The sequence below is a fragment of the Sylvia atricapilla genome, chromosome 1 (assembly GCF_009819655.1).
Source record: "Sylvia atricapilla isolate bSylAtr1 chromosome 1, bSylAtr1.pri, whole genome shotgun sequence".
Classification (NCBI taxonomy): domain Eukaryota; kingdom Metazoa; phylum Chordata; class Aves; order Passeriformes; family Sylviidae; genus Sylvia; species Sylvia atricapilla.
The window spans coordinates 150640844-151790276 of NC_089140.1; the positions used below are offsets into that span (position 1 = coordinate 150640844).

Below are 1149433 nucleotides of genomic sequence, written 5' to 3' on the forward strand. Positions count from 1 at the left end.
AGTTACCAGGCAGGAAAACCCTGGAGTGTTTGTGTCTTATACAGCCTAGGATTGGGGCAGCTCAGATGGAATGTGATTATCCTTTAATATAAATGAGCTCCAGGAACAAAGAGGAATTCTTTAAGCAGAGGGAAAACTGTGATTATAGAACTATATAATCATAGCAAAGCTTGGGTTTGAAGTGATGCTAAAGTTCCAAACCTCATCCATGGGGAGAGATGCCACCCACAGATCAGGATGCTCAGAGTCCTTATGCAAGAATGGTGCAAGAGTGATGCAAGAATAAATTGTTATATATTGGACATGGATTAATTTAGTCTGGGAAGTCTTAAGAATTAAGATGGAAGGGTCTGGGACAGTGTCCTAATGTCAATAATGGAAACAAAAGACCTTACTTACAGGTAGATTTGTGAGGCAGAAACTGGAAGTTATCACCAGCTATTGTACAGAATGGGTTTTGATTGCCCAGAAAAAAGCCTGGATACTCGGAGCTCAGTGGTGTCACCTTCAGTCCCTATCTGGGATGATGCTGCACTGACAGTTATGTGTCTCTGATAGAATCAAAGAGTATCCTGAGTTGGAAGGGACTAACAAGGACCATCAAGTCCTGTCCCTGCACAGGACACCCCATGAATGGCATCCTGCTCCTGAGAGCTTTGTCCAAATGTTTTCTGAACTCTCGCAGACTTGAGGCCTTTTTTTTTATTCTCTGTTGCATGGTGCAAACCCAGCTTTGATGAATCTTGAGTGAGAGTTTGAGATCTGCTGCTGGTTCCTGGCAAGAAGGGTTTTTCTTCCACCTTTAGGTAAAGGAGGTAATCCTGAGGTTAAATGAGCCGAGCCGTGCTCTCAAGGTGAATCTTTTTCTGTATGGAGAAACTTGGGAGCCCAGAGCACTTCCCATTTTAGTTTAAGCACTACAATCAGGCCAAAAATGAACAGGGATGAATCAAAGCCAGTTGGGAGGAAAACAGCTTGGATGTATTGGTGGATGAGAATCTCAACACAAACTGGCAATTGTGCACCTGCAGCCTAGAAATCAACCCTGTCCTGGGCCACTCCCAAAGCAGTGTGGGCAGCAGGTGAAGGGAGAATTCTGCTCCTGTGCTGTTCTCTCCTGAGACCACACCTGAAGAGAGCATCCAGGCCTGGGATCCACAGTAAGAAGAATGTGGATCTGCTGGAGAAAGCCCAGAGGAGGCCATGGGGGCTGGAGCAGCTCTGCTATGGAGACAGGCTGAGAGAGTTGGAGTTGTTCAGGCTGGAGAAGAGAAGGTTCCAGGCAGACCTTGGAGCCCCATTTGGTACCTAAAGGGGGTACAAGAAAGTTTGAGAGGGATTTTTCATGGTAGCATGGAGCAACGGGACAAGGGGGAATGTTTTTAAAATAAAGGAGAGCAGGTATAGATTTAATGAATAAATTCTCCCACCTGGGAGGGTGGTGAGGGCCTGGCAGAGGTTGCACAGAGGATCTGGGGCTACCCCATTCCTGGAAGTGTCCAAGGCCAACTTGGAGAGGCCTTGGATCAACCTGGGATACTGGAAGGAGTCCCTGTCCGTGTAAGGGGTCAGGGGCTGGACCGAGATGACCTTTACTATCCCCCCCCCACCCAAACCATTCCATGATTTTATCGTTAATGACCAAACTAGGCCTATGTAAGGAAGAAGAAAAAAAAAATCTCTCATTTGTACTCTCAGGTTTATTTCTACCTGCTGGATTGACACTAAGCATTACAGGACTGCAGTTGCAACTGGAGGATATTTCTGCTTCAAGAGGGAAAGACGTCCTCTCACAGCTCCTCTGAGTAAATGTTTCAGCAGAACACCAAGTTTCTCAGTACAAGGCCAACCTGCTGTACTTGCACAAAACCATTTCCATGCTCAGTCACACCATGTATCCAAGAGGAAATGTTCAGAACCATTCAGGACACCTTACTCAGCAGTGGCATTGCTCTTTGGTTCTTGTAAAGGATAATTTACACAGTTTACTGAGTGAGTGAAATACAATAGGAGGTTAAATGTCTCACCTAGAACCAAATACAACCTCCTCATTGCCCTCCTGAAATTACAAAAATCTCTGCAGTGGTAAGGGGAAAACGCTTTTTTTTAACAGTCTGGGAGTTTGCTCAACAGTAAAATGTAACAATAACAGAGAATTTTATAAAAGAAACTTCTTTTTCTCTTTTAGGTCATTTAAATGTATGTCTCCTTACACTGCAGTGTCTTATCCACATGAAAAATGTATTGCACAGGTTAGTTAAGAGCAATGTGTTATTCCTTGCTCTTGAGGGTTCATCCCAGTCCTCCTTGTGTGGGATCAGCTGTGAGAGAGCAAGGAGGAGGCTTTCCCCCGTTACAGAGATCAAAGTGTCACTTTTTGACTCATTTTAATGAATACGCTGCCCTGTTACCAGAGGCATCTTGAGGGGAATTATCTCTCTTGTAGCTGCTGCAAGCTGGGTGCTGCCAGGTCACTGTGACCTGACAGACACAGCCATGGGGGAGTGAAGTGGGAGAGTGACAGCACAGTTATCCTGGGAAGATCTGAGAAGGGTTTATGAAGCAGTCAAAAAAATCAGGGTGTATTTTTAGCATGGACTGCGAAAAAGGAAAATGCTAAAAGGAAAGATAATAAATTTAACTTCTTATTTAGAAATCATAATTTTTTAATTTTTTTTTTCAGAAGCCCACACTCAAGTGACAGTTGGTGATATTAAGATCTGCCTGTATTTGGGACATGTCATATGGGAAGAAGTGATCCACTGAGCAGTCAGGCTGGAAACAATGAGGAATATCAGCCCTTGTTTTGAGAAAAAGATTTGTGGAGGAGAAAACCATCATAACTCCCTTGTATTCCCATAGTGACGGGAGGGGACAGCCCTTGCTGGTATCCATGGTGTGTGCAAGCAAGGAACATTCGTGATAACAGAAAAGGCTGAGAACCACTATCAGAGAGTTTTAGTAATTTAAAGGGAATGACAGAAATGCAAAAGTAATTTAAAAACTGTCTACGCGTCTATATTTGTTCTCATTTTAGTGAGTCAAGCAGAGGGATGCTCTTTGGTGGGAGGACTTGAAGAGCTCAACTCTGTTTTCTCCGCGTTCATCTCCAAGGTGGCACCTGGTTGCAAGCCAAGAATTCCCTGCAGAAGAGGAGAAGTAAGAGCAAAGGGTAGGGAGGGGATCAAGACCAACAGAGGACTGAAATATAGTGAAGAAACAGAGGGATGCGGTGAAGGAGAGATTTTTCCATTTGTGGCATCAGGTATAGTTCAAACATGATGCTGCAGCAGAATTGAGACTAATGCAACATACGCCTGTGCCCTTGGTAATTTTGAGCTGATCACTGGAAGGCAGTGATGGATTCTTAAATTCAAGTCATTAAAATAAAGCCAAATCAAAGCAGCTTCTGAGAATCCATTCAGAGAAAGCTCTCTTGTTGTGCCAGGAGTAGCCTGCATGCCAGAGCTCTAAATAAACAGTCTAAATATACAGGTTCATAAATCTTGTGTGAGAAATTAAAACAAGGGAAAGGACATTGATTTATTATATGTTTGCTGGAAAGCTTAAGACTTCATCTTTCATTGTAATAATAGTGTCCTCCATGCTCCGTAAGGGGGCAGAAGTGCTTGACTTCATTTGAGCTTTTTGGGGTTTTTTTTTGTAATTAAAAGGTGAGTAGAAAGTTTTCCCAGGACAGCAATCTTATCAGTTCTGCTTTTAGGTTGTTTCTAGATTCCCCTTAAAAGTTCACAGCTCAGTCCAAGTTCCCCAAAGAGAAACCAACCTCTTGAACTTGCAATACAGCTCTTGTTTCTGGGAAAGGATTTTGTGGGAATTGCCATAAAAATTGGGAGAAACATTTGAGAGCTTGTATGGCTGACGGACATCACAGAAGTGTTGCTTCTTATTTAGAGTTATTCATAGAATCATGGAATGTTTGGGGTTGGAAGAGATCTTAAAAGACCATCCAGTTCCAATCTCCTGCCATGGATTTCTGCTAGACCAGGTTGCTCCAAGCTCCATCCAACATGTCCTAGAACTCCTTCAGGGGTGGGGCAGCCACAGCTCCTCTGGGCACCCTGTGCCAGGGTCTCACCACCCTCACAGGGAAGAACTGATCTAAACTTACCCTCTTTCTGTTTAAAGCCATTAATGAATGTACAGGAATTCTATACCCGATGCAGATACACCCCAATTTATTAAAAAGACATTTTATGGATAACTCCTAAAAATGTGGTGGTTTTTCTTTTTTCTTTTTTTTTTTTTTGGTCCCTCACTTGTAGTACCTCCATAACCTCTAGACCTGAGTAGCCCCACTGCCGTGTGCTGTGGACAGAAGGGGGTTAAATCCCTACATCTCTGTGAATCACAGCCTTGCTGTCCACTGCAGTGAACTAGGGCTTGTCATCTCTGAATTTGGGATGTGCACTCATTTCCCAACTCTGTCACTTTCCATGATCTTTATCTCCCTAAAACTTTCATGATCCAGATGTTCCCTTCTGGCTTAGGTGGCTCTGCTGGAAACCATCCCCATGTAGTGCTGCCTGATGCCTGTGACACAAATCTGTGTCCAGTAATCAGAGGAAGCAAATGGTCTCTGCAGAGCATAGCTGGATTTAATTAGAAGAATAATAAATATCTCAGACTTTGGCACACGACATCTCCATCATGGTTCACTGCCTGTATCCATAGCTCCATGAACAGCTATTTCTCCTCTCCATACCTCAAGGCTGACTTTACCTGGATAATAGTACTCACTTCTGAGGCATTTAATAAGAAGAAATATTGTGTCAGGTTTGAGGAAATCAAAGAAAAATTATCTGGGGAAGGAATTTTATTAGTGTTGCTCAGTGTCGGCATCAGAGAGGAGTTTTAGGAAGACTGTCTTCAGTGCTGTAAATAGCATCATGCTAGATTGATACCTTAAAACACCTGGCACACCTGATTTTTTTTTGTTTTTTTCTGTTTTTTTCCAGATGGCTGAAGAAAATCTTCATGCTAGTCATGGTCAGGTTTTTCTGTCAAGTTGTTTTTCTTTTTTTTTTTTTTTTTTTTTTTTTTTTTTCCCTCAAGGTAGGGATGGAATTTGAAAATCTCCTTTCTAAAACTGACCTCCTCCTAAGTGCTAAGTAATTCTACTTTCCACCCAAATTTTGCTGCTGCCAAGAAAGGAACTTTAAAATTTTGGACAGGTTCCACGGAGACTGATATCCCCTCCTCAATGCAGTTATGGACCTGATCATCAAAATGCAGAATAATTCCTTGCATGAGCTGACCTGATGGCCCAGATGACTGTTCCATTTCCAATGGGACCCACCAAAGACCACAGGTCATTGGCTTAGTAAATCCTGTGAGTTCCTCAGCAAAGAAGACCTTTCTTAAGGCAAAAAATATCTCTGCACAGAGACCTCGAAGGGCAGACACAGGGGAGGGTCAGAATTCCCACCCCACTCACTGAGCACAGAGGGCACTGGTTGATTTCCCCAAGACTCTTGAGCTAAGCAGATGGGACAACTTGATTTTTTGGGAGTTTAGGGGTTCTTTTTTCCTCACTCTCACCCTAATGTCCCTGTTCCCCAGGGAAGCAGTCATGGCATTAAGCCTGCCAGAGTTCAAGAAGTATTTGGACAACACTCTCAAACCCATGGTGGGGGTTCTTGGGGGTGTCCTGTGCAGGGCCAGGAGCTGGACTCAATGACCCTTGTGTGTCCCTTACAGCCTAGTCAGGCAGGTGAGATGGAATTATCTTCTCTTTTCTTCGTGGTAATTTCTAAGAGTTAAGCTTCAGAATTCCCTGGAGGTCAGTATGCCTTTTTTTGCTCTTTTCACTGGGTAATGGAAAAGCCACAGACTTCAGTAAGCCGATGAATTTCAGCAGTGGCTGAAAAGGCACAGTACAAATACAGAGTCCGCAGGTACTGAGAAACCTCTGGAGAATAACAGTGAAAATGAGAAGAGGATGTGAAAACATGTGAAGAGAAAGTGAAACAGTTGGATTTGTTTAGCCTAGAAAAGAGAAACCTAAAGGAAGCCAGGTGTGTGTTCTTCCAACAAAGGAGAGGGCGGCTATGGAGATCAATAGTTCTGTGCCCTTGGTGACTAAAACAACACGGAATCTGTTCCACTTCCAGCAAAGAAAAGAAATTAAATGCTATAAAAGAAAATGAAGAGTGAATATTGTCTAGAGAGGCTGTGAAAACTCCTTGGATGTTTACCAGGAGACCCGAGGCAAACAAGCTGTGGAGTGGTGTAGGTGTCCTTGATTCTGCCCTGATGCAGAGGAGGGGGTTATGACAGAAGTTCACGATTTGGGGACAAAGAATGTACCTGGGAAGGTGAGAAGCTCCAGAAAATTGCTTTCAGCCTTGGTTTTTTTTTTGCCGCTTCTATGCCCAAAGTCTTTATTTTTGAAGCTGTAGGAAGAAAAACAAACACACACCACCTCCAGCCGCCTTTCTTTTAACCAATGCAAACACCCAGAAGAGAACAAAATAATTTCAAGGGAATTTGGGAAGAAGAGTGAAGCAGAGAGATTATTCACCTACTCTTGAAAAGAGGATAGCTCAGTATTAAAAAGTCCAAAAGCTTCGGGAGTTGCCGACCTTTAAGTCCATTGCATCCCTTGGAAATCCACTTCTAAATAAATATTGCTGGCTGACGCATGCTCTAATAAAAATGGCATATTGCAGTCATTTGCTGGTTGGTTCAGAGCCTTGTCAGCTCATTCACAGCACATTTACTGCCAAATCATTCCTTGAATCACAGAACAAGAAATGTTACACATGCTGAGCAAATCTCCCTCATTAGTTTGGGAGGGTTACCACTGTGGGCTGGGAGACCTCAGCTTCTGTTTTTAGAGGAGGTTCTGTAACCCACTGGGTGTGTGAGCCACAGCTGTCACATCCAGGGCTCTGCCAGGATGGAAACCCTTAAAGCTGATTGTCTACCTCTGAAGATATTTCACCGTCACTGCCCTGGGTCAGACATATCTGTGCTCCATTTTAGCTGCGTGCAGCAATCCACTGGATGGTGCTTTTTATTCCTGGAAGCGTTATGGAAATGATTAAAGTCCCGATCAACCTCAGTTTAGTGTTGGGAATTGACCCTTTGTAATTGTGAAACACCAGAGAAATTAAATAAGTGAAATAAGTAAAGCAAGTAAAATAAATAGAATAGTAAAAGAAGTAAAATAAATAAAGAAGTAAAATAACAGGTATGGCTGCAAGTTCCCCTTGTGCCCACCATCCTCAGCCTTCTGAAGGACGTGGAGCTGGTGGCTGGAGGAGGCCACCAAGATGATTTAAGGGACTGGGAAGTTCTCTTATGGGGAAAGGCTGAGAGAATTGGGTTTTTCAGCCTGGGAAAGAGAAGGGTTTGGAGTACTTGATTGTGTCCTTCCAGGACCTCAAAAGAGCCTGCAAGAAAGAAGGAGAAGGACTTTTTACAAGAGCCTGGGGTGACAAGATAAGTAGGAATGGCATGGAACTGACAAAAGAGTAGGTTTAGATTGGATATTAGGAAAAAATCTTCCCTGTGAGGGTGCTGAGGGTGTGGCACAGTTTTCCCAGAGAAGCTGTGGATGCCTCATGCCTGGAAGTGTTTAAGCCCAGATTGGAGAGTGCTTGGAACAACCTGATTTGGTGGAAGTTGTCCCTGGCCATGGCTGGGGGTTTTTAAAAATCTGCCCTTCAAGCTGCCTTCCAACCCAAACCATTCCATGATCCTGTGATTCTCACACCTCAAGTTTTACTGTCAGCTCTTGCAGGGGAGAAAACAATTCAAGTTGCCATTAATATGTGGAAAAAAAGTTCGTTAATGCCTGAGGGCTTTAACCTGTACGATCTGTGGGCTGGGGTTTAACACTGCACAGAAACAGAGGCTCTCCTGAGTTAGGGCCCCTTGCAGATGTTTGCAACCAGCAAAGCAAGAGCAGAAATTCCCGTTGGCTTGCAGAGGCAGAAGCCGCAGATGCAATGAGCTCTTTTTCCTGGGAGGCTCTGTCTGTGCTCGAAAATTAAATATACTTGGAAAATTTCCTGTGCAGTGAGGGCAACTGGCACCTCCCGAGCTGCCTCTGTGCTAGGAACTTGTTTAGATGCAAATTGCCACGTGGGCCTGAACCCTGGAATGCACTGATGCTGGAGTGGGGCCTGGGAGGGATTTGGAGAGCTCCAAAGGCTCCAAACTTTTGCTGAGATAGGTGGATCATGTTCTACTCTCTGAGGACATTCCCAGACAGTTCAATACAGTGTTACACAGCCATCCAAAGATGCTGTCCCAAACTTATCTTCATCTTTAAAGCTCCAGAAAAGAGAATTTCAGGCCAGCACGTGCCATTTCCTGACTGTTCAATCACTGTCATCCTTGTTTTGGCAGTTTCCTTTTTTTTTTTTTTTTTTTAACACCCCCTCTGTCATCTGTGGTCACTAAATGGAAGTCTGGTCACTTATTTTACAGAATCACAAAATCCTAGAATGATTTGAGTTGAAAGAGGCCTTAAATATCATCTATTTCCAACCCTCATGCCACAGCCATTTTATATTTATACTGTTCAGTCAAATTAAGAAAAAAAGTATTTTGAAGCTGCAGTGGTCAAATGCAATAAAAAGAAAGGATCTCTTTAGTTTAAGGTTATCCCATTGTGCCACTGGCCTTGGCTCACATTAATAAGTGTTACCACACCATTCAGTCACTTTTGTCCCTCCAGTCCAGGTTCTCGTTTTCCATGTGAGCTATTTAGTTGCCTGGAAATTCAAAGGAAACTGAACTTCTATCTGAAATTCCTTTTGCCCCTTTTTTTTATACAAGATGTAATCTCTTAGAGGTTTCTAGAAAATTTTCCTTTCAGACAGTACAGATAGGCATTGATGTATATCAGAATGACTTATTCAGTGGTAAGATGATATCAGTTATGAAAAAAAAAACCCTGCTTTTGAAGCACATATTTTCATCTTTCTAACTCACACTGTCTTTCTGCTCGTGCAGAATTTGCTGATCTTAAATGTTATCATCAGATCGATTCCCTCCTGCAAAGACATGGCTCTTTTAGCACCTGACAATATTTTTATTTCTCATCATGATTATTTCTCACGTGGAAATCAGCTTTATCTGGGACGTGGTTGCACATTTCTGCCAGGCTTGATGTCTTACACATTAAAATTTCCATTTATCCATAAATCCAAGCAGAATTCATGAGTGAATCCTTCTTGGATTCACACATAGTCACTTCACTTGGCTGTGGAAATTTTGACCCGGGAAGGACCTGTCCAAATCCAGGTGCTGCCACCATAACACCAACCTGTTGGATCTCTTTTATTCAAAGTGAGGAATTCCCACCCAAATTTGAGATCCAGGAGGGTACAGGATGGCAAATTCAGTCCCCAGCTACAAAGGACATTGAAATGAAACTGTTTAGGTTATTTGAGTGATCTTTTGTACATGAGATATGTTTAACACCCTCAGATTAAAGGCTATATTATACGTGTTCAGAACAGAATAGTTTTTTGATACCAATGTATTTGCTTCTATTTTAGTTTGTGAAAGGGAATCATAGTTGGCATATGAGCTGGTTTGTTGACAGAAGGAGGAAAAAAACATGAAGCCTAGCCAAACCATTCCACCTACAATATTAATTAGTTACAGTATGAAGAAGCCATTCAGATTTTATCTTTTTTTTTTTTTTTTCAAAAATATATTTATATACTGATTAGAAGAACAAGGACCAAACTACTGTTTATGAGCTCATTTGAGCCAGTTATATTATTAATATACTAAAAGTTTAGGTGTCCTGTATTTTAAGTGTTCACATCCTCCATCCTATTTGTGAATCAGATCCAAACGCCGTTGAGCACACAATAAATGTTTTTATTATAAAAACATTGCCAATTGTCGAGATAAAATCCTGCCTCTTGTGAGATTCAAAACCAAATTGTTACATACAAGCCTCAGCTTCCATTGAAGAAAATAAAAACCATATCAGTACTTTAAATTTTGGGGAAAAGAGGGTGGAAGATGAGATCTGAATAAATGAAAAAATAAAAATAAAAATAAATTAAAAAAAAAAAAAAAAAAAAAAAAAGAGAAGTTGAGGAAGGTTTATTTTTGTTGATTTTTTATCAGAGGTTTTTAGTCCTGTTGGATGAAAATCACAAATGTTTCTGGTCAATCCAGGGTTCCTTGGTGCCTTCCTCTACAGATCAGTCACTGCAGGAACTTGGCAGTGAGTGTAGGTGGTCTGCAAGGCACTCTGGAATATGGCAAAGGACACACAGATGATCTCATCCCATGCCAGTGCAGCCAGGGACTCCCAGACTGAGCAGGAACTGCCAGGACAGACACGACCAGGGCTGCATCTGGGAGTTAGTGCCTCACTGAGAGGCTCCATGGCTTTCCTGGTGCTTCGAGGGGTCTGTGAGAAGCTGCTGCTGAAGAGGAGTTCTTAGGGAGGTTCTACATCCTCAGAGCCCTCCCAAAGAAGCAGTGAACTGTGATGGTCAGGGACACAAAGGTGATTAAAGGGAGCACCTCTCCTATGAGGAAAGGCTGAGGGGGTTTGGGTTATTCAAATTAGAGATGAGCAGACTCCAGACAGAACTTATTGCAGCCTTTTAGTACCTAAAGAGGCTCCAAGAAAGCTGTAAAGGGACTTCTAACAAGGGACAAATAATAATAATAATAATAATAATAATAATAATAATAATAATAATAATAGGACAAAATAGGACAAATAATAATAGGACAAAAGAAAATGGCTTTAAGAAAGAGAGTAGGTTTGGATTGGATATTAGGAATAAATTCTTCCCTGTGAGGGTGGTGAGGCCCTGGTACAGGTTTCCTAGAGAAACTCATCCCTGGAAGTGTCCAAGGCCAGGTTGGATGGAGCTCTGAGCAGCCTGGGGTAGTGGACAATGTCCCTGCTCATGGCAGGGGGATGGAAAAAGATGGTCTTCAACCTCTCCTCTAATCCAAACCATTCTGGGATTCTGGGATTGTATATTTTCAACAATGGAATGCCCCCTGAGGTGGGACTCCTGTGAGAAACATGTGGGTACAAAACATCACACAGGCTGTGCGCCTTCTGCTAGTCCTCCAAGACAGATGGTATGTGAGAATAAAAGACTTTATTATAGGTTTAGGGAAACTTTAGTAAGAGAAAAGACATGAACTTGACTAACTATCCTGGTTTTAAGTGGTTATCCCTTATTTCTGACAAATCTAAACATGGCAAGCTCTTCCTTTGTTGAAATAACAACGGAATCACAGAATGGTTTGTGTTGGAAAAAAAAATTAAAGATTATCTAGTTCCATGGGCAGGGACACCTTCTGTTTCAGCCATTTCTTCTAGGTAAGTAAAAGATCAGCTTAATCATCAACCACATTTTTGCAGGACAGAACTGAAGTAGAGTGGCTGTTTATGGCACTTTTCACTGCAAAACCTGCCTTGAAAAACCTTTTAAGAAAAGTGAGCCCAAGCCTGGACAAATTAGTTTTAAGAAAAGCCCATTCATGTTGCCCTCAGCAGTCCTGAATTACACACTTGAAATAAAAATAATGGACTTTGCCTGTCAAAATGTGCTATTACGCCATAAAACTCTGCCTTTTCACTTTTTACTCAAGTAGAGAAATTGCATGCAAGGAAGCAGATCTGTGAAAGGCCCATTAGCAGCTCGGCAGGCAGCAGATGCTCACCAGAGGTGCAGATCAGTCTCTTTGCGAGGCTGCAGTGAGGTTGTCTGTGGGTTAAAGCCTCCAGAGGTGATGGCAAGTGAAATCTTTCTGATGGGTCTTTAGGAACATGCTTCCCCAGCCCAGACGCTGCTGGGTCTTTATTCCAGTGTGGATTCAACATAAGATGTGTCTGACTCCAGCCTGGATCAGCGGGAACATCTCTGAACAGCATCAAGAAGTGGTCTTGGTTCAAATATCCGAGAAGGTCTGGATAGAATCTCTAGGATGAACAATTTGAGAAGGACAGCAAAGCTGGGGATGGCTCTGGAGCACAAGTCTGGTGAGGAAGAGCTGAAGAAGTTGGGGGTAGAGCTCAGCCTGGAGAAAAAGGGTCTCAGAGGAACTTTATTGCTCTGTACAACAGGAGGGCGTAGCCAGGTTGGTCTCTTCTCCCAGAGAACAAGTGACAGGATGAGAGGAATTGACCTCAAGTTCCTCCAGAAGAGGTTTAGATAAAATATTATTATTTTTTGGGTTTTTTTTCTCATGGAAAGGGTTGTAAAGTATTGGAACAGACTGTCCAGAGAAGTGGTGGAGTCATCATCCCTGGATGTGTTAAAAAATGCATGGATGTGACCCTTGAAGACACAATTCAGTGGTGAATATGGTGCTGGGTTGATGTTTGTACTTGGTGATCTTAAAAGCCTTTTCCAACCTTAATGGTTCCATGATTATATGACTGAGAAAATTCTCCTTACTCGACCATCACAAATAAGGAAACATGAAAACAAAGCAACTTATAAACATTTTTTGTACAGGGCTTAAACTTTTGAAATATTTTCCCTAATGAAGATGTGAAGAAAATTACACATTCTTGCTTTGACAGCAGCAACTCGTGCGCCACAATTGTATCTACCATCATTCCTATGGGTCATTAGATTGAAAGAACAAATTAAAATGAGTTCTTCTGAAAAATTCACCCATTGTTGAATAATATATCTTGGCAGAATAAAAGCATTGCGTGTTTCGAGTGATATGCTAGCTCCATTTTCAATCAAAAGAATCATTACAGGCTTGGTTGAAAAGGGTGTATTTTCCTCTGTGGCCACTGGTGCTTTAAACCGTGGAAATGTTAAAACACTCTTGGCAGATGCTCATTCCCATACAGTAGAAAGAGAAGTGATCTATTGTCTGCTTAATTATTTTTAATAGCAGAGGAAAAATCCATTAGAAATGCTTGAAATTGCAAGAAGTTTATTAGAGTCAATTGGCTGCACAACGTGTCGTTGTTTGCAGATGACAAAGCTCACACTGACTTCCACGGGACGAGTGCTGATCCTTGGTCACAGAGAAATTTGAAGTAAACAAAGTTCTTAGTCAGGGATAAAATCTCTTCTTAAACAGGCTGGTATTTTTGTGTCCCTCACTTCAAGAAGGATTTTTGAGGGGCTGGAGCATGCCCAGAGAAGGGAACAGAGCTGGGGAAGGGTCTGGAGAACTAGGCTGAGGGAGCTGGGAGAACTCAGCCTGGAGAAAAGGAGGCTCAGGGAGGACCTTCTCACTCTCCACAGCTCCTTGATGGAAGGATGGAGCCAGGTGGGGTCAAGCTCCCAGGGAAAAAGGGACAGGATGAGAGGAAACAGCCTCAAGTTACTGCAGGGGAGGTTTAGTCTGGATATTAGGAAGAATGATTCATTGGACGAGTTGTAAAAGGATCGCAATAGACTGCCCACGGAAGTGGTGGAGTGTTCCCTGGAAGGGTTCAAAACATGCACTTGAGACCATGGTTTAGTGCTGAACATGGTGCTGCTGGGTTGACAGTTGAAATTAATGGTTTTAAAGGTCTTTTTCAACCTCAGTGATTCTGTGGCATAACTGAGGAAAAAGAAAAATAAAGGAAAAAAAAAAGCCCATGTGCACAAAGTCTTCTTCAAATACAGAGTACCATCAGCAGCCTGTCAAGCTCAATAGAAGGGAGGAATCATTATTCAAAGTTAAATACATTTATTTTTAACAAATTTTTGGATGAAAAGCTTGGAAGTGTCAGTGGAGCCAGAGAGATGTAGGAAGTAGGACAGATCATAAAGTGTTTGGCATCTCCTGGACACAGGCAGAGGATGTTCATAATTAATAGAAAATACTGTAGGTTGAGTTCTAGAGAATTCCTAAACAGTGAAACTTTAAAAGATAGAGATTACAAATAGTATGATATGTCAAGTGAATATTCAATAGCGTTACCAACCAGACTTGTGAAATTTATCCCTAAGTTGGTTTTTTGGGAAAACTTTGGTTTTCAAGGTTCTCACCTGCATTTAATTTTGGTTTGCCAAAGAATTTCACAGAATTGTTGCCTGGAGGACACTCATGGAAGACATTCATTGCAGCCTCCAGCCTGAAACGTGGCTGTTGCCAACACTAGATCAAGCCACCAATGACTTCTCCCGGGCAAATCTTGACACTTCTATGACCTCTCTAGTGAGCAAGTTTGGTGCTTTTTGAGTGCAGAGGTTGTTTGGGAGTTTATTGAGGGCCATTCAGTGATAAGACAAGGAGGAACTGAATTAAGCTGAAGCAGGGTAGGTTTAGATTGGATATTAGGAAAAAATTCTTCCCTGTGAGGGTGGTGAGACCCTGGCACACTCTGAATTCTGTGTCTGCCCCATCCATGGAACTGTTCAAGGTTGGCTTGGAGCAACCTGGGATAGGGGAAGGTGTCCCTGCCCATGGCAGGGGGTGGAACAAAAGGATGTTTTAGGTCCCTTCCAACCCAAACCATTCCATGATTTTCTTAGTTTAGTGCCATCCTGAAATTTGCTGAGGGTGCACTGTGCCACCAGCTGGGACACTGAGGAAGGGGAAGGATGATTTCAGTCCTGGCTGTTCTTTTATGAGCTGCCTGACAGACACTCAGCCCTTGATCCCTGTCCTTTGAACAAGGTGATCCAGCCAATTTTCAACCTACTTGACAGCCTGTTCTTCCACCACTTCCTCTGAAGGAGAATGCAGTGGGAGGTGATATCTAAAGACATATTAAGCACAAGACATGACATTTACCAATCTCCTTTCACCCACCAGCCATCCAATTCTGTCAGAGAAGGCAATTAGGGCCTTCAATCACCTGTTGTTCCCCTTCCTGTTGAACTCCATGATTTTTCCAGAGAGAGGAATGACTTGGAGTGACTTACACTTTCCAGTATTTTCCTCATTACAATAGTTATTGTTGTTGTTGCTGTGTTTTATTTGCTTTTGGTGATTTCTTAGGAGAACAGGTTTTTTTTTTCAATTATCAGGAATTTCCCATATCACTAAATTTTCAATTACATTGGCCAGGCCTTGAGTGTTGAACAGAATTTCCTAATGACCTTTCTTCATCCTTCAAAAGGAGTTTAAAATTTACTGGACATATTTCATCGTGTGGTTCTTGAAACCAGGAGAAACATTTAAACACATCCACAAACTGTGCGTTTTTAATGACTTTTGATATATTTCAATGTCTTTGCCTGCCATAAATCACTTCTTTTGAATGTTAAGGTAAAGTTGCTTAATTTAATTTAATTTCATTTCATTTTCCGAGTTTTTTAAAGAAGATAAAAAGTGAGGGCAGACTTGCTCACAGTCACTCTTAGTATGTCTTTTGAAATGTGTTTAAACTCTATCTGAGTTTTATGGTTCAACATTAAAGCTCAGAATTGCACTGAGGTTTTGGCAGAACATAGGAACTAAAAGAGAACTTATGAATTATTCTGAAAAATTGGTCAGATATATTTGTATCTTACCTGCAATGTCTGTGATAGCCAAACAGGAAATAAATAAATAAATAAAGTTTTATTCAGCAACATAAACTACTTCTGAAATACCCAATGTTTGTTCTTCATGGAACACTGTGTTCTTAACCTAATTTATTGATGTTCTTTAAAAAAAAAAAAGTTTGCTGTTTCAGGATGTCATAAACGTTATGAAATAAGTGGGATCCGCAAAAGGATAGAATGAAGTGAAAGATCAAGTGGAGTGTATTTACATGCCTCAAGAAACATCCACTCAGAAAAGATCACATGCTTTTTCTTCAAAGAACCTTTTTCCCATTTTTTTATATATTGTGGAATTTGATTTATTCACAGCAGCAATGAAAAGTATCTTTTCTTTGTGCAAGCAAACAAGTTCTTGAAGCTGATAAATACATATTCTATTAAAGTAAAATCCATCATCTCTGTAAAAAAAAAATTAATAGATTCTGAAATTAATGTTTTATGAAATATCTTCGAGACCTTTTGTTATTTAGAAAAGTGAAGCAAGTAATAATTCAGTGGTCTATTTGATAGCAGTATAAGGTTCACTTTAGAGACAAATACCAAATACTTTAACATAAGCAGTTTTTCCCTAAAATACCTCTTGTATCATTGTCCTTTATTCTGCGTGCTTTGCCTGGAGCATTGATTAGAACATGTAATTACAGACCAGTTTTGCTGAAATCATTATTCAAAACAGGCTCCACAGGAGCTGGGACCAATAGTTCACACACAAATATGCAAATAAGCAGGAAGGGTGGTACGTGAGGGGCAGCTCTGTAAAATCATCCAGGTGGGTGCTGTGGGGTTATACCTTGCCATGCATAAGTAACAGGAGATGGAACAGGAGGAAATTGCTCAGATTGCCCTCAGGTTGCTCCAGAGGAGGGTTAGATTGGATCTTAAGAAACATTTTTTTTTTTTTTTTTCCCTGAGAGGGTTGTCAGATGTTAGAGCATGCTGCCCAAGCCAGTTGTGGTGTCACCATTCCTAAGGAGATTTAAAATAGGCATGGATGTGGAACCATGGGCTAGTGGTGGCCTTGGCAGTGCTGGGTTAGTGGTTGCATTTGGTGATATTAAAGGACTTTTCCAGTCTGAATGACACTATGATTCCATTTTAGCACCTTGACTGCCAAATCAGGAGCAGTGGGGCTGTTGCTTGCCCAAGGTTAACTGGGAAAATCCTCTGGTACTGAATTGGGCAGGTGCTCTTCATTCACTGGAGTTTGTGCACGTCAGGTTCACAAACTGCTGAGAGGAGGATAGGAAGGAAAACCCAGGCTCTTTATGGGAAAACTCTCCTGGGACAAAAAAGCCTGTGGAGTTGAGATGAGATGAGGCAGCACTTCAGATACTTCAGCTCTCACTCCAAATACCAAATATCTGATTCTCCAGAATATAAAAATGAAAAAGGAAACATGAAGAGGTAAGTAAGTGTGGAGTAGGAAAGAGTTGGTCAGAAATCCTGGAGAAGGAAAACCCATGGGAAGGGGTTGTTGTGTGCCAGGACAGACTCATGACAAGGAACAAGCTGCCAATACAGGAAAATAAAATATTTTTATTGTAGATTGACTCCTGAAGAGTCTTCTGTGTCCTAGGAAATATTAATGAATTGTGCTACCATATTCCCTATTTCTTCTGCCTGTATCTCATCTCTTATCCTGAACAAATTCCCTGCTGTCTCCCCTGCCTCTAACTTTGACTTATACTAAGTTGTCCAAATGATTTTCAATCATTTAAAAAGTGCTGATTTTTTTTTTATACCACAGCTTACTTTTTAGATGACTGATGTGAAGCATCCTAAATTAATGGTGGTTTAGGAACGTGGGACCTCAAAAGTGATCTACAGATTTAGCAAGTTAATTCAAATTCTTTTCAGTACCTATTTTTTTCCCATTGTTGTCTTATCTTGGTAGGTACAAATAAATCCCTTTTCTTTTTTAACAAACTCAACTATTTTACTGGATGCCAAGTTGTCTGTGATAGGTCATTGAAAATAACAGCTCTTGAGCATCTTTTGGGTGGTTTTTTGTTTGTTTGTTTGATTGTTTTTTGCTGATTAATGTTTTCCAGACGTTTTCATAGAAACCAGGTAGATAAAGGATGTCATAAACAAGCAGTAGCATGCTCAGAAAATAGAAGAGTCATCCTTATCCTCAGAAATCTCTCATGTGGATGGATGAGGACAGATTGTACAGACAAATACACAGTCAGTCCAGTCAAGCAAGTCAAGAGTGACTGGCAGTGACAACATTGGAGTAGTTTAGTGGTGCTCATGTTTAAAATCATAGCATGGGTTGGAAAAGGGACCTTAAAGATCATCCAGTTCCAACCCCCTGACATCTTCCACTGGGAGCATCCCAGGTTGCTCTAGGCCCTGTCCAATCTGACCTTGGACAATTCCAGGGATGGGGCAGCCACAGCTGCTCTGGGTTACCTGTGCCAGGGCCTCACCACCCACACAGGGAAGAATTTCTTCCTAATATCCCACCTAAAGTGACATTTCCCCTTGTCCTGTCACTCCAGGTCCTTGTAAAAAGTTCCTCTCCATCTTTCTTGTCTGTTCCCTTCAGGTATTTGAAGACTGCCACTAGGTCATCTTGAAGCCTTCTCTTTTCCAGGCTGAACATTCCCAATTCTCTCACAGCCATCCCTCACAGCAGAGCTGCTCCATCCCTCTGATCACCTCGGTGCCTCATCTGGACTCTTTCCAACAGGTCCAGCTCCTTCCTGTGCTGGAACCCCAGGGCTGGGGCAGCTCTGCAGGTGGGGTCTCACCTGAATGGGGCAGAGCGACAGAATCCTCTCCCTTGCCCTCCTGCCCACACTGGTTTGGATGCAGCCCAGGATAGCAGAGCTGAAGTTAGAAAAACTTAATAAAAATTATAATTTCCAAGCCATCTGCAGCATCATAGTGTCTCTCATTTCCTCCTGCAAGTTGTTTTATTGTCCTCTGGAGCCAATGTCATATTCTGCTTCCTCCTTCCCCACCTTCCCAAGTGCTGAGACATTGTTTCTGCCAGTAATTTCTGAGGTTTGTTTGTTTTTAACAATGAAGTCAAAGCCTCTGAAATCCCATTTTTTCCCCTACAGTTGTCCTAACTGCCTTCATTAATGATACTTCTCTTTGTTAGGAGGAGCTGATTTATTTAATTGTATTTGCCAGGAATGTATCTGGAAGGAAAATAAACTGTGAGAAATAGACCTTATCATTCCATGCACGCCTGAATTTCAAACTGATTTTACTGGAAGCTACATTATGGGGACAAAGCTGAGGCACTGTCGTTCTTCTGCACCTCAAAGACACAGCAAACCTTGACAATCCTCCAGGAGAAGCTCTGGAGCTTAGCAGTGTGTCCATTGAAATTCAAGGAAATGCCTTTCCTTTCCTTTCTGGCTCCAAACTTTGGAGTTCACAGGAATGTTAGGCAAGCTTTTTTGCTTTGAAATGATCTTCCCCTCACAAAGCTGGGAGTCACCTTGGGCAGCCAGACTCAGGAATTCAGCTTCAGCACATAGCTACAGGACATTTGTGTGCTCTAGGAGAAGAGCTGAGCAGACTAAAGATATTAAAGATGGTCCCATTGGCTGTCCAGTTCTACCCATCAGAAGCTGAAAATCCCACTGGAAAACATCTCTCTCTGCTTTAACTTTAAAAAAATACAATAAAAAAGAGTGTCTGGTTAAGAATGTAAGGAAGGTTGGAGGAATCCCACCAAGGGCTGATACAAAATAAACCAGAAGCACTGACAGCAATCTGTCCAGGGTGAATTTCATCTGGGGTCTACAGGATGATCTCCAGAATGAGAGTGGAGTTCAAACATTCCAAATAGTTTCTGGCCAATGGAGAATGCTGGTGATGATGCTGCTGGGTCTTGTGCCACTGAGAGATTTCCATGTCTGTAATAACCTTGGGATAACTGGGATTGGGAAAGGCAATCTCCCAACAAACCTGAGGGTGTTATTTGCCAGCTGTGACCTGGGCTGCATCTAAAGCAGAGAGACCAGCAGGTCAAAGGAGGGGATCCTGCCCTTCTGGCCTGGTGAAACCCCATCTGGAGCTGTGTCCAGCTCTGTGCCCAGAAAAAGACTTGGACCAGTCTGGAGAGGTCATTAAGATGACGGAGGGATGGAGCACCTCTGTTTTGGAAAGAGAACTCTCTCTGGCTGAGTGGGTTGGGATTGGTCAGCCTAGGGAAGAGAAGGTTCCGAGGAGACCATAAAACTCCTTCACTTGCAAAGAGCTGAAAAGGGACTTTTTTTGCGAGGGCTTGCTGTGACAGGACAAGGGGGAATGGCTTTAAGCTGAGAGAGGGAACACTTAGATGGAATATTAGGAAGAAATTACTGTGAGGGTGGTGAGGCCCTGGCACAGATTACCCAGAGAAGCTGTGGCTGCTCCAGCCCTGGAAGTGTCCAAGGCCAGGCTGGAAAGGGTTTGGAGCAACCTGGGAGAGTGGAAGGTGACCCTGCCATGGCGAGGGGTAGAACTGGGTGGTGTTTAAGGTCCTTTCCAAACCAAACCATTCTATGACTGAAGTCTCCAAAAACACAATCCAAGGTCTTTGGTTTCCCACTCCTCTTCCTCCAGCCCTCTCTTTGCACAAACATCCACCTTGGGTGAGCTTTTTCTTCTAGAAAGGAATTTCTGCACTTCTATGGGAAGAGGGTTTGTGCTTGGAGGGAAAAATGGATTGTGTTTTCAGCATTACATTGCTTTTAATTCTCACAGGATTTTCCAGATGGGAAAACTGCATGGGAGTCTCATCCAGGGTGGTGGATAATACATTCCACACTTAGGAACTTATCTGCAGCCGCATTAAATTTTGACCAGTGACTGAGGAATATTTGTTTTACAAGTAGGTCTTCAATAGAATTTTAAGTCCAAAATTCAAAATCCCCAGAAGGAGAGAGAAGGCTGGGTTTGAAATTGTGATTTGAGCCCTTTAAGGATAACTTCCTATAATTTATTTCTGATTCCTAATTGTTCTGCCAACTTCCTATTATTCAAATCAACATTAATTAACATTGCTTTTACCATGTTCTCTGCATTACCCTGACTTTCAGCCATGACTTTTATCACTGATAGATTTCAGAATTATTATTCTAAACCTTTAAATACCAAAATTAGTCAGTAAGAAGCCACGCAAAAAGTGATTCACCTGTTTCCCCATGACTCAAACACAGATAGTTTGGAAATTTTTAATTAAAAATAATTTCCAATAGCAGTGTTATATTGGAGAAGAATTCTTGACTAGCCCTAGGTGTGGTGTGTCAGTGATGCAGCGACGACTAAATTGAATTTTTATTTAAAATTGCAGCTTATAGATTGAATATTTGCTCTGTTTTCTTTCTAACTGACCACCATGTAGGCTTTGTGTTTCTTCCTGGGCCATGTCTACATCATCCAGCCAAAAGTTAAAGAAGTTCTACTGAAATAATTATCCCCATGACCAGACCCCAAGGACTTCCCTCTCCCAGCAAGCTGCTGAGCACAAGATTGGCAGTTCCATTATCTTCTAATTTACTTATTTATTTTACTTAAAATTGGTCTGGAACCTTGACCAAGATTTATAAAGCTTGTCAGTGTGACCAAAAATGAGATGGGTAATGTGTAATGAGGATGAAGAACAACCAAAAAGCCAATCAGCAGGTAAAAAAAACTAAAAACAAATTAAATTAAAATAAAAATTGGCTAGTCCCACTTATGCTGGCTGCAGTGTCCTGCACGCCAACACCTCTGTCTAAGATTGAACCTCCAGAGATATTAATATTGTGCTAATAATACCCAGCTCTGTATCTCTGTGTATTCCACACATGCGTAAGATGTTCATTGCTGATTTGTCTGCAGGAACGTCTGAAATCCTCTCTGAAGATTTAAGTGTCTTACAAGTTTTATTTTTACATCGAAGTTGCCGAAGGTGAGCCCAGTTTCACCACCCACGCATGCACTAGGAAAAAAAAAAAAAAAAGCTTCTAATTTGCTTGGAGAAGGTCCTCCAATCCCCACCCACAGCAGGATGGTATTTTAAATTTTCTCAGAAGAGTTGATCATGGCGAGACCCTTAAATTACCACCTACGTCCACACACCCACGGGTAGATGCACTCAGGTTCTTGTAACATGGAGCCCTGGAAAATTGACTTTTTGAGAGATCTGGATGTAGGTTTCTTCATGTTTGTTGACAGAGAGAAGGTGAGAAATACAAATCTGTTTGAAAGCTCTGCACAGGGGAGTTTTCACCACCAGAAAACGATGTCTTAACACAAGCTGGAGCTCATCTTCAGGTTTCAGGTTTGCACACCTGTAACTCGGTTTGGTTTTTTTTTTCGGTTTTTTGTTTGTTTTTTTTTTTGGTTGGGTTTTTTTTGGTTTGTTTGTTTTTGGTTTTGTTTTTGGTGTTTTTTGTTTTTGTGGGTTTTTTGTGTGGGTTTTTCGTTTGTTTGTTTGTGGGGGTTTTTTTTGGTTTTGGTTGGGGTTTTTTTGTTTTTTTGTGGTTTTTTTGGTGGTGGTGGTGGTGGTGGCTGGTGGGTTTTTTTGTTTGTTTTTTTTTGGGTTTTTTTTGCTTTGGATTCAGCCTGGAAATTAAGTTAATTTTCTGTGCTGCTGCTGCCTTAGGTCACAGTGATGTTTCAGTCTGGATAGAGAACTTGTATCTATTTGAAAAAGAAAATAAATCACTCAGATTCATATTGAGACTGTTGACAGACCATTTCATTGGAGGAAAGGGAGCAAGCAGAGGTCCCTCCAAGACCAGCACCATCCAGGCAGGGATGCAGAAGCACAGGAGGGATGAATGCCATGACTGATTAATGCTCACCACCTCTTGCCAGGAAGGAGGTAGGGAGAGATGTTAAATCTCCCCATTAGCAGTTTCCTGTCTCAGGTACTCAAGTACTTCTGCATATTTTATCCCCTCCTGTCTCTCTGGGACACTCCAGTCACTTTCTCTCCACTGAGCTCTGATCTGCTCCCAGAATTTGATCCTGTCATGTCTCTGCACTCTTTCCCAGGCAGGGATCCTGTTCTGGTCCCAGGCCACCTTTTACAGTTCCACACCACAATAAAAGAAGTCTATAAAGCTGTTATAAGGCATCCAAAGGAGATCATGAAGATGGTGAAGGGTCTGTAGGGGAAGGCATAAGAGAAGTGGCTGAGGTCACTTGGTTTGTTGAGCCTGGAGGAGACTGAGTGGAGACCTCATGGCAGTCTTCAACATCCTCACAGGGGGAAGCAGAGGGGCAAGTACAGATCTCTGCTCATTGCAGGGTCTGAGCTGTGCCAGGAAATGTTTAGGTTGGATATCAGGAAAAGGTTCTTCCCCCAGAGGGTTATCCCTTCTCTCTGGGGAAATGGTCAGAGCACCAAGTCTGAACTCAAGAAGTGTTTGTACAACCCTCTCAGGCTCATTGTGGGGTTCTTGGGGTTGTCCTGTGCAGGGCCAGCATTTGGACTGTGATGATCCTCATGGGTCCCTTCCAACTCAGGGGGCTCTCTGATCCTAGGAATCACACAACTCTCTGTTCCTGAGCAATACAGTTATTTCCCTGGGCCTCCTTGCTGCATCTCTGCAGAGCTGCAGGGATTCTGGCAAGAAAGGCCCAGTTTCCAAAAGCAAATGAAGTCATTAACATCCCAGCTGAGATTCTCAATATACAAAAAACACAGGATGGTGAGGGATGTTCAACATCCCTTTAACACTGGTACATTTTGTGTTGGCATTTCAAAATTTGTGGCTGGATCTTATGCTCAGAAATGGAAATAGCATGACGCTTTTTCTTTAAAAAAATCAAACATAGGATCATAGAATATCCTGCTGTAGAAGGGACTCACGAGGATCATAAAAATCTAACTCGTGGCTCTGCACCTCAAAGATTACACCATATGCCTGAGAGCATTATCCAAATGCTTATTGACATGTGGATGCAATTGAACAGGGGAGACCTCGGCTGTATCAGGGCTCACTCTTTGCTTTGCCGTACATTTATCACACACCTTTTCTTCCCCATCTATTTGCAATTAGAGGCAAAAAACTGATTGCAAAAGTACAGAAATGACTATAAAAAAGCAATGACAATGCGTCCCCAGGTTCTAGGTCTGAGATTTGTTCTAATGATGTGGTTCTCAAGGGTCAGAGTATTATAAATGTCAGATGCTGTGTGTTTTCCCAGTGGTGTATCTGCAAAAATATCCAGAGTTACAGAGAACATCCACGGATGGAATTCAGCTTCTCTTCACTACTCCAGGGAAGTCCAAAAAGGCAATCAGAGATGGATGGAAAAAGGAACTTCTTCCATTTTTTGGCAGCAGGTGTGGAGAGGAATCAGTGATTCAGGAACGTCTTAAAGACAGCAATATGTAGTAGCATGAGACTTAAAACTAGAATGTGGCTGGAAGGGACTTTTCTCAAGCCAGTTCTAACAGCTTGGGAAGGGGACCTGAACTTCTTGGACAATCATGTCACCCCAATGCATCCAGAACAGACTTGGGGTTTGTGGTTCCATGGCTTGGTTTGAGGTCCTGTATGTCCATCTCAGTGTATTCCTTGCCTAGTCCTTGGTGGCACTTAAAAGCTTGGCCAGGTGGTGCTGGTGAGGGACATCAGGTCACAGCATTAGTGACAAGGTGTCTGTGAGAACAGACATCCCCATGGGTAGCAACTAATTGGGCTTCTTGCTCTTGGGGCTGATTAATGAACCTCCATAGAGAGGCAAATCGTGTGCTCCAGAACTTGGTGAGCTTAGAAAAAAACTCACTGAAGTTTGAAGACAAAAAGACTGATAGTTTATGAATGTTAAACAAAGAAGTAGCCACATGATCTTAAATCCCTCATGGGAGGGGGAAAATTCAGAGGAAAAAGTGGGATGATGAAATTGTCTAGGAGTTCTGAGTTGTCAGGCTGGGGCTGGGTGACAGCTGGTAAATGTGACCTTTCCTTTGCTCCCTGTTCCTCCACATCACTCCTACCTCCTCAGAGGTGACAGAATAATATCTAACAGCCAGTTTCTCACCTCTGCAGGCTATGACTGACACTGTAAGGAACTGAGGGAATACATCTTGAAGCCTTTTTCCTCTTTTGATTTGAGCCAGGAGCAGCAGATTCCCCCCCAGCCGCATGATTCGGAGTCATGGGAATTCTGCTGTGCTTGTTCCTGCTGCATTTCTAGATGGATGAAATGGCCCCTAGACTAGAAAATGCACAGGGTGGTAGGATTTCTCCCATCTCTGGGGGAAAGTGGTAACAGAAGTACCACCTCCCAGTGAAATCAGCCAAATTGATCAGATTTTGACTTGAAGTGGCACTGGCTGTGGGCAGATGCACCTTCTCTTACCTCAGGGTTTCACCTTCCATTAATGACAGAAACAAGGATGCACATGAGCACCCAGCATATGCCTACCTTTCAACTGCTCAATCTGACCTCACATAATAAAATAGGAAGCTCCAGCTGAGGCATGAGACCTTTTTTGGGAGAGGACCCTGGATGTTTGGTGACTCAGAATATTACTACGACCCTTCTGAGCCTGAGCTAACGCCAAGGAGCAGCCAGGAGGGAAATGAAAAGGTGATAACTGCATCCACAATAATCTTCTCTAAATTAGCACTGACCCCTCAGGAAGGAGATCTTGGAGTCACTGCAGATGACGCTTTTATGCCTCATCTCAGTGGTCAGCACAAGCAAAATATGTGAATAAACCCCTAGAATTTACTACAAAACAGATGGAAAACAGAACTTCTGTTTAAAAGTGCATGTGTACATAAGTCCCTGGTGAACCTAAATCTGGGGCACTGTGTGGACTTCCAATCATGCCATATAAAAAAGCATGGGGTAGAGTTAGAAAAGGTAAAAAGAAGGATGATCAGAGATGTGGAGTAGTTTTAATAGGAGGAATGGCGAAATAGTAATTCTCACAGCAGCTGAGAGTCATTCTGTGCACCAGCAGCCATCTACAAAGTGATGACAAGTACGAAAAGGCTGAGTAAGGAAAGGTTATTCATTATTTCTCATAACGTGACAACCCAGGGACACTAATGAAGTGATCAGATAGCAGGTTTAAAGCAAACAAAAAGAACTTCCTTTACACACATCCTGGAGCTCATCATGGGAGCTAGAAATATAATGTTTTTCAGAATGGGTTTAAAAAAATCAGGAGTGAAAAGTCTCAGGGATAGCAACCAAAGACCAAACTGTGCTGGTTTTGGCTCAGATATACTTAATTGTCTTCACAGTAGCACGTATGGGCTTATGGTTTGGATTTGTGATGCAAACAGCGTTGATAATATAGAGATTTTTAGATATTGCTGAGCAATTCTCACTCAGCCTTTTCTGCTCCTCACAGCACCAGTGACTGGGATGAGGGTCCACAAGTGTTTAGGAGAGGACACAGCCAGGACAGCTGACCCCAAATGACCCAAGGGAGTGTTTTGGAGAGGACACAGCCAGGACAGCTGACCCCAAATGACCCAAGGGAGTGTTTTGGAGAGGACACAGCCAGGACAGCTGACCCCAAATGACCCAAGGGAGATTCCAGGCTGTGTGACATCATGCTCAGCATATAAAGGGGTTAAAAACAGAGGAAGAGGGGACATTCAGAGTGATGGAGTTTTCTTTCCCAAGTCACTGTTGGATGTCCTGGGGACCAGATTTCCTGGGGATGGCTGAACACTTGCCTGCCCATGGAAAGAGAGGAATGAATTCCTTGCTTTCCTTTCCTCGCGTGCATGGCTTTTGCTTTACCTATTCAACTGTCTTTTTCTCCCAACCCTCTCTTTTTCTCATTTCTACCCTTCTGGTGCCTTCTCCCACTGGGGCAGAGTGAGTGAGTGGCCGGGTGGCACCCAAGGTGGGGCAGGAAGGGTTCAAGACAACACCAGGTTTGACTGGGATGTGCTGGACTGAATTTATGGCTGTTATCACTGTCCAGCTGTTAATTGGCAGCCCCTGAATTTGCCTGGGTGTCTGTTTGAGCCCTGTGCTTGTTGGTGGCTGCTCTTTTCTCCCACTGCTCACTCTGCTCCTCATCTTTCTGAGGAGTTCCTGGGAATGCTCTGACAGCAGCAGCAGGGATGTGCCTGCCCTGGCAGATGGCCAGGGAGTCACTGCTGCTCCTCTGCTGCTTCACTGGACACTCTGGACTTCCAGAGTGAATTCAAGTCAAAGAAAACATGACCTGTGGACGAGTCCATGAGAGGAAAGGACACTGTGAAACATCTGTGGCTGTGACTGTACCACACCAGAGAAGGTTCTAGAAAGCTCCAAGACAGGGGTTTTGTCTGTACCCCACCTCTGAAAGGACTGTGGCCAAAAAATAAGTCCAGGCTGGAGAAGGCACATTTCAAAGCATCAGTGGTTGTGCACGGGGTCACACTGGGGCACCCCAAAGCTTGTGGCCATGGGTCATCCCATGATGGAGCAGGTACATCCCTGGATGGACCTCACCCTGTGAGGGTTTTGTCCTAAGAGACTGTGGCTGGGGCTAAATTTAAACCATGGGGAGATTACAGCTCATTGATAAGGTTCCGTCTGGAGCAGGTATATTCCTAAATACTGCAGATGTGGATAAATCCAGCCAGGTTTAAGAGCAAAAGCAGGAGTCCCTTGCAGTACTAAAATCTGTAACTTGACTTAACTCGACCTGGGGTGGGGTCTGTAATGGAAATACCTTAAAATTCTTGTAACCTGTGTTTTGAGTTGCATGTTTTCAGGAATAATTCTGGCAGGAACCACCCAAATCAGCAGAGGACAAGCTTTATAAGTAGCAAGTGCAACAGTGAACTGAGTTTGGGGCCCAAAAACTCCACAGCACACGTCACTTTTCCTTTCCTGAGTGACCACCATCACAGCTTGAGACCAAAGTCATGGCCTAAGTGAATTGATATTTGTGGATATCTGTGGACATTTTATGAACAGTTTACAGGATTGATTCACAGATTGGAGGAATGATATCTATGTATTATATGTAATGATGGGAAGGGGAGTGGAGGGTAACAGAATGTGTTGGATAATGTTGGCCATGAGCAGGTTGTAAATGTAATGGAATAATGGATGGGGAAGGTATTGCTTTAGGTTGTTAATTTAATTTTTTTTCATAAAAGCTGATGTGGGGCTATGGTTTGGAATTTTGCAGAGCCCTGCTCTCCTGGACATGGCTGAACTCCTCTCTGTCCATGGGAAGTGAGGAATGAATTCCTTCTCTTGCTCTGCTTGTATATGTGTGGGTTTTTGTTTGTTTGTTTTTTTGCTTTAACTTTTAAACTGTCTTTATCCCAACCCACAGGTTTTCTCACTTTTGCCTTTCCAATTCTCTACCCCTTCCCACTGGAGAGGAGTAAATGAGCAGCTCTGTGGGGCTTCACTGCTGGCTGGGGTTAAACAATGTCACTAATTGAGAATAATCTGGCAAAACCACTGAGAAAAGATGAAATTCCCTTTATACCCTCTTTCTTACTTTCCACTGAAGTCCCATAATCAGCAGATCTGTGACTGGGCAAGGAAGATCCAGGTCTTGACCATGATGGTAAATTTATAGCGAGGAAACAAATGTTCCAGCACTCACCCTATAGCCTGGTTTCATTCCAGTGTGGCCTTAGTCAGGAAGTTTAACTTCAGTAATTTCCTAATTTATATCAGGGCTGGGAACAACTGATCAGACATCAGGTCTCAGAAAAAAAAAAAAAAAAAAAAAAAAAAAAAAAAAAAAAAAAAAAAAAAAAAAAAAAAAAAAACCAAAAAAAAACCATCTGGAGGCTGTAATGAATCACAGCCTGCCCCCTAATCAACACACTGGGCTGCCATGAAAAAAATGAACACAGTTCTAGGCTGTGTAACCTGCCAGAGATGCTCTTCTCACTCCTGGGAACTCCTCACTTGGAGGAGATTATGTAAAGTGGGGCACTCCATTTGCAGAAAGATTTGTCCTACTTCAGGAATACCTAGTGGGAACCAAAAGAGTAGCCAACAGGGACAAAAATTACCTGTGGGGAAAGATTAAGATCATTATCTCCTCCAGAGGGCTGAGTGGAATATGGCAGGGCTGTTCAAATCTGTGAAGGGTTGTTTCATCACAGGAGAAGAAATCCAGGGGAAAAGTTTAGGATGCTTTGGGAAAGAGGGGTATTGGGTTGTCTGAGCAGCTGAGGGAGGTGGAGGGGCTCAGCCTGGAGAAAAGGAGGCTCAGCTGGGACCTTCTGGCTCTGCACAATTCCCTGACAGGAGGGAGCAGCCGGGGGTGTGGGTCAGGCTCTGCTTCCAGGGAACGAGCAAGAGGAAACCGGCCTCAAATCGTGCCAGGGGAGGTTCTGGTTGGACAAAAGGAGGAATTTCCTAATAGAAAGGGTTGTTCAGCATTGGAAGGGGCTGCCCAGGGAGGTTTGGAGTCCCCATCCTTGGAGTTGTCCAAGGAACAGCTGGACGTGGCACTCAGTGCTTCGGGCTGAGTGACAAGGTGGGGATGGGTCAAAAGTTGGACTCAGACTCAGAGATCTTTTCCAATCTAAAACATTTTGTGATTCTGTGGTATCGGGAGAGATTTTCCAGTGGTCAGGACTGCAAAATACTGAGATTAATTGCCTGCAACATCTCCATCATGGGAAGCCTTGAAAAAAAGAAACAAAAACCCTACAGTTTAAACAAAGATCCATCAACAGTGACCTAGAAATACTGTGTCTTGCTTTGGGACAGGAAAATAAACTATGCAACCTCTTGAGTTCTCTCCCAGACCTATGAATTTGTAATGCTGTCACAAACCTCTCCCACAGGCTTGATAATTTGTGTGAAAACACTTTGGGTGTCTTGAATTAATTACAGAGCCCTTTACAGATTGTGGATTGGGACTGGCAATGTCATTCCAGCAAGGTCCATGAAACATAGCTATTTCAGCTTTCTATTCCTATGGAGACATCTCCATCTCTCTTCTCTGCACTAGGGTTCATGAAGAATTCAGGCTTTGCTGGGTCTTTAGGGTAGGAATTGGAGGATCATCACAAATAATTTAATCCTTATTTCTTTAATCACAGCTGGCAGGAGCTCAGGGTGCAGTCTCCCTGTCCTGGTTGCTGTTTCTCCAGAACAGGGTGGACAAAGATTTCATGGTCCCCCACGAGGAGCTGTTTTGGGGGATTAGAGAGGAGAAGGTTCTGCCAGAGAGGAGGTGGCAGAGGTTGCTCAGAGGAACGCAGCGTGGGAGGCAGCACAAATGGATGTGTGGATGATCTCAGCCACTGAAGAGCAGGACTGGGCTGAAGGGAGCCAGTCCTGTCCTTCAAGCTTGTGTCCCCATCAAAGCTGAAAGACAAAAATCTGCTCTCACCTCATTTTGTACCACAGCGGCTGGAGGATGGAGGAATGAGCAGGATCCTTCACATCTCTGCCTTACCACAGGGATGAACATCTCCCAGATGTCTGCCCTGGCTGTGTGAGATGTAAATGTCAGCCCTGCTCAGGACTGAAATCAGCAGGGAATGTCTTGGAGATGGCTGGGATCAGCCAGGAGATCTGTGTGCTTTATGTAGCTGATATTGCTGGGGCAATGCCTTGTACAAAAAACCTAACTGAAAAGAATGTCATCTTGTTTATGTATCAGATTATTTCTCAGTGCAACTGGCAAATATTTGCTACAGCTTGTAAGGAGCAGTCAGTAAAAATTTTCACAGTGTCTGGAAATTCTCCCTTTCTCAAGCAAAACATCTGGTTGGACAAAGTTTGGTGTTTTTTTTCCCTGCTGCTTGCAGAGTTTTTGGTGTGGTTGTCTGGGATATTCTCTTTGCATTTTTAGCCAGATGAGCAGATTGTTTACTCTACTCACTGCCTTCAGCTTGTGTTGTCAGGCAGGGCTGCTGCAGGCCCCTCTCCATGATTCTGATTCCTCTGTCTTGCACTGGCTTTCTGGCATGACTGAAAGGCAATGGGAAATATAGGAGAAAACAGTTCCCTGAGAAAACCTGCCAGAAGGAGGCTCAGGATTCACTTGGGTTCTGAGCATCCCCAAAAGACTGGAGCATCTCTCTGATGAGTACGGGCTGAGAGAGTGGGGCCTGTTCAGCCCTGAGAAAAGACAACTGAGAGAGGAAATTATCAATGCCTAAAATATCTACAGAGAAGGGTCAGAGAATGGACCAGGCCCTGCTCCGTGGAGCCCAGCAATGGGAGAAGAGGAACAGGCAGGAGCTGATGCCCAGGAGCTTCCACCGGATCATGAGGAAGAATTTCTTCCCTGGGCAGTGACCAAGCCCTGAACAGATCCCAGAGAGGGTGTGGAATCTCCCTCACTGGAGATATTCCACAACTGTCTGGAGACAAAATCCTGTGCCCTGGGATGGCCCTGCTTGAGCAGAGGTTGAACCAGATGACCCCACTGTGGTCCCTTCAGCCTGACCCATTCTGTGACTTGTGTGACTTCTGTGAAAACCCATTTAAGAGCTGCTTGGCTTTGTACTGGGATAAATGCCTACAGCAGCTCCTCTATGTCCTTCTCTATCCCTTTCCTCCAGACTGTGTGAAAACACTCCAAAAACTGAACGAGGACCACCCAGATGCTCTGTGTGGAATGTTTCATGCTGTGACATCGGACACAATCCAAGGCTTCTCGGTGCTGCAGCACCAGACACGGAAACTTGTGTTTCCACTGCACAGGAATGGGGAAGGAGATCATTTCAGCACAGCTGTTGTTGGCTCTTGGTCCCTGACAGCCTGGGATGGGTTCTCATCCAAAATGTACCCCATACTGTATTTTAATTAAACTGAACAAACAAACCAATCACAAAACCATCCAGCAGAGCTAACTTTGCTTTGTGGCTGAGCTGGACTCTGCACCACGACAAGGAGGGAAACTGGATTTTGGCACAGCTCCTGCTGTCCAAATACTCCCAGCCAAGAACTAGGGTAGACTTTCTTACAATAAAAAGTTGCTGGGAGAGAAAAAAACCCCAAAAAAAACTCAGAACAACACAACAATCCACAAAGAAAATGGCTTCAGGACTGTTCTCCTCTTGCCCGTATTTATTCAAGCTGTCTTCCTCTCTCCGCAAATTTGGCAAACAGAGTCTGGCATCCCAGCTCAGGGGACACCTGTTAAATAAATAGGCTCAGTCTCTAACTGCTGCATTCATGGCAGAGTTTCCTGGTTCCCTTAGGCAGCTAATTTTTGTTGATTATCATACAGTACAGAGGGATTGTTTGTGCCTCTGCATCCCATCCCATATTGGGCATGGCCGCGTGACTCGGGCCCGCTGCCTGCGTGGAATAAAGAATGATTTGATTCTAAGATTCCATGGTTTTTGGTTTTTGTTTTAATGTAGATCACAGTGCAGGGAGAAGCAGCCAGGTGGGGTTCTTGTGGAGGTGAACTGAGCCCCTGTTGATTTTGTTTTGTTTTGTTTTCCCTTACCAATGCCTTTTAGAAGAAACCTCAGAGCTGGAGCGAGCCTTCAGTGAGAGCAGGAGTTGCTGTGGCCTGAGGAAGAGAGACAAATAAACTTCCTAGGAGGCAACAAATGGGCTGGGAGGCCCTCAGAGAAGGGCTGAGCAGCAGAAGGCATCGAGGGTGATAATTTTAGTACTGAGGGCTCCAGGATACTCAGAGGAATTTGAAGTTGAGGACTTTCCCTCCCTGGCAGTGTTCAGGGCCAGGCTGGACAGGGCTTTGAACAAACTGGTCTAGTGGAAGGTGTCATGGCCCATGTCAGTGGGGTGGAATGAGATGATCTTTAGGGTCCCTTCCAACCAAACCATGTATTTATTCTCTGATTCTATGAATTGAAGTGTGTCAGGAAATGCCTGCACACAGAAGGACGCATTCATACAACACACAGGCAGCTTGGAGAAAAAGAGCATGGAGCCACACCAGCATGATGCTTTACATAATCTTGGGTCTATTTCTCCTGAGATGGGCTTCAAAACTTACATATAGTGCTGGTCTAGGATGTTTTCAGAGGAGAATGTATTCCCCCCACCACACAGTCTGGTAGTGTGGAGGAGCCACCTCCAGCAACTCCAAAAATTCTCTGAGGTGTTACAGTTCATGAGCTTATTAGTGGTGTTTTTAATTCATAAACCCAGAGGAACGTAGAACAGTTTGGGTTGGAAAGGACCTTCAACATCAGCTCATTAAAACCCCTATGCCAAGGTTAGGGATGCCTTACCTAGACCAGGTTGCTTCAATCCTCATCCAACGTGGCCTTGAGCACTTCCAGGGACTGGGAGCCCAGAGCATCACTGGACAACCTGTTCCAGTCTCTCACCACCCTCACAGTGAAATTTATTTCCTAGTATCTAACCTAAATCTACCCTCTTTCAACTTAAAGCTTTTAATTGTAAGGTTTTAAGGGTTCAGGAGCACAAGAACATAATTCTGGTTCCTTTAATGAGACTTCTAATGTCTTCTCTTCACTGCAGTGTCTTGACTGGACTTGGGCTGAGGACTAAAACCACTGGCTTCAAAACAGAGGAGAGGAAGGTTTCCACTTTCAAAGCAGATAGGCCCAGCTGGGACTGCAGGCTTTGGTGTCCACCAGCTCTCCCTGAGAGAAGAGTTTTGAAGTTCATTTAGCAATGAACTTCAAAACTCAATAATCAATGGAAGTTGTTGTGTAATCTGGAGAAAGGGAGGATCCAGGGCAACCTCACTGCTCTCCACAACTCCCTGACACAGGGGTGGAGCCAGGTTGGGGTCATTCTCCTCTCCCAGGTAACAAGTGATGGGATGAGAGGAAATGAACTCGAAAGTCCACCAGGTGAAATTTAGGTTGGATGTTACAAAAAATTTCTGCACCAAAGAAGTGATCAGGCTTTGGAACAGGTTGCCCAGGGCAGTGAGGGAATCACTGTCCCTGGAAGTGTTCAAAACCCATGGAGATGTGGCGCTTGGGAACATGGTTTAGCAGTGAACAGGGCATTGCAGGGCTAATGGTTGGACTCAGTAATCTAAGGGGCTTTTCAGCCTTAATGATTTTATGCTTCTATTCTCTTTCTTGCTAAATTTGGGAAGTAGATGGCCCTGCTTAGTTTGACTTCTTTCTTCTCCATGTCTTGTAGTCCCCATTTCAAATCCAGCCACTTCCCTGACCAAATGGGGTGTCCCAGTACTGCCATCCTTATTGTAGACAAGGCATAAAGTTGCATGTGGAGGCAACACCCTTTGTTAAACCAAGAAATACACTGAAAGTGGAAAAAAGATGTGTTCACACACACACTTTTTGTCAGCCAGATCTGCTCTGCCCTCCTGAGAAGGCTGGGATCTAGAAAGGGGTGGATTCACTACAAACACTCTTGAATTAAGGGTGGGATTTCTGCCAAGGATTTAACTGAGAGGAGCAGCCCATCTATTTATGTGGACTCCTGTACGAAGTCAGAGTCTTGAGGGATTCTCCACATTGGCTAGAAAGATTCACAGTTTATTTCCGACCACAGAATAAACTGAGTCTATCTATAGACTTGGCTCAAAACTGGAACTCCCTGGGAATTCCACTGAAAAATCCCCTCTGTTTTCTTTTTAGAGATAATTATTCTGAGCTAGAATGAAACTCTAATCTCCTGTGGAATGGGAACTCTCACACTCAGTTTAGAGGAAGTTGTGAAGGGACTCCCTTTAAATCTTTTTCAAGCATGTCTGAGGCTCTCTGAGGATCCTGAAACCCAGTCTGCCAGCTCTGGAAAAGATGGGAACCCAAGCAGTCCTGAAAATCCTGAATAAAAGCCAAATGTGATGTTGCAGAAAACTGGGGAGAAATTGATTATTTTTTCCAAGAGTAAAATAGTTGATATTCTATAAACTTAACTTTCTCAGTTAAAAAAGAATTCTTGTGAAAATACTATTTGCATACAGATATATATATATATATATATATATATATATATATATATATTTAAACCAGTGCATATTAAATGGAAATGATGCTGCTATTTCATGTATAGCATCATAGACTGTTTTGAATTTCAAGTAACTTTCAAGATCATCCAGTTCCAACTCTCTTCTATGGATAGGGACACCCTCCACTAGACCAGGTTGTTGCAAGCCCCATCCAACCTGGCCTTGGACACTTCCATGGATGGGGAGTCCACAGTCCTGCTGGGCAAAGATATGTATGAAGGTTTTTCAATCCCACTCAAGAGGACATCCAGCTTTCCAAAGAAACTTAAAAATTCTTAGCCCTGACATTCACAATTGCATCAAATGGGCAGAGAAAGCAGAAGAAAACTCACTTTTTATGTCCATGTGTTGAATAAGACACTCATCTGATTCCTTCCATGGCTCTACCAAACCATCCCTAAAACAGATGCACAACCTGGGAATAAGTCCTGCAAAACACATTCAGCTGCCTAAAAAGAACAATTTCTTCATCTCATCCAAATGAAGAATGCAGGCTTGCTTGCAACCACCAAACATGGATGATCCAACCCCTCTTTTCTTCCAATGTCTTTGATCCCTCCAGTTTTTGAGGTGGTGCCTGTGAAGACCTTCTCAGTCTGAGCTCATTCCTGTTTCTCAGCCTCTTCTGCAGCGGGGAACAGCAGGAGCAGACACGATGCTTTAGAGCTGAGTGCATTAATAATTGTCTCCACTCAGGGTTTCCCTGGCCAGACATCCAAGACTGCATTTCCCATTTTAGCAGGACTCTGCTTTGCCTGGCTGAACGTGTTTTGCAAGGCTCAATCCCCTTCCCTGTCTACTGTTGTCATTGTTTGTTAAAACCTGACCTTGCAATGAGACAAATCCAAACACATTGTACTGGGATAAACCCAGATTGTCTGGCTATTCCCCAGCATCGGCCTCAGCTGAGAGCTGCAGGAGCAATCCCCTATTTTTCTTATGTTCATGACTGATCAAAAAAGATCAATTCTCGGCTCTAGCTGCAAGAGAGAGTCTTGAAATGCCATTACACCCTGGGTTTTTGCTTTGCTTGGGGTCTGTCAGTGGATCAGTTACGGTGTATCTGAGTAGCAACTGAAATCCCTGTTTTAAAAATATTTGCTGTGCAGCCTCAGGTACCAGGAATTCTTCTCTCCATTCTCTCAAAGCTGCCCCATTCCCATTCACTGTGATTTTGCCTCTTTAATCATTCATTTTCATAGAATCATAGAAGGGTTTGGGTTAAAAAATGCTTAAAAAATCATCTAGTTCCAGCCCCCCCTGCCATGGCAGGGACACCCTCCACTAGATTTTAATGGGAGTTGATTTTTTCATTCACATCAATTTTAATGTTCATGTCAACAAGTTACACACAGTTTTGATTCAGCACCTAAAAAACAATATATCCTAATCTGCTTATTTTATTGGTGTCATTTGTCTTAATTCTAGCAGGGGCAATATTGCTTTACAAGGATTTTGAAATACAATAAACTAATTTTATTTACTGTACACCTGGTAAGTCTGAAATATAACCACACTCTGTTTTTTTCATCTTATTACAAGAATGACACATCTGGATAACTAGGACTTATTAAGTCATCTCTTCATTTTAATATCTGCCACTCATTCTGTATATGCAGGATAATTTAAATAGCAGTAATTACCTAGAAAACATCTTTGTGTTGGAATAATTTGCAATTTGCAGCACTGTTTGGCTGCCTCTCCTGAATGAAGAATTGTGGAGGTTTCTGGGTATTGAGTAACCACATAGGAGCAGAAACTCCAGATTATTGCTAGACATGCCCATTACTCAGTAGGGTTGTGTCTTGCTCTGCTTCATCTCAAGTTTTACTGAAAATTGGCTTAATTTCTTTGCTGGAGTGAGATCAGAAGACGAGCTGTGCTCATGAGCACCAGACATTACCTTCTCATGACTTCTCAAGGTAAAGGAAGAGGTAAGACATGAAACATAACCAAGGAACATTGACCAAGCATTGGTTCACATCCAGATTTGGGGTCCATTCCCAGCTGTGCTCAGACTCATCACCAGACTGCACAGATGAAGAAGATTTTGGAAGCCACTCATTTAAAATATGTTTATTTAAATCCCTGTATCAATTTCTTCTGCACTTATTCAGGTAAGAAAAGTTACTCCAGAGTTCACCAACTCAGGCTTTTGTGTCCCTCCAGGTTTTCTTTCATCACTGTTGAGTAAGAATGCCTTTCAAAGCCTGAAGATGTTCTGGGAATCTGTCCATCCAACCTTTCTTCTACATCACTGAAGGGGTGGATGAAGCACTCCAAGTATGTGCTTTACTCCTTTTGGATCCCTTTTGAAGCAGGATAGTGTAAGACCCTCCATGCATGCTGTTGTTAGCACTGTAGTCTTTCCACTGCAGTGTTTGTATCACTCTGTGTCACCCAGCTGCTGCTGCTTCCACATGGATGACTCAGGAAGCTGTAAAATAACTGGATATCTACCCTGAGATTCTCTCCTTTCTACACTTTCACAGTACAGCCTAATTTTAGCTGCTGCTTCCATGCCAAATCATGCAGATTTTAGATGCATTGGTGCTCTGGATCATTTAAATGTGCCCCAAAAGTAGAGGGGGCAGAGGAAACACTTCCAAATAGATGGGAGAGGTATCAGGTGTACTGGGAGTGGGTGTTCTGTTCTGTGCATGGAAAAGATGATGACTAAGGGATGGAAAGATTGATTTTGGGACTGAGGGGAGTGGGACATTGAGAAGTGGGGCATTGAATCTAAGCTGTTCTTTCTAAAGGTTTAATTATCAGGAGCAATGCTCCTTAGCCTTGAAAAGAAGTGACTGAGAGGGAATCTCATCCCTGTCTGTCAGTGCCTGCAGGAGCAGGCTCTGCTCAGGGGGTCCAGCAATGGGACAAGAGGAACGGGCAGGAAATGATGCCCAGGAAATTTTACAAGGACATGAGGAGAAACTTCTTTCCTGTGCCTCCAAGGTCAGCTGAAGGTTGTGAAGGTGGTTTGGTCCCATGGAGTCAGACCAGAGCTCACAGAGTCACAGAATGGTTTGTACTGGAAAGAACCTTAAAGACCACCTCATTCCAACCCCCTGCCATGGGCAGGGAAAATTTCCACTAGCCTGGGATTATGCCACATCTCATCCAACCTGTCCCTGAACACTTCCAGGCATGGGGCAGCCACAGCTTCTCTGGGCACCCTGTGCCGGGGCCTCACCACCTTCACAGAGAAGAATTTTGTCATAATATCCATGCTCCCACTTCAAAGTGTTCAGATTTCATTGAGGAAAGTCCAGAATTGCCCATTTCTGGACTTGTTTAAATTTTTCTGCTAACCAAAACTGTCAACAGCCTTGTGGGGCTCGAGTCTGACACCTGAAATCTTTCATATTTTATAATGATCTGGCCTGGGGCAACAGAGGCGGACAAGACAAGCGTCCTTCCTCCACCCTTTCTTCTGATCATCCCAAGGAGCAGCTCACGTCAGGAGTGTTTCCATGGTTTCAGTGTCTTGAACAGACTGTGTGTGGTTCCATCCCATGCATTACTCATGACAGACACTGATGTTGGGGTGATTCAGGTGGTCTCTGGAAACTGGGAGTGATTTTCTGGAAGGAATTTTTCATCCTGTTCCAACGTGCGTTTTGAAGCAGAAGGTCACTGGGAGGAGATAAAGCATGAAGGAAACAAAAGCATCATTCGCAAGGGCAGGATGAAAATGGTGGGAAAGTTCTGAAGAGCTCTGGAATTTTAGTCTTCACCCCACAGATATGGGAAGAGCAAGTGGCAGGCTGAGGTTAAATACTTGAAATTTGATGACTTTCCATACTCAAGTAAGAAACTAAAGCTGAAACAAATGGCCAGGGTACAATGATGTATCCAGGATGTACTTCTCATCCTTGATATGTGTAATGGAATAAATGAAGGACATGGAATTGCAGGAATTGCAGGACATACGTAAATTTCTAAGATCTGCTGGAAATTGGAAGATTATTTTCCCAATAAAGTGCTCAAAAATATCTCCTGAACATGCTCTATTTCCCCCAAGTAAGCAGTTCTACAGATCTCCTTCTACCCTTATAGATACTGTCTGTTTTTGTTTGGTTTGGGTTCTTTGGGGGGGTTTTGGTATGTGTATGTCAGGGGGAATTGTTGTATTTTTCCACACGACATTAAGAGCATTTCAGTGACAGGTTTTTACAGGACCTTGTCTGTGTGTTCCAGACCATGAACTTCTTCCTTCTTTAGCATTCAGCTCAGAAAAGATCTTTGAAAAAATATTTTTGAGAGAAAATTTTTGTAGCTACGGTTCCATTTTTTTCCCAGGAAAAAAACCTCAAACACCAGTGAGACAAAAATGCTTGTTTCATATCCTACCACCTACTTAAGAGTTTTTCAACAAAAGGCCATCGCTTTTTGAAACAGTTCAATTTTCAGCTGTTGTAATAGCATCAAGTGGCTTCTTGTTGTCATGGAGAATGAATTCTCTTGCCTAGACTTGGATTTTCTGACTTAAAAAGACCCCAAAAATATTTTTCTCCAGGATATCAATGGCCCATTGGCAACTTGAGTTGCTACTGGCTCCAAGGCAGAGAGAAAATTCTGGTGTTCCCTGAATTCCTCAATGGGATAAGTCCAATTTTGTATGAACATAAACCAAAGGAAAGTAATAGACGTCCAAGGACATAATCCATCCTTTGTAATGGTCGGGGGTTTAAGAATAAGCAAAAATAGTCAGAATTTGCAGTCATATGCTAAGTTAATCCATTACTGTGATGATTGGTTTATTGGCACCTCTGAAGCTCACTTCAAACTCAGATGAAAATGTCTGGAAACATGGAATTGTTTGGGTTGAAAGGGACCTTAGGAATCATCTCATTCCAGCATCCTGCCACGGGCAGGACACCTTCCACTAGGCCAGAGTGTTTTAAGACCCATCCAGCCTGGCCTAGGACTCTGCCAGAAATGGGACATCCGCAACTCCTCTGGGCAACCTGGCCCAGGGCCTCACAGGAAATAATTTTATCCTAATATCTAATTTAAAATAATATAATAATTAAATAATGTTAGATATTAAAAATAATGTTATGCAAAATATATTATTGTTAATAAAATTACATTTAAAATATATAATAATAAAATAATCCTAATAGCTAACCTAAAATACCTTCATAAGAGATGTCTAACATGCGTTTTGAGGATTCCCCCTCATACCCATTGGCATTAAAATTGGATGTGGCCTTGCTGATGTTGTTGGGAATGGGAGATGCCAGCTTGAGGAGCAGCTGCAGGTTGTGCACCAAGTACCGAGATCGAACTATTTGATTCTCAGCAATCCAGTATTTATTTTATGTGGCCTGAAAACGCTCCTGTCTTTCACCTTCTACTTAGAAACTTTTTTTTCTGGCTGAGGCTGGAGCTTTGTGGTCTAATTTTGGTACCACACACAAAGTACTGGTGGTTTCATGTCTTTCCTCCAAAGCTGGATATGACTGAGCACTTGACTTCAGTAAAGTATAAGCAAGAGGGAAAAGAGTTTGTTTCTTTCTACATCTCCTGATCTGACTGGCACCATGTGATCTTAAATAACCATCTGTTGATTATTTTTCTCCTGAAGATTGATGGATGTGATTCATGGCCCTTTCAAAACAGAGCTGCTCTTTGAAAAAAAAAATATGAGAGCTTTTCTGAGAGAGAAAGAATCACAAAAATCTTAGAATGGCTTGAGTTGAAAGGGACCCTGAAGATCATCCGGTTGCAACTCCCTGAGGTGTCTTCCAAAGCAAAGAAGGAAAACACAGCAGATAGATCTAGATTCTGTATATTTTACAGAGGAAATTTGGGCAGTCTCGCCAAGACCACTGGAGTCTTACTGGGGTTTTCTGGGGGATTTTCCCATATTTCCTTGAAAAAGAGTTCCCATATTTATCTGAAAAAGAGTTTTACGCAGTTATTGCAGCTGAGATTGGCAGTGCATTTCAGGACTTCTTCAAGATCCGGTGAGAAGGGCAGATTTAGATAAAATAACAGGAAGAAATTCTTCCTTGTGAGGATGGTGAGGTCCTGGCACAGGTTGCCCAGAGGAGCTGTGGCTGCCCCATCCCTGGAAGTGTTCAAGGCCAGGTCAGATGAGGCTTGGAGCAACCTGGGGTAGTGGAAGGTGTCCCTGTCCACAGCAGGGGGTTGGAATGAGGTGATCTTTATGATCTCTTTCAACACAAACTGTTCTATGATTCTAAAGGAAAAAAAAAAGTCAGATTTCTCAAAGCATTCCCAAAAGATTCCTATGCCTGAGATCTTGATAATATATGAAAAAAACCCCCTCCTCCTGGAACCTGGTCAGAGCCCATCATTTCAGTCATATTGAGTGCTCTGAGCTGGAACTCCCAGGCAGCAGCTTCCTCTCTGAGACCACTCAGAGGCTTCCCCTGCAACTTTAGGCAAGAGATTTCAACTATCCTTTGCCAGCATTTCTCATATTTCTAGAATAGATACAATACTTTCCAAAATCACTGAAATATTACAAATGTGAAATGGCAAAAGAAAATTGAAAAAGGAAATTGAAAGGTAAAACCGACAGGTAAAGCTGAAAGATTTTCTCTTTTAAAAAATCCAACAAACTACAGAGCAAACAAACAAGTCCACAAAATCAGGAAAAACCCACAAGTGAATTTCTGCTGAAAGTAACTTTTTTGCAGCTCAAGCACATGTCTCTGTTTACTCCCAGTATGGGTGGAGGATAAGCAACAGCCGGATAATCTGGAAATTAAAGAAAGAAAAGTCAACAAGTTGAAATGATATATTGTAGTCATTAGTAACAGCATTGCAATAACCCAGCTTTCAGCACATTTCCAAATGCCCATCTCCTTGAGCAGTTTCATATGATAAGAATAATTTCCCTACCTATTCTCCCAAATCTCCTTAAAGTGTATTTTAATAGCACTTTAACCAGCGCTGGGGCAATGCTGTTCTACTTCCCCTGGGGTGAATCTCGCATTATTACTAAAGCAGGAGCAATTTGAGGTTTTTATGGCAGCAACTCTCACCGGCACTTTTTCCCTATGGAAGATGCTCTGACCATTATTTGTGCCTCTGTTTGCCAAAGCTTTTCTCTGCCCTGCTGTGTGAAGCTGGTCTGGAATCCCTGCACAAAGACAAAGGGTCCTGTTAACACAGAATCACAGAGTGGGTCAGTGTCTTAGGCTGCAATGCAGGATGTAACCAAAAGTGTGTGTTCTATTACCAGCTGTTAAAACCAGCTGAGGCAGTGTTCTTTATCTCTTCCAGGACCCATCCTCCCTCCAGGGGATATCTGCTGTCAATGGGCCATCGAGGCTCACTGCATGGCTGTGAGCCAATACAATTACATCAATCCAACTACATCATCCCATTGGGAGATGCTCCACCCAGGGGGAGGAGCCAAGCATTCCTACCCGGATAAAACCTGAGATTCAGAACACCAGGACAGCCTGTTCCCACTGGATTCCCAGAGGAAAACTGGACTCATCTCACCACCATTGGTACTTCAGAGGAAAACTCACGCTTCTATAGGATCATCTCTGTTCCAACAGAACCACATCTATCACTCCAGGAGTACTTGACTGGACTGCTCCCAACACCCTGACTGACAGGGTGTCAGGTTGTATTCTGACTCTGTCAGTGTTTCCTTTTTTGTTTAGTTGTTTTCTGTTTTTGTTTTTTGGGTTTTTTTATTGCTTTTTTAAAAATTTTATTTACTACTTTAAAATTACTATTTATTTATTATTTAAATTAAAAAATAAAATTTATTATTTTTATCAGTATTTTTATTACTAATTTTTATTTTAATATTCCTAGTAAATAACTGTTATGCCTATTCCCATGTCTTTACCTGATAGCCGCTTAATGTCAAGATTATGATAATTTGGAGGGAGGGGGTTTACATTCTTCATTCCAAGGGAGGCTCTTGCCTTCCTTAGCAGACACCCGTCTTTCCAAACCAAGACAGTCCTGCTGAAAGGGACACAGTGGGATCATCTGGTCCAAGATCCCTGCTCAAACAGGGTCATCGCAGAGCACATGGCATGGGATTGAATCTGGGCACTTCTTGAATATCCCCAGTGAAGGAGACTTCAGAATCTCTTTGGGCAGCCTGAGGGAAGTCTTGGTTGTACCTTGTCTTTTGGCATCCATACCCACCTCCACCTTCCACTTTTTCAGCTGGGTCTCCTACCAAGTGAAGACTTTATCTGAACCTCTGGCCATGTCATCAAGGAGAAGAATTCATGCACAGTCCTTCCTTCAAGGATTCCTGAAGTCCAACCTGAAAAAGTCCTAATATAATCTGTCTCAAGTGGCTAAATTTGTAGAGAATAAATTAATACATAACTTTAGCTGGCTACATGGGAAGATTTTTCTACTTGTCTTGGTTAAAGAGTTAGGATCATTCAGGTTTGGTTTTTTTTTTCTCTAACACTCCCTGATGTGAAAAGCAAACGTCTCTGAGATACTTTAGGAGAAACACTCAGATCTGGAACATCACGCACATTGAAAGGAGCTGTAAACTTATGATGCCAAATTACTGCTGTCAGCTGGGCAGGCTGTAAACTGCTCGATTAGACTGCGAGGCTCAAACACCCACCTTTAAATAAGGCTGCACTAGCAAAAATAAAATAAAAAGGAATGGTTGGACCAGAAAGAATCATACCCCAGCTCTCGCCCCAGGAGAGAAGTGAGGGGGGCAGTGAATTCTGTTCAGAAAATCTTACATATAGGGAAAGGGCCTCAGTTTGCTCCAGGGAAGATTTAAATTGAATAATGGTAAGATTTCTTCACTGAAAGGATGGTCAAGCTGGAACAGGCTGCCCTGAGAAGTGGAGGAATCCCCACCCCTGGAAGTGTTTAAAATATGTGTGGATGTGGTGCTTAGGGACAAGGTTTAGTGATGGACCGTGGTTTAGTCATTGGTTTATGATCTTGGAGGCCTTTTCCCACCTTAATAATTCTATGATTCCACAAAATTCCTTCACCCTGCTGGGGAAGTCTCTGCCTGCCTTGCTGTTGCCTTTGTGTTTCATTCCACCTTCCCTTGTGGATCAGCCCATACTTGGAGCTCCCTGACACCACCCATGAAGAATTTTTGATTGCTGGGTAATAAAACTTTGGGTGGAATTCACTGGCATTAAATCCAAGCACTGCACACAAGGAAAACAACGGTTCCAACTCTGTGCCTGGTGATGGGCTCTGAGCTGATTATTGCTGCCCAGGAATGGCATTTGGGTCTTATAATGAACAGTTGAATGAAATTATGAGCTCATTGTTCTGTAGCAATCAAAGGAGGAAATTGAATGTTAAGGATTATTAAGGAGGGAATAGAAAACCAAACAGAAATCATCGTAATGCCACTGAAGAAATGCATTTTGGACCTGCAGCTTGAATATTGTGTCTGGTGCTTGTCCTCCCCACTCAAAAGGCTTTAGTGGCCCTGGAAAAGGCTCTGAGAAGATGCCAGAAGGATGATAAGGAACAGCTGCAGCAGCACAGAAAAGGATTAAATTGATGTGCACTCTTCAGTCTTGAAAAAGACATTTCAGGGAGTTTTTTTCAGGCTAAAGTCATAATGGGTGTGGAGCAGGGATGGGAAAATGGAGCAGGGTCTTCACAGCAGTGAGGTTGAACTGTGGCATTCCTTGCCATGGGATGGGGCTGTTTCTTGGGAAAAAATAATGCAGAAAAAAATTTCTGTTGAAGTTTATTAATGCACTGTTTAGTATCAGTCTGGCTGCATTTCTCTTGCACTCTATTACCACTCTCAGTCAAAACATGGGCTGAAATTGTTTTTTGATCAGGTACAGTATTTTTTTATTTTAATGTACTCTTATTTGAGGTTTTCCTGCTGAATTCTTACAGATTTACACAGCCACGGCTGACTTTATTAGGTAGAAAAGGAGAGTAAAGTCTCACTGAAATCACAAAAATAATTTATTTGGTAAACAGCAAGAAACAGAAATCCCACAGAAAAGTCCCAACATGAGGACAGAAGTGCATAGATGGCTTCTAAAACTGCAGTTATTGCTGTGAGAGGACATCATCCAATCTGTGGGTGATAAATAGAGGAGAGAAGAGTCGATGAGAATGTCAGAGCAAGCTTCTCCCATGAAAAGCTTCAAGGAATTGGTAATTCCTGTAATATGAACTGGTGCCAGGCCTCTGCAGCACAGCCAGCTGCAGGCAGAATAACCTATTTAAATAAAAAATCCTCTCTCTTCTCACTTTGCACTCTGTTAATAATAACAATAATCATTCAGGTTGACTTGGACAGGCTTAGAACCAGTGAAGCAAAGATTTAATAGGGTTCAAACAAGTCTAGATTTTTTTTAAAAAGTGCTTTTTCTGCAGTGTGCTCAAGGCAGTACTTTTTTCACACTTTTAATAACATCTTACATGTATGGAGAGGTGGGGGAAGAGGAAATTCCTGGATCACAGTGTCAGCTTCTCCCCTGAACCATCACACCTCAAAAACCAGGCAGAGGGTCTCGCTTTCACTTGCTTCCTCTTTTAGATTTTCTTTTCTCTTTCCATTTAGATGCATCTCTCTGAAATGTGAGTTGGCAGAGCTCAAGGACTGGGTGTTTTCTTGAGCCTTTGTGAAATGGCGTCAGCACCTCTTTCCCTCACCTGAAATAAAGGTCACAGTTTGTCAAGGACACAGATATGCACCACGTTAAAGGATCTCTGTTCCCATGTGCATGCACATGGATAACCTGAAAGGAAGACAGATCTGAGTGGTTTCTTGCTAAATTATCCCCTCTTTGATTAGATGATGCTTTTCAGCTTGATTTGCAGTTGCAGATCTGGAGTTTGCAAACAATAAGCATCAAGTGTCAGGCAGCAAATAAATCTTCTGCTGATATATATTGCTAAGTGGAAAATGCTTATTTTTCCCTTTATTTTATGCTGTTTTATGTCTCCTGCAATTTGCAGATGGCAGCTCTCATAGCTTTCCTTTCTCATGGCTCTAAAGCCAAAGAGTTAAAATTGTAGTCTCCTTTAATTTCGTAAGTGAATCAACCAGCAGATAAAGTAAAATTAAAAATAAAAAAAACAAAAATGGAGAGGAAAACAAGATATGCTTCTGGCAACAGAGTTGTGCTGTGTTGGATTTGAGTTGGATGGGAAAGTTTTCTGGCTTCCTTTGAGCAATGACTTTGCAAACCCTCCTCTTAGGGGAAGTTGGTGTTTTTTTCTCTTTTATGGAGCTTTTCATGCATCAGTTTATGAAGGAATAAGTACAAAGTATTGTTAATGAGGATGGCTGGGACTCATTTGTAGACTAGACATTTAACAGAAAAATTAGAGAGCAAGTTCTGTGCTGGGAAGAATTTACACATCGGAAGGCAGCAAAGATGAGGGATGGGAGGTGACAGAATCCAGCAGTAGGGAACAAACAGTGATGGCATAAATCCTCCATCCACACAGCAATGATCACACTCACTTTGTTCATTTATTGACATGCCCTCAAGGACCACGGAGCTTTCCAGTAGGGCCTTAAAAATGAAGGAACTGGGAGTGTGAGGTTTAGGGAGGAGATCTGCAGTGAGACACAGAGGGGACGAGCAAAACCATTTCGACATTGCAGCCACCACCAGCTGCAGCCCATGGTGATGTCCCCACAGCAGATGTACCAACTGCCCTTCCAGAAGAAAAAACTCCTGCATTTTGATCCATTTGCCTGAGTTATATCAGGCTTGTTGAGCTCAGTTTGTGCTCAGTGGGTCCACAGATGAAGATTGTACAGATCAAGCACTCTGCCAGCAGGAGGACGAGATGGATTTTTTTTCTTTTTTAAACCATATCAAGGTCTACCAATGTAACCACGTCTTTGCTAGAGCTGAGGGAAGCAAAATGGATGTGTAAGGGCAGATAAGTTCTGTGTGGGTGTGGAAAGAAGCTGGGTGAAGTGAGCTGGACTTGCTTAGGGCAGGATTTAGATGAGTAAATGGAGGTGTCTGTTCTGGAAGTGCCAGAGTCTGAGGCCATCAGTGCTCCCTTTAAGGTCAAGGAAGAATGAGTCAGCAGAGCCAGGGGCTTTTAGGACATTGATCATCTCATCTCCATCTTTATTTGATCAGACAAAACCTGTCCCATGTGTCAGGTGGGATGAATCCCACCTCAGGCCAAGTCTTTGGAGCAGATTGTACCAAAAAGACCTGCTCAGGTACAGACAGTGCAGTAGTTTTTCTGGGAAAACTAAATTGATTTTAGGGGATAAAACCCTCACTGAGTTCCCTGCTACCACAGACACACTCCTGGCTGTAGCCATATGAGATAATTTAATGATGTTTTGGAAAAGTCTTCCTGAGCTGCATGTTGGCATATGTGGCTTGTGGCTAGGATAAGATTTAATTTTGATTGCACAGGTGTTTTAAAACAAAATTTTAAAGTTGGAAAGGAAAGCCTATGACTTGGCTGTGTATGGAAAACCTCTAAATTAGAGACCCACCTTTTTTTTTTTTTTTTTTTTTTTCCCTAGTCTCTTGGTTGTGTAGACAAATAATTAAATGAAAATATTCCTTTGCATGACAGGAGGGAAGTGGTAGTGACAGCCTGGGTGACCACAGCAAAGTCACAGGAGTGATTTCTCCATTGGGACAATTCTGTCCTAAATCCCAGAGCTCTTGTAGCCACCAGTGCTGCAGGGCTTTGAGGCCATTTGCAGAAGCTCATAGACATTGGGGAATGTATTAGGGAGTCTGACAGACCCTTCCTAATGGACCTTCCTTGTTTGTGCCTATCCCTCTGGTTATTCTTTTTCCATTCTCAACTGTATTTAGAATCTGAACTGCATTTATCTCATGTCTTGCAATTAGTTGGTACAATCAGCACCCGGTACGACCAATTCCAGTGGCTTTGCACCCAAAATTGCATCCTCAGCCTGTATCACCCACTGCAGAGTCAATTTTAATAACATCTGTCAACCCAAGAGGTCCAGAAAACCTCTGAGCCAGCAGCCACTTGCAAACCTCAGCACTGGTTACTTAAAATAGAAGGAAATCTAATCACTGTGATTGTAGGTCTGAACCTCCTCTGGAGCTTCCCAGATTTACTTCTCTGATGTCAAGGTGTGTGATTGGACTGATCTAAATATAGATGAATAGTTCATTCTCCATTATCTACCAGGCAGTTACTGAATGATATTCTTTTATTTTTTGGTGTCTCCAGGTCTGAAACTCCTTTAGTTTACATGAGTCCTGCTACCTCTGCATAACCAAGTATCACAAACTCCAAACTCACAAACTCCAAACTCAATGCAGATTAACTTTCCCAAGGTCACTGAGATCATTTTAGGCCAGGAGTGGAATTCAGAATGTCCTACAAACTCCATGGACAATTATCCACTGGCCCAATCATTTTAATATCTTTTAACCTTTAAATACAAGCTTTCAATCTGCAGAAGAAAATATCAAACAAAACCAAACACAGCCAAACTTCATCAGTAAAATAAAAGTGCTGACTCACAATTTTTTTCAGTGAAAACTCAGTTTAATCATTTTTGTTTTGCAGGAAAGGGGTGTAATTAGAGAACCAGTGAGCATGTAACTCTGAATTTATTATGCAAGCAGCTATGAAAATTACTGTCTTCAGCACAAAATGATTGAATGTCATTAAGAAGAGTGAATCCAGGGGTGAGCCCCCAGTGGGATGCCCTCGCATGGGGAAGCATAATTGGATAAAGTAGCATGGGGCCATGAAAACCCAATTTGCCTCTCTCTGATGCTTGCATGGACTTCCTCCCCAAAATCTCCATCAGCTGTGGAGCTGGGAAGTCAAATGAGGCAGATCAATCATTGGGATGAGCTCTGCCATATGTAAGAAAGCTGTTCTGGTGCAAAAACAAAGCAAAAAGCAGTTTCAGCCACATATTGATGCTAATGTGTCCTTCTGCAGCCACAAACTCCTTTTTGGCTGTTTGGACTTTATTGAGTGAGTTGAGTGCTGGTGAAGACAATGGAATCTGTGCCCTTGGGAATTACCAATTCCTTTACTGAATCCCTTCCAGCATCTCCTCCACCAGTGCAGGAATCTGAGGTAGCAGAGGTCCCTGAGCAGACCTGGACCCAGAGCCAAGGCAGCAGAGAGCCCCTGAGCTCAGCTGCAGGGACTGGTTCTGAGTGTGTTCATAGCCCAATCCACTGGGATTTTCTGTGATTGAGCCCCAGCCACAGTGAGCACAGAAACAATACAGTCTGATAGCTGCCACAGCCAGCTGACAGGTGGGACTGTGCTGAAAGAACCACAGATCTGAGCCTTAGGCTGCTGAAAATAAGCATTTCCTTTAATTATGTGAGTTGAAGGACGCAGCCACTGCTGTCCAGAGATGAGCATCTTGTTTCTATCCTTGCAAGTTCTGGAATTTGCAGACATCTGAATGAATAAGGCTGAATTGTTATTCGGATAAATAAATAACTTTTCTTGAGAAAAACTGTCCCATGTTTTAAAGAATCCCGTTTTGAGGGAGTCATTTGTTTTGTTATTGCTATTAGAAAAAGGTAGTTCCCCACATCCTGGCAGCTGCATTGCAGTTGTTTGAGATTTTGCATTACTGATTTCCATGTTTATCCAGGGATTTACCCTTAACTGTACATGGCCTTGAGAATGATAGGACAAGATGTAATGGCTCTAATCCAAAAGAGTTCAGGTTTACATTTACAGATTGAATATTAGGAAGAAATTCTTGCCTGTGAGGGTGGTGAGGCCCTGGCACTGGTTTCCCAGAGAAGCTGTGGCTGCCCCATCCCTGGATATGTCCCAGGCCAGGCTGGAAAGGGCTTGGAGCAACCTGGTCTTGTGGAAAGTGTGGTAGGGGATTGGAATGAGATGATCTTGATGTTCTCTCTTTCTATAAATGCATCTCTCGGGGCTTATCTCTGCCTTTATGCAAACATTTCAGTATTGGCATGTTTGCACTCTCACGTGCAGGTGTGCACTGGTGCTTGTGAGCCAAAGTATGAAAGCTCTTCGTCTGCAGAGTTGAATTTACTGCTGAAAATAATAAGGTGCTTTTCACCAGCACATAAATTCACTGCCTGCTTGTTGCTTTTCCTGCAGAGTGAGGACACAGACACTTGTTAGTTTGAGCTACTGCTCCAAACTGTCAAATTTCTCCCTGGCCAAGCAGAAGGCAAACAAAGCACCTCCTGAAACTGCTGCTTTTTCTAAACCTGGGCAGAATGTTTTGGCTGATTTAGGGCATTGATTATGCAGGGCTGGGGGCACCTTGTACCTTCATTTTATATCACTGCTGTCTTATCTCCCCTGTGCTACCTGTTCCCGCTTCCTCCTCCTGAAAGTCTTTGCCTGCTGAAGAAATATCAGGTGGAAAAGCTTTGTTGAAGGGGGGTGAGGGAAAAGCAAAGACAGGCTCTCCCTGGACAACAAGTTAGGGTGTTATTTCACACTCCTCTTTAAGCCATATACTTAAAAGTGCAAGGTCAGTGTTTCCCCAGTCCTGTAATAATCTGGAATCAGATCGGTTTTCTAAAGACTTTTTTATTTGAGATATGAGAAAGTTGCCTGAGACCCTGCTTGTAAAGAACAGAGTTATTACCTTTGTGGAGAGAGCAGCTGGAGCATAATTGATGTGCAGCAATATGATAAAACTGGTACAGTATTAAGCTCTTTGGGGAAGGGTTTGTCCTTTAGCAGGATGTTGATATAGTGTCTGGATGCTGCTGCACTCTGAATGCAATGAATTAATATAATAGCAATGAGAGGCAATAGACTTTTTTCATGCAGAGTATACCAAAAGAATTTTTCTGGGTTCCAGTTTGCCCGTGGAATTATTAATTGTAGTTATTCTAGCATAGAATATTGTCCAGTGGAAGGTTCACTGCCCATGGCAGGAAGGTAGAAACTCAATGATGTTTAAGATCTCCTCCAACACAAACCATTGTCTAATTCTATGATTTCGTGATATTATGAAATGTGTAACTTCAGTATTAAGGTTTAACCTTATAAAGGTATCAAATGGACCTGGTATAATTTTTTTATTAAATACATAAATTAAAAAAAAAAACAAAAAAAAACAAAAAAACAAAAAACCAGTATCAAAGGAGCTGTCCAGGAAGATATAACTTCCATAGAAGGAAAACTGTTTGCAGTGGTGCAATACAGAAAATACTGTCTTCTGGAGGGGAAAACCAAATTTCAATAATCAGCAAGAATCCAGTTCAAAAGGTTATGAGATGAAGTCCTGGTGAATTTGGATTATCAAAAAAGCTAAACCCTTGGGATAATATCATGCATGAGTCTGTTAAGAATCTGTGAGGCCTTGGGAGAGGAGTTGCAAACCTGTCACAGGATCAAAGATGCCTAAGAAAGTACATCTGCCATGGAGCCAGGCTGGGAAAGCTGGGAGAGTCCAACCTGGAGAAGAGAAGGCTTCAGAGAGGCCTGAGCCCCTTCCAGATCCTAAAAAAGGCTCCAGGAGACCTGGAGAGGGACTTTGGACAAGGGCCTGGAGTAACAAGACAGGACAGAATGGTTTTAAGGTGAGGAAACATAGACTTAGATTAGATATTGGGAAGAAATTCTTCCCCGTGAGGGTGAGAAGGCCCTGGCACAGGTTTCCTAGAGAAGCTGTGGCTGCGCCATCCTTGGAAATGTCCAAGGCCAGGCTGGATGGAGTTTGGAGCAAGCTGGGATAGTGGAAGGTGTCCCTGCCCATGACAGAGGGTCTTGGCCCCTGTCAACTCAAACCCTTCTGTCATTCTTGCTGTGAGTGTGCCCATTTGTGGGCGTTTTGTTAACAAGGGCTGGGCTTCAAGAAGGTGGATGCCAAAATAGGTACCAGCAATGTGACAAAATCTGCAGTTGTTCAAGTTGGGCTCGATGACAAAACTGCAAAGAGAGCCGAGGTTTGAACGCTTTGCTGAGTAAGTGCCTATTCAGTAAAAGAGAGGCTCTTTTTTACATATTTTTGGTAAACAAACAAGCAAATGAGCTTTCACACTTAAAACTACTGAATAGTTCTGCACTCTGATTTATGAAAGACGATAGTAGCTGGCAAATATCAACAGATAAAAGTTTGGAAGAGCTCATATGGGATTGTCTGGAGCAATAATTCTCATTAAAGTTGCAGTTAATTTGAAAATCTAGCAGCAACAAATGACATTTTAAAAACTATTTTCTGTCACAGGCACTTTCACAGGATGGAGGTAATTTAGAAAACAAATTTTATTGGATATTTTTAGTGGGAAACTCTTTATGGGGAAAAAAGTTAGATCATTTTTAGCAGATAATTATGATATCAGGATATTCAACTGTTGGTATTCAAGGAAACACATAGACTGGAAGAGATATATCTCCTAGGGAACCCACTAAAAATACCTTTAGGATTATTAATGTTATAGATAAAGAAAATTAAAAGAGCAGTGACAGAATGAGAGCAGGTGGTGAAAAAAGATACCTATTCCCTGGTGTCTTCTATAAAAGATTTAGGAAATGACCAATTTCTGTTGTAGATGAGACTATGTGGGTCTGTCAGGCCCTCAAATGTTCTCCTCCCTGTGATTACCAGCTCTAATCTTTGCATTGCCTGGGTTCCCACCCCCAGCCAGAGCACAAATTGTGCGAAGCAGCCAAAATGGGTGTGATGACATCTTTCACTGCTTTTTTAAGCTCCACAGAAACCCCCATTCCCATCTTCTTCCCTCTCACTTCATTTTCCAACCCCCAGGAGAGAAGCTCTGGCAACTGCAGGGTCATCTCAGGTTCATTATTTCACACTGTTAGAAGGCCAAGCATCACATGGCCACCACACCTTGAAGGCAATTTTCTGGCACTTAATTCTTATTGAATTCCAGAAGGCTTTGTGTTGGAAGGAACCTTCAGGATCATCTCACTGCAACCCCCTGCCATGGGGGGGGGACAATTTCCGCTAGACCAGGTTGCTCCAAGTTGCATCCAACTTGGCCTTGAGCATTTCTGTGGAGTCCACAGTCTCTCTGACCAAGCTATGACAGTACTTCACCACCCTTATATTAAATAATTTCTTCCTAATATCTATTCTAAATCTCCATTCTTTCAGCTCAAAGCTATCCCTCCTTGTTGCATTACACATCCTTGTGGAAAATCCCTTTCCATCCTTCTTGTAAGCCCCCTTTAGGCACTGGAATGTGCTCTAAGGCCTCTCTCTTCTCCCTGCTCTCCCCTAATCAGCCTTTGCTAAAACTCCACCCTTTTTGGAGTGAGATACTCAGAACCGTGGCTGGTTTGGAGACCTTTCAAGGGCTGGATGGGAATCTGTGGGCAAAGCTGAGTGAAGGAGCTGTGCAAGTTTTGCTCCTGCATGGATATCTTGGCACATCCCTGCTGGTTCCCCTTGGAGACACACATTCACTGTGACAGCCTGACAAGCATTGTCCCTCTGCTGGTACCTCTTTTTACACATCCATCTTCATCACGTTTCCATACCTTCCTGAGGAAAACATTCTGTGAAACACTATCCAAATATTACAGTAGCCCTCTTCTTAGAGGGTAGAAACGGGCCGAGACACCAACTTCTTGTTTATCACAGCATGAAAAGGGACCTCTTTACAGCTCAGCCATCCTGACTCAGGCTGCAGCAAGCTCCTGCTGGAGGTTTCCCTTGCAGCCTCTGACTGCTGAACTCTAACTGCAGGGATCAGTTTGCAGACTCTGACTGCAGGCTTTCCCCCAGCTAGGCTGTGACTGCAGGTTCCAACAACAGGCTCTAACTGCAGACCCAGACTGACCTTACAGCCATGATTCTCACCCCTCAGGATCTTTCTTCTTCATTATTTCTCCTCACCAGCTAACCTACTCTCTTTTATCTCACTTATCTTTATTGGATGTAGGTGTGAGTCATCAGGGGCGAGGCTGTATTGGGTAATTAACACAGCTGCTTCTTATCAGGGACAAGGTCACCTGTGTTTCCCTTTCCTACATCCAGAGCTTTTCTACTGATAGCTTGAACTCTCTGCTGCTTCTCTCTTGCTCCCAAGACCCATCACCCTGTCCTGGGAAAACAGCAATTGTCTGACATAATTGGTTCTGATCAACTGAAAATTTGGAGTGCATGCAGAAGCCGGGATAATAACACAAGTCTGGGAAATAAGCAGGGATGAGGAAAAGGAGTGAGGGAATTGAAGTAACAAACACAGGCTGAAACAGCAGAAATTCCTCTCCTGGTTAACCTAGAAATTTACCTATAGAAACCACCACTGGATTTCTAGAGCAGCCATTTGTGCCACTACTTTGGTTGAGATGGTTTCTGGGGACTTGTTCTTCTTCTGCTGGTTAGAAAATCTCACCTGAAGAAAGACTGAACAGAAATGAAGATAAATCAGGTTGCTTTCCTGTGGAAAGGAGACCTTAAAATTATTTCACTGATACATCAGCCTTACACAGTCCTTCTTCCTCCCTCCTCAGCTGTTTCAGGGCTGCACAGCAGTTTTGCCATGGGGCCATTTCTTTCACGAGAGATACCCCAAAATTATTTTCCTCCTGGGCATGCCCTACTTTTATTTAGAGACAGGTCCTGAGTCAGATAATGCCTCGCTTTTGCCAACTACTCCGTCGCTCTCCAAACACAGACACCCCCCAGCCATCAATCCTACAGCTTCCCCCGCCTCCACCAACCAATCCTCTTGCCAAGAGCAAGAAGAGCTTCCCTGTTCCCGAAATCCTGCCACTCTAATTTAGCAGGTTTCTCACACAGTCTAGACATTTCCTGAATTGCATGCAAAAAGCTTCAGCTCCGCTTCAGCTCCATTAATCCTGCAGCTCCAGGCCCACCAAGGCTGATGCTTCTCCAGTGGCTCTGGGTGAATTACATTTTAAATGACAACCGTCCAACTTCTTGGCAGTGCCTCTGTGCCCTTTGTTCCTGTATTTTTCTGGATGGAAGGAAAGAAATGCTAAATCCCTCTGAAGCTTCTGTCCGTCCCATTACAGCCGAAATTAGCTGGGCTGGGAGAGTTCAGTGCAAATTGGATGGTTTGTACCACAGTTGGTTGATAGCATCCCCCAGCAAGCCTGTTAAAACCCTGCTCTGAGACTCTCAGGGTGTCTCTGTTGGCTGTGTCATGGATGGAGAAGATGAAAGAGGGCTAATGGAGCAGTTAGAAAGTCTTTTGGTGCTTCATTTACTTTCTACAGAGCCTTCCTTGGCATTAAGTTCAGTCTTGCTTCCAGAGTCCTAAATAGAGCTATTTACAATATTTTCTTTTAAAGTTTTCTTTTAGAGAAAACCAGCTTTTTTCCTTAAACAAACACAAAACATGGCTGTTTGTAATTTTCACATTTTCCTGGTTATAGGGATATCTGGAGAAACCTTTTGAAAAATCCATCAGCATTCAATATGCATTTTACCCATCCTTTCCCTTTTTCTGAATTTCTCTTTGCCTGTGCTGAAAGATAAAAAAAATTAAAATAAAGAGAAGCAAGAGAGCAACAAGAGACATCAATAAATTCCTATTCATATTCACCACTCTAAAAGCAAGAGCTGAATTAAGTCTTTTTGCCACAAGTTTGCATTGAGAGTTCATGGTTAGTGGCTTATCCAGACATGGAGGGAACAATCTCCAGGGCTGGGCTGCTCTTCTTCATAGAACATTTCACTGAATCATTTTGTTATTATTTATTCATTGTTTGTCCATTTTTACTAATGCTGTTGTTGGTGGTGTACATGTTGTGTAGATCAGGTGAAGAAATCACCCCTCTTTATCCCTCTAAAACTCCTCTTTTCCCCACTGATGATTACTCCTTATTGATTATCTATTCCATCTATTTGCTATGTGTTTTACCAATATCTCCATCTGCTAATTTTGTCAATCACTGCTACATGAAATGCTTTGGGAAGGTTCATTCCTCTGCAGTAGAATGCACAAGGCAGCTCTGAAATCCCTGATCAGTTTAATTCCACTTCATCAGCCATGTGACATCCACACTCCCACACTTTCTGCATTTTCTCCTACATTTAAAGGTTTCTCAAAAGCTGACCCCAAATGTAATGCAGCCATTTGTTCCTGTATGTCAGAATTTCAGGGTGCAGATCACTCTGCCTAAAAGTCCAATGTATTTCTGTCAGCAAATATGCATTTCAATGCTCTTGGTTTCTGAACAACTGCAAAGGCTTTGACACCCAAAGGTGATATTAATTTTCCACCGTTATTGTTATTCCAAAGGGATAAAAAGACTCACTGTACACTTTTTCTTGGACATCGTAAGCCATCTCCATCTATCATTGGGTCACATATCACTGCTATTTTTCCCTTTCTATTCCAAAGTACATAGCCTTTTAATTGATACCTTCACTTTTTTTTTTTTCCTGGATGGCTTCTCAGCACTTCAGATATCATTATTCAGCCCAGTTGTTATCACTTTCCTTTTTCATCACAAGTTATTACACTGCTTTTGAGTCTCTAATCAGCATTTTTCAGGTCGCTCACAATGAGGGGTTTATTGTGTTTTACTGAACATCTTGTGCAATAGCAGTGGCTTTTACAATGCTGTGTCATTGGGAGGAAAAAAAAAAAAACAGGCTGTTACCTAACTTGTCCTGCAGTTCAGTCTCTCAGTCTCTCCTGGATTGCTGCCTCTGACTTCTCCAAAGAGAGGTTCTGGGGATGTTCTGCAAAGACTCTCAAGGTGAGCTCCTCACCACAGACCTTTTTCCACATGAGCTCAATACCTCACCCCTAACACTTGTGCAGAACACCTGGGACTTGTTTTTCTCACATTTTTCTTGCACATCATCAACACAAAAAGTTTTGAAACGAGTCCAGGGGAGGCCACTAAATTGATCACAGGGTTGGAGCATCTTTGCTATGGAGGCAGGCTGGGAGAGGGGGCTGTTCAGCCAGGAGAAGAGAAGGCTTCAAGGAGACCTTAGAGCTCCTTCCAACATCTAAAGGGACTCCAAAAGGGCTGGAGAGGGATTTATCACAAGGGCTTGAAGTGTCAAGACAAGGGAGAATGGCTTTAAATTGAAGGATTGTGGATTGAGATTAGATACCAGAATAAAATTCTTCCCTGTGAGGGTGAGGAGGCCCTGGCACAGGTAGCCCAGAGAAGCTGTGACTGCCCCATCCCTGGAAGTGTTCCGAGCCAGCTTGGACAGGGCTTGGAGCAGCCTGGGATAGTGGAAGATGTCCCCGCCCATGTCAGGGGCTTGGAATTAAATGATCTTTAAGGTTATTTCCAATCCAAACCATTCTGTGATCCTACAGTTCTACTACCTTCCCTACTAACAGTCTTCCCGAAAGGACTTTAGGAGAAATTAAACCCATTTTGGTGTTTCTTCCCTTGTGAGTGACATCTTGATTTCTGTACCAGTCTCCAGCCCACAGTGGCCATTAGGATTTTCCAACTTCTGTCTTCCATATTGCTAATAAGGCTTTTAAGCAGATTGATCTGACATTGATTCACATTGTTATCCAAGTGACAGCTCCTTGTGACTCACATGTACCTTATATCCCAAAGCAGGACATGCTGCTATTAAAGCACTGGATTGGGATTCTGGAGGTCTGGCGCTTGTCCATCTCTTTCTCATTTATCTTCTTGCTGTGTTTGCACAGGGGATCTATTTCCTTTGAAGTGTTTCTCCTTTGGTACAGCATGGACAAGGTCATTGCCCTCCCATAAGGAAGAATTTTTTGGATATACTAATTAAATTTGCTATAGGCACTGTGTTACCTCTGGCCACATGAAGATATCCACACTGAGGGGATTTCTGGTTGGCCGAGCTGGTTGCCAGTCGGGAGCTGATTTTGTATATCACAAAAACAGATATTTTGTTGTCCTGTGATTTCTCAGGAAATGGAAAATATGAATTTTTGTCATCTCAAGTGCTTGTGTGAGGCATCTCCTCCAGTCACTAGAGCTAAAAGGACCATAGCTGAGGGGTCTCCATCAGTCTTGTGCTGTGATTATTTCCTCAGTCACCAAGAGAGGGAAAATATTGCAAATTCTGTGTACACTGAATTACTTTAAGTTTTCAGTGTCTTGAATTTTCTATCTGCTAAAAAAAAAAAAAAAAAAAAAGGGGGGGCAAAAGAACCCCTTGGATTTTAGTACTTAATTAAAGACATTTTTAGTCCTTTTTACCAAAGCTGAAGTTTATTGAGACCTCTCTGTGGGTGCACACCAGCCTGGATAAAGGTTATCCTCAGTTTTCTATGCTCCCACCAATTTTAAACTCAGCAGTCCTCTCACAGACAATATCAATTAATATCATGAGCGGTGCTTTGTGTGCAACTGTTCAAATGTCAAGTCATTAACTGGCATATTAAATCTGCAAATTTCCCTCCACCCAATAATTTTATAATTCTGTCAAAGAAAGCAATTTTTCATTCTGTAATTCCTTTCACCCCTTTGCATCCGTCCCCTGCTGCTCACCACTCAAAAAAGTGTCACATTTTATGGTGGTGTTATTTCCCTCATCCCTCACTTCTATACATGGGGCTCTCACTGGAAACGCTGGACTGGTCCTGGCCACAAAATAATCAAGGTGGCAGGTTTAGGAGTGAAACTGTCCCCTTCTCCCTTCCCAGTCCCACATTCCGAGGAGTTTTCTGCTCTGAGCTGGCTCTCCTGCTCTTTTGGCTATTTGGATGGGGAAAGAAGGAGACCTCTGAAGGACGAGGAGTTGTGACCATTAGAAAATGCAGTAAGATAATTCCAATTCTGCTTGTGTTCAAGGCAGGCTGGGTCAGGTCTGGTTAACCTGGTCTAGTCCAAAGTGTCCCTGATCACAGGAGGAGATTTGAATGAGGTGATTTTGAAGGTCCCTTCCAACCCAAGCAACTCCACAGTTCTAGAATTCTGTAAATCTACCTTGAACATCAAAGTAAACCTGCAGAGTATCTGAAGTGGAGATTGGCACTTGGGGTTCTTCCACAGAGTGAAAGACCACATGTCCCTGCTGCAAAAACCTGGGCCTTTAGGCTCAGACTCTCTAAAAGAGAGTGGGAAGAAAACTCCCATTAGACTCATCCTAACTATAGTAAAGCCTTACAGGGTAGGTGGCTTTGCTCTGCTCATGGCCTCAGGAAAAATTAGAAGAGATAGTTCAGTCCATGTGTGATCATCCCATCAGAAACCTGCAGCTGCTGTTGGGGGTTGGTGGGACTTGATGAGGTCTTTTCCAGCCTTGAAGGTTCTATGATTCTACAATGATTCTATGAAATGTCTTTGATGAGGCATTGTAAGCCCAGTTCTGGTTTGGATTTGAATTTAGAGAGGGCAGTTATGGAAATGGAAACTGGGACCCTTTTCTTTGCTCCTCTACAGAGGTGGCATTGTCTCTTCATTGGCACAATATCAGATTTCCAGATCCTAAATGTAGATGATTTGGTGGAGAATCACAGAATCATGGACTGGTTTGGGTTGGAACACACTGTAGAGGTCACCTCATTCCAACCTCCCTACCATAGGCAGGGAACCTTCCCCTAGACCTTGTTACTCAGAATTTGAGCTGATTTCTCGGGAACATGATTTAAGGAGGTTTGTCAGACCTCTTCCAGTGGATCAGCCTGTCCATCAGCCCCACTCCCCTGTCTGTGACAGCTGGAGCTCATGAACAGTTAGGCTAAGAGCATGAAATGGGAGTTATAAAGAGGTAATTTCTTACATTTCCTGGCTTGGAGTACATCTGATTAAATAAACATCTTTGTCAAAAGGAATGGGGAATAAATTGAGTCAGTAAATGGACAGCTAGTCAACACAGACAGTGGAATTTAGGACATGATTCATTGGATCATGAAGCAGATTTATAAAAAAAAGGTCAGGTGACTCACTGCCTAAAAGTGCCTATATCTCTTCATTAATTATAGAGACAAGTTGCTTTGACATGTTCAGTCTCGATTCTGTAGACATCTACAGCTACATGGCCTGAGCCAAACTCAAGCTGTGTGCTAAAATCCTACCATGGAGAGCTTATGTGATAAAATCCTGTCCTGGTGAGCATATCCCTGAAGGGGTTTTTGTTGTTGTTTTTTTTCTTACCCCTGAAGTCTTTAAAAAGTCTGTGCTTGCTCACCTCTCCCCACTCATTTCTGAAACTGAGAACCTCGGGTTAGCTTTCCATAGGCTTTCAAAACGAACAGTGCAAAAGTGTCATTTAATTAACAACTTGCCACCATCAGCAAGAGTTAGTTTGAGCAGAGACCAATTCATTTTGAAATTGGATATTTCTGTTACAAACAAGGCAGCAGCAAGCGTGATCTACGGCACTTGTAAATTTTACCAGTAATATTTTTTGGTATTTGAAAATCAATTCCAAATTCTATTAGTTTACTACCCTCTTCCCCCTCCCTCACCATTCAGATTTACTTGGAATAGTTTTAATCCATTACCTGAATAATTCCAATTATCATTTCATACTACTTTATGGCCTTTAATTTTACTGCCTTTTTTTTTTTTTTTTTTACCCCCTCAGTTACAAGACAGAAACATTGCCGTGCCACATTAAATGCGAAAGTAGATGTTTAGGAGAATTTGAAGTATGGGCTAACTCAACTTTTCCAGATGTCTTTACACTGCTACCTCCATCTATCTTTCCCACCTGTCCTTCTCTCTGGTGCTGACAATTCCTCTCATGTGGGGAGTTTGCAGGTGGAGGCAATTGTGGGGAGGAAGGATTTCGGACAAGCTCTGCTCCACCTGCTCTGCTTTCCCACAACAAGGACCAGCCATGCGTGAAGAATGATAATTACCCATTGTAAATCAAGAAGAGTCAGTTTGATGTACTGAATTTTTATCACCCCTCTCTCTGCCTTTTTTTTTTTTCCCCTCTTTTCTTTCGGCAGGATTAATATTCATGCATATGGATACAAAAACGGGCAGAGGGAGAAAAAAGTCTTTTTAGTAAAATTGCAAGAAACTCTGATTGTTGGTTATTACAAGGTGCTTCCAGGACCTCAGAATAGATCAGGGTTGTACTTCTGCACATCCTAAAGTAACCCAGAACATTTCCAGTCTGAACAAGAAGGACAAAGGACAGTCTTACACCTGTTTAGCAGCTGGAAACTGAGATGGGTAGTTTTTAATAAGTTTAAGCTGATACTACAGAGGGAATTGGTGCCACAGTCAATGAGTGAATTCTCATAATTTAACTCTTGATCAAGGTCTTCAATGACAAGAACAGTTGAAAACTGTCTCCCCAAACTATTTAAAATAGAATAATAGAATCACAGGATAGTTTGGGTTGGAAAGGAACATAGGGATCATCTTGTTCCAATGCCCTGCCATGGGCAGGCACACCTTCCACTAGACCTGGTTGGTCCATGCCTCATCCAGCCTGGCCTTCAACACCCCCAGAGATGGGACATTACTGATGACATCCACATTAGGATCCACTTGAACAAAGCTGTTCTGATAAAGTTTGAATAATCCAGCTTATGTTTATGGAGGTATTTCTGCCTTGTCCTTGCCCAAGTCCAGCCATTATTCCAGGGTTTGTCCCTCCTCTGTGGTATCAGTGATTTTCAAAAGATGAGCTGCTCAATAGAAGAATGATGTGTACCTGAGCTCACTTTTCTTTATTTACTTATTTAAAATATGTATTTGTGATAATGGATTGGAAAGCTTTATTTATTTTATCCAAAGGAAAATTACTTCCTTTGTTACCACTCATCTTCAGCCTCCCTGACCATTTGCCTTTAAGGTATGGATCTCCCCTCTGCCAATTCCACCTGCAAATCTGTGTTCCAGTGCCTGCCCCAAGCACTGAAATTGCTCATTCAGAAATCTCCAATGGCCTTTCCCAAAGCTAAGATCAGCACTCCATTTTCTCTTTACTCACCATGGACTTTCCTTTTTCTCTTTTGATTTCCATGGTTGCTGTCTTCTACCCCTCCCATGGCTCTTGTGAGGAATTCTCCTTATCCTCCAGTTGGTTGGGGATTCCCCACCAGCTCCTGCTGCCATCTTTAATTGTCCCTTTAATTGCCATTTGTGTGTAGCTTCTTCAACAGTTCCCCTTTCACCAGATGTCTCCTGAGGTGGGATTGATCTTGCCTGGCTTTATACAGGTAGAAGAGACACTTCTGCATTCTGAAGCACTGATGAAAATTCTTTTTGTAGTTAATAGGAATTAACAGTACTTATGGAACACGGTTCTTCAGACGTACTTCAGGATCTCCCTGAGGATGTGGTGAAAAGCACTGAGACATATTCATGTCTCTGCAGGGGCTGTAGGGATTCTTGGTGTTGAACAGAGAGGAGGGAAGTCTGTAGTACAGAAATCTGAAGTTAAATGAGAAGAATGTTAACCCTTCCGTCCAAAACAGTAACAGAGGAGATCTCCCTTTGGAAACTTCTGGTGGCTGACCTCAAATTGGTCTAATATGCCCAAAAAAAAGCTTTAAAAATGTTCCTCAGCCACATCCCTCTTCACTGGCTGCTTTTTAATGACAGGTATCAACGTCCTGCAGATCTTCCAGATCCAAAACATGAGCATCACCACCAGCTGGGACCTTGCAGGTTATCACATCCCAGGACCTCTGTTCTCCCATGGAACTTCTCTTTTCCATATACATCGGGTGTGGGTTTGACCCATACTTCTGAGGGCCAGCCTGGCAGAAACGTGGCTATAATTAATTTGAGTGAGACTGCTCCTTGAAGATGTTTTGTAAATCAGAAGGTTTAATAAAGAAAAAATAACAAAATAACAAACATTACAGAAAACAAATAAAAAGCCATGCGCAGGTGCCTGAGAAACCTCTAACACCTTGCCTACAACACCTCGAAAGCCTGGAGTTTCTTTGTTCTCTGTCTTTAGTACTTAACAGCTTAGGTGGGCCTTTTTACCCTTGGTGCAGTGAGATGAACAGACTCTGAGTTTCATTCTCAGAGTCCAACCTAAGTGCCAGTCTCTGTCAGAGGGCTATCAAAGTTTCTAGGTAAATTTCCTAAAATGTCAGAGGTAAACTGAAACTCTCCCTATTTGGAAGCACCCGCTGGGTGTGTGGGGTGCATCACTACAACAGGGACCACGCTGGACATCCCTGCAAGTACCACATGTGTCAAAGGATGTAACATTTGATTCACTCCATTTACTCTTCACCTTTGGGATATCCCTGCCTGAAACAGCAGGAAGATGCTGAAACATAGGGAAGAGGTGTTGAGGAGGATGGAAATAGCCTAAGAAGGGTCAGGGGCTGTTAGGGTGAGGAACAAAACTCACCACTTGTGTTAGACCACGTCTGGCTCTGAGCTGGACATCTCTGTAGTGCCTTCTCATTATTGTTGCTCCATTTTTAGTGCTCCTGGGTAGCAATGGACGTGTGGCAATTTAATCAGAGAGAACACCCATAAATTCTCCTGAGCACTCATTCAGCCTTCTGTTGCTCATGAAGCAAAATGATTGACAGCACCTTTTATCTGCCTCAATCTGTAAACACACGTCGCTCCACTGCAGTTCTGCTTCCCTTTCCTTCCTGAACACTCTACAAAAACAAACAAAAAAAGAAGTGTGAAGCAAAAAAACTGAAATAATTTTTTTTTAAATTATAAAAACTCCCTCTTTGATCAACATCATGTCCTTTTTTTGAACAGAAAAGATTTGGCATAAAAATAGGAGTGTACAATGCAGACCCAGAAGAAAACATTGCCATTCTTCTGCTTGGGCAGAGTTTAAGTCTCAGCTTGTTTCTTGGGTGGCTTTCAGCTGATGAAGGCAGAGCAGTGTGGAAAACTTCTACATGCTCTTGATATGCAGAGTGGGCAGAAACCCACCTGAGTAACAAGGCGTGTTGGTTGCATCCAATATAATTCTCTTGCCATAGAATCATAAAATCATGGAATAGTTTGCATTAGGAGACATCTCGAAGATAATTTTTTTCAAATCTCTGCCATGAGCAGGATGCCATTCACCAGATCAGATTGCTCAGGGCTCCATCCAACCTGACCCTCCCAGGGATGTGGGGGGCATCCACAACTTCTCTGGGAAACCTGTGCCATCACCCTCACAGGGAAGAGTTTCTTTCCAATATCTAATCTAAACCTGCTCTCCTTCAGTTTAAAATTGTTGTCCCCTATCCTGTCACTCCATGCCTTACCCAAAGTCCCTCTCCAGCTCTCTTGGAGACCCTTTTAGGCTCTGGAAGGGGTGCTGAGGTGTCCCTGGAGCCTTCTCTAACGCAGGTGAACACCTCCAGCTCTCCCAGCCTGGATCCAGAGCAAAGGAGCTCCAAACCTCTGATCATCCTCACAGCCTCCTCTAGACCTGCCCTAACAAGTCCTCACCTTTCTTCTGTTGAAGGCTCAGACCTGGACTCAGTGGAAGGATCTGGAATGGGAGGATGCTTCTTCCACAAAGTATGTGTCCCCAGAAGATGCCCAAAAGTCCAAATGAAAATATAAATATATAAAAATATATATACATAAATATATAAAAACATATATACATATATATATATATATATATACACGTAAAAATATATATCTCAGCACAAACCAGCTAAAGGGAGGGAAAGCCAGGCTGTATGAGATACAGACCTGTGGCTGCTGTCTTGGTTCATGACACCTGCCTGTCTCTCGGGTCTCTCTCCATGCCCTGTTCCATTTCCTTGGATTGAAAAGTCAATCTGTTTCCCCTTCACTCCCTCCTTCAGCTCTGCTGGTCATGTGAAATTGCTTTCAGAGCTTGCTGCAGGGTGAAAGTGCTTTGGAGCTTTGGAAAACAGGCAGGCAGCAAAGCACGGAGAATTTAGCAGAACAAAGGAGGGGAACAAACAAACCCATTTTCATATTTGCTGCTAAATGTCTTTCAGCTTCCAGCCCTGTTATTCTTCCTGTTAGAATTAGAAAAACCCTGTTAGCAGAAAGTGTATTCGCTCTTTGACAGTTACCAGCATATTATTTAGATGGATACAGCAATTCTCCTCTCCCCTTAATAATAACCATAATAACCACTTTGCATTTATATAGTAGTTACGTATGTATTTAGATAAATAATTCTGCAGTACATAGCTAAACTGGGGCTTGCAGGAGGCTCTCAAGGAAAGTGAACATTGGATTCAAGAGCACTGACAGTCAGTGATCAAGCAGATCTCAGATTTCAGACCTACAGATAGCAGCTCTGGGAAGAAACACCTGCAAAGAGATTGAAGGAACACTTAAATGCTTCTTTGTCTGTAACACAGCCAGAGTAAATCAGATCTACTTCCCAAGGCAGTGATCCACAGGATGAAAGAAAAATAAAAAAAATCAAACTCAAAACACTCTTTTGGAGGATTAAAAAGTGTTTTTGTAGGACTATTTCATTGAATCACAGGATAATTTGGGTTGGAAGAAACCTTTAAGACAATTTTTTTTAAAATTTTTTGCCATGGGCAGACATACCTTCCACTAGGCTGGGCTTCTCCAAGCCCTGTCCAACCCCAATTTGAACACTTCCAGGGATGGGGCAGTCACTTGGTGCAGTGGAAAATGTGACTTTAGGATTTTGTAGCTACAATAAGATTTGTGAAATGTGAAAATGCCTGCTTGACAGGTGGATGAAGTAAAAATCAGTATGGAAGGCCCATACACTGCTTTAATCCAGCTCATGTGTTACTCAACAATCTCTAAATCTCCTCCACTGACAGCCCAAGCCTCTGCATGGAAATTATTTTTCCCTTTGAAAAACTAATCCCAAAGAGATTTGATTTGGTTGTGACCAAAATAGTATTGTGCTGAATTGCTCAAGAAAAAAAATGTAAACCATATATTTTAAACATGGCCAGAAATTGCACAACCACACATATACAATGGAAATTAAATTCTTCCCTGTGAGGGTGGTGAGGCCCTGGCACAGAGAAGGTGAAGCTGGAAGTGTTCAAGGCCAGGTTTGGATGGGCCTTGGAGTAACCTGGTCTGGTGGAAGGTTTCCCTGCCAAATTAACCAGGATCCTCTTCACATCAGTAAAATTTGTGTGCTCTGGAAACATTTTCGGTGTATTCACCAGAAAATCTTGTTTGCTCTGCATTCAGGAAGAGTTCACCTGTCTGAGACCAGATTCTGCAATATGCTGAGCATCTCTATTTTCCAACAAGCTGTGAATAATACCCATGGCCAACTTTGTCTTCTTCTCCTAGAGCTTTTGGGAATTTTACTTGTTCCAAAAGCATCAAAATTTGGCAAGATGCTGCTCTGAAAGCTGTCTCTTGTCCTTTTGGCTCCCCTCTGACTGCAGCAACCACCTTCCCTCCCTCCCTCCCTTTCCATTTGCTCCTGGTCCCATCCTGAGCATTGTCCAAGGGAAGAGCCTTCAGGTCTGATCCAATCCTTTTTCACACCCAGGAGCTTCATCACACCTGGCAGGTGCTGGGAATCCAGCCAGGTCAGGAGGTGCCAGGGATGGATCAAGGCTCTCCCAGAAGTGCAATTGTGCAGCTGAAAGAGGTGTGTGAGACCCTGAGCATCACAGCATTCGTGTGTTACCATTAACACTCCATCCTGCCCCTTTGAGACTCTTTCCCCTTGATTACCTCCCTAAATCAATACTAATGGATTTCCTCAGAGTTAATTTTATTTTTTTTTTCTTTCTACTTTCAGTCCTTTCCCACCATGCATCCCCACCACTCTTCCATCTCTGGAATCATTTCCAGCTCCACTCCCTTGCACCAAAGCCCTGTGTTCATCACAGGACTGTAATTTATACAATTTCTTCTGTTCGCTTTGCTTAATTGTCTCATTTGTAAAATTCCATCCTTTTTCCTTTTCAATTCATTCGGAATACCCAGGCTGGCTAAAATAAATATGTATTTTTAATTTTAAGCAGCCTAATTTAATTTGGTGAGTGCGGGATGAGTATTAATCAGGGCTGCTTCTGAATCCAAGGCACATCAAGTCTCAGCCATGAAAACAGCATGTGTGGCTCATTTTCACACCCCTCCTGTCACTTTTCTACAGCATTCAAAGCTCTGAAATTCTCTTCTTGAGGTGCAGGTATTCAGAGGACTTCCCAAACTCCCCAGGGGTGATTAATAACCAAGAAGTGAAGGCAGACTTTAACACAGAGGGTCCTGATGTTTTTTTGGTTTTGTTTTTGTGTTTTTTTTTTTAAGGTCAAGAAACACCCAGTTTTCAGAGGAGGTGGTAGTAGTTCCATTTAGTGCAAACCTTGTTTCCCAAGTGTCTCCATGGACCATTTGCTATCCCCACCAGTCCTTGTGTCTTGTCTTCATCACAGGCTTTATCCCACCCACTTAAAAAAGGCTTCCAAACTGTTTTTCTCACAGTACCACTCCCTGTGAATCCCCACGAAAACTGCCTGTGTTACAATCAGATCATTTAGGCTGGAAAGGACCTCTAAGGTCATCAAGCCACTTCAAGGGACTTTCAGTTTACAACAGGCTCAAAGTTTTATTCCAGCTTGGTATCAAGATATTTTTTAGGAGTTTCTCTCTATCTTCCATCTACATGTGAGACTTTAAGAGTATTCAGTGCACATCGAAGGAGGGCTTAAATGCTTCTGGCTGTTCTCTTGGCGACTGACACCTCACCCCATTGTGCAAAGGCCTCCAGGTTTTCAAATCACATCAGTCCTTGCCCAGAAACATCCAAATATTGTTGTCTGGAGCGTCTTTAGTGGTCAGGCACATTCATAACCCATCTCAAAAGTTCCTTTTACAACTGACAGTAATGGAGGCACTCCCATTTGCAGAAGTCTTGGTGGAAAATTCAGAACGAGAATATGAGGAAATCTAAGGGGACAAAAGATCCCTGCCAAAAATGTCAATTTCTCTGTCCAACAACCCTCAAGCCTCCCCTCATTTCTGCTGATGCAAAAGAAGAAGATGCTAAAGCTGAGGGCCAGAGCTCTGGTACCCAAATTATGATCATTTGGTGTCTGTTACTTTCTTACCACTTTCACTTTCCCCTCTCTCTGCTTCCACTCTTCCTTTGCCTTCCCAGTGGTAGATCCCAGAGCTGATTTCCCAGCTAAAACCACACCCCTGAGATGTTTCCAACCAGTTTCCCCAGGTGTCCCAAAGCTGTCATTCCTGGTGGTAGTGCACCCTGGTGTGTCCGAGAGCACAAGGTCTGAAACAGGGTCTGGGCAGTGTCAGATTCACAACAGGAGCTGGAATGATGCACCTGCATCCAGTGCCTGATCCCTTTAGGAACTTCGGGGGGGCTTTACAGCACTCAGGTGGGGGCTGCTCCAAAAGCCTTTTCCTGGACCCTTGTGTGCCCATTGCCCAGGGATTCACACACAGCTGCTGAGCTGTGATATTTTGTCTGTGTTTACCCAGCTTTGCCCTAAACCTGTACAATTTCATGTCAGTGCATGATCCAGTGAGACAAGCAGAAATTTATTTTGGAAGTTACAGCATTTCTGTTTTTCAGTAATTTACAAAGGTCTCCAATACCTCTGGAGATATCCCTCTTTTCTCCCCACCCTCTGCTCCCCAGGACTCCCCCCAGCTGTTTTATTGTGACCTGTGCACCTTTACCAGCAGGAAATAGGAGTAGCCACCATTAAACAAGGTAGATGTAAAACTAAACTCAGGGAACCACTTCAGCTCACAATAACAGTGCCCATAATTTTTAGGGCTGCATAAACGGTGCCGCGTATTTTTGGAACAACAGTTCTTACCGTGTTATCTCTGTGCATTTTATTTATGCATTTTACTTTCTCATTTTATTTTATGTTTTTTACCATGCTGAACACACCTGCATCACAAAGGAGTGGAATTCTTTGTCTGAATTCTTTGGCTCCCTCCTGTGAAAATGAGCCCTGAAGTGTGCAGTGGATTTGGGAGCAGTGTCAGTTCCAGAGGAGAAAAGAACAATTTAAAGGCAAATATTTGCTGTTGTGTTGTTTCAAGGATGGACTGAGGATGGAGCAAGGATGGACCCACTTGGAAGGGAAGGTGATTCTTGGTGAACTCCCCTCTCCTATTGAAAACACTGGAATATTTTGAGGGAGGAACAACATCCATCTCTCTTCCAGGATTTGTGAGTGTTTGGGGTTTGATAAATCACCTTCATATAAACATTGGGGTCCTGAGATGTTCCTGCTGGGGGTTATTTGGGTTACAGCTATGCAATCCCAGAATATCAGTATCTAGAGGGATTATTCCCAGCGATGATCTCTGGAGTGTTTCTACTCTACCCTGGGAGAAAACCTGAGCAGAAATAATTCTTGGAGCCTTTTTTTCCCTGTGATGTTGTGCACAGGTGTTCATTCACAGGGAAGCAGCAGGGAAGAGCTGCACTCAGGGTTTGCACTGCCCCCTCTCTATCCCAAGAATCTCCTCCTCCTGAGAAATAGTGATCCTGATCATCTTTAGCCACTTTGAATTTCCCCAGTAAAGACAATGCCTTTATCTCTTTTATTCACCTCCACGTGGGATCTCCATCAGATGAGGTTGTAACTCAGGTTGCATTTGGAAGAAGGACACTTTTCTTCTCCTCTCTATTTGGGAACAAAAATATTCAGAGGATCACAGGTACTGGAGGAGAACACATAAAGGAATGCCTTGGAAAGGTTGCAACCAGCACATGGTTGGAGTAAACATCAGAAAGAGACCTACAATGAGGCCAAGACTGAAAATTCCTTCTCAGGCTGAGGGATCTCCTTCCCTAGAGTGTTTTGCCCCCGTGGGTGGGCTGGCAGGCCCCAGGGGAAAGGATTGTTTGATCATCTCCTCATCCACTACCCCAGGAGGTCCTGTTCCCACTGCTGAGGATGAGATGGACTCAACCTTCTTAGGCCAATGCTGAGGGACAAGGGCAAAGCACTGGGAACAGTTTCTGGATCTCTTATTTCAGTGAAAGCTGAAGGGAATCTGGAGGATCCCTAGCAAGATAAAAAGATGAATCAGAGGCATGGGTGACCCAAAGGGTCAGAGGGAACAGAAATGGGTAATGGGTTAAGTAATGTCCTGAGTTTCACAATTTTATCTCCATTCTTTCTCTTTTTCTTCTCCAGAGCATACACAAGGTGTTCTTGGTTTGCAGACACATCAATTACACTTGGAATGGCCTTGACCATCACTGATTGTGTGTCTGTGGGGGTGAGACAAAGCACAACAAGGTAGGGCAGAGCTCTGGCTGGCCAGAGCTGGTGTGGCCACCATTGTATCCATCCAGAGAGAGTGTGCCATGAGGACAGCAACCTCACCCAGCCCTGAGGCACACTTGGCAAACTCCTGGCCATGCTGAAACGCCTTCAAGATCATCTCGAGCAGCAGAAGGACCATTTTCACTGAGAATATTTGATGGATACAGCTTGATAACAGCCAGATTTGAAGGATATTCCATAGTTTCTGACTGTGTCCGTACTCAGCCATGAACATGGGGACCACTGCACTTCTCTTAGAGATGGTTCCAAAGGGATTTGTGGTGGCTGGAACCCCAGATTTATGAGCTATGGCACTGGGGGGCACACACAAAGATCACCACTAGACATGGGCCTGTAACATCGCACAAAATCTTTTCCATCAGTTCAGGAAATTTCTGAGTTGCAGAGGTCAGTGTGACAGCTGGGGACAAGGGGTGGCTGATCTAGGCTGGCATGGGTGACATGAAACAGCATTCACATAAAAAAAAAAAAAAAAAACCAACCCAAAAAAACCACAAAACCAGAAAAAGAGACCTTTTTTTCCTCTCTGAGTATTTGCTGCAGGGCAGTGTGACCTCAGTGCTCTACTTTACAGACTGCAATAATGGACACATTTTATTGAGTCTGTGGGCAACCTGCCATCAGTCTGGTCTGGAGGTCTGAAGTCAAAGGGCAGAGATGGCAAGTATCCCTTATTTTGTTTACTTCCAGGGACACATCTTTGCACTACAGGGACACTATTTATTTCCTTGTGCTCATGGGGAGCTGAACTAGAACTTGGATTTTTTAAATAGCTTTCTCTAAATAAACTTTGCAAAGCCCTAGCCCAGAAAAGGCTATTATGTCCATGTATTTTGACGAGACTCTTACTAATTCCACAGAGCTCTAAGGAGGGAAACCTATTTAAAAACATTCGTTAGGAGAGCTGTGACTAATCTGAGCTGACCTAATTAACCCAAAACGTCCTGTGTGGAAATTGTTGTGGATGCTGAATAAAAGGCCTGAGCTGGATGCACATAAATTTTCCATCTGCACTTTCATTCCCAAGGAAGCAGTCAGTTCTCTAAGTGTTATTTCTGGATTGGTATTCAGAGCCTACACCTTGCCAGTGGCTTCCTCCTGCAAGGATGCTAAATGCTTTCACCTGACTGTGGAAAAAATTTAAAATAAAAAAAAAAAGTGGTGCACTTGACAGCAGCAAATTCTTTTTACAGTTGGTAATGTAAGCAGGTTTCACCTACGTGTGATGTCTTCACAGGAAACACCTGCCCTCAGCTAATTGGGAGAGATCCAGTCAGTTCAGGCAGTGGAGCATTGTACAGCTGTGTACAATGCCTTTTGTCATTAGGAATAGTCATCCCAAAATAAAGTGGGTCAGCTGGACCCTGGAGTACTTTCTTTTTATTTTCCCACTGACTGTACAGGGAACCTCCAGGCAAGGAGCTGTGGTATAGATGTTTCTATGATAGGCTTAGCAGGATTGGTGAGATGAATCCTGCCCTCAGTCTCAGGGCTTGTTGCCTGCTGGGGCTCTCAAGCTGATGCTCACACTTGAGAAGGGCACAGGGTTACTGGGTAGGGAGGAATCCTGTCCACGAGAAAGGTTTTACTCCTTGACAGCAGAAAATCGGGGAGGTGAGAAGCAAGACAGTGTTTAACAAACTGCACAGTACCTTTAGGTACACAGGGAACTGCTGGAGTCAACAGAGATGGGTAAAAATAGCCTGAGGAAGTGACTTTGCCAATGTTACATGTGAGGAATGCAGAGAAAAATGCCCCAGGAGAGATGTAAAGGACCTTGGTACACCGGTTTGGCACAGGAGTCAAAAAGGGGAAGCTGTAGAGTTATTTGCCAGGGTGAATCTGCAACACCAAGGCACAATTTGGGTGGGTGGATCAGAGTCAAATCTAGTCTGGAGCTGATGGACATCCAGGGTGTGTATGGCAATCAAGGAAATGGTGTTTGTGACAGGCACAAGGGAGGAGCCAAAAGAAAACGCTGTGTTGGCTTGCTGGTATTTTGAGTTTTGAGCTGATATTTTGAGTTTTAAGTTGGATCATTCAGGAGAGGAAGCGAGGAAGAGAATAATAAAAAATATAGAATGATTTCGGTTGGAAGGGACCCTAAAAATCATCTGGTTCCAGCCCCTGAAAGGAGAATAGCTTGTAGCACAGATTTGAGCAGACAACAGTACATTCATGGGTCAGTGTCAAGGAGAAAAGATGAGATTTCCATTTGAAATGTAGCTGGCAAAGACAAGTATTTTTATGGCACCTTTGCATAATAATCTTGGATAAATGTGTATCTTCAGATTAATTTTCCTGGAGAAAAGCAGTGAGGAGGGGTCTTGAGACCCACCATAGGAAAAAAAGTCAATAAAACCCAGAAGTTAAGATGCTAGAAACTGAGAAGAAACCAAATCTTAAAATGCAGAAAAAATTTTAACCTTGCAATTGTAAACAGTGCGAAAAAGGAGACAGATGATAAAGAACAACAAATAGGCAATCCCAGATCTGTCCATTCCTAAAAGGTACAGGACACTTCAAGTTTAGAACATGCAAATGAACTTGGAACAGCACTTCTTTTTTGAGGAGTAATTACTGATCAGGGTGAATTGACACCCCTGCTTTTGGACTCTTTGGCAGAACGTGAAGGCTGAAATTACCTTTAAAAAAAAAAAAAAAGAAATTATATCCCTGTTATTCTAATCACTGACTGGAGGCACTTGCAGTGCTGGGTTGTCCCTCCCTGGTGTAGGACAACATAATGAATGATGCTTGTTTGAGCAGGAAGCAGAGGAGGAGACACTCTGCTGGTATTGATGCATCTCTGGTGTAGCCCTGCAGCTGCAGCTCCTGAATATTTTGGGACAGATACTCTTGAATCATAAAGTTATCTCCCTTCTCCAGGGCATCCTTTACAGGGGCATCACCCACAGGTAAGAGGACTTTATTCCACAGCCAAATTGTCCTATTTATAGATGAGGCTTGATCCCAGCCTGCAGATACCACTTCACACCTGGGCTGGGCGTGTGTGAGTCAGGCTCCCTTGAGTTAATTTATTTTTTCCTCTTCAGGGAGAAAATTGCAGAGGATTCCTGAAGAGAAATCCCATTCCTTACTATGGAGTGACAGGGATGAGAAAAAGAATTGTGAGTAAACTCTACTGTCTTGAATTTACATGGGCTTAATTTTTACCCCTCCAAAGCTGACTGGGTAAAAAACACCTGCCAAAGAAGGCAGAAGGATGAGATTCTGGGTTTAAAAAACATCACACACCACTGAGTACAGCACTCCCAGGTGTCATGTGTGAGGCAGGATGAGTTAAGAGATAAAGCTGAGCACAATCATAAGGGAAGCAGCACTTTTGAAAAAGCTACCAACCACCCTGTCCTGCTCCTGTTTCAGGGTGGAAGCAGCACCTGGATGGGCTGGAGGGATGCCAGGAGAGCAGGGCAGTCCCATGTCATGGACCAAAGCAGGGGACAGAGATAAGCTTCCTCTTTTTTATATCTTTATCCTTTTTGTTTGACAATAGCCCTTTTAATCTGTGTTTGGGAAAGAATAATAATAATAATATTAATAATGCCTAATTTAATAATAGTAACAAAATAATTTTCTAGTAATGATCAGGAAACAACAGCAATAGTAATAACAATAACAACAGCAACAAGTTTCTTCAACGTTCTGAGAAAATGGGAGGCCCTAAGCCATAATCTCCACTTACAAGCAAATATATGAATTTTTTTCTTTCTATTTTTTTTTTTAATATCTAGAGAGCCTTCTATCAGAAAGTCCAGTCCATTTTGCTATTTTGAGAAGATGCAGTGGCTGTGTGATTGTCTCACAGCTGTCCAGTGCTCACCTCTCCTTCTGGAGGAAGGTGTTACCTTTGCAGAGATTCCATTACGTAACTGGTGGCATTACTATATTGAAAATACATTGCTTTTTTGCTTTAAAAGGATTAATAAAGGCAAAGAAATGGAGCTGTGTTTCATCTCTCTCCTCCTTGCTGGCCAGGGACTTCAGCCTGTCAGAAAGCCTAAACACATCCCAGCTTGGGGAGCTGAATAATGTAACTGCATCTCCCAACAACACTGTCAGGAAGCCTGGAAATGTCTCTCTCTGGGTCCCTTGTTTGCAGCAACATCTCATCAACCAGGTTTTTCCAGGTGACATGAGGTTAAGCTGCTAAAAAAACCAAAACCAAACCAAATCAAACCAAACCAAACCAAAAAAAAAAAAAAAAAAAAAAAAAACAACCCACAACCCACAACACCAAAAAAAAAAAAAACCAAAACAAAAAAACCACTGGTGTTTATCAAAGGTTGGATAAACTGGCAAGGTTTTTATGCAATCAGGTAACTTTTCCCCTTTTACCTCTTCTCTCCTCTCACTTTTCCTTTCCTCTCTTCCCTCCCTTCTTCCCTCTTCCCTACTTTTCTCCAAGGCTGGTGTGGGTGAAGTTTGGCTGCTCACTAAGGTCAGTTACCCACTGACGAGGGCCAAAGGAACAAAACCTTACACTGGAAGAAATTTGGGGCAGGAAGTGTTTATTCCGTGTCTCCCATCCAGGATGTCACACAGAGAGGCCCTGACCTGGTTGAGACAGTCATGAGTAATATATAAATCAGTATTAATCATCGTGAGCAGCAGCCACCTTGGGATGAGAAAATGATTCATTACTCCAATATGCTGAATTATTCACTCTTCTGGTGCAAAAATGGCATGAAATATGAGCTCCGAGGATGTGGAGGCTTTTATCATGATAGGGATTTCATTCTGGTACCAGAGGTAAGCTACAGCTGGTGTAAAAAAAAAAAAAAAAATCTATCACAAAATATTTGTGATGAAAAATGTGGGAGTATTTCTATTGAATAACACATTTTGTTAAAAATATCACTTCTTTTGTCTACACCTTTTTTTTGCCTTCTAACACAGAAACAGCTTGTTTAAGTCTTCTCCATCCAAAATTATACTCATCATCATACAAGATGAAAAGAATTTAAAATATTTGAAAGTTGAAATTTCAGTTTTATAAAGGATGAGTTGTTTGAGTTCTTTTCAGAAAGAGAAGTCAATATTTACTGAAAATAAGAGTTTCTCTCAAAATTGAGGCATTTTTCAATTGACTGTATGAGCTTCTGGGAACAAGAGTTTCTTTAAAGGTATTGACAAATGGTGTGAATAGGAAAATTTGGGAGAAATTCAATAAAGTGAATATCAGTGAGCACTTGAGTTAAAGTTAGTATCTCCTGCACTGGTCTCCGAACAAAAATTCTTCAGGAAACTGTCATTTGCTCAGAAAATTAAACTGCACCCAATGTTATGATCTGGCCAGCAAGAACATGAAGCACAGAAATATATTTCGAGAGATTTCTTTTTGAATAGAAATTTGAACCTAAATTTGCCTTTCAGTTTGCCACAGTGGATCTTGTGGAACATCATGGCAGCACCTTAATTTCTGGAATGATTCTTTGTCCTGATCCTGTTATTCTGTTTGTCGGTGGTGATGATTGTTACCTTCATGTGTCCTGCAGAGCGAAAAAAGAGAGAAGTGTTCCACAGAGTGAGAGGTGTAATTTAATGCAAATCGAAGCGACAGTCTCATTCTAAGAGATCAAAACAAACTCTGTGAATACCTTTTTTCTGCCAGTCCCTTTTCAATAGCTGGAGCAGTGGCAGAGATGACAGCTACCAGTGCTATCAGCTCTGCTATCTCACACAGAGAGGTTACTTGAGCTCTGAAGACAGATTTATTTTGAGTAAATTATTGCATTTCCATCATCTGATTCTTGGATCATAATAGTCATAATAATAATTCTGGCCATATGATGTCTATTTCTAATTCTAATATCATTTTTCTTGAGGGCACTTTTGGCTAAACAATATTGGTTTTACTGCCTGTGTAGGAAATAAAGCCACAGTACACAAAGAGTGACATAAATTAAATAGACCAAACCAATAAAGTGCTTTAAAACCTTTGCCTCATTGGAAGTATTTAGGGATGTGAATGAATTAGGATATTGGTTTTCCTTTTCCATCCCAGTCTTTCCAAAGACTGCCAGCAGGGGATACACCTTCAAGAATGTTAATGAATGCCAGCCTAATGAGATCCCATTAATATTATTAAATTACCCAGAAAACACTATTCATCACTGTAAACTCATTTAGCAGGGAAGAAACTCACCTGAATTACTGTAGGGTCCTTGGCAGTTACCCAAATCCTGTGAAGAGCCAGGCAAGTTCCTGACAGTTTACTGACACTGATGCTGTTCTCTGGAGCTCCTCACCCTCACACTGGACTTTGGGAGGATCGTTTTGTCTTGAGGAAAAGCTTTGTGGAGAGAGGAGATCCACTTCCAGGATGATGGAGAGGAATGGGCATCCCATTGCCCTTTCTACACTGCCGTGTAAACCCTCCTTTCCTCTTCCCAGCAGGTCCTGCCCTACCCTGCAGCCTGTTCCTCCAGACTGCTGGGGGCTGTGGGGTGTGGAGTGAGGAGGAAAGACACCCAGCTTCCTCCACCCGCTGGAGCCCAGATGATGGATGAGCCCAGCTCTGGCAGAATGATCAGCGTATAACTCATAAAAACCAGTGAACTCACAGAGCAGGGCACGGAGAGGAACCCACACGGGCGAAAGAGAAACGTTAAATTAAAATCAAGCTGTGTAAGTGTGAAGACAAAGTTCACCTTCCAGCCTGCGTGAGCACCCCAGCATCAATCAGCTTACTATTCAAGCAGAAATTATGACATGGAAGAGAGGGAAGGATGGGGGTTTTATATGTTGCTTTGTCCTATACAGCTGGCTTTTCGCAGATTGCGTTCCCCACCGCCCTGCCCAAATAAACTTCCCAGGTGTTTCTTGCTTGAACTTATTCCCCTCTGAGGTAAATATCATCTAAAGGCTCCTGTGGCTAGAAAGCTTCCTGGTAGTGAAGGATCTGGAGGTGTTGTTTTGGCTGAACATGAGCCAGCACGTGCCCAGGTGGGCAAGAAGGCCAAGGGCACCTGGCTTGGATCAGCCATAGTGTGGCCAGCAGGACCAGGGCAGTGATTGTCCCTCTCTGCTGGGCACTAGGGAGGCCACACCTGCGGTGCTGGGGTCAGTTTTGGACCCATCACAACAAGAAAAGCATTGAGGTGCTGGAGCATGGCCAGAGAAGGGAACAGAGCTGGGAAAGGGGCTGGAGGACAAGCCTGATGAGGGAGCTCAGCCTGGAGAAAAGAAGGCTCAGGGAAACCTCAGTCTCTACAACTCCCAGCCAGAAAGGTGTAGCTGGTTGGAGTTGATCTCTTCTCCCAGGGAACAATGGACAGGACAAGAGGAAACAGCCTTCAATTGCACCAGGGAAGGTTTAGGTTGGACATTAAGAAAATTTTTTTTCATGGAAAGTGTTGTCAAGCATTGGAACAGTCTGCCCAGGGAAGTGGTGCACTCCCCATTCCCAGAGGGATTTAAAAGCTGTGTGCAGCACTTGAGGGCATTCTTTAGGAGTAGCTTTGGAATTGCTGGTGGAAAAGTCGGACTCAATGATCTTAGGTGACTTTTCCAACCTAGACAATTCTTTGAACTTTTTTATTAGAGAGCAAAAACTACACGAAGAAACTGACAAAAGCTCACAGTTTATGTGTGGCTGTCCATCCGTATTCTTAAATTGTAGGATACTTCCCTGAATTCAAGAGTGAAGGGGTAAAACTTGATCTGAAGTGAATGATAAGACACAAATCTGGAAAAAAAAAAGTTGCAAAAATTTATTCTGGCAGAAAGCTGAAGTAACATACAAGAGCAAGGATTACCTCCAAGCATGGCAAGGGATGATGTGAATCCACATCTGTATTTAGCACCTTTTCCACTCTTCCTCATCTGACTTACCACCAATGACATTGTGGTGGCCAGCAATTACTGGAGCAATTGCAGTGGTCACTTTTATGCTCACACACAACAATTCCTCTCCTTAATGAATCTTAGCTGCAACGCTGGGACATAGCAGTGAAAAATACAGGTGCTCATTATCAGCACTGGAGCTTATCAGGCACAATTTGATATCTGGGCATAATTTGATTTGGCTTGGCAAGGGTTTAAAATCCAGCAAGCTGAAAACGCCTGTCCGAGCTCTCCTCATCTCCAACTTGATAACTAATCATTGCAGACTGGTGATTTTACACTGAAACACATCTGGTGGCATATAGAAACGGCCTGTATAATTCATAACAAACCATTTGGTCTGTTTATCTACTTAAAAGTGGCTCACAAAGAGATCACAGTTTTCTGAAGAGCAGCACATTTGCCATACGCTGCCTGCCAATAACTCTTGGTGTGTAGACAGTTCATGAGCAGTTGGCTGTGAGCATTGAATGTTTTGGCCTATGCCCATTTTGGAACAACTGTGCTGCTTTCATCTCTTCTTGGAAATGAACCCATACAAAGTCTGGCAGTATTTAGGTGGGAGACTGCTTGGGAATCCTGGATGCTTTACTAACAAGCCAAAGAAAAGCAGGTAAACGACAGAAACCAGATCAGAAAAAGAGGACCCAAGCCGTGTTAATGAATGGGAATAGAATAAATCAGAATCCTGTTGCTCTTAATTAATGTTCCAACCCTCAGAATCGTTCTGTTCCCATCCTCATAGACTTTGCATTATATATTGTTACAGGGCATTTTTCTGGATGAAGATTAGCTAGTTAAGGGAAGAAAATGGCTTAAAATGCTAATTTTGGCATTATATAATAATGTCATAACAATAATAACAGTGATGCTATAATTTTGGACTGTATAATTCTCTCTGAGATCACGTTAACATAAACCAACTCCTGCACAGACATTATATGACAGCCCTTAATATTCGTGCTATTATCAAGTACCAATCCATGACTCTTCCTTTAGTGATCTGAATATCCACTGCCTTTGTGTGCCCATATGGGACATCTTCTAAGTCATAGTTTTTAAGCAATGTTGAACACTCAGACTGAAAAGGAGCTCAGGCATTGTATTCAGCCTCTGCAACAAACAGCAGGCTGGGGAGATTGTACATTTTGAGATAATATCAATTTTTTAAAAGGAAGCAAAATGACAGGTGTGGAAACAAAAAGTGTCCCAGACCAAAGACGTTCAGGTCAGAACAAACTCCCTGAGACAAAGTGAGAATAAAGATCAATGGGGCAGAGAAAAACGAAATTTTCACTTTTCTCACCGTCAACTGATAGTAAATTTTTTGTCTGGCAGATTTTTGTGCTTGTTTGGAGGTGTTTTATGCAAATTATCTTGGTTCTGATGTAAGCAGGGTGTTCCCATTATCTCTGTAATGACTAAATATTGCCAATTAGGTACAATTCATACACTCATAAAAGCTTTAGGAGAAGAGATAAGAGAATAAGGGTCTTTAAATCACATTTTTGAACACTTTCTTAAATTCTATTGGTTCTTCCTGTATCAAGATCAATAACATATGTTTACTGAAAGCATCCTGCCTGAGAGAGCAAATACATTTGCTCTGAAAACATCAGGAGATGAGATTCTGTCTCCTCCCTGGATAGTTTGGTTACAGTGATTAATCACTGTTAATAATGTGTGTCTTTCCTCTAATTTGGATTTTTCTGTCTTCGGTTTTCTGCTTTTGGTATTTGTTTTGCCTTTCTCTGTTAGACTGAAAAGCTTGAACAGGCACAATTTCCTCTGGAGCAGGTAGGTCTGTGCCACAACCTAGGCACTGCTTTTCTTTTTTTGATTATTTTTCCAATATACAGCATGACCTCTTTATGTCTCATTTAATAAGGAAACTTTCTCTTCATCTTAACTTCTAATTCAGTATTTTCCAGAACCTCCAGTGACCTTTTGAAAAACATCAGCCACAAAGTGACGCAAATTCAGCAATGCCAGCTTGACCAACTCTCTCTGTAAACAGAGAATTGCTTTTCACTCCCACTCACTTCTCCCTTGGTCAGCCAGGCAAAGGCTGCTCTTGCCACAGTGTTGTGTTGGGAGGTCATGGCTGGTTGCCATTCAGCTCCCAAATTCCTGTTTGCAACCCATTGTGAGCTGGAAAATCATATTCTGTTCTGTGAGCACAGCCCATGGTCCTTGATCTTGGCATTTGGCTGGATGGACCTGCTGGAATGGGCCCAGGTTGTCCTAAAGGAGTTCTCCATCCCCATGACCTGTTGCTGTGGCCATAAGTCCTACTGGCTTCTGCCCTAATTGCCTTTGGAAATGTCTCTGGAATCTCGAGGTGTGTGGAAACATAACCTGAAAATCTCAGCAAATTTTGAGATGTCGTAAAACAGAATAGAAAATGTTTATTCAATCTTCAGGAGCAGATTAGGTCACTTGGGTTGTTCAGCCTGAAAAGGACGAGACTGAGAGGAGACCTCATTGTGGTCTTGTCTTGGTTTGGATAGACAGGTGTCTGCTAAGGAAGGCAGGAGCCTCCCCTGAAATGGAGAATGTAAACCTGCTCCCTCTGAATTATTATAATTTTGAAATTAAGGGGCTCTCAGGCAAAGACATGGGAATATGAATAACAATTCTGTATTAGGAATATTAAAATAAAAATGCAGTTAAAAAAAAAAAAAAAAAAAAAGAAAGAAGAAAAAAAAAACACAACACTGACAGTCAGAATACAACCTGACATCCTGTTGGTCAGGGTGTTGGGAGCAGTCCAAAGTCCAATCCAGTCCTCCTGGAGTGACAGATGTGGTTCTGTAGCAGAGATGATCCTGTAGAAGGGTGTTGTTTTCCTCTGAAAATCCAGTGGTGGTGAGATGTGTCCAGTTTTCCTCTGGGAATCCAGTGCAAACAGGCTGTGCTGGTGTTCTGAATCTCAGGTTTTATCCAATTAGGAATGTTTGGCTCCTCCTGCTTGGTGAAGCACCTCCCAGTGGGATGATGTAATTGTATCAGCCATGTAGTGAGCCTCGATGGCCCATGAACAGCAGATATCCCCTGGAGGGAGGATGGGTGGTGGAAGAGATAAAGAACACTGCCCCAGCTGGTTTTAACAGCTGGTAATAGAACACACACTTTTGGTTACATCCTGCATTGCAGCCTAAGACAGGTCTTCAACATCCTCATGAGGGGAGACACTGATCCCTTCTCTGGTGACCAGTGACGGGACTCAAGGGAAAGGCCTGAAGATGTGTCAGGAGATGTTTAGGTTGGATATCAAGAAAAGGTGGTCAGGCATTGGAACAGGCTCTCCAGAGAAGTGATCACAGCTCCAAGTCTGACAGAGTTCAAGAAGTGTTTGGATAAAGTCCTCTCGTGGTGGGACTGTTAGGAGTGTCTTATGCAGGGTCAGGAGTTGGACTTTGATGATCCTTGTGGGTCACTTCCAGCTCAGGATATTCCATAATGGAATTACTTGGAGATAGTTAATTTTTTGGCCTTTCACATCTTGGCTTCATTCTTACCTCAGTTTCCTGACAGTTTGAGATTTGAGATCTTCCCACCTTACTTCTGCTTTCTTAAAACTTTGTCCTTTTCTGTTTGCCCTCCCATCTGGGATTTCTAAGAAATGCCAAGTAAATGAATAATGAATAAAAAAAAAGTGCATAAAAAGTCAAATGCAATGTGCTGCACCTGTGTTAGAGCCATTCTGGTTATCAATAAAGACTGGGGGATGAATGGATTGAGAGCAGCCCTGAGGAGAAGGATGGGAGATACTGGTGGATGAAAGTTTGGGCAATGCAGTGTGGTGAGACATCAGACCAGGCTGCCCAGAGAAGCTGAGGAGGCCCCACCATGGGAAGGTTCAGAGCCAAGTTTGCTGAGGCTTTGAGCAAACTGATAACAAAATCCCAAGTAACAAGTGATAAGACAAGAGGAAACAGCCTCAAGTTGCACCAAGGGAGGTTCAGGCTGGATATTTGGAAAAAAATTCTTCACTGGAAAGAGGGTCAAGCCTTGGAACAGGCTGCCCAGTAAAATGGTGGAATCATCATCTCTGGAGGTGTTCAAAGAACATGTGGATGTGGCACTTAGGGGCACAGTTTAGTGGTGAAGATGACAGTGTTAGGTTAACAGTTGGACTCAGTGATCTCAGAGGTCTTTTTCCAACCTAAACCATTCTCTGATTCCATGAAAAAATACATAAATACTTTTCTTTTTTATCTGCATGAAAAAAAAAAGTCTAGTAGATACAGAGGTAAAGAAGCAAATAGCCATAATAAATGCCCACAGGCACAAAGATAACAGGCCTATATATAGATATGTCCACTAGAGGCTTTCACTTTATCAGGAAATTCTAATAACTTTTTAGTCAAAGTTATCCTGTCTTGATTGCAGATGCTTGGCTTTGGGCCATCTAATACATTATTCCTAAAAGACTCTCAATTTTCATTCACAATTTCCTCTCTACACTTACGTCAATTTCTCTCAAAATTTTTCTCAGCTCTGAGGAATGAGCCCTTTTAGCACACAAAGCACATATTTCATGTTTGAGACTGTCCTTTCCATGCCCATAATAAATGTGATCTCCACGGGGAAAGCTGCACCATGAAGGGAGATGAAAATGATAAGTCCAAAGTGCGGATATTTTTGCAACTTGAGATGAAATTTTCAAATTTCTAAATCATCTGGAAGAAATTATCAGTGCTCCATATCAGGGAGAGGTATGGCACAGTTAAAATACCTAAAATTGTGTAGGCAAGGCTGGTTTTGTGTTTTGTTCTTTTTGTACAAATCATTGATGATGAAATCAAGTTCAAATTTAAGTGGATTTTAAGGAAAGCACAACTGAAATTAATTTGTCATGTCTTACAGTCAGGTAATATTTTTTCTGATGTTTGAGGAACGCTGAGGCGTGCAAGAAATCATCAGGAGAGGAAAAGTGAAAATAGAGTGAAATCAAGCTCTGAACAGTGGGAAATATTTTTGAAATGCACAAGTCCCATTGCCTCTTGCTGTGATCTGGCATTCAAAAAATCTTACCAGAAAGTCAAGCTTGTCACCAATATTTTCAGATATCAGCTGGGGGGTTTGATGTAGGAGTTACTTTCAGAGTGACTTTTTCTGTTTCTCTGCTTGCTGACAAAGAGCTCTGGACCAACTCTTCTGTTTGAATTGACAACATATTCAGCAGTGTATGCAAATGACTCATTATCATACTATTAATATTTTCCTCAAGGTCATTTGAATGGAATTTATTCATGCAGAGTATAAGCAAATAGTGGCGAAGATGAGTCTCCGAAGTCATCTGTGTCTTCCTTCATTCCCCAAAACTTGATATCCACATAACACACACAAGCAACCACTGGAAAAATAAGCACTGGCTTTCACAGGGAAAATGTTGATGGCTTTTTCTTTCCTGCAGCTCTAAATGATTTCTTGTCAATATCAAGAGATTTGTTCATTTGTGACAGTGAGCTTTCAGCTGGAGTTGGATAAAGTTGTGCTGTTCCTGCAGGGATGGGGCTCTGTTTGGATTGGAGGCTGCTCCTGCCACCTGGAATACTGCTATGGTGGAGAAATCCTCAAATCATAAACCTAGAAAACGCATGCCCCAGAGGGAGAGAAACCACAGCAGTGACCAAGTCACTCTCTAGGCTGGATTTTTACTTTAAGACAACTAAATCTGTTAAATCAATTAAGTAGATTAACTCAATATGTATTAGGGCTTGAGTGATACCTCCATAGGGTGATTCATCCCACCATAATCTGGGAGGGGGATCAGGTGTGTGGAGAGAGGAAGATGAGTCACCTCTCTAGGTGCTGATCTTGTTCTGTTGAGTGAGGGAGGAGCCAAGACCAGCAGGTTTAGTGGGTGCCCATTTCCTAGGTAGGTGTGACAGAGCCAAACCTAATCACAGGTTGTCTGCAGGCAGCTGACACCTCTGTTATTAAAGTGATCCCAGTTCTGGGCATAATTGGTTGTGGACAACATAAAAGATTCAGTGTGCTATTGTTAGAACAGACCACTGGTTACTCCCTTAAAATGGGAAAGGGAATTTTAACACCCACAAAAATTCCCATGACTTTCTTGTCCCATGGCATAGCAGCCATTCCTCCCAGTTGTGTGTCTTCTTCAAACTTATCTCTTTTTCAGTTCTTCCCCTGCATTTCAGACTACTTATGCACATATTTCTGTTTTATTTTTTCTTTTACCAAATACGATCTCTGTCTCAGTGCATCTTCCTTGGCCTGGCAACCTCTGCAGCTCTGGGTGTCATAACTCACCACTGATGAGTTCTGGACTCAATCAGCTGATGCTGCACACTTAAGCCTGTCAGTTGTTCCTTTCTTATGACTTTTGGGTCTGGTGGCCATTATAAGTGAAATCTGACAGAAGGAAAATATTAAATTCCCATGAGCTTGGGTGAAAATGGCTGGATTCCCAGGTAAAGAGAGGAAGAATTAATGGTGCCCTGGAAGAATGGTCCTGACTTTTGCAGGCACCAAAGTGTGATTTCCCTCCTGGTTCCTTCTGCTAGGCATTAAGAAAATCTCTTTCTGTCTGACATCTGATAGGGTTGAATTCAAACTACAGTTTTAGCAATATCCTCTACACACAGTGTGAGATGCAGTTTCCCAAGAAACCAGGTTTTAATATTTCCCACATCCTTGGGACCAGTGACTTTGTCTTCACACAATGTTTTGAGCTTGCTCATTTATGAAATCCATGGGGTTATTTTTAGGGGGAGAAATCATAGAATGTTTGCATTGGAAGGGACCTTAAAGATCATCTGCTTCCAACTCCCTGGAACCATAACTCTTCCCTGTGGATCACACACCATGAGGCTCTACAGGTAAAGCATTGCCCTGTTCTCTCAGGCCACTGGCAGCCTAATCCAACACTCACAAATTTTGTGTTTGAGTCCTTGCTGCTGCTGCAAAATGAACTTCATGGTGGCCAACCTGAAGTCATGGTGGCCATTGATCTATTCACATATTTCATTCATAGTGGACAACTCACTTTGCATTTTCTGGTTTTATGGTTTTGTCATTGTCCCCATCAACAGACAGATAAGCAGCATTTACTTTCATTGTGGTGTTTAACATTTGGGTTTCATCAGAATTAACTTGGATTTTATCACCCTTAATTGCTTCTCTCAGTTCTTTCCATCCTGGAAGTAGATCAGTCTGGGCTGTAGGAGGACCAGCCAGTTTTAAAACTCACTGGCTCTGATTTGCTCTCTTGAAGTCTTTTAAGGAGAATCTGATGTAAGTTATGTGTATCTTTTATGAACTTTGTGATTGTCATGGTTTAAGTCCAGCTGGAAATTAGGCAGCCACTCACTCAGCCTCCCCTTTTTCCATCCCACCCTGGTGCAATGGGGAGAAGAATCAAAGTAAAGCTTGTAGGTTGAGATGAGAACAGTTTAATAACTGAAAAGAAAGTAGAATGCAGTCATAAAGATAAAATACAATAAAAAGGGAAACAAGTGGTGTCTGAAGCACAATAGAATTGTTCCACACCAGACCAGTGCCAGGCCCTCCTTCCCAAACCAAGATCAGCCCCTTCTCAGTAACTCCTCACAGTTTATCTACTGGATTTCTGTGGTGTGGAAAATCCCTTTGGCCAGTTTGGGTCACCTGCCCCAGCTATGCTATCCCAGTTCCTTTTGCAAACCTCCTCTGACAGAACTCAAAACAAGGAAAAAGTCTTTGACTTTTTAAACATAACTTAGCAAAAATAAAAAACCCATCTGTGCGTTATCGACACCATTCTCATTTCAGATCCAAAACACAGCACTGGAACAGCTACTGAGAAGAAATTAACCTTACCCTGGCTGAAGCCAGGACAGAGATCCAGTGATATATTATGTTTTCAAAGGGAAAAGATTACAGCTTCTTCCATGTAGAGAAGGAAAGAACTAATGATTTTTAGGGTGAAAAAATGGTACCTCAACTTCATGGAATTTCTGAATATTCAGGCCATAAATCTCAAAAATCAAGGAATACTTCAAAACAGTTACAGCTTTGGGATTTATAGGTATTAGATTGGAACTATGTCAACTTCATTTGATGTCTTCAGCCCCTGTGGCTGGGGAATAGTTTGATCCACAAAGGCTGGGCTGACACAAGAACTCAATTTCGTCAACAAACAGCACAATTTGGTTTTTGTAGCTCATCAGTTGGGTTCAATGGTATGTTCAACTCCTGGATGACTATAGCTAATTAAGTTGCCTTTTGAGCCCCAAAAATTACATTCTGTGCTTCTTTTGGAGCCAAAACCAGCATATGGTGTCCCTTGAAGAATTCAAGTCCTTAAAAATCCCCCTGGTTTTGCCAAAAAGAAAGTGAGTTATTTATAGGGACTGAAGGGTAACATTGCTCTGCACTCTGGACTCAGAGTAGAGGCACTGCTTGGTGTGAACCTTCTCATCCTGAAGGAGAGGTCTACAGTAGGTTTTTGGATACCTTAAAATAGTTTTTCTCCATGGAAATGGAATGTTCTGATCTTCTGCAGCTCTGTGCTAACAAGTAAAGTGCCCAACTGTCCATTTTTTTTGGCTTCGTCCTACAACAGCCTCTTCTGTCATCGTGTCTGGGACTTCTTCTTCTGGGACCTAAGGAAAGGTCCCACTTAGCAATATGGAACAATGAGATGTCTCCAGCATCTGTTTTTTATTTCCTTGCAGGTAAGGACCTCTGTTTTAGGTAAAGCTTCCTGTGGTCTTTCTGCCCTGAGCTTTGCTGCTCGAGCCTTCTGCCGGCGACATCTCTGATCCAAACGCATTAAGATCACTTCTCCCCAGATGCCTGCTGACTTCTGCTTTATTTAGCACGCCTGGGTGGTTTTCTAGGACTACATCCAAGGTAGTCTCTGACCTTGCTGGTCCTTCAGTCAGCTGTGGTGCATGGGGAGCCCTCCAGAAAGACGTGGTCAGTCCCTGGCACCTTCCTGCAGGACGCGAATTCCGCCGCGTGCTCTCCTCCTGACAGGGGCACGCAGAGGGATGCAGCCGTGGCACATTTTTCACAGATGCCTGTGTAAGGCCAAGAATAGGTCCTCACATTCATAAAATCGGCACAGAGTCTGCCCTCAGGGAGGCAAGTAACTCATTTATTTTGCCTTTTCTTATCATTATTTCATCTGATCTCTCCTTTTTTTTTTTTCTGTCCCTGAGACAGTAATGTGCATTTCATCTGTGTCTTCCATTCTGGGAATCTCAAAGTACTACAGAACACTAGTGACTTCAGCCTCCTGCCACTTTAGCAAGGGTTTTTATTTTCAAGTTTCTCTTTCTGTATTGCTGGGTTTGCTTGGAGAGCAATACTTTTCTTCACATTGAGACATAATCTACACATTTTTAAGGAGAAAGAGATATGGGCTTAAAAAGAACTCAGTCACAGTGGAGGCAGGAGACAGCCAATATTAAAAGTCCCAACCCAGCTACTGACATCAGTGCAGCACCACAAACTCTGCCTGAGATCATTAAAAAGCCTCAGAAATTCATGGAACAATTTAGTCTGCATTTTTGCTGGGTGGGCCATTGCCCAGGAGTCAGGAAGAGTCCTTGGGAAGGATTACTGAAAGTTTCCCTGGCAGGTGGATATTTCCAGTAGTCTCAGAGCTTTGTGGAAACTGTAAAAATATTGTTCCTCTACCAGTGTATTTTGTGGATGCCACATGGATTCATACCCTGTGCTAGGTGCTGATAATCACTGAGGAGTTGTAACACACGGCAGGATCTGCCTCCATTTCTGGACACTAAAGGAGAATTCTAACAAAAAGCTCAGGAGAAAATGAGCAATATTATAAATCCTAGAGAGTTTCACTTGTCCCGTGTGCCAGGCTGCACCTTGCTTTTTGGGAATAAGAAGTACTCAATAATTTGTTTCTAAGTTTTCCAGTCGGTGTCTGCACTGGAAATTTAGGGGGTCAGGTGGAAAATTAAAAAAATATAAAGGAGGAAAACTTGAGATAACTCCATACTCAGGCTGGAATTAGGTTGGTTAGAGCACAGTGCTGATGATGCCAAGGTGGTAGGTTTGACCCCCATACAGGCCATTCACTTAAGAGTTGGACTCAATGATCCTTGTGGGTCCCTTCCACCTCAGAATATTCTGTGATTCTGTGATATTTGCTCACTCTGAAGCTGAATAAAGGTTAATAACATGTTGATTATTTTGGATGTGAAATGAGTGAATATGGCGTTGAGAAGCTCTATCAGGAGCCATCTGCATAAACGAGTTCACTCCTGAAGTGACACCTCTAATTTCCTCTTGATGATTTTCACCCGTGGCCCTTCATCTTCTTGTCTGTAACGGGCATGACACAATCTGAGCCTCACCTGCTGTTTCCATCCCTTCAGATCAAGGAAGGCTTTGTGATGGCAGCAAGAGCAGTGGGGACTGAAATGAGATCACTGCCGTGGCTGAAGGGCTTTTGCTGCTGGAGACCCGGCAAAATCCCTTCCCACTGCCAGGAGGGGAGGTCCCCTCCATGCAAGGCATTTCTCTGCTTGTGTCACTTCCCTGCCTGTAAGTTACTGTGTAATTACATCATGGCTGGAAGTATTCATTAAAAAGCTGGAACCATTAGCAGAGGCAAAGGCAGCCTCCTTTGTTTTGTGCAAAATTAGATACCAGTGCGAGCCCCAGCTCTAGCTGCATTCATGTTCGTAAATCAAAGTCAAGTATTTCATTAGAGTGTCTGCAGTGTATGTATATAACTCAGCAGCAGAGAGTCTGCTAAGCCTAATGTGTTGCATTTAATTAACATTTAATTAGAGGGTTTTTGTGGGAGGTGCGTAAGTATTTGCCAGGCGGCTCATAAACATGAATCCACATCTCACTGGCTGGACATCAGTGCTCGGCTCTTCTAAATAAAGGCTGTGAGCTGAAATCATCCTCTCCATCCATGCAGATCTAGCCTCAGGATACCTCAAGATTCATATGTGATTTCAGATTTCAGAGTTTCGTTTTCTGTTGGATCTCTCCTGTGGTTTTCTTTTACTGATTTACATAAAGTTGCATTTTGAATGATTATATTTACTCCTCTCTTACTCATTTGTGTGGTGAGTAGTTGGGTCATACTGGAATAAATTGCATGTCTTGTTAAGGAAAAAAGAAAAAGCTTAATTTCAGGAGGAAAACCCTTCCCTTTCAGATTTGAGAGCCGGAAGCTTTTAAGGTGCTGTGGCATATGCCTCACAGTTTAGGTAGTACAGTAATTTCCATTTGGAAGGAAAGATCTGGGATAATTTTTCCCAGTAAAGTCATTATTGACAGGTTTTTGGTGACTTGTGCTAGACCAGATGTCAGAGGATGAGCTCTGACTCTTGACTGATGTCTGCATGATAGTTCTGTGGTGAAAGCTGGAAGCCAACTGATCACACAAAGTCATCTTTTAAGTCATTGGGGTGAACTCTAATAAAGTACATCCAAGCCACAAACCTTCTCCAAACACTCCCCTAGAGGTGAAATCTGTCTGACCTGGATGGATACCTTCAACACAGGTGTCTCCATCCGAACAAATAACCCCAGGTTCTCTTCACTGAGACAAGTGCAGGGCATGGTTTTTCTGACAAAATTTAGGAATCTCTCTGAGCACGAGCAGACCTGTGACATTACCTCTACTGTTTCTGGTGACTTGATACCCACTGTTACAGGAAGCCAGAAATCCTGTGCAGACATAGACACCTGAGGACAGCTAAGAGGGTTCCCACCTATATTTTGTCACTGTCAGGTGTAGAAGACTGAAAATCTTGATGCAGGTCAACAGAGTGTGGTGAGAAACTGAAAAGGGTTCCCCAGAGAATTTGTGCATGCCCCATCCCTGGAAGCGTTCATACCCAGGATGGGCAGGGCTTGGAGCAACCTGGTCTAGTGGAAGGATTGGAATAAGATGATCTTGGAGGTCCTTTCTAACCCAAGCCATTCTGTGGTTCTATGATACAGGTGAAAAACCTAAATTTCTGTGATACAGGTGAAAACCTAAATAGGTGTGAAAACCTAAAACTAAAACACAGCTATCATGGCATGGCTAGAACAATCCCCATTTTAGTGGCTTTTGCAGGGACATCCTTCTCTCTGAAGACTCTCAGTTCAGGTGACACTTTTCTCTCCTAACACCTGCCACCCTCCACAGGCTGACTGAACTCAGCTGTGAGCCTAAGCCTGGACTGTCTTAGGGCATTGATACTCCCAGGTTGCAGCAGAACAGAAACAGCCCAGAGCTGTGAACTCAGGGGCTCATTGCTGCAGCTGTGGCTGCAGGCTCCTGGAAAATTACAACCTAACCCACCTCATTTCTCCCACAGCAAAGTTTCACCTCATCCTTGTCCTACATGGCTTTTACCCCACGCTGTTAATCAGCCACTGCTGTGCTCACCCCGTGGCTGATGGCAGAAGTGACCCATTTGCAGGAGCTGTCCTTTTCGGAGTGCTGCTGTGGTAGGGAGAATCTCACCAACATGACAGATTTTTTCACCCTGGACTAAACATATCTGCCTAAAAATAAAAGGAAAGGGAAAAAAGAAAAAAAAAAAAAAAAAAAAAAAAAAAGGAAAAAAAAAAAAAGGAAGAAAGAGGTTGGTTGGTTACATCTTTTTTTCCACCTGACCAGCTGCCCAGTGCTGTGCATTCTGAAAAGCTGTTGAGAAGGTCTCAGCTCATTACTTCTCATTTCTGTAGATGCTTCTGTGAGAAATGATCTCATTGATCCTCTGCAGGTTGACTGTCTTTTCCTCGTGTGCCCTACACCAGAACTGCTTTTGTTTCATCCCCAATTCAGAATGCCAGAATAGCACTGGGCCTTTGAGAGAAAGAAAAGCAGGAGAGAAAAATCCTATTTTTCAAGTAGAGGGCTTGTTTTTTTCCTCTGGCACAATAGAATAAATCCATAGTGGTGGTGGTGGTGTTAGATAAGAGAAGAGCAGATGAGGAGTGAGGTGACACTGGGTCTGATGTAGGAATATTTTTCTACACGGGTTAGGAGTCTAATGGACTATTGAGGGCCAGAACTCAGCTGGCACAATTTGTGTAGCTCCCCTGAAGTTAATAGAAGTCAATGCAAAATTTCACCCCTTATGGAGTAAAAAATCACTGAGCCTGAGGGTTTTTAAATGATACTGTTCAGTGAGGTGGAGCCAGATGATGTGTGTGGCAGGAGTCCATAGAAAGCTACAAGTTGTAATAAGTTCTCCATACCCTTCACTAAGGCTTTTCCCTCCTCTCAGGGAGTAAATTCACAAGGTCAGGATTCTGAGCCTTCCCCTCTGCTTGGAGTTTTTGCAACCCAATCTCACAATCCTGGTCAGGTCCCCCCAGGCCCACAGGGTGAAGCTGAGTTACACCAGCAGCAGGTTATGCTCTCCTTGTTTGCTCCTGGTGGGCTTCTCATGGGAATCAGAAATGGGAGGTGGAGGAGGAGAAGGGAGTAAAAATCACAAAAATAGCAGGAATTTGATTCAGTTTGGAGATCTCTAAGTTGCCACTGATCAAATACCAAGTGTGCTCCTTGTGTTAAAAAAGATTGCTTCCATCAATCTCCAGGAAGGTTTCAAGTTGAATCTCCCCCTTTTTGGTGTCTTCATCCTTTTGGATCTGAGGCAAAAACATTTTTAAAGTTACCTTTTTACATCTTTCTTCTCCTTTCAGTTTCCTCCTTTGCCACAATCTGCAGGAGAAGGTCTAATCACAGATGCTGAGTTAATTTTCAAAGGCACCACAGCAAGGTTGTTTTTTTTCTCTCTACTTTGCATCTCCCACTTCATTTTCCAGATCAATAGGAAGTTATCTCAGTGTTTATTGTTTCATATTAATACTTGACCTACAGATGAGAAGGAAAACACGGTAAGAATATGAGGGAGGGAAGTGTGAAGCCATAAGTGGCATTTAAAGAGTGTTCACCTTCCACAGCATCTGCCCTCCCTGGGTTTGGGCATCATCCCATCCACAAGTATTAAAAATTTCAGCTGAACACATTTTATGGTTGTTGTGGGATCAAGAAAGGGCAAAACCAAAAAGTGTCACTGTTGCATTGTCACTTTTTAGAGCTGCAGGTCTCTGCCACACACTAGTATTGCTCTACCAGCATGACTTTTGGTCAGAATTTGTTTTCACTCTACACCTCACTGGTCACTATATTTCTATATTTCTGACTATGAGTTTGTGGATCACATGGGCTCAAAATCACAGAATGAGCGTATCAAAATACTTGACAGATGTGCCCAGGGATGGAGCCATCCGTGGACACCAAGAGGGGACTGTGGATGATCAGCCACACTCATACCCATGTTCAGATCTAACTCCTTCTTCCTCTATCTCCAAATCTGTTTTTTAAATCTAAATCTAAATCAAATCTCAGCCAATCCTGCAGCTGCCTCTGCCCATAGGACAAATCATTCCCTGTGATCCATGCAATGGGGGGGAAAAAATTACCTGGGATGATTATCTAACAAAAATAATATTTTGCATTTTTAACCTCAAAATTTGTGTGACCATTTCTCACACCGATTTTTGCAACAAAAGCATTGCTTGTCTATCAGCAAAATTTGAAGTGATGGCCCTTGCTTGCCAACCTCCACAATCTTTGTTATTTACATTTTTGCCTTCAGGCAGGGAGCTGGGCAGCAAGAGCCAACCCAAGAGTGGGAGGAGAAATCAGGTAAGCAGATATTCAGCCATGTGGGCTGGCAGCTGATGAGCTAACATAGACCACTTTCTAAAATGGAATAACTGTAAACACTTAAAACAGGAAAGGAAAATGGAACTAAAAAAAAAAAGAGAAACCAAAAGAAAGGAAAAAGAAAAAGATGAAAAAAGAAAAAGAGAAAAAAGAAAAAAGAGAAAAACTAAAGAAAAGGAGAAAAGAAAAAGGGAAAGGCAAGAGAGAAATAAAATGAAAAAAAATATAAAAGAAATAGAAATAGAAAAGAAAATTCAAAAGGAATAGAAAGAAAAGTTAAAAGAAAGGGGAAAAAGAAAAGAGGAAATTCTAGTTTGGTTCTAGGCCACTATTACTTCTTAATCCTCAAGATGAAGCATCATACTGGAGAAGGGATTTCCCATTTTCAGTGATTTCTTGTGCATATTCTGGTAGCCATTTTTGCTCCATGCAACTGTCCTTGTGTCCTCTGCATCCTCCTGGGTTATTCATGGCCCCACTTTCACTTCAGCCAGGAATTTAAACCTCCTGATTGATTCCTGGCATCAGTCTTGGCCCCACAACTCTTTGGTGATGCTTTGGGGCAGACCAGGGTTGTTTTCCAGCCCCTCACCTGTTTCAGAAAATCCTATATTTCAAAGCGGGTATCACACTGGCTTTTCAGTTATATTTTCCTTTGAAGTGGGGTCATCCATTCAAAGAAACAGATTTTGCTCCAGCTTTTCTGGACAAGGAAAAGCAGAAATGCTGCAGAAGAATTCAGTCACCCCAATGAAAGGAGCTGGGCACGGGGGTTATTTTTCCCAATTTGGGCCTGTGATTTACCTGCAAAAAGCTCTACTTCAGTTTCTTTGCATCATCCTGAGAAACAGCAAAGTGAAATCTACCCAGGCTTTTGCTTTGCTTGAGCCCCTAATCAATCTTAGCAGCCATTTATTGCTTCATATTTTACCAGCAAAATAAAGATTATGCCTTAATTATTTCCTTGCATGCCTCTGAGAGTTGCAGGAATAAGGCAAACAAAGGGCGAGTACAAATAATCAGAAAAATGAAAATTAAGACATCAATTTTCTCTTCTGCAATCTAGTAATTTAAACCCTGAGTCCTCTTCCAGCTTCATGATGGTCACACATCTTTGTTTCCCTGTGTGATGGGTGGACAAGTCTCCCAATGGAAGGTGAAGTAGGAAATGATGTGCAGAAGTGGCTGTTTCTCCTGACTATTGCAGAATCCTGCCTTAGAGTAGATGCCTAATTATTGGAATTAGCTGCAGGAAATCTGCTCTTAAAACTGAATTTCTTTTTTTTTTTTTTTTCCCCACGTAACTCACAGATGAAAAGATATTTTGAATCCCCTACACTGATATCTCTTTACAGGGCAACTGGGAAGTCATGGCCCTAAAAATCTGGAAATATTGCAGTAAATTTATCCCAGTGTTCAGCTGTTCCAGATTTATTGCCATATGTTGGCCTTTAGTGCAGCTTCCCCCCGTCCCCCAGGTTGTTAGCAGCCTCAGGTGTGCAGAATGGCTCCATGAATCCGTGAATGTGATAAATGTTATCCATTACTGGTGAGATTGTTTCTCATCTCACCGCAGTTGGTTTCACTACAGAAATGCTTCCGGTAATGCGGGGCTTTTATTTATTTATTCCAGGGGTTTCTGTGATTTCACTGTTTCTCTGGCCAGCACGCTTTTCATTAGTTATTGGTTATTAAAAAAGTTATCCAGTGCTGCTTTTGAATTAAATCCATTGTTTGCTTGTTGTTGTAGGACAAGAAAGAAAGAGGAAAGACTCCAAATATTTCAGAAGGCAAGGAGCATGGAAAAAGCTTTATTGTCTAATTTTTACTAACTTTTATAAGGTGTTCTGATACAGACTTAACATGGTTGGTGAATAGGAACGACACCTCTCTAATCTCATTGGTTAAATCAGAGAAACAGCAAAACACCACCTGGAGAAAGATTGTTTTGAGAAAGGACAGTTGTTTCTCAAGATTGTTTGGAGAAGAAACTCTCTTGAGAAATTTTTCCTTGGGAAGAAGTTAGCAGCTGCTAGTGGGCTAAAATCTCTCAGACCCAGAAATATCAGGCCCACATCTCCAGGAAAATGACTTGTGACATGTGTTTGAAACCCTTCAGCTTGGTCCTGTGAGTGCAGCCCAGGAGAGCAGAGGAGCTCTTGATCCATCAGGTCCTTCTCCCACGCTGTCTCCTAGAGAAAGCTCCATGTGCAAGGAATGACCTTCGAGGGGCTGAGGTGGTTGCTAGAGTTCCTAGAGTTTCTAGAGAGGGAATGAGTCATGCCAGGCACCATCATTGTTATTTTTTCTGTGTCCTCCAGCCTTCCCTGCACTGGTTAATGTATCAGTGTATCATCAAACCTCCCATCCTCTTGAGGTGCTGTGGAGCTGCTTCAACATCCACCAGCCACTCTTTCCCTTTGAAAGTGACTCTGCTGTAAAAGTAAGAGCATCTTTCTGATTCCAAAAGCTGCTCTGAAACTCCTAAAGCTCCTTATGCCAAAAGCAATCATGTTTTAAATGCAGGTAAGTACCAGCTCTGGCTGCAATTCCAATGATGAGACTGTGGTGGGGAGAGGGAGAGGGAGAGAAAAGAGAAGAGAAGAGAAGAGAAGAGAAGAGAAGAGAAGAGAAGAGAAGAGAAGAGAAGAGAAGAGAAGAGAAGAGAAGAGAGAAGAGAAGAGAAGAAGAGAAGAGAAGAGAAGAGAAGAGAAGAGAGAAGTCAATAATAGAATCTTCCTGTGACTTTTTCTTGCCCTAATCATATTTACTCTGAGTTTGCATCCACCTAAACTAACAAAGAACCCCTTGTGGGAGAGATATGAAGATGTTGTTGTTCTGTAAAGGAAAAGACCCAAGAATTTTTAGCAGGAGAAGTGCTGATGAACCCATGAATCATAAAATCTTAGAATGGTTTGGGTTGGAAAGACCATAAAGATCATCTTGTTCCAAAGCCCAACTTTTAAATGTTAATGATCCTTCTGCAGGTTCATTCATGGCTGTTCTGGGCTAAGCGACAGCACATCTTGTCCCTTTTCTAGTGATTTGGTGAGGCCATGTTAATCTAATTTTATTTTCAAGGCTGGAAAAGCTGTAAGATCCCTGCTATGGGTTGGGAGGATTTATTTCACATGGATTTCCATACTGCAGAAGCTCATCCATGTGTGATGAACTTTGCAGAGAAAATCCCAAAGTTTGGAGGGGTCTGCTCTAGGACTTGTCCGGGGGTGCAGCAGCTTCAGGTCATTTTCACTTCAGGGTCCCACCGTGATGCTGAGGGTGCTCTTGAGCTCAGAAAACCAGGCGGTGCTTTTAATTGGATTAAAAAGTGCTGTTCCAGGAGGTGCTGTGATTACACACTGCCAAGAAATCACATCCTACCTGCTTCAGTTTTCCCAGGCATTTCATTTCTCCGGAGAATTTCTGCCTGGCACTAATTTTGGGTGTTGCTAAACAGCTGCTCTGTCCCACATCTAAGTGGGCCTCCCCCCATTCTTGGGAAAAAAAAAAAAAAAAAAAAAAAAAAAAAAAAAAAAAAGAAAAAAGAAAAAAAGAAAAAAAAACACCAACCAGCCCTGAATGAGAAGAGGGTGATTTATTCACCCAATGTGAAACATTGCTCCCCTCATTTGAGTCTGCAGGGATCACTTAGAGAGGTCTCTCCGAAAATGTCTGAACACGTATTGCTCCTTTCCTCCCCTGCTCCTGTAGCAGCAAGGATTCACACCCATTCCCATCACATTTTCTGCCATTCAGTGGGCACTGTGGTTCTGCCTGCGTGAGTCCTTCTGCAGAGCGACAGAGGGGAGGGGAGGAAAGCTGCTGTGTCTTCTGTCAGATGGAGTTTGGTAAATAAGTGTAAATAAGGCTTACAGAGCCATCCACAAGTTTAAAAGGATCCAGACAGAAATAGCAAGCTGGCAGGGCGGGCTCTGCTCAACAGCATCACCCTTGGCCATCGAGTTTCTGTTTGGTTTTTGTTTTTTTGTTGGTTTTTTTTTCAGTGACTGAAGCAAAAGCTGATGGAAGAAAATGTGCATAAAGGTCCAGGAAGCGACCTGGAAATGAAGCAAGAAGAAAGGCTCTGAAATTGTTGTATCTCAAACAGGGGCTGGGCAGCTTTTTTCACCCCTACATTTCCTTTTATCCGTGTGTAAGATGCCATTATTTTTGTTTGCAGAAGAGAAGGGAAGCTCTCATGTAACACTCAGATCCATTATGTGACATGTTTTTCATAAATGAATGACTGAGGAATTTTTATTTCTGTCACAGAGAGGGCTCCCAAAAATGGCTTGGTATAAACTCCTCCATCTCATCTCATGGAGATTTCTGGGAGGATGAGAGATCACTCTGGACATGTGCTGGATCAAGGGAGCTTTGATCCATGATCCCAGCTAATCCAAAACCTGGGCCCATCCCCATGGGCACCGTGTTACCCAGCAAGCAACAGACAAAGACACCTTTATATGGTGCTTAAAGAATAATGAAGGACATTTTACAGCCTTCTTAGACCTCTCAGTAGGCAGGGATTTCTTTGAAGAGGCCAAATAGTTGTCAGAGTGAGTTTGCATTGGATTACAGAGTGTTTGAAATAGTTGGGACTGGAGAGGTTAACAGATACTCTCATTAAAATTCAGTCCTTTAAACTGAAATATCCTGAAATCTGCTGCACTTCACACCACATGAAAGTGGGTGTAACAGCAATGAAATAAGTTGGAGTTCTTCTCTGCTTAAAGTGTCGGGCAATTTGCAATGCAATGTGCAATATTTTGGTGTGAAGATATCAACTGGCCTTTCCCAATGCAAACTGGGCAGAGATTTAAATTTACACTGGCAAAAGACCTGGTCCCAGGAGTTCAACAGATATGGGGCAGTGCCCAAGAACCACAGTGCTCCTAAAGAGTGACAGAAACCATCAGCTGGGGTAAAAACAAGCTTTGAGCATCCCCTTGCAACTCAATTTCTTGGTTCCTGCCAGCCCCATGTATGTCTATTTATAATTGCAGCTTCCCTCAGTTAATCATGTCAAAAATGTCATTTTCACCTCTGGGAACTGTATCTGATGTAACAATCTTTGCAAAATCGTTAATCCCCGATGTGAATCCCCAAGTAAACTGATTACGGCGCCGGCAGCACGAAATAAGCTCAGACCTTCCATTAATCGCTGCACAAACCATGGCAAATTTTGAGCTGAATTTAGATGTATAAGAACATTCCTGGTACTTCAGGGAATAATATACACACAGCTTCAGACATCATGTGAGTGGGTAGCTGCTGAGCACAGGAGCCATCCACTAGTTGGTGGTAATTCGTGAACTAGAATTTTATAATTTACTCATGTGGAAGCACTTCATGCAGAAGCAGTAGGACCAGGAAATTGGAATGTGTTAAAAAGAAATTACTCTCAAGGAATATTTTGCTCATGGTTGTCTTGCCTTTCTCACTGAAGACTACCCAGACACGTCCTGCTCTCGTGGCACTGCAGATCAGTACCCCTTGGATACAGGGCTCAGCATTTCCACTTCTTCAAGAAATAGAAATGACTGGAGATGTCAACTGAAACAACAGCCCGACTGCAGAAACCCCAGCAATGCAAAGGACTGTGTGGAGAAGCTGAAATGACTGTTAGATACCTGGAGATTTCAATTTGTTCCAGCCTTGGCCTTCTCCAGTCCACCTTGGCAGGGATCAAGAGAGCATTTTGTGAGGGAAAAAAAAAAAAAAAAAAAAAAAAAAAAGGCAAACAAATAAAAAAAACCAGACAGATAAAGATGCTGGAGTTTTACAGTGTCCTCGTTCTTAAGGTCAAACCTTTCTTGTGTGAGGACAAGGGCAGGGGGAACCTCTTCAGCTCATACATGAGCCCATGTTCAGCTCCCTGCAGATCCTCTGTCTGAAAAATCCCTCGGAGTCCTGCCCATGACTCATCTGTGCTGGTGCTGGCACAGATTTGGAGATATCAGGACTTTGGGAGTAAACTGGAGAACTCAGTTTGGTAGGGCAGGAGTCCTATGATTCCAGATGATTTACACCTCCAGACCTTGCTGTACTTCTGGAGGCTGGTGAGGCCCTGGCACAGGGTGCCCAGAGAAGATGTGGATGCCCCATGTGTCCAAGGCCAGGCTGGATGGGGCTTGGAGCAACCTGGGATAGCAGAAGGTGGCCTGCCCACAGCAGGATGTTGGGACTCCATAATCTTTAAGGTCTCCTCCAACCCATTTTATCATCTTATGACTTTCTTCTCAGGAGACAACCCACGTGTTGCCTCCCAAAGGTAGTTCAGGCAACGCCTCCCTCCAAGAACTTGCCCCAGGTGATGGAATGGGTGGGGCTGCAGCATCAGCCCTTCCCTGGAAATGGTGAATTTGGAAGCACTGAAGCAGCACAGAGGCATCTGGGTGGAGTCATCAGGAGCACACAGGAGTTGCTTTCCATCTGTTCATGTTTCAGGAAACTGCGCTGCATCCTTGAATATCTGTCCCTGCTGGTCCTCATTACACGCTGCTCAATTGCTTTGAGACAAAATAGCAGTTTCTTAATGCTCCATCTCCCCTCCTCCCCTTTTTTTTTGCTGCATGTGTCTGAAATTAAATTCGCATTTTAAATCACAGGATGATTTATCACCTTTTTCTAACGGGCAGCCTCTCCCTGGTTAAACAGATGATTTACCTGTAGTTTCACCCTTCAGGGAATGAAAGTATTTCTGCATTGAATGGATGATTTGGGGGTCTTTTCTAGAAGCTGGTGAGCAGGGGAAAAGTCCCCAGCTCATATGATTTAAAGTTCAGTATGCACACCACATCAGGGAATTTTTATTTTTTCCAAAGGTGTTATGGACTGTCCCTGCTCTGTGCTGGGCTAGGACCTCATTACAGTTGCTGTGGTCCAGGCAAGTGCCTTAAAGCCCTGGAGGTATTCAAGACCTGTAGATGTGGCCCTTGGGGATGTGGCTTAGTGGTGGACTTGGCAGTGCTGGGGTTGGACTTGGTGATTTTAAAGGTCTTTTCCAACCCAAATGATTCTTTGATTTTTGCCTTGTTATCAAATCCATTTCCTCTGGAGAAGACTGCATCCAAATTGCACCTCGAGGACCAGGACTGCAAAGTAACCTGAGAGCTCAGTACGGCTGAGGGATTGATTGGCTGTGTCCCTGATCCAAGTACTCTGGAAGGTGAGAGAAAACAAAGAAAAGGAGGAGGTAAGAACCATCAAAAGAGTTCTCATACACTCAATGCAACAGGAACATTTAAAGAATCATAGAATCATTAAGGTTGGAAAAGACCTCCAAGATCTCCATCCACCAAATCCAAGTAAATGGGAAATTACCGCTGTGGTGGATTCAAAAGCAGGCTCAGTCTTCCTGTGAATAATGGATGAATGTGATTCAAAGCACAAGACATTTCCACCATCCTGAGGCAGATAGAAAGGCAGCTCTGTGAGGTGAGGGAGGATGTAAATCAGTGTTAATTGTTCTGGTCTTTTCATAATCCAGAACACCAGCCTGGACCAGCTTGGTACCAAAGGGAACAACCCCACAAATTAAAGCACAGCTGAGTGCCTTTTGTGAGAACTCCTCCTGGGTTATCTTGGGCAGGTGACTCCAGTTTTCCCGGGGGAAATATTGCCAGTGGATCAGGTGGAGCAAAGAGCAGCTGGTGGGAAAAGCTTGGCTTTGAGAAATGGAAATGTGTCAAACACATTTGGGACTCCACTCCCCAGGCTGCAAAGTGAGATTGAAAGAGGAGACACAAATAAACCTTCGCATTGAGCTGTCCTTGCTGCTGCTGGAATCTCCTGCTGCTTCTCTCAGACAGCCTCTGATGAGCCTTGGAACTCTGCAAAGGTGTTTCTGCAGTGGGCACATCTGGTTCTGTACAATTTCACTCCCGCTTTTGAGGGTTTGGTTCTTGTTTTTATGGTTTTTGCTGTCTTCTCCCATTTCCTCTCTAACACAGAAGACACTCCCTTCCAAATATCTTTATAAGAGATCAAACAGAATATGGACATTTTTGCAATTGGATTTGCCTGCTTCAGAGGCAGCTTTTTGTTACAAGTTAAACCCTACATGGAAGCTGAGCTTTCCTGCAGGAATGGAAAAATCATGTCTGGTTATGCCCTGAGATTTACTGTGGGTGTATCAGAGCCTCCTTCTGCCCTCTCATCCAATCCATGCTCATCCTCTCAGCCAGATAAAGTCTTTTTTTTCCCCAGGGTGTGGGTGCAGGAGCTGAGACAAATCATGACCAGCTCTGGATGCTACTACCAGTCAAGGTTCCATGAAAAAACTGTGTAATCCCAGTGTGAGGCCCTACAAAATGTCTGTGGTGGCCATCTGTGCTTCTCTGCCTGTCTTGAGATTCTCACTGGAGTGCTCACTGGATGCTACTCTACCCAGCAATTTCAGGAAACAAGGAATTTCAAGGGAGATCAGAAGGAATAAAATAAACAGAGGGTTTATTAGAGCATTTAAAAAAAAAAAAAAAAAAAAAAAAAAAAAAAAAAAAAGTGAGACCAGGAGAGCCCTTGTCAGCTGGAAGTGGCTCTTTCTTGGACATCTTTCTGCATCAGCTCTTCTCAGCATTCAACTTTATTGGCCTCTCAATATCTGCAAAAAGTTTAGTGTTACATGAAAAATCTGTTCAATATCCAGAAAACAAGAGCAAAAATCAACTCAAAGCAACCCAAAACAACCCCTCAGCACTGAGGAACTTTATGAAACCAGACATTCATCACAGTTTCATTTCTTTGTCTCATAGAACATTAAAAAAAATCACCCTACTTGTATAAATACTACAAAATTTCCTAATTCTCTAACGGAAGGGAAACTGATACCAATTATGTGTTTAGTAATCCCCTCAAAAAGATAACAACAGTCTTAATGACGTCAGGCCTATCTGCTGTAGTGAAAAGACATTAAAAAGCAATCACAAACAAAAGCAGATCTCTACCTAATGCTCTGTTCACTGCAAGAGGGCAAGGCAGATTAATAATAATAATAATTCAGGGGTTTGCTGTGAGCAGGGTGAGGAAAGGTAAACTGGAAATGGGTTTACCACACATATTTTGGTCAAAACACCAGTGATGTGTGAGCCCTGACTCTCACCAAATGCATTCGTCAGCCAAAAAACTTGCTGAAGAAATTGCAGGCAGAGGAAAATCTCACACAACTGTTGGGGCTTGGTCCTTCTCAGACTTTTATTTCTCCCCCTGAATTTGCAGTGTGGGGTAATTAGCAAGATCTGCACTGTTCTGCTGCTTCTCCCTCACTGTGAAAATCAATGTTTCCAGCCTGAGGATAAGGAATAGCACACGCCACATATGCTTAGGCAGGATCTGTGTGCTCTTTAGCTCTCCTAATGAGAAGCAGGATGTATCTAGAGTCAGATTGAAAAGGATCCAAACCCAGAGAATGTAAACAAGCAACGTCAAATACGTAAGAATAATAATGATGTAATTAAAAATAAAACCCAAAAAAATCACGGCAAGTGGAGTGTTTATTCACAAAAGCAAAAATATTTGTAAATCAATTTTTAATGGCACGAGCAATGTCAGTATTAGGAAAAGGGTCTTTTATATTTGCATGATTGAATAAATATATCAGCATGTATAGTGAGCCAGGAGAGTTATTGAGACTCTGCTTTATGAGAAATTCAGTAGTTCTGATATTTTTTTTCATTGCAATCTCTAATGTAATGCTATATTTTGATTTTTGCCTCTCGTGCATTTAAAAAAGCATCACATTTTTTGGTCAATGAGAATATATCACTGAAACTATTCCAACATTTATTTTTGTTTGACTTCTAGTATTTCATTTTTTACTAGATAAAGCTGTAGAATATGGAATTATAATAAGAAAGTGAATATAAAATTAAACGTGAAGATAAATGCTGAATAAAAGAGAACATAATAAATAAACTTCTAACATAAAATAAATCAGAATAAACAATGTACCTTAAATATATATTTCAAATGGAATAACTCTACCAACTAAACGCTGAAATATGTTGTGTAAAAGCTGATTTTAAGCAACATCAAAATGAAATCAGCACATTCCTCAGGAAGGTTGAGATTTTGATGACTTCGCAAATCATGATGGAAAAAGCTTTGCCAAAACCCTGCAGAACCAAGCTAATATATTTTGAAAAGCATATGCTGAGAAGCGGTTTGGGATGACATGCTTGGGCCGAGTGGATAACAAGACTATTTCCAGCTAATTTCAGATGGGAAAGCAGATGGGGCTGTTTCTTGCTGTTAGACTTCTGTGGTCACAGTCTCTCAAGGGCTGAACTTAAACATCTGAGTCCTTGTGATGATTATTATTATTATCACAACCAAAAATACTGGGGCCAGTTCTGTATTCCCAACTTACATCCCACTGGGCAAAGTGCAGGAAGGTTTTATCCCTACCTGAAACTTCTGTAACCCCTCAGAACCTGGGGTGCCACTTATGGTGCATGTCACCTACATCCAGAGGTGAGGTTTGCTTGTAAATGCATGAAAGTTTTGTACTCTGGGAGTTCCCAGGGTGTCCAAGGGATGACAGAGATGACAGAGGACCTACAGAAGACTTGTTCTTTTCTGGATTATCCTCAGTTTGTGAAGGGTTTGAATGTGCCCTTGCAGAGGTGATAAAACCCCATATTATGCATTTGGGATGTGGTTCTGTCTATGACTAAGAGATTCTGTGGAAGTTCATCAGTGACCTGAGCTGTTACAGGCTGCTGTAGGAACAATTTGTCCCACACTCCAGTTCCTGCATGGGGAGCACGAGATGACTCACTCGTGTTGAAAGGTTTGGGTTGGAAGAGACCTTCAAAGATCATCTTGTCCAACTTCCATGACATAAGCAGGGACATCTCCCACAGTCCCAGGTTGTTCCTGACCCCATCCAAACTGGCCTTGAACACCTCCAGGGATGGGGCAGCCACAGCAGCCACAGCTTCTCTGGACAACCTGTGCCAGGGCCTCACCACCCTCACAGTCAGGAATTTATTCTTAATGATTGATAATCTAAACCTACTGTCCTTCAGTAGAAAGCCATTCCCCTTTGTCACATCCCTCCATACCCAAGTCCCTCCCCAGCTTTCTTGGAGCCTCCTTAGGCAATTGGAGGGGGTTTAAATTTCCCCTGGAACCTGCTCTTCTCCAGGCTGAAACAATACTAAACTCTCTCAGCCTGTCTGGATGGGGTTTGGAGCATATGAGAGATGCTCCATCCCTCTGATCACATTTGTGGCCTCATCTGGACTCACTCCAACAGCTCCACATCCCTCTTGTTTTGGAATGCAACACTCCTGGCTGGGTAGAAGGGCAGAATTCCCTCCCTCAGCCTCCTGTTCACATTGCTTTTGATGCAGCCCAGGTTACAATTTTCTTTCTGGACTGAAAGATCACATTGTCAGCTCGTGCCCAGTGTTTCATCCACCAGTGTCCCTGAATCCCATTTTTTTCCAGGGCTGGTTTTAAGCATTAGATTTGTAGCCTGTGTTGATACTGAGGATTGCCCTGACCTGGGCACAGGGCTTTGAATTTCCTGATGTTTGTGGTGGACCCACCTGTGTTCCTGACACCTCTATTCACGGTGACAGCTTTCACCCCGAGGTTTTCTGGAATGCTGATGAGATGTTTACCTGGATCTGGGACTTCAGATAGCTCAGCCAGGGATGAATCCAGAGCAGACAACATGTGACCTCTTGGGTGGCCTCTTTCATATGCCACCACTAAAAATGCTGCCATTGGGTGATTAGAACCAAAGGCCACCTGGAAAACTTCCAGCTTTGAAATGCTGCCTTTGTTTTAATCCCTCCTTTCCCCTGAGGTGTGCTGAGAAGATCCTTCTGAGGGATTGGGCTGCACATTTCACCGCCTGCAGCTGGAGGGAATCACACCAACCAGTCCCACTGGAGGTTTAACTGATTCAAAACCATTTAAGTGCACTTCAAGAAGGAGTGACAGGTAGCTAAACCTCTGCATACATTTCAGAAATGGGTTTTTACCTTGATTTTTATTTTTAACTTGATGGCACTGTAACTGTCCATCTGTCTTAGCTGACTGTCAGTCTTGCTTCTCCCTCCCAGAACTGTTTCTGTCTGCTTGCCAGTTTCAATGAGACTGAAGGAATTACTCAAATCCCCAAGAATTTGTTCCTAGAAATGAACAGAAGACTTCATCTGTTGGCCTTAGGAAGGCAGGGTTTCAGCATGGAAACCAGAATTACTCATTCCTCTTGCTCTGGTGGCACATCAGTCACTGTGTGTCTGTGCTGAGGGCACTGCTGCTTCTTCTGCTTCCTGATAAACTGATCATGAGGGTACCTGAGAGGGACTGGAGACAGTGTGGATGGGAGTTCAGGGGTTCTGAGGATGAACTGGAGGGATCTGGGGAGTTTGAGGATTGTAGAGGCCCAGAGATGCAGAGATCTGCAAAGCTGATGTGCTGCCAGACTTGGGACTTGGGAAGGCCCTTCTTGTATCTCAGTGGGAGGAGATGGTTCTTTGCATGAGAGGAAAACTGGGGATGTGGTGGCAGGATTGTTTACAAAATATTGTGCACACAATTCCGTAGAAAATCTGTCTTCTTTTAATTCTGCTGCTCTGAATATTTGGGTGGCTGATAAACAAGAACATTCATTGTTCCCTTCTCAGAACTGAGCCCTGTGTTGACTGTGTCATCCTCTCCACAGGGATGCCCCTGCTGATTTTCCTTTGGTGTTCATTTGTGCAGCTAATGGGAGCATTTTCCTAATCAATGCTGGTAGAATCCTGTTTAATTAATATCGATGAGCTGGCGAAAGAATAGAATGGACCACTGGTAACATTCCCCATGGCTGAGTGTTTGAAGGGGAAAAGGCAGAACTGCAGACCAGAAATCGTCATCAAGGACATACAATGAAAACCTTCAGCTGGACCCTATTTCCACCCAGAAAAGAGGAAAAACAACCCAGAGTCGTCATGTAAAAATGGTAAAGATACATTACTAAACCAGGAATACTGAGAAAAATGGGAATTGTGAGGTTGAGTGAATCTGTGTTACTCACATGGTGATGCTTCACTTTATTCCTGACTATCCCCTGACATGCACTGGTACCAGTGGAAGCTCTGCTGGGTTATTGGTGCTGGGATTTATCCCTGGCTCTGGAACATGGACACCCCTGGACACCAAGATACAGGGGGCTTCAGAAAGCTTTGGTGGGCTGGCATGTACAGAATGCTTTAAAGCAGAAATAAATCCTGCCCCAGAGTGCTCTTTCTGACAGGAAAACTTCGTGTCGATACATCCCAATCTCTCCATAGCACAGGGCTGGTAAAATAACACTGATTTTCCCTGCTGGCTTCACAAAGAGGAGATCTGGCAATGTGTCATGGACAGAATAGATCTGTTCAAATGAAACCACCCTGACAAACAGCATCCTTCTTAAAATTTAAATTAACTGTTTTTCCCCGCCTAATAATACCAGTCACAGAGCCAAATTCTTATCTGTGCTTTCCCTTTGTTTCTTTTGTTTATTTAATCTGATTTAATTTAATCAGCCATTTGTTTTTGGAGCTGTGTGTATGAATCCATTAAAGCACTGAGTGCTATTTTGGAAATAGACATTTGCTGCCCTTCTTTTGTCTCTTTTTCCTTCTGGTTTGCACTGCTCCTAATGAGGTGCAAGGTTGACAGTTGACAAGATTCATTTTCATGTGTCCTTACGCATACAGTCCAGTCTACTGGATAAAGACTGTTCAAAAATTAATTGAGGGCTTCAGGATTTGCCTTGATGCAAAGTGAGGCTTATCCAGTGACCTAAGGCATTGTATTCCCCAGGGGAAAAAAAAAAAAAAAAGATTGTAGGAAGGAAGGGTTCATGTCCTGTGCCCAGAGCTGAGCTACCTTTCATAGGAATCCAAATTTCTCTCTAAATTTTCATGGCTACAACACCACTGAAAATTGTCATGGTAGAGACAGATCTACTTGAGTGCTGTGAGCAAAATCACAGAATCATGAGATATAGAATGGTTTGGCTTGGAAAGGACCCTAAAGATCATCTTGCTCCAAGCCCCTGCCATGAGCAGGGACATCTTCCAGCTTACTCAGAGCCCCATCCAGACTGGCCTTGGACAGTTCCAGGGATGAGGAGTCCACAATATCTCTGGGAACCTGTGCCAGAGCCTCACCAAAATCAAAGGTTGTTACTCCGACTGATGATGAGTGAAGCCTGGGAAGAGCTGAAGAGGACATTCCAGAGAAAGAAACCAAGTGGAAAGAAGGACAACCGCGGGCAGAGGGCTGAAGGGGAAAACATTTAGAATTTCTCTGCTGAGCACCATGCCCTGCCAGCTGCTGCACCCTGCTCTGCACCATCACCTGGGGGCTCCGGATGGCTGCAGTGCAGAGCAGGGCAGTGCTGGGAGAGAGTTTTACACCAGCCAGGCCACTGGGTAACACAAGGTCAGAGTCAGCATGAGGATGAGTCTCTTATTCAATATAGGATTTGACAGGTCTGAGAACCTGGAGTACTCCCCAGCCACAGCATGACCCAGGTCCTGTCAGCTGGCCCAAAGTGGAAAACTAGGTAGGTTTGGCTGGCTATCAGCTAAACAAATGGGGTTTATCAGAAACTCAAAGGTCAGAGCTTGCCACTTAACAAAATAAGGTGGGAGCAACTTGTGAGCACCACAACAGAAGCTGTGTGATGAGATACAAAAGAAATAATTTGCAATGCTGCCCACAGTGTTTTCCTTGTCTAAGACTGGAACAATCATCTTCATCACCCCTATAAATTTGGAGGAGGGCATCCAAAGACAATACCCTAAGGGACTGGTATAAGTGGTGACTTTATAACAAGCATTAATCAACATTTTCATCTCTTTTTAACTATTCTAAAACATAACTGATTTAAATCATCCACAAACATCTTTATTTTCATAGTAGTATCTATTGCAATTTAACCATCCCAGGGTTCTCAGACCAGCATTGTGTTTCTGACACAGCAAAACCTCAGCAGGAATTTTCTCTGTGTGCATTATGCTTCACCTTACAGCAGAAGTTATCAGGCTGTGGAGCTGGACACAGTGCCCCTACAGCGACCCCATTACCCCTCCCCATTATGTCTGGTCAGAGAGGAGCAGAGGAGCCTTAGGGATAAGAGGAAAAAAGGGTAAGGGGCAAAGAATCTTTGTGACAGAAGCTTCTTTCTGCTCTTTCATCTCCCCACTCCCTGCCTGACTCCCCTGTGGGGCAACCTCAAAAGAGATGAGATGTCCCTGCTCTATTTTCAAAGCTTTTCCCTTCAAGGTCTCGGGCTGCAGCAGCCGTTGATCATCCCCAGGCCTTTAGTCAGGACAGGGACACAGGGAATAGGGATAAATAAGGATGGAGATTGCAAAGACCAGCTGGGGAAGATCGAGAAGAACAATTCAGTAGAGGACTGTGACCTGGAAGGACAGGCCATGAGTTTTAAGGTGAAGCAGACAGGGAGGGGAGAGAGGAATTACACAAACGTTTAAGAGGACCAGATGGGTGGGGTAAATGCAAAGGGAAAGAGGGGGATATATGTTGAGCAAGTGAAGTTATGGCAGAAGAATTTCTCTGGAACCTCTAACCCCTGGGGGCTTCACCTTCCACCTTCATATACCCTGCTTTTTTCCCTTGAAAATCCTGTAGCTCATTCTGGAAGGTTATTCCTCAAGGAATGGGTTCTTGCAGTATGTAATTTCCTTTCTTTTGGTGTTTTGTCTGAGTTTAATCTACATGGATGCTGTCCTTGGAAAAAAAGATGAGAGGAACAGGAGCTTGAGGCAAAATAAATTTGGGACCACAAATGGGACACAAAGGAAGGGGGAGTCCACATCTCCTCTGTATTCCCCAGTGCAGTCTGTCCCTCTACCTCTTTGTAAATTATAGAAATGCAAGGAAAATTCCTGAAGCTGTGGGTGCCCCATCCCTGGAAGTGTCCAATGCCAGGCTGGATGGGGTTTGGAGCAACCTGGATGGTGGAAAGTGACTCTGCCCATGGCAGGAGGTGGGACTGGATTGTCTTTAAGGTACCTTCCAGCTCAAACCATCCTTTTTATTTATGATTCTCTTCCAAATTAGACTAAATCCAGCTTTTAGCAGAAAGCCAAATTCACCTTTAAGGGTATGTTAGGTGCAACAACGTTTCAATCTTGATATTGTTAATTAAAGCATAGATGTATTCAGGTGGTCCCCAGTGACCAGTCAAAAGGCACTTGACAAAAATCACTTGTAATATGTGTTCATTTTAGTTAATGAGGCCCAGCTCTGATTAAATGCATAGCGAGGAAAGCTCTGTTAATAATGAATTCATTCCTTATCATATGAGAAAAGTAAGAATTTATAACACTCGCTCACTATTTTTGGAGGATTTAAAAAAAGTCACAACACTTGAAATGGTCCCAAGTCCTGTTTCAGGAATATGAATGAAGTATTTCATTTTCCTAAAGCAGGAACATGCAGTACTTAGCATTTCCAATTGGAGTTTATTTTAGTCTAATTTATTTTCAACAGCTTTCCCCTCATCTTGAGTGCTCTGAGAAGAGTTAAAGATAATACATTCCCATTAGAGACAAGAGATAAAACAACATCAGCAAAAAAAAAAGATGTGTACATTGAATCAATCCCCTCAGTGAGCTGAGATTTCAGCCAGAGGAGTAAAAGCAGGAGGGCTGGAGACTTCAGGTGTCTGAGGTGTGTTCACCTTGGCAGAGGAGTGTGATGGGCACGTGGTGGAAATTAAATTTATATTTCAGTGTCACCATACAGAAGTTGAAGCTCCTTTAGCAAGTTAAGGATTCAACAGCTTCACTCAAATCTTTGGTATTTAGGGCAGCTCTTTTTTTTTTCAATCGTGCCTGATTAAAAGGAAGGCAAAAATAGAGAAAGAAAAGAAGATGTTTTCTATGATTTTTGTTTTCTGGGGGTCTTTTAATCAGAGATTAATTAGAAATTCTCACATAATAATTTTCTGTAATGAACAGATCAGATCCAGATGAATTTGGCTAAAAAGGATGTTATGGGCTGTTGGTCACAGTCACATTTGAGACTTTGGTAGCCTCTCTGTTTTCAGGAGTCTCTTTTTTAGTAAGGGAGCTGAAGCTAATATTCCGATCCAATCTTAGTGTTTCTCTCTGTTCTTCTGTCTTTGCCTGGCCCTGTCTGTTATTTTTTCTTTTTTTTCTTTTTTTTCTTTTTTTCTTAGGAGTTGTTTTTCTCGGAATACTTTAAAAAAATCCGACAGCATCCTTCTTTGGTTATTTGCTGTTCCTCCTGGAGGACTGCTCACACTCCACACCTGATTATGATAAATGTTCCTGGTGTAACTAATTTACCTGTTATGTCTGCAAATTGTCAGCTTCTATCAGCTTGAAATCCAGCAGCTTGGCCTACTCCTTGTAAATGTTTTGTACTCCTGTGTCTTGCTTTCATAAGGATTGCCTGGGAAGCCTGGCAGATGTTGGCAGTGAGAATCACAGAATGGTTTGGGTTGGAAGGGGCATTAAAGGTCACACAGTTCCAAGCCGTGCCAAAAGCAGAGAAACATTCCCTGATCAGGTAGAAACCACATTTTGTGCTTCCTCAAACATTCTTCTGACACGAGCATTTGCATATAGGCACTTTGACCACTCGCTGGTCCCTCATGTTGGCTGATATAATCTGTCCTTTATTTCTTTATTTGTTGGAATAATTCTTCCTCTACTTGTGCTTCCCCCTCTCCCGTTTGACTGAGCTCAGCAGCGATGACTGTTCCAACACAAAACCGCTCTCCATAAATCGCATTTTTAAAGACTAGCTCTCCAAAACTCCTCAGCAAGGACCAAAGGCTGCTTACTCACAGTGCTTGTTGGAGGTGTTTTGAATAGATGCAGCATCTTCCTGCTCTTTAAAGACTCTGCAAGCGAAGCAAAGAACAAGCAGTCCAGGGTGAGTGGTGGGATAACAGCTTCTGGGTTGCCTTAATATGATTAATAGCCAGAGACAAGGATTCGTCAAGGCAGCAGGAATACATCAAGGTTAAGGACTGTGGAGCAGCTTTTAGGAGTTATTTGAGCTAATTTCTGCTTCTCCTGCCCTGTCCTGAGTGCTTCATCTGTATTGCACAAGGAAGTCAGGGCAAACAACCCAATGAGCTGGCCTCAATTCAGGTCATTTCAGGTTGGTACCTGTGCTAAAAGCAGAGGTAAATGGACATCCTCATATGGGCTGGATGCTTCCCACCTATACAAACATTTCAACCTAAACAAGACCATGGCCCTGCATGCCTCTCTGGAGTGAGGTATCACTTCCATGGACTGCAGGGGGAGATAAGGACAACGAGTCTCCAAACCTCAAATTGAAATTAAGGTTTTCAGATTTCACCAGTTTTCTTTGCAAAGTGACTCATGGCAGAGAATAGAAGCTCTTAAATCATCGCTGTCTAAAAGGCATGGTATGGAAATGCATTTTGAGACTGAAAGCTCCAGCAAACATTTCCATCTCACAGAAATGGGTGATATTCTAGGCAGGGATTCATGGTGTTTGCCAGTGAGCTGTTCATGGAATCCTTGAATCATAGAGTCATGGAACCATAGAATTGTTTCGTTTGGAAAAGATCTTTAATGTCGTTGAGCCGAATCATTAACCCAGCCAAGCCACCACTAAACCACATCCCTATCTACATTTCTTTTAAATCCCCCAGGGCTAAATTCTACCCGCCATTTCCTTGGGCAGTTGCAGAGCTTTGCCTGGAAAATCTGCTTTTTACCTAGATTAGCTACATCCAGTGCAACTTCCCTGGAAGAAATGTTCAAAAAGAAGTAAATCCAGGGTGGGCAGGAATGTCCATCCAAGTGTAAGTTTGTTTCTGCACTCATGCACTGCTGGTCCACATTTGCCAGGCAAATTTTGGTGTGCTGGAGTTAAACAGAATTGAAGTTCTGTAGCAAACCATGGAAGAGACATGGGTTAGAGACAAAACTCAGCACAGAGACCCTTTTTTCCACACTGCTGGATTCACTGGGGACAAAATACCTCTGCAAACCACTTAATGCTAACAGAGAAACCTCTTCTAGAACCACTTTTAGGATCCTTCCAGCCTGTCCTTTGGGATTGATCTGCGGGCTTATGGACATCTTGGAAACTGGGACTGCTGGATATGTCAGAAGCCTGGTTCAACCCAACTAATCCAACCCCTGTGCTTCAGTGCCTCTGCTGTTACATCCATCACTGCTTTTTGAAAGATAAGGTTGAGGTGAACCCTGGTTGAGTAGACCCTGACTGTAGCAGAACTCCTGAATTTAAACAATCTCTTACTGTCCCCATCTCTCAGGCTGTGAGTTGATCGTGCTCACTTTAAATCCAGGAAGGATCCTGGTGCTATCTCCAGGCTCTTTGGAGGATTTTGAGGAGCTCTGCTCTCCTTTGGAGGTTTCCTGCCTTACTGCACAGCCAAGCTGGGGTGGTGCTGAGCCATGCCAAGGGTTCCTGTCTGGTTTGTCCATCACAAGGACCACCCTGATGTTGTGTTAACAAGGCCTCTCTTTTCCTGCCATACTGAATCTCCCTCAAAGCCATGCACAGCAAATGCCTCGTTCCTACCCCACCTCCCTCTCTCCACCCCCTTGGTAACCATCAAAATGCTGTTTTGGTCACCAATCAGCAGTTCTTGTTTTGGGCGAGAATAAACAATCCAACAAGAGGCTTAAATGCTTAAGTGCTCCAAACCCCTCTGCTTTGCACAAGATGTTTGTGTGTCCTTTATTATTCCTGACTCCTTTTTTCCCTCTCTTTGGTCCTCCCCCATCGCTTTTCCACCCAGGCAGTTTGGTCCCTTTTGTACACAACATCCTTTCCCTTTCACAAATCCAGAAAGACCCAGTGGGAAGGCGGACACAGGAAATGCTGCAAGCAAGGAAAATGCCTCCCTGCCCTGTGATATTGAGCTGCCAGGGAGGGGAGGTATTTATTATTTTTTTTTAAATGTGTGTGGGGTGTTTTCTGTTTCTTCCCTTCTCTTTTTAAAGCCCTCTTTTCCACATTTCCTTTCTTGTTGGTTTGAAAACAACCGACAACAAAACCTGCAAGCAGAGCTTTGTCTTCCCCCACTTCCCAACGTTTCCTTTTCTTTCACAATCATCACACACAAATGCTTGAAGAGGAAGGGGAGGGATTTCATCCTGTGTAGTCTCCTGCATTCACAGGATGCCCACTAAGCTCCATGCAGAGGGAATTTCAGCAGTCCTGCTGTGGCTGAAATCATAACCACAGAGTGGCCTGGGCTAGAAGGGACCTTAAAGCTCATCCAGTTCCACCCCTCTGCCACGGGCAGGGACAGCTTCCACTGTCCCAGGCTGCTCCAAGCCTTGTCCAATCTGGTTTGGAACACTTCCAGGGATGGGACAGCCACAGCTCCTCTGGGCAACCTGTGCCAGGGCCTCACCACCCTCCCAGGGAACAATTTGTTCTTAAACACACCATGGAAGAGTTCAGATGTTGCTTCTGAAAGGCTTTGAGGCTTCCCAGATGTGCTCATTAGCACTGCAGCTGCACTTTTGTGTTATCCTGGTGTGATCAAGGTATTGATGCCTGGGATCAACTTTTCTAACAAAGACTTGTCTTTGAGGAGGGTTGTGCCATAAACTCACTGTTGCTATCTTTGGGACTGGTTTAGCAACACAGGGTCTGGGGTGAAGACCAGCAAGAGAAAAGCCACTTTTGCTATGGGCAAGCCTGAAAAAAAAGCTTCAGGCAACATCTCCTTACGGATTTTCCTCAGGCCCTGCTGAATGAAGGACAAACCTTGGTCCAAAATGACCAACCATGACACCACAGGGGATATGACAAGATATAACCTGCCCTTCTGCAAAGGTTAGATCCCAAACCTACAGCTGGCAGCATTTCTCAGGCAGAGTCAAAGCATTTCTGTCCATCTCAGAACAGTGTTTCAAATTAAAAAAAAAAAAAAAAAAAAAAAAAAAAAAAAAAAAAGAAAAAAAGAAAATAATAATTCCAAAACCTACTCTCTCACTACCAGCTGCTCCAATCACAGCATTTTGGGCCTTATATCTCGGTTTTGATCTCTTTTCTTGGCTTTATTTTCTCCTTCCCCAGTCCTGCATTGTCCTGCACCTTTCCCCCCACTCCCTTCTCAGAGCCTTGTGATAACCATTGCCAAGGTAACAGCCTCTTGCCTGGTGTGTTTGGCTGCCTGCAGTGGTTGTGGGGGCTTGTGCCGTGCCTGCATTCCCAGTGGGATAAGAAGTGGAGAGTCGAGTGCTGTGTGTGGGAGAGGAACTTCTTGTGCTGGTTCTGACACCAGCAGAGGCAAGAAGGTCAGCTCCTTGCATCCCTCGGTGGGTTTTGGGAGCTGCTGCTGTGGTGGCTAAAAGGATTTAATGACTTCTTGGTGAGAGGGCTGGGGAGGGAGAGGCTTGGAGGACTTTTTGTCGGCATGCTCATTCAGGACATCTTTATGAAATGTTAGTTATGCATGGCTAAAGCTTTGATTATTCACAGGCCAGCTGGTGGGGAATCTGAGTGACACTTCATTCCTACCTCTGGAACCAGCTGAAAATCCAGCAGGCAAAAAAACCCCAACAAAACACCAACACCTCCCCCCCACCCCCAAAAAATCACCACCCAAAAAACCAAACCAAACCAACAAACAAACAAACAAATAAATAACACACACTCCCCCCCCCCAAAAAAAAGCCAAAAAAACCCCCTACTAACCAAAAAAATAAACAAAATAAACAAGCGAAAAAAAGCTGCACAAAAAAAAAAAACCAAACAAAACAAAACAAACAAAAAAACCCAACCAAACAAAAACAAAACAAAAAACAACAAACAAAAAAACCCCACCAAGATCCACCTATCAACAAAGACCAAGAGAAGGAGGACCAGCAATCCAGAAAATTGTTCTAAGGAACATTTTGGAACATTTTCCTGCTACATTAAGGGTTAATCCAGACTCAGAAAATGTCAAAAAGCCTGTGTGTCTCACCAAACCTGCTCAAAGCATTAATTTAGGGAAATTTGGGTTTATTTCCACTAACGTGTGGACTGGAAACCAGGTAAAAAAACTGCAAGCAGAAGGTCAGGCATAGCACAGAGGGTGGAATGGAAACAGCATCCATAGAGGTTTTAATTATCTTAGTTATAAAGTCAGTTCTTCACATATTCATGACTTCTTTCTTAAAGGTGCCTGAAGCACTAAAGGTTGAACCAACGAACAGAGGAAGGAAAATAGATGGGATGGCTCAGAAATGAGAACTGGTGGCAGAAAAGACTGAAATGGTGCTGGATGTGAGGAGGTACAGAGGAATAAATTCAAACATGTCCACATAATTTAAAAGAATCTAAGAAGCAATTCATGCTGAAAGAGGTCTGTAAAAATGGAGGGACAGCAAAGTAGACGGAAATTAGGTCCCACAGCTCAGAATTTGGGTCAGAGAAAAGAAGAAGGGAGAGGCACTCCTGCTTCCCTCACACCTTTCCATCAACCTGCTGCTTGCAGATTTCCCTGGAAAGCTGACAGTCAGTGGATTCCCATTGCCACACTCATCATGTTACTGAAGAATGTCAGAGAAAGATAGAATGGTTTGTGTTAGAAGAGATCTTGAAGATCATCTCATTCCAACCCCTGCCATGGGCAGGGACACTTTCCACTGTCCCAGGTTGCTCCAATCCCTGTCCAGCATGGCCTTGGACACTTCCAGGGATGGGACATCCACAACTTCTCTGGGAAATCTGTGCCAGAGCCTCACCACCCTCACGGCCACGAATTTATTCCTTAGTATCTAAAGTAAAACTACTCTTTTTCAGTTTGAAGCCATTCCCCCTGTTTCCTGTCATGCCATATCCTTGTAAAAGGTCTTCCCAAAAATTTTTGTGGGCTTCCTTTAGGTTCTGTAAGGCCACTGAGGCCTTCTCTTCCCCAGGCTGAACAAGCTAAATTGTCTCAGCCTTTCCCCACAGTAGAGCTCCTCCATCCCTCTGATCACCTTGGTGGCCTCATCTGGACTCCTCCAACAGCTCCAGCTCCTTCCTGTGCTGGGTCCTCACCAGAACAGGGCAGAGGGGCAGAATCCTCTCCCTTGAACTGCTGGGAGGTCAATTCCCAGAATTTGTGAGGGAATGCAGAATGGATCCCCACAGTCCCACACTGGACAGCAAAGGGCAGCAGACCAGGAGGTTGTTCTGCTGGAGTAAGGGTGTGAGAAAAGCACCCAGCCAGGTAGGGAAGATAAATCCATGACTCCCAAAACCAAATTTTCTTCTGTGTTGCTGAGCTTGGTACCTCACCAGGAAAATTCCTGACCTGAGACTCCTTGAAGAAGAGCACAGCTCTGCTTATCAAATTTGGCTGTTGGCATGAAGAGCTGAGCAAAAAGAACTGTTCTGCTGCCAGCCAGGGTCCTCCCTCTATTAAAAATAACTTTTCTTAGATGAGAAAGGATTTATAATATTGATGTGGGGATATTGGCCTCTGGTAAAAACCCTGGAGCTGGCACAGGAGAGTATAGGCAGCTCCCATCTCCCTCAATTTGGGAAGATGAAAGCAGAGCCTGGAGAGGAAAGAGTTCAAGCCATCATCCAGCAAACCAAAGACACCAACAATTGTAGAAAATAGCCAGAAAAACAAGACCCAAGTGAAAACCAGCTGAGCTCTGGACACTAGATCACGCTTCCCAGCATAAACCAAACTCTTTGCTTCTCACTTTGCCATGTGGCTGCCTCATCTTCCCCCATTTCTATTTTTTTTGAAAGGTTTCTCTCTTCTTTGACTTTTTGCCAATGTTTTTAATTCCATTCTCTCCTCTGTGCAGAACTTCCCAGCCAAACCCAGTGTGCCAGAGGTGGAAGGAACAGTACCAGTCACCAGAAAACACCACTGAAATGATTTTCCAGTACAAGCTGAAATTAAATAACTCAGTGTGGTCTGCACATCAGTCCTGGGGAGTTACTCCCAGCTCAGTATTGATCGGATATGAAAGGAGCAACTCTTGGAAATTAAGACAGAGCTACCAACATTTCCCTGAACTTTCAGACTCCTTTGTGGTGCTCCCTTCCTTCTTTCCTCAGGGTTGTTTGGCTTTTTTCCTCCTATTTTTTTTTTCCTTTCTGTTTCTTTTCCTTCTGCCAGGAGTGAACCAACTGCAAGCTTTCCCCAATCACACTTGTGCCAGTCAAGTCTGATTCAGAAGCAAACAAGGCCTCAGGGTAGAAATCAAACACTGGAGTGCTCTGTGTAGGGAGAAAGGAAAAAGCTTCACCCATGTGCTTACAGCACTGGAAGGAGAAACAAAATCCCCTGGAATTAGTGTTTTCTTTCCTTTCTCTCTCATTGAGTTTTTGTTTGCATTGGATGGAAGTCCTGTGCTTTGCAGCCTGTACACTGTTAGATTTCTCCTCTGAGGGTTTAATGTCCTGAATAATAATGTTCTGGGGATTCTGATGCTTTCTGGCTTGTAGGAGGACTGGAAATGAGAGGAAGTTTATTACAGTGTACAGTTACCAATTATCATTCAGAATCCTTATTAATCTGGAAGCATTTGGGAGCTGCAAACACACAGGGAAACCTCATTGGGAGGCTGGGCTCTGCATTCCGAGGGCTCCTGGCAGGGCCAAGAGGTGCTTTAACCAGTCAGGTGATGGAATCCAAGAGATCATCCTGATTATCAGCCTCATTTTCCTGCTAATTACCTGTTACCCACCACCCCTCTGCACCACTGATCTTCCTTTCCCTGGTCCCAGACCCAGAGGCTTTTTTCCTTAATCCTTCCTCACTGATTTCTTGATAACCCCATATCAAAGCTCTCTTTTTCCTCTCCGGGCTGCATTCACACACCTTCAGAGCACAGACTGAATTCTTTGAGGATGCCATTAGTGGTGAGGTGATGGACTGGGCTCCAAGCAGTGGATAAAGTTTTAATGCAGAAGTTATCTACTCGTGAAATAAAGTGACGAAAAAACATACGAGAACTCCCCCTTTTCCCATTTATTTTCCTATGATTTGTCAATGCAGAGGCAGATACTCAGGTGGGGTATTTTTCATACAGGGAACTTGCAAAATCAGGAGGAAGCAGTCAAGATGGAGGGATTAATATATGGAAATGCGCTGGAGAGGCCAGATATGGCATTAAAATTATTAAGGGGAAAAAGGAAAGAGGAGTAGGGTGGCAGAAAGAGGCAGAAGCACCCAAGATAGGAAGAGGAACTCAACCCATGGTATTAAAACACGGGACAAATTTCTAAAGAGAGAAGGTTTCTGGTGTTAAAACGAACACTGATATTATCCATAATGGGCTGGAATCACTTATGATTATTGGAAAGGGAGTTTGATGATTATTGGAAAGGGAGTTTGAAGCTCCTGTAGAAACTCAGAATTTGTCTCCTGACTCTGCATTCAGGGCAAGGGACTGAACTGACTCAGCAGGGATGGTCACAGTCAGTCCCTGGTGTGGAGAAATTGCTCGTGTCCCAAGGCTGGGTCCACACACACACACACACCCCCACACACACACCCTCCAAAAAAAAAAAAAAAAAACCCAAACACAAAACACAAAACAAAACAAAACCAAAAATTAAAAAACAAAATTAAAACTAAAATAAAACAAAAAACACCCAAAAAGATACACACACAAAAAAAAAAAAAAAAAAAAAAGCTCTGACATTTTGATGAAATGAGGCAGCAGTTGAGACAGAACAGAACAATTGTCTTTCTCACTTTTGGACCCCCTCATGCCTCATCATCCTGTGACAAACGTGGATGAGGCGCTGAGGGATGCTGAGAAGCAACACGAATTTTTTTGTCCTGCTTCCGAACGAAGGAGAGAGAGCGACACCCGAAAGCCACATGTGCATCTCCGGGGCAGAACCGGGAGGGGAATGAGCAGAGACCCTCTCTCCGCACATCCGCGGCGTGAGCATCTTCCTCCGTGCGCCGCTTCTCCCCCTCCCACCGCTGGAGGTGCCTTTGGGAGCTGCGGCAGGTGAGTCAGGCACTGTGCCCCCTCAGCTGCCGAAATGCCAGCCAATCTCCCCGCAGGCTCCGAGCCCACTATTGTAAGTGCATTATTTTCCTCCCTCCCCTCTCCTTCAGCTGGCGTGGTGAGTCAGTAACCGAGGTTCCTTTTGTCGTGTCGTGGGGGAGTGCGGGAGCTGCTGGTGGGCGCAAGGTGTGCGGGGCAGGTTTGGCTGCATCCTCACACGCATCTCCCTTCTGCCCTTTGCCGGGCTGAGAAAGCCCCGCCAGCTGCAGGAAAAAGGACAAAAAAGGGATAGAAAAGAGGGAGGGAGACAGCTGCGCTCTGAATTTCAGCGTTCTCCGTTCTGATTCACAGCTGTCTTAAATAGAGACCAGGATCCTGCCCTGCTAACGACAATTGCTCGGCGAATTCCAGGCGGGGTTTTAAAAGGGGATTTTTAAATCCCAGCAGCTCTAATACCGAAGTTCTGGCAGGACTTGGAGGAGCTGGTGGGCAAAGAGCATAACGTCAGCCCCTTTGTTTGGCTTCTCTCTGCTGGTGTGGGCTGTGGAAAACAGGACAGCAGCAGGGAAAGCTGGGAGGGAAGAGGAGAACAAGGCAGGGGGTGCAGGGGGGGCTGAATTTTCACATCTGGCTCAGGAAAGAGAGTCCTGAGGAGAGGAGAGGAGAGGAGAGAGAGAGGGGGATGCTGCCAAGGGGAAGGGAACAGCCCAAAGTGAGGTGGAGGCAGAAAATCAGCCAGTTCCCACCGTGTGATCCTGCAGACATCTGTGCAGGAGCCTTTTCCTGGGATGGCACAGCTGCAGCCATGGATTGGAGGGAAGGGCAGTGCAGCCCTGAGCGGCCAAAGCAAGAGTCAAGGGATGGGAGACAGCAGAGTAAATGCACTGAAAATACATCCCTGGGCCACCCCAAGCTGGGCAGCGCTCAGAGACCTTCTGAACAAGACTTGGGGTGATGGTTCCAGGCAGCACCATGTGGATTCTTCCCCTTGTGAGTTTATCCAAACACTTCTTAAAGCCATTCAAGCACCAGCAGCATCATCCAGCAAAGAGCTTCCACAACTCAGCATGAAAGGGTCTTTCCTGGTGTTTGTGGTGGGCCCCTTGTTTCAGAAGGGAATTTAAATTATTATTACATTATTCAGCATCTTTTGGCCCTTCATGTTTTCCTTCAGTCATCAGTCATTTTTACAAGCCATCCCTTAACACACCATGAGGGCCTTGCTCACACTGCAGGACACCTCACAACAACTGAAGGATCAGTGATGTTTGTTCTGGTCTTGAGGGGGTTTTTTGGTGCCCATGGGGTGGGAAAGCTGGCACCCATGGGCAAGACTTCCTTGGGTGCTGAATCCTGCACAAGGGTAATCTCTCCATGGGAATCAGCATGGGAAAACTGCAGAGAGGGAGCTGAGTAGATGGGATGCAGCCAGAGAACGTATGGAATGAAACACCACTGGTCCTATGATCATATTAGTGCTCCTTCTGTACCAGCTCCACCTTCAAGCACTAATTCCCACAATTTTCCCAGCGTGTGTGCACATGGCTTTGTGTAAAAATCCATGGTTTTAGGAAAAAGGGCACCAATCATTGTCCAGGGCTTTCGGGAAACTGCCAGTTTGTGACTTTATTTTTTGGCTGAAGTTGCTGCCTGCCAAGCCAAAGGCACAGTCTCCTCTCCGTGGAGGTGAGCACAGATGGGATCACCTTTCACTCTGCCTCTTCTTTTGGAGAATTTGTGGTTTTCTGCTGGATCAGTGAGAGGAGCAGTCATCGTGTGGGGCAACACTCACCGGAGCTGGCACGTGGGAGGCTGTGTGAACACAGCATCAGGGATGCCAGAGGAAGTGGAACTGTCCCTTTTGCTGGCAACACAAATCAGTATTTGATTTTCTTAATCTGTCAGCAGCTGCACCTTTGGAAGTGATAGAGGATGATATTGCAAACCCAAACCTGTTTGATGAGTAAAATCCCCTGGATTTGTCTCTCTTGATTGACCCTGGGTATGATCAAAGCTTTCCTTTCAGCTGTGAGCATTCAAAATACCTTTCTGATTGTAACTCTCAGACGTGGGCTCCTTATTATCTAATAAAAGCTGGCATGCAACAGCCACTTCTTTGCATGAGACTCTCCTCCAGCTTCCTGTGTTTGCCAAGAGTTACCTGAAATTCGCCCAAGATTTCAACAGCTGTTGGGGAGAGGAGTGGGATGAAACAATCTGTTTTACCAGTCTCAGATGGATTTGCTGAGAAGCTGAGCCTGAAAATATTGATTAAATGTTCAAGGCCAGGTTGGATGGGGCCTTAAGAAACTTGGTCTAGTGGAAGATGTCCCTGCTCATGGCAGGGGCAGGGGCAGGGGCGAGAAGAGAAGAGAAGAGAAGAGAAGAGAAGAGAAGAGAAGAGAAGAGAAGAGAAGAGAAGAGAAGAGAAGAGAAGAGAAGAGAAGAGAAGAGAAGAGAAGAGAAGAGAAGAGAAGAGAAGAGAAGAGAAGAGAAGAGAAGAGAAGAGAAGAGAAGAGAAGAGAAGAGAAGGGTTGTTTTTAAGGTCCCTTCCAACCCAAACCATTCTCTGATTTTATGATGTTGGTAGCAAGAACAAAATATGGGTAGAGAAGAGAGAAGTGGACCTGCTATAGCAGCACACACTACCCAGAACAGTGACCACAGGAGTAACTCAGAAGGAAGAAGGAGACCATAAAATGGTGCTGCTTTTGCTGGAAGTTAAGAGGTCTTTGACTCTATTCCAAGAGGAAAACTGCACTTCAATATTTCCTAGCACAGAAAAGAGTATTTTTTATTACAGCATATTTTTTTGTTAATTGTGCATTGATTCGCTTTTTATTCCAGAGGAAAAAAAAAATTAAGACACAATTGATAGTCTGCTTGCTTTACTAACTTCTGTAACTGCTAAATTGCCCAGAGCAAGAGGAAGGCACTGATGGAACATTCTCTTTGTATATGCCTGGAGAATAGGTGTTTTTTTAATCCTCTATAAAATAATTCCAACATACAGCTCACCTAACCTCACCTGTTGATGACAACAGACTGGTTGAATTATGCTGAATACATCCCTGGGGCACCCAGTGGTTACCAGTGACACTGTGACAAAGGCAGAATCAGAATCTGAGTGGCACAGCTCAGGGGTGGAGCTGCACTGATTTCTTTACAGTTTGCTCCCTCAGTTAATTGTCTCTTTTCAGACCTACTGTGTGTATTTTTCCTCTGCTCTTTCATCTCAGATGCGCCCACCTGAAACTGCTTTCTTTGTTATTTTGCTGCAAGTTTCTGTGTGTCACTAAAATGTGGCCATAAATGTGCCATGGAATTGGGTATTTTTGTTGGATGTAGGACTGGATGGATACACCCTGCACCAAAGCTTTTCCAAGGGTCACAGGCAGGTTTTCAGGCCAACCCTTCCAGGACACAAAAACTGTTAAACTTCCAGGATGTTTGTTGCTGTTTTCCTGATTTGTATAATTGAACAAAATGTGATTAATTGCATTATGCTTTGCACCACTCAAATCTACTTAGTCAGAGATAATTCCTTCCCGAGCGAGCTGCCATCTGAGGAGATGAGATGAACACACACAGAGGCAAGGATGGGGAGCTTATTATCCTTTTAGTGATGAGGATTTGAGGGATTTTTTTTTTTTTTTTTTTTGGTAGAAAAGCTCAGCATCTTTCAGGAGTGACTCAGCCCAGCTTAAATCTGAGTCATTTCTTATGTCCATGTCCCTCTGTGGAACACAGAAGAAAGGACAATGTGGTTCCTCACATGGACATCTCCAGATGGATCTTTAAAGGTTTCATCCTTAATATTTGTGTGCAACTGCAGGTGAAAACAGGTCTGAAGTTTTGTCCAGACACCTACACATATCTTTGGGCACTTGAACACCATCAAATCTCTCTCCTGAGCCACCAACCCACTCCTGAGAGGAGCAGGGAGACACCTCAAAACCTGGTAACAAGACAATGAGGTTTGGAAGCCAATGTGCATCTGTGATATAGTGAATTTTACCCCACTGAACAGTTAAAATTTTTAAACATTAGTAATTTTTTTTTCCCCTCCTCTGGCTGGAATCATCATTCGTGTGCATTCATCCACATAACGCCCTTAACAGACCAGCTGAGCTTTTTACAGAGATCAATAAAACTTAAAAGGTAGAACAACTCTGAGTTTCTCAAGCCCTTTATAAAAGGTTTGCCCAGGGCTGGGGTTGCTGACCTCTTTGGGGTGATGGTTAGGAGGATAAAAGCCCAGACAAAGATAAAGGCAAGTGAGTGTAGGACAGAAAAAAGAATTGTGAAACTTCTAATGCAAGAGAATGCTACAAATGTTCAAGTCACTGGAAAGGTCAGAGCTGCAAGCTGCATAAACACAGGGGTAAGTCAGGCTGGTAATGAGCAGGGGCATAAATGCATTTTTGTCTAAGGAAGAGAATGAAGGGCTGGGAGAATACGTGGTAAAGCAGCTGAGGGGTGGATCCAGAATTCTATAATAGAGAGTGTGCATGTGGTGGTAGTGAGGCTTCATTTCCTGATGTACAGAGATCCACTTCCTCCAGACACTGATTCAGTGAGGGGAGAAAGGTTCCTGGGAGCCTTGATGTTGTCAGTGAAATCAGGAGCCAACATGGTTTCCAACCAGAGAATCACAGAATGGCTTTTGTTGGACGGAACCTTCAGGATCATCCAGTTCCACCTCCCTGCCATGGGAAGGGACACTTTCCACCAGATCTGGTTGCTCCAAGCCCCATCCAACCTCAAACCCCAACCATGAGTCCCTGTAGCAGTCTAGTGAGGGCTGTGGCTGCCCCTTTGCTCACCAGTTTCCTGCTGAGCTATTTCCAGCTGCATTTTGGGAGCCTTTCCCCTTTTATTCATTCCCATTGTTGGCAGATGCATGGTCACACAACTCCTGTACCTGCTTCTGTGGAGAAGCTCTGGAATTCCACATCTGCCTGTGGCCAGAAGGTGCTGTGAGCCGTGATTAGATAAATGACATTTGATATCATAACACTGAAATCAGATTTGAGTAGCCCCCATAAGCCTGCCCAGAAAATTACGTTGACCTCAGCACAAAAGCCACATCCATCCATCCATCCATCCATCCATCCATCCATCCATCCATCCATCCATCCATTCATCCATCCTCTCCGCATTTTTATGCAGAGGAACCTGGGAGTGCATGCCCAGTGCTCCTGGTGCTGAGGAGAAACACAGGTCCTGCCTCCAGACATCCAGACCACAAGTCCTTCCACATTATTAAAGGGATGGTGGTGAACATAATAGACTTTCCAGAGGGGCAGATGGCAGGAATGTGGCAGCCAGAGCAGGCAGCTTGATGTTGTGCAGGAAAGCAAGTCTGATTAGATGAGTTCAACTCATCATTCAGTTCCAGTTCTCAGCAGTGCAGGCACTGTTCCTCACCAGATTAAAAATTCATAAGTGTATAGGAGGGAAATGAGAATGAGCTTCAGGACCTCCTGTAAGATAAACCTCAGCTGCTGGTTCAGACTCTTATTTTTGCCTGAAATCTTTTTTCTTCCACAGTGCAGAGCAGAGCTCTTTGGGATGGAGCTCAGCCTGCTCAGGGCAGGGTTTGAGAAGGAAATTCAGATCACATTTTTCTGAGAATTGTAGGCCTGGGTCAGAATTGCAAATGCCAGATTTGGAGTTCAATTCTTCTCAAATTTCAGAGTGCCCAAATTAGAGATTCTTGTTTTCAACTCTTTTAGAGAAAACATGTAAGGCTGAAGCTTCTACCCCCTTCTGCATTGATGTATATTTGGAAATCTTTTATTTTTTAGGGTTTTTGCGGAAAAAAAAAAAAAAAAAAAAAAAAAGCCCTACCAAGGAGTTTGAACATATTTTTTAACAATTGACGATGTCCAAGTATTTTAAACCTTCACTTTTTTTTTTTTAATTATTTTTCTGCATGTTAGTAAAAGTCATAGTTTCAATAGTTCATCTGGACTATTGGATATGAAAGGATATGAGGCATTTTGAAGGGATTTTGAAAGGATATGAGGCAAACCTATGTTATTATAGGATACAAAGTGAACAACATGCATGCAGTCAGGTCATCAGGGCAAAAAAGAGGGAAGTTTATTTTTTATTTCAGTTTATATAGATTTTGGACAATGACCAGGGATTGGACACTGAGGTTGCTACCTTTCTAACTACACTAGTCAAACTAGAAGTCTATCAATTGTCCCTCCTCAAGAGAATAATAATAAAAAAAAAAAAAAAAAACCCACAAAAAAAAACCCAAACCAGTTTACAATAGCACCACTTTGTTTACATAAAAATCTGTAAAAAGCTCCACTACAAAAATGCAAACATCACAAGGCTGAAAAAGATCAGAGGAATGATCCCCTAAGAAGTTTCTCTGACTGAAACACTTCTGAGACCACTTTTCACGTATTTATTGTTCTTTCTTCCTTCCTTCCAAACAGTGAACTGAGTACGTTTGGTCAACAAAAATACATCCTCCAAAGAGCTGATGACCAGGACATGTGCTTATTTTAATTCTGGAAGGATTTCTTTTTTGTTTGATTGTTTTTAACTTGACCTAGATAACACATCATCTTCTTAGATACCAAATGTCACAGTTACCTGGACACTCTCAGAGAAATAATTGCATATTCATACGCCAGATGTAGCCTGTCCACAGAGACTTGCACCAGCATTTGGTGTAATGAAGGAGCAGCTGGATCGAAGGAAGATGTACTATGGAACAGAAGAAATACATAAATTATGAAGCATTTTCATCAGCTAAAGTCCTGCTGACATCCCAAATTCACATTTCACTTGGAACCTGGAAGCTGGTTGTTCTTCTCCGAATTCACTGAAGGCAATGTCTGATTTTCTCCGAGCTTTGTCGTTCCTTTCTTACCTACCTGCAGCCAGTCCCCCAAAGGTGTTTTTGGAGAATAACACTTCATTCTGACTCACAGTCCTCCAAAGTTACAAGGCAAGAGGGAGGAAAAAAAAAATTAATCTTTAATACTACTCTCCGACTTTTTTCCTCTGACACTTATTCTTTGCAATTGTACTTTAAAATACTTCTGTTGGTTCTGATTATCATCTTCAGGACTATCTTGAAGCTCTCCAGACTCTGATCTGTGTTCAGAATTCCAGATGAAATGCTCTTTGTTGCATTTCTTGGGCAGTCACTTACCCTGGGATGGTTCAGACCGTTGCTTGCTTACATTGTGTGCTACAGGTAACAAAATAAAGTGCTCAGCAGCTTCCCTCAGATCCTACTGACAGTGCATGTTCCTGCAGTGTCCCTCAGGGCAAATTGTGCTTTCTCAAAATCTTTAAAGCCTTCTCCTGAATATTTTGATGGAAAAAAAAGGCCAAAGGTGAGCTGGTTTGCCTCTTGCACCAACAAAGGAGATGCTTGTGTCCCTCTGGCTGAGGCAAACTTTCCAGGTATGAGTGGCCTTGAGTTGTCCTGGTGTGTTGTGCCCATGAGCAGTGGGGACTGGGCTGAGCTGTGTCTGTCTCTGTAGTTTTTATGGTCCCATCATTGTGGGACCTGAGTAACCATCCCATAAATCAGTAGCAAAATCTGGTCTTCATGGCCCAGACACATCCTGTGTGATTGGAGACACTTACCTGAAACAATTCCCTGATGGTCCCAGGAAATCCTGCAGGCAATGGAGCAGCAGAGCAGTCCTGCATCCCTAAGAGAGATTTTTTCTGAAGTGTGTTGCGACATCTGGTTTACTAAAGCAGAAGACCAGATTCCTTGTTTCCCAGTTTGTTTGGGTTTTGTTGAGTTATTTGTTTGTTTGTATGTGGGGTTTTTTGTTTGTTTGGGGTTTTTTTTGGTTTTTTTTTTTTTTTTGGGGGGTGGGGTTTTTTAGGCTCCTACAGTATGCTGGAGGAAAAAAAAGATTTCAATACTGACCTTATCCTCACTACAAAAAATCCAAAATTTCTGGGCTTAATTGGCATCTAGCCCAATTTCTTGTAGACCATGATGTGTCCTTTCCCTCAAAAAGAAAAAAGAAACCTATGAGAGTTATTAGTGCTCTTCTAAACAACCCTAAGGATCAGCTGGGAAAGGTTGCTACGGACTCAAGTGCTAATGTCTGGATCATCTGCTGCTCTGAAGGAAAAGTGGGTTGATTTTTTTGAGGAGGAACAACCCTCTAGGCTGCCAGACACTGAATTGATCTGTTCTGGTCTGGGAAATTGTCTGTTTTCCCCTCTTGATGATGAAACCCTCACTGCAGCTCTTCCATTTCAATTAATTCTGAGATAAAATGCTGACTCTCTGAATGGATAAGTTTGACACTCCAGTGGCCAGGATAGCAGAGGTGGAAGTTTTCCACTGTTTTTTAGCACGTGGGAACAGGTTTGAGCCTGGTGTGTGTCTCCATGGGAGTGTGTGCACAAGTCTCTTCTTCAGATTCATACAGATAAAAAAGTGTTGTTCATTTGAGGATGAAAGCCCTGTGCAGATATCAAGGTCCAACTTGACTAGTCAAAAAAAAGGCATTTCTAGTCTTTAATACTGTGTTATTGTCTTCCTCTCTTCAGTGAGATCAATGTTGAAGACTATACACCTAAATTATGAATGAATGCATGTTTTCAGGTAGGGATAAAATATCTTTTAGCTTCTCCCAGCACGACTTTTTATGGAAGTTTCTGATCTACCTGGAAGGACTTAACTCCCCTTAGTGTCTCTTCAAGTTTTTAGATTACTTTTGCATTGCAGTTTTACCATTCCCTCAGTCTTCCGTGAATGCCTTTACACCCTTTGAACCAAATAAATTAAACTTGTGTTGCTGCTTTGACTGGAAAAGGAGTGGTTACTGATGGCAAAAATTGACTTCAACCTGTGGAAAATTTAGCAGTGGTTTCTCTCACATAAGCACCTCTGCAAGGCTTTAGGAAGTGTTTCAATTAAATCTCGACACTCTCTGGGGTTTTGCACCTGCCAGAAAGGTGTGAGGTTATGAAAGCAGGAAAAGATCCAGCCCAGAAAGCTCATTTGTGCTTGTCCTTCCCAGGAGCGTCTCTGAGAGGGAGTGGGCCAAGCAGGAAAAGCTTGTATTTTGTACAGGAATTAAACGGGTCAGCAACCTGCAAATATGAATATTAATAAGAAAATTTCAGAGGTGAGTGTTTGGGGACATCAGGGAAAACGAAGGTACTCTGTTTTCCAAACTAAGTATTGTTCACTTTTAGAAATATACTTGGAAGAAGCATTAATCAATTCTTGAATTAGAACTCCTCTATTCCAACCTGGGCACAGGACTAGCTCAGAGCTGAGTGCAGACAGACAATTCTCCCATGAATGTTTGTGAACAAATAGCTCCTGATGGGTTGATCTTCTTGTGCCATTGATAGTGTATAGGGTTAAAATTAAAATTATTTCTGCAGCTGCAAAGCTGGGGAATAGAACCTCAGCTTCACTGCAACCAGGATGTTGCTTTCATGCTATTGTTTTAACCAAATCAGGTATAACTTTGCCTGGGTAATCAGGGGAGAGGGAGGATTAGGACGATTTGTACTTAGGCCTATGTGTCTTAGAAATAAAGCTATTCTCTACTAGGTCAGGTGAAACTTTGCTTATCATCACATGATAGATGATATAATTGTAACAATTGTTGGTAGCTGAATGTGATTATTACCTTAAACAGAATCATGAGAATGACAAGGGAAGATATTTACCAAAATTCATGCTTGGATGTATCCAATGAAACAATGGGAGGCTTAATGATTAACGTAGAGTTGTATAACAAAAGGATATGAGACTGTACACCTTTTGAGCCCTTGTTTGAGTTGGATTTGGGTCTGTACCCCGACTCCCAGAGCTCTTCAATAAAGCACCACATATAATCATCCCATGATAATGTGTTTCCTACGCTAACACCATCAACATCAACCATCTGACATAGTTCACCCACCTTCAATTCTCTGGTCTGGCATCATTCCCACTGACTGGAAAATTAACCCACATAACCCACACGTTTTAAAAGGGGAAAAAAAGGAAGATCCAGGGAATTACAGTCTTGTCAGTCTCACTTCTTTTTCTGGAAAGACCATGGAGCAAATCCTCCTGGAAACTTTGCTTTAAGAAACAAGGAGGTGATGGGTGACAACAAAACTGGCTTCACATGGCTTTAAGAGGAAGGGGAGAAGGTTTAGGTTAGATAGGATGAGAACATTTTTTACTTTTACTTACCAGAGAGTGGTGAGGCCCTGGCACAGGTTGCCCAGAGAAGCTGTGGGTGCCCCATACCTGGAAGTGTCCAAGGCCAGGTTGGATTGAACTAGTTGGTCTTGGAAGTCTCTTCTGACCCAAATAGTTCTGTAACTTTTGATTAAACCTCTTGGCAGTATTTTACAAAAACAAAAACAAAAACAAAAACAAAAACAAAAACAAAAACAAACAAAAACCCTGAAAACACACCGAAAAAATAAAACCAAAAAATTAAAACCAAAACCAACCAACCAAAAAGCCCCCAAAGAAAAAACAAACCTAACCAAAACAACAACAACAAAAAACCCCAAACAAAACAAAACACACACACACAAAAACAACTCCAAAACAAAGAAAGAGACAAACAAAAACCACATAAAAAACCCCCACCAACTATCAGAATGCACACAGAACAGGAAAATAGCAAATAACTTCATTCTCTAGTCTGAATAAGAATCAGGTCACATCTCCACCATCTCCCATTAGGTCAGAATGTGCCCACAGATCAAAAGAGAAGGCTGGTGGCAATTGATGACAACCTCAAGCAAAGCAACTGAATTTCCTGAAGGTGGAGGAACTGCATATTTTCCAAGATTTTATTGCCTGGCTCCTGTCCCCCACTGTTCCCCTGGTGCTGGTGGCCCCATGGAGGATTTCCAAGCTGTCTTTTCAGCCCAAGCAGCAGAATCAAACAATGTTTAATACAGAGATGATTGTCATGGAGCTCATGGGACATGTCCAGCTGCCCTGCCTCATAGCACTGATGTTACTGCACTTTTTACAATTTTCACCATGACACCGGGAGGGAAGGATCTGTGTTTCCTGATGGAACCTCCTTCTCTCAGCAGTTTACTCAAGCTTTCTCCTAGATTGATTACTGCCCTGCTAAAAAAAAAAAAAAAAAAGATTTTCATATCTATTTTTTTTCCCAGCTTAAGTTTCTTTTCTCTTTTAGACCTCCTGGGAGGTTCCTGCTGCTCTCAGCCCTTTCTGGTGGGAATATTGACTTCCAAGGAGTCTTGTTAGTGCTGGGGATGGACAGGAATGGAAAGAGACTGCAGGTGGGATTAGAAAAGCATCTCAGCAGAGATGTACTCTGTGTAGGATGTAGGACTTTACTGAGTTCTGGAACATAAGGAGGAAAAAATATCCTCTTCCCTGTAGCCCAGAGATTCCCAAGCTGTGGGAGTTACGGCATACCTACCTCTGAGAACCTTCCCCAAGCAGCTGTCTGCAGAAATCAGTGCCTGCAGAAAACTGCAAGGAGGAATATCTTGAGCATGGTGGCACCAGATTGTCTCATGCCTTCCCTGCACTGTGTCGTTGGTTTTTATCCATCTGTTGTTTCTTGTCCCATCTTTCATCTAAAGAAAAGGACTTTGCAACATGTCCAAGGGATTAGACCTTCGTGTAGGGAGGAGATAAAAGCAAAGTTTAACGAGAGGAAAAAACAGAGGTTGAGGATGTTGTCAGTCTGAAATGTTATAGGAAAAAGAACGAGGTAAATTCATCCTCTCCCCCATTGCTGCTTCCAGGGCTTTGGCTCTTTCTCCATCAGTTATTGGAAAACCTTGGTTATTTTCTCTGGTTTTCTCTAATTTTGCTGAAACAATGAAAAATAGACCCTTCCTCTAATGCTTGTGTTTCCTGAGCTACCTGATCAACACTCCATGTTCTGTCTTCTCCTCTGGAATGCATTATTGAGTGAGCAGCAGAGTGGGAAATTCCCGCATCAGGGTTTTTCTAACGTGTTCAGTCACTCTTGCCATCGTGTTCCTAACACAACAAAGCATTCCTGTCTTTGGAAACACAAGCATTTGAGCACCTCAGCATAGGTGAAGATTGACTGATGATATTAATAATGTCAAATTATCCTCCTCTCCTCTGCAATACTCTCAGGTTATTTTACAGATAATAAGGATGAGACAGACAGGTGCAATGAGTCTTAGGATGTTTTAATTTCATCTGATTCTTTGCTTCTACCGTATTTTATTGTTTCCAGGAGGAGATATGGGAAATGTAGACTTATGACACTAAATTAACCTTGGTGGCAATTCCACAGAGAGTTCAGGAAATTGTTTTGACATGATGAGAAGGAAAAAAGGTGACCTCCACACTTGTGTCTCCTGAGAAATTAAAAGGAAATCTGGTTATCATTTCAAGGCAGTCAGCCTCTGTGGTGTTGTCCTATTTTTTTTTTTTTTTTCTGTTTCTTGTTCAGTCTCAATCTTTGATCAACCACAACCCCAGATAATATCCAGCTCAGGGCTGGCAGTGGTTGACATGGTGTTGGATCAGAGACTACAAAGCCCTCATGGGACTTTGGACAATGGACTATGGACTATATGAACATGTCAGGGTCATGTCCATACAGCCCATTAATCAGCTCCTGCTTTTGGTTCCTCTCTGGAGGAGCCAGAGAATGGCTCTGGAGGAGCCATTTGATACCTGAATTCCTGTTTGGCAGCCATAGGAGAAAAAACAAGAACAGATAAGGTCATAGAAACTTCATTTCTACTCTCCTGAAAGGCCAAGTACAGCAATAACATTGTATAAGGAAAAAAAAAATCTTTCTTTTGCTGTCCCCACCAGAAAAATGGAAAAGTAGGAAATTTGTAACTTTTAAAGCTGTCCCAGGAAGAACTTTCTGTGGTAGAATCACAGAGTCACAGAATATTTTGGGTTGGAAAGGACCTTAAGGCTTATCTAGTACCAAACCCCTGCCATGGGTAGGGACACCTTCCCCTATCCCAGGTTGCTCCAAGCCCTGTCCAACCTGTTCTTGAACACTTCAAAGGATGGGAAAGCCACAGCATCTCTGGACAGTTTGTGCCAGGGCATCCCCACCCTCACAGCATACATTTTTTTTTTCCTAATATCTCATGTTCCAGCTGTGTAGACTTGGTGAAACTACAGGTTGTATCCATCGTGCTGTGGATCTATGGGAAAACACTTTTCCAGTAGAAATGGCAAGGAATTGATGCTTGGCCTCTGCTTCTCATATCAGGTAAATAAAGAATGGCTTTGAAATTCTTTGAAATTCTTTGGATTTGCAACGTGAAAGACACAAGAAATAAGGGTCAGAATTTTGTGAGGATTTAAAAATATCTTAGCAGGTTCTTGAATGAGCAAAACCAGTTTGTTTTTTTTAGGTGTAGTGAAAGGAAATGGGAGCTAAACAATAACCTGATTTTGTGTGTTCCTCCTTATGTCCTGAAGCCTTGGTTCTCAAAGGCACTCAGGTCCAGGAATAGCATCGTGCAGGGGGAAGTAAGGCACTGGGACATTGTAGTGAGAGCACGGGCTGTTCCTACACAAAATGTTGTTGATTTCGGTGCAGAAATCAGAAGTGAACAACGACAAGAAATTCATCAGAGAAGGATGAAAGCAATCTCCATCTTTCTCTCCTCTAACTTAATAAGAAAGATGAGAAAAAAAAAAAAAAAACAACCTCATATGAGTAAAATATTTAAATGTGAATTGCCCCCTCCTACTCCGCCCCGGAATTTCCAGAGTACATAGCTGTGGAGGTTTTACTTTTGCTACCTGTCCAGCTAATTAATACCTGCCAGTTTACTTTCCCCACTCTTGTTATTTTTGGACTGCTATTTTATTGGAAAAAAATAAAAAAGAGAGAGAAAAAAGAGAAAGAGAGAGTGCAGGCTAAAAGAAAAAGAAAAAAAAATGGATTTCATCTCCTCTGATGAAAAGAATATATGCCTGATGTTAATTCACATATTGAATCTCTTTCAAACTTCCCCGCATTTTTTCTCCTCATTTAAAGATTTTTATGCTTTTTAAGCCATGTAATGCACAATGAGGATTCCATTCATTTTCTCCATAGTAACACGTTTGTATTGGTTCTTTTTCCTTCCCTTTTCCTCCTCTCTGCTCTTGCCACTGAAGGAAGTCTGATGGTGACCAGATTGATGAAGTTCCTTTGTAGGTACTCTTCAATCCAGGGATGCAGCTATTAACTAATATTTGCAGTAAACTGCAGGTGCAAACAAATCCTTGGGACACAGTGACAAAGCAAATTCCTAAAGAAAACTAGTGACAAAGGGAGTTTCTCAAGTGTTTTTTTGGTTTTTTTTTTTTTGTTTTTTTTTGTTTGTTTGTTTGTTTGTTTTGTTTTTTTGTTTTTGTTTTTGTTTTGTTGGGGGGGGTTGTTTTATTTTGTTTTGTTTTTGTTTTTTAAAGTCAGGATGTGCTCAGTCTTGCTAGGCTGAGCTGGAGCCAGATGCTTTTCCTCGTAGGCATCCTGACAGATTACAAGGAGGGTTGGAAGCGTCACTGCAAGGCACTGGAGCTCATCAACATATTGCTGACAGCAGTGCCTGGGTCCCTCTCCATCTTCCCAACTGATCATCTGTAAACAAACAATAATAATCCAGGCTTGAGTTCACAGTCTTGATTTATAGGCACGAACTAAGAATTCATCACTGGTGGAGTTTATATTTTTCTGCTAAAGGAGGAGTAGCCAAAGCCATGAAAGAACAATTAATATTGATGTATCCGGATGTGCTGACAGAAATAAACCCCAGCATCCAGCCAAGCCATATGTGACCCTGGAGTAAATCACAGGAACAAGAAAACAAGGAGCTCAGATGAGAAGCCCACGCATTGCTGGTGTGCCAGCCCGTGTCAAGCTGGTGAGCTTGGTGTCAGGCCTGACAGGTCCACAGATGCAAGATAATCCAGGCCATTCAAGTGCTGTGCACAGGAGGGGATCTCTGACACCACCCTCTTCCCTCTTCCAGTCAGATGAGTCTTCAGCTCATGTTCATCTCCCTGTTGTGATGGTGGACACGTAGGAATGGCACCTAATGTAATGTCAGAGGTACAGATTCTCTTCAGAAGCCAGGGTGGAATCAAGACAGGTCTGGGGCATGCTTCAATTTCATTTCTGTGCTTACACCTTGGCTTTCCAAAGTCCAAGAGATCTGTGGCCTATAGACCATGTTAGAGCTTTCCCAAAATCTTTCCCACAGCTGTGGGATGCAGTTCTCATTGTCAGGGGAATTATGGCCTTTGTAACAAGAATGCCTTGCAGCTAAAACAGAACGAGGATTTCAGTACATCTGGTTATCAGATCAGTAACACCATGGCCAGGCAGTGAAGATTGACTTGTTCTCAGACATTCAGGATGCTATTCACCTGATTTATCTTCAGGGATGGGATTTATCCTAATATTTGTGCATTTCCAGAGGGGAAGTGCCTACTGAACAATTCAACCCAGGCTCTCTTTCTTCTCACAGGAGAGTGAGTCAGTGGCAATGAAGAAGTTGCAATAAGTTTATCCTGAAGAAAATGCTTCTCTGAGGTTTGCTGAATCACATTCCTGCTCTCACTGAATGTGTTGACTTATTCTCCATTACTGCAGTGGGCAGTGGATGGAAATACTAAATATGGACAGCTTAAATTGGAAGGGTGGATCCCAGACAAGTCAAATAATGGAAATAAACTCCTTCCTATCTTATCTCAGAGTGTGACCATGATAAATGTGCAGATAAGGGGATCAGCCACCAAACAGAAATGTCTACCTGGTTTAGGATTTAGATGGCCCCAATTTTAGACAACCAGACCAACCGGACTGTGGAAAATGTATCCTCACATCTCTGTTTGGAAAAACTATCTCTTAACACTGGCAGTACTAAATCCTCAATGTCCAGTCTGGGATTTTTTTTTTTTTTTTTCAAAAATTCCTCAATAGGAAAAGGATCTAGCCAGGTTTTTCCAGTATTAAAACACAACCAGGTTATGGTAGGACACATGCTTTGGACTCCATAGACATTTTTAATCACAGGGACTTTGCAAAGATGAAGAACAACATTCGGGGACCACTGCACCATGGCTCTAGGTACCAAAGCCATGCCATTATAAAATTCTCCTCTCTTTTATTTTCCATAAACTGCTTTGGAGGAAACAGTGCTGTTTACAATCATTCATACATTTTTCTGTCTGGACAAAAAATGGAAGGGAAAAAAACCCCATACCACTCAATTCTTATTATTAGAGGCTTTTTAATTTTTTTTTTAATGTTCCTACTTCCACAGCAGGAGCTGAAACCCAAACGTATTGACTTCCTGTTGGCCTGAAAACTCCTTGTGGTTATTGCCACTTTGCACCAGATTCCTGCCACTGACCTTGATGGGAAAACTCCTTAACCCACTTACTGAATCCCCCAAGTCATCCTGAAGCCAGAGAGTAACAGTTAATAAAGTGCTTGCCAGGTTTCACAGTGTTTTTAGCCTGACCTGTATTTCGACTTGTTCCAGGATTCGCCATGTGAGAAAAACCCAGGGGTAACACTCCCAATGCTGAGCACACTGAGGTGGCTCTGGGGAATGAGACTGAGCTGTGGCCCTGCCCCTGCTCTACAGCTGTGAAAATTCACAGAATTCATAGGGTGAAGGGGGAAAAAAGGGGTAGAGACAGAGAAAAAAAAGTAGGTGGGATGGGGAGGAAGGATTCAGCCTTCTCAGCAATAAATGCACTGCATTTCTGAGTTCTCTCTTCCTTTGAGAAGGGGATGAGTTATGCTGTCTTGCTGCGTGCAGCACAGGAGACACTGAATTCATTCACTTAAGGGGACAAGGGATATACAGAATCCCAGAATCACAGAATGGCTGAGGCTGGAAGTGACCTATGAAGGTCATCTGGTCCAAACCACCTGCTGGAACATGGTCACCTGCAGCCAATAGCCCAGGATGATGTCACATGTCTTTTTAATATCTCCAAAAATGGAAACTTCACAAACTCTCAGGGCAATTTATGCCGGTTCTAAGTTACCCTTAACACACACACAAAAAAGGTGTTTCCTGCTGTTTAGAAGGAAATTCTTGTGTTTCAGTTTATGCCCCCTTTTTCAGGTACCACTCAAAAAAGTCTCTTCTCACTCTCCCTTCAAGTATTTATGGACATTAATAAAATCCTCTCAAGTCTGCTCTTCTCCAGGCTGAAGAATCTCAGATCTCAGCCTTTTCCTCATGGGAGAGATGCTCCAGTCCTTTCATCATCCTCATGGCCTTTGCTCTCCAGTGCTCTTGTCTCTCTTTTACTGGGAAGCCTGGACTGGGACACAGATTCCAGGTGTGGCTCCTCAGAGCTGGTTAGGGGGCACAGATTCAGGGCATTACAGAATCACAGAATGCTCTAGCTTGGAAGAGACCTTGAACATCCCTTCCTTCCAAACTCCCTGCCGTATGCAGGGACACCTTCCATTATCCCACGTTGCTCCAAGCCCCATCCATCCTGGCCTTGGACACTCCTGAAGATAGAGCAGCCACAGCTTCTCTGGACAACCTGTGCCAGTGGTTCACCATCCCCTGAGTAAAGAACTTATTCCCAATATCCCATCTATCCCTGCCCTCAGGCAGTGGGAAGCCTTTCCCTATGTCCTGTCACTTCATGACCTTGTCCAAAGTCCCTCTCCAGCTTGTTTGGAAACCCTTTTGGCACTAGAAGTGGGTCTAAGATCTGCCCAGGGTCTCTTCTCCCAGTTGAACAACACCAAATCTCTCAGACTGTCCTCATGGCATAATTTTTACATTTCTTTAAACATTTTGCCCCAGCTGACATATCCTGTGGGTGTCACAGCCAGCTCCTCATCCCTGGTGCAGCGATGAGAGCACCACCAGCTTTGCACCTGCAGTGACACAAGTGCCACTGCTGCTACCTGGCATTTCCATGCTGCCAGGCTCAGTTGAAGTGACAGTGTTGGAAAGACAGTGTAAAAGAGAAAGAAGAAAGCTGACAGCTCCTTAAAAGCCTTGGACAAATAGGACAGTGCTTGACATAATGCTGTTCCAAAATCAGTCGCTTGGACTTGATCTGCAAGGCTTGCAAAAAGCTGCTTGTTGCCTGGATTTTGCTGGGAAAGGTGGTTTGATTTGGCTCCTCTGGGTTTAACATCGTGAAGCTGGGCAGATGCCATCAGTAAAAAACAGCTTCAGCTGGGAGGAAATAGAGCTGAAGAACAGAGATTTGTCAGAGAGGATCTGGCTGCAGAATTTTCAACTGCAAATGGACATAAACAGGGATTGGAAAGAAACACTTTGTTGGACTCAAATGAAGCACGTCCCAATGCCTTTCATTAGTATATTAAAGAAAAGGAAAATACAATTTGGTTATTTCTCTAAAGGTTCGGTTTGTCTGACCTTGCTTTTTAAATGGCACCAGTTAAATATCCAGGGATTTGAGATCTTCCTTCTCAGCACCACTTTCTGCTCTGTCACAAAGTACAGGCCGGTTGTCCCATCACTGCACCACCTCAGCATGAAGACTTACTTGACAAGAAAGTCAAATGAATCATCCTCTGGAAGTTTCAGCCCTTCTCTGCCCACTGGGATGAGATACTCAGGGAAGGACCACAGGTCAGGTGAATCCCACACTAAAGTGACACCATCACCAGAATTCTGAGACCCCAGATCTCTGCAATACATTTGGTGGATATTTAGGTTATAAAGACCTCTGGGATCATCGAGTCCAACCCTTCACCCAGCACTGCCAAGGCCACCTCTAAACCACGTCCTCGAATGTCACATCTGCAGCTCTTTTAAATCCCTCCAGGGACTCCCTCACTTCCTTGAGCAGCCTGGCAGCCCTTTGGGTGAAGAAATTTTCCCTAATGTCCAATCTAAACCTCCCCTGGTGCAACTTGAGGCTGTTCCATCCTGTCCTATCCCCTGTGAGTTGTTCTCACTAGGAGTTGCTCCTTGCTGAATATGTTGATTTTGCTCTGATACAAACCAAGGCTTCTCCCACACCCTGCAGGGATGCCTCCTGCTAGGAAGACTGAAACTCTCTCCATCTGTTTTCTCAATCTTCCCTTCCCTCAACTGCAGAAATATCTAAAATGTCTCAGAAATGTTCAGTTGTAGACAACCAAGAAAGAGTTTCCAGTGATTAACATGAAGAGATACCTAAAGCTGTACTTCTGCAATCATTTGGAAAACTCTTTTCATTGCTATGTTCCAAAACAACTCTTCAAGATTTCTAGCTCCAGGGAAGCTTTGGGATCAGTGATGGGTGATAGGTAGACCAAAATGAGCTGAGGATTGTTGATACCAGAACTATAAAAAAAAATTATAAAAAGCATTTGAGTAAAAAACCCTCTGATCAGATGCACTTCCAACTAGGAGATAAGACAGCAGCAGACAGTCAGGGTAATTTCCTACTCTTGAGGCCCTGGCACAGGTTTCCCAGAGGAGCTGTGGCTGCCTCAATCCCTGGAAAAGTTCCAAGCCAGGCTGGACAGGGCTTGGAGCAACCTGGGATAGTGGGAGGTGTCCCTACCCATGGCAGGGGGCTGGAACTGGTTAGTGTTTCACTTCCAACCCAACCCAGTCTATTTTTCCATCATAAAGGGATGTTATAATGTTGACCTGGATCAATTCCTCTGGTCATGTAATCAGAAAGGAAATAGATTGCCAGGGTGCAGCAGGGGAAGCATTAAACCAAGGGTGGCTACATGAAATATTCTTAAATAATGGAGGAATTTCATAAATGATCACTGCCAAGTAAGGCAGAGCTGTCTTCTGACCTCATGAGAAGACAAAGAGAGGGCCCTGGTTCTGCTCAGGTGGAGACTGGTGATCTCCCTGGGCTTTGAGTAGCCCTGGATGGAAGAATCTGAATTTATCTGCATCCCCTGAGTCAGCAAGAAACAACAGGCATCCCCTGCAGGACTCATGTCCCTCCAGGGTCTCTTGCAGAGGGCGGATGAGATCACCCCCTCATTTCTCAGAGTAGCAACTGCTGATTAAAAATTCAACCTTTTTGTGGTGTCCCCTCCTCTGCCTGTCAGTGTACAAACACTCCAAGCCTCAGCAGTGCTCAGCAGCACTAAATCACCTGTGTGGGACAGGGCTGCGAGGGAAAACCAAACCCTGTGGGGCAGGAGCTCATGTGGGCAACGAGGGAAAATTAAAAACACTCCCAGTCTTGCTGACACCTTCACCATCTTGCAGAAACCTCTTCTCCCTCAGGGCTTCAGCCTCCCCTCCTGGGAAATACTGAGGTCAATAATTTGTGTACCTTGCCGTGCTAAATAAGCGTTTCCAAACCCACAGAGAGAGCAGCTCTCACTTCGTCAACGTCAGGAGCTGGGAATGGGAGGCAGGAAAAATGCTGGGACCTTCAGGCAACTGTCTTCCTCACAGCTGGGGAGCGATTAAAGTGCACATTTAATTGCTTTGATATGTATTTGTTTTACATGAATGCAAGGCCCAAGCTAATCTAATCGGCTTATTCGCTCACAATGGACCCTAAACTGTACATAAATGACCGTTAAATTATTAGCTATCAGAGAGATCTGCAATTGGATTTGGAATGGGAAGGAAAATGAGGGCTCGGAGAGGCAATTATTATTTTTTATTTTTGTATTTTTTTTTCAATTTCTTTTTTAAAGCAGCCTTATTATCTATACAGGAGCCTCGCTCAGGAAACAAGTGCTCCCATTGGAAAATCAATAAGGGAGCTGCTGTGATAGCAGCAGAAACCTGTTGAGTTTCAATTAGTGCTTGGGATAGGTTGATCCTCTTCCCTGAGCCTGTCACTTGCTAACACCAGGGAAATTTTGGGGTTTATTTATTGTTTGGAGAAATTTGAACTCTCGGCAGTAAGAATTTGGGGCAGCAATAATTGCTATCATGATCTGCAGTTAACCCCATCTCTTTTTCTGTCCCTTTTTTCTTGGACTCCTGAAGATGCCTGAGACCATGAAAGATTTAAAAGTGTTTTGCGAGAACTGCATCAGTAAGGAGATGAGGGCTGTAGTCTGTTGGTCTTACAATTTGAGCTGGTTCCCTACTGCATCTCAACAGAAGACTGGAATTTTTTTTAATATTTTTTTCTAGATTCTGAAATTACATATTTATACAGCACCTGAAACACAGAGGACTTGATATGTGATGGAAAGCTGGTTTCTACAGTCAAAACACAAAGTATCCTGAGATATTTCCTTGAGTCTTGGTCACCTTTTATTAGGCCATGTCCACTTAACTGCTTTCCCAGGCTCAGCTGAAGCTGGAAAGGTTCAGCAGGAAAAACAAAGTAGGAATCCACATTTGTGGCCTATTTGGTGAGACCACACAGCAAACAGAGGAGGAGAAAGGAAGGTAACACCCCTCAGGAAGAGAGACACAAGGTCAACCAGGTACATCCCAGGCATTATTTCATAGGACATTAATATGTACTGTTCTTCTTTTCTTGTCTCCTTGACAAGCTCTGCAGTGTTCCAAGGATGAAGGCCCTTCAGGACACCAGATTATATCACATCCTTCATGTCCTCTCACACGCTGACCCTTGATCTTAATGTCCACTGGTGAAACCCTCCCCTGATCCACCTTACCTCTCTTGTTTCTCTACAGTTTTATACTCAGCCTGCTTTTTTGCTTGTCTCCCCAAATATTTCTTCTTACAGGTCAACCTTTCAGTGTGAGCAGGTGCTCCTGTCCCTCCTGTGCTATGGACAATGTCCCCAGCTCCACTTTACAAAATTTGTTGGGCATTTAGGGCAGCCCTTAGGAAGAGATGGGAACTTTGCTCTCCTGTGCTTTATGCAGTAGAAAACGGGGGGATTTTCACTTGTAACAGGAATATACCTTTGTTTTAATCAAATCACATGCAGGTAGGAACAGACTCACTGCAGGAGTTTCTGTGTTTTCAGGCCTCTTGGCACAGTCAGGAGGAAATTAACCCAAAGTAGAACTGTGGAGAAACAAGAGATATTGTGTAAAGGAGGGACAGGATCCATGTCATCTACCTGGCATGGTGCTGACTGCAGGCAGGGACAGGGTCTCAGCTGGTTTGAGACCAACACAGAGGTCAGCTCTTCTGGATGGTGCTTTAAGCCAGACCATCAGGGTGGGTGAAACAGTCACACTTCAGGAGAGGTCAGCTTCATCTCTTCTCAGCTTGGAGAGGAGAAGCACGTGGGGACAGCTCCTTGTGACCTTTCAGTACTTAATGTGGGCTTATAAAAAAGAGGGAGAGTGATATTTTACATGGTCAGACAGTGAAAGGACAATGGGGGATGGTTTTAGACTAAAGGAGGAGGGTTTTAGATCATATATTACAAAAAAATTCTTTCTTCAGAGGGTGGTGAGACCCTGGCACAGAAAAGCTGTGAATGTCCCATGCCTGGAAGTGCTCAAGGCCAGGCTGGACGGGGCTTGGAGCAGCCTGGCATGCTGGAAGTTGTCCGTGCCCATGGCAGAGGGTTGGAACTCAATGATCCTTAAGATCCCTTCTTACACAAACCATTCCATGATTCTTTCCATTCATCTACGAGGATTCCTGCTGAGCAGCTTTCAGGAGATTTTCAGATGCTCAGAGTTCAGTTAAGAGTTCCAGGGTTGGCAACTCGTTCAAAACTTTGTATCTGCACTTCTTTATACATAAGAAAAATCAAAGCTTCCTCTCCCTGCCATGTGTTACCAGTTGGTGGATTGACATGAAAGTTCCCGATCCTCCAGTGCCCCTCACGGAACAGATGTTTGGGAGAAGGGAGTATCAATATCATTTCACAGGAAGTTTATCAGTAGAGCTCTGACAAGATTAATTTCCTACTTCAGACAATGGTTCATCTATTACGAGTTTCTTGAATACTTGATTATTGATATAAATTATTAAAGAACACTGCGGGATTCATGGATACACACTGGAGTAAGGCACACCCCTAAAGCTGCAGTGAGCCTGGCAATTTCAGAAATGTTCAATTTTTTTTAAAAATAGCCCTGAATTTATGAATGGGTGAATTTTGCAGTTCACTACCATACTTTTCTCTGATTTTAGAAGATTTCAGAGCAAAGGATTCCTTTATTCCATGCTAGTGACTTAAAACTTGCAATCATGACTAAGATAAGGAGACTGCTATTCTGAAGTACAGGTTTGCACTTCCAGCTCCCCAGACACTGATTTACTTATTTTATGACTTGCTGTAAGGCAGTTCAAAAAATTTCCAGCTGAAAGAATTTTGGTGGAAAAGGTAGATTCCCAACTAATAAAAACTCCACGTGAATTTTTGACAGAGAGGTTGATTATTTTTTAATCTTCAGGAAAACAAACAAAATAAAAATATTTAATATTCTTCGTCAAAAAAGAAATTTCCTTTTTATTTTTATTTCTTTTAATTTGAAATTATATTCCATTTAGATATATTTTCTGCCATGCTGAGGAAACATATTATACAGCTTGGAAACGAAATGAAGAAATTCACTGTGGGTGGAAGACAACATTCATTTAAACTCGGATGTGCCAGGCTGGTTTGTCTGTTTGTTTGTTTTCCATTTTCAGTCAGCTGACTTTCTTTTATTTTTCTTAGCTCCATCTAAGATCTGCCTCCAACTTATTCGTTCATTTGCTTACCTTGAGGAATTGGCAACAAAAATGGAAAACTTGTTATTCCCACATCTCAGTTTAGGAAATAGCGTATCATGATCAGTGCCTCAAGGGGTCCAGAAATTGCTCTAGATCTCCAGATAACATTTTAATATAAATGAGAATAGGCAACAGACCAGAAATAATTCTAGAGTAACAGACTAGAAATAACTCTAGGGGAGGAAGAGGAAGAGAAGGAGAAGGAGAAGGAGAAGGAGAAGGAGAAGGAGAAGGAGAAGGAGAAGGAGAAGGAGAAGGAGAAGGAGAAGGAGAAGGAGAAGGAGAAGGAGAAGGAGAAGGAGAAGGAGGAGAATGGGAAGTTTGTCCAGAGAAGCTGTGGCTGCCCCAACCCTGGAGGTGTCCAAGGACAGGTTGGATGGGGTCTGAACAACCTGGTCTCATGGAAGGAGCATGATGTGAGGCAGACATCCTTCATGGGCATGAGTTTTAGAATCAGAGAACAGAACCATAGAATGGCCTGGGCTGGAAGACACCTTAAAGATCATCGTGTTCCAACTCCTCCTACTATGGGCAGGGACACTTCCCACCATCCCAAGTTGCTCCAAGCCCCATCCAACCTGGCCTTGGACACTTCCAGGGATAGGGCAGCCACAGGCCTCTTGGGCAACCTGTGCCAGGGCCTCACCAACCTCAAAGAGAAGATCTTCCTAATATCCCATCTAAACCTACTCTCTTTCAGTTTGAAGCTATTCCCCCTTTTCCTGTCACTCCAGGCTTTCTTAAATGGTTTCTCTCCATCTTTCTTGTTGGCACCCTTCAGGTACTGAAAGGCCACAGTTAGGCCATCACAGAATCTCCTTTTCTCCAGGCTGAACAATCTCATTTCTCTCAGCCTTCCTTCACAGCAGAACTGCTCCATCCCTCTGATCACAAGTGCCTCCTCCAGACCTCTCCAGCAGCTCCAGGTTCTTCCTGTGCTGAGAACCCAGGGCTGGAGGCAGCTCTGCATGAGGAGTCTCACCACAGAGGAGCAGAGGGGCAGAATCTCCCACTCACCTGCTTCCCACCCTGCTTTGGATTGGCTTTCTGAGCAGCAAATGCACATTTAGAAAACACCTTTCCACTCTGCCTTTTGGGAAGAAGACTATTCACTCCTGACTCTGTTGAAATCTCTGCTGCAAATACATCAGACTGGCTTAGGGCTGGAGTCTGGGGTTGGATTTGGAGCAGGGACTTTGTTAGGCTGAACACGCTCCCCCTGGAATGGTGCCCACGGGGCGATGGCAGCACCTTCTGCAGCTTCATTTGTCTGCCCTGCCGTGCCTGACAAACAGCATTTTAAGTGAAAAACAGGCTCCATCCCACCATCTCCCCCAGGTGAGGATAACCAGGGAGCTAAGGGATGGAACAATCTCTTTTTCCTCCTTCCCACAGGGAATGAAATAGAATTGGATTAGTCTGTGTCTCTTTTTTTTCTTCTTCTTCTTTTTTTCCTTTCCTTTATTTTTTTTTCTTTTTTCCTTTTTTCTTTTTCCTCTTTTTCCCTTTTTCTTTTCCCCTTTTTTCTTTTTCTTTTTCTTTTTCTTTTTCTTTTTCTTTTTCTTTTTCTTTTTCTTTTTCTTTTTCTTTTTCTTTTTCTTTTTCTTTTTCCTTTTCTTTTTCCTTTTCTTTTTCTTTTTTTCTTTCTTTTTTCCCTTTTCCTTTTTTCCATTTTTTTTTTGCTTTTTCTTTTTTCCCTTTTCCATTTTTCCATTTTTTTTGCTTTTTCTTTTTTTTCCTTTTTCCCTTTTTTCTTTTTTTCCCTTTTCCTTTTTTCTTTTTTCTTTTGTTTTCTTTTTTCTTTTGTTTTCTCTCTTTTCTTCATTTTTTTCCTTTTTCCTTTTTGTTTTCTCTTTTTTTGTTTTCTTTTTTTTCTTTTTTTTTTTTTTTTTTTTTTTCTCTTTCTTTCTTTCTTTTTTCTTTTCTTTGAACAAGCAGAGACGGTTAGACTCAAAAGACAGACTAGTACATGTATTAGTCCTTTTTACATCACCTAACTGTGAACTTGTCACCTTGTCCACAACATTTTTGGTTCCGGGAAATGTTTTTGCAGGGGTTTTTTCCAAGAATTTATCCCTACCCTGAGCATTGATGGCTCTCTCAGCCTGGGACAGCTGAGGCAGGGTCTGTACCTAAACCAGCTTGTCATGATCTACTTTGGCATTTTCCCTCTTGGGTTTTTTTTCTGCATTGGAGACGTTTCCACCAGGCACCCAATACTCTCCATGTGTTTCACAGTTATATTTAGCCCAAAAGTATCTGACTCAACAAGCAAGAAAGATTGCTCTTCACAGGTACTTGTTATTCTGATGAAGATAAACACTGAAAATCGCTATAAAATCTATTGTTCCAAATTCCTTTGGAAATTGCTAAAAAGCCTACCCCAAACCCAAACTGGTTTTGTGGCCTAATGCTGTGCTTAGAATATTTGATGAGCTTAGGCTGATCTGGGTTGACATCTGGTTTAGTGATCAGCCTTTTCTTTTAAATGTCAGTCCCATGAAAGCAAATCCTAGAACCATTTCTCCTTTCTCTGCTGGAATTCACATACGAACACCATTTTAAATATGCTCTGGTGAACTTTTTCTTCCTAGATTTGTCTAAATCCGTGTCAGTGGAGAGACATCCACTCTGGAAAATGGGGAAGGTGCATGACCAGCTCCTACCCACCACCTGTGCAGAGCTTATTTGTCAACATGAGCACATTTGACCTAAGGAAAGGTCATGATTGTTTCCAAATGTGAGATCATTGCTACTAAAATGTTTGCAGGTATTGGGTCGTATCTTTCTCCCAGTTGTGCATCACTATCAGGTTTATATCTGTGAAATGTATCTGTGAACACAGAGATAAAATCTATAAATTTCTGTCCTGTCTGTGCCTTGCCTCCTCAGAACCTCAAGGAAGGCAAAGCAGAAAAGAGCCTGTGCCCTGAAACCTTTACAATGTGCAGTATTTGACCCCATTAACTGGCTTCAACACCATCACACGTGTAAAAATGTTATGACTGGGCAATTAAACTCAATATTTTAGTGATGTGAGGAAAGGCATGGTGTCTTCCAAGTTTTCCATGCAGCTTGAAGCAAACCAGCTTACTGAGCAAAAAGAAAGTGGATTCAGGGGAGGAATATGCAGCTGTATTGAGTAGCATGTTCTGAGTCTCTTCCAATTATTTCAAGCCATTCCCACACTCCTGTGGATTTGCTGATTTTGTGAGTTTGAACATCCCTGGAGATTTTTATTCCCATTTCACTAAGCCTTTACAAGCTTCTGGGCTATTTCCAGCAGGGCTGCCCTGGAGTTGGGGGTAAAGTCATATAACCCTTGAATTATCAAGATTGGAAAAGACTCATGAGATCGTCAAGTCTGTAGGAGTTGAAGGAAAACCAGGGTGGTGATGGGACAAAATATCTAGACACAATTGTTCCCATGTCCCGACACACCAGTAGAGCAGAAGAACAAGGCTGTTCCTGCCTTCTTTGGAAGATTTCTGTGTCTCTTGATACTGGACATATTTCTCACCCCCTGCTCCAAATAAACAAATTTAAAAGGAAGTCTCCTCTGCTTCCTCCTGACTCCAGAACCAATGGATGCCTCAGCCTGGGCTTTAGCCTTCACTGCTGCTCCCAGACTTACCACAGTGGGTCTGGCAGTCTTAGTTCTGAGAGGCTTGTGAGGAGAGGAATGGGAAGACAAGACTTGAAATTAGCAATATCTGGCTCTAAATGTAGGTTTTGATGTAAAAACATTATTATTAGAAAAAAAAAAAAAAAAAAAAAGGCAAGCAAACATGGTTCATTATGTTCTAAATGAGCCCCTGGATAGAGCAGTCTTCTTCGAGGGAAATGTGGAAAGAAAATGTCATTTATGAAGAGGGAAATGGCTCATCCAGTCAGCACAGAGGCTTTTAGGCAGTGCTGCCAAGACTGATCGAAGTGAGGCAGAATTAGGGATCTGGAATTGGCCCTAGGGTCACCTGCTCCACTCACACATTTCTGGACCATGATTGTTCTCTCTGCTTCAGTCTCCTCAGGTTCATGTTTTCCAAAGAAAATAAACAGCTTTTCCCTACATAAAAGGTACATTATTAGTTCTAACACACGTTTTGGATTGCTTTCCAGATTTTCCATCACCCTCCAAAGGCTATGCCTGAACCCAAAAACCTCTCAAACCAGAGGGGGAGATGGTTTCTGAGTTTACGTTCTCCCTGGGTATGATGGAAAATACCTTTGCTTGCAAATGGTCTTTCTTTCCATTTAAGTACATAACAAAAATAATGAGTCAGGTTTTATTCAAACCCCACTAATTTCTAGCACTAATGTGGGCTATAAAACCTGAATGTCATTCACAATAAAAACTAAAATACAAAGCAAACAAGATAGAAAAGCCATATGAGAGTCACATTGGTTGCGTATCTTGAGGTTAACATGACATGACTGTGTCTCTTAAGCTCATTTAAACATTTAATTTTGTTCTCTTGTTCCGTCCCTGAGTACATATGGATTTCACAGAGGTTTAACAGGACAGAAGAAAGTTACCCATAATTGAAACAGGCTTTATGCACAAGTCACGATGTTGTCTTCAACACTCAGAGGGAGAAAAACGTGTTCTTTCTGTCTGAAGTGACTTATTTTCAGATTAAGGAAAACAGCTGTGAGAGGAGACAGGACTGTTCCTCAGAAGAGCACCACCAACAAATGGTTTGCTGAAATCTGTTCAAAGAGATTAATCTTAAACCCTCAGATTTAATAATGCAGAGTAAGTAGAAGAGGACTCATGCAGCATAAAATCACAGAATGGTTTGGATTGGAATTTGAGATTATCCAGTTCCAAGCCCCTGTTTTGGGCAGCGACACCTTCCATTAGAACAGGTTGCTCAGGGACTCATCCAGCCTGGCCTTGAACACCTCCTGGGATGGAGAGTCCACGACCTCTCTGGGTGACCTCTTTTGGTTTCTCATGAACCTTATAGCAAAGAATTTATTCTTAATACCTATTCTAAATAAAATCTACCTTGTTTCCATTTAGGACCATCTCCCCCTGTCCTGTCACTTCTTGCCCTTGTCCAAAGCCTCTCTCCAGCTCTCTTGGGGCTCCTTTGGATAGTGAAAGGGGCTCTGAGATGTCCCTGGAGCCTTCTCCAGCCTGAGCAGCCACAACTGTCCCAGCCTGTGTCCAGAGCAGAGGTATCCCAGCCCTGGGATCAGTTTAGAAGCCTCCTCTGGACTTGTCCCAACGAGCTGATCTCCTTCTTGTGCTGGGAACCCCAAAGCTGGGTGCAGCACTCCAGGTGGGATCTCACCAGAGCAGAGTAGAAGTGGAGGATCCCCTCCCTCCCCTCCTGATTTTTCTGCTTTAGATGCAGCGCAGGATCTAGGTCATGGCTTTTAAAACCATCCCTGCACCTGCAGAACTTTTGAGCTTTGCTGGAAGGCTTTGCAGAGCCCTTCTGAACACGTGCAGCTGTGAAGGATGAGTCTGTGCTGGCACCACCTGGCTCCAGAGCCGGGCTCGTCCCAGCCGCTCTCGGTGATTTATGGCAGAGGCAGAGATAAGTTATCTGACAAATGACTCCTCCATTATCATAAACAGACGTGTCCCAGCACAGATTATAATTACATCTGAGGGAAAATAAAACAAACACAAAGGTTACAAGGATGAGATCGGGTGAATGGTTTATTTAATGTTAATTGTTTTTGCTTTCCTTATTCTGTACTAATCCCACCTTCCACTGAGGGGCTTCCAATTTCAATGGGCTATAAATAATTGGTTCAAACTTGTCTTACATATGCTTATGTCAAATGATTTGCACAGCTACAGGATCAGCCTTCGATTTCAGGATGCTCAGGTCAAATACAGATATTGGAAAACCACAGATTTCCATTCATGAGAGCATCAGAGGAGCAGACCCTTAAGGGTGCTGAGCACTCTCCAGCTCCATTGGTTTCTGGGGGTGCCGGGAAGCACTTGGCCTCACAAGAATTAGATTTGGGAGGTGATTCAAAGTGTCTAAATACGAAAAATGAGGTTGGAAACCACCAATGTGTGACCTTCTGGAGAACCTTTACTTTTTGGTGATTATTTCTTCTGACATCTGGGAGAAGCTGACTTGGACACTTGTATGTAAAGAAACCAACTGAATTAAGTCCTGGGTGTTGAGGACATGGGGACAAGAAGGTAGTTGTGGTGGGTTGGCCCTGGCTGGGCGTCAGGTGCCCTCCTAAGCTGCTCTGTCAGGCCTCTCAGCTGGACGGGGGAAAGAAAAAAAAATGAAAGGCTCCTAGGTGGAGAAAACGAGGAGAGATCAGCCACGAGTTTCCCTCAAGGACCAAACAGGCTGGACTTGGGGAAATTAATTTATTTTGATGCAAATCAAATCAGGAGGTGCAACAAGTTGCATATTACTTCAATATGATACTTCGGGCTAGAAGTGTCAGTTCATTGAAATTAGACTTCAGTGTGTGGAAAAGAAGTGTTTTACTATAACAAGGAGAAAAGAAAGGGAATAAAAAATCCCAGACATTGTTACTTATATTTTTTTTTTTAATTTCTGAAGCTAACCTAGTGATATTAAAGCAATAACAAAGTGGAAATGTGAGTTGAAATCCAAGTGACATCTTTTGTCTGGCCTGAATTAAATTCACATTCACACTCTCAACTGCTGGTTTTTGCAAGTGAACCCAGAATTTTGAGCTTATTTCAAGCTTTTGTGACAGTCACTTGAGAGATCTTCAACTTCTTTCCAGTATGGAAAATTGTTTTCTTGTTCAACTCCTCAGGTATCATCCCTGTAAAAGGGGAGAGAGAATCCTGTAGAGCACAGAGGGATTTTGCATTTCAAGCTCTGTCTGCTGGTGCTCAGGCAAGGAGGCTTTTCTTGCTTTCTCCATTGATTTAGTTCTCATTCTGAGCGCGTTTTAACTACAAGGAAATGAAATTCTCTTGCTCTCTGCTAAAATAAGAAGATTTACTTGTGGAAATAACTCTGTAAATACCACCTACTGCCATCTATGGCTCTGCTTGGGAAGCACATTGAGAGCCCTGCAAAGGAATCTGCTTTTCCACCATCAAAGAGACCTTTTGTGCTAAACTGAGGTTTTAAACGAGCGGCTCGCAGTTTCCAGCAGCTGGTGTGGGAAAACAGAGCTCCCAGGGGAAGGGGAATCTCAGTCCATCTCTCTCCTGCCACTTTGGTGCCAGGCTCAGCAATAGATGCCAAGAGCTTGGAGAGGGATTGCAGGTCAGCAGGAAAGCACCTGGAGGGCAGCACAAAGGAATTCCTGGCACTCCACACAGGAAGATGGCTTCATCACTGATCCAGCTTAAATTCCTCTATTCTAACACCTGAGCATGTGGAATGGACCAGAGGGTTAGGGATTCTGTGTGTTCTGTAGGGCTGGGATCTTGCTGGCATCGTGGAGGTGTGGTGGGATGGTGCCTGTGATTGGAGGGATGGGATGGAAGGGAAGAATACAGGAAGAACAGGAATAGGAATTCTCTCCAGAAAGAACAAGCACGGAAGATGAGGAGGGCTGTCTCCCTCTTGTTGAGGAGCAGATGGAATACATGGAGCTTTGCCTGAGGATGGAAGAGGAGCTAAGGGAGAATTTATGGGTCAGGATTAAGGGAGGGCAGAAACAGGTGACATTAGAGTGGGGTCTGCTAGAGGCTGCCCAGCCAGGAGGACCAGGGAGTCTGGAGCAACCAAACTGGTCTAGTGGGAGCTGTCCCTGCTCATGGCAGGGGCTGAAACTGGATCATCTTCAAGGTCCCTTCCATCACAAACCATTCTGTGACTCTGGAAACATGCTGTTAATTATTATTAACATTGCTATTTTTAGAAGGTATTCAGCACCTTCCCTCCTGAATAAAGTTTCTAAACAAGGATAAGGAAGAGCTGAGCACTTTTTGGAGAAATTATCTTTATTGTGACCATTTGGGATGCCCCTGATTTGTCTTCATTGGCAATAACATCAAAGTGCACTTTGCCTTTGCTCTCAGTCTTGGTTCTCAGCCTCTGGTCCCTGGATCTTCACCAGCTTTTGGCCTTGCTGTAGGAGGGAGCATCTCTCTCCCTCTGTATGTTACCAAAACTGATGTGTAAAACTGCTGAGATCCCCACAGGATTCTGTGTGTCAGGGGAATGGACACAGTGAGGGGTTGTAGGGAAGAGGAAAAGGGTGCTGGAGCCACAGTGGATACAGATGATCCTTGTGGAGTGGGGAGGCAGAAAGAACTCATAAATATCTCCTTCCCTTCCTGGACAGGGGACAGAGGAAAATTCAGGAGCAGTTTAAAGCTCTGGAAAAAGAGGAGCTGTTAACATTTGGGCTTGAGGCTTCATCATCCCTTCCTGCTGCCAGAATCAGCATCACAAGTGCTTTCAGAGGGGGATTCCATCCCCTCCCCATGTCATCCAAGAGCTTTGGGACTCTGGGAATAGCTTGGCTTCCTCAACAAAGCGGCAGTCACTCATCCAAGCTCCCTCCACCATCCCTGGCTGTGACAATACCTGTGCTGGTGCTTGTTCCCCTCACTAAGGTTCTTTTGGGGCTCCATTAAGTTGTCCCCTGGCCTTGGTGTGCAAAGCAGGCTGGAGAGAGCTTGAGTCAGGATTTTCCATGCTTGGGAAAGCTGGAAGGTCTGCCTTGCTTCACTTTACAAGTCTATAAAATGGACTTGATGCTAAATTCGTGGTTTAGGAAAATTCTCTCACCACGTTGCTCAAAAATGGAGGAGTTTGAGCAAAGAAACTCCTTGAACACCCCGTGGGAGGAGGAACAGGAGTTTTCTCCTTGTCCTTAGGAGAGGCTGGGATTGCTGGGTTTGACCTGTGGTATGTGAGCCTTTAACACTCCTGAACAGCCACTGCCAGCAGAAAGCACAGCTGGCAACAGCAATGAAAAGTCATTAAAAATATATAAAAATTGACAACAACAACAACAAAAGCGAAGTGGAGGGCACAGCAGTCATGTGAGAGGCAGGCATGGGAAAATCCCTTTCAAGTCCTGGGTAGAGCTGAGTTATCCCATGTCCCCCTTCAGCAGAAGGACGTGGCTGCCTGAAAATTTGAAATGTTGAAGGAGATTTTTAAACAGACACAATAGAAAGTGTTATAGATGTAAACACAGTGGTGTCTGTTGCTGGAGGGGAAGTAAACTGATTACTTACAAGCTGTCCTGCTTTGCAGCTATTCTTTTCAAACAGATCCCCTGGGAATCCCTGGCATTCCTTTTTTTAATTTTTTTTTTCTCTCTTGCCATCCTCATCTACACCTACGATATCTGGGGGTACCACTGGCAGGAGGAGACTCTTCCAAAAAACTAAACTCAGTTTCTCTACACTGCAATTATGCTCCCAGCAGATTTTTGGGGGCAAATCTATTATTCCAACAGCACCACCAGCCTACCTTTGCAATGTGGGAGGTGGGAGGACAGAGTTAACAAATCTAAACCAGCTCTGAGCAGCTACCAGCCCAAACAGCCTTTTTCCGTCCGCATTCTGTGCTTCAAAAGGAGGTGGAAAAATTGGGCAGATAGAAAATATTTTTCTGTCTCTTTCATGTCTCCCTCATGTACTTTGTAGTTTGAGACCAGCTTAGGCTCCTGAAGTCTGCAGCTTAATCCTTCTCCCAAAATCTCTTTGCATATTCCCAGGGGTGCTACATTTAACCATGGATGTTCCCTTTTTTTTTTTTTTTTTTTCCTCTGGACACATTTTGCCTCTGACAACAGGAGGCATTTTCTGTGCAATAAACATGTTCTAAATGAAAAGTGAGTGTAAAGGTTTGTTTATCTCTCTTGAGTTTGCTGTTTTCCTTTGGCAGGGGGAAGAGGAGAATTACAGCTGGATCCAGCTCAAGCCTTTCCACCTCCAAAACCCAGACAGGAAACAGAGCAGAGAAGAGAAAGACACTTCAGTCTTGGTTGTGTTTGGGGACAGCAAAGTTGGTGTTTGTCACAAAACCCACCCAGCACCTCACCACGGAGAGCTAGTGTTGGGTTTTCCTTATTAGCATCACCACGATGGTGTGGGCATGGTGTGTCCCAAAAGGTGTTGGGCCTTGTTGACCTCTTTTTGCTGTTCTTGTCTGCTTCTTTCCCTTTGGGAATGACACTGGAAGATCCTGATGGTGCCCATATCTGCCCTGAGTAGTTCCGGGAGTCCTCATACCACATTGTGATGGGACAGAGGTGGCCCAGTTTGGGCTGAGCTGAGGCCTTTTGGTTATTTCTGCACAGTTTTGAGCAAAACAGGGCAGAGATCTCTGTTTCTGGGCTTTCTGTGTCATAAATAAATTGTGCTGACCCTGGACTGGGCAGCGTGGCCCCTGCAAGGTCCCTGCATGGGGAGCAGAGGGGATACCCATGAACACAAAGGTGTCTTTAAATCTGTTATGTTACCAGTATAGACCATTCTCCCCACAGATCCCATGTCTGGGTTATGTTGGCAGGATGGAAGGAAGGGGCTGTGTCTCCCCATACTCAGATTTCTGGGAGATCTGATGTTTTGAGGGTATCTCTTGCTTTGCCTTCTTTGCCCTCAGAATTGTCCTGCTGCAGGGAACTTCACAGATCCATTTTAAGCTGGAGTTATTTTGCCTTCATCACTCCACAGATGAAGAGAGCAGGTGAATTATTGCACTTGGTTACCTCAGCCAGATGAAACCCCACATTCTCACATCGTGTTTGCTGCCACAGCTCACCCTCAGTTCTCCCTGGAGAGCACACACTGAGAAATGGGGACATCAGGCCTCTCTGTGATTTTGACGTGTGGGCCATGTTTACCCTCTTGGGTAGGAATTCACAAATCTCTCTACTCAGGACTGGAAAAAACGATCTGCAGTGACATTTTTCAGTGTCTTCAGACAATGCTCTGGGTAGGATTCCTGGTCCTGTGCAGGCCCAGGAGCTAGACTTTGATGACCCTTGTAGGTCCTTTCCAGCTCAGGAAATCAGAAATCAGAACCTGTGATTCTCAGATTCATGGAGCCCAATTCCTCATCCCTACGAAGATGAGTTTTCCATCAGGCCCCACAGCAGCAACAGAATAATGGGCTTAGTTTGGTCAGTTGAACTTTCTGGTGCTTTGTCCTTCTGCTTGGGCTTCTTTGCCCTGTAACACAGGAGAGAGGCCAACTGCACCTTGCTCTGCCTGACCTCCCCAAACACAGGACAGGACAGGTGAGTGTCCCCCTCTTCCCCCATCACTCCAAGAGCAAGGCAGAGCTGCCCCACGGGGCTCAGAGGGGCAGAGTCAGGGTTGAGGTTAGGGCGAGGTTTAGGGTCAGGCTGCTTTTGCCAAGCACTCCCTGGCTCCCTCCAAAGCTTTCCACTCTCCTGCTGGCACCTGTAAGGGCTGGAGAGAGAGAGAGAAGCTGCAGAAACAGAGGAGAAATCCTTGGGTGACTCGAAGGAGCAGGGAAGCCTTGCTGAAGGAAAACAAACTCCCAAAATGCTGGCGAGGGAGAGATTTCCATTCGGAGCATGCACTGTGCTAATCCAGCATAGCCGCCTGTCGGCTAAAACCCTGCATTTCAGGCCCCAGCTGCCCCTTTGCTCCAGTCCTCGCTTAACTGGAGATGTCACAGATGCCTTTGGCCAGCGATGCTGCAGTGCTGGCTGGGGATGAGAGGCTGCTTTGCTGCGTTCCTCCACAGCCAGGGTTTGCAGCTCAGCTCGTCTAAATGAAGAATTTTCTTTCTTTTCTCTTTTTCTTCTTTTATTTCTTTCAACCAGGAGTTTTGTGAGGTGGTTTTTTTTTTGGGGTTTTTTTTGGTTTTTTGGGGGGGGGGATGCAAAAGGTTTGAAGGTGTGGGAATAAGGGATAAAGGGCTGGATGATGTGAGAGGAAGGGAGGAAAGGGGAAGAAGGCCAAGGGGAGGGGGTGGTGATGCCCTGGAGACTCCTTGGGGAGGGAGATGGGGTACTCCTCGCCTACCCTGAGGCAGACGGACAGAGGGTGGTGGCAGATGGGATCTTTACCTCTGCCCCTTGGGCAGGTCTGTGCCCCTTCCCTGATGGGGGAACAGCAGCCCCGGGCAGGGAGGAAGGTGATTTTGTCAGGGAAAGAGGGTCGGTTTCCCCCTTTTGGAGTAGGAAGGGTTAAAAACAAGGGGCAGGTCCCGAAGTCTGACAGGATGCTGAAGTCCCCCAGCTCTCCACACACCTCCAGCATTATCCCTCTCCCTTCCATCTCCTTCCCATCCTCACCATTCTCTGCTCGGCAGGCTCCTCATTACCGGAGGACCTTCCTCAGGCTGCAAACCTGGAGGCAGCACCTTTACCCCAAATCTGCCGGGATGCAGCACGTACCTCTCACCCCAGCCCATTCCCTCCTCCTCCATCTGCTCAAACTTTCCCTTCCCCCCTCCCCAGCCTCCTTCTACCCTGGGGTGTTGCCTGGATGTGAGACCCACAACTCCCCCCCCACACCCCCACCCACACCCCCTAAATTTTGGGTTAATGGAGCAAGGAGTTGAAGAGGAAAGAGATAAAATGTAAGCAATTAGGAAAGGGTTAATGGCTGTTGCCGTCTTCTGCCTGGGCAATCCGAGCGCCCTGGTGCAAAGGCACGGCCAAGCCGGGGTGCTGGGGGAGGTCCCCCCATCCCCGCCCTCTCTCCCCGCAGCTCAGGGGCTGGGGAGCCGCTGCCCCGCTGGTCCCCGCCGCCCTGTCCAGTGTCCCGTCCCCCTTCCCAGGCTGTCAGCTCCGGGGGAGGCTCCGGGGGGCGCGATGAGAGAGCCCCAGCACCCCTTTCTCCCCGCCGGTACCCAGGCAGCGGCACCAGCGTCTCTGCGCATCCCTCTGCGGGCGAGCGGCACCTCTCCGTGCTGAGCCTCCGCAGGTTTTTGGGGGAGCGGGGCGGGGAGAGCGGGGAGCGGGGGGGGGGGAAGCAGAAGCCTCGCCATCCTCACCACCACCATCCCGGCTCCCTCTTCACCTCCTGGCTCCCCGCTTAGGGCTAAGCTGTCCCGCGGAGGCTGCGCTGCTGAGCCGCCAGCGCGCTCCGGCTGTCGCTGGGCTCCTCTGTTCCATCCATCCATCCATCCATCCATCCATCCATCCATCCATCCATCCATCCATCCATCCTTCCATCCATCCTCTCCTGCTGGAGGCTAGCGGAGCATGCCCGATGCGATACCGTGTCAGTTCGGGTCCTTGCCTATTGCTGCCTGTTTTACAAAGCTCCGATCCGTGCGTGTGCGTGTGTATGTGTGTGTGCATTTCATCCCTCCCTCCTATCCTCCCTCCCTCTCTCTCTCTCTCTCTCTCTCTCACTCTAATGTGTGATCTGGAAAGCTTATAAAAGCCTGATGTAATCCTTAATGCAGCCCCTGGCTACAAAGACTGGATCTAGTTTCAGAGAGAGAGATTCAGAAGCAGAATTTAAAAAAAAAGAAAAAAGAAAAAAAAAAAAGTGTCGGGGGGAAAGAGAGAGAAAGAAGGAAAAGCAGACGAGTGGATTTTAAACAAACATATCTTTCTGAAGAAGACCATTCTCGCTCCTCGCTGCTGGGAAAGCTACTCTGAACCCTGCTGTATATTTTTTTTTTCCAAAGGAGAAGACTTGATTGTCTGCTTGGATCTAATGATTTACTGGCTTTTAACTGCGTTTTCCCCATCTCCTAAGGATTCCTCAAAAAACGGCTTAATTATTTTCAGCTTTTCTCTTCTACCTGCCTGTCTGCAGAGACACCAAAGGTTCTCCCTTCCTCTCCCTCCCCACCCCCATTTCTTTTAGGATTTTCCCCCCTTTTCCATTTTATATATACATATATATATATATAAATGTGTATGTATATATATATGTAGAGGCAAGAGTGGAGGAAGCGGAGGGGGAGAGAGAGCTCTGCCATCCTTTTGGACTTCACGCGCTGCCCAATGTTGGGCTGGTTACCCCTGGATATGTTGCTGGTTTCCATTTGGAATTTGACGAAGGGAAGAAGGAGGATATAAAACCTGGGGAGTTCGGCAAGGTAAGGGGCTCCCGGCCGCCCTTCCTTCTTCCACGGAGGGGAGGGAGAGGGGGAACGCGACTTCTCCGGCTGCGCTTTGCCTGGAGCGCAGGGGGGTCTGTCTCCATCCCCAGGGGAGCCGGCGATGGGGGCAGCCGTGGGCACCCACTGCTCTGCTTTTGCCCCTGTAAACAGCACCCGGAGGATGTTTTCGTCCCTTCCACTCCGCAATTTGGACCGATAGAGCGCAATCATGCCCTGACATGGGAAGTTTTAACTTTTGTGCATGCAGGTCCTGTGGGCAAACATCAAGCGCCGGTGGAAAATATTGAATGCCTGCAGGATGCGGAGGGGGAAATGCAGACGAGTCCTGGGGAAGGGAGATGGGGACTGGGTTCTTTGCGGGGGGAGAAGGCAGCCAGGCGAGGGAAGAGGAGCGGGGGATCGCGACAGGAGAGCTGCAGAGGCAACCGGGGCTGAACTGCCAAGTGCTGCGAAGCCGCGGTGCCTTCGCGGGCAGCCCCGGGGTCCGGGACTCCTCAGCCCGCAATGTTGGCAAACAAAGTCTCGGAAGGACAGGCGGCTGCCTGCCCCGGGCATGAATCTGCCTTCATCGCAGCTTCCTGCCTTTCCCCTTTTCCTTGGAGAGCTCTCGGGGTGTGTGTGGGGGGGTCCTTTCTTGCTCCGCTGCTTGTGTGGCACCTACCCAGGGCTGGAGGCTACGGCTGGGGAGGGGATGAGCTCCTCATGTGCCCCCCTAAATGCCATTTCTCAGCACTTCGCTTCACACTGGGGGAGAAAATTAACCTTTAGCCTCTGTCGAGCTCCGAGTGTGGCACAGACACACACAGGCGGCTCCCGGCGCTGTGCTCCTGGGGGATGCTGGCACCCAGGCACGGCTTAGCCTTTCTTTGGGAGGAGGGAGAGAGAGGGGGGTGGAGAGAGAAGGAGTCTCCATCAGGGATGCGTAATTACAAAGCATCTTGTTCTGAATCACCCTGTGTGGGAATGAATCGCAAAATTTGTCTCTCCCTCTTCCCCCACCGCCCCCTTGCCTTTCACGGCCTGACATTCGCTGATGGAGGGTGGCTGTTGATGCATCTTCAGACTTTCACAGAGAGGTGTTTCAGCCATGGCTCTGCCAAGGCTGGGAGCAAAAGGGGAAAAGAGGGATGGAGGGACATCAGGTAGAGGTTTCAAAGGGACTTTTCAGTCCTGGCTGAGAGCAGGGACCGTTCCCGAATCGAAGGCACGGGCTGCAGATGAACTCTGCCAGGTACCTTCGGCTGTGACTCACACTCGTGTCCCTGATCCTGCCCTGGCCAAGCAAACAACCCCCGTGAATCAGCTGCACAGGGAGGAGTGGGGAGGGAGGGGAGCATCAAGGCAAGGTCAAAGGGATGGAGGGCAAAAAGACTCCCCCATTTCCATCCCCGACCGCCTCATCCCTTCGGACCTGGGGCTTTCCGAGGCTCAGGCTCAACCCAGCTCCAGTTGCCGGGGCCAGCTGACAGCTGTGATGGTTGAGGGAGGAGGAAGAGGAGGAGGGGAGGAAGGGGGCTGAGGAAGAGCGGAGCTACTTTGACAGATGCCCAAACCTGCGTGCGCGGCAGAGCGAAAATCGCAGCGCCTCGAAAGCCTCCCTGGGAGGGAGCCAGGGGTGCTCGGGGTGCAGGGTGCACCTCCCCAGCCCCGGTACCTGTTGATTTCCTGTAGGTTCCCTCTCACCTGGCCAGGCAGAGCCTGAGGAAAGCCAGGAGGGCTGAGCCCCCCGACACTCCGAGGAGTTGCCTGGTGACCTCCGCCGCGTAGCAGGGAAGGCTCTGTATTAATGATGATGACTCTGCTTTGGCTGGTGCTGAAATATCTGTATTATCTATTATCAGCTGGGAGACGAGGCTGGAGGCTTCGCAGGGCTGGGATCTCATCCAAAGTCCGGGCTGCTAAAGGAAACAAACAACTCCCCGTGCATATTAAGTAGGTCCCTAATTAATTAATGACTCATTAACCTGGGTCCCACGGTCCTTCCTGTACCCAGGACCTCGCTGAGGAAGAGGAAGGAGGTGGCAGGGCAGAGCTGGGGACGTTTTTTACCCTTGGAGGGTGCTGAGGAATTGCACCAGCTGAGCCAAGCCGCACTGCCAGGGGACAGGGCGGCCACGGGGCTGAGCCAGGCAGGGGACAAGGGAGAGGGCTGAGCAGACAGCCAGACCCTGCCTGATGGATCTCAGGGGGGCTCAGGGGTGTGGGAAGCCCAGGGGACCTCCGTACACAGCTCTGAGTGTTTGAGAGGGGTCACGGTGCAGCATCGTTGCTGCTGTGGAGGACGAAAGGGGAGACCAGAAAGGGACTGGACAGGCACAAGGCACAGTCAGGGCAGGAGCAGGGCTCCCGGCCCTTTTCATAGCACTTGGGATGGTGTTGCGGAGCCCTGGGTGCAGAGAAAGGGGCTCGGAGCCCCCGTAATCGCCCTGGGAAGGTGGACAGGCTCAGGGAAGGACTGACTGCAAAGTGGAGGGGTTTTCTATTAATGATTGTAGCCCCTTGACCTTGCATGAGGGAAAACGAGGCAGGGACGGTGTGCCAGACCGAAATGGGAACTGCGTGTGTGTGTGTGAGTCTGGGGAAGATCCCAAACCCCCATTACACCGCAAAAAGCAGCCAAAGGCAACCACCGGGGCTGGGGGAGCACCCCGCATCCCATTCTCTGCATCGCCCTGTGCCCCGCAGGCACCCAGAGGTGCTCTGAGACACTTCCACAGCGTTTCCCTGCCTTACAGCACCCCACAAGCCCCTTTTACAACCACCCCAAACTTAGCGAACCTCCCCATACACACATACACGCTCCATCCTTCTCACAGCATCAGGACCACCCCCGCCGCAACCCCGCGGCGGGAGAGGCTGGGAAAAGGTGTGGGGCATCTCCACCTAATGTCAGGGTTCCCCCCCAGGCTCCCCCATCCCCAAGGCGGCAGCGGGGGGGCTGCCGGGGGCGGCCGGGGCTTGCGGCGAGCGGCGGGGAGGTGGCGCTCGCAGCCCGGCTATCGCCGCTCGCCACCCCCGGAGCGCTCGGATGCTGGGCACAGCCCGCGGAGCGCTGCTCTCCGCTGTGCCCCCACCCCAAAAAAATACCCCACCCGTACAGCTGGGGCTCGCAAGAAGCGCTGGCTCTCACCCCGCAGCCGAAACGCGAAACCCGTGGGGTTTATTTCCCACTCTCCAGCATCGCCTTCCCGATGGGTGCTTACTCTCCCCATCTTTTTTGGGGTTTTTTTACCATGCTCTCCCTCATGTTTTATCCCCCCTCCTCCCCTCTTCTCCCCAATTTCAGTATCCTTGTGAAAGTAGAGGCTTCCACCGTGTCTCCGCGGGAGTGGAAGCGCTGCTCTGTGCAGCTCTGTTACCACCCAGAACTGGGGAGGGCACGGAGGCAGCCCCCAGCCCCAAGGGCTGGCTGGAGGTCTTCACACCATCCCTCACTCCCTGCAAGAGGGAGAAAGGGATGCCCGAGCACTTTGCTCCTGGGAATCCACCCCTGGAATCGTCCAGCAGGGATGATGCCCCTGGGGGGGATGACAGAGGGGCTTCCCGCAGTGCCTGTGTGGCTGCAGGTGGCTTTTCTCTCCCGGTTTTTGGGGGGGAAGGAGGGAGAAGGGGAAGCAGTGTGCTCACAGATCCAGATTCACCCTCTCCCGTTGCTCAAGTGTAGCAGGCAGGAAATCCTCTGTCATCGATACCTGTTGCAGGGTATCAGCTTGGCTCATTAATTAGCTCCAGGAAAACCTGTGCTGGTAAACAAATGACTCAAAGCTTTTCTCCGGGCCTGATCCCGGGTTTGTGGAATGCTGGTCTCCACCTTTCTAGGAGAGGTGCAAAGAGACAGGAGTATTTTCCTCAAGATGGATGACAAGCTGTCTCTGGAACAGCTCGCCTCCTCCCCTTGGAGATAATTCACATCCCCAGGCGAGCCTTCGAAGGGAAGGAGCTGGCACCTGGCCTGGAGGTTTGCAGGAGAGCCCTGCTCGGTGTCACAGCACGGGCTGGAACACCTCAAATGTGGATACAGACAAAGCCCAGGGGTCCCCATCACATGCCAGTGTTCACCATTCACAGGATGCTTCCGAGTGCTTCTCACGGCTCCTTCCCCAAATTCCCTGGGTTATCTGCTTGCCTGGAGTTTGCTGGGGTAATAAAAGGGCAGGACAGTGATGTCTGTGTTTGGGGGAAACTTGACTAAGAGCTAAATCCCGGTGGGGTTTGATGTCCACCCATAAATTTGGGTTGGGTAGGTATTTGGGGCTCTGAAGCACAGGAAGAAAAGCATAGTTCCCTCAGCCAAGGTGGGGATAGGGGTCTTCTTGGCATCTCAGTTGCCTTGAACCACATCCCTGCCAGGGAAAACAGCATTTGAATGTCCCATCTGTGCTAGAGAGGCAGAGGCTCCTTCTGACTTGAAATGCACTGCTTTCCTTTAGATTAAATATTAGGAAGAAATTCTTTATTGTGATGGAGTTGAAGCCCTGGCATAGAGTGCTCAGAGAAGCTGTGGCTGCTCCATCCCTGGAAATGTCCAAGGGCAGGTTGGAGGGGGCTTGGAGCAACCTGGGATAGTGGAAGGTGTCCCTGCCCATGGCAGGGAGGTGGAATGAGATGATCTATAAGGTCATAAAATTCTGTGATTTTATGATTTATGTGTGGCTCTATCAGATGTCAAATCCACAGGAGACCAGCCCTCCAAGCCCCAAACCACCATGGCAGGGAGCTGTGGCAAGCCTCATTTCCCCAAGTCAGAACCACCGTAGATGTCATCCCAGTCTCCAGCATCCCAGCGTTGGAGGTCCCACCTGCCCTGTACGCATCCTTAATGCTCCTGCTGTCAAAAGGGCAATTTTTCTACTCCATCCCTGGCCCATTATTGGGGGCATTTTATTCAGACCTAAGAAACCATAAACTGGAAGCCAAACTTCTCTCTAGGAGAGCAATCTGGTAGGGCAGCCCACGGGGGGGAGTGTAATTCCCTTTCCCTTCCATGCACTCCGTGGGATATTTGGCTCTCTAATGTGGTTTGCAGCATGCTGAGGCTACAAAACACAACAGTAAAAAAATAATAAAGGAAAGGAAAATGAGCAGTAAATGAAGTCCCCTCAGAACATTCATTCGTCGTCACATCTCGAGTTCTGAATTTCGTCACGGTGCCTCTTGGAGCAAGGGTTTTGTATTAGTCTGATTTAGTTGAGATAATCTGTCATGTTGCTCCAGGAAGCTCTGAGGGAAAAGGAAAAAAAAAAAAAAAAAAAGGAAAGGAAAGATAATATTTTAAATCAAAGAGCTGCTAGATTGGTGACTCTGTCTGGCAGACACACATCACTGCCCCCTTTATGAAAATTTTAATTGGTTACCTCTGTCAGAGAAAATGAGAGATTTGCTGATTTTAATTTGTTGGAGCGAATCACTCCCTGCCAATGTTATCAAAATTAAACCAGGGATGGTTTCTTACTTTCCTACTCCCCCTGCATTTTCTTCTGAAGTGTCCCTCCACAAAAGATTGATTAAGGAGTGACCAGGTGATGACAAACGAGCTGTTGAAGTGGCAAACTCTGCCCTGCTTGGTGTCATGCCTCATCCCTGGGACAGGGAGGATCAGGGAAAGCAAATGGCATCTGGAGGAAGAATAGACAGAGGCCTAGTAAGGAAATATAGATATTTCTGGGAAGGGGTAAAAAAATTTGAACAGATGGGTGTCACCTCATGTGGTACACTGTATGTTGGCTGAAGTGAGTGTAATGAAGCAAGATATATAAAAATATACAAAATCCTTCTTTCAGTGTTTCAAGTACCACTGCAGTTTCAGGCTGGTGATTTGCTCCAGGTAGAGCTGCTGTTGCTGACTTGATGTGGCCTGGGAGCAGGACAGAGGAATCCTGTATGTGTTTGGGGGCACTGTTTTGTGCATGCCACGTGCATGTACCAGTATTTATTGTTGCCAGCTCTTTTTCTGAACACTGGGGTTTGGTCAGAGGCAGGTCTTGTGATGCCTCCTGCCGTGATTTCAGCACTCCCACCTGCAGGCTCACCTTGTCAGCTGCCTGTTTCCAGTCTGGCTTTGCTAGATGGAGATGTTTCCTCAGTTTTTTGAGCTCAGCTGGCCTATAACAAAGTCCTTGCTGTTTGCGAAATGGCTCTTTTCTTCCTCCCCTCTGTCAGCTATTGGGAATATCCCATTCCTGGCAGACGTGCCCTATTCCATATTCATTGAGAATTAGCACAGCTCTCTGTCTAAATGTTTTGGGATAGGGGTCATCGTGGTATCTGTGCTAGAATAGATTTGGAGCTGAAACTCTTTCTCTGTTCCATCTGTGCTCCTGTCTCCCTGGGGATGATCCTTTAAGCCAACAGCTCCACAAACCGCTGAAGTTTGGGTTACCCAACACCAAACCCCTGTGGTTGATTTTAAAAGCTGCTGCAGTGAAATTCTCCCTGTGGGCCAAGGGCATCATCACGGGGCTGATCTCAGGCCCTGCCAAACCACGGGGCTCAGGGCAGGGGTCAGGTCACACTTAATTAAGACTTTGGTCTTTCTGCACATTGGTGTTCTCATTTGTGAAACGGGGAAGTCTGGCTTCCTCCTTCCTGGTGGGGCTCTGTGCCAGCTGTGTGTTCAACTGGATGTGGTCTAACACCATTTCCTCTGGGATCCTGAGGTGAAGGGCACCAGCTGAGCACCAGGGATGATTTATCCTTTTTGTGCCTTGACTGTGAGCACATCCACTCTTAAACATTCCTCCAGAGCCATCTTTTCTTGTCCTTTCTCGGTCCTTATGTTCTTGAAGTCCTTCTATAACTGAACCAGGCAATTTCTCCTGCCTTGGATTTCCTCTGGATTAAACATCTCACTTTCCAGGAGAACCTCGTGGAGCACTGTAAAACTTTGTATAATCCAGCCCACTTGGATATTCCAATCAATCAAGCCTGGGGTAGGAGTCATGCTTTATGCTGGATGTTGTTGAGCAGCCATGTAACAATGGAGATCTCCTCCAAACAAATATCTGCTGGTTCCTGCAAATGAAAGTCGATACACCTTCACAAGGAAATCTGTCCCGGTGGGGTCTTTTGTATCGAAAGCCCTGTTGGTAGATTTATTCATTGTGCAGGGCTGCTCCCTTAACAAGTCAGTTATTCATTGGCCACTGCTCGAGGGCGTGTGGAATTTATGGTCATAGTCCTGTAATCAGATATTTTGTTATAGAGGGCTTTGCCACCATGAGAGGTCTGAATAAATCAGTATGCAGCAGAAATTGATCCTCTCACAGGCTATTTCTGGATTCAGCTCCTGCTCCAAGAGTGTTTTCTCCTGTCTGGAACCATGCTACTGAAGCCTTTGCATGTTTGTGCTGTGGTCAGGCCTACCAGAGCTCTGCTTTAGTGCCTGTGTACAGAGACTCAAACTTAGGTCTGTTTTCTGAGCCTGATTTTTCTCCTGAGTTACTTGAGGTCCATGTGCTGCCATTTCTCAGCCAGCAAAAAAAAAAAAATAAATTCTCCATCACCTGACTTAAACATCTGCAGGTTGGAAAGAATTGCTTGAAAAGACTTTAATCAACTGCCAGCAAAGAAAGGGAAATCTCATTTTGAGTAGCTGCATTGGTGCCTTAAGTACTAAAGAGCTTGGCCTGCTAATCTCCACTTCTCAGATGTTGTTCCACAATCTGATCAGCTCTATTGAGCTGAAACAAGGGTTAATTGCTAAAAAATGCTCTACACCTTCATACATACAAGGAAAGGGGCAAGGGTTAGCACCTCGCTTTTTGGAGCTTAGTGCAATCACACCGTGTGCAGCTGATGGTGAGGGAACTTGGTTTCTGTATGTGCCCCAAGAATATCTATCTGGGAAGGTAAAATTACAGCAGAGCCTCTGATTTTTATGGTAGAAATCAGGGATGGGAGGAGAGGAGAAATGTCTGTAACCTAGCAGCCTGTACAGCTGCTGCCTCCCAGGTCGTGGGTGATGCTAAATGTTTAAATGTCAATGAACCTCTTCCCTGAGCAGGGCTGAGCTGTCTTGGCACTTACACTGGGGATGGAGCTCAGCAGTGCTGTGGTTCCTCAGTGGTCAAACACTGCCTTGCAAGTGTTCCCCAAGGCACAGCAGCTTCCTGGGGAAACTCTGATGGCTCCAGGGGTGGCTTTTGGTTTAAGGAGAGTCTGTGATGAAAGACATTTTTGTGCCTGGTCTGCTCTGGTGAGCACAGCCCAAAGGAGGGTAAAACTGTGATAAGGAACATGTGAATCATGTCCACCTGTGGGAAGGCAAATCCTGAGGAGGCCAGAGGGTCTCTGAGCATCCCACACCTCAGTAGGATCACAGAATGCCCTGCATTGGAAGGAGGCCACAAAGACCGTTGAGTCCAGCTCCTCATAGACCTGCACAGAACAACACCAAGAATCCCCCATTTTTCTGAGAGTGTGGTTCAAACTGGAACTCTGGCAGTCTCCATGCTGTGACCACTTCTCTGAGGAGACTGTTCTGGCTCCTGACCACCCTCTAGATGAAAAACCTTTTCCCTGTTTCCCAATCTAAACGTCTCCTGAGACAACCCCAGGCCTTTCCATCAGATCCTATCACTGGATACAGCACTGCCCTTCCAATCATCCATTTCAGCACCTCCAGGTCAGCCATGAGGGCAAGTGAAGGAATAATAATCCAGATAGTGAATTTATGTTCACAGCATATTCTGAATGCTAAAAAAAAATGACATGAACAATGTTAAATATTTCCTGTCCTGTGTCACTGGCTGGCTCCTGCCAGCTCAGGGTTTTCAGATATGTTACCAGGGATAGCAACGCTGTCAGGACTTTCAGAGTCTCCAGATGGAGATGATGCTACAACCAGCAGGAGAGATGGTGACAGGCAGAAGAGCAGCAGAGCTGGGAGGGCAGGGGGGAAGCTGGGAGAGATCCCAGCAAAATGCCAGTTGGCTGGGGGATCCAGTTAAGTGGGATGAGTGGAAATAGCAGGAGGGCATCCTTTGCTGTGAGAGTTGACATGATTGTAGATGTACCCAAGGCATCCCTCAGGGACTAGGAACTGTGGGAAGTGCCTGCAGGCATGGAAATGCCACTGGAAGTGGAATCCTCCAGATGGGGAATCCTCAGTCTGGGTATCTGGATATCCTCCACCAAGACCAAGGAAGATGGTGAGGCAGCTTGGAGGAGGTGATTTCCAGGCTTCTCTTCCACCTTCAAGCATCTGTGGTTCTGTAAAGACGGGGCATGTGTGCTGCAGATTTTGATGCCCTCACTGGACACAGATGCTCCTCCAGGAACTGCTTCCTGGTGAGCAGGAGGCCTGCAGGGTATGGAAAGGTGTCCTGGGGAAAGAATTGAAGGCTGTTTTGCAGGGCAAACTCCAGTGCGTGGCAGCATCCTTTGTGTTGTCCTCCTCAGAAGGGAGGAAATCTGATTGGGATTGAGGTCTAAGGGCTGAAATCCAAGGTCTTGATGTGTTTTGAGTGGAAGAAAAACCTTTTGTCATGGTGTGAGACAGGCTTACAACCTGTCAAGAAGTAAAGCAGAGAGTATCCTTCCCTGTGTTGGGACAAAGGCCTGGTTTGATTGTTTGATGTCCTGTTCATTTGATCTCAGTTTTCTAGACAAGGTTCTTCTTGGCAAGTCCACACTCCTTCCTCTCTCCTGGAGTCTTACACCAATATTTTGGCTGGGCTGTCACCAGAGGCAATGCCACAGCATCTTTGGTCAGAAACATGCACACATCCTCCCCCCAGGTGTGATGCTTGCATTCTTTTCTTCCCATATCACAAAATACTCATATTTCTGTGAATATCTTCTTCTGTTGTCTTGGGAAAAGCCTTGGATTATTCAGCAGTTGAGTTTTCCAGGATGTGGAAAGCGGGATACTCCATCACAAACTCCAACATCTTCTTCCTTGTTCCGTGGTGCTGATTGCTGGTGGGTCCCTCTCTTGCCTGGTTTGGCTATTGACTTGTGATAAGGAGCAATGATCTTCCCCAAAAGACCTCTAAGGCCATCCTGGAATGCCCCTGAGAACATCACCTGACTGCCAACAGCATTGGGTACAACGTGGGATAAAGTGCTGGGCATGGGGAAGCTGGTTGGCAAAGCCAACTGTGACTCCTGACAGCTCTTTGTGTCTTTGTTGAGTCAGAGCTCATTTTAAAAAGGTGGACAGCACTGAAGCACCTTTCTCTTCTCTGCTTTGAATAAGGCCTTAAACGTGTTTGTAGACGATCTCACCACAATTATTCCCATTTCACCCCGCGAGGGGAATGTGGGACAAAGCACTGATTTTTCCTCAGCTCCCTTCCCTGGCCCAGAAGGGTGGTTGGATGTAAATAGGACACGGCTCCTCCCAGCCCTGGAGCTGGGTCAGCGGGCTGTGCTCGTGCAGGTCACAGCACTGGGGCGTTGTAGCAACGTGGGATTTGGATAGAATTTCCCAATGAGAATCTCTTTTGGAAGGGCTGCTTGGGTCGGCACTCAAGCAAAGCAGTGAAGTCCACACATCACATACACCACGGCCAGCTTGGCCACGAGAGGAGAGAAAGGTCTTTTTGTAGGATAAATTCCAGTGAAGGTTTATTCCAACGTGCTGAAGGGAATCAGGGACAAAAGATCCAACCATGTGGTGTGCACAGGGTTAATTTAAGTATGGGGTCAGGAACGGTCTGAGGGCACAGGGGTGGTACAAAGGGCAGGGTAAAGCGCAGTGCCCTATAGGGGGCATGGGGCAGGCCACCAAGGATACCACAACCCATGGGGAAACAGGAGAAAACAGAAGAATTAGGGGCAAATGGGGAGAGCAAAACTGGGGTGGATCACATGGTGTTGCAAGCCACCATGGGGGAAATATTTTCTTTCAGTTTAGATGGAGACTCTGTGGTATATTCTTCCAGGCCAAGGTCTTGGAGATTCCCCTGAGGGGTCCAAAGGACTCCACAGGGCGTGACAGGGAAGCTGGCCCCAAACACAACGGCCATGGACACCTCAGAGGAGCCACACCAGGCACGGCCGCCTTCCATGTGGGCTCAAAACCCTCCCTGCAACCTCCTGTTCTCATAAATGCAATTTGTGAGCCACCAGGTGCCCAGCAGGCCACGGCGAGGTGGTTATTAAAACCCCAGCTCCCCACCTCAAATTACAGCCCAAACGCTGTGTTTGTTTCCCACTTCACGCCGTCCCTCGGAGGTTTTCCCTTAGTGCTGAGCCCTTTTGAAGTTGCTGTTGATTACAGAGCAGGCAGTGCAGTCTCCCTGTGGAAGGGATTTGGAGCTGTGGGGAAGGAAATCGATCACCCCAGTGCAGGGGTCAGAACTGAGGTGGGGTATTGACAGTGCTGCCCAGCCAACCCTTCCACTCAGGGGCTCATCCTGCTCTGGAAGTGTTGCTCTGATGGCTGCAGCTCCTTAGACAGTCAGAGAAGGAGCATTTCAAAGAGGGTTTTAGCCCCTCAAGTTGGCTTCCAGTCTGGAATGTGACTTTGGTGGGGTAATTATTCTGCCCAGTCACCCTCATCCAGCACTGACAGCTGGGGCTCTTCCTGAACTCTGTTTTACTCTGTGTGGCTGTTCCCTGGGTTATTGAAAAAGTGAATAGTTAAAAGTTATGTTTTATTTCTTCCCAATTTATTGACAAACACTGTCTTGTGTCCCTGCACTTTTCCTGATTGGCCCCTTTGGATTTGCATCACTTGACCACTGTGGGTTGCACAACACTGAATAAGAGCATGGCCAATGTAGAACTCCTGAGCAGAGAGGCAGCTGCTTGGTCTGTGGCTTGAATTAGGTGGAAAGTGAACCTTTGTCAGAGCTGAGGTCAACATCTGGAGGTCTTGGGATTGTGCTGCCTCTCCACCTCAGCCCTTTTCCTCTCTGAAGCTCCTGGGGAGCTGTTACTATCTCTGAACTGTTTGTTTGCACCCTTTCCCTCAGGAAATTTTATTTATTTATTTGGACATCAGGACTCCTGCTGGTGAGTCTTGTCCTCCAGGTGTTCTTGACTTGATCCGCAGCAGGTCCTGAATATCTGCAGTATTTGGATTTTACTGAATAATAACCATAAATAGCTTTAAAATGTGCAACAGCACAAAGCCTGGCATTTTTGCACCAGTGTGATAGGCAGATTTGGGAGGTGGAGGACACCTCTGATTAATGGTTGTTTAATTTTATCTCATAGAATCTGTAGTGAACTATTAGCTATAGCAACAATTATTTTAAGAAATTTTTTGTTTTTAAGAATAAAATCTCTAACACTGGTCAATATTCAAGGTGAGAGGATAGCAAGGAGACCTTGTGTAAATACAATGCTGCTGTTGGCCTGGTGGCTGGTAGAGGCTGTGACTGAGGTTGAGCATGGTTGTACTCCATAAAATCAGGTTTTTTAAAACATCTTTCCTTCTTAATTCAGGAGTGGAGGTGGGTTTCACCTGGGCACTGTCAGAGTTTCTTTCTCTTGTGGTTAATCCTTACAAGTGCTTTGCTCTTCCAGCATCTCTCATGTGTACAGGGGTACGAACCCCTGTAGATTTTCAGTTAATGAAATATCACATCAAATATTAATTAACAATACATGTCAGGGCTTGTTCTTTGACTCAGCGACCTGGTGCAACTCGCTGCCACAGAACAAAACTCTCTCTGTCTCCCCACCTGTGACTTAGTCTTGGTCCCAAGGTTAATTAACAGGAATCCCTGCCCCATGCCATCCCCTGGGTAGTGCTTGGTATTTCCTGGGTAACAAGTCCATGGTGAGGATGGGTTCCACACAGAATCATGGAATATCCTGAGCTGAAAGGGACCCACAAGGATCATGGAGTCCAGCTCTTGGGATGCTCATCAGATGGTTCCTGAGACTGGGTTCTGTCCCTGTGCAGTCCAGCAGTACAATTAAAGGCAAAAATGCCATCACTGAGTGAAATAATGCTAGTAAATAATGAATGACCAGGAGAAAAAGAAAGACTAAAATGAGAAGGGTGCCATTGGCATTGTTCAGAGCAGTGTGGCAGCTCAGATGAGTCTCCAACACAACCTTGACCATCTGGGCTGGGTTCCTGAATCCAATCTTGCTGTTTCATAGAATCACTGAATTGTTAAAATTCAAACAGACCTTTAAGATCATCAAGTCCCAATATCAGCCCACCAGATTCACCATCATCCATGTCAACACATTTCTGAGCATTTCCAGGGATGGTGACCACCTCCCTGTGCAGTCCATTCCAATATTTTACAACCTTTGTCATGAAAAACAAAAATCCTTAAATCCAAACTAAATCTGATCTAAATCTTTGATTAAAGCTCATGGCTTGCAGGGCAACACAAGTCCAGTGCACACAGAAAGAGAGAGTGGCAGCACTTTTTTAGTCCAAGTTTCAGTGATTTTCAGTGACTGGGCAGGCTCTTGGCTCCTCCTTTGCACCACTTCTCAGCAGTAATGAGGTAACACACCACTGACTTCCCTGAGCATCTGTTTCATGGGGGAAGTGATTTTCCTCGCTGCTGTACTGATTGGAAGTGGAACAGCCTTCAGTCCTGTGTAATGTTCCAGGGGCAGTGAGTCTCCCACAGGCTCAGGGAGCTTTTATCCACAAATACCAACCTGTAACCCAGCAGTGGCTTCGAAACCACATTTGCTCACGAGACAAAACCTGATGATTTCTGGCCATTCAAAAGCATTAAGGAACATCCTAAATTGTGTCCTCTGGGCTGGATTACGATGTCAAGTCTTTTGTACTTCAGATTATTGGAGCGGGGGATGGAGTCACTACATGAGCAATCAAGGACTTTCCATCCCCTCTTTCACCACCACTGGGGCATTTAGATGAACCCCAGGGTACTTTCTAATCCTCTCTTCCTCTTGTGCTCTATTTAGGGCTTGGTAAACTAAACAGGGACAGGACACAGATCCAAAAACAGCCCTGGTTTTTGTGCAGACTGCTTAATTTTTAGAAATGTTTCAGAACATCTTCTCAGGCAGCATTCTCTCATTCCAAGACTGGTCCCAGTTCAGAGGAAAACCTGGCCAGGGACTGCTCCCAGCAGGGGCATGAGTCACCTCCTGGCAGGGAGAGGGGTGAAATCCTCAGCTCTTGTTGCCCTGTGTTCATTTTGAATCAAGCAGCAGCTCGTGGGCTGAGCTGGGTAGAGATTCCTGTCTGGGGGCTCCTCTCTGTGCTGTAACATCCCCCTGCCACAATGCACTTTTACAGCTCCATAGATCACTGGGCAAAACCCACATTTAATTCTATGGTAAGGTCACTTTTTTAGTTAAAAGGGACAGAACGGATTTAATTTATAATCCTCTCCAACTTTATGGCTTGCATTTGGAGTTATATCTATTATGTAGTGCCAAACACGTATTATAAAAATTGATTTCCCCTTTTCTCCTCCCTAGATTTGCTGTGTCAGGCAGATTCTGATTGCCCTCCCCTTTGCTTTAAGCCAGCAGATAGACTTGAGGTGGATCTAAACGTCAGGGATGACATCTGGGACTGCAAAGTGCAAGTTTATAGAGAATGGAACTGGCCCAGATCTATTCCTGGGTGTTTGGGAAGGAACACGATCTCTGCCAGCCTGCCACAATGCAGGACAGGAGGGCAGAGCTGCAGTCTGCAGGGGAAAATGCAGCTCAGAGGCAGGGTGAGGTGCAAGGGGTTAGTGGGTGACCTGGTGCTGGTGTCTTGGTGTGGGTCCTGCCATGGCCATGTGATGTAGGCACATCCTAAAATTCAACAGCAAATTTTAGGCAAGGGACATAGTGTTAAGAAGAGGCCACAGTGAAGAATCATCACATTTTTTTTATTCCAGGAAAGTCTTCAGACAGTTTTAAGGGAGCAGCAGTGAGATTGAAGGAAGGAAGAGAGGGAATGGGGTGACACCAAGAGGAATTAGACTAAATTTACCACCTGATCTTTGCATCCAGCACTTGTATTCTACACCCACACTTTGGCACCTTGTCACCTGTGTCACACCTTTAATAAGCTCAGTGGTGTCTTTGCAGAGCAGTGGACATCAGAGAGGGGCAGACAGGGAAAGCCAGCAGAAGGAATTGTTGTGATTGTTGGGAATTGTTATGAACTCCTTCGGACAGGGCTGGTGTGCTCATCCCACAACAACTCCGTGGATGCTGTGACTTGTGGCTGGAGTTTGGTAAAGCTGTCAGAGAGACGCCTCCCCTTGATTTAGAGGCTTCCAAGAGGTGATGAATGGAGCACTTGGAGGGAGATCTGAGCCTCGAGTCAGGGCTCTGACAGGAACTGGAGCATCCCTAGATCACAATCCACTCTCTGGGAGGGCAGCAAGGCAGGGAACTGCCTCCCTCTCCTGCAGCTGCATTCCTGTGGCAACGTTTTTCTATCTCTGTGATTAAGTTGTGCTCGTAACATCCCCACCAAACCTCCTGCACAAGCTGTTAACTGCCCTTTAAAGCTAAACTGGGGAGAAATGAGCCACATTTGCCTACACACAGCCCTGGCCATGCTTGATTGAGTGACTGCAGTAAAACTCGAGCTATAAATAAAACACATGTGCCTGTGTCCACAACAGTGTTCTCCTGAGAAGATGTCATTTGCTTCAGGACTTCAGAGAAATATCCCTATTTTCAGCCTCCATTTATATTAATGAGTGGGTTTTTTTTTAAATTGTGGGGCTTTTTTGGATGTTGGTTTCTGTTTGATTACATATTTTTAAATTATTTTCCTTTGTTTCAATTAGAATAAGGTTACACAGGACACCCAGTTTAAAGCAGCAACATGAACAAGGTGGCAAGGGACATTTGGACCAAAATACCTGGCATTGGTGAGGGACAAGCACCACTTGGTTGGGATGTCAGGGGTGGAGTGGGACCCCTCATTCCTTGAGCAGGGTCACACTGCTGCTCCTCCTGAGGCTCTTTCCTGAAAGCTGCAGCCAGGCTGGGTTTAACTGGCAATAAAAACATCTTCTCTGAGTGTTCCTAGGGCCTGAATGAAGAGATCTGTGGGCTCATCTTTGCTCACTGAGTAATGAAACAAAGCCAAAAGGAAAAAAAAATGGAAATTATAAAACTGGAACTTGTCAAATGTTGAGTTGCTTCGTTTTGGGTTCTTTTGGTTTGGTGGTTTTGGTTTTTTTTAACCTTAACTACAGGCCATGATAAGCCTCTCCACTGATTCAAAAATCACACTCAGGCTTTATTTTAAGTATGACTTGTACTTGTTTTTTAAATATGATCTGTCTTTCATAACCACAGAACTTGAGAAATTTTGATCTGAATGCCAAGTACTACGAGAGTGGTGGAATGAGAATGTGAGGGCAGAGATATGTCAGAAAGGAGCAGGAGATTAGCAAACAGTAATCAGCACTGAATACAGTCTCCATGGGGAGTGAAGGATTTGCCTCTGCATCTTTTCTTTCGGTCTCCAAGGAGCTCTGTCTCTGGAACAGCAGCATCTCAGAAACTGAAAGCAGCAGTTCACAGGGAATGAAGGTCCCTCTGGCACTGGAGCCACATTTATCAGCATCCTGGCTGAAAAAGTCATGTAATTTAGGTTCATTGTGCATGTGAAGATTGAAAATCTGAGGGTTTTTAACTTAAATTTGCCCAAAATTAGACAACGCTAATGAACCAACTCTGGACTTGGAGGTGAGATTTAAATAAGGGATAGAGGCTGAGTCACACCTGTGGGGAGAAAAGTCCTGAGGAGCTTTGTCCCTCTGCTGTAAATAAGTGGGTTAATGCTTGGACTTGATGATCTTTTCTTCAGTGATTTCATGACTCCAAAAATGTTCATGGTACCTGTGATGGGAAAAGTAACAACTGCAGGAGGAATGTGAAGGTGGGATTGAGAGAAACTTCATGAGATAATAAAAATAGGAGAAGGTCAGGGGTCACTATATTCAGAGTGATCATTTCATCTTTTGGTTCATCTTTGCCCATTTGCAAAGATTTCTGCCACATTAAAAGGGGCAGGAGATGGTTCAGAAGGTTTCTCTCAGCTCTCCTGGTCTGTTCTCCTTGCACCAAGAGGAAAGTCAGGCAGGAGGGAAGTGCAAGGAGAAGGGTTTTCTGTCCCCATTTCCGTGGTGTTCAACACCCCCCAGAGGTTTAACCAGGAGATTGTGGCTTAAAGAAGGAGGAAAAAGCTCAGAAAGGGAAGAGGAGAATCATAAAATGGTTTGAGTTGGAAAGAACTTTAAAGATCATTCTTCGATGAGAAGATCTGCTGGGCTTGGACAGAGCAATTTAAAAGTGTCCCAGCTCTTAACATCATCCTCTCTCTTAGCAGGAGGAGCTTGCTCCTTGGAATTTCCCCTGTACCCCTAAAATCTCTGTATCCTTGAGGAATAAGGCATTAGAGGTGGAGGAAGTTAAATTAAAAATGAGCAGAGAAATGGAAGGAGTCTCAGCTGCCTGCAGAAGGTCATCAGTCAGACTGCGGGCTGTCACCTGAGTCCTTGAGCCATTGGAGACTCTGCTGCAAGGTTAGAGCAGAAAAACTTTCACTTGGTTGCTGATGAGTCACCAAACACTTGAGAGGAAACACAGGAGGCCTCTCAGGGGTGGTGAAACACAACAAAGCAAAGCCCCTGTTGTGTCCAGCTCTACAGATCAGAGCTGCAGAGGGGTGAAGTTTGTGCCCTTCTGCATTAAATACAGAAGGACAGAACTGGAAAGTCACTTCCCAAAGGCCTAATGAAATCCACCTCAACATTAGATGGGAAATTTCCTTTTTAATCATACAAGATTGACTATCGTAGACAATAATTTTTCTGGTGGCTAAAATCTCAAACCAGGTTGTTGTGGTTTTTTTGTTGTTGTTGTTGTTTTTTTTTTTTTTTTTTTTTTTGGAGAGGGGTCTTTTGTTGTCGTTTGTTGGGTTTGTTTGTTTGTTTGTTTTGTTTTGTTTTGTTTTTTGGGGTTTTTTCCCCACATCAAGCCTGTTTATTCTCACAGCATCAGTGTGCTTTAGTTTAAAGGTTTTTTTAAATTCCTCTGGTGCTTCCTTCTCAGAGTTTTAATTATAGCATAATTTTCTTTTAATTTCTCTTTTGCAAAGCCAAGTGCACCAGTACCTTGTGGCAGGTCTGGTCATCACAGTGATTTGTCTTTGCAACCCTGTCTCACTGTGAATTCACGTTTCTTGAAGCCGAGCACAAAAATGGATGTAATATTTTAGACATGGTCAAAGATAGTGTCTTTCTAATATCTGGAAGCCTGGCAATATTCCTCCTCACTGTGCCCTAGATTGATACATTGCCTTTTTCACAGTGTGTTATTTGTTTTTACCCAATCTTTATCTTCTGCTGGTTTTTTTTGTTTTTTTTTTTTTTTTTTTTTTTTTTTTTTTTTTGGTTTTTTTTTTTTTTTCCTTCTCCGCTGAAATCACTTTATTGTTTCTCAGCTTTTAGCTTAGGAATGTCCCCGTTATCTAAACGTGATGATGCTGCTCTCACGTCACACCTGGGGAAACTAAGGCAGAGGCAAAATAAAAAAGAAAAGACTTGACCTCTGCGGAGGAGGTGAAAAAACTTTGCCAAAAAGCGAGGAGAGAGAGTGATTCCTTGGACACCAGGCTGCTGTTGGCATCAGGGCTTTGTCCTGCCCTGATGAAGTCGAGGTTCCAATGCCTCCCCGCGGGCACAGGCTGCCTCTTCCAGGCAGGAATTCTTATAAGGAGCCTGGTTGTTTCCCCTGCTCCTCAGCCTGCATCCCCCCGCTCCCTCCTTCGCCGGGACGAGGATGAATGGGAAGAGAGAGGCTCTGAGTGGACTCTGTTCTCCAAGCCCACTCGCTGCTGAATTTCAAATAACTCCCCAAACAAAACCCAAACAAGCGGCCCCTTGTGCTCCTCTATCTCCTCTCTCTTTGGCCTTTAGTCACCAGGCTTGGCAGCCCCGCTGCTCCTCTGTGGCTGTCACATGCGAGCCGGGGAGGATGGGCTGCTTTTGTCCTCCTCTTTGCTCGGGGGTCTGAAACAACAGAGCCCTTTGCCTTGTTTGCTTTGCTGGGGCAGGGCCAGAGGAAGGAGGAGGTTGGTGTAAGCCCCTGGCAGGGATTTTGGTCAGCAGCAAGGTGAAGGTTTGTGCGTTCAGAGGGGAGATTGCCGCTGCCCAAGCTTGTCCCTTATCTCACTTGTGTTGGTGGGGACTGCTCTCCTCCTTGTAGGGGACAGTGGGACAGTGCTGGGTGCTTGGGGAGAGGAAAAGGTGCTGTCCCATGCCTGAGGAGAGGGCACTGCTCCTGTCCCAGAGGGATTTGCCACCTGGCAGGGCTGTGCCAGCTGCAGAGATCGTGGCTCAGCTTTTGTCTTCAATGAAGGTAGCAGTGAAAGGGGACACGGGGACAAATCCAGCTGGGAGCTGTGGTTTGCCCACAGTGCTGATATCCTGAGATATTTGGGGTGGATGCCATTTTTCCTGGCAGAAGTGAGGGTGTGGTGGAGTGGGAAGGAGAAAAAACACAGCTCCTCTGATCACCACTGCCCCCCAAAGCTGCTGGGGCTTGGCAATCACGGAGAGAGGGCCAGGTCAATCTATGTGATCTGAGCAGGAGCTTTTTTAGGGTTCTCGAGATGCTGAAACTCATTTTATTCATTATCCAGGTTGCACTTGAACTCCTTCACCCTGCAGGGAGACAATCTCTCCAGCCAGCATGGTGAGGTCAGACTTAGTGCAGACTAGGGCAGCTCCTTCTGACCTCTTCTTAATTTTCAGCAAGCCAAGCCTGATAGACTGGGACAGTGCAGCATTTCCTGCCAAAAAAAAAAAAAAAAAAAAAAAAAAAAAAAAAAGGGGGGGGGGGATTTAGCACCATTTCTTTATCTCTTGTGTCTTAGACCAGAAAAGGCCTCTGTGCAAAGCTCACTCAAGATGCACTGTGAGTATTTGGCAGCATATTGTGGTGTTGTTCACTCTGCTGTGCTCAGGCACAGGTCTCCTTTTAGCCCAGCTTTCCCTGGATGAGAGGGGCAGCTCATCCTGCCAGCCCTCTTGGAGTGGGCTGACCTTAAACAGCAGGACATGACCCCTTGCTTGTGATAGGGGAGATTAACTCCTGACCTAAATCAGGAAAAAGAGCCTGAAGTTTATGGAAAGCCTGTTCCACCGGTCCGAGGAAAAGCCAGATGGCTCCTGCCTGTGATCTATGGACCAGAAAGAGAAGATCATTAATAGCCAAGGATTGTCCACGAGGAGAGGGTTAAGGGATGGCTGATGCCTTTTGCAAACTCATGGGGTGGGTCAGGAGACTCTGTCTTGTGGATAAATAAATACAAGTTTTCCTTCTGCACAGCTCATCACTCCTGTTTTTTAAATGGGAAAAAAGGGCACCCAAGGCACTGTGGTGTTGTTGGTCCCCACTGCTGAAGGGCTCATGGGGAAAAGACACAAGCCAGGTGTAACTGGGGTGAGAGGGAGTGCTGAACTTTGGGTTAAGCACAGGAATTCTGGGATGAGAGTCAATGGCCTCATTCAGCCTGAGGACAAACTGCATGAACATTAATGTGGCTTCTGTCAATATATATATATATATAAAATCTTTTTTCAAAAAATCAGGACGTTTTATGAGGAATTACCTAGATTTAGTACCGTCCCAGTGTTTCTCTCAAGCTGAAGGACTAATCCCAAAAAAATTCCTTGAGAGAAGTGCTTAATGGAGTTGAATTTTGCATCTGTTGCTCTGCATCCAGCACTGGTTTTCCTGTGCTGAGCTGCTGCCTCTGTGTGATGCTCCACTGCTTTTGCAAGGGTTTGGCTTTTTCCAGTTCTACTCAATGCTCTGATTTTGACAGGGAGCTCCTATTAATAAATCTGCTTATATATCCCTAAATAGGGTCTCTATAGCTAACTATATATATGGAATAGGGAACACCTCCAACTGGGAGTGGTGAGGAAGGAGACTTTTACTGCTAGGCAACCACTTGGAATCCAAGGCTGCAGATTGTTACTCAGGCTGTGACAGCTCCTTAACCCCTGAGCTCTTCTGCTGCTGAAACTGGGAAACAAGAGGCATTTTGAAATGAGAGTGAATTTGTTTCAGAGAGAGAATTCAAATCCTTTCAATGTGTTTGTTTCCTAAACTGATTGAGGAAAAGGAGCTGAGGGTAGTTGTAACAATTAATAACTCACATACAATTTAATAGTATTAACAGTACATTGTTATTGTTGTTAATAAAAACAAAACTGGAGTTAGTTTAATCTCCTTCCTTTTCCTTCCTTCCTTCCTTCCTTCCTTCCTTCCTTCCTTCCTTCCTTCCTTCCTTCCTTCCTTCCTTCCTTCCTTCCTTCCTTCCTTCCTTCCTTCCTTCCTTCCTTCCTTCCTTCTTTTCCCTAAATCCATTACTCTAGGATTTTTAAATTTTGTGAACTATTTTTTTCATCCAGAACGCGTTATCTCAGAACTAATTTTTAGCCAGTGATTTTTGCCAAACTGTCTTTTGCCTGTCATATATTAATGATCCCTTCACTTGAATTTTATGCTAAATTATATTTGATAAAATATAGATTGTGAAGCACGATCATTTCACTCATAAGGTGGTTCAAGCAAGTCCACATATAACAAGTACAGGAAGTTTTCCAAGATTTTTAAAGAATGAGATATGTTAGTTATATAATAAGACTTCCAGATACAGATTTTGGGATTTTTGAAGTCTTATTTCAGATTGGGGCATGCACATATTTCTGCACCTATTTAGATATACATACATTTTATTCTATTCCTTTTGTGAGTAGCTGATCAGAACAAAGAGTGCTGAAAATCTGATAAAAAATAAGACATTTTTTCACAATGTCCCAGGGCCTGAAGAAGCTCTCTATGGAGAAGGAAAATAAGAGGCAGTAAATTACTCTTATATCTTCAAATCTGTTGCCTGCTTCTCCTTCTCCCTCCAACCCAGGTCCACCCTTTATGAAATCTGGAGATTCTCCATCTGTAGAAGGAGTTCTCTAAGAAAAAAAAAAATCAGATGGTGGTAAGAGAAAAATGTCTTGGTTAATAAGGAATTGGAAGATTTACAAAGCATGTTAAAGGTTGCATGAGAACCAGATTCTGAAAATGGGATATTAAAAGAAAAATACTGATTTTCTTCTTATTTTTTTTTCTTTAAATATTAAAATAAAGGATGCAGAGCTGCTGAACTGCAACAGAATTTGCCATGCAGATTACTGCACTTTTGATCTTTTCCTTACCTGGAAAAAGAGATTCTCTTTCCCCTGTGGTGGCTTTTCTATTACCTAAATCACAAAGACTAAAAACCTGCTGCCTTTAGTCTAACAGCCTTAGTGCCATCCCAAACAGCCTGAATGCATGAGGATTAAAAGCTCTGCAAAAAGGTTACTAACATTGCTAATTACTATTTGTCATTAATGGCCAATCAGAGTGTGAGGAATGACTTTGTGCCTTTTCCTCCTGTGACCTGTATGAGTGAGTCCCACCGGCTTTTTACTCCCATGGGAGATTTTCTTTTTATCCATCTTAAGTAACTCCTCTGCTAATTTTTCTGGAGTATCAGTCAGGCAGGTTGAAGATCTGTGTGTTTCTTTTCTTCTTAGTCGTGCTTTTGTGACACTTAGAATTCGTCTACTTGGTTTAAAATAACATTAAAAGCAAATAAATATTAAAAACTTCGATAGATTTTGGTCTCGTCCACTTTGATGTTAGGGAAGCATCTCTTCCCAGTTCCTCTAAATAGAGGTTTCTGCCCTCCATATAAACAAAATCACAAGATTTACACATAAAACATCTGTGGTCAGAAAAAAAAAAGTCCAAATGGAGATTAATTACCTCATCTTTCATCAGAGGAAAATGTGCTCCTGATCCAAGACTTCCAACTCCCAGACTTGCAAAAGGTGTTTTGCAGCATCAAAGCTGAGCCAGGGAACTCAAAAAAACGATTTTTGATCCGTAAACTCTTTCCAAGGCAAGACTTTCCATGAACCCAAGCTGTCTGGAAAGGTAACTCAAGGTCAGCTCTAATTTAATCTCTTTGTCTTTCTTTATGAAGAGTGTTGGTGTCTGGCTGAAAGCCTGATGAGAAGAGGTGACTGGGGAATTCATAACAACTTATTATTGTCCATTTGCACTTCTGCTTTCACCTACAAGTGGCCAAAAAGAGCTAAAAGCCACAGCTGAAGTCCCAATACCCCTGAGCTGCTGTTAATGTTGGTTTAAGTGTCCAGGTAATTCTGGAGAAGAAATGTGGACCGGGTTTTGCCCACCTGGTATGTGAAAGTGGACTAATAGACCTCTCCAGAGAGCCTGAAACTCCATGGAGAATCACAGGATCAATTTAGGCTGGAATAAAAACCACCACATCAACCAGACCATGGCACTGAGTGCCACGTCTTTCCTTGGACACCTCCAGGGATTGTAACTGCTCCACCTCCCTGGGCAGCCCCTTCCAAAGGACAGGGATTAAAAGCTGATGGTCTCTTGTCCAGCTTTGGCTGGATGTGCCTCTCCCCTACACTCAACAGACACCCCAGCAAAGCACTGGCAAATGTTTGGTCACAGATCCTCCCCAAAACTCTCCTAAGCCTGTGGATGCCCTTGAAACCCTCCAGCCAAAATAAATAAAGCCACCAAGGACTTTCCCAACACAGAAACCATGAAGTTTGTGTCGCTGAGTTTGTCTAACCAGCAGACATTCCTCAATCCACCTTTTTTTCTTGAGGACATCCCACATCTCATTCTCTCTGCAGAGGGGAGCCCATTTTATGCTGATTTATGTTTTGATCTCTGAAAGCAGCTCCAGATCTCTTGTACCGCAGCATTTTCTGTGTTTTTGAAGGATGCTGAGGATCCTTCCAAACCTTAAAAACAGTATTTTCAGTACTGGTCACTTGCAACAAACAGATGTCCTGGGTGAGAAATGGAAAAAGATGCCAAACTGGATGGAGAACAATAGGTGGCACAAACAAGAGTTTTAATAGTTCCCTTTTTGCCACAACTCTCTCAAGGTTTGAGCCCCTCCTGTGAATTCCAAACAGGGACTGAGGGAAAGAGATTTTTTAGGTGCCGGTGGTGCCAAGGGGAAAAGACTTTCTTGAAGGTTGGCAGAACGCTGACATTTGATCAGCTGCAGTAATGGAAAATTACAGATCTTGACCTGCTCGGACACATCAGAGGATGTAACCATCCCAGGGGAGCTGTGACTGCACCTGCCTCCAAAGGGCAAGAGGAGGACAAACGTCACAGAGGGCTGGAATTCCTGATGCTGCCAGGACAGAGTCCTGCTGTCCTTGGCTGGAGGTCTCTGGGATGCTCTGCACTCAAGTCAGAAGTTTGCCCCTCCTGAGATAAATCCCCTTCTGTGATTACTTTTTTCTTGTGGCTCTTCCTGCCCAACATGTGAATGACAAATGCTATGTAAGTCCTTTTTATTTTTTTTTTAATCCACCTCAGTTGCTTTATCAAGAATTGGGTGTTGACCTTGTTACACTTCATGCTCAATTTGGGAACCCAAACTGTCTCCTTTTTCAAACACCAGAGGTAGGGAAGGAAGCATGTTTCAGTGGTTTCAAGCATTTTTGTGGAGAGAAAGACTTACTTGTTATGTTTAGGAGTGTCTCATTCCTGAAAAAACATCATGAAAAACTTCTCACTGTAGCATCTCTATCCATGTTCATCATTGATAATGTTTATTTTTCCCTCTGAAATCACACCACATATCCCAGGTTGGTACAATTTTAGATTCATGCAATTACTGTGTGGGCATCGATTTAAATGACCCTCTGACCTGTTCCTTCTCACTCTCCCTCTGATCTGGGCTTTTCCCTGTGATTACCCTCATCAGTGGCCTCTCCTGACTGTGAAAACAAAAGATCTGTTATAACAATCCAGGAAAACAGAAAACAGCTGCTTTCTTCCTCCTAAGCCTCCTCCTCGTGGCTGAGCTGAAGAAACATCAGTGGATTGCCTTCACTTTGAGGAGGCTGAAACAGAATATCAGTGGGATTAGAAGGGTTTAGGGGCATTAGGATAATTGCTGGTGCTAATTTCCTGTACTGCAGAGGGAAGTACATTTTTGACTGCAGGAGAAGTACCTGGGTCATGCTCAGGTGATCAGATCTGTAACTTTGGTGAAAAAATGATCCTGGAAAAGGCCACGGATAAAGTTTGGTGGAAAGCAGCAACACATGGTGGAGGAGGAGAAGGGAAAGAGGAGCAAGGACTGAGGCTCCATTTGTAACTTGAATTGGGGAAGGAAAGAGTTGCCATCACCTGTTCTTGTTACTTGAGGAAAGAACAACAAATCTCTGCCCTGTCATGTCTGTGAGGAAGCTGTGATATCTGATTAGATTATCTGATGATTATCTGTGTCATAGAATCACGTAACCATTAGGTTAGAAGAGACTTCCAAGATCATCAAGTCCAAACCAACCCAAACTTCAACTAAATCACAGCAACAAGTGCCACATCCAGTCCCTTCTTAAACACATCCAGAGATGGTGAATCCACCACCTCCCCAGGTAGACCATTCCAATACTTTATTACCCTTTCTGTAAAAAACTTCTTCCTAGTATCCAACCTATATTGCCCTTGGCACAGCTTAAGACCATGTGCACCTTGATCTCAGCCAAAGCCTGAGAACAGGATACACGAGCACCTGTCCATCTCTGTAGTGGAGCACCAGAGGCACCAAAACATGAACAAAGTTCCCACAGGAACCCTTAAAAAACCTGTTTCCTTACAAGAAAACCCCTACGAGTTACTAAACCCCAATGCATCCCACTAAAGCAGCAAGAGGAAGGTTCCTGTGGCGCATGGAGCAAATTCTTAGTGGATCCTCCATAGCTGCATAATGTCAACTATAGGGAAGGCCATGAATTTCAACCTTTGAATGTATTGTTCCTCTTAGTGCTAAGGAAAGTAGAAAATTCCTTGGCAAGTCTTTGCCACTTGATCCCAAAAATGCCCCTATGAGCTCCTCACATTTCCTGCCTGAAGAGTTCAGCAAGGAGTTGTTTAAACCTTGTAGAGGAACAAAAAATTGTCTCAAACAAGAGCCACAAATGCTGAAACTTTGTGAGCATAACTTCCCTGCTCCCATCTGCAGGCAAGTGAGAAGGGAAAGTGTATGATTAACTTATGAAGTGCTTGCTGAGGCAGCGTCATTAGTTCCAACAGGCCCTTGTGAAAATGGGAACTGCCAGAACATGAATTTTTAACGTCTAGGCTGCATTAAGATCTCGAACGTGACAGAGACTAAACTTGGAGCCTGAACTCAGAGAGCACTGCTGCTATTTGTGGTAGAAGACAAGAAATGGGTTTAGAGGGAAAGGAGTGGAGATTTTTCTTTTCAGGGGCTCTTGTGGCTGAGGAAGTTCCAGTCAGTCTAAATTAAATTCGGTTCTAGGTGTCTGCTTGGGGTCTCCACCAAGAAAATGGTGGTTTTGCCTTTAAAACCTTCCATCCATCACTGGACTCACCTTCACTCCTGGTGGTCTGTCCTCACCCACTCTCCTGTGATTCTTCCTCCTCCCAGGCCACCTCTTCCCAAAATTTCTGATCCCTTCTCTGCACTGCTTTGCTCGCCACTCCCTCCCTGTAACCTCCAGGAGGAAAACTCCTCTGATCTGAAACCAGGAGCTGGCACTGGAGGAAAACAGCACGGAGCAACCCAAGGGATGTGGGAGATGGCCAGCTAGAGGCTGCCATGGCAACAGCTGGATCTCCTTCATCCCTCTCACCCTGCTTCCCTGCTGATTACATTGAAACAACAGAAAAAAATAACAGTTGCTGGGAATCAAAGAACCCTCTTCCTCCACAAAATCACCTGGCCTGCTTCCATGTTTCCCAATGCAAATCCCTGGCATCCTTGCTGCTGGCACAACAATCTTGTGACTCTTGCTTGTACATGGTAAGGGAAAAAGGGTTTGGATGGTAAGAGAAAAAGGGTTTGGTTAGCTTGCCCTTGATGGGAAGACCTTTCTCTGCACTTCTCCTGTGATCTTGGAGCTCAGTGACAGAGCTGTGGTCAAAAACTCTCTTTGGAGGTGACTGTGACTTTTTGGGGCCTGTTGCTGTAGTTCCATGAGAAGAGTCCCCTGGGAGCATCCAGAGTTTGGACCCAGAGGAGGTTTTGGTGGTGCTGCTCCTCCCGTGACTGCTCAGAGGGGAAGGAAGCCCAGCTCCTTGTGACAGGTCATTGCATCAATCCTCAGCACCCTACCTGTGCCCACAGACATGTTCAAGTCTACCTGGGATCACCCAGCACAGGTGAGATGTTGGCTGACTGTGCGGCTCAAAACCAGGAGGAATCTGACTGTTGTGCATATTTCAGGGGGCTGGGCCTTCATTTCTACTGCTTTAGGTTGGGTTTTTTTGGTAAAAGAGATGACTGATCTGTTTTTCCCTCCTTCCTTCCTTTTGGCTCTTTGCATTGGGAAACACCAAAACTGTGTGGAGCATAGGGTGGAGAAGAAATTCCCCTGAATGAACAGGAAATTCACTCCAGTTGCAAATTGATATTTAACATTGCATCACAGAAGAGTGGAGATGTTTGTGCTGCCATATCACAGACTCTTTTATTCACAGCATTCCTTGCCTGCCACTCTTCTTTCAGTGTTGGAAAGTGCTTCCAGGGCCTTTCCATTACCAAAACCAGCGAGCTGGAGGTCTCCAGTCCCAAACTGGACCCCTGCAAAGATCCAGGTGGGCTGGCATCCTGTCTCTGATAGTGGCCACAATTAGTCCCTTTGTGGACAGACAGCACTTCCCACCCCAATCTCCAAAAGTTCTATGCTGAACTTAAACCTTGAAGGATGGATATCCCTTCCCTGAGCCCATCAAAGAAAGCAAACAGAATTTTTTCATTCCTTCTTATGTCTCCGAGCACACTCCACACTTAACACATCCCCAGGGACTTTCCTTCAGGCTGGAGGCCTTGAGCTGTCAGAGTAGGTCAGGCTTGGGAAGAACTGAAGCTTGATTTCTGAATGAAGCAGCATCTGAGGGATAACTCAGCAGCTGTAGCAGCAGAATGGCTCTGTCCTAGTCAATGATCCTCCAGCAATGGATATCAACTGGGAATATAACCACGGACAGCCAGGCTTGTGATGCAGTCAAAAAAACATCCTCCTAGTACCAAGATGCCCTGATTCTCCTTGAGTCCCAGCCTGAACAAGTTTTCAAGTAAATTCTGCAGAGCTGTGTGGTGCTTTAATTGCTAATAGAGCTGATCCTTTCTTGGGGAGAGAGAGGTTTGGCACTGGCTGGTGTTCATTCAGGGAAGCAAGGAGTGGTAGACACACACAGAGGAGGATGCAGTGAATATGGGGCAAGGAAGCCGAATTCCAGCTCTGTCTTGAGGGTATCAGACTGCTGAGCTCTGATATCCTCACTTAGCTTCACGCTGTTTGTTTTCCTCCCCCTCTTCCCTTCTCCTCGACAATTAACTTTGCAATTAGACTTAATTATATTCAGTAGCTATTGAATGTGTCCTCTGCCCCAGTTGCTGCCGGTGCAGAGAGGCAGCAGCGGGGGTGAAAGCTGCACAGTCAGCTCAGCAGACCGTCCAGCAGTGATTCACACATCCTCTGCACGGCTGAGAACAGGGACCTCTCCTGAAGACGCGGTCCTGTGACTTCCTCACCCTCCTCCTCGCACAGAGTTTCACCTTTCCGTCTCGTTTGAAGCCTCAAGCCGCCGCTTTTGAATGTCAGGGAAACCTGGAAGGGTCCCTTGAGGGGTGTTTCTTTTTCCCACCACAGGGAACCGGTCTCAGGACAGCGTTATGCAACCAGGAGGGTGCTTTTGAAATGCATCATGAACTCAAGGCAGAGCCTTTGTTGGGAGAACACGGTGTCCGTCCTCTCTCGGCCTCTGGGGCACACAGAGATCACCTCTGGAGCTGGCAGGGCCTCAGAGCCAAGTTTTGTAAAAGCTCTTTCGGTGCCAAATATCTCGTGGTGTTATTTGACTTTAAAGCGGCCAGAAATCCAACACCCTTGAGGGTACCAGAGATGGAATTTGGGGTGCTGAGGATGGGAGGCTGAGCATGAACCAGCCGAAAACAGCCCCCAAATAGAGAAAGGGATCCTGGGCTGTTCCCACAGGGTGGGCAGCTGGGGAGGAGGGGATTCTGTCCCTCTGCTCTGCTCAGGTGAGACCCCACCTGCAGAGCTGCCCCCAGCCCTGGGGCTCAGCACAGGAAGGACCTGGAGCTGCTGGAGGAGCCCAGAGGAGACATCAGGATGATCAGAGGGATGGAGCAGCTCTGCTGTGAGGGAAGGCTGAGAGAATTGGGATTGTTCAGCCTGGAGAAGAGAAGGATTTGGGTGACCTAATTGTGGCCTTCCAGGACCTGAAGGCAGCTGACAAGAAAGATGGAGAGAGACCATTGAGAGGAGCTTATGTCACAGGACAAGGGGGAATGGCTCCAAAAGACAGTAGGTTTAGACTGGATATTAGGAAGAAATTCTTGACTGTGAGAGTGGTGAGGTCCTGGCACAGGCTGCCCAGAGAAGCTGTGGCTGCTCCATCCCTGGAAGTGTCCAAGGCCACTTGGACACTTAGATGGAGATTGGAATCTGGGATAGTGGAAGGTGTCCTTGCCCATGGTTTGGGTTGGAACAAGATGATTTCAAAGGAACCTTCCAGCCCAAACTGTTCTTTGATTCTGTGATCAGTGTTACCAGTTCCCTTCCTTGGTAAACGATAATTAGTAAAGATAAATGATAATTAGTAAAGGTAAATGATAATTAGTAAAGAGTGTGCACAGTGAGCTTTTTTACAACACAGAGCATCATGCCATGTATCAGTACCTGAGATAACAGCTCCTTCATCAGTCTCTTAACAAGTTATCTATTAATTAATTCATTCATATGACTGTTAGATTACTCTCACTCCCTTCTGGGAGATATGTAGCACTTTTTCCTCTGGGAGGATGTGGTGAGAAGTAATATTTCCAACCTCATGATGCAAAGTGGGGATTGCTTCACGTCTTGGGAAGAAATATTTTAGCTCAGAACAGCTCTGTGTGGAAGCTGCTGCTAAGGGCCAGTGATTTGTAAAATCTGGGTACAGAAAACCTCTGAAATAGCTGTTCTGGATCTTGGTGAAAACTGGATTTTGTTGATAGGAAGTTTTTTTATTGATGGTGGACTATCTGGTGAAATAAATATCATTAATTTTTGTGGGGGTCTTAGATCCCCATAAATCCTCATAATTTGAGTGTTGGACTAAATGACGTTTAAGGGTTCCCACAGAATCTTAGAATGGTTTGGGTTGGAAGGGACCTTGAAGCTCATCTTGTTCCAGCCCCCTGCTATGGGCAGGAACACCTTCCACCATCCCAGGTTGCTCCAAGCCCCGTAAAGCCTGGCCTTGGACACTTCCAGGGCTGAAATAATTCTAAGATAATGACTGCTGCAGTATAGGAGGAATGAGCTTTGCTATGAGCATCAATCTGCTTCAGATCAGGTTTGAAATCCGCTTTGGTTTCCCTATAAAACCTCCTGATTTTGCAGGAAAGTGAAGTTATTTGTCTGACTTTCTGGTTCAGAGCCTTCATTCCTGGAGGAGCCAAAAAACAAGGAAAACTCCCTGCAGTAAGGCAGAGACCTCCTCTTCTCCCAGGAAATTTTCTCCTAAGGAAATTTCCTCCTAAGGACAAGGATAGGAGTTGAATAGCAGCTGAAGCAGCAGCCCTAAAGTGCCTGTTCTGTGAGTAGAGAACTTCATTATCTTGGGCTGCCAATGTAAATTAATTTTTAATGCGTAACACCTCCCTCATCTCCTTTTCTAGCTGGAACTTAACTAAACAATGCATCTCTCAAGATAAAGAAAGAGAGAAATCCCGGCCGTTGGGTCAATTTTCTGGGAGTAGAGACATCAGTCAGACGCAGAACATTGACCAAGCACTTCCTCGGGTACTTCACTTGGGGAACCTTGGGGGAAAGCTGAATCCCTCCATCTGCTCCATGAGAAATCGTGCTGAGAAAGCTGAGGAGCCTGGCTGGTCCCAAAGAAACAGCCCCTCCTTGCTTGCAATGAGGCAGTCTATGTCCTGCTTTGTCAGAAAGTGATGGGATTGATGAAGAGCACAGAAATTCACAGCCTGTTGCTCCCTCCTCATCCCCTACTGAGAATGAAAACTTGATTCTTAGTGAAAACTTTCCTTTTTTTTTTTTTTCCCTTCTTTTTCTGAATCTTATTTATTTATTTATTGCCATGCTTAGCAATTAAAACATTGTGCCTGGCACCAAAAAAAAAAAAAAAAAAAAAAAAAGAGAAATACCCAAAACGTAACCACCGCACATTACCAGAGGAAGAGAAAGGCTGCAATTGCCATAAATAACACAGTGGGTCATGAATAATTCAAACCAGAATATGGTTGTTATTGTAAGGAGTTATCACAGCTAATTATAGTCCATTGCCATCATTCCCTCCCGAAGCTCTGGCATTGATCACTGCAGGACATGCCAAATATTTCACTAAAACAAAATATTGTGCTCGATGCTTCCCTGTTGATCAGCAGGTCTTTCACTGAGAGAGTCTGTTGTTCTCCAGTGGCTTTTGCCCTTGGATCACAGTTGGAAAGAAATTAAGAAGACCTTTCACTTAACCAAATCGTTCATCTCTATCAGTCAATGGGTCTCTGCAGACCCTTCTCAATGTTGTTCCAACTCCCTGGGCACAGAAAGAGCTCAGGCTTCCACCATTCTGAAAAAACAGAGACTAATTTTTTAAGATTTTCTTTTCTATTTTTTTTTAAATTATGATTTTTTTTAATATTTTTATTACTTTTTAAAAAAAATCTGTCTCTATTCTCTTTAGAAAAGACTTGCATCCTGCAATGGGATGAGGATTTATGCACATTGTAAAATAATATCTGTAAAGACATGTGGCTTCCCAGTTGGGCTTTCTTTGAGATCTCCCAGTGATATGCAAAATTTCTGTGTTTGTACAAGACTTTACTGGTTTTAGACGATTGGCAAGCAGCAGATGTTGACTAGACATGAGCTTGGAACTGGAGATGTTTAAGGATTGAGCTCCAGAAAATCAGAATATGCTACAGAGCTGCCTGTAAAAAGAGATTTTTAATGAGAACATTAATCAAGAAATGCAACAAAGGAAGTACAGAAATGTAATAGAAATAGTTCAGGAGAGAAATGCAAAGGCAGTATCATTCCTGTAAAATTGACAGACAGGGAGGAAAATTACTGATATCTTTAGAAGTCTGAAGAGACTAAGGAAGGATAACAGATGGCCAGCCTGGTAGGAGTAAATCTTTCCCAAGCTTCAGATATTAAGTTGCAAGGAAATGAGGGTCTTATTTTACCTGCAAGTGGGAACTTTAGCATGAGTAGGAGTCCAGTGCCAGCAAAACACTGCTCCAGGGAAGAAATCACCCATTGTCCAGACTCTGACACAAGATTTACAGTCTGTTGTATCATTGCAAATAGTTGTTGTCCTTGGTCAGGCTAAATCTAACTTCCAGCCCATTTTGAAATACGAATCAATCTGATATTGCTGTGTGGTAGAGGTGGTAGGTTTTTTTCCTTCCACACTCACCCATATCTTTAATTCCTATTCCCCTGACATCACTTTTTTGGCCTAACTTTGGCTAAAGGCCTGAATCTGTAAGGCATAAAATTTACACTCCTAAAATCTGTGGACAAGAGTTTAAAGAATCTGTTGCAATTATTGTTATTATTACAAATTCCATACAACAATTCTGTAGATGCATTTCCTACAAGATCTTAAGGTGAAGTGAAGGCTTTTCACATGTCTGCACAGCACATGTCATGAGTTTGGTCCATCATTTTGACTCTTGGACCACCCTGTGAGGTCTTACAAGGGGCAGAGAGTTTGGTGGTCTGCTCCAAACTCCTCAGAGCTAAAGAAAAGCTCTTGGTGCACCTCCACTGCTCCACAGAGGTGGCACAAGACCATGAATATGGTGTGCTCCACTTTTCACCCTCTTCCATCCTTTTTGGGCATTTGAGTGCTGCAAGGAGACCTCCAGGTGATTTCCTGATGTTTCTGCTGCACGTGGGGCACAGAGGTTCCTGAAATTGCCTAAACTGGTTGAGCTTCCAAGGTGACAGGCAGGGAAGTGAATTCTTGAAGGCAATCAGGAGCCCTCCTTATCTGCAGGAGCAGGAGCAGCCTCTTTCCTTCCCTGACAACTCATCAAGCCCTCTCTCGCATTAGTTGGGAGGTGGGGGGTACATGAGATAAATGAATCCCATTAGATTCCTTCCAGATTTTAAGTCCAATTATTTCACACCAAGAAATCTGTTTATTTCATAGTTATATCCCTGGTTTTGGAATAAAAAGGAAATATCCAAAATGTTTTACGGAGAAGGTAATCAGAGCACTGCCTGGCCTTTTTTTTTTTTTTTTTTAGAGAGAAATCTCTGTATTGCAGGGAGAAGGAGAACACTGTGCATGCATTTTGCATGAACAGGTTATTTGAGAGCATGACAGCTATAATGAGAGAGAGATCATCTTGCTTGTGGCTGTACAGAGTGGAGGTCAGACAGCTCTGAATTAGCAGAGTCATTAATATTCTACTACAACATAAAGCTGGAAGGGACCTTCTAGGTCATCAAGCCAACCATGTCATATAATCCCATTTGAGAAGAGTGGGTGACATTGGAGGCTAAGCAATGGAGAAAATGCTTGTGGAGACAAAAAGTGCCAGTCACTGACTGGGTAGTTCACACAGAATAGGGATGAGGGATTTGTTAAGGGAGTGAGATACCCGAGTGAGATATCTTGGAAGTTGGCAGTATTTTTACAGTAACTCCTGTATTCTTTGCTGGCTCTGGGGAGGAGAAGCTGGACTCTCCATTAAGTATCTCCTGTTATCAAACTTCACAATATAAAGGGTTTCTGTGTGGATCAGTGCAAGATTCTAGGAACAGGAAAAAGAGAGATCTGACCTGCCTGCTCCTGGTGACCTCAGTTCTTCCTGGAGCTGCTCAGCACTGCAGAGATCCCTCTCTTTGGCGTTGTCTTTGAGTTGTGAAGGGCACGTAGCTGTGACTGTCCCTCGAGCATGGATGCAGGAGACAGTGCCATGGAGAAAGGAATGAAGGTGGTAGCTTTTATTCCTGGGAATCCTACTTGATTCACCTCTCAGCTTTGCCTGGGCAGAATTTCAATTCCTCTCTTCTTTTGTTCTCATCCATGGAATGTGCTAAGGTAATTACATTTTTGTGTCTCACGGGGATGTTGTGAGGTTTCTCTAATATTTATCAAGTGTTTGAAGAAGATCTTATGAAGGTGGAGTGCAAGTACCAGGAGCTCCTAACAGTCTTGATGAAATCCTTCCTTGGAGCAACGTAGACAAATTCAAATTGGAACCATGGCAAACATTTTTAACAGCAAAAATTAATTAACTGCTACAGCAGCTTCCCAAGGGAAGTGGTAGATTTTCCATTGCTCAAAATGTCAAAGTCTGAGCAGCCTGTGGTTTTGAAAGACAGGTCCTAGCTCAGCTTCAAGTTATTTAGCTCCATGAAGGAATCACTGGATGATGCAGACAACAGATGTGATGGTCCTGTGGACTTAAAAAAGTTGTATCACAGTATTTACTTGCCTTTACTCCTTTTCCCCTTATTCTACCTGCTGTTATACCAACAGTGCACAATCCTGTTTCTATTTATACATAGACATCAGACATGAAACAGAGAAGTGGTTTGGGAAGCCAGCTCCTTCACATGTGTATGGAGTTGGAAAGAACACATCAAAACTGGTTTGATTCCACCTTCCACTTCTGCCTCCCTGTGATATCTCTGTAGGATTTTGCACAGATTTCTACCCCGGGGTCACCACTCTGTGACCAGTGGGCTGGATCTAGAAAATATGGGTTTAGCTATGGATAGCATCCAAGGATCAGCAGTTCCAGGTGTTTGGGCATGTTTGGCCATGATGTCCTGGTGCAGGAAGTCAAAGGACCGGGTGACAAGAGTGTCTTGGTCACATAAATCACCCTCACCACCACTGCATACACAAGACATTGCCAAAATCCACATGGGATTCTCTCTTTGTCTCTATTAAAGAGCTTAGACTGCCTTCTGATGCCTCAAAACCAAATAATATTGATGCATAAAAAAACCCAAATTTTTTTCCCTAAAAAAATCACAATGGCCCTCAAAGATCAAACATGATTTGCTGCTTATGTCTAATTTGCAAAAAGAAGTTGCACCTGCAAAACTCTGCTTTCAAGAGAGGCATCCAAATAACCAGCTGGTGGTCAGTGCCTTCCAGTGGGATGGATGAAGTTAAGTTTTAGGGGAGGAAAGAAGCCGTGGTGGAAACAACAGATAAGTTATCCTCATAAATATTTTAAAGGTGGTTATAAATGAACTATGATGAAACAGAGTTCAGAGGTGACCTTTGTGCCAGAAGGTGAGGAAAGAAAAGCAGTTCATCAAAAGGATCACGTCTGAAAAATTAATTTGACAGTGCTGATGGAGTGACTGCTCTTGTAAATACAATTTTGTCGATTTTCAAAGAACCATTTGGTTTCCAGACACACAGTTCAACCCTGCGCCAACTGGCAGCTTTGGTGTTTAAAAATGGATTGTGTCGAGACAAGGTAATACCCAGAGGCAAATGTGCTGTTATGAAAGAGCTGTACAGGTTTATATTGGAGTCAAAAAAGGGTTTTGTGACTCTCAGGGGGCAGGCAAAGGGCAATCTCAGATCTCATCAACACCCTGAGAGTCTGCAGAAGTCAACTTCTGTCTCATGGCTGCATGGGCTGACTTTCAAAATGCATGAGCTTGGAGGATGGGATCTCACGTCCCTATTTCCATCATGTTCAGGCTGGATGGAGCTTGGAGCAACCTGTTCTAGTGGAAGGTGTTGCTGCTTATGGCAGGGGGTTTGGAACTGGATGAGCTTGAAGGTCTTTTCCAACCCAAAACATCCTGTGATTCTCTGATCTATATTATGGGGGTGCTCAAACAATTTTGCTGAATTTAACCTGGAATAATTTTTAGCTGAAGAGACTTCCTAACCAAATGTACACCAAATAAAGGTGTTTCAAAGATGTTTTGTGCTCCTTGCTGCTGGGCAGCACAGAGAACAAAGGACCCCCGAGGCCTCACTCCACAAAACCATTTCAAAGCCAGGAGGGAACATGATGCTCTACCATCTGTGTGGAGCAAAGCAGGGAGCTGCACTCAGCAGTTTCTCAAAGTCCCCTAACTCAGAATAAGCAGGAGAATTAGATCCAGTCCAATTTAACATTTTCCAGTGACAGAGAAGCATCTGCCCCTTCTGTGACTCGTTATCACACTTTAGAACACATACCACACACAAAGACATTTTATTTCTTTTCTGAATTCCTGTGTGTGCTCCATATCATGGGATAATGCCAGGCTTTGTCCATGGAACACTGATGGGAATGGTGGGTGAAGGGCTTGGCTGGTCCATGTGCCAGCCAGGTTGAGAGAGGGCCTGGATACAATTTGGTTCCCTGGCATCTGTTCAAATATCACCTGTGTTTGGGATCTTCCAACATGGATCCTGGGATTATCCATGTTCTCTCTTTCCTTTGTCTATAGGCTTTTCTTTTAGATCCAAAGCCATCTTCCTCTCTTCTCTCCTTGGCCTCCTCCAGCCATCTCCATCTCCCAGTTCCTCCCTGCATCAAATATTTCTTGAGCAGAAAAAAAAAAAAAATTGGTTTCATTCACATTTGGTGCCATTTTTCTTACCTCCATTGATGTCAGGGAAGAAAAAAGTGAGATTCTTTTTGCTTTACATGTGTGACAGACAGAACAGAGGTGTTGGTCAACCTGTTCCATGGCTTGGGAGGCTGTGAAGAAAGAATTCAGAAAGATTTCTGGTTGTGATCTAGAGTTCATTTTAATCCCATAATTTTAACCAGATTTTTGTGACAGACTTGGTTCCCAGTTTCATCTCTTTAAACTTCCCATCCCCTCACTTGTTTCCAGGTTTATATATTTTGATAAACTCAAGGGTTTGGTGACAATTCTTAGTGTCTCATGGACTGGCTGCACTCAGCCTGCTTCCTGCAACTCCTTCCTCTGGATTTTTTTGCTCCTAAAATGGGAAAAATCATCATTTTCCATGTATGGCTCTTCCTGAGATGAGTCCCCAGTGCACAGGAGATATCATTCCACACGGAATCATTGTGGCAAAGGACACCTGATCTCCATCCATTCCAGCAAGGAGAAGTTGTGCAGGCTGCAGACTTGATGCTGGGAGACGGGAACCTTGTTAATTAAAATGTCAGTGACTCAAATCCCCTTAAGGTGAGAGAGAGAGAGCTGCATTTTTTATCACCATTGCTGTTAATGATACAGTCGGCTGGTACCTTGTGGAGGCACAATGCATTTCACTTACCTTGACAAGGTCTGCCCACTCTGCCTGTGCCTCAAATATGACTTCAAGAGAATCATAAAATAATTCTGGAAATGGAGAGAAAATGGGGGAAAAGCCACAGTGTTTTTATTTGTTCCATTCTCTTAGACAAAAGCCATTCACCAGGACAAGAGGATGTGCCAGCAGTGGTTTAGTTGGGCATCAGGAAATAATTCCTTCTGGAAGAGGTGGTCAGGCATTGGAAGGGGCTGCCCAGGGAGGTGGTGGGGTCACCGACCCTGGAATTGTTCGAGGGACACCTGGATGTGGCACTCAGTGCTCTGGATGAAAAGGTTGGGATCAGTCAAATGCTGGATTCAATGATCTCAGAGGTTTTTTCCTAAGTAATGATTCTGTGATTGTTCTCCAAACCTTGAACATGATATTTTAAATTCATATTTAGTTCATAGGAAGGGAGGAACAGCCTAGAAGGAAATGGACCTGGAGGCAGGCAGGGGGAGAGGTAAAGCTGGGAAAACAGAAGGTAGCTGCTCCAGGATGGGTTCCAAAAGGGTGATAAGTGCCTTATGACTTGAATGTTCTGCTTAAAAACCTTAATTGGCTCCTGCACAATTGCAAGTATCAACTCCCCTGCCCTATTTCACCCCGTTAACTGTTATGGATGTTGTAAACCTGCCCTTCTCTTTATAGAGGATGGAGAAAAGGACTGTAATAGGAAGGACTTTTAAAGTGCAATGGAAGGGCTTGAAAGCTGTGGCTAAAGCTCTACCCCGTTCCATCAGGTACTTTAACAAACACACAGGGCCACACCCATGATTAATTTAGAGCAACAAGCTCTCTAAAATCATTGAGCTGATGAAACTTGGACTCGGGTTTGCCTCTGCTGTGCCAAAGAGAAGCAATGAGCGAAGTGATCAAGGGTTTTTTAGGGCAGAAAACGCTCAGACTTTCTCATTCCAGCTTGGTGGCACAGCCAGGAGGTGACACTTCTTTCACAGCTGCTTGAGCACCTGCAGGATCTCGCTGTAGAGGCAGAGCTTCCAGAGCTGCAGTCACTGCAAACTCAGCTCCAAGGTAATGGGCCTTTTCTGGGCTTGAGGTACAAAATATTTCTGTCAGGACAGCGTCGATGAGTCAGGCTCCAGTGACTCGGATTCCACCTGGGAGCAGTTCCCACAAAGGCCAGCCAAGTCATTAACAGTCTATGGCTAATTGCCTGTTGTACGAATGGCGTGAGGCACCTTTGCTTTCAGACTTGAGCTCAGCTTGAGTCGTGCTGCTGGTGCCGGTTTTGGTGGATTTAGCCGGGATTTATCTGCTGCCTTGGTGCTGTCATCCGTGGCAATTCTGGTCACAGGATGAACCAGGAAAATGCTCTGCTTAAAAAACCTGGTTTTGCTGCTCCTGGTTGTTAAAAACGGGCCAGGAGACCTGCTCCTTTGAAAAGCCTTTATTAGTCAGCTTTTTAAAGGGGGAACTCGAGGGGTCGCCTGCGCCGCCGCTGCTCCTGTCGCCGCCCTCGCTCCTGTCGCCGCTGAGGATCAGGTGTCAGTCGGACCTTCTGCTCTCGCCGCAGCAGAGTCGGGGGTTCCGGTCTCGCGGGAATTCCCGGCAACCCAACTGGGCTCGTGTGGTCTAGGGGTGTCACTTCTTCCCAGTCCCTTTGTGGTCGTGGCGAGGCGGCAGAAGCAGAATTCAGTCTTTAGGTAGCTGAGGGTCTTCTCGGTGTTGTAGTGCCTCCCTTTTTACCTGGATTTGGTGCTGGGTCGCGGCTTTTGGGTCCGCTTGCCGGCAACTGTACTTCGGTTTTGGAGCGGTGCACCATGGAAGTCCTTGGATTTTCCTATTAGGCGGGGCCGGCGGCTTGAGGAGCCGGCAGGGAACGGCGACAGCCTAGCCCGACGGAAGGGGGGGGGACCCCGGGGTTTTAGAGGGGGTATACAACTTGGAATGAGATTTTTGAGGGTACAAACTTTGGTACAAACAGCTTAACAGACCGGTTTACAACTGGCATAATATTTGAAACAGTACAACTTTTTAACAAATGGCAGACTGTGTAAGAAAATGGGAATCTCTTACATTTTATTCATTTCACTGGTGAGGGAGGAGATCCATGCCAAGTCCCCTGGCTTTGCCTTTGCACGTGTTTGCTGTCACAGATTCACACGTGCAAGGATGCCGTGAGCATCTCCTGGGGGGATGACACTGCCTTGGGCTGTGCCAAGCGGTGACTCAGCAGGTTGTAGTAGCACATTTAATTATTGTCAGAGGGAAGGGATCAACCCCCAGCTGCTGAGATGAGCCTGAGGAGCAGGGAGATGCAGGAAATGAGAGGTCGAGCAGGAGAAGGGCTCCAAGATTATTGTGTCAGGGAGCAAGAGGGAGTTTCCAGGAGTGAGAACAGTTTCAGAATTATCTAAGAAAATTTCTGCGCCAGCACAGAGCTGTAAGGAAAGCAGGGTAAGTACTTTCTATATAGTGTCACACTCTGGAAGCATCTTGGACATGTGAGCATGGCCTGCCTAAGCAATAATAGGATGATTAAATATTCCTGGACTTCAACAATTCCCTGCTAGGACTGTGTGCATGGATACATCAGGTGTTCAAGGCCAGGTTGGATGGGGCTTGGAGCAACTTGGTCTGGTGGAAGGTGTCCCTGCCCCTGGGACCTACACTGAGTGATCTTGAAGGTCCCTTCCAACCCAAACCATTCTATGGCACCTTATGCTGAATTTTATTTGGGTTATAATCAACTCTGGTAATTTGGGGGGAAAGCATGCAGCTGATATTTAGGGTATTTGCCAGTGAAAAGCTCTGCAAAGTTGTGACTTCGTAGCCCAAAGAGAGAGAAAGAACTAATCATGTCAAAATCCTCAAAATCTCTGGTCTTGTATAAATATTTGCTCATGTTTTTTAAAAACCTCCAGCAGATATCTAATTACTCCGGTTTCTTAAGCTCTATTATTAACCCTTTCCATGCTAGACATGCCCAGTGCATGGGAGATTAATAGTTTTCTGTTGAGTGGCTCACACTTGTGGAAGCTGCTGCAGTGTGAATAAATAGTAACAAACACAGTGAATATTTCATTGGCAGAAAAAACAGGTTCTGGGAGGGAGGAGAGTTAATGTGCACCGGTTTTTACCCTCACCCAAGAGTGTTTCTGACAGCAGGACTGTCACACACTGCCCAAGAAGGAGCAGGAGCAACAATCTGTGAATGCTCTGGCTGATATCAACAACCAGTGTGGTATCCAAATGGCTCTTCTTGCCTTTTGTGACATTGAAAAAAAGTAATTACATTCACCAAGGAAAAAAAAAATTGAATGAGTGAAAATAACTAATAAATATATTGAAATCCTACTCTCTCAGTAGGGAAAAAAAAACCAGATTGCATTGGATCATTACCTGAAGGGCTCACATTTCAGTGTGAACAGTCAAAACACTGAAAAAAGAACATTTAAACAGTCTTCCCTGACCTGGAATGAGTAGAGGAACTGAGTTGTTGCTACAAATCCTGTCCTTTCAGTGTGTTCTGATTGATAAGCATGATATGGCCTGTCATGCATAGCATCAACACGAGTCTCTCCACTGAAAGTTTGTCCAAAAATGTCTTGAGATGCTCTGAGAGGAGAGAGAGGCAGCCTGCAGTGGATGCCATGCTACTGGGGTAACGCTGTCTGTGACAGAGTAACAGAGTCTGTCTTCCTGCCCCTGAATCACAACTTGCTTTGGGAGAGATGCACATGCCCTGCAGCAGCAGAGGAACCTCTGTAGGAAGCCACTGCTGCTTTTTGGACTGCTGCCTCATCTTCCTGCTGGACAGCTCCTCTGTGGCCTTTTAAGTGGCTGTCTCCTCTGTCCCTGTCCCTTGTGGGGTGGTTTTTGATGTGGCCTTCCCTCTGAGCTGATGGGTGACAGATTTTAGGGTTTGGGTTACACCCAGAGTACTTTGCTCAGGAGGCTGTCAGATTAGTGTTAACTGTCAGACAAATGATAGAGCTTTCTGTGTAACGATCCTGACAGCGTTTCCCCGGCTGTCACTGCTGAGATGACTCCAGGACACACAAAGCAATCGGATCCCTTGTCTGCTCCACGTACATAAACACCCTCAGCTGTTCCCCCCTGCACCACGAGAACTGGATTAGACCTTTGGACTCCCTGAATTGAAAAGAGAAGCGAAGAAGAGTGAGGTCCAAGATCAACCATCTGGAAAGAGGAACAAGAGGCCAGAGCATCACAATAGCTCTGACTTGTACAAATTACTGCTTTATACCTGATACTTTCCTTTTCTGCCCGAGACGTCCTTAAGGGGTGAAATGCCTTATGTGTCTCTTGCAGGGCTTTGTTGGAGAAGAATCCTGCTCCGTCCTCAGCCTCCTGAATGACTCAATAATTACTTTAACTGATTCAAGGCTCCCCCTCAACCTCCAACCACCCCCCTCGCCACCATTCAACTTTAACACAAGACCACACTGTTTCTCGGTTTCCAGTGTGCCCAAAGCTATTCAGTCAGGCCACTTGTTCCTCTCTGAATGGAGCTGACAGAGCTGCTTTTGTGCAGAGGCAATTTTGGATTTAATTGGAGACCTACTGGGGGCAGGGCCGGGAGGGTGGGGGAGGGAATGGGGTCACTGGGTCAGTGTTTTGGAAAGATCAACTCAAAGGAGAGTCCAAGGAGGGGAAAAAAAAAAAAAAAAAAAAAAAGAGATGTGGGTTAGATGTTTGGCCAGAGTTTTTGTGTGGGCTGTGTTTGTAAGGACAGTGCTCCCCATCCTCCAGAAATGACCATGGTACCTATTTGGGATCAGAAAGCAAACAGGGTCAGGCCTGGGGCAGATGGCCTTAATAGGCATTTTGAATCTAGAATGACAGGTCCCAGGGTCCTTTCTGCAAGGATCACAGGATAATTCAGGCTGTGGTGAAGGAGTCTTGATGTCGGAAAGGTCACTTGCTGCAGTCAGTCCCCTCAGGTCAGGCATTCATCATCCACATTAAAGGAGCTTCGCTAAATTCCCTTCTCCAGTTCTGCTCCCTCCCTGGAGATAAGTTCAGCTTCAGCCCTGTCTTTACCACTTTTGGGGCACTTATGGGTTTGTGCCAGAGCTGTGAATGCACCACAGTAAGAAAGGACCTTTTTTCTAGTGAGGCACATGTAAGTCACACCGTGCTTTGAACCAACACAGTCCTGCTGTGTAAGGGGACCACAGGTCATAATCCACACGAGAAATGGCCCTCAGTGAGCCAGCACAAAAGCACTGTGACTCTCCCACTTCAGTGCTCAGCTTCTTTTTGGATGTCCCCACTTTCTCACCTGACAAAAAAAAAAAAAAAAAAAAAAAAAAAACCACCCACTAGAAAGAATTGCATTGATTGTGCTGCAGAAAAGCCAATATAATCCTGGCAGAGCTAGACCACGACCCAACAGAGACTCAGTAAAGCTACTTATGCAAAAAGAAACCCTTTCTTTTGGTCTCAAAAAAGAGGTGGACGTGATGATATAAAATAGGTGAGGCTGCTCTGATTGGTTTAAGAAGTTCTGACCATCCCCTGTCCACAGCACACTGAGGTCACCTTCCCTCAGCTATTACCAGTTCTGGCCCCCACTGCTCCACCAGTGATGGCTCTCAGTTTGCTGACCAGACTTCATGTTTAAAATGCCTGGGAGCACCCAGGAGAGGTGGGACCATCTCCTGTTCAGCTGCTCCAGGTTGGTGACAAGCATGGAGCTGACAGGGCCCATGTACAGCTCGGAGACAGACACCTGCTGGGAGCGTGTGCTGAGGGGGTGATGCATAATTGAGGAGTAAAACAGCAGTCGTGCTATTATCCTGATGATGCTCTTCAGGCCCTGACATGTCCTGCTCCCAGGAGGAGTAGGCTGGCACTGCTGAAGGGAGGGTGACCAAGAGGAGCTCCTGGTTATTGTGGGGGTGTGGCAGGGTGACCTCAATGGAGTGAATAGAGAGTGAAAAGCTGTTTATTCGAGCTTCTTACACCCCTGGGGATTTTGTTTCCAGACAGCATCACCACTTTCCTCTGCTTCTTTCCCTTATGAGCCTCTGGCTGCATGTCCCTCTGGGATGCCTCTGCTGCCATTTCACATCATCCCTGCGGACCTCAGATCCAGGTTTCCTCTAGGGAAGCGGGGAGAGGTGTTTAAAGGTGTCAGAGACCTGTTGAGTTACATTTTCATCAGCAGCTCACCAGCCTGGCTCTGGCAGCATTAGTCAGACTGAAGTAACACAGAGCAGCCTTTGCTCTATTCCCACCACCTACTTGAAAACAAACAAGGCTGACATTTATAAGGCTTTAGAAAGGCTGGGTTTAGCATTAGATCTGCTCTCAGATTCCTACTGTTCTCCTCCCCCTGACAGCTACTTCCTCTCAAACTGCTTGTTTCTAGGATGGCAGCAGACAGGGATTGGTGACCTTCCCATGCAGGAGGTTGTTTGGAAGAGTTAAAAAACATCTCTACCCAGAGAAGCTGTGGATGCTCCATTCCTGGAAGTCTTCAAGGCCAGGCTGGATGGAACTCTGGTGAACCTGGTGTAGTGGAAGGTGTCCCTGCCCATGGCAGGGGGGTAGAGTGAGATGCTCTTTGAGGTCCTTTTCCAGCTCAAATCACTGACTCTGTGATTCTGCCCCCTCTCAGCTTGAAGTAAAACACGAGGCTGCTTCTCAGTACATTTCTGTCCCCAGTGAGTTTAGGGTTACAGCCCAAGCCCAGCATGCTGCAATATTTTAAACACCACTCCATGATGTTGGTTGCAAGAAAATAGGAGTGACCTGTGTCAGGCCAGTGTCTGTTGGAATCTTTACTGGACATCCCTTTGGTGCACTATTCTGGGCTGTAATTGAAAATGCAGTGATAGAATCTTGGAATTGTTTGGGTTGGAAGGGACATTCAAGATCGTCCTGTTCCACCCCTCTGCCACCTACAGGGACACCCTTCATTAAACCATCCAGAGCTCCATCCAACCTGGCCTTGAACACCTCCAGGGATGGGGAGGATGTTGTGGAACATCTCTGGGCAACCTGCACACAAAATTGGCATTATGAAGGATCTTCTGGAGCAGGGATGGATGTCTGGAAATTCCTGGTAGCTGGCAGCTGTGAGACCTCGTGGTACTTGAGGCTGATGGTGCTGATAATTAACAGCCAAGTCCAGTTACATTGCAAGCAATGAATGAACAATTCAAAGTGCCTGGTCCAGGTGGGCAGAGGAGAACAAGGGAATCTGCTCACCTCCTTCCACAGACCCAAACAACAGAGAGATCCCAAGGAAAATGCTCCTGGCCTCTGCAAGGCAGACCACACATAGATCAGCACCTCAGACGAGGGTCAGCATCCAGGATAACTCACTCTGGTAAACGTCCTGCCATGCCATGGCTCCTACTGACTTCAGCCTGGGCATCACCAGGGGATGATGCTGCTTCCCATCCTACTGTGGGTCACTCAGCACAGCTCCTGGGATGGGAGAGTGTGGGGACACTCAGGGAGCAGCTGCTCCCAGCTGGGCTTTCTGTGCTTCACAAAAATCTGTGTTTGACCAATGCTGCCCATGCTTGCAAAGATCCTACACCCAGTGGCTCTGGATGAGGAGCAAGGGAAGGAGGATGGGGTAGCATTTCTTTTCTCCAAAACCTTCTCACCCAGGACTCTTATAAACAAATCAGACTTTGCTAAGTATCTTCAGGAGATTGAGGAGCAGTGATGCTGATCCAAATTATATATTGCAGGATCAATTATGTGTTGAGCCTCCTAAAATGGTTTTGTTTCAAGAGAAACCATTCTGCTGTAAATAAATCCAATGAGCACCTGGATTTTCAAGGCTAGGGTGTATCACCAGTGCATCTATCTCTACCAAGACTACAGACTGTCACAGAAAGTATAATTAATGTACCTTCAGCCCTGTGAAGGTGTTTGCTGCTCTATTTATACCTCCTAAATATGAGTCTGGGTACACCAAAGCACGACCCCATCATCTCAACTAATATTCTCTCACTCAGATGCCGAGCTCTAATGTCCAGGCATAAGTATGAACAATCACCACAGCTACAATTGCTGTTTCCCAGCACTGCTCCATCAGTATTTAATCTGCTGCTTTATAGAGCACTGTAGGAGATCCCCAGAAAGGAAAACAGCTGCAGCCAAGTTCTGCTCCAAAAAGTATTTTCAATTGAGAGGCCTATTAATCCAGGCAATAGGCATTAAATGACGTAACAGTGGAGCTGGAGGGCTGATATGCCCTTCTACCCAGGGCAGGAAAAATTTCTTTTTATGCCTGGGAGAGCTGCTGTAAAAGAGAGCCCTACAGGAGTCTGAGAAATTTGTTCCAGGGCTTTTATTTTCCCGTTTTGAAGCAGCAGCTGTTGCCTTTATCTTTTTCCCTAAACCAATATAATGTATTTATATGCACAGATTACTGTATTTTTATAAATGTGTATGTATTTGCATATAATACATATTCATTCATGCATTTATATATGTAGCTATATTTATATATGCATTTATATGTACATATATTTATATTACAATGTATTTAATTTCTTTGGTTGTTGCAGTAATTGGTTAAGTAACTATAGATGCATGGTGAGATTCTTGGGGCTGTCCTCTTCAGGGCCATAAGTTGGGCTTGGATGATTTTTGCAGGTCCCTTTCAACTCAGGGTGTTCTGCAAATCTGTGATTCCATGAGATGCCAGTGAAATGAATATTTCCAGTGCAAAAGGAGCCTGGAGATGTATTTCCTGCTTCCTCTCTATTCCCAGCCATTTCAATTCAGACTCTTCCATTCTTTGAACTTGCAAAGAGAGAGAAATCTACTGGAGAAGGGTTGGGAGTGTCTCCTGAGGAAATGGTTGGTTTAATCACCAGGAAAATTACTTTTAGGAGCCCTGTGGCACCCTAAAAAACTAGTTCCATGTCTGTCTGAAGTCCAAGTCTGCAAGATAGACAAAACATCTCAAAGTCCTTTCATGAAGAGGTGGTGGACACTCATTTTTGACTTGCAAGGGCTCCTTCAGAGCTGAGATTGCCAGGTAGGAGATGTTCACTCTTCCCCCAAAGAAAAGCAGCCAATGATGCTTAAACACCAGAGAAAGGCAGATCCTGCTTGATCCTGAGTCCATCTCACAGGACTTGCCCTGTTATGAGGACAGTTCAGTGCATGGTTAGTGTGAGTACAGACAGAACTGTGAAAAACATTCTAATTCTAGAATTCTACAATCCAATTGTGGATTATTCAAATTCTACTATATCTTTATTATTTTAGAATCTGATTCTAGAATCTGATTCTTCTCGGATCAGTTCCCCGTCATTTTCTAAGCTACATCATCATAAATCTCTGTATGCTGGGTGTTTTTCTTTTTGCACTCCTCACTTCCCAGCAAGAGAAACCTGAGATGAGATGTTTGGTATCCCCCACAATGCTTAAATTTAGAACTCCACTGAGTATGTGATGTCCTATTTTTTTTTCTGCTTTGTTTCTTCTTCTGCCATGTTTGAAGAGGCTGAGTAGGTGAGCTGGGAGGGTGTCAGTGTTTAGGGGTGATATCAGTGTTTAGGGGTGATATCAGTGTTTAGGGGTGATATCCGGAAGCTGTTCCCACCTTGGGGTGTTGGCAGGAGGTTCATAGTGATTCCATAACCTGTTCATCCAAATTAGAACCATGGTATCACAGAATAGCTTGGACTGGACCAGGTATCCTTTAAAGGTAATGAAAAGGGACATCTTCAGGCAGACCAGAGCCCCATCCCACCTCGTCTTGGATGTTTCCAGGGATGGAAATCTACCAGCAATCTCTGAGTAACCTGGCCCAGCGTTTCACCATCCTCATGGAAGACCTTATATTTGCCCTGATCCTTCTCTCTCTTAGTTTAAAATCTTTATTCCTTGTGTTATCACTACAGGCCTTACTAAAAGGATTCTCCCCAAAACTCTTTTAGGTTCTGAAAGGCTGCAATAGAGCCTCCTTGGAGCCTTCTCCTCTCACCAGAGTGGTGCTGAGGAGGATAATCCCAGAAGCTCAGGATACAGTGGATATTCTGGGCTGAGAGCACACAATCATGTGTCATGTCCCACTTTTCCTCCACCAGGATCCCTGTGTTCTTCCCAATCCCTTCATCCCCCAGTCTGTATTGATACCAGGTGTTCCTCCAGCCCACTGCAGGACCTTGCACTTGGCCTTGTAAGATATGTAATTAAAATTTCAGTTTTTGGAAAGTTTGTGTTACTGGCCCCATTTCTTTCCAGGATCCCAATCACTGCTCCGAGCCTATTAAGTCCATCTTAGCACATCCACGTGACTGGTTTTTGGAAATAGAAGCAGCAGATGAGAAATAGCTCTCTTTTTGACTCATTGCTCCTGCTGCAATCTATATCACAGGAGGCTTAAAAAGTTATTTTTAACTCTGTATAATGGACACTTCACAAAAGAGATGGATTCAGTACTTTAATAAAGTAAGATAAATAGACAGCAACAAATAGCAGAAAGCTGAAGTAATAAACTATTTCACTGGGTTGTCGGGTCTGAAAAGTGGTTTTTCTCTGCTGAGAATGGAAGTACCGTCTTGCCTCCTCTCCTTCATCTCCACACTTCCTTCCCTTTCCTTTCAGACATGTTTATTCTTCTGCCTTCAGAACAAAATCTCTGCTCCCTGAATTTGTTTTTATTTGTTTGCCTTTTGTGACTGCATCACCTGAAAATTTCCTTTCATCATCTGCCAGCTCCTTTTTTAAACTTGTCCTTTAATCCCTGCTCAGAATCCTGCTCAGCTTTTTGTCTAAACCACTGCCTGGCTCCCAGTTCCTCTAAAACCCACAGGCTTCAACAACACAGCATGACAAGAATATTATTTGTAGAGGTGTTTCTGATTCTGTGTTATGAATGAATGTAATTCAAAGAGTCAAGTTCATTCCCCACCCTCTTGAAGGAATTAAAATTACAATTTTTCAGGAGAAACACTGTCCCTGGCCACATCTCCCTGCATGCTGTGAGTCTGGACAATAAAGGACAGGGATTTTTTTTTCCCCTACCAGGCACCTACCCATGGGTGCTCTTTTTTCAACTTTTAGCTGTATTTAAAGACTCTGTCTGTACTCTCCCTATGTCAACTCCTCCATTTCCTCACTCCTCTGATTCTTTGAGGTGTTGGTCACTGCAGAACAAACCGTGAGGAATATTTCTGTCGAATGTGTTGGCCACTCATCTTCTGCACTGCTCAAACACCAGTGAGTATACACTGCTTGTCTTCCAGCAAAATGCCAGTTGGAATTGCAGCACCAATTCTTTCTGGAGTTCTTGTACATCTCAAAGGTCCAGAAATCACACAATTTGACAGTGACAGAGTAGTCATTGCTGTGGCCCATCTGGAGAGTCAGTCACATGTAGCGACTCTTCACTGATTCCATTTTCTAGATTACTGCTGCCTACTTGGGGAGTGTTAAAACTTGCTTTTGTAGAAGTATCCACCTTGAAAACAGATAAAACTGCCAAATAGGGTGGTTCTAAACCTGTCTACACCCATTGGTGTCAAATCCTGTATTTGGAAGTAAACCATGTTTGAGGGACTTAAGCTTAAGTGAATATCTGCTGGAGAAGTTTGGTCCATCCTGGTTGAATTTTCTGAGACAGCTGAAAAGGGCCTGGAACTCCTCTTCAAATTTTGTGGAGGTTGGGCTCAGGAATCTTCTCCAAGTAGGTTGGTGGGATAAGTGTGGGTGGAGGAATTGAAAACATGGCTATACACACAGACACACACACACACACTTAACGTGTTGACTCATCATGTGACAACAAACACTCCTCTGTGCCTCTGCTGTTCTCACTCCAGAATATTTTGGTGGTGTGGGACACAGGTGTTTCAGGCAAAGCCATGAAAACCATGGATTTTTGAGAATCAACTGGAGAAGGACAGGTTGGATGGGGCTTGGATCAACCTGGTCTAGTGGGAGGGGGTTGGAATAAAATTATCTTTAAGTTCCTTTCCAACCCAAACCACTTGGTGATTCCATGAACTTTTCCCAGGCCAGCCCTGCAGCAGTTCAGTGCCATGAATGCCAGTTCAGGTGCCTGGCACATTTTCCAGTTCTTTCCTCACACAGTCAGAATTGTCCCTTCCAAGGCCATGCACAGGTTGCTGCAGGTCACAGCTCCTGTGCTGGGTGAAATGTTTGAGGTGAGTCAGAACAACTGCATCTCGAGAGCCTCACTGCTTCCCTGGAATTTCCTGAATCGTGTTTTGTTCTCAGGTTGTCTCCCAGGGCACAGCTTTCAGCTGCCAGTCGTGTGACTGTGCCAGTCCAAACTTCTGTGCTCTGGACCAAAGCTGAACATGCAAAATTTATATTTTTCTTGGCTCAGCATGTGAGTCATCTTTCTGAGCTTTGTCCTTCCTATTGCTTGGGTTAAAGTGGGTACTTCTGACTGGTCAGTTAGATGAAATCAGGATGAAATTTGGGCTGCTACTGCATCTTTTCTTAGCAAGAGATGCATCGGTGCCATTGCAGATTCACAATTTTTCACAGCCTCTTACATTTTTCGCTGTTTTGAAAGGATCCTCTGATTTTACAAGCAAAGTTCAATGTCCAGCTTGGGGGGTGAGGCTAAGAAGTGAGGCTAAGAAGGAACCCAAGAAGTCACCCAATGCAGCCCCATCACTAAGGAAAGATCAGCCAAATTAGAAATAATTAATAACACATTTTGGGGTGGTGATTGGATGTGGTCTAATGACTGAACAATAAAACTGAGAATCTGCACTCGATAATTTTCCTTCTATCTCTGCCACTAACTAAGAAATACAGCCATAAACAAGTCCCCTTGTTCCCTGTGTGTTCTTTAATGTGAAATAGGGATAATATACTTGTCTCATGGATGTGTTTTGATAGAATGTATGAAATGACTCTTAGTTAAACCAGGTAGATGCAGAAAACACAGGGTCAGCTTTTTAAACAAATTACAGATGTTCACAGGGACAACTTCACAAGAAATCTGTAAACAGCATGTCCTATGTAGAATTTCATATTGCTTTGTCTCTTACACAACCTGTTTCATCTTCACTTAAAAAAATACCCCACACCAACAAAACCTCAGATTTCTGGCTAAGGAAGCTGAGGTAAAGTTTAAAAAAGAATAAAATAAAGAGATCTGAAATTATAACTCATTCACAGATTCTGCTGGTGCTTAGTGCCCTGACAAGCTTTGTACCTTTTGATTTAGTTTGTACTAGTTTTGAAAGACACACTCTGACAGCCAGGAAGTTTAGGAACAATGTAATGTCTAAGGCAATCACTTTCCAGGATGTTAAGAAAGAGAAGGGCCCAGCCATCCTTAAAATCCAGGACTCTGTGAATGGCTGATCCTTGTGAGTCATTTAAGAGTAATGTGTCCTGCAGGAATACCTCAGATAGATAGGGATACACCAGCAAACCAGAGAAGCACCTTATGGATGATAAAGTACAATAATTCAAGGCTCATTATGAAAGGAACCTGTATGGAAATAATCTCAGTTAAAAGCAGAATAAAAGAACAAAGGAATCAGCAAGTACCCAGAAGGGTCATGTAGGGCACTCTTGCTTGATATGATTAAATGGGCGAATAAGTGAATAAGTAATAATCTAATCATAAAAGGGGCCAGGCAAACTCAGCACTAAACTATAAGACTAGGCAAGTTTTTCATTTGTGACCAAATGACCTCATATTTTTTCTATCTGCTTCTATTAAGCAGAGTCATTTCTTCCATCAGCACAGTGGTGAAAAATTTCTCCAATGTTTCAGGGGGGAGAAGAGTAAATGGTTCCTTCTGGGGAGGAAGGGTAAGAAATTAATGCCCTGACATGTTCTTTCCTAAAATCAGCGAGAATTTTGCTGTTAATTTCAGGGGCTAGTTGGGGGAGGACTGAGTCCTAGGCAGAACAGGGCTGATCTTCTATGATGGAAAGGATAAGTCTCTTTTCTGGGGGAATCACAGGGAAAAGTATCCAAAAACTACCTGAGTACTTCAGCCACAGGTACGAGAGGATGAGCCAAGTCTTAGTGAACAGGGCCAAAGATTGGCTCACCTGGAGCCCATGTCAACAATGTAAACCTCAAACCTCTGCAATGTTCATGGTCTCATCTGTAAAGTTGCCCCTGCTCCCCTCTTCTATGGACTGTATTGGGTATGGTCTTGGTGGCACTGGAAGCCTCTGGGTTTATGTGACAGAGCAGGAGGGCACTAGAATGTTGTTATGGGGAGGGCAGATAATGGAAAACACTGGGACTTGATGAGAGAGTTGGGCCAGTTCTGAGATGGTTGGGCCTGTTCAGCCTTGAGGAGATGGCTGAGAGGGAACTTTATCAATGTCTGTCAGTGTCTGCAGAGAGGGCTCAGAGCAGGGACCAGGCTCTGCTTGATGTGCCCAGCAATGGCACAAGAGGAATGGGCAGGAACTGATTCCCAGGAAATTCCACCTGAACATGAGGAAGAACTTCTTTACTGCGCAGGTGAGAACTCACTGGAACAGTTTGTCCAGAGAGACTGTGGAGTCTCCCTCCCTGAAGATATTCCACAACTGTCTGGACACAAAACATCCTGTGCCCTGTGCTCTGGGATGGCCTTGCTGGAGCAGAGAGGTGGCACCAGGTGATCCCACCATGGTCCCTTCCAGCCTGGCCCATTCTGTGATTTGTGATTTTACAGACCCCCCCAGCACTCACATCTGCATGAATCTGCTGTGATCCTGCTGGTAACAGCTGGTCCCTGCTGCAGAGCCTTTCATGGGAGACTCCAAAGCATTTCTTGAGATCTTCTAAGGAAGACCTGGTACCGCACGGAGCATTTTCAGTAGAGCAGCAAAGGCACAGACCCAAGTGACTTAACCCGAGAGCACCCAGGAAGTCACAACCCTGGGAATCGAGTTAACAAAGTTCCCAACTCATTATCTTGTTTTGAAGAGAAATATCAGTCCCATTCACATTTCTTTGGCCTCCCTGTTTCTTCTGGTAGAAGTAAGGCCAGTTTTTGACTCACTAGGTTTGTGTGGGTCCTAAACAGAGAAGCTGATGGCTTCCTATCCCAAAATCTGTGGCCTGCCATGGATGGCTGCATTTCTTCAGGCCTCCTCCATAAGCTGGGATGTTCAAAAGGTACCTGTGCAAGTGAGGAGCTTTGCTGTGTTTTTTTTACTTTCTTGAAGCTCAGAAGACTGATGGCAGTCCTAATACTGATCTCTCGTACTCAAAGCATTTGAAATGTTCTGTTCTTGGGCAGCAGCAAAATGTTTGTCCCACAGTACAGATTTTGTTCTATCAAAATAGCGACTGCAAAGACTGTGAATTGGAGAATTTGGTACCAGGCTGCTCAGAAGGAGGAAAGCACTGCACAGAGGCTGCTCAGCCACTCGTTTATTTATAGAATAATTGATGGTTATTAACTAGTTAATTAATATAGATTAGATGAAGTGGAGAGGGAGAGGAACTTGAAACTTAAAAAAAAAAAAGTTTGGCAGCTGTAGTAGGTGCTGTATTATAAAGAACTTGTAAATGTATGGAAAAAGAAGAGAGAATTAGATCAAATTGATCACCAGGGAACAAAGGAGCAAGACAAGCAGGGACAGACAGCAGGACAGATCAGTGTTTAAAAAGGGAAACAAGACAATACCCTCTAACCAGCTTCAGCTGGTGAGGAAGATCAGGGCCTCACCTTGCAGGTTGCAAGTGGAATGTGAATTGGGTTTCCCATCCCCGGGGCTAATTCTGGGCGAGCAGATGCTCAGCTGAGCTCAGAGATTAAGTCAGCATGAGCCAATCGACAGAGTGTGGAGGAGAGACTTTTAAAACTATTCAGAACAACTGGACTTTTCTCTCCTAGAGTTCTCTCTGCCACAGGATCACAAGGCATTACATAAACCACAGCTGGCTAAGTTTTTTGATAAGGTTTTCCTTTCTTATTTGAAGGAGTGGGTAAGGGTTATTAGCTTTGTTCCACCAACGAGGAAACCAAGGCATAGAGAAGTCAATATCCCTCTACCCACAAATCCCATTGAAAGCATCCCCTGGCTGCTGAGAGCCATGCAACAGATTCTGGGAGACCTGCCAAGACAGCCAAGTGCCAGGATCAGTGACTCACGTTATCGTGGGGGGATGAGAGATGATTTACACCAGTGCAACTCGAGCAGTCGGAGCTGGGCTGGGCTGCTGCCATCAATGCAGACTGCACCAGTGCACTGCTCCCACTGCTCCCCCCAAAGCCAGAGCCTGGTGGCAGAGCCAGGCGTGAAATCAACCTTGAAACCACCACCATCATCTGCTCCTAGAAGTGATTCAGCTCTTTGGGGGGCATAAATCGCTTGGAGGAGGCTGCTTCCATTCTCTCTTCACCGCTTGAAGGTTCCCATGCTTGTACCACTCTTCCTCCCTCTGTGCCTCCAGCACTGCTGATATTAAAACCAGTGGTAAATCTTGTGTAAGTGCTGATTGTTGGAGTTAAGGCCCTTCACACTTTTACCACAGAAGACACAGAAGAATGCAGATGTCTTATCCTGGGGTAGTATCCAGCTCTGGGGTCCCCAGCCCTTGGCTCCAAGAATTCCCAAATCTCCTGAGTGATGTTTTGACTCTCTTTTGAGCAGAGTCTCTCACTGCCCACTGCTGCCACATGATGTCCTCAAAAGAAGCTATCTGGTGATGAAATTGGGTGGCTACTGATGGGAACAGTCTCCTCCAATGCCTCTGAATCAGCAGTTCTAGATCCTAAATAGGAGAGATGTTTTCACCCCAAAAATGTCTCTTATTTGTACTGCTGGAAGCCAAGTATTAAGGTTTTATGGTACAATATGTTTTTAATCAGCTTTTAATGACCTAGTGAGCTCAAAGTTTAGATTAGAATACAACTAATATTGAAGAATAAAAAAATAATTTTTTTTTCTGTCTACAGAAAAATACAGTAGAGACATGAGTCCACTTTGCTGTAGGGGTACCAGAGGAACTGTGGCAAAGAAAGGAAATAGGTTGTTTTTCTGGATTTACAGGACAAAAGAACCCAGCCACTGGCTTTGATTGCAGTGCTGGATATCTAGATTAGACATGGCAGGCTTTTCCTAGATGTTTTTTGTCACTCTTGTCCTATTGCTACATGTCCTTTTCAAAAGTTTCTCTCCAGATGGGCTTGGCCTGGAGATGGAGTAGATCTCTCTGTGTTTATCTATGATTCACTCTTCACCCAACCCAGGGTTGTTTAAGGACCTGGGAAGTTTGCTGGGAACCCTCCAGTTCCTAAAATAACATCCCTACATTATAGATGCCTCTTTTGGACAAACCTTTACTACGCTTCCCTGACTCTATCACAGTAAAGGAAGCTCATTCTGGTCACTCAGTTAGTATCATAACTTAGAAATTGTTTTTCCACGTCCATGTGCTTTTTCCCTACATTGTACATTTTTAGCAAGGAGTTTAAACAAAGAAAATCCAGTTCAGTCCCTTGAACAAGCTGTTGAACAGCTGAGTCTAAGGCAAATCACATTACATGTTGGGTTCATTAATTTTCTAGGTAAAATGTTTCTTGCAGGGTTTGTTCTCTGGCATATGCATTTTTTTTCTGCATAAGCTCCAGGTGTTGATTGGTTATTGATTTCCAGGGAGCCAGCAATTTCCTGAAATAGCCCCTGGCTTGTCCAGGACCCTCTACAGAGGGAAGAAAAGACTAATAAAGGGGATTCTTTGGTGTGTGTGGGGGGTGATGATACAGATCATAATTGGTCTTCATTACCAGTTCATCGACTGGTTTGTTAGATCATTAATCGCCCTTGGCTCTGATGTGGGCCATTAACTAACAAACTTGTCATTAGCTTCTGGAAAATGACCAGCGCTGTTTTTAGGGTTATTGCACTGAGCAATCACTGCTGTTCAGTCCCAGAGGGTGTGAGACAGGACCCTCCAGAGCACTGTTTGCCCGGTTCACTGGTGTTGTGAGAACGTCAAGCCACGCTGTTTCTTTTTCAGGGATCAAAAGCTATCTGGGATGCTGGAACAGAGTGGGTTTTTTTAATTCCTTCAGGAGAAAAAAGAAGGACATTTTAGGTTGGAAAACACCTATAGAATCATGGAGTCTGACCATTAACCCAGCACTGCCATGGCCAGCTCTAAACAATGTCTCTAAACCCCACGTCTGCACTGTCTTTTCGATCCCTCCAGGGATGGTCACTCAACCACTTGCCCTGGCAGCCTCTTCCAGTACTTGACAGCCATTTCTGTGAAGAAATTTTTCCTAATGGCCAATCTAAACCTTCCCTGGAGCAACTTGAGGCCATTTCTTCTCATTCTGTCACTTGTTACCTGGGAGAAAGGACTGACCCCCACTTAGCTTCACCCTTCTGTCAGGTGGAGAGCAAGAAGGTACTTTCTGAGCCTCCTTTTCTCCAAACTAAACAATCCCGGTTCCCTCAGACACTCCTGATAAAACCTGTGCTCCAGACACTTCCCCAGCCTCACACACTCCCTTGAATTACTAAAGAGAGGCATCATCTGACTGTAAGACAGGAAACTTTCTCTCTCTGGTCCCTTGTTAAAAAATAATGAGTCACTTTGAGATGACATTTCTTGGTTGATAGGACTGAGTTTTTCTGGTTTATACCAGCAGAAGATCTTTGCCTGGAAGCTTATTTTCATGCTTGTAAAAGGTGTGGGACTGAAAACTGCGGAGATTAAAATACACAGTGAAAGCAAAAAGAAACTGGACTCCATCCATCCTTCCCTGGCAGCATCTCTCAGACCAGATCCCAGGTGGCAGAGGAGAAATCTCTCAGTTTCACTGAAAAATATCATCAGTAGGGTTGTTTGTATTTGTTTGCTTTGCATTTCCATAGGTGCAAGCACCAACCTGGTTAAAAATTCAGAAAGGACCACAAAATTCAACAGAGAGCCATGAAAAGGAAATGTCTTTTTTCATGATTGATACAAACAGAAACTTAGTTTTGTACCCTTGTTTGTCCAAACAGGAATCAAGCCAGTCCTCTAGAAATGAAATTCCCCATTCTTCATTCCAAGTTGCCCCAAGCCAACTTCCCATTATGGCATTTCTCCAGGACACGGGGTAGTTGAGCTGTTCCATCTCAGCTTTCCTAAGAAAGCAGATCTTGCTGTAAATAGGTTCTCCTGGAAGGAAAACCTGAATCTTTCCAGCATTACAAAAGCAACCGCCTTTATTTTTGATAAATCTGGGTTTTTGGGAAGAAAGCAGTCAACAAGCAAAATTAAATAAAAATCATGCAAGCTTTATTGTTAAACGTGTCAGCACCGTTTCATTTTAAAAACGCTATTGATGGAAAATTTTGTTCCAAGCTCAAGGTCTAGGATTCAATTCCTCTGTCACACTGGACCTGGTCCTCTTTCTGCCTCCACCCCAGGAATTCAATCTGGCAAAGGGAGACATGGAAAGCAAGAGGAGGTTTTTTTTAGGGTTTGTGTCTACAGGACAAATAGGAAAAGCTCCGAGTCGTGTTGTTACAAACTCCAGAACAACAATAGCAACATCAGCTGGGCAGGGAAGGGAAGAAGGGCTCGAGTCCACGCAGACGCCGCAGCACAATTCCTCTCTGCAGAGTGTCATCTGTGCTAATGTGTCCCAAAAAAGCTTCATATCCGATTACAGGCTGCCAGGAGAAATGCAAGGAAACTCCCTGGAAGAGAACTGCTTGGGGCTGCAGTCTTTCAGAGTTCATCAGCCAGGCAGTGAGGCTGTGGTTCAGCTGGGCGCCCGCTGAGGGAGGGAGAAATGTAGGGCTGATGTTTGGGCAGGTGACCTTTTCTTTTTTTTTTTCCAACTTAAAATCCGACTTAATTTTTCCGACTTAAATTTCCGACTTAAAATGTTCATAGCTGCTCTGCCCCTTCCTCGCCTTGTTTGAGTATTTTTGTTATGTAACAGTAAAAGATGTCGTCCTTTAGATCACTGGAGATATGCTGCATGTTTCAAAAGGGGAAGGATAAGGGTGAGTGATGAGTAAACACAATGGATGCTGTAGCCAGTTTCAGTACTCTTGAGGTCTTACAGGAATTTCTTAATCGATTTTTTGCCCCAGTTTTGAGAAGAAAGTTGGATCCCTGTAGATTAGTAGGAAATTGCCTCACAGATTCCACCTGACCACTTTTAATGTTGCCAGAGACTCAGGGATGTCTCAGCAGCAGAAACTCTGCTCATGAGAAGACACAGCTCTGGACACTTCCTGAGGGTGTGGCCCTCAGGAAGAGATGAGGATCTTTCAGGATCAGCCTTGCTATGATTTCTGGAACAAACCACCCAAACTCTTGGAAAAAAGCTGTCTCCACGTCTAGGGACTCCTCAAGACCTCAAGACCAGGAAGGCTCCAGGAATGGCACTGAGTCCTCAGCATTAACCATGTGCTGAGGGGACAGGAGCCACAGTGTTATTTCTCAGTGGGCACATTATCCATCTATTCCTCCAGTCCTTACTCAAGTGGATTCAACTCAGTGGCTTTTCCCTCCTAAATAGGAAAATTTTCCTCAGTTTTTTCCCCAGATTTTGCTAGTGATCTTCCCAAATCTCCTCTCTACCACCACCAGCCAGTCTTTGATTTCCTCTTCTGGAGATTGTTTTCAGTGTTTGCCATGACCTGGCAGCATAAATGAGTCCCAGGGATCCACTGGGATCATCCTTTACTTATCTTTCTCTACATAAACACAGTTGTTTGGGGGTTGACATGCAGGATTCCCCCTTCTTTAGCCACCGTGTTCCTAAAATATGGACTTTTTTTCATCTCTGGAGATGGGCCAGTAAGTCCCAATGTTAACCTAGAGTTTTAAATGTGTCATTCCTTGTTACTCAGAGAATCCTCAGCCAACAGCATCCAGTGAATCTGTTTAACTGCATTTATCTGTATCCATACACAGGTTTGCGCAGTCACAAATCTCTGGAGTATTAAAGGATCCAGACTTTTCCGAGCTGATAATTTATTGAAGCAGCATCTTAGCATAACGCCGTGGCTTGTACAGTTATTGGTTCTGGCAGGGTTTGCTCTGTAACAGCCTGATCTGCTTTCTATTGAACACGAATGGAATTGACTGTAGGACAGTGGTGCATTTTTTAAGAGCACAGCCTCACACTCTGAGTATCCCAGAGCACTCAATAAAGTAATGAGTTAGGCTGTGGAAGGAAGCAGAAGTGCCAGCTCAGCTAGGCTTATGCTTTACACGTTTGGGAGTTTGGTTTTATTTTAATTTGGTTTTTTATTTTTTCACCTGTCAGCTCTAGCTTTCCCTCTGTGTATTTCTGTGATGAAGTGCCATCCCAGGGGAGCACAGCCCTGTTGGACAAAGGGCTCCCACCAGAGATGGAGAGGATGATCCCACCTCTGCTGTTTTCCCTGCAGGATGTGCATCAGTTTTCCTCCCTCCCCACTTTTCCTAGTGCTGCAATGCAGTGTCAGCTTTGGTTGCAAGCCCAAGCCCTAGCACAGAGCCTCACTCTGCCACAGTCTCCTGGCTCTGGGGAGCAGCATGAGAACACTTGGCCCCTCTCTCAGAGCTGCTGCAGTCTGCCTGCCTGCTCCCAGAGAGAAGGAAGGGCTGGAGCTGCAAGGAGGGTAAAGTTTCTTCTGCTCTGTGTGTCCACGGTGTTATTGCTAGCCAAGGTGAGAGAGAGCAAAAGTCAAAGCCAGACTCCAGTCAGTGTCTCCTGTGGGGGTTGTTGGCAAAAAAATCTACCACAAAACAACCCACAGAACAAACAGATGAAAAAAACCTCCTCCAGTTCTGTCCCTAGTAGTCAAGAGGAGCCCTGTTTTCTCAGAGGATCTGGGTGCTTCTGGTGTCTGTGGTGTATGGCCTCACCACCCTGAACTTCTTCTTGGAGACTTGGCCTGAAATCAGCTCATTTTAAAAAAAGAAACCCATGCAAGTTGCCAGGGCTTGAATACCTCTGCAGTGGCAGGCACTGGGCCACAGCTCTGAGCTCATCTCCTGTGCCACTGTGCTCGCTTCAGGTTCCCCTGGAATGCTGTGAAAATTCACAACCCATTCCCAGCCCTGGAGACACAACTCGGATGAGCAGCCCATGATCTGCACATGATCTGTGGTTTGCTGCACAATTTGGCATTTGTCAGGCAAGGGATCTCACCAGAGATCCTTCCTGAGCTTGGGAACCACGCCAGAGGCTTTGTCAAACCCAGGTTCACTGGCTCAGATCCTCTCTTGGGATCATCCCTCACCTTTCAGCACCTGCTGTTCTCCAGGACAGGTGGGAGGTTTGAGGGCTGGGTGTGACTTTGAACACGAAATCTGTAACAGCGGTGCTGGGTGAGACCAGTGGCCAATGGAGCTCGTAAAAATAGTGCAGAATCATGGAATTACTCAGGTTGGAAAAGACCTCCAAGATCATCGATTCTGACCATTTAACCCAACACCGCCAGGTCCCCACTAAACCATGTCCCTAAGCACCACATTTGCACATTTTTTAAACCCTTCGAGGGATGGTGGTTCCACCTCTTTCCTGGGCAGCTGCCAATGGCAGGAATAAAGCAGAAAGGAGTGAGTAGAAAGTAATCCCATCTGTGATGCTCACTGCTTACATCCAGCAGTTACTGACTGAAGGATGATTATTTTTCTCTGATTTGGAGCTGTGTTTGAAAAAAAAACCCTGTTCTTTAACCATGGATCGATTGTGCCTCTGTGAATCTGTCTAATCCCTCCTGGGACCCTCCAGAATGTTTGGTCTCCGGGGTTTGCTGTGGGAATAATTCAGTGTTAAAATGTTCTGCTGTTCAAGATGTCTCCAGCTCATCTCCCACCCTCCTCTCCTGTTGTTTTTCGGGGGGTATTCTTTGGGAGGGGATTTAATAACAGGGGGTGAAAACTGCATAGACAACCTGATTTCAGGTGGGGCTTGGTCATGTCCACATGCAAATGATGAAAAAAATGGAGAACCTCATGAGAAACTGTGCAAAGTGTTTTGTTTGGCCTACACAGGACATGAACTGGGACCAAAAATTCAATTTTTTTTTTTTCATGTAAACACTAAGACAAAAAAGGAAAAATCAAAGGTAAAGGAGTTCTGTTGTTCTGCTTGTTGCCATGGCTACTGTATCACCCAGAGTATCCGGGAGGCACACAGGATTTCATTCCTTCTCCAACTTTTTCATTCAGTTTGATTTTTTATTATTTTTTTAATGAATAGGAAATAAGAAGGGGAATGCAGGAAGGGAGGACACTAATTGTTCTTGCCAATGCTTTGAGCACAAAAATTTTCCAAGACTGATGATGAGATAATTGACTCTTTTCACTTGTGAGGTCTCCCAGACCTTTCTGGTGTCTGAAACAAGTAACAAAATTCTCTTTAGAGCTTCTCTGGAACAACATCTTCCATCATCGATTACTTTGGAGGGATCCAGGGGTGTTCATGGCATTGCATCCTGAGAAAAGTGAGATCAGCATTCATTACCTTCTTTCTCATATTTCCTGGATAGTCTTGAATCGAGTGATATTTTGGGGAGAGAGTAGAGAATTAGATAGAATAATCTTCCTTTTTCACTCTAAACACTTCGGCTCTTCCAAGCAGATCCCTTAAAAGCTGACAGAGGGCTCTAAACTGAGGGCAAAACCCATATTTTTTTCAGATTTTTTATGTGCCAATGATTTGGAGATACCAGAGCCATGAAGGGTTCAGGAGGGCTGCTCAGCAATGTTGCTCTTTATTGTTAATTTTCCAACACTAATCCAGGTTTATGTTGAAATAATTGATCAACCACGAAACCTCTTCTCCTGAGATGCTGTGCAATATCACGCAATAATACAATCTTTTAAAATTATGAGAACAATGTCTCACTAACCCGATCGTTATTGGCCAAGCCAAATAACAGAAAAAGTGTAATTACAGTAGAATTATATTGCAATTAAAACGTAATTATACCATGGTTTGGTTTTTTCCTCGATCAATAATTATTTCTGTTGATATAATAAGAACATTAACTGCATGAATGAGTGGTTTGTGTTGGCTCTCTGCTGTCCCTGTGCTACCTGAATTGAATGTACAGCACTGCAGTGACATTTTCAGTGTTTATTCTCAGCCACACCACGAACCATTCAGTCACTTCTTCCCCAAGACACGAGGGGGTGTGTGTGCATGTGTGTGCACATATGTAAAGCACTGATACATGCAATGCCTCCTATAATTACCAATTATATTATTGCATTATCACAGAATTAAATTGCAATATTAATATTTATCGTAATGGAGTATAATTACGTTACATTTGTATTTGTGGTATTAAAGCGTGTCTGAGAACACACTTATCATAATTACACTGCAATTGCTCTTTAACAGGAGTGGAATTACAGTCACCATATTATGAAATATGAGAGTGTTACCTTTATATATGATTTGTATTAAAGTAAAATTTAGAGAGCCTTGTAATCAGTATCTGCTGAAGAAGGTAAGGATCTTCCATCGATACCAGGAAACAGATTTAACAGAGCTCTAGAAAAGGACCCTGGCTCAACAACATTTTTGGCACTTAGTCCTGAAGTGGGACCTGGATCCTTATTTTGAGGTCCAGTTTCTGTCTCCCCATGAATTGTCTTCACTGAGCAGTGCTGCTGAGGAATTTGCTTATGGATGAATTTGTCCATGGGAACTTACGCCCTTCCCAAAGACATTTGGGACAGCAGTGATCCAAGAACGTGCCCCTGGAATGTCCTCTGTCAGTGCAGGACTGCCGGAGGCACTTTGCACCACAGTAGCTTTGTCCAAAATCACTCCCTGCTGCGGATTCCCATTTCCTCCCATAGACAGACCATGGAATCTTGAGGGGACAGCTCAGATTTAAATCTCTGTCATTTAGGCACCCAAGGGTAGATTAAATCACTCCTTCTGAGTGTTTAATGGAAGGAGTTCCTGTCCGTGGCAGAGGGTTGGGGTGAGATGATCTTTAAGGTCCTTTTCAATCCAAACCATCCTATGACTCTGTCACCTTCCAGGTGGTCCTGCCTACATCTTAAGCATCAAAGCCCAGTGGTTAAGGTGGGAATGAAAAAATTCCCATTTTCCCGAGTCTTGGGCAACTTGAGTAATTCTCCTTAAAACAGGTTCAGATAAAATGCACCTCTCTCCACTGTGGTTCAACCCACAAGTTATAGTGGCACAATCTACTTTACCTTCTTTTTCTGGCCCTGGGATATTCCTGGGTCATTCCTTAGCCTGGAGAGGGTGGTTTGCAGGCAAGGTGAGGATGCTGAGCAGAGAGGTGAGGATGTACACACATATTTACTTCCACACTTTTGCTGCTGTTTGGTGGTCCTTGGCAGGGAGAAGTTCATGATTTTCTGCAGATTCACCTCCCAAGAGTCAAATGTAGGACTCTGCTAATGAATATCCATTGCCATCATTGTTTATCTGCTGAACTAAAATCTCAGTTTCCTGAGGAATGTGTGTACCCTTAGAGCTTGGTCTGCCAAGGGTGGAAACAAACAACCTGAACCAACATTTACTTTCTGCAGTATTTATGATTCACCAAAACAATTGCTCTTGGCAATCTTGCAAGGCAGGAACTTTATTTCAGTAAGAATTATTTGGACAAATACACTGTGATGTAGGCTCGGGCTAGAATGTGTCTGAGTGTGTGGGCTTCTTGCAGGATATTCAAGGAGCTCCGAGCAGAGGAGGATGAATCAGGATGAATGAGCCAGAGAAAAATCCAGAAGATGCATAAAAGAGGTCTTTACAGCTGCATGAAAACAATATGTAGGCATTCAGCTCAGGAATAAAGAGATGGATTCCTGGCCCTGCTGACATCACTGAGGCTTCTTGGAGTCAGTGAATAACTCTGGATCTATATCAAAGACGAATGGTCCTTATTTCCAGAGAAAATGGCTACAAACTGTACAAGTTCCCACACCCTTTGAGTTCCATGTCCAACTTCACTGATTCTCAGAGGCCTCCTGAGGCCTCAAGATATTATCTCTGGAATTCTTCCCTCCTTCCCTCTATTCTCGTCCTGCACCTACAGTTTTGCCAGTGAAAGGTCTTTAAAATTCAAGTCTTATTTTTTCCCTCTTTGTCTTGCCTGGTTTTTAACCAGCTTTTGGGAATTTCTGGATTCATACTGAGAGCCATCATCATTTGAGCTGCTGGCAAAGTGTATAAAATGCCACAAATCAGACATCAGGGGGTCAGCAGTTCTTGTGGGCACAGAGCAATGGAGAAGTAAAGGAGCCTTATGCCAGAGGCAGACTGAGTTGGTGGTATCTCTATCCTGCCCTAAATATTCTGAGGAATTCAGAGGTGTGGGGTGTATTCAGGGTGACGTGCTCAACTCAAATCAACTCAGCTCAAACTGAGAATACAAAATAGAGGGATTGTGATGGGTGGGAGAGTTGATGTCTGCAGTTATATTTAAAGCACAGCTGATCTTCACCTCCTAAAAGTCCCATTTTCCATTCATCCATCTCCCCACACTGATCCTAAATGCCTTCAAGTCCCATTTGTTTATCTGGGATCTTATTTAATTCAGCTCCTTCCTGAGCCTGTGAAGTGAGGCAGCATTTCTGCCTGGTTGGTTTTTAATTGGAATTAGTTTCCAATCGATCGGATCTCCTAAATCATAATCTCAAGAGGTGCTGATGCTGTTTAATGTCAGTTTGTGTGTCTTTACCCTTACTGGGAACTCACGAAGGAGGATAAAACTTATTTTGCAGAGGGGTTTTGAGGAGAGCTGGCCACACATTCCAGTTTTCACTAGGCAGAGACTGGATTTGTAACATTTTGGTGGGAATGAAACAAAAGGATGGAAGTGTTCAAGGACAGGTTGGACAGGACTCTGAGCAATCTGATCTAGTGGAAAGTGTTCCTGCCCATGGCAGGGAGTGGAATGAGATGATCTTGAAGGTCTCTTCCCACCCAAACCATTCAGTGATCATGTGAAAATAAAGAAATTAAAAACACGGGTCCTCCAATGACACAGTGATCCTCAAGTTGTGGTGCTCACTCCTGGTCCATGGGAGAATATTGTTGCTGGACTTTTTTACAAGGTCAGCCCTCCAAGTTCTTTGGTCCTTCTCTCAAACAGGATGTGCTGCCAAAGCTTCTGGTAGAGCTGGATCCAATCAAAATTTACAAGCCCAAGAACATTCCCAATAAAGCACACAGGGGTCACATAACGGCGTTTTCTCACTGGAACTTTGTTCTGCTGTACAATTTGCTGCTGACCTGTACCTTCATTACCTGGGTTACACAATCTCCTCCAGGATCCAGGAATGGCAGGGACTCTGGAACAGCAGTGTAGCAGTAGGAGCTGTTTTGCCTGTCCAGAATTGCTGCGCTTTCCCTGCGGCAGGTGGAAGGCAGGAAACAAATAAGAATTTCACTCGGTGCTCTTAAGTGTGGGTGGGCAGGCAGGACCATTTTCACCAGAGTCCTTCTGACTGGTGTGGACCTGAAACAGCACCATTTCTGCCCAAAATAGCACGCCACAGGCAGAGACATTTTGTTTTTGCTAAAAGCAAACAGAGTTGCTAAGAAACGAATATTGCAGAGATGGAAATCCACAAAAGGTTTGACAGTTGCCGAATGGTGCGCGGCTTGGCAAACGTGGCCAAGCAGCCAGCCAGGAGGAGACAGACAATTCCATGGTGCTTCCAGCAGGAAACCCATTGTTTGTTCTTCTCATCTTGTCTCCATCAAGCACATTGCTGGAGGGGACTGAAAAACAGGGCCCTGTGGTCACAGAATCATGGAATGGTTTGGGTTGGAGGGGACCTTCAAAATCATCCAGTTCCACCCCCCTGTCATGGGCAGGGACACCTTCCACTATCCCAGGTTGCTCCAAGCCCCATCCAAGCTGGCTTTGGACATTTTCAGGGATGGGGCAGCCACAGCTTCTCTGGGCAACCTGTGCCAGGGCCTCACCACCCTCTCAGAGAAGAATTTCTTCCTAACCTCTAATCTAAATCTGTCCTTTTTCAGTTTAAAATCACAGCCTCTTGTCCTGTCCCTATCTGCTCATGTAAAAAGTCCGTCTCCTTCCTTTTTACAAGCTCCCTTGAGGCACTGGGAGGCTGTGTTGAGGTGTCTCCAGAGTTTTCTCTTCTCTGACTGGTCTGACCAACACCAGCTCCCTCACCCTGCTTTTGAGGAGAGGTACTGCAGCCCTCTGAGGATCTTTGTGGCCCTTCATGAAGTCATTTATGTGTCTCCACCAGTGATGCCTCTTCTTTAGGCTCTGGTCTGGGGCCCCCATCATGATGAGAATCCCTGACCACGTTGGTGTAGCCTTTCCCAGAGTTTGGGGACATCTCCTTATGTTCCAGCCACTGTGGAGCCTTTGGAGACAGGTCCAAAGACAGGTCCAAATCCCTGGACGCAGGATTTTACCTGCACCATGCCCCACATTGGGGAGTCAAATTTCAGCTACCTCAATTCCCTGTGCTAGAGAGATGATCTTACATAATTCCCTTCTCAGATGATAAATGACAAATGCTCTGTACCCTAAAGGTGACACTCATCGTGTTCGTGACTCTGTGCATGGGGTTTCTCCCTGAACGATGCTTTGAGAGCAGTTTGGGTGAAATAAAATCCCAGAAATATGAGACATTTGAAGGACTGCTGTCCTCTACTGGGACACAGTGCTGGTTTAAAGCTGGTTTAAAGCTTGAGACACCAGATACCAACACTCCCTGTAAGAGCTGAAGGGCCATCCCTGCTCTCCAGTGCATTGCTGCTATTGTTAGGTGTGCTCTTCAGGAAGATGGAGCTGGGGGGGAAAATAATGAAATATTAAAATAGAAGACAGAATCAAAGCAAACTAAGGCTGAGCCAATCCGACTAATAAAGGATGCCAGGAGTTGGTGTTAATTTGTGTCTGATTTAAAGTGCTTGGTGGGTGGAGAGAGAACAGCCCACAAGAGGCAGCTGGGCTCCTTCTCCATCCCCCAGCCCTGCTGTTGGAGCGGCGTGGTGGGGGAAAGAGGAGCACACACAATCAGGCGATTCATCCCCACACCGCCGTCGCACTTCGCAGAGGCAAAGGAGAAGGAGGGAAGGAGAGAGAGGGAGAGGGAGAAAAGCACTGATCCAGTTCTCATGAAAAGCAGCAAACTTTATGCTCCTGCTCACCTAACTGGGATCTACCTGCTCTACCCGCATTTACCGGCTTTCTGTGAGTTACCAAAGGGCAGCCCTGACAAAAAAGATAATTTGGATTAGTGCTTTTCTTCACCTTGCTCTTCGGGTCATGAATGCTGAGGGTTGAGGGGAGTGCTCTGATCTGCTGCTGGTGCCGGCAGGGGTCACAGTCTACTCAAGAAGTTGATGATTTATGTGCAGATGAGGATAAGAGAGGGAAAAGCCTCCCACACTGATGAGGCTTCAATGCCAAAGTCTACCTGATCCCACAGAGGTGGATTTGCTGGATGCTGGATGCCTGGATTTGCTCCCCAGAGGGAAATCAGAGAGGGTTTGGGCTCCCCATTCCTGTCGGGATTCCAGACCAGGGAATCCCTGAACAGGGATCTGACTAACCTGGTCTAGGGGAAGGTTGGACCTATGGCAGGGGGTGGAAACTGGATGGTCTTCAAGGGCCCTTCCAACCCAAACCATTCCATGATTTTATGATTCTCTGATCTCCCTCACCCCTCAGTTCCTGCAGTGACACCTGAGAGAGCATCCCATTTCTGCTGTTCATGTTCATGCACTCCCTCTGAGGCTCTACCTCTCCCCATAAATAGCTGAGGGATTACAGGCAGGCACCAGAGTGGTCCCGTGATCATCCAGACCATTTAATTATTTCCCTGCTCCCTGGTGAAGCTTTGGCCCGAGGCAGTGCCAGCACACATCGTGGCAGATGGCTGAGCCAAGGGACTCTCTCCTGCAGCTCTGTGGGACGAGGCCAAGCCCTTCTCAGAGGGAAGGAGGGCTGGGGTGTGTCCACAAGCTGTGCCATGCCTGGTCCCAGAGCCAAAACACAGCCCCTGCTCCGTATCCTTCAGCAGCAGAGACGTAGCCTGTGGAGACAGACAGCAAAAGGGCAAATTAGCATTGATTTGGCATGTGGATTCCTGTTCTTCAGGAGCTCAAGGAGGGCCATCTGCTCATTGTGTCTGGCACGAGGTGGGGGCTTGCACTCCCAACCAACCTGTGCTGGATTCCAGCCTGGCACTCCATGTGGAGATGCCCCAGCCTCTCCAGGGATTGTCCTGGGAGACTGGAAACTTCTACTGTGCTGGGTCAGTCTATCCTCTGGGCAAAAAAAGCCTCAGTTCTCACCTCCTGTCTCCTTCCTCATCATTCCTCCATTTCCTGGCTCACTGAGGCAGGTCCCTGTGCTGCACAGATGAGTTTGTCATTGCAGGGCTGCTCAGGGACTCCAGGGGCTGAGGTTTCCCTAAACACTGCTGGGCTGGAAGCACGAGGAGGAGCCTCAAAACCTTCCTCTGGAGGAAATGGGACAAGAAGAATTGCCAGCACATGGCTTTGTAGCTGAATTCCCCTCCAAAGTCTCGGGTCTTGTGTAGTAACCTAAATTTAAGCTCTCTTGCCTGCAGACCTCCAGCTGCCCTCCAGCTCTCCAGTGCTGTCTCCCTGTCCTCCCAGCCAGAAGTAAATACTCATACAAATAAAGGAGCGTATAAAAATTCCAGATTCTGCTGTCATCCCTGTGATGAAGCATCACCCAGGCCCTCCTCGGAATAAACATAAACCGTTCTCCTTCAGCCCTTCATCTTCATCAAGGCTGCACACAGACAGCTCACTAACCCCAGCCCCGAACCAGCACATCCTCAGTGCTGCACAAATCACTCCATAATGTCCTCCATCATCTCCTGTGATTGAACAAAGCCAAAGAAAGTGAGAAGAGAGGAAGAACTTTGCCTCCCAACACCTCCCCCTGCTTGCCCCTCACCAGTAATCTTCTCCCCCACATCACTTTGCTCAAGGGTTCCTGGAGAGAGGACTGGAAAGGGGAACAGAGTACATCTGTCTCGTTTATGCAAATCCTGAACTGCTTGTCATGAGGCTGATGGATGAGATGAGAGGAATAATCCAGCTTGTTGACGCCTGTGCACTGACTGCCTCCCTCTGCCAGCCTCTCTGCATTCCAGCACCCTCAGATTTGGTACAGGGGAGCCTGGAAAGGCAGTTTCTGCCCCGAGGAGCCTGTGAGGAAACAGGGAATCTCCAGGAAGCACAGCAGGCTGGATCCTTTGCTGTCCAGCGTGGTTAGCTCAGGCACAGCCCAGAGTGGGGGTGAGCATGACACTCCAGAAGAATTTAGGTCAGGGCAGATCACCATACGTCCCAAATGATGCTTTCCCACTGAGTGAAGAGGGAGGATGGATCAGGCCAACCCATTTTGGGAGGGAGTTTTAGCAACATTGATGTGACTTGTGACACTCTTTTTAGTTTCAGGCTCTGTAGATGGTTTGGCAGCGTGAACATAATTTTTGTGGCTTAATATAATATCCCTGCACCTTTCTACAGTAAATGAAAGAACAGTTATTTAGGGGAGTAATAAGAGACACATAATCATAGAATCATGGAATCATAGGGCAGAGTGGTTTGGAAGGGATATTTAAAGATCATCTGCTCCATTCCCCTGCTACCATGAGTAGCAACATAGTGAGACTTGGTTTGAAAGGGACTGTGAAGGTCATCTGGCTGCAAAACCTCTGCCATGGGCAGGGTCACCTTCCACAAGACCAGGTTGTTCAAACTCCCATCTAACCTGGCCTTAAATATCTCCAGGGATGGGGCAGCCACAGCTTCTCTGAGAAACCTTTCCCAGAGCCTCACCACCCTCATTGTAAAAGTTTCCTTCCCCATATTCACCCTGTACCTGCCCTCCTTCAGTTTAAAGACACTGCCTCTTGTCCTAGTTCCACAGGCCTCGGTAAGAAGCATCTCTCCCTCTTTCTTGCAAGCCTTTTGTATATTTTGAAAGGCTGCCATGAGGTCTGCCTGGAGCCTTCTCCTCTGCAGGCTGAACAAGCCCAGCTCTCCCAGCCTGTCTGCACAGCAGAGTGGCTCCAGCCCTCAGATCATTTTCTGGATGCCCTCCTCTGCATCCACTCCACCAGGGCCATGTCTTTTGTGTGCTGAGTGATCCAGGTCTCACCAAAGGGGCAGAATCACCTTCCTCACCCTGCTGGCCACTCTTCTTTTGAAGCATCCCAAGATCTGGTTGGTTTTCTGGGCTGTGATCTCACACTGCCAGTTCATGTTCAACCTCTCATCCACCAGGATCCTCAATCTTCCTCCTCAGGGCTACTCCTCATCCATCATCCCCCAGTCTGTATTGAAACTGGGGATTGCCCCAGCCCGGGGCCACCCAAATCCATCTGGGTGACCCATGAAAAGCTGAAGGAAAAGCAAAAAAAGAGCCACCCTGAGACTGGCAGCTGCACCCAGACCATCCTGCTCAAGAGCGATGGATTGGCCTCCCATCCACAGATTCCCTAATCCATTTTGTCACCCTTTTATGCCTTTAGCCTGCACAGCATCCTGTGGCAATGAGGTCCCGGATTGAATTATGAGCTGTGTGAAAAACTACTTCCTTTAGTTTCTGCTCAGGCTTTGGGGTCAGTGAGGATGGCTCCCTGCGTCACGGGCCTTAATTCACTGCTGCTCCCTGTGTCCCTCGAGGACCTCGAGGAGAAGGTGCTGCAGGAACGCACCTATTTATGGTTCTTCTGCTTCCTAAGTGCAGGGTGCAGGCTTCTGCTGCTTCAAGGTCATGGCTGGATCCAAACCCATTGGAAACTTGGGGCTTCAAAAGGGATTTGCTTTTTTTTTCTCTCCACATTCACAGGGGCCGTGCTCAGCTTCCACACCCTGTTCAAGCTCAGATATTTCTGCCATCTCCATGACTCTGGGAAGTTCCCATTTGCCCACATTGGTGTGGTAGCGGAGACTCCAAAGCCTCTCATTTCAGACCCTGTGGGAGCAGATGGATTCTCTCCCACAGCTGAAGCATGCCTGGAATTCAAGTCCTTTCGTGGTCCTCACTCTGTGGACAGTGAAAGTAAGGTCACAGGGATGGCCATAGAGTTCTGGTTTTATTAAAAGGACCTGTATTTTAAATGTTTTTAGTAGCCACAGCCTGAATCTCCATCTTTCTACTGCTTGAAAATTGCAAATCTGAGCAATAGGATCTTAGGGTACTTCTGTGTGCAATCTGATGACGTCCTCACTGGGCATTGGAAACTGAATGCCTAAAATTGCAAGCTGAATTCCTGTTTTCAGAAGGGGAAATGTTCCCAATCCAGTTTTAACTTTGCTGAGACAGCAGCATTCAAAAACAGCATGGTGCACCTTCAGGGTTGATGTAAAATTGGACTCTGATGCAGTCTTTCCATCTTTTCCCAGCTGCTGCCTAGGAAATATATCCCCACCACTGGGGGAGTGTGAACATTGTTTGTCTGATGGGGGGAAACTGAGGCACAGTCATTCAAAGCCATGGAAGGAACCAGAAGAGTCCACATTAAATTTTCCATACACTGGGGTGATCAGAGGCCTCTGGTCATCTCCTGCCAATGATCATCCCCAGCCAGATATGAGCTGGAGAGCAGCAAAGTGGAAATCTCCTTTCCTGGTGCTGGGAGAAACACTGGGACTTGAGCTTGTGCGGATCCTAGCCCCAGGCTGGTTGCAAAATCAGCTGTTTGGGTCTTTGTCTCCTTCAGTTTCCCTTGAGCAGCCCAGCTTCGAGGTGCCATGGGCAGGAAAAGTTTGGGTTGGAAGGGACCATAAAGATCATCAAATTCCAACTCCCTGCCATGGGCAGGCATCTTCCTCCATCCCAGGGTTCTCCAAGCCCCATCCAACCTGGCCTTGGACACTTCCAGGGTTGGGGCAGCCACAGTCTCTGGGCAGCCTGTGCTAGGGCCTCACCACCCTCACAGGGAAGAACTTCTTCCTAAATTTTGCCCTGAAACACTGACACATCACTGCCTACACATCTCAGGAGAATTCCTGGTGAGGTTTTTGCCCCAGCCAATAATCCCCACCCCAGACCACGCCAGGGCACACTCAGGAGAGAGCATCAAACCCTCTGGAAGGCTGTTCTGCTTTGGGAATAGGCAGTTTAGCCCCAGGAACAGGAACTGGGTCAAGGCTCTTGTCCTCAGGGGCCAGAGAAGGAGCCTGAGGATGTGATTCCTGTGGGATGCAGAAGTGAGCAGTGTCAGGACATGCACCCCACAAATCCCAAAGCCCAGTTTCAGCTTTTCCAAACATCCCTCTGCACATGTCCCTGTGCAAGCCTGAGCTTCCTCATGCACACACAGCCCCTCCCTAAACACCCCCTATCCCGGGGGGGTTCCCACTCAGTTCCCCAGCTAATGCCAGTGCTTTTAACCTCCAGCTGAATTCCCAATCAATCCCATCCCGGTTCCCAGCTCAAATGAGCAGTGATGGAAGTGCTCCTGTTCACTCATTGGGGTGACCTTGCCCTCAGAGGCCCTTTTGTGTAACCCTCACACTCAGGAATAGGGTGGTAACTGAGGGAAAAAGACCCCAAAGGGTTGGCTGTGAGCACTGGCAGACAGGAATGAGGGAATGGGGGAAATGAGGGGGTTTTTTTGGGATTTGTTGGTGTAGAATCCATGGTATTTCTTGGTACCGCCAATGGGGATGGCTGGGAGTTAGGCCAGGCAGGGAGTGTGGGTGATGCTGGCATGGAGGAAAAGCTGATCTTAGCAGGATCAGAGGAACTTTTTATTCCCTGGGAGTGAGGAAATGCCTGGGAACTCACAGCCCACTCTTAACTGGGATTTCAATCTGCCTTCCTTAAACTGAGGCAAACTGAGGCAGGCTGAGATGTAATATTATGACCTTCCTCAACAACCTTCTGCCAAGAAAACCCCCACGTGCTCCTTGACTTTGCTGTGCAAGGACATCAAATCCACCCCTACAAAATCCTTGAGAAACTCCAAGTCCTGCCAGGGCTTCCAACAGGCAACACCAAAAAAAATTTGCACTCGTGTGGAGGAAAGTTGAGGACAAAAATAGATGTGGATTGGGATGAGGTGATGAGCACAGACAACACCTGGCTGAGGCTGTCTAGGAGCCAGCAGAGCCCTGAGCCCCCTTTCCTCAGCAGCCACATCTGGGGGAAAACAGAGCACAGCTGGCCCTCCCTGTTGGCCAGGCTTTTCCAGAATTTTGACTGGATCCTACATTTTGAGGTCCAGCTGTCTCGTGATCCTATTCACTAAAAACAAAAACAAAACCAAACAAACCACAAAAAACCCAAAACAAAAAACCCAAATAAACCCCAAAAAACCTAACAAAAAACCACAAAACCAACCAACCAAAAAAAAAAAAAAAACCACAAAAACCCCCCAACCAACCAACCAACCAAACAAAAAAACCCACCAAATAAAACAAAACAAAACAAAACAAAAACCCACCAAAAAAGGCAAAACAAACAAACAAACAAACAAAAAACAACAACAACAACCCCCCCCAAAAAAAACCAAAACAAAACAAAAAAAAAAAAAAAAAAAAAAAAAAAAAAAAAAAAAAAAAAAAAAAAACACTAAAAAAACCCCAAGAGCCAGGAACTGAGCCTGACCTCCCAAACCCTGAAAGCTTTAGTTATGAGCCCATCTATAGTTAACATGATCTGGAACAGACACCTTAGTCTTTAAATTAATCTCCTTTTGGGATGAAATCCTGGCTGGTTGGAAATGAATCATCATCTCCAGCACTCTGCTGGAATTTTTCAGATCATGGAGCGCTAAAGGAAAGCAGAGGATGCTTCTCACATCTATCTTTTCAGGTGGGAAAGGATTGGCAGAGATGCTTCACTGACAGTGTGCACAAATCCTGGAGCCAGGATCCAAATCTGGCCTCTGGCTCCCCCTGATTGTGTCTCCTCATCTGGCCAGTGCTGGAGGAATCACAGATGGGAGGGTCCAACCAAAGCTCAGGGGCTTTGGAGTTTCCTCGTGGTTGAAAACCTCTTGGGGAACCCCAGGATGATCCATTTCTAGATATTTCCCATCCCTCCCTTTCCCCAGATCCCCTCTTCCAGCCTTTCAAAGTTAAAATAGGATCAGAATCCTGACTCAATCTCCATCAGAATCAAACATTTCCCCCCCGTTAATGCTGTCCTGCAGGCTGTTCCCTATCTGCTGGGTTCCACCCCTAAGGCAGGTGCCTTTCCTGCTTGGAGCTGGGAGAAATTTGGGATGAAGGATGCTGGTGTGTGTATATACAGGATTTATTAACACAGCAGGCAGGTGAGATTTTGGCTCTCTCTGCACTCAGGAGACTCAGAGAGAGGCAGGGGGTAGCACATCAGTCTCTGCAGTGAGAATATGGAGCAAATATTCCAGGATGTGAGGGGGGCCATGCAGAAATCAGTGGTTTGAAAATAATGGAGTTGTTTGGGTTGGAAGAGACCTTAAATATCATCTAATTCCACCCCCTCTGCCATGGGCATGGACACCTTTCCCTTGCTCAAAGCCCTCTGACCTGGCCTTGAACACTTCCAGGGATGGAAAATGGACCATAAAAAACAATATTTAGAAAAAACCACAGGTTTTGAACACTGATTTTATGGAAGAGGTGGTGCTCCAGAACCTGTCCGAGCTCCCTGGGTGCCTTCCAGGGTTAACTCCTATCCCTGCAGCCCAACAACACCCAGGTCTGAGCCCTTCTTGACTCCTGTCTGTGCTGTCAGCTCACAGATGCCACCGTGTTTTTCCAGGCATTTCCCCTCTGCTTTGCTCTCTCACAAAAAACCACAAGATTTCCAAGCTGTTGCAGCTTTTTTTTTTCTTTCCTCTCTGCTAACAGTTCCTTGTGAATAAGGACAGAACAAATTCCTGTGTTTTCTCAGAGTGGCAAGGGACGAGCTTTTTCAGGGCCAGGCATTTTCCTGCCTCAGGCAAAAGGGATATTTAGTGTGATATCTGGGGACCTTCTTGCAGGGAAATGGGAAGCCCCAGGAAAGGAGCATTAGCTTGATGAGAGTGGTTTTCACCCTGCTGGGACATCAGCCATGCACCAAGGTCAAGAGAAGGAAAAGCAGAGGGAAGTAAATCTTGGACCGTGGCACATCTGGAGCCAATGGACAGAGAAAGGGGAGCTGGAACTGCTGAGCTAGTGGGAAGAGATCAGGGAGAGGCCGCCGGGAATGGTCCTACAGGAAAGGATGCCCTTTCTGCAGTCATCTGGATTTTTTTTCCCCCTTTTTTTTTTATCTTTCCATGGAGCGTTTGTGTGCGTGTGGGTTTGTGTGCATGTCTAAGAGTGCCCTCCATTGGCCACATCCAGGCTGCTGCTGCTCCACGAGCGGAACCAGCACAGGCAGGGGAGGTGGTGGATGCTCCACCAGAGATGTCATCCTTCCCCTGTGGGAGGACTGAGCCACGCAGGGACTTTGGAAAGCAGGACATGGCAGCACTGGCAGCATCCTGCAGGCTCCTGCTGCCCAGGCAGAGCTGAAATCTCTGGGCTGGGCACAGCTGCAGGAGTGGACAGGCCAGTTTGGAGGTGTCCATCTCAGTGGGATGGGGTGAATCAGCTGGTGGGGCTCTTCAGACAGAGGGTGAAGGCTGCTCTTGGGAAATTCAGGGATGCCCTGACCCCTGCTCACACATCCCACACTGCCTGACTCCCCAGGATGGCTGTGGGCATGCAGAGGTTGTGCAGGAGGCAAGCAGGAGCACCAGGGTGGTGGCAAAATCCAGCCTCAGACCTGGATCATTCCTGCAGGAGGACAGGCCCCACCACGGTGGTGTGTGGTCAAAGCTTGGACTTGGTGACCTTGGAGATCTCTTCCAGCCTTCATAATTTGATGATTCTATGGCTTGCAGGCTCCAGAATTCACTGGGACCAGTGCAAACTGGATGCTTAAACCACTAAGGCTCCAAAATTCACTGGGACCAGTGCAAAACTGGAAACCTAAACCCCTAAGGCTCCAAAACTCACTGGGACCAGCACAAACTGGAAGCCTAAACTCCCTGAGCAGCCCAAGTGTAACCTGTGATTTAGTCCTTGCCTGGTTTTGATTTGAGCTGTGAAGGTTTGTCCCAGTGGATTTCTGATCCAGAGGATGCCAGAGTGGGATGACAAATGCTCAGCAAGGGGACAGAAAAAACGACCAGGGCTGTGCCTAGTTGTGTGAGGGTGCAGGAGCCTCACTGGTGCTTCACAGCTCTTCATAATCCCCTTCTTTGTCACCCCTGACACCTGCACAAGGTGACCGAGGCAGAAGGACCATTCAGGCCAAACTTTTCAGCCTCTTGCTATGGTTTTCTTTGGATTAAAAACTTTTTATTCTTTTTTCCCCAGGGACACACACACAAAGGCAACAAAATTTTGGTATGTCCTTGAGAAACTCAGCCAAAGGACAACCAAGGGTGCTCCAGTGTCCCCAGGCTTTGCTCTGCCAGACCCATCTCCCAGGCAGAGATAGAAGGAAAGGTTAGGGGAGGTGTTGTGTGATCCAAGTTGGGGCCAGGCAGGGATGTTCTTCCATCACTCAAAATTCCAGAAACAGCCAGGCAACCCAGACATTGACTGTGGCAAAAAACAAGGGAATGTGGGTGAATTTGACTGTGTGCCATAGAAACGTGACCTCCAACACTGCAATAATCTGCTTTTTCACTCATTTAATATCACTTCCCCAGCTGCAGGCTGTAGCCTGTGGTTATATGTCCCCCTCGGGGTTTTCTTGGGATGGGAATGCAGGAGATGGAGCTCTGCTGACATGCATCAGCCACTCAGGTGTCTGTTGTATCTTCCCTCTCTGCCAGGTCCAACTCCTGTTGAGTCAAAGATCCAGGTCTGGAGGGGGCTTTGCCCATCTCTGAGTAAAGATTCCCACTTCAGCAGGGATTAGTTGAAAGAGAAGAAAAGAATATGTTTATGCTCCTTATGGCGAAACCTTCCAGATGGGACTGCACTGAGGGGAAATCAATTGTGAGACCTAACAACCGTAACAGCTCTGGTTAAAGTTTGTTGGCTTTTATGGTGCTTTTCCCAGACAGGGGCAGTGAGGGGGAATTTGCTTTGTGCTCACCACATCCTCAGACAGAGGCAGGTCTGTGGTCAGCGTGAGAAAAATTGAGTTTGTGGAGAGCAGGAGGCCTGAGCTGAATCCCAGGCGCTGAAGTCACCATTAGGGACTGGATTTCAAAACAAACCCTGTCTCCTCATCATCTGGTTGCTATGGAGGCACTGCTGGCTCCTGCTTCCAACCAGGAAAGGCAGGTTTCTGCTCTGGACCAGAGGTTAAGATGACAGGAAAGATGGAGATACTATTTACAAGAGCATGGAGTGACAGGACGAGGGGATTGGCTTCCCACTGACAGAGGGCAGGTTTAGGTTGGATATTGGGAAGAAATTCTTTACTCAGAGGGTAGAGAGGCTCTGCACAGGCTGTCCAGAGAGATGCTGGATTCCCCTGGATCCCTGGAAATGTTCAAGGCCAGATTGGACAGGGATTGGAGCAACCTGGGGTAGTGGAAGGTGTCCCTGCCATGAGAGAGAGCTGGACAAAATGATCTCTAAGGTCCCTTCCAGCCCAACCCGCTCTGTGATTCTGTGATCCTTGTGGGTCCCTGCCAACTCGATATTTTCTATAATTCCGTGATCCCTGGCTGGCTCATCGGGGTGAAGGTCAGGTAGACTTTGGATTTGCAAACAGAATGAGCTTTTCCAGCACTGCCCTCAGAGAGCCTTTCAGAGTCTCAGATAAAGCAAAGGAGCCTTTCAGCTCCCGAATCTGATATTTAAAGCATTCACAGTCCTATTTAGGCAACCCCTCCTACCAATCAGGAAATTTAATTGATAAGATGTCCAGTAGACGCCTGTTCTTTTCTTTGCAGGTAAGACCAGGTTTTCATCCCCTTTTCACTCCTGAATTCTGGCCCCAGAGGCAGGCAGGAGCCTGGCAAGGAGAGATTTGCACTGTCGAGCTTTGTAGACTGCAAAGCAGCCAGGAGTGGGGATCTGACTTGTAAAAAATTTAAGTCCGAATGCATTTGGACTCCGTGCTGATTAGTGTCAGGTCTAACACACACTCAGGAATCTGGTGGCAGGGACTGCAGTGATTTGAAGCTGGGATGAGTTTGCAAATAGCAGCTCTGACTTTCGAGTTCCCTAACCCTCTCCTGCCCAAAAGGAAAGGTTTTGGCAGAAGAAGGGAGATGCAGAGACAAGTCTTTGAAATAGAGCAGGGAGAAGAACTGAGTGAATGTGGAGGTACATTTATGCAGGTGGAGCTTCTCTTCCCAGATTCACAGGATGGTCTGTGGGCTTCTCATCTCTTGTTTTACACTCTCCTTAGGCTGGCTTTAGCTTTCTGAATTGCGGATTTGCTGGGAATTTGTATGGCTGTAGTGGAAGCTCCCTCTGTTTGCAGTCTGGGAGGGCAGAGCCTGACATGGGGTGGGAGATGGCAGCACTGGGAACAGCAGTGGGGACACCGTGGGGCTGGAGCTGGATCCATCAGTGGCTGCAATGAGAATTTTCCCTCCTCCCTGGATGCAGATGCCTCTCTCCGTCGCCTCTCACCCTAATTCCTTCCTGCCAGCACCACCCTGATCGTGGGAAACACATCCCAGGTGATCTGAATTATTTAGAGGTTGCAGCCCAGGGCAATGTTTGCCCCCTCCTAAATTGTTTTCAGGGGCGCAGAGGGTGCTGAGCACTTTGGGGCTTTTCACTATGAACTGTGAAGTCTCCCGAAATGTCTGACTTGAGAGGGGGAAATCTTCCCGAGTGGTCCTTTGAAGGTGGGGCAGATCCGTTCTGGAGGCAGCAAGTGCTGCAGGGTCAGGATGAGCCTCATCCGAGGGAAAACGCCCGATTTTCTCTACCTGGGGTGAGCTGAGAGGGGAAGAAAGGAAAAAAAGCTGTAAAGGTGGGAGGGATGAGCACCACGGCTGTGTGATCAGCAGTGAAGAAGTCCTACCCCACACTCTGAGGGTCTGCCCTTCCTGCTGCTGTTAACGCAGCCTCTCCCCAAATCTGGGGGTGGACAACTGTGGGAGGGGGTAGAAGATGAGGAAAGTCCCGCTATTGATCTTATTTCCGCTTCTCTCTTCTCTCCTGGAAAGAGAGGAGATGGAGGGAAGGGACCATAGGAGAGTCTTTTGCTGGGGTAAGAAAAAGGGAGATTTTCACCAAATCCTCCTCCTCATTCGTCAGAGGAGCCTCTTTACAAGGCTCCGGGCAGCTGGGCTGAAGGAGGAACCTGTGCCGCAGGATGTTGCAGGGAATGCATCCTGAGGGCATTGTGGGGTGGATTCTACTTTGGGTGAAGGGTTTTGGGGGCTGAAGGAGATCCTGGGACTGGCACAGAGAGCTCTCACCCTCTGCAGATGCTCTAAGCCTGGCTGCAGCACCACAGGCTTTGGGGTGTCCTGCACTCAGGGGTGAAAGGAGAGGTGGGTGCTTGATGTGGGAAGACATAAAATCTGTCTCTATTGCCCTTTTTTGCTCCTGCACTGGGTGCACAGTTCCATCCATTATCCTGCCTGGCCTCAGGGTTACACCAGAGCTGCGTTCCTGAGCAACAGCTCCCTTCCCTGCGCTGCTCTGGTGGAAGGGAGGGAGAAAAGGAGGGACATTAGGAGGCTAAAAAACAAGCACTGGCAGAAGGAAGAGAGGAGGCAGAGCCCAGCTGGGCCGTGCTGACCTGCAGCCCACCCTCCCCAGGTGCAGCCTGAAGTCTGTGTTGAGCCAACATCCCGGCTCCCTTGGGATGGAGAGAGCTGGAGACTTCCCTAAGCCGGATATCAGTCCTCTTTCCTTTGGGGAAATGGTTCAGATTCACATTCGAGGCTCTGCTCGGGGGGCAGGCGGCCCTGGGAAGGAAAGCAGGTCACAGCTGTCTTCACCCCCGGGTGAGTCACAGCTGGGCCCCTCCCGGGGGTGGGGACACCCCCAAACCAGCCCTGGGGATGCTGATGTGTGCAGCATCTTCCCCCCGTGAGCAGTGCTGGCACTGGGGCTGCTGTGCGGGTTCTCAGCTCTGTAAAGGGTTAATAAAAACAACAACAACAAAGTACCGCCAAACACGCCAAATCCCAAATCTCTTCTCTTTCTCTCCCCTCCTCCTTCCCTTCCCTGTTTTTTCCAGGTGTTTATGGCCACAGGAGGGAGCTCAAATCCAGACATGGGAGGATCGGCTTGATTTCGGATCCAGAGCCTCTTAAACTCTGCTTTTCCTCTAAGCTGGTCCCTGTTATGTCCAGGATCTGGCACCTGCTTGACATTTACTTTGAGTTCCAGAGGACCAGAGACCTAGGATGAGGAGCATTGGATCCGCCCTGAACCTGCTTTTGGTATCGCCACTCTACTTTGTGTGGACCGTGGTCGCTCTGGACCTGGCACAAACTCCCTGCACCACTTTGGTCCAAGGGAAATTCTTTGGGTATTTCTCCTCCTTCGCCGTCTTCCCGTTGAACTCCTCTCTGTGCTCTTGGATTATCCAGAACCCCGACCCCCGCAGGTACACTTTGTACATGAAGATCCTCAAACCCTCCGGCGTATGTGACCACCAGCACATCCGCACCTACCAGTTCGACTCCTTCCTGGAGTCCACCCGCACCTACCTGGGCATGGAGAGCTTCGACGACGTGTTGAAGCTCTGCGACGGCTCCACCCGCTTTGCCTTCCTCCAGTCCAACAAACAGTTCCTGCAGATGAAGCAGACGGCCCCGCCGGGCGTGGACACCTGGCCCATGAGGTGGAAGCCCGCCAAGGCTCAGGAGAGGGACTTCTCGGTGGAATACCTGGTGGTGGGCAACAGGAACCCCAGCAAAGCCGCCTGCCAGATGCTCTGCAAGTGGCTGGACGCCTGCCTGGCCATCAGCAGCAGCTCCCACCCGTGTGGCATCATGCAGACCCCGTGCTCCTGCTCGGGAGGGGAGGTCCTGGATCAGGCCAGCGAGATCCTGGGGTTCACCAGGAAGAAGGAGGATTGCTACAAGGATGGGATTTACCTGGAGAACTGCGTGAGCAGCCCCAAGGACAGCAACGGAGCCGAGTTCCTGGGTGAGTGGAGGGTGTTGGGGAGGGAGGGTGGGTTGGGCTCTCCTCTCACGGGTCTCACACTGTCCCTTGTCACCTCTGTGTCCGTATCTGTGGATGCTTGGCATGAAAAAAATCCTCCTTTTCCAATCGACAGGCAGGTCAGGTGTAACCCACCGGGCTCTTAACAAGCCTGCGACTGGAATTGCAAATCAGCTGCCCCTAAATATTCCCAGATTTGTTGAATTCATTCTCGGGGCTTGTTCATTGCTTGTTTTACTCCTGCAGCCTCCGAGCTGCTGAGAGGGAGTTTCTTACCTGAGGGTGAGCAGTTTTCCAACATAATTACAGATGTCCTAGAAAAAGCAGGATCCAAGCTGACTCCCGAGGCGGGCTGCTCTCAGCAGCCCTATCAACCACTTTTAACTCCTAGGGAAAACTTAATTCTTGGGTCTGGTTCATGGGGATGGCAACAGAAGGCACTCTCGTTTAGTTCTTAGCTTCATTTTCCTTCTGGAGGCTTTCAGAAAGAAAATTCACCAGGCTGCTTCCATGGGGTTACTCGGTGCCTTTGCTTGGGCTCGTTCCTCAGATATTTCACTGGGTTTTGGTTGTGCTCTTGAGTGTGGTGTGGGCTGGAAAGGGGCAGGGGAGGCGGGAGAGGCATGACAGAAAGGGCTGTGAGTCAAGGTGGGATGATCCCGAAGTCTGGTTTTGTTGTTGGGGAGAGAAGTGCTGCTTCCAGAGACAGGACATGGCCTTGCAAAGCAGAAGGGACTCGGGGGGGTCCGAAAGTGAAGCCTTTTTGTCACCACCTCTGTCAGGTCTGCCCCGGGCTGTTTATTCTCAGCTCCCACCCCGGCATGCAGGTTGTGTAAAGCAGAGGTGTGATGCTGAATAGGAATCCAGGTGGCAGGGAATGGAGCCTGCAGTTCAGGGAATCTCACACCCTCTCCTGACCCTTGCCCCAAGGTCTTATCTTCTTCAGGTGCAGGGATGAAATGTCCTCTGCCACCAGCAGAAAGCTGGCATCTGTCTGGGTCAGGAATTTGGGGATCCTGCCTGACTCTTCCACCCCTGTTGAAGGTGGGATTTCTCAGGGTTGAGGGGAAGAGGCCAGATTTGCTTTTGCAGTCGGAAGGAGGAGGTGACCAGGCACAGATTCAGGCTGTGCAGAGTGATTTTCCTGCAGGCTGCAGCCTGGCATTAGCTGAGAGATTAGGATATGATCAGGTACTTGTGCTTCTGTCAGTGTATTTTGGGGGAGATTTTGTTTCTCACTGATCTGTGAATCAATACATGAAGGCACAGCCGAGCCATAAATCCTGCAAATTAGTTCTTCAGTCGTGCCTCCCTCCCAGGCCGTGAGCACAACACTCTCCAGATTTGGGTTTTTTGGTCTGTTGTTTTTTGGTTTTTTTTTTTTTTTTTTTTCTTGCAATGCCCTTTTCTCCTGTGTGAACAGCTCCTGAGGAGCCTCCTCGGAGTTCAGTCATGTGTCATGCCTGGAATTTGCTGATTGGGTGATTTATGCATTCCACCCAAGCAGTGTGACCTTTCTCACTGCAACCAAAGGTGAAATTTGAAATAAGATTTTCAGCAAATCCTGAAGCAGTCAAGCTTAATATTGGCTTTTGTAGGGATCTCTCCTAGTCCAGCTCGAGTGCCAGAATGTTCTCACGAAGTAAATATGAAAGAGGCTCAAGGGTGGCTGAATCAAAATCCTTTTTGGGTGTCAAATATTTGTAGAGTGTGGATAATTTTTCTGCTGGCTGCTCACATCTGCTCCATATTGAGGACAGGGAATTATCATCTTGGCTGGTGGGATGCCATCCACACAGAAACGATGCTTGCAGGGTGCCCGGGCTCTCCATGTGCTGCTCTGTCTGTCACTGTGTCTGTTTTGATTTATGCAAAGGCTTGATCAGGAAGATGGAGGCGAGATCCAATTTGGACAGGGAGTCAGCAGTCCCTTAACAGCATTTTGTGGGTGGAATATTTTGATAGGGTTCCTGATTTCCAAGTGCTGGTGCTCGTTATTGCAATCATTGCTGTTCTGATTGTATTTGTAGCATTTTTTTCCCCAACAAGCTTTTTTTTTTTTCTTTTTTGGTCTTTATTATCATTGCTATTTTTCCCTCCCTGCTGTTTTCTGAGTCATTTGTTGTTTCTGGGCCTGTCTTAACACTTTCATCTTGGAACAAGTGGAGATGTGTGAGTTGTACTAATCCACTCTGATGACTTTAAAGACACAAGAAGGAATGTGAAAGGTTCCCTGCCCGTAGCAGGGGATTGGAATGAGATGATCTGTGAGGTCCCTTCCAACTCAGACCATCCTATGAATTTCCAGACACCCAGATACCATCCTGAAATACGAAACCTGACGTTCCCTAATGTGCCTTTTTATTCCTTGGGTATGTCCAAAGCAAATGGATGGGTGCAAATTTACAGTGAGATGTGCTTTGGCTCACGGTCTGTGGGTGAGATCCCTGTGAAAAGCTTCACTCCAAGAGGATCCCGTTGCTCCAGAACTCCAGGGACTGTCAAGGAAACATAACTGACAGCCTGTTTTCACTCATGGCCAGTGATTTTACACCTGGCTCAGGTGCACAGGGAAGTTTATGATCATTTATTCAGGGACTTCACAAAGCAACTCTGCCAAAGTGACCCTGTCTTACATAGAGCATCTGTTTTTCGGTGTCTGGAGGAAGGAGAAACTGCTCCAAATTTGTTTCCCAGGTTTAGTTAGACTCTCTTTGTACTCACTGTCCCACACAGACGTTGCAGAGGGTACAGCAGGCAGTGGTGGGTTGCAGAAGAATCCCCCAGGTTATCCCTCAGATGTTTTGGTCTTGCTGTACATGGAGCTTGTCCTGGTCTGAAGTCTTGGGCAGCTGCCTCCAGCTGCTGCTCTGGGAAGGCTTGAACTGGGAATGTTTTCCAGGAAAAGACAATTCAACATGGCAACTATTTCTGACCATTGTCAGATGTCTCTTGGCTGACCCAGGAAATGTGGGAAGAAGGCAGAGGTTTGTTTGTAGGTCCTGATGTTTAGATTTAAACTCACCTTTTTTGGGATGTAAGTTGGCATTCCTGGAACAGGTTTGGGGTGCCAGCACAGGAGAGTGAAGAAGGGAAGACCTCCCGAAATGCTGGGCATTGGTTCTTCACAATCTGAGAATGCTGGTGGCCCTCCCAAATGTGAGCTGACTTCTGTAATTGGAGCTGGAGCTTTAACAGGGATGATGATGTGACCCTGTAATGAGAGAAGGTTAAATGTGTGCTTAAGTGCTGTGCTGAGTTAGGCACTTAATGAATGTCTAATTAGTCTTGTCTCAGTGTGAGCTGTTCCTGGAAGACCATTGCAGCGCTGTCACTTTTGGTGGCCCAAAGAGATAAACATCATTCTCTGGTTCTTCTGCTTTTCATGTCCCTGCCTTGAAGGGATCCAGGATGCTGACTGCAAAACACTGCCACAAGTGTCTCCAAAATATATTATTTGCTTCTTGATAAATCAGGTGGCTCCAGGGCTGGAGGGAGTTTTATAATGAATGGATAACTGAAATACAATAATGCTAGATTGAAGTGCTGGGGATTTTCCTGCCTTTCCTGCTGAATTTTTCCATTCTTTTGCTGTCCTCGTTGCTCTGAACAAAATCAACCCCCACCTCCTCACACATACTCATCACTTCTGTTTTGTTAGTGGTGTTTCATCTTCCACTTTTAGGTGCTTTTCCACCCCTGTCACCTTGATTAGGATGTCTCAGAGTGTCTGATCTCTGTTTGGAGAGGTCCATGAACAAGTTCCATCTCAACCTCTGCTGCATTAAGTAGGCTGGACTCCATAAATCTCCCACTGCAGGACACACCCTCCAAATCTCTCTTGTTGGGGAGTTTTGCTTCATGCTTGGCATGTTCTTCAGTCGAAACCTGCTTTGGTCTCCTCAGCAGGGCTGAGCTTCTGCCTGGATTTGTGGCTGAGTGGCTCCTGAAGGGGGTCCAAGATGTGGAAGAGGAACCAGAGGCACAGAAAATTAATCAGCTTCCACCCTCCCCACTGAGTGGCACAGCTCCCCTCCCCTTGAATCCCCAGTCTCACCCAGGGCAGGAATAACTTGATAAGTCATTTCCTATGTTTGAGATGAGCTTTAGTGGCCGTGAAAGCTCCAGAGACTGATAAAGAGCTGTGAATAATTGCCCAGGGGCAGATCTCAAACCTCTCCTTGACATCTTCAGCTCCTTATGACACACGCTGTTCCTCCAGCACGAATCCCCCTGGCTGGAGCAGCTGAGCTTGCAGACAGAAGTCTTCGGCTTTGGTTTTGCCTCGGTGTTGGATTTGCCAACCAAATGGCAAAGGGATTTGGGTGAGTGCATTTTCACTGCCCCTCAGGAAGGTGTGCTGAATTCCAGCTCCTCACTTATCCACCTGTGTCTGTCCCTGAGCTGGACATCCCTGAGAGCAGAGGTTGGATGTGGTGAGAATTGGACAGCAAGAGTAAGGAAGCACTGATTTCTTCTTGTTTGTTAATTTTTCCTGTGTAAACTGGCGAAATCATTGGAGATTTTACCTGATGCCCCACCAGCTTAAGTCCAAATCTCAGCAGCTGAGAACAGGGCCTGATAATCCTTCCCAGCTCCTGGAGGAGGAGGTTGATTAGAGCCTGGCACGTGGCAAAGAGGTCACTTTGTCACCTGCAGTGAGTCCCCACTGGACCCATATGGGCAGATCCTGCTGGGAATGTCCCTCTTGTCTATGGTTCATGATGTTTTGTGGATGAGGCAGATGTGGGGAACTCCTCCCTGGGGGCTGGAAAAGGGGGGTTCTGGTTCAGTTTAAACACTCAGATCTCTGTGACCTCTACAAGCCCTGCCTGCCCCACTGTTCTCCACTGGGATCATCAAAGTCCTTACGAATGGAATGGAATAGAATGGTTTTCAGTTGGTGTATTGGTTTAGATAGACAGGTATCTGCCAGGGAAGACTGGAGTCTCCCTTGGAATGTAAGACCCCTCTCCCCCTTTCCAAATTATTATAAATTTGCAATTAAAAGGCTGTCAGGCAAAGATTTGGGAATAGGTGTAGCAGTTCTTTACTAGGGATATAAAAAATACAAATGTTGTAGTACAGAAGAATAAGCAAGCAAGAAAACAAAGAAGAAATCTTAGAAAACCCTGACAGAGTCAGAAATACAACCTGACACCCTGTTGGTCAGGGTGTTGCAAACAGTCCAGAGTTAAGCCCTCCTGGAGTGGCAGACATGATCCTATTGGAAACAGAGATTGTCCCACAGAGAAAAGAGTCCAGAGATGGGTCCAGTCCTCCTTTGGGAGTCCTGTGGGAACACTGGATGTCTGGTGACACTTGTGGAAATGGTTTGGCTCCTCCCCCCTGGCTGGATCATCTCACACTGGGATGATGCAATGTGTCATGTCATTGGTGAGCTTTAATGGCCCATTAACAGGAGATATCCCCATGGGGTAGTGGAAGACTGAGCAGAGATAAGAACACTGCCCCACCCGGTTTTAACAGCTGGCTTGTTTTCAGAGAAGGCAGTCACCTCCTCCCTTCTGGAGTTACAACAGATAAAGGAAAAACACCTTCCCAGCCAGGTTTCAGCAGATGGAATAGAATAAACAGTTTTTTGGTTACAAAACCCAATACAGTTGGAAAGGACCTGCAGTGATTATCTAGTCCCACTGCCTGACCAAAAATTTAATTGTCCAAATACTTCTTAAGCACTGGTGGGGATGGGACATCAACCACCTCTCTAAAAAGCCTGTTCTGATTTTTGACCACACTCTCAGCAAAAAAATCCTTCCTGATGTCCAGCCCACACCTCCCGTGGTGCTTCATGGGATCCCCGGGAGAATTGAGCATGAGAACAGAGCACCTCTATGAAATGACAGGGCAGAAATTCCCCCTGTCCCGGCTGCTCTCGGTGCTCAATCCATCCCTGCCTGTGTCTGTACAGAGACGGGGTGGAGAAAAACGAGCAAAGCAAAGCGATCAGTTCCATTGTGAACCCAACAGCTTGTGGACATGATCACAATGCAGAAACATCAGCAATTACCGGCTCAATGCGCTGTCGCTGTCCCAGGGAGAGTAAAGGTGGAATTTACATCCAGTTGCCCAGGGAATTTCACAGGCAACTGCTCCCATTATTGAGACAGGGACTTTTACGGGTAATTTAATGAGTGGCAGCCTGGTGAAAGGCTCAGTGTTTCAGTTTCCCTTTTTTTCTCTCTCTCTTTCTTTTTTTTTAAATTTTCAATTTTTTAACATCCTCTCGTGTTCAGGTTCCACAGCAGTCACTGCAAAATGTTTTGTATGGGAGTACAAGGTGAAAGAAATTAGGTGCAGGAAAACACTAACACCTGAGTGAAAATCGGCACCTCCCCAAAGCAGTTTTCCGTCTATAACTGCAGAAAATGAGGATGATGGTGCTGATGCCTCACAAGGAGAGTGCACAGAGGCATTCCTTTCCATTTTCACCACCTATCCTAAATATTTGGCCCTCTTCACCACCCACCTTGAATATCTGATGTATTTAGTTAATGGGAGCAGGGTGAAAAATGAAAAAAAACTTTTTTTTTTTTTTTTTTTTTTTTTTTTATGAGCGGAGTTGGGTCTACGGAGATTTTTGGGTGTTTGATTCACCTGTGGGGTGCCTGAACTCCCTTGAACCCAAATACTAAGAACTGCCCTACTTGGGACCAATGAACATTGAACCAATTAATTTCTCTGGGTTTTGGCTGTATAAAATATGTGAAAAATCTAGTAAAAGCTCACGTGTGATGGAATTATTTTATCGGCACAACCCAGGCAACGTGTGGATGAAATTATTTCTGTTGCACATACTGGCCAGAATAAAATAGCGCCTTGATTCTCTAACGCTAAAAATCCTATTGGAGAATTTCTGTTTTTCCTACAGGTTCGATGACGCTTTCAGAGCCTCACTAACACCTCTCTAACTCATCTCTTTTCCCATATCTTCCCGTTCTTACAATCAGTGAAATTTTGACAGCGCCTACGGGTGTTGATTCTATCTCCTGCAAGTCCTACATTCCCTAGGACAGTATTGGAGCAAGCTTGGGATAAATAGGTTAAAAACCTGGTTTGGGATTCTCAGCAAGCATCCCGGGGAGGGCTCAGCAACTGCGTGTCTCTGGGGTGGCTCTGCCAATGTCACCTCCAGCCACTGAATTTCCTTTTGGCACGCTCTCTTCTTGCAGACAACAATCTGATACTGAAATCCCATATTTTATCCTTCAGCGCGGGGAGACAGCCAGGCTGGGAAAGGACGTCCTTTAGCACATCGGAATTGCAGATCTGTTGAGTTTAAATATATTTCTTTGTGTTCCCTGGCTGGAGTTTCAATAGAGCCGATAATTGCCACACACCTCATTAAGCTGAATGCTCTCAATAGGTCTTGAGTGGTCCATGTCATTAAACAAACAGTTACTGGCTTGGGATCTGCCCGGTGTTTAGGAGCTGAAAAGAAGGGACCTGGAGGCTGTGAAAGCTGCAGCTCCAGCTTCCTGAAGAAATTGGGCTGCCCTGGCACGGTGGCTACTTTGCCCCGCTGTTTCCAGGGCACTTCCAGGAGTCTGATCCTTCCCTGTGCCCTAAGGCAGGAACGCAATTACCGGTGCACATCCCTGGCTTTTTTAGCCTTGCTGGGATGAAGAGAGGGATGCCCTGGTCTCTGCCAGTTTGGATTTTGAGATTTGGAAGCTGACACTTCCCTGCTTGTTAGTTTTGGGTCAGGAGTTTGGGTATGTTTGTGTTGAAGGCGCCCAAACCAGAGAAAGATGATAAAATTCAGTGTATGGCACTGAGAACAGGAGAAACAGCTGGGAGCAGGGGTGCTATCACTCTTTTCCTGGTTCATCTCCTGAATCTGAATTCTGAAGGACCAAGATGTAAGGTTTTGGCCCCTCACCTTTTGCTGAGACCCCAAGACTGATCAGTAAAGGACCTACACAGAGATTCTGCTTCAGGATCTATTGGAGGCTGGGATAGGACAAGGGGAATGGTGATTCCACTGCATTTCCGTGTTTAATCTGCTCTCCCAGATTAAACCCATTCACATGGAAGGCTTTCTTCCATGATCTGTGTGCACTTCATATGCAGCTCTGTATCTGAAGTGCCTGCTGGATGAAATTGAGGGTTGGTTTTGGTATCTCCTTCCCATAACTTGACTAAATTTGTCACCAACGCTGTCAGCAGAATCCCATTCCTACCAGCTCTAGAAGCAGAGATATGGAAGAAAGGCACTCCAGGTATGTGCCATGGGCATGACCAGGACAGGCTCAGGTTGGCTGTTGGACCTCCCTAAGTGCCCAGCCCAGAGCTCAGGCGGACGAGGAAGCAGCTCAGGTGTGCTCTGAGCTCCATGGCTTTAAAGCTGGTGCCCTGTGAGGCCAAAAGTCAGGGGTGATGTGCATGTGAATATATCCACAGGCAAAATTGTCCTGTTGTAGGGAGATGCCAGACACTCCAGTCTCTGTGAGCAGTTCCAGTCTGTGAAGGTCACAAATCACAGAGTGGGTTGGGTTGGAGAGACTTTCAATGTGTATCTTTCCAACCATCTGCTATGGACAGGGACATTCCACCATCCCAGGTTGCTCCAAGCCCCATTCAACCTGGCTTTGAACATCTCCAGAGATGGGACATCCACGAGTTCTCTGGGAAGCAGTTCTGGTTGGGACCAGTTTGCTCTTGATGCCCATTAACCTGGGACTAAATAATCTCTACAGACCAGGATCAGAGAGGTTTTTGCACCAGAATTCCAGTTTTGGATGTGCTTAGAAAAATGCTACTGGCCATTCCCAGGAGAAAAACCACTCAGGAAGATGTGCCAGGACTGCTGTTCACAACTGGGTTTATTCAATGCTTGTCCTCTACCCTATTAACAGGAGTCAGTTACAGAATTATCAGTAAATTGACTGATGACAATTTCTGTCCACAAAATCCTCTCGCTTTCATAGCCTTTCTTCCTCCTTTGTTTAGTTTGCTGGGTTTAGTTGCTTGTTTTTCATTTTAATGTCCTGCTCAGAAGCAATTCATAGAATCATGGAATAGTTTGGTTTGGAAAGGACCTTAAACATTATCATCACATTCCAACCCCCTGCCACGGGCAGGGACACTTTCCACTAGACCAGATTTCTCAGACTTCCATCCAGCCTGGCCTTGGACACTTCCAGGGCATGAGGCATCCACCAATTCTCTGGGCAACCTGTGCCAGGTCTCCATGGAGCTTTCTCTTCTCTGGGCTGGAAAACCCCACCTCTCCCAGCCTGTTTTCATAGGAGAGGTGCTTCAGACCTCTGAACATCCTCTTTAAGGTCAACCAAGTGATACTGTGACTTGAGATCAGTGATGTCTGTGAGAGGAAGGCCGACAGAAGGCAGCAAAGGAGCCGCTCAGGAGGGTGGCTGGGTTGCTGGGGGGACACTTGATGAAGGAGAAAAGATGCAGAGACCAGGAGAGTCCCCAGGTAACCATAGGGAAGTCATTAAGGAGATTGCTTTTCATGCTTCTGTGATTTTGGGCCGTGGAGGAGCTCAGGAGACCCCTTTAGGGAGTTCAACCAGCTGCCTCCAGGGACCCGTGGCAGCTGAGGAATCATCAAGGAGAAAACAGAAATTATGGGAGAGCCACGATGGATCTCACCCGCTGCCAGGGCAGGGGTGGCTTTCCTGGCTCAGCAGATTTACCCACAGTGTTCTCTTCTGTGCCATCCCTTTCTTCCTGCCAGCCGTGTCCCAGCTCAGCAGTGGCATGTTCCAGACTGTTTTCACTGGTGGAATGCTGGGTGTGAGTTTTGCCTTGGCACAATCTTGTTGCCTTTTTCTGGCTTCAGGGCAGAGGAAAAGTTGAAGCTTTTCCAAGCCTTTAAACACCATGACCAACCATCTCCACCCTGGAGCCTCTTGGATTGGCCTCAAGATGGGCACTGTACTGTCCCTTCTGAAAAACAGAGCTCTGTGGTTACTGGGAAGGGTGAAATTTCCTACCATGTGAAGTCCTGTATTCCTCTCCTGTGATAACTCCTCTCATTGCTGCTCATGTCCAAGTCCTTCATGACCCTCATTTTCCAGCAATGCCTTTGGGATTGTCCTGTTACCTGCACCCTCCTGGGGCTTTTTCAGGATATAACATAAGATATCTGGAGCATTTCTGGCCCAGATGGAATTATGGGTCAGATAAACCAGTTAACTGCTGTATTAGCTATTTTTGGTGAGTGGCATCACTCAGGCTGAGCTTATACTCACCAGAAACTTCATGGCTTGAGCATCCTTGGGGTGACACTAGCCTCAAATAGTGGTTGAAGGAGTATAAATCAGACAGATAAACCCAGAACTGTCCTTTCCTTGGGGTTCTGCCTGGAAATAAAACCTGGGCCAGCATTTTATCAGGTGTGCTGGGACGCCTTCCTCATGGTTTCACTGGCTTATTCTGGCTTTGGGGTTGCACTTCCTCACCTGGGGCTGGGGATGCTCCTGTGCTGGGTGCAAGAGGCAAAGGGACCGATGACAAGCAAACTAAAAAATCCCAGGAGCAGAACAGGAGGGGATCTGGGGTTTCCAATATGTGCTGGCTCACCTCTGTCACCCAGCAGGAGTGTGTCCTGCTCTCTGGAGAGGGGCTGGATGAGCAGAAGGCCTTGGAGAAATGCCATAAATTCAAAGGTTTGCGAAGGAGTGTTTGTCTTATATTTTCTCTCTCTGGATCAGAACTCCTCTCAGTGAGCCAGGGCAGGCACTGGGCACTCAAAGAAATGCTTTTAATACCACAGAAGGAAACTAAAATAAACGAGTACATGGTGGAGGAAGGTATGAGGAGGAGGGAAGGAAGGAGGAAGATGAAGCACAGAGCTGCCCCTGGGCACATCTCCATTTGTGCATGTCCAGGGAGAGCCAGAGGCAGGGGCACACAGCTGGGTCTGGCCTGTGGATGTACACACACAGGTTAACATGGAGCCAGGCTGGGAGAGCTGAGAATGTCCAGTTTGGAGAAGAGAAGGCTCCAGAGAGACCTCAGAGCCCCCTCCAGTGCCTAAAGGGGCTTCAGGAGAGCTGGCGAGGGACTTTGTGCAAGAATGTTCAGTGATAGGACAAGGAGGAATGGTCCTGAGTTTAAGCAGGACAGGTTTAGATTGGGTATTAGGAAGGAATTCTTCCCTGTGAGGGTGGTGAGGCCCTGGCTCAAGTTTTCCAGAGAAGCTGTGGCTGTCCCATCCCTGGAAGTGTCCAAGGCCAGCGTGGACAGAGCTTGGAGCAACCTGGGATAGGGGAAGGTGTCTCTGCCCATGGCAGGCAGATAGTCTTATATCGTTTTCAAGGTCTCTAAATTATTTTTAAGGTCTCTTCCAACCCACCCATGAACAAATCCCAGTGCTGAGACCCCCATGGGAAGCCCCAACACCCTCTCACATACAGACTCAGGATGTGCTGCTTCCCACTCAAATGGAGAGTGTCCACGGAGACCCACAGTGTGCAAACTCACTGCAGAAACAAAAGGCTGACTCATCCTTCAACCTTTCCCTGCTTCTCCCAAAATGTGCCATGAGGCCTCTCTGTGCCTCCTGGTGCATTTCAGGGGGAGATGGCTTTGTTTATACTGGTGGGATCCTTCCCAGGGTGGTAGAGTTCGTGTTACTCCCCCCAGAGCCAAAGCACACTGAGGAATTCCCTGGGGTGGCCTGAGGGCTTGGTGGGAAAGGACAGCCTGGTGGTTTGGTGTTCTGAGGGGACAGAGAAGAGACTTGCTCTGAGGTTGCACTCGGCCAAAGCTGTCCCCAAATCCCAAAAGAATGTGGGAAATGCATCCCTCTGCCCCACCCTCCTAGGCAAAGGCTGCACAGGCTTCTCCTGCTCCATACAATGTTTCGTAAATGCTTCAAGTCCAGTTTGTGCTTGGCTGGTGGTTTGAACCCCTCCTGGCATCACCAGCCCTTCCCCAAAGCTGTCTCCACTCCCTGATATGTGGCTTATCAAAGGGAGATCTTGCAGCATCTACCCCTGCAGCATTCACACTGGATTTGGGGGGCTTTTACTGGAGAGTTGTGGTTTTGGAGACTTTTGGCTGCTCCTCAGCTCTTTCCTTCCCCACATCCCAGCTCAGGCGTGGTACCTGTGCACAAGCCCCATGAAGGGATTGAAGTTTACTCCTGGCTCCCATATTCCCCATTCCTCTCTCCATTTTCCTCCCTGGGGGCTGTTTCCCGTTGCACCAAGATCCTCAGATGCGTTTTTAAGGAGCAAAGCCCCACTCCAAGGCGAGTGCTGTGCTGATGAGCTGCCTCTCCCTGTCTGATCCTTGGTGCAGGGGGAGTCTGTGGCTGCTCTGCTTTCGAGGACCGTTCCACTGAGGAAGTCCTGGTGTCGAACGGCAACGCTCACAGAAATGACAACTTTGTCTGCCTCACATTTTAATTAAAACTCCGAGTGTTCGCCTTCGCCCCCGCTCCTTCCCTCCCCACCTTTTTCCATCCAGATCCTCCCGTTGCAAATGAACATCCAGTGTCACCTGGGGACAAAGCATTAATTCAGCAATTAAATAATTGAATGCTCCTCTGGCAAAATGAACTATCTCCTGCCTTTCTTGTGTTTTACCACTTTTTTTCCTCCTTTCTCTCCCCCCCGCCCTCTTTCTTCTTCCCTCTGGTGAGATAAGGCTGCCATTCTTGAAAGCCGTTTTAAATATTCATGTTTTAATTAATGGACTTTATTGCATTAAATCTATATAAGGTAATAAAAAAGAATGCCTGAGGCACAACACATTTTTTTCCCCTGTTGTTTGTTCTTGAAGGGAACTAAGAAATAAAAAAAGCTTCATATGTTTCTTCAACAAACATTAGAAAGATACACAGAAATGACAGCCATGGGTCATTTAGCCAAGGGGTCTCCCCAGCCCACAGGCTCCTTAGGATTGTGGAGCAGGATGTAAATAAATGGGAATCTTGGAGAGATTGATCTCTTCAGGTTCTGCCACGGGCAGAGGTCAGGGAGCTGCACCTAGAGGATGCACAAGAGAGAGATGGAGGCAGACCTCCAATTTATCCAGCCGTCAAGAAAGGTGGAGAGGGACTTTTCACAAGAGCTTGTAGTGATAGGCCAAGGGGGAATGGCCTTAAATTGGTGGAGGGTGGACTTAGATTACATATTGGGAAGAAATTCTTTGCTTTAAGGGCTGGCACAAGTTGTCCCAAGAGGTTGTGGACTCCCCATCACTGGAAGTGTCCAAGGCCAGGGTGGACAAGGCTTGGAGCGACCTGGGATAGGGAAAGGTGTCCCTGCCCATGGCAGGGGTTGGAGTTGGGTGATTTTTAAGGTCCCTCCCAGCTCAAACCATTCTATGGTCCCACAATCAAGGGCCCTTCAGGGCTGTGAGTGTTTGGGGCTGAAGGAAATCTTTGGCTGTACCTGGAAAGGGAATTTGTTGTTTCTGTTTTAGATGATAGTTTTTATAAAAATGAAACATAGGGAAAGCCTGGAACCAGCCACCTTGCCCAATACTTCTGGGCTGAAAACCCCAAATATTGATTGCACATTTCTGCTCTGGAATTTTGCTTTTATCAAAGGCAAACAAGCCGATAGAATACATGAATTCATGAAACATCTGGTCTTGCCACTTATGTATTCTTGCCAAAAAAAGAAGAAAAATAATGTTAGTTTAAACTTCATTCCATGTGGGTGTTTTCTTATGGTGCAGCAAGCTGAAATTAGTTTTATATTGGGAGTGTGTCATCTGTACTGCGTGACATGGGCTCAGCACCCAATTTAGCTTAGTCTTGTGATGGGAGGGGTCTAAAGATGCTGGTCCAGAACCCTGTAGGAGAGCCTAAGCTCTGATCCTTCATCTGCCCATGACCTTGAACAAGTCGAGGCATTTTTGCACATGATTTTCACCCTCCTATTCTTTTCTTCCTTTATTCTGACTCAGTTCTTGAGAGAGCAATTGGCATTTTTTAGCAAACAGATGCACAGTGCTGAGCACCAGCACTCCCTGGGCTGTGACGGTGGCTCTTAGCAGGACTGGATGGAAATAGTTGTAATAGTCAATAAATACTCCAGTGGTCGGTATGATTAAAGTCTGGTCGTGGAGTTACTTCTCTCTTAGGGAAAGAATCATCTCACAAATGATGACACCCTGGCATTTACTCTGGAAAGAGAGGGAATGTCCAGCATTGAGGGAGGCAGGTGAGTGGTACAGAGAAAATATCTCTGGTGGCCCAGTGTAGGTTTTCAGTGCTTCAGTGATAAAATAAACTGTGCCCTGAGGGTGCCTCTATCCATCACACTGATTAGTCCATTTGCTGTCTGCCTAATACTGAGCTTTTTCAGCCTAAATCAGGAAAGAACCAGAGTTCATCCTTTGCTGCAGAGGTGCAAAGGTGGAGTCACTCCTCAGCTGACCCTAAAGGGCTCTGATTTTACACCAGGATGAGCAAGGACAAAAGTGGGTTGGTCTTAATAATAATTTGTCTCATGGAAGAAGCCTCCATTCCATCTTCTGAAGTTGCTGTCACCTCTGTGATGCTCCATTTGTGGAGGTGAAACGCTGGGCTGTTCTTGTTTGTGCTGTGGTCATGGCTGGGGCATCTGCTGCTGCTCTGGATGTGAGCCAAGGGTTGGCAAGTCAAGGTTATTCTCTGATAATGGATCCACACTCCTCACTTGTGCATCAGCACAGCTGGAGGTGGTTCAACAAAGGAGCTGGAGAGACCATTAAGAGGAGTGAGTCCAGACTGAAAATTCTTGCTCACTACTCAAAAATCTTTACTGACAGCACTGTGAGAGGCAGGGAAGCTCAAATTTGGGCAGATCAGGTAATGACAGGGATTCATTTGCCAGCACATATGTCCTAGGACGTGCCATTCTCCAAGCTCAGTTTGATCATAACCCTCATTACTGTATCTGGGACAGCCACTGCAGTAAATGGTTTGCTGATCTCTTTGTGCCACGAGCTCTGTCTCTCAGATCTGATTTGAGCTAGCTGACTGACTGTGAGCAGAGGAGGAACTCAGCTCTCACGTCCCGTGTGAGGCAGTGAGTAACTCCAGCTGTCCCCAGTGGAGACATTCACTTCTCAGCGAGTCACCCTGAGCTCCCTTCTGAGCCAGCAAAGAGCTGCCACGGGAGCTGGGTGGTGGGTGGGAGGGCAAGCTCTGACCTATCCCAAAATAGGCCTCAGAGGAAAGGAGTCAGGATTTTTAGGGAGGAAACTGGATGTGGAGGGTGAGGAGTGTTTACGGGTAACAGCTCAAGCTCAGCTTTGCACTGGCTTTAACTGAAATTATTCTCTTTGGGATGAAATGGGATACCCAAGGTCAGCCCTGGAGCCACCTGCCCTTGCTGGCTCCTCTCCACCCCCCTTCCAAGAGAGGTTTTTCTGTGGGATCAATCCCTAAGGGCTGTAACCCAAGAGCACTGCAGGCGGAATGTTACTAAAGCCTCTCCAGCCCAGAGTATTCCTCTCCACTGCTGAAGTCTTATCTTCCCACAGCATTGAAGCAAACAAAGAAAATCAGTAATTAAAATTGAAAAGAGGCTCTCAGTAAGTCTAAACCTTCGGGAGGTTTCCCCTTTCATGGTTGCTGAGGTTTGCTCTCACGTCACCCTCAGCAAACCTTCAGGTTATTCTCCTGCTGCCCCCTCTTCATGATCATCCTCAGGCCCTGCCTGGGGCTTGCCTTTCCCACCCTCTTGTTGCTCCCTTCCTTTCCAGCCTGACCTCTTATTATGAGGATTCCATTTGGAATCTTCCTTACCCACACCTTTCCATGCTTGTTTTAATTTGGAGCTGGGCTCGTGGGTGAGCTCTGGCTCACAGCTGGACAGAGGAGATGTTTCTTCATCTGGGATTAATGAGATCCAGCTCTGTGAGAAGGGTGGAGCTCATGCTGACACACCTGGTTCTGTTCACGTGATTTGGACCAGCACTGGAAGCATTTTCAGCCTCATTGCACATGATTTTCACACAGCAGGAAGGGCTGAGACCAGCTCACACAGCCCATTGCACCAAGCCTCTCCTTCGTTCCTCAGCAGCCACCACCTGCAGCATTGCATGGGGAGCTGGTGTAGCTTAAAAAATAAAAAATTAAGGGGTTTTGATCACTTTCTTGGGCTGATTGGTTGTGAGGACCCACAGACAGCCATGCTGGCACAGGAGGGGTGATGAATGTCAGGGGTGCAAGTTAGAGCCCCCACAACAGCTGTGCACAGGGAGTTGTATCCTTTGGGGAACTTCTGAGATCCAGGTGAGCTAAAATCATCCTGTGAGAGAGTGCTTTGGCCTCCCCTCCTTTCTCTGAGTGAGGTCTTGGCCTCTCCTCTATGTCAGCACCAGCAATATTGCAATGTGTGGTGAGTGACTCTGCTCATTACCCAGATGAAGAAAAAACAGTTTGAATTTGGATCCATGAGGGAGCCCAAAACACGGAGCAACCCCTGAACTGTCAGAAAGGAGGCACAAGGACGGTGCCTTCTGGCAACAGCCTGCCCTGAGGTCTGATTAAGCTGCCTCCAAAGCCCCAGCCCTTGGCTCTGCCCCTGCAGCTGAGTCACCAGCCGTCCCTTTTGTTTGCATTCAGTGTAGATCTTGTTAATTGGCTCTTTCATCCCTCTAATTAAATGTAAATGCAGAGTGGATCATTAAACAGGGATACAGGAGCCCTCTCCGAACAAAGCAGGTTTCAGCTGGAGGAGGAAGCACAGGGATCAGGTTTTCCTCTGCCCTGTTTACTCCAGGTCTCTCTGGTAGAGGTGGTTTCCATCCCAAAGGAGCTCCCCTGCTCTTTCGCTGCTGAAGGCCTCCTCCTGTGCGTGTGAAAGGGATTTCCTGGTGACAACGGGATGCTCCAAGGCCAGAAGCAATGAGCCAAACCTGGCTGTCTTCCCTCTGCTTTGCAATCTAGTGTGTTCCCTCGTCCCCCCTCCTGAGTCTTCCAGATTTCCCCACTTAGGATGCACCTAAGGTTTGGAGCAACTCCTTGGGGGCACCTTTTGGGCACTGCCAGCCCTACATTGTGCCAGCTCAGGTGTGAGGGTGCTCAGGGTTTGGTTTTGTCCTGGCAGCATCCTGCTGGCCGGGCTGGAGGAGGGTTGAGCATTCCTGGCTGCTGGAGCCTGTCTCTGATGCCTCGTGCTCGGCGGAGCAGTGACGCAGCCGCGCAGCGTGGCCGGATCTGTGGGCGATGGGAACAGATGGCATTTGCTCCTCTGAAAGCAAAGCGCTCCCTTCTCCTGGGGAGTAAAGCGATGTTTTCTTCCCTGCAGGGCTCAAATCTGTCCCTGGTGTGCTGCTCTTGGCCACCTTGGGGCATTAAAGGAAAGGGTTTTGCTGCTGTTGCTGATCAGTGTTGGAAGCAGGGGGTGTGTGGGGCGGGTGGAGTGGGGTGTTTGTCCAAGATGATTTTCTGGGGCTCAGCAGAAATTCTGAATGAGCAAGAGTGACCCAGGCCCAGACCTGAGTGGACTTCAAGGAGCTGAACTTGGCAGCTGGACACTCAGTCTGTGACCAGCTGCATCAGCTTTCTGGAAGAGGTTGAGATTTGGGGGCCATTTAGAGAAGAATATCTGGATTTCTATCATTATTAGTGCTTCAGAGGATGAATTTCTTCCCTGTGAAGGTGGTGAGGCCCTGGCACAGGTTTCCCAGAGAAGCTGGGGTTGCCCCATCCCTGGAAGTGTCCAAGGCTGGGTTGGACAGGGCTTGGTGCAACTTGGGACTGCAGAAGGGGGTGGAATGAGATGATCTTTAAAGTCTTTTCCAACCCCAACCATTCCATGTTCCCATGGGCACAGCTCCCCAAAGCATGGAGACTCAGGGAAAGGGCAGGTGATGAATACGCAGCAGAGTTCTGCAGATCCAGGTGATTTCCAGTGAGTGCATGGAGCCAGGGGGATAAAAAGGGTCTGGGATGCTGCGTTAGAGGATCAAATCCATGTCTGAAGCTGTGTGTTAATCTTTGGGCTCACCCCATAAAGTTTGGGGACAGCAGGAAAGGACGGAACATTTACCATGACCAACTTAGGTCAACGTGGTTGTGGGGCCTCACTGGGAGAGACAGCTCTGCCCTCCCAAATGCCACATCTCAGCCCGGGACAGAAGTTGCCATTTGGTTAAGCGCAGCGACGCTGCAGAAGAAATGAGTTTGTCACATTGAATCAAGGCAGCGGGAAGAATCCCCAGACCCCCGCGATGACTCCAAACCTATGCGGTGTCCCCTGGAGCGTTGTGCATCCCACAGTGCCCTCCTGCCAGCCTGGTCCCCGTGTCACAGCCCATAAGGTTCCCTGGAGACTGAGGGGTGAGCTCAGGTCACAGGGAAGGAACTGGTTGTGTTTCTCTCTCTCCGGGATCTGCGGCGGCCGGGAGCGTGCGGCTTCTCCTCCGCTTTGCTTCCTCCCGTGCTGGCCCCAGGGAGGCTTTGCTGCTGTGCTCTCAAACGGCCTGGTGGGATGGTTGTCAGGGGGGTGAGGAGCCCAGGGAAGATCCACGTGGAGAGCTCTCCCTGCTTCCAACCTGGAGGGGAGCAGGGCGGGAGGAAGCAGTTGACCTTTTTTTCCTGCTCGGCTGTGTACTGCTCCTCCGAGCAGAGGCTGCTCTCACTCCGGGAGACACAAAGCCAATAAGAGCTGAGCTCTGGAGCCAGGGATCTGCAAATGCTGATGGGATGTGGTGTCCAGCCCCTTTTGTGAGGAGAACTGAATGGATTTTGTAGCCCTCAAGTGACTCTCCCTGGTCTCACTGCACTTGTAACAGAGGAAAGGTCTGGTCTCCACTCGTGGGTGCCCAGCATGTCTTTGGGCAAGAAAGTTAATATCTCCAGTGCCTCAGTTTCCCCACAGGAATAAAGGATTTAAATATCTTTAAGGCTTTCAGAAAGGGGTTGGTAGAAAAAAGCAATCTTTTCCTTTCTTTCTCTTTTTTTTGGTGTCTTTTTCTCCTTCATGGAATCATTGAATCATTACAGCTGTAAAAGGACTCAAATCCAAGTTCAACTTATCACCACCTTGCCCACTAAACCATATGGCAAAGTGCTAGGTCTGCTCACTTTTTAAATACTCCCAGGGATGGTGATTTCACCACTTCCCTGAGCAGCCTGTTCCGATGTTCAGCCACTCTTTCAGTCAAAAATCTTTCCTGTTACCCAACCTGAACCTTGCCTAATTCAACTAGAGGTCATTTTGCCAAGTCCTATCGCTTGCTATCAGGGCCCCTTCCCTTCCCTTCCCTTCCCTTCCCTTCCCTTCCCTTCCTTCCCTTCCCTTCCCTTCCCTTCCCTTCCCTTCCCTTCCCTTCCCTTCCCTTCCCTTCCCTTCCCTTCCCTTCCCTTCCCTTCCCTTCCCTTCCCTTCCCTTCCCTTCCCTTCCCTTCCCTTCCCTTCCCTTCCCTTCCCTTCCCTTCCCTTCCCTTCCCTTCCCTTCCCTTCCCTTCCCTTCCCTTCCCTTCCTCTCTCCCTCTCCCCTTCCCCTTCCCCTTCCTCCCCCTCCCCTTTCCTTCCTTTTTTTTTTCTTTTCTTTTTTCCCTCACAATTCCCACCTATCCAGAAATGCCTACTCCCATCCAGGACTAGTGGAAGTATCCTCTGAACCTGCAGAGGGCAGGAGGACCAGGGAAGAATTCTGCTGTCACACTGCCTTGGGGTGTGCCACAAGCTGGACTTTTTACTGACCCATTCCCAGGAGTCCAAGTGCAAGAACAGAAATGTTTCTTTTCTTTCCAGAGCCTCAGATGGATATTTGGGAGAAATTCTTCCCTGTGAGGGTGGGGAGGCCCTGGCACAGGTTGCCCTATGGCTGCCCCTTCCCTGGAGGAGTCCAAAGCCAGGCTGGGCATGGCGTGGAGCAACCTGGAGCAGTGGAAGGTGTCCCTGCCCATAGCAGGAGAGTTGGAATTAGGTGATAATCAAGGTCCCTTCCAACCCAAATGAGATGATCTTTAAGGTCCCTTTCAGCCCAAGCCATTCCATGATTCTGTGATTCACATCACAGAACTTTCATTCTATGATTCACATCACAGATCTTTCATTTCCTTTTGAACCTTCTACTAATTCCTAATTAGACATGGGAGGATATTTTCACCCACTTGAGAAGTTTTGTCTCAAATTTCTTGCCCTTTTATTTCTCCAAACCCATGAAATATCTTCTCCTTACTCCCCCAGCAATGACACACTTCCAGTTCTTGTCTTCCTGCTCCTCCTCAAAATGGGTCTAGCAGGAATGTCCCACACAGAACATCCAGTTCTAACATGTCCCTCTTTCATTTAAAAACACAGAAAAACCCAGATGCTTCCATGAAAAATGTTGGTTTTGGATGGGAAACAACTTAGATATTCTAACAGAAAGAGTTTTAGGGAACTCTTACCATCAAATGCCCTGATGAAACCTCTTTGCTCTGCTCTGTGCTGAGGTCTTGGCTCTGCTGTCACTGGATTTTATGAGGGGTTTTTTTGTGTTTTGTTTCATTTTTCCTGCTCCTGAGTGAGCTCCTCTCACAGAAGTGCTGGAAAAACATCTTCAGCCTGGAGATCCTGATTGCCTGGGGTATGAAAGTGCTGGAGCAATGACTGCTGGAGTGTGGCTTTCCCAAAACCAGTCAATTGGGTCAACCTTTATATTCCTTCTTCCAGCACAGCTGTGTTGTGTGGCTGCTCTGTGAGCCATGGGAAGATGAACTTCAGGAAAAATAATTCATATTGTTCATTACTTACCAAATTCTTGTTCATCTTCTAAGTAGATCAGTAGATCTTCCATTTGTAGATTTTTAACCCCCACCAAGGGTGTTGTTTCAGGATATTTATTTGTTTGTTTAAGGGCATGTAGTGACAGGACAAGGGGGAATGGCCTTAAGATGAAGGAGGGCAGATGTGAATTGGATATTGGGAAGAATTTCTTCCCTGTGAGGGTGCTGAGGCCCTGGCATAGGGTGCCCAGAAAGCTGTGGCTGCCCCATCCCTGGGATTTGAACAAGATAAAGGTCTTTTCCAACCCAAACCATTCGATGATTCTCTGCTGGCTGGGGATTTGGGAAATGGTTTAGAACTTCTACCTGAAAAGCATAGTCCAGATGGAGCCCAGGGTAGCCTGGGGAGGGCCTGTGGGTGTTCCAGGCTGGATGAGTTGGAGGGCTTGCTAGACAGGGAATGACTTATTCTTCCCACTTGTCCCCAGCCTGAATGATGTTCCTGTAAACTGATGCACTGAGAAACAGCACCAGTAACAGCTGAAAATGTGCATCATTCCTACAGATTCCTGTCATGACAACTGCAGGTCTGCTTGCCATGTTCCCTCTTCCCCCTCCAAAATTAGCTCCTGCTGTTCCCCAGACAGGGTGGGGATGCAAAACTCTGGCTGAAGGAGTCTGTCCCCAGACCAGTCTGAAATGTTCTGTAACACTGATGACCAAGCTTCTTAATTTGCTGTATCAAGACTCAAGAACCAGAACCACCTTGGGACTGGCTCATCCATCCCTAGGCAGGGGCTACTCAACTCACCCCTAATCCTTACCCAGTCCACCCCTAATAATCTATTCTCAATACCAGTAAGGGAGCTACCACATCCAGATTTATTCCTGTGTCTTATAGGTGTTTGGGATTACAAAACAATTTCCTCAGGTTGGATGGGGCTCTGAGCAAGCTGGGCTGGTGGAAGATGCCCCTGTCCATGGCAGGGAGGCTGGAATCACATGGTCTTTAAGTGGAATTAGATGGTCTTTAGGGTCCCTCCCAACCCATGTGCTCCCTGTGTGGTCACCAAATCTCAGATGGCTTCTTTTACACCTCCTCCGTGCAGAGAACCTCTCAAAGCTGACACAAGAGGAGTCTCCCTTCTCTGCCATGAAACCCTTGCTGGAGACTGTCACTGCCTCAGAGTCTGAGCTGCTGAACTTAAAAAAGGAACAAAGGATTTGTTTGCAGGATACGCGTTGGGAAGAGATTAAACCTGACAACTCAGCTACGGAGCCTTCCCCAGGCGAGGAGCATATACAGAACCGAATTCTTATTTTCCCTCTTCCTCAGCTGCGGGAGGAAGGATCATCCCCTGAGTTCCTGGGTTTTAACCAGTGCAGACACTCACTAAACAAGCTCTCTCCAGTTAGTGAGGTCCCTCAGCACTCATCCCTCATGCTCCTGGCTTGATCATCAGGTGGGGATTGGGAGAAAATGCCTGTTGGGGGGAGTCTTTCCTAGTCTCAGCATTCCAGCTGGGAAGGAGGGAGGGGGATGATGCTGGGTCAGTGCTTCAGGACCACTCAGGGACAGCCAGAGCTGCACTGCTCCAGCCAAGGGGGTTCATTATCCTTCACAGTCTTGGTTTTTAGAGATGTGTCTCTTTTGACTTCCAAAGCAACACAGCCTCCCCTTCCCTGCTGTAAACTCCACCCGAATTTGGGCCAATGTCAGGGCAGGGTGACAATCCCTTGGCTTGTGGAGGGTAAAGAAAAAGGAAAGCCAGGACACTGGCAGGAGGTTGCCAAACTTTTCTGCCCCAATCTAAAAAATTAGCCCTGATCTAAGCAGAATGATTGTAACTTCAATTTCAGCTCTGCTCAGCTGAAGGAGCTTTAGTGAGGTGATCCTTATTTTCCCATCAGGTTCACTGAGATGTGGGGTGATGTTAGACAAAGTGACCGTTTCTCATTCCAGTGTCCCAGCCGAACGGTCTAACTGGTGCAAAGGACAGGCTTTAAGGGCAGACTGACCCTTCCTCATCCCACAGATAGAATGGATCTCATTCGAAATGGTGTTTTGGAGTTCCCCTGGGCTGCAGCCTGCCCGGGATATCTCACAAGGACCAGGACAATCGCTTCCCTGCTCCCGAGCTCTTGGCCCGGGGCCATGCTCAAGCCCGGAATGATCCGCATCGATTCTCCTCCCCCGGATGCCACAAAGGTTCCCCTTTGCAGATCGTTGTCTCCTTGGTAACTGAACTACATCAGATCGCAGCGGGCTGGAGCTCATCAGCCTGCAGAGCCCGAGCTGGGAAAGGGGAAGGAGGGGGAAGGATGGGGAAGGATGAGGGATGCCCTGGTCTGGCTTATGAGGAGCATCACTCAGACCCACTGGGATTTTTCCCAGCTTCCAGCTCCTGCTGCGTGTATGACAGGTCTAGCAGGTCACCCACCCCTTCCCAACATTCTGGGTTGGAGGAAAACTTTGGTGTCTCCAGGCACCATCCACTCCTGATGGATCCCACAAATCTGTCTCCAGGTGTTTTGAGCCCTTCCTGCTCCTACACAAAACTTGATTATGAGGAGCAGGGGACATGGCCCAAAATGAAACCCACGGTGCATGTTTAATTCTCCCCTCTGGCTGTGGGTGAAGGTGCTCTTGGGGATGTTGGTTGGGTATTTTGTGTTTTCTTCCCTCTCCCTCTTTGGTGTGACTCTTCTTTCAGCATCCCTGGGCTGTTTGCTTTGCAAGCAAGTCTGGGAGGTCTGGCTAATTCTGGCTTTAAATCAGAATCAGCAGAGGAAAATAGTAACCAAAACAGTAATGAGTGGTTTATCCCTGACAAAATTAATCATCATGCTCCAGGCATCTTTTTTATTTCTTCTTCATTCTGGGTCTTCTTTCCTTCTCACTCACCTTCAGAGTCTGACTCTCCTCTTTCCCTTGCAAATAGTCCCCAGCCCAAAAGTCACCTTGCAGACCCTGTCACCCAGATATTCAATGTCTGAAAACTCAGACCCAAGACAGAGGAGAAAAAAGACAAAACCCAAACATCTCAAACTTGAGTGAGCATGCAGTGATCCCAATTCTTCCATCTTTGGAAGGCTGGGCAGAGGAAATGGAAATCTCATCAAAAGGCTGCTTTGCTTTTAGTATTTTTTTTGTAAATACTGTTATATTTGAGTTATTTTAATAGTGGTGTTTTCGTTGTTTTTTTTTTTTTTTTCTTTTTTTTCTTTTTTTTTCTTTTTCTCCCTGGCGATGACTTCAAGGGGTAGAAGTCAGTATGGGCAAAGACGTTTACAGAAGTGCAAGGAACCAAAGTCCCAACTCCTGCTGATGCAATTCCTTTACAAACAGCACCAGTTGTACTTTTGGAAGGACATCATTAGACAAACATTTTCCCTCCAGCCCCTGGCAAAAAGTCAACATTTGCATTTAAATAGTTCTTTTGCTACCAAACAGAGGCATAGCTGCATGGAGATAAAGATTCCTTTAAGACAGAGAGAGGGGGGGAAAATCTTTAACCTCAATGAAAGCCCAGCCCACTTCCCATGTGCTGTCAGCAGAGGAGAGGTTATTTATGCATCCCAGAGTGTGCCCGCTGAGATATAATCTACTGCTCTCAGGAGCCTCTGCTTGCTGGAGGTGGAATTATAAGAATTAAAAATTACAAGCGTAAAACAAGGCCAGTCTAAAATGAAGTATTACCCAGTGGGTGTAAATAATTCATGGGCAAAATAACCCTCCTGGGTCCCCCATTGATTCATCTCACTCCGCAGATGCAGAGAGAGGAATAATCTGTTGGAGGGGCGTTGGAAAACCTCCACGGCGCTTCCAAGGGGCCAGGGTGGTTTCCACGAATGGCTCCGTGGGGAACGATCAGTGACAGCACAAAATGGACTTTCCTCTGATAATAAAACTTTTCTCAGAGCTGATCAAGGTAAAGAAATACACTGTTTGGTGAAGGAAAAAAAAATTTAAAAAATCACATTTTACAACTGTGCTCCAAGCAGCGAGCACCCGTAATTTGCCCTGCACATGCAGAGATCCCTGAAGGACCCACCAAAACCTTCTCTGGCAAATATTTGCCTTTCAGCACAATCAAATCCCTCTCCAAAGGAAAAGCCTGGCTTTTAGGAAAGGTCTGCTGAGTGCAGGCTGGCTCTGTATGGGGTTAGAGGTGGAGCGTGGATGACGGGTGAGAAGGACCTGAAAACTCCACACGAGCAATGTTTGGGATCACAGTGGAAAAGTCAGGATGGAAGCTGCTGGTTCCCAAGAGGAAAGGTGCTGTCACCTCTTTTGAGTACCTGGGGATGTGGTTTAGTGGTGGACCTGGCAGGGTCAATGATTGTTGTGTCACCAAAACTGCAGGAGAAACAGAAACTCTCCAACAACTTTTTGGTTTTTTTTGGTGTTGGGGAATCAAGGCATTACTTCATCCTGGCAACAGAAATAATTTCATCCACATTACCCGGGTTGTGCAGAGAATATCCTTCCATCACACGTGAATTTTACTATATTTTTCACATACCTGAGAAATTCACTGCTTCAATGTTCGTTGGCCCCAAGCCTCAAGATCATTGATCCCTTTGCCTTCGATGTTAATTAGATTCCCATTGTATATCCTCTTATCTCCCTTTTCCCAGAGCAGGTGTCTCTGACCATGCCAGCGGTGATGTTTGGAGTTAATGTTCATCGATGGTCATTAATGGTCATTATCTTTTGTGTATCTTCTGTGCTACTCTCACTCAGTCTGCTGAGATGTTCAGCTCATCAGGCCTCCAGTTCTGAAACAGTCCTTTGAAAAGAAACTTCAATTCCCTTCCCCCTGGGCAAAGGTGAACTAAACCTCTGAGTAAAGTTATATAAAAATTTTAAACTTTGTATAATTTCTAACAGTTGGATTTGATGATCTTAGAGGTCTTTTCCAGCCTTAATCTTTAATTCTGTGATTCTGTTTTGTGATTCAAAGTCCATCAAACCTGGCCACCCTGAGAGACTGAACCAAGGCAATTTTACCTGGGAGAGTACAAGGACAAAATTATTTTGAATGAATCAACAACAAACAAGGACAAAATGCTTTGAACCATGAATCTGTGGAACCACTTGTGGCAGGACTCTGAAGAATCCTTAGTTCCAAAAACCAATCCTAAATTCCTGATTTATAGAATAAAAAATCTATTCATGGTGATTAAAAAATTAATTCCTCCCCCTCTGAGCAAAGCACATATTGCCCATCAGTGTGCCCATCATGGGTCCAAATGAGGTTCCTTTACCTGCAACTTTTTCGGTAGCAGAAATCTTAGAATATGATTAAGGTTGGAAAAATCTCTGAGATCATCAATTCCAGCTGTTCACCCATCACTGCCAAGTCCTCCACTGAACAATGTCCCCAAAAGCCACATCTACACACCTTCAGAACACTTCCAGGAATGCTGATTTCACCACTTCCTTGGGCAGCCTGTTCCAATGCCTGACCACCCTTCTTCCAGTGAAGAAATTTTCCCTAAAATGCAGTCTAAACTTCTCCTGGTTGATTTAATCTGATTATTTGCTTTGCTCCTCATCTCCCCAGTGTGTGTCCATAGCAGGTTTTTTTTCTGTGCTGGAGTTTGAGTGCTAGATCAGAGTGTTTTTTCTATGTGGGAGGGCTTTATTTTTTGTGATGTGTTTATTAGTCAGTGAAGTTGTGTGGTTACAGTATGGATGTGTGGGAATGGTGAGGGATTAATGAATTTGGGGATGTTTTATGGGAAAAAAAAAAAAAATCCTGTCCTACGTACATCTCCCAAAAGCTGTAGCTCTCTCAGTCACCACCAACCACACCAAAGGACCTGGGGTATTGTCCTGCCTGGATTTATCACCTACTGGATTTTTCCCTGGTGCACATTTGGTGTCTTCCAATAATTCTGTTCATTTTTTGAGCTGGTTGAGGGCATTTTCCCACTTAGTTTTCCAGAGAGAAAAGCTGGAGTGAGGTTGTTTGTAGCAGCAGACACTCCCCTGTTTGCCATGGCTCTGCAAAGCTGGTGAACCAGTAAGAAAAAAGTTTCCTGCAAGTCAAAAACTGATTCTCGAGACAAGAAAAGGTGAATTGCCTTAGGAGGAAGAGAAGAGCCAGAGGAAATTCTGCTTGGACACCTAAGGATGCTTAAAGGACTTTGAAATAGGAAATGAGTAAGAAAAGAAGCCAGTGTTTGAAAGGAGGGGACACAGTTCTCTGGCTATTGGGATTATTTATTCTCGAAGGAAGCATAAAGGAGCTAAACAAGGAAAATGCCATGCAGAGATCACACATTGTTTTTAAGGACAGGCCCCTAGACATGATTCCTGCTGCTGAGCTGTGACCCAGCTCCCAATCAATCTCTCCTTCCTGAAATGTCACTAACCTGCACTTAAGTGCAATAAGCCTTCCCAGCCTAATTGAAATTCTGAGCCAGAGTCAGGAGACATTTGCTTCAAGTGGTGTTTTAATTGTCTGCTCCCCAGGCTGGTAACAGAATATTTTGTGCCTTGTATTATTCAGGGAGACACCAGAGCTCAACCTTTCCCTCCAGGCTCGTGCCCCTCGTGTCCTGGGTTGCTGTTCCGTTCTTTATTTGGCCTCTGCTCACGCATTACCTGTGTAGATCCTCGTGTGCCTGCTCAGCCAGGTGTCAGAACCTGCCCATCTGCTTGGATGCAGTTTTTGATTCCACTTTTTATCTAGAAATAGATGATTTCCAGGAGGCATCAGGCCGAAACCAGACCCCTGGGCTTCTGTAGCCTGGAGTTATCTTTTTTTTTTTTTTTTTTTTCCTTAGATTTAAGACAACTCCTTTTTCCCAAGCATTTGTCATTATAACTTTCCATGCACCAGTTACTGTAACCAGGAGATTATTCTGGCAGAGAGCAGAGGGAACTCGAACTCCCCATGGCCTTTCCCTTTCCTCCCACACGTGCTGCACTGAAGCCATGTCCAGAAACTTGTGCACAAAACCAGGTGGAAGTTACAGAAGTGACCACAAACTATTGGATAAGGCCAGGCATCCTCAAGGAGAGGTAGAATGAGCCTTAATGACCAACCTAATCCTCATCCTGTTGAACTCTTGTTGGCATTGGGTCAAACCCCAATCTATGCTGCAGTTGGAGGAGCAGGGTGATTCATTTCCCTGCGAGAACATTCCTGTCCTCCCCATAAAGGGGATCCTACAAATGCCCTTGGACATGGACTACATATCCTACATGGACTCAGCCATCATCTATGGACCAGAATCAAGCAGAACAAAACCCTTCCTTACCTGTCTTGACTGTTCTGTGTGGGCAGGTATCACACCTGTCCAAAGAGGTGGGTTTGGTTACAATCCCTTTCTGGATAAGATTGTGACTGTGGGGTCTGGTGAGGTTTTTGGGCTACAACAGGCTTAGTAAAAACCACAGGATTGTTTCCAGCTGGGATCCATGGCCACAGAGAGTAAAATCTGTCTTTCCCAGTTTCAGCACCTTCCTATTTCCCAGCATTATCAGTGACACTCCCACCTTGGCAATCAGGCAAAGGGAAGATGACCCTCCTGAGGTCATGCATGAGATTTCTGACAAGGCTGAGCAGACATCCAGAGTCCTGGGATGCTGTTAGTCCTGCCCATTCAGAGGGCACAGCTCCTCAGCTGCCCTGGTTTCAGCTTGGTCTGCACTGAGCACCTGCAGGTCCTGTCCTGAGAGGGGACAGCCAAAGGGACACTGGAGGTGGCTGTGAGTGAGCAGACACCTGGTTAGAGTGAGTTCACCACCTGCCTGCAGCAGGCAAGGTTGTTCCTTCTCCTTTTATGCAGCTTTGGCTTGTGTTTCTTGCTCATTTTAACCACTTGTGGTTTTCTGCCGTCTCTCACCCTGATGAGAGAAGGATTTCTCTGACCAAAAAAACATCCTCGATGTCTAAAGGAGGCAATTTGGTGTCCTCCTATAATCAGCAGAGAGGAATAGGTGTTTCTAGCAACATGGCCAAATATAAAGTCTGTATTTTCAGAGTTCTTATTTTGCTCCTTAATTTATGAAGTGCCCAAGTGGCCAGATCTGCACCACACACCTCTAAAACCACCTGGGCTGTTTGTTGCTCACCTGGCAATGCTCTGGAGGGGATGCTCTGGGATTTTCAGTGAGCTCAGAATACAGATCAGGCTGCTTTTGTCTTACTCCCCTTTAAATCCTGCTCTGTGGGGAGAAGCGACCCTCGTGAGGGGAGGAAATTGTGTTTTGTGTGTAATTGATTTGGAGTTCCTCAGAGCTCTGTTCTCCTGTCAGTGCCTGAACAGCTGAGTGCTCCAGGCTGCAGAGATGGAGACATGAGCTATGCCTGTTATTCGTGGGGTTTCTTCTTTCTCTCCCTAATAAGATAAACTCACCTTCTTTTAATTTTCTTTTTTTTTTTTTTCCTTGCTAACATTTTTTGGGTGTAGCTTCACTGATTTCTCTCTCTCATTCCCACACATTCCCACGCTGCCTTTTGAGACTAATTGTGAAAAAAAAAACCCAAACCCAAAGGCTGATAACAACATTGAATTTGACACATATGGACAATTTTGGACGGTGAAGCCCCTTCCCATAATCTCTCCACATAACCCAGCTTTGCCAGCACCATTTCTTATGCTGAGCTCCTATTTTGATGTCCACATATTCTCTTAGCTCCCACCAGGAGACACCACAAAAGGCTCAGCCTCCAAATTTGGACCCTTTATTTTTGATCTATGAAGTTAGAACCAGTTGAACAACCGCTCCTGGAAAGTTTCTTGCAGTTTTGGTGGCAGTGAATGGGCTGCTACTCCCCTTCAGCCTGTTTTATCCCAGGAAACCTCAACAGGAAGTGCAAGGAGCACTCTGCTAAGAAGAAATGGAGATACACAGATACTTCCATCTATTGAGATGTGCTATTCAGGACACAGTGGGCTTAAAAAGCAATTTTCGCATTAGGGATGGATAAAAGCCAAGACCAGGTGTGCAGGGCTGTGATGTCTGCTTTGGTGGCAACTTGCACAGCTGGGAAGTGCTGGTGCTAATCCTGGTGCTCGGGTAATACCTAAAAATATCTCACAGATATGTACAATCCATGGATTGTGCCAGATCTACGCTTGGTCTTGCTAAACAGCTCGGCCAGTAGATGTTGCTCTTGGCTCATACTGATGTGCTTAAAAAAAAAAAAAATAAAAAAAAAAAAAATAGATAGATGTATCCAATCTGAGGCATTTGGGAAGCCTCTGGAGCCAGGCAGTGCAGATCAACCCTTCAGCAGCTTCCTGCTTTTGGCCTTCATGGGCCATCCCAGATGACCCCAGAGAAAAATAAAATACGACACAACTCCTCAGACAGCAATCCCTGGTAATTAGTAGATACAGTTATTAGAGGTTGTTTGCCTTGTGTGAGGTGAGAATTGCTGGCCAAACAGTCGGTATCTCTAGGGGAGGTTGCATTCATAGAATCACAGAATGATTTGGGTTGGAAGGGACCTTAAAGATCACCAGTTCCACCCTCCTGCCATGGGACACAACTTTACATTATCCCAGGTTGTTCCAAACTCCAGCCAAACTGGCCTTAGACATTTCCAGGGATGGGACAGCCACAGCTTCTCTGGGAAACCTTTGCCAGTGTCTCACCACACTCTGAGTGAAGAATTTCTTCTTAATATCTCCTCTAATTCTCTCCTCTATTACTTTAAAACCACTCCTGCTTATCCTGTAATTTTCTGTCCAGGTAAGAATTCCATCTCCTTCCTTTTTTAAACACTCTTTAACTACTGGAAGGCTGCAATGAGTTTATCCAAAAGGGATTTAGCCATGTTCCTCTTTCCATGGAGTGTTATAGGAAGGGGAATCACCTGATGCACTGGCTTTCCATCCTGAGCAGTCCTGGAAATCCAGGATAACCCAAAAATTCCTGACTCCTCTGAGCACCAAAGGTGACAAAAGGGACAAAGGAGGCAGGGAAATCTTCCACCATCTGTCTCCATCCTCTGTTTTCGTGTAGATTAATTTCCAGTCAATCTGGGGAATGTGTGGGAGGAAAAACACCACCCTGGGTCTGCCCAGAACCCGCCTGTTTATTCAGGCAATCTTGTAGCACGGGGATATTTGTCTGCCTTCCCTCAGAGAAAAAAATAAAAGAAATAGCTAATGCACAGTGTGATTGGCAATTAAGTAGGGTCAATAATTTGTAAAGTGGTCTGAATCTCTGTGTGTCTGTTACCAAACCCACTCCTCTCTTCCCTCTCCACACACACTCATCTCCCTCGCTCTGCAGCTCCAATCACGGCAGTAATTAGGCACTGCCTAACTCTCTGCAGCCTCTCAGGATCAACGACTGTCTGTGACTGTTTTGCCCATGGAGTGCCAACCCCAGAACGAGTCTCATTTTACTCGAGGCCTCTTAACACTGCTGGAATATAAATGGCAAATGGGAACAACAGGAAAAGTCATTTACAAATTCCTGGGTAAATGCTGAGCCTCGGTGGCATCTCCTCTTGTGTGATGATTTAATCACTCAATTCTCTGCCTTTCTTTTCCTAAGCTGGACCTCAGACCAAGGGAATTTCACATCAGATTTGTCTCTAGGGACAAAGGGGTTTAAGCCTTTAAGACCTTGATCTCTCAGGGCTGAAGATTATCAGTATGATGGACTGGATCAGCAGACTCAGGGTTAAGATATTCTTGTGGAGGTACTTTCATTGGGCAAAAGGTTTTCTTTTAGTGGTGATTGCAGGAGAAATCAGAGGGAGACCTCACCTGTAGCGAGGTAATGTCAGTTCTACATCAAGACATTATAAAGAACAAGAGCTTAACTCCCATTTAGTTTTCAGGCTAAAAACACGGGCTGAGACCACAACTCTGCTGCCTGCAGGACCACACAAATTCCATTTGGCATTTCCTTGTGCCAGTTTGGGACTTTGAAGGGACATAACAGACACTTGTGAATAATCCCCTCTCACCACTGATAGAAAAGGCGACGACTTTGGGAACGGTCAATTATAAATCAGGCTGAGAATTGCTTTATTCCTTCTAATCCAGGGTCTCTGTGGGACCTGAGAGCAAATTGCTGTGCCAGCAGTCTGTTTTATAGTGCTCCAGTTTCAGATTCCCAGCAATGATGCTAAGGGCTCACATACCACACCTTAATGTCAAAAGATCAATATTAACCTCGTCATTGTAATGCTGGTAAAGGTTGATGATATTGATTTCTTGTCCTTGGTGCCAAGGCATGTCGTGTACTACGTGGTGATTATCCCAGATGCAGAACTGCAGCTGCTGCCTCCTGAAAGTCTCATTAAGCAGCCTGAAACGAGCTTCTCATTTGGGTTCCTCTGATTGCTTAAACATATCCCTGCCTTCTCCTTGGACAGACGAAACTGGGGGATTTAGAATGATATTCTCTGCTCAGAGAGTGGTAGGATGGCTAGAGAAGCTGTGGCTGCCCATCTCTGGAAGTGTTCAAATCCAGGTTGGATGAGGCTCTGACCAACCTGGGATAGTGGAAAGTGTCCCTGGCCATGGCAGCAGGGTTGGAACTCAGTGACCTTTAAGGCTTCTTAAAACCAAAACATTTTACTGTTTTATGATTTAACTCCTCCCAGATTCTCCCTCACCTCACCCAGCCGTTCTGCCTGCTCCCTTCTTAATGAGGGGGCTTGGAAAGAGGCAGAGGCACAGAGCCAAGCCTGAAACCTGCTCCCTTCTGCAGTGGAAAGCACAAACAAGGTGTCAGGGGCAGAGCTGGGAATGACATCCTCTGCCCAGCGAGAGATCAGCATCTTCCCCTGCAGGGTGAGTGCATCTGACAGCTCAGAGAGGGAGAGGACCCTGGCAGGAGGAATTCCTGCTGACAACCTGGGTGTTCCCCAGCCTGCCTCAAAGGTGAACCACGCAAAACAAACAAAAAACCAACCCACTTCCATGTGGTTTTCAGCTGCCTCTGTTCCTCTCCCAGGAAAAATCCTTATCACTGACTGATACACTTTAACACCTGGCCTGAGTGTTATGAACCACCTGTAAATGTATCAAACTCTGAGGGTCCAGCCCTTGCAGATTGACTTGAAACCATTTTAGCTAGACTGCTCTTCAGAGGTGTTTTGTAAAGCAAAAGGTTTAATAAATGAAAAAATAACAAAATAACAAACGTTACGGAAAACAAAAGAAAAGCCACCACACTCCCAGGTGTCCGAGAAAACCTCTGACACCCTGCTAGAAACACTCCAAAAATCCTTTTACTTCCTTTGTGCTCCTTCCTAAATACTGAATGTTTTGGGAGGGACAATTTGGTTTACTGTCAATAGGGAGAGGTACAGGATTTGAAGAACAGTGAAAAGGTTCAATAGATGCTTCTCCCTTGGCACTGAACCCATCACTGTCAGAAGAGTATCGAAGTTTCTGGGTTCTTTTTCTTATAAGAAATGCAAAGGGTGAGTCTTAAACTTTTCCCTATATGGAAAACACTCGCTGGGTGTGGGAAGTGCATTCCTACACCTGACATCTCTGTTTGAAGAGGGATTGGCTCTGCCTATCAAAATGTCATTAAATATTTGGTTTAATAGTGCAAAGGTGCTGCCTCAGCTGGAGATTGCATTTCTGGCTCTAACCTGGGAGTTGTTCATGAAGCCAGGAGTGCTGGGAGACACAAACTGTGTGGTGAACTCATCAAAACTGCTCTGAGAGGGGAGACTTGGCTCCTGGGTTGTCCCCCTGGGTGGTTTTCTCTCTGTTCTCCTGGAAGATGTTCAGATGTTCATTTCTCTCAATGTTGTACAAATACCGTGCGCAAGTCTTTTAGCCTTGCAGCACCTCCCCAGTCCATCCTGCAGAAGCAATAATGGCACAGCCCTACCTTGCAGTGCTCTTGGGATGAGAAATGTGACACAGCTTGTGGAGGACTGAGAAAACTTCAGTCTTAGGGTACCAGAGGAACCCTTCAGGTAGAAATGCTGTCCAGGAAACAAGATGGAATTGCACGGGCTTGCGGAGCTCAGAGTGTTACAGCACTTTATGGTGTTTATGGGTTTATGCTGTGTTGTGCCAGTGTTTTATAGGTGAAAACCATGGCCCTTTGAGACAGGAAAGATGGAACAGAGAATCATTGAATTGTTTAAGTTGGAAAAGCCATCTAAGATCATTGAGTCCAGCCATTAACCCAGCACTGCCAAGCCCACCACTAAACCACGTCCCCAACAGATCATGTAAAGACATGAAATCTCACAAATGCTCTCCTTTGATTGCCTTTTATGAAAATAGATAGTGATCCTGCTGTCAGGGGAGGTTTCACTCAGCTTGGGCTGCGCATTTAGATTTGAATGGGATCATGTATTCCCTCACCATGGGGAGACACACACGTGGCTGAGCTAATCTGTCCCCTCTGTGCTTTGCACTGGAGTCTGCAGCAATGTGAGGAAGCAAACAGTGCATGAACCCAGCTCTGGTGTGATTTATACAACTTCAGAGAGGTTCAGGGCAGGGAAGCATTTCATTCCTCCCCCAGTGGTGCAGTCTGGATTTCTCTTCTCAGATCTGTTCTCTGATATTTTGGCTGCTCTGCTTTGAAATGAGTTAAGTGATTAGGCCTCTATGGCTTTCTTGTGGGAAGATTCTTCCACGATTTTATTTGATCTCCCGTTCCAGACTAAACATTCCCTTTCTCGTTTCCCTGCCCACCTCCCCCACCATTTCCACATAAATAATCTCTCTTTATCCCTAGTGTTTCATTTGCAGGGATTCATGTAATAAGCATAGCTTTATGCTGGGTTTCCTTGAAAGCTGCACACTGGCCTCATTTCCATCTTCTTTAAGTGATTTGTAGAGCAGAGGGAGATTGAAGCTGGTCCTAAATGATTGTCCAGATTTGACCTCGTTACCTTCATTTGCAGGGGCTTGTCACTGCTGTGGCAATCAGTGGCAACTTTGCCCACTCAGCAGCTATGAAAAATCACATTATTTATTTGGCTGCCCAGAAGTGAGCGACCTGAGCAGACTTTGGCAATCTTGGTGGTGGGAAATACTACCTTGACCTCGAGCTGGCTGTGCCCTGGCCACATCTCCATGAAGGAGAGTCACGGGATTAAAGCCAAGGCAGGAAGAGGCCAAGCAACAGGGAAAGTACCAGGAACCATCTTGTTGGCTAGATCAGGGTTTGTTTTTTTTTTTTTTTTTTTGGCCCAATATCCTCTCATTAGCAGTGGCTACCAAGGGAAAATAGCAAAACAAGACAAATATACAGCATCCAGACAGCCTGAAAGGAGGTTGTGGCCAGGTGGGGCTTGACATCTTCCCCCAGGCAACCAGCAACAGGAAAAGTGAGAATGTGCCTGGCGAGATTCATGCTGGACATGAGGAAGAAGTGCTTCACTGAAAGGCTTGTCAGACATTGGAACGGGCTGCCAAGGGAGGTGATGGAATCACCAACCCTGGAAGTGTTCAGGAAATGATTGGATGTGGCACTGAGTGATTTGGTCAGCAAAGTCAGAGATGATCTTGAAGGCCTTTTCTAACTTCATACACCTCAGCAGCTTGAAGTCCAGGGAACTTCTAAACAAGAGCTGCTGGGTTTGTATCTATAACCATTTATGGGTTTGTCTTTCATGCATTTCCCCAGTTATGTTTTATATTCACAGAAACTTCGGTGCCTTTTCCTGCTGTGAAAGGATTGCACTGTTTGGCATCGCTCTGTGTCTGTAAATTATGTCCTTCCCTGGTTTTGCACCTGCCTCCTGCCCATTTCATCTGACGCCCCTCAATTCCAGCACTGGAAAACTCAAGGAGCAGCCAGTCCCTGGTTGCCTTGCCCTGCAGCTCATGAACGTTTAATGCATATTAATAATTTTTCTCACTCATCTCCTTTCCATGGAAAAAAGTCAAACAATCATAGAATGGTTTGGTTTGCAAAAGTTCTTAAAGATCACTTCATTCCAAGCCTCCTTTCCTGTTTAGGGACACCTTCCACTATCCCAGGTTGCTCCAAGCCCTGTCCAACCTGGCCTTGAAAACTTCCAGGGGTGGGGCAGCCACAGCTTCCCTGGAAAATCTGTGCCAGGGCCTCACTGCCCTCACAGTAAAGAATTCCTTCCTGTTATCTAATCTAAGTCTTTCAGCTTAAAACCATTCCTCCTTGTCCTATCCCTGCATGTCCTTGCAATGAATGATTTTGCTTTTTGGGGAGCTTGGGGCATTGGTTTTTATATTAAAGTGCACTATCTGCAAAACAACAAAGTGTTACATGGGATTTATTTTGGAAAGGGCAGAGAAGGAACCACTGGAGCAACTCACTTGTGCTGCTGTAGACTTTCATCACATGGGGCACAAGGAGGGGACATCTCCTTGAAAGATTTCTCTCCCTTTTTTCCCCACAGAAGGAACAAACTGAATGTATGACTTTCCAGGGAACGATCACTGGTGGGTGCAATAGAAGGATGTCTTCAGAACAGCCCCTTCTGGACCTGCTCTTTTCCAGCACAGTAGAAAGGAGAGTGATAAAGGAGCAGCTCCCTCACTTGCCCCGTTGTGTAACAAATTTAGGATTCAGATGGTATAAGAGAATCTCACTCTTGATCTCCCTTCAGTGTCCTTCCCCCTGTTTGCATAAGAAATTACATTTTTTCCACTCATTTGCTAATTGAGATGATTCAGAAACTGTGATATAAATTCCACTACAAATATTCCCAGTGCTAGCACACAGAGCTGTGGCGGGGGGGTTTTTTTGCACTCTGGACATGTTTTTCAGACACAAAATGCCTTGACCTGCTGAGCTGGAGACAGCTGCCAACAAGACGTGTCTTCAGCTGGGGTCAGTGAGAGGCTGAATCCAAAAAAGTGAAATTGGAGGTGGATGTGGAATGTCACCAAAGCCCCTTTTGCTGTGCTCAGTTGATTGTCTCGTGTAGAGTCCTTAGTTTTTGCTGTTGTCACTGCCATCTAATTTAAGGGATTGCTGTTAAATTAAAAGGTATGATTGACTGACTGGCATCTGAGACACATTGCAGCTGTCAGCTGTGAAGATAAACTCCAGATCAGGATGCAAATCTTCCTGAAGATCAAGGGTGTTTGGACGAGGTGTCTAAGTGGAGCCCTCTCAGTTAATTTGAAGTAGGAAAGATCCATTCTTTTGGCACCTCTGCTTAAGATTCAGGAGAAATACCAAATATGGACTTGCTGTTTGATGTAAACCATCTTGGAATTTTCTCCATTTAACCGGAGAATTAAAATGCATTGGGTCAGCCTTGCATGAAAAGTAATTTGTTTTAGTCCATGATCATGATAAGAACTGACTGAGTAGGATCAAAAAACTCTTTACAAACTGGATTAAAGGCCTGCCTGAATGATGGGCACTCAGACCAGCCATGAGCCTCAAATGCAACAGCCACCTTTGTTAAAACATTCTAAGAGCTTAAGCTGCTCTCCAAAAAACAAAAAAATACCAGTTAAACCTGGCTGTGTGATCAAGGTGGCAGCTGCTGGTTGTGATGGGAACCTCTGAAACTGGAGGCATGAGCCACAGCTCCTCCAGTTTAGGGGGATACAGAGCAAAGTGAGAGAACTCCGTGGTTCTAGGAGGCCACAGCTGAGAAAAACTTCACAAAGTGGGAACGGGTTGGGTGTGTGACCTTCGGAGGATTCAGTGCCTTTGAAAAGCAAAATCCTTTACAGAGCAGTTGCAGCAGCCTCATTATTTGTGGATTAAGGACAGATGGCAACTCAACCCGCATCGATCAGCAGGAGCAGCAGTTTGCTGAGAGCTCATGGAATGGGACTCCAGGGGTAGCAGGGACTGTCTGCAAAGGGTCCCATTAACTGCAGAGCGAGTCTGCACTGCATTTCTTGTGGATTCCTCACTTCCCAGCATAAAAAAAAAAAAAAAATAAAAAAAATCCAACCTCATGCTTGAAATGGAAGAAGGAACAGAGCAAGGGACTGTGTGGTGGGCAAATGGGGATGAAGGTTTTTCAGAAGATGGGGAGTCCATGGGGGCTGTATCAGCTCAACAAGCAAAGACTGAGGGATGGGGCAGCTGTGCAGCCTCTGCAGGGACCATGTCACACTTGCATCCCTTCTGTGTCGGGCTGAAAGCGTCTGTGTGACACCACAGCCATTGTAGGTCATTCCACGGCCATTGTAGGTCATTCCTATGCCATTGTAGATCCATTTTTTCATAGAATCATGGAATCATTAAGGTTGGAAAGGATCACCAAACCAAATCGCCATTGTAGCACCACCACCATGTCCTCAAGTGCCACATCCAGTCCTTGTTTGAACACTCACAGGAATGGTGACCCCACCTGTTCCTGGGCAGCCCATTCCAGTGCTTAACAACCCATCCTGTGAAGAATTTTTTTCCAAATAAACAATCTAAACCTCCCCCTGGCACACCTTGAGGCCATTTCATCCCATCACTTGTTACTGAGAGAAAGGACTGACGCCTACCTCACTACAAGCTCCTGTCAGAGAGCTGTAGGGAGAGATGAGGTCTCCCTTCAGCCTTTTTCTCCAGGCTGAGCCCCCCCAGCTCTCTCAGCCACTGCTTTCCAGAAACCAGATGCAGCAGTGGGCACAAGAACCCTGTGTTTGCTCCTCATGGCACAGCCTTTTCCCCCCTGAAAGGTGGGATAGGAATAACTTCATATAATAGACCCTTTATCACTTGTTTACAGCTCCACTAAAAAAGACAAATCACTTGAAGCAGTGAAGGACTAGACCCAGGAAAAGAAGGGGGATTTCAAAAGGTTTATCTGACAGCCAATAAACAAGATAAATAACATGCAGCATTTAATTTGTCAGGACCATGGTACAACCTCATGATAAAAAAGGACTGCTCCATAAAGTGGGGAATACCTTTGTCTTGGCTGTAAATGCCTGAGTTGATTTAATAAGTTCCCTGGTACTTCTCTAGTTCCTCTTTAGTACCCACAAACGGGATGGAAACTGAGGAGCAAGGAGAGGAATGAAGTAATCTGTGCTCAGCCTCATAAACTGATCTCATTCCAGTTAAGGATTTGAGATCGTGACAGTTTTTATCTTCTTTTGCCTGGTTCTCCCATTGCTGAGGATAAGCAGAGTAGGAGTTACCCCCTCTGGATCCACTCAGGTGAGACCCCACCTGCAGAGCTGCTCCAGCCCTGGGGCCCAGCACAAGAAGGAGCTGGAGCTGCTGGAGGAGCCCAGAGGAAGCACCAAGAGGATCAGAGGGATGGAGCAGCTCTGCTGTGAGGGAAGGCTGAGAGAATTGGGATTGTTCAGCCTGGGGAAGAGAAGTTTTAATGTTCCTACAAGAAACACGGAGAGAGAATATTTACAAAGGCCTGGAGTGACAGGACAAGGGGGAATGGCTTCAAACTGAGAGAAAGAAAGTTTGGCTTGAATATCAGGAAGAAATTCTGCCTTGTGAGGGTGGTGAGGCCCTGGCACAGGGTGCCCAGAGAACCTGTGGCTGCCCCATCCCTGGAAGTGCCCAAGGCCAGGTTGGACTTGGAGTGACCTGGAATAGGTGAAGGTGTCCCTGCCCATGGCAGGGAGAAAAACAGGATGATCTTTGAGGTCCCTTCCAGCTCAAACCATTCCATTATTCTGTGATTCTATGATCAAGAAACCAAACACTGGCACCTTCATTATCTCTCCCTCTTTCTTGTAGTGAGACCAGGCAGCATTAATTTTTCTGTCTATTTTAGGGGATCAGTGCCATAATAGGTCATATCCCAAAATGTAGAACTGTTTTGAATAATCCATCACTATACCGGGGACAGCACGGCAGCCAGTGAGTCTGGGCCCATATTTTGCATACAAACGCAATATAAAATGACTTCTAAAGACACTGGAGCAATTATTTTTTGTCTCAACAAAAAAGCATCCAAATACATCACAATCCAAGCCAAGGCTTGCATGAAGCTGCTTTCTCCCTTCCCCAGCCTCACTCCTGATCTGCAAGGGAGTAAGATGAAGGAAAGACATCCTGAAAAGGGCAAGGCAGGAGCTGATTAACTGCTAAACGTGTCTGGTTACAGATATCCTATTGATCAGCTCCAGCCTGGCATCAGCGTACCTCCCATCACACTGCTGGTTTCTCTTACAAAGGAAACACAATCTGTCTCCCATGAGGAAATGAAAGACAAGCCTCTGTTCCCGTGCTCTTTAGAAAAGTGACCAGCACAGAAAGTGACTTTTGAGGGAAGGACAGTCTCCTTGAAGGTGAAGTACTTGTTTTGTGCCAGTAACAGCTCTGTCCTCCACACTGCCAGAATATCTGGGCACTTTGCTGGCAGATTCACTACCCTCCATTTCCTTCCTGCTCCATTTTTCCGTGTTATTCCCATGATTAAGTATCTGAGCAGCTTCCATGGCCATCAGCAGTGGGAATGTTGCTAAGCCTGTGTTTATTTTCACTCTGTCTTGGAGGGAAGAGTTAAATCACAACCAGCCTGGAGGTAGTAGAGTATGAACTCCTGGGGTTTTGCTGTGAAGATGGATGAGTATTTGCTCATCCCTGTGCAAGAGGGTGCTGGTAATGTCCCTAAATTCTGATCTGGCACTTAGTTGGGCTCATTTTTCCAGACAGGGCTGGTGTCCTGTCAAGGGTTTGTAGGGACCAGCAGAGCCCAGAGCTCAGAGTACAGCCATGATCTCATAAATAGAAATTCAGGGAGGCTGAGTCAGCTGAAGTGGATCATCTGCATCTCTGAATTCTCTGGCTGCTGGCAAGGGAAAAAAAAAAAAAAAAAAAAAGAGGGGGGGTATTTAATTTTTATTTTAAAAATAAGAATTTTTCCTAGTGTTTCCTGTCTTCAAAAAACCCTGCATCTTCAGCTCATTATCCTTATCTGTGCCTGAGCACAGCACAGAGCTGAATTCCCTGGACCTGAAACATCTCCAAGGGTAGCTGTGGGTAATGAGAGAATTCACAGCAGGAAAAGCAGCCATGTGAAAGTGGCCACCTCTGGTCTGAAGGGCCACCTCTGCTCCTCCCCATGAGGTGGACAAACGCTGGAGCAGAACAGTGAAGCTGAGGCTTGTTTCAGCAGATTTTAGATTGCTGCATGCGGCCGATGAGGAGCGAACTGACCACTGAGGGATGTGACAGCTTATCCATCACCTGAAAGGATTGGATAATCCCCTGCTGTCTTTTACAACCCAAAACTCAGCCTTGCTGTGTTCCCTGCAGGCGTTTGGACTGTGGGAGGCCAGCCAGATTCAGATGGTCTTCACAGTCCATCCTGCCATCAGCATTTATGGAGATTCCACCCGGGCCAGTTGCTCTTGGCAGGAAGCTGGAAAGACGCAGGGTGGGGAAGGCTGCAGAGGCTCAGATTTTTCCTTAAGTAGCAGGATCATCCCTGCAGCCAGGTGGTTTTGGTGGATCCATCAGTTTTCAGAGCTGTGGATTGTGATACAATGGGGAAAAGCTGAGCATTGCTGGCACCAGCACTGAGCATGACTGGGGAGAGGAACCAAAATGCACTTTCATCTTATGGTGCTCATAGGTTGCTCCCTGTGGGTTCTACAAAGGGTACTGGAGGAGAATGTCATTCCTGTGGTATTCCCCCACCAAAGCTGTCCTTGAGAGTGGAGCCTCTCTGGGGTCTGCAGTGTGGGGAAAGGAAATGTCTTTTTTTGAGAAACATGAGAGTGGCAGAACCCTTATCCCTTCTGACCTTCCATGTCTTGACATCGTGTGTTTGTGTAGTGGCAGATGGAGGAGACATAACCTCACTGATGGTGGATTTGTACCCTGAAGCGAATTTTGCTCCTGTCTTCCAGGGTTAGAAGCCAACAGGATACAAAATGGGCAGGGGGTCATGTCAGAGGGGAGCTCTTTGCCACAGTAAGCACAGGAAGAGCAGGACTGGTTGGAATTATAAAATATCCTGAGGTGGAAGGGGCCCCCAAGGATCACTGAAGTCCAGCTCCTGGCTCTGCACAGGACAGCCCCAAGATCCCCACCATGTGCCTGAAGGCGTTGTCAAAACCCTTCTTAAACTCTAGAAATAGGAATAACTGAGGAGAAGTCAATGTAAAGTCAGGCAATGCTTCTCCCATCCCCTTCTTCTGCAACTCCCTGAAGGCTGGCTGTGGTCAGCTGGGGGTTGGTCTCTTTCTCCAGGCAGAACGAGAGGACACAGTCTCAGGCTGCATCAAGGGAAATATAGGTTGGATATTAGGAAGAAGTTTTTCACTGAAAGAGTGATTAAATACTGGAATAGTCTGCCCAGGGAGGTGGTGGAGTCACCGTCCCTGGATGTGTTTAAAAAGAGACTGGATGTGGCACTCGATGCCATGATCTAGTTGAGGTGTTAGGGCTGGGTTGGACTCAATGATCTTGAAGGTCTCTTCCAACCTACATTCTGTGGTTCTGTGTAATTCTGTGATTCTTGACTTTCTGGGCTACCCTGCAGTGTCCAGCCCCACCACTTTAAAGACACCCCAGTTTTGAGTCTCGGCAGCTGGTCCACGGCAAGATCTGCCAGGCTTGGCTCTGCCTCAGCTCCCCTGGGCTCTGGGGCTCTCACCGAGGCTGACGGGGCTTTTCTGGATCTTGCCCAGGTGGTTGGAACTCCTGGTCGGCCTGGGGCGACTGCACCAAGGACTGCGGGGGCGGCCTGCAGACCCGCATGCGCTCCTGCAAGCCCCTTCCCAACGAGGGCCTGGCCTGCGAGGGAGTCCTGGAGGAAGGACGGCTGTGCAATAGGAAGGCTTGCAATAGTAAGTGGAGGCATGTTCCCCCTTGCACGCGCGGCCCCGGGGAGCCCTTCCCAGGAGAAGGAGGAGGAGGAGGTTGGCCTCGTCCCCACCGAGCATGAAGGGTGCTGCAGAGGCTCGGGGGAGCTGCCCCAGGGCTGTGTTGGAGCAGTGAGCCCAGGGGAATTGTGTGGAATTTGGCTGTGCATGGCCCTGCCCGTCCCTGCCTGCCCGGCATGCGCCCACGCACGTGCTGGCACGGTCCCTCCTGCACCTCCCAGGCCTTCAGCCCCAAGAGTTCAGAATTTATGGGAATCCATAAGCAGGCTTAACGTCAGGTTATCGTGTGCTGGTTGGTAAATCTGCCACGTCCTTTGTCATTGGAGGACGTGAAAGAAAGATGAGAGACTCTAAATATTGCAGGAGGCAAAGAGCATAGAAAAAAAGCTTTTATTGTCTAATTCTTACTACCTATTATAAGGTGTTCCGATACAGACTTAACATGGTTGGTCAATAGGAGTGACACCTCTCCAATCCCATTGCTTAAACTAGAGAAACAGCAAAACACCACCCGGAGAAAGATTGTTTTGAGAAAGGAGTTGTTTGCCAAGATTGTTTTGAGAAGAAGCTTTCTTGAGAAATTTTTTCCTTGGGGAAAGTTACCAGCTGCTAGCAGGCTAAAATCTCTGAGACCCAGAAATATCAGGCCCAGGGTCCTTAAAAGCTTTTTTTTTTTTTTTTTTTTTTTTTTTTTTTTTTTTTTTTTTTTTTTCAGTTCTTCGAAATAATTAAAGCTAAGAGAGGGGTTAATCTTGATTCTTCTTGGTTTAGTTCAGGAGTGGTGACCCTGCCCCTTTCTTTTACAAATGTGATAAGATGTAGAGAAAGATCTGGCTGTTAGACAGGGACTGAGTGATGCAAAATCTCTGGTGTGTGCTCCATTTTCCCCTTATAATGCATCCTATTTCCAGGTCCCCTTCTCCAGGGAACAGGGCACAGAGTGCCCACACCATTCAGATACTGATGGGTTGAGCTGGTGAACCTCCAGCACTTTCATCCCCAGTTCTTCTGTGTTGAGAGAGGGACAAAGAGGAAAGGCCAACTGCAGACACAGCTTAGCTCAACAAATGCGAGCAAATGGCTGGTTATAATTATTCCCTTCTTTTTATTTCAAATTCAGAGTGGAGAATGTAGAGAATGTTTGAATAACTCCTCTGACTAGTCAAATAACTAAGGAAAGTTCAACTGTCTTCAAAGGCTGGGGAGTATCTCCTGATAAGGGAGAAGTTCAAATAAAGGGAGATAAATATACTCCTCTAATAAGGGCTAAAATGATTTCATGCATTTTTTAACATTTCCATAAATTTAAAATATGTTGCAATTAGGCTTAGACTTTTTTTTTTTTTTTTTTAATGAAACCTGGTATATTGAATTCCATCTCCTTGACTCACAATTGCTAAATTCCCTCTGAAATTTGCCCACACCAGCGCTATTTAATCTGTCTCCCGTGCTTGGTGGTGACTTCATAGTCATGACTCAGCTGTGGCTTGTGGCAGGGAGAGTAGGAGTGCAAAGACCTGGAAGCTGGTCCCGAAAAATGTCCAGCTGTGGGACTGGGGTGTGCCTGAGTGGAGCTGGAGGAAGAGCCACAAACCAGTGTTGGTGAACAATGTGTGAAGGAAGAAGGTAGAGATGGCACTGGGAGAGGGAGAGGAGGATCTGCAGGGCTGAAAGTTCAAAGTCACTCTTTGAACATGGGAACACATGGAACAACAGGCAAAAACCTCTCCTATGCTGGAGAAACTAGAGGGGAACCCCGTTCCCCAGATTATCTTTGCAGGACATCCTTCTTCATCCCTGACCATCTTCTATGGGACCTGTTTGATTCTCCTGCAGCCCTCTTAAAGTGTGAGAGGGCTTTTTCCAGGGGAAAGACCCTTTGTTTTCCAGGGGGAAGACCCTGTTTTCCAGGGCCAGCCTCATCAGCATTGAGCAGGGTAGTAAAACATCTTCCCTTGATCTTCCTCAGGGGAAAAACTTTGGTTCTTCTTCATGATAGACCTCTTGAGGCTATGGTGGAAAGGAGAGGGCTGGGGTGGAAAACCATGGAAAACCTTGGAAAACAGAGTGAAGAAAGAATTGTTTTTCACTCATTATTTACTTCACTTTTTCCAGAACACAACAATCAGCAAAGCCAATCCTAAGTGCAAACAACCTGAAGGGGCTGTGATTCAATAAATTATTTCACTCATCTTCCGGTCCTTTTTCCATTGCATTCCCAGTGAATTCCTCCTCCAAACTGCAATAAGATTAGTTCAGCTCAGATTATTTGGGAAGAAGGAATTTTAAGCAAAGTGGAAAATCCTAGTTTGGAAGGAGAGTACACAGAGTCAGGCAGCACAAACTGATTTATTCCATCGAAATTAATAAAATAATTCTGATTAATTGTCCCAAGACCCTCTTTGCAGACAAACTGCTGAGCCTTATTTTGATGTTTTTATGCTGGAAAGGATTTGAGGGGATATGTGAGCAATAAATCTTTCCAGAAGACTTCTCCATGCACATCTTGAGGTCTGTGTCCCACTTCAAGATAAACCTGTGTCTCTTCATATCAAAACTGTTCACTTGGCTCTGAACTTCCCTCAGTGAATCTGTCCCCTGTTGCCTTTGCCCAAGGAGATGCACTTTTGACCCAAGAAGGGTTTCTAATTTTCTTGCACATATCTTTTCCTTCTCTTTACTTTGATCTGCACCAAAACCTAAGAGGATTTAAAAGTAGAATAGAAATCCTGTTTTAAATGTGTCACTGTTATTTTCGTATTGACTTTTGCCCATATATTTGTTAGGGATGAGTAAAATGTTTGTTCTTTCCCTGGAACTGTTATTTTTCTAAGTGTCTATTAGAAGCTGCAGTTAAATAGGTTCTAATTATTTCTTTCTTTAATTAAAAAAAATAAAAAAAAAAGGAAAAAAATAGGAACTGTCCAGGAGAACAACTTTATCTTGAATTAATTCAGCATTTAAGCAGCTTGTAATAACACCTGACCAGCTCTCAAGTTATTGTGGAATAGCTGAGATCTTAATTTTCTAGTAGAAAAAAAATAAAAAAAGGCAGGAAAAAATATTTTCCTTGAACAAAGGGCCATCTGTAATTCTGATAAAACAGCAGAACAAAACAGGGATGAGTGTTCTGATATTTTCTTCTTTGCTGTGGAGGTAAATTGAAACTTGTCCTCTGAGAAATTGCTGGCCAAGCAAGGTTAGAATAACACAGACATCTCCACCACCTTCAAAACAAGGATAAAGCCATCTCTTTTCATTTACTTGTCCTTTCTCACCTCTGCCAAAGTGGCTCAGAAGCTGATGGGTGATTATTAGCAGGAGCATTTTAGCTGTTTAATTGGATCTTCAGCCTCTGTGGCCAGTTCTCAGAGTGCTGACACTCAGCTCCCTGGAGCTGCTGAGAGGAACTTTTGTGGAACATCTTCGAGGGTTTCATTGGTATTTTATTTTGCCAGGCCATGACAATCATTCCAGAGCTGTCCTATCACACAGCTCCTCCCCCAGGTGGACCTTGCCCAGGTCCTGCCATTGTCCTCTTCCAGAGCTGCCCCGGGGTGGGCTTTCAGCAGGTCTCAGCATGCAGAAGTGTGGGAATGGTAGGGAAAACCTCTCAGTTTTTCCAGGAGCTGTGACTTGTGCCAGCCTGGTCACGAAAATGTGGGTGCAGACACCTGGGCCCCAGAGCTGAGTCTGAACACTGGAGGCCACAGAAATTGAAATCAGTGCACAGAGGTGGCTGAATAACTCCACGGGTACCATTTTTATGTGGTCTCTGTGTTTTCCCACTCGTTTGGGCCACCATCTCTGCTGTTTCATGTGGTAGAGTCTCTTGCTTGATGATCTGGCAAAACTTCCCCAGGGACAAACACCCAAGACCAGCAGGAAGTGAGCCAGGTAAGTTTTCCACGGTCAAACCCAAAAGCTGTGAAATGCTTAGGAAAACCTCTGTTGATGGCTCATCCCAAACTGGGGAGGAAACTTAGTCTGGTAACAGCAGCTTGGCTTAGGCAGAGCCTTTATTTGTGGCATCTCAAGAGATGTAACCTGAAGGAAAACACAAAGTTTTTGTTGTAATTCCGATTTTTCCTTGGTGAAGAACTTGGTGATATTGCCCACCACAGACAGAGGAGATTTCCTCTCTCTGTTGGATTTGGACAGGAGCTTCTGTTTTATAGAGAGAGGGGGAAAAAAAATGCCAAGCCAAGCGTGGTGGGAGCTTGGAGAGGAGCTTCCCAGCTCCACCCACTGTGGATGGAAAGGGATGTACTCCAGTGGCTCTTTTTGGCTGCAAGGTTCTTGAAGCCAGGTTTGTTCACAACCTGGCAGACAGAGGGTCCTCACAAGGAGCCTGGATGGACAGACAGACCAGAGGGGGAGTGTCACAGCCCTGACCCCAGCGTCGGAATTCAGCAGTGCTGGAGTGATGTAAAAACAATCAGAGACGTGGGCAGCCTGTGTTTGTTCCTGGGGAAGGAGAACCAGCAGAGGAGCCAGCTGAAATCCTGCCATCCCATCTGGCAGAGGCTGTGCAGAACCATCCCTGACATTTCTGAATATGCAGATTGGGAAGACACAGCACCCCATGGCTGGGGAAAGGGGTGACCACATCCTGATGTCAGGTGCAGGAGGGTGACTCTGGCACAGTCTTGTCGTTCCAGGCTGGATTTTCAGCAGGTTCAGGATGTAGCCCTTCAGCTGTTGGTGGTGTGAAGGAATGCATGTTCCACATGACATTCCCAAGGCTGAGCCTCAGTCTCTGCCGCCCCTGATTCTCATTAAATTTTTATATTTTGCTGCAATCACAGAGCTGAAGTATCCTGGGCATGTGTGGGAGTATCTTCATTCCCTGCAGGCCAGGCTAGAACTCACTGTGAGCTGGAGGAGCTCCTATAGGTACCTGCTGCTGCTGCAGACTTTGCCCTGTCCCCTTTTTACTGGTGGTTCAGGCATTTCACATCTGAGAGTCACACATCTCCCCCAGTGATGTTTTCACAAACTTCAGATGTTCAAATTTAAATGCTTTGGGGCATTTCCTTACCTGGTGCAATTGCAATATATCCAGTGACCTCCACAATGACCCTCTTCTCCGTCCACTGAGATTTTGGGATTTAGGGATTGTTAGTAATTCTCTGCTTTTCCATTTACTCTTTAGCAGCTGATAGATGCTCCCAAAATTCCATAGCCGCCACATTTTCTTTGAATTTTACTGCACTGAGATTCTTTGAATGTTTGGGGAATTTTTTTAGTAATCCCTTTCCAGTTTTTGCTCTGGTTCATCCCTTCATTCCCACCATCCCACCTTACCTGAATAATCTTCATGATCCTGCTGCTTGCTTTGCTTCTCCTGTTTGGGGGTTGAGTACAGAGTGTGTAGCTGTGGTGAGACATGTTTGGATGCCAAAACCTTGGCCCACAGCACTTCAAAGACTCTGCCTTTATTTTATTTTTCCCTTGGTTGTGTTGCAAGGTGCTGTCTGACACATTGCATGTTCTCATTAGAAGTGTTGGTCACCTGCTTCCTATTCCCACTCCTGCCAGCACTGATCATCCTCCACATCCACACTTAAGCTGTGGTTTTTTTGGTTTTTTTTCAAAATCTCATGTACTTGCCTCTGCTTGGAAGTGAAACATCCCTGTTTAGTTCCAAGAGCATTATCCCTCTATTCCTCCTGTTGGCATCCCAAGGGTCCTTGGGTTTTTCATGCTGTTCTCACTACATTTATCCAGCTGGGATGTAAATTGAGTCTAGGTCTTCCCTTAATCCTGGAATTACTCCTCTCCACTGACCCTGCTGTGGGAAACAGGCTGCTGAAGTCCAACCAGGTCCCCACTGCCTTTAGCTTTTGACCTCCACCCCATAAAGTTGAGGTATCCAGAGCAAAGCAGCATTTGTACCAACTTCCCCGTGTTCCTGAGGGACCTGGTGTCTCCCTGCTTTGTTTGGAACCAGAATTCATTCGTGCATCTCTGCAAGGAAAGTGTCCAGGTTAAATCTCGGCCGTGCTCTGTGTTAAATGCAGACAAGCTGGCTTCCCTGCACATCCTTTTCCAAAGGGGAGGAAGCAGTGGAGCACCCCTGGCAGCGGGGAAGCTTGGGGGAAGCTGGAGGAGTCACTCAGCCTGTAGGCCTGATTGGCTTTAATTAGCATGAGAAATAGCAGTGCAGGCTTGTCATACCTGCCGAGGAGCAAAGGAAATCATTCACTCCTTCAAGACTGGGATTAGTCATTAGATGTCAGCGACACGGGGCCCAAATAATTGGAGAGAGGAGGTTCAGGGTGTTAGACTTGCAATTAAAACTTCTCTTTCACTCTTTTATCTTTCCTCCCCTCTGTCCTGCCTCCTAGCTCTCTGTCCGTAGGTGAACACTGACTGCTCCTGGGATATTCAATCCCGGGTTTTCCCTGTCACCGTCCTTGCTCTGGGCAGGTGACAAAGTCATCCAAGCTCCATGTCTATTCCTTGGTGCCCAGCCCCACTTTCTCCTCCCAGCCTAAATAAGTCTGTGGGAAGCCCTTGGGGCATGCTGCAGATGGAGATTTTGTGTGTTCTTGTGGTTTGTGGGATTTCATGGAGAGGACTTAAATCGGAGCAGATGAAAGTGTGTGGGTATGGCCAGGGATGAGTGGGGATGTGAGAAGTCCCAAATATGAGAGTAATTTGTCTCCTAACAAACTCAAAAAAAAAAAAAAAAAAAAAGTGTTGGAAAACTACTGAGAGTCTGTCTTTTTTTTTTTTTGACCACGGTAAAGTGCCACGATTTTTAGCAATAAAAAGCATCAGGTCTGAGACCTTTCTGTTCCAGGAAAGAGCCAGACAAAACCAAGGTGTTTGCAGATATCAGGATGTTTGTGGTCCTGATGTCTGGCTGTGGGTATCTTTCCCCTGAGGATGGCAGGTGGCTGCCCCATCCCATCCCTCCAGCCGGCAGCCAGCTGGGCTGGGAAGGTTTGGAGGAGTCCATGTGACAATTCCTAGACTCCTCAAGTTCTGCTTTCAGGCAACAGTGATGGTAAATAATACAATTTCACAAACTCGCCCATGATCCAAACTGCTGAATTTAAAGCCTGGCTCCTGGCAGGGACTCTCTGAATCATTCCTCTGCCTCCTCTGCTTTCCCTTTTTGGATGGCAATAAAGACTCCTGCCACCACACTGAAGCTTCATTAACCTTTATTAATTTTCTCAGGGTTCCGGGATCAAATTTGTCACCATTTCAACCCTTGGCAGTTCATACTTCTTGAAAAGATGTCTGACTGTTTTACCTCCTTGGGGGAAAAGATCTTCTCTCTGGTACTTGCTGTTTGGAAACAAATTGGCTGCCAGATCACAGATTACTTGGGCTCAGCTCTGCTCCCTGCTATTCCATGTGACTCTGGTGGAGTCAGCTGAGCTCTCCTGATTTACAGCAGGCACTCCTGGTGGATGGGATTTGGTTGTTGTCGTTGGGTCGTTTCTCTCTTTGCCAGGGAGAGAATGTGTCAGAGTTTCAGCAGGTCCAGTAATACAGACAACAGAAATTTTAGTTTCCCCTCCAGCCAATTCAGGGCTGATCCACACACAATGAAAATGGAAAGCTGGTGGAGCCTGGGCTCAGAAGGAACGGTTAAATGCCTTTGATTTCCTCTGGATGCATTATTTACCTTCTGAACTCCACACCATGGGCTCCAATGGGAGATTTTCAGTGGCACACGAGGGTCAGGAGCTTGTCTCTCTCTGAGAAGGAAAAGTTCCCAGAGCTCTGCTGATGCCAGACTCTCATCTCTCCTTGTTGCTGGTGGCAGGATAAATTCTATGAAGGAGACTTCCTGGCCTTCCTCCCTTTCCTCTCCACCTGCCCTCACCTGCCTGCTCCACTCAGCATTTCCTGGCTCCTCTACAGGACATTTCTAGGCAGGCGCTGTTTGCAAGGCAGGATTTCCCACAAAAAACACCCTGCAAGTTACCACCATAAATCTCAAATCACCACAAGGGCTGGCAGGATTCAGTGCCAGCACATCTGGAAAGGATGAATCCTCTACAAGTGCAGCAAGGAGTGCAGACACCCTAGAAAACCACTGAAATTAATTAAAGACCAGACATAAGGGATCATACTCTGCATGGTCCCAAATCTCACTCAAAGAGAAGGGGTTGAACCACCAGCCAAGCCTGAGCCTTTCAGGCTGGTTGGTGCTGAAACCTCTGGGGGAAAAAGTCTGGTGTCCAGGGGTGCTGGGGTTGGAAAAGCAGGCGGTCACGTCAGGGGAACGTCGCAGGTCGCTGTTGTTAACGCGTGTAACCTTTGTAGTGAAAGATCTTGCAGAGTGAACCAAGGTGTATTTACATGACCCATTACCTTGCCATAGCCAATGGACGCTATAATTCCAGAAGCCAATCGCTGAGGTCCACAGATAACAGAAAGCGAGAGGACCCTGACGAACTGCAGCACTACGGGTACCCTGCACCTCAAATAGGTAAGCTCTGACCTCCCACAGCAGCCTCTGGAGCTGGGACACTGCTCTGGTCACTGCACTGCCCAGCTGGGCTGGGCTCTCTGCACTGTTTCAATGACCCCCCACTAACCATCTCCTTCCCCCCAGGTCAGTGTGGGGGATGCTCCCCCCCGTGTTGTCACACGCTGAACAAATGGTCATCGCCCCGTTTGTTCCCATCCCATCACCCCACGGGGTTTTGTGTCGTCACCATCAGCCAGAGAAGGGCAAAAAAGGGACAGACACAAAGCCCTGACCACACCATCCATCCCACAGAACGTTTTCCCATCACCCTGCCTACTTCTGAGTCACTGCTTTGTCTGAATTATCCAGCCACGTGTGGTTCATGAAGCCAAAGCTGACCCTGATGCAATGCAGCCCCTTTGCTGATGTCCATGTCATGCCTCCCCATTGGCTGTGAGAGAGGGTGAGCAGGGCTTGGTGGGGACAGAGCAGGATTGGTTTCCTCTGTGCCTGGGTCTTTGGTGCTCTGCAAGGATTTGTCTGCAAGGACTGCAGGACCTTCCACCCTTCTGCCACAGAAGGGGAGTAATGTGTAGTAGTATCAGACAGCATGATCTGGGAAGATGGGGATGAATTGGACCTACATCTGTGCCAGGTCTGATCTGCCTCATCCCTGGAAGTGTTCAAGGCCAGGTTGGCTGGGGGTTTGGCAACCTGATCTACTGGAAAGCGTCCCTGCCCATGGCAGGGGGCTAGGAAGATCTTTAAGGTTCCTTCCAACCCAACCCATCCTGTGATTCAGTCTGGAAAGGTTTTGTGCTCTCCCTTCATGCCTGTGTGTCGTGGCAGGATCTCAACACATCAGGGGTCTCAGGCAAAGCACGGTGTGCTGAACCTGGCCACAGATTAAAATCACTGCCCAGTGACCTTGCCAGCATTTTGTGCTCTGGAAAGGCTTCAAAGAGGTGATTTGATGAGAAGTGAGAGAGGGTCATATTCTGGTGTAGCTTACCTGTGCTCCACCCATCCCAGGAGGACCCACGGTGCAGCCCCAGGAATCAGCATGGTGTGGAGTGTCTGGGGGTGACTTGTTGGGGTTGTGGTTTTCAACACGAAGCAGGGGACAGCCTCAGTTTCCTGTCTACCCTGCACAGACTCTGCTCCCTCCAGTGAGAGCAGCTCCACTGCCTGCAGGATGGATGCCTGGAGTCTGGTAAAACCTGCAGGAGAGGGAGGACTTTTGCACTGCTACAGCGTGGAAAAGATGAGCTTAATTTCTGTCCAAATGCAGAGGAAAGAAAGGCACTTCAAGGCAGGGCCCTGTTGTTCCTACTCTGCCTGGTCCAAGGTGCTTTCCTGGGGCTCCTGTTCCAGCCTTTAACTCAGCCACCAGGTTTATAGTTTGGCATTTCTTCCTGCCGTGCAGCTGGGTGCTGGATCTGGGCTCAGTGACATCTCTGTCACCTCCCTGCCGTCGTGGCCACCGCTGTAGCATGGCTGGCTTGGGCTGTGGCATCCCTGAGGGCAGCATGGGCTGGGAGATGTGCATTGTCCTGCTGCAAGCTTCCCACACCCCTGTCTCTGTCCCGGGTTGTCCAAGGAAATCAAGGTTGTTCAAGGATGGAGGACATGCAGAGACAGAGGGTGCAGTCAGTCCAGCAAGGGATTAGAGGGAATTTTTAGCTGAGGATGCTGAAGCAAAGCCCACAACTTCCCTATGGGCATAGATTGTAGGGAATAAAACATTTCACATCCGCTCAAGACCTGGAAAAAGATGAAATACAGAAATCAGCTGATGCCAGCCATCAGGACTGTGGGTGAGGGGTTGGCCTTGCCCAGCTGAAGAGCAGCATTTTCTCCTGCCAGCCCTTCACGTCCCTGGTGTCCAGGTCCTGTTGGCCCCTAGGCTGTGGCAGGGCTGTGCTCTCAGCCAGGGTGCTGCTGGCTGCCCATGTGCCTCTCCCAGCAGCAGCACAAGGGCCAGATCCAGCCCAGCAGGTCCCTGGCATGGGCCCTCCTGGCTCAGCACAGGTTCATTCCTGGAGGACTCTGCCAGCAGCAGGATGGGAACTGAGAGGCACATGGGGAGATGTCAGACTGACAGACCTCAAAACCAGAAAGGGCTCTTGGCAGAGGGATTGTAGGGATGTGCTGCTCCATCAGTGCTGAGGAAAGAAGAGCCATGGAGCAGCTGCAGGCACTGATGGGGACACTGCAGCCAGGAGCTGGAATGATCCTGGATTGCCATGTCCCCATGGATTAATACCGAGGTGTCTCATTCTGCAGCACCTGCTCCATCTGCTGCACCTGGATCTGTGGGAGCAGCAAGGGCCATCTTCCCACTTCAGGTAGGGTAGTGAGCCCTGAAAAATCCTTTGGGACACTCCTGTTAATCCCTGAGCTATTCTGGGGCATCACAGGACTAATCAAAAAAGTCAATCCTGCTGAGACAGCTGCCTGCAGGCACTGGTGATGATTCAGGGCAGGGCTTGGCCCCTTCTCCTCTGGAGACAAAGACAAATTTGGCTAGAGCCACTCTGCTGTGATCACAGGCTGAAAGACTTCAGCCTGGAGAAGCAAAGGCTCTGGGGAGAATTTTGAGCCTCTTCCAATGCCTAAAGATTCTCCAAGAGAACTGGAGAGAGACTTCAGACAAGGGCATGGAGTGACAGTACAGGGGGCTATGGATTTAAGCAGAAGGAGAAGGTAGAATTAAATTCAATATTAGAACAAAAATCCTCATTATGAGGGTGGTGAGACCCTGGCAGAGGTTGTCCAGAGAAGCTGAGGATGCCTCATCCCTGGAAGTGTTCAAGGCCAGGCTGGATGGAGCTTGCAGAAACCTGGGATAGTGGATGTTGTCCCTGCCCATGGCACAGGGTTGAAATAAGATATCTTTAAGGTTCCTTACAAGCCAAACCATTCCATGGTAATGGAATCTCCAGCAGGCTGAATTTTTAAACAGCACTGAGCTGGACTTGGCAGCCTTCAAACCCAATGAGCATGGCAGACATCTTGCCATTATATCAAAAACCAGAGTCAGAACCCACTTCTGGGATGAATAATTGCAATATACTTCACTCAGCAATTTACATTTGCTGCCACCTGACCCACAGAAATTCTTCCCACTCATAGTTCTGATGATGGGCACTACTGTGTTTCTCTCAAGTAGAGAGTGAATTTGTCTCATGCCTGAGAGTGTGTCAGAACTGGGTCTCGCTTGGTTTGAAAATTAGTTAAATTTGTGCAAGGTTTGAGACTAGGCTGGACGTAATGTCCCAGTGGACTGAGATGAATTGCTTGGTTCAGGAATGATACCAAGCCCAAGGGAGTCACGAGCACTTAGAAAATAAACTATATTATGGGTTTAAAAGCCAGGGATTTGTGCAATGTGAGGGATGATAATTGAGGAGATTTACCTCTAAGCACAGCTATTTCTGCTGTGAAAGAGCAAAAGCCAGAAATAATAAAGAGGAAGGAGGCAGGAGAGGTGGGATTTGGTTCAGAGATGCCATTCATTCATCCATCCAGTGACACAGTAGCTCTTGTCTGAATATGGAGATTGCAAGGCCCCAGGCAGGTCTGAGGGGGAGATTGGTGGCATGGTGAGCTCTCCAAGCCATGAGCTGCTGATGGAAGAGCCCCCTGTGTCTCTGCAGGCTTCCCCTGTCCCACCTATGGCCTCCCAGAAAGATTTTGGGACATAAACTTGAAGGGTTTAACTACCAAAATCCCTCAGCTGCCTGCTCCTGAGGGACTGGGGGCTGCTGGGTGCAGAACTGGGGAAGTTGCTCAAGGCGGATGGAGAAATGCAAAGGCACCACTGGCTCATGGAGCATCCAAGCAGGCAAGGGAGCAGGAATGACTGGGATTTGTGGGCCAAAGAGGGATCTGCTGGAGTCTGGGACACTCTGGATGGCAAATGATGAAGTGTAATTTGCTGGAGGTAAACTTTCAGCACGGCAGCACTCTGGGTGTGACAGAGCTGGATGTTGGAAAGGCAGGAAAATTGCCATGGAAATGCAGATCCCTCTCGAGCAGGAGATCTGATACTTGTGAAACAGGATGTGGGACTGATGTTTTCCTAAAGCCCCAAAGCCTCAAAACACACAATGTCTCCTACACATCCCAAGTAAAGACCAGTGGTTCATAACTTTCATCTAACTGGGACCAACCAGGCAAAATAATGAAAAAAAAAAAAGCCCTACAAAAGTAAAACAGTTTTCAGCAACTTTGGCTTAATGAACAACAGCAGTTGCATCTCATGATAATCATTGCAATGGCACAGATGAGGTAGGGAAAGATTAAACCTCACCTCCACCTCCTTCTGTGTCCAGAGAATAAATGAAGGGGTGAAAGTCTGTCAATTTTACAGCAAGGACAGGTCTTCCTCTACACTTTTCCCCCTCAACACATATTAATTCAACAGGCTCCGATCAGTTGGGTGTATTTTGGATTCCCAGCTGCCGGAATGACAGGAGACATTCAAAGCATTTGTGCTGAAAAATGTGACACAAGCCAAACAGCCCAGACAACTACCAAAAAAAATCCCAAAGAGCAGATTGGTGAGAGCCAAAAAGGCTTGAAATTTCATTGCATGTGGAAAACAGCAATAAATAAACATAAACATAAAAATAAATAAATAAATAAATAAATAAAATATCACCTAGAGGAAATACCCAGAAATGCCCAGTTTTAGGCAATATTGGGAAATTTGGTGGTCTCCAACCTTGAGTCCCCACCACAGTTCCTGCTCTGATATTTCCATGCAGCTGGTTTATAACCCTCACTGAGATCTCCAGCTGCAGTCTCTCTTTCCTTCTCCACAGTTTAATACAGCATCCTCTGCCCAGCTTTCTTTGGGAATGGGGTGGTGGTGTGGGATAGCACATCCAAGCGCCGGGTGCCAGGGTGGATCACCCTTGGAGTTATATTTACCTTTTCCACCCAGTGCTGTGATCCTTCTTCTCACCCACAGTCTGCCAAATGCATCCTTTTTGGGAGAGACACGGGGCAGTCTGAGGTTCTGAAGAATTCGTCACGAGAAGGGGTTGTCCCTCTGTTGATGCTGGTGTTTAATTTTTGCCACATGTCTGTGTTCTATACATACCAAACGTTACATTCCAGGTTTATTGTGTGTAATTATTTGCAATCCATGAAAAATCCGAAACCCCAAACAACGCCTGGCTTAGTTAAATAGAACAGAACCAGCTTTTTATTTTCATGAGGGGAAGAAAAGCATTTTGTCAAAGGGTAGAATACTGCCTATGAAAACTAATTGAAAATAGTCCTTTCCCTGCTCATTTCACTTAAGGTGACTTATTTGGAGGTTGTGGCTGCTGAAAAAGCTCCAGCAGGGATGTTAGTGACAAAGGGAATACATCTCAGCTCTTTTCACTCCCATCAATGGGATATTTTTAGTTGGATTTTCAATGCTGCCCCATCAGATAAGCAGTTGATAGGGACTGTGTGATGCCCTGGAAGAGTCAGCCTAGTTCCTTGTCACATGCTCACCGCAGATCTCCACAGGCAGAGGAGATGCCAAGAAAACTTTCTGGGATTTCATCAGCTGTCCCTTCTTAGGCACCATCACCTTCTACTTTGTCAGCTCCTCTTCTGCCAATCTGCACTGGCAAGGGCTGTGAGAAGGCAGGAAAAAGGGACTGAATCCTTAAAAGTGAACAATTTATGGATGCATTTACTCTGTCTGATCACTGCTGGTACAATCCCTAAAAGGAGGCTCCCTATCCCAGCTCACAAGGTTCTAGAGTGGCTACACCACCTTCAGTGGTGGAGTTTGCTCTTCCCAATGACCTGATGCTTCCATAGCATCCTTTTCCTTTTTTATTTTCTTTTTTTTTTTTTAAAGTGTGTGCGTGCTACAGATCTACACAGTACCCCAAAAAAACCCCTTTAGCCCATTCTCAAATCTCACATTTCCCCCCAATGCCCTCAACACCCTCCCACCCATCTTGTCACCTCACCTGCAGGACACACTGCGGCCTCACAGACCTCACAGCTGGCCAAGCCTCACTCGGAAATCCCTTCCCCATGCAGATCCACGGGTGCCACATCCTCACCTTGTGTTCCAACCCCACCACAGGTGACCCTGCAGCAGAGGAGTGGTCCCCGTGGAGCGTGTGCTCGACCACCTGCGGGGAGGGCTGGCAGACCAGGACCAGGTTCTGCGTTTCGTCTTCCTACAGCACCCAGTGCAGTGGCCCTCTCCGGGAGCAGAGGCAGTGCAACAACTCCGCCGTGTGCCCAGGTACTGGTGGCCAGCAGGGGAGGGACATTGGCTGCCTGTGGTGTCTCCATTCTGGTATTCCTGGGAGGCCCTGGCACAGGTTGGCCAGAGAAACCGTGGCTGCTCCATACCTGGAAGTGTCCAAGGCCAGCTTGGATGGGGCTTGGAGCAGCAGTAATGAAAAGTGGTTGGAACCAGATGATCTTTCACTTCCCTTCCATTCCAAACTATTCTATTGGTACAGGTTAGGACGTGGTTAGAGTGTAATGAACCACGTGTAAATATATCAGTCTCTGAGGGTCCAGTCTTGTAGAGAAGTGGCTAAAATTAATTAGCGTGACTGCTCTTCAGAGGTGTTTTGTAAAGCAATAGGTTTAATAGAGAAAAAAATAACAAAATGACAAATGTTACAGAAAACAAAAGAAAAGCTCCGCACAGATGTCCAACAAAATCTCTGACACCCTGCTAGAAACAATCCAAAAATCCTTTTACTTCTTTTGTGCTCCTTCCTAAATGCTGAATGTTTTAGGAGGGACAACCTGGCCAAGAGGCTTTGAGTCCCACTCTTAGTGCCCAATCCATGCTCCTGTGCTTGTGCTGAGCCAATTACTGTGTGAAAAACACAGAACTTTCTAGTTAAACGTCCTAAAATGTCTACAGATAAACTGAAACTCTTTCACTATTTGGAAACACCTGCTGGGCCTGTAGGAAATGCATTCCTACATTCTATGAGTCTGTAATCCTTGGAGGGAGATGGGTTTTGTTCCCTGTTCCTTCTCTTTATGCCTTAAGGCCTCATACAGAGACCCTTGCTAGACCAAGCACCACAGGATGGGCACCTGCTTTGCATGGTGTGGACAATTTCATCCTACCTAAAGTCCATGAACTCAGCACACCTGCAGGCAGGTGCCTTTTGGGGTGTTTCCAGGTCAGGAATAATTTTGATGAAAAAATACATTCTGAGGAGACTGGAGCCTAAGAGAAAGATGGAGAAGGGACTTTTTACAAGAGCATGGAATGACAGTACAAGGCAGAATGGCTTCAAATTTAGAGAGAGTAGGTTTAGATGGAATATTAGGAAAAAAAATCCTTCCCTGTGAGGGTGGTGAGGCGCTGGCACAGATTTCTCAGAGAAGCTGTGGCTGCCCCATCCCTGGAAATGTCCAAGGACAGGTTGGACAGAGCTTGAAGCAACCTGGGGTAGTGGAAGGTGTCTCTGCCCATGGCAGGGGGTTGGAACGAGATGATTTTTCAGGTCACCTCCAACCCAAACCATTCTACGTTTCTGTGCTTATTTTGAAGAGTTTTGCTGTTAAGATAAGCATGTTAATCATTCCTCCTGACCAGCAACATCATTGTTCAGGAACAATTCTGTGACAGTGAAACCACCATCCATGGTGAAATCACCATCCGTGTTCTTTCCCGTGTTTACTCCTCTGGTTATCTCTTATCATGCAAGATGCCTGGTGAGAAGTAGTTTTGAACCCCCTTTCCTGACAGTGGGGCACCAGTCACTGTTAACAACTGATGAGGGACTGGAAAAGTCCCTGCTTTTTTGTGCCTCTCCTTTTTCTGAAGGATTATTGATTTGGCATTAGCCTCTCTGGTAAAGCTGGAACGGATGAAGTCCCTTAAGAGAGATCAGTGCATTCTTATAACATTTGGCCTCTGGAGATTATAGTGACTAAAATTCCATAAATAACTTGGCCAGATTAGATTGGAGAAGATTAGATTAATATAGGTTAGAAAACTAATTAGATTAGATTAAAATTGATTAGATGTCTAATTCCAGGAGCTACCAGTGATGTCTTGAGCGCTGCTGGAGGATGTTGCCCATTCCATTTTACCCTTCCAAGTCTCCCTAACTTTGCCTCTGAGGTGTTACTGACCTATGATAATAATCAGTAGACAGACTACAGCTTTTCTGAAAGCCTTAAAATGTTGTAGTCTTTGAGGATTTGACGAGAAAATGTTGAGAGGGAGGGGAAAAAGGGCAAGAAGAGATAAAATGATGGTGATGATTCTTCCCTAAGGGTAGTGGAGTTTTATTCCTTTCTAGCTACATCCATCTTATGCTTAAAAATAATGCCCTGTTGGCTGAAAAATCTGAAAAATTAACGTCAGCTAAAAGTGCACTGTGGCTTATTTCAAAGGCTGGAAAGCAGCAGACACTTGGTGTTGATAGCAAGGCACAAAAATTACTTGATGTTCCTCTTGTACATTTTGGGTTGGTTTGTTCTCCAACTTCCCACACGCTGCTCATTCCGGGCAGGAAGAAGTTGTGCCTTGTGGGCTCCCTCACTTCCTCAGACCTCCTCTGGGAAAGAAAAAAAAATCACTTTTTCTGCTTTCCTTGCAGTGCACGGTACCTGGGACGAGTGGTCTCCATGGAGCCTGTGCTCTTCCACCTGTGGGAGAGGCTACAGGGACCGGACCCGCACCTGCAAACCCCCCCAGTTCGGGGGGAACCCCTGCGAGGGCCCCGAGAAACAAACCAAGTTCTGCAACATCGCTCTCTGCCCAGGTAGGGACAGTGACAGATCTGAAAGCTCCCCTCCAGCAGGTCCCCCCTGGCTCAGTTTCCCCTCAAGTGGCTCATCAAGGTCTGTGGCCGGCTCCAGTGAAATTCTGAACCACCCCAGGGAGGATCCTGAGGGAAGGATTCGTTGAAGAAGCAACCCAAAACTGCTTGCTTTCAACTCAGAAATGTCTCAGGTTCAGGTTTGCCCTGTGTGATCTCTTGCAGAGGACACCTTATGTGGGTTGGATCTGGCTGCCACTGCTATTTCCAAGGCCATTTTTAAGCTTCTCACCTGTTCTCCCCACTGAATGGTTTAAAGTTGTTTTGCCTGACTGGGTTTGTTGTGCTGGAATTAATTAATAGTTTTACTTGTCAGTGCATTAATTCAATATAAATGCAAGTTTTCTCTGTGGCTGATCCTGGTCTGGGTGGTGAGATAGACTAAGAGACTCCTATTGGCCTCCCATGCCAAATTTAATCTTTTTACCTTTTCTTTGCCCCTAAATTTCACTTTCAAATGCTTCTCTTTGAGTTTTGCTTTCAAACATCAGAAAGAACCTCAAGATGAAATTGCTTTTACCACCTGGAGATCCACTTGTGCTCCAGAGGCTTCTTTCCTCTGACAGGCCCTGGGTTTAGAACAGAGCCCCCCTTAATTTAACTCTGGGTATCCTGGTGAACACGATCTGTACACGAGCGAGCTCCCCAAAACTCCCCCCCTATCCCTGGATAATGTCAACTGACATTTTTCCAGTTTAATGAGAATCATTATGAGACATTATTATGTCCCCGGAGGAGGAGAGGGATTGTGGGAGGGATGAGAACTTTGTGAAAACAGTGAGAAGCCTCCTGGCATTTCCCATCGAGTTTTCACTCCAAGTAACTATCCTTGGATATTTGGCCGCTGTCCAGAAGACTCTACTTGGAATCAGAACCTCCCAGACACCAAATTGACTCTGTCATAAAAAAAGACAAATTTAAGAAGTCAGAGCTGGCATTGCTTGGGCAATAAAGCATACCCTGAGTTAACATTGATCCATAATTAATTTAAATACAAATAAATACGGGGCCGAAACAGCGGTGGAAGAGATGAGCAGCCCAACTGCAAGGCTTCAGCTCTAATTAGTGCCACAAAGGCAATCAGCAGCTTGGCAGCACCAAATTAGAGCAGCGTTGGGGGAATCACTGAAGCACAACAATGGGCATTTGACACCCCAGACACTCTCAGTGTTTATTACCACCCTGCCCCAAGGATTTATTGCTGCAGCTGATAATAACGCTCTGCTGCAGGGGCAACAGACCCTTTATTCCTCCTGAGCTGTGGGTGCCACAGGCTGAGCCCCAAGTCCGAGGGAGAGGGAGAAAAAGAAGGAGGACAATGCTTCCACCAAGACAATGAGCATTTTTGATAGACTCCCACTGTGGTGTGACTGTGGCACCAAACAGTCCTTGGTGGTGGCTGAGGTGGGAACCCCTCAGCATCTGGACCAAGAAGCATCTTTGCATCAGTGCAAGGGGGCTGGAGGGACAATACAGCCACCTTAGTTTCTCCTTTTTTTAAAAAAAAATATATCTGAAATTACAGGCTGTGAATAACTACAAGGAAATTACCTGTAGCTCCCTCAATGAACAACGAAATTATTTTGCCATCTCCAACTGCTCGCACTCCTGATAGGCTGCCAATCACCAGCAGCAGAGAGGGTGTTGGAAAAATTCAACTTTTTTTTTTTTTGATAAAGGCAATTTTTTGGTAAATGTCACATTTAATGTGGTGAATGCAGTCTCGCTTTTCCAACACACAGACACCGTCATTACTATCAATAAATTCTTCCCTATGAGAGTGACGAGGCCAGAGGAGCTGAGGCTGCCCCATCCCTGGAAGTGTTCAAGGCCAGGTTGGACAGGGCTTGGAACAACCTGGGATAGTGGAAGGTCCCTGCCCATGGCAGGGGAGCAGAATTAAATGTTCTTTACTTTTCCAACCCAAACCATCCTGTGACTCCATGATTTTATCATCAGTCCATGAGAACTTAGCAACACAGGTTTCAGTCAGAAAAGCCACACTAATTTATACCTAGTAGGACCTACTTTGTTGAGTTTTGGATCATTTCCAAAGAATAATCACCTGTCAAACACTGTGTTTCACATTTTCCTTGTTGGGTTTGATAGGCACTGGCAAGAAGCCTTGAATTTATGCACAATAAAAACATAAATTTTTGAATCGTTAAAAACAAGCACCTTTTGGAGGCACCTTTATGCCTGCCTGATTTTGCACACCTTGTGATCCCCTTTGAGTTCACAGTTGCTCATTTGGATGCTTTTAACTTTTTTTTTTTTTTTAACTGAGTTTGCAAACAAAAAACTGCTCAATTGCAGTGGGGATTACACAGGGCTAATCAATGCCTTGCAGATTCCACGGGGGACCAGTTGGCATTTATTTTTCTTGGACAGACAAGCAAAGCCAAAAAAAAAAAAAAAAAAAAAAAAAAAAAAAAAAAAAAAAAAAAAAAGCTGCAATGTGATTTGAGCCAGAATTCAGGCTTTTCAGAGATTCAGCTTGTTTTTTTCCCAAGTGAGATCTAGCAGCTAATTAGATCTAAACAGAGCATGATGACCACTGTTAATGAGAAAAATGCTCCAGGAAGAGCAGCCTGGGTGATGGATCTGTTGATCAGGGACCAATTAGGGCGTAACCACCACACTTGGGAATGCTCTAGTCCATGCCATGATAATAAGATGTATTCCTGTTTCTCTCCAACCCCGTGCCTATCATAACCTCCCTTGTCTCTCCCTCCTCTATTTAATTATCAAAGACACTGCTGGGTAAAACATCTCCAGCCTGTCAGAGTTAATTCAGCTGTGAGAGAAGTACATTGACCACACACACTCACCCTGTTCCCAGTCCTCTGTTGGAGCACACCTTTGCTCCCAGATTTCCCTACCAGCAGGAATGGTGGTTTCCTGTCAATAACACTGTGATTCGAGTTTCTGGGTGTGCTTTAGTGAAAAACAGAGCATTTGCATGCTTGAGAAAGCTGCCTCTCCAAAAATTCAAGCACTGCTTTGCTGAAAAATGGATCCCTTAAAAAAGTGCTGATGGCCCCAGATGGGAAATGTCATGGTAATGTATTGATCCCTTTAAGGCCTTCAGTGAAAACATGAGCCACGCCCTCTGGTGTGATGTTGAGTTGTGATTGGCAGTGTTATTAGCTTGGACTTTCATGTCGGAACGTGCGATATCAATAACTTCAACTTTTATGGTGTTATGCAGAGTGTGGAGTGTAAAAATTGAAGTGTTACTGCACTTGCATCCTTTGGAGCTGTTGGAGGCTGCCAGAGAGGGTCCCAAAAATCCCCGTTGCCACATTTGTCTGATGGAATCTTGCGTGGGGTCAGGTGTGATAAACCCCATGAAGGTCTGTCACCTCTGAGGGGCCCGCCCTCGCAGAGAAATGGTTTAAAATAGTTTTGTGAGATGGCTCTTCAAGTGTGTTTTGTAAAGCAAAGGTCTTAGTAAAAGATAAAATAACAAACAATACAGAAACAAAACAAAAAAAGAGCCAAGCACAGATTTCAGAGAAGCCTCTGACACCTTGCTCAGACACCTTAAAAAGCTCAGAGCACCTCTGAACTTGTTCTTTAGTATAGGATGATCAAGGAGGGACGATTTTTGCTTGCTGCCAATAGAAGCAGCTACAGGTTTTGAGAAACATTTCCAAAACCTAACCAGTGCCCCTGTGCTGGCTCTGGGCCAATGCTGATGAGAAGGGCACAGAACTTTCTGGCTTGATTTCCTTACATGGTCAAAGGTAAACCGAAACGTTTTTTTTCTTAAACAGAATCATTTACTTGGGCGTGGAAATGCATTCCTACAGTTGTCCAAAAATTATTTTTTTTTAATAACCTCTGCCCTCTGTCAAGCTCTATAGGTCAGGTTTGATCTCCCCACCGCAGTCTCTGGTTGGCAAAGGCCAGAGGCTCTTCCCACCCGGCTCCTTCCCAGAGGGAAAGATTTTCACATTCCGCTCGTTTTCTCTCTTTGGGCCACTCAGTGGACGGGAACTGGAACGAGTGGTCGAGCTGGAGCTCGTGCTCTGCCTCCTGCTCCAACGGGACCCAGCAGCGGACACGGGAGTGCAACGGGCCCTCCTACGGCGGGGCCGAGTGCCAGGGACACTGGGTGGAGACCCGGGACTGCTTCCTGCGCCAGTGCCCAGGTGGGTGACCGTGGGGGGTTTTATCTTCTTTTCTTCTGCTAGAGCCGGGATTAAATGCTCAAAATACAGGTTTTATCATGTTCGGACTCAGATGTTTATTAATTTGTATCTCTAGTACAGTCTCGCAAGTTGTGAGTTCTTGCGAACAAGGTGGAAAATGGCTCTGTCTCTGTCCGAGGTCTTTTAAGCACAAATTGTCCAATTATGAAAGGGCACCTAAATTAGTTTTACTTTTAACCCAATAACCAAACACCCTTGGTCCACAATGTGGATTACTTTATACAATTACAACACACCACCCAAACCCATGAAGAAGAAAGTGAAAGAAGAAGAACTTCGCCTATACCCTAAAACCTCCATCTTGCTTTATATATATCTTACCATATACTAAAACCTTAAAATCTAAGTTTTTCCACCCTGTGATATTACACACTTTATTCAACTACACACCCATAGTCCCAGTGTTATCAATCAATTTTGGAAGCCTGTTCCATGGCCCTAGGTCAAATGTAGTGTTCTCTTGAGGGTCAGTGCCGGTTAGCACAGAAAGCCTAAAGTTCCCAGCTTCCAGGGTTCCAACAACAACTTCTTCTTTCTCTTGGCCCACATTCCTCTGCAATCCCAGGGAAATGTTTCTTTTGGGGAGGGCTTGCACCCTTTCCAGTGCAGTATATAAGGAGGTTTGGATCATTCCAGCAGACTATGCCAGCCAAAACCCACAGCTGGCAAATGTTTCAGGAGACCCCAGAGAGGTGAGTGATTGCCCACAGGGAATGTGTCTTTCTAACCTTAGACATCAGCTTTTCAGCATAAGTTAAAAAACTCACAAAAAAATATCAATGAAACCCTTTCCTTCCCTCCACTTGAGCTTCAGCTTCCCTCTTCTGTTTTGTTCCTCTCCTCCCACCATTTCATTGTTCCCAGTCATATTTCGAGCAAAAAGGAGATCCTCCATTATATCTCAGCTTTAAACCTTATCAGTGAGAAGGTCTGTCACAATAAAGCCTTTTTTCATGTCTGTGTTAGATTTGTCACTCATTTGAGTCATCTGTGACTTAATAATAATGACAGTAATAATAATAATAATAATAATAATAACAGTAATAATAACAATTATAGTAATAATAGTAATAATAATAATTCCTACTGGAATTCATCCTGGTCTGCCTAATTCTTCAGGGAATCCCTTTACCCTCTGGTAGCATCATTATGTGCATTATTTAACAAAGGTGTTGGATTTTCCTACATGATCTCGAGTAGGTTTTGATGTTTAGGTATCTCGTTCCTTTTTTGTAACTTAAGGATATCTTCCAAGACAAAAAGGGGCTTCAGAGCCACTTTGAAGACAACCTTGTCCCACTGATTTCAGAGCTATCTGTCAAAGCAACTCAGGTCATGCTTTCCACTGCACAAAATATCACTAAATAAAGCACCAGGATTTGGTGCTGCCTCTCTTCTTTGGTAATTTTTGTCTACTTCTCGGAACAGACATGGCTCTCCCACACTCCCAAAAGGAATTATTCAACCCAAGATAATGTGACTACTCAAAATTAAAGCCCAAATAGTAAAGAGCACACTTAGGCCCTGTTCTAGTTCTGTCACCGAGTTGTTGTGGTACAGCAGAGGAGAATGTTTCCCTACCTCGCAGGCTCGTTGTGAGGGCTAATTAACATTTTTATGGTGCTTTGATAAATGCCATCAATTAATGCAAAACCAGCACACATTGTTAACGTAAAAGAAGCAGAATTTTGATAAATGCCATTGTTAATTTAAAAGAAGTCACATTTCCACTGAATCTGGAAAGATGCTGGGAGAAGACACAGTGGAATGAGACAACATCCCAAACCTCTTTCCAAGGCACATGAAGCATCAGTGCAATGGACATAGCTGGAGGGAGATTTATTTGGTGTCTCTTCATGTTTTTTTTTTGCCCAAGGGCTCTGCTGGTCTCTCTAAATCCCTGAGCCAGACCTCCAGGAAGGTCTATTTTCACACATGGATTGTACATTCCAAGTGAACTCCAGATATGGAACTGGCCTGGCAGATGTGGCTGCCAGGTTGAGTCCCTGACCATGGGAAGAATGTTCAGGAGCACAGCCCCAAATCTCAGCCCAAGGACAGAGAGGGCTGCTTTTGCAGAGCGTGGAGGTGTTGAGAAGGAACAGAAAACCACCCTTGGACTATTGAAGGGCTGATGGCATGGGAATAGGAACACTCTGATTTAATGTCTGTTGAGAATCAAAGATCCAAAGCAGGAGACCTCCCTTGCTACCAAACCCTGTCCTACTCACCCTTTGTTCCTCTGCTCACTTTTGGATCTTGATTCTTTCTGCTGCAGATGATGTTTGGGATGTAACAGGCTGTTTCTCCTCTTTCTCCCCCCCTTTTTTTTTTTTTTTTTTGTTTCCAGTGGATGGGAAGTGGCAGGCCTGGGGAGTGTGGGGCAGCTGCACTGCCACGTGCGGAGGTGGCACTCAGAGACGTGACCGGGTCTGCTACGGCCCCTTCTTCGGTGGAGAGACTTGCCAGGGTCCCAAGGAGGAGTACAAGCAGTGCAATGACAGGAAGTGTCCTGGTATGTACCCCAGACCCCTCGTGCTTTCCTTTGAAAGAGGCAGAGTTTTGGAATTTGGGATTTTGGGAATGGCTTCCATGTCCTTTGTCAGAGGTTTGAATGCTACAAAGGATTGTAATCTAATAAAATCCTACCCAGACCAAGGTACAAGGTCTTCATTTAACTGTTGCAGAATCCAGTGCAGCCGTGTTGGTTTTAGTGAATATTTGGTCAATCCCACCAGCCTTGCCTTGGTGGTTTCATCTTTTCACTGCCATAGAGTTACGAGAGGAAAAGAGAAACTGTTTGGTAGCAAAAACAGATATCAGTCTCAAGTCCATGAAGTTGTTGAGTACTGAAGATGCTGCAGAGGTTTTCCACCCTCTTCCTCTGGGAAGCTTGCATTTCCACAGGAAATTAAAAAAAAAAAAAAAAAAAAAAGAGAGATGTGTCTGCATCTGTCAGAGCTTTACCCAATCTCACTCTCCTGCAGAAGCTAAATGGAGGGTGAGTGAGGTGTAGGGCTGATGAAAACCCGGGTTTGGATGTGAAAAATAAGCTGGAGTGAACACTTCCATGTGGGAATGTTTCTGTCTGCCTCTCAGACCATACAGAGACCAAAAGAAAGGCCTGTCCACCATTTCTACTTTCCTCCTCAATCTGAGATGGAGGACCTGGTGAAATTGCTGGTGGGGAATCAATGGCTTTTGTGATGTTTGCAGTCAGATTGCATCGATTGTAACAGGCCACGAGCTTTGACTGGAAGGGTAATGAATTGTCAGAGCTGCACAGTGAGAGACAGGAGAGACTCTCATGGCAGTATCCCAACATTCCTACTGGAAAGGGGCATCTCCTGAAAGGACAGGAGGCAGCAGTTTTGATGCAGGAGGAGCTGGGGGCAAATCTGCCACGTGGAGGCCAAGCTGACCCCTCAGACTGCCTCACAAAGAGCTGAAGACAAAGAGATGAAAGCCAAAGGACTTCAGCATGGAAGTTCCAGCACGTTCAGCTCAGAGATGACAAAGAAAAAGGCTGTGTGACAGCCTCGTCGCTCTTCCCAGCTACTCTCTAATAAAAGGCGTCACCTCTCCTTTACAAGCTGTGCCTCTCAATTAGCAGTGGCGTGTGAGAATCTCTTCTAACTCTGCCACAGAGCTCTTCCCTCACCACAGAAAATCTTAGCACCGGGTTGTCTGGTGGTGTCTACAGAGTGAGGCAGATTTAGTTCAGCTTCAGTGTGTGCCAGCTGGGGCCCTGGCAGAACAAGCCCGATCTTTTCTTCTCTTTCTGCAGGGGTTGATGCCTGTGCAGTGCTCCAAAGGAAAAGGCAAGTCTCAGGCACTGGGGCCTGCCAGGGTTCACAGCCAGAAGGGTCTCGCTGCAGTTGTTAATTTGCAAGGGAAGGAAAAGGTGGGGAAACATCAGAGGCTAAAAATAAACCTGCTCGATTTGTTCTCCAGAAAGTATCAAATGCTGGCGTGATTTGATTTGAGCAGAAGAATTGAACTTAATTGGGTTAGTTATTAAAATCTCCCAGTGCAAATAGGTTACTCTGGTAAAAGGGATTTTGTTGTGAAGCAACATCAAAAAGAAAAAAAGAAAAAAGAAGAAAAAAAAGAAAAGGATGAAATTATTCTCTCCTGGTCTGGGAATTGCTCCTGCGCTCACTGGCAAGACAGCTCTAATCAGTGTATTTTTAAAGAGCATCTCTGATCCACAGCATCCCTCAGTGGTCCCCAGGGACACTGCAGGGGTGACAAAACCACGAAGTTTTGACAGGCCAGCGGGGGAGAAAGGAGAGGAGAGATGTGAACATTCTCCCTCTCTGCTTTTTCCTGTGCTCTGCTGCTTTGTAGTCGAGAGTGCTGGAAGCTTCCACACCCCAGAACCCTCCTGTGAACCATGGGACAATCTGTGACTGGTTCAAGCACAGGGACAAGAGTTTGGAAATCAGCTCCCTGCTCTGGGACAGGCTCTGCGGGTGACCAAGTGCTGTCACAACTGGGTTATTCAATCTCCCTGCCCCACAGCTCCGTGTCAGCAGGCTGGAGATGAAAACTGCTTCTTTTCCACCTCTTTTCTGGCTTATCTGCAGAAGCCAGGAGCTGTTGGCTCAGGGATGAGCTCTGCTCATCTGCAGAGCACAGCTGGGGTCCCGCTGCCCTCTGGGGTTCCATCACAATTACTCACAAGGGAGCTTTAATCCAGGGGGAAGGAGCATCTGTTTCCAGGCAGGGAATTCAGCTTGTTCATTCCCAGTGTCTACTGGGGAGAAATCCACCTTTGAACTGCAGCTGGGGCTGGGGCCACACAGTCCTGGAGCTTGACTGCAGGAGCAGTAGTGTGCAGGCAGCTTGTTGGGTCTTGTAGGAGTTCTTCAAAGAATCAGGACTTGCCATGCCCATAATTTGGGTTTGAGCCCTCTCCACAGGCAGGTTCGTCCCTGGGTAGCCCCAGAGGAGCAGTTGGACATGTCCTGACCAGCTGCAGGCACAAACTCAGCTTCCTTTTTATTGGAAATTTTACATGCACAATGAATAAAAACTGTAATCAAAGACTATTACATCAAGCTTTTTTTTCTCCTTCCCTCCCTCAGGAGTGACAAATAGCTTTAACACCATCCTCATGGCTCCCTCTGCTTTACATGTTGTAAATAATGAGTTTCTCAGCACAAAGATCTCCTATGGAGAATGTTTTTCTCCCAGATCCCACCAACTCCAGGACCGACTCAGCTCCACCCACAGACAGAAGCTTCCAAAACCATCCTTCCAATGATTTTTTTTTCTGTGATGTCTCAAAACACATTTCTGCAGGCTCCTGGGCTCCGCAGCAGGGTTTGGAAATGAGCTGCTGATGCAGTTCCAAGTTGTTGGGGCTCAGCCGTGCTCTCTTTAGTTCACAAGATGGAAGCAGGAAGAATGAAGACCACCCAGGGGATGTGTCCATCTTGTCTCTTCACTTACTTGCTCTTTCCTTCATTCTTAACCTGCTGATTCATGCCAAGCCTCATTTTAGAGACATCCAACACTGAAGGTGTTGATCCTGAGGGATGGAAGAGATGGAGACGGGAGCCCCGGAGTTCACCCACAAAAGATCTGCCCATTAAAAATTAAGAAATAAAATTCTTTAGTAGAGGGTGGCAACAGCAGTTTTCTTGCAAAGAGATGCCACAAGGCAAGGCAAGGATGTGAGTGGACTTTTCCATGGATTTTAGTGAACTAATCTTCAGAATGGATGAATGCCCAGTTTTCAGGCAGACACAGCAAATTCTGGAGAGGTGAAATGACTTTGTGAGGGGTGAAGCACCGGCAGAGCTGGGAGTGCAGCTGCAGCCCTCCTGCCTCACAGACCACGCTCACCCATTTCCCTTTTCCACATCCTTGGTGGAGGAGGAAGCTTTACCAACGGAGTTTTTCTCTCCTGGCAGAGCCCCACGAAATCTGTGACGAGGAGAGCCTTGGCCCTGTGGTATGGAAAGAGACGCCAGCCGGGGATGCCGCGGCCGTCCGCTGTCCCCGCAACGCCACGGGTAAGGTGCCTGCAGGGTGGGGAGGTGGTCCCTTGACAGGGTGGCCAGAGAAATCCTCCAAATTAGCCCTCATCACCTGGTCCCCACCAGGAGTGGAGGTCTGGCTGTGACCCGAGGAGCAGGGCAGAGCAAGGCTGCAGCTGTCAGTGGCAGCTGCTGGTACAGCCCCCAGGGCCAGGGCGAAAAACAGGGAGGAGCCTTCCGTGTGAACTCAAAGGAGTTCATTCTCTGAGATCATCAGGGATGAAAAGCGGACAAAAGGGCACCAAAAAAGGCATTGGGCACAGTCTTTTAAAGGGGGCAGGTACAAGGGGAGGGTACAATTCTTCAACCAATCAGGGATACAACAGGGAGGAGATTGAGGAGGGGCTCACAATATGACAACCAGTAGGAAAGACAGTGGGAGGGGAAAGGGTCACACGGGCCAATGGGGCCTCGTGGAATAGAGGAATTCCCAGGAGGAGTTTGGGCAGGGGGTTGGGACAACAAGGACTGACAGGGAAATTTCTAGAACAAAGGGCAGGGATTAGGGAGGATTGACATTTTTGTAGATTGCGTAAAAGGCAGGTCTAGGGAGTGAATGACAACCAGGCGAGGGAGGAGAAAACTTTGGGAAAAATCATCCACTTGAAGGAAGAAATAGGAACAAACCATTCAAAAGGGTTTACAAAAATATATGTAATAGAAAACACACCACCACAGTCCCTCATCAGGGGATCCTTTGTGCCCTAGATGAGGAGAACCTGGTTGTGGGATGACAGGACAGGCACATGGAGTTCCCTCCCTTTGTCCCTGGCTAAATTAACTCTCTCTGGGTTTCTGTTTTCACTGTTTAGCACAAACGTCTTAGTTGTTACTGGATAATCTGAGATGGTTTCCATCCATCATCCACTGCCTGGTCCTGTGAAAATTTTGAAATTAGGGAACACTGGGATATGTTCCCTCCATTGTCTACAAAAAGCTTTTCAGAGCAGATAGGGCTTTAGAGTCTTCTGGATTTGGGTGTTGTGGTTCTCTCCAGTTCCCATAAAAGCAGCTGCTGGACGAGAGCAGAAAATCTGAATTCCATTGTCCATTCACACGCAGAAACCTCAGCACCTATCTAAAAACTTCTTTAAGAACTCAAATTGATGGTCTGGTCATTTTGGTTCTGGTGTAAAGTAATAAAAGGATGTGGGCATTGAGGTGTTACCTGCTGTGGCCACCTGTTCCCTAAGGAGAGGAAGGCAGTGCAGAGCAGGCTCCAGGAGTGATGCTGGTGGTGGGATTTGTCCTCAGCTGGATGTTCCTCACTGCCAGGCAGGAACAGAAATACTGGCAGCAGTGTCAATAATGTGTACAGGTTTTATTTCATTTGAGGGACAGGGTTGGATGCAGACAGCTCTTTGACTCAGCCTGGGACAGTCGGTGTCATCCCCAACGCTGTCCTAGAAAAGGGCTGTATCCAAAGAAAGTCACTGAATCATTTGGCAGCAGCAATGGGACTGCAGACCAGCAAACTTGATCCTCAGAGACTTCCCAAATGGCATCATGATGGCTGGGACAGGGTAATCCCTCTCCCTTTCCTCCTCTCTGATATGTCTGCTCCTCCACATCACCAGGCATGTGATTATCACTGCAAACCCCTCTGTGGATTGGAGCTGAGGGGAGGCCTGGGGGAGGACTGGAAGCAGCTTTCAGAGAGTTTCAGCTGATGCAAAACTGGTGCTGTCGGGTGTTTATTCCTCTCCAGGCTGCGTGGGCAGCACAAGCCCTGCTTTAGTTGCAAGTACCCCACCAAACCACCTGGGGAGGCTCGTGTGGCTTCCCAAGCCAGGAAGAATCTGCCATCCAGGTCAGGAGAAGAAATCTTCCCTTCACCCTGACCATCCATGTCCGATTTGTTAATTTTTGTGTTCCTGCCCGGTTCCTTCTGCTGCTCTGCAATAATAAAAGGCAGGAGAAGGAAATAAAGATAATCCCCCCTTCAGGGTTGTTCAGGCATCTGCAGGTGCCTCTGATGCCCTTTGTGTTGGTAGCTGAGTCTGCATTGATGCATTGTCCAGTTCTGTGTGATCTCCATAGAATCATGAATATTGGAGAAGAGCTCTAAGATCCTCAGGTCCAACCATTAACCCAGCACTTTCAGGCCTACCACTAAACCATGTCCTCAAGTCCCACATCTACATGTGTTTTGAACACTTCCATGGGTGATGATTCCACCACTTCTCTGGTCAGCTTCTTCTGATGCTCGACCACTCTTTCAGTGAAGAATTTTCCCTTAATATCCATCCCAAATCTTCCCTGGCACAACTTGATGCCGTGTCCTCTTGTCCCATGACTTTCTGCTCATGACAAAAGTCCAGTGCCCATGAATGCTTGGCCTTTCACCCTCTCCTCATTCCCATATTTGTCTCTTTCATTCTTCCAGGGCTGATCCTTCGGAGATGCATCTTAGATGAAGAAGGCATCGCTTACTGGGAGCCCCCAACGTACATCAAGTGTGTTTCCATTGATTACAGGAACATACAGATGATGGTAAGGCAGCCCCACTGCTCAGCTCAGCAGGTTTGGGATCCTCCCCAATGATTGTTACGTGGCTAGAGTTTAAAAAAAGGAAGGAAAAAAAGGAGTTGCCAGCTCTGCCTTGATTTTCCCATAGTGTTTTTTTCTGCTTACTTTGTGATGCACGAGCATTCCATAGACAAGGGATGGTTCTTTTCAGGATATTTTAATATCTAGCTTCGCACAATCTGGGTTCTTCCAGGCCTTTCACATCACATTATCATTAAGTATCTCTATGACTGTATCACTTTTCAGTAAGTATCTCATTTTTTGTTAAGGTTAAATTCATTGTTATGAGGAATTTCTGCTGGTCTCCTGCAGTTTTTATGAGAACTGACCTCTCCTGTTAATGATAAGGTACAATTTGTCCTAAAAAAAATCCAAATTGGTTGTAATAAAACAATGTTTGAGGGCAAAAATATTCTGTTGAGCTATGAACAGAAGAAACTTTGTAGTGGACGATTTCTTCTTCGTTGGCAAAGCAGAAAATTTCAGTTTCCTGTCATTTTAGAACCACTTAGAAGATGATTTAGAATCTATCACTCTTTTCCATCTTTTTAAAAATATCAGAGGCTCTCAGGCCAGCAAAAATTGTCAGATTCATCTGATTTGCACTCTGAATTGCGAGGGAGGTCAAAAAAACCTTCCCCTGGCAATTCCTTCACTGAGCTCATTAACTCGACTTTGGCTGTCCCTAAAAGTGTTTCTGGCGTTTCTTTTCCCTTCCTCAGACCAGGGAACACCTTGCCAAAGCTCAGCGTGGGCTGATGGGAGACGGGCTGTCAGACGTGCTCCAGAACCTTGTGGAAATCTCCCAGGATGGGACCAGCTACAGTGGGGACCTGCTGTCCACCATGGATGTACTCAGGAACATGACAGAGATCTTCCGTAGGGCTTACCACAGCCCGACTTCTGGGGATGTGCAGGTGAGCCCAGGTGCCCAAGGCTGGGTTAGAGAGGTGCCCATGCTCAGGGCTCCGGGTTTGATTACTGATACTGATATAGTGGAGATGGAAATCAGATCATTACTTTTCCCAATATAAATGTCTTTTTCTGTATTAAAAAAAAACCTCTCCTTTCGAGGTGGTTCTTCCTTGATTTGTAAACTAAGAACTTGAAAGCCAAGGTCACTCTGAGCTGTTTCAACCTGATAGCACTTAACTGCAGAGCCTAATTGATATGAGAACATGATTTGGCAGGGATTTCAGGCTAATGACTGGAGGTAAAATGATCCTGTGGCATTGGATACCTGGGTGTTGATGTAGGGGAATATCATCGTGGTTTCTTGTCCCGGGGTTTTACTTGCAGCAGCTGCAGAGCAGCTACAGGATACACCCTTGGGATGGGTCATCACCTCACGACTTGAAACATTAAACTGCAGAGAGTGGTAAAAATTGAGAGAAAGAAAAATCAGTAGTCTTAGATTTCCTGTTTCCTTCCTTCCCATTGTGTGCTGCAAAGTTCCTACCATGGACAGCACCCTCTTGATCCATCTCTGCATCTCCTGCCTGGTCACAAGCTAAAGGGGATCCTGGGGTTTCCATATGTTGGAAAAAACAGAAATAATAGAAAATAAATATATGAAAGGGTTTATGCAATGGAATATCATCTGGTTTTAACCAGTTTCTGACAGGTATTTATTATATCTGTCCTTAAAAATCATCAGTAATGGATCCATGACCTATTCCCAGTCCAATGACTTAGAAGATACAGTAGTCAAAGTGAAAGCCTTGGGAGAAAGGTCTTATTAAAACCTGTTTTGCTATTAACATCCATGGGGACCTGTGGAATGCTCTGGAATCTTTTGGGAATGGGATCATGAGAAGGCTTCTGGAGCATGTTTGAATCTTACGTGTCCCTCCCAGAGCGCTGTGACCTTCCCAGCCTGGGCCACGTTTGCATAACAACCTCTTCTGTCCTCTCTTGTCTCCCCTCTCCAGAACTTCGTCCAGATCATCAGCAACATTTTGTCAGAGGAAAACCGGGAAAAATGGGAGGAAGCTCAGCTGGTATGAACCCTCAGCACCTTCCCTGGGAATAAAGAGGCTTTCAGCACAGGGCTAAGCCAAGAGGAGAGGAATTTCCAAGTGTCTACACGACCTCCTAAGAAGAGCTTGGTTCCAGGCTGAGTCACAGTAAAGGAGTAACTCAGGGCTCCACAGGATCTCAGCTCTGAGCCAAACTCTCTGCATGAAGAACAGTGAAATGCTGGTGGTGTACACCAAATTTGGGATGGATTTTGGGGTCAGACTTAGTTTGGAGTTGATAATCCTGATGTCCTTCTGTAATTTCACTCTTTCCTCCTGCCAAGATAGAAAAGTGGGATCATGTGATTTTGGCTAAAAAGATGCAGGACAAGAGGGATTCTCAGCGCTGGAGTCTGCTCAGCTGAGCTTCTGGGTTCAGTTATGTTTTGCTTTATCTCTCTCTTGTCAAGGTTAGGGATCCTGCTCAATCCTGAACTCCCCATTCCTGGAAGTGTTCAAAGCCAGGTTGGATGGGGCTTTGAGCAAGATGTGGAAAGTTTCCTTGCCCATGGCTGGAGTTTGGAATTAGATGAACTTTAAAGTCCCTTCCAACCCAGGCCATTCTAAGATTCTATGAATAATTCTGTAGCTCAATTCTCTCAAGTGTTAGGGGATTGTGTTGCTGTTTTTTCCTTTCTGTGTCTAATTTGGCCCTTGTCTTTTGTGCCCCATTTGAACTCTGTTGTGGAGTTGTGTCACACCTATTCCTGTGTCCCTTTACTATTCCTTTTGTGAGCTGTTGCTGTTGCAAAATGCCTCCAAAAGATCTGGAAACAGCAAATAATCAAGAAAGAAAATCACCTGACACACAAAGCAACACCAGAGCTTAGTTATCTTCACACCAACCATGGAAGTCCTCTGGGAAAAACTTTTTAACAAGTGCTGGCAGAATTGTTGAGAGTCCAGAACATGACACAGGGACTTGAAAACATTTCCTTCATGCAGCAGCAACTCTGTCAGCAGCTGAGCAGCCTCCTCTCCTCTCCTCTCCTCTCCTCTCCTCTCCTCTCCTCTCCTCTCCTCTCCTCTCCTCTCCTCTCCTCTCCTCTCCTCTCCTCTCCTCTCCTCTCCTCTCCTCTCCTCTCCTCTCCTCTCCTCTCCTCTCCTCTCCTCTCCTCTCCTCTCCTCTCCTCTCCTCTCCTCTCCTCTCCTCTCCTCTCCTCTCCTCTCCTCTCCTCTCCTCTCCTCCTCTCCTCTCCTCTCCTCTCCTCTCCTCTCCTCTCCTCTCCTTTCCCTACACCTTCTCCCACCTTCCCCTTCCCCTTTTCTCCTCTCTGGTATCTTGTGCTTTCCTATTGAATTTGGATGAGGGTGACATGGTCTATCCCTGTGTGGGATGGAGAATCCTGGTCCTGGGCAAGGACCTGCTTGAGCAAGAGGGTTGGACCAAATGGCTCCTTCCAAAGTAACCTATTGCCTGATTCTCCTATTCTGTGCCCAAATACTTGGTCTCGAGCCTCCAGGTGCATGTAGGTATTTCAGCACCGAGCAGAGGAGACTGTCAAGTTGTCATGACAACAGGGAAACCCTGTTGATCCCCTTAAAAGCAGCTCTCTCTGTGTGGCACCTGGCTCCTGGTGGCTTTCCCTGTGCAATCTGCTCTCTGCACCTTTGGGCAGACACAGCTCAGTGTCACCATGACCTACACGTGGATTGGGAACATCACGGGCAGAATGTTTTCCTGGCATGTATTTTAGTGGGAATTGAGATGACTGCCCTGCACCACGACTTTAGGACACAGAAATCTCCGTGAACAGGAGTCCAAACAGAGGTTTTAGCAGTCTCTGTGCTTCTCCCTCAAAGCTGCTGGACCAAAATCACACCTTGCATTTTGTCAGATGGACCAATTCTTTTAAAACAAAGCCTTTGGCTCCTAATTTGCTCTTTAAAAATAAACCCAACTTTATTGCAGTTTCACATTCCAATGCCCTGTGGTCCCCCAGGCAGAAAGATGTTGTTCAAGGAAGATAAAAACTAAAACAACCCATAAAGGTATTCAGAGAAGGGCTACAATGATTTTTGAAGAGCTTTTGTCGACCATTATATGACAAAACCTAAAATACAGCATCCAGTGTAGCCTGGATTTGGTTTGACCTTGTGATTTCAATCTGTGATGGAATATAAAAGTGTGCAGCTAAAAATAGCATCCTCACTCAGTTCTCCTCCTTCTGTGCACACCTGCTGTACTGGCAGGGCTTTTTAATCTCCTCCTGAGAGAGTTTTAGTCTTACCAAGGCTCCTTGGATAGACAGAGAGAGACACACACACACATGGCCACCCCTGTGCTCCTTGCCCACACTCTCCATGGCTCAGCCCTCCTCCTGCCTCCTTCCCATCTTGCTTGTCCCCAGCTGTCCCTCCAGCTCACTCAGCCACCTCAGAATGTCTGGATTATGGTGAGGAGCTGAAAACACTGTGAAAGTGGTGGAAAAGGAAGAGAAGAGGAGCTGAACTGCTTTTCTTCAGCCCCTGTGGGCAAACATGCTGTGAGGAGAAGACAGGTAGTCAGCGCAGCTCGTTTGAAGTGGATTGTAGTTTATGGAATCTGTCACTGGAAAACTGGTTATTGTTTAACAGCCCTGTCTTAAGTTGGCAAAGTACAGGTAAAGAAAAGTCACTGGCAATGTCTTTATTAATGGGAAAAAAAAAGCAGGAGAGAAATAAGAGGCAGAGAAACTCCAGGACAGCCTGGGATCAAGAACTTGATGATTCAAGAGTGAGATCCTGACAACAAAACAGGAAAGGAGATCATCAAGAGGTCTGGGATTCAACATTAGATCACAATTATCCTTTGGTGTGTTTGCTTTCAATAGAGGGAGTTGGAATTAGATGATCTTTAAGGTCCCTTCTCACACCATTCTGCATTTCTATGATTTTATGAAAGGAGATGGGTAGGTTATTCTCTTCTCCAGAGAGTCTCCAGTATTTCCTTTTGTTTAAAATCTTGCCCTCCACCCTAAGTTCTACCAATCTGAGTGTCACATTATAATTTTTTCTTTTTTCTTTTTTCTTTTTCTTTTTTTTCTCTTTTCTCTTTTCTCTTTTTTCTTTTTCCTTCTTCTCTTTCTTTTTATCCTTGTCTCTTTCCTTTTTCTTATTCTCTTTCTCTTTCTTTTTCTTTTTATGCTTTTTTTCTTTTTCTTTTTTTTCTTTTCCTCTTTTTCTTTTTCTTTTTTTCTTTCTTTCTTTTTCTCTTTCTCTTTCTTTTTCCTTTTCCTTTTTTCTTTCCTTTTCCTTTTCTTTTTCTTTTTCCTTTTCATATTTTTATTTTTATTTTTATTGGCTTCCTCTTAGGATTTCTCAGTCGTCCTTCTCCACAGCTCCACAACAATCCATTATACCCAGCATATGCTCCCAGTTCACGTGTGAGGGCAGAAACCTTTGCCCACAGAGAAGCTCCTGCTGCTCTCGTTAGGATCTGATCTGCTCAAAATTCCTCCTCTCTTTGCAGATAGGGCCAAATGCCAAGGAGCTCTTCAGGCTGGTGGAGGATTTCATTGATGTCATCGGCTTCCGCATGAAAGATTTCCGGGATTCCTACCAAGTCACGGACAACCTGGGTGAGCTCTTTGGCACTCCCCACGTCAGGGAGAGACCCCCAAATGCTGTTAATTACTGTGCAATGTGGATAACCTGGGCTGTGGGGAGGGCAGGCAGCAGGTGGTGGGACATTAAAAGGTCTGGGGGAAGGCATGGACGGTCATAAATACAGGGTGGCTTCTCTCCAAAGAAGCTGGGATTTCATGAGGAAGGAGAGATATCCACAGAGAGATCTGAGAGATATCTACAGAATGGAGAACAGATGATGAACTGGGCAGAATTAGGCTCTTTCTTTTATTTTTTGAACACAAGAACAGCCCAGCAGCCAACGGAGGCAGCGAGCAAACAGCAGGCAGTGTTTGATTGATGCTGTGTGCACAATCGCAGTGTGGAACTTGTTGCCAGAGGAGGTTGCAGAAGCCAGAAAGTACAGATGGGTTCATGATGGGATTGGGAAAGTGCACAAAAGGGAGGTCCATTGGTGGCTGTTAAAGTTGATGATCTGGATGCAGCCAGGAGCTGAGGATGTCCTGCTGACTGCTGGGAGGACAAACCAAGAGATGTCTTGTTTCTTTCTCACACTTCTTATCAGCTGCTGCTGGCAACTCCTGGAGACAAGGTGCTGGAGCAGACTCTCCTCTGCCAGATTTAGTGCAGGCAGGACCCTTTCAGCAAAGCACAAGCCCTGCTTTTATCTTCTTTCATGCATAGACATTTCCTCAAGAGAGCATCACTCCTGTGGCTCCCAAGATCCAATCTCTCTGCTTTCCCACTAACACTTCACATGTTTTCTTGAGCACATGTGGGATTTACTGAGGCTGGTTTCACTTACTGGTTTTATTTCTTGCTTCTCCCCAGTCCTCGGCATTCACAAACTGCCTGCAAACGCAGCCACCGACATCACCTTCCCCATGAAAGGCTGGAGGGGAATGGTGGACTGGGCCAAGAACTCAGAGGACAAGGTCACTGTCTCCAAGAGCATCCTGTCTTCAGGACTCTCAGGTAGGCAGCACAGCCAACATAAATTTTGTTTTCCTTCATTTTCTAAGAGTAGTTCCTTCTGTTTGCCTGGTCTTCAAATCCTCTTCCAGATCAGCTGGATTTGCTCACAAATGTTTGGACATCAAAGCATTGATGAGGGCAAATAAGGCTTTCAAATATGGCCTAAGAGCTCAAACTAAACTCCTTACAAAAGTTCAGGGACAGGTTTAGTGCCTGGGTGCAGATGTTAATAAGCAGGAAAAACTGGCAAACAATGCTTTAGGTGCCCTGGATCCAGACCTGATGGAGCCATCTGAGGGTGAGTAGCTGGGAGTCAGCAGGTCAGGCTGAGCAGCTGATGGCTCTGAGTCTGCTGTTTGGACAAGGTTTGATAGATCTGGGGATTTATGGCCCTTGTGTGAAATTTCCTGCCCCCAGGAAATGAAATTCAGAGGCATTTATCACTGATGCTCCACCATCAGGGCATGGAGGTGATGCCTCAGCCAAGGTGGAGAAACACCTGCAGGTTTCTGGGATGCTCTGATGGATGAGAGTCCCACCAACCACACTCAAGGTGCTCATCCTTTGGCAGAGACAACATTTGGCAGGAATGAGCCCTGAGATCTCAAAAGCAGGACCCTAAACCGGGCTGATTGCTGGGAGATGATGGGATTTACTTTTGGCACTCATGGCTTTGAGAGCTGCTGGGCTGTCCCTTCCTAGGGACAGAGGCTGGAGACTGAGCTGTTGCTGCAAAAGACCTTTGGCCCCGAGTTGTCACACCAGGTCCTTTTGTCATGGCCCCCCCTGCCAGGGATGGCATCAGCCATCACTTCCCCTTGGGAAATCTGAGGGCAAGAACAGTTAAGTGACACCCCCAAGGGTAAACAGTGAGTCACTGGCAGAGCAGGGACCATGTCAAGTGTTCCCTGCGTTTGGTTGTGCCTTGCAGACAGCATGAGCTCCCTGGGAGAAGCTGGAGCACATTGGGAGCATTATCCCGATGTTTGTGGATGCTGTGGTGCCTTCACCTTTGGAAGTCTTTAATTACTTGTTGGACAAATTGCTGGACCAGACCAAGACAGAGCTGATCCTACTCTGAGGCTGAGGGCTGCCCCCAAAGTATCCAGGTCCCTATGGAGCTGGTTTTGAGATTTCAGTTGGAAGCATCCTCACACAGAGCTGCTCCAGGGCCCTCGAGCTGTAGTGACTGAGCAAACAAAACATGACATCCACCCTGAGGAAACAAATTCCAATCAGTGCTCACCTCTCCATGGTTTCCTGAGTACCACCCAGGGCTCTTCTGCCTCCGCTTTATTCAGTATCTTGTGCTGGTGGTGCTGTTTTTGAGGGGTTACTCAGTGATTCTAGCAGAAATCCACCTCCATTAGTTTTGATCCTCACTTTTCTCTGGGAACAGGAGTAGCTATCCTGAACAAAGTGATGAGGACAGGCAGCTTCATGAGACAAATCCAAACCCCCTCACTGCTGGGAGCTGACTCTGAACGGTTGATTTGGATGGGCCAACACTGATTTATGCAGTTGGGTGACAAAATTGCTCTGCAAGCCTGTCAGTCTCTCCCAGCTGTGTGCTCACCAGATATCCCAATTTGATGATAAGAAAGACGGACACGCAGAGCTGTGCCTGTCCTGCAGTGATGGAGCAGACACACTGTCAGCTCAACCTCGCTACAAGATTAGCAGAGGAGCCCCACCTGGTGCTTTCCCAGGCTTCTTCAGCATGGCTTTCCACCCAGCCACTTGCTTTTTCTGCCCCTGAAAATCCAGCCCTGGGGCTGCCTCTGCTGCTCCTGGTTTATCAGGGGAAGTTCTTTCTGCAGCTGGGCACCGTGAGGTAGTGGAGGAGGAGGAAAAAAATAAGAAGAGAAGGAGGTCAAGTGACGTGCCCAGAGGTCGCGCAGATGATTCAGAGGCTCATCTGGATCTGCTGCAGCCCCCAGAGGCAGCACATGAGTTTTGGGGTCAGAGCAGGCACAGTGGGACCTCTCCCCTTCCCGCTGGCCTTGTCGGCCCAAACACAGCTCTTCTGTCTGACGGCCTGATTGCTGTGGATGGCTCCAAAGGCCTCGAGGTAGCTGCAAGAGACCTTTCCCTCCTGCAGATTTGTCTGCTGTGGTGCTGTCAGAGGAATTTGGGGGTTTCTGAATGAGGGAGCACCATCTGGGAGGGGTGAGCCTTGATGAGGGCAGAAACCTGGGGTGCTGGATCACCCCAAAGATGCTGAGCCCTCCCTGTAGTGACAGCAGCCCACTGCAGTGATGTTGGCATTGGCCGTGCCCCAGCACAGAGCCCTCCACCACTGGCCATGCTCCTCCAGAGGCCAGGTCCTGCCCCTGGGTGTCCCGTGGGGACAGCTGCCACCCTGATTGTCTCAGTGCTGTTTTGTCTTCTTCCCTCTCCTCTGGTGTCCTGCAGTGTCAGACGACTCCTCCGTCTTCGTGGTTGGGACCGTGCTGTACCGGAACGTGGGCAACATCCTCTCCCTGCAGAGGTAAGAGGGGCTGCCTGGGCATGGGGAGCAGCTGGAGGATCACCAGCATGGTCCCTCTGGCTGCAGAACACTGGTCCTCCAATCACTGGGTGCAACGAGACAGATTTTGACCTGCAGTGGGGATATTTTGCCCCACCGTGTTCAGGTGGGGCCAGGCTCAAGCATCACTTGCCGGAGGTGCAGGAATGTTTTCCCCACCCACGTGCAGCACCCCAGACAGGAGGGGAGGAAGCTCAGTGCTGCTGTCTCACCCTTCCCTGCCATCCTTCGCCCTCCAGGGATGGAACCTCACCCTGCCCTCCCGGTCAGGAGGGATTTTGGCAGCCCTGTCAGATGGGGGAGGCTCCGCTGCCCCGATCTCCCCGAGAGCTGCCAGCCACACGGAGCCCTGGAGAGAGGCACGGCAGAAGACAGGCTCGGGGAGGAGAGAGGGGAGCAGAGCACGCCTGGCTGCACATGTCTGCCGTGCTCCCCACGCTGCAAACTGCCTCGGGCACCAAGGCTTTTGTGTTCAGCACTCCCTGCCCTTTCCTTCGCTCCTCTCCCTTTTCCTCTCGCTCTTATTTTATTTTTTTTTCTCCCCAAGACTGGTACTGAGGCAGTAAAATAAGCATCCTAAGGCACCTTCTAAATCTGTTCTGCACTGATTAGCGTGAGCCCATTTACCATAAACACCAGGGCATCTCTCCTCACCGATAATCATTTAAATACCTCCAGATTTAGCACTGGCAATGGCAAAAGAGCTCCGAGTGAGTGCAGAGAGGAATTAGCAAGTCAGCCAACTGTATTCTGTAATATCTTCCATTACAGCAGTGGGAATTAGATCAGAAGGGCAATAAACATCATTGGCTCAAATGATCCAGTGGTATTTCAGCTTCCTCTGGCCAAGCAGGGAATGAGCTCTGATAACCAGCAGCTGCGGCAGCCACAGCCTCTGAACAGAGTTCCCACGGGAGAGCTGATTTAAGATGTTCCTTAATTAAAGGACAGTCCCTCTTTAAAAAAATCTTGAGTCTTGAATCACCTGTGGAGAGAAAAAAAAAAAAAAAAAAAAAAGTGAAAGCAGCAGCAGCAGTAAAACACCTCTTTCTTCAGTGCTGTGCAAATGGACACAGCATTAAAAAGGAGAATGTTGTTAAATAACCACGTAGCTGCCTGTGGGTAAAAAATATTTCTGACCACTGAGGAGAGCAGCTGTTCCTGGGTACACATAAGAAATACAGACCCAGACCCTGGATTGGACCACTCTGATTCAAGGCAGAGTGATTCTTCCAAGAAGGAGGGAGAAAAAAAAAAGTAGATTTAACTCAGTAAAACAGCACCAGCTGAGCTGTTCCTAACTGTCCCAATTTACCTCCCCCAAGCAGCAATTCCATCTCTGAGTCACACATTACTCTGTCCCCTTGGATCCAGAGAGCCCGGCGGATCTTGGCAGCTGTGACACTTGGGATGGGCTGCACACAAAACCTGATTTTCCAAGCCGAGGAGGTGAGAGATGCTCTTGGTCCCAGCTGGACTCTGCTGCCGAGGACACGGACAGCAGAGAGCCACCAGCCTGGTCCTCCCCGTGTACCCAGCCCTGTGTTCACAGCTCTTTGCACACCCTTGGTGGCCGCTCAGGAGCCCTCTGAGCTCCTCTGAGTTTTGTTTTCTTCCCCAGAAGCTGGGCTGCAACGTGCTTGTAGGAAAAGCGACTCATCTTCCTCCTGAAAGATTCCCCGTGACACTGAGTCTTTCTCCACCCCCGACAAGCTGCTTAATTACCTTCTCTGCCAGGAGCCTGCCTCTCTTTTTAAGGCTGAATTTGTCTGACTTTCACTTCCAGGCACTTGGCCTTCGGGTGGGTGACTGAAAAGCTCCCCACATGCAAGGAACTATCAGACGAGCCTTCCAACAGAGAGATTTTGTTTGTTTTCCTGCACTTGGATCGATTTTGTGTCTCTGCTTTGAACTCCCTGGGCTGTTTCCCCCTCTCAAAATGAAACTGAACCCAACAGCACAGTGGAATCCAGACACAGGGGGTAGAAACAAAAGTTCTTTTCTTCTCAGTGGAAGGAATCTTAAAAAAACATCCCATTCCAACTCCTTGCCATGGGCAGGGACACCTTCCACTGCCCCAGGCTACTCCAAGCCCCATCCAACCTGGATTTGGATACTTCCAGCAACCCAGGAGCACCCACAGCCCCTCTGGGCACCCTGTGCCAGGGCCTCACCACCCTCTGAGCAAAGAATTTCTTCCCAACATTTAATCCAAACCTCTCCTCTCACAGTTTACAGCCATTCCCCTTTGTGCTATCACAGTTTACCCACGTAAGAAGTCGCTCTCCATTTTGTCGTAAGCCTCCTTCAGCTCCTGGCTGAGCTGCAGCTTCTTGGCCACTGCTCACCTTCATGGTCTGCACACTGGTGACTTCTGTGTTCCAACAGCTTGCCACGCTGAAAAATCAAATTCTCTTTCTGTCTGTGTTTGCTGCATCGATTCTCAGCTGCTCCTCAGCCTCCACAAGGAGGTTTTGGTGTCATCCCCTCTGCTCATGCGAATATTCAGCAGCACTGACCCAAGGACTGACCCTTACAGACACAGCCTCTAATGAAGACATGCACTGGTGGTTACCTTTCAGCAGATCCCATTTTTAGCTTCTTACAGCTGCCTGCTCCCATTGATTTACTCCTTTCCTTTTCCTCTGTAGGGTGATAGCTGGGCTTTGTCACTTCATTTTTTTTCTTCTTTTTCTTGTTCAGTTTTTCTTTTTTTTAAAAAAAGGAAAATATTTATTTTTGATTTTTTTTCTTTCCCTGTTAAATCAGTGTTGTTGTTCCCTCTAGTGTTGGTGAAACATTGGCTTTTTGAGCATCTACTTACACATCCATGGACAATTCCAAATTTTTCTTTTCCTCTTTTTCTTTTTAGCTGCTGTTAAGCAAGTGCAGATCATTCCCACCTAATTCTTTTTAAAAAAGAAATATAAAATCCAGAGAGAAAAGCAAAAGATTTAAGCAGTACCTGTAGATTTGGATAAAGAAGGATTTCCTTTGTCCATGGATGCCACAGGGGCCAGGAGCAGCCTGATCTGGATCTACCACTCCACTACCAATTCCTTCATGGCAGCTCCTTCAGCTGCTGCTTGTCAGGACCTTTTGCTTATTTAAACACCAATAAACTGCAGAAAGATGAGGAAACTCTGTGTATTTACATATTCAGTGTCCAGGGAAGAGTCTACAAAGAGTTTGGCTTTCCAGGAACGGGAGATACCTCCTCACTTGCTGCCCCTCCCAAGAGCCAAATCTCCCAGGGCTGCCAGAGTTACTACAATATTTGCCTGGCCACACACATTTAGACATCTACATGAAAGGTTTGGCCTTTTTCAGTTTGCTTTTGGTCCTCAGGGAATGAAGATACACACCAGTGCCTCCAGCCAGGATCGTGTGCTGCCCCATGGATAAGCAACCATGCCTCAGCCTCACTCAGTGCAGGCTAAGCCAGCCTTGGAGAGGCAAAAAAGGATTTATTTTTTTTTAAACACGTGAAATCATGGAATATTCTGAGTTGGAAGGGATCTAAAAGTGCCACTGTAGTCCACATGAGCTCTGTTTCCTCGTCGCAGGGACAGAAAATGAGCCCAGGAATATTTTACTTCTGGGATAGATACAGACTCTGAAGTCCTGTTGCTTTAGGGGTTGAGAAAGTTCATGAAATGGTTTGATTTTGGAGGGAGAAATGTGGATTGGATGTGAGGGGAGCCCAGAGGGCAGAGCATGGGGTCTATCAGCAGCAAATGTCTTTGGAGGTATTTTATAACGTTGGGGTCAACCTCTTCCGCACTGTGTACATTAAACCTTGCACCACCAGTGCCATGGGGTCCTCTGCTCCACAAAAATCCCTCTAAAAGCTCTCTTTCCCCTCTCCTCCCCAGGAACAGCACCGTTCTGAACTCCAAAGTCATCTCTGTGACTGTGAAGCCATTCCCTCGGTCTCTCCTCACCCCTCTGGAAATCGAATTCTCCCACCTGTACAACGTAAGTGGTTCCTGGGAACCTGCCCCATCCCATGGTTGTGTTTGCTTCTGCAGGGCAGGAATGTGGTGGTGCAAGGAAGGAGGTGGTTTTCATGGGTTCCTGGCATCTTTTTTCTGGTTCAGGACCCTTCAATCTTCCCCAAAAACAACCCCAAAAACTTCATTTCCAGAGCAGCAGGAGGGTGACACTGCTGGCACAGGGAACGTGGCCATGCTTGTCCCCAGTTCACACCATTTTATTGTGGGCTTGATCACACAGGAATAATTATGCACTCATTAAAACAACTTGATGTAGCCATGGTGTTCCTTGAGGAAGGAAAGGCAGGGGGAAAGGTTATCCCCATTAATTCTGGAGTATTACTGTTGTCCTCAATGCTTTCCAAGGGAGGCAAAAATTCCCTCCAGGTTCCTCTGCTCAACCCTAAGCAGATTTATGGGCTGGACATTTACATGCCCCAAGGCCCGTCCTTGTGGAGGTTAGATGCCCTCCTGAGGCTCTACCACATGAATATTAAGATCTGTTGTGTCTCTGGACACTCCTGGAGGGATTTTCCAAAGCTGCCTCAGACAGCTGGAGTCAGAGGCAAATCTCTTCCAGGGGTTTTAACACACCTGACCCCCTCCTGCAGGGTTGTGGTTCTGTCCCACAAAAGCCGAGGCTGTATTTGATCCACTTTCCAGAAGGGAGCAGCAAAAGGATTCTGTGTGAGAGGAGGGATAAGGAGGAATATCCATCCGCAGGTTGAGTCAGGAGAGAGGCAGAGTCAAATCCCTCTGCAGTGGTCGTGATGCAGAAAAAACCAAGGCACATTTTATTCCGGCTTTTCAATCCCAGGGTAGCAAAAGGCATTCCAAGGATTTGAGAGTCATACACAACTCACCTGGTGTATCCCAGACCCCTCATCCTTAGAGCAGTGGAAGGCGATTTACAGGCCTCATATTCTTTATTCCAGTCCAGACACCCCACAAACAGTGTGACACTGATTGGTTTCTATTTTCCCTTTCTTGTCTCCTGGCAGGGAACCACCAACCAGACCTGCATCCTGTGGGATGAAAATGATGGGTGAGTTCTGCGGCTTTCCCTTTACTCTCACAGGTCTGTTTGCTTTTTTGGGGTGAAACCATCACAATTTTAGCAATGATGTGTCAGTTCTCGCTTTCTCTGCTCAGTATTTTCCTCGCCCTGGTGGGGAGTGCCTTTTCCTTCACACATGCACTGCTTGTCTCTGAGCTGTCTTTTAGTGCTGCTTTGGGTTTTTCCACATAAAGGATGCATGAACTGGGACTCAGGACTGTGGAAGTTTTCAGACTGAGCTCAGCAAAGCCGTGCTTGGCTCTCTGCAGCCCTCACCCCAAATCATGCACCATAAGGGGAGTAACAAAACATCAGTTGCAAATACAGCCTGTGGAGGTGAAGCTCAGGTGATATGAACTTTGTACTGTGCTGCTGTGATATTGAAAGATGATTTTTGCCAGAATTCCAGCAATGGCTGGTGCTGTTCAGGAGGGTTTGAGTGATGTGGTTGTGACCAGCAGGGAAAAAAAAAAGCAATCCCAAGTTACCATGAAGAGTTGGGACCATAAATCCCATGTGGGGAGTAGTTGTCACAGAATGCATCTTAGAAAGAAAAAAACCAAAGCCACTCTGAAAGTGAGGTCTTAAATCCTGAGTGAACTTGACAAGGATACAAAGCGTTTGATTTAATGGTGGTTTTACTTCACTGACTTTTGCATCTCAGTTTGAGCGCCTACCTGGCTCCTCTTCTGTTGCAGTCAGTTCCTCTCCTTGAGATCTCATGCATTTGGCACATGCCCCTGCATTTATTATTATTATTTATTATTATTACCAGCACCATCTGAAAAATGATTCCATTCTTGTCCTTTTATGCTCCATTAAGTAGCATATGCACACAGAGGCAGGCAACATATTTACACTCAGCTCAGTTCTTGTTGGTCTGGGACTAATTTGGCATCTCTGAGTGGGTCCAAAGCAAATCTGAAGAACCCAGAGGGTCTCCCTGTTTGTAGGATCACACCCATGTTGTAGCCCAGGGCAGAACTGGCCCCTCTGGCTTCTAGTGAAAATTGCTCCAGCACTAGAAGATGGTAGAGAGGCAGGTGGAGTTCTAAGAAGTTAATAAAAGAGGGTTTTATAATATTTTCTGTGTGCCAAAGAGCGTGTGGGTCAGCACAGAGGGTTGGATTGGTGGGCAGGTTCAGGAGCTGGCCTGCTCTGCTGGACCTGTTGTTTCTCCATGCTGGAATGGAATTAAAGCACTTGTACAACAACCCAATTTTTGGCAAGTAAAGCTGGGAGCTGGAACCATTGCCCCTTTTGCTTTGCACTCCATCCCATTGCTTTTGGCTTTCCAAAAGCAGAGAGAGAGAGTTGTGTCCAGGAGCATGGAGATGTTTCCCTGCCATGCTTAGACCTGGATTTAATTAGCTGCAGACTGAGCATGAAAAGAGCAAAATCCAGTTTGGATCTGGCTGAGGGACAGGGATGCCATTCAGGGTGGGTACAGGAATCTGTCAGAGCTGGCCCTGGGAAGTGCCAGGACACAGATGAAGATTTTCTCAGTGCTGAGCATGGACTGAGAGGTTTGGATGGAATTTCTGAACTGGAGGCAGAGCAGTGCCCACTTCAGCATCATCATCTCCGCCTTACCTTAGAGAATGGTTTGGATTGGAAGGGTTCCTAAAGAGCATTTCGTTCCCACCCTCTAGACCAGGTCACTCCCTGCCCTGGGAGCTCTGCCTGCTCCACACTCTTCCTCCCAAGGCTCAGCAGCTTGTTGGACTGCCTGTTGTCCCTCTGGGAGTGCTGGGATTCCTTTCAGCCTTTCATCTCTGCATCTCTCCTGGCACCAAAGAGTGGGAGCTAAGAGCTGAGCTGGAAATTTCTTGGCACCAACACCACAGTTCAGTTTTCAAGGATGGATTCCAACCCCCCAGCAGATTGGTTGTGCAAATGTCACTGCTAAACCTCCACTCTCCCCGTGTTTTGGGGTTTGGGGGGGGGGTGTGTGTGCACGCCTGCAACTGTTTGCAACCAACATTTACAATCTCGAGCAGCTGAAAAGACCCAGATCCTGGTGTCAGCAGATTTTTTGCTTGGACAATGTTCCAAAACTTAGAGCTGATCCGGCGAGCTCTGGCGCGGGGAGCTGCCAAGCTGTTTGTGCAATATTTTAAAAGCTGATTTGCACAACATTTTAAAGCTGATTTGCTACCACTGCTGCCTCCTGGGAAAGTCTAATGAAAGGGAAGTTATGCAAACCCTGTTCCCAGGTCCTGACTGCTCACCTCGAACTTGAACGGGGCTCTGGAGCCATCAAGGGGCTTGAATCACAATTTTGGGTAATTGTTTCCTGCTTGGAACAACACCTTTTAGGCTGCACCTTGGACTTGTTGCCTGGTATGTGGTAGAGGTCCTGACTGGTGACTGTGCCAGGAAACCCCGTGGTTCAGCCACTCTTTTGTGGTTCCCTCTCTGCTCCCACCTTCTCCTTCCTGCCACCTCTCCCTGTGAACTGGAGGTTTTGCCCATAATCAGTCCCATCAGGTGGTTGTGCAAATGGCTGAAACTAAGGATGTCCCATTCCTGGAAGTGTTCAGGATCAGGTTGGATGGGGCTTTGAGTAACCTGGTCTAAGGGAAAGTGTCTCTGTCCACGGCAGAGGGGTTGGAATTAAATGTTCCTGAAGGTGCCTTCCAAGCTGAACCGTTGTGTGATTCTGTGAAATCCCATTTCTGACCAATTTAATGGATTTACAGCTTCATTCCCCTGCCTGTTCTCCACCCTGCCGCATTCCCTGTGCAGCCCAAGCCAGCACGTTGTGGTGTTGCTTTCTCAGAAGATCCTGAGACCTCTCAAGGTTCCTCTTTTGCTGCTTTCCATGTTCCTGCTCCAAGGATGGGTGGTGCTTCCCCAGACTCACAGCCACCCACCTGAGGCTGCAGATCTTGGTGACCCAAATTCCCCCGACTCCAGGGCCCCAGCCTCTGGATTTAACCCCTTGCCCTCTGTGGCTGAACAGGTACAGAGGCTGGAAACCTGGAGCAATCCTCCCATGAGAGCTCCTGCCTGTTCCTGCAGCCACCTGAGCTTCCAGTTCCATCCAGAGCACTCCAAAACCCTCTAAAGGCCACTTAAAATCCATGGCCTGTGGAGGGTTGGACTGTAAAATTGTAATTAGGACCAGGCAATTATGTGGTGACCATGTGCTTCCTCAAAGATGGAGCTGTCAGAGCACTTGGAAATAAAAAAAAGAGGAGGAAAAAAGAGGAGGAACCCTTGAGTGATCATTCATTTGCATTTAGATGGATATTTAAGCTTGTACTATTAACAATGGATTTTTGATTTATTAATCCCAACCCCTCTGAGTGACTGTGAGATTCGTGGGTGGCACCTCTGCCTCTTTTTTTCTCTTTCCCTTGCCCCCAGCTCCTCATGGCATGAAATAGGAGGGGAGAAGATCAGGGACTGATTTCTGTTGTGTTGGGTGCTGCAAGTGTGATTAATGAGCTTAGCATGGGCTGGGCAAATTGAAAGTTGAAATCAGAGAATGATTTGGGATTCTCTGGCTCTCCTCCAAGGGTATTCATCTAGAGTAATTATTGGCTGCTTAGCCCTGATGAAGTGAAAACCCAGGCAGGATCTGGTCTCCTGCTCCCTCTTTCTCCTGCTGGGACAGGAGAGGAGTGGATAAACACAGCCAGGGATGTGTGTTCATGTTCTTGTGCATCACCAGGGCTGTATTTCTCACCTGCCTTGCCCCGGTGAGTAGCAGGGATTTCATGTGGCAATGGGACCAAGGAGACAGAGCCAAGGCTTGTTACTGGTGGTGACAGCATCACTTGATGTCTCTCTACAACTCCCTGAAAGGACATTTTAATGAGGTTGGAGTCAGTCTCTTCTCCCAGGTAACAAGTGACAGGACAAGAAGAAACAGCCTCAAGATGCACCAGTGCAGGTTTAGATTGGATGTTAGGAAAAAATGCTTCACTGGGAAGGTGGACAGGCTTTGGGACAGGCTGCCCAGGGAAGTGGTGGAGTCACCACCCCTGGGAGTGTCCAAAAAAATGTGTGGGTGTGGCACTTGGGGATGAGGTTTAGTGGTGAGCACAGCAGTGCTGGGGGAAGAGTTGGGCTCAATGATCTTTTCCAGCCTTAACAATTCCATGATCCTGTGGCTGCAGAGGATGATGTGGGAATATTTAGTGTTGCAAAGCAGTCTCCCTGCCCCACGGGGCTGATGAGTCTGGGTTCAGGCCATCAAAGCTGTGTTTGGGAGTTCTTTGAGCGATGGATCAGATAAATAGGGAGAGGTGCTGTGAGATGGAAAGGGTTGGGCACAAACCACAAAGTGTGGGATGTCTGAAAAGGACATGGAGTGATGGGATATGGGGGAATGGATTTAAAGTGAAATAAAGTAGATTAAGTTTGGGTATTAGGAAAAAATCCTTTACAGTGAGGGTGGTGTTGGAACCCTGGAGACTGGGATGACCAGAGAAGTTGTGGATGTCCCATTCCTGAGAGTGTCCAAGGCCACATTGGACAGGGCTTGGGATAGAGGAAGGTGTCCCTGTCCATGGCAGGGGGTGGAATGAGAGGATGTTTTAAAGTCCCTTCCATCCCAAAGCATCCTGTGATGCTATGAAGGGTCTGGAGAGGCAACATGAGATCAGGCTGCAAGATGTGAGCATGAATTGTCCCCTCCTTGGTGACAGCAGGGTCCAAGCCAGCTGAGGGATTGTATTTTGTCTCCTGCACCTAAAATTGTATTATTTGAGGTGCAGGAGACAAAATCAGGCCTTGCAGATATGAAATCCAACCCCAGACACACAGAGAGTTGTCGCTCTAGGATACGAAAGAAAGTGGAGAGACTTCAAATATTTCAGAAGGCAAAGAACATAGAAAAAAGGCTTTTATTGTCTAATTCTTACTACCTTTTATAAGGTGTTCTGATACAGACTTAACATGGTTGGTGAATAGCAATGACACCTCTCTAATCCCATTGGTTAACTGGAGAAACAGCAAAACACCACCTGGAGAAAGATTGTTTTGAGAAAGGAGAGTTGTTTGCCAGGATTGTTTTGAGAAGAAACTCTCTTGAGATATTTTTCCTTGGGAAAAAGTTAGCAGCTGCTAGCAGGCTAAAATCTCTGAGATCCAGAAACATCAGGCCCACAGAGAGTGAGATCCAGTGGGTCTGCATTGCCAGGGGAACCCTCATCCCACAGGGAATGCCTGGCTCCATCAAACAACTCCTCTGCTCCTCTGTCTCATTAGAATAACTAAGCACTTTAATAACCAGGCATTGCAATAACCAATCTTAAGAGGCCCTTCCAAACCTTCCAAAATATTTGCATAAAAGCTTTTCACCTCTTGGAAGAGAAAGCGCTTTGGGAATTTGGTTTTAATTCAAGGACAGCCTCGGCTTCCTTTGGGAAAGATCACCTGTCCCAGTAATTAAAGCCTTTCACCTACCTGCCTCAGGAAATGCAAACCTTGCTGTTTGGGAAGGTGACCTGTGTGAGCAAGGTTGGGCTTGGAGAACAAAACAAACACTGTCTCAGCTCTGGGGTGAGGTGAAATCACTTGGAAACTTGTGATTTCCTAAAACACAGCTCACAGATGCTGAGGACAGTCCTGTTCATGGGACTCTTTCAGACAGGAACTGTTTGATGGTGTTGGGTGTGTGCTGGTCCTGGAGGTGGCCACACAGAGCTACAAACCACTGGGAGAGTTTTGAAGTGTCAGAACAAGTTTTTTTGGCGTGTTTTTTGTTTGTTTGCTTTGTCCGGAACAACTCAGAGTTGCTCCCAAAATGTCCTAGAGGAAGGAATTGTTTGTGTATTTTTTTCATAGGGTAATTGTACTCTCTGGTGTTTACTGTCCAGCTACCCCATGAGTTTTGAAGTGCAGCTGCTTTGCCTGAAATTCCTGGGTTTTTTGGGTGGGATACCAATTGTCTAATCTGCAGAATCCAAAGCTGCCTGAATTCCTGACTGCATGTCCTGTGTGATTAAAGGGAAGTCCTGGCAAGGCAGCACAAGGAGCAGGACACGGTGTGAGCTCCATGGGCTTCACACCACTTGTTGAAAGAAAAAGGCATTAACTTTTCTTTCCTGTGTTTTTTGGGGCTTTTTCTGATCCCAGCCTTGCTGGTCTGATTCCCTTTGGAGGGCGTGTGCAGCTCCCTTTGTTCCTGCACTCTCCACCACCAGAAACATGTCACACAGGAGTTGTCGTATCTCTAACATCCCCCAGAAATCATTTTGCTCCTCACATCAGTTAATCCATCTCCCAGTGCCTGTCTTTTGAAGAAAAGCTTTCTGAAGTCAAGAAACAGCTCCTCTTTCCCCCCTGTCTGTCAGCCAGAGCATTAATGACCCTGCCAGAGCTGTAGATCAGGCAGTCACAGCCCGTCTGGGCTGACAGGGATAAATGATTCCCCCAGACACAGACACTTCACAGAATCACAGAATGGTTTGGGTTGAAAGCACCTCAGAGATCATCGAGTTCCATGGGCAGGGACACTTTCCACTATCCCAGGTTGCTCCAAGCCCTGTCCAGCCTGGCTTTGGACACTTCCAGGGATGGGGCAGCCACAGCTCCTCTGAGAAACCTGTGCCAGGTCTTGCCACCTTCACAGGGAAGAATTTCTTCCTAATATCCGACCTAAATCTACCCTTTTTCAGCTTAAAGCCATTCCCCCTTGTCCTGGCACTCTATCCCTTGTCCAAAGTCCCTCCCCAGCTCTCTTGGAGCTCCTTTAGGCACTGGAAGGGGGCTCAAGGGTATCTTTGACATTTCCTTTTTTTTGCATGGAACATTCCCAGCTCTCCCAGCCTGGTTCCAGAGAAGAAGGGCTCTATCCCTGATCACCTTTGTGGTCTCCTCTGGAATCTCTCCAGAAGTTCCTTGTCCTTCTGATGTTGGAGGCCTCAGAGCTGGACACAGCTCAGGAAGGGTCTCACAGGAGCAGAGCAGAGGTCATCTCCTCCCTTGACCTGATGGTCTGTTCAAACCCTAAAACCTTGTGAGAAATCAGTGCCCTGCCCTCCCCTTTGGATCTTTTCATGACCTATTACATAATAATTTTATACAAATTATATATTTTATCAATTTTTACAGCAACACTCCAGCTGTGGGGGAGCAGCACTGCCCTTCATGTGATCCCTGACAGGGTGTCTGTGCTGGTGTTTGCCAGTCCCCCTGTTCCAGCTCCACTGCCCTCAGTTTAATCAGTTTAATTCCCCACACCTTCAGCTGCAAATCCTGCCTTTCCCAACTGCTCCCGTGGATGTGCTGAGGGGATGTCAGTGAGGGAAGAAAGCACCGTGCTTGCAAAGCCTGGCTACACAGGGGCATGCAGGGAGGTTAATCTGAATATTCCCATTAGTTCCCCTGTGTTAAACCCAGTTAAAAGTATCCCTTAATTCAGCCTGTCTGACTGCACTCGCAGTGTGCAACCAGGCAGATGGAATTACAGTCCCAGGAGCCTTTTTTTCAGCCCTGGAGGAGAGCAGACAAAACAGGGCAATGCAGTGAAACCCAGTCACACCTCCAGAGCCTGAGGATTTATCCCTGCTCAGCCTGAGGGAGCACAAAGAAGGACAGATTCCAGATTCCAGGGGTGTTGTTTTGCCACACAACATCCCTTGTTACAAGGGCATCTTTTCCTGGGAGTTTTGTACCTGAATTCCAGGTGTTTCAGGAAAGAGGTGGCCAATTTTGTCAGCACAAAGCAGCAGAACACAGAGCTGAGTCCATCCCTGTTTGGAACAGGAGTTAAAACTCCTTTGGCCTTTGCTGAGCTGCTTCCCAGTGCTCGGAATTGTCCATGGAATTGGGAGAGCAGGTGCTGGATTGTTCTCCAGGGCCTGTCACAGCACAGGATGCAGCAGAAGCTGAGCAGGAGAACGCAGGGCTTCTGCTGCCTGCCAGCAGAGCAAGGTTTAATGGCTTTTGACAGAAGGGAAAAGGGGAAAGGACAGGGGATTCAAAGGCTCTGAATCAAATGCTCCCTTGCTTCACTAGCAAAGGGGTTGGGAATATGGGTGGAATAAATAAATTCTCTCCACAGAGAAGCCAGACACTGACACCTGGAGGATGCTCCCACTGGGAAAAGGCTTTGGGTTCAGTGATGTAATTCCCAATCTCGGCTCAGTGCTGAGGGTGAGAGCTGGAGCCTCATGATGTTTGGGATGATTTCTGTGTTCACAAGCGTTTTTGCTGTGTATTCTGAAAAAATAACCCAAAAAACCCCAACCAAATAAGCACCAGGAGCAGCTGAAAGAGCTGAGGGGGCTCAGCCTGGAGAAGAGGAGGCTCAGGAGGGACCTTCTGGCTCTCCACATCTCCTTGACAAGAGGGTGCAGCCAGATCAGGGTCAATCTCTTCTCCCAGGTAATAAGAGACAGGACAGGAGGAAACAGCCTCAAGTCACCCCAGGGAAGGTTTAGATTGGATATCAGAGAAAATTACTTCATGGAAAGAGTAGGCAAGCCCTGGAACAGGCAGCCCAGGGTGGTGGCTGAGTCACCACCCCTAGAGGGATCTAAAAGATGCTTGGATATTCCACTTGGGGTTGAGGTTCATGGTGGCAGTGCTGGGTCAAGAGTTGGGCTTGAGGATCTTTTCCAGCCAAGAGTTCCATGATTCTATGGCTGCATCCCTGCACTGCCTGCATCCCTGCTCTCCTGGAGCCATCTTCATGGACCTGCCAGGCTGCTGAGGGTGGCTTGTGGTGGAAATCCACCTCGACTTCCCAGGTTGCAGGAGGGGACTGTAACAACACAGCCCAGGCGCCTGTGTGTGCTGGTGGAGAGCTTTGGATCATGGCTCCAGGCTTTGAAGTGTGGGGAAAAAAGGCAGGTTGGGGAAATCTGCTGCCTGCTTTTGGTGTGCTCCAACTCCAGTGATTCAACAGGCAACAGGGTGCAGCTTTGAACCAGCTTCAAGGCAGGCTCAGGTGCACGGAGGAGACACAAAGAGCTGCACCAGCAGAACGCTCTGCAGCCTCCACATGTAAAATTCAGAGTGGAGCTGCTTTATCTGCATGTGTTTCTTTGCTGGATTGATTTACTCTCCCTTTATGGGCATGAGAAAGTCTTGTCTGGGTACAGAGCAGCACTTTCTACACTTTCAGCACTTTCTATAGGCACTTTTCTGTCTCTAAACCTGCAGATCTTACCAGGTTTGTAGCCTCAGGAATATTGGCTTTGCTGGGAGCTGAGGGCTCCAGAGCAGCCTGTGCATGATTTGAGGAAGGCATGTTATGACCATAAGTGCCTCAGGACCAGGGCTGGACAAAGTCTAGGGAGATCTAGGGAGATCTAGGGAGATGTTGGATTAGGTGAGGTTTTATGTGTCTTTGTTAAGGACACAAGAAGAAGTTTCCCCATCGGGCTTCTCTGCTCAAATTCCTTGCAAGATTGAGGCAAGTTCAGATCAACTTCTTAAAATGCCTCATTTTTTTTAATGAATCCTTGAACTACAAGCCAGAAACCCAGCAGTACCCACCACAACCAAAGCAAATATTGAATTTCTAAAATTTCATCATAGAAACAGAGACTTGTTTGAGTAGAGAGAGACCTTCAAAAACATTCAATTCCAACCCTGTTCCATGGGCAGGGACACCTTCCACTATCCCAGGTTGCTCCAAGCTCCATCCAGCCTTCCCTTGGACACTTTCCAGGGATGGGGCAGCCACAGCTTCTCTGGGCAACCTGTACCAAGACCTCACCACCCTCACAGGGAGGAATTTTTCCCTAATATCTAATTTTATCTATTTTGTCCACTCCACTCCCAGACACCTCATTCTCATGATGGAATTCCATGGGAAGTGGTCAGGGTGCAGGTTCTTGAATCCATTGCTCAAGGGTGATGGACTGGCAGGATGGACAAGGTAGGACTGATGGACGTAGTGGAAAAGGCTCCAGAACTGGCACACTGTGAATAAGGATGGGGAAAAGTTTAAGAGGAGAAAAGGACTTGTGTTCATTTTCACCTGACTGCTTGTGCACCATGCTAGAAGATGAAATGTTCTGCTAAAACATCAGCAAAAAGAGGCCACAGTGCCCAGGATGCAGCCCTTGTCTAATGATGAACTTTCTGTGTGTCTGAGCAAATCAGTGTGAGCTCCGTGCCTCAGTTTTCCCTGAGCCTGCTGTGCTAAATAACATCAGACAGCTCCTCGAAATGTCAGGAAATCTGGGAGCGAGGAGCTCCTTTCAGCGAGCAAAAATAAGTATTCCTATTTATCACTGAGAACTGGTTATCTGAAGGTGAGTTTGATGGTCAGGCTGGTCACCCAAAGGAGCTCTCATCGTGAATTTTGCTTTGTGTGGACAGCAGGGAGTGTCACCACGTGAATTTTGGTCTTCATGACGTGGAATGAGGAAACTCAGGGCCACCACTGTGAGATTGCTCATGTAATGGCACGAGACACCAACCTGTGCATCCCACCTGAGCTCTCCGTGGCCTCTCAGCCCCATGGCAGAGAGGATTAGCAAAAAACATGGAATATCCAAACTGCTCTGACAGCCAACTCCATGTGGAGCTTGACAGATTCTCTCAGTGGCCCTCCTGGAAGGAAACGAGCAAAACTCCTGGAGAGGACAAATCCTCTGTGTCCCGACCATCGGATTTATTGGGATGCACTTTAACCCTCAGTCAGAAAAATAAATGATGCAGCGAGGTCAGAAAGCCCAATTTCACAGAACAGAATGATTTTCAGACTTGTCAAGGCTCTTTCCAGGGCTTTGCAAATCCTTTAATTCAATTACAGTGCTGACCAGTTGGAAGATGAGTGTTCATCTCCCAGAGCTCCCTTCTGCTTCAGGCCAGAGCTGCATCTCGAGGGGCTTCAATGGACATGTGGAATGCTGGTGGGATGTCAGGAGGGGGTTTGCTGCTTGTTTCTGAGGGAATAATTTCACCTTCTGCCAGAGCCTGATGCATGGCAGGGTGAGGGTGGGGAGGCCCTGGCACAGGTTTCCCAGGGAAGCTGTGGCTGTCCCATCCCTGGAATTGTCCAAGGCCAGGTTGGACAGGGTTTGGAGCAACCTGGGATGGTGCAAGTTGTCCCTGCCCATGGAACAGGGTTGGAAGGAGATCATCTTTCAGGTGCCTTCCAACCCAAACCACTCTGTGATTTTATGGTGGTGGCCTGAAGCCTGACCCAGCAAGAACCTTGATCTCAGGATTGAGGAGAGCCTTTCTTGATGCTGAGGATGGAAGTGCAGGCCAGCAAACTGGGTGGGAAGCACATCAGCCCCGCCCATTTTTGGGTGGTGGATCCAATCCACCACCAGCCAGCCAAAGAGACAAAGATGGAAAGGGTGATAATTGCACTGATGAGTGATGGGCTGTCCCCAGAACCTGAGCTGTGTCATTTTCAGGTGGGGAAGGAGAAACTCAGGGAGTGATTTATCCTCTGTCAGCCAGAGGAGCAGAGCAGAGCCACAACTCAGCTCTTCTGCCTTCTCTCATGGCTCTGCTCTGAATAAAAGTTAACTGTGGCCTGTATTGGGAGAAAAGGAGCCCAGAGGAGCTGGGATCCCAGGGAATGCAATTCATTTTTAGCTGTGGTAATTGTTTATTCAATGGTGTGTAGAGCTCAAATGTCAAATCTTAAGGAATGCTAAGCATCCTCCAAACCTCAGCAAGGCTCCTGACAGCTTCAAGGGCACTGCACAGGATTATCCCAGGGATTACCAACATGCATGTGATTTTTTTCACCCATAATCCTAGGCTGGGGCCTGGGCAAAGGGCTCTTGCAGGTTTTTTGGCTGTCCGATGGGATGTATTTACCTTTAATCTTCCATACAAGCCCAAATCGAAGCTGCAGTAATGGATCACTGCTGCTGGGAATTGTGTTCACACAGATCTTTTCCAGTCCCGGTATTCCATGTATTGGTCAAAACAATGCTGGAGAGTTTCCTGACATTTAAAACACATTTGGTTTGGTAGTGATGAGGGGGGCAGAACTCTGTGATGCAAATGCCTAAAATCCAGGCAGCTCCAAGAAAAAATTCCTTGTGTGGAACAACACAAGGAGGGAGGAGGGAGCTCCCTTTGCCCAATTTTACTGCAGCATCTGGGTCCTGGCTGGGAAAATCATCCTTCAGCTACAAAGGTACCTGGAGGGAAGGGTTTTTTTCATGCCCAAGGTGTAATTTAAACATGCCCAAGGCATGGAGATCCAGTGTGAATGCAGCGATGGGGACAGCACACACATGGCTGTGGCTGTGTTGCAGCCCAGCCCAAGCATTTTTTCAGTCATTAAAGTTGCACTGATGAGTGCCAGGAGAGAATCTGCTGCTCATCTCCAAGAGAAACAACTCAGGGTGAGGGGGGACATTGAAGATGTTTTGAATGAGACACCTGGAACAGGGCAGGGGAAGAATCTCAGAACTGACATTGGAATGGAGTGGAGTGGAATAGAAATAGAAATAGAAATAGAAATAGAAATAGAATAGAATAGAATAGAATAGAATAGAATAGAATAGAATAGAATAGAATAGAATAGACTTTTCCGTTAAAAGGGACTTAAAACAATCATCAACTCCAACTGCCCCACCAGTTTGGGGCTATCTGAAAGTTATTAAGACGGTTTTCCAAATCCCTCTCAAACACTGACAGGATTGAGACATTGGCCACCTCTCTGGGAAGCCTGTTCCAATGTTTGACAACCCTCTGTGTAAAGAAATTCCTGAAATTCAGTTTGAAGTGACAGTGAGGTGTGTTTCACCACGGCCTTCCCAGGAATATCCTGTTTGTGGAATAAAAATGTTTTTGAATTTTTTTTCCGGGTAACTATAAAAAGAACTCCTCCTCTCCACCCCCGCTTCTGGAGTGCTGCTGTGTTTGTCTCCGCTCAGGCACCAACACCTCACAAGTGTTGTTAGAAACTGTATCACAGCACTGGGCCTTCCCCAGCTCATTCCTGCCCAGCTCCTCCAGTTTACAAGTGCAGAAGATGCTTTTGCTAATTGCCATCTCTGCCAGCTCCTCCTGGGACCTGGGAGGCGGCTGAGGTTGTCCTGCCTGTGCTCTCTCCAGCAGCAGCAAAGAGCTACTGCTGCTGCAGCCTGTGAACCAGGACTTACACGACTCCCATCACTGTCATTCCCGAGCATTTCGCAGCTTTCCATGTGCTGTTGTTGCAACTGGAGCTGAACAACATAAAAAAAATAAATCTTCTTTTCTAGGTCACTTACAGCTCTGTATTTCCTTTTACATTTGCCTTTGTCCAGATCAGTGTTTTTTGGAGGGTTTAGGAGGGAGCAGTGCTGCCCCAGTGACAAGTGTCACTTTGCTTTGGAGGCTTGCAGGGGAGAGACGGCTTCAAAATGCAGCAGAACTGACAGGAACTCTCAGAACATTTTCTGCTGCTCTGAAGCAGGAGCGACGTGGGGCCCCACTCTCAGGTCCCCTGAACAAGGAGCATTTATTTTTGTCCCCCTGGCCTCCCTCCCTCCCCAGAAAAGCTTTCAGAAGAGGTGGCCTGGGAGCCCCCAGCCTGTGAGCAGTGCTCCTTCACTCTGACACCGCCTGTCATCTCAGGAAAGAAAGGAAGATCAAACAGCAGGATGGAGTGGGAGCTGTCACATCCACTGTACTTTTCCTGCTCGATTCTGTTACCCTTGGGCAGGTGAAGGCTGGGACCAGCAGCTGCATCCCTTTGGTCCTAACCTACCTGTCTGCTCGCTGCTCAGTCTGTGTGGATGACCTTGATTCACAAGTCAGAAGTCTTAGCCAGAGACATTTCAGAGGGGCTGGAGAGAAAACAGCCAGATTTACACCTTAGCACTCTGATTTCCAAACTTTTTTGTTGTTGTTGTTTCCAGGACTCCTGAGTGTCAAATTAAATGTTCTGATCAACTTTCTCCACACACTCAGATCCCCTCTGATTTCCAGACACACTGTCTCTCTCTCTCCCCAACTTGTTCTGCTTCCTTGATGGCTCCAGAAAGTTTCTTCTCACAAAATCTCCACTGTTTATTCTTTTATTCTTTATTCTGATGCTTATCTGCTTCTCTCCTCGGGGCATTCCCCTCTACCCACCTTCCTGTCTGGGATGGAAGAAGCTGCAGCAGCGGGAATCTCCCTTTTCCCACCCTCTGCAATCTGATCTCCTCTGGAGGTTCCTGGCTCCAGGTGCCAGATCGGCTTTGGGAGGAAGCGCCCTGGCAATGAGCAGTCCTGAGCCAGAGGATAAAAGCTTCCTGCTGGGATTCTGCGTTTCCTCTGTGATGGTGATGCTGCCTGGCTTTATCCCCGTGCTCCCTGCCTCCCCTGGGCCCTGGCAAAGAGAGTGCCAGGAGGATTGAGTGCATTCAGTTGTTACTGGATTAACCCATGAGATCTCTGTGAGTCTCAGGAGGACTTTGGAATTTCCCCATTTGGGAGCTGTAGTCCCAATCCTGATCCCTGCATCACAAGCCTTTCAGCAGCAGGAGCTGGTTCTCCCTCGAGAAGGATGTTCCAGTGTGGAAGCAGAGCCCAGGGAACCTGTTCAGGTCTGCAGGAGGTGCAGAGGAAGGGCTGAAATGATCACCCTGCCAAGGGAGGAGGCAGAGATAGATGTGCTTGGCACTGGTTTATGTGCATTTTATTGCTGGGCAGGTTGTGGGAGGGGTGGATGGGCAGGAAAAAAGGACATTTCACCCCTAGGACTGTGCCTGCTGCTGCACCATCAGCAGTTCCTGCAAGAAAAGCCACTCCCGGTGCTGCAAACCCCAGACAGGACAGCAAAGACATTTCTCAGTAAAAATTGCTTTAGCCAGCACAGTCATCATTGCTGCCTTATAATTGGCAAGCATTTAATTAGCTGAGGAATATTCCACATCTTCTCACTAAGTGGGAAGTCAGAAACTCCCTTTGGGATGAACGCTCTCCCAAACCTGTAACTGCACCTCAGCTGAACCTCAGCACATAAAGCACAGCAGACAGATGAGTGCCAGTTTGCACAGATGCTGAAACATCTGTCCAGTTTGGGAAAGGTGGGTGGCTGAAGGTAGAGGTGTCACTGAAAGTGGGAGTGGAATAGAATAGAATAGAATAGAATAGAATAGAATAGAATAGAATAGAATAGAATAGAATAGAATAGAACAGAACAGAACAAAACAAAAGCAAGCCCACTGCCTGGGTTTTTGGAGAACTCTCTGTCCTTTCTGATTCCAGATGCACAGAGATACAGCAGGATGGGGAGGAGAGAGGAGAAAGCCTAATGAAGACATATTGCTGGGAGCAGAGAGGTTTCCACCAGCTTGTATCTCTGCAAGCCGTTTTCATTAGCAGCAAGTGGCTTTAAAAGGTTTTGATAGCAATCCCTCTTTGCCTGAGCTCCAGAGGGGCTGGCAGAGCGTTTGGGTACCAGCGTGGCTTTGGTTAAACACATTTGCAGTAGCAAAGCTGGGAAATGACTCCCCCTCCTCCCCCGTGACCTGCTTTCCCGAGAAAAGCACAAGCAGATCCGTGTCACTCTGCTCAGCACCTGCTCCTTGTGAAATTGCTGGGGTGCTGTGTCTCCGTGCCTTTCCCCCAGCCATGGCAGGAAAGCAGGACTTAGAGCAGACCCCACCCCAGTCATACAGTCCACTTAAAACCACTGGGATTGCATGGCAGGGGAAATGTTCCTGCATGAAAACCTCTGCCAGCTTTGCAGGTCTGGAGCTTGATTTGTGTTTGCAGCTCCTGCCCGTGCAGGCTGGAGAGGGGAAGTTTGCTCTGCTGCTTTCTAGCTTCACTACAATCCTCTGCTGCCAGTGGCTCCCTGCACTCCTGCACCTCTGCATCCCTGCATCCCTGCACCCCTGTATCCCTACACCCCTGCACTCCTGCATCCCTGCACCTCTTCATCCCCCCACCCTGCACCCCTGCATTTCTGCACCCCTGCATCCCTGCATCCTTAATCCCTGCACCCCTGCACCTCTGCATCCCTGCAGCCTTAATCCCTGCACCCCTGCACCTCTGCATCCTTAATCCCTGCACCTCGGCATCCCTGCATCCCCGTATCCCTCTACCCCTGCACCTCTGTACCCCTGCATCCCTGCACCTCTGCACCTCTTCATCCCTGCACCCTGCACCCCTGCATTTCTGCACCCCTGCATCCCTGCATCCTCGCAGCTGCCAGGCTATGACAAGGTACCGTTCCCGGCAGCCTGGCAGCCCGAATCCCGCTGCCTCACTGTTCCCACTCCTCCCGAGGGATCTCACCCCTTTCCCTCTGATCCATCCGGGCCCTGCCCACCGGGGAGATGTTTACATCGACCCCCGCCGATGAGAAAACATCAGGTCAGCCCCCAGGAGAGCTGGGAAGGGCTTGTTCAAGGAGAGGGGGCAGCGCGATCTTAAACATCAGCATTTATTTATTTATTAGCGTTCATTTAGCCTCGGCTGCGCCAGCCCCCTCACTGCATTAACATCGTCTCGATTTCCCACAGGTTTCCTTCCCTTGTGCAAATGCAAATCCAAAGCAAAACTTCTGGATTCCTTCCTACACCCACGTAAGGAAGGGCAGGAATCACACTGGTCCCGTCTGAGTGGGTTTTTTTGCCTTTTGCTTTGCATTTTATTTGCCCTCTCCCTCCCAAAACTTGTAATGAAGCAACATTTCATGTGACAGGACATTATGGCTGCTCCAGGCACAGCATAGCAATGAGGAGGTGGTGCAGCATCCCTGATCCAGGATCCAAATGACCTTCAGGAGCAGGCAGATGTTGCTTTCCGAAATTCGAGCTGGGAACAAGGGAGGCATTCCATGCGTTCAAGGAGCTGCCAGCTCAGCTCCACTTGGCTGCTCCACTCCCATGAAATGCTCATTTTGTGGAGTGCAGAGGAAAAAGAGGCCAAAGGGATAGGAAGGAGCAAAGCAAAGGCAGTGGCAGGGAAAAGAGCACAGTGAGATGAGCTCACACTGACTAAACCTTCTTGTCTTCAGAGCAGCATCCCCATGTCCCTGTGTGGGTGAATGCCTGTGTTGTCCTACTCTCAGCTGGCTCAGAGCTCTCTGATGTCCAGCTGGAGGTTTGAAGTGCATGTTGAGTTTGATTTTGATGTTTCCCTGAGGTTCTGCTCGTGGGAATCCTGCCAGGAACAGCAAGGCTCAAGGCTGAGTTTGTCCCAGGGGAAGGGCTGTACCTTAAGGGACAGGTTCACACAGCCAGGTTGTGGCTGTCCTGTCCCTGGAAGTGTCCAAGGTCAGTCTGGATGCAGCTTTGAGCAACCTGGTTTAATTTGGTCATTGCCCATGACAATGAGCTTTAAATGCCCCTTCCAACCCAAACCATTCCATGCTTCTTTTGTGGGTGCTCCTAAATCCGTATCACCCAGGAAACTCTCATCAGAATGTTGGAAAAAAACATTCTGATGATTTAAAACCTCAGGTTTTTTTAAAAAAAACTGAATCTCACAACCCCATCCAGTTAATCCACTCCCTCTTCACTCTCCCAGGAACAGGGTCTTAGATGCTCCAGTGGAAAATGTGAGTTGCTGGTGCTAAAAGGAGGTGGCAAAGCATGAGAGACCTTTCTCCCGGCGATCCTGGAACGGGAATGTGCAGCAGTGCAAAAACCTGATGTGCTGTGATGGGATGAGGATCCTCTGCTCCCAGGGCTGGAGCCGAGGGGTGAACCTGCTTCACCTGCTCCACTTTGATGGGGATGTTGTCTGAGCTGTCTCTTCCTTTGGGCTGTGAAGGAGCAGGTGTGAAAGGTGCACTCCCACACTGAGCTCACCCACCACTCCTTTGGAGCAGGAGGTAAATTAGGAAATGCTCAGTGAGCAGACAGCCCCAAAAGGGCTCAGCAGCTCCCCTGGATTCAGAGTGATTTGAATATGCCCCCAGAATTTATCTGTACATGCCAAACCCTTCTCTAATGACTGCTTGCATCCCCTTTCTTTTACTTCAGTGCAGGGCTTTCAATTTTTTAGGGTGATTGCCTTTCCTTTGCTTTTATTTTCCCTTCTCAGTTGGGAACACCAGAGCATGAAGCCATCCAGAGTTCTTATGTCCAGATATCTCTGTTACTGTGATCCAGCTGCATCTGTGAAAACTTTATTCTTAGGAGATTCGTGTGGGTTTTGTGAAATGCATTGAAGCAATTTGTACTTTTAAAGGGCCACATTTCCATCTTGGTTACGGTTAATCTTTAATCCAGCATCTTCATCTTTGCCTGCAGCACCTTAATTTGGCTTCTTGATTTAATTTCTTTTACCGTCTGCTACCTCCTCCCATTCCCAGCCCCTCTGTCATCCGCCTGATTTATTTTTCTTTGTCTCTTTATCCTCTAGCCCTGTGCTCAGCCATTAAAATGTTCTGATTTAGGTTTCTGAGAAGCAGCATCCCCTGGAGCTGGGGTTTTGGTATCAGGAGAGCCATCCTTCTTCCCAACCTGGCCCTGGGGCCTCCTGTACTCTTGGAGACAGGGCTGGGATGTTGGCAGCACTGTTTGTTTGCTCTTTTGGGAAGCGCTGTTTAGAGGTAGACAGGAGGCAATCTGCCTGTCTCCATCCCTGCCTTTGCCATGGAAAGCTGGGAAGAGCCACAAGATGGATATTTCAGAGAGAGGGAGGCTGAAAAACAGAGGGCACAAGGGACAGGAGATCTGGACCAGAGCTGGGACTTGCAGGCTCTCTGTTCAGAGCTAGCACCAAACTTCCATCTCCCTCTCTCCTTTCAGTCCCACACACTGGATGCTGTGGCTTCAAAATCCCCAAATGGACAGTCCCACTGCCCATTGCCAGGGTTTGGTGTGAGCAACCACGGGGTGATGGTTGTGGTCATGTCAATCCTGCTCCCCTGAGCTCTAGCTGAAGGCTTGTTTGGGGGTTCTGAGGGATTTTAGGCTCTGTTGGGGTCATCTGTGGAGTCAGAAGTGCTGAGGAGCGAACAGCACGTGTGAGAACAGAGGATGTGAGTGAGACGTCTCCCTCCAGGTGTTTGCAGTGCTCTCCCAGCCTTTAATCCAAGTGCATTTGTACATCCTTGGGCAGCCAAAGGGAGCGTTTCCAGCTCGTTCACTGCTGGCTGCAGCGTCCTACATTTCTGCTGGCACCTGCTACGCTCAGCAAAAGCATTCCCTACCTTGTTTTCCCATTCTTCCCATGTTTCCCATGGGAAAAGCATCTAACCATTATGTCCAGGTGCAGGAGATGGTGGATCCTGCTAATGCACTAGGTTCCTTGGAGGATTTTCCCTGGAATATTTTTGGTACATGTGACAAAGCTGCTGCTCATCCCTCGGGTGCATTGATTGTTGTTGGTTTTTTTCTGTGAAACCAGGAAAATTTCCCAGTTTCTCAGAAGTGATTATAGGATGACTGGCTGTTATTCAGGGCACAGAAAGATTTGCCTGGACCAGGGACAGGTTAATTTCTGATGTGGAGTCACATCCTTTTCTAAGATGCTTTTCTCAGAGAAGCAGAGTCACATCTTTTGGGACACGATCCAGTTTGATCCTTCCTAGCTGGAGAGGGAATAACAGCAAAACCAGCCCCAAGCCTCTGGCATCTCATGGTAATTGGGAAATTATAGCAGGAAAGCTGACATGGAAGCTGAGGGAGTGAGCTGAACATCTTTGTGTCCATCTGGAACATGCACACAACACGTTTGCTCAAACAGGAGGATCCTGCAGGGTGGTACAACAAGGGGACAACAGCCCAGCCCTGGCTCCTGTTCTTGCCATGCAGGACCTGCCAAAACATTTCCGTGCAAGCTCAAGGACACCCGAGGAGCTGCCCCTGGAGAGAGAGAAGCATCCTGCAAGGCCTGGAGTGGAGGAGCAGCTGTGAATGTCACGTAGGGGTGGGAGGGAGGCAGATCCATCACTCACTGCTCTCACCTTGTCCTCTGCTGGAAAGCAGCCCTAGATGATAATGAGGGCATCCATCCTCCTGCTCACCTTTCCATCCCCCTTTTGTCCCACTGATACACTTCCCTCCACTCGGGAAAGTCAGCCTCAGAAAGTCCCAACCTCTGCTTACAATATTTTCACAGTGCCTTCTGTTTTTGCCTTTTTTCCCAAGGTGATCTTGATACCCAATGAATTTAGGCAAGACAGGGAATTGGTTGAATCACCAGCACTGGAGGGATTTAAAAGATGTGTAGATGTGGCACTTGGGGACACAGTTTAGTGATAGGTTTTGCAGTTCTGTGTTATCTGTGGGACTTAAACAGCTTTTTTGACCTAAACTATTCGATGATTCTATCATTTGCATTGTTCTGATACTGTGGTGCAGCAGAAAAAATACAATGGGGCAGCTTTGCCCCAAAACATATCTTATTTATAAAATTTATTTAGAATATTATACAAGTTTTATTTTATTTATAAATCTTCTTTGCAATCCTATTCATAACTCCTAATCTAGGAGTTATGGCCTGGATTTCTTACACTGAAGGGATCACAGAAGTGCTGTAAAGATGTGTTTGGTTCTGGATAACAATAAGGAATTTAAGAGCAGAGGATGAAGACTTGGATGAATAAATTGTTGCCCTGTTGTGGAAATAGAATGAAAGGAGCTTGTAGTGAGATGGGTGTCAGATATTTCTCCCAGGGAACAAATGGCAGGACAAGAGGAAACAGCCTCAACAGAGGATATTTGGAAAAAAATTCTTCATGGAAAAGGTGATCAAGCATTGGAAAAGGCTGCCCAGGGACATGGTGGAGACATCATCTCTGGGAGAAGTCAAACAATGTGTGGATGTGGCACTTGGGGACATGGTTTAGTAGTGTACATGCTGCTGGGTGATGGTTGGATTTGATGATTTTAAGGGTCTTTTCCAACCTTAACAATTCCAAGATTCGATGATTCCATGGAAGCAGTCCAAGGTCATCTTCTGCAGCCACCACCATGAGCTGACCCGATGACAACATAGTTTGCAGTGTGGCTAAATAAGACAATTATTTTCCTTTTTTTCTTCTTAAAGCCATGAAGCCAAGGGATTATAGGGAGCTGTCAGTGTTTCTGTTTCACAGGGTTCTGTAGAGGAGCTGGAAAAAGTAATCCTTTTAAAGGAAAAAAAAAAATCCACAAACAAAATTACTTCAAACATGCCTTACAGAAAAAACCCCCCAAAACCAAAACAAACAAAAAACCTCTTCTTGATACTTCAAGTTCTGATCGTAATTAGATGCTGTGGGAGCCACCAGATTTGTAATTATTAAACAGCCACTAGAACTGGGGTAATCCAATCACAGAACGGTGGTTTGGGTTGGAAGGGTTCTTAAAGATCACCCAGTTCCAACCCCCTGCCATGGGACACCTTCCACTCCCCCAGGCTGCTCCAAGCCCCATCCAGCCTGGCCTTGGACACTTCCAGAGGTGAGTCAGGAAGGAATATTCAGCTGAGTTTTATGATCAGGGCCTTTTGTGGAACGTTATGACACTTCCCAGGGATTTCCACATTTGTTTCTGATTTAGAGACTGAGGACAAAAGGCCTTTAGGTTTCTCTGCATTTCTCCTCTGCCTAGTCCATGGCATCATATTTCAGTATGAAAATTCTGGCACATTCAGGATTGCTCAGTGGAACATTGGGTGGGACAGAGGAATCCTTCTGGGGGCTCATCCCAATGAAATATCTGCCTTTAGGAAAGGACTTTGGCAGGGCAACACAAGGAAATCGTGTTTCCTTGGGCTGTGGGCCCAGTGGCAAATTTCTACCCCATCCCACCCTTCCTTGTGCACTGAATCATAAAACCACAAAATGGGTCTTTGGGAAAAAAACCTTGAAGATCACCCAGTTCCAAACCCTGCCACGAGCAGGGACGCCTTGGACACTAAACCAAGTTGCTCCAATCCCCATCCAACACAACCCTGACTGCAGCAGCTCCTTGGAGAACAATCCATGTTCCCAAGTTTCTCCGTCCAGAGATGATTCCTCCATTTCAGGCCTTCTTCTGGAGCAGGGCTGTAAAGGAGGGACAGGGCTCATTAATTCTCCACCATGAGCTCCGGATTTGAAAGGCAGAATTCAGACCCAGGAGGCTGATGGTGGTGGGGAGTGCTGAGCTCCTTCTCTGGTGGGATGGCCTGGCCTTGTGATGAGAATCATTAGAGCTCAGTGTCAGCTGCACTTCTGGTGCCTGAAAAGATTATCTCCAGATAATCTTCGGGGTATTTAGCCAGCCATATGCTTTATTTCAATGGTAATATCTATTTCTTTGTGCATTTGAACACTGTTTATGTTAATTAAGGCTTCAGACTGGAGGCTGCATATGGGCTGTTTCTTCTTTTTCTTTCTTTTTTTTTTTTTTTTTTTTTTTCTGGGCCTAATTTGCAGATAGAAAGTAACCTCGTCCCCTGAAAATGCCGCAATTCAGTTTGCTGTGCTCATGAATTCATAGCTGGGCAAAGGGCTTGCTTGGCACCTCCTTATATCTTTTCCTGTCCCTCTCTCCCACAGACATAAAAAGGAAATCTCAAATATTCCTAATTTCCCACAGGTCACGAATCTTTTCTTAAATCACTGTTATCTTAATTCTGCATCTGTCAGTTCTGAAGGAAATCACCCCAAACCAACTTGAATTAGGGGTCTCTGTGAAAAATAAAATCAAATTAATACTCCTAATCTGGTTTCTTTTTCCTTGCACCAAGCAACTGGATCAAGAGTGTTTCTTCTTCCTTTTCCACATTTTCCATTTTCATTGAGGTTTTTTGGGTTTTGTTTATTTATCCTAAAGAGCTAATTTAATAATAGCTGCTGGTCTGATTATTGATCCTTTCAGATTGGCAGAATATTGTTCTGTTCAGTGCCAGGCCTGTGCTCCTGGAGTAGAGGTGAGAAAAAGGGCATCAGTGCCAATCAAAACTCATAAGGAAACTGAGTAGTTTAGCAGGAAGTTTTATACTGGGTTTAGTTTGGGGTATTAGTTCTGTAAAGAAAGCAGGAAACTCAGCTAAGGGATGTGTGGATGTATTTATAGACTGCTTATTCCAAATATCAGAGCTCTGCTTATTCCAAATATCAGAGCCCTGAGTGCCCTCTTACAGATCTGTATCCATCCACATCTCCTTTGTGTGCCTCAGTTTCCTTCCCATAGAATGGGTTGGGTTGGAAGGGACCTTCAGAATCACCTCATTCCATGAGCAGGGACATCTTCCCCTATCCCTAATTGCTCCAATCCCCATCCAGCCAGGCCTGGAACACTTCCAGGGATGGGGCAGCCACAGCTGCTCTGGGCACCCTGTGCCAGGGCCTCCCCACCCTCCCAGGGAAGAATTCCTTCCTTACATTTAGTCTGAATCTCTCCTCTTTCAGTTTTAAATCATTCCATTTGCCGTGTCACTCCATTCCTTCATTCAAATTCCCTCTCCAGCTCTCCAGGAGCCCCTGGAATGGGCTCTGAGGTCTCCCTGGAGCCTTCTGTTCTCCAGGCTGGACATTCCCAGCTCTCCCAGCTCAGAGCAGAGGGACTCCAGCCTCTGGGGCATCTCCATGGCCTCGTCTGGACTTACTCCACGTCTTTCCTGTGCTGAGGATGCCAGAAGTGAATTCAGCACTCCAGGTCAGAGCAGAGGGGGAGAATTCTCTCCCTTGCCCTGCCCACGCCATGTGGATCCAGCCCAGGAGCCCAGGACACTTTTGGTTTTCTTGGCTTTGAGCTAAATAAAGTTGATGGTGACTGATTTCCTTAAATGAATGTAGGGAAATTGCTGGGCCATCCTTTATTTAATTGGAACTTCAGGTTTCATTTTGAGCCACGTGGATTTACCAAACCTGTGCTACATTTCAAGTCCAGAGGCTCAGAAGTGCAGGATTTTTCCAGGAAGTTCGGTTTTGCTCCAATAAGCCTTACACCGCCTTGCTGGATGTGTGAGATGTCTCTCAGGATTTTTAGCAGCATAACTGAGAGCTCAGCCTATCTTTGAACCAGTGGATTGATCACAGAAAGGGAAAATTATCTCTTGGATAACAGAATGACCCCTGTGAAAGAGTTTTGCTGGTTTTATTTAGTTCTTAGGAAGGTCTCAACTAAGCAAAGCGTGATCACTGCTTTGGTACTGAGGGTGTCCAAAATATTCCAAGCAGCTGCTATGTGAAAGATTGATTTAAACCCATATTTAGCTTAGTCTTTAATGAATTTCAGCATTTACCTCTCTGGCATGAGATCCTTTGTAACTGCTTTAGCAGCCAATCAAAGATTTATTTTATTTTATTTTTAATCAGCCTTTTTCTTTCCAAAGCTGCAAACCTTTTCATGTCCCTTTCTCTTAGGAACCATCCACACTTTAATTCAGCCCTGAGGTCCTGCACAAACAGTGACTCTGACACACTTTTTGCAGAAATATGATTGCAGGGGTTGGTTTTTTTTTTTTTTTTTTTTTTCCTTGTGTCCCGGGCTATTGTGCAGAGCCAAAGTGTCTGAAAGGCGCTTTGGGGCAGTCTTTGGCTGGAAATGAAAATTGCTTTTGGGAATCCCACAAAAAGGATTAACTTTGACTTCATCTCTGGTTTGTTCTCCAAATTAATAATCAATCTGCCAGCAGGACCCGTGCCAAGCACTTGCCTGGTTGGAGAAGGGGGGAATGGCTCTTGTGAAACAAGAACAGTCAGAGAACCACGGCGTTGTTTGGGTTGGAAAAAACATCTGGAGATTCCTTGTGCTTCTCAGGTCTCAAATATCTCCCCCAATTAAAAAAACTCTCTCTGCTCCGTGGTTCTTCCAACAACAAAAGCTCTCCATTTGTGCAAATTCCTGTCCAGAGCAGCATTTCTGTTCGAGAAAGTCCTTAAGCATGTGCTTAGCTCCTGTTTAAATCTACAAGACAGTGCTTAATTGCTTTTCCCCATCAAGTGCTCAAATAATGTTCAGAGTCATGTTGTAACATATGGTGAGACATTCTCTCCTGTGCAGCATCACTGGAATTACACCGGAGATAAATCTGACCACGAACGTTAGAGACAGAACCAACTTGTCAGGTTCCCTGCTCACCCTCCCAGTGCAACTCTTGTCACGCCAGTCTGGTCTGGGGATTTCCACAATTCCTCCTTCCCTGGGTTGTAATCACTCTGACTACACTCTCTTCTAATATTCTGCCCACGTTTTCCCTTTAGTAGATTTTCCTCTTTCTTGCCTCCCCACTGGAGACCGCCTGGAAATAATTCTGCTCCCTTATTAGAGTACCTGGATTCAATATTTGTGAAGAACTCAAATTCTGCTCTTTTCTCTCTGAGCTTTGAGCACGGATTTCCCAGCACAAGCCCAGTGCATTTTTTTGGCAGAATCAAAGGCTTTTCTAGTGCTTTACAAACGAAACCTGAACCCACAGGCAGGCGCACAGGAACACACAAATGTTCCTCCCCTTATGGACCTGTTCATTAATAGCCCATTGTCTTCCAGAGCTTTTCATCAGGCCCACAGTAAATGAATTTTGCATGCAAATGTGAAACATTCCCTTTTTCAATCTATCTGCTTTGTAATTTGAACTCCTGCCAGTGAAATAATCTTTACATGGCAAAATCCAGTGACTGAATTTTGAAATTTTGAGTTTAGGATTTCAAGGCTGCACTGAACTATGTGGCTTTTGGTAACACTTGATGGTTTAACCAAACAGTATCTGGGCAGGTATCTGCAACCAGCAAACCCAAACTCCCTCAGATGTGTTTCACTGGACCTTGGAGAATTCCCATTAGGTCTCTTTTAGTGGTACTGAGTATGGGATCTGCAGCAGGTGATGCTGGACAGGCTCAAACAGTCACAAACCATGAATGGGACAGCCCAAAATCACAAGGAATTATTGTGAGACCTCACCGGGAACAACAAATCCAACTCTGGGACCTCCAACGTCAGAAAGATGTGGAGCTGCTGGATGAGTCCTGAGGAAGCCACAGAGATGCTCCAAGGGCTGGAGTCCCTCTGCTCCGGAGCCAGGCTGGGAAAGCTGGGGATGTTCAGCCTGGAGAAGGCTCCAGGGAGACCTCAGAGCCCCTTACAGCACCTAAAGAGGCTCCAGGAGAGCTGGAGAGGGACTTTGGGCAAGGGAATGGAGAGACAGGACAAGAGGGAATGATTTAAAACTGAAACAAGGGAGATTCAGACCAGATGCAAGGAAGAAATTCACCCCTGTGGGGGTGGTAAGGCCCTGGCATAGGTTGCCCAGAGAAGCTGCCCCATTCCTGGAATTATCCAAGGCCAGGCAGGGTCCTTGGAGCACCCTGGGATAGTGGAAGGTGTCCCTGCCCATGACAGGGGGTTGGAATGAGATGATCTTTAAGATCCCTTTCAAACCAAACTATTCCAGGATTCTACATCCACAGTGGGAATCAGTGAGAAGACACTCGTGGCTCTTCTGCCTCATCCTTCTACCTCCAAATTGGTTTTCCCAACCTGTCTCCAAGCTCCATCCCCAAAGGGTGCAGAGATGTTTTATCCAAAGGGTGGCAGGGCAATGAGAAGAGGTAATTAGGGAGGTTTGCAATGAGCAAGGAAAGGATGAAAGAAAAGTTATTCTTCTGAGGAGATTAATACCAGAGGAATGGACATGCTCTTTGGAGCATTTGAGTGGTTTAATGACTGGTAATGACTAATTAATTAATAATCACTGGTAATAATGAGGGCCAGATTTTCATTTTTCTATTAAATGGTGTGGCTGGACTTATTCTGAGGTGATTTACACCAAGTTTCTGACTCAGCACATCCCCATCACCCATCCTTTACGTGATTTATAGCAGCTTTTAAAGCAAGAACTGGATGGCTTTGATCCAATTGCTTTCTTTGAGTCCAACAGGATAAATAAGCAGGCACCAGACCAGGTCTTTGAAGAGCAAAAGGTGGTTATTTTAATTTTTAATTTTTTCTTCTTGACTCAATACCGCTGTGCACTTTCTGTGTGCATCTAGAAATGGATTTCAGGCTGTGCCAAGTGTGGCTTTGGCCCTGGATAGATTTTATCCTGATACTACATTCAGTGCTGTTCTGTCAGCTTTTCTGCCATGGGAGTGTGAGAGCAGGCACAGCATCTGGGGAGTGTTATTTGTTTTCTGATACTTTCCCTGGGGTTTCCTGTTCTTGTTGGTTTTCTGATTTATTTTCTTTTTTTTTTTTTTATTTTTTTTCCCTTTGGATGAGTTTACTTCTGTTGATATGTGGCCCAGATCTGTCCTAGTCTACTTTGAAAGCTGGTAAATGAGTAAAGCTGGACTTTGGCATTGGAAGTGATGTGAGGGCAAATTGTATTCCCACATCTGAAGAGAGTTCAGGCTCCTTGGGGCACGGGGTGTCTGTGGGTAGCAATGTACACAAATATGATGCTCTAAAAACGGGAGCTTTATGCATTTCTATTTGCAGGAAAGGGCTGCTTAAACAAAAAAAAAAAAAAAAACCCAAAAAAAACAACAACAACAACAAAACAAAAAAAAAAAAAAAAAACAACAAAAAAAAAAAAAAAAAAAAAGCTGAGGGTAGAGTTAAGGATGAAAGGACAGGCTGGAAGGCCTGGGGTTTAGTCTGGAGAAGAGGAGGCTCCCAGCACATCTCAGAGCCATTTCCAGTGCCCAAAGGAACTCCAAGGGAGCTGGAGAGGGATTTTGGACAGGGGCTGGGGTGACAGGACACAGGGAATGGCTTTAAGCTGCCAGAGAGAAGGGTGAGATGGGATATTGGGAAAAAATTCTTCCCTGTGAGAGGAGAGAGGTGCGGACACAGGTTTTCCAGAGAAATTGTGGGTGTCCCATCCATGGAAGTGTCCAAGGCCAGGTTGGATGGGACATCGAGCAATCTGGTCCAGTGGAAGGTGTCCCTGCCCATGGCAGGAGGCTGGCAAAAAAAAAAAAAAAAGTCTTTAAAGTCCCTTATAAAACCCTTCTATGATTCCAAAATTCTATCATTAGGAGCCTTTTAAAAGCACTTTTCTAGATATCCTCAATCCCATAAATGAAAAAGATAAACAGAGCACTAAAAAACCCTCAGCTAACAAAAAATCCCCACCACAAGCCAAATGCACCAATATCTACAAAAAAAAAAACCCAAAAAAACCCCCACAACAGTCTGTTATGGAGGGAAAGTAAAAGCTGTTGCAGAAATTTGGGCAAAGGATAAATTGACAGCAAGCAATGCAAATTAAAACCTTGAAAAATACAAGAGGAAAAAAAAAAGGAAAGGTGTAAGAATTTTATTCTTCAGAACAGCAAAGATGAATAAAAAGCAAAATTTAGAGTCTGCTGAACCCATAATAAATCCTGATGGTATTGGTTTGTTACTAGCTCGAAATGACAGATTTATTTATAATAATGCAGGAATTTCAATAAACGCCTGTATTCTGTAATTGGAAGAGAGCCTGCTTCCTTAATCCACATCCCAGCCTAATGAAATACTTCTCATTACACCAGCAGCTGGAAAACCTGCTGTACATCATCCAACAAAGTGAGATATGGGCACGAGTAACAAGACAAAACAATTTGGAACTCAAAGATTTTAAAAGAGCAGGTTAAGACCAATTTGGGATCACTGCTCTTTAGGAAAAGAGAGGTGGAAGAGTTCCCCAAATCTGGAGAGAGGAGCAAGTGTGTGTAAGCACAGCAGCCTCACATCTGTCGTAGGCACAGTATCCATCTGAAATGGGATCCAAAAATTTAGGGATTGTGGGTAACATTATGATTATAATTGAATAATAGCACGCTCATTAAAACAGAGGCATTAATAGCAATCAACTTATGGAAAATAGATTTTGTCAAGCTAAATTAATACTTTCTAGGAGAATACAGAACTGGTTGTTGGAGTCTGGGAATTTGTCATTATTTGTACACATCATAAATAAGGCATTTTTTTTCTGTGACAGTGGATAAACAGAACAACTCAGTAATGCAGATCTTGGAAATACAAGCAGGACATAGAGGGGAGAAGACAGAATTCAGATTTCCCATGAGACTGGCCTTGGATCTCCTGGTCCCTTCTGAGAAGGGTGTTGGGGAATGTCAGGAGGTGCATGAAAGAGAGCAAAGAACAATGCCAGGGTCTGAAAATCTCTCTGAAAGTCTCCAAGAGATGATGTGACAGCTCAGAGAGAACCATGTGAAGAGCTGCTGATCCAGAGAAGACAGATTTATGTCCCATGAGATGGATGGATGGATGGAGAACCACAGGATCACAGAATGGTTTGGGTTGGAAAAGGCCTTAAAGATTATTTAGTTCCAGCCCCCTGCCATGGGCAGGGACACCTTCCACTAGAGCACGTTGCTCCAAACCCCATCCAACCTGGCCTTGGACACTCTCAGGAATGGGACATTCAGATATTTAGTACGGTCCAGACATTTAGAAAGCTCTGGATGAGCACAAGAAAGAAAAAAAAAAAAAAAAAAAAGGTTTTGTGTATTGCCTACAACTTCTACGGTACAACTAATTTGGGGTCTTTTTTATGATTTTATTTTTTTAGCTATGAACAGTGCTCCAACCCAAACCAGAAATAATTCAGGGAGGCTCAGTGTCACATGTTGAACAGGATCAGAGTCGACAATGACAGCAGGATGTGCTGGTGCTCTGTCACCCAGGCCACAGTGGCACAGGGAGGTGGAGGGAATAGTTGGTGAGGAGCAGGTCAGAGCCTGCACCGAGCCAAGACCTGCAAAGAACTTGTCTGTGACTCAGGGCAGGTCTCTGGAGCCAGCAGCACAGAGCTGTCCAGGCCATCTGTGATGCACCCAGGGCTGCTGAGCAGCTTGGCTCCATCTGGAGCTGCCCTGGGCTCGCTGCTGGCATTGCTGCCAAGGTCCCTCCTCTGAGGATGGTCAGCTGTGGGGATGGGACATCTTTCCCCATGTCCCTTCAGTGAAGGCAGATGGCCTTTTGCTCTGCCTCCATGTCCTGTCTCAGGCTCCTCTGAAGCCCAGGTTATGCACAGGGATGTTGATCTTCTCCCCATCTACTGAATTTCTGCACTTGTTCTCTGCATCTGCGCTCCCTACGTGACCATATCCCAGGAGACAGGACTGGACAAGACACAGAAGCAATGGGTGGAAAATGACTGCAGTTTTTGGGTCCCCGCTGTCCCAGCACATGAGGCAGAGCAGGAGATTCCCCTTTTCCCTGGCTTGGCCCATTGTGCTCACACAGAGATGGGGCTGCAATCATTTTTCCCCACAAAACCATCCCACCTGTGGGATGAAGACCAGGGAGACATCTTATGACCCCTTCCCCATTCTGCTGCTTCTCCCCACCCCGAAAGGATGCCAGGACAAAGCAGTGATCTGTCCCTTTGATGTCTTCAGGTCCCTCTGGCCATGAGGGAGGAACATCCCTGCCATGCCCAGAGCCCTGGGAATGTGGGAAAGGGCTGAGGAGTGTCGTGGGCTGGCCTTTGGAGAAGGAATAAGGGAGGGGTGAAGCTGTGATTTGGGGCTCCTGTGGCTGGGGGAGGTCTGTACACATCCATATAGGGTGTGGAGCAGGAGGTTGGGGTGTTTGGGATGAGAGATGGGGCTGTGGGGGAAGTCAGATATTTCAGGTCTGTAGTGTTATATCCATAAATGAGATATGTGGGACAGGGCTGTAGGGATGGGGAAGTGTGTTCAGATTGTCTAGGGACAGGGCTGTAGGATTATTTAGCTGTATGTCCTACATGTGGATCAACAGGGTGGGTGTCACAGGGTTATAGGGTTATGCAGCACATGTTTGGTGGGAAGTTGTGCATAGGTATATGGGATAAATGGGGCAGAGCTGTAGGGTTAAGGGTGTGTACATGGAACAAGTGGGACAGGGCTATAGGCTTAAGAATATGTGTATGGGATATGTGGGACTGGGCACAGGGCTAAGAAGGTGTATATGGGATAAGTGGGAAAGGGCTATAGGGTTAAGAAGGTATATATGGGGTACGTGGGGCAGGGTTGTAGGGTTGAGTTGCATGTAAATAAGACAGGGTTATAGGGGCAAAAGGGTGTATATGGGACATGTGGGACAGGGCTGTAGGTTTAGCGAGCTGTATATGGGATATGTGGGAAAGAGCTATAGCATCAGGAAGGTGTATATGGGACATGTGGGACAGGGCTAGAGGGTTAGAGAGATGTATGTGAGATATGTGGAACACGGCCATAGGGTTAGAGAGGTGTATATGGCATATGTGGGAAAGAGCAATAGGGTCCGTAATGTGTATAATGCACAGGTGGGACAGGGCTATAGGGTTAGAGAGGTGTATATGGGATATGTGGGAAAGAGCAATAGGGTCCGTAATGGGTGTATGTGACATGTGGGATACGGCCATAGGGTTAGAGAGGTGTATACGCGATATGCGGGAAAGAGCAATATGGTTAGGGGGTGCATATGGGATATGTGGGGCAGGGCCTTAGGGTTAGGGAGGTGTGTATGGCGATCGTGAGACCGGGCAGCCCGGGGGCTGCAGGGGGCCGTTCCCATGTGTGGGGGGTGATGGAGGGGTCACAGCGGTCCAGGGGTCCCGCACCAGGACCAGGATGGAGCCGCAGGTCCTGCGGGGGGTTGGTGGGATGGGGGCGGCGGGGGGCGCGGTGCCCGCTCCCCGCCCGCCCTGACGGCCGCTCTCCCTCTCTCCCCGCTCCGCCGCCCCGTCCCTCCCTCCCTGCTCTCCTCCCTCCAGCAGAGCCTCCGCCTCCGCCTCTCCGCCCGGCGCCTGGTCCTGGCGCGGCTGCCGAACGGTCCCGCTCGACGCCTCCCGGACCAAGTGCCTGTGTGACCGGCTCTCCGCCTTCGCCATCTTAGCCCAGCTCAGCCCCGACATGGTGAGTCCCGCCGGCGGCACCGCGGAGGGAGGAGCGGAGGGGCCGGGGAGGTGTGGGGACACACGGGGGACGGGGCGGAATGGAGCGGGAGGGAAGGGGACGCGCTCGGGATGCAGCGGAGCATCCCCGGCGCTCGGCTCTCGGGTACCGCGGAGGCGCGGCGGGGACAGCCCCGAGCGCGGCTGCTGCTGCTGCTGCTGCTGCAGTCCGGTGTCACCGGGGCCGTGGCGACAACAGCGTGAGGCTTTGCATAACCCTCCCCCTTCCTTCTTCCCCGCCGTCCTTCCTCTCCCCTTCCCCGCCGACCCTGAGCGCAGCTTTGGGGACACACGCGCACGGACATCGGGGCTGCTCCCCTCGTCCTCCCCATCCATCCTTCCATCCCCGCGCTCTTTCTCGGGACGTGAGCCCCGCTAAACGCGGGGAGCCGCCGGCCCCCGCAGGCGTCTTCGCTCCCGTGGGCTCCCCCACGCGCGGAATCTTCGCACGTGGGTTATTTTGGGGGGGCGGAATCGCCCCGCTCCGCCTCTCTCCCCGCGTGTCTCCATCATCCCCGCCTCGCCGTCCTTCCCGCCGCCCCACGCAGTTTTTGGGGTGGGTGTGTGTGTGGTTGGGGGGGTTCCCACGCTGGAATCGGGGAGCGTGGAGGGGAGGAGTTGTGAAGTTTTTTTGGCCGCTTGTTGGGGACACGAAGTCGGTGCCGCGTCTCGGACGGAGCCTGCGGGAAAGAAAAAAAGGAAAAAAAAAAAAGTGCGAGATTCCTAGAAATTATCGCTGGGCGGCTGCACCCTGAGTCAGAGCACGGGGAGGATGCCAGGGCACTAAAGACAGCGCTGGGGTGGTCAAAAGACGCTTCGCAGGCTCCTCTCTTCCACCTTGTGCTTTTGAATGTTTTTCTTTCTTTTTTTTTTTTTTTTTTAAAGTAGTTCATCCCATTTTGGACAGTTCCCAGGTTCACAGAGCAAAGCCACCCCCTCCTCCACCTAAAGCTTCTCCATCTGCCTGGGCACTGGGAGTTACTGGGCCCTTGCAATTATTTACTAATTATGGCTTGCTTGTTAAATGCTGGCTTAATTCGGCAAAAGGGGAGGGGAAAGGAAGAAAGGAAGGGGTGAGCGTGGTAAAGGGAGAGGGGGGATCACATTTTCCAAGATGAAGGTTTGGTTTATTATTAGAAACACTAATGTATTTGGTCCACTAGTTACCATGGAAACAACATCTGCACTGAAGTGGTTTTAAAGACACAGTGTTGGTTGTGTTTGCCCGGGCCCCGAGCAGGCCCAGCCACCACAGGGCTGAGAAATGGGCTCTGGGGTGTTGGGCAGAGCAGCTTTTGGGCTCCTCTGGACAGAGGCACCAACTCTGTGGTCTCAGGTAGAGATATTCTGGTTGAAGGATGCTCAGAGGTAGCACTGGGAGTGCATTCCCGCTTGGAAGCAGCTGGCTGCATCGACCCTGGCATCCCTGCACCCATCCTCTTCCATGGGTTGTTGTTTCCTTGTCTTGCCATCAAAAACCAAGCGGGCAGGGAGGCGGCTGCTGGGCTGGTGCTCTCCAGGAGCGTTTCCAGCCTTCTCGAGGTGGACAGGGTGATCTCAGGTGAGCCAGGTGGGATTTATCACCTGCCCTGGGAGCCTTCAGGGCTGTGACCTGCCTGCCAGCAGGGCTTCACCCTTCACCCCAAGCTCCAGCAGGTTCAGGGTCTGGCTCTAGAGGTTGTGATTGATGAGTGAGCCTTGCCCTGCATGACTCCGAGATATCCTGACAAAGTTTTGGGAGGTTGCATGGCTGGGGAAAATAAACTGGGATTTCTGCTGCAGGGAGGCTTCTAAGGCAAAGCCTGGAATGAAGAGAGCCCAGAGCTACTGGTGAAAGTGCCCTGCTGATCCATCTTCTGAAAGCAGGCAGAGGATCAGGCAGTGTGGCAAAAGCAAAGGGAATCTTCACCTTGTCTAAAGCAGAAGTTTCTTTTATGTAGATTTTATGTTCACACACTGTTTGGTATTATTTAATTAAGCATACTGGGGAAAAAATGGTTAATTTGATGTGGCCAGATGCTGCTGCTCCCTCAGCTCCAGGTGTTTGGGTGTTACCTGGATAACACAGGGTGGATGTTAGCCCTTTATGATCCCTGAAAGTATTTTGCATTTAAGAGTGGGCTTGCCTGCAGGAGGATACAGCTTCCTTCTCCCAGGCATGTTTTATTATCTCTGCAACTAAACTCACAGCTACTCCTTTGGGGTTTAGGCCTAAAATTGCTTCTTTTGCCGTCTCTCCAACTCCTCTAGCTGCTGGTTGGGTTATGTTTCCCCAACTCATTTTTTTCCTGCCTCGAGTCCACTTGTGGGTATCAGGAGGAGTCCTTTGGCTGTGCTGGGGGGACAGCTGGGGCTTGGATATCTCCTGAGTCCTCCCAGCTAAGCCAACCCAAGGGTTTCATGATGGTGGGGAGCAGCAGTGAGGCTGAACCAGCTGGGACCCATCTCCTGTCTGTGCCTGCCCTGTGAGCTTGCATGGCTGTGCTCATCCAGCTCCTCATTCCCTCGCTTTCCTCCCCAAATCTCATTCTGAACAAGCCCACGTTGCCTCCCGTCCCCAGAGGTGGCATCTCGTCATCGTTGGTGTCTGCGGTGGTGACATTTATGGTGCAGTTTTTCATGTGCCTTTGGAGCTCTCAGGACAAGAAGCTCCGTCCGCCTGTGTCATTAATATTATTTATTGCTATAAATCTCCCTTCTGGAGCCTTTGGCCCTGGCAGCTTGAAATATTTGTAACCCTGGTGTGGGCACAGCTCCTTTGCAGTGAAAAAAAGGCTTTTGGGACGACTGTTGCTGCTGATTCGGACTGGCCAAGGACAGTTTGCCTGGGCTGGGACCTGAGAGTTGCTCATGTGGTGGGGAAAGGAAGCAGTTTTCCTTGATTTCAGTGGAGCTGGAGGCTGAAGTGCTGTGTTTTGAATCGGTTTGGGAGACAGACATCCCTAAACCGTGATGGAGCTGTTCGGATCCGGCTCAAAAGCCGGAGTTCAGATTTGTGTTTGATTTCCCCTGCTATTTCCACTTGACAGAGGCAGCCTCATGCCCTGCTTTGGCACAACTGCTGTTTGACCATCATGAAAGATTAAAACCTCTTAAATTAAGGAACACACACAAGCATTTTGGGACTGTCTTTTTGTTCTAGCTTTATACCCTGCCTATTTTGGAAGGGCAATGCCTGTGGTGCTGCACCTGCACAGTAGCAGTGCTGACAGAGAGTGAGGGCAAAGGGAAACCACAGAGCTGCACGTGAGGCCCGGGGTGGTGGGGTTTTTTCAATATATTTTTGCAGTTTTTGGAGGTGGGAAGGAAGCCTGAGGATGAGCAGCAAAGCCTTTCACTCTTTGGTTGTCTCAACTGAGTTTGGCTCATGTTTTCTTCGCTGCCTTCCACCTTGTGCTTGGCCTTTGTAAAGTCAATCAAGCTTTAAAGCTTAGCTCAGGACAGCTTGGATGGGGTTTTGGGAAAGCTGTGGAAGGTCTCTCTATCCATGGCAGGGCATTGGAATTGGATGATCTTTAAGGTCCCTTTCAACCCCAGCTGATGGTTCTGGGATTTGTACAGACCTTAGAGCTGGAGTAAAACTCTACAAATAAACCTCTGTTTTCTCTCTCCCTCCTTATTGGTCCTGCCTGCAGAAAGCTGAGCAGAGAGAGGCACCTGAGCTGTCCTCTCATTTCTAGGCTTGATGAAGATCAGGAGCTGGTGGCAAGAACTTGTAGGGGTGCTGAGTTTGCTATGCCTGCACCGAATTTTTGGGACATCTCACCTCTGTGTTGGTGTTTTACGACAGACAAAACCAGCAGCTGTAGAGATTTGTGGGGTTTATTGTAGCAGAGCTGTCCTTGGTGATTTCTGGCCAGGCAGATGAGCATCCAGAGAGAGCAGACCTGTGAGATGAGAGGAAAAAGCCTTAAGTTGTGCTGGTGGGGGATTAGATTCGATATTAGGAAAAAAAAAATCTTCATGGAGAGGGTTGTCAACCATTGGAACAGGCTGCCCAATGAACCAGGGGACTCACCATCCCTGGAAGTGTTGAAGAAATGTGTGGATGTGGCACTTGGGTGCTGAACTGATGATTGGACTTGATAATCTCAGAGGTATTTTCCCACCTTAGTGATTCCAGGATTTGTATCCCAGGCTGTTGCAAGGGGCTTTGCTCAGTGTTATCACCAGTCTGCAAGAATGGGAAGCACATTTCCTGGTGTGCTTCCTACCCATGGGGAGAGAGTTCCTGTCTCAACTTAGAACATTTCCTTTTTTGTCCCTGAAACTCTTCCCATTTTGGGATGGAAGGGACCTTCAGAGATCTTGTTGTGCCCTGAGGATCTTCCCCCTGAAAAGACTGTCCTGTGCTACAGGAGCTCTCTGTACTTCATGGACAGTGCACACACACACAAGGTGGGTTATTTTAAGCTCCTAAAATTCTGTAGGGCTTCTCGTGCACAGGGAGGAGATCCAGGTTTCCCAGCAGCAAAAAATTAAAAAAGAAAAAAAAACTGTGTTATGAATCAAATATTTTGTTAGGGTGTAGCAATTCTGACAACATTTTGATGGAAAATTATAGCAGTTTCATTTAGATAAGACTGGAGAACTTCATTTGGAGGTGAACATTTTAACATTTATATTCTTCCATCACTTATCATGTGAAATTTAGAGTCTGGATAGGAACAAAGCCTTTTGCATACCTTCAGAACTGACAGTTCTCATGTTCACAACAGTTTCCAGGCTTGGTTAATACTGGTGCTGCTTCTTCTGCATTCAGAAGTTGGACTTTTCTGAGGAAGGGAAGTTTTCTGTTCTGCCAGGCTTGAAGTCTTTGAGACATCAAACTCTGGTCAGGTTGTACAGGGGTTTAGGGGAAAGTTTGGTGTGTGTGGGTGTGTTGTTGAGGCTACAGCCAGAGCTTTTCTGTGCCTGTCAGTGAAATCGTGACCTTGAGCTAAACTCTTCCTCGCTTTCTGCCTCCCTTTCTCCAGCTGCAGCACCCTTGCAGGTGACATCCCGGGCTCTGTGCATCCACATTTGCACAGTGCCCCGAGCCTGAAGGGTGCTCCAGGAAGCACCAAGTGCTGTCATTTCCCTGACAGAGCATTAGGAGCCTCCTCTTGCCCACTTGGCAGGAGCTGTGCCAGGGTGAACATTGCTGAGCCACGAACATTTGGGCTTTTGAGGTCCAAATCCTCTGCGAGTTCCCGCGCTTGTGCTGCTGGCACCTCTCCCTGCAATCACCCCGTCCTCTCCAGGATGCTGCTGTGTGTAGAGTGTCTCTCAGGAGCTGATTATGCCTCTTGAGGCTGGGAAACGTTGCCTAAGATTTCCTGGGGATTTGTGCTGTTGCCACTGAACTCCCCCTGGGTGCAGAGATGCCAAGGTGGGAGTGGCGAAGGGCCGCTCCAGCTGGACCTCCTGCTTATCCCAGGAGAGCTCCGTGCTGGGATTGGGGAAGGATGTGGTCTAAGTGCTGCTGGGGATTTCTGGGCTTTGCCCATCTCCTGCTCCACAGCAGGAGCAGCTGCTGTGTTTTCTCTAGGGTGTTTTTCCTCAAGGTCCATGGCAGCTTGTAGGATCAAGCTGGTGATTCTGTAAATCACGGCTGCTCTTTGCTGTGCTCAGCAGGGAGGCTCTTGTCACTAAATCCAGTTTAGCCCTCCTGAGTTTCAGCAGGCGTGGATAGTGTGGAGAAGACAGGGTGGGAACCAGCTGGGCAGACAGTTTTCCCCTCCTACTCTCTCTCATAATGTGATTAAGAAGGAAACAGGATGTGTGATGCTCTTAGGGGGCCAAACGGGCCAACCCACGGTCCAACTCCCTCTTGAAAGAAGTCCATTATTTTTCCAAAGCGCCCTCTTAACAGAAAGCCCTGGACTGTGTTCCTACATTTTCGCTTTGCCGGAAATCACCTGGTTTTAAAGGGTTGCTCTGTCACTGATGTGGAGTCTGTCAGTTTGTGCTGCAGAGGGAATTCAGGATAAATCTCATTTGACTTTGGAGAGGACCCAGAGTTGAGGTACAGGTGATTTATGTTGGGTTTTAAGAGGAAGGGGATCACTGACAGAGCTTGCGGTGTGCTCCAGGTGCCAGAGGCAGCCAGGGTTTGTTATTCTGCTGCAAGAAGTGACTGGAGGTAGCCACTGCTGTGTGCTGTACACAGATATCTAATAAAAGATCCCATTAGCAAATAAGTGATTGATATTGGAACATACACAGGCAAGGCATGAGAGACAAGTGGGACAGGAATTCCCTCTCAGCGCTGTGCTGTGCTTCTAGCAGAGACAACACTTGAATATATTAAAAGAAGACAGGTAGCACAGGAGGTAATAATAGGAGGATTTGGCTCAGCATAATAAGCAGTCATCCAGCATCCCACCTCCTCGGCGGCTGTCTGCGGATTTCGCTGTCTGTCGATCCGCCGGGTGCTTGGGGAGATATTCCCAGCTGACAGCTTCCCTCCCTGAGTTCCTGCTCGGCGCTGGTGGATTCGCCCAGGTCTTTAACTCCTGACAAAACTCCAGCTGGTGGGATTGCAGCAGCGTGGGGCTGCGGCTCGGCCCCCGCCAGCCAGCCGAGCTCGGCGCAGCCCTGGCAGGGACTCTTCTGCAGGCAAATGCTGCATCACCCTCCCGTATCTCTCCATCTGAAGGGGACGTGGGAGAGGAGCAGGATCAAGTGGCTGGGAGCTTAAAGCCGTTGTGGGATTCAGTGCTGGAGCGTGAGTAATGCCGAGCCAAATTCACCCTTCGGTGGGAAGGCGAGAGCGGCGCTGGCATTAACCGAGTGACCCCAGGAGCAGAGCAGGGCTGGGCTTGGTCCCCTGTCTCCAGCTCAGATTAAAGCCTCACGGAGAATGCCCTGGGATCCTGCGTGTCCAGGCATTCCTGAGGGGTTTGGTGCTTATTCTGAGCTGCTGTGCTTAATGGCTTGTTGCCATGAAGGCGGCTTAGCAAGTGTGACAGCTGCCCTATTACCCTGCCACAGCTTACTGCTCTGCTAAAGGAGGTGTGGATTTAAGCCAGGACACCAGGGTCTTCCCAATTCCTACTTTCCCCTTTCCTAAGAGCTCGGAAATCAGCGCTCAGCCTCGCTTGTGAGCAGATTTGAGGGCCAGAAATGTGAACCAAGTGTGGGAGTGTTACCTGCCTGGGATTACTCTGCTCCGGTCCAGGCAGGATGACTGGCACAGCCCAGAGTGTGGGAGGGCGTGTGGGAGAGGACGATGTGTCAGAGATGTTTGGTGTGGTGCCTCCACATTGATGGCTGAGCTCTGTGAGACGTTTTGGCTCTTTCCTCACAGAAAAAAAAGGCTGAGGGGAAAGAGGATGATAATCTTCAAACGGGTTGAAGGTGGCTGTGGAAAGGGAATAATCTGCTTTCTGTGTCTGCTGGGGATTGGGCTCAAATTGCAGAGTGAGAGATTTAATTCAGGTGCAAGGGAAAACCTTCTGACTGCAGGGATAGTCAAGAGCCCAGACTCCATCAGAAAAGGTTTTCTTGAGGAGGGCTGGGGGTGGTTTTGATGGTTTTGCATCAGGCTGAGGCATGAGCTGAGCTTGTCAGGTCTTTTCCACTCTCCTACCTGGAACTGTGTGATGTAGATCCCCTTGGTGTCTGTGCCTTGCTGTGTATAAAGAGAGGGACGTTGCAGAGGGGCAGCACATTGGTGGGAGGCGGAGGAATGGGCTGGAGGCAGATGGAGAAGCCAAAAATCACCAAGTCTGTCCACAACTTCCCACTTCCACCTGTGGCTGTCGATCCACTGTCATCTCATATTTACAACCCATGCCAGCCAAGGAGGCTTCAGCTATGAGAGCACCACTTCAGCCTGCTCAGCTCTGAGCCACGAAGCCACCCTGACCCAGCAGTGTGGGAATTTCAGCTGAATTTTCCATCTGGAGCCCCCAGGATGCTGGAATGGGGGCGGGCGTGGGGGCTCGTGTAAACAGCACAGGGTTGTTAGTCATGGTCACGTCTGCCAGGATTGGGCTGTGGGCATTGCACCAGGCAGGGCTTTACAGGAGAGATTTGGAGCTCTGGGTGGATTGGGCTGTGGGCATTGCACTAGGGCAGGGCTTTACAGGAGAGATTTGAAGCTCTGGGTGGACTGGGCTGTGGGCATTACACCAGGCAGGGCTTTATAGGGCAGATTTGAAGCTCTGGGATGGACTGGGCTGTGAGCATTGCACCAGGGCAGGGCTTTACAGGAGAGATTTGAATCTCTGGGTGGACTGGGCTGTGGGCATTGCACAAGGCAGGGCTCTACAGGAGAGATTTGAAGCTCTGGGTGGACTGGGCTGTGGGCATTGCACCAGGCAGGGCTTTACAGGAGAGATTTGGAGCTCTGGGTGGACTGGGCTGTGGGCATTGCACAAGGCAGGGATCTACAGGAGAGATTTGGAGCTCTGGGTGGATTGGGCTGTGGGCATTGCACCAGGCAGGGCTTTACAGGAGAGATTTGAAGCTCTGGGTACACCAGGGCAGGGCTTTACAGGGCAGGTTTGAATCTCTGGGATGGACTAGGCTGTGGGCATTACACCAGGGCAGGGCTTTACAGGAGAGATTTGGAGCTCTGGGTGGACTGGGCTGTGGGCATTGCACCAGGGCAGGGCTTTACAGGGCAGGTTTGAAGCTCTGGGTGGCTTTCGAGGGGGCTCTCGTGGAGCTTCTCCCAAGGCAGGAGGACGGCGTGGGAGCATCACAAAGGGGCTTGTTTGAAAATGGTAACGAGTGGGTGCTGGAGGCTGGGCTTCATGGGCTCATGGGGTGGGAGTCAGAATTAGAGATTATCTTCCTTTTCAAAGCAAAGTGTCAGGCGAACTGTTGAGTGTTCCTCATCTTTCCTCTATTACTCTGCACCCATCTCCATTGTTCTTTGGCCTGAAAAAGCAATTCTTCAGGTAAATTTGACAATCTGCTTCACCTCTAAGGCCTTTGTGCCCTGCACAAAGGCTGAGGTTGCCTTTAAATTGCCATGCGGTAGGAAATGGGTAAGTCATTTTTATTATGTTCATTTAAGTCCAAATTGAAGCAGTTTGTGAAAGGTTTGTGCCCTTCATACTTTTGCTATCAAGTAATAGCTGGGTGGATAAACCTGCTGGCGAGATTTTGGTAATCTTTAATCAAAAATGGGCAATATGTGTGGAAAAGTAATGTCAGAGTTGTAATTGGGAGTATTTGAGCTCGAAATGTCCCTCTAAATGTGAGGAGTGTCTAATCAAGAAACTGATACTGTGCTGGGAGTGATAACAGCCAGCCAAAACTCAGCCTGCAGCTCCATTGCTCTCTGCCTACCTGCCCTGCTCACCACAAGAATATACAGAATATATTCAATAAATCCGTGAAAGCAAAACGACTCTGCTCTTCTCCCACAAGTGAGACAACGCTTTCATTTTCCATGACAAATGGTTCTTCCCCCTCTTTTTAAACATGGCAATCATGCCAGCGTTTCCCCAGGTGGGGAATATCCGACTGCTGGGGCCACTTTTGGTTTTGTTTGTATCAGCTCAGTACAGCTGTAAATCCAGGGGCTGTTGCAGCTCCGCTTTCCAGTCGCTCAGCTGTGAATGAGTTGGGGGTTGGGGTTGGAAGCTGATTCCTTGAGGGCTGCTTGGAGATCTCTGCTCCATGTAGAGGGAATTTGCACCAGTGGCTCCCCAGTGACCGGCTGGGGCTGGAAACATGCTGGATCCCAGGGGCTCCTCAGACTGCAGTGGGAATAAAGCTGTCATTATCCTCATAACAGCAGAATAACCCAAATGGCTGGAATCCCTTCATCTTCTTTCCTTAGCCAAGAAACCCCTGAAAGCCTCTGAGGACTGGAAGCGAACTGGGGACATTTTACTCCAAAGTTGTTGGTTCAGCCTTAGTTTGGTTCAGGAGCCTTTGTTAGGGCAGGGATCTCCAGTGGTTGAACAGTGAGAGGATGGGAGCATCTGCAAGTAATAAAGGTTTGTTCAGCATGGAGGAGACTGAGGGGAGACCTCATTGGGGTCTGCAGCTTCCTCATGAGGGGAAGCAGAGGAGCACCACCAATTTCATCTCTCTGTGACAGTGGTAGGACCTGAGGGAATGGCTGGAGCTGTGTCAGGAGAGGGTTAGGCTGGACATCAGAAAAAGATTCTTCATCCAGGGAGTCACTGGGCATTGGAACATTCCCCTGGGAATGCTCACAGCCCTGAGCATTTGGACAAAGCTCTCAGGCAGTGGTGGGATTGTTAGGGTGTCCTGTGCAGGGTCAGGAGTTGGACTTGATGATCCTTGCGGGTCCCTTGCAACTGAGGATATTCTATGATTCTCTGAATTAAAGGGTCTTTGTATAAAGACCTTTAATTCAGAGAATCACAGAATATAATCTTTAATTCAGGTTATAAGAGATGCTTCAGACATGGCAGATTTTGCACAAATGTTCATTCTTTGTGCTTTGGAGGAAGGTTTTTCTTGAGGAATGCTCTTCAACAGGCGAGGGGAAAAGGAGAGTGGATATTTGCTCTCTGTGATGGTTGGCAGATAGGTTATCTGAGCATCCTGGGCAGGAGTCATTCTGCAGACACCAAGACCTCAGGTGTTGCCCCACTCCTCAGGTGGGTCTCTCCGAAGGGTGGGATGCACAGAAATGGGGAAGGAACGTTTTGCCCATGCTGTGGGGAGAGCTGCTGGTCTGGCACCACTCTCCAGCACGCCACTGATAGTGTAAAACAAACAGCGGGCTGGTTTGGAGTAATTTGGTGAAATGCTGTTGCCTGGCATGGAACCAAAATACTGTTTAAATCAGGATAAACACAGTCTGGATTCTGCTCTCATTTTCCATTCCCAGTCTGCTATGGGCTTATTTTATTTTAGCTGTGTGTAAATCTTACCACATTTCCCTGCAAGGTGCTCAGCTGGGAAGCTACAAGGGAGGAGGGCAATGAGCTTCTAAGTCAGTTAAGGAATTTGAACAGGTTGTTCTCTGTAGCACAAGGAAATGATAATTCCAAGCAGGAAGGTGCAGGAAAGAAGACTCATTTTTAAAGTAGTTACAGAACATATGTCCCTATGGTAAAATAATGCCAGTAACGGTAATAGTGGTAGTAGTAACAATTATTATTATGATAATGATAATAATTGTAAGCTCCATGGCAGAAGCAGCTCTAGAAGAGAAACAGCTCAAGCAGCTCCTGTAATTGTCCCTAATATTTAATTTTATAATGTTCCCTGGATGTGTCTTAGCTTGTGGCAACCAGCAATGTTCAGAACATGGCATGGTCCACGAATCATCAAATCGTTCAGGTTAGAGAAGACCTCCAAGATCATCAAGTCCAACCTTCAACTGAATCCCACCGTGCCCCCTAAACATCTCAGAGTGGCACATCTGCTCCTTTTTTTGGAACATTTCCAGGAAGGGTGACTCCATAATTTCCCTGGGGAGCCTGTCCCAATGCTTAACCACCCTTTCAATGGAAAAATTTTTCCTAATATCCAAATTGAACCTCTCCTGGTGCATTTTGAGACCATTTCCCCTTGTCTTATCATTATTTGCCTGGGAGATGCAGGTGACCCTCACCTCAGCACAACCTCATTTCAAGGAGTTTTGGAGAATTAATGTTGCACTGAGCAGTATGGACAAGTCCCCTCTGCTTTGGATGTTTGTGTGAATACCTGCATTGTACCACTCCATCTCGGGGCAGTGGAGTGGATCCTAGAGCATTTGATTTCCCAGGACTGACACGGGGAGATTGAGGTTTGCTGTTTCCCGCAGTGCCTGTGTCAGTGCTGCTGCACAACGTGATTAAAGTTCACTTCTGCCCGTTTTCTCAGAAGCAAAGAGGTGCTGCCCATGGAAGAATTGGCCATTTTGATTATTGCCAGCTTTGTTGTGGAAAATGGTTTTATTTTCTCCTCTCTATGCTTTAAAGGGAAAGGCTGGAACAGAACAAATTTTCCATATGCGAGAAAAGCAAAGATTTAAAAGCCAGACGTGCCATCTGACCAGCTCACAAACAGTTAAGCCAAAAGCTCTCTCCTGTCTATCCTCCATCCTTCCCAAAGGTCTTGCATAGCAGAGAATAAGGTGCTGGTGCTTGATTGTTGTGACACAGCCCCAGGAGCCCCCCGAGGCGTTTGCACACAGCAGGAATCTAAGCTGAATTAAGCTTTGGAAGAGAGATGGAGGTGCAGTGTTATTCCCTTCCGTGTCCAGGGGATCAAAACAGGCCCTTGAGAAGATAAAGCCAGTGTTTGCCACCTAAATCAGATCAGCTGAGAGGCCTTTGAAAAGATTGGCTTAAGTGACAGAGCTCTGTGTCCACAGCTGACCTGTGTGGGCAAGCTGGGAATAGACCCTGCTCTCCTCCTTGGGGTCCCCTGGCTCCTCACGCTGGTTCCCAAACCCACAGCTGGCAGAGGGATGCAGAGTGACTCCAGGCTCTTCTCCAGAGCTCCATAAAACCGGGATTTCAGTAGCTGGGCTGAGCAAGGTGCAGTCGGAAAGGGACAAATAAAGCGCATAAAGCTTTGAGTGTTTTGGAGAATGATGGTGAAAATGTTTGGGGGTAGCTGGCTGGTCGGGAGGAGGGTGGTTCTCAGCATCAATATGGGACTGATCCATCCATCCTTGACATGAAGACTGGGATTGAGGCGCTGGGAGAGCAGCCTGGGAGTTCCAGCATGGCAGTGAGCTGACCCTGGCGTTGCTGACTGGCAGGTAGATAATGCCCACTGTTAACTCCTGTAATTCCCTGCCAGCCTGCAGGAAATTATCCTGACAGTTCCCATTAAGGAGAGACTGAGTGGCCACTCCTCTGCCCTGAAAACTTCGTCAAGGCTCTTGGCTAAAAGCAAATTGTCATGTTGTATCTTGCCAGCGGACTCAACGCCCATCGAAGAGTTTAGCGATTGTTAATAAATAGTAGCGTGTTAAGATGTCTCTCTGGGTGATTTTTGTGTGCTGTAATTGCACAGAATTGGCTGTTTAGACCAGCCAAATAACATAAAAGGAGCCCTGAGCTCCACAAATATGTTCCTGATAATGGGTGGCTCTTAGCTTTGACATGGCCAGTCTGTGGTTTTGATACGAGGGAAGCAAAGCAAGGTGGAAATCCTCTGGCCCTGCCTCGCAGTGGCAGGGGCTGAGCTGGGAAGATGTCACATCTTCCAGAAAGAAAGTCTGAAAAGATGATTTATTAACGGTGCCTCTAAGTGATCTTCGTGCAGGGACCTCAAAGCCCTTCTCAGAGGTTAAATGATGGAGAAGAGAAGGCTCTGGGGAGACCTTATTTTGTTTTTTCAATACGTGAAGTGTTATAAGAAAAGCGGAGAAAGACTTTTTTACAGGTTTAATTCAGGATGGAGTTCATTTTAGTAGCCAGTGTGGGACTATATTTTGGATTGTTGGGCACTGATGTTGCTGCTACAGAGTGAGAGGATGAGGGGGAATGGCTTAAACTGAAAGAGGATGGAATTATATTAAATATTGGGAAGAAACTTTTCCCTGTGAGGGTTGTGAGGCCCTGGCACAGGGTGCCCAGAGAAGCTGTGGCTGCTCCATCCCTGGAAGTGTCCAAGGCCAGGCTGGACAGGGCTTGGAGCAGCCTGGGGTAGTGGAAGGTGTCCCTGCCCATGGCAGGGGCTTGGAATTGGATGATTTCAAAAATCCCTTCCAACCTAAACTATTCTGTGATTCTATGGGAAAAAGATGTTTTGGTCCTCTCTCACTGCTCATCTGACTTGAGTGAACCCTGTAGACCTCTGACAAGGCTGACCCACCAAAAAATCTCCTTTCACCTCTGGCCCAGTCCTGCTCTCACTAAATCCTTGACATCCACCAAGTGGATGTGTCGTCCTCTCCCTCTCTCCCTGTCTTGCAGTCACGGCAAGAAATCACTGGTGTCCAGGGAGAGAAAACTGAGCCTTCCCTTGAGCAGGCTCAGGGTACATGGAAACTTCCCATCCCAATGAAGTATAAATGTGATATCCACAGGGCCTGAGCCTGGATGAGAAATCCTGAATCTGACCAAATTGAGCATTAAAAAAATCAGTGGTTTTTTGGCAGCTGACAAGAGCACATTCGCCTCTTGATCACTCAACCCTCCTGAGTTGTTTTCTCCAGCACTGACACACATCCTTTTGTTCTGGAAGCTGTTTGCCTCTCTAAGCCCTGCTAAAAGCATTATTTTCCAGCAATTTTAACAACTCTCTCCCTGCTTTGACAAGGGTTGTCCAACCAGCAGTGAAATCAATACAGTGAGGCTTAAAAAAAAAAACCCTTCACAGGAGTCATAAAAAGCCTTTGGGCCAGTGGCACAGCAAAACCATTCCTGTGCAATTCTTGGAGTAAATCCCACCCAGCTGGTCCAGTTCTGTGTCAGGAGGGTGGAATGAGACTGGCTGCTTTGAGCTCCTGACCTTTGAGGGGATGGAGAGGGACTCACTTGGTCTTGCAAAGATGTAAAGGGCACTCTGGTCACAGCCTGTGGGACAGTTACAAAAATTATAAAACCAAATTCCACTCGCTTGTGCCTGGTCGTGTAACAAGGGGGAAAGATACAAACTGTAGCTGGGGAAGTGCGTGGAATAATTTAGGCTGGGGAAAAAATCTCCAAAACTGTGGAGTCCAATCGTTAACCTGGTAACACCACGTTCACAGCTCAGCCCCAACCCTAAGTGCAATATCCAGACATTTCCTTAACACTTCCTGGGATGCAGATTCCACCACTTCCCTGAGCAGCCTCTTCCATTGCCTTTCAGTGAAAAAAAATTTCCTGACAACCAATCTAAACCTCCCCTTGTCTGACCTCAGGAAAAACCCTGTCGCCAATAGAGGGCTGTGGCTCTGGAATGGGCACCTGTGGGATGAGAGCTCTGCATTCTCAGAGAATTCCCAAATCCAGACAATGCCATCATTTCACCTGATGTCAATGCTGGTCTTGTGCAGCAATCTGGGTTGTAAAGCTGGAGATGTCTCTTGCAACCAGAGCTCCTGCAATTCTCTGACTTCATGAATCTTTAATTTCAAATGTGCAGGAAGTCAGGCTCAAGGCAACTATTATGAATAGCAAACACATTTCTAAAACCAAACAAAGCCCACCCCCTCCAAATTCCAAATTCGTGTGCTTGTGTTTAATTTCAGAGCAGAATAAATGGTTTAATTTTTTGGTGATTTTATTCGTGTGATGTTATGCCTGTAAAGACTTTGTTCGAGCCTTTCTTGGTATCAAGGATGGAAAAAGCAGAAAGAACAGCTTGGTTGTAAGGTCTGGGGCAAACTGCACGGCATTAAGAAATACTTTGTTCTAATTGGAGCCTGTTTGACCCTGGAGCCAGAGCAGGGTAATGGAAAAAGCACAACTCAAATCGAGTCGCTTTTCACAGCGTTCCGCAGAAAAGGAAAGGGAGAAACGCAGAGAATTTGAAAGGGGGAGAGCTGGAAAAATGCATTAAGAGCAAAAAGAAAAGGCAGAATATGCCATGGGAAATAGCCAAAGGAAGGGAGACAGAGAAGACAAAGGAGAGCAAGAATTAGGGAGAAAGGAAGAGAAGGATAAAGAAGGAAGCAAGGTGAAATTGTGTAGGAAAGGAGGAGCGTCCTTCTGCCCTGCCAGGCAGAGCGATGAGGTGGCAGGACAGCCAGTGCCCCCAGGCAGCAGCGCTCGTTATTTCCATCCTGGCTGATGTCATTGATTGCCTCTCTCCTCCCCTGTCATGCCTGGTGACAGAACAGCAGCCCTTGCGACTCAGAACGACCTGCTCTGTTCCCGACTGGCCCAGGGAAAAGTTCTCTTCCCGGCTCCCAACAGGCACAGTTTTGTCTGTGTTTCAGGGGGGTTTTGGATGGCCCCTCTCAGCAGTTCCTCTCTGGGACCACCTCCAGTCCAGGCAGGTGGGGATCCTATTCTTTCTGCAAACAACCAGTTCTTTCCTCAGCTGTGGTGCTGAGAAAATCCCATAGGACTGTTCCTCCTCTTACCTTGACGTTTTTCTGTTGGTAGCTTCTTTATTTTTTAAACCAACCTTGATTTTCCCATTTTTCCTTCTTTAAGGATATTTCCCTTGCAAGGCTCAGATCCTGCAGCATCTGACCACCTTCTGTCAGGGGGTTTAATTAGTCAGAAAAAAATAAAACAAATTATGTTTTGTTTGCTGAAGGGAATGTGTGATAGATAGAGAAAGAAGGTGGGGAGTTCAAAGAAACCTTAACAATGAAGGAAGAAGGCAGAATCCTAAGATATTGGGGCTAAAGTCTTCAGGACTTGCTTAGGATAACAGTAAATGGCCTCAAGTTGCACCAGGGGATGTTTAGATTGGGTATTGGGAAAAATTTCTTCTGAAACAAAGAAATAGCAGAGTCAGTATCCCTGGAAGTGATCAAAAAATGTGGATTGTGGCACTTGGGGACATGGTTTAGTGGTAAACATGGTGGTGGTGTTGGGTTGATGGTTGGGCTTGTTGATCTAAAAGGTCTTTTCCAACCTTAATTATTTGATTATTCCCAAGGGAGTGAGCTCCTCTTCTTCCCGCAGCCAGTGATTTTTGGGGTAAATCCCCTTCCTGATGCCAGCAAAAATCCCATCAGGGCTGGACCAGTCCTTCCTTTTCTGTAGGGGGGAGGGATGAGCTTCAAGCCATCTCTTCAGCAAAACTCTTTCTTCTAGACATGGGGTTTGTGAAAATTTGTAGGAAAAAGGAGGTGCAGATCAGAGTCTTTCCTGTGGGATGGGCTGCAGATGGACATCAGTCATTACCCTAAAGCTTGGCTGAAGCTTGGCCAGTCATCATTTGTGTAATGCCTCGTCCAGGAGCAAACATCTGAGCTAGGAATGATCCAGTGCATGCAGAAGGTCCTTAATTAGCTTCAGGATCTAGGAGTGGGTTATGGATGATGTGGGACAGTGTATGGGGAAGGCAGTGAGAGAATCTGAGGTCTTTTTCGGTGGAGAGATCTCAGGGGGTATGTGGAAGGCAGGGCAGCTGGGGTTGCAGTGCTGGGATTTAGGGACGCCGCCTGCTCTTCTCTTAAAAACCATTCCCTCGGTGAGCCTCGGATGGTTCAGGAGTGAGTTACATGTCGGGCTTTCTTTGCTTTAATGGAGCTCCTCCCCCACTTTTATCCAGTTACCCATGAAAAGTCAGTGAAATGAGACCTACTTAAATCAAATGTCACAATCGATGCTCATCCCAGGCCACCATTTGTGCGATGTGAACTCAGATTGCCGTAAGGGGGGAGCGGGGTGAGGGAGAGGCTTGGGAAAGAGCTTGGAGACAGTGAGCAAGGAGCCGTCCGTGGCTGAGTGTTGTGTTCCACAGTGCTTTTATCACAACCGTGCACTCGCCTCTGCAGTGGGACAGGGCTGTTGTCCACCAGGGTTCTGCAGGGGGGAGAGACAAAGCTGTGGCTTCCTACAGGATGTTGTGTCCATCTCTGCCACACTCTACCTAAATCAGAGTCCTTTCCACGTTTCAATTTATAAGGAGCAAAATGTGCAGTATCAGCACTCACCCTGCCTGGATGATGTCCAAATTCAATTTTGTTTGATGAGAGACAAAATCAAAGCATTAATGTTTTCATTGAAATGTGTGTTTCTCTTGTTCCCAAAGAAATGCTTCTAACCTTGCATGAATGTTTGGCAGGAGTAGATTCTCAGGGCGGGAGCACAGTCATGGGAGTTGATGTTAAAAATCACAGTGGCCCAACTCTCCGTAGAAGTTAAGGGAAGGAATCCACAGGTGAGCTGAAACATCTCTTCCATGAGCATTTTAGGAATGTCAGAGCAGAGAAGGATGCAGGAGGGATTGATGAGGCTCAGGTTTCCTGTCTGTAGATGGTCTGCACCCAGGGAAAATCCCTCAGACCACCTGGACTCCTCTTGGTGCCAGCTGGGCACTTAAGCCATTGAGTGTGTGTCACATCCCAGACTTAAGGGGAAGGAAGCACGCTCTTTTTTTTTTTTTTTTTTTTTTTTTTTTTTTGTGAAAAGGAATGGCAGAAGTCAGAGGGGTTCCAAGCTTTATAAGTGAATTACAGATGGGAATTGTCATGTTAGTCCCTGATCTGATGCAATCACACGGCAGTGGGTTTTGGATAAAAGGGTAGAGTGGAAGGGAAAAAAGAGATGGATTAAAGAGGGGGAGAGAGAAACAAGGAAAGGGAGAAAGAGAAATCACCAGTGCTGGCTCCAGCACTGATCCAGCTGATGGGGTGTCCAGGGTCCCGTCAGCCCAGGAAGTACCATTTTATAGATAAGTTTTCTCTGCTTTGGAGATGAGTCTCTCTCTTTCCTTGCAAATCAGTTGTCATGCACAGCCTGTTCTTCTGGACCTTTCTAGAAATGGGTTGGAGCCTTCAGGGATCTTGGGTGGTCTTGATCCACCCTATAGTCTCTGCCCAATGCTGGACCTTATTCCTGTGCCTGCACTGTGCTGAGCTGTGCTGATCTCCAGGCACCAGAACAAGGATTTTTTTTTTCTTTTTTTTTTTTTTTTTCCCCTGCAGAGAAGTGCTGCCCTACCTGTGCATGGCCCCTTCTCCTGCCACACCTTGTTCTTGCTCAGTGTGATATTACCAACAATCCTTGGTTGGCTCCACGAACATCCATCTTCGAGGCATTCACATTAATCCCCTTATTTTCTAGGCTTCCACAGTGGTTTTTTCCACTAAATTTTGCAAGTTCCTGTTCCGTCCTCCCCAGCAAGCTGCTGTGGGTTCTTTGCAGTGGGGTGGTGAAAGTTTTTGTTCCTCATTAATTCCCCCCAGTTGTGAGAGGTGCTCTTGTTCAAAATAAGCAAACAAGGAGGATCTTCCCAAGCCCTCAAAAGTTCAGGGACAATTCAGCTCTGACCTCTGTGTGTCAGGGTTGCTCATCTCTTTTTGTGGAGTAACCCTGTAGTGACCATGGGCCTTGAGTGAGTGGGCACAGGTTTGCTCTGGCCATGTTCTGGGCTGGCCAGTCTCTGTTTAAACCCAGCACTGAGCCCTGCCTGATGTATTTTGCTCTGCAGGAGGCTCAGTAGCCTGGAACAGAGATGCTGTAGCCTCAGCTCCATGGCATCCCTCTGACTGGAGGTTCAGGCTGAGCAGCCTCATGCCTACCAACAAAACGGTGTAGTCAAGTCCTTAGAGGACTGCCTGTTTCTTTCCCAAATTCATGCATAATTTGCTTTTCTGTTTGGTTTTTGTTTTGTTTTGGTTTGGTTTTGTTTTTGTTTTTTTGGTTTTTTATCTCCTGTGCTAAGCCCTTGCTGTGTCAGAAGCCATCTCATGTCCATGAGTGAAGTGCCAGGTGCTGGTGCTGTGCCAATCTAATGACAACCTTGACCAGGCTTCCTCTCCTCTGCAAACGGTGTGATCCCCCTAAACAGAGGGTTCTTGGGTGTCTGTTCTCCGTGGGGCTCTGCCTCTCTCTGCCTTGCTGCCAGCAGAGATCACTGATGTGGAAATAAGAAACGTGCCAGGGGAAAAAAGAACAAGCCTGCAGCAGAGAAAGCCAAGTGGGATTGAGCTCCTCGCCCCGAGCTGAGGACAGGGCGAGTTCAGTGATATCAGTGTGGCAGATGTTGGGCAGTGACAGTCACAGGATGCAGAGAACTCCATTAGAGAGGTTACAGTGTGTGTTTGCTCTTGATGTTGCAAGAGCTGATGTTCTTTTGTATTCAGTCAGGAAAAAAAGAACCATTCCACACCAGGTTTTCCAGCCTGTGTGATCCTCTTCTATGAAAAAAATGCCTTGTGTAGTGGTGTAAGAGCAGTGAATTGATGGATGGTGGGTCCCTGGGGGGGATACACATCTTTTTTTCTTCCCTTGCTACATTTCATCCTTTTCCAGATGAATGTTTGTGGTTCGTGGAAAATTTTCACCTTCTTTTCATCCTCCACCCTTCATCACCTCCATCCCAGAAGAGCTCGTTTGTAATCGTTCTGTTATTGCTTCATTAATTATCTTCCCACTTTCACACTGGATAGGAAGGGCCTGATCCTCCTCTCATAACCCACACCTTTCACATGCTTGCTTTCCATGGATATTAGGATTGTTTTTCAGGCTTGACACTGGTTTGTGGAAGCAGAATAAGGTCCAAAAAAAAAAAAAAAAAAAAAAAAAAAAAAGAAAAAGAGGACTGGGTTAAGCAGAAACAGATCCTGGTCTCCTTCCCTGTTTATTTGTATGCACAGTGTGATGTGAAGGTCAGCTGAGTGGACACACCAACAAACAGGGAAGTTCTTGCCATGAAATTTTTGTGGTAGAGCTGGCTGAACTTGTTTTTTTTTAATGTTTTCTCTCTTTCAGAACATGGAAAAGGTGCTGGTCCCTTCTGTCACGTTAATTGTAGGCTGTGGAGTATCCTCGCTGACACTTTTGCTGTTGATTATCATTTATGTCTCTGTTTGGAGGTATGGCTTTCATTCTCTTCTCTTCTTTTTGGGGGAAAGTAACTGTCTTTTTGACCTACATGTATCCTGGAGTGTTTGCTCTGTGGTTTTGGGTGTCTGGTGCTTGAGGAGGAACTGTTCAGGAATGAGTGGGCCCTGCAGAAAGTCATCCTGGTGGCTTAGCTGGCATTATTCTCTCCTTTCGGTGCCAGGGAAATTAGCAGAGTGAAATTAGTGCCATGCCCTCATGTAGGGACATTGTTCCATTTCCAAAAGCCTCGTGCTGGTCTCGATGCCTCTGTGTACCCCAGGAAACCTTGTCAGAGGCAGGGTGGACACACAGGGGCTCTTGGCAGGCAGATGCTGCTGCGAGACAATTCTTTGGGAGCATCTAAACCTCCGTGACCTGCCACGAAAACATCTGGCCTGAAGAACTGACAGAACTGTTCAGGAGCTTGAGGATGTTAAACCTTAAATCATCCAAACAACTCCCCGGCCTTTTGTTTTGCCTTCAGCTTCAGATGCACATGGGATCCCTCAGTACATCCCATTGCTGACAGCTCCTGTGCAGGTCAGGTGGAACCTAAAATTGTGTCATTTACAGAGGCTGAAGGGATTTTGGAGCAAAGCTTTGATGGACAATTGGCCCATGCCTCTGTTTGATACATTCTGGTGGCTCTAAGCTGGAGGACCCGTGGTGTGCAAGGGATTTTCTCCCTGCATTGCCTTGAACAAGGTCTGAGTTTATCCTGCAAGATCTGTGTCCCTCCTAAATCCATGGCAAACACGCTGAGACCTTCATGGCTCGACGCCAAGCAAAGACAAATCAGAACCAGGAGAATGCCTGTGAAATCCAAATGGAGTGGCTGCAGGGAGTACAGTGGGCATTATTGGTGATCCTTTTGGGAGAAGGGATCAGTGTGAGGCTCTTATTTTGCACAGTGCTTCTTCTCAGCAGGAAGGAAAGAGTAAATTCCATTTGGAGATTGAATTGAGATAACTTTTTCTGCACTTTGATAGAGAAAAGAAACAAGAGAGTAAAAATTGAGCAAAAATGCATCTTTTTTTTTTTTTTTTTTGTTGATACTGTGACAGTGCATAGTGGCTGGTTAATTTTGGCAGCTGAAGACTGATCATGATAACATTTATCTAGAACTCAGGTTTTTCCGTGCCTGGGGTATCATTGGATGTGCTCAAGTCCTTGTCCTCTCCTGCTTTTCCTCAGGCTGGGCGGCACTGAGCAGCGCCGGTAGGTGACTTACTGGGGTCACTGGTGTCAGGATCAAGTGGAAAGTTAGGATAGAAGATTAAAGAGCAAGTGTTCGAGCCTCACCCTCTCTTTCCTATCAGAAACAGGGTCAGGATCCGAAACCCAAGCTCAGACATGAGGCTGAATCAGTTTGGAACATGCCAGAGCCATTTGGAATAACATGATGTATTTTTTTCCAGGACTGTGCTCCCCCCATACCCCTCCAATATTTACTGTTATTGAGGACAGTAAATTGCCTGACCTGTTTCAAATGTGTTCTGTTTAATTTCTCATTCCACTCTTTGCCTTATGCCTATGCCCAAAATGATCAGCAGGAATGGGAGGACATGTTTATGCGAGGCTTGAATGGATATTTCTGAGCTAGCCAAGGATGGACATGCATTTCCAAGTGATCCTGAGACCAGCTATATCTTGATTAAAGGGCTATATCTTGATTATCCTGAGTCTCTCTGTGTAAATATTTGTAAAGCATGATCGAATGATCTCTAGAATTTCTCTTTGGTGCGCTGAGTTTGTTGCATTTCTTCTCTGTAGATCATGTTTTCATGTTTCCCAAACTTCACAGCATTCCCGTGGCTGAGCCCCGAGCGCTCTGTGTGTCCTTTTTATTTTAGGCATAGCTGCTGGACGTGAATGTGCTTTCCTATCAATGGTCTCAGGAACTTTGTATTCAACATTATCTCCTGGCTCTCACTTTGTTTTGCCCTAAATATTGTGTATTCTGATAGACAGCAGCTGGAGGAGTGCTTAGAAATGGAATCAGCAGTATTATTGTCTCTAAAACACAGGAGCAGCATCAAAGCAGTTCTTTTCCACCATGCTGGAGAGAAACTCCTCATGTCCTGGCTGCTTGATCTTGTGTGGAGAGCACTCACCAGGGCTCAGCTGTTTTGGGGAGCTTTGGCCGGATAATTTCCCATTCAGAACTCTGGACAAAGGCATCTGGAGCATGCATCCATAGACCCAGCTTGAGTATGAAACACTTCTGATGAATAAGCTCGCTGAGGCTGACAATCTGGAAGCTTTCCCAGAATTTTTGCCCAGCTAGGGTTTGTTTGTATATATGGGAAGCAGAAAGGAAGGGAGGGTGAGAAAGAGGGAGAGGAACACGGTGAAGAAAAGAGGGCAGAGTAACAGCGAGGCGATCCCAGTTTTGGGCTACATTATCAGAGAGGGAATGAATTTACCCTCCACTCCCCATTCAAAACCCCCAAATAAAGGCTGCTCCTTGGTGGCACCTACTCAACCACTGGCATGAATGGCACGAGCTTTTTGAGGCAAGTGATCACTTCAGAGGCGGCCAACTTGGCACGGCCCCGTTGGAAACTGGAAGTTGTTTTCTGTTCGACGGCTGTTGGTGGCCTGTTGGTGGCCTCACTCCAGTTCCCAGCAGACAGATGGCTGCAAAAATCCCTGCTGCAGATGGTGCATCCTTGGTCTTATTAGCAGGCTCGACAGAGGGGTCAGTGACACAGTGGGCCACAGAAGTGGAGTGACCTTGTTCCATCTCGGCACTGACTGTCCTGGGTCACAGCTGGAGGCACAATCTGTGTGTGGGCCACGTGCTCCACCACCCCTGCGGAAAAAACCGAGGGGGAATTGCAAGAAAAAAAATTAAAAACTGGCATGGAAATTAAAAACTAGGGGAAAAAACCCAACCACTCAGGGGTCGGAAGAGGTGAAATGACATCTCTTTTCGAGCAGCTCCTCCACACACACTGGCATTTCAGAGTGCTCCGATGCGTTTTCCACCCCTGAACTCATTGCTGCTCAGCTCTTGGAGTCAGTGACCTTTCCACAGCACGGGATCGATCCTTGCTATCGAGCAGCTCAGGCACCAGCCCATCAGCATGTGGGGCACGGCAGAGCTCCATCCCTGGCAGCAGCTGGGTGAGTGCTGCATCACTGCAAGAGAACAGCCCCAGCTTCTCTCACTCCGGAGGATTGATTGAGTGGCTGTCAATGAGCTCTCGAGGGGCTGTTAACACTTGCTTTAAACCCAGGAGCTCTGCCTGTGCTGGGGATGCTGAGGAGCTCCTGGCCCTGGTGGGAGGTGGCAGGGGATGAGTAAGTGGCTGTATGGAGAGGGATGTGTGTACACACGGTGAGAAAGCAGCAGTGACTCAGTGTTTGTAGAGAGGAGTCTAATGGGGGCAGAGAAACAGACCGTGGGCTTTTCCCACCTTTTCCATCTGTCTCAGCTGGTGCAGGGCTTCCTGCAGCCTGTGGAGATCCTCGCTGGTGACCAGTGACAGCACCTGAGGGAATGGGCTGGAGCTGTGTCAGGGGGGTTAGGTTGGGTATCAGGAGATGTTTCTTAATTCAGAGGGTGGTTTAGCACTGAAACAGGCTCCCCTGAGAATGGTCACAGCACCAAATATGCCAGAGCTCCAGGAGTGTTTGGACAGCACTCTCAGGCAGAGGGTGGGATTGTGGGAGTGTCCTATGCAGGGCCAGGAGTTGGACTGGATGATCCTTGTGGGTCCCTTCCAGCTCAGGATATTCTGTGATTGTAGGACACAGGCTGGAGCAGAAACTCCCTAAATTAGCAGTGAGTTTTCCCCAGTTTTGTGGCTGAGTACAGCATATTTTGATAAGTAGACAGAATCCATGTATCAGCAGAGGAGTAGCAAGGCAGCACGCTGGAGTAGCTCTGTCTTTGCTGCAGATGTGTTTTTGGGCAAAGCCCATCAAGTTCTCTGTTTTTCTTCCCCCTCTGATAAAAATTCCTGACTTCTTTGGCCAGAGGGTCTGGAGAGGAATGGTGATTTCTTTCTGTGGAGCATCCTGTGCTGGAGAAGAGGAAATGGAAGGGAAAAAACAAGCATGGCAGGAGGTCTTCTTAGCATTCTGACTGAGCAGAAACTTAACAAGGAAATGTTCGGAATCCAGGTCAGGCTACCAAGGAGGACTCTGGAAGAATTGCCCAGGAATGCAGGATTGAATTAGAATGGTCAGAGCTCAGCTGCCTTTGAAACTGGTCAGGGATGTGAAAGGCATCAGGAATGGGTTCTGGAGGTACATCAGCACCAAAGGATTTCCCAGGAGAGTGTTTGCCTGGTGTTGATGGGGACAAGCAGCCTAATGGATAAGGAAGTTGAAAAGGTGAAGGTAGCCAGTGCCTTTTTGCCATGTCCTGCTGGCAAGGTTGGCTCCCAGGCACCCAAATTCCTCCACAGAGGCAGAATCTGGGGAAGAAAATGCTCCCCACTGCCAAAGAAAAGTGTGACAGGGACTGTTTAAGTTATCTGGATGTTTACAGATCTGTGGGATGCATTGAGGGAGATGTTTGGTGTGACTGTGGAGCCACTCTGTCACCTGGGGAGCTTCCTGAAGGCTGGAAGAAGGCAAATGTTACACCCACCTTTAAAAAGGACAAGGAGGAGGATCCAGAGGACAACTGACTGGTCAACCTACACAGCCCCTGGGATGATTAAAGAGCAAGTGGCTCTAAAGGTTATTTCCAGGCAAAATGATGGACAAGGAAGTGATTGGGAATAAACAGGGAGGATTTATGTAGGACAGGTTGTGCCTGGCTGCCCTGTTTTCTTTTCGGGATGGCATGACTGCTTACATGGACAGTGGGGAGAAGCAGTTTGTGTGGATTTTGACATTACCAAGGCCATTAACACAAGTCCTCCAAGTGCATTTTTTTTATCCAGATCATGGAATTAGGCACTGGATTGGTGGCTTTATAGCTGGGTGGAATTCCTGCAGGATTTGAGGGTAGCGGTCAAAGGTTTGAGGCCTAATCCAGAGCTGCTCACCTCTGGCCAGGGTTGGTAGAGTGGCCAGCATTGTTTAATGTCTTCTTTAACAACCTGGACAGTGTTTGACACACCTGAGGCCACACCTGGAAAAGGTGCCCAGTGTTGGATCCCCCCAACACCAGAGATATCAGCACATTGCAGCAAGTCCAGTGGATGCTGAGGCAGCTGGAGAATGTCAAAGGAGGCAAAGGGAACAGACCTGGAGAAGAGGAGGCTGTTAAAGAGCAGTCATGGAGAAGCCAAACAACTTGCAGAGGTAGGCAGGGAAAGGTCTAGAGGCACCAGCTGCAGCAGGAAAAGACCCAGCTGGATATAAAGCAGAATAATCCTTCACCACAAGAGCAGTTAAGTTAAGCAGTTTAGTGCTGTAATAAGTCAGCCAAGAGAAATGGTAGCGTTTCTGTTCCTGGTGATTTTCAAATCTCAATCAGACGAGACCCTGAGAAGCCTGATCTGACTTTGAAATCAGTCCTTTTTTTTGGTATAGGATTGGACTGAGAGGGTTTGTTTTTTTTCCTCCAACTTAAATTATTCTGATTCTGTTCGTTGCCAACCCACATCTCATTCTTTGGAGGTTCAGGGATCTGGAGAGCAAGATAAATTTTCAGGGTGTGAAGGGAAGTAGGGAAAAAGGAGAGCTGGTTTAAGGGGGCTTAAAGGGGGAAAAATCTTAAGAGAGCTGGATTATCTCCCTTTACATTAAAATACAGATTTATGATCAACTAATTTCTTACCTTTTTCTGACCAATGACAACCTTAGAAGCTCCTGGTAATAGCAGTGGGATCACAGTGTTGCTACACAGATTTATTACATCTCCTTCCCACCAGGATAGAGCCCAAATCTCCCTTTCTACCCTGCTGGCTGGAGATTTGAGGTTTTACTTCACACAATCAAAGGATTAATAGACTGAGGTCTCAGTACCCTCCAGCCACAAATGGAGCAGGGTCCAGGTGATGCCTAGCATTGCTTGGAGCCCACTGAAATCAGGAAATTTGGGCTCAGCTTGGCTTTGAAAGGAACCAGAAGCTCATTTTTCAGCCTGTCAACCCAGTTTCGTGCTGAACTGGGATCCTGCATTTTGCAACCTGTTCTGTGGCTGAGAGAGGTTCAAGGAGAACTTGTTATAAACCAGATTTTCAGCAGATTAAGTAGGAGTTCATGCTACCTTTTCTTTTTTCTTTTTTCTTTTTTCTTTTTTTTTTTTTTTTTGCATGCAGGAAAGCATGTCCTCCCCATTCATTTTTGTCTGAAGTTACACTTCTAGAGGAAGTTAAAAAATGAAAGTTTTACAGCCTTCTTTAAGTCTCAGGCACAGATTTACCCTTGGCAGAACACACACGTGCAGTAAACCCATCCTGCCCTCCTCATCAAAACTCTGCAGCCAAGGCACGACCAACTCACTCTGGCTAAAATTAATTAATGAAATTAAATTCCCAACATAAATAGTTGATGTGCTGGAATATAGGAAATAATCCTGCATTAGCCTCCAGGGATGAGCTGGTTGATTAATACATCTGTTTCTAATTTATATAAGCATCAAGCATCTCCTCTTCACTCATCTGGCATTCAGGCAGGGCACTTGCAGCATCTCTGAGATAATTCACGTGTGTGAGCGTTGGTGTGGTCAGATCTCAAGTCAATCCTTGAGGACTTGCACCTCTGCAGCTCCCTTTTCGTTTTTATTGGGCACATAAGAAGTGCCTTCAAAGAAATTTCCCTCCGTAGCCAGTGGTTTGAATTAATCGTGGTGCACTTACCTCGGCAGCGAGCCTGGTGCTGTGCTGCAAATCAGAGATGACAAATAGCTGGCTCCTGCAAGGTGCTGAAGGCAACAGCTCCCTAACTGCTGTCCCTGATGTCCCAAACCCACAGCTGCAGTTACGTATTTGGCCTAGTTTGGAGAAGTGATGATTAAAAAAAAAAAAAAAAAAAGGAGAAAAAAAGCCAGAAATGCTTCTCAAAGCTTCTCACCCCAGGAGGGGCTGTTAGGCTGAAGGAAGGGGAATGCTGAATCACACACACTTTGTTGTCAAGGTGCATGTGTTTGTAATCTGCTTCCATCGCCAGCATGCCTGTGGCTCTTGGTTGGGAATCTTTTCCGTGTGTTGCCTGTTTGTTTTCTCTCAAGCTCCTTTTCAAGCCCCCGTTTCAAGTAGGCAGAGCTGAAGAAGATTTGCAGCACTCTACTGTTTATGGAGGGGCTCAGACTAGGCTGGCCCCTTGTTTGTTGGCTCCTCACTCCAGCTTTGATGGGGATGATGAGGATATCTTCCCCCCCTCCCTTCCCCCCTTGTTTTTTGTCTGTCCAGCACATAAAAAAATCTGCAGGAAATTGCCAATTCTGTAGAGCCTGGCCTGGATTGCTGCTTTTCAGAGGTGACCCAGGGCAGGCTGGTGACAGGGTGGGTCTCCCTCCCCTCTTTTCTCACTGCAGGTACATCCGCTCGGAGCGCTCCGTCATCCTCATCAACTTCTGCCTCTCCATCATCTCCTCCAACGCCCTCATCCTGATCGGGCAGACCCAGACCCGGAATAAGGTAAGCTGGGGCTTTGTTTATTTGTTTGCTTTCCCCCTGATTTAGCACTGAAATGATCCATTCAGGCAGCGCTTCCTCATTTTTCCTCCATCTGTTAATTAGCGACATGTCAAAGACACGGCTAAATGGCAGATTTCAATTTTCTCTCTCGCTCTCTCTTTGATAATTTGTCAGCATCCTCAGGGCTTTGATTAAAACCAATGTGATATTTTTGAATATCTGCCTAGAGTAGCTGGCACATGGCACGGTGAAGAAGCGTGGTGATTTGCAAGGCTTTAACCATTTTATTTTCAAAAAAATTACAAGGACAGATTGAGAAAAGGCTTTTAAAAAAAAACCCCAAACAAACAACCTCTCAGCTTTACATTTATTTCTCCAGCAGTTTTTAATACTCTGAGCTAAAAGTACTTGGCAGATGTTAATGAACACAGGCACAAAGCTGTCCAACCTTTTTTGGGGATGGGAAACATTGCCAGATGCACCGTGAGCCACGAGGGACTCGGAGCAGATCCCAGAGTGGCTCCAGCAGTCCAGGCAAGACCCAGCGTGGTTTTCCAAGCCATGAGCACTGGTTGCTCTCTTCCCACAGACCCAGCTGGAGGGGCATGTGTTGCCTCCATGATTTTTTTTCCAAGCACTTTCAGGTTCCCTGTTGATGTCTGGCATGACAAATCACTGCTCACCATCAGTATTTTCCCACTGTAAATTTTCCCATCTTCCCAAATGCTCCGACCATCATAACTCTGTTGAGCCAAAAAACGTGAGGCAAGACACCTCCTCCACTCTTTCTGTTGCCAAAATCACAGTCAGAAGTCAAAAATTAGTTGTTGTTTAACAGGAACCAGTGCTCAGCAGGGTTTTTTGAGCCCCTGCTTTGGCAACGTGGACATGGTGTCACTGTTGGAAGCGTATCAGGAATAAAATCTTCCCTGTGAGGGTGGTGAGGCACTGGAACAGGTTGCCCAGAGAAATTGTGGGTGCCCCAACACTGGAAGTGTTCAAGGCGAGGTTGGACGGGGCTTTGAGCAAGGAGAGAATCTTCCTGCCCATGGCAGGGGGTTGGAATGAGATGATCTTTAAGGTTCCTCCTAAAACTCAACCCATTCTGTGATTTCTGCAGAGAAACTGAGGGATTTAGTGAATCAGGGACTCATTTCTGTGGAAGGCCCTTTGGGTTAGGGTTAGGTTGTTTCAGCAAAAGCTTTCCAGCTGCTGGAGCCCTGTATGCATAGAGAAGTGTGGAAACAAGCAGCCAACTCTGCTCCTGCTACAAAAGTGCCCAAAGCAGTCTTCCAGTGCCACTGTGGCTGGCAGGAGGTGGAGAGAAGGTGATCCAAGCTCCTGCTGTCCTTGGTTGTGTTTTCTGCCGCACCAACCATGTGCTGGGAGCTTCTTTCCGTGGAATGAAACACTGACGGATGCTCAACAGTTCAAACCACGGCTGGACCTCCTCTTTGGTGGTTCTTCTTCACCTCAGGACAGGAGCTGGATGTGTTCCTCTTCTCCCACCTCCTCCAGAGCACCGTTATGAACCCAGGTTCTCCCTGGTGGTTGATTTTTTTGTCCCGTGACTCTGGGAGTTCACTGTCAGAGCTGTTGGTGGGGATTCGAAGCTCCCGGCAGCGATGGCAGGAGGCAGATTAGCTCTTTGCACATCCATATGCATGAAACCCCCGAAATAGAAAGGTTATTCTTGGATTTCCTCTCAGCCATCTAGTAAACAGTCTCTGGCAGGCAGCAGAGAAAGAAAACTATGCAGAGGAGAGACGAAGGAGTGTAAATTAAGATTTTATTCACATTCAATTATCGATAATAGGGTGCCTTAAAATGTTGGTGATTGATTTATAATTGCGGCTTCTCCGGGAGATTTCTGCGGTATCGGCTTCCCTGGAAATGTCAGATTCTCCCTGGATCTCCATCCGTGTAACCTCAAAGGCGAGATTCCACGCCTGGATTTGCTAAGCTTTTTGAAGATGAAAGGCCTGGGAAAAGGCTAAGAAAAAATTACAGTCAGCAGTGCGGGATACAAAGGAGAGGGATGCTGCAGGAAGTGGCCGTGTCTCCAAGGCTTGTGCTGGAAGGGAACAGATTTCTCCTCTCAAAGGAAAACAAGGGCTAATGGCCTTGACAAGCTGACAAGCTCTGCTGGGTCTTGGGACATCATATCCCTGTGCTTAGCCTTTCGTGGGGATGTTTGGTTTTCCCCACAAGGAAGGGAAAACCTGCAGCAGAGGTTGCAGAAGCAAATATTTGCCTGCCTATCAGTTGGCCAAGTTCATTTGAGGCGATGAGTTCATCCTGGTCCAGCTGAGATGTGCATATTTCTCTTGTCTTCCCCTCTACTCTCCTTCCCTTTCTATCAGAGCTACTCATTTGAGGAAAAAAACAAGATAAAACAGAACAAATGTATCTCTGTGGTGTAAAATCAATCTCCCCTTTACAAGAAGGAACTGTGTTGGTTTGAAACAAAATCAAAAAGACAGTGTGAACAGTGTTGTACCTGATAACAGTCAAAAAAGAAAAAAGTTCTAAAATAACATTCTTAAAATCCATTCCAGAAAGCGTCCTCTGTAGCTGCTTCATATAAGGTTTATAAGCTGATTAATAGGAACCCCCTTTTTTTAGGATTGTTGTAAAATGTGAAAATTACTGGACATTATCATATTGAGCTGCGTTATTTGTACTGAACTGACATCTTGAATCCACTTCTAAGCAGAACATGGAGGGATTTGGTGTCAAATGCAAATCTGGAACAAAAAAGACAGTTCCTATCTCTGAGAACACACGGTCTTGCTTTTATTCCCAGCCTCTGATAACGTCGAGTGGTGCCAGTGGATGAATCGAGAGCAATCCGATGAAATCATGATAAAAGCCACTCTGTGCATGAGAGCTCTGGCTTGAAAGATGCTGGTGGTTGAAAAAAGAGAAAAAAGAGAAAGGTTCATTGACCGTAAAACCAAGTCCATGTTTCCCCATGTAACTCAAAGCAAAGAAATTCTTGATTATAAACCTCCCCCTCCCCCAAATGCCTGAAACCATTTTTATTTTTTTTCATACAGAGTCATTTTTAAAATCTATTTGCTCTCCATTCTCTTCGGGAGCCACTGGAATTTCTTCCCATCACTTTCTTCTGGAGTACATTGATTCACAGTTTTCAGCTCACAGATGGGGGGAGAACTGGCTGAGTGAAACAGAGCGGCACCAATTTGCACCAGTGAAGGATTTGGCCTTGTTGAGTTAAAACAAAGACGAGCTTGTCAGCTTTCCAGTCCATCTCCCTGGCACTCCGGGATTGTTCTTCATAATGCATTTGCCAGTTCTTTCCCCAGTTTAATTTTAAATGGCTTAAGCTGCCTGCATTTCCCTTGTGAGATTTCCTCACCAAGTAGTAGAGCTCACCATTATGAAATCCTTTCTAATCTAGGGGAGGTTTCTTTTTTTCTTCTTCTTTTTTTTTTTTTTTTTTTTTTTTTTTCCCTCTCTGCTGGTAGTTATGTGCACTTGGACAACTGTGCCCTCATGTTTGCAGTCCTTTCCCAGCCCCTGGCAGCCGTGGTTTCACCCAGCTCTCACGGCTTAACTCTTTCACTCAGCCCTGTTTTCCTGGCAGGGGCACCATCCAAATTGCCTTCCTCAGATTTCATTTCCATGGCTGGGCTGCCAGGGACGTGGTTCTTTGCAAACCTTTTGAGCTGAGATTAGTGCACTGTTAATTAACTACTCCACTCCCTCCCCGCCTGGAAAGGAGCATAGCAATAGTCTGGATGTTTTGGAAATTAAATATATCCCGCTGAAGCCAAGAGAGCACCAGGATGGGATGTGTGCACAGACTTCTAGTAGAAGGTGTCCCTGCCTGTTTGAGGGGGGAGACAGTTTGTAATTAAATGATCTTTAAGGTCCCTCCCCACTCAAAAAAATTCTATCATTCCACAGTTCTTCTAAAGTGTTAACCATGGCATTATCCTAAAGCTCATGTTTAAAAGCAGCTGATTTCCACATATTACTTAAATGTAAAGCTTTGGTCCTTGCTAGATCAAAGCTTGTGGAGGAGCTTTCCCCCTCTTGAACTGTATTTCCATGTCCTGATCTCCATGACTTTTCCTTCCAGAGTCCGGTTTGGAAGCGTCTCCCCGCGCCTTCCTCTCTGCTCCCTGCTGCTCTCTCCTCCTGCCGCTCCTCTCACATCTCCTTTCCTCCTCTCTGCAGGTGATCTGCACGCTGGTGGCGGCTTTCTTGCACTTCTTCTTCCTCTCCTCTTTCTGCTGGGTGCTGACCGAGGCCTGGCAGTCCTACATGGCCGTGACGGGCCGGTTACGGAACCGCATCATCCGCAAGCGCTTCTTGTGTCTCGGATGGGGTGAGGATCCCAGGAGGGGCTGCTGCTCCTCGGGAGGCTTGGAACCCTTCAAAGGGTGTCAGGAGGGGCTGAAGTGGTTAAAAACAGAGAGAACCATGAACCTCCTTCCCAGTGCGCCCAAAAATAGAGGAGTGGAGTTCAGGTTTCAGAGGGTGCTGCGGGGGTGGTTTCTCCTGGGGTTTGGGTCTGTTTCTTGCTGTCTACTTTTTTCTCTCTGTCTGTCTGTCTCTGTGCTGGATGTGTTCTGTTGGTACCAGCCAAGGGAATCCTGGCCTGGAGCAGCAGCAATGTGGTCAGCAGGACCAGGGCAGGGACTGTCCCTCTGTGCTGGGTCCTGCTGAGGCCACACCTCGAAGTGTGGGGTCAGTTTTGGATTCCTCTCTGCGAGAAAGACATTGAGGTGCTGAAAAATGTGCAGAGATGGCAGTGGGGCTGGAGAAGGGTCTGGAGCACCAGGAGTGGTTGAGGGAGCTGCAGGGGCTCAGCCTGGAGAAAAGGAGGATCAGAAGGGACCTTCTCAATCTCCACAGCTCCCTGACAGGAGGGTGCATCCAGAGGGGGCCAGGCTCCGCTCCTAGGTAAAAGCAAAAGAGCAATAGGAAACAGCTCCAGTTGCACCAGGGGAGGTGGGATATTAGGGAAAATGGGACATCAAATGGGATATTAAGGAAAATTTCATCACTGAAAGGATGGCCAAGCATTGGAACAGGCTGCCCAGCGAAGTGGTGGAATCACCATCCCTGGAAGCGCTCAAAAAACCCATGAAGAGGTGACATTTAGGGCCATGGTTTAGTGATGGACCTGGTTGGACTTGATGATCCTCGAGGTCTTTTCCACCTTAATGATTTTATGGTTCCAAGATTCTGCAGGGACAACCTGGAGTGAAGCAAACTCTGAAATCCTGTCTCCATGGCAGCAGCGCCTTTCGGAGACAAATAAACTGCGAGACTGCTGCAGATGCTTGTAACTAATTTTTCTCCCTCTGCCTCTGCCGTATGTTTAATTTATTAGCCTTAAATGATGCATTCTGTAGTAGAAAACAAATACAAAGCCATAAACCTGGGCTTTCAAAGCGATAACAAGGGTGTGTTTGAAAGGAGCAGTGGCAAAAAAAAAAAGTTGCTGAGAAGCAAGGAGGCAAAGGAAAGAAAGGAGCGTGGCTGAGCTCTATTAATGTCTCATTTTACTACTGAAGTCTCACAATTCACCCCAGGCAAGAGATTTCTGGTGCTTACCAAGCACCCTGATGTGATTTATTCTGGCACATCAGGAGCTGTCCTCGTTGCAGCACCTTCATCCCTTTAAGTTTTCCCTCCTAAGCTTTTGCTTACAATAGAGAATAAATTGTGTTATTAAAACCCAGGGTTTGCGTGTTAGTGGGAGCAGAACCACAATACCTGCAGAGCACAGGCTGCAGGAGCCTGGGTGTGCTCATGCATATGTTTATACCTCCTTGGTGACTCCAGCAACATCAGGGATATCAAATGTAACAGACTAATAGCTTTCCTAGGTAATAAAAAGGGATTTTTTTCCCCCCTCTGATTTGTAAAAGCTGGGACAGATGGGCGTGTTAGCCAAGGGAATTTTGGATGAGCAACATTCACATTTGTAGTCTGTACAGATTAAAAAAAAAATAAAAATCTCCCTACATGTGTAGAAGCATAATTTGGACTGCTAGTAGAATGTAGTCAGCTCTGAGCTAGGATGCACTGCTGATAAATGATGCATAATAACCATTTGGAGTAGGTTAGGACAAGAAATGAAGAACACTCTTGCCTATTAAGGCGGCAAGGGAATTTTGGATATTTAGCATCCTGCTAGACTTCAGCTGTAGAGCTGGGATTAATGGCACTTGTAAGAGGAAAGAAGCCGAAAATATGTTTTAAAGAGCATAATCTGAAGTAATTAGCACAATTCACTTTGTCATGGGCTGGTTCTCCCCCCTTTCCCCTCTTTGCACATTTGCATTTCTCCAAGCCGTTGTTCAAGATGTCTTTGCCAAGTTCTCAGCTGCTCTCAGCTGTAGCTCATTGAAGCTGCAGAGAATTTCAGCAGCAGGGAGGATTATTTTTTATTTCTTTGGTCTCCTCTTGGATGTGCAGCTTTGCAATTCGATTTTTAAATTATTACTAGTAATAGTTATTATTAATGATTCTTGTCCATGCTTGGACAATGCTCTCAAGTTCATGGTGTGACTCTTTCTGGGTGATCCTGTGCAGGGTCAAGAGCTGGACTTGATGGTCCTTGTGGATCCTTCCAATTCAGGATATTCTCTGATTTAGAACAGAGAGATAAATTGTTCCCTGGGAACAACTTAGTCATCATGTTTATCCCCAATAAAGAAGAAATATTTTTTGTCAGTATTTTTATGACCCTGTTATAGTTTCCACAGCTGGATTTTTAATGCTGCCATAGCTCAGCTTCTGAGTGGGTCTTCAGCTGTTTATAACAAGAATGGCTCTTGGGAATTATTAGCAAACATTTTCTCTAGTGGAACATGATTAACACATGGCCTGATTCTCCTGTGACCTGGAATTACAAAACTCTTGAAAAGAGGTTTTGAATGGGTTTGCTTGGACTTGTGAGTGTTAAATTCTCTTTGTGCAGAAAGCCTCCAAAGCCTTGCTGGTACTGCCTGTACCATACCAGGTGTATGGAACAGCCAGTTAGCAGTAAATGTCTTGATAATAATAAAAAAATTGGATTAAAATTTTCTCGTTTTTTGGTGGGGATTTTTTCAATCTAATCCCATCTAACTTTGCTTGGACCGCTGACAAACTCTCCCGGAGCTGCACCTCTCATTGTGATGCTCTTTGGCTCTTTAACTACCATGGCACAGCTGCCACCTGTAGTAGCTGCTCCTTGTCCAGACCCATTCCCAGCCCAAACTGAGGCTTTTACCCAGCCCTGGAATGAGCCAGTCCCTGGAGCTGCCAAGTTCACAGCCCCACTCTGGATTTCTGCATAATTACCACGTCGGAGACAAGCACTTTGCGAAGAACAAGTTGCTATTTTTGGAGGAGTCTTTGCCAAATTTCCTCTTTCCCAGGGTCTCTTGCAGCAAGCTGTATTCCTGAAAATGTCCTTTCCTGTGTGGTTTCCTCCTGTGGGATGCTGCATTGATGGCACCGTGGGGAATGCAGCAGCCAGGGTTTATCCAGATGAGGTGTGAAAGGAGGCTCAGGGACAGGAGCAAGAGTCAGTGAGGGAAAAAGTGGGAAAAAGAGGAATGGAAGGGGAAAAGGAGGAAAAAAGGAAGGAAAAGGAAGGGAAGGAGAAAGGAAAGGAAAGGATAAAGGAAAGGAGAAAGGAAAAAGGCAAGGAAAGGAGAAAGGAAAAAGGCAAGGAAAGGAGAAAGGAAAAAGGCAAGGCAAGGCAAGGCAAGGCAAGGCAAGGCAAGGCAAGGCAAGGCAAGGCAAGGCAAGGCAAGGAAAGGAAAGGAAAGGAAAGGAAAGGAAAGGAAAGGAAAGGAAAGGGGAAAGGAAAGGGGAAAGGAAAGGAAAATGGAAAATGGAAAGGAATATTAAAAGAGACACTTTTTAAACTCACTGCTTGTTTGGTTTGGACTGATGAAACGTGACACGTGCTTGGAAATCTCGCATGGGAAGAGAAGCACTTCCCTGCAGGATAACCCTCAAATGCTCCAGATTCCATCCAGCTTGGCCCTGTGGCTCCCAGGTGCTGCAGAGCATCACTGTTAATCACCATTGGGATGATTTGTGTTGCTGAGGGACCCCCTTCCCAAAGGAATGTTGTTTGGAAGCTGTGCCTGCACATTCCTCGTATCTCCTGCAGTCACCTGCCGTGACCTCTGCAGCTCAGGAATTAGGGCCTTGTCAAGGGGCACTAATCCAAGCTGGCCACTGATCCTGCTGATTCCTAATGGGATTTTCCCATCTTCAGCATTGAGACAGCTTAATTCCTCCTGGCACAAGGAGGAGGGCTATAAAAAGCCACATGGAGACCTCCAGAGCTGAAGAACCTGATGTTGTGAGCTGATCTCCAGACATTCCTTTAGGGAAAGGGGAAAGCTGGACTTTGAACCTTCATAGATCCTGGATGAGACCTGAAACTCTGTCTTGTTGTTATTCAGAGGAACCTGCTCCATTACAGATCTTGGGAGACCTGTATGGGAAAGGGAAACTCGGTTTTAGTTTGCTTTTCTGTTTCATTTGGGGCAGATTTGAACCTGGGTTGCTTATCCTACACTGAGTGCAAACAAAGCTCTTAATCTTTGGATCCTTAGAGTTGGGTTGAGGCTGAATATTCCAAACTGACACCATGAGAATAAATGAATCAATTTATAAAAAAAATTGATTTAGAAAGAAATAAAATAAATCAATTTTATGCATCTGAATCTACTGGAAGAGCCCCCACAGCTGCTGAGACCACAGCAGGGCAGGAGCTGATTACAGCTCATGGTATTTACCTAAATAGCAGAGGTAATTAAAGTTCTTGCTTTTAGTTCTGAGGGTCCTGAGCTCAGTCTCTGCCACAGGTGTTGGAATAACTGGGAAAAATGAGGAATATTGAGTGGGAGAAGGGCTGCACATGTGATTAAATGACCAATTTCCTCCTGTTTCATTTCCATAGGGCTCCCTGCCTTGGTGGTTGCCATTTCTGTGGGATTTACTAAAGCCAAGGGATACGGCACCGTGAACTAGTGAGTAAAGGATTCCTTTTTTCCCGTTGTTTCATCCTCCATCCTTTTTGTCAAAACTCAGTCACGGACTCACGGGAAGCAGGCTAGGAACTAAATTTCCTTGTGCAGGACAATTCCTGCATCCATGCCTCCTCAATCCATCATATGACCAAGCTGGATCCTGTATTCCTTTAAAAACAAGTCCATAGGGACTAATTAGGTTTAACTGTTGTATTTGTGACATCACTTTGATCTGAATGCCTTTTACTTAGAGCTTTTTAATGTATTTTTTAAGGGGAAAAATGTGGAATACTTAAAGTTTAGGATGTTTAAAAATTAAAACCAGCTTTTTTTTTTAAGTCTGTTTTTGTGTTTGATTGGCCTCACGTTTCCAAAATAGCTTTAGGCAGCCGAATGAGCCTGACTTGGGCAAACCAAGGTTTTGACAGCAGCCTGTGTTTGCCTGTTTTCCAAATTTCACAGGTTTTGTCTTTTATGTGCCCATGATGGGGGAAGCAAAACAGAAAAGAAATTATGGAAGAGGTTAAAAATGCATTAAGGAGAGTCTGGGCTCACTCAGAGCTGAGCATTAATACGACTTTAAATGGAAAAGGAAAAAAAAGAGAATTTTTTTTTTTCCCTCTGTTGTGAGAAAACCTTAGAAATTTCATGTGTAGCAACAGTTCAAGGATAATATTTTATGTAGCAGTAAGTCAGGCTCTTCCCTACTGCATCCCATAATTTCCCTGAGCCTCCCTGGGCAGGGGTTTGCAGCCCACACGGGTGATGTTTGAGACTGGAGCTGCTGATGTGGCCGGCAGCAGATGAGGCTTCGATCGTCCCACTGAGGAAATGTCATGTGGAACCTCCTGCTCTCCCTCAATTCCCACCACATCCTGCACACCCACGGCCAAATGGTCCAGGGTTTGCATTTTAATTGCAGGGGAGAATTAAAGCAGCACAGCAGCGTTTTCTGTTCGTTTTGCAACCTGAATTCGTGTATGGCAGAGGGCTGGGGATTGTGGATTTCTGGAGTACAAATCCACAGGCAGAATTCCTGAAGTCTGTGCTGGCATCAGGATGCCTTGGCTGTCCCACCTTCAGTGTGTCCTGGTGGAGAGGGACCCCGTGGTTATTGTGTGACTCAAGAGAGGACAAAACACAGCCTGGTTTGCAGAAACATCACCAAGATCCCAAATTAATTCCCTTTGGATTCTCTGTGGGTCAGGTGGTGCTTTGCTCCAGGCACATCCACGAGAACAATTCATCATGAACAAACCTCAGGGAGATGGAAGAGAGGTCCTGGATATTTCTGCCTCTCTTTTCTTGTTTATAGACTGGTGGGAATCGGTGCAACAATCTTTGTGGCTCTGTCAAAAATGTTTTAAGAGTTTTTTTGTCAACACTGACCACACAAAAATGTGAATGGGGAAGGGAGGAACGTGCAGGAAAGCACTCCTGTTTTCTGTCCTGGACCTCTGTGCCAGCATCTCCCACCCTGCAGACTGCAGCCAAGAGGGTGCCAACATGTGACAAACCCTGCTGGGCTCCTGCTTGGCTCTCAAGTTGGCACGGGGTGAGGTGGCCAAGAGGCTGGGCTGACTTTCCAGCATTCCCAGGGGTTTCCTGGTCACACCAGCTCGCCTCCTGTTGCTGCCAATCCCTGAAGACCCTGTCACTCCAGGCATCCAGGGCTGGATGCCAGGGGATGGAAGGGGATCCCCTGCTCCTAGCTCTGCTCTCTTTTGGTTTGTCACCAAAATTGTGGTGGTTGGGCCTTCACATCCCAGCAAGCCCAGTTTGGTGAGCTTGAGTTTGGTTTCAGTGATCCTTGTGGGTCCTTTCCTGGGATATTCCATGGTTCTGTGGAATATGTCTCCCTTCCACATTTCCCAATGTGGAGTGAAGCCGATGAGGCCCACCAAAGTCGTGAGAAGAACAACAGTTCCTCTCAAGCTCAAAGATCCCATCAAGCATCCCCAGTGCTGCCATCCTGTTATAATTACACACTTTGATACCTTCCAGTACCTAAAAGAAGTCTGGAGAGGGATTTTTTCCAAGAGCATGTAGTGACAAGACAAGGGAATATGGCTTTGAGCTGAAGAAGGATAGCTTTGGATTGGATATTGGGAAAAAAAATCTTCCCTGTGAGGGTGGGGAAACCCTGGCACAGGTTGCCCAGAGAAGCTGTGGCTGCCCCATCCCTGGAAGTGTCCAAGGCCAGGTTGGATGGGGCTTGGAGCAACCTGGGATAGTGGAAGGTGTCCCTGCCCATGGCAGGGGAATTGGACAAGATGATCTTTCAGGTCTCTTCCACCCCAAACCATTCCATGATTCTCTGAATTCCTGCTGGGATTGGCTTTACCAAGAGCCAGAGTTAAACAGAGCTCACTTGCACTGAGTGGTGGGTTCACGAGCCCCCAGTGCTGAATAAAATGGAGCATCTCTGTAATGAGAGTTACATTTACACTTTTGTGCATTTTGAAACACTAAACAAATATTGCTGTGTGTCCAGCCAGGCAGGGTGCCCCGACAGACTGCAGTGCATTCACACTTGAGCCCTGTTTTCCTGCTCAAAACGGCTTAAAAGCTCTGTTGCTTTGCTGTGTAAGGAGGCCCTTGATTTTACCTCTCCTCCAGAGCAAAGTCAGCACTGCAAAGCAATTTCAGAACTCCAAAACTTGAGGTTTAGCTTGATTTTGGGAAGAAATGCTTCCCTGTGAGGGTGGGGAGGCCCTAGCACAGGTTGCTCAGAGAAGCTGAGGCTTCTCCATCTCTGGAACTGCTCAAGGCCAGGTTGGATGAGGCTTGGAGTGACCTGGGATAGTGGAAGGTGTCCTTGCCCATGGCAGGGGGTTGGAACTGGATGATCTTTAAGGTCTTTTCAGCCCAGTTTTTTTTTTCCAGTGGACACTCATGGGCCATTTCAAGTGGGCACTGCAGACTTTCAAACCCAGTATTTCCAGCTTGCAGAAGGAAGGAAAAGCTTTAATCACAGCACATCCCTCCCTGGGAAGGAGGGGACAAGAGGTGACAAGATAAACAGCAAGGGATTTTTAAAAACCAACAGAAACCACACAGAGCCTTTTAAAGCATCTTCCAACCCTACAATTTCTGGGTCTCTAGAGTAGTGCATGAGCTCCTGTGGTGAAGGTGGACATTAAGTCAAAGCAGGGCTCTGATATTTAGGTGAGCATAGAATTTAGCATTCAACAGCAGGGTTTTTTTCTCATCTCACTCACAGTGGTAAAAAACCCTCTGACATCCAACTACCAGGACATGGTCACGAGGACATTTTGGGGACAGCTGCAGGTGTTGAAGGCATTGCAGAATTAATCTTGGTGTTAAAGACTCTCAGGGCAGAGGTGGTGGAAGGGGCAGGGTGTGAAATGGGTGATGTGTCTTGAGGCTGGAACTGCCAGTCTAGTTGGATCTTGAGGATGTGCCAAAGGTGGCCCAGCCACAGTGGGACAAACTCTTATCAGGATGTTCAGTCTGGACTGAATCTCAGCAGGATTTCACCCAGTTTAGTCCTGTTTTTTTGGGTTGGTTTTTTTTTTTTTTCCATTTTATATGGGATGAAGCTTTTCTCTAACAGTGAAAATGCAGCTAAGCAGCAGGACAGGTGTCTGTCCCACCAAGAATTGTCCCATCCAAGGCTTGGCCATGTCTCCAAGCTCTAATGCAGAGAAATCAGAGCCAGTGGAAAGTTTAGGGAGCTTGTAGTATGTTTAATATTTGCCATTTAGCTGGCCAGACTGCACTGAGTCATAAGCTGAGGAGGGAGAGAGAGGCTCAGATTAAAAATTGAATATGTGCTGCAGGATTTGGAGTGTGTCTGTGTTGTGCTGTGAGTGGTGATTCCCAGCAGCCATTCACTCAGCCTTTATTACTCAAGATGCTCCAACGAGGGGATTTTTCCTTTCTCTTGTCTGAACTGCATTCAAAAGAACATTTTGCTGTGTTTTGGAGCATGCTGGGGCAGGGTAGAGGCTGCACTTCCAGTCTCAAAGAAAGTCTGAGGGGTACCCGAGGTCTAAAGGGCCTGCCACTGATCACCTCCTTAGATGAGGCTGAGTGCCTGAATAATAACTCTGCTTTTAGCTGGCGCTCCAGGGACTGCCTCTGGACCTCTAAAGCTTCACAAACAACCTCCTAAAGCTGGAAGTGAATAATTGAGGTTGTGCCACTGGCGCTGGGAGCTCACATCCTCCCCCACAAGAGAGCCCATCAGAAGTTTTCTGAGCCCAGCCTGCACACAGCAAATTTCTCGGGGTCCTGGAGTGTCACTGCATCAGGGCTTTTGTGACCCACAGGTGTCTCAGCAGCTTCTGGGTTAATCTCTGGATAAGCTCTGGTGGGGCAGCCCTGATGCCTGGCTGTAATCTCAAGTATACAAAATGTTCTGTTGATGCTGCCTGATTTTACACAGGACTGAGGTGAGAGCTGAGGGCTGGACAGTGTGAAAAAGGGCTCAGTGGAAGCCAGCACTTCCCAGGACCAGGACAAAAGCCACCACCTCCGATCTGTGCCGTGGCAGAGTCACAAAATGATCAGATGGTTTGCAAAAAAAAAAAAATAAAAAAAAAAAAAATTATGTGCTCAACACAAGAGCTGCTGTCATTTGAGGAAACACTGTTTAGGAATTGTTAAACCATTCACTTTCTCCCTTCCAGTGATAATTTTATGTAAAAAAAAATCACTGAAGAGATCCCTTGGAAAGTACGAGGGAACCTCTTAGCAAAATGCAAATATTTTCTGTGCCTCGTAGGCAGGAGGCTAAAGCATCTCCACTAGGCTGGGGTTTGCTGCCAGTTCTGTCCCTTGGATATCCCTTCACCCTCTCCTTTCCCTTGCAGGCTCCCAGCACCTCTGACAGCCTCGGAAATGCTTTGATGAAGTGCTGTGGCAGGGAGGTCAGGCAGTCAGAAGGGATCAGGGCCACGCTTGGTGATGTGTGATCTCACCTTCACAATTCCTGGTGCCCCCGGGGGCACAGGGGCTGCCAGGGACCCCACAGGAATGAGAACCCTCTTTGCACCAAGCCCTCGTCACTAATTGCAGTGCAGGGCTGTCAGATCTCCTCATCTGAGCCACCAGTTGGCAGAGACACCGAGAAAAAAAAACATCTCAAAAATCAGGGTAGAGTGTTGGATAAAAAGGTTTGGACAAGGGCTGGGATTTGGGAGCCATCCTCCTGCATTTAGGGAGACTTCCAGTCATGACAGAGCTCCAAAGCTTCATTTTTACTCCCTCCCACCTCAGCTGATTATTCAGTTTATTATTACAGCTGCTCAGACAGCTTGTGACAGAGCAACTTGCTATCAGGAAGAAATCAGAATTGATTAAATTAGCACATTACAGGTTTAATTTAGACATCAACAAGATTCAGACCTTGGAGAAAAACCGGAATATCCTACTTTTAATTCTCAGTTTGATACTTATCTTTTTTTGGGGTGCCTTTTTAGAAACATTCCTTGATTTGGGGTGAAAAAAAATTAGATTTTTTGCCGCTGAGATTTAATTAAAAAATATGAGGCTGATCAACAAAGCTGAAATGTTTCCAGGAAGACTTTCTTCTTCTTTTTTTGTTTTTTTGTTGTTTTTTTTTTTTTTTCCTGGGAGCGTCACTTTGCTCCTGATGCAGGATGAGAGCATCTTGCTGAGGGCACAGTAAGTGAATTACTGCAGGGTGAGTTGAGTTAAGAGCTTGGAGAAAGTTCTCTCTCCATTGTGGTTTCCTGCTCTTCTCCTGTGGTGGGTGCACGGTCGTTTTTCTGCTGAAACAGGATTACTCCATCCCACATTTTCTCCAGGGTTCTGCCCTGTCAAAGCGTGCAAACTTTCCCAGGGGCTGCTGACACAGTGTAAATTCCCATCCTCTCCTGCCCTGGAGCACTTAATTTGTGTCTCCCTGATTTTTTTTTTTTTCTGGATTCCCCACCAGAAAAAGAAAAAAAAAAAAAAAAAAAACAAGGGCGGGGGGGGGAATTTCAGCTCCAGTGCTGCTGTGGATGTTCATGGCTGTCACAGAGTCACAGAGCCTCAGGATTTTTTGGTCCAGCCACCTGCTCAGACAGGGTCACCTGGAGGTGACTGCCCCAGGGCTGTGCCCAGGTGGCTTTTGAATGTCTCCAAGGATAGAGATTTCACAAGTGCTCTGCTCATCCTTTGGCAGGGAAAAAAAGAGTTTCCTTCCTGACTTAACAGTCAAACCTGAAAAACAAAGAATCATGGTTTGGGTTGGGAGGGACCTTCAGGGTCATCTCATTCCAACCCCCTGCCATGGCAGGGACACCTTCCACTATCCCAGGTTGCTCCAAGCCCCATCCAGCCTGGCCTTGGACACTTCCAGGGCCTCGACCAAGAGGTCTCAAATGAGAGCTCCCAGTTTGAGAAGGCACCAGGCAATTCAGGAGCCCAAATTCCACATCTGGTCAGTGCAGAAGGGAGATGTCCTTCTCAGGTTATGTGGTGTGAGGGAGAAGGAACAAGCTGGTTTTCAAACAGGCACCACACGCCTTACATTCAGCTTATTCCGTAAGAAATTCCACTCAGGGAATGCTGTGAATTCCCACCTTGCTGCTGTGTTGTTAAATTTCCCCGTGGAGGCAGTTTCAAAGGGAGGAAAGAAACGTCCTGCACCCCTGACAGACACAGAGGTCGGTGAGCAGAGGAAAATTTCCCCTCCTCTTTCCACTCTTTCTCCCACATAAGGAGGACAAGAGCATCATCTTGCCAGCAAAATGCTGCAGCTGCTTCCAGGACCTGGTCTGAAACAGAGCACTCTCTTTAATTTTGCATGAATTCCCCTGTCAAACGTCATCCTGCGGGCAGGTCCCCAGGCAGAGGAGCCTTTATGCAAGTTCAGGAGAAATGAGAAGCAAAACTTGATTGAAATTCTGAGTTCGTTTTTGTTGGGTTTTCTTTTTTCTTTTTTTTTTCTTTTTTTTTTTTTTTCTTTTGCCATGGGGTGTCACCTCCCAGGCTGAACTCTGCAGGCAAAGGGAAGAAGCCAACATGTGCCTGTTGGGGACATTTGCCACTGGTTGACTTTCTCTTCTCTCTTCATTTTCCAGCTGCTGGCTGTCATTAGAGGGAGGACTCCTCTACGCCTTCGTGGGACCGGCGGCTGCTGTCGTTTTGGTATTTAAGCTTGTCTGAAAGATTTTTTTTTTCTCCTCTGTATCTTTATTTCCTTGTTCTTTCAACCCAAGAATGCCCCGCTTTCTTTCCACTTGCGTTTTGAAGAGCTTCCTCCTTCAGGAATAACGAGCAAAGCCAACAATTTGGGACGGGGTTGATGCTGAAATATAAATGTGCCTCAGCTCTCAGCCTTCCACCTCTGTCCTCACTGGAGCCCCCTAACATCTGATTCGTGCTTTGCCTTGGTTTTGCTCTGTCTGGATGGAAGTGCAGGATGATGGTGGAAAACTCTGACATTGACTCCTTCAGAAAATGCTGTTCCTGGTGGTTTTCAGACCGAGCTGCACCCTCACAGCCAGCTTTTATTCCTGGTCCATCCCAGGCCAGTGCACGTGAGCAGATTTCCTTGTTTGCAGGTGGAATTGAAATCTTCAAATCAGTGCTGAGGGGGTCCCTAATGACCTAAAAATGCCACGTTTGCTTTGAATTCAAAGAGATGGCAGGTTAAAGTGGGCATTCCTACCCTCCAGCTCCTGCCTGGGGAGTCTGTTCTTCTGTCCCATCACCCCTGGCTCCAACGCAGCCCCAACACCAACCTTGGCCAGTTAATATTTGAGTTTAAGGTGTCACTCAGGAGGTGACATTCCTTCCCTGCTGCTGAGGCCTCACTGGCCATGAGAAACCTCAGGGCTGAAAGAATCTGAGAACTGCTGCTCCCCCTGGAAATCCCTCCTGCAGCAATTTCCCATGGGTTTAATGCCACATTTTGGGCCCCCACATCTTCGTGCAGTTTCTCTCCAGCCCTGTTCTATCGAGTGGAGCAGTAGCTCCTCCAGAGTCCCACTGGAATGGGGTTGTTGACACTCCAAGTTCATTTTTTTCAGTTCAGGCTTTTGTTTTGTGCAGTGCCTGGGGGATGAAATGCCCCGCAGCAGGAGCTTACAGGAGAATAACTCCACAAAAGCTGGGGCTGCCTCTATTCTCAGCGCTGTCACTGCACATCAAACCACCTTGGTGCCACCGTTTCATCACGGTGACAAAGAGAAAAGCCAGCAGCCAGCCCTCCTCTGCAAGAAATCAAAAGTGGTACGAGTCGAGGGCTTTCATGTGGGGTTGTGACACAGTGATTCGTGGGGGGGAAGCTTTGGTAGTGCCCCAAAGTCACTCTGCTGCCTCAAACCACCTGGCTTTTGTTGTGCCAAACAGCAAGGGAAGTGATTTTTCTCTTTTTCCCTCGTGTTTTTGAGGTGTGAGGGAAACGTGGGAGCCTGCTTCCTTTTGGCAGCTCCGCTTTCCCTCCCCATCAAGCTGAGGAAGTGAGGTGTCCTCACCGAGGAGTCAGCACAGGCAAATGGTGGCTCCTGCAGCTGATACTTGGGAGTGGTGAATCATCTCTGGGGGTGTCTGGCCCTGATCAGCACCAAGAGAGGGGCCACACGCCTCGTTTAGGCTCCCTGACTCATTCCTGGCCAGAGTGACAAATGAATGTTGCCCTGGTAGAGGCATCAAAGAGCTTGGGGAAGGAGGAGGAGAGGCATGGAAAGCCTTTTTATAAATGGGAACCTGCAAACAGATGAGCTCAAAAAGTTGATAATACTCAGAAGGTGGTTGGCCTGCAGCTTCAGCAATGTTCATAACTCACAGCCAAGCCACTGATGCTGAGCAGCTGCAGGTTTTAAGGATAAAAGTTTGACCTTTAGTCTTAAAAATCCTGATCTACCTTAAACACAGGGCTGTTGGAAGCAGTTTTGCTCTCCCAGCTCACGTGGAGCAGCCTGGTGATGGTTGTGTGCAGGCTGAAAGGCAGGGGGAGGCTCGTGGGATGAAGTGAGGACAGGGTCACCAGTGGGCAGGGAGTGGTCATCTCCAGGAATCTCACACTTGAGGCTTTGCTTTTGGATGTTATCTCAGAGATGAAGAAGTAAAGCTACTCTGTGTGTTGGAAGAATATCCAGAGTATCCCTGACTTAGGAAAGAAGTAGAGCCAGGATGAGGGCAGGATGTGATCAGTGTACTGGATTGATTGATTGATTGATTAAATCCAGTGCAGAACTGCTCTTTATTGTCTGCCCTGCTCCTTAGGAATGAGGATTCCCACTTTGGCCAGCCCTAGGAGAGATCCAGCCGCACTTCAACCCCACCTTTCCTCCTGCCTGGCTGCACCTTGAGGAAAAACCTTTCTTGCACCCACCAGCCTCCTCCACAGTGAGGGATCAGTGATTTCAAAGGGCTCCCTCTCTTTCCAGGCTCATAACCAGGCTTTGATTTCCTGCTGATCCTGGGCTGTGTCACTGACTTGCCAGTGTTGCTGCTCTCAGTCAATGCCATGGCGAACTCCAGAAATGGTCTCACCTGTCCACTGACCCAGCAGCTGATGCAAACAAAAATAACCTCAATTTTCTGAGATTTTCCATGGATTCCCAGCTGTGGGCCCCACATCAGTGAGCTGGTGAAACCAGCAGAGAGATTAATCATTGTTCTGAGGATGATTTAGGCAATTAGGCAGAGGCCTGGTCCCTTCCTTTGGGTAAGATGACTCTTAGGATCTCTTAAACTCCCAAACACGTTAAATCACGTGAATTTATCTCTGAATTTGGCCTTAAGGCATTTTCCTGCAAGCCTCACATGCAAAACAGCATCAACCACAAGTTTCTGCCACCAGCAGCTGTTCCACTGGCAGCAGAACCAGGAGGATGTCACCTTTTTCCACCATCAGTGCCTGCACTCAGGGGTGGGGCTGGTGTGTCACTAACCTGTTGCTGAGGTTCTGGTGGGGTTTGTAAAGCAGATGCAGCTGGCAGCAGTGGGTGCAGTTGGAAAGGCACAGGGAGGAGTTTGGGGTCACTCTGCAGGATCTCAGCTCCGTGTTTCACTGTGGAGTTTTTATAACTGATGGACACAGACATCCCTGCTCTTATCCTGAGGAAAGCAGACTGCATGGAATTGGATTTCCCGCTGATTTTTGGGGAATTCTCCATGCTGTGCCATCTGCAGTATCTCCCAAGACATCCCACCAGAGCAGATGATGTTTCTACTTGCTCCAGTGCCCCTCAACCTCTCAGTGGTGTTTCACTGAGAAAGAGCTGTGAAACGTTGTCTGCATTCACTTAATTCTGCTGCTGGGCCACCACTGACTCCAGAAGGTACTTTGGGAAGCAGCCAACCCACTGCTGTTCTCTGTGCTGGCCTCTCTCTGTTTGGATTCGCCCAAAAAAATTGTTGTTGTGCCTGGAATTTGCCTTGCTGGACCTCAAGCAGTGTTGGGGTTCAAACAGCCCTGCAGCAATCTGAGGAATTCCCAGTCTCTCCTGCTTCATGGAGACCTGGCTGAGGGTTGGTTGATGATCTTCTCCAATCTTATTGATTCTCCAACTTCCTTGACCTGCTGCCAGCTGCATCCTGCTGTCCTGAGCACGGCTAGGGGAGGTGGGACACTGGGGGACAGGAGACACGAGGGGTGGTGGCCTGCAGAGGTGTGACCTGGCTTTGGGAGAAACCCTTCTGTGTTACCTGACCCACTTGAGAACAAAACTTGTGTGTTGTTTCTCTTTTGACAGGTGAACATGGTTATTGGCATTCTGGTTTTTAACAAACTTGTATCCAAAGATGGAATAACAGATAAGAAACTGAAGGAACGGGCAGGGTATGCCTTATCAATACATCTAAGTAAAGAGTGAAAATAAAAATCCAAAAACACCCAAGGTTGTGATCAATAACCAGGCAGGGGATGCAAAAAGAGATTGGAGACACAAACAAAAAGCACTCACAGATTTAAGCAAAATGAATGGGAAAACCACTTGATTTAATGTCTTTGCCCTGTCATTCAGTGCAGCAGGACACAAAAATCCAAGAAGCAGCCCTGTAGGCTGGAGGAAGGATAAAAGTTCATCTCTTTGCTAAAATGGCTTCAGCCCAGGCTCATGGATCCTCCCAGAAATGAGGGAGAGCAAAGTGGCTCTTGTCACAGACAAGACAGACAGAGACTCAGCACTGCTGAGTGTGGCACGTGGCAAGAGCTGGGTGACAGAGGGGTCGTGTCTGAGGGCTGGCAAGTGTCTCAGGGACAGCAGAGAAGTGTGATGGAATGAAATTGGTTCTGGAGGCTGGCAGGTGTCTCAGGGACAGCAAAGGTGTATGATGGAATGGAATTGGTTCTGGAGGTCTGGCAGAGAGCAGATCAGCAGATAGATGCAGTAGGAGAGGTGAGTTAAGAACCTCTGCTGCAAGGAAAAAATTCTGCTGCCTTTCTGTGGAGGTTCTTTGTCTCCTCCACAGCTTCCATTCCTGGATCTGGAGGATTTGTGTTACCTGGTTTCCTCTGGAGTATGAATTCAAGAGCTGACTCCGTGTTTATCCCCAGCCTGGGGTCTCCCAGGGGTTTGGCTGGGGCAGCAGCTCCCGGGCAGGGCTCTCTCTTGGGTTTCTCCCAAACTTTTGGCAGTGGCTGTTCTGCCATTGCCAACATCCCCAGCAGGATGAGAGTTCCAATCCTTTCCATTTCTGGGAACGAGCTTGCAGCCTGCTCAGATTTTATCCTCGAGCTGTGCTCTGCTCTGAGCAGGGGACAGAAATGGCAGGCTGACACTCTGAGTCTCATCAGATGCCCAGATCAGACTGGCTGATGTGTGTTATTTTCCTCTGCCTTCCTTGGCTTGTTGTTGCAGTCAGAGCAGCTCTGTCCTTACCTGCTGCTGGGAAAAGCAGGGATCTCTGCTCCCAGTTGTCCCTGGCAGGAATTTGATTTATCTCTGTGGGTAAAAGCTGTGTTCTGGAAGGAAGAAGTTCTTTACAAAGAAATGAGGAGAGCAAGAGCTGTTCTGTTTCCTCTGCATGGAGGCAGAGTTGGAAACCTTTGGAGGCTGGTGGACAAAGCACAGGGCGCATGGATATATCATGTCTGGAAAAATGGAGGGAGAAAGGGTCTCCACTGAGCCTCAGAGGGCAGGGGTGGATAATATGGATGAGGTTCAGTATTCCTGGCACTGCACTAGGGAGTAGTTGTGTGGAAATGGTTCTTAGATGAGTGGTGGAGGCAAAACCCAGGGAAGAGGCAAATTCTTATCCAACACCTCAAATCCAGTGTTCAGTTTTTTGTCCCTCACTCCAAGAAAGATCTTGAGAGGGTGGAGTGTGTCCAGGGAAGGGAATGGAGCTGGGTAAGTGTCTGGAGCACCGGGAGCAGCTGAGGGAGCTGGGGAGACTCAGCCTGGAGAAAAGGAGGCTCAGGTGAGACCTCGTCCCTCCCTACAGCTCCCTGAAAGAGTGGTGTGCTGAGGTGAGGGACAGAATCTACTCCCACATAACAAGTGACAGGACAAAGGGAAATGGCCTCAAGCTGCACCAGGGGAGGTCCAGGTTGGATATTTGGAAAAATTTCATCATTGAAAGGATGACTAGGATTTGGAAAAGGCTGCCTGGGGAAGTGGTGGAGTCACCATGCCTGGAAGTGCTCCAAAAACAAGTGGACCTGGCACTTTGTGATACACCCATGGAGGGGTTTGGTCAAAGGTTGGACTTGATCTCGGAGGTCTTTTCCAACCTTAATGATTGTGTAAGAAATGCAGGGACCTGTTTAGGCTCATGGTTTATCAGCAGTGTTGGCATGGCCAGGCTTTGGTGTCTCTGGGTGCAGCAAAGGGGAATTTTTGTGCCCGAGCAGTGCCATGACCATAAAACACGAGGAGATTTGGATGATCAGAGATACCAGCTGCTACTGGGTTGAGAAATACGTGAAGAAGTGACCTTGGTGCAGCTGCTAACAAGCAAGTGCTTCATTCTGGGTGATGCCTTCTGGACAAAGAGAGAACTCAAGAGAACACCGGGGCTGCAGGGCAGGGTAATTGCACTTGAAAGTCAGTGCTGCAATAAATGGTTTATTGGATTAGCAAAGCAGCGAGCTGCTGCCTCTCAGTCCCTCCCTCTGTAATCCAAACTGCACTCAGAGTGACCTTATTTAAGGCACAGCAGCTGGTTATTGATCACACTCAGAGTTGGGCTTTAAAAACAAAACCTGCGAGGCAACAAAACAAACAAACAAAGCAACGAAAAAGTAATTTTTCTGATGTTCCTTGTTTTTGTTTTTTTTTTTCTTTCTTTTCTCTTTTTTTTCCCCCCCTTCTCTCGTGTCCGTGTGTGTGTGTGCAGCACTTTTAAAGCCTTCTCTGTGCTCAGTGGTTTTGTTCTCCCTTCCCCAAGTGCCCCTGCTGAGAGTGTGGGAGCACTTTTGAGAGCCCTGGTGCCCCTTTCCCTTTAGTTCTCTGCTTCTGGCCTGGGCTTGGGAACCGTGTTGGAAGGGAGATCTGAAGAAAATCAGAACGAGTAATGGCCTCGGAGATGTTTGGGCCTGAGGAGATGGTCTAAAGAAACGTTGTGTTTCCTTTAGCAAAGGCAAGAAGTATGGTTCAGTGTTGCAAAAACAATTTTTCAAAAAACGGTGAAAAAAAATCCCCCAAAGTAGGGAAAAAAAAAAAAAAAAAGAGCTGTTGGATATTAAGAGGAGCCCAGCACACGCTCCACAGATTGCTTGTCACAAATTCATCACTGCCAGCAGTTCTCATGAAATAATACCTGAGACACAAGAATTCTGCCCTGTACTTAGCAGTGGGAATAGCTGTGGCTATTGTTGTCACGTCTGTCAGAAAATGCAGATTTTCTAATGGCAGTGATTTTACAGGTGGATCACAAAACCAGGCTGTAGAGGAGGGGATGTGAGTACCTGAAGAGCTGGAGAAAGGCCACAGCTGCCCCAAAACCTGTCTGGGAATGGAGAAAACCATCCCAGCGAAACAGTCTCTGTTGGTGGCCAACTCCACCACCAGTGTTTGAGCTCTCTTGAAGGGATTGCTACCAAATAATGAATGTTTTTTAATGTCAGGAGCCTTTAAAATTGATTTTAAATGTATTCAGCCAGTGTTTATTCCAGAAGCATTTGTGTGCTCACACAGGCAGAAGGAGAATGAGACCCTAAGGGATATTCACCGGGGCTAATTTTGAGTTTAATCTCTCAGGGCTTCCTCTGCCACTCCTGGGGAGAGACAGGAGCCTTGTCCCCCCTTAGAGGAACTCTTATCTCTGTTGATCACAAAAACCACCCAAGAAGAGTTAGCCCCAAAATCTTGTGTGAAATAATCTCTGTGCAGGTGTCCTGATGGGGTGGAACAGAGCTGGGTTGTCAGAGCACACGGGAGAGAGTGATTAGGAAGGTGATAACTCCACTAAGGAAGGGGCTGGGATTGCCCTTCCTCTGGGAATGGTTCCTGTTGGAAGCTCCTGCCCTTTGGGCTGGAGATGGTGGAAAGCACTGCTCAATAAAAGGTAGCAAAGTCCAGGCTCCAGTGAACACACCAGATGAGCCCATGAGCTGCGTGTGGATGTTTAGGAAGCAGAAAGAAAGCTAAATTAAATGAAGGCATTATTCACTGCGATTATTTAATTAGCTACCCTTTCATATGCACAGGCGCCAATCTAAACCTGCTATGGAAGTTCAATATATTCACAGCCTCCTGCTCCCAACCAGAACGAATTAGGAGATAAATGTACCCACATCTGTGCCCACTGCTTGCAACTCTCTGCATAAACACACCCAACAGCAGCTACAGTTGTGTGTTTACAGTGGTCTTTCGGCCACTTCTCTGTGATTCAGTGTCATTCATGTTTTTTCTGGTACAGTTTCCCATCAAATTCCTCAAGTCAATCTACCTTTTTTTCTTTTTGCTGCCTATCTCTGCCTCTCTCTGTCTCTCTGCCTATCTGTTCTTTGTGGTTTATAGATTTAGGGGTAAGCTGTCTTTTTGGGGCTTTTTTTTAAGGGTCGTGCACCTAATGCCTCTCCAGACCCACTTTATCTTTGGTTCAGCCATTGTCCTCACAGGATTTACACCATCCTTCCTGAAAGATATTTATTTGTGGACACAGGAGCTAATTTCCTCTGTGTCTGAAAAGCTTCTGTGGGATGCCTTAGTCATTATTCTGGATGGGAACGATGACTTATGTCACTGTAATTAATGATAAAGACCAATTAATAGCTGCTTGAAAGGGCGCCCCTGGGCCCACTGCTGCTGCTGTGTTGGTGCTCATCAGGATGTCTTTTTTTGCAGTGAGGCTGAACAGAGAGCCACTAAAGCTAAGAAATGTTCTGTGGAGGTGCCTGATCTCTCTCCCAGGCAGGGCAGGGCTGTAAAACCCCTCCTGGTTGGGGCAAACCTCCCTCAGCAGCATCCCCACCACGCCCAAGGGACGACAGACCCGCTGTCCTCTGGCAGGGATTTCGTGTCTTCTCTGATGCCAGGCACAGCAGGAAGGTCTGGGGGATGTTTTGCAGACTCCTTCCCGTTCTCCAGGCCAGGTCTGGCATGGGTGTGGATCTGTGCAGACCAAGGAGAGCACACAACCAGTAAATTCTGGGAAGAAACGGGGCCAGTGCCAAGCTAATGTGGCTTCTGGGCTCCTGAAGAGGAGCTGAATGGAGGGATCCCACACATCAGCTGCTAAAAATCCCAAGGATGTGCTTTAGCAGATCCCCTCATGCCAGCAGCCCTCAGTGGGCTGTTCCTGTGGTTAGTCCCATCCAGAAAAACTGGGAGCAGCAGGTGGGAATAATTCTCACGGTTCATCCCGAAGATGTTTACAGCTCCAGAGTGGGATGTGAGAGAAGGAATGTCTCAGAAGCAGTCAGCCAGTCGGGTTCCTTTCAGGGCAGGTTGGGGGTCAGAGGAAACACCCAAGCTCAGGATTAACTTCAAGTCATAAAAGTCCCATCCTTCATCAGGGATGGAGCAACCAAAGAGTGGGCTCTGTCCTGGTCTCACCAGCTCCCAGTCAGAGAAAATAAGTGACTTATCCCTTGCATTGCTTTAGGATAGATGAGCAGGCACAGCCCCCACAGCCCTACTTCTTGCCTTCTACTGCACCACCCTGCCACCTTTTTTGTTTTGGAGCAAAAAGGCCAGGAGGGAAAGGAGCAATTTCTCAAAAAAACCCAAACAAACAAACAAAAAGAAAAACCCAAAACAAAAACAACGAAACAAAAAAACACACCTCAAAAACAAAAAACCAAAACAAACCAAAAAACCCAAACAAAAAGAAGGAGGTGGAGACTGGGAGAGCAGTACTGGTTTCTCTTCCGTGGGTGCCAGAGAGAGACGCCCTGAATCTGGCAAGACTTTCACCAACACAGTTCCACCCTCTCCAGCAGCACCAACAAGTCTCTGAGTTGTCCATTTTCCCCCCACCCCGTTCCCCACATCTGGAGTGGTACAGATGAGAGAGTTTTAATTCCTGCCTGTCTTTCATTTCTCTTCCCAAGCTGGGTATGGTTGGTTGGTTCCCTTTTCTCCTCCCTTTCTTTTTTGGCTTCTCTTTCCCTTTCCTTTCGACGTTTGTGCTCATGAGCGAAGTGTTTTGTTTTGTTTCAGTCTTTTGGTTTTAATTGCAGTCAGATGGCAGTGCCCCTTTACGGCATGACGCTCAAATGTTCCAAGTGTGGAGTAGTTTCTTCTGCTGAAGTTTCGGCCACAGCCACCAGTAACGCCATGTTAGTTCCTCTAATTTCAACTTCTTTTCTTTCTTTCTTTCTTTTTCTTTCTTTCTTTCTTTCTTTCTTTCTTTCTTTCTTTCTTTCTTTCTTTCTTTCTTTCTTTCCACTTGCTTCTATTTTTTTTTCCTTTTATTTTTCTTTGGTTTTTTTTTTTCCCTCTTTTCGTTTCGATTTCTTCGCTTTTCAGTTCCTTTTTTTATTTCCCTCTTCCATTTCCCTGCACTCACCAGCCCATGTTTGTTTTCTCTCCCCATGTCCCTTCCCACCTCCCCAACATCCCCCAGCTCTCCCCAACCTCATTCTGTGGGCCATGAGTAGATCAGGGTTCCTGCAACACCCCTGGAGCTGACCCTGAAAAGCACTTTTTGACATGCCTAGATTTAAGATTTAAGCATGTGAGCAGCCCATGGAAGACAAAGGGACTCTGCTTTGGTTGCAAGCCATGTTTAATTTGCTTAATTCCCTGTTCTTGGAGTTGCAGACTAAAATCTGTGATTCCCACTAATTCTGGTGGTTAGACAGGGACTCCAAAATCCAGCTTTGGCAACCACTTGAGCACCTGCTGGAGCGTTTTCTTCCAGAGGCTGCAAAGCATTGAGTGTGGTTTAAGAGAGTTGGTGAATCACTTCTAAGTGGGTTTTTTTTTTCTCCTCTTATGAAATGCTGAAGTTAAGTTTAATACCTCGTAGGCCTGCAGGTCTGATTTGATAAGTGTTGACTGCCTCTTTTGGACCCCTGAAAGCACTTGAAATTAGTTCTCAAAATCTTAAAGCATTTCATAGCTCTGAGTTACAAAAGTCAAATGCTGTTAAATCTCTTCTTAGATGCCACTAGAGTTAGCTTAAAAAAAAAAAAAAAAGAAAAGAAAAGAAAAAAAGTGCCAGGGCTTTGTTCTGCTGGAGAAATTGTTGCTATTTATGTGGTTGGCTTTTTTCCCAAAGGTTAAGGTTGGAGGGAGAGTGATGAGAGGAGGTTTGTCTTTCTTCTGTCCCTTTTGGAAATTTTATTATCTGTATCACATCCAAGTGATGCTGCACTTTGGTTTTGATGTCTAAATTAGTACATGCAAAAATGTGTTAGGGAAACAGTCTCAGATCATTTGCAGTTTGAAAATTCCTACCTTTAATTAATCTAAACTAAAAGAGGCAGATGAGTGCCAGATCTCAAAATGTAGAAAGATAAAAGAAAATCAACTCAAGAGCACCTGGAAGGTGTCCCTGCTCATGGCAGGGGGTTGGAATGAGATGTTCTTTAAGGCCCCTTCTAACCCAAACCGTTTTATGATTCTATGGTTTTCTCAGTGAAATGAAGAACTGAACAAAATTTGATTTATTTTTCATTGCTAAGGTCGTTTACTCACCTTTTGCAGCAGTGCCCAGCTGAGATGGTGAGATGGAACCAGTCCAGACACGTGTACCACAAGTCTGGAATAAGCAGCTCGCTGCTTTTTTGGATTCCTGTAACTGCAGAGCAGTGTTAAACCAGCAGAAGATTTACTATTAATAAATTAGACTCTTAAATAGGAGAGGCTTTCTGTTCATAGTAAATTAATTTTAAAAGTTAAACAGTCTCAAGCCCCTCTCCAATAGTGTCTGACGTTGGTCTGCGATAAATCACAGATTCTGATTCATCTCCAAACCAGGAGAAAAAAAAGGATATGAAAGCCAGATCTCCTATTCATCCTGCTTCTCTAATTTAAGTGGATTGATGGAAATTGGAGGGCTCTGGTAAGATGATTTTTTAGTGTTTTGTTTCCCAGCAGACTGGGTACTTCAGATGGCAGTGTCCAGTATCAATTCTGTTTTTTGTCCTCAAGTGTCCCATGCTCTTATCCTTGCAAAGGGAACACTGAGGAATACACAAATAAGTTCACTCATTTCCCCTTGTGATCCACATCATCCTGCAGCTGAACTGCTCCTGGATTTCCTTCTCCAAATTTCTTGTAAATGAGGTCACCAAAAAGGCAAAACTCTGATTATGTTTTGTGCCACTGACACCCTTCTGCTGGTGTGACTTCATACCACTGTCTCCTTCCTCCCAGACCTTGCAGCAGTTTTGCTGTTCAGTTTTGGAGTCCTGAAATGTGGATTAAATGCCATGAGGATTCCTGGCTCCTCCCTGACCTGGAATGAGCCACAATTATTTTTAGTGCAGAGCACATCAAGGGTGTTCCTGCCTTGTTCCTGCTGGGGCTGCCCCCGTAGGTTCCACAGGTTTATTTCTGGGATAAAATGGAGTGAGAAATAGATCCTTTAGACCGTATTTCTTGGCTTTTGGAAATCTTTGTGGTGAGGTCTGTGGTCAGAGAAGGGGATGTGCAAAGGAGGCAAAACAGAGTGAACAGATGGGAGAGAAAAGTGACAGGAGTGGAAAAATAAGTACTGGAAATCGTGCAATTTCTTGACCTGGGGGATGATAAAGGGAAATCTTTGGATGTCTGTGACCTTTTAGGGGTTAGCTGGACTTGACAGGTGTGGGTTAAATAAATCCTTCCCTTTAGTCTGTGCTGAAGAAGGTCCTGAGCAGGTTTTGCCATTGGAAGACCTCTGTTCCCACATTTCCTCCCATTTATTGCTGCCTGTAGGGCACCCTCAGCCTGCAAAATGTCACCTTGAAATTAATTTGTCTTCGCTACCTGCGAAAATTGTTTTATCTGAGATGGAAAACGTTTCTCAGGGGCTTGGCTTTTCTTGGTACTTGCTGTGAATGAGGGAATCCATTGCAGATACCAGGGAGTGCTGAGGGAGGGATGGAGGGATGGATTCATGGACGGACGGATGGATGGTTGGATGGATGGATAGATGGATGGATGGATGGATGGATGGATGGATGGATGGATGGATGGATGGATGGATGATGGATGGATGGAGGGATGGATTCATGGACGGACGGATGGATGGATTAATAGATGGACAGATGAATGGGTGGAGGGGTGGATGGATGAATGGAAGTTGATGCCCCATCCCTAAAACTGTCTAAGGCCAGGTTGGACAGAGCTCTGAGCAGCTGATCTAGTGGAAGGTGTCCCTGCCCATGGCAAGGGATTGAAACTAAATGATCCTTAAGGTCTCTTCCAACCCAAACCATTCCATGATTTTATGAATTCGTGCCAAGCAGCTCATTGGAAATCTGGGCTCTCAGGCTGTGACCAGTGAAAAGAGATTTGGCCAAGACTAAAACCCTGTATTTTTCCAGGCACCCCACCAAGAGCCAACATCAGGGTCTCCTTGTGACCCATATCATCATCATTCCTCTTAAATCCTTAGGAATTCACATGTCAAATCTCCCATCTAAGAGTTTTGCCCTTTTTTTGTTTGGCTCAATATCCTTTTAGCAGGTCCTGGGTATCAAATTTTCTGCCTGTATTGTAATTCCAGGATTAATGCGAGTCAGTGCTTCCATGCATGGCTGGTCTAGGAAGGAGACTGTTCCTCAGGAGAGTGTTGTCCTCATGGTTCAAGGAATTTGAAATCCTGTCCTTACCTGGGGATAATTCTTGGATCCTGCAAGTCCTTATTGCAGGACTCTCAGAGAGCACCTTCCTTGATTAAAGGTGAATAACGAAGCAGTCTGGTCACAGCTGCCTCATCACCTGCCTGTCTCATATGTCATAAAATCCTCACAGAATGGTTTGGGTTGGGAGGAACCCTAAAGTTCATCTCATTCCAAACCCCCCACTATGAACACTTTCCAGCAAACCAAGTTGCTCATGGAAATCCAGAGGCATTTGATTTCATGTTCCCCTAATTTTATTATGTATATTGCAGCTACTGGGAGTAGAATCATGTTTTAGAGGAAAATAGAATTCACAGCAGGTGTTTCCTTTTTGTCTATGTTTGGGAAGAGCAAGCAGAGTTTCCCCTCTCTTCTAGTGACAGGTTTCCTATCTTGATTATATGGGCACTGAGTTACAGGATTTGCTCTGAAAGTGCCCCTAAAATTGGGACAGCACTCTTGCTTCTGGGAGGAACACTTTTCAAGTGTTTGACAAGTGTTTAAAGCCAGGTTGGATGGAGCTGTGAGCAGCGTGGTCTAGTGAAGTGTCCCTGCTCATGGCAGTGGGGTGGGATTAGATGATTTTTACAGTCCCTCCCAGCCCAAACCATTCCATGATTCTGTAATTCTGTGAATACAAGTCAGAGGAGCAGAGAAGCAAGAGAGAATAAATAAAGCACATCCCTATACTGTGATTTTCCTGCAGCAGAACCACTGGTGTGTAGGGAGCCATCCATTATGTGTTGAGTCCAGCAACCAATTCCTTTTTCAGGGCTCCTCTCCAGGAGCTGTTTTTGAATTATGATTTTTTTTTTCCTTCTGCTGATTCTTTAACTTAAGTTGCTGCCGCACTGTCAGGGTTGAGTAATGAAAAGAATTGATCACTTTGCCCTTTCTAATGGCCCTTTACATCTTTATTGGCATGTCCTGTGTGTCCCCCTGCACTTGTCTTTTCTCAGGGTGCAGGACTCTTCATCTTTCTTCATGTAGATCTTTATCTCCAAACCCATTCCTTTTGCTTTTTCCATTGCTTTCCTCTAAGTGCAATCCATTTATTCTGCTTCTTTTGCAAAGACAAAGACTCTCCATGCTTCCAGCTGCGTAAAGGACAAAAGCACAGATAGATTTTGTCATTTTGGCCAAATCCTTGCTGCCAGGGCAGGGTCTAGTGTGTGCTTTGATAAAGCTGAGTGTTTCCCGTGGTAGATCCCACGTTTTAGAGTGCATTAGGAGTGGCTGGGGGAGCTGAGGTGGTTTATCCTGGAGAAAAGGAGGTTTGGGAAGAACTTACCACTCCCTGAAGGGAGGTTGGAGCCAGGTCGCGGTTGGTCTCTTCTCCTGTCAAGTGACAGAATGAAAGGAAGTGGCCTCAGGTTGCACCAGGGGAGGTTCAGGTTGGATATTGGGGAAAATTTCTTCACTGAAGGGGTGATCAAGCATTGGCACAGGCTTTCCAGGGAAATGGTGGAGTCCCCGTCCCTGGAAGGATTTAAAAGCTGTGTAAATGTGGCACTTGGGGACGTGGTTCAGTGCTGGGTTTTGCCGTGCTGGGTAAAGATTTGGACTCGATCTTAGAGGTCTTTTCCCAACCTCAGATGGGATGCTGCTGTCACTTGTCCTGAGGGCTGTCATAAATGGGATAAAAAAGGGGATCTGCCAGCTAATTCCTTTGTCCCAAGCAATAAAAATCATGGATTTATTGATCATGGTTAATCCATGAAGAGCCATTAGGTGGTCACAATGTCATTGTATAACAATTGATCATATCACATCTCATGAGAAGCACCCTAATGTGGTATTTCTTCGGTCCTATTAGTAATTCTGGGATCTTTTAAGGATTCACTGTGCCTGATAAAAAACAGCACATGTGGGAAAGTGGTAGAAGTATGAGTCCTGCTACAAATTCAGCTCACAGCAAGTAGAATTAAGAGCAGTCTCACAGAAAACTCACTTGTCTTCCCGTGAGTTTTCACCTGAAATTTCAGTCTGTACCAAATTTCTTTAATGGAGCTATTAATTTGGAGTTTAATATTTCAAAAATCTAAGCAGATTCCTGCAAGTGAGATTAGAGTGGGTTCCATTTCCTGTGACCTATTGCCACCTGCTCCCTGAGAATAAAGATGATGCATGTAAGTAACAAGCAGAATTTCCATCAATTTTGTAAGAGATGAATTCTGTTGAGAAGGCATCTGGAAAGTGAATCACAAGGAGAGCAGAACTCTGAGCTGGTCTAAGTCAGCACAACTTGGGAAAATCCTGATTTGATCCAGCTGAATATGTGGTCATCATCTGAGCTGGAAGGGCAGATGATCTTTTCATCATCTGGTTGGAAGGGCAGAGCAAATTGACTCCAAAAATTCGTTCTTAAAGCAGGTTTTGAAGCCAGTGAATTCGAAATGACCGTTTGCTGAAGAGAAACATAATTTACATATAATTTACCTTCTCAGCAGCATCCCTTACAACCCCAAATCCTCATCTAAGTCTTGGATCCAGATCACTGTCATTATGAGATTTTTTTTTCTTTCAAGAATGGAAAATCCACCCAGATTTAGATGTTTGGTTCAGACCTGCGTCAGATCCATTGCCAAGTTTCCTGTTGCACATTGGTGGCAGTAACATCTGCAGAATGGGTGTACCAAGAATGTTCTGGAAGACCAGATAATTCCAGGAAGCAGAGTTGTCTCTTACAGACCTTTTCCAGCAGCTTTTATTGAATTTTATGGTTTCCCCTTGCTGCCAGAATTATTTCATCCACTCAGCCATGTTGTGTTTACTGATGCTTGCACAGAAGACACATCTAGAGAGGTTCTTTATCAACCAAATCTTATATTTCCATTCAGCTTTTCTGCCTCTGATTTTTTCTTTCACGCACTTGCTGCTAAGCCAGATTTATGAAGGCACAACCTCAAATGACAGCAAAGAGAGATTTCAGTGTAATGAGGCAGATTTCAGAGAATTGGAATAAGTAATTTTTCTTTAGGAATTGTTTGATTGAGAGCTGCCTACTGGTTTTTTGGATATTTTTTAATTATACATTGAAATCATAGTTTATATTGGGCGTTAAAGATAAGCATTTCCCATCCAAGATAAAATTACAAGATATCAGATTATGTCATGGCCTTTACCTAACATAAAGGTCTCGTAATGCTTGTTCTAATTAAAAAGAAAAATAATTCCATTTCCCTGCTCCCTTAGGTAAATTAAATTCCTTAATAATACCATGAAGGAACAGAGTGTGAACAGGCTCTAGGAATATTTGCAAACAGGGTCTCATTCTGACTATAAAAATAAACTGTCACTTCAGTGTGTGATCATTGCAGAACTGATGTAACGATCCTTGAAAAACCCTTAATGAAGCCAGGGCATTCTATCCTGATGTCCAAACCTGTATCCAAGCTCCCGCTTTGTTCAGGGAAAACTCTCACTGAGGTCTGTGAGGTAACCAGCAAGTAAACATTAAACCTTTGGTCATAGATCAGGAAGTGGTGAGCAAGTCCCATGTAAGTACTGCAAAACGTGTTTCATGGTATCTGTCCTGTAATTTCTTGTCTTGCCTGTATTTGTTTGTATTTGGAGGTTTTCTTGTAGCTCTACTTGTGATTTGAGGCCTTCTCTGCTTTGTTAGGTAAAAGCCCACAGAGAAATTCCCCTCATATTTTTGGTGCCAAATAGATGGGATGAGTGACAGCTTAAAATCTCCCTAGTCAGCTGTTAAAGTTGTTTGGGGTAGTTTTTTTTTTTTGCTGGAGAGATGGATGCCTAAAGAGGCCTTGGGAAAAGAGCTGCTTTCCCATTTGCAGGGCCATCATTCACAGCTAAAGTGGAGATTCCTGGGGGGCAGCATCACAGAAAACTAGTTTTGTCCACTTTTCTGTCTTGTCAATGGGGATGTGGCTTGAATCTCAAGTTAATGTCCACACAGGAATAAACTCACGAGAATACATGGAACAAGAAGCTTTTTTTTTTTTTTTTTTTTATTTTCCAAAGCATCAGCTGGGGAGGTTGCACAGGAAAGCTGAAAATTTTTCTGACTGCAATGAGAGTCAGGTTTTAGTCCTCAGCGTGGTGGGGACCATCACCTGTAGGCTAAAGGAGAAATACAGATATTTCAGTCTGCACATCAGCTCTCTGCCTGTCCGTTTGAGTCACTCAAAAGCGTGACACGTCCCAGTGTTGGTGTCTTCCATGTGCTGTGGAAGTCCAAGTGTCTGTGACCCGAGTACTGACAGCCATCGTGACAGACAGTCTCTGCTGCAACTGTTCCCCTCCCCTTGGCAACCTTGCAGTGATTGTATTTTGTCTCCTTCCCTTGGGAAAAGCCGTGGCGGTGGGTTAGGAGGGGCAGAGTGGGAAAGGCATGGAAAGGGGAGGGAGGGATCCGCATCCTTCCTCCCCACCTCCAGTTTTATGCATGACTGCACCGTTGGGAAGTTGTCCCCCCTTGTTTGGGTAGCGTGAGTGTGCAAAGCCTCTCTCTGCTTCCCTTGGGAGAGGGGCTCAGGAAAGGTCTCCCACAGGGAGATGTTGGCTGGAGAAATTCCTCTGCAGCCCGGCGGGATCGGGAGGCTGAATTAAAACCCCACCTGAAGCTGGGTGAGGTGGGGCTGAGCTCTCTGTCCCTCTCCCTTGACAGGGCATCCCTGTGGAGCTCCTGCGTGGTCCTGCCCCTGCTGGCTCTCACCTGGATGTCTGCAGTCCTGGCCATCACCGACCGGCGCTCGGCGCTTTTCCAGATCCTTTTTGCCGTCTTCGACTCCCTGGAGGGGTTTGTCATCGTCATGGTGCACTGCATCCTCAGGCGGGAGGTGAGAGGGAGGATTCATTTCCTGTTATATAAATTAACATTATTTCCCATAAAAATCACCTGGGAAAGTGCCCAGACAGCCTGGTAACTTCTCTAACTCTACAAATTTTTCCATTGGGGAGGCGATGACCACAAAAGTGACCATGACATTTTCGGTCACAGGGAAGGAGGGGTGGATCATGGTGGAGTTTTTCACATCAAAAAATGGACTTATTCACACAAATCCGGGGTGTTGCATTGTAATTTTAAGGTTCTCAAACTTGCACACCGGGTTCTGCAGACATCTTGGTGAGATTCTTTCTTTCCCAGAAAAATAAAGAATCAAAATACACTTCCCCTGTCTTCCAGACATTCCATCCCCATGGCGGCCTGAGATGGGATTAACATGTCAGGCTTTGCTTGTTTACCACCAAAACCCCCATTTCCAGAATGTTCACACCCCACCCCCGAAAATGCCACATTGAAGAAGTCACGTGTGTGATTTCAAGAGAAGCGGGATGCACTGAGATTTGCATTTGCAGAGTGAAATCTGGACTGGCATTAACACCTTGATATCCCAGCTAGGAAGTGTAGCCAGCAAGAATCAGGCAAGGAAATTGAGGAAATTCTCTTCAGCCTCCCTGCGGAGATGTAAAATGGTGAATTACATCAGGGAAGAAAAGGACGAATCTTTTATGTTTCTTTTATTCTTCTCATCCTACAGAGTGGAGAGACTATTAATAACAGAAGCAGGAAGGGGCTTTTTTTTCAATATTCTTTTTATCTTCTTACAGTTCCTTTGAATTAAGTAAAACAGATTAATTTCTTATGTCAGGCCAATAAAATCAATGGAATTACACCACTGGCTTGGCTGAGACTCCTTCCACTAATTGCATTATGAATATGAGTCTGCATTTAACTCCTGTTGCAGTCACCAGGATTTTTTTTCCCAATTATTTCAATGAGTTTGGGATCAGATTTATATCACAGGATCATACAGACTTTGTAGACACCAATACAATGATTAATGAGGGACCATCCACTGTAAACATATTGCAAGCTGCAAAATAAAGGACATTTTTATTCCTGGCTGCATAAATCAAGCAAATAGAAGCGACCTGGGCAGTGACCCAGGATTGCTGGAAAACCTCTGAGTTGCTCTTCAGTGTGTGAAATATGTAACACATAAACCACATGAAGGAAATGCCTGGGTGCTGCTAAAGCAGGGTCCGTGTCCTTTTGATCCAACAAGAGCTGTTCTCATTTTGGATTTCAGCAGAATTTAATGTGGTTTGGTCAGTGCGACTGTGACCTTTGCCCATCTGTTCCTGCAGGTCCAGGATGCCGTGAAGTGCCGGGTTGTGGATCGTCAGGAGGAGGGGAATGGAGACTCAGGGGGGTCATTTCAGAACGGACACGCTCAGCTAATGGTAGGGAAACCTCCCACTTCCCCTTTAGCCAAGGGTTTCTGGGAATTTTGAACTCATAACTGATAAGCAGAGGGCTCTGTCCATCACTGATCCTGGATTCACAGATCCTGAATTCACAGAATCATAGAATTCCTAGGTGGGAAGAGACCTTCAAGATCATCAAGTCCAACCCATTCCCAATACCTCAACTATGCCATGGCACCAAATGCCACATCCAGTTTTTGTTTAAACACCTCCACGGATGGTGACTCCACAACCTTCCTGGGAAGACCATTCCAGTACTTTATCACTCTTTCCACGAAAAGCTTTTTCCTAATATCCAACGTATATTTCCCTTGATGCAGCTTGGGACTGTGTCACCCTTTTTATTTCCTTTAAACTTTTGCTTGAGCAGACACAGCACTTAAAATGGGCTTTTTCACACAAATCCGGGGTGTGGCGTTGTAATTTTAAGGTTCTCAAACTTGCACACCGGGTTCTGCAGACATCTTGGTGAGATCCTTTCTTTCCCAGAAAAATAAAGAATCAAAATGCACTTCCCATGTCTTCCAGACATTTCATCCCCATCAAGCTGCCTTGTCCTGGCTGGAGCTAGGAAGTAGTAGTTTAGTACTGTTTTAATCACAGTCTGTTGGGTTATTATCATAAAAATGCTGCCTCAGAGATGATTTTTTTTCTCTCAAAAGCACTTTGCTTCACTGGGAATAGTTGAAGCTCTGTAAATTGTGGTCCTGTTATGTAAGTCCTTTGCAAACAGTGAAGGAATAAGCTGTGGGGCTTTGCCCTACATCTGCTCCACTGTTACGATGCAGTTGATGCAAGAAACATTTCATTTCGGAGGTTAAGATAAAGACATCAGGAGAATCAGAGGATTTGAGCAACTTCCAAAAGCTCCTGGTTAATATTAGAGCTACAGCACAACCCAGTGATATTTTTTTTTCCAGTCACTCCTGTGAGCAGTCACTGCTGAGCAGTTTCTGCCTGAGTACGAGGCCTCATTTCAGACAGCACAATCTTGGAGTCAGGGCATCAGCAGAGGTTTAATTCCATCACACCTCGGTGGTGTTTGCTAAAAACAGGTGCCTCATTTCTCATTTAAATGCAGAGTCTTCTCATTTTCAGACAGGTTCTCGCTCTGCCTAATTGTGGGTAATTAGAGGGCCCCTTGCATGCTTGGCTTTTTCAATAATAGACGTCATAATGACACCCAGTCTCAATCTTCTTTTCCATAAGTTAACACCCAGAGCTTCTTTATTCTCCCTCTGTAAATCACGTGCCTTCAAATTATTTTTGTAACCCCCTCCAGATTCTCAGCATCCTAGGGAGGAAAAAAAAAAAAAAAAAAAAAATGGATCCTGTATTTGTCAGTCTGCTGTCACCATCCCAAGTTTCAAGGCTTTGCATCCCTGTACAGCTCCACATTTCCACATTCATTATCAGGCACCTTGCTGGATCCTGTGTTAGCTGCGAGTTTTTAGCAATGTTGCATTTCCTCCTGCGCTGCTGTTGGTGTGTGGAGGAGCAGGGAGCTTACAATCACTTTCCTCACATTCCAGCACAAAAAGCTGGGGAATCTGGCTGTGAGTGATGACTCCCCACTGGTATTTTTAGAGGGGTACAATGTTATTTCGTTGTAAAACCACCAAAGAAATCAAAAGCTTTTGCAGGATGGCATTTTTGCTGTTACCTTTGCCGTTTATCTCCAAATCTGCCCAACTGGTGAAAAGGAGATTAGCTGAGTAGAACTGTTTTCCCCCCAAAATCTTGTTGACTGGTATTAAATATAAACCTGTCTTTCGTTTATTTTTCAGCAGAACTAGTGCAGGCTGTTCAGCTGCATTTTTCTGGAACTCCTATCATAAAAATGAGATTATATTTTTCTGTGTCATCCCATTTGCCCATTTGAATGTTAGTTCAGTCATATTTCTCTTCTGTTCTTTTCAGATTTGTTTGATATCCCAAAGAATTTACTGGGAAATTAACATCAGGAAGGCTGAGATAGTTCAAAGACTCTTGGCTCTCAACCTGCTAATATTTAAGTGTTTATCCCAGGGGGATGGGGATTTTTCCCACATTCTTCTCAGTGTTCAAATGGATTTCATTTCATCACATTAATACAATTATGTTAAGTGTCTTTCTGAAATGATACCAGAAATAATCAGTGAACTCTTTTACCTTTTGCCAGTCTGCAGCTTCCCCAATACTCCATGAAAGCTCATGGCCCGCTGTGACTCAGTTTATCCAGTTCTTTGAAATGTTATCTGCTCAAAGCTTCAGAAAAAGGATTAACTTCTCCTGGGAGAAGAAAGGAGTTCCCTTTGGCTGCGCAGACCACTTGAAAAAGTTATTCAGCCTTTGTGCCTGTGGGAGCCATTGATTTTGTATGTTAAGAGTTTCAGAAGCAGAGACTTGTTCCCACTTCATGTGACTCGGTGGGAACACAAGAAAGCCCAGTGGGGGTGGAGAATTCCCAGCAGGGTCCCCAGATCTCTTTAATAAAGTGTGGGGAATCCACTTAAAATTATGTGTGGAGTGATAGATCCAAAAACAGTTTGGTCCAGGAAACTGGTCCCTGTTTTTTTAGAAGTGTGCATAAATATGTTCCAGCAAGATATTTTAACCTGCAGCCCAGGAATAAGTGAATGGATGAGTAGACGAATCCCAGTTGAAAAGCAATGTTCCAGCTTTATCAGTGATAAAATTCAACAGCCAACAGGTGGAAAAACATGGTGTGTTTTCAGTGTTTGAAAATTCAAGCAAAACCTCTCTCCTCCACTCTCCTGGCTGAAGGCTGTGTCCACCTCACTAATTCAAGTGGGGGTTTTGCATTTTCCAGGTTTCCCTGTCCTTAACTACCCCCTGTTGACCACATCCTCTGTGTTCTCTGTCTTTCAGACCGATTTCGAGAAGGACGTGGACATGGCTTGTAGATCAGGTGAGCACATCACAGGTGAGAATCAGCAGGTGACCTGGTTTGGGGATTGAACTAGGCCATTTTTTCCCCCCTTTCTGTTTCTTTTGTGTGTGTCTTGGTGCCTTGCATGTCCTCGTGTGGGGTTGCCTTTCCTTTCCTTTCAGCCCCGGCCAAAAGAAAGCAACACCTCGAATTCTCCCTTTGCTTTTCCTGTTTTCCTGTAGCTCTTCTGGCCTTTTGACTGAGATCAAGCCCTGCCTCTGAGGAATTGTTTTTTGCCATGTAACAGGGTGGCAGAGAAGAGCATCAAGGAAGAAGAGATGGGATCCATCTCTTCCTACTGGGATCCTTCCTTGTTCCAGCAGCCCCAGCCCAAGGGGGTCATTCCAACCTCAGGCAGCCCTGTGCTGCTCATGGAGGGTGTCTTTGTAGAAAGTCTGGAATCTGGAGAGCCTTCCCACCACTCCACCTGGCTCCAGGCTCTTCTGTGCACCTGGAAGGGGTTGGATTTCTCCTCCTCTGCCTGCTCCTTTCTGCTGTGTGTTCATCACACAGGTTCCTTTGGGTCCTGAGGATGTGCATGAGTTTTTTCCCAGTAATCCCAGGGGTGTCTGTGCTGCCTGGATTCTCCCTGGCTACCTGTTCCTCTCTGCAGGTCTCATCCTCTCCTGGTCCTGGCATGCCTACCTTTTGGCTGAGGTTGTTTTTCTTACCCTTTGTAGATACTGAGGCTTTCATTTGCTCTCCCAGACTTCTCCCCTCTGCCAAGCAAGAGAAATACCAACTTGCTTGGAAATTGCATAGTTCATATCTTCCAAACCAGGATCTTCCCAAGCCAAGGACAGCACTCTCTGTATTCATTTACCACTATGGCAAAGCTTCTCTCTCTGTTTTTTTCATTAATCTTTCTTTCTTACCTTCCTTCTTTCCTCTTCTTATCTTCTTTCCTTCTCTCTTTCTCTCCTTCTTTCCCTGCCCTGCCTTTTTTCTTTCTCCCCTCCTCTCTCTCTTTCTGTAAACATCTACCTGTCCTTTTCATTTATCTTTTTCTTTATCTCATCTATCATTTATTTATCTGCTTCTAATGTATTTATCTATAATTCATCTCTTTCGTTCTGTCTCACAATCACTTATTTATCTCTGTCCTCGGCTGTCTGTCTTGCTGTACCTGTTATTTATGTATTTCTGTCTGTCAACATTTGTCCCTGTCACTGTGTTTCTGTGTATTGTCTGTCACTGTCACTATCATTTATCTGTCTAATATCTATCTATATCTTATTTATCTTTTCCTGTCCTTCTCTCTGCCTCACTCCCTCTCCCTGTGCTTATCACAGTCACAGTATATTTATCTCACTTACCCCTGTGATATCTTATTTCATGGTCTCTTTCTGTCCATTTATCTCTTTCAGGGTCTGTCCATTTTTTTTTTCTTTCTGTTTTTCTGTCTCACACTCTCTAATCTAATTTCTAGCTGTCAGCCTCTTCTCATTTGTCTCCCTCCTTCTCTTTTGACACCAAATATCTCAGTCCCAGAAAAATGACGTGTGAAAAATGTGTGTGTGGGGCCATGTCTGAGTCGAGGGGCTGCTCAGGGAACATTCCCCAGGCACAGAGTCAGCTGTAAACCACTGCAGGTTCCCTCTCTAGAGGAGCCTTTCTGGATCTGCCACCACACCTCTTAATCCCCAATTGAGTTTCCCAGAGGAAAGGAAGGAGCTGATTTGTCTCAGTGATGTCAAGGCAGGAGGCCCTTGCTGCAGGTTCAGCAGCTTGCCAGCAGCCTAAGCTTCCCCTCCTTTGCCAGCATCCAGCTCTACAATTTGTATTTGTCTGCCTGGGGATTCTCCTCCTCCTCTCATAAAGTGCTGTTAGATTGTGCCAAGATAAGGAGTTAATAATAAACCTCATTTCAGAGACCTTTTGGAGTGGTGCATGATCCCATGCACTCAGCTCATTGAATAATAAAAACCAGGAACCTGTCCAGTGGTTTCTGGTCATCATTTCTCTAGGAGGCACCATCTCCCATCTTGTGATGGGTTGGAGAAGTGGCTGAGACCACTCATAACCCCCTCACCTTGATCCCCTGGTAGGATTTGCTCCAGGGCTCAGTGCTGAAGGCACACTCCACTCCATGCTTGGAGATTTCCAAGTGGAAACCTCTCCAAACCTGTTTTCTGCAGCTGATGTGAGTGTGGAGAAGAGCCTGGATCAATAAACCTTGCAGGGACTCCCAGGGGAAGAGTTTGACTTGCTCTGATTTATCCCAGCGATTGTGGCTGCCAGAGTTTTTAGCTTTAAAAGCTTTTTACAAGCTCTTTTTTATTCTCCTTGGTGCCCTGCTCGTCCTGCCTTGCCTGCTCTGTAGTCCTGGTGGGGAACTTTGATCCTCCCTCACTCCCACTCGGAGCTGGCAGGAAAACCAGTGTGTCCTCAGTGCCATGTCCCACCTCTGTCCCACATAAAACAGCTGAATAATGTCAGCTCACCCCAAAAATCATAAAAAAAGATCCATTTACCTACTTCTATTTCCTCCTGAGATGAGTGGGAGGGGAACATACATTTCTTTCTCTTTTCCTGGGCTGAAATCCTAGGTAAGTAGCCCAAAACACTTTGTCCCTGCCCCATGGTCTGCTTTCCATGATTTTCTGATTTTGCAGAAATCAGGTTGATGTCATTATTTTCCCAAGATCTTTTTTGCAGCTTGAAATCAACTGAGCAATAGATTATTATACCTGGAAAAGGGGCAATTTTTTTGTTGTTGTTGTTGTTTGTGGACAGTATGTGGGAATGAGTGTCCAAATGTCCTTTATGACAGTGTTCACTTCCTCCTCAGTTTAAAGTTTTCCTCTCTTTTTAAGGAATATTCCCCTCCACCACTTGCTTTTCTGAAGAGAAATAGAAAATTGCTAGATAATGAGCTCTCACAAAGGCTTACCGTGATTACTGGAATGTAAGATTTTTGGAGAGCAGTTTGAAATTCATAACAAAATATGGTGTGTTTCAAAATACCAGTTTATTAACACTGGGACTGTTAAGGGAAGAGAGCAATCTGAAGTATTTTAGTGAGTTAATGCAGAAATTTAAGTTTGAAGGGGACTGGAACTTAATGACCTTTAAAGTTCTCTTCTAGCCCAGGCCATTTGATGACTTTATAGTTGTATGGATCATTGATAACATTGTATTTCAGCTATTTCCTGAATCAAAATAATTTCTTTACACGAAAGCAACATTTTGTTTTAAAGAATTCTACTCCTCAGGCTAATAATGTATAGATTTCATATATACATGATGTACTAAATGTGTAAAAATCCCTTTGGTTTTCAATGTATTGTTATCAGATGGGAACTTTGGCCATGGTTATGTTGGAAAACTCACATCACAGAGAGCTCTCCCAAAATAACGAAGTTTTTTCCTCCCTAGATCTAATTTTGCCTTTGGTATCATGTATTTTAAAAACATAAATAATGTTAAAACACCGTTGTGCCATTATAAATAATGTTAAACGCCTTTGGGAGAGGTGCTGGCCAGGAGTGACTGCGGGAGGTGTCTTGATGTGACAACAAAACCCCAAGTGAGGTGCTGAGGACGCTTTTCTGTCTTCCCAGTCCTGAACAAAGACATCACCACGTGCAGAACCTCGACCATCACAGGCACCCTCAAGCGCCCGTCGCTGCCTGACGAAGAGAAACTGAAACTCAGCCACCAGAAAGGCTCCTCCAACTTCAACAGTCTTCCAGCCAACGTCTCCAAGATGCACCTCCAGGGTTCTCCCCACTACCTGGGGGCCATCAACCTGAACGAGTTCAGCAATCACTCCCTCACCCTGAAGAAGGACAAGAACCAGCCGCCAAAATCCATCTACATCTGCGACGGGGACATCTTCAAGAAGTTGGACTCGGAGCTGTCGCGGGCGCAGGAGCAGACCCTGGACACCAGCTACGTGATCCTGCCCACCAACACGTCCACCTTGAGGGCCAAACCCAAAGATGAGAGCAAGTACAGCATCAACATCGACCAGATGCCTCAGACACGGCTCATCCACCTCAGCATGGCCACCGACCCCGGCTTCGTGGTCAAGAGCCCCCCGCGGGAGCCGGTGGCCGTGGCGTGCAGCGAGGTGCAGGGTTCCTCCATGATCCAGCAGCAGCAGCAGCTGGCTCCACAGACCATCTCCAACGAGTCACAGATTCCCAACAGCCTGTGTGACACGGGTGACTCAGGGAACTCGGGTGTGGTGTCCAAGAGCGAGACCGTCTCCACCCTCTCCATGAGCTCCTTGGAGGTGAGTGTGTGACACTGTTTTACACTACAATGACACAGACTCTGAGATTCAGTAGGCTGAAAATGACTTTTTTATTTTTGGCATGTGTCTTTCTTATATAGGATTTTACACAGACCAGTTTGATTGGTGACAAAAAGGCAAACTTCTTCAATCACATTGGTCAAGTGACATCAAGAAGAAGTCCCTTTTAGGGAAAGGAATTAATAACGTAGTGCAGTTACAAAAACATCTCTCCTATCTACAGAAAATTCTCTGGGAAAAGAATTTCAGAAAACCAGAATATTTCAGGCACAGAACCAGGGCTACAAGCGTGGGAATTGTGATGTTGTTCTCAGCCCAGGTGGTGTCCTGCCCTCAGTCTGGCCACTCCAGGGGGTTGGAAAGAACTTTGGGGAAAATGCAGCCCAGGGTGCAATGCCAGAGTTATATTACCCTGAGAGACCACTGGTGTGTGATCATATTTTAGAATGTCATGTCACAACTTCCAGAGCACATTCCATTCCTGGATCAACTTTCTTTAGCCCTACAGGTGCTGCAAAGTCAAAAAAAACCCATGTTAATTTGTCAAAGACTGTTGGTTTTAATGCCAGGCACATGGCCTGCCTTACCTTCTCCCCTTTATATCCTCTGCCCTGTTCCCCATTTTGATGGTGTCAGTCATGATGGAGATGAGAAAACCTCAGTGATCCAGGCTGGACAGGGCTTGGAGCAACCTGAGAGTGGGAAGTGTCCGTGCCCATGGCAGGAGGTTGGAACTGGTTGATTTTAAGATCCCTTCCAACATAAATTATTCAGTAACTCAAAATATTTGGCACTTCCCATGGTGAAGAGCCAGAAGCACATTAAAGGTGTAGGAAAAGGGAAAGGAGGAGGACTTTTCCTGTTTTAACCTTTTACTAACCTTTACCCATTTCTTTCTCTCCTGAATATCCAGAGGCGGAAATCCCGGTACGCAGAGTTAGATTTTGAGGTGAGTAAATCCATTTTTGAATGTTGGTCCCAAATTTTTTGAGCCACCCTCTCCATTATCTCACCCTTGCCAGAGCACAGGAAATCCGTATTCAGCCTGCTCATTTATGGAAAGAGAAGTCCTTCTAGAAATTGTCTTGCCTCCCCTTCCGGGCAGCAGAAGGTAGAAGTGAAATGCAGACAGGTCAAGTTAAAAATAAAACGAGATTGTGGGACAGTTTCTAATGAAATTACCCAAATTCTGCATGCTTGGGTGAGCTCTGAATACATTTACAGAGGTGACAAACTGAGGACATGGGGCATGGGGACAGGTAACAGTTAAAGAAGGACAGCAAACCTTCCTTAGAACACTGACAGTCAAGCTCAACTTCTGCAGCACAAAACTTTGGTTGGTGCAAGTTTAAGGGTTTTTTTTTTAGGTCAAAAATTAGTATTTTCCACTTTCTCCCACCATCTCACCTTGAAAATAAAGGCAGCGCTGCAGTGGGTGCTCAGTAAATGCCAAAGGTATTTTAGGCACCTGCAGGGAGACAGAGCTGGGATTAATGATGTAATTCTGGCTGTGTTCCTGATGAATGGGGTTTGCTGACCTCTGGCCCTTTGTGTTTGCTCCAGAAAATCATGCACACAAGGAAACGTCACCAAGACATGTTCCAGGACCTGAACAGAAAACTCCAGCACGCAGAGAAGGAGAAGGAGTCTCCAACAACGGACAGCAAGGTGAGTCAGACACTTCCAGAAGCCCTCTGGTGCCAGCAGGAACATGGGAAACAGAAGGAAATTGGTTTTTTATGAGGCATGTTGCAAAAAAACCCACACGTGCACCTCACAGCAGGCCAGGAGGAGGATGTCTGTCCCCATGTCTGTCCATGGTGTTGTCTTCCCTGTGTCTGTTCTTGGCATTCCCTCCCAGGTCATCCCCTTGTGCCCTATTCATCCACTCCTAGGTGGGAACTGGAACTTGGGGTGACCATGAGGAAATCTGTGTGGGAAGCTGAGAGGGCAGAAAGAAGGGAAGCATCTCCCCTCCCTTGTGGGGCCAAGGTGGCAGTGATGGGATATTTAGGATAGCCACAGCAGTGAGATTTAAGGTGTGACGTTGGGAGCACATTTTGGGGACTGGAGCCTATTAAATATAGGTTATTTATGACAGCTGATCACCTGTGATAGGAACATGTGTAAATGAGTGAGTCTGGACAAGGCCATGGAGGTTCTCCAAGGCTGGAGCATCTCTCCTATGAGGAAAGGCTGAGAAAATTTAAATTGTTCATCCTGGAGAAAAGAAGAAGCTCATCCTAGATGAGCTTATTTTGGCATTTCATTAGCCACAGGAGTTGGAGAGTGATTTTGGCAAGGTCATGTAATGACAAGACTGTGACAACCAACAAGGGACAAGGGCTTTAACCTCGAAAGAGAGAAGGGATTGGATATTAGGAAGAAATTCTTCCCTCTGAGGGTGGGGAGACCCTGGCACAGGTTGCCCAGAGAAGCTGTGGCTGCCCCATCCCTGGAAGTGTCCAAGGCCAGGTTAGACAGGGCTTGGAGCAACTTGGGATGGTGGAAGGTGTCCCTGCCCATGGCAGTGGATTGGAATGAGATGATTTTTATTCTCTTTTCTAACCCAAACCATACTGTGATCCTTCGATATCCGTGTTTTTTCCCTGACAGGAGCAAACTTCCAGGGAAAAAGGGACTCCTTGAAAGGAGACAGACTTAGGGAAGGACTTTTCAGCCTTTCAAAGGGGTAGAGATCTGGGACTGGAAAAAAATATCAGGAGCCTCTGTAATAGTTGGTGTTGTAGATAACAAAATAAGGAAGAGCAGGCAGATGGCACCTTCCATGTGTCTCAGCCAGCTGGGCAAGGACTGAAAGGCTGCAAGGAATTCTTACAGCTCCAGCTGAAGAGAAAAACAAGTGGCAGGCTGACACTAAGAAATTTAATTTCCTGCACTCAGGAGAGAGGCAAGGCGAGCTAATTATAACAGTTCTTGGTGATTTCTAATCAAAGCCCCTCATGACAAGAAAGACATTGAGAAGCTGGGGAAAGAAAGGCAACAAAGGTGGGGAAGGGTCTGGAGCACAAGTCTGATGAGGAGCATTTGAGGGAGCTGGGGGGACTCAGCCTGGAGAAAAGGAGGTTCACGGGGTCTTTCTGCTGTCTAGAACTCCCTGACAGGAGGTTGGAGGCAGGTGGGGGTCAGTCTTCTCTTCCAGGGAAAAAGTGATAGAATGAGATGAACCAGCTCCAGCTGCACCAGGGGAGGTTCAGGTTGGATATTTGGAATAATTGCTCCTGTGAAATGGTGGCCGTGAATTGGAGGAGGCTGCCCCAGAGAAGTGGTGGAATCACCATCCCTGGAAGTGTTCAAAAACCTTGTGGATGTGGCACCTGGGGACACAGTTCAGGGCTGGCCTTGGCAATGCTGGGTTGGCAGCTGGATCAGTGATCTTGGAGGTCTTTTCCAACCTCAATGATTCCATGAGCCTAAGACATTTCCTGGATGTAGCAACCCCTGCAGTGCTGCAGATGTGGCACTGGTGGGGCTTATTTTGGTGGGACTCCCTTGGAGGTGAGAGCAGAGCTCAGAGAGTGATGGAACAGGAGGTTTGGGGGTTTTTTGAGGGGAGCAGAGCACTACAGAGCCTGTGTTCTCACCTCTCAGCAGTGCAGTGCTGAGCTCCAGAGGTGTTACCCCAGCAAATCCTACTTCTACTGCATGTGGCAAGGTGTCATTATGGGCTGTCCAGTGTAACTGAGTGAGAGGCAGTGGATCTGCAGGATCAGATCCAAGAATCCTGCCTGGCCCAGAATCCCAGCATGTCTCACTCAGTGTCACCTCTCTTGGTTCGGTTGTTTTTTTTTTTGTGGGGTTTTTTTGCAGTTATTTCAGTATAATGCAGCTGTAAAGGAAAAAAAAAAAAAAAAAAAAAAAAAAAAAAAAAAAAAGCTTAAATCCGGTGTAAAAGCTTATCTGTGGTCTATTTGCAGGAGGGGTTTATAGATTGGGAAGGTTTTAGCATTTCAGAGATGCATCTATGTAGAGTTAAAGTTGCCGCTGTCAGCATCAAAGAGCTTTGAGCTGCTGAAGGAGGTTCTGAAGGTGGCTTTTGCATATTGACTGAATTTTTCAAGTTGGGAATTTTCCCTTGGATGTAGCAGGAGAGGGGGAGCTTGTGAAGAGTAGGATTGGCAAGTCAGGAGTGGGTATTGGTTTTAAAAGCATCCAAAGCGATACGAAATCAAATAAATAGTTTTTTTTCCAGCCCTTTATCTACCATTTTCTGCTGAGGACCCTGTCGGAACTCGGGCCCCATCTTCAGCTCGGCCTGAGAAGGCAAAGAGCAGATAAAAGGGATTAAGGGAACAACAAAAGAACATTTTCTCTTTTATGTGTGTTTAGGTTATAAAACGATGGAGTGCTTCTTCTGGTGGCAGCGATAAAACAAACCTTAGTGTAAGTCTGGCTTTCATTTGCATTGCAGAGCATCCTGGACCTATCCCAACCCCTTCTACAACATGAATCCAAACTTTCTTTAACCAGCTCCATGCCCTGTGGGCATGAACAAGGTCATCAGGATCCTGGGGGAGTACCCCTGAACCCTTCCCCATCCCAGAGCAGAAGGGATATTTCCTGGGTCTGCTCCGTCTGCCTGCATTGCTGATTTTCCCTTTTAAATAAACAACCACAAAGTCAAGCTCCCAGCTCTCTCTCCAAGCCTGGCATTTTCCCAGCCTCTTCTGGCAGAAACGTCCCATTGTCCTCAGTCCCTTTCCTGGGTAGGATGCTTGTCCTGATCTCGCTGTTCCTCTCTCCTCCCTCAACTCCAAGGTTGGAAAAGTGCTGATAAAACTGGAGCTAAATGTCTGCACAGGACAGGCATTGGATGGGGATTCCTAGGCATGGTGCTGGCCCTTTTTAGGGATCCTTTTTTTAGGGATTTTAATGCAAATGCCATCCTCACAGTACTCCAGTGGTATCCAGTGCCATATCACACAAAACACAAAGCTACTGTCACATGAACTCCTGAATTGTCAGATCTTAAGGAAACACCAAGAGAAGAATAGGATGAAGGAACAGAATTTCAGTCTCCTTAGGAAAAAGGGTGGAAAATTCAACCATCACATCTATTTATTGTTGGGAATTTCTCCAGCTTCAAGGGTAAAATATGATTTTTAGAACCCCTTTCTGAGGGGTTTTCAGCCAAGACAAAAAAGGTTATACAAGCACTTGTTCCTCCTTGTTAGGTATCCTGGTAGATGGAAACTTGAGATAAGTGTTAGTTCTGTGTACACTTGATAAAGAAAAATGTCCTTTTCTCACTGTCCCAGAGAAGTTACTGGCAGAGCTGGAAACATAATCAGGGACTCACAGAATCATTAAGGTTGAAAAAGACCTTTAAAATCATCAAGTCCAACCACTAAGCTGTGTCCCAGAGTGCCACAACTAAAAATTCCTCCCAGGATGTGGGTCCACCACTTCCCTGGGCACGTGTTCCAATTTTCAATATCCCATCTCTCTCGGCATCCCTTTCAGTGAAGAAAATTTTCCTGATATCCAATCTAAAGCTCCTCTGGCACAACTTGAGGCCATTTCCTCTTGTCCAATCCCTTGGGACATGAGATTGACCCCCACCTGGATACAACCTCCTTCCAGGGAATTGTAGGGAATTTTAAGTGGAGACAAGGTCTGGAGATGAATTCTGCTTTTCCATCAAACTGTGGTTGAGGAGTCCTGTTCCACATCCCACTGGGACTGAGGTGCCCCCACTGCCATCAGCTTCCTGAGGAGTGGGGCTGGTGTGTCAGAGAATTACGGGAAGCAGGATAGTTCCTGGAATGCCAGTCAGGTCTGGATCTTGCTCATATTTTCTTGCTCAGGTATGTGGCACTGGCCACAGTTATTGTTTCACTGCAGGTTTTTTTTGCTGGAAACCAAAGCTCATTCCTAATGGTGAGCTAAGTTGAGCCTCAGAGTACAATAGTAAAGAGTTGCCCTTCCTTGGGGGACAAACAAGGATTTTCCCATATCTTCTTTTCCAGTTTATTACATAAAATTTATTCCACGTGACACGTAGTTTCTTTTGTCTGTACCTCAACTCGAAAGTCCTCCCAGTGGAAGCACCCTCAACTATTCCTAATTAAAATCACTCCTTCCAGCAGGATCCATGTTCAAAGCCCACAGCACCACACAACCAGGTGGTGTTCAAGCCTTGGCCACCTCATCCCTGCAGCAGAAAAATGTGGTCACACTCAAAATGGCTTTAAGCTGAAGGAGGGACATTTAGATGGGATACTGGGGAAAAGTTCATCCCTGTGAGGCCCTGACACAGGTTGCCCAGAGAAGCTTTGGATGTCTGATCCCTGGAAGTGTCCAAGGCCAGGTTGTATGGGCCTTGGAGCAGCCTGGGAGCAGTGGAAGGTGTCCCTGCCCATGGCAGAGGGGTGGAATGAAACAATCTTTAAGATCTTTCCATCCCAAACCACTCTGGAATTCTGTGATTTGTGGCTGTATGGACTGATCAGGGGTGTAGACACTCTTTCCTAAAGTTAATTTTTCCATACTAGGGAATTGAGATAGGAGCAGGATGGCATCCAGCGAGATCTGATGGCTGCCAAGTTGAAAAGTCAGGTTTTTAATGCACTGATGATCCTGGCAGGTCCCTTCCCACTCTGGATATTCTGTGCTGATTTTTTTTTTCCCTTGGCAGTCTTCAACTTCAGGTGAGGCAAGGAAGGTGGAGGTGATTTTTTTTCCTAAATCAGAAGGAAGTTTTGAGGTTGTAGGCAGGAATTCTTTTCTGGAATTTGGGACAGATTTTCTCTGTCCACCTGAAGAGATGGAAGAATCTAAAAATAGCACCTCAGGAGTAGCTGGTTTGCTGTGCTCACCCTCCTCCCTAACCTGTGGAGGTTTCATGCTGCTGCCCTTCCATTTAATCCCAGCCCAAACTGGAAGCTGGTGTAGCCCCTGAGCAGAGAACTGAATGAGCTCTGTGTGCGTGGAATATTTATCCCCCTGACAGCTTATTTGCAACCAGGAAGCATCAAAGGGACCAAAGACTTGGACACAACCACAGCAAGATTTGCATCACAATACCCAGCCACCCCCACCCAGCCATCCTGATGAAAATTTAAAGCTCTCTTGGTGTCTGGGATGCACCAAACCCTCATTTTTAAGGCTGCAATAAGCAGTGAGTGACTTCCACGTGGATTATGAATCTCTCTTTATATAAGGGAGATTTTGGATGTATATTGGAATGTTAGCTTGGGACTGCTTCAGACAGCAGAGTTCTTCCTTCCTAATCACTCTCATCACTTTGACTCCTTCTTTGCCTCTCCAATTGCTACCAAAAAAAAGAAAGAAAATCCCATTGTTGGAAAACCTTGCTTCAAGTTTGTTTCTCCCTTTCAAAGCCTGACCTTTGCCTGGCAGACTGCAGGCTCCACCACACAATTTCTTCCCCTTTTTTCCTCCTAAACACTCGGAGTTATTACCCAGGTCTGAATTCTTGTAGCTGAGAGTTCTTCACATTAAAGCAGGGTAGTGGTTATTTTCAAGCTGCTTTGTACTACACAGGAAACGTTTTTCCCGTGCAGATCTGTGTTCTCAGCGTTTAACATCTGCAGTGCTGCTGCTCTCTGGGAGTTAATTGCTAAAGAAACTCCAGGGTTTGGGCTGGACATTGAGAGGGATCTGTGGTTTTGTAGGCTTTTTAAAAAGCCAAGGTTTTGCTTCTCCTGTGCTTTGATAGCACTGGAAGTGATGCTCCTGCCTTTCCCCTCAGCAGGAATCCTTTGATCCAGCTCCATTAGAGAAGCTGGAATCACATCCATATCCCTCTTTTCTTGCCAGCATCTGGCTTGGCATTAATTTTAAACAGCAGCTCTTTGCTTGTGCCGAGGTCAGCCCTGGACACAGCTCCGCAAATTCCTTGGATTTCCTCCTTCTTGTTGATGAGCTCCCTGCTACATTCAGCTCCCTGCAGCTGGAATGACTTTTGCTTTGGCTCCTGTCCTGCAGCTCACGTGCAGGATTTGGACTCAATTTATAATTCATAGAATCACAGAATGGTTTGGGTTGGAAGGAACGTTAAAGATCATCTCATCCCACCCCTCTGCCATGGGCAGGGACACCTTCCACTATCCCAGGTTGTTCCAAACCCTGTCCAGCCTGGCCTTGGACATTTCCAGGGATGGGGCAGCCACAGCTGCTCTGGGAAAAAACACAACTCTCAAATCCCATCCCAAATCTCTGTTGATCCTGAAAAGCTCCTGCTCCAATCCCATTTTAAAAAGGTATTAAATTTTTTCTGCTTGTCTTTTCTTTTATTCCCTTCTGGACAGTGTTTCTGTCTTGATTCTTCACTTTCTTTTCTCACAATGAGATTGTTCTTAGCTTTCCTCTTTGGGCATCTGGAGATTTGCCCATTCCACCAGCTCTGGCTTGGGCAGCCTAATGGAGTGTTGAGAAAAAAGGGCCATGAAGTGGGCCTGGAGGCACAGCACAAGGGAAAAGGGTCTTAAGATGAGAGAGGGCAGGTTTAGATTGGATATTCGGAAGAAATTCTTCCCTGTGAGGGTGTTGAGGCCCTGGCACAGGTTGCCCAGAGAAACTGTGGCTAATCCATCCCTGGAATTGTCCAAGGCCAGCTTGGAGCAGCCTGGGATAGTGAAAGGGGTCCCTGCCCATGGCAGGGGGTGGGATGAGGTGATCCTAATGTCCCTTCCAACCCTATCCATTCCCTGATTCTCTAATTCTGTGATTTTATGAATATTGATTGATATTGCAGCTCATCCCCAAGTCGGGCTGCGTCTCCCTGGTGTGCTCTGCTACAGGAATTGGAAATTTGGGAATCTGCTGGCTGGGTGTCCCTCTGCAAGGGAAGCTCCACTTTTGGGAAGGGTGTCTCTGTGTCACATCTTTAATCCTCTCTGCATTGCACTCTCTGCTTAAAGGCAGATTTTAACAGACCAATTAGTGCAGCTTTTATAGGGAGGAGCTGTGCATAAAGTCGGATAATTACCGCAATAAATTCTGTTATGAAAATGACGTCAAATATTAATTCAGTCAGCCATAAACCATCTGCCAGCTCCCATGCTCCCAGGTATCCAAATACACCGTCAATCAGAGGTTCACCTCCTCCTGCAGATCCTCCAGCACCTTTTGTCCCAAGAATTAGGTGACAGAATTTGTCCCAGCGAAACAAGTTCCCTGTATCCTCTGCTCCAACACCAGGCAGTGTCATCAGCACACTGAAACTCCTGGTTTTTTATACTCTGAAAGCTGAATAATTCTTTATAGAGTCTAAATAAAAGACTCTATGAAAAATCGTGGTTTGGGTGCTCTTGGTCCCCTCCTGGATCCGCAGTTGCCCCCATGAGAGTTTTCAGCATTTTAGGGAATTTAGGTCCTCCAGGTGGGCTCTTCACAAGCCATAAGCATTGTCCTCAAAAAGATTGGGATTGGACCAGCTGGATTAACAGCAAGGATGCTCTGGAAAACAGCCTGTTCCTCATGCTGATGGGACCACAGGTGTTCTGTGCAGCCTCCAGGCTTTTTGGGAGTCAAGAAAAGACTTCCTTGATCCAGAGCCTGTTCACCTTCAGCTGTGTGGCCTCGCTAGAATTTGTCTCACAGCCACCCCTTCAGGATGGATGAACTTCAGGGAATACAGAAGCAGAAGACAAACTTTTATAGCCCAGCAAATGCTGGGTATTTCAAGTTTCCTAACTGATCTCCAAGCTAAAGCCACAAATTATTTCCACTTTTCTTTTTTTCCAATTTAGTTTAATGAAATTCTGAACAAAGCCAGCCACTTCTTTTTATTTCGCTTTTCTCCTCAATGAAAAGAAAAAAAAATGAAAAAGCATAATCTTTGTAGTTCAGTAGCATAAAATGAAAGAACTGCAGCTACTTGTTTCTGAGGAGGAAAGGAGAATTTATCATTCTCTAAAGAAACAAGACAGCTTTCCCATTTTCTAATCACTTTTCATCGACATTGATCTGAAGATGGATTAGATGAGCGTGAGCCACATTTATCTTTCAAATTCCCTGCTCTATGCTCTGAATAACTTCATCCTGGTCCTACAGTCATCAGTGTCATGGGGAGAGACCATTTGGGTCATGAAATATCCTTCAAGCTGACACCAGAGGCAAGGAAAGCAGCATGGAGAGTAGCTGGTTCCAGGGGAGTTATCACTGAGTGATCAGCAGAAGCCCTGAATTGCTCCTTGGGTTATTCCGGGTAACTATAAAACCTGGGTGTTAAAAACTGAAAACTAACAAAAAAAAAAAAAAAAAAAAAAAAAAACAAGAACCCCACAGAACAAACACAGGGAGGTGCAGCTTGAGCAGCCTGAGCGAGTCAGAGGCTTTGGCTGAAGTGGGAAATCAAAGCTGTGCCTCAGAGCAGACTCTTGAGCTGTTATCTATGCACTGTTATCTATGCACTGCAGGGATGTTGTTCCTAAGGAAAAGATTTGCACTGGGGCACAGGAGCTCAGGATGAAGGCAGCCTGGACCCCTGAAGACAGCACAGGAAAGTGTGGAGGGTGTAGGGAGGGAATTCTGCCCCTCAAATCTGCTCTGGTCAGACCCCACCTGGAGCCTTTTGTCCAGTTCTGGGGTCCCAGCACAGGAAGGATGTGGAGCACCAAGATGATCACAGGGATGGAGCAGCTCTGCTGCGAGGAAAGGCTGAGAAAATTGGGATTGTCCAGCCTGGGGAAGAGAAGGCTCCAGGGAGCCCTCAGAGCCCCTTCCAGTGCCTGAAGCGGCTCCAGGAGAGCTGGAGAAGGATTTTGGACACGGGATAGAGTGCCAGGACAAGGGGCAATGGCTTCAAACTGCCATTTGAAAGGACAGATGGGATATTGGGAAGAAGTTCTTCCCTGTGAGGATGAGGAGACCCTGGCACAGAGAAGCTGTGGCTGCCCCATCCCTGGAAGTGTCCAAGGCCAGGCTGGACAGAGCTTGGAGCACCCTGGGATAGTGGAAGGTATTGCTGCCCATGACAGGGGGTTAGAATGAGGTAATTTTAGGGTCCCTTCCAATTTAAACCATTCTGTGATTTTATGATGGTTCTGTGATGACCCAGGGTAGGAACCCACCACCATCACCTTTCCATCCCCACCACCAGCCCAGCACAGGTGACTCTGCAGTCCGCCAGGACCAGCTTTAGAAGAAGGATCTGTGGATTACCTCAATGCATTTTGCCTCTGCCTTTGTCAGGGATTTGGGGGTTTTGTTGGCACTGCATCCTAAACACCTTTTATCCCAAATCCTCTCCCTCCACCTTAAAAATCTGCAGGTAAAGTGAAAGTCAGGGCTGAATGAAGGAGACTCCCAGTGCCACCAGGATAATGAACATCTCCAATCTGGAGCTGGTTTTACCCCACCTCTGAGAGTGGCTGCTCCCTCCCTTCCCACCCCTTCTTTTATTCTCCACAATCCTGGCACCAGGCAGGGACTGATAAACATTTCCCTCCTTCCCAGAAGCTCCTGGGCTGTGTCAGGCCAGAGTGATGGCTCTGTCCCTGGCAAAGCAGCTCCTGGTGCTCTCAGCCCCTGTCTGGGGCCAGTCCTGGCTGTCTCAGAGGCCCTGTGCCAGCCCCACTGCCTTTTCCAGCCAGATCACACATCCCTCTCTCCAGGCTTTTTTTTTTCCCCTTCTTTTCTATGCATAGCTCAGTTTTCCCTCCTATCTTCAAGGATTGCTAGGACCCCGCAGTGGAGCTGGAGGGAAATGCCAGGGTTGGAGCATGAGCCCAGGGCCTGTTTCTCTGCGCCAAGAACTCCATAAAAACTTCTTTTCCATATGGAGGGAAAGAAAAGGGGAGCTGTTCCCAGGAGCCTGCTACCAATTCCCAGGGTGCCCTGTGCCAAGAGGAGATTTTCTTTTGTCTCCCAGCGTCCTTCCCAGAGCTGTGCCAGGGTGATTAACCTGCTCAGAGGTCCCAGTGGGCACCGAGTCCTCCTGCAGCCACCCCCGAGGCAGCACTTCCCTCACAGCATCACCAGAGAAAGTCTGATCCTTTCCTGAGAAATGGAGAACTAAAAGCAATCTCCCTTCTTAAATGCCTCATTTTCCAGAGCTCTTTTTTGGGTTTTTGTTTGTTTTTTTTTCATCTTCTAACTGTGGATAAACACCTTTGGAGTCACTGAGCCCACCACAGTCACAGGTAGATATCACAATGATAAGGAGGATGGAAATCGCCCTGTGGGGCCAGACCCAAGGGTAGTTTCTGCCTCTTTTCCATGGCAGAGTAAAAAGGAGCTTGGAAAAATAAAAAGGGCCAGCCTGTGGTGGTGCATCTCCAAAGAAACCCCCAAAACTCCAGGAATTTGTGCTCAGACACCCCTTGATGCAAAGCAGTGTCTCTTCACTGGATAGCACAAAAGGGATGCTGCTTTTGTGAGTGTTTCCACGTGCTTTTCATGAGTTTGGAAGTTTTCAGGATGGATGGAGAGCTGTGGAAAGGTGCCTGGAGGTTGCCTGTCACTGTGGGCAAGCCCAGCTCCTGAGGTTCACTCCCTGGTCCTCTGGAGTTCCTTTGTTGGGAGGTTATCCCAATCCGTCAGTGGTCCATTCCTATTACCCACAAACCTCTCAGAGCTTCACAGGCCTCTTTTACATCCAACCATAATCTCTTTGAAGGCCTGGAGGTGAGAGTTTGTAATCTTTCCTCCCACAGGACATTCTCTGTAACTTTATCCATGGCTGGAAACCAGCCACATTTATCATTTTCCTTTTATCCTTCTCTCAGGAAGCCCACGGAGTGCCCAGAATATTCAAGATGCAGGTGCAGGATGGAGCTGTGCACTGCCATAATTATATTTCCTGTTTCATTCTCTCTTCCTTTCTTGTATTTTTTTCTCTCCTCAACAACTCACAGCATTTATCATTCAAACAACTCTGGGGTTTGAATAATTATTGCCACCCTTAGGTGGTGTTCCTTAGCCACAGGGCAGATCAGAGCCCGCTGCTGTAGATGTGAGCTCATCTTTTTTTCATTTTGTGGTTTTTTTGGTGTGGTTTTATTTTTTTCCACCCTCAATTTCTGTTCCCTCCATGGATTTGCAGCTCCTCTTGCTCACTAGCCTGTGACAGGGAGGGCTCTGAGGTTTGCAGATCACGTTCAGGGTGCATGATCAGCTCTGGGAGCATCCTCCCAGCATGAAGGAGAGGCTGAAGGTCGGGAGTGTGGCGGATGGAGAGAGACTTAAAACAGGGATTGGCTGCAAACAGAACCTGGTGCTGAAGGTGGCCATAAATAATGCCATCAAAAAGGGGCTCTTGTTTGAGGGGGAAAACCCAATTATTTATGAACTTCATGGATAAGATAACTTAGGCTGCCCTCTAACACAGTTGTGGATATCAGCAGCTTTGAAAATTTGTGGCAATACGGCGGCAGGGGGAGAGAAACAAAATGTTTTTCATTGGGGAAAAGGTCTGTCTTGACCAAGGTTGGGTTTTTTTCACCTTTTGGGAAACCTAATTTCGTTCCAATTTTTGCTCTATTTTTGCTTTTTTCTCTGTGTTCCTTCCTGCTGTATCTTTTCAGGCAGATTGATTGTCTCCAAAAAAACACTGTAGATGGAAATTTCCCTTCAGGAAACTTCCAGCTTGTCTCATTAAGACACACACACGAGTTAAATAGATTCCACTTTTTAGTTGCAGTCATTCTAAAATAAGCCCCAAAAAAGAGAATTAGATAAATCACGAATTTTATCACTTTTTCTGTTGTATTAGTGTTAATCACTGTCCTGTTACATCATGGAATAAAACAAGAATAACACCAGCAGCATAAGGAAAGCTCTGTACTGTAGAGTTTAATGAAAACCTCAGCTGCAGGTTTCAAGAAATTGAGAATTGAGTGTTTTACATTCTTTTAACCAATACTTTACACAACCTGATTAAAAAAAAAAAAAAAAAAAAAAAAAAAAAGAAGACAACAATTTTCTTTAAAAATACTTAAAAACTTTCTTTTCTCCCTTTGGTTGAAAATAATTTCAGAATGCTTTCACTTCACTTTGAGATGTTTACCTGGTTTGTACCTTCCCCACCCTCTAACCACCAAATGCTCTCACCCAGAGCCTTCCTCCTGGGAGTTGTGAGGTGCAGGACCAACTTCAGGCACATCTTATTTTTACATTCAAAGTCTGGACAAGCAGAATTCCTGGCTTGGGCAATCCAATGAAAGGTGCCCCCCGCAGGGATAATTCCACAGCAGCTCTCCTGTCACTGTGGAGCTGGGACAAACAACAGCCTGACAAAAACATCTTGGAGAAGGACAGACTGAGAAGCTGAGGCTGCTGGATGAGCCTGCAGCAGATGGGGGTTGAGGTTTCCTACGGAGCTACAGCAGCATCCTGGAGTGACCCCTCAGCCTCTGTGTGGCTTCATCTCCTCTCAGTCAATAAATTTTGGTGAGAGCATCGAGCTTTGACACGTCCTGGGCAGCGTGTCCCCTGCACATCTGGCTCCTCACCTCCCCTCCAGGCTTTTCCATGCTTATTGTCATCTCCACAAGATGTTTTCCTCCCGCCCTTCCCACTTCTCCTTTGGCAGGTGGCTCAAAAGGGCTCTGTCACGTCCCGGGAAGCCTTTTCATGCCCAGTGCTGGAGTGTCTTTGTGGAGATAATTAACTGTGAAAAGCATCACTGGTGTTTGGAGGGGAGAAGTTGAGTGCAACAACTCATTTAAAACCTTTCCTTTCTCTCCCCACTGAGGAACACACCCATTTTCCTGCCCCTCAGCTCTCCCCAGAGCCTTGTCTCCTCAGCAAAAACATGGAAGGAGATTTTTCTGGATCAGTATCCATGGTGGGGTGCTGGTGGGGGACTGGGCCAATGAAGCCTCCGGGGCTTGGTGTGGAGTTGATGGAAATGTTTTCAGCCTCCAAACTGAGCTCCAGCTACTCAAGCAGCACGGGTTTGGTTCCCTGGTGGAACAGGGAGCAGGTTTTGCTGCAATTAAAGAGTCTATAAATAGCTGTGCTGCATAAGGAATGTGCATCAAATGCAATGGGTGTTCAGAAAGACCTCACTGTAATCTGGATTTCATACATGGGTGGGGTTGGAAGAGACCTTAAAGATCCTATAGTTCCACCTCCTGCCATGAGCAGGTACACCTTTCACTATCCCAGATTGCTCCAAGCCCCATCCAACCTGGCCTTGGACACTTCCAGGGATGGAGCAGCCACAGCTTCTCTGGGAATTCCATTCCAGGGCCTCAACACCCTCACAGGGAAGAATTTCTTCCCAATATTCTATCTAAATCTACCCTCCTTCATCTTAAAGCTATCACGCCTTTGTCCTGTCACTGCATCTGTGGAAGTAGGAAAAGATCTGATATTCTCAAAACCACACTCAGTTTTTCAGTAGCAAAAAACCTCAGCTGGAAGCTGAAATATCCAGTCATTAAGTGATGGAGGTGGCAGTGGAAAGAAAAACAACATTTTCTTCTTGAAAACACATAGTTTGTACACCAAGTGTCATTTCCATTGATATCCCACTTTATTATGGATGAGAAGCTGCAGAGAAAAAACAATCTGTTGATACAGGAGGAGGTAAAATCACAGAATTTCTTGCATTTTGCACTAACTTTTCTTTCTTTCTCTCTCTCCTTTCTTACACTTTCCTCCTCCTGCAGCAAGAAAAACAGCAGACACCAAACAAGAGACCCTGGGAAGGCATCAGGAAAGTCCAGTCCCCGCCATCATGGGTTAAAAAGGACATCGAACCTGTGGCACAGTCTCCCCTAGAACTAAAAACTGTGGAGTGGGAGAAAACAGGGGCCACCATCCCCTTGGTGGGACAAGACATTATTGACCTTCAGACAGAGGTCTGAGCAGCAAGGGAAGGAAAAGGACTTTTTTTTTTTCCGGAAAACAAGCGAAACAAACAAAACAAAACCACGTTTTAAAGAAATGATTAAATTAAATCGGAACCGAGCAAGAGAAGTGTTTGGTTTCTTTTGAAACCTTTGGTAAGATGGAATAACTTTTGTATCGTTCTCAGCAGAGAGGGGGGGAATATTACTTTATAGAGTATAGTAGCTGTAGGTTCAGGACAACACAAGCTTTCCCAGGCAGGACTGGAGGAGTGAGCCTGGAAGAGAGCGAGGAGGAGGAGAGTGTGAAGGGGCTGCAGGGGACAAGCCCAAGCCCTGCCAGGATGTTCTTGGGTCGTCGCCACACACCAGGAGCCCTCCATCCTCTGTGGAAGCCACCACAAGAATATTGGGGTTGTTTGGGGACACCAAGAGGGGACACCTGTGGGATGTGGCCTGGCTGGGGCATTCCTGGCTCTTCCCCTGCCTCTCCCTCGCCAACTCATCCAAGGAGAAAGGAGATGGGACGTGCCAAGAGGTGGCCACAAGGACATTTGCCACTCCTGGGTGCCACGCCATGACCTGGCATTGGCTCACGGTCACGGCGAGTGGGGCTTCCTCCTCTAATCCCTCCCCGGCGGAGGAAAGGACCAGCTCCAGATCTCCAGATCTCCAAATCCTGCTCGCCCCATCTCCAGGGAGAGGGTGGAAGGTGGTAGACAACAAGACCAACAAGAAGAATGTAGGTCGTGTCATTGACTGTTAAATAGATAAACTCAGCACGGGCCTTGCAAAGGTCCTCTTGGCCTCATCTTTTTTTTTTTTTTTTTTTTTTTTTTTTTTTTTTTTTTTTTTCCTTTCTTTTTTTTTTGTTCTGTTATTTGTCCTTGCTTTCGGACTCAGATTTATTCCAAGCTGCCCCTCCCTGGAAGGCAGAGAGAGGAAAAAAAAGGGAAAGACAGATCTGCCGCTGTACCTGGAGACATTGGTAAACAGAGACGTTGCCTTAGGACATTGAGACAAACTGACAACATGAATAATGTCCACTCGGAAACAAACCGACAAAAAAAAAAAAAACACAAACAAAATAATCTATTTTTTTCCTTCTTCTTTTCTTTTCTTCAATAAAAAGAGAACTTGAAACCCAAGACCTTTCTTTTCTTTGGCTCTTGTCATTTCGAATGCCTTTCTGTGCCGTAGGACTGCGCAGGCATGGGGTGAGGATGCCACCTGCTGAAGGTGGAAGGCAAGTTGCTCCGTGGAAAGTTTGGGATGGTGGGAATACACGGCCCCTTCACCGCTGGCTTGCAGTGTTTTGTTTTGCATTATTCAGTTTGGGTTTTGGTTATTTTCCCCTCCCTGGCTGCCCAGAGCCAGCAGCAGGTTTGTGGTCCTACAGGAAGGAAGAGGTGAAGCTGCTCAGGACAGCAGGATGTTCCTCCTCATAAAATGCAGTCTTTTCATTTTGTTATGAAAAAAAAAATTATTTTTTTTTCATTAAACATTTCTCAAGGTTATTTACCAAAAAAAAAAACCAAAAAGGAGGTGTCTACATTTTGCTCCAAAAAGCGTTGTGCAATATTTTTATCATTAAAAAAAATAGCAGTGGCATCACACACAGACTTTATTTTTTATTGTTATTATTTTTGCCATTCCCAGCACTGTCTGTCTGATGTTTGGACCAACCCTCCCAGTCTTGGAGGTGGATGGAGACAAACCTCTGGTTGTGAGTGGCCAGATTGTGCCACACAGCAGCAAAGCTTGAACAGAGTCTGAGTTACTACTGTGCTTGGGTCTCCTTTTAATTAACCAAACCTCACATTTTTAGGTACAATTTTTGACCAATGGGTACAAGATGCAAAGCAATCACTTCCCCCAGCTGTGTTTCCCCTATGGGGAGATGTTGCTTGATGTGACAAATCTCTGCTTTGCCTTCCCTTTGGGCTGCCTGGGTGATCTCCAAGGACAGTGAAATTTGCCTTGCCATTAACCATAGGATATGAAGGATGGAAAGGAAAACTTAAACAAATCCAGATAGTTAAAAAATAGGGAAGGTGGTTACTCATAAAACTGTGATAATTATTGTTCAGTTTTAGCTTATTCATGAAACAGGAAAGCACAAAGGCCTCCCTCAGATGCTGGGTTGTATGATATTGTAATTATTATAATTACACATTATGAATTTTAGCATACAGGTATCTTTCTACTGTGTTTTAATTCTTTTCTCTCTCTTTTTTTTTTTTTTCCCCTTCCCTTCCCCTGCCCACCCAATCCTGCCCTCTTCACTCCAGCCTTCCCTGCTCACCCATCCACTGCAGCCGCCTTTGCAGGACATTAACAATGTTATGTAATTACAGAGATAAATGTTTATTTAAGAACTGTTGATATTCGACTTTCTCTGCTCAGCTCCTCTGGTTAATCCTGTTTTCCCATGTCCTGCCCTCCTTCCATTCCTCCCTCTCCTTCCTCTCCGTGTTCGTCTACACTTTTTTTATTTCTTTTTTTATTTTTTTCCCTCTGTACAGTTTTCAGAGCACAAAATGAATGTGTCTTATTTCTAATAAAAGAGGTGGAAACTCCAGCCCTGTCTGATTTTTAAAAGTGCCCCTGCCTGCATCCCATGTGTGCTTTGCATCCTCCTGGGGGCAGGGAGACCTCTCCTGGCCCCACAACTGCCACCTGGGCTCTCTACTCTGGAAAAGTCACGACATGGGGCTGAATTTACCCAAATTTCAGCTTTGTATCCTCTAAAAACACACGTCCCTATAAAGCACATTTGCAGGACCTGGAGAATCTGTCTTTCTGTGCAGTCCAGCTTGTTTTTATTTAGGTTTCCCAAACCCACAGCCTGATGCCTCCTTCCCAGTATTGTAGGAAGTGAAGGGCTGAGATTTAGCACAGTTCTCACAGCATTTTTGGTACAGGACAAGGGTGTGGGGTTAAAGTTTCCAGCGTGGCCATGATAATTCTGAGGCCACCCTGCTCACATCCCTGCAAAGCAAATCATAGAATTCCAGAATGGTTTGGGTTGGAAGGGACCTTAAAGATCATCTTATACCAATCCCCTGCCATGGGCAGGGACACCTTCCACTATTCCAGATTGCTCCAAGCCCCATCCAACCTGGACACTTTCAGGGATGGAGAAGCAACAGCTTCTCTGGGCAACCTGTGCCAGGGTCTCTGCACCCTCACAGGGAAGAATTTCTTCCTAATATTTAACCTAAATCTAAATCTGCTTCAGCTTCAAGCCATTCTCCTTGTCCAATCCCTCAGTGCCCTTGTGAGAAGTACCTCTCCATTTTTTTTGGTGTCCCCCATCAGGTACTGGAAGAGTCAGCCTCACCTGGATTTCCCTGGCACCTCCTGAATGACCAGAGACTCTGAGCAGGGCCTCAGCTCAGTGCACAGGGGTTTGAGGGTGTCACTCATCAAATGTGATAAAAAATTAATTGAGCAACAAATTACTTATTTCTTTGGTGCTTATCCTCGAATGGCTGAAATCTTCCAGAAAAAAAATAGTTTCCTTATCTCCCTGACGCTGCTCGATGACCTCGTAGATTTTAGGATTATAGGCAGGACTAAAGGAAGCCTAAATCTTGAGGAAATGGGCTCCAGGATTTCTGCTCTCCAGAGCCTTCATCCAAAGCCATCATAGCCCAGTAGGTCCTCAGGTGTAACGATTTATCTTGGCCTGGCTGAAATAATACGGATGTCCTGAGAAATCTGGGATGACCTATGGGGCAGCCTGGAGGCTCTTAGCCCAATTCCCCCTTCCCTGAGCCATGATCTAACATTTCCTCAACCAGCAGCACTTGATGGTGAGTCCCAGGCCTTCACCCTTCCTATGGAGGTGTTTCTCACCCTACATCTGCCATCCCACGATCCTTCGTGGACTTGGCAGTGCTGGATTTGACTTAGTGATTTTACAAATGTTTTCCAGCCTGAGGAATTCCATTATTGTGTAGGATTAGGGAAGGGAAATACCACCTGGCACTTCCTGAGGTGATGGATCACTGGCCTGGAGCTGGCTCGGGAGGTCCTGCTGTGTCGGAATGCACCCCACACCCAAACAGATGTTTCCATATAGGGAAAGGTTTAAGATTCACCTCTTGCATTTCTTACAAGGTAAAGGACCCAGAAACGTCTTGGCTGTCCTGACAGAAATTGGCTCAATGCCAGGATAAAAACACTGATGGGGCTCTTTAGAATGATGGGTTCCTCAGAATGTAGCTAGATTCTATTGGCAGCAAGCCAAATTGTCCCTCCTAAAACATCAAAGTATTTAAGAAAAAGTACAATGGAACTCAACAGCTTTTTAGGGTCTCTTCACAAGGTGTCAGAGGCTTCTCTGGCACCTGTGCTTGGCTTTTTCTTTTCTTTTTGTACTGTTTGCTATTTTGCTTTTATTAAAACTTACTACTTTTACAAAACACACCTGAAGAGCAGTCTCGAGATTATTTTAAGCCATTCTGAGAATACCCATATCTGAGGACACCCTCAGAGCTTTGATACATTTACACAGGTCTCATAACACTCTGGCCAGGTGTTAAACTGTGTCACCTCCACCAAAGGAGGCTGGAAGGAGAGAGAACTTCTCCTCCCTGTGCTCCTGGGATTGTAAACTAAAACACTGCCAGAGGTGGTGGGTGCAGGAGGTCAGTGTGGCTTTGGTTTGCACTGTGCTTATTGCAAGGGAGGGTCCCTGGATAGTTTAGCTCGGAAAGGGACTCCTGAGGTCCCCTCGAGCTGTCCTGTGTCCCTGTGATCCTGCCTTGCAGCCATCCCAGGCTCTGGTCCTCAGGGAAAGAGGGAATACCTGGGGACACCTCACTGCAGCCTTCCAGTGCTGAAAGGGATGCTTATAAAAATGAGGGAGGAGGAGTTTTTACATAGGTAGATGGTGAAAGAACAAAGGGAATGGTTTTAAACAAAGAGGTGAGATTGAGATATTGGGAAGAAATTCGGCCCTGTGAGGGTGGTGAGGCCTTGGCACACCCAGAGAAGCTGTGGCTGCCCCACCCCTGGAAGTGTTCAAAGGTCGGATGGGGCTTGGAGCAACCTGGGACAGTGGAGAGTGTCCCATGGCAGAGGGTGGAATGAGATGATACCAAAGGTCCCTTCCTACCCAACCCATTCTGTAACTATAAATTCACCATCATCTGACATGGAGGAAGCACACCAATGCTGTGGAGGTGGATAAACTGTACATTGCACAGAAAATGCAAAGTCCATTTCCTGGGCCACTCTGGGAGATTCACTCGACCCCTAAACCAAACCAGCAGCAGTTTGGTCCAAAACCCAGAGGAGGCAAAGCCTGAGCTGTATCCGGGCCAGGAACTCCTCCAGGAAAACCACAGAGGAGCAGAGTGACACAGTGAGCATCAATGCACACGAGCTTGGAGCACTGATCAAAGCAGCACTAACAGGAGGCTTTTCCAAGGCTCATTTATCAGGGAACAGAGAAACTTGTGGGTACAACGAGTTTCATCCATACATTTCCATCTGATGCAATTTGATTCTGAGCCGACCACTTTGGTCCATAAATAGGTCAGCCTACGTGAGCCTTCTATGAACTGCCATGGAAATTATCCCCTCCCCTGGAGCTGGGACACCTCTCAAGGCAGAGAGACCTTTTCCCAATATTGGATCTTTGGATGAGTCCCATTTGAGTTGTCTTTGGATAACTGTGTGCCCCGAGAGTCTCCCCTGGAGTAGGGACACCTCTCAACTTTTGAGATTCCTTAACTGAGAGATCCTTCCATGGCCAAGGTGGAGAGATCTTTATTCATGGCAGATCCTCAGTGAGTTGCTGATATCAAGCTGAATGAATAATAATGTAATATTGCCAACCTATGTACTCGGTAATAATTACTATAAACTTCGTGTGGATAATTCCATTAGACATAAACCATTGCCAAAATCTGAGACTAAGACTGGACCTAACTGCACCTTGGCTCTATCAGGAGTTTAGGCATCAAGGGGGGACACTCTGAAATTTGTGGCTCTCCTTTACCCTTTTGTGTCTCACACCTCTCTGTAAGTCCTTCTAGTTTGATTCCAAATCAATTTTCCTTTGTACATTTCTTCCATATATTAAATAACAGTAAACCTTGATTTTACATCACGTTAACCCCACTCTAGCTGATACATTTTGCAGTGGTCCTCTCAGTGATCTAAATCACCCCTTTACTACAGCTACCCACATAGGGGAATGGCCCATGTGGAGCAAAGCAACATTCCAGGGAGATTTAGGACCAGCACAGGAGGTTTTTTCTCTCCAGTCTCTCTTTTTTGTGCCTCAAGGAATGTTTGGGCTCGCTATGGTCTTGTCTGTGTCCAAGACAAATTAGGGCCTGAGGTGAATATCTCTTCCCGAGCTCCTGTTGGGACAAGTTCTAAACAGAGAAATAAAGAAAGAAGACTATTGTTGATTTTTTTCCCCTTCACAGTTTTCCCAAAGCACTCGTAGCAGGAAGAAGTCTTGAAGGGATCCCTGTGGAAGATGTCTCCAGGTGTTTGTTCACTGAGATCTATTTTCAGTCATTTTCCAAAAATGTCCCAGGGCAGTGATATGAGCCTCGCTCATCTCCTGTGTTGCAGGAAGCACAAACAGAAAAAGATTAGGCACATTAGGAAAGAGTAGCATGGCATCTGAAGAGGCCATTGATGCCTTAAGTTTTTGCTTTCATGTATTTCAGATTCTGTGCTGCCCAGAGGTGAGTTCTGAGCCTCATATTCTGTGTCAGTCAGTTTTCTTCACAGAGTAGGGAGACAAAACAAATCTTTTTCCTGCTGGAGACCAAGGACAAATTTCAGGCCCCAAAGCACAAACAAGGGTGGGCTGAAGAGAGAAAACAAGAAGGATGGGACCTCACAACCTGGAGTTGTAATTGGACAATTAAACCCCAATATGCAAATGGACCAAAACTTACGATTGTGTAAGACCTCATGACTGGCCAGCCATTTTGTGACCATTTAAGTCCACTTCGGGTATAGCCCTGGCCAGGCTCTTGTCCTGCCCAAGGTGTACTCTGGAGGCCTTTCAATAAATATCTACTTTATTCTCCAGCTCTGTCCAGTCTCTGTTTCAGGTCGGCCTTCCCAAGGCGTCACCATCAGAGGAGCTGTGGAAACTTAGCAGATCTTCATCCAAAGAGCACACTCCCGAATGAAGTCCCCACCATCCAGCTGTTTCACAGATGTTTGTTTCTTTGAAAAGCCACATTACTTGGCTGCTGAGGAGGTTGCGAGAGTCCTTTGAACTTCTAAGTTGGGAAAGAAAGGACAGATGCTGGATTTTGGAGGAAGAGAGAGGACAGATGGTCCTGATGGTCAGCTCTAAGGGGAGACCTTCCAGTGCCTAAAGGGGCTCCAACAGAGCTGGCGTGGGACTTTGAACAAGGATGAACAAGGGTGAACAAGTTTAAAACCATTCCCCCACGTACAGGATGTGGGGGAATGGTTTTAAACTGAAGAAGAGCAGAGCTAGATGGGATATTGGGAACAAAATCCTCCTTGGGAGGATAGTGAGGCCCTGGCACATGTTATGCAGAGAATTTGTGGCTGCCCCATCCCTGGAAGTGTCCAAGGCCAGGTTGGACAGGGCTTGGATCAACCTGGGATAGTGGAAAATGTCCCTGCCCATGGAAGGGGGTTGGAAGGACATAATTTTTAAGGTCCCTTCCAACCCAAACGCAATCCATAATTCCGTGATGATTTATGATTTATGCAATACACAGCAGGATGGGGGCTGCTATTTTTTCTCCTCTCTAATGGAAAATGTGAGCTTCAAAGGCACAGAAATTCAGAATTAAAATACAGCACTTCGCAGCAGCACTTTGACAAGTGACCCCTGCAAAGGTGTGGCAACGACCAAAGAAAATTATGCAAATATTGGGAATGATTTGAAAGCAGGAGAGAAAGAAGGAGGCAAATTCTACAGGAAGTAGGAGAAGTGCAGGGGAGTTTCTGTTCAGGAGAAATAAGTAAATGAAAAGAGAAGTTGTTCTCTCCTGCTCTGTGTGGGCTGAGGGTTTTCAGGGGATGGACAATCAAAGAGTTGCTTAATGGATACCAAGAGTTTCTTGGCTTTGATCAATTGTCTGAAATAATTGGCAGCTTTTTCACATTATCTCATGTTTGTGCCCATTACTAATATTGTAACTCGAGCTTTGAGGCTTCGACAGCACAGGCTTCCATCACTCGTGGGTGTTTTGCATTTCCATGGGGAATAAGAGGCCGTGTCCTCTTCAAAGGGTTGGCAACCTGCTGGAAATATGGGAGCACGAAGGAAAGGCAGAGAGGTTTGACTTGAACACAGAAAATTCAGCCTCAGAGGGAAGGAGTAAATTCTGACCATCTGCTTCCTCCACAGAAACCCCTTCAGGGCAAGCCCTGGTACCACTTGAGGTCTAAAATCCTCTCAGCCACATTTGCTGAGTTTTCCTGGAAGAGGATGAAGGATGGAATTTCTGGGTTTTAGTTTCTGCCCATGGATTAAACTCCCTTCTGACCTAAGATCAGAGAATTAGAGAATCAAAAATGGCCTGGGCTGGAAGAGACCTCAAAGATCATATAACTCTAACCCCTCTGCCATGGACAGGAATTCATGGCATGGGGAAAGGTTGGATTTCAGGGATGGCACCGGCTGTTAGTTATCAAAATAAAGTGATTTAAAAGATTGTCCTCACTAATGCTCTCACTGCAAATCAGCTTGGTGCACAAAGGCTCGTCCCTGGTAAGTGTCAGACGAGGTTTTGGACCCATTGTAAGAGTTATTTAAAAAACCAAAAGAAAATGGAAAACGGATTGTACAGCACAGATAGTCAAAGAGTTCTTTTCCTTAGTATTTAATTATCTTCATTAAACAAAGCATCTGATTTCCCTGAGATTAGATCTGTGAGCAGAATATTTTGTCTATTTTCAGCAAAACACCTCATTGTGGTCTTAGTGGAGAAAATGGGAATTCATGTACGGGGTGGATTAAAAAACTGTTGAGAGGGTTAAAAATCTATGATAGGAGTAGGACACAAGTCAATAAAAATGTTCCTTTCTTAAGCTGAAGCCCTATTTGATTTTTTTATTTGAAGCCTTGGAATAAAAAAAAAAAAAAAAAAAAAAAAAAAAAAAAAAAAAAAAAGTTGCATGCCAATAAAAGAGGCAAAACTTTGAAGGACATGGTCAATACAGAGAGGGATTGAGACATCATCCAAGGACATCAGATTCCAGGTGGGAGCAGGGAGAGGAACAGATCAGCATTCCATAGATCCAAGTGCACAGAGCTGCTGCTGCAGCCTGGGAGGCTCAACAGATGGGAGGGACAAGGGAGAGAGGTTTGGATGCATCCAGGGCAATCCCCAGCCACAGAAAAATAAAATGTCAAGCTTGAAGTGTACCAGGAAAGGCCTTTCCAGTAGTGACAAAGGAGAGGAGATGACATTTTTCAATAATGTGGTGAAATTCATTTGGAACATGAGTGTGTCCAGGAACTGAGGGGTCCTGGGGTTGCCTGAAGTCCTGATGTCTCCTTGATGGTGAGACCAGCACAAGTATGGACAGAGAAGAGGGATTCCAACTGGGAAGGAATATTTGGAACTGAGACCCCAAGGTCAGGCTTAGAGGGTCTGGGTCCTTTAATGATTTTAAAGCATGTCAACAGGTTCAGGGCTAAATCCTCTAATCTGAAGGATGCTGATGGTGAAGGAGCCCCTGATTATAAAGATAGAAATGAAAAAAAATCAAGATTGGGCGTTAGGATGTAATTCCTAACTGGAAGGTAATCCTGACCTGAAGAGACAAAAACATGGTTGGCTCAAGAGAAAATTTGGAGAATTTGTTGGTTTGAAAAGAGTGGCAGAGACAGCCACACTCAGTGGGTTGATGATGTTCCTCCTGTCCCAGATCTGTGTTCCCAAGTCTGGAAATCACTGAGGGGGGGCATGTATTCCTACCAGGAATATACAGACATGGACAGCCTGGAGAGCAGAGCCTTCACCAGCACCCCATCCACACACACAGCACTCACATAACCACGGACATGGCTCCATCCTCTTCCTCACAGACAACCAGAACTGGAGCAATAGGTATATTCACACACAAAATCTGTCTCTCCAGCAGCTGGGATTGGTCTATCCAGCAGTTTCCCCAAGTTTGGCATCAGGATCCCTGAGTTCCTGAGGCTGGTGGCCCCAGTCTAGCACACGGCCTCGTATCTCCCACCCTGCTCCCAGCCAGCCTGATTTGCAGCCAACTGCATTAGCACAGGCTCAAGATAGAAATAATAACACAAATCAGCCTTGAAAATCATTAGGAATGACTTCCCATGAATGGACAGGACACTGTGGGATCAGGGGCAGGGCTGGACCATGGCAGCCGTGACCTGCAGCCTGGGAGATGTGAATGTCTTTTGTTGTTGACAACTATTGCTGTTAATGCAGGATTTCTTAAAATTTCTGCCTTCAAAAGGGGAAAATTCACCCAAAATACATTGTTAGAAGCAGTGGGTCCAGCCTAGACTCAGCAGTGGGTTTCTCCTGCCTGTAGCTTGTACTGGGGGATTCTTCAAAAGCCATAAACCAGCAAGAAAGAATCCTGGAAAAAAAAATGAAATAAAATCTTCCCTAAAGATGGGGCTGCCATTAAAGGTGGAAGTGCATGACTGCTCTGTAACTTCCCTTCTTTTGGTATTGATTGCTGGAAACTTGTCCAGGAATCCTGGAGTGTTAAGGACTGGTGTTAATTACTCCAAATAACAACCTGTGCATACCAAACTAAGCTGTTTTCACTGGACTGTGGAAAGCCAGTGACTGTCAGAGGTTTTTTGACACGGGAGGGACTTTCTGCTCAAACAACTGAGCCTGTGTGTCCTCTGCAGAGAATCCAGTGGAGAAGACTCAAATTCCTGTTCCTTTCTGCCTATCTGAATTCATAATCCTGGAGCAGCACCGTGTAGTGAGAGGTTCCAGTTTCAGTCCCCAGGCTGGTATCTGCCACTTGGAAACCACATCCAAACTTCCACCCCGGATTTCTGTCTTTATAATCAAGGATTTTTACACCATCAGTATCTTTCAGCTTAAGAATTCTTGTTTTCTTTTGCTGTTTGCCTCCCTCCCTTCAAAATCTGTCACTGGGAACAGAAGGGATCAAAACATCTTACTTTAACCTGGCAATGAATTAAGCACAATTCTAATTCTGCTGAGAAAACCGACTTCTTGATCTTTCAAAGCTTTCAGAGACCTCTTTCCTTTGGGAAATCAGGTGGTTGCTTTTTGGGGGGTTTGTTTGCTTGTTTGTTGGTTGGTTTTGGAATTTTTTTTTTTTTTTTTTTTTTTTTTTTTTTTTTTTGGTTTGGGGGTTTTTGTTTGGAGTCGTTTGTTTGTTTGGGTTTTTGGGGGGTTGTTGTTGGGTTGTTTTTTTTCTTTGTTTGTTTGTTTGTTTGTTTTTGGTTTGGTTTGGTTTGGTTTGGTTTTTGTTTTGTTTTTTCCCCTTTGGTACAGGACCTCCATAATTCCATTTGATTCCCATCCTGGATATGGGCATCTCTTAGCAGACTTGCCCTGTTCAGGTACTCACAGATGCTTTCAAAAGTGAAAATAGGATGTAAGTGGTGCCATTTCCGTGCCTTTCCAAGAAGAGCTCTTATGAAGGAAATCAGGGAATACCATAGAGGGAACTTTCTATTCCTCTCCCAGGCTTCACTAATTATAAAACTTTTCAGACAGTCTTCTACTGAGCAGGTGAGGGGCTGAGACGAAGCAGCAACTTAATCCATGGGGGGATGAACTCCATCAATGATCCAATTATTTAGGATTTGATGTCTTTTGTTTCTCCGAGTCAGGCAATTCCCAGCCCTGTGTGTGTGGAGATGGACAGCATTTCTCACCAGTGGATTTGGGGTGGGGGAGGCACTGCCGAAGCCTGCCTTGATTTACAAGCTAAATTCATTAGCATATAAATTGGTGCTGGAGGTTTGTGGGCAGCGCAGCCTCGCCGGGTTGGATGGAGCAGCGGGGCTGAGACTGTGGGGAGGAGGCAAATTAAAGTCCCCATTCCTAAAGCTCACTTCGGAGTGTCAGCAAGAGAAAATGAAACTCGTTTCTTGTGTCGGCTTTATTTATCTTTGATTATTTTTTGCCGGCTGCTGTTTTAATTCCTCCCTCCTTCTCTCTTTTCCCATCACCCTTTCTCTCCCTTGCTCTAGGACAGGTTCTTGCACATCCAGCACTGCAGAACTTGGTTATTTCTCATTTAGCAAAACCAGTCCACGTCTTTCTCCTTCTTTTCCCTGGATGTCTTTTGTCACACTCCCTTTTATCCTTCTTTTCTTGACCTCTATTCTTTTCTACCGTGTTTTTTACTGGTTTTGTCACTGCACCTCTCACTCCTTCTTCCTCTTTCTTTTCTCTTTCTCACGAGAAAACAAGAAAACCTTCAGTAACAGCAGAGGTTGTTGGTTTTCCCGTGCTGTTCCAGTCACGTTTCTCTGTCTGTGCTTGGAAATCACTCCAAGAACACACAATCCATGCTCACTCTCCCCTGAAACAAACTATTCTCATGATGCTTTCCTTGACCCTGCAAATAGGATGAGGAAAATCCTCCCTGGCAGCAATTTTTGGAGTAGAAAAACAGATTCCTGAACAACTGGAAGACTGGTGTAACCTATCTGCCTTTTCGTCCATTGCACTCCTCTGTCCCACTTTATCTCCATCATGTCCAGGGATTCTTTGCAGCAGATTTCTCTCTCTCTCTTTGTTTTCCAGACATTTGAGCACAAACATGGGAAGAGGATAATTTTCTCACCTATTTTCATCTTTCCTGGAGCCTTTATCTCAGCCTTCTACTAAGTAGTTAGGATTAATTCCCTGAATTAACCATCAGCTGATAGCACCATCCTCTCCAGTTTAAAGCCATCTTTCCCATATTGGCAAAATTATTGGAAAAGATGTTTTTCCTTTGCTTTATCAAATGGATCCAACTCCCTATATCTAGTCCTGGATCCACACAAGTGATGCCTGCTTGGATTTTATAAACAAAAAGATCAGTCCTTTTTTTAGGAACCAGACTAACAGAGAAAGCACAAAGAAGCTGTTTACTGCAGTGACCCCAAAATCTACTAAAAATCTGGTTTTCTAATTTACTAAAGGATACAGACAATAAAAATATCCCAGGGCTTGCTCAAATCTCTGTTCTGGTTCAATCAAAAGGATGTGATTTAAATTGTCCTTTAAAAAATTCTAGATACAGAGGTTAATGCACTTAAATCCCCAGGCAGGCTTGAGTTTTCCAAGAGGAGTTTGGCTGTTGGCCTCCATCCACTGCTCTGGAGGGTGTGCCTGGCTCCAGGAGTTTTATTTCTCTGCACACTGATCAAAGATGAGCTTTCACACATTGATATTTAGTCACTGTGGGCAGCAGAGCAGGGAAGGTGTGTCCAGGCTGGCTTATGGGCCACGAGAGCGTCTTCCTTCTCTCCCAGTTCCCTTTGGAGGGAGGTGATTTAAAAAAGAAAAATAGTTTTAATAAAGAGCTGGGTGATATCTCAGCCCTGGGGTAGTGGTCCATTTATCTGCAGACATTATGGGTTTAATTTGGTCCATGCAAAACCCAGAGGAAACCGATTTTAAAAGTCACAGAATGGTTTGGGTTGGAAGGGACCTTTGAGATCTTCTTATTCCAACACCTTCCACTGGACCACGTTGCTCCAAGCCCTGTCCAACCTGGCCTTGGACTCTTCCAGGGTTGGGGCTGTGGATGAGAGTGGCTGAATTAAAGAGGGTGGAAAGGGAAGGTGCTGCAGGGAATCAAGGAATGAAACTACCCCCACAATGCTGAATTTCAGCTGCCCTTGATGAAGGCATCACCTTCCCAGCAGCTTTACAGAGGACTTTTTGCCTTACCAGGCAGGGTTTCTTCCTGTGCTTTCACATGTAGATCAGACAAATGAATCAGTTTCTCCTTTCATTAATTTTTCATGTATGAAGTCTGTGGTGTAATTACTCAAGCTGCAGTAAACAACCTCAGCCCCATCAGCCAAGCTGGAAACATTGATGTGAAAGGAAAACCGACAGAAACGTTTCCTCTGAGCATTCCAGGGCGAGTGAGTTGTAAATACAAACACAAGCAGCGTTTTCCAGGGCAATGAAAAACTCTTGCTTGATTTAAATCAGAGCCCATGTGGTGGGACAGGATTCTGGGCTGGTACAGAGGTTGTTTGAGCAGGATTTTTGGAAAACTTTCACTTTTGTGGTGGTTCTGTAACCTCAGACTCAAGATTTTAAGCAGAACACTTCTTTGGATTGGACACAGACACGTCGGCTGGTGACCCCAAACTCCTCTGGTAGCCCATGGAGAGGTAGAAAACCTCAGAAACGGAGGTTAAAACATCTTAACACAGACACCCAAAAGTAAATAATTTAAATAATTTAAATAATTTATCATATGTTCCCTTTTCTCTTTATTCACCCAACAAGGGGTGACGGGGTTGCAGGGAGACAAACTGCAATTCCATAAATTTGGATTAAATTAATCCAATCCTGCTTTCTAATTTCCCTGGGATCAGCTCTCTTCGTGCTTTTCATTAACTGAGTATTGATCAGGTTGGTTCAGAAGACTTGAAATCATTGAAGAATCACAGAATGGGTTGGGTTGGGAGCGATCTTAAAGATCATCACCTTCCAAACTCCTCTTAAGGGACACCTCCCACTAGACCAGGTTGTTCAGGGCCCCTAAAAATGTCTTGAAGGTTCCTTCCAACCCAAAACATTTCATAATTCCACGAAAAGCATATTTTCCAGGGGTGCTTTCCAACAGAACAAGGGCATTTCATCTAGCTCTGACACTTCCAGAGGGATCAACCAGGACTCAGTATTTTCCCACTTAAAACTGATTCCACTGCTGAGGTTCTGGTATATCTGTAGTGAAAAGTGTGACCTGTGCTTGGTTTGGTTTCCTCTTTGGTAGATCCAAGCTCTGGATTTTTGGATGTGAAGTTCCAGGCTGCCCTGGGTGGAGTTCCGGGGAAGTGGTGGAGTCATCATCCCTGGAAGTGTTGGAAAAACAAGATGATGTGGCACTTTGTGATATGGGTTAGTGGGTAAGGGGATATTCAACCAAAGGTGATCCTGGAGCTCTTTTCCAACCTAAATAATGTTTCTGTAGCAGACGTGTTGCTCCATATCTTTCCCATGGTACTTGTGGAAATCCAGCTGGGAATCTCCTCTTTCAGGCCACGAGCAATGTGCTCTATCCACACAAAAGAGCTGCATTTTGTACTGTGTTCTGGGATAGATGGTGCCTTAAATCAGCAGAAATTTAGTCTGTCGGCTCCTGATCCCTATTTCAAGGTATGAAGGCATGTCCTTTCAGCACTGCAGGTTAATGTCAGATCAGGAAAAAGGAACAAGTTGTTTATTCATCCTGCAGGCCCCACTGCACTGCACCAGGACAGGATTTCTTCCTAAGCTGTGCTTTGGAATCTTGTCGAGCCCCATGTGGCATGGGAGTGAATCTTCTGGATGAAGAGACACGGAGGAACATTCAATTGCCAATACTGATGGTGGTTAAACACCAGCTCCTCCTGTTCCCTGTCAGTTGTCACCTCAGCAAAACACTCCTGTGGCTTCCCTGTAACTGAGCACTCCCTTCCTGACCCCCTTTTCCCAGCTGCCCATCATCCCCCAAAGAAATTGCAGTAGCACATCAAGATTCAGGAAAAAAAAATTCCTCATTTTCAGAATTCCATTGTAGGCGTTCTTAAACAAAAACCAATCTGACAAAATCTTTTTAGTCTTTTCCTCCCTCTCATCCTCTTTTCTTTGTTTGTTTTGGTTTCGCTTTGGTTTGTTTTGTTTGTTTTTTTTTAATCCCTTTTTCCAACCAGGGCCCTGTATTTTTTCTGGATGCATTAAGATTTACCAGCTCATTCTCCAGCATTTTATTGCTGGATTACACAGGGGAGAAGATTATTTTAACTTTGCTTACCAGCAAAGGGCTCTGCAATAAGGTGCATTAAAAGAGAGTCCCCTAAATACTAAAAAAGTTTAATGTGTGTGTAATCTAAAGAAAAAAAGTTGTTTAAAGTATGTTGTATAGAGTGAGGGGGGAGAACATAAAATACAACAAGCTCTGGTGGGTTTCATGTTGCAAAAACATGATTTTATTATCTGGTTTTGTTTTGGTTTTTTTGTTTTGTTTTGTTTTGTTTTTTTAAATCAAAAACATTTTTCTTGCAGGAGATGATGATTCCTGGCAAGTGTAGGAAGTTAGCTCATACACCTAAGAAGAAGCTCAAAGGAGGTTTTTTCCCCTTTTTTATCAAATCTTTTGCCTCATTAAACTATAACTTAATTTGGTCTTGTGAAGGAGATCCGTAATATTTGCAAATGACCAATATCAGTGGGTCTAAAAAATGATTTGAGGGTGATCTGGAAAATCTGGGTTATTTTCACTGAGGCATTTTTTGGCCAATAAAAGATGACCAGGCAAAATCTTAACTTTCAACATATCAATAAATTCTTCCAGAATATAGCTGAATGGACTTATGGGGTTGTCTAGTTTGGGGTTGTTTGGTGGGGTTTTGTTTTTCCTATTCATTTCATTTTTTAAAAAGGAGGAAAAGGAAGGGAGAAGGAGAAGGAGAAGGAGAAGGAGAAGGAGAAGGAGAAGGAGAAGGAGAAGGAGAAGGAGAAGGAGAAGGAGAGATGGACTTCCAAAGGGATCAAAATTATCCTTTGAATGGTTTCAATTGAGTTCAATTGGTCATACCCTTCAATTAGTAAATACATTAAGTTATGCTCTCTGTGGTATTAATTTGCCATTGAAACATTTTGAAAATATCTAATAAATCCTGTGGAAGAAAAATACTTTGATTTCTGTCTAAAAGAAATACAGAGGTTTGTTTCTGGCCTCTAGCTGGAAAAGACTTTTCTGAAATACTTTAACAAGCTGAAAGTGAAGCAAAACGTTCAGTTACAAGTGAAGAAAACATGAAAGTAAATCCCCAAACTGAACCAACTTGACTTTCAATTTTGTAACCATCAAGCTTAAGCTCACCCACTTCTTTTTCTTTATTTTGAATTCAGACACTCACTGTGTATCATTCCAAGTTTCTGCTTCCTAGAAAACCGACCACTGGGTGTTTACCAAACTTCAGGATAAAGGCTCATCCATTTAGGATCTATGTTTTGGAATCTTGTGTTTCAGCAATCTTGAAAGAAGTGCCCTGGGTGCAGCAAAAAGGAGTCTGACATTTGAGGCACATGTCCATGGAAAGCTTGGCCCCTGGGTTTCCAAGGATAACCCCCAGAAAAATAAAGTCTTGTTTTGGCTCAGGGTCTGGACACTGCTGTGTCATAGGAGCAGTTCAGGAATCATGGCAAGAAGCAGCATTTCAGATTTTAGTGGCCACCACTCGTTTTCATCTCTATTTCACTGAACCAGTGTTGTGGTTTGAAAACAAACCAAGTAAGAGGCTCTAAGTCAGAAATAAAATTTAATGAGAAGAAAAGGAAAATAAAATAGAATAAAATAAAATAAATACAAAAAAAAACCCACCCAGTGACAGAGTCAGAATACAACCTGATCAGGGTGATGGAAACAGTCCAGACGAGGTGGTCTTCCTGAAACAGAAATCTTGTAGAAAGGTCTGGTAGCTCCGGTCCTCTGGGAATCCAGTGGGTGAGGGCTCCTTCTACTGTCCCAAATCCCAGCTTATATCCAGGTGAGAATGCTTGGCTCTTCCCCATGGGCGGAGCATCTCACAATGGGATGATGCGTCATGGAAGAGGGCCTTGATGGCCCATTAAAGAGAGATGGGCCTTGATGGCCCATTAAAGTCATGCAAAAGGCATTGATGGGCCATTAACTGAAGATGGTGATAGAATACATCCTAAACTACAACCCAGGACAACCACAGAATCACAGAGTGGTTTGGGATGAAGAGAACCTTAAAGATCACCCAGTTCCATTGCCTGCCATGGGCAGGGACACCTTCCACTATCCCAGGCTGCTCACAGCCCCATCCAACCTGGCCTTGGACACTTCCAGGGATGGGGCACCCACAGCTTCTCTGGACAAGCTATGCCAGAGCTCCTCCTTCCTCCCAGGGAAGAATTTCTTCTCAATATCAAACCTATCCTGCTGACATTTTAAAGTAATTTCCTCTTGTCCTGTCATTACATGTCCTTGTGATCAAGTCAGAACTCCCTCTCCAGCACCTTTGTAGCCCCTTTAGGCACTGTAAGGGGCTCTGAGGTCTCCCTGGAGCCTTCCCTTCTCTTGGTTGGACATTCCCAGCTCTAACAGCCTGGCTCCAGATCAGAGGTTCTCCAGCTCTTGGAGCACCTTCAGGGACACCCCTGAACTCATTCCAGCAGTTGTTTTTTGTTCTGCTCAGGGAAGCCAAATTTTCAATCATGGAATCACATAATGCCAGTTTGGAAGGAGCCTCAAGGATCTCATCCAACCTCTTTTGGCCAAAGCACAGTCTAGACAGAACGATCCAGCACCTTGTCCAGCTGAATCCTAAAATTGTCCAGTGCTGGGGAATCCACCACTTCCCTGAAGAGACCATTTGTCCATGGGGAGACCATTCCATGCCTCATTTTTATTCATCTTGAACAACTTCCCTCTTGTGTACCATCAGAAGTTCCCTTGGAGTGACTTGTACCCAATACCCCTCATCTTTTCCATGTGACTGCTCAAAAAAAAAGGGAATTTCCATCTTCATTTCAACCACCCTTTAAATGCTGGAATGAGACGATAAGGTCTGCCCTGAGCCTTCTTTTCTCAATGATGAACAAGCACAGTCAGTTTTTCTCAATCTTTACCTCATGTCAGGTTTCCCAGATCTTTGATCATTTTTTGTTCACTCCCCCCAGTCTCTCCATAACTTTTTGTGTGGCAGGGACCAAAACTGGACACAATATTCCTGTTGTGGCCTTGCATGCTCTGAGTTGAGTGGGATAATGACATTTATCTCTGCTGGTGATGACTTTGTTGATGCTGCCCACTATCTTGTTGGCTTTTTTTTTTGTCCATGGCAGGACTCTGCTCATTCACTTGGAGCTCAATATCTCCCAAGATCTGCAGGTCCCTTTTCACAGAGCTGATGCCCAGCTGGGTAGATCCCAGCCCATGCTGCACTCCTGCTTTATGTTTTCCCAGGTACAAGAGCTTACATATATATTCCCATCCCTGGAAGTTTCCAAAGCCAGCTGGGACAAGGCTGGGAGCAACTTGGTCTAGAAAAATGTGTCCCTACCCATGGCAGGGGCGTGGAATGAGATTATCTTTACTGTCCATTCCAAATCATTCCATTATTTTATGGTGATTTTATGACTGATAACAACTGCAGGCCACACAAATCGACTAAACCCATGAAAATCTGCCCAGCTGAGTTCACCATAAGCAACATGTGTTGCTACATTCTTTTTTTTTTTTTTACTGAGCCGAGCAATTGAGATGCATCTCAGGTATTGACTTGACTTGCCTATTCTTATCCTTCCTCCATTATTTACAGCTCTGTAGCATTTGCAGAAAATTCTGCTCCATTTAGATTCCCATCCCGTCGGAATGGCAGGTTTTTCACCCCATCCTTTGTAAATCAGGCTCAGTGTGAAATGTATTATATATCACACTCATTAACACGGCCCAGGAACACATGGCTGCAGAGATAAGACACCTCAAGAAGAGGGGAAATGCTGATCTCAGCCTGCTTTCCCTGCAAAGGAGATGTCAGTAAAACTCCAGCACAATGGGATTCTTCAATCATCTTCCCCAATAACCCTTTCCTCTTGCTAACTACCCCTCCGAGTCTTCCTCCCACTCACTTTGTGTTTGGCATTTTGAAAAGCAACAGCAAATTATGAATTTACATGGAGGTTATTGAGCCATTCAGCAGAGTCCAGGAGAGCAGGAAAATTTTCTTTTATTCATCTTACATTAAGTATAATCTCTACAAACATCACCAAGAGGGCAAGACACTAAATTCACAAATCAGGGAATTATTCCATCTCCTTCAACACACAATATCTCCATCTTCCTTAAGTTTTCAGAAGAAGGAATACTGAAATCCTTCATTCAAAAATGAATGCTGGCATTTCTTGCACAGGTTTCAGAAATCTGTTCTTAAAAAGTCGCACTTTTCATTTTAGCAAAGTGATAAGGCCTTTATCTTCTGCCAGGGTGTTTCAGGCACAAATCCAGAAGTCCTGACTTGTCGAGCTCAGATTAGTGCTGCATCTGCATCCTTTGAGGTGATTGATTTATTTTTTTTTTTCTGCCTGTAATTTCCTGGCACACGTTGTGCTGCATCTTTATAACTAATATTTGTTGCTGAACGCTTGTTATCGCTGGGAGCTGAGCAACTGGAGCAGAGTTTAATGTGCCACTTATCATTTTCCAAGTGCTGTTATTGCCTTTCTATCAGTGCCTTCACACGGGGCTGCAGGATCATGACAACAGTGGTGCTTTGCTGTAGTCAGCACTAATTCCCAGAGAACTTGTGTTTCCATTCCATGCCAGCCTGGGCAGCTCCCAAATAACTTTTACTAAATCTCTTGTGTCGGGTTGGTGATGCCCCAGTGATACTGGTGAGTGAAAACAGTCTGTGGGGTAGATGAGAACAGATTCTGGGATATTGATTCTGAGTTTTCAAATATCTTCGTATTTTCTTGACAAGTTTCCCTCTTAAACTGACAATTTCCTGGGGGTTATAAATGAAAAAAGAGTCTGAAGGGTGATGCTGTTGTACACTACAATGACACAGACTCTGACTTCAGAAAGCTGAAAATGACTCCTTTATTTTTGGGATGTGTCTTCCTTATATACTTTTTTACACAGACCAATTTGATTGGTGACAAGAAGACAAACTTCTTCAATCACATTGGTTAGACCAGAGGGACATCAAGAAGAAATCCCTCCCAGAGAAAAGAATGTAAACAAAGTTAGTTACAGTTACAAAAACATGTCTTTTTTTTTTTTTTTTTTTTTTTTTTTTCCAGAAAAGTCCTTGGGAAAAGAATTTCAGAAAACCAAAACATCTCAGGCACAAACCAGGGCTACAGAAAGGTGTTTGAGGTTTCAGTGCAGGGGAATAGTGGAGGGAACTGAAAAGGCAGGATAATAACTTTCTCATTTTCCCCTGTATGAAACAGAGATATTTAGCATTTGAAGGAGACTCTCATTTCTAAATTTTCTTCGTTTTACAAAAAGGAAAAAAAGCTCCATTGAAACATTTTCCCAGTTCAAAGCATTGTTCAAAGTGACTTGTAACATTTCCTTTGGATCTGGCAGTGTTTTGGTCTCCTTCCAAACAGCCACAGAATCATTCTTTTCAAGAAAGCATCAGAGAAGCCACAGACAATTTTTCCTTCTGTGGGGTAGCAGCCACATGCTCATGCTGCCTCCCAGCTGTGTCCCTGCTGAGACAGTCCCTTCTCACATGCAACAAAACCCATCTCAGCACCAAAGAGACACCTCTCACCCTTCAGCTCCCTCCAGAGAGGATTTGTTCCCTGCAGGAGTTAAGTGTTCCTTAGAGGAAGATGTTGAACATTCCCAGAACAGCAGAAGGCTGAATTTGGAGTATTTGCTCACTGAAATGTCCGTTCATTTGTTGGCAAAGGGGAGAAGTGCATTGTCAGTCTCTTTCTCAGAGCACAGAATTTTCATCCCCAGGTTCCTGCCCCACTCTGTGAGCAAAGGCAGTTCACCAGCTACAAACCCAAATATCAGAGTGCACCTCCTGTACCTCTGTCCAACCCTGCCCTGAGCTGAGAAGGGAGCAGAGATCAGCAGGTGAGCTGTGAAAACAGGGGACTCATTTAAAATCAACAAATCATTAAGACTGGAAAAGACCTCCAAGACCATCACATCCATCCTTTAACACAATATTCCAATGCCCACTAAACCATATCACCAAGTTCCACATCCACTCGTTTTTGAACACTCCCAAGGATGGTGACTCCATCCTTTCCCTGGGCAGCCTCTTCTGGTGTTTAACCACTCTTCCAGTAAAGAAAATTTTCCTAATATTAAATATGATCTTCCCCTGCTGCAGCTTGAGCCATTTCCCCTTGTCCTGTCAATTTGAGTGGGAAGAAGAAAGTTTTCTGATCACAGCCCAAAGCTGTCTGTGCAAACTCAAGGGAAAACAATCCCTGCTGATGTCAAGGGGCCAGGCTTTCCCCACTGCAATCTGTCCTCAGCTCGAGAATGGTTTGAGACGAAATGCCAAATCTACATGTCACAAATTCTTCACCTCCTTCTTTTCCCTTTTCTTTTGCAGCTGGAAACAAAAAAACTTTTCTCTCCTATTGTCCTAATGTGACAACCTGTCCCTGAGTATCTTCCATAAGGGAGGGCAAAAATAATGAAGTAGGAGAGTTAATCAGCCCTCTGGCAAAAAGCTGCCGCAGATTTGCATTAAATTATCCTTAAAAATGTGTAGTCTTTACATCTCACACCCAGACACACACAGCATTCCTGAAAATGAGAGTGAATGTGGATGCCCCATCCCTGGAAGCATTCAAGACCAGGTTGGACAGGGCTTGGATTAACCTGGGATAGTGGAAGGTGCCCCTGGGTGTGTCAGGGAATGGAACTGGGTGATCTTAAAGGCTCCTTCCAACCCAAAACATCCCATTATTGTGATTGTGGATCAGTTGATCAGCTCACACATCAATAGAGGGAAAATTGACTATTTTATTCATTTTATAAATAACATTTTCCACTCTTTATGGGCGAGGAACATACTCAGACAAGTAATTTCATGGGGACTTCCTATTAAAACATGGGATATGTGGAGTTACCTCATCCATCACCAGCAGTGAGATCACCTTTGCTCATATGAGTTACCTCAGCTGCTCTTCAGGAGTGTTAAGGAAGATTCTTAGGGAAGATATCAGAGCCTGGAAATCTCCTTGGATAGGCAGGTGAGCTCTGTAGGAGCAAAGGGCATCACTGTGTGAGTGTAAATAGGAAAAGAAAGGAAGAAAGCTCCTTTTTGCCTCCCGGAATGACCCCGGGGAATGTTTGCCTTGCCTAAAATCCCTTCTTTGGGTCAAGCAAAGACTCCAAGTTTGCTTGAAGTGACTTCTCCACTCTCCAAGCAAGGAGAAGGAGATTGTTTTTTCTCACTCAAGAGCAATGGAATGCATAGAAATCCCTGGAAAGGACAGGAAGATTTGGAGGCAGGGTATTAATGTGCTTCACAGCATGGAAAAAGCCATTTTGCATTCAATTTTAAATGAGAGTTACTCTTAAATAATTTTGCTCTTCCTCATCCGTGTGCTCTTACCCCTCACAGCAGCCAGCAAAGGGCTAAAATGAACACAAAACTGTGGGAAAGCAATGGGAATTGTGAACTACAGGACACACACAAAAAAAAAAAAAAAAAAAAAAGGCAAACTGTGTCTGCACACTTGGTCTTACGTTCCCACTAAAACACAGCAAAATTTCATTGTGACTGAACAAGGGAAGAGCTCTGCCTGCTCAATCATCTTTACTACAAAGCCCTTTGGGAGGAAATTCTACATGGAAATACAAACTGCTTCCCTGACAGTGAGCAGACTTTAGTACACCCAGTTACAGCTAAAATTTCAACAGATGAGCCGTTGCATTACATTTATTTTCCTCCTGCTGAGCTCAGAACATTGTTTATTCCTCAGCCCTGCCTCTCGCAGTCGTGATGATACAGCACAGTGAGAAAGCTGGAGCAGAAAAGAAAGATTTGGGGGCACAGGGGAAAGGAAAGTAATCTCCAAAGGCATTATGAAAATGTAAATAATAAATGTCGTTTAAAACGTCCTCTTGGGCTGAGTCATTTGCACAAAGAGGAGCCGGGTCATACAAGAAGCTGTTGGAATAATCCTCTGGGAACGATGAATTGGAGTCAGTGGCATTGCTGCCACCACTCCTGGCTCTAATTTCTGCCATTTATGGGTGGCTGTTCCCATGTCCCTCCATTATTTTGCTGGTTGCTGAAACAAGGTGAGAAGAGAGAGCTTTCTGTGGCCTTTTTACCTGCAGGACCTGGAGCTCATCAGAATGAGCGGCCTAAAAAGCAGAGGAAATTTTGGATTCACTTGGCCTCTAAATTAGGTTTATCCCTATGAGCTGCACCTGTCACCCACCCCAATTCTCACACAGTCTTTGGTGCCCTTTTAGCTTTTACGTAGAACTTAAGACAGGAGAGATTTCTTAATGTATTAAATCCCATTACAATGGCAAGGATAATTCCTATTATCCCTCCAGTTCTGCAGCATGAAAACAACATTGGGATTCTTGGGATGCAGCAGCTACAGGTCTGACAGTTCATACCTCACACACAGTCAGTTCACAGCCTGGTTCAGTGAGCTCCTGTCCATAAAAAAAGTGATTTTCTCCCTATCCATCCTAGCAGAGGATTCTGAGTATTCAACAAGTATTTCTGTCTGCCTCCAAAAATTTTCAAAATGTGAGGAAACACCTTACATAGCTATTTTTTATCTCAGAAAAAGCTCCATGAACACCTCAGAGGCCCTTCCACTGCCTAAAGGGGCTGCAAGAGAGCAGGAAAGGGACTTTGGACAAGGACATACAGTGACAGGAAAAGGGGGAATGGTTTTAAGCTGAAAACCTGATTTAGATTGCATATTAAAGAGAAATTCTCTCCTGTGAGGGTGGTGAGGCCCTGGCACAGATTGCCCAGAGAAACTGTGGCTGCCCCATCCCTGGAAATGTTCAAGGCCAGGTTGGATGGGGCTTGGAGCAGCCTGGGATAGTGGAAGGTGTCCCTGCCCTTGGCAGAGGGATGGGATGAGATGATCATTAAGATCCCTTCCAACTCAATCCACTCCATGATTCTGTGATTTGTGGTCCTGAATCTTCTGCTCCTGGATCTTCTCAGTTAGGCACAAATCTGGGCTTCAACAATGAGTTCAATGAGCTCAGCAACTCCTTGTTTAAAGAGCTCCAGGTTTTGGACCTGTGGCATTGGCTTTGATGTTTATAACCAAAATTTTAGATGCAGTTTCAAGGACAGGTTTGATTTACAACTGCAGTATCCAGGACAGGAGTTCTCCCCCCTCTTTCATTCCATAAGATCCTACAATGGTTTGGGTTGGGCTGGAAAGGACCTTAAAGACCATCTTTTTCCTATTTCCAACACCACCTTGCTGAGGTCTCCATCCAGACTGGCCTGGAACAAGGAACCCTCTCCACCCTTTTCTACAGGGGGGGAAAAGGGAGAAGAGGCTCCAGCCCTGTGAGATGTGACTCAGCCATGGCCTCCAGCAGCTCTGTCTGGAGCTTCAGCGCTGCAGCTAAAATAAAAGAACAATGTTCTGGCAATTTAATTTCCCTCAGCTTTTGACCCTCGTCTGTAGAGGAGAAAAAAGATCTTTAAAATTAAGTGGTGGAGGGATGATGTGGCTGCTTTACTGAAGATTTGCAAGGGAACAGTTAATCCTGGGCTCTGCTTGGGAATGCTGTGATTTAAACACACCGAGAGCTTGGATTGGACTCGTTTTCTCAGCATGAGAAGTGACACAATTCCTGTGTTATTCTTTGGTCTCTTGTCTGATTTATCACCTTCACCAAGCAAACAGCTTCATGCCAATGTTTTTTCTGGTGCCTATTTGCCTGGAAAACAAGTGGATCTCTATGGCCCCATTTCCTCACAAATGTTTCCATCAGGCTTTCCAGAAGGCCTCAGACTGAAACCAGAGAACTTTGTCCAACATCTTCATGATTCCCTTATGCATCTTCATGATTCCCTTATGTATCCTCATGATTCCTTTATGTATCTTCATGATTTCCCCTATTAATTACAAGATAGGTTTGGTTATATGATATGTTTTAGAGAGTTCCTGGGTCAAGGAAATGTCTGAGACCTTCAGGAATGTCATTTCAGCTTCCTGGCTTGCTGTAGCCAACAGATTTAAATGAGGAATGGGAAACTTCTATGTTGCATGAACTTCTTGACACCAGCAAGGAGAAATATCAAATTATTTGTCCATGATGAAGCCTGAATTTAAACCTGGCCTAAGTCAGCTTCAAGCCATGACCAAACACATTTGGGCCAGGTTGTAGGTGAGGCTATATCAGCAATAACTGCTGCTGGAACAGACTGTGAAACATTTGTTCATCTTAAGGTTCCTGCTGCGTGAACAAGGTTTTGACTCCTGAAGAGGATCCTGTTCTGTACCTCCAATTGCTCCAATTTCACCATCCTAATTTCTGGGGCTCATGGAATCTCTTTAAAGGATTGAGGATTGGATGATAGGCAGGTCTGGATTTTGGAGTAGACTCTCAGCTTTAATTTGCATCTTCTATGTAAAACTCCTGCTGCTTCTGTGAAGATTTAGTATTCATCCTTAGCAAGGAATTGCTCCCAAATCCTTAAGTCTGCCCTAATTATAGATCTTTCCATATGGATAATGCTGCTGTCCCTCACCTCCTCGTGGTGCTGAGGCTGATCTGTTATCACAGAGATGTCATTTTTTAGGGAACCCGGAAAACTGAGACACTTCTCTTGCACTGGAGAAGTTCCAACAGCCAAAAGGCTGAGCCAGAATATTCTCCCTGTGCATAAAGTTTTATTACTCCTTGTGTCTTTAAAGGACAAAATCCTGAGGGATCCACAGGTATTATTCACAAATAAATGGGGACAAAGAGAGAGGTCAATGTGAGTAGCCCATTTATTTGATTACTTATGTTAGGTGTGATTATATGAAACACAGTTATGAGTCTAGGTTTTTTAATTTTTGCCAGTTGTATGGACACATGAAAGTGCAGATACTGCTTTAGCCTGAGTTCTGGAGCTTTATTAAGGAGCAGAGATATTAGAATTATGGGGAGGAAAGAGGAATAAAAGCTGAAAATACCACTTCCGAAAGTTAAGAACAGAAATCTGTTATAATCCCTGTGTCACTTGAGCAGGCTCAAAACTCTGGAGCTGGTCTGTGGAAGGGGTCAGTGGAGGTGTTTTTCTGACACATTTCTGATTTGCACACTCAAGGTCTGCATTATTTTACCTAAATATTTATAATTGTGAATGTTTGTTATTTATTTTTGAAACTTTGTCTACGTTCACACACATGCATACACACACTTCATTTTATTTAACTTCTTGTTCAAATATTTATTTAATCCATGTTATCTTTTTTTTTTATTTTATTTTATTAGATATGCTTATTAAAAACCCAAAACATGGCTGTATATTAAGGATCCATTCTTACACTTAAATCCAGCTCTGATTGTATCTTTTCACGTTGTCAGGCCCACCCTCATGTGCTTGAATTGCTACGAAAGGTCAGAGCTGTCAGGAACCAGCAGTGGGAGGATGGGTTGAAAAGGGTAAAATGACAGACAGGTATGGGAAGAATGAGAATTAAAGATGCTCTCTCTTAGCAGGACAGAAAATCAAATTGTCTCCTATATAAGCTTGCATTTCTTGTCATCTCCATGCTTCTGTCCAGGGCATCTCCACGAGCTGCTTGCTGAGATATTCTTCACCACAGGGATTAAGAAAGTGGACTCTTTATTCCTCACTCTTGATTCAAAACACCTTTTATTTTTCAGTCCCAGGTCTAAAAGGAATCTCTTGCCTTTGCATTTCTCCACCAACAAAGTTTCCTTGGATATGTTAGCCCTGATTGTGCCATGTAAACCTTGTGTGCTGGATTAAGATCATGCAGAGTTTTAATAATCAGACCCTGGTTTATCACAGAAAAGGAAATATATGTATATAATATACTAATAATATCATATATATTTATATATGTATAAAATGCTCTTTTCTTTCAGGTAAAGAAAATGCCAAAAAGATGGTGCCAAACTCTTGTCAGCAGAACCCTGAGACAGGACAAGGAGAAATGGTCACAAACTAAAACACAACAAGTTCTACGTCAACATGAGGAAGAATTTCTTTCCATGCAGGGGGATCAGAGCGCTGGAACAGCAGCCCAGGGAGGTCATGTATTCTCCCTCTCTGGAGACATTCCAAACCCACCTGGGTGTGCTCCTGTGTCACCTGCTCCAGGTGACTCTGCCTTGGGCAGGGGGTCTGGGCTGGAGGATCTCCAGAAGTCTTTTCCAACCCTAATTCTGTGATTCTGTAACAAAGAGGAACTGGCTTCAAGGTGCAACAGGGGAGGTTTAGACAGGAGACTAGGAAAAATTCTTCATGGAAAGGATTGTCAAGCATAGGAACAGGCTGCCCAGGGAGGTGGTGGAGCCAACAACCCTGGAAGTGTGGATGTGGCACTTGAGGACAAGGTTTAGTGGTGAATGTGGCGTAGCAGTTTGACAACTGGACTTTATGAACTTAGAAATTTTTTCCAACCTTGAGAACTCTATGATTCCGTGATTCCATACTTCTGTGTTGAACTGAAAACTTTCACTCTGCTGGAGCAATCTTTCTAGGCTGTTCCATAGAAAAATGAGAACAACAAGGTGAGAGACCTTTGGAAAAGGCACCTTTTGTACTCCATCCCCTGCCCCACCCTCTTTGCAGCACTCCACGCCTGTCATTGCCACTTGCCCAGTCCCTGCCCACAACCAGGTGCTCTAAACCTGAGCTGGCTCCTCCTCCTGCCGTTCGGATTTAGGGATTTATGGATCACAGCCCTGCAGCTGCCTGCTGCTAACACAGCACCACATTCCAGGCACGTTCCCCAGTTATCCCACTATTGTTTCCCAGGAGCTGCCAGAGGGTTTGTCAGCCTAGATCCAATTAAGATTGGGGTCAGCCTGCTCTGCCCATGGCATGATAAACTCCCTGCTGTGTTTACAGCACCGTGTCCCTGGAGAGGGTCAGGATGTGCATTCCTGAGGGGACTTCGTTCACATCTGATGCTCAGTTGCTTATCACTGGGCTTTGCTCCCCCAGTTGTCTCTCTTTTGGGGCCTGCCTCCATTAGGAGAAACTAGGAAGGTTTGAACTGCAATGGAGAGTGAGTACTAAATAATTACGAATTATTTAGCTTATCAACTATGATTACCATTAGATATCAGAAATAATTTCTTCCCTCTGAGAATGGAGAGGCCCTGGGATAGATTGCCCAGAGAAGGTGTGGATACCTCATGACTGAAAGTGTTCAAGGTCAGGCTGGGCAGGGCTTGAAGCAACCTGGGATAGTGGGAGCTGTCCCTTCCCATGGCGGGGGATGGAAAGAGATGATCTTTAGGATCCCTTCCAACCCAAATCATTCCATGTAACTCATTCAGCCTCTGTCTCTATCAGTCTTTCCTCTGATGGTTCTCCACGTCAGAAAGTGACAGGAGTTTCTTCTGATACATATATTCAATCTAAATTTGCCTTTTTTTTCAACTTAAAGCCATTCGCCTAAAGTCTCTTGACAGCAAAAACATTCCCAGTCAGTCTCCAAGAGGGAATACTGAGGGAAATACAACTCTTCACCTTCCTTAAGTGTTTTCTCTGTCCTCAGAGACAGGTTATGTCACCGCATGTTCTGTTAGCCTGTCCCTGGGTATCTACAAGAGCAGGAGCTTTCTGCTTCCCAAGGGATATTCCCCAGTTCCCTACAATTGTGGAGCAAATTCTCTTTGATCCCCCATTCTCCAGCCACCCCACATGGTGCAGACTTAGCCTGAATCAACACTCCAGCTATTCAGATTCCTCCAGCTGTACCCTGGCACAATTCCTCACATGCAAATACATTTGTATTTCTAAAATGACAGTTTGGAACAGAGATCATCGGAGTCTTGTTTTTAGACAATTACCCAGCATTTGCTTTGCCCAATTTGCATGGAGAACAACCTATTATTGCTTTCAGTCTGGGGGGAATTGTCTGCCTTTTGCAGCCTCACAAGCTGCAGATGGAGCCTAATTCTGGGTTGTTGGTTTTTTTTAGTGTAAATATGAAAAACAATAAAGCACGGAGGAAATGGTCTGTCTGCGGATGTTAAGTGGGGAGAGAGCAGAGAGCACCTCACCACTGAAAATTGTGGCCTTGATTATTGCTTATTAACTGTGGAGAAAGGCTGACAGAGTGCCATCAAATCTCCTGCACTGCTTCATTGCAATGCAGGACTTATAATAATCTTGTCCCCATATTCTAAGAAATCTCAAAATCTGTGATTTCTTAATGAGATTCAAAGGCTCCACACACTGCTGCTAATTTTTGACAACAAATGAATGCCCTCTTTTGATTAACTTTTCCTCCTCAAAACTTCTGAACACATATCCTCACCCTCATTAGATATACTACCTTTTGATTTATTTATTTTTTTATTTTCCTCATGGAGACGTTCCAGAATTGTCTGGACACGTAAAATCCTGTTTCCTGTGCTCTGAGATGGCCCTGCCTGAGCAGGGAAGGGGGACCAGATGACCACACTGTGGTGCCTTCAAACTTTACCCATTTTGTGATTTTGTGATCTTTCTTGTGGCAGTTCTCAGCTTTAATAAACTATAAAAGAGCTTTCGAAAAATGGGAGCAAATGCCTTTTAAAATAACCTCTCAAAGAGTGCAGATCAAAGTAATTTAGTCATTTATACCCATGAAGTCATTTAGATGCTCCACTCCCATTTACTTCAGAAGAAATTAAAGCATCTCTGTGGGTCTGGCCCCTCTTTGATTTCTCAAACCTTCGTCCATTTTTAATCTTTGCTTCCCCATGTAGCAGCCAAGGAGCAATTTGTCTTTGATTAGATCATTAAAAACTAGAGAAAGGCCAGCTTCTGAATGCTGGTTTCCTTCTTCTAAGTGTAATTTCCAGGAAAATCCTCTTCCAGTCCTATCAATTGTATTTTTGCAGCCAGATCATAATGGTGACAGTGGTTTAAAGCATCAGGAACCAAATCACCAGGGCCCATTGAGGGAGAGGCTGTATTAGGAGTAGTTCCTTAGTGGAAATAATTCTTGGAGCTGTGGCACACAGTCCTGTTCCTGAGGAATCCATAAAATAAATGCAATGTGTGCATCTCGTTACCCCAGAACAAGGAAAGAACAAAATATATATGTGAGCATAAGAAAAAGTGTGATTGAAGGTCTCACAGGGAAGGAAGAGCTCAGCTCTTGAAGAAAAAACAAAAAAAGATCAGACCTGGCTTAGATCACTAAAATGAGGTGATCACACAGAGGAGCACCAGGAGCATTGGATATAGAGGGAAAAGAATCACTTCATTAGAAAGTCAATACAGGCAGAAAAAAAAATATTTGTTTAGGCCAGAAATAAATTTTGACTGAAAATGGGAGGATGACTCCTGGCTATCAGAAGAAAGATGTGCTGGAATAGGATCTCAATAGAACTAAAACCTTGAATCCTCAGAAGTCAAAGCATTACAGGATGAGAGGAAATGGCCCCAGGTTGTGTCAGGGGAATTTTAGATTGGATATTAGGAAAAAAAAAGTGTTCTCCCAAAGGGTGGCCAGGAACTGGAAGAGGCTGCCCAAGAAGTGGTTGTGTCACCATCCCTGGAGGGATTGAGAAGACATGTGGATATGGCACTTGGGGACAAGGTTTAGTGGTGGGTCTGTCACTGCTGGGTTAATGGTTGGGCTCGATGATCTTGGAGGATTTATTTTTCCAGCCTAAACAATTCTATAATTTTATTACCACTTTAAACAACTGAATTTGTAAGACACAGACCACGAAGGGACAGGAAATAGGAGAGGGTGGTCCTCACATGTGACACTCCCAGCCTGGGGTTCAGGTGGGCATCAGGAAAAGCAACAGCCCAGCAGAGGAACATCCTGCAACAGGAGCTGCTGGGAAATGCAGAGCCAGCCCTCTGGGCACTGCGAGCATCTGCTTTTCTTTGCCTCTCTGAGCATTTGCTCTGTACCTGGCAGAGACCACAACATTGTTGATTTTTGGCTTTTCTTTCTCTTTCCTCCCAGTGGCAGAAGGGAACTTTGTGGCCCCCAAGAGAAGCAAAACATAAAAAGCCTGGACAGAGAGTATGAAACTGTTTTGTTGGGTTTTTTGTGTTTGTTTTTGTTTGTGTGGTTTTTTCCCCCAGCCTCTGACACACGTCACTTATTTTGATGGCTTGTAACTATAGGCAACCTGTGTTTGAAAAAGGGATAAATAATCAAAATCCTTGTCCCTACAGGTCTTATTACTGAGGAAAGTTCTTGCTGCAGCTTTCTCTCTTGGAAGGAAGCCTGGTTTTCAAGAATCAGCAGAAATCTGCCAGTGGGCAGTTGGAAAGGGAAACAGGGTACAGGGGTCCCAACAGGAATCAAGTGCGTTTTGTCTTTGGACCCTGATGAGAATTTAACTGCATTCCTGCAATTCACAACGTGTTTTTTCCTGGTAATTTAAATTGTATTCCAGCAGGGTCAAAGAGCCTTCAGCATCTTTTCACCTGTTGGTGGAAGGTGTGTCTGCCCAAGGCAGGGTGAGGTTGGAATTAGATGACTTTAATGTCCCTTACAATCCAAAACATCTTCTGATTCTGTGATAATACTGGGTTGGAAGCAAGAGGGGTTACTTAATTTTCACTCTTTAGAAAGGAAATAACTCCTCATGTTTCATACCATAAACCAAGGGATAACCAGGAAGCAGCAGAAGTGAAATTCCAGTTTTTCACAGGTGAGGTCCTTTACTATTGCCCACACCCAAAACCACGAAGAAGAAGGTGAAAAAGCAGGACTTAGCCTACACCCTAAATCCTTCATCTTGCTTTATATATATATATTACTATATTCAAAAACTTTAAAATGTAGATTTTCCACCATGTGCTACTACACACTTCTATTCAAACTACACACCCATAATCCCAGTGCTATCACTCAATTTTGGAAGCCTCTTCCATGTCCTCAAGTCAAATGTAGTGTTTTCTTGAAGGTCAGTTCCTGTTAGCACAGAAAGTCTAAAATTCTCAGTGCCCAGGGCTCCAACATCATCTGACTGATTTCTCTGCATTAGTGAAGAGCAAAGGCTGGTGTCCCACAGAAGTAAGAACACTCCTACATGGCCATCACCACTTTGGCAATGACTCAGATGTGGGACTTTAGGAACTTTGCAGAGGGAATTCCTGGAGTCTACAGCAGAGAATCCTTAATGGATCATCTGAGCCCTGCGAGGAGTTGGGAGTCTGCCAAACGGATCTTTTCTGCTGAAATATTCTCTCAGAAGGGTCCTGGCATTACCCACTGGCAGCCACCACAAACCACCACCTGTCAGCACCCCAGAGGGATGATTTCATTTCCAGAGGTAAAACAGGTGGACATCCATTTGTGTGAATCTACTGATATCCAGGGAGAGAAGCAGCCAGAATTCCTTCAACTGCATCAAGCACCAAGGTATTTCCAGGAGCTGTTGCATTCTTTTAAGGGCTAGAAAAAGACGGTGAAAATATTGTCCAGGCACCAGCAGAGCCATGAGGGGTCACCTTTTCTTCCTCTCATGACACACATCTGCTGGATCATGTAACACTCACCTGGATGTTAAAAATGGGGAAGAATCACTGGATTATCACAGGAGTTCTTCTTGATTTGAGGTCAGAATTACAAAACTAATCAATTATGGAGGGTTTACAACCACTACATCTAAGCAGCAACCAAAGATCTTTAACTTATTCAGCTGTTCAGACTTTGGGCTCCGCTTTTGCACTATAAATATCTTCCTTAAGAGAAGCTACAACCTGGCATTAATGATTTATAACTGTTAAATAAACCATCTATAATACACTCAGTGAGGTTACAAATGACACAATCAGCTCTTTAATAAATATGGGATAATGGGAAGCAAAAGGCATTAGCAGGGAAGGGTTGTGATTTAGGATAATTTGAGGGTAGTAGTAGATCTTGCAGGTCTTTGGAGTGCATCTTTACAAATATATTAATTCCTAAGGCTAGTCAGCCTTGGTTCAGTTTAATTAAAAAAAAAAAAAAAAAGAAAAAAAAAAGAGGGAGTTAAAATGTTGCAATCTATATTTTTGGGGTTTTAAATAATAATAAACCTTACTTATATGCTCATTTTCAAAGCATTATACAACCTGCCACTGTGAGGCAAAATAAAATGTAAAAGTTTAATGCCTAGATCATGATGGTTGGTTGAAAAGACACAAGATGTGCTTCTAATTAGAGGAGGGTGATGCCTTGTGATGCTCAAGGTTTTTATTGAAAAGGTTTTATACTTTCCTCCACTTCTGTTTATGGGATATGCCTTTATTTTATAAATGCACACTTGTTTTTTATCCTCCCTTTTGCTTCTTTATGGCTTTCATTTACTTACTCAATATTTTTCTTTCTTTTTTTTTTTTATTTTTTCCTGATATATGGGGAGATAAACATTTATTATTTCTATAAAGCCTAAATTTTTTTAGGCATAAAGCGACTCACAGACTTTTGTCTGGGGAAATTCTCTCCCCTTTATTTTTCTGATGTATTTGATCCCTCATGGACTGCGAGGCATTGCTGTGATGGGAGTCACAATGGAGCCCATGCATTTTTCCAGCTGTTTCTAGACAGAATTTCAGGAGCAAACCTAATTTGGGCTCATTTTGTACCTACCTGTGTTCACAGTGGTGCAAAATGAGACAACTTAGCTTTGGTTTTTTTGTGCTCAACAGTCACAAATTTCATTTTTCCGGCAGTGACTTGGCACATAAAAGCACTGATTCTATAAATACATCAAAAACAAAAGGAGGGATAAGGAGTCTCTTTTTTTTTTTGCATAAGGGGAGAAACACAGTGAAAAAGGATGAAGGAAAGGTGGGCATCATCTCTTCTCCTAAGTATCCAGTGACAGGATGAGAGGAAAAGACAGAGAGGTGCTGCTCTACCCTACAGACACCTCTGGAGCTGGAAAAAGTGCCACTCTATTTAGATGATTGAAATTTTTTCCATTAATTTGTCTCATCAGTTTTTGAAGATGTGTAAGTATTTAGCAATTATTATGTCCTACACTGAGAAATCCTGTCCTTTCTTTCTTTTTTCTGCTATGTGAATTATTTTGCTCATTTGAGGCTCCCACCTGCTATGTCCATGTCAGAGCTCCCAGTACCTCTTGTTCTGCTTGTCCTGTTTTGCATTAAAAAGAAGATGCTGAATGAACAGTCAGTCCCTTTCTGAGGCCACTCAGGACCCTGCAGACCTCTGTCACTTCCCAGCTCTCATTTTCTGGAATGATGAAGCCTAATTTATTTACTCGTTCTTTGCAAAGAGATTGTTCCACTTCCCTGATAATCCCCATCACCTTTTCCTGCATCTTTTGCAATTTCATTCAGTTCTTTTGGAGGCAGGGGAATTGGGAAGGCACACAGTAATTAGTGAGTGCATAATAGATATTTACCATGGCAGGAGTCTGAAAACAGACCACTGAACTCACCAACACACATCACAATGCCCACTTTTTCTTTTATCCCTTCTGGTTCTCCAGTGGGATCCTCCTCTAAATGGACTGAGAATGTCCTGAAGAAAAAAGCCATCATTTAGATTCCTCCTCAGTGCCTGGCACTGTTGACTCTGGCATTGGATTAAACCTGAGACCAAGCTGCCACTGCTGCAGAAACAACATTGCTTTGAATATTTATAGAATCACAGAATCCTGGAAATATTTGGGTTAGAAGGGACCTTCAAGATTATCACATTCCACCCCCTGCCAAGGGCAGGGACACCTTCCACTGTCCCAGACTGATCCAAGCTCCATCCAACCTGATCTTGGACACTTCCAGGGACGGGACAGCCACTGGGAAACCTGTGCCAGGACCTCAGCATCCTCACAGGGAAGCATTTCTTCCTAACACCCCGTCTAAATTTATCCTACTTCAATGTAAATCCATTCCCCCTTGTCCTATCTTTGCATATCCTTGTGAGGAGTCCCTTCCATCCTTCCTGTGGGTCCCTTTTAGGCACTGGAAGGGGTTCTAAAGTCTCCCTGTGTTAGTGAGGAAAACACATAGTCACGGAAATGATTATGAGGTGCTTTATTGAGAGCTCTGGGAGCCGGGGTACAGACCCAAATCTGACTCCAGTGAGGGCTCAGAAGACGTACAGTATTATAGTCTTCTTCGTTATACAACTCTATGTTAATCATTAAGCCCCCATTGTTCTATTGTATACACCCAAGCATGAATTTTGGTAAATATCTTCCCTTGTGATTCTCACAATTCTGGTTTAAGGTAATAATCATGTTCAGCTACCAACAATCGTTACAATTATAATCTATCATGTGATGATTAGGTACAGTTTCACCTGACCTAGTAGAGAATAGCTTTATTTCTAAGATACAATGGTCTAAGTACAAATCGTCCTAATCCTCCCTCTCCTCTGATTACCTAGGCAAAGTTATACCTGATTTGGTTAAAAAATGAAAGCAACATCCTGGTTGCAGTGAATCTGAGGTTCTATTCCCCAGCTTTGCGGCTGCAGAAATAGTTTTAATTTTAACCCTATATACTATCACCTGGAGTTTTCTCTTCCCCAGGCTGAACAATCCCATCTCTCTGGGACTCTTCTCAAAGGACAGCCCCATGATTAACTTAGTGGACTTCTCTGGACTTGTTCCAACAGGCCAACATATTTCTTGTTGTCAGGGTCCTCCATGTAATAGGAAATGGGCATTCCAACATTTTCGTGATTGTTGGGATAATAAGAGAGACGGGACTACTGGAAGATGTCTTAAAGCTTGATTTAGTGCTCTTCTTCTAGTCTCTTGAAGGAGTGAGAACGTCTTCACTGCACACACCAGAAGTTTGTGGTCAGTGGTCATAAGACCCCAGGTTATAAGGCCTCTTAAACGTTAATTAGCCAATAAATTCCTGTCACAAAGAATGCTTCTGCTTTCACACCAATCCCAAATTAATTTGCCTCGCACATCTTTGCCGCAACACCGACCTTTTTAACCAAATATATGGCACACAAACTTACTGGCTACACCTCAAAACGTTTTACAATTTCTGTAACTAGTTCTATATGTAAAATTTAAACTCTAAAACTTTAATATATTTCTATCTAAACTACAAATCCACATTCTTGCCTATGGTCTCTAAAACAGGCTGCCTTTTCCAGGGTCTCAGGTTGAACCCTGTATTCATTTCTGTGTTTTGACCTGCATGCACAAAGTTTTGAGAATTTTCTGTGCCTGGAATTCCCACAAGTGATCCTCCTTCAGGGATCATCCCTATAGAAGGGGAATGAGTGACCGGGTTGGAAATCTTTTGCTGCTGCAAAGCAACACAAATCACTCACAGCAAATGAATTAATGATCTCCATGCACAGATTTCCTTCTTACACTGGAGTATTCAAATGGGAAATGGTTTTGTACTCCTGCTTCAGGCAAAGTCCTTCTGAAGAAATCACCAGTGTGAGCAGCTGGATTCATAACCTGAGTGGCAGAGATTCTGCTCTCCCTCATTCTGCCATCAAAAGGCTGAAAGGCAAACTGCAAACATGGCTCATTTCCGTTTAGCATTTCAAAATATGCTGATGGGGGAATTGATCTCTTTTGCTTTGGTCTTGCTCCTTAAAGTTTACCCTGTCAGGGTGGAGAGCAGGAAGAAATGTCTTCCTTGATGTGATATTTGAGCAGTATTAAAATATTTTTTGGGAGAATTAAAATGCAGTGAGAATAAGGAAGTGTTTTAGCCCTCATGAGTGAAGTTTAAGAAGCTGCCAAAATTTCCAAGTAGGAGAATCTGAACGAATCTGCTCTACACTCCTGAACTGATATTTTTAAAAACCTGCTTTTAAAAAGTTTCCGAGAACACGGCTCACACTCAGTCTTCTCCACAGCAAAATGAAGCTCTAAGATATTCAGTGGCAGGTGGCCAGTGGAAAAGACATGGGAAGATGGGAAGAGAACAGCAGAGAAGTGTCACAGGAAGACTGAGATGGCCAGGCTGGACAAGTGCAACTGTGTCAGTCAACATCTGACCAGCAGGTAACTGATGAGTCTGCCAGGATATGACAAAAATTTCAGAAAATAAACAACCAAAACTTAAACTTGAGCAATTGTTTTTAATCTATTCCAGACACTCATGAGTTAGTGGAGGTAGGACTGGTCACAGCTTATGCCTGGAATTTTCTGACAGGCTTGGGAGTGTGAAGGACAATATGATTTATCTGCCTTGATGAAAAGATGGTATTTTCTTTCTTATTTTCGATCCATCTCAACGAAATCTGGTTTCAATGCAAATTTGTTCTAAAAGTGATAATTCTTGGTCTCTGAGTGAGAAACTAAAAAATGGCCAGATATTTACCATTGCAAACTGGGCAGAAAAAAGTCATATTCACCCCTATAAAGACAAGGAGTCACCTGGTCAGCAGATGGACTTTGGGGCTATTTGATGTAGACTGTGGCAGAATTTCCTTTTCTCTCTGTAAAGAGGAAAAACCAGTTCCACAAAGCAATTTGCTAACACATTCCTGGCCTCAGTTTTTCTAGGGAACATAATGGAAATCTTGGAGGAGAGGGAAGAGACATCTCTTACTTGAGAGCTTAGTTCCAGGTAAAAGTTCTCCCTGATTATCCACAGGTGCAGTGCTTCACTCTGTCCATCAAATTCTGGCTTGCCCTTTAGACAGCAATTAAAAGCATCTGATTGAAGATGGAGACTCCTGCCAGGGAGAACCTGGAAAGAGAATAAGGCTACCTTTAAGGAGGAACATTATTAATCTTGATGTGCTGCCTGAAAACCTGCTCAGTTGTACAACCTGAAAAACAAGAGGCAGTCCCAGTCCGGATGAAAGGCCATGGTCATCACTCAGAAATTTATTTCATTTTTTTGTTCCTACAGGGGCTCCAAGACGGGTGGAGAAGGACTTGGGACAAGGGCATGGAGTGGCAGGACAAGGGGGGGTGGCTTTAAACTGCCAGAGGCCAGGGATACATGGGATTTTGGGAAGAAATTCTTCTTTGTGATGGATGTGAGGCCGTGGCACAGGTTGCCCAGAGAAGCTGTGGCTGCCCCATCCCTGGAAGTGTCCAAGGCCAGGTTGGATGGGGCTTGCAGCAGCCTGGGATAGTGGAACAAGACAATTTTTAAGGTTCCTTCTGACCCCAACTATTCTCTGATTTGGTGAAAATAGCATTGTTGTTTCTCTTCTGTAGCCTTTAAAAGGGTATAGAAAAGTATTACAGGCACACTTTCTTTCCTGTCTCTCAGCATTTCTTAGATACTAAAGTATGCACACTTTTCCAAAGACAAGCATTTCCAGTCTGGCCTTCTTAATATCCAAGTTAGGTCTAGGAGAGAACAAAACCAATAGCATTTTGATCTTTTCTGAGTTGCGATTTTTTTGTTTTTGTTTGGTTTTTGTTTGGGTTTTTGGGGGTTTTTTTTGTATGTTAATACTGAAAGTGAAGAGAGTTCTGTCAAGTGCTTAAATTACTACCCCGAAAATTGGTTGGGATTTCTGGATTTAGCTCCCAGCAACAGCACAAATGCCCTGGGTGGATTTTGACAAGTCCTTGTAACTCCCTTGCCCCTTAAATATTAACAGATAAAATGGAAGTTATTTTTCCTGAGGCAGTTGAGCTCAGGCACTAATGACTGTGAGATGCTGCAGTAATGGAGATGTTTGACAAATGTAAGGAATGATGCTGCTGTTATTACTGTGGTGGATCAAAACTTTACTTCAGGCTCGTTAACTTCATCATTTTTCTTCTCACTGTATAAACACACTATTTTTGGCAGCTTGGATTCTGAAGAATTCATCATTAGTTATATACTAATCATGTCAGCCTGAGATTCAAAGTAAGGTGGGGCAGGTAAGCAAGGGATTTTTTTTCCTACTTTCTTTAAAATATGACTGTGAAAATTCTCTTGGCACCACTGGATAAAGCAAACACAGAAGTTCCCCTTGGTGACAAGGGAGAGGAAGGGCGATTAATGGGTCCAGCAGAATTTGAAAATTAATGCTAACAGCTTTCACAAAACGTTGCTGGCAGACTTGGATTTGGGGTGAGATCTGGCTGGAGCTCAACAGAAACTGATAGACTAGGGCAAGCCAAGATGATCCTGCTGAGGAATTTGGGTTCTCTCTGCACCAAGGACCAGGCTAAGAAGCTCATTTACTTCCACAGAAAGTGGGAATTCTTGTGCCATCATCCCTGAGGTCCAGTAAAACTTTCCATGGCCATAAATATTCACTAGAGCAGGGTACAAGAGCCTTCTGCCCTCATCAAGGCTGTGCTGACTGTCTAGTAAAAGGTGGAGAGAATCAGAACTGGTCTGGCACTGGAGACAATGTCTGTCCTTATCACCTGGGCTGTCTCTTACTCTTCCATATTAAATATGGATAACTGGGACTTTGCTCAATTTTGTGGAAGTTTCAAACTACCATTTGATCTTACAAGGATTCAGAATTCAAGGCACTTGGAGGATGAAGAACCTCCTGGGTAAGTTTTTAGCAGAGATGACAAAAGCCATGAAGTGTGACCCATAGTCATTAGTGAGAGTGATGATGGATCAAGGTACTTGAGGAGAGGCACTTTGATAACTTCAGCAGCCCCGAATTTCCTTTGGCTGTGCTAAAAGAAAAATCCTGGCCTTTTTTATTTTTTCAGGAGATACAGAGCAATTTGTAACATTTATGGATAATTACACCTTGGAAAAACCTTTGGACAATTGGATCATTTAGTCCAACCATTGATCCAGCACTGCCCATTCCACCACTAAGCCATATCCCCAAGTGCTACATCTACATGGGTTTAGAACACTTCCAGGAATGCTGATTCCACCCTTTCCTAGGCAGCATGTTCTGATGCTTGACCATCTTTTCTACAAAGAATTTTTTCCTGATATCCGATCTAAAGCTCCTCTGGTGCAACTTGAGACCTTTTCCTCTTGTCCCCTTCAAGGTACTGAAAACAACCTGTCTTGGTTTGGAAAGACAGGTGTCTTCCAGGGAAAGCTGGAACTTCCTTTGGAATCGAGAAGGAAAAACCCTTCCCTCTGAATTATAATTTTGCAATTAAGGGGCTTTCAGACAAAGATATGGGAACAGGAATAACAGTTCTTTACAGGAATATTAAAAATACGAATGTAGTAGTACAAAAAACCAAACTAACAAATAAATAAAAAAAAAAAATCCTAGAAACACTTACAGAGTCAGAATAGGACCTGACACCCTGTTGGTCAGGGTGTTGGAAGCAGTCCAAATAAATTCTCCTGGAGTGACAAATGTGGTTCTGTTGGAGTACAGATGGTCCTGTAGAAGAGTCCAGTGGTGGTGAAGATGGGTCCAGTCTTCCTCTAAGAAATCCAGCGGAAAACAGGCTGCCCTGGTGTTCTGAATTGCAGGTTTTATCCAGGTAGGAACATTTGGCTCCTCCCACTGGGTAGAGCATCTCCCAGTGGGATGATGCAATGTTTTCAGCCATGCAGTGAGCCTTGATGACCCATGAACAGCAGATATCCCCTGGAGGGAGGATGGGTGGTGGAAGAGCTAAGAACACTGTCCCAGCTGGTTTTAACAGCTGGCCCATTAACAGAACACACCCGCCCCTTCCCCCCCAGAATTATGAAGAATGGGTCATACAAGAGATAAAGAAAAACACCTCCCCAGCCGGTTTCAACAGATGAGAAATAGAACACATGTTTTCGGTTACATATTGGAACCCAAGACACAACCTCAGGGTAACGACGCCTCAGAGGGATCTTCCCAGATCTGCCAGCTCCCTGTGTTCCATCCCTTTTTTCAGTGTCCGTACAGAGGTGAAAATGCTCACCACCCACTAAAGATGTATCATATTACTGTGCTGACAAAAAGAAATCATAAATGTGATGAATATTTCCTTTCCTGATGACAGTGACCTTGTAGTGATTTGGGAAAGACCTGGATGGTCACAATCCAGTGTCAAGACCTCTCTGGGTTATAGTGAGGGACATTGTCTGAGCTGGTTTTCCCTCCAGAAGCATTGTAGGGTGATTTTCCATTGGACTAATTAGCTAATTACCTAATGAGTTGTGGTGCTGTCACTATCGTTCCATAAATCCTCCTGATAATGAGGAAGGTGAGTGGAGATTCCAAACCCTGGGCTCCTGCAGGTTCCATGAGGATAAACCCATCAAGGCGTTGTGGAACTTGCTGTTACAGAGCTGCTGTGGGAGCAGCACGTAATTAAAAACACTCCCCTGGAGAGGATATCATTTAATCTTCCTCACCTTGGACAGAAAGCACAACAAAAGGGGAAGATCTGAGTCACAGGGAAAACAATGTCATGTTTTTGATGTTGTGTGATTTGCTGGAATCCCTTCTATTAATTTTACTCTCGATATTGGATTGAAGGTCAATCAATATTGAATTGCAGGTCAGTCATTGTGGCTTGCAGGTGAAAATTGTGGGTTTTATTTCAGCAAACATGACATTTCTGTGGTGTACAAGAACATCTCGGACTTGTGCTTTCCAATGTGCTCGGCAGGCTCAAAAGCACAGCGTGGTCTCAGAGAAACAACAGGGGACTAAAAATGTGATATTTTATTGAGGAACACAGGATTTATTAGACTCAATTAGACTGTGGTCCATTTGTTCACATTTCTTGCCTCAAGCAATGAGTGAATTCCAGCATTTCAAAGGCAAAGGGAATTACAGTGAAGGAGGAGACATGAAATTTGAAGGGTTTTTTCGCTGACCTAAAACTCAGCTCTTGCTAAATGGAAACTCCAGAGTGAGCTGCGAGCCCTACAAAGAAATTTGGGTCAAGCTTTGACTGATGTCAGGGTAAAAATTTGAGTTATATTTGGGCTAAAATGAAAGGACAACTCTCTCTGCCTTTTAGGGATATGAGAGGAACATTTATTAAACACATTATAACAACGGCTGAGGCACCAGATTTGGCCCAAACCTCTTTAGGAAATAAAACATCTTCCCTTCTGGGTCTCCCTGTTACATTTTATTTTCAGCAGCATAGAGGAAAAGAATCAACAAAAAGAAACATTATTTTTCTCCAATCTTAGTTTCTTCTTGTCCCATAGTCCCTTAAAAAAGAGGGGAGGAAAAAAGGATAATTTTAAGGGGTTAATTCTTTTTAAGTTAATTTTTTTGTGGCCATATTTATGCTGCAGACTGGAGAGGGCTGTGATTGCAAATTGAAAATCCCACGATGGGGTGGGAAAGTTGTAAGAGCCATCCTAAGTAGAGTAATTTAATATGGAATTATGGAATGTTTTGGGTTGGAAGGGACCTTAAAGACCATCCAATTCCACCTTCTGCCATGGGTAGGGACACCTTCCACTATCCCAAGTTTCTACAAGCCCCATCCAACCTGGCCTTGGGCACTTCCAGGGTTGGGGAAGCCACAGCTTCTCTTGGGCACCCTGTACCAGGGCCTCACAGAGGGAACAATTCCTTCCCAATATCTAATCCAAACCTTCAATCCTACTCTGAATTCGAGGAGCTTGTGGCAGTTCTGAAAACCCCACAGCTCTCCAGACCTTCTGAGAGAAGTTAATGTTGCACAAGTGTTGTTAATTTTTAATTTTGCAGCCCTGCCTGCCCTGATACCTTGAATTAAAAGGGAGGCTGATCTGAAAAATCACCTGTAGCAGTCGGACTGCTGCTGCATTAGGGCTCATTAGGACTCTCAATTTAGGAGAAAGCTTTAAAAGCCAAAGTAAAGACTCCTCAGAGAAACTCCCTCAGTGGAGATCAGCCCTTAACAATGTGAGTCTCTTGTTGCTCCTCAGGGGAAATTCTGATTTCTGCCTCTCCTGTCCTTAGGATTGGTGTCAGGGAGGTCTGGAGTTGAGTTTTGGAGTCTACTAGTCACACACAAATGGTGCTGGAGCACTTGACCAAGATATAATGTCCTCGTAAATGGTGTAATCTGCATTCAAAGTGATTTGCTTGGAAAGGAAGTGCTGTGATCACCTGCTCTGGCCTCCTGCCCGTTGAAACAAGAAATAGGATTTTTCAGTCCTAATTTGTGTTTCAAATCTAATACTCATGCTAATGCTGAAACTTAAAGTCTGAAGGAGAAAAATCCACTAGAAGTTAAAAAAGTTCTTGGTTTAATAGTTGCAAGGATGGAGAATCCATCACACAATTAGTTAAGCAGATTAAATAGTTAACAGCAAAGTCTTGCAAATGTATTCCCTAATTTCTTCTCTAAATTAAAGCTCTGCAAATAATTGATATTTTGGTTGGCTGGGCAAATTAAAAAATAAAAAAGAAAGAAATTGATAAGGAAAGAAAACATTCTGGCATGAGCAAACTCCTCAATTTGTGAACTAAAAGCACTGCTACAAAGGTCTGAAAAATGTGAGGTCTAATTATAGCAGCCCAGAACTGGAGTAATGAGGGACTAGAGAGCGTGACGGATAAGCAGAAGATAATGCTCTGATAGGCGTGATGTGCACTGCCCTTCAAAGAGCAGCAAAAACCTACGTGAGGCATCTCTGGGATGGTGCAAAGGACAAGAAATGTTTGCAAGTGAGATTTGAAGGCGAAGAGGAGCCGATGAACGTGTGGCTCTGCTGGGGATGGAGTTTTGTGTGCATGCTCAGAGCGTGGACAAGGTAATTACCTGGCTGAAATGCACACACCAAAAGGTTGCCAGCAGGAGGGGAAATCCTGATCTAAAAAGTGGAGCTTAATCCTCTGGCTGCTGGGCAGCAGGGCCCTGCTGTGTGTTGGTTGGTCATGAGCACGTGGATTTCCTAGTTGCCTGCAGAATGAAGAAAAAGCAGAACTCTTCCAACCTGGAGTCCAGGGGTGCAGTTAGAAGAGATTTAAGGTTAGGATGGCAAAAAGGAATAGATACAGATGCTGGAAAAAGGCAACCTTTTCCAGAGGGTGAAGCAGATCTTGAGCAGAGCGGCTGGTTTAATTTATTTATTATCATTGTTATTAGTATAAGGACATCAAGAATGTTCAGTCCACAGCACAAGAAGGATGTGGAGCTGTCGCAGCAAGTCCAGAGGAAGCCACCAAGAGGATCAGATGGATGGAGCAGCTCTGCTGTGAGGACAGGCTGGAGGATTTGGGATTGTCCAGCCTGGAGAAGAGAAGCCTTGGGGTGACCTAATTGTGGCTTCCCCAGACCTGAAGGGAACCTGCAAATAAAGTGAAGAGGGATTTTTTTGCAAGGGTAGGCAGTGGCAGGACAAGGCAGGATGGATTCAAACTGAGAGCAGGTTTAGATGGGATATTGGGAAGGAATTGCTCCCCATGAGGGTGGTGAGGCCCTGGCACAGGTTGCCCAGAGAAGCTGTGGCTGCTCCATCCCTGGAAGTGTCCAAAGGTCAGGTTGGATGTCGCTTGGAGCAGTTTGGGATAGTGGAAGGTACCTGTCCATGGCAGGGAGTTGGAAAAAAATTATCTTGAAGGTCACTTCCAACCCAATCCATTCTCAGATTCTATGATTTTTTGTGATGATTATTCTGTGATCTTAATATTTTCCCAGTATTTGGGGGGTAGGTTTTCCAGAAGGAAACTGGAAGCTGGTAATCCTTCATCCATCCCCTTTTACTGCTGTTCACCCTGTGTGTGTTGCCCCTTGGCAGAAAACCATGAGCTTTGTTATCTCTTTCCTTCTTTTCCTACTCCACCAAGTGCACTTTGGCTGCATCATGCTCAGAATATTTCATAACTATCAAAAAGAAAAAGAAGTCAATTTTCTTGGAAAATGGCACCTTTCCCCTAATACTTCAAAAACATTTCAAAAATGTCACCCTTTCAAAGATTTTTAACTGATTCATTGCTTATTCCAGCCAAAGCAGGAAAAAAAAAAAAAAAAAAAAAAAAAAAAAAAAAAAAAAAAAGGGTTTGTTCTTCTATTTCTTTCTACTATTCGGGGTCCTTTTGGTTTTGCTGATTCTAAAGCTGTTATTCCTGTCCTTCCATCATGTGAAGGAACCTCGAGATTGCTTGCAGGTCAGTGATGGTTTTGCTGCTTTTTCTGTTCATTTCATTCCTTCCTTTTAAAATACAGCCCTTCAGGCTAGTTTGTCTTGTTGGAAGCAGGTCAAGAAAAAACAGTAAATGCAATGAATGGGAAAATCTCCCACAAACTCACATAATAAGTTTTCGACTGGTCAAACTCTGCCATGACCAGCAACTTTGTTATGCTCAGAAGTGACAACTTTAAAACCAAGCTCTGAAACATTTCATTCCTCCCCCAGACATTTCTCTGCCTCTGTTGCAGGTGTGTAATGAACATCCTTTGGGCCAATGGGACATGATTGAGTGAAATACCAGTAAAGAAAATGGAATGAAAATTTATCACTTCAGCTGAAGGGCTAAAGAGCCCCAGAAAACAAGGATAAATATTCTGTGTGGAGAGAAAACATCAGCACCAGGCATTCACCAAAAGCTGGATATGCTGTTCAGGTGTGTCCAGCTATGCAAGGTTTTGTGCTGCAACAAAAATGAGGATTTACATCATAATTAGTAGATCACCAGCAATCCTCTCAAAGCCATCTCAGCTCTTCCAACCCCAGTAACATATCCACGTATTCCAAAATAATTTAAAATTATATTCTCATGCAGTGGATGTGGGATTTGTGGGATGACATTGCATTGCTTTACCTGATTTGGGGCACACCTGGTTCTCAACAAGGGAGGATGAGGAAGGAAGGAAGGAAGGAAAAAACTAATTAGACATAACCAACAGTAATGATGGATGCTGATGTTCAGAGCATTCCCACCTCATGGGATGAAGAATGAAGGAAAATTGATAACAGCAGGTCAAGAATTTGTTTGTTTCATTGGGTTACCTGTTATTCCAAGAGCTCCTTATCCAGCTGGTGCTTCCAGGCAAGAATATGTAAAAAGCAGAGGATGGATTGAGGAAAGGGGCACATGGAAATAAATAATTCTTCCTTCTCTTCAGAACAGAGCACATGAGAGACTGTCAAGGGAGAGAGCAGGTAGGACAGGCTTCATTTGGGATCAAGCACAGAAAAAGGCCAAATCCCAGAAACAGCAAAACCAAAGATTTGAAATCCTTTTTCCTAAGGCAGAGCTGTGGAGGACCACTTGGGCAGCTTGGGAGAGAAGCAGAGATCTGGAAAACTCAGTCTAGTGCTGGAAAGTGCTGGAAGTTTCTAGGAATCCTCCATCTCCAAAAGGACTTTTTCTGTTTATTCCTTGGTATGGTTTGGGAACTGGAATGTTTTCTTCAGGAAATTTCTCCAGAAGTTAACTGACGCAAAAATTGACAAAGAGCTCCCATGGGCTTTCCACATTTAATTCCTTTGGTTGGTTGTTTTTGGTTTTTGGAGTGGTTGTTTTGGTGTTTGTTTGTGTGTTCCCTCTGACACCCTCAGGAAAGAAATACTTTTGATAAACCCTAAACTGAAAGACCAAACTTTCAAATTTGGGCTTACAGGAATTAACTTTGAGAAAAGATGGCAATTTTGACGTCACTGAAATCAGAAGAAAATTTTTATGAAACAACTACATTTAAACATGAAAATTGTTGCTGTATCTGGGAGTGATACTACACATGAAGAACAGATGCTCCAGAGAAGTCCAGTCTACTCCATTGTGCTGTTGCCTCCAGTGAACAGCAGCAGATGCTTCCAGAAGGGGGAAAAAGCTGATTCCTCACCACTGGACTGTCCCAGCCCCCAGCAGTCTGCTCTTTATGAACCTTCTGCGTTGGAGATGTTGTCTATTGGCCTGAGAATCTTTTTGATGAAGATTTTGTTTCATGGCATCTTGGATTTGCTGGAGGAGTGACTGAATGTGTGTGATCCAGGCTGCCAGATGAAAGTAGCCCTTCCCAAGACAGGACTCTTGGGGGAAAAAAGCTGCCCATGAAAGTTGTGAGCATGAGGCAGCCAGGAAAGAAAGGAAACACAGAAGATAAGACCCAGAAAGAAAAGTTGTGGGAGCTTGTCATCAATATGTTTACAACTGAATCATGAAATCAGAGAATGGCTGGAGCTGGAAGAGACCTTGAAGGTCATCAGGTGCCACTCCCTGCCACAAGCAGGGACAACTTCCACTGTCCCAGGTTGCTCCAAGACCTGTCCAACCTGGCCTTGGACACTTCCAGGGTTGGAGCAGCCACAGCTTCTCTGGGAAACCTCTGCAGGGTCTGACCATCCTCACTGGAAAGAATTTCTTCCCAATATCCCACCTAAGTTTCCCCTCTTTCAGTCTGATCCCATTATTCCTTGTCACTCCAGTTCCAGATGAAAAGTTCCTTTTTGGCTTCCCTGGAGGCCCCTTCAGGTACTGGAAGATGCTGGGAAGTCTCTACACAGTCTCCTCCAGGCTGAACAGCCCCAGCTGCCCCAGCCTATCTCCACAGCAGAGGTGCTCCAGTCCCATTATCAGATTTGTGGCCTCCTCTGCACTTGTTCCAACAGTTCTGTGTCCTTTTGTTGTCCATCCATGGGGTGGGGGACATCCGTCACCACCACCCGAAATCTGAAGAGGTTACACGAGACACAAGTTGCTAATTTCTTTGAAGTGGGACTCAAAGCTGTTTGAAACTTGGTCTTTTTGTCGAATTAAACCCCACTGATCTCAAATTTCTGGCTTTGGGTAAATGTATCCCCTTTTTACAGCTCTCTCAGCACAAAACCTCCTCAACTGGCTAAGCATTCACACCCTGTGTTCTCTTTCTGCTTAGTTATTAATATATTTTTCTAATAAAAAAAAATGATAAGAACCCAGAACAAAACTGAGGCAGTCCAGTAATCTGCTGAAACACGCCAGAGATGCTTTGGATTTTTCACACTCTTGATGTTCGCCTGGACATAGATTTGGCCCAGTGTTATTAATTCATGACAAGAATATTTCTTTATTAGGAACATGCAGTGAATTTCAAGAAGAAGCCAACTGAGAGTGGCTGAGAAATAGCACAGCCCTGTGGAGTTTCTGCTTTCACAGCCCAAAAATCCGTGGAGTTGGGTTGAGTATGGACATCCTCCAAGCAATTCCTTGGTCAAGACTGAGAGGTGCTTGGATAAAATCTTGATACTGAGTGTTTTCCAAGACTACATTTCTTCATGGCTCTGAACTGAGGTCTGAAAAGGTGGATTTGTTGCTCCATTTTTAGGATCTGGGGTGGGCTACTGAGCTAAGTGACTGGGTTTGAGTAGTTTGGAGAGAAGGGGGCTGAGGAGGGAACATGAGAAGATTGGAGAGGTCCAGGTTGGGCATAAGAAGAATTTATTAATGGAAAGAGTCGTTGGACATTGGAAGGGACTGCCCAGGGAGGTGATGGAGTCCCCATCCCTGGAGAGGCTCATGGAATGACTGAATGTGCACTCAGTGCTCTGGGCTGTGTGACAAGGTGGGAATTGGTCAAATGCTAGATTTTATAATCGTGAAGGTCTTTTCCAACCTAAATGGCTCCATGATTCCATGATTTGATGCCTCATGTCCACCAGTGTCCAGGACTCATTTCGAAAATGGACTTTAAATTTTAGTAAGGCCTAAATTGGTCAAGCATTTGGACTGGATGATTGTTGTAGGTCCCTGAAGCCAGAACAGAAGGGAAAAAAAATCACAGTTGAAGAATAAGCCAATGAATTATGATCCATTTGAATTGAGATTTGCACAGAGGTGTCTCAGGACATCAAACCCACAGTTGAGTAGAAGAATAAACAAGTGCAAGAGATTGTGTTTTAGGAAATGATTAAAAAAATAAAATTTTAAAAAAAGATTGATTACCTTAAGCTGTTGGTAAAATGGATCTGGAGGTTTTCCAGTTCTGCTGTTGCCTCCTCTCACCACACTGAACCAGGAGCCTGGAGCAGTGAAATCCCTAGGACAACCTGCAAGGAGGTGATTTCCCCTTGGAAACTTGGAAAATTATTGAATTTAGAATGCTCACTTGGTGGGAGGTTTGGCTCAGGGCATACATAAAAACATCAAAAACCTCTGCTTATCTCATCCAGGCCACTAAATGGGCCACACTAGGGGAGTTCCAAGCCTTTGGAGAAGAGCTCAGCAGCCTCCCAGGAAGTATTGATTGCAGTAAACTGCATCTCCTGACAGGTTTGTTCAGTGACAAGTCAATCACGAACGAGTTGATGAAGCTGCCTGCTCCTTTTAGGCTGCCCAAAATAGCCCTGCAGGGTTTCTCTGGGAGAAATGAGAGAGCAGGTCCTGCTGCAAGACCTAATGCATCTCTCTGACAGGGAAGGAATTAAATGTGGCTCTGGATTCACTACGGGAATTCTACTGAAACCAAGGACCGAGTGTGAAGCTGCCTGGAAGATTCCAGCCAGGAGAAGCAACCTAATTTAATCCATCCAATGGTTTGGGTAATAATCTGCCTTCCTTATGGAAAGGACATTCCCAACCCTCTTTTCCCTGCTGGATGAGATATTGGTGGCTTAGAAGACCAAAATCAGATGCTTGTGGGAATGCCTGAGAGTATCCACTGCCCCCAAACTGGTGAGGCTCCACACCTTCATGCCCTGCAGCCCAAAACTATCACAGTGGTGCAGCAGCTGAACTTGTCCCCGGCCAAGGGAAGAGTTAAGAAAAAACAAGGAAATAAGGTGCCGGCCTCTCCTCTATTTATTTGCTGATTCTCAGTCTCTTTGAGATGAGAGCTCTATTCTATGATCAGGATTGGTCCATTCTAGCTAAATGCAGTCTCAATAGCATTGTTCTCTGCTCCCCCCAAAAAAATCCATCCCAAAAGAAAACAAAACAAAAAACTCACCTGGGTTTTATTTTGGGGGCAGTTCTTTCCTTTATTTCACATGTCTGAGGCCTTTTATTTCTTCTTTTATTCATCAGCTCTCTTCGACTTAATTTTTTTTTTAATATTCCAGAGCAGAGTCAGGCAAATGGCTTCATCATAACTGGAAAACTCCTTGACAGTTGTCATTATGACTGTTAAAGAAAGGTACAAAAATCCATGGAGATATTTCAGCCATGAAATAGCCAATTCCCAAAGGCTGAAAGGAATTGAGTGTGGGGACTGGGGATTTGTAATTCTTGTAATTTAACCTGAATGTACAGAAGTGAAAGTCTTATTTATTTTCCCTAATAATGAAAAGAATCTGAGGAGAGTTTCACTAAAATCTTGGCATGGTGACCAAGTTTTGTGGCTGCCCCTTTGCAAGGTAGTACATATTGTCTGAACCATTTCCTCACCTCAAGAAAGCATGAGAGCCATGAAATTCAGAGATTAAATCCCAAATAAAGTCTTGTTAATATTCCTGCCTGCATTTTCAGACAGGTCTCTTCAAAGTCCCACCCATCCTACAGCAACTGGGGTCGTGTTTGAAAGAAAATATTCGGTTAAGAAATAAGTTCTGGGAATTTTTTTGACTGTCATGACTGTGGAGTGCCCCTCAGGTTTGCTCAACATCACAGGACAGGAAAAAGAGCTGCTACATCCCTTTCTTTCTGTATCAGTGGGATTAAAACTTCCCTTTTTCTTCTTCAGCTCCTTCCACTTTTCCCATCAAAATCTCTCTCTCTTCCTCACATGCCAGTTGAGTTAAAATGAAAATCAGTGCCTGTTTTAAAATGGTTGTGTGAGGTGCTCATCTGCTTGAACATTTCTCCTGTCAACCCTGGCAACTCCTTGACTATTTTTTGCTCTCTCTTCAGATCAGAGCGAGTCATTTGCATTTTCATGATGAGCAGCTTCCACGCTCTATGAATCTTTACAGGGTGAAATAATGATCTTAAGGGTCTTTTCCAATCTAAATTATTCCATAATTATTCATGTTCTACCTGCTTTCTGAGCCTCTCTTTCCCTTCTCTTCTTCCCTGCCAAATTATTCCGTTCTCCCTCCTCCTGAAGGCACAAAACCCACAATACTGTTTGTAGTGCCTCTATCAAGGCTGATAAGGTTTGTTTTATGGCCTCTGGTCTTGCAAAACGGTCTCCAAGTTGCAATTAAATCCTTGAAATTCACATGAAAGCTTGAAGGAGCTGAGGGAAGTGGGAGATGCTGGGAGTATTTCAACCGGCAGAGGAAACAATTGAAAAATGGGATTTTGTTGTTGCTTTATTGCAGAGTAATTATGAGAAGTGGGATCTTCATCACTGCCTTTAAACATGACAACGGTGACAATTCATGTACAGGCCTTCAGTGCCATTGAAGGGGGCCTCACCTCGGTGATTTTTCTGTTCTATCCCTGAGCCACTGCTCTGCCAACCAAGCAGCAAGAGCTCAACTGGATTCCATTTGGTAAACATTAAACTAAACTGAGCCAGCTTTTTATTTTTCTAACCAAAGACTTTCAGACTCACAAGACAGGGAAACCTCATCTTGCAATCTTCTTTGGATTCTGTTTTCCCTCACTGTGAACCAGGAACATGCTTCCCTCAGCTGCCATTCCGATGTTCCCGGTGTGGGATGACACAGGGGTAAAGAACCTTCCCTGAGTGACAAGGCAGGTGATTTTTCCTTCATAAATTAAAGAAGAGATGAGATATGAGATAAAAAACATGCAGCAGAAGCCAAGGAACTCAAATTGATCAAGTTGTAGAGGATCTGAGGGTGGTTAAGAGTAATTTTTCTGCAAAACAACATTTCTGTTGAGTTTAAGGTGCTCAGGAGCTGCTGTAGAGAATCATTAGATGCTGTGGCTGCCAGCCCAACCTTCCTCAGGCTTTAGGAGAAACGTGTGTTTTATGGGTATCTCCAGCCTGGGCTCATTTTTCCCCTGAAAAAATTTGTGGCCTTTTTTAGTTGTGGACACCCCATCCCTGGAAGTGTCCAAGGCCAGGTTGGACTTGGGAGAGTGGAAATTGTCCCTGCCCATGGCAGAGGGTGGGATGAGATGATCTTCAAGGTCCTTTCCAACCCAAACCATTCTGTGGTTTTATAATTCACAAACCCATGGCCTCTAGTTTGAATTCTGAAGTCAAATGTTCACTTTTCCATGGCTGGGCTTCCTCAGCAAGAGAAATTTGACTTTTCTCCACACTTGAAAATCTGGGGGGGAAAAAAGGAGCAAGCAAGAATACCCAAAGTGTGGTCTGTTGTCCAGATCTGCACAATGGATGTAATTTTCTCTCTGATCTCTCCAAGAATAAATTTTATATCCTTCCCTAAGGTTATTATTCTAATTCAGGAACAGGGAGAAGGCAGGTCTGATTCACTATGGCAAAACGTATCTTGGTTTAAAGGGTTTTATTTTTTCCTGGTTTATTTTCTCCCTGGAGGAGAGCTGACTGCACTTACTAAGTGTCTGAATGATGGAATTTTACAGGAATTCTATCATTGGAATTCTAGTGGTCCTGGTGTGGGCAACAGGTACAAAAGCTCTGAAAAATTGCCAACATGAAAATGGATTTCACCAATAGACTGAGCTGTAAAAAATACCACATTCCTGCATCCAGGCTATTTTTGCTCTTTGAAACTTTGAAATTAAAAGATCAGCTTTCAAATATCAAGTATCAGAAGACAATCCCATGTAGCAAAACATGGAAATTATCAAAGGAGATAAAAAAAAAAATAATTGTAACCACACACTAAGAACAAATCGATGAACAAAGAAAAGCAACCAGAAAGAGAACTTTGGGGTTTTTTTCCTGTTGAGACTGGCTGCAAACAGTTCATTTTTCCCATTTTTGTGACTGGATTTGAGCAGCAGAGACTGAAAGAAGAATGTAGGTTGATTTTGGAGAACGATTAGCATAGTGAATCAATTATTGAGGAATCTTTCATAATAGCACTGAGTGCTTTTTCCATCTTTAGATTTCGAAAGTGCTCTGTGCATATAAGAAAAAACCTAGCATTTTAAGAAGCTCACAATGGGATTTTCAACCATGGTGCCCTGGATCTATCACTTGATCTTGCAGTTCACATCCCTGTTGCACATCTCCATCAAATCCTTGAATAACTTCTGGTAATAAGAGAATATTTTTTCTGCTGTACTCTGTGATTCACTTTTTACCCCTGAAAATGAGCATCAGGGAGCCACATTTCTTCTTGTTCTTAAGTGGTTTTAACCACACTTCAAAGTCAGGTCAGGTAGAGCCATCCTATTACCTTTCCCTGGCTCTGGAATAATTGCATCTCATGCTTCAATCTGTGTGTAACAGCACTTCACAGATGAACTTGGAAATGTAAAACAGGGTGGCCTTTCTGCTGCAGGAACTTTTCTCTTGGCATTGATGTGCGGGGGCATTCAAGATGCTAAACTGGCAAGAGGAGCCAATACAGATCTTGGTAATAAACTGCAGAAACTTAAAGCCTCTCCTTTCTCATAGTCCCATCTCTACAGCGCATGCAGAAATTAGGGTGATTACATCTGCAAACTAAACTAAAAAAGCAGATTTGGGTTGGATAGTGGGAAGAAATTCCTCTCTGTGAGGGTGGTGAGGCCCTGGCACAGGCTGCCCAGAGAAGCTGTGGCTGCCCCTGGATCCCTGGAACTGTCCAAGACCAGGTTGGATGGGGCTTGGAGCAATCTGGGATAGTGAAAAGTGTCCCTGTCCATGGCAGATGGATTGGAACCATATGGACTTCACAGCCCCCTTCAATCCAAGCCTTCCTGTGATGATTCTATGACACAATTACAGAAAATCCACACAAGCTCCAGGAAATGCAGTCTTCACTATGGTAATGAATTATCTGAATATCTCAGGAATATGCTAGTCTGGCTCTAATGGCAAAAGAATGGTAATTAAAGACTTTGGAGAGAAATAATCTAATTAAAGAGATTTATGAAGTAGTGTTTGCACAGTCTGTGACAGCGATGAGAGTTTCTGCTTCACCCACTCCAGAACCATGAGGACCATAAAGACATCTGTCATTTTCAAGGAAGTATTTTTTTTAACCTCATTTTCATAGAATCCTAGAATCATAAAAGCTGGAGAAGACCTCCAAGATCACTGAGTTCCATAATTTCCTTTAAAGAAGATTTCATGCAAACCCTCTGTTTGCTATTATTCATTCTCCAAAGAAGAATATATTTTGGAAAAAAAAAATTCAGTGTAGGAGTTGACAAAAAGATTTCTCAGAGTTTATCCTGGACACAACTGGCATTCACCTTGCAATGGTTTTTGTCTGTTCTTACAAATAAAGCTAAAGTATATTTTTCTAATATAAACAGCATCTCTCCATCAATTCTAACATCTCTCTGGTCATTTTAAAACTCATTAAGAGAGACTTAAATGGAGCTTGAAAGGACAGCAACACCTTGGTGAACACATGCACAGAAAGAGTTTTGACATGGGGAGGTCTCATCCAACACCAAATTATTCATTTATCCAAACCCAAATTATTTATTTATTCATGAGCTTTATCTGCCTGCAGTCATCTGATGGTGAGGTATTATTGTTTCTGCTTTCCATTCAGGTCACAGAATGACTTCTTTTCAAGATAAATCAATTAAAACAAATAGGATATTTAGAAAGTAGGATGGGGAGATGTCTGAAACTTGTCAGTATCTGGACTGTGGAATCTGTGGAGTTTAGTCTTTGGTACAATTCTTGGCATCTCTGGTTTCACATCACTACAGAGGATCTTTCCAGGCTGAAAGAAATCTGCATGAGTAAACAGGAAATGCCTCTGCAGAGACATCCACCAAGACACTGCAAATGTCTATTGGCAGGAACATCCCAAAATCACCGAACTGAACATTTCCACTAATAATTGAAGATATTTATTGCCAGATCCAGTTTCAGACCTGGGACAAGTGAAAGCCAAGAGTGTGCAGGACTCTGCTTTGGCCTTGACCCCTTCTTCACACCAAGAGTCTTGAAGCAGATCCCACTGAAATACAGGGAGATCTTTCCATCCAATTAATTACACTTTGTGGCAGGCTCAGAGGCCTTTTGTTACAGACAGGTCAGCACTTGGCATGTGTGTTAATTTACCTGGGATAGCAGCCAAGGGTTTCTGTTTTTGCTGATGCTGCAGTAAAACCTTTTCCAACATGTTCCATATCTCAGGGATTTCTAAGCTGAGTACACGGTCCCACCAAAACTGAGGTTGGAGTAGTGTTTGGTCAAAGACTGGAATTTATGATCTTGGAGGTCTTTTCTAACCTTAATAATTCCATGATTCTGGGTGATGGTGCTCTATTTCAAAATCTGTTTAAGCTTCAAGCGCATCTCATACCTTCGTTATTTGTTATTTGTGACCAGGTGACATCTTCCAGGATTTAGATCTCATGCAAAATGCAGAACTCTTTAGCTTTGCTCACATCTGATTGAAGGTGAGCTCTGAGAGGGGGAGTACTGGATGCTCTACAAGCCTTTCAGTGCTCCAAGGGACTTATAAGGAAAAAGAGGACAAGATGTTGCAGAGAATGATGAGATAGGACAAAGGGTGATGGCTTTAAACTTTTTAAAAAAGGAAATTCAGACTAGAAATAAGGAATTATTTTTTTCTGCAGTGAGAGTGGTGAAACCCCAGAAGAGGTTGCCCATAAAGGTGGTTGATGCCCCATCCCTTGAAGTGTTCAAGGCCAGGTTGGATGGGGCTTTGAGTAACTTGGTCTAGCTGAAGATGTCCCTCCTCTTTGCAGGAGGGTTGCACTGGATGACCTTTAAAGGTCCTTTCCAACCCAAATAATTCTGAGATTCTCTCAGTCTGTGTTCTTGCAAAGCAACCATCCTCCCATGGTCTTTGATGATGGTGATTTTCACATAGACTCAAAAATATATTTGCTGCTCTTAAAACCCAGGATTAATTTTGCCCGTTGGAAAACTCTCAGTGCTCTTGGGACCTTGCTCCACTGCTGACACTTCTTAAACTCCATGCAGTCTCACCCTTCTCTGTGACGGAACAGGTCACTCATAAAGAGAAGACACAGATAAAACAATCAAGTGACAAAAGAACCTTTGTTTGGGGTTGGCAGCAATGACTTGGCTGGGGCTGGTTGTTTTCTGACATGTCCTGGATCTACCTGAGCAGTTTCCTTTGACTCACCTTGGACTTTGGCACCTGAAGCACTCTTCTGTATTAAGTAGCAAGACTCTGCAGCTGTTTCTTTTCAAGTATGAGTTCGACTGAATGACCTTAATAGAAAACTGCCAACAAAAGCACAAAAAAAGTTTAATTGAATTAAGTCTAAATAAAATGATCTTGAAGTTTTTAATACACACTTACCTACTGACATTGTCTCGCAGCTGGAATGAAAGAATAAAGTCCTTGTTCTGCAGAGCAGGCAAATTTATAATGTATAGCAAAAGGAATCCGAAAGGCAAAGTCTTCATGTAATGTTTAATCCAGTATTGGAAAGTGAATATCAAAGGTTCTGCTACTGAGGTGTGGGGACCATCACAGAACACTGGGAATTTGGCTCCTGAAGAGGAAACACCCAGGGCACATGTTCCTAATTCCAGGTGTGACAGAGGGAAATGCTGCAACAATGTCCTGTGGAGGAATTTTGTTGGTCTTGGCACAGGTCTGATGTATATTTAGGATTACCTTCCTTGAGAGAGGAGGGTGAAGTATTTGGAAGGAGATTTTGGTAGTTTTGATGGTTGAGGACCCCTTTGAATATTGTAGCAACACCAAATGTCCCCTTGTTCTGGAAGGATATTATGGGATGTGCATGTGGTTAGTTGCCTGAACCATCGGAGTATTGCCCGTATGAACGCATACATTAAAACTTTAAATGTACTCTTCAGCTCCATTAATTTCATCTTCCCAGCCTTTTCCATGAGAGATCTGTGTCCTCCTTTTTGCTGCTGGAAGATCAGATGCCTTTAGAGAAGTTGGGTGAAGGTTGGCCATTCACCACCTCTTCTGCCAGAACTTGGTGAATAAATGACTGGAAGGCAGATAAAAAACAAACAAAAGGATGTGATTTTTAAAAGCTTTTGTTGTGGTTTAGCCCCAGACAATAACTCAGCCCCATCCAAGTGCTCACACTCACCTCCTTAGGAGAGAGAAAAGAACCAAAAGGGAAAACCTGAAAATTTCAAGTCGAAATAGAGACAATTTAATAGGTAGAGCAAAAGCTGCAAGATGGCTGTTTGGGTTCAAGCCAGCCTTTGAAGCTGAACAAACACTCAGAAAAGATATTGCAGATTAATAAATTGGCGAGTTACAACAATCTCAGATATAGAACTAAAATTTATTTATGGAAGAATAAATATATGGAAAAATAAAACTATTATTTACGGAAAATGGAAAAAAATTGAGGATGCATCACCTCTGCCTGCTCTTACTCTTTCCCAAACATTCAAGTTTAACTTATTTTGGAGCCAGGCTGATAACTTGCTCTCTTCCTCTGCACTTCCATACTCATGACTCCAACCCACACCTGTGTGAATACTGTGCCCCGAGGAGGTGGTTGAAACTTAATCTTTTTTTTATGATTAATTTCTGCAGGAATTGTGGGGAACTGCTATTTGTTAATACACACATTTCCCCACGCTGCTCCTTCAGAGCTGAGGCAGTTGGAAATCAAATAATAAAAGTTAACATGAAGGGATTATTACAGGCCTTATAAGGACTTGGGGGAAATTATCATGCAAACAGATGGTGCTCTGAAATAGTGTTAAAAATACTGCAGAATAATTTGTCTGCTTGACAAAAAGAATCGATATTAAAGAAATAGAGAGATAAAATGATATTAAAGAGAGATGAGCAAATTTTCTTAAATCCCTCATGAAGCTGCAGCATTCCAAACTTATTCTTTCTGATTTTCACTCTGCTTTCTTTTTCATTTATGATTTTTTTCATTTATGATCTCGGACTCCACTAATAATGGAAAAAATGCTGAAGTTTTATTAGGCAGTTAGGATCTTGGTTACCAGAACAGGGTTTTCTTACTCCCTCTCTGTCTGGAATTTTGCTCTTAGCTTTTACCCTCTGTGCTTTTCCAGTATCACCTTTCTTTACTTTCCCATTTTCTTTTTCATGGCTCAGTGATTTGCCTGTAATATAATCCTTGACTTCCAGGTTTAAATCCATTTGGATGAGCTCTTGGGTGAGATGTCAAATGGCACAGAGCAATCCTTGGTTTCAGCTGAAATACAGGACTTCCACCGGCAGAGAAATGGATGGAGGTCTCCTTGATTCCTTGATGGGACAACAGGGAAACCATCCGGCTGGAGAGATTCCTCCCTGCTGATCATCTGGTGGTGTAAGACAAGAAGGAAAAATCAGGGAATCCTCAAATGGTTTGGGATGGGAAGGACAGTAAAGACAATCTCATTCCAACCCCCTTCCATGGGCTGGGATACTTTCCAGGTTGCTAAGACCCCCTTTCCAGAGTGGCTGGAAAAATAAATAACTAAATAATTTCCTGTTATCATTCAAGTTATTACAGGAGGAATGACAAGATGGGTTTGGCCTATTCCCTGGGCAGTCTTACCTGCATAAACTGGAGGAGGAATGAAGACCAGAGTCAAAACTCTAATTACAGGAAATACTAATGCCCAGAAATTGCACCCAAACAATTGTGAGCGGATTTTCACTGAGTTGGCTCAGGCAGGCGTAATCTTTTAGATTTATGGAATTAGTGACGAGACAGTGCTTTTAACTGAAAGAGGGTAGAATTAAGTCAGATATTAGGAAAAAATTCTATCCCTTCTGTGAAGGAAAAGAGACACTTGAAGGAATTTTCCAGAGAAGCTCTGACTGCCCTATCCCTGGAATAGTTAAAGGCCCTGAGCCACCTGGAAGGTGTCCCTGCCCAAGAGAGTTGGAACTGGACAGTCCTAAAGTTCCCTTCCAACCCAAACTATTCTCTGATCCTATGATTCTGTGATATTTCTCTGTCTTGCTGGGTTCTGCTGCTGAACTCACTTTCCTTCCGTGTAACCTTCATTTTATTTCTCTTCCTTTCCATGTCTTCTGGCTGGGATCACCCCCTTGGTTCACTTCCTTACACTTCCAGCTCAAGAGGAGAAGATTAAAGTGCACTTTCCTGCACCTCTGTGTGCACATCTTTCCCCACACCAGGTGTCAGAGACAATTACCTTCCTGGGCAAACAATGTCCACCTTTAATCAATTTCCACCAAATTAATTTCTACAAGCGTTGCATTATTACCAACGAGGGAGATGAACAAAGGGAATGAAGACAGGCAGAAAATCCCAGGACACCGGTGCCTTGCTCTGAGAAACAAACATAATTAATTGCAGTGGTTTGATTTCTGCACTTTCTCCTTGCCCCTGTGTCAAAACCCAGGTGCTTTAACTGGCATGTTAATTAGTTATGTCTTCGTAAATGGAGGCACCACGATTGTTAGAGGTATAAAATTGCAACAGCAAAATGCTGCTGCCCTGGGCCAGCTGACAATTACCTGCCAGAGTTAAACAGGTCTGTCTGTAATGCAGAAATCTGAAGAGAATAAACCTTATGGGGTCCAGAGCTGGATTGTTCCTTTGGGTTCCCATCATAATTCCCTAGTTATGACCTGATGTTGTCTCAGAACAACACGAGGGGAACTTTCCCATCACTGACCTGCCATAGATTTGACTTGTGGCTGTTTCCTAAATCTGTGTGGACTGGCAGAAAGAGCAATGTGTGTCTATCAGGAAATCTTAATATTTATTAATTAGACTCCAGAGCTGATGGATTCACCGAAGTTCCCCTTGAATCCTGATCATTGTGTGGCACACGTGGCAAAGCTCCCCAGGGGCAGGACAAGGGGGAAGGGCTTGAAGAGGAAGAAGGGTTGGTTTAGGTGATATAATGGGAATAAATTCTTCCCTGTGAGGGTCTGAGACCTTGGAGAAACCCAATCTAGTGGAAGGGTTGGAATTGAGGTGGCCTTTAAGGTCCTTTCCTACCCAAATCATTCTGTGATTCTGTGAAATAGGAAAAGAATTCTTGCAATTATCTTTATCTTCACTATAACCTCACAAGTTGAAGAAATCACTTTTGTGAACATCTGTGGAACTGCGACGGCAAACTTTTCATTTTGTCTTGACACTGTTCCTACAAAGTCTCTCTGGCAAGACAATAAACTGAATCTGTGCCCTGTTTACCTCTGATATCCAAATCCATTTGTTCTCCCACCACGGAGGATATGCTCACATCAACATCCTCTCTAAGAATAGCCAAATTAAATTAAAAATTTTTTGAGATGACAATGACCCACTGAATTTTTGTTTTAATTCAAGAGGACTCTGCACTGACAGAGACAAGAACATCTGCTAGAATGTTAAAATATTTTTTCCTGTAGTGTAAGTTTAATTAGAAAAGCTGAGCTAGTATGAAAAGGGAAGCTTCACCAGTTCCTGTATTTGTGAGGGAAGAGCAAAACAAACTGAGAATCTTATTCACAATTTTTAATATCTCTGCTTTTCATGCAACCCACTGCTCATTCTTCAAGTAAAAATATAATTGAAAAGGAGCAATATCTTTCTGTTTTCACTGTGATGATGGAGTAAAAGCCATAGGATTTTTAAGGCACCCTATACCCAGGTCCTACAGGGTTTTCCTGGTGAACTCTCCCATCAGTATGGAAATGAAAACTTTAAATTCATTTTGTTTTCACAAGGGGAAAAATCAGTCTCATGGCATTGAGACTTTATGAAACATGCAAAGATTTACTTGCTGAGAGCCAAACTGGAGTAGTATATTTACTAAGGATAAAATATCCCCTTGGAAATGAGCAATTCCATCCTTTGAAAATCCGAGGGCAGGAGGTATCATAAGGAAATCTAATATTGTACTGAAAAAATTGAGAAAATACTAGTGCCATCTATTGACATAAAAATGTAAAGGTGGAAAAGAAGCTCATCTGCCTAGATCCAAACAAGCAGAGAGCAGGCTGTTTGTTTTAATCACGTCAAGTTAAGATATTTGTAAATATGCAGGTTTATGTTTAGTCTTTTTAATGATGTTGTATTTTGGGTAAATATGTTGACTTTCAAATTAATCACCGTTGTAATCAAGCTGCAGCGAGAGATGGGGATTTGCCTGAAATGGGAATTAGGAGTCATTGCTGAGTGGATAAATGCTGGCATTCTGACTAATGCACTTAAGCAGGTTTGCAGTGTCATCACAGGCTGGATCCAGGCTAAGAACAGGTTTAAATCTCCCATGGAATAAAAGGTGGAAGATTTTCTAGCTCCTAGATCACGCCCAGCTTTCCACGGGAAAACATTTCCATGCCTGTTCTAGGACTGAAGCAAAGAGGGATTTCCATTCCCAGCGAGTCAGCAGGAGGCAGCCAGCCAGGATGGGCACCTGGCCCTGAAATCCAAACATCTCATTTCAGGATGGGGAGTCTGGATTAGCACCAAACGATCCTCTTCTTTTCAAATTAAAATGAATCTCCCTCCCTGCATTCCCACTTTGTCGAGAGAACAAATCAGGGTCCTCTGCTTGGGTCATCATTAGGCAAACCAGGATTTTCCCAGTCCAGAGCAAAAGGATGTGTTGGGGTCTCTGCCTTTGGAACACCAACCCCTGGAGCTGCACTCAGAACCCATCTGAGGATGACAACAAGATGAGAGACAGGAAGGGAATTATGGATGTCACACTGAGGCCAGGCTGTAAGGTGCACTCATGGAGGGATGCCCCTGCAAGCACTAAGTTATTTCAGGAACTGTTGTGTCTGTAATAATTCCTTTCCGAAGAAAAACACAGTGTTTGAGAGCAAAATCCTTTGGTTATGGGAAGGAACCTAATCTCAGTTATTGTGTTCTTTATAAATAGAAAATTAAAGCTTGGAAGGACTTTGGGACACAGCATGGAGCACTTAAGTCATCCATGATTCCATACGGAGCCGCTCCATTCCAATGGAGGCAGCACTAATTTTTTATCAGGAAAAAATTAAGAATTCTGAGCTGTTCTGAACATCTTTTCCTTACACAGTCATTTTCCATGCTAGAGGGACTTGGAGAATGTTCGGTGCAAAGTGGTTACCAGGAAAAAATGTGCTACAAAAGGCTGATACCTGGAATTGACCATGTACAGGAAAATATCTGAGCCTTTTTCAAGAGAGAAAGGGAGAGAGGGAGGAAAAAAAGCCTGAGAGAAAACCTGGAAAGAAAACCTGGATGTTATTTTAATATTGACATTATTTAAAAAACTTGAGTGGGGGGAGGTAAAAGCTCTTTTTCAGGACTTTAGGAAGGCAGAATCAGGTTTTATCAAACTCATCCTGGTTTCTGGAATGATCTTTAGGTTCCTCACTTTGAACAAGTCCAAGCTTCTACTTCCCAGCCCAAAAGTGGTTGCAATAATGACTCATTTCAGTGATGTGGGATTTCTGTCCTTTGTGCTTTGCTTTGCCAGAGGGCCTGATGAAAAACAAAGATTTGTATCCCCCAAAATGCTCTGACATTTTCACACTCTTCAAACACACTCTCTTAGGTACTTCAAGTTCAGGACCTGCTTAAAGAAAACCTTCAAATTAATCATACAGAGATGCTTTTAAATGATTTTTACAGAGATATTTGAGTCTGTGTCAGCACCTTCAACCCATCTTGACTCTTGTGGCCCAGGACCACCAGTCAGTGGTCTGTGTCTCTTTGTGCATGGATCCCTCCAAATTCAGGAGGAGTTATTTCCGCTTCCCCAGCGTTCAGAAACACAGAGGAGAGGATCTAACACCAACCCACTTTAATTTTACCCCCTTCAAGCCAAAGTTTTGCACCCAGATAAAGAAGGTTAAAGGTTTTCCTTTCTGACAAGATCTTCTTTTTGTCATCTCAAGCCTCTTCATCTTTTCAATCTGCTTCAGAAGGGCCAATGGCAGTCAATCAGAAATAAACAGCCTTAAAGACAGAGGATGAATAACATAAAGAAGTGTTTGAGTCGTTGCCTGAGTAGGAAATGTAAATCAGAGTCAATGAAGAAAATAAAATGTGTCAGCTGAAAGAAACCTGGCAAAGCAAAGCGTTTTTAAAATAAACCAGGCACAGGACGTAGTGTGCAAAGCCTCCTCTTCCATGGAGAAACCCTGAAAAAAGATCATACAGCCATGGTTTGAGTTTTACAGGATGTTAAAGATCATCCAACCCCCTGCCATAGGTAAGGACACCTTCCACTAGACCAGGTTGCTCCAAACCACATCCAGCCCAGCTTTCAAACTCACAGGTTGTCCCTGCCATGGCCAGCGTTGGAACTGGATGATCACAGAATCACAAAATTTTAGAATATGCTGAGTTGGAATGGACCCATCAGGATCCTCGAGTCCAAGTCCTGGCCCTGCACAGGACACCCCAGGAATGCCACCATGTGCCTCTTGAAGGTCCCTTCCACCCAAACCATTCCATGATCCTTTGATTTTTCTAAGAGACACAAAAATGCCCTGAAACAGAGCAACAGTGACGTTTGTAGATGAGTATTTTGGGAAATGCCTTTAGCATAACTTCCGACCACCAAATTCTGTGTCTGAAGAACCCTCCTTGCTGTGCCTCTTTCTCACCTCTCCTGTTTGGTGCCATGGTCTCCTGTCCTCCATCTCCAGCCCTCTGCCATCCCCATTACACACCTCACTTCCCATGTTCTCCATGCCTGGTAAGCACCTAAACAGGAATTATTGCCAGAGGCAGCTGGGATGCAGATTGCTGGTGTTCAAACACTGCTGCCTAAGTGACCTTTTGAAATCCGTGGACATGAATTTTCTATCTCATTTCCCACAGGAAAATATTTACATATTGTTGAACAGGCTGAGCTCACTGTTATCGTGTTGTTGCTGTGACTTACAAAACATTACCAGGAAAAAAAAAAGATAATAATAATAATTAATAATAATAACAAAAAATCCCAGCTTTTGTTGGAATGGAAGGCTAAGAGATGAGCTGTGGGGCACCAACATCAGAGCACAGCATGAGAGGATGCTCGTGGCACTCACCTCCCACTCACAGGTCCCCGTGTGCTGCCTGGTCCACCTCAGTTGTGGTAATTTATTCACACCCCTTTAGAAAATAAGACGAAACCTCCTGGTTGTTTGTGAATATCCAGTTTTAAACAAGGCAGCTGAAAACCTTTCTGAAGGAAGGAGGTTACTGGTAAGCAACACTCCTCAATTTATACATGAAAGAAAGATTTATAATGTAAATAAAAGTGGGAGAGGGGAAGAGAGAGAGTAACCTTTGTCTTCCCAGCACCATAAAATTCAGTATTTGCAGCACCAAAGAGGTCTGAACACCATCGTGTTTTCCTGTCCTCTTTATCACACTGGTTTCTGTCAAATGTTAGAAGAGGGAAAGAAAGAGGAGGAAAAAGAGATTGCAAACATAGCACATTTGGTGACCTTCCATCTGCTGCTCTTGGCAAGAATCTCTCAGATCAGAGTGGGTTTGCTTGGTTGGACCAAGTGGTGAGAGGGAAAGAGTGGGAAGAGTTTTTCTGGATACACCAAGAAGGGATAATCTTTCATTAGGAGCTGGAATTTGAGATTAAATTTGTGTAACAAAGGGCTTGAAGGTACAGATATCTTACGAAGAGCTGGCTATAAAATCTAGCAGTGGCTGCTCATCCATTTGGCCAGGACTGTTTTGGGTTTTCTTTGCTTTGTGAGCAGGCTTGAGACTCACATGTTTTATGTTCTGCATCATGAACACAAAGCGTTGTGAAGTCCTGGAGCTGCCAAAGCTTCCATATTACAGCTATCAAATATCTATTTATTAAACAATAATCACTATCTTTTTAGTATTTCTTGTTTAGAAATACCATGGAACTGAAGTGATCGGGACATTTTGAGACCAATTCTCAACTGAGACTAGATTTTGAGAGGAGGGGAACTGTAATATTCCAGTTATTCCAGTACTGAAGTAGCTGCTGCAGCCAGGGAATATTCCTTGAGAGTGCTGCCTCGTTCATTTACTTTTCCTTCTCCATGCAAAATTTCCATTTCAACATGACTTAAATAGAGCAAAGAGAAATCAAATTACATCTTTCTAGTTTAGACACCAAACACAAGGTTTGGAGAAAGCGTAATCTACAAAGTCATTCAGAAAATTCCGTTTCCAGAAAAGTGGAGTCCTGCTTGAACAGGTCACATCTGCAGTAGAAGAGTCATAAATGGCACAGATTTCCCCACATGTCAAGGAATAAATTACAATTGTCCAGGACTGAGCCTCCTGCTCCATCCAGCTGCTGCCCTGGGAATGAAAGACAAGCTGGGCCACAGCTCCCAGAGGTTAGTTTATGACCAGCCTGGACTGGTCCTGATGTCTCACAGCTTTCCGTGTCCCCTGAAAGAGTGGACAAGTGAACAGGGTCCCAGGGAAGTGGTGTAGTCCCCATGCCTGGAAGTCTTAAAAATTCCTTCTTGAAGGGATCCTCATCAGGCTCAAAAGAGTGGGAGCTGCCTCCAGGAGTCTGGAAAGTCCTGCTTTTTGCAGGGATATGGGCAGGGTTTCTTAAAAGGCATCTCTCACGTGAAGGAAACAAGGAAGGAAGTTATGAACTTCCCAGAAGTGATGAACAGATGTCAGGAGAAAAGGTTTTGTCATTTACTTCTCAGAAGGGATGATAGGACAAGGCAGAATGGCTTTAAATTGAGAGAGAGCAGGGTTAAATTGGATTTCAGGAAGAAATTCCTCCCTCTGTGGGTGGTGAGGCCCTGGTAGAAGTTTCCCACGAAAGCTGTGGCTGCCCCATCCCTGGAAATGTTCAAAGACAGGTTGGACAGAGCTTGGAACAAGCTTCCCACGACAGGGGCGTTGGAACTATGCAGCCTTCAAGGTCCCTTCCAACCCCAACCATTCCATGATTCTGTGATTCATCTTATCCTGAAATAAATGAGGGTCCTTGGGTTGGCCAGAGGAAGCACAGGGTGAATTCTCTGATTCTCTTGACTTCACTTTCTTCCTTTGCCCGTGGTGGGAACATGATCAGCTGGCTCAGACAAAGAAACACCTTTGTAGACACCTGAAATATAGGATCTACGTGGAGATCTCACCCTGAAAGGTCTCAGGACTTCCTGGAAGGTCTCTGGACTAACAGAAGTTGAGGTGACCTCTGCCTAACAGAGTGTGTGGAACCTAAAAGGGAGAAGGACAAACTGGGAATATCTGGGGGCAGGTGCACAGGGTGTCTGAATTCAGGGCAGAACTCTGGATACACTCAGGAAATTCTTGTCCCAGAGAAGCCACAGTGGTGGAGACTGAAAGTGCACCAAGTACAGGTTTGTACCAGATATTCTGCCTAAATTATAAAGGCTCCTCAGGCACTCCAAAAAATGAAAACAGAACCAGCAGCCTTTGGAGGCTGCCCAATTTGAGACCTTAAATATGATGAGGGCCTATCCTATTGTATCACACTCAGTGAGTGACATCCGGGGAATAAGCAAAATGATCAAAAAAGAAAACAATAAATCCCATCCTTTATTTGTCAGTACCTTCAGATTTAATGCCCAGATTTGGGGCTTGACTCCTTCCTATTCAGCAAGGAGACTGAAACCCTTTTCATTTCCCATTGAAAGCAATGCAATTCAGGCACCCACTTAGAGTTAAAAATAAGATTAAATGGGTGTGAGGCACTTTCAACCTCTCCAGAGGAAATAAGTGGGGCAATCTCCATTCCTGTTCACAAACTCAACCATGCATCTTGCATGAGCTCAATGTCCCTGTCTCTTTCTTTCCAACTTTGCAAGTTAGTGTGGAAGTACCTAAATAGGGCACGGAAGAATCTAAGTAAGGCACAGGGAAAAGTTTTACCTGGGAAAAGGGTGGACGGATGTGACCCTTTGTAGTTTCCTTGCACTGACTGTGGTGCTACAGCCAAATCCTCTGGAAGGAGAAGACCACCTGAAGATCTGTGACCAAGAAAGGTCAGAACTGGGAGAAAATCCTGCCTGCAGCCTTGCCTCAAGGTCCAGACAGAGCAGAGCAGTTCAAAATTCCCATTTGGCTTTGGAGCCTTCCCTGGGAGCATCTACAAGGATTTTGCTTTTTGAAGCCGGAACAGTTCTGCTACCCTGAGATTTAACTGAACCCAGCAATAAACTGAGCCCCAGAAAAGCTATATATGAATTATCACTGTTTAAAATCCTTTGGAAAGAGGTGCCTTTGTTTTCCTTTGAGGAAAATGGGCCAGTGGTAAACAACATGGGAACAAGTAATTAATTCGCACAAAAATCATCCCTTCTGAAAATATTTATGCTTAAGAATAATGACTTCCAGTGGCAGAAATCTCAAAAATTGGACTTAATACCCATTTCAAATCCACTGGCAATAGCACAGCAGGTTTCCTGGATGTGGTGAGCCAGGTATTAAACAGTATTAGCAATTTCCTCAAAGTTATTTTTTTTTCCTGAATGACTTTCCCAAAGGACTTGTAGGATGAAGGAAAAAATAGAGGCAAAACACCTAGGGGAAAAATGAATCTTTATTGTTATATATATGGCATTCCATGAAATGCAACTGCCTTTTTTCTTGGAATGGCCAATTGCTTGTATTCCCTAAAAAAATACAGTCTGTCTGGGAACTCTTAGAAAATTCTTTCCCCAAACAACTGGAAAATTCTCTGACCTCAGAGAGTTCCCCAAGATGAATCCAACAACCCAAAGCACTCTAATGTTGTGGCAACATTAAAACTTCCTCAAGAATAAAAACAAATTAACTAGTAGTGTTTGGGGTTTTTTGGAAGTTGGCTTCTCTGGGGATCCTGCCTTTCATAGTGGATCTCTGGGATGTTCAGGTTTCTAAATTATTCACTTTGTGGTGTGTTTTAGTGGGCACAGTTGGATTTGATCAAAGGTTGGACCTGAAGGTTTTTTCCCTAACCCTAACAACTACCTAACCCCGTCATTCTGTAGCAGAAATCGCCTTGCTCTGTGGGCTTTGCAGTTCCACCCTCTCACCCAAACTCAGAAGGACCTACCTACAACTGGGACCAAGATACTGAATGCAGCAGTGCCAGTGGAGTTATCCACAGAATCTTCCATGAAATCCTCTTTCTGCGGATGGTTGGCCACAAGCAGATCCACTTTTTGTGCCTCACTTTCTCTCTTTTAATAATTCAGTCCAGACTCTCCTCATCAAACTGATGAAACTCGTCCAAGCTCTCTCTATAATTATTTTGAGGGGCTTCCTAATTCCCTGCCACTCATTTCATTGCCTGAGTTCTTCTTCCTTCCTTCCTGGTTGATGTTTCTGGAAAGACAAATTGATTTTATCTCCCTTTTTCAGGACCCAGGAGGAGGCAGTAGTTGACAAGGAGCTAATTAGCCCTTCCAAGGTGAATCCAGCAGAGGCAGTGGTGGAGGAGTGAGATGAGAGACTGCTCTGAATGACAGCTTGAAGTGACAAAACAGATGAAGAAGAAGAGGCTTCAGCACTCGCTTGTTGTCCACAAATTGTTCTCCTGTCTAATTCCTCAATATTGCAGTGTTGAGTTCAGAGAGTTACTGTCAATTAAACAATGCCTTGGCGAGGCATTAAATTGCAAATTCTTGCTGATGGCTGCTCCAACCCAACTTTATAGCAGGTGGGAAGAGTTACCTGGGCTCAGCAATCATTAAATATCTCGGGGAACAACACGTGCCCTCTCAAGGCTGAATTTTGAAGAGGGCTGCATCTGTAAAGCAGTCGGAATAAGAGTTATGGGGGATTGTGGGATCTGAACTTGCAGGAAGCCAATAAATGTTTCAAACCCTGTGCCAGTCATAACAAGAGACACAGAGATCTTGGAGAGATGCATTTCTTTACCAGTAACTCTCCTCATCCCTTCAGAACTTTCAGACAGCTGGGTAATAAAATTCAGAGAAAAAAAAAAAAACTGAGAAGGCAAAATCTCCACTTTCTCCCAAAACAATTAATAGAGAAGCATTAAAATTCTTTCATTAATATTGCCAGAATGAAAACTGATTTCTGTTTGAAAGATTTTCACCAGAGCTGTCATCAAGGGGACATGGGGGAATGGCCTTAAATGGAAGCAGAGTGGGTTTAGATTGGATATTGGGAAGGAAATTCTTCCCATGAAGGTGGTGAGGCCCTGGCACAGGTGCTGTGGCCCTGCCACAGCAGAAGCTGCCCCATCCCTGGAAGTGTTTAAGTTCAGGTTGGATGGAGATTGGAGCAACCTGGGATAGTGGGAGGTGTCCCTGCCCATGCCAGAATGCTAGAGCCAGATAGGCTTTAAAGCCAACCTTTCATTCCACCGAGCCCTGAGACTCAGGACAATTAAATCAAGTTTTCTAATGGATCATTAATGCATTACAAGTCCCAGGCAGTCACATTCTGGGCTGAGGCGGCCTCCAATGAGCTCATTTCTTGTCTGAGGTAGGTGGTATGAGAGCCTTGGTGGCATTTACTGCAAAATAATTCACTGTGAATTGTCCTGAGGATTTCTGAGGCTTCTGACAACTTCCTTCCTCTTTCACCTATTAGGTCTTATTTCTGAATTAGTTACTGCCATGAAAAGATCTGCCCATGGCTGTGCCTCCAGGATCTTCTGGAGGCAGGATGTGCTTTTATTCAATCTGAGGTGAACTAACTAAAGGTCATGTCTGGATAATATTTTCTCATGAGCAAGACCACGAGTTCCCTGAATCATCCTGCTTGCCCTTGCGTGTGCTCTTGAGCAATCACCAGCATCCTTCCCCTAATGATAATGAAAAACTTCCCTTCCCAGCATGGAAGCTTTTGGGATCCTCACTTCCAAAACACACCACAGCAAATGAACAAACCAGCCAGCTGAAGGGAGAATTTAATGGAATATCATGATATGAGATGCTTTTAATGCCCAGTCTCTCTGTTGGTCTTCACTGTGGCATTGAAACACAGAACACAGCTTCTAAATAGTTTTGAATCAAAGTCTGACCCCCTCAAAGTGTCATTTTCCCACAGACAAGACCATTGTTTGATCTGCTTGATCTGCTTGATCCATTTCAATCTTCCTCTGACTGTTCTATCCCTTTTCTACAGTCCTGCAGCTTCATCTGCCAGACTGGATTTTCAGATTTGTTTCCCAGCACAAAACAGCAGCTGGGGAAATATTCCTGAGCTTTTCTCAGTCTTCTGGTGGAGAAATGTGGGTGTGTTCAGCCACTGGCACAGACCTGTGTCTGTGGGTTGTGACTATCCATTCATTCTCATTTGGGCCAAAATAAGAGAAGGAGGAGAGTTTTCCAAAATCACAAAGTCATGAAATCACAGGATGGGTCAGGCTGGAAGAGACCACAGTGTGGTCATCTGGTCCAACCTCCCTGTTTCAGCAGGGCCATCCCAGAGCACAGGGCCATCCCAGAACACACAGCACAGGATTGTGTCCAGAGGGTTCTGGAATATCTCCAGGGAGGGAGACTCCACACCCTCTCTGGTCTCTCTTCAGGGCTTGGTCACTGCCCAGGGTAGAAGTTCTGCCTCATGTCCAGGTGGAACTTCCTGGGATCAGTTTCTGCCTGTTCCTGCTGTGCCATTGCTGGGCCCCACAGAGCAGAGCCTGGGCCCTGCTCAGAGCCCTCCCTGCAGACAGGGACAGACAGGAATGGGGTCCCCTCTCAGCTGGGTCTTTTCTTGAGGCTGAACATCCCCAGCTCCCTCAGCCTTTCCTTGGCAGAGATGCTCCAGTCCCAAATCACCTTCACAGCCCTCCAGTGGGGCCAGTCCAGGAGCTCCATGTCCCTCCTGTTCTGAGGAGCCCAGAACTGGACCCAGAACTCCAGATGTGCCTCCCCAGGGCTGAGCAGAGGGACAGGATCACCTCAGTGACCTGCCAGCAATGCTCATGCCAATGCACTCCCAGGATCCCTTTGGGGTTTCCCCAAAAATCCTCATCCTTCTCCCCAGCTGTCCATCACCCTTATCCTTGACCTGTTGCAGTACATTTGTTCTGTGCTGTCATTCCTTGATTATTTCTCTGGCAGGGAAAACGGGGAGTTTTCCACTCAGTTACCAAAAAGAGGAACACGCCATCTTCATCTACACTGATCCTCATTTTCCACAGAGCAATAAAGATGGGGAATAAAGCCCAAAGTGAACACAAATTTAGGCAGTTTGGTCTGCAGGAGGCGAGGGTCACCATCTCATCCCCAGCCTTACAGGTGACCCAGCCCTTTGGGTCCAGCAGAGCTGTTTAATCTCATTCCTGTGGTATCTGCCAAGGAAACACAAACACAGCGATGTCTGGCTGGCCTCCAGCCCTCTTCAGATGACAGGACACATATGGAAGCGAGGGTGACCATGTTGAATGTGGCAGCAGAGCTGCTCTCCTTAATTGCACCATCTGTCCTTGCAGGGCTCACTGCCCTTGCTCACTGAACAGGGTCAATTTTCAAGCTCTGCTTGGGCAGCTCCAGTTAATCTGGTCCAGATACACCTGTGAGACTGACAAGTCTGGGATCACAAACACTGGATGGGTGGACAGCCTGGGAATGACACATCTCCCAGTCTCCTGTGCCCTCTTGTGCATTGTGAGGGGGCAGAAAAGCTCCTTGTTTTAATGGGAAAAACTGTTTGGAGAAGAGAGGCAACTTCAGCAAGCCATGACTGAGATAGCTTGGAACTACCCAGGCCCCAGAGTACATGAGAATCATGGAATCACTGAGGCACAGAGCCACAGAGTCATAGAATCGTGGAATGTTTTGGATTGGAAAATCATCAAGTTCCAAACCCCTACTATGGGCAGGGAACTTTCCACCAGACCAGGTTGCCCAAACCCTCATCCAGCCCGGTCTTGGTCACTTACACACATAAAAAAAGCAAGGTAATATCAGGCCCTAGATGATCCCAACCTTGCAATATTTGTTTCTTCTCTTTGAGGTCTGGGATACACTTGGATTTCTCCCTGTTTTGGGTATCATTATCAATCCCCAGTCCTCACAGTCTGCTTCCTTCTTGAGTACAATATTCCACACAGTGGGTATTTGCAGCTCAGTTTCCAACTTCCCTCAGCAACTATCAATGTGTGCCCTTTATCTGCTGAAGCTGTGGATGCCCCATCCCTGGAAGTGTGCAAGGGCAGTTTGGATGGGGCTTGGAGCAGCCTGGGATAGTGGAAGATGTCCCTGCCCATGGCAGGGGCCTGGAATGAGATGCTTTTTAAGGTCCCTTCCAACCCAAACTATTGTATGAATATATGATTCTGTGAACTCATGTAGAATCAACCAAAAGCCTCTACCAGAAAAACCTTTCAAACCGTTCATGACAGAGAAGATGACAGATTCTGGCAGATGGATGGAGAACAAACGCAAAACTCAACAACACCGATCAGTCCTGAACCACTCTTCCGAACATCAGCTGCAAGCACTGCCGATAAATTCCCTTTCCCATGGATAAGAATGAAGTCTCCTCTTTCATTTTCATACACTTGAAACAGCTCAGACAGAAGCTGAATTCAGCTGCATAATTCTCCTTGTTTCCAATTCACTTTTTGTTCAAGGTCCCCTCAAAGCCAAGCAATTTTGGGGGAAATGTGTTTCAAAAGATGCTTTAATACCCTTCACTACAGACTGCCTTAGGCACACTGTGAATGGAACAACTGAAATGTTCATTTTAAGCTGCAAGCCAGGGAATATTTCCTGGCTGTTCCAAGCTGTTGATGCTAAGGTGACACTTGTCTGTTTTGTTCCAACATGACACTCCTTGACTCTCTTTGGTTTCACCCTCGCATCCTGGCTACTCCCTGAAAATGTCAGGTATTCTCTTTTGTTGAAGATATGTGAGTCAAAATTTGATTAAAGTGCTCATGTTGTTTATGCCCAGTGCTTTGCCAGACTTCATTCCCAAAAATAAAGATTTCCTCTTATAGCTAACAATGATCTTTGATCCTGACCTTAAAGAATGAACCTAAGATTTTTAGACATCCACATATTCAGGCAGCTCCCAGCCAGCTGGTGCTGCTAAAAAACAGATTCATAAATATTTAGATGGGAGATGGAAAAGCTGATAGACTCTGCTGTCCGTTTTGCCAGGCAGTTCAGCTTGTCACAGTCGTCACTTAATCCTAATAGATTTTTGTTACAATTCAGTGTAAACACCTTGAGAAACCCTGATGACTTGCTTGGAGCTCAGCAGGAGAACAGATTGCAGCTTGGATTGGTTTGGGGAGGCATCAGGCTGTTCATTAGCAAAGGGAGATTTTTGAAGAAGCTCCATAATTGGCTGTTTTCATGAAGAATTTGGATTTTATGAGAGCAGAGAATGAGCACAAGCCACCACTGAGTGTTTCCAGCCAGTAGAATATCCCACAGTCTGGGACAGCTCCATTTTTGCTTTAGTGCTGGAACTAAATTTCATCCTCAGTTTCACTGAAGGCCATTCCCCTTGGTGGTGCTCACCTCCATAACTCCTCCTTCCTGGGAGTTTTGGGTGAAAAAATCAAATTTATCCATGAATTATCAGTCTGCAGACTTGAAGTTGGTTTGTCAGAGCCAACTCCAGATGTTTGTAGGATATATTATTAAATCCACAGCTCATAATTAGAATCATGGACTCATCAGGGTTGGTAAAGGTCTCCAAGATCATCGAGTCCAATCTGCAAATAAAAGTCCAACCTTTTGTTGAAGATTTTACTGTCTTCTCCTATTCTGGAAAGGTGAAATTTCCAGAAACATACAAATCCAATTGGATTTTTTGAGAAGATTAAATGGATTTTGACCACTTCAAGTCAGTAGGAGAAAGATAACAACTGATGAGATAGATTTGTGTAGAGAGGAGGAATTGAGGGCTTCCAAAACATGCTACTGGTCCATCTTTTTTTTTTACCCAGTACACAAAACAGATTTGGAAAGAAAAAAAAAAAAAAAAAAAAAAAAAAAAGTGGGTTTTAAGTGGGTTTTGCTTAATTTCGTCACCTCTAAAATCTTATTTAGTCCATGGCTACCAGAATAACCTTTGTGACTTCATTTTTGAATGTTGCTCTTACCCACATGAAGAATTTGGCCAAGGGAACCAAATTTTTGCCCCATTTAAGCCAAGGCTGCTTTGCATCCATTGCTCCATGCAATGCTGGAGACTGGGAGGTGGAGGGAGGAGGAATCTATCACATCTGAATTTTGGAGGACAACACAGCTCAGCCCAAGCTCAAACCCCATTTCTCTCACATCAGCCCAAGATGTTTCCTTCTCCCCCTGTCCTCCTTTTCTCTGCAGGTTTGTGGCTTCATTCCTTGGCGGGGGGGAAAAGAGGACTTGGAGCAAAATAACCACTAAATAAACAGGTTTTTAGCACACCTGCAAATGGAGCAGCTCCAGCTATTGGCAACTGCAATTATTTAATGAAGCAAGGAGCTTCCATTGATTTTGTGACTCCAGATGGAAATTAAAAGGCCTGTTATAATTAGCCCTAAACTCTCCTATTTATTATTGGGCTGAGCTGTGTCTGTTCAGATCTTTTTGGCTGGAAATGATGGTGCAGCTGCACCTTGTGCTCTGTGTGGATAATTCAGGTTCAAACCTACACCAGGGTGGGGTGGAAGAATCATTTATTTTTCCTTTGCCAAATCTCTTACATCAGAAGCACACAGCTCATAGAAGGAATTGGAGAAGAAAAGATTTCAGAGAGATCTTGGAGAAGTTTCCAGTGCCTAAAGCAGCTCAGAATCACCCCAGGCATTGTTGTCTCTTGCCCTTAACAGTGGGAGGGTTCTGGATCTCTTCATCATCCAGACAGGAGATTTTTCTCTTATTCACTGTCAGGAAAATTAATCCACAAACGCCAGAGGTTTATGCCGAAAAAGGAGACAGAGGAGTCCTTTTACTTCACTTCAATAGAGAGGCCATGGGGCATTTCCCCTGGGGTCTCTCAAATTTTGGATGATGCAGTCTTCTATTTATCCAAATTTCCCAGTCTTATTTCCCTCTCTCCCCATCGGCTGAGGTACTTGAGAGTTACAGACTTCCCAGAGTTCCCAATACCTAAAATTCCCCTTTAATATATAACTCCTCTTTTAATTTTTAATTCTCATGGAATTAATGTTTTTTCCCCACTGTTTCTTCATCTCTCAGTAACCAGTTTTATTAATCAGCAAACCTACAGTTTGTTTGTAAGGGAAAATATCTTCTTTTCCATTCATCAATCAATGGAATCCTCCCCATGGTTTCTTTTATCTCTCAGTGCTAGTTTTATCTATCAGCAGACCCACTGCTCATTTGAAAAGACAAGTCTGTCAGTCCTCTCAGCCACCTTTAGGGAGTGCTGGTAAAATCCCAGTGGGATTTAAAAAGGATTTGAGAAGGTGCAGGGGGTAGATCTGAGTTGGTGTGAACCAGATCTGAACCTCAAGGAACAATCAAACTAAAGAAAACATGGGAAAACCTGGAGTGGGATTCATGGAGTGATTATGGGCACAGGAATGATTGAATTTCCAGGCAAAGGCTCTACCTTGATTCTGAATTACGTTTAGAGCTCCCCATCCCAAAATTACAAGCTGGACAAGATGTCTGGAAGTTCCTCATCCAGCCTCCAAGCATTTGTTTAATCAAATATTTAAGATCTCTGAGAAATGAGATTTCACAAGATCCCTGGTGGCCTCTTGCACCGCTGCTTTATCCTGCTAAGAAAAAAATATTCTTTCTGCCCCTCCAGAAAATCAAGCTTGAATTTTTCTATGGCAGAAACTGAGGTTTCTCATATTCTCTGGAGTGTGGAAGGTGGAAGGGTTGGCATTTTAAAACCAGCTTTCTGATGCACAAAGTAAGAGAAACACTGCAAAGTTCTGAGTGTTGTTAATATTTCTCATGCTATTAAGGTCAAGTTTTATCAATCTGTTGTCAGAGAGCTGCAAAGGTAGAAGCCAATCAAGCAGAGAGGATGTGTAAATTGAATTGTGTTCTAGAAACAACAATTAAAAAGGAAAATAATGAAGGTAAAATAGCTGCTTCCCCACATGTGTGAGGTCCTGTGCCCACCAAAGAGAAAGAAGGGTCAAGTGAAAAGAAGAATGAGGTGGGAGGAAATTGTGCCACCTTGACTCAGAAAAACAACACAGTTTGGTGTCAAAAATCATCTTTGGTGATGGGAAGAGGAAGGTGTAGATCTAAGAAATCTTTAGGGCATTCTTATGGGTCATGCAGGCTGATTATCCAGCCCCGAGAAACAGCTGAGCTACAGGAGGTATCAAATAATCAACCAAATCTGAATTATTGATAAACACATTTTTACATCCACCAGCACTGTGACAACACCTTCTTGGGGAAGAAAATTGAAAATCGTGGAGTGCATCACGAAACCAGAGAGAAAGAAGAACAAAGCAATTATGCAGATGCAATTTGGTACTGAACTCTATTTAATCATTGGGGGTTCGGTACATGCATAAAAGCTGAAGAATTCCGACTTTATAATGTGAAATTAGGATGTGATTAATGTGGGGAAAGAGTTATTTTGTAAGATTCCTGTAATTTACACATCCACATTTTCTCAGGGATCTGAACAGAGACACTTTTCTGCACAGCACAGGAATCAACTCAGACATTTGGGAAGTCAGACAATAAAGGGGCTGTTCATCAGGGCCAGACAGAAAAACCAGGATAAATCCTGCTCAGAAAAAAAGCTGGAAATTGGGAAAAAATGTCCTCCTTCTCAAAGGATATCTCCCATCTTTTATTCCTTAGTACATTGTGTTTAGACACCTTTATTTTAGGTCAAAGACTGTCATTGCTTAGCATATCCCACCTTCTTGCTCTCTTTTTTTTTGCCAAAGGTGTGTGACTTTTTTTATTCCAGCTTTAAAAAAAAACTATAATTCAGGACAGCTTGTGAAATAGAAAACATGGTCAGAGAAAAGATAAAGATATATAGATACCTCTTTTCTATTTTATTTTTTTTTTTGTGTTCTACAGAAGGAAAAAAACCCAAAACAACCGTGAAGCTGTTGGGAATAGCTTGGACATATGATGGGAGATTGATCTGAAATTGAAAGAGGAGCCCTTCAGTGATAATCAGGAACATGATTTCTTCAGTGGAGTGAAACGGAGCTTAGCAGATGACTCGATTACAGTTTCTAATTACTTATCAGATGCTGCTCTTCACTCAAGCAAAGGGGAAAAAAAAAAGGGCATAACAAGTTCCAGTGGCTGGAAATTCAAGTCAGCAAAATTAGAACTGAATTCAAGGTGTACATTTTAAATCATGAGGTTAAATCAGCCTTCAGAGCAGACAGGCAGTGGACGTGATAAATTCTCTCATCAATTAGTCTCTTTAGGGGAAGATTATGTATTCCTCTATTAAGAAAAAAAAGGAAAGAATAAAAAAAAGTTTTCTCTGCAGTTTAAGAGAAATTAATGGGAGAGTTTGTGGATATTGCTAAGACAAAATTTTGTGCTCTGAGCTGTGTAGGCCAGATGAGGTTCTCAGAAGGGCTTTGCAAGGTTTGAAATGAAACTTGGGTTGGTTTTCTCTCCCACTGTCCAAAGGAAGTTCCTTTTTAACAACATCCAGCCCTCAGCAGTAGCCATTAATCTGTTAATTTGTTAAAGCTGCTGAAAAGCCACCAGGCTATGGATGTGCACTTGGGTTGTGCCATTTTAGGACCATTTTAGGTGGTTTCCATGTGCACATCGATTAGAAAAGAGGACCACAAGAGAAATATTCTGGGACCTGCCAACTCCCAGACCCCAGAGCAAAGATGAGGGATGTGCTCCACAGGTGAAGTGCACCTGGAGCCTCCTACAGAAGGATCTCCTCAAGGTTTTACCTCCTTTTAATGAGCTTCAGCCCCCAAAAGACAGCAAATTCTGGCTGGTTTTGCACAAACTGGGAGACCTCCAAGAACTGGGGGTACATTAAATACACAAACTCCGATTTCCTCTCTGATGCTCATGTTTTGTTGACATTGGTGGGTGTTAGCAAAGACACTCACTGCCCAGTGGGTGCTGGAATGATCCTAAAAGCAAGAAAAAGGAGATCAGGGCATAAGAAGGAATGAATGGATGTGGATGAATCTCTGCCAGGAAGTTCCATAGGAAAACAAAACAAAACAAAACAAAACAAAGAAAAAAAAAAAAAAAAAAAAAGGAGCAGCTCTCTTCTTGATTAACCAGCCTCTGTTGTCTTCATAAACCACTTTGTGCTGCCATATCTGAGTCTCAGAAATCCAGAGAAGTATTTGTACACTTAATTCCCGTTTAAGGAGCTAAATCCCTTTTGAAATCCTTTGTCTTGTAAATACTTCTGTGGTTCTGAGCCTCGTGGCTCTAATCTAAGAGGGGCTAAAATAAGAAATACACAATCCTTGCTGTTGTGTCAGGTGAGATTAAAGGGAAATACTGAAAGGGATTTTGGAAAAATCACCATGGGACTTTCATTGCCTCATGAGAGGAGACAGAACCTCATAAAATCAGGAATAACCTGCTCTAGTTGAAGATGTCCCTGCCCATGGAAGAGGGATTGGAACTGAATCATCTTTTAACCCAAACTATGCTGTGATTCCATGATCCTATGAATCCATGATTTCCTGCATTTTGGCATAGAGGATTTAGGATTGTCTATTCTGACAGGGGTGGCAGCAGCTGGAAAGGTGGATTACATGATTTAATGTCAATTTTTTTTCTCCCCCTGATGCAGAATAGGCTTTAAACCATCCATCTCCCACAGCATCACGGAACCAAGAAAGTGAATTTTTCTCTGTTTTTTTCTTTATTCTGTGCCCACCCAGACCTCTTCAAAGGCAAGAACTAAAATTGGATGAGTAGGAAAACATCACAAATCCCTGAATCAAAGGGAATATTGCACCCAACCAGGCTGCAATCCCTGATACATTTCAGTTTTCCCAGCCTGTCTCTCTTTCAGCTCTGTGGTTGGACCTCACTTCTGGTCCCATGTTTTTACAGAACTTTGCCCAACAGGAATCTTGCCTGAGGTAGACCTGAGGCCAACCAGTAGGAAATAAGGAGTGTAAATCTGTCTTTTTTCCATATTAATCATTCCTGTGCCTACCACATCTCCCTCAGAACAGCACAGCTCATTACAGGGAGACAAATGCTAACAGAAAATGATAATGAGTGTCAGACCTCCAGAAATGTGAGATTCCGGCCTGAGGAGAAATGAATGTGATTCACAAACTTGATCTGATCCCAGGAAGTGGGAGAACATTTCTCCCCACCTTCACATCCCTGTGGTGCTCAGCGATTTTACATAGACTTTCAAAACCCTGTTAATTTGTGCAATTTGGTTGGGGGAAATCTGAGTTTGTCTGATTTTGTTAATATTTTGATACTTTCCATGAAAAATAGCAGAAGAGGATCTAATTAAACCAACACATTTTAACCTCATTTCATTGGGGCTGCTGTAATGTTGAGCTCACTAATTTGCAAAACTAATGAGTGCAGTCTGACCCAGAGTTTGTTTTTACAGTGTCAATTTACCCAGGAAGTCTGGAAAGCTGAGATTTTTTACTTTTCCCTTTTTTTTTTTTTTTTCAAGTATTTGATTTGGGTGTGCTGAGCTGAAGCCCCAATTAAAATCTTGCAATGCAAAAAGATCTCAGAATTCTGCAAAAGTATAGTGAAGTTTCAACCCTTTTTTTCTCCTTTTCCTCAAAGATGTTTTGTGAGATATAAGCCAAGTCCTTGCTTTGTAAGTTGTTGATCAAGAGAAGAAGAAAGAGGAAGAAAGTGAACAAATCCCTGTAAAAAGGAAGTGAAACTAAAGGGGACAAACCATAGACAAACTTTGTGATTTTGTTTTCCTTGTGAGTCATGACGAAACCCATCTCCCACTAAACCAGAGCTGACTTCACTTTTGTCTCTGGTCAAGATAACACTGAAATGTTTTCCAGCAGTCTTTTATTTGCAATGATTTTTAATGAATTTCAGTTGGATTTTTTTTCCTTTGCTTCATTCAGATGTTCCCTTTCCATTTTAGTTGTACATTATATTAATCACATCACAGTGTACAGATTATAAGGATGGAATATTTCTTTTAGGCCTTTAATGCATTTCTGAATTAAGTTTTCAAGGCCTGGCCCAATTACGGAAGAAAATAATACATTGATATAAATTTTGAGAGGTAGAAACACTTCACCTTTCATCAAACAGTGAATGGGAGTAAGAAGAAAAATATTCTTTCAAATGCATTTTGTTTTGTGCAGCTTAAATCTCAACCACTCCTCTGAGTCAGAGGAGAGAAATCCACTTTCTAGGGTTATTTCTGTATCTAATTTAAGACAAATCATTCACAAGGAAGCTCTCCTGCCATCCAAAGGAGATGAAGCCCTTTCCAAAATCTGCTGATGAGCAAATTCCAGGCAAATCTCTCTGGAGCTGCTCCAGCTGGGTCCACAAGTGGTGAAAGTGGACACCAGACCTGTCGTCTTCCCTCGCAAGTGAAGGCACAAGTTTGGGTTCTATAAATGAACTCCCATGCACAGGTGTCTTGGGCTGCAATGTGTAACCAAAAGGGTTTATTCCATTTCTCATCTGCTGAAATTGGTTGGGGAGGTGTTTTCTTTATCTCCTATAACTCCAGGGGAAAGGGGCAGGTGCCTTCTGGTAATGGGCCAGCTGTTATAACAGGGTGGGAGATTGTTCCTTATCTCTTCCAGGACCCATCCACCCTCTGGGGGATATCTGCTGTTCATGGGCCATCGAGGCTCACTGCATGGCTGATACAATTACATCATCCCATTGAGAGATGCTCCACCCAGGGGGAGGAGCCAAGTATTCCTACCCAGATAAAACCTGAGAGTCAGAACACCAGCACAGCCTGTTTGCACTGGATTCACAGAGGAAAACTGGACCTATCTTGCCATTACTGGACCCTTTCTACAGGATCATCTTGGCTCCTCACTCCAGGAGGGTTTATTTTGACTGTTTCCAACACCTTGACCAACAGGGTATCAGATCGTATTTCTGACTCTGTCAGGGTTTCTAGGATTTTTGTTTGTTTTCTTGCTTGGGTTTTTGGGTTTTTTTTTTAGGGGTGGTGGGGGGGGTTAGGGTTGGGGTTTTTTTGGGGGGGAGTGGGTTTTGTACTACTACATTTGTATTTTTAATATTCCTAGTAAAGAACTGTCGTTCCTATTCCTATACCTTTACCTGAAAGCCCTTAATTGCAAAATTATAATAATTTGGAGTGAGGGGGTTTACATTCTTCATTCCAAGAGGAGCTCCAGCTTTCCCTAGGAGATAAAAGTCTTTCCAAACCAAGACAACAAGGAAAGGCATTTCTTCTGGAAATCTCTGAGGCAGGATGAGGTACTGACAGGAGACCAATATCAAGTCATATTCATTTCCAAAAAAAAAAAAAAAAAGTGCTGATTTCAAACAGCTTCCCTTTAATCCTCTTCTCTGCTCTTCAAATGGAGGGAGCTGAGAGAGGTGACTCTGAATGTTTGGCAGCAGAATAGGAAGTTCCTGTCCTCTTCAAGGAACCTGAGCATTTGGGAATCACAGGATTTCATCCCATGGCAGCTCAGGGAAACAACTGCAGGCTGTTGTGACAAAAAACATCACAAGACACAGGAAAGTGGAGCTGGAAGGAAAGTCGTGGGTCCATGTGTGTAAAATCACAGCAAAAATGTTCCATCAGTGGCAATGTTACACACAAGGATATCAAGGGCTACTAATTTGTCCCAGACATAAATATATTCAAGAAAGCTAAATAAAACCTCTCTGGCAGTAATTAAACTTTGACCTGATTCTCAGGGATGAATTTTAATTGCAACACACTGCATAGCTTTGATTTAATTTCCTTCTGTTGGATGCAATTGCATTTAAGCAAATCACATCCCATCGATTGGTGGTTGGTTGGAGCAAATACTATTTATTTCCTCTGCAGCAAATTATTTTTAATGGAATTCCTGGAATTGCATTTAAGTGTGTTGCAGTTAGTCGAAATAGATTGAATTAGGGCACGTTGAATGAAAAACCACTGAAAACAGGCCGGAATTAAGTTGCATCAAATTTTGTTAAATTTAATGGGACAGTGAATTGCATTTCCACTGAAGCAAGGACAGGGAGGCAAGGAGAACAAAATGAAGGTTGAACAGAAGTCATCAGAGAAGGGAAGAAGCTGGAAACAACTGGAATAAGGGGCTGAAGGCAACAGCAGTGCTGGAATATATTAGACATAACACAGCACTAAACCCATCTAAATACTTCTCTGGTAATTCAAGATCATCCATTTCCAAACCTCTGTCATGGTCAGGACCATCTTCCACTGACCAAACGCTGCTTGCTCCAAACCCCAGTCTGGCCTTGAGCACTTCCAGGGGTATCCACAGATTCTCTGGGCAACATTTTCCACCCTCACAGCAAAGAATTTCTTCCTGCTATCCAATCTACCTGGAAATTTCAGAGGGCAGGAGTTGATGAACAGGTTAGTCTGTGCCTTCTGATCTTTATTTCTCCTGACAAGAGCTTCAGTGACATCTCAGCCAGGAGAAGAAGATGATCTGAAAGCACAGTAATTGCAGATGGAAACCGAGGATTGAGATGTCAATGGATTTGCATGTCAGCTTGATGCTCCACAGCCTGCAGGAGGATGAGGCAGGGCAGAGAAGGTTGCAAGGAAGCATGGAATGTTTCCTTCCTTCCTTCCTTCCTTCCTTCCTTCCTTCCTTCCTTCCTTCCTTCCTTCCTTCCTTCCTTCCTGAAGAAGGGAGGCATGGGGCAAAGGTCTTATTTGGTTTTGGTTGGTAATAAAATTAATTTCCCCAAGTGGGGCTTTTGCCCATCATGGAATTGCTGAGTTATCTCTCCCTGTCCTTTAACTTGACCCACAAGGCTTTTGTTATATTTTTCCCAGGGAGCGACTGGAAGATGTAATGGTTAAAAAATGGACTGAAAAGTGTTAGAGAGCAGGAAGATCCTTACCATAGAGAGCAGGAACCTCTGCTCTGGTGCCTGGAGCACCTCCCTCCTTCCTTCTCCATCCCTTGGTGTCTGCCGGGCTGACTCTCTGACTCTTCTTTTAGCCAACACTCCTGCAGGTCTTTTTTCCCCTTTTAAAATTTGTTATACCAGAGGTGTTCCTGCCATTCCTGATGAGATCGACCTTGGCCAGCTGCAGATCCATCCTGGAGCCAACAGTCATTGTTTTTGTTGGGCGTTGGGAAAGCTTCTGTCAGGTCCTCACATAAACCCTCCTAGAAGCTGTTCACTACCAAAAATTTGCCATGCAAACCCAATTTCTCTGGTAGGTCAGAAGGTATCAGCTACAGGGACACCATGAGCTACCCTCTGTACAAATCAGAACATTTCAAAACTTCAGGAGGGTTTTTTTTTTCCCTTTAATTGTTGTTTGCTCTTGTTAAACTTTTTCACTGCTGCTTTCTTCCTGTTCATCCAATTAATTGTTTGGAAGAGAAACCTGCTCTTATCCAGCCCCGTGGCAGAGGGTTAGTAATAAATGATCCTGAAGGCCCCTTCCAATCCAAATTATTCCACGATTCAATGGAAAAAAAAAAACCAATCTGAATTTCTTTTAGCTCAGTCTGAGCTGTGTGATTATTAAACAGGAATATTTAGTGCTTGTTTGTGGATTTATTCAGTAACAACTTTGGGGTTTTTTTAATAAATGGCACCCCCTCCTTCTCTGCCTTTTTCTCTCACTGTGGCAGCATTTCTGCTTAAGCCCAGCCAGCTCTGCCAAGCTGCAGATCACAAAGAGAGGAAAAAGTCCAGCCAGTGTCTGCTGTCAGCAAAGGCTGATCCCCCCCTCCTTGCCACAACCATCACTCGTTGCCTTCTCCGTGTTTAATTCTCCCATTTTGCACACTGTGCCAATTTGGGAGTGCTCTAAATGTCAGCGTAATAGAACAGCAACAGTTCATGTCATCATTAACTGGGAGGCTTGAGGGAATAGGAATCAGAGAGCAGCAATTCATTAGTGAAGCTTCTTTATTTCTTGCTGGTAAACAGGGTTTGTCTCCGTGCAGCTCTGAAGACAGCAGCCCTTGTAAAGGTGCTCCTTTTACCCTAAAAATGAGGAAATATGGGATAAGAGCACTCTGCCTTCCCTGGGCCTTGCAGAGGCTGAGTCTGTGAGTAGTTCCCACTGACTGTTTCTCCAGAAGCCCCAAAATTAATGGAATCATGGAATGGTTTGTGTTGGATCTTAAAGAACATCTGGTTCCACCCCTGCCATGGCACTTTCCACTATCCCAGGTTCCTCCAAGCCCTGCCCAACCTGGTCTGGGACATTTCCAGGGATGGGGCAGCCACAGAATCCCTGCACAACCTCTGCCAGGGCCTCACCACCCTCACAGGGAAGAATTCTTTCCCAACATCCAACCTAAATGAAGTATCAGATAAACAGCTAAATTTTTCCTCAAATTTAGCCTTAGACACCAAAATATTTACCTACTTTTATTTTTTAATAATTTATAGCCATAGAAAATTTTATAATTTATATCCAAAGAGGTGGTTATGGCTAGTCAGGAAGAGGAATTGTTTATCTGCAGCTTTCCTTATAGAAAAACGACTTCAGACATACCCCAAAGCTGTTTTTTATGCAGAAATCTCAGCAGGAGAACAACAGCCATGCCAGCTTTGGAGTCAAATCCCAGTGGAATGAACAGGCAGATAACCAGATGGCAGGAACTAATTTTGTTTAAATAATTAGGGAAATTAATAGGTAAGTTGTTAGAATAAAAGCATCAGAGGACATGGATGCCTGCATGGATGGACAGGAATGAGAGATGTGTCTAAAATAAGAAAGATGTCACCCTTTTTCTGGCCCAGGAGACTCCAAGTCACATAAATGTTTTTTTGGGATTTTTTTCCAGCGTGCCACAGCTTCTGCTTCATTTCATATGAATTCTGCCTGTGGTGCCATCCTGGACTCACGCAGCAAAGGTTCTTGGCTGACATTTTATGAGATGAAATAAGGAAATACCTAAAATAGTTCTTTTTTTTTTTTTTTTCTAGTTCAAAAAGAATTAGTTTGCATAACTGCAGAAGCACAAGGAATAAATGAGTTTCTCTGTGTATATGTACTGCACTTTGCACAAGCTTTGCTTTTCCAGCCCTCTAGTGGAAAGGGAGAGGTATAAGGAAAGAATTTTTAGGATTATCATCCTGGTGGAAATACTGATTCACAGAGAATTATTAAGGGTAGGAAAGACCTCCAAGATCACAGTTTATCAGAGCATGGTGCAGTTTTTCCCACTTCTCTTCCAGAAAGCCTCACGAAGATGTCTTGGCTTTTTGTGACAGTGGATTCATGGAATCATCGAGGATGGCAAAGACCTCCAGGATCATCAAGTCCAAACTTCGACCAAACACCACTGTGCTCATAAAACCATATTGTGAAGTGGTTTTTTAACTTCCAGAGGTGGTGATTCCACCGCTCCTCTGGCCAGTATATTCCAATAGTCAACCACTTCTTCAGGGCAGAAATTTTTCCCAATATCTGTAGGAGTGCATTTCCCACACCCACCAAGTGTTTTCCATATAGGGAAAAGTTTAAGACTCATCCCTTGCATTTCTTATAAGGAAAAGAACCCAGAAACTTCGATACTCTTCTGACAGTGATGGGTTCAGTGCCAAGGGAGAAGCATCTATTGAACCTTTTCACTGTTCTTCAATCCTGTATCTCTCCCTTTTGGCAGCAAACCAAATTGTCCCTCCTAAAACATTCAGTATTTAGGAAGGAGCCCAAAGTAAGGAAATAACTTTTTGGAGTTTTTCTAGCAGGGTGTCAGAGGTTTTCTCAGGCACTTGTGTGTGGCTTATCTTTTGTCTTCTGTAACATTTGTTATTTTGTTATTTTTCATTTATTAAACCTTTTGCTTTACAAAACACCCCTGAAGAGCAGTCTCACTGAAATTATTTTAAGCCAATCTGCAAGGGCTGGACCCTCAGAGATTGATACATTCACACCTGGTTTATAAATCTGGCCCAATGTTAACCTGTATCAAATATTCAGCCTGGACCTCCCCTGGCACAGCTTGAGGCCATTTCCCCTCACATGTGTCTTGTGAATCCATGTGCCTGCCAAGGTGAGGCAGCTATATCCATGGAAAAGGCCGCAGGATTTGGGATTAAACAAAATTTCCAGTGAAGTTTCCTACAGACCTCTGCTAGCAGGGAGCAGCACCATGTAAAATGTGTTTGAGGTTTAATCTCCTTAGAAGTTATACCAGGGGCTAAAGCAATAATTAGAATATAAATATCTTTTATAGAGGCTACAAAGTATTGGTGGGAGGGGAGGGGGGGGGGTGTAATATGTAAAAATTGAGTTAGTGGTGTTGGGGAAAGTGAAGAATTGGTTATGTGAAGCAGAGGAAACACGGAAAGAATGAAAATGAAAGGACTCTCTCTGCTCCTGAGTTAATAGTGCTGATGGATGAAATGCCACTGGCTGAGCACATCCCATCTTGTTATGCCTCTGCTCTGAGGCAAACGGAGCTTGAACAGCCTCCCTCCCCCAGAGAGCAAATAAAAGAGATTTAATTCAAACAAAAGCTGCTGAGGACAAACAAGGGGAAGAGATACAGTGGGAAATGGGCAAGGAAGAATGAAAGGAGATAGACAGGCAGTGCTAAATGAACAAATAACACACTGGCAGTGGGATACTCGTGCAGGGCTGAATTACCAAGAGAACAGGAAAGGAGCAATCTCTGGAGGGGAATGGCAGCTGAGAATTGACTGCTGGCAGGCCACAAAATCATGGAATCATTGAGTCATTAAGGCTGGGAAAGGCCTAGAAGGTCATCAAGCCTTCAACCAGACACCACCATGCCCAACAAACCACATCACGAAATGCCACATCAGCTCGTTGTGTGAACACTTCCAGGGACAGTGACTCCACCACTTCCCTGGGCAGCCTGTTCCCGATGGAACTGTCCCCAGGCCATCTTGATTCCATTCCACCGCTGGGAGGAGATCAGAAGCATCCACTGAACCCATCAGCACCTCCCTCCTCTCTGGTTTCTCTCACTTTTTCCTAACCCTGGGCTGCGGGTGATGGCACGAGGCAGAAGCCAGGGGATGTTTGGTGGCTTTGTGTTCAGGGAATGTAGTCAGGAATCTTTTCTGGTCTCAAACAGTCCCTGATTAGCCCTGAAGCCTAGAGAAATCCATTATGTTTGGGTTCAATCCACCTCACCATCTTTCCTCCTTTTATTGTTCTCTGGCAGCACATGAATAGCCTGACACAGCCCGGGTATCAGAAAATTGAGTTTGCATATTAGTTTTGCTTATAAACCACAAAAAAAAGGCCCATCTGTTCAGAATGTGCTTTTCCCTGCTTTTATCTTATCACTCTGTTTTTTTGAGAAGCACAATTCACTTTGCGCACAAGCCCAAGATTTTTTGTCTTGGAGCAGTTTTGCAGATAAGCAAGGAGAAGTGTATGAAAAAACCCAAATAATTCACAACTTATTCAAGCCTGAGAGGGAAAAAGAGAGAGCAAGGGGATGATGCCAGAGCTTCAGCAGTAATTCACAGAGTCAGAACTCAGTGAAGGATGGCTGTCTGTGGGTGACAGCAGTGGCACAGCACTTTTCCACACCAACCAGCCCAGGTGATGCTGTCTCCTGCGTCTCCTTTTGGGAAATTAAAACCTTTTTGAAGGCGTGGCCATGCAAATAGGTGTGGACCCATTCACTGAAAAGCTGAAGGGATTGAAGTGCATTTAGCAAAACTTGGGGCAGTGACAGATGCAGAGTGAGGTCACTCCTGCAGCCTGAGAGGAAAAAAAAACCTTTTGAAAAACAGAACAAAATCTTTGCTCTCATTCTTGGTGAAAAAAATGTGAATAACTCTAATGAAAATAAAGAATTTATTTATACTGTTATAAGGCCTATGAGAAACTGCATCCAGACCTCCCTTTCCTCCCAGGCTATTCCTTTCTTGTTGAGTGAGATGTTAGGAAAAAAATTCTCCACCAAAGGTGTTGTCAGGCATTTAAATAGACACCCAGGAAAGTGTGGGGCTGCCATCCCTGTTTTTTTTAAAAAAAATAATTGTGTGGACATGGTATTTGAGGACATGGTGAATGTGGTGTGGGGCTGGGTTCAGTGAGCCTGGTTTGATTTTTTTGCCCCTTCAAATCCAGCCTGAAACTTTTTCCATGATCTCTGCTAACACTTGCACAAAAACTATTTTTCCCCTCTTTGGGACAGGTGTGTCTTCCCTCTGTGAAACTCTCGGGGAATTAAAACCCCAGGGCACTCTGAGGCAGCAGAACCCACCAGGTCTGTTTTCCTCCTGGACAGATCCATCTGGGCAGGCTGGAAACAGCAATCACCAGGCACCAGTGATCAAACACTGCTCTGTCCCAGCCTAAGGAGGGGGAAAGACATTTTGATATCAGCTCAGAGCGACCCTGCAGATCCCAGAGGGATTGTTTTTTGTGTCCATGTTTGTGGGAGTTATTTTTTAATTTCTTTTTTTTAATTTTTTTTCTTTACCCTGTTAATTCCACACCTCCCCTCCCCCCCCCCCCCCCATCAGACTCTGTTTCCTATTTTTCTCTTCACGTTTTACGTGCTTTCTTCAGTTTTAATATGAACCATCTCCCTCTGGAATTCTTGTCCCTTCCCACCATATCTTGCCTTTAAATAAGATGCTGAATTTTTTCACTTCTGTGCCACAGTTTAATTCCAACCTCAGGCCTCACAATCGTAGCCCTTGGTTTAAAGATGAAAGTTTTCCCAGAGTTAGGGCAGCAGTTTGTTCACAGCCTGTGTTCCCAGGACAGGGATTGGGGAAAACAGCTCTCTGCAGGATAGAAAACTCAGGCTGACACTCCAGGAGGACTCTCCAAGAGTTAATTTAGGGAAACACCTGGGTGTTTTCTCCCTTTTCTTTCCAGCAGTCCTGCCCAGGCCAAGATTGCGTTCAATGCCCTCAGCGAGGCTGCCCATTTTCATCCAGAAGGGAGAAAGAAGATTTGAGAAGGAAGAAAGAGAAATTGGGGTCCTCACGGCACTTTTGGTTGATGTCTCATCTCAGAAAAGACTTAAAGGAACTTTAAGAAAGGAAAAAAAATCGTGTACTTCTTTCTTCACCCCCTCCTGTATCTGTGATGGGATAAACTGGACAACAGGAAAGGAAAATGACTTGCTGACTTGTCATAGAGATTATGATGGAAATTCTGGAAATTATTTGGATGGATAATGGTTGGGAATGTGAAATTTGGAAGCAAAAGAAGTAGCAAAGGTTGAGAGAAGGATGGCAATTGTTGGCAACCTGAGGATTTCCAGCTCATTTTGATCCTAGCCCTAAACTCGTGGTTGTTAGGGAAACCCAGGTCAAGAGATAAAAGAGGTAGAGAAGGGAATCAGGGAAAAGCAAAAACTCAGGGGTTGAGATAAGAAAGGTTTAATAATTGAAGCAAAGAAAAAGATAATAATACTGGTGGTAATAATAGTGATAATAGTGATAATAATGATAATGATGAGGATGATGATAATGATAATAATAATAATGGAAGAGAGAGAGAGAGAGAAAGAAAACTCAAGAGCAGCCAGTGATGCACAATATAGTTTCTCACCACCAGCTGACCAATGCCCAGCCAATACCAGGTGTGAGTCGCTCCACCTTCAGACCCTGTTTATATCTCCAAAACATTTAGGCATTTCTGAAGGTTTAAGAAAACTGATGAAAACACAAACTGAATGCCCATTTTGTGAACTGGCTGCAAACTCTGAGCACGGTGCAAGTTCTTCACTATGGCTTGGTCGATCCCTGTTATTTAGGAGTTATTCTGGAATATTTCTCTGATGAGGAGACACTGTGGGAGAGGGAAGGGAAGGGAAGGGAAGGGAAGGGAAGGGAAGGGAAGGGAAGGGAAGGGAAGGGAAGGGAAGGGAAGGGAAGGGAAGGGAAGGGAAGGGAAGGGAAGGGAAGGGAAGGGAAGGGAAGGGAAGGGAAGGGAAGGGAAGGGAAGGGAAGGGAAGGGAAGGGAAGGGAAGGGAAGGGAAGGGAAGGGAAGGGAAGGGAAGGGAAGGGATTTCATCAGTCGACATAAATACTTCAAGGTGGATATCAAGAAGATGACACCTTTCCAGAGGTGCCCAACATCAGGACAAGGAGCAATAAACTAAAACACAGCAAATTCCATCTCAACCTGAGGAAGAACTACTTTCATGGAGGGTGGCACAGCCCTAGAACAGCTGCCTAGGGAAGGTGTGGAGTCTCCCTCTCCGGAGATGTTCCAAACCCACCTGGTCACATTCCTGCTCCAGGTGACCCTGCCCTGGCAGGGGGTTGGACTTGATACTCTCCAGAGGTGCCTTCCAACCCTAATTCTATGATTCTGTGGCACTGTTGCTTTCCTCTTTATCTTGAGGCATTATCTGCTCTTTCCTGAGCACCCAAGGATGCTGGGGTTTGTTCTCCCAGCGTTGAGAAGGATTTCAGGCAAAAAATCAGGACTCAGACAGGTGCTTGGTTACACAGAGTATCTTTCAGAGAGCTAAAAAGTGGAACCAGGTCTACAAACCCCAGAGCATTTGAGATGCATTGAAGTTGATTTTAAATTCATTAACTCGAGTATCAGTGTATTAACTGAGCCAGGATGGAATGAAGCATGAGCTAATTTATCCTTCTTGTGGGATTTTGCAGCTCCTGTTCGCTTTGTGCTGCATGGCTGGGTTTGAGTTAGCTCTGATATCTTTGTGCTCCGTGACAAAGCTGCAGCTTTTATCTATTGCTCCACCCAGGGTTCGTCTGCCTCTTTCACCAAATCCCAGTCATTTTTGTTGGAAAATACTTCCAGCATTATTGAGTCCAACCTATGATCACCCTGTTGTCACCCCAACCAGAGCACTGAGGGCCACACCCAGTCATTCCTTGCATATCTCCAGGGATGAGGACCCCACCACCTCCCTGGGCAGCCTTTTCCAAGCCTTGACAACCCTTTCCATGAAGAAATTCTTCCTGATGTCCAACCTGAATCTCCCCCAGTGCAACTAGAGGCTGTTTTCTCTTGTTCTGTCCCTTGTTCCCAGGGAGAAAAGGTCAGCCCCACCTGGCTTCACCCTCCTGTCAGGTGATAGTAAAGAGCAATATGGTCTCCCCTGAGCCTCCTTTTCTCCAGGATAAGCTCCCCTCAGCTCCCTTAGCTGCTCCTCATGGGACTCACTCTCTAGAACCTTCACCTCCAGCCTTGTTGCCCTTCTCTGGACACTCTCCAGCACCTCAACAACTTTCTTGAAATGAGGGGTCCAGATCTAAAAACAGAACTCAAGGTGCAGCCTTTGTGTTGGGTCTGGCTGGGATGGAGTTAATTTTCCTTACAGCACATCTGCTCAGAAAAAAACCCCAAAAAACCCAACAACAACAACAACAACAACAACAAAAAAAAAACCAAAAAAAACCAAAAAACAAACAAACAAACAAACAAAAAAAAACCCCAAAAAAACTAAACAACAACAACAAACCCCTAAGACAAAAAGGACAAGGAAAGGGTAATGTTCATTATTTTCATTATTTATAATGTTTGTCTTGTGGTACAACTACTACAAGTTTGGAAACCCCACTTCCCAGATTTGTTATTGAATTAGGATGGAGGATTCTGCCCAACTGACAACACTGAATAAGCCTCAGAGGGCACATGAATCCATAACTGGAAAATAATCTGAGATCCAGAAGTGAGTGACATCATATAAATCGTTAACTACGAGTGTTTGTTCAAAATACATAGACAAGCCAGAAATTTTTAAAAGATCAGTATTAAATCAAGGTGAGCCTATCCTGAATTCCCACTTAGGGATACCAAATTGGATCTAAACCCTGCCAAAGCCAGTGGGAATCTCCTCAGAGAGGTTTGGATTCCATTCATTCAACAGTTTGCAGAAGAAACTTAGAGAAAGAGTTTTCGAGGAAGGAGGGAAAGTGTTAAGTACTTTGTTCAGCCTCGGGTCAGAGATTTCAGGTTTAGCAAGAATTATTGGTTTGTTTTCCTTTGGTCCTTTGAGAACTGTCTCTCTGACTTAGGATGTAGAGTCAGTGAATCCTTAATTTGGAAGAGACCTTGAAGATCAAGTCTAACTTTCAACCAAATACCACCATTCCCACTAAAACTTATTCCCAGTGCCAAGTCTACTAATTTTTAAAATGTTTTCGGGAATGGTGACTCCACCCTCTCCCTGGGGATGCACATATTTGTATATATGTATAATTTATGCACACAATCATGTACATAATGTCTGATTTTACAGTCACAAACCATTTCTTTTAGTTCCTTTTTCTGGGGGAGGGGGGTGGGTCATTGCATCTCAATGGCATCAAACTAAAGGGAAACCATCATCTCCCCGTGGAAGCTGCTCAAACATCTCATTATTTTGTCTGTCATGCGAGAAGAAATGTGCATTTTGAGTTTGTGTGCATCTATTTTGCCTCTTTTAAGCCCCATTCTGATCTCATCACAACTCCAGCTTGGTCAAGAGAGATGTGCCAGTGGAAGTGAGAGGAGGATTTTCCTGTACCCAGTGAAATGTATTCCCACCCCCGAGCTTGTTTTGACTTTACTCCTGGAAGCCCCAGGATACACAGCGGATGTGTAAACATTTACATTTCATAAATCAGTCAGGGAAAGCCACTTAAAGCTCTGTCTTTACGCAAAGTGCATCTTCTTATTAAGTCAAAACATATTATGCAATGACTCTAATGTGCCTCAGGTGCACTTTAAAATGTATATATCTGTTTTCATCCCATGCTCCCGTTATTTATTGCGTGTCGCAATCGCCGTTCCGTCCCTGCCATGGGTGCCTGATGTATTTTGATATAATTTATAAACAGCTAATAAAACTCAAATGTTTATAGAGCCTGCCTGGGAGGAATCTGAGGTCTAACAACTCCTCTCAGTCAGCTGGCTGGCAGGAGAAGACAAACAGTGCACTGTGATGAGTCATTAAGAAGCAATTTTGCATAGATGTGGCTTGATTATATAAGCACAAATAATTCCAGCTGTATTTCCAGCATTTCTGCTTAGGCCAATGGAGAGAGCAGCAACAAAGAACAGCTATTTCTATATCATAGGAGCAAAGTGGTCAGCTCCTCACTGCACAGCATCTTTTGTCTTCTCAGATTCTGATTTTCACTCAAAACTCAGCCCTTGGAGCATGAGTGTTCCCTAAAAAAATTCCTTAAACTGTTGACAAAAGGCATTTCGGTCTTCTCAAGAAGACAAAACAGCAAATGGAAATGCAGTGCTCTGTGCTGTGTGAGCTGTCCATAGCACCAGTCCAGTGATGAGCTGGATAACAGGAATAATTAGGTTGAATATTACAAGAAAATTCTGCACTGGAAGAGTGGTCAAGCATTGGAACAGGCTGCCCAGGGAAGTTCTGGGGTCACCATTTTTGGAACTGTTCAAAAAATGAGTAGAAATGACATTTCACAATGTGGCTCAGTGGGCATGGATGACCTCGGAGGTTCTTTTCCAACTTTAGTGAATGACTTTGTGATCCTGGGTTTGTCACTGGCCTGGCACTGGCAGCTCAGTCCCACCAGGCTGGAGCTGCACTCACAGTGACCAAACCTCCCACCCTGGCACATCCACGCCGTGGGTGAAGATCTGATGTCAGCAACACCCTTGAAACACATTTCTCAGGGCCTGAGGTGGTTCTGTCAGCTTGTTCAGGCTTATCTGGCTGATTTGTGAGCTGTTTAATCACAGTCTGCCTAGAACAGAGGCAGGAGTAGATGGAGGCAGGCGTGGACGTTTGCCACAGATACTGAAGTGCCCTGGTCTCCTGGACAGTGGACTGGGGAGAGGAATTTTTTCTTCTCCCCCGAGATGATCTGATTTCTAAATCCAAGGGCTGACTTGACACTTTTCCCTCTCAAGACAGAAGTCTGCAGCATACAACATTGAATTGTAGAGGGATTTCACCCAGCAGGAATTTCCTCCATCATCTTGAGTTTTCCACTTGCCACCAGTTTTGCTCTTCTCTCCCCCTGGCTTTTAGCCACCCAGAGAAGAAGACATTCACCCTTCACTGCTCAGGGAGGAAGTGTTTGGCAGAGAGGCTCTGTAAAAACCCTACCAGTCCTCCTGGACAAGTTATTGTTGGGAATTAGCTGAGCCTGGCATAAACAAACAGCCTGGATACTTCAGAATGGTAGAAAGAGCAACATGAACGTGCCTGATTCTGTCCCTCTGGGGGAAAAATGAACATTTCTCCTTCTCCACGTGCACACTGGAGCAGATGCCCGATGCTTTGAAGCCACTGCAGAAAGCTCAGTGGAGTCACTCCATCACCTCCTGGATGGGCTGGTTTGGGAACAGAGAATGGGCCAAGCTTTGCCAGCTCCTCCAATGCCCAGGTTGATTTCAGGCGGTATCCACATCCTTCCTTTCACACGTGTATCCACGAAGACAAAGGGAAAACAGCAAATGTGTTGTGATGACTGAATAACTCAGTGAGACTCGCCTTCAAATATGGAATCAAATTATTTTGTTCTGCATTCAGGTTTCAAGCTGAGAGAAAAAAAAAACACAACGGGGAAAAAAAAAAAAAAAAAAAAAAAACAAAAAAAAAAAAAACCACAGCTCTTTCATTCTAATCTGGCTTTTAAGTGTACTGAAATGGAAGTTTAAAGCGTGAACTTTCCCTTTCCTCTCTTTCATACTGTGAACGAAACTGCTTCTGACACATCCCATGGCTTCTGCTGATCACTGATGAGTGGTACTCAGGCCATCCATTAATTTCAATTCCTTCAGGTTGTAACCTGTATCAGAAGGGCCAAGTGATAATGAACATGTATTAAAGTGACTCACAATACCAGCGTTCAATTAATTATAAACAGATTTCAAAAGGTATTTGGCCTTTCTGATGCTGCTGTCAACAGAAGCTGCCGTTCAGTGCCAAGCACCAGAGAGAGGTCAGAGAGGCAGGGAAGACACCAGGAATTGGTCACATTTTCTCTTGTCACAGCCTTGATTCAGGGAATAGGATTAAACCTGGAAAACTCAAACATGTTACTGCCTTCCTGCTGCCTAAGGAAAGAAAAAAATGTAGAGATATTTGTCATTTTTTGCTTTCTCCAGTTGAAAAAAGACACTGAGTCAGCCAAGAAGGTTGGGAAAGATGGCTATAACAAGGATTTGCAAGGGAAAGCTGGGAGTAGAAAATATGCCCACATTCAAGGTGAAGGAAAATCTTGTTATTACATGAAACTCCCTAAGGGAAGGATCTAGAGAGGATGGATCCCAGCACTTGGAAATACTAAAATTTCGACTGGAAATCAGGTGACCTGAACTGCTTGACCCCATTTGGAATAGGTTTTTGGACTGGTTACTTCAAAAGAGGATATCCAACCCAAATTATTCGGGAGTTTTGTGTAAAGGGTTCCATCTGAACTGAGTCACCAAAATCTTCCTCCAGAGCCAATGGATGTGGACTTCTGGGTATAAAATCCAGTAGCTACCCTGAATATTCTTCCTTTCGTTGGAACTTTAAGTAGTAGAAGAAGAAAGGCTCCAGAGTAGACACCAAATGTTAAAAAAAAATTAATAATTCTCATTTTTTCTGTTTCTCCAGCCTCCATGCTTCCTCTCTACTGTCCTTCATTTTTGTAGGAATTTCTCAGCACCCTCTGTCTCTTTTTTTTGTCTGACACTCCTTTAAATTTTAATGACTTTAAACAGCAGCATTTAAAGTCTCCCTGTCCCGGTGTTAACATGTGTTTTGGGTTTGGGTGTCCCAGGACGTGCACTGCTGAAGATTACAAATCACTTTGTGCTGTTCTTGCTGTCTCCTGGAATGATTTCACCCCAGCCATAGCTGGAACAGTTCATGTAAAAACATTTTTTATCCATTTACCACTGTCAGTCTGCTCTTGACGTGACTCTTTCTTCATCCTTATGGATGGAGAAAATGTGTTCTTTCCTAGGGGAAAGAAGAGAATAAAAACTCTGCTCTGGAACTCCATCGAGAATGCCCATGTGAGGAGGAAAACATGCCTTAAATATGTTTTTTTATCTGTCTAATCTTAGCCAGATCTGGTGTGTTCCTCCCACCAGCCATTTCAATCAATGAAGACATAAAAGAGGAATACTGACCTCATTTTCTCTACTGTTGAATATGTTGATATTTTTATTTAGCCTTACAAGATAAGAAAGTGCCATTAATTAAATTCTTCCTGGGGAGAAACTGAGGCACAGGAGAAGACTGGGATTCATCTGCATGATTTGGGGTGTCTGTAACTCAGTCAATTTAATTCTCTTCATTCTCATTACAGTAAATACAATCCAATCAACAAACTGAATGGAGTTTAGAGTGTGAATCACCCAACGAAGTGCATGTCTGGTTTAGGATGAGATAAATCACAGAATGGGTTGGAGAAAACCTTCAAGATCATCCAGTTCTCTACAGCCTGAGTGTGATTCAGCTGCCTTGGCACTGAATTTATTGAAACTTCAGTCAACCAAGCTGTACATTCACATATTGCTAGTCAAGAGGACAGAGAGACAAGAGGAGCCCCACTCCCTCCTACACCCAAATCATGGAATTACAGAATTGCTAAGGTTGGAAAAGAGCTCTAAGTTCATCCAGTCCAAGTGCCAATACCACTACACCCCATTTGAACACTTCCAGGGATGGTGACTCCACTATTTCTCGGGGAAGCCTGATCCAGTGCTTGACAATGTAAATCCAAATTCCCAGATTTTAGTGCCCTGAATAATTTTCCCAAGGTTGACTCTGGTGCCTGAAGATACTGAAATCACATCACCCAGAGCTGTGGGTAAGATGCTGTTCACTGTCCCCTGTGATACTTGATGGGGCTCTAGAACGAGAGGAAAACACCTGGAAAAAAAAGGAATTGTCCAACCCTTGATCACTCAATACAGTAATGACTTGAGGAAGACCCTGAAAAGGAGAAAATGAGGCTCAGGGCAGACCTTATTGCTCTCTACAAACACTGAAAGGAGGCTGAGTGAGGTGAGGGTTGGTCTCTTGCCCCAGAAAAGAACAGAACAAGGGGAAAACCCCTCAAGCTGTGACAGAGGAGATCCAGGTTGGATATTTTGAAAAATTTCTTCACTGAAAGGATAAGCATTGGAATAGACTGCCCAGGGAAATGGTGGACTTATCACCCCTGAGGTGTACAAAAACGAGTAGGCATTGCACTTGGGGATGTGGTGGTGTTCAGTCGAAAATTGGACCTGATGATCTTGAAGGACTTTTCCAACCTGAAGGACTCCATGAAAACAGAACTGCTCCAAAGCCTCCAGCTCCCTGGCAGGCTGTCACTCCCTGTGTGGCTGTCTGGGCTGCAAGCACAAGGCGTTGGATGTCTTTTTATTTGTATTATTTATTAAGCAAATTATTTCTGTGCCCAGCATCTGGAAACACGCCATAAATAAAACACCGCAGAGCCTTAAATTCCGCTGCTATTCACAGGCAAATGTCCCTCAGCCCTCCCTGCACTGTCACAACAAACTTCTGTAAATAACATCCCCAGTTTGCTGTCAGTGCCAAAATATATCACAGAGAAAATCCAGCCTCCTGCCATCTTCTGGAGGACAACTGGCAGGAGTCATTGACACCAAAAATGCAGCTCTGCACCTCCAGGAGGAACTTCCTAATGAGGAGAGTGGAGCACAGGAAGAGTGGATCCTCTTATATTTGGGGCTTTCCACATGACCTCTATAGACAATTCCATCTATCTCCAGCTGTCTTGCAAATGGCTTTGAGCAAGGCTCCAAGAGGGAATTTTTAGATAGATGTGTTTTCCCAAGGAGCTGAAATCTGTCATGACCTGCAGCAGAAAACAGAAATCCACACTCTGGGTCAGGCTGGGTTCTAGGTTCCAGGTTCCAGGTCAGCCTAAAGTCCAGACTCATTGGCTCTGCACCAGCATTGAAAGATTTAACAATCAGAGTGCAGGTGTTCTCCAGAAAGGGAAGAGCTTGAATATTCTTCAGTCCTACAAAATAAACTTTAGGTCTTCCATCTGGTCTTGTCAGTCCAAGGGGAGCCAAGCAGGCTGCAATTCATCCCCAGCTTTGGAGGGAAAGTTCAAGTGAAGTTTCCCAAGTGTTAGGATATTATACTTTTGGAGTGATACCTTTCTTGGCTTCTTGGTTGGATTTTGTGCCTTGATAAACTCACCCAGTCTCAGACAATTCCAGGGGACGAGATAGATGAAGGAAATTCATCCAGGATTACCTTATTCTAGAAAAATAAATTTATCATAAAGCCAGTTCTGCATCAGGAAGGACCAGAGCCGCTAATTTTTTACAGAGGAACACCTTCCCTGAGCATTTTATGCTGGAGTCTAATCAGCCCCCTGGCATGGCAGAGCCAAAAGGAGATCTTGGCTGGAGTCCTGGATCTAGTGACTCCAGGCTTCGTGGGATGGGGAATCTTGGTCGGAATTAGGGCATTTCCAGTCCATAAAATGGTTTGGCTTGTGTTGTGGTTTGAAAATAAACCGAGAGAGAGGCTCTAAGTCAGAAATACAATTTAATGAGAAGAAAAAAAAAAAAAAATAATGCAATAATACAAAAAAACCCACTGACAGAGTCAGAATACAACCTGAGCATGGTGATGGAAGCAGTCCAGGTGAGGTGGTCTTCCTGAAACAGTGATCCCATAGAACGATCTGGTAGATCAGATCCTCTGGGAATCCAGTGGGTGTGAGCTACCTGTACTGTCCCAAATCCCAGCTTATATCCAGGTGAGATTGCTTGGCTCCTCCCCCTGGGCGGAGCATCTCACAATGGGATGATGAGTCATATGGAGGTCCTTGATGGCCCATTAAAGAGAGATAACTCCTGGAGGGGGTTATCTACGAGTCATGGCAAGGCATTGAGGGGCCATTAACTGAAAATGTTGATAGAATATTTTATACTACAACCCAGGACAGCTTGGAAAGGTTTGGAAAACTATTTTGTTCCAACCTCCATGGCAAGGATAGGGACAGTTTCTACTATCCCAAGTTGCTCCAAGCCCTGTTCAGCCTGGCCTTGGACATTTCCAGGGATGGGGTATCCACAACTGCTCTGGGCAACCTGTGCCTCACCACCCAATAAACCCCAATAATCGAGGACAAGAGGAAATTACTTCAAATTTTGGTGCCTTTAGTTAGCTATTAGGAAAAGATTATTAGGAAAAAATTCTTTACTGTGGGGGTGGAACAAGTTGTCCAGAGAAGTTGTGGATCTGGAATTTATGTTGTGGAACCTAGTCCAGTAGAAGGTGTCCCTGCCCATGGCAGGGGGTTGGAACTGGGTGATTTTTAGGGTCCCTTTCAACCCAAACCATTCCATGGTTCTGTGACTCTGTCCTTCTCACAGTCACACCTTCTCCCAAACTGGGATTGCTGTGGCTCATCCCCTTCCCCACTGCCCATCCTCTCCTTCCAGCCAGCCCCCAGAGAGACACAGCTCATCCCTGAGCTCGTTATGCTCAGGTGAATCTCAACAGGCTCAATAATTAACGACCCTGGCAGGAGCCAGGGCTGCAGTCAGATTGAGGCTTCCAGTCAGTGCAGGAGGAGCAGGGCTTGAGGTAAAAGGACTCCTAATTAATGTCCTCCACAGTATGCAAATGAGATTTCCTTGCCCTTAGACCAAAGGCAACTAAATTAGTCAAACAAAAAAGGAAGAAGAACAGGAGACAATGTTTAAATTAGAGAACAGAGGGAGGATGATGCTTTTATTCTACGGTAATTTAGATTACAAATCCCCTCTCCCCTGGACCAGTGAGCATTTCTGTCTGCTCAGTTGCCTAATTTGTGTTTGGCTCAAAGGAAGAAGTTATTTTGTTTAGATTTTTTTTCCTTTCCTCTACAACTTAGAAAACCTGGAGCAGAAACAGCTCTGGGAAGGAACAGCCAAGAAATTGAAGCAAGACAACACAGCAGCAATCACTGAGGTAATCACTGAAAGCAAACAGGAGCTCCTGGGATTCTCCCAAGTAAGTGGTTTGGGAAAAATCTTGGGGCAAGGGGGAAAAAATACATTTTGTAACTTGAGTAAATTCTCTTTGCTCCTTACAGAAGGATAGAGAATGGGATGAGTGATTCTCTCAGTAGGAAAGGAAAAGAGTGGATGTGTGAGCCACTGGAAAGGGAGGGAGGGTGTTTAGAGACCCTCACAGGGATAAAAAAGGGCAGAAAATAGAAAGACCAGGATGTGATGAACACACAGTGTGGTCCTTAATGAATGAACCTCGTATTAGCTCAAAAACTGGCATTACCTCAACTCCGATTTCATCCTCCGTGGCTTCAGAAGCCTCTCTGGGAGCTCCAGGGTTAATCTCTCCCCTCAGACTCCACTGCAAAACACTGGAGAATGACAGACCTGCAAATCCATCTTTGGATTTGCAAAGATCACCCATTTTTTTTCCCATCTATTGAGTTTCAGCATAACTCTGTCCTAAAACTTGCAAAAACCTTGGGCAGGTAGGTGAGGATTCTCTCGTCCATTGATATGGATTTCTTCTGGTCAGATGTTGACAGATTCCCCCAAACAAATGGTTGGAAGTGAGTTATTTTAAGGAAATTAAGGGAATTTGGGATTTTTATGAAGTTGGTCACCTTATCCTAATGATACTGCCTGGACTAGGGAAGATGAATCTAAAATGGTTCAAAAACTTAATGGGCAGGTGATTTTAACTTGTTGCAGTCTGTCTCTAAAGCACGAGGGGGAACACAGGAACAGGTAATCAGAGGATCATTTAGGTTGGAAAAGACCTCGAAGGTCATCAGGTCCAATCCTTAACTCAGCACTGCCAAGGCCACCACGAAACAACGTCCCCAAAGTGCCACATCTACACACCTTTAAACACCTCCAGGGATGGTGACTCCATCATGTGCACGAGTAGCCTGTTCCAGGGCTGGACCAGCCTTTCAGTGAAGAATTCATTCCTGATGTCCAGTCTAAACCTCTCCTGATAAAGCTTGAGGCCATTTCCTCTTGTACTGTTACTTGTTACCCAGGAGAAGGGACCAACACTCACCTGTCTGCACCCTCCTGTCAAGGAGTTTTTCAGAGCCAGGAGGTCCCCCCTGAGCCTCCTTTTCTCCAGACTGAGCCTCCCTCAGCTGTTCTTGGTGCTCCAGACCCTTCCCCAGCTCCATTCCCTTCTCTGGACATTTTCCAGCCCCTCAATATCTTCCCTGCCATGAGGATTCCACACCCCACACTTGGGTGATGTGTCCCAGTGTCACACTTTAGCTATAAGATAACACTCCTGGTTTCTCTCTCTGATTTTGAAATATAGATCCACGAGTTTATCTTAGGAAATTTTCTCCTTTCTTTGGCACTTTCTGGGTGATGTCCATGTTCAGAGAGTTCAGTTTTCCTTCCAGCCATGAGACAGGACTGAGGCTGAGGAGGGCTGGGGTTGAATATAATTCCCTTTATTGAGCTAACCTCATATCTGATCTTTCTCAAATCACTTGCCTCTCCATGATTCTGTTTTTTCTTCCCTGTCTCCCCCTGGAGTTACTGCTGAGCTTGTAACTCTTCCAAGGGAGGAAATCTGTTCTCTTTACTCTCCTATTTAATCCCACACCTGCGTTTCTCCGGGTCAAATCTATTTGTTGTGGGTGTTTTGTTGTTTTTTTTCCCGAGGCTTTCTCTCCACACGAGTCACTGTGCCTGCCTTGCCCACTAGATGTCATGAAATGCTGAGCGCTCAGAGCTGTGAGCGAAGGGGGACTTTTAGCTGCTTTGTAGCAAATTGCTGGAGTTCCTCCTTGGCCATCTGCGGTTTTTTTGGAGGTAGCCCACTCAGCTGAGAGCTGTGAGCAAAAGCATCAGCTGCTGCCAGCACCATCCTATTTTCAGCTCCGAGGAATCACGACTGTTGGCTGCACTGCCAGGAACAGCAGCTCCTGGCATTTGCTGGGAGTTGGTGAGTACAGGAGAAAACCCAGAGGGAGAAAGGTTTGGCTTCAGCTGCCCCACAGTTAGGCATGGGCAGCTCTGCAGCTCTTCCAAGTCTTCCTGTCTGCTGCAGGAATAGGTTTCCTCTCTTTGTTTCCGAGCTGCTGGAAGAAATTGTGCTTGGGATTGGTGGAGACACATTCCTGGAGAGGCACTTGGAAAGGAGAAATATGAAGTTGGTTGTCTGGAGATGTGACTCATCCAGAGATTAAGGCTCTCCACAGCTCCATATACAAAGGCCTTCAGGATCTAAACATTCCTTAATGGATTTTGGAAGCTTTCCTTTTTTTTTAGAAATTTCTTTTAATTTTTCAGAGCTTTCCTTTTATTTTTCTTTCATTCTTCATGTGATTAGTTATGATTTATTTCTTCTATTTTAAACAACTCTCTTCTCTTAGGACTGGCCTGCAATCAGCAGGGTTCAAGTGAGAGTAGGGGAGATATTTTTCATTTTTTGCTTGACTAGAGAAAAAGTGATGGTCAATAGAAGTGGTTGCTTATTTCCCAATCTTTTATTTCTTTCTCTGTGAAGGAAAACAGAGGGAGAGGATTTCAGCTGAGGGATTTCCAAAATGGAATTAATCAAGTTTCCCCCAGCAAAAGTAACATTTACCAAGCCAGTTTTGTGAATATTTAACCATCATCCCACTAAATTCAGGGACAGATTGCTGGGGGACATCCTGTCACCCCAACTGAACAGTTTTGTCCATCTCCCTCGCACACAACATTGCGCCAGGTAACCTTGTTCCCATGGAAAAGGTTGGGATGATCCTCTTTCTCCCTGAGGCTCCATGTGAAGGTGCCACGTGAGTTAGAAACCTGAGCACATCTTTCCAGAGACTCGTGTTAACAGTTCAGCAAACGTAGGATTTTTCTGAGCCGACAGCTTGTCAGACCCAAATATGACTTCCACGTTTCCATCACTGGAAGCTAAACTCTCAGGATGTTTTGCAAAGGTCTTTTTTCTTGCCAACCTCTCCCTGTTGGTGTTCTGGCCTAGTTTGTAAGTTTGATCAGCCCAGATGAGTCCCAGGAGGTGCCAGGGATGTGAATCCCTGGTTTGAGGGTGAAAAAGAGGGTGCGACTTTGTCCATATGGACCAAATCTCTTTAAAAACACTTTGATTCTGGGATTAAGAACATGTGCCAGCTCTTTAATTTGGTCTTCTAGACCTGGGCCTGCAGCTGTAGAGATTCAGCAGCAAAGTGAAGAGAGAAGAACAGAAGATGGCAACAAAGAGGATGAAGGGACCTGAACATCTTTCTTATGAGGTCAGGCTGAGAGAGTTGAATATGTTCAGTCGCAAATAAAGTGGCTGAGAGGGAACCTCATCAATGTCCAGCAATATCTGCAAGGAGGGGTCAGAGGATGGACCAGACTCTGCTCCGTGGGACCCGGCAACAGGAGAAGAGGCAGGAAATGATGCCCAGAAAGTTCCATCTGAACATGAGGAAAAAGTTCTGTCCTGTGCAGTGACCAAGCCCTGAACAGATTGTCCAGAGAGGCAGTGGAGTCTCCCTCACTAGACACATTCCAGAACCATCTGGACACAGCCATGTGCTCTGGGATGGCCCTGCTGGAGCAGGGAGGTGGGGCCAGATGATCCCACTGTGGTCACTTCCAGCCTGACCCGTTCTGGGATTCTCTGGGAAGAGACACCCATTCTAGGGCAGACAGTGGCTGCCGGCAGAAGAAAGGCTCCAAGTCCCTTGCTGGGTTCTGGGGAAGTCACAGCGAAGCCCCACTGCTGGACAGGTGAGAAGAACCTTGAGCAAACATGTGGAAGGTCCAAAAAAGTCTGAGCTTTGGGGGAAAACACTTGAAACCCCTGTTTCCCTACTTGAAAGTAGCTTTGGGGTCCTCTGCAGAGAGATCCTGCCCTGCCTTTTCCAGAGGAGCTGTGGCTGCCCCTGGATCCCTGGAAGTGTCCAAGGCCAGGTTGGATGGGGTTTGGCTCAACCTGGGACAATGGAAGGTGTCCCTGCCCATGGCAGTGGTGCAGAATGAGATGGTCTTTAAGGTCCCTTCCAACCCAAACCATTCCATGACTCTGTGATCCCTTCAGAGTGACAAAACCACCGGGAACGTAGAGCTGGTCAGCAGGACCCCGGCGGCTGGGATTATTTGGAGTGACATCTGCCAGCAGCGTGGATGACCCCATTTCCTCCAAAAGAGCGGCAGTTTCTGCAGGTCCCACCTGTCCCACATCCATCCCTGCGCTCCCTGCTGCCATCCTCATTCTTCCCGAGACGATTTTCCCTGGTTTTGTGTGCTTTGGAGCCAGGAGAGGGCAGCAATGCTCATGGACAGACACAGCGACGCTGCTGTCCCCGCTCCTCTCGGAGTGGCAGTGACATCCTAGCACCGTGGTCACTTTCAGACGGACAGGACTGCACACAGGTGATTCTGGCACTTCAGGCTCAGGTACAAATCCATGTACAAAACCCTTTTTTTTTTTTTTTTTTTTTTTTTTTTTTTTTATTGCAAAAGGAAACTTTCTCCACAGCTTGGTTTGCACAGGCTGTGATTTAAAACCCTCCCTGTCCAACACCCCAACCTGTGGCCGAGCAGCCTCTCCCTTTCTCCTCATGCAGATAAGACTGAATACTTTTAAGCAAGTGGGTTTGACTTAATTGCACTTTTTGATGAGCACTTAAAGCCCTCCACGGCTTAGAAAATTAAATAAATGTCATCCTTTTACCACACAGCCTCAAGTTATAATAATAATAAGAGATTTCTGAAATAAAATTTCCCTTAATAAACATTGATTGGAGTCACAAATCCCTGCCAATCAGCGGGAGCCTGCATCAAATGTGGACACATCAAAAGTTCCATCTTGAGACAAGAAATATTTTATTTCTTTTCTTTTACAGCGAGAACAATCAAATACTGGAACAACCTGACCAGGGATGTGGGGGAGTCCCCAGTCCTAAAGGGTTTCAAGCCCCATCCCTGGAGGTGTCCAAGGCCAGGCTGGAAGGTGTCCCTGCCCATGGAAGGAGGCAGAAGGATAATCTTATGGATAACCTTGAAGGTCCCTTCTGAACCAAACCATTCTGTGAATCCACGAAGATGGAATTGGACAAAGTGTCAGACAATCTCATCAAGGATCCTTTCTCACATGGAAAGCGAGAGCTGTGGCGTCTTCTGCTTAAAGATCCCCCTTGCTGGACATGGGATGGGGGCGTAAAATCCTGGAGATGTCCCCCTGGATGAGTGACCTTTGGTGAAGGAGCTCTCCTCAAGGTGCCTGGCCTTGGAGTGAAGCTCTGCCCTTGTTCTTTAGCAGGTGGTGGCTGCCCCAATCCTCCAAATTCTCCTTCTGAGTCCGTGACTCATCTGCCAAGATGAGAAAACAAGACTTCCCTGCCCCTTCTCCTTTCCCAGGCCAGAATGAACCAAAGCATCGTTCATTTTACCGACGGAGCAAGAGAGATCCACAGGCATAAAAGCTGAGCCGTGGAGCCGTGCCAATACAAAGGCAGGCAAGGTGAGAGGGAAATGGCAAATGCCTCATTCATTTCAAAACTGCTACACGATCCTGCCTGGGAGTCTGTGAAGCTGTTAAAATAAAATAAAAGAAAAGTCTTAAAAGGACACGGTGTTGATGGGGATTTGGCAGCTTCCTTTGTGCCGTCTGTTTATTCTCATACACAGCAACCCAAATGCGGAATGTTTCCCCCATGGAAACACCTTGGCATTGTGTTTCCCACTCTGAGCCTGGCACAGCTCATTCCTCACCAGCTGGAGCTCTGCAAAACACCTTCCTTACTCACCCGTGGCCACCCACATCCAGATGCCAGCAGGCCCGAAGGAGCTCGAGGAACGGGGTGGACCAGGATGTCCTTTAGGCCAGCTCAGAAGCCCCTGACTTGCCCTCCTGCCCCTTTTCTCCATTTCTGTCTTTAAATTTATAAAATTTAAGGAGGGTTAAATTCCTAAATTAATTTTATAATTGGACAAAATCATATTATTATGTATAAATTATAATATATATAATTACAATTATATCTTTTTTAAAATTTATAAATTAAATTAGGTGCATCGCTTTGGCGGCAGGTTGATCCTCAGTTCCGAGGAGTTTGATTCCCTTCTCTGCCAGTGATGCCTCCCAGGGCAAAGGGTCATTGTCATAAAGGCCACATCCCTGTGATGGGCAGTGGTGACACGGGGCTTTGCGCCCACCGAGAGCACCGGGGCTGCGAATTTGTAGAGCCAAAATCTCCCCTGTCTCTCTAACACGGCCCATTAGCCAGAGCTCAAGACTAATGATTTCCCATCAGCCAGGAATGCGGGCAGAAGCAGCTGATAGTTATGGACCTCCTGCAACTCTCTTCCCTTACAAACTCGGGAAATTATCCTGCAGGATAAAGTTTAAAGGGACGCCGAAGTTTTCATCTGTAACGATACAGTTATAGGAGTTTTCGTGTAAAATCCTCTAAAATGAGGTTTTATAAAGAGTTAGAGCATCATAGGATGGTTTGAGCTGGAAGAGACCTTGAATGCTCTGAGACCTGTCCCCTGCTGTCTCTGTAAATGTCACCTCTCTGCTCCTGTGAAGACCCTCAACACTCTCCGGGACCATGGATTGTTACTACAAATCCTCCTTAAAATATCACAGAATTCAGGCTGGTTTGGGCTGGAAGAAGCCCTAAAGATCCACTTCCAGCCCCCCAGCATCTGTTGCATAAAGGGCGAAATTCCTTTTGCACGGCTTTCTCTTTCCCAGGTATATTTTGTGAGCCACTCTGGAAGATTTGTCGCTTACCTCAATTTCCTTTTCTCTTGGAACAAAGTCTCCTCTCTTTTCAACTGAAACTGAATTTCCTCAGCCCTGTTTTTGGACACTGCGAAGTCCTGCTGTTTCCACCTTCAAAGGGAAGAGATGACCGTGCTCAGATCCTCTCTGGGGAGTTGCACCGAGCTTTGCAGGAGGGGAAAACCTCGTTGCTGTGCGCAGCCATCAGCTCATGCATATGCCACTGTCAATTCATCTAAAGTGTGTTGGACAAATTCCAGTACTTTGCAGGGAGGGAAAAAAAATCAAAAAGAAAGAAAGAAACAAAAAAAAAAAAAAAAAAGAGCTGGCAGAGGTAGTAAGAGGATATGCCAGAAATTATTGTATCTCTTTTTTTATTCTGATTCTCGAGGTTCTTTTTGGGGTGTTTACCTCCTTCATTAAGCTGGGTTTTTGGGGGTTTTTTTGGTATTTGCACTGGTTAGGCCCACCCTAAGCTAATTGTTAACCTCTTAATTGATTGTTAACTTAGTTGTAGGTGTGAATAGGGAGAACTTCGAGGCTTTTCATGGAATTATTAAACTCGGAAAAGACCTCTGAGATCACCGAGGCTCATCACTAACCCAGCACTGTGTTCACTGCCACATCCACGCGGCTCTGAACAATTCCAGGGATTGGTGACCTCAGCAAATCCCTGGACAGCTCAATCCCACGCCTTTCAGTAAAGAACTTTGTCCTAAATATCCCATCTGAAACGTTCCTGGCACAATTTTAGGCGTTTTTGTCTTCTCCTATCCCTTGTTACTCGGGAGAAGTGACCAACCCTTACCCGGCCGTGCTCTCCCATCCTTTCAAGACATCAGGCTCTTCTTTGCTTCCCAGAGGAGAATCCTAAAAGGGCACACTCGATGGAAAACAATTTCCCAGGAATTTTAGGGGTGAGGAATCCGTTCTCAGCTGTCAGGATGGCCGAGCGGTCTAAGGCGCTGCGTTCAGGTCGCAGTCTCCCCTGGAGGCGTGGGTTCGAATCCCACTCCTGACAATTTGTTTGCTGCCCAGAGCCATCCCATAGACAATTCTGCTGCCTTCCCTGGACAGGAGACATTCCTGGGAATCTCCCCGGTCTGTCCCACCCCGGGATTGACACCCACTATGGGGTATTCTTGGTGGCAGTGATGAGGCTGAAGAGTGCCTCTTCCACTTGCCAACCGCTGGTTGAGGTGGGGTTTCATTTTTCCACGGGATCAACCCAGCTCAGGTGGAATTTTGGCTTTTTTGATGTTTTACAGGCACTGGGGCTGCTGGTGACAGGTGGTTCTCACCTGTCACAAGGGGGGAAAAGGCTCTGACACATGAGTTTTGGGGCTGATTAAGGGCTTTAAATGAGGTTTGAAGGGAAGGGGATAAAACCTGGACGTGCCCAGGGGCACCATGCCAGTGTTGGGATTGAAATCCATCTGCTTGTGGCATGGAAGGTTCTACAGAGGGACCTGGACCGGCTGGATCAATGGGCTAAGTTCACAAAATGAATAAATGTGGCTCTTTGTGACACGATTCAGTGGCCATGGTGGCATTCGGTCAAAGACTGGATGTGACGATCTTGGAGGTCTTTGCCAAACTGATCAATTCTGTGGTTTTCAAACTCAGAAATCCTCTTCAAACCTAAACAAGACAACAAAGAAAAAAAAAAAAAAAAAAAAAAAAAGGAGCAGCAGCTGCAGCAGTTAAACCCAGAACAATCTTTTTACTGCACCATTTTTTCCCTAATGCGTGTGAGGCTTCATAACTTTTATGCTGTGAATTCCTTGAGATGATGTCTTTTATTGAGAGTGTTTTATCCAGCCCTGCAGTGATTTGGTTCTGCTGGTAGTGGAAATATCCTCATCTGTCAGAGCAGGAACTCTCAGCAATAACTGCTCCACTCTTTCACAAGAATTTTTTGGTCATAGCTCATTGCCATTGCAATCAGATCCCAGATCCTGGATTTCTTCCATCCTTCACTTTCAAAACCAGCAGCAAATCCTTGCGATCCCTGTGTGTCTCCCAGGCAAAGAGAGGAGTCCAGCAAACGAAGGTGCATAAAAAGAGCAGGAAAACTGGTTTGTCTTGAAAGGCAAAGAAATGGGACCAAATGAATCATTGCAATTTTACTTTTTTAACAAAAAACAACACGGCAGCACTTTCTGCATTCTCCGGTGTGCACCTTCCTTTAAACATCATTGCCAAAGCACCTTTTCTGCTATGGGCAAGAGGGAAAAAAACGTGCAGAGCTGATGTCAGGGCAGTGATGAATTTCAAGTTTTAACTTAAAAAAATAGTCTTCCTTTGAGGCAGACACTGTGGAAGGAAAGACTTGGCTGTTGCAAGAGCCCAAGTCCAGCTGAGAATATAAAACCATGAAGGTTTTTATGTCATGGTCAGAGTTGGCGACTTCACCACTACCCTGGGCAGCCTCTTTTGATGTTTGATGTATTCCTCCAGTGAATATTCTTTTTTCCTGATTTCCAACCTGAACTTCCCCTGGTGCAACTTGAGGCCACCTCCCCTTGTCCTGTCATTAACTGTGAGGGAGAAGAGGCCAAACCTTGTCTCTAATTAGAATATCTGAGTGCAAGAGCTTTCTGAAAACCAGATGTTCTGGTGCAATCAGCAATGAGGTGCTTCTCCCCCAAAACTGCTACTGGACGGAAAGGATTGGGTGCTTTGGGATCATCTGACCCCCATTGTGGAATGGTGCTGGTTCAGCACATCAAAATGTCAAGGAAGAGTTGGTAAACTGCTGAGGATGGTGGAGTACAAACAACTCAGAAGTCTGGAGGGAGATGAGATTAAAAGGAAACAATGTGTGCAATTTGTCCAATCCCTGACTAAGGGGATCAGAACTGTCCACGGGCATTTGCAGAATGTAAAACCAACAAAGAATGAGAAAGATTGGCTTAGAGAGGAACAAAGAGTGTTATTAGGAGCAGTGGGAAGCAAAATAAAATGCAGCCTGAACTGCTTGAAATTTAATGCATTCTGCTATAGACATGCTTATTATGTAACATTTGTATTAAAAACTTCATCTTTCCAGAAATATCTGGGGTTTTACAGAATAACTGATGATAATTAATCATCTTTTGTTGTTATTGTAGTTGTTTGTAAATAGAAACAATTGAAAAAAGAATTGTAGCTTTCAGTGATGGACTTGAAAAGAAACACCATCTGTAGACTAATTTTTAATGAACAGGATTATATAATAAAAGACTTTTGGTTGGAATTTACTCTGATTCCTGGGTTCTTGGAAAGGCAGGAAGACTCCAAAATCTCCTCTGGACACATCAAATCCAATTTAGGGACACCATGAGAGAAACACTGGAATTTGATGGTAGAGAAGAAAATTGGTTGAATTCCCCAGGAAAACATTCACTGCAGGAGAAAGACATGTCCCCCAAAACTTCTCCAGTGCCTGCCAGACTTTATATGTATTTATATATATGTGTGTGTATGTTCATATACACAGATGCACATACGTATATTTCTATATAATATATATATTTACATGTATTAATATATTTATATGTTTATATTTATTAATATCTTTATATAATATTTTTTAACATATTTAGACATGTACATAGGGAACCGGTGCTTTTCACACTGAGTTTTATAGGAAATTAGTATCCTACTCCCCAAATCTGGCTTGCAGGAGCTGGATGGTGAGGGAGATATTTCTTCTCTGATCCTATGAGGTATCAGATCCTCCCCACAAAATGATGCAACCCAGAAGGAGCTCTGAAGCTCTCGAGGAAAATTAGCTGCATAAATAGGCAAGTAGGAGGATAAACAGAGAGACAGGAACATGGAATTTGCTCATTCCAACAACTTAAAGTGGACACCAACCTGGAAAAAGTTGCTCCTTTTCTGATGAGCTTTAACATTCAAGTTCACAGGAATTTTGCCATTTTCCTGAAGCCAGAATAATCTCAGAATAAAGTCAGAATAAAATCAGAATAAAGCTGATCCATGCAACTAAATATATATATTATAATATACTGGAGTGCAACATGGCCAACACTTTGACTGGCACCCAAATATTCTGGCACACAAATATTCTGGAGCAGGTATCCCACTCTTGGCCAGGGGACTTCAGGACAGCCTGGTTGTTGCAGCATTCCCCCAAACCCAAGCAGGTGTTCCCGTATTTGGAAAAGAGTTTCAATTTCATCCCTGAACTTTAAAGGAAGAAGAACCAGAAACTCACGTGCTCTTCTCTAATAGGCCCAGTGCCAGGAAAAAGGCACCAGCTGGATCCTTGAGCTGTTCCTCAAGGAATGTAGCTGTTTTCTATTGGGCAGCAAGCCAAAAAAAAAGCCCTCCTAGATCATTAAATACTTAAAAGAGAGCACAGAGAATCTCAGGGCCTTTTTTGGAGTGTCTTAGCAGGGGCAAGGGACCTCCCTGCATGGTTTTACTCTTTTGTTCCATCTAGTTTGTTATTTTCTTCTTTAATTAACCTTTTTTCTTTTTCAAAACACCTCTGATTAGCTGTCTTGTTAATTATTTTTAAGCCATTTCTGGGAGGTTGCTGGTCAACCCTCAGAGCTTGATACATCTTTGTGGGGCTAAAAACAGGCTGGCAGCATGTAAAACCTGGTGACAAGCGAAATTCAGTTAGTGGCCCAGTTTGCTCATTTAAAATGACACAGTAGAACATGGCAAGAGCATGTTCAGCTTTCAAATATTGGGCATTGGGATAATACTAGATAATAATTCACTTTCCCAGGGTGAATATCCTGCTCTGGGAGGGATCCACATGGATCATCGAGTCTAGCTCCTGGTCCTGGACATCCCAACAATCCCACCTGTGCCTGAGAACCTTCTCCAAACACTTTTTGGGCAGCCTTGTGGCTGTGACCATTCCCCGGGGAGCTGTTCCAGTGTCCAACCAGCTCTGAGTGAAAAACTCCCCCTAATTTCCAACCCAAACCTCTCCTGGCACGACTTCAGACCATTCCCTCAAGTCTTACTGTTAGAAATGATACCAAGTTCAAAATTTTTTACAGAACTTTAGTCAGGGGTTTTGTTTGCCTTTGCCCCGTGGGAAGGGAATTGAAGTTTCTTTGGAAGAGATTGTTTTACCAGATTGTTGATGAGCTGAACATCTCAGCAGACTGGGAGTAGCACAGAAGATATACAGAAGACAACAACCATTAGCAACCATAAATGGACATCAGTTCTGACCATCAGCCCTGGCATGGTCTGAGACACCTGGCCTGCGAAATGAGAGATAAAAGAACAGAGAATGAGAACCTCATTAACACCAGAGGCAAAGTAATCAATATCTAATTGGAACCTAAATACTAAGAACTGCTCTACTTGGGACCAATGAACTCTCAACCAATTAATTCCTGTGTGGGTTTGACTGTATAAAATATATTTAAAGATCTAGTAAAGTTCATGTATGATGGAATGATTTTGTCTGCACAATCCGGGAAATGTGTGGATGAAATAATTTCTGTTGCGCTCCCATTTTATGATCTGATGTAATGCCATAGCCTGGCCAGAAGTGATCCTCCTGTTTCCCTGGAAATTCCAAATGGACCACAATAGCTCCATGCTTGAGCAGGAAGGATTTGGGGAGAGGGAAGACGACACCCCAGATTTCAGGTGTTTGCAATGAGCCAATTGTCCAGGCAGTTACAGAGAGTGCACAAAGGCTGCTCCAGCCTCAGATCCTTCTGGGAGGCTCTGTGGTGGTATCCAGACAAATCACCTCCCACACACCCTAACTAATTACTGTTCTTTGCCCAATTAGCACATACCAATCCACCAAGCAAAAGCAAAACATCTGCACTCACTGAAAGGAAGGCCCTGAGCTGAATCCAGAATGTGTCTCCTCTTTCCAGCAGGAAATCTGTGCTGGTTGGGGCTGCTCTTCCCTGCTTGAGCATGAAATCAAACTAGAGCTGACAATAAACACACAAAAATTGTGTTTCAGCACCCTAAAACACAGGGAGGAGCTGATACAGGAAAGTCGAAGGGGTTCCAGTCCCAAGGCTTATTAACCACCCTTCTTAATTGCTTATAATTTACATGGGAAAAGCAATAATTTCTCTTTTCTTTCTCAGTTGCACTCCAATATTAAGAATCCAACTGCATTTTCCCCCTTTCACTCATCGGGCCCAACCATAATTTTGACAGGGCTTTTTTCAGTCTGATTTTGCTATTACTGCACAGTGGATGGTTTATATTGCTAATTAGCATCTATTAAGGCTGTTATTCCATTCAAGCCTTGATGAATGGAGATGGAAAGGAATGAGGCATCAGAATAAATCAGAGCAGGAGAAACTTGAGTTCTCCTGTGGGAAATCTCTCTGAGCTGAAAGTGCCTGGATGTGTGCAGTGGAATTTTATATATGTACCATGTGTCATTGGTGTTATGGCTTTCAAACTTGTTATCAAACATGTTATCCATGGTCTGGATACTTTAAAACAGAAGATCTGTTGTCCTGGGTGTTCTGGGAACAGCTTCCTGTCTCCAGGATCCAATGAGAAAGAGAAGATAACGAGGAGAAATACAAGAACTGGGGGAAAAAAATGAGTAACATAAAATCAGTGTTCAAAAATCTTAAATTCAATGATCTTCCAAATCTGAGGTGTTAATGGTTCTTGATAAAAGTTATACTGGGCAATGATACCCCAGGAAAACAGAAAATTTACAACCTGATTAAAGGTGAGTGGCAAAGGAAAGACCCTTTTGCCTCTTTGTATTGTTGGGGAGCTGAATTTTGGAAAGAGTAAAAGTCACTGCTTCTGAAATTAAGATTATTACAGAGAAAAGAGGAAGGCAAGACACATGCTGAAGGGAATGTGATTTCCAGGGGTGATCCATCAGGTGGAGTGACTGAGCCTTGTAGTCCTGATACAGAAATCTTTCCTCATGAGAAATATGAATCAGAGCTTCTTTTAAACAAGACATTTTAAAAGGAAACCCAAGGGAATATCCTGGCCCTTCAACTTCCCAAACTTTCATCTTCCCAAGACCCCCATTTTTTGGATGTAGGGTGGCACAGGCATCTTTCTTGTTCCATATGAGCTGGCAGAAACCCCAGCAGGTCTTTAGATAAATATTCACACAGAAGAAACCGCTCCTGTCATTCCATCCCATAGTGAAAAACCAATTCCAGCCCTCATCCTGTGTCTTTCCTTTTTTTCTGTGACCTCTTCATGGGATACACCAAAACCAAGTCTGCCTCCAATCCGCAGGCAGTGAGGTGTCCCTGTCTTTATTTGGACAAAACATTCCCATGGAAAAAGACTCCATATGTGATGTAAGCTGTCAAAGCTGCAAAAATCCTGGCGAGATGGACCAACAAATATGGGCTCTGGAGCTGGAATTGTGTTCCCTGTGCTGTATATCTCCACGTAATTTCCTCTGCGGGAAAAAAAAAAAAAAAAAAAAAAAAAAAAAAAAAAAAAAAAGAGTTGATGGATACAACTGAAGGGGGGAATCAAAGTCCGTCTGGAATTAAATCTTAAATCTGGTGAGGGGCATGAAGGGCAGCAAGTTTTCTGCAGGATTATCAGCAGCAAAAGGGAGAGTGAGGAAAACACAGGGCTGCTGCTCAGCAGGGTGGGAATTCTGGTGGCAAAGAACATGGACATAACCCAAGTACTCTTCATTTAAGTCTTTTCTGATAAAATCTGCCTTCAGAAATCCCAGTTTCCTGGACCAGAGCATGGAAGAATAATCCTCAGGGAAGGAGGATCCAGTCAGGAGCGCTAAGATAAAATAGACTTATGGAATGCATGGATGAGGACAGGATGGGTCCATGGGATCTGATGTCATTGCAATCACTCTTGTTTATCTTTGAAAGGTCAATGTGACCATGGAAATTCCCAGGAGCAAAATTCCAAAAACGAAAATTTGCCAGACAGCAGGAAGGCAAATTCCACTCCTGTCTCCAGGAAAGACAGAAAGGGAACTCGGGACAGGGACTTCCTTGGGAAGCTGATGGAGCAGCTGGTCTTGGAAATTGTTTTGGGACACAGTTCTTTGAATTGCAGCAAGGGAACTCAATGGTCATTGTGGGCAATGCCTGTGGAAAACTGGAATTGATGGTGTGCTGAGATCCCTGGGCGATACAGGTTAGCACGTGGTCAGAGCGTAATGAACCACATGTGAATGTATCAGTCTCTGAGGGTCCAGCCTTTGCAGAGAAGTGGCTAAATTAAAATTAACTGCTCTTTGGAGGTGTTTTGTAAAGCAAAATGTTTAATAAGGAAAAATAACAAAATAACAAATGTTACAGAAAACAAAAGATAGGCCACACACAGGTGTCTGAGAAAACCTCAGACACCCTGCTAGAAACATTCCAAAAATCCCCTTACCTCCTTTGTGCTCCTTCCTAAATACTGAATGTTTTAGGAGGGACAATTTGGCTTGCTGCCAATAGGGAGAGGTACAGGATTTGAAGAACAGTGAAAAGGTTCAATAGATGCTTCTCTCTCCTGGCACTGAGCCCATCACTGTCAGAAGGGTATCGAAGTTTCTGGGTTCTTTTCCTTAGAAGAAATGTAAGGGGTGAGTCTTAAACTTTTCCCTATATGGAAAACACTTGCTGGGTGTGGGAAATGCATTCCTACACCTGGGTTTGGACTGTCTGCTTGTCTGAGTCTCTTCACACTGTTTGGAAACTGCTCTGAGCGGGAACAATCTGTTCCTTCAGTCCTTAACTGCCATGGGATTTTGCTCCGGGTCTGGATCCCACCACAGCTGAAATGTTAAATGTTCCAAACCAGAATCGTTCGATGGATTTTTGGCACCAGGGGCTGGAAGAACTGAATTTAAAAGGGTGGAATGACCCCCTGGAGAGGCCCTTTTTATGAGGACCTTGGACAGCTCCACATAAATCTTGGGCAATGTTCTCAGGAACGTGGCGATTCTTGGAGTTCTCCTGTGCAGGACCAAGAGCTGGACTCAGTGTTCCTCCTGGGCCCCTTCCAAGTGAGGATATTCCGTAATTTGGTGATACTGTGAATTCTGAAGTCATTGCTGATTGTACTGATGGGTCTCCAGCTGGCACATGGGTGAGGACATCAGGATAGAGGTGTTTGGATCTGGACCCCAATCCCTGCATCCTCATATTCCCACATTCCCCTCTCAAGAACTGCAAACCACAGCCCAGAGATCCTGGTGGGAGACAGGCAGGCAGAGCAGGAAGTGGTTTTTGCTCCATGCCTGCCCCCAGGGTGTTCTTCCAGCCCATTCCTGAGGACCTGATCCTTCCAAAAGTATTTTTGAGCTGAATTTAGATGAGATGACCTGGCTGTCCTCTGTGTGTGGCTGTTGCCTTTTCTGTGTGTTTTTCCTTGCAGTTTTTGAATTCATCTGAATCAAAACCCCTCTGGCAAAAGATCAGAGATCTCAAAGTTTCTCAAGGGTTATATTTCCACAAGATTCAAAATTAACAAGACACAAGTCTGAAGGGAAATAAATTTCATTAACTCCAATACTCATGGTGCCATTGTTTTACTCTCTTTATTAACTTACCAAAAGGTGAATAAGATCATTTTCCTCTTCAAATAAAAAAAACAAATATTATTTTACATGCTGCCAGGCAAAGGATAGAAGAAAAAACCTCTGCCCACTAATGCTGTTCTATTTAATGCACAACTAAAATTATGTTTGCTTTTTTAGAAAATCTTTATCCTGAAATAAAGACAAGTCTCTGGTCACTTTTTGGAAGTTCTGGTAGAAACATAACTTGAGGGTAATGCACAGGTTATGAATGTGATAATAGTTTGAAAGTCCAGATGTTTGGAAAATCAGGAAAATCTGTGGTGTGTCAAACATGAGGTATTCTGCAGAATCATGAAAGAAACCCATCAGTGGGGAAGAGGAATGGCCCAAAATTCTGCTTGACAGTGAATCAGCCAGAATACAAATCAGTAAATGGATAGTTAAAAGTTATACTCATTTTGAGGTATCTAAAACCAAAAGCCACTGCAGCAACACTACAAAAACAACAGCAAAAATGGTACTGGAAAAAATAATTTGAGTTTTGTTAAAAAAGGTTATGATTCCCTGGTGTGAAAGTGCAATTCTTGTGTTCCTTTTTTCACAGTGTTTATGTTTCTTAGGAAGTTTTGGGCAGAGAAGTTGGAAGAAAAGCAATTTGTTTGAGTAATTTTCTGCAGAACACTCTGACAAGGGAACTTTCCACTTCCAACTGTGCATTGGAGACAGTGATTAAACAGGGGGGACCTGGCCAGGTGGGAAAGTCAAGAATAAGCAGAAATGGGGAAACTCACAGCAAATGTGTGACAAAACCTCATGAAATATAGAAGAGGCTTTTCCCTGGGGATGCCAAAAAATTCAGTTTTGCTGCAATTCAGAAAATACTGGAAGATGCCGGACTAATGATGAGGGAAATGGATCTGTTTTATAAGAAAATGATCAAAGGACATCTTTGTTTTCAAATCCCATTTGGCTTTTTGCTGATTTTCTCCAGCAGATCCCAAGACTTTTCTTTAAACAATACATTCATCAAGCTGGAGTTCAGCAATGCAAACCTTTAGAGAAGAAAAAAGAACTCAGCAAGGATTTTTTTTGTGCTCATTTTAACTCAAAATCTGGGAAAATCCACTTCAAAGGTCTCCCTGACTCCAGGACTCATCACATTGGCACTGAAGGAGCTCTCCAAACCCTTCCAGACACCTTGTCACCAGTTCCTTGATCAGCTCATCGGTCTCATGCTCTGGGATATCATCAATATAAGTGATATCTGTTTATTCCTATTTAAACCAAATGTGTCAAATCTGTTCCTTATCAGCATGAGCCAAAGGGGAAAACAGGACCTGCTTAAGGTTTTTAATAAGTAGCAAGATAAGAATCCAATTTTTGTATCCTAGTAATAATTCTTAGGATTAGGGAGTGGGAAAGACTGAGGAATAGATGGAAAAACCTTCAGGGATAGTGTTGATTGAGATCCTGAAAGTCCATGGAATCATAGAACAGTTTGGGTAGGAAGGGACATGAAAGATCTTCTCATTACAGCCCCAGGGCTCCCTTCCATTAAACCTGTTTGCTCAAGGAAAAAAGTGTTGGTGAGTTTATTTATATAAATATCCCCAGGGATCCCCACCATTTGAATAACTTGGTACATTTGTGTTCACTCTTAATTGGTAGATTTTTGTGAGCTTTGCTTTCTATTTTAGTTTCTTTTCTGTTGCAGTAGAGGCTCATCTGTTCCATGCTGCAGCCCCTGTGAGACGCCAGGAGGTGAAATCTGCCCTTTGGTCTTGCACAAAAATAATGATTCACTGGAGAAATTGCTTTGGTATTTCAGAGGCAGACTAAGATTCCTTCCTTCCTTCCTTCCTTCCTTCCTTCCTTCCTTCCTTCCTTCCTTCCTTCCTTCCTTCCTTCCTTCCTTCCTTCCTTCCTTCCTTCCTTCCTTCCTTCCTTCCTTCCTTCCTTCCTTCCTTCCTTCCTTCCTTCCTTCCTTCCTTCCTTCCTTCCTTCCTTCCTTCCTTCCCTCCCTCCCTCCCTCCCTCCCTCCCTCCTTCTCTAGTCTCTTCTCTCTTCCTTTCTCTCTTCCCTTTTCTTCCCACACTCTGAGATTTTTGAAAGCTCTGGCAAGTTCTAAAACACTATTTTTGCAGATTTCTGGTTCTAAACACTGATTTTGCTTCTGAGCTTCTCACATATTTTAAATCTCCAAATGGAAATCTTTAAAAAGCAGCATCTGGCTGGGCAGGGGAGTTCAAGACCAAACCCTCCAAGATCAGATGACTCCAACAGCCTGGAGCTCACTGAGCTGTGTCTTTATTTTGGGAATCTGCCACTTGGGCAATCTGTTGGCTTGGAGAACCCTCTCCTGAATCCTCAGTATCTCATCTTCAAAAACACTCAGCAAACAAGCAAAAGTCAGAACTTGTGTCGGGGCTGTGAGAATTGAAAAAGAGTCTTGAGAAGTGCTAAAAGCAAAGAATTTATTTTGGTTGGAAGTGATTTTAAAGATCATCGTGTTGCAATCTCCTGCTGTGGACTGGGACACCTTTCAGCACCTTCTCCAACATTCAGGTTGCTCTAAACTCAAATCCACCTTGACCTTGGGCATTCCAGGGATGGGACATACACAGCTGCTCTGGGCAACCTGAGCCTGGGCCTCACCTGACACGTTCTGTGAAAACTGGTCTCAATGAAGGCTTCTTTTTGAAGCCAAACTACTTTATTTTGACAACCGAAGACAATTTCCAAGAACAGTTCCCATGACAGATAACAGAATTTAAGACGCCCAAAGAAGGGCTCTCATCTTCCTGTATCACTCTAACCATGCCCACTGTCAAAGCAAGCAGCAGTTGCTCCTATTCCAGTTTATTTTTACTCAAAGCAAACATCAAACCAAACAAAAATATCCCCCTGGTTGCTTTGCACAGAAGATCAAGAAGGGATGGCACCTTCAGAGCCTTGCTCTGTCCTTCCTACAAAAGACATAAACCTGGCATTTTTGGCAGGAGAGCTCTATTTTTAGTGATCCCAATTCTGTTTCCTCTTCTTTGTGTGTCATTGGCGCTGCTGGGGTGCTGTCACTGAGTGACACTTTTGGCTGCCTGCTCAGCATCTTCAAATATGACCGTGGCAACTGTTGCACCCCAAAATATCTTGGTTTACCAACTCTACGTATTTTTGATGCTTTCACAGCACCCTTTGCACCCAAGAATCCCCATAAGAGGGTGACTTTTTTGCAGGAAATGAAGCTATTTCTCTTAGAGCCTTGATGCTTTATGATCTTTATTTGATGACAGTGAATCAAAGCAGAACATGCTGAATTAAATATAGACAGCCTGTGGATGGTTTCAGCTAATAAACACTACAGCAAACAGGGAATCCCACCTGCTTGCAGGGGTCTCTCTCTCTATTTTGTGGGATGAGAACAATGGGCTTAGTAATGTTACACCATTCTAGGCGATTTAAAGGAATTCCCAGAGCAGGAAATTGCCACGGTGCAAGGAATGTTGGCACAGGTATCCCCCAGCAAAGTCCAAAATGAAACAGAAGGATATGAAGAGAGGAGAATCCAAACTGAGGAATTCATGTGAAATTGTTCTTTGGAATAAACCCAGTGCGCAAGGAATTATAGTCCCTGAATGATTTTTTTTTTCACTGTTGATAAAAAAGGAACCACAAACCATAAAAGAGTTTATTCTTAGATTTTCGAGGATGATACAGTGGGAATGTTGCTTCCCCAGTGGCCAGATTTTAAGAAAATGAGAAACGCAAAATTATTGTTGTTTGGGAACTTGTCAGCTTTTTTAGTTGCCTCTACTTACCTCTAATTTTCCAGATGTAACAGAAAAGATTGGGTTGAAATGGACCTTAAAGATCATCTCATTCCACCCCCCTGACATTGGCAGGGACACCTTCCACCATCCCAGGTTGTTCCAAGTCCCATCCATCCTGGCCTTGGACACTTCCAGGGATGGAGCAACCACAGTTTCTCTGGGAAACCAGTGACAGGGCCTCACCACCCTCACAGCAAAGATTTTTTTGCCGTCAAAGGACCAGATAAAATAACTCTGATCAAACTGAAAACAAGGTCCAAACAAGAGCATTTCAGAGTATTAAACACAACACCTCAAAGGGAACCCTTGCAGAAAGCAAAGCTGCACTTTCAGGACATGGAAGAAAGCAATTAAAGGGTCAAAACCAACTAAAATAAGGTCTAAGTTCAATTAACTGATCTTTGAAAAGAAAAGTGACAAATGTTATTAAAGAAAATGCATTAGAGAAAAGGATGTTGCTGGTCAAGCAGGTGCTCCTGTGGTTCCTGGCATGACAGTTTGTGCTCATTGTTAATTAATTAATTCACTCTCTTCCAATTGTTTCTTACTTATTTTTTCTCTTTTTAGCCCTTTTAGGTATTAAACACACTTTTTGATCCATCCAGAACACTCCTCCTCACTCTTCAGTTTCAATGCGAGGATTCATTTTCCATTGTGGTTTTGGGACACTGGCCATTAATATCCCATAACTCTCTCCAGAAAGGGAGGTCCTTAAATTTCTGTGTACATAAGTGACATTTCAATGTGTCTGCTCTTCATTAACCCACAGAGATTTCTCAAATCCTAATTAGGACTGAGAAGAGGAATTGGTTCTTGTCCTTTCAAGACCTCCCTTCCCCCAGAACGTCTGCTGTAATTTTTAAATACCTTTTCCTCTGCCTTCTCATCCCACACAAGTGCACCAGGGCAGCTTTCCTGAAGATCCTTTGCATTTTCAGAGTTTATGGGGCATGGAGAAAATTCAGGGATGATATTGTAACCATCTGGAAAATGGATCTTTTCTGGGATGAGAAAAGAGGATAATGTCCTTTTTTTGCATGTTCTTGGCCAGCAAAGCTGGGTAAACTCCACTCTGGAAACATGAGAAAGAGAGTAACTGACGCTCCTGTCAACCATAGACTCGTGTGATAAACATCACATGGAAACAGGGAATTATAGAAGGGTGGGAAAGGACCTTAAACATCATCCAATTCCACTAAATCAGGCTGCTCAGAGCCCTATCGAGAAATTATGGGATTTCTCCTGGGTGCCAGGTGAGTCAGTGAATCTCCAGTGGCTCAGGCAGATCTTGGATTCACAGTTCAACCTCAGTCTCAGACTGATCTCAATCTTCTCTCAGACAAAAAAGGTTTTATTGTCTACTTTCAAAGGAGTGATATTTCCATGAGAAATGTCTCCTTTCAGGGGATTTGTCTTTTTTTAACAAACAAAGCAAATATCCCCTCCTTTTCCTTCCCTCCAATCCCATGCCATCACTTGACATTTTTCAGTCATCTACCAAGTCCCTCAAAGTTTTATGTTTCATCTGGAAAAAGTGTCAGCACCAAAAATTTCCGTAAGAAAAATAAAACCTTCAGCTGTTTTCCACATAATCTTGCTTGTCCTCTGGGCTCTGTCTCAATCAAACCCACGACTTTTTCTTGGAGCTGGCTCTAGGGAGTTTTGCTGTGGCCACCAGGAGCCCAATTCAGAGAATCCCGGAACCAGTGAGGTTGAAAAAGACCTCCAAGATTGACTCCAACGTGACCCATTCCCACCTTGGCACCCAGGCCAGAGCACAGGGTGCCATATCCAATGGTTGCTTGGACACCTCAGGATTGGAGACTCCAACACCTCACTGGGCAGCCCCTTCCAAAGCTTAGCCACTCTTTCCATGCAGAAATTCTCCCTGAATTCCCCACACCAGTTCAATGAACAGTTCCCTGTGTAGCAGCATCAGCTGTTCCTCATTTGCACCATGCAGGAAAGAACCAGCTCTTGGGTTTTGTGCATCCTGGTGCTCCTGGAGAGGCATGGAATTCTGAATTTAACTTTCTTCCATAAATCTGGTGGAATTAGCAGTTGATGCATGGGAAAATCATAGAATGGTTTGGGTTAGAAGGGACCTGTCTTCTTTTGGTAACACAGGTATCTGCCAGGAAAAGCTGGAGTTTCCCTTGGAAAGGAGAATGCAAATGCCCCCTTCCGAATTATCATAACTTTGCAATTAAAGGTTTTTCAGGCAAAGATCTGGGAGTAGGAATAACAGTTCTTTACTGGAATTATTAACAATACAAATGTAGTAGTACAAAAAACAGGCAAACAAAACAAACATAAAATCCCAGAAACCCTGACAGAGTCAGAAATACAACCTGATGCCCTGTTGCTCAGGGTGTTGGAAACAGTTCAAAGACGGCCCTCCTGGAGTGGCAGATGTGGTTCTGTTGGAGTAGAGATGGTCCTGCAGAAAAAGGGCACAGTAATGGAGACATGAGTCTGGTCTTCCCTAGGGAATCCAGTGGAAAACGAGACTCTTGTGTTCCTACATGTCAGTTTTTATCGGCTAGGAATAGTTTGGCTCCTCCCACTGGGTGGAGCATCTCACAATGGGATGATGTAATGTGTCATGTCATTGGTGAGCTTTAATGACCCATTAACAACAGATATCCCCCAGAGGAGATAAGGAACACTGGGATGATGTAATGTGTCGTGTCATTGGTGAGCCTTAATGACCCATTTACAGCAGACATCCCCATGCAGGGTGCACATGTAATGGAAGAGATAAGAACAATGCCTCACCCTGTTTTAACAGCTGGCCCATTATCAGATGGAGCCGCCCCATGCTCCCTGGAGTTACAAGAGATAAATAAAACACCTCCCCAGCCAGTTTCAATAGATGGAGTAGAATAAACATTTTTTGTTATATAAGCCAAGACAGGACCTTCAAGATCACCTTGTTCCACCCCTCTGCCACAGGCAGATCTTCAGGTTGCTCCAAGCTTCATCCAACCTGGCCTTGGACTCTTCCAGGGATGGAGAATCATGATTTGGCTGTCAGAGCACATTCCTTATAGAAACTGTATTAATCACTGCTGTCATGATTTTCATGACATAATTAATATATTAATCTGTAAGAGAAGCGGTTTTGGGAAAATCTGGTGTCCTGGGGATTTGTTTTGTTTCTATTTCTGCTGCATTTTAACATTTGTTGGGCTGTCACTACATTAAAGGTGAGTTCCAGCTCCAGCTGTTTTTGCTTAGCATGGATATTTTACCATGGAGATCTCTCATTGTGCATATGCTGGATGATATCTAGATCTTCCTTTATGTTTGCTGCCTTGAACTTATATTTACAGCAAATTATTTCACAGATTTTCGTTCCATATCCCAGTGATTTATTTATAGAGGATGGAAAGAACATTGGTTTATTTTCTTTACTAATTTGTCACTTTTAATGCTTGTCAGCCAGATTTCACTTTTGAAAGCACACAAAAGAGGGAATATGTAAATCTGGTTTATATTTCTGGAGGTTTCCCCATACCAAAAGGATTCAGAATTAAAAGACCAAAAAAAAAAAAAAAAAAGAAAGAAAAGCTGAATTAATCTTATTTGGAAAGAACTCAATCCTTCTTTAGTGTTTCTTTACATATGATTCCTGACTTTCCATCAAAAACTCCTCCTTCTGAAACACTTCACATTTTTCACCCAGAATGTCTTCAGATATTGGAAGAAAACAAAACAAATCTGTTTTCTTGGATAAATCTGCTCAAAAAATAAAAACTGCTCACCTTTAAAATACGAAAACTCTCTCTTTTCAAAATCTTTAAAATCCAATTCTAATGCTTTCCCGGTTTTAATTAAAACTTGAAGACCTCTGACAAATACAAACTTTTTGCATGAAAACCTGGATGAAAAAAAGGCCTTTTCCATCCTTGAAAAATGATTATTTCTTACAGTTTGTTCGGAGTCATAGCTAAAATCCCTTTTCCTCAGTAGTGTGCAAAAGCAAACACGTTTATTAGGGAGTTTCATGGAGTTGTTACTCCTTGTTTGCAAATAGGGAATATTGTGTGACTTCCTGCAGGGTGTATGAGAACAAAAGGTTCCTCATAACCCAGTATTTTATCCCACTCTGGAGTTATTCATCCAGCCCCAAGTGAAAGCCTGAAATAAACAGGGAAACCCTCCGCTTGCCTTCCTCCTTCCTCTATTTCATGATGATGAACACTGAGCTCTGGGCAGTGAAAAAAACCCCATCCACAACTGGGATTTTTTTTCCCATCAGGAAATAACAAAATAGATACAGAAATGTAAATTTTCATCTCCCCACAAACACATTTTTGAGTAAAAGTGGTGGATGGAATCTTTGCACAGGAGACAATGACAACCAAATCACTCAGGTTTGTCACATGGGGAGTGACTCTTGTTCCTCCTTTTAATAATCCAGATTGTACATTTTTGGCTTTTGCATTGTCTTAACCAACCAAACCTCTGCAGACATACTGAGAGATTTGGGACTGTTCAGCCTGGAGAAGGGAAAGTTCCAGGGAGATCTCAGAGCTCCTTCAGTGCCTAAAGGGGCTCCAGGAGAGCTGGAGAGGGACTTTGGATGAGGGATGGAGTGACAGGAAAAGGGGGAATGGTTTTGAACTGAAAAAGGGTGGGTTTAGATCAGATATTTGGAAGGAATTCTTGGCTGTGTGGGTGCTGAGGCCCTGGCACAGGTTGCCCAGAGAAGCTGTGGCTGCCCCAGGTTGGACAAGGCTTAGAGCAACCAGGGATAGTGGAAGGTGTCTCTGCCCATGGCAGCGCATAGAATGAGATAATTTTTGAAGTTCATTCCAACCAAAATTATTTCAAGATTCAGTGTTTGCAAAAAACTTCTTTTCTTCCTATAACCACCACAATTGAAAAGCCAGTTTACCAAAGGAACAAGGCAGTGAATTAACCTTCTTCTGCTTCCCCAGATTGGAATTCTGGACTTTTGCTCCTGAGGGTATCTCTCAGCCTGCAGTCAACTTAAATGAGAGCTACTTTTACTGTTACCTTCCTTGGAAAAACTTTAAAACAGCTCAGTTTGCAGAAATTTAAGTTTTCTTGTGACATTAGAGATTGTGCTGAGACTTATTTGGATGCTCCCCAAAGAGACAAACCTGCTGTACTCCTGAACACCATGAAAATGTTTACCCAGGCCTTACAGAAATAAGAGGTTTTTATGGCTTCCATAGTTAATAGCATCCTTCAAAATTATAAATGGAATTTAGATTACATTAAAGGAAAAAAAAAAAGTATTATAAAAACCCTAATCAAATATGGTGGAAACACTGTTGTGATATTTATCTCCTGTAAACACATTAAAGTTGTGAGTGGGGAAACTGTGGCCTCTCAATTATAGAACCATGAAGGCTGGAAAAGACCTCCAAGATCATCCAGTCCAGCCTTCCATCCAATGCCACCATTTTCACTAAACCATACCCACAAATGCCACATCTGCTTGTTTTTTGAACACTTCCAGGGATGGTGACTCCACTCCATCCTTTGGGAATCTGTTCCAGTGCTCAACCACTCTTCAAATGAATGTTCATATATATGAAGTAAACCTTGCTTTAATTTTCATATCTCCAGGACATTTTTCAAAGGAAAATTCCTAATCTTCACATGTACCCACCCAGCACTGAAATAGAGGCAGCTCTGGGGAAGGATTCATGTCCTTGTGGAACAAGAGAACAGGAATGATACAACAGAGAATTCCCAAATCTTTGAGGATTCCTCCAGTGCATTTACAGCATGATTTGACTTAGATACTTGAATGGTTTGAATTGAAAGGAAACTTGATCAGCCGTTTCCAAATCCTCTGCCATGGACAGGGACAAATTTCACCATTCCAGGTTGCTCCAAGCCTCGCCTTGGACTCTTCCAGGGATGGAGCAGCCACAGCTTCTCTCGGCAACCTGTGCCAGGGCCTCAGCAGCCTCACTGGGAGGAATTTCTTCCTAATATCTGATCTAAACCTCTCCTCTTTTAGTTTTAGTTGCCAGGATATCTTTCTCAGACTGATGCATGACTTGACAGAGTTTTCCGCTCCTTGAGCTCCACGTTTTTCCGTAGTCCTGCTCACATGGATCTCAAACCTATCCCAAACCTGGTGGGCGTTTGGAAGGCTGTTCCAAAACCCTCTTTGCCTTTCATGCTTAGAAATATTTTCATTTCCAGCCAACATTCATTTGAGACGAGTTTTTAGCTCGTTGTCCTGGTGCCAGCTTCATCCTGCAGCTAAAATAATTCTTCCTCTTTCCTGCTGCCTGTCTGGAGGCAGAGTCTGCAGACCAGGCCCACTCCTACTCAGCTTCAAGCTCCAGCCAAGCTCTTCCAGGCTTCCCTATTAAAAGAAATTCTTCTTTGGCTCTGACAGTCCTTGCAGGTTTTCTTTTCCTGCCTGCATGGATTTAATGTTCCACCACTTTGCCTGAGTGAAGGTTGTGTGGACTGGTTTGTGATATTCCAAATAAACTCCCAACTTGTGTAAGTATGGAAACTTTGCTCTCAACACAACATTCTCTGCTCCGCAGTGGTGCAGCATCACAGTCCCCTTTTTCACACCTTTAATGGTCCAGACTGCCCTGTGGCTCGTTTGTAAACACAGCTTATTTTTCTTTATATTTTCAACATGTAAATCCCAGAAATGAGGCAAGGAAGGAACCAGAGGTGCTGCTTCAGCTGCATGAAATGTCACTGTCTCATAGTCCAGCTCCTGATTTCTCTACAAACTTTGGGTTTTGTTTTGAAGCCAACCCAAAACGTGATGGGTTATCCTTGCCCTTGAGAAGTGGTCACTGCTTCCCACTAGTTTTTAGCCCAAGCTTTTCCTGAAATTCTTCACTCACAGAATCTCTTCTCCATCACCGTCTGTGTTTTACAGGGTGTTTTCCCTCATCTTTCTCACTTCAGTTGAGGGTCATGATCCCTCGTCCCATCTCAGTGGTCTTGCACAAGGTTTGTGCATTCCCTTGGAGCACTGGATATCACAGGGATGGCAGTGATAAATATAATTTAACAAGAGCTTTGCTTTGTCAGGCCAGCCTGACCAATGATAAAATTATGGTCTGAAAATGGAGAGAGAAACAATAGAAAGGATTAATCACCCAAGAGCAGCTCCTTCCTGTAGCCTTGTTTCGGGATCATTCCCCTTATGGAAATAGTTCCTTTCTGTTTTTGCATGTTTGTGTTCATACACCTCTATATTTTGGACTGACAAACACTGAGCACTTCTTAAATCTCTACTTAAAAAAACTAAGGAATGCTGGTGGAATTGCAGAATGTTTTCAGAGAATCATGGAATAGTTTGAGTTGGAAGGGGGCTTCAAGATCACCTTGTTCCACCTCCCTGCCATGGGCAGGGACACCTTCCACTATCCCAGCTTGCTCCAAGACCCATCCAACCTGGCCTTGGACACTTACAGGGGTGGAGCAGCCACGGCTTCTCTGGGCAACATCTGCCAGAGCCTCACCACCCTAACAGACAAGAATTCCTTCCCAATATGCCATCTAACCCTCCCACTTTCAGCTTAAAGTCATTCTCTCTTGTCCTGTCTCTGCAGCCCCTTGTCCCAACTCCCTCTCCAGGTCCCCTGGAACTCCTTCAGGCATTGGAAGAGGCTCTGAGGTCTCCCTTGGAACTTTCTATTCTCCAGACTGAACACCCCCAGTTCTCCCAGCCTGGTCCCAGAGCAGGAAGGCTCCAGCCCTGGCATCAACTTGGTGGCATCCTCTGCACTCGCTCCAGCAGCTCCACATCCAAATTCCAGAGCTCCAGTCACAGTGCTCCAGGCAGGTCTCACAGAGTAGAGGGGCACAATCACCTCCCTCAACTTGCTGGTGCTTCCCTTGAGGTTTCCCAGGTGTCCTGGGTTGTAGTTTAGGATGTATTCTATCACCATCTTCTGTTAATGGCCCATCTATGCCTTGTTGCAGGACTCATAGATCACTCCCTCCGGGTGTTATCTCTCCTTAATGGGCCATCAAGGACCTCCTGTATGACTCAGCATCCCATTGTGAGATGCTTCGCCCCAGGGGAGGAGCCAAGCATTCTCACCTGGATATAAACTGGGATTTGGGACAGTACAGGCAGCCCACACCCACTGGATTCCCAAAGGTCCAGAGTTACCAGACCTTTCTACGGGATCACTGTTTCAGGAAGACCACCTCACCTGGACTGCTTCCATCACCCTGATCAGGTTGTATTCTGATTCTGTCAATGGGTTTATTTTGTTTTGTATTATTGCATTTATTTTATTTTTTTCCCTTTCTTCTCATTAAATTGTATTTCTGACTTAGAGCCTCTCACTCAGTTTGCTTTCAAACCACAACACCACGACACTCTTGGTTTTCCTGGGATGCAAATGCTCTTTGCCAGTAATGTTGAGTTTCTCAGGATGGTGCATGTTGAGGATCTCAGGATCCTGGGATCATCTCACCCAAGCTCCCACACTATCCACCTGCACCTGCCATCTCCCAAGTCCTCCCAGCTCCCTGCTGATGGCACAATCCCAATTAATTCCTGCCACAAACCATCAGACTCCCTCCAACCTCTTGTGCATGGAGGTCACTGGGCAGTGGCCAGGAAAACACATGGAAAACAAGAAAGGGCAGAGTTGCCAGCAGATTTGTGTGGGTCAGACACCCCAACAAACCCCAGGGCAGTCAGGCAGAGACCTCTTCCCAAGGCTCCTTGCTTGGCACCAGGGCACTGGGACAATCTGTTTCCAAACTACTGAGCCCCTGTCTCTAACTCATTTGAACTCCCCCTTTTTTAAATTAATGAGTAATTACTCATTTTGCAGAGATATTTTGGTTCCTGTGTGTATTAGCTGAGTTAGGTTATATTTTTTTAATGCCACAAGAGGGAAAAGAAACCTTTCACTCAGAACTGACTTTTTAATATTTTTTTCTTTTGCAACCAAGATAAACAAAACCAGCATTCCGGTCTGAGACTAAAGTTTGTTGTTTTGAACTCTCTGCCTCTAGAGCTGAGCCTAGAAGAGATATTTTTTCTTCCCTCTGAAAAGTTCAATATCTGTGAAAACAAAGATCTGTTTACATCTTTTATCAGCTGGTCACAGGAGATATCACTGTGCAGGCACTGCTGTTCCTCTGTGCCACCCCTTGGAAGCTCAAATACTTCACAAAACTCAAACTTATCAGCACAAGACCGTTTCTTCTGGGTCTTGTCTAATGTGGGTGGTGCTTTCACTTCTCATTAGCTCAGAATTCAGTGAATAATGAACGGCAGACACCACAACCTCAGTGCTAAGATATTTCAAGCTCATAGATGAGACAAGAAAGACTCTTTCATAAAAAGATTCTTGAATATAAATATCCAAATTCTGCTTACTTGGCTTTTTAGGCAGATATATATTACTTCTTTATCTTGTTCTTTAACTCATCAGTGCCCGTTTCCTATCAAGATAAATAAGACCATCACTTCAAAGGAGGAAGGAGAGAAAAGGATACTTTGACCTTCTCAAAATGCTCAGAAAGACACAGAGAGAAAAATTATCCATTCTCCAAGACTTTTCATGATCAAAACCAGCTTGTCTAAGCTTAGCTCTTCATAATTCTTCAGTCATAGAGAATAAACCTCCTGCTGTTAAGCACAGTCTAAAGGCTTAGGCTCTGCATCAGGTTAAAGCTGATCCAGAAAAGAAAGGCAAGTCTGGACATCAGCACTGAACAGAAAACTCAATGGTTTTGTCTTCTTTCCAGGAAAAGTTGAGGGTAAAATACAGAGTTTCTTCCTTCTTCCCATCAGTGCCACCATGGGGAGCAAAGACCAAGTTCAGTGCCAAGCAAAAGGAGGAAGGCAAAGGGAGATGCAGCAAGGCCAGACCTAAGGTGGGAAATGTCACAGAAAGCCATAAAGCTTCAAAAGATCATAAAATCATGGAATGTTTTGGGTTGGAAGGAACCTGAAAGATCATCTCATTCCAAACCTCTACCATGGGCAGGGTCACCTTCCACTATCCCAGGTTGCTCCAAGCCCCCAGCCTGGCCTTGGACACTTCCAGAGATGGGAATTCAGAAACTTGTCTGTGCTGGGGCCTCACCACCCTCACAGGAAGCAATTTCTTGTGATATCAAATTTAAATCTACTTTCTCTCAGCTTTAGCCATTCCCCCTTTTCCTAAGTTCCCAGTTGAGCATTTTACCTGCCAGTAAGAAATAAGTGTTGTTTCTTGATTAAAAAAAAAAAAAAAAAAAAAACAAAAAACAAAAAAAACAAACAAACAAAAAAACCCATCACCTGTGACAAGGAAAATCTTACCCCATTCCCTCTTCCCAGGCTCTCTTTGGAGATGTCCAGGAAATACCCATGGCTTTATAATGGAGAGAAGAGGGGAAGTGAGACCTGATTGCCTCTGCCAACAGGGAGAGACCTGAAATGTGTCTAAATTTGCATTTAGATTTGCTTTTTTGGCAGGAATGTTTTTTTGCTGGGTGCCAAGAGACCCCTCTGGGCTTGAATTATTTCTCAGGGAAAAAGAATCAGCAGCAGCTATTTCATAACCAGAGATACTCTGGGGGAGGGCTGTAAAGATTAGAAGGGGCTGTAAATACTGGGGGAAACAAGCCAGGGCTGGGGGTGATTCACAGGCTGCATCTTTTGTGGTGCAGGGGGAAGAGGAGGAAAGGTTTGAATGAGTGTAAGCCAGGAAAAGCCTGTGGGAGACAGAACCTGCCCTCAGCACCATGGCAGCCAAGGGACGTGGTTTGGGTGTCATTCTTCTGCCTCTGGGCAAGCCAGAAATGTGGCACAAAGTCAAGGAATTGATTGGGTTGGAAGAGAACTCTGAGATCATCAGTTCAAACCGGTGCCTTGGGAAGGCTGGCCTGGAACAGAGACTGGACAGAGCTGGAGAATAAAGTAGATATTTACTGAAAGGCCTTTAGGGTACACCGTGGGCAGCACAAGAACCTGAAATGGGCTACACTCAAGATGGACATAAAATGGTCACAAAATGGACGACCTGTTACAAAGTCTCACACTTTTATAAGTTTTGGCCCATTTGTATATTGGGGTTTAGTTGTCCAATTACAGCTCCAGGTTGTGAGGTTCTGTCCTTCTTGTTTTCCTTCTTCAGACCACCGTTGTTTGTGCTTTTGGGCCTGAAAGTTGTCCTTGGTGTCCAGCAGGAAAAGGATTTGTTTTGTCTCCCTGCTCTGTGGAAAGAGCTGACTGACACTGAATATGAGGATCTGAACTCACCCCTGGGGAGCACAGAGTCTGGAAAACATGAAAGCAAAAACTTAAGGCATCACAACCTTAGGCTAAACACCACAAGCACTGGGTGCCATGTCGCCCTGATTTTTCAGCATTCTGACGTTTTTACTTCCTTGGACTGGAGTTCTCAGGCTTGTAACAAAAACAAACACTGATATTTTGTAAATAATACATTCCATCCAGTGGAAAGGACAAATTGATGGACTCCTGGTTTGACCAGTGGGGTCAGAAAGGTGTTAACCTCGCCTCCCAATTGCTGGCCAAAGTCCAAACCCTATTTAAACCCCAAACCAACATAAACTTTCTTCATTTTCTCACTTCTCAACTTGATGAGTGAGTGTCCTTCTTTTCATGTCCTCTAGTGACAGGTGCCATGTCCAGCTTTTTCTTAAACACCTCCAGAGATGGTGGCTCCACCATCTGTCTGAGCAGTCCATTCCAATGCTTGACAACCTTTTCCATGAAGAGATTCTTCCTGATGTCCAACCTGAACCTCTCTTGGTGTAGTATGAGGCCATTTCCTCTTGTCTTGCTGCCTGGGAAAAGTGGCTTAACCGCTCAGCTGCACCCTCCCATCAGGGAGTTGTGGAGAGCCAGAAGGTCCCCCTGAGCCTCCTTTTTTCCAGCCTGAGCCCCTTTCCCAGCTCCCTCAGCTGCTCCAAATCCTTTCCCAGATCTATTCCCTTCTCTGGACATGCTCCAGACCTTAAATGTCTTTCTTGAAGTGAGTGGCCCAAAACTGGACACAACACTCAAGATGTGACCACAACCTGATTATAAAACAATTCATTGTAATTATAAGACAGACTTATAAATTAGGTACAACACTGGCAATATTTAGACACTTTATTAGCAGTAAAGCTGTTTTTAATAATCCACAAAATCCCTGTGTCCTACCTGTGGCATGGAACCTTCTCCCAATATCTCTGTCACACAGGGTGAGGCAAAGCTGGAGGGCTTGGTGAGACCAAGGACACTTCCATTTGATGGTGAGTAAATCTTAAGTGAAATACAGATCAGACCTTTAGCAGCAAAAGTGGATCAAGGGTGGTTCTGAACAACTGAAGTGAGGGCAGACAGCTTTGTGAGAAAGTCTTGTCTCTGCTTGTTCACTAGAAAATTTAAAATTAAATAGTTCTGGACCAAACTGACAGGATGACAGAGAAATGCATCCTAAAAAAAAAAAAAAAAAAAAAAAAAAAAAAAAAAAAAAAACAAAAACAAACAAACAAAAAAAAAAAAAAACAAAAAACAAAACAAAACAAAACAAAAAAAAAAAAAAACAAAAAAAAAAAAAAAAAAAAAACAAACAAGCAAACAAAACCAGAGAGAGAGAGAGAAAGGACCATAAAAGAGCAGAATACCAAGACAAGAAAGAAATCCGAAATGTCACATGGCCCCCTCCTTTGCCTCTCCATCATTCCAATTAGGAGTAGGGCTGTGCCACCCAAGGCAGTGCTGAGTTGCTGGTACAGCTGGTTCTGGGTGGTTCAATTCACTTGAAACACCTCAAAGACGGTTTAAGCACTTCTGTTTTACCTCCTCCCTGGGTCTGACTCAGAGACGAGTCAAATTCGGGCTGTGACATCCAAAGCCTGGTGGCCTGTGGTCAAACCGCAAGGGAATGAAAAGGAATTACCTCATTCCTTTCACTCGCTGTGGTGACTCATTCCCAGTTCTCGCTGGGAACAACACCTTTGGCTCAGTCCTTTGCAAAGGGGAGTAAATCACTCAGAGATGAGAGGTTTATCTCTGTCCCTTATCAAACCTGGGCTGAAGCAGCGAATTCAGAACAAGTCTGACCTCGGGGCTTCTATCTGTGCTGTGAATTCTGCTCCTAGATACTCAGCTTTGCAGTCTGCACGTGCTGATCCAACGGTCCCTGCCAGAATCCAATCCAATTGATATTTGACATCATTTTCAGACCACTTGCTGTAAAATCTTTACTCAACCAGCACAGGTGGGCACCCCACAGCAAACTTAGTCCAGTTCTCATGGTGCAGAGAATCCAAGTTTTCCAGTGCTTTCTCGATGAGCATCTCCAGATTTTAAGGCCCTGTTTCACTAAAAGACATTTTTTACTAAAGCTAAAATTCTTCTCATAGACATCTTTTGGATAGGAGATTGTTTAAGGAGATTGTTTGATTAGAATCAGAATATCCTGAATTGGAAAGGACCCAAAAAGTTCATCAATTCCAACTCCTGGCCCTGCACAGGACACCCCAAAAATCACTCACATGACTGAGGGTGTCGTCCAAACAGTTCCTGAGCTCTGGCAGTGTTGGTGTTGTAGCCACGTCCCTCGGGAGCCCATTCCAGTTCCTGACCATGGACTGGGTAAAGAATCTGGCCAACAACAAACACCTGAATCAAAAATTCAGTTACAGAAAGTAGAGGAGGTTTTTGGAGGCCCAAAACTCTCCTGATTATGATGCCAGAAGTAAGAACCAATCATCAGAGCAGGAGAGCAGAGCAGAGCTGGCAGGACAGGAGCGTGTCCCCTGCCAAAGGCAGCCTCAAGTTCAGTGTTGTTGACCTTTTTATTTTAATTATAACATCACAGAGTGGTTTGTGTTGGAAATGAGAGGAATAACAGACTTTTCTTTACAAACAAGCAGTGGGTCAGCTGGTAGATAAATCTGGCACTGAGAGACAAAAGAAAAAATGAAGAGGATTCCATTGATTGATGAATGGAAAAGAAGATATTTGCCTTTACAAACAAACTGTAGGTTTGCTGAAAGATGGAATTGAATATTGAAAGATGGAAGAAACAGTGGGGAAAAAACATAAATTCCATAAGAATTAAAAAATAAAAGGGGGGGCTATACATTACAGGGGAATTTTAGGTATTAGGCACTCTGGGAAATCTGTAACTCTCAAGTACCTCAGCCAATGGGGAGAGAGGGAAATGAGACTGGGAAATTGGGATAAATAGGAGGCTGTGTCCTCCAAAACTAGAGAGACCCCACGGGAAATTCCCCATGGCCTCTCCTTTTATTCGAATGAAGTGAGATGACTCCTCTGTCTCCTTTTTGGATATAAACCTCTGGCGTGTGTGGATTAATTTTCCTAACAGAAGGAACCTTCAAGATCATCGCATTTGGGCTGGAAGGCACCTTGATTATCACTGAATTCCAACCCCCTGCCGTGGGCAGGAACAGCTTCCATTAGACCTGGTTGCTCCAAGCCCTTAATCTGAAGAAAGAGGGGGAAGCTCCTGCTCCTTCTCACATAAAATGAATAAACAAACCAAGCTGGTGTGCAACAAGTTATTTGGTTGAGAATAAGATGACAGAGTAGAGGTGAAGATCTTCAAGTCCTAGTCCAGAAATGCAAGATCTGCCTTCCTCCCCTAGAATCCGAAGTGGATTTCCAGTTGGATAGCTGGTCTTTATCCTGTGACACTCAAAGCAGCTGATGTAGCATATGCATGTCCTACCCTAAAATGCCATTTCCCAGGGTTATTTATGGATAAGAATTTCCCAAGGCACTGAGGGTTGGGGTTTAAGCCTTGCTATGAATCCTCCAGGCTTAACAAATAATAATAATAATAATAATAATAATAATAATAATAATAATAATAATAATAATAATGTGGTAGATGTAATGGATAAATTCGTGTATCAAAGATTTGGTCTATTAAAAAGCTACTCCAGGGCATCTCTGAGATTCCAAGACCTGTGGTGCAAGCTGTGAAACCACAACATTTGCAACAGAAATGGCAGAGCCGGACTGGAGATGGCCCATTCATCAATGATGGGCCTCCACTTCACAGCTTCTTGACATCTAATATCAATCTTGATGGGGGGATCCAGAGGATGATCCAATCTGCACCCCAAAGACAAGATCCAGGAAGACTCCTGAATCATCTTTTCATACTTACAGAAACCCCTTTCAAGATCTTTCTTAGAATTAAAGAAATACATAAATATCTGGACTTTCAATGGACTTAGCCTCAGGACAAATAAACTGTATAAAAACCCTACCCCAAGACCCAGCGTGTGTGGTCGAGGTTTGATGGTACCGTTGTTACTGTCACTCTGCCCACCCAGCATTCGATCTATGTTGTCCAATTTTATTGAGGCTTTTTAATTTGGTTTTGGAAATTTGCTAAATAAATTCTGTTATTTTTAATTGGCTTCTAATATTTTATACCAATAATAATAAATCAATATTGCTTACATTCGTTTTCAGATTTTACCATTTGTGAGTGCAGGGAGACAACGTTTATTGATGGCTAACTGAGCCCAGCAGTGCCTCACTCAATTCTTACCATTCCATTTCACTGCAGGCAGCTGCCCCATCCCCGGCTGCACTCTTCATATTTTTACTGCATTATTGATGCCGTGTTTAGCATGCAACAGGCAGCGCTGCTTTTGCGAGGGGAGCAGCATCAAGCCCGAACTATTGTTGCTGGCGATAAGTGAAATTCCCTCTTCGCGCCTGAAAAACCAGGAATGCCCTAATCCCTGAGCGAGGGTTGTTCTGACAACCCATCTCTGGGTGTAATTATAGCTGAAGGCTGGGATCTGTCTCAGCAGCAGCTGCTGACTGGCACTGTCGCTTTCCCTTACAGCTCCTGAGCAGCCTCTTGGCTCATGAATATTCACCAGCAGAGCGTTGGGAACACTGATAACAGCTTCAGAGAAACTCATTCAATGAAGTCTTTTATTCAATCTGCAGTCCTCGGGCTCCAGATCCACCAGCCCGAGTGAGTGGGGCTGATCTCCAGTGAGAGGATCACCCAGAGAATCACCACGGAGGGGAGCAGAGGGAGAGCCAAAGGGAAATCGCTTGGCACAGGGAACAACGGAGGGAAAGAAAGGATTGTTCCACGCCAGGAAAGGAATCCCAGAGCACAGCAGAGGGGAAATGGCAGTGCTGCAGTTAGACAGAACAGCTGATTGTAAATAAACAGCAGTTCAAGGTTTCAAAGGCACTAGAAAGCAAAAAACAGGGGGGTTGGCTCAGTTCAAGGTGCAAACTCGCATGGGAGGAAAGGGGTACTGGCTTTAGGCTGGAGGAGGGTAGGGTTAGATGGGATATTGGGAAGAAATTCTTCCCTGGGAAGGTGGTGACGCCCTGGCACAGGTTTCCAAAAAAAGCTGTGGCTGCCCCATCCCTGGAAGTGTCCAAGGCCAGGCTGGATGGAGCTTGGAGCAACCTGGTCTAATTAAAAGTGTCCTTGTCTGTCACTATAGGACACGAGAAGAACAACACACACACAGCCAGGTCGTCAAGGCAAAAAAAGAGAAATTTATTTTTACATTGATTTATACAGATTTTGGACAATGATCAGGGATTGGAGGATGAGGTTGCCACCTCTCAAATCCCACTGGTTAAACTAGAGGTCCATCAATCGCCCCTCCTTAAGAGAGGAATGATAAACAAAAAGGACAGTTTACATTAACATCACTTTGTTTACATGAAAATCTGTGAGAAACTCCACTACAAAAACGCAAACATCAGAAGGCTGAAAAAGATCAGGGTGGCACCTGTCCATGGCAGGGGGTTGGAATGAGGTGATCTTTCAGGTCCCTTCCAGCCCAAACCATTCCAGGATTATACATTACAAGCTGGGCAGAAATGTCCCTGTCTTCACCTCCTGTGGAGGATTATTTGTGCTCACACAGTGGTACCTGGCCATACCTCTTGTTGGCACAGCCTTGGCACAAATGCTGGTCCAGGGACACTCTTCACACATCCCTGTCCTGCAGGTGAGGCCCCACAGACAGAGTCAGTGCAAATACTCAGGGCAGAGCCATCAAAAAGATCCTAATCATATAAAACTGAGGGGGAAAAGAGACACACTCCTAATGAACTTGGGGTCTTGGTGTTGCCCGGAACAAAGTTAAAACACAAACTAACAAGGAGTCAGTTTATGTCGTGCTTTATTCAGGGCCCGGGGACCTGGGGACCAACGTCCCAAATCAGGATTCCCAAAGACCCTCATCAAGACTCAGGTTTTTATACCTTTTTACAAAGATTACAAACAGAAAAATTTTTGATAAAGCAATGACGTTCAGCTACTAGGTAACAGGCTTCTAAAGTAATAAATTCTACATGCTTGTCTTATTTAAAACTATAGGTTAATTACCAAAATTTACCTTCCCCCGTCACTAGACCCCCTCCTAGTAATATTTCAAACTTTATCTTTGAGATGGTTTTCCCTTTCAGCATGTTCTTCATGCTTTGCTAATCCCTTTGATTATTGTTTCCACAGATCCAGCATATTCCCAGGCTACTTTCCCAAGGCCTAGTGCCCTAATGCTAGCCAAGAAGCCTTAGCATAACTACTGCTATACAATTTTCTGATATTTTGGTAACATTGGCAGCAGTGAGCAGTGAGTCCTTTTTGCTACAAGGATCCTTATATCCACAAACATGACATCTGCTATGGTTAAAAACCTTTGGAGTGAGAGTTTGGTGGTGAGAAGTTTCTGCAAGCCACATCCAGCCCTGAAGAACTTTCTCAAAGCGGGCTCTAAACAGTGCCCACATATGAATTTAAGGAATATAAAGGAACTAGAGAGTGGCCTTAGAGGGCAATGAAGACGGTGAAGGGGAAGCCGTAGGAGGAGCTGCTGAGGTCACTTGGTTTGTTCAGCTGAGGAAGAGGAGGCTGAAATGGGACCTCACTGGGGTCTGAAGCCTCCTCATGAAGGAAAGACAAGGGTCAGGCACTGATCTCTTCTCTCTGGTGACCAGTGCAGGATTCAAGGGAATGGCCTGAAGTTGCATCAGAGGAGGATTAGCTTGGATATCAGGAAAAAATTCTTCATCCAGAGGGTGGTTGGTCACTGGAACAGGTTCTCCAGGGAAGTGGTCATAGCACCAAGCCTGACAGAGCTCAAAAAGCATCTGGAAGAAAAGCTCAAAAAGCATCTGGACAACACTCAGCCACAGGGTGAGATTTTTGGGGATGTCCTGTGCAGGGCCAGGAGATGATCTTGATGGTCCTTGTGGATCCCTCCCAACTCAGAACATTCTATAATTTTGTCTGCAGATCACATCTTCTCCCAGGCTTTCCATGAAGGCTGCTTTAGAGATAAACACTGGGAAGGGAAACTGGGAGCAGCCACAGGACTGAGAAATCAGTTTAGCACACAGGGAAGCCAGCACACAGCTTGCACCAAGAAGCAGCTCCCTTTATTCCTGTAGATATTATTACAAATTTTACAGCAGCATTTAGCTCTGGCAGGGCCCTGTTGTGTCTCTGTACACGTGGAATGAAGTTCCTTAAATGCAGCCGTCTGTGACAGCCACCCTGAGCTCCCTTTGCACTTCCAGAGGGTGATACCTCCATCCATCTAAAGCAACCAGTTAATGCTGAGAGATGAATCATGTTTGGAAATCCTGGGTTTGCCCACTGCTAAGGGGTCTAAGCTGAGCAGTAGAGTCCTACAACACCTTTCTGTGCATAGAAATCACGAAGTCATCACCCACAGGTGCTGAAATTGGGGATGACAGCATTTGCTGTAGGTCATTGTTTTTTCTCCCTATTCCCAAGCAGTTAAATTCATCCAAGGTTGCCTCTTCGCTTCCCAAGACATATGTTACAGTCAGACAACTCAAAGCAATCTGCAAACAGGAAAAAAAGGATGCCCTCTTCCTCTGTGTAGGCACTCTGTTCTTCGTGCAGACCCACAAGGAGACTTTATCTCTGTTCAAACCTGAAGACAGAAATTATAATTTCCTAGAGTCCATCTCACCCTAGTAGCACTAAAAAAAAGCAAATAGTCAAGTGTGGGTGTCCTGCAGCCTGACATACCTAAAAAGCTGTGAGATCCTGACATGCTGGTGAGTCAACAAAGCAGTTGGAGGCAGGAGAATATCTCAGAGGTCAGGAATTTGGGCATGGTGTCCTTCAAAGCAAAGACAGAGAAACAGCTCTGAGCGTTGTCTTCTGAACAGGAAAATCAGGAATAACAAGCAAAAATCCCGGGCTTGGGCAGGATGGCTGGGAGAGAGAGTTGCAAAATGCTTGCTGGAAATTTGAACAAGGATTTGGTGTGGGCATTGAGTGCAGCTGACACCCAGGCAACCTCCTGGCCTTGCCAGAGGGGTTGATGCACCCTTTAATTGCATTCAAGGGGCTCATTTTAATGAGAAGTAGCAGCGTTAATTGCTTGAGTTGTTCCTGCCTGATAAAACCCTTTCAGAGCTGTTGGGTAAGTAGGTCCCTTTTTTCAGGCCACAGGGACACTTCAAAATGTCCCCAGACAGTCATTAGCTGCCTAAGAACAAACCCTCTACCCCAGCCTCATCCTAAAAAAAGGCTACAAACCCTCCAGCTCCTACATCCCTGCAATCCAGAGCCCAATTGCCCAGTAAAAAAAATACCAAAAGGATCTAAAATAGTGCAAGGAAATCCCATCTGGGGACATATCTTTGTCCAAGGACCCAGTGGAATGGCATGACCCCAATGAATTATAGATAAAGAACTTCAATTTTTTCTGTGTCTTTATTGGCTTGGCCTCATTAGCCTGGTTAGTTTTGGATTCTTGTCTCTCCAGAGCAGGAGAGGTTTCCTTCAAGCTTTCCAGCGTGTAACTTTAGGGAATACAGAACTATCCACAGGAACCGTAGACTTTATAAATATATAATTTCCTCTTTCCTTATCACTTTTTTAAAAGCAACACAGGAACTGTGGACTCAAGCTTGGCTATCAGTGGAAGGAGAAAAACTTCCTCCCACAAGCAGCTGTGGGCTCCCTGTCAGAAACATAGGATCATGGAATGGTTTGGAATGGGAGATGCCTTCAAGATCATCCAGTTCCACCCCTGCCATGGGCAGGGACAATTTCCACTATCCCAGGTTGCTCCAAGCCTTGTCCAACCTGGCCTTGGACACCCCCAGGGATGGATCAGCCACAGTTTTTCTGGGAAACCTCTGCCAGGATCTCCCCAGCCTCACAGGGAAGGATTTTTCCTTAATATCTCATCTAAACCCACCTTCCATCAGTTCAAAATTAATCAACTTTGTCCTGGCACTCCAGACCCTTTCCTAAATTCCCACTCCAGCTCTCTTGGAGTCTCCTTAGGCACTGCAAGGGGCTCTAAGCTCCCACTGAAACCTTCCCTTCTCCAAGCTGGACATTCCCAGCTCTTCCAGCCTTGCTCCAGAGCAGACGGGCTCCAGGTCCTGTAAAATCTCCATGGCCTCCTCTGGACTCACTTCAGCAGCTCCATGTCTTCCTGATGGGGATTCCAGAACTGGACACAGTGCTCCAGGAGGACTCTCAGACGCAGAGCACACAGTCAGCTCCCGTTTCTTGCTGCTTCTTTAAAAGTTAAACTTTCAGTCTGGAAAATCCAGAGGAACATCAGAGCCTGGTGCCACCTCAGCTGCCTCTCAGCACGGCGCCTTTGCTAACCCACAATTGATTAACAATTTGCTTTCATCTCCGTTTCAGAGCCCGTGGAAGGAGCTGTGCTGTGCTCAGAGTCTGGGACTCACTGTTCCAATGGGGGGAGGGATAAAAAAGCACGATTCCATCAAAGCTGTCATTCCTTTTGGCAAGCAAACCCATTAGAGATGCATGAGGTGTGCTCTAAAGTCTCTCCCCATTTACTCCTCCATCGTCCACCTGCTGTGGATCCCTCCAGTGCTCATCCCTAATGAATCCTGCTGTTCCATGGAAATGACCCGTGTTGGGCTGCACCGGGATGGCTCTGTCTGCCTGGATTACCTTTGGGAAGGTGGTAATGAGAGGTGGCAGGGCTGGTAGGGAGGGGAGCAGCTCTGGGGAAGAGCTGCGACTCAGCTGAGCACACCCGAGACGCCCTGGGCTGACAGAGATCACATAAAGCAATTAAAAAACGAAGTTCAGGTGGTGTCAGGCTCTGGAGGATTTGGGCTGTGGAGCATCCAGGAGAGGCTCCTTCACATCCCATTTAGTGAGGGAAGGATCCAGCTCAGGAGTGACATCCCACCTGTGTTATCCCATTAGAAGCTGGAGGCCCAAACTGCTGCCAAATTGATCAGAGGGATGGAGCAGCTCTGCCGTGAGGAAAAAAAAATGAAAAAAATGGGATTGTGCAGCCTGGAGAAGACAAGGTTTTGAGGTGATGTCATTGTGGCCTTCTAGTACCTAAACAGACCCTATAAGGAAGATGGAGAGGTTAATTAACAGGAGCCTGGAGTGACAAGGAAGAATGGCTTCAAATTGTCAGGGAACAGTTTTAGATTGGATATAAGGAAGGTCCCCTTCCATTCCAAGGTGGTGCTGGGACATGGGACAATTATCTATGATTTAATGCTAAACTGAATAAGAGGAAAAGGCCCCAAGTTGTCCCAGGGAGATTTGAGTTGGATGTTAGAAAAAATTTCTTCATCAAGAGGTTTGTCAAGCACTGGAACAAGGAAGTGTGGAGTCACCACGCCTGGAGGGATTTATAAAACTTGGAGATGTGGCACGTGGGGACATGGGATAGTATTTGGACTTGATGATCTTAGAGGTATTTTCCAAGCCTAAATGATTCTGTAAACCTATAAATTGAATAAAATCAATGAGGAGCAGAGGGATCTAGAATAGCTCAAAGGTTTGGGTGATTTTTCATTTGTTGCATAAACAACAAATGAAAATCCAAATCCCGGGCCTGGAAGCTAAGCATAAACATTATCAAACTAAAAATAAAGTACAAACTTGGGTTATTAGGATAAATAACTATGGGAATAGATTCCCTTTTCTATCAGCTGGGTCTTTCTGAAAAGGCTGGGAGTATTTCAAAAGAGAATTATTGCAGAAGCTCTAGCTGTCGGGCGGATATAGGAGCTGCTGGGAGAATTTAATAACCTGTCCCATGAACTAGGTCAGGCCACAATTTGCAGAAGTCATGAGAGGCTGTTATGAAGTTGGAAAGTCTTTTCCAGCATTTCACTGTCCTGGAGCTGGATAAAACAATTTCATATATGGAGCTTACGACCTGTAAAAATCTTTTGGTTGAACCACTTCAAACTGACCCTGCACTTAAGCAAGACCCCTGTTAGTTCAGATGAAAAAAACTACCTCTTTGTTGCTAAAGTCAAACCCACCTTTCCTTCTGTTTTTCTGGGCTTTGGTTTTCTGTTGGTTGGGGTTTTGTTTTGGTTTGGTTTGTTTTTGTGCTGTTGGTTGTTTGTGTGAGATTTGTCGTGTTATGCCAACACCCTGATTCAGCCCTACAGAGTAGGAATTTACCTTTATTGAATTGTAGGGTTTAGGTGAGCTTTGGCTGTTTATTTTCATAAATATTCTTTTAAAGTCAGTGGAAAACAGCAGCTGATTCAGGTGTCAAATGCCATTTCAAATACTCAGAATATTGTGTTGTCCTGTATTTACCAGTCAGGAAGGCGGTAACAACTGATTCTCTGGAATCAGCACAGACTGTTTTTCTGGGAAAACCAGAGTTCAGGGACTCTTTTTTTGTAAGTGCCAGCTCAGCTCATGCTCATTCCTCAGTTGGGAGTGAATAATATGATGTGAAGTTCTGGTGACAATAACCAAGTCACCAAATCTAAAATCAAATCCAGTTTCAGAGCTGGATTTCTGGAAAACTCAGTGGTTTAAATTGGCCAAAAATGATGGAATTTACATGGCAGAGAAAAAAAAAAATCAAACCATTTTTTTAGGGAGGAAAAAAATATCAAAAATTCAGGTCGGTCACAGAATGAACATTGTTTAATTACTTTTTCTTCTGAGATATGACAAATTTAAGGTGGCTAAAATGATTTATTATTATTGTTACTATTATATTTTTTTCCTAACTTTCCTTCTGCAAGCAATCCTTATCCCTCCCGGTGTATAAGATTCCAGCTGGAACTGCGTGCTGGATACTGACACACAAATTATTAGCACAAAATGTATTTTTCTCTCCTTGAGAATGCGTCTCTCCAGCCTGGAACAGCCTGTACAATTCCTGTATTTATTTATCTCATTAATGCATTTACACGTTGACTGTTCTTCCTCCTCAAGAAAAAACATGCAGTGGAAAACTCCAGGGCCAGATTTCCATTCTTTTCTCTCCTTGAATACAAACCTTACCCTTAGGCAGACTTTTTTTTTTTTTTTTTTTTTTCAATTTGCAAAAATCAAACGCAGTTTCATAAGTGGGGATATCAATTGTCTCCAAAACATTTGGATCAAGGTTAAGTGCCTTTTCACTCTGCTCTGTGGGTGACTTTCCTGAAAGGAGGAGGCAGAGAATAAATACAAAAAATTGCATAAAACTTGGAGTAGCACAGAGAAAGCACCAACAAGACTCAATTTTCATGTAGGATTCAGGCAAAAATAATATTCTGGATTATAACAGATGAGTTTGTGCCTCCTGAGTGCTGTTTGATTTCAGAGCTCTCATGGTCTTCCTTTTTCTAGCCTGAGACTCAAATTCCATTTGCAAACCAGGATCCTTTTGATGTCATATTAACCATGCTGGACCTGGCTGCTGGACAAGGTTTTATTACCTATAAACTGCATCTTGATTTAATCCATATCTGCAAGCAGAGCCAGGTGCATTTGTGCTGCAATTTTTGTTTTCCTCCAGAGGGGATGATTAAGAAAATGAGACAATATAGGAGCTTCTTCTTAACTTTTTTGTCTTCTCCACTGAAGTCACCCTAAAACCAATGGAAACGTGGAATGGTTTGGGTTGGAAGGGTCCTTAAAAATCATCCAGTCCCACCCCTACCAAGGGCAGGGCCACTTCCCACTATCCCAGGTTGTTCCAAGCCCCATCCAAACTGACCTTGGACACTTCCCAGGATGGAGTAGCCACAGATTCTCTGGGAATTCCATTCCAGGGCTTTCCCACCCTCACAGGGAAGAATTCTTCACAATTTCACACCTAAACCTATGCTCTGTAACTATTGTAGGCTGAGCTCTGGTGTCTTGGGGTTTGCAACAACAACAACAACAAAAAGTTTATTCTATTCCATCTGCTGAAACCCGGTTGGGGAGATTTTTCTTTACCTGTTGTAACTCCAGAAGGGAGGAGGTGACTGCCTTCTCTGAAAACAAGCCAGCTGTTAAAACCGGGTGGGGCAGTGTTCTTATCTCTGCTCAGTCTTTCACCACCCCATGGGGATATCTCCTGTTAATGGGCCATTAAGGCTCACCAATGACATGACACATTACATCATCCCAGTGTTCCTTATATCCTCTGAGGGATATCTGCTGTTAATAGGCCATTAAAGCTCACCAATGACATGACACATTGCATCATCCCATTGTGAGATGCTCCACCCAGGGAGGAGGAGCCAAACCATCTTCACTTAGAAAAAAGAAGCCACAAGTGTCACCAGACATCCAGTGTTCCCATAGGACTCCCGAAGGAGGACCAGACCCACCTCTGGACCCTTTTCTCTACGGGCCCATCTCTGCTTCCAACAGGATCATGGCTGCCACTACAGGAGGGTTTACTCTGGACTGTTTCGAACACCCTGACCAACAGGGTGTCGGGTTGTATTCTGACTCTGTCAGCAGTCTTTTGTATTATTGCATTAATTTTATTTTACTTCCTTTTTTTTTTTTTTTTTTTCCCTATTAAATTGTTTTTCTGACTTGGAGTGTCTCACTGGTTTTACTTTCAGACCACTACATCTGCTTTCTCTGGGTTCACAGGCTGCCAAGACTGGAGTGATTCCAGAGGAGAACCACAAAAATTATTTGAGGCCTGGAGCACCTGTCCTTTGAGAAAGGTTTGGGCTGTTCAGCCTGGAGAAGGAAAGGCTCCAGGGAGACCTCAGAGCCCCTTCCAGTGCCTAAAGGGGCTCCAAGACAGCTGGAAAGGGACTTTGGACAAGGGATTGAGCAACAGGGCAAGGGAGAATAGCTTTAAAGTGTCAGAGGGCAGGGTTAGACAGAATACTGGGAAGAAGTTCTCCCACTTCTGAACAGGAACAGTTGCTCTTTATGTCCCAGGACCATCCCATGGCCCTGAACAGAATCCAGGCTCTGTAGGACCAAGACTTGAGCAACGAAAGGAGCCTCTTCACCCTACAAAGCCCATGCAGACAGGACCAGGGGAGGAAACAGAGCCCCAGGGAACAAAGGGATTTGCCTGAGGGTTCCTGAGGGAACCCCTCCAGGCTCTTCCCTCAGCTCCTGCTGCAGTGGCCATATGTGTCCTTGTCCTCAGGGAAGCTTTGCCTGCTCCCTCTGGAGCTCCATCTGCTCCCAGGCTGCTCTTTCTCCTGCCCGCTCGAGGAGAAGGCAAAAATGGGAGACAAACCAGGAATGCTGGCCCTGGATCTCGGCCTGGTGATGGCCCAGGCTGTCAGATTACATCCTTTATCAGCTGTTGTTGCTGCTCTGAGGCCTTTTCCTGCAGAATGTTCAGCTTGAGGCCATCCATGGGGCTCTACCTGCCTGGTTTTGGCTTTGTCTTTTTGGGTGAGTTTATCTGAGGGGACAGAGACCACACTTAGGATTTTTATGTCTATGGCAAGGTCCTTTTCTCCCCCCTGAAGGAATATCCTTGTATCTTTACCCCTCCCCTCTCCTGCTGCCCCTGTTTCCACGTTCACATTCCAAATTACATCCAAAGATGCTTTTCCATTAGCAGAGCTGAACTAATGCTGCCTCTTTTCTCCTTTATCATTTTGACAAGCTCCATCTCTCCCAAGGGAAGGGAGAGCTTCAGAATATAATGATGGACCTCTGGAGCCATCTAAGAAAAAAGAGCAAAAAAAAAAAAAAAAAAAGGCAACACACTCAAAAAAGAAGGAAAAAAGAGAACTGGGAGGGCTCAGCCATGGTGCTGATACAGATTGTGGATGACTGATCTGTCTTTGCATGAGGTCATTAATCATAATTTTTGCCTGGCTTGGGTGGGCTTTTTTTATTTTTTCTTTTGAATACTGCAGTAAACAGGCAGGAGCTGTGAGGGAAAGTATTCAAGTTGCACATATGTGAGGCCAAGAGCGAGCTGGGAACAGGCAGCAGACAGGGAATTTCAAAGGAACAGACAAGATAAAAGCTGCTGGAGCAAAGAAAACCTCAGAGACAGAACGGGAAGCTCCAGCCTGGGATGATATTCAGGAAGGTTTTATTAGGAGACTGTAAAGCTCCAAGCAGGAGAGTTGAGCTGGTTTGTTTTAAAGGGATGGGGAAAAGAGATTTGGATTATCCCAGACAATTCTTAATCCCTGCCAGAAATAGATGTTTGTTATGCTGCAGCCACACCTGGATTGGAGTTGTGTGGCAAGGGGAACATCCACTCTCCTGTGGAGCCAGGCTGGAAGAGCTGGGAATGTCCATCCTGGAGAAGGGAAGGCTCCAGGGAGATCTCAGAACCCCTTCCAGTGCCTTAAGGGGCTCCAGGAGAGCTGGAGAGGGATTTTGGAAAAGGGGGTGGAGGGAAAAAACACAGGGAATGGCTTCCCACTGTCAGAGGGCAGTGATGGATGGGGTATTGGGAAGAAATTCTTCCCTGGGAGGGTGGTGAGGCCCTTGCATAGGTTGCCTAGAGAAGATGTGGCTGCTGTGGCTGCCCCATCCCTGGAAGTGACCAAAGCCAGACTGGATGGGGCTTGGAGCAACCTGGGATAGTGGAAGGTTTGGCAGGGCATGGAATGAGAGAATCTTGAAGGTCCCACTCAAACCAAATCATTCCATGATTTTATGTCTTGGAGAAGAGCAGGTTGAGGGTGGGAGGGCTGGAAGTGCCAGCCTAGGCACTGGTGATTGGAACACAGACAGCTCTGGAAGCATCACTGTGAGCAGTTAATAATCAGCCAGAGACGTCTTAGCATCATTTTCCCAGTTTGAAAAGCATCCCAGCGGTCCAGCACCAGGAAAAGTGTGTGATTAACAGGTCAACAAAGCAGCATCTTTAATCATGCCAAACAGGCAGCTGAAAGGTTCAGGGGCTGACAGGAAACCTGAGGTTCTCAGACAAAAATCCTTGTCTAGAACTGAGTCATCCTGGCAGCATTAATGATAGGGAAGAAAGTCAGGGAAATAATGAGAAAATGCTTTTACTGTGTCAATTCAGGAAAAGGGCACAATGCAAATTAAGCCACTATTGCAGATAATTAGAGGTGAAAGAATGGATGTCTTTGATTAAAACTGGTAGCTAAGGCAGACTGGAGCTGCAGAACAATGCCTTGTTTTCCCCTGAAAAATCCCAAACCAAGCAAAAAATAAACACAGACATCAGGGAGTTCAAAATTCTCTCTTCCAAGGGCAGCTTTGGATTCACTTATTAGAGACATTATAAAATGTTCAGCATGTCACTCCAATAAGTGGAAGAAAAATCTATGGAATGGACTGTTAACTATGACATCTGCTTTTCCAGAAGATTCTGGGGCTGTCCCAATTACCAGGCACAGCAGGAGAGCAGGAATAGGCAACCTAAAGGACATCAGAGCTGGGAATCTCTTAGAAACATCTTACAGAAGTGGGTTCTCCAAGGTCTGAAACCTTCTTGAGGGCAAATTCCAGGTCTGAATTTCTAAACTTTTTACAGTCATGTTGCTCTCTTTCCTCCAGCTGCCCCAACCATTCCTGTCCTACATCTCCTGAAATCCTCAGCCAGTCCCACAGCTGTGGCACATGTGGAATTACCTCTTCTTTGGAGGGATGAAGGGACAGGGCCTGGATTCAAAGCCCATTTCACACAGTGTGGATCTTCCCCTTGAGGCATGTAATGCTCTGGATAAATTTGTGGAAACCTTTCCTATCAATGCCAGGTTGGACGGGCCTCTGAGCAACCTGGTCTAGTGGAAAGTGTCCCTTTGCATGGGAGGTGAATGATCTTTAAGGTCTCTTCCATCCCAAACTCTTTATAATTTTATGCTTCCCCTTTCTCAGTCCCTCCCAAACAGCTCATAACAGAGAATTCTTGCTGGGAAAAGTAGAAAGGACAAACTCCACCCAAATGCAGAGAATCTCATCTCCTGACCTATATATTTGCTGCATGCAGAAAAAAAATTAAAAAAAAAAAAAAAAAAAAAAAAGTGGTTCAGGTCTCTCTTCACCATCCTCACTCTGCATTTGGAGGCTCAGAGGCTCCATCACACGAGAACAGCACCGGCGTGGAAACCCCTCCTCAATCCCACACATATGTGGAGAACACTGGATTTGTTTGGTTGCTGAAGCCTCTGAGGGTGTTTTCCCTCTTAAAATTCTGGCTCTGTCTTTCTGTCTCCTCATCACTTTGGTACCTGGGAGCCTCATTTTCCCCGGAGTTAATGGTAGGGGAATGCTCGTTATCCAGATGCCAAGGAAGCGTCTCCGTAGCAACAGCAGCCATGGAAGTGCTCGGATCTCACTCAGCTCCCAGAGCCGTTCATGTCCCTTGCACTCTCAGCAGTGTCCTGCCTGAGGGACAACTTGGCTCCTGCATTTTTTCACACATCTTTGAGGCACAGATAATTCCCTGAATGTGGATCTGAGCTCACCCCCACCAGGAATCTCTCTGCCTTGCCGTTCGAAAAATGTATCTTGTAAAAAACTCAGGCTCGGCGTTCAGAAAAGTCCCAGCAAAGACATGGGCAGAGGAATATTCTCAGGAAACAGAGGCAGATGGAAGCTGCGGAATTGTCTTCAGGGGTGGTCCTTGCAGTGATGGAACTGCCTCAGTGAAATTCAGTTTCAAAAGGGGAAAAGCTCAACCTCTGAGGTCCCAAAAGGGTCTAAGTTATGGCAAGAGAGAGATTTAATTGTGAGGTAATGACAAATACCCTCCAAAATCATGGATGGTGATGCCAGAGATTCCACCAGCAAAATGTAATGGCAGCTGCTCTGTCTGGGCAAGCACCTGTTGAGGGGACACAGGAGAGGTCCAAGTGGAGTTGAGACATTTATGAAGTTTGAAGCAGGGAATTACTGGGTGAGAAATAAGACTGATGAGTGGGAGGACAGATTAGACAGAAAAGGGATGTGCAAGGAGAAACTCTGGGTGCAGAAAGTATTTTTGATGTATTAATAACATCAACACAAAGAAAACACAACGGATCAGAGCAGCAGCCTTGTTTAGAACATGGTCTCATGGGCAATTTAATCAGTGAACAGGGAAGGAGCCAAAATGAACCTCCTGTATCTGAGAGGATCAGTCAGATAGAAAGGAATAGGGAAATCTTTACACCAATTTTTACAGCCCAATTTCCCAAATTCTGAAACTTCCAGCACAGAAAAGGCTTCTGCAAGCAGGAAGGGGCTAACTTGCTCTCTCCAGACAGTGGTAAAAATGAGCTAAACTAAGAAAATGTGAGGTCTCCAACTTTTGAAGAGTTTTAAAAATAGCTTAGGACATGATCTGTGAGTTGCAGTGTGCCATAAATAATGTTCCTATGAAGCCGGGAACAATATAATTCCCCCAAGGGAAACTGAGTTTCCTGGAATTCCCTCTGCAGTGTCATTGAATATGCCAGAACAGAATCAGTTGGAGCAAGTCCAGAGGAGGTCACAGAGATGTTCAGAGAGCTGGAGCCCCTCTGCTCTGGAGCCAGGCTGGGAGAGCTGAGGGTGTTCACCTGGAGAACAGAAGGCTCCAGGGAGACCTCAGAGCTCCTTTCAGTGCCTAAAGGGACTCCAGGAGAGCTGGAGAGGGACTTTGGACAAGGGATGGAGCAACAGGACACAGGGAATGGCTTTCCACTGCCAGAGGGCAGGGATGGATGCAATATTGGGAAGGAATCCTTCCCTGTGAGGGTGGTGAGGCCCTGGCACAGCGTGTCCCAGAGAAGCTGTGGCTGCCCCATCCCTGGAAGCATCCCAGGCCAGGTTGGATGGGGCTTGGAGCAGCCTGGGATAGTGGAAGATGCCCCATGGCAGAAAGGTTGGAGCAAGATGTTCTCCAAGGTCTCTTCCAGCTCTGGGATTCCACGAAAACCTCTGGCACTTTCAGGCAGCAAATGGGTGGGTGGCCACTTCCTTTCCCATGGCATGGGATGAGCTACAGGGAGATCTTCCCCATCAGGGGACAGGTTGTGAATCATGTTTAAGGACCAACAAGCAGCAGGAATCAGCACTGAAGCCATTCTGAGCATCTCCTGCAGGGATATTTATTGAACCCCTACCTCAGGAGTGGCAGCTCCCGTTGATTTGCAGTTGGTTTTTGGCAGGGATTCAATGACTCTGTGAGGAGCAGGGCCAAGGTCCTCGTGGTTTGTCACCTCCACGTTCACTGCATGGTCGTCATGGCCACGTCACAATGCTTTTTATATCCATCCAGCTTGTGAAGTCTGTCCCCTGACCCTTCACTCTGTCCCCTCCCTGCCCCCTTGGCACCCCTCAGTTCTGCCCTCCACGTATTTGCTGCGTGGGAGCTTTTTAGTTTGAAGATCTGTCTCTAATCTTTCAACCCTGTGCACAGCCAAATTCCATTTCAAACCTCAGGCTCCAGCATGGCAGGAACAGAACAACTCCTGAACTTTTTTTTCCAGTGGTGAATTCACCCCTTCAGCACCTCAGATGTTGAATAACTCACCAATTTCTCTTTTTGTCTCGCTCGAGAGCTGGAAACTGAGCAACAAAAGAGAAAGGGAAACCACCCACCCACAGAGCAGCTCTGAGGGCTTTGTCTCCTGGCTTGGCTTCTGGCAAGGAGAAGAACTGTGAGCAGGATGCTCTTCTGGGATGCTCAGGATGAGATGCTGGAGGGTTCTGAGATGAGCTGCCTAACAGGAAAATTTGGGGCTGTGCTTACAAGGAGTCAGGGCTGAATGAAGTCAGGATTTGATACTTTTTGAATTGAAAAAACTCCTTTATCATATTCTCCCACAGATACTTCTGCTGCAGTGGGCTTCCTGTCTACTCCCAAAATATCCCCTCTGCCTGCCCCTCCCTGTTCAATTCCATCCTGTGAGGCTGCAAATCCTCATTAGAATCTGACATCCTCTGTGGAGGGGATTCATTGGATTGGATTGGATTTATTTTTCACCTACATCAATAATTTAATCTGTTCTAATGTGGCAGTAAATAAGTTAAACCAAAGGATTCATTGACTGAGGCTGGAGGAGGAAGGAACTGGAACAATGTCAAAATCTGCAGTCCAAGGAAGATAAAACATTTTTTTTTTATCTTTTCCAGAACTACAGTGGCAATAAAATCTCCAGCAAATGTAAACTGTGAGGATGGGAATCTATGCAGAAAACCTCTCCATAGGCACTGTCACCTCCTTCTGGTTTCCATAGAGATTTGGGTTCCTGCTTCCAGCAGAGAAAATCCTGATTGACATCTTGTACTTTCTGAGAGGTAAAGCCTCATCAACATAGGAACAAGCTCTGAATGTTTATTAAAGTCCTTCATGGCAGGGTCTGAGCATTTCAGGGCTTCCTTATTTTATTTATTTTGGAAATTATTTATTGTTCCTTTTAATTTTTTTTCCCTCCAAGCTTTTCTCATGCCATGGCAAAGGTGCTGGATTGACAGCTCTGGACTCTGTGATCACACCCAGATTTCAGCAAACAGGTAAAGCTGCAAAGGGCTGAGCAGGGAAGGAAAAAAAAAAACCACCTTGATTTTTCCTGATAGTAAGAATTGCAAGGAATTCCAGATTAAGCAGTGACATCATGAGCTGTGGGGAGAATCTTTCACAAAAGCAGAAAAAGGTGGATGCCTAAAGCCACACCAGTGTGGAAATGGTCAGGAAATTTGATTTTCCTTCCGTGCCCTGAACACATTGGAAAGTTTGGAATGACTTGGGTCCACTGAGTGGAGATTTTTCATTCTGGGATGGCAAACAGAGCTGATGTCCAGGTTTGTGACATCCATGGGATGCCGATTTTGGAAAACAGGCACTAAATATGTCCAGCTCCTGGAGAAGCAGTTCTGCCTGAGTTCACTGGGCCAAATGAATTCGAAATAACCTCACCAGGCAGACTTCCTCTGTTGGCTTTCCTTTATCCCTATTTCACACTGCTGATTTTTAGCCAGCACAGCTCCTCTCTTTTGCTATAAGGGATGCCAGGCAGTGATTTCTGCTGACGCAGGTGACAAACATCCCAGATTTCCTGTGGTGGTTGTGTGAGAAATCAGGTGTATTGCTATTCCCCCCTTTTTCATCCTCTTGCTGTCTTGATCTAGGGGGCAACATCAGGGATGTTGAAAGGGCTCAGTCTCTTTACTAATCTGATTTAAGGTAAAAGAAGTAAAAAAAAAGCAGTGAAGGTTATGAAGAAAAATGTAGATTTTGAATGATCTTGCTGGATTCTTTGTGGCATATTAAGAAAGAAAGAAAGAAAGAAAGAAAGAAAGAAAGAAAGAAAGAAAGAAAGAAAGAAAGAAAGAAATTTAGCAGCATGTAGGAAAGGTGAAGAGGAAGCAATACTTCATGGATTTTCATGGCATTTCTCTGCCATTCCAGCCGCTGAGGTTTTGCAGGCATTGAGCAAAGCTGCATCAGTCTGTGCCAAAGTGAGGTTTAACTTGAATTTCATTTCGAATGACTGCAATGAAGGCAATCTCCTGGCGCTCAGCAAAATCTGGGAATATTTGAGAGGTCTTGTCCTGGACAGGCACTCGTGGATCAGTGGGAAAGAGAAAAACAAGATGCCTGCTCACTCAGTATCACAGACTCATGGAATAATTTGGGTTGGGAGGGACCTTCAAGATGATCTCATTCCAAACCCTGCCATGGGCAGGGACACCTCCACAATCCCAGGTGTCTCCAAGCCCTATCCAACCATTCCCAGGAAAGTGTCCGTGGTGCTACGGAGCAGAATTTTGCTGGTGAAATGTTTCAGAGAAAAAAAAAAAAAAAATTATCTCAGGCTGGATGTTTTTCCAGCAGTTTCTGTGCAGATTTCCAGCCTTCCCTCAGCCCTCAGCACTGATTTTTACAGTGGAAGAATTTAGGCTGGCCTAAACACCTGGGTGTCCAAACTTAATGAGGATCAAAGGTGGCATTAATTCAGCCAAGCTTAATTCATTCCCAGACACGCCTTTTTGATCAAGCCAAGGGGAAGTGAACCACGCTGCATTCAGGTCACCTTAATTCTGAAATAGATTGAAGGCACAGGTCTGAAAGTCTTCCAGGTAATTTCTGACACAGCCATGCCTTGGCTCAGTTTGGATTTGCTTTTCTGGAACTCTCTGTGTAAGGGAGTCCTCAGGGACAAAAAAAATCTTTGGGGAATAATGAACTGGTGCCTCCTTTACTTGATTGCATGGAGATTTAGAAACTTTTACTGAACATGAGGAACGAAATGGTGAATTCTGAGGAAACTGAGTAGGGGAAGAAGCACAGATCAGTGATGGAGCTGCTTTCTGGGAAAGGCCACCCTGTCCTCTGCTCCCAGCACTCGCAGTTCAGCCTTGCCCCTCATTTTCCACTCCAGGAAATGTGATGCTCTGCGTGATGTGGATGTGAGCTCTGAAAACAAGATATTGGTGAGGATCCCACACAGAACAGAGGGGTCTTCAGTCACTTTTCCTTCCTGCCTTCACCCTCTCTCCTCTGGAAAACCCAAAAACACCACCTGGGATGTCCCTGGTGACTCTGGGACTGCAGGGAATGCAGGTGGCACTAAAGAGTTGATGGTCTATCCATGACTGGAGAATCATGGAATTGTTTAGGTAGGAAAAGACATCCAAGATCATTGATTCCAACCTTTAACTCAGAACTGATGAGGCCATCACCAAGGACACATCACTGTGGCCTTCCAGGGCCTGAAGAGGCTCCAAGAGAGCCGAAGAGGGGCTTTGGACAAGGAACTGGAGGGACAGAACAATGGGAATGGCTTTAAATTGTCAGAGGGTAGATTTTGAAGGGATGTTGGGAAGAAATTCTTCCCTAGGAGGGTGAGGAGGCTCTGGCACAGATTACCCAGAGAAGCTGTGGCTGCCCATGGATCCCTAGAAGTGTCCAAGGCCAGGCTGGACAGGGCTTGGAGTAAAACTGGGATAGTGGAAGGTGTCCCTGCCCGTGGCAGGGGGTGGAACAAGGTGATCTTGGAGGTTCTTTCAACCCAAACCATTCTGGGATTCTGTGATCAGCACAGACTTCCTCAAGTACTGCCTTGACATCACTGCCCAAACCTATGACAGATTTTAAGGCTGTTATTTAAGGTAAAACCCTGAAGTTTGGCTTTTTACATGCTGTCAAAATTGTCAGTGAATTTGGGCCCGCCACTGGATTTGCAATTTTCCAAGTGTGTAACACAGGTTTTGTAATCCTGGTCATAAAGAGGGATTATCCCTGACCCTGTGGGTGAAGAAGGTTTTCACACCATTCCAGTGACACTCAGATTATTTTAAGTCCCCGAAATTCCTACAGCAGAAAAGAGCACAGAGAGTGGAAATCCTGCAACAAGGGAAATATCTGAGTTTATTTAGTTTAATAATCAAATCAGGAGAGGGTAAAATAGGGCGAAGTCAGGTCAGATGAGAAACCCTCCTGATATTTCAATTAATTAGAATTAAGCTGGAAAAAGACATTTCTTCTTGCACCAACTCAGCACAAGCCTCAGAGCCTCAAAACAGTAAATTCCAGTTCTTTTTTGAGCTCTATAACCTTTTTCTTACTTTTTATTCCTTTCTTTGTTTTGGTTTTATTTTTAAAGATAAAGTAAGTTTTTAAGTGGTGTTTTTCAGAAAGCAGAAGTCAAAAAGCTCATTTTGAAAATGTCAAGATTCAATTCCTTTAGAAAAATACAAAACTATTTATGCCACCAAGTGGTTCAGTAAGATTCAGAACTAAAGAAAATTTGACTTTCTGTATTATTTCAATTTTTTTTCAATGTAGTATTATCCTGAGGACATGTGGGAGGCATGGAAAAACTCATCAACTCTCTAGCAGAAACATGAAGGCTTTTAGTGAGCTTGGGAATCCCTGGTTTTGCAGAGTATAAATTCATAGGATTGGAAAATGGTTTGGGTTGGAAGGGACCCGAAAGATCACCTTGTTCCAGCCTCTGCCATGGGCAGGGACACTTTCCACTGGACCAGGTTGCTCCAAGCCCTGTTCAAATGGCCTTGGACACTTCCAGGGATGGAGCAGCCACAGATTTTCTGGGAATTCCATTCCAGGGCTTCCCCATCCTCACAGAGAAGAATTTCTTCCCAGTGTCCCATTTAAATCGAAATTCCTTCATCCTAATGCCATTCCATCCCTTGTCCTATCATGCCATGGCCTTGTGAAATTCCCACTCCAGCTCCCTTCTAGGCATACGAATTGATGAACTGAAAGCTGATAAACATCCAAGATGAAATGACTGAAAACCACACTGACACTGCAGGCTCGCTTTAATTTAACAGGATCCTAAAAATCGCTGAATATATCCTCAAAAGTAATGAAAATGGCTGTGCCTTCCATAAAAATCACCGCAAACTGTGTCAGGAATCGAGCCGGATGCACACAGCAACCCTCCTTTCAATTCCTAATGATTACAAATCAGCTGTAAAAAAACACAAAACCTGCCTGGGACTCATCCTTGGTACAAATGAGTGTTGCAGGAACAGGTCTGGGAAAACGTCCTGCTCCATGATGGGAGGGAGCACCCAGAGCTCACAAGAGCAGTTTGGATGTGATAAGTGGAGCCATTAGAGCCCGTTGTGTCAATAAGGGAAATTTCACAGCCTTCCTTAATTACATGGGAAAAGGAGATCCAGGGGAGCAGTTGGGCTGTGCACACAGACAAAGCCTGCCTGGAAAGTCAATAAATATGATTTACACCACAGAGTGGTGCAATCTTTTTTGATTAAAAAAGGAGATAATAGACAAAAATGGCTAAAAACAAGGGAAAAAAAGAAAAAAAGCAACCCGATCTGGTGGAAAGTGGCCCTGCCCATGGCTGGGGGCTGGAACTGGATAATCTTTTAGATCCCTCCCAACCCAAATCACTCTATGACCCTATAAAATAGCTTGTGTGTGCAATAGGTCCATCTTGGCTCCTTCTTTAAACTGTCCTTAATAAGCAAATTAAGGAGCCCATCACTGTCACGGATAAGGGAAGATTAAAATAAAAATTATTAAGTAGAAATTACCAAGAATTAATGATGTTTTTCTCAATCCGAAAAGGGCTTGGCCTCACGTGCCTTCTCCACCATTTATGGAATCATGGAATCATTACAGCTGGAAAAGACACTTGGGATCATCCAGCCCAACCATTAACCCAGTACAGCCAGACCCACCACTAAATCTGTCCCCAAGTGGCACATCCATGAGGCTTTTGAGCACTTCTAGGGATGCTGATCCCAGAGTGTTCCAATCCCTGACCACCCTTCCAGTGAAGGTCTTTTTCCTAATATCTAAACCGCTCCTGGTGCAGCTCGAGGCTGTTTCCTCTGTGAATGCCTCTGCAATTTGGATCTTGCCCCAGAAAACACAGGGATGGTTCCCACTCTGATTTTGAAGGGTATTTCAGTAGTTTGAGGCAGTTAATCCATCACTGGGCTACATCCATTCCAGGTGACTCCCCACCCTGGGAGCCAGGAGCAGTAATAAGGCATTTATTTATTAATTAATGAGTGTAGGTCTAATGACTCTCTAGGGATTTTCATCTGGAACTGCCAGAAAGTAAGGAAATAATAATGATTACAGTCAAATCCGGAAGACTTTGTAACAAAATTGGAAATCTTATGAGTTTACCTGGCACAGTCAGACATTTTCCAGCCACATCTTCCTTTCCAACCTCCCATCCTCATCCTGTCCATGTCCCTCCAGTGTAGTTTTGGCCATCAGTCCTCATCCCTTCTCCACACGACCTCTCTTTGCCCGTCCTCTCAGTCATCCCTCACTGGAGCAACCCCTGATCTTGTGTCCTGTGGGAATGGGCCGTGTGGGAATGGGTGATGACAAGGACAGGTTTTTCCCTCTGGCGTTTTTCCTGGTTTTAATTCCCACCGTGTACAATGGAGTTCTGCCCCCCTCTGCTGGAAGAGCTCAGCACCTCCAGCTGAGCCCAGTACCCTTGAATTTCCCCAACTGGAAGGGACCCACAAGGATCAGCGAATCCAGGTCCTGGCCCTGCACAGAACACCCCAAAAATCCCATCAGGTGCCTGAGAGCGTTGTCCAAAAGCTTTTTGAACTCTGGCAGGGTTGGTGCAGCTCTTGCTGTTCAGTTCTGCAAGGATCAGGTTGTCCATGGCACTTTTGGCCATGTCCATGGACCATGAAAAGTCTAAAACTGCTCACCTGTAGCTTCTCTACACTGTCACAGCTTGGGATAACACTGGATGCATTTTTGTCACTGATCTGTCCCCTCAGTGCTATTTTCCCCACTTTTTTCCTGATTCTGGCAGTTAAGGGCACAAAAGCAGAGTTTAGTCGTGGAACCAAATTGCGCCTTCAAAATTTCCTTCTCACTCTTGCCAAGAGTTTGTGGTTGAATGAGCTGCAGACAGCTGGAGACCCCAGGGTCAGCAGCTCGCCTTGAGGCATCTTTGACCTCTGGATCATCTCTGCCTTTCCAACCTGACCTCCAAGGGATCTCTGGGAGGTCCATTAGGCATTTATTCCCTGTTGTAAATGGAATGACTGCTTTTGTTTCTCCAGCTGACCACCCAAGTGCACATTGCCAGTTGCATCCTACCCTGGATGTTTTCCTTCACTGGAGAAAGACCAGGGATGGAGTAGGGAATGGGGTTAAATCCATCTGAGTGTGCAAAAATTTTCTGGAAAAGGATTTGTAGAGACAGAGTCCTTTATTCTTGGGCTGAGCATCTTTGGGGCCAGGAATCAATCTATCGCTAAAAACAAACATTTCTGTTTAAAACACTCTGAGCTCCTTTCCCTGCTGTGTTCTCGACTTCAGCCTGGAAACCCCGGGATGTTTTAGAGGTAATGAACCCAAGGAATTGAGAATGCCTCAGATAACACAGCCCCAGCTCCTGGGTCTCTGCTGGGTGTGGGTGCTTCTCACTCACAAAGGCTTTTTGGTTGTCAAATAGAGCTGACTGAGGTTTAATTTCTTTTCCTTGTCCTAACTTGCCTCAGCTCTTCTGCCGATTTCTCAGACATGGCTGGGAATGTGATTGTCTTTATTTCAAAGGTCCTTCTCTCAGCTGTACCAAACAAGATCCACAGTCCCACAAAGGGCCACTCCTCCCAACCTCATGGGCTACATCTGACTCAGTTTTAGGGTCTGAACAACTCAGTGCATTTCGTTTTTGTGTCAACCACATGCTTTTGCTGAGAAGAAAGGTTTTCATAAGCCAGGTAACCCCAATAACCCCAAGTTTTCAGAGTGCAGTAGATACTTGAGTCACCCATGAACCAAAGAAAAAGACCAGAAAATGAGGCAGGAAGCAATTGAAGCAGATATTTCAAAGTTTTATTGTATAAATCTACAAAAAAGGCTTTGCTACAATAGCAAATCGAGTGTAGCACTATTCTACTGACAGGCTCTAGTGGCTTGGTGTGATCTTGTAACTCCAACATGACACATGAGGAATAAACTGCCTGATCCAGTCAGATCCAGGGCAGGTGATGTCGGCTTACAAAGACCTTTTGGCTTCAACCCCTACAACCTGCAGCGACTCGACGTGTTTGCCTTTTGTACAAGGTTATTTGAATTAATAATATCTCTAGTAAAAATAAAAACTCTAAAGTAGTTTCATCAGTAAATGTAAAATCGCCTAGGGAGGGGGGGAAAAAATGCAGTGGTTGAAATCTGCTAAAGTTCTAGAGGTACAACACATCCATGCTTCTCATTCATGTGACTCTGCCCCAGAAAAATAAACTACCAGTCCTTCCCAGAGGGGCTGATAATAAAAACCAGGGTGCTACAAGTAAAGCTCCAATTTGCTGGGAGCAACAATTGAAATCAAATCAGCCCAGGAGATTGAGTTCTGTACACTCCAAAAAGCCAGCTGAAAATGTAAAAACCTCAGGACCACATGACCAAGTAGCACAGACAGGCTAATTCCCTAAAAAAGCAGGAAAAATCAAATTGCCTACTGAGGCAGTCTAGTCCCTTGGAAGAGACTGTGAAAATTAAGCACCTCAAAATCAAATATCATTTAGACCTTAAGATGATGCCCGGGAATCTGCCTTTACATGGTTTTATGGAATTTTCCAGTCCTGGACATTTTTGCTGAGCCTTGTTGGAATGTACCTTAAGGTCCCTCCTCTGGCTTAATTCAAATGCAACAAAACACCACAGAATTTAAGTAATGTGGATTTTCTTGCTCAACACACACACCTCCCACACTGACACACACACACACTCACACACACACACACAGAGGACAGTTGGCTCTGGAAGAGACAGGAACCAACTGGACCTCTTCGGCTGAGAGATGAACCAAAACTGTCTTGTCCAGCTCGCTCGAGCTCTTTTTGGGCTCCCTGGGTCTGGATGGAAGCAGTCACTCCAAAGCCAGCCGCAAGAACCCCAGTTCTTGCAGTAACTCTGGCCCATGCAGACCCAGAGAGCGCCTGTTGTCTCACGAGGCTCCTCGCTGGCAAGACAGCTGGCCCAGATGTGCAGGCTCCAACAGTTCAGACAAGCATCTGGACCATGGGATGCTTCTCCAAACTCCGGGAGCCCTTTGAGGTTTGGAACTGATACCCGCATGAAATGAAGCTACCCTCGGCTCAGGAGAGGTGAGTTACAGCATGGGCAGCGGGGAGGGTTCATAGCCAAGGCAGGATCAGCCCCTTGGCAAAGTTAATCAGGAAAGTTTTTGTGGTTTTTTTCAGCGAGGATCATTATCTGGTGAAGGTTTCTTCAGGTGAGTCCCAGCGGCCCCAGATGGCAGAGGTGTGACTCTCCACAGTCAGCACAAGCCCAGCATCCCTGCTGTCCCCAAAGCCTGGACTTGGTCCTTGTGTTCTGGCCTCTCTTTCCATTCTCAGCACTTTCCTCTCTGTTTGGAGTACCTGGACCAGCTCAGGCTTTTCTTTGTCCTGTTGGAAGCAGCTTCCCAGGTTCATTCTGGCTCTCAGCACCTTGAACATGGCACTGCACTGTATGGGAGGCTCTTTGGTGCATGATTTGCCCTCTGTCTTCCTGCAGCACGTTCTTCTCCCCTGGGAAAGCTCTTGGGCACAGAGAAGGAATCTCAGCAACAGCAGTAGGGATCGCTGGAAAAGAAAAAATAAATGCACCAACTCTGATTAGATTTCTAAAGTGGGGAGAAAGGGGGAATTCTCAGGAGTTGGGATTAAATTTTGCTGTGCCTGCAGCCTGGAGGACACACCAAGTTAAGGATTTGCCCATAGTCCAGCCAAGGGAAAACCATGATGTGCAGCTTGGTTTTTGACACCAAGAAGCTGAAATCCCACTTCCCTGGTGGTGACAGGCTGCTGCAGCCCCTGGCACTGAGGTTTCAACACCAGAACAGGTGTTTGCACTTGGGCTGTTCAATACCTCGGGTCAGGGCACTGGGGAGATTAAGGAAGGCCCACAAGGTAACACGGGATGTAATTACCTGTGCCGGTCTTTCCTTCAGGTGGTGGATTTGGCAGTTGGTGGCTGAGGGTCCTGAGAGCAGGTCTGATGCTGAGGCCTTTGTTTTGCAGCTTTTTCTGTGGCTTTCCTCCCAAATGCTGCATGCTGCAAAGTGATTCCTTCTCAGAGGAGGATCTGAGTGAGTCACTGGAAGCAAGAGGAGACAAAGCTTGTAATACATGGCCAGCTCATCCTCAGCAGTGACTCCCACTCCCCTATCACTCAGCCCGGGTCATTAGTGAGAAATGCTCCTTTCTCTGCAGACAGAGCTGTTGACAAACTGGAAACAAGTGAGAGGAGAGCTCCCACCATTCCTGAGACCAGCTCCCAGCAAGGAGGCAGAGCAGACCTGCAGCTCCTTTGGGTTGTGCATGGAACTGAAATGTGCTGCCTCAGGTGGGGGCTCAAGCCCAGAGCTTCTCCATGAAGGACAAAGCATGTCCTGGGACTGGGCTAATTAAGAAGCTTCCCATTCTTTCCCCATATTAATCAGAAAGTGCAGGATACTGCCCTCTTTGGAAACTTTTCCCATTCCTGTATTTCCCTTTGGCTGGCTCTCCCTTCCCCTTTCCTCCCAACCCCAATGCTTCACATCCCATTTCAGCTGAGTTTTTATCCCAGGGCAAGTTTTCTGCCGGACATTCTCTGACCAGTTTAGCCCTGAGGAGAGAATGCCAGGGAGCTGCCTTACCTTCAGCCTCTTGGAAGGAGTCACAGCAAAGGCCTTCTGAGCCACCAGGGCCACATGTCACCGCTGTGGCAGTGCCAGGAGCACCCCAGGGTCGCTCCTGCTGCTGCAGCCCTGCTGTTTATTTGGTCTGGTGCTGGATGCAGATGATGCCCAAGATGTGTCCAGCCTCAGGGAGATTTGGAGAGCCAAACTTCAGGAATGTCTTTCTTCTCTCAGTCCTATCATCAAACACTGGCCAAAGGTGAGTGCTGAGCATTTCCTGTCTTGACATGGAAAAAGTCACAAAGTCCAAGTCCATCTCCATCCGTGGCGAGATGTTGCAGGAATTTCTCTGTGAGCAGACAACACTCTGTCCTCAGTGGTCCAGGACAGGGGTGCCAGGCTTTCCAAGAGCATTTGGAGTCTGTCTGTGTGAGCAGAAACTCCTTGCAGTGATGCACAGGCTAAAACTGTGCTGGGGCACACAGATGCTCTCTTCACTTCTTCTGGCTTTTACATGGCAAAAAGCTCCTGTTGTCTCCACACATCAGCATGGACTCGATTTGCTGCTCTGGGGATATTTTGCTCTGAATTTAGGGTGTGTTTGTTTGTTTCATTCAAAGAATAAGGATTTATTTCCCTTCCCTCCCCCCAGTCTCTCTCAAAAGAGCTCTGGTGTCTCTCTCTCTCTACCTTGAACACCCTCTCTTCTCTGGAAGGAAGGAGACTGCTCCTTCAATAAATGAGCTCAGAATTTAATTAGAAAATCTATTTCCTGCTGAATGCACAGGATAATGTGCAGAGAAAGGATGAAATTTGCCTCTGCACTGCAGTGGCCTTGAATTGGAGTGAGCAGAAACTAAGACAAGAAGTAAACCAGTAAGAGCCTCTTGAGAGGAAACACATTAATGCAGGTATTAGGTGCAGTGAAATGAAAACCACAGAAAATAATCCAGATTCTTAAAGCTTTCAGTTCCTGAAATAACAGGATTTTTTTTTTCTTCTTAACATAAAAAAAAATCCAAAAAATTATTTTAATCCTTTGGAGCAAGTAAGAGCAGGAGATTACCAAGTGAACAGAAACCCAGAGGTAAATCAAAAACAGGCAAGGGTCAAAAGAAAGCTGTCTCCTCAGGACAGGGCCACCCTCTCAGAGGAGGGAGGAGAGAAGGCAAAAGAGAGATCCAGATGGGTAGGAACCCTCCACCAACTGCTGCACTCGTATGAAGTCCTTGAGAGCTGCCAGCACCGGGCGGCTGCTTCACAAGTTGGGAATTGTCTCTAGTTTCCTGTCAGGGGATTCTCATAAAAGTGGCTGTTCCCCGCAGTGGTGCCAGCAGGGTCCCCAGCACCACCGCATGGCACGGCCTGGGTTGAGGGGGACAGCCCCATGCTGAGGTGCCTCACCCCCATCACCTCCCTCCCCCCACGAGCAAAGCCAATCCCTCTGCTCTGGGCTGTTGGACTGAGCGCTCCTCAGGTCTCGTCTCAGCCAGAACTCCCCTCCAAGGAGAAGCTTCCTAAATAAGCCCCCTTCTCCCTTCCACAGAACCCAGACCCCCCTCAGGGGAGCTCATATGACAGTGGCTGGGGGGCTGGGGGGCTCTGGTTGAGTCCCGTTGCTCGGCACGGGGCTGGCGGTGGTTGAGGGGGGCACGGTCTCCACGGAGTCTCCTGGCTGAACCTCAGGGGTCCTCTGTGGGCTGGGCTCCTCAGAGTGCTCCATGTTGCCTTGGACTTCCTTCCCCCTCTGGATCAGCTGCTCTAAGGTCTTGGGCAGGGGGTAGCTCAGGAAACGCTTCAGTTTGGGCTGGAGGGTGCCTACCACGTACTGGATAATCTCCTCCTCATCTGCGTCCACATAGAGGGTCTGGTACAGGTCTCTCTTGCGCCAAAGGAACTGATCCAGGGGCTCCCCCTCTTTCTGGGGCAAATCCAGCTCCCTTTTGATAGCATCCCTAGTCAGAGTTCCCTCGCTGTACTGCAGGAACTCCTTCTTGAACTCGACCCAGTTTTTGACGGAGTCCTGCTTGTACTCCCACCACTTTTTAGCTGGGCCGTTCATGTGGTTTTGGATTTGAGACAGCCAATACTCCTCTGTCCCACCCACCTGCTTTAAGTATTCCTCCAAGTGGCTCAAGAACTCCCGGGGATCCTCGAACACCTGGGTCTCCACGGGGGAGGCTGGAGCGTCCTCCGACACGGAGACCCACTGGTAGGAATCGTGGCCCTGGGGGATGCTAGGCACCTCCCCGGGAGGAGGGGTCAGGGCATACATCTGGCTCATGTCCAGGGCATAATCATAAATCTCCCCCTCACTCGGCCTTATCTCTGGGCCTCCCACCCCCACGGACACGGTCTGCTTGCCTGGTTCCCCAGGGCAGTATTTGCCTCCCATGGACTCCAGGCGGTCAGCCCACTTTTCCAGGCGGAAAAAGACCTCCTTCCAAACATTCATCTCCCTCTTGACCCACCTCTCCAGGTGGGCGATGGTCTCCTGGCATCTGGCCAGGCAGGCCTTGATGGACTTCTTCCATCTCTGGTTTTCAGTTGGGACATGGTCCTCTAAGTTGTTCTCCAACTTCCCCACGGATTTCTGCAATCCCTTTAGCTCCCGCTCCACCTGCTTGGAGACCTCTGTCAGGAGGTGCCGGTGGGTCCTCCGGACATGCTCCAGCATTTCTGCCCTGCACTTCCCTATCTGCAGGATCACATTGGGCTTGTTGGCAACTCCACGGTGCCCCTGGAAGGAGTGGACGCCGGCGCTGGTGACATTGTCCAGCTGCATGGCTCCGACCGTGAGAGTGGCAAACTCGGAAAGAACTGGGTTATAAGCCCTGGCACTAAAGCTGGATCCCAAAAACTCTCCCACCACAACACTTCCTTAAAGACACACAGAGACTTCTAAACCCCCCTACAAGGACTTTTGGACACAAACACAACCCAATCAGATATCACCGCAGAGCGAGCCTGGTCGGTCCACGTGGATCCCAGAGAGAGTTGTAGGCAAATTTCTCCCGGTGCCAAGCTGGAAGCGCCGCTCTCACGTGCTCAGGGGTGTCCCAGAGAGAACCAGGATCCTCCAGGAACAAGGAGAGGAGTTGGGTAAGACGTCCAATCCCGCCGGGAATCTGGAACGCCGCAAATTCTCCGCCGGAGAAAAATCACACAGAGATGCACAAAGAAGCTGGAAGCTGCAGCAAAAATCCGGGTGATTTCTCCTCGGGCAAACTTGGTGAATCAAAAACTGCTTTCAGTGGGGATGCGAAGAGCTGCTTCTCCTCCCTGCCTGAACTGCCACTAGCCCAGGCTCCTCCATCTACTTATACTCCACGCAGCTCAACATGTGGGTGGTGCCCAGCCTCCTCTCGCACTCTCAGCGCAGCGTTCATTGGAGGAGAAGCGAGGCCGGTGTCTGTGGCAACCCAGATTTTGGCAGCCTCCCCTCGCTCGCCACCCCCTCGCTCACGCCCCCAGACTCGACGCGAGAAGCGCTCGAAAGGTGCTGGAGACAGTTGGAGAGATGGATGAGTAATCGCACCTTCCGCCTCTCGGAGCGCAGGAAAAACACCTATTCCTTCCACAACTCTTTACTCAGCAAGGTCATCATTAACATGCGTCCCCTGGCAGGGCTCGGGGAGGGGGGGATGAGGAGGAATCCGGTGTGTCAGACGCCCCCGGGCCCCCCGCACACCCCCTGAGCACACACACACACACAGGGTGAGCTCACTCCTCATGCAAACGCCTGGGAATGGTGGTAAATCAGCAGCAGGAAAAAAAAAAAAAGAGAAAAAAGAGGGAGAGAAGAGAAAGGAAAAGCAAAGAGGAGGAGGGGGGGAAGCAAAGGGGGAAACACTCAAATGAGCCACTTCAGCACAAATTGGAGAGCTCTGGACTTTCTCAGGCTTTGGTAGGTGGGAGTCATCCCCGCGGTTTAATTGCACCGGACCAACCACTATCTTGGGAATATTGGGTGAGGGAGGGGGGGGGGGGAACGACATCCTGGTTCTTACACCGAATTAAATCCGCCCATCAAAAGCCTGTTCTGTACTTAGCTTTGAATCAGATGCTTAATCAGTGAGCCAACCCACCAGCGCAGATGAAGCTACATTTGTTCTTCGCTCTTGACAAGGCAGGAAAAGCCAACCATAAAAGGAGTCTCCGGGTCTTACATAAACCAGAGATAAAGGATTCCCTAATCCGAGAGAGTTTCCCCGCCGGAACACCCTCAGAGAGGTGCTGAGGACATCTGGGCCTTCTCCTCCCTTCCCAGTGCCAGTGGCCGGGGGCAGTGGGATGCTGATTCATCAGGATAATCTGAAAAGGGGTTTTGAGCCTGTTGGCGATGGGGTGATGGCGGGGGTGTGCCCTTCCTGTGCTCGGGATGATGGGCACTGTGCCAGGGAGGCTTAGGATGGGTCCTCACTCCCAAAGCTCCTGGCTGGGTGTTTCCTGATGGGAATTCAGCCCCCCTCTCCCCCCAGAAGAGCAAAAAGAGGAGGAGGCAGAGGGTCTTTCAGTGAAGTCCTGCTGGAAGGAGCTCCCGGTGAGCCCAGGCATTTGGTTAAAGCAGAATCACAAACTGGTGGTGGTTAAATTGAAGGGCATGAGGGGCAGGGGTCAGGATTCCCTTTTTTCCCACTCACCTCTATGTGGAGCAGGAGGGCCTGTGTCTGTTCCCCAGCAGGTGATGGTTCTCGGGGAACAAGAGGGTTATTTGGGGCAGCAGCAGCTGACCCAGAAGGGCTGCATGGTTTCGTTGAAGAGGGGGGGGACAGTAGATGGGGAAGGGGCAACACCCTGAGGGTGAAACACAGAATTCCTAATCCAGCAGCCCCTCCCAATGTCACTTCGTCCTGCATGACTGCCCTCTGCCTTGCTTACTTCTCCAATTTCACCCAGTTTTCCTAAGCACAAGATTTTGGGGCAGCTGTATTTGTGTTCTGAAGCCAACATCAGTTCACCTGAGGGGCTGGGACAGATCTGGAGCCTTTTATGCTGAGGTCTCAGCGCCCCAGAATCTGCCTCAAACCTGCTCTGCCAGGAAAAGATAACATACATTGGGAGAGACTCTGCAACCTTTCTTATCTCTGGATTGGTGCAAAGATAATCCCCGGAGAGCTTTTCACCCAGGAGTCCCAGAAATGACCCGTGGGGTGGGGACAATATAAAGTGGCATTAACTCTGCAAGATGAGCTGCTTTCAGCCTCTGCTTGTCACATCAAATGCCAGAGTCTGGGATGAAATGGCTCCTAAACCTGCTCCAATAAATGAATCCCTTTCCAGGCCCTGCTGCCTCCCTTTGCTGCTCCTTTACTTTTCAGCTGGGGAGGAATCCTGGATCTGAACGGCCTCATTTGACACTTGGCTCTTGTCGCAGGATCTCAGGATTATTAAGGATGAAAGGGACTAAGGAGGTTTCTAGCTCAACCTCCTACTCCAAGCTGAGTCAGCTGCTGGGTCAGCTGCGATGGTTTCAGATACTGAAAACCCCAGCAATGGTGATTGCTCAGAGGGAAAACATTTTTCCTTGTACCCAAACCCAGTGTCCTGTTGGAATTTGGACCTGATGCCTCTCGTCCTCTCACCAGCCACCAGAAAACATTGGGTTTATCTCTTTGATAACCTCCCCACAGGTACAGGACACTGCTGTTAGGTCCCCCAAACCCAAATCACTTCTCCAGTGTCTAATCCCACACCAGGCACCAGCTCTGGCCATCGCAATGGCCTGAACTCATTCCCTGTGATCAGTGTCTTGTATTAAGAGGCCCAAACCCGATTGCAGCAGCTAAATGGGATCTAAAATGCTCTGACTGGATGGGGATAATCATTTCCATCATCTCCTGGCTGTATTTATGCACCTACAGTCCAGGACATATATATATATGTATATATATATTTATTTTTTTTTCCCTGCCAGGGCACACTGCTGTATCATCCTCGGCCTGCTGAGCACTCCCAGGTCCAGTTCTCCCAGTCATTTGCTGCCAGGGACTCTTTTATCCCCAGAAATCCCAGAATTAGCCCTTGCTCAACACCACCACGTTTCTCTAGGCTGTTCCTCCAGCTTTTCCAGGTCTCTGGGTTAATCTCATTCAGCCTCCTTTCACAGAGCTCTCCCCCTAATCACTCTCCTCCTAATTCTGTGGAGGTGGTGGGGGAAGTGGGAGAAGCGAGGACGAATGGGGGTTTTCCTTCTGGACCTGCTGGGGAACGAGTTGCTGATTAAGACATGTGTGATAAGCATTTTCTTTGTATTTCTAATTAAGGCGAGGTGCGTGGGAAGAGGAGGAGGAGAGGGGGGAGCCGGAAGCCAAGGGAGGAGGGAGATGTGGAGCGAGGTGATGGAAAGAGGCAATTTGAGGCAGACAGGCAGATTCCGGGCACAGAGAGAGGCAGACAGGCAAAGAAGGACAGGATCCATGGATTGGGACAGGATCCATGGATGGGGAGGAAGCAGAAGTCCTCTGGGTGGCCACAGGATGTCCAAGATAAGAGAGGGGGGCAAGAAAAGCAGGAAGGAGAGTGGGAAGTGAGGATGAGGGCGAGCAGTTTGCTCCAAAAGTGCTCATCCGAAGCAAGGGAAGGAGAGAAAATAGCAAAAAGCCACATCTCATAGCTCAGCAGGGATGGTGTCAACGTGGGTTGTCTCCCTTGAGCTTCCTGGAGAGTTTTAAAGCACTGGAGGTTAGGATCAGATCCAAAAAAAAAAAAAAAAAAAAAAAAAAAGAGGAGAGAGGAAGGAAAAAGCCAACAGACCAACTAAAAGCAGCAAAAAGGAGTGTGTGTGGCAGTGAGCAGCAGCTGAGTCTTCTCCCGAGGGGAGTGGGCCCAGAATAAAGGGACACTGAGTCACTGGCACCTTCCCGGTGCTGTCACTGTGTGCTGAGGACACGGAGCACTCGGAGGCTGGTGGCACTCACCCCTTGGCATCAGTTCAGGCTGTGGGCTCTCACTGCACATCGCCTTAGAGCAAACGTGTTTGGTTTGCATGTTTTTTGGGGTTGACAGGCCTTTGCCACCTCATCTGGGTGAGTGTTCTGCTCAGAGGTGCCTTATGGCAGGGGGTGTCACTCCTCGGAGAGCAGCCTGAGCTGTGAGCCAGATCAACCTGGTGGGTGAGTGAGAAGGGAGGGATCCCAAGGGGAACTTGGGGAAGTTTCTGGTGCAGCTGATTTTGTGCTCTGAAGAGCTCAGGCGGGTGTTGAAGTGCCCTCCTGTGCTGCCAGGGTCCCTCTCCAGCTGAGCACTGAGATGTTCATTGTGTTCCTCCTCAGAATCGCTGTCTGGAGGAGCCTGTCTTTCACCCAGGACTCTTTGAAGCACCTAAAATTAGAATCCTGAAGCCATGCAGGCAATTCATCCCGTACTCTTGCAGGAACTAATATCTTCTAGTGGTGAACAAGGGATTTTCTGCATTATCCTATATTCCCTGTGCTAGAATTTTCCCTTTCCCTTCCATAATTACTTCCTCTTTCTAGAAGAAATAAGAAGAAAATAAGAAACCACAATTTTCCCCTCCATCTGCCTCCACATCCTTTTAATCTCTATTGATTCCCCTATAGCTCAGCAGACAAAGCTGCTCAGTCATTTGTTTGGTAGCAAAACCCTTGGAAGGAAATAAAATTAAGAAGAAACCAAGGTGTTGGGCTTTTAAACTCGCAAGGAACGAAAGAGGGGAAAAGAATAGCACATTTAATTTGCACCATACGCCTCTATTCATCCATCTCCAGCCCTGGAACACTTTATTGCACTGGAGCTGGCACTCACAACACAGAGTTTTGCATTCAAAACACAGCTCACACGTCAGTGGCTCTTTTGTTCCTGGCCACCCATCGTCCCCCCAGGCCCGGGGCCCACACGTCACTTACTGGGAGGGTGTGGAAGCAATTGAGAATCTGAGGGCATCCCACTATCAATATTAACCCCATAATGATGGCTGTTATTAGTGCCACTCCTTCTGGTGCGGAATTCTCTCTGTACTCCTTTTCATCCGGAAAGCCCTACTTTGAGGGGAGAGATAAATTGCTTTGTTTCCCGACTAAAAATATCTCCTGTGTTTTGTAATCCTCCCCTCTCCTTATTTAATGAGATGTTTGTTATTTTGGTTTCCTTGCTGGGCAGAGGAGATGTTAATGAGTCTCTCCTTGTGCTGCTTTTTGCCTCCTCAAGCCTGCCTGAGGCTGAAGCGAGGAAGTCAAAGAAGGTATCAGCATTTTTCACACTCCAGCATTGGCTGTTATGACCCTCACGAGGTCAACACAAATAGAAAGACATCTCCAAATGAACTTCATTTTCCTCCCCTGCACAGCCCTGACAGGCTGGAAAAACACATTTGTCGCCGTGTCAAAGGGCCTGGTTCACAACTGGTTTGTGCCATTTCTTCTGCCACGTTTCACAGCTGAGTTTGGCCCACTTTGGGCCTCACACTTGACTCCTCGCCCACCTGCCCACACCTTCAGGGTGTCCCTCTAAGTGTTCTAGTAAAAGTTTCTTATTTTAATATATATATATATATATATATATTTTTTTACTCTTCCTCAGCAGCAAACACTGCAAATCGCAGGTCTGCTAAAAAAAGGGAGAGCAGTGGAGTGGCTGTGAAGAGCAGAACTGGTTCCTCTGCTGGTGTGGCTTGGCTGACAAAGTCCCACCAGACCAGGAGAACTCTGCTCCTCATCATCTGCCAGGATGATGCTCCCACAGAGATGCAGGGAGCATTTGTGGCCCGTGGAGCCAGTCCGCTCCTCCCCTGCATCCCATTTCAATCTGGATTTCACACTGATGATGCCTTGGGAAGGCTGATCTGGAACAGACTGGACAGAGCTAGAGAATAAAGTAGATATTTATTAAAAGGCCTTTAGGGTGCACCTTGGGCAGGACAAGAGCCTGGCCAGGGCTACACCCAAAGTGGATTTAAAATGGTCACAAAACGGCTGACCAGTCATGAGGTCTCACACTTTTATGAGTTTTGGTCCATTTCCATATTGGGGTTTAATTACAATGTCCAATTACAGCTTCAGGTTGTGAGGTCCCATCCTTCTTGTTCCTCCCTTCAGCCCACTGATTTTTGTGCTTTTGAGCCTGAAAGTTGTACTCCTTGTCTTTGGTGTCCAGCAGGAAAAGGATTTGTTTTGTCTCCCTACTCTGTGAAGAGAGTTGACTGACACTTAATGTGAGGCTCAGAATTCACCCCTGGGCAGCACAGAATCTGGAAAACATGAAAGGTAAAAGTTAGGGCATCACTGACACCCCCAAGGCCATGTGAGAGGAGTGGTGATGGTGGAGCACTGGCATGTCACAGCCCCATGGGGAAAATGGGACATGGTCCATGCTGGGGCCCTCAAATCCTACCTTTGATGATGATTCCCATGGTGACCAAGGGAAGCTGTGCTGCCACAGCTTTTTGGTTGTACCAGTTACTCAGATCACAAGGACTGAGGGGCTCAGGCTGCTCCAGACCTTTCCTGCTCCTGCTCATCCTGCTGTTCCCATGGGGGAATCCATGTTAAGCCTCTCTTTCACTTTTCTCAGTGCCTACATGGATTTTTCCTCCTGGACTAGAGCACCTGGGAAGGACTTTAGGGGTGGTGGGAGCCTTGTGCTCAATCAATGAAGTCAGACTGGCTCATGGGAAGATTTCCATCTTCAGGCTCCCTGCTATGGGCTGTGGGGAGGATGGAGAAATGGGATTGTGGCCATAAGAGAAAATCCTGCCTAGTGGTGGTGAGCAACCAGAGCCAGTTCCATGGAGAATCCACCACAGCCCCTCTTCCACATCAAATTACATCAAATTACAAATCCTACCTCTCCTGTGAGTGGCAACACCTCTGTTTCCACAAGGGAATATGCCTGAGGAAGCTAAAGAATGCTCAGGGAAGGCTTTGCACATGGTGTCCTCCAAGGTATCATCCCAACATTTCCCTCCCTGCCTGAACTACTGATCAGTTACTGCCTTGCTGAATGGATGGATGGTTTTTCTCTCTTCAGGAACACCTAACCCCTCACTCCCTAAATGCTTTATTTTCCCTCATTTGGGCTCAAATCCCAAAGCATTTCCAAACTTGTCCAGGATTTGGCAACAGAGGTGTCCTTGGACAACACCTCAGACACTTTTAAAGCCACGTTCTGCCCAACTTGGCACCAGGGTTTCAACTGAAGTGTCCTCAGTGCTGGGGCATCCCTAAAAGTGAAGGGAAAACCTCAGTGCTTTGTTGTAGCTCATTTTGTGGGCATGGTTTGTACCTATCTCTGAATAGGGATGCAGGTCTGTCTCTTTGCATTGGGTCCCATTGGGACGTTCCAAGGGACACTAAGGGGACATTTCCATGATCACAGCAGACACGAGGCTGCTGTTCCCAGCCCAGCCTGTGTTCCCAGAGCTCTGTCAGTTCTCAGCTCCCTGCTCCCACAGCCATCACCACCGTGAAGGCACAAACCAGGCCACTGCTCTCCTCTTTTCAGCAGTTCTATCATCGAGTTGTGATTCAATTTACCTTTTTTTTCTTTCCTCACCTTTCCATATTGTTTCTCCTTCTTCTAAGCTGTTTCCCTTATTTTTATCCCCACCAAGCTTTGCTGGTAACAAAGGATTTCCTCTAAGCATCCTTGCTGGTCTCGCCCATCCACAGGGAGCCACAGCTGGAGTCAGCGCAGAAATTGTGTCCCCTTGTCCCAAGAAAATAACAGAGCAGCTGCCTCAAGTGGCAGAGAGGCTCCTGCATCGCAGAGAACAGCAGGGGTGATGTGAGGTCACTTCTGGAATAAAGGGAGCCTCATTCAGCACATCCTCATCCCAGCCCAATTCCACCAGAGTTCCCATTTCCTTTTCTTAAGTACCTGTAAATGAGAGATGGATAATTAGGCCCAGCAGGGAAGCTCGAGGGAAGCAGAAGAACGTGAGAAACAAGTAGCAGACTGCGCTAATTTCTTCCCTCCAGATCTAGGAGGCCCCAGACGTCACTAAAACCTTATTAAAACAGGGGTAGGAGGAGCTGGGGAGTGAGTTGTCGTGGAAAGATTTTTCAGGACTTCCTTTGCTCAAAAAAAAACCCCTCAAAAGTCCTCGGTACATCACTTCCCCAATACTGAACACAGCTCCTTGGTGGTCTCAGGGTGGAGGTCATAAAATACTGGAAAAGTTTGGGTTGGAAGGGACGTTTGAAGGGCATCTTGTTCCAGCCTTTTCCATGGGCACATTCCACTAGTCCTGGCTGCTCCAAGCCCCGTCCAGCCTGGCCTTGAACACTTCCAGGGATAGGATATCCACAGGATAAATTTGCATAAATTTAAGCATAAATTTGGGACAGGGGTGATCCTGACACCAATCTGTTCCTTGCCCCCACAAGTTCGCGGGAATTTATTCCATCTCCCTTCTCTTTAGGTTATCTTTCAAGAGGGATGGTCATTTCTGGAAAAAAGAAATGCTGCTGATGGATTTTTTTTTTTTTTTCCCCATAGATCTGTTGAGTCTTAGCAAGACCAAAAGCGGGAGGGAATAATAAAGGAAACAATGGGGGAGGGAAGGGAGGAAAATAAAAATGAGAGAGACAAAAAGAGGAGAATAAAAAGAAGAAAAAGGGGAAAAGAAGATACGGGAAAAAAAAAAAAAAAAAAAAAAAAAAAAAAAAAAAAAAAAAAAAAAAAAAAAAAAAAAAAAAAAGGAAAATCTAACAGTACAGTGGCAGCCAGAGTTACTTGTGCCTGATTTTTAGTGAAAGATCCCTATGGACTGCAGAATTTTTTGTTCTCAGATATTGACGTGGGCCGGGATGATCCCGCTGTAGGACCCTCGGGATGGGACAGGCACTTCCCTGTGGCCCGGCGGGCGCTGGGGAGGCGGTGGCAGCTCGCTCCCAGCACAATGAGCTCTCCATGGATCCCCGCAGGAATGCTGCGGCAGAGAAAGGGAAGGATTTGGGAGGGGAGGGATGCAGGGATGGTTCGTCCAGCCCTGCCAACACTTCCCTGCCCATCTCTGCCCTCTCTGCCCTCTCACACAGAGCGGGACCTCCGCGCTGACCTTCCCCGGAGGAGCCTCAGCCCCCGCTGCGGGGGAGGATGCGCTATCCTGGATTTCCCACCTCGCTTCCCTCCCTCTCCCCTTTTTTTTTTTTTTTCTCTTTTTTTTTTTTTTTTTTGGGGGGGGGGGGCGGTGGGTTTGGGGGCTTATTTTTGGTTTTTTGGGGTTTGGGGTTTTTTTGTTGGTTTTTTGTGGGTTTTGTTTGTTTGTTTGAATTTATTTTGGGGTGTTTTTTTTTTGGTTTTTGGGTTTGGTTTTTTTTTTCATTTTTTGGTTTGGTTTGGGTTTTGTGTGTGTGTGTGCTTTGGGTTTTTTTGGGTTTTTGGGTTTTTTTTGTTTTCCAGCAGCCGGGGAGGGATGGGGAGGGCGAGGCAAAGCAGCAGCAGCTCCGCTTTAATGGGTTCCTTGAGGAGAAGCCGAGGGTTAGAGCATCCATCCCTGCAGGTACCTGGAGAGCCATGAGCCATCCCTGGGATGAGACAGCGGCGTGGGCGGGAGCGCGGGGGAGAACGGGGGAGTGGGCGCAGGGAGAGGGGCAGACAAAAGGGATGAGTAGTGTGTGTGTTTGTGTGTGCCGGGGGATCTGCCGCACGCTCCTGCCTTTCTTCCACCTGCCTGCGAGCGGGGAAGGGAGGCAGATGCCGGGTGAGCTTTCCGGGGGGGTTGAAAATGAGCCACGGCAGCACCCCCAAGGCGTTGCTAAAATAGGGATGCTGTGGGCATGGCTCCCCAAATGTGGTGCCTACTCCGGAGGGGTCAGAGCCAGGTTTTCTCATCGTTTGGAGATGCATCAGGGAGGGGGAGAGAGTCCCTGCAGCGCTGCTTTGCTCAGAGCCAGGAAGGCTCTCTGAAGGGATCCTACAGCCCCAGAATCCTAGGATTTGGGTTGGAATGGATGTAAAAGATAATCCCATTCCAACGCCCTGCCATGGGCAGAGGCACCTTCCTCTAGACCAGGCTGCTCAGAAAAATGTTTGGGGGGTTTGTGAGGATGAGAAACCCTAAAATGTGGAATTTTATGGCCTCCACAATGCACACAGGCAGATCCTTCCTTCCCATCCACTGCTGGTCTTCCAAAATCCTTCAACTCGCTCCCCAAGTTTTGTGACATGATCTCACCAGGGTACCCTCAGTTTTCTTCTGTCAGTGGTCGTGCAGGAAGTTTACTGAACATGAAATCTCTACCCAAAGCTTGAGTTTAAGTGGGGACCAGGAGGTGAAGGTTGTATTATATTAGTGTTTATCACTTAAATAGAATCACAGAATTGTTACTGTTGGAAAAGACCTCTAAGATCACTGGCAAAAGGTGTCCAGAGAAGCTGTGGCTGCCTCATCTCTGGAAGTGTCCAAGGCCAGTTTGGATGGGCTTGGAGCAACCTGGGACAGTGGAAAGTGTCCTTGTCCATGGCAGGGAGTTGGAACTGGATGATCTTTAAGGTCCCTTCCAACACAAACCATTCTATAATTCAATGATCATCAAGTCCAGCTATGAACCAGTACAACCACTGTGTTCACCATTAAACCATGCCCTCAAACCATTAAAAAATGAGTCTGGTTTTGTCCAAAATAGACGTGGGATAGGGTTTCCTTCCCAGGGATTTTGGGAAACAATGTTCAGAGCACGTCTCTTTTAACTTGGACACAAATTGTGATTTCTTCACAGCTGGAGTTTTGACTCCTCCTCAGCAACTACCCAACTTCTTCAAGTGCTTTGCATTTTGGATGCAAATAATAATAAATAATAATAAACACCCATTAGGCCAGACCAAGGTATCAACCTGTCTGTCTTAAATCTTGGAATACACACTCCAGGCTATGCATCCCAAATGTCACAGGAAAGCCAACACCAGAGAATTGTTTAGGTGGGAAAACACCTCCAGAATCATGAAGTCCAACCATTAAACCAGTTCTGCCAATGTCCCCAAGTGCCACATCCACACATCTGTGAGATCTCTCCAGGGGTGGGGACTCCATGAGTGCCACAGGCTCCAACATTCACCTCCCTGACTGTGCTCATCTGGTCACACAGAACACAGAGATCCCACACGGAGTGACCAGGTCATGCTCTGACCCAGAAGTGCCTCATCAGATGTTCACCTGAGGCACAGAGGTCCACACCAACAAGGGATCTGAACTCACCACACCCAGCCTGACCACGCCTAAGAGCAGCTTATTTCCTTTCCCAGCCCCAAAACCAGAGGGTTTCCCCTCAGGCTGTTTGGTCTGGGTAAATGTGGTTTGCATTGAAGTCTTGTGGGTTCAGAGGAGACCCCTGAGGCTCAAAAAGCAATTACCCAAGAGCTTCCAGGTAGGGTCCTGACTGATCTCTGAAAGAACACCCCCCTCTCTTTAATTTGGGCACTGAATGACCAGCACAGAACTTTTTTCCTCCTCTCCCCTCCCCAAGTACTTGTATAAGATTGCCTGTGACATTTAGAGCAGCTAAAATTATCCCAATTAAATATCTCCACTGGTTTCCCTTTGTTCTCTTTTCCTTTCTAGTTCTTTCCTTCCAGACAGCTGGAACATGTTCTTTAGACACTCTTTAAAGACAAAAGGAAAAAAAAATACCCTCCCTACCCCAAATACCCAACAACTAAAACTCACATAGCTTCAGCTCAGCTTTATTTAGAAACACAGCTGAAATAAATGTTGCGAAGAATATTTTAAGTTGCTCCAGGATTCATCCATAGGAGACAGGAGAGTGGTCTCACCCTGCCCAGTAAAGCCATCCCTTTGTGGATTGCAGGTCTGCTGGAGGTGTGGGAGAAAGGGATAAAGGGTTGTGCACTGATTTTGGGGGGATACTTGATACCATGAGATAAAACACAGTGGTTTTGGCCTCTGTGGTGTCCCCACTCTTCCCCACTTGTCCGTGATGACAACACCTGGCCCTGTCGACTGACCTGTCATCTTTACAAATTCCCTGCCAATCTGTTCTGGGAGAGAAAATTCCTTCCCAGCATGAAATTTGGCAGCTGCCTCATCCCTGTGCCTGAAGCATGAATCACCAGAGTTAAGTAACAAACCCATTTATACATCAAGACACAATCACTGTCCAAGCAATCATTCTGTGCTTTTCAATGTGAAGCCCATTATTTGTAGATTCTGTTTATGTTCATCTTTTCCCTTCTCTTTTCTTCCATTATTTATTTTTCCTGTACCTTCTGGATGTTTTGAAAAGCAATGAAAAACTTCAGGAGGAGGCTGGGATGTTAAGCAGAAGTAGAAAATATTTCCCAGCCCCCAAGAATGGTTGTTTACTATCAGTTTCAGGAGTTTCTGGGAAATCTCTCAGGGAACCTCACCAAAGAATGTTTGGCAAGAACAATTGGTTCCCTAATGAGGTTCTGGGCCACTTGGTTTGTGTATTAATATCTTATAAATACATTTACACACCCCTACACACTTTAAAACACCTGTTATTTCTACAAATATTTTCTTGGTGCTGCTCTTCTGTCTTTTTAGCACCTATTTCATTCCTCTGGTCTGTTGGCAGTTATGAAATAAGTGATTCCAGAATGTGTTTGGTTTATTCTGCTGAAAATGAAGTTTTGCTGGGTTGAAATAGCAGTGGGTGCTCCATACTGGAAGGAAGATCTGGGGAAAGCTCAGGCACTGAGAGTTTGTGGGGGCAGAGCAGGATCTGCCAGTGTTATTAAAGCTGGGGAAAGCAGCAGGACTCGAGCTGAACTGCAGGATTGCAACATTCAGGAACTGGCACAAAACAAATTTAGGACAAGGCTTGTGTCTCTCAATGATTGCTCCAAGAGTCTCAGAGGAGGTTTCTCCTGCTGCCTGGTCAGCTGTGTCCATGCAGGACAGGGACATTGTCCTGTCTTCTCCACACGGAGCTGAGGTGCCCTCATCAAGCTCAGAATGTTCTGCCTTAAATAAGCTTCTTTTGTCTGAAACTACAATTTGGCAAACACAGACCTCTGCTTTTCCAAATTTGCTCTTCAGCTCTGATTAAAGTGCATCCAAGAGGTTGCCCAGAGAAGCTGTGGCTGTCCCATCCCTGGAAGTGTTCCAGGAAAGGCTGGATGGGGCTTGGAGCAGCCTGGGATAGTGGAAGATCCGTGGCAGGGGAGATGGGAATGAGATGATTTTTAAGTTCCCTTCCTACCCAAACCATTCAAGGGTTCTGAGATCTTTCAGGTCTCTCTTTGAGAACATTAACTACGAAACAATAAAACATTGGTTTTCTCAGAAAAGAGGGATTTGAACTTGGGGAGAGCTTAAATTCCAGGTCTGGGATTTGTTCTCACTGGGCTTCCCTGACAGTGACTTTGTGGGTACTTCACCACAGGGCAAATATTCACCCAGGCCCAGATTATTCCTGCATTCCTCCATCCAAGGTCTGTGTTTCCAGCACAGGGATACTGCACCTCAGGACAGCAGAGCCTAAATTTAGCCTGAATTCCTAACTTAAAAAAAAAATAAAAAAATTAAAAAACCCCTAATGCCATCTCCCCCTGAATGATGGACTGACAATCTCAGCATCTATTAGACACCAGACTTCAGGAGGGAGAGGGAAGGGCTGTGTGATGGGCAGAGTTTGGCAGCTGGGCTTCATTAACTCTGTTTTTCAAAGCTGCATTTCTGTCTCCAGAATAACAATGATGCTCTCCCAGGCCTCATCTTCCATCCCCTCACGACCATTGTGGTGGTGAGCACCCCCAGTGCCCTTTGGGCCATTATCTCTTTCCTTCTCAACACATTAAACTGCCATCAAAGAGGAGTTTTGCAAATAAGTTTTGTTGCCTACTGGAGCCTTACATCTCAGAGGTGCTGCTGCTGTTGCATATATTGTACAATTTTATTTTCAAGCAGTCCATTTTTTCCCTAATGGGCTCACTTGGGGGTCTGTTCAACCAGAGGGGAAAATGGAGCCGAGCGAACTTCCTGCTGAGAGACCTTTACAAACCTCAAGAAACCTTTCTCAGAAACAGGAATCCCACGTTCTTAATGAGATCATTTTCATAAAAGTCTGGGGAAAGAGCAGAAAGAGAAAATAGTGACAACAAAATAGAGATAATCACTAAAATTGATTTTCAAGTAAACCAGGAGCCCTCCTGGTGGAACGAGACAGAAAAGTTTCAAGAAGCCTAAAGGAAGAGGGTGTGTTTTTTATGACACATCAGAGCCAAGCCAGGGAGTGAAAAGCAATCGCACCTCAGCCCTGCAGCTGCATGTCATTCCCCTGGTGCAGAGCTGGGGAAAGAGTGAGGAAATGGGACAAAAACCCATCAGGGGCAGAGTTTGGGGCCAGGATATCTGCAGGAAAAACCTAACATGGGTGACCAACTTGATGTGCTGGGGTGGGTGAAAAAGGGGCGTGTCCTGTGCCTCCTTCTGAGTGACGTGTTGACCCCAATTTTAAAAAAAGTGAATTCCACAAGAGGTGGTGAATCCAGACTGGGGCACAAAGGCCAGCACGGCTCTGGACAGGGACAGGAAGGTGGGGATAATTTAGTGGTAACACTCAGCAAATCATGGAATCAGTTGGAAAGGACCTTAAAGATCATCCAGTTCCAACCCTCCTGCCTGGGCAGGGACATCTTCCACTATCCCAGGTTGCTCCAAGCTCCATCCAACCTGGCCTTGGGCACTTCCAGGGATGGGGCAGGCACAGCTTCTCTGGGCAATCTGTGCCAGGGCCTCACCATCCTCACAGAAGGTTTCTTCCTGTGAAGGATTCTTCCTAATATCTAATCTAAATTTACTTTTCTTCATTTTAGAGCCATTCTCCCTTTCCCTGTCACTCCAGGCCCTTGTAAATTGTCTCTCTCCATTTTTTGGTGGGCTCTCATCAGGTACTGGAGGGCCACAATTAGGTCTCCCCAGAGTCTCCTCTTCTCCAGGCTGAACAATTCCAATAATCTCATTTTTATCTCACAGCAGGGCTGCTCCATCCTTCTGATCACCTTGGTGCCTCCTCTGGACTCGCTGCAACAGCTCCATGTCCTTCCAGTGCTGGATGCAACATTCCAGATAAGATCTCCCCAGGCTGGAGCAGAGGGACAAAATCCCCTTCCTCACTTGCTGCCTGCAGTTCTCTGGATGCAGTCCAGGACAATCAGCTTTCCTGGTCGCGTGGATGTCATTCCATAACCTTTGAAAGCTGCCTGATGGCAGATGGACGTGTGAGAAAGCACAGGCAGAGCAGGCTGGAGTGGCAGAAAAACTGGGAAAAGACGGGAGGAGGGAAAGCAGGGACAGAGGGGACCGCCTGTCATCTGTTTGTCATGGCCAGAGCCTGAGACACCCGCGTGGGAGCGGTGATTAAACACTTAGCTGGTGGCGTGAAATGACACCTCCAGCACATCTCTGCCCAACGTGCCAGGAGGGTTTCACAGGCTGCCACCACCCTAGTGCCTCCAGAAGCCAGAGCACGAGGACAAGGAGGTGCCAGAGGAAGAGCATCCAGCTCAAAACCCAGCCTGCAACATTTTCCATGAGTTAGTGCCTAAAAAAAGGGAAAGCAGTGAGGTGTTATATCACCAGATGCTCTCCTGATCTCCAGAGATTTGTGGCTCAGGCCCCGCATGAACCAAAGCAGGAAGTTCCTTATTTGCATGCTCTTCACAGAGATTTTTTTTTTCCCTCCATAAATCTTCCCAGTCATCTTTTAAACATTTTTACAGTTTGGGGATCTGTAATGGCAGAGATTTGCACAGATAACCAGATACTGTGTGAGAAAATTCTTTCTTCTTCTTCTTCCTCTTTGTTCCAAGCTTGGCACTTGCTCTTTTCCAGTGATAATCTTTAGTTCCTGGATCAGAAAAATCAATAAGCCATCAATCCCTAATGACTCCTCTCTAGATGCTAAAATACCCTTTCTTTCTCTAGGACCTGTAATATCCTTCCCTTTACTCTTTCTTTTCCTTGATTGGATAGACAACGTTTACACAGCAATTCCCTGTGCAGAAGGCACTTTTTTAATCCCTTCCACTGGTTATTTTGGGATTTTTTTTCGTGTCCTTCATGGGGTGAAGGCACCAAAAAACACTCCAAAGGGTAATCAAGATGTGAATGAAACAGGAGGTGTGGGGTTTTTTTGTTGTTGTTGTTGTTTTGTTTGGGTTTTTTTTTGTTTGTTTTGTTTTTGTTTTTTTTGTTGTTGTTTGTTTGTTTTTTTGTTTTTGGTTTTGGTTTTTTGGGTTTTTTTCCCAGGGGGAATGGTGGCAGGGAAGAGAAGACAACAGGAGATATCCCAATATTTCATTCCTCCTTCCACTTCATTCTCTCCCTACAGAGCTCCATCCCTGAGGTCTGAACTGAGCTGGACAAACAGCTTTAATTTCTTCCTCTTCAATAAGGAAAAGCCTGAACTTCCAAATTCATCCATGTGACTCGTCAAACTGGCACCATAAATCTGACTTCTGATGACTTTGCCCACAGACTTTCAGTTCTGCTGTTTCACCAGCTGAAAAAGCCAAGTTCCCAGCCAGGCAGCCCCTCAAACTTCTAATTTAACTGCAATGTAGCACTTCCTTCAAGGCTTGTTCTTTATCAGATCCTCCACTCCATCCTTTCCACCAACACTGCAGAGCGTTTGCAAAGTGGCAGCGTAGCTCAGCTTTCCACAGGAATTTTGTACCCAGCTGAAGCTTCAGCATTTCCAGCAAGGCAGAGTGGGCTGTCAAATACCACAGTTTCCATGTTGGGATCATTTCTTCCTGTCTGAGGAAAGCTGGTGGGAAGCCACTTTCCTTGACAAGGAGAAAGCTGCTGAAGCAAAAACGGGGACAGCTGGAAAGGCAGCCCAAGTGAGCCAGGCATCCACATCTTCCCTTTCCTAGGGAGAACCTGCAGATGGATCCTTGTCACCCACCGGGAGCCATCAGGACAGGGAGGATGGCAGCTCTGTGGAGAGACAGATTAGTTCAGCCTCTGAGAAAACTCCGGAGCCTCCAACTTCAAAAGGATGTGGAGCAGCAGGAGTGAATACAGAGGAGGCTTTGGAAATGTTCCAAGGGCTGGAGCCCCTCTGCTCTGGAGCCAGGCTGGGAAAGCTGGGAATGTCCAGCCTGGAGAAGAGAAGGATCCAGGGAGACCTCAGACCCCCTTCCAGTGCCTGAAGGGGCTTCAGAAGAGCTGAAGAAGGACTTTGGGCAAGGGATGGAGGGACAGGAAAAGGGGCAATGGCTTTAAATTGGCAGAAGATAGGGTTGAACTGAATATTAGGAAGAAATTCCTGGCTGTGAGGGTGATGAGGACCTGGCACAGGGTGCCCAGAGAAGCTGTGGCTGCCCCATCCTTGGAACTGTCCAAGGCCAAGCTGGATAAAGCTTGGAGCAGCCTGGTCTAGCAGAATGTGTCCAGGCCCATGGCAGGGGGTGGAACTGGTCCTTTAAAATCCTTTCCATCCCAGACCACTCCATGTTTCCATGAAGACCTGCTTGGTTGGGTGTTACCACTGCAACTGTGGCCATAAGAATTCCACTCTTGGGTATTTATCCACCATTCCCATTTGAAGCCCTTTGATAATTGTTGATCTTTCTGGGGTGTGATAGTTGATGTTTGGGCCAGGTGTTCATATATTAAAAAGAGTCAAATGTCCACTGAGCCAGTTTGAATGGCAGAAGTCTGAAACCTCATCGTGTTCCAGCAGGTTTTGGGGCAAATCAGGGCTGGAGCAGAGCTGAAGTAGCTCAGCTGGGAGAGCGTTAGACTGAAGATCTAAAGGTCCCTGGTTCAATCCCGGGCTTCAGCAGAGTTTTCCTGCACTTTTGCCTGCCCAGGGCTGGGCTCTCCAGTACAGGAGAGACCTGGACATCCAGGACAGATCCAGACAAGGGCCAGCAGGACTGGAGGGCACTGGAGGGGACTGGAGCAGCTCTGCTGTGGGGAAAGGATGAGGAGCTGGGTCTGGTGGCCTTGAGAGAGTCTGGAGTTCCCTCTGTTAGACAAATTCCCAAGTGACCTGGAAGTGGTCCTGGACAAGGGGCTGTAGGTCCTGCTTGAGCAGGGCTTGGGAGTGATGCCTTAAGTTTTAGCTTTCATGTATTTCAGATTCTGTGCTGCCCAGGGGTGAATTCTGAGCCTCACATTCAGTCTCAGTCACCTCTCTTCACAGAGTAGGGAGACAAAACAAAGACAAAACCCTTTTCCTGTTGGACACCAAGGACAACTTTCAGGCCCAAAAGCACAAACAATGGTGGGCTGAAGAAGGAAAACAAGAAGGATGGGACCTCACAACCTGGAGCTGTAATTGGACAACTAAACCCAAATATACAAATGGACCAAATTTCATGAAAGTGTAAGACCTTGTGACTGGTTGTCCATTTTGTGGCCATTCTTAGTCCACCTTGGGTGTAGCCTTGGCCAGGCTCTTGTCCTGCCCAATGTGGACCCTTTAAGGCCTTTCAATAAATATCTGCTTTATTCTCCAGCTCTGTGCAGTCTCTGTTCCAGGTCAGCCTTCCCAAGGCATCAGGAGCCGTGATCTCCATGAGGCCCCTTTGGACCTCAGCCAGTCTGAGCCTGTGAAGGAGGGACAGGGTTTCACAATTCCAGTACTTCAGCAAAAATCATGATATGAAGGGATTTTTGTTCCTTCCACTGTCTGTTCCCAGTCCTATGCCATGGGCTGCCCTGAGAAGAAGTGGTAATGTTGAACCACAGGTGTTTGGCCAAGCAGGAAATCAGAACTGGATTTTGGGAATAGCAAAAACTCCTTATCCATGAAAGTGATTTTTAGCATCAGTCGCAACTGACCTTGAAGCAATCCCTCTCCCTAAAACTTGTATGTTCCAGGTCAAAAGGTTCCAGTGTGTTTACCTGTTGTTTATAGAGAAAAAATTCCTGACATCAGGGCTGAAGTAGCTCAGTTGGGAGAGCGTTAGACTGAAGATCTAAAGGTCCCTGGTTCAATCCCGGGCTTCAGCAGAGTTTTGGGATTTGGAATCAATTATACAATTCCTGGAATTGTGCAGGAAATGCCTGGACATGGCACACTCAGTGCTCTTGCTTAGTTGATAAGGATGTGATAGCTCAAAGGTTGGACTCTTATCTTAATGGTTCTATGATTTTATCCTTGTGGGTCCTTCCAGCTCAGGGTATTCTATGATTCTCGGATGAAGTTTTCTGCTCTTCCCTGACCATTTCCTATTTTACCCTGATTCTTGTCAAATAATGGTGTTCAATGTGCAGACGCCCAACTAAACTGAGTAACAGTGCTTTGTGTTTGGTCCATTGTCCCTTTTAAATTCCTTGCTCCATGGAGCCCTTCAGACAAACACTAGAGACAGACACAAAATTCCAGTTGTCCTAAAAGATGAGGGAGCAGCAGCAAAACCTTGACCTTTTCAAGATCAACCCCAATGCTCATCCAATCTCTTCTTCATAGCAGGACAGGGACTCTTCTTTCCCCTTTTCCTTCTGGTGGTGCTCTAAAAGCTGCCAACATCAGGCTGTTTGATCCTGCAGCATTCCAGAAAATACTTCCCTGAGCAGGACACATTTAAAATAACTTGTGTATAAACCAAAAACCTGCTTAAGGTTTGGTGAGATGCCAGGGGTCCTGGTTGGCAAATGCCTCTGCCAAGAGCTGCCATCCAAATACAACACCTGAAATGCAACACCACAAACACAACACCAGAAATGCAGCAGCTGCTCACCCAGGGTGGACCTTTGCAGACCTGAGCCCTCAGGCAGGATCATCTGGCACAGGGATGCCCCAGCTGGAAATTAGCCTTTACTCCAGCTGTCTTTGCCTGGATCTAAATTAGCCAGGAGCTTCCTGGTCCCCAAATTGGATCAAAGTAGGTCAGAACTCCCTGCATGGTCCATGTGCGGGATTAAATTATATCAAATTTTGTGCATGTCTTGGGCCTCGTTTTGTTATGAAAGCAGAGCTCAGGTGTTGTGAAGATCCCAGATATTGCCCTCGGGTTTGAGAACACACTGTGGCTGTGCTGAAGGGCTCCGACCTCATTAACCCCCTGGAGAAAGGCAACTCTGAGCCTCAAGGAGAGGCAAATTCGGTACTAGAGACACCGACCTGATGGTGATCCAAATGGCTTAAATGATTCTCTGATGGAGTTTTCTACTCTTTCCTGACCGTTTCCTATTTTTACCCTGATCCTTGTCAAATGATGGATTTCACTGTGCAGGCACTCCACTAAACTGAGTAACACTGCTTTGTGTTTGCTCCTTTGTCCCTTTTAAATTCCTCCCAAACCGTGCCCAGACACAGTTCCCTGCACAGCAGGAGCCAGGAACTATTCCCAGGAAATGCTTTGGTCTATTTTTGAAGAAATGCTGAGAGATGTGATTGCTCAGACTGGGGAAGAGAAGGTTTGAAGATCTTAGAGTCCCTTCTGGTGCCTAAAGGGTCTCCAGGAGAGCTGGAGAGGGACTGGGGACAAGGTATGGAGTGACAGAACACAGGGAATGGCTTCCCACTGCCAGAGGACAGGGACAGATAGGATATTGGGAAGAAATTCCTCCCTGTGGTGGTGGTGGTAAGACTGGCACACATTTCCCAGAGAATTTGTTTCCCATCCCTGGAAATGTTTGGCCAAGCTGGATGAGCAGCTTGAACAACTCGATCCAGTGGTAGGTGTCCCTGCCCATGGCAGAGGCTTGGAACTGCAGGATCCTGAGGTCCCTCCGGACACAAACCATTCCACGAATCTGTGACTCTGCAACTTCTGCTAGGGCAGAGAGGGGAAGAGTTTTTAACCCTGCCAGATGGGTTTATTCTCACCAAATAGGACAGACCAGTTCCCTTTCCTCTGGCCACTGCAACCCCCGGTGCAGGGGACCTGCTCCCCCTCCTCACCAGGGGATGGCCTCTCAGAGCTGGCACCTTTGTGCCCACGGAGGTGACAGTGACATCTGGGGCTTAGACACGGGCTCAGCACACGGAGATAACTCCAGAGAAATCGCTTTCAAGCCTGACTCACAGCTGTGGGAAGGCAAAGGAAATGCCCACACCAGTGTCAGCACTCAGGATTCGTGTTCCCACTGCAGGACCCACAGAAATCCCAGAGACCACAAGGAGATGAGAGAAATTTGTTGTGTTGGAGATTTTTTTCCTCCTCCTCCTTCTCCCGACGACTCAATCCCCTCCTGGCTGTAACAGCTTTGACTCAAAGCTCAAGAAGTCGCCAAGTTTCCCTGGGTTTGGCTCGGAGAAGGGTTAAAACCTGCCCGTGCTCCCGGGGATGCTGCGAGGGAAGGAGCGGGATGAATAACCGCCGTGGGCGGCAGGAGCGCGGGGGCGGCTGCCCTGCCAGCACCTTCTCCATCCCCCTGGCACTCAGCCCCCACCTCTCACCCCCGCTCAGGCCTCTCCAGAGCCCCCACACCGATCACTCACATCCCAAAAATCCATCTTTTCCCGTGCCCCTGCTCCGCAGCTCTCCCCCTCAAGCAGCTCTGCCGGTGCCCTTCAATCCCGATTTTCTGCCTTTTATTCCGGCGATTTCTGCCTCTTTTCTCTTCATGCTTTCAGTCCTTGCTGCTGCTGTGCTTCTCCCCCGTCCTCGGGAACTTTCCTCTCCACCTTTGCTACCTCGGGCAGGGATTGATCGATCAGGGATCGATCCCCAACACCCGCCCTGACCCCACAGCGCCAGAGCTGACGAGAAGGCAGATAAATATATGGGAAACCCTCAGCAGGAGGTTAAAATCTTTCACTCCATTAAAAAAAATGAAAAGAAAGAAAGAGAGAAATCGAAAGAAAAAGACAGAAAGAGAGAGAGAAAGAAAGAGAGAGAGATATGGAGAGAAAGAAGGAAAGAAAGAAGGAAAGATGGAAAGAAGGAAAGAAAGAAGGAAAGAAAGAAGGAAAGAAAGAAGGAAAGAAAGAAAGAAAGAAAGAAAGAAAGAAAGAAAGAAAGAAAGAAAGAAAGAAAGAAAGAAAGAAAGAAAGAAAGAAAGAAAGAAAGAAAGAAAGAAAGAAAGAAAGAAAGAAAGAAAGAAAGAAAGAAAGAAAGAAAGAAAGAAAGAAAGAAAGAAAGAAAGAAAGAAAGAAAGAACCAAATAAACCCCAGGAAAGTTAGATTTTCAAATTCACACAAAACAATCACTTGTTTTCATGATAGTTTGCATTCCCACAGAGTGCTTTTGCTTTTGTTTTCTTTTTCATTGAATCATAGAATGGTTTGGTTGTAAAGGACAGTAAATATCACAGAATTCCATCTCCCTTGCCATGGGCATGGGCACCTTCCACCAGACCAGGTTGCTCAGAGCTATTTTAATATATGGGTTAATTGCATGTCTGCTTTGTCTCTTGTTCTGCCAATGGCTGCTGGCACGAGGAAAAGGCAATGCCCTTACCTGTGTCCCAGTTTCACCCCACAGAAAACTGGGCAAAGTTCTCCAGAATCCTTGGGAAAGCACTCTGGGATCTGCCAGAGGGATCTCACCATGGCAGAGGCAGCGCATGCAGAAAAGAAAGGACATTGCCAGCCCTGCAGATTAATTTTCTAAATTACATGGCAGCTACAAGATGAGGGAAAAGAGAGGATTATTATTTTCATGCCCTGGGAGCAGTAATCCTGAGATTACTACTGCAGGCACAAAGACATTGAGGGAGATCTCGGAGCTGAGCTGGGAACACACAGCTCGTGTGGGGCTGGGGAGTGTGAAAAACGAGATTCACTTTTTATGTAAATTTAAAGAAATAGGTCTAATAAAAAAATAAAACAATTAGGAGATAAAAAAGGCAAAGTACGGCTGGCCAGGGTGACTTGGCATTCAGCCACGTCCACACCCTGCTATTTCAGAGACTTTCTTTAATTAACCCTTTCTATTGTATCAATCCATTTAATATCCATATTTTCCCATAAACTAGTTTCCATATTCCAGGGACTGTTTTGCATGGCCCCTCCTTGGGTCTGCCTTTTTAGAGCTGTGTGTTTTTTGGTTGTGTCTTCATCATCACCTCCAGCTTGGGCCTTGGTCTGTGCTTTCTTCAGATGGCAGATGCTGATAGTTGGTGTATCAATAGCAGAGTCTTCTTTACATCTTCACTGGATGTTATCTCGGCCAAACAGTTTAAGCATACTATATCACTACTACCACTATGCCTAATTTTCTTTACTAACAGCAGAAATGAAATCTTATATCCTTACCACAAAGTTATTAATCATATAGCACACATCTTGCGAAAAGTCAACTTTATAATAGGCATTTATAACAGGAGGGAGCTCCCACTTTTGGGGGATGTGATGCCTTGGGAAGGCTGACCTGGAACACAGACTGGACAGAGAAAGAGAATAAAGCAGATATTTATTGAAAGGCCTTTAAGGATATGTCTTGGGCAGGGCAGGAGCCTGACCAGGGCTACACCCAGGGTGGACTGAGAATAGTCACAAAAAATGGCTGACAGGTCACGAGGTCTCACACTTTTATGAATTTTGGTCCATTTGCATATTGAGTTTTAATTGTCCAATTACAGCTCCAGGTTGTGAGGTCCTATCCTTCTTGTTTTCTCTCTTCAGCCCACTCTTGTTTGTGCTTTTGGGCCTGAAAGTTGTCCTTGATCTTCATTAGGAAAAGGATTTGCTTTGCCTACCTGCTCTGTGAAGAGAGCTGACTGACACTGAATAGGAGGCTCAGAACTCACCCCTGGGCAGCACAGAATCTGAAAATATGAAAGCTAAAGCTTAAGGCATCAGATGGAGCCCATCCCTGCTCACACCAGGAGAAGGATCCAGCAGTGGGAGGCTGGAGCTGCCACCCAGACCCTCTGACAGCAGATTAAGTTAATCTTTGCCTTCTCTCATCCTCTCTGAGCAGCTCAGGTTGGCCCCCAACATTTTGGTGGCTGAAGGCTGAGTCGAGGTCTGAGGCACCAAATATTCTGAATGACTTCAGAGGGATCCTGGGAATACCAAGCTTTTTACTGCTAAGGAGAAGTTTTGCCCCAGGGAGCCTCAGGAAGAATTCCATGACCTAGGAGCTGATCCTGCACCACCCAGAGGGGAGTCCAGCTGCTCCTAAGAGCTCAGCTTTCCCAAAATCTGAGCATAGGGCTGTAAATCCATCCCTGCCTGCCTTTAGCAGTGAGACCTGCCATTCTCCCTGTCCTGATGGCTCCCGGTGAGTGACAAGGATCCATCTGCATTTTCTCCCTAAGAAAGGGAAGATGTGGATGCCTGGCTCACTTGGGCTGCCTTTCCAGCTGTCCCCATTTTTGCTTCAGCAGCTTTCTCCTTGTCAAGGAAAGTGGCTTCCCACCAGCTTTCCTCAGACAGGAGTTGTCTGGATCTCTGGAAAAGCACAGGGTCTTAATTCAGCTGTGAAGATGATGCTGCAGGTGACTTCCACAGAGCAAATATGACCTGGAGCTCCTCTGCTCTGGATCCAGGCTGGGAGAGCTGGGAATGTCCAGCCTGGAGAAGAGAAGGCTCCAAGGACACCTCAGAGCCTCTTCCAGTGCCTAAAGAGGCTCCAGGAGAGCTGGAGAGGGACTTGGGACAAAGGATGGAGTGACAGGACACAGGGAATGACTTTAAATTAACAGAGGGCTAGGTTAGATTGGATATTGGAAAAGAATTCCTCCCTGTGAGGGTGGTGAGGCCCTGGCAGAGTTTTTCCAGAAAAGCTGTGGTTGCCCATCCTTGGAAGTGTCCAAGGCCAGGTTGGACCAAACTGGGACAGTGGAAGGTGTCCCTGCCCGTGGCAGGGAGGTGGAACTGGATGAATTTTGAGGTCCCTTCCAACCCAAACAATTCCAGGATTCTATGGTTTATTCTATACGAGCATCAGAATGGTTCTTTCACTCAAGTCATCCAACAAAACCCCAGAAAAATTTGAGTTAGGATTTCTGCCAATGTTTAAACTGTGTCTTAAATGGGGTGTGGATATGTGCCATGCCAAACCCCCCCCTTAAAAACAATTAATTAAATAAATAAATAAATAAAAATGACAAACATTCCAAGGCAGCAACTGTCCACGACTTTGTGCTCTGAACACCAAACTATAAACCTAGAGAATAAAAAAATACTTTTTGTACCCAGTTCAGCTCCTCACAGGTACTAAAGTAAACAGACAGTCAAAATACCTTTAAAGGGTCTCGGCTTTACTACTTGTGGCTGATTAATTAAATACAATTTAGGTCATTAAAGGGACTGTTAATTTTTGGGGTTTTGGGTTCTCCTTCCTCTTAGGTTTGAATAGCAAAACCTAGTTTTATTTTTGACTGCAAGATGCAAGTGGAAGAAAAGGAGAGAATGTGAAGCACTGCTCATTCCAAGGGGAAGTAGGCTATTTAAATATGCAAATTGTGCTCAGAAAAGCAGAGCTTTTTTTTGTGGAGCTTCCTGCTGTCACTTGTTAAATACAGAGATTTTTATTCCCCTGCCCAGGGTGGGATTCAGGCTGGGACAGGAGTAAAAACTCTTCTAGCAGCTTCTGGGAGCATCCAGGAGGTGACAGCCTGGGGAGAGTTTGAAATTCCATGCAGAAAAGTGGGTGGATTTCAGTTTGGTTCCTAGCAAGTATCGGCAGCACAGAAAACATCCTTGGCAAAACTCTGCAAACTCAGGAAAGTATTTAATGTAAAAAATATCCAGTAGAGAAGTGGTTTTAATTACTCTACAGTATGTAAGGCTTTAAACCACACCTAGATCAGCTTTTTAACCTCCTTGACTTGTGCCATATGGGTTGAAAACTTCTCTTTTGCTTTGAAAATTCAATTCTGCCTTCTAACCCATCATTCCAAGCAATTGGAAATGTTTAGGAGAAAGCTTGACCCGCTGAATTGCTGGGGGTTGTTTTCATGGGGGAAAAGAATTAACAGATTTGGGTCCACTTCAAGTCCCAGACAAGTAGCAAAAGGATAAAATCATGATTTAAAAGACTATAGGAGGAAATTAAAAAATGTCTTCATGATGAGCCATATCCCTGTCCGTGGTCAGAAGGTGCTGGGCCGGTGTCTCAAACCCCGGGGATTTCAGTGGATTAGATCCCACATTCCCATTTCTTTCACCCTGACACGGGGAAACTCCTTGAGTCGTTTTGCATCAGAGCCTCTGCCTCCGGTATTTTCATGCCAGCCTGGTTCCGTGGGTGATTCTCTGCTCCAGTTTTCAAGCAGAAGTTCTCACAAATTGATGGAGGAGGCTTTGGCACCTCCACAGGAGGAGCAAGAGAAGGAGATTTTTATGGAGGAGGAGGAGGAGAAGTGAAATGGGCTTCGGAAAAATAGAAAATCTGCATAGAAAACGGCTGCAGCTTTTCTTTCTTTTTCTTTTTTTCCTTGGTTTTGCTGCTGAAGTCACCCCATTAAAAGTCCTGAAGGGTGGTCATGGGTGTGCTGGGCTGCTTGAGGGAAGCTGGGTTTGTAGCCACCTGAAAGCTTCCAAAAGTGGAGTTCAGACTTTCCCTCAGCTCCAGATTTGCCATGCAAGCTCCTTACTCTTGCAGCCAATCCTTTAAATAAAAACCCGAGAGCAGATGGACATAAAACCAGGAGTAGAAGGCTTGAAAATCCACTGAGGGTAGGTTTTTTTTTTGTTTCAGCCCAAGGATTTTTAGCTCTCAAGGTCTCAGATCATCACCTCTAACTTTAAACTTGGAGCTGAAATTTCTAAGTTGAGTTGCCTTTTTTTTTTTCTTTGTTCTTTTTTTCTCTTTTTCTCGTTTTTCTTTTTTTTTTTTTTTTTTTTTTTTTTTTTTTTTTTTTTTTTTTTCCTTTTTTTCTTTTTTCCCCCCCCCAGCCTCTCAATATAGACAGCAGATGTAAAGCTCAGTATTTTGCAATTTTAGTTCTTCTCTGGGGAAAAACCTGTTAGCTCAGTGTTTGAAAGGCGGGGGGGGGGGGGGGGGGGTGGGGGGGAAGGTGTCAGATTTCCCTGAAAAAATAGAATAACATCTCTCAGCTGTCTGATAATTTTAGAGTGAAGGTGAGGCACCTGCACAGAACCTCAGCCCAAGTTTATAGATTGTCTGTGGTCATCCATTAAAATGTCCCAGCCTTGAACAGCTCTGGATATTTCACAAAATCACAGAATATTCTGAGTTGGAAGGGACTCACAAGGATCAAGTCCAACCTTTCAGTGAATGGCCTGTACAGAATTGTTGTCTCAGGTCTTTGCAGCAGTGTCTGGTTTAGAAGGGGCAATATAAAAAATAGAAATAATGTAGAAAATAGAAATAATATAGGAAATCTTTCTTCCTGCCAGTCCTGTAAATGTTCCTACTTTGGAAACACAGTGACAAAAGATGCTGGAGCCTGGAGCTTGATGGAAGGACTTTCCTAAAGATGATTTTATAGAGAAGCAGAAACTGTGACAGCAAGAGAAAAAATGTCCAGAAATATGATTTATCAGCTTGTGCATTCACTAATGGAGAATCCAAGTGACTCGACGGGGTTCTGGTAAAGTGCAAGTTGTCCTTGTCCATGGAGTGTTGGAATTGGAAGATCTTTAAGGTGTTTTCTAACCCAAAAACTGATTCTGTGATTGTATGAATCAGGGGCCAGAGTGACATTTGAGAGGCTCAGCTCAGGGGAGGGAAGAGAGCCATGACTTCCCATGTGGGTCAAACATCTTCTCTTGGAGGAGATGGAACATAAAATTAAAAAAAAAAGGAAAAAAAAAAAAAAAAAAAAAAAAAAAAAAGAGAGAGAGAAATTAGAAGATGTTGGGAGAAGGAACCAAAACCCCCACAAACACCTGCAGATGTGCCTACAGCCATCTGCAACACAGATCCATCTGCATCAATCCTCCAGCAGCGCTGAGGAATTTGTCCCATTCCAGGGCTGCCAGCTGCCAAGATAAATTGTTAGAAGTCAGTCTCACACACTGCAGCAAATTAAACAGTGTTTGAAAATGTGAGAGAGAGACTTTCCGAGGAATATGCGAGAGATTCCTTAATCCAAATGAGCCAGACTTTCTGGACTACACTGATAAAGATGTTTAGACACCTCTTTGAAGCCTTTGTCCCTGTCACCTGCCCAACTTTCACACCCCCAGATCAGGATCAAGCCAGAAAGTCCCTCTCAGAATGCAGCCGTGGCATTTCACAGGATCCTGCTTGTCTCATCTCCTCCAAGGACAGCTTGTTTTCCCTCCCAGGTGAATTTTTCCCCCCTGGCAGGTGGGCGGGAGGCACAGACAGGGAGCACAGCGGGGCCCTGGAATGTGTTACGAGTTATTCCCACTCCTTGTTTGAAGGGTTCTGCTCTCACTCCCAGGAGACACGAGATCCCTCCCGTGTCCATCTTTCCCCGGAATTTCACTGCTGCAGAGGATAGGAGAAGAACATTTGGGATAGGCTGAAAAATGAGATTACTGATCTTTTTCCCTCTCTGCCATGGATTTTTATGAAACTGGGTGCTTCAAATCATGGAATTATTTAGGTAGGAAAAGACCTCTAGGATCACTGAGTCCAACATCAATGCAGCACTGCCAAGGTCATCACTAAACGATGTCCCCAAGTGCCACATCCTCACGGCTTTTAAACACCTTCAAAGATGAGGCTTCCACCACTGTCCTGGGCTGCCTGTGCCAGCACTTGACAACCCTTACAGAGAAATTTTTCCTAATATCCAACCTAATTCTTCCCCTGGTGCAACTGGAGGCCGTTATCTCTCATCCCATTCCTCCTTACCTTGGAGAAGAGACCAATCCCCTCCTGGCTCCATCCTCCTGTCACAGGGAGTTGTGGAGAGAAGGTTCCTCCTGACCCTCCTTTTCTCCAGGCTGAGCCCCTTTCCCAGCTCCTTCAGCTGCTCCTGGTGCCCCAGACCCTTCCCCAGCTCCATTCCCTTCCCTGGACACTCTCAGCCCCTCAATGTCTTTCTTGTCATGAGGGATTCAGAACTGAACCCAGGATTTGAGATGCTGGGTACAGGGGGATGATCACTGCCCTGGTCCTGCTGGCCACACTGTTCCTGATATAATGATTTAATAATGATTTAAACTTTCTAATAATGCAACCTTCCAGTGAGCCCATTTATAACTGGGATTTGAGGGAATGGAGGTCTCCATGTGAGTACAGGGATGGAACAAAGAGAGTTTTCAATCAATTCAACTTGCTGGAGATTGATTTAGGGGCATCTTTTTCTTTTCCCTGCTTCTGTGTGATAGCCACTTCTCTTGCTAAAAACGTGCAAGTATCCACAACCAGCAGCAGAGCCCATGAACCAAAAATTATCAAAATTATCAAGGAAGTGTTTCAACAATTTTAGATAAAATCTTCACAGAAAGGATTATCGATTTAGGGTTATTAAACATGGTAGCACCAAGGCAAGAGATGTCTGAACACCTCTGGTTTTGGCAGCTGGGATAACCAAAATAAAGGTTGTGCCACAGCTCCCTATATCAGAGTTCTGGGCTACAACCTCAAAATCAAAGGGTAATACAATTTTACAATTTCAAAAGTAGGTTAAACCCCAGGTGTTTCCCTGAATTTTGTGGCTCAGCTTTTCACTAAAAAAAAAAAAAAAAAAAAATCCACACTTAAAAACTAATAATGGAAGGAGAATGGGGAAGAGAAGGTTTTGATTCATCACACCTTCCTCATCCACTTCGTTATGCCTAATGAGCATCCTCAGAGGGATCAGCCCAGTGGCAACAGAGAGGGTTGTGCAGTAAAAACAAACATTAGGGTTGGAAAGGTGGCTCCCAGCAACCCCATGGCAAAACCCTTTTCCTAGAAGTCCCTACAAGCCTCTTGTGGCATCTGTTGCTCTTTCTGGAGGACAGGAAAGAGCTTGTTGAGAGCTGCCTTATATTGACTGGTATTTTCCAGTCAATTCCAGCCTCAGAATTTTCACTTCCCTAACCAATTTAAACCCTTTCCTTATAGTGGGGACTCGACCACAAATTCCTCACCCTCATCCTTAAAATCTCCAGATCCACATCATCAGCACTCAACCTGGCTAACCTTTGCCATGATAGGCAAAATATTCCAAGCTTTTTTCTTGTCTCCAGTAGCCCCTCCCTTTCCAGATGAATCCCAAAGCCTTTTCTGTCCTCTTGAGAATGTTCTGTATCACAGGTGACCCAGGATCCTGAATCTCACGTCAGCCACCTGCTCTCCCACGTGGTTACCTCATTATTTACCTCATCTTGCAGTGTTCTGAGATGATCTGTGCCCTCCTTTCTAATCACTCCCTCCTCCCCGTTTCCGCCCCTCTTTGAGGTGAATCCACCTGAAAGTCCCAGGAGTTTCTTAGGAACAGCCTGCGAAGCACAGCCCTGTGACGCCGATGGTGGCATTGTGAGGGCTGTGTTTTCCTGGATAGCATGACTGTTCCTAACTCTCGCAAATAAAAGGAATTAGAGAAACAGAGGACTCTAGAGGTGTATGAGTAATCCAGCATCATCCCTGGGGACACGTGCTGGGATAACACACAAAAACAAGCCGGGAACACAGAGTGCTTTCACCTGCAAACTGGCTGTTCCCACTCTTCAGGAAGGGAAGTGTCAGTGCTGCAGCGAGGGAAACTGAGGCACAGGGACTGGCAGAGATTCAGCTTGTTTGGTGGAGAGCCTAAGGCAAGGCTCTTCATGGTCTGTTTGGGTTGCAGCTGCCTGAATTATGAATTAAAGCTCCATTTATTTGCATAAGAGGAAGACAAGACTGTCAACTCCATCCTGGGGAAGCTGTGTGAGGAGCAGCTGAGGGCACTTGGTTTGCTCAGCTGGAGAAGGGGAGACTGAGGGGAGATCCCATCACAGTCTAAAACTTCCTCCTGAGAGGAAGAGGAGGAGTGGACACTGATTTCTGCACTGTGGTGACCAGTGACAGGACCCAAGGGAATGGCCTGAAGCTGTGTCAGAGGAGGTTTAGGCTGAATTTCAGGAAAAGGTTCTTCACACGGAGGGTGGTTGGGCACTGGAACAGCTCCCCCAGGGCAGTGGTCACAGCATCAAGCCTGACAGAGTTCAAGGAATGCTTGGACAACACTTTTGGGCACATGGTGGGATTGTTGGGGTGGCCTTTGCAGGGTCAGGAGCTGGACTCGAGGATCCTTGGGAATCTGTGGTTATTTTGTGGTTCTGTGGTTCTGTTACTCTGTTAGTTTGTGGTTCTGTGGTTCTTTTACTCTAGTTCTGTGGTTCTGTGGTTCTGTTACTCTGTTAGTTTGTGGTTCTGTGGTTCTGTGGTTCTGTGGTTCTGTTACTCTGTTACTCTGTGGTTCTGTGATTTTGTGCTTCCGTGACTCTGTGACCCAAAGCAGTTGTGTGTGTCCCAGTGCATTTGGACCCTTCCATGATTATCCCAACTCTTCCTCACCTCACCAATCCCACCCTCATTAACATCCAACATCCCAGTGAAGCCTCTCACATTCCTTGCAGCCAGACGACGGGGTGTTGTTTTTACCTCCTCTTTGGGTTGCTCTGGAGCCTGGTTTGGGGTCATCCGGCCAAGGAGCAGCCCCAAAATCATCCCTTCACCCAAGGACAGTGTCACAGAGCTGCGCTCTCCGCTTGCACAGAGCTGGGATCCGTTCTGCCCTCCGCCTTCCCCGCCTCCAAAGTCTGCAGCTCGGCGAGGGGAAGGAACATTCCATAGAAGGGAAGCGATCTCTGCCAGGAGCTGCAGAAATGGGACACAGATGGTGCCTAGAATGGGAGCGGAAGTTTATTTGGGGGCTCTGCACGTGACGTCACGCTGCAGATCCTGCAGCAGATGACAGGCACCCGGATTTCAGAGCGGGTGAGGAGTTCAGTTTGAGCCTCTAAATGCTGTTAGAATTACTAGTTTGACCGGAAAAAAAAAAAGGGGAGGGGGAATAAAAAATAAAACTTTACTTTGATAATATTTTAAGGATAGGAGTGTTTAAATGTGCTTTCATTCATATGCAAGTCTGGTTCTTCTGACACCCTAATCTAGATCCCAGCTCTTTGCTGCCTGGTTGGTCAGCCAGGGTGATTGTGCACATTGGCCAGGTGCACACTGCTGATGGAAAAACCTGAGGATGACATTGGCCTGGCTTTTCCCTGCCCTACACATAAAATTTTATCTTTGTCCTCCACTAAGAGGAGATTTCTGGACATCTTCTAGTGTGACTCTGCTCCAGCAGGGCCACCCAGAGCCAGTCGCCCAGGGCCACAGCCAGGTGGCATTTTAAAATTTCTCAGTATGGAAACTCCACAACCGCTCAGGGCAACCAATTCCTCTCGTCCTCTCCTCAGAATAAAGAGGCTCCAGTCCTTTCATTACATTCTTCTGGGCGTGTTCAGCCTCGAGAAAAGACAACTGAGAGGGGACCCCATTCCTGTCTGTCCCTGTCTGCAGGGAGGGCTCTGAGCAGGGCCCAGGCACAGGAGGAACAGGCAGGAACTGATCCCAGGAAGTTCCACCTGGACATGCGGCAGAACAGAACTTCTTCCCTGGGCAGTTCTGACCAAGCCCTGAACAGAGACCAGAGAGGGTGTGGAGTCTCCCTCCCTGGAGATATTCCAGAACCCTCTGGACACAATCCTGTGCCGTGTGCTCTGGGATGGCCCTGATGGATCAGGAAGGTAGGACCAGATGACCCCACTGTGGTCTCTTCCAGTCTGACCCATCCCATGATTCTGTGATCACCTTCCTGGCCCTTGGCTGGATCTGTCCGGGATGTCCAGGTCTGTTATTGGAGAGCCCAGCCCTGGGCACACAAAACTGCAGGAAAACTCTGCTGAAGCCCGGGATTGAACCAGGGACCTTTAGATCTTCAGTCTAACGCTCTCCCAGCTGAGCTACTTCAGCTCTGCTCTGGCCCTCATTTGCCCCAAAACCTGTTGAAATATGAAGATCCTTCAGCCCTTTTAGGCAGCCTTTGGTTGGTTTTATCTTGGGAATCAAAGGATTGTTGCAGGGAACAGGACAGAGACCGACTGAGATCAAAAGTAATGGCTCAAGACACGTGGAAGTTTTCAAGGCCAAGTTGGATGGGGCTTGGAGAAACCTGGGATCAGTGGAAAGTGTTCCTGCCCATGCCAGGAGATTGGAAAGAGGTGATCTTTAATATCCTCCTCAGTCCAAAATATTCTGGGGTTCTGTGATAAAGCACAGCTAAATCTGGAATTAAACAGCAGCCCTGATCTGAGAACTAGCCAGGAGCAGCAGCAATGAACAGAATTTCCTGACACCTTTTCACAGAGCCCACGGAAGGATCTGGAATTATCCATGGAGCATGGCTAATCTTTTCACATCAATCTGTCTCTCTCCACCCAAGGAATGGGAGACAGGCATCTTCATGCAGTGATATGGGAGATGTTTTCCAGCCCACCAACTTATCTCGCAAATAATTCGCTCCCAGGACAATCTCCCATCTTTCACCAGCTCCAAATTCACATCTTCCCAAAATACATATGTGGAACTCACAGTAAGTTTTTCATGTCTGTTAAAAATCTGGTAGAGAAAGGTGTCAGAAATATATTTAATCTGGGTTTGAATGTTCAGCTTGACAGCAGCTGATATTTCCTCATTGAGATTTATTAGATAACAGTTCCTGGTATCTCAGGCTCCCAAACCAGGCTGTAAAATCTGTTGAAATATCCAGACATCAGGATCATTCCCCAAGTAGGTTTTCTTTCTCCAAAAACACTTCCAGCACTGGACCCAATGGTGATCCCACCCATGGTGACTGAGGAAGTGGTCATGGGTGGCTGAGGGTCTCAGCATCTTTGTGCTTGTCAGGTGGAGAATTTTTCGACAGCTGAGCAGTGCTACAGAATTTCTGCTTCTTCACTTATAAACTGTCTCCTCTATGTGACCTAAAACATTCCAGATCCAGTGATCCAGCTTTTGAAAGCTCTCTGGTGCCAAAAAAAAATAAAATTTAAAAAAAAAAAAAAAAAAAAAAAAAAAAAAAAAAAAAAAAAAAGCACATAACAAATCCGAGGCATGGCTAAACAGACAACATAACCCCCAAAACAATTCCCAAAACCAATTCCATTTTGTGTCTGGTGTGTCTGGTAGAGCTGCTGATATGAGAGGAATCTACAGGAGTGCCCAGGAATTGGAGGCACAGGAGGATAATTTAGGCCTCAGCCCTGAAGTGGAAATGAGCCATCCTTTTTTATCCTGTCAAATGTCTCTCTCATCTCCACCTGGACCTCAGGATCCATAAGAAGAAGGAGGTTGGGTATTGACCCCAGCAAGATTTTCTGATTGTCCTTGAAAGAGGATGAGGAAAAAGATCTTGTGCTGTGTCCTCTGCAAGATCATCCCCAAACCAAGGCTGTGTGTTCAGAGCAGGGCTGGTTATTTTTATCTGCTGAAGGTTTTTGAAGGAGCACTTTCTTGAGCTCAGTGGATGCTGATCTTACAAGTACATCTTGGATCAGATTTTAGGAACAGAACACTCCTCCTGGTATATTTTTCCACACTTGGATGCTGAAGGAAAGTGAGAATTGCAAAGCCAGATGATTTCTTAGCTGATCGTTTTGGAGTTTATCCTAAGTGTTTACTCACATGTAAAGCTTTGCTTTGAAGGGTTTTTAATGTCTGGAGTGTGGACTTGCTGCAGGCTTAATTCTTCTTCAAAGGTTCTATCTTTGAAAGCAAATCAAAACAGACCAATGTCTATTTTGAAACATCAGTGCCTGTAATTCTTTGAAATAGTTCTGGTTTGTTCTTCCCTGAAGAGCTGTGAGCTGTTTGGCAGGACCAGCAGTGATGATTTCCAAATTCCTGGAAGGCCAGGTGGACACATCCATGTGACAGGGAGCAAAGACCACAAGAGAAGGTCTGGCATGACATTTTTTCTGTAAAACACAGCATTTTTGAAAATGTTCCTGGGGTGGGATTCATCTCACCTGCTTCTCTGAGGTCAAAAAGGCAGATCTCTACAACTGACCCAATCACAGAAAATTTTCTGGTTTGGAAATGACCTTCAGGACCATTTAACTCATGCCAAGAGCAGCCAGGTTTTGTCCCTCTGTGGGGTTTTCCAGAATCTGTATTAAGCCCAGTGCGAAAAATAGACTGGGTCCTACCAAAGCTTTTTTCTCCAAATTAATTACAACGAATAACCCACAGCACTTTTAGGTCTCCACAAATCTGAATTCACTCGCAGCTGTTTCTGAATTTTTTGGGGAGGGAGATCAACGCATTTGGATCCAGGTCTATCTGGCAGGATGGAGCAGAGCAGACAAAAACCTTCCCAAGGCCAGTGGTGCCACCTAATGGGAAAATTCCCAGGGAATCCGCGTCTCGGAAGTTCATTCCTTAAGCGGAGTGTTGCTAGGTGACGTAGAGATGGAAATGAAGAGCTCTGACGTCAGTCCCTCCTTTCTGCTGCCTTACGACCATTCCTCCGTCAATCCATTCCCTTTTTCCCAGGCATCCGAGCCACAGGCAGGAGACCGCCCCAGGAAATTTGTTCTATTTCCTGCTCAAATCCAATCTCAGCGATCCCTGGAGCTCCTGAAGCGTTTTTGTCCTTCTTGACGCTCAGTCTTGCCTGGAGAGGAAATGATCCCAGGTTTTGGGATTATGGAGAGCCAAGAAGAAAACAAGATGGAATGAGGGGCTGGCATGGGAGACACCAGGGCTCTGGGGGTTTTCTGAGTTGGATATTTTTGCAAATGAGGGGTGAGACAAGTTGTCTGCATTGTGACACCCATGCTCAGATCCTTCTGGAACCACACCGTGGCTCTGTAAAGAAGGGATAATATCTCAAACACCTCAAAAGTTCCCACCTGGCAGCCCCCTGCAACCACTCCAAACCATGGATGACCATGAGAGTGGGCAGGAATGAGCTGCAAGGCCAGTCCTGGTCTCCAGGGATTATTGTATTCCCTGACTGTGTTGTCTTCCCGGTACTTACGCCTGTTTTTCCACAACAGAATCACTCTCCACTGCATCCCTGTCACCTTTATTTTTCAGAAATGTGTTACCGGGGCTAGAACAGGTCTTCCTCAGGTCTCATCTCAGCTCTGCTGCTGATGAATCATGAGTTTTGATCTGTCTCAGGCAGGCTTTCTCTTTTTCCTCTTCTCTGAAGTTCAAAAGTTATTTCCAAGATTATTTCAAATTTTTTTTTCTGCAATAAAGATGTTTGCAAGGGCTTGTAAGAAGAAAATTACGTAATGTGATGTCAAAGTGTTGTTTCTAATGTTCTGGGGAGAGGGCAACAGTGAAGGGAGAGGAAGATCCAGTCCCTCTTTGTGTTAGTGTGCCTCACTAACACAAAATGTCACAACTACAGGCAAGAAGTGAGCTCAGAGAGCCCCAGTGCAATTCCATGGCTGGAGAAGGGGCTAACATTTTAGGGCAAAGATGAGAAACCTTTAATTAAGCAGACTCAAATCATTAATTCTAGCAAGGAGCTGTGCTCTGCTGGTAATGATGACTCTGCTGCTGTGGCTGGTGCTGCTCAAAGCCTGGAATGTTTTCTGGCAGAGGTGGTCAGACACCAGTGATTGTCTTCAAAGGATCATAAAATCGTGGAATGGTTTGGGTCAGAAGGGGCCTTCAAAATAATTTAGTTCCAACACCCCTACCATGGGCAGGGACACCTTCCACTGTCCCAGAGCTAGTTTCTCCTAGCTCTGTCCAGCCTGGCCTTGGACACCTCCAGGGATGGAACAGCCGCAGCTTTTTCTGGAAAACCTGTGCCAGGGCCTCACCACCCTCACAGGGAGCAATTTCTTCCCAGTATCCAATCTAACCCTGCCCTCTGTCAGTTTGAAGCCATTCCCTCTTGTCCTGACACTCCAGGCCCTTTTCCAAAGTCCTCTCCAGCACTTTTGGAGCCCCTTTGGGCACTGGAAGGGGCACTGAGGTCTCCCTGGAGCCTTCCCTTCTCCAGGATGAACAAACAAAGCCTTCCCTCATAAGGGAGGAGGTCTAGCTCTTGAATAATCTTTGTGGTTTCCTCTGGACTCACTCCAGATTGAACAGCCCCCAGTGACTCAACATTACCACCAATTTACAGGGCAGCCCATGGCATAGGACTGGGAACAGGCAGTGGAAGGAACAAAAATCCCTTCATATCACGATTTTTGCTGAAGTACTGGAATTGTGAAACCCTGTCCCTCCTTCACAGGCTCAGACTGGCTGACGTCCAAAGGGACCTCATGGAGATCACTGCTCCTGATGCCTTGGGAAGGCTGACCTGGAACAGAGACTGCACAGAGCTGGAGAATAAAGCAGATATTTATTGAAAGGCCTTTAAGGGTCCACCTTGGGCAGGACAAGAGCCTGACCAGGGCTACACCCAAGGTAGACTTAGAACAGTCACAAAATGGACAACCAGTCACAAGGTCTTACACTTTCATGAAGTTTGGTCCATTTGTATATTGGGGTTTAATTGTCCAATTACAGCTCCAGGATATGAGGTCCCATCCTTCTTGTTTTCTCTCTTCAGCCCACCCTTGTTTGTGCTTTTGGGTCTGAAAGCTATCCTTGGTCTCCAACAGGAAAAGGATTTGTTTTGTCTCCCTGTAGGCGAATCTGCAGACAGCTGGGAGAAGGAGTTCTGCTGACCTGTATATTCCAGAACATGTGGTTTTATTGCAAGGGTCGTGGGTAAAAGGGCCTTGCCTTCAGCCACCAGCCTCGGCTGAAGGGAAGTCTCAAAGAGAGAGGGAGAAAGAACAGGAGGGTGTGGGCTAAGTGAGAAGGGAGCAAGAGAGCAAGGTGGCAGGGGGAAGAGAGCAAGAGAGAGCAAGAGTAGGGGGAAGAGGAAGGATAAGAGAGGAGTTCAGAGGAGAGATAATAGAGAGAGGTCCTTGTTACAATACATTATATCTCCTTTTGTGATGAATATTCTAATTTACAGTGATCAACCAATACAAGTCACAAAATGCTATAGAACCTACATACAGCCTATAAGAACTACTATATTACCATACTGTGTTATATTTTAAACTCTAAAAACTACTCTTTAGACTTCTGTTTTGCTACATTGACCTTTGGATCCCTCAGCCAGCAGAAAGGGATTGTTCAATCCAAAGGGATTCTCCTCCAGCTAGCTAGACCATTGTTTTCAGGTTATATAGTAACTAAGACTCAGTATCCTACAACTCAAAGTAAGCTTTCATTTCTATTTCGATTATAGGTTTCATATTTTCAGAATCTTTTGCTAAGCAATCATATTTATTAGGTTTCCCTGATTCATCTTCCCCAACATCTCCCTACTCTGTGAAGAGAGCTGACTGACACTGAATGTGAGGCTCAGAACTCACCCCTGGGCAGCACAGAGTCTGCAATACATGAAAACTAAAACTTAAGGCATCACTCCCAAGGCCTGCTCAAGCAGGACCTACAGACCCCTGTCCAGGACCACTTCCAGGTCACTTGGGAATTTGACTAACAGAGGGAACTCCAGAGTCTCTCAAGGCCACCAGACCCAGCTCCTCATCCTTTCCCCACAGCAGAGCTGCTCCAGTCCCCTCCAGTGCCCTCCAGTCCTGCTGGCCCTTGTCTGGATCTGTCCTGGATGTCCAGGGCTTTCTTTTATTGGAGTGCCCAGCCCTGGGCACACAAAAGTGCAGGAAAACTCTGCTGAAGCCCGGGATTGAACCAGGGACCTTTAGATCTTCAGTCTAACGCTCTCCCAGCTGAGCTACTTCAGCTCTGCTCTGGCCCTCATTTGCCCCAAAACCTTCTGGAACACAATGAGGTTTCAGACTTCTGCCATTCAAACCAGTTTGCCCAACATTCCAAGAAGAATAATGGAATGGGTTGGGTTGGAAAGGACTTTTCACCTCATTTCACTCCCTGCCAGGGGCAGGGACACCTCCCACTCTCCCACCAAGTCCCATCCAACCTGGCCTTGGACACTTCCAGGGATGAGGCAGCCAAAGATTCTCTGGGCTGCCCATTCCAGTGTTGGAATGGTGTGACTGACCACACAACAAGAGAGAACAAATCTCAGAAAAAAAAACAGGCCAGGAACAACCTCCCCCCACATCTAAGAAGTTTTCCTTGTGGAGCATCAGCTGGGAAGCCAACATGGAAAACAGACTGGAAAACTTTTCAGTTTTCTTGGTCTGTTATGTCATACATGGCACCAAAATGTGCAATTGTTTAACTACACTTAAATCACTCTAAACTGCACAATTGCCTCCAATTATCCCTCTTCTTTCCAAATGCTGGCACTTTTTTTGTTTCAGAACACTGCAATCCTGCTATCTTCTATGTAATTATGTAACAAATGTAGTTTGTCGCTGCCTCTCCAATAAATAAGACTTATGCTCCCCAGTATGCATCCAGTAACACCTCATTTTCCCTGTCTTCAATCGTTCTAAAAAGAAAGGCATTTATAAATGATTGGGGGATAAATTTGTGCTAAAATGTAAAGGGTTTGGAATCAAAAAATAAGAGAAATTTGCCCATCCAAGTGTTCTAAGTGTTATTGTTTAACAACTTGACTTTTAATCAAATTTCCTAAAACTGCAAAGAACAAGGAGTGTGCTGTTGGGTTGTGCTGGTTCTTGGGAATCCAGCTCCATTTCCTGAGCATTCCCATGGATTCCTTTGCCAGGGATTTCAGAGGAAACCTCATCTAAAGGCCTCCAAAATCTGTGTGTAAAGTGAGGATAAATCCAGGAATGTAGGCAATGAACACCTCCAAGAGATGACACCCTCTGGTTTTCCTCAGCTCAGAAGGAAAGTAAGAAACCACAAAGTTTCCCTTAATTTACGCCAAGATCCTGCAAGGCTCCAAAACATGTAGAGATGGAGGAAAAAGCTAGAGCATCTTTTCCTCCCTCCAGAGCAGCCTCCTGCAGCTGAAGGTGATCAGTTCACTCGTGTGCTTCATTCTAATGCAAACAGCATCCAACCTTAGAAACAAACATGGAATGGTTTAGGTTGGAAAGATCATGGAATTCCCACACCCTGCCACTGGCAGGGGCATCTTCCACTATCCCAGGTTGCTCAGAGCCCCATCCAACCTGGCCTTGAACACTTCCAGGGATGGGGCAGCCACAGCTTCTCTGGACAAGCTGTGCCAGGGCCTCACCACCCTCACAGGGAAGAATTTCTTCCTAATATCCAATCCGAACCTACTCTCAGTTTGAAGCCTTGTCCTATGCCTCCATGCTCTAGTAAATAGTTCTCTATTGGGTTTAATAAAAGTGTTCAGCTTCTCCAGGTACTGGAAGGCCACAGTTAGGTCACCCCAAGACTTCTTTTGTTTCTAAACAATCCCAATTCCCCCAGCCTGCCCTCACAGCAGAGCTGCTCCATCCCTCTGACCACCTTGGTGCCTCCTCTGGACTCTCTCCAGCAGCTCCATGTCCTCCCTGTGCTGGGGACCCCAGAGCTCAAGAATCCCTCCTCCCATCAGATCTGGCAGCATCAAGAGTGAGATCCAAAGATTTTTGCAGTCTTAAGTCCGGGTGAACGATTCGTTCTTTGTCCGTAAAAAATCCGGGTAATGTCTAACAAAGAGAAAAAAAACCTGTGTGAGAGGTGGAAAAGGATTATGGCCCATGGCAGTGAAATGTGTGGCAGGTGGGAGGTTCTGCATTTCCATGGATATCACAGCTCTGATCAATCCTGACGTGCAGCTATGTCTCAGCACCGGGAATTGCTCTTCCAACCTGGGAAAACTCCTCCAGGTACTCACCTCTTTCCTGTGTGGGGTATGTGCTGCAATTTCCCATGGTTTCTCCTCCAAAATTCCACTACTGCTCACGGCTAAGCCCCAGCTGTGAATTTGGCAGCTGCTGCCATGCACAATGAGCTTTCCTGGGTAGACAGACATTCCCTTCCAAGACCTGAAACTGCGAGTGCCAGCTGGAGGTGCATCCTAGGACTTGTCAGGAAAAGGGAAGCATGAGCCTCCAAATCTGCTTGGAAGTCAGGCAGGTAACACCAGGCTCTTGGGAGGTCTCCATTCAGGATCCAAGTCTAAAAAAAACAAAATCTCTTCTGGCTAAGCCAACCTACTCCTGTAAAAGTTTGCTGCTGGAGACATGTGAGATACAAACTGGATCTTGCTCTTGCTCAAACTAGACAAGCGATGAGGTTCAAGTCCTCAGGCTGTCTGAGAAGAAATTTCAGAACCTGCTCACCAGGTATCCTTCAGACCCTATTGTGGCCTTCCAGTACCTAAAAGAGAATGCAGGAAAGCTGAAAAAGGGATTTTTTGCAATGGCAAACAGTAACAGGACAAGGGAGGATGGCTTTAAGATGAGAGGGGGTAGATTTAGAAGGGATATTAGGAAGAAATTCTTCCCTGTGAGGGTGGTGAGACCCTGGTACGAGCTGTAGCTGTGGCTCCCTCATCCCTGGAAGTGTTCAAAGCCAAGCTGGACAGGGCTTGGAGCAACCTGGGATAGTGGAAGGTGTCCCTGCCTACAGCAGGAGAGTTAAAACAGGTTAATCTTTAAGGTTATTTCCAAACAAAACCATTTTATGCCATTCCCAGAGAACACAGAACAGGATCAAGCCCTGCAAACAACACAAGCCTGAGTGGATCCATCTCCATTTTGACATCTGAAATATGGGAATAACTGGACTTTTCTTTGACTCGGGTGTTAGAAGGGTGCTGCTTTAAAGCCAGAAACATCCACAAGCCTTAAACAAGATAATGGCATCAATAACCCAGCCTCAAGCCATGCAATTGATTCTCCACGGATAATGAATCCAGCATGAAATGGGCCTGAGTGACACCAAGTTTGATGGGAAGACTGGCAGCTCTGAGGCATAGAAATATTGACCTAAAGGGACTTTTGGTAGCTTATCTGGGTCCTGTGTGGCAGGAATGACATTGGTGTGCAGCATCAAACATCCAGCCAGGCTCTGGGGGCAAGGAAGGTTCATTTTTCCCTTCCCCACATATTTCTCAAGTTAACAGGTGCCAATAAAACCTCTGGACAGTCTGGATGTAAAATAACAGCGATATCCCATATCCCCTCCCTGGTTAAAATAAGATTTTCCTCTCCTCTCTTGTCATCTCAATTTTCCAGCTTCTCCTGCCGGCGCCAAACTTTCACCTTTCATCAGGAGAGGACAAAACCAACCAACCAACCAACAAACACCCAAAAGACCTCCCAAAAAACCAGAAAAAAACCACCAAAAAACCAAAAAACCACACAAAAAAAACCCCAAAAAAACCAACCAACCAACCAAAAAAAACCAAAAAAAATAATAATCCTAATGTTCCAGCCACAAAATGCTGCACACTTCTGGCTTTTAAACCCGTTGTCCCCCAGGTGGGAAATGACAGCGAGCAGAGCCGGTAAACAGAAAATAGCAGAGCGACTCCCACTCTCCAAAAGCTGCCTCCTCTCCCTCCGAAAGGCAGCGGAGGGATGAGTCAGAGCTAAAAGCATCTCTCTCCCCGTGGGGCTGGGGCTCTGCCTGGCCCACCTGCCTTCCCCCGCTGAGGAGGGGGCTGCTGCAGCCCCCCGGGCACCGCCTGTGAGTCAGAAATATCCCCAGAGAGGGAGGTGAAGCCACCTGCCAGCTCCTGCTCATCTGACATTTCAAGGGTGTTTTATCCCAGCGTGGTTTCGGAGGGGTGGATTTGGGGGAGAAGCCTCCTCGTGGTTCACATCACGGTTCTGGCAGGTCTGTGGTGCTGCATCTTCTTGGGGATGGCTGAAAATCCAGGAGGTACCTGAGGCTTTCCAGAGGGTGGTCAGACCTCCTGCTGCATCAACAGCTTTTTTCTATGAAAAGATTCCTTCAGGATCAATGAATAGCTGTGTGAGGGGGAGATTCCAGGGATTTAGCCACAGACCGGTGTCCCTGAGGATGATTATGCAAATGGGCAGAATTAAACCTGTGAACAATCTTTGCCTGTCACAATTGCTCCCCGGATTATTTCATGCCTTCTGACACTTTAATTCCTCTGTCTCCCACTTCACTCTGACTGAGAGCTGCCCCCATGGAAATGTCCTGGTGCTGGCTGGAAACCTAGGGTGGGTTCTGTATTTCTTAGGGTTTCAAGGCATCATCTCTTCCCTAAAAAACAGAAAATGCTTGAACTGAGGGCTCCCACTTAAAGGAGGACAAGTCTAAATACAAGTTTGTGAATCAAGGAGCTTCCTTTTTTAATTGACACAGAGAAAATTGAGAGGAGAAAGAAATGTTCGGCCCTCAGTGAATTTTTAAATTATTTCAGCACCAAACCCTGTATTCCTGTTAGTAAAGGATTTGTAATTTAATCAGGTAATCATGGAATGGTTTAGTTAGGAGGGAACTAGAAGATCATCCTGTTTCAACTCCTCTGCCATGGGCAGGGACACCTTCCACTATCCCAGGTTTCTCCAAGCTCCATCCAGCCTGGCCCGGAACACTTCCAGGGATGGGGCAGTCACAGCTTCCCTGGGAATTCCACACCAGGGCCTCACCATCCCCACAGGGAGGAATTTCTTCCTAATACCTAATCTGATCAACCCTTCTTTAGCATATTTTTGCCCCAAATTAAGGATAAAGTTCAATGATAATCCAAATAAAGCTTCTCCTGATTGTTAACAAAGTAGAGGGAAGACAAACCACCTCCAAAAGCTCCAACAGCTGATCAACTGTGCATTTATTAGGCTTCAGATTTATTCCAAACATATGACTATGATCAGCAAGCAACAGCCAGAGGGAAAAGGAGAAAAAAAAACAAATGGAAAAAAAAGATGTTGTTGGAAAGTTTTGAAGAGAAGCAAACTCTGTGTGCGCTGAATCTTCCCCCATCTGCTGCATTTCACTCTCTTCTCACAGCCTTGAGTAACAGACCCCAACTAATTGCACAGTTTTGCCTGCAAATCCACAGCCTGGTTATTTTTAACCAACCATTTTTTTATTTTTTTTTTTTCTAGAATCTCTCCAGGATGTAGAAAGGCCATAATTTTCCCTCCTTCCTAATGCAGGTAGGAGTGGGTGGCAGGGGGTTGCTGTGTCCATCAGGAGCACAGGACAGGAAGATTTGTCCAAGGGGAATGTGGACAGCAGCCATTGGCATCTCCCACAGGAGGCAAAGCCTAAGAGTGAAACCTGAAACATATTTTTGGGGAGCATCAGGCCACACCCTCACCAAGGTGATGTTTTTGAAGCTCTGGGTATGACCCACCACACCTAGGGAGGATTTTGTGGATTCTGGGATATTGTCCTTTCCTTCTGGGCCATTTGGGCAGTGAGAGTCCAATTCTTCCCCCTTCACTTGGTTCCAGAAGCTCAAAAATAACAAAAAATAGGCTCAGAATTGTTTGGATTGGAAGGGGGTCTGAAAGATCCTCTCATTCCAGCCCCCTGCCAAGGGCAGGGACACCTTCCACTAAACCAGCTTGCTCCAGACCCTACCCAGCCTGGCCTTTTGGCACTTCCAGGGATGTGGAATCCAATCTCCTGATGATTAAACCCCTGAGAAAGGGCCTGGGGTTTCATCTTTATTCCCTAAGAAGGGTACAGGCTGGTAACCGATAACACATAGGGATTAAAAAAAACCCCCAAATTTCTGTTAATTAAGTGGATGACTTTGAGAAATGCCAGCCAAGTATTGCATGTAGAGAGGGCTATGGATACCCAGGCTTAGAGGCAGATACACAGTTTAAAAATAAAATTATTCTTTCCACATAACAGCACCAATATCTGTAAAATTGTGGCCAGCCTTGCTAATAAATGATATTTTCCCAGCAGCAGTAGGAGTCTCTATTGCTGGCAGGATTCTGTCATGCAGGACATGCCAAGATGTCTCCTCATCTCGCTGACAACGTGAAAACTGATGGGGATAAAACCCCCACGCAGCTGCTGGGCTTCCCCCAGCAGGAGACACAGCCCACACGTGGGGTGGGTGGGTGTTTGCAATGTAGGTCAGGGCAAAAAAAAATCTTTGTTTTGTGAGGGCCATCCTCCTGCTGGGCGAGTGACAAGTGTCTCCTGCAGCTCCAGCAAGTCTGACAGGCACCATCCCAGCCAGGGCTGTCTGATGACACCCGGGATTTTAGGACAAGTAAGAAGAGCTGAGTCTGTGAAACTCAAGGGCTGGGTGAGAATTTAGAGCAAGGTGAGCAGTTCACACCTAAAGGGGTTTTGTTTTTTGTTTGTTTGTTTGTTTGTTTTTTTAAATCTCATTCTGGGACAAGAACATTGCAGGGTCAGGATGTGGAGGAGTCACCAGCCCTGGAGGTGCTCAAGAAACTCCTGGAGATGTCACCTAGTGCCATGTGCTGGCTGACAGGGTGGGGGTCAGTCAAAAGTTGGGCTTGGTGATTTTGAGGTCTTTCCCAACCTAAAAGATCCTGTGATTCTCAGAGTGCAAACAGCCTGAATTTTCCCATATGTTTCCCTAAAAGTTTCACTCGTCTGATTCCTTCAGAGGGATAGAGCGCTGCTCTTTGAGGAAAAGCTGAGAGAGTTGGGGTTGTTTAGCATGGAAAATAGAAGGATCCAGGAAAACTTATTGAAGCCTTTCAATACTTAAAGGGATTTTTTAAGAAAGATGCAAACAGAGTTTTTCGTAGGGTATGTAGGGACAGGACAAGGGGTGATGGTTTTAAACTGAAAGAGGGGAGGTTTAGACTGGCTCTAAGGAGGAAATCTCTTGTGGTGGGAGTGGTTAAACAGCAGATGAGGTTATCCAGAGAAATTTGCATCCCAGGAAATATTCAAGGTCGGGTTGGATGGGGCTCTGAGCAACATAATCGAGGGCAGGTGCCCTTGATCATTGCAGGAGGTTGGACTAGAAGACCAAAAGTCCATTTAAAGTTTATTTCCAGCCCAAACCATTTCATGATTCTTTTACAAGGAGGACTAAATGCAACCAGCCCAGATGGAGTTCTCTGATCCCAACCCAAATTCCTCCAAGTCAGTAATTCCAGGGACACAGTCCATCCTGAATGACATTAGATTGCCAAGAAAGCAGTCAAGTCAAGGTCCTCCCTATAGACAGAGAAGTGTCCCCACTCTCCATTTCTTTCACAGGACCATTTTTGCTGTTAACATGTTTTGGTTGCTGCAAACTGAGGGAGGACTGAGGTGGGTTAAACCCTGCCTGGCCTAAGAACTTCCAGCTGGATGTCACAAACCCCCACAGACCCAAATTACTTAAAAGCTCCTGTGCAGAGGGTAAAGCCTGCAATGTCCCATCATTCTGATGGGTTTGATAGCTTGGCTGTAAAATTAAGGATGTGAAATTCCTGATGCGATCCTTGGCCTGTGAACATCTTCATTTCTCTTGCCTGCCACAGTCCAGCCCAGACACTGTGCTGGAAACAAGATAATAAATAATAAAATCCCTGAAAATTAGTTCATTACAGAATAAGAAACTTTCTGAATTTATAGGTCATAATACAACTAATAACAGCAACAACAACAATAATAAAAATAACAATAAAAGGGGCATATCCTTGTTGATGGCACCTTGAATCACAATTTTTGTTACTAGGTCTTTCCTATCTGTCTACCCAAACCAGGTCCTGACCTCTCCTAGTTTTTTTCTCTTTCCTTATGGAACACCCTGTCCCATCCCAAGGACCACCCAAGCATGGAATTGGTGGGAATCCTCAGGCACGAGAAGACGTGGTGTTCCTCAGCCCATCCACAATGGATAAATTCTTGTCAATGATTTCTGTGTCCAACTCCAAGTGCTTCTGGAAGTAACTACAAGACACCTTCACCCCACTCTCTCAGGGTGCCCAGCTCCATCCAGGCAGGTGCCAGCACACTGAAAGAGGAGAGATTTAAATCAGATTTTAGGAGGAAGATCTGCACTCAGAGGGTGATGAGGACAGGCGGCCCAGTGAGGCTGTGACTGCCTCTTCCCTGGAAACATCCGAGGCCAGGTGGGATGGGGCTTGGAGCAACCTGGTTGGAACAAAATGATCTTGAAGGTGCCTCCCAACCCAAACCACGATTCAATTCTGTGATTCCATGATAAGTAACTACCTTCCTTCCATATGAACTTGCTTGGAAAAGTCCAAACAGATTTCAGGACACCAAAAACATGGCAGTGGGGTGGAACTGGATGATACAAGGACCCTTCCAACCCAAAGAACTCCATGATTCCATCATCCTCGATTAATTTTAAGGCGCAAACTCACATCAGTTCATTCAAGTGGATAAGGAGCAGTTTTCTTGTGAGGTTTTTCAGCATTTAACTCAATATTTGAGGTAGCTAGGAAGGCAAACTTTATAATTTTGAGTGATGCAAGAGAAAGTTACATGAATCGAAGTGTTGGAAATTGAATTTAGCCTTGAAATAAGATGGTATTTCCAAAAAGTAGAAATAATTATATAAAGTTGCCTGGAAAAGTCCAGACACATTTCAGGACACCAAAATCATGGAGAAATGATCCTGTCTCTGGAGAAGTCCTCTCTGTCCAGAGGACATGCTACAAACCTACCAGAAAATAGCAATAACCCTTTATTTCTCTAAGGGAAGCATTCCAGGGGTTTAAAAAGGAAGAATTCCAAGGATTTCAAAGGCAACTTGGAGACTGTTTTTTGTAGGGATGGTTTGGGAGAGGGGCAGTGGATTTGAGTCCGCTCTGTTTAATTCAATCAACCACTAATTTGGATGACAGGATCTTTATTAAAGCTGGCATTGGGGATAATTTTCATTTAGAAGCAACTCCAAATGCCCCTTTTTTTGGCACCAGTTGATTTGACACAGAGAGCGAAGGCTGCATTTAATCGGAGTTCTTGTGTAGAAATCGAGAGACCTTCTGGAATTTACTGAAAACAGAGCTTTGATTGAAGATTTTCATCTCTCATTACAATTTAATATGGTAAGAAATTTAACTAAGGCATATTTAAATGGTAATTAAGAGTGTTATGGGTTATTAAATTGATAATACAGTAGCTCTGAAAGTCCCAGTATTATGTACCAGACACATTGATGTGTCACATGTGGGGTCACAGCTCTGAGGAGCATTTGGTCAGCCCTGAGTCACTCTTCTCACTCAAAATTTCCACTGAACCTAAATTCTCATCTTAAAAGCAGATGAAAAATGCCTGTTTTGTAAACCCAAAATTATTCCAGAGTTTGTCTTGGTTTCACAAATTAGTGGGTCTCAGACAGACAAACAAAACCAGCAGGAAGCAGAAAATGTGTAGGAGATGCAGCCTCTCATTTAAAAAATATTTTGATTTTCTGATTCGAAATGACATTTATTCCATCAGAAGTACTTTTGAACATAAATCAAAATCTGGGCACTGAAGTGAAACATTCCCTTCTAGTGAAAGCATTATCAACTTTCCAGTTTACCAGAGGAAAACAATGTTTGATCAGACTCTATGCAAAACAGGCTGCTGGGCTTTTTCTTTCTGCTGCAGACCACAAGGAAACAATAAATCCATTTTCCACAAAATTCTCCTATTAAGGAGTTCATTTCTGGGTGGGAAAATGAGTTTGTCAGAAATGAAGATGCAGGATCTGAAGGGACTTCATGATACTTTTATAAATGCCCTGATAAAGTTTCCCACTTCTAGAAAGTATTTGGAAGCCTGTTTTTCCAAGGAACATCAATATTCAGAGTGGTTAGAGATTCCTTTCAGTATTCCATGCACAGTCCTTAACAAATTGGTCAGCCAGAAACGTGTGAAAGCTGCAGAAAATATCATAGCAAGTCAACAAGTTACAAAGACACAACTTTAAAATAACACTGGGTCGTCCCACTTCTCCAGCAAAGTTCCTCAATGTGTGAGGATAATTTCCAAAGCTGTGCCTGGCCGAGACAAAATTCCCACTTGAGTTTTATGGAATGGACTTGGAGGTGCTGGAGGAACTGGGATTTTCTGCCTTCTAAAAGGGGATTTACAGGCGTGTGCACACCTCTATTTCTGCCTGGCTGCTAAGTAGAGCACGAGCCATCCCTGCACCACACGAGGGGGAAACACATCCACAGTTCACAGGGAAAGCAGGGAATGTCGGAGCCTCGGCTGAGGAGATGAGAAAGATGCTGTTTGCACATTAAAACACATGTGAAAATAGCTAAGGAAAGGTATCCATTGCAGAAATGGAAAGCAGATTCCTGAGGGCTGCTCAGATTGGTCTTGATGAGCCTGAGAGCAGAGTTGGGGGGGGGGGGGGGGAAGAATCTTTTTTTATTTTTTCTTTCCTTAACTTGAGTAAGGGATTTTATAGCCAAAAAGGGAAACTTCTGCCCTGTGCTGCAGAGCAGGAAATCAAATTGTGAACTACGAAACAACGGAAAAATAATCTTTTTGTACTCGGTGGTGCCTGGCACATTCAACTTCACCCTGAGGGTTTTGTTTGATACTGATCTGGTCTCTTGGTTCAGCCCCAGTAAATAACTAGTGAGATGTGACTCTATTTCCGGTGCAGTTTTCATCTGAATGGAGCTCAAATCTGAGAGCCTAAATTTATGAGGGTGTTTGTCTCTTCTGTCATATTTACATGGCTTTGCTCATTCCTGGAAAAAACACTCTAAGATGATTTTAAGAATTCTGTTCAAAGAAATTGAAATTCCTGGGAAATGTATGCCACCATTTGACTCATCTCAGCATCAGGAAGTTTCTTCATAACTTTCTTCTGGAGAGAAAACTTGTGGCTTCTTGTGGCACCTTCTACAATCACAGAATCATGGAATCGTTTGGACTGGAAGGGGACCTTAAAGATCATGGAATTCTAACCCCCTGCCATGGGCAGGGACACCTTCCACTAGACCAGGTTGCTCCCAGCTCTGTCCAACCTGGCCTTGGACACTTCCAGGGATGGGGCAGCCATCCAGGTTTTCTGGAAAACCTGTGCCAGGCCTCACCACCCTCACAGCCAAGAATTCCTTCCTAATATCCAATCTAACTCTGCCCTTTGTCAATTAAAGCCATTCACTCTTGTCCTGTCCCTCCATCCCTTGTCCCAAAGTCTCTCTCCAGCTCTCTTGGAGCCCCTTTACGCACTGGAAGGGGCTCTGAGGTCTCCCTGGAGCCTTCCCTTCTCCAGGCTGGGACATTCCAAACTCTCCTAGCCTGGCTCTAGATCAGAGGGGCTCCAGCCCTTGGAACATCTCCAAGGCCTCCTCTGGATTTGCTCCAGCAGCTCCATGTCCTTCTTATGTTAGGATCCCCAGAGACAGAGACACTGTTCCAGGTGGGATCAGTGAACGCTGAACCCATGATCAGCGACACTGAACCTTCTGATCTCACTTTAGAGGTCTGGAAATGAACCCATCTCTTCCATTTTTCCCATTCCAGGATCCAGTAATTCTCATTCAGTGAAGAGAGCCTTGGAACCAAGAATGCCACCGCCCCTCTGCAACAAAATTCAGGTTCCAAAACTTGTTCTAAACTAGAGAAAGGGTTCTCTTACACAGGCAAACTCTCTTCTATTAAGGATTAGAGCATAAGGGATTGGAGCACACTGAGCTCCCTCTTCCTGGGAGAGCCAAGATAAAAGTTCAGCCCTTGGGCAAATCCTGAAGGGAGCTGAGAGAGGACAGCATTTAAAACTTTAGATTAAATCTGGTTTATGTCCCTGTCTGTATTTGCCAGCGAATTTAGGAGGCACTTTTGGTGAAGACTGGAAATTTGGAAAGGCACCGAGGGAAAGGTGTTTAAAACAGGGTTCAAAGTAGAATCAGATAATGAAGGAATCAGAGAATGGAAAGGAAAGGACCTGGAAAATCATCTGGTTCCAACTTCTGCCATGGCAGAGACATCTTCCACCAAACCAGGTTGCTCCCAGCCACATCCAACCCCTTCAGCACTTCCAGGGATGGAGCTACAAGTACTCCTGCAACCTGTAGCTCAACTCTCTTTTCAAAACTTGGAATAAATCCACATTTTCTTATGTGCAAACAGTGGGATGGCCACCACAAGTTAAGCTGACCTTGTTAGGCCACAAACCTACCAGAAACAAAGTTCTGGAAATTATTCTGGCTAGTATCCCCAGTTTAGTCAGAACAGAGGCCATCTAGAGATAAAAAAAAAAACAAAAAAAACCAAAAAAAAACAAAAAAAAAAAAAAAAAACACCACAACAACAACAACAAAGAAAAGCGAAGTATGAGCTGTTTAGCAGTGAAGTCACTGCCAATGCACAATGCACAGCTCAATTTTCAGGGCTGCACTGAAACACCAAAAGCTGCTGCCTGTAATGCTCAAAGAGCTGTTGTTTTAACTTTCCACTTGCGTCAGTGTCTGGTACCTTTTAAGATGACAGCTTATTTGTAACTTATTCAACCCGATGCCTCCTGAGCAATGAAATGTGCCCCTGGGACGTTCTTTTTTTTCCTCTTTCCTCTCCGTCTCACATTTTACATCCCTCATACATTTCAACAAGTTCATAATAACTTTGCTTTGCCTCGCTGCTCTGATTGCTCCCGTCCCCGGGTTATTTACCAAGCGGAGGTGCTGCTGCAGAAAGGACAAACAGATTAAGGAATTCAGCACTTTGCTGTGCCAATAAGAAAATTGCATCTCTCTCTGCACACGGAGAAGGAGCGGGGCTGGAAGTGGCACAGCAGTCAACCTTTGCTCTGCCTTCTGCATCGTGAGGACAAGGAAGCAGAAAATAACCCCTTTTCCTGGATTTTCAGGAGAACATTGCGGCGTTCTGGCTGCAGAGAACCAATCAGGGAAATAACAGTGTGTTTTTATCATTTACATTTTATTAGGCATGATGGGGGAGCCACTGCTTGAGAACACTGCCTAAACATACATCTGGGCTGGCAAAATGGAGTTCTAAATTCCTTTATGTGGAAGGAAAAGGGCTGTAACACCTGAAGACACCAAAATTCTCCCATCATTTGTGAACCCCAGGTTTGCAGTGAAAATCCATTGGCTGAGTGTTGCAATATTCGCACTGGATTAGTGCATGTCATTACGGCAGTTAATATCCAATAGATTTAACCTATAAACATTTATAGAATCGTGGTTTGGGTTGGAAGGAATCTTCAAAGATCATCTCATTCCAACCTTCTGCCATGGACACTTTCCTAGGCCAGGTTACTCCACTGAAACTTTTACCAACCGAGGCCACAGGTGTTGCAATGAAATACTGGAGAATTTCAGCAGCATGGAAATTGATATTCCAACTTCTCAGGAAAATTTAAAGAGTTCTAGGTGCTGTTTTGGGATTGAATTCCTCTCAACACATTTTCAAAACTGGAGACCTTTCAAAGGAATGAGGGCCTGTGGCTATTTCATCTAGTCCTTGTAGCTTCTCGGGATATTCTGTGATTCTGTGTGGTAATGCTGGACTGTAAACTCTGATCCTCAACAAGCAAAAAAGTCCCTGTTAACTCAGAAGTTCACCAAAATAGAAAATTCAAAGTTAAAAATATCTCTCCAGCACCAGATGACGTTGTTCTCTGGGAAGTAGGGCTCGTCAAAGAAACGTTTTCTGTTCAAGGAGATTTCATGTCTGGGTGATAAAGAAAGTCATGATGATAAAACCTGTTTTAGTTCCACTGGATTGTAACCAGGGGCCTTTAGGATTGAAGCTTCTGCCAAATAAAGGAACAAAAAGACACACCTTACATCAATTAAAACCCAGCTCAGTCCAGCAAATTCTAATTTGAATGGGGAGGGAAGGAATTGCAGTGATTTTTGTCTTCGTTGCAATCCCCTTGAGAGAAGATTCTGAGCAAATTGTTCGAAATTTTTATAATGAGGGAAAATAGGTTGAAAGAGAGCAGGTTTTAGATGGGATTTGGGGAAGAAATTCCTTACTCTGAAAGTGCTGAGGCTCTGGCACAGGTTTCCAGAGAAGCTGTGGATGCCCTATCCCTGGAAGTGTCCAAGCACAGCTTAGACAGGGCTTGGAGCAACCTGGGATAGTGGAAGGTGTCGCTGCCCATGGCATCCATGCCCATGGATGATATAAGGACCCTTCAACACAAAGAACTCCATGATTCCTTCATCCTGGATTAATTTGAAGGTGCAAATCTCATCAGTTCATTCAAGTGGATAAGGAGCAGTTTTCTTGAGTAGTTTTTCAGGATTTAAGTCAATATCTGAGATAGCAAGGAGGGCAAACTTCAGAATTTTGAGTTATGCAAGAGAAAGTTATATGAATCAAAGTGTTGGAATTGAGTTTAGTTGTATTTAGCCTTGAAATAAGACGGTATTTTCCAAAAAGTGGAAATAATTATATTCACTGGGAATTTAAAAGTGGATGTAGAGGAGCGAGTATTCCCTGGAATCTCTGAGACAGAAATAGACAGCAGAGTTTGCTGAAAATCAGGACTTACCATTTGTTGGTCTTTTTGAAAGACATCTCCAAAATGAGGAAAAAAGCAAAATCATTCCATATTCCATGCAACTGGAAGCTCCGAGATCCCAGAAGGTGCTCAGTAAATCTGACACTCCTGTACACTTCATTACTGGCTGGCAATTAGCAAGCCCATTAAATACTGGTTAATGAGAATGCTGATTGCACTGAGCAGCTGCAGGTGGCTCCCAGCACTCCCAGTTCTGGGGCAGATCCTCCATCTCACTGCCCAAGGCTGGGAAATACCATCCTCCCAAATCCCCAGCTCTGGAACAGCCCTATCAGAGCCATCTGCTCCAGAGCTGGAGAGGGCAAACGGATAAAACACCCAGCTGGATAAATCCAGCAAAAGATCAACATAATGTGAGGAAAACTGTTCCTGGCTTTGAGAAACACAGCTCTGGACGTGATTAAAATTCATGGAATCCCAATTCTGGCCACTGGTGAGGCACCTCCAATGCTGTGGTCAGTTTGGAGCCCTCATGAGAAGGACATTGAGGGGCTGGAGCGTGTCCAGAGTAGGGAACGGAGCTGGGAAAGGGTCTGGAGCATCAGGAGCAGCTGAGGGAGCTGGGGGAGCTCAGCCTGTTGTATTATCCCTTTTTCTGACCCAGACATGGGGCAACTGAGAGGTGTTTTGAAAACTTTATTCCATTTTCGGTCTCATGTGAAGGGCGAGACAGTACAAATGTTGTAATTCACACCATCACAATCAGAAGCCAATTATTTCCTAATTACAATTATAACATTATAAGCGTTTCTTGGCCTATCAGCTTTCGCCAGACAATGCTGCTAATGCCTCAAAGCCTATAATCTAAATTACCCCTCGTGGGTCCTACTACAATGCACCTTTCACAGTTCTATTTCTCCAAAGTATCCAGTCTTATTTGCAAGGCCATAATTCTAGTTCCATTTCTCTCTCAACAATGTCCGTCCTATTCCACGGCGTTTCTAAGTCAGCATTTCTTATCTCAAAGTTTGCACACAGATAGATATTGTCTGAGCCTTCTGTCAGGCTTGAGAATCCTCTACAAATCCATTTCCCTCAGAGCCTGGAGAAAAGGAGGCTCAGGGGGCACCTTCTGCATCTCCACAATTCCCTTGAAAAGAGATTGTGGTGTGGTGAGGGTCTCTTCTCCAGGGAAGTGAGAGATGGGAAAAGGGGAAACAGCCTCAAGTTGCGCCAGGGTAGGGTCAGGTTGGATATTAGGAAAAATTTCTCCACTGAAAGAGTGACCAGACATTGGAACAGGCTGCTCAGGGAAAGGCTGGAGCACCTGGATTTGTTCAAAAAACCAGGCTGACCTGGCACTTTGCCGTGTGGTTTAGTGGACATGGTGGGAATTCAGCTGGGGCTTGGACTTGATGATCTTGAAGGTCTTTTCAAAACTCGCAAACCTCGAGAAAATTTTAAATAAAATCTTTTGTCTAAAGTTTCTGTCATTTCCATGTGTTTTGTGGTAAAAGGAATAACAATGGGAGCAGGAAGGTTGATTCTGGGAGGAGGAGAAAAACAATAGTTCCGTGGGTGCCTGTGGCAGACCAGGCCCTGGTGTTCCTTTGAGAGGGGAACTCAGCCATGCAGTGCCTGGATTGCAAAGCCAGCTGGAGAAAAAAAAACACCCATTTCAGGGGTTTTCTTCCCAAAACTTGCACGCCTGTGACTTTCAGCCATGAAAGATCAGAGCTCATCCCAATTCTCCCTGTGTGACAAACTCCTGTCACTGTGGCAGCGTTGGGAGCCCAAAGTACAAACCACTGCAGCTCTTGATGTTAATTCCAGCAGAACCTTCCAGCATTGAAAGTTCGGCATCATTATTAATTCAAAACCCTTTGAGTGCAGCAGTCCACCCCCAGCCCTGCACTCCACACAGTTCAACTTACTTTACTTTCATTTCATCTAATTACAAAGCATTACTCACGGGAATGACGGATTTATTACTCACTATTATACAATTTCTGTGTTTTCCAGTACTAACAAAAAGAAAGTACAGAAAAAGAAGTTATTTGAGAGAGAGAAAACAAAGGACTCCCTTTAATAACTAATGACTTGATTTTAAGAACGAATTTTGATGCCAAGACACAACTTCTGCTGAATTTGCCAGTTTGGTTCAAACTCTTCCCGTGTTTGACATCTAATAAATGCCACATGAAGTAATTCTGTAGTGAGTTTCAAATTTATCACTCTCATGACTAATTCCTTTTAATTAGACTTAACAATATATAAGAAAAAAAAATGTCATCATTTAAAGAAAAGTCAGTGATGTATTGATTGGATAAGGACTTAACAGCATAAGTAGTTTGTAAGAAAGTGATTCAAGCAAGCATATTTTTAATTTCAGGCCATTTCTTTTCACTTTCCTAGGTCCCAATGTTCATAACAGCAATATCCTTCCTGATTTTCCCTACATCCCACGTTCACAGGTGCATAATGCTGTAGGGAATTCTGCTCATAAACATGGTCATTTCAAGCACGTGAATTAAAATTATTAAATATTCTGATAAAACAAGGCGTTTTGGAGACACCCAGAAGAGAAACATCCCCCTTATCCCAGTTATTTTGACCACAGTTTTGACCACAATTGATAACATGGCTGTAACAGCAAAGGCAGAAAACAATGGAAATTTATCCCCAGATATTTGAGGAAAAAAGGTGAGAAGGCAGATGTGGCATCATTTCAGGCCATCATGACATCACTCGGGATCACCCTGCAGTACTTCACAAAATCTGAACAAGTTTTCCAAGATTCTTTGTCGCGAGTATAAGTGTCGGAAAGCTCCTCCGAGCTGAGACGAATACGCTAAGCATCTCACAGTTCAGAATCCACTACTTTTTTTTTTTTTTTTTTTTTTTTTTTGTTTGTTTTTTTGGGAGTTTAGCATAAATGAATTCCACAGAAAATTGTGTCATCTTAACCCAGACTTTTTGAGACATTACGGGACTTTATTCCTTAGCATCACCATGGTCATAGAGATTATCTACAGATGCAAAGGGTCATTAAGTACTTTTATCCAAGTTTGCTTGAAAAGTCTTTCCCTGGAATTTCTCCTCTTCTTCTGCTTTTGATACGGAATGAAATGAAATTTCACTGAATTGTCATTTAAGATGGCCTGAGGAAAACATCAGATGCTGAAAAATCTGTCCAGATTAACTCCTACAGTGCACAGGTCATTCCCAGGCAGAGCATCCTTGAGGGATCTTTGTTGCTGAGTCTGGGATCTTCTAAGTAATTCCCAATATTTGTTTGCAAGCAGTTATTCCACCCTAAGCAGTTTGCATATTCAGAGAACTCTTTTAGGAAGAGGGGTAAGGAAATTAAAGGAGGTTGGGAATTCAGTCTCAGATTTCTTCTCTTTTATTCCTTGAGTCCTGCAAAACAATTAACTTAGTCCTACTCATTAGTCTTATGCTAATGAACGTCATCGTTAACATCTGAGTGATCTCCTGAATTACTTAGCAAAGCAGTGCTCTTACCTTTATGTCCATTGAAAAGGGTTGATTTATAGCAATTAAATAGTTGATTTATAGTAATTAAATAGCTGATTGATAGTAAATGAATAGTTGATTGATAGAAAGAAATAGTTAGTTTATAGTAAATCCATGAAGAATGTGGGAGAGTGGGAACAGACCTGAGACCTGGGACAGGACAGAAATTTGAGACTGGAGTTCCTTTTGGGCTGAAACCTGGAATTTCTCAGTTCCACAATGTGACAGCTCACAACGCACAAGTAATGAGGAATTAATAAACCTGTGGGACTTTTTATGGAACAAATATCAGGAAAGCTCAGGAATATCAGAAATACTGAGACCACCAAAGCAGACGGATGTGCTGAGTGCCAGTTCCTGACCAGAGGAAGGAAGACCAGCTAACTTTAGCTGATTATCTTCTTGTGTTTTCCTGTTTTTCAGGAACTGAGGGGAAGTATTATTATGCCTGAGATTTTCCAGCGTCAACCACCCATTTAATTGAACCCAGTCCATTCCTTTTTTCCTTTTGTTTTGTCATACAGTGGCAGTATCTTATGGAAATACTTGGTAAGGATATTGTAGGAAGATAAAAACTGTTTTGTTTGATGTTCACTGTTTGACTGTTTGTTTAGGCTTTGGAATCTTCTTAAGGATTTGTGTATTTAATTCTGAAGTATCTTGTTCACATCTCATCCCCTTGTCTAATAATCCATGGGGCAAAATCTGACTGTGACACTCAGCATTTTTAAAAGGTTTCAGTGCCTTCTGCAGAACCTCCTTTGGAGCAATTTTGACAGACTTGCCAACATATTTGGGGCTTCCCATTTCTCCAAGAGAAATGTTGTACAAGGTTTAGGTGAATTGGTTAATCCATAAAGCTGATCAGATTAATTTTTGCCATTCCACACAGAATTTCTAGTGATAATTACCATGTTAATGGTTCTTTCACTGACTGGAAAAAAAAAATAACCAAAACTCAAAACCTGTTGGTTTATTTCTAGCTTGACTTGCAAGGTTAACTCACCTGTTGCCTCCCAAAAAAAAAAGCAGAATTTTGCTCATGTGGTTGAGAAAAGACAATACAATATTCTAAAGCAAATAGGGAGGTTGCCTCAAGTGCAGCCCTGCTCAGGCCAAGTGCCAGCAGACCACTTCAATTCATTGGAGTTGTAAAAATTTACTTGATCAATGGATTGGGATTGTGTGGTGAACCCTGGATTAATAAATATTGATTCTGACTACACAAACTTCTTCTGGCAAGAAATCGAGTTTGGCTGGTTTAAAGCTCCAGCTGCTGTCTGAGACACTGGACAAATCTTTTTCACATTAATCCATCCTTTCTCTCCCTTCTCTTTGCTTCCCAAGGATGTGAATACTGATTAGATCTGGGAGTTTCTTGCTCTGGGCTGCACAAAGGTGATGGCCCTGGCTCTGCTGCTGATGTTTTCAAGAGGCCTTGTTTGCACACATTAATATGCACAAAAATCTGCATATTAATGCACACTTTTGAGTTGAAAAACCTATTTTTGGATTCCCTAAAAATGGCTGAATTGGCTGTTTTTTATCCCTGCAATGTTCCCATGCCCAGGCAGTATCAGGAGCCTTTTGTCCTGTCAGACAAAGGATGGTGAAAGTGTGTTCTGGAGATATCCTAAAGCCAGCACTAGTAAACAGTGTAGCACTCTGCTGAGGTAAAATAAAAAATAAATTAAAAAAAATAATCTGGATTTAGATACAAACAGCCAACAAGTTTTCTTTTAACTTTTACAAAACCATCTGTTCCCTCAGTACAGAACAATTTCCAGGAATAGTCTTATACTCAGCTTCTAGAGCCCCAGGAAAAGCACAGTGAGTCCAACTCCTCAGCGAGAGGCCTTGATCCCTCCTTTATTTCCCCCAAGTGCCTTTTTATGAAGCAATCCACTCCTGGGAATGCTCAAATGTGAATGGAAGCCATGGGAAATGTAGGGAGAGGTTTTTTTTCTTAGCAAAAGTGTCAAGGTAACCATCTGAGAGTTCCTTCTCCTGGAGGATCCACGTGAAACAAGCGTCCTTTGCTGAACTCCAGGAGGATTTAAAACTCATTGTAAACACATCAGGGATGAGACAAGGTGAGGTGAAACAGAAAAGGAAAATATCATCCTCTAAAGCAGCTGGAGTTTGTGATGGGGGGTGACAATACATCATCAGCAAGGAGACTATGTCCTCACATGACCTGCTACAGATCTCTGTGGACACTCTGGCATTAAATCCGTTCTATATCTCAACCTCCTCTTTCTCCTCAGAGGAAAACAGCTGAGAGATATCCAACACTATCAAATGATGATGCTCATTATCAGCATCCCATATTTGTTTTAAGTAGCAGCAAAGAAAGTTTCCCTGGACATCAATTTACAATTTATCTATTCTGGCAGTAAAACAAAATCTTGGCCGAAACAGCCCCTCCAGAATTAATGAATTTATTGCATCCAGCCATCCATGTCCTCTTTATCTCTGTGGTGAATGGACTCAGATTTCTGATCTGAAGGTTAAAAGACTGGAAATGGTTCTTAAATAATTAACTGCCACATAAACACTGTGTTCTGATGAAGGCCAGTGGTCAGAGAATGAATATCCAGTGTGAGCAACCTGGTCTAGTGGGTGGATCCCTGCCCATGGCAGGGGTGTTGGAATTAGATTATCTTTAAGGTCTCTTTCAACCAAGCTTTTCCATGATTCTATGGTTTGTGTTCCTTTAATTAATTGTCTCCTTTTTGGTTCCACGGAATCACAGGATGTTTTGGGTTGGATGGGACTTTAAAGCTCATTGAGTTCCACCCCTGTGCCATGGGCAAGGACACCTTCCTCTATCTCAGGTTGTTCCAAGCCCTATCCAACCTGCCTGGAACATTTCCAGGGATGGGGCAGCCACAGTTTCTCTGGGCAGCCTGTGCCAGGGCCTCACCACCCTCACAGTGAGGAATTTCTGTCTAGCACCCAATCTAACCCTAATCCTTTCAGTTTCAAGCCCTTCCCCCTTTTTCTGTCATTCCAGGCCTTTGTAAAACATTCCTCTCCTTTCCTTCAGGCTTCCTTCTGACACTGGAAGGCCACAATTAAGTCATCCCAAAACCTTTTTGTCTTCCAGGCAGAATGACCCCAATTTTCTCAGCCTTTCCTCAAGGCAGAGCTGCTCCATCCTCTGGTCACCCTGGTGGCCTCCTCTGGACTCTCCAGCAGCTCCAGCTCCTTCCTGTGCTGAGGACCCTCCCTTTTTGTCCTTTCCAGCATCCCCTGGAGGTCAGTGTTCCCACAGACCCACAAAGAAGGGTTGATGGGGAGAGATGGCAAGTGAATTCTCCCCACTGAGGCCTTCTGAGCTCAGACTCGTTCCCAAGTTGTTGCTGAATTCCAATGACAGAAGCCAAGAGGAATTAAGATGCAACGTCTGTGTGTAGGTGGAGGTTAGGAATATTTAATGAGTTTACATTAAATTCACACCTTTACTTTAGGATGAGGTAAAAAGAGGGATTTTCTTCATCACCAGTTCAAGTTCAGCTGAATCCTGAACCAGGTCCCACTTTGTGAGCTTATTAAACTCACAAACATGAACATTAAACCCAGCTCAGATCATTTTCTACCACACATCCTTGTCCTGAGGACAGTGTGACAAAACTTTCCTGAGGACAACATCAGCTCCTTTTACAAAGAGAGAACAATCTCAGCTCCTGGAGAACAGGCTCAAGGTTTTTGACTCATTTGTGTTTTACTAGAAGGGTTTTTTTGTTGCTGTTGTTTTGTTACTGTGGGCAACCAGCTGCCTTCCCAGGGTGCTCCCAGGAAAAATGCCATGACAGGAGCTCTCCTTCCAGTGGTAAACAACAGTTCTGAGGTGTTCTGAAGATGCCTGACAAAGCTCTGGCACTGGACTGGGATGAAGAAAACAGCACAGAAGGGAAAAACAACCCTCCAGCAATGGCAGCCTTGTGAAAGGGTCCCTCTGCCTGCAGATTTACATGGTTTTGTCAGTGATAGGGACACAAGTGCACAAATCCTTTTGAAAGCAAGTAAGTCTGACTTAAAATGCTGGGCTGGAATTGTTGGGGACTGAGTTTCTCCTCACTCGAGATGTGGGGGAGCAGCAAACTTCCTATCCAGAATCAATTCCCCATCTATTCCCTGCTCCCTTTTTTTGACTGGTCAGTCATTTCTCAGAGGAAGATCAACTGAGATTTTCATGGCCCGTTGATGTTCTGATTTCTGTGAGGCACAAGGGAAAGATGTCACTGTAAATAATGATAGTGGTGATTTGTTCCCCTAAACTCATGGCCAGTGGCCATTCCACAGTAAAAGTGGGATTTTGTCCACAACTGTGACATCTCCTTATCGCCAGTCTCCTCTCTTCACTCTCATGCAATGGGATTTTTCACACTTGTAGGATTTATTTCATAAAATGCCAGAATGGTTTGGGTTGGAAAGGAAGTGGAAGATCATCCATTCCACCTCCCAGCTGTGGCAGGAACACCTTCCACTACCCCAGGCTGCTCCAAGCCCCATCCAACCTGGCCTTGGACACTTCCAGGGATGGGGCAGCCAAAATTTCTCTGGGCACCCTGTGCTAAGGGCTCAACATCCTCCCAGGGAAAAATTTCATCCCAATATCCAATATAAATGTTCAAATTGTCTGGACATCCAAGGGTTTCCTTAGTCACAGAGTGACATTTCTGCTTTCTCCCAACTGAGATTGCAGTTGTACTTATATTTCTTTTTCTCAGCCGTAGCTGTGGAGTTATGTCTATTCATGTCAATTCTGATTTTTTTTCTCTCTTTTCCTACTTTCTATCCCCCAATCCTTGGTTTCCTAAGCAATATAACTGGAAAACATCTCAGGAGAGAATGGGTTTATTGATAGCAGACACTAAATCCACGTGAGAAGGAAATGCCACCACATGAATAACAGCCAAAAAGAAACGTACCAAACACGGAATCACATCCAAAAACCTGGAAAATAATTCTTTAAAATTATATAACCAACAAAATCTTCAAACAAACCACCCCTACCATCCAACAAACAAGACCAATTAGCCAAACTACAATTCATTAGCAGAGAGAAGAGAAAATATTCGGAAGTTTCATTCCTGGCATTGGCAGGCTGGGCAGGATGCAACCCCAGCCAAGAGAAATATGAGTTTTTATGTGGAAAAAGACAGCAGGAGATGAGGAAGCAGCTCTGATGGATTTCCTGATTGCCCAGAACCCCTCAGAATGTAAAGATTGGTTTTTATTGTTTTAATGGATTTCATTTACAGAGCTGATGAGATATTTCACGTCCAGCCCCAGTTTCTTTGGATTCATTCTTTCTTCCTTTTAACTTTAGCTCGTCTCTAATCCCCACCATCAATACCAATATATACAAGACTCTTTCTACAACCTGATCAGTGAAAAGAAATGCCCAATAATGAACTTTAGGCAGCATTAAGGAATCTCAGTGATTCCTCAGTGAAATTCCCTTCTCCTGGAATCTCCAGTGGCTGAAGGCAAATGACATTTCAAGAGATGCATTTCCAACCTGATTTCCTCAGAAAATGAAGGGTTTTGCACATGGGAGCAAAGACAGGAATTTCCATTTGCTCAGTTGTCACCTGCATCTATCATGGAGGCAAAATTTCCAAGTTATATTGACTTCTTCCACTGTAAAAGTTGGTTTTGAGTGAGCACCACCCTTCTTAGAGATTGACCATCACAGTCCTTTGTGCCTATTCAAAACTGAACTGGAAATCACTGCAATGGTGCTTACTGACCAAAATAAAATTACAAACCAGCTGGAACACTTCAAGGAAAATTAAAAATTGCCAACATTTTCCTTTTATATATTTAATCAAAGACTGTCAGTATGTCCAAGCATTTGCAATAGGAAAGAGGGTCAGATAAAGCATATAGGAAAAGGAGAGGTTTTTTTATCCCTATTTTAATGATAGGCAGCAAGGATGCAGAACTATTTGTGATTTTTCCCAGGTTATGCACTGACAGTCAATGGAGAAAGCAGCAACTCTCTTGAAATTCCTAACACCCAATATAAAGCAGGAGAATCTTTTTTCACTTCTGGATCTCATTTTCCATTGCAAATGATTTATCTGAATGAAGTTACAGCTCCAGGGCAACTGTTCCCATAAAACACCAAAATGTGGTTCGATATTTTGAAGAAACAGGTGCCATTAGCTGCTTCTGAAACGGAGAGAGAAGAGAAACAAACAAACAGACAAAACCAAAACAACAACAACAACAAAAAACCCCCACCCTTTTTCCCTCTCCTTGTTTCCCCTTTTGTGGAGGTCTGAGCTGAAGACTCCAGGAACTTCATGGTAGGAAATAAGCATAGCAGAGATAGCAGCAGAATTCCTCTTTGTGTTCCAAAGGCATTGAGCTGGAATTGGAATTTTCTGCTGGAATTGAGAATTTTCTGCCCTCAGGGTTGTGGGGAAAGAATGTCCCAAACAGCATCAGCTTTCAATGACAGCAGTCAAGCCCCAGGTCTGCTAATAATGCTTGGATTCGAATGGGTTGGGATTGAGCCTAGGGAAAAGAGAGGTCTTTCCCCACCTTAAACAACTCCATGATTCTGTGATTCTCTACCCCCAGCAGATCCCTTAGCTCAGCTGCCCAGTTTTTCCCATTTAATCCCAGTTTATCCTATTTCTTACAGTTTATAATTTGTAGCATGGATAGTCTCTGTCTCTAATAAATATTCCACTCAAAGGCTCTGTCAGATAAGCTCTTATCAATTAAAATGCCAGATACGTACTTTTTCAGCATTAACATTTCGGTGACAAACGCTGGAGCAGGTCTGGAAGATGGAGTTTCCTCAGAGAGGAAGAAGAAAAACCAAAATTACGCTGCTTTGCTTTTCGACCTTTAGAACTGGAGCAGAGAACTGAAGGTGGAGACCTCAAGAATCAGGAGGGGAAAGGGCAGCACCTCTGGCCTGTGCTTGTGATCACCTACAAACTTCTGTGTGGGATTCCTTGTGTGTCAGGTGACTTAAACCAGCTTTAACACTACAGAGGTGCAGAATCCTAAATGGTTGGAAGAAACCTTAAAGATCATCCTATTGCCATGGGGCACGGACACCTTCCACTATCCCAGGCTGCTCCAAGCCCTGTCCAGCCTGGCCTTGGACACTTCCAGGGACTGTGGCAGCCACAGCTGCTCTGGGCAACCTGTGCCAGGGCCTCACCACTCTCCACAGGCAAGAATTTCTTCTGAGATTTTCATGGCCCGTTGATGTCCTGATTTCTGTGAGGCACAAGGGAAAGATGTTGTTGTAAATAATAATAGTGGTGGTGTGTTCTCCTAAACTCATGGACCAGTGGCCATTCCACAGTAAAGTGGATTTTGTCCACAACTGTGACATCTCCTTATCGCCAGTCTCCTCTCTTCACTCTCATGCAATGGCATTTTTCACACTTGTAGGATTTATTTCATAAAATGCCAGAATGGTTTGGGTTGGAAGGGAAGTGAAGGATCATCCTATTCCACCTCCCAGCTGTGAGCAGGAACACCTTCCACTACCCAGGCTGCTCCCAAGCCCCATCCAACCTGGCCTTGGACACTTCCAGGGATGGGGCAGCCAAAATTTCTCTGGGCACCCTGTGCCAGGGGCTCACAACCCTCCCAGGAAGAATTTCATCCCAATATCCAATCTAAACCTTCTCTCAGTGGGAAGCCATTCCCCCTTTTCCTGTCACTCCAGACCCCTGGAGTGACAAAAACCTTCACAGCTGTTTCTCAGGCACTCCATGATTTGTGTCATGGGACTTGTTACAAAAATGTCAAACACGAAAGTAAATTATTAATGGTGCATTTAATGCTGAACTGTCTCCTCAGCTTAATTAACCTCCCTGCTAAATGCCTCTCTCTTTGGATAATTCACAGCATGATGGAGTCATTGAGGTTGGAAAAGACCTCCAAGACCATCAAGTCCAAGCTGTGCCTGATCCCACCTCGTCACCAGCCCAGAGCACTGAGTGTCACATTCAGGAATTCTTTGGAAATCTCCCTGAGCATCCTATTCCAGTGCCTGACCACCCTTTCCATGCAGAAATTCTCCTAATGAAGAAATTCCTCCTGATTTCCAGTAGCTGCAGTCCTTTCAGTTGCTGTCAGATGGAGTTTGGGTGTGTGTTCCAATAATGCTATTTCTCTCTTCACTCCGTCTACATTTCTATCCCAGCAACAAAATGAAAAGAATGAATAATTTAAAAATTAAAAATAAAATTTTTAGACTTTACTTTGGCCTCTTTGAGAACTTTTGCTTAAATCCAGGCTCACGTATTTGGTACAGCACACCACTGAGATGACATAACCCTGCTGACAGACTTGTTTTTCCTCAGCATCTTCTGAGTGAAGTTTTCTATTTTTGTCTAGCACATGTCTGGTGTTGGCTGCTTTTCTCTCTTCCAATTTCCTGTAGAGAAAATAAAAAATAGTAAAGGTAATTTTTTTATGCCATTTATCTTCTTCCAGGATTTATAACAAGTCTTATTTTGTCAGCAAAGTATGAGAAGCAACCACATTCTGCAGATGGTGTAAATTGAGGAATGCCTCTAATTCCCCTTCCATGTGTAACATCTTCTCCAGAGCAGACTGTTCCACTCCCACTCCTGAATTTACAGGAGAGTTTAGTCTTTAGTATTACACTTGCTAATGGAAAACCACGGAATGATTTTTTTTTTTCACCATATAAAAAAAAAAATAGGTAATTCCATTAAAATGTAAACATTCAGATAACTCACACCCGTTTCAGTGGCATTTTCAATGTTGTTATGAAAACATTCCAACCAGCAACTTAATGAAGAGTTTTGCAGCTTGTTTTGACTTCTTGAAAGATGAACATTTCACTTCTCTTTGAGGGGTTGAATTTCTCACTTTTTAACTTCACACTTCCTGTCTTTTTACTGTGGAAACACGAGAAAAAAGAGAAGTGGAATGACAGTGACTTTTGGTGAAGTTTTGTCAATGCTACTTCTTTCGGTTCCATTCGTTTTGCAAGGGAAATAACAAGGGCTAATTTAAAAATTAAGACAAAATAATGGACTAACTTCAATTAATCCCTCTGAGAAAGCAAACTATCAAGCACTTCAAAGAAAACCCTTTCTCTGTTTGCTTTTTCTTTATGAAATCCAAACAAAACTAAACCTAAACTCTTCGTTATCACCTGACATGGTTTTACTGCCTCGTATTCCATTTGTTCTTTGTTCCTTTTCCCTGTGTTCTGCCCTTAATAAATTATACAGCCAGGCAGATAATTTAAATATCATTTTGTCAGGAAGAAGATTTATTAAATATTCCTAATTTCAGAGAAACCTGTGGCTTGAAAGGAGAATAGAAAGAGGCATGAGGTGGGTCATTCCTTCACCCTGGTTTGCTGTCAGAGGATCCACACTGATCCTGAGCTCCAGGGATACTTTTTTTCAGGAAACCAACTGTGGGTTTGTCTGGTGCTGTTCGGGGAAAGAAATGAGAATTTGATGATCCTTGTGGGTCCCGCCCAGCTCAAGTTATTCCATAATTTGGAGATTTTGTCTTTCATGACTCAGGGTGGGTGTTTCTGAGGAACATGATTCCAGCTGGGAAATACCACTGGAGGTTCCTTGCTCCACCTCTGGAGAGCAAGGCAATGGGATTGTTGGGAGTTTGGGATGTAATCTCCACTCTACACCTGCACAAGGGGGACAAAACAACATCCTACGCTCTTGAGGCTCTTGGGAGGCTCTTCATTTCCACAAAAATGTTTGAATTGAAAGGGACCTTAAGGACCATCCAATTTCACCCCCCCGCCATAGTCAGGGACACTTCCCACTCTCCCAGGTTGCTCCAAGCCGCATCCAACCTGGCCTTCGACACTTCCAGGAATCCAGGGGCAGCCACAGTTTCTCTGGGAACCCTGTGCCAGTGTCCAGTTTGCTGTCACAGGGAAAGATTCATCCCTAATATACAATCTAACCCTTCCCTCTGGCATTCCAGATCTTTGTCCAAGCCCCTCTCCAGCTCTCCTGCGCCCCTTTAGGCACTGGAAGGAGCTCTAAGTTCTCCGTGGAGCCTTCTTTTCTCCAGGCTGAACAAATCAACTCTCTTTAATTATTAAAATAAAGGAGACCCATGTGGGGAGCCGAGATTTGAAATCAGGTGACAGAACCCAGCCTGAACTTTCCAACTGTTCTGAAGCTTCCCTTTTGAAGACGTTGCAGGAAGTTTATTCTGTCAGGGATTTACCAGAGGTTTGCACTTTCCAAAGGCTGTGCTTTCCAGCAAACATCCAAACAAAACCACCTCTCCCTGACAACACGCTCCTGTAATTACATCCTTCAGCAATTCCTTTGTTGTTTCATCCTTTCACTGAAGGCAAAGAGAAGCAAGATCCCCCTTTCTTCTCCCAGCCCTTCCTGCTCTCTGACTCACCACCGAGGAGAAGGTTTGGAATCGGGTTTGGAATCAGGGTTTGGAATCAGGGTCCAACCCCCCAGAAATGCAGATGCAGGATGCTTTCGGAAGCGAGGTGGGAGTGGGAGGCATGTGATTGTTAAAATGTAATTAGAGAGAGGCTGCCAATTAGTAGGTACCCCACTCTGCCAGAAGATGACAGGAGCAGAGGAACAGGAATTGGTTTGGGGGGAATGACGTAACAGGAGCTGTTGATGCTACCTGTGCACCTCAACAGGTAATTACCTGGTAATTAGCAGTCGTCAGATGAATGAATCAGAAAGAGGAAATTAAGAGGGTGATCTGGCTTCACAATGGAGCTACATCAGCTCCCAGCTGTGACAGAAGTCCGAAATGGGTGTAGGTGAGGAAGGGAAGATTCTGGCAGCCCCTCCAGCCCTGCTAATTGCTGTATAGAAGCCACTAATTAGGCTTTTGGGTAGAATTCTCACCTTGGAGAAGGAGCAAAGATTACATTGAGCAGTGTAAGGTCACCTCAGGGGGTAAGACCCCAGCCCAGGGTGCCCAGAGAAGCTGTGGCTTTCTCTGGATGTCTAGAAGTGTCCAAGGACAGGTTGGACAGGGCTTGGAGCAACCCGGGATAATGGAAGATGTCCCTGCCCATGGCAGGGAGGTGGAACTGGATGATTTTAGGTGCTTCTAACCCAAATTATTCTGGGATTCTGTGATTACTACATTACATGAGTTTCCAGAGGAATTTCTCTCAAACTCCTCTTCCCAGATATTGCAGATAGAACAGGGCAATTGATGCAGTTGAGGACTGAAAAAAAAAATCAGCATGGGAAAAAAAATCCCCTCCATTACCTCTGCTCCCTCCCAAGGAGAGGGAAAATGGTAAAACACCACCTGAGATAGAGCTAAACTCTTCCTTTTGACTCAGAAAGTGCTTCTTCAAAGTAGTCCATTTATTAACAAAGTCAACCATTATTTTATACCGAAGCCAGTTTTTCAAAATTTAAAAACTGCTATTTGAAATTAGGGGTGAAAAGGTCTAACTTAGAAAATGTCACAACAAGGTATTTGGCATTTCCAAAGTGAAACTTTCATCTAGAAAACATAAATGGGAAATACCCTGACATTTAAACATATTCCCACATTAATGGCTTGCAATTTTGGGCGAAAATGCTTCTAAATTCAGCCCTAATTCTGTGAAGATTTTCATTCCTATAAGAATTTATTTTTATTTGAACTGTTGGTTCTGACATGTGAAATGAAAATAGAAATACCCGTGTTTGTTCTAAATGAATTTATAGCCAGTTTTATGATTGTCTGCCAAAGGTTTGATGCACTGATATTTAGTGTAAGAACAGACGGTCCTGCTGCATTCGAGCTTGCTGAGCAGCCCAGAAAATACTGGAAAATCACAGAGTCATGGAATATTCTGAGTTTGAAGGGACTCACAAGGATCAGTCCAATTCCTGGCCCTGCCCAGGACATCCCAACAATCCACCCTGTGCCTGAGAGCATTGTCCAACTCCCCTGGAGCTCTGGTTTGGGGCGTGTGAGCATTCCCTGGGATCCTGTTCCACAGCCAACCACACTCTGGATGAAAAACCTTTTCCTAATATCCAATCCAAACTTCGCCTGAATAACTTCCTGCCTTCATACCAAAAATATCTGTATCAATCCCACTTTCTCATCTAAAATAACTTGTTAATTCCTGATACTCGCAAATTAAACAAATCTCCTTAATGCCAAAGTATCCCCTGGATTGGAATCTTGAAGGAACTCACATATAAAATTTTGGCTGAGATCTAAACCTTGCATTACTCATGGCCACAGTTCCCAGAGGTTGAAACAACCGATCTAATTCCCATCTACAAAATATGGGATAATAAGCATTACACTCTTTATGTCTTGGAAATTACTGCCTGGTTCCCTGGGAAAAATGTGTATTCTATAGGAAAGAATGAATTTATGGTAAATATGGATTGTTGGGAAAGAGTCGATATGGGTCTGTGAAGGCAGATGAGCAGCAGTTCAGCAAGAGTCTGCTGGAAACCCAGTTTGGACTATCAAAAGCCAAAATCCCTTCAAAAAATTCCTTCAAAAAGGAACATTTAAAATATAACATGCTACAGGATCAGAGAAGAGGTTCCAATCCTTCTCCAGATAGTTTAGAAGGAAAAGTAGGACTGAGTGGTTGCTTCTCAAGCTATTGAAGAGTGGGATGAATTCCAAGTGGAACTCCAGAGGAACCTCACAGGGATTTGAATTAAACAAATAGAAAAGTGGCTGTTGAGCCCAGGTTGGATGGATTCCCTAAATAACTTGGTCCAAATTACTACAAATAAATATTTTGTGCCCATGGGGATGCAATCTAAACCCAAGCCTGCATTCTGCTGTGCTCCAAAGTGCCTGTGAAAACTCAGGACCAACATCCTGGGGTGGTCACTGGAGGCACCCTGAAATTCCTGGATTTGTGCCACAACAGCCAAAAATGCTGGCAAAGAGCTGGGAATCACCAAGGAGGATTTTGGAAATGAGACAGGGGGAAGGATTTTTGCTGGTACACAGAATTTTTATGCCCTCTCATACTGAGTTATCTGTGCAGTTCTGTTCTCTCTCTCAAAACAGACCCTACTGAGATAAGAGAAAGTCCAGATAAAGCAAAATAATCAGCAATATGGAGTATCTGACATTAGAGGAGAGACTGAAAAGGCTTGCAGAGACTCTTCAGTCTGGAGAGAAGAAATCTGGGAAAGTGGAGGACGAGGCTGAGGATTAAAAAATCATGAAGGCAGTGGGATAACCAAATGGGGACTGGTTTTCAGAAAAAGTAAGAACAGAAAAAAAGACCAGATTGCTTCTTAATCCAACAGACAGAACATGTGACTCTCTGCTCTCCATGGCACTGGAGTCAGACAACAAAATGTAAGGGCAAAAGACAATTGAAACAGAAATAAAACGGAATTGGAAGAACTTGTTCCCTCTACAACAGCTGTGGGTGCATGGGAATAAACTGCAGAGAGGGGATGAGGTTTTTACCCCCCTAATTCCAGATTTCCATGCTGGACAGGGAATCCTGTGCTAAAACAACAGAATCCTGATCCAAAAATTAATTTCTTACAACCTTATCCAAGTACTGGGTAAGAACATGGCTCATAGGCTGTTTATTAAATTGTTAACAAGCACCCTCTGCTGAGGTTTGATGTCACAATTTCCCTTTTACCTATTTGACTGTGGCTTATTTTTAAAACCTGATTTCATCTGAGCACTGGAGTGACCCAATTGCAACAATGGGAGGGTTGTGAACACATGAGTAACAAGGGTATTCAATTATTCTCCGTGGTTATGAGAAGTTGAATTAATTCAGGAACCACTGGTGAAATATGTATCAAGCAATCTATTAATCATTATTACTCCTAGGTAAAATTTGAATAAACACCAGAATAAATGACCCAGATTTCAGTGTCTCTGCATGGATTTTATACTTTGGGTGCTTAAATGTGGGGAAAAATGGATTTATTAACCTGTTGGAGTCCAGACCTTGGGAATACCTTCCTTAGGCTGCACAGTCTGTATTTCAATTAGGACCCAACTCAGATCTTAGGTGTGGACCTATGACTATTTCATTGTTTTTGTGACCACCAGCTCATGTCACAAGTTCAGGGAGTTCAACTCAAGCCTTCTCAGTTCAAACTGAAAGAGAATCAAAATAAATCGAGTCAGTATTCCCTCTGAATAAGGACATCTCCATTTGCTTTTAAATATGTTTCTAAACTTCCAAGTCACACTTCCATGTGAGTTCAGTGCCTGATGGTGTCTCCTAAACAAGTTACTGCACAGAATTACATCTGAAGTCCATAAAGCACTGAAAAAGAATTAAAATACAGTGGTTGAGTAAAGTAGAAAATGATTTTTTTTATTTTTTTTATTTTACTGTGCCTGGGAAATGCATGGAATCTGGATGTGGGTTTGGATGGAGGACAATCAACTGTGCACCCTCCTTACCCTGCAAACCTTGCACAGTCCAGACGGGGCCACACCTCCTGATGCAGCTTTTCCAAGGCTACAGACTGGCATAATCCAGGTCACTTATACACTGCCACCAGGAATTCAGCTTCCCATGCTCCCTGAAGAAATGGATAACGTGATCCTGGTGAAAGTCATCTTCCCCAGAAATCCCAGGGATAAGCAAAGCCAGCACTTGCTTGGACAAGCGAGGACCGAAAGCAAAGGATTGAAAGTAAAGGTCAGACAAAAACTCACTGGAAAACAGATGGAGATTCCTCACAGAGCAGCACTCACAGTTCAGAGTGAATGTCCTGACACTCCACCAAGATTTTTTCCCCAAAATATTTTGCTGTTCTCACATTAAAAGCATCTCCAGGGGCTCTGTTTCAACATCAGCAGCACCAGATTGTTCCACAGGGCAGTCCAGGCTCACTTGCAGTTGTCCACACCAGGACACCCCAAGGGTATATCCATATTTCACTGCCAAAGGAGAGCAGGGCACAGGATATTAGGAAAAGGAAGCATTCCCTTTGTGTTTTTTCACAGTGTCAGGATGTGGTCAGAATGCCCAGTCTGGACAAGGATTGCAGTAGAGACTAAGAAAAAACAGGTTTTGGGGTAGAAAAAAAACCCACATCCTGCCCCCAAAGGATTCCTCTTATCAGCTGTGCTCTGTGAGTTATTCAGCACAAGAAAATTTAAGGGTCTGGAGCTCTTCTCTGGCTCTGACTCCAACTGGGATGACACAGGCTGACTGCATGCTCCCAACCCTTCCCCATAAAGCAGAGTGGATTAATCCCAATTATCTTCCACAGAAGGTTTACAGCTGGTTTTTAACTTCTAAATGACACCCGGTTTTGTTGGTTTGTTTCATTTTTTTCATCCCATCCCATGGTCCTGTTTACTTGGCTGTGTCAATACAGGCATTTAATCCAGTTATATTCCATTTATCTCACTGCTCAGGGTGTTTTACTAAGCCTGGATTTTACCCTGCCCTGCAATTAACACCAGCTGAGGTGACACCCATCGATCCCTGCATCCCTCAACACTGTCCTGACAGAGCAGTTTGGAAACATCCCATTTCTCCCCCTTCAAACAGGACCAGCCCAGCCCTTTGGATGGAGGGAGTCTGTGGAAACATCACTATTTCTACTTGATAATAAATAAAATTTTAATAAATTTTTACAAATTTGGTTTAAGACAGGATGCTCAGGCTGGCTTAATTAAGTAAGTAATTACACCTGCATGCATCAATGGTTCCCTCTACAAAGCAACGTAAGAAAACCCAGGTGGGTGAAAGTTGCAGCAATGAATAAAGTGCTTCAGTGTGTTCTAATAGATTACTGATAAAAAAACTTTGGGTTCAGAAATGCTGAAAATTTTCATTTGGATCCTTTTAATGTGTTTGAACTCTGAGTTCATTTTGATTTCGGATTATACTGGTCCTTTAAATGTTATTGTGAAGAAAAAGGTCGGGAGGATAAACAGAGGGGATAAAAAGCCCTCATTGAAACACAAAAATAATTTGGGGGTGAAATAAAGTTCTTTGGACTGACACCAATTTTTTTTCCCCCTCACTTGGTCAAAGTTGCTCTGCCTGGTTTTGGTTTGCTTTCACCTGTACCCATTGCTCTCCACCTTTCTCTCACCTCTACTCAAACCTTTTCCTTCTTTTGGTCTACACTGTTTTGCTCTGCAAATCCTTTTGCCCCCAGCTGTTTTCCTTTCCTTCACTGCTATTTTTTCATTATTTTCTATCTCCCTGTTTTCTCACTGCAGATCCTTCTTGTTCTTGTTCTTGTTTTCCTTTTTGTCCTTCTTCTCCTTCTCCTTCTCCTTCTCCTTCTCCTTCTCCTTCTCCTTCTCCTTCTCCTTCTCCTTCTCCTTCTCCTTCTCCTTCTCCTTCTCCTCCTCCTTCTCCTCCTCCTCCTTCCTTGTACATCCCACCCACTTCATTGTCTCTCCACCCTTTTCCAAAATCCATTTCCCAGCTGATCCTGATCCTGTTGAGGGTTTCAGATGTCTTTTCCAACCTGGAGTGAACAAGGTGTGCAGATATCAGGCCCCTGTGCTGCGATTCCCATCCGTTGCCTTTCGTAGGGACTCCCGAGGGCTGAGCATTGGATAACAGGGACATGAAGGAGGCACCCAAGACATTGGTGACATCCTGGCCTGTGACAGCAAAATTGTGGCCAGCAGGACCAGGGCAGGGGTTGTCCCCCTGTGCTGACACTGGTGAGGCCACACCTCAAATCCTGGGATCAGTTCTGGGTTTCTGATGACATGAAGGACATTGAGGGGCTGGAGCATGTCCAGAGCTGGGGAAGGGTCTGGAGCACCAGGAGTGGCTGAGGGAGCTGGGAAAGAGGCTCAGCTTGGAGAAAAGGAGGCTCAGAGGAGACCTCACTCTCCACAGCTCCCTGGCAGGAGGGTGCAGCCAGGCGTTGGTCAGGCTCCTTTCCCAGGTAACAATCATTTGGATAAGAGGAAACGGCTTCAAGTTGCACCAGGGGAAGTTTAGGTCAAATATTAGGAAAAATTTCTTGACCTAAAATGGCTTTTAAGCCTTGGCACAGAGGCCCAGGGCATTGATTTTAAACACAACCTCTGGAGGTGTTTAAAAACTTGGCACTTAGGGACAGGGTTTAGTGCTGGGCTGAGTAATACCAGGCTAACAACGAGGCTTAACGAGCTCCTTTCCAACATAAATAATTCCATGATTCTAAGAGTTGTGAACGGCTTTATCCCTGGGATTTTCCCACACAGATGACAGATCCATAACCTCCCCTGTTCACTGCAGCCCGATGGAAATCAGTTCCTGATTGATTTCCTGGCTCAGGCACTGGGATAAAAGCTTTCAGCCTGTTTTAAGCAAATGAGCCTGGTGCTGTTATTTTTCTGAGCAGTTATTCCAGCAGGGAGGATCCCAGTGCCAGGCTGCCTGACAGCAGCTTTTAGAGGACCTTATTAAAATCAGGGTTGTCACTTCCAGTTAATGGCTGGGCTAAGGAGAAGTGTTTTGCACAGAGTACCTCCAACAAGTGTAGGAATAAAATCCAGATCTCCTGAATCTGTGTCTGTTGTACCAGTCATTAAAAAAAACATCACAAATGGGTAAAACTGAACTTTATTCAGTTCCGCTGAAATTTGTGACCTCTAAAACCAACAAACATTCAATTCTTTTTTCTGAAGTCAAGGCCTGTTGTTCACCCCTGAGGTGCATTCTCGGCTTTTGTACAGAGTGGAACCTCAGCCAAGCTGGGCTTTTGCCAGCTCAGTTCAAAATTTAATGAGATTCAGCTTAATCTATAAACACCCTGAATCATGGGGTATGAAAGCAAAATGAAAGATGCTATTTTGTTAACAGTATGCAAGACTCATAAATAAGCGTTTTTTCAACTGCAGCATAATGTCTGTGGTAGCCCAGAATGTTTCTGATGGGCTGTAAGAATTCTCTGTGAGTGAAAGCTGCCCCCCAGACCCACAGACAAAAAAAAAAAAAAAAAAAAAAAAAAAAAAAAAAAAGACAGAGATATTGAGGTGTTAAAAAGGATGAGGAAGAGCTGAGTTCTATTTTCATTCTCTAATTTCTAGTGGCATCAAGCTCTTTGCAGGTTGTTGAGGGAATTTGTGTCCTGGGAAGCTCAGCAATGACAGAGTGTCACCAGCAAAGATTAGAGGGATGGAGCACCTTTCCTATGAGGAAAAATTGGGAATATTGGAGGTGTTCAGACTGGAAAAGAGGAGCTTTGGGATAATCTAATTGCTGCCTTCCATTACCTGAAGGAGGCAAAAAAAAAGATGGAGAGAGATTATTTACTAGTAACTGGAGAAACAGGACAAGGGGAAGTGGGCTCGAACTGAAAGAAAGTAGATGTAGATGTGATAATGGGAATGAATTCTTCCCTGTGAGAGTGATGAGGCCCTGGCACAGGTTCCCCAGAGAAGCTGTGGCTGCCCCTGGATTCCTGGAAGTGTCCAAGGCCAGGTTGGATGGGGCTTGAAGCAACCTGAGATGGTGGAAGGTGTCCCATGGCAGGGCAGATGGAGTTAGATCATCTCTAATCTCCTTCCCAACCCAAACCAATCCATGATTTCATTGTTTTCTGGCCATGTTCGTGCCCAACAGCCACATGGAGATGTAAGAAATCGAGTTAAAAATCAATTTTCTTTACTCACTTTTTGTCCAGCTTTTTGGACATCTGGTTGCAGCTGAAAACCACAGCGAGTGCAGATCCCTCCTCTCTTGGATGGGCTTCCAAGAGCTCTGTAAACCCCACTGGGCACATGCCAGTCTCAGGAATTTCATTCTGCTGGTTTCTTATCTTCTTTTCTTCTTGTTAGAGCCGGGATTAATACACAGGAATCGCAGTTTCAGGTTGGGACTAAGTGTTTATTAATTCTTATCTATATTACAGTCTAACGAGTCATGAGCTCTAACTAGCAAGGTAGAAAATGGAGGTGCCTCTAACTCTTTCCAAAGTTATTTCAGTGTAAACTATCCAATGAGATGACACCTATATTTTTTTATACTTTTAACCCCATAATTGACCACCCAAGGTCAGCAATGCAGGCCTTTTTCACCCAATTAGAAAAAAACCACCGAAACCAAGAAGAAGGTGAAGAAGGGTTTAGACAATGCCTTAAATCCTCTATATTACCTTATATGTATTACGATATACTAAAACCCCAAATTCTAAGTTTTTCAGCCTGAGATATAATACAATATCATACAATACTCTTCAAACCACAACCCCAGTGGTATAACTCAATTTTGGAAACCTGTTCCACGGCCTCGGGTCAAATGCAGTGCCTGCCTGAAGGTCAGTGCCCCCCAGCACAGAAAGCCTGAAATTCTCAGCTTCCAGAATTCCAGCACATTCCACTGCAGTTTTCTTATCAAATCACATGCTGTGCATTAATCCAATTTCAGTGGACCCCTCCCCTCACAATCCAAGAGACCTTACACACAAAGAAATGGTCCAAGATGTGTTCAAGTTGCACCAGGGGAGGTTCAGATTGGATTTCAGGAAAAATTTATTCACTGAAAGGATGGTCAAGCATTAGAACAGGCTGTCCAGGGAAATGATGGAATCACGATCCCTGGAAGTGTTGAAAAATGAGTGGATGTGGCATTTTAGGATGAGCACGGTGGGGTTTGATCTTGGAGGTTTGATTTTGGAGGTCTTTTCCAGCATTAATTATTCTATGAAAATTCCCCACTGGTGCTTTCACATGGACTGGTACAAGCCTGGGAGTGTTCACACAACCTTTTGAAGAGCAAATGTGGAAAACATAAGGAGTCTTCTGAATCTGATAAAACCTCACCTAGACACACTAATGAGTGTTAATTGGCTGAATCAGCTCTTTGATCAGCCTGGCTTTGCAGTGCCCTTTCTAAAAGCACTTGGGCTCTCTCCCTCAGTCAGGATGGAGTCACTGCCCCCTCCTGTGACACAATTGTGGCTCAGGTGTCGATGTGTGAAAGTGGATCATGTTAAATAGATGGATTAGAACTGCCCTGCTGATTCACTGGTGAAGGAACATTCTGTGGATTTTCATTAAGTATCTCTTGGGAAACTAAAAAAAAACCTGAGCAAAATGTTCCAATCAAGCTGAAACTGCCTCTCTGACCTTTCCAGCACATAACATTTTCATTCTTCATTTCCAAATTACTTTTATCCATAGTTTTTCCCTCCCACTGACTGTATATTCTGTTAAATCATAAAGAGTGAAATTAGAAAGTAAAAATCAAAGGACCCCATTTCTGCTTTGGTTAAGTAAAATGTTTTGATTTAACCAAAGCTTTTGGCCTCCAAAGATTGTGTGATACCTTGCCACCACCTGGTTTCCTTCCAGGCAGCTTCGAAACGAACTGAAAAAAGAATTCTAGACAAACAGAAAATCCATTCTCTGTCCTGCTCTGATAGATGGGAAAAACAGTCACAGAATATGATTTATATTCTCAGGAGGAACAAGTTCTGTGTGGTAGGAGCTCTGTTTTAATGTGGTCTGTGTAGAACCCAGGGCTGATCCCCCAGGCAGTAGCTGGGCCAATAAAGGCGTGAAGCCACAGCGTCCTCCCAAATTTCTTCCCATTTGTTGCCTTTGTCAGGACTTAAAGAATCCAGTTAACTCATCCCAAAGCCCTTCCAAAGAAGGAAATTCCCACAGGAAAAGCCACCAGAAGAGGAACTTAAGGTAGGCCCGGAGGTCAAAGGGGAGGTTGTTATATCAGACCTGAAAAGAGGTGAGGGTTTGGAATTTGCCCACTGAATGAAATTCTACGGTGCAACAATGGGAAGATTCCAGGCCTGATGAGGCAGATCCAGACGAAAAATTCCACCAAACTGTGGGAAAAGGAAGCAACTGTGTACACAGAGCCCATCCCAAATTGTGGGAATGGGATGGGATGGGATGGGATGGGATGGGATGGGATGGGATGGGATGGGATGGGATGGGACAGAAAGGAATGGAACGGAACGGAACGGAACGGAATGGAATGGAATGGAATGGAATGGACACCATGGACACCTCTGGATACCTGGGACTTGGGCTCTATAAAAGTGGTTGCTCCAGAAGAACATTTGGAGATGACCACACTGAGAAGACCAGAAGAAGAAGGGCCAGTGGCACACCACAGGGATCCAGGTGGGGATGACTCTTTTTATTTAATCTGTCTCTCTTTGTCTTTCTCTCCCACCCTTTACCTCACACTTTCTGTTCTATAAAAGCTGTACTCTTGATTTTCATGGTCTCGTTTGCACCCTAATTCAGGCAGAGGCATCTTTTAATAATCAGAACCTAACATTATTTCAGTTATCATTGCATTATTTTGGTGTCAGAAGTGGGATCATGACAGCCTGACCCACCAGCTCCCTTGTCTCATCCTTATTTCAGCTCTACCTCCCTCTCTCAATGTATCTGTTTCCCCATTTTAGAGGTGACAAAGCACTTTCAACACTCAGAGAAGGTCAGAGAGATCCAGCTGCTTCTAAAACCCCCCTTAATGGACCACAGGGTTCCCAAAGTACAAATTCCTTCATCCCCAAAGCACAAATTCCTGGACTCAAACTGCCCCCTGCGCACCTTGCGGTGCTCACACCATGACAAAACCATCGGCAGCTTTTTACAGAGCAGATATTTGTGAAGCTGTGAAAAACCAAGCTCCGGTATCTGGCTGTTTCCACCACTCAGGGAATGCATTTCCACACTGGGAGTCACAGCAGCCTCAGAGCTTGGGATGTTCCCTTCTGGTTTTGAGGCCAGTTTTGTCACTTCTGACAAAGTAAGTCAAAGAGAAATAAATAAAGATTCAGTGAGGAATCTGTATGATGATTCACATCTGGAATGCTGTGTCCAGTGCTGGGCTCCTCAGGGCAAGAAGGACATGGAGCTCCTGGAGCAGGTCCAGAGGAGGACAACAAGGATAATGAAGGGACTGGAGCATCTCTGCCAAGGAAAGGCTGAAGGAGCTGGGGCTGTTCAGCCTCGAGAGCAGACACAGCTGAGAGGGGACCCCATTCCTGTCTGTCCCTGTCTGCAGGGAGGGCTCTGAGCAGGGTCCAGGCTCTGCTCTGTGGGGCCCAGCAATGGCACAGCAGGAACAGGCAGGAACTGATCCCAGGAAGTTCCACCTGGACATGAGGCAGAACTTCTTCCCTGGGCAGTGACCAAGCCCTGAACAGAGACCACAGAGCGTGTGGAGTCTCCCTCCCTGGAGATATTCCAGAACCCTCTGGACACAATCCTGTGCTGTGTGCTCTGGGATGACCCTGCTGGAACAGGGAGGTTGGACCAGATGACCCCACTGTGTTCTCTTCCAGCCTGACCCATCCCATGAGTCTGTGAATCACCAAATCCTAGAGTCACAGAATGCTTTGGGTTGGATGGGACCTCCAAGATCATCTCATCCCAACCCCCTGCCATGGGCAGGGACACCTTCCACCAGAGCAGGTGGCTCATCCACGGCTGATGGCACAGTTACACGATTTCTGTGTAGAAGGTTGGTCTGGACGTCAGTGGATTTCTCAGCACAGGAACACAAATCCCATTTGTGTGTATCTGGGACTAGGAATGTACATGTGGTTGGGTCCTGGACCACTGACCATAAGTTCCTGAGATTTCCACCGTGTTTTAGTGTGGTTAGATAGGGACAGGCGGCGCGGAAGATTTCGGGCTGTAACGGAGAGGAAAAGAGCAAGCCCCATCCCCCTCTCAAGATAAGCTACCCCTGAAAGGAATGTAGACCCTCTACTAACATGTGCCAGTACTTTTCCACTCCAACTACTAACCCAGGAAGTGTGGCAATATCCTGTCTGACGTAGTAAAAGACCCGAAAGTATAAAACCTGAAAACTTTACTTAATAAACGTCTTTTGTAACCGTCTGCCATATTGGTACAATGCGTCTGTTACAAGACCCGACCCACTCATGAAAGCAAAGTGGAAGTCGTGCTGTATGCCTAAATACCAGAGCCTCCACTGTGGCAGAAACAGCGGACTGCTACATTTTAGCCACTTAACTGTGCCACAGAATAACTTTAAAGCCTATTTAAATAAGGAAAAACAGCAAACTAATGATCAAGGTCACCTCCAGAGACGTTTTCCTGCTTCCTTTCCCCAACAAACAGCCTGAGTAACTGAATCCTAATTTATCCATTCACTAATTGCTAACTGTTAATTGAAACACCTAGGCAGAGATGAGCATAGGCCTGAAGCACAAACCCAGTTGCTGGCTAATTCCTGTTTGCTAAAGCCTCACTTTGTAAGTCAGGAATTCTTTAAAATTTCATCTGCCAAAGACAAAAGAAATAAATTTAAATATTCTCTCCTCTTTTCACTGAGGCAGTGAAATTCCACCTCATTTGCCCACAGTTACACCCCTGGCAAAGGTAACAATCAAACCCAGCTCTCTCTTGCTTGGAGAAAAAAATCCCAGACCTCCAGGTTTCCACTCAACTTTCCTCAAGGTACAAAAGAAAACAAAAGAAGTAATTTTCCAGCTCCAGAGTTTTGAGCTTTGTGACAGATCCGGGGGTAATAATATTAATTAAAACACTATGCCAGTACTTAGCGGGAATTATTTGGCTGATATAATTAGGAAAGACAACATGTCATTATGCCAACTCCATGATGTACAAACAGTAACAACATCTCCTGTAAATTATAACAGCAATAGCAATTAGCTGGAGTTCTAATCTAACTTATTGTAATGAGCCATGAAAGGAAACCCAGGGCTCAGCACAAGGCAGCAGCTGCTGAATCTCGGGTAGATCCCATCCATAGATTTGGTGTCATGTGGAATGGCAGAACTGACATGGGAATCTGAACACAGATGTGGATCAGGACTCATGAAGAGCATGGGACAGATTTCCACAGTATAAAATTATTGGATTTGGCTGTTTTCAGTTTCTGTTGTCAGCTTGTTTTCAACACACCTGGAGATTGAATTCAATTCCCTTTTTATGCAGTGAAAATCCCTCCTGTGTTGGGATCATCCTGTGGAGTTACCCTCACCTATTCTAAACAGAAACCAAAATCATAGTTGATTAAACAGTGTTAATTATTCAGCTCTTTTTAGATGTTAACTTTCCAAGATTGTGGAACAGGCTTGCCCTGGGCACTGTGGCTTTCCTCTGCTCAGAGAAAGAACAGTTCTAGATGTGGATTGTGGTGCTGCAGGTGCTCTTTTCATCCCTTCTCCACCCGGCAGACTGTTCCTCCTCCCAAATGCTCCTGTTGGTTTCCTCCCCACTCCAGTTTCCCAAATCCACCAGTTTTCCTCCTGTGCCTCCCTTGGAGCCAAGCCAAGGTCTCTCAGTGCCATTTGCAGGTGGATTCTGAGTTCCTGGGAGCAGAAACACCCTCTTGACTTCTCCAGTGAGATACCAGCCCAGTCCTCTGGTGGGGATGGCATCAGGATATGAGGCTGTAGAAGCTACAGCTCCCTAAAATTCCTTTCCTCTTCTGCTTGGAAATTATAGAGCAAGTCAGGTTTTGATTCTTGCCCAGTTTTCACCAAGCTCAGGACAGTCTCTTCCCATTGGTGTCATCATGTCCCGTCACGTCTCAGGCTTGGCCTGATGGAGTTGTTTTTGAAACACTGAAAGAGAGGCTGTGTAAGGCAAATTCCAGAGAATCCTGGGATCATCCCAGCTGGAAAAACACCTCTAAGGTCATCAAGTTCACTGCCAAGGCCACCACTAAACCATGTCCCCAGGTGACACACCTGCTCATACTTCAAGTCCCTTCAGGGATGGTGATTCTACCACTGTCCTGGGCAGCCTGTTCCAGGGATTTATAACCCTTTCAAATTGAAGAAATTCTTCCTAATATCCAGCCTGAACTTCCCCTGGCACAACTCGAGGTGGTTTCCTCTTGTCCTGTTGCTTTTTTTCCTGGGAGAGGAGACCAATGCCCACCTCAAGACAGCCTCCTGTCTCCTGTAGAGAGTGAGAAGGCAGCTGAGCCTCCTTTTCTCCAGCCTGAGCCCCCCAGCTCCACCAGTTTCTCCTCCAGACCCTTTCCCAGTTCCTTGCCTTTCTCTGGACTTGTTTGACATCATGTCTCCAGTCCCACATGGCTCTGAGTGTTGGACTTCGCTTGGCTGGGACCCACTGCAGAGCTCTGGGAGGGGATTCCTCTATTCCCACATTCTCCAAGTGCTTGGAGGTGGTGAAAGGAAATAATTCCAGCTGTGTGAGGCTGCCTGGAAGGTTTCTTGGCAAACCAGGAGCAGTTCTCCTCTGCAGTTCCTTTCTCCTGCCTTTCTCATTCTGCTCACAATAAATTGCAGACCAATTACCGCTGCCTGCTGGATCAGTGGGAAATGAAATGTGTCTCTCTTTTGCCAGGGCAAGGAGAGAGGGAAAAAAAGGAGCCAAATTTACAGTTGACTCCTTTTAACTTCTTTTTGTAGGTACCAGAATTAATCTCACTAATTTAATCCAGCCTTAAGCACTGAGTGTTTTACACATACGTATTTTATAGCTGGAATTATTGATACTGAAAGATCTATATTGAGCTTTTGCGTGGAAAAGAGAGCCACATCCATCACATTGACTTTTTATTGCCAAATTGAAATTGCCATTGAAAGAAAAATTGATTTAAGGATCCTTATATAAATTTGCATATATGTTCAATAATGTTTATGAATATATATTCAAGAAGAAGTTGATATATTGTGATATCTATAAAGATAGACACAAGCTGTGCATTCCTGTGGTGATGGAGTGTGCTGGAAGAACTGATAAAACACTCACAGAGAAATCCTTAATATTATCTGGAGGAGACATTTCCAGATTGAAATCCCTGATGATTTCATTTGTTCTCTGGGACTGGGGAGAAGGGGAGGAAGGAGCTGGTAGCAGAGCAAATTCTTGGCTTCCTGCTGGGGATGAGCTGTTTGGTCAACAGGACCTTGCATCAGGAAATTATCCCAAATAAATACATCAAATAAACATCAGAGGGTTTCGAGGGAATGCTGTCTGATGTAAATGCTGTGAAATATTTACATCCAGATCTTGAAAGGCAGAAACAGCTTGGCCAAATCCACCTAAGTCTTCATTTTTGCATTTATCAGGGAATCATGGAATGATTTTGGTTGGAAGGGACCTTCAGGAGCATCCAGTCCCACACCCCTGCCATGGGCAAACTTCCCTAGACCTGGTTGCTCCAAGCTCCATCCAACCTGGCCTTGAACACTTCCAGAGGTGGGGAATAAATAGTAAATAGTGCCCTGTCTGCAGGAAGAAATGGTGCAGGGAAAGACAACTCTCCTATCCACACAAGTTGAGGAAATCCTGGAATTCACATAGGAAAAATCCAACACCCATGATTAGAGGTCCTTAACACTAAATTAAGTTGAGTTTGTCAAGGACTTTCCAGACAGTGTGAAATGTTGCAGTTTGAAGGTGATTTCCCTTCCAAGATTAGGAGAATACAGGTTGGACAGAAAGAACTAGAAGAAATATTTCAAAAAATAAAAAGCCAAAGTTAAAAATTAAACCAACAGAAAAAAAATAAATGGCTGAGTAGAATTTTTTCCCCTGCATTTTAGCTCTTAAAAATAACAAAAATAACTGCTAATTTTTCTTGGAGAAAAATAAAAAGTGCTCCAAAATTCCAATTGCATCAGCTCAAACAAAGTTGTTGACAGTATTATCAAAATCCTGTCTTGCAGGGAGAAGTGGTTCTGAACACATTTCAGTAAAACTGACACTTTTGGGTGAGTTCTGACAAGATTAAAAAAAAAAAAAAGTCCAAAATCAAAAGTTTTCCTGAGCAGAACAGGAACAGCTGTGGGAAGCAGAGGGGCTGGTGGTTTATATCACAGAATTAGCAGGGAATTATGGAATGGTTTGGGTTGGAAGAGAGTTTAAAGAACATCCAGTTCCAATCCCCCTTCCACAGGCAGGGGATCTGCCACTAAAAGTCTTGTATATCATTAGGGAGAAGTGTAAGCAAACCCTTTTCTTCCCAGAATATTCCCAGGCTTTGCCAGCAGCTCACCTTTTGGGACAGATCCCAGCTGCTCTTTCCAAAACAGATGCTCTCTCTGTCCCTTCTTCTCCTTCTCCCAAATTCCCCTATCAGTGCCCTCTTCCCTTTTCCCAATTCCCACCAGATTTCATCCCGTGCTCCCTTTGGAGCCAAGCCAGATGCTCTGGGTGCTCTTTGGAGCTGGAATCTGAGTTTTTTGGAAGTTCTGACACCCTCCCGGCTTCCCCACACGGATGAACCTGCGGCTTCCACTGATTTTTGGGAGCTCATTTCCTGCCCGACACAGCCATCAGCTGGCTGGATTTAAAATGACAGCGAGACTCAAGAGCCATTCCCAAACATTCCGGATTCTGCAGCTGGGATTTCTCTCTGGGGAGCAGAGCATCATCACCTGAAGGAGCTGTGTCCTCATACGGTGGCTCTTTGCTCAGCAAAGGTGAAGCTGCTCCAGGAATGTTGTGGAGATTTCAAGCACAGGGATTTTTAAGTTCCAGGGAAGATTCCCGGAGGTTTTAAACACAGCAGATTAATAGATTTGAATGGGAAAGCTTTTTACTGACCGGGCTGTTTGTTCCCAATCCAACACTGGAAAACCTGGGAAAACAAACCTTTACCTGCTGAAGAAATGCAATATCTCTCTTTCCTCATACATCTCCTGGTTTTGCCTACTCAGGAAGGTTTCCCAAGCAAAACTTTTCCCAGTGGATTGCTCCTGTTGGAGTGGGACACGGCAGCTCCTATCACAGGAACCAAAACTTTGGATAAGCCAAATCAATCCTGCTTCAGGAAGGACTCACAGCTGAAAATTGTTCATAACACAGAAAATACCTTCTTTCTCAGCTTCCTACCCTTACCTGCCTCGCTTTCCCCCCCTCTTTTCCCATTCCCGGTGTCCAGATTCCCCAGGGAAGCTGTGGAGCCACCGTCCTTGGAATTATTCATGGACAAGTTAGTGTGGCTCTTCATGATGTACTTGAGTGGGGGTGGAGGTGTTTGGTCAAAAGTTGGGCTGGATGTTCTTGGAGATCTTTTTCCAATATCAATGATTCCATGATTCCATGATCCATAGGGGGTGGAAGAATGCCAAACATCTCCAGCTCCAGGGATATTCCAGCCTCTTTAGATGCTTCATGAGGGAGTGGGTTTTTAATCCTCAGAGATTTGCAAATAATAAAAACCTCAAAAGCACCAAAGGATGCCATCACTGCTTGTGCACATTGGCCTCTGCTGATTTCATCTCAGACCCCAGTATGGAATTTTCCCTTTTTCCCTCCCTTTCCAGCAATTTCTGCTCATCTCTTTGAGCAAGCTCAGCACCTGCAACCATCAGAGCCAAGATTTTCCAGTTTTCATGCCTATCACATTATTCAGAGGTTTTATCTCTATCTTCTATTTTTTTTTCCTCTTCCCTCTTCAGTCCTCCACATTCAGCTCACTGGAGGTTTCTGACCTCTCAAGGTGCTATTGAGCTGCTTGGTTTTCTCTCCAGACATTTCTCTTTCTCACCACTTGAAATTCAAGTCCATTATTATGCAAAAAAAAAAAAAAAAAAAAAAAAGATCTTCGATCCTCACAGTCAAGGTGAGCTCCAGGATAAAAACTTCCACACCCCCAAGGAAGTTACACCTGGGCGTGTGATTCCTCTGTGTCATTCCTTCCGATTTCGTGTGAAGCACTTTTTATTGTTTAATAGGGCAAATACATACATAAAACAAAAGACTTTATATTTATTGTCAATATAAATTTATGCAGAGCCAAGTATTGGCTTAAATTAAATGACAACACTTCCCATTCAGAATTCATCCAGCCTAGACAAACAAAATACCAATATATGAAGAAAAAACCTTGTAAGATTGATAAAGACAGAAGAATGATGACTTTAAAGTGGATTTTCCTACTTTAAATGCATAGGTTACATTTTCTTTATGCAGTCTTTAAATAATTCATTAGTCCCCAAGACAGTTTTATTAAGTCTGGGAGTATTCCTCTGGAATCCCAAGTAGCTGTAACTTCTCTGAAGCTTATGGGACCAGGCAGTTGGAATGCTAAAACATACTTGGAATGAAATAGTCAGACATTGGTGCTGGGAGATTGTATTTTGTCGGACTGGAGCTACTCTTTATTCTCTGAGATCCCAGATCCCAGATCAAGAGCAATCTATGGAGCTGATCAGCATAGATCCATCAAAACCCAGGAGCTTTTCCAGCTTTTTTCCTACCCAGCAGAGCAGCAGTTGTCACTCGTAAGGACCTCAGGGGTTGATCTGAGAAACCATCAAGTTTTGATTTTTATATTTTATTTTTTTAATGGCTCATAGAATTGGGTTTTAAGGGATTTTAAAGATCATCCAATTCCACCCCACTGCCATGGGCAGGGATACCTTCCACTAGGCCAGGTTGCTCCCAAACTCATCCAACTTGGCCTTTGGAAACTTCCTGAGGTGGTACAGCCACAACTTCTCTGGGAAATTTCTTCCAGTGCCTTATCATTAGGATTTCTTCCCAACATCCAGTCTAAACCTGCCCTCTGTCGATTTGAAGAAATTTCTCCTTGTTCTGTCACTAGACGTTCTTATCCAAAGTCCTTCTCCAGCCTTCAGGCCCCCTTTAGGCAATGGAAGGTGCCATAAAGTGTCCCAAAAAGTCTCCAGTTTGGGGTCCTGAGCAACCTGGTCCAATGGAATTGTTTGGAACTGGATGATTTTGAAGGTTCCCTCCCAGCAAAACCATTCTGTGATCCTGTGATCCTGAAAAAGCTGGAAACTGAATCCACTCTGTATTTACAGGACACTCAAAATCTGTAACACAGACTGTTCTCCAAACTTCATAAATTCCAAAGATTGTGTCAACTAATTAACAGAACTCTGCTCTGTCTTCCCTCCCTGTTGCTGCATCCTAAGTGGAAATCAAACAGCAATATTTGTAATTGTTTGACATTAAATGAGAGGAAACCAAAGCATTGATATATGTATTTATAAAGCAACATTTGTAGGGCGAGGACGACTCCCCACAGTGCAGCTCCCTGGATATTCCCTGAATCCTGCTGGAGAGGAGCATCCCAGCAAATCTCACTTGTTATTACACTCAGGTCCGCCACTCCCACAACCTTATCATGTTCCACACCACTTATCTCCCCTGACTGACACTATCAGGCACGGCAGTAAGTGGCTTAACTCCATGTTCCCGCTCGTAGGAAAATCAGGAAAATCAGTGGGAAGTTGTGCACAAAGCCCTGCATTCATTAACCCCTGCCCGAGCAGAGGGTAGCATTCCTCGGGCTGGGGAGATCAGCTCTTCCCCATAAATTTTACATTCCCTTTGCCGGTTGAAACAGATAAAAAGAGATTTCCAAACTGGAGAAAATTTCGGAGGTTCGTATCACTTCAGCTGCCTATCAGATCATTCCTTGGCTCTCTTTCACAGTTAACAAAAACCAGGCAATTTTCTGGTCTAGTTCACTTGGTCTCCTCTAAAATCTCTGTTAGGAACAGACAATTTCTGTTCTAAAGGCTCTTGACCCTTTAATCTGCTCCTGCCACAATATTGAATTAAACTGATCCCCTCATTTTTCAAGGAAACCGTGTGTTTTGTTTAATGATTCCACCCTGCTGAAAATAATACTCCAACATGAAAAAAGTCTGAAAGACACAGCCAGTGTAGGCAGGTTATGTCTCAAGAGAAAATTACAATAATAGTAATATTTTTTTAATTATTGTAATTTTTAAATTACCATAATATTTAAATTATTGAAATATTTAAATTATTTCTGGCAGGATCCCAGACCCACTGAGAGGCCGTGCATCCCTAAGGGAACACTGGAACTGGAACAAGGTACCTGCAAAGAAGCTAAAAGTAGAAAAAAAAAAAAAAAAAAAGAAGTATAATTGCAGAATATTCAGCTGTGTGATTTATCAGTTTGTTCTATTTGTAGGTTGAAAGTTGTGGCACATGGATTTGTAAAGTGTGAGTCAGATAAGGAAATGGTTAATACCCATTTTAATCTTTTATTAGAGCCTTGAGGGTGAAATCAGCTGGAGGTTAAGGTATAGATGCATTGATATGAGGAATGTAAACTCCCACTCCTGTCACTGCTGGGTGACCTCAGTGGCGTTTGGGGGATTATGGAATCACTAAGTCTGGAGCAGATCTCCAAGATCATCAAGCCCAAACTTTGATTATCACCATACCCACCAAACCACATCACCCAGTGCCACATCTGCTCATTTTGAACACTTCCAAGGGTGACAACTCTGCTGCTTCCCTGGGGATCCTGTTCCAACGCCAGACCACTCTTCCAGTGAAGAATTTTATCCTAATATCCAAAATGAACTTTCCTTGGTGCAGCTTGAGGCCATTACCTCTCCTGTCCCTTGTTCTCTGGGAACAAATCCTGACCCCCATCTGGCTCTCCCCTCCTGTCAGGGAGATATGGAGAGCCAGAAGGTTCTCCCCGAGCCTCATCAGAATTGCTCGATCCCTTCTATTGATGGATCTATAAAACTATAAAATTCAGGGCCTCAAATCCTGCTCTGTCCATTGGCTTTGTCAGGAATGTTTTCACTAAAATAATTTTTTAGGCCCATTGTTGGCTCATGTCACCCCTGTGAGTTGCTCCACTGATCCATTTCCCTCATGTCTTTGTTCAGCTCTATACTGATGCAGAACAAAAATCTTAGAAGCTTTGCCAATAGATTTGTCTCCTTTTTATCCATTTAAATAGAGGGGTTTAGTTTTCATGGCATGTCTTAATTAAGATAAAAGTGCTGATTTTGGTTAGCAGTCTTCCTTTGGGACACTGGCAATCTGAAGGGAGGAAATAATACTCTGGGATATTGAAAAGTAAAAACAAACCCATGCTGGAGTTCTAAAATTCTTAATTGTGCCAGGATAGTTTATTCCAAAGCCCTGAAATCATGCCATGAACCTTATCGCCTCCTGTACTCCCAGCTATTACTGGTAAATCATTGATGATCTTTATTTCCTCTTAGCTGGAACGCTGCTGCAATATAAATACAAACTCCTTATCTTATCCTGTTCATTTGGAAGTTTATTTGCTTGGTTTTTTACAGATGGTTTAATAACCATTTTGAATCCTAGTATGCAGCCTGTTGCTGCCTTTTTCCAGTGGTTTGCTTGGCTGAGTTTGGGATGCCAGGCACAGCAGGGTCACACAGAGTGAAAATCAAGTGTAAAAATACCTCAAGCAGCTCTGAGGGACTCGATGTTCCTGCACTGCTCCACCAACCAGCCATGCCACCACGAAATGAAAACCCTTCTCACTACACCTGAGTTAATTTGCCCACATCTGGGTTCATTACCTCGGACACAAACCAAACCACTGTGTCCCAGCCCTCTGCTGTTGAGGCTTTGTGCAGCTGTCACCCACACCAGGAGAAGAAAATTTGCTGCTGTAGTAAAGCATCCCCCAACCCCCGAATAAGCACCTCTGTATAAGGAAAGAGTTTCAGTTTATCTCCAGACATTATAGGAAGTTTAACTAGAACTTTCCACACCCCTCTGACAGTGATTGGCCTCTCCCTATTGGCAGCAAGCCAAATTGTCCCTCCTAAAGCATTCAGTATTTAGGAAGGAGCCCAAAGGAGGTAAGGGGATTTTTGGAGTGTTTTTAGCAGGGTGTCAGGAGTTTCCTTGGACACCTGTGAGCAGCTTTTTTTTTTTTGTTTTCCGTAACATTTGTTATTTTTCATTTATTAAACCTTTTACTTTCCAAAACACCTCTGAAGAGCAGCCTTTCTGAAATTAATTTTAGGGCAATCTGCAAGGGCTGGACCCTCAGAGATTGTTACATTTACACCTGGTTCATAACACTCTGGCCATGCACTAACCTGTATCAGGCTGTGAATGAGAAAATCAGGAAATCACAGAATGGTTATGTGTTTCCAACAAACCTGCAGGAGCAAATCCATCGTCCAAACAAGCACCACCACCATGCTCACCATTAAACCACCTCCTCAAATGCCACATCCACGTGGCTTTTGAATGCTTCCAGGGGTGGATATTCCACCACCTCACTGGGCAGGTGGTGGCATGCACCCCACACCCCCAGCAAGTGTTTCCATATAGAGAAAGTCTATATGGAAAGGTCTCTTTTCCAAAGACACAGAAAGGTCTTTGCTGTCCTGTCAGTAATTAGCTCAGTGCCAGCACAGAGGCATTGATTGGGCTTGGAAAGTGTAACTCAAAGCCTGTTGCTGATTTCATTGTGCCAGGGGCCAAATAGCCCGCCTGGATTATTGAGTACTAAAGAGAGAGAACAAAGGGGCTCAGCACATTTTCAGGGTGTTATAACAAATGTGTGGTGCTGGAGTCCAGGACATCCCCTTGGATAACCTGGGACCCGAGGAAGGGAATTTGAGCCCTGGACAGGGGCGTGTGGAGCCGGCCCAAGGGGCTCGGAGACCTTGGCACAGAGCCCAGGAAAACACCAGGTTTGATTTTAGTCCATGGGAGAGGCTTCTGACACAGAGAGAGGAATTGCAAACCACCATGATGTGAAAACAGTAGTTTAGCACAGTAGAAGACACAGAATTCAGTAGTTTTAGGGTTCATAAATAGAGGTAAATGGGGATAAGATAGTGGAATTTGGGTGGTACCTCATTTACTTCTCCTTCTTCCTCGTCCTCCGTCTTCCGGGGTGGTGATGGCACAAAGTAGTTAGAGTGGATTGGGTCAAAGTAGAAATGTCACTTTTAGTGTGGGCACTGGGCATTGGTACAAAACAGTAAATAACCGACACGTAGTTATCTGTATAAATGTTAGGGAACATCCCATCGTGGGGCAGTCGCCTCGTGTCCCAGCTGCTGTCCGGATCTCGGCTGGGAGCAGAGAAAATTCTGAGATATCAAATAATAAACAACACGAGAAACCTGAAAACAAACCTTGAATACTCTGCTTTTTTATACCAATGCAAATCAGGGCTTTTAGAGGGCCAAGGACTTTAAACAATCTAAATCTCGGGTGAGGAAACATTCCCCAAGATATGGGACCTGTCCTATACTGTGCTCAGCTTTGCTCTTGGAGTTTGTATTATTTTCTTTCCTTACTTAAACCTTTTTGATTTTTCAAGACATATCCGATAATGCCATCTAGCTAATTGATTTAAGCCATTGCTCTCTAAGGGCTGGACCCTCAGAGATATTGGGAGTCCCAACAGGCAGCCTGTTCCAAAGCTTTACAACCCTTCCCACGATGAAATTTTCCCTAACATCAAATCCCTTGACACAAATTGAGGCCATTTCCACTTGTTTTCTCAGAGCCTGACACCCATCCTGCTCCTCCCTCCTATCAGGGACTTTTGGTCCCCCCTGAGCCTCCTTTTCTCCAGGCTGAGCCCCTCTCCCAGCTCCTTCCCTAGTGCTCCAGACCCTTTCCCACCTCCATTCCCTTCCCTGGACACGCTACAGCCCTTCAATGTCTTTCTCATAGATGAGGGGCTCAGAACTGGACAAAAGATCTGAGGTGTATTTAAGTCTCCTAAAGAACTAATCTTCTTTCAGGTCTTCACCAAAAAAAAAAAAATGACGTCTCCCTACCTTTGCAGATGGGTATATTAAGGCTGTATTTATTGATATTTACTTTCTCCTAAACTTTTTCTCATCAAAATAAAAGGTTTTTTAGACAGAAAAAGAGTTATTTCTCTTTTCCCCTTGAAAACATATAGGAAGCAAAATGAATAATTTTCCCCCAATCACTTGCTAATTATATTTTGGCTCTGTTCAATTTTCTGTTACTCCTAAAGTAACAAGATTTATGAAAAAAAAAAAAAAAAAAAAAAAAAAAAAAAAAAAGCTTATTCTTCATCTTGTTTTATTCCTTGCCCTGAAAATACAACATATTTCCTGATGTCCTATCTCATCTACAAATCAGGGGTTTAAGTAGTGCTGCAGCAGTCTTGACATGAGATATTGATAATCCTGAATTATAAAACAAAGACTTAATTGCCTCTATAGAGATGGACACTTCCTCAGGATATATGGATTTTTGCCTGGCTGGGAGGCAGCACCATTGGCATTTTACCCATCTCCACTTTTTTTCCATTTTTCCTGGGAAAAGCAGGCAAGAGTCCATTTCTGGAAATTACAATATGATTTTTTTTTCCCCATGCTGTGAGCATCAAAAAAAAATAAAAATTATGTCCTTAACTACTCCAATTATCTTTTCCAGCAATTTCATTTTTCTCTGACATCATTCTGTTGGATCCACACTGTTCTCCAAAATGTCTCATTTATCCCTGGCGAACGGTTGTGGGATCGATGGATGATTCATATTCCAGGCTGTAATTTCCTGTTGATTTTTAGTGACTCATTTGCATGCTAACTCAGCATCACTTCAAACTGGGCTGAAATGGGCTTATATTTGCACAATATTGGGTTGCACTTAATTTTCCTTAAGATTTGAAGAGGATAAATCATCCTGTTCACATTAATTTAATGGGATTTTTTTTGAAGAGACCAGAAAAAGGTATAGTGGGTATTTACCCTATACTTGTGTTCCTACTGACAATTCCTGTCCCTTTTCCCACTCTGTTCCCTGTGAAGCCAACAATTCCCATTCTCCAGTACTTATTTAACAGGAAGGATGTGAGAAAATGGGAGTATTATGGGTTTTTAGTTTAACAAAGGTGTAAAAAACAGCAATTCACTGAAATTGAATCAAGACAGAACTTGTTAAAAATAAAAGCAAAAGGTCAAAGCATATAAAGTTTGAAAGCATGAGTTTTAAAAGCATGAGTTTATTTATGGCCATGAATAAATATGTCCATTGATTCTTTATGTTTGGGATCACAAAATCATGGAATGGTGTGGGTTGGAAGCAACCTTAAAGATCACCCACTTCTAACCCCATCCAACACCTTCCACTATCCCAGGTTGCTCCAAACCCCATCCAAACTGGCCTTGAACATTCCCAAGGATGAGGAATCTACAAGCTCTCTGGACTCTTCCACAATTTTCCAAATCTCCTGAATAATATAGTCAAATCTGAATATTTCACTGGAAGTTAAATCTAACTGGAAGTTAAATTTCCAGTTCAGAACTGGAAAGAGGACACTCAATAGTTGTGTTTTTTGTAAAGAAATTTGTTACTCAACAGGAGTTGGCCATGAATAAAGTGAGGCAGGGTAGATCTACTTTTACATTATAAAATCTCCCTATTTCTTCATTATATTTGAGTTTTTCTAACCAGTGAGATTTCCAAACACATTCCCTAGCTCATGAAAACCAAGATGTATTTGATTCACGGTCACATCTATCCATTATTTTCCCTTCCAAATGGATCTTTCGGGTGCCAAATAAACCACTCGGCTCCTTGCCTCAGTTTCCTCCCCACTAATATAACAAGATAAGACTTCTCCATCTCGTTTTGGATCATTAACATTCCACAAGCAGAAGAGATTGGTGTGAGATTCTTGCTGGTTTCCATCACCTCGCACAGGAATCACTTTTGGGTTCATCACTGTTGCTCCTCTGTGTGTTTGTGCCCTGTAGATGTGTTGTCCTTTCAAAAAGCCTCATTAATAACATTTTTGTCCCATCCATCACGGAAATTCTGTCAGCTGAGTGGAGCAGAGCTGCTGGTTTTAGCTCCTGGATCAATATTTTCCATCTATTAAGTTGGAGAAATGACCATTTCTACCACATGAGGTGATCTACACAAGGAGGGTGTTATTAATTAGCACTGCAATTAACACGGTTGAGCTGCCCATTACTAATTCTCACCCAGTGACAGCAGAAAAGGAGGAAAAAGTTGTGTAATTTGTGCCATTATCATCACATTTAACCTAAACAAGGCCATTCACCACCATGTCCTGCCCTGGCTGCTGCAGTCCCAAGAAATTCTACAATCCCATAATTTCCCAGGAATTCTAGAACTCCCGAATTTCCCTCCTACAGTTTTGCTTCCTTCAAATGCTTTTTCTTTTTACATCTTCTTCAGCACTCAGGCTTTGTTGCTGTGCTCATCCAAGAAGCTCCCACCCACTTCCCCAGAGCTGGATCCAAAATCCCAGAGAAAAGGATTCTGCAGCACCGGGGATTTACGTCAATGAGATGTGTCCCTGTAAATGAGGGCAGAATTAAAAATTAGGGTTAGCTGAACTTTGCACGGAACTTATAGAATATTTTTCAAGGATGAAGTGTATAAAGACCAGCTCCTCTTTGTAATTTTTATTTTTATTTTCATTTTATTTTTTAATTTATTTATTTAGTGTAAGCAGATGAGAAAAAAAAGATGCAAGAGCAGCAAAACAAAACACTTCATTAAGTTCTGGACAGTTTCCCCCCCTCTTTTTTCTTCTTCTGTTTTTCAAAACAGGGATTATTAAATAGAAAAGAGCAGTGTAACAACAGTAAGTGCAAGGCAAAGGTTCATTCTGTTTATTTTTCTCTGTAAATTCCTGGGCTTTGTGTAAATCAATTTTTTGTTCCCTTGGAACTTTAGTATATAGTAGAGTAGTTGTTTTTTTTTTTTTTTTTTTAATATATAAAATATATAAAAACTTCTCCCTTTGAGCTGGGTGTTTTTGTCAGCAAAAGGACTTGAGAGCAACAGAAAAGAAGACAACGAATCAAAGAATCATAGAATTATTAAGGTTGGATAAACCCTCCGAGAACATCAAGTCCTACCTTCAACCAAGCGCCACCATTCCCACTAAACCATAAGGTGAAATGCCAGGTCTACTCAATTTTGAACCACTTCCAAGGATGGTGACTCCACCATTCCCTGGGAAGCCTGTCCCATGCTTAACCACTCTTTCACTGAAAAAAATTATTCTTGATATTTAACCCAAACCTGGAGATCACCACGCAAATGTGATAAAGTTTGCAATGACCAAGGCAGCAAAGAGGAGAGGAAAGCACAACTTCCATGACTGGGTTGTGTCTCATCATTTATTTGGTTGAATGCTGGAGAAATTATTCCAGGCTGACCAGGAATGACTTCTTTACCTCCCTGAATTTCACAGGGAAATGATATCTCTTGTTTTTCTTTGTTTTTGTTGGCATTTGATGTATGTACGTTCCTCTCTGTACCCCTCCAAAAAACTCCAATTAATTCCCACCCAGCCTCCTGCACCTTGTTCCTCTCCCTCCTTTCCCATGGGAAAACTGTCACTATTTGGACAGTGCTGGTTTCTTTTCCATGGGGAATCTGCCCACCCAGCCGCCCCGCAAATCCACTGCAGGATGGAATTAGCCATTCCCTGTGTTATTTCCTTCTTCCATCCATGTTGGATAGAAATCAAAGCCTCCTTAGGGGTTAACATTCTTCCTCCTTCTCCCTTTTAGTTGGAGCCAGCTCCTTCCATGAGGTTTTTGCTTTAATGAGCCCTCTTTAACTCTGCACTGAAACTGAGGATCTCAGGTCTCATTAGTCTGGCTAATTAACCATTCTCCTCTCTCTGTCTGAGGTTCATCTAGGTACAGAGAATCTTGAGAAAATAACAACTACATTATCATGCAAACTCTTTGGAAAAAGGGAACCAAAGTCCCTGATGGAAAATAGGAGAAGCTTTTAAGTGTGTAGGCAGGACTGAATTCCATGATGATTCAGGAATTGCAAAAGCCGCCCCTCTCCACTTCCTAAAACCGGAGTTTTAAAAAAAGGATAAACCCCAGCGTGCTTGGAACTTGCATCAGCCTGGAGCTGGTGGGGGCAGCTGATCCTGTTGGGAGATTTGAAACAAAACAAAACAAAAATCAGGAAAGTAAAACTTCCTTCACAGTGCTCACTTAGTCTCTGGATTTCCTTGGGTGATAAGAACATTTTCATCCAACCAGTCACTTCAGAATATTCCTTCTTGATCTTGGAGAACAACACAATGGAGGCAAAGCAGAACTTCAAAAACAATTGGAGCATCACTCCTGACATGGGGAGATCTCACCACACTCCACAGGTCCCTGGAACAAGGTTGTGGTGAGGTGGGATCAGTCTCTTCTCCCGGGAAACAAGGGATAGGACAAGAGGAAACAGCCTCAAGTTGCACCAGAAAAGATTTAGATTGGATATTAGGGATTTTTTTTTTAGCTGAAAGGTTTGCAAATCATTGGAACAGGCTACCCAGGGCAGGGGTGGAATCACCTGGAGCTTGGAATTGTCCAAAAACCTGTGGATGTGGCACTTGAGGACATGGGTCAGTGGTGAAGAGGATGTGGTGAAGGTTGAAGGTTGGACTTCATGATCTTGAAGACTTTTTCCAACTGTAACCAGTCCATGATTCTCTTCTGTGATTCCATGAGCTGATCATACCATCAGTCGTCATATCCTAAAACCCCACAACTTTCATGTTCAGCCAAAAAAAAAAAAAATAGGAATAGAATTAAATTTAAGGATCTCAAGTGACCTTATTGTGGCTTTTCAGTACCTGAAGGGGCTCCAGAAGAGCTGGAGAGGGACTTTGGACACAGGGAATGGCTTCCCACTGCCAGAGGGCAGGGTAAGATGGGATATTAGGAAGAAATTCTTCCCTGTGAGGGTGGTGATGCCCTGGCAGAGGTTTCCCAGAGAAGCTGTGGCTGCCCCATCCCTGGAAGTGTCCAAGGCGAGGTTGGACAGAGCTTGGAATAACAAACATTTGACTTTCCCTTTTTTCACCAGGGTTCTTTGCATCTGAGGGGCCTTTAAGAAAGTTGCCTTTAGAAATGCAAAAATGTGTTTGACTCCTTGTGGCCTCCCATGTGAACGATGCTATTTACATAATTCCAAGCTTTTCAAAGGAATTATATAGGTTTTTGTCCACAGGGGCTCCTTTTGCTGGATAATGTCCCATGGTTATGTGGAATAGGGGTTAAATGATGTTTTTAAGCTCTCCTATGTCCCTTTTTGATGCAGATTCTCCATAAAAAGGTGAATTAACTGGATATTACCTATTATGTGCCAGGATGGGGTTGATTTTAAAGGAAAGGAGAGGATAATAATATGGAAAAGAACAAAGTGAACTAGACATAAGCACAGCTCCAGCCCTGAGATCCCCCTCCTGCGTCTCTCTTCCTTAGAATTGCTGCCTGTTGGGACCTGCTGGTGACTGCCCCAATTACCCCACAGTTTCCATTCCTTGGCTGAAGATCTCCATGCCAAGATGAAGATAAAAAAGTTTCTCCTTCAAAATAGTCTGGAATCTGCCTGTATTCCCAGTGTGATCCCAGCATTATGAGGTTTCTTATGTTCTTTTCTTGTGTTAGAGCTGGGATTAAGGCACTGGAGATGCAGCTTTCTTGTGTTCAGACTCGGTTGTTTATTCATACTTTGTCTAAAGTGCAGTCCCACAAGTTGTGAGCTCTAGCTAACAAGGTAGAAAATGGATGCACCTAACTCTTTCCAAGGCTTTCTTAAGCATAAACTATCCAATAATGAGACAACACCTATTTTATTTATACTTTTGACCCAATAATTGGCCACCAAAGGTCTGTAATGCAGACCTTTTCACCCAATTAGACAAAAACCACCCAAAATGAAGAAGAAGGTGAAAGAAGAACTTAGCCAACCCCCAAAATCCTCCATCTTGCTCCATATGTATATAGGTTTTTGTCTATGTACTAAAACCTTAAATTCTAAGTTTTCCACCCTGTGAGATCACACAATTCCATTCAAACCACACACCCACAACCCCAGTGGTATCACTCAATTTTGGGAGCCTGTTCCACGGCCTCAGGTCAAATGCAGTGCCTGCCTGAGGGTCAGTGCCTGTTAGCACACAAAGCCTGAAATTCTCAGCCTCCAGGGTTCCAACACAGTGCGGTGGTCAATCCCTGAAAAACCAAACATGTCCAAGGGAGATGGGCTGGGAAACCAGCATTACTCTGGAGACCTTCCCCTGTAGCCAATGAGACTCTCCTGCAACTTTGGGAAGCACAGGATCAGTTTTGGTGACTGAACACCAGCATTTCTCAATTCCCTGAGTTATCCCAAATGGATGCTGTGTGCTGGGACACACATCCCTGCAGGATGCAACTGTCCCCAACCACAGAGAGCCCCAAGTTCTGAGGTATCAGAAGGAAAAAGGAACCTTCTAGGCCACAATAAAGCCTCCCAAGGGTTGTAGCAGGACTTTCAGTGCCTGGCACGTTTGTGCCAGGATTTGCACTTTAGGAAACAAAGTTCCCAAGTATTTCCTGGAGGATGTAAAAGATAATCTGAGTTTTGCAGTCCTCCAGGTCTGACTCAGGACTGCTCTTGAGTTAATGTGAGGGCACATCACCTCCAACACTGCTCTAGGGCAGTCTAATATTTCCCAGATAATAGCCCTTAAATATTTTGTAGCTGATGTTTGCAGTCGAGGTCAGTGTCCTTGAACTTTTCTTTTTGGCTTACCCTCAAATTTCTACTTCAGAAAAATAGATGGACAGGCAGACTAAAAATCACTGCTCTAAGTGCCAAAGGAAGAGACAGGGTCATAGAGACATTTAATTATCAGAGAATTGAGTATCAGAGAATTGAATTATTCAGATAGAAAAAGACCTTTAAGAGCATCAAGGTCAAGCTGTGACCAATCCCCACCTTGTCACCAGCCCAGAACAGTGAGTACCATGTCCAGGCCTTCCTTGGACACCTCCAGGAATGAGAACTCCAAACCTCCCTGGGCAGCCCCTCCCAGTGCCTGACAACCCTTCCCAAGAAGGAATTCCTCCTGATGCCCAACCTGAATGTAATTTGGGGCCATTTCCTCACATCCTGTTCCTTGTTCCCTGTGAGCAGAGCCTGATCCCCACCTGGCTGCATCTTTCTCTCAGGGAGTTGTGGAGAGTGAGAAGGTGCCCACTGAACCTCCTTTTCTCCAGGATGAGCCCGTTTCCCATCTCCCTCAACCACTCCTGGTGCTCTAAACTCTTCTCCAGCTCTATTCCCTTCTCTGCACATGCTCTAACCCCTCAATGTCCTTCTTGTCATGTGGGGCTGGAATTGGACACGGCATTCAAGGTGCTTCAGCAGTGCCCAACACAGAGGGACAATCCCTGCCCTAGTCCCCTGGAATTCCTTTGATGGATTCCTTATGGCTCCCTTACTTTGCACTTACTTTCACCAGGAGCAGCTCTCTACTCTATGCAGCTTCACTGAATTCTGAACATGAAAAAAAAAAATCCTTTTTAAATTTTTTATTTTCCCAAAAGAGACCTGCAAGACAAAATTTTTAGAAACTCAGCAGAAATGAGGCATGATGCCATATCCTGAATTCTTCTCTTTTCCACCACGCCCTGGTGCATTTTCAAGGATTGCAGCTTTCCTTGCGCAGGGCAATGCCGTTCCATGACTGCGTCACTGTGATCACATTTTGAGCTAAAAAATCCCTCGAGCTGGGATTCACTCCTCCAGGTTTTGCATCAGAACTGCTCCCTCCCAGCTACCGAAATTATCGACACCTCTGTCATTCCTCAGGAGGGGGGATTTGTGCTTCATTTGTACACACTTCACTCTGTGCTGACAGATGTCTTTGGCTCCTTGGAGAATGCCTTTATGAAAAATGTCAGTGATATCAAAATAAGCCACAGGGATTTATTCACATGTTATCACTAGAAAAAGATATTCCTCCTCTGTCTTTTATTCCCTGCCTTACAGTAGCAATAATTTTCATATTCGCTTCAGTTTAAACATTGATTTTTGGTGACTGGGCTGTGCAGCTGCACAGGACATAGAGAACAGATCAGAACCTTCAGGTGGGTGATCTCTACATGAATAATTAAAGGTCAAACCTGCTGGGGGTGGAATCATGGAATGGTTTGGGTTGGAAGGGACCTTAAAGCCCATTTTATTCCAGCCCCTGCCATGGGCAGGGACATCTTCTACTATCCCAGGTTGCTCCAAGCCCCATCCAACCTAGCCTTGGACATTCCCAGGGGTGGGGCAGTCACAGCTTCTCTGGGCAGCCAATCCCAGTGTTTCACAGCCCTCTCAGTCAAGAATTCCTTTTTAACAGCTCAGATGGTTTTTGTCATGATCTGGACAGAGCACAGGGCAGGAGCTTTTCCCAGCAGGTGCAATGAGCAATGTTCCCTCTTTCTTGGGGATGGGAATTAGGGGTCACACCCCTGGATGTGATCCATGCTATATCAGGGGGCCCTGGAGCCCAAAAATCCTCCTCCCCCCAAAATGTGTTTTATTTATTCATCCCAATGTAGTGTGCATTTTTTAGGGCTGCATTTTCTATTGTCTCCAAAGTTTGCTCTTTGTTAGTGAAGTTTTAGTTTCTGTTCATGGTGCTCAAGGCCATGATGCCAATTCATTCAAAAATCATTTCCCAAAGTCATGGAAATGATGTCTTCCCTCTCTCTTGTAGCAAGATTTCTCCTTGAAAAAAAAAAAAAAGGGAGGCTCTTTACAGGAGCCTGGAGTGACAGGATAAGGGGGAATGGCTTCAAACTGACAGAGAGTAGGTTTAGAATGGACACTGGGAAAAATTCTGCCCTGTGAGGGTGGTGAGGCCCGGGCACAGGGTGCTCAGAGAAGCTGTGGCTGCCCCATCCCTGGAAATGCCCAAGGCCAGGTTGGATGGGGTTTGGGATACCATCCCAAACCTGGGATAGTGGAAAGAGCCTCTGCCCATGGCAGGGGGTGGAATTCCATGATCTTCGTGGTCCCTTCCTACCTAAACCACTCCATGATTCTTGGAAATGCACCAGAGTCCTCCCTCTTCAGAATTCTAGGGGTAAAATTAAAACAAAAACAAAACCAAAAAAAACCCACACAACCCCCCTCCCCAAAAAACCAGAACAAAACAAAACAAAAAACAAAATAAAACAAAACACACACAAAAAACAAACAAGCAAACAAAACAAACAAAAAACAAAAACAAAAAAAAAACACAAAAGAAACAAAACAAACAAACAAAAAAAACTACAAAAAAAAAAAAATACCCACCTTTAGAACTTCTTTGAGTAGAAGAATTCTGATTCTGTAATAACAGTTATGGTATTGCACCAAATTCCATAAATAATGTCTTTCAAGGTTTATTGCTCAGACACCTTAAAGGAGAAGATAAAATTGAAATTATCACATTACAGATGTTGCACAAAGAATGACTTTTCCTGTCTAACGTTAACAGGCAAATAAGATATATTTATGTTCATACATCACCAGTTTTGAACGGAATATATTATTATGCTAAAAGTGCCATAAAATAGCACAGCACACTTGGACTGGCAGTCATCCGTACCAGAAATGACATCCTAGAGCTTGGTCCCTAAACACAAAAATCTACAAGACTGTGAGAAATGGGAAAGGGTCAGAGTTAAGGTGACTGCACCTTGGTTAATTCCACAATTTCAATGCAACATCTGGCTTCCAAGCCTCCCTGTTTTTCTCAGTTCTTCACCCTTCAGAAATCACAATCTCCAAGATGATCTTGAGGAGATGACTCAGTCTGCTGGAAGCTGGAATCAGCGGATAAAATCCTGCAACTACTGAAAATAAATGCCAAAGCACACATCGCCTTTAAAAAAAGGCAAGGTTTCTGCCTTAAAATATTTTAGACTTGTTCGAAGACACAGTCTGAACTTGTCTCCTCTGGAAATTGTGATGGAAGGCAGATTCCAGAAACGCCTGAAAATAATTAAGAATTGTAGTAGCAGAGATTGGATTGTGTTGAAAGGGACTTTGGGGATAATTTAGTTCCAATCCCATTTTTTTTTGTTTGTTCCTGTCTAGAGACGAATGATCCAGCCTGAGTCTCTGGGACTGCAGATGTTAAATCTGATTAAAATCCTGTGCACGGGCAGGAAGGACCATCCTGTGTCCGAAAGTCCTTCCCACCACCTTGCAAAGCAGGGCAGGGAGTCAGGGGATGAATCCCACAGCGAAGTCAAATCCTACAGCCTGGGCCAAAATAGGTGAGCCAGTTCCCAGGTCAACATCAAAAGATTAATCCCTTTCCAGTTCTTTTAGGAAAATGGGAAATAATAAAAGGATTTTTTAAAAGGAAATAAAAAAGGTCTGAGCTCAACTAAAGCTCCCCAGCATCTGGAATCTTGCTGCCCTCCCTCACTCTCCAAAAGGCTCCGATTCCACTCCAGTGTTGCAAAAACTCATGCTCTCGTCTGTCACTAAAATTTTTGCAAGGGCATCCAGAGGAGAAATTCCCTCCTGTGCCCCTGGCACTGGAGGAGGAGCAGAGGCACAGATCCAGCAAAGCCACTGGATGTTGTTTGCAAGCACAGTCCTGTCCTGGGGTTCCCAGGACTCCGGGCACATCTGGGGGGCCCTGGTGTGATGAGGACTGCCACCAGGCACTCTGCTGCAAGCAGAGCAGTGTAGGCAGCCTGCTGTCCCAGGAAATGGAGTAAAACCTGGATTAACCAGGGCTCTGAAGGCACAACAAAACCTGGAGGCTCTCACCCGGGCCAAGGAAGGTGTTAATTAAACCCACACTGACTCCTGCTAAAGCCTCAGCAAGGTACAGGCAGAGCCTGTTCAAGGGCATTTTTTTCTCTCATTATTTACACAATTCATTGTATTTAAAGTCACTCTGTTGGCTCATTGTTTTGTTGGTTTTTTTGTTTGTTTTGTTGTTGTTGTTGATGTTGTTGTTGTTTTCATATTATTTCTGTCAAAAGGTAATTTATGGAATGAAGCTTGTAAGAGAAAGCCACAATCCCTGCTGAGACACCTTTTCTGAGGTTGGCTGTAGAAGGATTTTCACCCTCCAAAACTCTGGCACAGCAGTTTGGACAGAGAAGAAAATGCTGGATTTTGTTCACTGTGTCAGGCGTTGCCTTCCAGGTCATGGTTTACAGGAGATACAGGGGGAACTGGGAGAAAATTCCTAATTTTCTGCTCTTCAGCTGCCGCAAAAAGAGGGTCTGGAAGCACAAGAGGACTTATGAGGAATTTATCCCTATTCCTAGTTAAAAAAAAAAAAAAAAAAAAAAAAACAAAAAAAAACAAAAACAAAAAACAAACCAAACCAAACCAAAAAAAAAAAAAAAAAAAAAAAAAAAAAAAAAAAAAAAAAAAAAAAAAAAGAGGAAATAGGTTTGTGTTTAAAAATTAGGATTTTTTCTATTGTGTATCAATACTAATATTAGTATTGTGTTTGTATTAGGCTTTTAGTAACAGGACCAGGTGTTGGTGCTGCTCCAGGGTCAATCCCAGGATCAGTCCAGGCTGGAGATGAGCAGATGGAGCAGCCCTGGGGAAGACGACTTGGAGAGCTAGAGGGTGAGAGGCTGGACATGGCCCAGTCATGTGTGCTCCACCCCCAGAAATCCACACATGTCCTGGGTTCATCCCACAGTTTGGGCTGCAGGAGAGAGGGGAATTCTGTCCCCCACCTGCAGAGCTGCCCCAGCCCTGGGGCCCAGCACAGGAAGGAGCTGGAGCTGCTGGAGAGAGTCCAGAGGAGGCACCAGGATGATCAGAGGGATGGAGCAGCTCTGCTGTGAGGGAAGGCTGAGAGAATTGGGATTGCTCAGCCCAGAAAAGAGAAGCTTTGTGGCGACCTAATTGTGGCCTTCCAGTACCTGAAAAAGACAATAAGGAAGATGGAGAGGGATTATTTAGAAGAGCATAGAGTGCCAGTGATGTCTTAAGTTTTAGCTTTCAGATTCTGTGCTGCCCAGGGGTGCAGTTCTGAGCCTCACATTAAGTGTCAGCCAGCTCTCTCCACAGAGCAGGGAGACAAAACAAATCCTTTTCCTGCTGGAGACCAAGGACAACGAGTACAAATTTCAGGCCCAAAAGCACAAACAATGATGGACTGAAGAGACAAAACAGGAAGGATGAGACTTCATGACCTGAAGCTGTAATTGGACAATTAAACCCCAATATGTAAATGCATCAAAACTTATAAAAGTGTGAGACCTTGTGACCAGTGGTCCATTCCTTGTGACCATTTTAAGTCCACCTTGGGTGTAGCCCTGGCCAGGCTCTTGTCCTGTCCAAGGTGTACCCTTCAAATGCCTTTCAATAAATATCTACTTTATTCTCCAGCTCTGTTCAGTCTCTGTTCCAGATCAGCCTTCCTGAGGCATCACCAGGACAAGGGGGAATGGCTTCAAACTGACAGAAAATTGGTTTAGATTAGATATTTGGAAAATACCTTCCCTGTGAGGGTGCTGAGGTCCTGGAACAGGTTTCCTAGAGAAGCTACAGCTGCCCCATCTCTGGAAGTGTTCCAGGCCAGGTTGGACAGGCCTTAGAGCAACCTGGGATAGTGGAAGGTGTTGGAATGGGATGATTTTAAGATCCCTTCCAACCCAGACCATTCTCTGATTCTGTCATATGGATATAGATAGATGTAGCTATAGATACTGATCTATATGGTATAGATAGAGATGCTCACAGGGATCTAAATATATGTACTGTGAAAAGGAGAGAACTGTTCTTAGTCACACCATCCTGGCACGGAGCTGTTCACACCAGGATTTGTGTGACTGGTAATTTCTTTCATGCAAGGAAGGAGACTTTGCCCTGCAGGCCCAACCTGCTGTCACACCACAGAGTCATCAAAACAACCCTGAGATTCCCACCTTCATCCCCAAAATTAGCCAAAATTGTCTCAGGGCTTCACGTATCTCTGTTGGAGATATCATGTATATTTCTTGGAGCAAGTCCGGAGGAGGCCATGGAGATGCTCCAAGTGCTGGAGCCCCTCTGCTCCGGAGCCAGGCCGGGAGAGCTGGGAATGTCCAGCCTGGAGAAGTGAAGGATCCAGGGAGACCTCAGAGCCCCTTCCAGTGCCTAAAGGAGATCCAGGAGAGCTGGAGAGGGACTTGGGATAAGGGATGGAGTGACAGGTCAAAGGAGAACAGCTTTAAACTCACAGAGGATGGGTTTAGATGGGATATTGGGAAGGAATTCCTCCCTGTGAGAGTGATGAGGCTCTGGCACAGGTTGCCCAGAGAAACTGTGGCTGCCCCATCCCTGGAAGTGTCCAAGGCCAGGCTGGATGAAGTTTGCAGCCAACTGGGATAGTGGAAGGCATCCCTGCCCATGGAACTCAATCTTCCAACTCAAACCATTCCATGTTTCTAGGAAATCTACAGAAGTGAGAAGGAAAGAAGTGGTGTAGAAATATGAAAATGTTATCCTGCTCCAGCCTTGTTCTCTCTGGAGAAGAAAGAAAGCAAGGGACAAAGGAGACCTTAATTGTATCTTGGAGGAAGGTGCAGGTTGGCCTTTAGGGGATGCATAAAATGCAGAGCTGTTTGGGAATTTGATGCATTTCCAGCATGGATTGTTTGGAGAGGTGAGCTCTCTCTTCTCTCTTCACTAATATCCATGTAGAAAACTGATAGGAAACTTATGCCTGATAAGGGAAAGGATTAGGAAAGGAATCTCTGGAGGAGATAAACCATCAACTCATTTTTAGCCTTCCAGAGAAATCAGCCTCAGAGAACATCCAGAGCCACCTTGCCTGGCAAATTTGCCTTCCTTCTCTACAGGAAAGCCAAAAATTGATATTTTAGGGAGCCACTGTGAATGTGAGTTCTTTTTTTGGAAGAGATTTTAGATTTCCATCATCAGCTCTCTCATTTAGTGACACTCATCAACCACTGCTGCTTCCAGGTCACAGATGCAAACCAACTTAACCTGACTTTGCAGTTTGCTACCTGGAATCTCAAAAAAAATTGGCAAACAGCTAAATTAAGGAGCTTTGTTCATGAGTATCCAGGACTCTAATATGCAGCAGACAGTGCTGAGAGTTGGGAAAGGAATTAAAACTTATTTTCTTTTCAACCTGTTTAGAAATCTTCGGCTGAGTCCCATCAGCATTTGGCAGAGCAATTCCTCACAGATCTTTATTCATCCTGATTATTTTGTTCTGTGCTCAGTAGGATTTATTTTTTCCCCCTTAATGAAAGCCAAATTTTATGCTTGAAATGGAGAATGACCATTTTCACCTTCCATAAAGTGAGAGGTTAATTGTCCACCCAAGGAGAAAGGCTCTAATGACCACTGCCCATTAAAAATGTCAGGAAGATTCTGCTGTGCACTTTCTCTTTTGGAATAAACCCTGTAGGGAAAAAGGAGTCAGCAGTGTGTAGTTTTATAGCACAATTCCACCCCATTTTCCATTCATTTTTCGCTAACTCTGCGCTGTAGTCAAACAAGTCATGTCTGCATTTTATTCCTCTGGAAAATCATCCAAAACCAAACGGAGACTTTACCTGCTGCAGCTTGGCAGGTGTTGTTTGAAAGTTTTTCTGCCTGGATAGGAGGGAAAGGTGTCCTGCTGTGACAGGAGCAGCCAAAGGAGGAATTTACCACTTGTCCTCAGATCCAGACAGATGTGAGTCAGCTTTAGTCTGGAATTCTGCCATAAATCTATTGGAGGAGCCAAGGTCTGTGCCCATGGCTTTATACCCCACATGGGGCCAATATTACACAAGACTTTTTTTTTCATTTAAAAACTAGGGGAAAAAAATAAAGTCCAGCTTCAGGCATCTTCTGCTCTGTAGAACAGAAGGATGTGACAATTATCAAGGAATTTATCTACCTAAGGGGTTCATTGTCTTCATCTTAGATGTGGGAAGTTTAGATGCAAGGAGTATTCCTGATCTGCTAAAATTTTTGCTATCTGTTTGAAGATTCTTCCCTTCTATTCCACCCTCATGAGACCCCACCTGAAGCACAGAATCCAGCTCTGGAGTCCAGCATCAGAGGGATGTGGAGCTGCTGAGGTGAGTCCAGAGGAGACTTCAGAGATGCTCCAAGGGCTGGAGCTCCTCTGCTCTAGAGGCAGGCTGGGAGAGCTGGGAATGTCCAGCCTGGAGAAGAGAAAACTCCAGTGAGAACTTCCAGTGCCTGTAGGGTCTCCAGGAGAGCTGGAGAAGGACTTTGGATGAGGGATGGAATGTCAGGACACAGGGAATGGCCTCAAACTGCCAAAGGTCAGGGTTAGATGGGATATTGGGAAGGAATTCCTCCCTGTGAGGATGGTGAGGCCCTGGCAAAGGTAGTCTAGAAAAGCTGTGGCTGCCCCATCCCTGGAAATATCCAAGTCCAGGGGTAGTGGAAGGTGTCTCTGCCCAACTTAAAGTTGATCTTTAAGTTCTCTTTCAGCCCAAACCATTCCATGTTTCCATGTTTTTTTAAAAGGTCTGTCTGTGATATGAAATACATCAGTGCAGGGACTGTTCGCTGTCTCTGAGGTGAATCTGCCCAAACTTACCAGGTTCACATCAAACAACATTTTTCCCTGATTCCCCTGTAGAACTCCTCTGATTTGGGTTGATTTTAACACACAATAATAATCCAGGTGCATGTGTCCCACACGTCTGATCCCAAGTGTCTGATGGAAGGAAGATAAACAAATAATAACTTCTTTATTTTGCCCCATTTACTGTTTAATTCCAGATCTAATTTATTAATTGGGATATCAATATTAATAACCCACCCCAGACTGTGGGAAATGCTGAGGAGTCTGGGAGTGCAAGGTGAGAGTTGAGAGCTTCCAGCCTTGATGTTTTCTTATTTATAAGGAATATCTGTGGTCTCTCAGCAGGGATAGCAAAGGCTGCTGGAGAGGAAGCTCCCCAGGTTTATTCCTCTCTCTGCCAGCATGACCTGGAGCAGATGATTCCATGATTTTCTGCAAAGACAGCTCCTTTGTCCAGCCTGTGGAGCAGTGCCAAGGAGAAGCCCTGCAGACATTCTGGTGTTCTGTTCAGCTGCAGCAGAGATTTTTGTGTTCCCACAGTGCCCAGCACAACAGGGCTTTGATCCATGATTAAGCAGGGAATAAATAAGGAATACTCAAGCACTTACTTGTATTTTATCACGGATGATCCCTGCAACAAAAAAACTACATCCAGAGTAGTTTTTTAGTAGTTTTTTAATTCCTCTGGCACAAAGTGTCTATTTCCCGGCACCACACACAGGGAACACATGAAAATCTTCCTGTGGGATATTGCGTCCACTTAAAGTGGTTAAAAACAGGATAAATTCCTGGGGAAGGAAGGGAGGAGCTATTAATACAGGAATATACAATACAAAAATCCCATGTCTGTGTCCAAAGACCATGGACCATGATGTCCTGACAAAGGACAAACATTTTTGAAGAATATATCCCTACATCCCTATCCCTGGAAGCATTCATGGCCAGGCTGGATGGGCTTGGAGCAACCTGGTCCAGGGGAAGGCATCCCTTCCCATGGTAGGGGGCTGGAACTGGGTGATATTGAAGGTCCTTTCCATCCCAAACCATTTTGGGATTCAATAGTCCTCACCCCGTTATAGCTTTTCCTATTATTCTCTTATCTCCTGTAATATAACTTTTATTTATATATATAATTTTTATAAATATAATATAATATAATATAATATAATATGATATAATATAATATAATTTCCTGTATATAATATTTGATGTCAGTTGACAGGGACTTTATCCTGACCCTGTCCAGATGTTCTTATCTAAATCTCTATGGTCACTCCTGACTTGCAGATGACACAGATGAAACCAACATCCAGACTTTTCCATCTCTGGTTTTCCAGAGGGTTTGGGGTTATCTCCCCATCCAGACAGTGACACTCAACTCTTTGCAGAGCCTGGTAATCTGAATTAAAATTCTGGAGAGCAGCTCTGGGTTATGGGGGATCACAACACACCTTTTTTTATCAAATGAAACAAAGAAGCCAAGATAAATATGTAGACACAGGAGACTTCTTCAAAACTTGTTTCTGTGTCTGTAGGTGCTTTAGTTCCTTTGATATCTCAGTGCTTTGATGTCAAAGAATTGACAAATCCTTTTGCTTTCTGGCCTCGCCTTAATCATTAGGTCTGCTAAGAGGGATTCCCCTGGGATGAATCCAGAGAAAAAGGTGGAGGGAGTGAGAGATGAAGGTTTTCGTACCAAATTTGTGAAATCCCAGCACTGGGAGTTGGAATGGGCCCTTCCCTCTCTCAGATGTCTTGAACATTCAGCCACACAATTTTTACAAAAGTAAACCCATCATTGATGTGGATTTTGATGGACAAGTCTGAACAGAAAAGACCTGAACAAAAACCTCACAATGAATTCCATTCCGAGCCCAAGTTTTGGAATGACATGGAGTGAACAGAAGCACCAGGAGAGGGAATATCTCTGTAACAAGTCCCAGATGTGCTCAGTGAGGCTCTCCCTGATTTTTTTAAACTCACACATGGATCCACAGATCTCCTGGAAGACTGCACTGAAACAGGGAGAGGCCATTATGAGAAGCAATAACTGGGGAGAGCACAAGGGAAATTAGATGCAATGGGACTTGAAAAACTAATTTTTTTCAGGTAATTCCCTCTGAAACAATTTCATTTCGACTTAAAATGGAAAAGTTTTATCCTGGATCTGTAGAGATATAAATTCAAGCATTTTTATCTGAGAATGTATAAACCAGGTTTAGGCTTTTTCCTATTTCTTTTCATTTCAACACGCCTGAGTAGATATCCTGACACCCTCAGATCACTGAGGCAACCCTTTTGATGAAGAAGCTTTTCCTGATATCAAACTAAACTTCCCATGGCACAACCTGAAGCCATTTCCTCTTGTCCTGTTACTTGTTACGTGGGAGAAGAGACCATACAACCTCATTTCAGGGACTTGCAGAGAGCAATAAGGTCCCCCTTGAGCCTCCTTTTCTCCAGGCTGAGCCCACCCAACTCCCTCAGCCACTCCTGGGGCTCCAGACCCTTCCCCAGCTCCATTCCCTTTTCTGGACATGCTCCAGCCCCTCAATTTCTTCCCTTTTTTTGGTTTTATCACTGTCACTTCATTGTCATATTGCTTCCAGCCCCAAATCCCTAAATATGAAACAAACACGACCTCATGCAGTGACTGCTGATGTTCAAGAGAGCCTTAACTGGGATTCTCTGTGGTGTCCCTCTGATTTTTCCTTTTTTTCCCCCCTTTGTTTGGGTTTTGGGGGAGGTTGTTTGGGTTTGTTGTTTTGTTTGGGTTGTTTTTGTTTGGGGTTTTTTTTGTGGTTGCTACCTCTTCTCCCTTGTCTTGCACCTGCACTGTGGCACTTTGGGAGATGGAATCTCATTACTGTGTGTTTGTACCTCCTCCTGATCCACCCCTGGAACAATTCAATCCTGTCCCAACAGCAGCCACCCTGCTCTGCCAGAGCAGCCAAGCCTTTCCTGCAGTCCACAGTGATCCCAGCTTCCCATCCATGTGGATTACACAGGTTTGTAGTCATATATAATGTCTCGGCTTATGTAACAAAAAGAAAAAGTTTATTCTATTTCATCTGTTGAAACCAGCCAGGGAGGTGTTTTATTTATCTCTTGTAACTCCAAGGGGGAGGGAGTGGGTACCTTCTGATAATGGGCCAGCTGTTAAAACAGGGTGGGGCAGTGTTCTTATCTCTTCCGTGACATGTCCATCCTCCATGGGGATATCTTCTGTTAATGGGTCATCAAGGCTCACCAATAACATGACACATTACATCATCCCATTGTGAGATGCTCCACCCAGTGGGAGGAGCCAAATGGTTCCTACTCAGATAAAAACTGAGATGTTGAAACACCAGATATTCTTTTTTTTCCGCTGGATTCCCAAAGGAAGACTGGACCCATCTCTCCACTATTGGACTCTTTTTCTACAGGACCATCTCTACTCCAACAGAACTGCATCTGCCACTCCAGGAGGGCTGACTTTGGACTGCTTCCAACACCCTGAACAACAGGGCATCAGGTTGTATTTCTGACTCTGTCAGGGTTTCTGGGATTTTCTCTTTGTTTTTTTTGTTTGTGTTTTGTACTACTACATTTGTATTCTTAATATTTCTAGTAAAGATTTGTTATTCCTCTTCCCAAGTCTTTGCCTGAAAAGACTTTAATTGAAAAGTTATAATAATTGGGAAGTGGGGGGTTACATTCTCCATTCCAAGGGAAACGCCAGCTTTCCCTGGCATGTACCTGTCTTCCCAAACCAAGGCAGTCCTCTACCATGAGAAGGAACAGGGCTCTGCTCCTCATCACAGCCCCTCTCTGGGACTGCAAAATTATTCTCTCACAGATGCAGCAAACTCTGCAAGGAGCCAGGAACACTCCAGGCTAAGAACCTAAAAATGACATTAAAATGGTCTTGTGACTCAAACTCAGTGCTGGGAAAGGAGGAGGGATGCAGAGAGAATTTTTTAGAATATATTTTAACAACCCCAGTTTAGTCAGGGATTTTACATAAGTTAAATATCACTATTACTAAATGAAGCAAGAGGTCGGAGATTAAATCTGCATTTGCACTTAAGGACTATTTTATCATTTGTCTTTTGCATTATTTTTAGTTTGGACAGGATGGAAAGTAAAAATAAAAGCCAGTTTGACATGGATGACTGAAATTATAGGGGGAAAGTCCTTCCTGATCAGACCAGATTTGGTGCAAAATCCAGCAAATCTTTTGCCATAGCCTTGGGAACACCAACAACCCATCTTTGATGACCCCATTCTCAACTTCATCTTCCCTTCCATGAAATCTGGCTTTCCCAGGCTTCCCCTTTGACATCATTTGGTGTTTCTAGAAGGCAAGATCTGAGCAAATTATCCTAAAATTTCTTTCCAAATTGTTCTATTATTATCATCATTCTTGTTTCTATTATAATTTTCTCTTTTTGTGTGTGTGTTTAAATTTATGGAAATGCTCAAGGAAAGCTCTGCATAGATTTTTGGGATGATTTATCTTGGTTTATCTTCAAGATAATCTCATTCCAACCCCCTGCCATGAAGAGGGACACCCTCCATTAGACCAGGATGCTCCAAGTCCACCCAGCCTGGCCTTGAAGATCATTCCTCAGGAATAATGAGTAACCAATCCAGCCTGGATGTTTCAGACAATTTTTACCTTTAAAAATAATGCAAAGGAGTAAAAGAAAATGTGTTAAGTGATTTAAAGCCTTTATTTGGTTTAAATGATTGCCATTTGTATCTCCTAGCAGCGCAGTAGTGTGGAAGCAATTCCTGCTGCACCCTGGGAACAGGCAAACACCTCTTTGCTGTGAGTTATTTTAGGTGACATTCTGTAAACACTCAGCAATTCATCAGATCCCTGTAATGCATTGGTTTCTCAGCACAGGATTTCTGTGGGAAATAATAAAATAAAGGAGCATTTGGAGTGATTTGAAAAGCTGAGAGTGTTTCCTAGCTATACAAAAAGGGGGATTGGATATCTTGGAAATTTTGCTTTACTTTCTGAGAGCTTTTCAGAGTTAAAACTCTTGGAATGACACTAGGGTCTAAATATGAGGCCAAAAATACAATTTCAGTGAAGGTGATGGTGTCTCCATCTCTTGTTTCCAGGAATTTCCACATCAGATGGTGAGGACACACTCACAGCATCAGCAGCAAGTCTAACTTGGTGCTTTCCCACCTCCCAGCCATGAAAATCCCTTCCATGGTAAGTTGTGAAAATGTGACAGAGAGAGGACTGTGGATGTCATCCACGAGAGGAAGCGAGCCATGACCCAGCTGCAGCTCCTCTCCTGCCCAGGGTTGCAAAGCTGGATCTACAAAGGAGCTGCACCTCTGGCATTTTGGATATCAAGGTGAGAAAGTGGTCCTGATGCCCTGAGAAACAGCTTGGCTTTGTAGAGGATCATAAAAACCATGAAATGGTTTGGGTTGGAAGGGACCTTAAAATCCTCTCATTCTACCCCTCTGCCATGGGCAGGGACACCTTCTACTATCCCAGGTTGCTCCAAGTCCTCTCCAAGTCAGCCATGAGCACTTCCACAGATGGAGTGACCACTATTTCTCTGGACAATCTGCAGCCCAATGTTCTGCCCCAGCCAGCTGAGCTGGGAGCTGTCACACTGTTAATATTGAGAAGAGATGGTTGACTATAAACCCCCAGAAGTTACTCTCCTAAGTGACAAGAGGTGAGTCCTGTTCCAGTCAGAATTTGGGGACAAAGGCCTCTTCTGAAGCAGAAATGTCTTTGTTCCAAGTGTGCTTTCCCTACTCCTCTGCCACAGATCGGCTTTCTCAGCATCATGGAAATGAGAAGGCCTCGAGTCTCTTTTCCTCTCTTCTTCTAAGGATTTGGGTAAAATCTCTTCAGACAGATTTTGCTTATCTGCTTCTCCAGTAATATGGAAATCTGCGGCCTTGGAGCAGATAGAGATTCCGTAATAGCTGGGGAGCATTAGCAATGCTGGAAGTATCTAGGCAGGATTTTTAGAGTCCTCAGCTTTAACCACTGCTTGTGGTTCCATGCAGATTTAATCATAAGCATGGCTCTGCCTTTTTCTGACACTTCCTGACAAGTATTTTTACAACAGAGACACCTGGAAACATCAGCTGGGATCGAGGCAGGGAGCTGTGAGGAGGAAAAACCTTTCCCTTGGAATGGCTGCAGCCTGAACACGGCTGATGAATGTGTGTGTCATTGTTTTCCAGATGGGAGGCAGGGAGGCTGTAGATGTCCTGCAGCAGCCCAGACACAACTGGAATGGGAGTCAATCCAACCTCAACGACAGCAGGGGCTGCATTAAAGGACGTGGGACCAGGTGGGTGAGGGAAGGGATTCCTCACTCTGAAGGTGCCCCACATAGAGCACAACATCCATCCCTAAGGTCTGCAACATCAGAGGGATGTGGAGCTGCTGGAGCAAGTCCAGAGGAGTCTCTGGAGATGCTTGGAGAGCTGGAGCCCCTCTCCTCTGGAGCCAGGCTGGGAGAGCTGGGAATGTCCATCCTGGAGAAGAGAAGGCTCCAGGAAGAGCTTAGAGCCCCTTCCAATCCATAACAGGGCTCCAGGAGATTTGGAGAGGGACTTTGGATATGGGGTGGAGGGACAGGACAAGAAGGAATGACTTTAAATTGACAAAAGGCAGGGTTCGACTGAATATTAGGAAGAAATTATTGGCTGTGAGGGAGGTGAGGCCCTGGCACAGGTTTCCCAGAGAAGCTGTGGCTGCCCCATCCCTGGAAATAGCCAAGGCCAGGTTGGATGGAGCTTGGAGCAACCTGGTCTAGTGGAAAGATTCCCCGCCCACGGCAGGATCTTGGAACAAGATGATCTTTTTGATCCCTTCCAACAGTTTTGTGACTCTGACTTACTGGGAACATGATTTTCAGCTGGCCCAGTTTCCAATAGTGTGTAATTCTTCCACCAGGAGCTCTTTTTTCCCCTAAGAAGGAACGCAGAGGGCTGTTGGAAAGTTGCTCTGGCTTAGTCTTCAGCTGTTGCCTTGAAATAAATGAGGAACCCAAGATCAACTTTAAATCCAGGACTACCTTCATGTAATAGTGAGGACTGAGGGTGGCCTTCAGCTGGATTTCATTGTCTGGTGTCAATGGAGACAAGAGATAAAAACTTTTATCATTGTAGACTTGGCCCCTGATATGCTGAGCCATGGACCTGGACTTGTTTGGGGCAGTCCCTGAGGTCCTTGGAGCAGCCAGGGCAGCTCAGACCTGAGGTTCATTCCAGGATTGATTCCATGTGGGAGGACAGGGTGGGCTGAGCATCCCTCCCTGCCAGTCCTACCCTCCAACTGAGATATCACTGATGAGACCAATCTGTTCCTCTGAAAAGTGGTGCCACTTGTTCCTCTCCTTGGACCAGCCCATGCCTTTTTCCATCCATCCATCCATCCATCCATCCATCCATCCATCCATCCATCCATCATCCATCCATCCATCCATCCATCCATCCATCCATCCATCCATCCATCCATCCCACATAAGCAAAACTCTCACATTTTGAAAACAGAACTCTCATGTTTTGCCAAAAGCTTTCCCTCTCACTGTTGGCATACACCCCACAGCCCCAGGCAGTGTTCCTATATAAGGAAAGGGGGTTCAGTTTACATCTGGACATTTTAAGAAATTTACCAAGAACTTTCCATACCCTTCTGATAGTAATTGGCTCAGTACCAAGAAAGAAGCATCTGCTGGACCTTGTGACTGTTCATCAACGCCTGTACCTCTTTCTCTTGGCAGGTTGTCAGTGGACCAGCCTCAACGGTTAAGTAGAAAAGAGAAAGAACAAAGGTGTTCCATGCATTTTCAAGGTGTTGTAGCAAGTGTATGGGATCTGTCCCTATACTGTGCACAGCTTTGCTCTACGTGTTTGTGGTTTTTTTCTTTCCTTGGTAAAACCTTTTTGATTTTTCAAGACTCTATCGTGCCGTCTCACTAATTGATTTAAGCCATTTCTCTGCAAGGGCTGGACCCTCAGAGGTATTGGGAGCCCAAATATCTCACCCAGATTTTTTCCTACCTTGTCAAAATTAGGGCTGACTCATCTCCTGTTCCAGCAGGAGTTTTCTCTGCCTCCCAGCCTTTCCCTCGGCTTTGCCTCCGAGCAGGTGACACGGACGACTTGTCCCAAAATCACGAAACCACGCCGTTGACAAAATGTTTTATTCAGACAGTGACAGACACAGAAAGGCCGGGGGGGTGTTGTTGGTTGTCAAGTTAAGCAGCCCTTTCACTGCAGCTCTTAACACCTATTGTGGTTGCCAGGCGCTGAGCAGCTCTCGGATGATCCCACATCATGGAGATGCAAAGTGACTTGACAGCTCCGGGGCGGCTCCTTACATCTGTTAGTGGAGCTTGGGAAGTTGGTGCTGGTTGCCGAGCCACGGGACTGCGTATCCAGCAAGGAATGACTGCTCCCAAGGCTCTGCATCTCTGGAAAATTGCCCCCACAGTCCCACTGTGCTGCTGGAGGAGCACAGTTCCTTTAATTCCTTCTGGGAGAGTTAGGGATGTTCAGCCTGGAGAAGAGAGGATTTCAGGAAAATTTTAGAGCCCCTTCCAGAACTTAAAGGGGCTCCTAAAAAGCAGGAGAGGGATTTTGGATAAGGACATGCAGTGATAGGACAAGGGGAAGGGCCTTTAAGCTGAAGGAGTGTAGGTTTAGATTGGATATTAGGAAGAAAGTCCTCCCTGTGAGGGTGGTGAACCCCTGGCACAGGTGTCCCGGAGAAATTGTGGATGTCTCATCCCTAGAAGTGTCCAAGGCCAGGTTGGATGGGGCTTGGAGCAACTTGGGATGGTGGAAGGTGTCGCTGCCCATGGCAGGGGAGTGGAACAAAATGCTTTTTAAGATCCCTTCCAACCCAAAAAATTCTTGAAGAACAATCCAGTTCCAACCCTCTGCTAGGAGCAGGGATATCTTCCATGAGACCGGGGTGCTCCAAACCCTGTTTAATCTGGCTTGAACACTTCCAACGCAGGAGAACTCAGGAGAAATTACCCAGGCAAGAAACAACACAAACTTACTCCATTGTCCACAAATAAACACATTACCACTGATTCCAGATGTATTCCCAAAGTTGTAACTTCTCTGAAAGCAAGAGGATTTTGACAGTCACAAGCTTCTAGCAACAGAAAAGAAAATGGGAATGAGTTCCTTGGGGACTGTGTTAGAACTATATTAATTAGCCTGGGAACAATTACATCTCTCTATTCACTGTGAGCTCCTGTTGCAAGGAAATATGTTTCTTGTAAAATATATTTTTCTTGATTTTGTTGTAATGACAGAAAATTGCTGTCCTGCAGGCAGGTGTATTCAGAAGGATTTATTTCCAGTAGGGATCCCAAGCACCAGAAACTTCCCAGAAACTTCTTAATAAGTTCCTCAGCTCTTTATTAAATGCGACTGATATTTTCCTGGGTTTATACTCTGCTGCCATCATCTGTGCTTTGCTCATATTGCAGCCTGCTTCCCACAGCACAGACCAAAATTCCTCTCCAGATTGTTTTCCCTGCTGCTGGAGAAGGCATTATTGATTTATCACCTTTCTAGGACATCGCTGTCACTGATTCCTCAGGGGAAGGGAGCCCCAGCATCTGCTTCGGGCAGTGCCCACCCCACTGATTGTCAGGACACAGATGGGATCGGAGCTGGGAGGATCCTTCAGACCAGCTCTGTGAAATCCCCACGGACCAGGTTTACCCATTGCCGCCTCAATTATTCCACAGTGTGAATGTTTTTCCAGCACAAAATTTTGCAGAATAGCCCAGAGAGAGCCAAAGTCAAACTCACCGCAAGGACAAGTCAGGGCAGGGCTCATAGCTGTAAATTAATTGACTTCTGGCTGTTTCATTCATTAGTTCAGCCAGAGGATGTGCAGTGGGTAAGGCTTTGCTCTCTCTAGCACAGAGAGGTTTCTCCCACCTCCCTTCTAATGGTTTCCTCAATGAAAGCCAGTGATTCACCCAAGCCCAGTGTGGGTTTTATCCATGTCACATCTGGGATGTAAAATCAGACCCAGGGGCAGCTGTCATTCAAGCAGAGACTGTTTGAACTCAAGGAGAGTCCAGCTGTGATTTATTGACGTCAAAAACCATCAGACTTTCATAAGAGACAGTCCCAGCATGTTTTCTGGGGAGGAAAATGAGAGGCCTCCCAAAAAATGAGTCCTAAACTCCACACATTTACAGGAGCTGCTGAATTCTGTGCAGGACTTCAGAGCTAATCCAACACTGTCCAAACAAAATGGAGAACCAGGCACAGGGAGAAAACAGCTGGATTCCCTTTTCCTGCAGCTGTTTCTTCCCAGTAGTCAAAACTAAAACTGAATTCAGCCAAAAATTCAGCCATATAAACCACTTTGAAAGATCTCACTGGACAGCACGGTCATGGTACTGAGCCTGTGAGGAACCAGTTTTCCTCCTCTCCCAGTTGTTGTTGAGGAAAGTTCATGGATGAAGATAAATTCTGGAGAAATCCTTTATTTCTAGAGAAAACAAGGGAAGAAAATACAATCAGTGGTCAACTGCCCTCTAAGCTCCTGCTGGGAGAGGAGCTCAAGGAAGGAAGAGAAAGAGAGAAAGGAAAAAAGGAGGAGGAGTGGAAGAGGAAGAAAGAGGGAAGAGAAAAAAGGGTAAGGGGAAAGAGAAGGACAAGGGGGAAGGAAAGGGGAAAGGGGAAAAGGAAGGGGAAAGGAGAAGGAGAAGGAGAAAGGAGAAGAAAGGAGGAAAAAGGAGGAAATAGGAGGAAAAAGGAGGAAATAGGAGGAAAAAGGAGGAGATGGCTTGGCAAAAGTGACAGGGTTTTGTTTCCTATTGCAACATATTTTCTTGTGAGACACAAAAGACTTGAGTCCTCATCCCTCCCTCCCTCCCCCCTCCAAAGTCCTTCACCACCAGGAATATTCCCCCTTTCCCTCCATTCCCTCAGTGTCTGATCCAAATGATTGCCAAGGGCAAGTTCTCAGCTTTCAACTTTACTCAGTCCCCGGGAGAAGCTGGACTTTGCAGTCACATTTTTTTGCCACCTCGTGGAGGTTCCTTAACAGGGAGATCGAGATAATTGATTTCTAGAAAAGGCTTTTAGGAAAGAAAAATGAAGTGTCACTATTTAGCAGAGGATAGAGAAGCACTTCCCGTCCTCCTCTCACATTCATTTTCCAAGCTCAAATGCCACCAGTTCAGCATCTCAAAAGTACCCTCAGGACCCACTAATTTAAGTAATGTGTGTCTGTAGTGTGACCTTGCAAGAAGATGAGGACTTAATGTCCACCTGTTGTGCTTGGAGAATGGAAGTCCCCAGTACCTGCTTTTTGCTCCAACACTGTTTAAATACAAAGCGATTATTTGTTATGAAAATTTGATAACGTTTTAATGCTCAAAAAAATAAATCCCATCTGTCTGATTCTCCCCAAGAGGAAGCGGAAAAGATTCATTAATAGAAATACATGGCATTTCTATGGGAAAAAATAGCTTTATTTATGTAACTAAGGGCAACCACATGAAATTAGAGATGACAAAAATTCAGCAGAATAACATAAAAACCATCCTAGAATTCTATTTATAATTTGAATTTTACCAGTGGGAACCCTGGGGTTGGAGTTGTTGGAAAGCAGTAGAGGAAGCACCAGACATCATTTATCCCAGGAAACCAAAGCTGCAAAGCAGACATTTGAGTGCCCACCACCTCTGGGCAATGGATAGATCAGGAAATCATGGAATCATAGGATGGTTTGATTGGAGGGGATCTCAAAGATCATCTCATTCTACCCCCATCCCAAGGGCAGGGACAACTGTCACTATCCCAGGGTGCTCCAAGCCCTGCCAAACCTGGCCTGGAACACTTCCAGGAATGGAGCAGCCTCAGCTTCTTTGGGAAAACTGTGCCAGGACCTCACCATCCTCTCAAGGAAGAATTTTTTTTCCAATATCCCATCTATCCATGCCTTCTGGCAGTGGGAAACCATTCCCCCTTGTCCTGCTATTCCATCCCTTCCAAGTCCCTCTCCAGTTCACTTGGAGCCTCTTTAGACACTGGAAGAGGCTCTAAGGTCTCCCTGGAGCCTTCTCTTTTCCAGGCTGGATATTCCCAGCTCTCCCAGCCGGTCCCCACAGGCTTCAGCCACCTGAGAATCTTCATTTGCCAAATTTACATCAGGCTGATGCTTTGTCCTCATCCCCTCAGAGTTCTCCTCTGGGACCCAAACCCTGGAGATCACATTTGAAATTACTTTTTTCCTGAGTTTCCAAGTCAGTGCCTTGCCAGACTTTGGGTTATGGCTCACTCACAGTCTGCAGTAATTTTGTCACAAGTGAAAAAGAAAATTTTTAGATTTTCTGTGAGAATAATCAGCTGATTATTTGTCTCTGCCACTGGTCCTGAATCTTTAAACTGGAAAGAAGGAAAAGAACCAAATTAAAATCCAAGAATCCTAAATCATTCATGGGATAGAAAAGCAGCGTTATGGGTTTGCAGGTGAAGAATCTCCCAAACTAATCAGCTTCAGCTTTCCTGCCATCAGCAACCCTGGCAGCCACGACCTTCAGAACCAGGCAGTGACCTTGTTAAAGAGGACATAGTGGCATTCTCCTCTTCCTGAGGGTCCATGGCTCTCACAGGGAAACCTAGGATTTCTGCTTGGGAAAACCTTTCCACCTATTTTGCACACAGAACAAATAATTTGGTTATTTACTGTCCCACTTGAAGGGGGGGGTTTCACACTTTTTAAAGAAGATTCCTCTCTTAGACCTCATCTCCTCTGATCCCTTGGCAAAATAACCTTTCCTGGGTTTTTCCTTTTCCCATGCTAGATTTAAAGCAGCCGGTGTGAAGCCATTTGTCAGCCTCTCCCGTCTCCACTGCAAAGTCTGAATGCAAATCAATAAATTATTCCAGTTCATTTCTCATGAAAGTAGCAGGCATCTCTCAGAGAACATCGTGTACAAGAGTTAATCAAGAGAGGCCAGAAGAACAGGGGGAAAAAAAAAAAAAAAGGAAATTATTTTTCTTGAGATCTGGGCTCAGGGAGGTGACATGAGATCAAGAGAGAAAGAATTCTGGATTGGCTTGGGTTGGAAGGGAACTAAAAATCAGTCAATTCCATTCCCTGCTATGGGCAGAGACACATTCCACTATCCCAGGTTGCTCCAAGTCCCACCAAACCTGGACTTGGACACTTCCAGGGATGGGGCAGCCACAGCTTCTCTGGGAATTCCATGCCAAGGTCTCACCACCCTCACAGAGAGGAATTCCTTCTCAATTTCTCATCTAACTTTTTCCTCTTTCCTTTTAAAACGATTCCCCTTGTCCTGTCACTGTCTGCCTATGTAAAATGTCACTTCTCTCTCTCTTTTTTTTTTTTTTTTTTTTTTTTTAATCCCCCTTTAATTAATCCCAAGGAAAACTTGTTCAGAAGAAATAAACCACAATGTGAATGGGAACAAAACCGGCAACTTGGGAGAGATTTCTTTAAAAGTGGACCAGACATTCTGATTACTGTAAAATTCCAGAACGTGCTGGGTTTTTCCATTTTGAAATTGAACAGCCCCTGAAATGCTGAAAACTTTGAACAAAGGCACCAGAACAGAAAACTTCAGGTGAAAGAAAAGGTTTGTTTCAGTGACATCAGAACACAGTGTTTTGCTTTTTGAGGTTTATTTCTGTGTTGAGTTGGTTTTTTTAGGTTCTTAAAATAAATTTTTCAGATAAAAGAATGGGATAAATTCCAAACAGGCAATTTCAGATGAAGGACTGAAACATTCTGTCCTTTTCAACATTGTAAAGAAATTTTTCAATACCTGACATTTGTTGCTGAAAATGGTGTTCTGTCTGTTGTTTGACTTTGACTGGAGCAGAATTTCACTTCTTCTTGAAGTCTGCCGAAGATTTTCTGCACCACACTAAAAATATGATCTCACTCTAACCTCCCACCTCTTTCCTTTACTTTCTTACACTTGACAGCTCCAAACTTTTGGAAAGTATTTGATGATCCAGGCTGGATAGGGCTCTCAGCAACCTGGTCTAGTAGGTGTCTCTGCCCATAGCTGAGGGCTGGGATAAGATGATTTTTAAGGTCCCTTTCCTCCTAAGCGATTCTATGATTTTGTGGTTGATCCTGAAAAGACATTTTATTCACGGAGCACAGAACTCCACTGGTCTTTATCTGCCACCTCCCATCATGTCTGTGCACATTTAGACACTCCCTGATCAGCATCGTCTGCCTGCTTAAGGCATTGCTTGAAAAACAAAATTAAATTAAACCAGAAAATTCCTTGCCAAAAAAAAAAATAAAAAAGAAAAACAAAAAAATGTGTAGTTCTTAAAAACAGGAGTCTTTGTGTTCAGAAGATAAAGCATCAAGGCTAAAATTACCTCCCTGTGGTGGGGAGAGGATGCAGATTTAGAGAGGTGGTTAATGGAAATGTTGTATTTTCCTTAGGGGATACTCAGCAGAGGATGGTGATCCATAGATCTTCCTTTGGCTGTAATTTCCAAGCTCAGAGCAGAGATCAGGACATTTGCAAGGGAGGTCTTGCCTTGTTCAGGGTGATGCGTTGAGTTATCGCCCACCCAGCACCTGATTCCACCCCGCATGCTGCCCACGAGGGGCTCAAAGACTCACAGAGGTCACCTGGGTTTCAGGAATTTGTGTAGAGAGGGATTTTACACCACCCTGAGCTGTGGCAGCAGAGCTCAGCCTGGGTTTAGGCAGCAGGGTGCTGTCCCAAGTCCCTGGGTGGTTTTTGGCAGCCGTGGGGGCAATCACCAATCCATCACAAGATGAAGCCTTATGGGTAAGTTTGCTTGAAAGAGGGGAGGTTCACATGGGCTATTAGGTAGAAATTCTTCCCTGTGAGTGTGGGGAGACCTTGGGCTGGGTTGCCCTGCCCTGTTTTGAAAAGACAGGTGTCTGTTAAGGAAGGCAGGAGCCTCCATGGAAATGAAGATTGTAAACCTCCTTCCTCCAAATAATTATAATTTTGAAATTAAGGGGCTCTCAGGCAAAGACATGGGAACAGGAATAACAGCTCTACACTGCGAAAATTAAAATAAAAATGTAGGAGTAAAAAAACAAACAAACAAACAAAAGGAAACACTTACAGAGTCAGAATACAACCTGACACCCTGTTGGTCAGGGTGTTGGTAGCAGTTCAATCAAGTCCTCTTGGAGTGACAGACGTGGTTCTGTTGAAGCAGAGATGATCCTGTAGAAGGGTGAGTTTTCCTCTGAAGGTCCAGTGGGGATGAGATGTGTCCAGTTTCCCTCTGGGAATCCAGTGGGAACAGGCTGTCCTGGTGTTTTGAAATTCAGGTTTTATCCAGGTAGGAATGCTTGGCTCCTCTCCCTGGGTGGGGCATCTCCCAGTGGGATGATGTAATTGTATCAGCCATGCAGTGAGCCTCGATGGCCCATTGACAGCAGATATCCCCTGGAGGGAGGATGGATGGTGGAAGAGATAAAGAACACTGCCCCAGCTGGTTTTAACAGCTGGTAATAGAACACACACTTTTGGTTACATCCTGCATTGCAGCCTAAGACATGACCAGGGAAGTTTTGGCTGCCTCATCCCTGGAAGTGCCCCAGGCCAGGTTGGATGGGATTGGATCAGCCTGGGATAGTGGAAGGCGTCCCTGCCCATGGAAAGGGGTTGGAACTGGGCGATCTTTAAAGCTCCTTTCCAACCCAAACCATTCCATGACTCTCTGGCACCAAGAGCAGGAATCTAATTTGGGGTGAGATCCACCAAGCCCTGACCACCACTGCATTCCTCCTCACTGACTGTACTCAAATGAGAACACCCAAATTAGATGACTCTGCTTATCACCCTCTCCCCTGATATCCAAGGTGCTCACAGGGGTACAAGGAGCAAAACCTGGCTCCAAACTCCAGAATCAGGGGCTGACAAAGTGAACTGTCTTCATAGGATTAGGGTCTTGCCAAGTTATATCAGCCCTAGCATAATTCACCAGATCCTCATGATGCCTTGGGAAGGCTGACCTGGAACAGACACTGGACAGAGCTGGAGAATAAAGTAGGTATTTATTGAAAGGCCTTTAGGGTTCACCTTGGGCAGGACAAGAGCCTGGCCAGGGCTACACCCAAAGCGGACTTAAAATTGTCACAAAATGGTCACGAGGTTTCACATTTTTGTAAGTTTTGGTCCATTGCATATTGGGGTTTAATTGTCCAATTACAGCTCAAGGTTGTGAGGTCCCATCCTTGTTTTCTCTCTTCAGCCCACCCTTGTTTGTGCTTTTGGGCCTGAAAGTTGTCCTTGGTGTCCAGCAGGAAAAGGATTTGTTTTGTCTCCCTACTCTGTGAAGAGAGCTGACTGACACTGAATAGGAGGCTCAGAACTGCACCCCTGGGCAGCACAGAATCTGAAATACATGAAAGGTAAAACTTAAGGCTTCACAGGAACTGAAAGCTCAGCATTCTGGTGGCATATCCCAGAATGGTTTGGGTTGCAAAGGACCTTTAAAGATGATCTCATTCCAAGCTCCTACCATGGTCCAGGTTTCCATTTGACCAAGTCCCTCAGAGCCCGGTGAGTTTTCTTTGCTTTCCTTGTTTTGTTTTCTTTTCCTAGACTTCCAATTTCCAAAGGGTCTGGTCCAGTGAAGGGAAGGAGAAAAAGATCCTCAGAGGGTTAGGACATGGTGGTGACAGTGCAACAGCACTGACACCCATGTCCTGCATTAAAACACCACTTCCTAAGGCAATTGATAAAGGAGAGCATGAACCCAGCCTTGAATTTGAGCCTGTTTGTTGCAGATTTTCTGTCCCTGGTGGAATTCTTGGGGTCGCCTGTGCAGGGAAGGAATTGGACTTTGGAAATTGGATGATTGGACAGTTGGACAATTGGATCTTTGTGAGTCCCTTCCAACTCAGTATATTCCATGATTCTATAATTCTGTCAGCTGCTGGGAATGCAGAAAAAACCTCTCTGAAGTGATATTGTGCAGTAATTGTTCATCTTGTTTAACCCTGCCAATTTCTCATGACCTGCAGTTAAATATTCCAGCACGAGCTCATTACAGCTTTCCTACTAATTATATCTCCTTGCAGACCTCCTACCAGCCAAATCTCAGGAGCTGGAAGCACTCAAACTTGTAATTTTTTTCCCATTCTACCTTTCTTTGGATTTCCTCTGATATTTTCTTTCTGCTCCTGTGCACAAGCCCTTAAAGCCATTCCCACACTCTGAAGTCCGACTCCCACTTGCTTCCTCAACTCAGATTAAAAGTTTTCTCCTGTTGCTTTCTGCAGCAAATGCTGGTTTAACTCAGTGCTCAGATCAGTTTGTGACAGGCCTTGACAATTTTGAGGGAGAAGGGAAAGAAAGAGAAAGAAGAAGAGAAGAGAGGAGGGAAAAGAAGTCTTGTAAAGATTAGTTTCTCAAGGGGGAACTAAAAACAAAAAAACCCTCACTCTGGAGAGAAAGTTTAATTAAAAAGAGCAGAGTTTTTAATTACCAGGGAAATCTACTTGAATGATTCATTTGCATAATCCCGAAGGCAGTGGGAGAACAGGCAGGAACAAGATAAGCTTTCTTTACAATCCTTCTCTTGCTTTTCCCTATCTCTTCAAAAATGACTCTGATCCTTCACTGCTCCTCTCGCTCCTTCCCTGCTGCATTGTTCTTACATCTGATGGCACATCTTGGCCTCTGGCTGCTCCTGCTTGTTTGGCTCTTCCTTTGTTCTGGGATGATCCATTTTGCTACAAATCCTTCCCCTTTCCTCTTTTGGGATTGTCCAGGGGAGATGAACCCATCCCTGCCTCCTCCTCCCACGGCATCCAGACTCTGCTGAATGTCAGAGCACCAACCAGGGGTGAGTGTCACCACTTGGTGACGTTCAGAGTGAGAACAGAGAGAAATCTGGTAGCAGAGGAGGTGGCCAGGAGGTCAAATTACATAGAGCCAGCTTTGGAGGTCAGCAAAGGAAGGGCCAATAAGCCAGCACAGCCAAGGCCACCACAAAGCCAAGTCCCCCAGTGTCACACCCACACATCTTTTAAATCCCTCTGGGGGCATGACTCAGCCACTTCTCTGGGCAGCCTGTTCCAGGGCTTGAGAAGCTTTTTGGAGAAGAATTTTTTCCAAATCGTAGCAACATTCAGGTTGGAAAATCCCTCTAGGATCATCAAATCCAACAGTTCTCCCAGCACAGCTGAGCCCACCACTCAGTCACGTCCCCAAGCCTCACAGCTCCACATCTTTTAAATCCCTCCAGGTATTGTGATTCAGCCACTTCCCTGGGCAGCCTGTTCCAATGCCTGACAACCTTCTTGGGGATGCACTTTTTCCTAATTTCCAATCCAAACCTCCCCTGAGGCAACCTGAAACCTTTTGTTTTCTTTTGTCCCATCACTTTTTACTTGGGAGACACTTGGTCAGTGGTCAGTCCTGTCCCATCCAATCTCCTACAAGATGAAAAGGAGGCTTGAAATCAGCTTTTATCTCCAAGTGTGATGGCTCACATGATTTTGATCCATGTTACTGACTTGCTACCCACTGAAAGGCTCATTCCTTTTGCAACAAGCTGGAATCCAGGGACAAAAGCCTCACACTCTGCCCTGCCACTGGTAAAATGTCACTTCACACACATCTGGCCTGCACCTCTCCGATTTCAGGGGGTCGTGGTCCAGCAAATCAGGAGATGGAAAAAGCCATTTTATATCCCAAGTGAGGAGGGATTGTCCTGCGGATGGAGGAATGTCTCACTCATCCCCAAGGCAGACCAGGAGCTATTTTTACCTGCCTGTAGAGGGCAAATTCCATCAAAAGACAGACGTCTGGGCTCTCCCCACATGGCCATGGCCATGTTCACCGCACAGCCCAGGGCTTGGGGAAGTGGAGAACACCAGGCCGCCCTCAGAGTTCCTCCAGACAAATCTGGATTTGAGCATGGGCACAGAAATCAATACCCAGCCGGGAGAGGTGTTCAGCTCTCCTGAATCACAGCCCTTCTCCCCTGGATGACCCTTTTTTCTCCCTCAGTGCCTGCTGAGCTGCCTCATCCCTCCCCTGCTCTGGGAGCGTTGCAGGTTTTTCCTTACAGCAGCACTTGAAAAGGTCTTTTATTGGTGCTGCTTTTGAGCCTCAGCAGCGAGAAAATTGATGGGAACAGCGCGGTTGTCCGACCTTTCCAGGCTTCCTGACATCCTTGGCATTACCGTGTGTTTGGGATGCTGGGAACCAGGAAGAGTCAGGAGACAACAACCTGTGTCTGGACCTGAAATGTGAGAGAGAGAGAAAAAAAAAAAAAATTAAGAAACAGCGAAAGGAGCAAATGTAAGTCCCAAAATAAAGGGTTTTTTAGTTTTTTTTTTTTAAGGAAAACGAAAGCAATAAAGGAAAAAGTACAGCTACAGAGATGTGCAGGGAATATTGTTCAGTTGTATGCAGGGAGACTAGCTCTGTTGAAATCAGGATATCACGACACTCTGATTTGGTGACAATTTATCCCCTCCAGCCCCTCCTGACCCACAGGATGGAGGTGTGGGGAGTGCCAGCTTGATGACTGTGTCTTTAGGCTGATGGATGGGATGTGGAGCACAGATTTTTTGTGTTTAATTAAGCTGAGGGGGTGACAGGCACCACAGGAAACCTCCAGAAAATTGATTTTTTCCTCACATATCCACCCACACAGGAACTGTTGTGTGCAGATGCCTGGAGGGTGTATTTTGGGGGATCTGCCTGTGTTTTCTTTGTCTGCTGAACTTAAAACCAGACAAGGTTTGTGGAAATACCTAATGCTTCTTCAAAAATTATTGTAGTATTCTATATTTAAATTACATTTTGGGTCTATTTTAGGCATTCCAGGGATGTTGCATCCTTCAAAGTGCTCAAGGCCATGAGGACTAGGTCTAGGGGAAGGTTCCCTGTCCCTGGCAGGGCAGGTGGAACAAAAATGAGCTTTCAGGTCTCTTCCAACCGCATTCTCTGTGATTCTATGATTTCATAATAAATTTTATATTGAATTTGAAGATTCATACTCATCCACAGAAAACAGAGTGCTCAGAGACCTCTGTTAGTGGTGTGCAAGTCCAGAGTGAGTGGGTTTGGGGAAAAGTGTGGCTATTTTGAGGAAACAGGGATATTTCAGCCTGTGAGAAGCTCTGAGCTTGCTGTAAGCACTGAGTGTGTGTGTTTGTGTGAGTGCAGGGAGCCAGGATGAATTTTTCCAGGCTGTGAGGGGGAGGCACAAGGCTCTGAGATCTCCATTTCTGCTGTGAGCAGCACACTGGTGTAACAGCAAATGGTGAGTTTGTGCAGAAAACAGGGATTTATCCCTGCCCGAGCATGCTGCAGGTGTGCAAAGAGCCAGCACAGGCTGTTTGTGCAAGGATTTGTGTGTGATGGATGCAGCAGAGGGGAGGGAGGGAGTCTCCCCACCTTCACTCCCTCTTGAGACCATTCCTAATATCCAGTCTCAGTTTGAACAGCAAGCACTGCTGGAAAAGGCAATAAAAAAAGGGGAAACAAGGGAAATTTCACCTTCCTGGAAAATATCAGCTGCCAAAAGTGCACTGCACCCAGAAAAGTGTTGTAGGGACATCAGATCCTGCACCCAAAAGCAGATGCTGGAAGTATTAATGCTATTAATGCTATTAATGACTGTGGAAAATCAGGGATGAGGATCCAGAGGGGAGCTGGGAAAGTTGTTAGTGGTGTAAGGAGGCTCACTGCCGATCCTTCCAAACGCCCAGAGCTACAGCTCGGGTACCAGAGCTCATGTTTTTAGCTCTCCAAGGCCATTCCACAATTCCCCCAGTCCAGTATGATCCAAAAATTCATCTAAATCTATCTCCCTGTGACTTTTTCTGTCTTGCTAGCTCTTCCTTTCTGCTCTCCCTCCACCTCCATCCCATGGCAGCCTGCTCTGCCTCCCTGCAATGCAGACAAGAGATCTCCTCCCTCAGACAGGTGTTTCACCAGGCAACTCACACATTAAAGGCTTCAAACTCCTTTCCACAAAATCCCAGAATGGTTTATCTTGGAAAAGACATGGAAAATCTTCTGATCCCACCCCTCTACCACGGGCAGGGACACCTTCCACTATCCCAAGTTGTTCCTGTCCAGCCTGGCCTTAAACACTTCCAGGGATGGTGCAGCCACAGCTTCTTTGTCCAAAAAAAAACAAATTCCATTGCCTGTTCTGTGTCAGTGAAGAGGATGAACAGGTAACAAGGGATGAGACAAACACCCCCTGAGGTGTATCCCATGTATTCCCTTTCCCTGGGAAACCAGTCTGGAAATGCAGCCAGCCACAAGTGACGTTTTGTAATGAACCGAGTGAGTGGTTAAACATATGAATTGAAATAAAACTGAGTGAGTGGTTGAACATATGAATCGAAATAAAACTATTTCAAACAACCCCTCACCAAGCTGCCTATTGCAGGCTCAGCACTCAGGACTGCAGACTTCTGGAATTACTGATCTCTGGGCAGCTCCCTGTTCTGACAGGGTTCTGCCACTCCTGACATCAAACCTCATCTCCAATGCCCCAGAGATAAAAAATCTCCCCTGTAGAATTAAATAGGAGATAATTCATTGGGCATGTCCTGGGGTGGCCCTTTCACTGTCACGGGCCAGCTGTGCTGTTAACAAGCCCCTGCAGAAATTCCAGCAGCTGATCTGAGCTCTCTCACATCCTGCTGCACTCCGCTGATGTTAAACTGCAGCAGAGAAACATGGAATGGGTTGGAAAGGATCTTAAAGGTCATGAAAAATTCTCATCCACCCTCCACTGGGCAAAACACGGCTGCAGTCACCTCCAAGAGTGCCCACAAAAGGGATTTTGTGAACTCCTACCAGTTCAGGACAGTCAAACACAAATATCCCAGATTTATCCTGGGAGAATTGGGCAAGGAAGCCCAAAGGAAGATGGTTTCATGTATATAAGCAAAAATAATAATAAAAAAAAAAAAAAAAAAAAAAACAAAACAAAACAAAAAAAAAAAAAAAAACAAACTTGAGACAGCTAAATATCACTTTTCATTGAGTGAGGGGGAATTTCTAGGCAGGAACTCAGCACTCCCTGCTCTTCACTCAGGATTTGGCTTTCCATGAGCACATTCCTCATGGAGACAGGGAGCAGAGGAAAGGCCTCACCTCTCAGCGTTCATTCAGCTGCCAAATCATGGGAATATGAAATGCTTGGGGTTGGGAGGGACCTTAAAAAACATTTAGTTCCATAACCTGTTAAATATATAAATAAAGCTCATCAGAGTGCCACAGTTCGGGCAAGACGATCCATGAAAGTCTCAAACTGATGTCGTGTGGAACAGGAGAAATGAGATGGCAATTATCAGCTGCTGATGGCAATTATCAGCTGCTGATGGCAATTATCAGTTTCTAAGCCTGAGCATCAATTCTACACAAAATAGTGAGGGGGGAGAAAAAGAAAAAAAACAAAAAAAAAAAAAAAAAAGGCAGCTAAATGATGCAATCAATAAAGAGCCAGAGGGTCAGAACACAATTAATGTCAGTCAAGGTGATTATAGGAGGGAGCCTTGTCAAGCCAGCCTGATCATGTTTCTGAGGAGATAAAAGGTTGGTGATACCAGGAACAGGCTCACTGTGAGACTTTTCTACTGGGTTTGATTCATTTCCAACAGTCATATTAAAAGAACAAAAAAAGGAGAGAAATATAAAATATCAAATCAATTAAAGGTGGTCAAATGGCAGACCTCAGGAAGAACTTGCCAGTGGAAAATCATCGCTGATGCAGGTTCTGCAAGAAGTTTTCAGCATCGTTGTCAGTGATTTGGGGAGAAGAATAAAATCACTGCTGACAGCATTTCTGAAAGGTGATGATTGCCTCTGAGTAGGGCAGAGGGATTCCACAGAGATATTGGAATTTGGGGAGAAACTGGGCTGAGATGATTCCAGTCAGTCCATCTGAATGCCAACTTTTATATTCAGAACCAAGAAATGAGGCTCAACTTATCCGAAGTCCTTCCGGTACCTGAAGGGAGCTGACAAGAAAGATGCGGAGAGAACATTCACTGGAGTGTGGATTGACAGAACAAGGGGGAATGGCTTCAAACTGACAGGGTGTGGATTTAGACTGAATATCAGGAAGAAATTTGGGATGTTGAGGCCCTGGCACAGGTTGCCCAGAGAAGCTGTGGCTGCCCCATCCCTGGAAGTGTCCAAGGCCAGGTTGGATGAGGCTTGGAGCAACCTGGGACAGTGGAAGGTGTCCCTGACCATGGCAGGGAGTTGGAACTGGATGATCTTCAACATCTTTTCCAACCCAAACCATTCCAGGATTCTCCCAAAACCAAAGCTAACTAGGGAAGTTTTCATGAAGGGAATAAAATGCAGAATCTAAATATTACCTGTGGGTTTTTTCTAGAAAACCTCTGCTTCCTCTGCTTGTTTCTCCTCATAGCACAAAACTCACATTTAATCCTGTAAGGGATCAGATCCCAACTCCCCAAGGACTCTTCATGCCATCACCTTCCTTTCTATTTTTTATCCCAAAGCAGATGCTCAGGACACTCTTCTGTGTGGGTTCTTTCATCCCAGGATACTTTCCTGAGTGTATTCCTCCATTTCATCACAAACAAAAGCTGTTACTTCGCAGGAGGTCCACGTGTGACCCATCTTCAAAAGTTCAGGATGAAGAAATAAACTGCAAAAAGGGCTCGTTTGTGCTCTATTTAACTTCCAGTGAAGTGATGATGATGGCTCAAAGCTGCCTCCCAAACAGTGTCTGCAGCCCCTGAGCCAAATGCCAGCCAGGAAGAGAAATCTCCAGGAAAGGAGCAGACAAACATTGTCTTTTATAGCTTGGAAACAGCTGTTCCTGCCTTTGGGCCCGCACACTCAGGACTCACTGACCTGGTTTACCCAGCCCTTGGTTTCTGGTTTATATCCCCGTGTCTGCTGATAATTCATGCACTTCTAATTGTTATTTAAACTCAGTTAAAGTGGATATTGGTAATTAATTATCTCTCGCCTTGCTGAAACAACTGCACTGCCAGTAGAAATAGTGAAAGTGGAGACAAATTATGCAAATTCTTTAGTGAAAATGATTAGACAGGGGGGTTGTTTTATTTTTATTTTGTTCTAGGAGGCTTTTTGAGGGTTTTTTTTGAGCTTGTTCCTTTTTTGCTCCCAGCACTGAACTTTCTGAACCTCTGAAACACCAACTTGGCATCTTTTCTTCAAACAGCTTTGCAAAGAGGATAAAGATGGAAATAAAGAGACATATGGTGCACATGAGCCTAATTCATGCAAAGTTGCTTATCCTGGGCAGATGGAAATGGATGTTTGAGTGCCTTGGCCGGAAAGATGCCTTAAAACTCACCTTCTTTTTATTTTCCCTTTGTCATCAGCCAGGATAATGAGCAGCTCCAAGGCAACTTTTCTTGCTGCTCAGACTCTTGTGCAAATTAATTTTGCAGCTGTGTGTCTTCCTCAGCCCTTTTCTCCTGAGTTTGGGTGACAGATTTATTTCTTGAATGGCAGCAAATGCAAAGCACATCCAAATATTCCCAGTGTTAATGAGGAAGGGGTTAATCTGATCTGGGAGACAAAGGGAAAGGGGAAGGAGAGGCAAAAATGTGTTTGGGACTTCCCCACCACCCAATGGGACCTGCAAAACTCACTTATGTTTCTCTTTTTCCTCCTTTCATGTCTTAATATCCTGTCTGAAAATACAAGCCTGCCCTAGGCACGGCTCATGTCAAATTATTGACTGCCTGGAGCTTGGGGGAATTCATAAGAGATTCATCACTTCTTTCTCTTCTTTTCCCCTTTTTTTAAAAAAAAATCTGTTCTCTTTTTTCTCTCATCCTTCTTTCTTTGCATCACTGATCCATCAGACATTGATCTTCACATAAAGGTGCAAAGTGAGTCAACAGACTCCTGCCACATTTTTATTAAGCAGCTCTCCACTGGGAATCAAAAGACATCAGGTAAGAGAGAGTGTTGCCAGTATCCTGAAATAACATCCCCCAAAACCCTTCTCTGAGTTTGTCTGGATTTTAAGACCCCAAAGTAGTTCAAGCCTTGAGAAGGATCAAGCGGTGTCTGGTTTTATAAATCCCTGATTAAAACTTTAAACTGAAAGGGAACAGGTTTAGATTGGACATGAGAGAGGAATTCTCCCCTGAGGGTGGTGAGGCGCTGGGACATGTTGTCCAGAGAAGCATCCAAGGCCAGACTGGATGGGGATTGGAGCAACCTGGGATAGTGAAGGTGTCCCTGTCCATGGCAGGGGGCTGGAATGAGGTGATCTTGAAGGTCCATTCAAACCCAAACCATGATTCCATGATCTTTAATCATGGTAGCTCAGATATCTGGATAGGATTTTGAGGAACCAAATCCCTCAAGGAGAAAATACTTTCCTGCTTTATCTATAACTCATCATTTTATGTATTCTCCTCTGTTTAGAGGCCTAAAAGTATTTGATCAGCTTGTGCAAACAGGATTTTGTGGAGTCATATTTGGAAGGGACCCACAAGGATCACTAAGTCCAACTCCTGGCCCTGCATGGACAAGCCCAAGAATCCCAACTTGAGGCTGAAATGTTGCCCAAACACTTGTTGAACCCATTTTCCCTTCTGGTGAAAAAGGAAAAGTCAAATTATTAACAAATCAATAAATGTGGGGTTTTTTGAATATATGATATTCAATGGAATATAAAGTCAAATACTGAATAGTGATCAGTTCAGTGGAAAAGTCCCAACATTCTCTGCAAATTCCAGCACTGTTTTTATGGTTTATCCTGCACAGCAGATGTCCTCACCCCAAAGCTGCTTGGATTTTTCAGGGATGAGAGTGTGGGGCTCATTCTTCTCCTACTGGCTTTTGTTTTTACACCCCAGCTTTTGAAATTCAGAGGAAAAGCATTTCCTAAATGTGAGCACAGCTGGAATTTCCACTACAAGGTAAGAAAAACTAAGGAATTTATAGAGAGGGGTTTGTGCACCAGGCAGATCCTCTGGGATTGAGTTGGAGGCGATGAATTCTTCACTATTAATGTCCTTATTTTCTCAAACTATCAAACCAATGTAAATCCCTTTCCACTGCTGGCAGCACTGGAGTTGGGAAAATGTGGAACACGGCAGCAGCTCCTTGAACGTCCTTCAGGATGTGGCTTTGTTGCAACCACAGTTGTCACCTGCACTTGAGGGAGAAGATGATGGATTTGTTCATCAGCTTCATAATTCTGATGTTATTGAAATTACACCTGCAAAGGACAAAGAGAGCTGGGTTAGGAGTTTGTGCCTTTGACTTGTTCACAAGGTCCTTGAGCTGGCACAGTTCTGCTGAAATTCCTCCCAGCTCACACATTTTCCATGGATCTGTCTGTGTCACATAGAAAAGGACAGAAAATACATCCTCAAGTGCCATATCCACACTTCTTTTGAACACTTCCAGGCGTGGTGAGTTCACCACTTCCCTGGGCATCTTGTTCCTATGCTTGACAACCCTTTCCATGAAGAACTTTTTCCTAATATCCAATTTTAATCTCTCCTGAAGAAAATTCCAGTCATTTTCACAGGACACACCACACTTGAATTTTGAAATGCTGTACCAGCTTCTCCCACAGTTCAAAGGAGGAGGAAGTAGAATTTTTTTTCCCCCACAGTCCCCTCAAATGATTGAGGTCTCATGGCTTGAAAAGCTGTGGCTCCCTGCTGCCCAAGGATGCAAAGGCAGAGCAAGTGATTCCAGGATAAAGAGTGGAGAATGAGAAGAACTCTTTAGGAAAACAACAGAAGAGAGGGGAAAAAACCTCGCAGACAATGTGAGATTTTCAATACAGCTCTTCAAAGACCTCTGCCATCATCCTCAAATCTCCCTCCTCCGCAGAGTAGTTATTTCAGCACAGATTCATAGAATCATGGAATTATTAAGGTTGGAAAAGACCCCTGGGATCACTGAGTCTCATCTGTCACCTCCTTGTCACACAGTGAGTGCCACATGCAGTTATTTATTAAACACCTCCAGGGATGGGGACTCCACGACCTCCCTGGGCAGCCCATCCCAAGGTCTAACAGCTTTCCATGAAGAATTTCCTCCTGAGAATTGAATCCTGAGATCTACGACACCATCAAATATTTGTGGGTTTGAGGAGATCCAGCAATGAAAAATATTTTTTTAAGTTGACACTTAAAAAAATGCTGAAGTTGGACTTTAAACAGATCAGGACAAGCGGGAAGGGCAACCAAAATCTTGAAAATGACAAATGAAATGGAGACAAGAGGGAAACTTAAGGCACTGGAATTACCCACATGGCTTGGGCATATTCAATTTCTTCCGTTGCATTTCCTAGGAAAATAAATATCTTATTCCCGTGTTCTCAAGAGTTTAAATCAATGCTGGGACTAACTTGAACTGACATGGAGTCATATAGGGAACATCAGCATCGTGCCTTTGCTCTGGGCTGAGGGGTTGCCTAAGCCCAGGTGATGGACAGCAAGGATTTGTGTGGGATAACCCAGCCTGTGTTTGAGCTTTGATCCTTAGGAATGGAAGATTTTCCCAACAAGATGTTACATGTGCAACTGTCCCAGGAGTTTGAGCAGATCAAACCATTACAAACCCTCTTTCTTCCCAGCTCCAAAGCCTTTGGTTTCTCTCCAATCTGCCTTTGTTTTGAGCAAAAATACAAGATTTGTCCTTGGAGCTGGAAACATTCCCTCCCTTCCCAGTCATTTGGTGTGAGCTGGTATCCAAGGTTATTTTGATTTTTTTTTTTCTGATGATGATAAATCAGAGAAAGCTGTTGGTGGGGAAACCTCTTTGTCTGGGTACAATAAAGGAAGGAGCTCTTGGCTGCCATTTGCCCTCTGGCATTTTTCTGTGGTAGAAAACAAGGAAGAGAAATGAGCGCAGCCTTTGGATTGGAGCAAACCCTCATCTTCCAGTCAAAGCTGCTTCCCGTGGCTCAACTTTTCAGCTTTTGCCAGGGGGTGAATGTAACAGCCTGTTCCTTTTTTTCCCCCTCCTGAGACTTCCCTGGAGAACAGCTCCTTGGAGCCCCTGGTTAAAAATAGATGTGGTTTGCAGAGGCAATTTGGGTTCCGGCAGCCCTTCTGCAGGGAGGGCTCAGCGCCCTCTCCGTGTGTGCAGCTGGTTTTTCCTCTTGGAACATCACACACACCACGAGTGGGATAATCCCTCATCTCACCAGGACTACTACAGCTTGTAATCATGGGGATGCAGGATGAGTAAAAACAGCACTCTCCTCTTTGGAGTCATGTTGGAAAATAATTGTACTAATTCTCCATCCCAGGCAAGGTTAATTAGTGTTGCATCTCCTTCCACACCTCCAATTTTTTTCTCCAGGAAAACAAGCTAATCTTTATGGGAATTAAAGGTGTTTTGGTCCCCAGTGGAGCAAAAGGTGTCCTAGCCTTGCTTTGAATTGGTGGGATTATTCCTTGGGGAGATACTTGTCAGGGCCAGTCCTAGAATTGAGCAGAAGAAACAGCCTTTGGAAGTCACACAGGGTCGTACTTCCCATGAGAATTCCCAGACCTGGAAATCTATCTGGAACAAAGTGATGAAGAGCAGCTGAAGGAGATGGGGATGGATGTCCAGCGTGGAAAAACAGAGGATCAGGGCAGACTTTATCACTCTCTACAACTCCCTGACAGGAGGGTGCAGCCACGTGGGAGTTGGTCTCTTCTCACAGGGAACAAATGACAGGACAAGGGGAAACAGCCTCAAGGCTGTTTCAGGTTCAGGTTGGATATTAGGGAACATTTCTTCACTGGAAGAGTGGGTAAGCATTGGGAACAAGATCCTCAGGACAGTGGTGGAGTCACCATCCCCCAGAAGTGCCTGGAAAAGGAGCAGACCTGGCACTTTGCCATATGGTTTATTGGATATTGAGGCACTCAGTCAAATCTTGGACTTGATGAACTTGGAGGACTTTTTCCAACCTTAACTATTCCATGATTTCCCCTGTCCCACAACACCAACTCAAATTTGTCATTAAACAGGGCATTGCATTACTTGCCCTCACAGTTTCTCTCATTGTTAGTCTTTTTTGTCATTCAAACCCATGAAATAGTTTGAGCTTATCCCGTATTTCCTTTTTATTCCCCTTTTTTTTTTTTTCCAATTTTACCCTCCACGTCTCTGCCTGGAAGAACAATTTGCAGCCCCAACACAAGAGAAGGGTGAGGATTCACAGAACTCTCTGAGCACTTTTAAGACGCATTTATTATCCCCAAACCCAGTTTTGCTCCTAATGAATTCCTGTGTCACAAATCCGAATGCCAGCCATGCTTCCAGGGAATCAGGCTGCCATCCATCACTGCTTAATCTGTCCTTAATGGGCAGCACGTGAGGAGCAGCCACCAGGAGAAGAGGGGACATTAATGGGACAGCAGAGATAAAATGGGGGAGGAAAGCTGAAAAGCCTCATTAGGTGCATGGGCAGCCCAAGGAGAGTTTTCTTTTAATATCTCTGCTTTCTGTCAAGGCTGGAACATCTCTCACAGTGAGGTTTCAAGTCACCCACATATGCTCAGATTTTGTGAGAAAAGGCTCTTTTTTTTTTTTTTTTTTTTTTTTTTTTTAAATAGCTGAGGAATATTTGTGCAGCCATAAAAGAAAGGAATATTTTATAGCTTTTATTAAAAAAGGTCTGTACTTGAGATAAAAGACAGGACAGCAGACGATGCCAAATGACTTGGCAAGACCTGAAGCTGTTCCAAGTCTGGCCACTGCAAAGCTTTGCTAAATCGAGCAGGGGGAAAGTTTCAAATCTGCAGTTCTTCCTGCTGCAGGTAAAGATTTATTGGATGTTAAATATCTGTTCAGTGTTGGGGCTCACTGTGGCCCAAAGCCATCCATGCTTTTACAGGCCAAAGGAGGGAAGGGGATGGTTCCACTTCACTTTTCCTTACTGGATTTCCACTTCCATCATCTTGTTTCAGCCTCTCTCACATCCCCTGTGTTGCTCCAAACCCTGTCCAACCTGGCCTTGGATAATTCCAGGGATGGGGCAGCCACAGCTTCTCTGGGCACCCTGTGCCAGGGCCTCCCCACCCTCACAGGGAAGAATTTCTTCCTAATATCCAAATCTACCTCCTCTTTTAGTCTGAACCTGTTCCATGCTCAACCTTTTATCCAAGGAATTCCACAGAGGCTGAGGAAAAAGCAGGGCTGTAGGATGATATCTCTGCACTGTGTCCCATTGATTAAAGTCTGACCTTCTCATTTTCCCCTTTCCTCAGATGGTTTTCCTTCCTAGAGGCAGAACTGCACAACTTCTCTTCTCTTCTCTTCTCTTCTCTTCTCTTCTCTTCTCTTCTCTTCTCTTCCTCTTCTCTTCTCTTCCTCTTCTCTCTCTCTCTTCTCTTCTCATCTCTCTTCTCTTCTCTTCTCTTTCCTCTTTCTCTTCTCTTCTCTTCTCCTCTCTCTCTTCCTTCCTCTTCCTCTTCCTTCCTTCCTCCTCTGCTCTTCTCTCCTCTCTCTCTCTCCTCTCCTCCTCTCCTCCCTCCTCTCCTCTCCTCTCCTCTCCTCTCCTCTCCTCCTCTCCTCTCCTCTCCTCTCTCCTCTCCTCTCCTCTCATTTCAGATGGTGCTTTGGTGTTATTTCAGTCTAAATCCTCCTTTTGGGGAGGCTGTGTCTAAGAATAAAATTGAGAGGGCAGTTTCCATAACAAAATATGTTTATGGGTGTTTTTTGAGGTCTTTTATTGACATGCTTAAAGTTTTATGGTTGGATTAGGGATGTGGTTTATTTTTTTGGTTGTTTGTTTGGATTTTTGGTTTGTTTTATGCAAATTTTGCCATGTTCAATACAATCATACAATCAATTCATACATGAGAATAAAAATAGAGTCAAAAAGTAAAACTATTTCTGTTGGAGCCATTACCAGGCAACAGCTTCATTTCACAAGTGGTCCCAGTGGTTCCAAGTGTTTAATTCTTATCCCTTACGAGTTCATCTCTCTGATGAACAGGGAGAGAACATCTTTCTGGCCCTCCAGGTCCTGGGCTCATTTTGACTCCCCACCTTTGGCTCTCCCTCCACAATTCCTGGTTCTCCAGTGAGACATAAATTCTCTGAAGCCATTTTCTCCCCTTCCTGATATTTACTTCTGTTTCTTTCTGATTTATCCCCACCAAAAAAATTCAATATACAGGATCCAGGCCAGAGAATCACATTCTGAAGAAAGTTTCTTCTCTTCCTGGTATTTTTACTTCTTGTATTATCCAAGATGGTTCAGAATATTGTCTCACTGTCCTAACTTTTTCTCTTTTATTCATTTTGAGGTAATCTGATTAGTAAAGTGGTCTCCCTCTTTTTTTAATGCGTAAGAGTCTTAAGTGTCCTGTCTGGAATCACAACCAGGGTCAATGAGAGGAGGAAAAGACATTTAATTGTATCTCACTGGCCAAACTACAGCATCAACCTACTGAAAAAAGAAAGATTAAACACATAAACAAAGCCATTTATCCATAGAAACAGCAAATGTGAAGGGAAATGAACGTAATGGTGTTAATAAGAGAGTGCTGCAATGTGTTGGCTGCTGTTTTGGGGAATTTTTTCCACCCACAGGGTCTGTGGTGTTTTAGAAGTTGGATGATGCCTCTTTTGAGGATTTGTGCAAGAGGTTGGTTTGCATTTATGCTTGTGAATCCCTACATGAGAAACAAAACAAAACAAAACAAAAACAACAAACAAACAAACAAACAAAATTCATTGCTTTATCCCAAAACTTTTCATCCAGAATTAACCACAAATTGATGGGGTATCACTGGGCTGACACAAACCCCGCCACAAGAAACAATTTGTAGCATTTTAAATGAAACAGATTAAGGAAGCTCTTTTAAACACTTCGTGATAAAACCTTGTGTCTGTGTATACTAAAACTGCTCAAAATCTTTGAAGAGTTGGTTGAAAGAGAGGTTAAAAATGCTGCTGGAGCAGCAGATTTGAAGTGATTAAATCTTCAAGACATAACTGGCTGTGTAGGAATGGTTTCAGGGAGGATGGGGGTTGCTGAGGCATCACTTGAACTCTGTAAATTGACCCTCAGAGAAGGGACAAGAGGTGACATTAGAGAAACTCCTGTGCCTGGACATCTGCAGACCTGGAGGCTCTTCCTGGCTGTTCACCCTCCTTGATGGAAAGAAATGGGTCTCAGTTGTGAGTTGTCACTTCCCATTAAAGCAACTTCCTTCCACTCCTCTGAGCACCAGAGAGGGAAACAACAACAACAACAAAATTTTAAAATCAGAGAATTGTCTGAACATCCCTCAGGGTTGTTGGTAAGACCTTTTCACTAACCAGGGCCAGCTGGCTGCCAAATAAATCCTTCCCATTGCTGTGTGGAGGAGAGAGCAGGGTCATTTGTCACAGCTCTCTCAAGAATAGTGACTCCCTGTGTAACAGGCTGGAGGCAGGAAGGTGCTGGATAAATGTGGTTTGGATTCAGCCTCCCTGTGGATTTCCAGAGATCCTTTGCTGTCCAACTCCCGGCAGTTTGACATCTGGATTAAATTCCTGCTGTGTCCTGTGGGGACAGCTGTGTCAGAGGAATGTGCTGGTGGCTGTGGAGAAAGGGAAAGGAAAAAGAACTCTCTCACCCATGTGTGTGAGGCTGAAATAACCCACAGCCTCTCAGCTGAGGTTGCCCTCATCCATATTCAGAGAGGACAGGAGGGGATGCTCCTGCTGTGCTGGAATTTGAGTGTTTCAGAGTATTTCCAAAATGTTGTTATGGCTGGGCCTTATCAGAGAGTCAATTATAAGCTTCTCCAAATTTGATTTCTGTCTGTACACACAAACCCAGATGTAGCCAGGCTGCATTTTAAATGCATTTCGGTCACTTAGGTAGTTTTGGTTTGGGTTTTTTGTGTTTGTTTTGGTATGTTTTGTTTGGGGTTTTTTTTTGGTGTTTTTTTGTTGTTGTTGCTGGTTTGGTTTTGGTTTTGGGGTTTGGGGTTTTTTGTGTGTTTGTTTTGTTGTTGTTGTGGTTGTTTGTTTGGGTTTGTTGTTGTTTTGTTTGATGGGGGTTTTTCCCCCAGTTCTGCACCTTCTGCCCCAAATAGAGGGGAAACTCAATCATGGAATCACAGAATGATTGGGTTGGAAGAGACCCTCAAGATCATCCTGTTCCAACCCCTGCCATGGGCAAGGACGCTTTCCTCTGGACCAGGTTGCTCCAAGCCCCATCCAACCTGGCCTTGGACACTTCCAGGGATGGGACAACCACAATTTCTCAGTCTGAAACTGTCTAAGACAGTGTGATCCCTCCCAACCCAAATAATTTCAGATTTCTGACTCACTGACAAATAAACACTGACTGAACATATCTGGCAGATCTTCTTTTTCTAGAAATGCCTCTAAAATCATAGGTAAACCTCTCCCATCCTAGCCTCTGGGGTTTTTTTTCTTCCAGCCTTTTTCAATTTTACCTGGATTTTCCAGTCCCTGGAACACGGAGCAGGTTGCCTCTGGACCTCAGCCATGGATTTCTGCCTAGACCACAGCCTCAGCAGCACGTTAATGAATTCCAACACTAAATGACAACCATTAGGCCTGGGCATAAGAAGCAGCTGCAAATAAAAGCAAGGTTTTATTTTGCAGAGTGATTTCACTGCACAGAACGAGTTATTCAATTAATATTTAAAAAACACCTCAAGATTCCATCATTAACAGAACGAGGATGTACAAATACCTATAATTATTATTGCCTCCATAATCAGGGAACAGATTTTCCCTCTCTTTCCGAGGCATTTGGGTAAGGAGCTAATGAGGGGATTCCACTTCAGGTGTGCTGAGCTTCAGCACTTAATTTTGCCGGGTGAGTGATAAACGGCTCTGAATTATTCCTCACTCTCTTGGCCATAAACCTTTTAACAGCTTCAATTTTTTACAAACCATAGACCCTGCATTACAGCCACCACTCTACTCAGCTCAACTCCTTGTGCTGCTTAATATCCTATAAACGGCCCTCCTAAAGAACATTTCCATGGAAACAGTCCATTAAAAATGAATTTTATAGCTTATGTTTTCTATAAATGGACAGCTCATTTAATGGCCTTTTACTATTACACTTTGCCAGAGCGGCTTCAAATTTAGCTGTATTTAATTACTTTATCATTTGAAACAGCACCTTTTTTATTATTATTTATTTCATTGCCATTGCAAAATTTCAGCCGGGTTCAGTGGGCTCTGGGGTATTTTGGAGCACAAGGAGGTGAAAATTAAGAATTGCATCCCACACACAAACTATAATAAAGCAAGGTCCTCTCCACTGTTTAAGTGTCCAGGTTGTCCAAGTTTTGTGAATTTTATTCCAAAATCAGTTCTCTTTCACAAAAAAGTGCATAAATGTGCTGTTCAGGTAGAACAAGAGGACAGATCAGCCTGCAGATACTTTTTTTTTTTGTGTCAAGATGACTTCCCAAAGTGAAGTTTGGGATTGCCTTTATCTAATCTCTTGAAACCTTCCTAAAATAAAGAGGAGATGTATTTGCAATGAAAACCCAGAATCTGAAAAGAAAAAAATAAATTGTGTCAGCACTTGGCCATTATCTGGACTCCTCAGGAACTGAATTAATTCGGTGGTGGATTGTACAATTTATCAGTGCTCTCCCAAGGGAGTTCTTGGCCAGGCTGTGGCTCAATTTCCAGGGAGCTCAGCAGCCTAAGGAAGTTCCTGCGAGTCACAGGTTCTTATTCATCAGCGAACATTAACATCATCATTCCTCAACTGGCGTTATCATCTCCTTGAGAGAACTCAAGCTGGCTTTTGTTGGGCTTTGTTCATCAAAATCTCCTGGAATCTGTTGCCTTTTTCCAATAGAAACCATTTTTTCCTGAGCTCAACCTGAACATTTTGTGTTTGTGTTGAGAAGTCCACGATGTCCACATGGGAACCTTTGGTGTGGGGATTTACTTGGGGGCTCACATGTTTCTTTATGCCCAAGTCCTGGTGCTGCCTTCCAGAAGTGCAAGACTGAGGACCTGGGGGACACCACAGAGACCATGGACATAACTCTGCCCCCGTGAAATTTAGCTCCAGAAGAATCATGGAGTCGTGGAATGGTTTGGGTTGGCTTCTTCAAGATCTCATTCCAACCCCCTGCCATGAGAAGGGACACCTTCCTTGTCCCAGGTTGATCCAAGCTCCAGCCAACCTGTCCTTGGACATTTCCAGGGATGGGACAGTGGCAGCGTCTCTGGGAAACCTGTGCCAGGGCCTCACCACCCTCACAGCCAAGAATTTCTTCCCAATATCCAATCTAACCCTGCCCTCTGGCAGTGAGAAACCATTCCCCCTTGTCCTGTCTCTCCATCCGCTGTCCAAAATCACTCTCCACCTCTCTTGGATCTCTTTAGGCACTGGAAGGGGATCTGAGTTTTCCTAAAACCTTCTCTTCTCCATGGAACACTCCATCTCCCTCAGCCTGGCTCCAGAGCAGAGGGGCTCCACTCCTAAGATTTTTGTGGCCTCCTCTCTACTCATTCCAACAGGTCCATGCCTTCACCCATTTTCGTGCTGTGCTCCAGCTCCCTGACTAGCTTGATGGCTTCCATGGGACTTTTCCCAGTTTTTCAATGTGTTTTGCGTCCCTGAGATAAAAAATAAATCTCACAGAGAAGGAAAACGGGTCCCTGAAAATTCCCCAACGCACACAGTTGCTGAGCAGTCTGCTCTGTGTTCCTGGTCTCCTTACCTGTGCCCTTTCACCAGGCTGGGATTTCTGCTGGGAAACCCTGTCATAAAGCTGAATATGGCTTTAATCCCCAGCAGGGCAGCTCCAGTCTCCTGTTGTCTGCAGTAATTCTCTGAGGGACAATCATAAATGGGCTGCCACTATCCAAATCGACAAGAAAATTCCCCAGGTGTCAGCATCTGTTACAAGAAGAATTTCTTCTTACTCTTCTATTATTTATTTTTTTATAGATTATCTTTTCTATTATTTTATTTTATTTTTATTTTTTACTTCCTTTTTCCTTTTATTTTTTTCCTCAGATAAGTCAGCTCAGGCTGTGATCCCATGCTCAGAGTAGGGATACAGGAGGGAAACAAGATGATCTCTTCCTTTCCCAGTGAGATGTTCCACAAAATTAAAAAGCTTGGACCCTGCTGAACATGCCTGGATGACCAACTGCTGGAATAAAAAAGCTCTCAGAGATTTAGCAGCCCAACCACTGTTAAATTTTGCTGTCCTTTTAACCATGAAAACAGCAACGGAGCCTGACTAACAAGGGACAATTAACTGGAAAACAATCGAGTTTAGAAAGACGCTGTGAGCAGCTATAGAAATATTCTCCATAATACCTTAAATAATATTCACCCGTGCTTAATAAATGCCTAAACATTCCCCTCTGCCCTCAGCAAGCAGATCGAGGGATCTTTATCATCATCAACTAATATTAAAGCATTATTGCAAACTCTGTGTGATTCTGTGAGGATTAGACCACCGGGAAGTTTGAGTAGCAAAGTTTGACACCTACAGCAATTTCATATTCACAAAAGTTCACTCCTCAGCCTTTCAGTCTTGGTTCTAGAAGGTCTTTCCCAGTTTCCATTTCTGGTGTCCTGGTAAACCAAATCTGTCTCTCAAATTATCACATTTCCACCCATGGAAGTGCTCAAGGCCAGGTTCGATGGGGCTTGGATTAATCTGACCTAGTAGAAGATCTGGTGCCTCTGACAGGGGTTAGAATAAGATGATCTTCAAGTCTTTTCAGCACCAAACCATCCTGAGATTCTTTGATCCCTAAAGGAAACTCTTTGTGCCATGACCACCAACCTTTCCCTCTGGCTGCAAAATGATCAGGTTATTTCAGCTTCTCCAACTGCTCAGGAAGTCACCCTTGCTGCCAAATAAACACCAGATGTCCTTGACATCCTGAACTTTCTTCCAGTCTAACTGCCTGGTTGTTTTAACTACGAGCAATTATGAGGGAATATAAATCTTTTGATAATTGCACTGTTTAGTCCTTGGGGCCTCAGTTGCCTCAGGAATTTCCATGCAGATAATTTCCATGATGTTCTGCCACCCTGCCATTATTTCCAAGTTGGCACTGGAATGTCAGTGTGTTTGGTTAATAATTTCAAGGCTGTTGTTTTGAGCATGGATTTTTTGCAACGAGGTTGGGCATTAGGACGAATTTCTTCATGGAAAGGGGTTGTCAGGAATTGGAAGGGGCTGCACAGGAGGGTGGCAGAGTCCCCATTCCTGGAGGTGTCCAAGGGTGTGTCACTCACTGCTCTGGGCTGGATGACAAGGTGGACATGAGTCACAGGTTGAACTCAATGATCTTTCAACCTAAATTATTCTGGGATTCTGAAGGGAAATGTAAGAGGAATTTTGCATTGTGAAAGCTCAAGGAGAAACCTGCTGCCATCTCTGGTCTTCCATTAAGAGAGAGACCATTCCAGTCTGAGATCATGCAGAAGATTTGCTTTTGGGGGGTTCACACTGAATTAATCAGGAAATACAGATATTTCAAACTTGGTCAAGTGGAAGATGTCCCTAGCCCATGGCAGGGGCATGGAAATAGATGACCTTCAAGGTCTCTTCCAACTGAAACCCTTCTGTACTCTGTCATCCTCTGATGGAGTATTATTGATTATGGAGTTCAATTTTTCTGGCAAAAATCTTGTTTCAACACTTTCTGTCTCTTCTCTAGAACAGTAATAAGAACAGAAGATGAAAGTTTTTAAACTGTTCTTTTTAGGCATTGTCTAAGCTGAAATTTCCTCCTGCTCATGGCAGCTGTGTCTGACAGCTGATTATTTCATCTGTAAAAAAATTTACTTTTTTTGCTTCTATTTCCACTTTCAGCCACTGTTCTTGAATCACTTGCAAAGTTCCCTCCTTCATGTCAGGAGGATGTATTTGGAGGGCAATTTGTTGCCTGATACTGATCTTCCAGACCTCAGGACATCCCTCAAATCTTCATCTGCTCATCCAGATGGGGAGGTACCCCATCCTGTCCACCCCTGGATAATCATGGCTAATTGCCATGAAAACAACCTTTTGGACAGCCATATAAGTAGGAAATGCAAATTTGAGCTCAAATACAACTGAAGGCTGTTGGAGTCATGTTTAGTTGAGACAGATTCTGCAACTGATCCCAAAAACTTATCCCGGAGCTCACTGGCATATCTTTGGTCTACAAAGTTGGCACAGCTCAAGGTGGGCACTCAGAATTCAGGGGGTTTTATGGTTTAGGCAATCCAGCAGCATTTGAAGAGCTAATGCAGAAGAAGCAGAGGAAGGAATGAAATAATCTTAAACTGGAGATGAAAAAACTCTGTTAGGACTCAAGGCTACAGGGTTGTATCATCCCACGCCATCAGGTTTTCTTCATCCACACCTCCAGCTATTTTTCCTTATCACTACAGAAGATCAGTACTTCCCAGAGCGATACACTCTTGGGGTAACATTATTTCTGAATCTGGGTTTGTTCACTCAGAGAAATAAAAAAGAACAGCAGATTAAAAAAAAAAAAATGAGATGTTTTAATATTTGAAGATATCAGAACATGTCTGATCCTTCCTCTCATGGTTTATCCCTTAAATCGTGCCTGGTGAGGCATCAGTGCCACAACCCCTATTGTTGCAGGCTTCCAAATCATTTTATTTAGGGAAATAAAATGTAGAAGGTGATTTGAACGTTAATGAGGTGAGATATGAGTTTTTTATGTGTCAAATCCATCCCTGCTTAATGATCTAATTCACTGCAGGCTCCTGGTTAAGGCAGATAATGTGACCCCCTCAGAACACCACAGGACTAAGTGATACTTCACTTAACAGTTCCCTCAAGTCTGTGTGGTGATGAATACAAGGATCTGTGAGTTAGAGAGAGACCAGAAGAGTTTAGGGCGCCTCAGCCTTCCTCATTTCAATCATGCTCCTCACGAAAAACCTCCCTTGATGGAGTAAAGTGATATGGATCACATCACCTGAGGGCTGGATGAATCCTTAAGAGGTCTGTGTTTGCTCATCCACTTGGAGGGAAACAGTCAGATCTGTCCCCAGTTCCACATTCTGTTTAGATGTGGATTTTGTGTTTTCTCCTGCCCTGCAGTGCTGAACAGCTTACACATTGTCCATCGCCGTGAGGAGCAAGGCAGAACCTCCATAAGTGTGGTGGAAGTTTGAAAGTGAAAAACAAGGTCAGAATATGGGGAATATATCAGGAGTGAAACGAAGCACACCCATCCATCCTCTCGGTCTGCGTGGACTACCATTGTCTGGAATTGGTTTGTTTTATAGGGTGAATGCGATAGAATGGTGAAATATTGGGAAGAAATTCCTCCCTGGGAAGGTGGTGAGGCCCTGGCACAGGCCGCCCACAGAAGAGCTGAGGCTGCCCCATTCCTGAGAGCATCCAAGGCCAGTGTGAATGGAACTTGGAGCAGCCTGGGTTAGTGGAAAGTGTCCCATGTCAGGGGTAGAATGAGATGATCTTTAAAGTCCTTTTCAACCCAAACCGTTCTGGGATTCTGTGTGTGATAAATATATTACCGTGTTGGCTTTCACACTGGTTAGAATGAATACATTCTTTTATAATGTTGACTTTGCTGAAGTTTAGAGTCCTTTCAATGCAAGTATTGTGTTGTGATATCCATCTTGGTGAAGAGCTGTTTTAATGTTAACATTCACCCAATGAAGGAATCCAAACCTGTTAATGTATTGAAAAGTAACAAATGACCAGTCTAGGACCATTGCACATGATCTAAAAAGGTGGGAGGAAGGAGGAACCACGTTAAAACATTTGAATATTTATGACCATTTATGATATGTAGCTGGCTGATGCGTACCCAGGGTATATAAGGGGTGGTGCTGTGTTGACTGGTGTGCCTCTGTTCCTTTTGCTTTATTGATTTTTTTTTTCCCTTATTGTCACTTACTAAATTTTCTTTAAATTTTAACTGAGGAGTGGGCTTCATTCTCACATATGGACCATTTCCCTTAATTCTTCTTCACATTATGGATTTCATCACTGTGCAATCCACACCCACATTCCCTCTCGTTCACAGCTGGCTCATGGGTCAGCCAGGACAAGGTACATCTGCTTCCAAAGTAAAAACCAAGAATCACGGATTCGTTAAGGTTGGAAAAGACCTTCAGGATCACCAGTCCAGCCTTGGACTGAGCACCACCATGCTCACTAAGCCATGTAGTCGAGTGTCAATCTACTCATTTTTAGGGTAATTTTTAACGACTTTCAATTAAATCTGTCAGGATATCCAACCTGAACTGCCCTGTAAGAGCCTGAAGGAGAGACAAGGGACTCCAGGCAGTTCTTCAAAGGTGCTGTTTATTTCATAGACTGAAGTCACAGCAGTCCTGGGTCGTGGCTAACAGAGCCAAGCCTAAAGCTGCCAGCATCGGCTTAGAGGCAAAACTGAAGCCACTTTAGCTCTGGTTACAATGCATTATATAGTTTTCTTTACCGAGCATCTTAATACATAAAACCAATCAGCATCATACACAATACTTTTAAACATTTCTTCTAGCCTATCATAACTGCTGTCATTACTATACTATGTTACAGTTTGAGCTTAATTGTTTTTCTGTTTTGTGGCAGTGGAATATTCTTAGACCTTTTTCTACTTGGTAAAAACACATTTTTGTTTGCCTATTGTATCTTTTTCTTTTCTTGAGACCTCATTTTATTTGCTAAAACATCGTCTTTGTGGTCAACATATCCTTTGCTCAAGCTATAAAATCTCATTCCCTTGACTTCCCATTTGTTTCTTAGCTGTCCAGTAACTGGCTCAGCAATCCTTAATTTAGACATCTTTTATTGTTTTATATCAAAACTTGCTTCTATCTCTATTCTGCTCTCAGGTTCTACACTCAGAGAGCCTTCTGCTAAGCATTCATATCTTAAACTTTTCCTGTAAACTTTCATCATTCCCAACACTGCCCCTGGAGAAACCTGAGGCTATTTCACCTTGCCCAGTTGAAGTGTGTGTATAGGAGTTATGGCATTTACCTCCTATCCATAGTTACTGTACATTTTACCTATGTTTATTACAGAGAGAACTGCACCATGAGCAGCTCCACAGATACCAGCAGAGGAGTAATAGAATAAGTCTCAAAAAGCCAAATGATTGGCACTAATGCAGGGAAAAAAAAAAAAAAAAAAAAAAAAAAAAAAAAAAAAAAAAAAAGGAAAAAAATGAGCTGAAGTATTTTTGCTCTTCAGAACTGTTGGACTGAAACAATTCAGGTCCATTTCAGCTGAATTCCTCAGTGGAAAAGAGGATGTCTCTAGGGATGAGGTCCTTTTTCTTTGCACACAGACAATATTTAATTTAGAAATTTAGCCCCAAACAACAAACCATTAAGAGGCAAAAACTTTTGGTGCTGGTGGTAACTGCTCTGCTCAACTCAAGCTGAAAGTTTATTTCAACAAAAGGAGTTGATTGTTTTGGGTTCATTTAACCCGAGAGAGTTTTTATCCTGCCTTCATTACTCCACTTTATCACCTGAACAAGAGCAAAGAAAGAGGAGAAAAACAATTGAGGCACCTTTTACATACAACCTGAATTTGTAATACAAGCTGGAAACCACTGAAGTCTGAGCTCTTACTGCCCTAGGTCTCACCTGCAATCAGCAGAAGGGTTTTGGAAAGATTTGTGACTGTTCCTGGTTTTGTTCTGGATGACTTCAGCAGGGTCCAGCACTCTGCTCTCTTAAATCCAAGGAGAGACCAATCCCCCAGCAAAACGTTTCTGTTGCTGTCCCCATCTTGCTCAATGGCACAGGCATAAAAACTTCACAGCCACTAATGACCTGCTTGGCCCCAGCTTTATCTAATTTGGAAGTCATCTCTTTTATTTTACTTTTTAATGGCCAGGTTTTATCAAAGTGTGCAAAAAAGGGGTGTTGGAGGCAAAGCCGCACACCCATAAAACTGGACTTTATTGGAGAAAATTATTAAACTGATTTTATCTCAACACATGAGTTTTGTCACTTCTATCCTTTCAATTCTCTCTTCCATTCACTGGGGGAGATGACTGAGCATCTCTGGGGTTAAAACACAGCAGGTTTATGAAATTACATGATAATTTATAAACACGCAGATTTTAGCAGCCACATCTTCTGCAGGATGCTGGAGGAGAAGGGTAACAAATCCAGATTCCCTTCATCCATATGCTCTGTGAGGGAGCTGAACTGTTCACACGCAGCTCACTGCGTGTACTGAGAAGCTCTCAGCAATAATTCAAGAAGGATTTTGGAAATTCTAAAGTGTTTGTTGGCATTTTTATAATGTCTCATGTTGCAACTTATCTGTTGTATGGAATATGCCACTTAATTAACAGATGTTAATACACTAATCATAAAATCATGGAATGTTTTAGGTTGGAAGGGACCTTTGACAAGGACGTGCTGTGACAGGACAAGGGGGATTGCGTCTAAATCAGACAGAGAGTAGGTTTGGGTGGGATTTTGGGAAGAAATTCTTCCCTATGAGGTGGTGAGGCCCTGTCACAGGTTTCCCAGAGCGCTGTGTCCCCATCCCTGGAAATGTCCAAGGCCAGGTTGGACAGGGCTTGGAGCAACCGGGATAGTGGAAGGTGTCCCTGCCCATGGCAGAAAGTTGGAATGAGATATTCTTGAAAGTCTTTTCCAACCCAGACCATTCCATGATTTCATGAACAGGGCAGGTCTAGCAGGAATAATTGCAAGACTCTGGTTCAGAGTATCCCTGAGGCTGAGGGCAGCACACCTCAACACAGGAGAATCTGAATTCAGTTTGGTTTTGACTTCTTCTGGGTGGCGGGTTTTTTTGTTTTGTTTGGTTTTGGTTTGGTTTTTTTTTGGTTTGGTTTTTTTGGGTTTTTTTTTGGGGTTTGTTGTTGTTGTTGTTTTGGTTTGGTTTTTGGTCTATGTTTTTGTTTTTGTGGTTTTTGGTTGGTTGATGGTTGGTTGGTTTGGTTTTGGTTTTGGTTTGGTTTGTTTTTGGGGTTGGTTTGTTTTTTGTGTGTTTTGTGTTTTTGTTTTTTTTTTTTGACAGATGCTTCATCACCATTCATGGATTCATCCATTCATGGCAATTCTTCCAGGGATGGGATGGGATGGGATGCGATGAGTGATTTCTGTGGGCTTGCAAGTCCTTAAGCAGGTTGCTCCAGTGGCTACAGAGGGCTGAGAACTTCTGGCAGAAGAAGAGAAACTGGATCAAGGAATCAGGATCATGCCAAGGCATCTCTTCCCAGAGAAACCTTCAGATGCAAGAGATTCTGCTCCAGTTTGAAAGGTGCTCTCTGGAGCTGCTCCATTTTCCAACTTCCTCTATTTTTCAGCTCTTCCCCTCCAGCAGCACTAACAGCACCCAAAGGTAACGATTTGCTGAGATGCCATTTTCCTGTTTTGGTTTCTCCATCAGCCTCTGGGCACTGAGGGTCTGCAGGGTGACAACTGTGACCCCTGGTACTCTCCTAGGAACCACTGTCTTACCTTGGAGTCGCCATAAAACCTGGGATTGACAGTGAGTTTGGCAATTAAAAGTGGCATGAAAAAAGCCCATGAGGTCTTTATGTCTCCTGACATTTCAGGAGCAGTTTATCCAGAAGGAAAAATGATAAAAAAAACCAAGGGAGACACACAGAGGAGAAAAATCCCTGTGAAGACAGAGCCAAGCTTCTCAGATCCATTGCAGCTCCCTTCTCCAAGCATCCATGGGGAACATTTATTTCCCTTTTAACATCATTGCTGACATTTCATTGTCACAAACCTCCCAAATGCCTCGCTCTTTCAGGGAAACATTAATGGAGGCTGAGAGATTATTTGCATCTCTGGAGTTTTTAGCCTGGGAAAGAGGCTTTGGGGCAAGTCTGATGTGATTTTTCTCCATGATTCCCTCCAGCCTGTGGAGAGATATTTTGTTCTCCTCATGGCAGCTAAAAGTTCCCTCATAAGTGACGGGTTAGAACTATTTGGACTAAATCCTGATTATATCCCAAATTTTGCAGACTCTCAATATTTGGAATCAAATTGCATTTTCCCTCACAGCTGCTTTTCCTAACCTGTCTTTGCAATGAAGGATGGGCCCTCTGTACTGACCCAGGGCACTGAGATTCATCTACAATTATGCCTTCTTCCATACTCCTAAGAGGAATGTGCAAACAGAAATAAAAATTAAAGTCTCAGACTCTCCTGGGCTTTCCTGACACTTTGTGATCCCTTTTTTTCCAGCCTGGACACATGACTTGTCATCTTTGCATCACATTTAAAACAAGGTTCATGTGCCCCTGATACAACATCTCCAGTTGGATTGTGTTAAAACCAATTCTGTATTTCATGGCATCTTTTATCTTCTTTGAATAGATTTTTATTTTACAAACCCCATAATTTTCAGGTGAGCAAAGTAAAAGGCAACCTTACAATCAGGAACTAAGAGAAAAAAGAACATTTTAGGCTCCACGAGAGAGAGAAATCTCTCTTGGGCCTCACAAAGCTGTTTGTACACACCTGCCAGGAGGAAAAGCTCTTCAGGACAGAAAGAAGTTTGACTGCAACTGAGACGAGCTTGTTCACCTGCCCACATCTTAATTCAGAAGTTTGAAAATTTTTTTTTTTTTTACATTTTTTAACATTTTTTTAACATTTCCAGGGTAAGCTAAGACCTTCTCCTTTCTCACTGGAATTTTGCTGGTCTTTCACTGGTTGCACCTGGAGCTGCTGCTTCCAGGAATATTCAACAGGAAATATCTGGAGAAGAATGGAGAATGGGCAGATGTAGCAACAGAGACAAGGCTCATGGGAGGCACTTTGTCCTTCTGGGATCCAGAGTCCAATATGAGACAGAGACTACTTGAGCAGTTTTCCAAGGAATGGAGAGCAGCCTCTTTGCAGGGGTTGGTGTCACCCACCTTTGGTGTCACAAAGACAAGAGAAAGGAGATCTGAGTGGGAATCTTCTTCAGGAAGGAGGAGAAACAAAAATGATGCAGTGCCCAGACTGTGTGAGGTGCAAGTTCTTCATCCTTGGTCCAATTAATCCAACGAAACTGGGTCTGTGACTCTTGAGGAAAACTTTTTCAGCAGCCACTGTGGGGACTGGATTTGCTTGTGGTAATTCACAGTTGTCAAAGGGGAAAGAAGGAAATGGCTCCAACTCATAATGCCCCAAAATCCAGATCAAAAAATACAACCATAAGCCCTGGTTGCTTCAGCCAGAGCAGCTTCCCATTCCTGAGGAAAACAGAAGAAAAAACCTCAGTAATTCCACAAACTTCATAAAGAGGGAAATATTATCATTTGCTCATTGATTGCTATCATTAGCTTTAGAAGAGAAACTGCTCTTCAATTAATATTTTAAAAAAAAAAAAAAAAGATAAATAGGTTTATTTTTATTTTCAGCTCTAAAAGAGACCAAAAACTACGACATTACTCCAGGCAGGGAATGAAGCCCAGGAAAATGCTGTGGTGAAAATGTCCAGGGATGAAGGTTAAAATATCTGTCTTTTCCCACAAAATTCTTACTCTGTGTTTAGAGCTATGCAGGCTGTGAAACAGATTCTCCAAGCCCACATTTTGATGGTTACACCATCAGTAAGACTCACAGAAAGTGGTTTTATTCAAGTTTGGCTTTTCCAAAATTATCCTGCAGTGAATCTAAAAAAACAGCGTGTGGTTTGGTTCCTGCCACAGCATCCTCAGAAATAAATTTCCATGGACACACGAAAAGCCCTGATACAAAGGTGTTAATCTCCCTTCAAGAAAGAGCAATTCCTTAGGAAAACTAATGGAGTTGTATTGTAATTGTGAACAATTCCTGCAGCAATTCAAATGCTATTATGTATTCCTGTTATTTCCCACAGGCATTTCCCTTGACTGATGTTCCCATGGCTGAATAAAATATTCCAACCCATTATCCAGGGGATTTTACCTAAGTATTTTTCCCAAACAATCCCTATAACCTTTGTGAACAAGTAACTTCTCGCACTCAGGTTGTGACTAATGAGTAAAAAAATAGATTAAAACCCCCTAAACACAGATTTAAGGTAGCTGCCCATGGATAATGGAAATGAAAAAAGGCAAAAAAATTCCCAGCAGGTTCTGCAGGGATTGCTCCCACACCTGAGGTTATTTTCTGCAGGTTGCTGGAGGCAAATATGAATTTATTGATGGGGAAATGTGTGACTGATGCAAAGATTGAAGAGAGGGGATGGGGGCTGTTGAGGGACCTGAATGGCATTGGGACAGCTAAAGGAAAAATCTGTCCCCATAGAAGCAAAAGATCATGGAACGGAGTCATTAAGGCTGGAACAGACCTCTAATCAAGTCCAATGATTGCCAAGACCACGACTAAACCATGCCCCTAAATGCCACATCTCCATGAGGATTTTTTTAACATTTCTGGGATAGTCACTCCATCCTTTCAGTGATTAATTTTTTATTTATCCAGTTAAACAACCCCTTGAGGCTGTTTCCTCTTGTCCTATCCCTTGTTCCCAGGAAGCAGATCCTGATCCCACCTGGCTGCACCCTCCTGGAATTGTGGAGAGCCACGGGATCCCCCCTGAACCTCCTTTTCTCCAGGCTGAGCCTCCCCAGCTCCCTCAGCCATTCCTGGTGCTCCAGAGATGAATTTGAGATGATTCCTGGGTGCAGGAGTTAATGAGCCATTTTTATCCTTACTTAGAATTTAGGGATGTGGTTTAGGGATGTGCTGGGTTAACAGTTGGATTCAACCACCTTAGAGATTTTTCCAGCCTAAATGATCCCAAGATTCTGTAAAAAAAAAAAAAAATGGAGGCAAAGCAGAGATTTTTTTTCAGGCCTTGCAGCAGATCTGCCCAGGGCAGTGAAGGGAGAAGCTCTGCCAGCTCCAAACTTTTGCAATTCCCTGTGCAAAATCCTCCCTGCAGAGGGAATTCCAGAGGTTTCTTGGCTCTGGAGGGGAATTATGTCAGCTCTGACTTGACACCAATATCACCTGGCTTTCTCCTCCGTTTGAGCTGCCTAATTCAGGTTGGCAGAGGGGAAAAACTCCCAAGATGTCATTGGAAAAAATTATAAGATGCCAAGGGAAAGTGAGGAAGAGATGCAGGGGAGAAGGGTCTGTCACCATTCATTCCCTTCTTTCACAGCTGATCTATGTCCTGCTTGCCTGCTTGTGCTTTCATGGAATATAATAATAATTATAAAAATAATAATATCAAAACCAAGCCAACAAAGACAACAATAAAAACCCCAGCACAAAAACAATTAAACAAAGTGAGTTACAAAGCTTTCAAGGAGAAAATCTTGTCTTCCAACTGGGAAAAATACTTTTCCATTTTCCTCTCTTGGAAAGAACCCAGCTGCACAACGTAATAATGAAATCTGAATGCTGGAATTGGTTCATGGCACAGAAAATAGGACTTGTTGCTGGACCACGGATGATAAGGAGTTGTGAAAAGGAATGGATCCTGGGTAGCAGAGGAATCAGTGCTTGTATTGGAAAAATCTTGGAGAGGATGAGATTCCAGGGAACTAAAGCCCTCTGGGTTTGGACTGCAGCTTACCAGCTTGTCCAAACAAGGGGAGAGTCAGCTTCTTCTCTGAATTTTCAAGGAACTAAAACCCAAATTAAAACTCTTTCCAGCATTTTTATTGTGGGTGTTGCATGAACTCATTCTTGAAGTAGCCAGGATAACAAATATTTTGTCCTCTCAATTTGCTTTTTTGCAACCACGTGATCCTGGAATTTGGGTATCAACAGCAGAAACAGGAGAACTGCGAAAAGCGATTTTCTAACCCTCACAGTAAAAATCTTCCTACATCTGATCTAAACTATTCTGCTGCAACTTGAGGCCATTTCCTCTTGTCCTGTCACTTGTTAAGACTGATCCTCACCTTGTTGGCATTATAACAACTTCTTCAAATCCATTTTTATGGTACTGAGATTTTCACATGGCTGGAGAGTGGTCAATTGCAAGTGAATCAATGAGAATAAAAGAGAAATTCAGTTAATCAGGCTCTTACCCTTATCGTGGGACTTAAATATATGAGAACTCAAGAAAACAATAGGGAAAAGAAAAGAAATATAAGAACTCCAGGACTGAAGAGAACTCTCACTTTTCCTGGACAGATAAAAAAAAAATAATAAAAAAAAAAAATTATGCATCTCCTTCTTCCCAGAATCACAGATTCTAAAGGAAAAGTAAAAAAATGACATGCACAGAGTCACTATTTCCCAGGAGATGCAGATTCCCCTACTCAATATCCTACAAAATACAGCAGAGATTCTATGCAGACACCAAGACCTGAAAAAGGAGTGACAGAATTTTTAAGTTCTAAGTACTGAAATATCGAAATATTATTCCAGAAATTTTAAGGTGTTCTGTTTGATCCAAGGGTCATTGTGAGCTTAGAGCCTTGTGGTTTTTTTTGATCCCAAGGCACATCATGGTAAATCAATGGGCTGAAGCAGAAGGATGGTCACAGGTACAACCTGACCATCGCTGACATGAGAGGCAGGAGAGGTTTTGTTGAACCTTGAAATCCTCTAATCTGAATCCAGATATTTCAATCGCAACACAGCTGAAAAACTGAGACTGATTTCATGGTGGAGCTCCACACAGAATTAAATGCAGATTATGTGGGGTTTTCTTGGTTCCTGTTTTCCCCCTTTTCTAAAGGAAGTGACTGTTCCCGGCGGGGATTTGTTAAAATTCCTGATTTCTTTCCCAGAGATTTCAGGTGCTGCAACAAACCAAGGTCACACCCAGTGCTGCCTCTCGCTCCAGAAATCATGGAATGGAATTCAGAGAGGTTTGGGTTGGAAAAACTTAAAGATCATCTCCTTCCACCTCTTGCCATGGCAGGGACACCTCCCACTATCCCAGGTTGCTCCAAACCCCATCCAACCTTGACTTCAACACTTCCAGCAATGGGGACCCCCACAACCCCTCTGGGCACCCTGTGCCAGGGCCTCACCACCCTCACAGGGAAAAATCTTCCCAACTCCCTTCTAAACCTTCCCTCTTTCATCTTAAAGTCATTCCCCCTTGTCCTGGTACTCCATCTCTTATCCATTGTCCCTCTCCAACTTTTTTTGGAGCCCCTTTAGGGAGTGGCTCTGAGGTCTCTCTGGAACCTTCTCCAGGCTGGACACCCCCAGCTCTCCCAGCCTGGCTCCAGAGCTGAAGGGCTCCAGGAGAGCTTAGCTCCATTTGCTAAACCCATTAATCAATTATTACTGCCCAAATTAATTTTATGTGTTTTTCACCTCACCCATGGAAGCAGATGTTTCAGTAAGAAGGAGTCACAGTGGTTATGTTGGGGTTGGGTTTGTCCCTTTTTTCACTCTAAAGAATTTTTTTCCCCATAAGTTACCAAGAGACCAAGTTGGATACTGAAGAGTACTTAACTCAAACAAGGTGGCTGAAACCTGGTTGGGAAGATTTTTTCTTTATGTCTTAGGGAGAGGGTAACTGCCTTCTCTGCTAACAAGCCAGCTGTTAAAAACTGGGTAGGTCAGTGTTGCTTATCAAGGTGCAATGTTGCTTTTCAGATGGGGCAGTGCTCTTATCTCTGTTCATTCTTCCACTACCCCATGGGGTATCTCTGTTACGGGCCTTAAAGCTCACCAATGACATTACATCACCCCAGTGTGAGGTGCTCCACCCGGAGGAGGAGCAAATCATCTTCATTTAGATAAAAGAAGCCACAGGTTCACCAGACTTTCAGTGTTCCCACGGAATCTGAAGGAGGACCAGATCCATCTCTGGACCCTTTTCTCTATGGGACAATCTCTGCTTCCAACAGGACCACATCTGCCACTTCAGGAGGGCTTAACTCTGGACTGTTCCAACACCCTGACCAACAGGGCGGCGGGTTTGTATTTCTGACTTTTTGAGTTCTCTAGGACTTCTTATTTTGTTTGTATCTTGTTCTTCTGTACTACAACATTTGTATTTTTATATCCCTAGTAAGAACTGCTACACTATTCCCAAATCTTGCCTGACAGCCTTTTAATTGCAATTTATATAATTTGGAAAGGTGGAGGAGAGGGCTTACATTCCAAAGAAAATTCCATCTTCCCTGCAATCCCTGTCTCTCTAAACCTAAATGTTTAGGTTTATCATCCTAAAATGTGGAGGAAAGTGTGAGGAGATGGCAACATTTCACTGAGTGATTTTTCTGGTGAAAAATCATTACCGAGAATCTCACAACACTTCTTCTTTGAACTCAACTTTATAAAATTTTAAATTATTATTCAGGGGGCAAAAAAAGTAAAACTTAAACTCGATAATGATATTTTTTCTGACTTGTCATTCTTTATCAGGCAATTAAGTGCAATGTGACATTTTCCTGACAAAGTAGCTCTGTACAGCTGTGTCTTCCTCCAGACAAAACATAAAGCAAATTAGAATGTGTGCATCCATAAATCTCCATGGCTGCAGCTGTAGCAGGGGTGGGAAGAGGGGGAGGAGGGAATGATGCATGGAGTTATTTCCAGGAGATCAGTATCATATCCACTTTCATTTTTTTTGCTTTATTTTTTTTGGTTGTGATCCTTGATTCCAAAATTTTGGAGCATTGTGTTGTCCCCTAATGGTTATTTTTGGTTCAAGATTTCAGTCTGTGGAAGTTTCTAGGAATCTCAGAATTCCCTGGATTTGGGAGCAGCCCCTGTTCCTTGATGTGAAACTGATGGGCAAACTGAGACCCTCAGGAACGAAACAATTTGCTTAAAATCAGAATCGTGGCACCAAAACCCACATGGAGACACCTCAAGTAATCTTCGTCAGCCCCAAGGAGAGATGAGATAAAGATTAATCCCTCTCCAGACACACAATCCAAGCCATTATTGTGTATCCAAGCCCATTATTCCCAAATCCATCCTCCCCATCTGCTCCAGATGGATGTGTTGACTTTCCCATTCACCAGCCACGCTCTGGCCCTGGCAAAGCCAGACTTTCTGCTAAATTGGGTTTTGCCTGGTACAGGTGCCATCACTCCCTGGCAGGAATTGTTTGCAAACCTTAGAGCTGGGAGTAAGGAGATTCCAGGCCTCCCCTGGGTCTGTTTTCCCGGAGCAGAGCTGATGAGCCGTTTCCCTGTGTATCCCTGGCAAAGCCTCTGCCTGCTGTTTACATAAATCACAATAAATCTCCGTCAGGCAACGAGCCATGTGCAGAGAGAAATCACCACCAGATGCTCCTGCAGCGGGGGGACACTGAAGAAAACCCTGATTCAGCCACCAGCTCCCACAGTCCCAGGTTTTTGTGCTGGTAAACTCGGGATAATGGAGCCCAGGGGACGTGGGGAATTGTCAGATTATACTATTTTTCTGACCCAGAGATGGGGCAACTGAAGTTTCAAAAACTTTTTTTCCATTTTCAGTCTCATGTGAAGGGTGAGACAATACAGATGTTACAATTCATGCCATCACATCAGAAAACAACTATTTCCTAATTACAAAACATTACAAGCATTTCTTGGCCTATTAGTTTTGCCACACAACACCTTAAAGCAAATCAGCTAAAATTAATCCTAATTAATTAAGTGGGTCCTACTTTTTTCCAAAGTATCCAGTCTTATTTGCAATGCTATTATTTGAAACTTGTTCTATTTCCATTTCTCTCTCAACAATGTCTGTCCTATTCCATGGCATTTCTAAGTCAGCATTTCTTACCTCAAAGTTTGCACACAGATAGATATTGTCTGAGCCTTCTGTCAGGCTTGAGAATTCTCTACAAATCCATTTCCCACAGGGGACAGGGTCTGGAGATTTGTATTCACAATTGCAGGTCGAGAACACTTGGAAGGTTTGGTGTTCCTCACTTACGATACATGATTGAATTTTATCCTATCAAGGGTTCAAAATAGACTATTTTTTTTCCAAGAGTTTACCTGTAAAAGACTAAAAAGTGCCTTAAAATTAGGATTAGTAGATGACTGTAGGAACTATGAGTTTGAAGGAAGCAAGCCCAGATTCACCAGCCTGAATTCTCTCCCTGGAGCTGGAATGGGAATTGAAGACTTGGGGCAGAATTTCATCTTCACTTTGACTCTTTTCATATAGAAAAAGCCCAAAACCATATTTTGTGTCTGGTCCTCTAAATTGTAATTGATCCCAAGAGGTGCTGAGCTCTTCTCATAGGATCCAGTGACAGGATGGGAAGGGAAGAATAATAAATACAGGAAAAACAAAAAGGAGCTTAGTCCAAAGGTGTAATAAGCCTTTTTCAGAAAATATCCTAGTGATTTTTTGGTTTTCAGCAGAAAAAAAATAAAGATTCAGACATAATAATCCCAAAACTTCAGGGTTTATATAAATTTTTAGACATTGCTGAGCCTATTTCATCTCTTAGTCACATCTCTGTATGGCAAATTTAATTCCACTGCTTTCAGCAATGTACTTTCCCTCAGTTTAAAGCAGTGTCAGGGAAAGAGAAACATGCTCTGAATTAATCTCTAGAATAAATTGATGGCAGGTTGAGAGAGAGAGAGAGGAGGGTGGTCCCAGAGGGTAAAGGACTCAATTTCTCCAGATGTAGCTCTAAATAATTAATATCTTGTTCCAGGTCCCTGCTAATCCAGCACTGCTGCAGGAATCGTGCTTTCTGTTGCTGTTAAACGTGTTACAAATGCTCTGCATGAGTAAGCCCAGCTCACCAAGGGCCTGATCTGAGCTCAGCTCATCTCTTGGCTGTGATTGCACTCATTATGAGCTTTGGGAGAAAAAAAATTAGAAAATAACACTGTTATGATGTTTAATTTTGAAAAATTTGTTATTTCCAGTACAAAACCAAAAAAAAAAACAAAAAAAGAAAAAAAGTGCAAAATATGGGTGTTGCTTTCTAATCACAATCCAAATTATAGGATACAGAAAACTTCATGGGGTTTGGGCAGTAGGACATGGAAAACAGGAATTTACTTGAGCTAAAGAAAATAAGATTCAAGGAATGACAGAAGTTGGAGTGAGTGCCAGAGGCCAGGTCTGCTGAAAACAGGAATTAACAGCAGTTGGAGTTCTCAATGTGAATGCTGCCTTGCCCCCTCTTGATTTTGTCAAATAGTGCCCAGGATGTTTAAAAAGCATGGAATATCCTGAGTTGGAAGGGACCCACAAGGATCATGGAGCACAACTCCTGGTCCTGCTCAGAACACCCCAGGGATCCCACCATGAACCCTTTGCGCTGACAACTGAGTCAATAAATTGTTTATTTTATTTATTTTTTTATTCTGTTATATTTCTTTTATTTTATTTTATTTATTTCCTTTTTCTTTCTTCCTCTTGGGTAGAAGTGGAAGCATCAAGCCCATCATCAGACACCAGGCTGTCCTTGCTTGCTCCACGGAATCCAGGCCACTTGGGCTGGGTGTTCAGCAGAGATCCCAGAGCTCTTCCCATTTTATAAGTTCAGTCCTTTTGGCTTTGAACCAAGTTTAAGCAGAAAGGATCCTTTCTCACAGCTCCTGGGAATGTGGCATTCCTTATAATTCTCATAGCAGCCTGTGATTACTGAGATGGGAAATGTGGTTTTTGGACCTTCCTGGTGTGAATGTCATTGCACAGTTGTAAATAATGTGGATTTCACATAATAAATGATTCTTTTTTTGTGGAGAATGAAGAAAAGCAAAGATAATGCAAATCCAGAGGAGCTGTGAGGGAGAGGTGAACTTTCTGCCCAGGTCAAATAGTTCAAGAAGTGATTTTTGTGTTTGTCCTGTGCAGGGCCAGGAGCTGGACTTGATGATCCTTGTGGGTCTTGTCCAACTCAGGATATTTTTGATTCCATTTAGAGCAACATCCCAGGAGGATTCCCAACGTCCAAATACCATTCCAGAGGGGTTGTGGGTCTCCCTGTCCACCTCTGAGCCCTGTGCAGGTGTTTCAGACACCCTCAGGTACATTTTGGACATCTTCACCTGAGAGAGAACCCCACTTATCCAGTATCTGGATTTACAAAGCCTGATCCTTCAGCAGAGACTAACACAGCTCTGGAACACAAGATAAGACACTCTTATCTCTGTGTTCTCCTTCCCTCACAAACTAGGGAGATCTCGATGCCTTCCCATAATCCCCCCTTGGCCTTCTTCCCTGAAATCCATGAGGGTTTTATGAAGAATACAGAATTTCTCCACAGGTGCTCAAAGTTCTTTAATCTCTGAACATTTTAATCTCTAATTTTTTATCAATGGCAACAGATCTCTTCAAGGATTTGGTTTTCCTTTTTCATTACAGTGGAGTCAATGCTGAAATTAAAATTATTCCTCACCTGTAGATGGTTCTCAGTGCAAAAGGCAGCTTTGAGGTTTCACTTATCAGACCAAGTCACAGCAGTGAACCTATTCTTTGATGCCTCACTTTCCCTCTTTGGGATCATTCCCATGTATTCCAAGAGCCTGGAGTGACAGGACAGGGGGAATGGCTTCAAACTGAAAGAGAGTAAGGTTAGATGGGATATTAGAAGAAATTCTTCCCCATGAGGGTAGGGGGTCTGGTAGAGTTTACCCCAGAGGAGCAGTGGCAATTCCATCCCTGGAATTTTTAAGGCCAGGTTGGATGGGGAAGTGGAAGATTTCCACTGGGATAGTGGAAGATTTCCCTGGGGTTGGAACTGGATGATCTCCAAGGTTTCCTTCCACACAAACCATTCCAATCATAGAATTCCAACATTTCTGGACTCTTTTCCCAGGAAAGTCTTTGCCAGGGATAGCAGATGATGTCTGATGGCATCATCCTATCTGATGATGATGTGAGGAGTGACACAAATGATCCACAGGATGGATCATACGGTTTAACACGTGGCCAGAGTGTCATGAACCACTTGTAAATGTGTCAATCTCTGAGGGTCCAGCCCTTGCAGATTGGTTTAAAAAAATCTTGGTGAGACTGCTCTTCAGGGGTGTTGTGTAAAGTAAAAGGTTCAATAAATGAAAAATAACAAATGCTACAGAAAACAAAAGAAAAACTGCAGAGGTGTCCAAGGAAACTTCTGGCACCCTGCTAGAAACACTCTAAAAATCCTCTTACTTCCTTGTGCTCTTTCCTAAATACTGAATGTTTTAGGAGGGACAGTTTGGCTTGCTGCCAAATAATATCATCAAGAAGCTTTGAGTTACACTCTCAGGATTCGAAGGACAGTGACAAGGTCCAACAGGTCCTTCTCTCTTGCACTGAGCCAGTTACAGTGAGAAGGGCACAAAACTTCCTAGTTAAACTTCCCAAAATGTCTAAAGGTAAACTGAAACTCTTTCCTCATACAGAGATGCCCACTCGGGGGGGGGAATGCTTTACTACAGGTGGGGATTTCTTTCCACCAACCCCATCCAAAGTCAGATCATGGCACGTAGGGGAAATTTTCCATCACAAACAGAAAGTCCAGAGAATTCCATCCCATTTCTCCTTTCAGGAGTTCCATCAGCAGCACTTAGCACCAGTGCTCAGTGACAAAGCACTGCTGCATTTTGCCCATTGCTCTCCAATTTATGTTGTCTTAACTCCAAGTTTCATGATTAAAATCATCTGTTAAACCTGTTCATTAACCACAAGCCTAAAATCCTCCAGAAGATTTCTACAGAATGGTTTTAAATAAAAAGAGAGTAAATTTAGATTGGATATAAGGAAGAAGTCCTTCCTTAAGAGGGTGGGGAGGCCCTGGCACAGGTTCCCAGAGAAGCTGGTTGCCCCATCCCTGGAAGTGTCCAAGGCCAAGCTGGATGGGGCTTGGAGCAACCTGGGATAGTGGAAGGTGTCCCTGCCCCTGGCAAGGGATGGAATAGGATGATCCTTAAGGTTTCTTCCAATCCAAACCATTCCATGATTCCACGTTATTCAAAGTCTGCAAATCTGTTTTTCCTCAAGGGTGATAAACAGTGCCTGAACCTAGGACTTCACCCTAAAAACAGCTAAAGTTCAGCTCACCTGAGTGAAGATCTTCACTCCCTGCTGCCTCCAGGCAGTCTGTCCACGCTCCTATAAAAATTCCCAGTGCTCTTCCAAAGTGAAGCACTAGAGCTCTTCCCTATATCAATATTCCATAATCAATTTCCCTTGCTCTTCATCATTTTGATTCAGATACGTCTTGGTCCATTTTGACGTTGGGATCATGCGATATAAAAGTGTAAATCATCTGCTCTGTTGGAAATGGCAACTTCTGCACAGGGAACAGCCCTGCCGAGGAATACTTGGGAAAAACGAGGTGCAGAGAGAAAATATTTGCAGTCATGGAGGCAGAACTGGCATCGCTTTATACTTGACAAGTTCTTTTTTCACATGTTAATGATATCAGAGAGTGCCTTTTACACGGCACCTTCAGTGCTGCGTTTTCCACCATTCATTCAAAGGGATAAAAAGAAAAAGAAAAAAAAAAAATTACTTTCATGTGACCCTGCAGTGGTAATTTGAATGCATAAACTTGCAGGAGAGAAACAAACAAGCAAACAAACCAGTCTTGAACTTACACAGAAATGTGGTTTATTTCCCATGGATTTGTATGAAAAGAAAAAAACAACTCAAATTTCCATTTCAAGGTTTTTCTGTTTCTGTGGAAAAAAAGGACAAGCTGGTTTTTTTGTATGACTTATTACAAAACAGTAGAGAAAAAAAAAAATTAAAATCAGCAATAAAATCAATAAAAAATGAGGATAGACAGAGAGTGTTTTTTTAAAATATAGATATTTAATTCAAGGCCTCTTTTTTCCTCAGCAACACATTTCCAAAATCACACAGAGGGAAATCCCAAACGCCACAATTATTTCTGGAACATGATGCAAAATAATTTGTCACATTTTGAGGCAATGAGCGCACGCTGAGGGCTCCACTCAGGTTGCTCACAAAAGATACTTTGTGGCATTTGGGATGCTCTGAGATATTAACACATCCACATAGGATTGGAAGCCTGGAGTTACTCACATCCTCTCAGGGCTGGAGATGTGTTTGGAAACACCAGAATATCTGAAAAAGGTCTTGGATGTAAATCGAAGGGAAAAGAGAGATAATAACATTAAGGGAATGAGAGTAGGGGATTTAAATCTCTCATTCAAACAAAATGCACATCTGCTGTGGTATAGAGATACTTGGAGCAACATCATCCCTCTCCCACCATGGGCTAGAGCCCCAGTTCCTATGAAAGGTGCCAACCAGGAGTTGAGGTGGACACATCCCTGTGGAGTGAAAATCTGGGATTGACTCTTCCCTATGAGAACCCGAGATGCGAGATTTGGGCTTCTCTGTGGCTGACAGAACTTCAGGGAAGCACTGCTTTTGCCCTGAGGCCATTAAAACATGCTTCCATAAAAGGCCTCCAAAAATGAGTGATAATACTGGGATCATGGGGATGTATTTGGATAGCACTGTGTGATCTCACAAGGGTGAAAAAACATAGATTTAGGGTTTTAGCGTGTGGTGGATGTTGGCTGAGTAAACAAACCAATGCCACATCCACTGCAATCAGATGTCAACCAGAACATTAGGTTATCCTTCAAAATCAAAGAGCAGCTGATTGTTTTACTGGCACATGGGCATAGCTGTGAGGAATTTGAAGGATTGTGTTGTATGAATTTGTATGACCATTCAGAGTCCATCCACAAACAACTTCAAAAACTGAGAAATTTGACAAATAAAATTAATTAGAGGATGGATCGTGGTTGGATGACTTGTTTGAAGGATAGAGCCTTGCACCTTGGCTAAAGAAGTTTTGAAAAATAGGTTTATATGCATTGATTGTTACAGTGATAATATCAGTGATAGTGTACTTCATTGTCCACGGCAAACAATGGACAAAGACATCAAAGAAGTTTTTTTTCCATTCAGGAGAGAGGGGAAAATGTGGAAGATGGATTTGAGGTGGAATTTGTAGAGAATTCTCAAAGCCTGACAGAAGGCTTACATGGTGTATGTCTATATGCAAACTTTGAGATACAAAATACTGAGTTAGAAATGCCATGGAATAGGACAGACTTTGATGAGAAAGAAATGGAACTAGAAACAAGTTTCAAATTATGGCCTTGCAAATAAAATTACATACTTTGGAGAAACAGAACTATGAAAGGTGCATTGTAGTAAGACCCACAAGGGTTAATTTTAGCTGATTGGCTTTGAGGTGTTTTGTGGAAAAAGCTTACAGGCCAAGAAATGCTTATAATGTTATAATTGCAATTAGGAAATAGTTGCACTTCTGACTGTGATGGCCTGAATTGTAACATCTGCATTGTCTCACCCTTCACATGAGACTAAAAATAGAATAAAAGTTTTTAAGACGCCTCTCACTTGCCCCATCTCTGAGTCAAAAAAGGTATAGTCCGACAATGATATACCGGAGCCAAGATGGAGAACTTTGGGTGAGGATTCGTTGTCTTTTTGCACCTTCTTCTTCACTTTCTTCGTCCTTCTTCTTCAGGAATCTGAGTGGTTTTCTGTAATTGGGTGAAAGAGGTTCATATTGTGGGTTTTAGGTGATCACAATTGGATTAGAAACATAATATAGATTTCAGCTGTTTAATGGGCAATTGGGACTTAAATAGCCTTGAACAAACACCATTTTGGCTCACTTTCTCGACTTTCTAGGAAGAGCTCAAGTCTCATGAGTTTGAATAGATAAGGATAACAAATTTCAGAGTGAGACTTCAAAAACAACATCTCCTGAGTTCTATTTGCCCTGACCTTGTGTCCTGATTGGGGAAGACAGGTATCTTCCAGGGAAAGCTGGAGCTTCCCTTGGAATGGAGAACGTAAACCACCACTCCCACCCTCTTTTATTCCAATTATAAATTTGCAGTTAAAAGCTTAGGCAAAAGATTTTGGAAATAGAAATAGCAGTTCTTTACTAGTATGTATAACAAAGCAAACAAACAAACAAACAAACAAAAAACCAACTACAGCATTGCTAACAAAAACGGTACCAAGAACCTCGAGGACTTTGCTTCACAAAAACCCAGGGCAGTTTGGTCTCGGTGCCTTTGTAGGATCCTCAGAGCACCAAGCTGGGAACAGTGGAGAAGTCCCGGGCTGGTAGCTGGGATGGCAGGATGTCCTTACAGGGCAGGGGCAGAGCGTCCCCAGCAGGGCAGGGCGATGTGGAGTCACACCGTAGCAAGAGCAGCAGTGCCAATGAAACCACGATGCCAGGGCAGGAATGGCTCAACTCTCACAGGGTGGCAGAGAAGCTCAGAATTCCAGGGCAAGCAGATGATGGTAGATTTTCCATGACTGGACTCTTCCAGAGAGAATGAATTTTCTAGCAGCAAGCAATCCAGCTGTTCTCTCTCCCCAAACGCCAAAAAAACCAGAATGCCAAGCTGCCTCAAGCTCTGTCCTTTACCTGCCCCAAAACTCATGTTATCTCCCCCTCTGAGCTTCGACCACCCCTTTGTTTTGTTAAATAGTCTTAAGTATGACACTTAGTCTCCTTGGTAACTTATGGGGAAAAAATTCTTTAGAGTAAGAAGGAACAAACCTAACCCCCAACACCCTGGAGCAGGAAAAAAATCCAGGAATTCCAACACTTCCCCACGCTTTGGGATTTTGTGATGTGTAAGGGTACCCATGAGACACAGACTGACACAGGTTAGCACGTGGTCAAAGTGTTGAACCACGTGTAAATACATCAATTCTCTGAGGGTCCAGCCTTTGCAGGGAAGTGGCTAAAATTAATTTGAGAGAGACTGCTCTCTCTTAGGAGGTCTTTTGTAAAGCTAAAGGTTTAATAAAGAAAAATAACAAAATAACAAACGTTACAGAAAACAAAAGATAAGTCGAGCGCAGGTGTCCCAGAAATCCTTGCCATACTGCTAGAAACACTCCAAAAATCCTCTCCTTCCTCTGTGCTCTTTCCTAAATGCTGAATGTTTTAGGAGGGACAGTTTGGCTTGCTGCCAATAATATCATCAAGAAGCTTTGAGTTACACTCTCAGAGCCCAATTCATGTTCTTGTGCTGGCACTGAGCCAATCACTGCCAGGAGGGTATGGAAAAATCTGGGGTTTTTTCCTTACAAGAAATGCAAGAGGTGAGTCTTAAACTTTTCCTCATATGGAAAATACGTGCTGGGTGTGGGAAATGCATTCCTACAACAGACCTCCCCTGTGTCCTTCTGGATCCTAGAACCCCTCTGCTATTCCCCAGAGCATCCCCAAAGCTCCCAAACGGATTTGTGCATGCATAAAGTCTATGTATTTGTTCGTATCAACCCCTCCTAGATTGGTAGCTTTGTTTGACTGGATTTGACTGGAAGCCTTCCCTTCAGACAGCTAAACCTGGGTGAGCTGAATCCTAAATATCCTGGCCTTTTTCCTGCCTTAATTCTGACATCTCCATCATTATGTAATAATAACCTTTTCAGAGTGCTTTTGGCTATGGGAAATATTCACCAGCCTGACTGCTACAGTTTCATTTTGGGAACAGTTCCCTTCATGTTCAATCAGCTGCTGCATTTTTTTTTAATGTGAAAATATTCATCGCTTCACCACTTGTATGAAAAAGAATTGGAGGCATCTAAATGTGGGAGATTTCAGTTTTTCAGACCTGGTGGCATTAAATATAATCAGGAAAGTTTGTCCAGCCACAATCTGTGTGAAGTGAGAACATTTCACTGTTATCAGACTGGTTGTTAAATGACCTTTAAGTTCTTCTTTATCCCTTTTCCCCGGCAAAGCACTTTTAACTTTGCATAGGCTCCTGAATCAAAATTTCCTCAATAATTACATTTTGCAGCTCCTGTGGACTCGTCCCCAGATGACTCCTAAGTAAAGCCTCCTAAGTGCAGGGAGCTTGGGAGGTTACAGCCACTTAGACTCAGAGAAAAGATTGCTCAGGAGGTGAGGAACGACCTGAGGGCACTGGCTCTGCACAGAGCCGGAGACATGAGCTGACTTTTCACACAATAAAATTACTGCCCTTTCCTCTTTGGCTCCAGCTCTTGCTGTTCCCACAACCCAAACCTTGTCCCTCATTTACCATGACAAAAGCTTCCAAATCTATAAGGGGTTTCTCCAGCTGGGCAACTCAGTGAACTTTGACAGTCCCCTTTCCAAGATAAAGCTGCCTCTGTAGGACATAAAATAGGTCCTAAAAGTCCTAAAGTTGGTATGAGGAACAAGTTCTCAGCATCTCCCAGCTCCATCCCTCATGATGCCTGAGGCTGCCAGCTTCCAACAGCTTCATTACATCCTTGGAATAAACTAAAAAATAAAATACTATTTATTTCCTGCCATCACTGTGGCCTCTGCTCTTTTTGCCATTTTCTCTTCACCTCAAGAGCATTTTGTGAGGGGGGAAGCAACACCACAGGGATGTGTGAGGTCAAGGAATATTTCAGTATAAAAAAGAGCTGGATCTCCTGTTTCTCCAAAACATAAGAATCCTTCATCACCATCAGCACAAAGGCTTCGGGAAGGTCAGGGGACTGAAAACAGACAGAGAATTGATTATCAGCTCAAAGGGAACATCCTGAGCTGGTTATCCCTCAGGAGAGCAACAAAACCATCACCCCAAATAGGAAACCCAGTGAGCTGTAAACCAATAGGACATAAAGCCAACAGCACTCATTATGGGATGCAGAAAGAAGAGAATTGGGAACTCTGCAAACTTATTCTGAGGTGGTTTTAGTGGCAGTGTGAGAATATATCAGGGTTCTTGAGAAAAAGGGGTTGGGCCTCTTCTCCCAGTCAATAACAAAAGGACAAGTGGAAACAGCCTCAAGTCGTGCCAATTATTTGGATGTTAGGAAAATATTCCCCCCCCAGAGGGTGTTTGGGCACTGGAACTGCTCCCTAGGGAATGGTCACGCCCTCAAGGCTGCTAGAGCTCAAGAAAATTTGGACAATGCTCTCAGGCAAAGAGTGGGGGTTTTGGGGTGTGCTGTGCAGGGTGAGGAGTTAGACTTGATCCTTGTGGGTCCCTTCCAACACGGGATATTTTATTACTCTTTTGAAGCATCAGGGTTCAAAAGTTCAGGTGGCAGCAAGGTGGAAGGTGTGAGGGTTTGAAGACCTGCTCCTGCACAGTCCATTCAAGCCTAATCCATGGAGAAATCCATGGAATGTGTGTGAGTATTCCTGGAGTAACTTCAGTCCCGGTCAGCTCAGAGGAACAACAGGATCGGTCCATCAGAGATTTTCATGTTTCTGGGAGTGCTGTGCATTTAAATGGATGTTATTCCAGTGGATGGCATTGGTTTGTGTTTCCTGTCCCTATTGATCTGTGTGACTGGCCACGGATATGCAGATATATGGGCATATAAATATGAAATAAAACATATTGTGGGCTCCCAGCTGGAAAATGTTCTCTGTTTTCCTGCTGGCTGCACCTGGGGACACGGAGCTGCAGCAGCTTCTCATATATTGGGTTATTGGATTTAACAACCTCTAACAGATCATAACAGACATCAGGGACAGTGAAAGTGCTTGTACCAGGCTGGAGAGAAAAAGCAAAATGAAACAAACCAACAACAACAAAAAAGAAAATCAGAACAAGCAGAAAATGCTTGTTCAATAGTCAAGAATCCCTCGTGACCTGCTCTTGTTTCTTCTTGTACATTTGGTTCCCTCAGCTCCAGCTGGGAGGCAGTTCCATGATCTTCCTGTTCTTGCCATTTCTTAAATGCATTCCTTTTTTAATTTTTTTTTCTTTTTTTTAATTCTTTTTCAGTATTCCATTTCCTCTATGTCAGCATTATCTGTCTAGAACATTTTGGGATTTTTGGGGGATTCTCCTGAGCAGGGTGGGCGATTGGACTCCATGGTCCTTTTGGGTCCCCTGAAACTCAGGATATTTAATGATTCTACATTACAATGATGCTTTGCCTTCTTTACCTTGGGATTCTGCAGGTGCTGCCTAGGAAAGACAAAGATGAAAAACTGCTGCAAGGGGTTTGGATGTTATTTTAAAGCTGTATTAAAGACATTTCCTCTTAGTGTACAATTTTCTCACCTGCCCAAGGTTTCTTCTCATGAAAGAGGTTCCCTTAATGGCTTTTTTCTGCTCATGGGAGTGTTGAAGGGGTTTTTTCCAGGTGGGATCTTATCATTACAAAAGCAGGAATGTCTCCTGATTTCTTCTGGAAACGCCCTCCCAAACCCTCTCTAGGCCTGAGCTCAGATCTCATTTCCTCTGACTGTTCCAGTGACTGAGCCCTGATATCAGAGACTGACTTATTTTTATTATTTCCCCAAATGCCCCAGTTCCCTCCCAGCTCCGTTCCCTTCCAACTCCTGTTGATGGCTGTATTTTGCAAAGTGGCACAACCCTTCTGCTGTGATATTTTCATCCTCTCCAAAGTGACATTTCCCAGCTTTAGCACACAGAAGCCTGGCTCTGTTACCAGCAGGTTGTTGAATCCCTCTGTTCCTTATCTCACAAAATGAGGAGCCTAATGAGGCTGGAGCTGTTCTCTCACTAAATTGTCAGATATTCAAAGCTAAACCATTTTTTTTTTTTTTTTTTTTTTACCCCAGGGGAATATTCTCTGCCTTGACTAAATTGACGCCTTTGCATGATGTTTTCATCCCAATTTAGCTACACCAGAGGAGACACTAGACCACATTCCTGTTTCAAGAAGAGATTCCAAGAGATTCTCAGGGAAAACAGGAGAGTAGGAGCTCTGTCAATTTAACTCCCATGCAAAAGGTATGGACACCATGCTGAAGTCTAAAGAAAAGTTACATTCAAAAAGGGTGGAAAATCCAGCCAGAACCTACAAGGGTAGGTTTAGACTGGATGTTAGGAAAAAATTCTCCCCTGAGAGGGCACAGGTTGCCCAGAGGAGCTGTGGCTGACCCATCCCTGGAACTGTTCAAGGCCAGGTTAGACAGGGCTTGGAAAAACCTGGGATAGTGGGAGATGTCCCTATCAGATTTAATTGGAAAGAGATGACCTTTGACAGTCTTTTCCAACTCAAACCATTCCACAATTCCATGTGTCTTGGGCCAAATACGAAGTGAGGATCAGGGGCAGCACAAAGACTAAGGTCTCACACGTTCTGTTGGATCCCGAAAACCCTTTCCACTGCCTTCCTTGTGCCGTCCCCCATACCCCAGGCCATTTCCACATCCATTTTTCCTGCAGCACTGGAGCAGTTCCCACCTCGGCGCTGCCCATCCCGCCCCTCCCTCTGCTCTGCTCAGCTCACAGGGAGGTTTGACAGTTTTCACTGCTGGAAGCTGCTTTATCCAGACAGAGCTGATTTGTAAAGCACGGACACCCCCTCCTGGCTACTGAGCCGAGTCAGAAAATCCTGGATATCCATAATCGGGAGGCTGTTCCCAAACAAGCAGCCGTGCAGGAATCAGGGCAAAGCAGCTCTCAGGAACGCAGCAGAACATCCCGAGGATTCAGGAGAGGTCTTGGCACAGCAGAAATATCCTTAGGCAGCCAGGAAATCCCCCAGTCACAAAGGCAGTTTGTACTTTCGATTTTTCACTTTTATTTATTTATTTTCTATTTCCACCTTGGAGAGAAAATGAGGGAGAGGGGAAACAGTAATGATGGGATTCTATAAAAGGGTAAGGATCCCTGTTCCACAACAGGCTGATCCGCCCAGGATGATAAAAGACAGGATGACAGCAATGCGGAGACAAGAAAATCTGTGTTGAGCATTTTTGATCATAACAGGAAAATGTCACCCTGCTAATGAGACATCTGAAGTGAAACCAAGAATTAAAATCTACATCCCGAGCAAAGCAAACAAAACTCTGCTCTCAGGTCCAGGTCTGTAAAGTTTTGTTATTTGAAACAAATTATAGAATCATGGAATGGTTTGGTTTGGAAGGGACCTAAAAATCATTGAATTCCAACCCCCCAACACTTTCCCCTGGACCTGGTTGCTCAGAGCCTCCTCCTTCTGGTCTTAATATATAAAATATATATTTAATATCTGATAATAAATTATATATTGCTTGATGATCCTTGTGGATCCCTTCCAACTCAGGGCCTTCTGTGATTCCATGGTACTCATGAGGATGTTCTTCCCACTTCCAGTGATCTCTGTGTGAAGAGATCCTGAGCAAGGGGCCTTATCTTCAAACTATAAAAATCTAAATTATTTTTTTCCTGCCATGGATTTGCCCCATTGCTTTGCAAACTCTGCAGCCAAGACCTCCACAGTTTCATAAGGCTTTGGGAAAAACCAAACTCTTTTTGTTCTAAATTTGCCACCTTTGAACACACAGGTTTTATACTCAGTGACAGATTTTCCTCATCTGCTCCCCCCAGGCAAATAAATAGTTTTAAAATACTTCTTTAATATGCTTTCTTAGTTGTCTTTTTGTGGGCTGAAAAATCCTGAGCTGAAGCCCCTCTCCCTGAAAGGAGTCCCTTGCCCATTGCCTCTTCTTGCAAAAGAAAAAAAGTTAATTTTTTCCTGGCTGTCAATGTCAGGTGATGGAGACAGCTGCTGTAAAAGCAAAAAAGGAGGCAAAAAAAGCAAATTTGCAGCTATGAAAAATTCAGGATCGGTGTTCATTCTTCCCTGTTAAAATCAGCAAGCAGAGCACATCTCTGTCTCCTGGTTTCTTACATTAGCAGCAGACATTCCCACTGGTCCCTACAAACAGCCTGGCATTGGGCTGGCACATACTCTCACACCTGGTTTCGGTGACCTGAAATAGGTCCCAGCTCTTCACTGTGGCTGCTTGGGATAAAATTTGTTGGGGTCCTGGTACAGGGAATTTTTTTGGATTTGCCTTCAGTGCAAAAAAACCCAAACCATTCACCTCAAACAACACAAAGCAGACCCTCACTGCTGTTTAAGCAGGAAAATCAATCTATGAGAGTCCCTGTTCACACAGCTCCCCAGCCTGAGAGGTGTCAGGCTTGCTAGTTGGAAGAGTCACACAAAAAGTCAGGAAATTTGTGCTCCAAGCCTTGCTTTGCACAGCATGAGGCACTGGAGCCATTTCTGTAACATCATGACAGTCTCTGGATCTAAAACAAGAAAAGAGACAGCAGCAGATGTTATCTTTCCTCTTCTCTTGCTGTGTATCTGTAAAATCTGTCCAAGTGATGAAAGGGTTCAGGGTTTGCCTGGCAGGTGCCTTCACACTCTTGTAACACCTCTGTCCCCTCACTCCCTTCGTGACCCTCTTTCCACAAGCTGTGCACAGTCTTTGGACTGAGCTTTTTGTACCAGATTTTTAACTTTAATCACTACAGTTGCATCACCTGCTCATCTTAAACTGACCCTGGGTTGTCCCCTCCTTGTTCCTCTGCTCAGCCATTTCATAATCTCCTCTCCAGTTCCATTCTGTCTGGAGCCTTTGGCTCTGATGAGGAAGTTCAAATAATTACAGAATAGTTTTTGTTGGAATGGACCTGCCAGGCCATTTCATTCCCAGCCCCTGCCATAGGCAGGGACACCTTCCACTGTCCCAGGTTGCTCCAATCCCCATCTAACCTGGCCTTGGACATTTCCAGGGATCCAGGGGCAGCCACAGCTTCTCTGAGCAACCTGTGCCAGGACCTCACTACTCTCACAGCCAAGAATTTCTTCCTAATTTTTAATCAAAAGTTACCTTTTATCAGTTTAAAACTGCTCCCTTTTTCCTGCCATACCAGGCTCTTGTAAAAATCCCTCTCCATTTTTTTATCCAGCTCCTCCAGGTACTGGAAGGCCACAGTTGGGTCTTCCCAAAGTTTCTCTTCTCCACTCTGGACAGTCCCAATTCTCTCAGCCTTTCCTCACAGCAGAGCTGCTCCATCCCTCTGTGGTGACTGTTCTGGACTTGCTCCACCAGCTCCACATCCTTCCTTTGCTGGGAACTCAGAGCTGAATCCAGATGGGATGTAAGTCAGGCCATGGTTTCCTCACCAGATCTAAGTGGATGTTGGTTTGACCTGCAGCCTCACCTGACCTCTGAACTTCTATCTCAGCCACGTGTTTTCATCACACCAAGTCCCATCCTGAAATTATTCCACTCCATAAAGCCAAAATTCTTCCTAGAAATGCAGCAGTTGTAAACCCAACCACTGACCCTAGGAGATTGAGCAGAGCAGCTGAGCCACTTGAGCCTTTCAAAAGGAATTTCACTGTGCTCCAGAGATGTTTGCTCCAGGATTTAGGGCCTTGAGCTGACACTCAGCCTGTCCCAAGCTCAGCTGTGACAGAGTCACCCTCTCACCTGCCACGAGCTGTTTTGGTTTGGGAAGACAGGTATCTGCCAAGGAAAGCTGGAGTTTCTCTTGGAATGGAGAATGCAAATCCGCCTCCCTTCCAAATTATTATAATTTTGCAATTAAAGTCTTTTCAGGCAAAGCTTTGGGAATAGGAATAACAATTCTTTACTAAAAATATTAAGAATACAAATGTAGTAGTACAAAACACAAACAAACAAAACAAACAGAAAATCCCAGAAACTCTGACAGTCAGAAATACACCCTGATGCCCTGTTGTTCAGGGTGTTGGAAGCAGTCCAAAGTCAGTCCTCCGGGAGTAGCAGATGTGGTTCTGTTGGAGTAGAGATGGTCCTGTAGAAAAAAGTGTCCAGTAGTGGAGAGATGGGTCCGGTCTTCCTTTGGGAATCCAGCAGAAAAAAAAGAATATCTGGTGTTCCTACATCTCAGTTTTTATCTGGGTAGGAATGGTTTGGCTCCTCCCACTGGGTGGAGCATCTCACAATGGGATGATGTAATGTGTCATGTCATTGATGAGCCTCGATGGCCCATTAACAGCAGATATCCTCCAGAGGAGATACATGTGACTGGGATGATGTAATGTGTCATGTCATTGGTGAACCTTAATGACTCATTAACAGCAGACATCCCCGTGGAGGGTGGACATGTCATGGAAGAGATAAGAACACTGCCTCACCCTGTTTTAACAGCTGGCCCATTATCAGAAGGCACCCACTCCACCTCTGTCCTGGAGTTACAAGAGATAAGGAAAACCTCCCCAGCCGGTTTCAGTAGATGGAATAGAATAATTTCATTTTTTTTTTTTTTCTTCTATAACACAAGACATGAGCCTGTCACATCCCTCACTGCTATTCCCTAACAAACACGGAGCTGGGATGCACCATCTCCCCCTGCCTCGCACGGAACTCCTGCTTTCACCATTTCACCATTATTTCACCAGTAACGTTTTGACACCTTTTTCCTAACTCTGATTCCCATTATGATAATGGTGCAAATTACCTTGGAACAGACAACTCCTCCAGCCTAGGCTTATTCAGATTTTATATTTAAAACCTGCAATATTCCCTGTGAGGATTCCTGAGGTGGATCACGGCAGGTATTTCACAGGAACCAATGGCTTCAAAAAGTTGTTGAGGACAAGAAGAGACAACCACTGCCAAAGGCAATTTGAGGAATTCTAACAAAACATTCTCGCTGGGAAATGCGGACTTTTTTTTTTTTTTTTTAAAGCAGGAGCAATTAATCACTGCAGGAAAGATGACACCGCAAAAAAGAGGTGTGATTTTTGGATGCATAAATGAAAAATGTGGGCACCTTGGAAGGATGTGACAAGAGGTTATTGTTGTAAGTGTAGGAATCACAGGCATGAGGTTCAGGTGTGGGTTTTACACACAGTGTGTCATGCTAGGACATTCCAGCTCCTCCTGGCTCCTCACTGCCAAGGAGGGAGAAAAAAATAAAGGATTATGGAATCATTATGTTAAGAAAAGATCTCCAGGATCATCAAGATGGAATTTTGACCAAATATTGTCCTTCCTACTAAATCACATAGTGAAATGCCAGGTCCACTCACTTTTTGAACATTTCCAGGGATGGTGACTTCATCACTTGTCTTGGAAGTCTCTTCCAGGGCTTAACCTCTCTTTCAGTGAAGATATTTTTCCAAAATCAAACCTGAAACTGTCCTGATGAAAGCTGAGATTGATTCCTCTTGTCCTGTCTCTTGCTGCCTGGGAAAAAGAGACCAACACCCACCTTGCCACATCTTCCTTTCAGGGAGCTGTGGAAAGCAATAAAATTTTCCCCGGGCCTGTTTTCCTCTAGACTGAGCAATCTGAGTATCCTCAGCTGCTCCTTGTAAGATTTATGTTCCAGATCTTTCACCAGCTTTGTTGTCCCTCTCTAAATGCAAATTATGGTCACTTGAGGGCTTTAAGTCAAATATTCAGGAATGTCTTACAAAAAGGCATCAGCTCTCCTGCAGCTGCTCCAATTTGGAGTTTTCAGGCTTCAGGGGCTCCCTATCAGTGGCAGTGCCAGCCAAAATTGAACATCTCCCAGATAGTGACCCAATCAGACACAATCCATTTTTACCTTGATTGCCTGGTGTTATTTCCTCTCTTTGGGAACTCTCAAGTGGAACACTGGGATTTGCCAGGGTGGTGAATGGCTCAGACACTTAAACCTACATTTGTGTTTGGGATCATAAACCACAGGGCACGTGGGAGTCAGGAGCTTGTTCACAGGCCAGTGTTCCTTTTAAATAGTCCAACCAGGCTGAACGATCTGAGCTCTCCATCAGCAGTAACTTCTGCATTGCTTTCTATTAAAGTGTTACCACATCCAGCCAGGGTTGAAAATCCATTTACATATCAATCCCCATCCTCTTTTTCTCAAGGTTAGCAGAGAAAGTGAAACGACCCAATCAGTCTTGATGCTGCTGTTTGTTTTATTAGAATTCATGGCTGGCCTTATCATTTTTGTTACCCAGAAAGGCTGTGTTAAAACTGACAGTTCTATCAGAGGCAGATAAAATTCAGAGTAAAGGAGTTTTAATCTGTATTTCAGTTTTTTTCCTCCACTAAACTGATTGAAAAATGACATGGATCTTCCTCCCTTCCTTCCATCTTACAAGTGTTTTATCTTTACAAAATCTCACTGACTTTAGGAGAAGAGAACCCAGTGTTTTCAACTCGTCTGACCACCTACCTTATCCAGGGCACAGAAATCCACCAGCACCTCCCTGAAAAACAAACAAACAAACAAACAAACAAACAAAAAAAGCCACAATGAAGAACTTAAATCTTGTTTCAGATGCACTTAAGACCAGGTTGGATGGGGTTTGAAGCAACCTGGCCTAGGGAAAGGTGTCCCTGCCCATAGCAGGGGTTTGGAATGAGATGACCTTGAAGGTCCCTTCCAAACCAGGCCATTCCATGATTCTGTGGTCCTGTGTCATGTTTTTCTTCTCTCTCCTTTGGATATTTCAGGTTGTTCCAAGCCCAAACCAATCTGAGCATTTCCCATGATGAGGTAACCAAAATTTCTCTGAGCAGCCAGTTTCAGTGCCTGGCCACCCTCACATAAAGAATTTATTCCTAGTATCTTATCCCTATCTCAGTCTGAAGTCACTGCCCCCTGTCCTATCACTTGAGGCCCTTTTAAATAGTCTCTCCCCCATCTTTCTTGGCTCTCTTCAGGTACCAGAATGTCACAATTAGGTCATCCCAAAGCTTCTCCAGGGTGAGCAATCCCACTTCTCCTAGTCTTTCCTCACAGTGGTTTACTCCATCCCTCTGATCACCTTGGTGGCCTTCTCTGGACTCACTCCAACACCTCCACACCCTTCATGTGCTGGGGACCTCAGAGCTGGAGGCAGCTCTGCAGGTGGGTTCTTCTCAAGGCCCTGTCACCATCAGTCACCCCAGAGATCACAGAATCACAGAATCAATGAGGCTGGAAAAGACATTTGAGGTCATCAAGTCCAAACTATGACCACACAACACCTTGTCCACCAGATCATGGCACTGAGTGCCAATACAGCCTAGCAGGTGTCCAGTGTGGGATGAGACACGTGAAGAAGTATCAAGTCTCTGGGAGTGTCCTGCATTTTCAGATTGGCTTGAAATAATTAGCGAGACTGCTCTTCAGGTGTTTTGTAAAAGTAAAAGGTTTAATAAGTGAAAAATAATAAACATCACAGAAAAAAAAAAAAAAAAAAGCCAAGCACAGGTGTCTGAGAATCCTCTGATACCTTTATAAGACACCCTATAAAGCCCCTGAGTTCCTTTGTGCTGTTTCTTTAGTACCCAATAGTTTAGGTGGGCTGTTTGGCACCCTGCCCAATGAAATTGGCAACAGGCTTTGAAGTGCACTTCCAAAGCCCAATTAATGCCTCTGTGCTGGCATTGAGTCAATACAAATGAAAAGGGCACAGAACTTACTAATTTGGTTTCCTTATAGGTTTAGGTAAGCTGAAACTTTTGCCCTTGTATAGAAACAGCTGCTTGGCGTGGGAAATGCGTTCCTACAAACTGCCACGTCCAGTCTTTTCTTAAACACCTCCAGGGACAGGGATCAAAATGTTGGTCACAGATTGGATCCACCAAGGAGTGGGGGAAGTCCCAAAGAAATGGTGGGCAGAAATTCCCAGGAAAACCCCCGGAATACACCATCTGTTGGGTTTGTATTCACTCAGGTTCAGGTAGGAACGCCCAGGTGCCTCCCCTGGGGAGAGGAGGATTCAGCTGAATCACGGAATCACAGGATACATGGATGGTGTAATGCTGTGGATCACGGAAGACTTTGGGGAATTTTTGACACCTTCTAAGATTACAGCTGCCAGTTAAATCAGCCCAGTTGAGCCCATTGTGGCCCATCAGCAGAGATGAGCACCATGTGAACGTCCCAGTGCTTCCCAGGCTGGGGATTTATTCCAGCTGGGTATCCTAATTAAGGACGAAGTTCCCTCCTCACAGGATTTGCCTCCTACTTCGTTCAACACCTGGGTGTAGCCTGAGGCAGGCTCTGCTCACCCTCTGCTTCTGGGTGGGTATTTTACTTGATCCCTGAACATTTTAACTATTAACCGGTTCAGTCTCCCACATCCTCTGGGGCCAGTGACATACCTGTCGAGTGCAGGAGGGCTCCAGAGGTTTCCAGCACATTCCTTGAGCTCCAGCCTGTGTCTGCAGTGCCTGCACAAGCACCAGCAAGATGTTTCCAGTTGTCCTTATCTTCAGTGGGAAAGCTGCTGCCCCACTCCTGTTGGCTCGTGATTTATTAAGAGCTATTTATGCCAGAGCCAATATTTCCTCCTGTTATCCCATCCATTTGCCATGTCCTCTGCAGCTCCACCACGTTGCTTTGATTTATGATTCATGTTATTTTATTTTCTTCAGGGTTCTGCTGTATTTATTTATGTTGCCCTGAAGAGCTGATTTTCAAATGTACCAGTCACAGAAACTTCATCGAGGCTCCCCCCTCCCTGCCTGCACACAAATCATCTCCTGCTTTTGAATAAGTCATTGCTTTTTTAGCGAGGAATAAATTTTCATAAGAATTTTTCATATCATACCCAGTGTGGGGGTCATTAGTAAATATCTCTCACCTGTTAATGGAGATGATTTGAATTTCTGCAGTGATCCTATTAATAGGTAAAGGTCTAATTAAGATTTGATAAAAAATAAGTTGTTGGAATTAATGTCCTCTAGTAGGGAGAAGGGAATATGTTGTTACATGATTTTATTAGACTAAAATACATTTATAGAATTTGAAGAAGGCCTTATTTCTGTTGTCTCACAGAATATGCAAACCCCTGCTATCTGAGCTGGAAAGAAATTCTAGGACACCGAGACCTGAGAGGCAGCAACGTCTCATTCCCCAGAGCTATTTCAAAGTTTATATCTGGACTATTTTGAATATTCTAAGCCACAGCACCCCTTTCCCTCCCTTTTCTTCAGCCTTGGGGGTATTTCCACTCTGACTCCATCTGTCTCCTTTCCTTTTACGCCACTTAAGAGCTGTTCCCCAGTTCCATCATCCTCCCAAGTGGCTTTGGCTCTGAACAAGTAACTCATAGAAGCTAGAATGGGTTGGGCTGGAACCTTAAAAATCACCCAATTCCAACCCCTGTGCCATGGGCAGGGAGCAATCCTTGTTATCCTAATCCGTCCAAGAAAACCAGAACGTTGAATTCCTGATGGATATAATCATTACTTTTCTTGTGTTCGCATGACTCTCCCTGGTTGAAATACACTCCTGGTACATGGGGGCAGGACATGGGGGAATGGCTTTAAACTTAAAGTTAGGTTTAGACCGAATATTAGGAAAAATTCTTCCCTGTGAAGGTGGTGAGGCTGTGAAAAAGGTTGCCCAGAAAAGCTGTGGATACCCCATCCCTGGAAGTGCTCCAGGCCAGGTTGGATGGGATTGGATCAGCTTGGGATAGTGGAAGGTGTCCCTGCCCATGGAAGGGGGTGAGAATGAGATGATCTTGAAGGTCCATTCCAATCCAAACCATTCTGGGATTCTGTGGTCTTGGTCCCACAAATCAGTCCCGCATCTGAACTTGATTTTCCCTTTTTACCAACCACTGTAAACATCCCCTGACTCATTTGGATGCAAGTTCCCACTGCTTTGCCCCACTTTTCCTGTTCCCACCAGCACAAAAAAGGCTTTATTTTAATATTCTGCCCCACTGTTTGTTTTTCTTATGGCTTGGACTGACTTTGCCTCCTGAGCAGCTCAGCCATGCTCCAAATCTCCAGCCATCTCCCTGAAAATCCTTGTTCATTCCCCTCACCTCCACAATGACAAATGATTGTGTCATCCCTCCACTCCAGGGTCCTGCTCCGAGTGACAACGAGTTTCTAATCTCACCCCATTGTTCATCTCTTTCTCCCCTTAATCTCCATCAGCTCCGCGTGTCAACAGCACTTGCTCAAAATCACTTATCACACACGAAATTTATTTAGAACTAATCAGAGACAATTTGAGGTGTTTATTAAAGCAGCAACAATCTCGGCTTGACCTTGTGGTAGGATTTGTGTTTCAAAGAAACAACTTTTTGGTTTTATTTTTGTTGCTGTTGCTTGATACCAAGCTGAAAAACTTTCATTAAGGAACTAACAAAGGTGAAAGCTGCTGCCAGAGACAAATTCTGCTTAACAGACTTGACATTTTCTCTGGGTTTTTGAGTGTTGTTTGAGAAAAAAAGCACACAAACTATGCAGGAATTACCTGCCCTGGCTCTGTCAGAGCTGAGAAAGGGTCTTATTGTGCTGGCTCTTTCCTCCAACCTCATCTCCTCAGACAGATGGGAGATGCGACAAGACCCAGGTCACACAGAAATGCTGTTGTTTCTCCTTCCTTGTTAAATCATTTTCGACTGAGAGCAAAAGATGTTTCTGAGGAGATTCTCTGGTACTGAACAGAGTCTCTCTGGTACTGACTAATTAAACTGGGATGGTTTTACCAGAAGAAATATTCAGCTCTCCTGGGAGCAGAGACCCAGACTTGCCACATCTCCATTTTCAGGTGACTGTTAACCACTCAAATTAAAAAAAAAAATCAAATTAAAAATTAAAAGGGATTCCATAGGACAGTTCACTAATTAGGGAATAGCTCCAGCTGTTGAGAAAGCCTTGCACCTGGCTCTGGATGTAATTCCTTCTGGAATTACAGTTGGATGCCTCAACTCAGTAGTCACAGTCAGTGGTTTTGCTGTTAATGTTTATTTTTTCCTCTTTTATTTAACTAATCCTAAGCAATTCTGAGCTGTTACAGAATGGAATAACCCGCCCCACTCCATATATTCTGATCAATTCTGATGCAATAATTTGTGGTCTGCACATGTGAGGCAGATTTTGTGCCGCACTCCAAGGAAACCCAAATTGAAAATTCCTGTTGAATTTTCTGCTGGAAATGACTGATTTTTCCTTTTCCAACCTCAGCATCTGCACAGACCTGTCTTTCCAGAGGTGCAGGAAGGCTTTTCCAAGCTCCCTGTCAGCCAGAGAGGATTAAACATCTCCTGTTAACAGCTCTGCTTCTGCCAGAGCCTCAGAGCAGCCCGTCTCGAGACGAAGCACCAGCTTGGGCAGAGCCACTGACCTCGTGATTCCAAAGCCATTTCTCCCCTTAATCAGCCTTGTCAAAGCCTGGCTCTCCCAGGGAGAAATCTCTCCCTCCCTATCTCTCCACCTCTTCCATCCGAGGGTGCATTCCTTCTTGTATTCCGAGTCGTGTTCATCAATCAATTGGAGGAGGTGGATGAAAGCTCCTGATTACTCGGGAGGCAGAAAATTAAGTCCCACCGAGCTACTACCCCAGAGAATGATAAATCAAATCCTACAGGAACTCTTCTGACCTCCTTAGCAGAGGGTTTTCCAAAGTCAGGGATTTCTCCAGGGATATCAGATCCTTGGTTTAACTCAGAGCCTTGTAATAAAATGGAATTCTTCCTACTGGGGATTTTTTGTTTCCTGTCTGACTGCCTGGCTTAATGCTGAGTCTGTACAGCACCAGCTGCGGAGAGCAAAGTTAGGGCATTCCTTCCCTTGTGTTAGAAATCTGTCCCAAAAATACTCTTTTCTCCAAGTTCTCAAGAGGTTTCAGGATGAATGAGCATATTTGAGGCAAGTGAATAATTTCCTAGGGAAAAACTTTTATGGCAATTCTTGGGGTTGTCTATACAGGACCAAGAGTTTGGACTCAATGACGCTTGTGGGACCCTTCCAATTCAGGATATTTAATGATTCTACAGAATAATTTCTTAACTCTTTCTTCATCCATATTCAGCCTTTGCATCCATCTTTTTATATTAAACTGGCCAAGAGATTGCATATTAAGGTTACATTCAAGGAAAGAAAAAGTTGCATAGTGTAAGGAGATGAAAAAGAAGGGAAACAAATTACCAACACTCACTTAAAAGTTTAAATTTATTGGAACAAAAAAACCCAGGACTGTTAGTAAAATCCATGAGCATGGTCACCTGTCTCCATAACACCATAAACATCCTAATCAAAGCAGGAAGAATATGAAGAGAGTGACCCTGAAAACGTGTTCCATGCTGCAGCAGCTGCAAAACAAGCACATGGGTGTGTTGGCCAGTGGATTCCTCATGTTCCCTGTCCAATGATGTGCCAAAAAATTCTTGGGAGCTCTGGGACCAGCTTCCTCACAAGCTCCCTGCCCCTTCAAAACTGATTGTGCAACAGAGATTTATAAATTAACCCATAAACATCTTTTATTTGCCCACAAATATTTGGCCGGGCCGTGCAATTTAGAAGTTTATGTATGTGTGGAGTTATCTCAGTAAGAATTATACTTGAACGATCTCATTTGCATAAGTCAGAGATTGTAATGACTTACTCAACTAAGCATACCCATGCAGTTAATTACTTTTTTCCAAATGAAATGCCAAAATTATTTCCCAGCAGAGAAGGCAATTGCTCACCCAAAGCAGCACAGGATGCTGTCGGTTTTAAAACAATTAATATGAAATTAATTTTATCAGGCCACTGAACCATAGTTAGGGAGCAATGCAAAGTAAAGCGTGACCAAGTCCAGCAGCTCCATTGGCAAGTCCAGTCTCACTCAGGAATTCTGGAATGAGGAAACACATGGAGCACCTCAGTCTTGAGGAGGCAGCAGTCCTGGGCAGGTCAGAGGGAAAAACAAAGCTCCTGAGAGAGGAAAAGTTACCTTTGGAATCACTTGTTACGACAAGCTTGGAAATCACCAAATAAAGGGAGATTCTTCCTGTTCCCACCTCATATTCCCATTACACGAGAGGAAATAAGGAAGTTTGCAGGGCTTGGAGAAGATTAATATTAAAAAAAACATGTCCTGGTTGGTTAAGTCTAGCACAGTTAGAACTCTGAGTAACTTGGTCTGGTGGAAGGTGTCCCTGCCCACGGAGGGGTTGAAATTGGATAATTTTAAAGGTCTCTTCCAACCCAAATAATTCTGTAATTCTGTCACTAAAATAATGTCACATTATCTGTGATTCTGTGAATAAAATAATGTTAAGCAAAGGGGCTGATGGGACAGGATGGTGCTGGTCCAGGACTGTGCTGATAAATTTGGGACTTGTAGGCACCATTATTTATTAATTCAGGTTTAGCTGAAGTTTCTTCTGAATTGGGATGGTCCAGAGTAATCTGCTGCCTGTCCAGGTGGGAATGGGATGGGAAGATGCCCATGTGTTTGACCTGAGGAAAGAACCAGTAAGATAAAGCAAAATATAAAAATTCACTGGCACATTCCCTCACTGCTGTGCATTCCTTCTGTGTGCCAGCCCTCCCACATCCCAGGGATTTTGGACAGCCATCCTCAGGAATTACACAACGGGTGGATATTTCTTACTTTTCCAGCCCAGAGATCATGGGCAGCTTGTCAGGATCCTGTGTTTTAAAGTCTCTTATAACTTCTGGCAGAGTTCCAACAACGCTGGAGATTTTCTGTTTTAATCTGAAATTAAGATTCATTAAAAAATAATTTAAAATTCATTAAATTAATTTTAAAGCTGGCAAATGTTTTTGAGCATGTTGATTTTCTGTGTCCTACTCAAGCTCAGTTTGAGCAGCCCAGTCCAGTGGAAGGAATCCCTGCCCATGGCAGAGGGGTGGAATGAAATAATCCAGAATTTTCCTTCCAACCAAAACCACTCTAAAATTCTGTGAACTAATATTTTTTGAAGCTACTGCAGATCCTGTATCATCCCTGCAGCCTCTTGTCGTTGCCTCAACCAGAACACATTTAAACTGAAGAAAATATTAACTTGTGCCCTGCAGGCACTGAGACACTTTGTGAGAGGACTTTAAATGACAAGGAAAGTTTTCTGCAGTGAATCCAACTCCAGAAAAAAAAAACCCAAACATTGGGAGTGTGGGGGATGCACAGAGCACAGTGACCAACATTAGATGCAGAACTACAGCCACAGCAAACTCCAAACAGGCTGCAAATCCTGTAACAGCAAAAACTGAGTCTATTCTGTTTTCTGTAGGCATAAATTTATATTCCTGAACATCTCTGCATGGACGAGATGGAGGTGAGTTGATAAAGGCTGAGAACAGAGAGTTTCTCTGTGATCTGAAGATCTTGCAGCTCCACTGCACCAGGGTGTCAAAACCTTCCAGATTAGAGATGTGGGGCTGTGATTTCCTCTTTAAAAAAATGCTTCTCAAGTAGTCTGATTCGCTTTGCTTTTAATGCATGGATTATCAGCTTAATTTCCATGAGGGTTGTTCTTTTTTTAATCTGAAATTTAATTTAGAAGATTTTGTCAAGTGATTGTTGCAATTTGTTCTGCTGGCTGCTCTCAGAACAAGTTCTGCCTGCCAAAAATACACGTCCTGGCTTTTATCACAGAGTTCAGAAGCATTCTTGTTACAACCTTCATGCAGACACCTGTAAGGGCCCTTTCCCGCCTTCTTTTCTGTGGCAGGAGGACTCCAGTGGAACTGGAAATGGCTTTTCCCAGGAGGCATCCAATAGTGCCATAGGACACAGAGATCCCTCTTTGGGACATAAATCGTGACAGCAAACCTAAACCCATCCCAGTAACATTAATTAATTCACACACAGTTCTCTGGGGAAGGAACAGCTTTCTGAGCCACCAAAAATATTTGTGGTTCTCATCACAGACTTTTGCCCTGCTGAAAAACTGGCAAGTCAGGCTGGTCCCTGTCACAGTCAAGGTAGAGCTTAGGGTGGGTGGGATGCACTTCTGGCCAGCAGCAAAAACCACCTTCCTCTTCTTCTTCCCCTTCTTCATCTTCTTCTCCTCCATCAGGAACATCCCACAACTCCTTCCCCACCCCTGCTGTGCCAGGCTCTTCCAGTGCCTACACAGACATCTTCTGTCCTGGATTTTTTCCTTCATTTTTCTATCTCAGGATCAGCCCAGCCCTGATGTCACTTTAATCCCTCAAGTGCAAAAAATCCAGTTCTCTTTTTTTTTTTTGCAAGCTTTTGGCTACATCTGGCTGATGTTAAAATGTTGTCAAAAGCATCTGGGTCTCGTCAGCCCAGTGGCGTGACAATCCTGCAAAGCCAAGGTCAGAACTGCTGGATGTGGCAGTGCAGGGATGTTCACAGGATCATGGAATGGTTTGGGAAGGAATGGTTTTCAAAATCTTCTCATTCCAACACTGTGCCGTGGACAGGAGCACTTTCCATTAGACCAGGTTGCTCCAATTCCCAGCCTGGCCTGGATATTTTGTTGCATTTACCTTTTCACGGTGTTGTGTTCTTCATTCATATTGGTTATCTCATATTTTTCATTCACTATTTATCTGTTTAAAAAAAAATGGCAATCAAAGGCAATTTGAGTGATAGCAGGTTCCTGCCCCATTAAATTGATAATTGAAATGCACTTAGAACATATAACTGCACCTGCAGAGTTGCTATTTTTCCTGCCCTCTCCTCAAGAAATGAACCTGGAGGCACTTCCATGACCACATAAACACATCTGGAGTCAGCAGAAGTGTCTAGGAACTGGATGTGCTGCCCTTGCTTTTCCTCAGAAGGAAGGTGCACCCTTATTATATCTCCTTGAACAGGGCATTTCAGGGGCATGAAGGAACGGGAGCACCTCTGAGCAGCTGATTTAATTCAGGATCACAGAATATCCTGAGTTGTAAGGGAGCCACAGGGATCATCCAGTCAAACTCCTGGTCCTGCACAGGACACCCCAAGAGTCACACCACGTGCTGAGAGTTTTGTCCAAACACTCCTTGAGCTCTTGTCAGGCTGATTCTGTGACCACTGCCCTTGGTTCAGTGCCCTCTGGGTGAAGAACCTTTTCCTAATATCCAACCTGAACCTCATCTTGATGCCTTAAGTTTTAGTTTTCATGTTTACCAGACTCTGTGCTGCCCAGGGGTGAGTTCTGAGCCTCATATTCAGTGTCACTCAGCTCTCTTCACAGAGCAGGAAGATAAAACAAATCCTTTTCCTGCTGCACACCAAGGACAACGAGTACAACTTTCAGGCCCAAAACCACAAACAATGGTGGGGGCTGAAGAGAGAAACAAGAAGGATGGGACCTCACAACCTGGAGCTGTAATTGGACAATAAACCCAAATATGCAAATGGACCAAAACTTATAAAAGTGTGAGACCTCGTAAGCAGCAATTTTGTGACCATTCTAAGTTCATCTTGGGTGTAGCCCTGGCCAGGCTCTTGTCCTGCCCAAGGTATGTCCTTAAAGCCTTTAAATAAATATCTGCTTTATTCTCCAGCTCTGTGCAGTCTCTGTTTCAGGTCATCCTTCCCAAGGCATCAGCCTGACACAACCTCAGGCCATTCCCTTGGGGATTTCTCTGGGGACTTGTCACTGGTCACCAGAGAGGAGAGATCAGTGCCTGCCCCTCCTCTTCCTCTCACTAGAAGGTTGTAGCTGTGATGAGTTTCCCTTCAGCCTCCTCTTCTCCAAACCCAGTTCCCTCAGCCACTCTTCACACGCTTCCCCTCAAGGCCCTTGGCCATTTTGCAGCTCTCTTTGGACGTTCTTGAATTGTTTAATGTCTTTCCTATAAAGTGGCACCCACAACTACAAACAACATTCCAGGTGAGGCTGTCCCAGCCCAGAGCAGAGTGGGACAACCCCCTCTGGGCCTGATCCCAGCAGGACAGGGATGTCCCTCCTGGCCCTGATCCAACTCTCCCTCAACCAGGGTTGGAAGGAGACTTTGAAAATCACTAATTCAAATCCCCACCATGGGCAGGGAAACCTTTCACTATCCCAAGTTGTTCCAAGCCCCATTTAACCTGGACATTTCCAGGGCTGGGGTGATGCCTTGGGAACGCTGATCTGGAACAGTGACTGGACAGAGCTGGAGAATAAAGTAGATATTTATTGAAAGGCCTTTAAGGATATGCCTTGGACAGGACAAGAGCCTGACCAAGGCTACACCCAAGGTGGACTTCAAATAGTCACAAAATGGACAACCAGTCACACTTTTATAAGTTTTGGTTCATTTGCATATTGAAGTTTAATTATCCAATTACAGCTGCAGGTTGTGAGGTCCCATCCTTCTTGTTTTCCTTCTTCAGTCCACTCTTGTTTGTGCTTTTGGGCCTGAAAGTTGTACTTGTCCTTGGTCTCCAGCAGGAAGAGGATTTGTTTTGTCTCCCTGCTCTGTGAAAAGAGTTTATTATGCTTAATATGAGGCTCAGACCTGCACCCCTGGGCATCACAGAATCTGAAAAACATGAAAACTAAAACTTAAGGCATCATTTTTCCCCTGCCACGGCTTCTCTGGGCAACCTGTGCCAGGCGCCACTACTTCAACAGTAAATAACTTTTTGCCTGATATCCAATGCCAAGTCAGTGTCTAAACCACAGAGAGTTGGATATTCCGAGGCATCATTCCCAGACCCCTCAAACAAGGACAGCTGCTTCTACTCGGCACTCAGAGAGCCCCAGCCAGGACCAGGTTTTACCTGACTTTGAAAACAGGAGAAAAACTTTTGGAAATGCTGTAGCAACAAGTTGTGGGCTCAGGGGGAATATCATTCATCCAGGCACCTCTGCAGCCTCAAACTGCTTATTTTGCAGAGAAAAAAAAATTATATTCTTGGAGCAGATGTGGTGGCAAGCTTCAGGCTTAGAAAAATATATATTTAAAATACATTGAACATATAGTTTATTTAATATATAAAATTTCTGGGAGAGAAAGGCTGCTCAGTCTCTTCAGGACCTTCCACTTTTCTTAAATTAAATTAGGTAAAAATAGGAAATAATAAAAATTTCTGTTGATCAGTAACCCTCCAGTGCTTCAGAAGTGGGTGGCATCAAACTGAATTTTTGTTAAAAATTCCTTTTTCCTTCTCATCTTGTAACAAAACCTTTCTATTTTTTTTACATGAATTTTTTCCCTTCTTTTTTACAAAACAGTCCTGCAAGTGGAGTTTTTATGTTTTCCGTGGGTACAGCTCCACTGGGTGTTGAAGCACACAAAAAATCATCTTGCCCAATATTTCTCTGCAGTGAAAATTCTGCATTTTCTTTACCTGCCTGACAAATCCACAAGTTTTCCTGTGTAAGTAGGTTTTGCCTGGGGCTACTCCACCCATCCCAAGCCCAGGGCTGCTGGGAGAATTTTCTCATCTCTTTAGGACAGAGACCTGCACGTTGCTGAAAGAGAAACTCTGCAACTTCCACTCAAGTCAGTTTATTTAATGCAGTTTCCCGTGAAAATTGCAACTTTTGTGGACAATAAACTCTGGATATTGTGATGGTTAAGGTTCACTGGAATAAAGTCATGGAACAGCCATATCTTTACCTGGAAGAGCTGCTGGAAGCATATATCACCTGCTGAGGAAAGCAGAGATTTCCTTGAGTTCCATGGTAGCATCTCTCCCTTCGTGAGGAGAAATCCTGTCTCATCCTGTGCATGGATCCAATCAGTTAATGCTGCCTTCAATGAGAGGGAGCTGCTTTTAAAAATTAATCCGGCTGGCATTTTAATTTCGTGTGCAGATGCAAATTAGGCTTTAATTGCTCACCAGCTCAACTGATCATTGAGATACCCATCAAATTGGCTGTACCAGGGAGGTACAAATGATCACAGAGTTGATATGTGCCTCGTTTCTGTTAACAAGAGATGAAATATTCCTCAGCAAAGTCATTTTTTGCTCATCAGTCCCCTGCAGAGCTCTGCCTGAGTCCTGCTCATTTAGACTCTTCCATATCACTTAACTCTTTGGATTCCCAGTACGTGGAATAACCTGTGCTGGGTTTTTCTAGTTGTGGGTGTCCACCAGATTCCTGACACGCCTCTTCTTGATCATAGAAACATGGAATGGTTTGGGAAGGGACCTTAAAGATCATTTAATTCCAACCCCCTTTTAATTCCAACATCTTTCCACTATCCCAGGTTGCTCAGAACTCCATTCTGAGTTCTTTAAAAGAAGGGTCATGAAATAAGAGACTTGCTTAGGCCAAGGAATATTCTGGATAGAAAATTCCCTGGGAGACCAGTGGGATAAGATGTGTGACCAAAAAACGTCCCCATGGCCAGTGGTGCTCATGGAAGCAGATATTCCTTGACCTCTATTTCCAGCTGAAGCTTTTCCAAGTGAGAAATGCCACCATGAGAGGAGCACAAAGGCAGCACGAGGCCAGGAGCAAGCAACCCAAAACCCATTCTCGTTTATTATCCCTGAGAGTTGATGAAATAAAATATTGTTGAAATAATAAAATATTGTTGAAATAATAAAACATCATTATATCAACTGTGCTTTTTGAAGTTCCTCTCCCAGCTGCTGAGCTGGGGTGAAAGGGTGGGAGGTGGAGCTGTGTTGTGGTTTGGAAGTAAACTGAGTGAGAGGCTCCAAGTCAGGAACACAATTTAATGAGAAGAAAAGGGAAAAAAGATAAAGCAAAATAAATGCAATAACAAAAAGAGACCACTAACAGAGTAAGAATACAACCTGAGCAGGGTGATGGAAGCAGTCCAGGTGAGGTGGTCTTCCTGAAGCAGTGATCCCATAGAAAGCTCTGGTAGCTCTGGTTCTTTGCAAATCCAGTGGGTGAGAGCTGCCTGTACTGTCCCAAATCCCAGTTTATATCCAGGTGAGAATGCTTGGCTCCTCCCCCTGGGCGGAGCATCTCACAATGGGATTATGAGTCATCCAGGAGGTCCTTGATGGCCCATTAAAGTGAGATAACTCCTGGAGGGAGTTATCTCTGAGTCATGGCAAGGAATTGAGGGGCCATTAACAGAAGGCACCCCAGAGGGAGGGGAGTTTGGGAAGAGCACTGCTCCAACAATTGGCTTCATCAGTTCATGAAGATGGTGATAGAATACATCCTCTACTACAGCCCAGGACAAGCTGCTGCACCAAGATAAAATTTGGCAATGTCTTAAATCCTCAGTGGCCCCCTGCACCCGGGTAATTCCTTTCACCACAGTCTTCAAAGCAGTTAACAGAGGGTGGTGAGAGAGCAGCAGAGGCAAAGCCCAGGAGGGGGGAAAGGTTTGGAAGTCACAGCTCAGTTCAGGAGCAGAGGCAGGAATGGCAGCAGACACCTTTTCCATGATGGATATAATGGATCTGTTGCCATTTCTCCACCTTCCCTCATCAACCACAGGGCAAAGCTCTACAAAGCAGCTGAGGGACAGTTCAGAGCAGCAACAATCCGTAAGAATTATTCTGATATTCCCTCAAGGTACAATTCCTCTCCTCACAAAACAGAAGATTCCCTGGTGGATAAATCTGCCAGAAGTCTGGACATTGCTGGAACAGTTAGGGAATGGTGTTTCCCTGTTGGAACCTTGGAGCTTTCTGTGCTAACAGGCGCTGACCTGCAAGCAAGCACTGCACTTGACCTGAGGCTTTCAATCTTCAGTGATAGCACTGGGACTATGGGTGTGTAGTTTGAATTGAAGTGTGTAATGTCACAGGGTGTAAAACTTGGGATTTAAGGTTTTAGTATATAGTGATATACGTACAGCAATATGGAGTTCTTCTTTCACCTTTTTTTCAGGGGTTTGGGTGGTTTTTTTCTAATTAGGTAAAAAGGTCCACAATATGGACTTCGAGTAGTCAGTTATTGGGTTAAAAGTATAAATAATAAAGGTGCCATCTCATTATTGGATAATTAGCACTTAAAAGACCATGGAAAGACTTGGAGCCATTTTGTACCTTGTTGGCTGGAACTCACAATTTGTGAGACTGTGTTATAGATAAGAATTAATAAACAACTGAGTCTGCACACGAGAAAACTGCATCTCCCGTGCTTTAATCCTGGCTCTAACAGAAGAAAAGAAGATAAACCCCCCCACATTTCCCTTCATTCTGGAGGAAAATATGATGGAGTATGTCCAGGGAAAAGAAACTGAGCTGGGGAAGGATCTGGAGCACCAGGAGCAGCTGAGGGCGCTGGGGGGGCCTCAGTCCGGAGAAAAGGAGGCTCAGGAGGAACCTTCTGGCTCTCCACAGCTCCCTAACAAAAATGGAGCCAGGCCAGAGTCAGGCTCTGCTCCCAGAGAACAAGGGACAGGAGGAGAGGAAACAGCCTCAAGGTGTGCCAGGGGAGGTTGAAATTGGATATTGGGAAAAATTTACTGACTGAAAGACTTGTTGAACGTTGGAAAGGATGTTAGTAAAGCGTTCCCCACCCCCGAGTGGGCATCTCTGTATGAGGAAAGAGTTTCAGTTTACCTTTAGACATTTTAGGAAGTTTAATTAGAAAATTCTGTGCCTTTCTCATTGTAACTGGCTCGGTGCCAAGAGAGAAGGGCCTGTTGGACCTTGTCATTGTCCTTCAAATCCTGTACCTCTCCCTGTTGGCAGCAAGCCAAACTGTCCTTCCTAAAATATTCAGTATTTGGGAAGGAGCACAAGGGAAGTAAGAGGATTTTTGGAGTGTTTCTAGCAGGGTGTCAGAGGTTTTCTCGAACACCTGTGAGCAGCTTTTCTCTTGTTTTCTGTAACGTTTGTTATTTTTCATATATTAAACCTTTTACTTTATGAAACACCTCCGAAGAGCAGTCTCAACAAGACTATTTTAAGCCAATCTGCAAGGGCTGGACCCCCAGAGATTGGTATATTTCAGGTGGTTCATCACATTCTGGCCACATGTTAAATTTTTTCAAAGGGGCTGCCCAGGGAAGTGGTGGAATCACCATCCCTGGCAGTGTTCAAAAAATGTGTAGATGTGGCACTTGGGGACATGGTTTAGTGATGGCCTTGGCAGTGCTGGGAGAACAGTTGGACCCAATGATCTCAGAGATCTTTTCCAGCCTTAATGGTTTAAGATTTTACCAATAACTTTCTCTAGATTTCTGAGCAGGTGGTGTTTAATCCCCGCCACCAAGGGACACGAGCCTTTCTAAAACTGGAATGGAAAACTGGTCACAGGAAGGTCACTCAGCTTTGAAGTCTTCAAGCTGGGAAGTTTTAAAGCAGAGTAATCTCCAGAGAGAGCGGTGAAAAGGAAGTTCTCTGATGTCAGATCCTGAGAAAAGCAAATCTGAAAACCATCCCAAAATCCTGTGGTCTCCTGGTTCACCAGCTCATTTGGGGTGAAAAGCTGCGCCCCTCTGCATATACAGGAGATAGTTTTATAACATAAAATAGATGCAACGGGGGTTTTCCTGAAAACCTGCAATTTTATAAACCTTTGTATGCGGGATATAGTTTTATAATATAAAGTAGAAGCACTGAGGGTTTTCCTGAAAACTTGCAATTTTATAAACCTTTGTAACTATGGTGTCTATTTTGGACCTTTTATGTGTTTTACCTTTATCTTAGCTTGGATTTTAAACCCACTAGAGCTCCCTGCTGCTGTTAATGTGTTGTTAAAACCAGTGGAAGGAAAAAATCTGGGCATGACTCAATCTGGGTCTGACTCAGAGCACCCAGGGACAAATGAGATGCCCCGGAGACACTTCCTCTCCTCCAGGCAGCAAATTAAAAGCTATGAGTAAAAGCTACTCACAACTCTGAGTAATCTCAGTTTAACCTGCACTTCACGTGCTCCTGGATATCCAAACTGGGATTGGTAACAGGTTTTCCAACAAACCACTCCATGTTCTCATGGATATTATGGAGTACACCAGTAAAGATGGTGGCAATCCATCGAAAATAAGAATTTTCTGGGGTGTAATTAAAATAAAAATCTCTGGATGTAGCAGCAATATTTTGTTCTGCCCATAAATTCCTGTAATTCTTCTGTGTGCTGGAGGAGGTTTCACAAAACACTTCATTTTTCTTCAGTTTCCTTCAGACCCAGGGAATCAGAGAAAGGAAAAAGCATGGAAATTACTCTGCTAATGTCTCACAGTCCCTCCATCAAATATTAAATCTTTTTTCTTCTGTGTTCCTATAGAAATGAGGATTTCTGACCCATCGCAGTTAACCACTGTATTTCTCATGTTGTGTTTCAGAGCAGACAAAAGAAAAGGGTATTAAATTTAGGGATAAATGAATGGTTGGGGCAGCAAAAGGTTTGAGCAGTGGGTGGAAAGTGAATCATTATTTAAAGTTGTGTTCATCAACAGTGATCCTGAGTGTTTGGAAGACAATGCTCTTGGCAGGAGTGTGGGTTGGACTTCAACCTTGTGATGGCCTCTTTCATGATCAAAAGAGAAATAAAAAATCTCTGAATTGTATGGAAATAAAATTCAGAAATCAAATATTTGACAGTTTTGTTCTGCCTCTGGTTTTGGGCAATGACATCCATGACAAACTTTCAATGAGAATAGGTGCCAGAACCATTTTCGTCTGTCTACAGGACAAAATTTTGTGCTGCTCCAAATTATTTCAGTGCAATGAAAAGAGGCCCCAGAACCAGATGAGATTCCAGTAGGATTATAGAGTCATGGAATGGTTTTGGCTGGGAGGGACCTTCAAAATCATCTCATTCCGCCCCTGCCATGGGCAGGGACACCTTCCACTCTACCAGGTTGCTCCAAGCCCTGTCCAACCTGGCCTTGGACACTTCCAGGGATGGGACATTCACAATTTCTCTTGGACACCTGTGCCAGGGCCTCACCCCCCTCACAGGGAAGAATTTCATAGAATCCCAGAATCATTTTGGTTAGAAAAGACATCCAGCATCATCAAGTCAAGGTGGCCAATCCTCATCTCATCACCCAGCCCAGAGTTCTGAGTGCCACATCCAGATGTTCCTTGGACACCTCCAGGGATGGGGACTCCAAACCTCCCTGAGCAGCCCCTTCCTGCCTGACCACCTTTTTCCGTGGAGAAATTCCCACTGATGTCCAACCTGAACCACCCCTGGCACAGCTTCAGGCCGTTTCCTCTTCTCCTGTCCCTTGTTCCCTGGGGACCCTTGACTGGCTTCACCTCCTGTCAAAGAGTTTTGGAGATCCAGGAGGTCTCACTCGAGCTTCCTTTTCCTTTTTCTCCCTTAGCCTGGAACTTTCCCCAAGCTGAAACAATTATTTGGTTTTTTTCCCAAAACCTGCCCAAAGGCAGCTCATGCCCGAGGCAGAACCTCAGCCCAAAATCTTGCACAGATTATCCACTACCCAGTGCCTCTTGCTCTCTTCATTCTGCTCTAAAAGTAGGAATATTCTTTTCCTTCTCACCCCACGAGAGAGATGATGGCAATAAAAGTGATTCTGTCCTGTTTTGCTGCAGCCTCTTTGTATATTTCTTAGGGAAAAAAATAAAAGCCCACAATTAAAAGATATTTAAAACACTATTAAGAACATCTTCCCAGCTTGCTGGGAGATAAAAAACAACCATGGCTGTATTTGATGGCCTGGGAAAAAAGGAGCTCTGTCCAGTGGGCACTTGAGCTCTGCTCCACCAGCTCTAGCTTAGAATAAATCCCCACCTGATGCCATAGATAATTGTGGTTAATTACTCCCCCTTGACACGAGGTAGAGCAATTGTTGCAATTTTATGAGTCACAGACTGATAAAATAACCATCCTTCCACTAAGCCTTAGCTTTATATCTTAATTGGAGAGAAATGTTGTTCGTTGGGGAAGTGTAGAAGGATGGGGGGAAAATAATTTCCACAAAATCTTCCACAAAATCCTTTCACAAAGTGCCTGAGGTCCCCAACACAACAGGAAGAGCTGACATCCTCTGCAAGTAACAAAATTCAAAGAATAACGTGTTGTACACGGGTTTTGGGAAGTAAAAGTGCATCTGGATGTTCATTTCTCTGCCTCCAAGCATTTAGGTCTGGCCTGTGAGCACCATAAACTCCTTCTCTAAAAAGGAGCCTAAGGATTTACTCAGTCCTCTCAGGTCCAAACCACTCTCTGGAGCTGTTTAGCTCCTCATGACCTGCAGGAATAATCAGATCTAGTTTAAACACCCTGGAGACAGGGCAGGAAGTTGAAATTGAGGCACAGATTCCTTTTCATGTGATTACAGAAACGCTTTTCCACTTCTACCATTCTCCTCCTGCTCTGCACCATCCCAGTGCCTTGTCCAGCTCATCCTCACAAGTGGCACCTGGAAGGGGCCAGGATCCAGCAAAAAAATGACAGAGAAGTCTGTAATTTCTCCAGATGTTTCTGTCACTAACAGTTCCATCCCTGAAGGTTTGTTTGGACAAAGTTGCCTCACGACTGCGGGAGTGGAGAAGGGTTCGATGCAATGGAAATAAAAGACAATTATTTTTTGATACAAGAAGTCCAAAACGTTGGACTTCATCCCTCAGATGACATCTGGATTCAGGATGGGTGAAGTGAGAATCAAAGACGGCAGGCTGCACCCCAGAATAATCCATTCACCACTCAGCAGTGTGGAAACCCTTTTTCTCCATGACTGGAAGATCAGGGAATAGCAAGAGGGAAGATGAAGCACCGAGGGCCCTGTATCATCCCCTCATCACCTCACACAGATATTCCAACCACGGCCCGTGATCCTTTCACCCTGGATCAGCCTCTACCACCTTTCCCAATTCTCCCTCCTGAAGATTTTCCTCCTTTAAAATCCTTGATTCCCATCATGCAAATAATGAGGGAGAGGACTTCCCATGCTTTTATCTCCTATTCCCTATTATCAGTGTCTGGGAGCTGCATTTCTCCTCTCTCAGGAGCAGATGCTCTTCTGGAAGTTGCTGCTGCCTTGTCACATCTTTCCCATTCACTGGCAGGTTTCCAAGCACAAGTTAGGAGTGAGATCATCATTTTCTTGACTTAACTGAAGTGTAGACCATAAGTCTTGGAAATAAAAGTTATAAGGAGGAGTTATCAGGATTCTTGAACAGTTCCATTATCCTGCTGCTTCACTCCCCTGTGCAGAGCAGCTCAGAGGCACCTTCAGACATCTCCAACAGCCCTGATCTAAACCTCTTTGATATTAAAGTTTATGCAAATAAACGGATGTGAAGTGGAGAAGGACATTCCAATTTTCTTCAGAAGGAGAAATCATTTTAGAATGAAAAATAAGATTTTCCAGAGCTGCTCTCAGAAGGGAGAACTTCAAATCCTGCCCCAGGCTCCTTTTCCCTCAGTTTTCCAACCTAAGTTTTAGCAGCAGAGCCCTCACAAGACCCTCAGCCTCCCCCAGAGCTCACAGCCACTCCAGGGACCACATGAATTCCTTGAATATTGAGGACCAGAACCTCCAGCTTCCACCTTCACTGCAGAAATGTCAATAAATTCAACCTCCCCAATGCATTCAAAGGGCAGTTTTCTAACCAGTGAAAATTTTGATTTTTTCCATTTGTTACATGAGAATTTTACCTGGGCCTGAGTTCAGTCTCTGCCAAGAACTTCCTGTGGACAGGAATTTGTTTGAACTTCCCATAAAAGTAAATTCACACCAGGGCTGCCTATTGAGGTTCAGGCATCTCCAAGGCTGGCATTTCCCTTTGGAATGTTTTGGCAACCTGATCATTCCCTTAAGAACGTTTTCCAACCGTGAACAGGGAACATTAATTCAGGCTTGCAATGAGAATGGGAACGGTTTGTAAATGGCCTCATGCAAAGAGCAGCAGAAAGAGTGAAACAAGTCAAGCTGACTTTGATTCAAGCCCTGAATCACTGCAGCTAAAATTTGGGATAATCAAATACAGCTTTTGTTACTGGGCAGGACACGGACAAGCTCCAAGAAATCCTGCTTCCAGAATTCAGTGGGTGGTTCCCATGATTCTCCCATTAACAGCCAGATTTATTGCCAGACCTGCTGTAGATGTATCTCCCTTGAGCTGAAGAATTGAAACCCGGGCTCAAGATTTTCAAAAGGAATTAATGGCACTGGAATTTGGGGAATCAGATGTTCTTGGTGTTGCTTCGACCATATTGCGCACACATCTTAATTCCATGGCACTTTCAGGACTTTAAATGAGGATTTCAGCCATGGCTGGCATATTTTCAGAGGAAATTGCCCAAAAAACTTTCTCCTGTGTTGTTGTAAAGCACATGGGGTTGTTTTACTTCTCCATTGTACAAAAAAAAGTATCAGAATTAGTTTGTTATATTTTATTTAAAATATAGACAGAAAAAAGTAAGACTGAAAAGAGTTGTTAATTGAAATTTTGGGGGGTTTCTAGATGTATTTGTTGTTGTTGCTGTTTTGCAGGCTAAAACAGATCTTTCAGATGTGGAACTCTTCTCCTTTTAAGTGAAATATTTAGAAAATAAATTCCTGAGCAAATAATTTTAGTCATCAGAAGCATCATCACAGGTTCTTCTTATTGAACTGAAAATAGATGTAATAGGATCATCCTAAAAAGAGAAATCTGGAGAAAATGAGAAATGGAGAATTTTCCTTCAATGGAAGCAACAGATCTTCAAAAACATCATCCAGGTTGAAAAAGGCTTTTAAGATCATCAAGCCCAACCACCAAGCCAACACCACATCCTCAAGTGCCACATCCACACTTCTTTTAAATCCCTCCAGAGATGGCGACTCCACCTCCCCAGCCTGCTCCAATGCCTGACAACCCTTCCCACAAAGAAATTTTTTCCTAATATCCAACATACACCAGCTCCCTCACAATCCATAACTCTTTTATACCCTGAACCTGCCTTTCCTGATCTTTCACTTTCACTTCATAGCTGAAGCATGCCTTTGTCAAAGCAGGATGATTCATCCTGGAGGAAGGAATCAGTCTGGAAATACAAGTATCAGAACAAAGTGGAAGCCTTGGAACCCTGGATGAACAGCACACAGAGTAAAGAGTCAAGAAAAAAAATCAATAAGTTATTGAAATTGTAATTGGAGAAACTTATTTGTTTGTAATAGTAGGGGCATAAATCAAAAGGCCCAGGCTGAGAGATGGGGATCTGACAGGAGGGGAGGAGGAAAAATCAATTTTTGGTGTGATTTGAGTCTCCAGTCACGCACGGCTGGAGTTCAGTCATAATCCTTTCCTCGTAGATTAATGCTTTTATCACTGCTGGGGTGAACACTGGCCTGGGAGGAGAGGGAGTCACACACAGGGATGAAGAGGGAATTTATAGACAAAACGGAGCAATAACAGTTGGGTTGGTAGGACAAGGGGAGAAACTGCCTCACTCAAAGAAATTCTCCTTTATTATTGCTTTTATTTTCAAATTTATTATTATGAAGTGAAGGTGAAAGATCAGGAAAGGCAGGTTCAGGATATAAAAGAGTTATGGGTTGTGAGGGAGCTGGTTTATGTTGGATATTAGGAAAAAATTCTTTGTGGAAAGGGTTGTCAGGCATTGGAGTAGGCTGGAGAGGTGGAGTCATCATCTCTAGAGGGATTTAAAATAAAATAAATACTTACAGAAAGAGACATTTATGGATTGCAGTGATGATCCTTGTGGGTCCTTCCAACTCAGGATATTCCATGAGTCTATATTCCATAATAATGGTTATTCCAATGTGTCTTTTATCCTGAGTCTTCCTTTATTTACGATTTACTTAAATTTCTAGCTCCAGAATTTCAGATGAACATTTGTTAAATAACCATTTTGTGATTTCCTATCTTTGAAAATACAAAACTGGATAATAGATAAAAATCCCTCAAAGGCTCTTCTGTTGTTGTAGCTTTTATTTATTTTTTCAACACTGGGATTTTCCAGCTTGACCCAGGATTTCTCCTGCTTTTCAGTTTGCATGACCTGTCTGACAGCAGGTTATGTTCGGGCTTTGAGGATTCTGAGTTGATAAAATCAGGTTTACACTTCCCCCACATCCTCAGCAGGAAAGGAGAAATGCTGAAAAGTAATAATTAAAAAAAAAATCAGTACAAAGAGATGCCAGATCTGTTATCCAATGGGGAAAAAAGACTGACAGTAATCATGGGCAAACAAAATTCCCTTCACTGGGTCCTAGAACAAAAACCAAATAAAGAGAGAGAAAATAAAAAAAGATTAAAAACCAAAGGAATTGGAATTCTGGGCTGCAGCTCTCGCAGGGCATCCCACTTGTGCCAGGTCTTTTTGGTTATTTCAGGAAAGGACAAATTTCCAAGGGTGATGTTGTATTTTTACTGCGTTTTTGGGAATTCTTTGTTCCAAAAATATTTCCTTGCCAATCCAAGGTATTTCCATGACCTGAGCATCGACTCTCAGGATTGAGACAAGGCAGCAAATCCCAAGAGGAGAGGAACGAGTTAATGATGATGTTGAGCCCTTGAGAAGGGAATTCCTGACTAGACTGGAACAAGTGGCAAGAATCCCAACAATCTTAGCAAGGCCATAAATTCCAACCTGAGTTTTAATCATGTTATGAATATGGGTTTGACTTTTAATACATAAAAGAGTGCACAGAAATGACAGTAACAAATACACATATAAAAATATTTATACACAAATATATTGCTGGTGAATTATCCTCCAGTTGTGGGTCAATGCACATTAAATAAACACATAGTTATACCATTTGTAAAAATATAAAATACACTTCTTTCTTTTATTTTATTACTACTTTCATAGATTCTGTGAATATTCTGAGCTGGAAGGGACCCACTGGGATCGAGTCCAACTCTTAGGTAAATGGCCCATACAGGGATCAATCATACAACCTATTTTAATTAATTTTAATTTATTTTACTACACAAAGGACCTCAGGAGCCATCCAGGACACCTTAGTTCCAATATTCCTCAAAAAAATCATGGAGAATTTTGTGAGGGATCTCCCTACAACCCATAAGGATACAATCAACTTAAAGCTTTATTTATATCCTGTAGAAAACAGGAACAGAACCCTCTTGATCTTAAAAGAGGGAATGATCCAGATTTGTTAATCAGAGATCTGATCTGGAGAGATCTGGCTCCTCCCTGAAGTGAGCAAAGCTTATTTTGGTGCAGAAATTAAAATCTCATTCCACTGTTGAGGAAAAAAATGGAGGCTAAAAGTGATCAAAGCCAGAAATCCTGAACAGAATTAATGAAACATCTGGAATATCCTCCCAACAAACCAAGGGATGAAAGGCTGCAGGAGCTGTTGTCATCTTTGTGTTGTGCTGAAAGAGGAGAAGCATTTCCAGATAATGGCTTTGTTTACTTGAGGCCAAATAATCCACTCAGAGGTGCAGAAAGAAAGCAGAATTTGTGCTGCAAAGTATTTTCCTGGTATTCCTGTTGATGGTATTTTCCATAAATTTCCATGAGGACACTCAGTTAATGGCAGTAACAACACTCATTGCAGGTGTTTCTACTTAATTACTCATTAACACTCATTTTGCTGTTTGCATTTAAACAATCTTTCCATCCTGCCATGGGCTCCTGGGAGAGCAGAAGCAATTCCAGAGGGCTCCTTTGTGGTTTCCAATCTGACCAAGGAAAAACCGGATTTTTCCTGCTCAGGAAACCACTGAGGTCTCCAGATCCTGAGCCTTTGTCCTGGGCTAAAAATGCTGCTCCAGAACTGGGGGATCCTGGATGTCTTTAATTTTTTTTTTTCAGCCAGTGGTTCAAGGGAATAAAGTCCATGGAATGTCAGTCCATGGGACTGAGGGGAGAGCTCACTCTCTGCAGGTCCCTGAAAGGAGGCTGGATCCTGGTGGGAATCAGTTCCTTCTCCCGAGTAATGAGTGACAGGATGAGAGAAAATTACCTCAAATTGTGTGAGGGGAGGTTTGGATTGGATATTACGGAAAATTTTGTCATGGATGTTGTGGTTTGAAAACAAACCGAGTGAGAGGCTCCAAGTCAGAAATACAATTTAATAAGATGAAAAGGAAAATTAAATAAAATAATACAAAAAGAAACGACTGACAGAGTCAGAATACAACCTAATCAGGGTGATGGAAGCAGTCCAAGATCACTCCAGCAGTCCATTGAAGCAGTGATCTCATAGAAAGTCTGGTAGCTTCAGTCCTCTGAGAATCCCTTGTACTGTGCCAAATCCCAGCTTATATCCAGGTGAGAATGCTTGGCTCCTCCCCGTGGGCGGAGCATCTCACAATGGGATGCTGAGTCATACAGGAGGTCCTTGATGGTCCATTAAAGAGAGATAACTCCTGGAGGGAGTTATCTATGAGTCATGCACAAGGCATTGATGGGCCATTAACAGAAGATGGTGATAGAATACATCCTAAACTACAACCCAGGACAAGGGAAAAGGTTGTAAAGCATTGGAACAGCTGCCCAGAGAAGTGGTGGAGCCACCATCCCTGGAAGTGTCAAAAAAACACGTGGATTTAAGGATATGGTTTAGTTGTGAACATGGTGGTTGATATTTGCAGTTGAATTCCAAAGGTCTTTTCCAACCTTAAGGATTCAAAGATTTTTTTTTTTCCCCTCAGATGAGGTGAGGAGCCAGTGTCAGAGCAGGGGGCAAATTCCAGAAGTTAAATACTTCCCTTTCTGTTTGGAAAAGCCTGGGGGGATGATTTGACCTTGAGGCTGACTCTTCACAGTATCAATATTCTCTTTCCTAATGTGGCATTTCCATGGCAACGGGGGTGGAACGAGATGATCTTTGAGGTCCCTTCCAACCCAAACCATCCCGTCATTTTGTGATTTTATATCCGGTCCAAAATGTTGCTGCTTTTGCTGACTTGATGAGTTGTTAAGTGTGCAGAAGAGTTGAGTTTGCGAGTTATGAACATTAAATTCCTCCATCCACCCCATGAAATATTAAGAGGGATTTTTCTATTTCATTAAAATTCTGCTTGTCCTACAGAAAGGAAAAAATCAGGACTTAAACTCCCACAAGTTTAAACCAAAATAAATGAAGAGTAAAGTCAGTAGGTTTAATTTAATCTCATTGGTTACCCTGTGCAGTTAAAAGGGTGGAAAAGGACATAAAAACCCTCCAAAACCTGCTCAGAACTCACGTGAAGAGTTTTGATGGAGTTGGTGCTAGAGGATTTCACTGCGGGACACGGAGCATCTGCTTATTTCTGTCCATTAGGAGTGTTCATGGGAGTAAATACATTTTTAGGATGTTAAAAATAATATTTCAGGATTTTCCCAGGCTGTTCAGGTCCTATTCCAGGGCTGCTTGGTCCCATAACAGCAGAGACAACAGGACAACCCCACACCCCTTCCTAATCCAGAATTTTCCCACTCTGGCAGCTCCTGAGCTGCCCCAGCTCCCTCATCCCCGTGGCAGAAATTTCCCAGGCGTTGGCTCATTGAGATTCCCAGCCACTCCTTTCCCTGCTCATTCCACATTCCTCTGGAGCTGCTTCTTTTCAAAACTCATTAGTGGCATTTATCCTCATTTAAATGAGGAGAAGCCACACAGGTAAGATCTACAGATGGCTGATTGTCTGTGGAGAATCATTAAAACTCGCAGAAGATTAAAAAAAAAAAGGGAAGAAGAAAAAGAAGAAGATTATGCTGAGAAGATAAAAACTCCCTCAGCAAATTATCTGTGGGAGAAAGGAAGACAAAGGTCTGCTGGAAGGCAGGGCTGGCTCTTGGGAAGGACTCAGGCAACCTCTGAAGGAGCAGAGGGGAATGTGAGGAGAGAATTTCATCTCTCAAAGTGGTAAGAAAAGGGAAAAAAAGCAGAACAAAGTTATTAAAGAGGTAGGAAAGAGTGAGCTGAGGACCTGGGGAGCAAAGGATCTGTGGGGAAAAAAATAAAGTGGTGCTCAAGCAGCAAAACTGTTTCTGGATGAGGGACATAAAAAGATTCCTCAGAGCTCAGATCCTGCAGTTTTGGTCACATCTTGGCTCCATGTCTGAGCAAGGCTGGGAGGTGCACAAAGCACATTTGGACTCTGGGCCGTTCTCCAAGGGATCGTGGAGACATGGAATGGTTTGGGAAGGAGGAGACGTTCAGCATCACTCAGTTCCAACCCCTACCACGGGCAGGGACACTCCCACTAGACCAGGTTGCTCCAAGATCCACAAATTTGACCTTGGACACTCCCAAAGAGGGGTGTTTTAGATGAGATACAAGGAGGAAAATCTTCACCATGAGGGAATTGAGGCACTACAAGAGAATTCCCAAAGAAGTTGTGGATTTCCTATCCCTGGAATGTTTTGGCAGCCACATAACTCAGAGACATCAAATCTTTCCCACCACTGGGTGCAGATTTTTCCCTTTTTAAGCAGAAATTCTCAGTTTGGCAGCAGAGCTGAGTCTCTGCTCACTGTTCTCTCTTTTCTCAAAGTCTAAAAAGTGCACAGAGGCATTAAGATCATCCTGAAACACAGTACTAAAATCCTGTTCAGTTTTATGGGGTCCCCCAAGGCATGAAATATTAACAAAAGCATCTTGAAGTTAGAAGGGTTCTGTACAAGGAGCTCTTGACCCCAAAACCACTGCTGGCATCTAGCAGGGATTAATATATCCCTTCTTCCATCACCTCAGTCACTCTGAGGGGTTGGGGGCAAAGGGGTCTGTTGGTTTTTTAATGCTTCTCTGACCCTGCTTGTGTTTAAAACACTTTTATTTTTTTTTTCCTGCAGGTTTGTGATTTTCTGTCCACATTTTGTTCCCTGGGATTCAGGTGCTGACAGTATTCAGCTGATGAGTCCCTGTTTATCTCCTAAACTGTTTTCAAACCCACTTTTTAAATAATGTGCAGAATAAGCAGAGGATCGACCTGAGCTGTAGTGGAACCATTTTAATTGGGGTCATTCCAGGCTGGATGGGACTCGGAGTGATCTGGGCAAGTGGAAGGTGTCCCTGCCCATAGATAGGAACCAGATGATCTTTAAGCTTCCTTGCATCTCAAGTCATTCCATAATTCCATGACTCTAAGACTACAGTGGCCAGACACATCACCAGCAGCTGCCTGAGGAAGTGAGGGAGTAGGAGATGCCTTCTTACCCTAATTAAAAAAAAACCAACTGGAATATTAATCTATTACTGCTCATTGTTTTCATTGTTTTCCTGGTGGCAGACGAGCGTTTTTAGGAACACCCAGCTGGACCAGCAGGAATTTCAGACTCAAGAACTGAAATTCTTGAGTCTGAAACACTGAAGGATTATAACCCTGGTTATTCATTGTCCAAGGAACACTGCCAGGCATGTCCCAAACTTCTGCCTATGTAAATAACTGTTCATTTCCCCACATTTTTATATATGTAAAGAAGACAGCTGAGGCAGATGGAGGTTTTAAAAAGGCTTCAAAAGGGATACATGGAAGAATAAGAGAAAAAAATATATGTTTTTCTGACTCCTTCCTGCTACAGGATAAAGGCTGGTTTTGTTTGGTTTGAGAGTTTACAGGTTCCTTATCTTATTTGTTCTGACTCTTCCACAATGTTTTCCACATTTTCTAGCTCTGGAATCTTTAATTGTAACAGTTTCTACCTCAGTCCTTTGAAACACAAGGGATGCAGCTGCTGCTGCTCAGACAAAACATTTTAGCAGCCTCCTTACCTGATTCTGTTCACTTTGGCTCCGCTTTTCCAGCTGTTTTCTCCAGACACATGGACGAAAAACATCCTTTCAAAATCTCCAACCTGGATTTTTTGAGTAATTCTACGTCTCCAACAAACAGAGTTTAAAAAAAGATCCAGTGGAATGCCCTGGGGCTGGAATAAACAAGTATAAACCCCATCTACACCTGATCAAAAAGATATCAAAGCACATTTGGTAGCAGGGGAAGGATGTGTTCTGTCCAGGAAAGTCTGATTTGCAGGGACTTTTTCAGGAAAACTGAATGCCATGAAAAAAGGCATGGCAGAAATATAAAATCTCACAATGGATTATGATAAAATGTGATTTTTCTGCAGCAGAATTCTGAGAACTCAAGAGATCTTCCCTCTTTTTTATCTAATGATCAACTAAGCAGCCTTGTCATCCTTTGTCATTCCCTCTGCCCTCATCCAGCTGGAGCAATTAACTCCATGTTCCAGCTCTTTTAGAAGTACTGAAAGGTAAAAAACAGTCATAAAGGATGGGAAAAAAAAAAAAAAAACCTCTCCAAGAGATTTTATAGTTAGGGAGGAAAACTACTCAGTATTAAAAGTGGGATGCACCTTTCAAATATCTTTAGGTAAAAATATTATTGAAGTATGAAATGTGTGCTCTCACATGGGAAAACTGTTTGCAGAATCAGGTCTTTGCAATTAGGGCAGCCACAAACATTAAAAAAATCATTAGATGAGGTTAAAAAATGACAGGAATTTTGAAAAAAACAACCCACAATATTAATTCATTAAATAATGACTCTCTTGATTGTAGAATCTGCCGGTTTGGGGCCATTCTGTGCCTGCGAAACACTGAGGAAAGACCAGTCAAAGAAATCCTCCCTTCAGCCCCAAAATATTTCTGTTTGGGACAGTCACTGATGTGGCAGAAGGTCTGGCACCTCACATCCCACTGCAAAATCCCAAAACTTGAACAGAGATCCCAAGCACGGAATGACCTCAAACATAAAATATCTCACAGGAGCCATTTTAATGAAGAGTCTGTAACCAGTTCAACTTTTCCAGAAAGTTTCTTGGCCTCTTAGAGCACCCACCACAACTTAACAAGATATTCCAGTGCAGATTCAAACTACGAGGGAATATTTTCTCTCTCAGGGGTTCAGTGCTTGTCTCAGATCTCGGAATCTTTATCTAAGCAACAATTGCATTTATTTTATGAAAAGCTAAAAATAAAATTATGGAATGGTCTGGGTTGGAAGGGACCTTAAGGATCATCTCATTCCAACTCTCTGCCATGGGCAGGGACAATTTCCACTCTTCCAGATTGTCACAGCCTCATCCAGCTCCAGCGTGGAGCAACAGTTGTGTTTCCTGCCTCGCCCTCTGCAGAAACAAAGCGAATTTAATCAAAGATTGGGGTCACTTTTATTGAAAATTGGTTTGGGCCATTTCCACTCCATTCCATCTGTAATTAGTGAGATAAGGGAGATGGGATTTGGCAAGGAGACACAAAGTCTCAGTCCAATAACTCTGTCACTCTGGGTAAGGAGCTGCTGTCACCTCCTTGGCTAAGAACGGCATTTTTTGTGAGCCATTTTTAGCATTAAGGATTCCTGAGCTGATCCAAAGCCACTGGGAGAGGCTGAAAGGCAGAATGTTCATCGTTCATCCCACACCTCAAACCCTGCACTGCTCTGAAAGATTTTGATAAAGTTTTCTTCAAAAGAAAGAAAAAAAAAAAAAAAAAAAAAGGTCCAGTTTTGCCTTTTCCCATTTCCTGCATTGTGCTGATACAATGTAATTTACAAACTATGAGTGAGTGCTGCCAGAATTCCAACAAAACCTTCCCACTGCTGTGCACAGTGGGATGGACAAGCCCTGCTTCCTCACTGATCAAAGTTTTCCACGCGTTTTTGGGGACACAAAATTAAACTGAGGCACCCATGGGCAGTTTGAGTAATTAAATGTGGCTGATGACAAGGTTGGCGCTGGAGACAAAGGGGGCTGATAACCAGAGCTGTGTCCTGGGAATTGGGATTTATCCAAGTCCATCCCACACATTCTGCCTGGTCCTGACGCTCCAAAGGCAGCAAAAATCAACAGATCAATGATTCCTTGTGAGATCCCACCTGGGGAACTGCATCCAGCTCTAGGGTCCCCAGAGAAAGGATGTGGAGCTGCTGGATGAGTCCAGAGTAGGACAGAGATGCTTCAAGGGCTGGAGCCAGGCTGGGAGAGCTGGGAATGTCCAGCCTGGAGAAGAGAAGGATCCAGAGAGAGCCTTCCAGTGCCTGAAGGGGCTCCAGGAGAGCTGGAGAGGGACTTTGCAGAAGGGATAAAGGGACAGGACAAGAGGGAATGACTTTAAATCGACAATAAGCAGGGTTGGACTGAATATTGGGAAGAAATTCTTCCCTGTGAGAGTGCTGAGGCCCTGGCACAGGTTGCCCAGAGAAGCTGTAGCTGCCCCATCCCTGGAAGTGTCCAAGGCCAGGTTGGACAAGGCTTGAAACAACCTGGGATAGTGGAAGGTGTTCCTGCCCTTGGCAGGGGAGGAACAGGATGGGATTAAGGTCCCTCTCAACCCCAACCCTTCCATGATTCCATAACTCCTTGGTAGAGCCCATCCCTGCACACTGTCCTCTACAGAGTAAAAAAATAATGTCCATATCAAACCCACAGCACCACAAAACCTTGTGTGGATGGAGCTGGAAATAATCCCATCAGGCACACGGGGCTAAAATTGTGTGACCCAACATTTGGTGGTGGCTGAGATCTGCTGGGGCTGTCTGCAGGCAACAGCAAACCCAGAGATGGCCTAGGCCACATCCACAACGAAATAATTTCCAGCCTGGAAAATTAAAGCATGTAGAATTTTGTGGGTTGCTTTTTTTTTTTTTTTGTTTGGGTTTTTTTTTTTGGCAGCCCTTGAGAAATTCCTGGCCCTGCTCAGCTCCTCTGCCTGTTCTTATCAGCCATGACAGGGCATCACCCTTTGATGTTTATCCTGTGTTTGTACAAAATCTCAGCAGCACCTTAGTCAGAGCATTGACAGAGAGGATTTCTTGAACACACAATATTCTTCCCCTGCTCTGCTCTGCTCTCCCTGGGCCTTTTCTGAGCCGGAAACTTTGCAATATCGCTGCTGGATTCTCTCATTTTAAGAATGTTTGCAGAGGTACCTTCCATCTGAAAATCCTGGCAGAGTTCCTACACCCAGGTTTTCTTGGGAGCCATCAAATTATTGGCTAAGCAAAGAAGTTGCTAAACCTTTCAGACTCTGTTTGGCTGTTGACTTTATGTTCTCCCATGATTCAATTTTTATGGGCAAATGCACAGGCAGCACAAACTCCTTTCATGATATTCCCAAGTGGAAAACCAGAAGCAACTGAGACCGTCTTGGAACATTTCATAAAGGGAGTGTGAGCGTTGTTTGCTGGCTGCATAAGTAATTAAATACACAGAAAAGATCTGTCTCTTTCCAACACTGATCACAATTATGCATTATTGTTCTCGGGGCTTAATGAGTGTTTGTACTAAAAGCCTGTTTGGAGTTTTAACTGGAGTGCTGTGACTGACATCCAGATAATGAAATGCAGGGATTTCATATCCTTGAAGCTCCCATTCCTGCAGTGATCCCAAAGTGCTCTGTGATTTTTACAGCTCAGAATAATGGAATCCAAAGAACTGAGTTACCTTTTATTCGTGTTTCTTTCACAATCTGCCATAGTGAACTGTGGAGTCAGGATCAGGCTCGGACAGGAAGGCAAATATTAATTTTGGAATATCAAAACAAATTCTTTGTCTCTTGGAAGGATCTGCCTTATGAAACATCGCCCTCTCAAAAAAGATCTTTAATTTCATTTGTTTGTGAGGTCTTGGTGCTTAAAGGAGAGCTGGGAAAGCCTTCAGAGGAGGATTCATCTCTGTTCATTTCCTGCCAAGTTAATATGAGATAAATCACCAGGTGGAAGTGTCTGTTTCTGCCTGCCAGCCCCAGAAGGAGCCTAAACGCTGTTCTGGGATGAGTCATTTAATTGATAGTTGTTAATTTAACCAAGGTGGACTCAGCCCTCAGAGTTTATGACTGTGTATTTAATGGGATAAGGGACTGTCGCCACATCCAGCAGCATCAATCCAGCTTGGGGAGTTTATCACCGAATCCCAGCGTGGTTTGGGTTGGCAGGGACCTTGAGGATCATGGAATAAACCCCTCTGCCATGGGCAGGGATAGCTTTCTCTATCCCAGGTTACTCCAAGCCCCATCCAGTCTGGCCTTGGACCCTTCCAGGGCTGAGTTTGACTGAAAACACCTCCTTTGATTTAAAAGTGTGAAAAAGTAACATTCTGATTCTTCTGAGAATCTTTTCTTTCTACCAACTCAGTCATCTCTCGCTATATTTTAAATGTTTGTCCTGTTTGATATTGGAATTTTTCTAACTTTGTTCCAACCCTCGGCTATTGCCACACGTCTCTGCTGGATTAAATGATTGTGGTGGGGATTTTTTTTTCTCCTTCTGAAAGGCTTTATTCACCTAATCAAATCACTCTCCCTTATTTTGTTCGGATAAACAGATGGAACATGCTCCACATAAAATCAGAAACGAGCAGGAAAGGCAACCTTAAAACCAGACAGATTTTTTTTCCAGTTTTGTGAGTTTACTTGTAGATAAAATGAACTGTTCTGTTTGTTTTCTGTGAACCCAGTGAATAAATACATGAGATTCTGGAATGACCTGAGTAATGGTGGGATGAATTTCTACCTGTTTGCCAGAAGGGAGGATTAGATGGGATATTGGGAAGGAATTCTTGCCTGGAAGGGTGGTGAGCCCCTGGCAGAGGTGGCCCAGAGAAGCTGTGGCTGCCCCATCCCTGGAATTGTTCAAGGCCAGTTTGGATGGGGATTAATTTCTCTTTGTCTGCTTAGAGGAAGTTGTAATCCCTGAAAATTGATTATAATGAGGAATAAAGAAAAATATCAGAAAAAAAAATCCAGTGGAGATTTTCACTATTCCAGTCTTCAATTCCTATCATGGGCCTGAAAATAAACCAGTAACGATCCGCTGGAGAGGTTGGTCCATGTGGGAGGAGGACAATGGTGAGTCTCAGAGTGAGATTTCCATGTCTGAAGGAAACCAAGAGGGAAGAGGAGAACAAACATCCTCCCTCTGATTTGTACAACGTCCCAAAGACATTTTAGGAGCTGCTTGATTTCCATGTTTTTTTCTTTCCAAACTGAATCTTCACAGCTCCAACTCCAGCCACTACAATAATTCTGGATGTCTTAATATTCCTTAACATATTTGGTGGAGCTGTTTAAAAAAATATAATGATTTTTTTATTGTCGTTTTCAGTTAAAAGTTCAACATTGGAAATTTCCTAACCTTTCTCAGTGTTCAGAAGGAAACATTTCCTCTTTGAAAACACCACTAGAAAGGAACACTTATTTATTTTACTGGAAAATAGAGGCAGTTCCAAAATAAAACTGAAATTAGAGTTTTCTTTATTCTTAAACACCATTCCATGATTTCTCTACCTTGGCCTTTGCCAAGGTAGGGGAGAAAGTGGTCACAGGCTCCTGAGAAGGTTTAGAACACATATTAGGAAGTGTTTTGTTGTTGCTGTTTCTTTCCTGGAGTGTTGGAACAACCAGAGAAATGGTGGAATTGATGACTTGAGAAGGCTGATGTGGAACAGAGACTGGACAGAGCTAGAGAATAAAGTCAATAGTTATTAAAAGGCCTTTAGAATACTTTAGGCAGGACAAGAGCCTGACCAGGGCTACACCCAAAGTGGACTCAGAATGATCACCAAATGGATGACCAGTCATGAGGTCTCACACTTTTGTAAGTTTTGGTCCCTTTTCATGTTCAGGTTTATTTGTCCAATTACAGCTCCAGGTTGCGAGGTCGCATCCTTCTTGTTTTCTCTCTTCAGTCCACCATTATTTGAGCTTTTGGGCCTGAAAGTTGTGCCTGGTTCCTTGGTCTTCAGCAGGAAAAGGATTTGTTTTGTCTCTCTACTCTGTGATGAGAGCTGACTGACACTGAATATGAGGCTCAGAACTCACCCCTGGGCAGCACAGAGTCTGGAAAACATGAAAGCTGAAACTTAAGGCACCAGAATCAGCATCACGAATGTGGATCTGGTTTTTTAGGGATGTGGTGGTGGCACTAAATTGACAGTTGGACTTGGTTATCTTAAAGGTCTTTTCCAATCTTAGTGATCCTATGCTTCAATGATGAAAAGGATATTTTTCCAGGCTTTGAAAGCCATCTTCACATCTGCAGCACAGCTGGTCAATCCTGATGTTCAGCAGCAACCCTGAAGCCAACTGGCCCCTCCCCAGCTTGTGGGCTTGTCCACATGGGCTCCTCTCCCATTCTGCCTGCTGAACTCCCAGCTTCCTTCCTGCCAGCTGAATTCCCAGGTGGAAAGATGCCGAAACGGGTTTTGGGAGACTTCTGGCACCTGGGACACTGCCCTGTCCACCCACATCTGCTCTGCCCCATCCCTGGAAGAGCAGGTCCTTGAGGAAGGAGACAGAGAGGCCATGCTCTGTGGTTTAAGTCTGTCCTTAACTATCCAGGTATATTCCATGGATTATGGAGGTGTCAGCCACATATTCTGAAGTTTATTAAGGGAACTGAATGCAATAAGACAGTCTAAGTATCTCAGCTACAATAACCTTCACCTTTCTCTCTCTCCCTGCAGCATCTCACTATTGCATTTCCAGTGCTCCTAAGGAGGCTTAGGCTGCTTGTTACAGCTGGATAATTCCTTTATCACTGCAAGGCTGTCTGTTAGATCTCCCTCTCAATCTTCACACTTAATTGCTCTTACAAAGTTTCTGGGGTTTATTACTGGTTTTGAGCTGGAGGTTCGGACACCAGGGCCTGAAAATTCCCAGCAAAGCCCTTACTCCCTGTCAATCATTCTCCCTCAGAGAGCTGGGGGTGAGGATCAGAGAATCAGGGAATAGCTCAGGTTGGAAAAGCCCTCTGAGATCATGGGGTTCAGCCATTCCTTCAGCACTGCCAAGACCACCACTGAACCACGTCCCCAAGTGCCACATCCACACAGCTTTTAAATTCCTCTGGGGATAGGGACTCCACCACTGCCCTGGGCCTCTCCCAGCATCTGATCATCCTTTTGGGTAAGAAATAATTCCCAGTATCCAATCCAAACTTCCAGTGGCTCAGCTTGAGGCTATTTCCTCTTGTCCTGCTGCTTCTTACCTAGAAGAAGGGACAGATCCCCAGCTGGCTCCATCCTCCTGTCAGGGAGTTGTAGAGTGATAAATTCTTCCCTGAGACTCCTTTTATCCAGGACAAGAATTCCCAGCTCTCTCAGCCACTCCTTATCATATTTGTGCTCCAGACCTTTCATCATCCTTCTCTGGACACTCTCTAGCATCTCCATGTCTCATGTTTTTATCGTCTTTAAATGCTGTAGGATCACAGGATGTCCTGAAGGATCTTCTGCTGCAAGGAAGGGATCTGCAAGGATCACAGATCCAGCTCCTAGCCCTGCACAGGACACTTCAAGAATCCCACCATGTGCCCAGGGCATTGTCAAAACACTTCTTGATTCTGGCAGGACTGAATCTGGGACCAATTCCATGAAGAGCCTGTTCCAGTACTCAACCCCTAGAGTTAAAATCTTGTGGTTCCTGTATGGAAATGCAGGAGATTGATGAAATTCCTGAAGAAGTTGAGGGTGAATACATTAGCTGAGGACTCCAAGATGACCTTGGGCATCCCTGCAAGGTTTCTCTGCTTTGAATGTCCTTTCTCCTTGGGCTGCATTCCCGCTGTGACCTGGCCTGCCGTGATAAAAGCTGAGCTCCTCCCTTCCAAGCTGCAAATATTGTTGTGTTCCACTTGCTTCATTCTCTATTTCTCTTCCTCTGATTCTTCCATTAATCACAGAATCATTGAAATCTTGAGTTGGAAGGAACCTACAAGGATCACCAAGTACAACTCATGGCTCTGCCCAGCGAAGTCACAGTAATTCAGACCCTGCCTTAGTTATTACCTAATTCCTCCTACAATGCGACAGGCTCAAGAAAATGGGTTCCCACTTTGAAAGCAGATTGGGGGGGGGGTGGTTTCTGCTGGTGTGGCAGGCAGCTTGGAAGTGTGGAAACAGTGAGCTGATATTTTCCAGGAAATTTTCCTTCCTGGGATGACATCTAGGTAGGGCATCTACAGCTTCATGATGATGTCCAGCATTATAAAACTGGAGCGAAACATTAAACTGATATATTCAATGTAGAGTGTTCAGCTCCTGGTTTTGATTTCTGCCCTGCCATTGCATCTCAGATTCCAACAGAAAAGAAGGAACATATTTTCTTAAGCGATTCTACTTTCCTCTTCCTAAAAAGCAGCCTCTGTTCTTTGTCTTCTTCCCTATGAATTTTACAGATTTGACAAATCTCCTTCCATGACAGTTAAATAGTTCCTCTTCCTTCTGTCCCTCTGGACAATTGCGGTCTTGGTGGGTACAGCACAGACTTGTTCCTCTTCTTCATCCCCTCATGATCTCAGGGTTTTGTTCATCAATTTATTTCCACACGTGCCAAACAATCATGGAATGGCTTGGGAAGGACACTGAAGGTCACACAGTTCCAATCCCGGCCATAAGCAGGGACACCTCCCACTATCCTAGGTTCCTCCAAACCCCATCTGATGTGGCCTTGGACACTTCCAGGGATGGGGCAGCCACAGCTTCTCTGGGAAACCTGTCCATGGCCTCACCACCCTCACTGGGAAGAATTCCTTCCTGTTATCCAATCTAAAATCCACTCTCTTCCAGTTCAAAACCACCATGCCCTGTCATGTCACTCCAGGCTCATTTAAAATGTCTTCCTCCATCTTTTTTGTAGCACCTTCAGGAACTGAAAGATCACAATTAGCCTCAAAGCCTTCTCTTTTCCAGTCTGAACAATCCAATTTTTCCCAGCTTTTCCTCACAGCAGAGCTGCTCCATCCCTCTAATCATCTTGGTGCCTCCTCTTGACTCTTTCCAACAGCTCCATGTCCTTCCTGTGCTGAGGACCCCAGAACCATATGGGGTGTCATAGGACACCAGAAAATTAGGGAATTTCTACATTCCAATGGCCCAGAAAGGGTGGGGTCATGGAGAAAATCAAGACAGACACACAAACATCTGCAGCTTCTTATTGTTGTTCCACACGTGAAGAAGATCCTGTCATGACTACAAGAAATATCAGGCAAAAAAAAAATTGACTGGAATCCTTCCACTGAAAATGTTGGACAGGATCGATGCAGGGCAGGAAAGCTTTAAAACAGTGCTGCTGAAAGGCTGCAAATGAGCTCAAATTTTGTGGGACAGGGAAGAGAGGAATAATTTTCCTACCTGCTTACTTGTCAATCAGTGCAATCATCTGGAAGGCCTGGAAAATAACCAAAAATCCTTGTTCACAAAGAAAGAAGGATGCAAGTGGTCATTAAGCCTCTGTGTAGGTGCTGGGAACCTCAAGAGGGAGAGGTTTAAAATAAAGTTCTAATGATGGTGAAGCACTTGAAGCAAAACATTTGTTTGTGTTTGTGTGCGTGCACAAGGAACCTGTGTTTTTGCAAATTAGCATTTTCCACTTAGCAACAGGAAGGGCTGGAATATTGTTTTGGTGCCAAGAACTCCAGGCTGGTGATTTTGAACAGCTCCATGCTCATTTGGCTGAATCCCTGGTGTTTAGAAACCCAAATGTTGTTGTCCTGGAGGAGGAATCACCGCCCTCCTCCCAGCATTTTCCCGCATCTGCTGTGCTCATACATTCAGGATATCAATTTTTCTTCCGCCCTTTGCTCCAAGCCCTACAGAAGGGCTGGGAAATCAGCAAAATATGATGGAGCCCTGCTGCAGCCACTCAGTGCTGGTTCTGCCTGGTTCTGCCTGCCATGGCACAGCCTGGGGAGGCAGCTGGGCTTTTATGGAGTCATCCTTGTGTCTTGGGTTGCAATGAAAGGTGTAACCAAAAGTATCTATTCTATTTGCCATCTCTTGAAACCGACTGGGGAGGTGTTTTTCTTTATCTCTTCTTGTCACCTGACGGACACAAAAAGAAGGACACTTACACCATCCAGCTGTGAAAACGAGAAAGAAGGAAGCTTATTTTTGGGATCAGGGTTTAAATAGCTTTTGGAGTTTGACCAGGGACTGGGGGACAAGGTTAACACTTCTCTGACCCCACTGGTCAAACCAGAAGTCCATTAATTTGCCCTTCCCCTGGCAAGGAATGCATGATTTACAAAGCGTCACTCTTTGTTCATTTTACGATGCGTGAGAAAGCTCCAGTAGAAAATGCGAATGTTAGAAAGCTGAAAAATCAGGGCAACATCTTCTAACTCTGGGGGTGAGGGTGTCTTCTGATAATGGACCAGCTGTTAAAACCAGGTAGGGCATTGTTCCTTATCTCTTCCATGACTTGACCATCCTCTGGAGGATATCTGCTGTTCATGGGCCATCGAGGCTCACTGCATGGCTGATACAATTACATCATCCCAGTGTGAGATGCTCCACCCAGGGAGAGGACCCAAACATTCCTACTTGGATAAAATTTGAGACTGAGAACACCAGGACAACCTGTTTGCATTGGATTCCCAGAGGAAAACCGGACCTATCTCACCACCACCGGGCCTTCAGAAGGAAACTTCAGAGGGGTCTCTTCTACAGGATCGTTGCTTCAACAGAACCACGTCTGTCACTCCCGGAGGACTTGACTGGGCTCCTACCAACACCCTGATCAACAGGGTGTCAGGTTATATTCTGACTCTGTCAGTATTTCCTTTTTTTTCCTTTTTGTTTTTCTTTTTGTTTTGTTTTCTTTTCTTTTACATTTTTATTTTTTAACATATTCCTAGCATAGAACTGTTATTCCTACTCCCATATTTTTTCCTGGGAGCCCCTTAATTTCAAACCTATAATAATTCAGAGGGAGGAGGTTTACATTCTCCATTCCAAGGGAAGCTCCAGCTTTCCCTGGCAGACATCTGTCTTCCTAATTCAATACACCTTGTTAGGAAAACAATCATCCCATCATGTCCTGCCTGGGAGAGGTGTGTTCATGCTATCGATGCCAATGGGTTCCTCAGCCACCTTTTGTCAGGGGCTGACAGGCAGCTCAAAACCAGCAGGAAATTACAGCCCTGTGCTCCAAAAGTTGTCAAAGGATTCGCTCCTTCACTGGAAGGTTTGAATTAGCAAGTCTGGAAATGGGCAGGACACAAAATACCTCTCTGTTCCCCCCTCCAAGGATCTCCTGTCTCCACAGCTCTGGATCTGTAAGAAAATGGCTTTTCTCTTCCCCACATCAAAACAGTATTTTAGAAGTTTTTATAAAGACTGTAAGCTACCAAAAGTCAAACCTTCAAATGACAAAGTGCTTTAACTCTTTAAAACAGAGGTATAAAGGAAAGTGTCTAAATAGAGACAATTTTTCATCACTCATGCCCCAGATGGGTGTGGGATGTTTACACTCTGTGGGCAGTGTTATCATATTAACTCATATCAGGTTAGATTTTGGGAATAAATTCTTCCCTGGGATGGTGGTGAAGCCCTGGAAAAAAGCTGTGGCTGTCCCACCCTTGGAAGCATTTAAGGCCAGGATAGATGAGGGTTGGAACGACCTGGGACAGTGGGAGGTGTCCCTGCTCATGGCAGGGGGTTGAAATAAGATGATATTGAAGATCTCTTCCAACCCAAACCATTCCAGGATTTTATTTCCTGGTAAACTCTTTGATCAGCTCCATCAGGCTGACTCAGAGCTGCTGACAGGTCTCTTATTTTTTACCAGCTGCAGCTTTCAAAAAAGCTAACCCTTTACCACAGGGAGTCATGGAACATATTCCAGAGGGTAAATAGGCACTTGCTTGTCACTACAGTGTAATTTAAACACAGATAAATTAACTTATAATGGCAATCTGGATTGTGATTCTGCAAACTTCATTTTTCCTGGCAAGTCTCTGCCAGTATCTCCCCATACACCAAGCCTTAGGAAAAGACTTCAGACAGGAAGCTCAGATTCATTACCAGGCCTGCAGAGTTCACTGAACAAATGATTCCTGAATTTGGAAGTTATTGAGTTTGATGGAGAATCTCATGAGCAGCTTGGAGACAACAGGTGAGGGTTAATTGTTCTGTTCCCTCCAGGGTGATGATAAGAGGCCAATGGGAGGGATCAGAAGAAACAAAAGCAGGTGGCTCTTTATTCAAACTGTAGCTAAGCTGTCCCAGGATATGATGGATGCTAAAAGCTTAGTGGAGCTCATGGAATAAATGGATAGCTCCTGGAATATAAATCCATCACAGGCTGCTGAGACACAGAGAAGTGTGGAGATTCCCTTCTCTGGAAGTCTCAGGGATAAAAATGACTGAACAGTGGAGGGTTGGAGAGAAGAAAAGTCCTCCTGAGCTTTCTCTGTACTTAGGGAAATACTCTTCTCGTGCTTACAGTGGGATTTTGGACACTCAGAGACACAAGAGCAGCTGGATGGGCCTTTAGCTGACAAAGCACACCTGGTTTTATGGGATTTTTGTGTATGACAGAGGTAAATGAAGCTACAGATAAATTATGTGATGGAAGATAGCCTGGGGGAAGGGAAGGAGGTTGAAAAATGTGAGCAGGAAATCGTCAGTGCAAACACCATGAGCCAGAACCTATCTGGGGCCAGAAAACTCGCAAATTTTCCAGGATGGTCACTGCGGCCTTTTCATCCTGATCCTTCTACATCCATGGTATTCTGACATTTAAACTGGATCCAGGCCACCAGCCCTGCTGGAGCAGGAGGTGCTGAGACTAGGAACAACAGCTCATCACTCCCTGTCCTCCTGATGCCTCCTGATGTGCCTCTTTCCCTGGATCTGGGGAGGGGAAGGATCCAGTCCAACTCTCTGACCAGTTCAGGGCTGACCACCCTCTTGGAGAATAAATGCATCCTGACGTCCAGTCTAAACCCCCTCATGAGCTCTGAACCATTCCCATTATTCTCATCCCTAGATCCCAAGGGGGAGAGCTCAGCACCTCCCTTTACGCTTATGCTCAGTAGAGCCCAAAATCCTCAGTCATTCCTCACGGGACAAGACTTCCAACCCTTCCACCAGCTTTGTTCTCCTGCTCTGGACACATCCAGGGACATTCCCATCCTTCTTAAATTGTGGGGCCCAGAATTGCATTCAGTGTTCAAGGTGAGTTCTTTCCATCCCTGGATACATCCTCTGTTTTGACCAGCTGGTTCCACTGAGTTTGGTGCATCCTAGGCTGGTGTTTGCCCTCTTGGCTGCCAGGATACAAAAGAACCATGTTTGAAATTCTGAGGATGCTTTAGCTGTTTTTTCACCCTGAAACTGAAGAGAGAAAAGAAAAAAAAAAAAAGGAAGAAAATTATTTGAATTAGAGAAATAAGAAGTTTGTTGGATATTACAATGGAAGATGTGAAATGAAGAGTTATAGAACAAAAGCTGAAATGGATCTTGACAGGACCTGCCCTGAACATCTGAAGGCAGGAAGCTGTGACCATTCCAGATTTTTAAATAGCTACACGTGACAAGTGTCCCTCAGAAACTGCAGCAGGACACTCTCCCTTTAATATTACTTTGCATTCTTTCAGTGGTCTCCAGGTCATTCAGGAATTGTTTGATATGGTGGATAAAATCCTGTATCTTCTTTTATTCTGGGGATCAGAAGAGAAAAGTCTGAAAAATTGATGCTATGCATCCAGTGCTGCACTTCCAGGACACAGAATAAGCTCTCCACAAGAGTAGTCAAGAGTTCAGTATGTTCCAGCACATATTTTTTGCTGCCAGGTCCAATATCCAGAAGATTTATTGGAGTCAACACTTGGTTTGTATTATCACAGAGTTTTAAGAGGCTTTCTATCCTGATTTAGAAATTGGCAGTGATTAATTATACACAAAAACCATTACAAAAGTTCTACTCCTTGATTATATTTAATATTGAAAAGGAGCTTGACTCAGATTTCTTCTTTGAGTTTATCCAGCTTCACTTTCCAAGGCATGCTGTTGGACTTTCTTTGGTGGAGCTAAACTGATGTAAATTTTTACAGACTGTGATCAAAGCATTTTTTGACCTTCCCTCTGCTAAGCAGGCTCTGTTCATTCCATTTTAAGACAAATCCAGTGTTTTAATGACTTCGCTCTGAACCATCTCCAATTTATCAACTTCTTCCTACTGTAACACAGCAGTAATCTCACCAGCGACAGAATTAACACGATCTTGGCTGAATGGAGGATCCGTGTTTATGCCTCAAGGAATCCCATCAGTCCTTCTTGGCTCTTGCGTGGAAGTAGGAGCTCATATTTGCCTGATTATCTGCTATGAGCCTTTCCCAGAGTTACTGCTTTGTATAAGCCCCATAAAAAAAAAATCAATCCACTCTATATGGTAATTTGTAGGATGAAGTCAACCCCTGATGGATGACTGAGCTGCTTTATTTGCTCTACAGAATTTTGGCCTCCTTGAAATACGCACTATTTGTCTGAGCACTGTTTGCTAAACGATCCCTGTGTCACCACAGAGACAATTCCATCCTTCTTACTTAGCACCCCCCACAAGCTCAGTGACATGTACAAAATTTGATTGTTATATTTTATTCCCGGCATCTGAACAAGGAGGAAAACGTTTGGTACTGAAGGGCCAAAATTGATCTTTTCAGAAGTCCATTATAAATAATTATTTAGGACTGGCCTGACAGGATCTATATTAACTTGGGGAACATCTGAGCAGGAGATTTGTTATTTCTTGATCTACAGATGAAGGAAGAAATTCTTCCTGATGTCTGATCCTGAATCTCTCCTGGCACAGCTTTAGGCCATTTCCTCTTGTCCTGTCCCTTATTCTCTGGGAGCAAATCCCAATCTCCTCTGCCTCCACCCCCTTGTCCAACTTTCCAGGAAGGTGTGGAAAGCCAGAAGGTCCCCCTGGGCCTCCTTTTCTCCAGGGAGTGATGACACTTTTGGAAATGGGAATATCAAACAGAATGTCCCATTTTATCAACATTTAGAAGAGAAAAATCCTACCTCAGGTCCTCCCAAGCCAGCCTTCCTTTAAAAGCCAGCTGAAGCCTACAGTGGGTGGCAGCATCAGGAAATTGTCCCACTTCTCCCAATTTTCCATTAATTGTGACATCCTTTGGATGACCCAAGGCTACAACCCCGAAGTCTCTTGGCAGATTTTATTTATTCCAGCAGAGCTGTGAATCATGCCCTTATTGTTCTGGGTGTATATGAGTTTAAGTGATCAGCCAATAAATAGATAGACCCCCTCCTCTTGAAAAAAATTAACATCTGCTTTAATTAAAATATTATTAATAGAGCTGGGCAATATTTAATGCTCTGTGCATACTGCAGGAAAATATTAGCTATTTTTTTAAACACTTGCTCTGATTTTTCTCCCTGTTTTCCAGGCATTATCTGTATGGATATAAGGAATTCTAGAGAGGTAAATCCATATCCACAGGAAAAGGGCTGTTCCTTCCTCCCAGTGTACTGACAAGAGCATTTTCAGTGCAGCAGACTTGAGGCAACCCCGTTGCCATGGGGTTTTGACAACCTGGTGGGAAATGCATCCCTATATATCAGGAAATACAGCAAAGTGCATCACGAGCATTCCAAGTGTGCACATCAAAGTTAATTTATGTAGAATTAGGATGTCAATTTAAAGCACAAAAAACACTGTTAATTAACACTTTGTGGCTGCTGTTTTTCCATGGTAAACAAGGCATGTGACAAAGAGGAATGTGAAATGGATTTAAGCTCCCTTGAAACAACTTCTTCTGGAATATGAACATTCAGAGGAGAAATTGATGGAGATTATCAACCTTGTGGCCTTCTAGGATGGAGCTGCTGCATCAGTGGGTGAGGGAAGGGCTGCAGATGTCACTGGAGGGCTAAGTGACACACCTGAAGGACAAGGCCATCCAGAGGGACTGGGACAAGCTGGAAAAGTCACCCATGGGAATCTCATAAGATTTGAGAAGCAAGTGCTGGTGCTGACCCTGGGTTGAGGCAAACCCAAGGATCAATCCAGACTGGGGATGAGCAGATGGAGCAGCCCTGGGGAGAAGGACTTGGGGGCTGCTGGATGAGAGGCTGGACATGACCTAGCCATGTGCACTTGGAGCCCAGAAATCCAAACATGTCCTGAGTTCATCCAAAGCAGGGTGGGCAGCAGCTGAGGGGGGGATTCTGCTCCTCTGCCCCTCTCAGGTGAGACCACACCTGCAGAGCTGCCTCCAGCTCTGGATCCCAGCAGAGGAAGGAGATGGAGCTGCTGGAGAGAGTCCAGAGATGGCACCAAGATGATCAGAGGGATTGAGCAGCTCTGCTGCAAGGAAAGGCTGAGTAAATTGGGATTGTTCAGCCTGGAAAAGTCTCCAGGGTGACCTAATTGTGGCCTTCCAGTACCTGAAGGGGCTGACAATAAAGATGGAGAGAGATTGTTTGGAATTGCTTTAGACTTACAGACAGTAGGCTTAGATGGGATATGAGGAAGGATTTTTTTCCCTGTGAGGGTGGTGATGACCTGGCACAGAGTGTCCAGGGAAGCTGTGGCTGCCCCATCCTAGAAGGTGTCCAAGGCCAGGTTGGACAGGGCTTGGAGCAACCTGGGATAGTGGAAGGTGTCCCTGCCCATGGCAGGGGTTGAAACAAAATTACCTTCAAAGCCCTTTCCTACCCAAAATATTCTATGATTTAATGATTCAGTCTGGATTTACTTTCCAGACAAAGAAGCAATTTTAAAGGGAGAAGTATTTAACTTTCCTAAGCTGCCGCTCTTGACAGACTCAAGGTTAAGGAACATGTCAGACTCATCAGGCTCAGTTAAAAGTCCTCTCCAATTCTTTTTTTTTGGGGTCATTTGGAGTATTTTTTTTCTACTCCAAACTGGAAATAATTGTCTGTGATATCCAAATTAGTCTGTGCAAATTTTATCAGGAACATTTGTAATTTAAATTGTATCTACAAAAAGATGGGGATAAAAAAAATCTGTTCATTTCATGCTCATTATGTATCTCAGCGAGACTGATGACATTTTAATATTAACATTGTTATGGGTTTCATACAAAAAAATTAAGTCTACTTAATATTCCAGATTCTGCTGATTGGAACATAGTTATTCTTGACAATGGAAAATCAATTGCTATTCTAATTAAAAAGAATGGCAGAGAAATAAACAAAATAATAAAGAAATAAATATATTCCATACATGAGCCAGGAGCCTGTGTTTTATCTTGGAAATTCATCTCCTTTTGGAGTGTTTTTTTTCCCCATTGCCTGGTTTGAACTTTGAGCTTGGACTTGAAGAGCAAAGGTGTTTCAAAAAGTCAAGGATGCACAAAAGAAAAGCAATGCCTAAAGGAATATTAAAAAATTAAAGGAGAGGGTGCAAATGGAAATGGGAGCTGATCTCCCCAGTGCAGACACCTTGACTTTGTTAACCCCACTGCTTTTCATGAGAAAGTCCTAAAACAATTCTTGTTTGCATTGTTTTATAAAGCAAAGGTCGAATAGAATTCCCTTTTCCCAACTCCAAGTAAAAATAGATTTTCAAGTTAATTTCTTTCTGCTTTCCCCCCTTTATTTTCTTTTTCCTTTTAGCTGGGTGTGAAAAGAAGAGAAAGTTGGTGAAAAAGACAAAGGAAGAGAAAAAACTATAAATATATTGTAAATACACCATCACAATATATAATATACATTATATATTTATTTATATCTTTGTGTCTGGAAAACTTCCCATTGGAAAAGGATGTGGAAGTGCCAAACCACAGCAGTGGAACACGAGACAGTGCTGGGTTAATGGTCGGACTCAATGATCTTAAAAGTCTTTTGCAACCTAAATAAATGGGAATGATTCCATGATTTTAGCTGGAGTGGAAACTGCCTGAATTCTCCAATGTTTCTCCCCAAGAAATTTAAAGTGGTGTAAACAAGTACACCTACCAAGAAAAGATCTTTCTTCCACTTGGTTCCTCTTTCCCATATTTTCCTAGGAGACTAAGACTATTCCAAGTAGTGGAAAAGGTATGGGGGGGGGAAAAGAAGAAAATAAAAACGGCTGGAAAAGATTTATAAGCTAACTCACCCATAAATCATTCACAAGATTGGTTTTACTTAATTTTTTCAGGAATCATTATGTTGCCAAAAGCAGGGGAATTTTTTGGTCCAAACAGAATTTCCCGTGGAATTTTCCCAAGGAAGGACGACCCAGCTCTTACAAATGGAGAAACAAATGACCTTGGAGATAAAAACATTGAAAAAGAGGTGAAATTTAAGAAGATGACCTACAAGGAATAGTAGGAACAGCAAGAGATGGAGGGAGCAGGGTCAGGCAGCTAGAAATGATGGAATTTCCGTCATAGATCAGTCCCATTTAACATTCCCTGTCTGCAACACAAGTAATCACAGGTTAATCACTCCCAAATCACCGTGGAGTCAATAAAGATTGACTTCTTGTATTGACAGAGTCAATCCCACGAATTATCCCACAAAATTCTGGTGTCTTCGTCAGGTTTGGGAAGAATAATTAATGCCTCAAACAACCCAGAATTACTGACTCACTTGAGTCAGGGGAGTCTGGTGAGAACTCCTGCCAAGATGCCTCCACTCCACTTACTCACAATTTGCCACTCTCATGTGATTAATGCAGCCCTGCCAAGCCTCCATTGATATTTTTGGAAAGAAATAAAGAAGGAATTATATAAATCAAGTTACAGTGCAAGTTCATTGAGGGCATCAAGTGCAGCTCCCATCCCAAAGAACAAATCTCTCCAGGAATTCATGGAACACGTTGGGGATTTCTGGGGCAGGAGAACCTACAGAGGTGGCTGTGGGAGCTCAGTTCATGCAGCTGAACAAAGAAATTGCTGGTCATGGGTTGACTGCTGTCTGTAAATACACCCAGGAAGGAAATGCCAAGGAATGGGAACTGTTTGGACTAAAGGACATCACCAGCAAAAGAAAAAAGAGATCCAAACTAGCTGTGCATAAATGCAGGAGAGAAAACAGGAGGAGTTGATTGGAACAACCTCCCTTTTGGAAAAACAGAGGCAAAAACTTTCTGCCACGGAGGACATTTATTAAAGAGCAGGATTTGGTAGCCATTGCCAGCAGGGCACCAGCTGTAATGTGCCATGTTTATTTCTGGGTTCTCATCTGCTTTCATGGGACATCTTTTGCGCCACAAAGATGATCAGAGGGCTCCTTTTCATGGGGACAGGCTGAGAGAGTTGGGTTTGTCTAGTCTGGAGAAGAGAAGGCTCCAGGGACACCTCAGAGCCCCTTTCAGTACCTAAAGGGTCTCCAAGAGAGCTGGAGAGGGACTTTGAACAAGGTACAGTGTGACAGGACAAGGGGTGTTGATTTTAAACTCAAAGAGTGTGGGTTTAGATTGGATATTAGGAAGAAATTCTTCTCTATGAGGGTGGGGAGGCCCTGGCACAGGTTTTTTGGAGAAGCTGTGGCTGCCCCATCCCTGGAAGTGTCCAAGGCCAGGTTGGACAGGGATTGGAGCAACCTGGAACAGTGGGAAGTGTCCCTGCCCATGGCAGGGGTTTGGCACTGGGTGATTCTTAAATTCCCTCCCAAACCACACCATTCCATGATTCTGTGATCCTCAAAGAATCCCTTTCCCCTCTCACGCTTCTCTTTATCAGTGGTTTCCTGAGCTTTCCACAGCCCAGTTGTGTGAAGGAGAAAACTGACTCAACAAATATGGACAAATTTAACCACCTGACATTTTTATCCTGATTTTTATCCTGATTTTCTCTCCATGCTTTACCCAGCCTTCAGTTTGGCTGCCACTCAACCAAGAGGCCAAAAGGCTTGAAAACCATGAGTTAATGGAAGGTTAGATCCCCTCGGGTTTAACACAATCAGTGTCTCTTGCTAATTGTCCCTGGCTCATTCTGACCGGCAATTAGTTCTAATATCCCAACTAATTTAGCTCTGATAATGTGATATCATCATCAATCACTTTAATGACCCATCTGGCAATGTATTACTAAGACCAACTTCAGCCCATGTTGTGGCTGTCACCAAGCAGTTCTGCTGTTATTTCTGAGTTCAAGAGCAGTTGATTCATGTCTGAATTTTATTTTTAACCAAGCAGAAATTTACAGGCATCCTGTCCAAATCTGGGCTTTTACCAGCAGCATTTCACTGGGCTGTGCTGAAATTAATAATGAGAAACCTCCAGATGGCAAATCAGGCCACCGAGGAGCTGTATTGTCCCTGGAAGGAACACGACATTCATGGGTGGAAATCTAATAACCCCAAAATGTAGGTATTTTATTCCAGTGCCTGAAACTAGGTGGGTTTAAATCTGAGCTTCTGTGCATCAGGAGCATGAGAAGTGCTAGATTCAACACTACACCGTTCAAAAAGTCTGATTGCTTTGAATGTTTTTTTCTGGGCCCATCACTGAAAACACACTAAAAACCAAAATTTATTTATTAGGACATTTATTTAATTATTTATTGGAATATTTACCCTCATGTCCCAGATTAGAGCCAAGTAAGTGTTATTAGGCTGGTTTGAGGCATCAAAATTCTGTTTGGTGAGAAGTGTTGACTGTCAAAAGTTTTAAAACAAAATTTGTAACAGCTAAAACACAAATAATGTCAAAACATCATTCTACAAAACAGGATTCCTGAGGAAGACTCAGAATTCTGCTTTTCATTATAAATCCTGCTTATTGCTGGTGCATAATGTGGATTTTATTTCGTGGGAGAGAATCATGGAATTACAGGATGGAAGACACATTCAAGACCATCCCATTCCAACCCCCTTCCATGGGCAGGGCCACCTTCCACTCGACCAGGTTGTTCAGGGTCTCATCCAGCCTGGCCTTGATAATTAATTAGTGTGCAGTCAGATTTTTAATCAGATTATCCACGTCTCAAAACTTACTAAAAACTGGCCCAATTATCCTGTTTTGCAGGCAGGGAAAATGAGGCACAGACAAATGATTTGGTAATTCAGAACTTGGTGATAAATCCTCAGCAAATCCTTCCCCTGCTCTGAAGCATTTGCATCTCTTTTTGATTCTCCTTTTCCTCCTCAGCAACATTTTCCCGCAGGTAACGGGATGATAGTCACTCTCTCCATTGACAAATCTAACAAAAATCATCAAAATCATGACAATTTAGGTCGGAAAAGACCTCTAAGGCAATCAAGTCCAACCATTCCCCAGCACTGTCAAGACCACCACTAAACTGTGTCCCCATGTGTCAAATCTACCTGGCTTTTAAATCCCTTCAGGAATGGTGACTCCACAACTTCCCTGGTAAGACAGTTCCAATGGTTTTTATCTCTGTGTCAGGTTTGATTCGCATAAAAAAAAAAAAAAGGTAAGAAAAACAGATCTGGAAATAAAAAACAGGTCTAGGATGGAAAAAAAAAAAAAAACAAAACAAACAAACCCATAGGTGAGCTTAAAAATTATCAAATCCCTGTGTATATGGCTCCAGGTTTGTGGCGTGGGGCAGATCAGAAATACAGCTGTGGAGAGGAAAATTTATGCCAAGATATTTTATCCCCCAGCTGGGTTCTTTCCACTTTCCTCCATATCACTGAGTTAGGTAGACTGGAGAGATTTTTTTTCTGCCAAAAAGAATCGGCAGTTAAAGGAATTGCTTGGAATGAAAAGGATTGAGGAATTAGAGGACCCCTCCCAGCCAGCTGCCAATCAAAGATCCATGGAGCAAACAGGACACTTATTATGAGGAAAACTAACAGGAGGGGTGGAGGATTAGAGTTGTTGGAGGTGTTTCAGCAGTGTTTGGAGTTAATGAATTCCCTACAAAAAACAGGGAAAAGCCTCTCTGATCCCACTTTATAAATTTCTTCCCATTAAACACGAACAGGTCACGGCCCAGTCAGGACAAAATAAAATAAGACTGGAGTCAGAGTAGGAGTGTGGAATTCCTGCTGTTGAATTAAAACTGAGTCTTTGACACAGAGGCAGCAGCAAATGATTCATTTTGGCTCAGTTTTCCAGCACAGCTTCATTCAGCCTCATGTCCCAGGTTTTTAAAGGAGAGGGGTTGTCATTTCCCACATGCCCATACATTTCCTCTCCCAGAATAGTGGGGTTAAAATAGAGCAGGAGGAAGAGTGAAAATAGAGAGAACTCTTGCTCTTTCCTGAACATCTGCTGTGGGGTCAAATCCCATCATTAAAAAATATTAAACACTAGTCATTATTGTTATCAATAAATCAAACAGTCCTGTGAGGAGTTCCAGATGCTCATTTCAATCCCATTGTTCTGTTCGAAAAGCTCATGCCAAAAAACTTATTCCTCTGTGTTCTTATCGATCATGGGAGTGAGTACAGGTCAGAGGTCATTCCCAGTCATCAGTATTTTCCTCATTTGGGAAAGCTGGGGAGTTAAATAATGGGAAATAATATCACTCTGTGCCAGCTGGCAGAGGCCCCAGGGAATGTTCCTTAAGAAATTTTAATTTTCTTACATGTTTTGGGTTCCTCATGCCAGTGCCCTGCTGGGTCTGGCTGGAAATTCTCAGATCCCTCTGCTTTCTCACTCTCCCTATTCCATTGAGGAAAAACACCAAAAAAACCCCCAAAAAACCCAAAAACCAACCAAACAAACAAACAAAACAAACAAACAAAAAATAAAAAACAACCACCTTTTACTAAGTTTTCTGAAAGAATATTCCTGCCCTAAACTCCACTGCTGGAAAAGGGAGCAGGAACTCTATCTGGATTGACTTGCTTGGGGAGAGAAACCTGAATTTCAGATAGAGAAATTCATTAATCCATAATCAGTACCTATCCTTGGATGGTGAGACGCATTTCTTCTCCCTGATTGAGATGATCATGGAACCAGGAAATGGTTTGGGTGGGAAGGGGCCTTAAATATCCTTGAGTTCCACCCCTCAGTCACCAATGTGTGGCCACAGGACCAGGGCAGGGATTGTCCTTCTGTGCTGGGCACTGGTGAGGTCTCACCTCTGGTCTTGTGTTCAGTATTGGGCCCCTCACAAGAAAGACATTGAGGGGCTGGAGTGTATCCAGAGGAGGGAACAGAGCTGGAGAAGGGTCTGGAGCACCAGGAGAGGTTGAGGGAGCTGGGAAAGGGACTCAGCCTGGAGAAAAAGAGGTTTAGGAGGGACCTTCTGGCTCTCCACCATGCCCTGATGGGAGGGGACAGCCAGGTGGGGATAGATAAGGCTCTGCTCCCAGGGAACAGGATGAGAGGAAACAACCTCGAATTGCAGCAGGGAAGATTCAGGTTCGACATCAGGAGGAATTTCTTCATGAGAAGGGTGGTGAAGCATTGGAAAGGGGCTGCCCAGGGAGGTTTGGAGTCCCCATCCCTGGAGGCATCCAGGGAACAACTGGAGGTGGCACTCAGGGCTCTGGGCTGGGTGACAAGGTGGAGGTCGGTCACAGGTTGGACTCGATCTTGGAGGACTTTCCCAACCTCCATCATTCCATGATATCCTGGGTGGCTCTGAAATAGCACCTGAAGGTTTCACAGGAGTTCAGTCTATTTAGCAGGAAGAAAATCCTCTCTCTCTTCTTGAGCCTTTTATAGCAAAGGCGACAAGGAGCCAAATTCCAAACACATCAGAATATTCTGCCCTCACAGCTCGTCTCTTTTGAGGTATTTTAAATCTCATTTGTCATCCTGGTAGCTGAGCTGAGTATCTGGAGCTGGCTGCAAAGCCCCAGCCAAGCATTAATTCCGAGCTTTAATTCATTTTCCAGGGAGCTGCAACATTAAAATGAGCTTGAAACACTTTTTTCTTAGCTGATGCAATTTTTGGGTGCTCTAATCAGAGAAGAATTTGATCTTTTTAGAGATGTTCTTACTGCTTTAAAGTGTGCCTGCTTAGGCTAAAATTCAATATGTGTGTGTCATTTTTTAAACAGAATCATTAAAAGCCAGGAATTTTTATACTGATCCAAATAAATTTCCCATTCCAATGGGTTTGGCTCTTCATTGCCAGAGATTTTCTTAATGTTGGCCCAGTTGAGATCACAGAGGGAAAGAACCACACTGGATGCATTTGTAGAGGAATTTCTCCAGTGGGAAGGATCCCATGATAGAGCAGGGGAAGAGTGTGGGGAGTCCTGATACAGGTTTGCATGTGGCCAGATTTTATAAGCCACCTTTTTTATAGGATTTTATAAGATTTTATAAGATTTTATAAGTGTGAATGTATCAATCTCTGAGGGTCCAGCCCTTGCATATTGCCTTAAAATAATTTCAGCGAGACTACTCTCCAGAGGTGTTTTGTAAAGCAAAAGGTTTAATAAAGAAAAAAACCAAAATAACAAACAGAAAACAGAAGAAAAGCTGCACACAGGTGTCTGAGAAAACCTCTGACACCCTGCTAGAAACACTCCAAAAAGCTCTTTACTTCCTTTGGGCTCCTTACTAAGTACTGAATGTTTTAGGAGGGACAATTTGGCCTGCTGCCAATGAAATTAACGACAGCCTTTGAATTCACTCTCAGAGCCCAATCCATGTTCTTGTGCTGGCACTGAGCCAATTGCACAAGAGAAAACCACAGAACTTTCTAGTTAAACTTCCTAAAATGTCTAAAGGTAAACTGAAGCTCTTTCCCTATTTGGAAACACCTGCTGAGGGTGTGGGGTGCATTACCACAGAGTCCAAGCCCTGAGCAGGAAGGAGCAGCAGAGACACCAGGAACTGGACACAATTCCCATTCCTTGCCCCCTTGCAGTACTCCATGGCAGGAGGTAGAAAAATTTGGAGTGAAATCGAGGAAGAAAAGATGGCTGGGAGAAAGGTGCTTTAGGATTTGTTTTTATTTGCTCATCACCCTACTCTGGTTTTCACAGAATAACTGAATACCCTCAGCTGGGGGGACCAACAAAGATAATCAAAGTCCAACTCCTGGCCTACACAGAAGAGCTCCAGGAATCCCATCATGTACCTGAGAGCGTTGTCCCAATGTTTTACTTTTGATAATAAATTAAATTAATTTTCCAGAGTAGAGTCTGGCAGTGACAGGAACTCATGAGTGATCTCTCGCTGTCCTCATCTGTAAGTTTTTAATTCTATTTTTATTTATATTTTATTATATATATTTATATATATAATTTAATATTTTTATAATATTTTATCTTCCTTGTCCAGTTGAGGAGAGCATTAACTGAGCGCCTGGGTGGGCACCTGGCATTCATCCAGGATTAACCCACCACAAATATTTAGAAGACCTAAGTGACTAATGAAAGGCTGAAAGTTGAAAAAAATCTGGGTTTAGGGGTTTTTTTCAGACCTTTTTCACTCTCCAGGGTGCTCTGAAGCAGGAAAGATTTTTCTCCTTAGCAAAGACTCAGCCATGAACTTCCACCTACATCAGAAGCTGACCTTCAATGGTCACTTCCAACTCAGAATATTCTATGATTCTGTGATATCTGGGGGACTTTCATGTCCCACCAACAGAATCAGAGTAGGTTTTATGGACTCTCTGGGACATCTCCTTTCCCAAAATTCCCCAGTTTGGGAGAGGATGGGTCTGCTTTGATGACAAATGGCCACTTTCCTCACAGGTCTGAGTGTGAGGTTTACAGAATCACTGAATATTCTCAGTTGGAAGGGACCTCCATGGATCATGGAGTTCAACTCCTGGCCCTGCTTAAGACAATCCCAAGAATCCACCAGGATGTTTATAAAATATCTTGGACTTGGAAAGATCAGTGACACCAAATATCACCTGGAGACAAAAAGCAAGGCCAAAACCAGGTGTGATTTCCCTCAGAAGGCGGTTTTTTTTAGCTTAAAGTGGAATTCCTCAAGGAATGTTCTGCTGGAATTTACAGATGGACATTTGTCACTGTCCCTGGCAGAGTTTTAACTGTATTATGTTTAATGTGGATGTGTTTTATTCCAAAGGAATCACATCCTAGAACAGCCTGAGCCTTTCCACGATCTCTCTGCAAAGTGAGCCTTGAAAAAAGCTGGGACTCCTCAGCTGGTGACATGATGCCAACTGATCCTCAAATTCATTGCTGTGACTCTCCTTTAGAAGGGTTTGGAACTACTGAGGACTTCTGTGCCAGAGCAGGGAAGAGACCCTGTATTTCCTGGATCCCAGGAAATTACCCAAACCACAAGGGCCACGCTTCTCTTGCTTCAGAAAGGAAGGTAAAAGTCATTCCCTGGTGAGTAACCAGGGAAAATCCCCAGCACACAGCATCAAAAAGCAAATTTAACAAAAAAAAATAAGGATAATGTGAAGGGCAGCCTGAACTCAGCTGCAGGAGCTTGAGATGCATCCCTTCATTTCTGTCTTCCTTCCAAGGAAAGCAGAATTAGTGGGAGCCAGTGAGGCTTGGAGGCATCTCTGCATCTCTGTCTGATCCGAATTTCCGTTTCTGTGAATTTTTTGCTGTTCTTCCAAGAGATCAGGATTCTGCCAAGAAAAGAGAAGCACCAGAAAGAGAGAAAATCCTCCCTGTGTTGCCAAGATGATCCAATCACTTTGTTTTGGGAAGGACCCTGAAAATAGTTTCTGGAATGAACCCACTGATATTCACTCCACCAGTCCGGGATATTTTTGCTGGGAATGGGAGTCCCCATTCCAGTCAGCCCTTATTGGATTCCCAACATGGAGAGTGACTGAAAGAGGTTTTTTTTCTGGAAATCTAGTGAATTTCTCCTACTTCAGATTCTCTTTCTGGTACTTTCGGGACTTACTGAGTTAATTACTGTGTGTAATTGGGCAATCTGGGGGAATGCAGCAAACCCAAGGAGAATCAGGAAAAGTTCAAAGTTCACCTTTAATTCCACCAGGTTTCTCATGTATCCAGACTTGTTTTGCTCCATCAGCCCGTTGCTAAATGGAAGGATAAGGTTCTTTATTCCAACCTCATACTTCCCTAACCGCCCGGCAGCTCCAACCCTCTCCTTTTAATTATCACTCCAAAAAGCAGAGAGCCCACGGTTCCGTGAGTCACAAATTATACCTCCCAGCAGTGCATAATGCTCCTTTTCACACCTACAAAGGATGAGTCATGACGAAATAGGAGGAAAAACAAAAAAAAAAAAAAGGAAATTCTAAATTCCCCCATCGGTACAAGCAGAAAGAAAAAGAAAAAAAAAATCAAGCGAGGAATTACTGGTGGACAGAGCATTTGGGAATAGTTGCTGGTTTTGACTGGGATAGTGCTCTTTGTCATAGCTGAGTTTTGGATTGTGCTGGAAGCAGTGTTTAATAAACAGCGATGTTTTAGTTGGTGTCCATGAGTTTCGTTACAAACCCACCAAATTTTCCCACTTTTACCCTTCCAGCTGTCCCCTGATCCCACCAGGGCTGAGCAAAGTGTGGGGTTGAGTTGCTGGTTGGGGTTAAACCACGACAAATGGGCAAAACCTGAAGTTTGTTTTGGGCAGAGTTTTGTCTCTGAAAGTGTCATAGCAAAGAAAGAGAGGGGGAAATTCCCATTCCAGCTCTTCCCAGTTCAAGAGAAGGGAAGGGAAGGGAAGGGAAGGGAAGGGAAGGGAAGGGAAGGGAAGGGAAGGGAAGGGAAGGGAAGGGAAGGGAAGGGAAGGGAAGGGAAGGGAAGGGAAGGGAAGGGAAGGGAAGGGAAGGGAAGGGAAGGGAAGGGAAGGGAAGGGAAGGGAAGGGAAGGGAAGGGAAGGGAAGGGAAGGGAAGGGAAGGGAAGGGAAGGGAAGGGAAGGGAAGGGAAGGGAAGGGAAGGGAAGGGAAGGGAAGGGAAGGGAAGGGAAGGGAAGGGAAGGGGAGATGCATGTGTGGAAGAGCTGAAGAACTCTTCTCCCAGGCAGTTGGAAAAGGCAAAAGAGCCTCAAGTTTCACCAGGGGAGGTGCAGGTTGGATAGCAGGGAAAATTTCCTCAATGGAAGAGTGGTTAAACTTTGGGACAGGGAAGGGTTGGAGTCACAATCCCTGGAAATGTTCCCAAAAAGGAGTAGGTGTGGCACTTTGTGACATGGTTTCATTTGGAGTGGTGGGATTGGGTTGAAGGTTGGACTCGGAGGCCTTTTCCAACCTTAACAACATTTTGAATTCCATCCTTAACCTTTTATAAATATAGAAGCAGATCCCAGAGCTTGTGCAGATTATTCAGGGAGGGCACAAGGAGTGCTGGAAGCTGGGAATGGATGTGAAACCAAAATTCATTCAAGCAGAAACTAAAGGCACCTGGTGTCTCCATTAGGAATTGGGTGGAACTGCTCCAATCTCCTTCTCCAATCAGGGCTGGCTTTAGAGGAAAATCAAGTTTTTACAGGTCTCATCCATCTTGGTGTAGCTCAGTCGTTCCAAATATCCAGGAGATATCCAAGACAAGGTTGGATGGGGCTTGGACCAACACAGTCTAGTGGAAGGTGTCCCTGCCCTTGGGAATGAGATGATCTTTAAGTTCCCTTCCAACCCAAACCGCTCCATGATTCTGGGATTTCAGGAATAAAAAAAAGACCTCCCAAGTTCACAAAAAAACACTTCCAGTATATTTCCTTAGGAAAACCACCTCTGGTCATGTCATTGACAGAGATTTACTTGCCCCTCAAGGATGATTTAAGGAATTTTACATGAATGGTTTTGTTTCAGTTCTTTTTCATTTCGCAGCTCTTACTCATCCAAAAGGGAGATGAAATGTGTTTTCCAGGAAAACACACACACGCAAGGAAGGAAGATTTCCCTCAGTTTAGGATATTGCCAGATGAATTCTTTCCTGCTGCATTATCCAGCAGTGATTAATGAGACCTCAGGAGTGATTCTTCTGAAGCAGATAAACTGCAGGTAAACAGGTAATCCAATAAACGTTAGAGGAAAAGGCTGTGGGGATGCAGAGGGATCCATCAGCACCTGCCAGCTCAGGAAAACAACTCCCCTCAACCAGAAAATGCTGAGGAAGCTGCTGGGAAAGCCAAGCCTTGGAAAGCACAAAAATCCTCCTGTTTCTACATCCCCAAATTAAGGAGATTGCAGAAAAAGCAGAATATTTCCTGTCAGTCTTCAAACAGGTGTTTTGCCTTAAACATCTCCGAGTTTTTCCTGGCTTTATATCCTTGTCTTGCTCTGCTTGTTCATCACATCAACACTTTCCTTTGGGGTGGTCTGAGGCATTAACACCTGAGGCGTTTCCAGCATCTAAAATTCAGAAGATCGCCTTTTTTCCTTCTCCTTCTTTCCTTGTCGACCCACTTGAGGATGTTTTGCTCATCTAGGAGCAAGGAAATAATTATCAAAACCTTCTGAGCACTGATTTTTCCTTATCTAAATACATGAGATTGGGGTTATGGAATTATCTGGGTTTAAAATCCTTCATTTCAATGTTTTCCTTTTATTTCCTTTTTATTGTTTCTGAGAATTTAACGTGGCTTTGATTTTCAAATCCCAATAACCACATTGGCCAGTAGGCAGGACCCTGATTGTTCATGAAATAATTTCTTATATCAGCTAAAGAAATCAGTGCCAAAGATATTGAAGGATTTGAACTGACTTTGGAAGGGCATGAGCCTGAAATGTGGGAAAAAAAAGATTTGGTTACAGAACCATATGAAAAATCATCATTTTTATGATGATTTTTGGCAATCAATTTTTATGAAAAATCATCAACATTTTTACAATTTATCCGCATAGAAAACATAATTTCGATGCTTGAGGATATTGTCTGGCTTATTGATGTGCTAACAGAGCTAAAAAAATCTCTGGATAACTTTTCTCACATCCCTGGAGACGGTTCCTCTTGGCATTTGGGGATTTTGGTGTTTCCTGGACTGTTTGACTTCATTCCAAAGTGGAATGAGCACAAGGCAAAACCACGGAGCACATTCCATGATTCTTCCTGGGCCAAGCTAATTATTTTCTCTGCAGTAACATAGTTGGAAAAGGAAAAGTGGGAAAATACCCTTTCACTCCCTGTCACTGTCCCAGGAATCATAGGAACAACGAGCTCATGGATTTGGAGCCAAAGAAGTTTTGTTGGCAAGGGAGAAACTTCTGGCCAGGTTTCTGTGGGAATTCTGAAACTCAGTTTGTCGGTGGGAATCAGAGTTTTTGAGAAGAAAGGTTGGATCAGCACCTTAAATAACTTGAGGAAAATTCCCCACAATCCTGACTTCTGTTTGGCTGCTGGCTCCTTCTTCCCAGCAGCCCTGTGGTGGTGAACGGACATTAATTTATCCTGATTTTCCAGGGAAAAAACCAGAATTATCAGTCATTAAGTACCACCTGAAATCCAGTCATTATTGGTGACAGGGTGATGGGAATGGCTTCAAACTGAAAGGGAACAGGTTTAGAGGGGATATTGGGAATAAATTATTTATCCTGAGGGAAGTGAGGGCTTGGCACAAGTTTCCCAGAAAAATTGTGGATGTCTCATTTTCCAGGGGCTTGTAGAGCTGTTGGATCTGGATAATGGAAAAATGTGGAAAGAGGTTGGACCAATTAAAAAAAAAAAGTTCAGAGCTACAATAACCCAAGGAAATGTGCTTTGAGAAGCTTTGAGGGCCTGTATTTCTTCCAGCCGCTGATTGTCCTCATCTTAGAAAATTCTAATTCTTTATAAAATTCAGGAAATACAATAATGACATATTAGCATCCTTGTTAATTAAATAGAACAATGCAGAAATCTCCTTAAGGGATTATCTGTGATAGAACCTTGGGTTTAGCTGGGTTTACACTCAGAGGGTTGGAGAGAGACCACCAAAGTGAAGTGGTGGGAGTGCAGTCTTTCAAAAGAAATGGCATTATTTAATCATGAAGTTTTTAATTTCGCAGATTAAGGATGATCAGACATCAATTTGTCCACCAATGGCTGGAATTTCGCTCCCAGGGAAAATAATAAAAAAAAGAAAACAGGATTAGTCACTGATTAGAAAGTATCAAAAGCTAAAAATACCACATTGGTATTGTTCAGTCGACGTGACTCGAGTCCTGTCTTTATTGCAGCTTCCCATGTGGGTCCTTATTTCCCACCGGAAAATGGTAATATTAACATATCTCATTTCATATCCTGGGAGGATGCATTGCTCTAAGTTTTCTGAGTTTATCTGTGCAAATATAGATATTAAAACACATTAGGAACCACTGTATTTAGTGCTCCAAAATCCTCCTTTGCATTAAAAACATGGGCAAAATCTCCTTTGGTGCTTTCCTTTCTTGTCTTCTTCCCCAGTCAAAATCATCTTCCCCCAGAAAAAAAAAAAAAAAAAAATTGGTGGTGTGGTGATTAGGTTGGATTTTTTATTTGATCTATTTGTTCCTGAGAAAAGCAATCAAATGTAGACACTCTGTACTTGGAACCAAAAGTGTTGTTTAAAGTAATTATGAGGGGGGAAATGTAAAAATAAATAAAAATGTATACTGCACATTCAAGAAAAATAAGAGAAATGCAGCATTTTCAGGGAAGCTGAAAGCAAGGAATTGGATTTAATATCCCACCCAGAGCTCAGTTTTAAAATGCACGTTTCTTCCTGGGTGATTCTCCTCTGACCTTCTGCTTTCCAGGGGCCAGGGATGAAATGGGATGCCCAGAAAACTCCAAAAAAGCAATAAAGGAGCAGCCCCTGGGAGAGAGGCATGAGAAGAGATTCTGATAAAAGAAGACAGGAAAACTGTCGTGGAATTAGCGAACAATGGCAATAACCAAAGGCAAAGTCAATAAATCCAGCATTGATTTTCTGATGTTCTCTGGGTGTGTGAAATGCTCTGAATTCGGAGTTTTTAATCAGCTGGGTCAGACTGGGGAAGGATTTTTCTGCCTGCATAACCCCGGAGTTGGAATAGCTCAGCATTTGGATTTGCATATCATTTTAGCTCCCACAAGGTTCAGCTGGAAGAGGAGACCTCAACCTCAGCAACAGAGAAATCAGCTGGGCACAAAAAAAAAAAAAAAAAAAAAAAAAAAAAAAAAAAAAAAAAAAAAAAAAAAAAAAAAAAGGAAGGTTGGAACAATATTCAAAGAAGCAATAACTTCCTTCATGCCCCAAACTCATCAGTTTGGGTTCAATTTATAAAATAACTCCTCTCCTGACTGACAAAAAAACTCTTGGGTCTTTCTCTGGCTCTCCTTTCCCAGCCAAAGGGGAGTTGAAGTCAATCAGACAGGAAAAAAAAAAAAAAAAAAAAAAAAAACAAAAAAAAAAAAAAAACCCACATTTTCTGAGCCTAATGAAATTTTGCAGCAGGATTAACAAAGAATTGTAAAAAAAAGGGAACCTCCAGACAGGAGCTTTCTGGAAAAGGTTTCTGATATCCTGTAGGAAATATTGTGAATTTTCAGGCAGCCACAGAAACTCAGGAATTACCACTGACCACCAAGCAAATTCCAGAGGTGTAGCCTAAACCTTGTTGACATATTTACAGCTCTCCATAAAAATAGAGTGGGATTTCACTTTACACTGAAAATCCACTCTATAACAATTGTGTTATTTTAATGTTCTTTTCCACCTTTTATTGTGGCTTTTTATGGAAACACACGGATGAGAGTAAAGTGGGATAAACTGGTGTACACTAATTATACTCCATGTGCTGGTGGTACAACACACTGGGATTATTTTTTTCCCTCCAAATTATGTCTTCAAAGTGTGAGGGTCACAATTTTTGACCTTGCAAGCAATTAAAAGAAGATATTTTGAGTGATCTGGCCCCATGATCCTCACAGTCACTGGGGAAAAAAAGAACATTCTTCTGAACATCAGTAGATTTCAGAGCTTGTGTTCATGTTTTCCATATGGAAAAGTATTTATTCCACCTCCTTCCTGGAAATTAGGTTTGCACCAATCATTCTTTTATATAATTCCAACTAATCATTTCTTGGCACCCCAACATCCCAAAAATCATTTATGGAGCTCAGCCTCGTGATACTCTTTAAAACCAGGATCCCTCACCATATACTATGGGAAAGAACTTTAGGAAAAGTAAGAATCAGGGTTGTTACACTGAAGATAACTCAGGAATTCAGTGTCCCCAGTGAACATTTGATTTTATCCTCTTGGGTTTACAGCCAGTGTTATTCCCTTTGCTTTCCTTCAGGAGAAGAGGGTTTCTTTGCACATATATGGACAATATATAAACATAAATTGCCTCTCCTTGTGCAGACAGGGAGTTATGATGCTGCTGTTGAAGAACGAGGAAAACTGGAGAGAGACACAGAGTGGATTTAGATGGGAAATTGGGGGGAAAAAATCTTCCCTGTGAGTGTGGGGAGGCCCTGGAATAGAAATCCCAGGGAATCTGTGGCTTCCTTCCCTGGAAGTGCTCAAGGCCAGGTTGGATATGGCTTGGAGTAACCTGGGATAGTGAAAGGTGTCCCTGCCCATGAAAAGGGGTTGGAATGGGGTGATCTTGGGAATCCCTTCCAATCCAACCATTTCTCTATGGTAAGGATCCTTTAAAATTCTGCTTGTTCCTCTTCCTCCCCTGCTCTCATCAGGGTGAGAATTACAAAAGTCAAGCAGCAAATTTCCCCTGCATTAAAAAAAGGAAAAAAAAAAAAAAGGCAGCAAGTCGAGGCAGCCAGGCTGTGTCTTTTTTCAGGATTTAGAGGCTTCCTTGGCTTTAATCCCTTTGCTGATGGCAGCTGATCTTCCTTTTCCCTCTTGCAGGCATCACTTCCCAGTGATCCATTTCTCCAGAAAGAACCTCTGGATGCCAGAGGGGAAAAAAGGGAACACACATAGAGGATGAGGAAGGAATCAGTATCTGTGTATACATTTATCCTGGCACCTCTCGGACCCTGAAAGGAGCCAGCACCTCTGACTGGAGAGTAAAACTTCCTGAAAAGTCATCCCTAAAATCCAGATGCCAGCCAGGAGGGGAGAAGTTGCATCTTTGCCTATTTCTCTTATACAAACTCTGACATATGCAATCCTCTGTGGGAGGATTACTCCGAACCACTTCCAGGTGACAGATCCCAGAAGGATTCAGTCTCACTTGCAGGGACAATGAAGCCCCCAGAGCCCTGGAACCAGGAAGATCTGTATTCTTTAAAGCTAAATATAATTTATTACTCATTGATGTGTGTTATGGTCCCAAGTAAACTCACACAAGCCCTGCAGAGAGGGGAGAACAGGGAGAAAGGATTTCCAAAGAAATTTGAAAGAATTCCAAAGAAATTCTTGCCTCTGGGGGTGGTGAGAACCTGGCACAGGTTTCTCACAGAAGTTTTGGCTGCCCCATCCCTGGAAGAGTTCAAGGCCAGGTTGGAGCTGTGGTGGTCTAGTTGAAGGAGTTATGATGATCTTGAAGGTCCTTTCCAAACCATTCCATGATCCTTGGGGTGGAAAGCTTGCACTCAAACCTCTTCTCTACTGAGAAATAAGTTTTGATTCATCACCAAAAATGTTTGAAGAAAAACTTCTCCTGTCCCCCCTACCCAACAGGTCACATAAACTCAAAGTTTTGGGGTTGGTACATTTTAAAATGCATAATTTTGTCTGATCCAAATGAAAGCACTTTCCTGGAGGATGTTTGCTTAAAATAGGCAATTAAAAAAGCAGGAAAAGAAACAACGAGAGTGGTGACTGAGCTTGTTGAATTCCCAGTCGTGGTTCAAAATTCCACCTCGGAATTGCAGCAGACCCTGGATTTTCTTCCAGGTCTTTGAACTGGTGGCAGGGTGCCCAGCCCACGCTGGAGCTGAACTCTTCCTGATCCTATCACAGAAGTTGTTCCCTTTTTTCTTATGTATTTAAAGCAAACAGAGATGGAGACAGGATTTTGCAGGTGTGAGAAACACCCAGCACATTATGAAGCTGATTCATCCCCATCTTCACTCCAGTGAATATTCCTACATTTCTGTGCACAGCACAACAGCACCAACAGGCAGAACCCTCAGTGTGTCCTGCCTGGAACGCCTTTCTTCTGGAGAGATGGATTTGGTTTATCCAGAGGAAGGAGTTGAATCTACCCCATGGTTCACTGAGTTTTTGGCCCTGAGGGGAATTGCAGAGGTTTTACTGTGGATTTAAAAAGGTGATTAAACATAACTGAATTAAATATATCCAGCTGCCATCATTAGAGAAACAGGCAATGAATTTATTCCTGTGGCAGCCTGGGGAGATTCTGTACCATGGCCAGCTGGAAGGAAAAATTCAAGCAGCCTTTTTTTTTTTTTTTTCCTTCCTCGAGTACATGGGAAAGAAGTAAAAACCTTCACAGCACTAAAACGTGACTTTTGCTCTTTGCTGGACTTGTCACTGCTGAGCTGAGCACTCTGTGCTCAGAATTTGCCAGAAACCCCAGGAGTGGCACAGGGAATTCTTTATCTATGCCTGGAAAGCAGCAGAATTCCTTTATTGACTTGAACGGGCTCTGTAAAAATAATGAATGGATGTATGGATAAAGAGAGCACACATGAATGGATGTTTCCATCTGCAGATTAATTATCTCTGGATACAGCCCATCATTATCTTGCAACACTTTGTTTTCAGTGCACTCTTGAGGCAAAAAATATTTTTGTGGACCTAATGACTGCTTATTCCAGCAGGGAAAAGAGGAGAGCTGCTGTTGTCTCCACTCCCTTGGCATCTCCCCCTGGCTCTCCTGGGTTGTGCCTGTGTTTGACCCAGAGCTCAAACGAAGCTCTCAAATATCAACGGCTCTTGAGGGACAAAACAAGTAGACAAAACCATTTTAATAAATTTCAGTCTTTGGCTGCCAAGGCCGAGTGTTGCAAAAGGCAGGAGGAAAAAATCAGTGCAGGTGAAAAAAGTGAAAACCATCCAGTGTTGGGATTTGGTTACATTTTATATGTTGGAATACAAATTTTTCATTTCTAAAATAAAATGGAGAGACAGAAAAACTGTCTCTCAAAAGGACAAATTGTTGGTGATGGGAATGGTTTTAAACTACAAGAAGGGGAGGTTTAGATGGGATGTTGGAAGAAATTCTTTACCTGGAAGGTAGCAAGGCACTGGCACAGAGAAGCTGTGGTTGCCCCATCCCTGGAAGTGTCCAAGGTCAGTTTGGATGGGGTTTGGAGACACCTGGGAGAGTGGAAGGTGTCCCTGCCCATGGCAGGGGGTGGAATGAGATGATTTTTTAGGTTTCTTCCTACCCAAACCATTCCATGACTCTATAATTCCATTATTCCATGATCTCAGAAACAGCAGCTCCATGACCAGGATATTTCTCACCCTCAACAAGCCTCTTCTTCCCACTTAGGTTTTATGAGATGTGAGCACGTTGCACCATGAGGCTGATTTGGGAGGTGAAAACCCAGGAATAGCTATGAGGAATGTTCAGGGATGTTCAGCTGCATAAGCCTCTGGATAGACTTACAAAAACCAGATCATTTTCTATATTCAGTGAAACTTCAACTTTTAAATTAGGTGTAGTTTTTAAAGTTCCAACTTATCTTTTCTTGCTTTAATCAAAATAAGACTGAACTAAAAAAAAAAAAAAAAAAAAAAAAAAAAAAAAAAAAAAAAAAAAAAAAAGATTAATCAGTAATAACCTCAATTCTTAACAAAACTACTTCAGTGACAACCTAAGAAAAATTATAAAAGTTTTAGGATTTGCTCCAAAAATATAGGCAATGATCACAATCCTCTAAGAATGCCCAATTTGCTGCTCTTCTTCCACAGCTTCCAGGCTTTTGAATAATTTGCCCTGATAAAATAAAGGAATCTGCTGCCTCCAAGACTAAAATGGGAACCAGAGAGAACACACCAAGGATGCAAATGCTGAAATGATCCCAGGCTGGCAAGAGGGAAAACTGACTTCGTCTTTCACTAGTGAACATTCCCTGCCTACAAAAATAACTTTTGGCTGAGCAGGACACTTCTTGTCATGGAACTGTGACTCAGCTCCCTGGGCATCTCCTAAATCCACAGAAACACCGCTCTGGGAAGTGGAACTTCGGAATTTCTTGGACCAGAATCTTTTAGGAGAGGAAAAAATATTGAGGGAAGAGGAGCGGTGTTGAATCTTTGAGGTGTGATGGGCATGAGGAGGAGTTGGCACATTTCCAGCTGGATCCTGGAGATGCTGCAAAGGGTTGCAAAAGGAGTTGCAGCATGGAAGGAGGTGCACAAGGGGTAAAAACTGATAAAGTCTGACGAGATTTAAATTAAAACAATAAATACATTTCGGGCCTGCTGTGTCTCCTTTAGTGGTTGCTTCAGGGATGGTGCTGATTTCCTGCATATTTTGGAGGCTCCACAGAGACTTCTGAGACATCCAAAATATTGGGGAAAGAACCTCAGAAGTCCTAGAGGGATGAATATGCCCAAATTTCCATTAACCAGGAGGAAAATTGAAAATTAAAACCTCAGCGGTAGCTTTTCAAGCTCCAAAAGTGAAAAAAAATTTGGGGTTGAAATCAAGGACATTAATGAAGGTATTTTGTCTTCCTGAAATATCCCTCAGAACGGGAAGATTTCTGGATGGGACAAAAGGAAATTCAGAAGGACCAGGGAGGAAAGAACATCAGACAGAGCTGGGTTAGGGTGGTGAGGCCATGGAATCCAGAGGAGCTGTGACTGCCCCTGGATCCTGGAAGTGTCCCAGGCCAGGTTGGGTGGGGCTTGGAGCAACCTGGGAAAGTGGAAAGTTGTCCCTGCCCATGGCAGAGGGGTTGAAAAGAGATGATTTGAAGATCTCTTCCAACCCAAACCATTCCATAATTCCATGCTAGACATCCCATGGGATAAAAAAACATTAAAAAATCAATTTACAGCAACTAACAACGTTTCCTGACATTTTTTAATTTACTGTTGCCAACAAAGCCGGTGTGGAGCAGGTCATGGATTAACAGCAGCTCTGCTTATGAAGGAGAGGGAATATCACTGGCATGAAATGTGTGGCAAATATTAAAGTGCTCATCCTGCCTCACAAACACCTCAAAATGAGGTTTCTCAGCTCACTTAGAAGACCTGCTGATTTGCATATTCATCACTGATTTATTCACCTGTCAGCAGTGAGACATGAACTATTTAAAAGCATTAGTAGAGACAGTGCAATTCCTTCTTTGCTTTGCTAAACAGCCTGCAAAGGCTCCAGTACAGGATTTCCTGTGACTGCAACACCTTCATCAGAGTGGATTTGCACAAATCATCCATGGGAAGAGCCCATCCCATTAAGCCAAGTCCTCAGTTCAGACCAGTTCTGAGCATCCAAAAAAGTTTCCAGAGGTTTGTCTAACACACAAGAAGAAACTGGGATCATTAGAGGGAAGTTATTTGGATGTTTTTCACAGAGGGGCACTGCTGCTGTTCCCTCAGCGAAGGTGCAGGGAGCCAGATTTTGGAGAGATAAAAAGAGAGGAGATTGTGCAAGGCCTTGGATTCAGGGAGGACAGATCAAGAATCCGGGCTGGAATTTGCATGGAGCACAAGAATATTAACAAGACACTGAAATATGATGCAGCAAGATGGGAACACGTAGGAGACGCTCACTCCAGAGGTCTGCATCATTCTCATCATCCAGAAAGGGAGGAACAGAGTGAAAATAAGGATGGGACAGGAGAGTGCCAGGCTGTATCTGCAACCAGGCTGGCACAGTTGTGTCCCCTGGCCCTGTGTCCAGCTGGACAGTCCCCAGGTTGCCCACCCAAATTTTCCATGGTGCTCTTTGGCTTGTCCATTGTGATAAAGAAACCTCGTGCCCCTCCAATGCAACCAACAGACATTAAAATGCTACAAACAAAAGGCTCCAGGGCTCAAAAAATGTTTGGAAAACCACCTCAGCCACATGGTGGGATTCTCTGGGTTGTGCTGTGCAGGCCCAGGAGCTGGGATCAACAATCCTCACGGATATTCTGTGATTCTGTGAACCCACCAACAAACCCAGGGTGTGGATGTCAGATTTTTGGATGCGAACCTGTGTCTCCTTGTCGTAGGAAAGCAGGGATAAAATTATAAATTACTTTTTTTTTTTGGTCCATTAGCTCTGCCTGGGGATCTTTGTGGTGGGGAACAGCCTTCACTGAAGAGTGAGGGGAGGGGCAGAGACACAAGCAGGGCATTTTTTTCCCCCCATATTCTGCCTGCAGCACATTCACCAAAGTGGCACCTGAGTGCCTTGCAAGTATTCACGAGTCTCCTCACGTCTCCCTGCTGTATTTACTGTGCATGACTTATTGAACACAATCCAGGCCATGGGCATGTAAGAGGAATTCAAAGACCCATTTGTACTGTGGCACAGTCACTTCTGTTCCACTCAGTCCTCCTGGGCACAGTTGGGGACAGGAGAATTACCCAGTTAAGTGCAATAAAATCAAAGCCATGTCAGCTATTACTCGCTATTAAAGCTTTATGCAACACGAAGGAAGAGAGCAAGCAAGGCTCCTGTTCCTCCCTTTTCCACTTGTATTAAAAAATCCTTTGACTAGTTCTAGTGAAAATCAAAAGGAAATTAGGTCATAAGGAGGTAAAAGGGCCTCTTATGCAAGGTGGAATTTCCCACTTGCTCCTCACTAATCAGGGAGCTATTTTCCATCTGGTTGGCACTTGGTGTGGGATGGTTTCAGCTGCATCCCCAACCACACCTCATGCTGTCTGAGCTGGGAACAGCGGGATTTTCAGAAGCCAAAGAAATCCCATTCTCAGGGAATTCAGGATCTCATCAGGGGACAAGTGGCAGCACAAGGTCTCTACAGTTTCCTGGAAAAAGGTTGGAGCCAGGTGGGGGTTTGGTCTCTTCTTCCAGGTAACAAGCTATAGAACAAGAGGATATGGCCTCAGGTTGTGCCAGGGAGGGCTTAGACTGCACATTAGGAAAAATATAATCACTGAAAGGATTATCTAGAACTGGAGCAGGCTTGCCAGGGCAGAGGTGGAGTCACCATCCCTGGAACTGCTTAAAAAACCTATGAACATGGTGCTGGAAGACAGGGTTTAGTGGTGAACCTTGAAGGGCTGAGTTATGGATCCAATGGTCTTGGAGGTCTGTTACAATCACAGCAATTCTGTGATCCTGAGACAAGGTCATGGGAACCTTTGAAACCTTCTCCCATGCACAGACAGGATCATACAGATCATCTCATTCCACTCCCCTGCCATGGGCATGGACACCTTCCACCATCTCAGGTTGCTCCAAGCCCCATCCAACCTGGCCTTGGACACCTCTTGGGATGGGACAGCCACAGCTTCTCTTGGCAACCTGTGCCAGGGCCTCCCCACCCTCCCAGGGAAGAATTCCTTCCTAATATCCAAACTAAACCTACTCTCTGCCAGTTTGAAGCCATTCTCCCTTGTCCCGTCACTCCAGACAATTGTTAATGGTCTTTTTTGCCATCCCCTTTAGCTCCTGGAAGGCCACAATCAGGTCACCCCAAAGCTTCTCTTCTCCAGCTTGAACAATCCCAACATTTCCTAACAGCAGAGCTGCTGCGTCCCTGTGGTCACCTCGGTGCCTCTTCTGGACTTGCTCCAGCAGCTCCATGTCCTTCCTGTGCTGGGATCCAGGGCTGGAGGCAGCTCTGCAGGTGAGATCTCACCTGAGAGGGGCAGAGGAGCAGAAAAACCCCCTCAGCTGGTGCCCACCCTGCTTTGGATGAACCCAGGACACGTTTGGATTTTTGACATTTAGAGTCTGACATGTTCCTTGAGTCTGTCAAAAGTAGCAGCTTAGAAAAGTTAAATAATTCTCCCAAAGAAATTGCTTCTTTGTCTGGAAAGCAAATCCAGACTGAATCATTAAATCATGGAATATTTTGGGTAGGAAAGGGCCTTGAAGGTAATTTTGTTTCAACCCCTGCCATGGGCAGGGACACCTTCCACTATCCCAGGTTGCTCCAATCCCTGTCCAACCTGACCTTGGACACCTCCTGGGATGGGGCAGCCACAGCTTCTCTGGACACTCTGTGCCAGGTCATCACCACCCTCACAGGGGAAAAAAATCCTTCCTCATATCCCATCTAAGCCTACTGTCTGTAAGTCTAAAGCAATTCCAAACAATCTCTCTCCATCTTTATTGTCAGCCCCTTCAGGTACTGGAAGGCCACAATTAGGTCACCCTGGAGACTTTTCCAGGCTGAACATTCCCAATTCTCTCAGCCTTTCCTCACAGCAGAGCTGCTCCATCCCTCTGATCATCTTGGTTCCTTCTCTGGACTCTCTCTAGCAGCTCCAGGTCCTTCCTCTGCTGGGATCCAGAGCTGGAGGCAGCTCTGCAGGTGTGGTCTCACCTGAAAGAGGCAGAATTCCCCCCCTCAGCTGCTGCCCACCCTGCTTTGGATGAACTCAGGACACGTTTGGATTTCTGGTCTCCAAGTTCACGTGGCTGGGTCATGTCCAGCCTCTCATCCACCAGCCCCCAAGTCCTTCTCCCCAGGGTTCTCCATCTGCTCATCCCCAGCCTGGACTGACACAGGAGTTGACCCCAGCTAAGGTGCAGCAGCAGCACTTGCTCCTGTTAAACCACACAACATTCCCATTTCTCCAGCTTGTCCTGGTCCCTCTGGATGGCCTTGTCCTTCAGGAGTGTCACTGCACCCTCAGCTTGGTGTTATCTACAAATCTGCTGAGAGTGCCCTTGATCCCTCTCTTGTCTGTGTGTCCCAACATTTACATAAAACCCTACAACTTCTTTCCAAGTACACTTAAAAATTAAATAAAAATTTACTTTCAATTGGAATGAATTTTTATAAACAAAACATTTCCACTTTCAGCCTATTTTTTTAAAAATAATGCAGCTTTCCCTGAGCAGTTCAGGAAACTTTTCTTTGAGAAGGGAAGAGTTTTTCAAGGCTCTTTTATATAACTGAGGATTTCATTGTTGCCCTACCTCACACTGAACCTTCCTCACAATGGAGTTAATTATAAATATATGAACTGTTATAAATAAATCTACGAGGCTCTGTATTTTTTCTAAATCTATGTATATGTTCCTTACACTATATCCTGGATAAAGCCGGAGTGGTGGCGTAATGCACATAATGGGATGAGTTAAATGTCAGCACAGAGTGGGCGAGTCTGGTGTTATTCCAAACATTTTCGAAGGGGAGAACATTTCAAGAATTCACTGACAAATTAAGGCAAAGAGTTTCAAACAATTGTTTTCTCCTCTTTAGAAACTTCTCTCGCCAAAGACTTTGATGTTGGAAAGGAATTTCACAGGTAACTTCCACTTCCCAAATCCACCTCTGCCAGGGAATTGCCATTTTTTGAGGTGGTTTTCCCGTTTTCTTCTGGAGGTTTCCTGGTGGTATTCCACATCTTCTCTTGCCAAGAAGCATTTCTGCTGGAATATTCCTGTTGAATAAGCCTTATATTTTTTTTTAGTTCTCTGTCAGAGTAACGTTACTGATTCCAAAACAGTTTCAAGGGCCTCAAAAGAGAGAAAACCTACAGCAAATCAACCCAGGAATGACTATTTTAGATCTTCAGCCTTCCCAATCTTTGAGGGTTTTTGCCCAGATTTCAGTACCTTCATTTGTCAGACTTTTTTTTTTGTTCCTTCTGCTGTCAGTTTTGGGTGGTGACTTTGTGTTTTTCGGATCTTTCTAAGTCACAAAGACCTTTTCAAAAAGAACAGGAACTTTTTTTATTTTGGGCACAGGTTGTGGGATTAAGGGAGGTGAGAGTGTGGCCTTGGCTCAAACAACACTTCCGCCAAGAGACATCACCTCCTTCTCTGAGCACAGAGATCAAACTGTGCTGTGACACCCAGGAAAGAGCAGGAAGGAAAGGTCAAGGAGGCTAATTTGTAATTAAAGGGATGCAATTAAAGGGATGAGTCATCCAGCAAGTGAGCTGTGAACCACAGCTCATCTCTTATCTCCATCACACACTGGTGGCTGCTGGGAGAAGTGGAGATTGGATTTGTTTGAATGTTAAAAATCTGTCAGGGAATGCTGGAAAAAAAACAAAAAACAACAGTCCCTTTAGGTTTCAGAGGCCAAAAAGAGACACCACAGACAGTCCCTGCAAATTAATTCCACCTCTACACCTTCCTCCTTCCCTGTTTAATCCCTTCTCCATGCCACATTTCTTCTGAGAGTAAAAAAAAAAAAAAAAAAAAAAAAAAATTCTGACAAGGATGCACCTGGTGCACCTGGAGAGGTGGGAGAGGGGTGCTGGAAGGTTCTTCATGCACAAAGGGAGTTCTTGTAAAGCGGAGAAAGAAGAAAAGCAACAGTGAGGATTTGACAGGAAGATCACAAACCTTAGGAGACCCAGATGGAATTATCATGGAATGGTTTGAGTTGGCAGAGACCTTCAAAGTCACCCAGTTCCAAGCTCTCTGGACCTTCCACTATCCCAGGTTCCTCCAAGCCCTATCCGACCTGGCCTTGGATAATTCCAGGGATGAGGGAGCCACAGCTTCTCTGGGGAATCTCACCACCCTCACAGGGAAGAATTTTTCCCTAATATCCAATCTAAACCTACTCCCTTTGAGCTGACAGCCACTTCTCCTTGTCTAGTCTTCAAGAAGACCACTGGCTGATGATTCCAGCAAGGAGAATAAATCCTGGAACTCAGGTGACATCCTTCCCCTCTCACTCTGTCAGTCTCTTGAAGCCTATTCCAAAAGAGAAGTTCCCAGAGTGTCCCATCACCCCTTGGGCTGTGTTTTCCTAAGCCAGCCCTAGAGCTCAGGAAGAACAAAGGCAGATCCTTGTGGCTGAGCAAGTTCTCCAGAGTTAATACCATCTGATCAAAAAAAAAAAAAAAAAAAATTGGCTGGCTCATTTAATTAGGAAAAAAAAGAGATACTTCCACTAATGGCAATACAATGGCTATATATAAACATATAGAAATGTCTGTGAAAGGAAGCAGCTCTCATTCCTAATTAACTGCTGGCTCTCCTGGCTGGGCTCCAGCTTCCACTGGCAGATGGTGATGAGCCACTCTCCTCTATCCTCCTTTTATTAATGAAGTATCCAGGAGAAAATTCTTCCTCCGTGAGATCCAGAACTGCCTGGAGCCCATGGCCAGCCCTTCCTTGGTTTTCATTAAATCAGGAATATCTGAACTCTGGCTCATTAGTGCCCACATTGCTGAAGCCTCTGGTGCAATTAAGTCTTCAACTGGCAGCAGATTTCTCTGTAACAGCTAAATCAGGACTGACTCGTGATGGAAGATCACAAAAAAGTGGGATAAAAGTATGGCTGCAAAGCCAAGTCTCCAGGGAAACTCTCCACAGCTCCACCCTAAGCTCCCTGTGCAGAGGAAAAGAAGAAAGTTCTTTCTCCCTCTATTGGATTTCTGTCTCAAAATAGTGGTGCTGGCATGGGAATGCTCCCTGACTCATTTCCAGGGGAAGTCCTGCCTGAAATACCTCGAAGATGAGGAGGGCAGATATTGCTCTGGGATAACAGGGACAAGTTATTCCCAAAACAATATTTTAGAGAAGTGTGGAAAGGTTGGAAAGGAACATTTTGACCATGAAGGGAAGCACTGAGCCAATCCTGATCAGGACAAGCCTAGAACAGGAACCAGTGGGGCCCTGCCTCTTTTCTCCCCCAGAGATCTTAGAGGGAGCAATTGTCACCTCCAGAACAACAACATCTCCTGATGTTTAATGTTTCCCTGCTCACAGCATGGCTGGATCTGCCCTCCAGCCTTTGTGCTGGGTTCTGCAGGATTCTGCATCCCCCTGCCTGTGGTGCAGAGATTGGAATTGGATGATCCCTCAGGACCCTTCCAACATTCCATGGTTCCATGTTCTCGCGCACCCAGGAAGGGAGGTAAAACAGGATTTGTTGTTCAAGGCATGTTGGCCACACAAGGAGATGAGGGCAGAATCCTGAATGTGGCGGGGTGAATTTTGGTTTGAGCAACAAAGATAAAAACAAGCCTCAAATCCAGATCCTCATCCCTAGTTCAGGAACCTCCAAGCACACCACATCGCTGTGATGTCCCAGTCCAGGAGCACCAGATCCAAAGAGGTGAAATTAGGGAACAACATTCCTGCTGCAGCTCCTGAAGTCCTTTCCCACATCCTCTGTCAGCACCTTCTTTTCTCTCCCTTTACTCCCACCACGGTGACAGTGCTGCAATAATTGAGGGAAACTCCAGGATCCATGGATTGAGCTTCCAGACCTTCAGTTTTATTCTTGGTTTTGTCACTTCCAGTGAAGTGACCTTAGGCAAGTTTTTGCTGCTCTGATCCTCAATTTCCCAACGAATCTAAAAGGACTATTAACAGTAAATTTGTTTTAGTTGTGTCTCTCTGTCCCACAGGGTAATGACCTTATCACTCACCAGCCCTCCCAACACCTGCTCCCTCCTCAAGTGCAAGATGTCTTTCCCTTCAAATTATCTGTCTTTCCTCTTAAATTACCTCCCCAATTAACACCATGAAGATAACTCTAAGCAGTTTTGATCTCTTGTCTCCTTGTGCTCAAGCCTCCTGCTTTCCATTTCACACCCCACTTTGGGGTTCTGTGCCTGACAGCTCACTGGTGTTTTCCAGCTGTATCTGGTGTTCCCATAAACAGTATTCCCCTTGTGAGCTAAAATCCCGAAAATGCTCTGGGACAAGTTATTGAGGAATTTTAAATGAGACCAGCTGTAATTTATTGGCCCTGAACAGCTGACCCATAATTAATATTCCTATCAGGACATTTTTCAGATGGATTGCTCCAGGAGCTGAGGTCACAAAGAGCAAGAGGATCCAAACCCACACAGCTCTTCCCTTTAGAATTATTTTTCTGTTTCTCTCTATATTGTATATCCTGGTTCTGTTAAAGGTATTCCAGAATGGTTCCCGGATATGTCTCCAGTGGCCCTATTTGCCACTTTTTATTTGCTCTCTCAATTTTTCTCCAGTGGGTTTGGGATGATCCCCATCATGTATTTCATTCAAATTCCAGGAGAATTCAAGGAGAATTGCATTTTAATTGCCCTATCAAGTGAGATCTTACTGTACAATGCCATCTAATCCATGTCTTTTGTATATTTGGGAATTCCAGAGGTATTTTATCTCAAGATGAAACAGATTTGTTCTGTTTGGATCAGACATGAGGCAGATATTGAGCAGGATGAGTTTTCCACTTGTCCATTCTTAGAGGTTAAACAATTAACATAAAAGAGCAAAAGCCAAAGCACAAATAATGGTGAAAAACCCACCTGGATAATTTCCAAATATTCCTGGTTTTACACTTTTTGATGGAATCATCACAGAACGGTTTGGGTTGGGAGGGACCTTAAAGATCATCCAGTTCCAACCCCCTGCCATGGGCAGAGACATCTTCCACTATCCCAGGTTGCTCCAAACCCCATCCAACCTGGCCTTGGACACTTCCAGGGATGAGGCATCCACAATTCCTCTGAGGAATCTGTTCCAGGACCTCACCACCATCACAGGAAAGAATTCCTTCCCGATATCCAAGCCAAACCTACTCTCAGTTTTAAGCCAATTTCAAACGCTTCTACTGAGCGTCTTAATTTTCAGGAACAGTGGCAGGAGCTCTGCTGAAATATTCATAGGGGAGCAGTTTCCCACAATGGAATTGCCTGGATTTACCCTGGAGACTCCTCAGGATGAGTTATGATTATCCAGCCTATAAGAAGCAGCAGGCTGGGATTTTCCAACTTGCTCCAGTTGCCTTATGGCTACACTCAGTGCCCAGTCTCTCTTCTCTCCAGGGGGAGCTCCTGGATTTTTTCCATGTTGATTCCATCAGGGGAAAACAAAATTATTCATAAAATCACAGACTTGCTAAGGTTGGAAAAAGACTTTTGAGATCAAGTCCAACTATCAGCCCAGCACAATGTTCACCATCAACAATGTCCTCAATGCTATATCCACGTTTTTTGGACATTCCCAGGGATGGCGGTGGGATGAATTCCACAGAGTTTGTGATAATTTGCTTTCCAGCTCTCCTCCCCTCATGGACATCACCCATTTCCCGTGTGACCTCGGCAAGTGCATCACAAATATTGTCCCAGACTGGAAATAATTGGAATGCAGAGGAAGGGAGAAGACATGAAATCCATACAAAAAACAAAGGGAGAAGTTGGGAACTCCCTTACATTTAGTGCAAAAATCATAGAATCAAAAATCGTCAAGGCTGGAAAAGACCTCTGAGATCATCGAGTCCACCTCAGTGTGCCGGTTCCTACCCAGCTCCTGCCTCCTGTGTTTCCTTGGACCTCCTCCCTGGTGAGATCCCTGTTGCTCCTGCTGACTTCAGGGGCTGGGAGAAAACAAAACCAGAGGCTGTGTAACCTGGAAACTGCTTTCCAAATGTTTTTCTGCCCTGTTGGAGGGTGAGAGAGCTCCCACCCCCTCGGAGCAATCACTGTGAGTGCTCAGAAAAAGCCTGTGCTGAGAACAGCAATCCCCAAGGAGATTCCAAGGGAAAACAGGATCTGTGGGAGTGCAATCAGCCACTGCAAAGTGCCTTTTCCTGCAAGGCTCAGGCAATTCACAGTTGTGTGAAATCAGTGCTGGGGACAGCTCTGGGACAGGATTTCCTGCAGTGCCTTTGCAGGAGGATTTTGGGTGGGTGACAGGACTCATCCCTGTGGGACAAAGATGTTCCTTCAGGTGTCCTGCCCCAGCATGGATGTCCTGGCACAGCATTCCATGGGGTGGGCAACAACCTGAAGGACCTTCCCACTCTTTCCCACCATCATCCACATGCTCAGCATCCCAAACCTCTATGGTGTCTCAACCAGAACCAAAAGAAAGTTGATTTTCCAGCTCCATCAGCTCCTCTGCATGAGCCAGAGGTGAGGAACAGCTCGGGGGTTTCTTTGCCATCTGAGAAGTCCCATATTTGTCCTAAAGTCAGTGATTTTACATCTCCCAAGGCAGGCATTTGTTTGCTGCATTTGTTGTCTGTTTATTTTGTGAACCTTAAAACTGAGATGGGAAATAAAATCGTGCTCATTTTATATAAATGTATCCATACACGAGGCAAAATGGCACCATCATGGACCTCCAGTGGTCCTTTCCAACCTCACCCCTCCATGATTCCGTGATCATCCCCCTTCTCTCTGGGTCTTGGATCACTCACCTTTAATTAATACCCACTTTAATTAATTCCTTCTGCCTGAACAGCACAGCACTGACTCCCACCTCCAAAGCCAAATGATGATTTAGGGGGGACGTTCCCACCTCCAGCTGTAAAAGTCACTTGGGGACTGCAAGAAAAGCAACACAAATCATCTGAGTTCAGAGTTCAGATGAACAGAGTTTGAGCCAGGCCATGTGCTCCTAAAGGAAGAGGGATAAAAGAAAATTCCTTCCCATCCATGGAAATGTTACAGGACAGGTTGGATGGAGCTCTGAGCAACCTGGTCCAGTGAAAAGTGGATTGGAAAAGGGGGCTGGAACAAGATGATCCTGAAGGTCCCTTCTACCCAAAGCAATCTCTGATTCCTTGGGGAAAAAAAACACAAAAAAACAAAAAAAAAAACCACTAGGGATAAAACATTACAAATAAAGGAATATATAAACCAGGAGTTAAGATTTCTAATCCTGGAAAAGGAGGTTTAGAGAATCATATTAATTAAAAAAAAAATCATGAATCCAAGTCCATTTCTTAATTCCTTGCTAAAAGTAGCAGTGAATTTACCTCCTGTTTCCATTTTTTCCCACACAAAAGAGGGAAAGCAAAGGCTTCCTGAGCCTTTATGATGAATTGAATGCAGTTAGAGCAGGCAAGGTATTTACAAGTTGTGCTTAATAGAAAGGTTTATCAAAGGCAGGGTAATTACCAGGCAGTTTGGGGGTCTGAAAACAGAGTGTTATTAAAAAATAGAAAAAAAAGGGAAGAAAAAAAAATACGTAGAAAACAAAGTAGAGGAGAAAATAAAGGATAATTCACAGGGAAATATGCAAAACTGAGTTTCAAGCCAAACTGGTGCCTTCAGCTCTCTTTACACAGGGCAAAAAGCAAATTGTGACAGGGCAGGGTGGCCAAGGAAAACACGAAATAAAATAGCTGGATTCATGAGAATAAATAACTGCAGTAAAAGGTCAGGAGGTGTGGAGGATGTCCCTGTCCATTGTTCAAGGAGGTATTTCATCAGGGATGCCAGGTGCAGGCAAGACCATGGAATAATAAAATTATTTGGGTTGGAAGGGACCTTAAAAACCACCTCGTTCCAACCCCTGCCATGGGCAGGGAACTTCCCACAGGACCAGGTTGCTCCAAGCCCCACCAAGCCTGTCCTTGAGCACTTCCAGGGCTGGAAATTGGATGAAATCTTTTACTTTCCCTGTGAAACCACTAAGGAGAGGTGTCAGAAGGGGCTCATGATCCAGATGGACACTTAATCCAGCTGGGAATGGTGGTTCTCCCCTTCCCAAACAGCAGGAGCCCCACAGCTTCCCCAGACAGTTCTCTCCGAAGTCTAATCAGTCTGACTGCTAAAAATAACTGCTGCTTATCCACGCTCAGATCATTCCAGTAATTAATAGAAAATTAATTCAAGGCAGGCGGCGATGCCCCTGAGAGCAAACGACCTTGCTTGGTGCAGGGAAGACAAATTAGCCAAGGTCCATCCAATGTGAGCCATCAAAACGGGAGGAACAGGACGTTCCCAGTCTCCTGAGTGCTTTTATCCACATCAGATTTGTGGATCACGAGGGAGGAAGAGCTCCCATTACCATTCCTACTATTCCCTGGCCAGCAATTATATCATCCTTGATGTTTTGTTTGGATCATCGATTTTTTTTCTCTCTTTACTTTCATTTTTTCTACTTCCCTTTTTTTTTTTTTTTTAATTTTTTTTTTTTATTTTTATTTAATTTCCTTTCTTATTTTCTTCACCTCTGGATGCTGTTCCTGGAGTTCCATAAGTCTTAACCTTCTCTATGGAAATAGGGCTAATGCAGCTCCAGCCCTGTCCATCCCTCTGTCCATCCACCTGTGTGCCCATGGACCTGACTGGACATCACCCTGCCCAGATTCACACAAATTAAATGAGGAGAAAGCTCTCAAAGCTCTAGAAATAATCTCATGTTTTGTGAAAATCAGTAAAAAAAGAGGAGAAATCTCAAAATGAAGGGTCCCACAAAAGGATCTCAGCTCTTCAAACACTCCTAGAAGCAGCAGCCAGGTGAACAACAGGAAAATCCATCCCCTGATGATGCTTTTTGCTCAGCAAAAGAAGAAGAAATCCTGGCCAGGAGCCCAAAGGTAGGGGAAAAAAAAAAAAGAGAACTGTGAGCTTAGAGGATTGAGGGGACAAACTAATGGGAAATTCAGCTTCATTCATTCCAAAAATTTCGGGTTGAGGGAGACAATTCTCTCCTTCTGCTCTGCTCCGGTGAGACCCCACCTGGGGAACTGCATCCAGCTTGTGTCCAGCAGAAGAAGGACACAGAGCTGCTGGAGCAAATCCAGAGGAGGTCACAGAGATGCTCCAAAGGCTGGAGCCCCTCTGCTCTGGAGCCAGGCTGGGAGAGCTGGGAATGTCCAACCTGCAGAAGAGAAGGCTCCAGGGAAACCTCAGAGCCCCTTCCAGGGGCTCCAGGAGACCTGGAGAGGGACTCTGAATAAGGGATGGAATGACAGGACACAGGGAATGGCTTCCCACTGACAGAGGGCAGGGTTAGATGGGATATTGGGAAGGAATTCTTGGCTGTGAGGGTGGTGAGAGGCTGGAATGGAATTCCCAGAGAAGCTGTGGCTGCCCCTGGATCCCTGGAAGTGTCCAAGGCCAGGTTGGATGGGGTTTGGAGCTGCCTGGGATAGTGGAAGTTGTCCCTGCCCATGGCAGGGGGTCGGAATGAGATGATCTTTAATGTCCCTCCCAACCCCAACCATTCTGGCATTCAATTGCACCCCTTTGTCTGCAGAGGCTGTAAATCCATCTCCTCCATTTCCTCCCTATCAGACCTGTTTAATCCTAGACACATTCCTGGCCTTCCTTTGGCATCCCACTTTTTGCTGGAGGGACTGACAAGGCGGCAGCTGTTAACTCCGTGCTCAGTGCTGGCCGCGCTATCGATTCCAAAACCTCTGGGCTCGGGATCTGTGGCACCTTGGAAAAGGTCAGGGCCGAGCAGGATGTGCAATTTGCAAAGGTCAGGCAGGGGAAGGGATCCTTGACTCCTGCCTGGGGAGCTGAGAGGGATGATTTCATTCCAGCGACAAAACCAAAATGGAACTGCTGGGAGCAGCTTTGAATCGCACAATAGGATTTTGTTTTCCCTTTGTTGTTTCCATTTATTGTTAAGAATCTGACAAAACACAACCATCTGCAAAGTGGTGCTTATACAGTAGCCAAGCTCCTGTAAATCAGGAAGGATTTAGCCAGAAAAGAAATGGAGCTGGGAATCCAATTTGTTTAATCCAATTCAGGTTTGGCTTTAGGACACGTTGGACAGCGCCCCAAGATCTTCACCAGGTTTGCCCTGTGGAATCTTGGAACAGTTTGGATTGGAATGGATCTTAAAGTTCATCTCATTCCAAAGGCATCTTCCACCTTCTCAGGTTGATCCAAGCCCTATCCAACCTCATCCTGGACATTTCCAGGGATAGGGAAACCAGAGCTTCTCTGGACAAACTGTGCCAGGGCTTCCCCACCCTCAGAGGGAAGAATTCCTTCCCAATATTCCATCAAAACCTGCCCATTTTTGGGGAGGCCTTGAAGCCATTCCCCTTTGCACTTTCAAATTAGGAAATTCCTAATGACTGAGGGTTTTTTTCTCGCATTTTTTTCCAATCGATTTTCCAGTTAAACAGTTAAACCAGGAGGAAATGACAGATATTAATCAGAATTCCCATTATCTCTCCTGGTTTGTGCAACTCATCTTCTGCTGTCTTAAGCATCAGGGCATTAGATAAAGCAGTCAGGGAAAAAAAAAATCAACTTTTTTAAATGAAACAGTTTTTGTAAGAAATTGCCAATTCATCAAAATCAAATTGCTTCACGCCACTGCATCTCTCTGGCCCAATTAGTTTGTAATTAGTTAACACAAAGTAGAACAATTTTAAGCAGAGGGACAAAGACAAGTGTTATCAGAATTTCTGCCTCTGTAAATAGAGGATCATCTGCTCCAGGGAAAGGAAAACTGACTTTAAAGGACTGGTTCTGTACCTCCTGCATCTTAATTGCATGTCCCAAGTGGAGACTCACTGGTTTAGGTGAATCTTGATTTACATACCTGGGTTTGATCCCAAAATCCATCCTGGACTTCAGATAACTTTATTATTTCTGCAGGGCATTTCTTTGTCCATGGATTCCTATCTTCTAATGCTTTATCAACAACTTCAGAACCAAGCCAACAAAAAAGCCCTGATGAGAATGATTCCTCAAGAAAACATCTTCCCCAATGCATAAACCCATGAGATGAGCTCCTTCTGTGCAGAATTTTTTTCCCAAAGCTTTGTTGATGTTGGGAAAGCACCACCATTACTGGGGACTGACCCCAAACTAAGGGCAGGATGGACAAAAAAGGAGATTTTTTGACTATTTCCTGAGGGGGAGACAATTATAGGAGGACTTCAAAGCTGCCACGAGGTTATTCAGAGAAAAAAATTTAGAAGCGCCAAAGCCCTCCTGAGGTGGGGATTGATCCTTTCTCCCAAGGAATAGGACAAGAGGAAATGGCCTCATGTTATCAGGGAAGGTTTAGATTGGATATTAGGGAGAATTGTGGATGTTGCACCTGGGGACATGGGCTCGTGCTGTCCTTGACAGTGCTGGGGGAATGGTTGGGCTCCATGATCTCAGAGGTCTTCTCCAACCTGAAGGACTCCATGATTCTCTGGGAAAAGAGGGACCAGAGGCCATGGATTGAGTGTAGCTGTGGCCACATGAGGAGCAGTCATCTCTGCTGGTCCTGTCTGGCCCCAGAACCACCCTCTTCTACCCTCCAGATTCAAAGCCAGGACTGGACAGGACTTGGAGCAACCTGCTTTTGTGGAAGGTGCCCTTGCCCATGGCAGGTGCTGGAACTGGATAATCTTGAAGGTCCCTTCCACCTAAAATTTTTCTGCCATTCTGTTTCCTCCTGCAGCAGCTGGGCTGGAAACCTCAGCTGGGGGAAAGCTTTTTCCCCATCCACATTCTGTGGTTTCTTGTGGGGCCAGGAGAGTTAATTATCCTGATGGGAGTTCATAGTCTGGGAGCAGCAAGGGTGGTTGAGGGTCTTGCTTTGAGATCTGCTGTGTGATCCCAGGAAATTCATGTTTCCTGCCTGTACCTCCAATATTCTGCCACATTTGCACACAGGAAGATGCAAAGCCTGGGAAGGGAGAAGTCAGAAAGTGTTTTTTGTGAGGGCAGAACAAGCACAGAGCCTCTTTGTGGTCCCAGCCCAGACTGCTCTCCGCACCCTTCAGCCCACCTCCAAAGCGTGGGTGCAGGAAAATTCTCTCCTTTCTCCCTGCAAACAACTCTGGGATGCACCAGGCATCGCCGGCAGGAGCTGGCAGGGATCCCACAGAGTCTTTTGCGAGAAGAAGAGCTCGGGAATTAGCAAAATAACAAAAAAAAAAAAAAAAAAAAAAAAAAAAAAAAAAAAAAAAAAGAGGCGCATTTTTGATGCTCTGAAGTTGCTGAGATTTAAAAAAAAAAAAAAAAAAAAAAAAAAAAAAAAAAAAACAACACAAACAATCTGGGGCTGCTCCCGCACGCCGGGAGAAGGTTGGGCTCCAGCCGTGTGGCAACAGCACCATCGTATGGGAATCTCCAGTCCCTGCAGCCCTTGGAATTTTCTCCATCGACTCCTCTCTCCGCAGACAAGATCAGCACCGCGGTGGGATTTATTTCCAGCCGAGCATTGATTTCATGGCTGTCAGCAGGAATGTGTGAAGGTGAACTTTTTCTCCAGGGCTGGTCGGGCTGGGCTCCGGAAATCGGAGATCCCGAATTGGAATCGCTGAATGTTTCTCTCTGCGCCCAGACCCTTGGAGAAATACTCAAGGTCAGACTCTTCACTCTTTAAAACTTTTGTGCTGCACCCTAGTTTTACCCGTGCGCACCCACAGATCCCAGAAATTTTGCTTGGGATGCAGGAATTCCAAGCCTTGTATCGTGTTGGAGGAGAAAGAGGCACAAAGCAAGGAAGGCTCGAGCTGAAGGTCCCCAAGAAGCACAGTGACAGAGACCCAAACACCTTCCTGCATCCTCTCACTGTCCTGCTCTTGGTGACAGCTCCAGTCTCCACTGCTGGGCTCTGGAATTCCAGAAGGATCCCCATTTGAACAGCAAACTTGGATATAAACCCTTGGAGTGGGAGGTGGACCATGACACGGAACAGTGTCAAATATCTACAGATGTGGGAGCTGGAGCCTCTCTCTGTTGGCAGCCAAGGGCACCTCTGGAGCAGCTGGAATCGTTTCTTCCTGCTGCTGGATCAGCATCATTCATGTCCATACCAGGACAGAGGAAAGTGGAAAACAGCTGGGAGCTGGGGAAAAAAATACTTGAGGCTGAGATAGGGGACATCCCATGTGTTTTCCATAAAATCATAGAGTGGTTTGGATGGGAAGAAACCTTCAAGGTCATCTTGTCCAACCCCCTGCCATGGATGGGGACACCTTCCTCTAGACCAGGTTGCTTCTCTTGTCCTGTTGTGGCCTTGGACACTTCCAGGGATGGGGCAACCACAGCTTTCCTGGGAAACCTGTGCCAGGGCCTCCCCATGCTCAAGGTAAGAATTCCTTCCCAACATCCAACCTAAACCTACCCTTTCATCCATCCAACCATCCATCCATCCATCCATCCATCCATCCATCCATCCATCCATCCATCCATTCATTTCTGGGAACACCTCTACATCTCCTCCTCCTGACATCTTTCTCTCCCCTTATCAATCCATCTGTTTTCCTGCCTATCCAGTTCCACACTCCCCTCCTGGCAGAGAAGTCTATAATGGGATTTGCCTCACTCCCACCTGGTGATTCAGCCTCATTTATTCCCCACCCATTCTGATTTGGGACAGCTGAATATTCCTGAGGCTATGTTCCCAACAACAGCCATCAGAAATTCCCACTTGGACGCCTAAAATTGGTCACTAAAATCTCTTCTCTAACATCCCACAGCCTGAGTTGGTTTGCAGGCAGAACTTCAGGCAGCATCAGCTCTCTGTTAACACCACCCAGGAGTGGAAAAGCCAATAAAATTCCCTCTGGAGCCCATTTTAACCCCACACAGGGACTTCAGAACATCCTGGGGAGGAGTTACAGGCACGACCATGCTGAGAAAACAGCTCAGTGCTCAGAGAAGCTGTGGCTGCCCCATCCCTGAAGTGTCCAAGGCCAGGCTGGACAGAGCTTGGACCCCCGGGCAGGGGATCTGTTTGACCTTGAGATCATCTTGAAGACCCTTCCAACCCGAATAATTCTGTGATTCTAAGATCTTTGATGTCCTACCAGCTTTCCTGGAAATTGGAGAAACTTTCTTTTGGTGTCTCCCTGTCCAGATTTTCCAGGAATCCTTTCCTTTTTTTCCTCAAATATCCAGCTCATGGCTGCTCCTCGATATGATCCATGGCACCATGGCCTGCACCATGATCCAACACCATTTTTTCCAGCCTGACACCAGGCAGGAGCAAAAAGTCCAGAACCAGGATAGAGCAAATAATCAACTCCTGTTTCCCCCTTCCTGAACAGATAGCTCCAGACCTGTCTCTATCAGGAATCTGCAGGGAGAGCAAAAATAGTATTAAAAAAAAAAACAAACCAAGGGATTTTCAGACATTGTGAGATTTTCAGAAGGGATTGATGGTCTTTTCCATGCAGGCAGGTGAATTGGGAATTTTATAACCTCAGGAAAAGAAAACAACAGCTCGTACACCCAGTCCTGTGGGTAACTGCGTGTCAATGCACGTGGAATTATAACGGGGCTCGTTTGCCATCTTCAGGAGTTGGGCAGGAATTGCACTTCTGTTTCCCAAAAAACAGTGAGAATCAACAATTTATGTAAGAATACAGAAGTTCCTGGGATCTCACACACCCTCAGGCAAGCAGGACCGGGGGATGGAGAAGCTCTCAGCTGTCAGATTCTCTCAAGGCACCAAGAGTTTTGAGTTTTTCTGGCTGATGTTAGAAGAAGAAGAAAAAATAATAGTACTGGGAAAGATGGAAAGAGTTTATCTTGTCTTGTCTTATCTATATTTTTAATCTTCCTTATCTTACTTCCTTCTTTAAATAAATGTTTAATTCTAGGCCTTGGTGGATTTGACAGGGAGTGGTTTTTTCCTCCTTGGCCCTGTTCTTCCTTACCACAAAAAAGCCAAACCCCACAGGGATAGTCCTAAGGGATTAAAAAAGAAAAAGCCTGAAATACCTCTGAATGAGGAACTCAAGGGCCTGAAAAAAATAAAGGTGTTTTTTTATCCATAAAACTCGGCTATAAATTATATGGTCTGTAAAAATACGACGAGGCAGAAGCCAATAGACAGAAAGAAGGTGTTGGGATGGTTTTTAAGGTATTTTTTACACAGAGAAGTGCAACTGAAGTAGTTAAGATTCCTCAGGGAGGAATTAGGATTTCTCAAATCATCTCCTGCAATAGATTCTCCTCTGGCATAAGTCACAGCAGGATTTTTAGTCTCTACCCTTCATCCCACAGCCACTGATAAATGATCCACCTGCACGGCCTTCTTTCAATTTGGAAAAGTTCCTGAGAGCTGAACGGCATGCAAATAAATCCCTGAAGGAAAGAAACGCACAGCACTAATACCAACATCCCAGGGGAAAAAATAGAATTAAAAGTTGAATTTAGCAAAAAAAGAGCCTTGTTTTCTTTTGCCCTGGCATGCCCTGAGAAGTGGTCACAGGATGTGAGGAATGGGAGAGGACTCTGCTCAACCCACAAGAGCAAACATTCGCACTTGAGGCTGGAATGTGGCTGAACTCACCCCATCTGTGGCGAAGAAGTGGCATTTTTTGGACAAGCCTGGGTTGTTGACACTGCATCTGCCGTGAGTCAAGTGCCCAGATCTGTGCCCAGCCTATGCCAGACAAAGAGAACCAAGATGAAACATCTCAAAACGCCAAACAAATACAGCGCAAAGTCCCTTGGGTTGCAGACATCAAAAATAAGAATTTGCCTTTGCTTTTAAGTGGAAAATAAATGCAAACCAGGGCGAATGACCTCCTCAATACCTGTAAAGGCCAATGCACTTTTAATTTGCCCCGCATACCTCCCCTCCACATACCTTGCTATCACGAGTATCACTCACAGGGGCAGATAAATACCCGGAGCTGTTGATTCAAAGAACATTTTGTCCTCGATTTAAACACAATGTCTCCACTCAGGGTGGCACCGGGGGTGGAGAGCCTGGCTCACAGGGTGCCCCTGCAGCCTCAGTGGCTCGGAAGAAATGCATAAGGCCGGCCTTGTTCGGAAGAATTCGGGGCTTTTTCCACTCCTGTGAGCACTTTGCCCAAGGGTAGGAGGGGAAAGGCGGGGGTGGCAGCGCCTCAGGAGCCCCGGAGAGTGGCAGGGGAAAAAGAGGAGAGGCTCCAAATAAAAATATCCCAGCGCACAAAGCAACCCCTCCCTTGGTCCTGCCAGCAGCAGCTCCCTCAGGTGCCTTCTCAGGGATGACCTTGTGGGCACGCCCGACCTCCCAGGATATATAACCTGCCCCGGGAGGAGGAAACAACCCAGAGAGGCAGCCCCAGAGAGGTTATCCCGAGATGAAGGCTTTCCTTGTGCTCCTCCTTGGAGCGCTCCTGTGCCTGGACTCAGGTAAGACCCCACGAAGGACCTGCCCCGCATCCCTCCCTGCGGAATTTCGGTCTGGGAAAAGGATGTGTGATGGGGTTTGGCAATGAGGGAAGAAGAGATTGTCATCCCAAGATACTTCCCTTTGGATGGGTGTTGAGTGGGAAAAATGCACAGGGTCACCCCTGCGGATGGGGGGATCCGAGTGCTGGGGAGAGCAGTTTCCAGGAAATATAAATCCTGAATCCTGAATTAATCAAAATCCAAGTTTTCCTAAGCCAGGCCATACAGTTAAGGGGAGGGGCTAAGTGGGGTGGGAGGATTATTTCCCTTCTTCCCAGGTCATCAAAATTGCAACATTCATGCGAAGTTTTCCTCCAACTTTTTTTCTTACTCTGCCTTTCAAAAGCGGACCCTGACTCTGCCCAGATTCCCAGAATTTTACTAGAACAGTAAAAATGGCAATGCCATGATGTAGTATTTTATAGCCTGAATGGGTGGGATGTAGACAATGTCAGGTTTTTATAGCCTCACTGAGGAAAAAAATGGGTTTAAAACAGCTTTTCCCTATTACCACAGAGGAGAAGAATCAAATTCGAGCAGTTTCTCAATCAGCAGAGGATGCTTAGGGAATGAGCTGTGAAGGGTCTTTCAGTGCCCTCAGACCTTTCTCACTACCAGCTTCCATCAGAACACTCAAAATTTGGCTTTTATTGCTTTAAAAGTCAGATCAGTGTGGGAAAGGAGTGCAGCACTCAGAGAAATTTGGGGTTGGCTCCTCACTGCTGTGACTGCATCAGCCATTTCCACCAGAGAGGCTTGGACAGAGGGGGAACCAAGTGCCTCAAATTCCTTCAATCACTAATTTCTAGATCAAGGCTTTTCAGTGTCCTAAAAGAGTATTTCAGGCATTAGGATACTGAGTTGGGGCATTTGTGATGCAAGTTTGGTGGGGCTGCAGGAAATATATATATATATATATATATATGTATGTATATAAACTGAGACTTGCAAGGCTCCAGTGACACCCTGGGGCACAAGTAGGTGACAGGAACAGGTAATTACACCACAATCTCACTCCTCTGGGGACAATTTGTCACCAGGGCTGGATGCTTGGGAGCCGCCAGGTTTTTCCTGCCTTTGCTGGAGCAGCCCAGCAGGTGTTGTCAGCCCTGATTTCCATCCCCTTGGAGTGGCATCTCCATGGGGGTGGGAACAGGAGATGACCTGGTGGTCAGAGAGGAGTGAAAGCTGTTTGCACTTTGATTTCTAGGAGGGTGTAATGGAAGAGGTGAGTCAAAAATTAAAAACTGAGATACGGGGCTGGAGAGATTTTGCAAATTCCTTCTTCATCCCTCACTCAAGGCCAGGTCAGATGGGGGTTGGAGAAACCTGGTCTGGAGGGATGTGCCCCTGATGAAATGATCCTTTCCTTGATTCTCTTCAAGCCCAGCTGTCCATCTGCTCTCTTTTTGCTCCCTTGCTGCACTGACTACTTCCAAAATATCTTCAGCACCCACCAAACCTGACTCCCACCTCAACTGGATGTACTATTATCCACAAAAAAAAAAAAAAAAAAAAAAAAAAAGGAAAAACCAACAACAAAAACAAAAATTTCCCAAAGCAAAGAAGATACCCTCCTTTGAGGATCCCCAGGAATGGTCCTGTTTCCCAGTGCAAGCACTTGGTTGAATTCTTTGGAGAGCTTCAGATAGATTGAAGACACATGAGAGGTGTAGAATTGATCCCCACCTGCAGGGCTGAGTCCAGTTCTGGGGTCCAGCTTCAGAAGGACTTGGAGCTGCTGGAGCAAGTCCACAGGAGACCACAGAAGTCTCCATGGAGGTCTCCATGCTCCAAGGGCTGGAGCCTCTCTCCTTTTGAGCTGAGAGAGCTAGGGATGTTCACCTTGGAGAAGAGAAAACCCTGGGGAGACCTCAGAGCCCCTTTCAGTGCCAGACGAGGCTCCAGGAGTGGTGGGGATAAATTTTTAGGAGGTGCTGTTGGGATGGGATGAAGGGCAAATTTTTTAAGACTTAAAGAGGGTGGATTTAGGTTAACTATTATTAAAATGTTTTTTATAATGAGAATGGTAAAAAAATAGATCAGGCTGCTCAGGGAAGCTGTGGCTGCCTCATCCCTGGAAGTACCCAAGACCAGGTTAGATGGATCTTGGAGCAACCAGGTCAGCTGGGAGTTGTCCCTTCCCATAAGAGAGGTGGAACTTGCTGATTTTGAAGTCCCTTCCAACCCAAACCATTCCATTTTTTCCCATATTTCCCTCCTAACCCCCTCTTGGTCTCTTGCAGGTTCATCTTTGCAATGCTACAGCTGCACACCCCAGATCAGCAACTCCAAGTGCATGAAGAAGGAGGACTGTGGCACGAAGACTGCGTGCAAGACAGAAGTGATCCGTAAGGAAAAGCAGGGGTGGGAAATGTCCTGGTTGGGATGTTGGAGCCAAACATCTTCCCAGCCTCAGCTGTCCTTATCCAGGCTCACCCACTCTGGATATACCAGGTGGTTTGGGCCAGTAAACCTCAGTGTACAAAAAAATCACAAAATTAGGTTTATTTCTCTTTCACAGCCCCAAAAATTATTTTCTTTCCAAGGCAATGGTTAATTTTTTTGCAGGATTTGCAAATGTAAATTAAAATGGGAAGGGCTGGGCCTGGTCTAACCTGGTTGAGAAGTTAGGAAGTGCTGATTTGAGGTGAAATCAATGAAAATTACAAAATTTTCATCTCTGTGGCTGTGGGAAAACTTAAAAACTAGGATTTTATCCTCCTGCTGTAGATGTGGTTTGCCCTGTCCAGATCTGTGCTGACAGTTGAGTTGCTCTTAGACCTGGGGCACAAAATCCAGCAGTGCCACATTTAAGCTCCTCCCTGTCAGGAAGTAGATGTGATACCTCCAGTAGGAATTATCCCAGTTGGGAATGTGCTAATCCATGGCATTCACATGCAGATGTTGTAGATCTCTTTGTTATTTATTGCACGTGGTGCCCAGAATGGATTTTAGATATCCTGGAGGAGAATGGATTAAATCTCCTGGAGGTCAAAATCTGCTGGTCAAAACCACCACTTGCCAAAAACATCCAAAAAACTGGGCTGTGCCTCTCAGAAACAAATCAAACAGTAACTGTGCCATCTGAAATGGGAATAACCGTGTTTCCATAATCCCCCAGGTATTGAAAGGCTCTGTGCAACAAACATGTTTGGGATTGGGCTCTACATTGAGAGAGGGCAGGGTTAGACGGGATATCAAAAAGAAATTCCTCACTTTGAGGGTGATGAGAGAAGCTGTAGCTGCCCCATCCCTGGAATTGTCCAAGGCCAGGTTGGACAGGGCTTAGAGTAACCTGCCCCAGTGGAAGGTGTCCCTGCCCACGAGATGATCTTGAATGTCCCTTCCAACCCAAACCTATATGATTCCGATTTTTATCCCACGGACCAAGCTCAGAATGCCCAGTGTGCCCAGGTGGCCAAGAGGGCCAATGGCATCCTGGCCTGTATCAGGAATGGTGTGTCCAGCAGGAGCAGGGAGGTCATTCTTCCCCTGTACTGGGCACTGGTCAGGCCACACCTCGAGTGCTGTGTCCAGCTCTGGGTGTCTCAGTTTAGGATGGACACTGAGTGCTGTGTCCAGTTCTGGGATCTCAGTTTAGGAAGGACACTGAGTGCTGTGTCCAGTTCTGGGATCTCAGTTTAGGATGGACATTGAGTGCTGTGTCCAGTTCTGGGTGTCTCAGTTTAGGAAGGACACTGAGTGCTGTGTCCAGCTCTGGGATCTCAGTTTAGGAAGGACACTGAGTGCTGTGTCCAGCTCTGGGTGTCTCAGTTTAGGATGGACACTGAGTGCTGTGTCCAGTTCTGGGATCTCAGTTTAGGAAGGACACTGAGTGCTGTGTCCAGCTCTGGGTGTCTCAGTTTAGGAAGGACACTGAGTGCTGTGTCCAGCTCTGGGTGTCTCAGTTTAGGAAGGACACTGAGTGCTGTGTCCAGCTCTGGGTGTCTCAGTTTAGGATGGACACTGAGTGCTGTGTCCAGCTCTGGGATCTCAGTTTAGGATGGACATTGAGTGCTGTGTCCAGTTCTGGGATCTCAGTTTAGGAAGGACACTGAGTGCTGTGTCCAGCTCTGGGTGTCTCAGTTTAGGAAGGACATTGGGACTCTTGAGCACGGCCAGAGGAGGCCACGAGGCTGGTGAGGGGCTGGGAACACAAACCCTGTGAGGAACGACTGAGGGAGCTGGGGTTGTTTAGCCTGGATAAAAGGAGACTCAGAGGTGACCTTATCACTCTTTACAACTTCCTGAAAGGTGCCTGTGCTCAGGTGGGGGTTGGTCTCTTTCTCCAGGCAGCAACTGACAGAATGAGAGGACACAGTCTTAAGCTGTGTCAGGGGAAGTATAGGTTGGATATTAGGAAGAAGTTTTTAACGGAAAAAGTGATTAAATACTGGAATAGTCTGCCTGGGGAGGTGGTGGAGTCACCATCTCTGGATGTGTTTAAAAAAAGGATGTGGCATTCAATGCCATGATCTAGTTGAGGTGTTAGGGCTGGGTTGGACTCGATGATCTTGAAGGTCTCTTCCAACCTACACATTCTGTGATTCTGTGATTCTGTGAGTAAGAACAGTGTCCCATTATTCATTTCTTGAGGCTTAGCTCGTGCTGAATCCCTGTAATAAATGGTCCCACTCTCCTCCCAGGGCTTGCGGGGCTCTTCAGCATCATCAGCAAGGGATGTGACTCCTCGTGTGCCGATTCCTACAGCGACTTCAACGTGGGCAACAGGAACATCTCCTGCTGCACCACTGACCTCTGCAACGTCAACGCTGCGGGCAGTGTGAGGTCCAGCTACGGGCTGGCCGGAGGGATAGCGGCCGGAGTGCTCTGGGTCACCCTCAGCAACAAATTCTGAGGAGCAGAGATGCCTCCCATGACCACAGAAAACCTTGGAGCACCCCTCTAATAACAGGAATCCAGGAGCAGTGTTGGGGTGTGCTGGGCACCCCCGGGAGCTGATGGCAGCTCTCTGCCATATGATGGCTTCTGCTTTAATCCTACTGCAAAGCTCGAGTGCTACCAGATAAGGAAATGTGTGTTCATGTTACCTGCAAAACACCTGAAATAAAGTTATTTCTCCACCGACTGTGAGTGTGTCACATGTCTGTCACTCACTCATCTATTTCTGCCCACAGAAGAGAAGCAGGTGGGTGTTTTATGTCCAGCCAACGTCCAGCCCAGGTCATTGCTGTGCAGTGTGACCTGAAGTCCCTTTTATGACCAGGTAACCTCCCCAGAGGCTGAGGGAAAGGCTGCAGGTCTCCCTGGAGTTCAGGGAAGCCTTTGATGTTGCTTTCCATGAGGCTCTCCCAGAAAAATTGGCAGCCCAAAGCTTGGGAATGTGCACTCCTGGCTGGGTTAAAAACTGGCTGGATTCCAGGCACAGAGTGGTGGGGGAACGGTGCCACGTCCAGCTGGTGGCTGGCCACCAGTGGCATCCCCCTTGGATCAGTATTGGGGTCAGCCCAATGTATTTATTAATGATCTGGATGAGGAGGTCAAGGCCACCCTCTGGCAGTTCACAGATTGTTGGGAAAGATGGGACAGGAAGGGCTTATGGATATGATTGTCTGGTAAGAAATACTGGAGATGTAAAACCTGTGAGTGAAATAGAAATGAAGGCCAGCTTTGAGATGTAGGCATGGCAGGCAGGAAGACCTGGAGATAGGTTGAAGGACAGAAAACAAAAAGACCCAAGAATGCAGTCCGTCAAGGCATCAAGGAAAAAGTAGATAAGAAGAGTAGTCTTTAGAGTTTAGAATATAGGACGATATGGTAATTTAGTAGTTCTCATAAGTTGCATGCAAAGTTTGTAGGTTTTGTATCTTGCACCAGTTGGTCACTGTAAATTAGAATATTCATCACAAAAGGAGATATAATGTGTTGTAACAAGGTCCTCACTCTCTTACTCTCCAACCTCTTACCTCTTACTCTCTTACTCTCTTGCTCCTTCCCCTCTCCCCACTCTCTTTTTCCTTGCTCTTTTCCCTGCTCTTCTCCTTGCCCTCTTACTGCTTACCTCTTTGCCTCTTCTCGTCCATTTTTCCTCTCTTGCCTCTTCGCCCCTTCTCTTGCCCACTCTCTCTCCCTCTGCTTTTTCTACCTCCCTCTCTCCTCCCACCCTGACCCTGGCACTCTTCTTACCTCCCTTACCCCACTTAGCTTTTTTACCTCCCTCACTTCATACCCCCTCTCTCTCTCCCTCTCTCTTTGGGGCTTCCCTTCAGGCGAGGCTGGTGGCTGAAAGCAGCCCTCTTTACCCACGACCCTTGCAATAAAACCACGTGTTTCTAGAATATCTCAGGTCTGCAGAGCTCCTTGTCCCTGCCGTCCACGGATGCCCCTACAACAGATGACACCAAGCTGGGTGGGATGTTCCTGGAGGGCAGGAAGGCTCTGCTGAGGGATCTGGACAAGCTGAATCAGTGTTCCAGTGGTTTGATATTCAACAACACCATTGAAGTGTCTGAGTACAAGGCAGATTCTTTAACATCTCTCACGTACAGTTATAGCCCCTCTCTAAGGCTACAGATCCAAAATTATCTTGTGCCTTCTCCAGCTGATTTATTTTATGGATATAAACTTGGATGTTCCCACCTTGCACTGGGAGATCCTTTGGCAAAGGCAGCACAAAATGCACTGTACAAAGAGGCCTGAGAGAAACTCCCGGGTGGGTTTTCCAAGCTATGCCCAAATGAAGTGATCTGGTTAAAAAAAAAGAGAGAGGAAAACATGGAGAGTGAATCTGGGAGAGCCCTGGGTGGGAGAACAGGATTTAAGGAGCTATGAAGTCAGGACAGCAGTAGGTGGAGCATTAGAAGGAGATTGGCCAAGAGCCCCAAATTCCTCTCTTCCACCTTAAAACCTATTGGAGCTGGCAAGGATGTGAAGATCCACTGGCTGAAATTAGAGGGAATCAATTCCCTGGTGGGGATGAGTCACCTGGAGGATCCATACCCATGGGACAAGGGTCAAAAATCCCACTTGGGATGAAGTCAGAGGGATGTCAGGAGATAATGACACCGTCTGCTGTTGTGAAAGACAGAAGTGTGCAAGTCCTAGGGATGCAAGGCTAATTGTAAGGAAGCTGCTAATTGTAGGGAGCTGGGAAGGGGTTTCCCCAGAGGAAATCAAGAATAAGCCACCTTGTTTATAGGAATCCAATCTGGTGAAGGGAGGATATGGGACAAGTGTAGTGATTTATTCTGGATTTTCCAAACCTCCTGACTCACATCTCTGAAAAGGGGCTCACCCACCTATAGGTCTTGCAGTCAGGCTGTTCTCTGCATGGGTGACCAACTCCATGGAGTCTCCATTCCAGGGAATCCTTTCCTTGTACTGCAAGGATGTCTCTGATACCTTACTGCCCTGTACCCACTTGCTGAAACAATTCCTGGGTATGTCCAAATCCAGAGGCCATTCCCAACAAGCAATTTGGCTGCAATGGTCTTTTCTGGAGACTAGGAATTTATTTAAGTGGCCAAGGCAGGATGGCATCAGAGCCACTGGAGTCCTCAGGGATGTTGGGTGAAACAGCCTCTTCCAGCTTCTGGAGAGGTCAAACACCTTCATAAAGTCATGGAATGGTTTGGGTTGGAAGGGACCTTGAAGACCATCTCATTCCACCCCCCTGCCATGGACAGAGACACCTTCCACTAGACCAGGTTGCTCAGATCCCCATCCAGCCTGGTCTTGGACACTTCCAGGGATGGGAATTTTGGGAATTTTTCACCAAAAGTAAGATAGGGGAGCATAAATGGGGGCTGTTCAGCTCTAGTTTAACATGTTGGTCCCATGACAATGCCATCTACTTTCTCAAGGATGTAATTGAGGAGTTTCTTCCCGGAGCCAAGAGGTGGATTTCCCGAGCTGTGGAGGTTCAGATCCGATGTCTAAACATTCAGAGAGTCAAGAGATGATTTCTTCTCCCAGTTTTTGCTCAGTACCGGCCACTGAGTGATCCTCATCTGGATTTACCTAGAGATAAATCCTCTTTGTGCATGTAGCTGAAAGTTGCATGGGTAGGATGGCACGGAACACCTCTCCTATAAGGAGAGGCAGAAACAATTGGGTTTGCTCAGCCTGAAGAAGAGAAGGCTCCAGGGAGAGCTTTCAGTAGCTAAAGGGGCTCCAGGAGAGCTGGACAGGGACTTTGGACAAGGGATGAAGGGACAGGACACAGGGAATGGCTTCCCACTGCCAGAGGGCAGGGATAGATGGGATATTGGGAATTAATTGTTCACTGGGAGGGTAGTGAGGCCTTGACACAGGATTTCCCAGAGAAGCTGTGGCTGCCCTTGGATCCCTGGAAGTGTCCAAGGCCAGGCTGGATGTGGTTTGGAGCAACTTGGGATAGGAGGAAGGTGTCCCTGTCCATGGTGGGGGTGTGTTCCAGTCCAAGGTATTCTGGGATTCTGTTTTTTGGTGATGGGATAGCTCAGAAAAGGTGCAGCTGGGAGAGGCCAAGGCTGGGACAGCCACAGTAAAGAACTGGGCAGGAACCCCCTGTGAAACTGATGGCACCTGGGACAGCGCTTGGAACAGCCTCAGACCTCGCTCCCCATCCAGGTCACTGACAGAGCAGCCTCAAAAACAACCCTCTGAATCCTGGGAAGGTCAAGGAGGTGGTGAACTGGGGCAGATAAGTGACTCAGCTGTGGATCAGAAGCTGGGCTGGGCCAGGGCAGGACCAGGAAGAGGATGGGATGTTTTCCCAAAGGCTGGGACTTGGCTGAAAGGCTGGTTCCCCTCCTGCTTTAAATACCTCACAAATCTCAACAGGACTCTGGGTCAGGTCCCTCTGCTCTGCCCTGCACCCTCTGTCACCAGCCTGCTCTGTTGGTGCAAAAATCTCTCATAATTTTTGGGTGCTGATAAAACATCCTGAGAGCATCTGCAGGATGCACAAGCACAGTATTCATCTGAAAAAGAAGGCTGGGTGTATTTTGCCCAAAGAAGTTGCTTCTTGAACAGTTTTATCAATTCTTCTGTCCTCTCCACACTTCTCAAAAAGCCTAAAATTGAGGACAGGGTATCTAAAAAACTCAAGTGTCCCAGGCCAGGTTGGATGGGGCTTGGAGCAATCTGGTCTGGTGGAAGTTGTCCTTGGCCACAAGATGATCTTAAAGGTTACTTCCAAATCAAACCATTCCATGATCCTAAGACTTCACTATTCTCTTTACTCCTGGTATAATTTTTTTCCATCACCCCTGTGGATAAGGATTAGGCCATCCAGCATTTCCCTACAGCACATTAGAATTTACATCCAGTGCTTTTAGCAGTCTGAAAACCATCAGCCAGTTCCTCTGAAATCAACCCACCTTGCAGCAGGTGATTAAAAACTGGATTTAAACCACTGTAGGAAATCTGTGGGGCAGAGAGGCTGGATGAGCTAGACTTAGGGACCAGAATTTCCTTGCTGTGCTCCACATTTCCTTTATGGCCCAGGGCAAGTTCCACAGGATTTCCATTCCTCTGCCTTGTACAGATGTTATCGGGCCCAACACACGGAGAGATGCTCAGATAGCGACTTTAACGGGCCAGGGGAGAGACTGAGGCTAAAAATGACTTCACAGAGTCAGCTGGGGAAGGCTCACCCCTCCCAACCCACCCTGCCCAGCCACATTCCTGCCCTGAATCACTCACGCGTTGCCATGCCATGGAGGAGAGTTTTGGGGACAAATAGAACAGAGAGAGCCCAGTTAGCTCTCCTCTACCTCTTATTAAACTGATGCCAAACCGGTGCCTTTTCAGGGCTACCTAAAAACAGGGGCCAGACAAAATTAAGAGAATAAAAAGCAATTCTATTTATTGAAGAGCCTTCAGGTACATTTCGGCCCACCCAAGGGCTACACCCAAAAAATGGATGACAGGTGACGGGTTTTCAGGCTTTTATAAGTTTGCTCCATTTGCATACTGGGGTTAATCTTCCAATTACAGCTTCAGGTAATGAAGTAATTTACCCCAAGTTTGCTCCCCCCACAACTCACTTTTGTTTGCATCTCTCGGGGCCTGAGACAGTGAGGTGTCCTTAATTCCCAGGCCTGGAGAGGAATTGTGCCTGACCAAAATGGGAAAGCAGCAGCTAAAACTGAATATGGAGTTGGAGTTATACACTAAAGAATTGCAGGGCTACAAACACATGGAAAATATAAAAGCTTTAATCCTAAGGCATCATTAGCACTAAAACCAACCCAAACTCCTGCCCTTTGCAGAACTTCCCTCAATGAATTGTAGCTGCCTCTCATGCAGGACAAGCCAAGTTCATCCCGTGGCATCTTGACTGATCCCACTGCCATCCTGCCACTTTGACAGCTCCGTGTGTCAGAGATCTGTCACCAGATGGACACAAAAAGAAGGAAAATCACATAGTCAATGTCTGGGCAGGAAAGAAATTAATTTATTTGGGGATTCTGACTTATATAGTCTTTGGAGTTTGATCAGGGATTGGGGGATGAGGTTGACACCTCTTTGACCCCACTGGTCAGCCTAGAAGTCCATCAGTTTGTCCTTCCCCCAGGAAGGAATGAGTAATTACAAAACATCATTCTTTGTTTATGTTACGAGTGAGAACTCCAGTACAGAAATGCAAAACATCAGGAGGCTGAAAAAATCACGGCGACAAAGATCTCTTGATCCCTCATTTCTGACCTTATCCTGAGCTCTCCTGATGCCTTTCCAAACTCCTCCTCGGGGCTCCTTGCGAAACAGGTGCTGCTCTGACTCCTCTGATGATGCTCTTGGTGCTCAGATCCTCTTGCAACCCCAACCTCCTCCCTCTGTGGCTTCTCTGGTTTCTCATCCACATTTTATGGAGACATCACCTTGAAAGACATCAACTCAATAATAAAAAAAGCTCTGAAGTGTGCCTTTCCCAGATTTTTTTTTTTTTTTTTTTACACCAGACAAGTTCACCCCTGACTCTGCAATAACCTCTGTAACTGGAATATTGGAAGTTAAAGGCACCTGCTCACCTCTGCCAGTGGTTCCCCACATGAATCACTCAAAGACACCATGACCCATCCCTGGAACCTTTCCCAGCTCTGCTGGTGGCCCTCCCTGGCTGGGGTAATGTCACCACCTCCCCTGAAGCAGAGGTGACAGGCATGGGGCTGAGTCAGAAAAGGCAAAAACCTTTTGCTCCTTCCTCTCTCTGCTTATTTTCATTCAGATTCAATCAGGCCTTGAGGGAATCTGTGGAATGAGGACTTCACCCAGGGCAGGGGAATGAAAGTGGAGTGATGGGTTTGTTCTCCTCAGGGGTCACCAAACACTGAATTATTTGAAGGGACAAACCTGGGTGGAGCCACGCACAGGTAACAAATGCGTTGTGATATCTGCTTTTGGGTTTATATTTGGCAGCAGCCTTTGAACTTGCAAAAATAAGAGATTCATGTTTTCTCACAGACAAATTCAAGAAAAAATTGTGTCATCTCTGTCTCTAACCTCCAGTATTTCTTTAATGAAGAGGTGGGTAATCATCCTGCTTAAAATACTATTTTTGGACACCTTTTCAACTGCCATAATTAAAAAGAGAGGAAGGTGTGGCCAAGATTTCAAATCATTAATTGAGAGGTGATAATTTGAACACACCTGACCTATTTAGAAAAATAAAGGCAAACTTGCCATCAGAATTTGACCGTTGAAATAAAATGGGAATACTTAAAAGAAAACAATTAGGAGAAAACAACCCTTTCCACTCTTGCCCTTGCAGGGAGGAGGCAGGGAATGGTAATTCCTTGTCATGAATGAGGTGCTCGTGTGCAGTCACTGCCTTTGGACTGGCTCCAGTTGCCTTGCAGTAAGATGACGGAGCATTTAACAACATTCTCACACCCATGGACTATCAAAGACAGCTGTTTCCCTGCCCTTCGTAATCCCAACCAATTAATTTATCTCCTTTGATGTTTTTGCAGCAAACGTTCTGTTATCAGGTGCTCTTCAAGTGAGGCAGCTCTGCCCTGCTTCTTCTCATCCTTCTGATGGGGAAAAGAATTATTTGCCTTTGGCAGGGAGGTCTGTTGGTTCACAGTATCCATGGCAAGCAGGGATTCCTTGCCAGCATGTCCCTGTCAGAAATCCTTGCAGAGTTTTCATCACCTGAACCCATAAGAATGGAGAATTCCCTGACACCTGGATTCCCAGAAAAAATTCAAACGTATTCACTCCCTGGGTATTCCCCAAATTTGTTACCCTTTTGCGATTTTTTTTAAATTACTGTGCAACTTCTGAGGCCCATTTTGGGATGAATCAAGCCCAGGACATCCTGTAACACATTGTATTCCCTGGAAGGATCCTGCTTAACAAAGACTGGAGGTGGGATACACCCACACGTCCCCCAGAAATGCAGAGTGAATAAAGGGTGAGAAAAATATTTCCTTAAAAAATCATGGAGCCCAAAAAATGAACAAGTTACTACTTTTCTGGCCTTCTAGGAATGGGACCAGCAAGTCCCAGGGCCAGAGGTCACAGTCCCAGGACACCTCTGGGCACTGGAGGTTCCTCATCGCGACTGTCACCAGCATGGATTGAGGTCAAGGATCTCCCAAACAATTCCTGAGGGTGGTAGAGGAGGTAAAACAACTTAAAGACCATTCCCAGAGGCAGTTTGGATACAATCAGTAGGTTTTGGCAGGAAAAAAAATCACAAACCATTTTTTTTAAGTCAGCTTCAGTGCCAGAGACTCATCCTCAACATTTCTGTCCCTTCGGATCTTTGACAACCCTTCCAAAATAAACTATTTCCATGATTCCCTGGTCTTTAATTTTTTAGATGTTCTGCAGTATCAGTTTTAACCAACAAATAACATTTATTGCAGTTGAGATGTACAACAAAAGGCTGAAGATGTTTGAAAAGACTGATTTTTACTGTTTTGTGTAAAAATGTGACATTGAGCTGTGGGATTTCTCAGGCAGGAGAAATCTGAGTAATCTGATGAAGGAAACTCCTCTTCCAAATGGATCCAGGAATTCCCAGACTGAACCATTTCCTCCCAACCTGGATCTGTCCAAACCCTTTACAAAATCTTCAACCAGTCACTACCTCAACCCAGGTCGAGGTCTCCAAAAATGGTCACTGCTGTCCATGGAAAAATCCTCACATTCAGGGCTTTGGTATTCTCCATGCTCAGCAGGAATTCTTAATATCCAGGCTGGAAATATTTGTTTTCCTCCAAAGTTTTGTGATTCTGTTCTAGAGAAACATCTCATTCCCAGAGACCTTTTTGTAAAGTAGAAAAGATACAAAAAATGGAAATGGAGTCTGGGAATGAGTGTTTGTTCCCCAGCTGTGAAAGAGAACAAAATAGATGATTGATGGGATAAAATTTAACAAGTCTAAACGAGAGATTCTGCACCTAAGATGGAGCAATGCCAGGCACAAGATAAACTGGGAAAGGAAGGAATGGAAACCAGTCCTGCAAAAGGAATCTGACAGGAGTTCCACCAGTGTGTCCTGGCAGCCAAGAGGACAAACCACATCCTGGGCTGTGTCCAGGGAGATTATCCCGCTGTGCCCAACATTGCTGTGGCTTCCCTTAGAACATTCTGTGCAATTCTGGGCCCCACAAATTAGGAATTATGGGAATGTCCTGGAATGCATCCACGTGAGGGCAACAAAGCTGGAGAAGGGCTGGAAGGAACATCCTGGAGTTTGCTCTGGATTTGGAGAAAATGAGGCTGAGAGGGAACCTCACTGCAACTCCCTGAGGAGGCAAAGTGGAGAGGATGTACTGAGCTCTTTTCCCTGGGATCCAGGGACAGGACATGAGGGAAAGCGTCAAAGCTGCACCAGGGGAGGCATAGACCAGACATCAGGAAGCATTTTTTTTACCAAGAGGGTGGTCCAACACTGGAACAGCTCCTTGGAGACGTGGTCAATGCCTCAGGACTGTCAGAATTTGGATTTCAGAACATGCCTGAAATTCTGATCAGTCCTGAGTTGGTCAGGACAGGCATTGCAGGACCCTTCCAACCGAAAATTCTAGTCTAGTCTAGTCTAATTTATTCGAATTTAAAATAACCTAATGTAATCCAACCTGTTTAGGAGAGCCGGCTCTTTCCCTGCACAGATTTCACCACACTTTCTGTGAAGAACCCCAAAAAACCAAGGGTGGAGCCCAAAGAGACCAGGAAGCAAAGCCACAACACCGTGTGGCTACGCCAAGGTAAATGCCCTGCCACCACCACCCCGGTGATTCACCACGAAATAAAAACCAGGGGACACCTCTGCAGCACAGAAAGGACAGGGAAACTTTTGCTGGCTCCAGGATTAAGATGTCGACACGAAAATTCCAAAATCCTCAGGCTAAAGTAGAACTCACAGCTGCCCCTTTCCAACTGCACAGTGGGATTAGGAGCAGGAAGCATCCTGAGGACAGCCAGGGATGCAAGAGGCAAAGACACGATGCAGAGACTTTGTGAAGGTGGTTGGTGAAGGGTGAAAGTGCTGCTCAGCCCCACATGACAGGGCTGCCTCTCCAAAAGGAGCCTAAGAGGAGAAGGGTTCTGTCTGCTTCATCAGTGTCAGAACCATGTCAGAACCATGGAATGGTTTGGGTTGGAAGGGGCCTGAAAGGATCATCCAGTTAAAAAAAAAAAAAAAAAAAACATTTGGCAGCCTATAAAAAATCCAAACGGCCTCAAAAGTAATGAGCACTAAAACACAACTCCTCGTGGCACCCCAACTACCAGTACTAAAATAAATATTCAAAACAGAATTTCCTCCTGCCCTGTCATGGGCAGGGACACCTCCCACTATCCCAGGTTGCTCCAAGCCCTGTCCAACCTGGCCTTGGACACTTCCAGGGATGAAGCAGCCATAGCTTCTCTGGGAAAACCTGTGCCAGGACCTCAGAACCCTCGCAGGGAAGAATTTCTTCCCAATATCCCACCTAACCCTGCCCTCTGGCAGTAGGAAACCATTCCCTGTGTCCTGTCATTCTATCCCTTGTCCAAAGTCCCTCTCCAGCTCTTTTGGAGCTCCTTCAGGTACTGAGAGGGGTTCTAAGGTCACCTCAGAGCTTCTCTTCTACAGACTTTACAATCCCAACCCTCTGAGCATTTTAATATGTTTAATACGATATTAAGGCAAACAGATCCCACACATCACAACCAAGCAGATATTCCACTTATGTCACCCTTATTTCCCTTGTCACCTTCCTCCCACCCCATGCAGGCAGAGCTGCCATGAGAACTGGGAGTGCTTTCAGCAGAAACAAGGTGTAAATTTTAGTCTCGCCTCGCTCACATGAGGAACAACTTTCAAACCTGCTCAGTTCCCCCAAAAACCAGTGAAAATGTTACTGGGGCACTTCTTCCTCCATCATCCCCTTCTACCACTCCAAATCTTGGAGTTGCCCAAATATGAATTGCCAGGGCACTGTCTCTCCAAAACAGTGGGGTGTGTGGAAGAGCTGGATTCATCTGTACCCAGAACTGAGCACTGTCCATTAACTCCGGTTTTTTTAGGTATGGAGGGGTGTTTACAAACCTGGAACCCCAAAAGAGGCATTACCCAACATCCTTGGATGACAGGACAGCCATCCAGGATGGATAGATAGGCACTGGAAGCTGACAAGACTAAAGGTTTTCCTGGAGTGTTACTGCTGGGAAGGTCATAAAGCATATCCTCTCTAGCATGTGGCAAAAAAACCTGCTTATATTCAGTCCAAACCAGTCTTTACTTCTGTGTCTCCACCCAGTTTTCCGCCATGAACATGGATTGGTTCTCCAGCCTTCAGAGCTCCCAAGTTGGCACTAAACCTGGAACATTTATATGGAGAAGGGAAGGACTGTTTATATGGAGCACTGTTTTCCTTTAGTGCCACCACTTTTCTCATCTCAGGCAATTCTTCCCTGCTGTTGACTCTGTCTATATTTGGGAATCCTTTCTCCTTCTGTTAAGAAATCCCATCTCTTTTAGAATCACGGAAAGTTTTGGGGTTTAAGGGACCTTCAAGACCAGTTAGTTCCAATCCCATGCAGGGTCAGGGACACCTTCCACTATCCCAGGTTTCTCCAAGCCCTGTCCAACCTGGCCTGGAATACTTCCAATGATGGAGGAGCCACAGCTTCTCTGGACAACTTAATCCAGGGTTTCACCTCTTTCTCAGAGAAGTTTTTTTTCCCCAAATTCTAGTTTAAAACCATTTCCCCTTTGTCCTATCACCATCTGCCACTGTCTCTTGTTATTAAATCTTCTCTTTCAGCTTCATATTCCCTGTTCATTCTCCTCTCCCTGTGATCCCTTGGGATGGGAATTCAGGTCCCTCAGTCAGAGGTGGGGAAATGCACTTGGAGCTGCCAGTGTGGCTTTTTTTGGTGCGTTGCACAAAATCCCTGAGCTGTCCTTGCTGACACAGCCCCAACCACGACTCCTTTTCCACTCTCCATCAGGTGCCTGACAGAGATTCAGCCCGGGATCCTCCGAGAATTCCCGTGTCTTTCATCTCCCAAGTGTTTCCAGGCGACGTCCTGGTTTACAGCTCGTGCAACTGACCTATTACGGCGGATGATCCCATTTAACCCGTGACTTGCACCCAAGCCACCTGGTTATTAACAATGTCCTGATCCTTCCCGGAACTGCTGAGGCTTCCTGAATTTGTGCCGCTTGTAAATTCCATCCCATTTAGCATCTTTCAAGGTTCTCAACAGAAAATATTAAGCAAGAGCACTCCAAAAGTGAGGAACGGCGCTGGTGAATTTCCCCAGGCTCATATCTCACTCCCAACACTTTAAATATTTCCAGCTCCTCCGCTGCCAAGACTTTAAAAAAATTCTCACCCATCTTATATCGATTTAATTTCCATCTGTGCCATCTTAATTAATTTTCCCACATTATTTTGTACTATTATTTTGCTAAACTCCTGATAATCTGACTTTGTGAATATGAAAACAGCAAATGCAAGGTTGGATTTTAAGTATTTTCCCAGATTTTTCATTATTTTCCTTCCTTCAAACTCTATTTTTACTCCTGGCATTCCATTGAGGTCAGACAGTGGCTGTTACCCCTCCTCTTTTTAATTTAGGTGCTATATTCTGACCTCATGATTCTGCCTTGACTAATTTATAAACAATATTTTGGAGTGAACCTGGACCTGTTGTTCTATATCTCCATTCTCCAGGAGTTCTGGGATGGAAAACTTCCTGTCCTGATTTGTCCCAGCCTGAATTTTTTTGTTCCACCTCAGCTGTGGTTGTTTATTTTTCTGAACACCGTTTTCTATGCTGTCTTTACCCCCAAAATCAAAAGCATTTTATATATTGAATAAACAAGTGGTTAATTTAATATTCAGTTTTCATCTATCACTACTTAATTTTGCCTCTCAAGTTAAAGGGTAAATAATTTTACATAATATTTAAATAACTTAAAATAATTCATTTTAAAGAGATGAATAAGTAACATTTTTTGAATAAGTAACATTTTTTCAATAAGTAATTTTAAAGAGATGAATAAGTAACATTTTTTGAATAAGTAATTTTGACTATTGCAAATTTTTACTTTATATATTTCTCATGTTAGCCTCCCTCATGTTGTTTTGTCTGCTGCTCCATTTTTCATCCATTCATTTGGGCTTTTCTCTCGTTTCCTGGAATAATATTTCAAATTATTCACCCATGTCAGGCCACAGTTACTGTCCTTAGAATTTTTTCTCCAGTTTTTCCTCTTTTTTATGGGATAAAACCAAAGAGGTTTCTGAATCTTTGATTTCAGTGAACCACAAGCTTCACACTTTGCATTCATATCCTTGAACTTCCAGTTCGCTTCTCCTTTTTCTGGATATCTACCGATGTATCTGGATATCAACACATTTTTCTAGATATGAACCATACATCACCATTTTTCTGCTTGTCTAAAACAAAATCCTCCCAAAACTCAGCTGGATGAGGGGACAACATTATTCCAAATGTGGCTACACTCCTGATCCCAGAAATCAGGGTGTGCCACCTCAAAAACATCCCAGCAGGGAGGGAAGGGATGGGTGAGGAAGGAAAGACACAGATTGGTCTGTGGTGTAGGAGGCTAAAAGGAGCTGATTAAGTCAGATTAAATCAAAATTATTTCTCAAAGCCAAACTGCTCTGGAATTATGTAGGATACCCAGAAGTAGGACAACAAATGGAGGGAGTGTTGGGTTGTGTAGCAAAGCACCCCAACCCCCAGCAAGTGTTTTCCATACAGGGAAAGGTTTGAGACTCACCCCTTGCATTTCTTATAAGGCAAAGGACCCAGAAAGGTCTTTGCTGTCCTGTCAGTAATTAGCTCAGAGCCAGCACAGAGGCATTGATTGGGCTTGGAAAGTGTAACTCAAAGCCTGTTGCTGATTTCATTGTGCCAGGGGCCAATACCCCACCTGGATTATTGAGTACTAAGGAGACAGAAAAAAGGGGCTCAGCACATTTTCGGGGTGTTGTAGCAGGTGTATGGGACTGTGACTAGAGGACACAAAAAGGACACTCGCCTGTCTGGATGAGGAGCGAGAAAAAGAAGAAACTTCATTTTGAAATTCTGATTTATATAGTCTTGGGAATTTGATCAGAGATTGGAGGATGAGGTTAACACCTCTTTGACTGCACTGGTCAATCCAGAAGTCTATCAATTTATCCTTCCCCCTGGAAGGGTTGCGTTATTTACCAAACATCAGTCTTTGTTTATTTTACAAGTGTGAGAACGCTCCGGTAGAAATGTAAAAACATCAGAGGGATGAAAAACCAAGAGTGACATGGGACCTGTCCCTATACTGTGCTCGGCTTTGCTCTTTGTTTTGTACCAATTTACTTCTTTTATTACACCTTTTTGATTTTTCAAAGCATACTTGACCATGCTGTCTCAGTAATTGATTTAAGCCGTTGTTCTACAAGGGCTGGATCCCCAGAGGTTTTGGGAACCGCAATATTGGATGTGGTCACTGAAGCTGGACACGTGGATGGATGAGGAAGGAGCCTGGTCCTGCTGGGATGGATTGGCAAAACTCAAGGAAAGCTCAGAGCTGGAAGGGACATAGAAGCATCACTGAGTCAAGCCCCTGGCCCTGCACAGGACACTCCAAGGATCCCAGTGTGTGCCTGAGATTGCTGTTCTGCCAGGGAAAGGCAGCCCTGGGACTGTGTCCTGAGCTGTGTCCCCACGGTGCAGGCAGAAGGTGCGGGGAGGCTTCTGCCCCTCTGCTCCACTCTGGTGAGATCCTGCTTGGAGCACTGCATCCAGCTCTGGAGCAAAAGCAGAAGGATGAGGAGATGCTGGAGCAAATCCAGAGGAGGCCACGGAGATGCTCCAAGGGCTGGAGCCCCTCTGCTCTGCTCTGGGAGAGCTGGGAATGTCCAGCCTGGAGAAGGGAGGGATCCAGGGAGAGCTCAGAGCCCCTTCCAGTGCCTGAAGGAGTTCCAGGAGAGCTGGAGAGGGACTTTGGAAAAGAGAATGGAGTGACAGATCACTGGGAATATCTTCCCACTGACAGGGGGCATGGTTAGGTGGGATACTGGGAAGAAATTCTTCTTTGAGAGGGTGATGACACCCTGAAATAGAATTCCCAGAGAAGCTGTGGCTGTCCCTGGATCCTTGGAAGTGTCCAAAGCCAGGCTGGATGAGACTTGGAGCAACCTGGGATAGTGGAAGGTGTCACTGCCTGTGGCAGGGGTTGGAAGAAGGTGGTTTTTAAGGTCCCTTCCAACACAAGCCACTCCATGATTCCATGACAAAACACTTACTAAGAAGAGGCCTCCAGGTGACCTCGTTCCCACCCTTGTAGGATTCCTTTTAAAGCCACTGAAGGGAAGCAGGTAATCCCCAGTGCCATCCACTTCTTGATGGAGCTTTTGTCTGATGAAATTTGGATTTGTCTGCCCGACTGGAAAAAGAAACAGCTCCAGTGAGTCACTCAGGAGCCACCTATGGTAAAGAAAGGCACTGCTTAGGCCAGGTGACTCCCACTCCGGATTTTTTGTACTGCTTCAATCTGTCTGTGACTCTGCCAATTTCCAAAGGTTATTTCTGCTGCGTTTTCTGCTAATTGGTGCTCCCACAACTTTATGCCTTGACCACGCAGACCCTGACGATGGGAATTGTCTTCCTTGTCACGCTGTTCCCATTTATTGTGCCGGATCCCCATGGCAACATCCAGCACGGGCTGATTTTATTACTTAGCAGGGGTTACTTATTTAGATTGACTCATCCAGGTCTGCATCTGGTGACAGGCTTTGCTGCCAACCCGTCAGTCACAGTGCTGATGGTGCTGGGGGTTGACAAAGTGATGTCAGGCAATTCTCAGTCACAGACTCGGTGACAGTCCCTGGGTTTGACAAGTGGCAAGTCCACAGCGAGGGCTCTGTTCCCTCTCTCTGCACAGCCAAAGTTGGTAAAGAAAGAAAAAATCTTCCTGATAAAGGGAAGGAAGAAGCTCTGTGAGTGTCCGGTCTCTGCATGTTGCCCTTGTACTGCAGAAGGTTGGTAAAGGGATCAACAGTGCCATCAGCTGATTAAAGTGTGGAGGAAGATGCTGGAGACTCCCAGCCAACAGCAGCACCCAGGAATATTTCCAGCACTGTTCAGCCTCGGCTTTTTTAGTGTTCAAGCCTCAGAAAATGGAAGTGGTGGAGTCACCATGCCTGGAAATGTTCAAAAAAACCTCATGGATCTGGCAACTGAGGACACGGTTTAATGGTGAAGGCGGTGGTGGCTAGATTTGGTGATCTCAGAGGTTCCTTTCCAACCTTTAACAATCCCATTATTCCAAACCACACAAATTTCAGGTGGAAAATCACAGGGCTCTCTACATGATGGGGTGTGGATTTATGGGTCACGTTGGCTTTCATGTAGGGTTGGCAGCAGCTGTCACTGGGATGGAAACGGGAATCACACAGGAATAAGGGACACAAGAGGTTTGCATGTGAGGACACACCCAGGTTGTGACAATGCTGGTCTCTAAAAGGGATCAGGATCCATTCTCTGATCCTGATCACAACTGTCACAGCTCGTGCCTGAATTTGTCATTCCTCCAACCAGAACGACCTTTCTGGAAACATCCTTGGCCCTCAGAGTGTGCCTGGGCATTCCCTGGAACAAATCCAGTGTGTTCTGGATGTCACACTCTCAGGGACCACTTTACAATAGGTAGACGTCTCTCAAGTGCATGGCAAGATTGATACAGCTTAAAGGAAGCCTGAAATGCCTGAATTGTGGATATTCATCCCTCTGGGGTCCAATCCAGAGAATCCAAGTCCAAGAATCACATCTTGGACATTTTTGCTATTTTCAGAAAAGGCTTGAGGGATCTACATTGCCAGGATGGACCGAACACGAGTGATGCCTGAGGGAATTGTCCTCAATCCTCTGGCTGGAAGAACAGGAATCTGAGCAGCCTGGTCTAGTGGAAGGTGTCCCTACCTATGGCTGGGAGGTTGGATGAGATGGCATTTAGGGTCCTTTCCAACCCCAACCATTCCATGATTCAATTATTCCAACCTCCATGTGACCGTATCTCTGGTCTCCCCTTTATTCTCTCAGATCCCCCAGCACAACTCATCTTTTGGTAAACATCTCTACATCTTTTTGTAAAAATCCAGCTAGTCTGGAATCTTTCCTCCCATCCTTAGGAGCACCTGAATTTGGGAGATGTGAGTACAGTTCTCTTCTCCGCTTGGAAAGATTCAACTTCTCACCTCACATCTTCAGGCTGGGGGTGCAAAGCAGAAAAATGAAGCTCAGACACAGAAAAAAAAGAGCATGAGCTCTTTAGAGACTGAATCAGGGCTCTGAATCTGGATTTTTTTTGGATATTCCTTATGGAGGGGAAACATTTAATGTCAAGCAGCCCCTGGAAGACAATCCCAAAGAGCTCCTTGGAGAAGGGAGCTCACACTTTCACCCTTCTCCAGCCCAACGAAACCTGAATTCCTTCGTGCCCAGTGGCAGAGTTTCATCAGGAGGGTGGAGACCAGCTCCACCCCAGCAAGCCCAAAGTCTTGTTGTTGACACACACCCACGAGAGGTGGAACTTCCACTGGATCATCAAACATCTCACAGGCACAGGCAGAGAGAATCCCCAATACTGAGTCACACCTGAAGACAGTGGAGCATCCAAAAAGTCCCCTGGCAAAAACTCAGCCCCTCTGGAATCACAGGAGCCGAGCTCCACGTGACTCAGTGCAGTGATCAAGAGTATCTGTATTTTCCTGCAAAGCAGCTGTCACCGGGATGCTCAGGAATCTGATATCTGGGACATGGAGCAGAGTACATCCTGCAAATCAGCTCTCAGGAAAGACACTGATGTCGTGTAGATTGACGCCGTGGTTACCACGACATGACCACGGTGTCAGGTGGGGTTGTGTTGCTGGTAGGGACACGAAAGAACGAAGCAGGCAGCAGAAAAGGTCAGCAGGAAAGTTCTTTTTTTATTTTTTTAATTTTATCTTACATACACTTCAATTAGAAAGCAAAAAATTAGCCACACAAGTAGCCACTTCTTCGAACTCGTTAGTGAACATCACCATCAATCATCTTTCTCCTCCCAGAGGAGAAATACGTACACAAAATAAATAAATTCTAAAAATATACATAGTTTTCTTGAAGCTGCGTAAAAATAAAGCACAAACAATGGAAAAACAAGCAAACTGAAAGTGACAGGGTTGGATGGTGTTTGTGTCACGGCAGATGGAACCGTTGTTTATTCCTGGGATTGCAGAGCAGAAGGCTCTGGGATGACCTTATTGTGAGCTCTCCATAGGTGAAGAGGAGCTCCAGGAGATCTGGAGAAGGATTTTGGACAAGGGCATGGAGCATCAGGACAAGGGAGAATGGCTTCAAACTGAAAGAGAGTGGGTTTTATGGGATACTGGGAAAAAATCCTTCCCTGTGAGGGTGGGTAGGCCCTGGCACAGGTTGGCCAAAGATGCTGTGGATACTCCTGGATCCCTGGAAGTGCCCAAGGCCAGGTTGCATGGGGCTTGAAGCAACCTGGGATAGTGGAAGAGGATTGAAACTCAGTCATCTTGAAGGTCACTTCCATCCCAAAACATTCTGAGATTCTATGGAGTGGCTCAAGAAAATGTCGAGATCAGAGCTGGACGATGTAGGAGAGAAAGTGGTGAAACAGAAGGAGTTCAGGGATAGTTGGAGATCTCTCCATAAGGCAGAACACTGGCAAACACCAGAGCTCCTGCAGAGGGGCTGAGTGTGCAGCAGTGCCAGACTTCAGGGAAAGAGAATTTCAGAGTGTCCCAGTAAAGTTGTGGAGGCAAGGAAAGACCTTTAAGGTCTGTCACCTTTGAGGTATTCCTTGATCTAAAGATAATCAGGAGCCTATGGAAAGATGAAGGCTTTAATCACAAGGATTAAAGCCTTGGAGAACAGATGTTCCAGAGAAGGAGTCAGAGAGCCCACCAAAGTCTATCCCAGACAAAACACATTTCTGTGGAGAAGAGGAAAATCACAACAGGGAGAAATTAAATTTAGCAGAGAGATGCAACAAGAGCCACCGGCTGTAGGGACTCTATAAATCAGAGCAGAAGAAATTCACACAGGACTAATTTCACATGTGGCTGATAATCAACAACTGGAACAGCTGAGCAAAGCTTGGTGTTCACTCCCTGCCGCAGAACATCTCATAAAAATGTTGAATTTTATTATTCAAACAAGAATTGACTGTAAGGGAAGTTAGATCAGGTGAAACACTTCACCTTCTTACCTGTAAACACCGAATTTCTGTCATCTGCCTTCCCTGGTATTTGTGATAAGCAGAGAGAGATTGTATCTCCCTATATCAGCTTATAAATTAGGTCAGTCTCCCAGGGACAGGCTGGAAGAAGGTTTAGATTGATCCCACTGAGAATTCCTGAAGGCATTAGGCACACAAACCTCTCTCCCTGACACACCACGCCTCGCTGATATTCCCAGCTCTCCAGACCTGAAGTGACATTTCAACCAAAGTCCCTTCTGGCTCCTGTCAGTCAGCCCTCAAAACCTTTCCCGGGGCTTATTCCACCCCTGACAGAGACAGAAGGGATTTTTTTAGGGCCTCCTGAGCCCTACAAGCTGTCTAAGCCTTACCTAACTGCTCTGTCAAACCACAGCTTCCACATATTTATCAGGTTTAAAGCAGGTCAGGTTTCTTCCCTGCTTTTGCTTACAGAAATGATCTCAATTTTTTCAGTGCTTAAGATCCAACCTCAATTCCAGTCTCATTTACTTTGGGCTTGTCTTAACTCTGCCAGTTAAGACATAGACAGAAAAAAAAGGAGCCAGTGTTTTCCAGTGTCATCTTTTGCTGTGAATCCTGTTGTCCCACTCCCATCATTATTGTTGGGGTCTTTCTGTTTGTTTGTTTTGGGGCTTTTTTGGTTTTGTTGGTTTTTGTTGTGGTGGTGGTTTTGGGTTTGGTGGGGGTTTTTTGATTTTTTCGTGGGTTTTTTTTTGTTTGGTTTGTTTGTTTGTTTGTTTTTGTTTTTGTTTTTGTTTTTGTTTGTTTTGGATTTTGTTTTGTTGGTTTTTTCCATTAGGATCCCATTTTGTCCTAGACAGTGGCAATGGAATTCCACCTGGGAAAGCCAGGAGGGTGTTGCCACTTCCAAAATCAGCCTCCCCCCACACCCCAACACATACCTGGACACCACCTGTGGTTGGTTGAGTTGGGTTTTGGGTTTGTTTCCAGGGCTCCATCTCTCCGTAGGCTCCTGATTATCTTTAGATCAAGGAATACCTCAAAGGTGACAGACCTTAAAAGTCTTTCATTGCCTCCACAACTTTACTGGGACACTCTGAAATTCTCTTTCCCTGAAGTCTGGCACTGCTGCACACTCAGCCCCTCTGCAGGAGCTCTGGTGTTTTGCCAGTGTTCCACCTTATGGAAAGATCTCCAACTTTTCCAAGCCTTTAAGACAGAGTTAAGACAGTGGTTAAGTATTTACAATCCAATTCCTATTCCTATTCCTATTCCTATTCCTATTCCTATTCCTATTCCTATTCCTATTCCTATTCCTATTCCTTCAATCACACAGATTTATCCCAAAAATTTCTCTAGCATGGAATGACTTTCAGATACAAGAGGAAGTCTCCATGGACATTTCCACTCCACAATCCACCAAGCAGTGTGCCAACCCCACCGTGCTTTCCCGCTGAGGCACAACCACCTGGAATGCTGGAAGCACTGGATCTTCTCCAGTTTCACGGCTGTTAATTAGGTTATTGCTCAAATGTGCCTTGAGCTGCCCAGTTCCGAGCAAGGATCTGGATGGAACCAGGTCTGGTGGCTTTCACCAAGTGGATTTTTTTTTCCTTATGTGCCCAGAAAGTTGTGTTTCATCCGGGTGTTTTTGGTTTTGTTTTTTTAAGTACCTGAACTCAGAAAGCACAGGAAAAATAAAGGATAATTTTCCCTCTCGTACAGGAGGATTAGGGTGTAGGTCATTCTCTGCCTTTCCCACAGATCTGTGTCATGCGTGGCTGTGGAGTGGAAATTTTCATTAGCAATGCTCCTCAGGTTACTGGGAGCCATCCTCCATCTGGGAAGAAGGAGAGGCTGCCGGGACTGGCAGCAATATTCCCACATGTGTTGTCATAACAAGTCTGTGACAGGCAAAGCACCTCATTAAAGCACCTTCACTCACCTCATCTCCGTCCCTGACATCTCCAAGTGCTCCAGTATTTCACAAACTTTGCCTCTTTGGCTTATTCAGCTGTTTTATGGGGAAATTGCACAACGCTGGGGTTCTCCAGTTTGGATCACAACAAACCCAACGAAAAGTCTATCAGCTTTTCCTGTGAAATGCAAAATGCCAGCAGCTCAGTCCAAAGGGAGAAGTAAATAATTTCTCCCCAGCTCCAAGAATTTGAAGACGTCTCCTCAAATATTGGATAAGATGCAAAATAAATTATGATGTTTGAAAGGGTTGCCTTGATGTGTGCAAAGTGAAATCTGCCATCAGGAAGGTACTGGAGTGGAAAAATTGATTGATTGCTCCATGGTGGGTTTATTTCCCAGCTTCAGGATAAAAACTGGTAAATAAATTTCTGCTTTCCAAAGGAAGGCTGAGCATCCTCCTCTGCCAGCGGGACCCAGGACCTGAGACCACATGACTTATCCCAATTCCTGGCTTGGAAGAACCATATCCCACTGGCCTCCAAGTGATTCCCTAGCCCAGCAGCTCAGTTAATAATCAAGGGATCCAGGAACCAGGCTTGATTTTGGACTGGATTTGGGAAAAATAGACATCTTTGGGCAACCCCATCTGTGCCAGCCCATGGAATCATTTCTCCAAAGCACGTGGAAGCCCAGCCTGCTGCCACTTGCCCCTTGACAGTTGTTGGCCAGTGCAACACGTGTGACACAAGCCAGCTCTGGGCTGGTGGAGCCAGACTGGAAGGAGCAAACAAACCTTGTCACATTCCCCATCCAAGCCCTGGCACGGGGCCACACCTTGCAGTGCCAGCCGTGTTTTTCCTTTTCCATGGGACCAGCCCCAGGACATAACCCTGGGGAAGAGCCGAGGCATGGCAGGAGTCTGCTCGTTGCGGTGATGTCACCTCGTCAGAGAACTCGTTCCTCTGCAAATCCCAATCCAGACTGGAGCTGGGCTCTCCCCTGATCACCCCAAGGGAATCCGCCCACAGGATCAACAACAGGTGGTGGAGGGTGGGAAAACATATAAAGCTCCCTGGGAGCAGCTCTCTGGACCTGTCCTGGCTGCCTGGATCTGCTCTCAGCATGAAGAAGCTCCTGGTGGGATTCCTGCTGGGCCTGGCATTCGTGGAGTTAGGTAAGAGCTCCTCATTCCCAACACTCCAGGGGCCCCCTACCTGGGAAATTCCTGGGAGGGGAGGGAGGGGAAAGACCTGGTAACCCCCCAGGTAGGGGAAATGATGCTTTTTGTGTTGAAGAAGGTCAAAGGAGAGGGTGAAATGGGAAAGGGTAGAGGTATTCCTAGTGGGAAGAGCTGTGATGCTTGACTGGGAGCAATGCACATCCTTTGGATATCTGTCACTCATATCCAGTGATGGAGGGGACAACCACAAGGCACAGGGCAGGGCCAGCCTGGGCAAGAGCTTGGAGTGCCAGCATCTACCTAAGATGCCACCTTGTCCCTTCAGGAATGGCGTGGGATATGTTCATCCCGAGCTCCCGACATCCCTAAAACCTCCCAGCTGTCTGCTGGAAGTGCTGAAAGCCAGAATGTGAAGCTTCAGTGCAGATAAGGGTGGGGGTATGAGAAATAATTCCAAGGATATTGGGGAGATTTTTATATAAACCCCCAGCTCCAGGATTTTCGCTTTTTTCAGGAGATAGGTGGAAACGGGAAATCCCCCTGGGTCTGTGGTAGGTGTGGATGTTGGGGAAGCTGGCAGCAGGGTTTGGCCATCGCTGTGTCCTTCCTCTGTGCTGGTGTGACCAACTGCAGCTACATCCCTGCCTGGAACAGGCATTCCAGGGATGGCACCAACCCAGAGGGGTTTAACCTACAGCCCACGGGCTCCGGAGATCCTCAGGCCGTTTCTTTGGGAACCTGGAAGGTCTCAAAGGAAAGGCAGCCTGGACAGGAATCAAACATCTCCATCTGCAGTCCTGTCTTGGATTTAATGGAATTTCTGAGAAACCACCCGAGGTCTCAGAGAATTTTATGGAAACAGAGCTATCAACCCCATGTGCTTTATAGTGGAAACCAGGCAGAAATAATTTTGGGGGGATTATACAGAGGGAAGCAGCTGGTCTAAGCACCCCCGTCATGGCTGAGGGATGTGTCTGTGACACATCTGTGACACATCTGTGTCTGTTCATATTCCAAAGGCTTGATAGCCAGGAATAGAAGGTCCTGTTGGACAGTGAGGAACAGGGAATTATTGGCTCGGATCAGGATGCAGAGCTGTCCCTGCTCAGTTCTGTCCCAGTCCTTAAGGATTTGGGCTTTCCTCTTCCATGCGACCTTCCCATAAAACCCACGTCCTCCAAATGTCCCACCCAGACTCAGTGAAAGATGAAGGATTTGAGGTTTTCCTTCCTTAAGCCTGCCTTTAACTGGGATTAATTCCCCCAAGGCACTTCCCACCTCATCCATGAACATTTTGAGGTTTGTAAATGGAAACCACCTCACCCCAAGGGTTGCAGGGTGGTTTCTCGAGTGCCTGAAGCCAGAACTGCTCCATCCATCCACAGACATCCAAGTGATTGTTGATAATGTGTTACCTCTGTTAAAATATAAAACAGCCTCTCAAGGATCATTGGGAAGGGATCTAGTGAAGTCCTGAGCTGGCATAAACAGGGATGGCTCCACCACTGCTGTTTACAGGGAGTATGGATACAAGAACATTGAAATATTCCCATTAAAAAAAAAAAAAATCCTTCTTACATCTGCAAAGAGACAAAGAGAAGTTTTGCACTGTGTAGGCTCTACCCCAAAGCCGAATTTTCCAAAGGAGCTGCTGCGAGGAGCAGATGCCTTAAAAATTCCTTCAGAAGTCAGGTGTTCAAACAAATGCCTCCAAAAATATTTATGCTTATCACAATGCCCCAGAGGTTCCTCTGACAGCGGGATGGGAACAAAAAAACAGCGTCGGTGTTGAATTTTTACCAATAGATGGCACTGGACGCTTTCAGGTTGTTTTTCAGCGGGTGGAAGGAGAGTAGGAGAGAAAATCTCAAACCAGGCTGGTTTTTGTCATCCAGCCACACCAGCAGGACTTTAGAAAATCCACACGCCCGGTGTCTGCTGGCTGTGGATGGACAGCGCTCACACTGAGGTTGTTGAGAGCTGCTGTGACCAAGATTGGCATATTTAGAGATGTCCCTCCCTCAGGTGGCAGCCAGCAAGGGTTTGTAAATCTCCTCTTTAAAAAGCAGCAGTAGCCCCTGGTTTTGAGGCCACATTTCAGCCCTCAGGATCTGTGATACGGCTCTGAAATTCAAATCCTGCTCTCAGTCACCGATTCCTGCAGAATTTCCCTTAAAGAAGCAGGAAGGAGCTGTTGCTGTGAGGGGAGGGATGAAGGAGCTGCCGCTGTCACAGCTGGGGAACGCGGCTCCCAGCAGAAGGAGCTGGTTTTTAAATTCATGGAATATATCCTGATTTGGAAAGGACTCACAAGGATTATCAAAGTCCAGCTCTTTGCCTTGCACGGGGCATCCCAACAATCCTATTCTGTGCCTGAGAGCGTTGTCCAAACTCTTCCTGAACTCTTGATGCTGTGACGATTCCCTGGGGAGCCTGTTCCAGTGCCTGACCATTCTTCTCCTGGATATCCAACCTCAGTCTCCCCTGGCACAGTTTCAGGCCATTCCCTTGGATCCTGCCACTGCTCCAGAGAGAAGAGATCAGTGCTGCTCCTCCACTCCCCGTCATGAGGAAGCTTTAGACCCCAAAAAGTCTCCCTTCAGCCTCCTCTTCCCCAGACTGAGTTCTTACAGAGGATGCTCAGACCTAGCAAAGCTCCTCAAGGAACAGGTCCCTCTAAATCCTTATTTTTCAGGCTGCTGAGCCTCTAAAGTCATGCTCAGGCTCCTGCAACACCACCCAGGTACTCCAGTGCTGGGATTTGATCTTTTTCCCCCCTTGGCATATCCAGGCTTTGCCATTGCCTCCAGACACTCTCAGTTTTGGGCACCGCTGCGTTTTGGTCAGAAAGCTGCAGATTTGGGTGTGTCTTCCTCTGCTGTGTCACCTGAGAGCCCTTCTGTCCCCTCTGCAGCCCAGTCCCTGCGATGTTACACCTGCAGGGAGCCCACAGACATTTCCAACTGCAGGACAGCCGTCGTGTGTCCCCCGAGAGCCACCGTGTGCACCACGACGCTGCACTCCCAGGAGACAGGTGAGTGCCACCACTCCCCCCAAGGGGCCCCGGGGACAAATCGGAGAATTCCAGCATGGCTTGGGCTGGGAGAGAGATCCCTGGACTCCAAACCCCCACATTCCATGATCCCAGGTTGCTCCAAACCCCGTCCAGCCTGGTCTACGATATTTCCAGGGACGGGGCAGCCGCATCTTCTCTGAGAAACCACCAGGGCCTCACCACCCTCACGGGGAAGAATTCCTTCCCAATTTGCCATCTAGCCCTGTGGGGAAATGGATTTGTAGAGAATTTTTAAAGGCTGGCAGAAGGCTCACACGGCCTCGTGTCTCTGTAAGCAAACCTTGAGATAAAGTGTGCCGACTTGGGAAGGCCGTGGGATAGGACAGACATTGTTGAGAGAGAAACTGAACTGGAAACAAGTTACAAATTATGACCTTGCAAACAGAATAGATTTTTTTGCGAAATAGAACTATAAAAGATGTATTGTAGCAGGACCCACGTGGGGCATTTTAATAGATTATTTGCTTAGAAGCATTAGCAACATTGTGGGGCAAAAGCTGATAGGGAGAAAAATGCTTATGATGTATTGTAATTAGGAAATAGTTTGGCTTCTGATTTTGGTGGTGTGAATTGTAACATCTGTCCCATCTCACCCTTCTCATGGGACTAAAAATAGAATAAAAGTTTTATAAAACACCTCTCCGTTGCCCCATCTCTGGGTCAGAAAAAGGGTTTTTCCAACATAATTCGCCCTCTGGCAGTGGGAAGCCATTCCTCCTTGCCCTGCCACTCCACCCCTTGTCCCATAGTCCCTCTCCAGCTCTCCTGGAGCCCCTTCAGGCACTGGAAGGAGCTCTGAGGTCTCCTTGGAGCCTTCCCTCTCCCCAGTCCCAGCTTGGATTATCCTTTAATAAAAACCCAGGTGGAACTATTCCACTTTAAAGAGGGAGGAGGAGAAATCCATCAGACTTGGAGCCTCAGAGTGAACTAGCAGGACTAGCTGCACTTGTTCCCTCTGTGTTGCCTTTCCTACCCCGATATCTCTATGGACATTGAATTTATAGACTATGCAAACCTCTACAGGGAACTCTGTCCCTTGTTCATGGTGGAATGATTTTGGAAGGAGCAGGAGAGCGAGAGAGAGTCAGCAGACCTGTTCCCACAAAAAATAGACTGGACTAGAGGCACCCATGGATCAGGGATGTCCAGCACCTCCTCTATCAGCATTTCTCAACCCTATTTTCCTTCACTACTTTTTCCCCTCTCTCACCTCCTCCTCCTCTCCCAGGTTATCCCTTTTTCGGCAATCTCACCGTGACCAGGGCCTGTGAGGAGGAATGCATCCCCTACAACGGGATAGGAGCATCCAAGCCCAAATCCTGCTGCTACACCGACCTGTGCACGGATGACACCAAGAACAGCGGGATGAGGAGCAGCTCTGCAGCGCTGGGTGTGGTGGCCGTGGTGGCTGTCACCGTCCTCCAGTGCTCCCTGTGAGGTCACAAGTGTCCCAGCTCCAGCTGAATGCCCACCACTCTCCCTGCCAAGCTGCCTCATGAACTCTTAGACGCTTTGGGAATGTTCTTCTTCGCTGACGTGTGGCTTCACCCCAACCTCAACGCTGGATTCAAGCCAAGAGTTTGGGCACCTGGACTTAAACCCCTCAGATCTCCAGATTCCAGCTGTTTCTGCAGATGTTCCTCACCTTCAGCTGCTTTTGGTCGTCAGGACTCACAGAGAATGGGTTGGGTTGGAAGGAACCTGAAAAATCTTCCAGTTCCAACCCTCTGCCATGGGCAGGGACACCTTCCACTACCCCAGGTTGCTCCGAGCCTCATCCAACCTGGCCTGGAACACTTCCAGGGATGGAGCAGCCACAGATTCAGCTTCTCTGGGCAACCTGTGCCACGTCCTGACTGAGAGGAGCAGATGGATCTGGTCCCAGTTACCTCCTGCCCATCAGGGTGTGGGTGGCAACTGCGGAGAGCTGGCGCTTAATTCCAAGGATAAGCTAAGGAATGAGTTCAGAAGGGCTCGGCTTCCACGTGGGAGTGGGATGGATTTCTGGAAAGGTCAGGACACCCCCTGGACTGACAGACCAGGGTAGGTCAGACCTGCAACTCGAATTTCCAAGTCTGGCCAGACAAACACGCCCTGCCCCCTCAGCTTCTGCCTGAGCTCAGGCTGCGGTTGGAGCTCCCAGATTTCATTTTCCAGATGTTTTAAAGGCTATTCCAAGCAAATTCTTCTCTTATTTTTGCCCTCCCTTCATGCCTTCAGAGTAGAAACTGCAGGGTAAGAAAAATAATGGTTATCCCAGACACTCAGCTCTGGGAAAAATCAGCTAAAAGTGCTGGGATCCCAGCTGTGGGATTGCTTGGAGCAGATGTGGGATTGATTCTGTCTGCTGTAAAAGCAGCTGGAGTGGAAGCAGATATGAATGAGCCAGGTGTGCCCAGCTCACAGAGATGCAGGAAATTTGCCATTCCCTCTGTTCCAGTTGCCAGGGATCAGCCAGATGATTGGGAAGCAAGGGTAGAGTGAAGCATGGATACACCCCATGCACCGTCCCTGTGTTTACAGCATTCCTGTGACAAAGCCTATTTTTTTCCCCTTTTCCCACTATCCTTCCACAAGAAACCAAAGCAAGGGGCTCTGTTTCCTCCTTGCACAGAGGGAATAGTTTCTCAAGGTCCGTCTCAGTACTGCTTAGAAGAAAACCCTGACAATTTTACATTCCTTGGCAGAGGTGAGCTCAGGAGGATGATGAGCCCTTTTTCCCTGGAGGTGAAAGCCCTCAGAGCTCCACTAAAACACTGACAGCTTCCCTGAAAACCCCCTGGCAGTGCTGAGATCTACAGGGAGCAAATGCCACGGAGAGGATAATAAGTGGAAGTTACTCAAATCCCAGTATTCCGCCCACCCTGACAGACACTGAGCACCAGCCCCTGCTTCCCACTCGTCTGTTCTGTTTTTCCCTGCTCCAAAACCAGTGGGATGTGTCAGGCCAGAAGCAAAGCTCCATCCCTGCCATCCTCAGATTACGTTCCTGGTTTTTTCATCCCGGTTTCCAGCTCTGTCCCCAGTGGCCTTTCCACATTTTCAGGGTCCTGGCCTCTGCTTTCCTCGTGTGGATGGGGCAGGGTCTGGATACAGAGGGGGGTGAGGGTTCCCTTCTGGGTGAGAATTTCGTAAATAAAGTTGGATTCTCTGGTTTTCAGCCTGCAGCATCTCTTTTTTGTGCTCTCTATTCCTGTGGAAAAGGTGTGTGAGTCAGCACAGGTTGCAGGGAGGGGGTCTCTGGCTTGTTTTCAGCTCCCAAACTGCCCTGTGACAGACAGAGGGAAAAAACACACACAGAGATGAGCAAGGGAGTGCAAAAAATCCTCCTTGGAAGAGCCAGATTTAAGGCTATCCCTGCTGGAAAAGGAGAAGAGTAAAATACAATCCAGTGGCACAGGAGGCTCTTTTGGGATATGCACTGGGAGAACTGGAGCAAAAGAGAAAGTGGCTGAGCTCAGCATCGAGGCCAACAGGAGGCTGGGAGTGATGGTGCTGTGCTGCGAAGATGCTCCATGTGGGGACTGTCCCCTTGTGTCACCAGGAGTGGCTGTGAGCATCCTGCCCTCCTGTCGCCCAGGATTTACTTGCCAACGTGACCCACGAGTTTCTACCAGAGCCAAAACAAACCCTAAAGCAGGTTTTTTTTTTCAAAGCACCTCTAATACATCCCTTGATTAGGAGAGGTGACAAACCCTTCACACAGGGGTTCACAAAATGGTTTTGGGGTTTTTTTTTGCCTTTTTTTTTTTTTTTGCATTACGAGTCATCTGTTCACACTGTGGCAGCCACAAGGCTGAGCAGGCATCGCTGGGAGCACTTAAAAAAAAAATCGAATTTGCTGGTTTCTTTTGTTATTGCTGTTATTTATCCCTCCCTTTTCTCCTCAGGAGTTAAACCCAGCGAGTGCCACTGCCCCAGGAAATGCAGGAGATTCAAAGGCCTGACCGGACTTTTGCGTCACTGGGTCGAGAGGACACGGGGAGGGAGAAGTTTAAATATAGGCTGGAGAAAATAGAACAGAGGAAAATGTGTCTCCAAAGGGCCAGAAAAAGACCTGCAACCTCTCGGCCCTGCCGGGTGAGGCTTCACAGCCAGAGGAATCCGGAACTGGTGAAGGATTTTTCTTGCGCGTCTGAGGGTTTGTTCTTCCCACCACTTACAGAGGTTTTATCTCCAGATTTGAGGGCATTCCTCCCTGCCTTATTCTTTATCTGGCCCACCAAAAATTTGCCTTTTCTATCGCCTTCCAGCCCTTCTGCAAACGTGGGGCAGCACTGGAGAGTCATGGGATGGTTTGGGTGGGGAGGGAGCTTCCAAATCATCAAATTCCAACCCCTGCCATGGGCAGGGACACCTTCCACTATCCCAGGCTGATCCAAGCTCTGTCCAAGCTGGCCTTGGACATTTCCAGGGATGGGGCAGCCACAGCTTCTCTGGGCAACCTGTGCCAGGGCCTCACCACCCTCACGGGGAGGGCTTTTTTCCTGATCTGCATCTCCTACTTCCAGTAATAAACCCAAAGTGGATTTTTCCACCCGGAAATTAGAGACTAAAGAACAAGAGAGGCTCATCTGTGAGGATATTCCAGCTGGGATATCCAGCTGAGTGCCACCTCCAGTCAAAAATCAGGGCTATATCATAAGCCTTGAGTAGCCTTTAGTTGGGAGCTCCACGATTCCAAAAGGTGGAGCGGGCATTCCAAAAGATAATTCCTCCTCTGGGAAAGCACAACACTCAGCTCAGATTCAAACTGAAGGAGGAGCCAGGTTCAATCCTGGTTTGCCCTGAGCAGGATTCCCAGAGAAGCATCACGGGAACAGCAGGATTAATATTTAAAGGAATGGGTTTTCCAGCAAGGATCATTTCCAGTTGATTTCCACAGCAGGACACTGGTCAGGCCACGATTAGTGGTTGTTATCCCAGCACACCCCTATTGCAGGGGTGGGAAAAACCAGGAGATGTTTGCCTGCTTCGTTTTTTAAAAATTTTATGTATTTTATCATCTTTGGGCGTAAAAGAGAGAAATAAAGCCCCACACACCCCTCTTGGCACACACATTGGAAGTGAAAGAGAGATGAGACAAGGGCAGAAATTATTGCAATACTCCAAGAGCAGGAAAAAAGGAAGGGGATATTTTTTGCAGTCAGGACATTGCATGTAAAACAGAGCTCTGATGTCATCAAATACAGAGAGGACTTGTAGTTCTTGCTAAAAATACTTATCTAGAATATAAATATACATTAGAGTGTAGCTGCGAGGCTTCTGGAGAGCTCTGCCACAGCCTTGTATTTACAGAGAGGGATTTAAATGTTTAATTCTGCACCCTCAAAGGAAAGTCACTCCATCTGAAGGAGTTATTAATTATGGAATGAGCCTGGCAGCACTGAAGTAGAGCAGCACTGATATCATTTTCAATATCACTCACAGATTATTTCTCATCTCAAACCCATCATGTGCACTTTTTTCCGGTCTTAAAATAGAGGTATTTTTCCATATTAGGGTTTGGAGGGCTTGGAGCATCTGCCTCTGACACGGCAGCACATCCTCTCTTGGATATCTTCATTTTTCTCCTGCTTGACTCTCGAATCCCTAATTCCAGGGGAATGCAGATTCCTCTTTCCCTCTTTATTCTGCACAGCCCCAGGCCTGAAAACAAAGCCTAAAAATGAGGTGAAAAGAACCTTTCAGTGCCAGCAGCAGATGTGTTGAGGGGGAAGGAAGTGGAGCACAGCGTCGTGGTTGGGATCTTAATTTAGAAAAGTCATTTTGGGTCACTTGGATACGAGGGAGATGCTCAGTGTTGTAAAAGGCTGGGGCAGATGGTCTGGGTGGGCTCCACCTCCAGCACAGACCTGGGGTTGAACTCTGCACATTCCCATCAGGTTGGAAAATATGTCGGATGTGTTTTAATCCCTCTGTGCCCTAGTCTGGGTCCTGATCCCTTTTATCCTTCAGCCCCCGTTGGACAGATGGGAATTGTCACACGTTGGTGGCTCCAGGATTGGCCCAGCCACACATTTTTTAGTACTCAGCTTTAAGTTTCTGAATATCCTCAGTAAATGTGGGTGAGGATGTTGTGCCTTGGGATGAAACAATTTTGCACTAGCTCATGGTCTGGTAAATTGCTGAAATCCATGAGATCCATCATGCTCCAGGGAACTGAAAGCCAAAACATGAAATCCATGGATCAGAGGCCCAAAAACCTACTCCAGAATCTGAACAAACATCGTACAGGCTGCCTTTGGCCAGCAGGTCCCTTAAGAGAATCATGGAATGGTTTGGGTCGGATGGGTCTGTAAAAATCATCAAATTCCAACTCCTTGCCATGGGACACCTTCCACTATCCCAGTTTGCTCCAAGCCCTGTCCAACCTTGTCTGGAACACTTCCAGGGATGGGGCAGCCACAGCTTCTCTGGGAAACCTCTGCCAGGGCCTCCCCACCTTCAGAGCCAAGAATTCCTCCCCAGTATCCCATTTATCCCTGCCCCCTGTCAGTGGGAAGCCATTCTGCCTTGTCCTGGCTCTCCAGGACTGTGTATTACAAGGGGTGAATATGTTTTCCATGTCTTCAGGTCTTTCCTGCCCATTCCAAGGACAATTTGATGTTTCTCCAGTCACACCCCTGTACCAAGGCACAGTGCAAATCTTGTTTTAATGCACAGCCCTGCCCTGGACTTCCCATCTAGGAGCAGTAGGGTTATTCCTGTCTTGTTGGGACTGGATTGGGACTTGACATCCATCCCTTCACATCCTTGCAAAAGAAATGGCTTTCACTCAATAATCAAGGAAGGAGATGTAAGAGATTTCCTGGAAAAGCAGGTTGAGTGAAGCCAAGGGGCTCCAGAGTCAGGGCACTTGCTCCTGCAGTACCTTTGGATTTAGAATCATGGAATCACAGGATACTTCCTGAGTTAGAAGGGACCCACAAGGATCATCGAGTCCAGCTCCTGGCCTTGCACAGGACCCCCAAAACATCTCCCCAGAAGAGCAGAGTGAGGAGCTTGGGATGATCAGGAGACAATTTGCTCCTTCCTTGAGGCCTGCTATTCCACACATTCCTTGGCTGCTCCCTGAGTTCCCTGGAAGAGGCACAAACACGGGCTGGGGCTGAAGGCTTTGCCTCTCTGAAATCCTGGGGGCGGGTGGAAATCTGCCAGTCGAAACTGTGCCCTGGGCAGTGGCAGGATTCCAGGGGGTGGCTGGGAGCCAGCAGGGATGGGAGATGCTTGCAGAGGGACGTGCCACTGCCTCCAGTGAGGAACATCCGATCCAAAGTGGGATTCCTGGGAACAGGCTGACCGTGAGCTGATGATCAACGTGCTTCGATTTCATCCCTCCTCACAGACCTTCTGAATCCTTAAAAAGGTGTCTTCAGTCGCTTTAACAGAACCTTTTCCACCCAAAAATCTGGCTCCCGAAATCCACAGGGCCTCCAGAAACTCCTTCAGTGCAGCGAATCCAAAGCAGCAGCTCCATGTCATCACCTGCTCACGCACAAAGCCACGATCAGATGAGCCTTGTCCTTACAAAGCCCGGCTCAAAACAAGCCAGACGTAGTTCCTAATCTTTCCTGGCTGCTGCCAGTCTCCAGGGAGAGAAGCCACAGGGGGAAGAGGTGTTTTTAGCATCAAGACAGCTGTCACCGTGTTGGGGGATGTCGCCCAAATCTGAAAAAAAAAACAAAACACCCGGGGGATGGTGACAGACTTTGACGCACACAGCAGAGCAGGAGAGTCATCCTGGAAAGGAGGGGAGAGTGAACTGCAAAATATCTGACTTTTCCCCACAAAATGAGGGGTTTTAAACAAAATGCCATCATCCACCATCCGTGGGCAGCTTAAGAACTTTGGGGAATGCAACTAGGAAGGGGTTTTATCCTGCTGGTGCCCTTGGATCACAAAACGGGTTTCTGAAATCTTACTTTTGTCTGTTCCAGCTTTGTGCAAAGATGTCACAGCCTGGTGAGGTTCTTCAAGCACAGAGAGCCAGTCTTGGGGTCTCAAGGGGCTTTCACTACTCTCAAGAAGCACATGCTTAGGGTCTCCTAAAAGTCAACTCCCACCCTTATTCCTATTCTATTTCTCATTTCTTCTTTGAAAGAAATGAGAAATAGAATTGAAGAAGTAGAATCTCTTAAGAATAGAATTGAAGGAAAAAAGTCATCTGAAAGCTGTGCCTCTTTCTGGCTTATATCCCAGACTTTCACAACTGTGATGGTCAAAAACCACATGGAGAATAAATTTCTGCTCTTCTTCTCCCTGCTCTTGGGTGGTATTTCCATGGGCTCCAGCCTCTTCTGATCTGCTCTTGGAAGATCAGCACTCCAAACACAACAATTGTCATTATTTGTGACTGTCACCTTGAGAAATCCAAGCCCTTGAGAAATGCAGGATGTCACCCATTAGGAAAACATCACAAAAAGGGTCCTTGGAGGATTTGTCGTTTTCCATCTCCTGGGTTTTATAAAGGAGCTGAGATATTTTATTCAGACAATCTCTGAGCTGCAAGATTACCCCTTTATAAAGGTGACTCATGATCACTTACTCCATAGAAAAACACAGCTGAGGGTCCCTCTGGTGTTCCCCTGTTTTTGGAATAAAATGCAATTCCTGGCAGGACGCTGTTTTGGAAAGCCACAAGGTCACTGGGAAGGAAGGAAACATCAGCTGTGTGGAGTCAAGCACTCACTTTGTGCTCAGGGAACAATCATTCAACCATTTGGTCACACAAAATATACAGCTTTTTATATCTTAAACCTATAGAAATCCTGAGATTGTCACGTGAGAAATGGCAGCACAGCAAAAACGGATCTTCCTGCATGGAATTCCCTTTTCATCTGGAAATGTCTCTGAGGGAGAGGAGAGGAGAGGAGAGGAGAGGAGAGGAGAGGAGAGGAGAGGAGAGGAGAGGAGAGGAGAGGAGAGGAGAGGAGAGGAGAGGAGAGGAGAGGAGGAGAGGAGAGGAGAGGAGAGGAGAGGAGAGGAGAGGAGAGGAGAGGAGAGGAGAGGAGAGGAGAGGAGAGGAGAGGAGAGGAGAGGAGAGGAGAGGAGAGGAGAGGAGAGGAGAGGAGAGGAGAGGAGAGGAGAGGAGAGGAGAGGAGAGGAGAGGAGAGGAGAGGAGAGGAGAGGAGAGGAGAGGAGAGGAGAGGAGAGGAGAGGAGAGGAGAGGAGAGGAGCTCTTTCAATTGGAAGTGACCAACAATGACCATCTAATCCAACTGCCCGACCACCTGTGACTTGATCAAAAGTTAAACCTTGTTATAAGTGGCATTATCCAGATATTTCTTAAGCACTGAAAGGTTTGGAACACCAATCACCTCTCTGGGAAGTCTGTCCCAATGTTTGACACACCCCCCCTCCCTGTGAAGAGATCGCTCCTAATTTCTGGTCTAAGATGAGGAGTTCAGCACCTCTTTTTTTCTTTCATCCAGGTCTTTTATTCACTGTCATTTCTCCACTTGCCATGATTCCATGGATTTTTCCCAAGTTTTAGAGCTCAACCATCCTCCACCCCACAAGCAGACAGCTGGGTCCCCCCACCCTGAGCTGCTCAGGTCAGCTCTGTTCAAGCTGAGAATTCCCAGGAACCCCAGACAGTGATGGAATCCATCCTGATCCATGTCCCAACCTCTGAACCAGCAGTGTTTGGATTAGGAGCCTTGGGGAGTGCCTGGGTTTATTTTGGGAAGGCCAGGACAGCAGGAGCATGGATGGATGGAGCTGTGTTCTTGTTTCTCCCTCATTGCTCAATAACCTCATTTATTTTGGCAGCCTCCTGCCAGCCCTGGAGGCCAAGGAAGAGTTAATGGGTTTTATGGAATCCTGTAATCATCCGAACTCGGGAACAACATGTGACATTATTGGTTCATTAAGGATTAGGTGCACCTGAGCTTAATGAGGCTGTTAGGAGTTGGTAGGAGCCGACTAAAAGCCCCCAGATGTTTGCAGCTGGATTGGCTCCAAGATCCTCATGCTTTGTTTTTTGGGGACAGGGAGTCACCTCCTGCCAGCTGAGGTAGAAATAACCCCAGGAAATGTCCCTGCCTTGTCCTGGGTTCCCCCAATCCCAAGGAAATGGGTATGCCATGGGGATGGGTGGCAGGAGGTTCCTCTCTGCAGCCCAGGCAGGTCCATTCCGGAGTGGGATCGTTTCTTTTCCCAATCACGGGAGGAGAAATGAGGCTGAACCATTCCTGTTCCTCATTTTACAGCATTGCCCCTCTCCTGGAAACTCAAAGTTCCATCCCTGGGCTGTATCCTGCCATCCTACAGGTGTGGAAAGATGCGTGGAATTAGTCCCCACTGGAGTAAACAGCTTTTTTAAGGAAAGCAGGCCCATGACAAACCTGAGCTGTTGAAATGCAGCACTGTTATTTCCAGAGCTTTTTCAAACTCCTCGCGAGGCTTTATCCCACTCTATTTTTGGGATCCAGATGTAGGTTTTCCTTATAAATAGCTGCATATTCTAATTCTGGCTGATAACTGGGACAAGGATGCACTGGGCATCCAGACCATGTTTTTTGGGGAGTGGAGAATGCAAGATTTCCAGCCAAGCTCTCTGTGAGATCCTTCTCTCAGGAAAACTTTGCACCTGGAAAGTGCTCCGAATTCCTTGGATACAGCCAAATGGGAGCACTGGGAAGGATTCATTGCCAAGACAACAAGTTATTGGAACAAGGCTTTGAAGCTCTACAACAACTTTTCCTCTGAGGAGCTCAGAGCCTGAATTTAGACCAAAAAACTTCAGCATCAAAGCTGGCAGATAAATATTCCTCTCATTTTAGAGTCAAGGAAACAGTGTCATAAACCTGTTGTGTGTGACACTGAACCAAAGCCCTTTGTAAAAGTTCATACAATAAAAATCCCTGTGTGGTTTGTGAAGAGATTTAAATGATTAATTACTAAAAAAAAAAAAAAAAAAAAAAAAATCAGGTTCTTAACGTGTCCCAGCAAAGAGAAACAATTTTGTTTGAAAGAAAGAGTGGATTTAGATTGGAATTTAGGAAGGAATTCTTCCCTGTGAGGGTGGTGAGGCCCTGGCAGAGGTTTCCCAGAGAAGCTGTGGCTGCTCCATCCCTGGAAGTGTCCAAGGCCAGGTTGGATGGGGCTTGGAGCAACCTGGAATAGTGGAAGGTGTTCATGCCCATGGTGGGGGTTGGAACTAGATAATCTTCAAGCCCTACTCAAACCATCTGATTCTCCCATGAAATATTTTTCATCCATTAATAAGGGAGAACTGTGGAGGATGGCTCAGTCCCAACCCCAGATTTGTCTTACTGCAGCCTAAGAAAAGTCTATAAAACTCCATAATTCACCAAAAATGGGCTTTGGAACAGCACTTCCATCTACATGTTGGGAAAAATAATTTCTTAGACCAGCCCAGGGGGTTGGATCACAGACTCCAGAGCTGCCTTCCAACCTCATGTGTGATTCCCGATCTGGATCCATACTGGGAGGCAACTCCTCTTATTTCTGCTTTACCCCCAAAACACCTTTCACTGTACCTCAGTTGCTGTCACATCCAGCTGGATATCTTCCCAAACATCAGCAAGATTTTCCATTCTCCCTTGGATACCTGTGCTGGGTCCAAGTCCTTCCCAGTTTGTTTGCAAAGAGGATGGTGAGGTTGCCATAGGGAGCAGGGATTTGCAAATCCATAACCACGGCCTGGTGACACAGCCCTGCCCTTGAGGGCCTGAGTCACATTGACACAGCCTTGAAGTCAAAGATAATCTCCTTATATAACAATGGGAGTCCTCCTTGGAGTGAAGATTTGTTCTTAAAATCAGTTTTGAAAAGAAATTCCTGGATTTTAGGAGCGCATATTTCTGCCTCCTGGTTTAGGCACAGCTCTGGTTGCAAAGTGGGATGCTCACTCTGGGTACAACTATCCAGGTTTAGGGTGTTGTTTTTTTTCCAGGAAAGTAAGGTGGCACTGCATGGACAGTCTGGGAGAGCTGGGAGTGTTCACCTAGACAAGAGAAGACTCCAGGGAGACCTCAGAGCTCCTCCTGGTGCCTAAATGGGCTTCAAGAGGGCTGGAGAGGGATTTCGGCTAAGGGATGGAGGGACAGGACACAGGGAATGGCTTCCCACTGCCAGAGGGCAGGGATAGATGGGATATTGGGAAGGAATTCTGCCCTGTGTGGGTGGCACAGGTTGCCCAGAGGACTGGCCCATCCCTGGAAGTGTCCAAGGCAATGTTGGACAGGGCTTGAACAACTTGGGACAGTGGAAGGAGTCCCTGTCTCAGGGAATTAGAGAGATTAACTTCCAGAAGGAACAACTCAAGCACTGTTGAAATTCAGACTTCATGTTTTCAGGAGCAGCAACAGCAAAGGGCTGCTTTTTTTCATGCAGGCACATGAAAGAAAACCTCAGTGCCTCCTCCTCAGGATGTCACTGAAGGGTTCTGCAACCCCAGCAGGAAATTACAATTGCCTTGGCCTCTTGGGACACTTCTTCCAAGGAAGAATTAGCAAACACCCTGGGCTGATTCGATTCTGCCAGGATTGGAAGCATGACACAGATCCCTGTTTTTCAGAGGCAGCAGTGAAACATTCTGGGGGGGTTCTTTGTTGATTCCTGTAGTCACCAAGCCGGATTTTACCTGGAGGGCTTCCAAGTGGGAATTCACCTGCTTTTGCCTCTGGGGACGGGGAAAAAACAAAATGTATTCAGAGAAATATTGTAGGGAGTTTAGCTCTGTGCATAGCGAGGTTGTGTTTGTCCAGAGTCCTGCCTGAATCCTACTGCTCCCAAGGGAATCTGTTTAGACAGATCCAGGCCCTTGGGAAGGTGTCTCAGGCTGGGAGCTGAAACAACAAACCAGAGCCAGGTTTTTGTACCAAAATTCATGCCTGAGCTGAGCCAGGAGGAAAACACAGATCACTTTATTAATTCCAATTAACAGATTAGGAGGCAGCTCATCCCAGCTCCACACAAGAGTCAGGAAGGTGTGGGGTGGATGACTGCTCCAAAGCCAGTCTCCAGTGACCAAGCAAAGCCCTGCCTGATTTCCTCAGACAGCTTTTGGATAAGTCATCCATCTCTCCCTGAAGTTCTCCTTGCCTTTCCTCTGAAACATGAATCCTTGTCCTCTCCCAGCATTCCAAAAAAGGCCTAGAAAAGGCTGAGCCAAACTCTTCCAAAGATTCACCGTGACAGGACAAGAGGCAAACCCAAAGGGTTGGGAGAGCTTGGGAAACCAAAAAGAAAAAAGGAGCAAAAGACTCTTTCCTAAATAAATGCAGGGGAGGCTTCAGGGAGAGATTCAAACAGACACCAGGCATTAGGAGGATCAGAAAAAACTGCATGAGGAGGGGATTAAATTTCAGCAAAAATTAACAAAAAGACAATCCTTCTGTGGCTACTGGGGGGAAATAAATAATCAGAGACATTTCCAGAAGCAGGAGGTTGAGGACAGCTTCACCTTGAGGTACAACATTGAATTGTCATTTTAGCTATGGGATAAGTGAAGTAACGCTTGTAAATGAAATGCTTCTAGTCATGTGTTTTATTCTTTGTAAAATGTAAAAGTTTCCTTTGTGGAATTTCTTTGTGTTTTTCAATTGTTTATATTGCAGAGAAGTCCAATTTGTGAGTATACGTAGATTTAAAAGTGGGATGGATCACGTTAATATTTAATTATTTAATTGTTCAATTGTTCAATTATTTAATTGAAATTACATAGAATTAAAAGTGGGATGGACCAGCTCTACAACAGGCGGAACAGAGCCAATATATCAATTTTTACATCAGAAAAGACACAAACCACAGAGAGGTTCAGCTTGATGTTTAAGCACCAAGCTCAATCACTCTGAGCTTGCAGAGAGGGGGAGCCACTCCAAACCTCACCCCCACAGATTCCCTGCCTTTCCCACCAGCTCTCCCCCCACAGCCGTGAGCTCTGCAGGGAGCAGCTGGAATGTGAGCAACACACTGCCAAACTAGCCAGAGATCAAAGGGGTGGAGCACCGGTGGCTGATGGAGGGTGGGGAGGTGCGATGGTGCCTCTCTAAGGGATTTCAGCCTCTCTTCCTGGCCAGCTCTGGCACTCACGTCACAAGAATTAGGGAATACAGTTCTGATCCTTTGAGTCCTTGCCTTAGCAGAAGCATGAACGACATGAGAAATAAAGGGATGGAACCCTGGTGGTGAACTTCAACTGAGTTTTACTGAATCCACACAACCTCTCTCCACCCAGGAGTCAGCCACCAGAGTGCCCCAAACTCACGAGCTTTTTTCCCTTAAGTATGGGGATGGGGGAGTGGGGAGGGTACAACTTGGAACCAATCCAGAATGGAAAGGGAGTGACCCCAAACCCAACTGAAAACCCATAGAACAAGTCAAGGGACAAAGGGGGAAGGAGAACCTGGACCCCATCACACCTGATGTCCTCACCAGAACTTTCCAGAGATCAGGGTGAGGCTTTGAAGTGACAGGCAGGACCCAGGTGTCACCTAACGATGATGGATTAATAATGAGCAACTGGGATAAACCATTATGGGATAACACACGGGTACATGGGAAAAACCATTCTGAAACAGTAAAAGACAAACAGATGTATATAAAACTGGGAAAACTTCAAAACACACCGCTACAGGGAGGATCAGCTCCTCCTTCCACAGCTCCTCAAAGTGATGATGGCTGCGGGGCTGCTCCGGTTCAGCCGCCTCAGAGGTGGCTGCAATCAGCCTTGTCCGATGGTTTTTGGAGGGTGTGGACCTCCAAAAACACCTCAGTGGTTCAAGAGAGTAATAAATGGGAGAGCACATTGAACAATTTCACCGCTTAACCCCGAATTAAATCGCGGGATGAGTGTTGGTACTTCCCAGTCTTCTCCCAGGTGAAGTCAACCCACTTGGCTCCAGGATCTGTGACTTCAGCAGAGCTGGAGAAATCCCCACCAAGGAGCTTCCAGAGCTTCATGGAATCAGGGAACGGTTTGGGTTGAAAGGGACTTTTAAGATTATCTCATTCCATCCTCATGCCATGGCCAGGGACACCTTCCACCATCCCAGGTTGCTCCAAGCCCTGTTCAACCTGGCCTGGAACACTCCCAGGGATGGGGCAGTGACAGCTTCTCTGGGAAACCAGAAATGCCAGGGCTCAGCACCCTCACAAGGAGGAATTTCTTCCCAGTATATATTTCTTGTAGAATGCTTGGAAATTACTTTCCAGGTGTTTGTGTTCCAGTGGGATCCCAGTGGGATCATGATTTACAGGGAGCTCGGGTTGGAAAGGCAACCTCAGAATGCTCCTAATCCAAGTTCCTGATCCAAGCTCCCAAATTTGAGGCCAGCCCAGGTTCCTCGGGATTTCATCCATCCAGGCCATGAAAACTTCCCAAGGATGGGAATTGTATCACCGCTCTTGGAAACCACATGTGCTCCATGGAAGAGTTTATATCACATTTGGATTGATGATCCCAAATATCAGGAGCAGGGTGATGATTGGAGGAGGATATTTTTGCTGGACCTTGGGAAGGGGACTACAGGAAAATGCAGAACCAGAGAGGGAGGGATCAAAATGTTGGGAGCCCGGAGCAACACACAAGGAATTGTCGATTATGTCCTGGAGGATTAAAGCAAGGGGGAAAGTCATTTCACTGATCTCCAAATTCAGGGAAAATTCAGTATTCCCAGTCAAGATAGATTTGTACAAGGAGAGTCGATGGAAGAAATGTTGGTGGAAAGTCACTTCCAGTGAGGGATAATGGGAAATGTCTCATCCATCTGCTGTGCAACTGATCCCAAACCCAATCTCTGTTAACTGTTAAGCAATACTGAAAGATGGAGTTTGGAAACAAAAAACAAAAAAAGGAAAATTAAATATGATTACAACTATTTTAACACAAGATTCTTTTTATTCTGCTCAAAATGGTACAGAGAATATGAGATTTTAACCTCCTTGGAACACATCATTGGCATGGGAAGTTCAGTCTCCTGCCTCATATTTTGGACACAGAATTGTCTCCTTGTTTTAGTGGGTACAAAGAAGGAGATCTAGGAAGAACAGCTGAAAACGATGGGGTGGAGAAGACCTGCTCTAAGGAGGTAGGGAAGGCTCTTCTCAAGGCTTTTTGCCTTAAATATACTTCACAAAATTAAAATTTTTCACTTCAAGCCCAACCAGACCAGCACAGCAAACGAACTCCGCAGTTAATTTTGTGTGAGTTGTTGAAAAATCAGTTTTAAAAGATTGAGTTGGGTCTTTCTGAGTTTTGATTCTCTCTTGGTTGTGGGAAAAGTGTGGATATTAAAAAAAAAAAAAAAAAAGACTATTTCAATTTTTGGGAGCTGTTGAGTGCAATTCATGGAAAGCTGGACTGGTGGGAGGTTATTTTCCACATGGAATTTTCAAAATAAATGACTCCCATGGTCCCCTCACAGTCTAGTCCAGAAAAAGGCACAGAAGGAGCTTGCCAGGATCCCAGCTGGCACAACGCTGCTCCTCAGACTTGCTGCACCGTCAGAGTTGCACAGGTCAGAGAAACAGCAGGTGACAGGATGTGCCACTCCGATGCCATGCACGTCGGAGGGGACACAGACGGAGGAGCACATCTTGGTGACAGTCGACACTCCCGTGAAGGGATAAACTGTGGCAAAGAAAAAAAAAAAAAAAGCAAGAGCAGTTAGGACTGAGAAAAACAGAGGATCAACCATCCTCTTTTGTCTTCTGATGACCAGGAGTTGGTGTCATAAATGGTTTGGGGTGGAAAGGAAATTAAAGATCATCAGATTTCAACCTCTCTGCCATGGGACACCTTCCACTATTCCAGGTTGCTCCAACCCCTGTCCAACCTGGCCTTGGACAATTCCAAGGATGGGGCAGCCACAGCTTCTCCAGGAAATCTCTGCTGGGCCTCCCCACCCTCACAGGGAGGAATTTCTTCCTAACATCCAATCTAAACTCACCCTCTTCAGGTTTAAAGCCACTCCCTGTTTTCCTATCACCACACGACCTTGCCAAAAGTTAAAATCTTATTTCTGAGCATTAACCAAGAGCTTGCATTCACTAAATATTCCCTCACACAAACACTGCTTCCCACAGCAGCAGGAGAGCTGGAGCTCCCACAGGAGTTCTTTTCTACATTTCAGTGGGAATAGGAACCAGTCTCCACACCAGCACTGTCAAAACACTGATTCCCGTTAAAAGTATGGATAAAAAAGGAATTTTCCTTACCTTCCTCCAGGGAATACATTGTAGTCTTGCACATGGTCTCAGTCTCTGTGCAGTTCTCAATTGTCTGGCACTTCTCAGCTGGGGTCAATTCCTTGCACGTGTAACACTGCAAGGAGTGTCCTGTGAGGAGGGAAAACAGCAGGATGGAAAACGTGAGGATGGCCTCAGTGTGGATTCTGTCTGTGCCCCTTCAGGTATCCCTCGGGTGGGATTTTCCAAAATAATTGTGCTGAGAATGGGAATGGAATAATGGAAGGTGTTTGGACTGATGAGAATGAGAAGCACAAAGGTCTGGTGGTGAAAGCACAGCCTCAGGTTGTGTTCAGAGCCCTTGTGATGAGTTAAATGAGACAGAGCCTCACACACAGGAGACTCTGTGACACAGGAAAGAGCTTGGGCTGATTTATTTCTCTGTTTTCTGGATCTGCCTCCCTGCTTGATTTCAGTAGAGCATCAAAAAGAGATCCCAGACTCCCAAACTCCCAGAATCACAGAATGGGGGAGGTTGGAAGGGGCCTCTGGAGCTCCACCAATTCAATCCCTGCCCTCATGGGGGACAACCTGAAGCCCCTTGTCCAGGACTCTCTCCAGATGGAGTTTTAATATCTCCAAGAATAGAGATTCTGCAGCTTCCCTGGGAAACCTCTGCCAATGCTTGGTCAATCCCACAGCCATAAAGTGTTTCCTGATGTTTCCTGTGCTTCAGTTTGTGCGCTTTGCCTGCTCCTGGCACTGGGAATCACCGAAAGGAAACTGGCTCTGTCCCCTTTGCTCTCTCCTTTCAGGAATTTACAGACACTTATAAGGTTCCTAACTTCAACCTTTGCTTCTCCAGCCTGAGAAGTCCCAGCTTTTCCTCAGGAGAGAGATGTCCACCCAGCCAATGGCTCAACTGCTTGTCCATGAGGATCTTGGGACAGGTTTCCTAAAGAGGCTGTGGATCCCCCATCCCTAGAAGTGTTCAAGGCCAGGCTGGACAGGGCTTGGAGCAACCTGGGATGGTGGAAGGTGTCCCTGCCCCATGGCAGGGGGTGGAACTGGATGGTCTGTAGGTCCCTTCCAACCCAAACATTCCCTGATTCCATGATCTTACAAAGGAGAGCATCAAAGTCCTTTCTGAAGTCTGGGTAGAAAATACCCACAGCTCATCTCTTGTGTACCAGACCAGTAAATTCATCACAGAAATTTGTCAGCTTGGTCATCCCCTTGGTGAAGGATCTGGATACACGAAAATGTTGGACTTGGATGTGAGCTGCAGCAGTGAGAATTTCCTCTGGTGCTATCCACTCTGCCAGCTCTCCCCAAAGGCTGGGAGAGTGTCCCAGACAGAAGGAATTTGTCTCCATCAAATTCTCTGAGCCACGAGAACAAACCGAGCACAGCCCTCCCCCCTGTGCTGGGATTCTGGGTTTGTGAGAAGAAAATGTGAGGGGCTCTTTCAGATCATGGAACAGTTTGGGTTGGAAAGGATCTTAAACTCTTCTGGTTCCAACCCCTCCCATGGGTAGGGAGACCTTCCACTATCCCAGGCTGCTCCAAACTCTGTCCAACCCGACCTTGGACACTCCCAGGCATGGGGCTGCCACGGACTCTCTAGGAAAATCTGTGCCAGGACCTCACCACCCTCAGAGAGAAGAATCAAACCAGACAGCAGAGCCACGAATGGATTGCATGTGAAGAGTTCTGCTCTAGGCAGAGAGCACAGACACAAAATTTGTTACTCAAGACTCCGAATCCGTCCTGAGCCAGCTCCTCCTGCCTTGTCCCTCACTACTTCAGAAATGTTCCTCATCCCTGGTAAACTGTAAAGCACTTGAGAGCTGCAGGTGCTTCTCAGCTCCTACAACCCCAGAATAACCACAGTCCAAATCTTTCAGTGCCTAAATCTTCTGAGGTGGAGAAACTTTGGAGAAAAACACCGAAGAACCCAGATTGTTGTGGCACAGAACACCCCAAGCTAAAGATATCAAACCAAAACAGTTTCTGGTGCTTCCTAACACCAAAAAAATCCATTTTTTGACAAGTTTTTCAGGGCATTTTGCTCTCTGTGGGTTTTTCTGAGGAACCAAACATTTGATCTGGGTCCTCTCCTCTAGGTCTTCCACGCCCCAGCTACAACCACACTGATGCATTTCAGTGCCATCACACCCCAGCAGCCCCTCTTTGGTTTGGGAAGCCCTTGTCATCCCATCAGTGCGACATTCCTGCCGAAATTCCTTTAAACCTCATTAAAAGGAGAAGTCATTCAGCTCCTCCCAGCACAGCTCCAAGAGGATGTCAGCAGGCTCAGGCAAACAAGTCACCCTGTGCAAACAGACACCATCCCAACTAATGAGCCAGAAAAAGGCCCTTTTTAAACAAACACAGCAATTTTCCTGCTAAAGCAAACTTTATTCTCTTGCTCTGCCCATTGTGACCTGATGCTTTGTTTGCACTTATTCCACGCCTGACAGTTGTGAAATTCATCTTTAGGAGGAAGCATCGTTCTTAGTCTCACATTTCATGATGCTGGACAAGTCCAACCCAAAGGATTTTTGCTCCTCTCTGAAAAGAAAACCAAACAAGCCACCACCTTTTTCTCCTCTGCAGAATCTGCTCAGCAAGGAGGGAGGACCAAAAATGTCCTTGCATAAGAAGGAAGTAAATAGGAGTTAAAAAATCCTAGCACAGCTCCATAGACAGGCACAGATAAAATCAGATCTGGCAGTGTCTGGATTTGAGAATACCCCAGTGAACAGTCACAGATCCTGGACTGATTATCTTGAACATGAATTATCTTGGACATCCAGGAGAACACCAACAGAGCTTGTGATCATCAATTTTTTGTCCAAGAAATTGGTGTGGTGGTAGAAACAAGGGACAGAAAGGATGGAGGGAGGATCATGGAATCATGGAATGGAATTCCAGAATGGTCTGAGTTGGAAGGGACGTTCATGATCATGGAATTCCACCCCCTGCCACGGGCAGCAACACCTTCCACTGGACCAGGTTGCTCCAAGCCCTGCCCAACCTGGCCTTGGACACTTCCAGGAATGAGCACCCACAACTTTTTGGGGTCACCTCTTCCAGTGCCTCACTTTGATCTTTGAAGTCCCTCCTAATCTAAACAATTCCATGATTCTATGATAAACACTAACTTTGGAGTACTGGGGCCACCAGCAGTGTCCCAGCCCATGTTTCCCACTTCTAATGACTAAAATTGGATAAATCCCATATGTAACATTTTTGGAGAGCTCCCACACACGCTGGATGGAACTGACATCCAGGGCTAAGTATCAAAAAAAAAGGTACAGAAAGTTAAAAATAATGTTTAAAAAAAAAAGTGAGATTGATAACGAACATGGAAAAAGTGAGAGTGGGAATTTGCGTGAAAGGAATGACACGGTCTAATCACACTCTGCCTTGTGAAACTTCCTAAAGATCCTGACAATTCCAATCACACCACCACCATCCTGAAGATATGGAAATATTCCAAAGACAGATTTTTTTTTTTTTTTTAATTTTTTTTCCCTGAAAAGTGCCTAAAGCCAGGGATGTGACTTTCAGGGGGAACAGGACTCATCCTACCCCATCATTCCACATCTCCTGAAGAAGTCTGGATAAATCCGAGCAGAAACTCACCTAAATCCATGCAAGAGGCAGCAGCCAGCAGAAGGGACAGAAACACCTTCATCTTGCGCAGCTCTCGTTGCCTGGTCACTGTGTTGTCACCACTCCTCACCGATGTCACCCGTCCTGGTGGTTTGCCATGCGCCGTCCCCAGATGCAAATCTGCCAGAAAAACGACTCTCATTGAGCTATATATGAATAGAAGGAGCTCCAAGGCAGGTACCACCTCTTGCTATTTCGTCATCTCTTTTTGTGTTCTTTGTAGAAGAAAACCTGTTTTTGCAGGGTAGACAATGGCTGGGATTGGCTTAGCCTGGTGTTTTGTGTCCCAGCAGAATGTGGAAGGCCCGGGGTGTTAAATAATCCGGGTGCCCAGGTCTCATCTTGCAGCTGGGGGATATTTCCTCTTTTCTCCTGGAGTGTTTTCAAGAAATCCTGGGTTAAAAAAAAGTCTTGATGAGTGTGAACATCAAGGAATTGAACCTTGTGGATTTTTCTCCACTGTGTTTTCACCTTCAATGGGGTCAGGAGTTTAACAAGAGGAGGAGAACCATGGAATGGTTTGGATTGGGAGGGATCATCTCATTCCAAACCCTCTCCATGGGCAGGGACACCTTCCACTAGACCAGGTTGCTCCAAGTTTTGTCCAGCCTGGTCTAGAAGTGGAAATCTGACTTTCACTCCCTCACTCCCTGGAAAAAAAGCATGAAGGACTGGGAAAAAAACAGGACCAGGACCTGAAAGGTTGGGCCAAAGGAACCTCTCAGGTTCACTACCCCAAGGAAGGATGGAATGGAGAAGCACCTCTGCTCTGAGCCAGCCCTCTCCAAGTGCAATTGCAAGCTCATGCCTTTTTTGCTTCCCAAACACTTTTCCCATTCCCAACCCTGCTGCCCCAGGCATCTGCTGGATTTTCCTGCACCTCAGGCCAGCTCTGTGCCAGGATATCCTCCTCCAACATGGGACAAGCAAATCTAAGTGTGGAATTGCAAGTATTAGGAAGGAAGAGCCTTTTGGTGGCTCTGCTGGGCACCCTCCCAACACAGACTTTTACTGAGGAATGTGCAAAAGCTGAATCCAAGATGGTGTTGGAGATATCCACACCACCTGCGTTATTCCACCATTAAAAGGATTTCATCCAGGGTTATTCACTTGAACTCTTGGAATCAGAGTAAGGTTGGGAGCGATGTCAGGACCATCACATCCAGAGTCAAACCAGCAGCACCACCACTTTCTCCACTAAACCCTGTTCTCAAGTGCCACATCCATGGGTTTTTTTGAGCACTTCCAGGGTTGTGACTCCATCACTACCCTGGAGCTTGTTCCAATGCCTGACAACCCTTTCTGCAAAGAAATTTTTCCTAATATCCAATCTGAACTTTCCCTGGCGTGACTTGAGGCTGATTTGTCTTGTCCTGCCTTGGGATGTTGAAAGTTTTTCTAGGAATGCTGGATAAAAAGTCCGATCATCATCTCTCCAAATCTAAAGCTCCAGAATCATGGAATGGCTTGGGTTGGAAGGGAATTTAAAGACCATCCAGTCCGAACCTCCTGTCATGGGCAGGGACGCCTTCCACTATCCCAGGCTGCTCCAAACCCTGTCCAGCCTGGCCTTGGACACTTCCAGGTGTGGGGCACCCACAGCTTCTCTCAAAATGCATTCCAGGTTCTCCCCACCCTCACAGGGAAGAATTTTTCTCTAATATCCAATATAAAAGTGGTCTCAGCATTTCAGCAATCCCTGTTGCTTTTCCAAACACCACTTCTGGGTGACTTCCATCCCCAGGAGTTCCAACAGATTGTTTTCACAGTTGCCTCTCTAATACAGTAATTATGTGGATTATGAGAGCTAAGCAGTTATTTCCAGCCCCAAAAATTACCCAGGGAAAGACATTTAGGTATGTTCCAGGTCTGGCATTCCTCGTGTTCAGCAGAAAATGCTATAATCCTATTAAAAAGGCAAAATCCTCTGACGGTGTTTGCCTTGTTCATAGGGGAAAAAAAAAAAAAAGAAAAAAAAATCCCAACATGGATGGGGTGTGGCTTCTGGTTTCTGGTATTAAGCAGCCTCAAACAATATGTGTTAAATTACTGGTTTCACCTGCACAGCTGAAATGTGATCTCCCTTGCCTTAGAAAATCTGGGATGGAAGAATCTCCACTACCACCCTGCTCCAAATCCTGTTCCGTCCTTCGCTCCAGAGGGTGGTTTTGGGGGGTGTCAATACACCCTGTTTATGGTTTCAGTTGATATTATCTGAGTCCTGAAATTTTCCTCTTTTATGCACACCCTGTGCCGCTGCTTTGCATGGCTGGCAACTCACCAAAACAAAAATATAAGAACTAATGACAACATTCAAAAATTTGTTTTGCTGAATTCCTTTTTATTATTTCGTAGGAAACCACAACCTGTTCTATTGGGAGGGGGTTCCCACTAATTACATTTTAAAAAAATCTAAAAAGACACATAATCTGCATAAATCTGCATTGTCAGAAGATGGATTTTTTTAAAAAACAGACATTTTTTAGTTTATCTCTTCAAACGGAAATTACTTCAACTCCTGCAGTTCAGATAAGTTTGTTGTCATAAACAAAAGGGAAAGTTCAGCCAAATGTTTACTTCCAGCCTGGGAATCCCGTGCCAAACTCTTTTCCTGTCCTACTTCACCAGCTGAGGCAGTCTCAGGGCGGAGGCATCTTCATCAGATCTGCCTCATTGCATCCAGCCTTGAAATCTCCAAATCCCACAACTTCCCAGGCTGCCCAGTTCCTCTGCAAATCCTAAAATTCCCAATGCACTTCCAGGGCAGAGTTTGAGGGACCAAGGGCTGCAGGCACTGAGAGCCTTCTTGACTTAATTATTTTGAACTCTCCACATCCATTACTCCAATGGGCTCTTGATGTATCTCCTATGAATCCCAAATTCCCAGAGCAGGCAGATGCAGGAGTGAAAGGTGGGGTTGGGTTTAAGGGTGGAGAGGCGCTGACATGACACTGCCACGTGCTACTGCCAAGCTTTTGCTGGAAGAGAACCTAAAGATCATCCCATTCCATCCCATTCCCATGGGCAGGGACATCCTCCACCATCCCAGGCTGCTCCAGACGCTGTCCAACCTGGCCTTGGATACCTTCAGGGATGGGTCAGCCACAACTACTCTGGGAATTCCATTCCAGCCCCTCACCACTCTCACAAGGAAGGATTTCTTCCCAACATCCCATTTAACCTTACCCTATTCCTCTTTAAAGTCATTCCCCCTTGTTCTGTCCCTCCACCCCTTTTCCAAAGTCCCTCTTCAGCTCTCCTGGAGCCCCTTTAGGCACTGGAAGGGGCTCTGAGGTCTCCCTGGAGCCTTCCCTTCTCCAGGCTGGACATTCCCAGCATTCCCAGCCTGGCTCCAGAGCAGAGGAGCTCCATTCCTTGGAGCATCTCCGTGACCTCCTCTGGATTCATTCCAGCAGCTCTAGGGTCAGGGATGAAAGGCACTCACAGCAGCAGCAAAAATGGGTTACTGTGAGCATTGAACTGCTGCTGGGAAGATGTCGGATTAAATCACCACGAGTTTCACCTCTGGGACATCACAGTCCCAACCTGTCCCTCACAGAAACCAAAATTCTCCGGAGCTGAGATTCCTGCAGCAGGAAGAGGGGAATTAGACAGGTATCCCTGCCCATCCCCATCTCTTCCATCGATGAGGAATGTCTTTAAAAGTTTAAAGAGAATAGTTAAAAGTTAAAGAGAATGCTGGAAAAGCAAAGCAAAAAAATGTCAAGCCTGACTCTGGCTTATCCCTGTGAATAATGAGTCAGGAATCCAACCCTGCAGCTCTTTTAGAGCCATTTTCACTAAGGCACCACTCATTAGCTCATTAGTCACAGCAGCCTTATTCCTCCTAATTGATTTTACTACAATCCCCTACAATGTATGGCCAGGATCCAAGGTGTCTTTGCCTGGCTTAAAAACCATTTACATTGTTACAGCTTTGGAGCCACTCCATCCCTCTCCCAAGCCCCTGGAGCGTGTAAAGGTCAGGAGATTCCCAAAACTGAGCTTCTGGAAAGTGCCCTCAGGGAAAGGACGTGTGTCCCCTTGGTGGGACAAGCCACAGGTTCAAAGGATGTGATGCCTTGGGAAGGGTGACCTGAAACCAGTGCTGGAGAATAAAGTAAATATTTATTGAAAGGCCTTCAGGGTACGCCTTGGGCAGGACAAGAGCCTGGCCAGGGCTACACCCAAAGTGGACCCAAAACAGTCACAAAAATGGTCACAAAATGTCTGACCGGTCACGAGATCTTACATTTTTATAAGTTTTGGTCTATTTGCATATTGGGGTTTAATTGTCCAATTACAGCTGCAGGTTGTGAGGTCACATCCTTCTTGTTCCTCCCTTCAGTTCCACGGTTGTTTGTGCTTTTGGGCCTGAAAGTTGTCCTTGGTGTCCAGCAGGAAAAGGATTTGTTTTGTCTCCCTACTCTGTGAAGAAAACTGACTGACACTTACTGTGAGGCTCAGAACTGCACCCCTGGGCAGCACAGACTCTGAAATACATGAAAGCTGAAACTTAAGGTATCAGGGGCAGCTGAGCAGAGAGTTGTGGCTTTCACACCTGGGAGCAGGTGGGTGTGACACAGACTGGAGCTGCACAGGGATGCAGGAAGTTTGGCAGCTCTCTCCACACTGGTTTTCATCTCTGCACAGAACTGAGACAAAGAATCATGGAATGGTTTGGTTTGGAAGGGACATTCAAGATAATCTCATTCCAATCCCGTGCCATGGGCAGGGACACCTCCTGCTCTCCCAGGCTGATCCAAGCCCCATCCAAGGCCTTGAAGGGATGAGGCAGCCACAGCTGCTCTGGGAATTCCCGGGCATCTCCACCCTCACAAGGAGGAATTCCTTCCCAACATCCCATCTATCCCTGCCCTTTGGCAGTGGGAAGCCATTCCCTGTGTCCTGTCATTCCATCCCTTGTCCCAAGTCCCTCTCCAGCTCTCCTAGAGCCCCTTTAGGCACTGGAAGGACTCTGAGGTCTCCCCAGAGGCCCCTGCCATGGGCAGGGACATCCTCCTCTTCCCCAGACTGCTCCAGGTGCTGTCCAATCTGGCCTTGGATACCTTCAGGGATGGGGCAGCCACAGCTGCTCTGGGAATTTCATTCCAGCCCTCACCACCCTCATAAGGAAGGATTTCTTCCCAATATCCCATCTAACCTTGCCCTGTTCCTGTTTAAAACCATTCCCTGTGTCCTGTCCCTCCACCCCATTTCCAAAGTCCCTCTCCAGCTCTCCTGGAGCCCCTTAGGCACTGGAAGGGGCTCTAAGCTCTCCCTGGATCCTTCCCTTCTCCAGGCTGGACATTCCCAGCTCTCCCAGCCTGGCTCCAGAGCAGAGGAGCTCCATTCCTTGGAGCATCTCCGTGGCCTCCTCTGGACTTGTTCCAGCAGCTCCACGTCCTTGGGCTAAGGCCTTCAGAGGTGGATACAGAATTCCAGGTGAGATCTGGAGGGAGAGGAGCAGAGGGAGGGAATCCCAACCCTGGACCTGCTGGTCACATTCCTTTTGATGCATCCCAGATGTTCTCTCCTGGCTCCAACAGAGACTTGAGAGAATGTGATCAAAGCCAGACCCAGGGCACACAGGTCAGACCACCCCACAAAGGGATCCTTAACTCTGCTGCTCATCCCAGATTCCCACTGGAGCTCTCCATGTCCCTTTCTCTGCCCCACCCACGCACTGTGAGCTGCTCCTGAGGCTCAGAGATGCTTTGGATGTTCCCCAGGACAAGAAGGCAGGAACAAGATGATTTATTTTTGTAAGGAGTCTGTTCCCTCCAGGTAATCATTCACCTGCCTTTTTTCTTTTTTTTTTTTTTTTTTTTTTCCCCGACATATTTTCCTCCCTCTCTGAATTCCATGCAAGTACCTCTTATCTCCAGGTTATTATTTAGATTAACCTTTGTGTACCTCTTTAACTCTTTCTGGGTGAGAACTTCACATCCATCACTTCCCTGGCCAGTGGCCAGCACATGGATACAGAGATCCCATGGGGGAATCTTAGAGGAGTTAATAATTCCTAAAGTGTGTGTACGATGTGCATAGAAAGGATTGATCACATATTTATAACTAGTGGGAATTTTAATTCCTTCCCTATCAAATTTTTTTCTCGCTCCCTTTTGTTCTTTTTGCTTCTAAACTGAGAAATTCCCCCTCTCCATCAACTCTGACTGAGGCAGCAATCACTTATTTGGAGATGATTTGCTCCATCCAGCACTTCCAAGGCATTGTTAATGATGCAGGAATGTAAATCACTCCATCAGTGTAGCTGTCACCTGCCTTAATTATCCCCTGCCTTCATTCCAGACTTAATCTGAGGAACAGGAGATACTTTCCTACCTCTGTCACTTCTCGCTGACCCAGAAGAGAAGAACAAGGACAACACGTGTAAAACACTAAATAACCCAACTGAAAAGTACCAGCTTTGCCTCCAAGCCCTTTTCATCTCCCTCTAATCCTGCAGAGCTTGGCATCAGAGCTGGAAACATCCACGTTTTTGGCTGCTGGGAGCTGCCCAAACCAGTAGAAAACCGAAATGAAGATTCCACTGCCCAGGTGAGAGGCTCAGGGTGTCCTGCACCAAAAAATTGCCCAGGACCAAAAAGCAGTCCAGATGCTCGAAGATTTCAGGGAGATGTTTCTGATCCCAAAAGTTGTGGTTCCTAGACCATTTCTCCTTGGGAAAGGTGAGGAAAACAGCACCTCTCCCACAAGGAAAGGCCGAATTGGGATTTTTCTGCCTGGGGAAGAAGGGATTTTTCTGCTCTTAGGAGACCTCAGAGCTCCTTCCAGTACCTAAAAGGAGGAGAGGTCTAGAGGGACTTTGGAGAAGGACCTGGGGTGGCAGGAAAAGAGGCGATGACTCCGGAATAAAAGAAGGCAGCTGGGAACGTGAGGCTTGTTCCAGATGTCTGGAAAAGGCCTTATCTCCTCCCATCTGATCAGGGCATTATCAGACACCTCCTGTCCTCATCTACCCCCTCTCCCTGCCCAAGCAGAGCCCAGCCACGGCAGAACTCAGTTCTCTGAGCTATCCCACCACGCCAATCTGTGATTCCCAGCATTTCATGTGGCTCGGAACATGGATTTAACCCCAGGCAACACGAGGAGCTACGAGACAGATGGAATTTTTTCAGCCTGGAAAAACAGGCTGGGAAGGGAGGGCTCAGGGGGCCCCATAGCATCTGCCATGGAAAAGGGTCAAAGAGAGGTCTGGGATGGATTTATTCCTCGTCCACAGGTTCCAAAGGAACACTTTGTCCATCGTGTCCCTTAGGAGAAGGGGCTGGTGGTCCTGGAATGGCAACACTCCCATCCCAGTGCATCCCAAGGGAACAACGCACTGGCAGAACTGGGACCTGCCGCTGCCACCTCCTGACAAGAGGAGAAAATGCAAATCCCTCTTCCCAGCCCATTTCCCAAGGAAGGAAGGGCTTTTCTGGATAATTTCGATCTTTTTATGTTTTTACTGTTCCCAAAATTCCTGGTTTGCAGTGACTTGGTGCCAACCAGCTGGAGGACGAGAAACCTCTGGGTGAAAATAAATAAGGAGAAAAATTCAGTTTATCTAAATTGCCTCGAACAACTCAGGAGTAGAATTCCAACAGGAGTAGCTCCACCTTGTCCTTCTAAAGAACCTGAGTGGTCACACACAAGGTGCGACCATCCTTTACCTACTGAGTGAACTGAACTTGAATTTTTTCCCTTTTTTGGCATCTTTCCTTTCATAGTTTGTTAGTAAATGGGTGCTGCTGCTCCTGGAACCAGCAGGTTTTACTGGTCTGAGCTCAGGTGCAAATCTCAGCCTCTGGAGCAGCAAAGGGTGAGTGCCTCACCACAATCTCAGCAATCAGGGATGGAATCTGAGCCAGGAGCACTCGGCACCCGCGGAAAGCACCTGGTTCAGCCCTGGGTGACAAAGTGCGACAAGAATCCGTGCGAAATTCAATCCACCCGGTTGTTGGTGCTAATTGGAGTGGAGCAGAGAGCGCGGGGCTGCTCACACCTCTGCCCCCAAGAGATCGATGCTGGTTTTGTGCCACATTTCCGTGCAGATTTAACTCCCACACAAAGAAAAAGTCATTAATGTCAGCTCGGGTGGCCGAGTGCTCCCTGTATCCCAGGAAAGGTCAGGTCAGGGAGACCCAGACACGCCGTGCAACTTGTGAAATCTCTTTTTCTTGGGAGAGGATAAGCAGGAAGGTTGGAAGGTGTTCCCATAAAGCACCTCCTATCTTTCCAGCTTCTTCCACTTTTCCAGCCTCCTGCAGCTTCCAGGTGCCATTCCCCCCCGAGCTCTCAAAATCCATGGATTGGGGAGAAAAGGAAGCGGGAGAAAAAGAAGCAGGAGAAAGGGAGGTGGAAAGCATCAGCACTGGCAGGAAGGTGGAGCTCTTGATTCAGTCTCTTTTCTTTTGTCTTCCTTCAGCACCACTCCAATTTTAAATTCCAAACTCTCTTCCTACATGCCTTTCTTGACTGCTCCATGTGAAAATTCCCAAATGAATCGGCTTTTTAGACATTCCTCCTCAGCTCCAGAGCTTTTACCTCCCCAAAAACCTGTATTTGCTCCAGACAGGGAGGAGCCCTGTCCAGAGAGACAGCAAAGGATAGGATACAACCCCTCTACTCTGCCCTCATGGGATCCCATCAGGAATACTGCATCCAGGTCTGGAGTTATAAGAACACAGATGGCAGGAACTGCTGGAGTAAGTCCAGAGGAGATGCTCCAAAGGCTGGAGCCCCTCTGCTCTGAAACGAGGCTGGGAGAGCTGGGAATGTCCAGCCTGGAGAAGAGAAGGCTCCAGGGAGACCTCAGAGCTCCTTCCAGTGCCTGAAGGGGCTCCAGGAGAGCTGGAGAGGGACTTCAGACAAGGGATGGAGGGACAGGACACAGGGAATAGCTTTAAACTGGAATAGGTGAGATTAGATGGGATATTGGGAAGGAATTCCTGGCTGTGAGGGTGGGGAAGCCCTGGCACAGGCTTCCCAGATAAGCTGTGGCTGCCCCTGGATCCCTGGAAGTGTCCAAGGCCAGGTTGGATGGGGTTTGGAGCAACCTGGGATAGTGGAATGTGTCCCTGCCCATGGCAGGAGGTCGGAATGAGATGATCTTGAAGGTCCCTTCCAACACAAACCATTCCAAGATCCTGTGACGGTGAGGCTGGAATTCTCCCCCCTCAGCCCCATTTGGTGTCTCCCATCCTGGGATGATCAGGACAACCTTGGGATGCCAGTGAGGAACATCTGAAGAGCAAACAGGAGATGTCTCACCATTTCTCTTGGATTTCCAAACAGCTGAAATATGGAAAAGCCCATTCTGGGCCTGTGCAGAGACAGGCAGATCCTTAGGGAACAGCAGGAGCTGGGACATGGGTGACAATGTGAGGAGAAATGGGAATGCAAGAGGGACGTGAAGGTTTCTTCTGTGACCCCTGGATGTGCAACATCCCCTCAGACCCCAAAATATTCCCTGTCAGCACTGGAACCCTCCCATCCCAAAACAAAATTGCAAAATACGGACTGCAGTGGAAATTGCAGTCCAGCCCAGAATTATCCAGAGAAAAGGAATTAAACTCCCGAGCCCATCGCTGTTATTCCGCATTTGTCCTACATTCCCTAGGAAATAAAATCCTCTTCTCCTGTGGGATCCAGCTGAGACCCCCATAAAATCTTTAGACAAAAATCGGAATGGCATAACTTTGCAGAGCTGAATGTTGGGAGAGCAGGGGGGAAATGTGCAGAGCACCCAGCTCTGTGTCCGTGTGTCCGTGTGTCCATGTGTCCGTGTGTCCGGAGGCAGGAGCAAGGCTGGATCCCTGGGAGTGCAGGAAGAGGAGCAGCTGCCCATGGACACCCACACAGAGCCCTTTTTGCGCCCAAAATAGCCACCCTCTCCCACAAAGAAGAGGCTCCAAGGCCAAATCCCATCTCCATTCCCAGCAGGGTCACGGCCAAGTCAAGGATATTTATGAGCTATTGAAGGCAAAGACAATCCCTGTTCTTTATCCATCCCCAGGAAGAGATTCCAATGGCCTTGAGATGAAATGTAGGAATTTAACCCTCCTTTAGTCCCTAAATTCAGTCTGTCCTTTTATCCAGCTCACAGCCCTCAGCCCTGAGACTGGAATACAATCCAGGCATTTTCCTTGCACACAAAACAAGAGTTTGTATCTGGAATATTCGCAGAAACACGCAAAAATCTCCTTCCAAGTGTATTTTTTTTTATTAATTCCATATATTTTTTATTAGAGTATAAGAAACAAGATGGAACATACACTTCACTTATACTTAGGTTAATATATTTAAAGGGATGGATGCTTCTTTATCCCGTTTATCCCAATACAATAAAGATAATACACAGTTACAAATCTCACAGATAGCGATTAGTAAAATCAACATTTCAGGGAAACCACCTCGGATCATCCAGGAAAGCTGAAATAAAATGTGCCAGCATTTTTATTTTTTTTTTCTTGCAACGTTTTATTGGCTTCATATACTCCCATTCGATGAAACGGGAGGATTAGGGCTGGGAAAAAGTGCCCCCATAGAAAATGTTGGACTTGGGAAGCCTCTTAAGCCTTTTCTTTCTCATTTTCCATGATTACAGCAAAGCTGGACTCCAATATGTCTCTGCTGATGATGACTCTCTGCTTTGGGTGCAATTATTTTGTTAGACGCTTTGATTTCGGAATTTGGACTCCAAAGTCCCTCCACCAAGTCTGGCAAAAGCCAGTAGGTGGCAGGACCAACCCAGGGCTTCGCTTCCCCGGGCACCGTGGGAGTTCCCAAAATGCAAAACCGGGCACTTCTGTTCCCATTCCCGTCCAACAGCCTCAGAGAGGGGTGAAATAACTCCTTCAGGATCAAGGATCCACAGCCACCTTCATCCCAAACTGCTGAGACCAACCGGAGGAAGGGAAAGGGCCCTCCAGGCATCCAGATGTGCACCACACCTGCTTTTTCCAGAGGGCATGGATCCTGTAACTCATCCCATGGACACACAGACACCCACACCAGAGCTTCCCACAGGAGAGGTGGGACCACAGCCTCCTTTTTTCATGACAAATAAAGTCCCTGGGAGACAAATGCCTTCAAAAAAACAAACCCAACTTGAGAAAATCAACACCAATCCCCGAGTAGCAAAGTGGATCCTTGGAGTAATAATTAAGCAACAGATCATTTGTTCTGTTGGAGCAAGGAAGTCACGTCAGGTTTGTGGTTTCCAAAAGAAATTTTGCCCTTAGAAAAAAAAAACAAACAAAAAAAATTCTCAAAACCAGCTGGAAGAACTGTGCTCATTCTGAAGTCCTTCTCTGGGGCAAACAGCAAACCCCCAGATCCTGGGTGGGAAGCGCTGATGCCACAATGGGTTTTGAGCATTTTTGGACAGTTCACAAAAATTCGAGCCCTTGGTGGGGTAGTGGGAGATGGCAGCAGCTGCTGGTGAATTACAGCCATTTCCAGGATGGAAGCACTGAAACCATTTTCTCAGGAACACGCTCCAAAGAGGGCAGGTATTTCACTTTAGCTCTTAATTTCCAGTAAAAATCTCCTCCAGGATATTTTATGCTTCTAGGGAGACAGACCTCCTCTTCTCATAACCTCTTGTCTTGTCAGAACAGGTGAATATCTGTGTTTTCTGCTCAGATTTTGATCTCTTAATTCCACTGTCCACAGAAATACATCCAAAGCCCTTCAGGGCTGTCCCACCACAGCCCTCAAATTCCAAATCCAGCATTTGGTTTAGCAACCCACCAGCCTGAACACTTCATAAATCCTATTCATTGTCTTATTATCAATGGTTTTAATTACTTCACCTGCCCATTTTTAGTCCTGGGTTTTACAACAGACGAGGTTCTCACTAGATCTGTCATTCTGGGGACTTGGGGGCAAAAATAAAGCTAGTGTAGGACCAGGAATAGTGGGAGTTGGCATGAGTGATGAGAAAGTGCTTGGGATTCAACTGTGACAAGCTGTCACCTCCTCCCTCTCTCAAACACACACGGATCTATCCAAGAGATCTTTGCCAGGAAAGGAAATACTGAAAATATCCCTTTTTTCCATATTCTAGATCAGTGTACACGGGAAGGAAGAGACAAAAAGAGAGCGAGGAAGAAAAACAAATCTCCACGTAAAATTCATCACCAACCGACCCTCAGCTCAGTCCCCTGGGCAATTCCATGAATAATACTTGCTATTTATTGGGATCAGCAGCCTCTGGATGCTCCTCCCATCAGCATTTGGTCCCTGGCACAACCAAATCCTCGGCACCAGCCAAGGAACCCCGAGAAAGGGAGGAGATGGCCCTTGGAGGAGAAAACCAGGTCTTCCAGCCCATGGGGCTGTCCAGTGTGGGATCATCAGGACCCTCAAAGCATGCATAGGACATCAGGACACTGGCTTTGAAGTTCAGCTCTTTGCTAAAGGTAACCGAGTCCCAAACCAACCCCAAAACCTTTTTTCCAGATGGACAAAAAAGACAAGAGCCCCCTAAATTGAATGCAGAGTGCTCTGGGTGTCACCTCAGTGTCACAGCAAGTGCTGGGGAACAAATGAACCCAAACAAAACGAGGGTTTGAACCCTTTTGGGAGGAAGGCTGAGGCACAGGGAAGCTGGGGAATATTCATCTCGGTTTAGGAAGTTTTTCCCAAGTTTTCCCTGTGCTCCACGTGCATAGCAGAGGTTTGTGGGGCACCTCAGGCCCCAAGGTCGCAGGAGGATGCATTATCCAAAGGAAGGCACATCCAAGGACCAACACAAGTGAGGCATTCTTCCCAAATTAACCACTAAATTGCAGATCACATCCCACTGACCCAGCCCTCCTGTTGGAAAAGCTGTCATTAACATCTGTGTCACTTTAATTAAAAGAAGGGGAGAAGGGAGGGGGGAAAAAACAACATAAAACCACTTCTGTTACCAGTATTTCTGTACAACTGCAACCACCTTTCATTTATCACTCCTTGAAGAGGGGACAGAGGTGGAACAGGAGGTTTGTGGAGCTTTTGTTTGGGTTTTGACACAGAATAGGAGAAGCAGGTACAAGGCATGGCTAAAATGTGCCAACACTTGGGTTTTGCTGCTAGAAATTGAAAAAAAAAAAAAAAAAGCCCAGTGCACCTCTGATCAATCAGTGGAAGTGACAAAAAACTTGAAGTTGGCAGTTTAAGGCTGAATTTTGGCTTGGTTTGTGTCGAGCAGGTCCACAGGCAAGCAGAGTAGGCAGGACAGATGACACACAGAGGGCAGGAGGACACATCTCCTATGGGACAGCAGAGAACTTCAAGGAAAAAACCTTGCCAAAACACCTGGGAAGATCCTGGGAGCTGAAGGACAGCAGATGTGGAAGGTTGGGTGGTGAAGTCACCTCCAGCAGTCCACAGGCACCATCAGGCAAAGATCTGGGTATTGACATCTTCTCCTCTGGCTTCACCAAATTTTTCAGACCTGCTGTGCCCATGGCCACTGTGGTGGTCACCGTGACAGGTCCAAAGTGGGGAAACTGAGGCACCCAGTCTTTGTAAAATGCAGATTCACTTCGGAGTCCTGCTGCCAGGGTAACTGCTCCATCAGGGTTGACTCAGGCCCCAAAACCTGGCATTTATCACTAAAATGCACCTGGATAAAGTCATTCCCAAGGGACGTGGAACAAGCTGGCCCAGAGGTTTTTATCAGGAAGGACAGCAACGGGGAGGAGATGGATTTGCTGCTCACAGCTGGAAAGGATGTGGAGATGAAGCACCCAAAAGTTGCTCGAGAGGGTGAGGGCCCCTCATTCTGGGCGCAATATTGGGATTTTTCATAAAAGAGTTCCTAATCCCTGGAGCAAGGAAACACACACACGTCCCATCTCAGATAACAACAGGAGCAAGTTTATTCAGGTGTGGCACTTACAGAACTTGGAAGGACAAGGTACACGGCATTGGCTTTCCAGAAAAGTCAGCCCAGGATCAGAAGAAACGAGATTATTTTTATAAAAAGAGCCTGCAGCTGCGAGGGGCCAGGAATGTGTCTCCCTTTGGATCCTGCATTCCCGCTGCCTGTGCCACCCACGTGCTGGAGCAGACCTGGTGGTGCTTGGGGTGAATCCGTTCTCAGCGAGTCCCAGCCTGGTTTAACCAACCTTAGAAGTGAGGGGGGTGGAGGGGGGTGTTATTAATAGGTAGAAAAAAGCAGAAACCCTTCCAAAATCATCCACCTCAGCGAAGGAGGAGCGAGAGCGCAGCGGCGGGAGACGTCCACAGGAGGAGGAGAAACAGCTCAGCCCAGGATCTCCAACGCTTGGAAGAGCAAAAAAAGTCCGGGAAACAATCACCTTGGAAGCCTGCTGAGAAACAGAGGATCCTCCTTGCAGACAGCAACAGAGAAGATATTGGCTAACGAGACCCGTGGGAGGCGGCTCTTCCTCGGGCAGCCCCGTCACTCGCGAGCCCGGAGGACGTAGAGGAGGCTGACGAGAATTCCCAAGGCCAGGATGGTGGAGCTGGCTCGGACGCTGCTGGAGCCGCTGATGTTGCAGAGGAAGGAGTCACAGCAGTAAACGGAGGCGGCCGCTATTCCCAGGTTGATCCCGGCGCTGGGGCAGATAGGGGAGCATCCCTTGGAGATGGACTGGCCGGATTTCCCGCCTGGATTTGGGGTGGGGTGGACAGGAAGGGAAAAGAGACAGGTTTAGAATGCGTTTTTTTTTGTGGGGGGGTTTCTGGTCACCTGCTCTGCAAAGGAATTGCAGCACTGGAAGAGTTGGAGGTGGTGCAGGTGGCACAGGGAGGATGAAGCGGTCCAGAGAGGATGAAGTGGTTCTCGGAGACAGCAATCCCAGCCAGCCCCTCTTATCAAGGATCACCCATGATAAGCTCCCACAAACACCCCAGAGACCACACAACACCCCAGGGACACCCCTTTGGATCGGACAATGTTCAACTGCAACGGCTCCGGTGAGGAATCCCAAAAATTCCTCTTGAGATTCACTCTGCGGCTCCTCAAGGGAGACAGGGAGCACTGGGGAGACACTTGGGAGCCAAGCCTGCATTTCCAGAGAGGCACAGCCCATGTTAAGAGGCAGGAAAGAGGAAACCATGAGCACTGGGCTATGAAGTGAAGTTTATAAAAGCTTCCAGTCTCTGTTTGTGCACATCTGACCCACCCACACTGCAGATTTGGGCATGAAATTCCCCCTCCTTCTGCCAGGGAGAGTCAGGATGGGCTCTGGTTCCTGCAAAGGCACCAGGAGATCTGCCAGAGCATCCTGCCTCCCTCAGAGCAGCAGCTGGGAAGGAGAGAACCCCCCAGATCTCTCCAGGCACTCAGGAAGGAGACCCACAACCCCTTCCCGCCTCATCCACGGAAAGCAAAACAAAGGTGGGACTCAGGGATGGAGAACCCGAACACGAGGCAAAAAATCAGCAGGAACAGCAACCCTGGAGCTTCCCACACGGGGAGCCTGCAGCATCCTCCACGCTTTCACTTATTCATCAGCAAACTCCCCGCCCCCAGCCTGAAATTCCCCCCGGACTGGCGGGCATCGGAGCAGGCACGTGGGCTCTAACGTGACTCCTCCTGGCAGCGAGTCCCTCCTAAGAATTCTCGTGGGATGGTCCGACGCTCCAGTTGCTAAGCAGAACTTTCCGTTTTTTTTCCTTCCTCCCCCCTCCCAGCCAGAAGAAGGCAAAGCCTCTCTGCAGCTCAGCAGGTGACCCAGGAGAGAAACCAGGAGGGCACAGGAGGAGGTGTTGTCACCACTCACCGAGCCCCACGCCGACGTACGTCGTCACGCAGTGGTTTTCATTCTCCCCACACTTGACAGGCTTCAGGCAGGCCCAGTTGGAGGAGGCATCCGAGCAGGAGAAGCAGACGAGCGTGTGGGCTGCAAGGGAAAGGCAAAGCTCATTTAGAAGCTGGTGGGAAGATGTCCTCACTTGGAGGTCCCCACCTCTGTCCCACAGGACGTCTCGCGTCTGCCCACAGCCACGCTTTCTGTTTCAGTTCTATCAACCTGCAATAGGGGATTTTTTTTACCGTCCCAAAAAAATTGGGCAAGCGAAGGGCTCAAGCCTCAGGGAGGCATTTCAAGCTCTTATCAGCTAAAGCTGATACAACCACAGCCTGGCACTTTCTGTCAGCCCAGTCTGCACCAAGAATGTGTCTGAGCTACAGCTGTCAACCTGAAACCAAATTCCAAAGGTGAATTTTTGAGGCTTGGGCTGGTTCAGCTCAGCCATCACAGACGTGGTGTCCCTGCCTGGGGCAGGGCAGTTGGAACTGGATGATCTCCAGGTCCCCTTCCAAGCGAAACCATTCTGATTTTATGATTCTGTGACACTGATGGGAAGTGCTCCAGGTGTGACCACGGGTTCAAACTTTCCATGACCCAGCTTTGGGCACCAAGATCAGGCCATGCTTGAGCTGGAGCACGTGGTGGAAAGGATTTTTCAGCTGCAGAAAGCTCACGACTTGCAAGACCAGCGGGTCCCCTGAAATTATAGAATCATGGAATCATTTCAGGAAAAGACCTCCAAGATCTTTGAATCCAACCATTAACCCAGCACTGCCAAATTCACCACTAAACCAAGCCTTTAGGCAACACAGCTGCACAATTTTTTGAACAGTTCCAGGGATGGTGATTCCACCACCGTTCCAAAATTTGACCAGTGAAGAAATTTTTCCTCATTTCCAAATAAACCTCCCCTGGAGCAACCTCAGGCATCATTTGTGGCTTATCCTACAGCAGCAGGATGGACTAGCTGGCTCCCATCCCTCATCCCTCACAAAGAGGAACGACTGGAAAACAGCATTTGGGGTGGGAAATGGTTGTGGGGACAGCCTGGACAGAAACTCAGCGGGGCCACGGGCACTTTGATCTCTGTGTTTTACATACAAGAGCATCACATCCACGCTGCAGTTGTTGACCTACATATGCAGACAGATCAGGTCTGCTCCCAATGTCCCACAGATCGGGATTTTGGAGCTCCCAGGCAGCCCTTCCACAGGGCATTGCCTTTCCCTTTCTGTATTTACAGGATGAAGAGCGGGGTCTGATTTAGGGTGGGAAGGGTTAGGGTACTGCTCCCACCTCCTTCAGCCTCACCACCAAAGAATCATGGAATGGTTTGGGTTGGAAGGGAGCTCCAGGATCATTCAGTTCCAACCCCCTGCCATGGCAGGGACACCTTCCACTATCCCAGGTTGCTCCAAGCCCTCTCCAACCTGGCCCTGGACACTTCCAGGGATGGGGACAGCCACAGCTTCTCTGGGAAACCTGTGCCAGGGCCTCCTCACCATCACAGGGGAGAAGAATTTCTTCCCAAATCCAATCTAAACCTACTCTCTTTCAGTTTGAAGCCATTCCTGCTTGTCCTATCCTTGTAAAAAAATTCCTCTCCAGCTTTTTTGGAGACCCCTTGGACAATTTTCCTAAGGAAGTGAAGCAGAGGAAGCCCTGGGAGAGCTCCCTGAGGCTCAGCAGTTCCTGACATGGATATTTTGAAGAATTTTTATTTGGACAAATATTGCTCAGCATCTGTCCCACTCCACCATAGGACTGCACCACATCTCAAGGTTCTTCTCATTCCTGTTTCTCTCAGGAAAATAAAAGGTTTCTACAAGAAAAATGAGGAAAAAAAATAACAATTGCTCTCAGAGGAATGACTTTTGAGCAGCCACAGCTGAGGAGGGGAAAGAAAACAAAATATAATCTCAGAGAAACAGATTAAAGTGTGTTAGTGGGAGATCCTGAATGTCACAGCAGAGCAGCCAAATCTCTGCTTTGGAGTGGAGGCCAACACCACAACCCCCCAAGCAGGAATTTCCTGGGCTGGCTCACGGATCCTCCAAGGATCCTTACTCTGGCAACAATCCCTACAACAAACCCAGGTTACCTCAGCACACCCACAGCACCGGGATTACAGGGCCACCAGCTGAGTCAAAACCTCCAGGAGAGATTCCTCAGTGGATCTCTGCATTTAGGAGACAGGGGAGGAGGATTGGGACCAGCCACTGAGTCACTGCCCCTCGCTGGGTTGGCCACAACTCCATGTGGGAGTGAAGCCCAGCTCTGCTCCCAGGTCTCAGGTGACCTGTCCCAAACTCTTCACCTCACAGCCATTCCCCGAGGGCAAAGTGACTCACCCCAGGAATCTTCAGCAATCAGGGATGAAGTGGATTACAGGCTTCCTGTGGGCATCCTGGCAGGACAGATGTCCCCATATGTATTTTGCTCACTGCACTGAAGGCACTGAGTGGTGCAATGCTGTTCATTAAAGGTTCCATGAACAAACACACCAGAAATCTTTGGGCATGACAGGAAAGTGTTGTTGGGCATGAAATTCTCTGCCATGTGACTCCATCTCTGCTCCTGTCACTGCATCTCCGACCTGTCCCCGTGTTTTTCATTGCCACACGTACCCACTACCCCTTAACAGAAAAAAAAATCCTTCCAGGAGAGGCAGAGTTTAAGAAAGGAAATATCTGGTCACTTTCTATCCCCAAAAAAACACCCACTGCAGAGTTAGGAGAGCACAAACAGGCTGAGTGGTTTAGACAAAAGGCACAAGAGGGGTGGCAGAATTAATTTCACGCAGCTGTAGATGGAGCAAAGAGTTGGAGCTCAAGGTTACAAGGAAGGAAGGGAAGAAAAATCCCAAGACTGAACAATGCAAAAGAGAAGCCTTGTTTTCACCAATGGAAGAATTTATGTGTGTATTTGTTTGTGCTTGGCTTCTCAGAGGAACAAAGAGCTCCCAAAACAGAGCAGGGCATTTGGGGGGAATTCCTTCAGATAAGGAGTTGAATCATTCTTGCAAAGATGGGGGGAAAAAACGCCTTTAAAAGCCCACTTTGCAGCTCGGCAGCACCAGGAAAACGCTGTTGTTCCGGCAGCTTTTCCATTCAGCCCCGATGCTGCTTTTCCATTCTCTTAGGCAAAATCCTTATCAAGATCCACAGGCGAGATCTTGGAGCAGGGGGTAAAGCTCTTCTGTGAAATCCCCTCCGGGTATGCTGGAAGTGTTTGGGGATAAAACCACCTGCAACAAACCCTTTTGCCTGGATAAAAAAAAAAAAAAAAAAAAAAAAAACCTTACTTGTTTAAAGCTGAAAGGGCTGTGGGTTTTTTGGCCTGGCTCTCCCATCCTCCTCGCTGGAACTGAGCACAAACCAGCCGAGCTCTGCCCGAGACTCGACGCTTCAATCGCCAGTTGCTTCCCGGATCCCACTGGGAGGGGGGAATGGGAAGGGCAGCAAGCAGCCAGTTCCATCTCAGCGGTACCCCCAGGAAACAAGAAGGGACCCTGCTTGCCGAGCAGGGGCTGGGAGAGCTCAGAACTCTCCCCGTTCGCTCTTTGTTTGGCTCCTCCAAGCAGCGACATATGGGAACAATACGCGTTTTTCTGCACGGCCCCGAGGAGTTTGGACAGTGAGGAATGGAGTCGGTGGGGGAAAAGGAGGGAACGGGCAGGCCTCTGCGACTTGGGCAACTTGGCAGTTCAGCACACAGCAACAGGAACCGCGTTCTGCCCAGGTTCGGCGGCAGCCCCAGGATGCGCCCCACGGGGCATTGTCCCTTAGGGGTCACCGCGCCCCGCACCGGCCACCGCAGGCGGCCCCCAAGGATGCTCGGAGGGGGCAGCAGGGGCCACAGTCACGAGTGGCTCTGCTCTGACTTTGCTCCATCAGCCATTGCCGGGGCTGGGCTGCCTCTCCCCTCCACCACCCTTCTTTTCCTCTCGGCTGCATCTCAGCCCATCCCAGCGCCGTTATCCCGGCTGGCTGCGCCGAAAAAAGGGGAGCGCAGCCGGCCCTGCTCTTTGTTCGAGCCGTAACTGGGAAAAGCTCCAGGATATCCACCCGCACAGCCGGAGATGCTCACCTATGCATACAGGCGGGGAAGCCGCGAAGTTCCTGCTCCAGGAGGGAGGACACTAGTGTGCGGCAGGTCTCGGAAAGACACCCCCGCACCTCGCTCCGAACCATAACGCGGCTCAGCGATGTGCCCCAGCCCCTTTTCAACCCTTATACCCCCTAATAACCTCCAACTTCACAGCCTACCCTGCCACACGCATCACTCCCCCAACCCCCAATTTGCTTTCCGGCGAGGGACCGGGGGACCTGCGGGGGAGGCGATGGTGGCGGGGCCATCCCCTTCCCTTACCTCTCTCCACGCACAGCACCGCGGCCAGCACAGCGAGCAGGAGCGCCTTCATGGTGCGGACGATGTGGCCGGAGAGATGCGCAGGGCGGCTGGAGGAGCTCGGGGCTGGCGGCAGGGCCGGGCGCCGGGGGTGGGGAAAGGGCGGCGGCTCCGCCCCGCGGGCAGGACCCGGCCCCCGCGCCGCCTCCCCCCTCCGCCTCCCCGGCCACGCCTAGTTTCGTTTACCCGCTAGGGAGAACCGGGGCTAGGAATCGGGTGTTGAGGGCGACGTGTCGGCATGGCAGCGGCTGGCCGAGGGGGAACGGAGCCAGCTTTCCCCTACCCGTGCCCCAGGAACCTTGTTCCAGCCCCACTCCGGGTCCTCTCTGTTTCCCTGAAGGAAGAGACGGGAGTAGGGGGCTGCCTATATGCCGGACTCCACTCATCCAAGTCCAATCCTTCAAACTCAGGTTATTCTGGGATTCCGTGATTCTCTGACTCCCTCTACCTACAGAACCTGCTGATTTCCTGCTTCCCTCCTCCGTGCATCTCCTCTCACATATCCCCCTGAGTACACGCGCATCCTCCTCCACACGTTCCGAATCACCCTGTACACACGCATTGCCTGTATCCAAGACTCGCTGCATGGATCTCCTGCAAGTGAGACCCCCCGAACACAGAACCTGTCCCTGCATGCAGCACCCCCTGCCCAGGTCTGACCCCTCTGCACGCACAGCCCCCACTCAAGATCCAAGCACATAAAGAACCAACTCCCCCATCTGTTGACCAGAGCCTAAATTGGATTAGACATACAGGATTGGGAAGCTTGAAGAGCCCAGCAGCTGGGGTGGCACGGGACAGACTGAGTTGCTTGGCAGGATGAGTCTTCAGATTGTAAATAAGTCCCCTGACGTTGGAGTGTCCCAAATTCAGTAGGTCCCATGGAAATAGCTAAATCCTCTAGGAAAGGAGCTGCAAGAAGAGAAGTGGGGGAGGGCCCCTGTGAAACTGGCTGTCAGGAAAGCCTGGGAATGGAGGATAAGGCTGGTGAGCCAGCAGGAAACAAGCAGGCTTGACAAACTCTGTGCCACAGATGGGTTTAATTCTGCAGAGTCAGCATTTCTTGGCGAATGCATCTGTCAGGAGAAATTCCGGCCCCTGTCTTGTCGGAGGCATTCAGAGCACTCTGCTTGGGAAGCAAGCCCATGCCTGCAAACCCCTGCTTCCCTTTTCTTTCCTGTGGCTCACTTTAATTTGTCACTGCCAGGTATTCTAGCAGGAACTGATTTCCGAGCAGTTTCTGTGGTCTCATATCTTCCACTGGAACGGGCCGCTGGGGCAAATCAAACACTAAAAAAAGAATGGGAAGTTTCAGCTTTGTGGTAACTTGAGAAAATGTAATTCAGACACATGTACAAAACTCCTGTTTCATACAGGCCAAGGAAGTAGAATTTTGGTTGAATATTGGGAAGGAATTCTTCCCTGTGGGGGTCCTGAGGCCCTGGCACAGGTTTCCCAAAGAAGCTGTGGCTGCCCCATCCCTGGAAGTGTTCCAGGCCAGGTTGGATGAGGCTTGGAGTGACCTGGGATAGTGGAAGGTGTCCCTGCCCATGGCAGGAGGTTGGAACTGGGTGACCTTTCAGGTCTTTTCTAAACCAGATTTGGGATTTTATGACACAATCTCCTCATCCCCAAGAGAACAGTACGAGGAACTACAGCTTCCTGGATTTCTCCCACACTTATATTTAACATTATCAGCCCATTTTTTTTTCCTGGAGAGGGCCTGTCTCTGATAAGAAGGAAGAGATAAGGAAGAGATAGGACCTGAGAGTCACAGAGGTCACAACCCAGCACGGGATCTGGAGTCATCCAGATACTGCTGGAATGTCTGGGCAGGAGCAGCACTAATGACAGGATGCTGCAAAAGGAAGAGGTGACCAGAGCCACCAGGGACCGGTTTTCTGTGGTTGGAATTGCACCAGGTGAGGAAGCAAGCCCTTCTGAGAACTCGATGATCCTTTTGGGTCCCTTGCAACTCAGGATATTTTATATTGAATGGCCTAAACTCATCTCCCACCTCCCTCCTACCAAGGTTGTTGTGTGGGACAGACTGCAGAGCTCAACACAGCAACTCTGCTGGCAGAGATTTCTGTCCTGGTCCTGCCCTGAGTGCTCCAGCCTCTTCCTGCAAGTTTGGGGGTCAATGGAGGGCTTTATTCAACCATTGGCTTCATACTGTGAGTGCAAGGCCAAAAAATATGCCTTCACAAAAAGAAGGGTGAAGCAAGAAAGTCAGCAGGGTAGAGTCCAGCACCAGGAATGTGGCTTGTGCTGGGGAAAGGTGGAGACAGCTACAAAAACATGCTTGAGGGAGAAGGACATAAGGAAGTGGTTGTATCAGAGGGTAAACTGGTGCTAGAGCAAATATTTAATGGTTGTGGCATGCTGGGGAGGATTTGGTACAGTTAAAATCAGGAAATGATGAGTGTGACAGGTCCTTTGATGGGTCAGGGCAGCAGAGGTGGTGCAGAAATTAAACCTAGACTAACTGGGCCTGCAAGGGTTTGATGTTGAACAGGCACTTGACGAGCTGAAGATTGAAATTCAGGGTCAATAAAACCTTGCTCAGCTTCTGTGGAGCCGGGGTGGGGACACAGAGAGGTTTTTTTTTCCCCACCACACTTCTGTTTCAGGGTTTGTGTGAGACTTCCTGGGCCTGGCTGTGCACGTGAGGCACCAAAACCTCAGAGGAATTTGCAAATGAGACGTTTCCCCCATCAGTGGAGCAGAACTGCTCAAACCGCTTTCTTTGGATGACTCAGGAAGGGGACACAGTCTTTTTTTTTTCTTTTTTTTTTTTTTTCCCCAGTAATTGCATCACGCTCTGGAGTTGGGAATTGTTCACATTTCTTCCAGAGAGGGTTGGAACTGCTTTGTGGGGGAGTCCTACCTCACCTCCCAAAACGTGGAGATTCAGTTTGGCAGAGGACTGGGAGGACATGAGAGAGCAAAAACTCAGGATCTCCATCCTCGCTGCTTTCCCTCATCCCCAAAATTCTGTTTGTCCGGAGAACTTTGCTCTAACACAGTCTGGGCGTGCAGGTCCTTGCCCAGGTGCTGGCACAGCCCCTGACATTCCATGGGTATTATATTCCATCATGGTATAAGATAAGTCGTGCTTTGAGAATTAAAGATTTCGGGAATTGTGAAACCACGGCCGGGAACAGAGGAAAACATCGATTTACACCAGAAAAAGCAGGGAGTCACCAGGCGCAGATGAGCTGCCTCCGGGTATGGTTCTGACAACACCCCGGGAGATGCATCCGATCTGCATCCAGGGTAAGATAATGTGTGTCGCTAACGAGGTGCGTTCCCAAAACAAGTTCCCGTAAAGACAATCAGTATTCATTCCCTTCCTGGAAAACTTTTCCTCAGGCCGGGCAGCGAGAAAAGAAAATACGTGAATGTGCTAACAGAGCGAGAGAGAGACAGAAGAGGAAGAAACCCTTGTTCAGACGAGAAAATGTGTAAAACGGGACCCTGCAAAGGCAGAATTTGGGAACTGAGGGAGATTTGGAGTGGTAAAGTCTGAATCTAAGTTCACGCAGTGTCAACCCCGGGCTCGGCTCTGTTTTGATTGTGGCTTTTCCAAAACTGATTTTGGTACTGCGATAAAATCCTCTTTAATTACCAGTTTGGTTACGTCACTTGTAACACATGGAATGCTGGAGCTGGGAATCACCATCCCTGGAATTCCTGCTCACATCCTGCTGCACCTGAATGAGGCCCAGCTCCATATCCCAGCCCTTCCTCATCATCCCACCCTGGATGCTCCTCCTCCTCCTCCTGAAGTCCCTCCTGATCTCTCTGGATCAAAAGTTATTCAGAAGACCCTCAGGATCATATCTGGAACATCCAGGGATGCTCTGGACATAGATTTTTCCGTGGGCAAACCAGGTTATTCTTTGCTGTCTGTGGTGCCAAACAGGTCACTGTCCTCTGCCACCTCTGCTGCATCCTGTGGGGAAACACCTGGGATTTCCCTCAGGTAGCTGCTGAGATTCCTGAAAATTCCTGAAATAAATGTGCCCAACCAGATCCTTTTTTACATTTTTTTTAAATTACATTTATTAATTTATTACATTTTTTTATAGATAAAGGAATAAAACCTTCATCTGCCTCCCTCCAGCCACAACCTACAGTCAGTATCTGCCTGTCAGATGGATGAACTTTCACTTCTGGCTGACATCCACGTTTCCTTTTCCCTTTCCCTCCCCGAGCCTCAGGTGAAAGTGGATTTGCTGCCTGGTGGTGCTCAGCTGGTGTTGGAATTCTCACACTTCCTCCTTCCAAAGTCTGCGTGACTCACCCTCAGCTTGTTTTGACAGGAAAACAACTGTGACTCTTTAAAGGAGAGTTTGTTTCTCAAGCAAAAAGTTTAATTTCCCTGAGCAGCCTCTGCAGGGCCCTCCCCAGACTGTGCCCATGGCTCTAGGAACCCCCTTTAAGCTCAAATTTAACCTTTCATAAGTGTCCCTGTCCCCAGCCTTGTCCTGGATGGACCTTGACCGTGTGCTGTGGTTTGTTTCTTATCTATTTCTGGCCTCAGGTGACTTTTAGGGTTGGAACAGATGATCCTTTTTTGCTTTTCCAACTCAGGATATTCCCTGATTCTCTTCTCCAACACTGATCCTTAACTACCTGGTGTCTATCCCTGTCTCCAGGCCTGATTTCCTCTCCTGGGTGAATTCTGGACTTGTTTTATAGGGTTGTTTTGTGGTGTTTTCTTTGTTTTGTTTTGTATTGTTTTGTTTTGTTTTGTTTTTTCCCCAATCCTGGCAGTTTTTGAGCCATCAGGGATTCTGGACCACCTGCAAAATTTCCTGGGTACTTCCTCTCCTGGAACAGGTGCCTCATCTCTGGGGTTTTTTTCGGGTGGGAAGAGGCTTTTCAATCATTTCCCTTAATCCTTCCACCAAAAAAATGTTCTTTCCTATGGACAAGGAATTCACCAGGCTCCAAGGAGGCAGCACAAAAATATGCTGAAGCTGTAGGCAAGGTGATAGACTTATGGAGGTTTGTGGTGGAAATATAAAACTCGGTGTATGAAATAAACCATAGGAATGGGAATGTTCCAGGGTGTGGAAGAACCAGAAGAACCAGCAGAACAAAGGGCGAAACGAAAGGCATTTGCTGATTGCCGTGGAGCACCGTGCCCGTGTTCATTCAAAAGTAGAGAATGAACAAGCTGACCTTGGGTAAGAAACTCCAGAGGGGTGGGACCCGTGAATCACCCAGATAAAGTAAGCAAAAGGGCTGGAATATTCAGGAATTTCATCTGCAAGGGGAAGAAACGGAAGAGAAACTGAGCAAAAGCAGCATCCTTGCTCCAAAAGCTGTAAAAAAAAGTCCAAATTTGGGGGGTTTGTTTGCTCTGCCTTTCACCTTTTACCTTCACCTTGTGCTCAGCTTTAGAGACGCGAGGAGAATTGCGGGGCTTTCATCTTTTGGCTGCCGGTGGCACAGAAGTGACACGGGCCAGGTGATCTGGGCACACCCACATTGGTGTGCTTGTGACCCAAGGAAACCCATGAGGAAGAGTGTGAAAGGCAAAATCCAGTTTCTCCAAGATTTTTATATTACCAAATCTCTCCCTTCTCCCCAAAGATCTCGCAGGGAGTTTTATTCCTGTGACTGCAGAAGGGAGTCTCATTCCCAGGAGTGGGGTCTGCTCGTTATCTAATTGCTGATTAACATCTAATTCTGCATCCTGGAGCTGCAGGCACGTCCCAGGTGAGCTGTTGTGAGCACTGGGCACAGAGCCAGGGCCTGTTCCTGCCTCTCCTGGACCAAGGAAAATTGCACCCATGGCACTCTCAATTCTTTGTGTGGAATTTAAAGACTTGTCCGAGTAAGGAATCAGCTGGAAAATGGGAAAACCATCGTTCCTGTGCAGAGCTCTCTCCACCGTCTGCCTCAGCACTGCTTCAATGTTGACTGAAATCCTGGGATTGCAATCCTTTGGAGTGAAAGTTCCTACGTGGAAGTTCTTTCCACGTCACTGGAAGAGCTTTGGGTCACTTTGGCTGCTCAGTCTTTGTCTTGGAGCAACCTGATCTCATGGAAGGTGTCCCTGCTCACAGCCAGAGTGGTTGGAACGAGGTCTTTTAGGTCCCTTCCAAGCCAAAATATTCCATGATCCTGTGATAAAGCAAAGCCAGCCCTGAACACCCCAATTCTGCTCTGGGGGAGGGACCCATCTCCACGTGGGAGTGACAGAAAGGTGACAGAGAGAAGCAGGAATGGGAATCACCAGGAATGAGTTCATTCTCCAGCCCCAGTGGAGACACGAAGGAGGTGCTAAGACTGGAGTTTTTTTCCATGCTTTGATGAATCCTAATTATGGTGCTAAAGCTGCTGCTTCTGGAGGCAGTTTTTCAGCTCTTCACCCTACTTTGGATGCCAGGAATTCCTTCTGATGCTCTCTAAAATCTTCTTAGCTGCTATGTGACCCCAATACAAAAAGTGGGAAGAAAAAAGCTGGCCGAACCTTCCATCTGGAGGATCTGGGAGGTTCTCATCCCATCACACACCAGTTTACACTTCCCAGTGCCATGTGTAAGGTTTTTCCATGGAGTGCAGAATTCCAACAAAGCTTTTTTTTTTTTTTTTTTTTTTTTTTTTCCCCAAAGTTTGACACGTGTTAAACTTGTGATCCAGCACATCTCCTTTTCCTGCCAGATTGCTGCGAGGGAGATTCCCTCATCCCATATTTGTGCCACATTAACTGGAGAGCTTTGTGCTCCTCCTTCCCTAAATTACACCCTCTTTTCTCAGCCTACCACTTAAATTTCCTGGAATCACCCAGAATTCTCCTGCCTGCAGATTGTCTCAGCTCGTCACCCATGAGCTCAGTGAATTTATTGTCCAATACATCATCCAAACCAGCAATTAAAACTTTTCATCCTCCCACAGCCAAGAGGAGCCTTTTAATGGATCGTTCCAGCCTGACAGCAAATTGTTGGCTGCGATTTGCTCATGATTTCAGCCCAGCTGGGGTTTTCTTGGTTTTGCTCCTGGGCCCATCATGTGACACTGTGCCAAAAGCTTTATTAAGGCTGAGCTGTGTGACAGGTACCACTTTTTACCCTCACAGATTTTGCTGTCTCCTTGCAGGGAGGGATATCACCCACGTGTCACAAAATCCTTGCTGATCATCTCTTGCCTCTACATCTTTGTTTGATGATCTGTTTCAGAGCTTTTTTTCCCCCAGTCTGGCTTGGATGCCCTGTGTGTCCCTAGAGAGTACACTATACCCTTTATAATAATGGATTTTTTCCACACTTCTTCATGGAAAGGCTTTGGATGTGGCACTCAGTGCTCTGGTGAGGGTTGGTCACAGGTTGGACTCAATGATTTTGGAGAGCCTAAACGAGTCTGTGATTTGTTGATACCCAGTCTCCCAAAACACCCAGATTTCCCTGTTGCAAAGAAACAGGAGCAGGAGAAACAGGCTGGGTCTGGTAGCTGTGATGGATCTCTCCTCCTGATTTTCCTGGACACCACTTTGGCTGGCAACCCTCGCTGATTTGCATACTTATGTCGAAAGCACTAATTTTATTCACTTTTGATGTGTTAATTAGTTCATCTCATTAATATCCGTGGCAGAAAAATGGTTCTTGCTCTTGTGTTTGATGTGGTCGTGTCCCCACACCTGTTTTCCCTCTTACTCCTCACGTGGGAGCACAAACACAACTCCTGACTCTGCAAGTGCAACTCAGAGTTGTGGGGTTGGAAAACAAATCCTACACAGAAGCTCCAAGAATCACCTGGAATTCTTCTCCCTTCTCCCAGGCAGCTCAGCCTGGAGAGCACCAGCACCCAAACCTGGCACTGGAAAAGGGAAATGGGACTGATTCAATCCATGAGGGAATAAAAGGAATTGCCTGAAGGTGAGCCGCAGAAGCCTTGATCTGCTACCTTTTCCTTCCTCCAGCCCAGGGAAGGGAGGAACCAGTGTGGAAAAGGAGCTGTGACCTCATAATCAGCTCATTCCTCACCTCCAGTGAAGGAGGAGAGTTTTAAATTGTTCCTCTTCCTTCTTTATTTGAAAGAGTTCCAGCGGTTTTCCACTCAGAGGATCAGTGCTGACGAAGTCCATACAGAATTCCCACCTCCAGATTTACTTTTCCATAACCTTCAGCTCCCACAGCCAGGAGCTTTCAGTCCAGGAGCTAGGTGGGTGGACAGGACAACGAGTAAATCCTGTTAAACACAATCCCTTCACTTCCAAAGAATCAGTCAGGATAATCCTGGCCAATCCAGCTGCTTTGGCATCCAGAAACTTCAGGAAAAGAAAGGGTTCCTCTAAATTTATAGACAATTCTAGGAAGCCACTCTCATTTGACCTTCCGGCAGCACTTGAACTGCTGCAGTGGAAAGTGGGGGAAGAGCTGGGAATAAGGGTCAGCAAAAGATCTGGATAAGGTTTGTTCTCCCTCCTGAACTGTGTCCATCCCGGTTCCCCACACCCTCACTGGACTTATCTCAATCCTCCACTTGTTCCTACCCCTCCAGATGGTCTCTCTCACAAAGTTTTTTGCTTTCTCATGTCCAGCGAAGTCTGGTTCAGATATAAATTGCTCCTTCTATTTCCTCTTTCCCCTGCCAATATGACAGGTGGTAAAACAGTAACAGCTTTGGCCTGGAGCCAAACTTCTTTGGGAGTTTTTTTTAAAGCACCCGAGGTCCTGCAGGGAAAAGATGTGCAGGATATGGAGGACTCACTCCTGGAGGACTTCTCCTGGAGGACTTGCTCCTGGAATTGGGATGCAGCACAGCCACCACGGCCCCACCAGCAGCTGGACACCTCTTCCTTCTTTTTGGTTCAAAAACTTGTTCTTCCCCTTGCCCACCCTAATTTTCCTTCCCTTTTGAGGCTGTCTTTGGTGAGAGAAAATTAGCAGCAGGTTCTCCGTTGGTTTGGTCTTTTGACATCTGTTATCTCCAGGCACAGCTCACCAGATCTGCTCAGTGGGGTGTCAGTGTCCTCTTGTCCCTGCCCACCACTGTGCTGTCACCTCTTCTATTTCTTTCATTTCCCCTCCATCCATTAAACAAAATATTTAAAACCGGCCACCAGATCCAGGGCTCACGGCACAAAACATGAGGTTTGATGTGGAATCTTCCCTCCTCCTGGAAAACCAGTGGCTCTGAAATCCAGGCACCGCGAAACGCCTCAGAAATCCACATCTTTCCACATGTGCAACCAGAACCCAGCAGAGTTCCAGGGCAATGCTTCAGAAAAAGCAAAAGATCTCATTTAACCATCAAACACAACATAAAAAAGAGCTGACACCCTTCAATTGTTTGGACCAGCTCTGGTTTCTCCCAGCAGACAGCTGAGCTAGGGATGCTGCCAGCTTTTCCTTTTTTTTTTTTTTTTTTTTCAGTGTGTTTTCCAGGAATGGGAGCTTGCAGCCGGGGCTGTGACCCAAGAAGGCTCTGAGGTGTTTGTGTGAGTCCCTGGCTGGCTGCCCTTCTTCTCCCTCTCTGTGACACCCCCAGGCCTCCTACAGAGCTTTTCTGTGTCCCCTCAGCTGCAGCCCCTGCGGGGGCAGGAGGGAGCAGAGAGCTTGGAGGGCAGAACCAAACAAAGCTCAACAACAATGGATGGTTTCTCTGCCAGGAACGTGGGCCTGCAGAAAGCCTCTCACAGTCTCTGAGTGACAGGGATCGGCAACAGCTGTGTGAGGTTGTTTTGGCCCTGGAAAATAAAAAGAGGGGAATAGATATGGGGATGTCCTTTCCAGCTGGATGAGGTCCATGAGGAGGCAGTGTGAGAGCAACTCCCAGCTCAGCAGGCTGCCCCCGTTCCTTCCCTTCTCCCTCCCACCTTCCCACTGCCTTTCCCTCTCTGCCTTTCCCTTTTTACTCTGGTGGGAGAAGCTCATTTCAAAATGGGAATGGGAAGAAAGAGCCTGAGGAGCCAGAAACTTCTCCCCACTGAGAGTGGAGAAATGTCCACAGCACTGCCACGAATCAGCTTTACTTCCACCTGCTTGTTTATTAAACAGATGTTTGATAACCAAACTCAGCGTGAACAAATTCCCCGATCATCCCCTGTGCTGACACAACCGTGCAGCTGTTCCCTGTGTTTCAGGCAGGGTGGGATGTTACTCCTCACAGAGCTTTGAAAGTATGAGACAAAACTATGACTGCAAGGATCTCCTCGGAGCAATAACGATTTGAAGCTTGAACATGTCAAAAAGGCCATTTTCTATATGTTTTTCTTAGGTGAGTTGGATGTCTGGGGACGCCTCGGATTCAAGTAGGCTCAGGAAATCAATGGGAGTTCAGCACCTGACTTACTCAGGCTCTCTGGAAAATCCCAGGGGAAGCTCAACCACAAAACACGGATCTTTGAGAGCGGAAATTATCCCAGGACAACACTTTTATTTCAGCCATCACGGGGAGCTCTTCCAAACCCGTCACAATCCATATGCAAAGATGTAAGTGACGCTGGCCAGGACACCCAGGGACATCATCCCGTGGCTGCTTTGCCTGCTGCTGACTCCATTCACATTGCACAAGGGTTTCTCACAGCAGGAAACATTCTGGGAGCTTTGGATTTGTTGCTGATCTGTTGCTGGACACGTTGGAGAGCACATCTTGGAGATGACGTATTTAGGCTTGTTGGGCTCTAGTGCAGGAAAAAAAAAAGTGGGAGAGAAAAAGACAGAAAGGAGGATGAGAAGTCATTGTTTAAACATTTTCGTGGCTAAATCTGTTTAGGTGAGTAAAGGAGGGCCAGGCAGAAATCCTCAAGGCAAATTTCATGGAATTAATCATAGAATCATGGAAAGGTTTGGGTTGGAAGGGACCTTAAAATCATCCATGGGCAGGGACATTTCCCACCAGACCAGGTTGCTCAGAGGCCCATCCAGCCTGGCCTGGGACACTTCCAGGGATGGGACAGCCACAGTCTCATAGAATCCTAGAACTATCAGGGTTGGAAAAGGCCTTTAAGATCATCAAGTCCAACCAGGACTTCCTTGGGCTCCATGTTTTTAGGTTTTGTCAATCCTAATGTGGAACTGGCCCCTGTGGCTTTCAATTCCAGCTGGATGAAGTGATGCTCAGGCTGGGTCGTTCCCACCAAGATCTTTTTTCCTACAACATAAACACAGGGGGAATATTCTGCATGCCCTGGGATTTGGGATAAGAGCACGTGCATGTCTTTGAGGGCGCAGAGTCCCCAGGACAGACCTGAAGGATTTTTCTTGGCACAGGGAGTCAGCCATGGTGAGGTTTGTGCTAAACACTTCTCAAAACAGTTCTGGGAGTGAAACAAGCACAGCTTCAGGTGTGAACCCGCTCCCTGGTCTGTGTGTCCTCATCGTTTTCCCAGTTCCCAGCAGGAATATGTGTCTGGAAACTGCAGCAGGGAGCCACAAGGTCAGTGTCTCCTCGGGGTTGGTCATCACGGCCTGCTGTTTCCATACTGGGATGGAATCCCATTCCTGGGACTGCTCTCCTACAAAACAAACAAGGTGTTGTTCCCAAACCTACTTGTCCCGACGTCCTTCCGGACGGTCACGCAGTGTTTGTCCTCCTTGTCACACATGGAAATGGTCAAACAGTCCTTGTTGGACTCCTGTTCTTGGCAGGTGTAGCACATGAATGGATAAACTGGGGGAGGGGAAAAAAATAGGGAAAAAAGCACATTACAAGGTTTAAATAAACCACAAAAAGCTCCAGTGCAGGGATCTCCATTTCTCATTACAGCCTGAGGAATGTTTTTGTGGGAATGACCAGTGGCTTTCTTTATCTCCTGACCCTGGCAGCAGTGCTAAATCCCTCTCTGTCTCCTCTGGCTCAGGCTGCAGAGTGTTATCGATCTGTTTGCAATCCCCAGGAGCAGGAGATGTGAGTGGAATTCAAGGATTTGGGGGATTTTATGAAGGAGATTATTGCTGAGCCAGAGCAGCTCAGTCCTGAGGGCTCCACCATGGGAATTGCCAATTACTGCTCAGAGTTTCTCCTGGGCAGGAGAATTTAAATTCTCTCAGCAAAGAGAATTTAAAGATGCCTCTACTGTGTTTTGAGGAAGTGGACAATGCCCAGTGGCCTCCTTCTCTTTCATCTGGCTCAGAGACTGCTGTCACATCTCTTTTTTTGTGTCTGCTTAGACTGGCCTAACCTCAGTTCCAGGAAGTCTGGTGAGAGCCCTCAGACGCTCTGTCAAACTCCTGGTTTTCAGCCTAAAATCGGGAATGAATGGAAAACCTTAATCAAAAGCTTGGTTTAAGTGCTAAAGGCAGATTTGGTGGGGCAATTCCTACATCTGCAACAGGGGCAGATGATTGGCAGGAAGGTCACGCAGCCATGAGTTGAGTTTCCTGTCAGGAATGTCTCTGCCTGCACTCAAAACCACAATGTGTTAGGCCAGACCTCTGAAAAGCAGTAAAACAAAGGAAGAAGAGCAAAAACAGAGTCTGGGTGGTAAAACACCCCAAAATATGTGCAGAGCACTCCCCAACTGAACAGACTGAGGTTTTATAGCAGTGTTTGAGTTCAGAGCTTGTGAAATCACCCAGAGCGAAGTGTCGGGGGGGTTTTGTGATTGAGTCCCTTTAAAAGCAAAGCTAATTTTGGGAGGGAAGCAAAGGCAAATGCTGGCTGAGTTCCTGCAAAGTCTGGGGCCAGTCTGTCACTTAGGAAAGGGCAAAAGCAACTAAAGGACACGTCCCTGTGAGTGCACTTTTGCCCGATAAGAAGTTGGCAGTGAGAACATGGAAGGACAGCAGAGGTCACAGCATGAAACAAGAAGTTTCTGATAGAAAGGGAGGAAAAAAGTCATCAGCTGTTGATTCTGTGCAGCTTTTTTTTTTTTTTTTTTTTCTCTCTACAAGAAGCTGAATTTTCATGTACAGAGTAGAGGATATTCAAAGAGGTTTTAAGGAATTTTTGGCACAACCTTGAATGGCGTTCTTCTCGAGCAAGCCCAGGAAACACGAGCTGCTGGAAATTCCAGGGAATGGGTGCAAAGCCAGACATGAAAACACCCTCAGAGGGTAATTCCCAAGGATTATTGGTCAAACAAATTGGAGAAATGGAAGGAATTTTTCCCTGTGAGGGTGCTGAGGCCCTGGCACAGGTTGCCCAGAGAAGCTGTGGCTGCCCCATCCCTGGAAGTGTCCAAGGCCAGGCTGGATGGGGCTTGGAGCAACCTGGGATAGTGGAAGGTGTCCCTGCCCATGGCAGGGGTTGGAATGAGATTATCTTGAAGGTCCCTTTCAACCTAAACCATCTCACAATTCTGTGATTTCAAGTGATTTTGACGGATGCAATAAAAGAATGAAAATGAAGAGTGGGTGCAATTAAATACAGATAAATAAATTACAGTACGTAAAATGTAAGACATTTAAATGTAGGGTGAAAAAGGGCTGGTTCAGTTACACTTCAGAAACACAGTGACAACAGCAGGAGCCAACAGTGCCACATTCCAGCCATGGAAACAGGCATCGCCCAAGGGGACACGGGCAGAAATGTCATGTGTGAGATATTCAAAGTGGCCTTTCCACCCTGGCAAGGCCTCATCTGGAGCCCCGGTGCCCTAACCTCTCTGCAGCACTTCCAGCACTATGCGGAGCATTTGGAGAGGGACCAGAGGGAGGAGAAAAGGCCGGAGATCTCGGAAATGTGAACTGGTCAAAAAGGTTGGAAGGGTTTAGTTCGTGTGTTGGAAATGAGAATATGCCAAGGAAATCCACAGGAATCTTCTTCGTGCAAGAAAAAAGAAGCAGCAAAGAAGAAAGTAATAAAATATTTTATGTGTCCCGTGGTGGAAATATGGGAGAACAGTACAAAAACAGATGCTAAGAGATATTAAAACTAAATTCCTAAAGGGATGAGAGTCTCTGAGCAATTCCAGGCTGTGGAATCTTCCTTGTTGGAAACTTTCAGGGACACCTTAAGCAAAAATCTGCCTGGTCTTGTCCAACACTGCAGCAAGGACATGAAGATCTTAGAGATCTTTTCCCCCCTAATGTGATTCTGTGGAAAGGATCAAGACCTTTTATGATTTTTGCTGGACACAAAATATCCATAACAGTGAGTTTATGGATGGAAAAGGTGAAAGACCCTCTTTGGTCACCTGAGAGATCAAGAGTTTTGACCAAAATCTGGTCATTAGGGTCTTGGATGTGACCCAGGATACCTGAGAAGGATCAAATGCCAATTTCCACATTTTCCTTTGTCCCACATTTAGGCCATAAAGCTGCAGCCTTTTATTCTGGATCTAGGCTGGACCACAGAAAGGTGCTGTGTAAAAGCCTCTCCTTAAATCCATTTGGAATCTGCTGCCAATATCAACTGTCACCAGTAAGGAATCCCACCATGAACCTGTGATCCTGGATCTCTGTGATCTTTCCAATTCGTGCTGGGTCACACTGAGGATGTTGCCTTTGAAAATTCTCCTCTTCTGTCCATCTTATGTCTCTTCCATCAGGAATTGTGGGCAATAAATCCATCTTTTTTTTAAAAAAAGAACTGAATCGTCATTTTCCCCCACCCCAAACTGGCCAAAGGTCCTGCTCTTCCAGGCACACTGGAGAATCATTCCAAAGGATGTAGGAGCAGGGGGTTGATACATCAGTGATAATTGATTAATTAGATGCCTCTTTCTCAACCAGATTCGTATCGTGGTTTCTGAGAAACCAACAGGTGTGGAGGAAATTTTGGCACTCTGGTCATCCTTCCCACATGCCAGGAGCGATGGAGCAACACGTGTGTCTCACTCCCAGAAGGAGGACAACAGTCAGCCTTCCCTTTGGGACCAGGATGCCTTTAACATGAAAAGTTCTTTCACCTCTGCCGCTGATTTAATCTACAAAAATCTCCAGTGTTGCATTTTCCAGGAAGACACGTGGCAAACCACTACAAGCGAGGAAGCAGCACGACAGAAAAATCTCTAAAACACTAAAAAATGGAAATTATTAAGGAAAAAAGCCCCATTTTGTTATGTTTTTTATCACTTCCAGCTTGCCTCCTTTTGTAAGATCCCAAAGACCACAGTGTGGATTCAACCTGGCATCCAGCACCACCAGAGCTGGCAAGAAGAATCAATTAATCAGATCCTTATTTCTATATCAAATCATTGAGGTGCAAAAGGACGTTGGTGACACCATCACAACTCTGCAAAGCTGGGTGACAGAGCCCTCTAAAGTTTTGCCACGTGGGAAATTGCCACTATTTCCCCCCTAACTCTTATATATTTTAATATATTTTTAATATATTTCCAGAGCAGGAGCAGCACGAGGGGCTCACCTTGTTCCACCCAGAGGACAGCAGCCAGCAAGGTGACCAGAGGAGCCCTCATCTCCAGCAGATCCTCCCAGCAGCACTGGGGAGCTGTTTGGAGGGCAGGTTTTATACCCCAGCCCGACAGCAGCAGTTTTACAGGTTCCCTCGCGGGTGGACATGAAATAAACCCGAGGGTGTGGAATGCTCATGTGGGAGTTTTCCACGCCAGAGCCCTCGGAACAGGGCTGGCACCTCTGGGGAAAAGCCCTTTCAGCCACGCATTTCTTGCTCTTCCTGTCCCGTGAGTGATGGGAAGCCAGGATCTGCTCTCTCCTCCTCTGAATTTCTTCCTTCCCTTCCTTCCCTGATGAAAGCAGAGCCCGGAGCTACGGGGAGATTGGTCCTAGGAATGAATTTTTCTAGTCCTTTTGCATAGACAGCACGTGATGTTCCAGGGGTTTGAAGCGTTCATTTGTTGGTTTTAATTATTCAACGGCTCCAGACTCAGCCTCTGAGCTGGCCTAAGCTGGTTTGCCTCAAAATCAGTGTGTTTTACACTAAATTAAATTAGCTAATGGTTGGTTAAACAGGAGATTTTCCTCAAATTTTCATGTCAGTCTTCATTTCTTTATCAATTTTCCTCTGGTTAATCCCTCTGCTTGCTCTCTTTCCTGCTTGTAATCCTCAAATACCTTGTACAGTTTTGACTTAATGAAGTTTTTCTGCTATCCAGGGATTCTTTAGAGGAGCTGCTTTTCTCCACGCCCAACAGTTTCTCAAAATCAGGCCTCCATTTCCAAGCCTACAAATTGGCACCCTGGAATTGCAGCTCCGCTCTGGAAAGAGCCATCCCTCAAAGTGTCATTTTTTTCATTCCCTCCTCTTAAATCAAACCTTTTGCTTTTATTCCTCTGTGTTGCTCCTCTCACCTGAATTCCTTAAAATCTGTTCCTGACAGTCTGGGATAGAGATCCTCGTTCGAGATGCATCTTGTAAGAGCTGCCAAGTCCACAGAGCTTCTTCTAAAACAAGATTAGCCCTGGACAGCAGAAAGAAAATATTGTCAAACCCCTGCTTTTTTTCTGGCAATTATGGAATAACGTAACTGGCATTTCCCCGCACGTAGCCATCAGCAGGGTATTTCTGTCTGTTTCTGACATGAATCATTCCAGCACTGGATGATTTCCAGATCCGTGTGATTGTCTGACACTTTCTTCAGGCCCTCCTGACCTGCTCCAGGGATGACGTCATCAGGTGGAAAATTCCGGAGTTTTCCAGGCCCTGTGTGCAGACATTCCCTGGGTTTTGGGAGGTTGGTGAGGTCAGCGAGGACGTGGTGATGATCCAACTGAGCCTTGTGCTTCACAGGGGACAGCTTGGTCCTTTGCCCCAGCATTATATAAACAGGTTTTTCTCCCTCATTAGCGGGTGTGGCCCTCGCTGGCATTTTGCAGTGAGGGCTAAAGGAAAAAAAACCTCTTTTTTCCCTTATTTTTGGTTTAATTTATCCCATAGATTTGTTGTGTTTATTCCTTTTCTCTGCCGTATCCCTGCTTCTGTTGATTTCCATAGAATTATGAACTGGGTTGGTAGGAAGGGACTTAAAAATAACCTTGACCCAACCTCATGGCATGGACAGGGACACCTTCCACTATCCTAGATGTCTCCAAGCCCCATCCAACCGGGCTTTGTTGATTTTTCCAACATCCATTTCATTCCCACATGACTCTTCTGGGAACAGGATCAGCACAAGTCAACTTTGACTTAGACTTTGAAGGAGCAGTGAGGCTAAAACATTCCCAGCACATCTCCAACAAATATGTACTAAGGAGAGATATTTGGGTGGGAAATGGGATTTTTCTATGTCTTCTGGGAGCTGTCTCCAGGACATGAATGTCTTCCTCAGTACCTTGGAATGCTGGAGCATTCCCTCTTCCCGGTGCATGGAGAGCATGGAAAAGATATTAATTTCTCAATAGGGCAGATTACAAAACTCAAAAGCACTCAGAGGCATCACCCAAGGATCCAGCATGGAGAGACTGCCTCCTGCATTTCGGGATCACAGCCTGGAGGAGGGCCTGGAGCAGGGACACCAGGTGAGGAGTAAGACTGAGGAAGACTGGGGGAAAAAAATAAATCCCCAAGGAAGCTGAGTCACCTCTCTGAAGTAAACTTGTCATTATCCATACAGGAAAATTAAAGTGGATCAAATTGGAGCCATGGATTGGCTCCGTGACAAGAGAGCAGCAGTCAGCTTTGGAAAAAGGGTTGCTCTTGTCCCATTCCACGGCTTCCAGAAGATTTTTAGACCCAGTGAGGATGTTGCTTTGATCTCTTTCATCCATCCTGTCTCTTGCTTTGGCATGGAGGCACTGTGTTGGGTCTGGGCAAATAAATGGGAGAAAATTTATGGTGTGAGGGAAAAGGCTGGGGAATAATTCAAGGAGGGCAGAAGGCAGCAGAGATCCTTCAAAATAAATGGTGGGAAAGCCCCAAGAGAGGGAAAAGAAGGGCCAGAGTTAAAGCACCTCCTGCAGATGCCTCATTCAGGCAGGGAAAGGCCTCCTTGGCTGATCCAGGTCCTGGTGCAGTGACTCAGAGCTCTGAAAAAATAAGTTTTATATAATCCACAGGGAGAGAGAGAGGCAGTTACCTCCCGGATCAATCCCGGCTACTGGAATGAGGCTCCCATCTCCTTCCCAAAAGCCCTGCAGGCATGGCAGATGTCTCTGCTCATGGGGCAGCTGAATGCTGCCATGTGAGGATTGTGCAGCCATGGGAGGCACCAGAAACCCGGGGGTGATGGGAGGATTTGGAATTAGGGAGCAGCACCTGCGTGGGAGGTGTCAATCGGGAGTTCTCGGGAAGGCTGGCAGAGTCTCCTCTTACACAACAGTCCCAGGGGAAGGTTCACCATGGGAGCTCTTGTGTTTTTAGGACCTCCTGTGCCTCAGGGAAGTTGCTGCTCCTGCCTCCAGATAAAGGCTTTGGGATGTGGGTGAGCTTTGGAGCACATGGATGCGTTTTGCTGGGCACTAAGGAAAAACCTGTGGGAGCAGCGGGAAATCAGGCAGGAAGGAGCCAGCCAGGATGGGGCTGCTCCCTCAGGGATGGCACTTCTGGATTCCCAGAGCTGTTCCCTCTAGGATGGCACTTCTGGATTCCCAGAGCTGTTCTTAACTTCTCCATGCAACAGCCATAACCAGGGCATGAAACCCTCCAGGTGCTTCCATCCCCTTTTCCATGCCAGGATCCTTCCCTTCCCAAAACAGAGGCACCTGCCAAGTTCAGGCAACTCAAGACATGACCTTAATGTTAAACCTGGCTGCCAAGGGCAGGTCTGGACTCCCGAGCTCAGCAGAACAAGGCCTGAGGCCATGCTGGCCCCATCTTGGCCTTTGCCTGTGCCAGCCATTGTCCCAAAGGAATCCTAAACATGTGGATAGCACAGGATGAGGATTATTCCAAATAGTTCAGTTGTCACGGTCTTAGGAGCAGGGTGTGGGGCAGAATGTGGCCAGCCAAGGTCACAGAATTGGCTTGTTTGGGGTTTTTTGGATCTGTGTCACTTGAATATCCCTAAATTTGGCAGGAAGGGATGCAGGATGAGAATAATTCAGGCAGATGGATGGAGCCAGCTCAGATAGGATAGGCAATAAAATCCAAGGGGAGAATGGAGAGACTCATGGCAAAAATCAAAGTATCCTTGGTCAATCCTGCATTTACACCGAGGGGGAAACAATGAGTTGAGGCAAGGAAATAGAGATTGGATGGAAAGACCCAGGGTAAGACTTGAGGAAGAAGCCAACGAGGAAATCTGGGAGAGAAAACAACCAGGGAGTGCAGAGCTGGGGTTGGACGTGGATGGGAGGAAGGTGAGCAGGAAGGGGTAAGAGCAGACTGGGATGAGCTGGAGCCGTGAGCCCACGTTCCCTCTGCAGAGCTGCTGTAAAAAACAAAGATGTGGCTGTTCCCAAGCATTGTTGTTCCTCTAATCCCAGAAAATCCCTGTCAGAATGAGCAGTACATGGAGCTGTGCAAGGAGTCTAGGGACAGAAAACCAGCTGGGTGAGCTGCACCCAACTGGTTTCCCTGGGAGGTCTTCCTCAGGATGATCCTTGTGGAGAGAGAGCTCCTTGAGCCCAGGAGAAAGCAGTTCAGCCTCCCTGGAAGGGTTGGAGTGAACAAACCTCTCATTCCTAAGATTATCCACAAGGAAGGTCAGAGCAGGGTAACGAGTCCCTTCAATTTTCACCTGACGAGCAAACATAAAAGATTTATTTGCAGTGCTAATATTTTTTTCACAGATGAGTCTGAAAAATTCCAGGTTTCTTTCCAGAAGCCATCTCTCTTTTCCTACAATTTTCCTTTAAGCACTGTGCAAGATACTTTTCTCTCTTTTCTAAATAATCCTAATGCTTCCAAAGAAATTTCCACTGGGAGATCTTAAACCAGTTTAAAGGAAATGCTCCAGATCCCTTCGCATTAGGCCCTGCCTTGTCCCCTCTCTTTCCTGGAGAGCTCAAGAGCTGTTTCCTTCCAGGCAGCTGCCCCAGGAGAGGAATTGAAAGGAAGCTAAATAGAATTCAGTTTATTCCGAAATGGAGTCACAAAAATGCCATTTATGCCAGTGCAGAGAAATAAAATCTGGGGAGAGGCTTCCTGAAGTGAATGCAGAGTAATTTTAATATATTTCAGCATTATTCCCATTCAACTTGCAGGAGAACGCCTCCACTTTTATCCCATAACATGGATCCATCCAGCAGCTACGCCCAACGTGCCACACCACGCAGACACACAATAGAATAAAATAACACTTTATTGTGCCCAGTTTCTGTTTAACAACTGGAATATTAAAGGCTTTCTCGGAGCAAAATGATACAGGGTGGAAAATGAGAAAAAAAAAAAAAAACAGAAAATGGCACAAGAGAACGGCAGGGATAAAATGAAAGGCAAAATAAAATGCACGGAGTTATAAATGCCAGGATTAGGAGAGATGGTGACCACATGGGGCCATTCTGCATCTGCAGGGCTCCCCGTTTCACCCCTCTCTCTCCCCAAACATTGTTTTATGATGTCGTCAGAGCGTGGAAAGAGCAAAAAATTCCTCCTGATGGGAGGTGACCTTCCAGGCAGGAGACACAGGGCGGTATTCCCACCTGACGCACCGCAGCTCGAACCGTGCCATGCAAAGCCAAGCAGCTCATTTTACCCCCCCTCAAAAAAAAACCCTCAAAAACCCATCCTGAGGATGCAGGCGAGACTGGCCAGGACCCCCAGGGTGAGGATGGTGGAGCTGGTTTTCACACTGCTGGCCCCACTGATGTTGCACAGGGAGGTCTCGCAGCAGCTGTTGGCGACTCCAGCGATGCCGATGTTCAGGTCGAATGTTGGGCAAAACGCAGAACATTTCTTGGTGATTCGCTGGCTCTGGTCGCTGCCTGGAGTGGGAGAGGGAGAAAACAACAGGAAAGTTCAGGTTTTCATCTTAGATTTTTTTTTTTTTTTTTTTTTTAGGTTTCGGTCACAGCCCGGCTGCGCAATCCCGTGGGGAATTTGTTACTCTGCACTCGACGCCGTTGGGTTTTTCCCTTGGGTTTCGTCACATTCCATCATTATTTGTGTGTGTGTGTGACCTGTGGACACCATCTCCAGGCCTTACAAATCCTTTGCTGGTTTCAGGGCCAGCTGAGGGCAAGACTTTGGGACTTATTTGTACAATGTGAGATTGCAAAACATTGGCACCGTGCCTTGGTATTGCTCCTTCCACAGCACCCGGCCCCCTTTCCATTTCCACCACCTCATGGGCATAAACTTGACCTTGGAGTTGAGACCAGAAGTTTGTGCAGGGATCATAAAAATAATTCTTTTTCTCCCTGTCCTGAGAGTGTTTAAATCAGCACTATTTATTTTTAATTGAGTTAAATCAGAAGTATTTTCTCAATCTGTTGCGACAGACGCAGGCTATGCCAAGTTCCCACCTTATCAAGATTTGTTCTCTGCCTGCTAAAATCCTCATTAATTCTCCTTTGTACCTCGTGGTAGGAGGAGGATGACCTGTCAGCCCCACCAGGGCCCCACCTTGTCCTCAGAGCCTTGGGAAAGCTCCACACTCACCAGTTCCTGCAGTGGAATAGGTTGTCAGACAATACTTCTCATTCTCCGAGCATTTCGTGGTGCTGAGACAATGGAGGTTGGAAGTTGCATCTTTGCACGAGAAGCAGGTCAGGGAAAAAGCTGCAAAAGAAGCACAAAAACAAATCCATGAGGCACCTCCTTAGCACAAAGCTGGGGATGGATGGAGGATCTGTCAAGCCCAGTGGCCACCAACAAAAAAAAAATCCCTGCATGGGTTAAACTTGGCTCCAAGGACTCTCCAGGAGCCAGATTAAGCTCAAATCGCTGCCACAGGTGTGGCTTGCTCATTTAGGAAGCCTCAGGGATCTTCCCTCTGGATATTTGGTTGACTCTGCCTCGAATCCATTAAAACCTCTGGCATCTCCACTGTGTTTTTGGGAAGAGCAGCCCAATCTGCTGAAGCTCTTGGGTTTTCTTTCCAACCTGGCCCACTCCAAGCCTCAGTTTCTGGCTACTGGTTCTTGCGTGGAGACACTGGACCAGGGAATCCCTGGATGAGGCCTGGAGCAACCTGGGATAGAAGGTGTCCCCTACCCATGGTGGGAGTTTTAGGAACCCTTCCAACCCAAACCTTTCTACGATTTGGGTTGATTTTCGGTGCCAGGAGGAAAATCTTGGATCTGTAGAAGTCTGGGCTCAGCAAATCCCTGACTTGGCTGCAGCAGATTCCTTTTTCCAGCCATCCACGGGTAACAACTTCCTCGCTCCACAAAACGTGCACATTTGGAGCTCTGCATCTGCAAAGTGCTTTTCTAAAATCAGTGAATGAGAACAGCTGGCACTCGACGAGGCTGAAGCATCATTGAGAGCGAAGAGATCCTTGGGGAAGGATTCTTTGCATGATAAGGGGAATTTCCTCCTCATCTGTTTATCTGTCTGCAATGTCACCCTCCAGGGATTAAACTCATCCTCATTTCCAGAATATCCCTGGCTACTGGCAGTTAATTCCCAGCTAATTCTTACAGCAGCTTTGCCTTCCTTGCCCTTCATCTTCCTCATTCCTCTCCCTCGCCCAGTGTGGAGATGTCCCAACCTCTCCACTGCACTTGTTTGACCTTGGAAAAATCTTTCTGGCCCAAACAGGTTCCTTAAGTGTCCTGCTAGCCCAGATCTGGCTCCAGCTCAGCCATGACCTCAGAATCACTGTTTTCTTTTTTGGTCTCTATTTTTCCTCAGCCTGTGTGGAAATTCTGCCTTATTTTCCCACTCCAGACAACATCCCCTGGCGTTTCCTCTTGTGGTCCACAGCCCTCACGTACTCTCCCTCTGCTGTTCCTCACTGACTGGCACTGAGCAGAGGCCACCAGACAACTCAGATCCCACTTCCCACCATTCCCACGGCCATTCCAAAAGCCTCACTTGGCACTTGGCTCTCTTTGACTTCATAGCCAGACTTTTTCAATTTGCTTCTTATCATGGTGATTCCCATCTCCAGAAGCACTGTTTTTCGTTCCTGGCTCCTGCCTTCCGACTTGTCCTGACCTTTCAGGCTCAAATTTAATTTTCTCAAGTCTGGGACCCTCCTTTAGATCATCCCTGTCCAAAGGGTTTGGCTTAATTCTCTCTTCTCATGCAAAATTCTATTATATGGGATATAATATGGAACATTTCAGCTCCACCCCACTGGGAACCACCCTTTCCTCACCGAAACACTCAGTCCCCAAACTGGATTTTCCAGACACAGAGCTCACTTTAATCCTTAATAAATGCAGCACCTTTAATCCAAGCCCATTCCCAGAAAAACTTCCTGAATCAGTGCAGGAAACAGTGGAGCTGTTTACATGCCCAAATCCTGTTTCATCCCAACCTCCCAAAGCTCCTAATTTCAGACTCCAGTTGCCCTGGGAGCCTCCTTGGCAGGAGAAGGGGGAAGCACCATCCAAGGATGCATTTTTCAACCTCTCTGTGCTCCCGAGATTTCTGACTCATCAATTAAACCAGGACTCTGGGATTGGTTCCTCAACTGGCACACCCTGAAGTCAGCGAGGATAGTTTTGGTCCAGCTACAGAAAAACACTTTAATTTAATTTCATTTATTGATGTATCTGCTGCAACGAGGGCTGAGAGGGGAAGGGAATCTTATTTCTCCCAGATGCAAACCTTGAGTCAATCCAGGCTGCCTTTGGATTTCTCCACACCCACCAAGACCTCTGCTCTAACTGAAGAGAAACATTCCTCAAGGAATTTGCTGTCTCATTCCTTGATCTTTAAAAAAAAAGGGAGTAAAGCTGCAGGAAAAGATCCGTTTATTTGCTTTAACATCCTCAGCTTGAGCATAATTCCAGGTTTCAAACTTGTGAAATCCATCGATAGGAGTATTTCCATCCCCAAATTAAGTGGGAGCCAAAGAGGTCTGTTAGTTCAGGACCAGAATGGCTGGGAATTTGGAGGTCAAATCCTACAGGGAAAAATTCAGTTTGCAAACAGGCAGAGAAGTCCCCCAAGCTGAGGAAATCAACCTAATGAAATTCCCCTAAAACAGAGGGATATTCCAGGCCACACTTTCCCTTCCCTGCCTGACCCACAGCACAAGGTGTGGTCCTTGGCAGAGTCCAACCGGGAAAATTGAGGTGAAGCTTCCCAGAAAATCCCCCAGACAATTATCAGAATGGGATTCTGCATCTCCATCCCAAACCTGGAATCAGCTGGAAATCATGGAATCATTAAAGCTGGAAAAGATCTCTAAGATCGTCGAGTCCAGGTTCACCACTAAACCCTGGCTCTGGGCACCACATCCATGTAATTTCTGAACTCTTCCATGGATGTGATCCCACTGCCTCCCTGGGCAGCCTGAATGCTCGACCACCCTTTCCATGATGGAATTTCTCCTGATACATCAGACTCCACGGTCTTAGAGGTCTTTTCCAACCTTTAGGGATTCTGTAATCAGCAAAGCAACAAGGAAGAAGAGCTGGGAGAGAGAATTGCATCTTCTCGTGGCTCAACCACCTCTGTGAGTTTAGGAAATAATGGTTTGAGGTGCCACCAATTAAATAAATAAATAAATAATCAGGCTTTAGTGTCAAATCCAGGGATTTATTGCACAGACTGCCCCGTCCCTGTCCTGGATATCCCTCATGGATACCCCTGTTCCCATGGAGCTGCCCCAAAGGGCTGTCAGCTGCCACTGAGCCATTCCAGGGGCTGGGCTGGGTCTGCAGGAATCTCCCTGAGCTGGGAATCTCCCCCCCCATACACACTCCTCATCATCCCTCCAACTTCTGGTGCTGTTTAACCCCCTTTCTCCTGGAATAACTCCTCCACCACCCACACTGCAAAAACCCTGGAACACCAAAGCCATGCCTCCCCCCCCGGTTTTGGGGAGGGATTTGAGGAATCTTTTGGGGACTCACCACTTTCCGTGCACAGGGCGACGCCGAGCACGACCAGGAGGAAAAGCTTCATCCTTTAAAAGGTCTGGGAACCTGCAGAATGAACAGAACTCAGGCAGGGCAGGCTTTATACCCCTGCAATGTTTGCTTTAATAACCAGAGGCTGCTGTGTCAGATGATGGATAAGCGGGAGCAGCGTGTCCGGGCTTGTGCGGAGAAGGGCGTTTCGTTGGGAATCTGGAGGGGGAGGTGTGGTTTTTTTCCCCTCTACAACTTCTCCTTTTCCGGGTTGTTTCACCACGCAGCTTCTGCAGCTGACGCGAACTCTGCAACTGTTTCTAATTCTGGAGGAGTGAAGGAGGGGGGGAGTGAAGCGAAACATGAAAACAAAGCAATTTTCGCTGCAAAACAATAAGGTTTTTCGTTTCCAGGTCTCAGAGCAGGCTTCCTCCTCCAAGCTCGTGTCCTTGCACATATGGAAATGGAGGGGATTTAAATTTAAGATTGAATTTGGGGTGGAAACTTCTCCCTGATGCCTCCCAGGATTGTCAAGACAGTGAGATCAGAAGAGCAGAATCCTTGCAGTGCTTTTCATAGGGGACCAGGTGTCATTTTCTGCCTCCTTTTTAAGTTCAAAATCAGAAATATTTCTGAGACTTTTTTTCTATGAGGAGAAAAATGTTATCTTATCAGAAAGTAAATTCCGTAGGGCAAAGAAAAAATGACCACTTAAGTTAGAAAAATAGAGATAACACCCACTCCAATGGCATGGAACAAGCTGGAAATTTTTTCACAAATTCACAAAAACAAAAACACCCCCCAACCCCCCTCACCCCCCCCCCCCCAAAAAAAAAAAAAAAAAAAAAAAAAACAAAAAAAAAAAAAAAACACCAAAAAAAAAAATGTCAGGGAGGAAAACACAAACCAGTTGAAGCATGGAGAAGGAGGGGTTGGCTGATCAAGGGTCTCAACTCATTAAGTATTCAGAAAAAGAAAATTTGTGAAATGCCAAACAGGATTATTCCACTGGATTCCCAGATTGTGCTCTCTATTCCTCCTTTTCTTTTTTTTTTTCCTTTAAACCACGTTTCATCCAATCCCCCTGAACAAAATCAGAACCTTTCCCATCTTCTTGGGGATTGTGCTGGGTTTTTTCCCTCCCACTGTCACCTTTCTGCCATCAAGTCTCAGGAACAGAGGCACAATCCCAGGAAAAGTCCAGGTGGATCCTCTCACGTGCCCCAAAGCCTCTGCCCCTTGCTGCTATCCATCTGCTTTATTCCCTTTTTACTCCTCTCCAGCCCGCTCAGATTCCCATCTCCCATGGAATATTTTGGACCCACCTCCAGCCAAGTTCCTGAGGTGATGTCAGTTTTTCCAACACCTCCTAGCTGGATTTGTAAACATTGTCCCTCTGGAACCCTGCATGAGTAAGGTGAGGAAATCTTGGCTTGCCCAATAGGCAGAGCACGAAACTCCTTTGGAGCAGAGGTGGCAATTACCCAGAAAAGCTCCGAGGAGGGGCGAGGTTTGGCTCCTCAAGGAAGTCTGGCAGGAGGAAAACAAAGCTTCTCTCCATGCCATCCCAAAATATTGCGGAATATTCAATTTTCCCCAAGCCAGAATCGATGTAATGAGTTTTTAGTGGTAAATCCGTGTTTATTGGGGGCTATCCGGAGGGCTCCAATTCCGAGGAGATGCTGTTGCATTCCAGGGCCAGCCCACGTTGGGATTTATCTCCAACAGCATCCCCTGACAGGTTCAGAAATAGCAGCTCAGGCACTGTCGTTTTTTTTTTTTCCCCTTTCCTCAAAATCTCATTCATGCCAAACCCTAAAATATCTCCTGTCTCCTGCAAGCTGCTGAGATTTGGAGAAGGACAGAATGGATTCCTTAAAGGCTTTATTGCAGGATTCCTGACAGATTTTCCGTGAGATGCTCCTGAAGTCTTCCAGCTGGTCCATCTGGCCCTCTGATATTTTGTCCCCACCAGGGCCAGGTGACAGAATGAAAGGAGCCCATGAGGGCAGCAAGGGCACAGAGGACACGAGAAGAACCGAGGCAAGGGAAAAGATAAAATCCCAGTTCGTAAAAATTTGGAATTCATGAAATTCAGGAAGATTTCGTAAAGAGTAACAGGGGGTTTAACTGGAGGTGAAAGTGGAAGGTGAGGTGGAAAGATTTATTTTCCTTGACACAGTGGAGTGGAGAAGGAAAGGAGGAAAATGTTTTGCTTATCTTGTTCTGAACCTGGTTGAAACCGTCACATGAGAAGGGCGAACAATTGTTTATTTTGGGAGGGAAAATGCAATTTTCATCAAACAAGTGCTGAAATGCAAAAGTAGCTATGAAATTCAGATGTTGTTACTAAATGTGGAACTTCAAGTTGGCTGAAGCTGTGAGAAGCATCTCAGAAATGATTCTGATTAACATAAAGTGATGGGAAAAGTGATTAAAAAAAAAGTGCAAAGCCCCAGGTTTCTGGGGAAATATTCCCCTTAGAAATTCTACACTTCTACTTCGGTTATCCCATTGAAATAAATTCCAGAACACCCTTCCTGACCAGAAATTAAATCTTTATAGGATGACTAAGCCTAATCCCATCTCTGCAACCTTCACCCAGCGCTGCGGTTTCTCTCCGTTGCACGGAAACATGTGGAATTTGCAGTGCTGGTGGAGCAGGATTCCCCTCAAATCCAGAGCAGGATCCCTGTCAAATCCAGCACAGGATTACCTTCAAATCCAGCACAGGATTCTGCTGAAATCCAGCACAAGATTCCCCTCTAATCCTACACAGGAGTGCCCTCAAATCTGGTGCAGGATCCCTGTCAAATCTGGAGCAAGATTCCCCTCAAATCCAGTGCAGGATTCCTCTCAAATCCAGCACAGGATTGCCCTCAAATCCAACCCAAGATTCTCCTCAAATCCAGTGCAAGATCCCTCTCAAATCTGGGGCAGAATTCCCCTGAAATCCAGCACCAGATTCCCCTCAAATAAAACAGGGCCGGAGGCCTTTTTTCCAAGTGCTGCTATTAAAGACACTCCCAAAATTCAGTGCTGCGCTTTTCCACCCTCTCCAGCTCCAGGATTATTTTATTTGGCTGTTTTAGCTGTAGTTCTGCTCCTCTCAAGAGCTGAAGGGGATCTCCATCCCAAGAGCTGATCTCCAAGGGGATCTCTATCCCATCCCCAAGCCTGGAAATGGAGCAGAAACCCTGGAAAGGGATGGAGCAGAGATTTCAGACACCATCACCTCTCGCGGGCTTTTCCTGCCCATTTCCCACAGGAAAATCAGGAGAAATCACTCAGCAGCATCTCCAAGCAGGCACGGGGGTCTTTTTCCATGAGGACAGATTCCAGCAGCATTTTTCCTTACCCTGGGCATCTCCAGCATCTTGAGGTGGGACTTTTACCTGTTTTAAAAGCTGTGGAAACCCAGCAGAGATCCCAGGAGAACTTCCCAGTGCAAATTTCTGCGGGGCCAAATTCCTGGTCCTGTCTCAGCATCTACAAAACAATTCCCACTGTTGTTTGCAGTGGGAACAACACAAACATCTCCAACCTTTCCAGACTGACACCATTCCTTATCTCAGAGGGATCTGGGAGACCGTCTGGCTGTGTGTAGTGTCTGGAGCTGCTGGATGGAAGAAAGTTAGGAAAGGCAACCTGGAGAAGACTCCTAAGTGCTAAGAAGAGGATTTCAATGTGAAGCAGAGCTGATTTCTCAGCCTGGTCCCTGTGTGGACACAACAAACACACTCTAGAATAACACAAACCTTTATTTTGTCTGACAGTTATCACACACTTGTTATCAAAAGACCTTTTCCAGGGGAAAATTAGTATAAAACAACAAAGAGGAAAAACAGGAGCTGTCACGTTGGGATCCGAAGCAACGTCTTGGAATAAGACAGGGTCGCTGTTGGAAACATTTGGCTGAGGTTTCTCGCTTGGGGAGTACCTGGTGGCTTCCTGGGTGGTCACACCTGCTGCCACCCCTGGTCACAGTCCCACCCTGAGCATGTAGATCAGGCTGCCCGCGATTCCCAGCAGGATCACGGCGTAGTTGATCCGGATGCTGTTGGCGCCGCTGAAGTTGCACAGGGAGGTGCTGCAGCACTTGGTGGAATAAGATGCCATCCCGAAATTCACGTTGGTCTCGGGACAGTCCACAGAGCACTTCTTGGTGATGCGGTGCCCCATGTCCTTGCCTGGGTGGAGAAGGAAAGGAGAGCTGGGATTTAGGATTCTATCAGAGGAGCTGACCAGAGGAGAGGGATTTTAATTTCCTTAATTTTCCACACCTCAATGAAAGCTCTCAGGGGGAGTTTGACAGGGCTGGGTGTGAATCCACAAGTCCTGGATCAAGTGTGGAACACTGGGAATTCCTTGATTGAACCCCACACGCACCTAAATCTCTTATCTGGTAGTGGCCAGTCAAAGGTTGGCCTCGAGATCTCAGAGGTCTTTCCCAGCCTAAATGATTCTGTGGTTCTTATAGGACAGCAATTCCAAATGCATTCCCAGGTTTTGAAACCGTGTTATTGCCACCCAACCGTTTTCCATTCTCCATCCCAAAACATCTCAGGTCAAACAACAGAGGCTGCTCCTGATATTTGGGTGTTCCAGCTGGCCTTTCCACAAGGTGGTGAGGCCCTGGCACAGATTTTCCAGAGAAACTGTGGCTGCCCCATCCCTGGAAGTGTCAAAGGCCAAGTGAGAGCAACCTGGTCTAGTGGGCGATGTCCCTGGAATGAGATGATCCCAAAGGTCCCTTCTAACTCAACGCACCACTGAATGATTCACACTCAACACACTGAGACACTCAAACCTCAAAATCATCACTTCTTTCCAACAAAACCATCTATTTCCATCAATTCCCTACAAAAAAAAGTTGCCCACCAACATCTCTGGAAGAAAAAATAAAAAATCCCAGTTTCTGGCACTCACCAATTCCGGCAGTGCTGTACGTGGTTGTGCAGAATTTCTCATGGTCCTCACACTTGTAGGTTCTCATGCAGTTCCAGTTGGAATGTTCGTTTTCACAGGTGTAGCAAAACAGGGAGGAAGCTGGAAAAAACACCCACGACACAGATTAGTGACTCCCAGCAATTCCTTCCTGGGGGAAAAAAAAAAGTGCCAAAAGCCTGTGAAAATACAAGGGGAAGAGTCTGGTGTGAACATCTTTTCCCAGCAAGTGAATTAAGGTTGGGTTTGATTAATGGAGCTGAGAAAATAAATGTAGAGTGGAAACGAAGTTTTCTTTGTGGACCGGAGGTTTTGAGGGGTTAAATTTACATTTTTCAGCCTGAGCAGCATTTTCAGGTTATTTTCTTCTCCCCAGGATCCACCTTGGCCTTGTTGAAAACCAACCTCCAAAAGCGAAGTCCTGGCAAGGAGAGGCGGAACCGGCCCAATTCTAGATGTCAGCTTTAAATATTTTCACCCTACATCTGCAAAACCCTTCCCAGACATTAATTAATTAATGCCAAATTACGTCTCTGGGAGCCAAATTACTGAGGCACCACAGTAAAGGGAGTTCCCTGGGAGAGGCTGCCTTGGACAATGGATGGATTATTCCTATCAGCACCTGGAACAAGGTGTTCCCCATGATATTTTTCCCTCCGTGCCAAGCCAGGTCTGTCCCAGAGCCAGAAAAAAAGTGGGATATTATTGGGCACAACCGAAGTAAATTGAGTCAAACTTCCAGGCTGGCCATTAGAACACAGATGTGCCTTCTTGTTCCCCGCAGGTGGATTCACAATTGGTGGAAATTGTTTCCCTCCCGCCCAAAATTCCAATTAATGCTCCTCATTTTGGGGCAGGGGTGACAGAGGCAGCTGGGCTGCTCTCAGGAAATCCTGCTCTACTGTCACCAGCGGTGAAGAGCTCTTGGTTGAAGGTGAACAAAAATTATAAACCAGCAAAGTGTCTCCATCAGGCTGAGATTTCCGTGGTTCTGCCTTCCCTGACTTTCTCAGCCCAGGAAGGCTCTTTTTTTTTTTTTTTTTTTTTTTTTTCCCAGAACACCCTTTCCAATTAAACTTGGACTTGTTTTTAGCAAGGAAACTCCTCGCAGTGACCCTTCAAAATCCGTTCTTGGTTCAAACTCTCATCTGAGGTTGAACCATGACACTTGGTTAAACAATTCCAGAAGCATTTTTAAAAGAGAACTGGAAGTCCTTTTAGTCCCTAACTACCCCGAGGAGAAGATAAAAAGGCCTCCCCTCTGAGCTGGGAAGCTGTGTGTGTCTCAGCACAGAACTGGCTTGCTCTGAAACATTCCCAGATGCTTCAAAGAAAGTTGGACAGGGTTTGGAACAACCTGGGACAGTGGGAGGTGTCCCTGCCCATGGCAGGGGTGATCTTTAAGGTCCTTTCCAATCCAAACCATTTTATTGTTTGCAGATTCTCTGCTCTTTTCCAGTGCCAGGTGTTGGAAGCTCAGGGGTTCTCCGAAGCAGGAGGTAAAATCAGCCCCGTGTTGCAAACGGGATTTAAGTTCTCCTTTTCACCTCTCACTATTTCTCCATCCCTTGGGAATTCTCAGCCTCCTGCCTCTCCTCTGGAGGTTCCCCAGGCTGGGCAAAGCAAACCCCAGACCTGGCGAGGATTATTGCATTTTACAGACCCTGGAGCTCTCCCTGATCTGCTTTTCTGCCAAATTTCCCAAGCCACTTCCTGCTGCAGGTGGAGCCAAGTCCTCAGCACGTGCCTGAGAGCAACTGAGAGCACTGATGTTTCCTAAGTGATCCAAGGAAAATCCCTTCCAGCCAGGAAACAATAACAGCCCGAGCCATTAGAGCTGCTATAAAGCTTTTCCTGCGTCTGCCCTCCACCCTCCATTAGCTGGAGTTTTGCAAATGCAGCCATAAACAACCTTAACGGCGCAAATTGTGCTCCTGGGGCTGGCAAATCCATGCCCAGAGCCAAGATTTCCCAGCTGGATATTCCCCCACAATTATCCAGGTAGGGCTGCACCCTCCTTTTAAAGGGGACAAGAGCAGAGAGTTGTGCATCCCATTCCAAACGCACTCCCAGGCACTTAGAGCTCTTCCAGTTTAGCAGCAAAGAGCTCTGAGGCTTTCAAATATCTGCCAGCAGCCTCATTACTTAATTGGAATTGCGGGGAATAAAGTGAAATGCTGGCAGGAGATGTTGGTGCCAAGACCAGCCACGCTCTGGTCCACAACAGCTCCTCGAGTTTCATTCAGGAACAAAAGTCAAACCAAAGGCAAAAACTCTGAGCCCTGCTCCATTCCTGTCAGCATTTCTCGGGTCGTGTCTTCAGCTGTGAGTGGTTGGAGCTGGATGTCTGAGGGTGTGAGAAACCAGAATTCATCTCCTCTGGGTTACAGAGAACACACCCAAGAGTGAGGGCTCAACCACATGAAATATTTCTCGCCGTGGCTGACGCCAAAAAAAACCCCACTAAGACCTCAGCAGCTGCAACAAAGGCTGCCAAACCCCCTTGTCCCTCATTTATCTCCTTGTTTCTCCTCTGGCTCTCCCAGTGTTGAGCTCCTTACCTTGCTGGGCACACAGGACTGCAGCCAGCAGGGCCACCAGAAAAGCCTTCATGGTTGGTCCTCGTGCCCTCAGAGCTGGAGCAGTGTGGGAAGATGCACCCCAGGAAGGTTTTATACCAGCACTCCCTCCTCTCTGGCTTCCTTTGATTGCAATAATTTGATGTTTGGGCAGTGCCATCACCCGAGATGTGATCAGTGCTTGGGCGTGTTTGTGCGTAGGAACCTATTATGAGGCTGCAGATAGCAATGTTTTTTTTTTTTTACCTCTCCTTCTCACCCAATCATTTTTTCCGAGGCCTGCCCCTGTCTGCATCGCCAATTTGGGGAGTAATTTGGCTGATCCAAACATGGGAGTCTCTTCTTGGGCTGAGCCACAAAACCTGGAGCAAGTCAGAGGCAGCTGGGCCTGGCTGGGGTGACTCCCTGGCACCCTCCATCCTTTCCCTCTGCTATGGAATGGGAGCTTAATATGTCTGGGAAAGGAGAGAGGAGGCAAGGAAAGTTTTGGGGGTTTTTTTTGGATTGTCCAGAGCCATTCAGAATCATTTCACTTGTACAAAAATGCTTTAAGCAGCAAGCAGCAGCATTTCTTGAATTGTGGAATCATAGAAAGGGTTGGGCTGCAAGGGACCTTAAAGATCCTCTTGTTCCACCCCTGGTCCCACTGTTTCTGCCTGGAGCTGTCACTCAGAGGCTCCAATAGGCAGGGAGGGGGTTTGATGCTTTTGTTTTGTTCTTCTGTCCTCCAGAAGCATCCAGGTTTCCAGGTGACAATGTTTGTTGCTCCCTGGAGACCAGCTCCGGACTCTGTCAGGTTTTTCCAGTCCCCCATGACCTTTCCAGTCTTTCTGGGCTCCCTCCTTCTGCTCCCACGACAGCTCTTGACTCAGGGTGCAGCAGAGCCAAATGACTCAGGGTGCAGGAGAGGCACAAAGCACATGGAGACGTCTGCAGCACTTAAATATCTATGACTGGGAGAGAAAATGACTGAGAAATAAAAGAAATCCTGGTCAGAAGGTCTTGACAGGACCCTTTGGAGAGAGGAATGACCAAGGGGAGCTCAGGGTCAGGGTTTGTAAGGTCACAAATGGTGTGGAAACAGAAGAAAGAACATCCAGGTGCTCCTTGCTTTCCCCAAATTAATCACGGAATCAGGGAGGGACCTAAAAGGATCAGCGAGGCCAACTCCTGCCCTGCTCAGAACAACCCAAAAAATCCCACTGAGGGCTTTTTCCAAGCTCTTGTGGAACTGGCAGTCTTGGGATCGTAATTCCTTCTCTGGGAACCTGGGAAGTCTCTTTGTGTTTTCTTCTTCTGCCCACCTGCCTGCAAAATCCTGGGAAGCTGGGCTCATTTCCCAACCCCTGTTACGAGTTTATCGCTTCAAATCATTTTTCCTTTGTGCAATTCCTCCTTTTTTTGCAGCAGCAGCAGCTTCAAGCGTCAGTGATTCTGTCTCAGTATCCAGAGGGGAGGGGATGAACCCCCAGTTTTCCAAGTTTTCCATTTTGTTCTCTGGTCTGACCTTGTGCAAGAATCTTGAACATCCTTTAGGGAGGGTGTGAAAGGCCCACGTGACAGATAATGCAGCAACAATATTTCAGAAATAATCTGGGGATAAAAACATTCTCTTTGAGCAAGATTCCTTATAAATGCAGCCATGAAAAACTTCAGGCAGGAAAAAGGACCTGCTGGAGGAGGGAGAGAAGAAAACAGGTATTAATCCACATGTTTTTTTAATATATAATACCAGGGTTGTCTCAGGCAGCTGGAAAAATGGAAAATGAGACTTCCTTCCCTTCCATCCCATCAAAAAATCCCAAAATGAAAATGAATTATCATCTCCAAACCCAGCTCATCTTGGAGCCAATGGAGCAGAAAAATGCAGCTCCTCAGCAGGAAGAGGGAACAAGGCTTGAACACAGCCCACAACAAGAAAGAAGAAAAGCTTTGGAATTAAAACAAATAAATGAGCAGTAAATAAATGAGGCTGTTAAAGCAAAGTGCAGCTGAATAGAAAAAAAAGTCAAGTGAGAAATGGGCTGCGGGAAGTGGGAATGTGAGAAAGCTTTTAAATAGATTAGGGAGAGGGGAGGTTAATAATAATAATAATAATAAACAAGATTAATATTTCAGAGAGAAGTGGAAAGAGAGAAGGAGGGAGCGGAGAAATATTGGTGCAAAGCAAAATAATTCAAGGCGAACACACAAAGCTTGGGGGGAAATAATTAAGGACGGGCAGAGTGAGGGAAAGGAATAGGATGGGATGGGAGGGAAGTCACTCCTGTGTGGAAAATGCACATTTTCTTATGTGCAGACCCTGTTCAGGTGCTAAAACCAGCCCTTCAGGGGGCTGGGAAGCTGCATGATTCCCTAAATCCCAGTTTAACCAACCACTGGGGGCTTCTGTGCGACCCGGATGGGAAAAGCATCCAGGGCATCACCTGACCCCTATCCCTGTGTCCCTGGAGGAGGCTGCCAAAGCTTTGGGAGGCATCTCAGGCTCTGGCCAGGTCCCAAATCCCTGCTATTCTCGGGCCCTGTTGGCATTGCAGTCACGCCCAGGGCCACTGCAAGGGCTCTGGGCTCCAACCAGCCCCACGGCACTGGAGGGAACGGTGCCTTTGGAAGCAGAATCCAGCTTTTTTCCAAGCAAGGGGTGAAGAGAGCTGGAAGAAAATCTGGGGCAAAGACAACTGAAGGAGTGGGAGCGCAGATAGTGCCAGGAGAGGTGTTAAAACCATTTCCCAGGGGCATGGAAAAAGCAGGGCGAGGAGAGGGCAGCAGAGTGAGCCGTGCAGCAGAAACAAGGCCAGGTGGGTGTCACCTGCTGGGTGTCACCCAGCGGGTGTCAGAAAGGGAGTTAAACAGTTAACAGGGCCTGGAGGTTTTAGGAAAAAGAAACTTTCACCCACTTGGGGCTTGGCAGCCAAAGAGGGTGTTTATGCCAGACTTTGGGAATGCCTTGTGCAAGGCCAGGCCATTTTTTTTTGTAACCAGAGTCAGACAAAGCATGGTTTCAACCCAGGACGGAGGAATGGAACCAGATCCAAGGATGTTTAAATGTCAAAGTTTCCCACTTTCTCCTCTTTTTTTCCTCTCTGAAGGGTGGGTCCAATCTCAGCTCCCCTCAATGGCGCAGGGAGGAATCTCTGTTTCAGGCCCAGGCTGGTGAAGTGCAGCCTCAAGAGGGAACGGAGAGGCCATGGATAAGGTGGGAGGGTGGAGGACACAGATGGTGCTCCCCGTGTCCCTGAGTCACGCAGATGGTGCAAGACGTGTGCCTGATTCCACACAGCACCAGGCTGGTCTGGCTGTGTCCTCCCCTCCTTCCTTGGAGGGTCAGGGAAGGCTGGGTTGCTTCATCTGGGCCTGCAGTGGGCAACAGGGTTTGGTGAAGAGGCAGAAGTGGGAGACTGTGGGGTTCAGGAACACATGGAAAAGAAAGGAAAAGCCAAGTGGACATTTTGCCTTTCCCACTTAGGCCTGTTGCAGGCAGCCTGCTTTGCTCCTCCCTTTTCCCAAAGCACATCTGGCACAGCTGTTCTGGCAGGCTCCAAACCACAGGACACAGCAGCTGTGGTCATTCCCGTGGCAGATGACAGTGGCCACCAGCTGGGAAGGACGGCAGTCTCCCAAATCCACCCTGTGTGGATGGAATACCAGGTGATCAAGGTTGGCTTCAAGGCCAGGTTGGAGGGAGCTTGGAGCACCATGAGGTCATGGGAGACATCCCTGCCCACAGCTGGGGTTGGAATGAGATGATCTTAAAGATCCCTTCCAAACCAAACCATTCCATGATTCTGCGACGTCCAACTCAGCAGCTGTGATGTTTGGCAGGAGCCTTTTTGTTGACCTCAAAGAGCTGAGGAACTCGAGTCCTTTGGGTCTGCAGCCAACAGGGAACTAAAGCCATTTCGTCACGTTCCCTCACCTTCCAAGATCCTAAGGGATATTTCAGCCCCATCAGCTTGGAGCGACATCAAACAGCGCCATCATGCTCAGGAGTCAACCTCCGTGACTCACACCCCCAGAAAAATCCTGATGGAAAGGCCAGATCCAGATTCTGTCATCAAACAGGGCACCAGCCCAGCCCTAACGCCACCCAAGCCATGGGGCCACCAGCACGGCGTGGGCACAGCCCAGCCCCAGCCTGGACAGTGCCCTGGCATGGGGCTGCTCCTGGGAAGCCACTGGGATGTAACCACCCTGTTTGTGGAGGAAAGGGAGTTGTGGGTGTGAATCATCCTGCTCGGAGCCAGGGCCAAGGTTTGTTGTTGCTGGCATCTCCACAGCCAGGGGTGGGAATGTTGGAGACCTGCGGGGTCTGAGGAGAAAAGGGCAGTGAGGAGGGTGGTTGGGAATAGGAAGAAAAGGAGGAAAGAGAGGAAAATAAATGCAGCGTCCTCTTGGAATTTCCCAAAAATAATTAATTCCAGTTCCCCTCAAGGAGGTGGCCACTGGCTGCGACCATATTTGGGAAGAAATAACCCCTCTCTCCCTGACAAATCCCACATCTGCCATTGTTTTTTCACTGAAAGTGGGAATTTCCCCTTGTCCGAGTCCAACCCTCCTGATCCTGTTTCATAACACGAAGAGTCAACATGCAGGAGCTAAAATGAGATCGTCCCCTGCACCACATGATCCCACAGGCCCTGACAAGCTCTGATCCCTTGTTGTAAATCTTGGCCCATGGTAGGAATCTCAACCATGCCAGGACAAATATTTACAAGAAGACAACCAAAATCTTTGCCACCGAATATCTTGGCCAGGGTTTGAGGAAGACAAGTAGGTGGCACCTGCCATGTTTTTCTTCACAACACCTCTGTGAGCACTGTGGGGGTTCTGTGTTTATTTTGTGGATTAATTAGATTTAACTTTAAGATCTGGGGTGGTGGTGGGAGCTGTCACTGAAACCTGCCAGGCCAGTGTGACACGGCTCTGGTGGCATTTTGAGGACATCCCCAGTTGCCTGCGGGGCCTGCAAGACGCCTTCACTCCACCGCATTTTCCGTCATTTTCTCAAGAATTAACATTTTCCATGTCGGCCCATTTTAATGCGCTTTGGGTTCTTGACTTAAGTCAAGATGAGTGTTCCAGGCATGGAAGTGATCCTCTGCACTGGAGCCAAGAGCTGAAATTTCCAAGGTTGGGTGAAAGCTGGGAATCAAATGAGGTAAATAATTTTATTTTTATTTGTGGAAAATGTGGGATGAGCTCCACAGAAAATCTGTCTGCTCTTCGCGGGATCACAGAATTGTTTGGAGACTTGAAGATCATTGAACTCCAGCTCCTTGCCATGGGCAGGGCACACCTTCCGCTGTCCCAGGTTGTTCCAAGACCCATCCAATGTGGCCTTGGACACTTGCAGGCAATGGAGCAGCCACAGCTTCTCTGGGAAACCTGTGCCAGGGCCTCACCACCCCCACAGGGAAGAATTCCTTCCCAAATCCCGTCTAAATCCACCCTTTTCCAGTTTTAATCCATTCCCCCTCACCCTATCCCTCTTCTCAATTTATTTTAACATCTCCAAGCCGAGCTTTTTCACCAGAAGATCCCAACTGAGAGCAGAGGAACTCAACGAGGGTGTAAAAACTCAGCCCGTGTGTGGGAAGATCCGGATGCTCCGGTTTCTCTCCTGCCCCACTCCCGCTGCCACAGCCGGGCACGGCATCAAAAGCCCAGTTGGGTGGTGAGAACAGGAGCTTGGGCTGGTCCTCGTTACGTCCAGAAACTTGTACACACCTCGTGTAATGGCCCTGCTGAAACCTCCCCAGCCATGGCCAGGGACAGCAAGGCTGTCCCCAGGGAGAGCCCACGCTGGCGGAGGAGCTCCGGAGCCAGGAAAAATCGCGGCTGAAACCATCCCAACCCCATGGGTGTGGCCACCAGGGCACGGAGACAAACAGTTCTATCTGAGAACTCAATCGTGTCCTGCACTGCAAGAGCTGATGGGCATTTTCCCAAGAGGGCTGGCTGAAAATTCGAGGCTGTGTTGTTGTTTGGTTTGGGATTTTTTTAATTATTATTGTTTTGGGAAGGCATTGAATGGGGTTTTTTCAGGGTGGGACAGAAGGAGGGAAAGGAATTAGTACAGCTCAGGTGCATCCCTGCACATTTCAGCTGGGTTTGGCTTCTTCCCACCACCCCTGGGGTTTGGTGAAGGTAGCTCAAGTGCCAAAATCAAATCCATCCACTGCCAGAGCATCTCTTCCAAGCCCAGCTGACAAACAAAGGCTTGGAAACCTCATGGATGACAGCCTGGGAGCGGCATGGGAATCAAAATACACCCACACAATCCAGGGAGCAACAGAAGGGTTGAAAATCCACCCTGGCTCTGCAGGCACCACCTGCTTGCTAAGGAAAGGGCACAGTAGGAACAGCTCGCCCCATGTTGATCATGTCCCAGGCTTTGACTCATTCCCAGAAATCTAAACTGTCAGGAAAAGGACAACCAGGTCTTGAGGGGACTTTAAAACATTTCAGCAAAGAATTCCAGAGCCTTAAAGTCGAGTTTGAGCTGGGAGAGGCATTCCCAAAGTCACAGGCATGGGAGAGTGGTGGTTTTGGTTCCTCAGCCTCCCTCCAGCTTTCCTTTGCAGCCCAGTTACTGCTCAAGGAGCAGAGGAGGAGGAAGGAAAGAGGAAATATTTCTATTTCTCCAGTGAAAATACAGGTCCATGAAAATATCCAGAGACTTACCCTTCCATTTCTGGAACAGCATTCTGGAATGTCAATTCTTGGCATCAGGCCATGTTTTTGCTCCCTGCCTCCCCACATGGAAGAAAATCCACTTTCCTTCAAGATGAAAGGGAGGTGGGGAGAAGGAAGTACCAACAGAAACAAATTTGGGATTGGCTGAGCACCAGGAGGCCAAAAGTCTGCCCTTGCTCCCTAGGAATGGCTTTCACAGTGGCATCCCAGGAATCTCCTCCACAGCACCAAGACGTGCCTCTGGTGGCACTTCCAGAGCCAAACCCAGCCGTGACATCCCCTCTGTCCTCACTGCCACCTGGTCCTGATGGTGGGATGGCTCCTGCCCGACCTCGGTTATCCATCTCATTCCCCTGGGGAATTCTGCTCAAAAACCAACTGAACATGAGCCAGCAGTGTGCACAGGTGACCAAGAAGGCCCATGGCACCTGGCCTGGATCGGGAATAGTGTGTCCAGCAGGAGCAGGGAGGTCATTCTTCCCCTGTACTGGGCACTGTGAGGCCACACCTCGAGTGCTGTGTCCAGCTCTGGGATCTCAGTTTAGGATGGACATTGAGTGCTGTGTCCAGCTCTGGGATCTCAGTTTAGGAAGGACATTGAGTGCTGTGTCCAGCTCTGGGTGTCTCAGTTTAGGATGGACACTGAGTGCTGTGTCCAGCTCTGGGATCTCAGTTTAGGAAGGACACTGAGTGCTGTGTCCAGCTCTGGGTGTCTCAGTTTAGGAAGGACACTGAGTGCTGTGTCCAGCTCTGGGTGTCTCAGTTTAGGATGGACATTGAGTGCTGTGTCCAGTTCTGGGTGTCTCAGTTTAGGATGGACATTGAGTGCTGTGTCCAGTTCTGGGTGTCTCAGTTTAGGAAGGACATTGAGTGCTGTGTCCAGTTCTGGGATCTCAGTTTAGGATGGACATTGAGTGCTGTGTCCAGTTCTGGGATCTCAGTTTAGGAAGGACACTGAGTGCTGTGTCCAGCTCTGGGTGTCTCAGTTTAGGAAGGACACTGAGTGCTGTGTCCAGCTCTGGGTGTCTCAGTTTAGGAAGGACATTGAGTGCTGTGTCCAGCTCTGGGATCTCAGTTTAGGATGGACATTGAGTGCTGTGTCCAGCTCTGGGATCTCAGTTTAGGATGGACACTGAGTGCTGTATCCAGTTCTGGGTGTCTCAGTTTAGGATGGACACTGAGTGCTGTGTCCAGTTCTGGGTGTCTCAGTTTAGGATGGACATTGAGTGCTGTGTCCAGCTCTGGCCCCTCAGTTTAGGAAGGACATTGAGTGCTGTGTCCAGCTCTGGGATCTCAGTTTAGGATGGACACTGAGTGCTGTGTCCAGCTCTGGGATCTCAGTTTAGGAAGGACATTGAGTGCTGTGTCCAGCTCTGGGTGTCTCAGCTTGGGAAGGACATTGGGACTCTTGAGCACATCCAGAGGAGGCCATGACGCTGGTGAGGTGCTGGGAACACAAACCCTGTGAGGAACGACTGAGGGAGCTGGGGTTGTTTATCCTGGATAAAAGGAGACTCAGAGGTGACCTTGTCACTCTCTACAACTCCCTGAAAGGTGGCTGTGCTCAGGTGGGGGTTGGTCTCTTTCTTCAGGCAACAACTGACAGAATGAGAGGACACAGTCTTAAGCCGTGTCAAGAGAAATATAGGCTGGATACCAGGAAAAAGTTTTTTACACAGAGGGTAATAAAATATTGGAATGGTCACCCTGAGGATGTGGTGGATTCACTATCTCTGGATGTGTTTGAGAAAAGACTGGATGTGGCACTTGTTGTCACGTTTTAGTTGAGGTTAGGGTTGGGTTGGGCTTGATGATCTTGGATGTTTCTTCCAGCCTAATGATTCTGTGATTCTGGGTGGCCAGAAAAGAGGAGGATGCACCACGCCATCCAAGCAATCCTCAGGAGTCCTCAGGAATTGCTTCCTTTGGGTTTTTCAGCCACTCAAGGATCCTGGGCAGGTCCACAAAGTACTCTGATAACAAAGAAGGGCTGTGAATCAACAACTACCACACCAGTAAATCGGCCAAAATCTTGGCATTTTCCCACTGTCAACACTCCAGTGCCAAGAAACTCCTCCCATTCCATGCCCAGGGGATGGATTTGGATGTTTTGGGGATGGGAAGGATGCCAAAAGCACGCTGTGCCACGTGTCCTCACAGCTAGGGGACATCCCCTGCCCTGTGCTGTTTATCTGCCTGGATGGAGCCTCTCCCTGTAGGATTTAACCTCAGGATCTTTCACATGCTTGCTTCTTCCCATTCCTGCAGTGCCAAATTCAGGGCGGAGGATTTAGGTTGGGAGGTGACATGATCTGTGGGGACACTGATGGGACAGCCTCCAACCCAGCTCCCTGTTGCTGCAGAGAAGAGGAAAGGCCATTTCAGGAATGCCTGGGAGGTGTGGAACACCACTCCTGCCGGTTTCCTTGGAAGCAGGGCTGCATCCAGGGGAAGCTCTGTGTTTCTGCCACCAGACCTTGGGGACTGGGGGTATTTTGGGGCATGAAATGTGGTTAAATGTAGGAAACCACCAGGCTCTGCTTCCTCTGAACCCATCAGCCCCAGAGCAGACAGCAAACCTTGGCAAGAGCATCTGTCTGCAGATAATCCAACCCTGCAGCAAGGACCACATGTCCAGGAAAAGCTTTGTATTATTAAGCATAAGGGAAAAGAGGAACATTTCTTAACTAAATAGGAGAGATTTGGATGAGCTATTGGGAAGAAATTCTTCCCTATGAGAGTGGTGAGGCCCTGGAATGGAATTCCCAGAGAAGCTGTGGCTTTCCCATCACTTGAACTGTTCCAGGCCAGGGTCTGAAGCGGCCTGGGATAGTGGAAAGTATCCCTGCCCATGGCAGGGAGTGGAATGGGATGATTTTTAAGGTCCCTTCCAATCCAAACCACTGTGGAATTCTCTGGGTTTTTTCGGCTGTGGGGAGGGGGTAAAGCACCACCTCCCTTACTCCCTGCTGACATCCAGCTGGGAGCTGGCTGGGGAGCAGAAAAGCCAGGTTTCCCAATTTTCCAGGATGAAGCTGATCCCTGCTGAGCTCCTCCCTGCAGTCCTGTGTGCTGTTGCAGTGCTGGGGAGCGGGCAGCTGCTGGAGGGGGAAGCAGATCAGTGGAGCTTTTCCAAAGTTTTCTGAGGACACAGGGCTCTGCATCCCATCCTGGAACCCACCTCACCCCAGGGACCAAATCCTGGTCTCAGAGCTCCTTTGTTCACACCATCAGGACCCTCCCAGTTGCTCAAGGGGTCCCTGATCCCACCAGTCCTTCTGGGCCACCTCAGCCCATGTGAGACCCTGGTGACACCAAACCAGGCAGTGGCCAAGTGACTGAGGCCCTGAGTGACGGCCACACCTCTGTGTCCACATGGAGCTCCTTTGTGACGGGGAGCAGGGCTGGGATGTCTTTCTGCAGTGTTTGCAGACCTGCTTCCTAAGAGAACTCCCAACAAAAGCTTTCCAGTGAGTCAAGGAACAGCATTTCTGGAGGAGGGAGCGACGTGGGAGCAGCCCCAGCGTTGCCACGGCAGGTTGTAGGAAGGAGCAGCATTCCCAGCAGTTGGAGCAACATGGAGCTGCAGGAGCCTGGAGAGGCCCAGACATTGTGGGTGGGCACCTGACCCTCCTGATCCTGCTCTAAGGTCATCCCTGGGTGAAACATTCCCAAAGGGACTGAGATCCAAATAGCCCTAATGTCACCTGGAGTTGTTATCTCAATTTTTATCACATGAATCAGACACAGAGTGACTCTCCCGAGGTCAGACACAGGGAAGTGGTGGAAAAGCTTGGTTTGAAGTCCCACCTGGACCACCCTCTCCCTCCTCCCAAATAAAAAACAAAAAAAAAAAAACTTGGGGAACTTCTTCCCTGCTCCACTTGCCTGGAATTGCTGAAGGAATCATGTTGAAGGCAGGGTGAAAGCTCAAAGAGGAGGAAAAAAGTAGAATTTCCATTATTAGCTGGCCCCTTATTTTGGCTGTTGATGAAGCTGGAATTTAGAGGAGCAGGAAGCTGCACAAGGAGTCACTGCAAAGAGGGAATGCCTAGGAAAATCAGGAATGGGGCAAAAAGGCACAGCCCCATCTGATCTGATCCCCTCTTTACTCCCCAAAACTTCATGGATGCCAAGAAAATAAAGTTCCCCTCATGCTGCCAGGCCCATCCCAACAATTTTGGGGAATTCCCGAGAGTGGGACAGAGGGGCACACCCCCTTCCAAGCCACCCAAGCTCTGGATCGAAACCTTGCAGGGCTTTGGGATTCAGATGGAAACGCCCCCTGTTCTAGCACAGGGTATTGGATGCTCCAGAATTATCCCGGAGTCCAAAACAAGGCACATCCCAGATTTCCAACGGCGTTGGAAAGAGCAGGAATGGACCCACAGCCTGGATGAATTCTGGATGGATCCGGCTCATCCTTCACACGGCTGCTCACTTTTTTTTTTTTTTTTTTTTTTTTTTTTTTCCCCTGGAAATTGCTCCAGGATCAGCGGCTCTCCATGGACGGGCAGCATTCCGTGGCCCGGGACAGAGGCAGCAGCTCCCTCTCGTGGGCTTGGTCTGGCTCTTCGCGCTGGAAAGCCGCCAGAACTTCCGAAGAAAGTGGTTTTCTTTATTGTTGTGTCTCCCCCTCCCGCAATTCAGAATATTCATTAGTGCCCCAGACGTGGAAATTTCAGGGTAAAGTGCCAACTTCCATCAAATTCCACCTCGTAGGCGGGTGGGCTTTTTAAAGTTTTGCCACCTTTTTTTTTTTTTTTTTTAACATGTTTTATATTCCTCACTCAGTCTGGGATTCAAAACAACTCATTTAGGCATGGAAAAGGTTGATCCTTTAGATTCATTTTCCCAGAGCCTCTGGAAAGATTTGGGGGTCTCCATGGAGCTACTCAGGTGCTGTCCTGACAGGAGAGAGTCATCCCAAAATCTGCAGTTTGGGAGGCAGACACAGACTGAGATATCCAGCATTTAAATAAGGCCAGGACACGAATCCCCAAAAGTTATTTCCGTTTGGAATTCTGGAAATCTAGTGTGTTTCATGATGCCAAAAAAAAAAAAAAAAAAAAAAAAAAAAAAAAGCAGAGAATTAAAAATTTTCAAAACACATTTTTTATTGTTTTTTATTGTTTTCTTTTGTTTTGTTTTGTTTTGTTTTGATTTGATTTGTTTCGTTCCATCTTGGCCCCAAACAGCTCCAGCTGAGATTTCAGCTTCCAGCTTTTGGGTTGGAAAACTCCTGGTTTCCCCAAAAAGCTGGAATTTCCCCCAGAGCTGAGCTGAACTTCCTGCTCCTTTCCCACCCAGACTCCAGCAGGAAAGTGTCACAAGCTCAGAGATGCGTTTGTCCATCCCTGGTCCCTGCTGGGAACAGCCAGGTCACTTCTCCCCTGTCCATATTCCCTGGTTTCTGTGATCCAGCTGGTCACTCCGGAATCCCAGTGATGTTGGTCACCCTCCCTAAACCCAACGAGGACCTCACCCCCTTCCCTGAACCCTACAGAGAGTATTGGGAAACATCTCTGGGGTTTCTGTGCCTCAGAGAGGAGGTTTGGGGTTTTCCTGCCTGGCCCAACACTCATCTCGTGGTGGGGGTGGCAGGGGGACAGTGGGATGGTCACATGTCACCACCTGACATCCCCTCTTCCATGGGGATCCCCTCTTCCATTCCCTGCCTTGGGAATTCCTCTCCCTCTTTTCCTGTTGGAGTCCAGGGCATTCCTCTGGAAGGCCACAGATCTCGGCAGAGAGGTTTGGGACTCGAGCAAAAGGGTCTTGGAGCTGTGCAGGGGGGTCTTGGAGCTGTGCAGGGGGGTAACAGACCCTGGTAATGAGCTCAGGAAGACACTGCCTTTGACTTCAGCCCATGGGAACGGCTTCCAACATTGAGAGAAGAATTACGAACCACAAAGATGTGAAAACAGCAGTTTAGCTCAGTGTGTGATATGCCAGCTGGTGGATGGGGTCCGCCGCTTGGGACCCAGAGAGCCACAGCCACCCCAAAGGATGTCTCGCTAGAAACAGCTCCTTGGGGGGTCAGGGCACTCCTCAGCTGGCAGAGGGGCTTCTCAGCATCGGGCAGAGCAGTGATTTTTCAGCTCAGTGATTTCAGCTTTCAGTGATTTCAGCTCAGTGCTCTTAGCTCATGCCCTTGTGAGTTAGCCCCTCTTTTAGCCGGCCGTGGTGAGAGAGAGAGAGGTCTCGTGCGGAATTTCCGCAGGTGGTACTTTATTGGAATGGTACCAGCGAAAGGGTCCAGGGACGAGGAACCTCTGCCGACCAGAGGAAACCCAGGGGTTTTTATGGGACACCAGGGTGGGAGGAAAAGGGTACAGAACCAATCAATTGTAACAGATCTACATAAAATCCCGAGGGGGCTTGTGGGTCTCCAGCCAGGTCGCCGTGGCTAGGAGGTTTGCCTTTGTCTTAGGTGCTCTGGCTGAAGTTGCAAAATTCTTCCTTGACTCCTCAGCTTGGCTCCCTCCAGGGCAGAGCAGCCGGGGCTCCGCCCACCTCCACAGTGTGACGAAAAAATCATGCAGTTTTGAGTTTTTAGAATGTAGGTACATGGGGGACAAGATGGAGAATTTAGGGTGGTGCCTTTAGTTCTTCCTTCTTCTCCCCTGGCCTCCATCTTCTGGTGGCAGTGGCACAAAGTGGTTTAAGGGGATTGGGTCAGAGTAGAGCTGACCCTTCAGTATAGGTGACAGGTATTGGAACATACTGTAAACAAGCAATATGTAGTTTTCTGTAAAAAGGGGCTGCAACGTCCCACTGTGAGGGGAGTCATCTCATGTCCTCACTGCTGTTCAGATCTCAGCTGGGCACAGAGAATATTGTGAGATATGAAATAATAAACCACATGAGAAATCGAGAAAACAAGATCTTGAAGACTCCTTGTGACCTGGCTCAAGGCTTTCAGAGGTAAAAAAAAAACTCTTAACCACTTTAATCTCAGGTGAAGAAACCCAACCCTAGGTTTTCCAAGGTTTGGAATGGCTCTATCCCCTTTCCCCCCTCCCCTCCCAGCACTCCTCAGCCTCGCCCACACACGTGGATTGGTAGGGGGATAAGTTTTTCCACGGGATTTGGCTGTTGGTGGTTCTGACGGCAGAGATGAAGGGTGACAACTGTCCTGGACCTGAAGGACCCACGTCACAACTCCATCCAACCCCTCATCCCTGAGGTGTTTAAACTGATAATTATCCACAGCCAAGCAGTTATTATTCCATTTGGAATTGTTGCTGCATCTCAATTCCACGTGATCCTGCCGGCTCCAGACGCTGAAAGGGCTCTGTGTTTGCTTTGTGTTGCTTCTTTCAGTGCCCTGCTCAGCGGATTCTTCCTCCAAAGAGCTTTTTCCATGCCTTGGAGGACAATATCTCTCCCTCCCCTCTGCCCCCATGTTCACCAGGTTGGGTATTCCCTCCCCAGATTCCTGCAATAACACCTGGATGAGCCTCTGGAGCATCTTCACCTCTGTCCAAGTCTTTGGATGGGAGGAAAAGCTCAGAGTGGTCTGGAGTGAGGAGAAAAAGTTTTTTACAACCCTTTTTTTTTGTTCAGGATCCTCCGAACACCTTCCCAGTCCAAGGGGTGGATGCTGCCTTGCCTGACACATCTCAGGTGTAATTTTCTGGGCAGCCTCATCCGTGTGTTAATGACTCCCATCTCCCCGTGGTCCCAACTGGCCTTAATTCCTGGCCAAAATTAGTGGTTGGGAATCACACCCTCCTCTCCTCCCTGCACATCTCAAATGTCTTGGGGAGGAGTAATTGCTACCAGGGTTGATTGGCATTATGGGAGGAGGGATTTCCATGAGCTGCAGTGGGATTTGTAGGATCATGGAATGGTTTGGGTTGGAAGGGACCTTCGAGATCATCCAGTGCCACTCCCTGCCTTTGGAACACCTTCCATTATCCCAGGGTGCTCCAACCCCATCCAACCTGGCCTTGGACACTTCCAGGGATCCAGGGGCAGCCACAGCTTCTCTGGGAAATCCATTCCAGGGCCTCACTCCCTTCCCAATAAAGATTTTCTTTCCAATATCCCCGTTTAAACCTCCTCGCTTTTACTTTATTTTTTATGTTGTAAAAAACATAACCTTTTGCTCTTCAACCATGCTCAGGATGATTTATTTTCCCTTTCTATTATCCATGGGCACAAGGAAGTTTTTCTGCAGCAAAGGCACAGCAAATCAAGAAAAAAAATAACAACCACCCAGCCAGTTTTGCTTTAAAGCAGCAAAAAAAGAAGAAAAAAAAGCCGACTGTGTTTTCCTGCAGGCTGGGAGAGCCTCTGTTTCCACGACTGCAGGAAGAATAAATCCAACCCAATGAAATATTAATTATTAGAGTCTGTCCAACTGGGATTCCTCAGTGCTTTCAGAGAACGGAAAGATTCTGGCACACAGGAGAAAAAAAAACCCACAAATCTCTTTTTGTTGTTGTTGTTGTGTTTTTGTTGGGCTTTTTGTTGTTTTTTATGAGGAAATATTGTATGATGAGTAAATTAGGAGCTTTGGGTTGGGGGAAGGGAGGGGGCTTGAATTGCTTTAGGATGGGAAATATAAAAATTCCCGAAGAGGGTTGGGAAGAGATCCTGCTGTAAATAAGAGGAAAATGTTCTTTCACACTGTAGGAGGGGGTGAAGGAAAGCAGAAGTTGATTAATAAAAGAGAGACACATCCCTGAAAATTCCCTGTTCTGCAGAACTTGGGAAGAAATCCTGCAACTCGAGCAGCCCCAGGCTCCAGCCTGAGGCAGCCCTGCTCTGCGCTGCTCAAAGCCCCTTTTGTCCCCGTTGTTGTTGTTTACCAGGCTTGGGTTGGAAGCACAACACAGAGCGTCATCCCTTGGCTGAGCAATGTTTTGCAGATCTGGGAGCTTCAACTCGAGTTAAAGCAATCCCATGATTTTTTCCAGAGCAAAATTCCTCCAAAAAGTGCTGTTTAGGAGAAAGGAGAGGCTCTCAGGGCACATCTGGCAATGAAAAGCATTTGTTGTCTTGTTGTTGTTTATTTTTCCAGCCCCTTTTTACCCTCGTTTCTCTGCAGCCTCTGGAAACATCTCTATCAAAGATTTGGCCTCTCTGGGATCCCTGTTTCCCCTATAAACCTCTCCAAGTTTCCTCAGCAGCTCGACACAAAGCTGCAAATCCTTCTCATGAGGGGAAGAAAATGATTTCTTCGCTATGGTGCTCGGTACCTGAGAGAACAACTGGAGATGTGTCAGGGAAGGTTAGGCTGGATTTCAGGAAAAGGCTCTTCATCCAGAGGGTCTTTGGGCACTGGAACTCCCAAGGGAAGTGGTCACAGCACCAAGAGTTCCAGAAGTGCTTGGAAAAAGCTGTCAGGCACAGGGTGGGATTGTTTGGGTTGTCCTGTGCCAGGACCAGGAGCTGAACTTTGATGATCTTTGTGGATCCCCTCCAACTCAGGATATTCCATGATGATTACCCTGCTGTGGCTTTGGAGGATGTCCGAGGAAAAGGTGAATGAATGGATTGCTGGAAGGCACAATTCCAAGTGGTAGGAATTGTGAGTCCAGGTAGCTGCTGGCCCTGGCTGAGGTCGTGTGGCTCCAACAACAGCAAAGCAACGTGAAGGAAGGGATTCCCAAGGATGCTGGAAGAGGAGGTGAGGACAGATGTGCAGATAAGAGGAGTTGTTAATTTTGCCCAGAAGTTTCCGTTCTGTGGCTCCAGCTGCACCCAAAATAGGATGAAATTCCAGGAGAAACCCCTCTGGAGATGGAGAAGGTGCAGAAGGAGCATCTCCCTCCCAAGGCTGCAGGACAGAGAATGGCAAGACAGACACTGAGGGGCTGGAGAGTGTCCAGAGAAGGAAAGAGAGCTGGGGAAGGGTCTGGAGCACCAGGAGCAGCTGAGGGAGCTGGGAAAGGGGCTCAGCCTGGAGAAAAGGAGGCTCCAGGAGGACCTTCTGACTCTCCAAAACTCCCTGAAAAGAGGGTGCAGCCAGGGGTGGGTCAGGCTCTGCTCCCAGGGAACAAAGGACAGGACGAGAGGAAACGGGCCTCAGGATGTACCCGGGATGGTCCAGGTTGGACATCAGGGAGAATTTATCCACAGAAAGGGTGGTCAGGCATTGGAAGGAGCTGCCCAGGGAGGTGGTGGAGTCCCTATCCCTGGAGGCATCCAAGGAACGCCTGGATGTGCACTCAGAGCTCTGGTGGGGGATGCTGGAGCCGCAGGGCTCAGGGCTGAGAACAAAATGACAAAAAGGTTGGGATTCACCACAGGACGAGACGATGACCACAATACTTTATCTATTCCTCCTGCTCGATGTCCACACCCTCCTGGGGGAATCTGGCCAAGCTCTTCCATCCTTCAGGGTCCATTTTCTCCCCAGCAGCATGGGGCAGCTGAAGGAGGACACGGAATGGGACTCCTCATGGGCGAGCCAGGCGGGGCCCTGGGCAGGCAGTCAGGTTGCACAGGAAGCTTTGGCAGCAGTAGGAGGTGTAGGTGATCAATCCCAGGAGGAAGTTGTGGTGTGGGCAGGTGCTGGAGCACTTCTTGGTGATCCTCTTCCATATGGACAGAGAGCCTGGCCCAGAGAAGGGAGAGAGCAGGTTAGCAGTGGGGTTTATCGAGTGATCCTTGTGCAGGATGGGGTTGGGTTGAAGAGTCCCATTGTCCTCCCCATAGTCCAGGGATTGTTGGTGACCTCCTACACGAGGAATTCCCTATCTGTGTTAGGCATCCAGCACTTCCCAGCATGGATCCTCATATCAAGACCTTTTCAGGTGTACAATGACAATGTTCATTCCTGGATTTAAATCGCATTTCCAGGCTTCTCCGTTTGAGGGGAATCATTCTGTTTCCCTCTATATCTGGCTTGGATCAGAAAAAGTGTGACCATGAGGAGCTGGTCAGTGACTGTTCCCTCTCCCACCTCAAATCCTGGGGTCAGTTTTTGGCCCATCACTACAATAAATTAGGAGCTCTAGCATGTCCCGAGGAGGGAATGGAGATGGGGAAGGGCCTGGAGCACCAGGAATAGCTGAGGGAGCTGGGGGGCTCAGGCTTGAGAAAAGAAGGCTCAAGGGGGAACTTTTCACTCTCTGCAATTCCTTGAGGGTGCTGCCAGGTTGGGGTCAGGCTCTGCTCCCAGGGAACAAGGAATCAAGGTTCAAATTTATTCATTTATTTATTTATTCTCCCTCTGAAGGATCCTTCCCCTTCTCTCAATGCCCCCCGTGATTTTCCACGCAGGAATAAAACAACAGCTGAAGAGGACAATCTCAGTGTGTGATGGGGAGAAGGATTTCAAACCTCCAGGAATGCCAGGCTGGGTTAGGAAAGAAGAAGGGTCTCAAACCTCCGGGAATGCCAGGCTGGGTTAGGAAAGAAGAACGGTCTCAAACCTCCGGGAATGCCAGGCTGGGTTAGGAAAGAAGAAGGGTCTCAAACCTCCAGGAATGCCAGGCTGGGTTAGGAAAGAAGAAGGGTCTCAAACATCCAGGAATGCCAGGCCGGGTTAGGAAAGAAGAAGGGTCTCAAACCTCCGGGAATGCCAGGCCGGGTTAGGAAAGGAGAAGGGTTTCAAACCTCCAGGAATGCCAGGCTGGGTTAGGAAAGGAGAAGGGTCTCAAACCTCCAGGAATGCCAGGCTGGGTTAGGAAAGGAGAAGGGTCTCAAACCTCCGGGAATGCCAGGCCGGGTTAGGAAAGGAGAAGGGTCTCAAACCTCCAGGAATGCCAGGTTGGGTTAGGAAAGAAGGATTTCAAACCTCCGGGAATGCCAGGCTGGGTTAGGAAAGGAGAAGGGTCTCAAACATCCAGGAATGCCAGGCCGGGTTAGGAAAGGAGAAGGGTCTCAAACCTCCGGGAATGCCAGGCCAGGTTAGGAAAGGAGAAGGGTCTCAAACCTCCGGGAATGCCAGGCCGGGTTAGGAAAGGAGAAGGGTCTCAAACCTCCAGGAATGCTAGGCTGGGTTAGGAAAGGAGAAGGGTCTCAAACATCCAGGAATGCCAGGCTGGGTTAGGAAAGAAGGGTTTCAAACCTCCAGGAATGCCAGGCTGGGTTAGGAAAGGAGAAGGGTCTCAAACCTCCAGGAATGCCAGGCTGGGTTAGGAAAGGAGAAGGGTCTCAAACATCCAGGAATGCCAGGCTGGGTTAGGAAAGGCTCCACCTCCCTCTTGTGCTTCCCGACGACTCCTTCAAGCCCAGCACAAACCCATCCCAGACCTCACACCCCATTCCTGAGCCCTCACCGGGGGACACAGAGGCAGCACCTACCGATCCCCACAGAGGCCACGTTGGTGACACAGAACTCGTCCTCGTCCGAGCACTTCTCGGCCTTCAGGCACCTCCAGTTGCTTTGCTCCCAGTTGCAGGTGTAGCAGTAAAGGGCATTTGCTGCAGGAAGAGACGGAAAACAGGGAAGAGGTGATGCCTTGAGATTTTGCTTTCATGTATTTCAGATTCTGTGCTGCCCAGGGGTGAGTTCTGAGCCTCATATTAAGTGTCAGTGTGCTCTCTTCACAGAGCAGGGAGACAAAACAAATCCTTTTCCTGCTGGACACCAAGGACAACTTTCAGGCCCAAAAGCACAAACAAGGGTGGGCTGAAGAGAGAAAACAAGAAGGATGGGACCTCACAACCTGGACCTGTAATTGGACAATTAAATCCCGATATGCAAATAGCCCAAAACTTATAAAAATATAAGACTTTGTGACTGGTCAGCCATTTTGTGACCATTTTTAGTCCATCCTGGGTTCAGCCTTGGTCAGGCCCCTGACCTGCCCAAGGAGGATCCTGAAGGCCTTTCAATAAATATCTAATTTGTTCTCTAGCTCTGTCCAGTCTCTGTTCCAGGTCAGCCTTCCCAGGGCATCAGAGGGAGATGGGATCCTCCCAGCCATGGTGAGGCCAGGAGGAACAGGGCAGGGATTGTCCCTCTGTGCTGCGCCCTGGTGAGGCCACTCCTCAAATCCTGTGTCCAGTTTTGTCCCCTCAGGACAAGAAAGACTTTGAGGGGCTGGAACATTTCCAGAGAAGGAAACGGAGTTGGGAAAGGATCTGGAGCACCAGGAGTGGCTGAGAGGGCTCAGCCTGGAGAAAAGGAGGGACGTCCTGGCTCTCCACAATTCCCTGACAGGAGGTGACAGCCAGGGGTGGGTCGGGCTCTGCTCAAAGAGAACAAAGGACAGGAGAAAAGAAAAAGGCCTCAAACTACACCAGGGGAGGCTCAGGTTGGACATCAGGGAGAATTTCTTCACAGAAAGGGGCTGCCCAAGGGAGGTGGTGGAGTCCCCATCCCTGGAGGTGTCCAGAGAATGCCTGGACATGGCACTCAGAGCTCTGGTGGTGATCAAAGGTTGGACTTGAGGATCTCGGAGGTCTTTTCCAACCTAAAAGATTCTGGGGTTCTGTGAAATGGCAGCAGCAAAAATGATCCCCTACTTTTTATGGAATCCCAAATACAAAAGGTGCAGGTCTGATAAAAGCCATGAAAGAACAAATCCACTCTTCCAGTGCCGCATCCAGCCTGGCCCTGGACGCTTCCAGGGATGGGGCAGCCACAAATTCTCTGGGAATCCTGTGCCAGGCCCTCACCACCCTCACAAAGAAGAATTTTTTTTTCCATATATCCAACCTAAATTTCAATTTGATAGGCTGAGGGCACCAAGTCTGATGTGATGCTTGGAGCAGGGAAGGGCAGGGACTCCTGGAAGAGTTTCCAAGGCTGTCCCCAGGCCTGGGGTCATTTTTTCTACTCACTGGGGACTATTAAACTGCAGCCTAATTAGGCAGAAAGCACTGGCAGATGAAGAGGGTTAATTGGGACCTCCACAGCTTAGAAAAGTCAGGCTCCCACGCCTTTGTCTTTGGGTGGGACATCAGTGCCCCCCCAAAAAGAAATCCAGAACCTGGTTTAAAGGACAGAGAAAATGAGGAGAATGATTTTTTACTCTTTGCTGTGAGAATTCGGCCCTAGGACACATGCAGAGAATGCTTAATTTTTACTGCCAGGATAATCCAACATGGATTAGGCCAGGCTTCATTTTGGCACTGAGGACAACCTCCCTGTCTCCCGGGCCTTGTTAACACTTGGAAATCTATCAGGATCACTGTTCTGGTGAGTGAACAAAGCTAAATAGCAGAAAGGTATTCTTAGGCCACAATGAACCAGAAATAACTATTCTGAGGAATTCTTTTTCTGCACCAGACGTGTGGCACAATTCCAAACGCTGGCAAAGCCTGTCCCGCTCTCCAAAATGAGGATAAGGTTTATTCTGTCTGGTCTATAGATGATGTAGAATCATATTCCTTAAAAAAGGCTCTGATTTAATTTACCATCTCTCGGTGAAATAAAGTGCACCATCTGTAACACAATTACTATGCAAATACCCACCCCCATTAACCCGTTCAGCCCACATCCCAACTTCTCCCTAATTCCCTGACTTTGTCCCAAAATCTCTGAAGTCAGAAAGCTGTGGAGTCTTGAAGATGGGTAGAAACAGATGCACAGGGCCAGATGTTGGAGGTGTGGCCCTCGTGGACCAGGAACACAGAGCATTGTACTGTCTTCATCAAAATATAGGAATAACCACAACCTTGCACCACCCTGACAGGAAAACACCCTGTGAAGTCTCTCAGAGGCAGTCCAGTGGGAACTGCCTCCTTTTCTCTGTCTTGTTTCAATAAAAATCCAGTAGGACAGGGAAATTTCCAGTCAGAAAATAAACTTTTTTGCACACCCAGACCGAGATTCTAGATTTAAAAAAACTCTAAACGAGCTCTGTGTCCTTCCCCAGCACCATTCCAAGAGCTGAGGAGCTCTCTTCCATGATTGCTTCCCCTGGATATGAAACACTCCTACCTTTAAAACACTCAGCTGTACCTTATCTAGGAGCAAACCTCACCTTGAGCTGCAAACAGGACCAAAGCCAGCACCGCAAGGAGGAACAACTTCATCTTCTTCCAGTCGTCTCCGCAGCCCAGGAAAAACACCCTCACCTGGGGACAGGATATAAATCTTCCCTGCCTTTGGACCGAGTGATGAGGAAGCCAACGATTTGGAAAGAGTGGGCAGGGATCATGGATTAGATGAGAGGCCAGGAATGCACATGGGTTGTTTTCTCACCTCAGCGTTGCCTTCAGGCTGCGCTGGCAATTCCAGGGAGCAGTGAAAGCACTCTGGGAATTCACATCATTTATTGGGATTAATCCTTTAATTCCTCTCTGGTTAGGCCAGCAGTGCTGCTGGTGTCTGGGTGGGGGTTTTGTTCTGATCATCGCATCTGTGGCCAGGTTGTTTCCTTTTCTCCAAGAAAAACGGCAACAAGTGGCGTAAAATAATGGAATTATCTGGGTGGGTTATGCCAAGTCCATTTCCAGGGTTAGACCTGGAGAACTCCCAACATCTACAGTCAGGGTAAACCAAGCTGGATATTCATGGGGGCAGGAAATGCATAACTTGGTTATCTACAAAGTCATAAATCATAAAATCATCAAATGGTTTGGGTTGGAATGGACCTTAAAGACCATCTTGTTCCAGCCCCCTGCCAAAGACAGGGAAGCCTTGCAGGTGCCTCCAAGCTCCATCCAAATCTGGCTTTGAACACTTCCAGCAAGGGTCAAAAATATCTTTGTCCCCTTTTCCATGGAGCCTCCAATTCAAAGTCCTGCTCAATACCAAATGTATTTGAGACAAAAATGTTCTCAGCCTTTACGATTTCTCTGCATGAAGAGGGCGGAGCTGGAGCTGATAACTTCATCCCTTCTGGGGCTTCCATCTGACTGCCTGTCCCACTTAGGCTTCCAAGGAAAGAGTTATCGGGATGTTTAGTGCTGGACATCAGCAGACATCTCCATGAATCACCAAGGCACCAAGGAGCAGAGAGGGTGGGGCAGGAGGAGCCCCTTGGAGTGAAGCCACTTGGGCAATCAGGTGTCTGCTTAATCCCTTCCTTCTCCATCCTGCAGGAGAAGAGACTGACACAGCCTGGGATTTAGGGGATGGAGAAGCAGAAGAGGCAGAGGGTGCAAAAACATGTGGAAGGAAGATAGATGATATGAGGGTTAAAATGATTTTCTTGGCAGGAGCCAAGTGAGAGGAGCAAAATTCCCTGAAACAGAGGAGATGCTCATCCAAGACATTCAGAGCATCCAGTGGGATCAGTCACTGACTAGAGTGAAGGCACGACCATAAGTTCAAAGAGACACAAAACCCCACCACATCTTCCTTTTCAGGGAATCAAAGTCGAGGGGAAAATCTTGCAGAGAGCTTTTTTTGCTCGATTCAGAGATTTTTCAGAGGTTTCTGACACCAGGGACTCTGCTGACGTAAAACCGGATCAACAGGATGGGGAAGTCAGCCCTGATAACCCCAGGGGCATCAGCCATTCCTCTCCCATGGATCTACACCTGGGTGTGGAGAGGATGAACCACATCTCTTGCCCAAGAGATGAGACAGTGCCAAGCTCAGGGAGTGCGTGCCCCAGGAATGCTGCAGGAGGTGTGTCAGTGCTGCCAGGTGTCACAAGGCAGTGACCAAAGAGCACGACCTGTCCCAGGGAATAAGGATTGGCCAGCCTGATTCATCATGGCATCGGGGGTGACTCCTTGGGGGAGTCTGGAGGTCAGCCTGGGAAGACAAGGCTCAGCGTCCTGCAGCAGTGGGAGCACCCTGGAAAAGCTTCATCCTCTTGTTTTCACCAGGTTTGACTGGATTTTTGAGGGGAAAAAAAAGGAAAAATAACTGTGTTACTCTTCAGTGTAATTGTGGACTCTCCAGCCCTAGAAATATTCAAAGCCAGGTTCAATGGATCAACTTGGGATAGTGGAAATTGTCCCTGCCCGTGGCAGGGGGTTGAAACAAGATGGTCTTTGAGGTCCCTTTTAACCCAAACCATTCCATGATTAACAACGTTTATTCCCTCAGTCCCAAGGACTGATGACACAAACATCTCCTGCCTGACACAGATCCAGAGAGAAATCACCAAGTCCAGGGATTCAAATCTGCTCCTCGCTGGCAGCCAGCAGAGGATCTCCAAGGCCATGGGAAGTGGTTCCACCACAGCTCCACGGGCAGAAGTGGTTTGAGGGACAAGTGGGATGATGGACAGAAGTGCATGATGGGTCAATTCCCATTCTAGGGGTTGCCGGTGGCCCACTGAACTGGATTTTTGGGAAGTTACCATCCCAACCCAGGGGATGTGTGATGCAGGTGTGAGGTGTGGCACTGCCATGGCTGGCATTTCCTCAGCAGCCTCAGGATGGTGGTGTCACCCTGGAAGGCCACCACATGGAAGCAGCGTGACTGGAGCATGGGAGGCTTGGCTGGATCAGGGCAAAGATCTGGAAAAAAGGTGTCCCAGTATCCATAGGCTACAGCTGTGGCAGTAAATTCAACTTTTTCAGGACCATCTCCAGCACACAGGCCAAGAGGCAGATATCAGATATCTCTCGGGAATGATCCTTCCTTTGTGCCACCTCCTCTGTTTTATTCCAGATATTCCATGGATAATGATGGTTGATCTATTGTAGAACCTTTCCAGGGAATGTGCCAACAATTAAACCAACTAATTAAATGTTGTGGATGATGTTCCAGACGAGGCATGTTCCTAGCAACTGTTTATTTCCATAGCTTAGGTTCATCCTTGGAGATCAGGCCCTTGCAAGCATTTGAATCACATCCTTCAGGATGAGAACTTGATCCTGGATTTTACTCTTGGTTCTGGAGCACTGCACTACACGCCTGTGTTGGAGCCATGGAAATGTGGCTTGCTTTGCCTGATCTTTGAAATGTTCTGGCTGTTGAATTTTCCTGGATGTAGAACAGAGATTGGAAGTCAAAGAACAGGGATCTGCTCACTTTTTGGGAGCCTTATGCTGGGTTCTTCTCAAAAATGGCCTCGGAAAAGTATCCACATGGGAAACCCAGTGATGAGGAAGGACAGAAACATCATGGATTGGGCTCATGGGACCTTTTCCTATTATATGTCCTGAAGTTTTTGCCCCCTCAGCTTCCCTGTGGTGAGAGAGTAACACACCTGCCTCATCCCTTCTCAGGTGGCATCTCAGAAGATTCCCAGATAATTCCATCTATCTCTCTGTTTTGCCATTCCCCACCCAGTCCTTATGCATTGGAGGTTGCAGGATGGAATTGGTTTTCTGCTCCAGGAATATTCCAGCCCTAAATAAAACCCATTGAAGCAATTGCAGAGTCTTGCTCCCCATCTTCCATTTTTTGTGGAGTATTTGAGGGAGGAGGAGGCCAAATATTGCACCATTTTTTCCCAGGAATGACAGCACTTTGAAGGACACAGGGCCCTGGGAGAAGAGGAACTGTGTGTGTTGAGCACCTCCTGGATGAGTGAGAGCTCCAGCTTTTCTCTTCCTTGACCCAATGACAGTGAGTGCTGATTTTCCCTTCCTCTTTTTTTTTCCATTCCTTCTCCACAGGGATTTCTCTGTGCTGATCCTGCAAGGCTTGTTCTTTGCCACCTGCCTGGTTGTGACCTCATCAAAATCAGGACACCAAGGTGAGCTGTCACCACCCTGCCCCTGGCACAGACTGGCCTCACCTCAGACCCTCACAGCTGCTCAGATTCCCGGGAAACCAAGTGGAGCTTGGAGTTCATCCCACACAGGCTGAAGTCCTTTGGCAGGAGCAGCCACAAGGATTGAGTCCTTCCATGATTTAACAGGCAATCTCCCACACTTTTCCCCATTCCTGGGTGTTCTCCATGTCTATTTCCATGGGGAAGAGACACTCAGGATCAGGAACCAAGCGTGGGTAGCCCAGGGCTGGGATACACCGAGGAGTTGAAATCCTGAGAATTCGCCCTTGGGCTTCTTCTCTTCTGAGCAGGGCAGGGAAATGGTGCCCCAGGGCCATCCCAAATCCCTGGTTGTGGATATTACCTGATTTTATGGTGTCTCCTGTATTGCCCAAATCCCATCTGGATCAAGTCACAAAAAAGATTTTTTTTACACCTGTAATTGAGGACATCAGTGGGAGGATCCAATAGCCCTTTGAGCTTCCCTGTAGCTGGAATCACTGCAGAAGATCATGGAATTTACACAGTAATACATGGAAAATTCATACACAATTCCAAGGGCACAATTCAAAGAGCTGTCCACACTTTTTAATTGTTAATCACTTTTTAATTGTTTAAGTGTTCCTCAGCGTGGCTTTGACTTGACCAAGTAGGACCATCCCTGAAAATCTCATATCCAAAATCCCAGACCTTCTCCAGAAAGGACACTGGAACAATACCACTGCAGCTGTAAATCCATTACTTTCAAGACTTTTTTTTTTTCCCCTAAACCTTCTGAAAATTCCATCTGGCTGAAACACACAGAGAGCTGGGGCTGTGCTGATCTGGACTGGATCGTCCTCCTACTCACTCCCATTTGTTTTATTCCCTGTGTAATTCCATGAGCAACATGTTCCCAACCACCAGCCCTGCCATGAGTCAGCTCTCCATAAAAACAGAATAAACAATAAACATCTTAGAATTGTTGTTTTGGGTTTTTTTAATGGTAGATGTAGAGGGAATGTTCATATGGGATATTGTGAAAATATTCTTCCCTGTGAAGATGGTGAGGCGCTGGCACAGGTTTTCCACATAAATTGGAATCCCTGGAAATGTCCAAGGCCAGGATGGGGCTTGGAGCAACTCTGGATAGTGGAAGGTGTCCCCATCCACAGAGGATGGGACAAGATGAGCTTTAAGGTCTTTTCCAGCCCAAACCATCCCATGATTCTGCGGAATCAGGATAGGACAAAAAGCTTCCAGGGGCACTCCAAGTCTGCAGGCCAGCTTTTCTGGATGCTGTGACAGAAAGAAGGAAAACCAACCTCCAGCCCAGCTCGTAATATACCCCTCTCTACTGGCTTCCTAAATACCCCAGGATGGGGATTCCTGGATTTCTGTGGTGCTGTGTCCAGCCAGGAGAAACCACTCTGTGAGGACCAGGAAGCCAATTTTGACTGTCCATTTGGGGTCAATCCTGGAGCCTTGGGCAGGGCTTGTTCCCACTGTGGCCTTGTGGATTTCTCTCCTGTGACTCCACAGAATATCCTAAGGGGAAAATACATCTCAAGGATCATCCAAGTCCCACCTGCTCCAGGAAAATAAACATGAATCCTATGCAGAACAACAGGGAAATCTGGATGGAGGCTTTTCCGTGAATGTTAATTCCTGTTTTGAAGACATGTCATAGAACCATGGGATGGTTTATGTTGGAAGGGGCTTTGAAGATCCTCTCAACCCAACCCCCTGCCATGAGCAGAGACACCTTCCACAATCCCAGGTCACTCAGATCATCATCCAGCCTGAACACTTCCAGGGAAGGGGCAGCCACAGCTTCTCTGGGCAACCTGTGCCAGGGCCTCGCTCCATCCAATCACTCCATTCCTGCCCTTCTCTCCCATCCCACATTTCCCCTCCTAAGGACCCCCCAACCCAGAATTTCCCTGTTCTGTGTCCTTGGATCAGAGGTTCAAATCCTTCATCCTGTGCTGAATTATGGCTTGGTACTGCTATCTATACAAATCTACAGCTGCTCCATACAAAGCTAAACAAAAGCAGAGCTAATTAGCCAGAACCACTTGGTCAATTAGGAAAATTGCTCTTCCCACTCAGCCAAGACTTAAAAAAAAAAAAAAAAAAAAAAAAAAGCCACAGGCAAATGAAGACAAACTCAGTCCCAGCAAATCTAAGAAGCCTCAAACCAGAGGTTTTACAAACTCAAAGCTGGTGGCCCTGTAGTGAAATCAGGGAATGGTTTGTGCTGGAAGGAGCCTATGTCCCTGCATAAAAAAGCCCTTTGATGCCTCTCCTGAAAATGTGAAGTCTGAATTTCAACAGTGCATGAGTTGTTCTGTCTGGAAGTTAACCCCTCTAATTCCCTGGGATAAGGACACCTTCCATTATCCCAGGTTGCTCCCAGCCCTGTCCAACCCGGCCTTGAACAGTTCCAGGGAACCAGGGGCAGCCACAGCTTCTCTGGGAAAACTGTGCCAGGGCCTCACCACCCTCACAGCCAAGAATTCCTTCCCAAAATCTGAGCTATTCCTGCCCTCTGGCAGTGGGAAGCCATTCCCTGTGTCCTGTCCCTTCATCCCTTTTCCAAAGTCCCTCTCCAGCTCTCCTAGAGCCCCTTGAGGCACTGTCAGGGGCTCTGAGCTCTCCCTGAAGCCTTCCCTTCTTCAGGCTGAACATTCCCAGCTCTCCCAGGCTGGCTCCAGAGCAGAGGGGCTCCAGTCCTTGGAGCATCTCCGTGGCCTCTTCTGGACTCGCTCCAGCAGCTCCACATCCTCCTAATCCCAGATATGGACATGGTGCTCCAGGTGGGTCTCACCTGAGCAGGGCAGACTCATCCGTAGAAAATACCAAATTAAAGGGATTAATGAACAACCTTGTCTTGAGCTCCAAGAGGAAGACCTGGATTGAACAATTCTCTGTTTTATTTCTGGAATTTTATCTCCTGCTTTTGTCATTTTTGCCGTGTTGTTTTGTTTTTCCCAGCACACAGGAGGGCCCTGTGAGGATGACCCAGCACAGTCCCTTGGAGGAGCTCTGTCAAATCTGAGAACAGAGAGGGAAATCAAACAAATAAAATAAAAAAAAAAAATATATATATAACTCTTTTTTTAATCACAAAGGGAGTCAGGGGTTATGCAGCCTCAGTTCAGACAGGTTTTGGCTGAAAGGGTCACACTCCATAGCCTGCCCAGTTGACTGAAGGAAAAATGGAATGAAATTATGGCTGTAGCCATTGAGTAGAGGGTCCCAAAGAAACCTCAAAGGAAAAGAAGCCAAATTCAAAAACAAAAGGATTGTGTCAGGTTCCTGGGCTTGAAAGAGCACCCAGACCTTCTGAGTCCAGTTTATCTCCCCTCACCACCTTCATCTCCCAGCCCCAGCAGCAGCAGAATTTGGGTTTGAGGACATTTGAGTTCATTCCGTGCCTGTTTTTATCAGAAATCCATTATTGGACCCAGGGATAAACACAAGAAGGGTGGAGGTGGAGATTTTTTAAGATCTCCAGGTGTTCCCTCCTGCTGCTTCCGGCACCAGGAATGAACTGTGGGGAAGTCAGAATCTGTCTCTGTCTGGGGAACAGCCCAGATTGGAGGAGGAGCCCCAGTTAGAGCTGGTCGAGTTAATTGCCACCCCATTCTCCTCCACTTTGGCAAATCCAGCCTTCAGAAGCAGAAAATCCCCAACAAAACCTTGAGAAAGAGATGGAGGAGATTCCACAGAATGAGCTCATTCGACTCCAAGTGACCCTGGGAGGGGATTGGAGACTTCATTGATATCCCATCCCGCCAGGAAAATCATCTGCCCTGTTTCCAAGAGGAGGGGCAGCCTGAACACCACCCACCCACAGCTGTCTGCCTCCTGCAACACAGGGCAATCCCAGGGAACCTCTGGAAGCTCCTACAGCCTGGAGAGACATCACTTCATTTGGGAGAAGTATTTTTTTTTCCCTAGGACGGGGGGAATGGCTTCCCACTCCCACAGGGCAGGGTTAGATGGGATTTTGGAAAAGAATTCTTCCCTGTGAAGGTGGTGAGGCCCTGGAATGGAATTCCAAAAAGAAACTGTGGCTGCCCCATCCCTGGAAGCGTTGAAGCCCAGGTTGGATGGGGCTTGGAGCAAGCCCCTTTTACGGCAGGGGAATGGAATTCCATGATCTTGAAGGTCCTTTCCAACACAAACCAATCCATGATGCCATGATCCCTCTTCCTTCCAGGCTCACAGCAGCAGAAGGAACTCAGGAGCCTCCCTGCAGCTGGGAGAGCCTTTATCCCAAGGTTTATTCCTGAGCCAAGCCAATCAAATCATAATTGCAGCTTAATCCCGACTTGGATTAAGAATATTAACAAAGTAATTTATTGGGATTTCTCCTGCCCCAGCCTGCAATGGCTCAGGAATAAAGTCTGGAGAAGCCAATCTCAGAGTTTGGGACAGCTCAGCTGAGCTTTTCCTGATTCTTTATTTTATTTTGAGTAACAGAGGTGTCCACTGGCCAAAAATAGGGAAAGGAAGAGCCAGGCTGGATGTTATTCACCCATTCCTAGTGGGGGACCCAGGATGTGCAGCCATCCTCACCCCACAGACAGTGTCAGCTCTCCTCCAAGGGGCACAAACCTGAGATCCTGGAGTTCCATCCTTCCCTGGAAGCCTTTCCTCTGCCCCTCACTCACCAGTTTATCCCAGGGATCCGATTTCTCCCAGGCTGCTCTCCTTGCAGCCACTTTCCTTGGCATCAGCACTTCCAAACAAACACGTGGCCTGGGATAATGGCTCTGCAATCCGGGCTGATTTTCCATCCATCTGAGCCTGGGTGAGTGTGAAGGGACAGAAATCCGGGGAGCTCTTTCAGCCACATGCATTATTTACGCCAAACCACAGCCACTTGTCTCCCACCAAAAAAGGTTAGAAAAGGAAATACCTCCATTCACTGAGTTCAGAGACAGTGTCTGAATCACAGCAGCCACAGCCTCAAACGTCCTTCCTCTTTCCTCTCAAGCTGACAAAACATTCCCTTGAAAGCTTCTGTTCTGTATTTCCCATTTTTTTCCCCTCCTCACTTTTGCAACATCAGACCTGACAGGGAGGAGGGCAGGGAGGAAAAACCCTCTGGAAATCCTTCACCTTTTTTCTTCCTCAAAACCCCACGGGGGGTTTTTCCCACCTTTTACCAGGCTGCAGGTGGGTGGTTTTCCCTTCATCCCATCACTCCAGGGACTTAATGCAAGGGAGAAGTAGCAAGTGCTCCATCACCTCCTCTTCTCTGTCAGCACCAATTAAGATAAATCAGCCAAAATTCCATCTCTCCTTTACTTTGAAGGCCCCATCATTAAGCAGATGAGAGAGCAGCCGAGCGGAGCTGATGAGTTCCCTTCCCCAAAGTGGCTGAGTCACCATTCCTGGAGGGATGTAAAAGACGTGGAAATGCGGCACTTGGGGACATTGTCTCGTGGTGAACGCAACAATTAACAGCTGCACTTGATGAACTTAAAAGGGCTTTTCCAACCTAAACGATTCCATGATTTAGATCACCTGATGGGCCAGGGGAGGGGAGGAGCCCTGCCAACCTGAAACTGTGGAACGTGGCTCTGGAAAACAGGAGGTTGGTGAGGTTTTTTCATCCATGAGGACCAATAATCTGTTGGACACGGAGCAAGATTCTGACTCATCCCTCAGACGTGGGAAGGTTTGTGAAGTGCACAGCTCTGGCCGATGGATTTATGCTCCCAAATCTCCAGGATGGTGATGCAGAAGCAAAAAGCAAGGATGGATCCTACTGGAGCTTCCAGCTGCTCCAACAGATTCAGTGGGAAGAGGAATTGCTTATGGAGCCCCCAGCCATGCCTGGAGTGGGGGCACCAGAGCTAAAGCATTGAATCCAACTCTGGCATCATCAGCACAAGGATCTGGAGATGCTGGAGCGAGTCCAGAGGAGGCCATGGAGATGCTCCAGGAGCTGGAGCCCTTCTGCTCTGGAGCCAGGCTGGGAGAGCTGGGAATGTCCAGCCTGGAAAAGGCTCCAGGGAGACCTCAGAGCCCCTTCCAGTGCCTCAAGGGGCTCCAGGAGAGCTGGAGAGGGACTTGGGACAAGGGATGGAATGACAGGACACAGGGAATGGCTTCCCACTGCCAAAGGGCAGGGATAGATGGGACATTGGGAAGGAATTCTTGGCTGTGGGGGTGGTGAAGCCCTGGCACAGTTTTCCCAGAGAAGCTGTGGCTGCCCCATCCCTGGCAGTGTCCAAGGCCAGTGTTAGAAGTATTGGGGAATTAAGTCATTCTTTTTAGATAAATATCCTGTATAAAATATACACTGTATCAAATGCCTCTGCCTCCCTGAAATAAAAAGTGTGGTACAACTACAAGTCGTTTCCAGGAATAGGAGTCCCGCTCAACTGCAAAATAAAAGAAGGAGTCTCCAGAAGGAGGTGGGCCTTCTCCTGAGATGGGATTGCCAACGACCTGGTGATCACCACCTGACTGGGATCTTATCTACATCAGACCAGCGGCCGTGTGAATGCCAAGTTCCCATAAATCTAATCAGGAGCCCCAACACTGCCCGGAAAACCATTCACCAGACCAGCAGAGGGAAAGAAAAGAAAGATGAATTTGAAACACCCACAGAGTGGACAATGGGGTAAGGCATTGCCTCAAGCAAGAAAAACTGTATAAAACTGGACTGTGCAGGGGCAGAATTTGTGAAACAGGGAGGATACGGCATACTGTTGAATCTGAGGTTCACCCAGCATCGATCCCAGGGTCCATGCTGTCCGATTGATTCTGGCTTTTTCCATAAAATCCTATTTTGCAAAATTTTATCAATAAACTGGCATTCTTTTATGAAATCGGACTCATTATTTATAACAGCCAGGTTGGATGGGGCTTGGAGCAACCTGGGATAATGGAAGGTGTCCCTGCCCATGGCAAGGGGGTTTTAGATCTCTTCCAACACAAACTATTCCATGATTATTTGATTTTAAGTTCTAAGTTCCCGAATCTGGGGCTGAGCAATCCCATGGAACAGGACAGGCTGAGAGGAGGTGGAGCTGCTGCCTTTAACAGGAAAAATTATGGAGCTGGTGTCCAAGGATAACCTGGCTCTGCCTCTGCACAAAGGACAAGCAGCTGCTTCCAAGATGCATCAAGGGAAACTCCAACCAGACACAGGGAAGGAAAAGCTTTGCCAGGGCAGTGATTCATTTCCAAAACAGTGACCCTGAGAGATGGTGGAGCAATCTCCCTCTGTGGAAACACCAAAATTAAGTTTGAGTAAACCCTGAACGATCCAGCCAGGGCTGACCCTCCTTTGAGGAGAAGATTGAACTCGAGCCCTCCAGAGATCCTCCCAACCCTGGATTTCTGGGAAGAGTCTCTGGGCAAGGGCAGCAGATACCAAAGCAAGACAAGAGGAACTTCTCACCACCTCCTCCCAACCGTAAATTTATCTCCTCCAGCAGCTCCTCTATCAACACTGCCCAAACAATCATCGTAGGACATCCCCAGGCTGCAGGAAGGGTACAAACTTCCCAACCCTCACATGGTTTTTTTGGGGATTTTTTAATTTGTTTGGGTTTGGTTTGGGGTTTTTTTTTTGTTTGTTTGTTTTATTAGAGCTCCATTATGTACCCAAAACTGCCCTAAGCTCCAGTACCAGCCTGAGCAGTCAGCTTTGTCTCTGGTAGATTTTGGGTGAGGTCTCCTCCCACCCACGGTGAAAGAAAAGGCTTTTATGAAAAGCAAATTAGGCAACCAAGAAGTCACAGGCAAAGGTGTCATTTCTGGTTTTGTCACAAACCACAGCTTCCCTTTTTTTAAATAGAAAGAGGAAATCATCACAATGGAAAAATGCTAAACTTTTGACTTTGAATTTCACCAAATGCTGTCATGATCTTGAGTTACCCTAAAGGCATCAAACACAGGTTTTCCTCTGCCCACAACACCATAGAAAGTTGGAAAAGACCTTTAGGATCATCAAGTCCTACCACCATGCTCACCACTAAACCATATCCTCAAGTGCCATTTCCAGAGGGTTTTTTGAGCACTTCCAGGGACAGAGACATCAAAAAAACATCAGAAAAATGGAGCTGGAACCAGGCCTGGAAGGGCCAAAGTGAGGAGGGGTCATCTGAGCACATCAGCATTGCTTGGAGCCACCAAATAACCCAGAAATATTGGCATGGGACTGTGATTCTGCTCCAAAGGGTTCTGAGCAGTAGGAAAAGCTCCTGGGCATTAGACCATGGGAAAGGTCTATGGAATATGACCAGAAACACTTGGAGGACTCCAGGAAAAACAGTGTGAGGATGGACAGGACCATTTGGGACAGCAAAAACCCAGCCTTTCTGGAATTACTCCTTTGTTTTATAGAATTCCAGAATGGTTTGGATTGAAAGGGATGCCATGTGCAGGGACACCTTCCACAATCCCAGGCTGCTCCATGCCTCATCCAACCTGGCTTTGGACACTTCCAAGGAGGGAATATCCAGAACCACACACAGAATGAGTTGCAAAAAGCCTCCCAGTCATGGATGCTGAGGGAAAAAAAAAAACCACTCCCAGTTTTAATGAAATGTATTCCAAGACCTTCATTTCCAACCAAAAGAGCAACAATTTCAACACCAGAATAAATAGGAATAAACACACAGGAAGCACCAGGGACTTTGGAATACAGAGCCCTGGACATCAGCCCTGAGGTGCCAGAAGGTTTTGCTGCCAATGCAACAGTTTGATCACACCTGGGATTCACTGGGCTGTGGGAATTCTGCCAGGAATGTGCTGATACTGCCTTTTTTTGGGGATGTGGGAAGCAGCCAGTTGAGCAGCAAACACAACCAGTTTATGCTGTTGATCCCTGCCTGCTCCATTCCCAGTTGGAATGGGAAGGATGATGCCAAAGGTGTCATCCCAACACAGGAGCAGCTCCAGAAATACTGATCCCACTCCCCACCACACATCCCACAGAGCCTGGCCCAGCATTATCCTATTTCCAAGGAAATTCCCCACTTCCTAAACTTCTGTCTGGACAGTTCAGTTCCTGCTCTGGATACAAGAGCTGAGCCAGAGCCAAGTGAAGAAAATAAGGAAATAAACATGGCCTCAAGTGAGATGTCCTCTCCCAGACAAAAGTTTAACCACATGTGGGTGCTTAAAATACACTTTGTTCATGGCCTAGGTGGATTTTAACCCCCAGCCATGTGAAACTGCTTTTAAATCCAACATCTTCCCTTCTACCTCCTCCTGACATGACAAATTCCCTCCCATGTTTTTTCCATTTAATATCCCTGCAATTGCACAACTTTCACCTCTCCTGGAGGGTAGAAGGGCACAAAGTCTCCCAAAATGTAAAACCCTGAGATTTTTCCTCTCCCCCCAGTGCATCAATAACCAAATCCTGGGTTTTATACTTCAGTTCCCTGTTTTCCTGCTGTCATCACCTCGTGTTTCCCCATCCATCCCATTCAGTCTGGAAAGGGCAGCACAGTTCCATTACCCCAAGGAGACAGGATTAGACCTGATCTTGTTGATCAGCACAATTAAGGCTCGTATTTAATCTCCTTCCAAGACTCCAGAGGAAGAAAGAAAACAAATCCCAAATACTTGGCAACTCTAAAGAGGAATTAAGAGTTCCAAGAGTCCCAAAATCCCTAACAGCAATACTTGTTTCTGCTCGAAATACAGGTGTTTACTTTTCCATACAAAAAAAAGGCACTGAACTCAGACAACCCTCAGCCCCCAGCAGCAGCAAATTAAAGGAAAAAAAGGCTTCCCAACAGCACCGAACGAGCAGGATTTGGGATGTAACGTGGAAGGCAGCGGCTCAGAATTCAAAGTCCTCGCCAGCCATGTCGATGGCCCAGGCAAACTTCTCCCTCTGGGTCTTGTTGTAGATCCTCTCGATGGGAATCCCGAATTTCTTGCACCTGTGCAGACCACAAGACACACCAGTGGGGACCAGTTATCCAGCAGTGTCCTCTCCACTGCATCTCTGGAAGTCTCCAAGGCCAGGCTGGATGGGGCTTGGAGCAACCTGGAGCAGTGGAAGGTGTCCCTGCCCATTGAACAGCACAAATTTTAAGGTCCCTTTCCAGCCCAAACCATTCCGTGTTTTCACACCCAAGACTTACCAAGCCACAGTGATCCTGGGATCCAGGTAATTCAGCTTGGATGTGCCCAGAGCTATTTGCTTGTTCTCTTCCTTGTCCGTGGCCTGGACGTTCAGCTTGGCCAATTGCTCCTCCAGCCTCTTCAGCAGCTTCTTCTTCTTCTCCACATTCCTGAGGGAAGGGAGAAGGAACAACACAGAATGTCCCAAAGCCCAGAAATTCTCTGGAATGGCAGAGACAAAGGTACCATTCAGCACTAATCTATCCCTCAAAGGTTTGGATCTGGTGAGATGCCTTTTTTAATATTAAAAGTTAACGATAAAAGAAATGTAATTTCTACCACCAAAGGTGGGCAAACAAAATCCAGCATCCTGGAATGGGCTGCCCAAAGAACCTGTGGCTGCCCCATCCCTGGAAGTGTCCAAGGCCAGGTTTGGACAGGGCTTGGAGCAACCTGGGAGAGTGGGAGGTGTCCCTGAAGGGAACCATCCACAAGATCTTAACCACCTCCCAAACTTTGATGGAACAAGAAGGACCCAATCCCAAACATGGGCCTTTCTGTTCTGATGGGGTGTTGGGACACATCAGCCCCATCCATAGGCCCCTCTGGATCCCTCTGCAAGAGAGGATTCCAGGAAAAAAACACTCACGCTTCTGCTTTGGCATCTTTTGTTTCATTAAACTCATCCTCAGCTTTTTTCACTTCTTCCTGGGCTTCTTCCACTTGTTTCTTCTTGGCATCGATCTGCGGAGGTGAAAAAGTCAGACAACACCTCCTACCTCCCTGAAGTTTTCAGCTTCCTCCCTTCTTTTCCTTCTTCAGGCACCATTCCTCAATTTCTCACCAACCCTATTTCCCAGTTTGTCCCTGCAGCGTTTTCTGGGCTCAAGCATTTTTTAGCATCTTCTAAAATACCATCCCATCCCAGATGCCACAAACACTTGGAGCTCCTAAATCTGTTCATCTTCTGCACCTGCCCAAGACTGAGGGACTTGTGACAGCACCAGAACCCTGAGAAAGGTCCTAGTCCATCAGTAGGGTGTGAGCAAAGCCTGAGGACAATTAAAAGTGATAATTTAAGGTATTTTCAAGCTGCTCCTTCTGCAAAAAAAGACAGGAAAACTGATTTCCCTGATCTTGATCCAACTGGGCCAGAGCTGCCATCACAAAACACCCCCAGCTGTGGTTTGAAGACAGAGAGTGATGAAAATGCCCCAAACTCATCAAAACTCACCCAAATTCTGTACCAAGTGAGCTTCCTCTGGCATTTGAGGCCACCACATCCCTCTCCACCCTTGGGTTGCAACCCACCATTCCCAGGATATTTCCTCCTGTTCTCGACCAAGGTGATTCCTTCAGACATCACCTCAGCCAAAAAATTAAAATTCAGAGGGCCAGATTAGGTCGGGGATCTCTCAGCTGGGTCTGTCTCACCTTTTCCTGGAGGACTTGCATGGACCTGGCAAAGGTTTTTGGTATAGACCTCTGATGATTGCACAGGATGGCCACGGCTCGGTTGGCCCGGTTGTAGGACAGGAGCTTTCCTGCAACGTTGTCTTCAGCTGGAAAGAAATTAAAACATCACTCTGACTCCATTCCCAGGGCTGGGAAAAGCAGGGAATACAGCAGAAGGAAAGGAAAACAAGCTGCTGTCACATTCTCTCTCTCTCCGGGGAGAGCAATAATGGTTGTGGGAATTGGGGAAGGACAATTGAGCATCACAATCTGATGCTGTGACTCATCCCTCATGCACACAAGGAGGCAGAAATAGTGCAACCAACCAGCAACACGAGGAAAAGAGGGAAAAATATTCCCATCCTGACTATTCAGTTAGTCAGAGTATCCCTGAGTTCACCATTTCTCACTTACCAACATCCCTGACCTGCTGCTCACCCCCACATGTCCCTCCTGGCCCCACCGTGTGGAGCACCACCTGCCCAGGTGGGTCATGGGCAGTTTTAGGGATCCCAAGGCAATGGATGGACATTCCTGAGCCCTTTGGGTCCCACCACAACCACTGGAACTCACGGTTGGTGAGGGCCTTGAGCTGCTCCTGCAGGGTGATGGAAGCGTTGTAGGTCCTGAAGACTTTGGCCGTCAAACCGTCCATGAGGTGCTGGAGGTGTTTGTTCAGGAAGGTTGTCTGGAGGAGGGAAAACAGGGAAAAGGGTGGGGAAACTCACAGCAGGAGCTCTAGTGACAGGAAAAGGAGGAATGGCTTTAAATTGACAGAGGGTTTGATGCGATTTTGGGAAGGAATTCTCTCTGAGGCCCTGGAATAGAATTCCCACTGAAGTTGTGGCTGCTCCATCTCTGGAATTATTCAAGGCCAAGTTGGATGGAGCTTGGAGCAGACTGGGACAGTGGAAGGTGTCCCATGGCAGGGATTAGGAACTTGACAATCTTTAGGATCCCTTCCTACCCAAACCATTCCATGATTCCACAAAGGAATAGAACAAGCAGAAGCCAGGACACAAATCTCTTTTTAGACCATCTTCTGCCTAAGCAACCAAAATTAGGCAATAACAAAAAATTAAGTCCTGCAGCTTGTAGAGCTACTTGTCATCCTCTATCCTCAGGTCATCATCTACCCAAAACTGGCCTAAAAATTCCACCTAAATCCACAGAAAAAGAAAGAAAAAAAAATCTCTCTGGAAGTCAACAATTTCTGCCCATCTGTCTCTAAGAGGACACACAGTGGCACTTGGGGACATAGTTTAGTAGTGGACCTGGAAGTGCTGGGTTAATGCTTGGATTTGATGGTCTTAGAGGTCTTTTCCAAACAACTATTCCTGATCTCACATCCAATATCCCTTCCCCATTCTACAGAGAACATGGAGCTGCTCATCAATCCCATATCCCATCCTGAGGAAGACGAGGGAGGGAGTTTTTCCAGGAGGGAAGGCAGCACATCCCTCCAGCAACCTCTCCCACTGATGTGGAGCCCAAATGAGGTGCAAAAGCATCAAAAACCTGAGGTCTGGCACCTCCAGTAACTCCCCAAAACGTGGACAGACCTTCCCAGGCTAACAAAAGCCCAAGTGGGTGAGTTGGAGGAGGGAAGGAGCAGGATTCCAGCTCCTCAGCAAGGACACAGGGAAGCAGAGATATTCTAGTGCAGGAAGAGGCTGGAAAACCTCAGAGGGTGTTCAAACAGTGACAGTGGTGTCTCTGGAGAGCAGAGAGTCACAACCAGGTGAAGGGAAAACTACCAAAGGTGGCCAAGGGTGTCATGGTTTGTTTTCTCCCCCTTCAGGGCCACAAAAAAGGGCCACTTTTTGTTTGAAAAAGCTTCAAGGTGACAACTCACAGTGAGCTGGTCAAAGAGGTCATCGATGGGGTCCTTGTTCTTCATGAACAGCTTCAGGTTCTTGAACACCTGGAGGCGGGGGAAAGGACAGCCCTGGTCAGGAATTAACTGCTCCCAGACATCTCCCTCATCTCTCTCCTCCTCCAGACAGACTCTGATTCACCCTCATGTTGGCACATCCCACCAACCTTCCCAACTTCAAGGTGCCACTCAGTGTTCCCCCCCATCTTTCCCATCTCCATTCTCATTCCCATTCCAGTTTCTCCCCAAACACCATTAAAATCTTCTTTCCTGTGGGAAAAGGAAAATTATTCAACACAAATGGAGACATCTCAAGTCCTGACACCCACGAGCCAACTGAGGGTGCTCCAGCAAGAGGTGGGACTTCTCCCTCGTGGTTCATGGGGTAGAACAACCTTGGAAGTTCTATCCCCAAATTCTTCCTGTTCCTCATGGTTAAAGCACACCGTGGTAAGATGTAGTAAAGCCCCCCACACCCAGGCAGGTGTTTCCATATAGGGAAAGGTTTAAGACTCACCCCAAAACCTTCTAAGGGAAGAACACTAGAAGTTTCTTTGCTCTCCTGACAGTAATCAGCTCAGTGCCAGGACAAAAACACTGATGGGTCTCTTTACCTGTTCCTCAGAAATGTTGCTATTCTCTATTGGTTTGTTTACTAAAAACCCACCTAAATCATCTAATACTTAAGGGAGAGCACGAGGCTTCTTAATGCATTCTCGAGGTGCTGTAGGGACCTTTCCTTAGACTCTGCTTGGCTTTGTTCTTTGTTTTTTATATTGTTTTCTTATTTTATTAAAACCTTTTTGCTTTTTCAAGACATACTCAACCATGCTGTCTTGCAAAATTATTTAAGCCATTTTATCTGAGGTGCTGGACACCCTCAGGGCCCCTCACAGAACTGTAGACCTGGTTTTGTGCCTGAGATGTTTTGGCTTTCTGAAACTCTTTTCCCAGGGAATCTTCTGTCAACATGAGAAATGTTTTTGTAAACTGCACTACATTATTCATTCCTTTTCCTAGGAGGGACTTCTTCCTGATGTCCCTCTGGTCTGACCAGTGTGAGTGAAGAGGTTTGCCTTTTTGTCACCAATCAAACTGGCCTGTGTAAAATAGTATATAAGGGAGTCACGTCCCAAAAATAAGAGTCATTTTCAGCCTCCTGAAGCTCAGAGTCTGTGTCGTTGTAGCATAAAACAGCATCACAGAACTTATTACACCTGGCTCTTGGAGAAATTCAACAGTTAAGAGGTTTTGGATGGAAATTTGGGACTGATAAAACCTGGGGGGAATCCAGATAACCAACCACTCCCTCCCTTCCTGCCCCACCCACCGGCTTCTCCACGGACACTTTGTTGTAGTAACGGATGGAGTCTTTCCCAAGGAAGTCGAACTCCACCACGTGCTCCTGCCCGTCCAGCCAGGGGTGCAGCTGGATGTGCTCCACACGCAGGGAGCAGCAGCCCACCGTGTCTGCAGTCTCCCCTTCCTCCTTCTCGTTCCCAGCTCGCAGGGCCAGCTGCAAGGAAACGAGGAGTTGTCCCATCCCATGCCATTCCACCTCAATTCCCCCTTTTCCGAGTTGTTTGAAGTGGATCGGGACCAGAGGAGATCGGATCATTCACATTTATGGATTCATAGAATGATTTTGAAAAGGACCTTGGGCAGGGACACCTTCTACAAGGGAAAATTTTCATCTTCCACGCCTCTGGAAATATTCTAATCCAGGCTGGATGGGGCTTGGAGTCACCTGGTCAAGTCAAAGGTGTCCCTGCCTGTGGACTCGATATTTTCTGAGCCTGAGAATTGCTGAGCTCTTCCTAAGGGAAACTTTTCAACAGTTTTCTTTTTCCCAAAACAACCTTGTGTAAACAATATTCCTTTCCCATAACAACAGGTGTTGTTTGCTATTTGTTACTTAGCCAGTGAGAAAAGTGTCAGTCCTATGGACCAATAACACTCCTTCTTAGAGCATCACGTTATAAAAAGGCTCAATAAATTGTAAATAAAGCTTCTGATTTCTAACTAGAGCCAAGCATCTTTATTTCGTGTCCTATTGCTACACCTGCCCCCAGCAGAGGGCCAGAATGAGATAATCTTGAAGGTCCCAAAGCATTCCAGGATTCCATAATCATCCCCAGATCCCTCATACAGAGCCACCCTGGGTGAGCAGGGCCAGCAAACACCAAAAACTGCACCGTGGGCTGGATCAGGGAAGTGAATTCCCAACTTCCAGGTGGATGGGGGACCCGCGGTGAGGCCGTGGATACCTTGTCAATGAAGTACAGGGCCACTGCTCTTTGCCGCTTCTTTATCTCCTTGGATTCCCAGTCTTTTCTGTACTGAGCCCGGATTGTGTGGACAACATCCTTCAGGCGCCGAGCTACCTCGTATTTCTCCCAGTCCTTCTCCCCCTGGGATGGGAAACCAGGATGTTTTCCATTCCGTGCCTCATCTTTATTCCACCCCTACCAGTCAAGTCCTGCTCTAGAAACATCTCTGGCACCTAAATCCTGCTCAAACCTCACTGTTTTCTTGGGGAAAATCCATGAGGGGAATAAACTGGAGAAGAAACAGCTCATCCAGGGTTTCTGTGCCCTCTGCTGGCTGTGCTGGATCTGGATCCTGGCCTAGCCAGGGTGTTCTCCACCAGACAGATCAAGTGGTCAAACCATGGCCAAAGGTGGCTCCTTGGACAGCAGTGTGGACTGACACAGCCCTTGCTCAGGTGTATCCACCTGGGCTGCATTCCCACTTTCCTTGAGCCTTTGGAAAGAGCCTTAAAATCCTCTTTCTCTTCCCAGAAAGTTCAATCCCATCTCTTCCCAGCCTCCACTTCTCGATATAAATTAACCCAACACTGGTCCCTGTGGATCCCTTTCAGCTCCAACAGCCTTCCCAGGACACAGATGAGCAACGTGGGATGACTCTGCCAGGAGCATCCCATTCCTTGGAACAACTTTGATGCATCACAATCATCTCTCCTTTCCCTCTCACCCCCCTTCATTTTGTTTATCCACTTTTAAGAGAAGGGCCGGAATAAAATAAAAGAAATTATAATAATAAAAAACTCTAAAAAAAAAAAAAAAAAGTGGTGATATTCCACATCCTGGCTTTCCCAGATTTTTTTTCACCTGACCAAGGGCACCATTCCAACCTTCAGCTTGGAGCTGGGGTTCAACATGATGTACTTCAAGGTGTTCTGGATGTTCTCTGTCCATGAGGCCAGCCAGGTGACTGTGTTGTCAAAGCGCACCTCCTTCCACTTGTGACCCTCTGGGGGCTCGGGAATCTTGGAATCCCTGTGGGAAAAGCAGGATCAGAGCCCTCAGGCCATGAAGAATGAAGTTTTCAGTGAGCCAAGGATGGTCACCACATTGAGAAAACTTGGAATCCACCCACATCATGGAATCTAAAGTTGGAAAAGTCCTTCAAGATCGAGTCCAAGCATGAACTGGCACTGCCAGGGCCACCAAACCACGTCCCCCAAGTGCCACATGTACACCACAGCTTTCACATCGCTGCAGGGCTGGTGACTCCACCACTGCCCTGGGCAGCCCCTTCCAGTGCTTGACAACTCTTTCTGTGGAGAAATTTTCCCTAATATTTGACCTAAACTTCCTCTGGCACAATTTTATGCCATTTCTTTTTCTCGTATAATTTTTTTTTTTCTGGGAGAAGAAACAAAGCCCTGTGTGGCTCCACCCTCCTGTAAGGGAGTTTAGAAGGTCCCCCCCAGTCTCCTTTTCTCCAGGCTGAGCCCCTCAAGCTCCCTCAGCTACTCCAGATCCTTCCCACAATCAGGTGTTTATCATTTGGATGCTGGGAACAGCAGGAAAACTTGCTGCACTGGTGGGGAATATTTCAAATCAAGGTCTCCAAATGGGTGGCTTAAGACCAGTCCAGCTCACCTAACTCAGAGGGGAAAATACTCCCAGGATATGGAAAACAGGGACTTCAGAAGATGGAAAAACCCCAACTCTGGGCAGAGGAAATGCCCAGTTGCCCCCAATCCCAAGGGACACCCCAGGAGCTCAGCACTTCCAAGGACAAACCCACCTGCTGCAGTTGATGATGACATCTTCTGGCATGATCCTCTTCTTCAGCATCCCCATCTTGGGGTGCTCCCCACGGCCACGGAAGAGACCTGGCGGTTCAGTTTTGAAGTTTCCAATCTTCTCCCGGTGCCCGTCCAGGATGCAGTATCCATATTCCTCCTGGATCTTATCGGCCTCCTCCTTCAGCTTCTGAAACCAGGAGACCACAAAAAAAAAAAAAAAAAACAAACCACACACACACAAAAAAAAAAAAAAAAAAAAAAAAAAAAAAAAAAAAAAAAAAACAACAGAATGGTTTGGATCGGAAAAAAAAAAATCAAAATGGTTTGGACATTTCAACCTAGAGGTCTAAGTGCCATCATTCTCTTGGCAAACACCACAATCCTCTCGACTCCAAAACATGATCCAAGGATGACTGGCACCCTGCAAAGCCATGGAATGTGCAGGATCTGATGATAAAATTTAGGAAGAGAGGGGTGATGGCCATGGAGACAGAGCTGGATTAAAGTCCAAGCTCAGGAAGCCAAAATTCTCCAAACTGGACCCAAAACGTGTCAAAGGAACCAGTCCTCACCTGCTTCTCCTCCTTGGAAAGCGCTTTCCTGGCCTCATTTTTTTCCACAAAATATTTGTGGATCTCCCTGAAGTCACATTTGTCCAGGTCCTGGATTATCTCTTGCTCCTCTGAGGTCATTTCCTGGGAAAGAGGTGAGAGGGGATGGGAAAAGCCAGGAGGCAAAACTAATTCCACATGGTACTGCTGCACATGCCTGTCCTTGGAAAAGGGAATAGAGACCCACATTCCAGTTCCTTTAAAAAAGAGAGCCAGTTCTGAGGTGGAAGAAGCTAATATGGAAAAAAGTCCCCAAACACAACTGCAGGGACAGCACCAAATATATTTGGGAGGTGCAAACATTCCCTAAAAAGAGTTTTTGGATCAGATGTCATTCCTTCATTCCTTTGGTGTCCCCAAACTGGTTTTGGAGCTGTTTGCAAGATCCACCACCTGTATCCATCACAAAAACTCAGAGGGAGAACAGAAAGCAAACCCCAGCTCAAACCCACAAAAAACAGGGAAATAAATTAGGATTTCGAACATCATAATCATAAATAAGGAAAAAATTCCCCTTCCTTTCCCTCCATCCCACACTACAGCCTGGGGCTGATGGGTTTGATGGATTTCCCTCCCAGGGAAGGTACCTTCCTCCAGTCATGGAAGAAATTGTTCTGGAAGATCTCCTTGGTGGTGTACTCATGATCCAACATTTTGGCATAAAATGTGGCAATTTCCTCCGTGGCCAGGCTCAGCTTCAAGGGTTTTCCTGGGAAAAGAGAGACAGGGACACCTTCCACTAGACCAAATTTGCTCCAAGCCCTGTCCAGCCTGGAACACTTCCAGGGATGGGGCAGCCAAAGCTTCTCTGGACAGAATCTGGGATTTTTTTTCTTAGATTTTCTAAGGACCTTGAATTATTTCTTGAAGGCAAAGCCACCATCACCCCCTGAGTTCTTTGGCTGGAAAAATACAACAAAACCAAAGGAATATCTTGGCTCATCCTAGGAATTGCTAGGAAATAGCTTTTTTTTTTTTTTTTTTTTTTTTTTAAAGTCCTCTGCAGATGACTAGGGAATGGTTGATTCCTACTTGAACCACTGTTTTTTTGGGATTTTTGGACTGAAGGGAACAGAGCCTTGGAGCAATCCCATAACAGCCCCCAGACACCATCTCAACCACTTCCTGCTTGGGGTTGTTACCTGACAACAAACCCTTTTCCACCCTAAAATGGTGACATTTTTTTAGAAAAAAATCAGCACCAAAGATCCCAAAGTCCAAAGCCACCAGCCCAGACCCAAAACATCTCAAAGATCACAGAGAAGGTTCAAACCATCCCATGGAGCCAAAATCCCTGATAGCTCCATGGATGTCCCAGCAGTGCCCCCCTTTTCCCAATGGGGCCTTTTCCCTACTGCAAAAAAAATATGGGAAGCCCCAGGGAACTGAGGAACATCAAGGGAATGTGACCCCTTTCCACCTCCAGCATCCCTTGGCTGAAATGTCCTTATTTCCCCCTCCCTTTGATCCATCAGAAACGAGTTTAGGGATGAACTGGGAGCAGGGAATGGCAGGAAACCCAGTGGGAATGGCAGGAAAACATGGAGGCAAATTTGGCTATTGGATTTGTCCTGCCAGTGACACCCTGAGTTGCTCTAAGGTCACATGAGGTGACCCTGAGAGGACATCAGGAGCTTGGAGCAGCCCAGCCAAATCCTTGGATGTGTCACTCACTGAGGCCACGGACCAGTAAAATCCCATTTTTGCAGCTCGTGGGAAAACATGGATGAGCTGACAAAGCTCAGATCCAAAACGTAGCTTAATGAGAAAAAACAGCCATTAGGATCATCTCCCCCAAAACCCCGCAATTCCAACCACGTGTGAGATCCTCCAGCTTTAACCCACGGCTTTTCCAATGGGATATGCATCTTCCCTAAGGAGAGGACACCACCCCAAGCCCCACCAGAGCTGTACCATCATAATAAAACTGCACATCCTTGGGCAGGGGCTCATAGAGGGGCACAAAGTAGGGCCCTCGGTGCTCCAGCTGCATCCATTTGACTCCACCTTCCTTCTTCTCCTCTTCCCACCTGGAACAGACATGCAGGAATTCATGAGAACATCGCAAATCTGGCACCTGGCACCTCCTCCCAAGGTCACACCAGGAAAACTCTCGGAGCAGCGACAGCTGGAAAACTCCAGGTGAAATCCCTTTTTCTTTCTCTGCTGCTGCCTCAGTTTCCCTGCTCTTTAAAACAAGGAAAACTGCAATGGAATCTGTCAAATTGAGGTTGTGGTGACATGGAGGAGCTCAGGGGGGAGAGTCCTAAAAGCCACCTCGTTCCAACCCCTTTTCCACAAGCACCTTCCACTAATCTAGGTTGCTCCAAACCCCATCCAATCCAAGGAATGCTTCCAGCGATGGGACAGCCAGGGCTTCTCTGGGAAACCTGTGCCTCATAAATACTGATAACCTTGATTTTAACGCAAATAACATCTTAAGGAATTTTCCCCCCATGAAGGAGCAAGTGGGATTTTAAAGCCACTACAAGTTTTAACTGTGAGGATTTCAAAAGACAGCAAAAAAAAAAAATCCAGTAAAATTAAACTTAAAAACTAAAAAAATAATAATGTCAAAAAATCCTGCTGGAAAAGCAGGAGCAGCACTCTAAAAAGAGGGATGAAACCACAGGTTAGGGTGAGAGGAAGAGCTCTGGTGACAGCAGGAATCTGTATCCCACAGTTCAGCATCAGCCAGGCTGGCACTGTCCCCTTAATCCTGGCATCTCCAGGAAACAAACCCAAAACAAACCAAACCAAACCAAGGATTTCTGGGAAGACACAGCAAGATTCCAGGCAGATAAAACAAAATTCCTGTTTCTCACTCAGTTGTGCTCCAGAAATTATTTGTGATTTATTTTTCCCCTCCCCTAGAAAATAGAGTGGAATAAATCCACGGTATCCAAAGATGCATTTTGCCATAAAAAACGGAGGAAATTAAATAGTCGAGGAAAACCAACAAACTCCAGGAATTTGGGCTGAAAGCATCGGAGAAAGGCAGCATCAGGATATTTCTGTGAGTGTCTCTCTTCACAAAATTCTGGGGTCTCAGATCTGCAGAGTATCTCCCACATCCACCTTTCACAGCCCCCCGAGCCCACCCAGAGGCCAAGGTGAGTGACACACGGGAATTTCCTCATGGGAAATATAGTTGTGGATGGTTTTTTGGGATCAAATTCCAACAAACCGGTGCCTCTCCTCCATGCCAGGATCCAGCCATTCCAAACAAGGCATTGATTGGGAAAAAAATATATAAAATCCCACTTTTCACGTCACCCTGGATCCTCCAAGGGGGACCTCAAAGCTCCAGCTATCCATTGATATCCCCGTCTGGGATAAGGGCTCGTCCCAGATCAGGCTCCCAAAAATCCTCCTGTTCTGTCCCAGATCTTGGGGATATCTGGGAGAGAGTGACACCCAGTGGTCTAATCCACACTTCCAAAAAAATAACTCAGCATCCAGCAGCCGCATTCCACATCCTTTCCTATAAAACACCTGCCTGGATCATCCCAAATCTGCTGGAGAAGGAAGTGGGGAAGGAATTCAGCCCCTGTACAGCTCCCAGACAGAGGTGCTGCTGTCTTGAACTTATTATTATTATTACTACTATTATTATTACTATTGTTTTCTTCCAATAATTAGGAGCTCCTCCCTTCCCAGGATGGGCACGAAAAAAAGCATTGAAGAAGAAATAAACGTTACAAATAAATTTAAAAACAAAAATAATTTAGAGACAACTCCTGCTGTGCATTCAGAACCCTCCCTTATCTCTCACCCATTTCCAAGAGTGGCGAGTTCAAGGCTCAAGGAAATACAGGAAAATAGGCACAAAATAGGAATTTCCACCGTTTTTCCCCGCAAAAGAAAATTAAAATCCCAGTCCCAGGGTTAGCCCTGCCAAAGGCACGCTGGAATTTACCATTTCCATTTGTTTTGCGCTTCTTTTTCTTCTTCCTTCTGTTTTTTAGTCTTTTTATTGCTCTTTTCTTCCTTTTTCTTTTCTTCTCCTTCCTTAGATTTCTCTTCCCCAGTTTTCCCTGTGGTCTCCTCCTCTTCACTCTTTTCCTCCGTCTCTTTTGTTTCCCTCTTTGGCTTTTCCTTCTTGCTTTTCCGCTTCTCTTTCCCTGGAGCATCTCCCTTCCTTTCATCCTCCTCCTTCTTCACCTCCTGCCCCATCCCAGTCTCTCCCAGTCCTTCTTCCCCTTTCTCATCCACCTCTTCCTCCTCCTTTATTCTTTTTCCATCCTCACTTCCCTTTCCCACCCTCTCCTCCTCTTCACCTCCCACTTCTTTCTCTCCCTCCTCATCTTTCTCCATCTCCTGCTCCTCTTCCAGCAATTTTTCATTCTTTATTTTCCTCTTCCTCACCTTTTCCACCCCCTTCACTTTCCCCTTCCTGGGCTTCTTTGCTTTCCCCTTTTTTCCCTGCTTTTTTTCCCCTTCATCCCATCCCTGGCTGCTGTTGCTTCTCCGTCTTTTGGCTCTTCCCTGTTCCCCTTCCCAATTCCTGCCCTCATCCCCCTCCTCCTCCTCAATGCCATCCATCAAATCCTCCAGTTTATCCTTCCTCCCTCTTTTTCTCCTCATTCCCTTTCCCTGCTTATTTTCCTCCTGTTTCTTCCCTCTTCTTTTCTTCAATCCATCTCCCTTCTTATTGTCCTCCTGTTTCTTCCCTCTTTTTTTCTTCAATCCCTTTCCCTGCTTATTTTCCTCTGGTTTCTTCCCTCTTTTCTTCTTCATTCCCTTTCCCTGCTTACTCTCCTCTTGTTTCTTCCCTCTTTTTCTTTTTGGGGCTTGGGAATCCTCTTCCTGCTGTGGGATAAGGGGACTCAGCTCCTTCTCCTCACTCTCCCTCACAGCTGGGAGCCCCACATCCTTCTCCAAAGGATCTCCAGAGGGGGATTCAACCCCAACAGCGACACCTTCACTTGGGACCTGTGGGAAGCAGGAATAAGGGAAGAGATGTTGGGAAAGGAGAGACGTTATCCCAAATCCCAGGTGGATGGAGGAGATGCAGGATTAGGTCCAGGGGGTGATGTTCCCCCCCAGGTTTTCCTACCCCAATTCCATTCTTGGTCTCCAAGAGCTGCTCTCCCACTGCAGGTTCTGTCCTCTGGGATTCATCCTGGGACCTACAGCGACATCACAGCCAATCCTCACCACCAGCATTCCCCTCTTCCATCCCAAATTAGGGAATTGCTCCCTCGTTTCCCTCCAAGCATGGCAGCACCACAGCTGGAGATATCCCAAGGCAGCAGGGAACAATCCCAAGCTGGATTTTATGGGATGAAGAAGCTCAAAGGAGCAGAACCACGAGGCCTCCAGACAAAACAGGGGAGGTCCTAAGGAAATACTCCCCGAGAAACCCCAGGAGAAAAGATTCAGCAGCACCAATAGCACAAAGAAAGGGATCAGGTTGATTATGGACATCCTGGAAAAGGAGACAGATGGGACAAAGCTCCTGGGACTGAGGGGATAATTCCAATGGGGAATGGGGAGGGAAGGACAGGGAAGGAGCCTCATTTGGATAAGGAGTGTCCAGATCCATGATCTCCACCATCCACATGGGTGAGGAATCCAGGAGTGTTTCCCTGCTCAGCAGAGAGCTCCGGTGAATCTTTGGGAATTCTGTGGGATTTGCAACCATTAGAAAGCACCAACCTGCCCCTATGATTTCTCCCAAGGTTCCTTCAAGCCAGGCAAGGAGTTGGGAGTCCTCAAGTCATTCATATTCCAGAAAAAGGAAGCAAAAAAGGAATGAAGAAACTGCAGCACAGCTTAAGCCAAGCTTATGTCTCCTAGGCTGAGCCTATAACTCCAAAATGTGGATTTTGATAGGGTATTGGGAGAAAAATTCCCCACTGAAAGGGTGGTCAAGCACTGGAAGAGGCTGTCCAGGTGGGATCACCATCCCTGGAAGTGTTTCAAAAACCTGTGGATGTGGTGTTTTGGGACATGGTTTAGAGTGGTGACCTTGGATATTTTTTCCAGCCTTAAGAATTCCACAGGTTTGATGTTGAGGTGATGGTGTCCCTTCCCCACAGGGAAAGCTGGAGCTTTTCCTTCTGGGTCATTGTCACCTCCCAACCAAACCCTCTGGTCCACCCTAGCTAAGCCTGGAGCTAAGCTCAAGCCATGGATCAGATCCATTCCCTCCTTTTCCCAGCTCCTGGATCCTTCAGCAGGAATCCTTTGGAAGCACACCCAGCTTCCCTGATCCTTCTCAAAAGAGAGCGAGAAGTCCATCTTCCTCCTCCCAAGCAGGATGAGGATTGCTCTTCCTGGACTTTCAAACAGAGAAGAGCTGAAATTCTTGCTTTTAGCCAAAATATGCCGAAATTTTCTGCAACAGAAAGTGTGAATTTTGGCCCCTTTCTATAAATTAATTGAGGCAGATAATTAGTTACTGAGCTGTGGGACGTCAAAGCAAGGAAAGGCTTTGGAGCTGGCTTGAGATGGAAACAAATCCCACTCCAAAAAAAAAAAAAAAAAACAACCAGGAGCTGGATGCTTTTTCCACACTGGGACACAGGTTACACAATCCCCACTAAACTCCTTAGGGAAAACCATCCTGCAAAACACGCTCAGCCCCTCCAATCCCATTGGCAGGGAGCGGATCCATGACTCAGAAGGCAAAATCCCAGCACCTCTCTGGGATCGGCCCCTTCCTCCAAAGGTCTTATTAAAGGCCTCTCACCGGGAATTTTTAAGAGGCAGAGAGGATTAACCAGCCTTAGGAATTCTGCTCCCTATCTCTGCCAGGATCTAGGGGGAAAGAGCAGCCTTTTTTTTCCCAGGATTTGGGAGGGTGGTTGCTGCCACCGGGACTTCACCAAATTTATGTAGGAATGTGCACCTGAGCAATCACACCCTGCTGACTGGGGAGGGTGGATGGGGCTGGGACATTGCTCTCCACCCTCAAATCCCAGGACTGAGCCCCAGATTCCACTTGGGATAGTTTTTGCTTTGGTTTTTGATTTTTTTTTTTTTTTTTTTTTTGTTTTTTTTTTGTTTGGTTGGTTGGTTTTGGTTTGTTTTTGTTTTTTTGGTTGGTTGGTTTTTTTTTGTGGGGGGGGGGGGGTTTTGAAAGCTTTAAAGTCGTTGAGAACACTAGGATGTGGAGAAACTGCTCTGGGAAGGCACCAGTGATCCAGGAAGGAAAACCAGGATTACACAGCTCCATGGGGAAGAGAAAAAAAGAACAAAATTCCAGTTCCCTGGAAGAAAAATAATCCCAAAAAATGACCCAGCTCACCTGGAAGAGTCTTCTAGCCTCACTGGTGGCCCTTGAGAGGGGCTTACTTTTGTCTCCCCCTGGAAAATATCAAGGATTTGGGAAAGGTTCCTTGGCACAGGTACCCCAAAGCAGCATCACATCCAAACCAGCACTTCTTCCCTCTCTCAGCCCCCTTGGCTGGAATCCAGGAACTCGAAATACCAGGTTTTTTCCAAGTTTGGAGGTTTTATGGGGCTAGGAAATCCCTGGTTTCCTTCCAACAGCACAATAAAGGAATTTTACGGATAAATAAAGGAAAAACTCCCAGCCCTCCTCAACCACCTGCTCATTGGAAGCACTGCTGGGAGAGCAATCTAGGGAACAGAAGGGATGGGAGGGCTCCAAAATAAAGATGGATCAAATTCCAGGTGCTTGGAAGATGAAATCACCCTTGCAGCAGATGGCAAGAAGGAAAAAGAGAGGTGGGGAGCAAAGCCACAGGGTGGGAAATACAATGAGGATGAGCAGAAAGAAAGGAAAAAGAAAAATACAGAAAATGGGGATAGGCTCTAAAAGAAAATGAGCTCAGAGGGGACACAAACAGATCCTTAAAGTCTGACTCTTGGAGGCCACTAAAAATCCTGGAAAAAGGAAAATAATCAAAATATAAGGAAAATGAGGACAGGAGCTGAAAGAAAATTATCTCAGAGGAGACAAAAAGAGATTCCTAAAATCTGACCCTTGGAGGACACCAGAAATCCCGGAGAACAGAAAAAAAAAATCAGAATATAGGGAAAATGGGGATCTAAAATAAAGAGCTCAGAAGGGAACACAGAGCCCTAAATTCTGTCCCTTGGAGGCCACCAGAAATCCCATCCCACTGTTTTTACACTTGTTTTCCAAGCTGGAACCGTCTTCTCCTGCTTCTGACCACACAAAGCATCCCAAAACTCATCCCAGCCTCATCTAGGGCTTGCCAAGCACCAAGGTTCTCACTCTAAATCCTGACTTCCCCAAGTTTCTCCTCCCAAGGCTTTCAAGGGAAGCCAAAACCACACAAGGATTTTTTTTCCTGAAAGCTGCTGGGTGAACTCATTAAGGGGAAAATAAAACCCTGAGTTAATTACAGGTTGGTTACATCCACATAAACTTTCATTCCCTGGGAACACGCCTGCTCTTGGATTCACAATCCTTCAGAAACCCTCTTAGGAAACTCAGGAAGAGCCGTGACCTTCCAAAGTCATTCCTGCCTGCAAATGCCTGATGGTTGTACCTGGAATGCCAGGAACACCAGGACCACAGGCACCCTAAGGGGGTTTCAAGGCTGCTCCTTGAATCTGATCCATCCAGGAGAGTTTGGGGACATTTGGGATCCTTTTTTTGTGAGAAGGATGGAAAGAGGGCAAAAAGGAAAAGCGTCCATGCTGGATTTACACACCAAGAGGACAAATTAACACAGAAAAAGCAAAATATAGCAGGAATTTGCTACATTACTATATAAATCATAATATACATATTATATATATCATAACACTATAATGTTATATATATTATATAATACATACACTACTATATAATATTATATTCTATATAGCATATATATTATAATTAAAATATAGCAGGATTCGTGCTCTCCAGCACCAGCCAAGGATCATGGAATGGTCTGGGTTGGAAAGGATCTTAAGGATCATCTCATTTCACCTCTACCTTCCACTATCCCAGGCTGCTCCAAGCCCCGTCCAACCTGGCCTTGGACATTTTCAGGGGGGGCATGAACAAGGAGAGCAGTGAAAACCGAATTCCTGAGGAAGGAATTCCCAATCCCAACCACCTGCTTGGGAAGTGAGAGTCACCCATATCCTGGAGCTCCCCACTGATGGCAGTTTGGGCCAACAGCAAAATACGATTTATTCAACCCCAAAACCAGGAAATTTATCCCTTAATTTAGATCCAGGTGCTCAAAAGCTCCTTCCAGGGGCTTGCACCAAGCCACAAGGCAGCAGCCTCCAAGCTCCCTTGGGAACAAACCACGGGAATACTCCCAAACCCTTCAGCACAGGGACCACTACGTACCAATCCAGGTGCAGCTCCCTCCTCGGCTTGGATCCCATTCCAGAGGCTGGAGCCGAGGCCTTTCCCATCTGCAGCCTCCTGCTTCAGGGAGCTTCTTGGCCAGAGAGGGGACAGAAGGGACACACGTATTTTAGGATCATGGAATGGTTTGGGTTGGAAGGGATTGCATTGTTCCAAGCTTCTTTCATGGGCAGGGACACTTTCCACTATCCCAGGTTTTTCCATGCTCCATCCAACCTGACCTTGGACACTTCCAGGGATGGAGTAGACACAGCTTCTTTGGGAAATCCCTGCCAGGGGCTCTCCACCCTCCCAGGGAAGAATTCCTTCCCAATACCCAACCTAAACCTTCCATCCTTCGGCTTAATGTGATTTCCCTTTTCCCATCACTCCATGCCCTTTACTTTTTCCCTATTAAAAATTCCTTTTGATAGTCAAAGCAACACAAGGAGAGCAGAGCCAGATGTCGCATTCCCAAAACTCTGGGATAACCCAGCTGGAAAAGCCCAGCCCTGGAGATCCCATCTCCATCCCAATCCAAGGACTGACCTGCTGATGATGTTCTCCTGCAGTGGCTTTTCCTTGACTTCTGATGGTTTCTTCTTCTTCTTCCCTTTTACCATGGAAGGCTTTGCACCAGGACAAAGGAAAAGGAAGACCATGGGATTGATTCCCACAGAATTTTTGGGATAATTACAGGGCCACCCCAATGCCCAGAGTGGGGGTTGGTACCTCCACTGCACATTCCAGCTTCTTCTTCTTCTTCACTGGGAGGGCCTTTGGCTTCTCCTGCCCCTTTTCCAGCTCATTCTTTCGCTTCCTGGGATAAGAAAGAATTGATCCTACTGAAACCAACCCCTCAGTGGTGAAAATAATACTTTCTAATCCTTATGCTCAGCAGCACCAAAAATCGCTTCCCAAAAAAATTTCTGGAGGACTTCCTCTGCTTGAGCACTGAAATTCCCAGGAAAACCAGTGGGATAACAAAGCTGAAGCCTCCCCAGAATTCCCTGCAAGGTTCCATGGTACCCACCTGCTGCTCTTCACCCCAATGGCTTTTGACACTCCCATGGCTCCGTCATCCACAATTCCTTGGGAGTGCTAAGGCAGAGAATCCAAGGATGGCCACTGGAATGAGATGGAAACAGCACAGGGCTGGTGTCACCCCAGCTTTGCTCTCCAAGGAAACCCCAACAGCTCAATCCCAAAGTTTGGAGCCCACAGGATCAAGCCCAGCTTTAATGATGGCCCATGTCAAAAAAAAAAAAAAAAAGAAAAAAAGAAGGAAAATCCTTTAGCTCAGCCCTTAAACTTCTGTTAGAGGCAGAAAAATAAAAGACAATAAAAGGAAAAAAGAGGAGGTTCTCTAAAACTTCAGGAATTCACAGCTTTTACCACCACAATTAATAATAATTAAGCACAGAAGAAAAATAGGGTAAATCAAATATTGAGTCCCCACCAGCACCTCTCCCCTCCTCTTCTCAAAAGCAGCCAGACTCTCCCAAATCCCTGTTCTCCCTAGAAACTCAAGGGGATGCAAGGAATACAGGTCATATTCCTCCTCCCCATCCATGAAAAACCTCCACACTGAGGAAAAGAAACTCCAGGATTTCTCAAAGAGGTAAGTAAAAGCCAGTACAAAACATCCTAAAAATATTCCTTGGAGTAGAAAACACTTGGAAAAACTCCCTATTTTACCAGGCTTTGCTGTGCCAAGAGCACTTGGAGCTGCAGCTGGGATGAAGTTCAGTTGGTACAGGAGAACATTCCCAATCCCAGCCAGCCTGGAGAAGACCTCACTCCTCACCCAGCCGCTTCCCTAAGGGAAATCCCCCCTTCCCAAGAAACTCCTTTAAAGTCTCCCTCAGCCTGATTGGAGACTCCCAGCCCAGGATACACCCCTGGGTGTATGAAGTTTTAGCCCAAAACCTGAATTTTGGGAATGTCCCTCAACCAGCAATTCCCCAGCAAGGAGACCTGGGAAGCAGGGGAATACTTTGGACCACTCAGGTGGAGAATGGGGCCAAAACTATGGGTTTAAAAATAACCGGGAAAAACCCCACTTGGCAGGAGACACTCCCTCGTCAATTACATCATTAAATTAATCCCCAAATCCACCTTTTCCCAGCTGCCTCTCATCCATCAGAGCTCCATAGTTGGATGTGGAAGGGTGTGGGCACAAAACCCAGATCCCACCGAATCCTACAGCCCATAATCCTCATCCTGAAACCTACCCCACTCCTCTCCAGCCCTTTTCATGGGATAAGTCCATTGCTTCCACCTGCCCTGATGTCATCAAGAACCTCATCCCAGCTGAGCTTCCCAACGTCCTCATCCATCCCAAACCAGGTGTAAGCAGCACACTGAGGAAGGGGATGGGGAATAGGGATAGTGGGAAAAAGCTTTCCCTAAATTAGGGGAGAAGGGTCCAGGGAGATCTTAGAGCCCTTTCCAGTGCCTGAAGAGGCTCCAGGAGAGCTGGAGAGGGATTTTGGATAAGGGATGGAGTGCCAGGACACAGGGAATGGCTTTAAACTGGGATAGGGTCAGTTTAAATAGGATATTGGCAAGGAATTCTTGACTGTGAGGGTGGTGATGGGCTGCACTGGAATTCCCAGAAAAGCTGTGGCTGCCCCATCCCTGGAAAAGTCCAAGGCCTTGGATCAGGCTGTTCTAGTGGAAGGCCTCCCTGCCTTTTGTACTGGATGACCTTTCAAGTCCATTCCAACCCAAACCACCCTGTAACTCCAGGAAAACTCTGGGATTTGGGGAAATAAAGGGCACTGCTCCATGTGGAATCCCCAGCCAGGATGAGCAGCAGGGACCACGGAATTCCCCTGGGAAAGGTGTTGGCCGGGGGCGGGAACGGAAACCCCTGGAGGGAGGGCTGGATCTGGGAAAGCCTCTTTGATCCCTGTTGCGACATTCCCGGGGAAAACACATCCAAGCCACCTTTCTGGCTGGATGAGTGGAGGTTGTCCAGGGATGGGAGCGAGCGCCGGGGAAAGGAGCAGGGAAGGACAACTTCAAGCCAGGGCTTGTCTGCCCTTGTCCGCCTCCTTCCAAGGACAGCTTGGATTTCTTGAAATTTGAATTTCTCCCATTTTCCCCTGGATTCTGTAAGATGTACTCAGCTTGGTGGAGGTTTCTCCTTTAAGTTTTCCATGTCCATGATGAGAAAAGGTGGGATGTGAGTTGGGAAAAACCTGTCCTAACCTGGAGCAGCTCTGGTTTGCTCCTCAATCCCACCCAAGCACAATCTGGGATAAATCCCTTAAAAACTGAGTTTTCTGTATTTTTATGGATTTTCACTTCACAGATGCTCTTTGCAGTGGGAGGAATTGGAACGGGATGGCTCCATCCAGAGCTCTGCTTGGGGAAAGTGGAGCACAAAGAGGGTTTGGCTCATCCTTAGGGAAAACCAGACTGGAATGGGACGCCTGCACTGTTTGGTGACACCACAGCAGCTGTTGGGGGACGCATCCATGAAATATTCCAGATTAATCAGCAATTCCACTTTTCTAGCACAGATATTCCTTTTGTATTGGAAAATCCTGGAGGGAGAGAAGCCCTTCCCTGGGATCACACAGTCCTTGAAGCCCTGATGAGAAAAAAATAACTGGGAAGGGTGGAATGGGTTTAATAAATGCAGTCATAAAATAAATCCACACCCTATAAAATAGCTAATGTATCCTGGGCAAACATTTTCCACTCAATGAACAGCTGAATCCACACAGATTTCCCTGTTCTCATTGATATGAATGGGATTTATCACTCATTAATTTCATTGTGAGCCACGTAACAACTCAGGGACCTTCTTGTGATTGGTGATAAAGGTCCAGAGCAGGAATATGGGGCAGGATTTGTCTGCAAAAAAGATATAAAGTGGATTTGATTTTATTTCTTCATAATTTTTTATTAGATTTCATATTAGACTATGATTTATACAGGACCAGCCACCACGGCTACAACAGGACAAGGGCACAGCAGCCCAGATGTTGAGGAGAGGAGCCGGGGGGAGCAGGATGCAGGGATTTTAGGGGCAGAAGGAGGGAGGCACCACCCAGATGTGGCCGAGGGGTGAGGGAAGACATCTGGATAGAAGTCGAGTAGCCCAGACGTGGCTGGGATGGGGGCGGGGGCTCCTTGTGGTAGGTGGGGTCATCCAGATGTGGAGGGGGTGGTAACAGCCAAGCCCCCAGATGTGAGGCAGGGAGTGGGGACAGGCCCAGACGTGGCTGGAACGGGGGAGGTCGCCCGGCTGGAGTCGGGGGTCGTCCAGATGTGGCCGGGGTGGGGAAAGGTGCCCCTTGTTTTACCTGGGATCATCCAGATGTGTCCGGGCTGGGATCGGAGCCCACCCAGATGTGGAGCCTGGAGGGCGGGGCCGAGTCCCGCCGCGCCTGTGGGCGGTGCTTAAAGCCCCGCCCCCCCGTGACGTCACCCGCGTTCTAATTCCCACCGTTGCCACGGGCAACGGCCCCTCCGCTCCTCCCCACAACCCCCCCTTTCCCGATTCCGCGCTTCTATTGGGCCGAGATGCTGTCCGTCAACGCTGTGCAGCTCTCTCATTGGTTGTGCGGCGGCTAAGCCCCGCCCCTCCGCCCTGCTTATGCCCCGCGCTCGGCGGAGCCGCCGCGATCGCTGTGGGGCTGGCGGGGCCTGAGGGGGCACCGGGGGTGAGCGGGGCCACGGCCGGAGGGTCCCGGGGCACCCTGGGGTGGGGTCTGCACGGGGAAGGGGTGTGGAGTTATAGGTCGGCAGGGTTCGGCTCCGGAAGGAAGTTTTGGGGGGGGGGTCCCTTTGGCTGGAGCATCTCTGGGAGAGGGATTTTGGGGGCGTTTAGGCTGCGAGGGGAGGGGGGTTTAACCCCTCGTCACTTCTGGGGTCGCTGTACGAGGTGGGTTTAAACTCCCCGTGCTTGGGGTAGTTGTGAAGAGGAGTTTTGGAAGGGTTTAAGCTCCCCCTCATTTAGGATAGCTCTGCGAAGGGAGTTTGGGGGGGGGGGCAATCCCTATTTGTAAAAGGGTTTTCAGAGGGTTTGACTCCCTCCACACCCCGGCTCTTTATGTTTAAACCTCCTCGTCCCACTTGGAGTAACTCTTGTAAGGAGAGTTTGTAGGGGTTTAAACACCCTGTTTAGGGTATCTCTGCCGGGAGACTTTGGGGGTTTAAACTCCCTCTTTCCCTTACCTGGAGTTGCTCTTCCGAGCGGGTTTTTGGGGGATTTAAACATCCCCGTTCAGGGTCTGGTGGGATTTAAAATCCCCCCTACCTGCAGTAACTTTACAAAAGGGGTCTGTGGGGTTTGTGTCCCTTCTTCCACCTCGATTATTTCAGCTAGGGGAAGAAGCTCTGGGCTCACATCTGGCCAGATGTTGAGTGCAGGGGGGCTTTGCGACAGAACAGAGCGGGGTTTAGGGGGGGTTTAAGCCCCGTTTAGGGGCTCTGGACCCCTGCGGGACTAAAGGAGGGGTGTCCGAGCCCCCAGACCCCACCGAGAGCTCCAGCAGGAGCCCCCCAGCTCCAGCCCCCCCATTCCCAGCCCGTGGATGTCGCATCCCTGGATGCGATGATGATGATGCCCCCCGAGGAGGAGAGCCCGGATGGGGACAGGGACGGTGGCCTCGTCCTCCTGCACGGCCCGAAGAGCTGCAGCACACGGAAGGTGAGGATGGGATCCCTGTCCCCATCCGTAGGGATGGCTTGTCCCCATGGATGGTGGCGGGGGGGGCACAGGGACATCCAGCTGGGCTTAGAAATTTTGTTATTGCCCCATAAACAGCCCTGAGCAACTCCCTCCCGGCTCCTTGTCCCTAAAACTCCGCTCCTGAATCCCATCTTTCCTGCCGGCTCCATCCCCAAGCTTCCCAGCACCTGCTTTTTACCTAATTCCCCGATATTTTGTCTTTTTTTTTTTCTTCCTTCTTGCCCGCGGGAAGCTGATCCAGCCGAGTGCTCCCTGTCCAAGGTGGTGCTTCCTGCAGAGTTTTATTTCCACGGGAGCTGCTCCCAAGGAAAGTCGGGATGTCTGGGACAGAGGGGGCTGATTGCTCTGCCGGCATCATTGTTTAATTAGGAACAGTTGGAATCGAATCAGGGAATTGTCCTCAGGCTGCCGCCAGCCCCTGATTTCTTGGGGTCAGAGATGTTTTAGGGAGCAAGAAAACGTGGAAAACACTCAACTTTGGGTCTGTTAAAGCATTTTTCTCCATTAGCTTTACCCCTTGAGATCCAATGGGATAAACCAGCAGCTGAGTTAACTCCATAATCTGAGCTCTTCTTGCAGAAAAGTCCCAATACCTAAAACATCCCTAAAAATAAATCCCATATAGCCAAGAAAGTGAAACTCAGCCAAGCTCTAGAAGGGATTTTTTTTTTTTTTTCCCTGGATCAATCTGATCTGGAGTCACTTGAGCCTGGGCTGCAGCTCAAGAGGTTGCAACCTTAAACCAGGTCGGGGTTTAACTCGGGGCCCTGTCTAAAGAGCAGGTGCTGCTCGTGAGGGAAGATTAGCAGGAGGGATTTGGGACTTTTTTCCCCCAATTTATTCTCTTTGGGTCTGGAGCACAAAGAAAACCATGGAAAATGTTTCTGAGCTTTGGAGGGAGATCTGGGCAGGGCATCAGTAGCTTCTGTCATAATATGATTATTTTTTTTATCAAAGCAGCAGGACACCTGATCAGCTCTATTACTTTATTTTTGTTGTTATTGTTATTTAAAAGAAATTATCAATACAACCCTTTCCTGCTGTTTTTTATCGCCCTGGCAACATCACGAGCGTGGATCCATATTTTCTCCCTTGCAGGGGATCCTGAATGCTGCTGAAAAAGTGATTTTTTAATCCTTTTTTTTGCCAAGTTTTCTGTCCTAAGAGTGAGGACTTAATCCACCTGTTTCCTGCTGGCACCTCGCCCTGACTCTGCCTCCCCCACCTCCTCAGAGCACTTTCACTCTCCTAAAATTCAATTTTTAGCTGCAGTTTTTGCTGTTCAAAACCCCCAATCACCCAGATTTTTATTCCCACCCCTGGGTTTATTTTTTCCTTCCTCTTGCTGACTGCATGAACCACCAGTGAGGCCACTTGGGAAATTTAAAACCTTAATCCTCCCCTCATTTGTTCAAAGGCTCTGTGATGTAACCATATTCTCAATAAAAGATTTTAGAGGTTTTAGCTGCTCCTGTCTCCCACAGAAACCCAGCTCAGAGCCAGGGTGCTCCATGAGATTAATTCCATGATAGGGAAATTTCTATCTAAATAGATTTTCAGGGAGTAAAAACCCACTTGTTGTCACTTCCTGCTTGTCTTATAGCAGCTCATATTAATTTCCTAAATGATTCTGGCTGGAAAAAAGGAAGGAAATTCTGGATAACCCCAGAGGAAAAAAAAAAAAAAAAAAAAAAAAAAAAAAAAAAAGAGAATTTGCAAGCCTGTTTTTGTGTGTGTGGAGCGGTTCCCTGTCTTTTGTTTTCCTCTCTATCCCACAGGATAATGTGGCTAAAGCAGGGTCACTTGGCCACTTCTCCTGTGCTGGCCTGACTCAAAAACTTGTGGATTCCAAAGAGGAATAAAAATTCCAGCTGACAGCTCTGGCTCTGTGCAAATGCTCTAAAGACCCGTGTGGTTGTGGCATTAGAACAGGTGCTCAGAGTTATCCTATTCCAGGCTTTCCAGCTGCTGGGTCGTCTGTGCACTTGGAAGCTTCCTGTTGGGAGGGACAGCTCTGTGTTAGGAAATGCTGGTGCTGCTGGGAGGGCGTGGAAATAAATCCCTGATTTTTGGGGGGTTTTTTTGTTTTGTTTTGGGGGGTTTGTTTGTTTAGTAGTGGGGGTTTTTTTGTTTGTTTGTTGGGTTTTTTTGAGGGGGGGTGGTTTTTTTGGGTTTGTTTGGTTTGGTTTTGGGGTGTTTTTTTTGGAGTGGGAGATGTTGTTGGGATTTAGTGGGAGAAATTCATGGGGTTGAGGTTGGGGCCACAGACCATGGGGTTGGGATCATAGATTGTGGTCCATCCCTGGTGTCCAACAGCAGAAGGATGTGGAGTTGTGGGAGCAGATCCAGAGGAGGCCACAGAGATGCTCCAAGGGCTGGAGCCAGGCTGGGAATGCTGGGAATGTCCAGCCTGGAAGAGGGAAGGATCCAGGGACACCTCAGAGCCCCTTCCAGTGCCTCAAGGGGCTCCAGGAGAGCTGGAGAGGGACTTTGGACAAGGGATGGAGGGACAGGACACAGGGAATGGGTCTCACTGCTAGAGGGCAGGGTTAGATGGGGTTTTGGGAAGGAATTCTTGGCTGTGAAGGTGATGAGACCGTGGAAAGGAATTCCCAGAGAAGCTGTTGCTGCCCCATCCCTGGAAGTGTCCAAGGCCAGGCTGGATGAGGCTTGGAGCAGCCTGGGATAGTGGAATGTGTCCCTGCCCATGGCAGAGGGGTGGAATTCCTTGATTTTGAAGGTTTCTTCCAACCCAAACGGTTCCATGATTCCGTCATCCCTTCAATATCCCTTTTCCCAGCGCAGAAGGGATATTGTGTGTTTTCCCACACCCGTGGCAGCAATCCAGACTGGCTGGCGTCCTGCTTCCCTTCATTCCCTGTCCTTGGGAATGGGAAGGTGTCTCCCTGCAGGTGGGGCTGAGCTCAGCACCACCTGATGACTCTTCTTCCCACATTATGGATGTCTCGAGTCTCCAGGAAAATTAAACTTCCTCAGTTTCTCTCTGGGCATTCCTCAGCTTCCCTAATTGTGAGGAATCCTGGTGGTGACTTCTTTGTGGCCAAAACTGGTCTTGGACATGGCCCAGCTTGGTCCAGTCCTGGGCAGCTGAGCTGTGGAGATCCAGCCAGGTTCTCCCAGTATCTCCAGCAGCTTTTCCTGCGATTCCTGCTGGGGCTATAACTCCCAGTTACCAACCCGTTTCTCATTTCTCTGGAGAGATCTGGATTTTACCAGCACATTCCTGATCTGTGTCAGCTCTTCAGGACCTGGATCTGCATCTCCATTTCTCTCTTCCTTGAAACTTTTAACAGCGCTTCCAAGGATCTCATTTTTCGCTTCCCACATTTCACTTAATATCCTTCAGTTTCGCTTTTCCTGTGTTGCTGCTAGCTACAAAGGAGCAGAAGCAATCCCTTTTGTCATGGAATTACCCTTTGGATTTACTGGCTTCCACCTCTCCCTCCAGGTGATTCAGTTTGTGCCTGGTGCTGGGAATCAGGGAGGCTGTGGCCTCCTTTTTGTCACTGAGGTCACAAATCACTCTCAGGGTGTGGCTGTCACCCAAGGCTTCATCTCCTGGGGCTGGGAAGTTCAAAATCCACCCTGAGCAAACATTCCCTAAGGACTCAGTGATTGCTGCCCTGGATGAGCCCTCTGGAACTGGGAGAGGCTGGAAGTGAAGAACTCCCTTGAGGCATTCCAAACGTTCCTTGCGAAGATAAGGTTGGAGAATCCTTGATGTCCCTCAAAGGGGAGCTTGTTGGCCTTGATTCCCTCTGGAAAAGGGTCTTATGGAATCTTTCTTCCCCTCATGTGGAGAGCATGGATGGGGATTTTTGGTTCTGTTGTCGCTTCCATGTGAGGATGGAATGCAGAGGGATTTCCCCAGATTTTTCCTAAAAAAAAGGCCTAAAAAAGCCTTTTTCCAAAACAATCATAAGGTGTCAGTTGGAATGGACTCATTGGGATCACAGAGTCCAATTCCTGACCCTAATCCTGCTTTGTCACCTTTGTCAGGTGATAAATGTCAGGGCTGGCCACGCCTCACTCATTTTCATGGATTTCTGATCCATCATTCCGTGTGTACAAACCAAAGCTGCTGTTCCGTGGCTCCTCCAGAGTTCTGTGCTCATTCTTCCTTTAAAACTTTTAAACCAGGAAGGAAAAGTCTGATTCTCTCCAGAGCCACTTCTTAAACCCTCCAGATTCCCTTTTCCAGGTGTCCCCAGGTGCACCCCAAAGCCTTGGATGAAAGAGTCTTTCTTCTGACCTTACAGGGGTGACCTCGAGAGCTTGAGCAAAGAAGAATTCAGAGAGGAAAATCCCTTTTGGAACCTAACAGTGGGATTTTGGCTAGATCTACCCCCCCCCCCCCTTTATGTAAGTCATGTTTAAGTCCCTGGAAACTGGTTCCATGGTTTTTAGTTTTCAGCTGGAACGCTGACAGGAAAAGCTTTGGGATCCTTTGAAGTGTTGGAAGGTGGAACGCTCTTCCCTTAACTCCTTATTTTCCTCATTTATGTTTGGATTTAAAGATGGCCTTTTATGCTTTCCTGGGGCCAAATTTCCTTCTTGCTCCAGGATTTGTGGGATTACAATATTTCTGTGATGCTCCAGGAGCTCCTGCAGATGGGGCTTGGTTGTTCCTCATGGAATGATTGATCCATGCAAGCCAGGGATGATTTTTTGGGATCAAGGCAGAGCTTCTTGAGGGAAGACATGCAGAAATCTCATATTCCTGCTCTTTGCCAGCCTCACAAGTATTGAGAAAAACAAAATGTGTGAAGATTACAGGAAATCCTTGATCTTGAATTCTTGACTTCACCTCACAAGGCTTTGGGTTTATATCAGGGGCTCCTGGTTTTCCAGCACCTTTTTGCTGCTGGCTTAGGAGCCTGGATAGGGATTGAGAACTTATCCCATGAAATCTGATGGAGAAGCCAGAGGAAAAAACCCTCACAGCTCCACGAGCAGCTTTAGTGCTTCCCAGCAGGAGAAGTCAAATCAATTTGCTAAATCCTTTCATGGCTCCTGCAGGGAAGAGGTTTTAACCCTCTTGGAATATCTCGTGGAGCCATCCCAGTGTCTCCTGCATCCCACTCCTTTCCTTCCTTCATTACCTGCACTTTCCCTCCAGACAACGATCTTTATTTTGGGTTTGGATAATCCTTCTACTTGTGCATTTTCCATCATCCCTCCTACACTTCCCAGGCCTCTTCCTGTTGTCTCCAGGTGGTTTTCACTCCTTTCCCCTAAAAAAATTTCCTTAAAATCCTCTGGCTGCCTCCAAACCAACCTTTGCCAGAGGTGGAAAGGACTCCAGGGTGTTGGAATTTGCAGGAAGAGCTGGAGTCGGAGAAGAGAAAGTTCCCACCTGTTGAGCTTTGCTTGGATTTCTGTGGCTCTGGAGGCACACAGAGGGAGCCTGGAACTGTCTCATTTGCATATATTTGGGTGTATTTGCATATGTTTGTTTCTGAATCTGTCAAGCTCTCAGAGATCTCGTCCTGAAATTTGAAATTAAACCTTGAAATTTTAATGAGCACCTTCTCTTTACCTCTTGGTTTGATTTCCTGATGCTTTCCGCTTTTTCCTTTAATTCCTAGATTTTTTTTCCCTAGGGATCCAAGGTGGGTGGATTCTCCCCAGGACAAATCCAGAAGTGGCAATTCTGGATCAAACTTTCCCCTGTTTGCTCCTGAGTGTTTCAGACCCAAGATTTATGCAGCTATTGGGGTGTTTTCCTCAAATCCCACTGCTTTTCCAGAATAATTGTGATCGTATGCTTCCAGCTTGTTCCTTTCATCAGATGCATCAAATGGATCACTGTAAAGCATTAATCCCACAGATTTATGGACCAGCTGGTGTCACTGATTCCTCAGTCTCCGAGGGACCAATTAGGAGCTCCAGTCTTTAATGAAAATCCCAAGGCTAATTCCAGACCCTTTTCCAAAGGAAGCAATGCTCGGTGGACTTCAAATATGAGGAATTAATTTTAAGGAAGGCCGAAGTTCATGGAAATGCAAAATTTTCCATTTCCTCCTTGCCAGGTCCTGCCAGAGATGTGATCAAGCATTCCATGGAATTATGGAGTTGTCTGTGTTGGGGAGGGGCATTAAAGATCTTCTCATTCCGTGGGCAAGGACACCTCTCACTGTCCCAGGTTTCTCCAAGCCTGGAACAATTCCAGGGGCATCCACAACCTCTCTGGGAAACCTGTGCCAGGGCAGGGGTTGGAATGAGATGATCCTTAAGGTCTCTTCCAACCCAAACCATTCCATGATTTTGGGATCTTCCCGTGCTTGGCAGGCTCTGAACTTTCCATGCTCTTAAACTTCCCAGCTTTGTGCCTTCCCAGCCAGGGATTTTTTTTTATATCCAGGAATCTTCCAGAGGCTCATTCCGTGCCTGTAAATCATCCCTTGTGCAACAGGCATCATCCCCACTTGGGCAGAGCTTGGATTCAGGGATGCTCCTTATGGCAGCCCCATTCCCTGAGGCATCCCATAATAACCGTTTGAGCCAGAGGGAAATTTGGTAGCTGTTATTTCCTGAAGTCAGGAATTCAGCGTGTTTTCCCTGTCTGCAGAAATTCCGAGCTGGAGCTGCGGAAAGGATGGAATCAATTTAGTGCCGTGTGCCCCTCATTCCTGAATCCCCGTGAACTCCTGACTCCCTGTGCTCCATATCCCAGAGATGGCCTTGGGATCACGTTTCCTCCCGAGCTTTGGGGTCGTGTTGAGCTCATGTCCAGCCCCTCTGGATCTTGACTCATGTCCAGAGCCTGGGAAGGGGGTATGGGATCCCTGTTTAGGGCTGACTTTGGGAAGAGCTCAGGGAAAGAAATCCCTGTTGGTAAAACATGTGGTTGGGGAATAAAATTATTATTCCAAGGGCAGGGGAAGGTCTGGGGAATGAGAAACTCAATGCGACCCAGCCATGTGTGCTCACATCCCAGAATTTTCCTGTGTCCTGGCCTCATCCCGCAGCGTGGGCAGCAGGAAAAGGGGAATTCTGCCCTGCTCAGGTGGATGCGGAAGGATGTGGAGCTGCTGGAGCAATTCCAGAGGGGGGCACAGAGATGCTCCAAGGGCTGGAGCCAGGCTGGGAGAGCTGGGAATGTCCAGCCTGGAGAAGGGAAGGATCCAGGGAGACCTCAGAGCCCCTTCCAGTGCCTAAAGGGGCTTCAGGAGAGCTGCAGAGGGACTTGGGATAAGGGATGGAGTGCCAGGACACAGGGAATGGCTTTAAACTGGAATAGGGTAAGGTTAGATGGAATTTTGGGAGGAAATTCTTCCTTGTGAGGGTGGTGAGGCCATGGAATGGAATTCCCAGAAAATCCGTGGCTGCCCCATCCCTGGAAGTGTCCAAGGCCAGGTTGGAGCAGCCTGGGATAGTGGAAGGTGTCCCTGCCTGTGGCAGAGGGATGGAATTCCATGATCTTTAAACTCCCTTCCAGCCTAAAGCATTCTGTGGCTCTGGGCCCTGAAAGTGCACAGTTTATGGAATCGATGGAGTTTTTGAATCCCAAAAGGTGGATTTGGGATGAGACCCTGCCCTTCTCTCTCTCAGCAGGGCTGTGACCCCTTTGCCCAGACCCAGCGGAGCAAACTCCAGCACCGCCGGGCCCGGATCAACCAACAGATCAACAAGGAAATGAGGATGAGGGCGGGAGCAGAAAACCTCTTCCGGTGAGTCCTGATCCCCTGAGCATCCCCCTGGCTCTGGAATTTGGTTGGAGGCAGGAACAGGGTCTTGATATCCAAGATTCAGCTGGTGGGAGATTGTTAAAAAACAGGATGGGAGCAGATGGGATAATGGGAATGCAGAGCTCTGGCCCGAAAACCCAGCAGGTGGATCCAATGGGTTTGGAGCTGTTGGAGTGAGTCCAGATGTTCCAAGGGCTGGAGCCCCTCTGCTGTGGAACCAGGATGGGAGCTGGGAATGTCCAGCCTGGAGAAGAGAAAGCTCCAGGGACACCTCAGAGCCCCTGACAGTGTCTGAAGGGGCTCCAGGCGAGCTGGAGAGGGATTTTGGATAAGAAATGGAGTGAACAGGACACAGGGAATGGCTTCCCAGTGCCAGAGGGCAGGATAGATGGGATATTGGGAAGGAATTCTTCCCTGGGGAGGGTGTTGATGCCCTGGAATGGAATTCACAGAGAAGCTGTGGCTGTCCCTGGAAGTGTCCTGGGCCAGGTTGGATGGGGCTTGGAGCAACCTGGGATAGGGAAAAGTCCCTCCCCAAGGCAGGGAGTGGAAATGGAGGTTTCTGAAGATCCACCCCAAACCATTCCATGAAATCCAACTTTGGAGTCATAAAAATCCCTTCAGGATTGAGTCCAACCATGCCCCCAGCACTGTTGAGGCCACCACTTGTCCCCTGGTGCCACATCCACAGGGGTTTTATCCCAAGGACAAGTTTTTTTAGCATCTTTTGTGTTTATTTCACTTTTCCTTAATGTTTTGGAGCACATTCTACGCTGGGCAGGCAAAATTCCATAAGTCTTTTTTCTTTATATATATTAAAAAATTTCCATAAAATATTAAAATACAGGGTTTTGGGAATGTTTTACCAACTTGTTGATTGTTCATTATCCCAAAATAAATAAAATTAACGCTTTGGAATTGGAATGATTCAAAACCAGCAGAGTGTTCCTGTAGCCCCTGAAAGTAGGGGATATTGGTTGATCCATAAAATAATGGTGTTTTCCTGGGGGATGAGATTCCACTGCTCCATCCACGCTGCTGTGCCTCATTTTATTGAAGGAAAAAAGCCACAGAATCCCAACTTTAATGTGTTACATTTAAAAAAAAAAAAAAAAATGGAAACACAAACAGAGGGAAATGTGCTGTGCTCAGCAGAAATCAGCCTAGTTCTGCTTGGAATGGGAGCTGTGGGAAGGGGGAGTGAGGAAAAACGGGATGCAGAACACGTCTTAATTATCAGGGAAAATGCACTGAGGGGGCTCTTTTTTAGCTGGCTCAGCACTTTGGGTGTCCTTTGGAGTCACCACTTCCCCTCCCACAAATCCAGCTGAGTAATAAAGTTGATTTCTCAGCATTCCGGTGCTCCGAGCTTACGAAACTTGGGAAATCTTGGGGAGGGGTAGAAAAAAGGAATAATCAAGCTCACAATTTAAGGTGGAGGAGGAGGAGGGGGGATTATGTTGCAAGTCTAAAGGTTATTGCTTCAAAATTAAAGATCTGTGGTGCGTGGATAAAATTCCTTTGGATCTCTAGCCTGGTGGTGATGGAAAAAAGCTGTGGATTGTCCAGCCTGGAGCAGTTTGGAGCTGAGTTTGCTGGGATTTTGCCTTTACATTTGAAAACAAACTACCCCAATGCTTGGAAAAAATAATCCTGTTCATCCTTTCCATGCCTTTTCCTGAAAAAGTTGGCAGGAATGGGGTGTTGGAAAAAAAAATCCATGTGGAGTTTGCTCAGTGGATTAGTTTCCTGGGTAAATAAATGGGAATAGCCAGAGGAAACCTTTTCCTTCCTTGTTCAAACACTGGGATTGAGTGGAGGAATGGGGGAGATAAAAACGTCCAGGTTTTTGGAAAGAAAGAAAAATCACATAAATAAATCTCAGAAATTCCCTGTGTGGCTCATCCCACAGTGTGGGCAGCAGGAAAAGGGGAATTCTTCCCCTCTGCCCTGCACTGGTGAGACCCCACCTGGAATTCTGCATCCAGCTCTGGAGTCCAACAGCAGGAGGATGTGGAGCTGCTGGAGCAGATCCAGAGGAGGCCACAGAGATGCTCCAAGGGCTGGAGCCAAGCTGGGAGAGCTGGGAATGTCCAGCCTGGAGAAGGGAAGGATCTAGGGAGACCTTGGAGCCGCTTCCAGTGCCTAAAAGGGCTCCAGGAGAGCTGGAGAGGGACTTGGGACAAGGGATGGAGGGACAGGACACAGGGAATAGCTTTAAACTGGAATAGGGTGCAATTAGATGGGATATTGGAAAAGGAATTCTTGGCTATGAGGGGGGTGAAGCCCTGGCACAGGCTTCCCAGAGAATCTGTGGCTGCCCCATCCCTGGAAGTGTCCAAGGCCAGGTTGGACAGGGTTTGGAGCAACCTGGGATAGTGGAAGGTGTCCCTGCCTGTGGCAGAGGGGTGGAATTCCATGATTTTGAAGGTCTCTTCCAAGCCAACCCATTCCAGGATTATTGGCTGCGTGTGGCACTTATGAGTACCCCCAGAAAACTTTTACCTGGTAACAGATTCCTGGCAAAATCATGGAGCAGATCCAGCTGGAAACTGTGCTGAGACACCTGGAAAATAAGCAGGGGCCTGCTGAGACCCAAAGAAATTGTTGGTAGCTGGGAACAAGGAGGGAAAACTCTCCTTAATCCATTTGGGATGAAAATTGGACTGACAGTGTCCCAGAGGTGTTGGGATGTCTGGGGGATAAATAGGAATTAAATCCTGGTTTATAGGGATTAAACACTGGTTTATATGGAAACTCAGGTTGATGCTGCCTGGGGAATTGCAGGAATGCTGAAGGATTTTTCAATGGAAGCAGCCACAGGGATCTTTGGATGTGCTGTGGTTTGGCTTGTGGTTTGTTTAGAATCAAAAAATTCCTTGCTCTTGGAAAAACCAGCAAAGGGGAGGCAGGAGGAGACTCTGAACCACCAGAATTTCAAAGAAAAACCCTGGAACTCCTTCTTCTGCCCTGACCCAGGGCAGGACCCAGAAGGATTCAACCCATAAAAAGTCCATGTCAGAGGCAATACTCTGGAAAAGCTGGAGGGGAGTAGTTTCCTGGTGGAGCAGAGCTTGTCCACGTGTTGTTTTGCCTGGATCCCAGTGCAGTTCAGCAGCCAGAGCCCCTTTCAGCTCTGGGTTATCTCTCCCTGCTTTCCTTTGGAAGGAGGTAAGCAGGGAATAATCAGCCTGGGAGCTTGTCCTGCTGGGAACAGCTGGAATCAATCCCTGGTGTTTACAGCTCCTGCCGGGAGCAGGGGAGGGAAGGCAGGAGCTCACAAATCCTTTCTTTTCCACAAGGGTTCTTTGCACCCAAAAATGCGTTTTTCCTCCTCAAATCTCACCATTTATCTGGGAGGGGAGAGCACCTGGACTGCTCACAGCCCAAGCTGAGCTGGAGGTGAAGCAGGAGTGGGCAAGGGGAAGGTGACTCTGGAGCAGGAATTCCTGGATGCAGCGCTGCAGGGAGTTTTGCCTGGGCTCAGACTTTACCTGGATATTCAGACTTCCCTAATCCTGAAAGGCTGGGAGAGCTGGGAATGTCCAGCCTGGAGAAGAGAAAGCTCCAGGGACACCTCAGAGTCCCTGACAGTGCCTAAAGGGGCTCCAGGAGAGCTGGAGAGGGACTTGGGACAAGGGATGGAGGGACAGGACACAGGGAATGGCTTCCCAGTGCCAGAGGGCAGGGTTAGATGGGATATTGGTAAGGAATTCTTGGTTGTGAGGGTGGTGATGCCCTGGAATGGAATTCCCAGAGAAGCTGTGGTTGCCCCTGGATCCCTGGAAATGTCCAAGGCTGGGTTGGATGGGGCTTGGAACAACCTGGGATAGTGGAAGGTGTCCCTGCCCATGGCAGGAGTTGGACTGGGATGAGCCTTGGAGATCCCATCCCACCCAAACCTTTCCATCATCACCTGGACAACCAGAGGCAGAATCCTGTGGGAAGATTGGGCTCATTCTCCATGGATTGCACCACTGGATAACTGAGTCTGGAGTGGAAAAATAAATTCATGGATAAAAAGAGGGAAATTTGATCCATTGGTTTCTTGCAGGGCCACCAGCAACCACAAGGTGAAGGAAACGGTGGCTCTGGAGCTGAGCTACGTCAACTCCAACCTTCAGCTCCTGAAGGAAGAGCTGGAAGAGCTCAACAGCAGCATGGACGTGTATCAGAACGACAGGTGGGTCTGGGAAGAGCAGCCTGTTCCCTTGGGATTTCATTTTTCCTGCTGTTCTGGAATTTTTCTGGGAGCAAGGTCACTCTCGCCTTGTCCACCCTTGGGAGATTTGGGATGATCTTCAGAGGTTCCCTTCCAAATCAAACCTTTCCATGGCCAGGGACCACAAAGTGATGGCTGGAGGATAGGGGAGGGTTTGGGGCCAGAACTCCAGGAAAATTTTCACCCTGGGAATGTCAGTGGTTCCCTTCTGTAGCTGCAAGGAGAGAAAAATCAGTTTTTCCTGGGGGATAGTGGGATGTTTTGGGATAGATGGAGCATCCTTTGGACACTGATGTCCCAATGCAGGAGGAAGAGGGAAGAAGGAACCATCTTCCCTTATACTGTCCCCCTTTCCTGAAAATCCCACCAGAGCTCTTCCCAGCTATCCCAGGATATTTTGGTGACGGGAATCACCATGCCTGGAAGTGTCCAGGAAATGACTGGATGTGGCACTCAGTGCTCTGGGCTAGGTGGGATCAGTCACAGGTTGGACTCGATGATCTTGGAGGCCTTTTCCAGCCTAAATGATTCTCAGATGCTGGGATATTTTTCCTCTTATTCCCTTCCTGAGGTGGATATTGTTGGATGGCAACATGAGGTGGTGTTGTGTGGGTGACCTGGCTGAAGGATGGGATGGGATTGGATCCAGAGGGACCTGGATAAGCTCCAGATGAACCTCATTAGGTTCAGCAAAGCCAAGTGCAGCATCCTGCACCTGGGACAGGGCCATTCCAAGCACAAATCCAGGCAGGGAAGGGATGGAGAGCAGCCCTGAGGAGAAGGATTTGGGAGTGTTGGTGGATGAAAAGCTGGAAATGCCTCATCCATGGACGCTCACATCCCAGAAATCCCCCCTGTCCCAGGCTCATCCCACAGCGTGGGCAGTAGGAAAATGGAATTCTGCCCCTCTGCCCTGCTCAGGTGAGACCCCACCTGGAATTCTGCATCCAGCTGTGGGGTCTACCAGCAGGAGGATGTGGAGCAGCTGGAGCAGATCCAGAGGAGGCCACGGAGATACTCCAAGGGATGGAGCTCCCTGCTCTGGAGCCAGGCTGGGAGAGCTGGGAATGTCCAGCTGGAGAAGAAAAGGCTCCAGGGACACCTCAGAGCCCCTTCCAGTGCCTGAAGTGGGGGCTCCAAGAGAGCTGGAGAGGGATTTGGGATGAGGGATGGAGTGACAGGTTACAGGAAATGGCTTCCCACTGCCAGAGGGCAGGGATGGGTAGGATATTGGGAAGGAATTCTTGGCTGTGAAGGTGGTGAGACCCTGGAATGGAATTCCCAGAGAAGCTGTGGCTGCCCCATTCCTGGAAGTATCCAGGGCCAGGTTTGGAGTAATGTGGTCCTGTGGAAGGTGATCTTTAAAGCCCCTTCCAACCCAAATAATTCCATGATTACGCATTTCTCTGTCTATCCACGTGCTTTTCCAGGCACATTCCCTGTCAGGGACGCTCTGTTTTCCCAATTTACCACTTGTTTGCCATGGTTTGAAAAGAAATCAGGAGCAGCAACAACAACCCCAAACCCTGCCCAGGCGAAACAAAACCCCCTTTGTTTATTCCAGGCATTGGATTCCAGTGGAATTCTCGTTAGGGAATGAGCAGTGATGGCTTTCTGCACTAATTATAGCTCCTGGAGCTGTTTGTTTCAAGGAGAATGTGGGTGCAAATTCCCTGCCTTGCTCTCCAGGTTTTCATAACTTTCCTTTGCTTCTTTTTTCCTCCCCAGTTAATGATCAATTAACGAGTTATCAGAAATTTGGGGCTGTTCTGTTGGTGAGGGCTTGATCCTGCCTTGCCCACCCAACATCCAGGATTCCTCTGAAAAGCAGGAGCTGGAAAAATAAGATGGTTTGCAGGTTTTTTCACACCTCTCTTCTTACACTGCCATTCCCAAATCTTTTTGGGAAGAGCATTTTTCCATGTGGAGTCTCTTAATAGGAGCAGCACAAGCCCAGGGCAAGGAGCTGCTTCCTTTTAATCTCCAGCCCACAGGATCCATCCAGGATTTTTAATCCAACCACCAAAGAGGTTCTTGTCTTGTTCCAGTGAATCCATCAGCGTTCCCATGATCCCTCTGGGACTCAAGGAGACCAAGGAGCTGGATTTGCTGGTACCACTCAAGGTGAGATTTGGGGTTCCATTGATTGATGCTGAAGCAGCTGAAATTCATTTTCCAGTTTGGAGGAGCTGACAGAAAATAAATTAATGGAGAGGAGCTGGACTTAGAGCATGGGAAAGTGGGAGGTGAAGGTCTGGATGTGCTGGAGGGCAGGAAAGGGAGGAGATTATTACTTAGTATGGGTTTTCCTTATGGGCAGAAGTGGAAAATTCTTAGAATTTCCAGAAATCTCCCTTTAAATCAGAAAAAAAATCAGGATTTTCTCCTGTCTCCCAATCCAGGATTTCATCAGTGAACACTATGGAGAGGAAGGTGTCCTGTTTGAAAAGGAAATCAAAGAATTCATGGAGCTGCGACAGGTTGGTGTCTCTTGGCTTCCAAAATTCAGCTTGTCCAGGATCACTCCTTGGAAATGCCACATTTCCTTTGGGGGGTTCCCCTCATCCTTTCTCCAAATTCCATATTTATCCTTGTGTTTCAGGGTGCAGCATTCCCATGCTGGAGCACCTTGGATGTGGTTTATAGGTTCCAAAATATTTCAGGAATTGTTAATTTTCTTTGTCCTCAGTGCCCTGCTGACCTGCAAATGAGCAGCAATAAAATTTATGATCCAATTATTATTTATGAGTATAAATTCACCCCGGGAAAGCTGAACAACTTCTCTCTCTCTCCAGGTAGGCCTTGGAGAAGAGGAAATTTAAAGCAGTCTGGGAAAGGAGGGGAAAAAAATCCTCTCTATTCCCTAGGATTTATAAAAAATCAGAATTTCCATGAGTTTTTCCAGCACAATTCTGAGGCTGCTGCTTCCACATTTGGGTGTCCCAGCACCCAAACTTTCCCCATGGGTGAACCTCAGAATCATGGAATGGTTTGGGCTGGTAAAGCTCTTAAAGACCATCCAATTCCATCCCTTTCCATGGGCAGGGGCACCTTCCAGTGTCCCAGGTTGCTCCAACCTGGCCTTTGACACTTCCAGGGATGGGGGAGACACAGCTTCTCTGGGAATTCCATTCCAGGGCATCACCACCCTCACAGGGAAGAATTCCTTTCCAATATCTGAGCTATTCCTGCCCTCTGGCAGTGGGAAGCCATTCCCTGTGTCCTGTCCCTCCATCCCTTTTCCTAAGTCCCCCTCCAGCTCTCCTGGAGCCCCTTCAGGCACTGTCAGGGGCTCTGAAGTCTCCCTGGAGCCTTCTCTTCTCCAGGTGAACACCCCCAGCTCTCAGTCATTCTTCAAGGGCTCTCAACCTGTCCCAGGGAGTTTCCTCCTCTTTTCCCATCCGTGTCTCCTCTCCCATTCCCGCAGGCCATGCGCACCCCGAGCCGCAACGAGGCCGGATTGGAGCTCCTGATGGAATATTACAACCAGCTCTACTTCCTTGAAAGCCGGTTCTTCCCTCCCACCAAAACCCTGGGCGTCTTCTTCCACTGGTGGGTGCAGCTTTCCCTGTCCCACCTGGGCGGGGAGGGAGCCAGGATCTAAATTTCCATGATGGAATCTCTGCTAGGGCTGGTGGACACCAGGATCTGGATTTGCGGTTGCCTTGGGGGGGTAATTTAGGGAGGGAGAGGGAAACACAAATCCCATGGGATGTGCCATGATGGGAATGGAGCCTGAGCACTGAAAACCCTTCAGGCTCCACCTGGATCCTCAGGGATCATGGAATGGGTTAGGTTGGAAAGGACCTTCAAGATCATCCAGTTCCCAACCCCCTTTTCCACGAGCGAGGACACTTCTTGTGGACCATGTCAGGGACACCCTGGGGACCGTGACCAGGGGATGGGCAGCTGTTGGCTCTTTCCTTCTCCAGGTACGACTCCCTGACGGGGGTCCCATCCCACCAGAGAGCCCTGGCCTTCGAGAAGGGAAGTGTCCTCTTCAACCTCGGAGCGCTGCACACCCAGATCGGAGCGCGGCAGGACCGTGCCTCCCTGCCCGGCCTCAACCAGGCCATCGATGCCTTCCAGAAGGCAGCTGGTGAGTGGCTTCTCCTCTTCTTTCTCTTCCCGGGAAGCTTTTCCCAAAGGTGGGAATAATCCTCAGGAAGGGGTGGGAGCAGTCATAGGAAGAGGCGTCTCCAAGGGATCACAAATGGAGCGCGAAAGTGGTTCCACGTGGGTTTTGTGGGTTGGGGTGATCCAAGAGCCACCCAAAAGGATGTCCCAGCTGTGGAGAGGAGAGATGCTGATCCATCTCCCCATGGGAAAAATGGAGCCTGGAACTGGGATCACCCAGGGCTTTGGAGAAGAAGTTGGGCATGAGGCTGGTTTAGATGGTAAGAGTTGGACCTCAGATCTTCTTACCCACCATTGATGGTGAGATGTTTGATGTGCTTGGAGGGAAACCTGCCTGATCCCAAAGTTTGAGTCTCTTCCTCGCAAGCCTGGTAACTTCCAGGAGCTTTTCTCTCCTCCAGGTGCCTTTAACTACTTGAAGGAAAACTTCTCCAACGCTCCCAGCCTGGACATGAGCGCGGACTCTCTGACCATGCTGGTGAAGCTGATGGTGGCCCAGGTCCAGGAGTGTGTCTTTGAGAAGATGACCTTGCTGCGTGCCCAAAACGACTTCCTGGCCCGTCTGCAGCTGGCTCAGGAGGCAGCAAGGGTGAGGATTTTGGGAAGGAGAGATTTAGTGGGATTCTGTGGCCAGCAGAGCCTTCCAGGAGAGCACAACCTGCTGTCACCATCTCCTGAGGGACATCTTGCATCCCATCTCTTCTCTCTTCCCTCTTCCCAGGTGGAAGAAGTTTATTCCCTGGTGCACCAGACCATGAGCCAGCCCCACGTCAAGGATTACGTTCCCTTCTCCTGGACCACCATGGTCCAGGTCAAGTCGGAGCATTTCAAAGCCCTCTCCCATTATTTTGCTGCCATCGCCCTCTGCGACTGCCCCGGTGAGTGTCTGGCCTGGAGGGAGCTTCCTGCTCATCCAAGTGCTCATTCCACATTATCCTTGGGTTTTGGGGAGGGATTCCCTAAAAAAGAGGTTATGGATACAGCACCCAAAGTTTTTGGAATGCTCTGAACTGTGGATCTTCTTTATGGGCTCAGAAGTTCATCCCCAAGGCAGATTTTCCCATGTTTCTTTTTTTCAGAGGATAAAATCTTAAGAAGAGTAGGAAAAAGCTGCTGGAGGGATGTCACCTGCTGTCCCCTTCGGGGCTGGGTGGGGAAGTAAGGGTCACCTGCCTGCTGACCTCAGCCCAGCATCATTTGGATCACCTTTCGTTGGGCTTCAAAAACCAAAGCTAAATCAAAAAATCTGATTTAACTTCCAGCCTCATGGACGGATGTCCTGGGAATCTCAGGGTGGTGGCAGCAAGGTACACTTGGTTCCAGGGAGTCACTGGGAGCGTGACTTCAAGATGTGACCCTTGATCTCCATCTGTGCCACCACCAACACCCTGGGAGCAATTTTGGGATGGAGCAGAGGATCCGGGGGTGGGCAGCAGATGCCCCTGGTGACTTTTTGGTGCCACCTGGTGACCTTTGGTGTCACCTGGTGGGTGGCTGAGAAGCTTTTTTGAGGGCTGGCTGCCAAAACCAGTGCTGTGACAGTGACACCAGTGGCTGCCAGACTGTCCTCACACCCTCCCCCGCTCCAGAGCCTGCCCAAAATCTTCCTGGTGCCACGTGGGCGTTGCAGAAATTGGATTAAGCAAGGAGATGGGAGAGAAGGGGATAATGTGGAGCTGGAAGGAAGGGCTTAAAGACCCAAACAGGAGAGGATGATGGTGAAGATGGTGTTCTGTGGGGTTCCAAGGGCCAGGGCAAACCTTCCCCCAAAAAATTCTGGTGTCTTTAGGCACTGTGAGAAGCAGAAATCTGCAGGAGATGCCTAATTTGGGATTTTTTTGCCTGCTGTTTGGATCTCATGTTCCTGCTTCCACCTCTCTCTTGTCGGAATAAATCTTTTTCTTCCATAACCAGCTGGGAATAAATTCCTTACGCTGCAGTTTAATCCCTCAGGGATGCTGACATGGCAGGAGCTGGCATGGGGAGAGCCAGCCCTGGAGCTGCCAGTTCCTAACCCTCTGGATCCCTGTACTCACCAGGCTTTGGGATCCTCTGTTCAGAGCAAAAAAACTCCCTGGAAAATTCTGGGCTGCTTCTTATTGCACTCTGTGTCCCGAGAAAGAGGCTGAAGTGCAACCCTGAGTGAGCCAAAGAGGATTAGGAACAATTTGGGCAAGAAAAAAGGGTTTAAAGAGCCTAGTGTGGGGCTTGGAGAGCCTGGAAGAGCTTCATCCATCTCTGTTTTTCCATGGAATGACCCCCTTGGTTGCACTGTGGGCTGGAGAAAAGGCACCAGGGAAGCCTTAGAGCCCCTTCCAGTGCTTGAAAGAGCTCCTGGAGAACTGGAGAAGGATTTTGGACAAGGGATGGAGTGCCAGGACACAGGGAATGGCTTCCCAATGCCAGAGGGCAGGATTAGATAGGATATTGGGCAGGAATTCTTCCTCAGGAGGGTGGTGAGACTCTGAAACAGAATTCCCAGAGAAACTCTGACTGCCCCATTCCTGAAAGTGTCCTGGGCCAGGATGGATGGGGCTTGGTGGGAATGTCCCTGCCCGTGGAAAGGGATTGCAATTGGATGGTCTTGAAGGTCCCATCCAACCCAAACCATTCCATGATTCCCTGATTTTGTTGTCTTATTTGTCTCCGTGTCTGTGATCTCCATGCGGGGAAATCACATGTGGGGCTCCATTCCCAGTCCTGCTTCCACATTGGAGCAGAGGAAGGCAGGAAAGAGGGAAAAAAGCTGTGTTCATGACAAGTCCTACTCTTAACTTCAGATCCATGGGATCATCCCAGTGCCCATCCATGACTCCTTGCTGGCTGTGGAAGGTGCTGCCAGGACCACCTGAGTGTGGATGTGGCTTCCTGGTCCCCTTGTCCCCACTGCCACGAGGAACTGGGTGACCCTGACCTCTCCCTAATCCCATCCCTATCCATTTCCTTCCCACAGCTCCGTCAGATGCCGAGCTGCTGGAGCAGGAGAAGGCTTTCCTGCAATTCCATGTCACCATGCCAGAGGGGCCGTCACTTCGTGTCCTGCTGCAGGATCCCGAGGAGAGGAGGAAGCTGGGTGAGCACAAATTCCTGGATCCCATCATGATTCCCACAAATGATGAGTTTTTAGGGGGATCTCTTTATGCAAAGAGGAATTTCTCAGGAAATTTCTTGTCCTGGGAAGCAGGAAAGCATCACAGTCCCCTTTAGGTTGTGAGGACCAGCTCGTGGTGCTTGTCCCAACCTGTCCAGCTCTGACAGGAAAAATTCCAGGTGTTCTGAGCCAGGTAACATCACCAATGCTATGGAGAAACCCACAGGGACACGGAGATCCTGGAAGCTCCTTGGTTTGGGCTGACTTAGCTGGAAAACAAGACACAGCAGATGCTCAGGGGGTGGCTTTTTCAGCTGCAGCGAGTTCTTGGGAGACAAGAACTTCTTCTCATGCGGAATTTCAGCTCCAAGGAAAGAACAGACGCTGCTTATTCAGCTGAAGTCATGTTTTGGCAGCCCCTCCTCCACAGGGCTGCGTCAAGAGCAAACTCAGCACTGGGAATTTGGGGTGTTGCCTCCCCCAGGAGCTTTTTTCCCTCCTTGCTCACGTGTGGAAGGAGGCAGATTCCACCAGGAATGAGTTTGGCCTCAGCAAAACCCTTCAAGATGCTCAGACAGAAACCTCCAAATAAACCCCAAAATCCAAATTGTTTTATGGTGACCCCACCCCAACATCATCAGATGTGGTTTGCATCATCTTTTCCAGCTCTGCCTCATTTTCCTGATCAAGATGGGCTCTGTGCAACATTCCTGGTAAAAGACTGGATATGCAGACACCAAGCTCAGCTTGGATTTGGTTTACTGGAAGGGAAAAAACTCAGGAAAGGCTGTGGATCTCCATCCCTGGAGGTGTCCAAGATAGGCCAGATAGGGCTTGGAGCAACCTGAGATAGTGGAAGGTGTCCCTCCCTATGGAAAGGGGCTGGAATGAGATGAGCTTTAAAGTCTTTTCCCACCCAAACCATCCCATGATTCCATTATTATTCCCCATAATTTTACATTTTATAGTTTTGATAAAAAATCTTGGGGCGGGGGGGGGGGCGGAATCTCCTCTCTGTTTTCCATCCAATCCCAAAACATTCCCTGGGTTGTTAAGTTCCTCTGTGGATTCCGGGAGTCTGGGAGCAGACCTCATCTCCCTGGATTCTGTTGCCACCGTGTGTCCTGAGCGTGAAATGCCACAGGCACACGTGTTTCCATGAGACACACGGAGAGAGCTTTTCTGGGAGTTTAGCCTTGGATACGGCTGCCTTGGTTGCAGTTTCCCACGGAGGAGACGCTTTGCGTTGATACCCGTGGGTCACTGGAATTTCAGCTCCTCTTTCCCGACCACTTCCATTTCCCGAAGGTGGGAACACATTGAAGGCAAGTGGAGAGGAGCAAAGGGCAGAGGACAGAGAGCAGGACCTGCAGGACACGGAAAAGCTTAGCCTAGAAAAACAGGGATGTGTTGCACCATCCCAAGGAGGACGGGGCTGGGTTGTTCTCCGTGTTGCCATTCCTGGGGGATCCAAGGCGATGGAGAGAAGTTAATTTGCTCAGGAGAACGAGGTTAAGCGTGAGGAGGGACGTCGGGGGTGGTTTTTCAGGAACATCTGCCAGCTCCCGGCATCAGGGGAGCGAAGTAGGTCACCCTTCAAGGTCCCTTCCCAGCCCTCCATCGGCTGGGACCGACCCCGTTTAGGGCTGGGAACGTGACTGGGCTGTCCCTGAGTCACAGCGGGGTGGTGGCACCGCTCCTGAAATCCGTGGGCAGCCGAGCGGGAACGGCGCCGGAGCTGCCGCTCCGTCGGGCTCAGCTGCCTCTGCTCCCTCACAGGCAAAGCTCACCTCAAACGAGCCATCATGAAGCACGAGGAAGCCATGAGGATCCACGGATTGTGCAAGATCCTGAGGAAGATGGATATCCTGCAGGAGGTCCTGTCCTTCGCCCACAAACGCTCCCTGAGCAAATATTCCGAGATTGACCATGAGGAGGATTTCTTTGAGACAGGAGAGGCTCCGGACATCCATCGTGAGTGGGGGGTTTTTTGGGATTGTGGGTGGGCAGGGGGTCCGTGGGTGGGGAGGTCTGCTGTGGAGGAAGGGTTGGACTGGATGGTCTCTGAGTTCCAATCCAAACTATTCCAGGATTTTAGGTGCTGGCTCTTATAGGGGTGCACTGTCCCTCTTTGGGATGGCAGCAGCTGCCCCAGCTGCCTGAGGTCACCCCCCATCTGTGCTTTTCTTTCCCTCCCATCAGCCAAAACGCACCAGAAACCCGAAATCAAATCCCCCAACTTCTCCCAGGTGAAGGTGACCGACCTCTTCCATAGGCTGGTACGTACAGCTCCAGGAATGGGAATATCCCGAGGGAGCAGCCGTCTCCTCCTCCTCCCCTGCATGCTCTGCTTGCCTGGATTCCTCCCTCCTGCAGCCTCTTCTCCCTCTCTCCGGTGGTTTTCCAAGGAGGAGCAGCAGGAGGAGGGCTGGGATCTGTCTCTGTGACACCTAAATGGGTCACAAAGCTCCTCCGGTGACAGGGGAGCAGACACAGGAATTTTGGGTGGGCTTTTCCCAAGGGACCCTTGGGAAGAAGGGTTTTGGTGGCAGGAGGTGCCAGGAAAATCCCACTGGAGCTTTATCCTCACCCTCTTTAGGTTTTTTGGGGTCCTGGGGAGCTGGACAATGGTGGGATTTGTGGTGGTGTCATCCCCTGAGTACCCCAAGGCATCTCAGACCCAGGGCAGGCAGGAATATCCTACTCCTGTGGGAATAGAAAAGCAGGAAAAAGAGGGGAAAATAGGAAAGAATGGGGGAAAAGTGACCCTGAAGTGGTGACCTGTCCCACCACCCTGCTCCTGGACCAGCTCCTGGTGGCATCCCACAGATCCAAACAGCTTCAGCTCCCATTATCTCCGCTTGGATGATGGGACTGTTTTCCCTGCCATAAGACAGGATTCCTTCCTCTGCCCCCTCCCCATCCCTGGGATTGGGTTTTTATGAGGCTGCACATTTCCAGGGGAGTTGAAAAGGTGCTTTCCGTGTTTCTGCCTCATCCCAGGGCCCCCTCTTCGTGTTCTCAGCCAAGAACAAGTGGTATCCAGCTCGGAGGGTCCACCTGATGAGGGGAGAGAACGGCTTTGGATTCACCCTGAGAGGAGACTCCCCTGTCCTCATTGCCGGGGTCATCCCGGGGGGCTGCGCTGCTGTGAGTATCCCAAATTCTGGCTAATCCCATGGGAATGCTGCCTGAAGGGATTCCAGATGTTTTTAGGTCTTAAAACAGTTCAGGAGGAGACTCATCCCTGCTGGAGTTCAGGTGGGCGTCATGAAATGATTAATTTTTAGGAGATAGCTAAGGAGAAAACACGGAATTTTCCTCAGTTTTTAACTGCTGGAAGCCCATCCAGCTCCTTCGTCCCTCGTGTTGGGGTGTGACAGTGGCTGGAACAAGATGGCACCTCCAAAAAACAGGGGCATCTTTGTTTTCCATCAGAAGATGCTGGAGAATCCTGGTGGGATGCCCTGAGGCTCTCCCCACCCCCTCCGTACCAACCCATCCATCCAGATCCCATTATCTCTGGAACAGCACCTACCTTAGCAGCAGGAACACATCCCTCTTTGGAAGACTCAGATCTCCCCAAAGATTGGGATGTAGACCAGATATGGTCCGTATCTATAGCAGAGTTGTGTCTTCTCCTCAGCCTGGAGAAGAGAAGGCTCCAGGGAGAGCTTGGAGCCCCTTCCAGTGCCTAAAGGGGCTCCAGGAGAGCTGGAGAGGGACTTGGGACAAGGGATGGAGAGACAGGACACAGGGAATGGCTTCCCAATGACAGAGTGCAGGGTTAGATGGGTATTGGGAAGAAATTCTTGTATGTGAGGGTGGTGAGGCCCTGGCAGAGGTTTTCCAGAAAAGCTGTGGCTGCCCCTGGATCCCTGGAAGTGTCCAAGGAGCAACCTGGGATAATGGGAAGCGTCCCTGGTGGGACTGGATGATCTTGAAGGTCCCTTTCCAAACCATTTCAAGATTCTCTGATGATCTGTAGAAATGCATTTCCCACACCCAGCAAGTGTTTTCCATATAGGGAAAGGTTTAAGACTCAGCCCTTGCATTTCTTCTAAGAAAAAGAACCCAGAAACTTCGATACCCTTCTGACAGTGATGGGCTCAGTGCCCAGAGAGAAGCATCTATTGAACCTTTTCACTGTTCTTCAAATCCTGTACCTCTCCCTATTGGCAGCAAACCAAATTGTCCCTCCTAAAACATTCAGTATTTAGGAAGGAACCCAAGGGAAGTAAAAGGATTTTTGTAATGTTTCTAGCAGGGTGTCAAAGGTTATCTTGGACACCTGTGAGCAGCTTTTCTTTTGTTTTCCGTAACATTTGTTATTTTGATATTTTTCATTTATTAAACCTTTTGCTTTACAATACACCCCTGAGGAGCAGTCTCGCTGAAGGTATTTTAAGCCAGTCTTCAAGGGCTGGACCCTCAGAGGTTAATACATTTACACCCACGTGCAAACCTGTATCAACGATCCATGCAGGTTTTCCCTCCTTCCCTGCAGGAAGCCGGGCTGAAGGAGGGGGACTACATCATCTCCGTGAATGGCAAGGACTGCAGGTGGTCCAAGCACGCCGAGGTTGTCCAGCTGCTGAAGAGCACGGGGAAGGAAGGGGTGGACATTGGAGTCATCACCCTGCAGGGCTCGGAATGTCCCAAAGCCGTAAGTCACACCCTGCAGGAAACTACAGAATTCCTTGGAGCTCTGGGTGCTGCCCTGGCTTCACTCCTTTTTCCACCTTTCCCCAACCAGGTGGACAGGAAGGCAGCAGTGATGTCCTCGGGGTCTGGGATGCTGAAGAGCAACAAGGAGAACAGCAGGAAGAGCCTGATGAACAGCAAGAGCGCCAGCACGCTGCTGGTGTGGAGCAAGAAGAGCAAGAGGAGCAAGAAGAGCACCTACAGCGGTGTCCCCTTCACTGCCGTGGGGGACAACGAGGCCATGTACTGACCACGCTCTCCATGGTGTCCCCTGAGCTCCAGGACTGGCTGCCTGGGAAAGTTTCCCAATCCTGGCAGGGCTGTGAGGACTCCCAGACCTGGGAATGAGCCACTGGTCAGATCCACACCAAGAGGTGAGTGAGGCACCTCCACTCCCAGCTCCTGTGTCCAACGATCCCTTCAGTCTGGGGGGAAAAACTGTTTATTGTTTATTTCGGGATTTTTTTTTATTATTATTTTTTTGCTCTCGAGGGGGTCGGGGGGAGCTGTGCTAAAGCAGGGCCTGGTTTGTGTCTTCTGCTTGGCCAAAGCCAGCCCCAGCCATTAAAGCAAAAGTTTCACCTTCTGTAGCATCTCCTGGGCTTTCTCTGCGAGGTACAAGATGGAACTGCTCTCCAAGAGCTGCTGGAGGAGCTGAACCCTCCAGCTGAATCCTTCCAGGCTCCCCTTTTTTGGGAGAGGGCATCAATGACTTGTGGTGATCCTATCACAGGGTCCAAGCCACGCAGCGTCTCCCAGTTGGGGCTATCCCAACAAAATGGGATGGTTTGGCCATTTTTAGTGGTTTTGGGGTGGTTTTTTTTTGGGGGGGTGGGGAATGAACCCCCAACTTGGCTCAGAAAATCCAGCCCAGCTGCCAAAGCCAGATCCTTTGGAAGAAAAGGGAAGGACTTAACGTGCATTTGTTGTCTGGCTTTTTTTTTTAATCAGGAGATGTGGATTGCCCTAAATATTCTGTGAGGAGATTAATAGCTAAGAGCCTTGGGGGGGTTTATTTTTCCTGGGAGGAGATTAAAATTCCAGGAAGATATCTCCTCCAGATTATTAAACTCCTAAATTTGTGCTACTGTTGGATCTTGCACATGTTGCTAATTCCCTAACACTGCTGTCAGCATTCCTGGGCTGGCCTGATGGATTCAGGCATCTTGGTAATTGTCCTGGAAATGCTGGGAGACTCCGGGTCCACAAAACAGATTGGCAAAATTTCCTCCATCCTGTTTCTGCCTGGTGTGTTATTTTTTCTGTAGGCTGAGGAGCTGTCTGGTCTTCAGTGCTCGGATGATCTTGGGAGGTAGAAAATTCCCTTGGGAGAGACGGGATTGTATTTTTGTACTTTTTAAGGAATTTTTAAGGGTGGTTTAAAAGAGCAATGGGATCTTGCGGCCACAGCGTCCCCTGGGATTGTGACTTCTTCTAGTGGCTCCTCATCCATTTTCCAACCTCTAAACCCTGATTTCATTTAAGGAAAACTTCCTGTAAAAACACCAGGTCGGACAGGGTCGGAGCAACCTGGGATAGCAAAAGTTGTCCCATGGCAGGGGGCGAAACAGGATGGGCTTCAAGATCCCATCCAAGCCAACCCATCCTGGGATTTTATGAGCTCGAGGAGGGGTTTTTAGCTCTGCTGTTGGCCAAGAGGCCTCTCCATATATCCCATATATTCTGGATCTGCCTTCCAGCACAGGGACATCTGTAGCAGCCGTGCTTCCCACGTCATCTTCCCGGCTGCTTGGCGTGGGAGCGGGAAGGAAAGGAGGGGGTGGGGTCGCAGAAAAGGCCACCTTGCCCTTAAAACATCCTGGCAGAGTTCTTCCCACCATCCCAAAAATGTGGGATGCCACCACAGACAGCTCTGGAGCTGGAGAGGGATTTATTCCAGAGAAGCCGTCACATTCCACCCGCATCACCCAACCCTGGTGTTGTGTTTTGTGGGATTGGGATAATTTCCCTAATTCCAGGGGTTTATGTTGGCCTTCTTTTGTTGTTTTCTTTTTTTTGTTTTTTTTTTTAATTTGTACATGGATTCTCACCTTTTATGGATTAAAAGCACTGATTCAAATCCAGTTTGTAGCAGTTTTGTTGGGAATTACAGGTGCACCACCCAAGACGGGAAACAAGCCCTGGCTGATCCTCCTAAAGAGTCAGTTTGGGGTCATTTCTACACATATCTGGAGCTGTTCAGGTTGGGAGAGATCCTTTGGATCCAGGATGGGCTGCTCCAAGGAAAACCAAGGTCCCAAGCATCCAAATTAAATTTGGTGAGCCGTGGTCTCCATCTCCAGGGGGATGCAATTGGAGATGGTGGCTTTGTCACATGAATTCATGGAAATCACATGGAAAGTGAAGGGTGGGACTCAGATTGGATCCCTTGGGGGATTTTCCCCTGGAAACAAAAAAAAAGAAATTGGTCAAGAAAATAATTTTTACTTCACACAGCCAGTTTTAAACTGGGTTTGTTTTGGTTTTTTTTTTGTTTTTTTTTTTTTTTTTTTTTTTTTTTTTTTTTTTTTTTTTTTTTTTGTTCCATAAAGGGTTTCTGCTCCTTTTTTTTTTTTTTTTTTTTTTTTTTGGAAGCATTCATCAATGGGAATTTAGGCTGGAAAGCAGCAAATCCTTGGCATGGGACGCTCTCTTTTCCCTTGGGACCTGAGCATCACCTCCCCACCATCCTGGGAGGATGACCAAACCCATGGATTTGGGGCTGGGTTATGGGAACACTCCTCCCACAGGAGAAAGGTGTGTTTAAACCCCCATAAATGGGGAAAAAAAAACAAGGCTAAGACTTTTAAAATTGGATTTATTTATGGGAGGCAGTGGGAGCTTTTTTTGTCCCGTCTACCAAGCCAGGGTTAAAACAGCATCCAGCTTCTTTTTGAGGGACAATATTTTGGAATTTAAGGAGTTTCTCCTTCCATCAACCCGCCTGTGGCAGGTTTTGGAAGCCACCCACACTGAAGTCGTTCTGCTGCAGAAGATCCTTTTCCCACCCACGTTCAGTGGATGTGGGAATCTCGTGACTCCGGTGACGTGTGCTCAAGTGGGATCTGTGCTCCATCAGCAGGGGCCTGCTGCTCCTTCCCTCTTTCCTGAAATCCACGGAGATGGGTCTTTGCATGCTTCTCTTCTCCAGCTTGACCAGCAGGCAGAGAGGTCCCGTAGGGTAAAACATGGTCAAAACCGCAAAAAATAGGGCAAAAATAAATTTACATTTATCAAGAAATTGAGATCTCTCTGTCCGTGCAGAGAGGAGCTCCAGGGGATCAGGAAACAAGGAATGTTCAGATATCCTGGGCTGGGACCAGTTCATGCAGCTCTTATGACCAGAGAAGAGATGAAAAGAGGATTTTGGGGATTTTAAAAATTACTGATAATTTCCAGGCCTTTGGCTCAGAAAACAGCCTGGAACCTCCGTCCTGGAAATCCCATTCTGGAGAACCTGGCCAAATGACGGGGATTCACCCAAATTTCCTGATTTTCCTTCTTTTGGAGCTTCACCCTCCATAATAAAAATCTCCCAGCCCGTGGACCAGCCCTTCCAGCGAGGTGTGAGTGGGACTTGATTCCATCCTTCATTGACACAGCACAAGAGGAAAAGATCCCTGTGATGTCCTTGTCCCTTCACATCCCACTGGCCCCGTGACCCACAACTGGCTCCAAATCCGTGCTCCTGCCTTTCCCTGGGACAACAGAGGGAAAAGAGCCGCGGGGTTGATGTGGATTGGTGATGGGACACTGGAGCCAGGCCAGGGGCTCTCACTGCTAAATAAATTAATAAATTTGGAATTTTTTTTAGGGGCATCAGGGGCTGGAGCTGCCTCCAACCACTCCCGGTCCAGGAGCAGTGGGATCGGGATGGGGCAGAGCAGGATTTCTCCTGCTCCAGGATTTCTCTGTGGGATCCCTTGTCCGGCGCCTGCTCCCTCCCAATGGAAGGGACATCCTCAGCCCCACCCCTGCCTCCCCAAGCATCCGTATGGGATGGAATTCCAGGCTCCTCTTCCAGCCTCAGCCCACTGGAGGGCAGCAGCACCCTGTGCAATGCACCTGCTGCCCGCAATCCCCCCCAAAATCTGCCCGGCTGGGCACCCCCCACCCACGCTGGCACCCAAGGGTGGGCACCGGTGTCCCTGGGGTGCTTTGGAGTCCAGAGCATCCACCCCAAAAAAGGGGGCATAAATAGCAGCTTTAGTCCCTATATCCTGAAAAATCCTGCTGGGAAAAGTGTGCAAGGAGCAAAGCCGAACATTGCAGTGCAGTTACACCCTGAGCTCGTCGCAAACCCCATCCCATTAAGGGCTGGAATTTTCCTGGAAGCAGTGGGAGCACTCCCCTGCTCCTAAAAGCTGGAGCGTTCATCCCTCATCTCCCTGTGGGGCTGCAGAGAGGGAATTGCTCCCCTGGGCTGATCCCAAAAGCTTTGCCAAGGTGCTCCCTGAGATTTCCAAGGTCAGCTCTTGGTCTGAGGTCCCCTCTTGGCCCAAGGTCCCCTCCTGGATCAAGGTCCCCTCCTGGCCCTGTCCCCCCAGCACATCACGGGTCCAAAATCCTTTCTGTGTCACCTCAGGTGGCAGCAAACACCGGGAGGTTCGTCAGGCCACCAAGAGGGGCTTCACCAGGGGGATGTGAAGCCACCAGAGCTGGAGACCTCGTCTGGAGGACTGGGACCTGCAGGGGTGACACCAGCAGGTTCAGGAGTGGCACCTGGTGGAGCTGCACTAGAGGGCACAGTTGGGACACGCTGGATCCTGTTCTCCACATCCCTTTGTCACCCTGAGCCACACCCCCCCCTCTCCGTCCCAAATTGTCACATGTGGGACACGGGCGTAGCTCCACGTCCTCTGGCCACCCTTGGGTGCCACGTGGGTGGAGGTTCAGGTGCACCCAAGGGTGGTCAGCTCCAGAAGTTTCCCAGCTGGGATGAGAGAGGGAAAGCAGGGACCTGCCTGTCCCCAAGGCCACTCGTCCCTCAGCTCCTTCCTGTGGGGCACAAAAGCCGGGATGAGGATAACCCCTTATCCTTTCCCATGTGTTATCCATGGGGAGTGCCTGACCCCCTTCTCATGCACGGGAATTTGGGGATAACCTGGGAATAGCATTCCACCCCCATCCCATCCCTTGATCCCTGGGGAGTGCTTGATCATATTCCCATGGATGGGAAGAAGTGTCTCCCATATGGAATTATGGATTAGACCTGGCCTGGGTGGAGCTGGCCTGGCAGCAAGATAGGGATGGAGAAGGGAATCTCCTTGGATCCCTGTTTTCTGCAGGATATCGGTGGTTTTGAAGGGTCTATGCTCTGTAGCACAAAAGAGGAGAGAGGACGGTCATGGAATGGGGGATTGTGGTGGGAAGAAGGGAATTTTAGGGACCTGGAAGTCAGTGGGGACCCCGTCATGGCTCAGAAAAAGCCCAGATGGTGTCATCTCATTCTGCATGGCTGGATCAGAGAACCATGGAATGGTTTGAGGTGGCATCCATCCCATTCCAACCCCTTCCATGGACAGGAACATCTTGCCCTATTCCAGAGCTTCATCCAACCCGGCCTTGAACACTTCCAGGGATGGGGATTCTGCAATTTCTCTGGACAACCTGTACAGCTGGCCCAGGCAGGGATTTGCCTTTGGATTCTGCTCAACTCCTGGAAAACAAGGAAACCCCGCAGCAGCTGGAAAAGCTTCATCACAGCACCCAGCAGCGTTTTGGGATTAAACTCCTGCCTCTCCTCTTCCTTTTTTCTCCAGCTCCTGCCATGCCCATAGACTTTCCCAGCAACCCCATCCTATTTTTTATATTTTTCCATCTCAGGAGCAATCGTCTTTTTCCCTGCAGTCACCCTTTCGCCAGGGTCCAGCCAATAATGGGAAGGACAGAACGGAGGCGTTCGGAAATGGCTCCTGAATCTTTAATAAAGCAAACATTGCCTGGGCCATAAACATGGGATGACAGCTCCAGAGGCTCCCAGGATTCCTTACTTAACTCTGCCATAATGGCCTTAATGGCCCAGCAGGGAGCTGAGGTGAAAGTCCTATTAAAAAATGGATTCCTGAATTTAATTGAGGCTCCATCTGTGGGGGAAGACGGAGGAGAGGTCGCTCCACCAGAGAGCTGGGGGAAAAAAAAAATAAAAAATAAAAAAATAAATAAAAAAAAAAATAAACCAAAAATAACCCACTCCTGCAGCAATTCCCAGCCCAAGTGGTGGCCATGGGAATGTGGAAGATCCAGTGGTGGCTTCCTGGGATTGTGCCTTGCCTGAGAGGGGATATCCTAGTTTGGAAGCTCCCTTTGCAGGGAATGAAGATCTGCAAAGACCAGCAGGAAGTGCTGGAAGCACCTCCATGAAGACTCGGAAGCACTGGCCTCACCAGAGGGATGAGGGACTGTCATCCCACCTGTCCAACCTGCACGTGGCCTTCCAGTGACCCTTCAGTGTGCAGCTGTTCCATTGGATTCCTGGTCCCATCCTCATCAGCATCATCAATCCATTTGCTCCAATTCCATCAATATCCGTTCATCCTCAATCCATTAATTCACTTCTATCAGTTATCTATCTACCAATCCAGCTCCCTGTTTATCCATATATCCATTCATCTACCTATCCACCAGTGTATCTATCCATCCACCCATCCATCCATCCATCATCTATCCATCCATCCATCATCCATCCATCCATCATCCATCCATCATCCATCCATCCATTTATCCATCATCTATCCATCCACCCATCCACCCATCCATCCATGATCCATCCATCATCCATCCATCCATCCATCCATCCATCCATCCACCCATCCATCCATCCATCCATCCATCCATTCATCCATCCATCTGTCCCTCCATCTGTCCCTCCATCCATCCATCCATCATCCACCCATCCATCCATCCATCCATCCATCCATCCATCCATCCATCCATCCATCCATCCATTCATCCATCCCTCCATCCACCCATCTCTCTTCCCATCAACCCACCTATCCACATATCCACCCACCCCATCCTTCCACTTGCTCCATCCATTTCTCCGTCTGTCCCGAGCTTTTCCCCACTCAAGGAAGATTTGCACACAGAGACCTTTGTGGGTCACCAGGGATGAGCACACCATTCCAGCTGGGAAACATCCCAGTGTCCTGGATCATCATGATCCATGGTTTAACACCTGGAGATGGGGTTTAAAAAAAAAAAAAAAAAAAAAAAGTTGGAAGATGGATGGATAAAGGGACAGACAGACAAGAAGCAGATGAATGGACAGGAGGAATGAAAGAGGAAATATTTGGGATCAGGCTGGGAGATCAGCAGGAATCAGCCACTAATTAGTGAAGAAGAGGAGTCGGGAAAGGAGGAATTCACTCCTTCCTCCCCTCATCCCGCTCCTGGCGAGCCCCACCCTGAGTCAGCAGCTCTGCCGAGGTCACGCCACCCGCGCTATTAATTGGATTAATAAAGATGTTCGTCACGGAGGTAATTAGCTGCTAATTGGGGATGACAAGGTTGTCAGGCTTTGTCCCTCCAAGGGACAATTTCCCGTTCCAGGCCCTCCCCTTTCCCAACACGCTCCGAGTCAATGGCATTAATTAAAAATCACCGAGCCCATAACCTTGTGCTGCCGAGCCCTGGGGAAATTCCCACCTCCGGAGCCCGGGGGACAAGTCAGGGTGGTGGCATTGTCACCTCTGGCCACCAGCTCAGCTGAGTATCCTGACTTTTTGAAGGAAAACCAAACTGCATCCCCCCATAACACGCAGGTATCCCTTTCTTCCAGACGAGGAAAAGCTCTTTGGAAAATGTTTTGTTGAAAGAAAATTCCCTGAGGAAAAGATCTCAGCCTGATGATATCTCAGGGATGAGACATTCCCATCCTCCCCAAACTTTCCCTGCCCTTTCCCTGGAGTGAATCCCTGTCAGTCACCAGCTGTGAATTGTCTCTGCCTCTCCCAGGAATCCTTTTTTAGTGGGAATGTCTGACATACATCCAAAATAATTCCAAACTTGTTGCCTCATACAGCCAGCCTGGGGACAATCCCGCACAGCTGGATGTGGAATCCTGCTGGGCCTGGATGCTCTGCACAGCTGGATGCTGAGCTGGGCATGGATTCTGCACAGGGATGAGGAACCTGGCACAGCTGGAAGGTGAAGCCAGAACATCTGGATGCTGAGCTCCATGTGGGAATGCAGAGCCTGCCACAGCTGGATACCGAATCCAGCCCAGCCCTGCACAGCTGGATGCTGCCCAGCCCTGCAGGAAATCAGGTGCAGCCTCAACACCTCCACAGCCTGGAAGTGCTGGATTTTGGGGATCAAATAACAAATCCAGGCTTAACTGGGAGAATGGAGCTATTCCCATGGTGTGGGATGTGAGGAAAACCAGGGAGTCACCACCTGCAAAAGCTCAAAAATTACCAGCAGGAGGGACTGGGAGAGTTGGGAATTCAGCGCCCATTCCCACAGTGGGAACTGATTCAGACTGGACGTGACTCAAAGCTTGGAGAAAACAGGGAGGGTTCTGTAGCATGGGAGGATTTGGGTGGGTTTTCCTCGGATTCAGGTCAGCCCTGCCAGAAAATTTGGCTTTTCCTATGCCTGGTTGGCTTGGAGCCCCTGAATCCCTTGGATTTGCTCCACAGGGATGGGAAACTGAGGCACATGGGGGCAGATTTGCTGCTGCCCCTTATCTTTTATCTCTCCTAATCACCAGGCCGAGGGATGGGAGTTGTTCCCTCAGCCTTTTATGGGATACAATCCCATCATTTAATCCTTGCTGAGCCCAAATCTGCCTCCCCACCCTGGCTCTGTGTGCTGGAAAACACGGATATATTAAAGTGGATATTAAATTGTTGGAACAGCCATTAAAAATTGCCATCCACATGGAATGCTGCTCGGATAATGATCCTACAGAGACGTGGATTTTTTAATTATCCTATTCGGGATATGTTGGCTCTATCCTGATTTTTTTAAAATATTTTTTTATATATCTTTCCTCTAAATCAGGCCGAGGCAAACATGATTATTCCTGTGGTTTTGGTATCCCAAAATAGCCTTTTCCCTTCCCTATCCACAGGGAAATGCTGCAGGTGTTGTGTCATCCTGAAGGGTTCTTTTTCCAGAAAACTCAGCAGAAAAAGTGGGAAAAGAATGTGGGAAACTCATCCAGCTGGATTTCTATCCCGATATCAAGGCAGGTAGAACAGATGATGGAAGGGAGGGTTTTGATCCCTGAAACCTGCCTGTTCCAAGAGGCTTGGGCTCTGCTTTCCATGTTTTTCTCTATAGAAAGGAAGGAAAAGGATGAAAATATGATTGGAGAAAAGAGGTCATGCTCAGGAATGCTTCCAGGTTCATTCCCAAAGGCTGAAAGGTGAAAAGAAAAATAGGGAAGGAACAGCATCACTGTTTCCCAAATTCCTCTGGGAACACCTACAGTGGATGGGGAGGCCAGAGGGATGTCACAAGGTCTGGAATGTTCGTGCTCCCTGTTTTTTTAAGCCAAGAGCAGCTTTGGGAAAGCTCTGGAATGATAAGGGCAGGAAGCTCCGAGGAAAATCACAGCCGGAGTGATAAATCCTTGGAGTAAGGCTGATGACATAATAATGGTCCTATGATGTCATCCCAATCCTTCCAATTGATTTTTCCTTCCTTTTGTTCCCCACTTTCCCTCTGGCTGAGCAGGCTTTTCCCATCCATTACCCTGCCCAATCCCACACGGGCTCTGCTCCTGTGGCTTATTAGATCCGGAGGTATCGATTGATCCCAACGCTGGGAGAGGGTGGAAAAGAGGGATCTTTGTGTGGATGCCGGATCCTGGGAGCCCCCTTTCCAGGGAGACCCTTCCTGAGGCACCAGGATGCTTCTGGGAGCTGGGAAGACCAGCTGGGCTCTTAAACCTCATCCAGAGGGAACAGATGGCTCAGAACTGGGCTGGAATTTTGTGCAATTCCCATTCCACGAGTTCAGGATGGTTTTGGGGAGGACCTTTAAAGGTCATCCAGTCCAATTCCCTGCAATAATCAGGGATACCTTCACTAGATCTGGTTGCTCAGAGCCTCATCCCGCCCTTTCCACATTTTTCCTTGTAATGAAAGAATTTTCCCTGTTTTCCCCCCTCCAAATCCAGGTCATCATTCACATTTCTCCGACCCCCAGAGCTGCTCTCCCATGTCATGAGGAATCCAAGGTGGAGCCCCAGCACCTTCCCCCTCACCTTGCAGGATTTTCCCTGTCCCAACGTTCCGGCTCCAACAGGAAAAGTACCAGGCGAGCCGGCTCCTCCGGAGCAGACAGAATTCCATCAGAAATGCAAGGACAAGCATTAATCCTGAGGCTCCATGGAGCCTGGCTCTGCTCTGGGAGCAGCTTCCCAGCAGGATCCTTTCTCCAGCCCCACTGTCCCTTTTTCCAGCCTCAGGGATGGAGGGAAAATCAGGAACCCCCCCTCACATCCGGCTTCCCAAGGAACCAAAACCCATCCCACAACAGGAGGGTTGCCCAGAAGAGTTTCACATCCAAAATCTGGGAATAAATACATGGATGTGAAGATGATTCCTGGCAGGTTTGGAAGCACTGAAACCATGTCAAGCCCTGGGGAGCTTGAATCCCACCAGGATGTCCCAGTTTCCTGGGAAAAGCTCTTCCTTTTCCGTCCCCCATTCCAAGGCCTTTCCGAGCCTTGGGGAAAAGCCATGGGATGCCAAGCTCAGCTGGGAAAGGGAAAAATGGGGAGCAAGGAGCAGCTGATGGATCAGCTGAGCTGCTGCCAGCAATTTCCTGCTGGGAAAATCCATCCATCAGCCCGGCACGACGAGAGGAGCCACCGGCAGCTGGAGCTGCCAGCTGTGGAGCACATCTGGCACCAGGGCAGGGGGGACATCCCTGTCCCAGAAAACCCCCGGCATTATCCTGATTTCCAGGAAAAAGCGCCTGTTTAGGGAGTGGAGCTGCAGTGAAGGATTGCAGCTGGTGCCAGGATCCCACCTCAGGGTGGGAATTGGGACGAGATGGGATTTTTTACCCCAGATCCCAAGGGATGCAATCCAGGGATGAGGAGGGACAGGAATGTCACACACTGGGATCTGCTGGTGACTCAAGGAATCCTGGATTGCTCTCAGAGTTTGGGAATGCTGCTCCCAATGCAGCAGCCAGGGCTAAGTGAGGCCTTTTGAGCCTGGTCTGTCCCTATGGATCATGGACAAATTGCTGGGGACATGGAAACTCCACCCTGGGGCATCTCCTCATCCTGGCAGTGGTTTTCCAGCCCCTTTTTTCCATGAAGCTCACCAGATCCTACTGAAGAATCCCAGAGAGCTCGGGGATTCCTCTTCTCACCTCTTCTTTGTTGCTCTTTGATTTTCCCTCACTTCCTGACGCCGCAGAGGGATCCCATTTCCGCATCTCCCTGGATAACCTCCAAGGGACACATTCAGAGCTGGGTGGGCTTGGAATGAGCACTTTGGAATTCCCACCCAGGCAGCATTTGAGGAAAACCCCTCCAATTCCCCGTGCGTGCTCAATCCTCACCTCCACAGAAGAGCTTTTCCTGCAGGAGCGGGGCTGGATCCGACTCCGAGAGCACAAATTCCCTGGAAATGTGCTGTGTGTGCAAATCCATGTGCAGATGGTCCCTGCAGCCGGCTGGTCCCTCCTGGAGCGTTTTTAGGGATGCACGGGGGGAGGCAGGGGGTTAGGGAATGTGCTCCTTTAAGAGGGAAAGGGGATTTTTGTGGAGTTGGCACTTTGGAGCGTGGAATGTTAAAGGCTGCGGTGGGAATTGCTCCCTGATATTGAACAGGTAAATAAAGCCTGGAAAAAAAAAAAAAAAAGCCTCTGGAAATGGGCTGTGGATGAGGCAGAATTCCCGGGAGTGTCTTCAACCCCCACTCCCAGCCCCACAGCGGGAGCCCGGAGCAGCTCCCGGTCCTCTTAACCCTTTCCTCATCCTTTGGAATTCTGGAAATAAAATTCCTGTGCAAGGCTCAGATCAGGAGGGGCAGGACCAGTGAGGTCCAGGCCAGAAAGATGGGGACAGTCAGGAATAATCCTGGGGATCTGCACACTCCCCAAATTCCCTGTTTGTCCCTGGAGCTGCTTTGTTTTGGGAGCAGCTTTGGAGGGAGAAAATCCAGGATTTTGGAGATTTGGGGGGAACGGGGGGGGGATGTCTGTGTCCTGCAGCAAATCCCTGAATCTTCAGGCACAAGGTAGGGATGATTCCCATTTTTCCAGAGCCTCCAGCAGCAGAATTCTAGGAAATTAATCCCAAAATCCTGCCCTCTTCCCAAATCATTCCCACTCATCTCATCGTTCTTCTGATCCCTCCCCATGGAATATTTTCCTTGTGCCCATGCTGGTGATAACCAGGAAGGATTTCTGTGGCCTGAGCAGATTTTCATGGATTTCACCCGGAAAAGTCTGGATGATGCTCCCCAGCCTCTCCGTACAAGCACCACCACTCCTGTTCCTACAATCCCAAAACTCCACAGCTGGAAAAGTCCCAACCACATTCCCCAGTCCTATACTTATGGAGTGGGAATGAGCTCGTGATCCCACACTTTCCCCACAATCCTACCCGGATGTAAAATATTCCAACTCCACTGAAAGGGAATCACAACCAATATTTTATCAGGATTTTCACTTCTCCTCAGGAATGTGTTTGTGGAATTCTTGCTAGATTGTCCCCACATACCTGGATCGCCCTCAGTTGTGGAATTTGGGTGGATTCATGGTGGATTTCCTTCAGAAATATCCAATGAAAAGATGAATATTTTTAAAAATGAAGAAAAAAGGAAAAGAGAAATGAAAATAAAAGTGAAAACCCTGCGGAACTTGAATAAGAAGGAATTGGGAACTATAGTTTGTTGTTTAAACAAAATTCCCAGAAAAGTGGTGTTTGGATGGACCTTGAAAGCCCAAATTCCACAGATATTCCAATGATATTATGATTCCATAATAATGTTTTTGTGTCTTTGTTTAAAACCATCTGGTTTCCTCTGATGACTTCATAGGAAATGTTTTAATTTAGGAAAAAACTTGGGAATCAAGACCTTTTCATTTTCTCATGGAAAACACATAGAATTTCAGGGAAAAATGAAGATGAATGAGAGAAAATCCCACCTGAGGTAAATCCACGGATTTTTGTTCCCTTATTAAAGGATTTTTAACAAATTCATGAGTGAAAATGGTGCTGGCCTGATCCAGTCTGGAATTTGGTGGGATTAAAATGCACAGCAATGTTTCCTCAGGGCAGGAGGAAATTTTGTGGATCCACTCTGGGTTTTTCCATCCTAAACCCCAGGGAAACAATGTCCAGAGGAAAGTTTTCCTTCTGCTCATGTGATCCTGCTGCCAACTCCCACCTGGAATTCCATCCAGCTCAGCAGAACGGACACAAAATCCCTGGAGTCGACAGAAGTGGATTGGGATTGGAGACACTTTGGGGGGTGATGCATCCACTTGCTCCCAAAAATAAGAGATCCATCCCAGGAACATCCTCATGAGTGATGGAAAAGCAAGCCATAAGCTCATGGAAAACGTCAGGAAAGGTGGAGATGTTTGGGATTGGAGCAATAGGCACTTCTCCTGGGATGGAAAGGCCAGGCTTCCAGGGGATTCTCAATTTGGAGAATCTGCTGCTGTTTGCCACCTCTCCGTCACCCCAATTCCTGACCTGATGTTCAGGAGAATCAAAATACATGGATTTGGAAGGGATCCATAAGGATGGAGTCTAACTCCTGGCCCTGTACAGAACAACTCCAATAATTCCACCATGAGGACATTTTACAAACTTTTCCTGAGCTCTGGAAGCCTTGGAGCTGTGACCATTCCCTGGGGATCGTGTTCCAAGGATTTACACAGCTTTATCCCCATGTGTAATCCTATCACCCCAAAGTGCCTGGCCTGGCTCAAACCTGGCAGGACTCGCTGCATTCCCACCATTTCCCAGATTTTCCAAAGGCCCTGGAAGCAGGGCTATGTCTATTTTTGATCATTCCAGGATAGCTGGAGACTTCCTACACTGATTCCCTCAGCTCTGACATGGACACATCCCAAAAACCTGATGGTGACAAAACTCCAACTCTGCCATATCCCATGGGAAGGCTCCAGGTCTCAATCCTTCCCTGAATCCTCTCCCAGCTGCTCCAGCCCCTCATTTGCAGGCCAGGATTACACAGGAATTTTCATCCCAGTATTTCTCAGCACCTCTGCTGGGAATCCTCCTCCCCAGACATCACTTCTCCCTTTTCCTTCCCTCCATTCCAGGGCTTCTGGCACGGCAAAGCCAAAGAAACCTGAGCAGCTCCTGAGGACCGGGATCTGCTTTCTCCAGGAGATGAATCCCAAAATATTTTCTTTCTGGATGTTTCAACCCTTTTCTGAAACCACCAGGCTCTGGAATGTGAAGTGTCAATGGCAGAGAACCACAGGAGAAGGACCTGGATTTTCCAGCTCCAAGCAAGGAGCACAATTTAGGGAATGGATAATTCCAAGGTTCCCCTTCTGTCTCCCCCCTGAAGGTCCCACATGGGAGACCACTTGGATCGGGGATTCTGCCCAGAATTCCTGCTTTAGGGACGTAGGAAAGGGTGTCCTGAACATCCTAATCCCGAGGTGCTCCTCAGCAGGAGCCTGAAGGACAAATGTCCCCAAGTCACTCCCAGAGGGGACACTTCCCCAGTGCCACCTATCCCAAATTCACTTCCATACAAAGTCAGGGATGAGTCCATCCACAATTCCTTGCATTTTTCCCTTTCCCTCTTCCCTCCATCCACCCATCCCGCCACGCTGTGTGTGACATCCGGGTGTCCCCAGCCCCGTGTGGCCTCTGCAGGAGCCTTGTCCTTGAGACGTCCCCCAGATCCTGCTGAGGAACCAATTCCAGAGCTGCTGACTTGGCTGCTCGGAGGAATTTTGGGAGCAGCTTCCCCACCTGGGCCCTGGGGCTGAAATCCAACACCAGGCTGGCCCTTGGAATGATGCTGAATGTCCTGTCCCTGCCAGGATGCTGCTCCCAAATCCCGTGGTGGGATCAGGCCAAGCTTTCAAACATTCCCACTCCTTTTTCAGACACAGGAAAAGACGGGAAGACCCTTCCCTGGAAAAAATTCCTTGGATTTTGATGCAGTTTAACACTGCCCTCAGTGCCTCTGCCAAGAGCATCACTGGCTCCTTGTCCAAGCCCTGGAATGAGAAGATCCATAGGGTCCTATTTTCCTGGGTTTTGGCCAAGACGAATCCGCTGTTTCACACTGGGGCTGAGAACGCTGCTCTCATTCCACGGGACACATTCCATGGGATGGAATCACGCCTGCCTCATATCCAGGAGCAGTCTGGGAATGCTGTGCACGGAGGAAAGAGGCCCTGCCATGCCAAGTGGGATGTGGGAATGTTTTATCCAGGATTAAAGCTCCCATATGGTCCTCTGTGAGAATTGTTCCTGTGGTGTGTCCAGACCCCAGGAGGGGAAAAGAAAAAGAGATTCCACAAGAGATGGGGGAATTCCTGGGAATCCAGCCATGCTCCCTCTCCCACTGTCTACCCCAGGCAGGAAAAGCTGGATCAAGCACTCAGATTCATATCTCCATCGCTCTCCAACTTCCCAGGAGGAAAAACTCCCTGGAAAAATGCTGAAAAATTCCCAGCTCCAAGCTGGAGACCACTGTGTCAGAGTCATTCCTTGATTTTCCTTGTTCCTCCTGCTCTCTGGGTCCACCTCTTTTCCCTTGGCAGTCACGGTGTTCCCAATGGGAGCTGGTGCTGTAGGGACATCCAGGGAATTCTCCTGACACCATGAACCTGCTTTTTTCCTTAATTCATCCCTGATTTATGGAACGGGGAAAATAATTATACTTCCTTCTCCTTCATGGAGACATTTCCTGCCTGTGCTGGTGGATTTTCCTCTCTGGAGAGGAAAAATTGGAAGTGGAGACAGATCAGGTCCCATCCCACCCTCCTGCTCCAAATCTGCAGGAAATTTCTTCTTTCATGGAAAAAAAATTAAATCCCTTTGTCATAGAGACACAGGAACCTTGGGAGGAAAACATGCAGGAAACATTTCCAGCTCTTTCCAGAGGTTTGGAAAACCTCCTCAAAGGCAGGGATTTGCCAAAGGTGCCTCATTTTTGGTCAGCGGGAGGATTTGAATGGTAAAGGATGAACCATGGAATCAGGGAATGGTTTGGGGAGGAAGAAACATTCAGGATCATGTAATTCCACCCCTTTCTCTGGGCAGGGACACTTCCACTATCCCAGGTTGTTCCAACCTCCCATCCAACCTGGAACTGCAACACTTCCAGGGATGGAGCAGCCGCAGCTTCTCTGGGCAACCTGTGCCAGTGTTTCCCTGCCCTCTGAGTAAGGAATTTCTTCCTAATTTGAAGGTTTTGCAAAAAAAAAAAAAAAAGGGAAAACCAGGGCCACCAGAACATTTCTGAGCCACTGGACAGGATAGTTTTCACCTGATTTGTCTGGAAACAGGAGAAATCAGTTGCCTTAACCCACGGCTGGATCAGGACAAGCAGGCAAAAAGCAGGAAAAATGAATCCTCAGGAGCTTAAACAGCCATAAAAAGGGCCCCCACCATTCCAGGCTCCTTCCTCACTTCCCTGCAAGGAAATAATTCCTTTTCACTTCTAAAGGGTCAAAGTTTACTCCCTCCAAAACTAAAAAATCAAAATAATTCCAGGTGGGGAAAAAAAGAAAAAAAAAAAATCCTCGCTGTGCTTTGCTGGCAGAAAACAGCGAGGGGTGAGGGGTGAGGGGAAAAAAATCAATTTGAGCTTGGGTCAGCGGCGTGTGCCAGAGAGACCTTTGGAGCAATGGAGATTAATTTAGTGGGAGAGAGAAGGCAGAGTGGAAAAACAAGGAAGGGGGAGAAGAGAGAGCCCAACCCTGCTCCGAGGGAGTCAGGGCCAGGTTTGGGATGTGCTGGCTCCTACAGGAGGATCCCAATGATAATTAATCACTGCTTTGTTAGGACACAGATGCAAAAGTGCCACGTCAGGTGCTGCACTAAAGAAAAAAAAAAAAAATCCTTGGAGCTGCTGTGTCTCAAAGCCACCTTCCCTAGGAAAAAAGGGCCTGGATTTGATCCCTCCTTTTTATCCCTGATGGAAACTCTGTTGTGAACATTTTTTTGGGGGGTCAAAGGGTTTTTTTATCCTTTTAGCTGAAGGTGAGGGTCCAGCAGCAGCAAGGACCTCACCTGGAGCAGAGCTGCGATCCCTGTGGATAACAGGAAGTCTGGACAGCCCTGGAGCCACTGGAAGCTCCTTAATGTCAGCAGGGATGGATCCATCCCTCATCTCCACCTGTCAAAAGCATCATCCCTGGATTAGGCGTTGCTATAACTGGGGAGGGATAATAACCCCTAATCCAACGTCTGTCCCAGCCTCGGAGCATCCCGGTGGGAGATGAGCTCCCGAAAATCTGTCCTGCTCACCTTGGCCATGCCGGCCGTGGTTTCAGTGACGTGGGCACGGCCCCGAGCTGCTTAAGGGCTTATGGAGCCCAGCTGCCTCCTCAGAGGCACCTTCCAGGGCTTGGGATGGGGAATAGGAATGTTTGAAGGGAAAAGGGGGGAGACTGAGGTGGAGCAAGGCAAAGGCAAAATTCCTTTATCGCAAAAAGCCACACCACGGTGGGATGTAGGAAGCCCAGCCTGGACCTGCTGGGAATGAGTTGGACTGATTGATTTTATCCCTAATAACCCCTGGAAATTATTCCGGGGTGAATTCTGACCGTATTGACCCGGCCATCCCAGGCAGTATTGACACGGAGGAGAATTGCTCTGGACAGCATCCTGGAAGGACTCGGATGGCAGAGGGAAAGAGGAGAAAGGTCAAGCTTTGCTTTTCCTAAATACCATCCAAAGCTGCCAGGAATGCAAGGAGCAATCCCAGGTGGGAAAGGGGAAGCAAAGGGGTGACTCATAGGATGTCCCACCACTTGGAAAGTGCTCCAGGACTAATCCCAGGAGGAGTTTGGAGGAGCAGGATGGATTGACAGGATGAATTGAGAGAGATTTGGGAAGACTTTGCCTTCCTCTCCAAGACAAGAGATGTTTGGCTAATTCCAAGAGCATCCCAATGTGTGTCCTGCCTTTTGCCATCTGTGGGAAATGTTCCACGTGGATGTGACAGCCTGGAAGGGGAACCAAAGCAGCTGAAAAAATCCCACTTTATGGGGTCAGTTAAACCAGCACGGGGGAGAGCCCTGTCTCAGAATCATGGAATGGTTCGGCTTGGAAGGGACATCCAGCTCACCTCATTCCACCTCCTTCCATAGGCAGGGACACTTCCCACTATCCCAGATTGCTCCAGCCGTGGGGGAAAAGAGAAGAAACCCCTCAGCAAGGGGAAATTTCTGTCTCTACGCCCTGACAGCAAGAGATAAAGATAAGCCCGGTTTAGTGTCGTAGGATGACTTTGAGCTTTGCTGCTCCAGCCTTGGCCCAAAGCTGGCTCTGACTCCTCCAGGCTCTCGGGAACAGTGGGATCTCACCCAGCTGGAGAGGGAAATATTGCCAGCAAAGCTCCTGTCCAGCAGGATTAATGACTCCCAGAATGACCCCAGGCTTTCCTTGTCCTCACTCCGCCAATCCCGCGGCGGAAATGAGGAAAGACTTTCTTAGCCGTGTTTAAAAGGCTTTTAGGGAAGGAAAAAAAAACAACAACCACCTCCCAAAACACCCAGCAACTCCCCCAAAAACCTTTTAATTGAGTCTGCGAAGGATTTAAATGCTTGAGTGGTCAGGAATTGCTTAGAAATTACCTCAGGAGCCAAGGGGACTTCCCAGAATGGGCTCGGCGTCATCGAGCCGTTCTGCCTCGTGACATTCCCAAGGTTTGTTCCTTGTCACTGGAGGATGCTCATCCTCCAGGAGACCAGGATCTGGTCCCAAAAGGTGCCAAGCCAAGGGCTGAGCAATCAGGATTGCTGGGAATGCAGGCAGAGTGGCTGTGCCTCAGTTTCCCCCGTGGCTAAATTGGGGTTAAATTGGGAATGAGGTGGATGGGAGAGAGGGCTTAGCTTAAATATTAATATTTTAAGCCAAAGAAAAGCCCTGTCTTGAATCTGTTTTGCTCACATACATGCACAAATACCCATATCTATAAATTTATCTATATCTATATGAATTTCCTCCTCAGATTGAAGCTCAGCATGAAAGCAGCCAAGGAACAGCTCTGTCTGCTCCCAAGGACTTTGTTCCCCCCCTTCCCTTAGGAAGAACACCAAGATCCATAAAATCCAAAGGGGAAAATCACCTTGAAGAAGGGGAAAAGAAAAAAAAAAAAAAAAAAAAAAAAAGAAAAAAAGAAATAAAACGACCTGACTTAATTTGACTTTCATGAGACACCAGTTAAGTTTTTTTTCCAAGCTTTCCAACAAAATGGCCTAAAATCTTCTAAACTCAGATCCACGGAATTATTTTATATGGATGGGGGAAAGGTTTTTGATACCACGACTGTGTAATGAGGAACTCCTCAGCTTCCCAAACACCTTAGGAAGATGTTTTTGATTTTTTTTCCCCTTTTTTTCTTGTCTTGCCAAATGCTCCATTTAGGATTTAAAGAATAATTCTGAGGTGTTCTCAGGCCTGGCTAAGCCCAAGGTAGAGACTTGGTTTTAAACAAAAAGCTGGACTGGGCTTGGGGATTTTTTTGGTGTGTGATCTGAGACAACAGAAGAGAAAAATAAAATCAATCCCATCATGATGGCATTCCCCATGTTCCCTGTGTACCCTTCCCAGAAATCAGGAAATCCTTGAGATCAAAACGACCAGGACAGACAAAGAAAAGACCTCAAACTACAGAGTCCTTCGTGGGTTTGAGCTATAAAATCCTGGGAAAATGGAGGGAGAGATCTGGAAATCTGCCCTGAAGATGTTGAAGCCTGTGATGATCCCACCTGGAGCATCCAGCTCTCGGATCACCAATGTCAGAAGGATGTCGAGCTGCTGGAGCAGATCCAGAGGAGGCCATGGACATGGTCCAAGGGCTGGAGCCAGGCTGGGAGAGCTGGGAATGTCCAGCCTGGAGAAAAGAAGGATCCAGGGAGACCTCAGAGCCCCTTCCAGTGCCTAAAAGGGCTCCATGAGAGCTGGAGAGGGACTTGGACAAGGGATGGAGGGACAGGACACAGGGAATGGCTTTAAACTGCCGGAGGGCAGGGACAGATGGGATATTGGGAAGGAATTCTTCTCTGGGAGGGTGGTAAGGGGCTGGAATGGAATTCCCGGAGAAGCTGTGCCTGCCCCTGGATTCCTGGAAGTGTTCAAGACCGTGTTGGATGGGGCTTGGAGCAACCTGTGATAGTGAAGGTGTCCCTGTTCATCATTGGTGGTTGTAATTCCATGATCTTCAAGGTCACTTCCAACCCAAACCATTCCATGACTCTCTTTCCACCCCTGTGAGTGGCATGCCAAGGTTTGGGCTGCAGCTTTTGCAGCTCTCCCGGATCTCCCTGGGCTTGAGGGAGTGGGAAAATTGAATGTTTGGAATGGTGGGAAAGTGTCTGCACCCAGGGAGAGGAAACTTTCCCAGTGGGAAAACGCGTCCTCTGGCTCCTGTTGGGATTTTCATCATCCTGCAAGCCCCTGAAAGCATCTTACACTCACGTGGGGCTGTGGAAGGGGTGATGTCACCACGTGGAGCTGCAAACGAGGGACAGCTCAGCTGGCTTGGGGACAAAACGTCACCACAGATCCCCTGCACGTAGCCCTGCAGGTGACAAATCCCCTGCCAGCCCCTCAGGTCACTGTCACCGGGCACAGGACGGATCACAAAGGCAGGACACGGGGTTTGGGCAGCCTCAGGAACAGCCTGAGGCTGATTTTAGCCAGGGAATCACATGAGGAAAGACTGGGAAATGATTTTGAGGTGCACTCGAGTCTCCCTGACTTGGTGATGACACCAGCTGGGTGAGGGTGACACAGAGTGACCAGAAATTCCCATCAGCCAGCTCCCTCATGCTGGCAAGGGACCAATCCCACCCATTTAAAGACCTCTTGGAGAGGGAAAAAAAATGAAAGTTTCTTCTTCTGGTTTTGATTTTGTTTCTGCATCCAAAACTCCCAGGGGATTAAGATCCACAGGATCTAAGCTCCTTACCAGTCAGCGTTTCTAAATAAAATCCTGATCCACGTCCTCCTGCTGCCCATGGAATTGTTCTGCAGGTGGTCACAGATGTGCTCCATGTGACGTGTCCCATGTGAGGGCCTGGAAAAGTCCCAGCAGGGCAGGAGGAGGGAGAATCCCACCTGTGCCCAGGAGGAAGGTCAGACCTTCAGGCTGCAGCTGGGACCATCAGGTCGTGTCACTGTCACCTCCTGGAAAAATCTGTGTCTTGTATTCACCTTCCCAAATGCAGGATCATGGGATTGTTCAGGTTGGACATCAGGAGGAATTTCTTCATGGAAAATGTGGTCAGGGGCTGCCCAGGGAGGTGGTGGGGTCCCCGAATTCCTGAAGGTATCCAAGGGATGACTGGACATGGCACTCAGTGCTCCAGGCTGGTGACAAGGTGAGGATTGTCCTCAGGTTGGACTCGATGACCTTGGAGGTCTTTTCCAACCTAAATAATTCCAGGATTCTGCATCTTGAGGGAAAAGAAGAGGACAAAAAGAATGATCAATAACCCTGGATATTTGGTGAGAAGATCTAGGACTGTCTGGACTAATCCCATGGGATACAAACACGGAAAGCCAAGGGGTCTGTGACAGATGGTTGCTTTACAAGGAGGGTGTCCTCCAAGCTCAAGAGTGGCCACAGAATCATGGAATGGTTTGGGTTGGAAAGAACCTTCAAGATCATCTCATTCCAAACCCCTGCCATGGACAGGGACACCTTCCACTATTCCAAGTTTCTCTAAGCCCTGTCCAACCTGGTCTTGAACACTTCCAGTGATGGGTGAACATCCCAAAACTCAGACAGTTCAACAAAAATCAAGCTGGAAGTGTGACTTGTGGAAAAAAATAATTTAGCAGCTCTGGAATCTTCCTACTCCAAACCATCTCCAGAAAAAAATCCATTCCCAGCTGGGTGGAAAGGTCTGGTCAGAAACTGCTCTCTCCTCATTCCAGCTCCTCATCCCACCCTCCTCCCCTGTGCCCATCCTGGAAATCCTGACAATCCCAACACAAACCTTGGGCAGCAGGCCCAAAATCCCCCAGGGAAAAACTCCCTGGAGCTGGGAAACCACAGCAGCAAAGGCGACCAGGTAATAGAGCCGCACTCCTGGAGACCTCTGTTAGATCCCAAGGAAACCAGGGAAACCAGGGGAGCGTGGTGCTCTGCCTGTCGTGTCATATTAATGGCCGAGATCATTTAAGCCTGGAAAAAAACCCACAACTTAATTTTTTATTTCCCCGTTTTCGGGTTGTATGGTTTTTTGGTTTTTTTTTTTGGAGGTTGTCGCCGCTGCCTTTTCCGGATGATGAATGGTCCTGTTGGAGGCCGCTCCGCTTGTTTGAGCACCGTGGAGTTTTCCGGCCCTCATGCAAAAGAGGAGCCCTGGCCATTTTTCACTCGGAGAGATGAGCGACACGGGAATAAATTTTCCTGCTTAAAATTTGCTGGGCCCAGGGTTTCTGGGGAAGGCAGCTTTGACAGGCTGTCACTTTGTTGGATGTTTGGCGCTCCCGGGATTCTGGGGGCCTTTTATTGCTTTTTAAAAGATTCCGAGGGAACAAAAGCCTGGCGCATTATGACATTTAGCAGGGTCGATGTGTGGAGCTGACTCTATCCAGGCATCACATCCCAGTGTGCCAGGTCCTGATCCCGCCTTTCCCTGAGTTCAGTGTGGATCAGGAAGGAATCCGTGGCAGTGCAGGAATCCCAGGGATTGTGAAAGCTGTAAAGCAAAGGGAGGTGAGATCAGAGCAGCTCCAAAAGTACAGCTCAGCTCTGGCTCCTGGACAAGACTGAGCGTTCTGCACTTTTCCATGAGGAGGGGATTTTTCCAGGCCTGATAAAGAACTGGAACATCCAGTGCAGCTCCGTGCTGGAGCTGGATGATTTTGATCCTATGATCTCCAAGGATCCTCCAAGTGAGCAACAACTGAGACTTTGAGAACAATTTTTCCTCTTCAAGGGATTTTTTTTTTTTTTGCCTTAAAGCTGTAAATTCAGTCTCTATTGTTTGACTTCACCTTGCCAAACACTCAGACTTTGGTTCAGTTTCCTGGTAAAAGCAGAATTCCCATCAATTCCAGAGCAAGATCAGGACATGCTGGGCAGTGGGAATGGTCCATCCCACCCCCCTCATGCTGAGCAATGCCTTAGACAAGTTTTCTCCTCGGAATATCAGGCACTTTACAGGATGAAAACCTGTTCTCTGGGGCTCAGAACCCTAAAGGTACCCAGATACACCACAGTGGGATGTAATTCCCACAATCAGGAGTCTCCAGAAGACTAGACCACTCCATGGAGAATCAGTAATGGGAGAGGAATGGCATGAACTGGTTTTCCAAGGTTTTTACTGTTCCAGTTCCCCTCTACACTCCCAGGGAAAAGCCTTTTCCAATATTTAAACTAAACCTACTCTCAGCTTGAACCCATCCCCTATTTTTCCTGTCACTCCTTGCTCTTGGGAATAGTTTGGCCCCATCTTCCCTGTAAATTCCCCTCAGGAAAAGGAAGGCCACAATTTGGTCACCCCAAAGCTTCTGTTTTTCAGGCTGAATGATCCCAATTCAGCTTGAGAAAGCTGGGAATGGTTCCCAGAGCCATCCCTGCTCTCCGCTGCTGGATGAGGCTGTGCAGGGAGCAGGATCAGCCCCAGGATGAGCAGAGAGGAGATGAAGCCAAGTTCTGCTCTAAGACCTGGGAAGTGGAGTGGAGACACCACCAGCTCAGGTCAGACCCTGGGAGAGCTCTTTGGGGTAAAAGTTTGGAGCTGTCTGGAGTTTAGGGAAGGCTGGAAACCATCAGCTGTAGGAACGGAGCCATCCCAGCCCTGCCTCAGCAGGGATTGTCCCAGGGAGGGGGAGCAAAGGGAACAGAGGATCAATTCCTCCAGGCTGGCCCCGGAGATGGGCACTGGGGGAATGTGGGCTTATAAATTCTTCATGGAATCCTGCAGGGACAGGGATTGGTGTCACTTTAAAAAGTAAACATCGGCAGCCTAATGAATGAGTTATATCCCAGGCGCTCCATTCCAGGAGAGGTATTTAACAGGAACTATTGGATTCTCCACTATCTCTCTATCTGGAACCAGTGCATTATGACCATTAATGGATTTTTGAGGCTGGATTGATTTTTCATTAATTTGGTAAAAATCTTTTCCCTCTCCCATATAATTCTGTCTTAAAACGCCGGCCCTGACAGAGCGATAAGTCACTCACCTCATAATGCAAGGCTGGCTCATAAATCCCGGGCTCTGAGGGCTGTGGGGGAGCAGATGGAGCTGGGGGGAGAAGGGGGAAAAGGGAATTTCTGTGGGGCTGGATGGGCCTGCCAGGCAGCTTCCGTTACCTGTGGAATAGGAAAGATCCATCAGGAACAGAGTGAGTGGGGATGTGAACGTCGATGTGATGTTTGTAGGGGCTGATGCTCCTCCAGGAGGGGATTCCAGAGGCTACCTCATCTTCCCAAGCCTTGGGATTTTAGGACAGTGCTGGGACACACTAGGATCCACTGGTGGTACTGATCCATGTGGCCCCAAAACTGGCAGAGGGGTGGAAATCTCTGGCGCTATGTGGTATTTATCCCAGAGATTCCTGGCACGGGTTTTGACTTTTCCCTGTGTGGTTTGACCTCTTTGCAGAGGGGCAGCCTTGATCCAAAGTTTTTTCCTTTCCAGAGTTGTATCCAATCCCCGTGGAAGGCAGCCAAGCAGAGGAGAAGAGGCAGCCCAGGACCCATTTTTCCTGAGGGTGTCTGGGATACTCTGGGACTCTGAGATCTTGGATCCAAATTCCAAGGAGCCCCAACCTGAGGTCAAGAATGGGTTTATCTCTATCCTGGTGCATCCAGAAAATTTCCCTAAAATTTCCCTAAAATTTCCCTAAAAATTAATTCCATCCTCCCCTGAGTGACCCATGGAACATATTTCTGAGGGATTCCCCAAGCAGATGCTCTGGGCAAAGAGGGAGCTGCCACGGGAAGCCAGAGTAGGAATCCAGGATATCTTGGAAAGATGTGAAGTGGTTTCTTCGTTCTTCGGAATCTGCTGCCCCCAGCACAATCCCCACAAATTCCCGTGGCTGCAGGAAAGTGGGAGAGCCCCACTTTAATTCCCACTATCGGATTTCCTGCCAAGCCACTGGTGCATTATCACCGTTAATGGATTTTTGAGGCTGGATTGATTTTCCATTAATTTGCCCCCCCAAGAAAAAGAGGAATCTTTCTTTTTCCCCCACTCCTTCACCATTCTGCCTTTTTAAATTACCCCCCGTGCAGCATGGCCAGGCAGTGCTTCCCATTGGGAAGGAAAAGGTGGAAAACCCACATTCCAAAGACCTTTGACTCTTCCAGGTGGGAAACCAAGCTTAGCAAGGTTCTGATGAGAAGCCTCAAACACCTCCATACCTGCCCAGGTGCTCCCTGGCAGCCTCACCTGGGCAAAGCCTCATTCCCCAGCATGACCTCCTGCTCCTGATCCAGACAGAATTCCCTCCAGATCCTATAAAATGTCTGGCAGCCTCAAGAGGGTGTCCCAGATTCTACAATGATGACACATGGGTATTTCTGTACCAAGCCCACACCGGAACACTGGAGGGAAAAGGAGAAAGAGATGCCTTGGGGAGGAAAAACAGAGCTGTATTCACCATCCCAAATCCTATCCAGCATCCTCACTGCCTCCATGAATCCCGTGGATCCAGGGATGCTGGTCCTGCCCCAACATCCAGGGACCAAGGAGGACACAGAAAAGCAGCTCCTTTTTTCCTCCCAGGACAGAGATTTTTCTGTCTCCACAGCATTCCTGGGACAAAGGGCACTGGAATTCCATCAGTACTGGAGCAGAGCTTGTGGACACAAGGAATCAGTGATTTCTCGTCACATCCAGCCTGGAAAACTCAGAGATCCCACTAAAAGTGAGCAGAATTTTCTGAGAGGCTGCAAACTCTGCAATTTAGGTCTCACTTTAGGGATGTTTTCCTGATTTGGGCATGTTTTGGAGGACACCACAAAGCAGAAAGCATTTGGGATCATAAAAATCTCAGGAAATCAAATCCGAAATCTAGTTTCCTCCCTGGAAGACCTGCAAATGAACTTTTTTTTTTTTTTTTTTTTTTGCGGGGGGAAATGTCCTATCTGGAGGTGAGCAATGCCTCCCCAAGAAAAGCTTCTGCTGGCTTCTGGATTATCTTCCAATGGTTGATTAAAACCCATCCTTAATGAAGACTAACGAGCAAATAATCAATACCCACCGGGTCACCCAGGAATAGATAAGCCTCAATAAGCCCTTGGGGATCAGGGTCTTTATTAAGCAGACAATTAAGAGGGTAATGATTATTTGGGCAATTTAAAATTAATAAGATGGGATTGCATCCCATGGAAATGGAAACTGATGAACTGAATCACACGTGGTGTTGAGAGGAGTTTGGGGAATGGGTTTTAACCCCAGAGATAAGAGAGAAGGGCCAGCACTGAAAATCCTCATTAATCTCACGGCTAAAAGCCAAATTTGAATTTTCCACAATTTTTTTGTCTAAATCGTAGAATCCAAAGACATTTGGAAGGAACCTCTGGCAATCTCCTGTTCAAAGCTGTACTTAAAGCACCTCAACATTGAAGATAAACTCGGTTTCAAACTTGGAACAGGATGCTCAGGGTTGGCCTCTTCTCCTAGGGAATAAGGGACAGGACAAGAGGAAACAGCCTCGAACTGCACCAGACAAGGTTCAGGATGGACATTGTGGGAATTTCTCCATGGAAAGGGTGGTCAGGCATGGGAAGGGGCTGCCCAGGGAAGTGGCAGAGTCCCCATCCCTGGAGGTGTCCAAGGAATGACTGGATGTGGCACTTCTGGTCTGGGTGACAAGTTCAGGTCACAGGTTGGACTCAATGATCTTGGTTGGAGGTCTTTTCCAACCTCAGTGATCCTGTGGTTTTCATCCAGCTGAGCTCTGGATGCCTCCAGGGATGAGGATCCCACACCCTCTCCACATCCCTGGTCTAACATCTGATCACAAGCAAATTCTTCTGGTGTAGAGGGGGAATTCCAAGTGGCATATCCTGGGATTTTGGGAGTGGTGTCTCTCCTGGATTTCACGGAAGACATGACCTCCACTCTCAAATGTATCCCTATCTTTCTTGGACAGAGGTGGAACAGGGACTCTGCATCCAGAGCTGGAAAATATCCCTGGATCTGTGTAGGTAGAGTGGGATTCAACATTTGCATGGAATGTTGCCACATCTGGGAAGAGATCTGGACAGGGAGAATGGAACAAGCAGAGAAGCTCCTTTTTAGTAGGTCTGTTTTAATTGGATGTCATGGATGATATCCTTGTTTTTTGGGGTATTCTTGCCTGCTCTGAACGAGGCTGGATGGATCACAAGACCATCCATTCTTGTGGGGGCTTCTTGCTGTGTGAATCCTTTTCCAGTGCAGCTTTCCATGATTTCTCTTTCCATAGGGTAGCACCGGTTGCTGTCACTCATCAAAGCCTGATAACAATGAGGGATAAAAAAAACCCCACAAATCCCAAACAACCTGAGCATCCCTGTGGAACATTCCCCAGTGAGAGTCCATCACACGGACAAGTTTGTGTCACCTCAGGATGGCAAAGCACCTTCCTGTCTCCCTCTCCTCCTCCCAGACAGCTTGTTAGGGTTGGAAGCCCTGAGGAGGGATCAGTCCTGGAGTTGGGAAGCTCCATCAGCCCTCTGAGCCTGGCTTTGATCAGCAGAAGCCAAAGGTGTGGGTGCAGAAAGGCTGGGTTTTTCTCTTGGTTGAGTTTTGGTTATGTGGGAAAACAGCCTGGAAAAAAAAAAAACTGGGAAAGAGGGTGGAATAGTCACTAAAGAATCAGGGAGAGGGCTGGAATATCTCTGCTCTGGATCCAGGATGGGAGAGATGGGGATGTTCAAACTGGAGAGGAGAATGCTCCAGGGAGATCTCAAAGCCCCTTCCAGTGCCTGAAGGGGCTCCAGGAGAGGGATTTGGGACAAAGGATGGAGGGACAGGACACAGGGAATGGCTTCCCACTGCCAGAGGGCAGGGTTAAATGGGATATTGGGAAGGAATTTTTCCCTGTGAGGGTGGTGATACCCTGGAACAGAATTCCCAGAGAAGCTGTGGCTGCCCTATCCCTGGAAGTGTTCCAGGACAGGTTGGAGAGGACTTGGAGCAAACTGGGGCAATAAACGGTGTCCTTGCCCTTGGATAAGGATGGTCCTGAAGGTCCCTTCCAACCCAGACCATTCCATGAGTCCATGGAGTCATTCCTTCTCCTCGGGGCAGGAATAGCAGGATCCATGTTGCTCTTCCAAGGTTTTGTCCGACTTGGTCCCGAACTCTCCCAGTGTTTGGAAATCCTTCTCCTTCCCAGACATTCCTTCACTCATTCCCTTCGGGAATGTTTGCCTAATGTCCAACCCAAATCCTTCCCTGTGTCAGCTTCTAACCCTCCCCACCAGGGACAGAGGCACCAAACCCTTCCCTCCCTCTGGCTCCTTTGTTCATTGGATTTGAAGGCTGGATTTTTTTTTCTCTCAGTCAGAAACACCCCGAATTCCTGCAGGATTTCCCTGTAGTTCCTGCCCTGTCACTCCCTGATTCCGCTTGCTTGGAATCCGTCTCCTTAGCCCCAGACTGGATTCTCCACCAACATTTCTGCTCCCTGCACTTTTCTCATCCCCGGTGCTCCGTCCAGCAAATTCCCTCTGTCTGACAACATGCCCTGATTAGTGCCTTTCCTTGGAATATGACATGGATCTGTTGGATCTTGGGACTCCTGCGGGAAGAGAAAGTTCATTTTCTTCTACCCTGCTGTCCACAGACGGATTCCAACCCAGCTGCATGGAAAACAGGGAAAACAAAAGCTTGGAGGAGAGGGAGGAGGTGTTTGTCTCATTTGCTGACTGCCCTGCAGCCGGGAAACCCACCCCATTTCTTGGAGGTGAAGTCACTGGAATTCAAGCATGGAAGAAGAAAGCCAAGGGCTGATCCTTTGGGAAATAGATGTTTCTTGAACAAACAAACGAAACAATAAAAAACAAACAAAAACCCAAACCACATTTGGGAAAGCAGCTGTGATCTGAGTCATCTCCTCATTCCATTTGTGGAGTGAGTGATGCAAATGCTGCTCCAGAACAAATGGAAATCGATAAAAATGTCAGGTCTTATCTCGGAGAGAGATGGGAGAAATTCCTTCCAAAACCACTCCGTGTCCTTCTTTACACCTGCCCACCTCAGCTGGGCTCTGGAATCAGCAGCGTTTGCATTGTGAGGCACAGGAACTCTGCTGCATGCAATGTCAGGGGTTATCCTGACTCCCAAGCCAAGCCTTTAGAGATCCTAAGCCTGGCTAGGTTGGATTTATTGGGATATGGGGACAAGGACTATGTCCAGACCACTTTTCCAGCTGCTCCCACTGGATTTTGGTTGGAGAGCAAATTAAGAGTTTTTAACTGTCAGCAATTAACCTGTTAATTTTCATTTTGTCTCCCTGCTGTTCCTAAATCCCAGCTCTTTGTTCCCAGGAGTCAATGGAATACAGCCCTAAAAAGCCTGACCAGCCTTGCCATGACTTTCCAAGTCCTTTTATCCAACTGTTTGGAGTAAAATCCCAGTAGCCAGACGGAAATAAATATGAAGCCTCTCAGCACTCCAAGCTGGGATCAGCAAAACTGTTCCTATCCCTGCTTCAGTCATTAATACTCAACTGCGGACTCTGGGGCAGGGAAAAATAATCATAAAATTAAACTGTTATCCAGCGAAAATGCATTCCCTCTCTCCAGAAACGTCTGGAAGCTCGGGCTTTCCGCACCCAGTGGTGGGATTATAACTCACAGCTCTGCTGGCAGCTGGAGCTGTAGCTCCCCATTCGTTTTATGGCTGTGAGCATTAACATTTCTGCAGAACATCGGGGTAATTTTCTGCAAAGAATGATCATTTTTTTAGTGACTCGCAACAATCAATTATCTGCCTCGTAACAATTTCCCGGGATGAGTGATCACCAGGGAGAGGCCCTTGGGCACTCAAGGGAGCTCCGAGTGTAATGGCTCAAGTGGCAAGAGGTGAGGGAAGAGTATATGGCAGTTTGGGTGAGAGGCTGCTCTGGAATTGGGGTCGTGGTGTGCTTGGAAAACCACCCAGGTCACACGTGAGTGTTCCTGGAAAACCACCCAAGTCACCCCTAAATATCCTTGGAAAACCACCCAGGTCACACGTGAGTGTTCCTGGAAAACCACCCAGGTCACCCCTAAATATCCTTGGAAAACCACCCAGGTCACATGTGAGTGTTCCTGGAAAACCACCCAGGTCACCCCTAAATATCCTTGGAAAACCACCCAGGTCACACATGAGTGTTCCTGGAAAACCACCCAGGTCACCCCTAAATATACTTGGAAAACCACCCAGGTCTCCCCTAAATGTGCTTGGAAAACCACCCAGGTCACCCCTAAATATCCTTGGAAAACCACCCAAGTCACCCCTAAATATCCTTGGAAAACCACCCAGGTCTCCCCTAAATGTGCTTGGAAAACCACCCAGGTCTCCCCTAAATGTCCTTGGAAAACCACCCAAGTCACACCTAAAGAGGCACACAGTCGGGAATCTCCTTGGATATGTCAGCCAAGATCTAAGGAGCTCCAAGACCTTCTCCCCACTGGTTTGGGAGCAGCTTCCCAGGATGGTTTGGTTTATTTTCAGTTGGTGCCAGGCACTTGAAGGAAAAGCTCAATGGAGCATTTTCCATCCTGTTTCTGATGCAACTCACAGAATCCTGTAATGGTTTGAATTGGAAGGAATCTTAAAGATCAACCAGTCCCACAGGCAGGGACACTTCCCACTATCCCAGGTCACTCCAAACCCCATCCAACCTGCACTGGAACACTTCCAGGGAATGGAGCAGCCACAGCTTCTCTGGGCAACCTGTGCCAGGGTCTCACCACCCTCACAGGGAAGAATTCCTTCCCAATATCCCATTTAACCCCGCCCTCTGGCAGTGGGAAGCTGTTTGCCCATTTTCCAATCATTCCAGGCCCTAGTAAATAGTCCCCCCCATCTTTCCTATGGGATCCCTTCAGAAACACCTCAGACATTTCATGGCATTCACATCATTCCCTAAGAAAGGCCAGACCAGCTTGGCCTGGGAGCTCCTCTCCCACCAGGACCTCTAAAACACAAGATGATTTTAATGCAAAGTCCCCAAAATACCATCCCTGTTTTCCAAACTGTCCAGTTTGCAGCTCGGGAGCCAGACGCAGTCTCGTATTTCACAGCCCTTCACAGATTTTTTCCCGGCTTCATCCATCCAGTTTTTTTCCTTTCCCTGTTTTTTAACCCTTGTGAAGCACCCACAACATCCCAACGGTAACTGAGTGTTTCCTGGAGCTCCACCTCATTTTTCTGTTCTTTTCCAACCCTTTTCTCTCCCAGTTTCCAGTCCCTCCACTGGAAGAGCCCACGGGCAGTTCTACCTCTAAGAGGGGGTTAATCTTGAGCCTTCCAGACTGGAGGCAGAATTTTCCTGTGATTTTACTTTTCCACATTTCTGCTGGCTCAACCCAAATATCTGCACCCCATCCATGCCATGAACAGGGAAATATCTCCCAGTTTGGCACCACAAAACCTCTGCAGTGACCGGAAGGTGACACCCAGGAGTCCCTTCCTGCCAGGCACTCTCAAGTTATCCCAGCTCTGCAGAGCTCTCCTTTCAAATTCCCTGTGGGATTCACATCCCCTAAGTACCTCCGAAACAGGGGAACATCCATCCATGCCATTGTCAAGTCCTTGGGGCTCGGGTCATCATTCATCCAAGTGGGACAAATGTTCTTTAGGATGAAAAAAACCTTCACGGAATTGCTGCCCTTTGGCTACTGAGTGCTCCCAGAGTGAGGTCACGCATCCACAGCTCCACGAGGATGTGCATTAACCCCATCCTTCACCCTCCTGGGGTGGGAATAAGAGCTCACACCCCACACGGGCCAATCCCATGGGAAAAGAGGCTTTCCATGATTTTGAGCCCCCCAAAAAGAGAGAGCAGGGACTCCCGGGATGGCTGGCAGGGGGAGCTGGAGCCCAGCCCCGTTTGCAGCCTCAATCTGCTGAAGGCAGCACATTCCTGCAGCCTAAGCAAGTTTCCCAATAAAACCCTCTCCTAATCGAGGGAAGAGAGAGAGAGAGAGAGAGAGAGAGAGGGAGAGAGGGCCACGCTGTCCATGTGGAATAAGCACCGGAGATTTAAGTGGGAGTGAATTACCTTAAATATGTATCTAAAAAGAGGGAGAGAATCTATAGGTAAGCTTTAAAAAAAAAAAAATAAAAAAAATTAAAAAGCACCACGGAAGAGGAGTAGAACCAATTTCCCAATTCCAATCTCTGGCACGCTGGGATTCAGCTCCTCAGATGTTTCCTGCTCTGCGAAATTGGTTGGGCTGGCGCTGATTTGGGCTCATTGTGGTGCATTTATGAGGGGCTGTCACACGCCTGGGACACGGTGATGGATTGACCGGGCTCCCCGGAGCTCTGGAAAGGTGGGGAGGGAGGGGGAAAAGGTGATGGGAGCGAGGAGAGAGGGTGGGAGATGGGGGCAGAGGGAAGAGGAGGAGGGGGAAACCATCCCGAATCGATTCCGCTGGCAATAAACAGCCAAAGCCAGGGGGAGGATCATGGATAGGGAGTGGAGGGGGAGAGAGGCTGGAGAGAAAACAGCAACTTAAGCAATTTGTTGCACAGTTCCCAGGGGTTTATTACGTGGGATTTACAGGAAAAACAAGACTTGGTGCTGCCAGGGTTGAGAATCCCAGATAAAACCACACAGATGGATCCCATCTCCCAGTCCCAGGATTTGGGGACCTCTCTGACACTGGAATTTTCAGGGTGATTTTCAGAGCGATGGGGAGCAGAGCAAACAGGAGAGAGGGTAAAGATGCAATTTTGGGCTTCTGTAGCACCAATCTCTTGGATATCCGACACTCTCCCTACCCTCCTCATGGGTATGGATCCAGGGAAAACATTTCCTTCATCCTGCAAAACAGAAAAGGTCCAGTAAGTCGGGTGGCCATTGATAACAGCCGATGGGTGTAAAAGAGGTATAGATGTATTGATCCTTATCTGAGACGGATGGGCTTTGTCCAAATCCATCTCCCCGGCATATTTATCCACCCTCGGATCTCCCTCCAGGCCTTTTCCCATCTCAGCTATCGATGCTTATCAATTTCCCTATCAAATTGATGTCTGTCAGGCTCCCTCCCTCCCACAAAACATCATCAGTGGTGAGGGACAGCCTGTTGTACCAGCAAATATCAGGTGTCAATGACAACAAACCCTCTTCTTGTCCCACGAGGTCTGGAAAAAGCAGCTTGGAGAGCCTCAGGTGGTCCCCAAATCCCAGCCTGCCCCCAGGAGCTGTAATTCCAAAAACTGGGAGCAGAAGAGTAGTAAGAAGGAGAAGCAGGAGTCCCTCAGAGGAGCTCCAGTTTTCCTCTTGACCACAGAAGGACTGTGGATGTGCCCTGGCTGGGAATTCAATATCCCTGAGAGTGCCCAAGGCCAGGTTGGATTGGGACTGGAGCAAGTGGAAGGACTCCCTGCTCCATGTCAAGATGATTCATCCCAAACCATTCCATGATTCCATGGATCATTTTTCACGCCCAGGACGGGATGAGAGGTGGGTTCCTATCACAGCGAACAGTTTGGGCTCACCCCAATCCCTGTATCCAGGTTGTTTCCAACCTTTTTTTTTGGCTGTAAATTTCCAGTTTTGCAGGAAGATCTCCCTGATATTCCCATATTCCGATCCATGCAACTGCTCCTTAAAGGAGTGAAACAACAGAAGGAAAAGTGGTTTTCTAAAATCCAATCATAAATTCCAGCAATATTAATATTGACTGTCCGAAGCCATAATGCAGGAAATATATGGATAATATGATCCTTTCTCCACAAAATACATCCTAATAAATAATTATATCATCCTGTAAATCTTCCCTGTGCACTAATAAGCAAATTTTTCCTACAGAAAATCCTGTGCTTCATCCCATTCCCAACAGATATATCCCTTTTTATAATTACACATGGTGTCGATTTCAAATCCAGTTAAAAATGTGCAAACGGAGTCAATTTTTACGCCGTAATTTTGGGTGATATAAAGTCCAACATCCAGACCCCCCTTCCTTGTGCTCCTCATCCCTGATCCCGACATTAAACTGCTCCACTTAGTCCGGGTACCTGGAGCCAGGCAGGCTGACCTCATTAAAATGGATTAGTGCAGGAGTAAAATCTAAAAGGTAATTAAAATTGCTAATATTTTTTATCGGGACACACATGGATTTTCTTTTTTTTTTTTTTTTTTTTTTTTTCCCCTCAGTGGATAAAGCTCCTTCTCAGGTATCCAAATATCCTGCAAACATCCACATTTTCAGTGTTTCCCTCCAGGCAAGATGTTAGGAGTGACCTGGACAAGTGAGGATGCTTTGCCTTTTCCTTCTTTTGCTGTTCCAAGAAATTCTATAGACAATGGAATGATGTGAGATGAGATGAGCTAAACTTTATGAAAAGGTGGAATTCCTATGGAGAGTCCATGGAAATGTTCTTCTTTTTTTAAATCATATCAAGTCCCTGTAAAAACTTCTGTTTCTCAAAATACCCAGATGAAAGACAGGCAAGGAATTTTTAATTTGCCTCATTGTTGTTTTTCTTTCTTTCTTTCCATCAGAAATGAGTCCTGTGGGGTAATTTCCAGGGATATCTCCAAGGAGTTTTGCTTCTTGGATCAGAACCACAGGTGATTGAGGAGAAAAGGGACAAGGAAATTTGTGGGGATTTCAGGCCACACCCAGAGGCACTTGAGCCAGATAATCCTGGAAACACCAGCAGGAAGGGGATCAGTGTTCCCACAGGGAAGAGGATGGACCATTCCAAGCTCATTTAAGCTTGGAATGCCCATGCCCACCAGATTTTGTCCAGCAGGACCAGGCTCTTCCAGGTTTTCTTGGGATGAATCCTTCTTCCAGACTCACAGGGTTAGAAAGGATCTCAGATCTCATCCAGTTCCAAACCCTGCCATGGGCAACTTTCCACGATCTCAGGCTGCTCCCAAACCCATCCACCCTGGCCTTGAACACTTCCAGGGATGTGAACACTCCTTAACGAACTCCTGGACAACCTTAGGAGGTGGGAATGCAGCTGGAATGTGGCTCCAGCTTTTCTTAACCACCCCAGAGGCCAAACTGTGTGATTAGGTTGATGCCAGTGGCCTGGAGGTGGTTTGTAAACTCATGGAGTGGGAAAGCATTCCACCTTAAACCAGAAGTGGGAACTGGAGGCCGAGTGTGCCAAGGGCTTTCTGGATGGGCTCGGAGAGGATCTCCTTGATCCTGGAGAGTTTTATCTGCCCTTTCTGGGAAGAAAAGAGGGATTGGCTCACATCAGGCATGTGGGACGTGGTCCTGTCCCTGGGAATGCTTGAAGGGAAGGAACAAAAGGCACAGTGAGATGGCATTATCCCAGGAAAAATTCCTGAAGCCATCAGGATTTACACCCCAGCTAGAATTCACACTTCCCTATCACCACAAAAAAAGGGGAGAAAACTGGAATTTTCAGCCAGAAAAAAACCTCCCCAGATTCAGCTGATTTAGTGGGATCAAAACTAGTGCCGGGGAGGGAAGCCTTCAGCCTCTATCCCCAGCTTTCCAAAACAGGAAAATTAAAAGGAATATGGGATTTTGGAGTCCCTCAGAAGGAAGGTCTGACTGGGGTGACCTGCACCCCCAGACTCGCCCCATTCCCAGCTCCTCCAGAAGGAATTAAAAATCACATCCTCCCTTGCCCCCGGCGCTCTGGGAAGCCCCGGGAATGATTTACTCAGCGCAGGGGAAGGATTTATCAGTTCTTGGAACCGGTGTTTATGAATATTCCTAAAGAGGAAAATCAATCCCTTCTATCATAACATTGCCATTTTTCTAAATGATAGAACAAGCATTTTTATCCACCTCGTGCTGCCTGCTGGAGAATCGATAGGAATTACGAGCTTCTCCCTGGATTTACTCATGTCCTGGCATCGGCCCCTCCTGGCCCTGCAGCCAAGGCAGGGAAGGTGCTCAGAGACCTGGATTCGCTCCTTGTATCGCTTTCCCTTTTTCCTCCCTGTTCATCCCACTTTCACCTCCTCGATTTTCCAGCCCAGTCTTCCCAGCCTCCTCAAAGAGAGGAGAAAAGGCTCTGGGAAGCATCAGGAGGTTCAAAATAATTCCCCTCTCTTCCATGCCAGCTTGGATTAAATACCTGCAGGCACAACGTATCCATGGAAAAACTTTTCCCTTTTTCCTTCTCTCACCAATTTAAATGAAATCTGGGATCCCTGGAACCAACCAAACCCCTTAAAATTTCCAAGAACACGTCACACTTTCAACAAGCTTGGCACTTTTTTTTTAAATAGGTCCCTGGAAGAGATTTTTTTTTTCCTGAACCCTAAGCAGAAACAACTCAAGTGAAAAGCCATAACAGAACCTCCAAAATCCCCTCTCCTCTGATCCCTGTGCTGCTGGATATCCATCAATCCATCCCTGGGAAGATTAATTCCCTCTCCTGTGCGTGTATATGCCCCTACTCCTGGAATGACACCCAGTGCCAGGAAGCCCCTTCCTGCTGCTCTGATCGACCCTACTCTGGTTGTTTTTCCTCCTTCCCCATGGAATCATCACCTTGTGTATGGAATCATTGAATCCCAGAATGGTTTGGGTTGGGATATAAGGATCACCCCACTCCAGCTCCTTGCCATGGGCAGGGACACCTTCCACCATCCCAGGTTGCTCCAAGCCCTGTCCAGCCTGAGCTTGGACACTTCCAGGGATGTGATTCCATGGCTTTGTGCACATCTTACACATTGCACACTAGGATATAAAAAAAATCCTTGGATTCAAGCAGGGACTAATCCTGGAAGGAATGCTCCTAATCCTCTCCCGTTAATATTCACTTGTTCTGTCCCCACCCCTATATTTTTATAACATTTAGAGCACCTTTTTCCCATTCCTGATAATTCCTGGCTCCTAAATTTGTCTGGAGAGCCTGGCTTAGGGATGTTCCACATCTCACTCAGGATTTCTGTCCCCATAAACCAGATCTACTCCCTCTCAAGTCCAAATATTCCCTTTGGATTCACCCGGGGTCACCTCCACAAGGAGAAGAGGAGAGTTCAGAGCCTCCAGCCCTGAGTTGAGCCACTTGGAATTTATTTTTTTTTTTCCTTCTTGGCAGCCATGGATCTTTGCAATAAGGGCCGGCAGGGCAGCCATAAATCCCACTAAAGGTAAAAGTGATTGATTTTAGAAGACACTGTTTAAGAATTTGTTTTTCTAATGGATCCTAAAGTCCTGTCATCAATTTTGCCAAGCTCAGCGGTGCCAGGAGGCTGCTGCATCCCAGGCCGAGAGGAGGAGGGGGATGCAGAAAAGGAGGAAAGATGGAGTGGGTAAAAGAGGGATGGAGGAGGAGGAGGAGGAGGGGAGGCTGCAAAAAAAGGAGTTCATCATCTGTCCCTTTCCAGCTGCAATATCCTAAAATGTGGATTATACCCGACCATAAATACTAATCCATTAGTTGCTCTTTCACACGCTCCTGGCTGGAATGCTGCTTCCACGAGAATCTATTTGAATATCAATGTGGCTCCATGTAAAACTGCTTCCCTTGGAGTTGCAGATGAAGGGCAGGCGTGGAGGGCCTGCGCTTTAGGGATAGGGCACCGTATCCAGGGCAGAATCAGGAGGTAATTATTGAAATCCCTCCTCTCTCCCAAAGCCTCCTCAGAGCCGACCAAAAAGCTAAAAAAAAAAAAAAAATCAGGAAAAAAAAAATAGGAGCAAATCAGGCAGTGTCACCTCGGTCTTTAATGGGACATTTAAAGAAAGCTCTCTGTTATTTTTAATTCCATCCAGGGATTGCATTGATTTGCTTCCCTCACAACGATGGGAAAGGCAAACACAGCCAAGGGATGCATCCCAGGAGCTGCAATGAGGGAAGGGAATTGCTCTAAATAAATAAAATCCACCCCCCTCCCAGCTGTGGAAGAGCCTGGAAGGTTCTCCACAAAACTCCTGCAATCCTGATCCCATCCCTTCCTGCTGTCTCTTACAGGGGTTGGTTTTGTTTTGTGGGGTCTGGGAATACAGAGAGAGAGAAGTGACAAAATCCCAGAATTTGAAGGAAAATTATCCTTGTTTATAAGGGCACAGAAACCTCGTCTGCCCGAGGCAGCACAAGGACCTGTGAAACCCTTGAAATTATCTCTAAAACCGAGATTTGTGGCCAAAGTCACGAGTCATAATATCCGAATTTCACAGAATTATGGGGTGGTTTGGGTTGGAATGGACCTTAAGGATCATCTCGGTTCAACCCCCTGCCATGGGCAGCAATGCTCCACACAAGACCAGGCTGCTCCAAGCCCCATCCAACCTGGACTTGGACACTTCCAGGGATCCAGGGGCAGCCACAGCTTCTCTGGGAAACCTGTGCTAGGGCCTCACCACCCTCACAGGGAAAATTTCTCCCCAATTTCCCATCTAACTCTGCCCTCAGGAAGTTTGAAGCCATTTCCCTTTGTCCTGTCATTCCATCTCTTATCCAAAGTCTCTTTCCACTTTACTTGCAGGGTCCTTTCAGGTACTGGAAGTCCACAGGTGACTTCAAACCTTCTCTTTTCCGGGCTGAACATTCCCAATTCTCCCAGCCTTTCCTCACAGCAGAGCTGCTCCATCCCTCTGATCACCTCGGTGCCTCCTTTGGACTCTATCCAACAGCTCCATGTCCTCCCTGCCCTGGGAACCCCAGAGCTGGAGGCAGCATTCCCGGTGGAATCTCACCAGAGAAGGTTGGAGGGGCAGAATCAGCTCATCCTCAACTGCATTAGAGCAAAAACTGGGTGGAAAAAGCTGAGGATTTTGGATGGCTGACGAAAACCAGGAACGGTTTGTGTATATCCCTGGAATTGTTCAAGGCTGGATGGGAATGAGGGCATCCTGGTCTAGTGGAAGGTGTCCCTGCCCATGGCTGAAACTAGATGATCTTTAAGATCATTTCCAACCCAAATGATTTCGTGAGTTTATGAACATAGGCACAGATAAAAGAATCTCTTCTTAACTGGAATTAAGGTGAAGGGTGAAGTCCCCATGGATTTTTCCCGACAGACTTTTTTTTTATGTATCCCAAGCCTTTTGTAGGATCATGGAATGCTTTAGGTTGGAAGGGACCTTAAAGACCATCTCATTCCAAGCCTCCTGCCACGGAGGAGGTCAAGTAATCAGGACCTTTGGAGCTGGAGCTGTACCCACGTTCCTTTTCTTCTCCTTCCTGCCTTTCTCCACACCTGGATTTCCAGGGCAATGCTCCTCATTTTCCAGTTTTCACCACAGGCCAGTGGCCCGTTCCTAGATCAAGCAAATTTTGGACTTCCAAGGATTTTTGGAGAGCATTGGCTCCAAGCAGCTCAAGAAGTATATTGGGAGATTGGGGATTTAAGAATGTTAGGATTCGAATGGCAGCTGAGCTGAGCTCTGGAAAAGCCTGGATAAGAGGAATATCCACAAAAAGCACATGGGAATTTAAGGGCTTTTAGGGATCTGGGCTCTTGTGTTTTCCCAGCAGACAAGAGATTCAATACAGCACTTTTTTTTTTTTGTTTTTTTCCTGTGGGAATGTCACAAAATGTAATGGAAAGAAAGGAATTTTAGAGGATAAAGAGTTCTGGGATGCAGCAAAGAAGTAGGAAAACTCAGCTCCCTGGCAGCAGGGATGGTGCTCCTGGCTCCGAGGATTCTTCCAGCTCAGACCTGACCCTGCAAGGAATCTCCAGGAATGACAAGGACTCGATTCCTGGGCTCTGCTGCTGCACCAGCTGCTCCCTTTTCCATGGAGCTGACGAGGTCCGGGAAGGAGAAAGCCCCCCAGTGCCAAACACGGAGCACTCCCCACTGCATCCCTGCATCCCTGCCCTGCTGCCTCCTGCCTCCCTCCTCTCCGAGGCCTGGCAGAGGTTCCTTCCCTCTCCACGCCTCATCCATCAAGCCGGATTTGCTGGTTGCCCACCCTGCATTCCCGAGCCCGTCAGCGTCCCGGGAAAACAATGATAAATAAACTGGCACTGGAGGGATTCTCTCCTGCTGCTTGATTTATCTTTTATTTGTGTTGCAACCTCAGCCCCTTCTTCTCTCCCCCACCTCACCCTCATCCTTAACTCTTCCTCCTCTGCCTCAGGCTCTTTTTCCTACCTGTAGCTCCCAGAGCCAGCACGTGGATTTTGTTTTTCCAGGCTTTTTATTATCCTGGCTGGATTAGGCTCCTGAAGAAAATCAGATTCACCTGCAAAACCCTGATTTAAAAGCAAGGTTAATGAGAGAACATTACAGGACCTAGGACCGGTTTTATGCCCAGCTCTCCTGGCTCCAAAGTGTCTTTCCGAGTGCAGAGCAGCGTCCAAGAAAGTTTTTGGAGGAATTTTGGTACGGAAAGAGCAAAAATCCGCATACCAAACAAAAATCGCTCTGTGCCAGGCAGATCTGTGTCTGCCTGGATCCATATCCAGGAGAGGGTTTCCCTAATTCTCACCTGGGTTAATGAATTCTGTCACCTTGGACCTCTCACCCTTGATGGAGCGAGAAGATTCCATGGAAATTTCCCCTGCTACTCATTTATTCCCTCTTTATCAGATCATGGAATCATAAAAAAAGGTTGGAATTGGAAGGGACCTTTGACCAGTTGCCTCCACTATCCCAGGTCACTCCAAGCCCCATCCAACCAGGATTTGGACACTTCCAGGGATACAGGGACAGCCACAGCTTCTCTGGGAAACCTGGGCCTCACCACCCTCACACAGAAAAATTCCTTCCCAAAATCCCACCTAATCCTGCCCTCTGGAAATGGGTTTTTGAACACCGGGATGGTGATTCCACCACTTCCAATGTTTGGACACTTTCCCAGTGAGGAAATCTTTCCCAATATCCAACCTGAAACTCCCCTGGTGCAGCTTGAGGCCATTTCCCCTTGACCCACCACAGTTTTCCGGGGAAAGAGGGATGCCAGGATCCAGGAATTACATTGTTACCTGTGCAGAGCAGTTAACAGGTGAGACTTCAGCTCCTCTGCCACCACAACAGGGATCAGAAACCAGCCAGGAAAATCCTATGGACATTCCAGCCCTATGGACAGGTCGGAAGCTGGCTCAGAGCAGAATTGGCCTGTCCTGTGCATGGGTTTGGAAGCATTGGAATGTGGGATTGGAATGACCCCTTTAGGGCTCCTCTTTTCTATCATCACCAGCTGGGCCAAGGCTGGATCCTTCTCCCTCCAGGTGTGGACGCCAAGGACCTGAGGTCTGAGGCAGCAGCACCAGAGTGGAGGGGAATTATTCTCAAAATAATTCCCTTTTAATTTTTTTTTTTTTTTTTTGTAGGAAATCCATAGAGTCATGGAAATTCACCACAGGATCCACCTGTGGCCTGTTGAAGTCGATTGGAGATTCTCAAGATTGCAAGTTTTTGCATTAGGCCATGGAGAAATCCCATCTGTGCTCCCCAAACCCTATCAGTGCCCCTGTCTGGTCTAGGAAAAAAATCCTATTCTCTGGATTCATCCTAATTTTCAGGCTTGGTGTTCTCCAGATTCACGGAATTCTTCTGGACATGCCTAGGAGCCCTTCAGACCTAATTAGCCTCCACTGATGAAGTCCAAGCTTTGCTGTCACGTCTGTCACCATCCCTGGAAGTGTCCAAGGCCAGGTTGGATGGGGCTTGGATCAACCTGGGATAGCGGAAGCTGTCCCTGCCCATGGCAGGGAATGGAATCCTCAAGGCCCCTCCCAACCAAAGCCATTCCATGATTCCATGATTTATGGTTTCTCATCTAAGCAGGGTCACTTTACCCCAAATATTCAAAAATTTTTTCGCCAATATTCCACACTTTTTTTGTCCAATATTCGGGAAACCTTGTCCAGGACACTCCACAGGACATCCAGCTGCCACATTCTGGGCCGGAGCCACCACTGTTGGGAGCCAGGCTTTGGAATGTTACCTGTGACATGGAATCACATCCTGCTCCAAGCTTCATTTTTCACAGCTTATCTGGGCTAGAGAGGGTTTTAAATATTTCTCATAAACACCTTTTCCCCCCCGTCTTCAACCACCTTGCTCATGGAAAGCTCCAGGAAAACCTTGGCTGTTATTGAGATGTTTCTTCTTCAGCAAGGCACTTCCATAACCCCCAAAGTGATAAAAATCTATGGAATGTTTAATCAAACATTCCCCTCCTTTATCTGCCTCTCGATTGCTGGTTATTACATCATCTCCATCCTTGCCTTTTTTTTTTTTAAGTGCCATAAAATTAAGTCTGGCTCTGGCAGTCGGCGAGTTTATGATTAATCAATTACTTAATCAATTACTTAGAGGAGTTATCTATTAAAAAATCCAAATGTGACGCTCGCTGCACTTCCAATAAAGCCTCATCCAGCCAGAGATTCCTGGGCTAATCCTTTTCTCCTTATTCCCAGTAATTGTGTTCGGAGGATCACAGGAGTCATTAAATAAACAGGGTGTGTTAAAAGTGTGTGCAGCTTAATGAGGAAAATCACTTAATTAATGATAGACGGGGCTGGAACAGATTAATTGAGGAACACTTTCCACCAACTTTCCTCAGCCTGATCCATTTCCTGCTTGGAAAATCAAGGCCGGGTTGGATGTGGCTTGGAGCACCCTGGAACGGGGTGGAACAGGATGACCTTTAAGGACCTTTGGAATCCAGACCATTCCATGATTCCAGGGCGATCAGTGGCTCTGCAGAAGTGAGCTGGACCATAAGCAGCAGAGGATGAGGAGAGAACAGGGCTCTGGGATCTGCTCCAGGAGCACCAGAGCTCAGAACCTCATTTTAGGGGAGGAGTGGGTGGTTGTGCCCACCTTCCCGGAAAACAGATCCCTCTTCCACATGATCGTGTCCAAGAAGGGATTCCTGCTGTTCCTTGCAAACCCCAGCCTGTGGAGTCACCACCTCCAGGATCCCAAGGAGAGCTGGTGACTGGAGCTGGCTGGATGTCATCACATCCCAGCCCCTGCTGTCAGCAGCACAGCAAGGAGCAGACAGGGCCTGGCGCCTTAATTAGCAAAGACAGCCCCAAATTAACGAGAGGGGTTGAAATTCCTCCCCCCCTCCATCCCCTGCCAGACATTCCCCCTTTCCCCACATTTTGACAGCACAGCAGGTGGGAGAAGGGGCTGGGGCCTCTCCCAGGCTCCTCATTCCCAATCCCAGTTCACGCAGAGGAGTTGTCACTTGGCAGAGCTCCTTCAGAGGCACGGAGCAATTAAAGATCCCGCGGAATTCCCGTCCCCCTTGGAGCCTGACATCTCGGGAGCGCCAGGGACCGCACTGCAGCTCCGTCCCCAGCTGGAAGAGTGGCTCATCCCTGTCTTGGCCCACGCAGGCAGAGCTCAGTGGGGCTCATTTGTTTGCATTTGCCTGGTGCCTTGACATGATGAAGTAAAAAAGTTTTAATATTCCAGCCCCATGAATTTTTAATGCCTGGCTCCTGCTCCCGTGTCATTATTTGCCTGCGCTTCAGCACTTTCCGAGTGCGTTTGTTTGGATAATGTTCCCTTAAAGGGAAAAGGGAATAGAGGGGGGAGCCTGTGCCTGTCTCCCCATAGTGACCATTAAATTCCACACCTGGTCTTCCACAGGTGCTGGCGATGCAGATTCCCCCCTCAAAAGGAATGGGAGGAATCCAGCCTGGAGGTTGGAAATGAGATTCCAAAGAGATGTGGGGTGGAGAGAACATTTCTGATTTTCCAGCTCTTCCTCGGCATTCCTCACACTCCTCATGACTGGGAGAGAGAGGATGAGAGTGACAAGGAGGAAGAAAGGGAGGGAAGAGAGGGGTTTGTAGGATTTTAGGATGAGTGGAAAATGGAACTAGCTCTGGGAGAAGATGGCACAGGCCTAAGCACTGTACTGGGGTTCTGCAGTCTCACTGACAGGGCTTGAGATGTGGGAAAAAATGAGATAGACAGGATAGACCAGCTGGAGAAAAGAATGGATCAGTGCTGCGTAAGGCAGGAGAGGAATTGGGGGTGGGTCTAGGAATTATTAAATAATTTGGGTTGGAAAGGACTTTCAATATTGTGGAACTCCAACCCCTTACCCCCATGGACAGGAACATCTTCCACTATCCCAGGTCACTCCAAGCCTCATCCAACCTGGACTTGGACACTTCCAGGGGTCCAGGGGCAGCCAAAACTCCTCTGGAAAACCTGTGCCAGGGCCTCACTACCCTCACAAGGAAGAATTTCTTCCCAATATCCCATTTGAATTTCAGGATGGACTTTAGTGTCCTATCCAACTCAAACCATTCTGTGGGAAGAATTAAGCCTCACCTCTCCCTTACACATTTGACTCCTGAATCTTCCCACCAGCCAGTGGTGGCCACACAAGCCTCCTAAATATTTATCCTTTCAAAATCCCTGAGGGAACTGTTGATGAGGGGCCATAGAATCATCCAGGTTGGAAAAGACATCATCAAGTTCAAGGTTCAGGAGATGTCACCTCCCCTCCAAAGACTTCCAGCTGGCAGCTCAGAGCCCAGCTGAGGTAAGAATGAATGGATCTGAAGGAGATCTGGACGAGGGACTTTTGAGGGAAAAGCAGCTCCCACTCTAATCCCATCTTTAATTCACCTTTCCAGCACAGTGGCTGAGAAAAGAGTCAAGAAGGTCAAGTCTAAAGTGCTGAAAACAGACCTGAGGCTCTTCCACATGGATTTTCAGAGCCTCTCTCTGCATCTGGAGGGTCCAGAATCCCTGGGATTCATCATGGGGATGTAAATGGGGTCAATGCTGTGGTGCCCTCAGAACAGGGAGGAGGGAACTCACTGAGTGCATTTCCTCTTCAGTTCCAGGCTTGGAAAAGGCCAAGTTCCCTTTCCTAACCAGGATCTCAGCACCAATCAAACATTAAATGTTTTTAATGGATTTTAGCAAGCTGGAGATGAGCTTTTAGAAGGACTCTGGGTTTTTTGAAAGCAATTCATGGTTGGACAATGAACTGATCTTCACAATTCTTGTGGGAAGAGGTGGAGTCCAAAGTTCGTGGGGTAATTGCCCCCCTTACCCCAAAAAATGGGGTGTGCATAAGATAAATGATACACTTGAGGACACATCAAAGAATCACAAAACCAGGGAATTATGGAATGGCTTGGATTGGAAGGGACCTTAAAGATCATTCAATTTCTACCCCTTTCCATGGGCAGGGACACCTTCCACTATCCCAGGTTGCTCCAAGCCCTGCCCAACCTGGCCTTGGACACTTCCAGGCATGGAGCAGCCACAGCTTCTCTGGGAATTCCATTCCAGGGCCTCACCACCCTCCCAGGGAGAAATTTCTTCCCCATATCCCATCTAAACTTTCCCTCCATCAGTTTGAAACTGTTCCCCCTTGTCCTGTCACTCCATGCCCTCATCCAAAGTCCTTCTCCATGTTTCTTGTTGGCTCCTTCAAGCACTAGAAGGCCACCATTAGGTCACCTAAGAGACTTCTCCAGGCTGAACAATCCCAATTCTCTCAGCCTTTCCTGTTTTCCTCTCTTTTACAGAGATCCCAAGCCAACCATTCCTCTGTATTTCCACACAGCTCTCCCTGCACCAACAACGGATTATCCCAGCAAGGGGCTGGGTGTCCTTTAGGAGAGCTCCAGGCTTGGAAAACACAGCTCAGAAACCCCAGCTGGCTTCATTTCCCTGCCACCAAGCCTGAGGGAACTGCTGTCGCTTCCTGGTCCTTTAAAAGCTGGAGACAGCTCCAAATCAGGATGCCCTTGGCTCTCGTGTGTGTCAGCAGTTTCCTGCCGTCACCAGCCCGGTCCCCACGCAGGGTCTGGTCACACTGGCGGCAAACTGGGAATTACATTTCATCCCTCTCCCTCCTTTATCACAGGGAGATAAGGAAGGCACAGGCTCCATTAGGGAGCGTTCTTAAGTTACCCCTGTCTCGGCTCTGGGCTTGCAATCCGAGGAAAAGCAGGTGCTGCAGAGGAGCACAGCCAGGTGGCTTCTCTTTAAAGCCCAGGGATGACCTAGGGATAGAGGAGGAAAAATAAAGGAGGGGAGTTTTACCTCCCAGAGGGAGTTAGCACCCTCTGAGTGCTGTTAAAGGATAAAATCCATGGGCACATCAGGAACAACTTCAGCTCTGATCCCTTTCCCAGAGACTGGCATAAGCTTTTATTCCTGTTCTCACCAGCTCCTAATCCTGCAGGGGAACAGGGAGGATGCACTAAAGAGAGGTTTGAGCCATGTCATCCAGAGAAAAGAAGGATTTCCTTTGCTGGAGGAAATCTCTTCTTCCTGGGTGTCATTTGGATTTGCCTTTCTTAATTTTCAGGAACACAATCACTCACATCCTGCTGAGTGGTGTGGATTCCCAGGATAGTCAGTGGAAGAAGGTCAGGGCTCCTCTGATCCAAGGAGGCACCTTGGGATGAGACCATCACATCCCAGTGCCCACTGAGAACTCAAACCAAGGAGTTCAACTCATGGATTAATCCATTAATCCATGTTAATGGATTGCTGAGCACCTAAAATTGGGGAAGTTTAACTCCACACCTCAGAAAGAAGGGAAAGTGGTCTCAAATGAGAGCTAGCAAGTTCCTAGGGGCGCCTCTTTGCTTTACCAAGAATTTGGAATACAGAGCCTGGCATTCGTGGGTAACTAGGAGAATGAAGAATTAATTCTACTGCAGGACATTCCATGTATTAGGCACCTTTTCCTAAGTCTGTTTCTTGCCCTGCTTGCATCTGTAGAACTTCATCCCAGAGCTCTGCGAGGAATAAAAACCTGCTGGGAATTTTTCATCTGGGAATTTCATTTCTCCCCTCTTTACCCTCACAATTCCCACTTTATAGAAGCCATCAAACCCCCCCAGAAATACCCTGGGAATGGTCCAGTGGCCCTCCTTTAACAGCTAGTGAGCAGCCTGAGACATCTCCATGAAGACATTTCCCACAAAGCCGCTGTTCCCGCAGCGTTCCCACCCTTCGGATACTTCGGGAGCTGTCACATCGCGTCTGGATCCCGGCTGTCCTGATTCAGCTCTTTTCCTCCTGCCCTTGGAAATCAATCCCTGCAGCCTTCAGTCATTTGTTCTGAGATGAACTCGCTGCCGTCTGACAAAATCTGTCTGGGAAGGAAAAGGCCAGGAGCGAGCACAACTTTCCATGTGCATTAACATTGGAGCTGCATTATCCCTCCGGGATTTTTGGATCTTTTTTGCTGTTCGTTAATTCCAGGAGGCTGTGGGAGGCAGCTCTGCCTTGAAGTGGGAGCTGAGATTGGCAAAAAAAAAAAAAAAAAAAAAAAAAAAAAAAAAAAAAAAAAAAAAAAAAAGCAAACAGGGGCTTTTCCCAGATTTTAAGTCTGTTCTTAACTGTTCTTAATAAATGTACCTGGGTTGTCCTCTTGGTCCCAAGGGGGGAACAGCACTGAACAACCCCAGCTGCACTTTTGAAATCCCTTCCTAAAATCCCCATGGGTTTGGAATTCCATGATCTTTAAGGTCCCTTCCAAACCAAACCATTCCAAACTTCTGCATGCTCTGTGGTGGTAGTGGCTGGTGCTTGGTCTCAGTTCCTCATTCCTGGGAAGCATTTGAGAAAGGGCTGGTTATCCTGAGTTTTCAGGATGGCGTGGGTTTGTGTGGATCTGAATTGGGTTTTATGAGGGAGACCCCATCAAAGACCTTACAGAATTCCAGGTAAAGGAATAAATGTAGCCATTCCCTTGTTCCTTGTGGTCACTCCACCATAAAAAGCCATTGGGTTGGTTAATCAACCTTTCCCTTTTTCTGGTCACAAGGAATTTCACCTCCCTCCTGTGACTCTTCCAATATCATGGAGTGTGGCCTGGCAGCAACATCAGCCAGTTCCTTCAGGATTCCAGGATGCATCCCATCAAGTCCCACAGACTTATGAACATCCAGGTTCATCCAGGAATTCTTTTATTGTGGAAAGGATTTTTCTCCTCATTGTCCATCCCCAGGAGAGGGGTGGGAAGAGACATTTCCATAAAAACTGTGGCAAGAAAAGTTGATTGTTTCATCCTTCATCCACTGTTACCAGTTTTCCAGTCTTGTTTTTCAGGGGGAAACACTTCCTTTGAGCTTTTCCTGGCCTGTAGAAATCCTTCTTATTATTCCCTGCATCTCTTGCCATGTTCAGCCCCAGCTGCACCTTGTCATTCCTGACCCCATCCCTACAAAACCAGGCAACTCCCTGATATTTCTTCTATCCTCGGGTTGAATCTGAGTCTGTGCCTGATGTCGACCCTGCTCTGCTGACTCCACACCCAGCAGAAGAGTGTTAACGCCCCAAAAATCTGGGAATTAAGGGAAAAACTCCTCTCTCTGTTAGCAAAGCCTCTTTCCCTGGGAGCCATATCCTTCTCTCCTCCCGGAGACGTGGGAAGGGACAATGAATTCATCAATCTGTCATTTAAGATTGTTCGCTCGACAGCTCCAAAATGCATCTTCAAAAAAAAAAAAAAAAAGCCCCGAACATTAAGGGCTTGAATAATTTAAGTTCCTCTTAAATACAAATCCTCGGAGTGGTTTAAACATTGGGAAGGAGTTCAACGTGGACAGCGATTTAAGGGGAAGATGGATGAGCTCAATTTGGCTGCGCACTGCAGACCTGGAAGGCCAAGGACCTGACATCACTTTGCACCGAGGATCCCCAGGGATGTCCAGATGAAACAGGGATTAAGTGAAGTGGGATGCAAGGATATTGACAGGGATGAGTCCAGACTGGGTAAGCAGAGACTAAGAGGTGTTAGGATTAGTTTTGGTGGCTGCCTGACCTAAAATCTGCCCACGGGCAGGCAAATCTCAGCTTCCTCTGCTGGGAAAAAATGACTTTGTGGTTTTCTGAACCCGAGTTGGCTTCAGCGGTTCAGAAACATCTCAGGGATAATTTGTTAAAATCAGGGAGTAATTCAGGTTAGGAAAAACCATTAAGGTAATGGAGTACAACTGTCACTGCTAAAGCCACCCCTAAACCCTGTCCCCAAGTGCCACATTTACAGGGATGTTAAATCCCTTCAGGGGTGGGGACTCCACCCCTGCCCTGGGCTGGACAATTCTCTCAGTGAAGGAATTTTTACTGATATCCAACTAAACCTCCCCTGGTGCAACTTGAGGCAGTTTCCACATCCTGTCCCTTGTTCCCTGGAAGCAGAGCACGATCCTCATCTGGCTCCTGTCACGGAGTTGAGGAGGATGAGGAGGTTCCCTCTGAGCCTCCTTTTCTCCAGGATGACCCCCTTTCCCAGCTCAGCCCAGCCTGGTGCTCCAGATCCTTCAAGTGGGACAAGACACTCCATGAAAATTCCACTTTTATCTCCATTAACTCCAAGAGAAATGTGCTCTTTTTCTCAACAAAAATGTGGTTATACCCGTAATGAAATTCCAAAGGGAAAGAGCACTTTGTCCTCTGTGGCGGGAGCAGATTTTCCAGCTCGCAGGCAGAGGTTTGGGATCATGAAGTGGTGAAGACCAAGAAATCAAGTCTGTGATTCTCCCACTACAATTTAAAAAAATAAATAAAAATGTGCAAGTCATTTCTGTAGAATGAACAACACTTGGAAGTGCTCACATTGAAAATCCATGTTGGAATCAATTAAAACACAGGATGCATTTCTGTGTGTAGGGAATTTGAGGTTAGGAACAAAGGATTTCAAGAGTTTTCCTGAGGCTGTGGAATCCTCCAGATCCCAGCATCTCCACTCCAGATATCCTAAATGATATCAAGAGACCTAAAACATTTTTTTTTTTCACTCCCACCTGGATTAAGACTGGAAAACTGATAAATTTGAGGCCAATTTGTGAATCAGGATCTTCTACCCACTTCACTGAAAGTCATCAAGGATGCCCCAAAAGCTTTGTGGAGATGAAGAGATGGAGATGTCATGAGTTGCCACCTTCCCTGAATTTTATCCATGAGGATTAAACCTGATCCTGCTCGGCACATTCCAGAGTCATCCTCAACTAACAAGAGGCTGCTCCATCACTGACTGGAGATTAAATTATCAGCACATTCCAATTCCTTTCCCCCCATTCCCAGCAGTTTCATTACTCTCCATAATCAGACATGGACTCCCATTCATCCCGATCTCGCCTCCCATATTTCTCCATCAAAACTGCAGGTGAAGCCACGTCCCCGGGAATTAATTTTGGTAAGACAATGTTTGGATGAACCATTCCTTTATTGACTTCTGTTTGCTGGGTCAGTTTGGAAATTTATGCTCCCGTGGGATGCTCACATTGACCTCGGTTTCATCCCAGGTCAATATTCCCTTCCCAGGTCAATAAATCTCCAAACTGACTGGAGCAGAAGTCAATAAAATCTGCATATTCGGATATTATCCGAAGGCTGGGAATGCACAATTTTGTGTCAGAGAGGTGAGGAAGCGTCAGAGACACCCAGAATTATTTGATGAGGGATTAAAATGGAATTCTTGCTCAATATTTCTCCTTCCATCCATCTCCAGAGTCCGAGCTGCCAGCAGCAGAGAAAATCGTTGGTGATGTTATTTATTTGGATCTAAACATGGGAATATTCCAACAGAGAGAGACACCCTGGGAGCAAAGAGGAAATGGGGGATTGTAGGTTCTGGCCCTAAAAATTTCCGGGTGGGAAAGGTCAAAACAACAGCTTAAAAACATGGAGTACAAAGGCCACAAATAACCAGGGAAGCCTCAAAATATCCCATCAAAGAGAAAAAAAATTGATGCTGGGATGAAAAGAATATGAAGAGGCCACTTTGGAGGAGCTCATGGGAGGTTCAGTCCAAGTCTGGGAAAGCATCAATCCATTGTCTGCATGGAAAACTGCTCCGTGAGCAATAACCTCCCACTCCTGGGTCCATCAGAGATGGGAACTCCTGGCTGTGATTGAGGGATGGAGACAGACAGAGCTCAGACAGACAAAACCAGGAGCTGATGCAGCAAATGGGTCCCAAATAAAGCAGGAAAACTCTGTCCAGAGGCTCCAGGACCAAGATGCCTTTGTGGAAAGAGTCACTTATTGACAGATAGTCCCACAAGTTCTGCTTTCTGTGGTGTCTTTCCTTCTCCTGGGGCTTTTGGGAGCCTGGAACATCCATGTGGCTGAGGGTATCCCTCTACTTTCCAGCCTCCTCTTTCTCATCCCTTTCTGTGCAGCCTTTGCTCCATGGAGAGCTCCAGATTGTTTTACCCTGCTTTGCATCTTCAAAATTTTTCAGGAATTTAATTATTTAGAGCCCACTTTTTCTGTCAGACCTGATGAAATCCATGGATTCAGAGCTGACAGGTGCTGGGAGTTGCCAACAGGGAAATAAATCCAAACAAACAACCAGTTTCTGTCTGTCTCCTAGAAATTCTGCTGGAAATGAAACTCCTCCCTCCCTCTGGATATGCCAAGAACCCTCCAGAGTCTCCACATGAAGATGGATTTTTGTCCCTAAAGCCTGGAAACACAACTTTAAGAACTGCTCTTCTTCCTAACCTTTCCTTTAAATCAGTGTTCTGTCTGGAAAAGTGTGTCTGGAATGTAATTTCCTTCTGACATTCCCCAAGCCCTCGTGATGTTTGGAAGGGCAGTATTCACCTGGCCTGTTAAAGAGTGATCACAGCTGGGTTTTTCCAGGAAATTTGTGGGGAAAAGCTCTTATCCAAGGAAATATTGGCAGTACATGGACAAAAATAGGAATATTTGTTATTTAAGAGAAGTCCTGAAGGATTTTGAACCTTATTCCAAATATTCCAAATCAACCCTTCAAACTGTGCAACACTTGATGTGTTGGCTGATGCCGGTGACACATGGGAAATATTCCTGGAATGAGAATTAGGGAGAGCCGGGAGAGTGTGGATCCATTGGCAGAGGGATCAGAGGGATCCATGGAGCATGGCAGGATCAGTGCCAGGGTGCTGCAGATCCTGGTTTGGGAATTGTGCCATGCTGGGATCAGCTGTGCAAAGCTGAGGATGGAATTCCTGTCAGTGTAGGTAGAGAGGATAAACACCACATCCATGGTCTGCTGAAAACCCAGGAACAGGCTTCAGAAAATTCCTGAACAATATCCTTTGATAAATTTCCCGTGTCCTGAAGGTGCTCAGATGTTATATCCAGACCTCACAACTCTTCAAACAATGGAATTCCCTCAGAGCCACGTGTTTTTCCCTTCCAACCAGGAGATCCAGGCTCTGTTTTCCAGGTGCTCTCTGGGCTGGAGCTTGTCCCTGACCTGATCCCTGTCTCCCTCAACCCTGGTGCTGCCGAGATTTCACCCCAAGGGCTTTTTTGGGATGCAGCCATCCCTGGATAAGGAATACAAGTGGATTTCAAGCAAGTCCTCTTCCAATTCTCTGGCTGAGAAAGCCCAGCTGTTTCCTGATGTCTCTTCCTCCCCAGCTCTGGAGCAGGATCCCGGATCCATCCACCAATCTTCCCTGCTTCAGGGCTTTCCTGACAGGTCCAATGATCCACCAGCCCCAGTTAATGGAATTGTAATTGCCAATTAAAATCTGTCCTGTTAATTGCAGCAGTTTGAAGGTTTGAGTGGTGAGGGGGTAGGTGAGAGCTCCCGACGTCTCTCCTGATGGAATGGATGAGTTCCTTCCAAGGAGGTGAGCTTGGGAATTCCAGGTGTCCTGCGATATTTGCTGCTGTTGAAATCCCACACGGAATTCCCCTCACAAGGTGAGAAATCAACTAAAAACAGAAGAGGGTGATGGAAAGGGGTGAACCTGAGGGAAACAAATAGGAGGATCCATCCAATATTCCATCAATCCAGAGGAGGATCTTGATGGATACTTGGGAAAAGCCCTGCAGATTTACTAATACAAATAACTGATTACCCAGTAAGGTTTGGTAATTTATTTGTCCAGACTTGTCCTGTCAATCCAAGGGACTTTTCAGCTTCAGGGGAAAGAAAACCCCTGAACACAGAAAAGAAAATGGAATTTGTTTCCTTGCAAAGGAGAATGGAAACCATCCTTTTTATTTTCAGGAACAAGGTGGTTTTGAACTCTGCAGAATTCCAGCCAATCTCTGCATTTCTCTTGGAATCCTGATTCCCTGCTGCTCCTTTTATTTCTCCCTGTGCCAAGAAGGTGTTTTGCTGTCCAGTTCCATTTCCCTTCTCCCACTGTTGCCTGGGTAAAACCAAACCCTTTCTTCAAAATATTCCATGGTGAAGCGTCTGGAAAGTGAGCCCTATGAGGAGCAACTGAGGGAGCTGGGAATGTTTAACCTGGAAAAAGGGAGGCTCAGAGGGACCTTCTCTCTCTCCATAATTCCCTGATAAGAGGGTGGAACCAGGCAGGGGTCAGGCTCTGCTCCCAAGGAACAAGGGACAGTATGAGAGGAAACAGCCTCCAGCTGTGCCAGGGGAGGTTCAGGTCAGACATCAGTGGGAATTTCTCCATGGAAAGGGTGCTCAGGCATTGGAAGGATCCACCCAGAGAAGTGATGGTGTTCCCATCCCTGGAAGCATCCAAGGAATGCCTGGATGTGGCCCTCAGTGCTTAGGTGGGGATCAGTCGCAGGTTGGACTCGAAGATCTTGGAGGTCTTTTCCAACCTCAGTGGTTCCACAACTCCATGATTTATGGAGGTATGGATAGCTCGGACACACAGATCCTCAAGGAATCTGTCAGCTTCCACCATTTTGCCTTCCCTGCTTTCCTCCTTCCGTAGGCTGCAAGCAACGAGGTCTCCTTGGATGAGGCTGGATGAGGAGCGCAGATCCATTCCCGGGGGAAAAGGCTTTTCACGCTGACCGCTTGGATCCCTTCCAGATCCATCGCTGCTTTCCCAAGGGAACATGCTGAGTGCCTCCCCTCCACCCCAGCCAGCCCAGGACCCTGCTGAGTGCACTTATCCCTCTCCGCTGCCAGGAGCCTCCAGGATCTATAGCAGAAGGAAATGAGCTCTTTGGCCGGGACTGGGAGACATCCATCTGCTGGAATGGCTCCGGACAAGCTGGGTCCGAGGGGCCCATTTATCAGGGGAACAGCCCCATTTATCAGGGGAGCTGGAGACATGGAATTCTGTCCGGAGGACAGGCCACCAGTGTGGGATTTATCTTCCTTTTGCTCGTGGTTTGGTGTCTTCTCATTCCACTTTGAACTGGGTCTGCGGCAGTGGGATTACAGCATCTCTGCTCTGCCCGGAATGTTCTTCCAAGGAACGGATCCTTCTGCCACTTCCCCAGTTTTATCCTGCTTTTCTCACCCCATCCCAGGAGGAGGTTATCCACATCAAGCCAGCAAGGAGGACTGAAGTCCTTCCACAAGGACATGAAATTTTTCTTGTCTCAATGTTCTTCTCCAACTTTCTTCTGGTCACCTCAATCTCCAAACATCGAGCTGAGCCAGGAAGAGCTTCCCAAAAATCCCAGAATCATTTCAGTTGGAAAAGACCTCTGAGGTCATGGAGTTCCAGCTTGTGACTGGTCCCAAAGTTGTCACCCAGACCAGACCACTGAGTGCCACCTCCAGGCATTCCTTGGACACTTCCAGGGATGGGAACTCCACCACCTCACTGGGTAGCCCATTCCAATGTCTGATCACTCTTTCCACAAAGGAATTCTCCCTGATGTCCAAGCTGAATCTCCCCTGGAGTAGCTTAAGCCAAGGTCTCCTCATCCTGTCCCTTGTTCCCTGTGAGCAGATCCCAGCCCTCACCTGGCTCCACCCTCCTTCCAGAGCTTCTTTATCCAGAGATTCCTTAGAAAAAAATTTGGATGCTTCCCTCCTGAATCCACATCTTCTGATATGAATCTGAACATAATCCTATCCTAGAAAGGTTCCAGTTGGAAGGGACCTTAAAGATCCTCTAATTCCAAACAAAGCGCATTTCAGTAAATCCATGGAAGTGGGGTCAGCTCCCTTTCTGTGTCCTGTTTCCTTCGCCTGACCACTCGTGGGACTTTGGGTTGTTTTCCTCTTTCCTTTATATAATTGGAATATCCCTTCCTGCAACTTTCAGACATGGAGATCCCAAATACCATCGTGCCATTCCCTGGATTTTCCACCATAAAACCAGGGAAAGGAGGATGCTTTTACACTTAGGATTTCAGATACAACCTGACTTTGCTTCCAGCACTTTTCCCAGTCTCTCCTCTGCCCTAATTACCAGGATCTGAGACCCTGGGATATTTTTGGGGATAACACCATCCCAAGCTGCCAATCAATCCAACAAAGAGTCCTAACAATCCAACCAATGGCCCATAAATCAATGAATGAGTTTTCCAAATCATGAATCTACCTAAAAAACAGGACATTTTTCCAAAGGAAATAAACATTGAGCTCGTTTTTGTTTTATTCCCTGACTTTGAGTCTGGATGTTACATATTTTTTCTGTGTTTATTCCAAATTAGGTGAATTAAACAACTGAGTCTGGAACACAAAACTTATAAAAACCACAGTAATTTTAAAAATTTACCAGGAAACACAAAGAAGATTCTCCTGACATCCCAAATAATGAAGCTGTAGAGTTGATTCCCAGGGGATGTTGTGGATCCAGTTCTAAGAGGAGACTGAGAGCACATCATTGGAAAAGAGATTTGCTGGATGTTATTTCACAGACAAGTGAGAGCAGGGTCGGAAAATTCCCTGTGATAAGAGCAGCTGGAGCTTGGGAGATTCTTAGGAGAAGTTTGGCCTCTCCTTAATTTTTTTCCATTGAAAGAGCTTCAGGACACCATTGGAACTCTCTCCACTCTGGTGAGGGTCCACCTGGAATTTTGCATCCAGCACAGGAAGGGCATGGAGCTGCTGGAACAATTCCCGAGAAGGCACCAGGATGAGCAGAGGGATGGAGCAGCTCTGCTGCGAGGAAAGGCTGAGAGAATTGGGAATGTTCAGGCTGGAAAAGAGAAGCTTTGGGGTGACCTAATTGTGGCCTTCCAGGACCTGAAGGGATCCTGCAAGAAAGATGGAAGAGAGACTTTGAACAAGGCATGGAGGGACAGGACAATGGGAAATGGCTTCAGACTTCCAGAGGGCGAAGTTAGATGGGATATTGTGGGGGTGAGCAGAGCCCCAGCTGCTTTGCCCTGGAGGGAGCCAAGCTGAGGAGTTAGGAAAGAATTTTGCAACTTCACCCAGAGCCCTTAAGACAAAAGACCTTCTAGTCACGGCGACCTGTCCGGAGACCCACAAGCCCCCTCGGGATTTTATGTAGATCTGTTACAATTGATTGGTTCTGTACCCTTTTCCTCCCACCCTGGTGTCCCATAAAAACCCCTGGGTTTCCTCTGGTCGGGAGAGGTTCCTCGTCCCTGGATCCCTTTAGCTGGTACCCTCTCAATAAAGTACCACCTGCGGAAATTCCGCATGAGACCTCTCTCTCTCTCACCACGGCCGGCTAAAAGAGGGGCAAACTCACAAGGGCATGAGCTAAGAGCACTGAGCTGAAATCACTGAAAGCTGAAATCACTGAGCTGAAAAATCACTGCTCTGCCCGATGCTGAGAAGCCCCTCTGCCAGCTGAGGAGCGCCCTGACCCCCCAAGGAGCTGTTTCTAGCGAGACATCCTTTGGGGTGGCTGTGGCTCTCTGGGTCCCAAGCGGCGGACCCCATCTACCAGCTGAAATAGGATATTGGGAATAAATCCTTCCCTTTGAGGTCAGTGGGGCCCTGGCACGGGTTTCACAGAGAAGTTGTGGCTACCTCATCCCTAGAAATGTTCCAGGCCAGGTTGGACAGGGCTTGGAGCAACCTGGGATGGTGGGAAGTGTCCCTGCCCATGGCAAGGGTTAGAATAAGACAGTTTTGAAAGTCTCTTCCAACCTGAATCATTCCACGGTTTTGGGATTTTCTCTCATGAATCAGCGATGTTGTAAGGCCATGGATTAGTGTCAGGACTGAACACGTTGCCTTTGGCCCTTTGACATCATTTCCTCATCCACTTAAAAACTGGTTTTAACGTCAGTTTGAGCCCTTTGGATTTGGGAGTTTGGAATCTGAGTCAGCAAAGCAGAACTGCTTTAATCTCGTTAAATCAAGAAACCCCAGCCCAGGGCATCCAAAGGGATTTGTTTCCCTTCTGTCTCAGCTCCAGGCAGGATCTCCTCTGCCTGATCCCCCTTTCCCAAAGTTTTTTGTGGGTGACTGGATCAACGAGGCCATAGAAAGTGATTTTTGGTCATTTGAATTGTTTTAACTCTTTCTGTCTCCCTTTCTTTGTTCAAATGGATCTTTGAGCTCTAGAGATGCTCCACAGGGAAAATTCCCAGGCTCTGGAATGCCCAGACCCTGGTGCTGGTGGTGGGGCTCAAGTTCACACCATTCCCATCACCTATCCAGAATGGATCCTAGTTTTCCCTCTTTTTCCTCTTTCCTTATCACCATCCCACGTCCTCGCCGGCCTCAGTTAAGGAAAAATCCCATGGGACGGTTGAAACCAGTGAGGAAAAAATTGTTCCACCTTCTCAGGGATGCTTGGTGGCCCTGGTGGGTGGAAAAGGAAAATTCCTATGGACAGCATCAATCCTTGTGCCTCTCCTGGGTGCTTGGGAAGGAAAAGGGAGTGGGGAATATTTGGGAACTGGGTCAGGATCACCTCTACAAACAAAAATAAGCCTCCTGCAGGGCTCTCCTGACTCCAGACAGGACAGAGGGATGTCCATACGGCGCCATTCAATCCCATAAACCCCTCTGGATTGAAGCAGCAGCTGCCTCGCGCTGTGATCTCCCCAGAACATCCCACAGGGATCATCTCAGCCTTAAAAAAAAAAAAATAAATCCTTCTTCCAGGCATTACATCCCCCAGAATCCCAGACATCCCTCCTGCTCGTCGGCACTGAACTGGAATACCTGACTCCAAAGTCTTTCTGCCCTCAGCTAATTTCATATCCCAGGGAGAGGGTCAGGCAGGGAGCCAGCACATCCTGCTGCTTCCCGGTTTTAGGGGATGCTCCCAGCAGCTTTGGATGACCTGGATCTGCTGCCTGGTTGTTCCTGTGCCCAAAAAAGTGCCCCCAAGGTTTGTAGGGAGGTGTCTGGAGGGCACAGGGCTCATCAGAACCTGATAAAAGCTTGGATACAAACATCCCTGAGGATTCCAGCGATCCTGACCTGCTCCCTCTCTCCAGGTCTGTGTCAGCTTTTTCTTTGTTGTTCCTTTAAGCAGCTTTTCCGACAGTTGCTACTGAGAAAAGAAAAAAAAAAAAAAAAGAAATTAAAAAGAAAATAATAAAAAAAAAAGGGAAGAGGCTAAAAAAATCCCAGGAAAGGTTTGCAAGGCCTGTGGGGACTGTCCCAAAGCAGGCTGGTCTCTCCGTGGGATGAGATCCCAGAGCATCCACAGAGAATTCCCTGTTTATCCAGTATATCCAGCCCTGCCTTGTGCTCCCAGTCCCGGGCAGCTCCTGTCCCGAGATTCCCTCCTTTCCTGGGATCCCACAGACCTGTACAGCCCCACGCGGGACAGATTTCCCATCCTATGGATTCCGGCAGGAGCCTCCACTCCCACACACACACAAACAGAAGGAAAACTCACCCTAAACCCGCTCCTCACGGGAACCAAGCGGCATCCCACCCCACATCCCACCCTCGTCCCTCTCCCAGAGCCTTTCCAACCCCAAAATTCCCTCTCCATCCGTCCTTCTTCCCGTGCAGCCGCTAGACGGCAGATGAGGCTCGCGGAAAGGCTCTTCCCAAGCCGGGAAGAGCCCATTCCAGCCATTCCAGTCGATTGGGATCATTTGTCCCAGCCCTCCCGAGTCGATGGAGCTGACACTTGGCAGTCAAAGGCTCTGATTAAGATGCCACGGTTGAGTTAAAGCGCTCATTAAGATTTGATGAGTAATTGATCAGCGCATCAACAGGGAAGCAGAGGGCTGGAAAAGAGGCTGGAAACACCTGGGGAAAAAAAAAGAAAAAGAAAAAAAAAAGCTGCACGGGGTTCATCTTTAAATAAAACTTAGGCTGGAGTTGGAATCTTGAAGGGATAATGCGGGGTTTGGAGGGGATGGGAGGGCTCCGGAGCCGCTGAGTGCAATAAACTTGATTTAATAGGAACGGCGATTTAAAATTCCGGCTCCCTCGGCATTCCAGGGGCACATCCAGAGGGAGAGGGAGCGGGAGGGAGGGGGCTGGGCTGGAGCTGAGCCGGATCCCTTTATAGGGATGGGGAAAGTGCTGACATTGATGGATCCGTTCCCGATTTTCCCCCCGCGTAGCCGGGTGTCTCTCACCGGCCCAGGAGGGATATTTGGGAATGGGATGCTGATATCCACCTTTCCCTTTTGCCTTTCAAATCATGGAATATTTCGTGGCTGGGGAGAAAAGAAAGGAGAAGTGGCTGGAAATTGGGAATCACTCCCCGATTCCATCAAAGCCACACTCGTAGAAACAGGGATTCGCTGCCAGGAAAACACTTCCCTTTAAATTCTGCTGTCGCAAGAATGGAATTTGGGAGATTAAATAAGCCTTTAATTAAAAAAAAAAAAAAAAAAAACACCTTTCACAATTCCTGCAGAGAAATCCTGATTTTCTTTTTCCACACATCCTCACACTATGGATAATAGACACACACATGAAAACCTGGGATAAATCTTGAGCATCACAGGTAAAGGAAAATCTGTCCTAAATCTTTGTCTCTTCCTCATTTTAAGGAAGGAAGACGGGAAAAAAATCCTGCTCCACATCCTGCATTGAAATAATAAAGTTATCACTGCTTTAGGAATAAATCCAGATTTTCTCTCCCCCCCACCCCCCAAAAAAAATCAAAATTCTGGGGTCTCATATTCCACTGGAACTGGATTTTCCAAAGGATTTTATGATCAACACTGAAAGAATATCTTGATTTCGGGGCTCATTTTATTGAATCCACAGGATCCTTCTCCCACCCGCATTTGGGGACTTTATGTGACAATCCCGGGAAGAGCCATCGGATTTGTTCTGCCAAGGAGGGAAATAATGCCAGTGCCAATCGATTCCTGGGAATTGAGGCAGGGTCTGGCTCTTATTTTCCATTCCCTCAGCGGGTTTGGCTCCAGATGACATTGGGATAAGAGCATGGAGAGAGGGACACATCCTGAAGGTGCTCCTTTCCTTCGGCTTCTGCTCTTTTAGGTGCAGAATCCCGGGAGATTTTATTTTCTTACGGAGTTCTGGGCTGGTTTCTGACTGTGCTTCCCATATTCTCCTTTAGCACAAGCAGGGATAACCAGCAAACCTCTGGAAAACTCCTGGAATTTAGATAATATTAGGGGGAAAAAAAAAGAAATTCTGTCATCTCCTCTGAAGGAATATGAAAGGATTAATTTCTTTTGCAAGGCAGGAAGACTCCAAACCCTCTGGAATGTGAAGTCCTTTTACTTCCACCCAGGAGTTTTGGTGTCCATGATCCCCAGCGCAGCAACTGTAGAACGCAGCTGAGATTCCCAAGGAGCAGGGATGTGTTTCTACCCAATTAACCCATTTAATGATCATTAATCACCTTTCCATGGGATTATTTTCCTATCCCAAAGTGCAAATAGGGGAAAAATCCTAAAAAATAAAAAAATATTATAGAGAAAAGTAGGAAAACCCTCATAGGTACCTGGAATCATTTTAGGAGCTGCTGTCTGAGGGTGCAGCCCATGATTTTGATGGAAAATCACATGTTACTCTGCCTGAAAATCCTGATGCTTGGAAATGGGGTTGGAATTCCAACACCAAAAATACAAGGAAGGATTTGGGATTTGTCCTCCCTAAAAATATCCACCTGGAAAATTTTCAACTGATGTTACACTGGTTTAATTCAGTCAAATCACACAATATTCCATCTCCCAAGCAACAAAACATGGCAGGAACCTCAGCTTCCTAATCCAGTAAATTGCCAAATCCAAGATTTAACTCTGAACATTGGGAAAAAAAAAAAAAAAAAAAAAAAAAAAAAAAAAAAACAACAACAACAAAAAAAAAAAAACAGGTAGAGCAGCAGGAGGAAGTTTTTCCCTGGAATTACAAAATATTTTACTGTGACACTCTTGAAACAACCCATTCCAATACTTTTAACCCCAAAAATAAAACCCTCCAAAAAAACTCCCACAATCAGCCTGATCCCCAGGTTTTTTTGTTTGTTGTTTTGTTTTTTTTTTTTTTTTTGAGGGGGGTGGGTTTTGATTTTTTGTGGTTTTTGGGGGGTTTTTTTTGGAGAAGGAGATGCTTTCCTATAGAAAATTCCACTCTCCCAAAATTGTTGACCAGCATTTTGTGGGATTATCCCAAAGGCACAGCTTCAAATAACACGGAGCTGGGGCGATGATGCAAAATATCCCGACTGCAAAATATTCCCAGGTTTTGCTCCGGGGGCGGGGAAAGGAACCTGAGAGGGATTTAGGGCATGGAGAGATCACAGCCAGGACAAAATCTTGGGATCCAACTGAGGGGCAGCAGCAGAAAAAGCTGCTTAAAATAAAGGAACAGCTCCCAAATCTAAAATTAAGGAGGAAAATGAATCCATGAGAAGGGGCAGGTGAGAGATGGAGCTGGGACAGATCTCCAGGAATATTCCAGATGAGCCAAAACCATGGATGAGCCAGAACCAAAGATCCTTCCCTGTGCTGTGGGTTCCCAGCTGCAGAGATTCCCAGGATGTTCCCAACCCAGCCCCAGTTTCCCTGTTGCTCTTTATTTTCTGGATGCAAATGCCAGGGATGCATCCGAAGTCCAGGTTTGGAAAAGCAAGGGCAGGGAAGGAAACTGTGCTGGGAAAAGGGAATTTTAGGCTCTGTGAAAGGAGGTCAGAAGACAAAAATAAATAGGAAAAAGGGAATTGTGCATGGGTCTGGCAGTTCTGGCATGGGATCACCCAATCCAAAAAAAAAAAAAAAAAAAAAAAAAGATATTAGGTCAAAAAAGGCAGGAAAACCTTGCAATCCCGAAATTTCCCATCCCACCTTGCTGGCTGTTTTTCCTGCTGGCTGGGGAAGGTAACAGTAGGGGCAGGAGGTCAGGGGAAAAACAAGGAAAATCCCAAGATTCCAGAAGCTGAGTTTGAAGCCAAAAAGCTGATGGAGGGTAGATTTTGGTGGGATATTGAGAAAATTCTTCCCGGTGAGGGTGATGAGGCCCTGGAATGGAATTCCCAGTGAAGCTGTGGCTGACCCATCCCTGGAAGTGTTCAAGGCCAAGTTGGATCAACCTGGGATAGGGAGAGTTGTCCCTGCTCCCGACAGAAATAAGATGACCTTTAACCTCCTTCCAACCCAAATCATTCCATGATTTTATGATTTCTCTAGGGATAAAAAAAAAATCATAAAATATTAAGCATCCTGACATTAGCCTGGATTTTTATTCTGCAATTTTTTAAATTTTTTTTTTTTTTTTTAGCTCATCCCAAGGCAGGATGTATCCAGTGAATTCGACTGAGCTCCCTGGGGCTGAGGTAGGACCAAGGCCTGGAATTCCACAGCCGGAATTTGAGGTGGAGTGCTCGATCCCTTTCTTTTCCCATCTCCGCCGGCTCCTTTCAATCCCGCTGCTCCAGCTCCTCTTTCCTGCTGAGGGCGGCTGAATTCCGCCTGCCTGGCCTGGATTTCATCCCGCACAGGAGCATTTCCCACCCTCCAGTTGGATGCAGAGGTGGGAAAATAAATAAATTAACGGGGGAAAATAAATAAATAAATTCCAAACCCCTTTGTTTTCCAGCCGCCCCTGTTTATTCCGCAGGAGGAAAACTGAGGAGAGGAGAGGGGAGGGGGGAAAAAAAGAGGAGGAATAGGAGCACAAAAAGGTTAAAAGCTGCCCTGTTTCATGTGAATATTCTGGGGGTTTTACCCTTCTTTTGGGTTTTTTCCTTCTTTCTGGGTATTTTTCCTTCTTTCTGGGTTTTTTTCCTTCCTGATAACTCCAGCCTTGCCTGCTTCAGTGGAAATTCCTGCTGTGGAAAGGTGGATTTGGTTTTTTTTCCTGGATTTTTGTGTGTGTGTGTGTGTGCCTGCATAGGAGCAATTTTGATTCCCTGGAGGCCACCGGATCCTCCCTGCACCTGGGATGTCTCCGAATGTCTCCAAGGGCCTTCCGAGTGCCCTTGGATTCTCCTTCTTCTTTCCCAAATCCCTTTCCCCACCCCCCCCACCCCCCCCCCCCCGAATTTGGCAGAAAAAAAAAAAAAAAACATTCCCTTCCCTGCAATTCCCCCCCACCTTTTCCCAGATTTGGTAGAAATCCATCGATGTGTTGCAGTAATTTTGAGATATTTAAATGTCTTGGGGAAGATGGGTTTGAAGACAGGGTGGGTTGGGATAAAATTCCTCATTCCATGGTTTCTCCTGGACTTTTTAGGATGCTTCACCATCACCTGGAAGGGTCAAATGACAACAGAGTTACTGCCTTGAGCTCCACAAGGATGTGAGGTCATCCCAGATTCTTGCTGTTCTCCTGGAATGGGATTTTCCCACCATTCCTGTATCCCAGTGCTCCACTGCCAGGGAGATCAGGCAGGAAGAGCCAAAAAAATAAAAAATAACAGGGAGAAGGGACCTTTAAAATGGATAATGTAAAAAGTCAACCCCATTATTTGAGGAATTATTTAAAATTCCGTGGATTCTCCTTCCTTTAGGAGCTTGTAATGATCACAGCAATGCCCCCTCCTCCCAGGGACATTCCTTTGGGGAAAGGGGGTGGAAAGGGGACAAAATATCTTGGTTTGGTCGGTGCTGGGCATCACATCCCAAACCCAGGTGAGCCCAGACCAAGGTGGATGTGCTTCCCCCCTTTCCCACAGCAATCCAAGCTTTTGGATTGGAGCTTTTCCAGGTTTCTCCTTGCACACCAAAATGGTGGCTCCAACCTTTGGTTCCTTTCCAACATCCTCTGCATTTTTTTTCCCTTTTTTCCCATTTTTTGGACTTGAAATTTGACTTTGGCTTTCAAGTTTAAGGGAAGAAAATCCCGAGGTGACGTTTGGGTCAATCCAATAAAACATCAGGATTTGCAGTTTTTCCTGCTGCTGCTTTTTAAATGGGAACAAAACAACTTTTGACACTCAGGGTTCAGAATTTCTGTCTTTCCGAAAGCTGCTCTGCAGCAAAACTTCCTGCTCGCATTCCCTGGTGAGATTTAGATTGGTGGGACCTCTGGAAATCTCCACTCCACTGCCTCCTTTCCTCAAAAAGGGGCAGCTTCAAGGAACATTTTTGTACCTGGGAAACAAAAAAACAAACAAACAAACAAAACAAAACAAAACAAAAAATATTTTCAGTTTAAGACAGAAAACCGGAGGAATTTTAGTTGTGATTTTCAAAGAAAAACTCTTCCAGTCCTGCTTTGTTTTTTTTTTTTTTTCTTCTCTGTTTTTCTTTTTTTTTTTCTTTTTTCTGGGATTTTTGGGGGGCTTTTTTGGGGTTTGTTTTGGTTTGGTTTTGGGGGGGGTGGGGGTTTTTGGTTTTTTGGTGGGTTTTTTTTTCTTTTTTTTTTTTTTTTAAGCATGCCAGTATTTCAAGCTTTAAAAAGTTATCCACCTGAGGATTGATTTCCATGAACAACCATCCCGGATAACTTTGAGGAAGCAACTGGAGCTGTGTTGGGGGGGTTTAGGTTGAGTATCAGGAGAAGGTTCCTCCTCCAGAGGCAGGGCACAGGAACAGGATTCTCCGGGAATCATCACAGCCCCAAGGCTGCCAGAGCTCAAGGAATGTTTGGAAAACACTCTGGAAAACACAGGGTGGGATTTTTTGGGATGGGACTCCCTGATCCTTGTGAATCCCTTCCATGCAGGACCTTTTATGACTCCAGGATTCACACACTCGACTGCGTCATTCCCAGTCTCCCTCAGACTTTTCTGGGAAATTCCCAGAAGACACTCAGACTTTTCTGGGAATCATTTAGAAAGCTACTTTACATTTCTGCTGCCAAATAACATTTTCTAATCCCAAAAGGAGTCCCGAGGACGTGCCTTAAGTGCATCCCCGCTGTGTTTACAAACAACGTCTGAGCAGCCTCGGGAATGCCGAGGGATGCAAATTGGATAAACTCAAGTCAATGAAGCCGGAGGGTTCCCCAGCAGCCCCAGGACCTGCACATTCCAGCGTGTATTTATCCAACTAATCTTCGAGATATTAGGGATAATCTTTGCCGTTTTTCCTTTAATGAACGGCCCCGACACGCTCGCCTGGAAGCTGCTCCTGCAGGGACCACCGGAGAGAAGGAATCAGATATCCCGGCTCCAATCGTTTATCACCATCAGATCAGGGACGGAGCTCTTTTTTTTTTTTTTTTTTTTTTTTTTTCCCAGGTCTCTTCCCTCAATAATTCCCGGCATGTTCGGTTGTTAACCTCACTTAGCCTCCAGCAGAGCCTGGGAGACCAAACCGGGAAGGTTCGCTTGTTATTCCACGGCTGTTCCATGTTGGGAATTTCAGGGCAGAGAGAGATAAGGAGGGAGGGCAAAGCAGGACGGGGGGAATCCTTAAAAATCTTGGCCACAAACGGGGTTTTCCTTGAACTGTGTCGCTCTCCCAGTGACACCAAGCTCTGCTGAGCCGGGATCCAAGGACTTTTACGCTCGTTATCAGCTCCCCACCAAGGGCTGTGACCTCATTAGCATTCCCAGGCTAAGGAAAAAGGGATGCCAGCCAAGGATGCTGCAGGAGTGACAAGTTTGTGGAACAAGGATGCTGCCACGGACAAGACAGAATTCCCAGCGAGGGGACTCTGCTCTCTCCAGCAGCCAGGTTTTCCCCACACTCATCCCGGTGCTCATCCAGAGGGTGTCTCCTTTCAGAGCACTCCTCTCCAAGTCTGCATCCCACAGGGTTCCTAAAATCCCTGAGTTAGCAGGAGCCGGTGCCACGGAGCTGACCAAATTCTGCGTCCATTAACTACTTAACAAAATTCCCTGTGCCAGCCCCCGCCTCCAGCACATCCAAGTTAATTCCCTTCCTCATTTCCAGGCCCAAAGCCAAGGCACATCTTTGTTTTCCCTCCTATCCTTGGAGTATTTGGGTTGGGGAAGGCTGGAGGATGAGCACTGCAGCATCCTGGGCTTTCTTAACCCCACACCTGCATCACAGCCCAGCTAAAAATATCCAGGAATTATCCACAACAATATAATTCCATGACCAAAACAAATCCTCTGTGGAAAAAAACCCACCTGCTGTGCTGAGCCAACATATTTTTTGCTGCCTTGGGATTGTTTTTCCCTCCCAGACCCATCTGAGACTCTCAGTTATTCCAAATCTGTGGGATACCGGAATTCTTGAAGCTCCCAAACCTCATCACACTCCATTCCCTGTTTTGGGGTGAATCCTAGCACAGGTTCCACTGTTTCTGGATTCACTGTTATCCAGCTGGAAATCCAGCTGTTGGAAACCAGCATATCCCTCAGAAAGGCCAGTTTAGCAGATGAATGGGATAGGAATTTTGGGGATACTTCAGATCACCTGGACACATAGAGTGAGCAGCCCTAGATGTCCATTCCTGCTTTCACCATCCCAGAACCTCCTGCTCTCCCTCAGACTGGAACCATAACAAAACTTCCCGTCAAACCCAGTGGCTCCAGACCCACCCACCCCAAATGTGCCCTCCCTGGAATTTCCAGCCACACCCACCATGTTTTGGGAACACCAAAAACGTTCATTTGGATAATGGAGGGGGTCTTGGAGGAGTTTGGACCACCCAGATTAGAAGCCACCTCAAATCCTTGGAGCATTTGAAGTGACAGTGAAGGGCCTTCAATGGATCTTGACAGCTTGTCCAGATTGTCACTGACAAGATGTGAGTGACAGCTTTTCACTCTTTCCCAGGATTGGGTGGATGTGGAGATTGAATTCCATATGTCTGAATTAAATTCCTTGGGATAATCATGTCATTTTCCTGTCATTCTTGTACCAAAAATAGCACGGCCAGGAGGACCAGGGAAGGGATCATCCCCCAGTGCTGGCACTGCTGAGAGACCCCAAATCCTCGGATCAGTTTTGGGCTCCTCATGGTAACAATGATGTTGAGGGGCTGGAGCATGTCCAGAGAAGGGAACAAAGCTGGGAAAGGGGCTGGAGCACCAGGAGTGGCTGAGGGAGCTGGGAAAGGGGCTCAGCCTGGAGAAAAGGAGGCTCAGGAGGGACCTTCTGGCTCTTCACAACTCCCTGACAGGAGAGGGCAGCCAGAGGGAGGTCAGGCTCTGCTCCCAGGGGACAAGGGACAGGATGAGAAGAAACAGTCTCAGGTTGTGCCAGGAGAGGTTCAGGTTGGATATCAGGATGAATTTCTTCGTGGAAAGGGTGGTCAAGGGCTGGAATGAGCCCAGGGAGGTTTGGAGTCCCCATCCATGGAGGTGTCCAAGGAAGGACTGGAGGTGACACTCACTGCCCTGGGCTGGTGACAAGGTGGGAATTGGTCACAGGCTGGACTCGAAGATCTTGGAGGTTTTTTCCAACCTGAATGATTCCACTCCATTATTGTATTCAATGATCTCCTGGAATCCAGGCCTGTACAGAGACCTCTTGTTTTGCTCCCTGGGATCAGAATTCAGATTCCAAAGGCTGGCGGACCTGTGCGTCAGTGACCCTGGGCACGGCACGGAGGGGGTGGCAGAGACATTTTAGCCCCTTGAGGACATCCAGGTGAGTTGGTTTTTAACTTCATAAGGATTCATCCATTCCATTTGCATCCCATTTTGAAGTGGATCCTGGTTTGGGCCCCTGTCTCACCTGCAAGGTGGGTTCAAACCCTGCTTTGGATTCCCTGGTCAACCCACACCTGCAACACTGGGTTAATCAGAATCCTTGAAAGAAGGCATGCAATGCTTGTTCCAGTCCAAGGAAAGAAGAAATCTTCAGGAATCCATGCAAGAGGAATTTCACAACTTCACAAGATCTTTCTTGGAACAGCTGGAAAGAGTCATTGTGCTCCGGAACCAAATGAGAGACCCTTCACCTCATTACCTTGAGTGTCTTCTGCTAAAATTAAATTGAATTTTCTTGTTCTCACTCCATGAAACCATCTTGGGCCTCCATCTTTGGTTCTGAGATTCTTCCCTCTCCTTTGTCCCTCTAAGGCTGGAATGTTCTGATCCACAGGGATTTCCCTACCACTTTCCATCATTCTTCCAACTGATTCCACCACACCTCCCCAGCAGGCTTCCCTCTGGGAGGAGCAGGACCTGGCAGGGAGGATCCTAAAGAGTTAACCCTCCTCCACAGTTATCCCGGTGCTTCTCCGGGTACAGCTCCCCTGGAGCCAGGAATCCTGCTGAGGTTTTCCACGGGGCGACGGAGCCACTCAGTCCGCGCCGCCGCCGGGAGCAGGGATGGGGCTGAAAGCAGATCCCCGCTTTCAGGTGACACTGAGGAGGCCAGATTGGGTTTCTCCTGGGAGAGGAGGAGGTGAGGAGCAGCCCAAGGAGAGGGTGGATCCAGAGGGCTGGGAGGCATCAGCACGGCAGTGCAACCTCCAGCTGTTTGTTTGACCCATGGCTGGGTGACCCCAACAGCTTGAAAAGTGGCCAAGAAGACCACAGGGGATTGCCCTGTGGGATTGCACAGTGATTGTCCCTCTGTGCTGGCACTGCTGGGGCGCCTCCAGTCCTGGGGTCACTTGTGGGTCCCTCACAATAAGACATTGAGGAGCTGGAGCGTGTCCAGGGAAGGCAATGGAGCTGGGGAAGGGGCTGGAGCACCAGGAGAAGCTGAAGGAGTTGGGGGGGCTCAGCCTGGAGAAAAGGAGGCTCAGGGGGACCTTTTCTCCACAACTCCCTGACAGGTTGGAATTGGGCTCTGCTCCCAGGGAACAAGGGACAGGATAAGAGGAAATGGCCTCAAGTTTCACCACAGGAAGTTTAGGTTGGATATTGGAAAAATTCCTTCACAGGAAAGGCAGTTAAGCACGGGAACAGCCTGCCCAGAGCAGTATTGGAGTCACCATCCCTGCAGATGTTTAAAAGCCGTGTGGATGTGACACTTGGGGACAATGTTTGGTGGTGGCCTTGGCAGTGCTGGGGGAGATTTTTACTTCTTGACCTTGGAGGGCTTTTCCAACATAAACAGTCCCACGATTCCAAAGCATCTCCTGGCAAAGAGCTTTGGAGTCGGACAAGGAGAGGTGCCAGCCATGTTGGTTGTCCCCCCATGGACAGGTTGGTGTCACACAGAGACCTCAGGGACAGGTCCATCTATGCCCAAAACCCTCATCCAATGAGTTTTCAGTGGTGAAGAACATCAAGCCAGAGGAAGAGCAATCCAGCAGGCGAAGTGTTAAGAGAAACCAGCCCATTCCAGAAGGAAAAGAGGGAAAGGAGATTCAAGTCCAGCTGGACCTCTCCTCTATCCCCCCATTTGATTTTATGGGCTCTGAAATGTTGCCCATCTGCCCTCGGTGGCCGCTGCTCTTTTTTAATTGGAAGGGACAGAGGGTATTGACGACCTATCAAAATTCATATCTCGGCAACATTTCATTCCCAGTGGCCTCAGCACTCTCCCTTTTCCCCCCCTCCTTCCCAGATAAAGGAACTGTCACTTCGATAAACGGCCCCTAATGGTGGGCAGGGACGGTGGGACAAAAAGCTTTCAGATCCCGCCAGAAAACTTCATCAGGAAAGCAGAAAAAAAAAAAACCCAAACCCTCCACAGGCTTTTATTTTTTTTAAATAACTGGGAGATTTCATTAATTGATTGACTATTAAGGCTAATATAATTTTGATGATGTCGCCTATCTTTTCTATCATTGATTTTAAGTCAGGTTCTCTTTCTCACCTTTTGGTTGTATTTTTGGGAATGGGGCACATTGTTATTAAAATCCAATTGAATTTTCACTATCTTTGCACCATAAGCTGGAGGAGCCAAAATGAAGGAGTGTTATTGGTATTTATTCAATTGAACATTAATTTCTGCTGCTTGGCCTCTTCCTTTTTTTACAGATAGCAAAAAAAAAAAAAAAAAAAAAAAAAAAAAGTGCCCTCACTGTTTATTCAATTGAATTTTCACTTTCTTTCCCTCCACATTAAGTGACTTCTGTAATGGGAGAATTTCTTAATCCAAGGGAAAACAAAGAAAAAGGGAAATCGGATCCACAGGAAAGCTGACAGCAAACACGCAAAGGTCACTGGAAGGCAAAGAGCTCAAGCTTAATTTTCATTAATTAATTTATTGGTGCCCAGGTGGGGACTCGGGCACAGGGTGTGCCACCTGGGAAATGGGCACAAACCCTTTTTTGTGGTGTCACATCTGCAGGTGCTCAGACACCTGCACTCCTGCCACTCTCCCCTCTGTGGCCTCATGCACTTTCTGTCCCCACAGCAGCAAATAAATGAGGCCAGGTGAGGTCTTTGAAGCAGGTGACACGCTCAGGTCACATGCAGGTGGCTCAGTGTTGTCCCCAGCGTCCTGTGAGCAGGAAAAGAGCAGAACAGTGGACACCACACCTTCTCCCATGACTGAGGGTGCCTAAAACACCACAGGTGTACAAGTTTACCCCTCCTCCCAGACCAGACTAAACCTGAGTTTTCCTTGCTGGAATTAAAATCCATTAGGCTTGATTTGGAGGCACAGGAAGGTCATCCTCAGCCTGATCTCCAGCCCTGGGTGACAATGGGAAGGCAGGAGCTCTCCTTGCCGCCAGGGCTGTCCCTGTGACACATCAGGATGGCGTTTTGCTGCCACTGCAGCTTTAGGACCTTTGTTCCCTGCATCAGCAACTTCCTAGTTCCTGTCAGAGCAATCCAATCATCCTCGGCAGCAATTCCGGAGATCGTTGGGTCAAGCCACTAAAGGTGAATGAGTCTTGTTGTCACCAACCAACACTTCCAGGGCTGATCCCAATCCCCAGCCCAGCCACTCCATGCTTTGCCCCAGCTGTGCCTTGAACCACACATTTCATGGAATGTCCTGAGCTGGAAGGAGCTGAGACCAACTCCTGGCCCTGGACAGGAAGCCCGAAAAATCCCAACATGTGCCTGAGAGACAAAGGTGTCCTGAGTTCCGCCAGGCTTGGAGTGTGACCACTTCCCTGGGGAGCCTGTTCCAGTGCCCAGCCACCCTCTGGATGAAAAACATTTCCCTAAAATACCATCTGACTTAACCCTAAGCTTTACCCCATCCTGCAGCAGGGCTGTCACTCCAGAAAGATGGATACTGATGCACAACTCAACAGCTGCTGGATGTGGAGTTTCTCCTTGGCCTCAGATTTCCTTTCTTGGTGTTCAGGCGGAGCAGAACATCCAGGAATTTTGGTTCCACTCATCCCACCTATGCCACAGGGAGACCAGACCTTCCCAGCACTGCCTGACCGTGCTGGTCCCACCTTTGCCGTGGGGAGACCAGACTCTCCCTCCATCCCATAAACCTGACAGTGGCAGATTTGGGAAAGACCCTCCAGCTCCCAAGCATTTTGCCTATCTCCATCTGGGATGGGCTGCCTTCCCACATCCTCAACTACATCCTCACTCCAGTTTGGCCTGGAGCTTTGCCAGGTTCTTGGAGCTGAGTTCCCCTGGAAGAGGTTGGAAGAGGATTTCACTGACACCTCAGATTCTGGGATCAGTTTTGGCTCCTCACGACAAGAATGACACTGAGGGGCTGGAATGTGTTCAGGGAAGGAAACAGAGTCAGGGAAGGGTATGGAGAGCCAGGAGTGGCTGAGGGAGCTGTGAGGGGCTCAGGGGAGACCTTTTGGCTCTCCACGAGTCTCCGACAGGAGGGGTTCAGGCTCTGCTCTGAGGGAACAAGGGATGGGACAAGCAGAGATGGCCTCAAGTTTCACCAGGGGAGGGTTACATTGGATATTGGGAAAAATTCTTCATGGAAAGAGTTGTCCAGCCTTGACACAGCTGCCCAGAGCAGTATTGGAGTCACCATCACTGAAGAGATTTAAAAGACATAAACGTGGCACTTGTGGATGTGGTTTATTGGTGGCCTTGGCAGTGCTGGCTTGACAGCTGGACTCAGTGATTTCAGAGGGCTTTTCCAACCTGAATGATCCTATAATCCCATGATTCTGTTTTCCCCCATAAGACCACTCCTGCATTAAATGCATCATCACTCCTTTTTGAAGCCTTGGGTACCCCCTTAGGAAAATCAGCAGTTTTCCTTCTCCAACTTGGGTTCAGGAATCTGCTCTTCCCACCAAACACCAGAAGAGACATTGCCACCAGCCACGGATTTTCTCCTACCCCCACATGCTTCCAGGAGCTGCCTTAGCAGGAATAAATCCCACAATTAAAGCAGCATTAGGACATTAGCTTTTAAAACCCTCGTCCTAGGAAATAATGTCCCCCTGTTAGCACAGAAAGCACCAGGGGCGTAAAACTTTTATTATTAAAATTAACATTTCAAACCCGTAACATGAAGTAATGGGGGAGGTGAGGGTGGATAAATCAGATACTTAAACCAGGAATGTAACATTAGCGCTTGGAATTGCGACCAGGAAATAAAGTCAAGGTGAGGAGATGGATAAATCAGGCAGCTCAGCCGGAGTTTCTTTGTGTTAACACTTGGAATCTTTGAGGAAAAAGAGGAGATCGAGAAATTAAACAGGGAGAAATGAACTATGCAGGGCCTGATTCCAAATCAGGAGACACTCCAGAGAGGAATAATGTGGGATAAGAGGAGATTAGGGATGTTCAGCTGGCTTGGAGTCTGCAGGGAATTCCTCTGGGCTGTGCTAAAAGAGGGGTAGAGACACTTCATGGCAGAGTTCCAGAAAAGCCCTTCTTCCTTTAATAAAGCTTCAAAGAAAGGAATTTGGAGAAGGAAGAGATGAAGATGTTTATTGGAAATTCCAAACCCCTTTACAAATCCAGAGAAATTCCTCATCCATGTTTTTAAGACACATTGCAGGAACTGAAATCCCCGTCACCCTTCAAATGGGTGATTTGGGAGCATGGGGATGAGCACAGCCCCATGCCCATGGTGGAGTTGGCTCAAATCCATCCTTCAGGCCCATCTCCTGGGGCAAATCCAGTTGTTGGGAATTTCTAAGTGACACAATGCCTTAGGCATTGCCATTCCCTGGCCACGGTTGAAATTTCTGCCCCGTGGTTACAGTGGGACTGAACTGACGCAGGTTGATCCCAAAGCTCCCCAGGAATGATTCCATATGAAAATTTCACTTTGTAGAGAGGGAATAAAAAAGGAAAAAAGAAAAAATAAAGGAATAAACTTGGGGTATCTGAGAGTCCCAAAAAGTGCAGGAAGGGTTCCACAAGAGGACTTTTGGCCTCCCCCCAGGAAAGCTGTTGTTCCCTCTTTGTTGTTGATATCACACAATCCTGGCAAAGAGGTGTCCAAGACCAAGCTGGAGAGGGCTCCTGGTCCAGTGGAAGGTCCTCGGTTCATGGAGAGAGTTGGAATTAGGCAACTCTTAAAGTCGCTTTCAACGCAACCCCTCCTATAATTCCATGATCTATTGGTTTCTCTGGATCCTTCTGAGATATTTTCCAGCCCCTGTCTCCCTCCAATACTGCCAATGCCACCACAAAGGTGGCCTTGTGTTGCTGTAGGGCATGAAAGAAAGATGAGAGACTCCAAATATTTCAGAAGGCAAAGAGCATAGAAAAAAGGCTTTTATTGTCTAATTCTTAGTACCTTTTTTAAGGTGTTCCAATACAGACTTAACATGGTCGGTGAATAGGAACGACACCTCTCTAATTTTATTGGTTAACTACAGAAACGGCAAAACGTCACCTGGAGAAAGATTGTTTTGAGAAAGGATAGTTGCTTGCCAAGACTGTTTTGAGAAGAAGATTCATTGATAAATCTTTCCTTGGGAAAAAGTTATCAGCTGCTGGCAGACTAAAATCTCTCAGGCCCAGAAATATCAGGCCCACAGGCTTGGACACCAAAGTTCATGAATTTCGGTGCGGAAGAGGGGCCATGTGGGGATGCTCACAAAAAATGCCGCGTTCCAGCAGGTTTGTTTGCATGGATGGCTGAGCTCCAAGGACTGAAGAAAAGGAGGACCTGAAGGAAAGGATTTCTTCAGTGGTGACAGGTGTCACCCTCACAGTGACAACCTCTGCCTCCACAACCTGTATTCCCACCATGAACCAGCAGGAAAAAATTCCCAGCACTGTTCCACATCGCAGGATCCTTCATTCCTGATTGTCTGTGAAACTCAGCCCTTTTATTCTACTCGAAATTTTTCTAGGGCCTTTCCCTATTTTTTCCCAAAAAGAGACAACACCAAACTGCTCTCACTAACTCAGTAAAACAATCCTGGAATGAACAAACTCCCCAGCGAAAGGCTGGAGGCAGAAAACGATTCCCAGGGTTTCTTCTCCTTCCCTGGGTGGCTGAAGCAGACCAAACCTCTGGCAAACAAGGATTGGGAATTCCATTTCTAGGAGACGTCATCTTTGGGGGTAACACAACATGGTGCCAAGGTGTCCCCAGCTCTTTGGATGCCGAGGGATGATGGGAAAGAGGGAAGGGAAAGGCAAGGTGGCGACGGGAAAAGGGTGGGATATGATGTCATCTTCCAGCCCCCAGGGGATCCCTGAATTATTAATGGGAACAGAAAGCCGTCCCTGCAACCCAAGCTGGGCCGGCTCTGATTTCATCTCTCGACAGCTCTGGCGCTCGGCTGCGCCGGCCGGTCCCGTTTCCGGGAGGGAATGAGCCTCGCAGGGAGGAACGGCGGCACAGGGACGGGAATTCACAGCCCCGGGGCATCAGCACCAGGATCAGCCACGACCTCCAGACACATCCTCAGCCCCCCATTGGATGCTGGGTGGGAAAACATGGATGATTTGCTCCCTTCCTTGTCACCCGCCGGGGTCTCTTGGCGGGGAGGGAGTTTGTGGGATTCATCCTTCAGGGTCAGGAGGAGCTGTCAGAGGTGCTGAAGATGCGGTTAATTCGGGATGCGCCAGGAATTTTTCCTCATCCCGGAGCCGTCCAGCTGTTTTTTGATGAATTATAAGCAGTGAGCTGTGCGGGTCCGAGCCCAGGGGCAGAAAACACACAGCAGAATTCGGCACATTCTTTTTTGCCCAATTTCCTCACCCCGGACCTGTTCTCTCACTGCCATCCTTTCACTTTCCTCCGTCTCTTTTTATCCACAGATTCCTCAGGCCTGAATCCTTCCCCTGAAGACCTTATCCTTTCCCACTGGGTTTCCTTTTCCCTGTCTCTATCCCTTAAAATGACAATTCTGGAATATTTAGTGGCACTTGTGTCACCCTGGAGCAAAATCCTGCCCTTAACCACTGCTGTGAGAATTCCAAAGGCAGAAACTGCATTTCCATCCCTTGGTATCCAGAGGGTAAAAAAAAAAAAAAAAAAAAAAAAAAAAAAAAGGAAGCCCAGAATGGAATTGCAGCATTTCCTAAAAACTAAAACACCTTGCCAGCAATTTGTCTATTTGAGGATATGAACTACTATTATTATTCATATAAATTATTTATTTAAAATTCTTTCATTTTTAACCAATGAAAGGCTGATGAATGCTGGGTGGGAGTTGGAAGTTGGGGTTGGAAATAATTTCTAATTACAGAAGGAAGTGTAGTTTCTCCCAAAACTCTGATTTTTCTCTTGGATGCTTCTCTTAGCCCCACTCCCGCAGACCAGTAGAAGCCCCATCCTTGCTTTGGAATTGAACCAGGGAAGAGGGGCAATGAGGAATTCTGACTTTCCTGCTCAGCTGTTCCTGCAGGTCAGTGGCTGATCCTCTATTCCAAAATTAGGATCCCTGATGAGGAATAAAGCTCCTCATCTCAGCAGCTACTGCAGTAAAACAGAGCCTTGGGAATTATCCAAGCACATCAGGAAAGTTATTTTCCATTCCAACACCCATATCCAGGATTTTCCTGCAGAGAGCAGGGACTGTGGCAAGCCAATAGGCCATTTTCTCCAAAAACACTGTTTTCAAGGAAAAATGAGCCATTTGGATAACTGGGAGTCAGGAGAGAGAAATCCACATTGTTTCCACTCTTCAGGCTACAATTGCCCAATTTTTTTCAATTTTTATCCGTTGGGATTCCACTCATGGAGCAGCCAATATTCCCCTCCCCATTTCACATCTCCACAAAAGCTCTGAAGGACATGGAGCACTTCCAAAATGTATGAGGCCTTTATATCCCACAAAATTTTTATCCAAAATACTTCTTGGCATTTAAGCACCTGACAAGGTCTTATTCCCTGTGTTGGACACATGGAAAATATGTCTGGAAGTGAGGAGGGTTCTCTGGGTTGATCCAAGTACTTTGTGCTTTGTATGTAAATCCCAAGACAGCTCAAAAATTCTGAAAGTGTGTTAGTGGAGTTGTTCAAATTGCAATCATGGAAACAGACCTTAAATTCCCAGGAATGTGTTTGGAGACTGATATAGAGCATGCAAAACAACGAGCAATTCCAAAAATCAAACAGATGACAGTCCTCACCAGGCAATGGCAAAAAGGAAATTTTCTTGGAAGTTTCAGTGGGAATTAAGAGGTAAAATCGTGGAAGTGGTGGAAAAGGGGCTGATTTTCATATCAGGAATGGCAGGAACAGAAATGGGGACACAACAAGAAACAAGAAGAACTTAACTACAATTTTCATGCATGTTTGTCATTCCAAAAGGATACTAAAATTATTGGAGTCCTCCAGGAAACTGAAAACTGTTTAAAAATTACCAAAAATCCCAATAAAATTCTGGAAATCTTTCTCCATCTTTCCATGTTTCACCTTCTTTTTAAACAGCCTTGGAAAAGAGCTTCCTGTTTCTAACCTCACCACATTCCTCTGTATTCCTTCCTCATCTTTTTTTTATCTCCTGCTTCTTGATCTTTGTAGAATCATAAAACCATGGAATGGCTTGGCTTGGAAGGGAACTTTAGGATCATCCAGTCCCATCCCCTGCCATGGGCAGGGACACCTTCCACCACCCCAGGTTGCTCCAAGTTCTGTCCAACCTGGATTTCAACACTTCCAGGGATGAGGCAGCCACAGCTTCTCTGGGGAATCTATTCCCATGCCTCACCACTCTCCCAGGGAAAAAATTTCTTCCCAATATTCCTTCCAAACCCACAGTGCTGCTGTGACCTTGCCTTGAGATTTGGAGCAAAATTCATCCTTTAATCCCATCTCCTCCTCCCTTTGAGCCACCTCCTTGCAGCTTCCCCACCTGCGGGATTTTCATCCATGAATTTGGGGTGTCTAGCAGGAAAAAGGTTTTTGAGCATTTTTACTGCCATCAGCTGCATGTTGGCGGCATGAACTCGGAATATGTGGACACACATCGGGACACAGAGGTGAGATCCCGTGGAAGTTTCTGGATAGATGGATACCCATGTGCGTCTCTCCAATAAATTCCCTGTGCATATCCGAACTTTTAATGCTTATTTAATCCAGACCCTGGAGCCCAGCTGGGACCCCTTGCAGTTCCTACCACGGATGGCTACTCCTAAAGGCTGATGGAAGCACTTGGATTCCTGGGAGACCTTTCTCTGTCTGCCTCATAAGCAAAGTGGTTTTCCCGAGGGATTTGAGGATGCAGAAGGGAGCTGCTCGCTCAGCAGCTGAGCTACAGGGAGTGTATCCTAAAGAAGCACTTCCAACAGGAGTGATGGATCTGCCTCTGGAAGGGAGAAATTTAGGAAACAGAAACGTTTCTTGCCTGATTTTAGGGGATCCCAATGCAGCTTTAGGGGTGTTGGTTTCTGGAGCTGGGTTCTTCCAATAACAAACCTGTCCGGGATGCAACTGTGGAAAATCATGGAATCTTAGAACAGTTTGGGTGGAAAGGACCTCAAAGATTATTTTGTTCCAACCCCCTGCCACAGGCAGGGACACTTTCCACTATCCCAGATTGCACAAAGCCTCATCCAACCTGGCCTTGAATGGTGCCAGGGATGAGGAGTCCACAGATTCTCTGGGGAGACACTTGGAATATTCCCCTACCAGTGATGGGCCTTGGATAGAAGTGAGTAAATTCCTTATTAATTGTGCTTTCCTGAAGTAAAAATAAATAAATAAATAAATAAAAAGGAAAAGAGGAAATGGCCTCAACTTGCACGAGGAGAGGTTTAGGTGGGACATCAGGAAGAATTTCTTCAATGAAAGGATTATCAAGCACTGGAACAGGGTAATGGTTGAGTCACTATTCCTGAAGGAATTTAAAAGCCGTGTGGATGTGGCACTTGGGGACATGGTTTAGTGGTGGCTTTGGCAGTGCTGGGGAACAGCTGGGCTTGAGGGCTTTTCCTGCCTAAATGATTCCATGATTCTAAGAGTCAGAAGGAGAGCTGGATGCACCTCAGTTTCCATGTTAGATTCAAACATGTAAATATTTAGGAAAACTGAATCCTCCCTAAACGAGAACTTTCCCAAACCAGGACTCCACAAGCTTCTCCCAGGGCTCCATCACTGGAGCAGTGAATGGGAGATTTAAAGTTCTTGGATCTGCAGTTTAACCCGCAGATTTTCCGAGTAACATTTGCTCAGTAAAACATTTCTAAGAGTGGGATTTACTGTCATAATTAATAGGTTATGATTAGGTCAATAACTTTCATCAACCTCGCTGGGAGAGAACCTATTAATGAAGCTGTAAAACAACGTAAACTCCATGGAAAAGATGGGAGGGAGGATTTACAACTTCCCAGAAGCCTCAGTAACTAAAGGGACGATTTACAGGAAGGAAAATGATCCGGGTGCCCATAAAACATGATCCAAATGATGCCCATATCCAAACAAGACAAATTAAAATGGTTTAAGTAGATTTCGCAGCCCAAATAAACCAGAGCATCTCAATTGAGAGGAGGCGTTTTATGGACTGCGGGAGGGGAAGATGCATGGGAATGGGAGAGGCGATGGAGCAGGTCGATCAGAAATCAGGGACACGGCCTGATGTTCCTGATCCCCTTAGGATCATCCCTAAGGATGTGGTCTGGCAGCCACATCCAGTTCCACAGGAATTCTGGCATCCCTAGGGCCCACAGCAAGGGGTTGGAAGTTGATGATCCTTAAAGTCCCTTTCAACCCAAATTGTTCCATGATTCCAAGAAGGGAACACAGACCAAATACAGAGGTCTGAGGTTAGAATTCATGGAATGCGTTCATCCTGCAGCCTGGAGAAAGGAGACTTTTCTATTTGGGATGGTTTGGGAGGACACTGCCCAACGCCACAGAGGTGACCCCATCAGTCACCACCCAAAGTAGACTCCAACAGCTCAGTCACACACTCATGGAATGGTTTGGGTTGGAAGGGGCTTCAAAAATCATCCAGTTCCACCTCCCTGCCATAGGCAGGGACACCTTCCACTATCCCAAGCTGCTCCAAGCCACATCCAATCTGGACTAGAATGATTCCAGGAATGTGGCAGCCACAGTTTCTCTGGGAAACCTGTGCCAGGGCCTCTCTGCTCTCACAGGGAAGATTTCCTTCCCAAAATCCCATCTGACTCTTTTGTCTGGCAGTGGGAAGCCATTCCCCCTTGTCCTGCTCTCCGTTCCTTCTCCAAAGTCCCTCTCCAGCTCTCTTGGCAACCCTTTAGGCCCAAAGTCTCCTTGGAGCCTTCCCATCCCCAGGCTGGACATTCCCAACTCTCCCAGAAGAGCAGAGGGGCTGCAGTCCTTTGATCAACTGAGTGACCTCCTCTGGACTTGTGATGGTGGGACAACAAGGAGAGGAGGGCAACACAGAGCCAATTTATCCTAAATTTGTCTAGGAGCAAACCTACAATACCAAAACGTGTCCCAGTTGTCCCTTTTGGTGACAAGACAAAAGGCACTTTCTGCCTTCATTTTCAGGAGCCACCTTGGGGTTTATTTCTTTATCAATGTATGGACTTGAGTGTAAAAAACCATCAACTTTTCCAAGACTTTGGATCTCAGGGCCTGCATGGATATTGCTTGGATATCGTTGTGCTGTGTGAATGCTGTGGTTAAAGGGTTGGGATTCTGGGAATGGATACAATTCCCATTGTTCCTTCCACTTCTCAAATGCCATTTTTTGTTGAACCAAAACTTCTGGATTTCAACATCTCCCCCAGCAACTCAATCCCAACCCTTTGCAAGTTCGTTAATTATCCTCCCTCTTCTAATTGCGTTTATAAAAGCTGCTTAATTTGACAAGACCGATTTCCCATAACCCCCTGCTGATTAGCATCATGTTCCTGTAATTCCTTATTAATCGAGTCCTGGTGAGGTGTTCCCTCATTTTGCCTGGAATCAATGGCAGGCAATAATTAACCAAGTCATTCCCATTCCTTAACCGACTGACATGGCATCAGTTTTCCTCTTGTCTCTTGGATTTCCCTGCCTTGGGATCTGGAAAACAAACCCTGATTCTTCTTGGCCACATCCTAGAAAACACTTGCATAAAGTTAATCCCTGTTTTTAGCACGTTGAGTGTTTTTTTTAAGGAGGGCTACTTGGAATGTTCCCCACTAAATGCCAGCCTGTAAACCATCCCTTCCCTTTAATCAGGAACAAATCTGCTTTTCCCTCCAAATACAAAACAAATATCCCTGGAAAATGCCTGCTTTGCACATTTCCCTTCCAAGGAGGGATCAATACCGGGGTTATTATAGCTCCTTCTGTTCCCAAAGTATTTCAACTCTTTGCTGGCCTCAGCTCTACTGGCCAGAGCCTCTCCTGGCTTTTTGCTCATCACACTGATTTTCTCCATTTTTGTGCAAATCCAATGTCCTTTATTCCCTCTTTTCCCCGCATTTGATGTGTCCCTTGTCACTGTCTCTTTGCCTCTAAGCCAGTTTTTCAAACCAGTGTCGCGCTTGATGGGGGAGAACAATCCTTTTGGGGGCACTTTGGTAGTTTTTTAACCATCCCCTTTCATCATTTTCATTTTACCATTCCTTTTTTTTTTTTTGGTTTTTTTTTTTAAACCAGCTGAATTGTCCTTCAGGAGATTTTAGTTTTCGATGAACCTTGAAAAATAATCAAGGAGCTGTTCTGAGCTAGCTCTGAGGCTGGTGAGGCCCTGGAATGGAATTCCCAGAGAAGCTGTGGCTGCCCCATGCTTGGAAGTGTTCCAGAATAGAGCTTGGAGCAACCTGGGATAATGGAATGTATCCCTGCCCACGGCAGGGAGTTGGAACAAGATGATTTACAAGATGATTTCTAGGATGGTTTGCAGGTAAATCCTTAGGGTGCTTCATAGCCCTTTTTTTTGGGAAGTGTTGTCAAGTGCAGACACCGGCAGAATTCCCATCCCTTCTATTGGGATATTTATCCATAACCATTCCAGATCATTTTTCCCATCAGATTTCCCAATGACTTGACACTTTCTCCAGTTTTTCCCCATTTCCTTGCTCAAAATACCCCATAACCAGAGTCTTGAGCACTCCAGTGGTCAAAGCTGGCAGAACAGGATCCTCTAAAAAAAAGCTTCCATGGAAGCATTTTATTTCCCTTGAAAAAATAGAAATTTTGGATGAAAATAATTTTTTCTGCTTCCTGCAGCATCAGGCTCCCACTGAAGATTTATGAACTTGAAATCAATTTATTTTTCAGGATTGGGATTTCTCCGAGGGAAATTGTTTCAGTTTGTGCTGTTTTGTTACACTTGACCATCCACCTTCCCCTTTTCCTCCTTTCCTTTCCTTCTCTCCCAGATTGTCCAAAGAAAAGATCCTGTCAACCTCTTTTTTTTCCTAGACTGGGGACTATTATTTCTATTTCCAGTCCCATGGAATCCGCCAGGTTTGCAGTAATTTGAGATTCCCACTCAAAGTAACTGAGTCGCCACTGGCAAAGACTCAGCGTGACCAGGACAGCCCTGCTTGGAGGTGACCCTCTGGCCTGAGCTGGGGCATTTAATTCACCAGATTCCAGAATATTGGGAAGCTTTTCCTAACTTTTTCAGCCCCTTTATTCCTTCAGGTCATCCTGGAATTAACTAGGAACAGTGAATTTGCCAGTTTACTGCAGCAGAGGGTTTTCCATGGAGGTGAAGCCTCAGGGGCAACAAGGAGATATCTCTCTTTCTGTTCAGCTTCCTGGAGATTAATAATCCCCCTTGGATAGAAGGCTCTGAAGGATATCCCATTTAAATATGGAATTAAATATGCAGGAAAAACTGAGGGAACGCAGACCTCAAACTGATAAAAATATTCACCTGAGAAATGGAAGCTCCAACCTCATCTGACCTGGCAAAGTGAAGAGACTCATGGGGAAAAAAAAAAAAAAAAAAAAAAAAAAAAAAAAAAAAAAAAAAAAAAAAAAAAAAGATGCAGATGTGAAGTCTCTGAACAAAGTTTTTCCCCTGATCTTTCAACAGCTGGAATTTCTCATGCCCTTATCTCTTTTCGTCTGACCTGTATGGACCCTTTGGAGCCTTTAAACTGTTCTTGCAATTGCTCAGCTCCACTGATGGAAAATCCCACCACTTCAGCTTCAAACCAAAAGATGGGATATCGGGAAGAAATTTTTCCATGTGTAGGTGGTGAGGCCCTGGAATGGAATTCCCAGAAAAGCTCTGGCTGCCCCAATCCTGGAAGTGTTCAAGGCCATGTTGGGAAGGGCTTGGAGCAACCTGAGATAGTGGAAGATGTCCCTGCCCATGGATTAGATGACCTTGGAAATCCCTTCCAATTCAAACCATTCCCTGATTCCCTGATCCCATAAATGCTTTCTCATCTCTTCCTGCTGGGGCTGATATTCCTCCTGTAGAATCAGGGAGCTGATCAGAAACAGATCATGAGGAAACTAGGGGACAATCCAGGTGATGTGGCCCTCACATCCCTTTCCAGTGGCCCATGGAGCTGGTCCTACTTCCCTTGAGGGTAAACTGGAATAGAATCAGGTGCAGCACATGGAACCAGCTGGAAAAGCAACAATAATCCTGCACAAAAGTGTTGACGTTAGGCCTGAGTGAAGTTTTACTCCAAAACAAATCCTTCAGGATTGGTGGGAGGGATGTTTAACACCCAGGTTTTTAATTGGTCGGCTTTTATCCATAAAAATGAATGATTCCATGTGTAAAAACATCATTGCACGTGTAAAAGTAAATTATTGTGCATATAAAATCTTTACTGCACATCTAAAAGTAAATTATTGTGCATGTGAAATAGATTCCGGCATTTTTTTTCCCCCTCTTGTATCTCCCAGTCATTATTTTGGGAACTCTTGAAATCCCTCACTTTGAACATGTGGAAGTCCCACTAAAGATTCTGTTTTGAAACAGATTCCCATCTGCGCTCTCCAGAGGAATATCCCAAATATGGGTCAAAATCTGTACGACTGCACAGGAATTCCTGGCAATGATGAGTATTAATTATGCTCACAAAACTGCCAAAGTGCTGGAATCCAATTCCTGCCCATTCCCTGCTGCAGCTGGAGCTCCGGGGGTTAAGATTGATGGGGAATATCTTTGGCCTCTCTCTCACGCTGAGTTTAAAAGCTTTGGCCTCAAGGGCAGGCCAAGCTCCTGTCACATTTGGCATTGCTGGACCAGCACAAAACAGCTCCCAGGCTGAGCACAGCTCATCCATATCCCATCCCCGTGGCAGCCAGGTGCAGCAGGAATGTGGGAATGTGGTGGTGTGTCCAGTGGGATCATTGACCCCACCAGAGATCTAAGAAGCCTTGTTTGGAGAATGGCTTTGTAGCTTTAATCGTGCAGATCCAGGGGTTGGGACTGTCCCAGCTTCAGCATTAACAAAAAAACACTGAATCCCAGAATCCATGAGGTTGGAAAACACCTCCAAGATCACTGAGTCCAACCTGTGATTCCAAATTTGTCAACTGGTCCACAGCATGGACATGTCCGGGTGTCCCTTGGGGATGGGGGACTCCACCACCTCCTTGGGAATCCCCTTCCAATGCTCAACAACCCTTTCCATGAAGAAATTCCTCCTGATGTCCAACCTGACCCTTCCCTGGTACAGCTTGAGGCTGTTTCCTCTTGTCCTGTTCCTTGGGAGCAGAGCCCAACACCTCCCCTCACCTGGCTGCATGGTCTTTTCAGGGAATTGTGGAGAGTGAGAAGTTCCCCCCGAGCCTCCTTTTCTCCAGGATGAGGCCCCCCAGCTCCCTCCGTTGCTCCTGGAAGGACTTAAAATATCCCACTGGAATTTCTTTACCGCATCCCTGAGTTGTGTTGCTGATGTTTTCACCATCCAGCCTTCACAGGAGTAGATATTCCTGCAAATTCCATGTGCGTGGTCCTCCAGTGAAGTCCCAGAGGGCTGCGAAGCCACACTCCATGTTTGAAGTTCTGGGATAAGCCTGGGATCAGAAGGGTTCCAGACTCACTTTCACAGGGAGATGGAGAAAGTCTCCATCGGAAGTTGGTTCAGATTTCCATGTCTGAACTGGGGAAATGCTGAACTGGAGTCACTTCATATCCAGCCCCATTTTTTAGTCCATCCATCATATTTCCAGGAATGGCAAGCTCTTAGTCATGGAAATTATGTTTGGGCACCACTCCATCACTTCACCACAAATTATGGGATATCCAGATATCCCACAAATTATGGGATATCCAGGTATCTCACCAAAAGTGCTTCCAGTCCTCTCCCTGACTAAATCCTTCATCCAGTGGGGATAAAACCTCTGCACAGCAAGGCGCAGCAAAATAAGGCTGAAACTTGCTGAGGATGTTACCAGTTTGGGATGGAAGCCTTGACACACCCAGTTGGAATGTTGTGAGGTCGGAAGTGTTGGAGATATGGAGATATCAGTGTGCTAAGGAAATGCAGCACAGCCTGTCTCTTGAGTGCTTCCCAGCAACATTCCAGGGCAATATCCTGCCCTAAGGATGTTTCACATTCCCGGGAGTTAATTTGGTGGGTTTGGGCCTGGAATTGCAGTGTCACCAAACTGGAAGGAATTGTGACCATTTCTGGAAGGTCTCCAGTATTAAATTCCAACACTGAAGATCTTTGATTCTCTCTGGGAAGGAATTCTTCCCTGGGAGGATGAGGATGCTCTGACACAGGTTGCACAGGAAAACTGTGGTTGCCCCATCCTTGGAAGTGTTCAAGGCCTGTTTAGGGTTGAACAGGGCTTGGAGCAACCTGGAATAGTGGAAGGGTTGGAATAAGATTACCTTTAAGGCTCCTTCTCACCCAAACCATTCCATGATTCTCACCACCCAAAATCGGGAAGAATTTCTTCCAATATCCCCTCTAGCCCTACTCTCTGTCAGTTTGAAGTCATTCCTTCTTTTTCTGTCACTCCATCCTTTGTAAAAAAGTCCCTTTCCATCTTTTTTTGGCTCCTTCTGGTTCTGGAAGGCCACAATAAGGTCCCTCCAAGCCTTCTCTTTTCCCGGCTGAACAATTCCAATTCTCCCAGCCTTTCCTCACAGCAGAGCTGTTCCATCCCTCTGATCAGCTTGGTGCCTCCTCTGGACTTGCTCCACCAGCTCCATGTTCTTCCTGTGCTGGGACCTCAGAGCTGGATGCAGCATTCCACGTAGGATATCGCCTAAGCAGGGCAGAAGGGAAGAATTCCCCACTCTCCTGCTGCCAACACTGTGGGATCAGCTCAGGATACAACTGGATTTCTGGGACTGGAGCACACATTGCTGGTCATGTCCAGCATTTTACCCACCAGCACTTCCAAGTCCTTCCCCCCAGGGCTCATCCACAGCCTGGATTGATCCTGGGATTGACTCTCTCTCACTCACTTCCAGCACTTGGTTCTGTTAAACCTCATGAGATTCCCATGGCCCCACTTCTCAAGATTGTCCAGGTGCCTCTGGATGCATCCAAAACTGGGAATTTTCATTGGCTCATGAACCACTTGGAACCAAACAGTGTCCCCACCCCAGTGACACGTCCACACTTCAGCAGAGGACTCAGGTGACACAGACCACTGCTGCCAAATGGAGCATCCCATTAACATGGCAACCATGGTCCATCTCCTCTCTCCACCCACTGCATCCTCTCCCATAAATCCCAGGACAGTTCGATAACCTGCATTCCCAGCCTTTATTATCGGAGTGAATAATCCGTAGGGAGCAGGTGATTTACGTCCTATCCATAAAACCTTGGGCACTTTCTGATGGATGACCTACAATGGTCAGTACAAACTGGGACGATGAAATTCCTCGTGTCCTGCCCACTCCCTGCTGCCTGCAGATCCCTCCCTCTCCTCTCCTCCCTTCCCCCTTCATTCCTTATCTTTGACAAAATCATCAAATTTATGGCCAAATTGAAATGAAACGCAATTTAATTCCCGTTCTGCTTTCCGTCCATCACCTCGCCGGCCGCTCCCGGAGGATCTCCTAACCCAATCACTGGATGGCCGTAACTTCATTAGTGCTGCCAGCAATTCCCTGCTTTCTGCTGCGTGTGGCTCCTAGAAATCACGGCTGACACCCTTCCCTGGGAATTACTGGAAGCCAGAGCTGTCTCGAGTTTTTGCTGGGTTATTTCCAGCTTCTGCTCCATCAGCAGATTCACTTCCGCAGGGTTGGTTGGATGATTCCCACCCAAAAACCATTTCCAGCTTCCAAGGTGGAAAGATGGGAAAGAGGCTGAGATGCAATGCCCAGAAATCTGTGGGTGCCCCATCCCTGGAAGTGTCCAAGGCCTTGACTGGATGACACTTGGAGCAACCTGGGATAGTGGAAGTTGTTCCCTGGCCATGGCAGAAGGCTGGAATTGGATGATCTTTGAAGTCCCTTCCAACCCAAACCATTCCAGGATTCTGTGAACGCATGTCCCAGGTCACCTTAGGATCTGTTGAGCTGGGAAAAAAGATGGCAGGGAAATCTTTGGAGAGGCAGCTCCGTGTGGCACCACGTGGCTCATTCCAAGGAATGAGGAGGAGCCTCCCAGAGGAGAAATTCCCTAGCTGCCAAACCCCTCCATCCCACTCCAGAAATCCCAGATTCCCCTCATGTTGCCTTGTGAGCCACCTGAAACATTGGAAAAACATCCAGGTGGATGTTCATCTTCCCTGCCTCCTGCCCCACGTATGAATCCACTCTCTTTAAGCCCTTCTTGACACATTTGTCCTCCAAACTCCATCCCTGGAGATCCCACCCTTCCCCTCCTCCCAGCAATTAATCCCAGCCCTCCTCTATCCCACAGCTCTAAATCTCCTTTGCAGGTTTTTAAGCTCCTTATTCCTTGTCCTGTACACAGGGAAACGTGTCCCTCCCCTTCCTGCAGCAGCCTTTTACATAATTCCAGGCTGTTATCCCGTCTCCCTTCATTCTTTGGGATAAACAATCTCCAGTTTTTCCCAGTCATTCCTTCGCAGACCATATTTGACCCATAGGGAACAAATCTGGGCTTTTCCCCCAGTGGAAAGATCTGGTACCCCTCAGCTTTACGCAGGGGATGGAGCAGAAAATAGGTAACCTTGATAAGGATTTCCTCATTCCCAATTCCCACCAAGTTCTTCCTGGGATATCCATGGTGTTGAGACCTTTGGAAGCAGCTGAGGGGACTCAGGGGTTTGTCAATCCTTACAAAACATCCTCTGCCAATTCTCGATCCAGTTGCCTTGGGAGAAACACAAAACACTTTTATGGCTCAAACAAACAAAGCAAACAGGAAGAAATAATGAGAGGACATTTAATGAGTCTAATTCGGCATTGGATGCAAATGAAGGGCTTTGGGATAACAAGGCTGAGGTCTTATCCTTAAAAAGTTGGATCATCTCCCAGTTAAAAATGTTCAGGGAACACCAGAGTGGATTTCTCTGTGTTTCTCCCAATCTGTTTTCGAGGGATTTTTCAGTGTTTAATCAATATTAAAAGGATTGTGCCAGGGTGGGAACTGAACCTGGATGTGAAAGTCTCCAGCTAATTCCCTAAATCCTTGACCAAAACACATCCAGAGACACGTCCCAACATATGGATACCCACATACAGAAAAATCCATCCAGAGGAATATACTCCTGCATCTATTTCTGCTTTAGCAAATTCTCCAATATTTAGCTTAAATTCAGATTTTGAGGCATAATTCACCTGTTTTATTTGGTTTCCCACATTTGTTCCAAGAGAAAACCTGGATCTGGGGAGGCACGAGGCTGAAGGTGCTGTTAATTCCCAGAGGCAGGGAGCAGAAAGACCCCAAGGAAGTCTCATTAACACAGGAAAATCAGAGCAAGCAGAAATGTCTGGAGAGATCAGGAGGGTTCCTTGGAGTTTAACGTGCTCCTGCCTTTCTCAGGGATAGGAAATAGGAAAAAAATAGATTGAGATAAGGAAAAAAAAAAAAAAAAAAAAAAAAAAAAAAGGAAGAAGTGAAGGAGACTCAGTAGGTGGTGCTCTTCCCTCTGGATCCACACAGGGCATGGGAAGAGGGTGATTGGGAATGCCCGGGTGGAAAAACAGCTCCAAACCCAGCTCCTGGTCCTGACTCCTGGCCCCAGGGTGGATGAACCACCTCAGCACCATCCTGAGAGAAGCTAAATTTTGGGATATGATGGATTTCCAGCACAGTCCAGATTTTTGGCTGCTAATAGTCCCTAGACCAAATCAAATCTTAAACGCAATAAATGTCAGCAAGCAGCTCCACTCAGGAGTTGAAATCCCAAGAGGAATTCAGCCTCCACCTTGTCTGAGTCAGCAGATATTTTATCCCAATTCCAGCACATCCCAGGACAAAATCCTGGCAGGAATGGGAAGTACTGATGGATGTGGTGTTTTAAGAGAAGGGAGTCAAGTGTGGCCAGCCCTGGATCCTCACAGCTGGAAGGGGAAGAGCTGGATTGATCCGGTAACAGGGAGCCATAGATCAGCACAGCCTCTCCCATAATTTTCCCTGATGGATTCCCACCCGATGGACTGATCTGAAAGTGATAAAGGGAAGACTGGAGCGTTTTCAACACCCCACTGACTCCCAAACTGGGCTCAATAATCCTGGAGATTGATGGCTCCTAAGGAATGGGCAGGGAGGGATGGGCTGGGAGGGGAGTTTATTTAATCCAGAACATTTATTGGGATAAATGAGGAGGTAGGACAGGCACCAAGTGCCAAGGAAATGTTTCTCCTGGGTAAAAAAAAAAAAACAAAAAAACAAAAAAAAAAAAAACCACCCAAAAAAAAAAAAAAAAAAACCAATTTGGAGATTTCAGGTGTAGTCCTGGGGCTGGTGAATTTTGTGCCTAGGAATGGGGGATCCAGGATAGGAAACTGGAGTTTGCCTGCAGAAAAAAGAGCTTTCTCACAATTCCAACTTTTTCCCCCTTCTTCCTCACTTTCCATGTCCTTTGGGGAATCTCCTGGTCACCTCAAACACCTTCAGTCCAAACAACAAAGCCCTGGGAAGTGCTGGGACCTTGTTTCCTTGTTCTCCTTGAAGAAGGAATTTCCATTCCCACTGTTCATATTGTTCCCACAATATTCCCCGAAAGGTTTCACACATGGAACATGTTTTCCATCCAAATCTCAGAATCATGGAATCCTTCAGGCTGGAAAGGACCTTGAGGATCATTGAGTCCAATTAATCCAGCACTGCCAATTCCACCACTACTCTGTATCCCTGAACCCCACCTCTCCATGGCTTTGGAATTCCTCATGGGATGGGAACACCACCACTTCTTTGGGCTGCCTTTTCCAGGACTCGGCCACCTTTTCCATGGCATTTTTTCCAAATATCCAACCTAAATCTCCCCGGGTGGAACCTGAGGTTCATTCCCTCTCATTCCTCCCCAGCTGAAAGCCACTCCCTGATCCTTCAGCCAGGACAAGGAGACTTCCCACTCCTCTCCCTGGATTTTACAAGTCCCTGGAATACACAATGCCAATCCCAGCTGGCATCCTCATCCTCCATTTTTCCACTCCCATCCTCCTCAGGACCTGGACCCAGCCGGGATTTCGATCTCAGGAGGCAGCTATTGTGCTGTAATTAAACAGCAATTGATTGCAAACAGGGTTCTTTTGTGTTTGGGATTAATGAGAGGCGAGAAGATAAATTTGGTCACCAGTAATTAACCCCAATTACAGAAGCAATAAATTAGGAGCTCTGTGGTATCCACAGCCTTTGGAAGGCTCTGGATCCTTCCCCTTTCCTTGATTCTTTTCCTATAATCCTGGGGGGTTTTCAGAAGGGAAATGGATCCAGTAAAGGCTGTGGGGACTGGTGGACACACTGGGATGTGATGAAAAGTTGGGATTTTGGCCGTGGAGGAGGGCAGGAGGATGCTGCCATGACATAAACAGGCTGGGAGAGCCTTTCTGATCCCTAATTCCCAACAGGGAATTGATGGTTTCATGGATTTGAAGCCATAATCCCTGAGAGTTTTTCCAAGCTTTGATTTTGCAGGCCGAGTGAGCAGGAGCAGAGTTTGTGGGATGGATGAGCTCAGTCCAGGGAGCATGGAATGCCTGCTGCACCCCGGGGGTGAAACCCATGGATAGGAAGTGGGGTCAGCCCCTGGAGCAACGGGGAGCACAAGGCTGGAATTCCAAAGATTTTCTTTAGTTTATTTCAGTCCTGGGGTAGGAACACACACGGTGTGGAATCCCCAGTCTCCAAATCCCAGCATCATTCCCCAGGCAGGGAGAATCATCCAGCATCATTCCCCTGCCTGCTGCTTCTCTCTGGTCTGTGTGATTCCAGCTCCATCCCGCCTGGTATCCAAAAGCATTTCCAAAGGATTTCTGGCTTTAGCCTCAGCTGTTTTCATGGTTCAACAGTTTTGGGGTCAGGCCATTGACCCCTGCGTCAACAAAGCATTAAAGCAGATGCTGAAGGGTTTCCCAGGGCATTCCAAGCTTTTCTTTGCCTGTAAACCCCGGAATTGCAGAAAGGATTCAGCCCCAGCCCAAGGGAGTGAAAACCCCCCAATCCTTCACCAGCACCGAGGACGTCACAGGAGATTTGGGATTCAGGAACATCCAGAAAGTGCCACAGATGCTGGGAGAGCAGTAGAAAAAAAAAATCCTTGCAGTGTCCCAGACTTTAGCAGCCTCCAGAGGAAGTCAGTTCCTAAATCCCAACATTTTTTGGCAGTACTGTCCCTGGAAACCCGCAACAGGCTGAACCTCACTTGGAGATTTAATCCAAGTTTAATTTGTGAGTGATGAGACCCCAGCCCTGCCTCAGCTGTGGATGGGAGGAGACAATGTCCCTGTCCCTTGTCCCCTCAGCTGCTCCCTCTCCCATCCTGCATCCCTGCGTGGATCCAAGACCCTGATGTGGGGTCCCAAATGTGGGAATTTGGGGAATGTGGGAAAATGGGAGCATTGGGAGGATCTGGGGACATGGCAATTTGGGATGCGGGAGAGATTTTGGAACACAGGGATGTGGGGACATTGGGGGGATTTGGGGACACAGGGAAATGTGGACAATGGGAACAGAATTTGGGGACGTTAGGGAGATTTGGGGAAATTTGAGGATGGGGAAGGAATTTGGAGACCAGGAGAATTTGGGGACATGGAGGGTATTTGAGGGGAATCAGGGACATTGGGGGAGATTTGAGGGATTTGGGCACATATCCTAAAATTCCCTCCACAACCCCAAATTCCCAACCCATGCCCGGGATTGCTGCCATGCTCTTTCCTGCCGGCAGGAAGAGCAAAACATTGAATTCCATCTTCTGTCCCACTTTTCCCTCTTGCTGTGCCCCCTCCGGGGATGCGGCCACACCCCCAGGAGGGTCAGCGGGTGCCAGGGCAGATCTCCATGGCTAATTCCATAATCCTCCCCTCTTTCAGGCAGCAGGAAAGGCCCGGCCGGCAGGATCCGTGTGCAGACAGGGTGTAAAAATCCATGGCAGCTCCAAAGCAAACACTCCCACATCTTCATTCCTTCCACCCTATTGGCCATTGATTCCAGATAAATTTCCGGGAGGCCCTGACAGGGCTCAATTCTCCTAATTATGGCCCTATTGACATGTGATCTTTGGCTTCTCAGCTTGTCAGGAGCCATCCATCAGGCAGACAGATTCCTTTGGCTCCCGAGGAAATGAGATGGGAAAGGGGTGGGGGGGAGAAAGGAGGAGCAGGGAAACGGCTGGAATGGTGTGCCAAAAAATAATCCCCTGGCCCGGGTTTTATTTATTCCCAAATGTGTTGTGGGAGATCGAAAACACCAACATTTAGGGGAAGAGTTAAGAGCTCCTAATTTGGGAAGAGCCTGTGTGGATCACTCCCAGTGACGGTTGGGATAAACAGCTCGGATTTTTGGCTCTTTCCTTTTCACAACTGGATTGATTTTTCCAGGTCTCAGCGAAGTTTTCCCCTCCCTTTTGGCTGTTGTGTTCCACACCCGGGGAATTCCTTGCTCCAGGATGTTGAAATTTTGCATGGATGAGAGGAAAAATCCATCCACTACCATAACAGAGATGGTTCAAGAGTACAAATTGTTGGCAACAGGGAGAGAACTCTGGGAATTCTCCGCTGGTCCATCCTGCCTCGCATTTCTCCTGGTCAGAGAGAGGACATGGAAAAAGACCCCAAATCCAGCTGTTTTCTTCTCCCAATTCCAGCATGGAATGGTCAGACAGGACTGATACCCAAACTGGAGCCACTGGGAAGCATGGGAATGTGGCCAGGAGACCTGGATGGGGGGTCTCCTGGCCTTTTCCAGCTTTCCTTGTGGTGCTTTTGTAACTGGATTTCATTGGGCAAAAACCAGTTCATCTCGAGGGTCTTTCCAGCCCCTGCTCCTCTTCTCAGGATTTCACGGATAAAGCCAGAAGCTGTGTGGACCATGAAAATTGTTTGAGTCGCCCCCAGAGCCCAGAAATGAAGGAACAAATCCAGGTGCCTTTTCCCCTGGCTGTTTTCCTCATAACTTTGGGATGAGCACACGGATGCCTGGGGAGCTCAGTGTCCGCAGTTCCAGTGGGATGCAGGTGGGAAATCGGGAAAGGATGGGTAGGGACGGACTCCCTGGCTGGTCCTTGTCCCCAGCAGAGGTGTCACCCACCCCAGGCAGTGTGACACACGCAGAGCAGAGCGGTGCTGGGCCGGATCAGGAAGAGATCCCTGCGAGCTGACTCATATCCTGGTTGGAATGTCTCTGTATTGTGAGAGGACCCAGACAGCCGGGAATGTCTGGAGATAAAGGCCTTTAACTGGGAGCCCTGAGAGCTCAGGCTTCACTTACAAAGCTCGGCTTATTCCAGCTCTCTCCGTGTCCGAGGTATTGATCCGCTCCCCCTCCCTGCCTCGGCTCGGCTGCAGGATCAGCCTATCCATGGAAAAGCTGTCTGCTCCCACCCGGCTCGGGTATCCAGCACATCCTCACTCCCACTGCACTTTACCAGCTCCAAGGAAGTGCTGAGCTTGGAAAAATCCAGCCCTGGAGAAAGAAGCAAAGCCCGAGAAATTCCAGTCTCCTCCCCGCCGGTGGAACTGCTCCTGCTGCTGGGGAAACTGAGGCACGGAAAGGAGGGAATTCCAAGCGGCACCTCCCAAATTTCATAAAGCCACAGGGAGCTCTGAGTTGAAGAGATCTCAAAGCCCGTCTGGTTTCATTCCTTGCCACGGTCAGAGACAACTTCCACTGTCCCAAGATGTTCCAAGCCCCATCCAACCCGACTGAACATTTCCAGGGATGGAACTGATTCTCGGGACAACCTCATCTACTTCCTCACAGGGAAGGACTTCTTCCTAGAAAGCAACATCAGAAATCCCTGGAAATATCGCGGTATTCCTGGCTGCATTATTCATAATTACCCTACATGCAGCAGGGGCATCCAGAGCCTTTCCCTGCCTCCTGGTCCACCAGAACCCCCCAAATATCCTCACCTCTGAATCCTACAGTTAAGGAACAGGAATGTTTAAGGACAGATTCCCTAATTTTCCAGTGTCCAATCCCAAGAAATTTTTCACCCCAAGAAGAAAGAAAATTGCACATTTCTCGTCAAATCCAGCGTTGTGTAAATCTGAATTTCATTCACTTCTCAGTTGGGCATAAAAATCAGGAAAAGCAGGAGTCTTTGGCTCAGCCCTGGGAAAGCTGCTGGCAAATCCAGAGCCCCATTGCCGAATCCTTGGAGTCCCCACAGTCTGAATTTTGCAGGGATTCAGGTGATCAGCTCTGGGCTATGGTTCCCGGCGGTGCCTGCCTCTCCAAGGGGTTAATCCCAGCGGGAAAACCTTGTGCGAGCCGGGAAATCTGGGTAAAATCGTGCTAGCTCCAGGCACAAGCCCAGGCAGGGATAAAATAATTTGAGGGCTCCAGAGGGAGGCCAAGGGGATTCAGAGGAATGGGAATGCTGGGTCACAGCTTGCTCATCCTGCTGTAAGCTGTCCCTCAGATCCCTGATCTCTCTCTCCATCCTCATTGCAGGAATAAATGAGGATTTTCACCCTGGGAAGTTAAAATCCAACTCAGAGCTGTTCCACAGAGGGAACAGCAACTTAAACATAGGGGTGAGGGATTTAAATTGGGATTTAAGGTGGAGTTCTCTTCTTGTACCAGTTTGACATCACTTTGATACCATTAAATCCTAGAACTCCTTGGGATGGAGGGGATTTCATGTCATTCCAACCCCCCTGCCGCGTGCAGGGACATCTCCCACTAGACCAGGATACTCCAAGCCTAATCCAAGTTGACCTTGAGGCCATCCCTGACTCCGGGGTCAATTAGCATGATTTATGCACAATCTGCATGATAAAAGCCAGGCCCAAGCACAAATTCCTGTCACATCGCTCACGCTGGATGGGGATCAGCGCCCGGGGGTGGGGGACAGACAAAACGAAGCCCCTCGACGCAGAACGCGATGCTCCAAACGCCGTTCCGCGTCTTTCCAGGCGATGGAGCGGCGGCTGCTGAGTCAGCATCCCCCATCCCGCCCTCCCTGCGCCGGGTGACATCCATCCCGGGAAAAGGCAAACCCTCCTCCCGCCGAGCCGACACGCGTCTGGCTGCCGAGAAAAGCGCATCCTCTCCCCTCTGCCCCCGGCAGAAGCACCGGCAGATCCTTCACTTTAATGTTAACTGAGGGTTTTAGCCTTGGCCTCGGGCTCCGCCGGTTTCTCTCCGAGGCTCGGGAAAGCGGCAGAGCGGAGTTCATCAATCCGCTGGAGTGTCGCCCGGAATCAGCCGCTGGAAAATGAAGCGGAGCTGTCAGGGAACGGCGAGCTGTGCCAGAGGGCTCCTCACCATCCCGACGGCTCCCGGGTGCCGTGTCCGAGCTGTCCTGGCCACGGGGAGCAGGGTGTGATACCCAGCTCCAGCTGCCCAGCATGGATGCTCTTTCCAGGGTGGGAATATTGGGGTTTTTCCTATGCTGGCTCAAGTTCCGAGTGGTTTAAGGACAAACAAGGGAGGTGGGAACAGCAGAGCACCTCCAAGGGCGGGTTGGATGGGGCTGGAGAAACCTGGGATAGCAGGAAGTATCCCTGCCCATGGGAGGTGGTTGGAAGGAGATGATCTTTCAGGCCCCTTCCAACACAAACCATTCCATGATTCCATGAAAAAGGCAGATTTGCTGCCTCAGAGACCCATTAAACACCCCCACCTTCTCCTGAAACTTCTCAGCTCCAACCTCTGGAGGTTCCAACCTCTCCCACGAGACACTCGGACACCTCCGGAACAGCATCCCAACTCTGGGAGGGGAAAACAAGGCACGGCAAGGAGGGAAGCAGCGCTCCGAGGTCGCTTAGTTAATCCATGGCAGGATCCCAACGGCGGCTTCCCGCGACTGCAGGCGGAGGGGAATTGATTCCAACCAAATCCCCCGGCAGGCGCGGGGAGCTTCGGCACGGGGAGATTTCCTGTAAGACGGGAAGTTTTCCTCCCTGCTCTCCCTGATCTGCTCCGGCTCTGGGAGGCAATCCAAGCACTGCATATCTTTAATTATTAAGGAATCACCCATTGTTGTTACTTATGAGCTGCTAAGGCTCCAGGATGTTCCTGCCGGCAGTGCCGGGGTGAAAAGAATCCCTGGATGCTTCCCCGGCAGCAGCTGAATCTCCCGGCTCCATTAACTTCCATCCGTAACAACCCCACTCCAGGAAAATCCCCCTCCCAGCCCCACTCCTCCCTCCTCCTCATCCTCATCGACCCCCCGGGAGCCCCCCGGGCACGGCTTCCGATGGAAAAGCAATGCCAGGAAGGCAGACAGAGGTTCAAACACATGGTCCAGAAGGAGTCATGAGGATGGGGAGCATCCTGAAAATCAGCAAATCGAGGTGGTTCCAGGGAAGGGCCGAAGAAAAATTTCCTTCTCCCTTCCTCATGTTTGTTAGCTGGATTTAACTGAATTCCTCTTCTCTTTCCTCACAAATCCAGAGAATTCCTAAAGTGGAGTGGCCAGCTATTTTGGGGAGGCTCTGGAATGGTTGCTCATCATGGAATCATGGAATTGTTTGGGTGGGAAGGACTTTCAAGATCATCTCATTCCACTCCTTGCTGTGGGAAAGGACACCTTCCCACTATCCCAGATTGCTCCAAGCCCCCGTCCAGCCTGGCCTCGGACACTTCCAAGGATGGGGCAGCCACAGATTCTCTGGGAATTCCTTTCCAGTGCCTCATCACCCTCACAGGGAGGAATTTCTTCCCAGCGTCTCCACCTAGTTCTCCTCTCCTTAAATTTGAAGCAATGCCCCCTTGTCCTATCCCTCGCTGCAGGAAAGGACTTCTTAGATTGTCCCAGTGTCACTTGCAGGAAAGATTTATTGGAAGCAGCTCTTCCAACAGTGGAAGGACACAGAGCTGCTGAAGCAGATCCAGAGGAGGCCATGGAGATGCTCCAAGGGATGGAGGCCCTCTGCTCTGGAGCCAGGCTGGGAGAGCTGGGAATGTCCAGCCTGGAGAAGGAAAGGCTCCAGGGACACATCAGAGCCCCTTCCAGTGCCTGAAGGGGCTCCAGGAGAGCTGGAGAAGTACTTTGGATAAGGGATGGAATGCCAGGACACAGGGAACTGTTCAAACTGACAGAGGGCAGAGTTAGATGGGCTATTGGGAAGGAATTCTTCCCTGGGAGGGTGCTGAGGCCATGGAATGGAATTCCCAGAGAAGCCGTGGCTGCCCCATCCCTGGACGTGTTCCAGATCAAGTTGGACAGGGCTTGGAGTGACCTGGGATAGTGGGAGCTGTCCCTGCCCATGGCAGGGGATGGAATTCCATGATCCTTACGGTCCCTTCCCACCCAATTCCATGGCTCCACGATAAGAGGGTGCAGTGGTGCCCCCTGACCT

At 45.8% G+C, this 1149433-nt stretch overlaps 11 protein-coding genes, 2 long non-coding RNA genes and 5 other non-coding genes across 23 annotated transcripts; 7 read left to right on the plus strand and 11 right to left on the minus strand.

The window, feature by feature from the left end:
- Positions 1-28106: 28106 nt before the first annotated feature.
- LOC136372319 (uncharacterized) lies at positions 28107-707492 on the minus strand. Of its 2 annotated transcripts, none has more exons than XR_010745468.1 (3): positions 707412-707492; positions 613656-613729; positions 28107-28202 (listed from the first exon to the last, which is right to left on the minus strand). It is a non-coding gene; the product is annotated as an uncharacterized lncRNA (long non-coding RNA). The 2 variants fall into 2 exon arrangements; XR_010745467.1 differs by having other exon boundaries at positions 707406-707485.
- Positions 154422-440669, plus strand: ADGRB1 (adhesion G protein-coupled receptor B1). The gene is made up of 32 exons (XM_066336913.1): positions 154422-155492; positions 234867-235783; positions 277985-278143; positions 286527-286634; positions 292720-292884; positions 295223-295396; positions 299437-299601; positions 302012-302176; positions 305583-305684; positions 308095-308201; positions 308960-309154; positions 310169-310237; positions 313707-313815; positions 314654-314797; positions 317213-317288; positions 321203-321305; positions 322324-322367; positions 353868-354009; positions 374297-374400; positions 381855-381957; positions 386164-386314; positions 390908-390977; positions 398036-398102; positions 401660-401745; positions 407536-407634; positions 415766-415937; positions 417250-417345; positions 420241-420295; positions 423865-424541; positions 425476-425511; positions 426126-426230; positions 440168-440669. Exons 2-32 carry the CDS (start codon positions 235036-235038, stop codon positions 440363-440365), a joined length of 4794 nt encoding a protein of 1597 aa, XP_066193010.1. The 5' UTR covers positions 154422-155492; positions 234867-235035; the 3' UTR covers positions 440366-440669.
- Positions 317043-318525, minus strand: LOC136372329 (uncharacterized). The gene is made up of 3 exons (XR_010745471.1): positions 318433-318525; positions 317982-318312; positions 317043-317280 (listed from the first exon to the last, which is right to left on the minus strand). It is a non-coding gene; the product is annotated as an uncharacterized lncRNA (long non-coding RNA).
- TRNAL-CAG (transfer RNA leucine (anticodon CAG)) lies at positions 548440-548522 on the plus strand. The gene has a single exon. It is a non-coding gene; the product is annotated as a tRNA-Leu (tRNA).
- ARC (activity regulated cytoskeleton associated protein) lies at positions 600621-605647 on the minus strand. The gene is made up of 3 exons (XM_066336883.1): positions 602082-605647; positions 601371-601537; positions 600621-601023 (listed from the first exon to the last, which is right to left on the minus strand). The coding sequence occupies exon 1, from the start codon at positions 604846-604848 to the stop codon at positions 603634-603636; it is 1215 nt and encodes a 404-aa protein (XP_066192980.1). The 5' UTR covers positions 604849-605647; the 3' UTR covers positions 600621-601023; positions 601371-601537; positions 602082-603633.
- TRNAF-GAA (transfer RNA phenylalanine (anticodon GAA)) lies at positions 622729-622801 on the plus strand. Its single transcript has one exon. It is a non-coding gene; the product is annotated as a tRNA-Phe (tRNA).
- On the plus strand, positions 623904-623976 carry TRNAF-GAA (transfer RNA phenylalanine (anticodon GAA)). Its single transcript has one exon. It is a non-coding gene; the product is annotated as a tRNA-Phe (tRNA).
- On the minus strand, positions 637677-637749 carry TRNAF-GAA (transfer RNA phenylalanine (anticodon GAA)). Its single transcript has one exon. It is a non-coding gene; the product is annotated as a tRNA-Phe (tRNA).
- TRNAF-GAA (transfer RNA phenylalanine (anticodon GAA)) lies at positions 643496-643568 on the minus strand. The gene has a single exon. It is a non-coding gene; the product is annotated as a tRNA-Phe (tRNA).
- A 159172-nt stretch (positions 707493-866664) lies between the features above and the next one.
- Positions 866665-872093, plus strand: PSCA (prostate stem cell antigen). The gene is made up of 3 exons (XM_066336846.1): positions 866665-866965; positions 869251-869355; positions 871654-872093. The coding sequence occupies exons 1-3, from the start codon at positions 866914-866916 to the stop codon at positions 871863-871865; spliced, it is 369 nt and encodes a 122-aa protein (XP_066192943.1). The 5' UTR covers positions 866665-866913; the 3' UTR covers positions 871866-872093.
- A 21612-nt stretch (positions 872094-893705) lies between these two features.
- On the plus strand, positions 893706-899010 carry LOC136373413 (ly6/PLAUR domain-containing protein 2-like). The gene is made up of 3 exons (XM_066338330.1): positions 893706-893757; positions 896678-896797; positions 898068-899010. The coding sequence occupies exons 1-3, from the start codon at positions 893706-893708 to the stop codon at positions 898274-898276; spliced, it is 381 nt and encodes a 126-aa protein (XP_066194427.1). The 3' UTR covers positions 898277-899010.
- A 32527-nt stretch (positions 899011-931537) lies between these two features.
- Positions 931538-937979, minus strand: LOC136372301 (lymphocyte antigen 6E). Its single transcript, XM_066336856.1, has 3 exons — positions 937834-937979; positions 933433-933552; positions 931538-932314 (listed from the first exon to the last, which is right to left on the minus strand). Exons 1-3 carry the CDS (start codon positions 937883-937885, stop codon positions 932106-932108), a joined length of 381 nt encoding a protein of 126 aa, XP_066192953.1. The 5' UTR covers positions 937886-937979; the 3' UTR covers positions 931538-932105.
- A 10323-nt stretch (positions 937980-948302) lies between these two features.
- Positions 948303-953194, minus strand: LOC136373468 (lymphocyte antigen 6E-like). The gene is made up of 3 exons (XM_066338401.1): positions 953143-953194; positions 949384-949503; positions 948303-948514 (listed from the first exon to the last, which is right to left on the minus strand). The coding sequence occupies exons 1-3, from the start codon at positions 953192-953194 to the stop codon at positions 948303-948305; spliced, it is 384 nt and encodes a 127-aa protein (XP_066194498.1).
- Positions 953195-957919: 4725 nt separating this feature from the next.
- LOC136372306 (lymphocyte antigen 6E-like) lies at positions 957920-962836 on the minus strand. The gene is made up of 3 exons (XM_066336868.1): positions 962610-962836; positions 959236-959355; positions 957920-958559 (listed from the first exon to the last, which is right to left on the minus strand). Exons 1-3 carry the CDS (start codon positions 962659-962661, stop codon positions 958351-958353), a joined length of 381 nt encoding a protein of 126 aa, XP_066192965.1. The 5' UTR covers positions 962662-962836; the 3' UTR covers positions 957920-958350.
- A 3720-nt stretch (positions 962837-966556) lies between these two features.
- On the minus strand, positions 966557-970500 carry LOC136372311 (lymphocyte antigen 6E-like). The gene is made up of 3 exons (XM_066336899.1): positions 970115-970500; positions 967536-967655; positions 966557-966796 (listed from the first exon to the last, which is right to left on the minus strand). The coding sequence occupies exons 1-3, from the start codon at positions 970290-970292 to the stop codon at positions 966588-966590; spliced, it is 507 nt and encodes a 168-aa protein (XP_066192996.1). The 5' UTR covers positions 970293-970500; the 3' UTR covers positions 966557-966587.
- A 16740-nt stretch (positions 970501-987240) lies between these two features.
- LOC136372350 (lymphocyte antigen 6E-like) lies at positions 987241-991774 on the minus strand. Its single transcript, XM_066336955.1, has 3 exons — positions 991723-991774; positions 989093-989212; positions 987241-987398 (listed from the first exon to the last, which is right to left on the minus strand). The coding sequence occupies exons 1-3, from the start codon at positions 991772-991774 to the stop codon at positions 987241-987243; spliced, it is 330 nt and encodes a 109-aa protein (XP_066193052.1).
- Positions 991775-1004995: 13221 nt separating this feature from the next.
- TOP1MT (DNA topoisomerase I mitochondrial) lies at positions 1004996-1023321 on the minus strand. Of its 2 annotated transcripts, XM_066336934.1 has the most exons (17): positions 1023294-1023321; positions 1022745-1022835; positions 1020711-1020769; positions 1018515-1018587; positions 1017375-1018390; positions 1015370-1015485; positions 1014043-1014164; positions 1013417-1013539; positions 1012844-1013031; positions 1011942-1012086; positions 1011055-1011198; positions 1010118-1010303; positions 1008767-1008835; positions 1007485-1007599; positions 1006891-1007018; positions 1006106-1006200; positions 1005473-1005626 (listed from the first exon to the last, which is right to left on the minus strand). In XM_066336934.1, exons 5-17 carry the CDS (start codon positions 1018193-1018195, stop codon positions 1005473-1005475), a joined length of 2406 nt encoding a protein of 801 aa, XP_066193031.1. In that variant the 5' UTR covers positions 1018196-1018390; positions 1018515-1018587; positions 1020711-1020769; positions 1022745-1022835; positions 1023294-1023321. The 2 variants fall into 2 exon arrangements, with proteins under 2 accessions (XP_066193039.1, XP_066193031.1); XM_066336942.1 differs by lacking the exons at positions 1018515-1018587; positions 1020711-1020769; positions 1022745-1022835; positions 1023294-1023321 and adding an exon at positions 1004996-1005272 and having other exon boundaries at positions 1005477-1005626; positions 1017375-1017628.
- A 4980-nt stretch (positions 1023322-1028301) lies between these two features.
- Positions 1028302-1052657, plus strand: RHPN1 (rhophilin Rho GTPase binding protein 1). Of its 4 annotated transcripts, none has more exons than XM_066336974.1 (15): positions 1028302-1028412; positions 1036030-1036148; positions 1040221-1040349; positions 1042437-1042512; positions 1042791-1042868; positions 1043816-1043940; positions 1044321-1044487; positions 1044927-1045114; positions 1045247-1045403; positions 1047479-1047598; positions 1049396-1049590; positions 1049819-1049895; positions 1050620-1050766; positions 1052124-1052282; positions 1052373-1052657. In XM_066336974.1, exons 1-15 carry the CDS (start codon positions 1028317-1028319, stop codon positions 1052568-1052570), a joined length of 2031 nt encoding a protein of 676 aa, XP_066193071.1. In that variant the 5' UTR covers positions 1028302-1028316; the 3' UTR covers positions 1052571-1052657. The 4 variants fall into 4 exon arrangements, with proteins under 4 accessions (XP_066193071.1, XP_066193075.1, XP_066193061.1 ...); XM_066336978.1 differs by having other exon boundaries at positions 1036033-1036148; XM_066336964.1 differs by having other exon boundaries at positions 1052124-1052657.
- Positions 1052658-1149433: the final 96776 nt, after the last annotated feature.

Excerpts from the sequence above, each read along its gene's own strand:
- ADGRB1 (XM_066336913.1), top strand. The coding sequence starts at position 235,036 with ATGAGGAGCATTGGATCCGCCCTGAACCTGCTTTTGGTATCGCCACTC. Across the intron at positions 398,103-401,659 it reads CGGCGGCTGCTGTCGTTTTG|GTGAACATGGTTATTGGCAT; the intron begins GTATTTAAGCTT and ends CTCTTTTGACAG. Across the intron at positions 425,512-426,125 it reads ACGCAGAGTTAGATTTTGAG|AAAATCATGCACACAAGGAA; the intron begins GTGAGTAAATCC and ends TGTTTGCTCCAG.
- ARC (XM_066336883.1), bottom strand. The coding sequence starts at position 604,848 with ATGCAGCTGGACAATGTCACCAGCGCCGGCGTCCACTCCTTCCAGGGG.
- PSCA (XM_066336846.1), top strand. The coding sequence starts at position 866,914 with ATGAAGGCTTTCCTTGTGCTCCTCCTTGGAGCGCTCCTGTGCCTGGAC. Across the intron at positions 866,966-869,250 it reads GCTCCTGTGCCTGGACTCAG|GTTCATCTTTGCAATGCTAC; the intron begins GTAAGACCCCAC and ends GGTCTCTTGCAG. Across the intron at positions 869,356-871,653 it reads GTGCAAGACAGAAGTGATCC|GGCTTGCGGGGCTCTTCAGC; the intron begins GTAAGGAAAAGC and ends CTCTCCTCCCAG.
- LOC136373413 (XM_066338330.1), top strand. The coding sequence starts at position 893,706 with ATGAAGAAGCTCCTGGTGGGATTCCTGCTGGGCCTGGCATTCGTGGAG. Across the intron at positions 893,758-896,677 it reads CCTGGCATTCGTGGAGTTAG|CCCAGTCCCTGCGATGTTAC; the intron begins GTAAGAGCTCCT and ends TCCCCTCTGCAG. Across the intron at positions 896,798-898,067 it reads GCTGCACTCCCAGGAGACAG|GTTATCCCTTTTTCGGCAAT; the intron begins GTGAGTGCCACC and ends CTCCTCTCCCAG.
- LOC136372301 (XM_066336856.1), bottom strand. The coding sequence starts at position 937,885 with ATGAAGGCGCTCCTGCTCGCTGTGCTGGCCGCGGTGCTGTGCGTGGAG. Across the intron at positions 933,553-937,833 it reads GGTGCTGTGCGTGGAGAGAG|CCCACACGCTCGTCTGCTTC; the intron begins GTAAGGGAAGGG and ends TTTCCCTTGCAG. Across the intron at positions 932,315-933,432 it reads GTACGTCGGCGTGGGGCTCG|GCGGGAAATCCGGCCAGTCC; the intron begins GTGAGTGGTGAC and ends CCCCAAATCCAG.
- LOC136373468 (XM_066338401.1), bottom strand. The coding sequence starts at position 953,194 with ATGAGGGCTCCTCTGGTCACCTTGCTGGCTGCTGTCCTCTGGGTGGAA. Across the intron at positions 949,504-953,142 it reads TGTCCTCTGGGTGGAACAAG|TTTATCCATTCATGTGCTAC; the intron begins GTGAGCCCCTCG and ends CCCCTCCCCCAG. Across the intron at positions 948,515-949,383 it reads CCGGAAGGACGTCGGGACAA|AGCCCAACAAGCCTAAATAC; the intron begins GTAGGTTTGGGA and ends TTCCTGCACTAG.
- LOC136372306 (XM_066336868.1), bottom strand. The coding sequence starts at position 962,661 with ATGAAGCTTTTCCTCCTGGTCGTGCTCGGCGTCGCCCTGTGCACGGAA. Across the intron at positions 959,356-962,609 it reads CGCCCTGTGCACGGAAAGTG|CTTTTTCCCTGACCTGCTTC; the intron begins GTGAGTCCCCAA and ends CTTCTTTTGCAG. Across the intron at positions 958,560-959,235 it reads CTATTCCACTGCAGGAACTG|GCAGCGACCAGAGCCAGCGA; the intron begins GTGAGTGTGGAG and ends CTCCCACTCCAG.
- LOC136372311 (XM_066336899.1), bottom strand. The coding sequence starts at position 970,292 with ATGGCACTGCCCAAACATCAAATTATTGCAATCAAAGGAAGCCAGAGA. Across the intron at positions 967,656-970,114 it reads AGTCCTGTGTGCCCAGCAAG|CTTCCTCCCTGTTTTGCTAC; the intron begins GTAAGGAGCTCA and ends TGTTTTTTCCAG. Across the intron at positions 966,797-967,535 it reads GTACAGCACTGCCGGAATTG|GCAAGGACATGGGGCACCGC; the intron begins GTGAGTGCCAGA and ends TTCTCCACCCAG.
- LOC136372350 (XM_066336955.1), bottom strand. The coding sequence starts at position 991,774 with ATGAAGTTGTTCCTCCTTGCGGTGCTGGCTTTGGTCCTGTTTGCAGCT. Across the intron at positions 989,213-991,722 it reads GGTCCTGTTTGCAGCTCAAG|CAAATGCCCTTTACTGCTAC; the intron begins GTGAGGTTTGCT and ends CTCTTCCTGCAG. Across the intron at positions 987,399-989,092 it reads CGTGGCCTCTGTGGGGATCG|GCTCTCTGTCCATATGGAAG; the intron begins GTAGGTGCTGCC and ends TCTCTGGGCCAG.
- TOP1MT (XM_066336934.1), bottom strand. The coding sequence starts at position 1,018,195 with ATGAAGAAGAAAAGAGGGAAGAAACCAGAGGAAAATAAGCAGGGAAAG. Across the intron at positions 1,013,032-1,013,416 it reads TTTCCAAGGAGGAGAAGCAG|AAGCTGAAGGAGGAGGCCGA; the intron begins GTGAGGACTGGT and ends TCCTGGTTTCAG. Across the intron at positions 1,010,304-1,011,054 it reads CCCTGTACTTCATTGACAAG|CTGGCCCTGCGAGCTGGGAA; the intron begins GTATCCACGGCC and ends GTTTCCTTGCAG.
- RHPN1 (XM_066336964.1), top strand. The coding sequence starts at position 1,028,317 with ATGATGATGATGCCCCCCGAGGAGGAGAGCCCGGATGGGGACAGGGAC. Across the intron at positions 1,047,599-1,049,395 it reads CGAGGAGAGGAGGAAGCTGG|GCAAAGCTCACCTCAAACGA; the intron begins GTGAGCACAAAT and ends GCTCCCTCACAG. Across the intron at positions 1,049,896-1,050,619 it reads CCGACCTCTTCCATAGGCTG|GGCCCCCTCTTCGTGTTCTC; the intron begins GTACGTACAGCT and ends GCCTCATCCCAG.